Raw genomic sequence first — 1,153,433 nt, 5'->3', positions numbered from 1 at the left:
TTATGGGTAAGTACAGCATAATACTTTCCAAGCAAATAGATATAGGGCTGGATCAGAAGTTAAGAGAACTTCCTGTGTTCTGAGATTGATAGAGTTTGATTTCCTAGCAACAATTTAAACAGCTGGGCAAAGCTATGCACTTCTGCAATCCCAGCCCTACAAGGGGCAGAAGCTATGGAATCAATTGTGTTTGCTGATCAAAAATTTACAGTGCAGTGCAATGCAACACAATACAACACAACACAATACAATACAATACAATACAATACAATAGAACTGAAGCTCTGGATTGAGTTTGTGACTTTGTCTCAAGGAAACAGGAACAGGTGAATAAGTGAAAAGATGAGTCATCCTATATTTTCCCATAGCCTCTGTACACATGCATAGAAGGTACACACATCTGCACACAAACATGCAAATACTACACACATATCTTATCATACATAAATTTACACACACACACACACACACACAATCACATATCAAAATAAAAGAAAAAATATAAGAAAACATTTTGAGGCATGCTGCTTCTATGCAATACAAATATAATGGGCATTTCTAGAGAAACATGAAAACATAAGAATGACTTATCTGGAATTTTGTTATTTGTAATCCTCCAGGTCAGTCATTGTAGATTAAGTGTCATGTGTTTAACTGCTTTTCTCACAGTGTCAAGTCACCTTCCATGTTACAAGTCCAAAAATAATCAACACTCTAACACCTTTAACAACAACAACAACAAAAATCAGACTGCTTCCAAGCAAGAAGAAACTGCTCAAATTTTCTTGGCAGGGCACAGAAACCAATTCCTGGATCTGTCTAAGTAATAACTCAAATATTAGAGAAAATTGGTTACAGGAGAAGAGCTTCATTCGTTTTTCCTCCAGGAGCCCACTTCTCTATTCTTGGCAAGCAAACTGATAACAATCCATTCACACACAATATAGTAGGTCAGCTTCACTCCCCACACCAAATTCCCTCTGCATTTACCCTAAAAAGGCGATAATGACTAAATTAGCTGAAACTGCCAATTTTAAATAGCATGGAGACTGAAAAGCTAACAGCAAAGCAATGTCTCCTCATGACTGGCCAATCTCAACTCAACAATTATAAGCTGCAGTCCCTCACACTGACACTTGCTTACTAACTTCTGCAAAAGGATTTCTTATGAAGATAAATCAAGTGATAAAGATATAGGCTAAGTAGAAAGTGAATAATGTGGTTGAAGACTTGTATATAAAATTTCATTCATCATATAGTGGAGATCCATGATGCAAAGCAGGAAAATATAGATGAGGGGGTAACCCACTATATAGATTCATGGAGAAGTGAAATAAAATTCAGAATTGTCAAGTACTAAAGGACACATCTTGTGTGTGTTAATGTACATAAAACTTCCACAAAAAGAGTCCTACCCATCCTTTGGCTCTTACATTGTTTCCACCACCTCTTCCGCATTAGACCAAGAGCCTTGGAAGGTGTGATAGAGATATTACAGTACTGAGCACAACGGTCACTTTTTTCCAGCACCATGATGCCTTCTGAGTCATCCCAAGGTCACTTCCATCTGAAAAGAGAAGATTCTCTACCCAAAGTGAGAGTAGCATTAATGTAATGGTTTGAATATTAAAAGAAGTGCTTACTGGGCAATTTGATAAGCATAGTATATACAGTTTTCCAGACAGCAGCAGACATTACACCCATAGGGCTCATGACTACCCCTGTTTTAAGTTTTCAGTATCAGGGATGTATTCCCTCCCATGGAGCAGGACTCCATTCCAATTAGAGGGCAGTTGGTTTCCACCATGACAGATGTGCTACTATTGCACCCATCACACCTTCCAAGGCTCAGGGTCTAATGGGGAAGAGGTGACAGAAAGAATGTAAGAGCCAAAGTAGGGTAGGACTCCTTACAACGTGCTCCCCCCAGACACAAAATGGCCTGGATATCTATGACCTCACAGTGCCCGACACTACCTAAACAAGACCATCATGAGAGGAGGAAAAGATCATGACATCAAAATAAAGAGAGATTGATTGAGACAGGGAGGGGATATGATGGAGAATGGCGTTTTAAAGGGGAAAGCAGGGGGAGGAAGGGTATTACCATGGGATATTTTTTATAATCATAGAAGTTTTTAATAAAAATTTGAAAAAAATTAACATAAAAATACTGCCACAAAATGAAAATGCATAGAGACAGAAATCATAAGTGTTTAGAGGGAAGGGATAGTTACAGAGTTACTTCCTACAATGATAACATATTTAGGAGCTATTTATACATATATTGTGTTTGAAAAGCCTTATGAATATGTTAAATGCCATTAATCATTAACTTACATAATTAATTTTATCTTACATTTAATTTTTACCTGAAAAATACTTTTGTTTAAAAATGGGGATTTTGAATTATATCACTCTATGATCATAGGAAAATTAAAAAGCTCTCTCAAAGTATCATTTGGAGTAATATTACATGATTCAGAGATTAACCTCCATAGGCTTTGTAACTGGTGTTTGGCAGTCATTGTACAGATTTCATGGGGAGACAAAAACAGTGGCCAATGATAGGCTTAGCATTGTGGTAAACAAAGAAACTTTAGTCATGGTTCCTATTTTCCAGTTGCTCATGATCAAGACAGGATGCCACATGTAAACAAAGAGTTTCAATGGTGCCCTGCAAGGGATAAACTAAAGGAAGGAATAAATTATCATTGCTTATGGAATAAGAAACAGGAAATTCTGTTTTCACCAATCAAGGAGAGTGGCACTGAGGAAGAAAATTTTGATAAGGTCTAAGAGATTTTTAGCTATTACAAGATGAAAAGAAAGACATTCTTAGCAGAAAGAAGAACAGGTATAAAATATACACTCAAAAGAGGATTCTTTTACTACTATAACATAGGAAAATGATGATGCACCTCTATTGAAGGCAAACATTATAAATTTTGATTGCACTAAAAATTCTTGGTTTCTACAAAAAAGGTATTATAAACTATATAGCACATAGTTTTTACTAGAAATCTATTTTGGTATCATATTTAAAATGAGAACTACTAAAAGTAAATAAAGATGATTAAATATATAATAAAGTTGGACTGCTGGAGAGTTTATTTGTGTGTCATAAAGCAAGGTAGTCTCTTTGGATCTTAGAAAAATCTTTACAAATAAAGTACTTATATAAAATAACTTATCAAACTGAAAACTCTTGTTGCCTCCTACAGTATTATTTCATGGTCTGAACTGCCTTCTTCAAATGTTACATAAACATGACCTTTGCTTGCTGAAACTGAGGAATTTTGAGAGATGGTGTTTAAATGATGGTATTACAGTCTAATGTAAAGGTCACACATTTAAGGAAAGGACATATGGAAAGATATCTGACAATAACCTTGAGAAAGTGCTCAATATTTCTGAATTTTTAAGAAGTAACTGAGATCAATGAGATGAAAATGCTTGCTACACTTCAAGTTTTAAATCAATAAGTATAAGTCTTCATTTTAATGGTAATTAGTGAGTCTGTGTTTCTAAATTGATGAGGAATAAGTAAGCAGACATAATACCTATTACATATCATGTTCAAGAGATAGTCAGTGGAGATGATAGGTGTCCATACCATCCCCAGTAATTCATGATGCAGAAATATTAGGTTCTATTGGATACAGGGATTAATGAATACACACGCTGCTGAATCAGTATTTCTTCTTGGAAGGCATGCCTATTCTCTACCACAACACATTTCTTTGGCCCTGCCAGCGGGGAGTTAAACAAGGACCCCGGGGGAAAATTAACCTGGATGAGAGACAAGAGACACAAAGAAGACCAAGTCTACATTCTGGTCAAGGTCTCTGAATATTTATTTTTTACACAGTGGTTATATAGGGGAAGAAAAAGGGGGAAATAAACTGGCTGATGTGATTTAGGGCCTTGGAATTGTCAGGAAACCTAGAGGGGATGTAATCAAGTGTTTATCTAATCTTGCCTCAATGGCTTAACATCCTGACTGTGCCAGGCTTTACAGCCTGACCATAAACTGGCCTTTTGCAAAAGATAAGGTTCTGTAAGCAGTCTACTGACCAACATTCCATAAGTACCTAACAGAAAGCTGGATGGACCAGCTTTCTGAGTAAGGAGTCAGCTTATGAGAAGGTCCAGGCAAAATGGAGAGGCTTTTGCTCTATGGCTCCCAACAGTTCTTTTTCTAGCTATATTACTTCTATGAATTATAGACACTGTGAGGGTTAAAATTTTAAATATGTCCTACTTTTTCCTTCCCAAACATGTAGAATATTTATAACAAATTGAGTCTTTTCTATAAATTTGCTCAAGAATAATTTTTAATACTTTTATTTATTTATTTACAAGAGATACAGGCAGACAGAATGGGTGCACCAGAGCCTCCAGCCCTTGACAATGAACTCCAGATGCATGCACTACTTTGAGCATCTGGCTTTACATGGGTACTGGTGAATTCAACTTGGGTCATTAGGCTTTACGGGAAAGCATCTTAAACACTGAGCAATCTCTTCACCCCTAAACCATTATTTGTAAGTGTATGTTTTTTTATAGAACTTTAGGCACAGAAGACACAAATGAAAAAGGCATTCTTTTGTATAAACACACTGATCTGAATATAAGTGAGTGACAATGTGACTGGCAAAACTAAATGCAACAGTGTACTAGAAGGCAGGAAAGTTCTGTATATGACTATTAAGGACCACTTGTAGACGATGAGGGATTTGTACTGGGGCTTTTTACTATATGATATGTTTTGGACATTAGAAAGGTTTAAGGAAACAGAACAGTATGGTCATTCATCCACGTGTGTTCCTTATTAATCACATTAACATGTAGTTTGATGAGGCAGTTTCCTATATGCTATACTTATTAATTATCTACATGACTAAGACATAATTGAAGATGAAGAGGAAGGAAGTAAGCGGATAAAATGAATAAGTAACTCACCTGCATGAGGGTTGTAGAAATAATCTGGTTGTTTTCTGAGCATGACTTTGTCTCTTATAATGTTTAATTTTCTTTAACTCTTCCCACAGTTAAAAGAATAATAAAGGGGCTGGAGAGATGGCTTAGCGGTTAAGCGCTTGCCTGTGAAGCCTAAGGACCCCGGTTCGAGGCTCGGTTCCCCAGGTCCCACGTTAGCCAGATGCACAAGGGGGCGCACACGTCTGGAGTTCGTTTGCAGTGGCTGGAAGCCCTGGTGCGCCCATTCTCTCTCTCTCCCTCTATCTGTCTTTGTCTCTGTGTCTGTCGCTCTCAAATAAATAAATAAATAATTTTAAAAAAAAAGAATAATAAAGGAGCTCTGTTGTGACATATAGTAAGAGTAGGTGTGCTACAAGATATAAATAAATTTAACTAGAGATACAAAGTGAAAATTCTTTGTGATTCCTCTTATAAGCATCAAATAAAAATGTAGCTAATTAACTACTTTGGCAATTTGATTAAAGTACACTTCCAAAGTAGAGTGACATGCATGTTTATTCCCAGACATTTTTTTTTTCACATAGCTTCATAGGAATTATGATCCCTTGAAACACAGATGTACAGTCTCTAAGGGTTTACTGATCTTTGTTATAAATGGCTGGCTATAAGAGCCTATAAAGGAATCCTGACTAAATAATTAGCTTGTTTATGAACTAGCCATTTGGGTACCCCATATTTGAAATTAGTTCTACCTATGCCAAATGAACTCTGAAACTCCATCATGTATAATCCTTTTTCCCAGTTAAAAAGATTGTGAATTTTTCCAGGGGCCTCAAGCATCAATGTAATTAATGATAGCTTAGATGAAAAAACAGTTGCATAAATGTACCAAAGAATTATGATAAAATAATATTTAACATTTCAGAATTTAGTTATATGTTCCCAATATATGTTCCCATTATTGGAAATGTGCTGGAAATTAACAGAAGCTGGTTAATGCTATTACTTCTGTAGTTCATCTACAATATATTGTGGCTTAATAAAACCCATCATTGCCTAAATCACAGCTCATTCCCAGCCAGTCCTATAAGGGATTTGTTTTTGTTCTGATATTACAGGGCTACCTTAAGGACAGCCAGTGAGTATTATGCATCTTCATATAAGTTTTAGCTTCATGTATTTATATAATACTGCTAACAATCTTCTTTTAAACAAATGAAAACTATTCTTAGAGAAAGGCTCCATATATAGACTTTCTTGTAAGATTCTTTTTTCATTGTAGGAAACATGAACTCAACAGTGCCTTCTGAAATCAATTTTGTGTTTAAAAGGAAGAGAGAAAAAAGATATGATTTTATTTTAGTGTTTTTTTCCTTAAAATTCAATCTTTGAACCAGTGGTATCTTATGACCTGGATTTTTAGAAATGCAACATGTTAGATCCCTCTCAGGCATACTACATTTGAAAGTCAAGGAGTACTCCACATTTTCTCTTTCAAATTCCTTCTAGATGATTCTGTCTTGCAAATTAACATAGATTTAAATGAATTATGTTACTAAGAGAAGAATAATATCCTTTTTTGTGACTGATTTATTTCACAAAGTATAATGTCCTCAAAGTTCATCCAGATTGAAGCGCTGAGCCCTGCTGGGGAAAAGACATATCACTGGGGGGTGGATCAGGTCCTCCAGTCCTATTAGGGGTATGGAGAGTAGTTTGAACTCTGGCTGTTGACATTTGCTAGTGTTGGCTTCTCTCTATCTCTGCTATGATGCATACTGGAGGGAACCAGCTTCTTTTCCCATGATAAAACTTCGCCTGGGCTCTATTAGCCTGAAATAAACCATTCCCTTTCATAAGCTGCTTTTGTTTGAGTGTTCCTCCAGAAATGATAAGATAACTACAATAATCTTACTAGGAAAACAAAGGACAAATTTGAAAACACTCTTAATTATGAACCTAATCATAAAAAAGTCACCATAAAATCAAGGGGGCATGATGTTTCTTTTATTTTGTAGAACTCGAGGGATAGTTTAAGAAGCAATGTTTCCATGCTATGTCTCCCTTCCCAGGACTTTCTCCTGAAAAAATGATTCTGGATATGTTGCTGTAACAGTATCCAGTAGAAAGTTGGCAACTGTGGAAAACCTTATGTATTCCATGTATGGCCTTCAATACCTTTTTTCAGACATGCTAGTATTTTTAAGGCTCATGATAATCCAAGAGTCATCTCTGTTTCACAAATGAGAAAGCGAAGGGTCAGAGAGTTTAAGCCCAGAGCTAGAGCTGGGGCTCAGTGAAACCTGTAGACTTTCAAAATTCATTCATTCCTACTACATGAAAGTTTCTGTGAGAAAGACTGGTTTGACAGACATGGTGAGGTCACTTGTTAGAAGAGGAGCAAACAAGCTATTAACATATGTGAAAGCAATGGAATAGGAATAAAAATAGCACCAGGAATGTCCTCATAGTTCTCAAAGATAATTACTCACACCTTCTTTCCTTTGAAAACAGAGTCTGCAAGTGCAAATCAAATATAGTAACCTTTTCATGTAAAACTAAGACAGTAGGAGCAAAAAATACATTTGTATTTATGACCTGTTTCACATAAAATAATCCATATTTTAAAACTCAAATAACATAATTAAGCATTTATGCTTGGAGAGCTTTCAGCATTTATGGGAAACAAATGTCTTTCAAAATACCCACTGTATTAGTCAGGGTTCTGTAGAGGAACAGAACTGATATAATTAATTACTTTAAAAAGGGAATTTATTGGATTAGCTTACAATAGGCCAATAGCAGTTGCAGGCCCAAGAATCAAGGAATCCAGTAGCTGCTCAGCCCATGTGGCCAGATGCCTCAACAGTCCCAATCTGGCACTGAAGGTCTAGAGGCTTCCTGAGGAGCCATTAGTTTCAATCTACGCAGGTCTTCAGTTGATGCTTGTCTTCAGTCTGTGCTGGTCTTTAATCCACGCTGGTCTTCATTCCATGTTGGAAGGCAAAAAGCAGCTCCAGCAGCCAAGTGGAAAGACGAAAGGAAAGAGCTCTTTGCAACCAGAGCTTCCTTATATAAAGTCCTCCTCAGAGAGGGACGACCCACTCTCCAGGAAGGGCTCACTTTGGGGGAAGGAATTCCTCCTCCAGTTAATCCTTCCTGGAAGCAATCTCAGGGAACCACCTGAAAGGGATTTCTGTGGATTATCAAACAGATCAAGTTAACAAAGTACACCTGTTATCAACTTGACCTCAAACCATCTCCTTATATTATACTTAATTTCCAAATGAAAACAGTAACAAGCACATAATTCTGCCTAACATGGTATAACTACATTGTAACCACATACAACCAGAATGGCAAAATCTTCCCCCAATGCAAAGCAATGCTCCTTCAGGAATGTTAAGTCTCTAATATAATACGTCCATTATAAATTCGACAGTTACTTGTGATATAGTTTTAATATTGGTATAGTTATGTAAAAACACTCTATATCAAGGTAGGACAGAAACATTGCAATTGCTTGCTTCTTTTTTTTTAATATTTTATTTATTTATTTGAGAGCGACAGAGACAGAGAGAAAGACAGATAGAGGGGGAGAGAGAGAGAGAGAGAATGGGCGCGCCAGGGCTTCCAGCCTCTGCAAACGAACTCCAGACGCGTAATTGCTTGCTTCTGTAACTGGTCATGTGGCCTTACCTGGTATTTCTAACTAGCTTTCTCTACTACCCATTCTGTTTTTCCTCCATCTTCAGCAAGCACCTCAGCAGGTCTTTACCTGGAGAGGTGACCCATACTTTCATTCCTGAAGGATATGGGCAATTTATCACACTACATTGATTGGGTTTTTACAGTTGTCCATTGACTTCAATAATAGGGCATGGTAACACTAAGTGATGCCCTAAACAATCTCCTGCACTCCAGACATACTCTCCCTTACCTCCACTGTGGATGAGCAGTCAAATATCCCCCTGGTAGTCTGGATCAATCTGTAATCACTGTAACTCCTTTCTCAGCCTGTTCACTCAAGGGCATCAGGAGCACAAAGTGGCCAAGGGAAATCTTAGCTTACAGTTCAATGGAATGTTCTTCATGTCTCCTGTCAAAAGCACTCCTCCCTCTGGCACCAATACCTCTAGGCCAGCAAAGCTCAAGGTTATGGGAACAGGAAGCAAAAATTTACCTAATGAGTGATTTTGGGTGATGTTAATTGGAACCATTACCATTTCTACCCCTTGATTCCTAGACACATGAATCCAGGCTATAAGAGAAAAAATACCATATATAGGATGCTGATTCAGAGCATATACAGCCTGCTGGAGAACACTCCCCCAGCCCTCCAAGCTATTACCACCTAGTTGTCACTGTAGTTGTTTCTTTAAAAGGCCATCCCACTGTTCTATCAATCCAGCTGCTACAGGGTGGTGGAGCACACGGTAAGACCAATGAATTCCATGATCATGAGCCCACTGTCACACTTCCTTCACTGTGAAGTGAGTTCCTTGGTCAGAAGCAATGCTGTGTGGAATGTCATGATGGTGGATATGGCATTCTATAAGCCCACAGATGGTAGTTATGGCAGAAGCCCTACGTGCAGGAAAGGCAAATGTATACTCAGAATAAGTACCTATTCCAGTAAGGACAAAATGCTGTCCTTTGCATGATGGAAGTGGTCCAGTGTAGTCAACCTGCCACCAAGTTGCTGGCAGGTCACCCCAAGGAAGACTACCATATCCAGGGCTCAGAGTTGGTCTCTGCTGCTGGCAAATTTGGCACTCAGCAGGAGCTAGAGCCAGGTCAGCATTAGGTAATGGAAGTCCATGATTTGGGGCCCATGCATAGCCTGCATCTCTGTCACCATGGCCACTTTGTTCATGGGCCAATTGGACATTACAAGGGTGGCAGGGGAAAGAGGTTGACCATTATCCACAGAGTGGGTCAGCTTATCTACTTGATTATTAAAGTCATCTTCTGATGAGCTCACCTTCTGATGAGAGTTAACATGGGACCCAAATATCTTTATATACTTTGCACATTCAGAGAGTTATATACACCTACAGCTTCCCCAAATGTTCTTCTCACCAGTTTTTCAATTGTGTTCCTTACAAGTCCCAGACCATCCAGCCAAACTATTGGCCACAGCCCATAAATCAGTCTATAACTGCACATCTGGCCATTTTTATTTCCAAGCAAAATGCACAACCATGTGCACTGCCCAAAGTTCTGCCTATTATGAAGATTTTTCCTTCACCACAGTCCTTCAGAGTTGTCCCAAAAAGGGTCTGTAATGCTGCAGCTGTCCACTTCTGGGAGGTCCTGTATAAGGTACTGAACCATCTGTAAACCATGTGCTAGTCTTCTCTTCCTCAGTTAGTTGATCACAGAGTATACCCCATGATGCCATGGGTTCATGCCTTGGAACAGAAGGCATTGTAACAGGGGTAACAACCATAGGCATTTGGGCAACTTTCTCATACAACTTACTTGTACCTTCAGGGCCTGCTTGAGCCTGACCACATATATACCACTTCTACTTGATGATGGACTGCTGCTGTGCATGTCTAACTTTATGGCCTGGTGGGTCAGATAACACCCAGCACAAAATGGGCAGCTCAGGTCGCATAGTAACTTGATGGCCTATTTTCAAACATCCAGTTTCCATTAAGGCCCAATAGCAAGCCAAGAGCTGTCTCTGAAAGGGGAATAATTGTATGCAGATGATGGCAGGGCCTTGCCCAAAAATCTCAAGCGCCTTCACTGTGATTCACTTATGCAGGCCTGCCAATGGCTCCAAAGAACATCCCTATCTGCCAGTGACATCTCACTTACCTTCAGATACAGTGAATCATATGGCCCAAGGGGCAGAGCAGCCTACACAACAGCCAGACACTGTTGGAGAGCCTTCTCTTGTTCTGGGCTCCACTGAAAACTAGTAGCTTTCCAAGCCATTGGTACATGAGACAGAATAAGACACACAAGTGAGGAATGTGCTGTCTCCCAAATCCAAATAGGCCTACTAGGCATTGTGCTTCTTTCATAGTGGTAGAAGGGGGCAAATATACCAACTTATCCATCATCTTAGAGGGGTATTCCTGCATGCTCCACACCACTGAACTCCTAGAAATTTCACTGAGGTGGAAAGTCCTTGAATTTTGGATGGATTTATTTCCCATTCCCCGATGTGTACATGCTGTACCAGCAACTCCAGAGTGCTTGGTACTTCCTGCTCATTTGATCCAATAAGCATAATGTCATTGATATAATGGACCAACATGACACCTTGTGGAAGGAGCAGGCAATCAAGATCCCTGTGAACTAAGCTATGACACAGGGTAAAACAGTAAAGGTGTACTGCTGACCTTGCCAGCTGAAGGTGGTCCTTATGGACAGGTATGGAGAAGAAATCAGTCACAAGATCAATAGCTGCATACTAGGTACCAGGAGATGTGTTAATCTGCTCAAGTAAAGAAACCACATCTGGTACAGCAGCTGCAATTGGAGTCATCACTTGATTAAGATTCTGATAATCCACTGTCATTCTACAGGATCCATCTGTCTTCTGAACAGGACAAATAGGTGAGTTAAAGGGAGATGTGTTGGGAATCACCACCCCTACATCCTTCAAGTCCTTTATAGTGGCTTTAATTTCTGAAATCCCTCCAGGAATGTGATATTGTTTTAGATTCATTATTTTCCCCAGTGGTGGGAGCCTCAATGGCTTCCATTTGGCCTTTACAACTATAATAGCCCTCAGTCCACAAGTCAGGGAACCAACGTGGGGGATTCTGCCTACTCGTAAGTATATCTATCCCAATTATGCATTTTGGGCCTGGGGAGATTACCACAGGGTGAGTTTGGGGACCCATTGGACCTACTGTCAGTCTAACATTTGCCAAAACTCCTTTGATCACCTGATTTCCATAAACACCTACTTTAACTGAAGGGCCAATGGTGCTTTTTGGAGTCTCCTGGAATCAATGTCAATTCAGAGCCAGTGTCCAGTAGGCCCCAAAATGTCTGATTATTTTCTTTCCCCCAGTGTACAGTTACCCTAGCAAAAGGCTGCAGGTCCCTCTGAGGAAGGATAGGTTTAAGCTTAATATTGAAAATTTTGGGGGTTGTAGGAGGGTCCTTCCTTGAGAGAACCCAGTCACTCTTCAATCAAGGGGTTCAGGATCTGTAAACTGGCTCAAGTCTGGAAACTGATTAAAAGGTCTTGGTTCTCTATTGCTATAATTCCATGTGGCTTTATGTTCCTTTGCACTGGAAAATTTCTTCTTATACAGATCAGTCAGGAACTTAGTAGGCTTCTTATCTATTTGACTTTCCTAAAAACCATGATTAATCAGCAAGTTCCAAAGGATCATGCAAGTCATACCTTTATGTGCATAATGTTGCCTATGCTGTCTATTATGAAAAACACATTCACCCTGCCTTTGGCAATTCAGTGCTGTCACCTGGCACTTGCTACCCCAAGATCCAGTTATACCCATTGCATCTAAAACACTAAATGCAGCAACTGTAGCTCCCACTGTGAGGTCTTCTTTACATAAAAGACCAATGATAGGGGACTTCAAATATGCTGGTGCTCCCCTCACAAATCTGTTTCTTATATTCTTAGTGAAGGGCACATGTTCTGGATGCTCCCATTGTGGAGGCAAAGATGAGTTTACATGGCTAATCCACTCCAGCATTCCAAGTACTTTGTGTTTTTCAATTCCTTCATCTACATTAAGCCAAGGGATATCAGGCAGCTCAAACTCATTAACAGTAGGCCATCTTTGGATCAGTACTTCAGCCAACCAATCAAATAAACTCTTGGCACCACTTCCAACTGCATGAGCTGCAGTGTTAAATTAAAAAAAAAAAATCTCTGCTCAATGGGCCCACTTTAGTAAATTCAGCCTGATCTAATCTTATGTACCTTCCTCCATCATCCCACACACATATTCAGACACATATTCCCCATGCTTCTGCCTGTACAAGTTAGAAAACTCCTGAAGTCCTTTAGGGATGTACCTCACTTCCTCTTGTGTCACACTTTCTATCCCACCATTAGGGACCTGCCTAGCCATCCCTCTGGTTACAGGTAAGAGGCAAAGATGGGGGGGCACTGAGAAGCACAAGCATCTCCTGCTAATTCCTCAGACAAAGAAAGATTAATCCTCTCAGGAAAGGGTGGGGAAGGTAGTACTTCAGGGTGTGGATTACTTCAGGGATACAACTGCTGCTAAGGGACACGAGGTCATATTTTTCATCCAAAACCACTTCTTCAGAGTCTGAGAGTTCACTGTCCTCAGGTTCTTCAGGGTATTCCCACATATCACTATCCTAAGACACAGGATCCCACTGTTTTCCAATCAATGCCCTCATTTTAATTTGTGATAGCTGGTGAGGCTGGGACTTGAGTTTAAGTTGCAAGTTAGCCAACCTTACAATGAGAGCTTGGGTTTGGCTTTCTGCAATTTGAGCCCTGTTCTGGCTAGACAGGAGCCTCTCCTCCAGGGCTCCCTTAGAAACCTTGAGATTATGTACATGGGTCTTAAGCTTGGAAATTTCCTTTCTGAGCTTGTGTGTTGTTTCCTCACTAGTTTGCCCAGAGATGTCAGAAGCAACCAACCAGCCTAATCATTTGTCTTACTTTTCCACAAATATTCAAATATTTTAAGTACAGAGTCACTAAAATTCTTGCTTTTCACAAGGTATGACTCAGGATAACCAAACACATCTATTCACAGATTTCTTTAAATAGTCCACACCATGGATTATTAGTGCCCTCCTTATTTCCAGTAAATGCTCTCTCCTTATCACAAGTAGGGTCTTTAGTAGCAATGAAGTTGGAAAGCCAATCCCAGATAGCACCAAGCCCACTAGAGAAATCCATTCTTACAATTCTGTTTCTCTGGAGCCACTCCTGGTACCAAAATCTGTATTAGTCAGGGTTCTCTAGAGGAACAGACCTGCTAGAATGAATTATTTTACATAGGGAATTTATTGGAATTTATGGTAGTCCAATAGCAGTTGGAAGCCCAAGAATCAAGGAACTCAGTAGCTGATCAGTCCACTTGGCCAGATGCCTCAGCAGTCTCAATCCCACACTGAAGGCCTGGAAGCGTCCTGAGGAGCCGCTGGGTTTTGAGCCATGTGAGTCTTCAGTTGACTCTGGTCTTCAGTCTGTGCTGGTATTCAATCCAAAGGGACAGGCAGCAAGCAGCTCCAGCAGCCAAGTGAAATGGAGGGGCTGTCTTCACCCAGAGCTTCCTTAGATAAAGTCCCCCTTGGAGAGGGGCCCCTGGCTCTAGGGAAAGGGCTCACTCTGGGGAAGGATTCCTTCTTCAGTTAATCCTTCCTGGAAGCAACCTCGGAGACCCATCCAAAAGGGATTTCTGTGGATTACTAAGCAGATCAAGTTGACAACATCTTAACTATCACACTCACATAGATCAGAAGATTCAGGAAACACCTTGTACAAGGTCCAATGAATTTAAACTTTCTTGAATATTATCAAGTAATTCTCAGAGGAGTTAACACACACACACACACACACACACACACACACACACACACACACACATATATATATATATATATATATATATATACAATAATTTTATATAATTCTATTATATATATATATATATATATATATATATATATATACTATACTATAATATAATATATATAAACTTGAATTACATCCTTTCCTTTCCCCCAGATTTGCTCCCTTCCATTAATTGGCTGCTGGGTAAACTAAACACAAACAGGTTCTTTAAAGAAGTTACATACTTAGCAAACATTTCCAGGAACCATGGAACATAATTTAACATAATTTCTGGTTCTTTCAACCAGAATCCATGGCTGGTGTGTGTGTGTGTGTGTGTGTGTGTGTGTGTGTGTGTGTGTGTGTGTATTTTAATAATAAAAGGGAAGATTTTGTTAAATCATTATTTAATCAACACATCTTGGCTCATTTTGGACCTATCATGATTACTTTAATACAGTGATCTGTAGCCTCTCGTGATAAGCCCTCAATTCTCTATTCTGCCTTATGAATAGGTAAATATTGCTGTCAATGGGTGTTTACTATTTTGTGTATCATAATGACATTGATTTTTGGGAAAATGACTTCCTTTTCAGCATGAGTATTGTCCTACAGTTTAGAAGACATGCAATTCTTCTTTTACTTTGGTGTAAAATTGTACTATTTAATTTCATGCATTTACTTATATAAATTTAGACATTAATTTCTGTTGTAGTTGAAAGCCTGAAACAGGGTGTATCAAACTAATTGTATATTTAAGACTTAAGGATAACATTTTTATTTAGAACTTTACTGCATGAACATATTGCATATTGGGCATATTACCATCAGGATATACACCTAAGTCCCCTCTTTCCTGCCCCCATTCCACAGTGGGTTTATCAGTAATCACTGTGAGGTAATGAATGCATCAGTCAGATGCTGTGTGGGAGACAATGTCTCAGAAGAGTTCTATCCACATTTTGAGTCTTACATTCGTTCCTCCCCCTTTTCTCCAATGTTCCCTCAGACTTAGGGGACATGTTATATTCCTTTCTTAATATTAATCTCTCAACAGGCTCCAATTTTCTTTTTTCCTTTTTTTTAATTTTTTTAAATTTATTTATTTGAGAGCAACAGACACAGAGAGAAAGACAGATAGAGGGAGAGAGAGAAAATGGGGTGCGCCAGGGCTTCCAGCCTCTGCAAACGAACTCCAGACACGTGCGCCCCCTTGTGCATCTGGCTAAGGTGGGACCTGGGGAACCAAGCCTCGAACCGGGGTCCTTAGGCTTCACAGGCAAGCGCTTAACGGCTAAGCCATCTCTCCAGCCGAGGCTCCAATTTTCTGCTTTGAGGAGTTTTGATTCTCCTCAAAATTTTAGATAATTTTCATACATGTACATAATGCACTTTGAGCATATTCCCCACCCATTACTTTCTTGTACCCCTTCCTCCTTTAACTTATCACCCTTTCATTAAACTTCTTCATCTTTTTAACTAGTCTGTGTTATATTTTGATGTAGATTTTTGCCATACACCACCATTATCCATGATGAAATGTTGATGAGCATAATACTCTTGCAAATAATGATAGTCACTGTGAAGTATTGAATGTAGCAGCACTTCATGTTTGGAAAATAGTATTCTGAAGCACTACTTCTCATCCTTCGGCTCTTATATTTTTTAAACCACCTATTCCACACCATTTCTTCAGACTTAGAGATGGTGATAGAGATTTTTCATTTAGTTCTTGTCACTTAAAAATCACTTCTTCTCAGCATTTTAATGTGTTTTGAGTCTGCGCAGTAGTCACTACCAACTATAAAATCATGCTTCTCTGACAAAAATAAGAGCAGCACTAATATATGGGCATAAAATAAATATTTTGAGGGCAATTTGATAGTCACAACATGACCATTTAAGCAAATAGTAGTATCTTCCTCAAAACCTTTGGCCTTCCTAGGTGATTAGTACTAAGAGTGCATGCCCTTCTATCAAGTTGGCTGCAAATCCCACCACAGAGCAATTGGTCATGCCAATGCCTCTATTACAGACATGCCACTATTGCACCAGTGGGTGCTTCTTACCAAGCTTCCTGTTGGATAGCACGCCCTTGTTGGTTAATACTATTGATGAATTTCCCAGAAACCTACATAGCACTTTCAAGGACTATGTATGACAGCTTGCCATCAGGAAGAAATCTGTCAACTCAGTTTGAGGCTGATTTCTCAGTGCACTGCAACTGACTGATGGGGTGTCTTTAGCACTAGAATCTTACCATCTACATCTGATTGGCAATCAAGAACAACATTGGTAATAAATAGCCGGTACTGTTGTTAGGGCCACAAGTTCCTCCCCGACCAACAATACACTGGGAGGTATCCCAGTCCTGTTTCTGAGATTATCCTGTAACAATTTATGGCTTCTTGAAGGGAGTAGCATTACCCACACATGTGGTATACTTTTACCTAAATTGTTTTTTTTTAATATTTTAATTATACATATTTGTGGGGTTTTTTTTCTTATTTTTAAGGTAGTGTCCTACCCTCATGCAGGATGACCTGGAATTCCCTTGTAGTCTTAGGGTAGCCTCAAACTTGCAGTGACCATCCTAGCTTGGGCACACAAGTGCTGGGATTAATGGTGTGCACCACCACACCTGGTTAAATTATACCTCTTCTTTTTCTTTTAAATTATTTGTTTATTTATTTGAGAGTGACAGACAGAGAGAGAAAGAGGCAGATAGAGATAGATATAGATAGGGCACAACAGGGCCTCCAGCCACTGCAAATGAACTCCAGATGTGTGTGGCCCCTTGTGCATCTGGCTATCATGGGTCCTGAGGAGACAAGCCTCAAACCAGGGTCCTTAGGGTTCACAGGCAAGTGCTGAACTACTAAGCCATCTCTCCAGCCCTAAATTATACTTATTAATAATGATTAAAGAAATTGGTTTCCTTTTGGTTTATTCATAACATATTAAGTTTAGGTTAATTTTTCTCCACAACCTCCTGGGTAACTTTTAATATATACTGAATTCTCTATATGGTGATATAATACAGTGGCAGAAGATCTATTTAGCATAACAAGATTTGTATTATACCCAAAACAATGTATTCCACAAAATATCAATTTTAAAATTCATTCATCAGAGAGTATGGATTCAATTGATTCACATTATATGATATGTTATGGCACTTAAGGAAAGCTACTCAGATGACTCAAATGTATGGTGATGGTCAAGAATTATCCTCTAGATTGTGTTATATGAACAAAAACATGCTTATCCCTAAACTCCACAATGATACTTGAAATTAGAAGGATCCTGGAAACAGGTATCTGCTTTTAAACAGTTTTAAAATATTTTATTCATTTATGAGAGATAAAGAGAGAAAGGGCCTGTTAGGACCACTTGCACTGCAATGAACTCCAGACACAAGAGCTACTTGGTATATCTGGTTTACATGGTTAGTGGGAATCAAACCCAGGCCATCGACATTGTGAGCAAGTGCCTTTAACTGCAGAGTCATTATTTTTTCTGCCCCTCCCTAAAAGCATTGATGTAAATGTGAAATAATATAGTTTGACAGGGGAGTAGTGAGATAATCTCATGTCCAATGAAAAATCCTATTAGATAATACCCAATTACATAATTCATACATAATTATAAATAATTATATAAGTAAGTACATATTTTATATGATGCAAAGCAACTGTTTTACCTTCCATCCTGACAAAGGTGATGGATATTATTTTTTAAAGCACAAAGAAGAAAATTAAGTTCATATACCCTTACCTTGTGCATGGGTTTGTTATCCCCTCTATATTCCCACATGGCAGGAGCTCCTTGAACTTTTTGTTCTCTTTCTTTCAATGCTTTTTTCTAGTCCCTCCACATGAGATCTCTAGCCAAATGGGTGCCTTCCTTTGGCTGTGTATTTCCCTGAAAAAATATAATAATTTAAGAAAGAGATGGAACAAGAAGCATTAAGAGAGTAGGAAGAAGGAAAGCAAGGTTTTCCTTTCTCTCCCTGTCCTGTGCATATGGACTTCTAGGTAGTGATGTATCTCTTATTTAGCACTGTACACACCTTACCTACCACAGCTCCCATCTACAGCCTAAGTAATATCAAGATCTCTTTTCTGTGTCTTCTTGTCTCATTGGGAATTTGTGTTTTCAACCACTTTAATATATTTCTAAGTAATCATCTGGTATGATTATTTAATGCATACTGACTGATAGAAATTCAATATTTGATGAATACCTTCAGAACCAAAAGAGATGGAAGCTCTAAAACAAAATTAATATTGTACAAGGCAGAGTTATTGGGCAGCTGTTTCTTTTGGTTACCTTTATTTATTCCCATATGTTTATTTACCAGATATAGTGTCTGTATGTGAGAGTGTAGGGAGGGAGAGAAAGACTTCTTATGTTGTCCAAGTTAGCCTGGAAGTTATGATCATCCTACCTCAGTCAAATGAGTGTTGGAAATTTAATTTGGCTTTAGCCAGTCTCATAAGTTTATGAGCTACATATTCCTCTCCTTTTAATTATGTTGTTCTTTCCATGATTTGTAGGTCTGAGTACACAAGAACATGGTTACCCCTGTCTATTTGGTTTATGTCTACATATCCAGGTTTTATCTTTGCTCTACCTAGTGGTTAATATTTATTAGTATTAATTAAATTAGTGAAAAGATGTATATGGATTTTCTAATCTGCTTCGGTCCTCAATATAAAAGTTTCTCCTATAATGTACTGTATATATACCTCACATTACTTTGTACATTTCGTACTCCTGACATTTTTTTGAATTTCCATACTTTATAACTATGCATAGGAAAATGATTTTTTTAATTCCTCCTCACTACTGATTTTCCATTGGTACTTGATTTTGATATAGTGTTAAATTTCTAATTAAATTTATATCAAGTAACATCCTTAGCAGAATTAACCTGTACACATGTTTTGGTGAGTGCTTTTTGTTTTTGCCTCCCTACTCTTCTGTACTATAACCTTTCTGAAACTACATTCTGATAAGGGACTACATGAGCCAGTCTTCCTTACCCCCTGATTGGCTTTAGACAAAGGGAAGAATGACCAAAATGAAGATTAGTAAAGTATTTTTCTTCCTAGCACCAGCCTGCTTTAGTGCAATGTTATTGGAAATAAGTGAATTAATATCCTCCACAACAACTTGCCCCATTCTTCACTACTAATGAACAGATTCCAATAAGGATATTTTTGTCCCTTTTCCCTCTGGGTAGTATTACTGGTTCCTTGATAACTTGGCATTCATTATTGCTTCCCTCACGATATTCCTAAGTCTAAATTGTCTCTCAAATTAATTAAATTATTGTCTAAATCCATGTTTGTCCTTGTGCCCTTTCTACTATATTCTCATCAGTTTGTTTCTTTTATATTTCACTGTAAAATTGTCTATCTTTAAAGTAAAAGAGAGCAGAATTATAATAAATTACTTACACAATACTTTTGTTTTTACTCATGAAGAAATATCTATTTCCTAACTGCTTTCATTTGATATGTAATAATAAATACATGCAATATTATTAAACTTTTGAAATATAAATACATTTAAAAATTATTAACTGTGTAACATATGTACTATAGAATGTTTCCCCAAAACATAAAGCAGCATTTTAAACTACTTTTAGTCAGTGTATTGGCTGATTTTAAGAGAGAAATGGCCATAATTTCAGAATGATCATTAAAGATATTTATAATTGAAATTGCTTGAAAATTTAGAGAACAATGATGTATACATGTAAAATAGTAAAGTTTAAGAATCTACTTCCTGACCTGACATTTAAGTTTTCAATAGCAGTTGCAGTAACTATTGAAAATTGTTGAGCGGTGACTTTTGCAAACAACTCACATCACAATACCTCCCACTTGGCCAGTGGACTGCACTACAGCTCAGTCTCTACATTTATTGTTTGGGTTGTATTGATTCATTTCATTAATCTATGCAAAGAAAGAGACACTGATATTATTTCTAAAGTGTTGAGTAGCTTGAAATAATTGATTTTATTGCCACTATATTTGCAATGTGTTGAACAGTCATAATTCTAAATATTATACTATTAAGATCCTAGTTATAACTTCTGAATAGATTCTGCTATAACTAAATTCACAGCACTGTACAGTGGAAACAATGCAGACCTTGATTTCACATTTTTATGATAGATCTAATAATATCCAACATTCATACCACAGACAGAACCTAGGAGAGTCCAATAAGGCAGCATATGTGTCACTGATTTTCAAATTGCTGGCCAATGTTAGCTGTAATAATCATAACAAACATTTCAAACAAAAACCATTTCAATGCAATATCTGCTTTTAGTATGAATGTTATTTTGCAAAACAAACATAAAATGATGATGATAAGAAGTCTAATCCTGAATCACAAATTTCTTTCATAAGAAATTGGTATACATACCTATATTATTCTTAAAATCTATATTGTGATGCAATCATTGTTTTGACTTGCTATTACAATAATTGCTATTCAGACTAGATCTACATTTAGAAAATACAGCTATGCTTTCTCATGTATGATGGCAGTGTTTCTAAGTTGCTTTCAATATATCTGTAAGTAGGATGAAAAAGGAAATGTCATCTTTACTGAATTAGTGAAAAAGATAATAGTCAACACACTGGGCATAGATGCATTACAGACGCAGATCTAAGTAAATAGTGATATAAATTAAACCTTAAAATGGTTAGTCCAGTTACCATTCAAATCTTAAGGCAATGTTCAAGGGGAAATGATGACTTGGTGACTCTATCTCATTCATACCTATGTTTTCCTGACATAATAAACAATAAAAAAATAAATTAAGAGACAAGCCCATATTAAACCCCTTTCAGTCAATAGTTAAGATTTCCACTTTAGATTACACAGGGTTTGACAAATTCCACTGGTTGCACTTCCTTCAAATGGACAATCACTATTTTTCAAGGACTTGGGATCATATGTACAGTTCACCTCTTTTGGTGAGGTACAGATGAAAGTGCACAACTTACAAGCCTTCATTTCAAACTCAAAGACTATTTGCTCTACTTGGGTTTTTCAAAATGGAAAGCATCTCTCATGTGACACATCCACTGAGTTAAGTAATGAAAACTGGCCAGAGAACTGGGAAGCTTCTCTGTGTTTTGAGCATAATCACAAGCACAAAAAGTTTTTAAGTCTCCCTGTGTCATTTTTATGACTTACAGTTTAAGGTTCTCCACAGTGTAACACATAAGAGCATATGCCTGCATATTGAGCACATATAATTCTGTATAAAAACATTTTTGATGTTTCATAGTATTGAAATCATTCCTTCTTCCAGTTGACATATTCCTCTCAAACAGAAATGTAGGGCTGGAGAGATGGCTTAGCGGTGAAGCGCTTGCCTGTGAAGCCTAAGTACCCCCGTTCAAGGCTCGGTTCCCTAAGTCCCATGTTAGCCAGATGCACAAGGGGGCTCACGCTTCTGGAGTTCGTTTGCAGAGGCTGGAAGCCCTGGCGCGCCCATTCTCTCTCTTTCCCCCTATCTGTCTTTCTCTCTGTGTCTGTCGCTCTCAAATAAATAAACAAATTTTGATAAAAAAACAAACAGAAATGTAGTATCATTTAATTGAATTTGCAGTGGAGAGTCTCAAATTTCTTTTATCACCTTGATCATTCTGTTTAGCCAGAACCTTTATTGCTACTTCAGAACATCTGGCAAAATTAAAGAAGAACAATGTCCCCTTTGTTTAAATAAAAGAAGTTTGCAGCATCACAGGCAAAAATCTGTTTTGTCCTGTACTTGAGGAAGCTCTGTTTTCTAAAGTTGACATTGATAATTGATGGCAATCTGAACAGATTAGGATCCAACTTTCCATTTTATATATAGCCACAAGTATTCTTGCATATACTACCACAGTAGTAGATTTAAAAGCAAGCACAGGTGATGGAGAGAAGGCTCAGCATTAAAGGCATTTACTTGCAAAGACTGAAGGCTGAAGTTTATTTCCATAGTACCCACATAAACCTGGATACACTAAGTGAGTTCATTTACAGTGGCAAAAGGACTTGTGCTCTATTTCACTGTTATCTATCTATCTATCTCTGTATCTCTTTCTCACTCATTGACACTCACTCTCATGTGCACAGTCACTGAAAATAAATAATAAATAAAATTAAGCACTTACCTGATGTGCTTATACATGCTGGTATCTGAATATAGTTGCCATGGCTGGTTAGCATAAGGTTTGGAAAACCAGTAATAGATATCAGACCATCAAATTAAAAGTCCTCAAGAGAGGAGGAAACAATAACATGCAAAGAAAGGAAGCAATCTTTCCTTGTCTTCTCCAATGGAAGGTCATTTCCTCATGAGCAGCATAAATTTTTCTGTGCCAGAGAAATAACCATAAAGTTTCAGTTAGACCTTCAGAGATATAAACTTCAGAAGTGATGGCAAGTGTATTTGACAGATGAGGAAGTTAGGAATGTGATCCAATGTGTTGACTTTTCAATATCTTTAGATTGAGATATTGCCTGGTATTAAGTGAAAACACTTGTAATATTGGAGACATATGGTAGGATTTCCAATCTATTTGATCCTTAAGTACTATATGTTATTTGCTATAAAATAAGTATAGATTACAATCATTTTGAGTATTGAATGTCAGTGAAAAAATGGTCCATGTAGGTCACTGAAGACAATATTCCTCCACTTCATTCATAATCAGTAACCTAAACTTTTCCAAACTGAATTTCAAAAAAAATCCTGTAAATCATCATTGAAAAATATGAAATAGATAAACAGGGATAAGAACTTAGACAATCTCACTTGTTTACAAAGCAACAGGGAGTTACATGTAATTGAAAAACCAATCTCTGCCTAGAAACATTGCTATAATAAGGTAAGCAACAATTTGATAATTTGATAATGTCAGCAAGCAATCAAAACTGTTGAACCACCACTGGCTTTTCTGTTTTTCTTTTGCTGTAAAGCACTGTATATATTTGCTCTTCTGAATTAACTGGAAAATTATCTCAGTTCTACCTTTCTGTATAAATGATTTTGATAATTCAAAATCAGAGTCAGCATTATATATATATATATATATATATATATATATATATATATATATGATCTCAGATTACTGTTTCTTAGCTAATGATTATTACTAGAGTATTAGAGTACGACAGATTTTAAGAAAATCAAAGAAAATATCAATTTATATATATGCATGCTAATTCATAGGTAGAAATTCAGCAAACACTTATTTTGTACACAATATAAGAGTTATGACATCTGAATATTACAGCCACAAATATATACATTGTTTCCAATTTATTTAAGTATTTATAGGCACTAGTCTCTGTCTCCACCCTTCCTCCTGTCCCTGATGAAAATTTCACATTTGATCTACAATCTCATTACCTAATGCTGATCATTTTCCTTCCTATTCATGAGCTTTGAACTTCAGATTTCAGCAACATACAACATTGAAACATGAGTAATAAATCAGTTATGAACAGCTTGATTTTATGGAAATATGTCAAACTGGATATATTAAAATGATAAAATTCACATCAGCTTGTCACAGCTTTCTTTTTTATTTTCACTGATGAAAAAATACATATTTGAATATGATATTCCATGTGATAGTTACTTTATTTTACAGATATTATAGCATCTCAATTCCACTAACTTCAGTATCAAAGAAGTGCCTTTTCCACATTTTCTTTGTCTATTATTATTGAGCCATGAACAGTGAGTCTAAATGGAAAAAATATCATATTCAGGTCACTGATCTCTAGTTCCTCTGATATGCAGGTTTCTTCATCTATAAGAGTTGTGAAGTTGTTATACCATTGGTGTGTGTGTGTGCATGTGTAAGAAAGGGGGGAGAGAGAGAATATGGAGCTTAGGATTTTGTGAATAGATTGGCTGAGCAGGAATCCTCAGTGATAGCTCCTCCATCTCCATTATCCCCCCAGAAATTGGGATACAGGTATGAAAGGCTATAACTGACTTTTTATGTGGGCACTTTGTATTTTTAATTTTTTTTATTAATTAGTTTTTTTTTAATTTTTATTTATTTATTTATTTATTTACTTATTTGAGAGCGACAGACACAGAGAGAAAGACAGATGGAGAGAGAGAGAATGGGCGCGCCAGGGCTTCCAGCCTCTGCAAACGAACTCCAGATGCGTGTGCCCCCTTGTGCATCTGGCTAACGTGGGACCTGGGGAACCGAGCCTTGAACCGGGGTCCTTAGGCTTCACAGGCAAGAGGTTAACCACTAAGCCATCTTTCCAGCCCTATTAATTAGTTTTGTATTCAGCAAATACAGTCAGTTTGGTACCATTATTAGGCTCATTCATGACCTACCCTTCCCCTTAGCCCCTCCTTGTAGAGGTATATGGGTCATGCATTTTGGAGTTCGCCCACATTTATGGGTAGGATAAATGTCTCTGCATATCATGATCCAACATGTGGCTCTGACATTCTCTCCACCCCCTCTTCCGCAAAATTTCCCTGAGCCATGTTGGGTTCATTTTTGGTCTGCTTCAGTGATGAGGTGTTGGGGGCCTCTGGGTCTCTGGATCTCTGATTTGGTAAGAGTTATCTTTTCTCTGCACTGATCTCCTTCACCCTTGTGCTTGTACCCTGTTCACCAGGAAAACAGCACCCTAGCTTGTTTTGCCAATTTTTCTTAGTTTTAGCTGGGGCCCTTTTGAGATATGATGGGTGGCTCTCTCCTTAGGATCTACATCTATCTGAAAAAGAGAAACAGATTCTCCAAGGGAGAATAAGTTAGCACCAGGTCAAATGAGATAACCATTATATTTTTGTTTTGTTTTGTTTTGTTTTTGTGGTAGGGTCTCACTCTAACCCAGGCTGACCTGGAATTCACTATGTAGCCTCAGAGTGGCCTGGAACTCATGGCGATCCTCCTACCTCTGCCTCCCAAGTGCTGGGATTAAAGGTGTGTGCCACCACACCCAGCCCTTTTTTTTTTTAATAGAGAATTTAATAGGTGTAGGCCCTCTTGTAGCCCACGATTGATGGTAGCTTGATAATGGAGAGTGGGCTTATATGTTTGGATATGGTTCTGAATTGTTTTTCAGCTCCAGCTATGGGTCTCATCCCACTGAGTGGATCAGTTAGCTGAATCAAGAGCAGTTGGTTCCTCACCATGGTTGGGTGCCACTATTGCACTTGTGTGGGCATCAGGACAGGGTATTTGCTGCTAAGTAGGTTAGACCATGAGTTGCTTGAACAGATATTGGTCATTTTTCCCCAGTCACCCATGTAGCACCTTCTGCCTCTGTACGTGGTGACTGTCTGGGGACTGACTCTCTTCCAGCTTTCAGCCATGCCATTCCATTTCATCTGTCTATATGTGGGCACTTTGGATAGCATTCAGGTCCTAATGTTTGTTCAGCAGGCACTCTAAGCCATCTCTCTACTCTCCCAGATATTCATTTTATCTGTGAGATTTTGATACACCTGTTTAGTAAGCAATTCTAGAAGTTAGAACATTTTAGGAAGGCAATCTTTATTTCATAGTACTAATATTTTCAAAGAAATAAAATCATCCAAATATTAATTTATATTCTTTTTAAAATATTTTATTCATTTTTATTTTTTTTTTTAATTTATTTATTTGAGTGCGACAGACACAGAGAGAGAGACAGATAGAGGGAGAGAGAGAATGGGCGCGCCAGGGCTTCCAGCCTCTGCAAACGAACTCCAGAGGCGTGCGCCCCCTTGTGCATCTGGCTAAGGTGGGACCTGGGGAACCGAGCCTCGAACCGGGGTCCTTAGGCCTCACAGGCAAGTGCTTAACCGCTAAGCCATCTCTCCAGCCCCATTTTTATTTATTTATTTGAGAGTGACACACACACACAGAGAGAAAGAGGCAGAGAGAGAGAATGGGCCTGCCAGGGCCTCCAGCCACTGCAAACAAACTCCAGATGCTTGTGCCCCCTTGTGTATCTGGCTAACACACGTCCTGGGGAATTGAGCCTGGAACAAGGGTCCTTTGGCTTCACAGGCAAGTACTTATCTGCTAAGCCATCTCTCCAGCCCTAATTCATATTCTTTAAGACAGAAGAAATGCACAGTATTGAAATTAGTTATTTTCTTAGATCAGAATATATTTGGATTCTGTATGTCCATCTCATTTATTCACTTCCTTGCCAATTTCTCAATCCCTAAGTCTCTAGTAGCTATTTTCACTTCAGGTCTAAAGCTCTGCTGATTTCAGGTCACAGTTGCTTAATACTGCTTCAATTTTAATATTTATCAAAGTTTCTTTTCTTTAGTAAAGATTTGCAGAGTAAACATGTTTGTTCATTTATAGTGATCTGTCTTAGTGCCTATCCAGAGTCTAAAACACAATTTAAGTGTTGCCTTCTTGGGGATCAGTTGGTAACAATATATAAATATTTTATATAAAGTGGAAGGTAATAATCACAAGTTATATTGACAATTTAGAAAATAAAAGACAGTAAATTTGAGTGTAAAAATGGATTTATCCTTACATCCCTATAATTTGTCCTCATAGTCTACTGAGACTAAACAATATACTATCTAAAACCTTATTTCTTAAAGTATTATCTTTGGGCCAGCAACAGTGGTAAGACTTAGAAGCTTGTTAAATTCTCAAAATTTTGCTAGGTGTGTTTGTGTATGTCTAAAATCTCAGCATTTCAGAGCTTGCAACAGGAGCTCCACATACAGTATTAACTTAGTTATATTCATCATTTTAGTATTGCTGAGCTAAAATATGTGACATGATTTAGAAAAGGAAGGCATTGTTTTGTCTTACAGTTTAAGGTTATGGTCCATCTTGGCAGGGAAGACATGGTGACAGGAGCTTGATGTAGCTGGTTGCATTCAGTCTATGGCAAATAAGAGAGGGGCGAATGCTGGCACCTAAACTTTTCTCTCCTTTCTATTCAATCCAGGCCACAACCCAGTGGAATGGTGTTACCCACACTTAATGTGGTGCTGCCCCACATCAGTTAACCTGATTAATATATTCTCTTAAAGACATGCCTAGGGATTCATTATTCAGGTGATTCTAAGTCTGGTGAAGTTCACAATCAATATAAACCATCACTCTGATGTGTACATAGTAGGACCTTGTTTGAAAAACAGTGCAGAATGTCAATCCCGATCCAAAGTATACTTAGTCAAAATATGCACTTTAGTAATTAATGGGGGAGTTATAGGCATATTAAACTTTTACAATCTCTAGTTTGAAACAGGGGTCTATTCATTAAATGATAATATATTATTTGAAATATGTAAGTATAAATTCTAAATCTGTGTCACATAACATCTAACACTGCATCCAGCTATGTAAAGCATAAATTTCCTGTCCCATTTCCATTAAACCTGGTCATGACACTTGCTTTATCTATTGAAATGTGAGCCAGGTTGACATGTATCAGAAAAAAAAAAAAATCTGCAACCCACATTTTAGGTTTCTGCCAGTTTTAGTACTTTTAGCATTAAGTAGAACAACATATCTCAGATGATGTCTGTTCTTTTTAACACTGAAGAAATAGATATGTGAAACAGTTAACTTGAGCTGAACTAAAATGCAAAGAGAGGGTAAATAATTTATTGTTTTCTATTATTTGAATTTTGGAACTATTGATTACCTAAACAAGAGTCACATTATTATTTTGAAATCCTCATCCAGTTTTATTAAATATTTAATATTTCTGAGTGTGCCACACGCCACAAAATGATTACTCATATTCACATTCCCAAGTGTTTCACTTTGAGAATGTGTGCTACTTTTGTCACTTGCTTCCAAACAACATAACATAACAAATGTGATAGATTGCCACACCACTGGGTATGCCACATTATGTCAAAACTTAGAAATTCTCCATGATTGTTTGTTACAAGAAATAATTTTGGGCTGGAGAAATGGCTTAGTGGTTAAGGTGCTTCCCTTCAAAGCCTAAGGAGCCATGTTTGACTCACCAGATCGCCAGACACACAAGGTGTTGCATGCATCTGAAGTTGATGTCTGTAGCTGGAGGCCCTGGTGCACCAATTCTCTCTCTCTCATAAAAAAAAAAATAAGAAAAAAAAGGAAGCCTATATACCACATATTTGTATGCAGTCTAAAACTGTGAAAAATATGCCAAATGGCCTCTACTCAATATTATATAAAATGCCAAAGCATGCATTGTTCTTCCTGTGAAGCTGCAGATAGGTAGTGAAGCCCATCTGACATCTTGACTGCAATGTTGCAAAACTCTGAGCAGAAGTACAAGCTAAGCCATACCTGGATTCATGAACCTACAAAAAGCTGGTAAAATAATAAGTGAATGCTTTTAAGCCAATTATTTGATAATTTGTTACACATATATAGAAAATCAATGATTTGATTTAAAAAGTGAGTTTTATTTGAAAATTCATCAACGTTTAAATAACAAAATATTTAGTTCATAATTTTGTTAGGCAGAAATCATTTTTAAAATATAATATTTAGTACATTTTGTTTCTTGCACTTAACCTATTGTTTCACTAGTATATTTACCTATTGTAAAATGTGCGTTTGTAATTTCATGTATTATTTTAGTGAATGACTATCTTAGAATATGCTTTTCACCTCTAGGTGAGATAAGAAACTATTCATCACTAGTCTGTTTTAAACTTAAAATTGTGACTGACACATAAGAACATTGGCACTTATATTTGTGTAATGAAAAATTATTCTTCATTAACTTCATATTTTTATTAATAACACACTTTGTATGGATACATCATTTGTGGGTACCATCTTTTCACTAACTTAATCTTTTTTTTTCTGGTTTACTTTTATTTATTTATTAGAGATAGAGGGAGGGAGAGAGGGGGGGGGGGAGAGAGAAAATGGCCATTCCAGGGCCTCTAGCCACTGCAAACAAACTCCAGATGCATGTACCAACATGTGCATCTGGCTTCCATAGGACCTGGAGAGTTGAACCTGGGACCTTAGCCTTTGCTGGCAAGCTCCGTAACTGCTAAACCATCTCTCCAGCTCCTTCACTACCTTTACCTTAATGAGTGCATAAAACTCAATAAATTGATTTTTAATGATGCTGACATGAATATTTTTATTTTTTCTACTGTGTATGCTATCTCTTAAACAAAACTTATCTCTTACCTCTCCCTCTCTCTGTTCAGTTCTGCACAACAGAAGCAAGAACCATATCTTGCACCATGAAGCAAACAATGATGCAGTGGCATGCCAACTCTCAGAGATAGATAGATAGATAGATAGATAGATAGATAGATAGATAGATAGATAGATAGATGATATCAATATCGATAGATAAAATATATATACTCTCCCAGTTGTGAAGGACCTGAAAACAAAATCCAGGCTGCCAGAGAGCAGCAGAGTGCATGTTCTCATTATTTCTCATTGAGACTATTTCAAAAGCTTCATAATGTCTACCTTACCAGTCTTCACATTATACCTACACTAATCTTCCTACTATACAGAGGAATCCATGCCTTTCCTTTTCTTCTAAAATCCAACAATATTTCCTGATTCCCCATAAAATAGTCTCCAAACTTTAGCAAAGGCATGTGGAGTCCTCCCCAGTCTCATCTAATGACACTTTTGGCAAAGTTTTCCCTAATTTCTTCCACATGGATGCATGAATGGTTCTTGTCTATCTCCACTGAATGCACTATGAGCTTATGCATGGTTATACTTTATGTTGTCTTTTATCTAGGCCTTTTCTGACATCACTCTCTAGCTATCAAAATCATAAGTATCCTTCAAAATTAAGATCTTATCCCACTTAGAAAGTTGTACTTCCCTGGGCCTTCTAACAAATAAAAAATAGCTGGGCATGGTGGCACACGCCTTTAATCCCAGCACTCAGGAGGCAGAGGTAGGAGGATCGCCATGAGTTCAAGGCCACCCTGAGACTACAGAGTTAATTCCAGGTCAGCCTGGACCAGAGTGAGACCCTACCTCGAAAAACCAAAAAAAAAAAAAAAAAAAAGATAAAAAATATTGTGCTTCCTGTAATTTTATCCTAATATATACTACAAAATATATAACAAGATCTCCTATAAGATATATTATTTCCAAGAGACAGAAATTCAAAGAAACAAAAGAGAATTGTCTCTGCATTCTTGCATCTGAAGAGACAAGTAAAATTTTGTAATTGCTTATTTTAAGGGATTATTCTCATGGCTTTGTTTATGATCGACAATAAAAGAACAAGGTCCAAAGCTGAGCTTAGAGAGAAAGCTATTACAGCAATTAACAACTAATTATATTTGAAAATTTCAGAATGAATGATACCTAAATCTTTGTATGACATCTTAATTTTTCAATAAAAAATTATTGCAACTTTTTTACTAGTGTAGCACTAATGTAAGCAGTTAGAAGTAGGCAGGTAGGCAGGCTCTGAATATATTATAATCTTTAAAGTACACAAATGTAAGCAACTCATGTGAATGTAAGCTTCATAAGGGCTAGGCATTTGTCACTTTTAGTACTTATTTCCTACAAATTGAGCAGTGTTTAGTATTTGGCAAATGCACTATATATATCTATATCTATATCTATATCTATATCTATATCTATATCTATATCTATATCTATATCTATATCTATCTATATCTATATCTATATCTATATCTAGATAGATAGATAGATAGATAGATAGACAGATAGATAGATATAGATGAATGGATGTTATATATTTTTTTTTAAATTTAATTTATTAGTTTTCTTTTCAGTAAATACAGGCACTTTGGTACCATTATTTAGGCTCATCTGTGATCTACCCCCTCCCATTAGACCCTCCTTGTTAATGAAAATGGGTCATGCATTGTGGAGTTAGCCCCCAGTTATTAGTATGATAAATGTCTCTGCAAATCATGACCCAACATGTAACTCTGACATTCTTTCCACCCCCTCTTATGCAAGATTTCCCTGGGCCATGTTGGGTTCATTTTTGGTCTGCTTCAGTGCTGAGGTGTTGGGGGCCTCTGAGGCTCTGGCTCTCTGATTTGGTAGGAGTTGATTTTTCTTGATTTTTCTCTGCGTTGATCTCCTTCCCCTTTGTGCTGGTATCCGGTTCACAGGAAAACATCACCCTTGCTTATTTCGCCAGTTGTCCTTAGTTTCAGTTGGGCCCCTTTTGAGGTATGTTGGGGCAGCTCTCTTCTTAGGATCTGCATCTATCTGGAAAAGAGAAGCAGATTCTCCAATGGAGAGTAAGTTAGCACCCGGAAAATTGAGATAACACTTACTTTTTTGATAGACAGTATGGTAGGTTTAGGCCCTCTTATACCCCGTGATTGATGGTAGCTTGATATTGTAGAGTGGGCTTGTGTTTGGGTATGGTTCTGACGTGTTTCCCAGCTCCAGCTAAGGGTCTCATACCACTAAGTGGATCAGTTAGCCAAATCAAGAGCAAGTGATTCCTCACCATGGCTGTGTACCACTATTGCACTTGTGTGGGCATCACATCCGGTTATTTGTTGCTAATTAGGTTAAACAATGTATTGCTTGGACAGATCTTGGTCATTTCCCCCAGTCGCTTATGTAGCGCCTTCTGGCACTAGACACGCTGACTGTCTGGGGACTGACTCTCTCCTGGCTTCCAGCCATGTCATTTCATTTTACGTGTCAGCTGCGTATGGAGTCTTCAGCAATAGGGTTTTACCACTGGCCTTTGGTGGGTCATCAATTACTCTGACAGAAGTCTGTCATTGTTTTGGGAAACCTTGTAGGTTTCTCTGATCAAAAGCTCATTGTGGATGGTAGGCCCAAGCTGGAAGTGGGGGTTACAGGTCAGTGTCCACTAAGAAATTGAGGAAAAAGATAACTAATATACAAGAGTTAGAGAGGAGAGAGATAGAGGGGAGAGGGGGAGAGGGAGGGAGGGAAGATGTAGGAGATTTAGGTCAGTCTTGATCCTACCCTCTCCATTGTCTTGTGGTTCAGGTGTTTCCTGTAAGGGTCTAGTGAAGGTTCAGCCATTTGGTCTGTCTTTTAGGAAGTAGAATTTTATGGTACCATTGCCGTTTGCATCCGGATTACTGTTTTCCACCCTTTGATTCCCTCCTCGCCCTCCCATCCATCTTATTGTCTAGTCCATGAGGTACTTGCTGGGTATGTAAAGCATCTTGGGCAGATTCAGGTTAGGTGTTGCAGATGAGTGAGACTATGTGTCGATTTTTTTTCTGTGATTGGGTAAGGTCGCTGAGAATGATCTGTTCCAGGTTCAACCATTTTTCCTCAAATTTCTTTATGTCGTTTTTTCTTATTGCTGTATAGAATTCCATTGTGTAGATATACCACATCTTTGTTATCCATTCTTCTAATGATGGACATCTGGGTTGATTCCAGCTTTTAGCTATTATGAATTGAGCTGCTACAAACATGGTTGAGCAAATCTCTCTGGCTTTTGGTTTGAAGGTTTTAGGGTACATGCCCAGTAATGGTATAACTGGGTCTGTTGGTATTTCTATAGTCAGCTTTTTCAGGAGTCTCCATGTTGCTTTCCAAAGTGGTTGTACCATCCTGCATTCCCACCAACAGTGAATGAGTGTCCCTGCTTCTCCACATCCTCGCCAGCATTTATTTTCATTTGACTTTTGATGTTGGCTATCCGTATTGGGGTAAGGTGGAATCTCATTGTTGTTTTAATTGCATTTCTCTGATGATTAGGGATGATGAACATTTTCTTAGGTGTGTGTTTGCCATTTGTATCTCTTCCTCTGTGAATTGCCTGTTTAACTCCCTGCCCCATTTTGTGAGTGGGGTATTTGTCTTCTTATTGTTTAGACTTTTGAGTTCTTTGTAAATTCTAGAGATAAGGCCTCTATCAGTTGGATAACCTGCAAATATTTTCTCCCATTCTGTGGGTATTCTATTGACTTTGCTTATTATATGCTTGTCTGTAAAGAAACTCTTCAGCTTCATATGATCCCAATGGTTGAGTGACTGTTTAAGAACTTGAGCCACTGGGGTTTTATTCAGGAAGTCTTTTTCCATTCCTATATCATGGAAAGTACTTTATAAATTCTATGTGAACAGAAGCTGCCAAATACAAGAGCAGCTTTTGACTTGAACAAATAGAAGAACACACCTGATGCTTATAAAGAAAGACTGCCAAACTGCCTGCATTTGATGAATACAAAACTTATAAAAAAAATAAAAAATAAAGAAAGACTGCAGTCTTCTCATGCCTCTGGAAAGGAATGGAGGTAAGAATTTCTCCTTTATATCTGTTAATTTTTAAGATGCCTATTAAAATTTTAATAAGACTATCAATTAGTCCTATGTGTTTGAATTTCAATGAATTTTTATATAGAACTATGCTGAGGACTGAGATATATATATATATATGTACACATATATGGAGAGAGAGAGAGGGAGACCTCCAATAATGAGCCCTCAATATCATGATCTTAAGAAAATGGACAAAAGAACTACCATGGAGACTGAAATAGAACAGCCAAAATAAAAGAACTGAAATATTACTGTAGGTCATGTGATCAAAATAAAAAATAAAAATAAATCAGGAAAAAGTGAGATGCATGGGAAATTTGGTGTCAGAGAAGCTGTTGGCTTGATCAGAGAAGATTTTCAGAGTAATGCTGAAGAAATCCTAGCTTTAAAGAAATACGATAAAAAATAGGAAACTGGAACTCAGGAGGTATGGACAACTGTAAAAGATTGTCTGTAAGGAGTGATGCCCTTCTTTGGCTCTTACATTCTTTCCACCACTTCTTCTGCAACGGACCCTTGGCCTTGGAGGGTGTGAGATTTTTCAGTGCTGGACATTCCTTCGTCCCTTCTTCTCAGCACTATGTTGCCTTTTGGGTCATCCCAGTGGTCATCACCATCTGAAAAGAGAATCTTCTCCAACAAGAAGTGAGATTAACTTTAATATATGAATAGAAACATTAAGTATAGAGCTTTCATGGCAACTTGGTGAGAGAAATATATGCATTTATCCAGACAAGAGTAGGCTTCATACCCCTAAGGCTCATGAACTCCCCTGCCATAGGCTTTTGAATTGGTTTTCAGTACCAGATATTGGCTTTGATATCCAAGACCTAGCAATGCATAGCAATACTTACACAAGACCCCGATGATAGGAGAAAAAGATGATGACATCAAATTGAAAGAGAGACTAATGGAGAGAGGGAGGAGATATGACAGAGAACAGAGTTATGAAGGGGAAAACGGGGGAGGGGAAGGAAATACCAGGGTTTGTTGTCTGTAAGTATAGAAGTTGTGAAATATATATATATATATATATATATATATATATATATATATATACACACACACACACACACATACACACACATACATACATATATATATATATATATATATATATATATATATATATATATATATATATATATACAGAGAGAGAGAGAGAGAGAGAGTCAAAGTAAGCAGAGAAATGGAGATAAATACATGAGTACATCTTTTATGGGCTCACTATATTTCTCTGGTTATTTAAAATTTTTTAAAGGGTCTGAATAATATCAAGTACTAGATGAAAAGTCTCATTTAAAAAATATATTTTATTATCTCAACATCAATCTACATGAATACTAACTGCTCAGTTACTAACAAATACTGGTCTATTATTTCCAACTTACCTCCTAGTAAGGTGAGCTTTGTCATCTTCTTGTCAAACTATTGTATGTTTTAGTATACACATCTGTATTTTCAGCCTGGCTGGATCCTCCTTATGGATAGAATTGAGCTTAGTTGATAAACTTATCCCCACTGCCTGGGGCAAAATTAAGTACAAAGTTGATCTGTAGTAATTATTTATTCAATAGATATTTAAACAATTAAACAAATATTAATATGATTATAAATGTTTTAAAATATTAAGGCTAAGTAGGTCCTTTTTTAAAAAAATAATTTATTAGATTTCTTTTCAGCAAATACAGGCAGTTTGGTACCATTGTTTAGGCTCATCCATGATCTACCCCCTCCCATTGGACCCTCATTGTTGATGTAAATGGGTAGTGCATTGTGGAGTTAGCCCACAGTTATTGGTACGATAAATGTCTCTGCATATCATGACCCAACATGTGAGTCTGACATTCTTTCCACCCCCTCTTCTGCAAAATTTCCCTGAGCCATGTTGGGTTCATTTTGGGTCTGCTTCAGTGCTGAGGTGTTGGGGGCCTCTGAGACTCTGGCTCTCTGATTTGGTAGGAATTGATTTTCTCTGTGTTGGTCTCCTTCCCCTTTGTGCTGGTATCTGGTTCATCAGGAAAACATCACCCTTGCTTGTTTCGCCAATTGTCCTTAGTTTCAGTTGGGCCCCTTTTGAGTTATGCTGGGGCTACTCTCTCCTTAGGATCTGCATCTATCTGAAAAAAAGAAGCAGATTCTCCAATGGAGAGTAAGTTAGCACCTGGAAAATTGAGATAACACTTACTTTTTTGAAAGAAAGTTTGATAGGTATAGGCCTTCTTTTACCCCATGATTGATGGTAGCTTGATATTGGAGAGTGGGCTTATGTTTGGGTATGGTTCTGACTTGTTTCCCAGCTCCAGCTATGGGTCTCATACCACTGAGGGGATCAGTTAGCCAAATAAAGAGCAGTTGGTTACCCACCGTGGCTGTGTGCCACTATTGCACTTGTGTAGGCATCACATCAGGTTATTTGTTGCTAATTAGGTTAGACCATGAGTTGCTTGGATAGATATTGGTAATTTCCCCCAGTCGCCCATGTAGCACCTTCTGGCACTAGACACGCTGACTGTCTGGGGACTGACTCTCTCCTGGCTTCCAGCCATGTCATTCCATTTTACGTGTCAGCTGCATATGGAGTCTTCAGCAATACGGTCTTACCACTAACCTTTCGTGGGTCATCAAGTACTCTGACAGAAGTTTGTCATTGTTTTGGGAAACCTTGTAGGTTTCTCTGATCAAAAGCTCATTGTGGATGGTAGCCCCAAGATGGTAGTGGGGTTTACAGGTCAGTGCCCACTAAGAAATTGAGGAAAAACATACCAATTATACAAGAGTTTGAGAGGAGAGAGAGGGGGTAGAGGGGCAGAGGGAGGGAGGGAAGATGTAGAAGATTTAGGTTAGTCTTGATCCTACCATCTCCAGTGTCTTGTGGTTCAGGTGTTTCCTGTAAGGGTCTAGTGAAGGTTCAGCCATTTGGTCTGTCTTTTAGGAAGTAGAATTTTATGGTACCATTGCCATTTGGGTCCAGATTACTGTTTTCCACCGTTTGATACCCTCGTTGCCCTCCCCATCCATCCTATTGTCTAGTCCATGAGGTGCTTGCTTGGTATGTAAAGTATCTTGGGTAGATTCAGGTTAGGTGTTGTAGATGAGTGAGACTATGTCGACATTTTTTTTTTTTTCTGTGAATGGGTAAGTTCACTGAGAATGATCTCTTCCAGGATCAACCATTTTTCCTCAAATTTCTTTGTTTCATTTTTTCTTAGTGCTCTATAGAATTCTATTGTGTAGATATACCACATCTTCGTTATCCATTATTCTAATGATGGACATCTGGGTTGATGCCATCTTTTAGCTATTATGAATTGAGCCACTAAAAACATAGTTGAGCAAATCTCTCTGGCCTGTGGTTTGAAGGTTTTAGTGTAGATTCCCAGTAAGGGTATAACTGGGTCTGTTGGTATTTCTATAGTCAGCTTTTTCAGGAGTCTCCATATTGCTTTCCAAAGTGGTTGTACCATCCTACATTCCCACCAACAGTGAATGAATGTTCCTGCTTCTCCACATCCTCGCCAGCATTTATTTTCATTTGATTTTTTGATGTTGGCTATCCTTTTTTGTTTTAATTTGCATTTCCCTGATGATTAGGGATAATGAACATTTTCTTCAGTGTGTGTTTGCCATTTATATTTCTCCTCTGTGAATTGCCTGTTCAACTCTGCACACCATTTTGTGAGTGGGGTATTTGTCTTCTTATTGTTTAGACTTTTGAGTTCTTTATATGCTTGTCTGTAAAGAAACTCTTCAGCTTTATGTGATCCCATTGGTTGAGTGACTGTTTAAGAACTTGAGCCACTGGGGTTTTGTTCAGGAAGTCTTTTTCCATTCCTATATCATGGAAAGTTCTTCCTAAATTTTCTTCCAGTAGTATTAGAATTTCTGGTCTTATGTTGAGGTCTTTGATCCATTTGGATTTGAATGTAGTGCATGGTGAAATGTGTGGATCAAGTTTTAGTTTCCTGCATGTGGCTATCAAGTTTGTCCAGCACCATTTGTTGAAGATGCTATCTTTTTTCCAGACTATATTGTTTGGGCCTTTGTCAAATATCAAGTAGCTATAGTTGCTTGAACCACAATCTGGGTACTCAAGTCTATTCCATTGATCTATACTCCTGTTTTTATGCCAGTTACCATGCTGTTTTTATTACTATGGCTTTGTAGTATAGCTTTAGATCAGGTATGGTGATGCCACCAGAGGTATTTCTATTGCTGAGGATATGTTTAAATATGCGAGGCCTTCTGTTTTTCCATATGAAATTTGAGATCATTTTTTCTCTCTTTGTGAAGAGCACTGTAGGGATTTTAATTGGAATTGCATTAGATCTATATATTGCCTTTGGTAGGATTGTCATCTTCACAATGTTAATTCTGCCTATCCAGGAGCATGGGAGGTTTTCTCATCTTCTCAATTCCTCCTCAATTTGTTTTTTGAGAGTTTTTATATTTTCATTGTATAGATCTTTTACTTGCTTGGTTAACGTTATTCCAATGTATTTTTTGTTGTTGTTGTTGCTATTGAAAATGGGACTATGTCCTTTAATTCTTTTTCTGTATCTTTGTCATTTGCATACAGAAATGCTACTGATTTTTGTGCATTGATTTTGTATCCTGCTACTTTGCTATAGGAGTTAATCACCTTCAGGAGTTTTGATATGGAGTCTCTTGGGTCTCTTACATATACAATCATGTCATCAGCGAATAGAGCTAACTTAACTTCCTTTCTAAATTGTATCCCTATTATTTCCTTCTCCTGCCTTATTGCTTGAGATAGGACTTTCAGAACTGTATTGAAAAGCAGAGGTGAGAGAGGACATCCCTGTCTTGTTCCTGATCTTAGTGGGAATTCCTCCAGTCTGTCCATTAAGTATTATTTGGGCCTTTGGAGCTTTTTATATTGCCTTTATTATGTTAAGATGTGAACCAGCCATGCCAATTATCTCCAATGTTTTGATCATGAAGTGATTTTGTATCTTGTCAATGGCCTTTTCTGCATCTATTGAAATGGTCATGTGGTTTTTATGTTTAAGCTTGTTTATGTGGTGTATTACGTTGACAGATTTTTGTATGTTGAACTACCCGTGTGTTCCTGGGTTAAATATCACTTGGTCAAGGTGGATAATGCTTTTGATGTGTTCTTGGATTTGGTTTGTGAGAATTTTGTTCAGGATCTGTGCATCTATGTTCATTAGGAAAATAGGCTGGTAGTTTTCTTTTCTTGTGGCATCTCTGCCTGGTTTTGGGATTAGGGTGATACTAGCTTCATAGAAGGAGTGGGTAGCTTTCCCTGTTCTTCAATTGTGTGGCACAGTTTTAGAAAGATTGGTTTGAGGTCTTCCATGAAGGTTAGATAAAGTTCAACTGGGAATCCATCTGGTCCTGGACTCTTCTTTTTGGGGAGGTTTTTTTTTTTTTATTACTTTTTCAATCTCCATGAATGTGATGGGTTCATTGAGGTGATTAATCTGCTCTGAGTTTAGCTTTGATAGATGGTATGCATCCAGGAATTTTACCATCAACTCCACATTTTCCAGTTTTGTGGAATAGAGGTTTTTGAAATAAGTCCTGATGATTCTTCCAATTTCACTTATGTCTGTTGTGATCTCTCCCTTTTCATTTTGAATTTTCTTAATTTGGAGTCTCTCTATTTTTTGCTTGATCAAATTGGCCAGAGGTTTGTCAATCTTGTTTACTTTTTCAAAGAGCCAGCTCTTTGTTTTGTCCATTGCCTTAATTGTTTCCTTGGTTCCTAATTCATTAATTTCTACTCTGATTTTAATTCTTTCTTCTCTTTTGGAGCTGTTTGGGTTGGATTTTTCTTCTTTTTCCAGTGCCTTTAGGTGGATGGTTAGGCTATTTATTTGGGATCTTTCTGTCTTTTTTATGAAGGCATTGAGTCCTATGAATTTTCCCCTGAGGACTGCCTTCATTGTATCCCATAAGTTTTGGTATGGTGTGTTCTCATTGACATTCAATTCCAGGAATTTTGCAATTTCATTTTTTATTTCATCCACTATCCATTTATTGTTTAAGAGTGTGCTATTGAGTTTCCTGTTGCCATTGGGATTCTTGGTGGTTTTTTTGTTGTTGATTTCTAGCAATATAGTATTGTGATCTGATATCATGCAGGGAATTATGTTGATTTTCCTAAATATGTGGAGGCAGTCTTTGTTTCCCAGTATGTGGTCTATTTTAGAGAATGTTCCATGGGCTGCTGAGAAGAATGTGTAGTCTGTGGATTTGGGATGGAAAATTCTGTAGATGTCTGTTAGGTCTAAGTGTTCTATGGTTTTGTCAAGCTCTCTTACTTCCCTGTTGAGTTTCTGTTTGGATGATCTATTACTGATAATAGTGTACTGAAGTCTCCAGCTATGATGGGGTTGGTAGTTATTTCTGTTTTATTGTCAAGTAGGTTTTGTTTTATGAATAGTGGTGCCCCTGTGTTTGGTGCAAACAGATTTATGATTGTAATATCCTCTTGATGGATTGTTCCCTTTATAAGTAGGAAGTAGCCTTCTTTGTCTTTTTTGATTGTTTATGGTTTGAAGTCAATTTTATCTGATATTAATATAGCTACACCTGCTTGTTTCTTATTCCCATTTGCTTGGAATATTGTTTTCCACCCTTTCACCCTGAGGAGGTTTCTATCTTTAGTGGTAATGTGGGTTTCTTGAAGGCAGCAGCTTGAGGGGTCTAATTTTGTGATCCACCCTGTTAACTTATATCTCTTGATGGGTGAATTAAGGCCATTAATATTTAGGGTAATGACTGTGAGATTTGATTTGATTCCTGCCATGTTGTGTTGGTAGTGGTGTGTTGGTGTTTTCATGGAATTTGAATTTTTTTTGTGTCTACTCAGGGTTTGGTTGCTGTGATCTGCTTCTTGTAGGCATTTGTGATTGGTTATTTGTTTCTTCTCTGTGGAGAATTTCCTGGAATACTTTCTGTAGGTTTCGTTTTGTGTTCATATAATTGTAAAGCTGAGTTTTGTCATGGAAAGTTTTCCTTTCACCATCTATTATAAGGGAGACTTTTTCCGGGTAGAGTAGTTTGGGTTGGATGCCATAGTTTCTTAAAGTTTGTAGAGTTTCATTCCAGGCCCTTCTGGCTTTCAGGGTTTCCACTGAGAAGTCTGAAGTAATTCTGATGGGGTTTCCTTTGAAAGTGATGTGCTGTTTTTCCCTACCTGCTTTTAGGATTTTCTCTTTGGTGTCATTGTTTAGAGTCTTAATGATAATATGTCTTGGGGAATTTATCTTTTGGTCTAGTCAGTTAGGAGTTATGTTTGCTTCTTGTATCTTTATGGGCCTTTCTTTTAAGAGATGGGGGAAGTTTTCTTCAATTATTGTGTTCAATAAGTTCTCCATGCCTTTGGTCTGAAATTCTTCTCCTTCTGATATGCCAATGATTCTGATATTAGTACGTTTAAGTGTATCCCACAATTCCCTCATGTTCTGTTCACAGGAACTTTTGAACTTACTGAAATTTTTGAACTCTCGAATTGTTTCTTCCATCCTGTCTTCCAGATCAGAGTTTCTATCCTCCACTTTGCTCACTCTATTCTTGAGAGCCTCTAGGGAGTTTTGGACTTGTTCAATTAAGTTTGCATTTTCTACTACTTTCCTATGTATCACTTCCATCGCTCTGTCCAGTTCCCTTTTCACCTCATTTTCTGATTTTCTTGATGATTCTTGGAATTCATCTTTGCATTTCCTTATGTTTTCATTTAGTGTGGCCAGCTGATTTTTAAAGTCCTCTTTTTTTTTTTTTTCATTCCCCCTCAACTCTCTTTGAATTCCTTCCAGTGTCTTATCATATTGCTCTAGCTTAGTGATGGTAGCATCCACACGATTATCTGTCCTTTGTAGCTTTCCTGCCAGTTCTAGCAGTAGGTTGGTCAGAGTTGCATTGCTCATAGTTTCCACTTGATGTTCTGATCCTAAACCCTCTTCTATGTTTTGGTTAGATGTGATCCTTGTTGGACTGGGAGATCTGTCTGGATTTTCTTGCATTTTATTTTTCATGTTATTTCTTTTGCGCTGTGGTCTACCCATGTCAGTGTATGGGCAGGTAGGTGGGTGGAGCAGCCTAGGCTCTAGCTCAATGGGATTCCAAGGCAGCCTTGGGCAGTTGCCAAGCAGCCTGGGTTTTTGCTCTCTCTTGCCAAAGCCGCCTATCTACTGCCTGACAGGGGCACCAAAGTTGCCTGAATTCTCACCCAGTAATTCACCAAAGCTGCCTTCCTTTGAGCTTGTAAGGGGACTGAGGTAGTAAGCCCTGAAGCTGTCCAAACTCTGGCTGGGAACACTGAGACCTGAAAACAGTCTGTGTTCTCCTGCCTCAGGGAAGTGGGGGATGGGTGGCAATGGACAGGTAGGGGATGGCACCTGAGCTGGCTCTAGTGACTCAGTGTGGGCTTGTGTGGCCCTTGCTGTGGGACTGGGCCCATTGCATGTGCAATTGTAGTGCAGAGGCAGCTGATGTGGGCATGGGATTGGGACACAGCAGAGGCTGGCTGGTGGGCAATCGATTGGAGCACAGCAGCGGGGGGTCTGGAAGCCACCTAATCACAGCAGAGGTGGCCTCCATAGATGTACGAAGCGAGCAAAGTGTGTCAGGCCAATGCACGCAATCAGAGCATAATGAAGCGGTCAGCGCAGCGGGCTGGCAGGTGCTTAATGAGCTGGCGGGCACACGATCAGAGCACAGCCGCTTGGGGCACGGGGCGCAGCGGTGTCAGGCGGGGGTAGACTGCCCACCTGAGAAGGGATCCATGATTCCCTATTTTTCCCCACTCTGTGCCCTCCCACTGGCAAGAGGACCCTGATAACCCTTAATTTCTTGCCTTTCTTTCCCCGGTATCTGCAGTTCAGCTAGGCAGTCGCCATCTTGTCCAGAAGTCGGAAAAAACTAAGTAGGCCCTTTAATATCATGCTAAAGTTATATTCTCATTTTCTGTGCTGGTAAGAAATGGCTGTTGGCACTTGAGACAGCTTGCCAATAAACTCAAACTATGTTTGCATGGTTCCTGTGTGTAATAATCTCAGGTAAACTTGTAATTAATAGTGTTGCCCCAAATCAGTGGATCCTGCCACAACAAAACTACAGTGCTCTTTCCTTGTAGAACATGAGGCAAGTTTATATAACCTTTGAGGAAATATGCTAGTACATCAAGAAATAGTGTAAAATTTCTCATCAAAACATCATACAGTTGCTACTGCCATAGCCACAGATTATGTCGTGAAGGTAAACATTAGGAAATAGGAAGCAGGCAGGATGTTGCTTGTGACTATGATAATATTTGCACTGTGAATGCTGTTACTCCCCATGTTACTTCCATATAGCCAATGAAATTTCTTCACTAGTACCAAAAGAAATGGACACAAGCAACAGAAAGTGTCAATTCATAAGAAATAAAAGGAAGTTGAAGGGTAACAATTACCATCGTTAATTTGCAAACTTCCATTGATTTTACTTAAATGGTTGATACTAACTAGAATATCCTTAACTTGTCATAAGTGGATGGTGAATAGCTTTTTCATCCCCAGTAAATTTCTGCAAATTGACTTAGCCCCCATAAATGCTGGGCAAGTTCTATGTGATCCATGTGAAAGCACAGTGGAAAAGGATACACAGCTCCTTTCAATCCAAAAGAGGAAAAAAAAAAAAAAACCTGTCTATTGTTCTCTATGCATCATTTTCACAAACATTCAACTTTAACAAAGTTGTCCCTTGTTTCCTGATCAAGCCTCAGTTATTTACCCCCAGTGACAAAACCAGCACCAAAAAAAAAAGAAAAGAAAAAATGTATTTTTTTCTAGAGCTTTGAAAAGGCTTCCTGGGGATCATGGCAGTAGATACCACTTCACAATTTTGATTCTTGTATGCTTTTTTAGAAACACCATTGTACATGCAATGACTTTGCCAACTGGGGATGGCCAACAGGGATGTAGTGAGGAAAACTTTAAAAATGAACTCAGTCTGCTTCAGTAATGATGGGGAGGAGCATGTGAAAGTATACATGATACATCAATGACTGAGTCATAATCAGTAAAGCTCTGTAATAGGAACATGTGTGTTCATTCTATACATTTACATGCTTGAATTGTTCCATAATAGAAAATGATTTCAAGACATACATAACCCTCAGTGTGCATTGCATGTGTTGACATGGCACTTATTGAGCATTTAGCATGTTTCAGACTCTATTGGGGAACTGAAGGAAAGATAAGTCACCGTATCTGTCCTAAAAGGGCCAATAACTGATTTAATTAGGGTAACAGGTTAATAAGGAAACTAATGATCACCTGTTTTCAGCAAGGATAAAACTATCTCATTTAAACCTTACTTTGACTCTGTTATCCTCTTAGCAAAGACTCAAAAAAGTTAACTGACTTTATAATATTATAGCTTACAAGTAACTAAGCACATAGACTCTAGTCTAGGTTGAAAATCTCTCAACGAAATGCTTTTAAACACTAGTAAATTGTTGCAGTGCAGATTTGGCATATCTTCCAAAAGGCAAGTGAGTTGAGGGATTCATTTCCAAATAGTGAATACATTATGTCATTAAGAGATTGAATCATCATGATGTGCTAATCCATTAATGAGTCCACACTGAATGGGTTACTAGATGGTAGAACATTGTTCCAGGAAGTAGGCTCCCCTAGGGATTTCTTAGAAAGGTATGTCTTGTGTTGGATCTGCCTTGTCTCTTCCTCTCTGCTTCCCAAATGTCATTAAGTGAATAGCTGTACCACCAGGATGCTGCAACCATGATATTGCCTTGCCTCAGGCTCAAAACAATGAAGCATGGAATTAAATCTCTGAAACCAAATCCCAAATAAATCTTTTAAATAGCTTATCTCACATATTTGTTACAGCAATGGTAATGATAAAAGAACTACATTGAATTAATAATTATTGCATCAATAGATTAACTCTTTAACAAGGGTGCTTTTTGGTAACAAATGGGCCACACATGCTCTTTTTGTTGTTTTGTTTGTTTGTTTCCAATATAAAGCCACAAAAGTAATTTGGGCCCAGCAATAAAGGCACCCTCATTCGCCACTGGCCTTGTAGACATTAGGTTGAATCAGGTCATGTAGATAAGGCACTGTCTGAAGATGCATGAGAGTGAAGTGATCTCTAACTCCACTAACAATTTCTACGTACCATCTGTCTCAAAAAGCAAATGAAAGCCATCGATCTGAAAAAAAAAAAAAAGATGAAATTCATTATCTAACTAATAACATTATGGATCACCATATTTTTCTACCTTATTCTGCATACAACTGAAAACAGACCTTGATCTGTTTTAATCTAGACTTATGTTCTGAAAGCATTTCATTTAAAGATATTAGACTGTAGCTTCAAATAGTCTGAATATACCGCAAGTTGAAATATGCAGTGCCCTAGATGAAAATGTCCTGTTAAAATGATTCCAAGTAAAATTTTGTCAAAGCAATAAAATTGTGCAAGTTTCTTTCAGGCATAGTTCCAACTAGAAGCACTATCTTAAAAACATTTTATTTCTTCCTTTAGGTACACTGGGTCTATATCTTAAGTCAACAACTAAAACTATGCAATTATAATGTGCTCAAATTTAGTGTTATAAAGAACAACACCACCTGGTTAAATGTTTCTTAAAACTGTCTTTGTAAAAGGAAAAAAATCTCATTTGCACATATGTGCATGCATGTGCATACTTACACAGATGGTATAATAACCCTCCAAGATGTTTTGCACATTGGCAAATGAATTTTTGCTCTTTTCAAATATATAAAGAGAACAAATATACTTACAAAAGAGGAAGACCACAGAAAAGATAATTATGTAGTTGAAAGTGTCATAAGTTCCAATACATCTAGACAGACATATACAGAGAAAATCATAATTGTAAAAATAGAGTCTTGTACTTTTTCCTTGACCACAGTTTCAGTTGTAATAGATATATGAGTGCCTGCTCTATAATAAACTACAGAAAACTAACAAGTCAGATGTATCATTTGTACAGATAAGCTGTATGGAAACCAGCATTTACATTTTCCAGTTTCCAATTTAAAAATATTCCCTTACCTAAAAAAAAAAAAAAAAAAGCCAACTACCAATGAGATGACATTGCAAGGAAAGGAGCAAAGGGGTGTACATAATTAGTTTTATAGAAGTATATTACTACAACCATATATCTTCATTCTTAAATTTCTTCTAATGTGCAATATTGTATTTACATTTTATTGTTAGGTTCTGTATTCAACAATATGCTTTCAAGACTCATCTATGAGGTTGAACATGTCCATAGTGAACTATATTATTCAGCATCAATCATATGAATTTACATAACACTTTGTCCATTTATCTCTGGATGGATGCTTGTTTTGTTTTTAGGGTTTTGTTTTACATTGTGAATAAAGCTGCTAGAAGACATACTTTAAAAATTTATGATGGACATATCCCTTTTCTAGAGAGTTCTTATGATATGAAGTGCCATTATTTTGTGAACAATACATGTTTAACTTTAAATGAAATTGCCCTGCTGGAAGGATGGCTTAGCAGTTAAGACGTTTGCCTGCAAAGCCAAAGGACCAAGTTCAAATCCCCATGACCCACGTTAGCCAGATGCACAAAGGGGCACACACGTCTGGATTTTGTTAGCAGCAGCTGGAGGCCCTGGTGTGCCCATTTGCTCCCTATCTCTTCCCTCCATCCCCCCTCCCCTCTTTCTTTGTCAAATAACTAAATGAAAATAAAATATTAAAAAAAAGAAATTACCAAATAGATTTCCTAAGTGACCATAAAACCCTGCATTCCCATTAGCAATATCTGAAGGATGTTGATGCTTCATATCCTTCCGCACACTCAGAGTTGTCAGTCTTCTTAATTTTATCCATTCTGGTGAGAAGTGGTATCTCATAATATTTTGAATTTGCATTCTCTGATGACTAATGATGTTGAGAAACTTTCCTTGAGTGCATTGCCAATCTGTATATCTGTTAAAGCCTTTGCACACTTTTCTGTTTTCCCTACCTCAAGCTGTCTATCATTCCTCATTTTATATTCAAGTTGTGAATCCTTTTTACATATATATATGCTTTCTTGTATCTTCATTATTGATTTTTTCACTACTTTCATTAACTAAGCCTTTGTTTCCTTGAGTGCATTGCCAATTTGTATATCTGTTAATGTTTTTGCAAATGTTTCTGTCTTTGTCCCCAACTCAAGCTGCCTATCTTTTCTGATTTAAATAAAATATGTTTTATATATTAAAGTTGCGAATCCTTTTTTACTTATATCTTTTACTTATATCATGAAACTATCTTGTATGTTCATTATTTTTTCATTATCTTAACTAACTATGCTTTTGTTAAAGAAATTCTTTCTTTAAGTTTTATTTATTTGTGGGAAAGAGAAAGAGGCAGGTAGAGAGAGAGGGAAAAAGAAAAAGAGACATACAGAGAGAATGGGCTTATCGGGGCCCTCAGCTGCTGCAAATGAACTCCACATGCATGCACCACCTTATGAGTCTGACTTACATGGGTCCTGGGGAATAAAAGCTGGGTCCTTTGACTTTTCAGGCAAGCACCTTAACCACTAAGCAATCTCTGCAGCCCAAGAAATTCTTCATTTAAGGGAGTTCATTTTATCATTAGATTTTTATTTTACAGAGAGTTTTGTTGTGTCTCAAAAATCATTGCTTAATTTGTGAAGGTTTCCCCTTGCGTATTCTTCCAAAAAGTTCACCTCTAGCTCTAGCATTGCCTATGACTAATATAAAACTGAGTCTTTTAGGGGTATGTAAAGTTCAAGGTTTTTTCCTCTACACATGATTACCTGCTTGTTCTAAATGTTTCACTGTCCAAATTAAATTGCATGGGAAACTTTCAAAAGAAATCAGTGTGTTATATTATGTGAATATATTTCCAGATTCTATTATTTTTTCATTAATTTAGTTTTATATATTCTTTTTTTGGTGAACCAACCCATTTATTGCAGGCTGAAGATGTCTCAGATGAAAGGGCTTCTACTGGTCCTTCAGTTTCTCCAGTCTTTGGATGCCAGAGGGGACTGTGACAGCAGAAGTCACATGACACAACCAGCCACTGTTTTCATACAAGTACCACAATGTCAGATGGCCACAGCCCATCACTTTATCTTGATTTTGCCACAAAAGGTATGAGTGTACTTGGTGTGCTGGATGATTTTAATTTTCAGCAGCATTTTCCAGAGGGAGGCACCATAGCAGGTCCTGTACTTACCGACTGTGCCTATCTTCTTGGTGTATTTGGCCATGTTACTGTGATCAGAGACAGACCACAGAGAATAGTTGTTCTTTTTGTCACTTAAAGCACATCATCATCCTTACTTGTTTAAAATATATTTTATTTATTTGCAAGAAGAGAGACGGGGGGCCACCATTTATCCAAATGTATGGACCACTTAGGAGGGTATGGGGAATTGAATTGGGCCATCAGGCTTTGCAAACAAGTGCGTACAACCACTGAGCAATATCTTCAGCACTCACCCTTAATAATTAATATTTGATAAATGTTGAAATAAAGGACTATTAATTTTCAGGTTTTGTGCATATTTTGAAAATGTTCTCAATAATCCCATGCTATTTCTTCATAAATTATAGAATTAGCTTTCCAAATTGTTTCTAAAATTCTTGTTATAGTTCTAATGAAAGTATCAAAAGACATGGACAACCTAAAAATAAGCAAATTTTATGAATATTTAATCATCTGAATTTTTTAAATTGTTTGCATCTCTTTTCTATTTTTCTTTCAGCAATGTTTGTTGTCTTGAATATCAAACAACTTTCTATTCTATTTGATATTTTACTTCTGGGAAATCATTGAAACAGATACCTGTAATTTTTAAAATTGTTTAAATTTTAAAATTGTTTTATGTCACAAAACTGTATTGAACTTTGAACACTAATCTCATAATCTACAAATACAAATATTTTACTAACTTTACTATTTGAAATTGCTTATGATTTTCTGTGCACATGAAATTTTGTCTATGACTAATTGAAAGTTCATATATTTTAATCTAAGTGCTTAAAAATTGAAAAATTCAATTTTCAGTTAGCTAAAATTTTGAACAGAAGTGGATATGCTGTCCTCTTGATGTCAAGGGGAAAGAATTAAATAGTAATTTTTAAATATCAAGTTCATTATATGATTTCCATTAGTGAAAGCCCATTATATTCATAATTCCTAAGATAAACCCTACTTAATAAGGAAGTACTATGATATTCTATGTTTCTTATAAAACTTTTATTGAGAATTTTCTTTCACCTGTGCTTATTGTAAATACTGTTCTAGAATTTTATTTCCTTGTAATGTCAGCAGATTTGTGCTATTGTGTTAATGCATAAAAAGTGGAAATATAAGTATTCTATCTTCAGAAGTATTTTGTGAAAATTGGTATAATGTATTCATTCTGTTCAATAGTATTCAGCATTAATACTTACATTTTATTTTCTTCAAAGATGTTTTATTGATCATTCCAACCTTTGATCTAGATAACAAGAAATCAGGTTTTCTGCTTCATTTTTTTCAGTTCTGATTACTTGTGTTTCAAAGAACTTCTGTATTTTATCTAAATTTTCCAATTTTTGACTTGAAATTTATGCATACTGTTCCTTCATCAATATGTTAATAATTGTACAGTTAATAGTGCTGTTCTCTTCATGTTGATAATTTGGATAACTCTACTTTTTTGACCATTGTTAGTAGATGTTATCGATATTTTAATATTTTGCAAAATAACACAAAATATCTTTTTGTCTACTTTTAATTTTCTATTTTAATAATTGATGTTTGAAAATTTCATATTCTACTTACATTTATTGTTCCGACATCTTGAGGGGAAATTTTAAATAAAAATTCAAATGAGGGCTGGAGAGATGTTTCAGTGGTTAAAAACACTTTTTTCAAAGCCTACTAGTCCAGGTTTGATTCCCTTGTGCCCACATAAAGCCAGATGAATAAAGTGGACATGCATCATTAGTTTGTTTGCAGTCCTGAGAGGCCCTGCCATGCCCCATTCTATCACTCTCTCTTCTTGCAAATAAATAATTATAATTTTTTTTTGTTTTTTGAGGTAAAAGTCATGTGCCTGGCTAATTACTAATTTTAAGAAAGATAAAGCAGTGATGTTAAGCATTTTCTTGAAATAATATTATCATGTAATGCAATAATTTTCAATAGTGGAGTTTAATTCTTGTTGAAGTTACGTATTTGCCAATAGCTCTAGATACATTGGTTGCTACAACTAAAAGTGTAGTCTATCAAGTGAGCAAAAAATTCTCTTGTTTCAAACCTCTATGATTGGGTTTTTTATAATATTACATAACCATAGAATGACATCCCACTACCCTTAACATATGGGATAGGCTAGAAGTTAATTATAGATGTTGTTATAGGAAAACAGAGATGGTTTTACAAGGCCATAGATGCTGGCGGTGGAAATTTTAGGGAAGCACCCACAATCATTTGCTTATTACAGTTGGCACATTCTCTATCAATTTGCTGTTGCTTTTCTACTTGAATACTTTTAGTGCATATTAGAAAAGTGCTGAGATAGAACCCAAAATACTTTAGTGATCTTTCTAATGTGTTTATGCATTCATACTTTCTTTGACTACTTATTTTGGATTAAGTATTAATGAGATAATTTTATTGGTATACCTTAGTGTTTCTTTAGATTTAACTATGTCTTAAAATATCTGTTAATCAGCTGGGCGTGGTGGTGCATGCCTTTAATCCCAGCACGTAGGAGGCAGAGGTAGGATGATTACTGTGAGTTCGAGGTCATCCTAGACTACATAGTGAATTCCATTCTAGGTCAGCCTGATCTAGTATGAGACCCTTTCTCGAAGCACCAAGTATATATACGTATGTATATAGTCTGTGTGTGTGTGTGTGTGTGTGTGTGTGTGTGTGTGTGTGTGTGTGTGTGTGTGTTGCAGTCTGGTTCGCATTACTGGTAGAAATCACCCAACCAAGAGCAGCTTCTGGGAAAAAGATTTATTTTGGCTTACAGGCTCGAGGGGAAGCTCCACAATGGCAGGGGAAAACGATGGCAGGAGCAGACAGTGGACATCACCCCCTGGCCAACAGAAGATGGACCACAGCAACAGGAGGGTGTGCCAAACACTGGCAAGGGGAAACTGGCTTTAATACCTATAAGCCGGCCCCCAACAATACACTCCCTCCAGGAGGCATTAATTCCCAAATCTCCATCAGCTGGGGACCTAGCATTCAGAATATCTAAGTTTATGGGGGACACCTGAATCAAACCACCACAGTGTGTGTGTGTTAATCATTGTTATGGAGATGCCTATAACTCGTGTATATAGTACAGGATTCTTGGTGATTTTTTTTTTTAAATTAACTCCTTGGTCCATGCATTCTAATGCTGTTTCCACTTCGTATAGCATTGTCTGTATTTTTTAAATTTATTTTGACACTTTTAAAATATGCCATTATCTTCGGGCTTCATTGCTTGCAATGAAAATACAGCTGATATTTAGATCATTGTTCCTTGTACTTAATTTCCCATTTTCCTAGATTCTATGAAAATGTCTCTGATTATCATTCATGACATGCAGTTTAACAATAAAGTGCCTAAGAGTATTTTTCTCTTTACTTATCCAACTTATGTTCAATAAGTTCTTAAATTTATAGATCATGCTATTTTTAAAAAAATATTGGCATATTTTTTCATCATTTTTAAATGTACTTACATTTTTGAGCAATTCTGTCCACTCTATTGCAACTGCTACACATGTGTGTGTACGTTTTTAAACTATCAGCCTACAAATCTCTGAATCTATCCCTGTTTTATCTCAAGGATTTTCTCTCAGAATTTTATTTTAATTGATCTTTCTTCCTTTTCAATTAACTTTTCTTCTGTCTCCATACTGATTTTAAAATTACATAATAATTTTCTTGTCTCATAATTTTCTCTTTTCAGGTTATGAATTTCCATTTAAATTTTTATATAGTTCATAGGACTCTCTTTAAATTCTCCCTGCTTTTCCCATTAAGTACATATCCTTCCTTAATTTAAAAAAAATGTTTATTTTTATGTATTTATCTGAGAGTGACAGACAGAGAGGAAGAGGAGAATAAATGAGAGAGAGAGAGAGAGAGAGAGAGAGAGAGGGAGAATGGGCACGCCAGGGCATCCAGCCACTGCAAACAAACGTGTGCCCCCTTGTGCATCTGGCTATCATGGGTCCTGGGGAATCGAGCCTCAAACCAGGATCCTTAGGCTTCACAGGAAAGTGCTTAACCACTACGCCATCTCTCCAGTCCCCATCTCTGTTCTTTACATACCTAAAAATATTTACAGTAGGTGTATTAAAGACTCACTTTTCTAATTCCATCATCTGGATCCCTTAGGGATATTTTTTTTAATTTAATTTATTAGTTTTCTTTTCAGTAAATACAGGCACTTTGGTACCATTATTTAGGCTCGTCTGTGATCTATACCCTCCCATTTGACCCTCCTTGTTAATGAAAATGGGTCGTGCATTGTGCAGTTAGCCCCCACTTATTGGTATGATAAATGTCTCTGCATATCATGACCCAACATGTGACTCTGACATTCTTTCCACCCCCTCTTCCGCAAAATTTCCCTGGGCCATGTTGGGTTCATTTTTGGTCTGCTTCAGTGCTGAGGTGTTGGGGGCCTCTGAGGCTCTGGCTCTCTGATTTGGTAGGAGTTGATTTTTCTCTGCGTTGGTCTCCTTCCCCTTTGTGCTGGTATCCGGTTCACAGGAAAACATCACCCTTGCTTATTTTGCCAGTTGTCCTTAGTTTCAGTTGGGCCCCTTTTGAGGTATGTTGGGGCAGCTCTCTTCTTAGGATCTGCATCTATCTGGAAAAGAGAAGCAGATTCTCCAACGGAGAGTAAGTTAGCACCTGGAAAATTGAGATAACACTTACTTTTTTGATAGACAGTATGGTAGGTTTAGGCCCTCTTATACCCCGTGATTAATGGTAGCTTGATATTGTAGAGTGGGCTTGTGTTTGGGTATGGTTCTGACTTGTTTCCCAGCTCCAGCTAAGGGTCTCATACCACTGAGTGGATCAGTTAGCCAAATCAAGAGCAATTGATTCCTCACCATGGCTGTGTACCACTATTGCACTTGTGTGGGCATCACATCCGGTTATTTGTTGCTAATTAGGTTAAACAATGTATTGCTTGGACAGATCTTGGTCATTTCCCCCAGTCGCGTATGTAGCGCCTTCTGGCACTAGACACGCTGACTGTCTGGGGACTGACTCTCTCCTGGCTTCCAGCCATGTCATTATATATTACGTGTCAGCCGCGTATGGAGTCTTCAGCAATAGGGTCTTACCACTGGCCTTTGGTGGGTCATCAATTACTCTGACAGAAGTCTGTCATTGTTTTAGGAAACCTTGTAGGTTTCTCTGATCAAAAGCTCATTGTGGGTGGTAGGCCCAAGCTGGAAGTGGGGTTCACAGGTCAGTGTCCACTAAGAAATTGAGGAAAAAGATAACTAATATACAAGAGTTAGAGAGGAAAGAGATAGATGGGAGTGGGGGAGAGGGAGGGAGGGAAGATGTAGGAGATTTAGGTCAGTCTTGATCCTACCCTCTCCATTGTCTTGTGGTTCAGGTGTTTCCTGTAAGGGTCTAGTGAAGGTTCAGCCATTTGGTCTGTCTTTTAGGAAGTAGAATTTTATGGTACCATTGCCGTTTGCATCCGGATTACTGTTTTCCACCCTTTGATTCCCTCTCCGCCCTCCCATCCATCTTATTGTCTAGTCCATGAGGTACTTGCTGGGTATGTAAGGCATCTTGGGCAGATTCAGGTTAGGTGTTGCAGATGAGTGAGACTATGTGTCGATTTTTTTTTTTTTCTGTGATTGGGTAAGGTGGCTGAGAATGATCTGTTCAGGGTTCAACCATTTTTCCTAAAATTTCTTTATGTCGTTTTTTCTTACTGCTGTATAGAATTCCATTGTGTAGATATACCACATCTTTGTTATCCATTCTTTTTGTCTGGTTAATTCCGATAACGAACGAGACTCTGACATGCTAACTAGTTACGTGACCCCCAAGTGGTCGGCGTCCCCCAACTTCTTAGAGGGACAAGTGGCGTTCAGCCACCCAAGATTGAGCAATAACAGGTCTGTGATGCCCTTAGATGTCCGGGGCTGCATGCACGCTACACTGACTGGCTCAGCGTGTGCCTACCCTACACCGGCAGGTGCAGGTAACCCGTTGAACCCCATTGTGATGGGGATCGGGGATTGCAATTATTCCCCATGAATGAGGAATTCCCAGTAAGTGTGGGTCATAAGCTTGCGTTGATTAAGTCTTGCCTTAGGGGTATTTCAGTGAATAACTTTCCTCATTTTGGATAATTTGTAATATATTCCTGACTTAATACTTCCTTACTTACTTATTTTTTGGGGGTGTTCTGTTGTCCACTTAACATTCCAATCACCATGTTAATAACTTCAGAAAATATTATTCAGTGGCATTTAAAATGTTCATAATGTTGATTTTTTAATATTGAATTGACTATTAAATGTTGTGTCTAGTTTGGACTTTAAATACTTCTGACTTAGCATTTTTTATAAGTTTTGTATTCAGCAAATACAGGCAGTTTGGTACCATTATTAGGCTCATCCATGTCCTACCCCCTCCCCGTTTGCCCCTCCTTGTTGAGGTAAATGGGTCATGCATTGTGGAGTTAGCCCACAGTTATTGGTACGATTAATGTCTCTGCATATAATGACCCAACATGTGGCTCTGACATTCTTTCTGCCCCTTCTTCTGCAAAATTTCCCTGAGCCATGTTGGGTTCATTTTGGGTCTGCTTCAGTGATGAGGTGTTGGGGGCCTCTGAGGCTCTGGCTCTCTGATTTGATAGGTGTTGAATTGTCTCTGTGTTGGTCTCCTTCCCCCTTGTGATGGTATCTGGTTCATCAGAAAAACAGCACCCTTGCTTGTTTTGCCAATTTTCCTTAGTTTCATCAGGGGCCCTTTTGAAGTATGGTGGGGTGGCTCTCTCCTTAGGATATGCATCTATCTGAAAAAGAGAAGCAGATTCTCCAATGGAGAGTACGTGAGCACAAGGACAAATGAGATAATCTTTACTGTTTTATAGAGAATTTAAAAGGTGTAGGTCCTCTTGTAGCCCATCATTGATGGTAGCTTGATATTGAGGAGTGGGCTTATGTTTCGATATGGTTATAACTCGTTTCCAAGCTCCAGCTATGGGTCTCATACCACTGAGGGGATCAGTTAGCCAAATCAAGAGCAGTTGGTTTCCCACCATGGCTATGTGCCACTATTGCACTTGTATGGGCATCACAACAGGTTATTTGCTGCTAAGTAGGTTAGACCATGAGTTGCTTGGACAGATATTGGTCATTTCCCCTAGTCGTCCATGTAGAACCTTCTGGTAATAGACACGCTGACTGTCTGGGGACTAACTCTCTCCTGGCTTCCAGCTATGCTGTTCCATTTTACATGTCAGCTGCATATGGTGTCTTCAGCAATAGGGTCTTACCACTAACCTTTGGTGGGTCATCAAGTACTCTGACAGAAATCTTTCATAATCTTAGAAAACAATGTAGGTTTCTCTGATAAAAGGCTTATTGTGGATGATAGCCCCATTCTGGTACTGGGAGTTACAGGTCAATGCCCACTAAGAAAATGAGCAAAAAGATAACTAATATACAAGAGTTAGAGAGACGAGAGAGAGAGACAAAGAGGGGAAGGTAATATGTAGAAGATTTAGGTTGGACTTGACCCTACCCTCTCCAGTGTCTTGTGTTTCATGTGTTTCCTGTAAGGGTCTTGTGAAGGTTCATCCATTTGGTCTGCCTTTTAGGAAGTAGAATTTTATGGTACCATTGCTACTTGGGTCTAAAATAGTATTTCCCACCCCTTCGAGTCACTTCCCTCCCTCCCCATCCATCCTAATCTCTCTGGCAAGCTAGGACTCAGCAACACGCCTAATGGCTTCTGGCCTGCCACCTCCACGCGACAATTGTAATTAACCATTTTAATAGTTAAAGTTTAGTATTTGCCCTTACCTCTTTCCCGTCCTAAAATCTCCAGCTTGGTCCCAACATGATATAGGCTACTGCTCATAGCAATAAAGCAAGTTGTTTCTGCGAGTTCCTGCATTGAAAAGACTCCCGACTCAGTGTTGTTTTTCTCTGGTGGCCAGGAGAGGTCTGGATTGTCGAACACTCATCATCCTCCTCTACCCCTAGGGAGGAACCAGCAGGCCTGCTTCTTCCCTCGGCACTACCTACCTGACTGGGAAGGGGACCACATTTCAATACTATATTGAAAACCCTGTCTTGTTCCTGATCTTAATGGGAATTCCTCCAGTCTCTCTCCACTAAGTATTATTTGGGCCTTCGAAGCTTTGTATATGGCCTTTATTATGTTAAGATATGAACCATCCATGCAAATTCTCTCCAATGTTTTGATCATGAAGTGATGTTTTATCTTGCCAAAGGCTTTTTCTGCATCTATCGAAATGATCATGTGGTTTTTATGTTTAACCTTGTTTATGTGATGTATTACATTGACAGATTTCCATATGTTGAACCACACTTGTGTTCCTGGGATGAATCCCACTTGGTCAATGTGGATAATGCTTTTGATGTGTTGTTGGATTTGCTTTGCAAGGATTTTGTTCAGGATCTTTGCATCTAAGTTTATTAGGAAAATAGGCTGAGAGTTTTCTTTTCTTGTGGCATCTCTGCATGGTTTTGGAATTAGGGTGATACTAGCTTCATAAAAGAAGTTGGGTAGATTTCCCTGTTCTTCAATTGTGTGGCACAGTTTTAGGAAGACTGGTTTGAGTTCTTCCATGAAAGTTTGAAAGAATTCAGCTGAGAAGCCATCAGTCCTGGGCTCTTTATTTTGGGGAGGGGTTTTTTTATTACTTTTTCAATCTCCATGAGTGTGATGGATTCATTATGGTGATTAATCTGCTCTGAGTTTAGCTTTGATAGATGGTATGCTTCCAGGAATTTATCCATCTCCTCCACATTAACCAGTCTTGTGGGGTAGAGGTTTTTGAAATAAGTCCTGATGATTCTCCCAATTTCACTTATGTCTGTTGTGATTTCTCCTTTTTCATTTTGAATTTTCTTAATTTGAAGCTTCTCCTTCTTTTTCTTGATCAAATTGGACAGGGGTTTGTCAATCTTACTTATTTTTTCAAAGAACCAGCTCTTTGTTTTGTCCATTGTCTTGTTTCCTTGGTTTCCAATTCATTAATTTCTGCTCTGATTTTAATTATTTCTTTCCTTCTGGAGCTGTTTGGGTTGGATTTTTCTTGTTTTTCCAGTGCCTTTAGGTGGATGGTTAGGCTATTGATTTGGGATCTTTCTGTCTTTTTTTATGAAGGCATTGAGTCCTATGAATTTTCCCGTGAGGACTGCCTTCATTGTGTCCCATAAGTTTTGGTATGATGTGTTCTCATTGTCATTCAATTCCAGAAAATTTGCAATTTCATTTTTTATTTCATCCACTATCCATTTATTGTTTAAGAGTGTGCTATTGAGTTTCCAGTTGCCTTTGGGATTCTTGGTGGTTTTTTTGTTGTTGATTTCTAGCAATATAGTATTGTGATCTGATATCATGCAGGGAATTATGTTGATTTTCCTAAATATGTGGAGGCAGTCTTTGTGACCCAATATATGGTCTATTTTAGAGAATGTTCCATGGGCTGCTGAGAAGAATGTGTAGTCTGTGGACTTGGGATGGAAAGTTCTGTAGATGTCTGTTAGGTCTAAGTGTTCTATGGTTTTGTTGAGCTCCCTTACTTCCCTGTTGAGTTTCTGTTTGCACGATCAGTCTATTACTGATAATGGTGTATTGAAGTCCCCAGCTATGATGTTGTTGGTGGTTATTTCTGTTTTATTGTCAAATAGGTTTTGTTTTATCAACTGTTATACCCCTATGTTTGGTGCATACAGATTTATGATTGTAATATCCTCTTGATGGATCATTCCCTTGATAAGTAAGAAGTAACCTTCTTTCTCCTTTTTGATTATTTTTGGTTTTAAGTCTATTTTATCTGATATTAATATAGCTACACCTGCTTGTTTCTTATTCCCATTTGCTTGGAATATTGTTTTCCACTCTTTCACCCTGAGGAGGTGTCTGTCTTTAATGGTGAGGTGGGTTTCTTGAGGGCAACAGATTGAGGGGTCTAATTTTGATTTGATTCATGCCATATTCTGATAGTAGATGTGTGTTTGTGTTTTCATGTACTTTGAAATTTTTGTGCCTACTCTGATTTTGGTTATTGTAATCTGCTTCTTGTAGGCATTTGAGTTTGGGTATTGGTTTCTGCTCTGTGAAGAATTTCCTAAAATACTCTCTGTAGGTTTGGTTTTGTGTTCATATATTTATAAAGCTGAGTTTTGTCATGTAAGGTTTTTCTTTCACCATCAATTATGAGGGATACTTATGCCAGGTAGAGTAGCTTGGGTTAGAAGCCATAGGGTCTAAAACTTTGGTGGGTTTCATTCCAGGCCCTTCTAGCTTTCAGGGTTTCCATTGAGAAGTCTGAGGTAATTCTGATGGAATTACCTTTGAAAGTGGTGTGCTGTTTTTCCCTCTCTGCTTTTAGGATTTTCTCTTTGGTGTCAATGTTCAGAGTCTTAATGATAATGTGTCATGGAGAGTTTCTCCTTTGGTACAGTCTGTTTGGAGTTCTGTTCACTTCTTGTATCTTGATTGGCCTTTCTTTTAAGAGACTGGGGAAGTTTTCTTCAATGATTTTGTTAAATAAGTTCTCCATGACTTTGGTCTAAAATTCTTCTCCTTCTGGTATTCCAATGATTTTGATATTAGGACGTTTAAGTGTACCCCACAATTCCCTCATGTTCTGTTTACAGGAACTTTTGAACTTACTGAAATTTTTGCACTCTTGAACTGTTTCTTCCATCTTGTCTTCCAGATTAGAGTTTCCATCCTCCACTTCACTGACTCTATTCTTGAGTGCCTCCAGAGAGTTTTGGACTTGTTCAATTAAGTTTGCATTTTCAACTACTTTTCAATGTATCATTTCCATTGCTCTGTCAACCTCCCTTTTCACTTCATTTTCTGATTTTCTTGATGATTCTTGGAATTCATCCTTGCATTTCTTTATGTCCTCATTTAGTATGGCCAGCTGATTTTTAAGGTCCTATTTTTTTTTCACTCCCCCTCATACTCTTAACTCTCTTTTAATTTCTTTCAATTTTGTATCAATTCATTCTAGCTTAGTGATGGTAACATCCACATGATTATCGGTCCTTTGTTGCTTTCCTGCAAGTTTTACCAGTACCTTGGTCAGGTTGCATTGCTCATAGCTTCAATTTGATGTTTTGGTCCTATTGACTATTCTATGTTTTGGTTAGATGTATTTATTTTAGGACTGGGTGATCTAACTGGATTTTCTTGCATTTGATTTTTCTTGTTATTTCTTTTGTACTGTGGTCTGCCCATGACAGTGTATGGACAGGTAGGTGTGTGCGGATCAGTCTGGGCTCAAGTGCAATGGGAATCTGCGGCATCCTGGGGCAGTTGCCAAGCAGCCTGGGCTTTGGCTCTCACTTGCCAAAGCTGCCTATCTACTGCCTGGGAGGGGTGCCAAAGTTGCCTGAATTCTCAAGCGGTAATGCACCAAAGCTGCCTGCATTGGAGCTTGGAGGAGGACTGAGGTACCAAGTCCTGAAGCTTCCCAAACTCTGGCTGGGAACACTGGGACCCTGAAACTGTCTGCACTCCCCCACCACAGGAAATTGGGGGATGGCCACCCGGTAGACAGGTAGAGGATGGCACCTGAGCTGGCACAAGTGAAAGACACAGTCTGGGTTTGTGTGGCAGTTGCTGTGGGACTGGGCTCACTGGACATGCAGTGGCAGGAGCAGTAATGTGGGCACGTGTGCAGAGCAGTTTAAGCTTCTTCACACAGGGATCCTTCAGCACTGATCGGTGCATGATTGGCACACAATCAGAGCGTGGCAGCTGTCGTGGCGGTGTGGTGGCAGCGGGGCATGGTGGCTAATTGGTGGGAGGAGTGGTCTACCTGCCTGCGAGGGGCTCCACGATTCCCTGTTTAACCCCCATCTGTGCCCTCCCACTCACAAGAAGACCCAGAAGACCCTTAATGTCTTGCTTTTCTTTCCCCGGGATTTGCAGCACAGGTAGGGGGTCTCAATCTTGGCAGGAAGTCTCTGACTTTGCATTTTATAGCCAGTAAGAGAAACCTATCTGCATGTGAGGTCCTATATTATTAGATAATAGCCACTGAAATGTCACAATTTAAAATCAAATGTTCCATGTAACATAATGAATCCATGGAGATAAAACTTCATCATATTCACAGGTTCTCAAAGTAGACTGGAGCACATTGATATGACCTGTTATAAATCTTGTGTGTAGTATCATTTATTTATAAGTTATTGTGAACTTGGAACCTGAAATGATTAACTGTATATTACCATAAATATATGTTTTATAATCCTTAGACAATATATCAGGTAAATGAGGTTCAGTAACTTAAAATACATGTGTCTACATACCATTTAATGATGTCTGTCTCAACTCTGGCCTGAATAAATATAAAAAGTCATTATATACTATAAGATACTTTTTCACTACCTTTCAGACACTGATGTGTCAATAAAAAGTTATAGATAATTGTATAGAAGGCATTTAAATTAGTATGAAATTTACAAGAATCCCTAAAACTGTATTTTATTAGCAAAATACTACTGTGAAAGTCTAAGCAACTTGGTGAATGCTTAATTTTATTAATTTTTAATTTATTTATTAAATAGTATTCCAATTGAATTGCATAGTAATGGAGTCCTAGGACTAATATCATTTTTCATCAAATGCACTTTCTTAACCGGGTATGGTGGCACCTGCCTTTAATCCCAGCACTCGGCAGGCAGAGGTAGGAGGATTGCTGTGGGTTTAAGGCCTACAGAGTGAATTCCAAGTCAGCCTGAGCTAGAGTGGACAATGAAAAAGTAAAGCTTTGTGTGCCCTGAGTTCTTTGCTTTATAGTTCTGTGGAATAAGAGTGACCTAGAATAAAAAGGCTCTGTACCACTCATCACTTTCCCTTGAGTTTAGCAGATGAACTTGATAATGTTCCTAGATCACACTGTGTAGGATTTTAACATACATTTGCAAATCACCTCATTTTTCAAAAGGTGGATTAATTTACGTATAAAACAATCTATTTTTTATAATCTGTCACTATAAATAATATTCATAACAACCAAGAGTAGCAAAGGAAAACAAAGGAAACTTAAATGATTTATCTAGGGTTTAAAACTAAACCACCCATGCACATTATACTGAGAAAATCTAAGAATAATTATTACCCTTTTGAGAAATTGTAAAAAAATATTTGAGGCAGTAAAATTGAAGGTACTAGGGATTTTAGTCTCAGTACTGAGATGTAAATTATGCCAAGGTTATCACTTCTGTTGTGAAAACAAATTTAAAATCTATAACTTTCAGATAAAATAAGAGAACTGAAGTCTCAAGATAAACTGTCACCACACAATCTACTGAGACATAGCCAAAAGTGGTGGGACACACCTTTAACTTTAATCCCAGCACTTGAGAGGCAGAGATAGGAGGATCGCCAAGAGTTTGAAGCCACCTTGAGAATACAGAGTGAATTCTAGGTTAGCCAGGGCAAGAGTGAGACCCTACCCTCCAAAAACAACAATAAAAATCTACTGGGAGGTGAGTATTCAAAGAGAAACAGGACACAAGATTTGTTTACCTAGAATTAAAACAACTCAAATCCATAAACTGAACAAATGGTTAGATGATTACTTTAACAAACTGTAGAAGTACAAATATTAATTGAAATAAGACAAACTACTAAATGCCACCATCCTAAACACTGAGGCAGTTAGTAGTTGCTCAGAATTAGAGACAAATTTACTTCAGTGATTTTAGCCACTGATAAGTTGTCCATGCTCCTTTAAATAACATCTCATTCATGCTTCTGTAAATAACTCTAGCTAAACTCATTGGGTCATCAAAAATTAAAAGACAGAAAAGTAGGCCTAGAGAGATGGTTTACCAGTGAAGGTACTTGCCTATGTTAAACTTAAGGACTTAGGTTTTATTCTTCAGTACCTACTTAAGCCAGATGCACTTGGTGGTATATGGTTCTGGAGTTCTTTGCAGTGGCTAGAGGCCTTGGCATGACCATTCTTTCTCTCTCTCCCTCTCTCTTTCTCTCTCTCTCTCTCTCCTCTTCTCTTTCTCTCTCTCAAATAAATAAATAAAAATAAAATAAAAAATACAAAAAGACAGGGAAGTAGAAAAAAAGAATATTTGAGAAAAGTAGATCACTGAAAATGAGAGAGGAATAAGAGAGGCTAATTGGTGTGAATATGATCAGAGTACATTATATATGCATTAAATAAAGAACTACACACACACACACACACACACACACATATTTTCTTACCCAGGATTTTAGTACAGGATCTCTATCAAGTTCTCAGAATAATTACCTGAAAGATGTTTGGGTGAAATCAAAACAACTATGAAATATGTCCACAACCTCTTCTACACCGAAGTATAACTCTATAGGATTTTTTTCAGAACTTCGTTCCAGTGTAGAAGGAGGTACCATTCTATTCCAACTTCCTGCAGCCTCCCTATATAATTGAAAGGAGAAACAAATAAACAAACATTCTCATGAAAGAAATTTTAGTGCTTCAGGAAATACACTGAAATTTCTTCAGCAAAGAAATAGGGAGAAATGTTCACTATATCATTGAAGGGATAGTTGCTAAAGCCATGATTTCTAACAAAGCTGGAGAGATAGGTCAGTTGGTAGTATTTTTTTAATATTTTATTTTTATTTCTTTATTTATTTGAGAGAGAGAGAGAAAAAATGGGCCTCCCAGGTCCTCCAGCCACTGCAAACAAACTCCAGATGCGAGTGCCCCTTGTGCATCTGGCTAACATGAGTCCTAGGAAATTGAACCTGGGTCCTTTGGCTTTGCAGGCAAATGCCTTAACTGCTAAGCAATTTCTCCAGCCTAGTTGGTATTATTTTTGATATGTTCAACATCCTTATCGATTGGGGAAATGCACATTAAAAGTACTTTGAGATTCTGTGATAGTTTAAATGTATGCCCCCATTGATTCGGGTACTTTACTAAACAAATCTTCCAACTTGTGTCATAAGATAATTGGCTGGAGGATGGTACTGGGGGCCAGATCTTGGGGTTCAGCCCAAAGTTGTGTTTTGGGGAATATCTGAATTCCAGCCCAAATGCATACAGGGAGGTCTGAGCTCTGGTGTATTTTTGTGCTTTCTGATTTTGGTTTTTACTGGCTGTTTGTTGTTTCTCTCTGCTTGGATGTATAGAGGCAGCTTCTCCTGCCACTGATGGAATTTCCTCTGGATGTGTAAGCTTGAAATAAATCCATTCCTCCCATAGACACTATCTGGTTGGATAGTCCCAGCATCATGAAGCTGCCTACTATCTATTCTATATCACTCTGGTCAAAATGACTATCATCAAGAAATTAAGTGATAATAAATGTCACCTAGCATGTGCTTAAAGAGGAACAATTATCCATTATGGGTGAGAATTAAACTGGTTAATCCTTTATCAATATCCATGTGAAGTTTTCTGAGACAAATAAAGTATATTTACCATATGGTTCATATCTCTCCTGGGCATACACCCAATGGACTCTGTTATTTATTATAAAGATACTTTCTCAAAGATGTGTCTTGCTGTTCTATTCACAATAGCTAAGAAATGAAATCAGCCTAGATGTCCATCAGCTGTTTACTGGACAAAGATGCTATACATATATACAACAAAGATTTATTCATTGATAAAGAAAAATTATGAATTTTCAGAAAAATGGATGGATGTAGATAATATTATACTAAGAGATATAGCCTAGGATCTCATATGTGGATCCTATCTTTGAAGTTTTAAATTAGCAAGAGAGTCATTACTAGAGAAAAGGGTAGAAAAGAGCCATGAAGAACAGATGAAAGGGGAGGACTTGAGAGGAGGGAGTAGTAGACATGTAAGTAGAGGGGTGGAATACTGACAGAGAAAAGGGCTAAAGGGATAAGGATTAGATGAGAGGAGTGGATAGGAGGAGGTTTAATCAAAACTAACATGTTATTAATACATCATATGAAAGCATACTATTTTTAATTTTATTTTTTATTTATTTGCAAGGAGAGAGAGAGAGAAAGAGAGAAGCGAGACAGAAAGAGAGAATGGGTTGTCAGGGCCTCTAGCCACTGTAAATGAATTCCACATACATGTGCCACCTTGTGCATCTGACTTTAGGTAGGTACTGGAGGATTGAAACCAAGTCATTAGGAGTTGCAGGCAAATGATTTAACCACTGAGGCATCTCTCCAGCCATGAAAAATATTCTTTTATTGGTTAACTCAACCTTATTTTTTAAAATATGCAGTTTGGGAATACATACCCTCTGGGTGTGTATAATGCTATACCTAAGAAGCACCTTGTTGCTTAAGAAATATCCCAGTGCAAGTAGTGGAATATCTCCAAGTGAGTTTTTTTCTTTGGGAGGTCCATTAGGACCCCAAAGCAATATAGGCTATTTCTCAGGCTCTTGTTTGCCCACCAGAACAAAATGGTAAAACCTGATTGCTGAAATCAAGTTAGAACTAAGCTGGAAACTTCCTTCCTGTTGATTAGTTATCATAGTGCTGGCAATTGCTCTGCAGGCTACTGGGGGATAAAAATAATTGGTGGATCCTGCAAGCTACATAACTGACTTTCTAGGCAATATGTGCCCATGTGCAATGCATGTCTGTTATGGGAGCAACTAACTGTTCTCAGATTAGAATTGAGGCCCACTCCATGGTAAGGAATTCATGCCAAATTCCACGTATCTAGAGAAAGGCCTAATGCTAACAATGCCACAAGCCTTGCCGAGAAGGCCCAAATGTTCTATCAAACAGATATATTGTGCCCACCTAATTTACCTCAAAATATTTACGTTATTTCTATAGTGCCACTATCAGTTTGGGTTATAGAAACTTCCCTTTTCAGATAATGGTGACTAATACATTGATTCAAAACTTGTAAACTACTGAGTAGTGACAGTGGAGTGTTAAACACTAAAGAAGATATCCCTATTACACAATCTAAGATTTGAGGTCTAGTATGGAAGAAGCAGAAGAAAGAATGAGCCAAAGGATGAAGAGAAGTGTTTTGAAATGCTGTACACAATTGCCAATGCATTCTTAACCTCAAACCAGCAGTCATTACTTGCCAAAAAATAATGCTGAGCCAATCCGTATATTGTCATGGATGATGGGCTAGGGCATAAAAAGACACAAAAATAGAAGAAGTATTAGTGTGAAAGGTTAGGGGGTTTACTGGAGTGGGAATAAGAAGAGGAAGATAAAGGAAAGTGGTGGGGAGGGGTTATGTAATTTGTTATTAAAGTTTTTCTTGAATTAAAATGTAAAATGTGGCCTGTAGAGATGGCTTAGAGGTTGAGGCACTGCTTGCAAAGTTGCAGGTACCCAGCAAGTAAGCCAGATGCACAAGGTGGTGCATGTGTCTCAACTTCATTTGCAATGGCTAGAGGCCCTGGTGTGCCTCTTCTCCTATCTCTCTCTCTCTCAATAAAAAAATAAAATATTTTTTTTAAAAATATAAAATGTATATATATGTGTGTGTGTGTGTGTGTGTGTATCTATATGTAACAAATAAATATGACATTTGAAACTTCCCAATATTAATGGTAAAGAGAAAAATAATAAAATAGCAGCAGAAAATTTAAGAATTGTGGTTTAATACTAACAGATGTAAATCATGTCATATTGGAATATCAGAACGAGAAAAAAGAGAAAATGATGCATAAAAATATCTGAAATAAAAGTATATAAAAACTTAGTAAAATTTGGGCTGGAGAGATGGCTTAGCAGTTAAGTGCTTGCCTGTGAAGCCTAACAAACCCGGTTGGGGGCTCAATTCCCCAGGACCTATATTGGTCAGATGCACAAGGGGGCGCATGCGTCTGGAGTTCATTTGCAGGGGCTGAAGGCTCTGGCGCATCCATTTTCGCTCTCTCTCTCTCTCTCCATATATATATATATATGCCTATATATATATATATGCCTCTTTTTCTCTTTATCTGTCGCTCTCAAAAATAAATAAATAAAAATAAACAAAAAAATACTTTAAAAATACAGTAAAATCTGTAATAGGCACCTAACCCTAGATCTTGGAAGATCAGAGAACTGATTGTAGAAATCCCCCCCCCCCAAAAAAAAAAAAACAATGAATTCTGGAAAGAACATGTCAAACAGAAACGAAACTGCTAGGGTCTAGAAGAATAATCTTATCATAATGATATATTATCAACTTCAAAAATCCATAGGCTAGTTTAATGTTGCAAAATTTATTCTCATAACATACTATAGCAATAAGAGAATTGAATACATTGGCAAATCAAGCATTTAATAAAGTGTGGAAGGTGTTTTATTATTTAGGTTTTCACTGAAAACTAGGGAGATAATTATTTTTAAATCTTTGTAACTCAAATTAGTACTGACCTTTGTCCTGAAAGAAAAAAATGTTACATCATTTGTTCCAGAAGCTTGATGTGTGTTGAAATCATCCATGAGATTGGGGAAATGAAGAATTAAGCTATCTACCAATATGTGTCAGTTTTATTAATTATCCAGGAGTAAGTATTTAGTGCTCTGTAGACTAAATTTTGGAACTATGTAATGGAGGCTTCAATTTTGGATCTTACTGTGAGAGGCAATCTGGTGTTTTAGTAAAGGCTTCGAAGTAAGGCTGTTTATTTAGAGTTCTTGCGGAACTATTCTTAGGATTCAGTAAGACTAATCCAGTGAATTGCTTTAAATATTGTATGGCATTTGAAACATTCCTGTCATTTAAAATTGTTCTTTATAATGTAATTATCTAAAACAACCAAACAAAAATGAGTATTAGAAATTATGAGTTCATATGAACATTAACGTTATTTGAATATCATAACATTTACAACTGAAGACTCAAAATAATGAACAAAAAACGTTACAAAGAATCCAGTATGTGTTTAATTACCCAATTAATACATATACATATAAATTGACCCCTTGCCAACAATTATCAAAAAATATAATGATATAATTTGTTCCTTACAAAACAAGCAAGTAGAAAATATAATTATAAATTAATTCTACAATAAATAGCAAGATTGCTTTAGAGGAAAATTTGAAATGCCATTTGGAAGACATAAATGGAAAAATAAATCTGATCCATAATTTGGAAACAAAACAATTACAAAGCTTTCAATGTTCTGTCCTTAGATGGATTTGTGTACTAAATTTCATCCTAAAATATCAATATGACTGAGGGCCTTTTATTTTGGAAATTGATTTTGGAAAATTCAAAGGAAATTAAAATGAATTTAACGGTAGCTTATTCAAGAAGAAAGAGGCCACGTATGGGATCGAAAAGAACCAATATATAGTAGGTCTGCAATATAGGTGAATAAGAATATAAGGAATGCCGAACTTGTATATATGCACATTCTTACACACATAGAACTGTGGTCTTCATTGAGAACCCTATTAGATTTCTTCATTATTAAGAGAACCTTACTTAGAATATCTGACTCTCATAAGCCCTAGTAACTAATGGACTGTAATTAAGTTCTAAGTTCAATGAAACCAAATAACTCCCCACCAATGTTCAGTTCAGTATGAAATTTATGATGGTTTACCTTTCCCCAGCCATTCTTATCCCAGTAATTGCAGTGGGGGAAAGCTTCTTCATTATCAATGTCACATTACTGGAACATTTATAAAACTCAGGGAAGTGTATAAAGGTTGACGTCCCTGAATCATGGAAGGTCACACAAGCCCAACTTTAGCACAATCCAGGCATATAAGTCAAGCATGATTTTAATAATACATGTATAGATTTTGTTTGGGGGAGTAATGACTGTTGGAGCACAAAGATTTCAGGCCACATTTAGTGATTGTATTCCTATAGGAGGCCTGCTATTTGTTATCATAGCCATTCCTCCTTCATCCTTTGTAATTGACTGACATTGCCTGAACACAACTCTTTGCTTAATTCCAGCCCCCAATGAAATCATGAAGTCTATTCCAGCACCTTCTGTTTAAGTATCCTATATAGCCTGGTCAAAATGGAGCCTTGTAAAACATGTTGCCTAATCTCTCTCATTAATCTACTTCTCATGAGTGATGTAAAGGAAAATTCCCCTTTAAAATTCCTCTATGAAATAATAATGTTGGACAAGAAGCATATGGAAACTCCATTTCAGCTGTCTGATTTCTCACAGGATTGATTACCATTTCTAACAAAGATCAAAAGTTTCACCCATTTAGTGTCATTAAGTATGAGTCAACAGTTGATGTAGGCTTACATTACACAAATCAGAGAAGCAAAAATGACATGCCCTCCAAATACCAATTCAAGGTAAAATGTGCTGCTGAACTGTAGGGAAGAAAGTCATGTGACTACATCGAGCCATTAGTACATTCAAACTATCTCAACTGCAGTAAGCCACCAAACCTATAGAAATACCCTTTCTGGATAAGACAGCAAACAAGTTCATCTTCCTTCCAAAACTATTTCCCCACAAAATATGTCCTATTTTGCTTCAAATTAAGTGACTATATGTCTTAGTTTGACCTAGAATCCTAACATTTCCAAGTTCAAATATAGAAACATGTGAGGAATATTTTACAGTGAAACCACAACTCTTATCTTATATATTCATTACTCTACCACGCATTCTGAAATCATGTCCTTCAAGACAGCACATTTTACACTCCTTTCCTTTTGCATCTCTAATGTTACCCATATTTCTCTGTTTGAAACAGTCTTTCCCTCACCAATTCCTTCATCTGTTTAAGTTATACCAATATTACACTCTTTTATCAGTAACTTATGTATCAAAATATAATAGAATATGATGTCTTTATGCAGGTATATATTGTTAAATGAAAAGGTTTTGTTCATTATCATGTGTATTACCTTAGCTGCTATAATATTTTAGAGTACAAATACTTAAAACATATACTTGGCAAATTTAAGCATGCAATAAATAGTCTTAACTGAGAACTCATTTCTTCTCCTAAGCTCTTTCTTATATCCCACGTCCAGGTTGAAGATCCCTCTTCATCTCCCATAACATTCTTTACCTCTTATATTGTAGTTTCCATGCCACATTACCCTGATTTTACTCACAAATTATCAGAGATTCAAATATGTTAAGTAAATCCCTCCAGCTGAAAAAAGTAATAAGGGGCAGAGAAAGAATGAAGGTTGAAATCTGTCTGGTTCCAATACCAAATTTAATTACCTTCAACATATACCCATGGATGCATAAATTTGTTAAATAAAATTAATATCATTTAAAAATGTGATTTTTGAGATTATTTTTTTTTTATCTCTGTGAAGAATAATGTTGGAATTTTAATTGGAATTGCATTAATTCTGTATATTGCCTTTGGTAAGATTGCCATCTTCACTATGTTAATTCTGCCTATCCAGGAGTAAGGGAGGTCATTCCATTTTCTCAAGCCTTCCCCATTTTCTTTTTTGCGTGTTTTTGTGTTTTTGTTGTATAGATCTTTCACTTCCTTGATTAACGTTATTCCATGGTAGTTTTTTTTGTTGTTGTTGCTGTTGCTATTGAAAATGGGACCATGTCCCTTTTTTCTTTCTCTGTATCTTTATCATTTGCATATAGAAAGGCTACTGATTTTTGTGCATTGATTTTGTATCTTGCTACTTTGCTAAAGGAGTTAATTACCTTCAGGAGTTTTGGGGTGGAGGCTTTCTGGTCTCTTACATATACAATCATGTCATCAGCAAATAAAGCTAACTTAACTTCTTCCTTTCCAAATAGTATCCCTTTATTTCTTTGTCCTGTCTTATTGCTTAAGCTAGGATTTCCAGTACTATATTGAAGAGCAGAGGTGAAAGAGGGCAACCCTGTCTTGTTCATGATCTCAATAGGAATTCCTCCACCCTCTCTCTCCATTAAGTATTATTTGGGCCTTCGGAGCTTTGTATATTGCCTTTATTATGTTAAGATATGAACCAACCATGCCAATTCTTTCCAATGTTTTGATCATGAAGTAAAGTATTTTGTCAAAGGCCTTTTCTGCATCTATCAAAATGATCACGTGGTTTTTGTGTTTAACCTTGTTTATCTGGTGTATTACATTGACAGATTTCCATATGTTGAACCACCTCTGCATTCCTGGGAGACATTTCTCCTACCCATAACTGTGGGCTAACTCCACAATGCATGACCCATATACCTCAACAAAGAGGGATCAAGGGGAGGGGGTATTACATGGATGAGCCTAACAATGGTACCAACTTGACTGTATTCACTGAGTAAAAAACTATTTAATAAAAAAAATAAATAAAAATACTTTTATATAAATATTTAACTTCATTATTATTTACTTAATACTATTATTTTTATTGATAAGTATGATACAAATAATCAATATGTATCTGCTTATCTATCTACATACATAAATACTCCAAGTTCTAGGTCTTAACCCATAATTTCTCACGAATATAAGTTTGGGGATCTTTATTATTATTATTACTATTACTTTAATTCATTTCAATAAATATCTCCAACAGAATTCCATAAAAATGTAATTTTTACTACAAATGACCTAGAATCCATAAGTGTGATTTGGGATAAGTAATTGGTGTATTTTCAAATACCAAGAGACTGAAGGAAGAATGGGTGTTTTATCCATGTACAATGGCCCTATGTTCTCAGTTTTTTTAAGTATATATATGGAGAGAGAGAGAGAGAGAGAGAGAGAGAGAGAGAGAGAGCGAGCGAATGGGCATTCCAGGGCTTCCAGCCACTGCAAACGAACTCCAGATGCATGTGCCCCCTTGTGTATCTGGCTAACGTGGGTCCTGGGGAATTGAGCCTCGAACCAGGATCCTTATGCTTCACAAGCAAGCACTTAACTGCTAAGTCATCTCTCCAACCCTGTTCTCACTTTTGAGCCCAGAAGATCATTAACTACAACATGTAATTTCTGGTCTGAGATGTGTCAGATGAGAAATGGTTACATTTTTAAGTCAATATAGGTAGTGTCTTTTACTGTAAGTAGCCACTGTTAATTTTATTTTATTTCATGTGACCATTAGCTATTTTCTTTGGGATTATATACTTTAAGTAACAATATCTTCTGTAACTCAAAGAAAAGAACATGAGCTCTTTGCAAACATTACATACATACATACACACACACACACATATATGTATGTATGTATGTATGTATATGGCAGCTGGAGGCCCTAGTTCACCCATTTTATTTTTTCTATCTCTATATGTTTGCAAATAAATAAATAAGAACATTATAAACAAAAAAGTCCCTCAAAACCATAATGTCAAATTCACCCTTTCCTCTCATGAGCTTCTTTTGTTTAGGTGTTTTGTCCCAGCAGTAATAAGGTAATGCCTACAGAATATCAGTACTGGAAGTTGGACCTTTGCTGACTGCATAGTTTTTAATGTTGGACCTAGTTTTCAGGAAGAATAAAGGAGGATTTGGAATTTTGGACCATAGTAGCCTGCAGTAAACACATCTTGGTGGGACATTCTAGTGACAGTTTGAAAGAACGAAATGCAGAGGGAACTATGGACTGAGTTCTTGGCTTGTGCAGTTTCAGAGGATAAACTGGTCTAGAAGCTGTGTTTTGTGTATCTCCTGAGAACTTGAGCAAAATTTAATTTAAACATGATGTGCTGCTTAAATGTTTTTTTAGCAAACTTCACTTAATTATTCACTTTCACATTTCAGATAGCTGCACTCATCAGGATGATGCATATACTTCCTATGTCTTCTGATATTATGAAACCCATCCAGGTACTATTTCCAGTTGAGAAATGAATAACAGCAAGCAAACTTAACTGACTTATGCAAAGTCATTCAGTAATTATTTTCCTGAGCCTATGCATTAACAAATTTTGTGGTTCTACAGATGAAACCTGAGGCCACAGACTTCATAAGGAAAAGTTTACATAAAGTTCTGGATATCCCAGAACATGCAGTAGTTTATTTGGAATCTACTAAAGCTCGTGCTTCATCATGATATGACAGAGAAGTAGACAAAACAACAAGTACATGCAAGTAGAACATGTGTGAAAAGACTGGCCTGTTTCATAGTAATCCCTTATTATAATAACTTATATAATCCTCTGAGGCAAAATAGAGTCAGAAGAAAAATAAATTAGTCTCTTCGTACAAATGACAACACATTTGTGTCACTTACAAGGAAGTTAGATCAACTGGGATATGATTATTATCCTACCAATTCTCAATGCTTCTATATGATGGACTAATCTTCAATAACATAAATTTGTGGGGGGGGAGTCATACTCAGACTATTGAATTCCATACTGATTACACATTCTTTACTACCATTTGCTTTTAGTATGAGACATATACTACAGGTTCAATTAATATTTGATCAATTGTTTTTAAATAATTGAAACAAAGCTGTTTTAAAATGCATAGTATAGACATAGAAAATGTATAAAGTCCAAATGTGTTATACATAAAGGTATTTTTTTCTAATCCCCTATAATCCTTAACATGATAATATGAAAGGATAGTTTTGTCGATACAAGGGAGGTTTGTAATACAGAATTATAAATACGGCCCAAAATGAACTGGTACAATAGAAACCTTTCTTCTTGAAAGAAGACTAAAAGGTATAACCTTCAACAGGAGTATGGGGGGATCACATGTAAGAAGGGCTCTGGAGAGGGTGGGATGAAGCCTAAGTTTAAAATATTTGGCTCTGACTTGCAACCTTAGTGCCAGAAATTAGTTTCTATCCACATTGAGCTGTTGATTGGAGAGACCTACAAGATCCCCCAAGCAAGACAGGCTTCTGTCAAATCACTTGACTACTCACCTGAGGTACAAAGTAATACCCTATTGCTGAAGACACCACATGTTGCTAACACAGAACACCAAGTGACCTAGCTGGAATCCAGAAAGAAACCAGTCCACAGATGATTAGCTCATTTGATGCTGAAAAGCATTATATGGGCTACTGGAGGAAGGTTGAGAACAATGTTGTGAGCAAGCAAGGGTAACAACTATGCAAAAACAATCAGCCTGACAAAACATACTCACTTATGCAATCATGACACATAGCCTTGGTGGACAACCAATGGTTTTCTCCCTCTGTGCTTGCAAATAAATAAAAATATATTTTTTAAATTATTTATCCATCATCATCAAGAGAGTATTTTGTCTCCACTAAAGATGTTCTTTTGGATAGTAGTTAAAGATTAAAAAAAAAGAATTTTGCACAACCTATTCTGCATATGTTTTCCTTTGAATTCTGATATAACATATATGTGGAAAACCAAGGGTGTAGACTTAATAAGTAGTTAGATGATGTCAGATAGAATGAATATGAATGTAACCCCAGGAACATCTCAGTTTTCATTCCTACTCATCAACATTTTGACAATCCAAAATGTACCATATGCCCTGTTCAAATCTGGTTCAGACAGTAGTTAATGTTTTAGTTAGAGAACTAAATAAAGCTAATGCCAAAGGATTCCCACAGGAGCTTTACAATAACTGTTGTTGATGTCTTACTTATTCTTGGAATACTGATGAGAAGATATGCCCTTCTCTTTTCCCCAGTAGGCACAATAGTCTTTTGGGGCAATAACATTCTCTACAAAATTGTAGTTTAAAGAATAAATATGAAAAGTCAATTTATTCTATTGATAACGAGACCACAAACATTAATCCAATATTTTCCTGATTCTTTCCAGAGATAAAACATTAATGTGTGAAGTATTTCTACAAACTGAGCTCCTAACAGTATTACTAGAACCTTTCCTAGACAGAACCCTTTGTCTTTGTATCATATCTTCATTTTGGTTCCTATCAGATTTCTTTTTATCCTGTTTTCATTGCATGCATAGTAAGGCTAATGATAGTACCCTCGCCATAGCCCTTCTTCAGAATTTAAATGAGATAGTACTCATTACTGTGTGTGATTCAATGGATAATTGGCATAACTCTTACATGTATGCATGTACATATGTTGGAAGAATATATATATATATATATTTTTTTAATTTATTAGTTTTCTTTTCAGTAAATACAGGCAGTTTGGTACCATTATTTAGGCTCATCTGTGATCTACCCCCTCCCATTAGACCCTCCTTGTTAATGAAAATGGGTCGTGCATTGTGGAGTTAGCCCCCAGTTATTGGTATGCTAAATGTCTCTGCAAATCATGACCCAACATGTGACTCTGACATTCTTTCCGCCCCCTCTTCCGCAAGATTTCCCTGAGCCATGTTGGGTTCATTTTTGGTCTGCTTCAGCGCTGAGGTGTTGGGAGCCTCTGAGGCTCTGGCTCTCTGTTGCATTTCTAGTTTATTCCTCTTCCTGTTGCCTCCCTATTCATTTCTTCATTCATTCTTAGACTTTCATACACATTGATACACATGTTTAAATTGCCTGACTGACTTACTTTCCCAATATTCTTGTGTAAAATCTTAGCCTTATTAATCATCAACCCAAGGAGATGAAATATATCACTATCAAGATGGTATATATGTACCTATTAAAACATTACAATTATGTTCACACCATAAAAAGTATTTTACTTACAGACACTCATTTGAAATTAAAACTATAGCCCTGTTGAGTGTAGAAAAAGTGAGACTCATTGTGCTAATAATAAATCATATATATGAGCTTCGTGGAACCCTCATCACCCAAGTTTCTTTGGATTAATTTCCTATAGGCACATTATTTTAAAAGCTCTGTGTTAAACTGTGTATAAACCCCATTAGTCATTTGTCCAAAGATGATTTGAAAGTACTAAAACCTAGTAGACAGAATAGGAACATGTGGGACATTTTACTAATACCTTTGCATATATCACTTTAATTAATCAGTTGAAGTCACCTTCATGTTGCTAGTAGAAAACACCTGACCAAAAGCAGCTAATGGGAGGAAAGGATTTATTTTGGCTTACAGACTCCATGGGAATCTCCATGATGGTGGGGGAAAACATGGCCTGAGCAGAGGGAGGACATCACCCCTTGGCCAACATCAGGTCAACAACAGCAGGAGGAGAATGTGCCAAACAGTGGCAAGAGGAAGCTGGTTATAAGACTCATAAGCCCACTTCCAACCATGCACTGTCTCCAGAAGGCTCTGATTCCTAAATTGTCACCAGTTGAGGACATTAAGAACATGTAAGTTTATGGAGCACACCTGAATCAAACCACATATTCCATATATCTATATTTTAGTATTAGGATTTTAAATATGAGGAAATAGACTAAGGGTAATTATGGAATAATTTCCAATATGAAAGAACTTTAAGAAAAATGCCATAAGGTAACCTGTTACTTGTATGCTAATAAAAAATAAAGATTAAACCCTGGTGTGTAACACACTTGAACATAACATTATTATTTTTTTATTTTTACAGTCTTTATAACTCAGAGAAAAAATCAAATAAATTAGTGCTTGATTGGTATAAACAAAATTTAGTCTAAGTATCATGTGTTCTATTCTCTGTACATAAAAAAAAAACTATTGTAAATATACAAACTGAATTCCACATTTTTTGGAAATATTTTTAAAATATATTTTATATTAAATTGTAAAGGCTAGATTTGATTTTGGGGTTGTACCTCAAGGTGTGACACAAAGCTAGTAAACACATTCTGTATTTTTGCTTTTTAATTTGAAAATATTTTATTTATTTACTTAAGAGCAAGAGAAAGAAAGAGGGAGAAGGAAAGGGAGAGAGAATGAGTACATCAAGGCCTCTAGGCACTGAGAACCTCAGACACATGTGCCACTTTGTGTATCTGGCTTTACATAGGTACTGAGGAATTGTACCTGGGTCATTAAGCTTTGCAGTCAATTGCCTTAACCACTGTGCAATCTCTCTTGCCCCAATTCTGCAATTCATTATGGAATAAATGGTGACATCTGAGTAAATTATTTCTATAGTTTAGATGTCATTGTGGTTTCAATGTAAATTAGCCCCCACCTTAGCCTCAATTGTTTGTGATAAAGCCTTATAGATATCCAATTATTGGAACCTATGGTGGACTGAATGTAAATGTAACTCATTTGTGTTTAAACTTCCCACTTAGTCCTCAGCAGTGGAGCCCTGCTGGAGGAGGTGTGCCACTGGAAGTGGACCTTGAGTTTCTTTCTATTGGATGTTCCAAGATAGCTCACTCATGCTGTCCTTTCTCTGCTGTGGATGTTTGAAGTGAGTCAGCTTTCTCCACCATGATGAAGTTACTCCTTATATGTAAGCCTGACTGTGAACACTTTCCTCCCACAAGCTGCTTCAGGTCAGGAGATTTACCCCAGCAACTAACTGCTGCAGAGCCTTTTGGAGATGAAGCCTTGATGGAGGATGCCTGTTGCTGAGAGTGGACTTTGGTGTGACAGCCCCAAGCTAGTAGAAATAATGCTTTCCCAGGGCTGGAGATATGGCTTACCAGTTAAGGCTCTTGCCTTCAAAGCCAAAGGGCCTTGGTTCGATTCCCCAGTACCCACATAAACCAGATGCACAAAGTGGCACATGCATCAGGAATTATTTTGGAGTGGCTGGAAGTCTGGGCCATTCCCTCTCTCTCTCTCTCTCTCTCTCTCTCTCTCCTTCTTTTCCTCTCTCAAATAAATAAATAAAAATAAAATAACTTTAAAATGAAATAATACTTCCCCTCTGATGATGTGATAAGATGTGACTGACACCTTGCTCTCTCTTTGAGCCATGATTTCAATGTCATGATAAAATTGCTGCCCCCACCCCGCATTGGAACTGTGAGATGAAACAGTTTCCTTATGTCAGCTGCTTCTAAGCAGGTGTTTTGTTCCAGAAATGAGAAGGTAATCACTAAGATGTCTAATTAAAAATACACAAAGCAGGATTTCCCATCAAGGCAGCAGAATTGTAACCATGCCAGAACTCCAAGGTTTAAATAAAGCAAGATTTGGAGGACTCCAGTACTAGAAGGAACTTAGTGGACCACCACTGGGTGGGTTCAGGGATGGACATTTTGGTCTTCCTCTACACCATCCACTCAAACAGGGGACTGGCCCCACAGGGCAGGTGACTTGTGGTGGGGTGGAACAATCCTGACACACAAAATGCAAGAATTTGGATTCATGCTAAGGTTTGTGGCCATACTGTCACTCATGCTGGCACTTACTGACAAGTAGTCCACTTTTCATGTGCAAAGTTATGCAGACCCCGGAGCTCCACAGGATCCAGGCTAAAGATTCTTATATCCTCCAATTGAGTACCAGTGGCCTGATGTGTGATGCTGGAGTGACTAGCATGCACCTGCAAGGGCAGTTCCAATGCCACATGTTGCACAGATGAGGTAGAGTGGAGGATCTGTGGCAAGCACTCAGGCTGTAGTGTAGCTCCTGAACTTCTCAGGGGTAATGTTGCTGAGAAATACAGCCATAGGACCTTCTGACCTCCCAACAAATTCTAGTGGGCAGGCACCAGGCAGACACTGGGAATGGGAATGGCTGGCACATGCCCTCGAGTGTGGTACAAGTGCAACCTCCACAGGCTCAGATAGAATACAGTGGGGAAGCCTTCCTAAACCCTCCTGCTACAAAGTAGCTCCTGAGCTGCACAGGTGTGGCACTGCTGCAGTGGTAGATCTTTTGTCCCTCCAATCTGTGTGCTTTGGTACCAGCCACCAGCCAAAAGCTTCTGGAGGGCTTAAGACCTCCTCAGCTTGTGCATCTGCAGGTATAAAGCATCCCACTCCATTCTGGTTCAAACCCAAAACAGAGCAGTCACTGAAGATCCTCTATGAGCCTCTTTTGCTTCTTCCTTAACCCAGCAAGATATCGACCATGAGATGGGTAAGCCCCAGCACAAAAACAGAACAAAACAATACAAACAAACAAACAAACAAACAGCAAAACAACATCAAGACAAGAAGCTGAAATATTTATATCAAGAATGCATAGGCCCACAATGAAAGTCTCCAGTGAAAACACAGAAGATACACCAGAAAAAAAGCCCAAAATGAAAGCATGATATATGTATTAAAGCATCTAACCAAATAAATAGCAAAATTGAAAGCAAAACATCAAATATATCAACAATCACATAAGTAAAATGCAACAGAACGGGGGACCTGTGCACTCCTGCTTGGTAAAGAACACTACTTGTTTGGGACCTGTGTTCTCCAGGAGGATAAAGTGTGTGTTTGTTTAGAGCAGATGTTTTTTTGGGAAGGCTAATGAGGGGTGTTGTATCTTTGGCCAGGCAGATGATGTTATAGGCATGTTTTGGGCCTGTGAACTCCAGGAGTTTGAGGTGCTTAGGGTGTTTGGGTCCTGTGCACTCCAGGCAGGTGAGGTTCTCTTCATGATTGGGGCTTGCATCTTTGGGGCCTGTGAGCACTAGGAGGGTGATGGTGTACAGCATATTTGGGGCCTGTACATTAGGGACATCAGAGTGTTTGCCATCTGGGCACTCCAGGCAGGTGAGGGTCAAGGCATGTTTAGGGCCTGTGTGCTTACTCCATGCTATGTGTAACCAGGTGGGTCACCTTCCTCACCCCACATATCTTGCCTCAGCAAATAAAGGAAGCTCCACCACCTCCTTTGAACATGCCAAGGCATGCCACTTGTTGCTTCTGCTCACCAGTACCCCTACACCAGCTAGTTCCATGGACCCAAGCTACAGCATAGTCCATGGTACCCTAAAAATCCTCCCCACCACTGTGTCACACACTGCTGGCATCAGAGTACTGGTGCCCCTTGGAGCATCACTCCTGTTCCAGACAGGTAGCACAGTACTATCTGGCAACTCCCTCCCCACAGGTGGTACAAGTGAGTCCTCTACAACCTGCTCAGCTGGATATAGTAGGGGAGCAAAGGCAAGTACTACAGACTCTGAGCCCCATAGGCATGGCACAGCTATGATCATGTGAAGAGATTCCTGACCTTAAACCACAGTTCTTGGATCAGTCATCAGCACAGATCTTCAAGTGTACTTGAAACCTTAACAACCCACACAACTGTGGATACATTTCTATCACACTCCAGTCAAGTTCAAAACCCAAATAAAACACTCAACAAAAAGCCCACAAGGGCAAATACTTGCCCCCCCATTAATAAAATAATACTTTGACACCAACACAACAAAAATAACAATGAAAGACAACATATTATAATATCTATATCAAGCTTGCCTAGTTCCACAATGGAAGTCTACAGTGAAAATATAGAGTATACACCAAAAATAGAATCCCAAAATGAAAGAAAATTAAGCTATATGACTCTGACCAAGCAAAACCCTAAACTGGAAGCAAATCAACACCCAACAATCACATGAATGAAATGCAACCAAATCATGTCTTACAACACACAGCTTTACTTACTAGGCTTAAATTAATTGAGGAAAACAAGAAAGACCTCAAAAGAGAGATAAATGAACTATAGGTGAGTCAAATAAGAGGAGAGCTCAATATGATTAAGCTTAATGAAGATATAATTAAATGCAAGAAGGAATTCCAGGAAGCATCAAGAAAATCAAACCATGACCTGAAATTGGAACTCAGAAAAGAGATGGACATGATACAGAAAAATGCAACAGAAAACAAAAATCAAATAGAGTTTGTAAAAGCCTCCTTAGAAACCATCACTAACAGAGTAAATCCTGGAGAGGCTAAAACCTCAGATGTGGAAGACAAGACAGAAGAAATTAATCAGGAGACCAAAACCTTTGAAAAGTTGAAAAAATCATGCAAAAAGAACATGAGAGAATTGTAGGGTACCCTAACATGAATAAACATTAGGATCATAGGTGCACCAATAGGGGAAGAAATTCAGGCCAAAGGCATGGAGAACATATTCAACAAAATTATTGCATAAATTTTCCTACTCTCTAAAAATTGAAACCCATCCAGATACAAGATGCTCACAGAACACTAAACAGGCTGTACCAAAGAGGAAGCTCTCCAAAGCCATCATACTAAAAACTATAAGCATAAATAAATAAATAAATAAATCACAGAGTGCTAAACACATCAAAACAGAAAGAATTGTCTCATATTTTTCAATTAATACCCTAAAAACCAGAACCACTTGAAGTGGAACACTTCAAGTCTAAGAAACTAATGCTTCTAACCTAAACTACTGTAACCAGCGAAAATTTCAGTCATGATAAATTGTGAAAGGAAAACCTTCCAGGACAAAAGCCAGCTCTATGATTATAGGAGCAAAGCCAAAATTACTGAGTATACCCCACACAGAAAAGTCAAACTACCAACCTTAAGACCCTACAAGAAGAACACAATAACCATATCTAGAGGAGACATGAACATCTTCAAAGCCCCAGAAACCACCAAAGCCCATGAAGTCTCCAACATGGCAGTGATTGAATCAAACCTCACAGATATAACCTTAAATGTTAATGGTCTTAATTAACCCATCAGGCGACATAAGTTAACAGGGTGGTTCAGAAATATGGACCATCCCATGTACTTTCTTCAAGTAACCCACCTCAGCACTAAGGATAGACACCTCCTCATGGTGAAAGGATGGAAAATGATTTTCCAAGAAAATGGAAATAAGAAATAAGCTGATTTGTAAATATTAACATCTGACAAAATAGATTTCAAACTAAAAGTAATCAAAAAAGGACAAGGAAGGTCACTTTTTACTCATCAACGGAATAAACAACAAACATCACAATCATACATCTATATACACCAAACACAGTTGCAGCACATTTGATAAAACAAAACCAACTTGACAAACAAACCAGAGACAAATCCCAATACCATCATAGTAGGATATTTCAGTACCTCACTCATCAATAGAGAGATTATCCAAACGGAAAATCAACAGGGAATTGATAGCTTTTAAAAACATCATAGATCAATTAGATCTAACAAATATCTACAGAACGTTCCACTCTAACTCTATAGAATACACATTCTTCTTAGCAACCCACTGAACCTTTTCCAAAATTGATCATATATTACAGAATAAACCAGGCCCCCATAAATTCAGGAAAATTTAAGTAACTTAGTGCATTATATCAGACAGCAATGCGTAGAGGCTAGAAATTAGCAACAAGATGAAAAAAAATGAAATCATTCCACTCCTGGACACTGAACAACATGCTGTTAAACAATGAATGGATCAGGAAAGAAATCAAAAAAGGTAAAATTTCTAGAACTGAATGATAACAAAAACAGAAAATACCAAATTTATGGGACACAATGAAGGCAGTCCTAAGGGGAATATTCATAGCATTGAATTCCTTCATAACAAAGTCAGAAAACTCAAATGAATAATGTAACCATCCAGCTAAAGGCGTTGGAAAAACAAGAACAATTCAACCCTAAAGGTTCCAGATGGAAAGAAATAATCAAGATCTGAGCAGAAATTAATGTGTTGGAAACTAACAAAACATTTTTTTTTAAATTTTTGAAACCAAGAGCTGATTGTTAAATAAATAAATAAATAAGATTTATAAACCCCTGGACATTTTGATCAGATGAAAAAATATAGAAGTCTCCAATTAATAATATTAGAAATGAAAAAGGAGACATACAACAAAAAACAATGAAATAGGAAGAACCATCAATACCTATCTCCAAAACTCTATTCTATATAACACAAAAGAAATGGATGAATTCCTAGACATATATCAACTCTCAAAGCTAAATCTGGAGCAGGAGCAGATAAATTTCCAGAACAAACCTATAACATCCATTGAGATTGAAAATGTAATCAAAAACCTGCCCCCCCCCCCCAAAAGTTCAGGACATGATGGATTCTCAGCTGAATCCTAACAAACCTTCATCAAAGAACTGAAACCACTTTTTCTCAAGTTATTTCACACAATTAGTCAAAGGAAATGCCTTGCAACTACTTCAAGAAAGCTAGCATTTCTCTAATACCAAAACAAAAATCTGAGCCAAATAATACTCTAAAACATAGTTTCTATTGTATAAGCCTTTACAAGAGAGACAGCATGATCTTTAGTTTCCTCTGGTTAGTGCAACCATTGGTGTGCACACATTCCATGACAAACATTTTTTTTTGTTTTATATTTGTACTTTCTTATCACTTATTTATTGCTAAGAAATTTTCTGTTGGTGCCCTCAAATGATGTAACCTTAGAAACTTGTAACCACCAACAGTGGAAAGCACTCAAGTATATATGTCAGACTACCTGCCCTGTGGTATATAAACCCTCTGAGTTATAAGAGCTCAGAATTCAGGCTTTGAAAGTTATTCCCCTGAGTCCATGTCCACATGAATAAATTTTCTGATTATCCACTCTATTTCTGGTAACATTTATGTGTTACTCAGTGTCTCATAACAACAAAACAAGAAAAGAAAACTATAGAACATTATAGCTGATACAAAAAAATCTGAACAAAATCTTCACAAACTGAAACACATCAAAAGCATTATCCACCTCAATAGTGGAGGCTTCATCCCCAGGCTGCAGGAATGGTTCAACATACAGAAATTGATAAATGTAATACATCATGTAAAAAAACTTAAACACAAGAACCACATGATCATTTTAATAAATGCAGAGAAGTCTTTCAACAAAATTCAGCATCTGAGCAAAAAGATAGAATATGAATGGAGGGAGCATGTCTCAACATAGTAAAGACTATATATAAAGCATTTAATGTCCAAATCATACTAAATCGGGAAAGACTAAAAGAGTTACCATTAAAACGATCAGGAACAAACTGTGGTGTGCACTCTCACCTCTATTATTCAACATCGTTCTAAAAATCCTATTCCAAGCAATAAGACAGGAGGAAGATTTACAAGAGAAACAAACTGGAAAGGAAGTAGTCAAAGTATACATAAGTGATCTCAAAATCTACCAAAAAATTCTAAAACTGATAAATCCCTTCAAAAAAGTCTCCGGAGGACTTCTGGCCAAGATGGTGACAATATAGCTATGCTGCAAATCCCAGGGAAAGAAAGGCAAGACATCAAGAGTTCACTGGGTTTTCTGGGGGAGAGCAATCTCCAATAGATTGTCAGTGGGAGGGCAAAGAGTGGGGAAAAACAGGGAATCAAGGATCCCCTTGCGGGAGGGTATCCCACACCTCTTCCCAAATAGCCAGCGTGTCTCCTGCCACTGTCGCCATGCACCCACCGTTTGATCCCTGTGTGTGGAAGCTTAGACTGCTCTGAACACTAGTCAACTAACTGCTCTGAACACCAAGCGTTCAGTTATTCCTGGCAATAGCAGGGCATCCCTAATACTCTCAGGAGTGGGTAGCCCACACCTCCCTGTATCCAGAGCACAGCTGTGCGCAGATTGATCCCTGAGTGTGGAAGTTTAGAAAGCTCCTCACACTCCAGCACTTAATACTCCTGCCGCTCCACATTCAGCAAGTCCAGTCCCACAGCAACTGCCACACAAGATTAGACTGTGTCTCATGGTTGCACCATCTCAGGTTCCATACCCTACCTGTCTGCAACTCTAATCATCCACAATTTTCCTGTGGTAGGGCAGCGAAGACTGCTCCTGGGTCCCAGTGTTCCCACCCAAAGTTTGGGCTGCTTCAGTGCTTGGTACCTCATTGTCCCTCCTAACTCAAACACAGGCAGCTTTGGTGCATTACTGCTTGAGAATTCAGGCATTTTGGCGCCCCTGCCCGGCAGTAGATAGGTGACTTTGGCAAGTGAGAGCAAAAGCCCAGGCTGCTTGGCAATTGCCACAAGCTGCCTCAGATTCCCATTGCACTTGAGCCCAGGCTGATCCACCCACCTATGTGCCCATACACTATCATGGGAAGACCACAGCACAAAAGAAATAACATGAAAAACCAAATGCAAGAAAATCCAGCTAGATCACCCAGTCCTACAATGAATACATCTAACCAAAACCTAGAAGAGTCATTAGGATCAGAACAACAAATTGAAGCTATCAGCAATGCAACCCTGACCTACTGGCAGAACTTGCAGGAAAACAACAAAGGACCAGTAATTGTTTGGATGCTACCATCACTAAACTAGAACAAATAGATAAAAAAAACTAGAAGGATTTCAAAGAGAGTTAAGAGGGTTGAGGGAAGACAAAAAAAAAAAAAAAAAGAAGAAGAAGAAGAAGAAGAAGACCTTAAAAATCAGCTGGCCAGGCGGCGGTGGCGGGGCGCACCAGAAAGCCGCCAGACTCGGCTCCAGCCACAGGAAAAGCCAGGTGCGGGATTTTCCCCTCACACCGCGCTCTCCGAAACTCAGGAAACAAGAAGGGACAGCGGCAGTGAGCAGCGGAGGAGCAGACCGCGAGGTAGAAGAACATGTGGAGCAGCAAGAGAACCGGAGCAGCTGTGGCTCCCTCCCCTCCCCCACCGCCTGAGCCCAGCTCCAGCGAACAGAGCAGCGTCCCAGGACCCAACCACACCAACTTGAGCTGACAGCGGGACCCAAGCAGGAGCAGAGTTCAGCAGCAACATCAGCAGCTCCGGAACCGGTACCAGCGGCTCCTAGCAGTGGCAGACCCAGGAGCGGCAGCAACAGCAGACCCAGAAGCAGCAGCAGTTACAGCAGCGGGGGTGCTGATCTGCAGGGCCACAGTTGCCAGGCTTGGTTTGCCCAACAGGAAAAGCCGGTGCCCAGCTCCAGAAATCAGAACAGCAGCCCGATGACCCTGGCAGCAACTTGACTGAGACCAAACTCATCCAAGGTAACTGGGTTTGCACCAGGGAAGGGTCTCACTTGGTCACAAGCTGACTGAGATCCCTCAACAGACCAGAAATCTTAACCTCTGTGTGGATAGAGGATCTGGTTGTTATAATAACTACTCTGGCATATATACTTGGGGCTGTTTTTGACTGAATGGGTACAGTGTTTAGTTAAATTTTAGGATCTACCACTGTTTTATTCCACTCAGCCTACTTGAATACTCCCATAGCAGGGAAACTCAACCCCTAGGAGCACCTTTGTAGATACTCTCAGAGTCTTAAGAGCCACATCTAACACCTTAAGCTCCTACCCTGAAAATATATAACATCAAATCAATTGATACAGCTAAGAATACCCAGCTAGCTAGAAAATCCAAGCATTAACTTAATCCAAGATGCAAAAATATATACATTATGACACAAGAAACACTAAAAAGCAAGACGATATAAATCCACCTAAAAGTATTAATGCATCAGAAATGACCTCCAGTGAGAACGAGTTAGAGGAAATGCTTGAAAAAGATTTCAAAAGAATGATTGTAAATATGTTCAAAGAAGTCAGAGAACAAATCAAAGGAGTCAAAGAGGAACTTAAAGAGGAAATCAAAGGAATCAAAGAAGATGCAGGACACCAATTTCATGAAATAAAGAAGGCAATACAAGACATAAATAAGGAAATAGAAATAATAAAAAAAAAACAGTCAGAATTACTAGCAATGAAGACCACAGTTAAGGAAATAAAAAACTCTGTAGAAAATCTCACCAGTAGAATGGATGAAGGAGAGAACAGAATATCTAAGCTAGAAGACCAGGTGGCAGACCTAATACAGGCCAACAAAGAGAAAGACAAACTTATAGAAAAGTATGCGTGGGAATTTCAAGATATTCGGGACACTATGAAAAGATCCAATATTAGAATTCAGGGCATAGTAGAAGGAGACGAATTTCACTCAAAAGGCATAGTAGGTGTCCTCAACAAAATCATAGAAGAAAATTTCCCCCAAATTGGGAAAGAGGTGCCAATACAGATACAGGAAGCCTTTAGAACCCCAGCTAGACAAAACCTGGAAAGAAAATCTCCTCGCCATATTATAATCAAACTTCCAAACACACAAACCAAAGAAAAAATATTGAAAGCAGTTAGAGAAAAAAAAAATCAAGTTATCTACAAAAGTAAGCCCATCAGGATTACAGCAGATTATTCAACACAAACTTTTAAAGCCAGAACGGCTTGGAGTGATATATTCCAAGTTCTGAAAGATAACAACTGTCAACCAAGGTTACCTTATCCTGCAAAGTTATCCATTCAAATAGACGGAGAAATAAGTATATTCCATGACAAAAGCAGGTTAAAGGAGTATTTGAAGAAAAACCAGCTCTACAGAAAATACTTGATAGAATCCTCCATGCTGAAGAAAAGGAAAGCACACATATAAGGAACCTAGAAAAAAACAAGCAATACTCAAATACTAGTTAACAGAAGAGAGCACACGTAGAACCAGAACCACACATACACAAAAAAAAATGTCAAACATAAATACACAACTTTCAATAATATCTCTTAATATCAACGGCCTCAATGCCCAAACAAAAAGACATAGATTTGCAGACTGGGTTAAAAAGCAGGATCCTACAATTTGTTGTCTCCAAGAAACTCACCTTTCTACAAAGGATAGACATTACCTTAGGGTGAAAGGTTGGAAGACGGTGTTTCAAGCAAATGGGCCTAGAAAACAAGCAGAGGTTGCTATCCTAATATCGAACAGGGTAGACTTTATTCCAACGTTAGTCACGAAAGATAAGGAAGGTCACTTTATATTGATTAAGGGCACACTCCAACAGGAGGACATTACAATCCTAATCATATATGCACCTAACATGGGGGCTCCCAAATTCGACAAACAAACACTATTAGAACTGAGGTCACAGATAACACCAAACACAGTGGTGGTGGGTGACTTTAACACCCCACTCTCATCAATTGACAGGTCATCCCGGGAAAAAATAAACAGAGAGGCATCTGGACTAAATGAGGTCATAGAAGGAATGGATTTAACAGATATATACAGGACATTTCATCCAAAGGCTGCAGAATATACATTCTTTTCAGCAGCACATTGAACATTCTCTAAACTAGACCATATATTAGGGCACAAAGCAAATCTTAACAAATTCAGGAAAATTGAAATAATTCCTTGCATTCTATCTGACCGCAATGGAATTCAACTACAAATCAGTAGCAAGAAAGGCTATAGAGCATACACAAAATCATGGAAACTAAACAATACAATACTAAATGCTGAATGGGTCAATGAAGAAATCAAAAAGGAAATCAAAAAATTTATAGAGTCAAATGATAATGAGAACACAACATACCAAAATCTCTGGGACACAATGAAGGCAGTTCTAAGAGGTAAATTTATAGCCTTAAGTGCCTATATTAAGAAATAAGAAAGGTCACATGTAAACGACCTAATGCTTCGCCTTAAAGCTTTGGAAAAAGAAGAACAAGGCAAACCAGAAATCAGTAGACGGGAAGAAATAATAAAGATTAGGGCAGAAATTAATGAAATAGAAACAAAAAGAACAATCCAAAGAATTAATGAAACAAAGAGTTGGTTCTTTGAAAGGATAAACAAGATTGATAAACCCTTAGCAAATCTGACCAAAAGAAAGAGAGAAGAGACACAAATTAATAAAATCAGAGATGAACAAGGTAACATCACAACAGATTCCAGAGAAATTGAAAAAATCATAGGGACATACTATAAAAGCATCTACTCCACAAAGTATGAAAATCTGAAAGAAATGGATTATTTCCTTGATCTATATGACCTACCTAAATTAAATAAAAATAAGATTAATCACTTAAATAGACCTATAACAAGCACGGAGATCCGAACGGTTATCAATAATCTCCCAACTAAAAAAAGCCCAGGCCCAGATGGATTCACTGCTGAATTTTACCAGACTTTTAAGGAACAGCCAACACCATTGCTTCTTAAGCTTTTCCAGGAAAGAGAAAAAGAAGGAATTCTACCAAACTCCTTCTATGAGGCCAGCATCACCATGATACCAAAACGAGGCAAAGATAGAACAAAAAAAGAAAATTACAGAGCAATCTCCCTCATGAACATAGATGCAAAAATTCTCAACAAAATATTGGCAAACAGAATACAAGAATATAGCAAAAATCATTCACCCTGACCACGTAGGCTTTATCCCAGAGATGCAGGGATGGTTCAACATACACAAATCTATAAATGTAAGACATTTCATAAACGGGTTGAAGGACAAAAATCACATGATCATCTCATTAGATGCAGAGAAAGCATTTGATAAAATCCAACATCCCTTCATGATAAAAGTCCTACAGAGACTGGGAATAGAAGGAACATATCTCAATATAATAAAGGCTATTTATGACAAGCCTACAGCCAACATATTACTAAATGGGGAAAAACTGGAAGCTTTTCCACTAAAATCAGGAACAAGGCAAGGTGTCCACTGTCCCCACTTTTATTTAATATAGTTTTGGAAGCCTTTGCCATAGCAATAAGCAAGAGACACACATAAAAGGGATACAAATTGGAAAGGAAGGATCAAGTTATCATTATTTTCAGATGACATGATTCTATGCATAAAGGACCCTAAAGAATCTACTAGCAAACTGTTAGAGCTGATCAAAACCTAAAGCAATGTAGCAGGATACAAAATAAACACCCAGAAATCAGTATCCTTCGTATATGCTAACAACAAACACACAGAGGATGAAATCAGAGAATCACTCCCGTTCACAATTGCATCAAAAAAAAAAATAAAGTACCTTGGAATAAGCCTAACCAAGGAAGTAAAGAATCTCTACAAGGAGAACTTTAAAACACTCAAGCGAGAAATTGCAGAAGACACTAGAAAGTGGAGAAACATCCCTTGTTCCTGGATTGGAAGAATCAATATTGTGAAAATGGCAATCTTACCTAAAGCAATCTACACATTTAATGCAATCTCTATCAAAATTATAAAGGCTTTCTTCATGGAAATAGAAAAAAACAATCCAAAAATTCATCTGGAATCACAAAAAACCTCGAATATCTAAAATAATACTGAGCAACAAAAAAGAGGCTGGTGGTATCACCATACCTGATTTTAACCTATACTACAGAGCCATAGTAACAAAAACAGCATGGTACTGGCACAAAAACAGACATGTAGATCAGTGGAACAGAATAGAGGACCCAGATGTAATCCCAAGTAGCTATAGCCACCTGATATTTGATAAAAATGCCAAAAATAGCCGGGCGTGGTGGCGCACGCCTTTAATACCAGCACTCGGGAGGCAGAGGTAGGAGGATCGCCGAGAGTTTGAGGCCACCCTGAGACTACATAGTGAATTCCAGGTCAGCCTGAGCCAGAGTGAGACCCTATCTCGAAAAACCAAAAAAAAAAAAAAAAAAAAAGCCAAAAATACTCATTGGAGAAGAGACAGCCTCTTCAGCAAATGGTGTTTTGAAAACTGGATATATATCTGCAGAAGGATAAAAATAGATTCTTCTCTCTCGCCATGCACAAGAATTAAGTCCAAATGGATTAAAGACCTTAACATCAGACCTGAAACTCTGAAAATGCTAGAGGAAAAAGGAGGGTAAACCCTTTAACATGTTGGTCTTGGCAAAGACTTTCTGAATACAACCCCAATTGCTCAGGCAATAAAACCACAGATTAATCACTGGGACCTCATGAAATTACAAAGATTTTGCACTGCAAAGGACACAGTGAAAAAAGCAAAGAGGAAACCTACAGAATGGGAAAAAATCTTCACCAGCTATATATCTGATAGAGGATTAATATCTAGGATATACAAAGAACTCAAAAAGTTAAATAATAAGGAATCAAACAAGCCAATCAAAAAATGGGCTATGGAGCTAAGTAGAGCATTCTCAAAGGAAGAAATACGAATGGCATATAAGCATCTAAAAAAATGTTCTAAGTCACTAGTCATCAGGGAAATGCAGATTAAAACTACATTGCGATTCCATCTCACTCCTGTCAGATTGCCCACCATCATGAAAACAAATGATCATAAATGTTGGCAGGGATGTGGAAAAAAAGGAACCCTTCTACACTGCTGGTGGGAATGCTATCTGGTCCAGCCATTGTGGGAAACAGTGTGGAGTTTCCTAAAACAGCTAAATATTGATCTACCATATGACCCAGCTATAGCACTCTTAGGCATATATCCAAAGGACTCATCTCATTTCCTTAGAAGTACATGCTCAACCATGTTTATTGCTGCTCAATTTATAATAGCTGGGAAATGGAACCAGCCTAGATGTCCCTCAACAGATGAATGGATAATGAATATGTGGCCCATTTATACAATGGAGTTCTACTCAGCGGTAAAGATAAATGAAGTTATGAAATTTGCAGAAAAATGGATGGACCTGGAAAGTATTATACTAAGTGAGGAAACCCAGGCCGAGAAAGCCAAGCGCCACATGTTCTCTCTCATATGTGGATCCTAGCTACAGATGATTGCACTTCTGCGTGAGAATGAAAATACTTAGTAGCAGAGGCCAGTAAGGTAAAAAGGAGACATAAAGGGTAGCGAAAGGAAGGGAGGAGGATACTTAATAGGTTGATATTGTATATATGTAATTACAATGATTGTAATGGGGAGGTAATATGATGGAGAATGGAATTTCAAAGGGGAAGGTGTGAGGGTGGGGAGGGAGGGAATTACCATGGGATATATTTTATAATCATGGAAAATGTGAATAAAAATTTAAAAAAAAATCAGCTGTCCATACTAAATGAAGACATAAAGAAATGCAAGGAACAATTCCAAGAATCATCAAGAAAATCAGGAAATGATATGAAAAGGGAGCTGGACAGAGCAATGGAAATGATACATGGAAAAGTAGTAGAAAATGCAAACTTAATGAAACAAGTCCAAAACTCACTAGAAGCACGCAAGAATAGAATCAACCAAGTGGAGGATAGAAACTCTGATCTGGAAGACAAGATGGAAGAAATAGTTTGAGAGTGCAAAAATTTCAGTAAGTTCAAAAGTTCTTGTGAACAGAACATGAGGGAATTGTGGAATACACTTAAATGTCCTAATATCAGGATCACTGGAATACCAGAAGGAGAAGAACTTCAGACCAAAGGTATGGAGAATTTATTTAACAAAATAATTGAAGAAAACTTCCCCCATTTCTTAAAGGAAAGGCCCACCAAGATACAAGAAGCCAACAGAACTCCAAACAGACTGGGCCAAAGGAGAAAATCTTGAAGATACATTGTCATTAAGACTCTAAACATTGACACCAAAGAGAAAATCCTAAAAGTAGCTAGGGAAAAACAGCACACCACTTTCAAAGGTAACCCCATCAGGATTACTTCAGACTTCTCAATGGAAACCCTGAAAGCTAGAAGGTCCTGGAGTGAAACTCTCCAAACTCTAAGAAACTATGGCTTTCAACCGAAAATACTCTACCCAGCAAAAGTATCCCTTATAATAGATGGTGAATGAAAAACTTTCCATGACAAAACTCAGTTTTACAATTATATGAACACAAAACCAAAACTACAGAGAGAATTTCTGGAAATTATCCACAGAGAAGAAACCAATAATGAAACTCAAATGCCTACAAGAAGCAGATTACAATAACCATAAATCAGAGTGGGCACAAAAATTTCAAAGTACATGAAAACACCAACACACATCTACCACCACAATATGGCATGAATCAAATCAAATCTCACAGTCATTATTTTAAATACTAATGGCCTTAATTCACCCATCAAGAGATACAAGCTAACAGGATGGATCAAAAAATTAGATCCCTCAATCTGTTGCCTTCAAGAAACCCACCTCACCATTAAAGACAGACACCTCCTCAGGGTGAAAGAGTGGAAAAAAATATTCCAAGCAAATGGGAATAAGAAACAAGCAGTCAGAGCTCTATTAATATCAAATAAAATAGACTTAAAACCACAAATAATCAAAAAGGACAAAGAAGGCCACTTCCAACTTATCAAGGGAAGGATCCAACAAGAGGATGTTACAATCATAAGTCTGTATGCACCAAACATAGGGGTACCACAGGTCATAAAACAAAACCTACTTGGCAATAAAACAGAAATAACCACCAATACCATCATAGATGGGGTCTTCAATATAACATTATCAGTAATAGACAGATCATCCAAATGAAAATTCAACAGGGAAGTAAGAGAGCTCAACAAAACCATAGATCACTTAAACCTAACAGATATCTACAGAACATTCCATCCCAAATCCACAGAGTACACATTCTTCTGAGCAGCCCATTGAACATTCTCTAAAATAGACTATATACAGGGTCAAAAACCCTGCCTCCACATATTTAGGAAGATTGACATAATTCCCTGCATGATATCAGATCAAAATGCTATATTGCTAGAAATCAACAACAATAAACCCACCAAGAATCCCAATGGCACCTGGAAACTGAACAGCACACTTTTACACACTAAATGGGTAGTAGATGAAATTAAAAAAAAAATGAAATTACAAAATTTCTGGAGTTGAATGAAAATGAGAACACATCATACCAAAACTTATGGGACACAATTAAGGTAGTCCTCAGGGGAAAAATCATATCACTCAATGCTTTCATAAAAAAGTCATGATCTAAAGCTATATTACAAAGCCATAGTAATAAAAACAGCATGATATTGGCATAAAAACAGGAGTGTAGACCAATGGAATAGACTTGAGGACTTTTGGTCAAGCAACTATAGTTACTTGATATTCAACAAAAGCCCAAACAATATAGGCTGGAAAAAAGACAACATCTTCAACAAATGGTGCTGGACAAACTGGATAACCATATGCAGGAAACTGAAACTGGCCCACACATTTCACCATGCACTACACTCAAATACAAATGGATCAAAGAGCTCAATATAGGACCAGAAACTCGAAAACTACTGGAGGAAAATTTATGAATTACTTTCCATGATATAGGAATGGAAAAAGACTTCCTGAACAAAACCCCAGTAGCTCACAATCTTCAAGAGTCGCTCAACCAATGGGATCACATGAAGCTGAAGAGTTTCTTTACAGACAAGCATACAATAAGCAAAGCCAATAGATTACCCATAGAATGGGAAAATACATTTGTGGGTTATCCAACTGATAAAGGCCTAATCTCTAGAATCTACAAAGAACTCAAAATCTAAACAGTAAGAAGTAAAACAACCCACTCACAAAATGGGGCAAGAGCTGAACAGGCAGTTCACAGAGGAAGAAATATAAATGGCAAACACACACTTAAGAAAATGTTCATCATCTCTATTCATCAGAGAAATGCAAATTAAAACAACTATGAGATTTCACCTTACCCCAATAAGGATAGAAAATATCAAAAATCAAATGAAAACAAATGCTGGTGAGGATGTGGAGAAGTAGGACTACTCATTCACTGTTCATGGGAATGTAGGATGGTACAACCACTTTGGAAAGCAATATGGAGACTCCTGAAAAAGCTGACTATAGAGATACCAACAGACACAGTTATTTCCTTACTGGGCATCTACCCTAAAACTTTCAAACCACAGGCCAGAGAGATTTGCTCAACTATGTTTGTAGTGGGTCAATTCGTAATAGCTAAGAGATGGAATCAAACTAGATGTCCATCAGTAGAAGAATGGATAACAAAGATGTGGTATATCTACACAATGGAATTCTATACAGCAGTAAGAAAAAATAACACAAAGAAATTTGAGGAAAAATGGTTGAGCCTGGAACAGATCATTGAGTGAATTTACCCAATCACAGAAAAAGAAAAAAATTGCCACATAGTGTCACTCATCTAAAGCACCTAACCTGAATCTACCCAAGATAACTTATATACCCAGCAAGCATCTCATGGTCTAGACACTAGGAAGGATGGGGAGGGAGGGGAGGTCATCGAAGTGGTGAGAAACACAAATCTAGACTCAAATGACAATGGTACAATAAAATTCTAGTTCCTAAATGGCAGACCAAATGGCTTAACTGTCACCAGGTCCTTACAGGGAACATGTGAACCACAAGACCCTGGAGAGTGTAGGATGAAGGCTAACTTTAATCTTCTACATCTTCCCTCCCTCCCTCTTTTTCTCCTTCTCCCTCTCTGTCTCTCTCTCTTTCCTTAACTCTTATATGTTAGTTATCTTTTTCTTTATTTTCGTAGTGGGCACTGATGTGTAACTTCAAATACCAGCATGAGGCTATCATCCACAATGAGCTTTTGATCAGAGAAGCCTACAAGGTTTCCTAAAAGAGAGAGATTTCTTTCCGAGTACTTGATGACCCACCAAATGCTAGTGGTAAGATCCTACTGCTTAACACACCATATGCAGTTGACAAGTAAAATGGAATGGCATGGCTGGAAGCTAGAAGAGAATCCGTCCCCAGATGTCAGTGTATCTAATGCCAGAAGGTGCTACATGGGCTACTGGGGGGAAATGACCAATATCTGTCCAAGAAACTCATGATCTAACCTACTTAGCAGCAAATAACCTGTTATGATGCTCACACAAGTGCAATAGTGACACACTGCCATGATGTGGAACAAACTGCTCTTGATTTGGCTGATTCTCTCAGTGGTACGGGACCCATAGATGGAGCTGGAAAACAAGTCAGAACCATATCCAAACATGAGCCCGCTCTCCAATATCAAGCTACCATCAATCATGGGTACAAGAGGGCCTACACCTATTAAATTCTCTATAAAAAAGTAAGGGTTATCTCATTTGTCCTGGTGCTAACTTATGCTACATTGGAAAATCTGCTTCTCTTTTTCAGATAGATGTAGATCCTAAGGAGAGAGCCACCCCATCTTACCTCAAAAGGGCCCAGGCTGAATCTAAGAAAAATTGGTGGAACAAGCAAGGGTGCTGTTTTCCTGATGAAGTGGATACCAGCACAAGGGTGAAGGAGGCCAACACAGAGAAAAATCAACTCCTACCAAATCAGAAAGCCAGAGCCTCAGAGACCCCCAACACCTCATCACTGAAGCAGGCCAAAAATGAACCCAACATGGCTCAGGGAAATTTTGCTGTAGAGGTGCAGAAAGAATGTCAGAGCCACATGTTGGGTCATGATATGCAGAGACATTTATCTTACCCATTACTGTGGGCTAACTCCACAATGCATGATCCATATACCTCAACAAGGACAGGCCAACGGGGAGGGTGTAGGTCATGGATGAGCCTAATAATGCTACCATACTGACTGTATTTGTTGAATACAAAACTAATTAATAAAAATAAATAAATAAATCAATAAAAGTCTCAAGATACAAAATCATCAGACAAAAATTATTAGCCTTCATATATTCCAAGGATGAATATAGGGAGAATGAAATCAGCAAGGCCATTTTCAATAACCATAAAAATTCAATACCTTAAAATATCACTAACCAAAGAAGTGAAAGACATATATAAAGTAAACATAAAAATACTCAAGAAAGAAATTCAGGAAGACATGCAAAGATCGAAAAAACCTTCCGTGCTCATTGGTAGGTAGAATTTTTACTGAAGAAATGACCATTATATCAAAAGCAATATACTGATTCAATACTACACAAATAAAAATCCAGCATCATTTTTTACAACGATAGAAAAGTTAATCTCAAAATTCATGTGGAACCTCAGAAGGCCTCAGATATCCACACCTATCCTTAGCAGAAGAAACACCTCTGCAGAAATCACCTCACCTGATTTAAAGATATACTATAAAGGCATAATAATAATGACAGAATGGTCCTGGCATAAAAATCAAGGGAACAAAATAGAAGATCCAGCCCTTAGTTGAAATAACTATAGATAGTTGATCTTTGACAGAGAAGCCAACAGTTTACATTGGAGTTAAGACAGCATTCACAGTAAATGATGCTATAGAAATTTGATAACCACATGAAGAAAAATAAAGCTAGACATATCCCTCTCACTATGCACAAAAACCAACTCCAAATTGATTAAGGACCTCTATATAAGACCTGAATCTCTTAAATTACTGGAAGATAAAATAGAACTACTCACAATATAGGAGTGGGGAAAGATTTCCTGAATAAAATCCAACAGCCCAGAAAATTACATAATCACTCAACCAGTAGGAGCTCATGAAACTAAAAAGCTATTGTACAAACAGATATACCAAAAAGAGAGCCAACAGAATAGCCACACAGAATGGGAGAAAATCTTCTACAGCTATACTACCAACAGAAGCCTAATATCTTCAACCTACAAAGAACTCAAAAATCCAAGCAATAAAAATGCAAACAACCCACTCAACATATGGGGCAGAGAACTAAATATATAATTCTCAAAGGAAGAAATAAAAATGGCCAATACCATAAGAAATGACCAACATCCTTAGCCATCATGAAAATGCAAATTTGACGTGGCTGGAGAAATGGCTTAGTGGTTAAGTTTGCCTGTGAAGCCTAAGGACCCTAGTGCAAGACTCGATTACCCAGGACCCACTTTAGCCAGATGCACAAGGAGGTGTACGTGTCTGAAGTTCGTTTGCAGTGGCTGTAGGCCCTGGAGCACCCATTCTCTCTTTCTTTCTCTGTCTCTTTCTCTTTCTTTCTCTATTTGTCGCTCTTAAATAAATAAATAAAAATAAACAAAAAATAAAATAATTCAAATGACAATATATGTTGGCAAGGATGTGAGGAAAAATGACCCTCATTCACTGCTGGTAGGAGTGCAAACTTGTACAATCACTATGGAAACAAGTATGAAAATACCTCAGAAAGATGAAAATAAATCTACCATTTGACCCAGCTATTCCTCTCATGGGCATTTAGCCTAAGAGATACTTGCTCAACCCTGTTTATAGCCTCTCTACTCACAATAGCTAAGAATTGGAATCAAGCCAGATGCCCATTGTGATAATGAAGATGTGGTATATATACAGAATGAAATTCTATTCAAGAATAAGGAAAAATGAAATTTGTAGGAAAATGGACATACTTGAAACAGATCATACTTAATGAACTTACATAAGCACATAAAGACAAATGGTGCAAGTTCTCACTCATATATGGTTCCTAATCTTTAACAGCTTGAGGCTTGAGTTGCAGACATACATGATAGACAACTTGAGGAACTGATAATAGAGATTGAAGTATTTTGGTGGGAGGGGGAAGGAAGAGAGGGATGCATATACGCAGAAGTAAATCCAAAACAAATTGGTACCTTAGAAACCTTCCACCTGGATAGCAGCCTAAAAGATATAACCCTCCACAGGAATATGATGGATCATCTGGCATAAGGACCCTTCAGTGGGTGGGATGAAGCCTAATTCTAAAACAATGGACACTGCTTTATAACTCTCAGTACCAGTAATTGGTTATATCTCACATTCATCTCTTGATCAGAGAGACCTATGAGGTTCCCCAAAAAAGACAAGCTTATGCTGAGCATGGTTGTACACAACATTTAATCCCAGCACTTGGGAGGCTCAGGTAGGAGTGTGTGAGTTTGAAGCAAGGCTAAGACGACATAGTGAATTACAGGTCAGCCTTGACTAGAGCAAGGCCCTATCTCAAAAAAAATAAAGAGAGAGAGAGAGAGAGAGAGAGAGAGAGAGGGAGGGAGGGAGGAAGGGGGAGAGAGAGGGAGAGAAAGGAAGCAAGCAAAGAAAATAAAAGAAAAAAATTAAAGAAAAGAAAAGAAAATACAGACTTCTGTCAAAGCACTTGATCACTAGCCTGAAGGAAGAGGCAATTCTCTATTGGTGAACACAGACTATCAAGATATCATGCTGGAAGGGCTGGAGGGATGGCTTAGTGGTTAAGGTGTTTGCCTGCAAAGCCAAAAGACCCAGGTTTGATTCACCAGGGCCCACGTTAGCCAGATGCACAAGGAGGCACTCCCGGTTTCTCTCTCTCTCTTTCTCTTTCTCTGTGAAATAAATATATTTAATAATGGCATGTGCCACCATGCTGGGCTCTCTAAGAAAAAAAAAAGAATTAAAAAAGATATGCTGGAATCTGGAAGAAAGTCAGGGTGATGTCAAAACCTATTCAAGCAGAAATCCAGAAGTTGCTGAGAGCATAACATGAAAGTATACTTATAACAATAACTGACAAGGCTCAGGGAACATTGTAGATGAGGGACAAGAACGATTTTAAGAGCCATAGTATGGAGAAGAGTATCCAGAAGTGTTGCTCCCTTCCCACAACGACTAACTTGCTGCTCTCACAACTTGTAACTGATAATCCAAAGCTGAATATCAGTAACCCCACTGACAAGGGCCCTTAGTGGAAGGGGGGTAGGAAGGAAAGGAATCATACCAACCTTACACATTTTCTACTTAATAAAATAAAAACGAAGGCCTAAAGAGATGGCTTAGAAGTTAAGGTACTTGTCTGCAAAGCCTAAGGATCCAGGATTGATTTCCCAGTACCCATTTAAACCAGATACACAAGGCGGCACATTAATCTGGAGTTCATTTGTAGTGGCTGGAGGCACTAGTGCACCCATTTAAAAAATAAAGAAAGAAAGAACAAATGAAAAAAAGAAAGAATATAATTCTAAAATAAAGTATATTGATCTTAAAGTAAACAAACAGATGAAACTCTTTTGGAAATGATATTTATACTTCTAAACTAGGTAAAACTTTCAGGAGATGCCATTAAAACTAAGTCTATCTAAGTGTATATGCATATTGAAATACATAATCTACTTATATCGAAATATATAAGATGTATGGCTAAATAAGTGGGAATTTCATTGTTAAGTAAAAGTGAACTAATTTGATTTTATAGTGGCCTTTGAACTCATAAACATCTGCATGGCATAAAAGGGAGTTTACAAAGTAACACAGGACTACTAACTTTGTTTCAAACAGTCTATATGTAGTTTATACATTAAAGATACTTTGTTGAATGTAGAAAAAATGATACAGGAAGCAGGGCATTGTGGTGCACACCTTCAATCCCATCACATGGGAGGCAGAGGTAGGAAGATCAATGTGAGTTTATAGCCAGTCTGAGATTACAGAGTAAGTTCCAAGTCAACCTGGTTAAAGTGAGACCCTACCTTGAAAAGCAACAAAAATTCAGGAAAAATTACAGATACATACAGGTGCCTTGAAACTCTAGTCATAACTTTCCACCTACTCTAGTTTCTTGTCATAGTCTTCCCCAATATATATCCATGATATATGAGTGCTTTCTATGACTAATTTATTCTTTTAATATTTAATTTACTTATTTGAGAGAGAAAGAGAGAAAAAATGGGCATGGCAGGGCCTTGAGCCACTACAAATGAGCTCCATATGCATGTGGCACCTTGCACATCTAGCTTATGCAAAAATTGGAGAATTGTACCTGGGTCCTTAGGCATCCCAGGCAAGCATGTTAACCACTAAGAATCTCTCCAGCCCCCTATGAATAACTTCTAATTGAAAATATAGATGTGATATTAATTGTTACCAAGTGTGAAAACACAGGTAAGGAGGAAAGGTAGAATGTAATACAAAATGTGCCAGGAAGAGTGTCATGCTCTCTTTTTCAGAGAGGTCTCCTAATCATGCAAACAAAAGGCTAAGGGAGAAAGGACAAGGAAAGGTATAATCCTGGTTATGAACTGGATGGTGGCTTACCTTTAAAAGGTAATACTTATAAAAGGGAGGAGAAAAGGAAGTAATTGCTTTTGCCTAGCATGTCTGGTACCACTGGGGTCAGACTTTCGTCTTGTCAAACTCCCCCACTGCCTTTGGGTCTCATCGTCTTTATCATGTAAGTTTTGAAGCCATTATCCTTTCTTTCTGGTTAATCACTGTGAGCCTGTACAGTGTATTCAAAACCATTTTGTTTTAGTTCCTTTTATAGTTAGGAAATTGGGTTGACTCTTAGTGCTTTTCCTTTGTATCTGCTATGACTAATTAGCAATCACCTGAGTGTGACTAAGTGATTGATCTGTACTATTGAACATTACAAACCTCAATTTGCTAAATGCTTTCATTAGACTAGAAGTCCACAATAATTGTTTCTTAGTAGATATGCAATGCCTGCTTTTCCATTTTACTGGACAAACTAATGTATACATGCCTCATGCTAATGACGAACTTAACAATGCTGAATTTTACTTAAGACACTTAATAATAATAGTTCAAGGAAAGTACAATGCATTGATGACAGAGGCATCCTGTTGGAATTAAGCATTAAGTTTCTCCTTGATCATCTATTTATTTAACTTTATAGTCAAAAGATTTGCTTTGTCAATTCGTTGTACTTCCATCCTAAATAATAGATTGTTTAATCATGTCAATGAGAAGAAATACTTGTGACCAAAAACCATATGGTGCTAACATCAGAAATAAACATTAACTGAAATAGAAGCACTATGCCTGATTTACTATCATTATAAGTGTCCCCAAAGGGCTATTTATTGAACAATAGACAGAAACAAAAACATGCTCATTTTAGTGTCAAAACAAACAAATCATGAGTGATATTGACTTGTAATTAAGAAAAACACAGCTCAGGGACTGAGACAATGGCTCAGCATGACAGAGTGCTTGCCATTAACAATGAGGGTCTGAGACCAGCCAAGTTTGATTCCTCAAAACACACATAAATATCTGGATATGACCACATATCTGTATCCACAGTCCTAGAATTGAGGCTGGGGGAAGGGGACAGGGACAAGGGAATCACAAGTCTCAGCTCCTGATAGAGGGAGGGAATTCATGGAAATACAAGGATGGATGATATAGGAAGGACACCCAATCTTTTCCTTGGTCATCGGGACACATGTGCATGGTGTGCACACATCTGTGCAGAAGCTATACACATATACACTGCATATACCACATCACACATATATTAAGAGTGTGCGCGCGGGTGCACACACACACACACACACACACACACACACACACGGTAAGCAAACAAAAAACAAGTAAATTTTCCTTATCTGCTTTATTCAGAAAATTTCTTTGGCATATTAGTTTCACAATAGACACAATTGTAAAGTATACAGTATTTATATCTTCTCACATACTTGACACAATTTGTCTCTAGGTCAACTTATTGAAGGTTTAGAAGAGCACATATAGAATATATGTAGAGTATTATTTTAATTAATATTTTATTTTATTTTTTATTTATTTGTCAGGGAAAAAGAGATTGAGAGAGAGAGAGAGATAATGGGCACACCAGGGCCTCCAGCCACTGCAAATGAACTCAAGATGGATGTGCTCCCTTGTGCATCTAGCTAACGTGGGTCCTGGGGGATCGAACCTGGGTCCTTTGGCTTGGCAGGCTGATGTTTTAACTGCCAAGCCATCCCTGCAGCCCAATTTTATTTAAACTATGACTACATTGTGCTTAGAAAATATAGTCAGTGTAGAAAGTTGTTTCAATGTAGTTGAATTCATGAGAAATGGGTTGGATTAGGCTTGTGTTCAACTAGACCATCTTAGTCTGGTACCAACTACATTCTATAAATGGTTTCTAATTCCAAGAGTTTATTGAATAGAAGAAAGAGAAATAATTTAATGGATTAATAAAAACTGTATTCAGGGCTTGAGTGATGGCTAGGTGGTTAAGGGACTTGCCTGCAAAGCCTAGGGTCCCATGTTTGACTCTCCAGATCCCACATAAGCCAGATGCAAAAAGGTGAGGCAAGTGCAAGGTCGCACATGCCCCCTAGGCGGCAAAAGTGTGTGTTCTATTTTAGTGCCTGAAGCCCTGGCATGCAAATTCTCTCTCTCTCTCTCTCTCTCTCTCTCTCTCTCTCTCTCTCTCTCTCTCTCTCTCTTGTTCTCTCAAAAACAATAATTACTGTATTGAAACAGGAGATTAAACTTTTATTTTTAGTTCTAGACACTTTATGGAAAACTGTAATACAGAAAATGTGATGTTTTTAAGAGCCTGAAGTCTTTTTAAATGTGCCATACACGCATACCACAAAATTCAGCATGATATATGTGTGGTTCATTTGAGATTGTGCAGTAAGAGAGAGGGTTATTAAATGCTCAAATAGTGAAACACATTCATTCTGTCACTGCCAACAGAGTGGAGGCTTCATCATCTGAGTGAGAAAATGTTTTCTTTTGAATCATGATGTGATTTCCTTTGCAAGTAGGTCTATGTACTTATTTCTCCTCCAACATGTTCCTGCAGTATTATTGATCTGATAGTTCTATCAAAATCCATATGGTTAAATCATTACCTTGTAGGTGATAGTTAGGGCATGGTGTTTTGGGGAGGTGACCAGGTGATGGGACAAGATCCCTCATGAAAAGGATTCATGTTTTTATACCAGAGGCACAAGAAAGCACTTTCCACCAAGTGAGAACATACTAAAGGGCAACTTATGAATCAGAAAACATACATTCAGCAAACATAAAATCTGCTTTCATCATGAGCTTCTCTACTTGTATGGAATTGTGAGATGTGAAGTCTGTTGTTTATAAGCTGTCTGATCTATGGTATTGTGCTGTATCTGCAAAAATAGATAATACACTCATAACTGTGTTCTGTATGACAACTCTCAGGCAAGTAATTTCCAATCTTCCTAATAACATAGTCTCATACAGGAAAACACCTGTATTTTGGAATTTATTTCATTAGCTTACAGCAATCCAACAATAGCAATTTGCAGATCTGAGATCTTCTTAGATACCCCCCACCCACCTCCTAGAGGGTGAAAGAATTCCGCCTTTAGTTAGTCCTTCCTGAAAGAAACCTCTGATACCCACTTATGAAGAATGTCTGTGGACTCCTAGACAGATCAAGTTGACACAAAACTTAATCATCACAACACCTATTCATGCAACCTCACTGCAGCTCTCTCCCAACAGATTTTTAAAAACTCATAAACAATAAAGCATTCTTATTTTAGTTGAATGTTTTTTAAATTTTTCATTGTGCATATTCACTGTACATTTTCATATAAGTATGAATTGCACATTGTGCATATGCTTAGCTTTTATCAAATATTTTAGTATATTTCTGATTATTTTAACAATATTACCATGATTTTCTATTATCTATTAGATGATAAAATATGTTTTGTCTATAAATTACTTTTGTTTATAAACCACTAAGAATGACTGAGTCATGAAAATGGACAAACAGGAAACACTACCTACATTTACAGTCAGTTGCATTTGAGTCAGGCAGAAAAAAAAAAAAAGACTTTTGCAAAAATAATTTGAGATAGGACATGCAGATTATACTATATCAGATATAAACTATACAGGGCCTCTTTGTATATAATTTTTATATGCTTCATATTGATTTCCCTCATAAGCTCTCTGGACCCATGTTGCAATCCATGAAACTCTTTGTTTTAAATTTTTCATATTTTTGTTTGCTGCCAGAACATGGTGAAGACTGCGCTTGGATAATAGTTGAACCAGCCTCTGTTTGTTGATCTTAGGTAGTAGACATTTCTTTTAGCATTATCATTTAAGGCCTTTTCTATTCAAAAGAATTTCAGTTCTTATTTGAGCCTTCCATTAATGAACTGGGTCATGCTCTCAGGTCATCCTTCCTATTGCCCCAGGGCAGAGCAGTTAGTTTACCTTGAATGGTGTGAATCTCTAAAACAATTGCACTTGAATTAGCTGAACTCTCTGGGCCTGAGATTTGAATTTTGTTTACATTCCATTCTGTATACAACTGTATATTGTTTTGAATCTTTCACTTCTATATTTTGCTTTCTTTAATTGTAGATCTGAGTAAGGGAAGCAACAATATCCATATCATAGACTTAAAGCTTCTCTATCTTGATATTTCTTCTACCAAACACTTAAATTCATTATTTTTAAACTGCTCACATTCTCAGGACACCAGAAGCATACAGGTAGATATTTTACCAGACTATCACAATAATTGACTCTACATCAAGTCCTGAGAAATTCTTTCTTCTCCTCTAAAACCTCAAAAACTGAGTTTGTACCATCTACACTTCTCTTGGATTATGGTCTTTCAATAACCCAGAAGAATGGCCCTTTTACCTTTGCTTACAACACTGTATGTAGTCAATCATCCAAAGTTGCAAATCCTTCCATGTTCTTATGAACCAGTTTCAAAACTAAGAACCACATGATGCATTTTATCACAGCAAAGACCCTGTTCTTTGTACCCATTTTCTGTATCACTTTATCATTGCTAGGACAAACATCAAATAAAAAGCAGCTTAAGGAAGAAAATCACATATTTTAAGTTTACAGTTTCAAGATGTTCATCATGGCAGAAGCAGGAAACCAGCATTGTATCATCACATCAGCAAGCTGAATGAAGAAAATATTAATTTTTGGTTGCTTCATAAGAGGTTGGCTACTATCCTGTTATCTATTATGCTAGCAAATTGCCTTTGAAATGATTCCCACAGTATGTAATAATTAGATTATCTTATAAATAATAATTATCTTATAAATAAATAATTAGATTAACTTATAAATAATAATTAATTTATTTATTTGATAGCGACAGACACAGAGAGAAAGACAGATAGAGGGAGAGAGAGAGAATGGGCGCACCAGGGCTTCCAGCCTCTGCAAACGAACTCCAGACGCATGCGCCCCCTTGTGCATCTGGCTAACGTGGGACCTGGGGAACCGAGCCTCGAACCGGGGTCCTTAGGCTTCACAGGCAAGCGCTTAACCGCTAAGCCATCTCTCCAGCCCATAACTTACATTTCTTAAGCAATCATTTTACTCTAGGTGCTTTAATAACTTTTCAGTGAATTTTTGATGTGTCAAAGTATGAAGGACTGGATATATTCATGAATAAATTAGCAAAGACTTAGCAAGTAACTATCAAGTTCATATTATCAACTACAAAGACTTTACTTCCTTTTAATCACTAAATGGATATGCATACCTATTTGCCTGCTGAAACATCTAGCTTGTCCCTTAAGTATATGATGTTGTTCACTACATTCTAATATAATCCTTCCTTCATGATATTCAGGAAAATAGCTATACAAAACAAGATTTATGTAATAAGCAGCAAACTTTCCTGAATTATTACCATGTGGTAGGAACAACGCACACACACACACACACACACACAATTATATGGGATGTGGAAGGCATATATAATTAGAATATGTGAAAATATTTTGTATCTCTATTTTTTTTGAATGACAACTTGTTAGCCCCAAAGTTACCGAAGAAATCCCAAACTTCTTTGTTATCATGTTAATTAAAATAGTTCACTCAGTCTGAATCTCATATTGGCTCCATTGTGTATTTTTTTTTCCATTGTGTATTTGATCATATGAAGCAACTCATTCTTAATCAGTATTCTCATCTATAAAACATGTATTATAATGCTAGTAACTATATGTAATACATAAAAGGAACTTAGGATGGCCACAAATACATAACATAGACTCAGTAAATAATAGTTTTGTGAGTTTGTAATTCCCATTATGTTACTAAATATATCAGTTCTTTTTTTTTTTTATTTTTGTATTCAGTATATACAGTCAAGTTGGTACCATTGTTAGCCTCCTCCCTGTCCTCCTCCTCCACAGGGACCCTCCTTGTTGGGGTATATGGGAGGTGCATTGTGGGGTTATTCTTCAGTTTTGGGTAGGAGGAAATGTTTCTGTGTATCCTGCCCCAACATGTGGCTCTGACATTCTTTCTGCCCCCCTCTTCTGCAAATTTCCCTGAGCCATGTTGGGTTCATTTTAGGTCTGCTTCAGTGTTGAGATCTTGGGTGCCTCTGTGTCTTTGGATATCTGGTTTGGTAGGGGTTGATTGTTCTCTGCGTCTATCTCCTTCACCATTGTGATGGTACTCCGTTCACCAAGAAAACAGCATTCTTGCGTGTTTCCCCAATTATTCTTAGTTTCAGCTGGGGACCTTTTGTGGTATAATGGGGTGGTTCTCTCCTTAGGATCTGCATCTATCTGAAAAAGAGAAGCAGGTTCTCTGATGGAGAGTAAAGTTAGCACCAAATAAATGTAATAACCATTATTTTTTAGGGAGAGTTTAATAGGTGTAGGACCACTTGTAGCCCACAATTGGTGGGACCTTGATAAAAGAGAGGGAGAGCAGGCTCACTTTTGCATATGGTTCTGACTTGTTTCCCAGCTCCAGCTATGGATTCCATTCCACTGAGCAGATCAGTTAGCCAAAGTGAAAGCAGGTGGTTTCCCACAATGATTGTGTGCCACGATTGCACTTGTGTGAGCATCACCTCAGGTTGTTTGCTGCTAAGTAGGTGAGACCATGCATTGCTTAGACAGATATTGGTCATTTTCCCCCAGTCACTCACGTAGCACCTTCCGGCACTAAACATGCTGATTGTCTGGGGACTGACTCTCTTCCAGCTCCCAGCTAAGTCACTCCATGCTATGTGCCAGCAACATATGGTGTCTTCAGTATTAGCATCTTACCACTAACCTATGGTGGGTCATCAAGTGCTCTGAAAGAAATCTGTCTTCTTTGGGGAGACCTTGTAGGTCTCTCTGATCAAAAGCTCATTATGGATGATATCTACCTGCTGGTACTGGGAATTACAAGTCAGTACCCAAAAAAGAGAAGGAAGAAAAAGATAAGTATATGAAAGAGATAGAGACATGAGAGAGATGAGGGAAAGAGAGAGAGAAAGAAAGAGAGAAACAGAAACAGGAGGAAATAAAGATCAGTTTTCCTTGTACCCTCTCCAGGGCCTTGTGAATCCCTCTAAGGGTCTGGTGAAGGTTCAACCATTCAGTCTGTCTTTTAGGATGTAGACTTTTATGGTACCATTGCCATTTGGCTCCACTTTTGTGTTCCCCACCCTTCACTTACCCTCCCTTTTCTCCCCATCCCCCCCACCATTGTGTGGTCCTCAAGATGTTTTCTAGTTCTGTTAGCAACTTGGTTAGATTCAGGTCAGGAGCTGTAGGTGAGTGAGACTATATGTTGATTATCTTTCTGTGATTGGGTGAGTTCACTGAGAAGGATCTGTTCCAGGTTCAAACACTTATCTTCAAATTTCATTGTGTCATTTTTCTTTACTGCTGTGTAGAATTTCATCTTGTAGATATAACACATCTTAGTTACCCATTCATCTAATGATGGACATCTGTGTTAATTCCAGCTTTTAGCTATTACAAATTGGGCAGCTATAAACATGGTCGAGCAAATCTCTCTGGACTGAGGCATGGAGCTTTTAAGGTGCATGGCCAGTAAGGGAATAACTGGGTCTGTTGGTAAGTCTATGGTGTATCTTTACATTCTTTGTGAACATATATGTGAATCTATAGCTATATCTCTATATGTCTGTCTTTCTACCTATCTATCATCTATCTCTATATCTTTTTTATCTATCTATCTATCTAGTTATTTCTTTCTATATCCCAATGAGGTTGATTTGGTGCAACTATATATTTCAAAAATGGAAATTAAGATCCAGGTGACTAAAATTATAATATCCATATAAGAGTCTCAATGGGATATTTTTGGGAAGCACATTTATCAAACAAAATAAGGAGCTTAACATTCCCCTCAGAGTAGCAAGTATCAGGAAGTTTTCTCAAAAGAGTGTAAGAAAATTCCAAACATTAGTTTCTTCAGTTCTGCCAAGATTGTGTACATTGTTTGCATAGACTTGCATTAGACCTGGAAGGATCTTGGAGTTTCCCTAATACAATTCCTTATCAAACTAGATAAAATATAACCGATACTCACAAGAAAAAATTATCTTGCTGAGAGAAGAGGAGATCTTTTATTAGTATATGCAGTCATCAAATTGGGTCTGTGGGTAAAGTGCTGTGGTGCAATCATTATTAGTCTGGATTTCAATACTTAAAATCTCCATAATGCTTGAGAAGTAATTTATCTCCTGGCATTTTAATTTATGTTTACATGAAATGGAGGTAATAATTGAACTATGTACCCCACCTACCTTAAAGATCCCATATAATTATGTAGATGTCCAAACTGTACCTGTCAAGTGTTATATCAAAACAAGGAAGTGTGATTTGTAGTTACTCCTGTAAACATGGATTGAAGGTAATGATTTAATGGCATTATTTTCCCCTAGATTAATGCAAAGCCAGTGGCCCAGCCTGTGTTGGAGCCGTTCTTCCAGATGTGAATTATTGTAAACAAATGATTTAACACAGCTGCTCTGATCATCTGTAGTCATTAAAACGATTAGAGTTTTTTTTCCCTTCCTAATAATAATGTATTATCCATAGGCTGCTGACCAAATTTCAGTCTCAGTAATTGTCTGCCTCCCAACTATTTCTTAATGGGGTTCAAAAGGTTAATTAGATGTATTCAAACTACTAAAGTACTTAATGGAGCTAATCTAGCAAGACAATATCTAAATGTAGATCATCAGTGAATGATTAGATAGACAATTGTTATAAAGACCTAAAAAATTCTCAGTTTTTATCATATTGTCTTAATAAATCAAAATTAACTTAAAAACAAACCTGGGGTACCCTTATTATAAGCAATGATAGAGGATAATTTAAGACTAAGAGGTACTTTTGATAAATTAACCTAAATATCTAAAGACAAAGCATATTTTAAAACAAATAAAGATAATGTTACCTTATATATGAAATTGAAATAAATTAGATGATACACAATAGTTTGTATTGACTTTCATGGCAAACTATTAGAAACCTGTTACTACTGCATTAACAATGAGAAGATAAGTAATTGCATTGTTAAATACTGGCTTATGCTACTGGAATTCATTTCTTTCAGGCATCAGATTGATATATTTAGTGAAATGTAGCTTATATTATGCATATAAATGATATATCATGAATGTATTATGATATTTTCATCTATGTAACCATTGGAAAATACTATATATTTACAATTTTTGTTTTTGGTTTGCTTTAATAGCTTATTTTAGATATATTAGTAAAAAGTAAAAACTGGAACTTGCAATATCATGAATTATATAATATCAAAGTGATCAATACATGAAATTTTCTACATATTAAAAATAGTTGGCATTTGGACTTTAACATTCTATCAAAGAGATGAGGGAGAGAGAATCCTGAATCATGTCACTACTGCAATATATTATGAGACATATGTTTTGCAATTTTGTCATTATATGAACATTTCAGAGTATATTGAGCTATATGGTAAAGGTTATTCATATGTTATGTGTCAAGACTATAAGGTACAACCCAATCTTGCTGGACTTCTAATCTGCAAAGGAATATTATATATAGTTGTTAAAAAGTGGTAAGTACTATGACTGTAAATGTGAAAATCTTGAAAAGGCATAGTAAATCTTTGGAATAAAAGACAAAGTAACCTATATATGGGAATTAGCAAGACAAGAACTTAGAGGACTAAATATTTCTCTCGGTGAGTCAGTGAGTGTACATGGAATGAATGTGAAGATCTCAGACATTATGGAAATCTACTGTAAATTAAATACTTTAGTTAAGCTACACTGGCTATATTTAAAGAGTTTTACTTATTCAATTATGAATTAAGTTGTTTCCTACAAATTTTATTTTACAAACTTTAAATATTATACTTTATATAAAACACAAACATATGCATTTGCACAAAAATTTCTTCTATTCTTATTTTGCAAGCTTTTTTTTCTATTTCAAATTTATTTTAAGCTGTTTATGTTGTTAAAACCTAAGACAAATGCATGCCATTAGCCTAGGCCTACAGAAGGTCAAGTTGATAGACATTACTGTCTTCCTCCTCATCTTGTCTGTCTTGTCTTCAGAATGAAAACATACATGGAAGCCTGGAGAAATAGTTGAGTAGTTAAGGCACTTGCCTGCAAAGCCAAAGGACCCAGGTTCAATTCCCTAGTACCCACATAAGCCAGATACACAAGATGGCACATGCATCTGGAGTTTGTTTGCAGTGCCTGGATGTCCTGGCCTGCTAGCTCTCTCCCTGCCTCTTTCTCTGTTAAATAAATAAAAATACAATTAACAAAAATAATACATACACAGAGCTTCCACCTCCTTTGTCCTTTTTCATGACCCCTACTGATAATTTACTTGCCTGAAATTCTTACTGAGGAGTAAGCCACTCTTTTCAGAAATGTATCCATAGCAACTTGTTTTGTTTCATTTTCCATCACAGATTAGTTCATAAATTTATAATGTCCGATGACATCTCTATTTAAGACTTTGTTTCTGTGTGAAAATATACTTTTGTCTATACTTTGCAAAAAGATTGTTGAACTGTGTAAAACCTTCTGCAAACAATTCACTATGGGTTTTCATGCCATTCTTCTTTTCTTTCTCCCATGGATTCCTTTTCTATTGCCCATTCTTCAGGTATGTATTCCTGTTCCAGTTCTAAGAACTACTCATTAGCTAATCCCTCAGGATACATATCTAGGAGCTGCTGACTCTCCTACTAACCCATACCCAAGTTAACATTGTTTGTCATCAATCCATAGCATTGTTAATTTGGCAATATCCCAGAGCTTGGTAAATCCTTTGATAAACTGCTACAGTGTCTTTTTCCAAATGCCCTTCATACATTCTTTAGTGTAATCTGTCTCAAGGCTCCTCTAACAAGATGAGTAAAAATATTTAATATGTACTCTTTCAGTTTCTGTGTTGACATACAAGTTTTAAATTTTGTAAGAGCTTTTTGATATTTAAAAACTTCTACGAATCATTTTATTCAGACTGGTTGCCTTTAATGAAACAGATTTTTAACAGCTTCCATTGCTGATCTCTCTTTTTGAAAAATGGCATCTACAGTGCAGTGGAATCTTCTAGCCTGATAGGGAGCAATACCCATCAGTGATTTTCCAAATTTGTAGTCTTTAATCACTTTTTCTAGGTCTATCATTCTGCATAATCTACTTTTCTGCGGATTCTGCACATTTAGGTGCCCTGAGATGAAACCAAGTACAAAATAAAATTATGTAATTAGGAAATAACATAAACATAAGATTTACAGTACTGCTTTTGGCCTAACAACACATGGACTGCTAAATATAAGCACAAATAAAAATCACAGTAAATATTATACTATAGAAAATATATATCTGGGACATCACATTTTGTCATATTCAATTATTATGTAGTATACATAATTGTTTGTGTGAGTGTGTTCATACAACTTACATCAATATATATCTTTTACAGTAGCATCATGACAGTCATGTGACTCATGAATGTGTTGTTTCAATATAAGGATATCCATGATGTCATGGAACAAATGGAATTTTTTTGCTGCCATTAAAACCTGATGCCAATATATGTGGTCTGTGGTCAATTAATAAATTCACATATGGCTCATGAATACATATATATATATATATATATACATATATATATATATGTATATATATATATATGTATATATATATATGTATATATATATGTATATATATATGTATATATATGCATACATACATATATATATGTATATTTATATATGTGTGTGTGTACATATAAGTGATACATTTTATTCCCATTGTTATACAAATTGTTTGCCTATTGATTCTTTTATCCCAGCAAAAATGACCCTGTATTTCTAAAGAAGGAAGAGAATAGGTAATTGAATAAGACTGAAAGAGAAGTTGGTTCACAGTGTTTCCATGAAATAATTAGTCAAATTTCGCAAAAATGAAACTATTTAAAAAGAAATAAGAATAGAGAGTGTGGTGGCTTGATTCAGGTGTCCCCCATAAACTAATGTGTTCTAAATGCTAGGTTCCCAGCTGATGGAGATTTGGGAATTAATGCATCCTGGAGGTAGTGCATGGTTGGGGGCGGGGTTATGGGTGTTATACCCAGTTTTCCCATGTCAGTGTTTGGCACACCCTCCTGTTGCTATGGTCCACCTTATGTTGGCCAGGGGCTGATGTCCACCCTCTGCTCATATCGTAATTTTTCCTGCCATCATGGAGCTTGCCCCTCAAGCCTGAGTGCCAAAATAAACCTCATTTATTTTTGTTTTGTTTTGTTTTGTTTCCCACAAGCTTCCTTGGTTGGGTTATTGCTACCAGAAATGTGAACTTGACTGCAACAGTAAAGTTGTACCAAGGAGTGGGATTGCTGCTAAACATCTGATTGTGTGGTTTTGGCCTTTTGGAGTTGATTTTCAAGAGGAATGTGGAAGGATTTGAAACCTTCACCTAAGAAATGCCTTGCAGTGCTGTAACTACAGACTAATGGACTATTTTGGTCAGAGTTGAAAGACCTGAATGCAGTAAGAACTATGGACTGTGAGGTTTGCCTTATGAAGGTGAGAAAGAGCTTTGCTTGCACTGGGCTAGCAGTTTGTTGTGAGGCTTGCTGTTATGCCCATGTCCTGGGAAGTTGTGCAGGGTTGCTTTGCATAGAAATGAACTGGTATGAGCAGAAGGATATAACACAGAAAAAAAAAAAAAAATCTTTGGGTGAACCCCTGCCTGTTCAGCTGGAATTGAGAGATTACAACCTTTGAGACTGGGCAAGCTGACCTGCACTGGGGCAACAGGAAGAATGTAAACTCTTTTGGAGGGGCCACAGTGCTCAAGGACTGCCCTGTTCTTCAAAGTGTGTTTTATCCCCCCTGGAGTAACAATTGGCACCCTACCCGGTATTGTGGAGTATAAGAAATTCAAGAAAGAGAGGGTCATTTAGTTTGCAACATGGTCTTGTGTTTTGGAAATGGCCATGGGCAGTGTGAAGCAGGTTTGCTAGTTGCCTGCATGGAGACCCCATGGAGCTATCACAATGAACCATGGATTGCAGTGGAGGCTGTGAGATGTGTGCTAAGGAAAGCTGCCAGCCCAAGGAAGTTTTCCAGGACTATGAGTAGCATAGCTGGAGGGGAGGAATTGGAATACCAGAGCCTTTTTGCTGGTTAGAATTATCAGACTTGGAGATTTGTCACTGACTAGAGGTTTTGGACTTATAGTTATAATTTGATGTTTTCCCTGGTTGTTTTAAATCTTGTATTGGCTGAAGGTTTCTTTGCTATGCCCAATGCCATCTTCTACATTGTGAATGTTTATTCTTTGCCATTATGGGTTTTTTTTTTGAGGCTATTGTTTAGTATTATGGCTCAGTTAAAGACCTTAGACTGTGGGGATGCATGGACATCATTTGAATTGATAAAAACAAAGGGGACTTTTAAAGTTAGATGAATGCACTGCATTTGACATCATGTATGGTTATCACTTTATGGGGCCAGGGGAAGAATGTGGTGGTTTGATACAGGTATTCCCCTCAAACTTAGGTGTTCTGAATGCTAGGTTCCCAGCTGATGGAGTTTTGGGAATTAACACCTTCTAGAAGCAGTGTATTGTTGAGGGTGGGCTTATGGGTGTTATAGCCAGTTTCCCCATGCCAGTGTTTGGCATGCATACACACACAAAATAAATAAGATGACTACAAAGAAAACCAAATATGTAAACTAAAAAATATGTTGACTATGATTCAGTTGTGTTTTCTAATGGCAATAAAAAAGGACAGATCCAAAACCTCAATTAGTGGAACATTATCATTGCTCTCGACATATAATATATCCTAGCAGGAATTTAAAACAAACCTTATAATCCTAGCCATAATGCTAACCTTAGACCCAATTCATACCCTAACTCTAACTGTAAACTTAATCCTAACACATACCCTTACCCTAACCTTAACCTTTGGCTGAACCCAAAACTCAACATAAACCTGAACCCAGACTCTAACCCTAACCCTTTTCTTAAGTCTAATACTAACCCTAACTCTAACCCTCTGCTTAAGCTCAACCCTAACATTAACAATAACCCTTAGCCCCAAACTAACACAAACTCCAACCCTATCCCTTTACCTAAATCAAACCCTACTCCTAATCCTAACCCTCATTCTAAGACTAACTCCAAGACCAAGGATAACTCTAACCAAAAGCCTAACCTTAACAATAACCCTAGCCCTAATTATAGGCTGAAATCCAACACTGACACTGGTTCTATACCTCTAACACTAATCCTAGGCCTAGCGACAAACCCTAACCATAACCTGAAACAAAACCTAGGCCTTGGGCTGGAGAGATGGTTTAGCGGTTAAGCGCTTGCCTGTGAAGCCTCAGGACCCCGGTTCGAGGCTCGGTTCCCCAGATCCCACGTTAGCCAGATGCACAAGGGGGCACACGAGTCTGGAGTTCGTTTGCAGAGGCTGGAAGCCCTGGCGCGCCCATTCTCTCTCTCTCCCTCTGTCTTTCTCTCTGTGTCTGTCGCTCTCAAATAAATAAATTTAAAAAAAATTAAAAAAAAAAAAACTAGGCCTAACACCAAACCTTAACCTACCTGTAAGCATAACACCAATAGGGATAACCTTAACTCTAAGCCTAATTCTAAACCTAACCTTAGACATAAATAATAATGCTAAACCTTATAAACCCTAAACTTAAACCTAACCTTAACCCTAACCACAGGCCTAATCATAGCCCTCACCATAACCTTAGCACTAACCCTAGACCTAACCCTAAACCTAACCATAATATAAGGTTTAACCCTTATCCTAACCCTGTGAGTGATCTTAAACCTCATCCTAATCCAAATGTAACCTTAACCCTAACCCTAACACTACCCATAAGCTTAACACTAACCATAACCTTAGGCCTATATTTAACCTAAACCTAACCCTAACTATAGACTTAATACTAATCTGAGCCCACACCCAAATTCTAGCCCTAACTCTAGAATTATCACTCACCTTAACCATAACTATAACTATAACCCCAACCCTAGGCCTAACTGAAACCCTTACACTAGCTCTAATCCTAACCTTAAACTTAACTTTAACCCTAACAGAAATGCCAACCTTAATAATAGACTTAACACTGACCCTAACCTTATCCCTAAGCCTAAGTGAAACTATAACCCTAATCCTAACTCTAGACTTAACCCTAACCCTAAACTTAGGCCTAGCCCTAGCCCTAACCCTAAGCCTAAGGTATCTAGAGAGCCAGCTTGGATATTGGTTCTTCTCTGTATGCAATGGATGTATAATGAACTGTGAAATCTTCCTCTGCATGATTAAGTTTCCCCTGGAATCTGGAAGCCCAAAATAAACCCTTTTCTCCATAACATGACTCTGAATGGGTATTTGTTCCAGTAAGGAAAAGGTAACTTCAACAACAAAAAGTGGTATCATCATATATAGCTAGTTAAAATACCATAATGAAGCATCTCTACACGTTTCTATTGAAATCAGACTCAGAAAGAGCTATCACATAGTGACATTTCCCTAGGACCCAGAGGAACAATCAACACACTTTGAACAGGTGTCTATTAAGTGAATGGCTTACAGCCAAATTTCTTGAAAAACCCGTCAAAATTGCAGTAATTCTTGCCTCCCACTCCTGTTCTTAATGCAATCCAGCTCAGTTCCTTGCTAATCCACTTTAGCTCTCCTTGATAAAAGCATATCACAATCTCTGTGGTGCTAAATTCAGTGGGAGTTTTTAACTTACATCATCCTTACTTCATTTTATTTAATAAGTATTTGTTGATTGCTAGCCATATGCTATGTATTTATTCATGACTAGTAAAACAGATATTAAATCATACAATGTCAAAGATAATGATTACAGTGAAAAAGTAGAAGCTGCTGTAAACTGATATTTCTTGAGTCAAGGGGGATGAACTGATTTTTTAGTATTATGTGGTCTCTGATATTATGCTCTAATGTTCTTCCCTTCTGCTTCGTGGATGTTTTTTTTTTTTTTTCTTGCTAATATATACTAAGTTTAAATATTGTTCAAGAACACTAATGCTTTTCATTTCTGGATTATACTTGCCATCAAGACATAATTCGTATCATGTCACTTAATTACAAAAACAGTACAGGTGCTGGGCGTGGTGGTGCACTCCTTTAGTCCCAGCACTCGGGAGGCAGAGGTAGGAGGATGGCTGTGAGTTCAAGGCCACCCTGAGACTACATAGTGAATTGCAGGTCAGCCTGTGCTAGAGTGAGACTCTACCTCAACAAACCAAAAAAAAAAAAAAGTATAGGTTTAGACCATAAATAATGGTGTCAATTCTCTATGTGATGTGAGTCACTGTGAATGAATTCACTAGCATTAATATATATGTGTATATATGTATATACACATACAAACATACATTATATACATGTATGTTTATAATGTATGTATGTGTATATGCATTTATATGTGTATATGCATATATAGGAAGTATCACTTTTTTTTTTGAGCTACTGTCCTATATGTTGCACTGCTTATCCAGTAACTATAAGTTTATCACTCTCTGGATTTCAGAAAGCATGGACAAAGATAATTCTAATTTGTAGTCCCTATAATGTGTCTAGTTGTTCAGTCCACATATCCGGTATTCTACCTTAAATATTTCTTCTGGAAATAGCCTTATTTTCAATTAACTACCAAAATATCTATACCTTATTCTAAATATATTTTTTAATTTTTTGTTTATTTTTATTTATTTATTTGAGAGCTCAAGAAAGAGAGAGAAAGAGGGAGGGAGGGAGGGAGGGAGAGAGAGAGAGAGAGAGAGAGAGAGAGAGAGAGAGAGAGAGAGAGAGAGAGAGAAAATGGGTGTGCCAGGGCCACCAGCCACTGCAAACAAACTCCAGATGCATGAACCCACTTGTGTATCTGGCTTACATGGGTCCTGAGGAATTGAGCTTCAAACTGGGGTCCTTAGGCTTCACAGGCAAGTGCTTAATAGCTAAGCCATCTCTCCAGCCCTCTAAATATATCTTAAGTAGAACATCCCAAACCTCTCCAGTCAATGTGTCTCACAAGAACTGTGGTAACTGTCTCCCATGCTCTCAAGTTATATTCTCACATTTAGTTTCTCTTTCACATAGCAATCAAAGTAATCTTTATCCATCACATTAAATCACTGTGTTGTTGAAACTCCAGTAGCTTGACATGGAATTCAGAATAAAGACCAAAAGCTTCAGCACCTCACAACCCTGCCTTTATTTGCAGTTTCCTTCTGTGGCTGATTTCCCCTTTACTCCCTAGGCTCAACATACATCTCGATATGCATACCTCCTTTATGTTTGAAATGCTACCTGCAATTCTAATGCAAAGCCATTTCAGTAGAGGACATATGCCCTTTGTACATATTTATTCATATTCATATTATATCAATTATTGCCACTAAATAACTTTCTTTTATTTATATATGTATTTATTTATGAGAGAGAGAATGGGCACACCAGGGCCTCTAGCCACTGTAAGTTTGTGTACGACATGTACATCTGGCTTACATAGGTTCTGGGGAATCAAACCTGGATCCTTTTGCTTCACAGATAAGTGCTTTATCCACTAAGCCATCTCTCCAGCCCTAAATAACTTTCTTTAATCAACTTATAAATTATTCATTTCAATGTTTATGATTTTATTTAAACCATAAACTCTGATAAAGATAGTCTTGTTAAGCAGCATAACATAATTTTTGTTTAATTTAAAGCTTTTCTCACCAATATCTGCCAGGCTGTATGCATCCAACAAATATTTTTTTCTCTAGAAGAAATAATAAAGGAAAGAAATGACAGTAAACAAACAGAAAAAAAAGTATCTTCAAACACTTCATTGTGAGCTGAAAACAGAGATAGCTGCTGGATATTTCAGAAGAAATTCTAGATAGAAGGTTTGGAATTGAAGGACTCTGAGGCCCAGTACTTCTTTGAGCAGTTTTCTGCCCTATAGAAATACTTGTTTCTCAGTTTAAATGAGCCATAACTTCCTTGTGTGGTTCTTTTCTTCCCTTTTCAATATTTTGTATTAGCTTTGGCATCACTTTCTTTAATATCTCAACACAAATGAATTCCCATTTGATGAAAGATTTTTAGTGATTATAGGCCCATACCAATTAGTTTTAGATGTTTGAATTTTATTTTATTGTGTGAGATGATGAAAGTAGTTATTATAACAACAACAAAAGATGAAACTTGATAACCAAGACATGTCATGAAACTTTGGAAAATAAAAGATCTTTGTCATTTGTAAGAAAATTAACTTATTTTTCTTGTGAACTGAGTTTCTAATAATGAGAAAGTATACATTTTCAGTCAAGATATTATTACCTCCATGAACCAGGATTTGTTTTTCATTGGTAAGAAAGCAGAGAGCTGGAAGAAGAGATGCAATTTATAGGCCCTCAATTATCACTGGCTCCATTACTACATTGTGCTTCAGTGTCAGGAGAACTGACATTTCTAAGTATATATATTTCTGAAAAAAATATGATAATTTGGGCAAAATATTTAGGGAAAGAGTAGACTGAAATTATATATTTTTTCTTTTAGAACTATTTATTTTTTATGGGCAAAAAAAAAAACGTCAACAGCAAAAGGACAAAAGCAGGCAGTTTTTCAAATTTTAAGGGAAACTGAAAACTTAAGTACAAGGAAAACTGCATCTGTTTCCAGATAAAGAATTATAACCTTTGCATGGAAGCTGTGATGCACTCTAGCAACCCCAAGGGCTTGAAACATCCACTTATGCATGCTTGATAAAAGCAGTCATTTCCTCACAATTAATTACCATCTTTGTATGATTTCTCCACATGGACTCATAGGCAGCAGATGTGGGAAAATGGAAGTGGGATGAAAATAGAAAAAATAATATAGGTATATATCACAGCCATATGGTGGTTACTGATAACAGTTTCATTGATGTGTATATATGAAACATGCTTTTGTATGTTAAAGAAAAGGTTAAATATGACCCACTTAGCCAATGACACTCATTTTTTTTATTCTGTGAAATAGATTTCAACCCAAGTGAATATTACTATTCAAGTAGATGAATGCTGATATGTGTATCCTAACAGAGGCTGCAAAATTGAATTCTGGTTTATGTGATTAGCTTTAGATGATTCATATAATGTCGAAGACCTGAACTTCTGCTAACAATTATAGTGAGCAGGACCTTCCCCAAGCATTACAAACAAACTTTACCTTAGGTGTCATTCGAATGTATAGTAGGAAATGTCCCCAACAATGATTTTTAAATGATCATAAAACTACATTAGGGCTCAAAGAAAGGAAAAGTGCATGACTCATTGTTAAAGTCTTCTATAGGTATACAGGATGAGACTCAGGTGTGGGTAATATGTGTACACTGTTTATAAGAACACAATTTAAAGGGAGAAAACTTCAATGTGTTGACTATACCAGATATGAAATACAACAAAATTAATTTTAAAACGCCCAAATTTTGAGTATTTTGCTCCAGTTAATCTGACTGCACATAATTTAGACAATTCATCATAAAAATCACTGCCAGAATCTAAGTGGGGCTGAAGAAGGCGAAGATTGACAAGTTCTATAAAATTTAGTTAGATCTTAATTTCTGCTTCACTTTTAATGACATGTAAAATATTTAAATGAACAAAAACATCTCCTTGCCTTCTGCTGGAGGAGGGTGCCATGAATGGACTCTTGGCACAGCTTCATGTATCATCAGTGATCAGTGCTTGTCTGGAAGAATGTGTTTGCATTCCTCCACAGGCCACCAAGGGCAGTATCCCAGCTGATGAAACCTCAGTGTTTTGTAGATCCTTAACAAAGGACAAGCTGTTTGCATAATCAGTGCCAATAAAGAGCGAGAATTACCATGCATTTTATGTGCATCGCGATCCCTTGGATAACACCAAGCAGGTTTGTCACAATGATGTCAAAATAACAACATTTAAAAAATAGGATGTTCAAAGCCACCTTGTGTGGTGTACTTACAAAACTCATAACAATCTCAGCCCTTACTGGATGGTGTAGAAGTAGTGGTATCTACTTATTTTTATTTTTAGCTTCACTGCATTTGAGTGTATTATAGGCACATTGAAAAAAATTGGCTTGGTCTTAATTTTAAAGTAAACTGTCTAGGGCAAAAGAGATTCTGGCACACAAGCTGCTATACTACTAAGTTCTCAAGATCAAAAAGTAAGAATGCATTAGATACTATGTACTACATTTTCAGTGAACTAAAACTTAAATAACACTGACTTTGTATTGTGTTGGTGTTATTCACACATTTAAATTGTCTGAACATAAGAAAGTATGTACTTTTTTCCCCGTTTTACTCAGACTTGTTACTTCCATTGAGTCAAATTGTGGCAGCATAGGTTATAGTACTTATAGAAAGCTATTATTGAGGAGAGAATGGAGGAAAGCAAAATTGATTTCATGCTATAATTGAAAGTTCATTGAATATGGAGGTAGGTTTTATAAACAGATGTTCAGTGGTAGTGGCAAAATGTGGTTTAGATGAACACGAGGAAGAGTCCAAATGGATAAAGGAAAATGTAGCACGTTCAATTACGTTTTCATTTTGATTTCAACAGTAGGCAGCTAAAACAGAAATTTGCTAAAAGCTAAAAGAGAATGAACACATTAGAAATAAAACAGAAAAGACCAAAAATGATAAAATGATAAAATATGACAAGAATCATATGAATTAAGAGCAAGAAAGTTAAATTGATTGAGAGTCTGAATTCTAGATGACAAAGAATGATGACATAATTTATGAAATAAATAAGCATCCATTAAAGGTCATGTTAAAGTTAATGTGAGGATACCAATACTATCAGTGTGCTTTCCTGGTATTGAAAAGGTGTTGGATTAGACTACCCCTACTTCCACAATGTGAATATCCTGATGAAATTATAATGTGAAGATTTTCATGAATGATAGTATCGAGATGTCACACTCCCTGGATTATTTTGAATCTCTCATAAAAATGGACAAAAACATAAAAATGACGGAATGGGTCAATATTCTTTGCAAGTAAGGTCAAAGGTCATGGATGATATATGAATGTCAGAAAAAAAATCCAACCAATTTCTGCAAGATGTAATGAAGACTGAGTCAAATTAACAGAATAGAGGATTATTCACCATAATTCTTTCTCATAATTTCTCATAAAGAGTATGGAATCTTTGAAGAAAACAAGGAAAAACAAAATGCATATTAACATGTCTTGATTTGGAAGATAAGAGATAATGTTCAGGGAATCTACTTAATTCTGTAAGTATATCACATTACATGATCACAAATGTTTACAGGAAAAAACAAACAAACAAACAAACAAAAATTTGGAATTTACCACTACCACTAGAGTAATCTAGAATGTGAGCAAATAGTAAACTCAAACATTGCCAAGATAGCTGCCAACGTTTGGAAAGATCATAAAGTTACTGAAAAGACTTCAAGAACTCAGAATTAAAATTACTCAGAATTCAAGATCTATATATATTGTCAATTATGTTTAAACGCCTTTGGAAGAACTTTATTATTTTGTTTCATTGATTGCTCTACTCTTATTGAGAGATTGTTTTTACTAAGCCTCATTTACTTTATTACAAGGGTCTGCTCATGTATGGTAGGCACTAAAGATACCTCATTAAAGATGTCAGATTAGTGTCGCTGTGCTTATGAACTCTATTGCAATAGAAATATATCAACAATAATCAAACAATTTGTCCAGTACTATATGTGCTATAAAAGAAACTATAACAATTTAAGAGCATTGGAAGTAATAGAGGGCAAAGTAAAGGGCTGCTATTTTATAAAGAATGAGAAAAATGTGTAAAGTTTCTGTGAGCAGATACTAAAGTAAAACCAATGTGGAAACTATGTAGAACACTAGGGGTGATTATTCTAGACACACAGAGTTGTAAGAGATAAACAAAGTGAGATATAAACATGACTGGTAGGTTTGAGGATCAGAGGGGGAGCAAATTTTGGAGTAATATGGATGTAGTTTTAGGGACAAGGTCAAAAGTAAAGGTATAGGATCATGCTGGCTTAAGTGAGATGAGATATATTTAGAGGGATATGAGAAAATAATAACATAGAGTCTCATAGTTTCAGAAACTATGCTTCCTGAAGAAGTTAATTTAATACCACTACGAATTAAAGTACAAAAAAAGAACCTTGAAGCACTTAAGAATTAAGGATTCATTTTAAAAAGTATATCAACTTAATTAAGCTTTGAATTTAGTTAAGTATATATAACTGGGTAGAAATATTTTTTGTAAGTATGTTTATAGGTGTTGGCATAGTAAATAATGCCTGTAATCCCAGTATTTGAGAGGTAAAAGCAGATAAGAAATCAAGGTCAACCATTATATGAGTTTGAGGCCAGCAAAACCACACAGGTCCCTACCTTAAAATATACATAAATGTATAAATAAATAAATAAATACCCAGCACTCAGGAGGCAGAGGTAGGAGGATCACCATGAGTTTGAGGCCACTCTGAGACTACATAGTGAATTCCAGGTCAGCCTGGGTTAGAGCAAGACCCTAGCTAACAAAAACCAAAATAAATAAATACATAATAAATACTTAATATAAACTCAACATTTTCAATGAAAGCAATAATCTTTATAGGTAAAATGGTAGCATCACAGAATAAAGAGATGGGGGAAATGAGTGAGTAAGGGATTAAAATATTGTTTAACATTTTTGTACAACAATATATTATTCCTTTAAAAAGTTGGTGGCTTGTTCAATGTGAACTCAAGCATGTATTTGGGGCTGGAGAGATGGCTTAGCAGTTAAGGTGCATGCCTGTGAAGCATAAGGACATATAGTCTACGCTCCAGATCCCATCCATCAGCCAGTCACATGAAAGGTGAGGCAAGCACAAGGTTACACATGCCAACTAGGTGGCACCAGCATCTGGAGTTGGATTAAAGTAGCTGAGGCCCTGGCCAACCAATTTCTTCTCTCTATCTCTCTGTCTGAAAAAATATTGAGGGTCTTCTTGTCAAGATGGTGTCTACCTAACCATGCCACATCTCCTGGGGAAGGAAAGGCAAGACATTTAGGGTTCATGGGGTCTTCTAGGAGTGAGAAGACTCTAACAGACATCTAGTAGGAGGGCATGGAGGATCAAAGCAGTGAATCCACTGATTCCCATGCTCTCTGGTAGACCACTAGTCACCCAAACCTCTCAAACAGCCATCCTAGCCGTACTCCTAGTTGCAGGTTCCTCCATGCTCACAAATGCCATCCCACATGCTGCTTCCCCTCACCCCCATGCATTTTTAAATAGCAACAAAAATAAAATAAAACAACTTATAATAACATAGACCTAGGATGTTAAAGACATATACAATGAAAATGTAAAAACTCTCAAGAAAGAAATTGAGAAGGACTTGAGAAAATGGAAAGACCTCCAATGGTCCTGGATGGGCAGAATCAACATTGTGAAAATGGCAATCCTAACAAAAGCAATATACAGATTTAATGCAATACCAATAAGATTCTCAACATTTTCCTTCACAGAGATAGTAAAAATGATCTTAAAATTCATATGGAATGGCAGAAGGCCTCAGATATCCAAGCACATGCTAAGCAAAAGAAACACCTCTGGAAACATAGTCATACTTGATCCAAAGCTATATTACAAAGCCATAGTAATAAAAACAACATGGTACTGGCATAAAAACAGGAGTGTAGACCAATGGACAGAATCAAGGACCTGGACTTTGGGTCAAGTAACTATAACTACTTGATATTTGACAAAGGCCCTAATAATGTAGGCTGGAAAAAAGACAGCATCTTCAACAAATGGTGCTGGCCAAACTGGATAACCATATGTAGGAAAATGAAACTTGATCCGCACATCTCTCCATGCACAAAAATCAAATCCGAATGGATAACAGACCTCAATAAAACACCAGAAACTCAGCTACTACTGGAAGAAAAAATAGGAGGAACTTTCCATGATACAGGAATGGGAAAATACTTCCTGAACAGAAGCCCAGTAGCTCAGGAACTTAAACAATTACTCACCCATTGGGATCTCATGAAGCTGAACAGTTCACAGATAATCTTACAATAAGCAGAGCCAATAGATTACCCACAGAATGGGAGAAAATATTTGCTGACTATACAACTGGCAGAGGCAAATTTCTAGAATCCACAAAGAACTCAAAAACTGACATAATAAAAAAGTCAAACAATCTACTCATTAAATAGGGCAAAGAACTGGACAGGGACTTCTCAGAGGAAGAAATACAAATGACAAAGACACATTTCTGAAAATGTTCATCATCCCTAATCATCATGGAAGTGTGACTTAGAACAACTATGAAATTCCACAATACCCCAGTACGGATAGCAAACATTAAGAAAATCCAATGAAAACAAATACTGTTAAGGATGTAGAGAAAAAGGAACTCTCATTCACTGTTGATGGGAATGTAAGATGGTACAACCATTATGAAAAGCAATATGGAGACTCCTAAAAAGGATGACTATAGACTTAACAACAGACCCATTATTCCCTTCCTGGGCATTTACCCTAAAATCTCCACACATCAGTTCAGAGAGATTTGCTCAATCATGTTTATAGCTGCTCAATTCATAATAGCTAAGGGCTTGAATCAACCCAGATGTCCATCACTAGACGAATGGATAACCAAGATGTGGTATATATACATGATGTAATTCTACACAGCAGTAAGGAAGAAATGACACAATGAAATTTGAAAAAATTGGTCTAACCTGGAACAGATCATTCTCAGTGAACTCTCCCAGTTGCAGAAAGATAATTGTCACATGGTCTTACTCATCTGTGGCTCCAACCCTGAATTTGACTGGGATGCTGCCATACCTAATAAGCATCTTGAGGACCGGACAATAGGGAGGGTGGAGTGGGAGGGGAGGGTAAAGATGTGGGTGGGGGACACAAAAGTGGACCCAAATGGCAATGATACCATGAAATTCTACATCCTGAAAGACAGACGAAATGGTTAAACCTTCATCAGGTCCTTAGAGGGAACACTTAAATCACAGGGCCCTGGAGAGGGTATGATGAAGACTAACCTTAATCTTCTTTTGTTTTTTTTTTTTCTCTCTCACACTCTCTTCCACTCTCTTATCTCTTTTCTCTCTATCTCATTTGTATTAACTATCTTTTTTTTTTCCTTCTTTTCCTTAGTGCTGGCCTGTAATTCCAAGTTCTAGCATGTAGTTAACATCCACAATGAGCTGTTGATCAGAGAGGCCTACAATGTTTTCCAAAATAAGACAGATTTCTATCAGAGTACTTGATTACCCACCAAAGGTTAGTGGTAAGATCGTACTGTCAGAAACACTATATGCTGTTGGTATGGAACATGGAGTGACCTTGCTACATAAACTACTGGAGGAAAAACAACAACAACATCTGTCCAAGCAACTCGTGGTCTAGGCTACTCAGCAGCAAACAACCTAATGTGATGCTCACACAAGTGCAACAGTGGTGCACAGCCATTGTGGGTAACCAACTGCTCTTGAATTGGCTAACTGATCCACTCAGAGGTTCAGAACCCATAGCTGTAGATGGGAAAGAAGTCAGAACCATATCAAAAAATGAGCCTACTCTCCATTATCAAGCTCCCACCAATTGTGGCCTACAAGAGGGCCTATACCTATTAAATTCTCTCTAAAATAATAATGGTTATCCCATTTATCTGGTGCTGACTTCACTTTCCTTTGGAGAATTTGCTTCTCTTTTTTAGATGGATGCATATTCTGAGGAGAGAATCAGCCTATTGCATTTCACCAGGGCTCCAACTGGAACCAAGAATAATTGGGGAAATCAACAAGAGTGTTGTGTACTTGGTGAACCTGGTACCAGCACAAGGGTGAAGGAGGTAGACACAGAGAACACTCAACTCCTACTAGACCAAATATCCAGAGACACAGAGGTTCCCAGGACATCATCACTGAAGTAGACCTAAAATGAACCCAACATAGCTCAATGAAATTTGCAGAAGAGGTTGTAGAAAGATTGTTAGAGCCACAAATTGATACATTATGCACAGAGGCATTGCCTCCTCCCCATAACTGATGGCTAATCCCACAATGCATGACCCAACAAGGAGGGTCCTGAAAAGAGTGGAGGACATGGAGGAGGCTAACAGTGGTACCAACATGGCTGTACATTGTGTACATAACAAATAATAAATATAATAATTATTGGGAATGAAGTAAAAAGTGTTAAGAATGTTTTGGAAAACTGAACTTGAGGTTTGCGATATAAAGGTAAATTTTAAATTAAATTACATGTTTAAATTTAAACAGATATCTGAAATTAATATGAGAGTATTTAAACAATAAATAATTTAATAAATAAATTAATTGATTATAAATTAATAAACAAATTAGCCCACATAAAGTACAGTTAGTTAGCTTCTATCATATATTTGAAATTTGCTCACAAGGTGTATCTTCAATTTTTTTTTATCACAAAAACATAGCTATAAGAAATATCAGGTGGGACTAGAGAGATGGCTTAGAGGTTAAGCGTTTGCCTGTGAAGCCTAAGGACCCCAGTTTGATTCCCCAGGACCCATGTTAGCCAGATGCACAAGGAGGCACACGCATCTGGAATTTGTCTGCAGTGTCTGGAAGCCCTGGCATGCCCATTCTCTCCCCCCCACCCCTGCCTCTTTCTCTGTCTGTCACTCTTAAATAAATAAATAAAAATAAACCAAAAAAATTAAAAAAAGAAATATCAGGTATATCAATTTACTTGATTGTGTTATGTTTAATATACTAATTACATATGATTTTCAATTGTGAATCATACTACAATACATGTGATAAAAAGTCTAAGTGGGATTAAGGAACAATAAAAACAGACTTGGGCTGGAGAGATGGCTTAGCAGTTAAGCGCTTGCCTATGAAGCCTAAGGACCCTGGTTCGAGGCTCGGTTCCCCAGGTCCCACGTTAGCCAGATGCACAAGGGTGCGCACGTGTCTGGAGTTCGTTTGCAGAGGCTGGAAGCCCTGGCGCGCCCATTCTCTCTCTCTCCTTCTATCTGTCTTTCTCTCTGTGTCTGTTGCTCTCAAATAAATAAATAAATTAATTAATTAATTTAAAAAAAAAGAAAAATAAAAACAGACTAGAATTTAGGAAATGAAAAAAATCACATATAATAGAAGAAAATCTTTTGCATTACTTATTAAAGAAAAATATTCTCATGTATCATTTCTTTTATCCCATGATACAGTGACAAAAATACAGAAAGTACACACACTCATGAACACAATTAAACAAAGCAACCTATTAAAAATAAAACAACACATGAAAATTAGGAAAAAATCTTGGTGGGACAAAACAATAATTTATATCAGTATGTATAATATTTATATAAATTTTCTTTGGTAAAGTCTTATGTGTTTCATTACATCAAAATATACAAAAGACCAAAGACCTATAAATTGGATGTTAAAAAAGTAAGATATAGAGTAAAAGGGAAAGAAGAAAAATTGATATTTTTATGCCAATATCAGAATATGGTAGATCAATGGAAAAGTATAAAGTATGCATAAAAGATGATGCCATCGGATTAACATGTGATAAAATGTATGCATATGATCTGTGTGGAAGCCCCTTACATGCACTTCACAATATGTCAAGAACCTCACCTGCATTGCTCCCATATTCCTCAGTCAGAAACACTTTCTGTTTTATCCACAATAAGACCCCTGTCTAGGATGAACTTGCAGCTCTGTGAGAGTGTGTTTGATGAGTATGTGCAAGGTACTGACTTTGATCCATGTATTGAAAATAATATGGATTTTAAGGGTTTGTAAAAGTAGACTCCCACTAATTCTCATCCCAGTTTCAATAGCTGTTCACCCACTGTGGGACTATGTGTTGCAGTGATACTCCTGTACTTGCCTTTCCATCAGTAAGGTCGTTATCCTAATTCTTTCCCATGTTGAGGTGTTTATTTTGAAGACATCTGCACCAAAGCATTTTATTAAACATGATCTTCTCCATTCACTCTGTCTCTTTTTATTGTTCTTCTTTTTCATACAACTGTACTTACACTCTGTTAAATAGTGAGCATTTTGCCATTTATTAGGTTACTTAATGATACTATCTGTACATCAATACACATATACACTTTTAAGTGCACAGGCACATACACACACACATACACGTACACACACAAACAAGACGTTTTCTTTATTCGCTCTACTTATATTCGTAGTATCTATAACAGCATTTTGCATATAGTAGGTTCACAATAAATGATTATTTATATAAATGATAAAAGTACATATATAAGTAAAAAAATACCATGATATCTAGTCATAAATAACACACCCATCACACGTGATGTTTTGAACGTACATAAAAGTAATTTTAGTATGATAATAAAACTTTGAAGTAAATCAATCCAGGTGTGGTAGTCCACATCTATAATTGAGCACTCTGGAATCAGAGGTAGGAGAATTGCCATGAGTTCAAGGCCACCCTGAGACTACATAGTGAATTCCAAGTCAGCCTGGGCTAAAGCAAGACCCTATCTTGCAAAATAAACAAAAAACCTAGATGTAAATCGACATAAAAATATATGTAATATGATGTATATTTATCAAAAAATATGTGAATATAAATCTTTGTGTTGAAAAATAATAAAAGCTTTGAAATGATCTACCTTGAATTCCTGTGGTGATCATAATTTGCTATTATGTCCTATTTTTATCCCATTCAGATCTTTGTACCTGCCATATTTTCTGTAATCCACAAATGTTAATTTTAGTCATTAAAATTTATTTATTTATTTGAGAGAGGGAGAGAAAGAGCAGAGATAGAGCAAACCAGCAAAAGAGAGGGGGAGAGAGAGAGCGGGGGGAGGGAGAGAATGGGTGTGCTATGGCCTTTAGCCATTGCAAATGAACTCCAGATTTATGTGCCACCTTGTGCATCTGGCTTACGTGGGTCATGGGGGTCTAAACCTGGCTCCCTTGGCTCTGCAGGCAAGCACCTTAACTGCTAAGCCATTTCTCCAGCTGACAAATGGTATTTTTAAAATATGATAAGAATTTCTGGAAGGAACATATTATTGAATGTGCTCAAGAAGCACCAGTAGCTGACAGCAAAGCTGAAGGAAGAAATTACAGTCATACTTATGGGGAAAAAAAAAAATTCCTGAAAGAGAATTGCATCCCTAATCCCCATCAAGATTCTTCAAATACCTCAATTATATTAATTTGGCCAGATTGTAATTGCCATCTGGAGCTAGGTCACAAAAGGTCTGTGGTCACATTAGACTCAGTGAAGTACACAGTGAACAATTTTGCATGTGCACCATGTGTACAAGAGAATGACAGCATGCCTGAAATTTAGGTTGAGTGTTTGTAAAGTGAAATGATTTGAAAGCAGTTGGGCCACATTAGATTATGCAATACATTTTGTTTATAACAACTGCTAGTTTGAACAATGTGATGTGATACTGATATTCCATCTTAGAACTAGGGAGCTGGCTCACTGGATAAAAGTGCAAACTAAGCCAGCAAGACCAGGTTTGAATTCCCATATCAATATAAAGCTAGACGCACAATGTGGCACACACAAGAGAGTTCTAGCAGTAGAAAAGGCCTTAACACTCCCATCCTCACTCTCTCTTCACAAATAAATAAATATTTAAAAAAATGAAATCCCATCTTATATTTCATACCCCATTCAGGGTTTAAGTTTTGTGTAATTGTAAAATTTACTAAAGAACGAATTTGTTATAATCTTTGGAAGGGAAAGTGATATTTTACCCACAGAAAAATAAAAATAATTAAAACATGACTGTGTTACCATTAAAAAATAGATAGCTAGATGTATATAATGGAAAAGATGGAATAACCATCAATTATCCCAGAACAAATGGTAATTTAATTGTGAATACCATGGTGACAAAGAAAAGCAAAATTCACGTGGTATTTTTAACCAACCAATTCCTTCTCAGAAGTGTAAAGGGGCTCAGAATTGACACCTAGACAGACTAAAATATTAGAAAATCAAAGCCACATAGAAGTTCCAGACTCTGAATTTAAAAAAATCTTAAATTCAAGTCTTACCTTTAATATTCCTTAGCTGTATTGACTAAAACATTGAGGCACTAACCATGTTAATCAAGATCATAAAACTTACATCCTAGTCCAGCCATTGAAATTAATATGGTACTTAAATTGTTTGGGGCTTTGTGGAATAAATACATACTGTTAATGACTGAGAAAAGGACTAAATTTTCAGTTGTTATGCATGTGAACAAGGAAGCTTCCCTTAGTTTTGCCATGAAGTGATAGAGAATTAGCTTTTCTTGAAGATTAAAATAAACTCATGTGTGGATAAAACAACACAAATTGTGAGTTACTATATTCAGTCATCCTGCCCTACAATAGTTATATATAAAGAATGTTTATCATTTTCCTTCTCCCTTGGAAACAATAAATTAACAGCTACCTATTTCCCTTAATCTTTTCATGAACTAAGATATGGACAGATGGTCCAAAGGCCTAATGATTAATTAAGTAATTTCACAAGCTGTATTCTTTATCAAATTTCTCCCTTGAGAATAAATGACCTTCTAGGGTGAATGCAAGGTATATCTTGGAAAAAAATAGAACTTAAAAATGCTATCTTTATGCCTATGCAAACAAGAGCTAAGACATGTCATTTTATTTTCTTCCTGAATCTCCTTAACAAGTTCAAAGATGAATCCACAATCTAGTTTATACCAATGTATTAAAATAGTAATCAGGGGCTGGAGAGATGGCTTAGTGGTTAAGCACTTGCTTGTGAAGCCTAAGGACCCGGGTTTGAGGCTCGATTCCCCAGGTCCCACATTAGCCAGATGCACAAGGGGGCACATACATCTGGAGTTCGTCTGCAGTGGCCGGAGGCCCTCGCGTGCCCATTCTCTCTCTTTCTCTCTATCTGCCTCTTTCTCTCTGTCTGTCGCTCTCAAATAAATAAATTAAAAAAATAGTAATCAGTATTGTGGGAATAATGTGTATTCGGTAGGAATGGAACTAGAGGGACATACCAGATATGACATGTACAATTCTTATAGCAAACTCAAAAGGATAAATATTACAATTTGTTTACACAGAGTCACATTTATAAGATCAACAACTAGTAAAAAAAAAAATATATATATAGTCTGTTATTTTAACTTGCAAGTATTTCAGTATCATGATTAATGTAAGCCAAATGACCGTGCTAACAAGGAATTACAGTGTTATAAAGTTGGGAAACTGCAAGAAATACAGCATGGAAAGATGACAAATGCAAGATGGCAATGGTTCATAGATATGAACACAGGAACGAGAAAAATCAAAGATGATTAATGCTGAACAGATGCGAGGGGAACAAAGAAGAATGGTAAACTGGGCTCAGTGGCGATCTGACCCTGAGAGTAAGAAAAGGAGAGCCCTTTGATGAAGTGTCTGAAAGAGTCCACCCCAACAAGTACAAAACAAAACGGGGGATCAGGCTACCTAAAGTCACTGAGTAAAACTAAAAATATTGCTCAAATAAGGAACAAAACGCCCCAGGCTTAAATAGGTTGGAAACCAACCATTCTCAAAATGCTAAGACTGGAGAAATAAAAGGTTTGGATAGGCTATTCTCTCCTGTTTGGTGACCTTCACCGCCAGAGCCATTTAGCAACACTGCAGAGTTACGAGGCCCATAAATCTTTCAGGGTTTAACATGTTAGCTTAAATTGTATTGAAGAATAAGGATTTCATGATTGCAGGTCATGTGATTGGTCCTGAAAATCAAGTTCCCCTCACTGGATCTCAAACACCATGTCATCATAGTTCTCCTAAAGAACAGAACAAACTAAAGACGCATGCAGTTAACTCTGGGGAAACCATATTTGATAAATCATATAATTTTCTTTTTTTTTAAATATTATTTATTTACTTATTTGAGAGCGACAGACACAGAGAGAAAGACAGATAGAGGGAGAGAGAGAGAATGGGCGCACCAGGGCTTCCAGCCTCTGTAAACAAACTCCAGACGCGTGCGCCCCCTTGTGCATCTGGCTAACGTGGGACCTGGGGAACCGAGCCTCGAACCGGGGTCCTTAGGCTTCACAGGCGAGCGCTTAACCGCTAAGCCATCCCTCCAGCCCTAATCATATAATTTTCTACAAGAATCTTTCTATTGCTTGAAAGCTGCCCTACAACTTTTATTCCCTGTATCACTGGACATTTTTTTTTTTTACTGTACTCAAAATAAAAGTAAATATCCATTGTTTAGCAGATATTTTTCTTTTTCTTTTAAGCAAGGCTTACTTTAGAAATCAGAATAACATGAAGCTTTGAAGTAAAAGAAAAAAAAGGTACTCTAATTAAACTTGATAAGTTGTTAGCTATCTCAGAATATATGCCAAGAATAAATGCTGACTCCCTCTTTAACATTCCCTTAGAAGTTTCTCCTGCCAAGGAAAGACTAAGAAAGACTGACAAAATCTTCGTAACAGATACCGATGAGAGCTATTGAGAGCTGTAAAAACTCGCACCCTTCAGGAAAGGCAATCAGATCAATGTAATGTAGGTATTTAAGGTGAAAATTCTACTACCTAATAATTAAGCAAAGAAACAGAAATATTTGAATTATTTTATAGACTACAAAAATAAATTTAATGCCAGAAATTATTTATATTCCAAATAAGTTGTATAATAAATTTCATAAAAGTCAGGCTCTCAAGCAGGAAAGATGGTTTAGCAGTTAATGCACTTGCCTGTGAAGTCTAAGGATCCAGATTAAATTCCACAGTACCCATGTAAGTGAGATGTACAAGGTGGAACATGCCCTTGGGTTCCTTTGCAGTGATTAGAGGCCCTGGCATGCCTGTTACATCATTCTCTCTCTCTCTATTAAAAAATACAAATGAATACATAAGTAAAATATTAAAAAAATAAAAAAAAAACAAAAGAGGCTTCCCTTGAAGGACATGGCATCTTATCTAAATGAGGCACGATAAAAGACAGAAAAGATGATAATTAAAACTACTGGACAATACTGGAAATCAGTATTTAATATTTAAATGAGATAGTTTACAAAATCCCAAGTACTTATTAACAAATTTAAAATATGACAAGTCTTAAGTAGCGTTAATTATTCAGTATTAAATATGATTAATTATAAAAACTAAACAAAACATTAATCTAAAGAAATTAGTATTAGATATAAGAATTAAAACATAAAATTGACAATAATATTTTTTTTCTTTTAGAAAGACTAATAATATGTGAAAACATGCAGATAGTATAATTCTGGTAAGAGGAAGTTTGGTATATACATAACTCATAAATGTTAATAAGCTATGGACTACATACAGATATATTTCTAAACTGTATTTGTTGTTTTTATTTTTTTAATTTTAAAATTAACTAGGAAATCACAAATTAGTTAAAATAGAAGGAATAAATAATCCAGACCTCAAGAAAGTAAAAGCTAAATATTATTGTCAGAACAAAAAAAAACAAAGCTCAAGTAGTTTTGTGCTCATTGAATTGAAGAACTATTATATGTAAACAACTACAGAGTATAGAGGAGATAGAGTTTCACAATTTATGGTATCATAGATAACTTTATTAACAAAATATGACAATAAGTATGAAAGAAGAAAAGTCAATCTAGCTTACTAAAGTGACAGGCCACATGTTTTGACATATGACTACACAAAACTCAGGAATCTGAGACAGGAGGATTGCCACACAATACAGTCAAATCTGATCTAAGTAGCCAGTACCAAGTCTACATAACAAACTATGTTTTAAAAAACCAACTAAATCTCAGATAAAATAAAAATTTAAAGCTATGTGATAACCTGGCATGTATATATGTCATGAAGTGATTACCACTTCAAGCCAACATGATTGTCATAGAATTGCAATTTTGTGGTAATTACTTATTTTGCATGACAAATGGCATCCTATATGCTACCAGTGTGGATTCAAATACTTAAGATTCCATGTATCAGTGAGATCAAAAAGTATTTATGTTTTATTCTCTTATTTCATTCAACATAGTGACCTCCAGTTTCACCCATGCTGTACCAAATGACAGGACTGTGTTCTGTGCTTTGGATGAACAATGTTTCATTGCATTGTTTGTCCATTATCTGTTATTGGATTTCTTATAAAGTATAAGTTATCATTACATGAGTAACTTGATTTCTGGACTCTATTTTTTCCACAGGTATATGTGTGTGTTTCATGTTAGTGCAACATTTTTGTGATTACTAAGCCTTTGAAATCAACTTTGAAAGGAAAAATTTGATATTTCCAGTTTTGGTCTTTTTCAAGATTACCTTTTTATATGTAATAATTATGGTTTCATATAAATAGTAGGAATTTTTTCTTGGTATAAAATTTTCATTAGAATTTTAATAAGGATTGCATGGTAGATCATTAAAAATATTATGGATATTTTAATTCTTCCAAGCTATGAACATGGGATCAAACCATGCTTTAGTTTTATCAGTGCCCTATGATTTCAGTGTACTTATCATTCACTCTATTAGTAAAGTTTATTTCTAAGTATGTTATTATTTAGTGATATAATAGATAAGATTGAATTAGTCAGTTATTGTAATTAATTGTTAGTGATTTTGCACAGCTTACCCTACAACCTTAGTAAAGTTTTAATTCTAATAGCCTTTTCTTGGTGAAGTCTAAATTTCTTTCTGTGTATCAAATCAAGTCTCTTACAGTGAGTGTTTAACCTCTTCCTTTTGATTTGGTTGTCTTTTATTTATTTCCTTATTGCATAACTGATCTGTCTAGAACTTACCAGTACTGTGTTGAATACAAGTAATGAGAGTGGTCATCTCTTATCTTGAAAGTTTTCAAATTTCAATATTGAGAATTATGTCAAATATGAACTTGTAATATATGACCTTTATTATGTTAAGGTACATTGCTTAATCTTAATTAATTTTTATTAACATTTAGTAATTAAATGTGTTATCAATATAATGATATACCAATAATGATATATCTGACGTCATCTTTGGCAAGGAAATTTGACACCATTTCTCCCAAGATCAGAAACAAGACATGAAAGCACATTCTCATTGCTTCTATTCAACACTTTACTGATAGTCCTAGACAGATATTAAAATGTGCAGGAAGTGTGCACTGATCAAATCAAGGTAATTAATAATTCTATCTTCTTATAACTTTTTCTATTTGGAAACTTTGAGCTCCTTTCTCCTAGATTGTAATCAATATAATATAGGGTATTATTATTTTATTTTCACTGTGCTAGAAAACCACAGAATTTATTCCTTTTCTAAAGCTAACCTTTGGTAAATGTCATCTGTTTCCTATTTATCCGCATTCCAACTTTCTCAGTATCTAGCTATCAATATTCTACCTTAAGATTAATTTGTTGAATATTCATACCTATGAAAGACCATATGTTGTTTGTCATTATATATCTTTGTATTTCTTGATATAGTGCACTCAATTTCAATATATTTGATGCAAATGCTTTGATTGAAATCTTCTTTATGGCTGAACATAATACATACTTTGAATTCATTTTTGCACAGGAGGATATATAGGGTCAAAACTCAATGTTCTACATGGAGATATAAACTTTGTACAGCATAATGTATTAAAGAGGTTGTCTTTTCTCCAGTATATATTTTGAATTGAATATATTAGTATCTATATACTAATATATTAAAATATATCAAATACATTCTCTCTCTCTCTCTCTCTCTCTCTCTCTCTCTCTCTCTCTCTCTATATATATATATATATATATATATATATATATATATATATATATCTCAGGCTGACCTGGAACTCACTATGTAGTCTCAGGGTGGTCTCGAGCTCACGATGATCCATCTACCTCTGACTCTCAAGTGCTGGGATGAAAGGTGTGTGCCACCATGCCTGGCAGCAATACAATTTTATACTGTCATTTACTTAATAAAAGAAGGTTTAATTTTTAAAAATAGGGAGAGGGTCACTATTCTAACAGTTGTGTACAAATTAAAAGGCAAATGTTGGGGCTGTAGAAGGAGAGGTGGCTTAGTAGTTAAGGTGTTTGCCTGTAAAGCCAAAGGATCTTGGTTTGATTCCCCAGGACCCACCTAAGGCAGATGCACATGGTGGCACATATGTCTACAGTTCGTTTGCAGTGACTGGAGGCCCTGATGTGCCCATTATCTCTCTCTCTCTCTCCCTCTCTCTCTCCCTCTCTCTCTCTCTCTCTGTCTCTCTCTCTCTCTCTCTCTCTCCTTCTCTCTGTCTGCCTCTTTTCCTCTCTAGCTCACTCAAATAAATATATTTTTTTAATAATTTTATTTATTTATTTATTTGAGAGCGACAGACACAGAGAGAAAGACAGATAGAGGGAGAGAGAGAGAGAATGGACGCGCCAGGTCTTCCAGCCTCTGCAAACGAACTCCAGACGCATGCGCCCCCTTGTGCATCTGGCTAACGTGGGACCTGGGGAACCGAGCCTCGAACTGGGGTCCTTAGGCTTCACAGGCAAGCGCTTAACCGCTAAGCCATCTCTCCAGCCCCCAAATAAATATTTTTTAAATGTCAAATGTTAGAAGGAACACATACATTTATCATTTATAAAACTGTATGTTTCTTAATATTTAAAAAAATCTGTCCAGTATTTTAAAAATGGACAGTTCATTAGAAAAGTGGACAGAGAATCTGATAGGTTTTGTTAGCATAGTCATTCATTTTCAAAAAAAAATTAATGCCTTCCCTTACTTCTTTAATGACCCACTCTTTATCAAGTGTACGTTCATTCTCCAAATACTTGTACAGTTGCTGAAGTTTCTCTTCTCTTTGAATCTTAATTTCATTCTACTGTGGTCTGTAAAAATAAGAAGATATTTCAATGTTTGCATATTTGATAAGATTTGCTTTGTGACCAGTGATGTAGTCACTTTTGGAGAATCTCCCATATACTGCTTAGAAGAATATATACTATCTATCTCTTCAATGGAATGTTCTATAATTAGCTGTTAAATCAAGATGGTCTATAGTATAATTTATCTTTGAATAATCTTTTGTTAACTTTAAATTATGAGAACCAGTCTTACCATATGAGTGGCATATTGTCTATCAGTACCTTTGTAAACCTTTATGCCATATAGTGTTTGTTTTATGTAATTAGGAGTCCCAATACTTGGTGGATAAATGTTTGCATTTGTTAAATATTCCTGATGAATTATTCCCTTGATTAATATATAGTTACTATTAATATTAAATTTCCTTCTTTGTCTCTTTTTATTAGCTTTGGATTAAATACTAGTTTACCAGACATAGAATATGCAGACATATTTTCTGTTTCCATTTGATTGATAGGTTACTTTCCATCCTTAGACACTCAGTTTGTGAACAGCTTTCTAGCTATGTGACTTTCTTGAAAATTGGTATTTGTATCATAATTTTAATCCAATAAATTAGTCTGTATGTTTGTATTAGAGAATTGAGGACATTTATGTTGTTCTTGAGATTTTTTCCTATGATTAATTTCCAAATTATCTTTGTTCCTCAGTTCCTTTCTTGTTGGATTTTTTTTAATTTTTTTGTTCATTTTTATTTATTTATTTGAGAGTGACAGAGAGAGAAAGAGGCAGCTAGAGAGAGAGAGAGAAAGAATGGGTGTGCCAGGGCTCCCAGCTACTGCAAACAAACTCCAGACGCGTGCACCCACTTGTACATCTGGTTAATGTGGGTCCTGGGGAATCGACCCTCAAACTGGGGTCCTTAGACTTCACAGGCAAGCACTTAACCACTAAGCCATCTCTCCAGCCCTTGTTGGATATTATTACACATGTTGACATAGATGAGACTTTTTTTCATCATCTCTTTATAGTAGTCCTTCAAGAATTTTCTGTAGTTCTGGATTCATGAATTATCTTAATTTGATTTTGACTTGGAATGCCACTATTTTTGCATCAATTTGGAAAAATAATTTTGCTGTGTATTATGTTCTTGGTTTTATGTTGTTTATTTTATGGCCAGAAATGTATAATCCCATGATTTTCTAGCTTTTAGGATTGATTAATAATGATCTGAAGTTATTCTTGTGTTCTTAATTTTCTATTGTATCATATCATATCATATTGTATCATATTATATTGTCTTACTCTTAGAGATTTTTAATATGGTATCTTTCTATCAGTGTGGAGTATTTATTAAAAGTTAAATATAGAACTGCCATATGACCCAAATATACTACTTCTGGGCATATACCCCCAAAAGACTCTATATTGTACCAAAAATACCTTAACCAGGCCCTTAGAAAGAACACCTGAATCACAAGGCCCTGGACAGGGTATGAAGTAGACTGACCTTAATTTTCTACTACTTCTCTCTCTCTCCCTATCTCTCCCTCTTCTGTCTAACTCTTTTTTATTACTTACCTTTTCTTCCTTCCCTTCATGGACACTGACCTGTAACTCTCTGTACCAGCATGTGGCTATCATCCACAATGAGCTTTGGATCAGAGAGACCTACAAGGTTTCCTAAAAGAATGACAGACTTCTGTCAGAGTACTTGATGATCCACCAAAGGTTAGTAGGTAAGACCCTACTGCTGAAGACAAGATCTGCTGTTGACACATAACATGGAGTGAGATTGCTGGAAGCTGGAAGAGAGTCAGTCCCCAGACAGTGAGCACGTCCAGTACCAAAAGGTGCTACATGGGCGACTGTGGGGAAATGACCAATATCTGTCCAAGCAACTCATGATCTAACCCACTTAGCAGCAAATAACCTGTCCTGATGCTCAAAGAGGTGCAATAGTGGCACACTGCCATGGTGGGAAACCAACTGCTCTTGATTTGGCTAACTGATCCACTCAGTGGAATAGAACCCATAGCTGGAGCTGGAAAACAGAACCAGATCCAAAAATGAGCCTGCTCTCCATTATCAAGCTTCCACCAATCATGGGCTACAAGAGGGCCTACACATATTACATTCTCTCTATAAAAAAAAAAAAAAGAAAAGAAAGAAAGAAAAGGAAACAAGGGTTATCCCATTTATCTGGTGTGAACTTTACTCTCTGTCAGAGAATCTGCTTCTCTTCTTCAGATAGATGCAGATCCTAAGGACAGAACCACCCCATCATGCCTCAAAAGGCCCCAGCTGAAACTAAGAATAACTGGTGAAACAAGCAAGGGTGCTGTTTTTCTGATGAGCCAGATACCATCACAAGGGGGAAGGAGACCAACACAGAGACAATTCAACTCCTACCAAATCAGAGAGCCAGAGCCTCAGAGGCCCCCAACACCTCATCATTGAAGCAGACCTAAAACTAACCCAACATGGCTCAGGGAAATTTGCAGAAGAGGGGACAGAAAGAATGTCAGAGCCACACATTAGGTCATGATACACAAAGACATTTTCTCTTACCCATAACTGAGAGCTAACCCCACAATGCATGACCTATATACCCCAACAAGGAGGGGCTAGGGGCAGGAGGAAGTTAGGGAGGAGGCTAACAATGGTACCAACGTGACTGTATTCACTAAGTACATAACTAATTTTTAAAAAAAGAAAAGAAAAGAAAGGGGTTAGAAAGATGGATCAAATGTTAAAGACAATTTCTTGCAAAGCCTTCCAATCAGGGTTCAATACTAAAATCACCTATGTAAAGCCAGATGCCAAAAAAATAGTGCACATAAATAAATAAATTTAAGAGGAAAAGAAAACAGTTGAATCAATTTCTGTTGAAAGATACAAGAGTAGAGCCTGGACCAAAGTAGGCCATTTGATGTTGTTATTGAATATACTGAGTAGAATAAGTTTAGAGAGAAACATGGTACTCCTGAGTACAAGTTATGAATTTCTATATAAAATATTGTCTGCCAGATTTTAAACTCATGTTCTTTGTTAAAATATATTTTATTTATTTATTTATTTGAAAGTGATAAAGATGGAGAGAGAGGGAGAGAATGGGTGTGTCAGGGCCTCTAGCTACTGCAAACAAACTCCAGATCCATGTACCTCCTTATGCATCTGGCTTACATGGGTTCTGGGGAATTAAACTGAGGTCCTTTGGTTTTGCAGGCAAATGCTTTAATCACCAAGCCATCTCTCCAGCCCCAATTCATGTTCTCAGCCATTTGGCAGCAAGACATTAGCACTTACATGTAAGCAAGATTATGCACATTGCCCACAGTGAACTACCATATGATTGCAATAAATAAATGAATCAATGCATTTATATTGTCAGTTTACTTGGTTGACTGCTTTAACTTTTTTCTTTCTTTCTTTTTTTTTTTTTTTTTTTTTTTTTTGAGCTAGAGTCTCACTCTAGCCTAGGCTGATTTGAAACTGTGTAATTCCAGGCTGCCCTCAACATAGTACCTCTGCCTCCTGAGTTCTGCAATTAAAAGGGTACACCACCAAGCATGGCTTGATTTGTTATTTAATCATTGTACAAAATGCTGTCAGACGAGAGCTGAAATCTGTAGGATTCATTATCTTATATTTTATGCAAATAAAATTTTTTAGTACAACTTAGCTCTAATCTTTCCTCAGGTCTGGGAGGCTGTAATCAAGGTGTTCAGTCTGTGTTTATGGTAAGTGCCTCTTCAAAGCCTAGTCATGTTGTTGGAACAATTTATTTCCTTGGAATGAAGACATTACTACCACTGTTTGTTTGGTGGATATAGGGTAGGGATGATTTTAAATTCCTAGACTTGACAGTTCCTTGGCATATGGCCTTCTTCATTGACAGTTTAGTACATGGTTGTTTGATTATTTAAGAGTAGTAGGATAGTGGTTGGACAGATGGCTCAGCAGTTAAGGTGATTTTCTGCAAAGCCTAACAACCAGGGTTTGATTCCCCAGCATGCATGTAAAGCCAGATGCACAAAGTGGCACAAGCATCTATAATTCCTTTTCAGTGGCTGGAGGCCCTGGCATACCCATCCTCTCTCTCTCTCTCTCTCTCTCTCTCTCTCTCTCTCTCTCTCTCCTTCTCTCTCTCTCTGCTTGCAAATAAATAAATAAATATCTAAAAGAAAAATAGTAGTAGGACAAATTTTGTTATAATTTGCTATGAGAGAGGCTTACATAAGTGAAATAATACAATCTTTTACATTATACTGGTTAGTAGAAAGCCACAAGTTCTGTCTATACTGAAGTAAAGGAAATGACATAAGAGCAGACATATTTGATATGTTTACCATAATGAATGCTTGTTACATGAAATCAAAAGTAGACATGGTACATGTTTTCTCAAACACTATGAATGAGAAAGGGAATTAAGAAGTAAACAGAGACAGTTCTACATTTTCCTTTTGTTCTTTTTTTCTATCAACATCAACCCAATTTAACAAGCCACCAAAGAAGACATTCCATTAACACATTATTTATACCTGAGAAAAATTATGTAGTAATAACTATGTGTCTGAATATCGTATGATTATTTGAACAAATCTCAGCTAACTGAAGTCTTGTGAACTTTGTTTTATTAAACATTACTTACTGGTTTTGACTTGGTGCTTTATAAAAATCAATGAGTTTAAATGCAGCACTTTACATATACTAGGGAAGTACTATACAATTGAGCTACTATTTCAGCCTTTAAAAAAATATTTGGATACAGAGTCTCACTTTGTTGCTTAAGCTGACCTTGATCTACCACCATGTAGCCAAGATTAATCTTTAGCTGTCATTCTCCTGCCTCAGCTTCTTGCTTAGCTGGATATGTAAGTATGCACCATGATGTCAAATGGATTTTGTTCTTTTTCTTAAATCAAGAATTAGATACTCCATTGCTGCTTAGTATTGTAAATTTTCTCTTCCAGAATTTACCAATGTATAGCCCTGCTTTCAACCCTGTCCTCATTTTAGAAAACTTATAAATCCAAAAAGGGAATGCTTGAGCAAATATGAAGCTACTTATAGAGGTTGAATAGATTCAAAATCTTAAATAAAACTGTTATATAAAAATGATTTATTGGTTGTGTAAAGATTCATTTTTAGCTAATTTACATTAAAGACAATATGTTAGCTAATTTTATAAGCCTTTATTTTCACTTTTAGGAAAGATCCATTTGATTGAAAATGATCATGAGGCTTACATTGTGTCACATGTATATTTTAGCACTCTTCCTCAAAAAGAATTGTTTTATTGTTATCTCAAAGTTTGACTTGAATGTGTAGGTGAAGCATACAATATTTCTTCTCCATTCCATTTTCTTAATTGGGATGGTCATCTATAAAGAACATAAACATGGAACAAAGCATAAATTTATTAACATGTATACCTCATGCATACATGAGAGAACCCAGAGATTTATTACTACTCTAAATTATTTCCTAAAGTTCATAATTAAATATCATTGCTCCCTGAAACCAAGAAAAGTTAGGTGAGGCTGAGGACATACCTTAGTTGTAAATAGCATGAAGAGCACAGGCAGTGCCCTGTGCTCAATCACAAGCACACACACACACACACACACACACACACACGCGCGCGCGCGCGCGTCAAACTGGAAAAAAGAGAAAATAAGTGAAAAGAGGAGTGATACAGAAAGTCCGTAAGAGGCCGTATAATGACTTCTTCATTAATGGAGCACTGTAGGGATTTAGAATTCTCTTTCTTTTATCTGGGGAGGAGAGAGAGAGAAGAGTGTGTGTGTGCAAGGAGATTTATAAAGAGATTTCTTTTTTTTTAAATTATTTATTTATTTATTTGAGACCGACAGACACAGAGAGAAAGACAGATAGAGGGAGAGAGAGAGAATGGGCGTGGCAGGGCTTCCAGCCTCCGTAAACGAACTCCAGACGCGTGCGCCCCCTTGTGCATCTGGCTAATGTGGGACCTGGGGAACCGAGCCTCGAACCGGGGTCCTTAGGCTTCACAGGCAAGCGCTTAACCACTAAGCCATCTCTCCAGCCCAGATTTCTTGAATAGATATAATTTTCCTTACATTTGGTTAAATGATACTCATCTATACAGTTTTCTCCATGTTTGCCATTTTTCAGGCTAATTACCACAAACTAATACTTACAGCCAAAAGATATTTGCAATATCTTAATCTCACATCCAAAATTCATATATTTTGGGTTGATATGTTTTGATATCACACAAGGGCATATTCTAAGTTTAAATGGATTTATAAATACATACCTATTAAAATAAGTGATGCTATTAGGAAAAGGGTAATGATAGATTAAAGATTAAGATTCTACAGTCTGATACCTTATATTTATAGAAAGGAAATACATTAACAAATGTCTATTTTGAAAATATTAATTTTCCTCATTTAAAATGGTTTAGATAATATAATGTTAAAATATGTATTTGTTTAAAATAATAGTTAATGTAACATTAAATATCAGTCCTTCCACCATCCTAAAAGTTCTGGACATCTATATAAAATAATCATAACAATTTTAGAGTGATATATATTTTATAACTAATATACCTTTCTTTTTGTTATATTCTGAATGTATAGTGAAACCAGGATGTATATATTCCTTCGTTTTGAGAAGATTATAGTCAAATGAATTAATCAATCAAGTCTTCATTGAAGTAACTTGAGTAAATGTGAAATATTAAAATATGAAAAATACATTGAAATGCTTAAAAATATGAATGTAAGGTAAATGTGATCTTAAGCTACAGCTCAGAGCTATAGCAATTATCGAACTTTCACAGGGTCTGCTTTCCACCTGATAACTATGGGAAATGAATAAGAAGAATGGAGAGATGAAGTGTGAGAAAGAGAGAGAGAGAGACAGAGAGAAAAGAAGCAAAGTACTATGAATGATATTTCCATGAGCCACTGTAAGTAATTGCAGGACTGACATGATTATCAAAGAATGCGTATTGAATAGAAAATCAAAATTATAATAACATCCCTCTTCTTGTTCCTTTGAATGCCTCACAGAAAGACATCATTCTTCTCTTGTTTTCAATTACTCTATAAGTAAAATTCAAGCTACAGCAATCATGGCTGGTATATGAAGTCCTTCTCATATCTAAAAATTTTGTAGAGTTTGAGTTGACATGATTGAAAGCAATAGGAAGGTATTACCTGGAAGAGAAACAACCTAATCCATACTTTACTATAATTACTACAAGTATCATGAATTATAATTCATCACTAAAGACTCAGCATTTTCCTGATTGCCCCCATTTATTATTGTTCTAATTATAGTAAAGTTTTATATGACATATCTAGACTTAATGCCCCACCCACTCAAAAATAAAATGGCATTGACACACTGAACAATGACTAAAAATAGACTTCCAGCATTATTGTTTTAAGTTAACTATGGATTACTTAAAGTAGCATAGACAAAAACATCTTAGAACCTCTTTCTTCACAATGTATCTCAGGTCAGATCTATTAATTTGCAAGGATGTTTTTCTACTTGAAAGCAGAAATGAGAAAAGAAAAATGTAAAACCTAGACTTATCAGAATCTTTTTTTTTTTAATTCAGGAGATGAACCAGGTTCTAGTTTTCATTAAATTTCTTGTTATTTGATGAATTAAATATAATTATAATGAGATCAGGTCTTGATTATTATCAGTAGGACATTTTTTTTTCCAGTTATAGGGCTTCATAGAACTTTTGCATGTAAATGTGTAACCTTGTTCTCAAAGACTAGAGAGTCACTTCCAATGAGTACTTCACAGTATTAGTATTTGAAATTATCGTGAAGATTGAAAAAGCCCTCATTAAAATTGAATATAGTGCTCTGAGCCAAGTAACTGGCCCCAATTATGATTCTTTTCCAAAAGTTAGCAACTCCATAACAAAATCAGTTCTAGACACTCAAGGGAATGATGCAAGACCTCTTAAATTTCATCTTCTTCTCATATTATTATTGGCCAATTATAAGTTCACTCCTGGCCATGAAATTGGGAAACTAGATCATGAAAATTATGGGAAGAGCTTAAAATCAACATTTTCTCTTGAATGTTTATCTCAAACATTAGATAACATAAAAACATTTTTTGAATTACTGAATGGACACATGAACAAAACTTGTATTCAGCCTTGACTGTTCCAAGATATTTTGAGGAGGCTTGCTCTATTTTTTATACCACTTGCTTTTAGCTTGTAACTTTGATATACCATTCAGACAATTTGTGAAAATATGTTACTGTCTTATACAATATATTTTATTTTCTTTATAAACACTTAAGTGGATCTAGGCCCATTGAAAGTCAAACTTTCTTTACTATTGAATTTGAAATTAATTATTTATTCATGTCATTGCCAGCTTCAAAAAGCTCAATGTCTTGAGAGTAGCATATAAACTTTTAAACATAGAGCAATATGATAATAGCTTATAAGTCTAAGTGAAGTATATAAATATTTCTAAGAAAAGTGAGAAGACAGAGTATTGATATGCCATGAAGAAGATAAGATATATTCTTTATATGTAAATCTACAATATTTCTTGATTGTGTAGATAATGAATAGAAAGGCAAAACTGACCAAAAATCTATCCATATAAGAGAGGTGTAATGAGTGTTGCAATCAGGTTCGCATTGCTGGTAGAAAACACCCAAAGAAGAGAAGCTTGTGGGAAAAGAAGGTTTATTATGTCTTACAGGCTCAAGGGGAAAATTCCATGATGGCAGGGAAAATGATGGCATGAGCAGAGGGTGGACATCAGCCCCTGGCCAACATGAGGTGAACCATAGCAACAGGAGTGTGTGCCAAACAAGAGCAAGGGAGAGCTGACTATAACAACAGTAAGCTCACCCCCAACAATACACTGCCTCCAGGAGGCATTAATTCCCAAATCTCCATCAGCTGGGAACCTAGCATTCAGAACACCTGAGTTTATGGGGACACCTGAATCAATCCACCACAATGAGTATTAAAGTCATGCATACTCCAAACTCTTAGTTTTCTCCTCTGTGTGACTATGGCCAAATACATCATCAACCCTGCATTTATGGTTTCTTCATACATACTAAGTAGGCTATACTAATAATTATGCATAGGTAACAAACCAGCAAAGTCAAGTAACAGTGATTACCTCTAATGATGAAGAAGAAATAAGATGGATGGGTATGTAAAAATATAAAAGTGAATATGGCTGGTTTAAGTATGATTCCCATATTTTAAGTTTTTGAAATCTTAATTCCTCAATGATGTGGTGTTAGGAGGTTGATAATAGTGGGAGGTGTTTAGGTTATGGACTAGTACCCTCATGAATGGATGCACTTTTGTTGTCGTTGTTGGAGATGAATTAACTCTCTTGGAAGTTTATGCCAAATTTTCATCCTTCTGTACCTTCTAATTGTTTTATTCAATTAATTAAAGTAGCACAAAACTGACTAGATGTGACTATTTGAACCTGGACTTCCCAGTCTCCAGAACTTTGGGTCAAAATTAGTTTCCAATTGCAGGAATTTTGTTTTAGTCCAGCAAAAATGGACCAGCAATATACATAACATAAACTTAATAATATTTGATAGCACTACTGATATATCTCTATGTGAAATTATCATGAAATAGTATAGAGGAATGATATTAATATATTAAAATATGTTAAATTAATATAAATGCATGTAGTAGCTATCATTCTGCTATGGAAATTGATATATATATGATTTTTTATACTCAAGTTAGTTTTCAGCATATTCTATTTCACTAACCCTTTTAAGCTATTATTTTTTTCTAGTACTATCAATGTAATTGTGCATGAAATGTTAATGTTCTAGGAAACATTGACCATAGCTTCATGTCTTTGGTTTCCTTTGGTTAGATTCTTTCTGTGAGGGTTCCAATATTCTAGATGACTGTACTGGAAACCATAATTTTCAATGTCTCTAATGGATCAGAAAGCTTCTCCTGCACAATCTAAGAACTTATCAGAGTCTTTTAGAGCAAGTGTGTACAGTCTGCAGATATGCTTGGTTCTGCACACATTTGCCTTGCCATCCTGTCAGCCTGAATAAATGGCAATTCAAAGAATTGAAAGCTAAGGAAGATGCAAAATAACTGGGGGCTAACTTCCCAATCATGAGTCCAAATCAGTCTGTCAATGGTTGAATAAATGTACTGACACAATGGTATATTATTCAACCTTAAAAGGATGTCCAGGTAGGCAGAGCCCAGTTACAGAGCACTTAGCTAGCTTTCATGAGGTCCTGAGTTTAATCTACACACACATGCACACACGTGCACACACACACACACACACACACACACACACACAAATACTCACATTTCAAATAAGCCTTATTAGCCTGGAGGGCATCATGTTTCAGGAAGTAATCCAGGGAAAAAAGAAGTACTGACTGATCTCATTCAGATGTGATGTTTTCTTAATTTAATTTATTAGTTAACTTTTCAGCAAATACAGGCAGTTTGGTACCAATGTTTAGGCTCATCCATGACCTATCCTCTCCCAATGGCCCCTCCTTGTTGATGTAAATGGGTCGTGCATTGTGGAGTTGGCCCACAGTTATTGGTATGATAAATACATATCATGACCCAACATGTGACTGACATTCTTTCCACCCCCTCTTCCACAAAATTTACCTGAGCCATGTTGGGTTCATTTTTGGTCTGCTTCAGTGCTGAGGTGTTGGGGGCCTCTGAGGCTCTGGCTCTCTGATTTGGTTGGAGTTGATGTTTTCTCTGTGTTGGTCTCCTTCCCCTTTGTGCTAGTATCCGGTTCATCAGGAAAACAGCACCCTTGCTTGTTTTGCCCATTTTCCTTAGTTTCAGTCAGGGCCCTTTTAAGGTATGATGGGCCAGCTCTCTCCTTAGGATCTGCAACTATCTGAAAAAGAGAACCAGATTCTCCAACGGAGAGTAAGTTAGCACCCGGGCGTGCGCCCCCTTGTGCACCTGGCTAACGTGGGACCTGGGGAACCGAGCCTCGAACCGGGGTCCTTAGGCTTGACAGGCAAGCACTTAACCGCTAAGCCATCTCTCCAGCCCACGCTTACTTTTTTGATAGAGAGATTAATAGGTGTAGGCCCTCTTGTACCCCATGATTGATGGTAGCTTGATATTGCAGAGTGGGCTTATGCTTGGATATGGTTCTGACATGTTTCCAAGCTCCAGCTATGGGTTCCATACCACTGAGGGGGTCAGTTAGCCAAATCAAGAGCAGTTGGTTCCCCACTATGGCTGTGTGCCACTGTTGCATTTGTGTGGGCATCACACGAGGTTATTTGTTGGTAATTAGGTTAGACCATGAGTTGCTTGGACAGATATTGGTCATTTCCCCCAGTTGCCCATGTAGCACCTTCTGGCACTAGACATGCTGACTGTCTGGGGACTGACTCTCTCCTGGCTTCCAGCCATGCCGCTCCATTTTATGTGTCAGCTGCATATGGAGTCTTCAGCAATAGGGTCTTACCACTGGCCTTTGGTGGGTCATCAAGTACTCTGACAGAAGTCTGTCATTCTTTTAGGAAACCTTGTAGGTTTCTCTGATCAAAAGCTCATGGTGGATGATAGGCCCAAGCTGGAAGTGGGGGTTACAGGTCAGTGTCCACTAAGAAAATGAGGAAAAACATAACTAATATACAAGTGTTAGAGAGGAGAGAGATAGAGGGGAGAGGGGGTGAGGGAGGGAGGGAAGATGTAGGAGATTTAGGTTAGTCTGGATCCTACCCTCTCCAGTGTCTTGTGGTTCAGGTGTTTCCTGTAAGGGTCTAGTGAAGGTTCAGCCATTTGGTCTGTCTTTTAGGAAGTAGAGTTTTAGGGTACCATTGCCGATTGGGTCCAGATTAGTGTTTCTCACCCCTTCGATGCCCTCCCCTCCCTCCTCATTCTTTCTAGTATTTCGTTCATGAGGTGCTTGCTGGGTATGTAAGGTATCTTGGGTAGATTCAGGTTAGGTGTTGTAGATGAGTGAGACTATGTGTAGATTTTTTTTCTGTGATTGGGTAAGTTCACTGAGAATGATCTGTTCCATGTTCAACCATTTTTCCTCAAATTTCTTTGTGTCATTTTTTCTTACTGCTGTATAGAATTCCATTGTGTAGATATACCACATCTTAGTTATACATTCTTCTAGTTATGGACATCTCGGTTGATTCTAGCTTTTAGTTATTACGAATATACCCTTACTGGGCATCTACCCTAAAACCTTCAAACCACAGGCCAGAGAGATTTGCTCAACCATGTTTGTAGTGGCTCAAATGTGATTTTTTAAATAAATAAATACATATAAATATAAAGAGGTGAAGGAAATATGCAATCTGAAGGGAATGAAGTAGAATTAAAACTCACCCACCGCAGCTCAGGGAATTTTGTGGAAAAGGGGGTGGAAAAATTGTAAGAGCCACAGGTTGAGACATCATGCCCAGAGGCATTCCCTCTCCCCCAAAATAATTGACTACTGCTCCCACAAGCATAAACTACAACGCTATGGGGAATACCTGCAACCCTACTGAGGAGTGTCCCCAATGGAATGGGGGCAGGGATGAGGGAAAAGTGGGTATCAACACATGACGTAGCTATATGAAACATTTTGTTAACAACAACAATAATAATAATAATAATAATAATAATAATAATAATAATAAAGTAAACATAAAAAGGTTTTATGTGACCTGTATAGGAAATAGTGACATGCACATTAAAAAGGGTATGAGTTCTAGAATTGTAAGAGAAATAATTCTTGAGAAGTACAGTAAACCATTAGAACTATAGTTAAAATATAACATTGTAGAGGACTTCAGGTCAAGGTGGCATCTGCCTTACATGCTGCACCTCCCGAGGAAGGAAAGACAAGATCTTTAGGGTTAATTGGATCTTCTATGGGTGAGCACACACTAATAGAATTCTACTGGGAGGGTGCAGAGGATCAAAATAGGGAATAAACTGATTTCCACGCTCTTGGGTAGCCCACCAATCAGCCAATCCCTTCAAGCAGCGTTCTTAGCCATAGACCCAGCCGCAGATTCCTCCTGCACTAACTGCAGGCTAAGGGGACCCAGGCCAGCAGGATAGCATATCTCCACCGTGCCTGTACTCTTGCTAACACCACCGTTCCACTTGCTGCTGCCTTCCACCCCTGTGTGCAGACCCAGGCCAGCAGGCTAGAGTTCCCCCAGGGGTCCTCCACATGCAAATGCCCCATGCAAACACCATTCCACTTGCCACCTCCCACCTCCCTACCCAGACCCACATCAGCAGGCTAACGCTTGCCCCACAGCCCCCAATCACCTCCACATGCCAATGCCCCTCCCTGCACAGACCCAGGCCAGCAGGCTAAGGTTCCCCACTCCCTAGTTTTTCCCACCAAAGAAGAGCTCCACACCCTCTGGTTGCCTGTCACCTAACCCACAGCAGTCCCATATCCACGTCTTGCTCTATCACAGGAAAATGAATGACTATGAGAACACATCATACCAAAACTTAAAGGTGGTCCTCAAGGGAAAATTCCTAGCCCTCAATGCCTTCATAACAAAAACAGAGAGATACCAAATCAATAACCTCACTATCCACTGGAAAAGCAAGAAGAATCCAACACAAAAAGCTCCAGACAGAAATACTTAAGAACAAAGCAGAAATTAATGAAGTGAAAACTAAAACAATTAAGAAAATTGATGAAATAAAGAGCTGGTTCTTTGACAAAAAATAAACACGGTTGATAAACCACTGGCCAATTTGATCAAGTTCAAATTAACAAAATGAGAAATTTTAAAAAAGGAGAGATCACAACAGTCATAAGTGAAATTGGGAGAGTCATCATGACTTATTTCAAACACCTCTACTCCACAAAACTGGATATTGTGGATGAATTCCTGGACACATATCACCTACCAAAGCTAAACTCAGAGCAGATTACTCTCCTAAACAAACCTGTCACACTCATCAAAATTGAAAAGGTAATCAAAAACATCCCCCAAAAGAAGAGTCTGGTACCAAATGGCTTCTCAGCTGAATTCTATCAAAGCTTCATGGAAGAACTGAAACCAATCTTTTGGAAAATGTACCATACAAATGGAGAACAGGGAAAACTCCACAACTTCTTCTATGAAGCTAGTATCACCATGATATCAAAACCAGATGGAGATGCCACAACAACAGAAAACTATAGGCCTATTTTCCTGATGAGCTTAAATGCAAAGATCCTGAACAAAATCCTCACAAACCAAATTCAACAACATATCAAAAGCATTATCCACCTTGATCAAGTGGGCTTTATCCCAGTAACTCCAGGGTGGTTCATCATACAGAAATCCGTCAATGTAATACACTACATAAATAACCTTACACACACACACAAAAAAAAAAAACAAAAAAAAAACACATGATCATTTCAATAGATGCAGAAAATACTTTTGGCAAAATACAACATCACTTCATGATCAAAACATTGGAGATAATTAGCATGGACAGTTTATATCTCAACATAAAAAAAAGGCTATATATAAAACTCCCAAAGCCCAAATAATACTTAATGGAGAGAGACTGGAGGAATTCCCATTGAGATCAGGAACAAGACAGGGGTGTCCACTCTCACCTCTGCTCTTCAACATAGTACTGGAAGTCCTAGCTCAAGCAATAACACATGAGAAAGAAGTAAAATAGATACAAATTGGAAAGGAAAATGTTAAGTGAGCCCTATTCACAGACGACATGATTCTATACACAAGAGTCCTGAGAACTTCCATTTCAAAACTCATAAAGGCGATTAACTCCTTCACCAAAATTGCAGGATACAAAAATAAATGCACATAAATCAGTAGACTTTCTATATGCAAAATAAAAATATACAGAGAAAGAAATAAGTGACATTGTCCCATTTTCAATACCAACCAGAAATAAAAAAAAACATGAATAACATTAACAAAGCAAGTGAAAGACCTATACAATGAAGACATAAAAACACTCAGAAAAGAAATTGAGGAGAACTTGAGAAAATGGAAAGACCTTCCATGCTCCTGGATGGACAGAATTAACATTGTGAAAATGGCAATCTTGCCAAAGGAAATATACAGTTTTAATGCAATACCAATAAAGATCCCAACGTTTTTCTTCACAGAGATAGAAAATATGATCTCAAAATTCATATGGAATGGTAGAAGGCCTCGGATATTCAAGCGTCCTCATAACAGAAACACCTCTGGAAGCATCACCATACCTGATCTAGACCTATATTACAAAGCTGTAGTAATACAAAAAACAACATTGTATTGGCATAAAACCAGTATTATAGACCAATGGAAAAGAATCAAGGACCTGGACTTTGGGTCCAGTAACTACAGCTATTTGATAATTGACAAAGGTCCTAACAGTATAGGCAGGATAAAAGATATCACCTTCAAATGGTGCTGGACTAACTGGATAACTAAATGAAGCAAAATGAAACTCGATCCACACATCTCACCATGCACAAAAATCAAGTCGCAGTGGATCAAAGACCTCAATATAAGACCAGAAACTCAACTACTACTGGAAGAAAATAATAGGAGGAACTTTCCATGATATAGGAATGGGAAAATACTTTTTGAACAAAACCCCAGTAGCTTGGGAACTTAAACTATCACTCAATCATTGGGTTCTCATGAGGCTGGAAAGTTTCTTTACTGACAAATATACAATAAGCAGAGCCAAGAGATCACCAACAGAATGGGAGAAAACTTTCACTGGCTATACAACTGACAGAGGCCCAATTTTTAGAATCTACAAAGAACTCAAAAACCTAAATAGTAACAAGTTCAATAGCCCACTAAGCAAATATGGCAAAGAACTGGACAGGGGGTTCTCAGACAAAGAAATACAACTGCCAAACAAACAATTAAGAAAATGTTAGTCATCCTTAATCATCAGGAATGATAAAAACAACCATGTGATTCCACCTTACCCCAGAAAAGGATAGAAAACATTAAAAAATCAAATTAAAACAAATTCTGGTGAGGATGTAGAGAAATAGGAACCCTCTATCATGATTGGTGGGAATGTAAGGTGGTACAACCACTATGGAAACAATGTGCAATCTCCTAAAAATATTGACTATAGAGTTACCAACAAACAGATCCAGGTATTCCCTTACTGGGCATTTATCCTGAAAGATCCACACTTCATTTTAGAGAGATTTGCTCAATCATGTTTATAGCTGCTCAATTTATAATAGCTAAGAGTTGGAATCAACCCAGATGTCCATCACTGGACAAATGGATAATCCAGATATGGTATATATACATGATGGAATTCTACACAGGAGTAAGGAAAAGTGGCAAAATGAAATTTGTAGAAATATGGTCGAATCTGGAACATATCATTCTCAAAAAACTCACCCAATCACAGAAAGATAATTGTTGCATGGTTTCACTCATCTGTGGATCCTAATCTGAATCTGTTCAAGATTTTGACATAGTTAATAAGCATCTTAAGGACAAGACAATAAGGAGGGAGGGGTGGCAGGGGAGGGTAACGATTGGGGTGGGGGCACAAAACTGGACCCAAATGGCAATGGTACCATGAAATTCTACATCCTAAAAGACAGACTAAATGGTTGAATCTTCATAAGGTACTTAGAGGGAACACCTGAATCACAGGGCCCTGGGGAGGGTATGATGAAGATTAAACTTAATCTTCTCTTGTTCCTCTCTATATATCCCTCTTCCCTCTCTTCTCTTTGTCTCTTTTATATTACCTATCTTTTTCTTCCATCCTTTTCTTGGCACAGGCCTGTAACTCCCAGCACCAGCATGTGGTTAACATCCACAATGAGCTGTTGATCAGAGAGACCTTCAATGTTTCCCAAAAGAAGACAGATTTCTATCAGAGTACTTGATGAGCAACTAAAGGTTAGTGGTAACATCCTATTGTAAAAGACAATATATGGTGTTGGTATGGAAAATGGAGTTACGTGGCTAAAAGCTGGAAGAGAGTCATTCCCCAGACAGTTAGCTCATCTAGGGTTAGAAGGTGCTACAGGAGCAACTCAGGGAAAATTATCAACATCTGTCCAAGCAACTTGTGGCCTAAGATACTCAGCAGCAAACAACCTGATGTGATACTCACACAAGTGCAATAGTGATGCCTAGCCATGGTGGGTAACCAATGGCTGTTAATTTGGCTAACTGATCCACTCAGTGGAATGGAACCCATAGCTGGAGCTGGAAAAAGTCAGAACCGGATGGAAAAAATGAGCCCGCTCTCCATTATCAAGCTTCCACCAATTGTGGGCTAAAAGAGGGCCTAAACCTATTAAATTCTCCATAAAATATTAATGGTTATCCCATTATCTGGTGCTGACTTCACTCTCCATTTGAGAAATTGCTTCTCTTTTGCATATGGACTCAGTTCCTTAAGAGAGAATCAGTCCACCGCACCTCATTACGGCCCCATCTGAAACCAAGTGTAATTGGGGAAATGTGTAAGAGTGCTGATTTTTTGGTGAACCTAGTACCAGCACAAGGGTGAAGGAGATAGACACAGAGAATTCTCAACTCCTACAAAACCAGAAATCCAGAGACACAGGGGCTACCAAGACCTCATCACTGAAGTCGACCTAAAATAAACCCAATGTGGCTCAGGGATATTTGCAGAAGAGGGGCCAGAAAGATTGTTAGAGCAACAAGTTGGGACATTAAACACAGAAACATTGCATCTTCCTCATAATTTATGGCTACCCCCACAATGAATGATCCCCCAATCCCCATGGAGATAACTGGCATCCCCAACATGGTGGGTCCCTTTGGGGGAGATATAGGGAAGAGGAATTTGATGTTAGGGCCACATATTGGGACAGTATGCACAGAGACACTGCCTCTTACCCATAACTGATGGCTACTCCCACAATGTACTACCCACATTCCCCAATGAAGAGGGTCCCTGTGGAGGGGGGAGGACAGGGAGGAGTATAATGATGGTATCAACATGGATGTATACACACTGTGTTTATAACTAATAAAAGTATGACATTGTATTCTATAAATTCACTGACAGATAATTTATGTGTTGTTATAACAAAAATAATTTCTATAAAAGCTAGCTATGTAATATCAAAATTATGTTGTTTGTATATAAAAGGTTTCAGTATGTGCATCCATGTCATGTTATGCACGTTAAATATATAATATTATCATCCAGATTTAAACTTTAGTATCCCAGAATACAACAATACTTACAACAATACTTTTACTTATTGGGGATATTTCTTCTTTTTAAATTTGTGTGAATTAACTATGAGTAGTTCAGTCATGAGAATAAATTTATTTATGCAATTATTTTTTCCTTAATTCCTGTATTGAGTAAACTGATCATAATTTCATGGCAAAAATTTGTCATTTTTTAATTTTAATTTTTAAAAATTTATTTATGAGAGAGAGAGAGAGAAAGAGAAAGAGAGAGAGAGAGAGAGAGAGAGAGAGATTGGGCATGCCAGGGCCTCCAGCCATTGCATCACCTTGTGCATCTGGCTTACGTAGGACCTGGGGAATCAAACCAAAGTCCTTTGGCTTTGCAGGTAAGCATCTTAACTGCTAAGGTATCCCTCCAGCACAACTTTTTTAAAAAAATATTTTATTTATTTATTTATTTATTTATTTATTTATTTATTTGAGAGAGAAAGACACAAAGGAAGCAGCAGAGAGAAAGAGAGAATGGGCATGCCAGGGCCTCCAGTGACTGCAAATAAACTCCAGATGCATGTGCCCCCTTGTGCATCTGGCTTACATGAGTCCTGGTGAATTGGACCCAGGTCCATAGGCTGCACAGGCAAATGTCTTAACAGGTAAGCAATTTCCCCAGCCCAAGCCCAAACTTTAAAAAAAATATACTGAAAAGAAGTCATTGAAAGGAATGAAATTTAGGTGTAGCTTTATTCTGTTGTGCATTTCTTTTTGTTTCCACTTCCTTTGGTATGCTGTACTCCTCCCCTAGCCAATAGTGTATAATTGTAAAACTCAATAAACTTAATACCTATTTTCAAAATTATCAATTGTCTATATCCTTTAAAATCAATCATTCTTCTTTCTAGACCACCGCAAAATTCCCTCCTTGCTTATCTATCAAAAGATACATCCTGCCAAATCATCACACTGTTTTGTTCCTGCATCTTTTGTGTCAAATGGATAAGTATCCAAGGTAACATGAAAGTCTTCAGGGCTGGAGTGATGACCTAGTGGCTAAGTACTTGCTTTCAAAGCCTAAAGATCCAGGTTTGAATCCCCAGGATCCACATAAGCCAGATGCACAAGGTAGTGCTTGCATCTGGTGTCTGCAAAGGCTGGAGGCCCTGGTGTACCCATACTCCCTACCTCTTCCTCTTCCTCTCTATTAAATAAGTAAATAAATAAATAAATAAATAAATAAATAAATAAATAAATAAATAAAACATTTTAAAAGTCATCAAACATAGTAAATGGCCCTTGATAGATTATCATACACCTATCAACTGCTCATTTGCAAAATGGAAATGAGCCAATTACTGGTAATATACTACCACTATAGAAGTATCTTTGCTAGCCATGGTCAAGCACATTACCAAAGTGACTCTCAAGCCAGTTAAGGAAGATATTGAATAGGAAGATACTAAAAATGGTAACATGATAAGGAATAAAATAATTAAAGGAAAATCTTCCTATAATACATGCTCATGCTTTATAGTCCCACGTTATTTAAATTTGGCTTTCACCAATCCCACACTATGCCTTTTTTATTGTTTTCATGTACCCATCCACTTAATATTAATTTCTTAATGATTTAACACTCATAATTCTCATCACAGACTACATTAGATATCAAAGAGATATCATTTGTAAAGAAAAATAATGTAGTTTGAAGGAAAATTAATGGATCTGGAAAATATTATGCTGAATGAGGTAACGCAGGCCCAGAAACACCATGAATTCTAGTTTTTGATTCTTAGATTTATATAATTGGGAATAATATCTGTAGTAGGGCTTATGAAGCTGGACAGAGCCACTAAGGAGAAGAAGAGGGGCGATCTTAGGGGGGTGGATAGTAGATTTGTAAATAGAGGACCAGAATACTGGTCTAGAAATGTATAAGTAGGGCCAGAGTTCAGGTTTCTAGAGGAGGAACGGGTTGGGGGGTATTACACAAAACTAAGGGTATTATAAATAAGACATAAGAAACTTACTTGTTAGCTAATTAAAATATATAATTTAAAAAGAGTGATTGTTTTTTAGTATCAGACACAAGTAAACTAGAATGGGAATATAAGGGAGGGAGAGGGGACTTAAGGGGATGGTATTATATATATGTAAGTAGAAGAACAGATTACTGGGAGTGGAAAGGCCTAAGTGAGGTCATTGGAAGAGATTGAGTAAAGAAAGTGTTGTAGGAGGGTTAATCATAATCCACAACTTTATGAAGAAGTCATATGGATCTACATTTTTGGACAATGATGCACCCAGAAGCCATAGATTGTAACTAGAAAATTTTCAGTGTCAGGAATGGGACACCTTCCAATGAGTTGTTGCCAGGGTTGTCCCTGATGCCCACCCAAAACATTACAGGGCATTGCCAAAGCTATTGGTTTCCGACCAGGAATAGATAGTAAGACCCCAGTGATGAAGACTCCACATGCTTAGGTTGCAAGCACACTGAGAAATCCTGTTGGAGCTGAGCGGAAAACCTCATTCGTGTAGGCCAGCTGACAGAAAGCTGAAAAAACAATGCTGCATGAAGGTTCATGGGAGAGAATGGATTCACCAGTAGAGATAAAACCACAGTGGACACTGCAAACCTTACATTTGGCCAGCCAGGCCAAATAAGCCAATGGATGCAATAGTGACATGTCTATTATTGGGGCAAACAACTGCTCTCTAATTAGACTGGAAGCCCACTCTACAGGAAAGAATACATGCCTGGTACTGAAAACCTATTGGGGGAAGTCAAAAGACCTAGGGTAGTAACACTTGCTGGTATCTGGCTAAATTCATGTATTATGCTCACCAAACTGATGGGTAAGCATTTCTGTTAATGTTCATAGCCATATATCAATGCTACTCTCACTTTTGATTAGAGAAGCTTCTCTTCTCAGATGATGGTGACCTTGGGATGACTCAGAAGGCATCATAGTGCTGAGAAAATGTGACAGGAGTGCTCAGCACTGAAATATCTCTATCACCTGTTCCAAGGCTCAGGTTACATTACAGAAGAGGAGATGGGAAGAATGTAAGTGCCAAAAGAAGGTAGGACACCTTATAATGCACTCTTCTTGACACAAAATGGATTAAATAGCCATGACCTCACAGTGCCTGGTACTATCTACACAAGACCATCATAGTAGGAGGAGAAGATGATGCCATCAAAAATAAAAAAGACACTGAAAGAGAGGAGGAGGGAATATGATGGAGAATGAAGTTGGCAAGGAGAATGTGGGATGGGGTGGAAATTATCATGGTTCGTTGTCAAAAATTATGGAAGTTGTTAATAAAAAAAATTTAAATAAAAAAGAAAAGAGTGTTTGGGAAGAAGTATCTTGCAGGGGTAAAGAATGCTGAGACCAGAACACATAGTATATTACAGAAAAATTCCAGTACTGGTGTTAGAAACTCCAAATGAGTGGTTGGTTCAGAGAGGCCTATAAGGTCTTGAGAACAATATAACCTATTACCAATGCCTTTGGTTGCCCACAAGAACTGAATAGTAAGACACTATTGCTGAAGATACCACATACTATAGTCAAAGGACATTGAGAAACCAAATTGGAGGGGGTTCAGTGTAATGGGAGTGAGCGCAGGTTCAAAAGAAATTAATGGGAATGTATTATGACCAAATTACAGTAGATTCTTTTATAAAAATTCCAAAAAAATGTTTGCATTAATTGAAAATGGAAACATATGGAAGCTAATGTCAACATTATCTTTGTATTCAGGACAGAAAATGTTGCATATTTAATAAAGGACATATATATGATATTATTACATAACTCTTCTATATACTGGATATCCATGTTTTGTATGTACAGATGGCTAAAATATTACCATGATACACAAAACACACCTGTTTTTATTGAAACAGCACATTAGGCAAAATAGTAAAACAGCAGAACCATAATGAGTAATATTCAACTAACTCAAACCCTATTTGGACATGAATGTCACTTGCAAAGACACTTGAATAAGTTTAAATAGTGCAACTCCATAAGCCCTACCATCTAGGCTTATTACTAATGTTCAATGAAAGCACAGGTGTGAGAAAATAAAACATAATCATGTTTTGGACACTTTTCTCATTCTTTAAAAAATATTGTAATATCAAAATAGGTAGGGAATTATTTTTGGTATATGAAGGTGACAAAGGTAGTGATTACCCATAGAAATCCTACATTTAAAGCAGATTAGTTTTTAATGGGAGCTTTCAAAATACCTCAAAATTATGTGGAGATGTCAATATGGACAGAAGCCAAGGTATATCTCTTTTGTGGCACTTATAAAAGCATTTTTGAGTGATGGGAAAACGCTAATTGCTGTTTTTGTTTTCTGTCATAAAGAAAAAAAATCCACAGCTGAGAATATAAAATGGATATAAATTAGTTTTGAGTTAAAATTATATTTAAATGACTTAATGGCAAATTCTCATTTTTATGACAAGTACTAAGACTCTATAACTAAGAATCAAAATTTCATATGTTACATGATATATAAAAAATCATATGTTGCATTATATAGAACTATTGTAAGTAAATTTAATTTACAGACACTTTGGAATGAGCATGAAGATCAGAAAAGAAAGTGGATTGTGTTAAAATCCTCATTTCCTTGCCTAGCTTTTTTGTTTTTTTGAAATTCAAGCCATAAAAATTCATTATGCTGTAGCTAGACACTGATACTTAAAATCTACTAAAATTATTCATGCACTATGCAATTTACGTTTTCAATGTAGATTATATGAATAAACTTGAAATTCCTGTAAGATGTTGAGGCCTCATGGTCTTATGTATTTTTAAGGTGATTTGCCTAGGCTTCAAAATCCTAATTAGTACTGTGAGCCTAGTTTATATTTCTTTGAAATTCTCTTATACTGAGCATTGGTAGTATAGTGACAAAAAATCAGTTTTCTCATCTAATGAATGAAATGAAAAAGAACTACACAATAGAAATGAAAAATAATCTGTGTTAAAATTATTATTTTTTATGTTTTTAGTAATGCTTTTATTTTTTTATTAATTAGTTTTGTATTCAGCAAATACAGCCAGTTTGGTACCATTATTAGTCTCATCCGTGACATACCTCCTCCCCTTGACCTCTTCTTGTTGAGGTATAAGGTCAAGCATTGTGGAGTTAGCCCACAGTTATGGGTAGGATAAATGTCTCTGCATATCATGACCCAACATGTGGCTCTGACATTCTTTCTGCCCCCTCTTCTGCAAAATTTCCCTGAGCCATGTTGGGTTCATTTATGGTCTGCTTCAGTGATGAGGTGTTAGGGACCTCTGAGTCTCTGGATATCTGATTTGGTAGGAGTTGATTTTTCTCTGTGTTGATCTCCTTCCCCCTTGTGCTGGTACCCAGTTCACCAGGAAAACAGAACCTTGCTTGTTTCACCAATTTTTCTTAGTTTCAGCCAGGGCCCTTTTGAGGTATGATAGGGTGGCTCTCTCCTTAGGATCTACATCTATCTGAAAAAGGGAAGCTGATTCTCCAAAGGAGAGTAAGTTAGCACCAGGACAAATGAGATAACACTTTTTTGATAGAGAGTTTAATAGGTGTAGGCCCTCTTGTAGCCAATGATTGATGGTAGCTTGATAATGGACAGTGGGCTTATGTTTGGATATGGTTCTGACTTGTTTCCCAGCTCCAGCTATGGTTCCAGTACCACTGAGGGGATCAGTTAGCCAAATCAAGAGCAGTTGGTTCCGCACCATAGCTGTGTGCCACTATTGCAATTGTGTGGGCATCACAACAGGCTATTTGTTGCTAGGTAGTTTAGACCATGAGTTGCTTGGACAGATATTGTTCATTTCCCCCAGTTGCCATGTAGCACCTTTTGGCACTAGACATGCTGACTGTCTTGGGACTGACTCTCTTCCAGCTTCCATCCATGCCATTCCATTTTACATGTGGACCACATAAGGTGTCTTAAGCAGTAGGGTCTTACCACCAACCTTTGGTGGTTCATGAAGTACTCTGACAGAAATCTGTCTTTCTTTTAGGAAACCTTGTAGGTTTCTCTGATCAAAGTTCATTGTGGATGATAGCCACATTCTTGTACTGGGAGTTATAGGTCAGTGTCCACTAAAAAAAGGAAGAAAAAGATAACTAATATACAAGAGTTAGAGAGGAGAGAGAGAGAGAGATGGAGAGGGAGAGGGAGGGAGGGCAGATATAGAACATTAAGGTCAGTTTTCATCATACCCTCTCCAGTGTCTTGTGGTTCAGGTGTTCCCTCTAAGGGTCTGGTGAGGGTTCAGCCATTTGGTCTGCCTTTTAGGAAGTAGAATTTTACAGTACCATTGCCGTTTGGGTCTAGATTTGTGTTTCCCACCCCTTCGATGCTCTCCGTTATTTGTGGTTATCACTCTGTATAAACAGTTTCAAAGGGAGAGACACCAACTTCACAAACCCTAAAGCATTTTCAGTTCTTTTCCCCTTCCCACTTTGGTGAATATTTAAAATTGTTCAGTGACTAAATACCTGTCATGAATGTGTATGAGGCTGCTGTTTTGAAAAGGAGAAAGATACCATATCACACATGCAAATTTGATCAGTATAAATACATGTCTGTCTTTTCTTTGGGAGAGGAGCTGAAGGCCACAGGCATCTTGCATCAGAAAAGAGGCTACTTTATTGATGTCAGCAGGATGCCATAGAAGACACTAGTATTTATCTTCCAATTATACTATATATGAGCAACTATGTAAAAATTTAAAAAGCTTAGAAATGCAACAACAGTGGGAGGAATGGAGAATGTGTATGGAAAGCACGACTGGTAAAAATTAAAGAAACAGGAAGATAGTTAAAGAGTAAAGAAAGAAAGAAGGTAAAGTCATCAGTGATGAAGTAGAAATTATGATGTTCCCCATGGACTGTTGGCTCAAAGGTTTGAGCTAAGTTACAACCATTCATACCAGAAATTTCTATAGTACAGTCATGCCTCCACATCCCTCTCTGACCTATCAAAATGATACTGTTGCACCACTTTGGAAAGGGACCCTCTGCAAAACCTGTGTATATCACAACCCAGGCCTGAAGCCACTGTGTGACAGCCCATACTCTGGGTCTAGTGTTTCTGGCTGCATTTCCCAATCCATGGCTCAGAAATTATTACAAGTTAGTCCCCATTTTGTCCCTCAAAGCCAAGCTATCCACACTGCAGAAATTAGATTATCCACCATAGATTGTTAAACACTGATCTGAATTCAGAGCTACAAGTGGTAGCACATTTCTATATTCATATACTGGTTTACCACTCCACTCTGCAGACCAACACCCCAAACATCAATATTATCACCACAATCAAGCTATTACTGATTTTGCTCTAATCACTGACTCACCATCATGGAGATTGCATTCTGTGCAGACACTGAAGCCAGGGCAATGTTGGACATATCCGTGCTCCCATTCTTCATATTCATATATACTTGAATGGCTCCTGTGCATTATTCCTAGCAAGATTTTGACATATAGAACTGGAAACATATATATGTATATATATTTACCTCTACAAACCTACCGTTGTTAACTAGACATAGTGGCACATGCAGTAATTGCAAAATCAACTTGTGATATGAAAAAGGATCTACAAAATTCCCTAAATAAAATATGCATTAAACCCCCTTTTTTGGCACAAGGAACAATAATATAAATACAGGGCTGGGAAGATGGCTCAGTGATAGTATTAGTCAGGCTTCTCTAGGGGAATAGGACCAATAGAATGAATTGTATTAAAAAAAAAAGAATTTATTGGATTAACTTACTGCAGTCCAAGAAGTGCAGTCTATAGGCTTGAGAGTCCAGGAGTCCAGTAGCTGCTCAGTCCATATGGCTGCATGCCTCAGCATTCACAATCCAGCGCTGAAGGTATGAAGGCTTCCTGAAGAGCTGCTGGTCTCCAGCCCACAATAAAACATCAAGGAAAGTTGGAGCCACTGCTGAGAAAGGATAGCCAAAGGATGAATGAAAGGTAGCCAAACAGGATATATACACATACAAGTGAAAGTACTCACCAGCAAGCAGCATAGCATAAGCATAGGAAGGGACTTTCTTCTCAGAGCTTCCTTGCATAAAGCTCACTCTGGTGGAAGGGTTCATTCTGAATTCCTCATTCATTCATTCCTTTTAGGAAACAACATTAAAGACCTGCCCAAGAGGAATGTTTGTGGATTCCTAATCAGATCAAGTTGACAACAAAAATTGACCATTACAGTGGTTAAAGGTCCTTTCCTGCTAAGCCTGTGGGCTGTGTTCAGCTCACCTGAACCATTATAACTCCAGATGCACAAATTGGCACATGCATCTTGAGTTTGTGTTTGCAGTGGTAAGAATCCTTGGTATGATCTCCATTCCTCCTCTTCTATTCTCCTCTCCTCTCCACTTCTCTTTCCTTTCTCTTGCACATAAATAAACAAAAAATGTATTGTGTGAACAAGGATGACATATCATGTAAAATGCTGTCCTACACATATATGTACATGTAAACTCACATGTGTGTGCATACACAAATGCACACTATATACCCACACACAAATGTTTTCTTGAGAGTATATATTTTCCAAATTATGCAATGTAGTTCTGTATGTTTCTGTGTATATTCTCCCAAATAAAAGTTGAAAAATAAACTTGGATGGATAATAGAGAGGCCATAAAGTACAAATTATACTGTTTGCTTTAATCTGAATGTTTAAAATTTTTATGTGGATTCTCAAAGTGCATTGCTTGACATCATTTTACTTAAGAATACATTGCAGAGGAAGTGGCGGATTGAATATGAGTGATCCTTTCACTGCTGACTAGAGACCCTTCTCTATGGAGATGGGAGCAGACACTGAGGTGACTCAAAATTCATCAAAGCAGAAAACAAGACGTTGCTGAAAGTTGAACACTAAGGTAGATATCTAACATATCCTTCAAGGCTCATAGACTATTGAGGAAGAGGAGGGGGAAAGAATGTAAGAGTCTCAAAATGGGGAAGTGAACTTTGGGGCACCATCCTCCTTACTGGTACATTCATCACAACACAATGATTAAAATACTCTCACAGGACAAGCAGGGTTGTGAGCCCAAAGACATTTTAGTTTGGAGGACAAATGGAATGATTCAAGAAAATATATGAAGGACTACATTGAAAAAGGAGGGTCCTCAGAGGAATGGAGGTGGGGAAAAGTAGACAAAAGAAAATAAACTGATGGGAACACAACCAAATTACAAGGTGTTCAAGTATTAACATTCCAAATAAAAATTAAAAAAATAATATAAAAGTTAAGATCCAAAACAGGCAAATCTATTGAGTAAGAAGTAGATTAGAATTTGTTTATTGCCAGGAACGTTTGAGGGGAAATGGGCAGTAAACACTAATAGGTCTATAGGTTTTTGTTGTTGCTGTTGTTTTGTTTATAAAATTTTTAATTTTTGTAGTTAGTGAATACAGTCAAGTTGGTCCCATTGTTAGCCTCCTCCTTGTCCTACCCTTTCCACAGGGATCCTCCTTTTGGGAGTATATGGGTTGTGCATTGTGTGGTTAGCTTTCAGTTTTGTGTAGGAGGAAGTGTCTCAGCTTGTCATGACCAAACATGTGACTCTAACATTCTTTCCACTCCCTCTTCTGCAAATTTCCCTGAGCCATGTTGGGTTAATTTTAGTTCCGCTTCAGTGATGAGGTCTCAGGAGCCTCTGTGTCTCTGGATAGCTAGTTTGGTAGGGGTTGATTGTTTTCTGTGTGTATCTCCTTCACAATTGTGGTGGTACCCAGTTGTCAAGAAAACAACACTCTCGCATGTTTCGCCAATTATTCTTAGGTTCAACTGGGGCCTTTTTGAGGTCTGATGGGGTGGTTCTCTCCTTAGGATCCATGTCTATCTGAAAAAGAAACAGAGTCTCTGACAGAAAGTAAAGTAAGCACTAGATAAATGTGATAACCATTATTTTTTTAGAGAGAGCTTAATAGGTGTAGGCCCACTTGTAGCCCACAATTGGTGGTAGCTTGATAATGGAGAGCAGGCTCATGTTTGGATATGGTTCTGACTTGTTTCCCAGCTCCAGCTATGGGTTGTGTTACACTGAGCAGATCAGTTAGCCAATTCAAGAGCATTTGATTTCCTAACATGGCCATGCACCACTATTGCACTTGTGTGAGCATCACATTGTGTTACTTGCTGCTAAATAGGTTAGACCAAGAGTTGCATGGACAGATATTAGGCATTTTCCCCCAGCCACTCATGAGTTGTTTTTTATTTTATTTTTTTTAATTGCTGTTGAGGAGAGGGATGCTCTACAAATGATTTTTGTGGTGATTGCTCAACCTTGAGCACACTAAAACCAGGGATTTTTGGAGTGTAAATTGAAGGCTTGTGTGGCAAGACAATTATATCTCAATTATTTTTAAATATAAAGATCATATCAGAATGGAGACTTATGACTTTAGAAATGAATAATTTGCATAAAAATGTTTCTTTTTTCCATAATGTATACTGAGCATCCGACCTGCTAACAAATTTATTGAGTAAATTCCTGAATTATCTTCATGTTAATTCTATGCTTCCAATTACAACTATTATTGGATAGATAGTCTCATTACAAAGAATGAAATTTGATACTTAAAAAGTAATATCTCATTCCTATTGCATATATTCCAGTGGTATCACTAAAGCACATAAAACACTATGGTTTTTTTTTCTTCATTGAGACTTTAAAATGTTTCTTTTTATTTGCACAATAAAGTCCAATATACTAATATTTTATAATTATATATGTATATGTACATATACATTTAAGTTATAAATTATAAGATGAATAATAGAAATGATATTGGTGCAGGAGGTAAATTGAGCAGATAAATGTCTACTAATTATTTCAGAATTTATCACATGTCAAAATTCCCCAAATTCTGAAAAATATTTATGAATATTTTATTGTAGTCCATGATAATAAATACCACAGAAACTAATTGGAATAACAGCTGATCTTTTCATTTAATATGCATTTACGGTATAGTCCATTTCAATAAAAGAAACTTGATTTTGTAGCCACCATTATATAAAATAGTAAACAGTACGTCAAGTGTAATTAATAGAACCAAAGATGTGACAAAATTCTATGATATTCTTACTTTCTTATATCAGTCACTTGAGATTTGAAGTCCCAGGATTTAACAACCTTTTGGCTAAGCTTTGAACATATACTTCACTAGGAATAAGAGATAATATCTGACTGCCTAAACTTCTTAGATAGTGGTTGATATTTCAAACACTAAAAGAAAAAAAAATGTATGTGCTGAGAAATGAAAATAAAAACCACCAGTATCTTTACCTCTTTTGCTAATCTTTTCATCCGTAATGAATAGTACTATTATTATCTCCACTTTCAGATTAAGTAGAAAAGTTAAGTGATTATTTTATGTTGTGGAAATATTTTAGGGCTATCTTTCATTTAAATTTAGGCAATCTTCTGGTCATGGCAACAGTAAAACTTTATAGCAAAAAGGTAGCAATGTCTATGTACATGTAAGGCTTTGGATATTTTCCTAGTATTAAATATAGTCTTCATTAGATGCATTATTCATTCTTAAGAATGTTAATTTTAAGCCATTTTAAGCCAGGCATGGTGGCACATGCCTTTAATCCCAGCACTTAGGAGGCACAGGTAGGAGGATCGCTGTGAGTTCAAGGCCACACTGAGACTACATAGTGAATTCCAGGTCAACCTGTGCCAGAGTTAGACCCTACCTCAGAAAACCAACAAAAAATGTTAATTTTAGTTGAATATAAATGAAGTATTTGGCATTATTAAAATCAAAGTGAAGATTAAAATGAGGCAAAGAAATTCCTTTGAGAGCTCAGAATTTTACTCCTGGAGAAGTGCACATATTCGAGCTTTCAATAACTGGAATAATAAAGGAAGAAATGTTGTAGAAAATCTTGAATACAAGTAATGATTTCTTGGTGTATTTGAAAATCCACTATGAGAAAAGTGATAGTGTAGAAAAAGAACACCTGTCAATTCAGAGCAAATAGCCAAAACCAATGTCAGAGGCTATCTTAACTAAAGAGAGTGTCTTTACTTTCATCAGTGTTGAAGTGACAACTGGGACCTATTTGGGCAAGGTTATAAAAATTGAGCCCTAGAAAATCAAAAGTTGATTTAAATAAAATGTATAGTCAGGACTGTGATAGTAGAGTTAATTTGAGTAGGAATACAACTAGATTGTAGCAGAGTTTAATGAGGAAACACCCAGAATGTTATAAACTCACTGTCTGGATGGACTGAATGAGATCTGATTTTTGTGAGCAAAGACCACTAAATCCCCCTCAGTATTGCCAATTATTTACACAGTAATGGAAATGTATCATTTAAAATATTAGGGATATATCAGACAGGGGGTCAATCAGAGTCATGTTGCAACATTGGGAATTTATTATAATTTGTTTACAGTGATGGAATTTGCATAAGTGTGTATCATTTCTTGTGATGAAAAAGCTTCTTGAGATTACCGATAATTGGCTACATGTAGGTAAACTATGGATACTGATTTCTGACTCTGATTCCCCAATATCCAATTTTGTTTTTTAAAAGACATTAACATGTTACAAACTGCTTTATACAGCACCATAGAGTTATATCAGTAAATTTTTCTAAATTATAAAATATGAGAAGCATTTTATTTTATATTTTATAAAGCAAAGGATAAATATCACATGAATATTTATGATGATAACCAAGAATTTTGTCAATTAATAGTTTCTAAATTGACACTTTCCATTAAACAGTTTGACAATAGTTGAAATATTCTATACTGTCCAATGCATTCATATCTAGGCATATATAACTACTTGTGCATTTGAAATTTGGCTGGTATGATTACAGGAGGCTAGAATTTTAGTTTTATTTAAGTAACTTAAATACACACTAAAATGCCTACATATAGTTAATATCTATGTATTGACCAACATAGCTATAATATTTTTAAATAGGGAAAATAATTATAAGAAGTTAAGGGATGTTACCTATTTTTAAGAAATAAATGATGGCTGGAGAGATGGATTAGTGGTAGAGGCACTTGCCTGCAGTGCCTAACAACCTGGGATTGATTCTCTAGTATCCACATAAATCCAGATGCATGAAGTGGTTCTTGCATATGGCATTTGATTGTAGTGGATAGAGGCCCTGGTGCAACTATTCTTTCTCTCTCTTCCTCTCTCCCTCCTAACAAATGAATATTAAAAAAAAAATAAATGTGTATTTTTAAAATATTTTTTGTCCATTATTTATTTATTTATTTGAGAGCGACAGACACAGAGAGAAAGACAGATAGAAGGAGAGAGAGAGAATGGGCGCGCCAGGACTTCCAGCCTCTGCAAATGAACTCCAGACGCATGCGCCCCCTTGTGCATCTGGCTAACGTGGGACCTGGGGAACCGAGCCTCGAACCGGGGTCCTTAGGCTTCACAGGCAAGCGCTTAACCGCTACGCCATCTCTCCAGCCCTAAATGTGTATTTTTAAAATATTGGTAATTTTGATGTGTTTATTTTTATTTTAGACATATTTAATGTGGATATCTGGATACAACACAGCAAAATTTAAAATAGGTCTTTAAAAGAAAATGAAGATTAGTAGGTCCTCCAATTCTTTATTTCTCAGCACTGTATAATCAATATTTAATACAATGCTTGACATAACATGAATTCTAGAATAATATTCATTTAATGGATGAATGATAAAGATAAATGAATATGATAAAATATTTAAATGTAACAAAATATTAAATCAGTTAACAAAATGTATATTTGTGATATTTATTTCAATGAAACTGACATTTTACAAGTTTGATTTTACTGGAACCAACCAGAGCTCACACATTTCATGAATGTTTCAACTAAATTAACTTTGACTGTTTGTTTATCAGTAATCCTCCTCTCATCTGAGAGGTATTAGATATTGCTTTGGCTACTATACAAGACACATTTTCTTTCAACAAATATTTGTTAGTCATGAACTATCATCTAGGGACTGTGTCACAAAGACTGAAAGCTGTTGCATTTGACCATCTATATTAGAATCCTGCCTTTACATACACTGTGCAACCCTGCACAAGTTGTATATCTATGACGGATTTAAATTTCTATTTCTATAAAAATATGTATATACATATACATGTATATGAGATGATCATTGGGTTATTTCGAGAATTATGTAATTTTTAATGAATGGAGACAATTTAGGACAGTCTCAAGTAAATAATATGAATGTAAAAACTGTTATAGCAATGTATGGATCAGTAGGTAAAAAAGATTATTTGATCTTATTGTTATTAATTTGATTTTTAGAATAAAAGGAAATAACCCAAATATTTTCAATGTGTTCAATAGGTGCCTTCTTTGTTTCATACATATCAATATTATATTACAATAGTCTGAAGTAGTAACAAAAGAATTATGAAAATTTGAGTTTAACATAACATTCAGTAAAAATTTACTCATTGTACCTCTCTATATTGAAAGTAAGTTTAGGAACACAAACATTAGGTAACATGAAGTACCATCCTGTAACATGATTCTTTTATAAAGTACTGTCCAGCAAAGTTCTCATGATATATACCCATTTGGAAGGCAATACAGTTCTTTTAAGTCCTTAGAAATAGTTTACTCATGAATTCTTGAGTGAGAGTGAGAGAATTCATCTTTGATAACAAAATATGTAAATTCCTCACCTGAGCTGTTTCATCATTGTTATTAGTATCTAGAGTGTTGATATCTGGTTGTTTTTCATTCATTTTCTGACTTGTATAATAATTGTATAATATATTCCTTTGTCAGTTTTCTTTACCATTACAGATATAAAAATAATGAGTTCTCAGTTGTAATCAATGAATGATAAGAACAGACTGAAAATATTGCATCTGGGCTTCCTTTATAATATCAATTTTTCTTACAGTACATTAATAAATCTTGAAGTTGTAAATTTATTTCACTACTGTAAATAAATAAATTAAATTAAATTAAATATTCTAAGTTAAATGATAAAAACAGTGATAAGTACACTGATGCAAAGTTACCATGGTAATCATGACTATCTTACAACAAGTAAAGCTCAGAGCACACACATTTAACATAGTTGTTAGGACTTTTATTTTGAGTGTAAATTAAGTGATTGACAACCAGAGAACTTTTAGCAAAAAGACTAGGTTGAGTCTATGCTAGTGAATTCCTTCCCTGCAAATTTAAGTAGTTATGATGGCTTTAAAAAGGCAGTTAAAAATCAGAGTTCTGAGAATAGATGCAATGGTAATTACATTTTATAATCTAATTATTAAAAAATTAAACTTGGTGGTAGTGGTAGTGCATATTATCAGCTAGTGTGGCATTGTTGCCCTTCGAACAACTAAAACCAGGCTTCTTCATGAACTACAGATAAATGGTAAAGCATGAGAGATAACTAACTTAACATGATTATTGGTATCAAGGTGCTAGGAATTGTCAGAGAAAATGTACAGGAATTACAAATGAGGGGGTGAAGGGTATCTTAAGCTTGAAAGGGACAGTGATATAATTAATACTGTCTTTCATATTCTGTGAAGATTTCTAATACCCATGTCTAGGATGGGCTCTTCTGAAGTACAGTTAGCATTGTTGTATAAAGCATCAACCATCCTGTCATGACATGCAATATGATAAAAGCCTGAGTGAAGTATGAGTGTGGCAACAGATACATTCAGGAGATAGTCTCAATATGCGCAGCTGTCAAACTCAATTCTGACAGCATACACTGAAAAATTTGTGTGATAAATGTTACAACTAATCAGCCTTATCAAGTTGCTCCCTATGATAACCTAAGAAATTTTTTCAATGTTGGCCACTTATGTGATTTTCCCCTCACTATATATACATATTTCTGGGCATGTAGCTCAATGGTGATATGCTTGTCTAGCTAGCATCCTTGATACCTTGGACTTGATCTCCACTACCAAGAAAGAAAAGAAAAGACACATACACACACATTCTGTGAATGCACATGTACATATTTTTTTGTGAACTAAGGTCCATTTAATTTACTTGTTATAATTGATTGAGATGGAGAGGGGATATGATGGGGAATGGAATTTCAAAGGGGTAAGTGGGGGGAAGGGAGGGTATTACCATGGGATATTTTTTATAATCATGGAAAATATTAATAAAAATTGAGAAAAAAGTCAGATTTGCATGGCAATGATGGATGGCAGCAGCACCAGCAGCAACAACTCTGTTTTCTCCTCAGACCTCTTTATATCTGTGCCACCCTTTGGTGGGGAGCAGTTCCTCTCAGTGAATATTTTCTGGAAATGTCTTCATACACCTGCCCAGAGGTCTGTCTCTTAGTTGATTATAGAGCCAAACAAATTAACAATAGAGATTAGTGGTAACAATACATAATTTAATACATATTATTACTCATTAACATATTACTCATTAACATTACACTCCTGGTAATGCTTAGTTTGTGATTACCAAACAAACAGTTTCTCACTAAGCACATCCTTGCCTTTCTGCTTTTAGGAACATCAGACACCACCTTAGCACTGTATTTGGAAAGCTTTTTAAACAGGGAGTTTACCAAGATTAGGCTGACAACTTCAAACACATTGACTCTAGGTATAATGCAAAAGGTTGCTTTGACCTCACCTGGAATTATGCTCATCATGCATCTGAAATTGTTCATAATAATCAAAAAGAAAAATAAGGCCAGGTGTGATAGTTTGATTTCGGTGTCCCCCATAAACTTAGGTGTTCTGAATGCTAGGTTCCCAGCTGAAAGAGATTTGGAAATTAATGCCTCCTGGTGGCAGTGTATTGTTGGGGGCAGGATTATGGGTGTTATACCCAGTTTCCCCATGCCAGTGTTTGGCACACTACCCTGTTGCTATGGTCCACCTTATGTTGGCCATGGGGTGATGTCCACCCTCTGCTCACGTCGTTGTTTTCCCCTGCCATCATGGAACTTCCCGTTGAGCCTGTAAGCCAAAATAAACCTCTTTTTCCAAGCTGCTCTTGGTTGGGTGATTTCTACCAGCAATGTGAACCTGACTGTAACAGTAAAGTGGTACCAGGAGTTGCTGCTAGACACCTGACTATGAGGCTTTGGCCTTTTGGAGCTGATTTTCAAGAGGAATGTGGAAGGAGTTGAATCCTTGGCCTAAGAGATGCCTTGAAGTGTTATAAGTACACCTTGATGGACTATTCTGGCCAGAGTTGAAAGACCTGAATGCAGTAAGAACTATGGACAGTGAGGTTTGGCTTATGAGGGTGAGAAAGAGCTTTGCATTGACTGGGATAACAGTTTCTATGAGGCTTGCTGTTATGTCTGTGTCCTGAGAAGCTGTGCAGGGTTGCTTTGTGTCGAAATGAACTGATTTGAGCAGAGGGATATGACACAGAAGAAAATTAAATCTTTGGGCCTAAATTGCTGCCCATTTACCTGCAAATTTTTTGAGAGAATACAACCTTTCAGATTGGGACAGCTGAGCTACACTGGAGCAACAGGAAGAGTGTAGATTCTTTTCAAGGTGCTCAAGTGCTCAAGGAGTGATCTGTTCTTCAAAGTTTGTTTTATTCCCTCCTGGATTAACAAATTGGCACCCTACCTGGTATTGTGGAGTATACGAAATGCAGGAAAGAGGGTCATTGACTTTGCAACACGGTCTTGTGTTTTGGAAATGTCCATGGGCAGTGTGAAGCAGGTTTGCTGGTTGCCTGAATGGAGACCCTATGGAGCCATGAGGGTGAACTGTGGCTTGCTGTAGAGACACGATGGAGATGCCAGGGCCAAGAGATGGCTGCCCAGGAAAGCTGTTGGCCCCAATGAAGTTTTCCAGGACTATGAGTAGCCTAGCTGCAGGGGTGGAATTGGAATGCCAGAGACTTGGTAGTTAGAATTATCAGACTTGGAGATTTGTTATTAACTAGAGTTGTTGGACTTGAAGTGATAAAATTTTGTGTTTGCTCTGGTTGTTTTATATCTTATATTGGTTGAATATTTATTTGCTATGTCCAGTGCCATCTTTTGCATTGTGAATGTTTATTCTGTTCCATTATGGCTTTTTTGAGGTTATCTTTTGATATTATGGCTCAGTTAAAAGATCTTGGACTATGGGGATGTATGAACATCATTGGAATGGATTAAAAACTATGGGGACTTTTAAAGGTAGATGAATGCATTGCATTTTACATCATGAATCGTTATCAGTTTATGGGGGCCAGGGGTAGAATGTAGTGGTTTGATTCAGGTGTCCCTCATAAACTTAGGTATTCTGAGTGCTAGGTTCCCATCTGATAGAGATTTGGGAATTAACTCCTCCTGGAGGGAGTGTGTTGTTGGGGGCGGGATTATGGGTGTTATAGCCAGTTTCCCCATGCCAGTGTTTGGCACACTCCCCTGTTGCTATTGTCCACTTTATGTTGGCCAGGGGATGATGTGTACCCTCTGCTCATGCCATCATTTTCCCCTGCCATCATGGAGCTTCCCCTCGAGCCTGTAAGCCAAAATAAACCTCTTTTCCCCAGAAGCTGCTCTTGTTTGGGTGATTTCTACCAGCAATGTATACCTGACTGTAACACCAGGCATGGTGGTGTATGCATTTAATCCCAGTACTTGGCAGGCAGAGTTAGGAGGACCGCTATGAGTTCAAGGCCAAGCTGAAACTATATAGTGAATTCCACGTTGGCATGGGCTAGAAAGATACCATACCTCAAAAAAAAAAAAAAAATCAATCTAAGCAACTAACAGGAAAGTATAAGTTGAAAACTCGAGTATTTCATCAGATAATGCTAGCAATTTATTGACCTATTTATGAAATTGTAATTCAATCTCCAATATTGTATTTTGTTTTGTGATTATATTAATCTTTAGAAATTTGGTAATGCGGGTGGCAAGTCTTAATCTATAATTTATCTTTTAAAATTTATCAGAAATGTACCTCCTGTCTCTAACCTACATCTTCCCATATTTAAGTAATGTTGCATATTAATGTCAAATGAGGATCATTTATATTTCATTTATTTATTTATTTATTTTTGTTTTGTTTTTTTCGAGGTAGAGTCTCACTCTGGTCCAGGCTGACCTGGAATTAACTCTGTCATCTCAGGGTGGCCTTGAACTCATGGCGATCTTCCTACCTCTGCCTCCTGAGTGCAGGCGTGCACCACCATGCCTGACTATATTTTATTTATTTATTTGAGAGAGAGAATAGGTGTGCCAGGGTCTTGAGGAACTGCAAATAACACCAGACACATGTAGGACCTTAGACATCTGGCTTAAGTGGGTCCTGGGGAACTGAATCTGTGTATTTTGGCTTTGCGAGCAAGTGCCTTAACCATTAAGCAATCTCTCCAGCTTCACTAATTTTAACCTTTAAGTGGGAACCTGGGGTAACTTACAGTTCATCTTGATATGCCAGGGAATTCCCGAGTCTACCACAATCTGAGAAAGCTGGATTTTCTTGAGTAAGTCTTCTTTTCTCCCCTACAAATCATGAGAATTATGTGGAATTCCTCTCTTCCTAACTGTACCACCAAGAGTTATAATGAAACTCATTTTTAGCAATATGCTTATTTTTATCTTTATTGGGTATTTTATTTGATACAAATATGATTACTAAAGATAAAGAAATGCAAATATCAGCTAGGCAAACTCAACTTTTTTTCATGCTATTACTCAATTATTCTAATAATAATTGCTGCATAATATATACTTGTTGCTTATGATTCTTGATTCTACATGTCGAAAGAGGTAAGTTGTGAAATATAACTGTTGTGAAATATTTTGAGGGAGCCATGACTTTTTGGTAATGTATATGTGTGTTTCTGCTAGAGTTTTCCAGTCACATTACTCCTATATTTTCAGATATCTACACTGACCTTGATTTTAAGCATCATCATATTAATAAAGGTTACCATAGATAAAAAGTAAAGATTAGAAAAATATAGTAAATCTTGTAAAATCCTTCTATTACAAGATAAGTGGATGTTAACATTTGGGGAAAAGATTCTTATACATTTATTCAGTCATATTCACAGGTACACTCGCAACAATGTACCCATTACCATAAAATTATGCCCTACATATCAACAAATTAGCATTAATGGTATTGAACATATGGTGAGTTTTAATAAGGTATGACTTTTAGGGTTTTCTTTTTATTTTTATGTTTTACTATTTCCCTTTCAATCAATCATGTTTGTCACACTATATACCACAGGGAGGTGGATTGGAGAAAGGGAGGGAGGGGAGGTAGAGAAAGAGAATATGAGGAGGATGCCTTTCCTTCACAACTTTCTTCCATTTATGTAGTTTTCTAGATTTCACCTAATACGTATTTATTAACAAAATGTTCAAAGCTATCTACATCTATTTTTCAAGATGAATTCTTTCTTGTTTATCAGTATGGCTCCATATATGAATATTTCCATTTATACATTCAATCATTTATATAGAATATTGAAAAGGAAATATACAAAGTTCTTACATTGAGCCTTCCAGTTTAAATGTGTCTTTACAAATAGTTTTATTCTAAGTTTAATAAACCCTGTTGTTTACAAATATTATGTACATCAGTATTTTGTTACTGAATAGGATACAAATTACTAAAAGCAAAAATTAAATGACTAAAATATGAGTAAGTAATGTAAATATATTTATTTTAGAATATATTAGAAGAATATAAATAATATAAAAATATAATGAATATAAATAAGCTTGTGAAAATAAAAATCTAACCTAAAATGAAAATGTCATTTGATTATTTAATGTTTGCTATCCTTAGGGGGCTTAAGTTTAATCTTTTAGTTGTTTTAATTTGCGTTTCCCTGATAGTTAGGGATGTTGAACGCTTTCTTAAGTATGTGTTTGCCATTTGTACTTCTTCCTCTGAGAACTCCCTGTTCAGTTCTCTGCCCCACTTTCTGAGTGGGTTGTTTAATTTTTTTATTGTTTAAGTTTCTGAGTTCCTTGTACATTTGTACATTTTATTTTATTTTTTATTTATTTATTTGAGAGCAATAGACACAGAGAGAAAGACAGATAGAGGGAGAGAGAGAGAATGGGCGCGCCAGGGCTTCCAGCCTCTGCAAACGAACTCCAGATGCGTGCGCCCCCTTGTGCATCTGGCTAACGTGGGACCTGGGGAACCGAGCCTCGAACCGGGGTCCTTAGGCTTCACAAGCAAGCGCTTAACCGCTACGCCATCTCTCCAGCCCCATTTGTACATTTTAGAAATTAGGTCTCTGACAGATGTAATGCCAGCAAGAATTTTCTGCCTTTCTGTGGGTAATCTATTGGTTCTGCTTATGGCATGTTTGTCTGAGGAAAAAAAAAAAAAAAAAGCTTTTCAGCCTCATGATATCTCAATAGTTGGATGATTGTTTAAGTTACTGAGCTACAGGGGTTTTGTTAAGGAAGTTTTTACCCACTCCTATATTGTGGAAAGTTCCTCCTATTTTTCTTTCCAGAAGTAGCAGAGTTTCTGGTCTTATATTGACGTCTTTTATCCATTTAGGCTTGATTTTTGTGAGATGTGTGCGTCTGGTTTCATTTTTCTGCATGGTTATCAAGTTTGTCCAGAAACATTGGTTGAACATGCTGTCCTTTCTCCAGTGTACATTACTAGGCCTTTGTCAAAGATAAAGCAGCTGTAGTTACTTGACATAAAGTTTTGATCCTCAGTTCTGTTCCAGTGGTTTGCTGTTTTTATGCTAGTACCATGCTGTTTTTGTTACTATGGCTTTGTAATATATCTTTAGAACAGGAATGGTGATGCCTCCAGAGGTGTTTATTTTGCTAAGGTTATACTTGGATATCCAAGGCCTTTCCACATGAATTTTGAGATCATTTTTCCTATCTCCATGAAGAATGATTCTGGGACTTTTATTGGTATTGCATTAAATCTGTATATTGCTTTTGTTAGGATTGCCATTTTCACAATGTTAATGCTGCCTATCCAGGACTATGGGTGGTCTTTCCATCTTCTCCAGCCCTTCTCAATTTCTTTCTTGAGTGTTTTTATGTTTTCATTGTATATAGCTTTCACATCCTTGGTTGGTATTATTCCAAGGTATCTTTGTTGTTGCTATTGAAAATGGGACAATATCACTAATTTCTTTCTCTGTATCTTTGACTTTGCATATAGAAAGGCTACTGATTTTTGTGCATTGATTTTGTATTCTGCTACATGACTGAAGGAATTAATCACCTTTAAAAGCTAAAGCTGGGCTGGAGTGATGGCTTAGTGGTTATGGCATTTGCCTGCAAAGCCAAAGGACCCAGGTTCGATTCCCCAGGACCCACATTACCCAAACGCACAGGGGGCACATGCATCTGGAGTTTGTAGTGGCTGGAGGCCTCGGCACTCCCATTCTCTCTCTCTCTCTCTCTCTCTCTCTCTCTCTCTCTCTCTCTCTCTCTTTCTCTGACAAATAAATAAATATATAAAAATAAATTTTAAACAAGTTAAAGTTGACCATCACATTGTTTTCCTAAATGAATTTCTCATATTTTAAGAATAACATTACAGATCATTAAGCTTAAACCCTAACCTCTGTCCCCATTATCAATACAAGCAAATAATATCTGTCTTTACTTGGCTAAGATGTATTTTACATTATGCTAATTTATTTGATTTAACTGAAGCAAAGAATATTGCATTTATCCTATCCAAACATAAATCATCCTTTTACTATCCTTATGGTTATTCACTTGTATAGCCAGCCACAGTTTGTAAGCATGTGTAGGGTAAGACACTGTGATTGGCATGAATTTGAAATCTGTGCTACATGAGTTGAGTAACTCTTAGTCTCAAAGAAATCCTTTTGTATTAAGACCTATTTAAAAGAACCACATACCTTATATCTTATGTGTGTGCTTATAGAATTATATCAAATCTCAAATCTTATTTCTATTTTTTTCATATTTGTCCACCATTGTCATACTCATTTCCTAAAATTACTATTTTCATCAAGACATTACCTTATTTAATAATTTACAATGTCCACTAAGCTAAGGATAAACTTCAAAGACATAAGTCTTGGCATAAAAATCAAGTAAATCTTTGTTATCAAATTAATTTTCATAATTTAACTCATATATGCCAGTAATTTTAGCAATACATTTTCTTTCTTACCCAACAAACATAGAAGAGTTATCACTTTCTTTCCTTGGTCTTGACATACATTCCAATAGTTTCCTTATTTTTATTTTGTGTATTTATTACCATACACAGTTTTATGTAACCTTATGACATTTTCAAACACAATTTCTTCTTCTTTTTTTTTTTTTTGTTGTTGTTTTTGGCAGGGTCTCACTCTAGCCCAGGCTGACCTGGAGAATTTACCAGGTAATCTCAGGGTGACCTCGAACTCACGGTGATCCTCCTATCTCTGCCTCCCGACTGCTGGAATTAAAGGTGTGCACCACCATGCCCTGCACTTTTTTTCATTTTTATTTAATTATTTGAAAATGACAGACAGAGCGAGAAAGAGGAAAAGGGGGGGGGAGACAGAGAGAGAGAGGGAGAGAGAATGGGTGTGCCAGGGCCTCCAGCCACTGCAAATGAACTCCAGACGTGTGCACCCCCTTGTGCATCTGGCTAAAGTAGGTCCTGGGGAATCGAGCCTTGAACTGGGGTCCTTACACTTCATAGGCAAGTGCTTAACCACTAAGCTATCTTTTCAGCCCATCTTTTTTTTTTTTGGTAATGAACTACAGCCACATGTGTGACCTTGTGCATTGTGTTTTATATGGGTACTGGGAAATCAAATCTGGGTCCTTAGACTTTGAAAGCAAGTACCTTAACTGCTAAACTCTCTCTCCAGCCTTCATATACAATTTCTTTAAGTTGCTCCATCCCCCCCTAACAAATTCCCTCATCACTGTAGTAGCCTTCCTTCTATCCTCCCATGTTTCCTTTCCACTTTCATGTCACATGTGTACTTTTGCCCTGCCGCTGTGGTGGAGATTTCAAATTAGAGCTCTTCTCTTCTTTTCTGTGCTGAGCTGTGTTTTGCAAATACCTCAGACTCTAAGGTGAAAAGAAAGCAACCTTGTTCTATTCTTATCATAACCCAGCATAACTGTGTATCTTAGTTCCACCCTGGGTCAGTCAAATATATTACAAGGCTAAACCATGGGTTAAATCACCTATGAACAAACAGCTTTCTGTTCTACATTTGTACATTCTTATCACTGAATGAATTTTCTGTTTGTGTCCCCAAATCATGTAAACTTAGAAACTTATAACCTACCAATAATGTAAAGAGTTCAAGGTGATATCAGACTGCCTGCCACACTGTCTACAAAAACTCTGAGCTATCAGAGCTCAGGACTCAGGCTTTGGAAGTTATTCTGCTGAGTCCAGGTTAACATGAAGAAATTTTCTAATTCTCTACTTTATTTCTGGTGCCATCCATCTCTGTGTGACAGTTTCCTGTAACACCCCAATTTCCTTGTCATATCCCTTGATTCTCTTTTGGTTTCTTTTTTACATTTTTAAGCCTCACTCACATTTGTTCAACTTATGTGGATACATATGAATGTTTCATGCCAGCATCTACATATTAGAACATGCAGTTTTGGGCTTACTGAGTTTGGAGTTTGGGTCATCTTACTTAAAATATTTTTTTTTTCTAGAATCATCTACTTTTCTACAAATTTTATAATTTAATTGTTCTTTCTTTATTTTTTTTTTGAGAGAGAAAAAGAGGGAGGAAGGGAGGGAGGGAGATAATAGGCTTACCAGGGCCTCTAGCCACTGCAAATGAATGCCAGAGACATGCACTACTTTGTTCATCAGGCTTACATGGGTACTAGGTAATTGAACCTTTGTCCTTGAGCTTCATAAAGAAGTCCGGGCTGGAGAGATGGCTTAGCGGTTAAGTGCTTGCCTGTGAAGCCTAAGGACCCTGGTTCGAGGCTCGGTTCCCCAAGTCCCATGTTAGCCAGATGCACAAGGGGGCGCACACGTCTGGAGTTCATCTGCAGTGGCTGGAAGCCCTGGCGCGCCCATTCTCTCTCTTTCCCTCTGTCTTTCTCTCTGTGTCTGTCGCTCTCAAATAAATAAATAAATAAATAAATAAATAAATAAATAAATAAATAAAAATGAACATAAAAAAGAAGTCCCTTAACTGCTATTCCATCTCTCCAGCCCTAATTTTTCTTTATTCCTGAATGAATTTCCATTTTGTATATTTAACAACACATTGTTAGATTATTAGTATCCATTAATCTATTAATGGACATCTAAACTAATGTCATTTCTTTGCTATTGTGCATAGAGCATGAATAAACATGAATATGCAAGTATCCTTGTTGTACAATATAGTGTCTTTTGGTATATGCTGAAGAGGGGTATAGGTGGGTCACATGACAGTCCTATCTCTAATATTTTGATAAATCTCTGGTATTAATCAGGGGTATTTAAAGGAACATAACTGACACAATGAATGCATATTATAAACTGGATTTATTAGATTAAATTACAAGATACCAGCTGATCAATCCAACAGTAGTTGTCTGTAGGCTTGAATATCGAGGAAACCTGTAGCTGTTAATTCCACAAGGCTGGTTGGTTCAGCAGTTCCAATCTGGCACTTAAGGCCTGGGGGTTTCTTGGAGAGCCACTATTCTTCAGTCTATGTTGGAAAGCTGCTGAAACTCAGTTCCAGTGTCCAAGAAGGATAGTCCCCAACAGGGTTAGACAGACCTGCAAGTAAAGACAGGATAGACACACATGTTAGTAAACAGGAAGACCACCCAGGCTAACACACACACACACACACACACACACACACACACACACACAAATGCAGGTAGCACAGGCGGCCAGATAAAAGAAGATTGTTTTCTCTGAGCTTCGTCATAAATAGTCCATAACTGGGGGGGGGGCTACTCTGGAGGAAGGACTTCCTTCAGTTAATCTCTTCTGGAAACAACCTCACAATCCAGTCCAAGAGAACGTGATTCCTAATCTGAACAAGTCGACAATAGGATTTAACCACAACATGTTCACCCCTGAAAACTTGACACCAAACCATATCCAAATGAAAATGATAATAAGGCCATAAGTTAATCTAGCATGCTGCAAGTATCTCAGTCTCCATCCCCATGCCAAAATACAGAAAAGTTCTTTGAGAAATGTCTAATCTCATATATCCAATAATTGATGTATAAATTTACCTACATTAAAGTGATATTATCTCAAGTAACATAAATTGCATAGTAGATAAATATAAGAAAGAAATATCAAAGGAATCTTAATATTTGTACATATACATAAACATTTCACAAAATAGGATAGAAACACTTAGGGCAATTTCAATCCTCATTTCTATAACTGGTCACATAGTTTTTTTTTTGTTTGGTTTTTCGAGGTAGGGTCTCACTCTGGCCCAGACTGACCTAGAATTCACTATGGAGTCTCAGGGTGGCCTTGAACTCATGGCGATCCTCCGACCTCTGCCTCCCGAGTGCTGGGATTAAAGGCGTGCGCCACCACGCCCGGCCGTAGTTTTAATTAGTATTTATATCTACCTTCTTCTACTATCCATCTTATATTAAATCCACCCTCAGGAAGTACCATGGAAGGTCCTCGTTTGTTACCTGGAGGACTGACCCACACCTTCATTCTTGAAGGGTCTAGACCATTGATCACCCTGCCTTGATTGGGCTGTTGCAATTTCCCACTGACCTTGATCACAGGACATGGTAACACTAAGAGGTGGCCTAATGGATCTATTGCACTTCAGATATATTCTTCCTTATCTCAGTTTTGGGAGTGCAGTCCAACTGCACCTTGGTAGTCTGAAACAATCACCCCTGCTAGCACGACAACTCCTGCTAAGTCAAGGACATCAGTAGCTGAAAGTAGTCATGGGGAAATATTAGCTTCTTGTTCAATGGAATGTTTGTCGTGCCTCCTGAAAGAAACACTTTATCCTTTAGATCTAAGACTTATAGTTCAGAAGAGCATAATATTGAAAGAACATGAAAAGAATTGGCAAGTGGGTTATTTGTGTTGACCAGGAGTAGTACCCCTGATTTCTTGATATGTGAATTCTAGTTATACTAAAAGAAGTACCATATATTGGATGTTTGTTCAGAAAATATAAAACCTTCTAAAGAACCCTGCCCCAGCCCTTGAAGTTATTACCACCTACTTGGCACTGCAACTGTTTCATTACAAGTCCATTTCAACATTCTATCCAACCAGCATCCTAAGATAATTCTAACTACTTGATTATTAAAATCACTCCCTACTGAGGCCTCCATTTGGTTAGGATTTACATGGGACATGAGTATTTTTACATCATTTTTCCATTAGGAGAGATCTATCCTCATATTTCTTCCCCAGATATCTTTCTCCAAATTTTCCAGTTTTGCTCCTTTTAAGTCCTGGACCCTCCAGGCAATCCACTGGCGACAGCCCATGAGTCAGTACATATTCACATATGTGACTAGAGTTTTTTTCCAAGCAAGATACACAACTATTTGCACTTCCTGATGTTCTGGCCATTGTGAATACTTCCCTTCACATTGGTCCTTCAGGGTTGTCCCAAAGAGAGGCTCAATATTGTGTCTGTTCAAATCTGGGAGGTGCACAGAACAAATCAACCCTACTTTCCTCTTCAAAAAATGGATCACAGGGCACACCTCATGACACCCACCATAGGTACAAGTTTGGAGACAGAAGACACTGTAACAGAAGTAGGAGTCATACACATTTGGGCAACTTCTTCATGTGACTAACTTATGCCTTCAGGATCTGGTCAAGCCTGACTATGTACATACCACTTTCTTTTGATAATGGACTGTTGCTATGAATGTTCAAATTTATGGTTTGGTGGTTCAAATAACACTCAGCTACTAATAGGTAGCTCAGATCCCATTGTAACTTGGTGGCCAACTGTTAAATATTCAGTTTGCACTAAGGCCCAATAACAAACTAACAGCTCTTTCCCAAAGGGAGAATAATTGTCAATGGATAATGGTACAGCATTACTCCAAAATATCAAGGGTCTCTGCTGTGATTCACCTATGCCACTGATACTTCAAGTAACATTGGGTCTGCTGGATGATATAGCCTAAATAGCAGAACAGCCTACACAGCAGCCTGAACCTGTTGAAGATCCTTCCCCTGTTCTGGGCCCCACTCAAAACTAGCAGCCTTATAAATAACTTGGCATATGAGCAAGAGTAACCCACCCAAGTGAGTAATATACTGCCTCCAAATTCCAAATAGTCCCACTAGGGATTGTGCATTTCCTTAGTGGTAGGAAGGGAGAACTACAACTTGACTTGTCCTTAGAAAGGAATATCTTTACATTTCCCTCCCCATTGAATTCCTAGAAATTTCATCAAGGTAGAAGGCACTTGAATTTGCTTGTTTATTTTTTCAGTCCCCTGATTCACATATGCAGTACTAACAACTTGAAAGTGGTTGCCAACTCCTGCTCCTTTAATCCAATCAGCATAATATCATCAATGCAATTGGCTAGTCCTTTCACTTGTGGAAGGGATAGGTGATCAAAATCCCTGCAAACCAAGTTATGCCATAGGGCTGGAGAGTTAATATAAATTTTAGGTGAAACATTAAAGATGTGCTCTTGGCCTTGCCAGTTGAAATCAAAGTGATTTTGGTAGTCCTTCTGGACAAGTATGAAGGGGAAAACATTCACAAGATCAATAACTGTATGCCAGGTACCAGGAGATATATTAATCTGCTCAAGTAAAGAAACCATATCCTATAGAGCAGTTGCAATTGGAGTCACAACTTGGTGGAGTTTCCAATAATAAACTGTCATTCTCCAGGATACATCTGTCTTCTGAACAATACAAATTAGAGAGTGAAGGAAAGAAGTGATGGGAACCACCACCCTTGTGTATTTCAAGCCATTTATAGTGGAATAAATCTATGCAATCCCTATAAGGCTGCAATATTTTTTTTGGTTCACTATTTTCCCTGGTAGTGGCAACTCCAATGGCTTCCATTTGGCCTTTCCAACCATAATAACCCTCACTCCACAGGTCAGGGAGCTAGTATGGGAATTCTGATACCTTTGAACTATATCTATCCTAATTATATACTCTGGGACTTGGGCAATAACCACACCATGAATCTAGGAACCCACTGTGAGTTGAACATTTGCCAAAGCATCATTGGTCACCTGACTTCCATAAGCACCTACTTTAACTAGAGAGTCATGGTGCTATTCATAGCCTCCTCAAATCAATGCCAATTCAAAGCCAATGTCCAGTAAGTCCATCAAGGTCTAACCATTGTCTTTTCCTCAATGTAGTTATCATTAGCAGACAGATTCAGGTTCACTGAGATGAACTTCTATACCAGGAACAATTATGGAGGAAGGAATTTATTGAAGCTTACAGATCCAGGGGGAAGTTCCATAATGACAGAAGAAGCTGGTCATATATATGTATGTGTGTGTATATATATATATATATTGAGAGAGAGAGAGAGAGAGAGAGAGAGAGAGAGAGAGAGAGAGAGAGAGAGAGAGAAGCCTAAAAGACAGGAGCCACACAGCACAGCACACTTTATATATAATTAGATTGAAATTGCAAACCCACCACCATACCTTAAGATCTTCCCAGTGAAACCACCTCTAGCCATGTGGTGGCAGATACAAACTACAAAGTAATAAAACACTGAGGATATGTTGGCCAACTATTCAAACTACCACATTACCCTAGCACAAAAAGTAGGATCTCCATGAACTCAGGGCCACTCTGAGACTACATAGTGAATTCTGGGTCAGTCTGGGCAAGAGCAAGACCCTACCTCAAAAAACAACAAATAATAATAATAAAATGAATAAACAAAATAAATGAAGAGAATAAAAATATATTACAAACAAAAAATTCAAAGCTTTTTTCTTCACTTTAACAACCAAAATATTTATTATTGCCAATAAGAATGAAAGTCATATACTAAACATGCTAAGATTCAACTGTAGCCCAGAATTGTTGGGAGCTATGAACCAAACCTTGGCCATGCTGACAGAAACCACCATATAGCAAGTTAAGTTTCTATTTCCTCATCTAATGATCTATTACCAGTAATGAAGAAGCCATTATGCCTGGGTGATAGCCTTTCCTGGTGCTGCTGGTAATTGATGAAGAAACAAAGAAATTGCATTTAGCCAGTAGCCCTGTGATCTCTGGCCTGATTATGACTCCTTCCCCCTACAACCCTATAAAAACCTATGTGTAAAATAAACTTTGAGACCTTGACAAATACCTAGCTTGGTCTCCTTCTTGTGTCTGTTTGTCTTCCCCCATTCAGGTTAACTTTCTCTTGAGTCTTTGTTCGACTCCCCGCTGGCCAGGGCACAGAATTATTGGGAGACATATGTCAATGGTGTGTCTATACCTCTTGTCTTGTATTTTTTCAAATTACCATGGCAGTTTAATTCCTCATTTTCTTCTGTTTTTCTTCTTGGGTTTGCCACACAATCACAATCCCTTGAAAGGTAATTGATTTTGCCTTAAGAATTGATATCTTGTCTTCTGTATTTCTAATTGTGTTTCTTTTAAGCCAGTGACTAGTACCTTGGAGGACAATTGGTCTTAATAGTGCTTAACCAATGTTCTATATCCACATTCTGAATAACTTTATCCTGTTGGCTCTGCTGCAAAGCTCCATATAACTTAATCTGTAACAAAAGAATAATTGGTGCTGGGGAGATTGCTCAGTGGCTAAAGGTTCTTGCTTGCAAGCTTGTCAGTCAGAGATCAAATTGCCAGCATCCACATAAAGCTGAACCCAAAGTGGTACACACATTTGTTATGCCAACATTCTTACAGCAATGGGAGATGGAGTGGAGAGAATCTGGAAACTCACGGGCCACCCACACTTGTGTATATTCAATGACAGAAACAATAAGCAAGACCCTGCCTCAAAAAGATAGTAGAAGGAACAGACACACATCTTCTTCAGTTTGTCCTCTGACCCGTACATATGTGACATCACTGTATCCATATATAAACATTGACATACAATAGTAATAATAATCATAATTAGCTTTAAAGGCAAAATAATTGATCATATACTTGAGAGACCTCAAAATTGGTCTTAAGAATAAAATGACAAATATCAATGAAAAATTGAAAATTTCCTAGCATGGACATGGTTATTCGTGGCTTCTTGACTAATGTTTTTGGTTATAAGTTCATAATATCTAAATTAATAGTAATAGTAACTAATAGTATACACGTTGAATTCAGCTTCTTATTTAATCCACAGTTATTAGGCCTCCATAGTAAGCTAAATAGCACATGAGGTTTTTTGTTTGTTTGGTTGGTTGTTTGTTTGCTTTTCATCTACCAGCTTTTTAAAATGAAAACCTAAATCCTGGGGAATGGAAACTGTGGTAGTTTGAATATATGACCCCATACAGACACAAGCATTGTTTATTAAATTTCCTACTTGAGCCCAGGACAGGTAGATGTCTATTATGGGGGCATATCACTGGGGCCAATTCTTGGAGTTCAGCCCTAAGATATGTGGAGAACAAGTTTGGAGCTCTGTCAGTGTTGTAGTGATGTCTTTCTGCTATGATCTAATGAAGGGAGCCAGCATCTTCTGACCCTGATGTTGTTCACCTATAATTTGCAAGCTTGATATGAACCCCTTCCTTCCACAAGTTATGCCTAATTGGCTGGACTTTTTTCCCAAAAAGAATGAGCTGACTGCTACAGACACAGATAATAATATCACAGATAAGAAAACTGACATTCACAGGTTAGCAGAATTTCCTAAGGTTAGTTAGCTATAAAGTAGCAGAAATAGGAAGCTCATTTTTAGAGATCCAATGGTCATGACTATTGTAACTGAAGCAGTCTATATGCCTATTTTAGAGGTAAATGATAATAATGTGTGTCTTGTGTGCATATGTAATGACCTTTCTTAACTTGACAATTTTGTGACTGCCACATGTAGCCTAAAAAAATCTTGAAGGGTTTATTATTTTAACATAAGTTTCTGTGTTGTAGAAGAAAGATGAAAAGAAAGTTTGTGTAATTTAAGTAGTATAATATATTAGTATTTTGACAGTAGTTTGTAAATAGTGAGAAATGTTACCTTTGTAGAGGAACTACACAGGTCTCTCTTTAGCATAATATGCCTACCTAAAGCAGAAAAGGAAACATAAAGATGGTCTTTCATTTCTTTATCTGTGACAAGAAGTTATCCCAATATCTACCTCATAAGACTACTATAAAGATAAAACATGTGTAAAAGATTCTTTCAGGTAAGCAGTATGAAAACTATAATTTTTATTATCCTCAGTTAAATATAACTTCTCTCCTGCTTGGTTTTAAGCACCAGATTCTAAGTTGTAGATGATGGGATGCAAGCATTATAGATATCTAGTCAAAGCATTCCATTTTACAAATGTGAAATATAGATATAAAGCACAAAGATATCATAGCTAAGAATACAGTTGGGTTTATACATTTTCTTTTATTCCAAAATACAATACAGCATCTTATTTCAAACATAATGATGACAGCCATATAGCCACTCAGTATGCAAGAGGTGAGTGACAATTTGTTCTGTTCTTAGTAGCCTGACTTGATAAGACCTGTGCCAATGTAGTGAGAGACCCTACCCTGTTATTAGCACTATTCTGTGTAGTGTGAACCCCAAATTGAATTTTTAACCTGATTTTGCAGTTTGATACAGATGTGACTTCTGATTTACCATTTGTCACTTATAAACCACCTTGCATTAAATTAGTATAGTGTTCCTCACAATATGATAGCAATATAAAATGTATTCTATATCATGTTTTCAAAATTACCTTAAGTTATAAAATAACAATGCAACTATTACAGACAAGTTATATTAAATGCCAAAATATTACTAGGTTCATAAATTATATTGAAGCCTAGAGTAAAATTCATACCACTCTGATTAAAATTTCTGAGCTTTTCACTATATCAGTCAGGGGCTTGGTCCTGTGAAGAATAGCTTTATATTTCTGAAGAGGTAAGAGCCCTTAGAGAATATCTAGACTTAAGGTTTAATCTTATAGATAAGCAAGATGAAATTGTAAGAAGGTAAAGAATTATTTTTCAGATAGTAAGAAAAGTAAGTGTCAGGTTCTAGCTAGAATGCAAAGAAGAACTGAGATATATACTTGAGCATTTATTTGATAGTCATTAGTGTTCATTAGTATCTGATGCTATTATAAGTAACTTGCATAGACAGTAGTTTTACAGTAAGAGTTACAGAAATAGCTCTGGACTTCAACACTAAAATGGCTTGAAGTGAGCCAATAAATCATTGGTTAGCTGAGATACATTGTGGATAGTGCTAGAGGAAATGAATCCTGAAATTCTGAGAAATATTAACTACTTTAAAAGTCAATATTCATTATTTAATTCATTCAAAACCTGCTTTGCAATGCAAAGTAAAGCTTAGGATTATTTTAGATGCTTATAATATACCACTCAATAACACATAAAAATATCTGTCTACTTGAAACTTAAATTCTAGTAGAAAAAGATAATAAAAATGTAACATAGCTATACATTGTATTCAATAGCTTATTAGGTGAACATAAATGCTTTTGAGAAGAAAATGGAGCCTATCATGAAATAAGTAAGATTATGAATAGAGGGAAATACAGTGTTATGTTAAGCAAAGTGACTAGGTAAGCTTCATGGGAAAGAAACCTTTTTTAAAAAAATTGAATGAGGTGAGATAGTAAACCACAAATATACTTAGAGGGAGAACATTTCAGGTATTACAAACACTAAGTAGAAAATTATCTGAGATTAGATAATTCCTCATGTATTTGGGAAAAAAAAGAGAAAATAATTTGCCTGCAGAAGAATAGAAGGAAAAGAAAGAATGAGGGCTGGAGAGATGGCTTAGCGGTTAAGCGCTTGCCTGTGAAGCCTAATGACCCTGGTTCGAGGCTCGGTTTCCCAGGTCCCACGTTAGCCAGATGCACAAGGGGGTGCACGCGTCTGGAGTTCGTTTGCAGAGGCTGGAAGCCCTGGCGCACCCATTCTGTCTCTCTCCCTCTATCTGTCTTTCTCTCTGTGTCTGTCGCTCTCAAATAAAATAAATAAATAAATAAAAATTAAAAAAAAAAAGAAAAGAAAAGAAAGAATGAGTTCCATGATATAACAAGATGAAGGTGAGAGATGACTCCACTAGGGCTTGTAAAAGCATTAGAAAAATATTAATTGTTTAATCCCCAAAGAAGGAGCCACTAAATAGCATTGAATAGAAGTATATCAAGACCTGCCTTTCATATTAGTGTGATTACTCTGACTACATTGCTGTTGGATAGAACACAGTGGCAGAGGGTTAAATAGTGGAAAAAATATCAGTTAGGTGGTGTGGTTACTGCAGTCACTCTGACAAAAGTTAATGAACTGGCCCACAAAGGTAGTTACAGAATTAGCAGAAAATGTTATAATTTTACTTAATTATTTAAATATAGAACTAATAACATTTTTTTCTTATTAAATATGGGATGTATCAGAAGACAAATAGTTAATTTTGAAAAAGTTCATCCAAGCCAACATAATGACTTTGATATAAATTGCATAAATGTAGTCCACAATTAGAGGCAGTTGGTAGAAAATGCCAGTAGGTCCATTTAGGATGCATGTCATCTGATATGTCCCATTATTTTACATACAGGATGATAGCTGCTCATATGCCTGTGTGTACATTTATGGAAATGGTATGGTCCAAAGATGAGCTCTTCAGGATCAGGACCATGTTGATGTTATTTAAACCTGTGAAATTGGATAAGATCCCTTCAAGGATGAGTGCACATTAAAAATAAAAGTTTTATGAAATGGATCCTAGGGTTTTCCAAGACTGAAAGGTTAGGCAATTAAAAGGGGAAAGGTAGAAGAGACTGACTCAGGGATTGCATAGACAGGAAATAAATAGAAATTTGAGACGCCTTGGATGTTGGGGGCTGTTGCCTGGAGTTACTAGAGTTAGATCAAGTAAGATGAAACCTAAGAATATATCAGTGGGTTTATGAGTATGGAGCTCATTATTGAAAACAAGTAACATTTGTGAAATCATATACAATTTTGAATACAGTAGATTGAGTAGAGAATGGAGAGAGACTAATTGCAATTAGCCATTATAAACATCCTTTCTGAAAGCTCTTTGTTATATATAGCTGAAGTGAACTGCAATAGTAGATAGAATAAAATCTTTTTTTGGCCTGTTCCTGCTGGCTTCAATTTAAAATAGAAGCAATGATATTATGTTTTCTCCTATTGTGTGAGGGGAAATGGTTTAGTGCAGGAAACAGGTTAAAACTGTTAGTGTTGATATATCAGAGCATGCCATTGCAAAGGTAAAATTCACAAGTACAGAGGCTGATCTTCAGAGCACAGTCAGTTTTCCTCCTAGTAATAAGATATTATGGGTAGCTAGTGATAGAATATAGAACAATAAATATGGTGGAAAGACTGGATACAAGTTTATAAATCATAATTTGAGCAAATTACATAACTTCTCAAGTCAAATTTTTCTCTCCATATATAGATGTAAAAATGGAGTGTCATACAAATTGGTGTGCTGACTAAATCATCCACTGCATGCAAAAGTAGTATGGTAATGGAAGATAGTAAGCACTTTCTAAATAAGTGCTAGTGGTTTTAATTATAAACACTCAGGAATCAGATAGACTTGTACAAATACCATTGGATGCATTACCTGTATTACTATTTTACCTTACTTTCTCCATCTATAATGCATGAATGATAATAATTTTTAACTCGTGAATATAAAGTGATCTTATCAGAGGGAAATGCATAGTGTTCATGTTTGTGTGAGTGGCACTTTCCAATTTCTCAGACAAGAAAATGCATATAGTAAAGTTAATATGTTAAAAGAGGAAAGAAAAAGCATGGAGAGGAGCAAACACAAAGCCTTATTTCACCAAACTCTCTCTAAATATTAGTAAATGACTTAGCCACTGAACTTTTTTAAAAATGAGAACAAAGCCAGGTGCACACCTTCAATCCCATTACTCTGGAGGCCCAGGTAGGAGGATTTCCAAGCTTGAGGCCACCCTGAGGCTACATAGTGAATTCCAGGTCAGCCTGGGCTAGAATGAGACTCTACCTGGAAAAGCCAAAATAATAATAACAATAATAAAATGAGGACAAAGTCAGTTAGTTCTTTATTAAAATTCTGCCTGGCGTGGTGGTGCACGCCTTTAATCCCAGCACACGAGAGGCAGAGGTAGGAGGATTGCCGTGAGTTCGAGGCCACCCTGAGACTCCATAGTGAATTCCAGGTCAGCCTGGGCCAGAGTGAGACCCAACCTTGAAAAAAACAATTCTGAAAATTTTGCTTCATAATAGAATGAAACACAGTATCCAGCTACATACCACATAGTCTGAGTGTTACCTGGGTTTCAGCAATAACTATGTGTGGAGACAGCCAAAGTTAGAAGTTAGATACCATGTTCCAGGATGAGAAAATAGTAGAAATAGAATGGGTTTGTAAAAAGAGGATGGGGACAGGGATATTTAATAGATAAGCCCTGTCATGAATAGAATCTTCAGTGACAATCCTACACCCATCTTCTAAAACAGCATGTGGTGGAGTTGGGGCTAAATAAATGTCATGTGTGTCACTCCATCCCCAAATAATATAAGCAATCAAAACTGAGAACTGCAAATAGATACAGACATTTAGTTGGCAGCTCTTCTCCCAAAGGTCCCATTCTAGCTTCTGGAATAGTGGCTGCTAAGTAAAAGAGATGCTTAAAATTTACTTTGAATTCAGAATAAGTATGATTGTCAAGGTATGAAAAAGAAAGCAGCTGGAAAGCACAAGTATTTTCTTTTGTTCTGAGCACAACACTGTTTCTGTAGTGAATCATCTAGCATGGAGCAGATTCTCAGAAGAAAAGAGAAAGGAAGTGGGAGACAGAGAGGAAAGGAAAGCTGACTGCAGATAAAGGATAGAGCTATTGAGTGATAAATCCAAGAGCCTTACCTATTTCGTGCATTTTCTTCTTAGCAAGATGCCATAGACAGGCTATTTTCAGAATTGCTTTGAGTCTTGGACTGCATTTTTCTACAATGGTTTGGTTTGGCTGAACAACCTTGTCTTCTGCACATATGCAAACAATAACAAATATGAACAGGAACTTTTTTATTATAATAAAAATTCAATGTGACACACTTAGCATCTGGATGGAAATTTCTCCAGCTGCATGGTTTACACATTATTGTAAGCAAAATACTCATTTCAACCATAGAAATGAGCCTGAGAAATGGATAAAGAGTATTTGGTGAAACATTGCAAAATTACTTAATGACATATCTCTGAATGTGTGAGCAGGGAAGAAAGAACTCTAACAACTAGACAGTGTAGTGAACACAGAGTGTTCTCAACATCCAACAAACCTGATATTGAGCTCTGGACTTGTCAGTCATTATTTAGGTCATCTTGTGACAATTATGCAATCTTTTGGGAACCCAGTTTTCTCGTTTGTGAACTGAAAGCAAGATGCTAGACCTCTCATAGAGTTGCTGTGAGTATTAAACATAATAATACATGCAATGAGGTAAGAAGCAGTCCTGTAATAAACACAGCCAGCACAGGGAATGTTGTAACTGTGATTGCTAGTGAGCTCAGAAAGGAAAACATTCAGAGGGAATGGAGTAAGCCATATCATATGAGGAGATTTGTGGACCATGTATACTTGTTGACACTTCCATTACATTTTCAGAATAATATATGTCACAAATGACTAAGATTACCAAACAAAATAGGAGATAATGGAAGAAAACCAAGACTAAAACTCACAGAATTGAAAGAAATAGTTGTATTACAATTATGGTGATAATTGATGTACCTATCCCTTAGTGTGCAATGGTTTGTGTGTTAGCCTTCTGTGGGTACTATAGACTAGATGGTTTAAAAAAATAATTCATTTTCTCAAGTTTTTGATGGTAGAGGCTCAAGATCAAGGTATCAGGAGAGTTATTTTCCTCTAGAGTGTCTCTCTAGGACTTGCAAATAGCCATCTTCTCTCCATATATTCACATGGTATTTCTTCTGCATGTAAATGTATTGGAATCTTTTCTTATAAGGACTGCAGTCATATAGGATTAAGAACTATCCTAAGCACTTTATTTTATATTCTTAATGGCTCCATTTACAAATATAGTCATCTTCTAAGTTGTTAGAAGCTAGGATTTTAATACCTGAGTTTTGGTTACTTGATTCAGGCATTATTATGGTTATGGGAAAGTTAATCAGGCAAGAGATGGTAATAATAATTATCAATTAACTATGGTTTTTGGTAACACTAACTTGTTTGAGCTCAGCTTGAGATTAAATATTAGGTGTGAAAAGAATCCTAGTATCAGTAAATTGGGTGATGATTTGAAATCCCAGACAGATCATATAGATCAGAAGGGAAATGGTGCTATAAGTGTTGGTATAGATTCCTTCTTCATGCAGGAATATATCATCCTTCCTCACAGTATCTATAATACTATGTATATAGTACATCTATTATATAATGTATATATATATATATATATATATATATATATATATATATATATATATATATATAGTATGTAGTATATATAGTACCTATAATACTATGTATATAGTATGCATAATACATAGAAACTATGTGAGGTTTTTCTCTTAACAATGTAGCTCTGAGAACATATTTTCTCATGGAAAATCATCTCTTTCATAAGCTTTAGTTTCTTCTTCTGTGGAATTAATAATTTGGCATAAGTAACACAGGGTCATGGTAATTCTAATAGTCACTGTTTTAGCAAGAGGATTTTAGGAATAAACACAAGACTTGTATTCACTCTATTCAAAGTCTTGTCTGGAGAAAAGCAACTAGTACTATGAATGTAAAAGAGTTCTTGAACTGAGGATTTATTTGGAACCTTGTAAAAGGCTCTTAAACCAAGACTAAAGAATCTTTCTACATTCACATTGGATATTGTTCTTTTTCTTTTTTAAAAAAATTACTTTTTTGCAAGCAGAGACAGATAGAGGAAAGGGAGACAGACAGAGATAATGAGCCAGCCAGGCATGCCAGCCAGGCTCTCCAGCCACTGAAAATGAACTCTTGATGCATGTGTCATTTTGTGCATCTGGCTTTACATAGACACTGGAGAGTCAAACCCACACCATTAGGCTCAACTAGTGTTTCAAACAAAACCTTAACTCCTTAGGAAAATTTAACAGCATCAAATCCTTTATCAGCTAAGCATATGAAATTTCATGTTTGACACAAACACTGAACCATTTATCTGTTTCCAAAGCATTGCTTTTGTCTATGCCACCAGAGAAATTTTATTTCACTATGCACTACTAGGCTTAAATTCATTAAAATCATTCCAATTAAAGAAGATCCTAGCTATACTCTTTGAAATATTCCTCTGTGAAGTGATTGTTGTTCTTCTTCATAGGCTTGACTTCATTACTACGTCTTCTCACAACCTCTTGCCCTTCCATACCTGTGACATAGGCTTGGGATTTCATTAAAAAATAAACTTGTAGATATTCAGCTTGCCAGTACCTAGGGAGAGCTCTCTATCTATCATATATCTATCATCTATATATCTATCTATGCAATCTATCTATCATCCATCTATCATCTATCTATCTATCATCATCATCATCTAAATTCATCACCATCTATGTATCATCATCTCTTTCCTTTTATCTCTTCCTGCCTCCCTCATTTTGTCTTGGATTTTAAGAATATATGTTCTCTCTCTCTCTCTCTCTCTCTCTCTCTCTCTCTCTCATTATACTGTATATCTAGGAATAAAACTTCAGAAATTTGACATCTCTCTGTCTCTGAATCCTTCTGCCAAGCTTTCTCTATTAATACCCCCCCACACACACACACACAACTTGTATTTTGATTTGTTATATTTCAGGTTGGATAAGTCAGTATCACAGGAAATGTTCAGCTGCAGTTTGCATATATAATGCATACTTTTAGTTTTACTAAACTCTCACACACCATGGACCAATTGTCTTCATGGGCATCATGAATGATGCATGCAAGAAGGGAAGGAAGGAATTGTTACAGATTAACATATTGAAATATCTTTTCCAGTTTCATCCAACTTGACTTAAAAATGTTCCTCACACAAAATTAACAATAATTTGAGATGTAAACAGCAGAACATTAAACATGGAAGGTCAACTGCTACAGAAAGCATTGGGTAGACATGAAAAATGGTGAAAATTAGGGCTGGAGAGATGGCTTAGCGGTTAAGTGCTTGCCTGTGAAGCCTAAGGACCCCGGTTCGAGGCTCGGTTCCCCAGGTCCCACGTTGGCCAGGTGCACAAGGGGGTGCACTCGTCTGGAGTTCGTTTGCAGAGGCTGGAAGCCCTGGCACGCCCATTCTCTCTCTCCCTCTGTCTGTCTTTCTCTCTGTGTCTGTCGCTCTCAAATAAATAAATTTTTTTAAAAAAAATAAAAATGGTGAAAATTAAGGAAAACAGAAACAACTGTATACCTACATATTTCTTTTTGTTCCTGCTCACATGTTTTACTTTGCCTTAGAGAAATCTGACTGTAAGAACTTGTCATAACCTGTATGGAGTGATCTTTAATATGTTTATTGGATTCTTGCTAATATTAACAAATCAGTATTGGTTTGCCAATCCTAACAAATGAAGCACACTAAAGCAACAAGTTAATAATAGGAGAAACAGTGGCCAGAGGATTAGGAATATATGGAAACTCTCAGTACTTCCTGCTCATTTTTTTCCCTCAAACTTAGACCTGCTCTAAGAAATGGAATATGAAAAAGCAATGAAATTAAAAATGCAACAGCCTATGTAAATTCTAACTATAAGTTATTCTTGGAGATGTAGAAAATGTGCCCTGAAAATGTTTAAAATATATTTGCCCTCTAAGAATTATGCAAAAGCCAGAAGTTTTGATTGACATAATTAACAATCTGGTCTGAAAGCTAGGATATATCTGACGCTCAGTGGTATTTTGAAGAATAGTCTCTACAAGGCTTGTTCAAAATAAAGAATTAGAATCTAAGATTATTATTCCTGTTTTGTTTGTTTAGTTTTTTTTTATTTCATGCTCTAATTAGTGCAGCATATTTATAAATATTTTATAAAATTGCAAACCCTTGAAGGATCATTGATTATATCTACTCCTGTCTTTTAAAATTCACATAAAACTGAATGGTAATTACTGCATTATGTATACAGTTACCTATAGTTTATGGAATTTTTTTCATGTATATTTATCTGTTTAGTTGGTTGTTTTTCACTCAAAAAATGAAGTTAATATGACAGGATGTCAGACACTATTAGCTTTCTAGCTAGTATCTATTTTCTTTCCTAGTGATATAATCTTAATGTAATTCAGGACACCAATTTGTCTATCCCAAATACTATATTTCTAAGCTTCCCTTACATTAAAGTGGTGATGTGATCAGAATGTTTGTCAGTAGATACAAACAATTCTGTGTAAGACATCCAGAAAGAATAATTAAAAGAGGCATGGTTGGCTAAAATCAATCATTTTGTCTTCATCTTGGATTCTGTTCTTTAGCTTTTTAACTGCTGGAGAATATTAGGAAATGAGTTTCTTTTTATTTTTTAATATTTCTTTTATTTATTTGAAAGAGAAAGAAAGAACGAGTGAATGGGTGCACCAGGGCCTCCTGCCACTGCAAATGAACTCCAGATGCACATGCCACTTTGTGCATCTGGCTTTACACGAGTATTGGGAAATCTAACCTGGGCCATCAGGTTTTGCAAGCAAGGGCACTAAGCCATCACTCCAGTCCTGTCACAATTTTCAGAATGGAATAGAACTGGCTCCAAGCAAACAGATTCAGTATTTTTTGACTTGTCGTAATCACATCTTCTTGAAAATAAATTGCTATGTTTGTCCTTGTCAAAAAAAAAAAAAATCTGATGAAAAGTAATCACCAATGTGATAGTATTGAGAGGTGATTGGGGCTTCAAGAGACCCTGGAATGTTCAGCATGCCAGCTGAGATCTGTGCTACCACTGCCTCTTTCTCCCTGACAGCCACATTCACTGTGTCTCATATCTATGCTGCCTCTTATCTCTCTCTGACCCTGGGGCCAATAATGTTCCCAGTCTTGGAGAATTTAAAAAGCTCTCATTCAGATGGCAAGGAGTCAAAACATCTTGCTCTGACCTTGAATAATTGCCTAAGCAATTCATGATAAAGGTTTCATTCCCTGGCTCAGTGAAAACCCTGCTTTTTGCTGCAGAGAATGAAGTCTCAGTGGTGTATCAACTAGCCATGGAGAATAAGACAAAATGAAATGGGAAGGATATAGTGATGCATTTATTATCATATGTAAAATCAGAAAAATCAAGAAGGGGTAAGGGGAAGAGATTGACCTCTCCTATGCGCTGGGAACTGGAGAATATACAATCCAGACGTTGAAATTAGCTGTTCTTAATGAGCAACTGCTCCGTGGAGCTCAGAGCAATAGGTATCTCAGTTAGGCTCTCACATGCACATTCTTATTCACCAAAGCTGAAGTTACTCACTAAGGAAGGGAAAGAAAGGCTTGTTACTATGATTATTGTTCTTTATTGACACTGTTATGGAGAAAAGTCAAGCCTCACTATAAAAAGTGGGCTTTACATGCCAGCAGCATGCATATCACTTGGGAGCTTGTTAGAAATGCAGACACTCATATGCGACACCAAGCACTGAGTCAGAATTCCCCTTATAGTGAGATCCCTAGGGGATCAAGTTGTTCATTACACTTAAAGACTCTAACTCTTATAAATTGCCTGTCCTTGAAAAGTCGAGGTTTCTAAATTGTATTCCATATGCTGGCAGAAGCTATGTAAGTAGAGGATTAAGATTCCAGAGTGTTGCAGTCCGACTGGATCTCTACCTGGACTGTGAGGTATCAGTAAGCTGTCAATGATTGGGAATCTCACTTCAGAGTTGTACTGCAAGTGGTGAAAAAGCAATTAGAATTGACTCAAGATAAGGTTCTGTCATTTATTAGCTCTGTGATGTTGAGAAGGTGACTTAACCCCTGCGAAATTCAGTTTTTTTGCCTTTACATTAAGATTTTTATAGAATATCAAATAAGATAGCATATATGTTACCACACTGTAAATTCTTAAACAAATATTTTATGATGTGGATGGCTCCCAAAACAGTGTTCTTAATATAAGCTCCTCTGTAGAGCTCACATTCAAAATTTACAGCTGCAATGGTAGGCATAACAGGAGTCAATACATAGTGTATAGGAAAGAAAGCCAATCAATTGTCAAGCTGAGGAAACATTTGAGAACCTGGCTCAAATTAGCACACTGCTATCCAAATGAACTACAGAAAACGGACATGCATGCAAGGGCTCAGAGCCACATTTTCATAGGAGAGTAAACAAAGTTGTCAGAATAAGAATCCAGAAATACATAGCTAATCACACTCAAAGAGAATATAGAATATACTATCATGATTGCTACCTAACAAATTGAGTTATGAATTCGCAAATGCAAACTGTATAACTTGTATAGCAAGTATACTTCAACAATTAGAAGAAGAAATAAAAGGTGGCTGGCAGTGCATACCTTTGAACCCAGCACTTGGCAAGCAGTGGTAGGAAGATTGCCATGAATTTGAGGCCATCCTGACACTAAATAGTGAATTCTCGGTAAGCCTGGGCTAGAGGAAAACCCTACTACAAACAAAACAAAACAAAACAAAACAAAACAAAACAAAACAAAACAAAACAAAACAACAACAAAAAAAAAACAAGAAAGAAAAGATAACAGCAATTATGTGATTAGAATGCTGTAAATACCTTACTAACCCTTATATAACATCTCTACAATAAACCTGATTAGCAGGTTAATCTAAATGCTTAAATAATGCCTGAGCCCCAGAATTATCTATAGTGGTTGGAAAATACAGAAGCATTGATCATTACAATGCAGATAAATGGACACGGCTGATAAATGATATCTGAAATTTAGTTTTTTAATGAGAGAATGAGATAGAGAAAGAGATAAGAAAGGGGGAAGCTCCATTTACTAGGGATGAGAAAATTACTATTTGAAAATAAGGTGTAAGTATTTAAAGATGAAGTGCAAGGATGATGTTAGTGTCTTATAAACCTAAAGAGGGTTTGAAATAATATGTGTGGTGGTTTGATTCAGGTGTCTCTATAAACTTACATGTTCTGAATGCTTCTGAATGCTAGGTTCCCAGCTGATAGAGATTTTGGAATTAAAGCCTCGTGGAGGCAGCATATTGTTGGGGTGGGCTTATTCATATTATAGCCAGTTTCCCCTTGTCAGTGTTTGGTACACACCCCTGTTGGTATTGTCTACCTTATGCTGGCCAGGGGGTGATGTCCACCCTCTACTCATGCCATCATTTTCCCTTGCCATCATGGAGTTTCCTCTCAAGTCTGTAAGCCAAAATAATCCCTTTTTCCCAAAATCTGCTCTTGGTTGGGTGAATCTTGCTGTAACAATATGCATACAAGCAGGAGTGAGTGTTTTAAAACTGGCTCAGGTAATTTTTCAGAGTACCTTAATAAATGGGATGATAATTTAAAGAGTTGTGCTGCACAGATATTTAATTACTTTATTCCAATGTACTCAAGAAATCAATCATACCAATGTTCTGGTTTGATTGTGAAATGTTCCTCTTTGGAATATGAGTTTTAACACTTCCTTCCAAGCTGTTTGCAAGATTTAGGAATATTGTGGAGACTTTAGAAGGTAAAAACATGCTGGAAGAAGTGGGTAACTGAGTATAGGACTTGAGGTCATATACCCCAACCTTACTTCTGATTCATGCTCTTTGCTTCCTGAGCATGCATGCAATGTGGTAAAGTGCTTCCTACTTTTGCTGCAATGCCTCATCGTCTATGGTGGACTGTATCCCCTGGAATTGTAAGGCAAAATTAATCCCTACTTCTATAAGCGGGTTTTTTCAGGTGTTTAATCACCCAATAATAAAGTAATACAAACATTATAGTTTGAATCTGACACAGGAAACTCATACTACTTTCACTAACAGTATATTTGAATTCATGTCAAGATCTTTAGTTACCTCCCTGCCATTCTAGGGACTTCTATTGTTGTGTAATCATTATACATAGCAATGTGTTTCGTAGACACTTCCACACAATTATACCATGTGCTTTGACTATGTTCCCTCCATATCCTCCCCTTTGAACAATGAAGAAATGAATTAAACTGGGTACTAGCAGATGGAAAGACATCACATGCTCATGGATCATGAGAACTAATATTGGCTAGTACCAAAATTAATCTATAATTAAATCCAATCTTTACCAACTCCAAGAAAATATAAAATTTATATGGAAGCCCAAAAGATCCCAGATAGCCAAAGAAATCCTGAACAAAAGGAACACTGCTGGAATTATCACAATGCCTGCTTGCCAATGACATCATAGAGACATAGTCACCAAAACAAACACACAGATCAATGGTATACAACATAGGACTCAGAATTAAATGCATACAACTATAGCTAACTTAGTTCAATAGTAGTGAACATTGAATAGTACATTTGAGAGAAGATAACTTTTATAGCAAATAGTCTTAGAGAAACAGGATATCCACACATAGAAGAAAGAAAGTAAATGCTTTTCTCTCATACTGTATAAAAATTATCAATTAGGGTTGTAGAGATAGCTTAGCGGTTAAGTGCTTGCCTGTGAAGCCTAAGTACTCCCATTCAAGACTCAATTCTCCAGGACCCATGTTAGCCAGATGCACAAGGGGGCATAGGCGTCTGGAGTTTGTTTGCAGTGGCTGGAAGGCCTGGTGTGCCCATTCTCTCTATCTCTCTTTCTCTCTGCCTCTTTGTCTCTCTCTGTCACTCTCAAATAAATAAATAAGAATGAACAAAAAAAAAATTTTTAAATACTGATACAGAAAAGTTTCAGAGTTACATTAAAATACTTGATCCCTATTAAACTGATAAGTTTTTAATTAATTAATTAATTTATTTATTTATTTAGTGACAGACAGAAAGAGAAAGAAGGAGAGAGAGAGAGGGAGGGAGGAAGAATAGGCATGCCAGGGCCTCCAGCCACTGCAAAGGAGCTCCAGACTTGTGTGCCTCTTTGTGCATCTGGTTAACCTGGGTCCTAAGTAGTCGAGCCATGAACCAGGGTCCTTTGGTTTCACAGGCAAGCACTTAACCACTAAGCCATCTCTCCAGCCCTGTATCAGTATTTTTAACCGGATGAAAACTTACAGGGCATAATTTAAAATCAGTGAGTGATTTTATGATAGAAAAATATTGACTACTTTGAAACAAATACCACAACATGACAATATTGTGGAATCTGTTATTCTAGTGTGATGGGACAAGTTTCTCCAGTCATTCCACCAAAGATAGTTTTGTTTATTGTTTTGTTAATTATGCATTTATGAAATAGAGAAACAGGAAGATGGCGAGAGACTAAGCCAAGGCTGCCAGCCACTGCAAACAAACTCTAGACACATGTGCCACCTTGTGCATCTGGCTTACCTGGGTACTGGATAAATAGAACCTGGGTCATTAGGTTTCACTGGCAAGCACCTTAACTGGTAAGCCATATCTCCAGCCCTTCCACGAAGATTAATTTTGGTTAGGTTTAACCTGCTGCTCAATTTCGGAGATCGGACACTAGAACACAAGACTCTCAGCACAGCCCAGTTCTATGTTGAGAGCACCAGTAGAAGAATGGTAGTAGCAGAAAAGCTAGGACCTCTGAAAGATACACTCAACTCACCAATAGAGGGCTCGCTTCTCCTGTATTCTGCCGAAACCTTTAATTAATTGAATTCTGGGTAAACAAACATGAATGGTCTAAGTAGCAGAGAGAAAAAGTTGATGCTGATTATATAATTTTTAGTATGTTTTAAACTGGAACTATCATTCTTTCCATTGATTGGAAGTCCAAAATTAATATGATTATTATAGTAGTGTTAGGGAGACATATTTGAGCTACATTTCTACATTTTTAACTATCCACATGAATGTCATGCAAGTTACTTATGTTATCTATTAGGTTCTTCAGCTAAAAAATAAAGTGATGGGGATGATATTCCTTAACTCAGTAAGGATTTTATTTTAGGTAGAAGCATTATCCTCTTAATTAAATAGAAATTATGAGAGAGAAACTGCCTGTAGATTCCACTACAACATACTAAATGTAGATTTTCACAGCCTCGTGTTAATAAAACCTACAGTTGAGTACTCATAGATATTTGACTGCAAAAAGAGACAATAAGTTCACACAAAATCACACAAATTCTTTTACTTGCACTTCATTTGCACAGCTGGTTTGATAAAGAATGCGCGATACAAATGGTTCTGATTTCCCAAGATCATGCAGATTCAAAGTAATATTTTAGAAACAGAATGAAAAGGGCTTTGTTGTATTACATTGTGTCTATCAGAAGCTCTTCTGTTACAAATCTCTATGGTGTTCCTTGCCAGTTTCCATGTGAATATTCTGCCTTACATTGCTTATATAGCATAATAACATTTACATTCATAAGTATATATAGCACGATGTGATTGCAGTTCTTGTATGTATAGGTGTGTGCCTATTCACATTTTATGAAACTCAGATCCTTCTAAATGAATTGAAGTACATAGCCACATACATTAGTAATACAGTATATTGAACTGCAGACTATAAGATCTGAATGCCATTTACTTTAACAGGAAAACATTTTAAAAAATAAATCATAAGTCAGCTTGGATAATCTTTCCTTGGCACAGGGAGTACAGAACAATGGAATGCTTCTATCGCTCCTCTATCTTACTGTAGTCTCCTTGTAACTCAGAGCTCTCAAGTAAAACTTTGTGTTAATGTTTCCCACTCTCTAGCTAAAAGCAAGTTGTTTCCTGGAACAAAATAAATCCTGGTGGCATGTAAGTCGCTGCGAGTTGTTGAAGTTACATGTTTCAGAGAACTTTGGCCACTTACAATTAAGGATTAAGGGTTGGAGAGATGGCTTTGTGGTTAAGGCACTTGCCTGCAAAGCCTAAGGTCCCAACTGCAATTGCTTGGTACCCATATAAAGCCAGACGCACAAGGTGGCACATGCATCTGGAGTTTGTTTTTATCAGGCTAGAGATGCTGGTATGCCCATTCTCTCTCTCTCTTTGTCTCTCTCATAAGTAAATTTTTTAAAAATAAGGATTAAAAACTTTGAAGCCACTTTGTTTCAATGCAGTTATCAGGAACATCTGTAAAATTTTAGCCACAATTGACATTTAAGGAAAACCTGTTCTTCATGTTCTCTGTAATAGCATTTTTCAGGATTGAAAAATGAGTATCCTGAAATAAGTCCTTTTAAAAATCATTTTCTATTCATCAAGAAACATGATACTGCCTTGGGTAAGCTCTAGTAATTCATATGCCACCTCACTTGCATAAGACACTCAGTTATGATGATAACATGCACAAAGCAATCCTAAACTGGTTAGGCCATAGATAACATTCGAATAAAATGTGAAGGGCTCCACTTTCACATCAGTGTCTGAAGGAAGATAGAATATAAAATAGAAATATGTTCTGGCATATAATTTTGTCATCTCATCAGATGCAGTCACAGTGTTCACCCTATCAGCCAACTTAACAAAGATAGTGGAAACTCAATGTCTTTGTTGTAGTTTGAATGGGTGCCCTGTTCTAGTAGATTCAGAAGTTTATTAAAGCTTCTAAAATATCTCTAGCCAGGCTGGAGGAGGTGTCACTGCAAGAACATCCTGAGGTCTACCTTTAAAGTGATACTGGGGTGGATCTGAATTCCAGCCTATAGTATGTACCGTGATTTGCTTGGGGTTCCTGGAGTATGCTTGCTTATGGTGCTAGTTGTTTTTTCTCTTTGTATCGACCTGTGAAAAGGGGTCACCTTCTTCTGCCATTATGGAACTTCCCTTAACTCTATAAGCTTCAATAAAACCTGTTCCTCCCATAAACTATGCATGGTTTGAAAGTTCATCCAAGCAATGTGAAGCTGACTACTATAGTCTTAAAGAAGTCACAGTTTAGAATCACTTTTGACATGTAGATTTAGAATGAGGAATACAGTGTGTTAGTCAATATTTCTATTTCTTTTAAAAAGCACTAGAGATAGTTCCTTGTTTTACTGAAGGCATGAGTCTTGTTAAAGTAGTTTAGGAACAAATGATTAGCATTTTGTGTAAGTAATAAGCCAATCAATATCATGCTGGAAGCAGCTGTATCTATGAGATTTCTAGTTAGTGGGTAATTGCAAGTGTCAAAGTCATTGATTATCAGCCTCTCTAAATGGTATATAAAAAACAAGGATTATTATATAGTGCTAGTATGAATTGTTTTTCCATTTGAGAAATACAAATTTTCTGAAAACACATTGAAAATTTCGTCTGCTATACAGCAATATTGGTTTGAAGATTTATAGGGAAATGTAATCAAGGGACAACTTCATTTAAAGACATGAAGTTCATGAAGGAACTTAGGAATTTACTTATTGCTTTTATTTTGTCTAGAACTGGCATAATTTTGAGAGCAGCTCCATATTACCTTGTTTCATGTTGAAACAGGAAACTTATTTAAATATTTGATCCATTTTGAATTGGCTATCCCCATCTTCTATGTGTGAATATTGTCACTTTCCATGTATGGACTTTTGGATGCTAATCATAGTACCTATGTCATGACTGCTAGCTTCTGACTAAATGTCTTGTGTTTTTCAATCTACTGAGTACCAGTTCATGTTTCTTTGATTGATTTTCTTATATTTTTTTCTTCAACCATTAGAATATGATGGAACCCTAGGAATATATATATATAGGAGTATATATATAATATATAATATAATAATATATATATAATAATATAATATATATAGTATATATATAATATAATATATAGTATATATATAATATATATATTATATAATATAGAATAATATATAGGAATATAGTTATTCGGTTAACACTGGTAGGTAGTTGAGATTATACTAAAATCCAGGATGCTTACTCAGCACCTGTGAATAACATGGAAAATACAGATGCACATTTACACAACTTGCCTGAAGAACAAAGCAAGGATTATAGTGAGGATACTGGTACCACAACTCAGTGAAGGCTGTTGAGCCATGGCCTGCACATAAGAAATGTGTCTGGCATAGCTTCCCTCAAATGTTTTATTATTCTATGTACATTAATATATTTCAGGCATAATTCCTACAACTGTGACATCTATACTATAATATTATTTTGTTGTATGTTGGCTAAATCATTATGACTCTAATTAATCTTATTTTCACAAATGTATGTGTGTGGCATTTGTGTGAGTATATGTGGATATTAGTATGTATGTGGGTGAAATTATATGCAGGTGCCTGTGCACGTTTATGTGCATGTGGAGTACAAAGGTCAACATTGGGTGTCTTCCCCAATCCTTGTCTATTTTATTGTTTGAGACAATGTATTATGTTGAACCCAGAGATCATGAATTGGCCTAAACTACCAATCCAGTGACCTCAAGAATTCCATTGATATGCTTCTGCAATGCTGAGGTTATAAATGCAAGCTAATAGGCTGTAGAAATGGCTCAGTGGTTAAAAGTACATGATTGCAAAGCCTTCCAACCGAGGGACAATTACTCAGCACCTACAGAAATCCAGAAGTAAAGTGGTACATGTATGTTTGACCTCAGTGCATGTATATGAAAATGAAAGGTAGACCCAGGAAGCTCTGAAGCCCAGCACTTGGACAATCTAATCAGATGCAATCAGATGTTCATTTGCAGTAGCAAGAGACTGTCTCAAAGAAGATCATGTATAGACATCTTCAAGCTGTATTCTAACCTGCTCACATATGTTATGATGCACACATCCATACACACACAAACACACACACACATATGTATATATATATATATATATATATATATATATATATATATATGAATTTTAAAAACGCTAGCTAACATACTTATCATTTTACATGTGTGATAGGTGTCTGAACTCAGGTCCTCGTGTTTGTGTGGCAAGCAATTTTACCCAATGAACCATCTCCCTAGACCTCATATTTATTGTTGATTTGTACATTTGTATAGTTCTCTATTTCTTGATTATCCTTTCTAAGAGGTTTAACAATTTATTAATTTTTCAGAGATATTTTGCCTTAACAAATTTTCTTTATTTCCTCTTTTACATCTTTTGTATTTTGAAAACAAGCAAGTTATTTCATATTTCTATCCTATAACCTATATTGGTGAATTTGCTATGTGTAAATTGAAAAAAAAAACTAGATTCGTTGCACATAGAATTATAAAGATCTCAGTTAATTTAAGAGTTGGCAAATGGTGTTCCTTATATCTTCTATGGTGTTAATGATTTTTATTTTATTTATATCAATTATTGATTGAAACATGTAAAAATATCCATATATAACAATGATGGCTATCTTCTGGCACACATAATTTTCTCATGTTAATGCAATTAAGCTTAAAAGGTTATGTTATACTTGTACATACTAAGGACTTTCAGTGTTCCTATATATTGAGCTGCTTTTTTGTAACTATGAAGTACTTTCAAGAGCCATGAAATACTGCCTGAAAGTTTGTATGGTTCTAATATCACCTCTCTAGCTTTCTTACTTTGTATACTCAGAATATATTCTCATTTTCCTTTCACTTTGATCTTGTCTTTAATATCTCTTGTGTTCCCTGTGAAGACTTTGTAATTGGTCTTCATTCCATTTTTTCCAAATACCTTCAAATTAATGTGGTTAGTCTTCTTTGCCTCATATAATTATTGAAATATTTGTGTTTAACTCTGACTATGATATTTTACCCTTACTATATCTCCTGGGCTTATTTTTCCTTCTATAAGTATTTTCTTTTAGATTTTTGGCTTAATTAGTAATTTTAATTATTCTACTTTATTTTATGCCAGTTTTCAGAATAATTATAATAATTTCTTTAGTGATTATTCTAGAGCTAATCTTTTTAACTTCCCATTGAAATATATTGACATGCTTCAAATTTTGTCCTTTCAATTCACATTTCCTACATCATAACTAGGAATGATTTTCATTCAACTGTAGTCAATTCATATTTCTTAATTGACAACTACCCAATTTTTTATTACTAGTTGTTCATGGAAAACTCTCACACAGACTTTAGTACCCTATTTGTGTTAAATTCTCTCCTCTCTTATTAACTGACTTTAGAATCAAACAAAGTCTAACTTCTGTATCCTCAACTGGAAAAGTCTCATTGTGTTTTTTTTAAAGTTTGCTCCAGTCAATGAACAGTGATGTTCTAGAACTCCATTGTATGCATACTTTCTGCAAACATCTTAATTACCTACTTGATAATTCCTTCAAAGTTTTTCTTAGAAAAGTCAACCAGTTTTTAAAATAGTTATTTTATATTTAATTGTGTGTGTGTGTGTGTGTGTGTGTGTGTGTTATTCTGGTACCAAGTACACTTTCACAGCCAAAAAGGGTTTTGAAGAATATTTCTTTCAAAGCACAATCTTTGTTTGCTCCTTTTCTGCCTCACACCAGACTTGGCCAAATACAATGGTCCAAATTTCCATAGTATGGAAACAAAATAGAATCTTCTTGTAGCATACAATACTAATATTTCCTTGTAAAAGTAAAATATACTTGTTCATGGTTAAGAAATACTGGTCTTTCCCTATTAAGCTTGCTTCTCCCCTGGCTGATTCCAAGGTTTTCCCCTAGTTTTTCTACCTTAGAGTTGTAAAAATTGATATTGTTTCCAGAAAGTCTTTGGGATTACGCAAAACAACAGCATAAAATGTCCTCAGGTGGATATAATAAGGAGTGTTTTTGCATTTTTATCAAGATTTCATATTCATATTAAAAGATATTAGTTTCTGGACTTAAAGACACTGTTAAAATTAAATTACTTTGATCTCATAAAAAGTCATAAAGTTCAGCAGTGCATGTCTCTGCTAGGCACTTCTGAAAGTCAACTGTATAATGTTAATCATGAACAGCAACTAGGAATTCAAGGGCTGGTACAACTTTACTTTTAAAAGGAAACCCAGAAGGACAAGAACATGTTAACTTCATTTCCGCCTTTGCAAGGTAATGAAGTTCAATTATAATAGTTAATCTTCCACCTACAGTAGGATTAAGAACAGTTAGACCCCTGGATAACATGCTTTGTGTATGTGGTTATTTGAGCATAAAATGCCCCCCCCCCCATAGCCTCATACATTTGTCATTAAGCCTCATAGTTGATTCCCAGCTTGTGGAGACTTTAGGCAGTATAGGAATAGATTAGAAGACCCATCTATAAATACAAACAAATACAGATAACTCATCTTTGGTAAAGAAGCCAAAAATACACCTTGGAGAAAAGATAGCATCTTCAACAAATAATGTTGGAGAAATTGGGTAACCTCATGTAGAAAAATGAAATTAGACCTACTTCTCTTATCCTGCACAAAATCAAATATAAATAGATTAAGGACATCAATGTAAGTTCTGAAACTATAAAATAACCAAGATAAAAATGGGTAGTATACATCATGATATAGGTGTAGGGATAGACTTTCTGAGAAAAGAACCCAGTAGCACAGGAAATTATATCAACAATCAAACATTAGGACCACTTGAAACTAAATTGCTGTTGTACAGACAAACACACCATCAACAGAATGAACATATAACCCAAAGCAATATTAAGCAGGAGATCCTGCAGACAATGAAATCAATCAGCCAGTAAAGAAGTACACACTTGTTAAATAGTGGCACACAGGCCCTGTAGGCAACCCACTGTTCTGATTGAACATAAGGCCACCTCAGTGGAAGAGAACTCATATCTGGCACTAGAAAAGAAGTCAGATTTCCATAGTCATAAAACTCATACTTCAGAAAGAAGCCACCTCTGCTATCTGGAGAGGAGGAATGGACTTGTACACCAAAAAAATCTCCAAAGTGTGTTTGCATACCTCCTTTAACCCAAGCTACTCTTACTTTGGTTGGAAAATCTGCCTTTTTACAGATGGCAGAGAAAATGGAGGAGAGTTGAGATCCACTGGTAACACAAGAAGATACTGACTACAACATAAGACTTGATACCTCTTCCACATCTATCAGGGCCTAGGTGAACTTGCAGTGGAAATAGTGCCATGAGCAACCTTCTTACTGTTAACCTGACAACAAGCTCAAGGAATTGTATGTTTATTGCAGTAAGATAATAATTATTAAATTATCAATGATGCCAATGTCTATGGTATATTTAGGAACAATATATAATGTACAATCTGGAGTCTATGTGGTGAACAAATGAATTCAGAAATATAGAAGATAAAATTGAATTTGCAAAAATAGGCATGCTTACCAAATGATTAAATATGACCTTGGCAGTCTGGTTAAAGAACCTGAATATTGATTCAAAGCCAATGAAAATTATATGATCAGTTCTATACTTCAATTGAATCAACTTAGTAGACATGTATACTTGCAATAATACAGTTGAGAATTTGAAGCAAGGAAGAACAGTTAAGAAAGTATTTCAGATACCCACATGAGAAGTAATGAAAGATTCAATTTAACAGATAGTTAAAGATTTGAAAAATGGCAACAGTGACAGTAATTATACTAAGCACTCTTGACTGAAACAAGGATAAAGAAGAAGGAATAAGCTGGGAGTGGTGGCACACGCTTTTAATCCCAGCACTCGGGAGGCAGAGGTAGGAGGATTGCCATGAGTTCAAGGCCACCCTGAGATGACAGAGTTAATTCCAGGTCAGCCTGGACCAGAGTGAGACCCTACCTCGAAAAACAAAAAAAAAACAAAAAAAAAAACAAAAAAAAAAGAAGGATTTTTTTTTTCATGTAATATTGTCTATATTGAGTTACAAGCAGAATTACTTCTGCTCAAATACATCAACTATCATTTTGGGCCCAGGTAAATCTTAGAACCCTACTCCATTTTGGGTGATGAGCTCTGGAAATCTGATATTTACAAAGTCAATAGGATACCTAGCATGAGGGAGGAATCACATTTGATTGTGAAGGGACAAATCTTCATTCAGATGAATATAATGACTGCTAAGCCATTCAAGCTTGAGCAGAGGAGTAAGTATTGCTTATGAGACAGAGATTTTGATTCATATTAGGTAGAATTGTGACAATGTACATGTTTAGATCTGTGAGAATGAATGCCAAACCCAGGGCCTGTTTACCTCAGATATTAAATTCCTCCACATTCTCTTCCTATGTTCTGATGAAAAGCATATGGAATGACCACTAGTCTGTACTTCCACTGACTTCAGCCAGTCAGAAGCATGGGGAAAAGGTTGGAGTGTGTAAAACAGAGCAAATATTTATTTTGCTGTATCTCAAATGACCAAATGTTAGGTTAAGTAACAATTGCTACTCATCTGCATTTTGAGTTTATTCTCTAATTTTAGTTTTACCCAAGAAATTCCTCACCTCAGCTTTAGTGATTTTTCTTCTTCCCTTTGTTCTCTAGCACTTGGTAGTTGTAGTTTCTCATGCTGCTAATCTCAAATGACCTGATGATCCATTCTTTGATTTTTCAGTTTATCATTGTTCATGTAAATAATTCCTTGCATTTAAGTCTTTGTGAGAGTTATATGTTTTCCATTTCTCCAGGGAAGAAAAGTGTTGAAGCATATGATCAACAAAAGTACATATTGCAGAGTGGTTTGAGAGGAGAATAATTTAAAAGAAACAATTATGGTGTAAAATTAAGTATTTGATAACCTTTGGCCAAGCCATTTCAGGGGAGAGTAAAATTTCTTTGAGATAAAATAAGAAGTGAATGGGTCAAATAGAAGCAGCTTTACAAGAAGTTCAGCAAGAAAGAAAGACAGTAGCCTGATAATTCAACATACTCAATGAAATTGGTTATGTTATGTGTTATGTTACCCAGAAAATCCATTATTTTGGACATCAAATTGATTCATTCAAAATCATCTGACTTCTGAGAGTCACAGTTCCACTGAGCTAAAACAGCCATTTGTGGTCATTTGCTCCAACACATTACCTACAAAGTCAGATACAGAACATCTCTAAGTAAATCCCAATACCAAAAATGTGAAATGTGCCTGCCAAGTAAGCAACATAGTATCAGAATGCCTCAACAAAATGAATTTTCCACATCAAGAGTTATCATAATACTTTGTAGAGTTAAAATGGTATATAGGATCAAGTACTACATTTTGGTCAGACTATATTCTTAAGGGAAATACTGACATATTTGAAACTCTTTTAAAGAAAAAACCAACCCAAAAGAAAGTTCATACCAACAAGAATTAAGGCATTAACTGGAGAGGTTTGGACTCAAACAAAGGTTTGTTGTACTAATCAGTAAGAAAGGATGAGGTAAAGTATCATTCCATAATTGAAGTTTTGTAAATGGAAGAGATATTGAAAACCAAGTATGCGGTAGATATTAAAGCATTTTAATTCTCACAGAAATCCCCTGAGGTAATTATTGTCTTCACTTCACAGATGACATTTAAAATGAAAACTGATTAAGATACTTATCGAAGTTTTCTTAGCTATTAATTGGGAAATATTAAAAATCAGAAGAACACTTATTATTAAGTCTTAACAGAATACTGATTAAATAAACGGAGAAAGTTAAACAGGAGTTAAGACGCTACCAATGTCAGGATCTAGATTCGAATTTTGACTTTAAGTGAAAGCTCAGGACCTCTCTTCTTTACAGTTTTTGGAAAAAAAACTTCATCCAACAGCAGAAAAAAGAAATGTGTTGGTGGTAGTTTGAATGAGATAGTTTGAATGCATTGCCCCATAGACTCAGTCATTTTTTATTGAACATCATAGATGACCCCTTAGAAGCCAGATACCTGCTATAATGGTGCTTGTCACTTGAGGTGTATCCTAGCATCCAGACCTAACGTGTTTCAGGAGGTGGATCTGAGTCTATCCCTACTAGGTCTGTTCAGAGCAATTTGAGCTCTGGCAGTTCATGATTGCTTGTGGTGCTGGTGGTTTGGTGGTATCTCTCTGCTTGGATCTTTGAAAGGGAGCCAGCTACTTCTATCATTGATGGTGCTCCCTGGAATTTACAAGCCTGAAATAAAATTCTTTCTCCCAAAATCTGTGTCTGGATGTCTGTCCCAACATCATGAAGCTGACTTCAACAGTAAATTTTGTGCCAGAAGTGGGGTTGTTGTCACAATGAATCTGACCATGGGGATTTTGGGGTTTTGAAACTTGTGTGCTGTAAGAATGTGGATGGACTTGGAACCTTGGTCTCCAAAAGCCTTTCATGTTGGTAAGAAAAAAATTGATGGGCTATTCTAGTGAAGTTTGAAAATGCTAAATGCAGAGAGAATTGTAGACTGTGCAGACTTGGCCCATGAACTTTCAAAGGAGGAAAAGTCAGCAGAAAACTTTGAACTAGATTACTGGGGTAAAAGTTGACTGCATTCTTCTGCCCATTCCCAGAGAGTTTGATCAGGTTCAATTTAAAAGTGTTGGAGAGTTGTGCTTCACAGAAGATATAGAACAACAGAAAGATATAAAGCACATGATTTATCATGGGAAAAAATCAAGCAAGTTTAAAGTTATTGGCACAGACTAGTTTTAGGTTACTGAAGCTTTTACACCTGTTTTGTTATTGTTAACCAGATTGCTTCCATTAGGGGCGGGTCAACTGATTTACAGTAGGACAATGGAAATTATATCTGAGAGCGAAATCCACTCAGGGAAGGCTGAATAAGTAAGAATGCAAATATTTTTGAAAGGAGATGACTTGAAGGAAAAATTCTAAATGAATTACCTGCTCTTCAAGGTCACAGATTTTTTTTCCCTCTGGATTAACAATTGGCTGTGCTGCTACATACATTGTGATGGTTTTGAAAGCATGAAAAATGTAGGGAAGCAGCTCATAAAATGCATACCATTCCATTTTAGAAGCCATTTCATAGATGTGGCATGGAAATCAAGGTTAAATCCCTTTATTAGAGGCCAAAAAGGCCATTGTATGGAGCTGTGAAATTGGACTGTGGTTGGCAATGTAGACCCAAAAATGTTTTGACGATACTTGTGTAATGGGGTGCTGGGAGTGTGGGAAAATCCTTGAACCCCAAACCCTAAGTTCATTTCTAATTTTAATCAAAGAATACTGAGAATGATAATTATTAAATTATTATCTTTATTTATAGAAGTCTAGGAAAGCCACCCATGTGCCTAGTGATCCCATGTGGAGGGCCTGGGATAAACAAAAAAAAAAAAGGAAAGAAGAGATAGAACAGAAAATTCAAGGAGCTGCTGCCATATGTGCATCTGGAAGGGATAAAGGAACCTATAAGGAGAGTCTAGTGGCTCCTCCCCTCTGGGTCTTGGCCTAGGCCCCAACTGAGCCAGCTCAGGCCTAGCTGATAGAAAAATCCACTCATTGGGCTGGAGAGATGGCTTAGCGGTTAAGCGCTTGCCTGTGAAGCCTAAGGACCCCGGTTCAAGGCTCGGTTCCCCAGGTCCCACGTTAGCCAGATGCACAAGGGGGCGCACGCGTCTGGAGTTCGTTTGCAGAGGCTGGAAGCCCTGGTGCGCCCATTCTCTCTCTCTCCCTCTATCTGTCTTTGTCTCTGTGTCTATCGCTCTCAAATAAATAAATAAATAAAAATTTAAAAAAATTTAAAAAAAGAAAAATCCACTCACAACTGAAAGTTCCCAAGAGGTCAGGGCGTCTGCTGTCCCCTTGCAAAGGTATTTATAAACTTGTAGTAGTGGGCTGTCTTCTGGCTCAAGTGAACCAGAGGGAAAGCTAGTTTGTTAAGGCTAGGCACTGTCTCAAGAAGAGGCTAGACCTGACACCAACTACCAGTGCCTGAACTTGACCAACCACAGTGTTTCTTATGAAAGATCTCCCTCTTGGGAATGGTTTTGGTCATTTGTGAAGAAACAGGTCTAGGAAACTAGGCAAGAAATAAGAAGTCAGACCATCTTTGATTTCTAGCAAGTGCAGACTTTCCTGCCTTTTTGTTTTTACCTCCAGGAGTCCAGTCACCCTAACTGCACCCACTTCTCATGAGGGTTTTACAATGGATATCATGGAGCAATGTTGACTCAGGATGAAATTTTTTCCCATGTTAGTCATCTCAGCTGGAGAGGTAGAAGGGGAAATCCAGACTCTGTTCATCACTGGTTATGGATGTTTGACTTTAACTGAAAATGTTTGATCATTACCTGAAGGTTATTGATTTGTATTAGGCCAGTTTCTCTTGTGTTTATACAAAACAGACAGCTCTCACCTCATAGGGGATAAGAGAAAGTTTATTCTGTAGTGAAACATGGGTGACCATGACCCCGGAACACAGATTTAGATTACTCAAAATTCTATATTCTAATGTGTTTGCAATTTCATGAAAGCTTTATAGTTATAGAACAAAGGAAAGTCATAAATCAAGGCATGTTTCAAATGTATTGCCTGTCCATCAGGAAGGTGGGTTAGCAAGGCAGGGAACTCTCCAATTCAGGCCTAAGATGCTAAGTGATGATATTCTTAGCCCTGGGGTTGGTGGAAGCTGGGGGTCCATTTTTTCAATTCCAAAAAGGATTACATCTGATCAACTGATAGTCAGCAGGATGTTAGTTCAAACACAGAGATGGGCAATAAATGGCTAGTAAGGGGTAAAGGCAGTCCAAGATAATTTGGCTCTGACTTACAAAATGCCATCTCACCATGACCACAGGAGCTTTATCAGTCCATTTGCTCTTGCTGAAAGTAGGTGCAGCAGATAGAGCTGTTTTCTGGGAATTTGAGTTTATAACTGTTTATGCTTCTTTGTAATGGAAACATATACTCTCTTACAGGTATGTCTTAGAAGTATGTAACTTTAAAAAAAAAAATCAGGCCTCTCAGATAAGAGACACTCTCACACCTCAGATGAGACTTGGGCCTTTGGAACAGTCTTAAAGATGATAAAACTTATAGGGCCTCAGAAGTTGAACTGAATGCAATTTGCATTGTGAGATGATTATGTGACTATGGGGCCAATGATGGATGTAGTAGTTTGAAAATGATAGTTTGAATGCATGACCACATATACTCAGTAACTTTTGATTATACTTCCTATTTGAGCCCCTAGCAGGTAGATTTCTGCTAGGTGCATATCACTAGGGGCACATTCTGGAGTCCAACTGTAAATTTTGGTTAGATCCAAGTCCATCCCTACTAGGTGTGTTCAGAGTAGCTTCAGCTCTCACAGTTCATGCTTGCTCATGGTGCTGGCTGTTTGCTGGTGTCTCTCTGCTTGAATCCAAGAAAGGGAACCAGCTTCTTCTGCCATTAATGGCATTGCCCTGGAATTTGTAAGGCTGAAATAAGCTTCTTCCCAGTAACAAGGAACTGACTGAAACAGTGTCTAACAAAACGACTTGACCAAACTCCACATAGAGCCAAAGAGGAAACAACTTGTAATGGAAGAAATAAAAGTTTTGGTTACAAATTAAATTGGACTAAATTAAAAGTCTTTATATTTCTTGTTTTTTTTTTTTAATTATTCTGCATACCTATTTTTATCTATGGGGCTCGCTGACACCATTCAAGCCCCATCCTACTCTTTTGAAGTAAAGGGAATAGCACTCCCATCTTGACCACATTGGTCCTGAGGGGGAAAAAAAAATAGTCTTTATGCTTAATCTCACTTATCCATTTCTCAATGCCTATCTGTGCATTCCTTCATACTAATATTGTCCATTTACCCACATATATCACTGATATCTGTATATCAACATTAACAACAGATCATGGGCCATACAAAATTAGTGTTGTTTCCTAAGTTACGAATTTATATCTCACAAATCACACAACATTAATTATATTATTTTCTTCAAAATCATTATCTTGTAGGAATGAGTTTCAATAGGAAGTATCTTAACACATAGCATTATTTTATAAGGAGATAGATAGGTAGATGAATATAGATATGTATAGACACATATCTATCTATCTATCTATCTATCTATCTATCTATCTATCTATCTATCTATACATGGATATAGATATATAAATAGGTGATAGTGTGGTGGTTTGATTAAAGTGTACTTCATAAACTTAGGTATTCTGCATTCTAGATTCTCCAGATGATGGCAATTGGAAATTAAAATCTCTTGGAGGCAGTGTATTGTTGGGGGGCAGGCTTATGAGTATTATAGCCACTGTCCCCTTGCCAGTGTTTGGCACTCTCTCCAGTTGCTATTATTCACTTTATGTTGGCCAGGAGGTAATGTCCACTCTCTGCTCATGCTATCATTTTCCCCTGCCATCATGGAGCTTCCCCTCATTATAAGCCAAAAATAAGCTTTTTCCTACAAGCTGCTCTTGGTCAGATGATTTATGCCAGCAATGTGAATCTGACTGCAACAGTAAAGTTGGTATGGACAGTGTGGTTGCTGCTATACACCTGACTGTGTGGCTTTGGCCTTTTGGAGCTGATTTTCAAGAGGAATGTGGAAGGATTTGAATCCTTGGCCTAAGAGATGCCTTGAAGTGCTGTAAGTACACCTTTATGGACTATTCTGGCCAGAGTTGAAAGACCTGAATGCAGTAAGAACTATGGACTGTGAGGTTTGGCTTATGATGGCGAGAAAGATTTTTGCCTGGACTGGGCTAGAAACAGTTTGTGTGAAAGGCTTGCTGTTATGCCTGTGTCCTAAGAACTTGTGCAGGGTTTCTGCATAGAAATTGACTGGTGTGAGCAGAGGGATATGACACAGAAATGAAATATTTAGGCTGAAACTTCTGCCTGTTCAGCTGCAAATATATGAACGATTATAACCTTTGAGAATGGACCAGCTGATCTGCATTGGGGAAACAGAAAGAATGCAGATTATTTTGAAGGGGTCTGAATACTCAAAGAGTAGGCTGTTCTTCAAAGTCCGCTTTATTCCTCCCCTGGATAAACAAATTTGAAGCCTATCTTGTATTATGGAGTATAAGAGATGCAGGAAAGAGAGGGTAATTGAATTTACAACATGGTCTTGTGTTTTAGAAATAGCCATGGGCAGTATGAACCAGGTTTGCTAGATTGCCTGCATGGAGACACAATAGAGCCATGATGATGGACCATGAGTTGCAGTGTGGGCTCAGTGGAGATGGCTGCTAAGGAGAGTTGCCGGCCCAGATGAAGTAATGCAGTACTGTGAGTAGTCTATCTGGAAGGGCAGAATTGGAACTCCAGAGACTTGTTGCTGGTTAGAATTATCAGACTTGGAAATTTGTCACTGACTAGAGTTGTTGGACTTGAAGCTACACAGTTTGATGATTACCCTGTTTAAATCTTTATTGGTTGAATATTTCTTTGCTTTGCCTAATGTCATCTTTTTGAGTGTTAGTGTTTATTCTGTACCAATATGGGTTTGGTTGGGCTGTTTTGGTATTATGGATCAGTGAAAAGATTTGGGACTATGGGGATGTCTGAACATCATTGGGAGTGGTAAAAACTATGGGGACTTTTAAAGTTGGATGAATACATTGTATTTTATATCATGTATGGTTATCAGTTTATGGGTCCCAAGGTTAGAATGTGGTGGTTTGATTTAGGTGTCCCCTAAAAACTTAGGTGTTCTGAATGCTAGGTTCCAAGCTGATGGAGTTTAGGGAATTAACACCTTCTGGGGGTAGTGTGTGGTTTGGGGTGGGTTTATGGGTATTAAAGCCAGTTTTTGGCACATTCTCCGATTGTGGTTGTGAACTTGATGTTGGCCAGGAAGTGACATCCACACTCTGCTCATGCCATTATGTCTCCCTTCCATGAAGGAGCTTTCCCTTTAGCCTGTAAGCCAAAATAACCCCCTTTTTTCCCCACAAGCTGCTCTTGGTCTGCCAGCAATGCAAACCTGACTGCAACAGATAGATAGATAGATAGATAGATAGATAGATAGATAGATAGATAGATAGATAATAGATAGATAGATGAATGATAGTAGATAAATAGGTAGGTAGGTAGGTAGGTAGGTAGGTAGGTAGGTAATAGGTAGATAGATAGATAGATAGATAGATAGATAGATAGATAGATGATAGATAGATAGATAGATAGATAGATAGATAGATAGATAGATAGAAAGATAGATAGAAAGATAGATAGATAGATAGATGATAGATAGATAGATAGAAAGATAGATAGATAGATAGATGATAGATAGATAGATAGATAGATAGAAAGATAGATAGATAGATAGATGATAGATAGATAGATAGATAGATAGATAGATAGATAGATAGAATGCTGAAAATTTCACACTGTCAAAAGTTACTGTCATTGATAAACTGTGGAATGGCAATGTAGCTTAATATAAATAAGCTTATTGTCAGAAAAAAAAAAATCTTAGTATTTTGCCTAACTCCTTCATGATGCAATTTACTCTACATTTTTGTTCTGTCCCAAGAGAAGATTGAGGCCAGCTGGTGAGCATTCTCTGTGTAGTAGCTCTTCATACACTTAAAGATCATTATTAAATCCCCTCTTGGCCTTCTATTTTCCAAAGTGAACAAGCCCAGTTCTATTAACCTTTCCTTATATCCCTTATTTTCAAATTATTTAATCACTGTGTTAACAGTCCTCTGAACACTCCCCATGTCTGACAAATCTCTTCAACCATGGAGCTCCTAAGTGGCTAGGAATTTACAATGGATCAAGAAATGTTTAAAATGTCAGAACTTAAAAAATATGTATTTTACTTTTGCATGCTTTTTAATTGTGCAAAATTTTATTTATTTTGAAATGTTAATTGCACAGCTATTATCTATTTTATACATTAACACCATAATAAAGCCAGGTATCTTAGTCTTTATCTAACCCTAGGATTGCAAATTATCTCTATTGGACAATATCATTTTCAATGCAGTAGTTACTTTTTTGTTGCTGGGACTGACCACCTGAGCAGAAACAGCTTTTCGGAGAGAAGTTTTAATTACAGACTTACAGTTTGAAGGAAAGTTTCATCATGGTAGACTAGGGGTTGGACATTACATCTTGTCACATCAGATGGAATGTATTGTAAAGAGAGCAAAATGTTATATTTCTCTACATTTCTTAATACCTAGCCTAGAGAAATATAGAAGTCAGGAGGCCCTGTTGATGGCAGACAAACAGGAGGCTCTGCTGGGATGAATAGCATTTCCTGGCACATGCATTTTTGAGCAAACTTCTTAAGCAGGACTCCTGGTCACATTCCTACCTTGGACCCCCCCCCCCACAGGTGGTGCTTCCTGTAACTGACCAATAGATCTTTTTGCAAGTTCCTTCTTTTTTACTTTTATGGCTATAACTGTCACATGAAAATTGTGATTTAGAGTTTGACTCCCATCCTGTTTTTGTTTTTGTTTCTGTTTTTTTTTTTTTTTCTAACATCATGTTGTTATTCCCAATAAAAGCTGACACTCTGAACAGTTCATGGCTGCTGTTCCTCTGGGATGTAGACCTGGTATACCGATTTTTTTCCCTTTTCTATCTTTTTTTTTATCTAATGAAACTTTGCCTCGCATTCCATGAGTCGATGGTCTTACTGGTACGACATTGGACCCCATAATAGTATCAGCAATGCTAGTGAACACCCAATATATCTGGAGTAATAAACTTCAAAGTCTTCTCCAAGTGGCATAATTCTCCACAAGACTCAACCTCCCTAAGTCTCCCCTAGCTGGAGGTTAGCTATGAGACTTAATCATAAACACTTGACTATATGAGTGGGGGGGGGGGCATTTTACATTCAAACAACCATACTTTGTTCCTGATCTCTATAGACTCATGGCCATCTCATAATGCAAAATGCATTTAGTTCAATGCCAAAAATTCCCCATAATCTTTCACAATCTCAAGCCTATTCAAAAGCTCAAAGTTTCATCTGAGACTTAAGGCAGTCTCTTAAGTGTAACAAATATTGATTGATCTTTGGATGAAGTTATTTATATAAGCAATGTAACTTTTTGATGATTTATTGGACCTTGCTAACATTTTTTTTGTTAGCATTTCATTAGCTTCTAACTCTTGTGACCAATTTGGAATGGGAATTTTGGGCCTTCAGTGATCCTACTCACTTTGTGCAATAAAAATTTTCAATTTCATAGATTATATAATGCTAACTTCTTGAGTGTTTCTTAGATCTAGAAAAGTATCTGAATGACATGCAAGCATACATAAAGGAGTTAAAATGGGAAGTCAGTTCACACAGGGAGCATGGGTAGGTCACATCTATGAAATTATTAGGAATTTTATGGCTGTGTAAGGCACAAGTGACACACAAAGTCAATGAGAAAATCCTCAAAAGCTTGTGTCCATTAATGTTAAAACAAGGATTATACAGTTGAACAAAGGTATTCTTTGTACATGGAAAAAGCCATACCCACAAACCATATGAAAAACCTAGTGACAAGAGTGAGCTACCACCCTATGAGCTGTTGGCTAGGCATGCCCTTGAGGCCTATGAAACAATCAAGTCTATTGTGATTGCCTACCAGAATTACATGGTAAGGACATATTGTTAGAATTCTTTGGTTACAATAGATGGAGAAATAATGCTGGAATTGATCTGAAAGCCTCTACTCTGTTTGCTAACTTTTATAGTGCTAGAAGGTGCTTTGAACCTTCAACAGTTCTACTTAGGTGTAGACTCTGGGTGCAATATTACCTACCTACCAGGCAAGATGTTCCTTCTGGTACAATGATATTACTACTTTCATGAATCTACTGCATTGTGATTAGGTCTAAGACCCAATCCACAGGATGAGATTTATAGCTGGCACTATAAATCTATAGCTGAGGAGGTCTTATTTCCCAGTGGGAAAGCTGTTGTTGTTATTTTGTAAAATGGGTAGTATATGACTGTTGAATTATTTTCTAAACACGATGCCTTTGCTCACAGTTTATGGCTATATCACCTTTGGTTAGATAAGTTCATTTTTGCAGTGGATGGCACTTACTGTAGAGACAAATACTGGTGATAATGCGGAGAATGAGTGACTGTTGATTTTTCAGCCCTAATGAGACACCAATATCACCCATTCCATGGGCAGGTAATATGGCAGAACAGGGTGCAGAAATAATATAAGAGCTGGACTGTTGTCTTCCATGCATGATCTGACCATTGACAGCTTGGACTATCTCAATTCTGATTACCCAAAGGAGACTTGCTCATGATTGGGCCCGTTAACTTTCCCTCATGGAGGCAAAAAGAGCACATAAGGCCATGCTCCTCTTCAAAAATTTATCAACAGTTATAGTTGCTGAGAGAGAAAATGAAACATTTTCTTCAGTGATATAATAGTTTCCTGTGTTAGTATAAGTAAACCCTCACCCATGCTCCTGTAAGTAATCCTAATTAAACAAATTTATTCATCAAGCTAGACATAAGTGGAATTGTTTATCAAGTCTGATATTAGTGCCCAATTTTAGTAAATAAGTGTTTATTTCCCTCTTCAGGGAAAAAATAAGTTTGCAAAACAGAAGCTAGCAATTTTCTGAAATTGATTCTACAAAGAAGAAATGCTTCTATCAAAATTTGACTTTGGAGCTGGAGAGATCACTCAGAGAAAATGTGAGCTCCCTGCACAAGCATGAGGGCCTGAAGGATCCTGAGACACCCTGTGTTTTAATCCACAGAACCCATGGAAACAACTGGATGTGACTCATGCATGTCTGTAATGCCAGTCATGTGGGGAACAGAGATCAGAGAATCACTGGGCTCACAAACAGTAAGGTCAGATTCAGTAAGAGTCTATACAACAAGTTAAAAACAGGTGGGTGGGTGGTGGGGAGGGACATCCAATGTTCTCTGGTCAGTGCCACAGGTGAGCACATGGACAGTGGCATCCATATACACATGTGCAAACACCACACTTGCCACACATACACCACACATACTACATACAGACAGGGAAAAATGACTTCTAATATACTTGAGAGACAGAAAAGAGAAACTTAACTTGCTAACCTATCAGCATGATAATGTATTTTATTGCCATAAATGTTTAGCTTGGCGAAATGGTGAAAATGAGTTTATTGGGGTTTCTTATAGGATCATGCATGACTCAAAAACAAATGCATCTCCAAAATACCAACCCTGGTGTATATAATTATTCAAAAAAGATTCATTCTGGAACTCCATGCCCAATATGCTGGCAACTGCACCATGGGGGTAGCAGGAACTATGTTGAGGGCTGGAGAGATAGGTTAGAAGTTAAGGCACTTGCCTACGAAGTCCAAAGACCCAGTTTCAATTCTCTAGGTTCCACATAAGCCAGATGCACAAGGTGGCACATGTACCTGGAGTTTGTTTGCAGTGGCCACAGGCACTGGCATGCCCATTTTCTCTTTCTCTCTGTCCCTTCCTGTATGTCTCAAATAAAAACAAAAAACAAGCAAATAAGTAAGTAAATAAATAAATAAATAGATAAATAAATAAATAAATAAATCTATCTTGGATTTGAAGAGATGGCCCAGCAGTTAAGGTCACATGCTTGGGAAGCTTGATGGACAGGGTTCAATTCCCCAGTACCCACATAAAGCTAGATGCACAAAATGGCTCATGTGTCTGAAGTTTGTTTGCTATGGCAGGAAGCCTTAGCATACCCATACTCAAGTTTTCTGACTGTTTCTCTCTGTGCATCTCTATCTCCAAAAAATAAATAAAAATATTTTTAAAGAAACTGCTCTTTTTAGCAACAGCTTACTGTTGGCATATTCCTAGGGAAAGGCTTTATTAATTTTGTAACTTTCTGAGCTTAGTCTTATAACTTTCCTCTTCTTCCTAATCTCATGAACCTTCCTTCTCTCAAGAAGGGAATGGTTCAATTAGAAGAACTAGCTACATATCTATTTAAAAATCAGAGATCAGCAGTATAGACATGCCAAGTTCAAAATCAGCAAGCCCTATTTTTCTTTTAAATGATGCAATTAATAATAGTTCCTCTACCACTTTTACAAAGCATATTAGAAATCAACCTTTATTTACCAAGGTTATGTCTAGTAGCAAAGGGGAGTCTCTCTCCTTTAGGACACTACAATCATCTCTTCTGCTGGAGTGGAAAGCAGTACTCCTATCAGGATTTAGGACTTGCACACATCAGCCCTGATAGGTCAAAGATTATTGGATAATTATGGCTAAATATTATATCAAATCTCCCCATTCAAAGTTGTGAACAGTATAAAAAAGCGTAATGAGCCACATTGCTGGAAAATAATATTTTTTAAATATTTTTATGTATGAGAGAGTAGGGGCAGAGCAAGAAGCATGCACCACTTTGTGCATCTGCTTTATGTGGGTATTAGGGAATCAAACCTCAGCTGTTAGGCTTTGCAAGCAAGTGCTTTAACCTCTGAGCCATCCATCCAGCCCCCTCAACTGTTTTTATTTATTTTTATTTTTTTATTTTTTTGGTTTTTCGAGGTAGGGTCTCACTCTGATCCAGGCTGACCTGGAATTAACTCTGTCATCTCAGGGTGGCCTTGAACTCATGGCAATCCTCCTACCTCTGCCTCCCGAGTGCTGGGATTAAAGGCGTGCGCCACCACGCCCGGCTCAACTGTTTTTAAATAAATAAAGGCAATTGGCATATAACTGAACCCCTAAAATAATTCAAATAAAAATGGTTGATTTGAGATAAAAGCATGTATGTTTCTATCAGTATGGCAAACTTTTAGCTATGATAACTCAAAAAAATACCTTTATACTTTGAGTAAACATCATTCATTAATTAAAATATAAATGGTAGCCAGGCATGGTGGCGCATGCCTTCAATCCCAGTACTCGGGAGGCAGAGGTAGGAGGATCACCGTGAGTTCAAGGCCACCCTGAGACTCCATGGTGAATTCCAGGTCAGCCTGGGCTAGAGTGATACCCTACCTCGAAAAACCAAAAAAAAAAAAAACTTATATATATATATATATATAGATAGATAGATAGATAGATATAGATATAGATATAGATATAGATATAGATATAGATATAGATATAGATATAGATATAGATAGATATGGATATAGATATATAAATGGTATTCAAGCAATCCCGTTTCAACACTGTTTACTAGCCCTACATGATCACCGGTCACAGACATAGACAAAGGGGAGAGATTTGCCTCTGCAGATGTCATAGCTAAATAAAAACTAAAATACTGACCTTACCCAGAGGGCATTCTACTAATGCCTTTTAATATAAGACAGGAAATGTTTGGGGACAAAAAATGGTACACACACACCCACACACACACATACACACACACACATTTTAGTTGGCCTTAGCTATCTTTTCTGAGAGAGATATTTGAGGCCCACATCTTAGCTATCTCCACCACCTTCCATCTTTCCATCAGTAAAAGGATGCGTGTAGTGAGCTCACATGAATGTCAAACCAATCTCAAAAGCTTAGAGTTCGCCTATATTCACCCCATTTGAACTGAAGCTAGATTTACTCTTTTTCTTGTTCCCATCTTTAAAAAGCATCTGGTAATTTAAAACAAAAAAAATTCACACTTGACTTTTTGCTGTTTTTCTACCATAATTCCTTTATTTCATTAACTAGAAACTTTGTATGGACACATGGTGTGTTGGTACCATAACTTCCCTCCTCCATGCTCCCATTCCACTGAGGGCCCTGGCCAATGGGATTGCTGGTATTCACCATGGGTTGTGGGTTATGAGCTGTGAGAGCAGCAGTCAGTCATTGTTGGGGGGGGGGGGTGACAATGCCTCTGGATATTCCCTCCCACCCTGTGGCTCTTACAATCTTTCTTCACCCTCTTCCACAAAATTTTGAGCTATGATGGGTGTGTTATAAATATATTTTTGTGTTGTACTTTCAACAGTTTCTGAATTTCTGCTTTGATACATTTTGAGTCTCCTTGGGGTGTCCGTCTCCATTACACTGGCACAGTTTGTCTGGCTAGCCATGAAAGCAGCACTCTTGCTCATCTTACCAATTTCTCTGTGATTTGATCTGAGCCTTAGCTTATATTCCAGGGGTGCTTCATCTCCTGCCAGGGAGTCAGCTATCCTTTCTTATTGATAGACTTTGGTTGTCCTTAGTTCTCACTGCCTTCTGAAAAATAAAAGCAGATTCTCCAATGTATACTGAGATCAGCATAGGTTTAAGGGAATAAGCATTTTTAAGAGACTTTGTTGGGGATAGCCTCACTTTTGGCAATAAACTAGTGGGCACTTCTCATTGGAGTTCATAATCTTTGTGGCCATAGGATTCTGCCTTGTTTCCCAGTGCCAGCCATGCATTCCTTTCCACTGAGCAGATCTCTTAGCCATTGGTTACACACCTAAGCTGGGTACCATCATTGCACAGGTGTGTGTCTTGTCAGGCTGGTTGCTTTCATATAGCAGTGTCCCCTGTTTGCTCACAACATTGTTGCCCATTTTCTCCCAGCAGCTCATGTAGCACTTTCCAGACCTATATGGGCAGACCACCTGGAGATTGGCTTTGAATTCTAACATAGTTCTACGTGCCATTAGAAGATCAGTTAACATCTTTACCCATGGGGATGCTCCTAGTGTTTGTTCAGTGGAGGAGGCCAAGTTTCCTTCCTTTCAGTGATTACTCCAGGTTATGTTTACTAGCCAAACATGCTAATATGGGGTGCATTTGTCTCCCTAAAACAATATCTGGTAAAATATAGTTCTCTTATACTCTTTGCATTCAAAACAAGCAACACTTAATCATAATAAATATTAGTAAAAATAGTTACAAAAGTACATATTTCTGCAAGAGTATTTTGAGAATAATGTAATGTGTCTCAGGTAGCAGCCACCCCCTTCTCTGTTTCACTGTGGAAGATAGACTTTAGGAGCTTGTGTAGGGAGATTTTGAAGGAACACTTGTAGCACCCCTTCTGAGCTTTCTCATGGAAGAAAGTAAGAGAACAAATGGTGATGGCCAAGGGAGGAATGACAGAGGGAAAATGTCAGAACAGATCCAAGAAATTTAGACAAGAAATGATTAGTAAAGAGAGCTGTACCCATGTATATCCTGAGTTTTGAGAAATTACACAGGCAGGAGGCCCAGAGTCTAGAGGAAGCACACATGTGGTAGATCTAGAGTGCAAAGGAAGTACACAAGTGGAAGATTCAGAGAGTAGAGAAAAATCATATATGTAATGAAAGTGAGAATTTACCCCACAGTGTGGAGCAGAGACAAACAGAAAACTATATAGGCCGAGAAACAGTACTGACCCTGCTCTCCCCACACCCTGTCAGAGTCATGTGTATCCCTGTGACCTGACAGGCAGAGAGAGAAAGAGTAAAAAAAAAAAAAAAAAAAAATTAAAAAGCCAAAGAACAGCCTTTATAGTCAGAAATGTATTCTTTCCTCAGATTTAGGTATGCAAAGGGAAGACCTGATTGACTTGTAGATTTCAAGAGGCAGGCTTCAGGGCCAGCCCAATTTGTGGAGTGAAGACCACCTACCTAGGTAGTACACAAGCAGGGGGCACTGTAGCTGTTATATCAGACACGTTTCATTCCTGCCAACAAACAGTTCCATTCATGCCAGGGCTAGGTGACATCAGTTGTCTCTGGCCCTCAGATCTTAACTGAAAGTGCCTAAAATAAGCTAGCCTCCTCCTATTTCTCCTTCAAAAGCATTAAACAAATCATACTCTGTGTCATCTATGCTTTGCTTTGAATTGACAGGACACTGATTAATCCTGTGGTTAGTCTTTATAGCTAAGGTTTGGTGTAAGTGTAATCCCCCATGACATGCAATATCAGCTTAGATTGTGAATATAGAACAGAAAAGTTTTCTTTAAAGTCTTCCCATTGTCTGGAGTGGTAAAGATATTTCTTTGTTTTTCTTTGGGTTTGAGTATTGGTGTGCTTGTCTGTCTGCCTGCCTGGGTAATAGAGGGACGGGGTGTGGTCAGATAGAAAGGCAGAAAGAAAGAAAGAAAGAAAGAAAGAAAGAAAGAAAGAAAGAAAGAAAGAAAGAAAGAGAGAGAGAGAGAGAGAGAGGGAGGGAGGGAGGGAGGGAGGGAGGGAGGGAGGGAGGGAGGGAGGGAGGGAGGGAGGGAGGGAGGGAGGAAGAAAGAAAGAAAGAAAGAAAGGTTACTTTGATCTTTATTTTCTTCATACTCTAAGAATATTTTTCAAGAGTGGGAATAAGTATTCTTATGCCATAGTGAACATCATCATACAGATAAAAAAGTATAGAGACTCAAAATAGGTTCAATCATAAAGAATATTTAATGAGAACATAAAAAGTGAGATATATGCGAAACCTTGGGCAAACATGTCACTGAACCTGCTCCTCATTAAATTGATGATATAGATACAAACAGACCATAGAAAAAGTTCCAATCTTTAGAACACTTGAGGAATCTTTCAAGTGTGGAATGAAGTTTTGTATAAGTACAAATGAAGTAGAATAAACGGGATGTGAAAATGAGAGATATATTAAACCATGTGGATAACAAATGCTTATAGGCAGAGCAAAGAGACTAAAAAGCAATAACAATGATTGCTTTTGTCAATACAAAAACCACAGCTCTCACTTCCAAGAGAAATGAGAGGTAGTTTGTTCTGGAGCCAAATATAGGTGACAACAAGCTGAGAACACAGTTCTAGGTTACCCACAACTCTATGTTCCAATGTGTTCACACTTTCATGAAGTCTTTATAGTTACAGAAAAAGAAAAATAAATTATAAACTATAACACTTTTCAAATACATCAGCCAACCATCAGGTAGGTGGGTTATAACAAAGCAGAAAAATCTCCACCATGGGCCTCAGATGCTCTAATGACATTCTTAGTTATCCTTGGGTTGGTGAAAGTTGGGGAGGTCTGTTTTTACATTCCATAAAAGGGTCACTCCTAACCAACTAATAATCGCCAGGACATTAGGTAAGACACAAAAGTGGGCAATAATTTGCTATTAAGAGGCCAAAGTATTCCAAGGCAATTTGAATCTAATCCCTGCACCATTTCATCTCCATTCAACTTTATCTGAGGCAGATGTAGCATTTTCAGGGAGCTTCAGTTCACACTGTACATATTCATATACATATTTTTGTGTTTTTTTCAAATTCCAAATTACACAGTACAGTGTGTGTATTGTGTATATGTATGTGTATGTGTATTTTAAAAGTTCCAAATGTATAGAACCACCAGGTGAGTGAGTAGTGAAAGAGGTGGCATGACAAATAAAAAAGATGTGGGGATAGCAGGTAAACCTAGTAACTATTTAGTTTCTAGGTCGCCATTGTTGAAAAAAGCCTGTAAGACCCAGCCTTGTGTAGGAATACCCTGAGCCATAGTGTGCCCTCCCCCATAGATACTGACTTAGGCCTTCATGACCCCAAGGAGAATAGCATGACCCCACTGAGGAGGGCCTCCAGGGACCTGGAAGGTGGGGGGGGGGGCAAAGAGACAAAAGAGTATAACCTTTTAGGAAATAATTTTTTAAACAATCCTCCCAGGAATTCAGGATATTTTCCCTTTCCTCCAACTTTCCTCCTTCCTCAAGGCATATTAGCTTTATTTTTTCTTTTAAATTTCTGAGACCAGTAAAATTTCCATGTGCATTTCTGGCTGCCATCGTTCCAGAGAAACAAGAAAGTGTTTAGAGGGGGCTGGAGAGATGGCTTAGTGGTTAAGCGCTTGCCTGTGAAGCCTAAGGACCCCAGTTCGAGGCTCGGTTCCCCAGGTCCCACGTTAGCCAGATGCACAAGGGGGCGCATGCGTCTGGAGTTCGTTTGCAGAGGCTGGAAGCCCTGGCGCGCCCATTCTCTCTCTCTCCCTCTGTTTGTCTTTCTCTCTGTGTCTGTCGTTCTCAAATAAATAAAAATTAAAAAAAAAATACTTGATCTCTGGCATATGATGCTTTAAAAAAAAAAAAAAAAGAAAGTGTTTAGAGGAAGATTGGGTCCCACAAGCACAGTTAAGTAATCCCTAAATATAGTTCTTGTTTTGTGTGTTTGTTATTATAAAATAAACCATCTATACCATCTGGAAAAAATGACTTTTCAATAAGTAGCTGTTTGTTTGACAATAAGCATGCTGTAAACAGGTTGCCTGCTGGACCATAATATATATACCACAAGTGGAAAATACCTCTGTCTTTATTTAGAAGACAGATTTAATGGCTTTTCAAAAGCAATGTTTACTCCAGGTCAGTGGTTATGTTTATGAGTTTCAATATTCTTTTGTTCTAGCTTTATACTCTGGCATGCATGAGAAGAACAAACCTAGACATTTTCCTCTTAAACTCAACAAGAGCTTTTTTTCACATATTGACATTTCCTAATCCTTAAACTCTACATTATTTTATCTAAAGCAGAAAAAACTATTTATTTCAGTTCCTGGAGTCAGGGACATGATTTGATTAAAACAAGAGCTATGACTCTGGATTTTTTTCCCCTCTCATTATGGAGGGGATAACTAAGGCATAAGGTGCATCCCATAGTGCAAGCAGAGACACAGCTGCAGCTGATCCAATAGATTAAAAAGATCAAATTGGTTTGGGGGAAAAAAAATTAAAGCTGCAAATTAAGCTTGAGAACTAAATCAATCTTTTGATTACTGGATTCAAGTTAAAGGGCATGAGGAAAGCTTTATAATCTTCTCAGCATGGTTGGTTGTTACTAGTCAGGCCTGCTGACCGCACCATAATGCCACACACTTCCCTCTTATTAAAATGTCAAATTCTATTCAGCTGGAAATTTTCTTAAAATGCCGGAGATTTATCCTGAACACACCTGACTGACTCTTAGGTTTATACCAATTAAATGAATTTTGGCATATTGAATCACCCTTCTTTTGCAAAACTAAAAGCATGATTCCATTTCATGATTCCATATATTTCACCTACATGGTGAAAACAACAGCATTCTAGCTAATGAAAGTCCTACTTGATATTAAGATTTGGACTAAACAAATTGTTTTGGATAAAAGCAGTATATACTGACAAATAAGTAGAAACCTTAATGATCTAGGATGTTAAGTCTGACAAAAAGGGTACCTTAGGGACTTGGAGCTGTATGGCAAACATACAACTAAAGGTGGTGGCCAGACAATGCAGAGCCAACTGGTTTGTGTTTCCTTATTTTATTTGTAATGACAGAAATGAATTCTAAAAAAAAAAAAAAAAAAAAAAAAAAAAACACCAAAGTGGTTGGACAGATGGTTCAGTTGTTAAATGCACTTGCTTGCAAAGACTGATGGCCCAGCTTCAATTCCACAGTACCCACGTAAAGCCAGATGTACAAAGTGGCACATGTGTGTCTGGAGTTTGGAGTGGCAAGAGGCCTGGCATGCAAATTCTCTTTTCTCTCTCTCTCTCTCTTTCCCCTTGCAAAATAGATGAATGAATAAATCTTTTTTAAAAAAGAAAGATAATCCAAGAATGGCCAGTCTAAAATGGAATCTAAATTTCATTAAATGTGAGCCTTTGCTCACATACAACCCTTGATAATCACTAATCTTTCTATCTCAATGTTTCCTTATTTTAAATAATAACTACCATTCCAACTGCATAAAATGTTTTTTTTTCTATTTGTTTTATGTCTTGTTCATGTAGTGAATATGCATGTTAAATACCATATATCAGAACTTCACAAATATTTATTTATTTATTTATTTTCTTGAACGAATGAAGGAAGTAGACACAGAGAGAGTATAGGTATAACAGGACCTACGACCACTGCAAACGAACTCCCAGATACACATGCCACTCTATTCATCTGGCTTTATTTGGGTACTGGGGAATTAAAAAGAGGCCATCAAGCTTTGCAAGCAAGCAAAGCAAGTACCTTTAAATACTGAACCATTTTTCAAACCCCTACTACAAATTTTCTGAATAAAAATATTTCAGCGTATGACTATACCTTATATGCTTAGCTATTATTCATTTAATGAACATTTTAGTTCTTTCTACTTTGTAGGTGTTAATAGTGATTCCATGAATAATTGCATACAACATTTCTTTTATGGGAACAAATCATTTATCATGGCTATATAACTACAAGTATAAATGGTAGATTATATGGTTAACTTTGAAAAACTGTCAAAGTAATTCCTACTCTATCTTTTTCATGAGCAAAATTACTACCAATGTATGATGGTTCTAATTAATGCATGCTCTCCCCACACTTGTTATTCTTTTTCTTTAAAAATACTAGTCATGCACTTTAGTGTGTCTGAGTGCAATCTTGTGGCTTTGATTTGTATTTTCATATCTAATATTATGGAGAATCTTTTCATGCATTTAATAATACTTTGTATGTATTCATTAGATAAATATATATGTAGGCATTTTGCTCATGTTTTATTTGGATTTATACCTTTTAGTTGATTAGTTTCAACAGTCCTTATGTATTTTGTATATTGAATGCTTTATAGATATGTGATCTGCAATCAGTTCACATTGTGTTGTTTTTCTTTCTGACATTCTTTTTTTTTTTTTTTTTTTTTTTTTTCCTTGAGGTACATTCTTACTCTGGACCGCACTGTCTTGGAATTCATTCTGTAGTCTCAGGGTGGCCTTGAACTCATGGTGACATGGCAAACCTACTAACTCTGTGTCCTGAGGGCTGGGATTAAACCACACCTGGTTTCTCTGTGACATTCTTGTCGGTGCTTTGAAATAAACTACCTTTTTATTTATAAAGTTTTTATTAGAATAAAAAAATATTAAAAATGTTCTAATGTCCTCTTATAAATTTTCTTTGTCCCCTCTCCTCCATTCCTTTCCACTGAACCCCCTCTTCTTTTCTACTATTCCCTCTACATTGATGCTCTTTTGACCCTCTTCCATTATCCACAGCAACCTTTTTTATTGTTCTTTTTAACAAGATCAATTTCTTTAAAAAAAAAAATATCTGGTGGTGTGTCAGTTACTTTCTCATTGTTGTGAACACATACCTGACCAGAAATAGCTTTGAGAAGGAAAGAATTTATTCTGGCTTAAAGATCCAGAGGGTAAAGTCTATCTTGACAGGGAAAGCATGGTTGGAGCAGAAAGCTGGCATCAACTGATCACATCAACAAAGAGGGGAAAAGGGAAAGAGGGAGGAAGAAAAAGAGAAAGAGAGAGTGCAGCAACCAGGGCCTATCTGACTGTAACACCTTAAGGCCTGCCTGCCTCCAGTGATACCTTTGCATGAGCAATGCTCTACGTCCTAAAGGTACTACAACCTTTCTAAACACCTAGGGAACAAGTATTCAAACATATTATCTTGTGGGGGAAATTTTCCATTTAACTCATCACAGGTTGCTTATGCTTGTGTTTTAGCTCTTTTACCAGTTAACATATGTTGTAGTCAGGTTCACGTTGTTGGTAGATATCACCCAACCAAGAGCAGCTTGTGGGATAAAAGAAGTTTATTTTGGCTTACAGGCTTAACGGCAGGGAAAATGATGGCCTGAGCAGAGGGTGCACGGTACCCCCTGGCCAACATAAGGTGGACAAATACCAACAGGGGAGTGTGCCAAACACTGGCAAGGGGAAGCTGGCTATAACACCCATAAGCCCACCCCCAACAATACACTCCCTCCAGGAGGTTAATTCCCAAATCTCCATCAGCTGGGAATCTAGCCTTAAGTTATAAAATATTATTCTGAGTTTCCAGGAAAATGTTAACTATAAGTGGTAAGATCATATCTGTGTCTCTCATTTGTGATCTTCAAGGGTAAAAATTCACCTTTCACTATGAAGATTTATTTGTGGATATTTAAAATGAAGGGTTTGTTCATACTGAGAGAGTCACATTATAGTTTTCCTCCCATGGATATTTTTTAATTCATTGGATTTTTTGGATTATTTAGAATTGTTATCTGTGCTAGTAAGATACTTTTATAATTTAATTTCAATAACATGTCATACTACACTGATTTTTACATATTGATCAAAGTAGCATTACTCGCTAAATGTCTCTTGTTCATGGTTGTGTATAACAATTTGTGTTGCTTGCCTATGTGCAATGTGGCGTGTGCACATACATGTTTTCATGTTTTGCCCCATATGTTCACCTGGTTCTGGGTGTACTTGCCTGCAGTCATTCTAAGGGAATATCGTGTGACTGTTTTGATTACTCTGCTGCCTGTTCTGGAGCCATAAATTCTTACTGTTCTTGGAGCTTGCCAGATTTTGGAAATCTTGCAATTCTCAAGTCTCTTCTTTGCTCCCCAATCAGACTCAGGTTGTATATACTCATGGCCATGACCTGCTGCTTTAGTGGGTATTAATGATTGAATTATAATAGTCTCTGTATTAGTCAGGGTTCTCTAGAGGAATAGAACTGCTAGAATGAATTATTTAAAAAGGGGATTTATTGGATAAGCTTACAGTAGTCCAATAGCAGTTGCAGGTCCGAGAATCACCGAACCTGGTAGCTGCTCAGTCCTCATGTCCAGAAGCCTCAGCACTCCTGACTCAGCACTGCAGATGGTGCAGGGAAGCCTGGCGGCTTCCTGAGGAGCTGCTGGGTTTTGATCCACGCGGGTCTTCAGTTGATGCTGGTCTTCAGCTGCACTGGTCTTCAATCCACGCTGGAAGGTAGCGAGCAGCTCTGGCAGCCAAGTGGAAGGGAGGAAGGAAGGAAAAGGGAACTCTTTTACTCAGAGCTTCCTTATATCAAGTCCCCCTCTGAGTGGGGCCGTCCACTCTGGGGGAAGGGCTCACCCTGGGGGAAAGACCTCCTCCTTTAGTTGAGCCTTCCTAGAAGCAGCCTGTGGATTACTAAACAGATGAAGTTGACAACACCTTAACTATCACAGTCTCCTAGGCCTCCTGTTTGCTTAGTATTTTTTTCTGAATTAATTCCATAGTGTGCTGTCTATATAAAGTGGCAACAGAAACTTGTTGAATGATGAGACCCAGAAACATGTTCTGACTTGTTTTCATGTTGGGGCATGCCTAACAAAATTTATCCAGATAGTGAACAAATAACTTATTCTTGGCTGCTATGCATTTCTTATACAAAAGCTAAAGGTAAGATGTAAATTATGCGGATATGCAGGAATGGGGGAATACTGAATGCTTATTATAATCCAAAAGATAGGTTCATCGTTAGTCTGTAATTTTCTCATTTTTTTTACACCTTTGATAGTAATGAAGCTATTAGTTTTGAAGGTGATATAAGGCAAGTTATAGCTATATAAAACACACTGCTTTGGATGTAATTCATTTGTTTCATTTAAGTAAGTATTCCTTATATCATTGCCAAATATGGTAATTTTCACAGATCAAAAACATTGGGTTTGACTTACCTCATCAGCATTCTTATAGCTTTTATTTAGAAGTCAATTATCATAGATCCTGATTTCATCAGGTATGTTCATCCCATATTCACTCTGAATGATAAGTATTTGTTTCTTCTGTTACAGAGAAGTTATACTATTTTCAAATCATTGTTAATAATTTTTGTGAGTGAAGGTTATTTCTCAGGCCAAGGATACAACTCAGTTGGTAGCTTTTGCCTCTAAAATATGAAGACATGAGTTTGTTGCCCAAACTACATGTTAACAAAATCCAGGTGTGTTGGCATGTGCATGTTATCCAAACACTGGAGAGGCAGATCCCAGCAGAAACATTGGGCTTGTATGCCAGTCAGGCTAGCATTGGTGAACTCCAGGTTGTACAAGAATTATAGTCTAAAAACAAAAAGGGGGAAAGAAAACAGAGAAACAATAATAACAACAAAAACTAGAGGTATATAGGGCTCAGAAAACAGCATGTGGGAATTGGGGCTGCCTGGACCCTGTGAGCTTGCTGCCGAAGCAGGACCCTTGCTCCACTTTAGTGATTGAAGTGGTCCTGGGTCTCCAACTCACAGATACCCTATTCCAGAGGGTGTGGGTGTGCAGTGAGTAGGCCAGATATCCTTGTCCCCCCTGTTTTTCCAGTTCTTTAGTCCTGGTTGCCCTGCTGCTGGCTTGGGGCTGCATGGACCCTATGTGTGGGCTGCAGAAGCAGAACTGTCATACTGATTTCTTGATTGACAGGCCCCTCCATAAACAAAATTTTATTACACTGAGCCAGAGGGTGCAAGGTCTACTGCAGGCTCTCCAGGTTCCTAGCTCCTGGTTCCTTAACCCCTAATCCCTATGTGCTGAAGAGTACTTTCAAGTGGAGTGTTAGGAGCAATAGTTGGAATTAAAAATGGGGCATCCACTCAGCAGGGACAAGATCACCATGGCAACCAGGGACCAAAGCCAGAGATTGACCATAGACTGGCTGCATGCTGTTATACAAATGAGTTAACCCTAAGGTGACTATCAGCAGCCAGGATGACTGAGGAAAAAATGGGTATAAAAATCTCAGCAAAAGCTCAGAAAATTGTCACTCAACTCAGAGAGGCAGACTCCATGTCCCTCTCTGGGCTGATACCTGATGCAAGAAGATGCAGCCTGTGGGACCCCTCAGCAGCCTGTCATGTAGTGGACAGGACAGGACCATGATCCCAGATGCCACCTGCAGGCCAAATGATGTCACATGTGAGTGACCCAGAGCATTAAGCTAGTTGAGATTATATGACAGAAATGGACATGGCTTAATTAAAATGTGTGAAGTGTGAATAAAGCGTGGCAACTGAATTAACATAATCCATCTTTTGACTAATGAGTTTAGTGCATGTGACATGGAGTGACTAGGCCAGAGCTCCCAGTTCCATACCTCTTAGTTTCCCAGATATCTCTGATGTACTTGCAATCTCCACAATCTGCACATCCATGCTAATAACCCCATCAAACATGAATATGGTTCACATTTAAAACAGAACACCCAATGAAGATCATACAAGAATAAATACTTGTTCCCCTTCAATAGAACAAAATGTCTTCCCAACATGGGTAGATAACAATAAAAAAAAAAAAAAAAACAAAAACCTAAAGTCTAAAGATCTCCACCATGGATGTCTAGACCCATAATGGAAGTTTCCAATAAAATTATAGAGAAATCAACAAAGATAGAATCCCAAAATGAAAACAAGCAATGTGACCCTGATCAAAAGAATTGCTGAACTAGAAGCAAGCCATGAAAAACTCATCAATCACATAAATGAAGTTGACCAGAATAATCTCTTAGAGCACAGTTTTTGATACTAGGCTTAACTTAATTGAAGAAAACCTTAGGAGACTCAAGAGAAATAGAGATGAAATGAAGGTGAGTCAACGAATGTGAAATCTCAATAACCAATTGATTAAGGTTAATGAAGACTTGATTAAATACAAGAATGAATTCCAGGAAGCATCAAGATAATCAGACATCAAACTGAAACCGCACCTCAAAAAAGAGATGGATACGATGTAAAATAACACACCATAAAGCAAAAATCAAATATAAACCTTTTAAACCTCTCTAGAAACCCTCAATAGTAGAGTTATTCATGTGAAAGAACTTCTGAGCTGGAAGACAATACAGAAGAAATTGACCAGGGGGCCAAAAACTTGGCTAAGTTCAAAACAAATCATGCAAACTAAATATGAGGGAATGGTGGGATGTCCAAATGGCCAAACATCCAGATCATGTGTACATCAAGAGAGGAATTTCTTGCCAGATGCATAGAGAATATATTCAACAAAATTATTGAAGAAAAATTTCCCAATCTCTTAAAAGAGAGGCCCATTCAGATATAAGAACCTCACAGAACACGAAACATACAGGACCAATGAAGAAACTCTCCAAGGCACATCATAGCTGCAACTCTTAACAGTGAAAACAAAGAAAGAATGCTAAAAGTAGTAAGTATAAACAACTCACTATATACAAAGGCAATTCCATCAGAATTACTTCAGTTTTCTCAATGGAAACCCTGAAAGGTGGAGAGGCCTGGAATAGAACAGTTCAAAGTCTAAAAAACTATGGCTTACATCCTAAACTACTGTACCCAGTGAAAGTATCCCTTATAGTAGATGGTGAAACATTCCAGAAAAAATGTCAACTCTATGGTTATATGAACACAAAGCCAAACCTACAGTGAATAAATACTCCACACAGAAGACTCAAACTACCAATCTCTAGAGCCTACAAAAAGATTACACTAACCAAAACGAGATTAGGCTCAAAAAAGTACAAAACACAAGAAAGCACCAAACCCATAAAACACCCTATCATAGCAAGGATTAAATGGATCCTCACATTTATAACATTAAACATTAATGGTCTTAACTCAAACATCAATAGACACAATTAACAGTATGAATCAGAAAATGGACCCTTCTATCTGCTGTCTTCAAGAAACCCACCTCACCAATAAAGACAGACACCTCTTCTGGGTAAAACAATGGATAATGATATTCCAAGTAAATGACAATAAGAAGCAAGCAGGACTTGCTATATTAATATCTGATAAAATAGACTTCAAACCAAAAGTAATCAAAAAGGACATAGAAGGACACTTCTTATTCATCAATGACATAATCTAACATGAGGTAAAACAATCATAGATCTTTATGTGCCAAACGTAGGTGATCCACAGTTCATAAAACAAAATCTACTTGAAAACAAACCAGAAATAAACCTGAACACCATCAAGTGAGAAATTTTGATAATCCACTATCATCATTAGACAGATCATCCAAGTAGAATATCAGCAGATAAATAATAGAGCACAACAATACCACAGATCAGTTAGGCTTAACAGACAACTACAGAATTTTCCAACCGAATTCTAGAGATACACATTCTTCTCGACAGTCCATGGAACCTTTTCCAAAACAGCTTATATATTAGGCCAAAAAGCATGCCCCCATAAATTCAGGAAAATTGAAGTAAATTCCTGCATCATATCAGATCACAGTGCTATAAAGCTAGAAATTAACAACAAGAGACACATCAGCAACTCCACCAGCTCCTGGACACTGAAAAACACTCTTTCAAACAATGAATGGATTGTGGAAGAAATCAAAAATAAATTATAAAATTTCTAGAATTGATAATGAAAGCACAACTTACTAACATTTATGGAACATAATGAAGGCCAATCTAAGGGGAGATTTCATGTCACTAAATGCCTTCCTAATAGAGACAGAGAGATTCCATATTAATAACCTAGATATACACATAAATGTGTTGGAAAAACAAGAAGAAACCAGCCCTAAGAGCTCCAGTTGGAAAGAAACAATCAAGATCATTGTAGAAATTAATGAATTGGAAATTAAGAAAACCATTTGAAAATTGGTTATTTAAAAAAATAAACAAGATTGATAAGCCCCTGGCCAATTTGATCAAGTAAACAAAAGAGAAGTCTCAAAATTAACAAAATCAGAAATGAAAAGGAAGAGGTCACTACAGATGTCAATGAAATTTGACGAATCATCAGAAATACTTCCAAAACATCTACTCCACAAAACTGAATAATGTGGAAGAAATGGATGAATTCCTAAACAAACCTATCACATCCACAGAGATTGCCAAGGTTGTCAAAAACATCCCCCAAAAGAAAAGTCCAGGACCAGATTTTCAGTTTATTTCTATCAAACTTTCCTTGAAGAATTGAAACCAATTTGTTTCAAACCATTTCAAATAATCAGAGAATAGAGAATCCTCATAGAGTCTTTTCATGAAGCTAGCGTTGCATAAATACCAAAACCAGACAGAGATACAATAAGAAAGCCATTGTCCTATATCCCTGATGAATTTAGACACAAGCACCCTAAGCAAAATCCTTGCAAATCAAGTTCAAAAGCATTATCTACCTTAATCAAGTAGGCTTAATCCCAGGGATGCAGGGATGGCTCAACATATGTAAATCAGTCAACAAAATGCACCACATAAATAAACTTAACCATAAGAACATCATGATCATCTAAATTGATGCAGAGAAAGCCTTTAACAAAATGCAACACCATTTCATGATCAAAATACTGGAGAGAATAGGCATGGAGGGTTTATATCTCAACACAATTAAGGCTATATAGATAGCACCTAAAGCCCACTACAGAGTTGTCCACTCGCACCACTACTCTTCAGTATAGTACTGGAAGTCCTAGTCCAAGGAATAAAAAGGGGAAAGAAGTAAAAGGGATACAAGTTAGAAAGGAAGAAGTCAAATTAGTCTTATTTGCAGATGATAAGGTCCTATGTCCTATATATAAGGGACCTGAAAGTCTTTACCTCAAACTTCTAATGGTGATTATTTCCTTCAGCAAAGTGGCAGGATGAAAAATCAACACACAAAAATCAGTAGCCTTTCTATATGCAAAGGACAAATACGCAGAGAAAGACATCAGTGACGCTATCTTATTTTCAATAGAAAGAAAAAAAGTTAAATATCTTGGAATAACACTAACAAAGGTTGTGGAAGACTCTATAATGAAATCATTAAAATCAAGGAGGACTTGAGAAATTGGAAAGACCTCCCATGCTCCTCAATAGATAGAATTAATATTGTTAAAATGCCAATTCCACCAAAAGTAATATACAAATTTAACTTGATACAAATAAAAATTTTATCATCATTCTTCAAAGAGATAGAAAAAATAATCTCAAAATTGGTATAGAATGGCAGCAGGCCTCAGATATACAAGCATATATTCAGGAAAAGAAACACCCCTGGAGGTATTACCAAATTCCATCTAAAGCCATATTATAAAGCCATAGTAGCAAAAACAGCATGGTACTGCCATAAACAAGTAACATAGACCAATGGAACAATAACTGAAGATCCAGACCTTAGGTGAAGTAACTACAGCTACTTGAACTTTGACAAAGGTCCCAATAAAGTAGATTAGAGAAAAGACAGCATCTTCAAATAATAGTACTAGACAAATTAGATAACTATAGGTAGAAAAATGAATCTAGACCCTCTCTTCTCACCATACACAAAAATCAAGTCCAAAATGGCTGAAGATCTTAATATAAGACCTGAAACCTTTCTACTACAGGAAGAAAAACTAGGAGGAGCTTCTAAGTACTGAACAATACCCCAGTAGCCCATGACATTAAATAATAACTCAACCAATGGTATCTCATGAGGCTAAAAACTTTTGTACAGACAAACATACCATAAGCAGAGCAAATTAAATAGCCACTGAAAGAGAGAAAATCTTCACTAGCAATACCACTGACATAAGTCTAATATCTGGAATCTACAAAGCACTCAAAAACTAAACAATAAAAAAGTCAAACAACACACCCCCAAAATGGGGAGAGAACTGAATAGGGAGGCAGAAATACACACGGCTAAACACACACTTAAGAAAATGTTCAAAATCACTAACCACTGGGTTGGAGAGATGGCTTAGCGGTTAAGGTGTTTGCCTACAAAGCCAACGAATCCCAGTTCAATTCTCCAGGACCCACATAAGCCGGATGCACAGGGGGCACATGAGTGTGGAATTGTTTTGAGGTGGCTGAAGGCCCTGGAATGCCCATTCTCTCCCTCTGTCTGTCTCTGCCTCTTTCTCTCTCATAAATAAATAAATAAAATATATTTAAAATATATTTTAAAAAAATCCCTGACCATTAGGGAAACGCAAATTAAAACAACTAAGGTGAAGTACATGAAAACATGGGTCCTAAAGAGGGTGGGATGAAGCATATGCATGGTTTTTTTTTTGGTTTTTTTTTTTCTGTCAAAGCACTTGATTACCCACCTGAGTCAAAAGGTAAGACCCTATTGCTGAAGACACCACATGTTGTCAACAAAGAGCATGGGGAAAACTGACTGAAACCTGCAAGAAAGCCAGTCTTCGGACAGCCTATCTAGTGCTGGAAAGCATTACATGAGCTACCAGGGGAAAGTGGGCAACAATGGTCTAAGCAATCACAATTATAAGCTACTCAGAAGTAAACACACTGACAGGATATACATGCTAGTTCAATAATAGTACACAGCCTTGGTGGGTAACTAATGGCTTTCTGAATGGGTAAGAGATCCCCTCATTACATACATCAAACACTCCCTAAATTAATAATGCTTATCCCTTTTAAACTATGATGACTTCCCTCTCCGTTAGAAAATCTCTTCTTCTTTTTGCAGAAGGTAGTGAGACCAGAGAAGATAAACTACCCCTTGCACTTCAGCCAAGCCACAGCTGAAACCACAGAGGAATTGGGGAGACAAGCAAGAGAGCTAATAATAACCTAATAATCAGTGCTAGGGTGAAGGATACTCAGCACTTACCAAAGCAGACATCCAGAGGCTCCTAAGAGCTTGTCACTGAAGTAGACTCAAAGCTCATGGCTCAGGAAATTTTGCTGAAGAGGGGGTGGAAAGATTGTAAGAGCCACAGGTTGAGAAATCATGCCCAGAGGCATTCACTCCCGGCTAAAATAACTGCCTGCTATTCCCATAATGCGTAACCCACAACCCCATAGGAATACCTGCAACCCCCCTGGAGAGTGTCCCCAGTGGAATGGGAGCAGGAACAAGGGAAACAAGGGTGCCAACACAGAAGGTATCCACACAATATATGTTGTTGATAATAATAACGACAATGATAAAGAAAAAAACTGCTCATGAGTTTGTCCTCTGGCCTCCGTAGGTGCATGCATATGTACACACACACAAGTAAACCTGGATACACCCAAGGCACATCCATGCATGCACACAAAAAGATCAAATTCTGTTAAATCTTATGGAGGAACAATGTAAATTATGAAATATTCAAATAATATTAAAATAAATTTTAATAAAACACAATTCATAAATATACTTACACAGTGAATATAAGATTGTGTAGAAGGAATGTATGATGGACCATAACTACAAAAGTCTTCAATTTTCCTCAATACCTGACATTTATGTCATTGTGTGTTCTACCAAAAACTGGATCTCTTGCTTTGAGTGAGGTTTGTATTTGTTGACTGAGTTCAAACATTCAGAAGAAGTGGTGGTAGGTCATTTCTAAAATGTAGTTATTAAATGACTACAATTTATAGCTTGGAAAATATCTGTCACTTTGCCTTGCATCACTTGTTAACACAGAAACCTGCTACTATACCACAAAGCACTGTATTGAGTAAGCCTGTATGTAAGGGAACACAGACTACCAAAAAAGAAATCACATATGTGTTTTGGAGGTATTTTCTCCTTTTCCAAGAAAAAAAATTGATATAAGTCTGATCTCAATAAGCAGCTTGATTGCAAACTTGCAAGGCACTGAGTGATCTACTGCAAAATTGGTAACTCTCCCAAAGCAGGATTGTTGTAAGCTCCTCCTTGGTGGGAATATATATTTGATCAAAAGCAGCTTATGGAAGGAAAGTGTTTGTTTCTGGCTCCATATGAAGGGGAAACTTTATCATAGCAAGGAGAACATGGAAGGAGTATGAAACTGGCTCATATATCTGTGTGGCCGTAGTCTCAATGAGCATATAACTAGGATAATAAACCTCAAGTTCTGTACCCATGGACACACCTCCTCCATCAAGAAGGCTCCACCTGCCAAATTTCCATCAATTGGGTTTTAAGTATGAAGATCCTGTTTTCTTTGACCACCACTACTTATTCCCATTGATACAATCATGTTTTATTTTGTTTGATTTGTTTTGTGATGTTCTGTTTTGTTTTACATTGTCTCTAGGACTAAATCCACAAATGTCATTTTAAAGATAGTACTAGTAGAATAGCTTATTTAGTAAGGCACTTGCCCTATAAACAAAATGTATCAGTAACTTTCTCATTACTGAGAACAAATACCTGAGCGGACACAATTTATTTTTTGGGGGGGGTGTAATTCATTTTACAGTTACAGAGGGTGCCATCTATCATTGTGGAGAAAATGGCAGATCAGAGGAGAAACCCAGCCTTACATCATCCTATCAGTATAGAGGAAATGTAGCAAATGGTACATGATGCCAGGCTATAATAACTAAAGGCTTACTTCCAGTGACATACTTCCACCAGCAAGACTGCACCTACTAAAAGTTCCACAAACTTCCTGAACAGTGCCACCAGCTGGTGACTAAGTTTTCAAGAACATAAATCTTTGGTGAACATTTTCCATTCCAGTCACCATACATGAGGACCTGAGTTCAAGCTACAGAACACATTGTCATTCAGTTTGATAAATTTAATAATTTTCTTTCTGATTTCTTCAAATACCCACTTATTAACAGTGAGTTGTTCAGTTTCCAGGAGTTGGTGTGTTTTCTGTTGTTACGATTGATGTTGACTTCTATTTTTAATGCACTGTGTTCAGACATAATGCGAGCAATTACGTAAATTTTTTGAATCTGTGGAGACTCTAATATATTGTCTGTTTTGTGGAAGGTTCCTTGAGCTCCTGAGAAGAATGTGTATTCAGTAGAATTAGGGTGGAATGTTCTACAGATGTCTGTAAAGGCCATTTGCTCCATGGCATTGTTTAGCTCCATTGTTTCTCTGTTTACTTTCTGCTTAAAGTATTTGTCTGTTGGCAACAGTAGGGTGTTAAAATCTCCTACTATTCTTGTATTGGGACTTATATCTGTTTATTGTCTAGTAAATTGTGCTTTATAATAATAGGTGCACCTGTGTTTGGTGCATAGAATTTTATAATTGTAATATCTTCTTGTTGATTTGTTCCTTTAATGAGTCTGAATTTGTCTTCTTTATCACTTTTTTTTCTAGTTTTTAAACATTTTTAGAAAGAGTGTAGGAGAAAAAGGGGGGAGGGGAATTGGCATGGCAGGGCTTCAGCTACTGCAATCCAACTCCAGATGCTTGCGCCACCTAGTGGGCATGTGCGACCTTGTGCTTGCCTCACCTTTTGTCCCTCTGGTTTAAATAAGATCTGGAGAGAGATCAAACGTGGGTCCTTAGGCATATCAGGCAAGTGCCTTATCCACTAAGCCATCTCTCCAGCCCTTTATCTCTTTTGATTACGTTTGGTTTAAAATTACATTTTTTCTGGAATAAGTACACCTACTCCTGCTTGTTTCAAGTTTCCATTTGCTTGGAAAAAAATCCTCCTCCCATCATTTCACTCCAAAATGGTGGCTATCTTGAATTGTAAGATATGTTTCTTGTACACAGCAGATGGATGGATCCAGCCCATTAACCTGTTTGTTTTGATTGGGAAATTGATGCCATTTATGTTCAGAGTTATCATTGTGAGGTGTGAGTAAATCCCTGTCATGTTGATGGTTTTGTGGAAATTAGTGTTGCCTTTGGTTAAAAGACATAGGGAAAAACTTCCTGAATAAGACCCCAGTAGGATAGGAAATTAGATCAACACTCAACCACTGCTACCTCTTGAAACTAAAAACATTCTATAGGGCTGGAGAGATGATGTTAGAAATTAAAGCAATTGTTTATGAAGCCTAGGTACCCAGGTTTGATTACTCAGTACCCATGTAAACCATAGATGCAAGGTGGTACATGAGTCTGAAGTTCATATTCTCTACCTCTTCATTTCTTTCTCAAATAAATAAATATAAATAAATAAATGAATGAATGAATATTTTAAGCTACTGTACAGAAAAGACAACCCACAGAATTGGAGAAAATCTTCACAAGCTATACTTCCCACAAAGGTCTAATATCTTGAAGCTATAAGTAACTCTATAAAAAACCTAAATAATAAAATAAACTGAATAAAAATATTGGATAGACATTTGAGCAAAGAATTCTCAAAGGAAGAAATGCAAAAGGCCATCACACATTTAAGGAGAGGTTCAATATCCTTGATAATCAGAGAAATGCAAATCAAAACAACTCTGAGATTCCATGTCACTCCAGTGAGGATGGCATTCATCAAAAAGTCTAATGACAACAAATGTGAGGAAAGAGGAACCCACTGCTGTTGAGACTGCAAATGTGTACAACCACTATGTTAATAAGTATGGAAACTCCTGAAAAAGGATGAAAATAGACTTAACATTTTATCTAGCAATACCACTTATGTATATATACCCTAAAGATCCCACTCATTACTATGGAGATACTTGATCAGCCACTTTTGTGGCTGTTCTATTCACAAAATTTAGGAACTGGAACCAGCCCAGCTGCCCATCAACTGATGAATAGATAATGAAGATGTGGTACATATACACAAAGGAATTCTACTCAACCATAAGAAAATATGAAATAATAAAATTTGGTGATAAATGGATGGAGATGGAAATCATCATTGTAAGCAAACTCATGCAGGCACAGAAAGACAAATTCTGCCTGTACTCACACATCTGTGGTTTCTAAATGGCATCAATTAGTGATGAGTGCAAATGGTGGTAGACACAAGATATGAGCATACAAATACAATGATTCCAGTAGAAATAAGAACTAGGCAGAGAGGAGAGGAGGAATTACCAGACAAGTTAGGGGAGGGCAGAAAATTGTGGGTGGGTATTCGTGGAGAGATAGTGGGTAGCAAGTGGAGAGGGTGTTAAACAAAAGTTAAGACAACAAAAATCAGTACAAGATCTAATCACCCATAAAGGTGGAGGGGGGACAGTCTAGATAGAAGTTACAAAAGATTAAATTTAAAACCAAGAGCTCTGGTTGCTAATTCCCAGATAGAGAGTTGGTTTGAAGTCCCCGCCCCCGCCCACAAGTGAGCTATTGGCAAGGGAGAGCAATGAGGTCCCAAGAATAGTGTGGGCTATTGGCAGGGCACTTGATTGCCTACCAGAGGTAAAAGGTAAGACCCTGTTTCTCAAGACACCACAGGTCAGTGTCACAGGAAATTGGAAAGCTATGTTCCCTCCTGTCTAGCCTCTACAGGGCAGGAAAGCATGATGGGAGTTGCTGGAAGAAAACAGTCACCAACAGCTCAAATAAGCAGGGGTCCCTGCAGACTATGAAGTAGACTACCCAGACAAGAGGTACACACTTGTGTGGTAGCAGTACACAGATTCTGCAGGTAACCAACTGTTCCCTGATTGTACATGAGGTCTGTTTATTGAGACAGAACTCATGTCTGGTACTGGAAACCAAGGCAGATTCCCATAGTCAGAAAACTCATACTTTAGAGAGAAGCCCCCTACTGCTTTCAGGAGAAGAGAAATGGGATTGCACACCAAAATTTTCTCAAATAGCTTTGCATACACCCTTTAACCCAAGTTGTTCTCACTGCTGGTTAGAGATTTTGCTTTATTTTATAGATGACAGAGAAAATGGAGGCAAGTTCAGAGCCATTGATCAGACAAGAAGATAATGACTGCCCAACATGAGACTTGACACCTCTTCCACCTCTGCCAGGGACAAAGAGAATTCGCAGTGGAAACAGTGCCATGAACACCCCTCTTACTGCTAGCATAACAACCAGCTTCAGGGTGATGGAGGCAGACACAGTGATCAAGCAAGGCCTGTTGAGGCAAAGGTCCAGAGGCTACAGGGGCTCAACACTGAATCAGGTTACCAATAGGCCAGCCATGGCTTGGAGAGCATTGTGGAGGAGTGGGTAAATGGATTGTAGGAACTACAGAGTAGGAATCCCCTGTGGCAAGGTCATCCCACAATCCCTTTGGCACTGGATGGTACCTTCATAATTTCACAGTGAATCCCATGACCTAAATGAGGAGGTCCCCAAGGAAACAGAAACAGGGGAGAGGGAATGAAAGTGTATAAAGTGTGTAAATGAATAAATAGACATTTAGTACATGCTTGTAATCCCAGCCCCATGGAAACAGAAACTGATGAATAATTGGAGCCTGCTGACCAGCTAGACTAGACTACTTGGTAAGTTCCAGGCCAGTGAGAGACCTTCTCTCAAATAAACGTATTCAATCTTCTGAGGGACATCACAAAAGGTTGTCCTTTGTTCTCCACCCCCACACACACACTCAAAGAGAGAGAGAGAGATACATGTGAATTCATACACATTTGCACCTACACATAGAAACACACACATTATCACACACAAAAACAAAATGATTAGATAATATAAATCCGGTGAGCCTAGTAGTTTTACACAAAGGCTAGATGATGTTCCTTCTATACAGTATAAATTCTATGAGTGTACTCACTTTATTATTCCTAAATTGACATATGCTATGGAAATAATTTTCCTATTTCATGTGGCATTGCTAACAACTGCTACAATTTCTATGACTAAGTAGGATCTGCACCTTAAAACTCATGATGAGTTACAACGGAAGAAATAAATGTCACTTCTTAGGCTGGCCTCCAGAGAGGCATCTGAAAGTTTGGGAAAATGCTAACAAACCCTAGGATTATAGTTTGCAATATGCAGTGAAGGATTACAGTTAGATGCCCTTTAAGAGAATGTGCTGCCTTAGCATTAGAACTAGTCTGAAATGATGGGAAGGGAAATTTTATTAGAATACCTGAGCAATTTATATCGTGCTACCATATTCCAGTTTTCACAGAGGGCATAAATCAAACACAAATGGATCTCAGAGGTACTCAGATCCAATTTCATTTTATAGAACAGTTTTCCTTTTTCATAGGCAGCAAAAATGTGGAAGTATGTGTTCTCTGTTAGGGACAAAGAGGTCTTATGATATTTTTATTGGCAGGAAAATTCTTACCTCTATCCAAAGTATCTCCAACCTCTGAGGGTTTCAATTAATTCATCAGCACCATTATATGAAGTTTCACTTGGAGGAGTGAACAGATATAATGTCACTCTTAGGTCTGAACTTTTCCAGGGAACAAGAGATTAGCCTGTTGCAACCACAAATTATGCAGCACTAATTTTCAGATAATATTCAATATTTTACCACAAGTCCTTGAGATAGCTCAGCTGCAGGCCATTGACAAATGTCTTGTTTTCCATGGAAAATAATGGAAAACACTTTTGTTATGCATCTATGTTCATTCATTTACTCACCAAAATAAGAATTATAATAATATACATAGTTGACCTTTGTAATAGTGGACTTCCTGCCAAGCCCATGTCAATTTAACAACCCTTCATAATTCTGCTTTCTTTTTCTCTGTTTTTTGTTTGTTTGTTTGTTTGTTCGATGTTTGTTTTTCAAGGTAGGGTATCACCCTAGCCCAGGCTGACCTGGAATTCACTATGTACTCTCAGGGTGGCCTCTAACTCACAGTGATTCTCCTGCCTCTGCCTTCCAAGTCCTGGGATTAAAAGCATGCACCACTATGCCTGGCTCATAACTCTGCATTCTCCATGGTTGTTGAGACTAAAATTATTGTGGATTCTAGAGTAAGATTTTGTTTTTGTAAATATGACCAAATCATACAGATTACTAAAAATCATATCTGCATTCAAGTTCAACTCTAATTACCATCATAAATGTTTGCTGTCATGGCTAGCAAACCTGCCAAACGCTACCTAATCAATTGAAATATATATGATGATAATATATGCAAAATGTATATAAAATATGGAATGACAATGTTATTGGAAAATATCAATGCTAATAAATACTGACAAGAAAAAATGATTCTAAACCTTGCCAGTGGAGTACAAATAGGGCCTGTTTTCATTGCTTCAAATGTCAATTCAAATTTCTGTGACAGTGATCCTTGACCTTGCCTACATATGTAAAACTCTGGGATACATTTGAAAACATACTGATAGTTGGACTACCTAGGCTAATTAAAATCTAATCTCGGGCATGGTGGCGCACGCCTTTAATCCCAGCACTCGAGAGCAGAGGTAGGAGGATCACCATGAGTTCAAGGCCACCCTGAGACTCCATAGTGAATTCCAGGTCAGCCTGGGCTAGAGCAAGACCCTGCCTGGAAAAACCAAAAAAATTAATAAATAAATAAAAATAAATTAAAAAATCTAATCTCTGAGGAATAAGGCCTACTCATATCTTTTTCAATATTTTCATTTATTTGTCAGGGAGAAAAGGGGAGAAAGAGAAGAAAGAAATAGGGAAATGATGTAGGCAAAACAAGGCTTCCTGCCATTGCAAACAAATTTCAGATGTATGGACGACTTTATACAATCTGGCTTTATGTAGGTACTGGGGAATCAAACCCAGACCATTCAGATTTACAAGAAAGCACTTTTAACTGATGACCCATCTCTCCAGCCTTTTTTTTGTTTGTTTGTTTTTTAGGACCATGTATTAGGCTTGGAGGTGTCTCAGCATTTGAGTGTTTGCAACTTAAACATGAGGGTTTCTGTGATAGTTTGAATATGATAGTGTAAATGGCCCCATAGACTCCAGCATTTTCTTAAAATTGAGATAGCAACTTTGACCTCTAATGCAGATTCCTGCTATAGGGAGGCATGTCACTGGGAACTGGTCTGATTCCAGCCCAAAGGTATGGAGAGGAAAGTTTGAGCTTGCTTGTGGTGATGGCTGTTTGATAGTTTCTCTCAGCTTGAATCTATAAAAGGGAGTCAACTTCTTCTGCCATTGATGGGACTTCCCCTGTATCTGTAAGTCTGAAATAAACCTGTTTTTCCCATAAACTTTTTCTGGTTGGATGCTCATCTCAGTAATAAGGAACAGTTAAGAGTGTTTGCTGCTTCAACATGAGGGCCTCTCATGCTGGAGACCACCAAGTTTGACTGCTCAGAAACTACATTAAAAAAAAAAAAAAAGGTAAAGGCTGGAGAGATGGTTTAGCAATTAAGGCCTTTGCCTGCAAAGCCAAAGGATTCCATTTCGACTCTCCTGGGGCGAGCCCCCTGTCCTGCAGGAGAAGAACGACCACCAGACGAAGATCCTTCTTGATCACACTTTATTGGAGAGCCTCTTGGTTAACAGGAAAGCTGATGGCAGGGGCGAGGGGTGCAGGAGTGTAGCTGCTTTTATAGGGCAGAATACTACGGGGTGCCTGCTGATTGGCTGCCATAGGCTCACCCGCCCACAGGAGCCACGGGATAGGCTCGAGACAAGGTGCGTCAAGCGCATGCGCAACCTCAAGCGAGGTTGGCGCCAAGGCGCTGCCTAAATAAGGAATTGTTTACCTCAAGACTGGCAGGAAGCCAGCGCCATCTTGTAATGGAGTCTGCATTAGCTCCCTACACTCTCCAGGACCTACATAAGCCAGATGCACAAGGGGGTATAAGCATCTGGAATTCCTTTGCAGTGGCAGAAAACCCTAGTGTGCTCACTCTCTCTCTTTCATACACACAAATACATACATACATATATATATATATATATATATATGGTGGTAGGTTTGACTCAGACATGTATATCTATAATTCCAGTCTGCAGGGCTGGGACTGGAGAACTGCTGAGGCTTGCTAAAGGACAGCAGTTCCAGGTTGAGGAAGAGACCTGGTTTCAAGGACATCCAGGGAAGAGCAATGAGATAAAGACTTCCATGTTCTCCTCTGGCTTCCAGATATTTGTTGATAGTACACAAGTGTACACATATACATGGATACATTATACATCTCACACCCTACACATACTCTAGACAACACACACACACACACACACACACACACACACACAGAAAGATAAGAAAATGCTACATATTATTCTGATGTAGAGCTTAAGATAAGAAAATAATCATACAATAGATGGCATTATGAAAATGATCATCAAACCATTTTGACATATTAAACATTAATTATTTTACCATTACTTTTATTTTAAATTGTGGCAAAGTCACTGGTTAAATATATGTTTTTTATCAGGGTTAAGAAAAACATTTTAGATAACTTCATAAGCATAAATGCATCACCATGTTTATATTGCATGAGAAGACGGGAAGGGCAGGAATGATTATTTAAGAATAATTTCCTATGAATATGATAACATCAAAAAAGCCAAGTTAAACAAAACTTCCCCTAAGCCTGTGTCTAGTGTAAAAGAAAAAACATAAAGAGATAAGGTGTGCTATACGATGGACTGTTCCAGAGTACTAGTTATCATAGCACTGGAGAACAAAGAAATCAGATCAATTAACTGTCATAGAAAAAGAGAGATCTTAGGGAACAGTGAATAATGTGCAAAATCTCAAAAAAATGTGTATTTAATGACAGAAGAGGAGCTGAAAATTCTAGCACACAGAGGAGCCAATTAAATAGAATGAACCAAGATCGTGACAACACAAGTGAAATGGAGTGTGCAAGTAAGGCAAGAGATGAGGGTGCATTTGAAGAGTAATTCAGATTATGATAAATATTGTTGCTTAAATGATGGAAAATGCATGTAACCTAGTCAGTAGTACAGGAGCCAGAGAACTAACCAAGGTTTGGAAGCTGCAAGATAAACTGATCATTTCCATTAATACAGTCAGTTTAATGGAACTTTGTAATACTGATGAAAGTGCAAGTTGAAGCTCACATTATCCTTAGTTACAATAGTAATTTCCTGCTTAAAGCAAAATCAAAAGATTTTGCTGCTTAGAGAGGAAAAATGTGAATATCAATTTTAGAATCAATTGTGAGCTTTCATCACATCATAAACAAACAATGATTAGAAGGGCTGGTGTACTTAATTTCTTATGTGTACAGAACTGCTGGATGATTTTCATGGCTTCACTGGGTCTATTTTCAGCCTTCGTGATATTCTGTAGTACTCTCCCATCTCATATAAACAGTTTCAGTTTCTTTCTTCCTTTTTCCCATCTGTGTATTAACAAGAAGCCTATTATTACGACAGGCAATGTTCAACGAAAATACATTTGTAGGGCTAGATGTTCAGTGCTATAATGAAATAGTTTAATCCATCTCTGCTGCACCCTTGGCCATTCAGACGGTAAGGACACTTTGATACTTGCCCCATCACAAAAAGGCATTTGCCAAACTAGTTTCCAAAGGGATATGATGGAAACATATCAGTAAGACAAATGGTTGATTTCAGAACACATGCATTTGGCTGCACTTATGGAAAGTAATTCAGATAATTGTGCCAATTATGTAACTAAGTACGTCTTCTAAAAAGTACACTATTTTATAATTGTCAAGCTAAACCCTGGAGACTTAAAGATGGAAACTTATTCAAATTATCATTTTTACAGCTCTAACAGGAATGAAATTCTGAGATAGAAAGTTATCTCTTACTGCAAGTATTTCAGTTGGTGATTACTTAGCTCCCAATGAGAATAGGATCCACACAAAGCTTTACTCTCAGATTATTTTCCAAATGATATAAGCTCCTATTAAGAATGCTTCTAAGCATAAAACCTTTCTGTAGTTTATATCCAGAACAGTTATGAATACAAATTAGGGACTTTACAGTAAAGGCATGTCCCATTATATATAACCAAGCATGATGGAAGGCCATTCGTGGCTTATATTTGGAAGAAAGGATGATATATTAGAAAATTCTGGTTATATGGAAAGAAAGTAGAACTTTTGAGATTTGACTTTCTGTCTCTCTTTACACACTACACATCCATTTACCAAATGAGAACTAATAGTGGAATGAGCGCACCTTGAGTGGATGAGTTTCTGGGGACATGCAGATATAGTATAAACTGTTATACTATTTTGTAGTTATATGTATTTTTGCAAAGAGAAGGCTAATATGTGATGCCCATTACTCCTCCTGTACCTTAATCCTCCTAAAAAGTAGAAATAAATGATCCAAGTTTTATTTAAGTTCTTACATGCTTATGTTCTAACTAACTGAAACATCCAAATGTCTACAGGTAGCTCTATATGAATGTATCATTATGTTAGATTTATCATTACACATATAATTATTAAAGAATAATAACCAAACATACACACTCATGCACATACATGTACAAACACACACACATATACATACACACCTTCTAAATTTTCAGACCAATACAACCATTTCTAAAATCCATATCATGAAAGAAAGCCACTTTATCATGAAATTAAAATGAGTAAAACCCCAATATGTTCCATTAAGCCATACTTTACTCATAATGGGAAGAAAAGCACTCTTGACCTGAGTTCTGGTCTCAGATTTTCATCTATACTTCTGAACCGGCTTGACAACTCTTGGCCTCAGCTTTCTCCTTAATGCCAATTCCCTACATTGTTTGTGTGACCTAGTGATCTCCTAAGCCAATAGCTCACTGTGGGGAGTGTCCCAATTCTGGGTCTAGGATTTACCAGCCAGATTCCATAGTTTTAAGGCTGAGCTTTTTCCACTTTCTGTCTGGACTTTCACCCTCCCATTTACTAGTGGTTATATCTTGTAGAATGCTAGTTAGAATGACTGTTTCTATAGAACTTATGCATGCTGTCTTTGGTTAATTCTCTTCCCACCTGCCCCCGACCCCTCCATTCCTATCCTAACTTCCATTTCACTAACAAACTATTAGGCTCCTGTCATCTAACCTCATTTCTACTCTCTCCTGGTCTCCTTCTAGTTTTATACCCATAATCTTGGAGCTAACAACAATGGCACTCCATCTCCAATTGATCCCAGTCAGGAACCTCATATAACAGAGTACATGCAACATGCGTGACCTTGCTTAGGATCATCCATTTTCCTGTAAATTCCATTTGTTCATTTATCAGTTGATGTGCATCTGTGATCATTCCAATCCCTAGCTATTATGAATAGAACTACAACAAATATGGTTGAGTAACTATCTCTGTAGTAAAGAGTGGAGTCTTTAGGGGATATCTTTAGGATACATGGCCGTAGTGGTATAGCAGGATAAAATGTTAAGTCTATATTCATCTTTATCAGGAGTTTCCATACTGATTTCCACAGTGGTTATATACATTTTCCCTCCCACCAACAGAGGCCAAGGGTTACTCTTTCCCCAGATCCTTGCCATTTGTTGTCATTTGACTTTTTGATGCATGCCATTCTGAGTGGAGCAAGATAAAATATAAGAGTTGGTATGATTTGCATTTCTATGATTACTAAAGATTTTGAACATCTCTTTAAGTTTGTAGTGGCCATTTGTATTTCTTCTTTTAACAAATTTCTGTTCAAACTCTACCACATTTTTATTAGATTTTTTGTTCTTTTATTGTTTAGTTCTTTTGAGATTTCTTTTTCTTTGTAGATTCTAGGTATTGGACCATTGGCAAAGACTCTGTTAATGATTTGTCTGCACAGTAGCTTTGTAGTTTCATGAAGTCCCAGTGGTTGAGTGTTGATCTAATTTCCTGAGCTTCTGGGGTCTTATTCAAAAAGTCTTTCCCTGTGCCTATAGCCTGGGATGTTCTCCCTGCCTTTTCTTCAAGAGTTTTTAGAGATTTGGGTCTTATATTGAGGTCCTTAATCCATTTTGAGTTGACTTTTGTGTATGGTGAGAGAAGTCAATCTAATTTCATTTTTCTACATGTGGTTATCCAATTTCTCCAGCGCTATTTGTTAAAGACAGTGTACTTTCTTCAATGTATATTTTTGGTCCCTTTATCGAAGATGAGGTACCTTTAGTTACTTGGATTTAGAGATGGGTAACTATTTTATTCCATTTATGAGTGTATCTGTGTTTTTTTTTTCCCAGTACCATGCTGTTTTAGTTACTATGGTTTTGCAATATATCATTAAATAAGGTATTGTAATCCCTCCTGATGTATTTCTTTTGTTGAGGATATTTTGGGGCAGCCAAGGCCTCCTGCCCTTCCATATGAATAAGAATGATTTCTTTTTTGAAAATGACCATTCTACCAAAAGCCTTACACAAATTCAGTGAAATTCCAGTAATGAGCTAAGGATATGGCACAATAAGAAATATAACTTTTGGGCCTCAGAGTACAGATCACAGTTGAAATTGTCTGAGAAATTACCACCATGAAATTATGGCCAGCTGCTCTATATTTGGAGAGTAGGACAAATACTGACTTAAAAAAAAGGACCTAAGGTAAGAATTCTGAAGGTGTTTTACTGCTCTTCAAAGTAAGCTTTTATTCCCCAACAGATTAATAAATTTGTAGCCCACATAGTTCTATGGAAATATAACAGACATAGTAAGGAAAAGGTCATTGTATTGGCAAAGCAAATTTTTTTTGGGGGGGGGTAGTCCATGGCCACTGGGTGACATGAGGTAGGGTTGTTGGTGTCCCTGTCATGACTTTTTATGAGGCAGGAATGATTATTCTGTGTCATCATATGTATTTAACTTGCAATTTAATTTTATAGGCTTACAGTTAAAATACTATCTCAAGTCTCAGATGAGACCTTGAACTTTGGACTTTTGAGCACTGTTGGGACTAATAAAATCTATGGGGACTTTTAAAGTTTGAATGAATACAATTTGATATCTTGACACAGTTGTGGATTTATGGGGACCCAGGAAAAATGTATTAGTTTAATCAAATGACTGCCATAAAGTCATGTGTTTTTAATACTTTCTCCCCAGATATGGCAGACTGAGATGTGAAGTGTTACTGAAGGATGTGTGCCATTGGAGGGGGAACTTGAGGTTTATTAGTCCCCAGTTTGCCAGTGCTAGCATGGCTCACTTTCTTGCTGTTATATTCCACCTGCTATGAAAAGGAGTGAAGTTCATGCTCTGCTGTGCCATGCTTTCCCTCAACAGAAAAAGGCTTACCCTTGAGATTATAATCCAAAATATACCCTTTTCTCACACCATAAGTCTTTAGTCAGATGTTTTGTTACAGCAATGCAAAGATAACTATAAAAATTCTACAACCTTTAAAAGGCTAAATCATTCTGGATGACAATAAGGTCACATAGCCTTTGTTCCTCTATTCCTGTATCTCTATAAATGCATGTAACAAAACTAAAGTAGCCATTGAGAAGGTAAGTAAAGAAAACTCATTGAAGCACGATGTATTTTGGAATTGTTTTCAATCTGCTAATAAGAAGTGTTTTTAAATCACTTTTAAACACATAACATAGGCTCTCAACGTAGCAACTTGTAGGCCTCAGTCTTTTCCTCTGAATTACATACAATATTAATTTGAATTTGTACAACTCAGTCACAGAAGTGAAATTTCTTCTATAGTATGTTTATTTTGTGCCTTGACTTCTGTGAATCATTTGAACCACAACCTTGTGCAAAAGTGTGTTTTAGCAGTGTTGTGAAAAAGTTTCATTGGTTTAGTATTGTGCGTGTGTGTGTGTGTGTGTGTGTGTGTGTGTGTGTGTTTGTCTGTGTATGTTCCAGAACATTTGCAAACTGGGAAATATAGCACTTATGGCTATATATATATATATATATAAACACAAGCAAGAAAACAACAAAATATCAACATTAATGTCTAGACATAGACATATGCACCAAACAAGTGCTTGAAATACTGGAGCCATCTCCCCAGCACTGCGTATGCATTATATATACAAATGTGACACACAAAATAATGCAATGAGTTTATGAACTTAGTGAAATTTTTCTTATAATTAACTTACCTTCAATTTATATTTTTGACCACACCTACAGGATATTATTTTTTGCTTCATACCCATGCCTTATCATTGCTAGAATAATCCAGTGCTCTGATTCAACATCTTTATATCCAGATATTTTCTACTTTTTAGACCAAAAACATTGAAATGTCTGTTAACTACCTATTGTTAATGTTGATTATTACCATATGAACCTTGTATGAAGCACTTCCTAATAGTTCAGTACATGCAAAATCCACTTATTTTAATGTATGCTCTTTCCCTTGCAATACTATTGTCTTGTGATTCCATAGCTCAGACAGTCAGAGATATTTCTACTGCAGACATTAAGAAGAGTAATTGCAGCCATGTTGGCTTCACTTATGAACTGGCATACTGCACTGCTGCAGTTTAACTAGTCAATCACATTTGGAAGTGAACACGTGGTAATAAAGCTACTAAGAATGAAACTAGGGAAAGGATAACACAGTGAAATGCATACAACTATTGTAGCAGACAATTATATTGACAAGAGAACATTTATATTAATAAAATATATTTGATTTCAGGAGATGCTGTATATTAGAATTTCAACTTCATATCATATGCTAAGTGCTACAATAATACTCAGATCCATTGTCCAAGTTGTTATTTTATGGCCTTTTTTAAATATTAGAACATGTAATTTCACTAATGTGAACAAAAGCTGTACTATTTCTAATTTGTGCTTAATAAAGAAACCCAAACAACTCACCTGAGTGCATGTGGGCACACACACATATACACACACAGGATAGAGATAGATGAAAAAAATATACAAATATCCTTTCAAAAACTTTATTATTCTAGAAGGACAAAAATGAAATACAACAAAGACAATTTTTAGTCATTGTCACAGAAAAATAAATGCCACATTTCATCAATAAATTTTGTGTTCAAATATGTAATAAGCTTAACATAAGGAAATAGGAATTTCTTCAATCAAGCTTTAGAAGATGTCAATGTATTTTCTATATATTTTGTAGAAAAATAGACTTTATTATATGGGCTACATTTGTTTTTGAAAGCATTCTAATATTTTCTTTAAGAGAAATATCATTGATAATAATTGTTAGATAGTGTATAGTATGCTTAGAAAATCTGAACACAATCAGATTTCTTTGATACATTTGATTGATTTATATTATATATAATGTTATGCTAGACGCTTGACAGGAATTATTAATGGACAAATCCTAACTTTCATCATTACTATCTTTTAATTGTTAGAATAATTCACTCAGAAGAAATTGCTTCCTGATAACTCACATGTGTATTCTTGATCAGGTAGTAACATACTGTGACTTCTTTAAAGTTCCACTGCTATTAGTGCTCAGCTACCAGTCAAAAAAAAAAAAAAAAAAGTTACATTTGCTTTTCTGAAGTTCTTCTAAAATAAAAAAAGTATCCTTACTTGGAAATGTCTTAAATTTGAATAAAAGTGAAAAATTACAACCTTCTCAGCTTGGCTGTCTACAATAAAATCTCCTAGGCAACTGAAGTAAGCCTGATAATGTCCAAATTATAAGAGAAGGTAGCATTTTGCTATATTGTTTCCTTTTATTGGAATAAATGGCAAATGAAATAGTTATAACTATGATTATGATTTACTTAATGTAGGGGGAAATTATACATCTACAGTTAAATCTGCTACTTATATGATTTGAAATCATCTGGATGAGAGCATAGATTTCTTTTTATTTGACTAATCTAGACTTATTATTACCAAACAAGAAAATTTTATTGAAATATTTAATAAATTTCTGTTTACCTCAAAGTTAATGTTTGAGTTTCTTTTACTTTCTTTGGGTGTTGTGGTTGGAATCAGATGTCACCCATAAATTCATGTTTTGAATGCTTGGTTCCCAGCTTGTGGAGATCTGGGATGTGGAGCCTTGCTAGAGGTATGTTATTGGAGGTGGGACTAAGGCTATTATAGCCAGCACCCCTAAGGCAGAGCTTTATTCACTCTCTTGGTGTTTATTTCTACCTCCTGTGGGAGCAGTGATGTTTAACCTTCTACTCTTTCATCTTTACCTGACTTCATGAAACTTATTAAGACTGTAAGCCAAAATGGATCCTTTCTTCTCCTCAGCTGCTTTTGATGGGCTGTTTTATGTTTTATCTCAGCAATTCAAGGTTAACTAAAAATGTCTCACTTGTATATGAAGGATCATGTTTTTATTTCCACATTTTCAGTGTGAGCAAGCTAAATCAGTTAAAGTTATCTGAAAACCCACTAATATGCAAAGGATTTTTAATGTCATTTCAATAACGAGTGTGAAAAGTAATTTAATTCTGAGGTTATTTGTTACAGACTTCATATCAGTCACTTGAGTATTAATACAATATGACAGTATTATGTTATCACAAATGTTTGGTATGTGATAGATAGCCTGTACTGTGGCATTATACTTCATAGTTCCTTTATGAAATCCCTGAAGATTTTGGGTACATAGAATCACAATGTTTAAGTCATGTTTTAAACAGAATATTAATTTTTGAAAATTAAGCTTATTTCAGGACTCTATTGATAGGAATTCTCAGATTGATCCTAACCCTCACACTATTTTTTCTAGTGTATTTTGTATGATGTCAGTGATTAAATTTTATTAAAATGTTCTGTTAATATTTCTTTGTATTTCTAGACTTTCTCCACCCATAGAACTTATAATAATAAACAAATAGAAAGCAGTCATTTGAAGAGCAGTTTTCACAAGAAGATTTCAAGAAAGACATTTGTGTTTAAAATTATAATCCTATTTCTGACATTTAAATACTGTGAGACTTTTTAATCAATTAAATGTTGAGTCTTTTCCAATATCATTAGCTGGGATAAAAATAATTACCATATAGATAGATAGATAGAAATATATTATAAGAATAGAGGCAGCTAATAAATAACACTCATTGTTACTCTTGCTTTTCTTCCTTTAAGGACAACAAAAATAGCACAATTGCTGGGCGTGGTGGCGCACGCCTTTAATCCCAGCACTCGCACTCGGGAGGCAGAGGTAGGAGGATCGCCATGAGTTCAAGGCCACCCTGAAACTACAGAGTTAATTCCAGGTCAGCCTGGACCAGAGTGAGACCCTACCTCGGAAAACCAAAAAAACAAAAAAAAAAATAGCACAATTGATCTGGGAGAGTATCAGAATCACATCCATTTATAGATGAAATGCCTGGGGCTCAAAAATAATTTATAAATAGAACTAATGAATTATGTTGGAAATTGAATGAAAATTCTAGCCTTAAAACCAGCATTTTCCCCCTTACACCATGACACTAGTTAGACAAATGATCATATTTAATATCAATGTTATATTAGGTAGTCATGATCCTATTACATATCACAATCAAAATGAAATGTTGCAATTAAGCTGGATGTAGTGTCTCCTTTAATAATCCCAGCAGAGGTAGGAGGATCGTCAGGAGTTCAAGTCCACCCTGACACAACATAATGGATTCCAGGTCAGCCTAAGCCAGAGTGAGACCCTACATCAAACAAACAAACAAACAAAAAAACAGTTTCAATTGTTATTGCCAAAATTCCATAGCTTACATTAAGTGAATCATACCTGTATTGGTATAAGCGGTATTGGTATATTATACTTGTGATTGTTAATCTTGTTAACTTGATGGAATTTAGAATCATCATTTGAACACATCACTTTGTATATCTGTGAGGGGGTGCCTTAATTACATTAGCTGAAGTGGGAAGACCTGTGGACAATATTAACCTATGGGTGAGGATCCTGAATGAATTCCATTTATATTTGAAAGAAGAGAGCATAAACTGAGAATGCTGCTAAAGGACTTCTCTATTAAACAAACTACCTAGGGAAGTGTTTCCCCACAGTCAGTCTAAAAGGTACACTGAGGATGATACAACTATGGTCGAAGGAGACCAGGCAATATCTTGAGCTGGCAGAAGAACTTGGTAGCATCATCCATGTGGTACTGGTTTTACAAGCATGAATGATATAAGATTGAGGGATGATAGGGTCTTCCTTCACAATTCCAGAGAGTCGCTGAGTGTAGGCAATATGTGTCAGGGTTGATGTACCTTCAAGGAGGCCCTTAGAAGCCACTGCATGAAGCTCTGAAGGGGAAGCCTAACTTCCAATGGAGACCTAAGGAAGTTGAAGATACTGTCACCATTGTATGTCCAGTAAGAAAAGCTGTGAGCATGGAATGAAGCCAGATCAAAAGAGAGAATATATATGTTACCAGTAGTAGAGTTGGAGGGGTTGAGTACCCAAACTCTGTAAAGCAATAATAATTATATGTTGAGCCACAGGTGCCAGATATGGAATTGCAGGATTTGGCATTTTCCCTGCTTGTCCCAAAGTAATTGCAACATGAAATGTCTCCATCACTGTTCTTTCTCTTATTTCCCATAAATCCATCCACAATAACTACCACTTGCCCATGCTGGGCATAGATCTCCTCATCATCTAAGCATGCTTTCTTATGAAGCTGCCATTCCATACTCCTACTACTCTCCTACAGCCATGTAATTATGGGTTAATTCTACTACTCTACCAGGTGTAGAAGGCAATGATGATGAAGTAAAATAAAATACCTTCAAAAACTTAAAGAATAAATAATATTATATTCAAACAATTACCACCTCTTAAAAAAGCTAAAAGAACAAGTAAGGGGAACAAAATTTAACTATAAACTTAGTGACAGATATAATAAAGGTTAGAAGATCATTAATAAGAAACACAGCATAATTCTATCATTCCTAAAGGACTTTGTTCAAAGAAAGGCCCAGAGACATAGCCTACCTTTTCTTTACTACATAGGAACCCTGAAGTATGGCTAACTGTAGAGGGACCAAATATTGCACCAATTACCTGATTTATGGTTCTGATTCAAACTTAATCAGCAATATTTGAAAGAGATATAGGTGTATATTGGTCTCTCTCTCTCTCTCTCTCCTCTCTCTCTCTCTCTCTCTTTCTCTCTCTCTTTCTCTCTTTCTTTGTGTGTGTGTGTGTGTGTGTGTGTGTGTGTGTGTGTGTGTGTCTCACTTCTTTGGTGGCATGTAGAAAACAAAGGAAGGGTAAAGGCAAGTGTTCATGAAGGAAGGGATGTAAGATCCAAAAGGTTACAATTAGGCAGACATTGGGGAAAATAACTTTTACTGAGAATAAATTCTTATCTTTAACAGTTTATTATATGCATAAGGACAAACAAGAGTTGTTCATACATCTAGATATGTAGGCTGGAGGTAGATTCACATAGAAAGGATTCTTGTGTAGGAGGAGAGAATGCCAAGTATAAGAAATGTAAACAACCCCCTTCAAGTGACATTTTTATTGGATGTTACTTCACATTAGAAGTAACTGAAAGCTAAAACAGGACCAAAAATTCATACTGTTGAAAGTTCTAAAATATTGGTATTTGGTGGACACAACCAAAAACTACTTAGGATACTTTCTCAAGAAACTGTAGGATAGAATAGTAGCCTACCAAGTTTGTCAATGGGAGTAATCTATGCACCTATCATGTAGTGAAGTGAAGCACTTGAAACAGGAATTTTCATACATGAAAAAAGTTGAGTGATAGACTATCTTGTTTTGACTATTACCTGTATAGTACAGCTTTTAAAGGTGCCTTTATTATTTATTAACATACTCTCCCTCATCCACAAAATAGTTTTCCAAATATGTTTTTGTATTGTCACAACAAAATAGCATTATTCAAAACAATAATTTGACATATATTGAGCTAACCATGGTGGTGATATGAAATGGAATTTACAGAACTAGGGAAGCTTCAGGCAGGAGTACCATCTCAGATTCAAGGCCAGCCTTATATAGTCATCTTCAGTTGAACCTAGATTATATAGGAAGGCTCTGTCTTAAAAATATTGAATTAAAATTGACCTATAATAAACTGCAATGACTGAACATACGTATCATTCACCGTACTTGTTGAGAGTCAATAAACGTAATCACATACTATGTATTTCTTTGTGTCTTTAATTGAATACAGTGACTTGATGAATAATTCACATGCTGAATCACCAATATTTTATTTATTGTACAACACATAACTATAATAATATTCTCATCCATGAACACTGTGAAAGGTTTTGAAGTAATTGTTTTTTGTTATCCAAAAATAAAGCTCATATAAATATTACTGTCCATTTCATTGTAAAGAGATATTTATTTACTTTTGGAAAATAAACTAGGTGTATGATGTTTGATTCATAACATAGTTGTATTTTACTTAAAAAATCTATCAAATTGTTCCCAAAAATTGTAATACATTTATGTATTTATTTATGAGAGAGAGAAAGAAAATGGGTGGGCCAGGACCTATAGCCACTACAAATGAATTCCAGATGCAATTGCCACCTTTTACATCTGTCTTATGTGGGTCCTGGGGAATTGAACCTGGGTCCTTTAGCTTTTCAGACAAGCTCCTTAACTTCTAGGCCATCCCCAACCCCCAGCCCTATTGTAACACTTTTGATTCTTGCAAGCAATGTATAAAACTCCCATTTCTCCACATCCTGGGAGTACTTAGTATGCTAAGGCCTCTGTTTTCTGCATTCTAGTAGCTGTGTAGTGGCATCTCATGATGTTTTATTTTTTATTTGCATGTCTATAATGACTAATGATGCTAATCATCAGTCATGAGATTGTTTAAAATATATATATGTCTTTGGATATGATTTGACTATTCAAATAGTTTGCATATTAGTATAATTTTGTTTGTTTATTATTGGAGGTATACAGTAACCTATATATAATTTTTTTTTTACATTTAAAACTTCAGATTCTTTCTTATGCATGTGTTTTGTAAATATTTACCCGAGAATATGACTTGCCTTTTTGGTATAAATTTTTTTCAAAGAGATGATATTCTTGACTTGTATAAAAGAAAATTCATCCAATATTTTCATTAATTGGTATTTTATTGTTGTTTCAAGTAGTAGTTTGAACTATCTAGGTGACAAAAACATTTTTTCTTATATTTTCTATAATGTTACACTCATAGCGTTTTCATTTAGACTTTCATTATATAAGCTTTACCTTGCTGGGATGATTATCAAAACCAAACACAGTTTATGGAAGGCTAGGGTATACCTCAAGTTTACAGACCCAGTGTGAAGTTCCTCCACTAATGGAAGAAGCTGCTTCCATATATCCAAAGAGATAGAAGCAAACAAACAGCCAGTAAACACCCTAAATAAGCAAGCACATGCCAGCAGCAAGCAGGACCCCAGAGCTCACCTATTCTTTTACACATTTGGCTGGTATTAAGAGCCACACCCAGTGACTTCTTAGGGCTGGACTCCAGGATCTGCCCCTAGTGACATCTCCTCCAGCCAGATGGCTGGAGATCGAAGCTTTAATAAAGCACCTGAGCCTATGAGGGGGGCATACATTCAAATTACCATAATTTATAGAATAGATTGTAGTATTTATATGTGATGAAGTATGTAGCTTAGTTTTGTTTTGTTTGTCAGATAGCATATCTATTTAACACTATTTCTTCAAAAGAATATTTACTATTACATATTTTTGTGACATGGTCAGAAATCACTTTTTCATACAAATATGAGTATACTTATCAAACAATCTGTTCAATTTCTCTATTTTTCTTTCTTAATTTTTATTGAGTGTGTATGTATGTATGTGTGTGTATCCAATTGTGTGAGTATATGAGTGAAGGCATGCACATGCCATGATGCACATGTGTGAAAATTTGGTGCAAGGCACCCTTTCATAAATGACATGGAAAGACAGAGGAATGACCTGAAGTTGTTCTCTGATTTCCACTTTGTGATTCTTTGAGCAATTTCCAACTCTGCTTTTGTAAATTCTCTTGCCTCTGCTTTCCATTTTGCTATCAACATCAGCTTGCTATGATTACAGAAGCACTGCACATATTCTGCCTTTGTACACGGGATCTAGGGAATCAAACTCTGGCAATTCAGCTTGCGCTATAAGCACTTTATCCACTAAGTTACTTCCCAGTTCCCTATTGCTATACTTTTTGCATTTAAAACAAGTATATGATTTCTTTAATTCTAATAATCTATAACAAATGAGGTTTGAAAGAAAATATCATTGTCTAGTCCATGAGATGCTTGATGGGTATGTAAGGTATCTTGGGTAGATTCAAGTTAGGTGCTGTAGATGAGTGAAACTATGTGGCGAGCTTTTTTTTTTATTTTTATTTTTTTCTGTGATTGGGTAAATTCACTGAGAATGATCTGTTCCAGGTTCAACACTTTTCCCTCAAATTTCTTTATGTCATTTTTTCTTACTGCTGTATAGGATTCCACTGTGTAGATACACCACATCTTCGTTATCCATTCTTCCAATGATGGACATCTGGGCTGATTCCAGCTTTTAGCTATTATGAATTGAGCTGCTACAAACATGGTTGAGCATATCTCTCTGGCCTGTGGATTGAAGGTTTTATGGTAGATGCCCAATAAGGGAAAAACTGGGTCTGTTGGTATCTCTGTAGTCAGCTTTTTCAGGAGTCTCCATATTGCTTTCCAAAGTGGTTGTACCATCCTACATTCCCACCAACAGTGGATGAGTGTTCCTACTTCTCCACACCCTTGCCAGCATTTATTTTCATTTGATTTTTTGATGTTTGCTATCCTTATTGTGGTAAAGTAAATCTCATAATTGTTTTAATTTGCATTTCTCTGATGATTAGGGATGATGAACATTTTCTTAAGTGTGTGTTTGCCATTTGTATTTCTTCCTCTGTGAACTGCATGTTCAGCTCTTTGCCCCATTTTGTGAGTGGGGTATTTGACTTCTTACTTTTTAGATTTTTGAGTTCTTTGTAGATTTAGAGATTAGGCCTCTATCAGTTGGATAACCCACAAATATTTTCTTCTGGACTAGACACTAGAATGGATAGGGTGGGAGGGGAGGGCATCGAAGGTGTGGGAAACACTAATCTAGACTGAAATGGCAATGGTATCATAAAATTCTACTTCCAAAAAGGCAGACCAAATGGCTGAACCTTCACCAGGCCCTTACAGGAAATACCTGAACCACAAGACACTGTAGAGGGTAGGATCAAGTCTAACCTAAATCTTCTACATCTTCCCTCCCCAACCTTCCTCTCCCTCTCTCTCTCTCGTCTTGCTCACTCTTGTATATTAGTTATCTTTTCCCTCATTTTCTTAGTGGACACTGACCTGTAACTCCAAGTACCAGCATGGGGCTATCATTCACAATGAACTTTTGATCAGAGAAACCAACAAGGTTTCTTAAAAGAATGACAGCTTTCTGTCAGAGTACTTGATGACCCACCAAAGATTAGTGGTAAGACCCTATTGCTGAAGACACCATATGCAGCTGACACGTGAAATGGAACAGTATGGCTGGAAGCCAGGAAAGAGTCAGTCCCCAGACAGTCAGCGTATCTAGTGCCAGAAGGTGCTACTTGGGCGACTGGGGGAAATGACCAATATCTGTCCAAGCAACTCATGGTCTAACCTACTTAGCAGCAAATAACCTGTTGTGATGCCCACACAAGTGCAATGGTGGCACACAGCCATGGTGGGGAGCCAACTGTTCTTGATTTGGTGAATTGATCCCCTTAATGGTAGGGGACCCATTGCTGGAGCTGAGAAACAAGTCAGAACCATACCCAAACAAAAGCCTACTCTCCAATATCAAGCTACCATCATTCATGCCCTACAAGAAGGCCTACACATATTAAACTCTCTATAATAAAAAGTAAGGGTTATCTCATTTGTCCTAGTGCTAACTTACTCTCTGTTGGAGAATCTGCTTCTCTTTTTCAGATAGATGCAGATCCTAAGGAGAGAGCCACTCCATCATACCTCAAAAGGGCCCTGGCTGAAGCTAAGGAAAATTGGTGAAACAAGCAAGGGTGCTGTTCTCCTGCTGAACCAGATACCAGCACAAGGGGAAAGGAGACCAACACAGAGAAAAATCAACTCCTACCAAATCAGAGAGCCAGAGCCTCAGAGGACCCCAACACCTCATCACTGAAGCAGACCAAAAATGAACCCAACATGGCTCTGGGAAATTTTGAAGAAGAGGGGGCAGAAAGAATGCCAGAGCTACATGTTGGGGCATGATATGCAGAGATATTTATATTACCAATAACTGTGAGCTAACTTCACAATGCATGACCCATATACCTCAACAAGGAGGGGCCAATAGGGAGGGGGTAGGGCATGGATGAGCCTAATAATGGTACCAACCTGCCTGTATTTGCTAAATACAAAACTAATAATAAATAAATTAATTTAAAAAATGGCATTGATACTCCAATATTGTTTTTGTTTTAAGATTTGCTTTGGTTATTCTAGAAATTCTGTGAATTTTCATATGAAATTTAGAAAGATAATTTCATCCTAATTTTTGTCAGTGAACTGATGGAATTTAGATTGACATTTTAGTGAACCATCAATTTGTGTGTATGATACTGGTAAAAATTTTTAAAAGAATGAAGTACATTTATTTAGGTCATTATTAATTTTTGTTGCCAATATTTTATGATATTTTCATGACAGAATCATTGTTCATATTTGTTCATGTTCATTCCTAAATATTTTATATTTATGCTATTACAAATGACACTGTGATTTATTTTTATTTTAGATGAACTCATCTATATAATAAAATTTGGCTTTTATTTAGGAAGATTTTTGGTATAGCTTTGTGTCTATGCTCATATTAATCCATATATTTGCTTAGTTTTGTTTGGTTTACTACGTCTGGATGGATGCAGTGTCAGGATAATCTTTAACTTACAGAACTGAAAAGCATCATCACCCTTTCCTATTGATTGACTATTAATACAAAATTAACATACTTAGTATTTTATCTTAAATTTCTGCCACAATTAATAATTGATAGCATTTGTATCTATAATTTACTTTGTCAATAAATGTATATATCGTTAAGTGGTAGACCAAAATATTCAATTTCCATAATATAAACCTGAATATTCAGTTTATCAATTTCTTCTTCAGTAAATTGTGTAAGTTGTTAAAGTAATAGGTCTACTTTACCAAAGTTTTCAAATTTAAGACCCAAAACATTCATAAAATTTCATTACCTTTTAAAAATATTTTTATTTTTATTTGTTTTTATTTATTTATTTGAGAGAGACAAGGGGGTAAGGGAGGGAGAAAATGGGCATGCCATGGCCTCTAGCCACTGCAATCAAACTCCAGACACTTGTACCACAATGTGTATGTGGCTTACGTGGGTTCTGGGGAATCAAACCTGGGTTCTTAGGCCTCAAATTTTATTTCAAGCACCTTCACCACTAAACCATCTTTCCATCCCAAATTTCATTACCTTAATATATGAAGAATCTATACTGATTTCCCCTACTTAATGATATTAATAAAATGTGTCTTTTTTCTTCTGATAAGTCTGGATAAATGAGAATCAATTTATTGATCTTGTCAAAGGACCAATGATCTTTGATTTTGTTTCCTATTTAAATTATTTATACTACGTTATTGTTTACGATTGTTTGTGTCCTTATATTGCTTCATTTATTTTTCTTGTCCTGCTTTCTTACAATAAAATGTATTAAATTTGTGACAGTTCTTCTCTAATATGGAAATTTGGTGGTATCAATTGCTTTACGTTCACCTATATACCTATATCACACAAGTATTTGTAGATTGTGTTTTCACTGTCAGTCAATTAACTGTTTTCCTATCCCCCTTCCTGGTTTAATTACATGTTCCTTAGTGTAATTATTAAATGTTTTCTAGAGCTCTTTTGTTTCTTGGCTTTGACTTTAATTAATACAAATTTTGTATAACTGGAATCATTTTATATTTATGAAGGCCCATTCAAAAATTTTAATAAAGGGACTAGGAAAATGATTCTATGTTAAAGGTGTCATTCTATAAACCTGCCAACTAGAATTCAGATCCCCAATTCCCAGGAAAAGTTAGAAGCAAAGTGTTGGACTTACCAGAAATCACAAATGCCTACAGCAATGGGAGGTTGACTCATAATATCCCAGGAGCTCACAGGTTTGCAAACAGGAAAGGCCTGTGTCAAACAAGTTGAAAGGAGAGGATTGAAGGATCGAAAACTCAAGCTTGCCCACTTATGTCCACACACACTCCATAGCGTGCACACACACACACCCATACATACACACTCACATCAGGTGAAAATGTGCACATACACAAAAAAAATGGAAGTAAGTAAAGAATAAAATAAATACTAAGAGAATATGCACTCTCTAAATACTTTAAAGGAATACAGTCTGTTGTTGTTAATTTGTTGTATAAGTATCAATTAAGGACATTAGCTCTATTCTTTTTATACTGGTATTGATCTTGATGAAAAATGCTACATTTCTTGATTATTTTCCTGTATAGATACCATTCTTTTTTTTTTTTCAGTTTTCAAAAGCCTATATATATATATATATATATATATATATATATATACATACATATTTTGTTGTTGTTTCTCGATGTAGCGTTTCACTCTGGCCCAGGCTAACCTGGAATTAACTATGTAGTCTCAGGGTGGCCTTGAACTCACAATGATACTCCTACCTCTGCCTCCCTAGTGCTGGGATTAAAGGTATGCACCATCACATCTGGCTCAAAAGCTTGTATTTATGAGCACATTTGAGCAACATTATTGTCAAGTTCTTTAGAGTTTTCTTCTTTCTGCCTCTCTGTTTCTCACACACCTAGTATATATTTAATGTCCACTGAGTTTCTTAGTAAATTGGGAATCTGTGGGTTTGTTGCTTTCTTCAATTTTAGAAAATAAGGGGCTGAAGAGAATTATCAGTGGTCAAGAAGCTTTCCTATAGAGCCTAACAACCAGGGTTCGATTCCCCAGTACCCTAATCAAGCCAGATGTACAAACTGGTGTATGCATCTGGAGTTTGTTTTCAGTGGCTAGAGGCCCTGGAATGCCCATCCTCTCTGTCTCCCTTATTTTCATTTCACTCTTCAGATAAGTAAATAAATAACTAAATTAAAAAATTTAAAAAAAAAATTAGGCAAGCTTCATTTGCTCATACTCTATATTTTAGGTTTTGAACCTGTATAATGTATGCATATACATATATAGGTAATATATGTATATGTATATATATGTACAAACTATATACATATATATTATGTGCGAAATCATATATATATATTGTAGGGTACAGGTAAAATAGCTTAGTAAGCCAAATAACAATTGATAGCTTTATCTAGACTTTCATATATTTGTATTCCACTTTTAACTGCTTCCTTGTCCTATGAATAAGTCATTTCTTTCTTACTTAATCTGGTCATTGCTTCTGAAATATCTACTAGCAATCTTGTTCAATATCTTTTCCACTTTACACAGTGCAATTTTGAGTTTTTCAAGTTTGTCAAAATGTATTTTTAATTATCCATATCTGTCATTTGATTTGTGAGTACATGGAATATAGTTGCAGTAAGTGTTCAAGTGTTCTTGTCTGCTAATTCTGACATCTGTTTCCACTCTTGGTTGATTTTGATTGACAAATGTTTTCCTCACAGTATATCATGTTATACCGCTGCTTTACTTGTCTGATAATTGTGTTTAAATAACATTTGAGTGGTATTTTGTTAGGTTCTGATATTTTATGAATATTATTAGGCTTTATTTTCAGTTACAATAAGAGTTACCTATAAGTAGCATAATTCTTTCACATTCTGCTTTTCAGATTTGCAAAAAGGTTCTAGATTTTTTTTTCTGTCTCTGGCTGATTACTTCTCATAACTAAGGCAAATATCATCTCTTTAAATAGTGTTCCAGGAATTATGAAATTTTCCAGTTTGGCTGACTGGAATGGGCACGTTTCTGTACCAGTGTGAGCAGCACTTTGCATACATTTTTCATTTTTGATTTTATTAATTGGGCCTAGGCCCAATTAGCAATCTCTAAGACACTTGAGAAAAATGTTTTGCTGGTCCTTTGAGCCATCTGTCTGTACACATTCTTCTCTGGTTTTCTTTCCTGTGATTACTGGAAGCTGCCTTGGTTTTGTTACATCATAAACATAGTGCACCCAACTATTTTCAAAATCTCTATACAAGCATGAAAGTGCCCAATTAAAAAAAAAAAAAAACAAAAAACTTGCTTTCCCTTAGATTTCCTCACCCTGCACTATAGAGTAGAACTTTCCTAAAATATTCAGTTGGAAACACCATAGTTCTAGGTGTGTTTATAACTCCTCTATTTGAGATTTTTATGCTTCACTTTCTGATTCCCAATAATAAATACTATTTCATATATGTTTGTTATTCTGTGGCTGGTTCAGGAAGGTGGATAGTGTAGTTAACTTTTTTGCTTTTGGCACAAAGCACCAAAGCAAAAGCTAAAGATGGTGGGGAAGTATTTATTTTGGATTCCAGTATCAAGTGGAACCTTCATGATGGCAGGGAAAGATGACATGAGCGAAGGCTGAACATCACCTCTGCCACAGCAGGTAGAAAACAGCAGCAGGAGAATGAGCTGACTAACACTGGCATGCTAGGGGCTAGTAAACCTCAAGGTCCACTTCAGCAACACATCTCCTTCAGCAAGGCTCTACCTTCCAAATTGACACCTGCTTAAGGGAAAGCACCCAGAACACATAGTTTAAGGGAAACCCCTGATTCAAACAACTATAACAGATAAGTCATTTCATGGGTTTAATGCTATTTTTTACTAAAAATCATACACATTATAAGGGTTTTTAGGTGTCATAATTTTCATTAAAATTCTTATAAAATATTCACTTCAACTCCACACAATAGGCAGTATCATCATTTTCATTTTTCAGATGAGACTGGGGTTCAGGTATACCTAGGAATTTGTCCAGTATTACATAATTATCAGCAATTGCCCTAACAATTCCAACATATCTGAATCCAAATTGATGATATTAATACTATTATCTTTTGATGCATTTCAAGTGATTAATAACTTTTGTGCTATAATTAATAATAGGAACTATTATGATCATTTGCATACATTTACAACTGTGGTTAGGTTTTATGTATATGTAAGAACTTAAAATGCATTTATTAAGACAAATAATTATCATAGAAGATATGCTTTATTTTTAGCTTAGATAAATAAATGTACATGTCATCTTGTCAAGCTCAAATGCCAAGAGTTGCATGTCATGCTTCCAACCATATAACCTTTGAAAACTTGTTTTTCTGTATTGTAAAAGATAAAAACATAGTGGGAGTAACAAACACTTACTGTTGAAGGATGCCAAATGCAGGTAAAATGACTTGGGAAAACAAGTGCATTTGAAAGCTGTACGTAGAGAACAGTAGAAAATATTAGGTCATTTTCTTTTCACAACAAATGTCCCAGAGTCACTATAAAACTCCACTCACCCAAATAAAGTGGAGTAGAAGCTGGAAACAAGCACTGAGTTTGATGGGTCCAAAGTTTCAGCAGTGTTTATTGAATGATAATTGGGGGCAAAGATTTGATAAAATGTTTCCCTAGGACTCAGCAGAGACTGTAGAGTTAGTATTGTACAGCAAGATATAACTGCCACATTTGACAGATTTGATCCCAGTGACTTCTTGGACCTACCCTTTATACCGGATGAACCTATTAAACATTTAACAGAAAACACAACCCACAGAAACACTTAGTTTTATCATTTTGTGATTGAAAGTTAGTGTAAAAGGGGATGGGAATGAGTTGTCTACTTACAGTTGCTCCTAAACACTTATGCCAGCATGATATTTATGAGAACATGATTTTAGCCATGTAGTTTTCCTGACTAAAGACTTTCACTGTTGCTTTCATAAGCTTACAAGGATTTCTACAGAGTAGCATCTGTTCTTGCTTCATCCATTGTAATGAACTCACACTTTAGACATGATGATCTTCCTATAGTGACTGAGTATGCCATGCTATTAGATGCCAAGCAGCTATTAGATGCCAATATGCTTTTCTATGTTTTCTCTCTGCTTGTGATGTCCTGTTGTTATTAAATTCTCTGCATAAATCTAGCTTATCTTACTTCAATGACAACCACTAAGCTTTCTATTTAGCAAAAGTGTTTTAAATTGCTCAAATGTATTTCTTCTGTATACTGTCACTGCATCTGGCCATATTTCAATTATATTTATCATACACTACATCTCATGAATAAATGTACATATAAAATTTATCTGATATACAAAGAATATGTGTCCCACCATATTGGATAGGGCTAAAAAAATAAGTAAATAAATGGGTACAAAGTGAAAGAAAACTAGGAGCATAGAAACAGTGGAATATGTGGGAAAGGGACTTCTTGAAATAGAAGAGCAAGGTGTTATATGTTTAATAAACTGAAGTAATCTAAGTTAATCATCAAGAAATATAGTCATAAATAATTTATAGGATCCATAATATATATTTGTGCTATTATTTTGTTAGGAAGACTAACAAACCGATTTTAGCTTACCACTCATTTATATTGATCATTTTGCTTCATTTTGTTTGTCCTTGTTTGAAGCCAACTTTTTAATCTACATTAGCAACATGAACAAAGAGAATATGGAATCAATTTTTCAAATAATAGCGCATATGCATACCATCTTAAATATAGCTTCAATAGTTTTGTATTTCAAAGTAGTGTGCTCAGTAATACTTTTTGAGATGAGATCTCTCCATGTAACCTTAAGTGTCCTGTACTTTGTAAGGTAGACCATGCTGAATTCCAACTTGCATTGATTCCACTGGCTCTACTTTTTGAGTACTGGTATCAGAGATATGTGCTATCATTTTCACCTTATTTATTTTAAGATTCAAAGTATTATTTGGTAACATATTTGTGAAGCTGAGAACAATGTTTCCTTGACTTACAAAACAACATAATTTAGTTCCATTGTGACTTTCAGGAGGTGTATACTTATGAATATATCAGATACCAAGGTAAAACATGTTTGGCCATGGGTTTCTATTTTATAACAATGATAAAAGATCATGACATCAAAATAAAAGAGAGACTGATTGAGAGGGGGAGGGGATATGATGGAGAATGGAGTTTCAAAGGGGAAAGCGAGGGGAGGGAGGGTATTACCATGGGATATTGTTTACAATCATGGAAGTTGTTAATAAATACATAAAATTTTAAAAATATGTTAAACTATGGCTTTCAACACATACTACTGTATCCAGTGAAAGTATCCCTCATAAAAGATGGTTAAAGGAAAACTTTCTGTGAAAGAAAGCCAACTGTATGACTATATAAACACAAATATAAAATAGCAGAGAATACTTGCAGGAAAACTCCACACAGAAGAGTCAAACAACCAATCTCAAAACCCTACAAGAAGAACATAATAAATAAAACTAGACCAGGCTCAAACAAGTACAAAACCTAAGAAAGCAGAAAATCACATAACCCTCCCCATCTGGCAGGGATAAAATCGAACCTCACAATTATAACCTTGAACATTAATGATGTTAACACACACATCAAAAGATATAGGCTAACATGGTGCATCAGAAAAATTTACCCTCCTATTTGGTATCTTTAAAAAACCCACTTCTTCAGCTTTGCAAAGTGGCAATATCGTAGCCAATGAGGTTTATGCACAACCCATTTACATCAACAAGGAGGGTCCAGTGGGAGGGGGTAGATCATGGATGAGCCTAAACAATGGTACCAAACTGCCTGTATTTGCTGAAAAGAAAATTAATAAATTAAATTAAAAAAAAACACTTCAAGTAAATTGATATAAGAAAAAAGTAGGTGCTAATACATGAATATCTGGTAAAATAGGCTTCAAACCAAAGGTAATTGAAAAGGACAAAGAAGGCTACTGCTTACTCATCAAAGGAATGATCCACTATGAGGATATAACAACCATAATTCTGTATATGCCAAACACAGGTGTGCCATAGTATATAAAACAAAACCTACTTGACAACAACAGAAAAAAAAAAAAAAACACCAACACCATCATATTTGGGGTCTTCAATACACTACTAACATCAATAGATCATCCAAACAGAAAATCAACAGTGAAATAATAGAGCTGAATAAGACCATAGATCAACTAGACATAGTTGATATCTACAGAACTTCCCACACCAATTCTACAGAATATATACTTTTCTCAGTAGCCCATAAAACCTTCTCCAAAATAGAATATATATTAAGCCATTAAGCATGCTTCAATAAATTCAAGAAAATTGAAGTAACTTTCTGCATCATATAAGATCTCAATGCTTTAAAGCTAGAAATTAACAACAAGAAACACATCAATATCTCCACTGGCTCCTGGAAACTGAACAACACACATTTAGACATTGAATGTATCATGAAAGAAATAAAAAAAGAAATTTAAAATCCAAATAATTGTATGAAAATGAAAATACAACTTACCAAAACTTATTGGACACAATGAAGGCAATCCTAAGGGGAAAATTCATATTGCTAAATGCCTTCATAACAAAGATAGACAGATCCCAAATTAATAACCTAACTAAAGGTGTTGGAAATACAAGAAGAATCCAACCCTAAGAGATACAGATGTACAAATTAATGAATTGAAAACTAAGAAAACGATTTTAAAAATCAATAAAACAACAAGCTGGTTCTTTGTAAAAATACTGACAAACAACTTGTCCAATTTGATCAAGGAAAAAAAAAAGAGAAGTATTAACAAAACTAGAAATGAAAAAGGAGAGGTCACAGCAGATATCAATGAAATTGAAATAATCGTCAGGACATATTTCCAAAACTTCTAATCCACAAAATTGGATATTCTGAAACAAGTGGATGAATTTCTAGCCATATAACACCTATGAAACCTAAACTCAGGGCAGATTAATCACCTAAACAAACTTAATACATCCATAGAGATTGAAAGGTAGGGGAAAAAAAAAAAAAAACTCCCCAAAAAGAAAAGTCGAGGACCAGATGGCTTCTCAGCTGAATTCTATTAAACCTTCACTGAAGAACTGAAACCAACTCCTTTTATGAAGCTAGCATCACCATAATACCAAAACCTGTCAGAGATACCAGAAAAGAAAATTATAGGCCTATACCCTTGGAAAATTTGCATGCAAAGATACTGAAAAAAAAAAAAAAAACCTTGCAAACTCAATTCAACAACATATCAACAGCATTGTCTACCTTGATCTAGTAGGCTTCATCCCAAGGATTTAGGCATGGTTCAACATATAGAAATCAGTCAATGTAATACACCACAAAATAAACTTATTCACAAGAACCACATGACCATCTCAATTGGTACTGAGAAGGCCTTTGACAAAAGACAACCTCACTTCATGATCAAAACACTGGGAAGAATAGGCCTGGAGAGTTTATATCTCAACACAATAAAGGCTATGTATAAAGCACCTAAATCCCAAATAATACCTAATGAGGAAAGACTCAAGGAGGTCCTACTGAGATCGGGAACAAGACAGGGGTGCCCACTCTCAGCACTGCTCTTCAAAATAGTACCAGAACTCCTAGCTCAAACAATAAGACAGGAGAAAAAATAAAAGGGATTCAAACTGGAAAGGAAGAAATAAAATTTGTGCTATTTGCAGATAACATGATCCTACACATAAGTGACCCAAAAGTCTCCAACTCAAAACTTCTAAATGTGATTAATTCCTTCAGTAAGGTGGCAGGGTGCAAAATTAACACACAAAATCAGTAGCCTTTCTATTTGCAAAGGACAAATGCACAGAGAAAGAAATCATCAAGGTTATCCCATTTATAATAGCAAAAATTAATTAAGTACCTTTAAGTAACACTAACCAAGGATGTGAAAGACCTATATAATGAAAACATTTTAAAAATTCAAGAAAGAAAGGAAGGAGGGAGGGATTGAGAAGATGGAAGGCCTCCCGTGCTCCTGGATAGGTAGAAGTAATATTGTAAAAATGACAATTCTACCAAAAGAAACATACAGATTTAATAAAATACCAAAAAATCCCAACATCATTCTTCACAAAGATAGAAAAACTTACCTCAAAATTCATATGGAATAATAGCAGGTTTTGGATAGCCAAACATATCCTCCACAAAAGAACCACTTCTAGAGGTATCACCATACCTGTTCTAAAGCCATAGTAACAAAAACAGCCTGGATCTGGCATAAAAACATAAATATATACCAATGGAACATAATTGAAGACCTAAGCCTTAGTTAAGGTAACTATACCCACTTGATCTTTGACAAAGGTGCCAATAACATACACTGGAGTAAAGAGTATCTTCAACAAATGGTTCTGGACAAATTGGTTGACCATATGTTGAAAAGTGAAACTAGACCTGCTCATTTCACCATATACAAAATCAAGTCCAAATGTATTAAAAACCTCAATATATGACCTTAAATTCTTCTCCTAATGGAAGAAAAAAAAAAAACTAGGAGTAACTCTCCATGACATAGGAGAGGGGAAAATCTTCCTGAACAAAACCTCAGTAGCCCAGGAAATTAAACAATCACTCACCCAATGAGATCTCATGAAGCTACAAAACTTTTGTACAAACAAACTTACCATAAGCAGAGCCAATAGATTACACATTGCATGGGAGAAAATTTTGCCACCTATACCACCGACAGAAGCCTACTGTCTTGAATCTACAAAGATATCAAACATTAAACAATAAAAATGAAACAACCTACTTCAAAAATGGGAACTGAATCAGGAGTTCTCACAGGAAGAAATACAAATAGCTAACCCACAAGGATGCCCATAACCCCTATCCATGTTTATCGCTGCTCAATTTATTCAAGCACACACAATCCTAGAATGACAAATATTGCCTGTTCTCACTCATCTGTGGTTCCTAACCTGGATCAGCTTGAGTTGCTGGCATACCTGATAGGCAACTTGAAGCCCAGACAATAAGGATGGAATAGTTTGCAGGGGAGGGAAAAGAGAGGTTGGGGAAAAATAAATATAAAGCTAAAACCAAAATGAACTGGTACCATAGAAATCTTTCTCCTTGAAGGTAGACTAAAAGATTTAACCATCCACAGGAATACCAGGGAGTTCTGAAAAGGGTAGCCCTTGAGAGGTTGGGATTATGAATAATCTTAAAAAGAAGTGTCTCTGGGGCTGGAGAGATGGCTTAGTGGTTAAGCACCTGCCTGTGAAGGCTAAGGACCCCGGTTCGAGGCTCAACTCCCCAGGACCCACGTTAGCCAAATGCACAAGGGGGCCCGCATGTCTGAAGTTTGTTTGCAGTGGCTGGAAGCCCTGGCGAGCCGATTCTCTCTCTTCTCTCTCTCTCTCTCTCTCTGCCTCTTCCTTTCTCTGTCTGTTGCTCTCAAACAAATAAATAAAAGTAAAAAAAAAAAAAAAAAAAAAAGTGTCTCTGAACTGTAACTCCCAGTACCAGAAATTGGTGCTACCCACATTGAGCTTTGATTGGAGAGATGTATGAGGTCTCCAAAAGAAGACAGGCTTCTGTGAAAGCACTTGGTTATCTGCCTGAGATAAAAGGGAAGACTCTATTGCTGAAGACACCATATGCTACTAACAGAGAACACAAAGAGACCTGGCTGGATTATGGAAGACAGCTAGTCCCCAGACAGCCGATCTAATGCTGGAAAGTGCTACATGAGCTATTGGGGAAATGGGCCAACAGTATTGTGTGCAAGAAGGGGTCTAAGCTATTCAGAAACTACCAACCTGATAAGAAGTACATACCAGAGACTTCCGGCCAAGATGGCGACCACCTAGCTGTACTCCAGATACCAAGGGAAAAAAAAAGATAGATGCACATCCTAAGAAGAGAGCTGCCCCAACATACCTCAAAAGGGGACCAACTGAAACTAAGGACAATTGGTGAAACAAGCAAGGGTGATGTTTTCCTGTGAACCGGATACCAGCACAAAGGGGAAGGAGATCAACGCAGAGAAAAATCAACTCCTACCAAATCAGAGAGACAGAGCCTCAGAGGTCCCCAACACCTCAGCACTGAAGCAGACCAAAAATGAACCCAACATGGCTCAGGGAAATCTTGCGGAAGAGGGGGCGGAAAGAATGTCAGAGTCACATGTTGGGTCATGATTTGCAGAGACATTTATCATACCAATAACTGGGGGCTAACTCCACAATGCACAACCCATTTTCATCAACAAGGAGGGTCCAATGGGAGGGGGTGGATCACAGATGAGCCTAAACAATGGTACCAAACTGCCTATATTTACTGAAAAGAAAACTAAGAAATTAAATAAAAAAAGATACAGATTAAAACTTCATGTACATGCAGAATTAGAACCAAGGTCAACTAAATAAAGAAACTAAAAGAAACACAGAGCATAGGTTACATTAAATCATATCTCCCAAGTGTGAGAAATATTAAAGACATTCTGCCTTTTCTTTCAAAAAAAAAAAAAAAAAGAAGAAGAAGTACATACCAGTGCAATGGTGACTAACAGCCTTAGTGAGTAAACAACAGCTTTCTAATTGGCTAAGAGATCTGTTCAGTGGAAATTAACCCATATCTGGAACTGGAAACCTGGTCAGAATTCTATGGAGACAGCTTATGCTCTCTAATTTCAAGCCCTTACTAGTCTTTGAATAAAAGAGGAGTTAAATCCATCTGAACATTCCTAAATTAATACTGCTTATCCAATTTAATCTATGCTGACTTCACTCTCCATTGGAGAATCTGTTTCTCTTCTAGAAGGTAGCAAGACTGGAGGAAATAAACTATCCCCTGCATTTCAACCAAGGCTCAGGTGAAAACATAGAGGAATTAGGGAAATGAGCAAGAGTGCTTCTTCCATGGTGAACCTGACAATCAGTACCAGAGTGAAGGAGACAGACACTGAAGATACTCAACACATACCAAAGCAGAAATCCAGAGACACCCCAGAACTCATCACTGAGTAGAATTAAAGCACACCCACCAAGACTCAGGGAATTTTAAGGAAGAGGGGATGGAAAGAGCCATACATGGAGATGTCATGCACAGAGACATTATCTACCCCCAATAACTGACTGCTGCTCCCACAATGCATAACCACAACCCCATGGGGAATACCAGCAACTTCATTGAGGAGGACCTCCAACAGAATGGGGTAGAGGAGGAAGGAAAAGATGGTACCAACACACGATGTATCCAAAGTATGTTCTTAAATAAAAAAAAAAAAAAATGGCTCTGCCATTGACTTTCTTGGGAATATATCCCCAGAAACTCAAGTGCACAAAAGTATGTTTGTACACATGCATCTATGATTTTGTTTATTTTTAGTTAACATATAGATGCTTTGGTATTATTTATTTTAGTATTTTTAAAAACAATTATTTTGTGGGTTCTCCTCCCTCCCTAGTCCCTCTGCCCAAAATACAACTCCCTTGTCTTTACATATCACATTTGTCCATTCACCTTTCCTCCACCTTATCTTATCTCTTTATGCTTGCTCTTGGTTACCATTCTAAATTTATAGCTTTTACCCATGTTTGCCCCATTTATGTGCATACATATAGATATTACAAGCTAGGAGGCTCCTTTTTGTTTTGGTCCATGATGAAATAGCAGTCCTCAATACATTTCAGTTTGGGGAATGGCAACAATTTATGATACTGAATTACTGAGTGAAGTCAAATAACTTTGGGCTAGGATTCAGGAAATAGGATACTAAAAAGGTCATGTTTTACAGCTAAAATTTACTCTGCTATAATTTTGAATAATAAATCATTGTAGAATTTACCAAAATTCAAGCTCATGTTTTTTGTGGTTACCACAGTGAATATTATAGAACTTGAAGATTAATTATAATCCATTTGAAAACAAAGCTTTTTTACAAATTATATAATTGTTACTCCTCAGAACATTTTTTTATTGTTTTACTAAAATCTTAGGAACACAGTGTGATAATACATATGTCCATAAACAAAAAATGACAGACAAATTCCCCCCTATGATTCTTAATTTGAAGATCCTTTAAAAATTGTAAAAGTGAAAAAAACTACAAAAATTACCTGTATGAATTATTTTCCAATAACACTAAGAAAAACACATGCCTTTCAAAGTACTGAAAGCATTTAATTAATAAGAAATTGCTTTGGCTTTACAGTGAAGGGAATACTATTGTTCTTGGCTTTGAAAAGCCTCAATAAAATCTTGACCTTGATCCCTTACTTCCTTTTGATTATTTTCAATGATCTTAAATCCTAAATTTCTTAATTAGACATTGTTGCTTTTCTTTACTGACACTGTATACTCCACTTTTCTTAAGCACTTTTTTTTTTTACATAATCCCTAACTAACTCAAGGTCAAAAAGTAGGGTCTTTGTGTTGCCTATAAATTAACAGTTTATTCTGTTCATGTAAAATCATTGTCCTTTTAAGGCTTATATCATTCAGTTATGCCATCTCTTGGATATCTTCACTATGATACCTAGGAATATATTGGATAACTGCTATTTTAATGTCAGAAAGCTAAAATAAATGGACCAAATATTTTCATCTTCAATGTTGAAATAAATTTTATTAGGACATCACTGCTACTCAATCCCTTCTGCAGTCCCTATGGGTATACTTAATTGAATAGCTAAAATAGAATTGCATGACACAAAACTTAATATTTCAAATATCAATATTATTTAAAATAGCATATATATTCTCTGGCTCTTTTTCGAAGAGCTTACTATATTACTGTTCTCATGTCAGGCTGTGTTATACTTTATCTTGGCTTTAAAATGATCCAAATAGCACTTTTCAGTGTCTTCATCTCATCATTATTAAGTTTCATCAGAACTACACTTTTTTTCGGGGGGGGTCAAGGTAGGGTCTCACTCTAGCCCAAGCTGACCTGGAATTCACTCTGTAGTATCAGGGTGGCCTCAAACTCTTGGCGATCCTCCTACCTCTGCCTCCTGAGTAATGGGTTTAAAGGCCTGTGCCACCACGCCTGGCATAGGTATACTTGTTGAGTCACACTCACACACTCACTTATAGAATTATCCACTAGAACTTGTCCCTAACAGAAACTACTTCTTACTTTTTTTTTTTTTTTTTTTTTTTTGGTTTTCCAAGGTGGGGTCTCACTCTAGCTCAGGCTGACCTGGAATTCACTATGTATTCTCAGGGTGGCCTCGAACTCTCAGCGATCCTCCTACCTCTGCCTCCCGAGTGCTGGGATTAAAGGTGTGCTGCACCACGCCCAGCTTTACTTCTTACTTTTAATCTTACAATTTACTCCTATTCCATGGCATAAATACACTTATCTCAAGGTTAGGTGAATCTAAATATATGTGAGTAATATATACATAAATACTTAGTGTTTATAGTTTCCATGGGAATAAAGAGAAAAATGCAAAGATAGAACCTTCAAGAATGTTCTGAGGACTAGAGAAGCCATTTATAACACTATTAGAGAGGTGAAAGACAGGAAAGGATAAGAACACTTCCTGCTTGTGATGCTTTGGAAAGCAGCTGACAGTTGAAAGGTGATCATCATGGTAAATGTGATAAAGAAGTGAAATTCTGTAAAGAATAAGCGCATTATTAAATGTATGGTAAAACATTGGCACAAATTTCATCTGAATGGAAGCATCTCAGCTCATAGTTTCTTTTCTTAGCAAAGTTATTGTCCAATGACTTTCATTCAGTTGGACAAACTATGCATCAGTCATTTTATCTTCCTAAAACAAGGATATTGTAGTGTAACATCCATCATTTTTTGAAATTACACATTTGCAAAAATGAATGTTTGATAAAATATTAAAATAAAGTCAAAGATATAAATACCAAGTGGTAAGGGTTATGTTAAAAAATAAAACAAGTCTTGTTGAATCAAAGCATCATTTTAAACTCAGCTCTTCTATTCTTTACCTAACTCAAGCTGTTAGCACAAGGATCTTCAATTATAAAAGCATGACATTCTCCATTATTTGCACACATATCACTTCTCAGTACATTGAGAAGGTCAGTTAATTTCCTTAATTTTCAGGGTTATTTGAAGTAAAGAAAGTGATTTATAGTTATACAAACATGGTAAAAGCAGTTTTCATTTACTCAGCAGACATGTGTTGAGGGTTTACTATGTGCCAGTCACTGTGAACCAGTGAAGTAATAGCCTCAATGAAAAGTATAAATTAAGGCAAAGAGAAATGCAAGCTCAAGGGAATCTAGATTTTGTATAAATTACAATTTGCTGCCAAAATATAAACATATAACTGTTCATGAAAATAATAAAACAAACATTCTTAAGACAACTGGATTATAAATTTCATGAAGTATTCAGCTACTTGTGGATAATACTTATCTTATAAAGGCCAAAACAGCAGTAGAATATGCTTTAGAAATTATGCTTCTGAAATATAATAAGTTAAAATTAAATGTTTCCTAACTTAATGATACATTGATTCCAAATCTCTTATGAGAGAATACGATTCTCATGAGCATGGCTAGAGAGATAGCTCAGTGGATAAAACACTTGCAGTGCAAGCATGAGTACTTTAATTTGAATCTCCAGAACTCTAGTAAAAACTGGATATACAAGTGTCAGTAATCTTAGAGCACCTAGGATGAGATGGCAGATAGAAACAGGAGAAGCCCTCTGAAACTTACCAGCCAGCAAGTCTGGTAGATGTACCCGTGCACAATGAGAAACCCTGCTTCAAACAAATTGGAATGCAAGGAACAGAGTTGAAGTTGTCCTATGACTTCCACACATTGCACATATATGCTTGAACTCACACACATGGAAACACACATACACACATAGAAGAAATAAGAGAAGGAAGAGGGAGGAGGAGAAGGGCATCCACATAGGGATTGTTTGATTGTTTGCACTGAGTGGAGACCTTTGGGAGATTTGAAAGAATATTATATTATCTAGAAAGGGTAGGAGGATGTGAGTGCATAGGAAGTTAATAATATCAAAGAAAATGAGTAATTCTTAAGTCTTTGGAAAAACTAACTAAAAATGAGTAAATACTGCATATGTATAAAGTAGCAGGAGGTTGGAGGGGAAGGAAGTATTATCTGTTCAAAGATTATCTATACAAAAACATTCCAAACTTCACACAAATGATCTCAAGGCCATGTCAAAGCATCAAAGAAACTTTATTCACAGTTTCTTCAAGAATCCATTATTTATTGGCTAGCTAGTACTCAGTATTTGAAGTTTGGTAGAACAGATATATGGAATTGCCAACTTCATACAGCAACCACTGAGTTAAGGCTAAGTTAAATTTTTGGAGAAATACCTTGTTTTGTTAAAATTTTGTTGAAATATAATTTATGCACAGAAAAGTACAAATATCATAAAAAGTGGTTTTCCACAAAATGCATTGATCCATGGAACCAACAAACAAATCAGGATATGTAACAACACCAGCTTACCATATGCCTTGTTATGGATACTCTTCAGTGAGTGATATGTAATGTTGAGTTAGCTGCACTTCTTTAGTCTACCTTGTCTTGTATTCTAGAAAGTCATAATTATGTTGCAGAAAAGGATAGTGTGCCATTTATGCAATCTTTCAGGAAAGTAACTAAAAATAGAAAAAAAAAAAAAAACATGTACCAGTAGTTGATCACCTAGGCCTGAATTTTGCTATGAAAGCTAGGGCTTTTTAAGAAAAATCATAAAATATGAGCTGGAGAGATTGCTCAGTGATTAAGGCACTTACCTGTAAAGCATACAGACTCAAGTTCAATTCCCCAGTACCCAGGTAAAGCCAGATGCACAAAGTGGCACATGTGCATAGAGTTCATTTGCAGTGGCTAGAGGCCATGGTGTGCCATTTCTCTCTGCTCTCTGTCTCTTTACCTGCCTCTTTCTCTCACTCACTCTCTCTCTCAAATAAATCAATAAATAAGAAAAGAAAATATTTTTAAAAATCATAAAATATTATGTTAGGGCCAAATCTATGTGCTGTCTAATTCCAAGTGCAACGTTTAGTGGTTTATTAACATTTTCTTCTGTTTCCATGGAGATATTGTGTTGTTATCAGGTTTGAACACACATTGGCATCACACATTTACAATACATTCCAAATTCTGCCACTTTGGCATGCCTCATCTCATACACAACCATGAAACTTGAGTGCAGATAGCATGGATTTTAAATGATATTAAGATATCTTGATACCTATTTTAGCTGTCTCTGTTCCAGCTCTCTCCCGATACACAAGTATGCAAACATGCATAAATATTCCTGGGTTGGACCTCAATGAAATTATTAGCTTTGTCAAATTTGTACATTTTAGAACTCTCCCAGCCAGAATACATGATTTTGCTCTGTTCAACCAATTTTGTTTAGTGCAAGTACTTTTGTACAAGTATTAGTAGCCTTGCATTGAACATATGAACTATAAGCCTATGAGCACTGCAATAAAACTAGATTTGAGGAAGACTTTTCTCATGGAATGAAAAAGAAATTTGCTTTTCTCTATTGTTTCTGAATCACAAATTTTAGTGTTTGAATTAAGTATGGGTAAAAGATACATATATATTTTGAAACCACATGTCATTCAGTGTGACAAATTATGACATTCAGTTAATAACTATGGGGATATTTCCCCTTACAGAGTATTTATCATCTTTATATAATCTATATGTTAAATTTCCAAGATTTTTTTCAGCAGCAAAATATCTTAATGTTTATTTTTTATTTTTATTTTTAAATTTAATTTATTAGTTTTCTTTTCAGCAAATATAGGCAGTTTGGTGGCATTGTTTAGGCTCATCCATGACCTATCCCTCCCAATGGCCCCTCCTTGTTGATGTAAATGGGACGTGCATTGCGGAGTTAGCCCACAGTTCTTGGTCCAATAAATGTCTTTGCATTTCATGACTCAACATGTGACTCTGACATTCTTTCCGCCCCCTCTTCAACAAAATTTCCTTGATCCATGTTGGGTTCATTTTTGGTCTGCTTCAGTGCTGAGGTGTTGGGGGCCTCTGAGGCTCTGGCTCTCTGATTTGGTAGGAGTTGATTTTTCTCCGTGTTGGTCTCCTTCTCCCTTGTGCTGGTATCCAGTTCATCAGGAAAACAGCACCCTTGTTTGTTTCGCCAATTGTCTTTAGTTTCAGTTGGGCCCTTTTGAGGTATGGTGGGGCAGCTCTCTCCTTAGGATCTGCATCTATCTGAAAAAGAAAAGCAGATTGTCCAACGGAGAGTAAGTTAGCACCCGGAAAATTGAGATAACAATTACTTTTTTGATAGAGAGTTTGATAGCTGTAGGCCCTCTTGTACCCCATGATTGATGGTAGCTTCATATTGGAGAGTGGGCTTATGTTTGGATATGGTTCTGACTTGTTTCCCAGCTCCAACTATGGGTCCCGTACCACTGAGGGGATTGGTTAGCCAAATCAAGAGCAGTTGGTACCCCAACATGGCTGTGAGCAAATATTGCACTTGTGTGGGCATCACACCAGGTTATTTGTTGGTAAGTAGGTTAGACCATGAGTTGCTTGGACAGGTACTGGTCCTTTCACCCAGTTGCCCATGTAGCACCTTCTGGCACTAGACATGCTGACTGTCTGGGAACTGACTCTCTCCTGGCTTCCAGCCATGCCATTCCATTTTATGTGTCAGTTGCCTATGGAGTCTTTCGCAATAGGATCTTACCACTGACCTTTGATGGGTCATCAAGTACTCTGACAGAAGTCTGTCATGATTTTAGGAAACTTTGTAGGTTTCTCTGATCAAAAGCTCATTGTGGATGATAGCCCCATGCTGGTAGTGGGGGTTACAAGTCAGTGCCCACTAAGAAAATGAGGAAAAAAGTAACTAATATACAAGAGTTAGAGAGGAGAGCGAAGGGGGGGGGGAGGGGAAGAGGGAGGGAGGGAAGATGTAGAAGATTAGGTTAGTCTTGATCCTACCCTCTCCATTGTCTTGTGGTTCAGGTGTTTCCTGTAAGGGTCTAGTAAAGGTTCAACCATTTGGTCTGCCTTCTAGGAAGTAGAATTTTATGGTACCATTGCTGTTTAGGTCCAGATTAATGATTCCCACCCCTTCGATGCCCTCCCTGCCCTCCCATCCATCCTATTGTCTAGTCCATGAGGTGCTTGCTGGGTATGTAAGGTATCTTGGGTAGATTCAGGTTAGGTGTTGTAGATGAGTGAGACTATGTGTCGATTTTTTTTTTTTTTCTGTGTTTGGGTAAGTTCACTAAGAATGCTCTGTTCCAGGATAAACCATTTTTCCTCAAATTTCTTTGTGTCATTTTTTCTTACTGCTGTATAGAATTCCATTGTGTAGATATACCACATCTTAGTTGTCCATTCTTCTAGTGATGGACATCTGGGTTGATTCCAGCTCTTAGCTATTACGAATTGAGCCGCTACAAACATGGTTGAGCAAATCTCTCTGGCCTATGGTTTGAAGGTTTTAGGGTAGATGCCCAGTCAGGGTATAACTGGGTCTGTTGGTATTTCTATAGACAGCTTTTTTAGGAGTCTCCATATTGCTTTCCAAAGTGGTTGTACCATCCTACATTCCCACCAACAGTGAATGAGTGTTCCTGCTTCTCCACATCCTCGCTAGCATTTATTTTCATTTGATTTTTTTAAAATTATTTATTTATTTATTTGAGAGCGGCAGACACAGAGAGAAAGACAGGTAGAGGGAGAGAGAGAGAATGGGCGCGTTAGGGCTTCCAGCCTCTGCAAACGAACTCCAGACACGTGCACCCCCTTGTGCATCTGGCTAACGTGGGACCTGGGGAACCGAGCCTCGAACCGGGGTCCTTAGGCTTCACAGGCAAGCGCTTAACCGCTAAGCCATCTCTCCAGCCCTCATTTGATTTTTTTGATGTTTGCTATCCTTATTCGGTAAGGTGGAATCTCATAGTTGTTTTAATTTGCATTTCTCTGATGATTAGGGATGATGAACATTTTCTTAAGTGTGCGTTTGCCATTTGTATTTCTTCCTCTGTGAACTGCCTGTTCAGCTCTTTACCCCATTTTATGAGTGGAGTGTTTGTCTTCTTATTGTTTAGATTTTTGAGTTCTTTCTAGATTCTAGAGATCAGGCCTCTATCCGTTGGATAACCTGCAAATATTTTCTCCCATTCTGTGGGTAATCTATTGGCTTTGCTTATTATATGCTTGTCTGTAAAGAAACTCTTCAGCTTCATATGATCCCATTGGTTGAGTGACTTTTTAAGATTGGGAGCCACTGGGGTTTTGTTCAGGAAGTCTTTTTCCATTCCTATATCATGGAAAGTACTTTCTAAATTTTCTTCCAGGAGTATTCGAGTTTCTGGTCTTATGTTGAGGTCTTTGATCTTTGATCCATTTGGATTTGAGTGTAGTGCATGGTGAAATGTGTGGATCAAGTTTTAATATTCTTGTTAAAAGGTAAACCATTTACGTTTTAATGACTTCTGACATGCATAAAATTAAGATGATAGTAGGTTTTTGAAAGATATCAATAAATTTTAAATGATGAAGAATTTAATTACTGCTGGAGTTAATATAGAGGTTAATAGTGGCTTTTGTTCTGCTTGTATTTATTCTTCTAATTCCAGGACACATAAATTTGGAATCTCTCTCAATCTTTTTACCCCTTGATGTCTGTTTTTTGGGGTTTTTCTTTTTTTTTTTTGGTTATTAATCTGTCTTGTCCTTTTCTATGTTTCAACAACAAAAAATAGAATACTCGTATTTCAAATTATTATTCTAATTATGTGATTTTTAAGTGCTTTCTATTTTCCCACTTCTTTGCATCAGTTTTCAAGACTTTGAGTGCTGCATTTTTTTTCAATATTATTGAGAAAAGAAACAGGAATTGCCATGTAAATGTATATTTCCATTCATTTTCATTTCTAGTAGGTATAACAGTCATATTATTTCAAAGGCATATCAAGATCACAGCCATCTTTTAATAAAGACTTAAAGGCAACTTTTTCTAAAAGCAATGACTCTTCACTTGGGCTGCAGATGACCAATAAGTAACTTAAAAGAATGAAGACTTGACATCTATGTCTTTACATCACATTTGTCTCCTTTAGATACCATAAAATTTTTGACAAGATTTTGCTCATCTCTGCATGATGGCAGGATAACAATTTAAGGAGTGTTTCTATTACCCTTCAATGATCCTAGGCTCTGCCATTTGCCTTAAAGGCTGAAGATACCAAAATACTACCAAATTATTTTCAACATTTACAGAACTTTAAAATTGACAGAATTTTAACCACTAGCTTTTACAAATAGTTCAGACCATTGGAGTAATGCTTAGAAGTTTCTAGTTATTGCTCTAAACCTGAATGTAGTCACACTCATTGACCTAACTCACCCCATCTTGTTTTATAGCTTCTTTTTTCTCTGAATCATTCTTTTATAAAACTGCCTTAGAACCCAGGAACAAGAAGTTAGATTGAAAACCATCTTGTGTAAAGAGTGGAAACTACCTAGGAGACAGAAGTTAAGATGATGACCAATGGCCTGAACAAGGTCATTAGATATGCAAGAGCCTGACTTTGTTGAAACATTCCCCTGTTTTTCCTGATGTAGTCACACAGAATATATTCCTTTCTTGCCTCTGCCACTATCCAAATATTTGGGATACCTTATAGTCAAGCTCTAGTAATGATATCTTTCATAAACCATTTTTTGAGAGCAACAGACACAGAGAGAAAGACAGATAGAGGAAGAGAGAGAGAATGGGCGCGCCAGGGCTTCCAGCCTCTGCAAACGAACTCCAGACGCGTGCGCCCCCTTGTGCATCTGGCTAACGTGGGACCTGGGGAACCGAGCCTCGAACCGGGGTCCTTAGGCTTCACAGGCAAGCGCTTAACCGCTGAGCCATCTCTCCAGCCCTCATAAACCTTTTTTAAGTGGATAAATGAAGGAGTAATTCAAATGATTATTTACTTCATGCCATGTGTCGGGTATTGATAAGACCAAACTTAACCACAGTCTTTAACAATTGTGTGGTATGCTGTTTCTATATTTAAAAAAATTATTTTAATATCATACAAAATGGTAGCTTTCATTACTATATCTTTATACATACATTTATATCTTCCTCTCACCCTTCCCTCCTCTCCCTCAATACAGTCCAATTTTTTGTTCTCCCCCAGGTTCCCTCACTTCCCTTTCTTGTTATATGTATTTTGACATGAAATCCAGTAGAGGTTGACTAGAGTTATACTACATGATCTAGCAGCACCACTGCTGGGCATATATCAAACAGAATGTAAGTCCTACCACAGAGATACTTGCACATCCTTCTGTATAGCTACTCTATTCACAGTAGCTAGGAAATGGAATTGGCCTATGCATCAACCAAAGAATTAGTAAAGAAGGGGGCTGGAGAAATGGCTTAGCTGTTAAGGTGTTTGCCTGCAAAGCCAAAAGACCTCAGTTTGATTCCCCAGGACCCATGTAAGCCAGATGCACAAGCTGGCACATGCGTCTGGAGTTCTTTTGCAATGGCTGGAGTACCTGGCTTGCCCATTCTCTCTCTCTCTCTCTCTCTCTCTCTCTCTCTCTCTCTCTCTCTCTGCCTCTTTCCCTCTATTGCCCTCTCAATTAAATAAATAAATAAACAATTTAAAAAAAAACTTTAAAAAGAATGGATAAAGAAGATGTGAGACTACACACAAACAATGGATACAACTGAAAATAATCATTAATTGAATCAATCCAGATTCAAAAACATAAATGCAGCAATTTTACTTGCATATGCAGTTTTAAATTTTTAATGTGTATGTGTGTGTATCAGTCATAAAAACACAAAAGGGACGATAAGACTTGGAAACAATGTCAGTACAGATAAATTTTACATGATAGCAGATTAGCAGAATACAACCATAAATGATGTAAACATGGATTGAATTCTTAAAAACAAGCAAGGTCTTTGTGAAAGAAATTTACACCACGGATATCCATGGTCTCACAGTGCCTGACACTATCTGCATAAGACCATCATAAGAGGAGGAAAAGATCAAGACATCAAAATTAAAAGAGAGACTGATTGAGATCGGGAGGGGGTATGATGGAGAGTGGAGTTTCAAAGGGGTAAGTGGGGAGGGGGAGAAAGGGTATTACCATGGGGTATTTTTTATAATCATGGACATTGTTAATAAAAACAAACAAACAAAGAAAAATAAATTTAAAAAGCAATCAAAAAAATTAATTTACACCACCAAGGATCACTATGAGCTTGAGGCCAGCCTGAGATTACATACTGAATTCCAGGTCAGCCTGAGTTAGAGTGATACCCTAACTCACAAAATATAAACAAACAAACAAAAAAAAAAGTTAGCACAAGCTGTTATTGCAAGACTTTCAAACTTAAGGAGCACATCTGCCTTAACTGCCCTGTAAACAAATGCATCTAAAGGTATGACTGGGAAATGAGAATACCTTGAATTTGTCATTGATTTAGTTTTAAACCTCATGGAACAAAGACCTTCAGATTAAAGAGAAAAAGTTCTTAAGGATCTGTGAAAGGTGGTTAACCTGATAATTAGCATTTCAAATGACAATGATAGAGGCAATACCATTCAAGCACTCATGAATCTGTGAAAGTCAGGCATAAAATAATGTTGAGTATGTCTTCCTGTACTTGCTTTCTGTGTGTTAATGGTTCTAAATGTCATGTTCATCTCCCTTTCTTTATTCTGTGTTATTTTCTTTTTAATCCTCTTTCTGTGTTTTTTTTTTTTTTCTTAGTAGAGAATCTAAGAGGTAATTTACCCATAATTTAAGAACTTGGTTGAATTTTTGACTTAATTATTTTTTATGATTAAAAAACCAATTGTGTTTATTTTTTTTTTCTTTCTCAAAGATAAAAGTCTCTCGAGTGGATATTCATCTCAGGAAAAGTGAAAAGATTATACATGGCGGGGGTGAAGCATATGAGAAGGTACTGGAAAAGAATTATGATCAAAATACATTGAATAAAAATAACAATAAACAAAAATGTCAAAAACAGGGCTGGAGACAAGGCTTAGCAGTTAAGGCATTTGCCTGTGAACCCAAAGGATCCAGGTTAGAATCCCCAGGGCATAGTTAAGTCAGATGCACAAAGTGACACATGCATCTGGAGTTCTTTTGCTGTGGCTAAAGAATCTGCTGCACCGATTCTCTTCCTCCCCCCCCCATCTTTATCTCTCTCTCAAGTAAATTAAGACAAAATGAAAATTTAAGATGGTAAACATAAAGAAAATAAGAAGGTATGAATTCTGTAGTAAGCATTGAAGAATATTCTATTCTCCACTGTGGTTAGTGGAAAATAAGCTGATTCTGTTTCCAAGCATACTCATTGATGCTGGCATAGTAAATATGAATCAAGAATTGTAGCCGGGCGTGGTGGCGCACGCCTTTAATCCCAGCACTCGGGAGGCAGCGGTAGGAGGATCGCCGAGAGTTCGAGGCCACCCTGAGACTACATAGTGAATTCCAGGTCAGCCTGAGCCAGAGTGAGACCCTAACTCGAAAAACAAACAAAAAACAAAACAAAAAAAAGAATTGTAACCTCCTGAGAGACTTGGCTTGACGTCAACAATAGCAACAGCATACTCTATAGAACAAGATATAACAATTGACCCTCCCTACATATAGGAGATATATTCCTAGACAGAAATACCTAAAATTGCAGATAGTATCAAATGGTAGGCAGACAGTCCTCAATTTATGAAAATTTTACACATGTTCTTTGCAAACTCATTATGATATGAAACCAATAAGAACTCCATAAAATTATACTTTGAATTTTGAGTATTTATTTGTCTTAGGTTAAGAATGTGCTAGATGAGGAAGTTGAAGCATCAGGCATGTAAATGAGAATTTTGACAACTTTGATATTAGCAACAATAAAAATAAAGCTATGAATTATATATTCAAAGTTTTGTTGTTGTTGTTGTTCAAACTTCATCTCTATCCTATTGTCTCCAACTGGAAGACAAACATGATGATACATGTTCAGTGACAGGAATTCCCTGGCATCACCGGATGTTTGCTGCTGAATATGAGAGAGGATCCCAACACTCAGAGACAACTAGTAATGATTTCTTCAGTAAAGGCTCTCAGGACTGTTCCAATGTATGTTGAGCACATCATCCTGCCATGATTTCCTGGAATACTTCTTTCCAATTTATATTTACTTGCTTCACAGAACTCTAGGTATGGACAAGGGAAGAAAGTACAGTGCCAGGTAGAATAAACTGATCATTGGTCCAAGTAAATTTATCCCAAAACTGGTATTCTGCTCTCTAAAAGTGAAAGTGGGCTGCAGAAAACCTTATCAAGCAAACAAAAACTGGGGGAAGAGCCAGTGTTCTAAGAATGGATTTATTCATTTAGTATGAGGAAAGGTTCCAGTTTCTGTTTGTTTTCTACATGGATATTGAGATATCTGATGGATTTTTTTGAAATATCCTTTCCACATTGCTCTGAACATGTAGCTTTTTTTACAAACCTAATGTAGAAACATAAGTGGTTTATTTTCTATGACTCTTAAATTTGAGTAGTCCATTTGTTTTGCTATCAGCTGATTCCAAATTACAAATATTATTATACCATTTACACAGTTATTATTATCTTATAGAGTTATGGTTGTTAGTAATGATTTTCTCAGGAATATCTCTGTTATTTGTTGTATGTACTCACATAAAGGTTATAGTCACTTATGAACATTACACACAAATTTGCATGCCAAATATTTTGGATTTTTTAAAATTGGTTTTGTAGTTAAATTGCATGTGAATTATCAGCAAAATAAATATACTCACAGTAATGTATTTTCATATTGGTAATTTGTTTCATATTTGCATCATTGGTTTGTATAAATAATACTATAATATATCTCTACCTATTATGTGAATTTATTCATAAACTCCTGATATTTTGTTGTGATATATTATGAAGTACATTTTATTTCCATTTTCTTTGTTGTTGCAAGAAAATGAAGTACAGGTTTTATATGTTTCATGTGTCTATTTTATTCATATCTGGCTATTTTTGTACACTTTATAAATTGTATAGCTCAATCTCACTTCTTTTGGATTTTCCTCCCACTCATATTAATAATCTGTTAGTCACAGAAGCATTATTTCTTACTTTCTGATCATTATCCCTTTTATTACTTTGGCTTTGTAACATTATACTGCATACTCATATAAAAATAATGAAGAAAAATTGTGATATCAGGAACACTAGTTTCATTATTAATTTAAAAGTAAAGGACCTGGCATTTCCCTATACATAAGGCATTATGAGATATAACTGATATTAACTTGATCACCTTCTGCAGTTGAGTTTGTCAGATTTCTCCATTTATACTCATTCCATGTGTCCTGTATCATACTATAATCTTTTGAAGGAGTTCAGAGCTCTATGTCATGCTAGCAACCAAATAAGACTGCATAAATCAACATCCCTCATACATGTAGTCCTAAAGAATGCAACTCCCCACTTTCTGTCATCTCTGCATAGCTTTGAGAAATTTTAGACTTCTCTAGGATCTACTGACCTCTTATTAGGGACTGACTGAACATCAGAGAAGTGTCAGTTCATGGCAGGATAAGGGCCAAGATTCAAGACCTCATTATGAGGGCATAAAGGAAGGAATGGTGAAGTATTTCACCCTCTGGTAAGTACTAAGCAGAAGAGCTTAGGGGAATGTGGAGTTAGCTCAATCATTACAGCAATCCTTTGCAAGGGTGAGGACCTAAGTTTGTTATTCAGAACCCAAGAAATAAACTAGACATGATAGCATGTGTTTGAAATCCCAATGCCAGAGAAATAGAGGAAGAAGGATCCTTGGAGCTAAGGGCTAGCCAGTGTAGCCTACCTGATAATCAAGGTTACACTCTGGTGTCCACAAGCGCATGCATGCACATGCGTACCCCAACCACATACATATGAACCTACACATACACACACACACACACACACACACACACACACAAACAAACACACACACACATTCCAAGGAAATGAATATTTTGTTTTGAAATAGGTACTGGATAAGGAGAGGAAGATGTTTCAGGCCCTGTTGTGAAATAATCCAGTTACCCTCAGGAAGAATGAAGCCCCTACCCATTTCAGATTCAGGGCAATAGAGTTCTGTCCTGTTTCTAGGAAGCTGTGTTGCAGAATAGTAACTGGATTTTTTGTTTTGTTTTGTTTTTAAAAATTTGTTTATTTATTTATTTTTTAATTTAATTTATTAGTTTTCTTTTCAGTAAATACAGGCAGTTTGGTACCATTGTTTAGGCTCATCTGTGATCTACCCCCTCCCATTGGACCCTCCTTCTTGATGAAAATGGGTAGTGCATTGTGGAGTTAGCCCCCAGTTATTGGTATGATAAATGTCTCTGCAAATCATGACGCAACATGTGACTCTGACATTCTTTCTGCCCCCCTCTTCTGCAAAATTTCCCTGAGCCATGTTGGGTTCATTTTTGGTCTGCTTCAGTGCTGAGGTGTTGGGGGCCTCTGAGGTTCTGGCTCTCTGATTTGGTAGGAGTTGATTTTTCTCGCCTTGGTCTCCTTCCCCTTTGTGCTGGTATCCAGTTCACAGGTAAATATCACCCTTGCTTGCTTGGCCAATTGTCCTTAGTTTCAGTTGGGCCCCTTTTGAGGTATGTTGGGGCAGCTCTCTCCTTAGGGTCTGCATCTATCTGAAAAAGAGAAGCAGATTCTCCAACAGAGAGTAAGTTAGCACCCGGAAAATTGAGATAACACTTACTTTTTTGATAGACAGTTTGATAGTTGTAGGCCCTCTTATACCCCGTGATTGATGGTAGCTTGATGTTGTAGAGTGGTCTTGTGTTTGGATATGGTTCTGACTTGTTTCCCAGCTCCAGCTATGGGTCTAGTACCACTGAGTGGATCAGTTAGCCAAATCAAGAGCAGTTGGTTCCTCACTATGACTGTGTACCACTATTGCACTTGTGTGGGCATCACATCAGGTTATTTGTTGCTAATTAGGTTAAACAATGAGTTGCTTGGACAGATCTTGGTCATTTCCCCCAGTCGCCTATGTAGCACCTTCTGGCACTAGACATGCTGACTATATGGGGACTGACTCTCTCCTGGCTTCCAGCCATGTCATTCCATTTTAAGTGTCAGCTGCGTATGGAGTCTTCAGCAATAGGGTCTTACCACTGGCCTTTGGTGCATCATCAAGTACTCTGACAGAAGTCTGTCATGCTTTTAGGAAACCAAAACCTTGTAGGTTTCTGTGATGAAAAGCTCATTGTGGATGGTAGGCCCAAGCTGGAAGTGGGGGTTACAGGTCAGTGTCCACTAAGAAATTGAGGAAGAACATAACTAATATACAAGAGTTAGAGAGGAGAGAGATAGAGGGGAGAGGGAGGGAGGAAGATGTAGGAGATTTAGGTTAGTCTTGATCCTACCCTCTCCAGTGTCTTGTGGTTCAGGTGTTTCCTGTAAAGGGCTAGTGAAGGTTCAGCAATTTGGTCTGTCTTTTAGGAAGTAGAATTTTATGGTACCATTGCCGTTTAGGTCCAGATTAATGTTTTCCACCCTTCGATGCCCTCTCTGCCCTCCCATCCATTCTATTGTCTAGTCGATGAGGTGCTTGCTGGGTATGTAAGGTCTCTTGGGTAGATTCAGGTTAGGTGTTTTACATGAGTGAGACTATGTGTCAATTTTTTTTCTGTGATTGGGTAAGTTCAATGAGAATGATCTGTTCCAGGTTCAACCATTTTTCCTCAAATTTCTTTATGTTGTTTTTTCTTACTGCTGTATAGAATTCCATTGTGTAGGTATACCACATCTTTGTTATCCATTCTTCTAATGATGGACATTTGGGTTGATTCCAGCTTTTAGCTATTATGAATTGAGCCACTACAAACATGGTTGAGCAAATCTCTCTGGCCTTTGGTTTGAAGGTTTTGGGGTAGATGCCCAGTAAGGGTGTAACTGGGTCTGTTGGTATTTCTATAGACAGCTTTTTCAGGAGTCTCAATATTGCTTTCCAAAGTGGTTGTACCATCCTGCATTCCCACCAACAGTGAATGAGTGTCCCTGCTTCTCCACATCCTCGCCAGCATTTATTTTCATTGGACTTTTTGATGTTGGCTATCCTTATTGGGGTAAGGTGGAATCTCATAGTTGTTTTAATTTGCATTTTTCTGATGATTATGGATGATGAACATTTTCTTAAGTGTGTGTTTGCCATTTGTATCTCTTCCTCTGTGAATTGCCTGTTCAACACTGTGCCCCATTTTGTGAGTTGGGTATTTGTCTTCTTATTGTTTAGAGTTTTGAGTTCTTTGTAAATTCTAGAGATAAGGCCTCTATCAGTTGGATAACCTGCAAATATTTTCTCCCATTCTGTGGGTATTCTATTGGCTCTGCTTATTATATGCTTATCTGTAAAGAACCTCTTCAGCTTCATATGATCCCAATGGTTGAGTGACTGTTTAAGAACTTGAGCCACTGGGGTTTTGTTCAGGAAGTCTTTTTCCATTCCTATATCATGGAAAGTACTTCCTAAATTTTCTTCCAGTAGTATTCGAGTTTCCGGGATTATGTTGAAGCCTTTGATCCATTTGGATTTAAGTGTAGTGCATGGTGAAATGTGTGGATCAAGTTTTAGTTTCCTGCACGTGGTTATCCAGTTCATTTGTTGAAGATGCTATCTTTTTTCCAGTCTATATTGTTAGGGCCTTTGTCAAATATCAAGTAGCTATAGTTGCTTGTCCCAAAATCCGGGTCCTCGAGTCTATTCCATTGGTCTATACTCCTGTTTTTATGCCAGTACCATGCTGTTTTTATTACTATGGCTTTGTAATATAGGTTTAGATCAGGTATGGTGATGCCACCAAAGGTATTACTTTTGCTTAGGATATGTTTGGATATGCGAGGCCTTCTGCCTTTCCATATGAAATTTGAGATCATTTTTTCTATCTCTGTGAAGAACACTGTAGGGATTTGAATTGGAATTGCGTTAAATCTATATATTGCCTTTGGTAGGATTGTCATCATCACAATGTAAATTCTGCCTATCCAGGAACATGAGAGGTCTTTCCATCGTTTCAAGTCCTCCTCACTTTCTTTCTTTTTTGAAAGCTTTTATATTTTCATTGTATAGATCTTTTACTTCCTTGGTTAACGTTATTCCAAGGTATTTTGTTGTTGTTGTTGTTGTTGTTGCTATTGAAAATGGGACTATGTCCTTCATTTCTTTTTCTGTGTCATTGTCATTTGCATACAGAAATGCTACCGATTATTTTGCATTGATTTTGTATCCTGCTACTTTGCTATAGGAGTTAATCACCTTCAGGAGTTTTGGGATGGAGTCTCTCGGGTCTCTTACATATACAATCATGTCATCAGCAACTAGAGCTAACTTAACTTCTTCCTTTCCAAATTGTATCCCTTTTATTTCCTTCTCCTGCCTTATTGCTTGGGCTAGGACTTCCAGAACTATATTGAAAAGCAGAGGTCAGAGAGGACATCCCTGTCTTGTTCCTGATCTCAATGGGAATTCCTCAAGTCTCTCTCCATTAAGTATTATTTGGGCCTTTGGAGCTTTGTATATTGCCTTTATTATGTTAAGATGTGAACCGACCATGTCAATTCTCTCCAATGTTTTGATCATGAAGTGATGTTGTATCTTGTCCAAAGCCTTTTCTGCATCTATCGAAATGATCATGTGGTTTTTATGTTTAAGCTTGTGTATGTGGTGTATAACATTGACAGATTTTCGTATGTTGAACCACCCTTGTGTTCCTGGGATAAATCCCACTTGGTCAAGGTGGATAATGCTTTTGATGTGTTGTTGGATTCGGTTTGCGAGTATTTTGTTGATGATCTTTGCATCTATGTTCATTAGGGAAATAGGCCAGTAGTTTTGTTTTCTTGTGTCATCTCTGCCTGGTTTTGGGATTAGGGTGAAACTAGCTTCATAGAAGGAGTTGGGTAGCTTTCCCTGTTCTTCAATTGTGTGGCACTGTTTTAGAAAGATTGGTTTGAGGTCTTCCATGAAGGTTTGATAAAATTTTGCTGGGAATCCATCTGGTCCTGGACTCTTCTTTTTTGGTAGGTTTTTTATTACTTTTTCAATCTCCGTGAGTGTGATGGGTTCATTGAGGTGGTTGATCTGCTCTGAGTTTAGCTTTGGTAGATGATATGCATCCAGGAATTTATCCATCTCCTCCACATTTTTCAGTTTTGTGGAGTAGAGTTTTTTGAAATAAGTCCTGATGATTCTGCTGATTTCATTTATGTCTGTTGTGATCTCTCCTTTTTCATTTTGAATTTTGTTAATTTGGAGTCTCTCCTTTTTTTGCTTGATCATATTGGCCAGAGGTTTGTCAATATTGTTTATTTTTTTAGAGAACCAGCTCTTTGTTTTGTAAATTGCCTTAATTGTTTCCTTGGTTTCCAATTCATTAATTTCTGCTCTGATTTTAATTATTTCTTTCCTTCTGGAGCTCTTTGGGTTGGATATTTCTTGTTTTTCCAATGCCTTTAGGTGGACGGTTAGGCTATTGATTTGGGATCTTTCTGTCTTTTTTATGAAGGCATTGAGTGCTATGATTTTCCCCTGAGGACTGCCTTCATTGTGTCCCACAAGTTTTGGTATGATGTGTTCTCATTGTCATTCAATTCCAGGAATTTTCCAATTTCATTTTTTATTTCATCCACTATCCATTTATTGTTTAAGAGTGTGCTATTCAGTTTCCAGTTTCCATTGGGGTTCTTGTTTTTTTTTGTTGTTGATTTCTAGGAATATAGCATTATGATCTGATATCATGCAGGGAATTATGTCGATTTTCCTAAATATGTGGAGGCTATCTTTGTGACTCAGTATGTGGTCTATTTTAGAGAATGTTCCATGGGCTGCTGAGAAGAATGTGTAGTCTGTGGATTTGGGATGGAAAGTTCTGTAGATGTCTGTTAGGTCTAAGTGCTCTATGGTTTTGTTGAGCTCTCTTACTTCCCTGTTGAGCTTCTGTTTGGATGATCTGTCTATTACTGATAATGGTGTGTTAAAGTGCCCAGCTATGATGGTGTTGGTGGTTATTTCTGTTTTATTGTCAAGTAGGTTTTGTTTTATGAACTGTGGTGCCCCTGTGTTTGGTGCATACAGATTTATGATTGTAATATCCTCTTGATGGATTGTTCCCTTTACAAGTAGGAAGTAGCCTTCTTTTTCTTTTTTGATTGTTTTTGCTTTGAAATCAATTTTATCCGATATTAATATAGATACACCTGCTTGTTTCTTATTCCCATTTGCTTGGAATATTGTTTTCCACCCTTTCACCCTGAGGACGTTTCTGTCTTTAGTGGTAAGGTGGGTTTCTTGAAGGCAGCAGATTGAGGGGTCTAATTTTTTATCCACCCTGTTAACTTGTGTCACTTGATGGGTGAATTAAGTCCATTAATATTTAGGGTGATGACTGTGAGATTTGATTTGATCCCTGTCATGTTGTGGTGGTAGAGGGGTGTTGGCATTTCCATGGAATTTAATTTTTTTTCTGTCTACTCTGGGTTTGGTTGTTGTGATCTGCTTCTTGTAGGCATTTGTGTTTGGTTATTTGTTTCTTCTCTGTGGAGAATTTCCTGGAATACTTTCTGTACGTTTTGTTTTGTGTTCATATAATTGTAAAGCTGAGTTTTGACATGGAAAGTTTTCCTTTCACCATCTATTATAAGGGAGACTTTTGCCAGGTAGAGTAGTTTGGGATGGGAGCCATAGTTTCTTAGAGTTTGGAGAGTTTCATTCCAGGCCCTTCTAGTTTTCAGGGTTTCCATTGAGAAGTCTGAAGTAATTCTGATGGGGTTTCCTTTGAAAGTGGTGTGCTGTTTTTCCCTAGCTGCTTTTAGGATTTTCTCTTTGGTGTCAATGTTTAGAGTCTTAATGATAATATGTCTTGGAGAGCTTCTCCTTTGGTCTAGTTGGTTAGGAGTTCTGTTTGCTTCTTGTATCTTGATGGGCCTTTGTTTTAAGAGATGGGGGAAGTTTTCTTCAATTATTGTGTTAAATAAGTTCTCCATGCCTTAGGACTGAAATTCTTCTCCTTCTGGTATTCCGATGATTTTGATATTAGGACGTTTAAATGTATCCCACAATTCTCTCATGTTCTGTTCACAGGAACTTTCGAACTTACTGAAATTTTTGGACTCTCTAACTGTTTCCTCCATCCTGTCTTCCAGATCATAATTTCTATCTTCCACTTCGCTGACTCTATTCTTGAGAGCCTCTAGCGAGTTTTGGACTTGTTCAATTAAGTTTGCATTTTCTACTACTTTCCTATGTATCACTTCCATCACTTTATCCAGCTCCCTTTTAATTTTTGTTGTTGTTGTGTTTTGTTTTGTTTTGTTTTGTTTTGTTTTGTTTTGTTTTGTTTTGTTTTGAGGTAGGGTCTCACTCTAGCCCAGGCTGACCTGGAATTTACTATGGAGTTTCAGGGTGGCCTCGAACTCATGGTGATCCTCCCACCTCTGCCTCCCGAGTGCTGGGATTAAAGGCATGAGCCACCATGCCCGGCCCTCCCTTTTCGTTTTATTTTCTGATTTTCTTGATGATTGTTAGAAATCATCCTTGCATTTCTTTATGTTTTCATTTAGTGTGGCCAGCTGATTTTTAAGGTCCTCTTTTTTTTTTCACTCTCCCTCAACTCTCTTAGTTCTCTTTGAATTCCTTCCAGTGTCTTATCATATTGCTCTAGCTTAGTGATGGTAGCATTACTACCCATGTCAGTGTATGGGCAGGCAGGTGGGTGGAGCAGCCTGGGCTGTAGGTCAATGAGAATCCAAGGCAGCCTAGGGCAGTTGCAAGCAGCCTGGTTTTTTTTTTCTCTCTTGCCAAAGCCGCCTATATATAGCCTGACAGGGGCACCAAAGTTGCCTGTATTCTCACCCAGTAATGCACCTAAGCTGCCTGCCTTTGTCCTTGAAAGTGGACTGAGGTATCAAGCCCTGAAGCTGCCCAAACTCTGGCTGGGAACACTGGGACCTGCAAACAGTCTGCGCTCTCCCACTTCAGGGGAGTGGGGGATGGGTGGTGATGTACAGGTAGGGGATGGCACCTGCGCTGGCGCTAGTGACTCAGTGTGGACTTGTGTTGCCCTTGCTGTGGGACTGGGCCCGCTGCACATGCAATTGTAGTGCAGAGGCTGCTGATGCGGATACGGGATCAGGACACAGTAGAGGCTGGCCAGCTGGCAAGTGATGTGAGCACAGCAGCAGGGGATCTGGCAGCCACCTACTCACGGCAGAGTTGGCCCCCACAGGCCTGTGAACCGAGCATCATGTTGCTGGTCAACTTGCAGGATCAGAGAAGAAGGGCGGATGTTGCAGCTTCAGTGCAGTAGGCTGGCAGGCATGGCTGGTGGGGGCCTGATCAGAGCACAGCCTCACGGGGCACGGGACATGCGGGTGGTGCATGGGGGGTGCACGGGGGGGGGGCGCGGGGCACGTGGGGGGCGAGGGGGCTGTGGGGCACGCGGGGGGGGCGCGGGGCGTGTGGGGCGCGGGGTGCGCGGTGCACGCCAGGTCACGGGGCATGCCGGGGCTTTGGGGGCGCGCAGGGGGCGCAGGGGCGCATGGCACGTGGGGGGGGTGCAAAGTGCGCCAGGGTGTGGGGCACTCCAGGGTACAGGGTGCACAGGGCAGGGCAGGGCGTGCGGGGCGTGGCAGGGCACGGGGTTCGTGGGGGGGGCACGCGGGGGGTGCAGGGGGCACGGGGCACATCAGGGCATGCCGGGGCACATGGCGTACGGGGCGCGTGGGGGGCGTGCGCGGGGCATGGGTCCCCCGGGGCGCACGGGGCTTGGGGCGCGTGGGGCTGCTGGGGCCCCGGGCGCGCCGGGTCGTGCCCAGACGCGCTGGGTCGTGCCCGGACGCGGCAGGTCACAGGGGACGCGGGGCATAGGGGTGTGTGCTTCCCTGTTTTTCCCCATTCTGTGCCCTCCCACTGGCAAAAAGATCCTAATAGCCCTTGAATACTGGCCTTTTTTTTTTTTTTTTCGCTGGTATCTGGAGTGCAGCTAGGCGGTCGCCATCTTGGCCAGAAGTCAGTAGCTGGATTTTTCAAGCCCTGTCTTGTGCTGGGATAATCTTTGGGAAAAGAGATGTATTTTTTATGAGAGGGGAAGATTCACACAAGCTCCTTAACCACTGAGCCCTCTCTCCAGCTCCTGAGGGAAAGATTCACATCCACAGAAAGAAGCTACCCAAGCTGAGCCTACTTCCTTACCCTCTTTATGCTCTCTGCTTGCTGCATGTTCACCTTGCCACCACCCAGTCAGTGTCCCAGGCTATACTTGATTCTTACATCAATCTTGGGAAACTCAAGCATTTAAGATGTTTGTTTGTTTGTTTTTAATTCAAGAGAATAGCATCATGTCAGCAGAGGGTAAGCATTCTGACCTTCCCAGGCATTAGCTGAGGAACCACAAGGAGGAGTAAGAGATGTTCTTACATCAGATAGAGGAAATACCATTCTCTTCTAGCACTGCCTACAAGCTTCACCCTTGCCCTGACCTTCACCTCAGGATGCCTTAATGTGCTACTTCCAGTCTTCTATCTGGGTGTAGGTTCACATCAGCAGCATGCAGAGTCCTCACTCTGACTAACCATCACAAAGAAGATACTGGAGGAGACCAGGAATCCCTTCTAAGTACAGATGTAGGGAGAACTAGCCTTGTCTTGCCTTGGAACTTATGCCTGGAAAGCCTGGTTGGGTTACAGTTATATCTTGTGCTGTTTCCTGTGTTCAATTTTAGGAGTCAGAGGGAAATGAGGATTTTTTGTGAAGGGTTAAATTCAGATAAGTTGCGAAGCATCCCTAGTATTGTGTAAATGTGAGGGGAGGAATTTGGAGGATTTAATGCATTATAACACCAGGGAACTTTGGACAAAGTCTTGGCTCTGCTCTTGTTGTTGGTCCTGAAAAGTTCCAGAAAAAGATCATATTTCTTGTCTAATATCTCAGGAGAGATATAACCTGAGGAAAGCACTATCAAGTCAACAATGCAAGCCTGGATAGGAATCCAAAAGAGCAGTTTGCGAAGGTGTTGCAGTCCGGTTCACATTGCTGGTAGAAATCACCCAACCAAGAGTAGCTTCTGGGAAAAAGAGGTTTATTTTGGTTTACAGGCTCAAGGGGAAGCTTCACGATGGCAGGGGAAAATGATGGCATGAGCAGAGGGTGGACATCACCCCCTGGCCAACATAAGATGGACCACAGCAACAGGAGAGTATGCCAAACATTGGCAAGGGGAAACTGGCTTTAATACCCATAAGCCCACCCCCAACAATACACTCCCACCAGGAGGTATTAATTCCCAAATCTCCATCAGCTGGGAACCTAGCATTCAGAACACCAAAGTTTATGGGGGACACCTGAGTCAAACCACCACAGAAGGGTTGAGAGTAACTGCCAGTTCAGAGCAAAGAGAGTCTCACAGGTGTCCATTATGTTCTTCATATAATTCCACAGAAAATGTATTTCTTCCTATTGGGCTGAGTTTCTTTCTTTTTAGGGGCATCAGGGAATTGAAGGCCCTGACCTGAAGGACTGAGAACAAGTCAGCACAAACAGTTTCATTAGATCATCAGGAAGCAGTTTTAAAGCATTTCTGGGCATCTATGTGAGGACTATGGGAACTAAACTGACACTTCTGCCCTGGAACAAATATGACACTAGTTGTAATTTGCCCTTGATGTCAGTCATGGGAAGACTCAGACAAGGTGGTCCAATGTTTCATCAACTTACTGGCTTCAATAGATCTTGGGCCTGTGAACTCATATTTTTAGAGTTTTGCCTCAGGCCAGAAAAGGGGTGGAAATATGGCTCTGTCTGACAAAAGGTGAACACCCACAAGTGAACAATGAGAAGACCATCTACCCGAAAACTTTAGGGCTCTCAGTAGCTTTCTTGTGTCATCTTATGAGTCAGTCCTTAAGGAATAAACTGAGCCAAGACATAATTAATTATGTTGCCCCAGAGGACTACTATAACAGAATACCAGTAGGGTTACTCTTAACCAAAGCCGTCATGAGTAAGTTTTTCAGATGAAGCCCCTCACATTTTTCCCTTCAACCCTTGATACTTGCCATATCATCACTAGTACTTCTTCCACTCCTTCCTATTGCCATAGAGACATCATGACTTAATCTTCAAAGCACCAATGTCTCATCCTTGAAGAAGATACATGGGACTCACTTGTGAGTCAGGATCCTGTTTTTCACAGGTTCTCAAAGCTAATGAATAGGATAGGTAGAGACCTTCCATTTTTCCATTTTGTCATCTTCTTTTCACATCATCCTTTCCTTATCCTCTACTCTTTTTTTTTTTTTTGAGAGGGAGTGGGGTGTCCTCCCCAGACAGAAGTTTTTTTGTTTTTTTTTTTAATTAATTTATTTATTTGAGAGCGACAGACACAGACACAGATAGAGGGGGGGAGAGAGAATGGGTGCGCCAGGGCTTCCAGCCTCTGCAAACAAACTCCAGACGCGTGCGCCCCCTTGTGCATCTGGCTAACGTGGGACCTGGGGAACCGAGCCTCGAACCGGGGTCCTTAGGCTTCACAGGCAAGCGCTTAACTGCTAAGCCATCTCTCCAGCCCATATCCTCTACTCTTTATACTGTACTGTCTCCTACTAGTATTCTTCTTTTCTTTTGATCCCAGATACTTTGAAGAAAGAGGTGGTACCTGCAGCTGTGATTCTAGTCATTCTCAGATTCTTTCCAAAGGCCTCAGATATCCTGCTCCTTCTCCACTTTACCGACAAATTTACATGAAGAGTTTACAAGTCAAGAAAACAAATAGTCCCTCAACTGATGAGTGGATAATGAAGATGTGGCACATTTATACAATGGAGTTCTACTCAGTGGTAAAGAAAAATGAAGTTATGAAATTTGCAGATAAATGGATGGATCTGGAAAGGATTATACTGAGTGAGGTAACCCAGGCCCAGAAAGCCAAGCACCACATGTTCTCGCTCATATGTGGATCCTAGCTACAGATGACTGGGCTTCTGTGTGAGAATGAAAATACTTAGTAGCAGAGGCCAGTAAGTTAAAAAGGAGATATAAAGGGAAGAGAAAGGAAGGGAGGAGGGTACTTAATAGGTTGGTATTGTATATATGTAACTACAATGATTGAGATGGGGAGGTAATATGATGGAGAATGGAATTTCAAAGGGGAAAGTGCGAGTGGGGAGAGGGGGTTATTACCATGGGATATTTTTATAATGTTAATAAATGTTAATAAAAATTGTGAAAAGAAAAAAAAAGAAAACAAGAATACTGAATATGTGTTCAGAGATTTACTAGACAGGAAGGTGGTAGAATTGGTGCAGTTTTTGCTACTGAAGCCTTGCACAAAGAACTCATATCAAAGACAGTAATTCTGTACATTGTTAGAATGGATGGTCCCCAATATACTCATGAATTCAGTACAGGTTATAATTTAGATATGCAACCACCTGGCTTGAGGTGTCCCTGTGGGTGAATTTGAGGGTCCAACCCTAGGGCATGGGGGTGGATCTGGAATTCCAGTCTAAATGCAGAGTGCTTTAGCTCTGCCTGGAGTTCCTTCTTGCTTGTGCTGGTGATAGGGTTGGTTTCTTTCTCTGCTCAGGCCTATGAAAGTGGACCAGCTTCTGCCATTATGGAATTTCCCATGGATCAGTAAGCTTCAAATAAATATTTTTTACTCCCATAAACTATGTCTGGTTTGGAGGTTCATCCCACTGACACGAGGCTGACTACAATAGAGTGATAGCAAGAAAAAATTCCTTATAATCTTTCAAAAATCTGTGAGTACATGCAGCTCATGTTTGGCTTTGCTGTGTCAGAAGTGGAACACATATCATACTCCTATGTCATCTACAACACATTGGATCTCACTTACTATAGAATACTGTGTGATGATTAGAACATGAACAAGACTATCCTCCTAATATTTACTCTGACATTATCATAGAGGAGGGAAACTGTACCCTTGGAAGAGAAGATCTAGGGATTGCTAAATGGAATAGAGATGTATGCCAGAAGGAAGCACTTCATCTTTGGGGATACCAGAAAGCTCTTTATCATAAAAATGAGTTATTAATAAATGGAATAACAGTAGATGTACAACAATAATCCTGCTTGCTATGATCTTTCATAGGAAAGTTATCTATAATGAAATATTCCCTCCTGGAGGGAGGATGGATGCTCAGGAGGCTCAGGAGTTCAATAAGTCTTAGAGATCTGAAACTTAAAAGCTCACCAAAAGAAAAAAAAAAAACACTAAAAGGTTATATAATGGGTAAACAACTGCTTAGGGCAGACTTTCCAGTCAGTCATGCCTCCTGAAAGTCCCGTACTGTGCTCCATAAATTCAACTCCCATGAGTCTTCACCTGTGCTGTGTTTGGCATTTTGACAATGCAGCGTCCCTTGAGTCGTCTATGAACCTATGCACCTCTAAGTAATCCCTTACCCTGCTCTGTGGGGAACCTCAATAAACTCACTGGTTCACCAAGTTTGACTTTGGTATAACTATGCTTTGAACTATTATCTGCGTACTATCTAAGGTGATTTTATATGTGGTCATGTCTCCTAAGAAGAGTTCCACACAACCTACAAGTTCACATGAAGTCCAACAGTGCATGCTGAAATAAACAGAAAAAAGGTCCTTTAGGTTTGGGCAAAGATGACAGGTGGTATCCTTAATTTCTTTCCTGCCTAGTTCAGGAAAGCTGTGAAAGCTGTGGAAGAGAGAACACAAACAATTCTTGAAGCAGCAGATGACACTGTCACCATGACCAGGGCAAGATACAGTGTCAGGTGAAACTTCATGTGCTCTGAACTGGTTCCGTGTCAGATTTTTTAAAAATCTATATTTGAAGAGTTCATTCAAGATTCAAAGTAGGTTAGGATGTTTCCAGGGCTGAAAGCAGCAGAATGTTCCTGTTCCATTTCTGTAAGGAAGAATTTCGTGTTAGGAGAGTATTCTCAAATGGTTTTCTTTTTAATCATGGATTTAATTACCTTGAAAATCTCTATTTATGAATACTAGTTATGCATTTATTTCATTTTTCTTCTTTAGAAGTAAGAGTTCTGCCCTTTGTGAAAATAAATTGAGAACACCTCTCTTATTTTGTGATCTGGAACAGGATAACATGACATTGGCACAGAAATTTCTGGAAAATATGAATAATCTCATTAGTAAAATACAACAAATATTTGTGCTCTGATATTCATAAAATTGAAGATATGCTTGCTTTATTCAAGAAGGTTTGAAAATTTGTTCTTAATTTTAAAAAAAAAAAGTATTTACTCTTTAATTTTACCACACATTATGAGGGCATTTGCTGTTTGAATGTAAGTAACTTAGTAGTGAAAACACTAGGATGAAAGATCATTTGCTGAATTTAGATTAAGAAACAATTGTTTGATTTCATCATCTGTTATCTATAGAAGCTACATATTTTCTGAAATGTTCTGGATAACTAAAAAAAAAGGAAGTACATTTTTTCATTGGCAAGAGTACAAAGTCTGTAATTAAAATTATATCGAAAAGAAGTCCCATCCTGTAAAAGTTGTATTTATTTATGTAGTTTTAGAGTTTTAGTTTTAGTTTTTGAGAAAGAGAGAGAGACAGAGAAAGAGAGAGAGAGAAAGGGTGTGCCAGGGCCTTTCAGCAATGTGAATGAACTCCAAACATGCACACTCCCTTGTGGGCATGTGCGGCATTGCATGCTTGTGTCACTGTTGCAAATGGCTATACGTGTGATCTGGAGGATTCTAACAGGAGATCTTAGGCTTCCCAGGCAATTACCTTTACTGTTTAGCCATCTCTCCACCACAAGTTCTTTTTTAAAAATATTTTATTTACTTGCAAGCAGAGAGAGACAGAAGAGAAATAGAGAGAAAATGGATACTCCAGGGCCTGTAGCTGCTTCAAATTCTCTCCAAATGCATGTGTCACTATGAATCTAGTTTTACATAGGTACTGAGAAATTGAACCCAGGTCATTAGGCTTTGCAGGCAAAGCACGTTAACTGCTGAGACATCTCTCAGCCCTCATAAAGTTCTTATACATACTGAACACTGTGCAATGGGTAGTTGTCCCTATAATATATGATCTCTAGCATTTCTCAAACCTACTTCATAGAGAAGAAATTTAATGCTCTAAGCACTAGGCTTTCTCCCCATGGTCACATTGGTAGGATGTGATTCTGTTAGGAATCAAGTTTTGGCCTAATTTCATCAAGGCCTACACAATTCATGTTTCATATCCTCAGAAAATTTCTGCCTAGTAGTTCATTTTTCACTATGCTATTATTTCTCATAGTAACAGAGACAAGACTTTGTGGCCAAGTTAGTACAATTTACCTGAGGAATGAAGCTGTATGTTGTCATTTTAATTTTATGTCACCCCACAGCTTAAGCAGTATCACAAGGGGGAACTTTGCTAGTCAACAGGATTATTAAAACTATATTCTCGGGCTGGAGAGATGGTTTAGCGGTTAATTGCTTGCGTGTGAAGCCTAAGGACCCTGGTTCGAGGCTTGATTCCCCAGGACCCACGTTAACCAGATGCACAAGGGGGTGCATGCATCTGGAGTTCGTTTGCAGTGGCTGGAGGCCCTGGCGCACCCATTCTCTCTTTCTATCTGCCTCTTTCTCGCTCTGTTGCTCTCAAATAAATAAAAGTACCCCCAAATTTTTTTTAAAAAAGATTATATTCTCATGGATTAATTCATTTATGGATTCTCTCTCTCTCTCTTTAAGCTACCATGAGAACAACCATCCTATTGTACCATGTTCTGCATGTCGTGGTGTTCTGCTTCACCTCAGGCCTATAAATATGGAAAAAGTGACCTTGGGCTAAGACGTTTGTAACTGTGATTCACACTAAATATTTATAGTTTATAACTTGATTATCTTTGTTACTTTGTTATGTTAATGGAAATCAGGCTAGAATAGTGACTATAAGAATAAAGTACAATTTGTAGATTGCAAGTATGTTTTATTTTCTTAAAATCTGTCTACCTTGAACCTTATGCTGCCTTGAAATCTAAATCATTTTTCAGGCTGGGAGAATTTTAATGTTATAGTACCCTTCTTCTGGTCTGCCTGTTGTTCCCTATTATCCAACTCTGTAACCTGACCTGCTGCTCAGCTTATTATTGTAGCATCCTATGAAGAACCATACCCTGCTCTCTCTGAAGAAGCTAGAATATCTCCCTCTGAATGCAGCTGTCATACTTTGTGGAGGGAAAAACAATGTCCCCTTGGTGAATAGTAGCTCTGATAAAGCACAAACAACCAGAAATGTAGTGTCAATAATTAACCATCCATACAATGTGTCTTTCTTGATACCAAGTATGGTGGTTTGATTCAGGTGTCCCCCATAAACTTAGGTGTTCTGAATGCTAGGTTGCCAGCTGATGGAGATTTGGGAATTAGTGCCTTCTTGAGGGAGTGTATTGGTGAGGGCAGGCTTATGGGTGTTATAGACACTTTTTCTATGCCAGTGTTTGGCACACTCTCCTGTTGCTGTGGTCCACCTTATGTTGGCCAGGGGGTGATGTCCACCCTCTGCTCATGCCATCGTTTTCCCTTGCCATCGTAGAGCTTCCCCTCAAGCCTATAAGCCAAAATAAACTTCTTTTTCCCAGAAGCTTTTCTTCGGTGGGTGATTTCTACCAGCGATATGAACCTGACTGCAACACCTATACTGATAGAATTCCTGGTTTCAGTGTACCAAAAGCACATATCAAATTTTGAGAAATGTTGACACTATGACAGGTAGAAGAGGCTCCCAGGAGATATTTATCATACATCAAAAGGCAGGAGAAAATTCTCACCCTAAAGGGATTATAAAGGTTATTGAAAGGACACTTCAGGAAATTGTCCTGCTTGACAAAGGCTGAATCTTTTCTGCAGAGGCTGGCAAGATTATTTTTAAAGCTATATGTGATACTGTGTTAGAAATCATGAGTCAACTAGAAGGTACTGCAAACATTTGGACAAGTATGAAGAAATGGTTGGATTATCAGAAACTCTTTGAATATGTGAAAAGAGCTATTTGTAGATACAATTATAGTTTTTATTCAGAAGTTAGCATGTAATAGTTTATCATAAGGGCAAGTATCTACTTCTTTTCTAGCTCTCCTTCAAAGTGATTCCTTTTTTATTAGGCAGAAGTTGTGTTGTTCCCATGCTTTTTCTTCTGTGCAGCAGTAAGCACAGTGATCCTATGTTGACACAGTGGTGTTAAAATATGGAAATAGCTCATATCCCTAGGTCACCTGGGAACTGAGATCCCTTGTGTCATACTTTAATTAAAAAAAAATTGCATACACTGAGAGCTCGAATCAGGACAAAGTTCTATCGCATAGTTCTGGAGGCTGCAAAGCCAAGATTACAGTGTTGGCAGGCATGTCCATGATTTTTCTCCTTGGTTTGCAGTTGAACATCTTATCACTGTGCCCTCACATAGTTGTACAGCAGTGTGTTTATACCCTGATCTCTTTTCATAAGGACAGTAGTTATATCAATAAACCTCTAGTCATATGACCTCACTTTTCCTTAAAGATCCTATCTCCAAATGTACTTATTCTCAGGTACTAGGGATTAGAACTAAACACCTGAATTTAGGGGGAAGAGGAGACACAATTTAATCTACAACAGTCTTTAAATTCATAAGGAACTATTATCCACAAAACTAAATTTCAGGAATTTCTTTTTCTCTGCCATAGGCTTAATGTTACTTGGGAGATATTGAGCATTTAAAAGTAATGGACTATTGCAGTAATTTCCTCATTGCTGGGACAAATATCCAACCAGAAAGAGTTTATGGAATGAAAGGGGTTAACTTCAGGCTTATAAATTTCAGGGTAATATCATAAATAGTGGAAGAAGCTGGTTCACATTCATAGATTGAAACAGAGAGATACCATCTCAAACATCCAGGAAACACCAACACAGTAATCATAAACCACTAGAGGTCCAATTAATGTCCATACACTTTCGGGCTGGACTCCAGATCCACACGCAAGCACACACATTAAGGCTGGACATCAAGATTTGTCCCCAGTGGGTACTCCCTATGGCAGGGATCTGCCTGCTAGGGGCTCAAGTAAGACATTTAAACAAAAATGCCGGAGTCTATGAGACCATACATTCAAACTGCCATATGGACTAATGTGTTTGGTGGAGGAATTTCAAGGCAGAATAGCTTTGTGCTTGTGAAAACATTTATTTTATCTGCCCTAATTTAAATCTGCAATAAAACTGAGCAAAATAAAGAGCAGAAATAGGAAGGAAAAAATGTAAGACTTGTCATGGAAAGAAATATGATCTAGTGTAAAATTCTGGGCACAAAGTCTATAGTCACTTTATCTGTAATTTTAAGAGATTGCCACCATTAAACATCAACCAATTGCTCTGCAGAGACAATAGAAAGATGAACTGAGAGCAAAAAATGAAACCCATTGAAAGCTCTTACAAGAAAGTCATGGAATTCTTTTGAAGTAAATTGCTGAGGGAAGAATTCTGAAAGAGGTGTCTGCTCTCCAAGGTCAAGAGATAGATGAATTCTATGGGCACCAGACTTCATCTTAATCTGACAGAGTAAGTTGACAGCATCACTCATGTAGTATTTGTTTTACAACAGTAAAAATATACAAGATGGAGTAGCCATGAAGTATTTCACCAGAGAGCCACTGAAGATCAGAACTATTAAGGCTAGGTCTAAGTTCTTGCATGGTAGCCCTGTCAGGCCTCTCTGTGAAGCTGTGAAGGTGAGCCTTAAGTTGCAATAGAAACTTCAGGATGTTGTATATGAAAGGAATATGTTATGGTCACCAAGGAAAGCTTTGGGATCAGGGCAGATCTATCCCAAGAGACACGCAACAGGGGCACAGCTAGGTGATGGGGCAGGGTTACCCTAGCCTTTTGGAGCCCAGGGAATTTCATCAGGAGTAAGAATTTGGTGTTTTCCCTGCTGGGTCTTGGTTTTGCATTGGTATAATCTTTTCTTACTGTACCCCCACTTCTCCCTTTTGGAAAGGGAGTGCTTACTCTGGGTTGTTATGTGTTGGAACAATGTTACTTGTGTTTTGATTTGACAGAGCTCATAGTTAAGAGAGTGTCTTGAGTATCAGGTGACACTTTGGAGTGTGAAGTTTTCAACAGTGTTAGTACTGGTAATGACTAGAGTCTTTTAAAGTTGGACTGAACGCATTTTATTTCATTAGGAGGTCATAGAGGCCTATGGGGTCAGGGCATCAGGGTAGAAAGTGCTGATTTGAACATAAAATGCTCCTCATAGTCTCATGTGTTTGAATACTCAGTTCTACTTGTTGGTTGTGCTGTTCTTTCAGGTTGTAGAACCTTTAAGAGGTAGAACATTCTGTCATTTGGGGTGAGCCTTGAGGAACTATATCCTCTCTCTCCCCCCACTCTCTCTCATTCTGTCTCTCTCCCTCTTTCCCCCTTTTCCTTGCTTATGTAATAATGAGAAGCCAGGTTCATATTCCTGTCATACTTTCCCTACTTGGATGGACCTTACTCTCTGAAACTAAGCCAAATTAAATAAAATCATCTTCCTTCCCTAAATTCCTTCTAGATGAGTCTTTTCCTAGAAACCAGAAAGAAATAGATAAAGGCATTTTTTACAAATGTTATTGATTTTACTAGAATATTAGCTCTAGAGCTTAAGAGTGTCATTCATCAAACATTCATTGCTGTCTACTAAGTTTTGAGAGATTTAAACATCCAACGGATTACTTTTTAATCCCCTTACCTGTTTGTCATGTTTCTGTAAAATTAAATGATACATAATAAGATTTGTTTAGTCAAAAATAATAAAAATAATAGTAAATATTAATATACTCTATTCATTAGTTCATTTATTTAATAAACATTAGTACAATATTTTCTCTTTGGAAGACGGGTTAATTGGGTTATGTAAGATGGCTTCCTGGTGAGAGAATGATCAAATTTAGGAATAATGTTTATATTGGGAACCTAGACAGATGTCTGTCAAGATGTAAAGAACAATTGAAAAGATGGAAAAAATTCACTAAGTGGTACCAGCTCCAATTGTCAGTAGTGAAGTAGAAATGCCCTGGGCCAATGCAAACTGGCATTTTGGGAAAGAATATCTCCTGTAGGAGTGAATTTTACATTAAGCCATGGAAGGTGCTAGGGACCCAGACTCTCAGTGAGTTTTAGAGGATGATCAAAGCCTGGGATGAAAGCTGCTCTGAACAGTTCCTTTGGGGGTAGCCACTATACCAGAGAGTAATCCTCAGCTGCTGCCTATGTGGAAGGTATCCTGGGCTCTTTACTTGGCCCAGTAGGACACAGGCATGAAGGAAGTATTCTACCCTTGTGAGCTACTAGGATATTATGGAAAGTAAGGTGGCAAACTCTTGAGTTGCTGCCTAGAGACCACAAGCATGCAATTCTTTCCCCTGACCTGGAAGAGCCAGAGACCCCTCCATTATAATGAATTGAAGTAGGTAATTTTGTCTGTCATTTGCCTAAATCTAAGAAAAGGCTAAAATCTGATGGCAGTGAAATTAATTTAGAGGTATATCCAGAAAATGCACTGGAGAGATTGCTTAGTGGTTAAGGCATTGGCCTGCAAAGCCAAATGATCCTGGTTTGATTCTCCAGGACCCATGTAAGTCAGATGCACAAGGTGGCACATGCATGTGGAGTTATTTTGCAGTGGCTGAAAGCCCTGGCATGTGCCCCCCCTCTATCTATCTATCCCTCTCTCTCAAATAAATAAATAAATATTTTAAAAAAGATATATCCAGAAATTTAGCATCTGGAAGGGTAAGAAGGGATTGATCTTTGGCATAATTCTTAGAGTTTTTTTTTTTTTTTTCTCCAGCCTGTGAAGACAGCCTTACCCCACAAATAATGTACTCTGAGAGGAAAAATATCATGACTTTTATTTGAAGACCTATATTTGATGTTTTTCCCTTAGTGAGCTACCTTTTTGTGTTGTTTAGGTTAATAAGAAAAAAATAATAATAATATGAGGAGAGAATAGGTCTATTGTAAATTAATATTCAAATACTGCCATTCATTAAATATGCAATATATGCAGGCATGTGGCATGTGATTTATAGCCCATAGATTGCAACAGTCTCACAAGACATCACAAGCTTCAGAGAGGAACAATCTATAACTCCCTGTCTGGAAAGCAACATGGCAGGACAAGTGTTCATCTAGAATCCACATTGTTTCCTCTCCTCCAAAGCCTTCAGTTTCTTAATTCATACATTATCACTCCATCAGGTCTCTTGTGAGACAGATGAAGAATACTTTGTCAAACTATTAAAAGGCATAAGAGAACACAACACAAGATACTTTTTGCTTATTTTTATAAACCTTCTATTTTTTTTTTTTGAGAGAGAGAAAGAGAGAGAGAGAGAGAGAGAGAGAAAGGCAGATATATATAGAGAAAGAATGGATGTATCAGGGCCTCTAGCCACTGAAATCAGACTCCAGATGCATGAGCCACCTTGTATATCTGGCTTACATGGGTCCAGGGGAATTGAACTTGGGTCCATGGGCTTCACAGCCAAGTGCCTTAATCACTAAGCCATCTCTCCAGCCAACATTAGAATTTTGTGCTCCTTTTATATCAGATGACTAGCTGTTTTTGTTTTCCTTTTTTATGGAATCTTTTTCAAATATTATTATTTTCAATTACAAATTATTTAGTCTCAATGTCTAAGTCTGTCTGGTTTTGAAATTTAATGTTGTCTTGTTTTAGTTTTGTGCAGGTTTTTTTTTTTTTTGAGACATCCTGTACCCATGTAGCTTAAGCTTGCCTTGAACCTATTACTTATTCTTTGTTTCCTGGGATTACAGATGTGCCAACATTTCCAGCAAATAATCTAATTTTTTGAATGAAATCACATATTTATTTCAGGTTTTTTTGGTTTTACAGGTAATGGCTTTTTATTCTTCAAAAAATGTTGGACAATTTGTTTTGTGTGGGCTTATATGTTTCTATGTGTGAGGGAGAGAGGGAGAGACAGAAACAAAGATGTCTGATATGGAAAAGTCATGTAGGAAAGATATAATGTGAGCTCTCTCACAAACATATACACACAGTAAAGGTCTACAATAACCTGTCATTACAGGTTCTCCATTTGGAATCCTTTGTTTACTACTGATGTCACTAGTTTAACATGGCAACCATTTTTAAAAATGAATTTTTTTCAAATACCTCATGTACATAAGATAGGCTTGTCAATGCATGAAAACTTTTTGCGTGAGAAACAAAACAGCCTAGCAAACCAGGTGGACTTCAGGATAGCCACAAGCACCAAAATCAACTATGCACTTCCATTTCCACTTTCTTGCCCTCTTGTCTTTTGTTGATAATGCACATAACGTCTGCTTACTATGTGAACTCTCATATATTGTTATTTCTATTTTGCTGTGTTCTCTATAATCTGTCAATTATCTCTGGCATTTGCATGATGAGAAAAATGTCTTTTATATTTACCCTTTTAGTTATAATATCTAGCACTCTATTTATTTTGAAAATGCAGAGAAGTACTTGGTCTTTTTCCTATTGCCTGAAGGATTTCTTTTAACATTATGTTTAATATATACTTATTTAGTTTCATTATGGCATTGGCATAAATATATGTTAATATATTTTGATTGCATTCATTTCTTATTGCCTTCTTTGGATCCTCTCACCTTCCCTACTCCCTTTATGATTTCCAAATGTTTCCCTGTCTACTTTCCTTTATTTTAACCTACTTTCTGCTTATGGGAAAAATATGTGATGCTCTTTTGTATAAGTCTGGATTATTAAACTTATTTAATTCATTTTCATGTAAATGTTATTATTGTGCTCTCATAGTTAAAAATAATTTTATCACACACTATATATACATATCTATGTATCTCTATATATTTTATATATATACATAAATACACATGTGCATATATATAAATATGTGTGTGTAAAGTCATCTTCCTACTCATGGACACTAAGCTGATGATATAACTTGAGTACTGTGATGGTAAAATTCTTTTGTCAATATAATCAAATTAGGAATCAAGTGAGAGACATACTTCTTGGGCAGTTCTGTGAGGGTATTTCCATGAAAGATTAATGGAGAAAGGAGGATCTTTCCCCAGAGTGGACAGCCCTTCTATTGGTGAACTATATGTAACAAAATTCTTGGAGAATGCAGAGCCTTTTGCCTGCCTGCCTATGCTACTCACTGGTGAATGTGTCAATATATCTTGTTACTGATCTTCTTTGTGGACATTGGGATCCAGCTTTATGAGCCTTCCAACATGGACTGAAGACCAATGGACCTCCAGGAGTATTCCAGACCTTTGGTGCCAGATTGGGACTGCTGAGAAATCAAGCTTCTTGAAATGAGCAACTTCTGAGTTCTCTAGCTCTCTACCCTGAAGACAGCCATTGTTGGACTGTCTAGCCTGAATACTGTAATCTAATTTAATAAATCTCATTTGTAGTAATATATATGAATATTCTCAATTCTATTCCACTACAGACCCCTAATATAACTAATGTTGCTGCAAAAACATGGATATGCTAGTAACTCTGTTTTATGCTATGCTGAGTATGATTCCTTTGTACACATTTCTTGGAGTTTTATAGTTGGATATTGGAGTGGTATATTTGTTATTTCTATTTCCAGGATTTTTTTTTAATTTCCAGTTTTTTTGAGGCACCACCATTCTCCTTTCTATCATAGCTGTGCAAGTTTGTGCCTGCACCAGCACTGTATAAAAGTCTTCTTTGTTCCCTACATTTCTCAAGGAAGAAAATATAGAATTTCAGTTTAAAGTTAGTGAAATAAAGATGTGTATCATTTTCCTGATCCAAGTTCATGTACTCTAGATTCCATTGGCAGATTTTAGAAGCAGAGCCAATGCTTCAGAGCTATGGTCTACAAGAGTAAGATTTAAGGGGTTTTACTAGAACAAAGAAAGGAAGACAGGTTTCTTGCTTATACTTCTGATAGGTAAGACAGTCTAAACTAATATGAAAAGAATAAAAAGGTACATCTTGTCAAGCCAATAATTTTTTAAAAGTTTAGAATTTGATCCAGCAATATATTCCAATAAATAATTCCTTTTATAATTTTTTGTTGTTATTTTTATTTATTTATTTGAGAGCAACAGACAGAGAGAGAAAGAGGCAGAGAGAGAGAGACAGAGAATGGGTTAGCCAGGGCCTCCAACCACTGGAAACGCACTCCAGATGCATGTGCCCTGGCTAACATGGGTCCTGGGGCATAGAGCCTCAACCGGGGGTCCTTAAGCTTCACAGGAAAACTACCAGCCCCAATATACAATAATTATTAAAAATAATATTTATCTTTAAATAAATGTATTATTAAAAACAATTAGGAAAATGATACAAGATTTAAATGTAATCTCATTAGGAATTCCAAGCAGAACCCTCAATCTTTTCTTTGGCACATATGACCTTTGCTAATACAAGTCTCTGCAGTGCATTTCAATCCCCAGGGTAGGTAGCATCCTCTCACCCCTCGAGTACAGACTGACCCCTCCGGTACTTGTACAGGCTAGTCTAACACCTGGATAAAGGGCAGCCAACACTTTTCTCCTGCTTAATTCACAGGCACTTCCCATAGCCCCTTGAATACATCACTTTCTTCCTGCTTTGGGCTTTATGGCTGCTGTTCACTCTAAATGAAACACTCAAATGACAAAGCTTTTTGTTTCACTGCACTCACGTCTCTTCTCCAGCTTCAACCACTCAGAAAGTGTTGCCTTGACACCCTACCTGAACACAACCCAAGTCTTTCACTACTTACTTCATCTTGGTTTTCTTCCTAACAAAGCTTCCTGAAAATCATCTGGGTGGTAGGTTAAGTATCTCACTCATCATATGCATGGGTCAATAAAGGTTTTTCACTAATGTGTGGTAAGGAAGCAGTAGGTATGACCATGTATATATATAAAAATAAATATATGGACAACAAAGGAATATGTATTAAATTACTAATGTCTTAAGAAAATATAGTTTCAAATAATTTAATTCTCACAATGGTTCTAAATATCTATTTTGAGTTATAAGGTGGCATTGTTGCTGGGAAAATTCACCAGTCCTCTGTGCTGTCATCCTGGTCACTTTCTTGATGTTGGTTTCTTTCCAAATTAAATGGCTTCTGCCTGGTAACTCACATTGACACATGTGTTTGTTGAGGAAACTGTCTTTCTAGGGTACAAAAGTATAGTAAGTATTTTATCTTTTGGAGGAATCACATACAATTTCCTGAAGAGTTCATGAAAATACTCCTTAGTAGAGAAAAATAACAACATAAAACATGTTAACAACAAACTTTTTAAAAAGCATGTGATTTTATTGTTGTAAGATAAAGAATCTGCATTCAAGCCAGGAAAGGCGGTGCATGCCTTTAATCCCAGCACTTGGGAGGTAGAGGTAGGAGGATTACCATGAGTTCTAGGCCACCCTGAGACTACATAGTGAATTCTGAGCTAGAGTGAGACCCTACCTTGAAAGAAAATACCAAAGAAGAAGAAGAAGAAGAAGAAGAAGAAGAAGAAGAAGGAGAAGGAGAAGGAGAAGGAGAAGGAGAAGGAGAAGGAGAAGGAGAAGGAGAAGGAGAAGGAGAAGGAGAAGGAGAAGGAGAAGGAGAAGGAGAAGGAGAAGGAGAAGGAGAAGGAGAAGGAGAAGAAGAAGGAGAAGGATCCACATTCAAAAACTTACTCTGATTTGTCTTCAGAATTGTCTTATGTTGACAAATCTTAGTTCATGCAAGTCATGGCATCAATGGTTTGCTGAGATCCACACAGATTATGAAAAAACCCCAGTGAGAAACACATTTTATATCACTTCTAATTAACATAGAGAAATGAAGAAGTATTTTCTGAGCTGAGAATGGTGGTGTACTTCTTTAATCCCAGCACTTGAGAGGCAGAGGTAGGAGGATCACTGTGAGTTTGAGGCCACCCTGAGACTACATAGTAAATTCCTGGACTAGAGTGAAACCCTACCTCAAGAAAACAACAAAAAAGTATTTTCTGTGGATATCCTCATCATGTAGTTAATAAAATCTTGAATCTCATTTATTACAAATAATCTGTTTTAGATTTTCACATACTTACTTGAAAATAAATGCATATATTTGCATTATTGTATTATCTTACTCACCTTTCCTGTTTATAGTCTATGTAGTTAATAGTCATTCTGTTTTTATTTAGTTTCCAGTTCCTCTGATTCATTTATCCCATTCCTGGTAACTCACTTTAGCAAATGTTTTGGTAGGTGAGACTGTCATTGCTAGATACATGTATACACTCATGTATGCTATTGTGATCCTTTTCAGCAAACTCATACACATTTTTTCACTTTCCATTCATTGTCCAATTTAAACACATACACTCATAAAAGAATGTATGTGTACGTATGTGTGTTCATGGGCACACATATGTTTGTGTCCATGTGTGTGTCTATACATCTATAAACAACATTCATTTGGATAAGTAAGGGTTGTGCTAAGGGTATTTTTTACTTAAAAAATATTGAAATAATGTCTATACATGCAAATTCTTTCAGAGGTTTTCAGATAGGAATCCCTGGTGGAAAATATTTCTAGCATCTTTTGGTGGAAATATACCTCATTATGTTGAACTTCTGCATACTACCCAATAGCATGTAATACCATAAATCATATGTTGTTATCCATACAGGACTGGGGCTAAGTTTGCATTTTTTTCTAAGCAGCATACCTCAGTGCATGCTAGTGAATCCTAGACGATATTTTACTGAAGGGATAAATCCTGAAAATGAGTTTGATAAAAGATGGACTATACCTTTATCTTATTGTTTTAAGGTATCCTTCAAAAATTTTTTTACTGGCTTACATTTAAAATTATGAAGATCTTCTGCATATCTGTATTCCAAACAATAGTAGGGGTTACTGATTAATTATTGCCAGTTGGATAATTGTAAATGATAAATATTTAGTTTAATTTAATTTTTTGGCTACTAATGAACTTGAAATTGTTTGCAAGACTGTATTTATAGCTTTTTCTTTTCTTTTTTTAAATATTGTATATTTATTTATTTATTTGACAGAGAAAGGGAGAGAGAGAGAGAATGGGCGTGCCAGGGCTTCCAGCCACTGCAAACGAACTCCAGATGCCTGTGCCCCTTTGTGCATCTGGCTAATGTGGGTTCTGGGGAATCAAACCTGGCTTATTTGGCTTTGCATGCAAACGTCTTAAATGCTAAGCCATGCCTCCAGCCCTGGTTTTTCTTTAAAAAAAAAAAAAAGAAAAAAACTTTATTTTTATTTATTTATTTGAGAGAGACAGAGAGAAAGAGGCAGAGAGAGGGAGAGAGAAAATGGGCATGCTAGGGCCTCCAGCCACTGCAAATGAACTCCAGTTGCATGTGCCCTCTGGCTTATGTGGGTCCTGGGGAATCAAACAGAGGTTCTTTGGCTTTTCAGGGAAACCCCTTAACTGCTACGCCATCTCTCCAGCCCCTATATCTGCTTTTTCTATAGCCTATACACACCCAGTGAAATAATTTCACAATCTTGAACATGCACATTGTTAGTGATGAGTATATGGGAATTCGATGTTATTTTCTCTATTTTAAACTTAGATGAGAAATAAATCAAAATATGAAAAAAATAGCTACATGTGATATAATCCTATATGTAAAACTACATAGAGAATACAAAAAACAATGCATGTGAGGGTTAGGGGAAAAGAGCTAGGGATGAACACATATACCCCAGAGGAAATTTAAAACTAACACTCTGTGCTTTGTCAGGGAGTCATGGACCTTATTGTGAAGAGGGCAGGTTTTGTTCACAAATGAACCAGACAACCAGGAAAGGACTATAAATTGGACTTCCAAGAGAAAAATAAATGCCAGGACTCTCTTGACTCTTTAGGACCTTGGAGGCTGCAGAGAAGGAAAACAGATGTAGTGCATGCCTGATTCCATATTGGGAAACAGAATTGTTACACTTTGGGGAGTTAGGAGAAAGAGTAATCCCAGTCCCAGGGGGATATCCAGAAGGCCCTGGCAGAGATATAAAAGAGCCTTCCATCCCTGACAAAAGGAATTTGCAGGAATGAGCCTTTCTTTTCAGTCCTTCAGACTTCCAGGAGGAGCTAACATTCAATAGCAAGCACTTCCAAAAATCTTCTTTGAGGTACACTGTAAAAAAAAAAAAAATGGCTTGAGGGTACCTTCTGTACTGACTACATCATAATCACCTCCAAGTCCTGGTAAGTCAAAAGTTTGGCCTAAAAGTTGAATCATGAAGCAGAGTGAGGAAAAACAACAAGCGCTGAATGCATAATGAGGACCTTACTCATCTCAAAGAAGGCACCACTTAGCTCTTATTCTCATGTATCTTACAGTGAGCTGTGGGAAATGGTCTCTGCCTACTTCCTTATTAACTTTTTCTTATTTTTCTACAAAATTTATTTATTTTTATTTAAAAGCAAAAAAAGAGAGTATGTGATAGATCAATAAAGAGGGAGGGAGAAAGACGGGAGGGGAAAGAAGGAAGTTGAGCTATACTAGGGCCTCTTGCCTTGCCACTGCAAACTTCCAGAAGTTTGAGCCACATTGTGCACATGCCTTTACATGGACAGTGAGGAATTGAACCTGGAAAGGCAGGCTTTGTAAGCAAGTATCTTTAATTGCTGACCCATCTCCCCAAACTTTCTATTAGTTTCTATAAGATAGGCTAACCCAAAATACAAAATATTACGAAGTCCACAAATATTTTCTAAAGGAAAGATCTATAAGTGTTTGTGTCAGTTCCATCATGAGTTAATAAATCAAAATGCTCTTGGTAAAAATTTTTCCAACATAAGGTTGGGAGGAAACTTTCATTTATTAAGCCTTAGGAGCTAGAATTTATGCATGTGAAATTTGAGGACAAAAAATCAGACCACATTAGTGACAATACGATTTCTATGTTTTAAAAAAAAACTTACAAGTCAACACAGGAAATATTTGAAGTGAATAACAAACTCAGAAAGATAGTATAAGGTAACTACAGCAAAATTAGGAGTCCTTCCACACATAAGAAATAAGCCTTAGAACACATAATGAAAAGTGCATCATTCACAATAGAAACAAATGCCAAAATTGACCATAAAGGAATCTACATAAAAATGAATGGCAGTGTTAGGAAAATTTAAGGCTACTGATGCCTGTTGTCTACAACACTGCCTAAATTATGCCACTCAGCTGTGGCATAAATTTCAAAGCATTTCCTCCTAGTCATCCTGTCATCTACCCAGGGTGGCTAGCTATGGACCTTCCCCAACTTCACCCATGGTTTTAACTCACTCACCTCTTAGACAAATATCAGTTCAACAGCTATTACTCTAGATGAGGGTTTCTCATAATTTGTTTTTATTTCATTGTACATATTTGCTTTTTGTTCACTGGATACTGTATTTTCCAGGTTTTATTTTGAGATGAAAGATGAGATCTTGGAGTTCTAAGTTTTATTTTAATCTCCATATATGATGGCTCAAACCATGTGTACTCATAAATTATGTGCTCTGAATGCTTGGTCCCTAACTTGCGACAATTCAGGAGGTGGAGTGTGGGTTCCTGTGCTCTTGCTCTGGGACCAGCCTCCATACCCCAAAGATGCCCAGGCAACCAGGGTGGGTGAGCATTTGAAAGTAAAAGACTTTCAGGAGGAGTTTCAGTACTAACAGCTCTCTCAGTTTATTGTCAATGAAATGGGCTTATAAGCATCTGAGGGTGAGCGGGGAGAACACGAAGGGAATTGGACATACAAAGTTCATATCTGATGCCTAAGTAGCATATGGGGACATTCATTCTAGCACGTAGGCAATGGCGGCGGGGTGGGGGGAGGGCAGGGGTGTCAGGTGATCTAGGGTCTCAGGACTGTGTGAAGGCTGCTGGCTGATAAGGAGTTTTCTAGGCAACTGGCTATGGGCAGAGCCTAAGTTCAGGTGTGCTGGGCTTGGAGAGGGAGTGGCCTCCTGTAGCTCGGGGTTCCTTAGCTGTGCCTGGCAGCTCAGACACCTCTTCTGAAGGCTCCAGACTGTGCCTGGCAGTGCCCGACAGTGGAGTCTTAATGGAGGGGGTGTGTTGCTAGTGGTTCACCTTGAGCTTTATTAGCACATAGAATGCCAGTGATAATTAGCACACTCCCCTGATGCTATTTTCCACCTGATATTGGCAAGAAGGTGATGTCCAGCCTCTGCTCATGCCATCTTTTCTCTGCCACCATGAACCTTCCACATGAGTCTGTAAATCAAAATAGATTCCTCCCATAAGCTGCTCATGGTTGGGTGCTTTGGCCCAGCAACACAAAGGTAACTACAAAGCTATAGCTACTGTAAAGGGATTAGATATGTAAATAAAAATTTATATCTTTACAACAGGGTGTGTCCCATGTATGATATCACACAGTTTTTTTTTTTTTTTTTTAATTTGGGACTTAGGCGATCTGAGTTGATAAGGGAGTTAAATACTTTGGATCTTCTCTAAGATCTACTGAAGGAACATTATGGATGAGAACAAAATGGAAAATGTATGCTTCATAATGAGGCACACATAGTAAATGATATTTTATGTCACACATCTACACACAATTTAACCCTGTAGCCATAAAAGGGTATGTTGTTATTTTCTCATTATTAATGAAAAAATATGAAATTAAGAATCACTTTCCCAAGCAACTGAATGTCAGCGATTTTGAAAAGTATTCAAACCGTGGCATGTTATCACGTTCAGCCTCCTCTGTGTACAACAGAAATCTTTCAGAGACAATGTTCCATAGTTTGAGGCTAGTTGGCGAAGAGAACTGTGGGAAATTGGAACTGTTGTGGATGCTGCTACTCTCCTAATCTAGGATCTCTTCAAGCTAAAACTTACTGTCTGAAACAATATTATTTAAGCAAAGGCTCAGAGATGACAGAGGCATAATTTCCCAAAAGAACCCAGGATGCAAAATGAAGAAACACAAGACTTAGGGATTTTGTAGGAGAAGGCATCATACTTTATTGTGGATGTGAGTCTGGGGACTCTGCAGCCAGAGAACTCTGAAAGACTAGTATAATTTATTTCAAGTTTGTCTGACAGGGGTTTCTGAGAGTTATCTGAAGATAACAGACAAGGCTCTGATAGCTGTTAATTTCAGGACCTGAGAGACAATTTATAAGACTTAAGGCTAATATATGTACACTTTGTAAAGGATGAAGACATGCCTACTATCTCAGGCAGAAGGCTGGCTTCATTGTCACCCTACCTTATTTGTTGTCCCTGCACAGCCATAGATCTTAGAAACCCTCACTCTCTTCCATCTTGTCTCTTTTAGGAGTGGGGGGGACATGTTGAGTGCACTGATTTCAAGTCCAGGGAGAAAAGCAGCTAGGAGCAACCAAAGACTTTAAGCTAAGACTGAGTTTTTGCACCATCCTCAGAAGTGGGGCACGCTAAGCCACACCTTTTTAGCAATCATGCTTGGGTATGGTGTAATATAGCTTCCATCTTTGAAGTTCTAGCAATGCCTAGTTCCACCTCAGAAGTCCGAATTCAGATTAGAAGATGGAGGAGGTAGTAATATTCTGTGAGATGGACTACCATCCTGCTAGACCTTGGCTGCCACATCCTGGAAGTCTCAGGGTCTGCAGATGTGCTGCTGCCAAAATTACATCCAGGGATTTTGAACCATATGGTGTCACAGCAGCAGAGCCTCTAGTCCTGACCAATCATGCAATACTACCAGAAGTTGCACTGGGTCCCCCACCCACCATGGGTATATGAAACACTGGCCCCCTCCTCTTGGAGGGTAGTAACTTTCACACCCCTAGCCTTCAAGCCTGGTCAGGGCTTGCAATGTTTCAGGAGCTCGGAGTCAGGAATCTGAGGGTGGTGAGGTTTTTGTGGGAAAACTGGACTCTGTTCAACTGGGAAAGAGTCTCAGCCTTGAGGAATATAAAGAAGACCTTGAGATTCAGAGAGTTCTCCATCTCCACAGACATAGGGGGTATGGTTTGGCCTGTCCCAGCAGTTAGTTGTTCCCTGGAGTCTCACTGCATGGTGCATCCCATGCCAACCTACCTGCCTGCCTCTCTGAGTGAGTGAGCAAGTGAGTGAGCAAGTGAGCGAGCCAGAGCGGAAGCTTCTAGAGTTGATTTCCTGCTGCAACTCCCAGAGAGGTGAGGCTTTTGCAGAGGGGGCTGCACTTGCTCAGCAAGGACTGAGTCCTGGCCTTCACTGTGAAGAAACTAAGGAAGGAGTGCTAGCCTTTCACTCCCTCAGACAAATGAGAAACATGAATCCCCTCTGCCCAGGTGCTTGTGTAGGACGCTCTGAGCCTGCATGCAGTGTGTCTGCTTCCATATTTCCCAAGTCTAGTCCTAGTGAGTTGAGGAATCTAGGGAAAGGGATAGACTTATGTAAGCAAGGCAGAGAGTCACAGCCTTTGGAAATGTTAAGAGGCCAGCTTTCTAGGACAGGAATAACTCTGAGGAAGATTGGAAACCTTCATCTACACCAGAGAACTAGGGGCTTTAATTCCCTTTGTCCAGATACTTGCACAGAAGATTCCAAGCCTGGATATTCTTTGTACTCTGCCTAGTTATGTATTTGTAGTCCAGGAGAGGTGATGCATTTTGGGAAAGGGCTGGACTTTGTTAGCTAGGAAGGAGATTCCAGCCTTAAGGGGTTAGACTTAGGAAGGATTGAGAGCCTTCCTTTCCTCCATAAATACAGGGTACTTAGTACCATTGGCCTAAGAGGCTGAGAAGAACCATTGCAAAGAAGAGAGTTAAGGCTTTTGTGAAGGGGCTGTATATGTTTCAGTAGGGGAGGAGTTTCAGCCTTGAAGTGGCATATTCTGAAGGACAGCTAAGAGCCTATCCATTCTACAGAGATCTTGGGGGAAGTCCCCCACCCTAAAGTGCCAGGCCCTGTTACAACTAGTGGCCCTTCCAGTGTTTCAGATTGGGAGTTTGAAGGATTAAGTCTTATAGTGAGTCCTCTGTATTCCTGCCAGGAGGGGAGGAGCATTCCTCTCTTGAAATGGAGGATGAGGGAGGAGATCCATCATACTTTTCCTTCCCCACAGATACAGGTGCACTAACCCTATCTGCCTTTCTCATAGTTTCTGGTTGTGGTTTGTGTGGTTACTTTGGTTCCTTCTCGATATCCTGAAGAACAGATTTTTATGAGGGGACTAGACTTGGTAAATAGGAGAGAATTGTAAGCCTTGAGGAATACCAAGAGGAAGACAATAAGGAAGTACCAGGAGGTTTTCCTTTCCTGACAAATATAGAAGGGATAGTTCTACTTGTTCCTGGAGACTTCAGGTAGATTACACATGGTTTGTAATCTAAAGTTCCATATCAATAGTGCAAGGGGGATGAAAATTTTTGAGAGACTTAGATTCAGGTAGTGAGGAGTAAAGTTCCAGTATTGATGGGAAACTCCATGAGGGGAGATTAAGAGCCTCCCCCACTCCTCTTCCCAAGTATTGTAGTGATAGCTTCACTCCTTCATGCAGCTGGACCTGGGATGATCCAGGCAGGATTGCTAGTTGAGACAATTCTTAACTTTATTCTTGGTATACTGAAAGAGAGAGGCTTTTCTGAAAGGGTTCTACTCTCCCTCCAGGAATGGGTCCCAGGCCAGGTCTTGTATTATGATGGTGACTCAGGTGGAAAGGAATTATAACTTCATACCACAGATATGGCAATAGTCTCAGCCTTGCCTGGCCCTACCCCTTGCTGTTAAGTCTACAATTTCCAAGATAGAGTTTGGAATTAAAATTAAGTAGGATATTTTGCCAGGCATTAAGGTAAAGAAACTGGATGAAGTACAAGAGGATTTTTGACTATAAATATGGAAGGCCTCAACCCTTCCCTGTCTCTGCTGTCAGCCATGAAAGAAAGCCTCCTCCCCCAAAATAATAAACCCTCTATGCCTTCTCTGTTAATCCACAGAGGGTCTGAACATTGGTGGCCAGATGTACTTGCCCACTTTGCCCAGGAATTGATGGTATTTGCTTCAGGGAAGTTAAACCTTGATGATGTCCAGGAGCAACACAGTTTCATGGAGACTGAAGGAGGACAGAGGATATAGTAGAAAACATGTGCTGTATATTCTGTTATAAGCCCTTGGATACCCTTGACAGAGGTACAATGTGTGGTCACTCTTCCCATTTAACTAGGTCCTCAGGGAGGTTAGGACATTTGTTTTAAATGGCAAGGGAAACTTAGCAATAGGAACCCCATATCTAATTCAATGTCAATCTGTCTTCTCAGGCCACTTTTGTATTAGAAAAAAAAAAAAAAACTAGAACCTTCCCTAAATATTAATATGGTAAGACTAAGAGCATTTTTATAATTCAGTCTGAAGGGAGAAGTGGCCTCAGACTCACCATGCTTCTGCTCTCAATCCTAGGAATCTGCCAGCAAGTTTTGTCATATGTAGCACTTAATTTTATACATTAGGGGCATGGCTGTCTCAAGAAGTTAATGGATTTTATCTGAAGGTGTGACAGTGTATGAGGTACAATTGGTGTGCAGAGGAGTTTATGACTCTACCTTGAGTAAAGGACCTTTGGTGAGGTCAAATGCTTTACTCCTTAATACTCCTTCCCTCCTCTCAACTCCCTCCTTTATTCAAACTATTTTTACTTCCCCCTCCCTATTTTTCCCTAACCTCTCTGCTCTCCTTTCTCCTGTCTTCTCTGGGAAAGAAGGATCCTGCAGAGTCTGGCAGTCTCCTTTTACTAGTCCTGAGAAGATGCAGATTAGAATGGCCAAATGGAATGCACTCTCAATTCTGCTGAAAGAACTCCTAGGAGCCAAGGGGCTGGAGTAATTCTGGATGGCAAGGTTTTTGTTGGATTGGGAGACCTCACAAAAACACAGGGAAGGATATTCCGTGCTTGGAATAAAAATGAATCTCTTGAGATAGGATTGAGTGGTTCCTTCAGTAATAATATATCCTGATACTAGCTTTGATGTTCTTTTCCTTTTATCTGGATTGTCTCAGGATGGTGAAAGAAAGAGGGATGAGTCCCAAGACATGTAAAGAGTCAAGGTAAGTGAAGGAACATTAGGGTATTCCCACCCAGATAGAATGGCTCCACAAAAACTACATCTTGTCCCTGAGACAAATCCTTGGACGATGAGAGCAGGAATGTCCACATGTAATTTATTTATACTTACCTGTGAGGCCCAGGAGTTTCCTTGGGCAGTGAAGCCTTGGTCTCAAGAGACAATGTTGGGTCAATGGAGGGGACTGACCAAAATGAAGATGATTGTTATAAAAGAAGACTTAGGATAGTTTCAAGGAAAAGAGACCAGACCTACCTGGTAGTAATTTAAATATATGTCCTCCATATACTCCAGTGTTTTATTAAGCTTGTAACTTAGATCTGAAGTTGCCAGGCTGGAGGAAGTGCTACTGGGGGTTGATCCTGAAATATAACCGTAAGGTGTCACTGGGGAAGGAATTGAATTCCAGCACAAAAGTATGGAGAAAAGTTTGACCTCTGGAGGTCCTTCTTGTTCCAAGCTTGTACTTCTGCTTTTTAACTGTTTTGTTGGCTCCTTGTGGCTTTCTCTCCCTGCTTGGATTTATGAATGGGAGCCAGCTTCTTCTACCATTGATGGAGCTTCCTTGGATATCTAAAGTGTAATAAATCCTGTTCTTCCCATAAGCTGTGTTTAGTTGGATGTTTGTCCCAGAACTTCAGAATTGTCCATAACAGATACTTGGTACCAGGAGTAGGGTCTTGCTGTGATGAATCTGACAATGTGGGTTTTGGTCCTTTGGAACTTATGTGTGGCAGAAATAGACAAGAATTTGGTACTTTGGACTGCAGAAGCCTTAGAGAACAGTAAGCCAAATGTTATGGGTTATTCTGACGAGAGTTTGAAAATGCTGAGTACAAAGAAAACTATATTGGCTGGAAATTTTTCAAAAGGAAAAGAAAGACAGCAGAGAACATTGTTGGAACTTGGCTACTGGCCTAAAGGCTGGCTGAATTCTGGTGCACATGGCCAAACCGTTTGATCAAGATTGAAATTTAAAGTAATGGACTATTGTGCTTGGCAGAAGATATGGAACTGAGAGATACAAGATTTAGAATTGGAAAAATTCAAACAGATTTAAAGTTACTAGCACATACACAAGTTTTAAGTTACTGAAAGTTCTATTGCCAAGCAAATTACCAGCATTAACAGCTTTACATTGAAACAATGCTGAAATAAATGTCAGTCCTCCCATAAACTGTGTTTGGTTGGATGTTTGTCCCAGCATTGTAAAACTGTTTATAACATAGCCTTTGACAAGAATTGTTTCATGTGGCACCTCTTCATTTATGTTTTGAGAATTTCTGGGTGTTGAGAGCATTGGCTTGAGGGTTTGACAGTAGCTGAGAAGAGGTCAGAGTCCCAGGTTCATGAAGATACATCGCACCCCAGAATGAAGGGACTCTGCACTATCTACAATATTCTATTCCCAGCTATGGGAGGACCTAGGCAATGTGGCACCTTTGGACTTTCTCCCAGGGTGAGGAAGACCGCTCAGGGAAGCAATGTTCTGTTCTGATGGTACAACATCAGGATACCAAGGCCATGGCTCAGTCTCAGCAAAGAGTAAAGATGAGTACCATGAAGATGGACTGACTTAATCCCCACTGCATAAGGCATAAGACCCAGACTCTTCTGTCAGCCTTGGAAGGCCCAGGCAGAGCTGGACAGATATTACACCTCATCGCTGTTGTCTATGTTCTCAGGAAGGTGAGGAAACTTGTAGTAGACAGCCTCAGGACATTGAGATGAACTTCCAGACCAGGGACAGTTATGGAGGAAGGGATTTATTAAAGATAGAGGGGAAGTTCCATAATGGCAGAAGAAGCTGGCCCACTTTCACCGGCCTAAGCAGAGACAGAAAAAGCCCCATGTCACCACTAAAAAGCAAGCAAGCATACTACAGGAACTTCAGGAAGAACTCAATCACTTTGCATGTCTTTATAGTGAAAATCCAAATCTACCACCATACCCTAGAGCTGGACCTTATGATCTTCCCAATGACACCTCCTCCAACCAGATGGCTACAAATCTAAATTACAAACTTTAATAATATCCTGAATATACTGGGGACATCCATTCAAACCACTTTGGTCTGAAGAGGGCACAATCTGTGGAGGAGGCAGACCACACCAGCAGAAGAAGTCCTAAACTCTGCTACAAGTTAAGATAAGGGACTGGAGTGAGAAATGAAGGCACAATGTTCCTTTGTAGGACTGATACTATATCTCTGCTACCTTGTCCATTTTGCCAGCTGTTGGAGGTTCTAGGAGTTACAGTCATATGCAGTCCACCCACTCTTCTTTGTGGTGATCTCAAAGAATTGAGGGTGTTATCTTAGTAGCAGACAAAGGCCAATAGAGGGATGAGACTCATGTCTGATACCACTCATGTCGATCATAGAGTTGTTCTCAGTGCAGAAGTGCAGGGGTACTCATGGGTACAGCATGTTTTTTAATTTTTTTATTTATTTGTGAGCGAAAGACACAGAAAGAAAGACAGATAGGGGGAGAGAGAGAGAATGGGCGTGCCAGGGCTTCCAGCCTCTGCAAACGAACTCCAGACGCGTGCGCCCCCTTGTGCATCTGGCTAGTGTGGGACCTGGGGAACCGAGTCTCGAACCGGGGTCCTTAGGCTTCACAGGCAAGTGCCCAACCGCTAAGCCATCTCTCCAGCCCGAGTACAGCATTTTTAAAGGCAAATGACAGTAAAAATTATGAGGACATCAGTGCCAGTTATAAATCAGGGTTTCTTTGATATTTCAGGCATTGTTTTACTCCCTATTCTTTTACCAACCTGGGTAAATATATACTCTTTCGTTATCTTGAGTCAATAACTCTGGGTTATGCTAAGCCAGGAGAATGTTGCCAATATGGATGCCATCATCTGGGAAATAGGGGAGTTAGTGGCTGGAAGGAACTTGGGCAAGTATGGAATCAGGCCTAATTGGGTCAGGATGGCCTTATCTTGGCTGTTGGCATTTTAGGGATGGATGGTCTTATCTTAACTATTTCATTGCAAATGTACACATTGTTCAATACATGTGGTGGACAGTAGCCATCAGAAAGTAAAACAAAGAAGGCTGCTCCTACTACTGACAGAAGTATGAAGTATAGATAAGAGTTTTTGAAAGAAGACATCAAATGAAGATTTACTTATTTGTGTTCTCTGAGTCAAGAGGTGAATGTCTGAAGAGGAGCCTTTAGCCTCACAAGTGTAGGAATCAGTCTCTGTCATGAGTTCCTGTGGAGTGTCCTTAAAGGTGTGCCACTTTTCGATCCTAGTGTGATGAATTCACAAGTCTACGCTTGCCACCTTGACAGCTATAGAGATTGGCAAAATGACTGAGTAAGTGTGCTCCCAGGTGGGTTCTAGGGAAGACTCTCTCCAAAGGTTCTGATAAAATCTAAATCTCCTGGCAAAAATGAGAATGGCCTTGTGTCTTATTTCTCAGGAGTTTTCTGTCTTAGCTCTGAGAATATTTGTTGAAACTTAACTAAATGAGTAGCATCAGGTATTAGAGGGGTATTTTCAGGGTCATGTAACAGGTCTCTTAAGAGAAAGGTTCTACCATACAATGCCTCAGGGTGGTTAATCCAAATTATCCCAGATTACATCTCAATGAACCAAGGCCAAGGGCAATAGTAATTTGGCCCAGCAGGTCTGAACTTCTTGTATTTGTTTGGTTAGATGTCTTTTGAGTAGGCCATTAACCTTTTCACCATTTCTGAATATTGGGAGTATCAGGCACAGTCTAGGTAACTTCTGTCTTAAAGTCTGGTACATACTCTGTATGCTCTTGAGTATTCCAAATATAAGGATAATTTCACATAGAAAATCCTTGAGCACTTCTTGGGACTTTTCTGTATGATGAGAAAACCTGAACCCACTCAGTAAATGTATCTACCCATAATAATAAAAAGTGGGTCTTGAGGGGTCCATGGCAAGTGGGTGAAATCTGCTTGCCAGTCTTCTCCTGGTTATTTTCCCTATTTTTGGATCACAAGATGGAGTAAAAGATTGTTGCAAGAGTTAATTTTTGGCAAATATCATATCCTTGAACTATTTGAGCCATTTTACTAGCTATCCCTTTGCCCATGAATATTCTTTTTGTTGGCTGAACTGTCTTCTCTCCCTAAATGATACATGTAATAGAGTAACCAATTGTAAAGACGTAGGTACCCACAGATGGCCATCGGGGGCATCCCATGATCATGATAGTCTAAACTGCAGCCAGCTCCTTAAGCCTCTGTAGTTTCATGTGAGGTATAATGTGGTTTCTTAGGTCAGAGGAGAGAATTTTCTCATAGTCAAAATATTCCTTCTCAAAAATATTTTGTTCATTTATTTCCAAGGGGAGAGAATGGAGTAGGGAGAATGGGCATGCCAGAGCCTTTGGCTACTACAAACGAACTTCAGATACATGCACTTCTTTGTGCATCTAGTTTTATGTGGGAACTGGGGAATGTGACTTAAGATATCAGGTTTTGCTATCATGTGCCATTTCTCTAGCCTTAAAATACTCTTGTTGACCTCAGAATTAGAGCCTTTGCTACAGCATCTGCTAGGTGATTTCTGAGAATAACTGGATCATCTTCCTTCTGATGAATTCAGGGTTTGCAAAGGCATGGTCTTTAAGTCAGGTCTGAAAGCAATAGTTTCTAATAGGATTTCTTGGGATGAAAACTTAAGCTCTTTTTCCCATCTGGGAGATAAGTAACAGGGTGAAGGGAGGAAAAATCCTTGTAGGTTACCTCAGGCCCCTCCATCTGGAAGGCCTAATATTTAACAATCTGGCTGTCATACAGTAACATGTGTCCCTTTGAGTTGAAAATACCTCCTATGTCATGAGAGATGTACACAGTAAGGGGCCTACTCAAAGGAACTTGTGCAACATTGCTCATAGGTAAAGAATATTTATGTGTCTCTTTAAGATATTGGTAAAGCAGTCTCACTAGTTCTGCAAATCCCAGGATTCAAATTCTGCAAAAAATGTATGACTCCGAGGAAAGCTCTCCATCATTTTACAATCCAGGGGAAGAAGTAGGCTAAAATAGGCTGAATCCATTCAGAACTCAAACTGTGTTTTTCAGTTTCTAGTATCATTCTCAAACAAGTGACCTTAGGTTGGCATTACTGAAACATTTTCCTTGATACCTTAGCCAAGAAATTGAGAAGGGCTTCCATTTCTCAATAGAACTTTTCTTCAGAAGCCCCACAAAACAAAACATTATCTACATACTGTAATATTGTGGTTGTCTTTGGACTATTCCACTATATGAGATCCTGAACTAGGGCCAGGCCATACAGGAGGGGATGATCTCTAAATACTTGGGGTAATACTGTCCATGTGACTTGATCTAAGTTTTAAGTCAGGTCCTCAAATGCAAAAAATAAAAATAAAAATAAAAAAGGCTGACTGGGTGTCAGAGAATACAGAAGAAAGCATCCTTCAGATCCATGACTAAGTAATGTAGAGTACCAAAGGGAATCTGAGTTAAGGCTGTGTAAAGTTTTAGTGATAGGACGAAGTGTGACCATTGCCTTATTAATCAAGTGGAGGTCCTGAACTAGTTTCCATTCTCTTTTAGGAGTCTGTTTTTTTTTTTTTTTTTTTTTTTGTTGTTTGTTTGTTTGTTTGTTTTGTTTTGCTTTTGTTTTTCAAGTTAGGGTCTCAGTCTAACTTAGGCTGACCTGAAATCCACTATGTAGTCTTAGGGTGGCGTCAAACCCTGGGTGGGCATCCCCCCAGATAAGACCAGATGACACATAGTAAGGTGCATGTGCATCTCAGAGTGAGGTAGGTGATCCTCTTACCACTGCCTCCTAAATGCTGGGATTAAAGGTGTGTGCCACCATGCCCGGCTAGCAGTCTCTGTTTTTTAAGGCTACAATTATGATCTTAAGTCCCTGAAATGTCTCTGGTTTTAGTGGATATTGTTTGTGATGGAGGAAATAAGTGGTGTATCTGGAGAGGAGTACCAGTGACAGCTTGGCCTGCAGCTTCTCCATATGTCCAGACTAAAGGATTTACAGTTTTCTCTATCAAAGAAAGACACAGATTCCCCCCCATAATAATAATCTGAACCCAGCATTTAAAAAGAACATATTGGGGCTGGAGAGATTGCACAGTGGTCAAGGCACTTGCCTGTGAAGCCTAACAACTGGGGTTTGATTCCCCAGTGCCCACATAAACCCAGATGCACAAAGTACTGCATACATCTTGAGTTTACTTGCAGTGGCTTAAGGCCCTGTCATGCCTATTTTCTCTGTATCTCTTCTCTCTACCTCTCTCTCTGCTTGTGAATAAATAAAAAAGATTAAAAAAATTTCCCTAACAAAATGTCTGGTGTTTCTGGGATTATAAGGATAGCATGATGGAAAGCAAGAGGGTGCATAATAAGCTTCCTTTGAGGCTGATCATATATTCCCATAAAGGCAGCTACACAGTTATATCAGGGTTTCAAAGAAAAATACAGCAGTGAAAACTAAGTTGTCATGTCAACCAAAAGATGTAGTGTATATTGTGCTACTTACATAGTTACCCAGTGCTCCTCAAGTTGAATTGGGATTATGTGAGCCTGTAGAGAAGCCCAATGGACCATCAGCATTTACTGAGAGAGATGACTTCAGGTCTATTAGACCCAGAGGGCATCAAATCCTCCAATGGTTGTCTTAACAGTTAGGATTTGGACATTCTTTATGAAAATGCCCTTTCTGTTCACAAAGGAAACAAACTCTGAAGGTGCTATTTGGTGTGAGGTTGGGTCTCCTTGAGTGATTTTAATTATTGCTAGGACTTGATGGCAGCATCTATCCTTCAATTTCTCTGTTGAGATTGGTCAATTATGTCAAATAGGTCAATTAGGTTAGGGATTTATCCTTAAAGAAAACTTACCCCCCATGGTCTCCAGAGTTACATTAGTATGCTTCCTAATTGCCTCTGCAAGTCCCTGGAGGAAGGTAATGAGGGCTCCTGTTCTCTCTGAATTGTAACAGACAGCAGGGTGTAGTCTAGTGGTGACCTTGAAAGTATCTTAGAGGCAGTTTGTCCTAGCTGAAATGAGATGGAAAGGGAGAAAATTGAAGAAATGTGTGTAAAGATAAGCTCAGTCTTGTCCATTATACCCCAGTGGGAGGTGGGGATCCCCCCAGATAAGACCAGATGACACATAGTATGGTCAATGTGTATCTCAGAGTGAGGCAGGTCCAGGTGGTGGGATTTCTGTGCTTACCCATGGCCTGACACCTCCCAATCCCTTACATTCTCCTGGATAGTTGCCAAGGTTTTCTTTTATTTTCTGCTTGCAGAAGCCTGCTACTGGGTCCCCTGTAACCTCTAGTGTAACCCAGGTACCTTCAATTTTTCCATTCTTAGTTGTGTCTACTTTGCATTTCTTTGCCTCTTCAGGGTGATAACTAAGATAGAAAAAAAGATCTGGACATAAGGAACCTCTTGGCACTTGTTCTCTGGTTTGTTTTGTTTTGTTTCGTTTCGTTTTGTTTGTTTGTTTGCTTGTTTTTTGTTTTCTCAAGATAGGGTCTCACTCTAACTCAGGCTGGCCTGGAATTCACTATGAAGTCTCAGGGTGGCCTCGAACTCATGGCAATCGTCCTACCTCTGCCTCCTGAGTGCTGGGATTAAAGGCGTGCACTACCACGCCAGGCTTTTTTTAAAAAAATTTCTTTCTTTTCTTTTCTTTTTCATTTTCATTTTCTTTTTTTTTTTTTTGCCAGCAATCTATTTGAAGGATACTATTATATGTCAACAGAAGAATCAGGAGTGTGAACCCTCTAGGAGGCCAAAGAAGCAACAAGCATAGAGAATGTTTGTGGAGAGAGACTCTCATTCCAGACATTTGAGAAAAAGAAGCAGCTATTAGAGCACGAGCAAACACTAAGGCAGAGATGAAATCCCTTCACATTAAGAACACTACAGCCAAGAAGTCTGTGGGCGAACTTTGGCCCCATTTCATGGCATTCAGTGGATTTGTGTAATCCCAGAAACCAGATTCTCCTTGCAGGGATGGAAACCAAGACTACCACCAAAGAATAGTGTCACATAGCCATATGCTGTAAGGTTGCATCCTTCCTGGGAAGAGAACAAAGGGAAGACAGAAAATAAAGATTTCCTATTTCTGATATAGCAATAGTTTATCTTTTTTTTTCATTTTTCATTTTTTTAAAATTTATTTTGAGAGAAAGAGGGAGAAGGAGAGAGAGTGTGTATATGAGAGAGAGAGACAGACAGACAGACAGAATGAGACCAGGGCCTTCAGCGTACTGAGAATGAACTACAGATGTATGTGACCCCTTGTGCATGTATGCTACATTGCACATTTGCATCACTGTGCATCTGGCTTACTTGGGATATGGAGATTTGAACACCAGTTCTTAGGCTTCATTGGAAAGAACCTTAACCACTAAGCCATCTTTCCAACCAATAGTTTGTTTTTTGTTTTGTTTTATATCTAAAAGAGCCATGTTACCCCACAGTACACCTCTCATGTAGGAAAGGTGGGATGAGCAGCACTTACTGCCACCCTGGAGATGCCTTTTGCAGTTGTCCTTGAAATGGGGCTTACTTCATATTCTTTGTCTCAAGAATAGGAGATCTTAGCCTGAGGGTATGTTATCAGTTCAGCATATGAGTATAATTCAGGTGTTGTTAGACAGTGGAAATCATGACTGAAACTGCCCACCCAAGAACCATGGGGAGCTCAGAGTCAAGCACTACCCCTCAGCTCTGAGGAAGCTTGAGGTCAGGCCTGTATTCTTCAGCCTAAGAGGCCCCTTGGTTTATATTATGGAGCTAACTGAAACTGGGGTGAAGTCCTTTGCCTGAGTCATAGCCCCTCAGATCACAAAGGGTAAGTGTCCCAGGAAGTGTCAGGAGTTAAAGTAAGGTGCACATGCTGAATATGTATCAAGGACACCAACTGCACCACAGGACAGAGAGGTCCTCAAGGCAGCTGGACCCACAAACAGCAGTATGGGGCCTAGAGACTCAGGATGTGACAACTGACAGACCCTGAAGATTTTTCTCACATCTTTACAGTTTCCTAGAGAACAAGCAACAGGAATACAGCAGACCTGTGTGGCTGTGAGACATGACCCATAGAGTAAATCTATAAGTATACAGTTGTAAGAGCCTTCAAGAATGAGATTTTTGGGCTGGAGAGATGGCTTAGTGGTTAAGCGCTTGCCTGTGAAGCCTAAAGACCCCGGTTCAAGGCTCGGTTCCCCAGGTCCCACGTTAGCCAGATGCACAAGGGGGCACATGTGTCTGGAGTTCGTTTGCAGTGGCTGGAAGCCCTGGCGCACCCATTCTCTCTCTCTCCCTCTATCTGTCTTTCTCTCTATGTCTGTCGCTCTCAAATAAATAAATAAATAAAAATGAACAAAAAAAAGAATGAGATTTTCAGCTGGGGCCATTCACTGTGTCTCTCCCTCTTCTATGTCTGTTAGATTACATCACTCACAGTCTTCTCCACACTCCTGACTGCTACCATCTTAAGGAGCCATCATGTCTCGCTATTGCAAGTAGCCACATCTCAGCCTTGAGCAAGACTTCCGGGACATAGCTATGTCACAAGACTTGAAGGCTGCACAGATTACCACAGTGGAGGAGGAAGATCATAAAGAGATGGGAGAGGAGGAAAAGGACAGAAAGGACAAGGAAGAAATGGGAGAAGGAGAAGTTGGTGGAGGATAAAGAAAAGGAAGAAGAGGAAGCTAACAATGATGAAGAGAAAGACAAACTGGTAGAGGGAAAAGAGAAGGACAATGAGGAAGGAGAGGAGGTCAACAATGTAGAGAAACCCATCACTTTCACATCTTTAAATATCTTTCCAACTTCCTTTTGTCCTCACCCCTCTTCCACTCCTTTACCTTACTATCCTATAACTCAGTATGATCAAAAGGAGGAGGGGCCTACTGTAGGGATGTTGAATGTTCCCCAAAGATCTCAGAGCTTTTACTTCTCTATTTCATGGAACCAGTTACATGAAGGTGTCCAGCCACAGGAAGAAGATGACAGTTTAAGCATCTTACAATCCACAACATACACTAAAACCTTGAAAAAATTCCAAAGGACAAAAGTGAGTGAGTTAGTGAGTGCTCTGATCCTCAAGTACAGAATGAACCCATCACACAAGTGGAAATGCTCAAGGTTGTCACCAAATCATGGCAGAAACAATTCCCTCTCATCTTCAAGAAAGCTGTTCAGTGCTTGGAGGTGATTTATGGTATTGATATAAAGAAAAATGACCAGATGAGCAGCTGTTACATCCTTGTCAATTCACTGAACCTCACCTATGGAAACACAATGATGCCTGGCCAGAGACTGCCTAGAAATGGCTTCCTGACACTTATCCTGGGTTTAATATTCATAGATGGAAACTCTGCCTCTGAAGAAAGTGTGTGGAAATTCCTAAATACGGTAGGGGTTTATGAAGGAATAATGCACTCCATATATGGGGAGCCCAAGGGATTCCTGACCAGAGAGTTGGTGCAGGAAAAGTACCTGGAGTATCAGCAGGTGCCTAACAGTGAGACTCCACACTTCAATTTCCTGTGGGGTCCAAGGGCCCATGCTGAAACCAATAAGATGAAAGTCCTGGAACATTTGGCCAAGTTTACAGGCAGAGACCCAGCATATTATTCCTTCATGTATGCTGAGGCTTTCAGAGAAGATGAAGAGAGGGCCTGGGCCAGAGCTTTCCTCTTGAATAGTGCTAGTGCCATACTGATTGCGGACCATTTGCTGACAACTTCTGCTATGCAAAAAGAGGAACCGGTTTCTTCTGCTGTTGAAGAGGACAGCGAAGATTCCCAGTAAGGGAGGGTGGAGGTTATAGGACAACTTTGGCCTGCTGTTCTGCGTGGTGATAGGTGGTTTCATTTTTTCCTTTGTGAGGACACTTTCAGGTGCTATTCCTTGTAAATAATAACTGGTTAGCTTCACAACCTAAGTTTATGAACACACACAGGTTTTTGTTGTATAGAGTTTTGAGAAAATCTAGGTGAAATTCAGTGGTTAATATTTGTATTCTATTAATTCATTTTAATTCCTTCAGTCTGTTCTATAATGTGTGCATTAGGTTGTTTCATTCAAGAAAATAGCAAAATGTTAATGAATCTTAATCTAAGGTCTTTCTTCACACTCATTTATTCACCAAAAAATATTTGAATGTTCCCTCCTTTGAAGATACCTTGTGTGGCAGTTTAAGTAGATGGCCCCCAATATATCCACAATTTTATTAAAGTTTTAAATTTAGATCTAAAGTAACCTGGATGGAGGAGGTATCACTGGGTGGATCTTAAGGTCCAGCTTTAAGGCGTGGGGGTAAATCTGTAATCCAATCTAAAGATATGCAGAGAGCCTGAGCTCTGCCTGGAATTCCTGAAGTGTACTTGCTTGTGCTAGTAATGGTTTTGGTTCCCCCCACCTCTCTTTCTCTTTCTCTCAGCCTGGCCCTATGAAAGTGGGCCATTTTCTTCTGAAATTATGGAACCTTCCCTCTATCTTCAACAAATCCCTTCCTCTATTACTATGCCTGGTCTGTATGCTCACCTCAGTGACATGAGACTGTTATCCCTTGTTATTGGGATGGTGTCTAGGGATGTCCTGTCACAGAAAATGTTGCAGTCTAGGAATAGCTACCCCATCAGAAACATGAGTTGTTGAGACATAAAGAACAGATGAAATGATGGAACAAGTGAGGAAATGAAATTTCAGTTATCAGAAATCCAATGTAGCTTTAAGAAATCACAATTCCTCCTGTGGCAGAGTTTTACATTAAGCCATGGAAAGTGTCAGAAGCCACATTCTTAGTAAGATTTAAAAGGAGAGAAAAAATGCTTTTTAAACCTAGTATATGCAGTAAGTTCTCTCTCTCTCTCTCTCTCTCTCTCTCTCTCTCTCTCTCTCTCTCTCTCTCTTTCTCTTTTGCTTGCACTCTCGCTCTCAGTCTTTCTCCTTCTCTCTTGCTCTATTTAGAATGAAGCTCATGTAACCCAGACTACAAATTCCTGATCTTTCTGACTCTACCTCCCAAGGTCTGGCGTTACAGGCTTGCACTGCTATGCTTAGTTATGCATTATGCATTCTGCTTACAAAAGCTATAAGGATCTCCTGACAATTAAAGTGGAAATTCCTTGAAGTGCTGCCTAGAAGTCACCAGTGTGTCATTATTTCCCCTGACCTCAAAGACCCAGAACCCCTTCCATTGTACTGCATTAAAGTACATAAACTTGATGGCCATTTGGTGAAAACTAAGCAAGGTCTATGATCTGCTTGTCATAAAATTAACTTAGAAATACAATCAGAAGTTGAGCATCTGAGAGGGGAGAAGAGTATAGGTCTTTGACTTTATTCTAGGAACTTTGAAATTTTTCACCCTGAGAAGAGTGACTCAATCCAAAATAAATTAATCCTCTAAGACTATAAACATGACTTGTATTTATAAAGCTGCATTTTTTCCCTCTGATTTGCACCCTATGTCATGTTGAGCTGTATATTTTCGGAAATATTCTGGATATCAATATCAACCACCCTGGGGAAAACATTGGTCTGGGATCAAACTAATATTCAACAAACTGTCATTTATTAATTATGTAATATATACAGGCATTGTGCCAAGGGACTTACAGCACACACATTCCAACAGACGTCACTTTTCAAACAAGCTGCACAAGAAGGACAAAATAGGACTCCCAGGTTTGGGGAATTAGCACATTATGATATGTCTGATATAGATTCCATGTTGCCATCCACGTTGCCATCTACTAGCCTTCCCCCACCTAAAACAGGTGGCCTGTGTTATTCCATTTGTCTTTTTGATATAATGCCTATGGTAGTCCATGCTGGTTTCCAACTTTCTATGTAGCAGAGTGACCTTGGACTAATTACCTCCTGCCTGCATGTCCTTTCTATGCCCTGGAATTGGCATGGATCCTGGTGAGTATGTTACACTACCACATTTATGTGGTGCTTTGGATTATACTCAGGGCCTGGTACATAAGAGGCTGGCACTCTGTGAATTGAAATGCAGCCCTGGCCCCATTCTCACCTTTCCAAATTGTCTAGGCTGACAAAAGAAGGGTTTTGTTTCAGAATACCAAAACTACAGAGAGCAGTATATGACACCTTTGTGTACCTGTTCTATATAATGGCTTATTTTTTTTCTTTTTCCTTTTGGCTTTTTAAAACTATTGTTCCTTTTAATTAAAGTTAGCTTATGAATCTTATTTTTTTCTTGGTTTGTTTGATGTGTTCTTATGTCTTTGTATCAGAGTTTCTGTACAGCCTTAGCTGCAGAGAAGATCATCCTGCCTCATTCTCCTGAGGGCTGGTGTTGTGTTTCACCACATCCATCTGAGATTTGAATTGTTAAATTTTTAAATGGTTTTATTCACATATCTGCTGCCATCTTTCAGGTGTGTGAATAAGGATTTTGTGTGTGTGTGTGTGTGTGTGTGTGTGTGTGTGTGTGTGTGTAGAAGTGGTAATACAGAGCATAGGATAAGAACAGGAACGTTCATGGTGTATTCTGCATTTTTGCTTCTGAGATGAAAAGACCTGATGAGATGTGAGTTGAAAAACAAGTTCTTTTGGCTGGGGATTCAGCGGCTGGCATTCTTTATGGCCAGGAAAGCCTGGGATGAGGAAGGCTTGGCTTGCAGCTATGGTAGCAGGACCTTGCTCACATCTCAGTGGATCAGGGAGCAGAGAAAGGGCAATGCTGACACTCTCCCCGCTTTCTCTTTTTCTCCTTTTTAATCCTTCTGGAACTCCACTCCATGCGATGATGTCACCTGTATCCAGAGTGAATCCTGGGCCCTCATTTAAACTTGTCAGGAAACTCTATTACAGGCATGCCAAGATATTGCTTTCCCAGGTGTTTCCAACTCAGCTTAAGTTAACAAAAATCCTCATCCATCATATCTGGAAATCTAAGATTTCAACAGTAGCATAGGTGTTTAATAAAAGACAGACCTGAAGGATGGCTTATTCTTTGAAATATTTACTTCAGTGTTCTAGAAAATGAAACATTTAAACCTGTACTTAAATGTCTTACTCAAGAAAGTTGGGGAAATCTTGGTAAGCCTCAATAAATGAAAGCCTCTACTCATGGAGTCTTTCATTATCTGGATATGAACTGATAGTATGCTCTTCAGGGACCTGTATTTTTAGTGGGGATTCTAAGATAAGCTGGATACACTCCTGTTCAGAGAATGGCAAGAAGACAGAAACAGTAATCAGGATGATGGTGAAATGTCCTTAGAGAGAGCAAACTAGTTAAAAAGGAGGAATGAGGAGGTGAGACTCCACATGGGAGCAGTGAAGATTTTTGGGCAAGTTTTCTTCTTCCTGTGGACTTTCATCAAAAGCTGTGTGTCACATGAAAAATGTGATATTGAAGAACTTAACTCCAGGAGTAGGCTTTGTGAATATCTGAGTCATTGTTTATAGGTGGTAGTTTCATTGTGGTCTGAGTATTTGGGACTACTGAATGACCAGGTCAATGAGTCATCCCCATGCCCCATCAGGAAGAGCACAGCTGTGGCCCATGCACTATTCTGGGTGTTACACCTGTTTTGACTACTCTAGGGGTCCTGCACACCTAGGCCAGTATTATCCATGCCCTGGAGTTGTATTGCTGAGGATCTTGAAGGCTGTGTACTTCCTTTCCTAGGTGGAATTCCATCACAGATGCTGCAGCTAGGTGATCAAGAATGGTGATTGACAAAAATCTATGAGAAGAGTCCAATAGTTGAGGAAAAGAGAAAGTGTGTATAGATAGTGAGGAGGAGGAATAGAAGTAGGAATTATCTGAGACTAATTAACCTTAGTAACATTGCAGATAAAAGTGTTAGAGGGACTCATAAAAGTTACCCATGTGGTATTTTCAATTAAAATTGTCCCACCTTGTGACTGAGATATTAGCACTCTTGGGGTGGCTGTTATATGACGACCATCATTATTACCCTAGCTCACCATTAAATACTGCCTAGGGTTGAAGAGTGAGACAAGTTCTATTTTTCCAGAGGAGAAGGTTTGGGGATCCAGGGGGAAGAGTGATTGGTGCTTTCAGTGAGGAGTAGAGATGAGGTAAAATGTTTTGGATGAGGTCCATGGGAGCCATGTGGGTGGTGCAGTGGTGAGGACTATGTAGGGAAATCTGTGCGGTGGACAGTAGGAATCCTGGGTTGCACAATCAGGGGAAGAATTTGGGTTGGAGACAAGATTAAGCTGCATCATTAGAGCTCATTCAAAGTCATAGGCTTAGGGAGAACTAAGTGATGTACATGCTTATTAAATGTAACTCCCTCTCCTACAAACAGAGTTGGTAACAAAAATGGTACAACATTTAATAAATCCACAGAGAACTTTTAAAGTATCAAGTATCAACACAGTAAACTACTAAATAGTTTTCCTATATTGTAAGCTTGTATATAAAAATAAATCATGTATTATAATACAGATATTATATACATACCAACACATGTATGTACACCTATATATAGGTGTGTGTTTTGTATGCATATGTGTATATACACACACACACACACATATATGTATATGTGTGTGTGTGTGTGTGTGTGTGTTCATAGATGGTAATGTAATGCACATTTTATTCTCACACTTGCCATGTTTCATAGTTTTTAAGGCTCCACTCAATGGCATTAATTGCCCACGATGGAGCTTACTCATATCAAAACTCAGATCATTACTCCTCTCATCTGGTAAGTTTACTTTGGGCAACAGTGTCTAGTGCTTCTCTTGGCAAGCACTTGAAACAGAGTGCTCTAGCTACACCTTCTGGCAATCATCTTTGGAAGAAGGTGCAAGGCAGGGTTCCTGGATGTGGTGCAACGTGTCCTGTATCTCAACAGTCACAGAGAAGTGCAGTTTCATCTGGTGTGGCTAAACTTGGGTGAGCAGAGGTGGAATACTAGATTTTGTCAGGTATCACTAGAGAATTGCATAACAAGATCTACTCTTCATCAAGAAGGAAAAGATAAGCCCCTCCCATCACAGAGAAAGGGGGTTCCACAAAGCTACATGGGCGGGCTGGCTGACCGCTATAGCCTGGAGGCTCCACAAGGTTTATGGCTTCTGCCCTTCCCTGAGCTTCTATACCAATGCTCATGTTTGAGGCTGGTAAGGGTTTTTGAGGGGACTGGGCTGTAGTCAACAGGGGAACAGTTTTGGATCTGAAATTATTAGAAGACCCTAAGGGATGAAAGGGAGCCTTCTTCTCAGACCGGAAGCTCCAGTCCAGAACCAAGTGACTGTTGGGCCCACCATTTGTATTGGTCTTTAAATTCCTTGTGGGATTGTGCCACAAGTGAGGCTGCTTACGTAGATGGCTGGACTCTTTTCAGTTAGCACAAAGTTCTGGCTTATGAAATACAAAGGGGAAGGACGCTGAGGTAGGAAAAGGAGCCTCTCTTTTCACTAGAGAATTAGTTGGCACTAGTCTTGACCACCCATGCAGTTAACCTGGAGAGGATCCAGTAATTGTCGCTCTACTTGTATTGGACTTCAAGTGCCATGTGAATCTGAGGGAAGCGATCCATTTTTTGAATGGGCTATAGACCATCAGCTGGAGAGAAATTCTGGTTGTGAAGTTATTAGGACACTTAAGGAAGACAGGAAGGCTTCCTCTTCAACACAGAAATAGGAGGCACCAGTCCAGAATGCCAAGCAGTTAATCTACAGAGTTGCCAATGGCCACCATGTTGCTCATATTGGTCCTCAAATTCATGTAGGATTCTGTGAGAGGTAAGGTTCCTTGTGAGCAGGTTGGGCCTCCAGTAAGTTGGAATTTATGGCTTATGAAATATGAAAGTGGAAGGACCCTGTTGAGGGAAAGGTAGCTTTCCCTTTTTACCACAGAAATAGAGGCACTAGACCAGACTGAAAAACTAATTAACCCAAGGGAGGCTCCAATGACTGCTGTGGCTTATACCAACTTGGCATATATGGTCCATGGGAATCTTGGGGAACTGGACTTATATAAGACAGTGGGAAGTCCTAGCTAATGAAATAATCAAATCTAAGAACCGGGCTGGAGAGATGGCTTAGTGGTTAAGGTGCTTTCCTGGGAGGCCTAAGGACCTATGTTAGAATGGCCAGCTCCCTCCCACTTAAGCCAAATGAACAAGGTGACACATGCGCAAGGTGGCACATAACCACTAGTGGGCACAAGCTTCTGGAGTTCAATTGCAGTGGCTGAAGCCCTGGCATGCCAATTATCTCCCTCTCCCTCTCTCTAAAAAATAAACAAATAAATAATAAAATAAAAAACAATAAAAACATTTGAGGAAGAAAGAAAACCTTCTCCTCCACCATATAAATAGGGGACACTAGCCCTGATTGTACCATAAGTTAAGTTAACCAAGAGAGGTGCCAGAATGACTGCAGCTGCTTGTATTTCTCGTCTGAGGGTGTTGAGGGTGTGTGTGTGTGTGTGTGTGTGTGTGTGTGTGTGTGTGTGTATCCATAGCTGGGGCTTGATGATTGGAGCAGAGTTACAATGGAATGAGTCCAAGCCTTGGAGAATTCCAGGGGATGGCCCTGAAAAAGTAGTAGAGGAACTTGGTTAATCAAGACCCTTTCTCATCTACACAGATACATATGTAGTCAACCCTGCCTGAAGTGTTTACTTACAGGAGCAGAAGGGAGAACTCCAGGCTATAGCGGTCAGCCAGCCCGCCCATGTAGCTTTGTGGAACCCCCTTTCTCTGCTTTATAACAAAATCCATTGGGGCTGGTAAGTTATATCAATAGTTAAAGGAACTTGCTTAGAACACCTGTTGGCCTGGTTTCCATTCCCAAACATCCACTTAAGCTGGATGCAAAAGTGGCTCAAGTGCATGCAAGAGACCCTGACATGCCCATACCCATATACAAATTAATTAACTAAAACAGATATTTTTAAAAGGCCTCACCATGTTCTCTGGACACATAAAACCAGGAAATAAAACAATTTAAGCCATAACATAAAATGGAGCTTCCTATGCCAATGGAATTGGAACCCTCTATTTCTGCAGGGGAAGGCTCCCAGTCTTCTGTAACCACCCTTGCTAACCCAATTCCAGCTCCACACCAAAATTCAACACAACCCTTGAACTCCTAACATGGAGCTCTGGGAAATAAATGGTTCACTGGATGACATGACTTTGGAGCCTCCCAAGCCATACCCTTGGGCAAGGTGAGAGCTCATAACTCAAAGATCAACCCTCAAGAGCTACCCGGCCTCTTAGATAGGTAATTAGTAAACAAAAGGCCTTAGCTTCCAACCATTCTTCTCTAGAAAGACCCCTCCCCCTTCTACCGCAGTAGGTGATTGGGTTTTATACTTTTGTAATTTTATACTTTTGTAATTTCCATATTACACAGCCACAACATATAGTAAATTCTCAATAAATACATGTCAGTGTTGGCAGGTCAGTTTCCTCAACTTATTCCAGAATATGTAATGCTTTGACAATATAGAGAATACTTCCTGACTAGAGATACCAGAGTCCATGTGACAGCAGATAGGTGGGCTTGAATAGTAGTGGAAGAATGAAATTCATTCAAAGTCATTAATTGTTAGAAATGACTTTAACTGACTACTTTCTCCCACATTTAAACGCAGTATCAGCAGCAGTAGCAGCAACTTTATGCTGGGAAAGCTGTGGTTCCTGCAATAAAGAATAGTCTGTGCTGCTGGGCGTGGTGGTGCACACCTTTAATCCCAGCACTAGGGAGGCAGAGGTAGGAGGATTGCAGTGAGTTCGAGGCCACCCTGAGACTCCATAGTGAATTCCAGGTCAACCTGGGCTAGAGTGAGACCATACCTCAAAAAAACAAAAAAAAAAAAACCTGTGCTGGCTTTTTTTCTCTCCTGAAGTTCTCTTGTGGCTCGAGTCAATCCTGAATTCTAATAGGGAAACAAAGTGAGCAGGGTGAAGTTAACATTGCACCAAGCTAGCAAGCTGAGAAAGCTTAATCATCTTTGGAAGGGGACTTGGCTCCAACTAACAAAGGTATAAGATCAAAGCGTGAGGGGCAGAACCCCTAGGCAAGACTAGGGGTCGTCTCTTCATTCCCTTTCCCCACAAAACAGTGATGTATCAGTTCTGCTTGTCAAGTCACAAAAACAATATATTATTGTCAGTATCCTTGATAGGCCCTAGAAAGTTGTAGGCAAAGTATTTATATAATTGCAATGTCAGGACTCTGAGAGCTGTGAATTTTGTGACACTCTTGAATTCAGGTCATTAGGAGAAATGTCAGCCTTGAGTGGGAGGGACCTGAGGGAGTAGTGGGAACTCTCTTTTGCATCCATGTAAAGGTGTTTCCAATCCCGCTTGCTCTGATGGTTGCCACAGAGGGATCCAAGCCTTGCCCCAGCTCTTGATATTTGCTTTTTGGAGTTGAGTGGCAGGAACCCAAAGGGGGCAGGCTTTTGGTGGGGAGTGAAGATAAACATCAGAACACTGAACTGAGGAAATATTAAAGATGAAACTTTGGGGGAGAAAAGAGAGGAACATAAGAGGTACTAGGAGCCTTCCTCTTCTCACGCTCATAAGGCCCTGGCAACACCTTCCCCAGGATATATTTTAGGAAGGATCTATAAATGGTGAGTGCCTTGCTGTTTCTAGCTTCCATAGGTGGGGCTAATGGAATTGAGGCATTTTCAGAGGGGCCAGAAGTGAGGTTTGTAAAGTAGAAGTCCCAGTCGGGGGCTATAACAAAGGGAGGACCCAGATAAAGCACTAGAACTTCGATGGAAACTTGGGTCCTTCCCCTCCTAACACACATCTAAGAGAGTATCATGGTGACCACCCTAGGTTGAGCCTTCATAGGCTGAGGGAGGTTAGGCTTTGAAGGAGGGGACTGCACAGGTCATCTGGTGGATGAGAATCAGGCTTGTTGGAGACATTTCCCCAACAGAAAACAGTGAACAGTAGACCTAACTTTTCCTTTAGTAATACAAGGAGGTTTCAGGCCAGGCTGGGGGGCAATCGGTGTTTGTTTCTCTTAGCTCCATGTCCAGAGTTCCAGGAAGATGTTGCTTTTTGGGCAGGGGCTGGGCATAAGTCAGCAGAGTAGGCCAAACCTTGGGAAAGATCAAGGGGAGGGCCCTTGCAACAAGTTGTAACAGTATGAGGGAGAATTTTGTGCCTGCCCCTCCCTTTGAGATAATAGGATGTTTGTTCCACTTTCTCTAGCATTTATCCCTTGGAGGCTCTGGACGATGTGAGTGTGCATCGTGCTATTTCCCTGGTTCCGTCTGGCGAGGTGAGGAATTCATCTTTGGGGAAAGGATAGGAGTGTAGTCATGGGTAGAGGATCTTAGCCTTAAATGGGAGGACCAGAGGAACTACTTGGAGTCTTACTCTCCCCAACAAAGAAGGTGGTGGGGATTCAATCCTGTTTGCACAGTCCATTTTGGAGGTAGTCTCTAGGCCATGTCATTCTACAGAATGTTGTGGCACCCTGATGAAATATCTAGGATGTTGTAGAGGTGAGAATTTTGGGGCTGGATTGGTTCAGGTCATCATGCTAGAGGTTCCTACCTGAAAAAAAAAAAAAAAAAAATATATATATATATATATATATATATATATATATATATATATATATATATATATATATATATATATCAAAAGCAGGGCTTTGAGGGAGGACTTTGAAGGAGGACTAGAAGCTTTCCCCTCTCCCATGGAAATGGAGCTCTTAAACACTCTTCCTCAGCCTTAATCCATGGCATGTTTCAGGCACACTGGACAGTGTGAAGTTTCCATAATTCCAGGCTGGAAGGCTGAGAGAGGTAAGTCTCTTTGGTAGGGGGTTGGACTCCAGCTATCACACAATGAACCATCAAGTCTTGAGAAACAGAACCTTGAGAGGGCTATGAGCCTTCCTTTCCCATACAGAAATAGTGGTATGTACAAAGTCTGCTCCCTGAAACAGTTGCTCATTGAGGCTCCAGGCCTGATCTATACTTGAGTCATTTTGTTTCTTCAGAGTCATGTTCTCAATCCCAAGGAAGATGAGAGGTTTTTATAGGTATTTGGACTTGAGTCCATTGGGAGGATTCCCAGCCTGAAAATTAGCCAGAACAAAACTGTAAGGGAAGCCTCAGAAGATTTGGTAGGAGTAGTGGAAGGATCCTGAGGGTAGAATAGATCTCCTGTTCTCTTCAGAAATAGAGGGCACTAGTCACACTTTCTCAGAGAGCTGCACAATACTTCCATAGGCCCAGCCTGAGCAACTTGATTTCTTTCATTGTTGTTTAATTACATTTCAGAGTTCAAGCCAGGAAAATCCCAAAATGGGGGTGGATTCCAAAACAGTGGGGATATTTTCTGACTTGAAAAATAGCAAGGGGTTTCACCTGAGGAGTAAGGACTTAGATAAGTCTTATGCAAATTGGCTGGGCCCATTAGCCCAGCAGTCAGAGCCTGGGTAAATATTGAGGTGCACTGTTCACAAACAAAGAAGTTACTGAGGGACAATTGGGAGTTTCTGATCACCATAGAAATAGGGAGTTGTTAGAATTCCTTGAACAGATTGTTTCCCTGGGAAGCTCTGAACAAGGTTCCAAGTCTAAACATTGTTTGCATAAGTTCAATGTCAGGAAGCAATGGGAGTTGAGGCTTTTCAAAAAGGACTGAATTCAAGTCATGAGAAAGAGAAATTGTACCCTTCAGTAGGAGGAACCTGAGGAAGAAGTTAAAAACTTCCCTTTCTTTTTTTATTTACGGGGGGGTGGTGGGGTGGAGGTAGAGAACGAACATGCCAGGGCCTCCAGCCACTGCAAACTAACTCCAGACACATGTGCTATCTTGTGAATCTGATTTATGTGGTCCTAGGTAATCAAACCTGTGTCCTTTCGCTTTGTAGGCAAGTACCTTAACTGCTAAGCCATCTCTTCAGCCCCAAACTTCCCTTTCCACACAGAAAGGTGTCTTCAGTCCCCTTTGCTCGAGCCATTGTTTCAGAAGGATCTTAGCCAGCTAGATATTCTTCATGTTTGTTTTGTGAAGTTACTTTTCTGGAGTCCAAATATGGTGAGGATTTTGGAAAGGAGAAGGCCTAGCATTGTCATGGGTTTAGTCTAAGGCTGGGAAAATATCTGGGATAGGATCTTGCAGAAGTAGGCTAATGGTGAATTGGAATCCTTTGCTTACCCCAAATATTTGGGGGCAGCAGTCCCCTTTGCCACCCAGGGACCAGTACCTGGATCCTTATGGCCAGAATAAAAATCCAGTTCCTTTTTTTCACTGTGTACTTGTTTTGCCTCAATTACATGTTCTGGAATCCAAAGGCGGTAGGTAAGGTTCCTATAAGGACTTAAAATTGAGGTGGCATTTCAATTTGAGTAAAGAGTGGGTGCATTTACTCCCTTGTATATTTAAGGGGTCACCACTTATACTGTCTCTTGAATTGTACAGGGAATATCTTTACCAGGTCATGGAAGCAGGAGTGTTTTCCACATCATCACTTCCCTGCAGTCTGCAATATCCAAATAAGTCTTTTCCCATCTGGACCTTAAATCTTTTGAGAGGGGTGGAATTCAGCCTTCAAAGATACGGACCTGAGGAAAACTAAGGAGCCTTCCGGGGGGGGTGGGGATTACAACCAATGTAAGGGAGGACTTGGAGATTGCCCTGTGTGCATAATTACAGACAGCTTGGCATCCCACTTCTTGACAGTCATCATTAGGAAGTTACAGGGAGACTGATCTGATCTGTGTATGTATGGATGGAGAGGTTGACAATGGTCAGAACTTTGGGGAGGAGGGTGGACTCCTTTTCTCTGCTATGAATATTAATCTTGTGTTGAAGTACACTGAGGGAAGAGTGAGAACTGAATTCCTCACCCACAGAAGAATAAAACAGATCATGTATCCATATTTGGTTAATTTCAGATTACAGCTCAAAATATCTATTTCCTATATCTAGTTACATGTGAAGAGCCTAGGAAAACAAGGTCTTAAGGAGGAATAGGCTGGACAGTGGTAAAAGAAAACTCATAGTCTTAGGAAATATCAAAGGAAGACCTTGTGGGAAGACTAGCATTACTCTAAAGGAGGATTGGGAGGGTTTTCTGACAGACTCCATGCTGAGGAGAAGTGGAATGGTGCCTGGGTTGTATCTTCACAGACTCAGAGAATGGTGCCTTTTGGGGAAGGGGATGCACCCTGGTTATTAGGGCAAGAAGTCTCAGGATTGAGAAACATATATGATATTCTCCACTTCTGTAGGATTGGGTGGGGATGAATTCCTTATTACCTAGATAGTTGCCTTGGGAGGCTTCAAACAAATCTTGAACTTCTACAGTTGTCTGAGTTGCTTGTTCATTGTTTGAAGTTAATGATGCCTTTGAGAGGAGGCTGGTCAAAGCTCTGCAGGGAAGAAGCCTCACCCTTGGGAAAGAAACAGAAGAGGGACTGGACAGGACTCTGAAAGGGAGAAGAATCAATGTTAGTAAATGAGGAGAGGTGCCTAAGACAGGACAGGGAGAACCCTATTGGTAGCCTTCCATATCCAGATGTATGATGGCTGGCCCAGCCTTATGACCAGTCGTCTGGACAGGGGTCTGCAGACAGGAAGAAAGGTATCCTACGTGAGTACATTCATTTTAGGAAGTGGAAGAAGATGATATTTTCTCTGAGGAGGATGGACAGAATTTGCAGAGGAGGAGTCCTAAGCTTGTGAAATATCAATGAAAGAAACCTGACAGAGGAAGACAAGCCTGCACCTTCCCCACAGAAGAAGTATGCATGACTCCTATGAGGCTGATCAGTTGTCCCCACAAGGCAGTAGAGTTTCATTTTGGAAGTCTGAGGTAGAGTGAGCGTTTTATGAAGGGGCTGAAGGTAGGTCAACCCAGAAGCACTCTCAGCCTTGAGAAATATGAATGGGAGGACTCAGATTGGGGAGGTAGGCTTCTTCTCCATGACAGGCACAGGAGCCCTAACACTGTGTGACCCTGACACTGTGTACAATGCAGGTAGCGCTGTGCCTTATACCAGTCACTCAGTGCTTCTTCTTTGGTTGACCAAAGGGGTGCCAGGGTATTACGGAGGAGCCACTACTTACACTACTAGGAGGGAGGTCCCAGGTTCAGCCTGGCATTAAGTTGAGGTCCCTGGGGAAAGAAGGGGAGTACATGCTTCCTTAGATATAGTGGACCTTCCTGATCTTAACACAGGCAAATTTAATTCAGTAATTAATTAAGGTGTTTTTGTAAGACCATTTTACTCTGTATTCCGGGTTTACCTGTATTTTACAATGTAGTCAATGCTGATGTTCACTTCTATGCAATGTACTTCTACTTTCAGATCCCTGGATCACAGAACTGCTGTGTTGACATGTCCTAGTGCCCAAGGTTCCTTTGTTTCTTTCTTTGTATTGTTATGGTCCATTTTGTTATCTCTCAGTACTTGCAAGCAGAATACTTGGTGTGCTGTCTGCAGACAACCAACTTGGGATTGGAGAGGGTCTTTTGCTAAGGGGTCTTCGTTTAGGTCAGGAGTTGCTTTGGCTTGGCCCTGAATGTCATAAGTGTGATGACTCTGTTGGACAGTTTGTTGACTTCTCACCATAGTTGTGGAGGGCATTATCCATGCCTTGCCTGTACTGACAACTCATGAGAACCTCAGGCAGAGTTCCCTGACGGAGCTTTTTGATTTTGAGCTTGGATTTAGAGAAATGTCTCTCCTTGCAGGAACCTTATTCCAGTAATCAGAGAGAAGTTCCCCAGGCTCGATAGGGTTCAAGTTGTAGAGGACATAGAGAGAGGGAAAAAGGGAGAACCCTCTAAACAATAGGAGTCCCATAGAATCCTGCATTTCCTGTAGGTCATGGGAGGGGTAAGGCACAGAGTTACTCTTCTGTCCATCTCATTTTCCTGTCATATAATGTCACACAAAACACTAAGCCTTCTATATCAACCTAGTGAATAGATGGGCATGATGACTAGATCTGGAGCTGTCTCACATCCATTGCCTTAGAATTAATGAAATGTGACGCACGTATGGTAACTCGGCAATATAAGAGAACAATATACACATGTGGGCATGTATGTATGTATGTACGTATGTATGTATCCTTGCAAGAAGTCATGGAATTCTAATGCATCTTCTCATTACTGGCAGTCCATGTGGTAGACTACTAATGGTGACCTGTGTTCACATTTATCAAGAGCTTACCAGTTGCAAGAAGATGTTTATGTGAGAAATCAAAGTCAGAATTGAAGAGGGAGTTCCAGCCTTATCTGTGTTATTTTAAGGATGTAGGACAGCCCTCACATCAGAAAACATGACAAATAGATCTTCTATTTGCTTTTTGTCTACATGACAAGAACAAAGGGAGCTTGACAATTGTATATGCTAGTGTTTAACTCTTTCCTCTAACGTGTTATTTCAAGGATGTAAGACCCTCATTCATACGGATGCAACCTGAACTCAATAGAGAAGTCTGAGGGCATGGCATATAAACATAGTGTTTACTACAATAATTAATGTAGCTAACCATCCTTACCAAGGTCTCCCACAAAAAGGGGCTACTATTGTCAACGTGGGGAGTACACATGTTAAAATTGCCAAATATGGAATTTCTTTTTTTTTTTTTTCCTGAGGGTGGTAACTGCAAGTCAACAGAGGAAGCAGTTCCATGTCCTACTAGTGTCGAGCAAATGACTCTAAAGGAGGACTGAACGGATAGCCCACCAAAAGCATGTGAACTCATGGTCTATCCATAGTATACTTCAGTGATAAAAAGAAAAAGGCCCATACACGTTCTGTAAATGGCTTACATCATGTGAAACTGCAGCATGGTTCACCAGGCATGGTGTGTTTGCACTTCAGTCATGGAGTGTTTGAAGACAGAGAGGGTTTTTTGTTGTTGTTGTTGTTTGTTTGTTTGTTTGTTTTTTTCTGAGGAGATCAGCAGAGAGGACACTCTTTCTATCTGAAGTAAAGATAGAACATAGTGAGGAGGATGGAATTAGTTTCACTTCACGCCCTCTTGCTGTTTCTCTCCTCTGTAAAAGAGGGTTCCTAACGAATCTGGAAGCTTGCGGTGGCCAACTGTAATAACCTTGCACTTCTGCTACCAGCTCTCCCTTCAGCCAATGGGCTGGAGTTGTTCAGTATATGGAGTTCTTCTTTGGATATGGACAAATCAGTACAAGTTAGGGTAGTATGGCACCTACCAACAGTAATGGTGAACCTCTGAAATAGGACTGAGCGTGTGTTTTGTTGAAAATACAACACACTGGTCAGGCATCACTGGATGCCTTGCCAGTTTACTCTTGTCTGGAGGGCCCCATGGAGATGAAAGAAAGCTGTGTCTCATCAGAGGGAGGAATTTGAAGACTTTTCAAGGTTATAGGTAACGAACAGACATTGAGAGAGAACAGAGGTTTCCATGCATCTACATAGAATGTGCCACACAGAAATTCCATCTTGTCCTTGTCACCCAAGGTAAGATATAGGAAGGAGTATTCATATGTGATATGTTCCCACTGTCTCTTTGAGATGAGTGTGGGTGTCCCAGGGGAGCAGGCATTTATCTGAGTGGAGAATGGCAGGCAGGTCAAGAAGGAAGGGGTGTTCCAAACAGTAATAAAAAATAATATTCAAGCAGAACAGATGAGACCTAGCCTGAAGCAGTACTAGTTACATGCGATATGTCCTCATTTTCACCTATGAGTCAGAGAGAAGCAAGACACTTGGCAAGGAAGTGACACATCTATATCCCTGGCCACATCAGGGGTATAGTTAGGACCCAGTAAAGTACTAGAATCTTCACAAAATGTGGACATATCCTGTTCACAGCTAAGGAAACTCAGTAGCAAATATAAGATGTGGTTCACCCTCACATTGTCCCAGGTTGAGGGAGTTGGATTAAAGAGGTGAAGTTTAGCTATTATGAGAAAATATGTAGTCAGCAGTAACATGCCAAGACTCTGTAAGGAGTCTTGATGGAAGACTGAGGGAATATCCCTCCAATGTACACTATACAGAGCAGAGCTTAGCTTATGCAATGAATATTCGACAGCCCAGGCTGTGCTGTCCAATGTAGCACTTAATCATTGTTATTCCTGTTCTCAGGGAACCAGAGACCTTGATCTGGGGAGAGGGCAGTCTGAGGACGAGGCAACATAGATCTGCAGAGGAAGGAGTTAAGGTAAGGATGCTGAGTGAGGATTGCGGGATCATCGTTCCTTTCCAGGACTGAAGTCATACTCGGCCCTGTGTGCCATGTTGGTAGCTCTTAAAATCCCCAGAGTACACAACAATATGTGATGTTCCCTTTGTCCATCTTGCTGCTCAGAAAGCATTCAGTCCTGCTTCTGAGAGGGGACAGCTAGGCCAACAGAGAGAAGAACCCACAACAAATAAGTGTCTTTGTGGAAGTGAGGGGACCTCTCACCTAGGAAGGTTCTGATCCATACACAGTTTGAGTAGCATGTCCTGCAGCCCTGGGTGTACCTGGGCAGACTTGGTTGGAGATGGACCTCCAGTACTTCCTGCTCCATGTCTGTCTCAGGGATGTGAGGTAGTATCCTGAGAATTTAGTCTCAACCTACCAGATTGGCTGAGTGCATAGCTTGCTAGAGGAAAGTTGACCTGAAAGAGGTCTGAGCACACAGAACTGTGGGGAACATGTGCCCTCACTTGTCAGCTCTGTGGTGCACAGGACTATGAAGGAAAACTTCAACATGGTCATTTTCTTTTCTTTATATACTGCCAGAAACTGAGCGTGAACCTTGTTCTCAAGTCACATACTCTCAGGTCATAGAGAAGAGGAGGCCAAAGGATTGTTAGCACTGAAGGTGAGGTATATAACCTGAATGCTTACCAAAGGCACGACCCTCCCTGATAGAAGTGATTCCCCAGATATGTGGAAGAAATGAGACAACTTGAAAATAACCTGAGGACCTTCTTACATCCTTCTCCAGGTTCCCAGAAGCTAAACAAACGGCACAGAAAGCACACCTGTGAGGATCTCATACATCACCTACAAAGATCAGTAAGTAGGCTTTTGTCACACTCATTAGAGCAGGGATTTTCAGTTGTGGTTGCTCACTCTGTCTGCCCCCCCCCCCATAGGCCTGTGGGATCCTATTACCACATTCTTGATCACGTGTCTGCCACCCACAAAAGAGCCATCATGTCTTGTTATGGAAAACGTCCACGCCTCAGCCTTGAGGAAGACCTGCATGAGCAGGCTGAAACTGAGGACTTGGGGTCTCTACACCTTCACACAGCTGAGCTAGAGGAGATGGAAGTAGGAAGTGAGAAAAAAGAGGAGAAAGTGGAGGTGGAAGATAAGGAGAAGGATGAAAAGATAAAGGAAGAAGAAATGGAAGATTATGAAGATGAAGTGGTGGGTAGGGAGACAAAGACAGAAGGGGAAGAGCATGCAAATGAAGAAGATGACAACTTATCTTCCATCTCTTTTTCCTCATTTAATGTTTCCTTGCCTTCTGGTTCTCCTCCTTCTCCATTCTCTTTTTCCTCTTCCTCTTGTTCTACTCTGTTTCCAGACACACCTGAGGATAATGAGGGAAATTCTTCTATGATGCTGAGTATTCCTCAGAATCCTCAGAGTTCCTTGTTTTCCTCCTCATTATGGAATAATTTAAACATTGAATCCAGTAACCAGGAAGAAGAGAATTCAGGGAGCTTTCAGCCTCCAACAGATGCCGAATCTCTGCTGAAAATCAAAATAAAAGAAAAGGCAACTGATTTGGTATTTCAGTGCCTCTTTAAGTATCGAGTGAAGGAACCTATCACAGAAGAGGAAATACTTAAAATTATCACCAAAGAGTATGAGAACTATTTTCATGATATCTTATCTGAAGCTTCTAAATACATGGAGATGACTTTCGGCCTTGATATAAAGGAAAATGATCTTATAAGTAGATCTTATATTGTTGTCAACTCATTGAATCTCACCTATGAAGATAACCTGAATGATGGTCAGAGAATGCCTAGAAATGTTTGCCTGATACTTATTCTGGGAGTAATATTTGTAGAGGGGAACTGTGCTTCTGAAGAAAGAATCTGGGAATTCCTCAATATGATAGAAATGTATGATGGTGAGACCCACATCATGTATGGGGAACCCAGGGAATTTCTGACCAAAGAATTGGTAGAGCAAAATTACCTGGTGTATCAGCAAGTGCCTAACACTCATCCTCCATGCTTTCAGTTCCTGTGGGGTGCAAGAGCCCATGCTGAAACCACAAAGATGAAAGTTCTGGAATTCTTTGCTAAGGTCAATGGGTGTGACCCAACATCATTCCCATTATTGTATGAGGAAGCTTTGAAAGAAGAGATGAATACTGCCTCTGTACCTAACAGTCCATCAATGTTCAGTACAGACCGTTGATTATCACCTTCTGCCCAAAGTGAGGGATCTATTTTTGAATAAATCCACTTTGATTTTGAAAAGGGCAGTATAGAGTCTAAGTAAAGGAAAAATAACAGGCATGCTGGGTAACAAAACCTTGTTTTCCTCTTCTAAGTGAATTATGTTGTACATGGTGATTTTGATTTTTTTTTCTTTTAGATTTTAAAACACTGTTTTTGTAATAGATCTTGCAGCCTTAAAGTATAAGAGTATGAGAAAAATTAGTCAAACATTTGTTGCAAATTGTGAAGTTTTGAGTACATCTTTACACTTTGGAATCAGCTTACCTTTTTCTGTTATTTTTGTATGTTTTAATGCTATATAATTGTATTTGTGTGGTTTCTTTCAAGAAAACTGGAAAATATAAGCAGCTTTAAATAAAGTCTCTGACTAATGATATGTCTATTTACCAAATAGTGGTTAACAATTTTGTTTTTGGAAGAAACTGTTATGGAAGGTAATGCATCAATATGTCAATGTTCTCCATAGCTGAGTGATTGGAAGATTATAGGAAGAAGTACCATATGAGGACCATTGTCAGATTTGTCATAGGATGAAAAGACTATATGAAGAAAATGGTGTTCCAATTGTCTGAAGTCAGATGGAAATGCCCTATTTCAGTGTGCCTGTTTTTTCTTTTTTTTTTTCATATTTTATTAGTTTATTTACTTAAAGGAGAGGGAGGAAGAACCAGATAGAGACAGAATGAACATGAAAGGGCTTCCAGCTACTGCAAATGTACTCCAGACTCATGCACCACCTTGTGCATCTTGCTTACATGGGTACTAGGAAATTTAACCTTGGTCCTTAGGCTTTGCAATCAAGAGTCTTAACCACTAAGCAATCTTTCCAGCCTTTGTTTTGTTTTTTATTGTAAAATTATCTCTCCTGTTGGAAGAAATTTTACATGGAAGGTTTAAGGATCCAAAGTCTTAGTGACTTTTAGGGGAGGGAGAAATACTTTGAAATAACAATTGCTTTGAGTAGTGCCTTTAGACCCCCAGGTCAGCCAAACAGGATTCTAAAGCTGCTGCATTTTTGGCAGGTGCTTATGTACTTGATTCCTAAAGTCATCCTCTGATGAGGTCACCTTCTGATGGGACACAAGTATCTTTATACCCTTTGTCCATTCTGAGGGGTCTATCCACATACACCTTATCCAAATGTCCTTCTTACAAATTTTTCAACAGTATACCTTCCAAGTCCTGGATCATCCAGCCAAACCATTGGCCACAGTTCATTTATTAATATATAACTGCAAGTGTGCCCATTTTTCCTTCTAATCAAAATGCACAACCATGTGCACTATCCAAAGTCCTGCCCATTGTGAAGACTTCCCTTCACCACAGTACTTCAGAGTTGTTCCAGAAAGGGCCTCTAATGTTGTGGCTGTCTACTTATGGGAAGTGTCCGTGTAATGTCTGAACCATCTTTAAACCATCTACTAGTCCTCTCCTCCTCAGTCAATTGACCACAGGACACACCTTATGATGCCATAGGTGCATGCTCGGGGACAAAAGATATTGTAGTAGAAATAGCAAACATAGACATTTGGGCAACTTCCTCATTTAACTTACTTTTGTTTTCAGGGCCTGCTTGAGCTCAATTGAATATATACCATTTCCACTTGATGATGGACTGCTGCTATGCACATCCAACCTTATGTCCTGTTGGGTCAGATAATACCCAGGTCATAATGGGCAGCTCATGTCACATAGTAACTTGATGGCCCATTGTTAAGTTCTCAGTTTCCACTAAGGCCCAGTATTAGGCTAAGAGTGGTCTCTCAAAAGAAGAATAATTGTCTAAAGATGACAGTAGGACCTTGCTCCATAATCCAAGAACCCCTGCTGTGATTCATCTATGGGAGCCTGCCAAAGGCTCCAAATGGTATACATATCTGCCACCCACACCTCATGTACCATTGGGTCTGCTGGATCATATGTCCCAAGTAGCAGATTAACCTGAACAGTTTGGACCTGTTGAGGAGCCTTCTCTTGTTCTGGGCCCCACTGAAAACTAGCAGCTTTCTGACTCACTTGGTATATAATACTGAGTAACACACACAAGTGACAAATGTGCTGCCTCTAAAACCCAAATAGGCCCACTAGACCTTGTGCTTCTTTCTTAGTAGTAAGAGGGGCCAGGTGCAACAAGGTGAAAATGTTAAAAGGAATATCCCTGCATGCCCCACACCAACGAATTCCTACAAATTTCACAGAGGTGGAAGACCCTTGAATTTTGGAAGGATTTATTTCCCATCCAATGATACACACATGCTGTACCACTAACTTTAGAGTGGACGCTACCTCCTGCTCATTGGATCCAGTCAGCATGATGTCATCAATATAATGGACTGATGTGACACCTTGTGGAAGGGACAGGCTATCAAAGTCCCTTTGAACTATGCTATTGTACAGGGCTGGAGAGTTAAAATAATCTTGAGGTAAAATAGGAAAGGTGTACTGTTGACTGTGACAGCTGAAGGGAAATTGTTTCTGATGGTCTTTATGGGCTGGTATGCAGAAGAAAGCACTCAAAAGATCAATAGCTGCATACCAGGTACCAGATGTTTTAGTCTACTCAAGTAAAGAAAACACATCTGGTACAGCAGCTACAATTAGAGTCACCACTTGATTAAGTTTCTGATAATCCACTGTCATTCTTTAGGATCCTTGTATCTTCCGAACAGGCTGTACACGAGAGTTAAAAGCAGACTTTGTAGGAACCACCACCCCTGTATACTTCCAGTCCTGTATAGTGGCAGTAATTTCTGCAATCCTTACAAAGGATGTAATACATTTTTGGTGCACTATTTTCCCTGGTGGAGAGTGCTCCAATGGCTTCCATTTGGCTTTTGCAACCATAATAGCCCTCACTCCACAACTCAGGGAACCAACATGGAAGTTTTGCTAAATGCTATGTATATCTATCCTAATTATTCATTCTGGGACTGAGGAAATAACCAGAGGATGAGCTTGGGAATCCACTGGACCCACTGTCAGTCTAACATTTACCAAACCTTCATTGATCACCTCACCTCAATAAGCACCTATTTTAACTGGAGAGTCACAATGCTGTTTGGAGTCTTCTAGAATCAATTTCAATTCAGAGCTAGTGTTCAGTAGGACCTGAGAGGTCTGATTTTTTTTTTCCTTTTACCCAGTGTACAGTTACCCTAGCAAAAAGTCATAGGTCCCTCTGAGGTATGATAGGACTAAGTTTCATATTGAAACTTTTCTGGGTTGTAGGAGGGTCTTTCCTTGAGGGGACTTGGCCACCCCTTCGATCAAGGGCCTCAGGATCTGGAAACTGGCTCAAATCTGGAAATTGGAAAAGAGGCCTTGATTCTCTGTTGCTATAATTCAAAGTGGCTTTTTGTTCCTGTGCTCTGGAACATTTCTGCTTATAAAGATCAAACAGGAACTTACTAGACTTCTTATCTATTTCACTTCCAGAACCTGTACGTGGGCCTTAAGCTTAGAATTTTCCTTTCTGACTTTTTGCTTTTCACTTAATAGTTAATTCATAGATGCTAGAAACAACAAGCCAGCATCATCATTTGTCTTACTCTTCCACAAATATTCAAAAGTTTTTGATACAGAGGCACTAAATCCCTTGCTCTTCACAACTTGTCTTAGGATCACCAAATACATCTATCTTTTTGTTTGTTTGTTTTGTTTTTTGGTTTTTTGAGGTAGGGTCTCACTCTGGTCTAGGCTGGCCTGGAATTAACTCTGTCATCTCAGGGTGGCCTTGAACTCATGGCAATCTTCCTACCTCTGCCTCCCAAGTGCTGGGATTAAAGGCATGCGCCACCACGCCGAGCAACTACATCTATCTTACAGAGTTCTTTAAATAGTTCCCACCATGTATTATCAGTACCATCCTTATTACTTGTAAAAGTGCTCTTTCTGTTATCAGTGGAGCCTTTAGTAGCAGTGGAGTTGGAGAGCCAACTCCAGATTATATCAAATCCACTACAAAAATCCATTCTTAAAATTCTGTTTCTCTAGGCCCCATTCCTGGTACCACAATCTGTATTATGCAGGATACTCTAGAGAAATAGAACTGATAGAATGAATTTTATTAAGAGTAAATTTATTGTATTAGCTTACATCAGTCCAATAATAGCAGTTTGCAGGCCTGAGATTCAAGAAAACCAGCAGCTGCTCAGTCCATGAGGCTGGATGCCTTAGCAGTCTAATCCAATAATGAAGGCCTTAAAGCCTGCTGGAGAGCTGCTGATCTTCAGTCTATGTTGGTCTTCAGTCCACACTGGTCTTCAGTCCATGCTGCAATGCAGCAAGTAGCACTGACAGCCAAGTGGAAGAAAATAGGAGTCTTTCTCCCAGAGCTTTTTTAGCTATACCCCCAACCCCACTAAGAAGGGCAACCCACTCTGGGACAAGTGCTTACCCTGGGGAAAGGAATTCTTCCTTAAGTTAAACTTACCTGGAAGCAACCTCAGAGACTTACTCAGGAGAAATGCTTGAGGATTCCTAAATAGATCAAGTTCACAATAAAACTTAACCATCCACAGTAGGTTATCATGTCAGCCATCTGGGCAAATGTAAACAAGGCTTAGGATCCAGAGACCCTGAAATGAAAAACATTTCCCAAGAATTAGCATATGGATCAGGAGGAAGGTGTTGGTCTTTGATCTAATGCTAGGGTCTCTATATGCAAACACAGAGATACTTGCATATTGCTGCATTACTGTTTACAATAGCTCAAACTTTGAATTAACCTAAATTTCAATCAACTGATAATGAAAATATGATACAAGTACACAATGGAGTTTTTTTTTCATCTGCAAAGAAAAGTAAAGTTATCAAATTAGCAGCAAAATGGATAAAATTAGGAAAAATACTATATAAGGTAATTGAAGCCCGTAAAGATTAAAAAATCATAATTCTCTTTAATATATGGAGCCTAAATTTTAAGTATGTAAATAAGGAAATGGTGACACTGAGTGTGGGTTATTACTCTAGATAGACAATCACAAGAGGGGAACACGAGGTGATAATAAAGAGGGGAAGGAGAAAAGTACATATGGTATGGAAGGAAGCTAAGTAGGAAGAAGGGCACAGGGTGAGGTGAAAGTGATAAGGGGGAAAAGGGAATATAAAGTGTATGAGACACTACAATTACTCCTAATTATTTATGAGTGAATAAAAATTAATTAAAATAAAAGAGATTGCTGGTTGAACACCAATATTCATCATGCTGCCCTGCTCCTGCACTGTGGACTGAAAGCGACCAGGTGCCTCAAGTTTTTGCTCCTATGTCTTCTCCGCCATGGTGGGCCATACCCTGTAATTGTAAGCTGAAATGAGCCCTTCCTTCTTTAAAATTATATTTTAAAATATTTATTTATTTGTTTATTTATTTATTTATTTATTTATTTATTTATTTACGTGAGAGTGAGAAGAGGTGCTCCAGGGCCTCTAGTCACTGTAAATGAACTCCAGACACATGTGCCAGCTTGTGCATCTGGCTTATGTGGGTCCTGGGGAATTGAACCTGGGTCCTTAGGCTTCACAAGCAAGCACCTTAACTGCTAAGCCATCTCTCCAGCCACCTTAAAATTATTTTTTTCTAGATCTGGATCCAGAATTCAGTATAGCATGGCAAAAGGTTTAGGTGGAGGCATGTTCAGGAATCTGGCTAGGGCAGCTGGAGGTCCAGAATACCTTATGTACATAGGTTCAGGCAATTCTTAAATCATCAGCACCAGCTAGTAGTTTCAAGTATTCTGAGAAGGCATGTATACTAAAGCTGTGGACACTGAATCACCCTTGTATCCTTTCATGAAGATGTTGGATCTCCTGCATCATTATGGTTGAGCCACCTCTCTTAATGACTGTGATGGTCTAATATGCCCTGAGCAGTGTACCAGGAGTCAGGCTTTTATATTTGCTGCCAGAAGGTATATATTTACCTTGCTTGATGGTCCTTCTCCATATAGAGTGATTAGACATGGCCTGTGTCATCCATCTAGCAGTTCAGATAGGCAGGATATCCAGTGAGCAATGGAAGGCAGTGCAAGGCTCAAGGAGGAGCAATTGGAGTGGCAATATCCCAAATCTAATTATCTAAGTGGTACTACAGACAAATGGCTGGATGTGGTGGTTTGATTCAGGCATCCCCCATAAACTTAGGTGTTCTGAGTGCTATGTTCCCAGCTGATGGAGATTTGGGAACTAATGCCTCCTGGAGGCAGTGTATTGTTGGGTGCGGGCTTATGGGTGTTATAGGCAGTTTCCCCAAGCTAGTGTTTGACATACTCTCCTGTTGCTATTGTCAACATGGTGTTAGCCAGGAGGTGATGTCCATCTTCTTCTACTCATGCCATTGGTTTCCCCTGCCATTCTGAAGCTTCCCCTCAAGTCTATAAGCAAAAATAAAACTTTTTTTTTTTTTCACAAGCTGCTCTTGGTCGGATGATTTATGCTAGCAATGCAAACCTGACTGCAACATTGGGGGTAGACCTAACTTGAGCAGGGCAACTCCAGCTCATATTTTATTGCTTTAATTTAAGAATTTGTCACCTCTAATGCTTAATATTGTCAGTTTGTCAGGCTCTAAAATCACCTAAGAGGCAAAACAATATGCATGTCTTTGTGGTTTGTATATTAGGTTAATTGAAGTGGAAAGACTGTCCCAAACTTTGGGTGACAACATTCCATGAGTTATTGTTCCAAGCCAATTAAAATATGAATGCAAATTCAGCACCAGGATTTATTAATATTTACTGCCTGATGTCAGATCAAGTGTCATGCTTCTGCTACCATGCCTTTTCTAAAGGCATGAAAAACTGAGAGGATTCCAAGTATAAGTAGAAAGCTTGCTAAAATTTCCCTGTTCTTGGTTTATATTTACCTATTCCTTCATGAATCAGAACATCTTGTGCTTTATAATTTATTTCAGTGAGAACATTATAATATGAACATATTGTAAATTGCATATATTCCCATATGATTATTCTCTTCTGTCTGCTCTTCCTCAACTCATTCCAGTGAGGGCCTTCCTTGATTATGAGTTCTCTTGCTGAGGAAGTTGCCTCGGTTTTCAAGTTCTTTCTTCATATCAGGCAGTACCATTTTTGCATCTGTCACAGATTTCATATTTTAGGAATAAAAATGGAACCAAAGAAATAAATTGGGACTCTTCATTTATGTAGGGCAATTTTAGTTATATTTTCTGTTTGTGGCACACGCTGGGTTCCCAATTTCCTAGGAACATCCTAGCTCCCTTCGTGTGTTGCATGCAACCTTGGATATAGGTATACCTGGGTTTCCTACTTCAAAAAAAAAAATTCCCATACTATTTTATTTGGATGGTTGGTGAATTGAGCCCAGAATGGTAGGCTTTCCAATAAAGTATCTTCGCTGGTTATCTCTCTCTCCCATTAAACTGCACGCAGCATGGCTTTTCCCAGCTTTCTGTCAGCTGGTCTACATGGAAGAGGTTTTCAGCTCAGTTACAGCAGGAGTTCTCAGTGACTTTGTAGCTCAAGTATGAGGTGTCTTCAGCAATAGGATGTTACCATCTACTTCTGGTGGGAAACCAGGGGCCTTGGGAATGGCCTGTAATGTTTTGGGGGCATCAGGGACCTTTCTGGCCCACAGCTCACTGGAAGGTATCTCATCCTTGTCACTGAAAATTTTCTAGTAACAAGCTATGGCTCCTGTGTATTCCATTGTCCAAAACAGTAGGTTTCCATATGATTTATTTATATCCTCTTAGATTTTTATTAGCCCTCCCTCCAACTTTCCTTTACTCAATCTCTTCCCCTGACCTCACTTAGGCCTATTCACCCCCACTAATCTGTTCTTCTACTTACATATATACAATATCATCCTATTAAGTCCCCCTCTCCCTTCCTTTCTATTCCCTTTATATCTCCTTTCTAGCTTACTGGCCTCTAGATTTCTGATTTGGTTCACAATAACAACTATGAATTCCATCCCACTGAGTAGGTCTCTAATGCAATCAGAGAGTCATTGGTTTCCTGCCTAAGCTGAGTGCTATTATTGCACAGTTGTGTACATTTTGTCTGGATGATTTGTCTCTAGCAGTATATCCTGCTTGTTCACAATGTTGGTGGCCATTTTTCCCAATAGCTCATGTAGCCTTTTCCAACACTATGAGTGTTAGCTATCATGGAGTGATTTCCTTCCAAATTCAAACATAAATTCTCAATGTTGTGTGTCAGTATCTTGTAATGTCTTTAGTAATGAGGTCTTATCTTTTAATTCAGGTGGTTAATTAAAAGCTTTGGTATATACTTGTCTTATTTTGGAGACCTCATAGGTCCCCAAATCACTATGGTGACTCAAGCCTCATAAAAACAGAAATACAGAATCTACAGAAAAAGCAACACTAAATCAGATATCTAACTTGCCCACAAATGTCCAGCAGAATTGCAGACAAGGGGGTGGAAAGACTGTAAGAGTGGGTAGGAATAGCCTGAAACACCATGTTTTACCCTGTCCCTGAAGAAACTGATTGATGCCTCTTGGTCCTCACTATGAATACCAATAACCCCACCAAATGCCCTCACCAGAATTGAGTTGCTGGAGAAAGGGTCTAAGAGAACAACTTTTTATTAAAAAAAAATCAATAAATTTAAAAGACCTCCATGCTCATGGACAGGAAGAATTAACATAATGAAAATGGCCATCTAACCAAAAGCAATATAAGGATTCAATGCAGTACCAATAACAATTAAAGCAACATTCTTTACAGATTTAGAAAAAAAAGTCACAAATTACATATAAAAGAACAAAAGGCCTTGAATAGCCAAAAGTATCCTCAGCAAAAGTCTGGAAGCATCATCATACCTGATTTCAAGACATACTATAAAGCCATAGTAATAAAAACAGTTTGGTACTGGCACAAATACAGACAAGTAGATCAATGGATTAAAATAAAAGATTCAGGTATAAGTTCCTCCAACTACAGTTACCTGGTCTTTGATAAAGGGGCTAAAAGTGCACACTGGAGTAAAGACATTATTTTCAACAGATGGTACTGAAAAAATGTGGATAGCCTTAGGTAGAAGAATGAACCTGGACCCTCTTATCTCCTCCTGCATAAAAATGAACTCCACATGGATCAAGGACCTCAATAAACTCAAATGACAAGAAGGGGGGGGGGGGACAGGGAAGGACTTTCTGAATAAGATTCCAGTAGCCCAAACAATGAGACAAACACTGAACCAATTGGATCTCATGAAACTCAACCTTTATTTTGCAGATAAGCTAATCATCAGCATTGTTAATAGATGACCTATAGAATGAAAGAAAATATTTACCAGCTATATATCTGAAGAAACTTGATGTCTAGAATTTACAAAGAACTCAACAACAACAAACCTAAGCAATAAAATGTCAATAAACTCACTCAAAAATGGGGAAGGTAATTAAGCAGAGTGCTCTCAAAGAAGAAATTCAAATGTATAATAAACCCAAAAAAGATATTTAATATACCTAGTAATAATAAAAATTCAGATTAAAATGATTTTGAGATATTATCTCAATAAGAATGTTAGCCATCAAAAAATCAAGTAACAACAAGCACTCATAGGGATGTGAAGAAAAAAAAGGAACCTTCATCCACTGCTGGTGGGAGTGCAGACTTATATAACTGCTATGGAAATCAGTATGGACATTCTTCAGAAAGCTGAAAATTGACCTATCATTTGATTCATTGATTCATCTATGCCACTGCTGGCCATATACCCTAAAGATTCTAATACAAGATATTTGTTCACCCATGATTATAGTTGCTCTATTCATAATAAGCAGGACCTGAAATCAGCCCAAATGCCCATCAACAGGTGGATGGTTAATGAATATGTGGTACATATGCACAAAAGAATTCTACTCAGTGGTATGGGAAAATGAAATACTGAAAATTTCAGGAAAAATAATTTTATATTTATTGACTGTGAAAATAAGATTTTCTCTAGGAACCTTCATATTTAGAAGGAAGCACATATTAGTCAATATTTGAGGCATGTCAGGGGACTATAAACTATGGTTCCTTACTTAGGAAACATGAGCCAGGGTTAGAGAACTTGAATTAAATTGTTGATCTAGTTACTTTTCTGAACACTGTAAACTGGTAAAACTTCTTTCAGGAGTTCTTCATTTTCCCTGGTCCATTATAATTATGGTTGACTGACTACCAGTCATAAAAGAAAGAGTGGCATGTTTCATAATTCTCAAAAGTGTCATAAGCATTAGAAGATCAAGCTATCCCTGGGTGACAGCAACCTGCTTACAAGCAATGGAAAAGAGATGAATGGGTGGAGTAGTTTCCATTAAGTGAAAATATTCAAACATCTGTATGACTACTGTAACAGACAGCTTCAGGTTCACTGAGATGAACTTTCAGACCAGGCACAGTTATGGAGGAAGGGATTTACTGAAGCTTACAGATCCAGGGGAAGTTCCATAATGGCAGAAGAAACTGGCCTGCCTTCATAGGCCCAAGCAGACAGAGATAAGCACAAGCCTAAAGGTCAAAAGCCACAGCACACTTCAGGAACTCCAGCTAGGCACACTTTGCATATCTTTAGATTGAAACTGGAAACCCACCACCACACCTTAAGATCCACCCAGACACACTGCCTCCAGCCAGGTAGCCAGCAGATGTAAACTACAAACAAACAACTGAATATATTGGGGGCCATCTATTCTATTCAAACCACCACAACTACCATCATGAGAAATAAGATGAATTTACTTAGTAGTACTAATCATAGGTTTCCTAAATGTTTTTCATACATACATGAATATATATATATATATATATATATATATATATATATATATATATATATATATGAACATATAAATAGATAAATGCATATGCATGTTCTGAAGGTAGAAGGTGAATCCTTTGGGAAAAACAGTCAGATCAACAAAAGGAAATAGGTAGGATAAGGAGGTAAGAGAAATGTGAATATGAACAAAGCACATAATATATATGGATAAAACTGCCATAAGAAAAGATATCATATTGTTCAACAAATATGTTACAATAATTTAAAAATAAGTGTAATTTGCCAACTACCAAAAATTAAAAGTAACAGAAATTAAGGAAGGTGTTGCAAATAGCTTCATATTGCTGGGATGAGCTTCCAAAACAGACTCAGTTTATGGGTGGAATGGGATGAATTTCAGGTTTACAGATACAGGGGAAGTTCCAAAATGATGAAAGAAGCTGACCCTCTTTCACTGTTCCAAGCAGAGAGAAAATCTACCACCAGCACAACCAAAAGCATGTACACTGGGATCACAAACAACAGAGGACCCAGGCACAGCTCAAGCTCTGCATAAATTTAGGCTGGATATCAGATCCCTCTCCCAACATACCTTAAGGATACACTCTAGGAATTGTCCTCAATGTTACCTCTACCAGCCAGAAAACTGGAAATTCAAGTTAAAAGCTTTAATAAAACACCTGAGTCTACTGGGGCATGCATTCAAACTACCATATTCCATTTCTGGCCCAAGATAGACTTATGACTATTTCACATTGCAAATTACAATCAGTCCAAATTCAAATGCCCCCACAGTCTTTATCAACATTAAGATTGTTCAAAAGACCCAAGTTTAATCTGAGATCGAAGACTATCTTTTAACTGTGAGACCTATAAAATCAAGCAAGTTAAAACATACTTCCAACATAGAATGCCACATAGTAAACAGTTTCATTACTATAAGGCATAACAAAGGGATATTGGGCCAATGCAAAACTAGTAATCATAGACAAGCATCAAATATCTGCAGTTCACATCCATAACCAGTGACTGATGGTCTTTGGATGTTTCAATTCCACCTGTCCAGCTGGGCTGGAAATCTAGGGAAAACTTCCATCCTGAGCCAATATTGATCCATGGTAGTCCTTGGACATCCCTAGAATATCTGAAACACTTTTGGGTCACCATGCAAACCATGGCTTCACTGGCCTCTTTATTAGGGACATCACACACCCCATAATATGCTGCTTCTCACCAGCAGCTACTGGACTTGTAGATATGTTTTGGCCCACTTCATGTATCTTTCACGTTTTGAGCCAATACCAGGTGTAAAGGACACAGCCATGTTGTTAATTTAGAGAGGAAATAAATCTTGACCTTGAAGAGTAGATTTCTTCCTTTAAAAACAGTTTGCATTTTTACCATTCAGTCTTCCCTAGTTATTGGAATCACTACAGACATCCTTTCCAATGTTTCAATTTAAAGCAGTGAGGCCGTACATAATCATAATAATATCTCCTTAATAGTAGCAGCTTTAGCAACCAGTCCCAGTAATTTTAAAGCTGCTTGAATCTTATATTTCTCAATTACATATCTTTTACCAAATACATCACATCACTTTCAAATTCAACCTTGATCAAATTCTCTGGGCATGAACTACAGAACACAGCCAGCCCTTATACCAGTATCCCAGACCCAACCAAGTTCTTTGTGGTATTTCCTTCCCTTTGGAAAATTCATAAGCAAAGCCTCAAATGACAATTCTGTCTGCATTTAGCATTTTCAAACGTTGGCCAGAATAATACATAAAATGGGTGAAAACTCTGGAAGTATCTGTATTCACAGTTACCAAATTCTATAGTGTAGTATTTCTCCTGCACAAAAGTTCCAAAAGACCAAAATCCACATGGTCAGATTCATCTCAGCAATTGAAACCCTAATTCTCTGGTACCAATTTCTGTTGTAGACAACTTTATGTTTCTGGGTAAAATTCCAAGCCAGAAACAGTATATGGGAGGAATGGGATTTGTTTCAGGCTTATAGATCTATGGAAAGTTCCATAATGATGAAATAAGCTGGCCACCTTTCATAAGCAGAGAGAAAAACTACCACTAGCACCATCAAAAGCTTCAATCAGAGGAATCCAGGCAGAACATAAAATAACCACTGCATATCTTTAGGCTGGAAACCAGATCTGGCCAGAAACACACCTTAAGGGTGGACCCTAGGATCTGCCCCCTGTGACACCTCTTCTAGCCATGTGGCTGAAAATCCAAGTTACAAGCTTTAATAAAACTCCTGAGCCAGTTGGGGACATACATTAAAACTACCACAAAGGTATGTGTTTATGCAAAGATTTGTATGCTAGACCCTGTGGTCAAATATTTTAATTTTATTCAATTAATTGGTGATAACTAAACAATGGTTCCTTCCTTTAAGCAATAAGATAATAAATATGGGCTGAGGATGTGGGTTGGAGCTAGAATATTTTCCAGCATGTGCAAATTCCTGGGATATATTTCCAGCACTACAATAATAAAAATAGTAATAATAATAATAACAACAATAATAAATTTGTTAGTGCCATTTTAGATGCACCTTATTCATTTTTATTTAAACTACCATCTCTATGGAGATAAACACCAAATGTATAGTTCCTTCATACTTCTTCCTTTTCCTTACCTTTTCAGCAAATGGTGCTGGGAAAAGTGGATATGTATCTGTAGAATGATGAAAATAGATTCATCTCTCTCTCCATGCACAAGAATTAAGTCCAAATGCATTAAAGATCTTAACTAAAGCTCTGAAGCTGCTAGAGGAAAAAGTAAGGGAAACATTCAACATATTGGTCTTGGCAAAGACTTTCTGAATATAACCCCAATGGCTCAGGAAATAAAACTACAGATTAACCACTGGGACCTCATGAAAATACAAAGATTTTGTACAGCAAAGGACACTGTGAATAAAGAGCAAAGAGGCAACCTATAGAATTGGAAAAAAAAAACTTTGCCAGTTATACATCTGATTGAGGATTAATATATAGGATATACAAAGAACTCAAAAAAATTAAATAATAAGAAATCAAACAACCCAATTAAAAAATGGGTTATGGAACAAAATAGAGAGTTCTCAAAAGAAGAAACACAGATAGCATATAAGCATCTAAAAAAAAGTTCTACGTCACTAGTCATCAGGGAAATGCAGATTAAAACTACATTGAGATTCCATCTCACTCCTGTCAGATTGGCCACCATCATGAAAACAAATGATCATAAAAGTTGGCAGGGATATGGAAAAAGAGGAACCCTTCTACACTGTTGGTGGGGATGCAATCTGTCCCAGCTATTGTGGAAATCAGTGTGGAGGTTCCTAAAACATCTAAAGATTGATCTACCATATGACCCAGCTGTAATACTCATAGGCATATATCCTAAGGCCTCATCTCATTACGTTGTAGATTATTTGCTCAACCATGTTTATTGCCATTCAATTCAAAATCGCTGGGAAATGAAACCAGCCTAGATGTCACTCAACGATGAGTGGATAATGAAGATATGGCACATTTATAAAACGTAGTTCTACTCGGTGGTAAAGAAAAATTAAGTTATGAAATTTGCAGGAAAATGGATATAATCTGGAAAGGATTATACTAAGTGAGGTAACCCAGGCCCAGAAAGTCAAATGTCACATGTTCTCTCTCATATGTGGATCCTAGCTACAGATGATTGGACTACTGTGTGAGTAGGAAGAAAACTCAGTAACAAAGGTCAGTAAGCTAGAAAAGAGATATAAAGGCAAGAGAAAGGAAAAGAGAGGGTACTTAATAGAATTGTACCTTTTTAATTTTCAAAGCATATTATGTTCTTGTCACATAAGCTAAACCTTTAAAAGTTTAATTCCTTGCCTTCTTAGTCACTCTGTAAACTATATACCTTTCCTTACTCAGCAGCAGTGCTCTACTCTCCAAAATAAAATCATCTGCTGCCAACTTTACCTATTTTATGCAATTGACCATCAATCACAAATAATTTCATAACACCCTGCTCATCTGTATTAATAGTTCCATCTGACTCCATTAGTTGCAGCTTAGGTTTTGTTGAGACCTACTTCATAGTTATTTTGGCCTATTTTCTGTTTTACATAATGTAAATTTTTTAATGAATCAATGAATATTGTGAACTAAAGTTCCAAGAAAAGTACTCCACTTGCTACACATATTTCCAGAAAGGCACAATGGACTGATAAAACTACTGTAACCACAGAGAGATGGAATGCTGCTAGGTCAGAACCAAATTACCTTGGGTTATTTTTAGTTTCACAATAGCCATTATTTCCCACCTCAGTGCCTGACCTAACATCTATGTGATGATCAGTTGATCAGGTGCAAACTTTTTGGAAGTATTAGCAGACCTCCAACTTCCATGAACCCAAGGTAGAAGAATGTGATCAGATAACATCTACAACCTATGGTGGAGATGTCCCTGTTTCACTGTAACCAACTTACCTAATTGTGAATCAATATATTTGAAAAGAGCCTTGATTTATGACTTTATTTTGTTCTGTAACTATAAAACCTTCATGAAATGGTTAACACATTGGTAAGTAGAATTTAGATAACCTAAATCTGTGTGCTCAGCCAGCCACAGTCACTCATATTTGGCTCCAGAATAAACTCTTATTCCCTTTGAGGTAAGAGCTGTGCCTTTTGCATTGACAATTTCAACCTTTATGTTTAAAAAAAATAATGGTAGTTGTGTTCACATATGACTTGACTTGTGAATTGATATCTTATTTACAAGTACACATTCATGTGCTTAAGACTCTCTCCACTAAGTATAGCATGAAGTCCTACTTTTAGTAATTCATTTCACTTCCTCAAGAAAGTAAATTTCATCTGATTTTGCTACTACTTTCCTCCCATTTATTTTTGTATTCCAGCCAGCTAGATTTATTCACTTTTACCTCTATCAATCTGGTCCTATATAGTCACTTTCTCATTTCTAGGACAGACTACCTTACAAAAACAACTTTAAAAGAGGAAGTGTTTATTACCCCATACAGTTTGAGATTATAGTCAATCCTGATTGGGAAGGCATGGCTGCAGGAGCTTGAAGCAGCTGATCACATTCAGTCCACAGTGAGGAAACTGACAGCAATGAATTTGGATGCTCAGTTAGCTTTCTCCATTTTATTCAGTCCAGGAATTCTGTCCATGGGGTGGTGTCACCACATTTAAGACAGACTTCTCACCTCAATTAACATAATTAAGATAATGCCTTACAAATTACTATAGGACCTATCACATTGAGAAACAATATAAACCATAATACTTTCCACATTTAATATTTTTTTCTGATGTCCTAATCAAATAATTACTTTTTCAAATATGAGTCTTCCTCTAACTTTTAACAAGGACCCATAAATGTTACTAGAAAATTATAGCCATTATACTATGCAGGTAAATAAAGTAATGTCTGTAGAAGCTGTGTGATTTAGTAGAAATATAAGTAACAAGTGTAAGAAAGAGTAAAACACAGCTTTCAAGCCATCTCATTCTGATGTGCCAAAGCAATGGTTTTTCATATATTTTTTGTGTGACAATTAATGTTAATGGCTAATTTCATGTTTGCTTACACTATATGAAATATGGCCTCAAAAGGCTACTATACTTTAACATAATTTTCTCCCCAGTAATACCATGCAAGAAAAGGGGAAATAACACATATTTTTTTTTCTGGAAATTCAAATGATGGTACTATTAATGGGAAACTAAAAAATAACAATTTGTGACTTCTGGTCAAGATGGCGACTGCCTAGCTGCACTACAAACAACAAGGGAAAAAAAGGCAAGTATTTAAGGGAAGTTAGGAACTTTTTGAAGAGGGAGGGCACAGATTGGGGTAACAGAGGGAAGCACACACCCCAGCGACCCACACCCTGCCACCCCGCCCCCCGCGAATCGCCACATCGGGCACGGCCCGGAGCCCCAGCTGCCCGGCGCCCTGCGCGCCCCACAACCCCCGCGCCCCACGCCGGCGCAACCCCCGCCCCATCCCCCCCAGCGCGCCCCTGCCCCACAGCGGGCCCCACGCTCCCTATCCACACGTGGCAGGCACAGCCCCAGTGAACCAAGGCTTCCTGCGCCTCCCCCCCCGAGCGCCCCACCCCCGAGCGCCTCGAGAACCCCCCGCCCGCCCCACCCCCCGCACCACCTCCGTGCGCCCAACACTCCCTATCCACACACTGCAGGTGCACCCCAAGCGCCCCGTGCCCCGGGAGTCCAGGTGTGCCCCGCACCCCCGCGCCCGGTCAGCTTCTGCTGTGTCCTGATTCCGTACCCACATCATCTGCCTCTGCACTACAATTGCACGTGCAGCGGGCCCACTCCCACAGCAAGACCCACATAAGTCCACACTGAGTCACTAGTGCCAGTGCAGGTGCCATCCCCTACCTGTACATCGCCACCCATCCCCCACTCCCCTGAGGCGGAAGAGCACAGACTGTTTACAAACCCCAGTGTACCCAGCCAGAATCTAGGCACCTTCAGGGCTTGCTACCTCAGTCCTCTTTCAAGCTCAAAGGCAGGCAGCTTAGGTGCATTACTGGGTGAGAATTCAGGCAACTTTGGTACCCCTGTCAGGCTATAGGTAGGCGGCTTTGGCAAGAGTGAGCAAAAACCCAGGCTGCTTACAACTTCCCCAGGCTGCCTTGGATTGCATTAAACTAGATCCCAGGCTGCTCCACCCACCTACCTGCACATACACTGACATGGGTAGACCACAGCGCAAAAGAAATAACACGAAAAATAAAATGGAAGAAAATCCAGACAGATCACCCAGTCCAACAAGGATCACAACTAACCAAAACATAGAAGAGTGTTTAGGATCAGAACATCAAGTGGAAGCAATGAACAATGCACCCCTGACCAAATTACTGCTAGAACTGACAGGAAAGCTAAAAAGGATAGATAATCGTATGGATGCTACCTTCACTAAGCTAGAACAATATGATAAGCCACTGGAAGGAATTCAAAGAGAACTAAGAGAGTTGAGGGAGAGTGAAAAAAAAAGAGGACCTTAAAAATCAGCTGCCACACTAAATGAAAACATAAAGAAATGCAAGGATGATTTCCAAGAATAATCAAGAAAATCACAAAATGAGGTGAAAAGGGAGCTGGACAGACCGATGGAAGTGATACATAGGAAAGTAGTAGAAAATGCAAACTTAATTGAACAAGTCCAAAACTCGCTAGAGGCTCTCAAGAATAGAGTCAGCGAAGTGGAAGATAGAAATTCTGATCTGGAAGACAGGATGGAAGAAACAGTTCGAGAGTCCAAAAATTTCAGTAAGTTCAAAAGTTCCTGTGAACAGAACATGAGAGAATTGTGGGATACACTTAAACGTCTAATATCAGAATCATTGGAATACCAGAAGGAGAAGAATTTCAGACCAAAGGCATGGAGAACTTATTTAACACAATAATTGAAGAAAACTTCCCCAGTCTCTTAAAAGAAAGGCCCATCAAGATTCAAGAAGCAAACAGAACTCCTAACCGACTAGACCAAAGGAGAAACTCCCCAAGGCATATTATCATTAAGACTCTAAACATTGACACCAAGGAAAAAATCCTAAAAGCAGCTAGGGAAAAACAGCACACCACTTGCAAAGGAAACCCCATCAGAATTACTTCAGATTTCTCAATGGAAACCCTGAAAGCTAGAAGAGCCTGGTTGATACTCTTCGAACTCTAAGAAACTATGGCTTCCAACCCAAACTACTCTACCTGGTAAAAGTCTCCCTTATAATAGATGGTGAAAGGAAAACTTTCCATGACAAAACACAGCTTTACAATTATATGAACACAAAACCAAACCTACAGAAAGTACTCCAGGAAATTCTCCACAGAGAAGAAACAAATAACCAAACACAAATGCCTACAAGAAGCAGATCACAGCAACCAAACCCAGAGTAGATAGAAAAAAAAAAAAAATTAAATTCCATGGAAATGCCAACATACCTCTACCACCACAACATGACAGGGATCAAATCAAATCTCACAGTCATCACCCTAAACATTAATGGCCTTAATTCACCCATCAAGAGACACAGGCTAACAGGGTGGATCAAAAAATTAGACCCCTCAATCTGCTGCCTTCAAGAAACCCACGTTACCACTAAAGACAGAAACCTCCTCAGGGTGAAAGGGTGGAAAACAATATTCCAAGCAAATGGGAATAAGAAACAAGCAGGTGTAGCTATATTAATATGAGATAAAGTTGACTTCAAACCAAAAACAATCAAAAAAGACAAAGAAGGCTACTTCCTACTGGTAAAGGGAACAATCCACCCAGAGGATATTACAATCATAAATCTGTATGCACCAAACACAGGGGCACCGCAGTTCATAAAACAAAACCTACTTGACAATAAAACAGAAATAACCACCAACACCATCATAGCTGGGGACTTTAACACACCATTATCAGTAACAGACAGATCATCCAAACAGAAGCTGAACAGGGAAGTAAGAGAGCTCAACAAAACCATAGAGCACTTAGACCTAACAGACATCTAAAGAACTTTCCATCCCAAATCCACAGACTACACATTCTTCTCAGCAGCCCATGGAACATTCTCTAAAATAGACCATATACTGAGTCACAAAGATAGCCTCCACATATTTGGGAAAATCGACATAATTCCCTGCATGATATCAGATCATAATGCTATATTCCAGAAATCAACAACCAAAAAGCCAACAAGAGCGCCAACGGCAACTGGAAACTGAATAGCACACTCTTAAACAATAAATGGATAGTGGATGAAATAAAAAATGAAATCGGAAAATTCCTGGAATTGAATGACAATGAGAACACATCATACCAAAACTTGTGGGACACAATGAAGGCAGTCTTCAGGGGAAAATTCATAGAACTCAATGCCTTCATAAAAAAGACAGAAAGATCCCAAATCAATAGCCTAACCATCCACCTAAAGGCATTGGAAAAACAAGAAAAATCTAACCCAAAGAGCTCCAGAAGGAAAGAAATAATTAAAATCAGAGCAGAAATTAATGAATTGGAAACCAAGGAAACAATTAAGGCAATTGACAAAACAAAGAGCTGGTTCTTTGAAAAAATAAACAATATTGACAAACCTCTGGCCAATTTGATCAAACAAAAAAAGGAGAGACTCCAAATTAACAAAATTCAAAATAAAAAAGGAGAGATCACAACAGACATCAGTGAAATCGGCAGCATCATCAGGACTTATTTCAAAAACCTCTACTCCACAAAACTGGAAAATGTGGAGGAGATGGATAAATTCCTGGATGCATATCATCTACCAAAGCTAAACTCAGAGCAGATCAACCACCTCAATGAACCCATCATGCTCATGGAGATTGAAAAAGTAATAAAAAACCTCCCAAAAAAGAAGAGTCCAGGACCAGATGGATTCCCAGCTGAATTTTATCAAACCTTCATGGAAGAACTCAAACCAATCTTCCTAAAACTGTGCCACACAATTGAAGAACAGGGAAAACTACCCAACTCCTTCTATGAAGCTAGTATCACCCTAATCCCAAAACCAGGCAGAGATGCCACAAGAAAAGAAAACTATCGGCCTATTTCCCTAATGAACATAGACGCAAAGATCCTCAACAAAATTCTCGCAAACCGAATCCAACAACACATCAAAAGCATTATCCACCTTGACCAAGTGGGATTTATCCCAGGAACACAAGGGTGGTTCAACATACGAAAATCTGTCAATGTTATACACCACATACACAAGCTTAAACATAAAAATCACATGATCATCTTGATAGATCTAGAAAAGGCCTTTGACAAGATACAACATCACTTCATGATCAAAACATTGGAGAGAATCGGCATGACCGGTTCACATCTTAATATAATAAAGGCAATATACAAAGCTCCAAAGGCCCAAATAATACTTAATGGAGAGAGACTGGAGGAATTCCCATTGAGATCAGGAACAAGACAGGGATGTCCTCTCTGACCTCTGCTTTTCAATATAGTTCTGGAAGTCCTAGCCCAAGCAATAAGGCAGGAGAAGGACATAAAAGGGATACAATTTGGAAAGGAAGAAGTTAAGTTAGCTCTAGTTGCTGATGACATGATTGTATATGTAAGAGACCCGAGAGACTCCATCCCAAAACTCCTGAAGGTGATTAACTCCTATAGCAAAGTAGCAGGATACAAAATCAATGCACAAAAATCGGTAGCATTTCTGTATGCAAATGACAAAGACACAGAAAAAGAAATAAAGGACTTAGTCCCATTTTCAATAGCAGCAAAAAAATAAAATACCTTGGAATAACGTTAACCAAGGAAGTAAAAGATCTATACAACAAAAATATAAAAACTCTCAAAAAAGAAATTGAGGAGGACTTGAAACGATGGAAAGACCTCCCATGCTCCTGGATAGGCAGAATTAACATTGTGAAGATGATAATCCTACCAAAGGCAATATATAGATTTAACACAATTCCAATTAAAATCCCTACAGTGTTCTTCACAGAGATAGAAAAAATGATCTCAAATTTCATATGGAAAGGCAGAAGGCCTCGCATATCCAAACATATCCTCAGCAAAAGAAATACCTCTGGTGGCATCACCATACCCGATATAAAGTTATACTACAAAGCCATAGTAATAAAAACAGCATGGTACTGGCATAAAAACAGGAGTATAGACCAATGGAATAGACTTGAGGACCCGGATTTTGGGCCAAGCAACTATAGCTACTTGATATTCAACAAAGGCCCAAACAATATAGACTGGAAAAAAGATAGCATCTTCAACAAATGGTGCTGGACGAACGGGATAACCACATGCAGGAAACTAAAACTTGATCCACACATTTCACCGTGCACAATACTCAAATCCATATGGATCAAAGACCTGAACATAAGACCAGAAACTCTAAAATTACGGAAGAAAATTTAGAAAGTACTTTCCATGATATAGGAATGGAAAAAGACTTCCTGAATAAAACCCCAGTGGCTCAAGTTCTTAAACAGTCACTCAACCAATGAGATCATATGAAGCTGAAGAGTTTCTTTACAGACAAGCATATAATAAGCAAAGCCAATAGAATACCCACAGAATGGGAGAAAATATTTGCAGGTTATCCAACTGATAGAGGACTTATCTCTAGAATTTACAAAGAACTCAAAAGTCTAAACAATAAGAAGACAAATACCCCACTCACAAAATGGGGCACAGAGTTAAATAGGCAATTCACAGAGGAAGAGATACAAATGGCAAACACACACCTAAGAAAATGTTCATCATCCCTAATCATCAGAGAAATGCAAATTAAAACAACTATGAGATTCCACCTTTCCGAATAAGGATGGTAAACATCAAAAGGTCAAATGAAAATAAATGCTGGCGAGGATGTGAAGAAGCAGGGACACTCATTCACTGTTGGTGGGAATGCAGGATGGTACAACCTCTTTGGAAAGCAATATGGAGACTCCTGAAAAAGCTGACTATAGAAATACCAACAGACCCAGTTATACCATTACTGGGCATGTACCCTAAAACCTTCAAACCAAAAGCCAGAGAGATTTGCTCAACCATGTTTGTAGCAGCTCAATTCGTAATAGCTAAAAGCTGGAATCAACCAAGATGTCCATCATTAGAAGAATGGATAACAAAGATGTAGTATATCTACACAATGGAATTCTATACAGCAGTAAGAAAAAACGACATAACGAAATTTGAGGAAAAATGGTTGAACCTGGAACAGATCATTCTCAGCGAACTTACCCAATCACAGAAAAAAAATTGACACATAGTCTCACTCATCTGCAACACCTAACCTGAATCTTCCCAAGATGCCTTACATACCCAGCAAGCACCTCATGGACTAGACAATAAGATGGATGGGAGGGCGGGGAGGGAATCAAAGGGTGGAAAACAGTAATCCGGACCCAAGCGGCAATGGTACCATAAAATTCTACTTCCTAAAAGACAGACCAAATGGCTGAACCCTCACTAGACCCTTACAGGAAACACCTGAACCACAAGACACTGGAGAGTGTAGGATCAAGACTGACCTAAATCTCCTACATCTTCCCTCCCTCCCTCTCCCCCTCTCCCCTCTATCTCTCTTCTCTCTAACTCTTGTATATTAGTTATCTTTTTCCTCAATTTAATAGTGGACACTGACCTGTAACCCCCACTTCCAGCTTGGGCCTACCATCCACAATGAGCTTTTGATCAGAGAAACCTACAAGGTTTCCCAAAACAATGACAGACTTCTGTCAGAGTAATTGATGACCCACCAAAGGCCAGTGGTAAGACCCTATTGCTGAAGACTCCATACACAGCTGACGCGTAAAATGGAATGACATGGCTGGAAGCCAGGAGAGAGTCAGTCCCCAGACAGTCAGCATGTCTAGTGCCAGAAGGTGCTACATAGGCGACTGGGGGAAATGACCAAGATCTGTCCAAGCAACACATTGTTTAACCTAATTAGCAACAAATAACCTGATGTGATGCCCACACAAGTGCAATAGTGGTACACAGCCATGGTGAGGAATCAATTGCTCTTGAGTTGGCTAACTGATCCACTCAGTGGTACTAGACCCTTAGCTGGAGCTGGGAAACAAGTCAGAACCATACCCAAACACAATCCCACTCTACAACATCAAGCTACCATCAATCACGGGGTATAAGAGGGCCTACACCTATCAAACTATCAAAAAAGTAAGTGTTATCTCAATTTTCCGCGTGCTAACTTACTCTCCGTTGGAGAATCTGCTTCTCTTTTCCAGATAGATGCAGATCCTAAGAAGAGAGCTGCCCCAACATACCTCAAAAGGGGCCCAACTGAAACTAAGGACAACTGGCGAAATAAGCAAGGGTGATGTTTTCCTGTGAACCGGATACCAGCACAAAGGGGAATGAGATTGACGCAGAGAAAAATCAACTCCTACCAAATCAGAGAGCCAAAGCCTCAGAGGTCCCCAACACCTCAGCACTGAAGGAGACCAAAAATGAACCCAACATGGCCCAGGGAAATCTTGCGTAAGAGGGGGTGGAAAGAATGTCAGAGTTACATGTTGGGTCATGATTTGCAGAGACATTTATCATACTAATAACTGGGGGCTAACTCCACAATGCATGACCCATTTTCATTAACAAGGAGGGTCTAATAGGATTTGGTAGATCACAGATGAGCCTAAATAATGGTACCAAACTGTCTGTATTTACTGAAAAGAAAACTAATAAATTAAATAAAAAAAATAACAATTTGTGGTATGTCATTCATAACACACTAATAATCTCAATGAATATTTAATTCCATTTATTCCTATAGCAGCTCTGAAGTGCTAATAGGAGTTCTGGTACCTTTGCCTTGTTAATAACACAATGAAACTGAGAGAAATCAAATAATTGTCCAAGATTACAAAACCAGTAATCATTATGGACAGTCTTTAATGATTGATTTATATAAATAAATTTCCTTAGCTAATATTTTTCTCACTTGTAAAACTTACTAATAGGTTGGAATTGGGGGTTATTTAATGACCGTAATTTGTCCATGAATTTCCATCGCATTGGTAATGCGCAACTTAATATGTTCACTCAATTTACTGCTTTAACACTTCATTAACTTTTGGTTTAGTATGTAATCACAAATTCTAAACAAAATCAGCATGTGAAAGAACATTTCACAGGACTATTAAGGTCTGCCTATTTATGTCACTGACTATAGGCACTGAAAAAATAGGATGGCCTCAAGTGGACAATAACATCTTTAGGCAATTAGTGTGAAAGCAACAAAATACAGAGGAAGATACCTATGAAACCAGCATGTCTTCATCAATATGCTGAATTACAATATGAGTATTTCAATAACTTCAAGAACTCTGTATTGCTTGAACTACCAAAAGACATTTTGTGGGAGCTAGAGAGATGGCTTAGTGGTTAAGCACTTGCCTATGAAGCCTAAGGACCCCTGTTCAAGGCTCAGTTCTCCAGAACCCATGTAAGCCAGATGTACAAGGTGGTACATACTTCTGGAGTTTGGTTGCAGTGGCTGGAGGCCCTGGTGTGCCTATTTTCTCTCTCTCTCAGTCTGCCTCATTCTCTCTCAGTCTGTCTGTCATTCTCAAATAAATAAGTAAAAATTAACAAAAATAAGGCATTTTGTGTTGACATGTCATAGACTATCAAAAAACATTTTTTATAGTGTAAATTTCTAGATGATCAGTAGTTCAAGTTATTTGATGAGACATTGTACTCATAAATATTTCAGCTTGTGTCTTAAAAACAACAGTATCCGAATTAGTTGAATGAATTTAGTTTTTATTTATGATTGGAAATTAGAAATATACTTAGTTAAGGCTGGAGAGATGGCTTAGCAGTTAAGCGCTTGCCTGTGAAGCTTAAGGACCCCGGTTCGAGGCTCTATTCTCCAGGACCCATGTTAGCCAGATGCACAAGGGGGCGCAGGCGTCTGGAGTTCATTTGCAGTGGCTGGAAGCCCTGGCACGCCCATTCTCTCTCTTTCTCTCTCTCTGTCACTCTCAAATAAATAAATAAATAAAATGAACATAAAAATTAAAGAAATAAACTTAGTTATTTTAAATTAAAAAAACCCCAAATAAGCAGATCCCATACTAAATTATATAAATACTGAAGTATATCTTAGTATCTATAGGGGACTAATTTCCAGAACTTTTCATAAATATCAAAATGCAAGGATGCAATTTTAACGTATGCAATGTTGTAGTATTTGCATATAAACTAATCATACCCTCCCATAGATTTGTAATCACTTAAAAGGCATGTTATGATGGAAATGTTGTGTACATGTTCATTATGCTGTATTCTTTAGAGAACAGTGACAATGAAAAAATCTGTTCAGTGCTTGTAAAAAATATTTTCCATGTGATATAGGATGAAATTATTTGTGGAACACAGGGCTCAGCTGTCTCTGTTACTGTGCAAGTCTTTACACAATTGTCTATTCCTTCACTTAAAAAATAGTTAACACTTCAAAACACTTGTTTGTCTGGTTTTTCAGGTTGAGGGAGTAAGTAACTTTGGACAGTCTTCGGAAGATCTACCACAATTATTTTATCATGATATACATCAAAGGCCTGCAGCCATAAATTTACATGATGACACTGTTAACATTTTTGATCATTTATAGAGCTCAGCCAGAGACATTAAGTATCAGGCTAATGTCTTAAAATCAGCATATTGGAGAGAAAGAATCAGAATTTAGAAATTTTGAGTAAAGAAATGCTTTTAATCACTAGCTCATGTTGTTTCTCAAGAACATTTCAGGCAATTAGTATCATTGTACACTGTATCAATATCACTGTCACAGGGAATAGAAGAATTTGCTTGTCTGTATACCTAGGGATGAAATTTCCAAGATGTTCTCAGAGTCATTCAGAATCTTTTGATGCTTCCTAAAAGTGTGTTAGCATGATGACAAACAGCTCAATTAACCATATATATCCTACTTGATTGTTATCTATGATTTGCCTTAAGCAAAAGGACCAGAGGCAAAGTACTTGGTTCATGCATCTCTATATTCTGTTTCTGGAAAAAATAAAATCTTCCTTCCTCTCCATGGTAGAATCTCAACTGTAGATTCTTTTTTAATTCAAAAATATAGTTATGAGGAATGCTAATATTTAGGACTACCTCAACTTCTGGCATAATCAGATGATTCCAGCACTTAGCAGAGTTCCATCACATTGCTCTAGCACAAGAACCTCAAAGGGTAAGAAATGCATATTTAATATCCTTTTAGTCCAATAATGCTGTCTGTTTCATAATAGGCATGCTGTTTAGGCCAATGACAGTTCATTTTTATATCAATTTATACTTTTCAATTTGTAATATATTGTGTACTGATGTTATATATTACATAATCCATACAATGGTAAATAAGGAGTTATGAAAACCCAACTCCTTCAACAATAGAGAAACATGCATTATGAAGCTTACATAACTTTGTTTTTTTTTTTTTTTTTTTGGTTTTTCGAGGCAGGGTCTCACTCTGGCTCAGGCTGACCTGGAATTCACTATGTAGTCTCAGGTTGGCCTTGAACTCACAGCGATCCTCCTACCTCTGCCTCCCGAGTGCTGGGATTAAAGGCGTGTGCCACCACGCCCGGCTGCTTTCATAACTTTGATGAGCAAAACCTAGGAAACCTTTTGAAGCCTTTGATAAGCAGAATTTACTGTCAGCAAATTAATTAGAATATATTCAATATAGTAATTCTGTTGCCTTTATATAATGTAAATATTTCTACCTGGACTGGGATTGCTTGTTTTAGTCAGTTCAAGTCATTTCTAATAATTAGTGACTTTGAATAAATTTCATTCGTCCACTAAATCCCATTTATCTGTTGTCACATGAACTCTGGTATCTCTAGTCAGGAAGTGTTCTCTATATTGTGAAAGCATTACATATTCTGGAATAAGTTGAGGAAACTAATTGTATTTTATATTTTTGTAATTTCCATGTTACACAACCACAGCATATAGTAAATTCTCAATAAATACATGTTGACAGGTCAGTGTTTTCCCCACAATGTTATGGTAAAAGCAGCAAACACCAACAGATCATTTCTGCTAATGGAGGAGGAAAGTTTTCAATCTATATTCTGTTAAAATATTCTCTTTGTTACAAAAACATCCTTTCTCTCTTCCATCTTAATCAGTTTTCTATTAACTAGTTATTCTTATGACAGAATATCTTCTATGTACACTGAGATCTCAGAAGGTAAGAATTATTCATAATAAGCTTCCTTGAAATCTTATGACAGCTCAAGATAGATCTAGAATCAGTTTCTGTGACAAATTTATATACTGAATGAAAGTAAGCTATTGGACACAATGAATATGACTTATCCACTAATAATTTTTAGGAATTAGTTAGATACTCTTTATCCAGGTTTCAGTTATAAATCATGGGTGCAAGTTTTTAGAAACTGTTGTGAAGAAGACATGTTCAGAACTATATGAAATGTATTGCATTTAGTGCACTTAGTAGTTTATTTCCTTCCTCCTTTCTGCTACACACCTTTTAAAGTACTGAGTAATTGCTGTTATTTTCCTGCACACCATTAAACCTGCTCATTAGACATGACTGCTCAGGGGAAGCCAGGGAGATGACAGGCTTAATAGTGTGATTTGTTAAAGGTTATATATTCATGTGGTGTATGAGCTAAAGACAATTTACATTAAAATGAATAAAGAAAAGAAAAAACAAGGTATTTTTGAGCACTATTTATAGGTGTCAATAAGATACTCTAACTTAATTATGAGTGGGTTTGAGGGGTATCTCATAGCTATTTCTATTCAAGTCATGCTGTTTTCTGTTCCTGGATGAAATAAGCCTGAAATAAGGCGATTCAGAAATAGAAACCTTAGCAACTTTGTATTTACTGAAGTGCATTGATTATTTTGTCCCACAGAAATACTGAAGAAAATGTTTGGCCCAGGCCATGTTTGTTGCACTGCACCACCTCTTTCTCTCAGTGATGAGAAGTTCACAACTGGGGTCATAATTAAACTTTTATTGTTGCTTTTTTAGCACCAAGAAGCATTGTTCATTTCTATAGTAAAGCATGCACCTCATTTATTTTTACTAGATGTGAGATGATTATATATATTTTTTAAAATTTTTAGCCCATTGTCATCTAGAACATGGTATTGAAGATAATTGGAAATTTTTCAGAAAAGGAACGTGTTGCAGCATCAGGAAGCTTGAGCTATAGGATCAGCATGTGGTCTAGTGTCAGAAAGCTTTGTATTAAATCCTAGATAACTTTGGATCACCTTACTTGACTTGTCTCTACATCCATTTCTTCCATCTTGTGCTAGAGATTAGTAAGCTCTATACCTTTTAGCTACATTCCCAGCCTAATCAATCATTTCTATGACAATGATAGAAAATACCTTCTATGGCACTGCTATTCTTACCTTTGTCTTTCAAATAATTAGTAAAATCCAAGACAAGTGCTTTACAAATTCTATATGGCAACTAAGGAATATATTGAAACATCATATGAAGTGACCCCTGCATTGTTTCTCATTTGGATTAGGATAGAAAATGTCATGATGCATCACACAGAAGAAACATTTAATTCTGTGAAATGTTAAGCTCAAGTCTGTGTTTCTGTATGAAGAAGGGTGTGTGCTAGCAAATGATTCAAATGGATTTTATGCCATGTATATATTTTATCTCACCAACAAAACCAAATGAAAGTAAAACTTTATTGGGACTTTTACATACTTTCAACATATCCAAAGTGTAACCCAATCTAGTGGATTGATATAATATGTTGCAGATATGAGACTGTATTATCATTTTAATAGGAAGCCATTGAAGAAAAATCCTACATTAATTGGTCTATCATGTATATCCTTGGTGACATTTGAGGGTGAGTGGTGGGACAGAAAGGACTAATATATACATACTGAATCTTATGAAGATTACTGCAACAATTACAAGTACCTTAAAGCCTTGTGTCAATTATTTTTAATTTTTATTATTCTTTGCATACTGGAAATGTGCAATAGCACTTATATATAAAGTGACAAAATTCACAAAAATGTGCATTTAAAGGATACTTACAGCACTTTTAAGAGCAAATCTATTCATTAAAACAAATCTTTTTAAATAACTGTTGTTTGGGATAAAATGTGTTTTTAGAACAACCTGATCCAAAAGAAAAAAAAGTTACTAAATGTGGGCCTCAGTGAATAGCTAGAGAAATTTTTCAAGTATTTTACAATATATTAATTATTGCTAATATTAGATTTCATTGACATTTGCATACATCATATATGTATTTAAGGTATTTTGATCATATTCACCCCGTTCCTTCTCTTGCCTCCTCCCTATCTCATTGATCTCCTTCCTGTTCCCAGATAGTCCCTCTCCTCTTTTCACAAGCCCTGTTTATTTCTAAGCATGCTATTCGGTATGATGGATATTATTAGCTCTGCCTTGCCAGACAGTCTGCAAATATGGCATTACTAAAGTCAGCAACTTGTCTGCTGCTATCTTGGTTGGATGCAAATTCAGGTATATGTTGCTTTCTATACAAGATAGATGTTCAAAGAACATTTTTAAAAGAGGTTACAAAATAATGCTTAAAATAATATATATATTGTTGATGAATTTGTTAAAATTTCCCCTCTACTTTTTAGAAAATTTACTCTGTGTCTCAGTTCAACTTAAATATCATGAAATCCATATTCACAAAGATAAAGCAGTATTAACTAACTCATGTTCTTACTGGCACAATGCTAAGACTTCCTTCCAAGTTGCCTTAATATGGATCTTAAAGGTCCCCGATGGGTCTTTTATGTGTTCTTTCAAGTGATCCTTTTAGCATCTTCCCATCACATTGTACTGATGAAATTAGATATTCAAGAAGTTATTGGAAAAAGCTACACCTCACCTTTACTTCTGCTTCCTGCCCATGCATGAGAATGTGGTTATTTGTATGTAGGGCAGATTCTTTGAGTGCTTATAAAGTGGCAAATCTTTCATATTGTCAAGTATTCTTGAACTCCTACAGCTTCTAATGCATTGGAACAATGCTATTCCCCATAAAAAATGCAGAGGCTATCCCTCTTCTCACAGTGATTCATAGTATACTGTGTGAGGTGTCATGCAGAGCTACTTTGGTGCTTATGCCACCTGTACCTTTTGCAATAAACCTTCTTGATCTTTTATTTGAAGCCCCTCTGTCCTTCTGTGTCTGGCAGGAGTCTACTGGGCTAAAGTATGTTTTCATTAGGCACCAGAGGAACAATGCTTAGCATCAAAAGCTTTGTAGCTGCCTACAATAATATTGGCTGTCTGAATCCTTTGTTACACACATTCATTAAAATATGAAATAAAACACTGAAAGTCAGAGTTAACACCTACAAACTATGCTTATAATCAGACTATCACAAAGTTCCACATAAATAAAATTGAATTAAAGTTAACAAAATCACTTTGAAAATAAAGTGTAACCATGTAAAATACACAGAAGTGCGTAATGCACAGAAATATAGCTCTTAATTAATGCAAGATACTTGCTTGTACATTAAATTTTAATCACCAGATAATAAGTTTTAAAGAGATTTCTGTGACTTCTCAACATTACTGATTATAAAACATGAGGACATAATTTAAACTAACGGCTTATTTTTCATAAAATAGTTTAAAATAAAATATTGCCAAACATACATCTAGTGCAAAATATGTTTTTTCTAATATAGTTGATGAAGTATTATAGGATAGCACTACCAAAAGTGAAAGTACATATCAACCACAGAGGTCTTGAAAAATTCTGATGTTGGAGACAGGGAAGTGATTGCTCGGGAAAGTATGTTTTTTAGCATTCAACTTCCCCTAACTTAGATAAATGGATTCTTTATCTAGATAACCTTTTCTAAGCAAACAAACAAAATGCTGCATTCATTCACTAGAAAAATTGCCCATAGAAATGTACAGTTTCAGGGAACTGAAAAGAGAGTTGACAATGTTGTGGATTGCTATTTCTCCAGAGTTTTGAAAGAATAGAAGGTAAATCTGCAATTGTATCCAACAGAAAATAAATATAACAGACAGAAGAATGACAAAGACAATAAAAAATGAACATAAAGAATGGGGACAATAACCTTTACTTTTAAGATTTTCCATGCTGTTCTTTTAAGGATAGTATATAACACTCCAGCCCATAGTTCATAAGAGTTATTGGCTCATCACCACTCTTCCTGAAAGTAAGAATAATGCAATACTAAGTCAAGCACTGTTGAGTATTTGTAATAAAGTGGGTACTATTGTAAGCATACAAATTTACATCTCCATGAGGAAGTTTCCCTTCTTAGGCATATTTTACATATATGGTAACTTGAGTTGATCAGTGATGGAGTTGCAAATTGGTTGTTTATTCAGTATAATTTCCTTCAGAATGCACCAACTTGAAATGGAAAACACTCATTTGGGTAATATTACCTTCATGATACTAAATTTATTCCACTGTTACATAATCATAGGATTAGGAAGTCATTGAATCCTGCCCCTAACTCCAGACAAGAAAACCTAGTAATCCTTCCTGACAAATGAAAATCCATCTTGTTTTTTAAAATGTCAAAGAAAGGGATTTCATGACCTCCCAGAGTAACACCCAGGATATGAAGAAGAGCTTCTTCAAAAGCTCCAGCACTCTTGAACATGCTTAAGGGAAGAAACTTGTCATTGAAATTCTATTTTTTTTTTACAACTGAGAAATGCAGAGGACTCTAATTCTATACAAATTCGTTACTCAATGTCAAGACTTTTGAGAGAGCTTATGATCAGTAATCTTGTTCAGTTCTGTTGTGAGATTAGCATAGATGAAAAGCTTTTTGGCTTTCCAACAGAAGTATTCCCAGTGTAGTTATAAGAAATAAAGTTAATTTTCCACTGGACACTATAGAATATGAGTTTGCCTTTGCTTAGTAGTCAGAAAACCTGTTTTTATCAGACTGGAAAGCAAGATGTTTTGCATATTTTTAATGGTTGGAAAAATGCATTAGTTTGTGCCATGGTAATGTTATATAAAATTAAAATGTTACTTTGAATAAATAATATTTCATTGGGAAGATAATGATCCCAATTATATTGTTCAATACCTATAGTTGCTCTTAGCTTAAAATCAGCATTGAATTATAGTGATAGAGATGTTATGGATAGTAAGTTTAAAGTATTCACTACTTGGCCTTTTATAGCAAGCTTGTTAGCTCTTTGCAGAGGAAAATGAAATCAAATATGTCTTCTTTCGGGCTGGAGAGATGGCTTAGCAGTTAAGCGCTTGCCTGTGAAGCCTAAGGACCCCAGTTCGAGGCTCGGTTCCCCAGGTCCCACGTTAGCCAGATGCACAAGGGGGCGCACGCGTCTGGAGTTTGTTTGCAGAGGCTGGAAGCCCTGGCGCGCCCATTCTCTCTCTCTCTCCCTCTATCTGTCTTTCTCTCTGTGTCTGTCACTCTCAAATAAATAAATAAAAATTTTAAAAAAATATTAAAAAAAAGTCTTCTTTCATTTAAATCTCTTTAATCAGATGAAGAAAAGTGTGCAACATTTTGTATCAGCATTGAATTAATCAGTATAAAAATACATATAAGACCTCACTGCACTTTGAGAGTGAGTTCAAATGGATTGTTTGAAAATACATTCCCTATAATCTGGTAGTGCTGTCTCACTGTTTTACTACATTTTACTCTAAATACTGTTTCATTTTAATTCAGTCCCATTTTTGTATCTCTGCATTCATTGCCTTTGATTTGAAGATCACATCCAAAACAATAAAAAATAATACCCATGCTAATCATGGATTCATTTTTTAAAATATTTTCTTCTAGCAGTTTTATATTTCAGATCTTAAAGTCTTTGATTCATGTCTAGTATCTGGGACTCATGATGAACTCTTCTGGGCTCCAAAAGTCTTGAGTTGCTCTTCCTCTACAGCTGGGCTGTCTGTAGCCTGTCTTGTAGATCAGATCCTCCCATTGTCTTGATATCTTCAACAGTCTAGTGTCTCCATTGCAACTTTAGCTTTTCCTACAGAAATTCTTGCAGTGGTCTCTCATAAGCCTCCAACCTGGGACTTCAAACCATCCTCACATTGCTTAGCTCTAGCTGATCTTTGGAACTGTGATGAAATACTCTGAGTCACTTCATCTTTCATCTTTTATTTCCCAAAGCCAGTACCATGTGGAGGATGCTACCTTCAAAAAATTTTCATTCTTACTCTCTTGAGCCTTGATGGTTTGGGTCTTGTCCTCAAGACATCTTATCTTCTCTATTATCCCACTGCAAGGAAGTTGGATTATTTTTAATTATGGTAATCTTAACAATTACAGTTAAAATTCCTAAAATCACTGGAATACAATATGGATACTAGCCTTGATTATATGCCCCAAAGGGCTGCTTTTAATCAAGGAACCATAAAGATTAGATAGGAATCTACATCCATAAAAACTGCCTTTGATTCTGGTTCCAGCATACCAGACAGGAACTAATTCTATGGTTGATTACTTTAATCATTTGTGGGGCAAAATACCTGACTAGAAGCAACTCAATGAAGACAAGGGTTTATTATGGCTTAAGTTATTAACAAATACTATATATACCACCCAAATGGGGAAGGCATGGTAACAAGAGTAGGAGGATATTCATCACTTTCCAGCCACAGTCAGGAAGGAAAGAAATGAACAATAAATTAAGTCAGGTTATAAAACCTCAAGGCCTACCCTTAGTGATCCATTTCCTTAAGCATGCTCTGTTTCCTAAATTTTCTACCATCTTCCCAAAGTACCAGCTGGGTACCAAGGATTCAAACATATGAGTCTGTGGTACACATTATACACTCAAACCACAGTATATTGCCCTGTCTCTTTAGACTCCTGGCCATCTCATGATACAAAATGCATCCATTCCAACTTCAATAACACTGTTCCAAAGTTTAAACTCCAAAGTCTTTTCAGAGACCAAAGGCAATCTCTTCACTGTGACTTCCTGTAAAATAAAATAATAAATTACATACTTCTCATACACAGAATAAACATTCCCAAAAGAGAGGAACATGAGTATAATATGGAATTGGAATTGGTAATGAAATCCTTTGGGCTCCAAAAGCTTTGGGTAATCTCAATCATCCAGCCCTTCTGCCTATATAACAACACATTGCCTCTATTGGATCAGCTACACTTGAGCCTGTACCTTTACTTGCTGGACATTTCATGATCCTGGCATTTTCAACATCCTGGCCCTCCATTGTAACTTGGGTGTTACCTTCACAACTTTATAGCATTAACTTCTTATGTCTTCTTTATAAAGGTATAAATTCTTAACTCGCATTGCTCATCTTCTTGGCTTTCTGAAGGCGATACTGATTAGGGGTGTCAGGTTTATTTTCTCTACATACTAGAGATTTAAAGGTTAAGAAAATGATTAAAACATAAAATTTATTTCAGAATAGGAGGGACAGAAATTAAAGAGAAAAGACTCCTCGGGGAGGAAGGAATGACAGAACTAGATCTGCGTTCCCAATTGGAACTAGGCTTTTATTGAATAGGGGAAACCTGCCCACCCAGAGTGCATGATTGGAAAGCCTAAATAAAGATAAAGGCACTGGTTTGTCCATGATGCACTTCCCAGAAAGTCTGCTGAGTCATCCTGCCAAACCAGAGCACTGGTGAGAAAATTTCTCTTAAACCAAGAAGAAGGAGGAAGTGGGGTCACCTCCTTCACCATCTTAGACTAGAATATAGTTACTTACCCAGGCCCACTTTTTTTGGTGTCTGCTTAGCCAAGGGATCTGCCTATTTCCTATTTCAAAACCACAGAGCAAGGCACCATGATTCTCTCAATATATTTAAGCCTGTAAAACTGATGCCATGTGGATGATGCTAGAAGCTCAGATAACAGCGTGAACTAGAGACTGAACCTTTTGGACCTCTGTTGCAATTACCTTTGTATACTGACAATAGGGAAACACTTCTTTAGGCAGTTACTTGCCAAGCTCAGGGAACTCCTTCAACATTGTTTCTTTAGTTGTTCTCCTGTCAAAAGAACTTGCAGTCTTACAAGTTAGAGATTTCCATAGGTGGGGTCTATTGTCCTAGTGAAGAAAGTATGTTTCTCTCTTTTGATACTAATTTCCTTAACAAATATAGATGCTTTCTCAGACTCTACATGCATACTGTGGGAAATGTCACTCAGTCTTTTCCTCATCAAATGACACTATTTTATATATGTTTTGCTCTGTTTGTTGCTTTTTTTAAACTATAGATCTGAATAAAAGCAGTCAAAACCAGCCAGCCTGTCTTGATATTTCTTCCACCAAGCAATTTAGTTCATGGTATTAAAATTCAAATTCATTCTCACTCAAGCTCTCAGGGCACAAGAAGACTATAGCTAGATTATTATTATTATTATTATTATTATTATTATTATTATTGCCAAAATATCACACAAACTGCCTTTAGCTCAGTTTCCAATAGAACTATTGTAACCTCTGAAACTGCATGAGCCTGACGTCCACGGTCGACCTTTTTCTTGGCTTTCTGGTTTTGTAAACACCCACTAGAATGGCTACTATAGTTCTGCTTATAGCACTGTAGTTCTTCTCTATCCCAAAGTTCCAAACTTTTCTCCCAGAAACCAGTTCCAAAGGTATATGAACCACATAGTCAAGTTGATTACAATAGCCACATTTCTTGGTTCCAAATTTTCTTTATTAATTTAGCCATTGCTATGACAAAATATCTGACCAGATGTCCCTTAAGAAGGAAGGGTAAATTTTGGCTTATGATTCCATGACATACACTCTATCATAGTGTGATAGGCAGTCTGGAAGCAGAGAGGAGATAGAAACTGAGGATAGGTCATAAAACTTCAAAGTCTTCTCCTAGTTACCAACCTCCTCTATCAAGGCTCTACCTTCTAAATGTTACACAACATTCTTCCAGATTTTCTACAGTTGGAGAAAACATTCAAACACATGAGCTTGTGGAGGACATTTTACATTCAAACCACAACAGTGGTCCTGACCCTGAGTAGGTCTTCTGAGACAGATTAGAATATGCTGTCTACTGGAATGTGCTGCCAAAGGAATCATCCTAGAGGGTAAAGCTTCCATGCATAGCCTGACACTTGGTATACCTGAAGTGTGTTCACTGCAGGACTAATGACTGAGATCAGAGGAATTAACCACAGCTGTGGCATGTAGTCTAGCACTGTATATGACACCCATGATTTGGACAAATCTTGAATTTGGGTCACACTTAAAGTATCACAGCACAAGGCCTTTTGCTGGGATGAGCAAAATCTTAGACTGTGCATCCCAGTCTTGTCCTGGGGCTATGTTTCTGGGCTGTAGGGCTTGTGTGGCCTGCCGTGGACCTGAAGCATGAATCCATGATGGCTGTTCTTGATTTGGAATAGGTCTGTGAGCTCAAACTATGAACACTTATCTAGAGTTTGTAACACTTAGAGGGTTCTCTGTGCTGGGATTCACAGGCCTGGGGTTTGGGTCTAAAGGAAAATCAGGTACTTACTTTTCTCTCCTCTTAACCATACTGTATCTTTCTCCATGATGTGCTACCTAGGGTTGGGTGAGAGGTAATACCAGGAATAATAAAAGTATTAATTACTATTCTCTTCAACATATCTTTTCTGGTTTGCTAGTCATGTAGCAGCTGTGGCAGGTAGGAGATGTGAGATTCTTCTTTCAGCCCAAGAAAGATGGAGAGGACACAAAGGATATTTTAAGAGAAAGTGAAAGCTCTCATCAGAATGTGGAGTTTCAAAAGGGCAAGTGGAGAAGGGAGGGAATTACTTTGGGTTATTGTCTACAATTATGGAAATTGTCAATAAAAATAAGTAAGTTGAAAAAATAAAAACAATAAAGAGAGAGAGATTAGGCTTAAAATATGGAAATCAAGGTCAGGCTATAGAAGGTCTATATTATCACAGTAAGGATTGCACACTGCCTTACACTAGTGGTTATAGAAGAAAAGTTGTGAAATTTTATAGGCAAACATGAAATAATTGACTTTAGAACATGGCCTAATAGTTTAGAAGGATGATGTTGTGATAAAAACTGAATTATAGTTTACTATTTGTTTATATCAGATATTTTAATGTTTTTTATAATGTTCAAACAAAGAACTGTAAAATCTCCATTATTTAAAATAGGAACAGACCCTTAATAGCAGTACATATCTACCATAGATTGACTTTGGCTTTTATCTGTGTCTTTATTGTTTTTTTTTTAATCCAGGATAAATGAATAATCTCTATAGGTAATATTTTAGGCTTATATGAGAGGGCAGGAAATAATTATTACAGAAACAACTGGTGTCTCTTTAAAGGTTTTCTTGGAAACCAATACATGTCATCTCCACTCATCAAAAGAATCCAGATGAGAAGTCATGTTAATAGTGCCTATCACAAACAAAACAAACAGTACTGGATGGATGGCTTAGTGGTGAAGTCATTTGCCTGCAAAGGCAAAGGATACAGGTTTGATTCCTCAGGACCTACATTAGCCAGATGCACAAAGGGCAGCACACATCTGGAGTTCATTGCAGTGGCTGGAGGCCCAGGTGAGCATATTCATTCTCACACACACTCTCTCTCTCTTTCTCTTCTTCCCTTTTTCTCTGTCAAATAAATAAATAAACAGCAAAAAGTGCTTTAAAAAATAATCCAACAAACCTACTATATGGGTTAGCCTGAATGTGGAGAGATGCAATTATCATGTGTCCCGACCCGCGGGACCTCGTTATTCGTGGGGGCGAGGGGGACCCTAACCTGAAATAAGATGGGCGAGAGAGAGGAAGAGAATCAAGCAAATGTACACTTGTCAAGAGTCCAATTTTATTGAGCCACAGCGGCCTTTTTAAGGGTTAGGGTTAGGGTCTTGGGGGGGGGGGGCTGGAGGAGGCAGGTGGTGGAAAGTTACAGAATCTTCTTGGCCTTTGGCCTAGGACAGTTTGCAGTTATTCCAAGAATTCACGGTATAGTTCTCAGGTCTCTGCAGTCACCAGGCAGGATGTTAATTAGTTAGGTGTGGTGGGGTGAGGGGATGGAATCAGTTAGGTATGGCAGGGTGGGGGGATGAGGAAAGGTCGGAAGTTGCTCAGGGCAGAAGTTATCTCAGGGCAGAGGTTATTTCAGGGCAAAGATCTGTTCAGGGCTCATCTCGTCTCCAACAATCATGTAGCAAGGGAACCAAATGAAAGATGAACATATGATCCAGGGATATTTAAGGGCACAGATTGTCTACCTGCATTTAGATCCTAACTCTGCATTTTACCTGCTATATAAATTTTGTTTTTCCATAAGTGCTATCTGTTAGGTTGATTTTAGTGAAAGCATGGCAATGAATATTTACATGGATGCATGACATGTTTGTCTTTTAAAATACATCTTGTGCCTGATAATCCTTAAAATGTTTTTCTGGGTGCTAGATGCTTTGAGAATCGATGATACATTGGGGGTATACCATACTATTTTCACAAATGGCTCAAAATGCTAAAAACTACTTGATTTGGCTTTGTAATGGCTATAATATCTATTAGAGGACCTTCCTTGCAGTCGGCCCTGAGCAGCATCTGCTCCACAGGAAGCTGCCAGTAGCAGTGATCCTTAGATTGATAATAATGCTAATGACAAAAAGGGTTTAGAATATTGGGAGCAAAAGAAATCTTTTAGGTCATTAATATCACAAGCTGATATTTAACTGAAGTATTTATATGCCAAGCAAAATGCTCTGCCTCATTTAATATGCACAACACCCCTCTCCAGCAGATATTTCACAATTCTTACATTGCAGGAAAGAAATAGTAACTAGAGATATGAAATGTTTTCCTACTAAGGTCACATGACTAAGAAGCCACAGAATTGGGATTCAACTCCAGGTAGGCTAGATCCAGAAACTAATCACATTCCTGTTATAGTACTCATTACCAGATGAAGGACAAAACCAGGGTAAGGCCTTTTAAGAAGTATCCAGTGTTTTCCAAACAGTGCTCCATGGAATCTTAGGTTCCAAGAAGATGTAACATCTGGTTCTCGTTTTCTGTATCATTAAAACTAGAGCTATAATTTTAATCTGTAATTTGAAATTTTGAATGATTAAAAAATTTCATTACTCTCTTTAGCCATGGGATTATCGATAAACTCTATAAACTATAAATAATATAATAAATCGATACAAGTAAATTCACAACATACATAATACAAAGAATCAATATAAGTAAGAACATACATTTTATCTTTGAAGACTACACAGAATTTGTTAGGAAAAAGAAAAGAGCTATTCTGTTGGAACAACTGATCAATTCCAGCTTCCTTCCTTGACAGAGGAAGATATTACAGACTCAAGGACAGAAGCAGGAGTATAATGGATATGCACACTATGCTTCAACATCAGGACTCAAGCCTCTTTATCACAGGCATTTCTACTGCATCTTGTTGCTTCAGGTAACAAAATGATATTGTGACTCAGAAATGACCAGATCTGCTTACTCTTCCTTTGTGTCTAATCTCAAACCATAAAATCATTTATTATAAAATTGTATTGAGATGTTTGGATTCCCTTTGTTCTACTCTAGGGTTTGCTTTTCTCCTTTCTATTCCTCATTATTAATTATAGTTTAGTAGCTACCCCAGGGGCTTTGTAGTGGATTCTTCAGATTTTGTGTTATACAATATATATGGCTTTTCAATAATGCATCCAATAATGATTATAATAAATTCATAGATGTTAAAAATTAATGAATAGATAATATGCTGTTAGACTCAATAGTTAGAATTATCCACTAAGGAATGAAGCTGTCAGAATGGTTATTAAATGTCATGACTGGAGCAGCATTTCAACAGTTTATTTTGGCCATTCCTTGAAAGAAATAGGTAATAGACTCTAAAAGCTTGTGGACCACCATTCTAGTATAAAGGCATGTTGTTTAATTGTAAGAGATGAGTTAGAGAAAATATATAAAGGATATTTGTACTTTCTATTGAATGTTTTATGATCTGATCTAAAAATGAACCTCATTAATAACCATCTAAAATGTCCTTAAGGTCAATGAAATACCTTGGTGGCTTTCAAAAAAGGTTTTCTTAAACAATAAATACTTTGACTCAACCAATATATTGGCACAAAGCTTATGATAAAATATCACGATATTGCCTCAATCAAATACTGATTGTGATAGGCTATGTTATACTACAACAACAAAGATCCTCCAACTCTCAGGAGGCTGAAGCATATGAGAAAATGCTTTCTGAAAATGGTCAAACAGTAAATGATTTTAACTTTGCAAGACATAATTTCTATTTCAGCTATTTGGCACACCTGTAATCAAATGGTACTGGCTGTGCTTTTGCAACATTACATCTGGCCATGTAGTCCATAGTTTCTCAACCTCTAACATATAATATAATTTTTTATACCTCTTGACTAATGTTTACTGAAATTTAACTGGGACTTGAATTTATTATCCTCTTACACATTCAGTCATTTTACTGGATCATGATGTATCATTAACATTCACTGAGACAGGGGCTGAGAGATGGCTCAGCAGTTAAAGACACTTGGTTGCAAAGCCTGCTGGCCTTGGTTCCCCAAGAACCCATTTAAAGCTAGAGTTCTGACCTTGTTGTGTCAAAACTTAAACACACACACACACTTCACATACACCTAATAAATAAAAAGATCCAGAGACACAGAGGCTCCCAAGACCTCATCACTGAAGTATACCTAAAATGAACCCAACATGGCTCAGGGAAATTTGCAGAAGAAGGGGCAGAAAGATTGTTAGAGGCACATGTTTAGACATTATGCACACAGGAATTGCCTCTTCCCCATAACTGAAGGCTAACCCCACAATCCAAGACCCACATTCCCCAATGAAGAGGTTCCCTGTGGAGGGGGGAGGATAGGGAGGAGGCTAATGATAGTACCAACATGACTGTATATGCACTATGTACATAAATAATTTAGAAAAGAATATAAAAATTTGAAATCCACTGAGGCAGATGCAGCAATAAAATATGATTTCTTTTGTTTCTTATTGATTTATGAGGCTGAGTTCATATTTCATCACTTAATCATTTGGCTATGTATGGCTTCATAAGGATGGAAGAATATAATTCTGTGTGTAGAAAGAAAAGCACTAGAAGTATTTGGTAAAATATATTAAATTATTACAAAAGGCAGGGTGTGGGAAAATGTGGACCCTGGCCTCCTGCTAGAAAATAACTTAACTTAGAAAAAAATTAAAAAAGTAATATAACTTAGAGAAAGCAGTTGTTGGTATAATTTAATGCATTGAACAAATTTTAATGTATCTCATGGAATTAAATGTCTACTCATTGGGGAATGCTTTATAGAATTGCTTACCTAGTCTAAAATACATGTAAAGATCTTCACTGCAATAATTTAAAATAGAAAAGTGAACATAATTTCATTGTCTATAAATAGTAAAAGATAATTTAACCAACTTATATATTATGTATAATAGCCCAAATGGAAAACATATTGCTCATTGAAAAAATGGTATTATATATACACATATAAAATGAATTGTTTAGAATTGAAAGTTACAAATTACTACATATGAAGTGATTCCATTTTTGTAAATTATTTAAAACAGCATTGTCTTTTAGAGATATACAATCAAATAGTGGCACATACTAACTTTAATCTTCTTGCCCCAAGAAGATTTGGAGTTTGTTCTATCTGTAACAATGTATTTTTTTTTATTTATTTATTTGAGAGCGACAGGCACAGAGAGAAGGACAGAGAGAGGGAGAGAGAGAGAATGGGCGCGCCAGGGCTTCCAGCCTCTGCAAACGAACTCCAGACGCGTGCACCCCCTTGTGCATCTGGCTAACGTGGGACCTGGGGAACCGAGCCTTGAACCGGGGTCCTTAGGCTTCACAGGCAAGTGCTTAACCGCTAAGCCATCTCTCCAGCCCAGCAATGTATTTTTTAAAACCTTCTGAAGAGGCCTGGAGTATACCTCAGTAGTAGATATGATGCCTAGCATGCTCAACGCCTTGAGATCAATCCCTAACATTGAAAATCAAAAGGAAAAGTATTATTTGCGACCTGGAGGCCTTAAAGCAAAATGTTAATATGAATTAATTCTGGATAACAGCTAGTATGTGTTTCCATTATCACTCTTTGCCTTTTTTTGTATATCTATTTATTTGACAGAGAGAAGGCATAGACAGAGGGAGGGAGGAGGGGGATATAGTCATGCCAGGGCTTCCTGCCACTGTAAATAAACTCCTGATGCATGTGCTTCTTTGTGCATTTGGCACATGGGCCTTCAGGCTTTACAAGCAAGTGCATTTAACTACTGAGCAATCTTTCCAGCATCCACTCTTTGGCTTTTATATACATGGCTGAAATAGTTTACTGCGGCTACAATATGATAACCAGAAGGAATTGAAAGTTACAAATGATTACATATGAAGTGATTCCATTTTTGTAAATTATTTAAAACAACATTGTCTTTTAGAGATATACAATAAAATAGTGGGCACATACTAACTTGTCTCACGTGTCTTGGTGATTTTGAATGGCACAAAAGATCAGACTGCCATAATTATATGATGAAGTTTACCTTTTGTTGTACACCATTTATAAAAGTGAGCCAAAGAAATAAATGAACTGGGGCTGGGTTGTAGCTCAGTGGTAGAACATTTCCATAGCACAGCAATATGCAATTCCTTGGCTTTCAATCCCAGCATAAGAAAAAGAAAAGGAAAGAAACATCATTGACTGAACAGCTTGAAAGAGATGCTTTTGGACTTTATCTCTCCAGGGAGAGTTAATAAGTTAAGGAGAACAAACCCTCAAAACAAAGTTATATATATATGAAACAAATGTATATATATATATTCTATATTCCATATATATATATATATATATATATATATATATATATATACATATACATATAACTAGGGTTTTTTGTTTACTTTTATTTATTTATTTGACAGTGACAGAAAAAGAAAGAGGCAGAGAGAGAGAATGGGTGTGCCAGGGCTTCCAGACTCTGCAAACGAACTCTAGATGTGTGCGCCCCCTTGTGCATCTGGCTGACATGGGTCCTGGGGAATTGAGCCTCGAAACAGTGTCCTTAGTCTTCACAGGCAAGCGCTTAACTGCTAAGCCATCTCTCCAGCCCCAAAGTTATATTTTTATATAAGAAGCTAAATGAAGTTGTACAAAGGGCCTTATGAACTCATCATGGACCTGTTATTTATTAGTTCTGTGGCCTAATGCAAATTTCCTTAGGTGATTCACTCAGTTTTCTTGTTTGTAAAGTAAAAGTGGTGGGGGATCTCTGTCCTCCATCTTTCTTTGGCCTACTCTGTGGAAATCAAATGAAATATGCATGGATATATTTTGGGATCTCTGAAGTGCTATACAAATAAGAGGCATGCAGAAGTATTGAGATGTATGAAAACCTACTGTGCTTACTAGCTTTCTCTGTAATATGGTACTATATTTACTCTTTGGTGTTTTATCTATCTTATAGAATTAACTGATGTGAAAGGTTTTTCAGGATTCAAAGTGTCTAGATGATTTAAATTTTCTTTATATCATGCATTTTTAGAGCTTGTACCAAAACAGCATTTGTCCTGTACATAAAAACTTTCATTAATATTGCTTTATTAATAGTAGTCTAGATCTGTCATTCATGATACATATGTATATCACAACATATTTCTACACACAGTGAATAAGAAAAGACTGTGGGTGATAATGTTATTCAGATGATGTAAGCCAGATCATTAATTTATAATTTATTTTTGATGTTTTGTTGGTATATGCTGGTACATAAAGTGGATAATATTTTTAAAAAAAAAGATATTCTGATGACAATTTTAGTCCTTTTCTCTATAGTTGATGAGGTTCCTCTTTATAGCAGTGACTTCACTGTTATTTTGTTATTATCTAACCTGAGTAGCCTTTTAATTTTGGCATCCAGATGAATCCTTTATTACATTCCATGGTGTGTATTTCAGACACACGAGGATACCTTACATACCTGATATCAAATGGATATTTTGGATAGTATTTAGTCTCTTGATTTACATTGAGTCTTGATAAGTGAAGCATGAAGTTCCACATGTCCTGGGATAGATTGTTCTTTTCCATATCCCTATGCCAATGACATGCCAGAAAATAGTAAACTATAGCCAATCTTCCTATCGCTGCTGTGTCCGTCTCCATTATCACTTGAAGCCAGAAATTTCTATCTTTGTAAAATCTATACCATAAAGATTCTTCATCTATCTGCATCAACTCTTTTTACATTTCAGAGCTCTGATCTCCTTTTCAACTTCTAATGATTAATAATCAATATATTTTGGCAGTGTTTCTCTCCCTGGAACATTCTTCGTCCTTCAGAAATATAACTTTACAACTCAAGTATAATTTTAGTTGTAAAGGCTTCCTCACCATTAGTACTAATAGTATCTCTTCTCACTTTTGATGTCATGCATGTACTTTAGAATTGCCATATAAAACATTTTCCCTGGGGAGACACAGATGTATATCAATTCACTCCAAATGGAATACAGATGGCAGACCAAAACACAGTTGCACCAGTATCAGTTTTGGTGAACCAATGAGCTTATTTGGCCTTACTTACAGAGCAGTATGAGGAGTTGCTTAGAGAAGCATGATGACTCAATAGCAGTTGCATCATGAAAATGCCCATCCCAGAGTAGGCGATGACTCATGTAAGCTGTGTCTCTGGAGCTTACTGTACTTGACCTGCAGGTAGCTCTTCTTGCCTGAGAATCTCCCCACCAAAAGAAGTCGTTTATCCTATATACAATTTTAGGAAGACTTCTTAGAAACTTTTAAGTTTCAGCTCTCCCAGACTTTTTGAGTCTCCTGAGCATGCTTCCTCCACTCAGGAGGAAAGATCCAATTCAGAGCAATTTTCTACACAAGAGGTTGTAATTAAAACAAATATTGCACATATACTTATCCATATACCTCCTATTTCACACTATGATAGAATTTAAAATGGAGATTTTATCATTTTGCTTGGATTTCTTTTCTAATCACAGTATTTAGCAAATTTTCTCTGAAATGTAATGTATTTATTATGGGCAAAAACATGAAATTCATATCTTGAATTTTATGTTGGCCTTAATTAAATAAACTTAACTAAAGTTAATATAATTTAATTCTTAAAAATATAACAGAAGAAACATCTCATTTTATGACTTTATCACATCAATGAAGATCCTATACTATGCTGTCACAACTATTGTGCAAGTAGTAACCTTTTTATATTACAAATAATAACTTTTATATAAAAACTTCCTTTCCTAATTCTGAGAATATTCTCACATTTCTCTTATTTAATCCTGTCTCCTTATGTTCTTCTTGCCTGTGACAGTTTCTCAGATATTCCTTGCTTTTCTTTTTTTAAAAATAAGAACATGCTTTCTATGAATACATCGTGTGTTGGTAACATCTTTTCATCTTCTCCCTCCTCCCTGCCCCCATTCCATTGGAGATCCTCCTCAGGGGTGGTGCTGGTATTCCTCATGGGGTTGTGAGTTATGCATTTTGAAGCAGTGGTCAGTTATTGTGGGGAGGCAATGCCTTTATGTATGATGTCTCAACGCATGGATCTTGCAATCTTTCTATTCCCTCTTTCACAAATTTCCCTGAGCCTTAATATGTGAGTTTTAAGTCTACTTCAGTGATGAGCTATCAAGAGCATCTGGATCTCTGCTTTGGTAAGTGTTGAGTATCTTCAAGATCTGTCTCCTTCACCCTGGCACTGATTATTAGGCTCACCTTGGAAGCAGCATTCTTTCTCTTCTCCCTGATTCCTCTGTGGTTTCATCTGGACCTTGGCTGAGATGCTAAGGGTGGTTTACCTAGAAAACTTAAAAAAAGTATGGGTCAAGAGTGCTGCTTTCTCAGTGAACATTATCAGCACAAGGGTGTAGGAGAAACACATTGAGGACACTCAACACCTACCAAACCAGAGATCCAAAGGCTCCTAAGAGCCCATCACTGAAGTACACTTCAAACCCCCCCCCAACATGACCCAGGGAAGTTTGCAGAAGAGGGGGCGGAAAGGTTGTTCGAGCCACACGTTGGATCATTATGCACAGAGGCATTTCCTCTTCCCCATAACTGACTGCTGCCCCCCAAATGCCCATGGAGATGACCTGCATCCCCAATAAGGAAGGTCCCTTTGGAGGGAGGCATTTCCCTAATGGTTAGGGATGTTGAACATTTTCTTAAGTGCATGCTAGCCATTTGAAATTCTTCCTCTGACAACAACCTATTTAGTTCTCTGCCCCCCATTTGGAGTGGGTTATTTCATTATTTATTGTTTAGTTTATTGAGTTATTTGTAGATTCTAGATATTATGTTTCTGTCAGTGGTATAGCTGGCAAGATTTTCTCCCATTCAGTGGGTAGTCTATTGGTTCTGCTTATGGTATGTTTGTCTGTGAAAAATGTTTTTTGCTTCATGAGATCCTATTGGTTTAGTGCTTGTTTAATTTCCTTGGCTACTGGGGTTTTGTTCAGGAAGTCTTTTCCTAGTCCTTTATAGTGGAGAGTGCCTCCTATTTTTAATTCCATGAGTTGAAGAGTTTCAGCTCATGTATTGAGGTCTTTAATCCTTTTGGACTTAAGCTTTGTGGATGGAGAAATAAGTGGGTCTAATTTTTCTACATATGGTCATCCAATATGCCCAACACCATTTGTTGAAGATGTTGTCATTTCTCCAGTCTGCATTGTTGGTACCTTTGTAGTTGCTTGTCCTAAGGTCTGTGCCTTCAATTCTCTTCCATTGGTCTATTTTTCTGTTTTTATTCTAGTACCATGTTTTTTTTTTTTTTTTTTATCAGTATGGCTTTGTAATATAGCATTTTTTGTAATATGATACCACCATATTTTTTCCCCTGAGGATATGGTTGGATATCCAAGGCCTTCTGTCATCCCATATGAATTTTGAGATCATTTTTCTCAATCTCTGTGAATAATGATACTGGTATTTTTATTGGTATTGCATTAAATCTATATATTGCTTTTGGTAGAATTGTCATTTTTTCAATATTAATTCTACCTATCTAGGACCATGGGATGTCTGACCATGTTCTCAAGTCCTCCTCTATTTCTTTCTTGAGTGCTTTTAATTTTTTCATTATATAGGTCTTTCACATCCTTGGTTAGTGTTATTCCAAGATATTTAACTTTTTTGTTGCTATTGAGAACAGGAGAGCCTCACTGATTCCTTTCTCTGTATATTTGTCCTTTGCATATAGAAAAGCTACTGATGGGCTGAGTGCGGTGGTGCATTCCTTTAATCCCAGAACTCAGGAGGCAGAGGTAGTAGGATCGCAGTGAGTTTGAGGCCACCTGAGACTACATAGTGAATTCCATACCAGCCTGAGCTACAGTGAAACCTTGGAAAAACAAACACTAGGAACTGGGGAAAAATGGCTCAGTGGTTAAAGGTACTTGCTTGCATTGTCCACCCAGGTTCGATTCCCAGTAAAGCCAGAAGCACAAAGCGGCATTTACATCTAGAGTGTGTTTGCAAAGGAATAGACATTAGCACACCATTTTCTCTCTTTGTCTCTGTCTCTGTCTTGAAAATAAATAAAAAATGTTCACTGCTGTGCTTATAAAAAGTTGTATACATCTCGTATGGCCTTAATACATAATACATGCTAAGTAAAGGTAACTGGTAATTATTATAACTTAAACTTTTCACTAATATGCAAGTTTACATTGCATCATAAAATGACAAATGATCTTAAGTCATTTTAGGCAGATATGTTTTTCAGCATTTCAATTGGTTCATTGGATTTTCTTTCAGAAATATTAAAAGATGAACTTTCTTCTACTTGAAATTAAATTAGCAAAATGACCTTTTCACAATTACATGAAATTAATGTATTTTATCTGTATCCTTCAAGCATACGTCCCAAAGAAAAGCAAATATTCTATTTAATCAGATGTTGAACAAGTTCTCTGGTGCTATTTATTTTCCATCTTTCCTGTAGCCTTTGCCATTTCTCATTATTACAGTTTCAGAAAAATCTCAAGAGTTTTTCTTTTTTCTTTTTTTTTTCTTTTTGACCACACACGTTTTGTTTTCCAATAAGGAAAGCCAGAGAGTCATCTGTTTTGAACCTTCAGCATACTATATGAAGTATATCCTAAAATAAAAATGTCCACTAGAGAACAAAATAAATTCCAAGATTGTGTAGTGTCTCATGCAAAATGACCACCCAGCAAGTGCTACCAATACTTTCTTGGAAGTGAAGTGAGAGTGCATGTATACTTGACTTTCAATACTAAGTATATGCAAAAGCAAAGGCATCAGAGTCATTAACATTGAAATGTAATGAGGACTTTTTAAAATTCAGAAACAGAAATTAGCCCCAAGTGAGAATGGATCAGGTTACTCAAAATCATTGTGCTAGTCAATCAGAGGCAAGATGTCAGAGTGTTGTAAATGCACTTTCATTTCATATTTTGAAGGCAAGCTATTTAAATTTTGAAGTCCCTGTCATGCCCATGTATGAGGCTTTCAAAAATATTTTTTACATTGTTAGTTAGATCCAGATATTTCAAACTTGGCTGGCTAAATGGGCTTCTTTCAGACTTATATGTAAAATTATACTTCTTATATTGACTTTGAGCCTTTGTCATGTTGAAGAAAATGGACCCACAGGTGTGTTTGTGTATGTATGCATGCATGCATGTATGTGTAATGCCTTTACCAAACCAAGTAAAACACACAAAAGAAACACTGTGTATTGGTTTTGGACCAAATTACTTTAGTAATCAAATGGGAGTAAATGCCTTCACTAAGTCAAATTCTGGGATACTTTGATCAGTTTAATTGTATGGACGGACACTAAGCACAGATTAGAAATTACAATTTCTCCTGAAATCTGTGGGGATCATATATATCAACTTCAAATTTATGTTCCTTCTTTAAGGTAACATTGAGTACATTTGCCCAGATAATACCACATAAAGTAGTTGGTGAGTAGTTTGACATCTATTTAAAAATGTTGGGCTAGAGAGCTAGCTCAGCAGTTAAAGGCACTTGCTTTCAAAGCCTATAGGCACACAAAAAGACAGATGCACACAGCGGTGCATGTGTTTCGAGTTTGTTTGCAGTGGCAAGAGGCCCTGGTGTGCCTATTCTCTCTTCTCTCTCTCTGTACTTGAAAATAAATAAAAATTGGAAATATATGGAGATATATCAATAGAATTAAATACCCTAGTAATTTGTCAAAATAAAAGTATTTTATAGAAAGGTAATGAATACCTCTTTACAGGTTTTTATTAAGAACCTTGAGAAAGTATTCACAGATGATATTTAGCACAATTTTTAGTGGAAAACTGGACCAAAAAAAGACCATTAAATAGGAAATAAGATTGCAAGCAAATATCAAATCAGTAAGGACAACAAGACTTTGAATTAAATCCACCTATATTACTCCTGGGTATATCTATGAGGAAATTTACCCAGCATACCACAGAGATGCCAGTGTACTCATGTTTATTACATCATGATAGCCAAGTTATGACATGAGCCTATGTCCCCACCAACAGATCAATGTATAGTGACATGTGATAAATATATGAACAATGGAGTTTTAATCAACATCAAGAATGAAATTATGTCATTTTCAGGAAAGTAGATGGATCTGAAAATAATCCAGTTAAGCAAACTCAAAAAGACCCAGAAAAAATAATGGTTTCTCTCATATGTGAAATCTAGATTTTAAAATTTTATATGGCATGAGTGAAGTATGAGAGATATTGGGGAAAATGCAGTGAACAAGTATCAGGAAGAGAAGGACAAGACAGGGTAAAGTTGGGGTGAATAGTCAACATACATGATATAATTAAGTGGAACTATACTAATGAAAACAATCATTTTGTGCAAAGAATATATACTACAATACTCTTAAAAATTAACTTGAGATCTCCAGTAATCAAGACCTGCTGTACTATTCTGAAAAACAGAGCAAGTATAGTTGTTTCTGCTCCTGTCATATAGCCCAAAAACAAAGGTCAACTCTTCTACTAATTATGTGGCTGAGAAGTATATAATTATCTTTATAACACATTTACATCTAAAATAGGAATCTACTAGCTCTTATTATCTCATTGGGTAGGGTGAGACTACTAAAATAATAGAAGCAGCCTTGCATGGAGTAAGTGTTGCATAATTGGCAGTGGTTGTTATTAATAGCACAAACTTAGTAGTCACAAGTACAGTCTCAGAACAGTGTAACTGGAGGGTGCAAACTTACTTCCACAATTAGTGTAGAAATCCAGATTTTCAATGTACAATAAAATCTTATGAATGTGAAACAACTTAAGCCTATTGATTCTTTTGTTTGTTTGTTTGTTTGTTTGTTTGTTTGTTTGTTTGTTTGTTTTAGAAGTAGAGTCTCCCTCTAGGCCACACTGACCTGGAATTCACTCTGTAGTCTCAGGATGGCCTTGAACTCACAACAATCCTCTTACCCCTGCCTCAAGAGTGCTGGTATTAAAGGTGTGTGCCACCATACCTGGCTGCCTATTGATTCTTAAAAGCTTTGCTTACTGTGCTCTAGGAATGACAGTGGTAGCAAGGTTATCCTCTCAGTATATTTTTCAGGTTATTTGGGGATTAAAATAATTTTTATAATCTTGTGATGTATCATAATGTAAATTATGGGCTAGTTTTAGAATAAGAAGTACCTATTAGATATAGAGTGAAGAAATATTATACATATTATGTCTTATGAAATAGCAATGTCTTTTGAAAAAGTGTTTTGTACATCACAAAAGATAGGGACAAAGAAGAGAAGGTTAAACTCCAAGTCATCAGACAAAAGAAATGGTGGCAATATCCTAGCCTTTGGTGAAACTCAAAATAAGCCATGTTATCCCCCCTTAAGACATTGTCTCATGTACTCAAGATGGTCTTGAACTCCCTTTGTAGCCAAAGATGGCCATGACGAAGTCCTACAGTCTTCACCTCCCAAATTCTGGGATTACACGCATATGCCACTGTGACAGGATCTATCTATCTATCATCTATCTATCTATCTATCTATCTATCTATCTATCTATCTATCTATCTATCTATCTATCTATCTATCTATCTATATGACTGAGACAGAAAGAGAGAGAATTGCTGTGCTAAGGTCTCAGCTACTGCAAATTGAACTCTAGATGTTTGTGCCACTTAGTGGGCATGTGTGACCTTGTACATGCCTCACCCTTGTGCCTGAGGCAAAATGAACCTAGTATACAACATTGCACATGTGACACAAGGAGGGACATATGTCTGGAGTTCATTCACAGTGCCTAAAGGCCCTGGTGCCACCCCTCTCAAAATACTATAAAAATTTAAAAATCATCTCAATTGAATCTTTCATCCTATCTTCTTCCTATCTTACCCCATGGTTGCAATATGGTGGTCCAGATAGTAACAACTGTCATCCAGTCCACACAGCCACTGCATACAATATTTAATATCATTGTATGTACAAATGTGTAATCCTTCCAAATATATATGACTATATTTGTTCACCATGTAAATTTCTTTCCTCACTCCCTTCTAAAAATTGGGTTTACAGAAAATATTCACAAAGATGTTGCAGGGAGTAAGAAAGCCAATTTAGAATGAGTTTTCTCTATCCAGTTCATACTAATGACCTTCTTCCAGAGAAATTCAAATCAAGCCAGTTCTCTTGGATTTCAGGCACTTACATGGTGGCAGTGACAGGAATCACCCTTTGGCTTTTACATAGAGGTGTGATGGATGTTTCCCTATAAAACCCTTACTACAAGGAATATTTGTTGTGACTCAGGCACAGATGGTATTTGTACAAGATTTTTTTTTTTTATTTTGGCTTCTTAGAGCTGTTTTCTTTTTGGGATGTGCCACATTCTCAGGCTATCTTCTGAACTCTCTATAGAGAGAGGGGCCATGGGGTTGCAGAGATGGTCAAGCAGGTCAGAGTGCTTGCTGCTGAAGCATGAGGGCCTGAGAGGCCATGACAATGGGTGAGTTTGATTTCCTAGAACCCACTTAAAAAGATGCCTATGGTCACATACATCTGTAACCCTAGTCCTGCCTGCCTGGGGGAGAGAGAAAAATCAGACAATTGCTGGTGGACTATGAAGGCATCTCTGCATTGATTGATTCCTATGGTGGACAGAATCTGAAGGGGTGTACATGGACTGTGAACATGAACACAACATGTGCATGTCTGTGCACACATATATATATTCTACACACAATTCTCATCAAATACATGTACTACACACACACATGCACACACATACAGAGAGAGAGAGAGAGAGAAGAGAAAGAGTCAAATACCTGTTCCATGCACAACCAGTGGCAACAAAGAAGACATCCTTCCTTTGAGCCAACTGTCAGACACCTTTTGTGTTTGAATTGGCACACCTGATTCAAATGTCATAGGAAGGCTGAGATAAAAATCCAAGATTTGAGTTGAGCATGGTGGCACACGTCTTTAATCCCAGCACTTTGGAGGCAGAGGTGGGAAGATCACTGAGAGTGAGACTAGACAGTTAATTCCAGGTCAGCCTGGACCACAGTGAGACCCTACCTCGAAAAACCAAAAAGAAACAAACAAACAAAAATCCAAGATTCTGAACTGCCGTTCATAAGACTCCAAATCTAATGCTCCTGTCATAAATGCTGACTAACACAAGTTTTGATTTATACTGGTCAAACATTAGCAAATGATTTGTAGGACTTGAACAATGCAGTGCAAGCTATGACAGTTTGAAGCACAACCTGGCCAGCAGGCAGAAGCAGGGAGTATTTAGTCAGTACTGGACCCTAGGGCAATTCAGAATACCAAACCAAGAGCAAGGACCAGTGAACATAGTGGAGAGTGGTTGTTATCCTGCTTGCATTGCCAAGTGAGTCCTCACTCACCAAAGACAGGGTTAACAAACCCCATGCCCACATTTAGGTGCTTATGTTAAGAGTATGAAAAAAACATGTAATATAAGTGTTTTTAAAAGATCATTAGTCACCTAATATGAGGTCCTAGCGAAAGAAGTTCAGGCTTCCAAGTAGGTAGAGAGAAAGTTTTCAGGCTTAGCCTTCATATCTATTATGGCAAGAAGATGGGAGAAATGTTTACAGACACAGACTAAGTCTTGTATCATCCTATACACTCATTGACCACTATAGTAGAGTGATTACCAGCTGTCAAAAAATTCCCACAACTTTTGAATAGTTTCATGCAGTCAAGCTGTTTGTCCCAGACATTAACTATATTACCCACTATGACAAACACAATGTTACAGGCTTGATTAAGATAGGCATCTTGAGATGGAGACATTATCTTGGATTATTCATATTGTGAAATGGGACCATAAGGTCCTTAAATAAATTTGAAGAAGGGAGAGGAGTCAGAACACATATGTGGCATCAAACATGCATTCATGCCTTTGAATTTGGCGGACAGTCACAAATGGAAAGACATGAGAAAATACTTTATCCCATAGAATAATGAAATATTGGCTTTTAGAGACTTTTTTGTCTAGAAGGTAAGGATATTTTGGTCTATCCAGATAACTTAAGATTCATGCCAAGTTTATGTGGCTTTAAGTCAAGAAATTTACAGCCGTAAGATAAATCAAACATGAGGAGAGTACAGATAGAAGAAATAAGGGAGATACCACTTGAGCACATATTCTAAGAAGGCCTGGCATCCTGCCTCTGACCTTCAGGCCTGGTTGTGTGGGAGCCTTGATGCTTATTTAAAGAGTATTCTCAAATCTTTATCTGTAGGGGAACTATCCAAGGAGTGCAGAGTTGGAGAGACTCCCAGGGTGTACAAGTAGAAGTCCAAACCTATTTTTATACATAACTCCAGAAAATTGTATTATTCAACCGTGTTCCCTGTATCACATTTTTTCCCCCAAATCTGGCACCTTCATATCTGAACTTTCTGTGGTTGTGAAGGTTTAATTGATTCACATTTTTGACTGCTATTGCCTGCACACATTTCAATTTCAGCTTTCTGGTCACTGCAAAAGCACTTTCAACTCTGCTGTGTCTGTTTGAAAATTGTAGTGGCACCTATTTTTGGTTATCTCTTCTGCCATTTTCTTTGCCTTTGTGCATTTATACTTTTATAGTATTTCCATTCCTGCATAACTATTATTTTAATGCAATTTTAAGTGGGCAGGAAGAAGAGTTATAGCCTAATGAGAACAACTGAAGGTTAGTTGATTAATTAGTGAATAGAAAACCATGATGGAAGAATCCTTATGCAAATATTAATACATAAAACTATAGATTGCCAGCTGTTTGGACACATGCCTTTAGTCCCATCACTCAGGAGACAGAAGTAGGAGAATCACCATCAGTTCGAGGCCACCCTGTGTCTACATAGTGAATTCCAGGCCAGCCTGGGCTAGAGCAATACCCTACTTAAAAAAAAAAAATGTATTGCGTGGACTTTACGATAAAATGTGTGTGCTCTAATTCTTAGTTGAGACACAGTAGAAAACTCCAGAATACAAAATATAACTGATATTACTAGTGAAATATCTTGCACCCATCATGGGCTACAAGAGGGCCTACACCTATTAAATTCTCTCTAAAATAATAATGGTTATCCCATTTATCTAGTGCTGACTTCACTCTCCATTGCAGAATTTGCTTCTCTTTTAGAGATGGTTGCAAGTCCTGAGGAGAGAATCAGCCCATTGCACCTCACCAGGGCCCCAACTGCAACCATAAAGGAATTGGGGAAATGATCAAGAGCTGCTTTCTTGCTGAACCTGGTACCAGCACAAGGGTGAAGGAGAGAGACACAGAGAACACTCAACTCCTACCAAATCACATAACCAGAGACACAGAGGCTCCCAAGACCTCATCATTGAAATAGACCTAAAATAAACCCAACATGGCTCAGGGAAATTCACAGAATAGGGGGCAGAGATTGTTAGAGCCACATATTGGGACATTATGCACAGATACGTTGCCTTCTCCCCATAAATGAAAGCTAATCCTACAATCCATGACCCACATTCCCCAAGGAGAAGGGTCCCTTCAGAGGGGGGAGGACAGGTTGGAGTCTGATGATACCAGCATGGCTGTATACACACTGTGTATATAACTAATAATAAAAAAAAATTACATAAGAAAACAGAATCCAAAGCCTGTGTCAGTCAGCTTTGCAGCATTGCAACATAGTACATGAGATAAGCTACTTAAAAGGAGAAAGATTTATTGTGGTGATGATTTTACTTTTTTTTTTTTTTTTTTTTTTTTTTGCAGGGGGTGCTGTAGCAGGGACCATATGGTAGAGCAAAGCTGTTCACCTCACTGGGGCTAGAAAGGATAGAGGGAAAGGAGGCCCAATATCCACAATGGCCTAATTCCCTTAGATTAAGGTCACATCTTTAAGGGTTTTGCTACTTCCCTGTATTGCCACTTCGCAGGTTACATGTTCAACATTGCAGGATGTGACATGAAGCAAGCTATAAACAGATCTTTTCATAAATTCCACCCATTCAGCTATCATCCTGTTTATACTTTGAAACAGAATATTCTGATACTTATTCCAGCATTTTTCCACTCAAAGTAGCCTGAAACTTCTCAAGACTTTATCTAACTACAATTAAATTATCTGCAAGGTGGCTAGTATTTTCCAAATGAAAAAAGCAATAAGTTAATAAACAAGATTCGGGCTGGACATATGGCTCAGAGGTTAAAGTCACTTTCTTGCAAAGACTGATGGCCCAGGTTTGATTCCCCAGTATCCACATAAAGCCAGATGCACAAAGTGGAGCATGCATCTGGTGTTACTTTGCACTGATACTGGGTCCTGGGATGCCCATACTCTTCTTCCTTTCTCTGTCTCTCTCTCTCCTTGCAAATAAAAATATTTTTAAAAATAACAAAGATTGATGGAATTATTGTAGATAATTTCATTCACTTAGACAATAGTATAAGGACTTAGAACTTTAATATTCATTGGCAACAGTGATTATCAAACTATTAACATAATTGCAATTTAACTTGCAATATTGATGCTTTTATTCCTATTATAAAGTTATGATTCAGTCTTGAAAAGGAATGTGTAAATGTTGAAGCACAATTGTCACATAATCCTGTAATTAAAATGTAATCTATATTTAACCAAAATTGTGCAGTAGTTATTGGTACTGACAACTATTTTTATCAAATAAGTTAATATTTTGCTATATAAGCATCTTTTCTTTATATGTTTTATGCATTTTTCCTTGTTGATATGATTTGAGGTTTATTATTTAAATTGCATCATAAATCTGTTTGTGGCTCTAAAATAAAAGATCATGTGTCATGATCTGAATATTGGGTTGAACTTCATTTGTACAAGGGGTTAAATGAGTCTCCCAAGGCAGGTAACTTTATTTATTTCTTTTTCTTGCTACTCAGTGAGTCAAAAGCATAAATGACATAGAGAAGGTTATGATTATTGCAACACAAGGAGTATGTTCTGTTAGATTAGGGAAGAGTTTCCTTTCAGGAAACAACTGACTCCAGAGTGGCTAGGTTTAACTAAAATTTATTGCAAATCAGAAGAGGATCCAATTGTATTAAAATTCTTCTTGATAAATAGTTATTGTTTTAGAAACTGAATTGTTTCTATGATGTAAGAATATTGATAACAGCTAAATTTACTTATTTTATTAAATTTAATAGTTTATTTCAGAAATATCTCTTGAACATTGATATCTGAAATGTGCTAGGACAGCACTAGTGATATGTTATTGCTTTAAAAAAAGCACATCATCTGTCTTCAAGAGTCGTCTGGGGCTGAAGATATTGTTTAGTGGTTAAAGGTGCTTTCTTACAAAGCCTGATGACCCAGGTTCAGTTCTCCAGTCCCCAAATAAAGCCAGTTGCACAAAGCGGCACTTGCATCTGGAGTTTGTTTGCAGTGGCAGAAGGCTCTGGCATTCCCATACACATACTCTCTCTCCCTCTCTCTCAAATAAAAAAAAAATTAAATATTACAAAAGAGAGTAATATGCTATAGTGAGGAGGCTCATGAGAAACTCAAGTTAATTAATACTGATAAACTGAGTATATGGTATATTCTATGGAAACAATAAATTGCAAAAAAATGTGCTTTGAATCTAGAGAAGCCACTATAATTTTTGGTAGCATGAACTGGGAAGATCTAAAAGGAATTATATTTTGGGCAGACATGAATGAGAAGCCATAAACCATGTGAAAATCTTGGGGAAAATAAATTCCAAGGCAGGAATGAAGTTAGTATGTTTTCAGAATAGAAATCAGGCCCCAGTTGCTTGAGTGGAGTGAGAGGTATAGTAGAAGACAAATATTCTAGAGTCACATTATACAGAATTTGTAGGTTTTATATTGAATTTGAATTGCAGTATTATATTGGCTGATGGAATTAAAGGACTGTAAGTAAAAGAAAATCGATTGATATGATTTATTGAAAATATATTATTTATTTATGTGTTAAGGAAGCAAGCCTTAATTTATAGAAATATGTTAACATGCTTTTAGAGTAATCTCATTGAGATATGGTGGCTTGGATAAGGATAGTACTTATGCAACTGATGAGAAGAGGGCAAATTAGTACTGGATTTGGAAGCAGAGTTGACAGTACTACCTGTCTGCTTATCTTATGTATATTATTACGTTAGTATACTATATTGAGTTACATAAGGCCAATTTAATGCATTTATGTAATGTATTTTAAGCATTGTCTTCCAGGCCTGGATATCTTTTCTGCACTTTACCCCACTCTTATTCCACTTTGTTCCCCAGTAGATATTCACTGCTAATTTCATGTCATCTGTACACATATAATTTTATGTATCTATAAAATATCTAGGATTCTCACATTAGAAAAAAACTGATATTTGTCCTTCTGAGACTGACTTGGCTCACTTAATATTGTCATTTCCAAGTGAACCCATTTTCCTGTGAATTTCTTTATGAGCTGAAAAATTCCATTGTAACATAAAAGTCTTATTTCCTCTATCCATTCCATTGGCAACAGGCACCTATTTGTTCATACAGCTTAAAAAATGTGAAAAGTGCTGCATATATAATCTCCAGCTCCCCATAAGAAGGAGATATATCTGGAGTCCAGACCTAAGGTATGTTTGGGTGCAGATATGAATTCCACCCTCAAGATAGGTAGGGAGAGCAATTTGAGCTCTGGCATTTGTGATGCTGGCTATTCGTGATATCTTTCTGCTTGGATCTATGAAAGGTAGCCAGAATCTTCCACACTTGATGATATTCCCTGGGCTCTTTAAGTCCAAAATAAATCCCTTCCTACCATAAAGCTCTGTCTTATTGGATGCTTATCACAGCAACATGAAACAGACTGCAACAATATGGAATCTCAATGTACTTTTTATTTATATTTCATTGATGGTTAGTGAGGTCTGATATGTTTTCATATGCTTATTGGCCACTTAAGAACTGTCTGCTCATTTCACTAGTGCATTTATTGATTAGGTTATTTGATTTCATGTTAGTTATTATTTTGAATTATCTACAAATGCTACATACTAATCTTTTGCCAGATGTGTAGCTAACAATGTTTTTCTTCTATTCTGAAGGCTGTCTCTTCACTCAATTAATAGGTTCCTTAGCATGGCAGAAGCTTTAATTTCATGAAGACCAATTTGTCAGTTTTATGGATATCTTCAACTGTTTCCCTAATGTAGACTCTAACAGTCTTTAGAGCTTCAGGTGTTACATTCAGGTCATTAATCTGTCAATTAATTTTTTCCTCTGCTGTGCAGAAGCTTGAATTTTATGAAGTCCAATTTGTCAATTTCAGGCACTTGCAGATCTTGAAGTGTTTTCTGCACTTTATTTTCTTCTAGAAATCTTTAGAGTTGCAAGACATATTAAGGCCATAAATTCATTTATAATTTTTAAAATTATTTATTTATTCATTTTCAAGGAGAAAGAGAGAGAAAGAGACAGACAGACAGAAAGTGCTGTGCACTCTAGGGCCTCCAGCCATTGAAAACCAACTCAAGATTCTTGCACCATTCAGTGCATCTGGGTTTATGTGGGTACTGGGGAATCAAACCCAGATCATTAGACCTTGCAAGCAAGAGCATTAACTGCTCCAGCCCCATTCATACTTTTATTTCATACAGTGTGTGAGATGGAGATCTAGTTTCATTTGTCTACATGCGGATATCTAGTTTTGTTGCACCATTTTTTGAAGAAGTATGTTTTTATTTTAAACGTATATTTTTGGCATCTTTGCAAAATCAGTATGCTGTAAGTGTGTGTGTGTGTGTGTCTGTGTCTGTGTCTTTGTCTGTGTGTTTATATCTGCTTCCTCTATTCTGCTTCTTTTATCTTTATGTCTGGTTTTGTGCCATGACCGTGCTGGTTTTATTTACTATGAGTAGTAAAAGTTGAAATATGGTGATACCTCAAGCATTCTTATTTTTGCTCACAATATATTTGGCTATCTAGGGTCTTTTACAATGCATTTTCAGATGTTTCCTTTTATTGCTGTGAAGACTGGTGTGGGAGAGTAATGTGATTTTCTGAAATCTGTAAATTGTTTTTGGTAGTTAAGATATACTCTATTATCTATTATAGTCCATGAGAATTGAGGCTTTCTAATATATTCTTCATCTTTTGCATTTTATTTCTTTGGTTTCAGTTATTTTTTTAAATATTGAGGACATTAATATATAAACATATGGCAAAGCAGTGCCTATTGGGCTATACTATTAGGTCTCTTCTTCCTTGCCTCCATTCCATTGAGGTACCTCCTCAGAGTGTTTATTGGTATTCACTGTGAGGTCAAAAATGCATCAGACAGTCACTATGCAGAGGGCAGTGTCACAGAGTACACCTTCCTACCATGGTTCTTACATTCTTTCAGCCTCCCCCTTCTGCAATCAATTTTCCCTGAGCCTGGGAGGACTTGCTATCATTCTTTAGTGTTGAGCTCTCAACAGCCTCTAATTTACTCCATTAATGTCTGCTACATCTCCCCAGAGGAGTCTCAAAGCTATCCATGGGAGGAAAACTCAAATTTTATCTAACATTTTCTCTGTAATATGTTCTGGGCCCTGTTGGTTGTAATAGAAATTGCTCATGTCATGCTAGACACTTGGATTTATATTCTTTTCATTCTGTTGGTTCTTGGGTATTCCAGGTGTTCACTGCCTCCCATAAACAGCAGATTCTCTAATGAAGAGTGAGAGATAAATGAATCAAAGGGAATATGCATAGACATTCAGAACACTTTTTGATGGACATAACCTTTTCATTTAGGTATCATTTCCTTTTAGACAAAGAACAGGAGAAACTTCCCTCTAGGGAGTATAACCTACCATGCCATAGAATGGTTGACTTATTCTCAGTAACTGGCATGAATTCTCTTCTACTTAGTTGGTCTCATAGCAAATGAGAGAATACTTGAATACCCTCATAACCTATGTGCCATTATTGAGCCTGTGGATACCTCTTACCTGGCTGGTAGGTTTTATAGCTTAGACAATTTACTGCCTGTTCACACTATTGTTGACTTTTATCCCCAGCAGCTCACACAGTGATGTCCAACATTTTGGGAGTTAGCAAGGAGGGAGATGGTTTCCATCTTAGTTCCAGCTTGATCTCTCAATGACCTGCTACCACAGCTTGTAGTTTATTTAGCACTAGGGTCTTATCCTTTAGTTCTGGTGGACAACCAAATACTTTAACAATGGTCTTCTTGGTCAATATTTCATTATGAGGGGTAACTTAATTCTGGCATTGAGATTTACCAGCTGTAGTCTATTATTTTAGGGAAAAGCATTTTCCAGCTATGCAGGGTACTTGTTCTTAAACTCTCTCCCTCTTTCTTTAATAGTTATGTTTTCAATTATCTAACAAAGGAGTATGTTTTATAATATTGATTCCTGCCATCTTTAGTTCTATGTGTTTTCCCCTACCTATTTCACTTAATCCTGTTTACCTCAGACACTTTCATACCTTGTATTCTGTCCCTCCACTTGCCTGTCTACTATGTCCTCCTCTGATCTCTGCCCATTTCTCTCTCCAAGCCTCATTCTAACTTCCTAACTCATACTACTAATGTTTACTATAATGTGTAAGCAAATCAATGTATTTCATATTAAGATCTGCACATGAGAAAGAACGTGATGCATATATATCTTTTTGATCCTGAATAACTTCCCTTAGTATAATTTTTCCAGGTATACCCATTTTTCCTAATTTCATTTTTTTCTTACCACTAAATAGAATTCCACTGTGTATATATTATTTCTTAAAAGTATTTCTTTTAAAATGTATTTTTTTTGGGGGGGGGGTGAGGTAGGGTCTCACTATAGCCCAGGCGGACCTGGAATTCACTATGGAGTCTCAGGGTGGCCTTGATCTCAAGGCAATCCTCCTACCTCTGCCTCCTGAGTGCTGGGATTAAAGGCGTGCACCATCAGGCCTGGCTCTAAAAATGTATTATTAAAGAGCGAGAGAAAGAGAGAGTTAATTGGCATGACAGGGCCTCCGCCACTGCAATTGAACTCCAGACACTTCTGCTACCTAGTGGGCATGTACAACCTTGTGCTTCACATTACTTGAACTAAGATATCAAACACTATGTGAAGTACCAGTGGGGAGAGTGGACACTCTTGGGTTGTTCCAGAACTTAGTAGCAATGCATCAAGTTTTTCCCCAGTTAGTATGGTATTTGCTCTAGGTTTGTTGCATATATCCTTTGTAATATTGAGAAATCATCCCTCCTTCTCTAGTGTCTCCAGGCTTTGTTGTTTTTTTTTTTTTTTTTTTTTTTTATCATGAAGTGATGTTAAATTTTGTTGAATGTCTCTTCTGCATCATTTCAGAAGTCCCCATGGTTTTTGTGCTTAAGCCTATTTATACAATATATTGCATTTATCAATTTGAACCTATGTTATTGAGGTGGATGATATTTTGATATATTCTCAGATTCAATTTGTAAGAATTTCATTGAAAAGCTTTTCACCTAAACTTATCAAAGATACTGGTCTATAATTTTCTTTTTGTGTTGTGTCGATATCTGATTTAATATTAAGTTAATGCTACCTTCATAGGAGTCAGGGAGAATTCCCTACTTGTTAATTGTGTGTAATAACTTGATAAGCATTAGTTTTATTTATTCTATAAATATTTGGTGGAATTCAGCAGTGAATCCATCTGGGATTGGACTGTTTTTGTTGGGAAGCTTTTTAATTAGTGCATCAGTCTTGTTTGAAGTTTAGTTCTATTATTTTATCTCTTCAGGATTTATGTTTGGTAGATAATATGATTCAAAAAATTGATCCATTTTTTCCAAATGTTCTAATTTTGTTGAATGTAGGCTTTTGATAAATGTCCTTAGGATTTTCCAAATTTCATTGGTATCTGTTGTAACATCTCTATTTTCATCTGAAAACTTGTTGATTAGGGTCTCTCTTTTGATCATTATAGCCAGGGCTTTTATCAATTGTGTTTATCTTTTGGAAGAACCAGTTCTACATTTTACATTTTTTTCTTTCTCTAACCAGGAAGCTACTTTAATCTAAACTTTCTTCAGAGGAATGTTTCTAAATTGATAGCATTAACAGTAAAATTTGGAGAAAGAATCAATCTGTCCACAGCAGCACTGTTCAGGTACTCAGTGAGTACACATATTCCCTTGTAGTAAGCTTCAGGTTTCTGGTTGCTCTTTTAACCTTTGCTAAAATAATTTATAGCAACAGAAGACTAAAAAAATATGTTATTTTTGCTTTAAATCTTGAAAAGATTTTCACCAGGTAATGTCATGCATTGAAGAATTTCATTAGGAAAGTAAAAAGTAAGAGTTATATTTTAGAAACATGTGCCTTCATTGTAGATAATGAAAAGGTAAGGATAAAAATCACCTATAACACCACTGGAAGAATTCATACCAGAACAGAGAAATGATTAAGCTCGGCAGCAGCAGAAGTAATAAAAATAATGGTGGCAAGTAAACAGAACAGCAGTTTAGATACTTTAAATAGGAGTAATAAGATTTTGTGACTGAATATATTTGGAGGACAAGAGAAAGGGAGAAAGGAATTGAGCGATGTTCAGATTGACTTGTCATGGATATATATATACACACACACATTATGTGTGTGGGTGTGTGTGTGTGTGTGTGTGTGTGTGTGTGTGTGTCATTTGTTAAAACAGACAATAACTAAACAGAAACAGATAAGGTCTGGGGAGATGAATTAGTGTTTAAAAGTGCTGATTGTGCAAGCTTGACAACCTGAGTTCAGATCCCTGGAACCCATTTAAGGCCAGGTGCCATAGCACAAGCATCTGTAATCCCAGCCCTCCTACTGCAAGGTGCCAAGAACAGTGGAGAATTTTGGAAGTTCAAAGGCCAGTTAGCCTCACATATGAAGTGGTAAATAAGAGATGTTTCCTCAAACAATGTGGATGGTGAGGTTTGATCTATCAAAGTTGCCCTCTGACTTTGACAACATGCTATGACAGTTGTGCCTGTAAACCCACACCTCCAAAGATACAAAAAAGGAATATCTTAGAAGCAGGTGAGAGTTCAGTTCAGAAAGGAGAATAGTGTAAGATTTGTGCATAATTTTGGTCTTAATTTTTCCACTTAAATATCTGAAGCTATTTTACCATCCTGAACTTCTACTTTTTGCTTGCTCATTTATTTGCTTTTTACCAACAACATGTCTAATTAGATTAATAATTTAAAAGCATTAATTGAAGGTTAGAATCAGAAAATATGTATATCATATATTGCCCAAATAGCTGGATAATTTAGCTAAAGAAAATGTGTTCAGATCTCTTGAGAGTTTTGACTTTTATAATGAATTCAGATATAAAAGCATGTTAAAAATAAGCATAAGAGCTTGGTTTCCCACCAGAACTAGATGGTGAGGTATTGCTAAAGACACATTTGAGAAAGTCCTTACATGTTTTAATGATTTTGCATTATATAGAACAAGTTAATATTGTAGTAAAGTGTGTATACTCTTATGCTGGACAATAGCAATTTCTAATCTTCCTTCTAATACTTTCTCTGTAACCTTGTTTCCCTCGGTAATAGGAGAAAGAGAATGATAGCACCTATGTCACATAATTGTTATGAAAGTTAAATAATAAATTCACATAAAGTTCTTAGGAGAGTGGCTTTGAAGTATTTTTGATAAAGATTAAAAATTCTAAAATAATTTTAATAGTGTATTCTATAATAAATTTCTTCCATGAAGAAAAGCTTCTCATCAAACTTCCAGAAATGAACGGAAACACTATCCATAAAGTTATCTACATTTACAGACAAATTATTGAGTCATATTTTCAATACTTTACCCTTGACTAGGCTATATATTTTTCACTGCTACAAGCTTCATAAGTTCTTTTCTGAATCTCTTTAGAGGATCATTTTTATTATGACTCTAGATATCTTCAGATATCCTTGATTGACCTCAAGCCACTTCTTTAGTTTCTGTGTAGAACAAATTCCTAATATGATATTTTATAATGAATCACAAAAGAAATATGCTTCCAGGCATGTCTGTGAAGGATTATCTTAATTAGATTAATTGAGGTGGGAAGACCTACCTTAATTGTGGCATCATTCCATGAGTTGAGCATCCTGAACCTGATAGCAAAGATAAAATGAGCTGAGCATTGGGATCACTGTCTACTTACTCACTGGGACTGATTTAAGTACCACTTTCTATATTGTCCCCACCATGATGAAGTATAACCTTTAACTCTAAGGCAGAATAAACCCTTCTTTAAGTTGCTTCTGACCAGGTATTTTGTTCAATCACAAAGACATTTAACTAATACTCTAATCGTATCATCAGAGTAACATAAATGAATATGGATATGGGTAAGGTAATGGAAATTGAAGGTCCCTGTATGAGTAGAAGTATTTGCTACAGAGAGAACCAAATAGCGGATAGAACTCTATACAACTTCAATGTTTCAAATTTTAATAAAAGAAGGGGAGCAATAAATTTTTTATGCTATTTAAACCAATTATAGTGGTTAAACATGGTTGAAAAAGTTGGGAAAATATGTTTTCTGTTTTATAGCTTACTTTTTTTTTTTCTTTTAGAGAACTTTGTGCTTAGTATTACACATGAGCTTTCATACCTCCACCAACACTCCTAGCTGGTTTGAAAAATCTTACCAAATGAAGTGTTGGTCTCTGAATGTGTTAAATTAAAAAACAAAACTACTAATTGACCATTTTCATCCCCATCCATCTCCCTCTATGATACACCCTCTTTCCAACAATATTTGCTGATATTTTGAAAATATTTTCACCCTCCTCTATCAGTAATGTCAAATGTTGATGAGCTCAATTTGTAGAAGTCTTTAGGAGATATTGATAGCTGCTTTGAGGTCATAATGTAACAGTCATTTACTGTCCAAAAATTGTGTCAAAAATACATCTTCCACAAATTTTAGGTCTGCTTCAGTGATGATTGATAACCCCACAAAGTACAACCCGTATTCCACAATGAGGTCCCTGCAGAGGGGAGCAGTCAGGGAGGAAGCTAACAATGGTACCAACTTGACTGTATTCACTGAGTACAAAACTAATAATAATAATAATAAAAGTACATCTTCCCTTCCTCTGGCTTTTATGTTTTTTCTACCCCACCCTCTACTGTCTTCCCCAGACCTTTGAACACTTGGTGATGATGTCTCATTTAGTACAATTTGATGAATTTTGATAAGTTTTGAGGCTCCCCAGAGGTTACCTCCATCTGCAAAAAGAAGTTTTCCCATCCAAAGATGTGATCCGCACTAATCATTTGGGTAAAACATAATATAAATATATAGAGGGAATTTGATGGCACAGCATATCTGTTAAATCTATCAACAGTAGTGATTTCCCCTTAGGACCTGTAACCTTCACACCCATAGGCATACTGCTTTCATGTCACATGTATTTCATTACTTCTCCTTTAAGTTCCCTTTTTAATATACCAGTGAGTAGCATATTTTCATAAAATTCTAAAAAAAACTGTACACAGAAGAAAAGATAAATTTTAGCATTCCAATAATATTTTACAACATGCCCTTCTGATTTTATTTACTCAAAAGTACAAAGTCATTGCAATGTTCTTTGGCTTGAAGTGATATTAGGCATTAAATGAAGAATATATTCACCTTATGAAAAAGACAAAATTGAACTTGATTGTTTTTGGCAGCTCATAGTTAAAACAACTGAGATACTCAATGGGTATATACTATCTATTGCCAGAAAGTCTAATGACCTAATGCATCTCGTGTTTCACACCAGTAAGTGTCTTTTGAGGTTGACTGCCTCACTTCGTTTAATAATGTGAAGAAAGAATGTGGTGAAAAACTTATAAGAATGTGATGATAAGGCAACTCAGCTCTAGGGCGAATTTTGTGCTTTAATTCTGAATTTGAATTGAGCTCAACTCAATTCAAAACAACTCCACTGGCCTAAGAAAATAGAAAAGGTGGATAAAGAGCTGAATCACAGAGAATAAGTTTCTGGGATGGTAAGATTTTTTAATCTTTCTGTTATTGCTATAGATATGTCCTCTGTAATGTTGGATGAGATTGAGAAGGGATTTCTGTTTTACACTCAAGCTGTCATTCAGGAAATTTGCCTTGTGTATCCAAGCTGTTTGACTTTTATTCTCAGTGAGGAAATGTACTAATGTACATACTATTTACATGAAGTCATAGAAAAAGCATAGTCCAGATGATTTTATTAAAGGAAAGCACATATTATATGTGTGTGAAACATAATTAGCATAACAGAAGGCCAGCCAGAATTGGATTTTACATGTTGTAAAAACTTCATCTTACTTTTGTGTTAACATAAGCAGTACAATTAGCTATATATTGAATCCCCTCTACCTTTCTTTATCTACCTGCCTCAATTTAGCAAAATCTCTTTTTAGTTATCCAATGAAATGTCTGTATATTTTCTCTCATTAGACTTTTTCATAGTAATAATATATTAGCCATCTTCCAGGAAAATATAAGTACTGATTGAAAATAAATCTTATTTATGTTCTCCAAGTTCCTTATTTCTTCCTCAAGTTCTACATAGCATTTCAATGCATAATTTTGATTTGTGTGATATGATGTTTCTTTTTGAAGAAAATATATCATCAGTGGTAGTAAGCAAATAAAATGTTTAATTTTGAAGCATTCTTAGAGAACACCTTTACAACAATCATACATCACACTTACAGCTGTATAATTCTTCCTTGGAACATTATGAAAAACATTTCGGGACACTGATGCATGAATTGGGATTCATCCTATTTCATTTGGTGAAATCTAATTATATTAACAGAAATCATTTACAGTAGAAATGAGTGCAGTGTCTCTGGACACACTTGATATGTTGTAAACCAGGACTAGAAGCTAGAGTTCCTGCTTTCCCATGTTTTATATTCCTGAATCTGAAACTTTTGCTAATATTTCAATTTATTTATTTATGAGAGAGAGAGAAAGCATACCAGGGCCTCTAGCCACTGCAAAAGAACTCCAGCCATATTTGCCACCTTGTACATCTTGCATTACAGGGGTGCTGGGTAATCGAAATTAGGTCCTTGGGCTTTGTAGTCAAGTACCTTAACCATAGAGCAATCTCTCCAGCCCTTGAAAATATTTTTAATCATTGTATTCCTTAAATGATAAAGCTTATCTGCATTTGGCTATGAATTTCATTGTTCCCTTTCCACTATCTGGACAAAAAAAAAAAAAAAAATGTTTGATTCCTGATACACATGACCTTTGAACAAATGCAAGATACTTGTCAAATTAAATAACACTTAGATTTTTGTTGCTTTTGCTGCTGCTACACTTAAAACAACCTAGAGAGACAGGATTAAACCCTGTGACATTTGTTTGAACAATAAGCAGGATTCAGTATTAGAGGCCTCTATTATTTTCAACCTGTGAGACTGGGAAAAATACTTAAATTCTCTCAGTCCTTACTTCTGTACCTCTTAAATAATTAAAAGATTCATTGAGTTGGAAGTGGTCTTATTGGCCTTATCCCTTTGCTCATTCTTATTAATCTCGATATTATAGACAAATCAGAAAGAGATTTGTAAAAGATTAAGCATGTTAGGGCAATGGTTTGAGATGAGCACTGAGTACTGTCAACACTTAAAATAGCCAAGAATATGGATGGTACTTGGAATGTATGTGGAGAGGAGTAATATTGCTATAATTTATGCAACAATCCCTACATCCTAAACACTATATTAAATGCCTTTTAAGAAAGATTTTATTTATTGCAGAGAAAGAAATAGAGAGAGAGAGAGAAAGAGAGAGAGAGAGAGAATATGGCTGTACCATGGCCTCTTTCCTCTTCAAACCAACTCCGGACACATGTGCAACTTTGTGTGTTTGGCTTTACATCGGTCCTTGGAAATCAAATCCAGGCCATCAGGCTTTGCAATCAAGTGCTTTAAACCAATGAGCCATTTCTCCAGTGCTTAAATGCCTTTTTAATAAGATGATTTATTTATCCTATAAAATAATTCTGGCTCTATTTTTCAGGGAAAAAATGAGCTAAGAAGTTCAATGACATCCATGATCATGTTGCTATTAAATAGCAGGTGGGGTTTGATTTGAGCCCAGGAATCTCACAGTTAACATCAACGTTAAGTATATTTTCCCCAAAATATTAAATATTAAGAAAATATGTTGGCTACATGTTTCATCAAACCAGTAGCTCCTTTTATTTTTTCCAATGATAAAAGAGCCAGACACTAATAAAATTGCCTTAACAAAGTACCTCAAGGAAAATGACTATGTCCTTAAAATTTATAACCAATACAGATTTTGGCATTACTGATTTATAATTTGTTCAGGAGAATAGTGCTGAGATGATTTTACTTTCCACATTAGCATTATTCTACATGGATCTACTTACTGAGATTTTCATTGATTTTTATTAACCTCAGGTATCTGAAATGATTACAATTATTATTTCTTGATTATCATCTCTCAAGTCATTTTGTGTTCCACACCACAGGAATAAAGCATTATTTAAAACTCCTATTTACACCCAATTTTGGAAATATCAAATGGGTATGTCTTATTTTATCATTGCTTCAAAACACAGAAATATGAAAATATATATACCTTTAAAATGAAGTGAGTATTTAGATAATATTATTTAAAATAATTTTCTAATATGGAACAGTAATAGAGAAGCTACTTCTATTTTTATAACCTTAATGTAAACTGGAAAGCCCCTGTAAAATTTAAAGTAGATTTTTTTATTATAACATAGTTATGAAGTCATATTCATAAACTCGCTTTGCCATCATATCCACCATATAAAGGGGGTAAGCATAGATAACTAAGAGAAATTTTGATGGGTGTAGCCTATTTTAGGCCAAAGACTAGTGGGAGCTTCTCACTGAAGTTCATGATCGTGGTTTCCATAGGATTCTGGCTTGGTTCCCAGTTGTAGCTATGGATTCCTTTCCATTGAGCTGGTCTCTTAGCCAAACAGAGAGCATTGGTTTCCCACCTAGTTGGTAGTATTGCACAGGCATGTTCATTTTGGCTTGACTGGTTGTTTTTTTTTTTTGTTTTTTTTTTTTAAAAAAAAACAAACTTTTTATTTATTTATTTAAGAGCGACAGACACAGAGAGAAAGACAGATAGAGGGAGAGAATGGGCGCACCAGGGCTTCCAGCCTCTGCAAACGAACTCCAGACGCGTGCGCCCCCTTGTGCATCTGGCTAACGTGGGACCTGGGGAACCGAGCCTCAAACCGGGGTCCTTAGGCTTCACAGGCAAGCGCTTAACCGCTAAGCCATCTCTCCAGCCCTGACTGGTTGTTTTACTATAGCAGTGTCCTCTGGTTGCTCACAGCATTGGTGGTCATTTTCCACTAATATCTCATGAGTCCTTTCCAGCACTTTATGGGCTATTTGTTTTTTAGTAATTAGTTTTGTATTCTGTAAACTGGCTTCTTTCCATATTCCTGCATTTTCTTCTGATATCCTGTATCAGAAGTTGTGCTGTCTTCAGCAACAGGGTCTTATCTTTTACCTCACGTGAGTAATCAAGTGCTTTGACAGAAGTCTATTTTGTTTTGGAGACCTCAAAGCTCTCTCTGACCAATGACTCAATGAGGGGGGTATAACCAATTTTTGCTCCTGGGAGTTGCAACTCAGAACCCATTATTTCAGAATTAGGCTGTATCCCACTTTCCAAAGGGCCCCTGTGTCCAGATCATCCTCCCATACTCCTATTGAGGGTTATATCTTTTAGTCTCCTACTTAGGAGGAAGGTTCTAGGGTACTAATTCATTTTGGTTTTAGTTTTGTGTATAGTTTTCCCCATCCTCTCAATCCTCTCCCTGTAAACCCTTCCAAGTTAGGAGCCCCATATGATGGAGAACACATGGCATTTGTCTTTCTGTGCTTATGTGAGTTAACTTAGTATGATTGGTTTAAAGTCCTTCCATTTTTGGAAAAAAATCATTATTTCATTTTTCTTTAATGCTGAGTAAAATACCATTGTGTATGTGTACCATATATTAATTATCCAATGATCAGATGATGGACATCTAGATTAATTCCAATTATTATCCAATGTGAATAGAGCAACTATAAACATGATTGAGCAAGTATTTCTGAAATGAAGAGTAGAGATTTTAGGGTAGATGAGTAGTAGCAAGAGAGTTGGATGTGTTGGTAGATTTACTTGCATTTTTCTCAGGAATCTCAATATTGATTTCCATAATGGTAGTAAAAATTTGTACTCCAACCAAGAGTGAATGAGGGTTTCTCTTTCCCATATCCTCACCAACATTTATTGTTACTTGATTTGTCATTTGATTTTTTTTTCTTTATTATTATTAACAACATATTTCATATGGATGAATCATGCTGTGGTACCTTCTTTTCCCTCATTCCTGCCCCTCATTCCATTGGGGACCCTACTCAGTCGTTTGATGCCTGCCATCCTGACTGGATCTCATAGTTGTTTTAACTTGCATTTCCCTGATGGCTAAGTATTCAACATTTCCTTAGGTAATTATTGGCCATTTGTACTTTTTTTTCTTTGTGAATTCTTTATTCAGTTCTCTTCCCCATATTTGAGTCCATGGTTTGATTTTTTTCTTATTGCTTAGTTTTGTGAGTTCTTCAAAGATTCTAGATATGATGCTTCTGTCAGTGGTATAGCTGGTGAAAACTTTCTGCCATACTGTGGGTTGTGTTTGCTCAGTTTATGGTATATTTGTCTATACAAAGCTTTTTAGCTTCATAAGATACCACTAATTTCCTGGGCTACTGGAGTAATGTTCAAGAAGTCTTTCCCCACTTCTATATTGTGGTCTGATATAAGGAGTTATGTCAATTTTCCTGCATTTGTGAAGGCATATTATTTATTATATTATATTTATATATTATATTTATTTATGTATTATATTTATTTATATATTATATTTATTACATATTATTTAGAGAATGTTCCATGGACAACCTAGAATTTGTATTTCTGTGGAATTGGGGTGCATTTTTCTGCCGATTTTGGTTAGGTCTAATTGATCTATCCTATTGTTAAGATCTATTATCTTGGGCTGGAGAGATGGCTTAGCGGTTAAGCGCTTGCCTGTGAAGCCTAAGGACCCCGGTTCGAGGCTCGGTTCCCCAGGTCCCACGTTAGCCAGATGCACAAGGGGGCGCACGCGTCTGGAGTTCGTTTGCAGAGGCTAGAAGCCCTGGCGCGCCCATTCTCTCTCTCTCCCTCTATCTGTCTTTCTCTCTGTGTCTCTCGCTCTCAAATAAAAAAAAAAAAAAAAAAAAAAAAGATCTATTATCTCACTGTTGATTTTCTGCTTGGATGATCTGTCTATTGATTATAGTGGGAATTTTCAGTCTCCTACCATGATGGGGTTTGGATTAATTTCTTAGTTGTTTTCAAGTAGGACTTGTTTTATGAAATATGGTGTGCCAGTGTTTGATAAATATAGATTTGTGATTGTGGTATCCTCTTCTTAGATCCTCCCTTGCGGAGTAAAATGTGACCTTTTGTCTTTTTTATTGCTTTTGGTTTGAAGTCTATATTTTCAGTAGTTCTGCCATGACCATGAGTTTCTTCTTTCCACCTGCTTAGAATATCATTTTCCATTCTTTCAACCTGAGGAGGTGTGTAACCTTAGTGATCCGGTGAGTTTATTGAAGAAGTAGATAGAATTTTTCTGGTCCACCCTATTAACCTGTGTCTTTTGATTGGTGAGTTGAGGTCATCAATATTTACAGGGATAACTATGAGGTTCATTTAATTCCTGCCATGATGAAGGCATTGTAGGGTTTGGTGCTTTCTTGAGTTTTGTCATTTTGGTGCCTGCTCTAGATTTTGTTATTCTGTTCTCCTCTTGTAGGTTCATAAGGTTGGTTGTTCTACTCTTCTGTGTGGATTAGTCCCTGAGATTTTCTCTGTAGGTTTGCCTTTGAGTTTATATAAACAAATAGATGGCTTTTATCATGGAAGGTTTTCATTTATCCTTCTATTATGAAGGATAGTTTTTACTGGGTACGGTAGTTTGCGTTGGAAGCCATACTTCTTTTAGACTTGAGAGTAATGCATGCTAACGCACTCTGAATTTTACATTTTCCATTGAAAAAAATATATGAGGATTTTATTTATATTTGTTTTTTAGTAATTAGTTTTGTATTCAGCAAATGCAGTCAGTTTGGTACCATTATTAGGCTCTTCTGTAACCTACCCCCTCCCCCTGGCACCTCCTTGTTGACGTGTATGGGTCGTGCATTGTGGAGTTAGCCCACAGTTATGGGTAAGATAAATGTCTCTGCATATCATGACTCAACATGTGGCTCCGACATTCTTTCTGCCCCCTCTTCCGCAAAATTTCCCTGAGCCATGTTGGGTTCATTTTTGGTCTGCTTCAGTGATGAGGTGTTGGGGGCCTGTTTAGAGTTTTAATTATTATGTGCCTTGGAGGATTTCTTCTTTGGTCCTGTCTTGTGTTCTATGAGCTTCCTGTGTCTGGATGGCCTCATTTTTTGTGGGAGTAGAAAAATTTTCTTTACTAACTTGGTTAAATATATTCTATATGACTGTAGCTTGTATTTTTTCTTCCCCTTTTGTTATACCTATGATCCAGATGTTTGGTTGTTTTAGGGTGTCCCATAAGTTCCTCACATTCTGTTCACATGATTTTTTGAACTTATTAAAGTTCTGTTCCCAATTTCTTCTGTCTTTTCTTAGAGTTCTAAGGTTCGTTCATCCACCTCATCAACCATGTAAATGATGGTTTCTAGGGAGGCTTTAAAACTCTATGCAGTGACAGAAAGAATGTAAGAGTCAAAGAAAGGGTACCACTCCTTATATACAACTGTCTGGACTGAAATTGGCCTAGGTATCCATGATCTCACAGTGCCTAACAATACCTACACAAGGCTGTCATAATAGGATCAAAAGATGATGACATCAAATTAAAAGAGAGACTAATGGAGAAAGGGAGAGGATATGATGATATTATGGAGAGCATACTTATTAAGGGGAAAGTGGGGGAGGGGAAAAATTCCATGGTTTGTTGTCTGTAAGTAGAGAAGTTTATATATACACACATACATACACACACATACACACACACACACACACACACACACACACACATATATATACACACACACATATATATATATATATATACACATATACACACACACACACACACACACACACACACATATATATATATATATATATATACACACACACACACATATATATATATATGCATATATTCTATGTGATTTTTCTTTCTGACACATTTTCCTGCATCATATTCATCTCTTTATTGAGTTTGAATTTCAGGTAGAGGTTTGATTTTCTTGATGATTTTTGGGATAAATTCTTGCATTTGATTGTGTCTTCATTGAGTTTAATCAGCTGGCTGTTGAGATCTTATATTTGTTGATTCATCTTCAATTTGTTTATGTTTCTTTTAAGATCTCTCTGGTTTTCTCAATTATGTTAAGCCAAAAGATAAAAGCTGTTTGTTGTAATAGGTAATTCTGTTTCATTTTATATATGCGCTTGTTCGTTTTTTGATGATTTGTTTACAGTTAAGCCATTTTTTTTGGCCAGGTTCTTACTGAAACTGTTTAACAAGCTTATTATGCTTTCATTTTTTAAATTTTATTCTTGTTGTCTCCTCTATGTTTTCACTGCAGACTTCCATTGTAGAGCTAGGTGATTTGGGGTGAAATCTCTCAGCTTGTTGTTTTGTGCTTTCTCTCTCTCTCTCTCTCTCGCTCTCTTTGTCTCTCTCTCTCTCTGTGTGTGTGTGTGTGTGTGTGTGTGTGTGTGTGTGTGTGTGTGTGTCTGAGTGCATGTTGGTGTTTACACATCTCAGGGTAGATGTTTTGCTTTGTTAAGAAGGAAGAAAAAAGTGGCTCTTGTAGGATCTTCATTGAGTGTTCTGTTTAGAGTTTGAACCAGATGGGAGTAGAATGGCTTTATTTCTGCAGTTCCACAAGTTGTGGAGATTACAATTATTCTAGAAGCTCTGGGCTGGTAGCTGATATGAATGCACACAACTGTCTCCATTGGAGGTCTGAAGGCTCTTCAATCCATGATCACAGCAGTACTATACCTGTGGAGTTCAGGAGTTATTCAGCCCTGCTTGCTTCAGGTGCTTGCCCCACTCCCCTAATGTTTCCCAGTTGAGCAGGTAGTGGAGGACTCATATGTAACCCCCTGAGGGAGAAACAGTTATTCCTGTGTTCCTTGTCTACTCCCCCATCCCTGTCAGGGATTAGAAAAATCTACAGTCAGAGAGGCTCAGGGGGTCCACCTACCCATACCTGTGGAGAATGGGACACTTGGTGTTGGAGCAAGTGAGAGCAGGGCCCCAGTACTGACCACAGTGACCAGGGCTGGAGTGAGGGACTGCAGAGATTGATGGGGTGGTATCATGGGCACCATCTTCTGCACTGATGCCTGAACTAAGATGGCTGGAGTTAAGTAGCCATCAACTCTCTCCAGTTTTAGAGACTAGTAGGGTTCCTACTTTTGTACCCTAGATGTGCCACAGAGCATGTAGAAATTGACAGATTCCTGAATGCACATCCCTGTTCCCAACCAGTGGGGAACTGCTAGGACCTACTGGTACTGGAGTATCCCAAATCTTGCCTTATTTCATTGCTTTAATTCTAGCATGATTATGATTTTGCCACCTTGTCCAGAAGTCTGACTATGTATGCTGATAAAGACTGAGAATTCTCAATCTTGTGCAGTCAGGTATGTTATTAGTTGAGTAAAATTTACACAAGGGAAATTCGTTTGTCATGCCACAAAATTATTAGCTAAATCTATTTTTAATAAAGCAGATTATTTTGTAGTGCTGGGGATGTAAGTCAGGATGATTCGTATGCTTGGATAATGTTATATCACTGATCTATAACTTAAGACCTAAAGATCAGTGTTTTTAAGCTAATATGAATTTAAAACACATAGGATAGCTGATGATAATATTTTATCCTATAAAATAGTGATAAGTTCTATTATATTTCATTTATTGTTTCTGTTTATAAGAAATATATTTATGTGGATCATTTAATTTAACTTAATTTAGTTCTGGAGACTGATATATCCAATAATATAGCACACATATCTGCTCAAAGTCTGGTCTAGATCATTTTGATGCATCATAATATGAAATGAAGTATGTGTATGTATTGCAGTTCACATATACCATAAATTTGTATAAATATTCTATATCAATCAAAAATTACACACTAAAGTTTAGCAATAGCTCCTACAACAAACCAATGGTTTGTGAAACATGAACTAAAATTCATAATCTATTATTAGGAAATATATCTTATTAAAGCCATATATCATATAATATATAACATTTGAATTCATAAGGCACTATGAATAGAAACAAAGATAATAAGGGCACTTTATTTACATTAATTCTATATACTTACCCAAAATCTAATGATAGATGCTGTGCAATGACCAGTTACACCAAAAGTTCAACCAGTAGTCACAATCTATGTAGATAATTCGAATTGTCAATATTTAGAAAAGGCAAGCAACTGTTTTTACCAATCCACTGATATTTAGTATACCATTCTGTTGGAAGTACTAAAAAATTTTAAAGGCTTAGAAATAACTACATAAGACAAGGAAGTCAGATCTTTAGAAAAAAATATACCAGTGCACTGAAAACGAGTATAGGTAATCAAAGAAAAATTATGATTCTCTTTAGTGACTTAAATTATGGTAGTATCAAAAGACTCTGAGGAAAGCCCATAAAGTCAAATTATTACCAAAAATGTGGTATATGTGTTGGAGAGATGCCTTAGCAGTAAGATGCTTGCCTGAAGACTAAGAAACTAAGTTTTATTCCCCCAGGACCCACATAAGCCAGATGGACAAGATGGTGCATGCATGGGGACTTAATATGCTAGACACCTTGATGTTCTTATGTGCCCTCTCTCCCTCTCTCTCTCTCTCTCTGCCTCTTTCTCTCTCACACAAATAAATAAATATAATATTTTAAAATGTGGTATACTTCATCATATAAAATGAATTCAAATTAGAATGATAGCATGTAATTTACAATAATATATAAGCTTAATAAAGGAGATTATAAATTAAACAATATAACATGATATATTAAGATTCTTGAAAATATTCAAACAATTCGGTGTAATTTTCCCCAATATAGTAAACTATTTTTTAAAAGGAGGTGACAGGAAAAATCTACAGGGAAAGTTAATTAATATAGTATTAATTTTGAAGTTAAAATAAGAGGAAATAATGGGTTAATACATATTAGAAAATCATTACACATATAAAACACACCAGTGTTGATTTGATTCAGGTGTCCCCCATAAACTTAGGTGTTCTGAATGCTAGGCCCAGCTGATGGAGATTTGGGGATTAATGCCTCCTGGAGGCAGTGTATTGTTACAGCCAGGCTTATGGGTGTTATAGCCAGCGTCCCCTTCCAGTGTTTGGTACACTCTCCTGTTGCTATTGTCCACCTGATGTTGGTCAGGGGTGATGTCCACCCTCTGCTCATGCCATCGTTTTCCCTGCCATCATGGAGCTTCCCCTCAAGTCTGTAAGCCAAACTAAAACCCCTTTTTTTCCCCAAAGCTGCTCTTGGTTGGGTGACTTTTACCAGCAATGTGAACCTGATTGCCATACCATATGGTTGAATACTATTCATCATCAGCATGGTAATGCATAAAAGGTAACAACAACATGAAGATGCTTATGTAATTATTTTATCTTAAAAATGTGACATACTGATATCAATGTTCACAGTGTAATCTTCACTGTAGTATAACCTAAAATATGATATATATTACTAAAGTCTTAAAAGCAGCCTCCTCTATGGAGTAAATTTATTTATGATAGTTTTATTAGTTGTTTATAACTTTTTTTTAGATATTTTTTGTTCATTATTTATTTATTTATTTGAGAGTGACAGACACAGAGAGAAAGACAGATAGAGGGAGAGAGAGAGAATGGATGAGCCAGAGCTTCCAGCCACTGCAAACGAACTCCAGACGCATGCGCCCCCTTGTGCATCTGGCTAAGGTGGGACCTGGGGAACCGAGCCTCGAACCGGGGTCCTTAGGCTTCACAGGCAAGCACTTAACCGCTAAGCCATCTCTCCAGCCCTGTTTATAACTTTCATGAAAAAGAGATAAACAAGATATTTTACAAAGTGACTCAATAAATACAAATGGAAAATTTCAATAGCAAACAGTTTCAAAAGATTTTAGCTTCAGAGAAACAGCACTCAGGCATATAACAGACTTCTAATCAGTGACAATAAATACCAGGATATAGTTACATAATTTCTTCAAAAAGTTGAGATGAATATCTCACTAAATAAAGTTTGTATTCAATTAAACTATCATTCAAGAGTTAGGGCTTAATTAATAACTTTTCAGTAATTATACCAAGACCAAGAGACTTTTACTAGAAAAAGAAAACCACAAAAATATCCAAATAAACTGGGTGTGGTGGTACATACCTTTGATCCCAGCACTCAGGAGCAGACGTAGGAGGATCTCAGAGAGTTTGAGGCTATCCTGAAACTACATAATGACGAGGCCTGCCTGGGCTAGAGTGAGATCATACCTCAAAAAACTAAAAACTGTAAAATAAATTAACGCAAATAGTAGTCTTACCCTAACAAAAACAAAAAAGAAGTCTTAAAGGACAAATGAGATATGAGAGACATAGATGAGTAAACAAATCACAAGCAAATAAAAAACAGAAGTAATTTTTTTTTGTTGTTGTTTTGTATTTGTTTCTTGAACTAGGTTCTCACTCTGGCTCATGCTGACCTGGAATTCACTATGTAGACTCAGGGTGGCCTTGAACTCTTGGTGATCCTCTACCTCAGCTTCCTGAGAGCTGGGACTAAAGGCATGTGCAACCACGCCCAGCTGCAGATGTAATTTTAAATTTGGCAATAAAAGTATAAAATTAAAGAAAATTAAACATTGTTTTACTAATTCTAGTTCTTGTTTTAACAGTCCTCATCCCAAATGTAATATTTTCAATTCTTCCTCCTCCTCTTCCTCTTCTTCTTTTGATTTATTTTTCAAGGTATTGTCTCACTTTAGATCAGGCTGACTTGGAATTCACTATGCTATTTGAGGCTGGCCTTGAACTCAAGGTGATCGTCCTAACTTGGCCCCCTGAGTGCTGGGATTAAAGGCATCAACTACTTTGCCTGGTAGTTCTTTGTTTTTAACCAGTGTGTGTATTCTTCCGGGCATATGCAAATCACAGCAGGGTTCCCTTCTACCTTTTCTTTTTTTTATCTTCTCCCCACCTCCCTGCCAGCAGTCTCTTTTGTTGCTGCTGCATACACTAAGCTAGCTGGCCAGTGAGCTCCTGGGGATTTTCCTGTGTCTGCATCCCCACTCAACAAAGGGGCAATGGAATTACAAAAGCCAATGTTACAGTGTTCAGCACTTAGCACCTTTACTCAGGAGCTCACACTTATGTGGCAAGTGTTATACTCACAGAGCAATCTACCCAGCCCCAAACCTTCAATTTTTGACAGATGCTAGAATGAATATGCATCCACCTGTGCATCTTCCATGCACATTTCTAGATTATCCACCTGTTTGAGTCCCACTGTATATACTGTATATACTGTATATACTGTATATGTGTGCCTCCAAGTTTAAACTGTGTTTACTATTAAGCTCATTGACATCTTTATTGCAATTGCATAAATTAATGTAATTAATTAATTTAATTGTTATATATGAAAAGGGTCATTTCAATGGTAAATAAATAGAATGCTTTGGAATCCTTTAGAAAAATGAGTCATTTTTCAGAGAAAGACATTATCAAATTAGGTTTTAGACAAGTGTAAAAATCTTCATAATAACATTGTGGTCATCACATTCACATAATTGTTTCCCTTGCATTCTCATTCTAGTCAGTAGCACACACTAAAATCATGGCAATGAACGACTAGCATTGGTTATGCAGAAACATAAACCACATTCAAAGGTTCCTCTCAAAACAGTTACTGGATTTTATCACCTTTTATTCTCCATCTATTCACATGGTCTAAATTTATGTTCTTTCAGTTTATTAACATTGCTATTCGTACTGCTGGCCTTCAAGTATTAAAACAATCTTGAATTCCTTGGATACATTATACTTGATGGTGAGTTAGTGACACAAAATGCACACACACATATACACACACACATTACAATTTTATTTGCCAGGGTTATGGTTATGATTATATTACTATGGAATGCTTGGTAGTTTATTAACTTGCTTCTTATTGGAGTAACAAAGACCTCTGAAAAGGAGCTGAAGTCTTCCCTCATACTAAATTGTCTGGAAGAGATCATGATTAATTCATATCATTTCTTCTTTAGTGTTTGGTCATCTTATTTCTTTGTGTTATAAGACTAAGTGATGCTCCTTCACCTCTTTCTGTTAGGAGAAGCTGCATATAGTCTGTTTTACATTTTAAACTTGTAATAAATGACTTTCTAGTAATGTTGGTACACTGCACCTATAGTTTAAAAAGCTTATGACATTGTCCTATCTAATCTTTTCTCCTAATCTTTGTGTTATTACTGTGAAATAGTCTATGTCTGTATATGTTTTAAACCATACATAGGGAAAATATTAAAAAAAAAAAACTTGGATCCTGTGATGCCTCTACTTAAAACTTTCCATGAATTCCACATTCCCCAACCAGTAGGGTCCCTGCAGAAGGAGGAGGACAGAGAGGAGGCTAATGATGGTACCAACATGTCTGTATACATACTGTGTGTCTAACTAAAAAAATGAAATTACTATTTTGTATAGTAAATTTAACTTCATACAATAACTGACCTTGTATAGCACACTCTGACACCCATGTACTTCTCCAGTTTAATTCCAAACTCATGTACTCTTTTTTTTAAAATTATTAATTTAAGAGAGAAAGAGAGAGACAGAGAATGGGCACACAATTGCCTTCTCTATATTTGTTACATTGGCTTTATCCATTCATCATATTTTTAAATATATATTTTAAATATATTTATTTATTTGAGAGAGAGAAAGCAAGAGGGAAAGAGAGAATGGGAGTGTCAAGACGTTCAGCCACCACAAACGAACTCCAGATGTATGCACCTCCTTGTGCATCTGACTTATGTGGGTCCTGGGGAATTAAACTGAGGTCCTTTGACTTTGCAGGCAAATGCTTTAACCACTGCGCCATCTTTTTCAGCCCTCCATTCATCTCTTTAAAGACATCAATTATAGCACCTAGCTATTGTGAATTGTTCTGCAATAAAAAAATAAACAGTATACATGGAAATGTGTCTCTTTGGCATGCTTAGAATCCCTAAGATTTATTCCCAGAAGTGGTAAAACTGGATCACATGGTAGCTGTTAGAGGTACCTCCACACTGATTTTCATTCTCATCAATAGTAAATAAGAGTTATTTTTCCCTACATTCTCAGCAGCATTTGTTGTGATCTTCACGATGATAGCCATACTGAGTAGGGTAATATTAAATGGTAAAATTTCTCTGTTGAAATCAGTAAACAACTATTGCTAGCTTTTATCAAAAGCAGCTGGAACAACTCATAGACAGAAGACATGGGGAAGGTCATCAGACCCCCATCTGAGGTGCCCCCTGTATCAGCTGCATGCAATAACATGCAAAGCCTCATGACTTCAGGGGAAGACAGCATATATAGACGGCAAAAGGAGCAGTAAGCTCCATCAAAGCATGTTAGTTGGAGTCTCCATGCTCTGCAAGGTCAGTCCTCTCATCAAGATTGAGAAAAAAAGCATCCATGAATGTAACCACAACATAGGGAACTCCATCAAAGTGGCTTCTTCATAGTCTCCATGCTCTACAAGTAATCCTTCATCCTAAAACGTAGGGAAGAACATTAACAGGGTAGGACCAGTATAGAGGATGTAGGAAGTCCCATCAAAGTACTTATTTGTGGTCTTTTTGCTCTGTAAATCCTCACCCTGAGGTGGAAGGAGACGTATCGCCAGGGTTAATACCAACAAACAAAGCTTACTGAAGTGCTGCTATTGGGGTTCCATACTCCTGGCAAGGACAAGGAGCTCCTTGAAGCTGCCATAGGGAAGTCTTCATCCAGGATGGGATGAGACTTCTAGGTGGCTCAGGTGCTCAGGGAACCCTATGCTCTGTAAATAAGACTTCACATTGTAGCTGAGAGAGGAACATCTGAGGCATCAAGCTGTCTGCTTTGGGGGGTTCTATGTTTCTATAAATAACTTATGACTTTTTTTCTGTAATTAACTCAATAAAGTCATTGGTTCAGAAATTAGTATTGGTGAAATCATACTTTGGTTTGTCATCTGAGCCCTATCTGGGATGAAGACGTGTATTTGTGTCTCCCCAGAGGAAGTTTCCCACTACAGGTAAGAAGGAATTTCCAAACAGTGTTGAGTTTTGTTTCCCTAATGGATAAGGATATTGAGTATTTTGAATATATTTATTGGACATTTTAAACATTTATGTTTAAATAAGAGTTGCAAAATGGAGCGGAGAGCTCTTGTAGACACTTTAACTAGATTTTTCATTTCATCATCACACAAAATTTGCTACAGTTAGCTGTGCACTTTGGGCTGGTGAGTGACATGGCAGGTTTAGGGCTTGTGTTCTCACCATGTTCGGGGCCTGTGCAATCCAGATGGGTGAGGGGCACGTCATGTTTGGGGCTTGTGCATTCCAGGCGTGTGAGGTGTTCAGAACACATTTGCGGCCTGTGCAATCAGGAAGGGTGAATACCATAGCCTGTTTGGGGCCTGTATGCCTAATCCATGCCACCTGAGACCTGGTGGGTCTCCTCCCCACCTCCTACAACAGCAGATCTTTGGGGTCTTGGCCACCTCCTCTGATTCTGCACCACTGGCTGCCCCCACTCACAAACTCACCTATATTGGCTAACACTGAGGACCTGAGCTCCAGCCTGGTCTACCGAGCCCAGTGCACCACACAGTCCTCCAGGCCCCTACCCTACCTTGGCTATTGGTATCTACCTTCATTACTCCTGCTCGAGACGGGGACCACAGGAATATCAGACAACTACCAACCAGGGTGTATGAGTGAGCCTGCTACAACCTGCTCAGCTGGGTACAGTAGGGGAGCAGGGGCAAATGCTAAGGATCCTGAACCCCTTAGGCAAGATGCGGCTATGATCTTGAGCTCCAACTACAGCTCTCATCTCAGCCACCAGCCCCGAGCTGCATGCTCACTTGCAAACTCCACAATCTGCACATCTGTGGATAAATTGCCATCTGAATCCAGTCTGGTTCAAATCCAAAACTGAATAGTCATTGAAGTTCCTACAAAGGCAAATACTTGCTTCACCCTTTATAAAAGAGACTTTTACCCTAAGATAGGTGCACCCCAACACACACCCATAAACAAAACAAAACAAACAAAAACCAACACAGGCAGAAAACAAAAACAAACAAAAAAAACCTGAGAGAACTTCAGCAAGATTGCTAGTACCACAATGGAAGTCTACAATGAAAAACATAGAAGAAACAACCGAAGATTCCCAAACTTAAAGCACAATAAACTTATTTACCCTGACCAAACTAATTGCTGAACTGGAAGCAAATCATAAAAAAAAAAAAAAAATGGCATAAATTAGATTGAGTAGAATCGTCTCTAACAGGATACAGCTTTCTTCACTAGGTTTAACTTAACCAGGTTTAGATAATCTTAAGAGGCTTTTCTGTCTTTAAATCTACATCCTTGCTAGATGACATTTTAAAGAAACTTTTCCTAGCTTTCAGGACAAAAATAAATAAATTTAATATGTGAATAAGACATAGCTATCTGTAAAACACACCCCCACTCTACTTTTTAGCTCTCAAAACCACTCAGGTCCAATTATTTGTTGAAGACCTACAAAGCTAGCTTCACCTCTGCAGTGTTGCTAAGTCTCATATCTCAAAGAGAGAGGATATAAACTTTCCATTCTATTTTACTTTATTTTGGGTGCACCTAGAATTTATGTATTGGTTAAATAGGTGTCCATGATCTTTTATTATATGTTTGTTTTTCTATGTTTTGTCTAAAACAAGTGACAACATAGAGTTCCAAATGTGTGTGTGTGTGTGTGTGTGTGTGTGTAGACAAACTCATGGTTACTTAAGCTTCTTATTGTTTTTGTTTTTAATATATTTTTGGTATACCAGCTTAAATTGTGAATGTGTGTGAGTATGAATATTTTGATGTTCTACTAAAAGGCCTTACAAATACATACTAATAAACTTAAGTACTATTAACCTATAAAAACCTGTAAAATGTTATCTTTAGTTTTACTAACTGTTTCATGAAGCCTTAAATGCTATTTGTTTGGGTAATGTAATGTTCAATGAAATCTTAAAGCAGAAGTTTCGTTTGACTATAGAGTTTAACACTGAATGCAGAGATTTTGATGATTTCCTTCCAAAACAGATTTTACAATTCTATTTCATTGTTTTATAGTAGTCATATGTAATAAAAATAAGATATCAAAATACTTCTAAATAGCATATGCTAAATGTCTTAATTTAGATCAATTGTAATGGATTTTTTCAGAATTGATGCAAGTGCTAAATATAAAAGTTTTCCTTTTATATATTCATCACAAATCTTTAAATTTCCTATTCACAATGGAGATTACAGAAGACATAACCCCAGATAAAAAGTAACATCCAGAATCTAGGTAGGTCTCTTTGTGTGTAATGATAATTGGCATAACTCTTAAACTAATGTTGTATATTTTTTGATGAATTTTAACTTATAGTTGTGACAATAAGATATAAAAATTATTTTCTGTCAATATGTGTTCATTTCACTCAAAATAGTTTTTAAGGTTTTAATTTTTTTACCAATGTTAAGAAGAGGTAATTTTAAAAGCTCTGTTTTAAAATTCTAAAATTTCTACTTTATTTATATTAAATCATATCTTTCACATAACATATTTAAAATTAAGGATTAAAATCATCCAGACTGATGACCTAAAATAGAAACTAACAATGATGGATCTAAATAAAGCCTATGAAATCATTGGATGTTATTTAGTCTATCTCTTTATGTAGTTATATGTGTTTTCTATATGTTTATATTTGTATAATGTTTATATAATGTCAAATTGGCTTATAAAATAGTAATATATATGAAAGCTATTAAGTTAGACCAAATTCCATTTAATGAATAATATAATTATTTTTTGAAAATGTATGCATAATTTAAAAATATTAATTAAAATTTTATTTGATAAATCATTCAATTCAATTTCCACAAAAGTCCATGTTGCTTAGATTGGCTGTCAGGACCCAAGCTGCTGCCTTAGCACAATTGCTCCCACTTGGGGAATTGAAGAAAGAATATTTCTTCTAGATTTGAAATCCAACATTAAGATAATGACTTATCTCTACTTTCTGCTTTCCTTGAGTAATTAACATACTTGAGTAAATAATATACTTGTCTACAGAGTTCTACAGATTAACCATAAAAAGTGTTTAAACACAGATGTCAAGATGTTATCCTGCTTTGATTGCCTTTGATAATAATTTCCTTTCTCCCTAGTAATACTGAAAGGAGAAAGTCATCCCCTCCTATCCAGAGAACTGGTTTTAGGTAGAGATATAAAGGTAATAATATATTTCTAGAATTAAAATGTTAAATAAAATATCTAGATCAAAATTTTAAATTTTTGAATAAGATATGTTAAAAATAAATGCCATTAAATGTTTGTAATCCAAAGTTCAAATTTGTTAAATAACATTCTGCTTTTAGTCATGTTTATAAAATTCCAAATTCTCAATTTACAATGGATTTCTTAGATATTGCTATACTTTTGCCAATGCATACTAAATGGTTTACAAATACATTTTAAATGTATAAGTATTCCATTAGATTTTTTTTGTTGTTACTAAACAACATCTACTTGTATACTTATAACAAAGTTTCTTAAATATTGTTCTGTTCTTAGCACTCCCTATAAATATAGCATACAAGAATTTTATGTTTCATCCTTTTACTAACTGAAGTCTCTAATAACATTTGGTTAAATTACATCCAAATGCTAAATTTAGATAAAGCATTTGGTTACTGGATTAAAAACATATTTTAATAAATAGTTTAAATTTATTTTTAAAATTTGACTCATTATTTTTTTAAAAATCATTATATGTATTTTCATTTAATCCTCAATTGTACTGTTTAAATAAACAAATAATGCTGATAGCTTGTCAAAACTCTCCAAGACAGGGCTAGAGGGATGGCTTAATGGTTAAGGCATTTCCCTGCAAAGCCAAAGGATCCAGGTTTGATTCCCCAGGACCCACATTAGCCAGATGCACAAGGTGGTGCATGTGTCTTAAGTTTGCAATGGCTGGAGGCTCTCTCTTTCTCTCTCCCTCCCTCTTTCTCTGTCAAATAAAACAAACAAACAAAAAATTCTAAGACACTACCATTGAGTTCTTCTAAATCTATCTTCTTGTAATATAAATGCTTAAAACTCTATAAAAATATATATATATGTGCGTGTGCGTGTGTGTGTGTGTGTGTGTATGTATATACATATATGTGAATATAGTTTATATGTATATGTCTTCCCTATTAAAAAGTGTTTTAGGGGCTGGATCGATGGCTTAGTAGTTAAGGCATTTGCCTGCAAAGCCAAAAGACCTTGGTTCAATTCCCCAGGACCCACATAAGCCAGATGCACAAGGAGACACATGCATCTAGAATTCATTTGCAGAGGTTGGAGTCCCTTGAGCATCCATTCTCTCTCCACCTCTTTCTCTCTCTCTCTCTCTCTCTCAAATAAATAAAAAATAAAGTTAAAAAAGAGTTTAAAAGGTATCTTAAAGTAATAACTAAAATTTCAGAATTGCTCATAGTCTTTCCACAGTGAGCTGTTGGGAGATGAAGAAGAAAAGGCATGACATCAAAGACTTCTGCTATACAGTAAAGACACTATTAAGTACTTCTAACTAACTCCTATGCTACAGAATTTCCAAGAATGGACCCTCAGACTTGTATCTTCAACCTCAAACATTAAGCATACATCCAGATGAACTTGAGAAATGCTTGGCAACGCTGAACTTTAATTGTACCAACAATTAAGTGATACAAATAAGTAAACATCTCTCATTTTTTTATTTTGTAAATTCCTTTATATTTAAACACTTTTAAAATTGTCTATGACATTTATTTTTTTTTCTTGGTCTATGATAAGTGATAAGGATAATACTAATGTTGGTATTATTTTTTAATCATGTTTTTGTTCTGATTGTCTGATTATCTAGACTGCTACCTTACTAGAACCAAGATTTTATATTTAAAGAAATTCAAATTTTTCTCATTATTAAGTAGAGTTTGGATATAGGTTAAACTTCTAACTTCGAATTGACCAAGTTCTTAAAAATAAATAGAGATTTTTTTCTATATATACTCTAAATATATATTATTTGGGTACAATCAACTAGATTACTATGTTTATAAATACTAAAAAAAAACTAACTAAAGGTGCTCAGAGGTCCTATGAACTATTCACACTTCTGACAACTTGTATTTAATTTTAACTTCTGTAGCCTTATAGATACCCAAAGATTTGGGTTCACACATCCTATTCAAATTATACAAAAGATGTCAATCTGGACTGGAGAGATGGCTTAATGGTTAAGCACTTGCCTGTGAAGCCTAAGGTTGCCAGTTTGAGGATCGATTCCCCAGGATCCACGTTAGCCAGATGCACAAGGGGGCACATGTGTCTGGAGTTCGTTTGCAGTGCATGGAGGCCCTGGTGCACCCATTTTTTTCCTCTCTCTCTATTTACCTCTTTCTCTCTGTTGCTGTCAAATAAATAAGTAAAAATGAACAAGGAAAATTCTAAACAAGATGTCAATCTTAAATAATAAAATAAAATGGATTTATAACTTTAGTGTTGATATTTCTTTTTAAAATTATTTCTTATTTTATTTATTCATTTGAGAGAGATGGAGAGGGAGAATGGAGACACCAGGGCCTTTAGCCACTGCAAACAAATTCTAGACACATGTGCCCACATGTGCATCTTACTGATGTGGGTTCTGGGGAGTTGAACCTAGGTCTTTAGGCTTCACAGCCAAATACTTTAATGACTAAGCAATCTCTCCAGCCCAAGACAGATATATTTATTAAGTCAATATTTCAAGTGTCCTATAGAATGATTAAGAAAAATTAAAAATTTAATTAAGTAATATTCATTCTACTGATGATAACTTCTAGTAGTGTCTCATTTCATTTTTTGTCTCTAAAATAACAAATAATGTTTAGTTATTTCTACAAAACTTACAAATACTAATTTGTAATATATATGATCTTTTATTTTTATTCCAATCACTAAAATGTTTAGTCCATTAATAAAAAGATAATTTGTTGTAAGATATTGTATTTTATCTAATTTCTTCTTTGATGTGACTTTCCATTTACTTCTGTACATGGGGACCTAGTAAAATAGAAAGATAATAATACAGGTCAAGTTGTTATGTAAAAATAAGTGTTATAATAATGTATGTGTTAAAAACATTTTTCCTCACATTAGAGCTAGCCACTTCACAAGGTTCATAGATTAAAAAAAAAAATACAACCTAGACAAAAGAAAAATGAGAATTTAAAGATAATTAATTGGTAAGAAGATCACTGTCAGTTTGAGACCAGCCTGTGACTACATAGTGAATTCTAGGCCATCCTGGGTGGAGTAAGACCCTGTCTTGAAAAAGCAAACAAAACAAAGATAATAAATTATTTTAAGCATTATAAACTTAAAATCTTATAAAGTATTTCATGCCACACTTTGTGGTACATGTTATTAATTGCAGCACTCAGGTTGACACCCTGATGTTACAGAATGAATTCCAGGTCAGTTTGGTCTAGAGTGAGACCCGACATCTAAAACACAAAAAGATAAATAAACAAAGCATTTCATAAAACTGTAATTTTGAACATAGATAATATCTTGGTTACCAATGTCTGCTTTCTTGATTTGCTGCCTTAAATTTTTAGGCCATACATATTCTTGATTATATTTAACTTTATTTATTTTTTTTTTTATTTATTTTATTTGAGAGCGACAGACACAGAGAGAAAGACAGATAGAGGAAGAGAGAGAGATGGGCGCGCCAGGGCTTCCAGCCACTGCAAACGAACTCCAGACGCGTGCGCCCCCTTGTGCATCTGGCTAACGTGGGACATGGGGAACCGAGCCTCGAACCGGGGTCCTTAGGCTTCACAGGCAAGCGCTTAACCGCTAAGCCATCTCTCCAGCCCTATATTTAACTTTAAATGTAATATTTCCATTATGTGTCACATGATCATGTTGTATTAGACACAGTGGACAAAAAAATTATTATTCCTGGATCATGATTCAAATGTTTCTTCCTTAATGGCTTTATCAGCAACTCCTCATTCTTGAAGATGGTTTTTTGCCTCATCTGTACTAGTTCCTAGGAATGAGCCTTCCTTACTATGTGGGACATATTAAATATAATATTTGTCCTCTGCATGCACAAAATATGATGGCTAACAAGGGGAACTGTGAACTAATGCTCCCAGAAAAGCACTGCATCTGCTACACTACTTCTAGAAAGGCTGAATTGACTGACAGAGCTCCAGTGATCACAGAGAGATAGAATGTTGCAAGTCAAAGTCACATTACCTTGAGCTACCTATAGTCCCTTAATTGCCATTTATTGCCCACCTCTGTGTCTGAACTAACATCCTGGTGACTATCAGTTGATCTAGTGCAACCATTTTGGAATATCCTGGCAGACAACCAGCTTCCACCAATCCAAGGGCTAAGAATGTCACTAAATAACATCTAAACCCTATGATAGAGACTTCCCCACTTTCCTATAACCCACCTACAAGATAATCAGTCAATATATTCGAAAAGTGCCTTGACTTGTGACTATGTTTTTTCTGTAACTATAAAAACTTTATGAAATTGTTAACACATTGTAATATGGATTTGGAGGTAACCTAAATTTGTGTTCAGGGCCATAGTCATTCATATTTGTTGCAAGAACAAAGTATCTCTTATCCTTTTTGACTGTGATGAATGGAATATGAATGGTGAGAAAAATATTTCAAAATATTCTAAGTTTACTGCCCTGTATAACTGGGTGAATAATGGTGATTTTGAAATATGAAGCAATAAATAGTCATATTTGGTACTGTTGGTTTACACATGGAAAAAGAATCAGAGAAATAAACTTTAAAAGAAAGAATGGTTGGACAGATAGCTCAGGGTGTGTGGGGAGGCATGGTAAAGCCCTTTCTATGCAAGTGTGAGGAACTAAGTTCAGGTCTCCAGAACCCATGTAATCCCAGCACACCTACAGCGAGATGGAAAAAGAGGACAGGAGAATCACGTGAAGTTTGTGATCAGCTAGCTGGCTTTGTGCATCGGGAAACAGCTAGAGTGTCTGCCTCAAATAAGTTGTAATATAAGGATAGGAACCCCTGGTTGTCCTCTGGCTTTCACATGGTAGCTTTGGCACACATGCTCCCCTAGTAGCATAGCACACATCATACATAGACACATAGGATAAAACCAAGAAACCTTCAAGTGGATAAGAAAGAGACTAGCTAGGAAGCTATTACATTAACCTAGATAAACAATCATGAAGTAATATATTGGAATAGGCCATGAAAGTGGATAGAAGTGATCTGATTTGGGATACTGGTTAGAAATTACAGTCAGTAGCTATTATGTCGTCATGGATTACGGAAAATTGGTAACAAAGAGAGAAGCAACTGGGCTAACTCCTAGATTTCATGTTTGAATAGGTGGATGTATTGTGGCTCTTTACTGAGACAAAGCCCACTTGTTAGGAGGGAGGTTTCGGATAAGGGATTACTTTCCCTTCCACTAGCAATACTGCACAGAGCAGGTGTGAAGTTAACAGTGTGTGTGGGGGGCATTATTTCTCCTGAGATAGCTTACAAACGGCCTTTACAATATTGCTTTCTAGCAATGTGTTGTAGAATCTGGCAGGAGAACATTTTCCATCTGGTTTTTAAAAGCAATGGTCAAGAAATTTTGCCAAGAGATATTGTTCCTGCTCAAATATGTCATTGATTCTTTTATCTTCCACTCAGAGTTGTGATGTTTCTTTGGCTAAAACTACTGAATCCCTGTTGCTTCTCTCAGTCAGTATAGAAGCACTCAAAGAAGAGCTACAACCTCAATACAACAAAATGTTAAAAAATCAATCAATGTAACAAGCACCATGCCATCTACACAGTATCTGAGGGCAAAATCAAGCAAGCAACAAACACGCTCTCTGAAGAAAACACATTGTGCAATCACCTGAAAACTTCAGCATAACAATGAAAAGAATGTCAAGGTCAGCATTAAGGGGAAAGTTTTGAATGGACTTGAATATCCTTATTACTAGAAGTAGAGCAATGCTGAACCTTTTTTGAATATTCAGTAATCAAATAAATCTACACACATTCAAGAAGAAAAGGATGTTAATCATTTCCAGAGGATATTATCAGAAAGACAGACAGAGCACAGAGAGACACAAGTTAAGGAAAACAACCAGCAACATCAAGAATAAGCTATAACTTCCATTTTTATCTTGATAAAAAATAACTCTTCTTTTCATTTTCCTTTCTTTATTTCATTAGTTCAGCAAATCTATACAGAGTTCCTAATGTGTGTACTTTGTTTCTACTACCTATGAATGGAAGCATCAAATTCATGCCTTGTCGTATAAAATCAGTGGTTCTATAATTACCTAATATCATATCACAACACTAGTGAATACGATGGAGCATGAGTCCAGAATGTACCTTCAAGTCACAGTTTTTTAGAGTATGTAATTCATTATAGGAAAATGAAATATGCCAGTAATAATCATAAGCATAGCATTAAATTCCCAGAAGGAAAAAATTTAATTTGTATACATCCACAGAAAAGCTCAGAAAACTTTTAGAATCTTTGAATAAAGCTATTTATGATACAGGATTTTAGCCTTTCAAATGTGTCCCTCAGAATTTATGAACCCCAAGTTTTTGGTTCTGTCCTACCTTTAATAAAAAGTTAATAAAGATGGACTCAAGAAGGATAAATTATAAGCTGTTGAATTTATTTAGGGGTAAATCACAACATGTGTATTTATTTAAGGGAGATTGAAATTTAAGAAAAACTGAGGCATGTGAATTTAAGAGAAACTGATAGCTTTAAGAAGAAATTAGAGTAAAATAGAAAATGCATGGAAGGTAAGAGAAACTGAGGGATTTAAGGAGGTATTCGAGTATACACATATGTACACATATGCTATAATAAAACTGTAAAACAGAAGCAAGCAGAAAAGCTCAGATTAAGAAACAATGCTACAATGCTATGCTTACCCATCCTGACTGGGTCGGGGTAGAGAGCAAGCTCAGTTGTGTCTGTGCAGAAATGAAAGGGAATCCAGAGAGACCCACACATACACGCTGAGGGCTGTGCCAAGAGAGAGGGAGGGTCCAAAAGGCCACAGCCTTTATAGGATAAGATTCAGATATGCAAGGGGAAGTCCTGGATGGTTTATAGATTTGGACAGTGAACCTCAGGGCCATCTCACCTGGATCATTTTATTTAGACAGCATGTTAGACTGTGGGCAACAGAGGGTGCTGTAGATCAGTCTTAATCAGACATGAGTTCTGTTACTGCCAAGAGTTCTATTCTTGTGTCAGGGTGAGGTGGCATGTGGGATGGCATTTCCTGGTCCTCTTTGGGCCCAAATCTCTTACTGACACTGCTTTAAAAAGCTAGTCTTCTTGTATCCTTCATTTAGAGCCAAAAAGATTAGTCAATTGACTAAATTTATCTCTATTCCTGAACTCTTCTATCAAATATATTTCTTTTTTGGTTGTTGCTTTTGTTTTCTGAAGTAGGGTCTCACTCTAGCCCATGATGACCAGGAATTCACTATGTAGTCTCAGGGTGGCCTTGAACTCACAGCGATCCTCCTGCCTCTGTCTCCCAAGTGCTGGGATTAAAGGTGTGTGCAAACACACCCAGCTTCAAATAGGTTATTTTCATCACAGTAGTTGATATTGTAACATTCTATGGAATGTGTTCATTGAATGCCTGCTTAAAATAATGTTTAGGGCAAGCAGATTTTTTAAAGCCTTGTATATTTCAAATATATATATGGCTGGAATTATCTAGATCAATACTTCTTTAAGATCTCATGAATAGACACAATTGTCTAATGTTCAAATTAAAATTAAACTAGATTAAATATCCCATAATAAAATATAGCTAAGGTATCTGTAGGATGTAATTTAACATGTTTTGAAATAATTTTTGTAAGTGAAGCTCTAAGTGTGCTATTTATTTAATTTAATTTAATTTTACTTTCTAAATGTATAAGATGAAATAGTCTCATAGAGGCAAACCTGTATTTATCTCAGGCTATCAGGAAATACTAAGAATAAGAGAAGACAATGTGCTATAAGTTACAAGAAAAATGGGTTTTTGCCTGTCTGTGATGATAATAAAATGCAAATAATCCATATTATGACTACAGGAAGAGACAATTGATCTTTTGTTGATATCAAGACAATATTGACAAAGAAAGTGATAACTTATTGAACTATTATACTCCATGATGACTAGTCAAACAACAAACAGCTTCTCTTATAAGATTTAGTAATAAAAACTAAGATAATCAAAATGAATTTCTACATGATTCAGAAAAATGATTAATCTAAAATACATATACATTGCAGGTTGGTTTAAAAGTGTAAGTTCCAAAGCTTGATCTCACTAAAGGTAAGCTTGTTTATATTTACTAGTTCTATTCCATTGAGAAATAAAAGTTAAGATGTTAAATATTTATACATAGAATTTGTGCACTTTATACATTTTCCATTTAGTGACTTATTGCCTTACTCATTTTTGTCTCCAAATGATAGCAGAAATATTATTTTTGAATATGTCTGATTTTAGGTGATGAGCTTTCAAATACACACTACTATAAGGGTACTCAAATAATATGTAAGGTAAACAAAGAATTTTTTTTTTCTTGAGCATGGACTCAAAAGGGGGAATTCACTCAGTATTGGAATGAATATGGCTGAGAAGATGATTTCTGACTGACAGTCTGGGAAATCAGGAAGTGTTCCCACTTCCATTGTTTTCCTTTTGTTCTCACGTTTTCATTTCCATTTGGGTGAATCTCAAGAAATGATATTGGTGAAACTTTCATGTACTTAGACTTATAGTAAGTGTAATTGATCTTGAGTAGAAAGTGCAAAGACAACAAAAGAAACTAAGGACATTCAAAGAACAAAAAGCACAAGCTGTTTACTATGGATTGGAATAATGTCCAGTCTTTAGTGACAATCAAAGCAAGTTAAAGCAAAATAATTATAGTATATCATATTTAACTTATGAAATTAGTAAAATAATTAAGATGGCATTGCCCTTTGCTGGCAAGGGAGACATGACAAATGCTGTTATACTGTTTAAGGGACTGCCAGATAGAGCAATATTTCTAGAGGGAGGTGAAGAAAAAATTATTATGATTTTTTTCAAACACCAATATTGATTCCAACACTCAGGATTAATTCAGTTTTTAAAGGAAAATCTTAGGCCCACAATTCACCTTACTCAAGTGCTTTCTCTTAGCTGATGCAGAACATGCAGCCACAACTGTATCAGGAACCCTGGATTATATTACTCCTGAGGGTTTGAAAGAGTTCTATAGTATTGTATTTGCACCTGGATCTTAAGACATTTTTGACTTTGAAATATTATTTGAAAATCCAAAAATATAACAGATAAAGCATTACACACATAAATGGTTCTTTAAGTCAAAGCACATTGGAAATGTTTAGATCTGCTATTTTATCTTACGGAAAGCAAATTCATTTAATTGAAGTAAATCTCTAAAGATCAGATCAGTAAGAGGTACTTGATGTCATGTCAAAAAGAAACTATTATCCTCACAAATATCATAGGACATATTGGAATAAATTAAGTTCATTTAAATCAAGTAAGTATTCTTCTAGGCAACCTTAGAAATGTCAATAATATAAATGCTTGACAAATAGTGCATCTCCCAGTTTTCCTGCCTGGCACCTATGGTTGTTGTGAGTGCTCTTCACCTTAGTTCACTGAATTCTTACAATTCCATTACATTTTTGAGTCCTGTATAGCTTATCATTTAGTTCCATATAGGTACTAGATTTTAAAGGATAGATCCCAAATACAAGTAGCATGGTCATAATAGAGATGAAAATAATCTCCCTCAAAAAACAAAAAAACACATAAATTGTATTGGAGAAGAATGGAAAACATCTCTTACAGAGTGGGAAAAAAAAAAAAACAGAAAGCTAAACTATAAAAAGCTCTTGAGTGTAGTCCTATATCATCACTTGTGATTGAACACTAAATAATGGCTTGGGAAGAATGGCAGGAGAATAAAAATGTCATGATGTGTTGCTACAAGAAAGGAGCAAGTAGCCCTGGTAATTAAGAGTTTGTCATTTTGACATGAAGGAAAAAACAATCACAAGAGATGCCAGCTCTCAGGGAAGGACATGTGCTTGTCATTTCAATACAGAGGGAAAGAAAAGAAAATTCAGCTTGATTAGAAGAGGGTGCTTTGGAAAAGAACATTTTGTGCTTTTGATAGCTTGAACTCCTACAAACACATTTCTCAAGAAAAATAGCAGAAGTTACCCATTAACAGTGCCTCTAAAAGTATTTAGACAGCAAACAGCATTTAATAAGAGTGGAGGCTGAGGTCAATTCATGTCTTTATGGTATTAGGCAGTTATTTAAGTCTATTATATGTGACAGATGCAGTCTTTCACTTTTCAATAAATGAACTGTGGCTCCAAAGAGATGCAGTTATTTAGAGATCACATTTTAGAATTTGGATACTTGCTACAATAAGGTAATCACTGTAATGTAGCACATGTGTGATTTGTAGGATCACATTATCCAGCATTATTTTTAGTTTAAAAATTTAATACAAATACATTATAGAATTCAGTAATGTGAGTTTTGTGATGATACAAACTGTCATGTATATTTCCCTAAATCATTCAGAATAGAATAAAAGAATGCAAAATTTCCCCATATTTTCCTGGGGAAAACTTATACATTCTATACACTATCATTTCTCCTATAATGCAGCAGTGAGACTTCAAAAATACTCACATAAAGATAAAAATTTGTACCACACATCTAGTATCAGTTCTGTTGTTATTTACTGGACATAGCATCATAGGGAAACTTGCCTTTAATGACTTTTCCCTTTGTCCATTTGTCGTTTTCTTAACAAGCCTTTTCATCCATCCCATGATTCATTGGTTTGTATTTTACCAACATGATCTCTTAATGAATACTTTTGGAATTAGATTAAATAAGATATTGAATTAGCTCCCACAGGCTTCTACCATAATTACACAAAAAAATTCCCTCAGAGGTTTATATCAAGCAGGGCAAGAAGAAAGCATCAGAATTCACTACTACTCCTTGTCTCTCCTTGTGGACATTGGTTTGAATCCTTGATTCTGTTACCATTAGTGAAGATTCTGAAGCACAGATAGAAGAGTAGATGTGCAGAAACCCTAAACAGATTATTTCATTAATTGTGTTATCTCTGCTAATGGTCTTCAGCATTATCTATGGTAATTGAAAGCTGACTGCAATAGCAACGAGTTGATGAAATGTGGTTGATCAACCTCAAAAAGCTGAATGGGTAAAAGGACCAAAGACAGTAAATCCTTCTCCTTTCCCTCTCCCACCATGGAAAAGGACAAGGAATCTTTTAAAACTCAAAAATAGTATTAAATATGTCACCTTAACCTTTATATAACTAGTACCAGTCACTATCAGAACCACTAATGATGAGAAAGCTGAGGATCTCTATATTTTTTATCATCTACTAATTTATTTCTCACAGTTCTAGAGCCTAATGTCAAGGTGTTATGTAACTGAGTTATCCTGTGAAGATATCTCCGGGTTTGAAGATTGCCACTTCTCATTGTCTCATGTGCCCTTATGTGATAGAGAGTCATGCTCTTGTTCTTATACTGGTTTACCCAAGGCCTTGGTATTTATTACATTTCAGCGGCTCTTATGGCTGAGGCACATTCTTAGGAGGGCTGTATATGGTACAAAGTGTGGGGTTGGTCAGAAACACACATTTGCCGAGCATTCTGAGATAAAAAGGAAACTTCTCAAGGTTTGTTACATATTTTATCTCATTTTAAGTGCAGAAATAAATCCTGAAATTATGAGAACTAGGGCATTCATTTTACAAGGGAAATAACTGAAGAATGCAGAGGTTAGCAACCTCACAGCTCAACCCAAAAGAGCCAGCATTATTATAGCTTCAGAAGCCATTACTCTTCCCACAGAACAACACTAAGAATCTGGGATCTCTTGATTGCTCCTTAGCCTTCTTGGTAGAAGATAGCCATTTAACAGATGGAGAAAGATGCAGTGTGTGGCTACAGAACAATATGGAGTATTCCACTATGTGCACATAACTTTTCATGTCCCCCATTAACGTTAGGATGCAACCAACTGAGCAAAACATACCAGAGTTAGAATCAGAGAAAGTTCCACTTTGTGCTGGCACAAACTGTTTCAACATCTAATCAACTCCTTAAATAGCCTGGGTAGGGCAGAGGTTGTTTTACAAGGAAACTGAGGAAACAACCAAGGAGAGTTGAAATTACTTGCCTAACATCACTAAGAAACTACTTACTGAGTTTGGAAGACTCTCCTGGCCTTTTAATTCTTTGTTTGGCTTATTATTGAGAACATTCCACATCAAACACAAAGTATTGTAATAAACAGCACAAGTCACTTAAGCCAATTATTTCTGAAAATGAGAGATTATGGAAATGTAGTTTTATAAAATTAAAAATAGTGACTTACTTTCTTTGACAGCCAAGAAGAGTTTGGGGAAAAAGCTAACTGATAAATATGTGTCTGAACTTGAATTTAACAAATTAATTAAACTTTTCTACAAATGACTTTATCAAGATGTTCCCAAGAGATGTTCAGCAGTTTGACTAAGGATGTATCCAGAATAAATACTCTGTTTCTGTCAAGGCCCCAATTGTTTCTAATAAATAAAGTATCTTTGTGAAAACCTAACCCTCGGGAAAAAAAAAAAAATGATCTTCTCTTTCAAGCTCTCAATTTATATACTACAGTTTTCCTCCTTATTTATTAACTTTAACTGTCTTTGTTCTCTATGAGCACAAGTAGAAAAAATTTCAGAATGAATATTTTCAGATCACTCAAAGATTCATACCTGGGCTGAAGAGATGGCTTAGTTGTTAAAGCGCTTGCCTGTGAAGCCTAAGGACCAAGGTTCAATTCTCTAGATACCACATAAGCCTGATGCACTAGGTGGCACATGCATCTGGAGTTTGTTTACAGTGGATAGAGGTCCTGGTACACCCGTTCTCTCTCTCTCTGTCTTTCTGTCCCTCTCTAATAAATAAAAAAAAAAGGGCTGGAGAGATGGCTTAGCGGTTAAGCGCTTGCCTGTGAAGCCTAAGGACCCCGGTTCGAGGCTCGGTTCCCCAGGTCCCACGTTAGCCAGATGCACAAGGGGGCGCACGCATCTGGAGTTCGTTTGCAGTGGCTGGAAGCCCTGGTGCGCCCATTCTCTCTCTTTCCCTCTATGTGTCTTTCTTTCTATGTCTGTCGCTCTCAAATAAATAAATAAAAAATGAACCAAAAAAAAAATTAAAAATCTCATAACAGACTAATGAAAGGAAGGATGGTTTTGGTTAGGATATAGTAACAATAGCATTACTGCATACTGTTGTAAGTATTTATTTTGAGTTAAATACTATGACAAAATATACTTGGCAGGAACTTTTCATTTAATCCTCACACAAAACTTCAGAGATAAGACTACTATAATTTATTTTACCTATATTTTATACATGGAAATTGAGACACATCATGTTGATACATTTCATAAAGCTGTGAGTCAAAGCAGGGATGCAAATGAAGATATTTTTGAGATAGAGTCATGTATCCCAAGCTAGTCTTAAACTCTTTGTGTAGTTTACTATGACCTTTAGCTTCTGATCCTCCTGCCTCAACCTCCTGAATCCTGAGATTGCAGGTATTCAGTACCACAGCCAGTTTATGCAGTGGTTGGGATCAAACTCAGGGCTTCATATGTGCTAAGCAGGCACTCTACTCACTGAGCAACATCTCCGGCCCCAAACTCAAGATTCTTATTTCAGTGCCTGAATGTTTAAGTAATGTTCAGGATAGCTCTTTGCCAAGATGATAGAGAGGCAATGTGTTTGCTGAATAAGGCAGTCAAAATTCCCCAGTGAAGATCTGACTGGGCTGTTAGCCAGCATACTGCATTATCTCTTATCCACTGCAATAAAGATAGAAAGTCATTGACTATCAGTCAACAGATATTTATGCAGTATACACTACAAGTAGTGCTCTAAAGAAGAGACTGTAAGCACAGAAAAGAAGACTGGAAGATAACAACAAGAAAAAATAACACCAAATTCACAGAGTTCCATGATTTGACTTTCACAAAGGAAAAATAGATCATAGCAAGTATTCCTAATGTGAAGATCAGAGTATGGCTACACAAAGGAAATTCAACCATGGTGAACACAGTCATTCTGGATATGGAAGGTAAATTGAAGTAGCCTGTAAGGCACTATATAGAAATATTTTTTTAAATTTTTTTTGTTTTTTTGACGTAGGGTCTCACTCTAGCTCAGGCTGACCTGGAATTTAGTCTGTAATCTCAGAGTAGCCTCGAACTCTGGGCGAGCCTCCTACCTATGCCTCCCGAGTGCTGGGTTTAAAGGCGAGCGCCACCACTCCCAGTGAGAAATATTTTATGCTCAGAACTATTTACTTGAACAAATTCATAATGTTATCCCCAAAGAAGGAAATGTGAGCATGCACTTGTTTATGAGCATGTGTGTGTTTGTATAAATAGTGAAAACTACACAAAGTTGGTTGATGACTCATAGCTTTTATGTCTGTTGCTTTAAGAGTCTTATGCAATATCAGTGAAGTGTATATATATTTGAATTAGAAATTATTAAAAAATCCTTGAAACAGATGAAATACAGTACATGAGGAATTTGCTGTCCTTATTTCTGCATGTAATTTTACCTGGATACAGGAAAAAAATCAAAACTAGAAAGGAAATTAGTTCTTAAAACAATTTATACAGTGGACATGATCTGTAAAAAGTGGACATGATTTGTAACAAGTGATTTTTTACTTATTTTTATACATTTATTTGCACTAGCATATTCTTTTGTTTTATTGGTTTATTTTATTTTATTTTAGAGAAAGAAAGAGAGAAATTATAGAGAATTGGTGCACCAGGGCCTCAGCCACTGCAATTGAATGCCAGAAGCTTGTGCCACCTAGTGAGCATGTGTAACCTTACACTTGCTTCACTTTGTGAGTCTGGCTTATGTGGGAACTGGAGAGCTGAATATGGTTCCTTGGATTTGCCGGGAGGGCCTTAACCTCTAAGCCATTTCTCCCACACTGCACTAGCAGTTTGGGGGGGGGAGGGTTATAGTACTTGATCTACATGGCTACAAGGAGAAATAAATCAGTAAGTACAGGCAGCACCAGTGAAAGCTACAATTTCTATTTACTCGGTTTTAACCATTTATTCATTCATCACTCAAATGACTATAAATAAATGAAAACTTCAATTCTAATTTTTATTCCACATGCTAAATATGTCAGCAGTGTAATATTTTTATTTTTTTATATTGTTTCTATTGTGAAGCTGAATTTTAAAAAAATCTATTCATATAGAAGCAGAAAAATAAAACAATTCTAAGTAGAAAGAACACTGCTGAAAATATCACAATACCTGATGTGGTGGTTTGATTCAGGTGCCCCCATAAACTTATGTGTTCACAATGTTTGATCCATACCTAATGTTGCCTATGTAATAAGCCTAATTTAAATTAACCTGTTTACCTTTTCAAAAATATTGATACCAGGATTCCCACTGATTCTGGTTTATTTGCTCTAGGTTTAGAACTGAACAGCCTCCTAAGCTGTTTGAGATGTGCAGCAAGGTCTGTACATTGCTTTTCCATAGAAATAAGAACTTCTGAGCAGTCAGAAATGACTCATATTCAACTTGGACACATATAATAGTGGAAAAGATATAACTAAAGGTTGAATAATGATATTGTTTCAATGTAGCAGACCACACATTCACAAGGTATGACTTACTGTTTTATTTTTTGTCCTTGTATAATATGTATTGACATATAAGAGGCATTTTACTCCTTCATTCAATTAATTTTCCAGATGGGAAAACACAAGCAAGACTTATGCTGAGATTGGATGCTATGGTAGATTAAAAAAAAAGTTATATTTAAAAATTCTTTACATTGCACAAAGGATGCTAGATAATGCAAATTTGAATCTGTGAAATTATTCCTTACCTCTTATTTGAATATTTATTATGTGCCAGAAACCATCAGAGCTAGTGACACCAACAATGCAATTTTTGCCCCATTGTACTCACATTTAAATTGTTCTAGTACATAAAAATATTTTTTTTACATAATACTGATTTATATGATGATAATAATGACTATAAAAATAGAACACAGTAAAATATTATGTAACCTGGGAAAGGAAAATATCAAATAAAGTTTGGCAGAACGTTACTAGAAGAAAAGTTTTTTAAGCTGAGAGCAAGAATGTTGGAGAAAAGAGAAGTTAAATCATTTATTATTCTTCAGTCCATGCATATACCAAATGGATACTACCAGGAACTACACACTGAGTTATGTGCTGTATTATAACTTTCATTTCCTATTGATCAAATAAGTGTGTGATAATTCAGGACATAATTTTAAAAGTCTGAATTGCATGTGGAATATTAAAGAAGGAAGTAACCAATGATACGTGGTGCCTTTTATTACAACAGAGGGAAACTGGGCATTGAACAAGTTTCAAGGTGCTGTGATAAAGCAATTCTGTTCCAGACATATTAAATCTGAAATGCTAATTAGGCATCCAAGTGGGAGTTTCACATAAAGATGTGTGAGTTGAAAGCAAACATTTGGGTGTGCATCCATTAGCATGAGTTCAGCTATGTGTAGTTTAAGAGCCAACTGAAAGAATTTCCAACAAACAGAAAAAAATGTCTTCTCATATAACAAGAAATTTGGAGAATAGCAGATTTTGATTTAATAAGTCTAGAAAATCCTCTTCATGATCAAGAGCAATTTTTTTTCTTTGCTCCCACATTTGGCATGGTGATTAGTAATGTCATGATTAAGTTTATGTAGGTAGAATGTGGACAGAGAGAGGGGAAGAAGATGTCTAATAGAAGGAGGTATGAATGACCAAAAAACCAGGGTGAGAAGAACAGATAAAATATGAAAGCACTAGAGACAAAAGAAGGTACCAGCAAGGGGAGAGGTAGAATTAGAAAGGGGATTGTTGGGGTGAATATGAACAAAATATAATGGCATATATGAATGAAAATGTCATGGTGAGGCCTATTACGTTAATGGCTAAGTAACAAAAATAATAAAAAGAACTAACAAAATTCAACATATTCCCTGCAGATGATCAGATCAAAGCAGAGGAAGAGAATGTTCCAGGAAAAGGATACTATCGAGAAAAAATAATTACAATGTGTTCAAGAAAGAACACAAAACATGGGCTGGAGCGATTGCTCAGCAGTTAAGATGCCTGCTTTTTTTTAAAAAAATATTTATTTATTTATTTATTTGAGAGCGACAGACACAGAGAGAAAGACAAATAGAGGGAATGAGAGAGAATGGGCACGCCAGGGCTTCCAGCCTCTGCAAACGAACTCCAGACGAGTGCGCCCCCTCGTGCATCTGGCTAACGTGGGACCTGGGGAATTGAGCCCCTAACCAGGGTCCTTAGGCTTCACAGGCAAGCGCTTAACCCCTAAGCCATCTCTCCAGCCCAAGATGCCTGCTTTTAAAGCCTAACAGCCTTGGATTAATTCCCCAATACCCATGTAAAGCCAGATGTTCCAAGTGACACAAGAAGCCCTTGTGCACCCATATTCTCCCATTCTCTCACTCCTCCTTCTCCTTCCTCCTCTCAAATAAATAAATAATTTTAAAAACGCCTTTCAAAAGTGAAACAAAACACTTTTGAGGAATTCCAGGTGACATTCATTTCAGAGGAAATGGTTGGTCAGGACATGATTGTAACAGAAGCCTTGAATGTAAGTGTGGATGACTGTAGCAGACAGCTTCAGGTTCACTAAGATCAACTTTCAGACCAGGCACAGGTATGGAGGAAGGGATTTATTGAAGCTTATAGATCCAGGGGAAGTTCCATAATGGCAGAAGAAGCTGGCCTGCTTTCACAGGCCCAAACAGAGACAGAGAAGTACAAGCCTAAAGACAAAAGCCACACAGCACACTTCAGGAACTCCAGCTAGGCACACTTTGCATATCTTTAGACTGAAGTCTGAAACCCACCACCACACCTTAAGATCACCCAGTGACATTGCCTCCAGCCAGGTAGCCAGCAGAGGCAAACTACAAACAATAAAGAACTGAACATATTGGGGGCCATCTATTCAAACCTCCACAGTGACTTTAAAATTATTGAAAGTAGCCAGGCATGGTGGATCATGTCTTTAATCCCAGCACTCGGGAGGCAGAGATGGGAAGTTTGCCGTGAGTTCGAGGCCACCCTGAGACTCAATACTAAATTCCAGGTCCGCCTGGGCTACAGTGAGACCCTACCTCGAAAAACCGAAAAAAAAAAAAAAAAGTATATATATATTGAAAGTATTAGACCCTAGATCCCAAATGGAATTCTATTCTCTTCTGGAAGATGAGAACACTTTCATAATACTATTGATTTATTTATTATTTCTTTATTTATCTATGTGAGAGAGGGAGAGAATAGGTGCACCATGATGTCTTGCACTGCCAACACGTTCCAGACACATGTACCATTTTGTGCATCTGGCTTTATGTGTGTGCTAGGGAATCAAACCCAGACTGTCAGGCCTTGTAGGCAAGCAACTTTGACCACTGAGTAATATCCACAGGATGAGAGGACTCTATGAAATGATCTTTTAGTTCTTTGCTCCTTCAGTAGTAGTAACAGTAAAATCCATACTCTTTCTTGAAAGGCCTTTAAGCACATTGTGGTATGGTTTCACTTATTTATGGCATAAGAAGAAGGATAAGAAGAGGAGGCAGGATATAGAACGTTCCTGTCTGTTTTAGTGTACTTTTAAATTTCACACAGATATATTCATATTCCTCCAATTTAGGCTATTCATAGATACATGAAGAGCAAACTTCAATTCCATACTCTTTATATGGTTGTACAAGGATGAAGATAAATCTACATATAAGTCTTATCTGTTCATCTATGTATGTATCTGTGCTTATTTATTTGGTTCTTGATTCTTTGCATGGAGTTTTTATTCTTAATTATAGTTCTAGGACACTCATTTCACTTAGTAGTTTTAGATTCAACTCATTTAAAATTATTGTTCCTAGATAATAATACATCAAATTCCTTTAATTAAAAATATTTGACAGCTGTTTTTGTTCATTTCATTGTGTCGTAGGTGATGATAGATCACTATACTTAAACATGTATTTGTACTTTGTCCTTTATGTGCATTTATTGAATACCCAACAGGGAAATTCTAAGTCAAAAACTATGTGTATTTTTGAATTTTAATTTTAATATATCCTTCTAGATTTTCCATAATACAACTGTAACTCTGCATTGCCTATTAAATGTAATAAGAGCCCTGTTTCCCTGGGACTTTTAAAATGCATACCAACCCCCACTCTAATATGCCACCTGTGGGGGCAATGTTTTCATAATTGCTTCCCCTGCATTTTCATTGCAAATCACTATCCTAGTGTACTACCTTAATGGGCAGCCCTGCAGCAAGTTATTTGGATGAACCAAGGCTGCCTGGTGTGGATGAATTATCCCTTTATTAGTTCTTCTGTCTCTACTGAGTCTCAGACCCAATGTCTTGGATTCAAAGACAGGTTTTGACCAGGCGTATGCATGCAAATTTAACAAGGGTTCCTAAATTTACACTTTGGGGATTAAATCTAATTATTTGTAGAGAGCCAGGGAGCTACATAATAATGCTAAATCCAAATGAGAAGTGAATTAACTAAAGGCCAAATTAGGGCACTTCCATCTTCAGAAAATAACAGCCAATAGAAAAGAAACAGAAAAATTGTACTTACTGAGCAATTTCAAGAAAATACATTTATTTGCTATTGTGTAGACACAATCTTATATAGAACTTTAACCTCTCCCAGATTTTGTGTACCTTAAAATGAAGATACTCATTGCAGCATGAATTTATACCCCATGTTTTGTCAATACTGTAACCATAATGTTTCTAAAGCACATGTGAAATGATAGTTTGTAGATGGACAAGGAAGGTCTTCACTGATATGATATCTCCATTATTTACATGTTTTACAAGTAGACACTTAAATGCAAGGGGAATCAATAGAATAAAAAATAATGCTCAGTTTATTCTTTTCGTTTGTTTGGTTGGTTTTGGTTTTTTGAGGTAGGGTCTCACCCTAGTCTAGGCTGACCTGGAATTCACTCTGTATTCTCAGGATGGCCTTGAACTCATGGCAATCCTCCTACCTCTGCCTCCCGAGTGCTGGGATTAAAGACGTGCGCCACCACACCCAGCTTTCAGTTTATTCTTAAATATAGATTAGGTAATAATTTCAAAAGCATAGATGGGCAATACGATCAGGAGATTTAAAATTTCAGAATGTATTTTATTCACACTTTCAATGGAAATGTAACATTGGTTTTATTAAAAGTTTTAAAGTGTGTATATGGGGGGGATGAATGCTGGCCTGTGCATATGCACAAATGCCTATGTTATTCACATTGGAAAAAACAAAAATTAATTTTCTGCACATGGCAACTTTGAGCTCACTATGGTTAAGTTAGTCATTGGTGGTCTGCTAGTAGGGGTCTTCCAAGGAGAGGACATAATAAGAACACTCAATTACAGTGTTAAAAATAATTTGTACCTCAACTATTAACCTATCACTCAAGGGCAGCTCCTAGTTATGTAAATGTTTTAAAGAAACACATGGAAGTGAAAAAAAATCAACATGTGTTTCTAATTTCAGAGTGAGCTGGAAGAAGTTTTCAACCTATATGAATAGATGCTTTATAATTTCCTTGAGGTGACATCTTGAATATAAGTCATCACTTCATGCAAGGAAGCTCAGAGGCTGGAGAAATTCTGGTGAAGTAAGGAACCAACAATTCATTTTGTTCTTGCCTGTGAATTTCCTTCAGGCTTCTTTCCTTACATTTGCATAGTTGGTTTTCACTTGACTGTTTTCAGAATAACTATGGAAAAGTTGAAGTTTAAGCTTCATTGTCACTCAGACAACTCCAGATTGAATCTTAGACTTGTCACTTTTGAAATATGAGACCTGGGATAAATCCACACATTGTTCATCTATCAAATGTGAATGATAAAAAAAAAAGAGTTGTTGTGATGGTAAAGATGATGAGTATAACTGTAATAGTGTTTGCTACATTAGATGATCACTTACTTTAAAACTACTGCTGAGAGTAACTACCACCATAACACCAACTACTATTATATATTTTACTACCATGAAGAAAATAATATGATGGATGTGGGAAGAAATAAAATTTTGCACCCCCTAATTAAAAGTGGATAAAAATGTTTTGAAATAGATAGTTTCCAATGGAATATATGTCAAATATAATATTTTCTTTCAAATTGTTAAGGTTTCTGCTCATGTAGGTTCCATTTAACAGCTATTTGGCTTCAGTGATTAAAAATGGTTAACTAGGGCTGGAGAGATGGCTTAGCGGTTAAGCGCTTGCCTGTGAAGCCTAAGGACCCCAGTTCGAGGCTCGGTTCCCCAGGTCCCACATTAGCCAGATGCACAAGGGGGCCCACGTGTCTGAAGTTCATTTGCAGAGGCTGGAAGCCCTGGCGCCCACATTCTCTCTCTCTCCCTCTGTCTTTCTCTCTGTGTCTGTTGCTCTCAAATAAATAAATAAATAATTTTAAAAAAATGGTTAACTAGCAAATTTATTCTACATGTTGGTATAAGACATGTCAAGACAATTGGTAGGATAATAATTATTATTTCAACTGAGAGAGAGCAAAATGTCAAATGATATAAATGTTACAATCATAAGTATTACATCTTTTCTTTACTCCTTGGCTCCTTTTTGTGACCACCTTGATGATGTACTGGATTCATAGAATTTAGGCCTTCTATCCACCTTTTAGAGTTATGAAGAGTTTCAGGAACCAAGATAGAATTAGTAAATTTCTATTCTATCATTCTGTATTATATACGTCTGTATTACAATAAATGCCTAAATGTAAAGGTCAAACAAAGGTTGAAGAGTTATTGGTAGAAACAGAAAAAAAGCACAGTTCTTTTGTTCACATCCAACTTTTTAATATTTTTTAAACAATGAACAGTTAAGTGAGGTACATACTTTTTTAATTGAGCATTTTCATATTTTGTGAGAGGGAGGATAAGAGGGGAATATTGTTTTATGAATATGTCATAAAATGAACATTTTATGAACATCATTTGCCAGACTTACCTTTTTTATGTTTTTTATTCAATCTCTTGTTTCTTCCTACTAGTATCTGGATTACAAGATGCACTCCACTTTTCGCTGCTCAATGGTTAAACAAGTGTGGCTATTTTCAACAAAATGCCATATAAACAGGAAAATGTTCATTGACCACGTTTTTGGTATGATCAAATAAAGAGGTATTCATTAAGCAGGGCTGTTCCAGTGTTGCCAAACAGGTCTAACAGTGACAACTCTTTGAATCTGGGGATATAGGTCTAAGTCCTGACCCTCATTTTTATTTCCTGGGATGTTTTCTGAGCTATTTATTTTCAGAACTAGCATAATTGTGAAGGTATTGATCTTTAACATTACTGCAATTGTATAGAAAGGGGGTTGGGAAAAGGTCAATTTTAAGCATAGTAAAACTTGCTATTTTACAAAGATTTGACTATTTTTTCTTAAATAAACAATGTTTAGTTTTGCAAGTGTTTCAGTTATTATTTCTTTTTGTCAAAAAATATCTGACCAGAAGCAACTCATGGAAAGAAATCATTCATTTCTGGTGCTGTGTTTAACCCTTGAGCAGCGAAAAGTGGAGTGCATTTTGTAATCCACATACTAGTAGGAAGAAACAAGAGATTGAATAAAAAAACGTAAGTCTGGTAAATGATGTTCATAAAATGTTCATTTTATGACATATTCATAAAACAATATTCATAAAATGACTTGAAGTACTCCAAAATATTCCTAGGAATAAAGAAATTAAATGTATCAAAATATTTGTTAAAGGTACCACTGCTTAATAATATTAATACTATTACAATGACAATATTTTTTTCAATATTTACTTACTTATCTATTTATTTGAGAGAGAGAACAATTAAGAGAGAATGCACACACAAGGGTCTCATGCCACTGCAAAAGAACTCTAGAGTCATGTGTGCCACTTTGTGCATGTTGCTCTACGTGGGTGATGGTGTATTAAACCCAGACCATTAGCCTTTGCAAACAAGCACTTTCAACCACTGAACCATCTCTCCAGTCTGACAATAAAAATTAACATGAGTATTGAAGAAAATAAATATTACCATATATGTAGAATGGATGATAGTCAATCCTGTAGAAAAGGAGTGCATATTCCTTTTTACGAATTCAATGGGAAGAGTAAATGGAAGTTTAAGTTCACAAGTGTAAAATTTTATTTAGGGTAGATTAAGAAGTCCTAAGAAGCCGGGCATGGTGGTGCATGCCTTTAATGCCAGCACTCGGGAGGTAGAGGTAGGAGGATTGCTGTTGAGTTCAAGGCCACCCTGAGACTCCATAGTGAATTCCAGGTCAGCCTGGGCTAGAGTGAGACCCTACCTCAACAAAAAACAAACAAGAATGTCCTAAGAATCTGTTATACAACAAAGAATCTTTAGTAGAAAATTCCATTTATCAATTCATATTTTATTAAAGTAGATTGCACTTTGTGTTCTTACCATAACACAATCATAACCATAATAGGAGAAGACTGGAAAAATCCTTTGATAGAGGTTGGATATGGTAATTATTTGACCTTGGTGATAGTGTCATAGTATTTTATATTGTCTAAATTATAAATTTCATAAGATGAATGTGTACATTTCTTTATATATTAATCATCGTTCAACAAATGTATTTAGAAAAAAATGAAGATCCACTTGCAAGTATCATAGTTTCCAATTTTATACCTTACAACAAAATTGTTTTTAAAATATAGTGTAACACTGACTTTGATAAACAAGTAGGCCAATGGAATATATTTTATCATTCCTGTAAAATTCCTAATATTTATTTATTTTTGAAAATAATTTCAGGATAATGCTGTGTCTGAAGAATATGTACTTCAACAAATTGTTATAGAATTAACAGATATTGATATTCAGAATGTGGTAGTTTGAATGTGATAGTTTGAATGCTTGGCCTTATAGATGCAGTCATTTTTTTTTTCTTTTTCTTTTTTTAATTTTTATTTATTTATTTGAGAGCAACAGACACAGAGAGAAAGACAGAGGGAGAGAGAGAGAGAATGTGCGCGCCAGGGCTTCCAGCCTCTGCAAATGAACTTCAGACACGTGGGCCCCCTTGTGCATCTGTTTAATGTGGGACCTGGGGAACCGAGCCTCGAACCGGGGTCCTTAGGATTCACGGGCAAGCGCTTAACCGCTAAGCCATCTCTCCAGCCCAAGATGCAGTCATTTTTTAATAAACTTTATACTTTAGCCTATATCAAGCAGATTCCTGCTTTAGGGGGTTGCTTTCACTGTGGGAAGATCTTACTGTTCAGCTCTAAAGTGTATCTGTGGGAAGTTCTTCATTCCTGTATGTGGAAAGAGCAGTTTGAGTTTGAGTTCTGGTTGTTTGTGTTTGCTTGTGTTGGTATTTGCTTGCTGCAGTTTCTTCTCTCTGTTTGAATATATGGAAGTAAGCAATTTCTTGCACATTGATGGACTTTCCACTGGATTTTGTAAGCCTGAAACTATCCCCTCTCCTCCCATAAGTTGTGTCTTGTTGGATATTCGTCCCAGCAATGTGGAGCTTATTGCAACAAAGAATGGAGTCAGGTACCTTTTAAAACTATACAAAAGGGCTGGAGAGATGGCTCAATAGTTAAGTGCTTGCCTGTGAAGCCGTAGTACCCCGGTTCTAGGCTCGATTCTCCAGGACCCACGTTAGCCAGATGCACAAGGGGGCACATGCGTCTGGAGTTCATTTGCAGTGGCTGGAGGCCCTGGCGTGCCCATTCTCTCTCTCTCCCTCTCTCTCATTTTCTCTCTCTCTCTCTCTCTTTCTCTCTCTGTCAATCTGTCACTCTCAAATAAATAAAAAAATAAACAAAATTAAAAATAAAATAAAATAAAACAAAACTATACAAAAATACCAACCCAAAATTTATCACACATCAATTTTGGTAATTAGAAACATAAAACTCTCAGAAGAAAGCATAGAAGTAAATAACGATGATTTAGTGTGAATATAGCCTTCATAGACATGACACCAAAATATGCAAGTAATCAAAGGGAAATAAAATAACTTTTAGTTCACCAAAAGCTAAAATGTTTGTGATTCAAAGAACACCATCAAAAAAATGAAAAAACAACCCCCAAATAATAGGAATTTTCTTGTGTATGTAATAAAGTTCTGATGGCTGTGAAAAAGTCTTAGTATCTAAGAAATATAAATTTTTACAATGTAAAAATAATACAAAAATGACCTAATATAGGTAAATTATTTAATTATACCATTTGTAGTAATTACCTTCTAATTATTAGAACAATGCATCTGACCAGATGCCGTTGGTAAAGGCAAGGACTTATATTAGCTTAAAGTTTCAAAGGGACATTTGATCATCATGATGGGGAAAGCATGGAAGACTAGACACACTGGCATCACGGCATCACATCTTGTCATGGAAGCAGGAAGTAAGTACTGAGAGTCAGCTAGCTCTGAACACCCAATGGGCTAATTAACTTCATACCTTTAGTAATCCATCTCCTTTAGGAAGTTTCCACCTTCCAAAGCCTGCACAACTTTCCCAAATTACCACCAGATGGGGACCAAGTATTCAAAAGTCATGAGGCTGTGGGGAACATTTCATTTTTAAACCACCACATCATTCCTTGAGATAAATAAAAATATGTAACTATTATATGAAATACTAATTAACATCACTAGTCATTTGAAAATTGCAAATTAGTCCAGAATAGGTTACAAATATATATCTACACTCTTTTTTTTCTTTTATATGCATATATGTATGAAGTTTATCCTTGTGCACATAAGTATTTTCATATGTGTAGGTGAAGTTGTGTGTGGGTGTGCACATGTGGCTACGTCCATGTGGAGGACTGTAGTTGACATCAAGTGTCTACTTTGATCCCTACCTTATTTACTAAGATAGAAACTTTCACTTAAATATAGGGCTTCCTGATTTGGCTTGTTTGGCTATCCAGCTTAGCTAGGAAGCCACTTGTCCACACCTCCCTAGCACTGGAATTACAAATGGGTATCCATGCACACTTGGCATTTACATAGGTACTAGGGACCTAAACTCAAGTCCTCTCACTCTATATGGCCAGTGCGTTATATAGTGAACCATGTTCCCAGTCACAATACCCATTATTTTTGAATGAAAATAAGAAATATTGGAGAAAAATCATAACCTTCACACATTGATAATAGCTTTAATAAACATAAATGTCCCAAAGTCCAAACAACCCCAATGTCCACCAAATGAAATGTAAACAAATGAGCCATGAGCTAGGTGTAGTAGTGTTCCCATAATCTCAGCACTGAAGTGTCATAAACAGTAGGCTAATCATAAATTTGAGACTAACCTATCTCCATGATGAGCTCCAGTCCAACCAGGGCTATATAACAAGACAAGACCCTTTCAAAAAAAAAAAGGAAGCAGATATAACTGAAAATATGAAACCTCTACAAATGAATATTCACCAACTATTAAAACAAATGAAACACTGATACCTGCTATAGCACAGGTGAAATTGATAACATAGTAAGTAAAATAATCTAGAGCCACATAAAAAAATCCATATATGGTAAATTCATTGATCTGAGCATGGTGACACAGGAGGCAGAGGTAAGAGGATCACAGTGATAAGTATATTTTTTATTTAGCACACAGAGTTTTAGGTATCATTTTTTAAAATTTTTTTTTGTTCATTTTTAATTTATTTACTTGAGAGCAACAGACACTACATAGTGAATTTCAGGTTAGCATGGCCTAGACTGAGACCCTACCTCAAAAAAATAAAAATAAATAAAAAAAATAAGTAAGTATATTTTTTATTTAGCACACAGAGTTTTAGGTATCATTTTTTAAAATATTTTTTTTGTTCATTTTTAATTTATTTACTTGAGAGCAACAGACACAGAGATAAAGACAGATAGAGAGAGAGAGAGAGAGAGAGAGAGAATGGGCACACCAGGGCTTCCAGCCACTGCAAATGAACTCCAGACGCGTGCGCCCCCTTGTGCATCTGGCTAACGTGGGACCTGGGGAACCGAGCCTCGAACCGGGGTCCTTAGGCTTCATAGGCGAACGCTTAACCGCTAAGCCATCTCTCCAGCCCTAGGTAACATTTTGACATTTTAAATACAACTTGTTTTATTTATCTCTTTTTCCTCACTCTTCTCAATCCCTTTTTCCACTCCCCCTCTGTTAACATGTCACATGTGTTCTTTAGCCATCTGCTTTGTGATTATCTCTTTAATCCCCTTTTGGTTATCATTCTATGAGTTTTAGTAATACCAACATTTACATATATACATATTGATTTTGCAAGCTAGGATCTCCATATGAGAAAAAATAATAAGTGGTTTTGAACTTTCTGACTTTGGGCCAAATTTATTAATATAAGATTTTTCAGTGTGCATGAATTTTCTTAATTATTTTTTAAAATTTCATTGATTATGTACTACTTAGTTAAATCTAAAGTTTCAGGATACAAAACAAACACACAACATCAGTAGCTTTCATATATATATATATATATATATATATATAGTTCTCTTTCCATATATGTGTGCATATATATATCTCAATAGTGATTTCACAGGGAAGGAAAACATAAAAATCTTCATATTTATAATAACTTCAAAAATAAAATTAAATACCTAAGGAATAAACCTAAACAAAAAAGCAAAAAGCCTCTACAATGAAAATTTCAAGACACTAAAAAATGAAATAATTCTTTATAATTGAAAATATTTTCAAGGTATATAACATATTTTGATTGCCATCTGCTCCATTACCTTCTCTTGCCTTCCCATAGCCCTTTAAGTGTTGATATTTGGTAGGCATAAGTCCAGATGAATCATTCTTTGTTATCCATTTGAGCATGCATATATAAAATATTAGAATTACCCTGATGAGTTACAAATAAGTTGGAAGTATTAAAATGAAATGGCAGGACTTCTGGTCAAGATGGCATCTGCCCAAACACACCTCAACTCCTGGGGAAGGAAAGATAGAGGCAGATCCTGAGGAGAGAATCAACCTATCACTCCTCACCAGGGCCCCAGCTGACACTATAGAATGAACTGGGGAAATGAGAAAGGGTGCTGCTTTCTTGGTGAACCTGGTACCAGCACAAGGGTGAAGGAGATCGACATAAAGAACTCTCAACTCCTACCAAAAGAGAGATCCAGAGACACAGATGCTCCCAAGACCTCATCAATGAACCCAACATGGCTCAGAAAAATTCGTGGAAGAGGGGTCGGAAAGATTGTTAGAGCCACAAGTTGGGACTTTATGCACAGAGACATTGCCTCTTCCCCATAACTGATGGCTACCCCCACAATGCACAACCCACAGTCCCCAAGGAAGAGTGCCACTGCAGAGTGGGGAGGACAAGGAGGAGGCTAATGATGTCACCAACATGACTGTGTACACACTGTGTACATAAATAATAATAATAATAAGAAGAATGTCAAAAAGCCGGGAGTGGTGGCGCACGTCTTTAATCCCAGCACTCGGGAGGCAGAGGTAGGAGGATCACAGTGATTTCAAGGCCACCCGAAGACTCCATAGTAAATTCCAGGTCAGCCTGGGCTAGAGTGAGACCCTACCTAGAAAAAAAAAAAAAAAAGACGAAGAAGAATATTAACTGTGAATTCCAGGCCAGCCTGGGCCACAGTAAGATCATACCTCAAACACCCCCAAAGTAAGTATACAAATAAATAAAATAAAATGACATGGCATCAATCAACATAAAGATAATTGACTTTTTTTCATACAAGATATTTCAATACTTGAACAAATAAAATTCATACATTTCTATGCTTTTAGCATTATAATTATTGAAACTTCTATAGATATATCTTTTAAAAGGAGATACCTAAAAATAAATTATATTCATTCTTATGCAAAATATTCATACAAGACAAATCCATAGAGATGGAAAATGGCGTAAAGATCTGGTGGCAAGTGATTATGGAAAGAAATTTTAACTGAACAAAAATTTCAGAGATACATAAATTCCAAAATTAGATTGCATTGATGATTTTACAAGTATATGTATATAATAAAAACTACCAAATCACACAAAAGGGGTCAGAGCTATTTTAAAAAGCAATGTTCAGTGTTTAAGGTTTAATAGTGTTTTGAATGTGTAGTCTTGATTGAAATTTATTGCTTCCCCTTGTTTTAGTAAATATTTAAAACAAGATATCCCATAAAATTCAACTGTATGAGACTTATTGTGAATTACTTGAAATAGGACAGGATATTTAAATATTGATTCAAAATCCAATTTGCCCTCATGAAAGTGAATGCAAACTTTATTTTCTCCATTTGTGAAAGATATAATACCTGTTTATCAGGATTATCTGAAGGTAAAAATATCTAACATAGTGTTTGGCATTTGGAAAAAGGAACTGAGTAGATATTAATTCATGTAGAATAATGATATTTACTAAATACTTGGGATATGCTCCCTATAGCAATTTGGTGGACCATGGCCAAGAGCTAGCTGCCAGTTTTCTTCATTTTTTTTTATTATGAAAGATTCCTTATGGTATAAAAGCTGAAAATATTTAGTATTTGAGTCTTTTAAAACCTGTCTTTTTCTTAGCCAGGGTAATCCCATCACTCTGGAGGCAGAGGTAGGAGGATCACCGTGAGTTTGAGGCCACACAGACTATGTAGTAAATTCCAGGTCAGCCTGGGCTAGAGTGAGACCCTACCTCAAAAAATAATTGTTTTTCTTTATTTATTTGAAAGAGAGAGACAGAAAGGGAGAGTAAAAGAGAGAAAGGAGTGAGTGAGTCTGAGCACTCCAGGGCCTACTGCCACCACAAATGAACTCCAGATGCATGCACCTCATTGTGCATTTGGCATTATGTGTACTGGAGAATTGAACCCAGCTGTCAGGCTTTGTAAACAAGGGTCTTTAAGTGCTGCACCATTTCTTCAGCACCGTATTTTACTCTTGAAGTAAAAGTTTACTATTGGTTTTCCTATGAGTGTGACAAGATAGGGTGGATGTTGAAAAACATTTTGAAGCTAGTTCAATTTTGTCATTATTCACATAGTGATGATCCATCTCTCCTCAAAAGCAACGTAATGGTAAATGTATAACTTGCCGAAAAATAGAATTATGCAATTTTTTTCCACAGAAAATTTTAAATCCATTTTCAAGGATAATAGACACTCAGAAAAAACAACCAGCTGGTTTGAAATAAGTACAGTGGATGATCATGCAATTCTCTATTTCAAATGACAAGCTAAACAAACATGTTGATTAGACTTTATAAGAAGATGCCATGATAGAAGTAAACAGGTGATAAAATAATGAGAAGTGGGTGAAAGGACATTTGTAATTAGGTAATCAGAGAAAACTTTCATTGAAGTAAAATTTGACATAAAACTGGAAATTAAAAAAAAATCTGAGTTGTTTAAAGAATGGATCAATAAACTGGCTAGAAAGAAAAGAATCTTTGAATGTGTAATCACTGAGGTACAATAGGAAAATTGTACATGTTGAATGTGATGAGAACCACTGGAAGGGTGTGAAAAAACAAATGATATAGTTTATTTTATATTTTGGAAAAAATTCACTCTAGATACTTCTTCTTAGAATGTTCTTCTAGACTTCAATAATTTGTTTTTTTATGGTTTGTATTCATTCGTTTTATTTATTTATTTGATAGCAACAGACACACAGAGAAAGAGACAGATAGACAGAGAGAGAGAATGGGCGAGCCAGGGCCTCCAGCCACTGCAAACAAACTCCAGACGCGTGTGCCCCCTTGTGCATCTGGCTAACGTGAGACCTGGGGAACCGAGCCTCCAACTGGAATCTTTAGGCTTCACAGGCAAGAGCTTAACCGCTAAGCCATCTCTCCAGCCCTATTTATTATTTTTTTTGTGTGTGTATGTGAAACCCCTATGCTGACCAATATCACCAAAATCTGAGAAGATATTTAATAGTTAGTGTATCAGGATGCAAAATACTTGGATGACATAGGAATTAAGTGTTGCTTTCATGAATTTCATTGACAACTTAAAGGAAAGTCCCATGATCTACAGGGACAAATTGTCTTAACATACTTTATTTTGTACAGAACATATAAACCCTTAAAATACACATAAAATTTCCAAGGAAAAATTTGTTGTACACCATATATATGCATTTTCTTCTTTTTCCCTCCTCTACCCCCCTGATATTAAAGGTTTTCCTCAGTCTAGTACAGTAATCTCTGTACAGTCATGAATTCACCAGTCAATTCATATAAGGAAGACAGTGCCCCACAGTATCACTTCCTACTCTTTGGTTTCCTCTTCCTTAATTTTCCCTGTGCCTTGGTGGGATGTTGTAAGCCTGCTTTAGTGTTGAGTTCTTCAGAGCCTCTTATTTTCTGCTTTGATGAGTTTTGAGTTTCCGCAGTGTTTGTCGCCATCTCCTAGCAGTGAGAACAGCATTCATATTTCATCCTCCACTTGCCCTATAATGTTTCCTAGGCCCTGGTGAGTGTGATAGAGAGGACTTCTCCAGTGCTAGGCACTCTACTTCCTCTTCTTATCATTTTGATAAATCTTGGTTTTCCCCAGTATTGCCACAGTCTGTGAAAAGGCAGTTGATCAAAGGGGTATACTGGTATATTGGTATAACCTCTCTCTTTGGTCTCTAACCTTCCAAGCCATAGTTCTTAGTACTAGCCATGGATTCTGTCCCACTGAGAAAACCTCATACCCAATCAGAGAGCAGCTGAATTCACCCATAGCTTATATGCCATAATTGCATCCATGGGTACATTTTATTTGGCTGAGTCATTCCCTACCTTGCAGGACCTATTGTTTGGTCACACTGTTGATAACTTATCCCCCAATAGCCAACATATCACTTTCCTGCTCTATGAAATCTTTATGGCTTCTAGCTCAATTCTAGCTTCATTTATCAATGTTCTGTGGCTGCAGAAGGTTAAACAATTGGAACTTTTCATCTAGTTCTGGTGGACAAACAAGTGCTTTGACAATTGTTTGTATTTTGGGGGGATCATATGCCTCCTTGTCCAACAGCTTCCTTTGGGGTGGTGACTTGTCAGTGGCATTGAGATTAACTAGAAACAACCAACGGATTTAGGGTAAAGATTTGTCCACCAAAACATGGTAGGTCCACTTAATCTTTCCAAACTCTCTCTCTCTCTCTCTCTCTCTCTCTCTCTCTCTCTCTCTCTCTCTCTGTCTTTCCAAGTTATATTTTCTAATTAATGAACTAATGAAGAAGGTTTCTATAGTAGTTACTCATGCTGTGTTTAGGTTTGTGCATCCTTCTCCCCTGTCTCTCTTTCATATTTTTTTTCCTTCTATTCCTTTCTAGCCCTTGGATTCTGTCCTTCTATTTGCCTGCCTACTTTCCCCTCTCCTAATCTCACCTCACTACCCTCTCCCAGCCTCAGTCTAGCTGTCTTGTCAAGTACTACTATACTGGTTTGATTCAGGTATCCCTCATAAAATTATGAGTTCTAAATAATTGATCTAAGCTAATGGCAATTTAATAGGTGGGACATTGCTAGTGGAAGCTTATTGCTGGGGTAGATACTGAGGTTTATTAGCCCTTATCTGCCAGTTTTATTTTGACATACTGCCTTGCTGCTGTTGTATACCTGGTATTGGTCAGAAGGTGATGTCCAGCCTCTGCTCATGCCATCCTTTCCTCTGTCATCATGGATCTTCTCCTAGGGTCTAGTATGGTGCCTTATGCCAGTATCAAAAAGGTAATTGCAACCACAAAGTGGTATGGAGAAGTAGGGTCATTGCTGCAAAAAACTGTCTGGCTTTTGGGAACTTATTAGTGGGGGGAATGTGGAAGACATTGAAATGTAAGATATGTTTTAAAGTGCTCCAAACAGAGCTTGATAGACCATTTTAGTCAGTGTTGAAAAACATGGATTCAGTAGGTACTGTGGACTGTGAAGTTTGGCTTTTAAGGGAAGAAAGTGCTTTGTCTAGAATGAGCTAAATGCAGCTTGTGTGAAAGTATTGCTGTTCTGCCCATTTCCTGTGAACTTACACAGGATTGTATTATGTAAAAATATACTGGTATGAATAGAAGACTATGGCACAGAAAGAAATGAAAGTTTCAGGCACAACAGCCATTCTACATTTGGGACAGCAGAAAGAATAATGACTTTTGAAAGTAGGGGGTCAGAATTCTGGAGGAATGACCTGCTCTTCAAAGTTGGCTTTATTCCCTCCTGGATTAACATATTTGGTAATTCACCTGGTGCTATGCATCATAACAAATGCAGGAAACAGAAGGCCATTATGCTATGCAGTTTGTTTTTTTTGGAAATGGTCACCGGTTGATATGAGCCAGGCTTTTTGGAAGTCCATGCATGGAGACTTATGGAGCCATCGAATAGAAGAGCCATGGGTTGTAGAATATATCCAAGTATATTTTGAAGATACTAGGACTATGGGAGACTGCCAAAGGGAGCTGATGGCTCACAATAGAGTTTTCCCCAATCTTTGAGCAGTACAGCTTGGGGGGTGGGTGGGGAGAATTGAAACTCCAGAGAACTTGATATTTGCCCCACTTCTATTACAACTTGTAATGGTTCAATCATTATTTGCTATGCCTAATGCCATATTTTTGCAGTCTGACTATTTATTCTGTGCCATTATGGTTTTTTGTTTGTTTGTTTTACAGATGATGGCATGTGTGGAGGTTTGATTCAGTGTCTCCCATAAACTTAGATGTTCTGAATGCAGGGTTCCCAGCTGATGGAGATTTGGGAATTAACACCTTTTAGAGGGAGTGTATTATTGGGGGTGGGCTTATGGGTATTATAGCCAGTTTCCTCTTGCCAGTGTTTGACATACTCTCCTATTGCTGCTGTCCACCTGATGTTGGTGAGGTGATGATGTCCACCCTCTGCTCATGTTCTCATGTTCCCTGCGACTGTGGAGCTTCCCCTTGAGTCTGTAAGTCAAAATAAATCTTTTTTTTGTTTTTTTTTTCCCAGAAGCTGCTCTTGGTTGGGTGATTTCTGCCAGGAATGTGAACCTGACTGCAACCACATGTTTCTGGTCCTAGAGAAATGATCTTAAACTGATGTTCTGCTTCCATTTGGGGGGTAATAGGGTAACTGGTACCTGCATTGGCATACAGACTACATAAAGTTGTTTTTAAACACAGATTCCAGGTTTTTATACTGCCTTGTCTTTTCCTGGCATACAATTTCTAGATTAAATAAATTGGCTTAAAGTTAATGATAAAATGTTGTTTGCAGGGATACTAAAATATTCTCCCTGTATGTATAACTGACAGATACTTCAAAGATAAAATATGTATGTTTTCTATGTCCCACATGCAGCTAACACTGTTACCTGCCAACTAAATTTAAATACTAATCTCAATGACTTTAAATTACTGTGCCCTTCCCTGACAAGCTCTGCTTTGCTAAAAGATATGTTCTACACCTTTTTAACTGAATCTGTTTTATTAATCAGATATATTCAGTCTCTATGATTGATTAATAACCATATGTAGAAGCCAAAGTCAATTGTAAACATTAGAGTTAAGAGGATAACCAATATTTTTGTTCCTGCTCCCAGGTCAGAAGGCCATGTGAGATGATGGGTTATTTACTAACTTCTAGCCTCTGGTAACTTACCTGTCTTCTGGATCAGGGAAGTTATGGATACCCAAAGATGAATTACAGGTCAGTGTATCTGCAACAGGATAGTCACATCATAGGAAAACAAGTCCTCCAGGCTTTCCAAAAGAGGGACCACTTGGTCACCAGGGTCTGGAATTATTCTAGCAGATAACAAGGCTGAGAGTCAGAACTTCCCACAGGTCCATAAAAGTCTCTCCTACAGTTTCATTATTGACCTCCAAGATAGATATTTAATTCTGGAAAGCTGCATGTTCTTAACCACCCAGTAAGAAAAATACAACTACTAAATATTACAATATAAACAAATACTCAGACTAGTAGCCTTCTTTGTCTGATTCTGGCTTACAATACAAAACTCTAACATTAACTCATGCCTTCTGCATCTGCCTGTCACTGTCAGCCACTGCTGCCTTTAAATTAAAACAACAATTTAAAAATTGTCCTCACTGTTTATGTTTACCTGATAGTTATTGATTTATATTGATCCAATCTCTCCTTGGTATGTCTAATTAAAGGAGGAATATCACTAAAGACAGATTTCATAACCCTAGAGTTCTAGCTGTTTGTACTTGCTGATGTGGGTGATGCTAGTTGTTTAAAGGTGTCTCATTGTTCAGATTTATAGAGGTAAACCAGACTCTCCTGCCATTGATGGTGCTCCCTCAAATTTATAACACAATGGGATTGATATATCCTCAGGGAACTGGACCCATACCCATCAGCCAAAGGGTATAGATTCATCCCACTAGAGTCAAGAAGACATGGTCCTCAGCTGATCATTACAGCTAACAGATTATCAGGAACCCAGAGGATCCCTTCCAAGTCAAGCTCTGGATGACACCTGCTCCTGACAAGGAGACTACAGCCCTGCTCTAGTCACTCTAGAAGCTAACTAATCTACCCTTGGCATAAGCTTGAGGAATTCAACATGACACATAAAAAAAATGTTTTGAATCATATAGACTACAAAAGCTAACTTTCATGCCCTGCCTCTGTAAACCAGCTGCCCTCTTGCTTGTATAAAAATTTGTTTTCTTGGTCACTTTAGCTCACCATTCCGATTACTACCATCTATGGACCCACAATTCAGTTACTTTTAGGATTGACTGTAGCCCTCTGCATTTTAAATGCTCTAATAGAGTTTATCCAACAGAGAATTTCCTCAGTAAAATTAATGGTCATTGGATCCCAATACCAGTCAGTTCCTATGGGAGAGTAAAAGGTTTGACTTGGTGCAACAACTCATGGAGGGAATATGATGGATAAGGAAATGTTATAAAGAAATGTTACTATTGGCATATAGGATATATTTCCTTGCAAATGTTTCCTTTTGTGTGCAGAATTCCAGACCATCTCCTTGAATGAGTTAACTGCTAACCATTTTATCTCTTTGCTTTTGTAACTAGTCTCATGACTGTTGTCATGTACACTTGTTTAGCAATTTGTCCTTACAAACCCTGACTAGATGTAACTGGGGGCTGCACTCTTGAGTTCACAGCTTGAAGTGTAGTCCTAGCCAGAACAAATGCCTCTATTTATTAATATAATATTTGTGTCAGACTCATGAATCTCTAAGTGACCCCAGACCCATTACATATTGAAGGCCAAAAAGACCATTGTATGAGGATGAAGCATGGTTTGAAGTGGAGACTAAAGATGTTTTGGATGTGCCAGTACTGTGCAATGGTTGCAATGGAGAGCTGTTGGCTGGGGATGAATGTTTTCCCTTAGCTACTTAGCCCAGCTGGAGAGATAGAATTGGAAATCCAGTGTTTTCACTGGTTATGAATGTCAGACTTGAACTACAGATGTTTTATGTTTATCTGATGGTTATTGATTTTGTATTGGTCTAGTCTTTCCTTGTTATGCCTTATTGAAATGGAAATGTATACTCTGGGCCATTATGTGCTGGAAATATGTATTTTGTATTGATTTTATATAACACTCACTTAAAAGACAGTCTTGAATCAGATAAGACTGGAACAGTCTTAAAGTTGGTAAAGCTTATGGGACCTTCATCTAAGTTCAACTTAAATTGTGAGATGGTTATATGTATATGGGAGCCATGAGCTAAATATGGTAGTTTGAATGTGACTATATGCCCGCTAGAGCATCAGGTATTTTTAATTAAGTTTAATGTTAGTCTCCAGCAGCCCTGATGGAGAAGGTGTCACTGGGGAGAATCTGAATTTCAGGCCAAAGGTGTAGAGAGAGTAGTTTGAGCTCCAGTGGTATTGTGCTTACTTTTTGGTGTTTTCTAGCTATTTAGTGGTTTCTCTCTGCTTAGAACTATGAAAGGGAGCAAAATTGTTCTATCATTGGTAAAATTTCCCCTGGATTTTTAAGTTGATATAAATCCATTCCTCCTATAACCGTGTCTGGTCAGATGTTCATCCCAGAAACATGGAACTGGCTATAACAAAGGGTTATTAGTTTGGGAGGACAGGAGCATAAGCTGTTGGTTTGATTTAGGTGTCTCATAAATATATATATTTTGAATGCTGGATCTAGTTGATGTCAGTTTGGGAGGTGGAGCTTTGTTACAGGATGTGTGTTGCTGGGGTTTGGCCTTGAGGTTTATTTTCTGTAGTTTCTCAGTGTTGGCTGGGCACATCTCCTGCTGCTATTCACCTGATATTAGCTAGAAGACAATGTTCCACCTCTGCACATGCCATTCTTTCCCCTGACATCATGGAGTTACACCAAAATATGCCCTTTGCTTCCACAAAGGGCTTTTAGTTAGGTTCTTTGTGCCATAATTGAGAGTATAACTAGAAAAACTACTGATGCTTACTACAATGTAATAAACAATCCTAACTATACCAAACTAGGATTTGCGCATGAGAGAGAATATGTGGCATTTTGTCTTTCTTAACTAAGGTTACCTCACTTAGTATAATCCTTTCTAATCTTTCCCTAGGGATTATATAATTTATTTCCTCTTTATAAATGAGTAGAACTCCATTGTGTTTATATATCACAACTTCATTATTCATTCATCAGTTGATGGGTATCTGAGTTGATTGTATTTACTAAGTATTATGAATAAAACCACAACAAACATGGCTGAGCAAGTATTTCTATACTAAACTATGAGTCCTTAGGGTGTATGTCCAGAAGTGGTTTACCTGAGTCACATGATGGATTTATTTTTATGATTTTGAGAATCTTCCATCTTGCTATCCATAGTGGCTAAAGCAGTTCACATTGGTACCAAACATGAATGAGGGTTCCTATTTCCCTACACCATCATCAGCATTTGTTGCCACTATATATATATATATATATATATATATATATATATATATATATGTACACATATATTCATTTTTTCAAGGTAGTGTTTCACTGTAGCTCAGGCTGACCTATAATTAATTCACTCTGCATTCTCAGGGTGGCCTCGAACTCATGGCTATCCTCCTACCTCTGTTCCCCTAGTACTAGGATTAAAGGCATGTACCACCACCCCCGGCTGCCATTTTATATTTTGATGATAGTCATTCTGAGCAGAGTAAGACTGGATCTCAAATTAGATTTAATTTTAATCACAAATATATTTTACATATGTTTCTATGTAAAAATTCCCTCATGTTGAACCTTTGCATCCAATCATTCTTTTGCCCCTTCTCTGCAAGTTGTTGTCAGTACCAATATTATTTTCTCTTCTATTGTTTGGTTTATTTCCAGTAACAGAGCTGCTGGTTTATTAACTCTTGATATTAATATTCAAGAGTTGACAAAGATGAATATGTGTCTTTCCCAAATTAAGATGCTAGGCTTGGTCAAGAATATTAAATAAAATGAATTTTTAATTACTGTTGGGGCCATACAATGGTGTAACAACTTTGGAAAAATAATGGTTATTATTTCACATAAAGTTAAATCTTTATCTGAAATTATAATACTGAAATTTTCCTTGCAGATTAATACCATTGCTCGTGATTTGTGCAAGATCATTCTCTCTCTCTTCTCTCCTTCTCTATCCCTATCTGTCTCAATAAATAAAAAGACTTAAGCAAATGATTTGTGCAAAAACCTACGTGGTAGTCTTAATCATAACAATCCTAAACTGAAAACATCCCATGTGTGTATTTATGGATTCTCAGCAATAAGAATATAAAACAGTGATATGTAGAATGTTACAAAACCTAATTTTAAGTGAAGGAAACTGGAAATAATGGAGTACATGTTTAATAATGTTGTGTATATGAAGATAAAAAACAGTTAACCTGACGTATGGTAATATAAAAAATAATATCATCCTCTGAGGACAGGGGTGACCAAAAGAGACACAAAGAATATGGATATTCTAGAAATATATATTTATATTTAAGAATATATTTATTCTCAAATTATAAATTTCTCAACTTATAGTTAAAGAATATTATATATATATATATATATATATATATATATATATATATTATAATATATATATGAATCAGGGTGATGATAAATAAAATGCATATGACTGGCAAATTCATCTAAGTATGTTTCTAAGATCTGTGCATGTGAATGTTTGTAAATTAAAACAGAAAAATATACTTTTCTCTTAATAGATAAATCCACTACATAATTCCAAATTCAAATTGCTTATTCAGGGCTAAAGAGATGGCTTAGCGGTTAAGAGCTTGCATGTGAAGCCTAATGTGGTGGTTTGATTCAGGTGTCCCCCATAAACTTAGGTGTTCTGAATACTAGGTTCCCAGCTGATGGATATTTGGGAATTAACGCCTCCTGGAGGGAGTGTATTGTTGGGGGCGGGCTTATGGGCTTTATAGCCAGTTTCCCCATGCCAGTGTTTGGCACACTCTCCTGTTGCTATGGTCCATCTTATGTTGGCCAGGGGGTGATGTCCACCCTCTGCTCATGTCATCGTTTTCCCCTGCCATCGTGAAGCTTCCCCTCGAGCCTGTAAGCCAAAATAAACCTCTTTTTCCCAGAAGCTACTCTTGGTTGGGTGATTTCTACCAGCAATGCGAACCGGACTGCAACAGTAAAGTGGTACCAGGAGTGGGGTTGCTGCTAGACACCTGACTATGTGGCTTCAGCCTTTTGTAGCTGATTTTCAAGGGGAAAGTGGAAGGAGTTGAAACCTTGGCCTAAGAGTTGCCTTGCAGTGCTGTAAGTACAGCTTAATGGACTATTCTGGTCTGAGCACTAAGACCTGAATGCAGTAAGAACTATGGACTGTGAGGTTTGGCTTATGAGGGTGAGAAAGAGCTTTGCCTGGACTGGACTAGCAGTTTGTATGAAAAGCTTGCTGTAATGCCTGTGTCCTGAGAAGTTGTGCAGGGTTGCTTAGCGTAGAAATGAACTGGTGTGTGCAGAGGGATATGGCACAGAAAGAAAAATCTTTGAGTGAACTGTTGCCTGTTCAGCTGCAACTGAGAGATTACAACCTTTGAGACTGGGCTAGATGACCTGTGCTGGGGCAATGGAAAGAATGTCAACTCTTTAGAAGGGGCCTGAGTGCTCAAGGAGTGTCCTGTTCTTCAAAGTCTGCTTTACTCCCCCCTGGATTAACAAATTGGCACCCTACCTGGTATCATGGAGTATAAGAAATGCGGGAAAGAGGGTCATTGAGTTTGCAACACGGTCTTGTGTTTTGGAAATGGCTATGGGCCGTGTGAAGCAGGTTTGCTGGTTGCCTGCATAGAGACCCCATGGGGCCATGAAGATGAAGCGTGGATTGCAGTGGAGACCCAGTGGAGATGCCGGGACCATGAGATGGCTGCCGAGGAGCTGCCGGCCCCGATGAAGTTTCCCAGGACTGTGAGTAGCCTAGCTGGAGGGGCGGAATTGGAATGCCAGAGACTTGTTGCTGGTTAGAATTATCAGACTTAAAGATTTGTCACTGGCTAGAGTTGTTGGACTTGAAGCTACAGAGTTTGATGTTTGCCCTGATTGTTTTAAATCTTGTATTGGTTGAGTATTTCTTTGCTATGCCCAATGCAATCTTTTGCAGTGTGAATGTTTATTCTGTGCCATTATGGGTTTTTTGAGGTTATATTTTGGTATTATGGCTCAGTTAAAAGATCTTGAACTATGGGAATGTATGAACATCATTGAGATTGATAAAAACTATGGGGACTTTTAAAGTCAGACTGAATGCATTGTATTTTACATCATGTATGGATATCAGTTTATGGGGGCCAGGGGCGGAATGTGGTGGTTTGATTCAGGTGTCCCCCATAAACTTAGGTGTTCTGAATACTAGGTTCCCAGCTGATGGATATTTGGGAATTAACGCCTCCTGGAGGGAGTGTATTGTTGGGGGCGGGCTTATGGGCTTTATAGCCAGTTTCCCCATGCCAGTGTTTGGCACACTCTCCTGTTGCTATGGTCCATCTTATGTTGGCCAGGGGGTGATGTCCACCCTCTGCTCATGTCATCGTTTTCCCCTGCCATCGTGAAGCTTCCCCTCGAGCCTGTAAGCCAAAATAAACCTCTTTTTCCCAGAAGCTACTCTTGGTTGGGTGATTTCTACCAGCAATGCGAACCGGACTGCAACACCTAAGGACCCCGGTTCGAGGCTTAATTCCCCAGGACCCACGTTAGACAGATGCACAAGGGGGCACACACATCTGGAGTTTGTTTGCAGTGGCTGGAGGCCCTGACATCCCCATTCTCTCTCTCCCTCTCTCTCATTCTCTCTCTCTTTCTCTCTCTCTCTCTCTCTCTCTCTCTCTCTCTCTCTCTGTGTCACTCTCAAATAAATAAAATAAACAGTTTTTTTAAATCGCTTATTCATTTCAATATCTTCTCACATATGTTTTGATTTTCTAAAGTTTTTATTATATTTTACAAGAAAAACCCTTGGAAGCAATTTCTATGATTTTTTTCATATTCATTAAATGCTTTATTTGTGGGAATTTTTTGCCCTAACAATCAGTTTGACTGCACATATTTTATTTTTTCAAATGTTTTCAAGACATTATCTTCTTGAGCTTTCTGATGTAAGAAATTCCTGCTGAAAACGTTTATGATAATCCAGTTCACTTTTGAGTAATACATATCATACTTCCCATGTGTCTGAAAGTTTTATTTCTTCTTAATCAATTTTTTTCTTTCCAGCTCTTGTGATATTTATCATTTTTAGTTGAGTTTTATGAGTATGCCATATGGCCTTTCAATTCTCATTTTAATCTCTAGTGGCTTTTTTATTTAAGGAAATTATTGATTTTTTTATTTGTATTGACTTGATTTTGTATTTTTATATAGGTGCTGGGAAGAAACTTATACATAAGATCTGCATCAATATTTTTCTACATTATTTTCTTAAAAAGCTATTTAAAACAATTCATATTTTCTTGGTTTTGAAATTAAAATTTACTTCTGAGTTTTCATAATTCATTTTTCTTAAAGCACTGTTGTGATGGATTTCATTTATACTTCTAGATCATTATTCAATTTCAGCATTTCCTCTCATCTTAATTCCTTAATTAGTTCTGATAGAAACTTTTCAGTTTTTTTCTTTAGAGATATTTTGCTTTTTACAAAATAACTATTTCTTTTATTCTACCAATTTATGATTTGCTCTTACTGAACTCCACACAAATAAATTATCTACCCCTTTGTTGTTTTTAATTATGAATATACTTTCTATGGATGCAGCATTGGTGGTTGAATACACTTTGTATGGATACATCATTGTTGGTGCCATCTTTTCCCTCCTCCCTGCCCCCATTCCACTGGGGGCCCTCCTCAGTGGGGTTGCTGGTATTCCCCATGGGGTTGTGAGTTATGCATTGTGGGATCAGCAGTCAGGTATTGAGGGAGGAAATGCCTCTGACTTGATGCCCCAACCTGTGGCTTTTACAATCTTTCCATCCCCTCTTCTACTAAATTCTCTGAGCCTTGGTGGTTATGTTTTAATTCTACTTTAGTGATGAGCTCTTAGGAGCCTATGGATTTCTGCTTTGGTATGTGTCATTTGTCCAGCTAACCATGGAAGCAACAATGTTGCTTATCTCCTCAGTTCCTCCGTGTTTTCACCCTGGCCTTGGCTAAAATGCAAGGGGTACTTTATCTCCTCGGATCTCACTACCTTCTGCAAAAGACAAACAGATTTTCCAACCAAAAACCAAAAAAAACTAAACCCATAATGAACTGGTAACATAGAAACCTTTCTCCTTAAAGGGAGACTAAAAGATTTAAGCCCCAAACAAGATAGGCTTTTGTCAAAATGCTTGATTTCCCACCTGAAGTCAAAAGTAAGACCCTATTGCTGAGGAAACCATTTTAAGGGAAATGAGCAACTTTATCCTGTCTAGGGCAAAAATTATGGTTGAATGGAATGGAAGTCTGTGGACAGAATATATTTGAGATATTGTAACTTTGAACAAAATGTAAGTAAGGGTATTGAGAAAGACATGCCAAAGAGAGTACATGTGCTAATTTCAGAACTGAGAACACTTTATATATTTTCTTCTGGCTGATAATCTGTGTTTAGTTAAAAAAAAAAAAAAAAAAAAAAAAGGAAGGATATGTGAAAGTTGTGAATGTCTTGAATGAGTTTCCTGCTACGAAGCCAGTTTTGGAAGAGTGTTAAATTTTTGTTGTTCTTCACTTTCTTACTCTCTACCTACAGAGCATTAAATGAAATATCTGTAGATCACAATCTGAACAGCTAACAAATGAACAGAAAACTCAGAAGACATAAATAACAGCTTGCACAATTATAAAACTATTTTTTATAATGTCCATAAACAAAACTAAACTACAACATGGAAAAATGAATCTGCAGGGCTGGAGAGATGGCTTAGCGGTTAAGCGCTTGCCTGTGAAGCCTAAGGACCCCGGTTCGAGGCTCGGTTCCCCAGGACCCACGTTAGCCAGATGCACAAGGGGGCGCACGTGTCTGGAGTTCGTTTGCAGTGGCTGGAAGACCTGGCTCGCCCATTCTCTCTCTCTCTCTCTCTCTCTCTCTCTCTCTCTCTCTCTCTCTCTCTCTCTCTCCCTGCCTTTCTCACTCTGTCTGTCGCTCTCAAATAAATAATTTAAAAAAATGAACCAAAAAAATTTTAAATGAATCTGCAAAGAAAACACTATTATATTTAAACATATAAAAGATTTAATTTACAAAATGTCCATTCCTCAGCAGAGGTTTATAAAGCCTGCTAAGATTCAAGAAATTGTGGCCAATTTGTTGATGAAATTAACAGAAACTGTCCCTGACAAATATTACACATTTGACTTAGTTGATAAGGATTTTTAAATTATTAATGCTAAATATGCTTAATGAACCAAAGGAAATCATAAGCAAAAAACTCTTTATAATCTTCAGATAAATGGTATGTTAAAAATGAGCATCAAACAAAGAATACATTTTAAAAATAACAGATATTCTGGAGACTAAAAGTGCTATAACTGATGTGGAAAAATTCAATAGAGTATTACAACAGAAGATATTGTTAGGCAACAATTAGTGATCTTGATGAGTAGAGATTTGATTTTTCTGTAGTCTAGTCTGTGAATCAGAAAGCAAAGAAAAATAATAATATATGAATGTCATACATATGCATGTATATGTATAATCTGCGATATATGCAATGAGAATCTAAGAATGAAAGTCAAAAAGGGGAAGAAAATATTTGAAAATACAATGGTTAGAAATTTCCAAAATTTGAGAAAACTTACTAGTTTACCCACTTAATAAAATTAATGAATTCTAAGAAGAGTAAACACAAAGAGAGTCATACAAAGAAAAATCCCAATCATATTGTGAGTCTTATACCCCAAAAGTAAAACTTTAAGTCTGCAAGAGAGAAGCAAGTTATATTTCTTACAAGGCATACTCAGATTACAAGCAAATTTCTCATCCAACATAAAGAAAGCTACAAGAAAGTAAGACAATATTTTTTTAAAATATAAATAAACAATTCTGCCAATCAACAATTCCATATTAAATAAAATAAATTCAAAATGAAGGAGAAATTAAGATATATTCAGATAAAATTAAGTGAGTGAAACAGTTGCTAGAAAAATTTTCCCCACAGGAAATGCTTAAAAGGAGTTTTATTAGCTCAAATAGTACCCTAGACAGGAATTTTAAACTATTTGAAGACATTTTAAAAAGTACACTAATTACTAGGCAAAATAAAAGCAAACATTTTAGTATGTTCTCTTTGTAACTCTTCTTTTTATGTCCTATTTAAAACACCAATGTCCAAAATAATACACATGACTCTGTAATACACACTAAAGAAATTGCTTGTGCCAACCTATTATGAATTACAAGGGATAATACCGGTTGTGTAGGAAAGGGGACTAGTAGCTACTGAAGCCAAGTTAATACTAATGCCATCTACCTCACTACACATTTAGGATGTTATCACTAATGTCAATACAAATAAAATATTTAAAATCATGCACAAAATATATGTGACACCAATCCAAATTTTATACAATATGAATTGATTAAGTACAAATAATGCAGTAATATAGGAAATGAGAATCAAATTTTTCCTGCGAGGCAAACCGAGCCTGGCAACTGTGGCCCTGCAGATCGGCACCCCTGCTGCTGGAACCGCCACTGCTGCTAAAGCTGCCGCTGCTGGGTCTGTCACCTCTGCTGCGTGTACCACTGCTGCTGCCGCTACTTCTGCTGCTTTAGCTGCCACTGCTGGATCCTCCGCTGCTGCTGCTGGATCTGCGACTGCTGCCTCTGAAGCTGCTGCTGCTGGATCTACTGCTGCTGGGGCCACTGCTGCTGGTGCCAGAGCCGCTGATGTTGCTGTGGGACTCTGCTCCTGCTTGGGTCCCACTGTGGGCTCAAGTTGGCGTGGCCAGTCCCAGGACTGCTGCTCTGTTTGCTGGAGCTGGGCTCAGGCGGTGGGGGAGGGGATGGAGCCACAGCTGCTCTGGTTCTCTCTCTATTCCACCTGTTCCTCTACCTTGTGGTCTGCTCCTCTGTTGCTCACTGCCGCTCTCCCTTCAGTTTCCTGAGTTGTGGAGAGCGCCGGTGTGAGGGGAAGCTCCCTCACCTGGCTTTTCCTGTGGCTGGAGCTGAGCCTGGCGGCTTTCTGGTGTGCTGCCACCGCTGCAGTTGGTGGACCTGTCAGGGCCAGTTTTGCCAGCCTGTGTGGGCTCTGGATCTCTTCTACTTCTCCACTGCTATTTCTATTTCCTATACACCTCACTTTTTAGTAAAAGTGTGTATTTTGCTGAGTTTTTTGGTCTTTTTCCCCCCGAGGCTGCTTTGGTGTGGTACCTAAGCCACCATCTTAACTGGAAGTCCCCCGAGAATCAAATTTTTTTTCTTTTTCTTTTTTTAAATTAATTAATTAATTTATTTATTTGAGAGTGACAGACACAGAAAGAAAGACAGGTAGAGGAAGAGAGAGAGAATGGGCGCGCCAGGGCTTCCAGCCTCTGCAAACAAACTCCAGACGTGTGCGCCCCCTTGTGCATCTGGCTAACGTGGGACCTGGGGAACCGAGCCTCGAACAGGGGTCCTTAGGCTTCACAGGCAAGCGCATAACCGCTAAGCCATCTTTCCAGCCCGAGAATCAAATTTTTAAGCCATACAGTAAACAAATATGTTTTTTAGTTGTGAGCCTATCCTTTGTAGAATATATTGTCTCTGTTCTCTGCCTCTTTCATTACACTTATTTTCTTTATCACAATAATACCTGTCCTACTTGATTTGGATTTCACATTCAAAAGTATCTTTTTGGGCTAGAGAGATGGTTTGAGGCTCAGTTTCCCAGGTTCCATGTTAGCCAGATGCACAAGTGGGCGCACATGTCTGGAGTTCGTTTGCAATGGCTGGAAGCCCTGATGCGCCCATTTTCTTTCTCTCCCTCTATCTGTTTTTCTCTCTGTGTCTGTTGCTCTCAAATAAATAAATAAAAAAGGAACAAAAAATATTTTTTAAAAAACTATCTCTTCAATGTGCATTTTCATTCACTGTTGAGCAATTTGCTTGTTTTCCTTTTTTTTTGAAATTTCTTACAGCTATCATTCTAGTACCAGAAGACAGTACTACCTGCTTCTATAAGAATACCAACCTGCAAAGCTTCTTGTCAGTGTCAGTTGGGACTATTATCATAATCCAATGAGATTGCTAATGACTATCCCTCAGTGACTTGAATAATTTCTGTAAACTTGATCATATCATATAGTCTCTATCAATTGATTTTCCCCAGATAACATTATTTGGGGTTTCTTGGGAAGACCCTTCAGCCATTTTTCATGAAGATTTCTTGTGTGAGGTTTAAAGCATTTTGGATCATTTTACTTTGCCTGAAGTGGGCATTTGTTGAATACACACAGCTATACACATACACTCATACATATGCATGAATATAAATACACTCCATTAATACTATTATTGTCCTATAATACTTTCTTCCTTATAATTCACACTTCCATGGGCCATGCATGTTTTCTTGCTAAATAAAAAGGTATATTAGGTGACCAAAATAAAGTATCAGTACTAAAAGCAACAGCCTAAAAATGGAAATAACTGATGTGAATAGGCTAAAAACTAAAGGGTCTGGACATTGAAGAAGACTTTTCAGTATTGTATATGCACCTCTCAGTCACATATGCTTTCCTTGTCTTCATTTGAGGTAAATTTGCATAAAGGACTTTTGAACTGTGGCAACACTTGGTAATAATGTTGATATCGTAGGCATTCATTTGAAGCTCACTGGCAATTTCCCATTGGTAGCTTTATTCATGCCCCAGTAGTTTATTTAACTTTTTTTGTTCTTAAAACACAGTGTCATCTATTTAAAACTATTGTTTTACTTGCTCAGTGAGTTCTTGCCTGAATAATTTGACATACTCAGCAGCTCTGTTTAAAGAAAAGACTCTGTTTAAGGTCTTTTCTTCTTTACAGGCATAATGTGTGTCAGAGGGGAATTAGGAAAGAATTACCATTGTTTAATGAATACTAAAGAAAAAAGGATTAAATATCTCTACAAATAGTCTGATCCCAAGGGCCTCTTGAGTTTAAAAATTGTGGAAGTTAATTATATAGTGTAATTAAATTATTTTAATTTAATTTCCAACTTTGTTTTATGAATAGAAAATATTCCCTGTTATGAATAGGAACACCTTCTTTATGCCTAATCTTCCTTTGGAATAGAAGGGAATTTGTCATTTAAATGTGAGCAACAAGAGACAAAATAAATTTGAACAAAAGCTATGGATATTACATGCTTTGATTTCTTTTACTCTGTAAATTTTTGGATTAAATTTCCCATTTTTAGTCATACTATTGGAAAGAAGATGAATTAAGCCTTGTAAAATTTTGCTGTGTATAAAAATATACAATGATTATAGTTTAAAGAATACAGGTTTCTAGCTTTACATTTTCTTTCTAGGGGCCAAGAAGCACTTTCAAGTTAGCCTTAAATAAATATTAAACCATATCTATACCTGTTTTATATCATATTTGAATATTTTATCCATCACGGAACATTACAGTAATATAATAGAATGATTGAAGAAAACTATGAGTGAATCATGAATTAATTAGCCAAATTCCAGTTTAAATATAATTCTTATCTCTGAATATATTTCATCTCTAAAATGAAGCATTAGGCTAAGTATTTTCTGTGGTTCTTATCAACTTCAACATTCCAAATGTGAGATATATATAAACATATATGTGTGTGTATATATGTATACATATATTTAGCTTTTTTGAGGTAGGGTTTCACTCTGGCCCAGGCTGACTTGGAATTCACTATGTAGTCTAAGGGTGGCCTCAAACTCACAGTGATCCTCCTACCTCTGCCTCCCAATTGCTGAGATTAAAGATGTGTACCACCATACCCAGATTATTATTTTTTTTATTTATTCAACAGAAAAATATGGATGGAAAGAGAGAGAAAGAATGAATGGGCATGCCAGAGCCTCCAGCCACTGCAAACAAACTCCAGATGCAGGTGCCCCCTTGTGCATCTGGCTAACATGGGGCCTGGGGAATTGAACCTGGTTCCTTTGGCTTTGCAGGCAAATGCCTTAACTGCTCAGCCATTCCTCCAGCCCCTAATTTTTTTTTTAAATTACTACAACCATAAAGGTAGTATGGTAGAAATTCTAACTGTATTTCCCATATTAAAATATTGTGACATCTCTTACATGACTTTCTCATAATAAACATACCTACAACATTAGAGTAGCTGAGATTGTGATCCAGAGTCCTCTGTGACGCCTTTCACAGTTATCTGGGTTTTAAAATAATATTCACATTTTCCGTCAGACTCCTATATCTATATATCAAAAAATGCAATCACTACTCTTTTCTGTAAGTCATTTTCCAGTATAGATTTCTGTGTTCAGGTCATAAGCCTGTGGTAGATAAGAAAGTATTGTGTGTAGTACTACCAGTGGAGGGAATGTTGGGACAACTTAAAATGCTTCTTTGAATGATTTTAGTTATAAAATCATTTAATAGATGATTTAAAACCAAATAAACACAACTTTGGATCATATGTATGGGATAACAACACATCAATATTGAATGATCTTCATGGGTTGATAGGGACAGACTGATCTATGGTCATATGAAATGATCTGGAGTACTAATATATTTACATATTTCTCTCCTTCCACTAGATATGAGTCTGATTGTTAAAAGAGAATGTATCAATTTATTTCTGTGTTGGAAGCACTTACTTCCATACCTGACACTTATTAGAATGAATGCATGACATAAATGCATGTATTTAGGTATAGTAGAGCAGGAGTCAATTCTTTCTGAAACAACTACTGCAGCAATTATAAGTGTCAATTATTCACTGGACATTTATTACATACATACTCTAGGTAATGTTATGAACACAATAGACACTGGGAATTTAGGCAAATTATATGAGATAGTAAACAGAGAAGAAGCAAAATAGATCATGTTGGTAAATGTATTGGAAGAAAATAGACCTAGGAAGTAAGGCAGATGTAGTTAGGGTATGATAATATATCAATAAACAGGGAGGACAAAAAAGGTCTAGAAATTTAGTATGTATATATTAGTTTACCTAGGCTATTGTAAGTATCATGAACTGGGTAACTCAAACATTAGAAATTGACACACAGGCCAAAGGCTAATATTCTGAAATCAAGTTATTATCAGCCTTGTCTAATCTTGAGGCTGAGAGAAAAAGAGTTAATCCAGTTCTACTTAGAGTTTACTCATCCTTAAGTCTGCCTCACTTCACATCTTCTTTCTTGTAAGTACATCAGTATGTCAAATGTCAATATGTCAAAATTGACCCTTTTATCAGATTAGAGGACACTTTAATGACTTCACTATGACTTCATTACCTGCATAAAAGAATCTATACCCAAATAAGATAACATTTGGTGTTCTGAAGCTTTGAGGGAATTCAACAGATGAATTTGGGTAGGTGGATAAAAAATAAAAATAAAAAACTTAACCCCTACTAGTGTATCATATAAGTCAACCCTCACAATTATAGAGGAAAATGTCATAAATAGAATAAATATTTATGAGGTAAAATAGAAACATTATAGTATACTGAATGTTAATGTTGGGTGGGAAGTATTGCCAAATATGATCCTCTTTTCTGGATTTAGTGGATGCATATAGATATGCCATTGACATGTCTGAGAAACAGTGGAAGAGAATCAGATTAGAATATGATGGAATTCAAGTTCAGCCAAGGATATTCTCCTGAATTTTGAAGGAAGGATATTTAGTAGCCTTTGACCCATGGGTCAATTTCTAAGAAGAAATACCACTCCTGAAGACATAAATCTTGGGATCACCAGCAAAATGTTGAGTAATCAGAACAGAATAAAAGCCAGATTCTATCCATGTTTAAGAGAATGATTTGTGAAGACAGAAGAAGACAAAGATTGTTAACAAATTGAGGAGTCGGGGTTATGTACAAATAATTTTCACTGGGGTGTCAAATCCAGTAATTTCGGTGAATGTATTTTCTTCTATTGTACTGTGTCAAGATGATTTTAATTTTGCTTTTCCAAATGTGACTATATTCAAGAAGGACCCTGAGAGGGACACAATATGCCATTTCCATTAAGCTTCTGTGCAAAATTAACATAGGTGGGTACCAGCCCAAATCATTTCGATTAAGCACATTTCAGCGTATACATAGAACTATTAGAAGTGCAGAAGTGTTAAAAGTTTTGGCTATAAAAATATTGACCATACTGGCTAGAGAATGATTTATTTTTCTCCTGGTTAAAATCGCTATTGTTTTAAAGTCAATATGATTATAAGAACCTTTAGAACAAAATTAAAATGGGGGTTAAATGGTCAATTGGCAAAGTCTCCTATGCACATTTTAGTAAACCCAAGTATATAGAAACAAAATAAATTGAATTCCTGTGTAAAGTTTACTTATCCTTTATAGAAGGTGATGCTAAATATTAGAACTGAGTGAACTTGCCTCTCTTGATGAGCCTCAGAGATTTGAGCCAAATTTCATAATCAAGGCTGAATGTCTTGTCACTTCTATCATCAGAATACATTTTATCAAAATGAGGAGGGCCCCTTTGGAAAAGGGGCAAGGATGAGGGAAAGGAGGGTACAAACATGTGCTGTTTACATATTAAGTGTGTCTATAATTATTAAAGATAAATCTAAAAAATTAAAGAAATAAATATGCTCTACATTGACACAGTCTTAAGATTGTGAACGTTTTCCCACATTTGCCATTCAACCACTAATTTGGTATGCAACTCTTTCTCACCATTCTGATTTTATAACATGTTGTGAATCGGAGACTATGAAATTTTTCAACTATCATTTCAATAATGTTATGTATTATGGGAAAAATGTCAACAATATAATATAAAATTTATAAAACTACACTATAAAAATTCATTCAAGGGGCCTCAAAATTGTATGTGAGCTACCACCAAATAAACTGTAGTTCACTTAAGGCATGTAACCTTATACTTAGGTACTATTACATGATTTGAATGTTTATGTAAGGACTTTTTGACATCATTTTAATGTCATCAACTTTATCATAGTCCATATAGAAGAGCACAGACATAATGTACAATTATTACTCTTTTGATGCCTTCTGCCAAATGAATATTAAATGATACCATTTTATTTAACCTCAAAAAGGTTTCATAGTAATTTGAATACAGAACTTGGTAGGAAAATTCTGTTGTAGTTAAACACATCTTAATTCAGAAACAGAATATCCAGGGCTTTTTATTTTTCATAACATTCAGCACTATATCCATATGATGAACCACAATTTGATTTTGGAATTTTTCATCTATTACATTCAATTAATGGCAAGTTTAATATCACTGTCTTGTATTGTATCATCATATTTTAGTTGTGTTTTGTGTTTAATTTCTTTATTTTTCATGATATAGTAATATAAAAATACAAACATCAATATATACCCACTACTATGTTGGCATATATGGAAAGTACATGTATTAATATAAACATGATTTTGATCAACATAAATCGATATTTTTCTTTATTTGTTTCTACTATTGAAATAAGATGCTCAAGTCTGGCTAATATGATAAAAATTTATTTCTCACAATCTTGGAACTTGGATAATCCAAGATCATGGCATAACCCAATATAATACCTGTTAAGTTCCATTCTCGGCTCCTAATATGAATCCTTTTGCTATCTTCACATGGTGGAAAAGGACAAAAAGGATTTAAGGATTTTTACTAATCTATTGGACAAGTACTATATTTGTTATTCTCTTATTGCTGTGAAAAATACCTGGCCAAAAGCAGTTTAGAGATGGGAGGAATTTACTTTTCATTACAGTTACAAATGGTTCAGTGCATCAGGAAAGGAAATTGTAGCAGGAGAAGGATGCTACTGTCACATCAAAACATTAGCAGGGAAGAAGCAGAGACAGAACAAGCAGAGCAAAATATTTAACATCTCAAGGCTGACTCCAGTGACACACTTCCTCTAGCAAGTCTCCACTTTCTAATTATTTCAGAACCACTTTGATACAGACCAAATATTCAAACACATGAGTCTATTAAAGGCATTACATTCAAACAACTACATTTACACCTTGGCCCCTAGACTCCTGGACATCTCATGATACAAAATACAATCTGTCCAGTTTTAAAAGTCCCCATTGTTTTTGTTCCAACACTGTTTAAAAGTCTAAAACTTTCAATTTAAAAATTACATAGTCCCTTCCCACCTCCCTCCTTTATTACTCTGTTCTACCTCCTCTACTTAAACCCTCTTATTATCAAATATTTACTTTTCTTTTTCTTTCTTTCTTTCCTTTTTTTTTTTTTTTTTTTTTTGCAAGGTAGTGTCTCACTCTATCTCAGGCTGACCTGGAATTCAGTACATAGTCTCAGGGTGACCCAGACTTATGGTAATTCTGCCTCCCGAGTGCTAGGATTAAAGGCATGCACCACCACACCCATTCTCTTCTATTTTCATTGCAAAGTTTATTGTTGAAATATATTGTTGCATATTGATTATATTTACATTGTATAATACTCTTATGTTGACTCTCTCCCACTCCCGTTTTGTGAAATTGTGAGATTTCTAGAAGTGAATGATGACGAGAACACATTGTACCAAAACTTATGGGACACAAACGAAGGTGGCCCTCAGGGGAAATTCATAGCACTAAATGCCTTCAAACAAAGACATAGGGATCCCAAATCAATAATCTAATTACCCACCTAAAGGCACTGGAAGAGCAAGAAGAATCCAACCCAAAAAGCTCCAGATGGAAAGAAATATTTAAGATCAGAGCAGAAATTAATGAATTGGAAACTAAGAAAAAAATTAAGAAAATTGACAAAACAAAGTGCTGGTTCATTGAAAAAAATAAGTAAAATTGGTAAACCCCTGGCCAATTTGATCAGGCAAAACAAAGAGATGCTTCAAATTAACAAAATTCAAAATAAAAAAAGAGAGATCACTACAGACATAAGTGAAATTGGGAGAATCATCAGGACTTACTTCAAAAACCTCTACTCCACAAAACTGAATAATATAGAAGTAATGGATAAATTCCTGGACACATACCATCTATAAAAGCTAAACTCAGAGGAGATTAATCTCATAAGCAAATTTGTCACACTAATCAAGAGTGAAAAGGTAATAAAAAACCTCCCCCAAAAGAAGAGTCCAGGACCAGATGGGTTCTCAGTTGAATTCTATCAAACCTTCATAGAAGAACTCAAACCAATCTTTCTCAAAGTGTGCCACAGGGAAAGCTACCCAACTCCATTTAGGAAGCTAGTATCACCCTAGTTCTAAATCCAGGCAGAGATGCCACAAGAAAAGAAAGCTACTGGCCTATTTCCCTGATGAACTTACATGCAAAGATTCTGAACCAAATCCTCACAAACTGAATACAACAACACATTAAAAGCATTATCCTACTTGATCAAGTGGGATTCATCCCCAGAATGCAGGGGAGATTCAACATATGGAAATCTGTCAATGTAATCCACCACACAAACAAGGTTAAACAGAAAAACCACATGATCATTTTTGTAGATGCAGAAAAGGCCTTTGGTCAAATATAACATCACTTCATGATCAAAACATTGGAGAGAATTGGCATGATGGGTTCATATCTTAACATAATAAAGGCTATATAAAAAGCTCCTCAAGCCCAAATAATATTTAATGGAGAGAGACTGGAGGAATTCCCATTGAGATCAGAAACAAGACAAGGGTTTCCACTCTCACCTCTACTGTTCAATATAGTACTGGAAGTCCAAGCTCAAGCAAGAAGACAGGAGAAACAAATAAAAGGGATACAATTTGGAAAGGAAGAAGTTAAGTTAGCTCTATACATTGATGACATGATTGTATATGTAAGAGACCAGAGAGACTCCATCCCAAAACTCTTGAAGGTGATTAGCTCCTATAGCAAAGTAGTAGGATACAAAATCAATGCACAAAAATTAGTAGCCTTTCTATATGCAAAAGAAAAAGATACAGAGAAAGAAATAAGGGACACGGTCCCATTTTCAATAGGAACAAAAAAAATTAAATAGCTTGGAATAACATTAACAAAGGAAGTGAAAGATCTCTACATTGAAAACATAAAATCATTCAAAAAAGAAATTGAGGAGGACTTGAGAAAATGGAAAGACCTCCCATGCTCCTGAATAGGCAGAATTAACATTGTGAAGATGACAATCCTACCAAAGGCAATGTACAAATTTAATGCAATTATAATTAAAATCCCAACATTGTTCTTCACAGAGACAGAAAAAATGATCTCAAATTCATATGGAAAGGCAGAAGGCCTCAGATATATAAGCATATCTTCAGCAAAAGAAATACCTCTGGAGGCATCACTATACCTGATCTAAAGCTATATTACAAAGCCATAGTAAAAACAACAGCATGGTACTGGCATAAAAACAGGGGTATAGACCAATGGAATAGACTTGAGGACCCGGACTTTGGGTCAAGCAAGTACAGATCCTTGATATTTGACAAAGGCCCTAACAATACAGGCTGGATAAAAGACAGCATCTTCAACAAAAGGTATTGGACAAACAGGATAATCATATGCAAGAAATTGAAACTTGATCCACACATCTTGCCATGCACAACACTCAATTCCAAATGGGTCAAAGCCCTCAATATAAGACCAGAAACTCAACTACTACTGTACAAAAATATAGGAGGAACTTTCTATGATGTAGGAATGGGAAAAGACTTCCTGAACAAAACCCCAGTAGCATAGGATCTTAAACAATCTCTTAACCAATGGGATGACATGAAGCTGAAGAGTTTCTTCACAGACAAACATACAATAAACAAACCCAACAGATTACCCACAGAATGTGAGAAAATATTTGCTGAATATCCAACTGACAAAGGCCTAATCTATAGAATCTAGAAACAACTCTAAAACCTAAACAAGAGATTCAAACAACCCACTCACAAAATGGAGCAAATAGCTGGACAGGCAGTTCACAGAGGAAGAAATACAAATGGCAAACACACACTTAAGAATATGTTCATCATCCCTAATCATCAGAGAAATGCAACTTAAAACAACTATGAAATTCCACCTTACCCCAGTAAGGATAGCAAACATCAAAATATCAAATGAAAAGAAAAATTGGTAAGGCTGTGTAGAAATGGGAATGTAAGATGGTATAACCACTTTGGAAAGCAATATGGAGACTCCTAAAAAAGCTGTCTATACAGTTACTAACAGACCCAGTTATTCTCTTACTGGAATGTACCCTAAAACCTTCAAACTGCAGGCCAGAGCAGCCCAATTCATAACAGCTAAGAGGTGGAATCAACCCAGATGTCTATTAGTAAAAGCATGGATAACTAAGATGTGGTATATCTACACAATGGAATTCTACAGAACTATAAGAAAAAAAATGACACAATGAAATTTGAAGAAAAATGATTGAACCTGGAACAGATCGTTCTCAGTGAACTCACCCAATCACAGAAAGATAATCGCCACATAGTATCACTCATCTACAGCACCTAACCTGAATCTACCCAAGATGCCGACATACCCAGCAAGCATCTTGAGGACTGAACAATAGTGTGGGTGGGTGGGGAGGGAGGGGAGGGAAAGGAGGGGTACAGGACCCAAATGATAATGGTACCATAAAATTCTATATCCTAAAAGGCAGACCAAATGGTTGAACCTTCACCAGGACCTTAGAGGGAACACCTGAGTCACAAGGCACTGGAGAGGGTATAATGAAGACTGACCTTAATCTGCTACAGGTTCTCTCTCTCTCTCATCTCTAAACCTTTTATATTACTTACCTTTCTCTTCCTTCTCTTCTCATTTCCTTGGTTGAGGGTCTTCTAGGATATTTAATAAGTTTATGTCACTTGTAAATTGGACTGCTTCTTTGATTTCTAACTTTGTTTTATAATTTATATATATGAAGACCAAATGGTTGAACCTTCACCAGGACCTTAGAGGGAAAATCTGAGTCACAAGGCACTGGAGAGGGTATGATGAAGACTGACCTTAAACTGCTACAACTTCTCTCTCTCTCTCTCTCTCTCTCATCTGTAAACCTTTTATATTACTTACCTTTTTCTTCCTTCTCTTAGTGGGCACTGACCTATAACTCCCAATACCAGCAGGTGGCTATCATTCACCATGAGCTTTTGATCAGAGAGACCCACAAGGTTTCCTAAAAGAATGACATATTTCTGTCAGAGTACTTGATGACCCACCAAAGGTTAGTGGTAAGACCCTACTGCTGAAGACACCATATGTGGTTTACATGCAAAATGGAATGGCATGACTGGGCACTGGAAGACAATCAGTCCCCAGACAATCAGTGCGTCTAGTGCCAGAAAGTGCTACATGGGTGACTTGGGGAAAATGACCAATATCTGTCCAAGCAACTCGTGGTCTAACCTACTTAGTAGCAAATAACCTGTGGTGATGCTCACACAAGTGCAATAGTGAGGCACAGCCATGGTGGTAAACCAACTGCTCTTGATTTGGCTTACTGATCCACTCAGTGGAATGGAACCCACAGCTGGAGCTGGGAAACAAGTCAGAACCATATCCTAAAATGATCCTGCTCTCCATTATCAGGCTACCACCAATCATGGGCTACAAGAGGGCTGGCGCCTACTAAATTCTCACTAAAAAATAAGGGTTTCCCATTTATCTGGTGCTAAATTCTCACTCTCTCTCTCTCTCTCTCTACCTGCCTGTCTCACTCTCTCTCTCTCTATCTCTGTCTCTCTGTGTGTGTCTCAAATAAATAAATAAAACATTTTTTTTTTTTGCTTTTTGTGGCCATATTTTTATCTTTGTTTTCATTTAATGCTTTTTAAAATTTTTATTAGCATTTTCCATGATTATAAAAAAATCCCATGTTAATTACCTCCCTCCCCTCCACTTTCTCCTTTGAAATTCCATTCTCCATCATATTACCTCCCCATAACAATCATTGTACTTACATATATACAATATCAACCTATTAAGTAACCTCCTCCCTTCCTTTCCCTTCCCTTTATGTCTCCTCATATTTTTTTTTTAAGTCTTTCCCTCTGCCTGCAACTTGTGGCATTATTCCAATTTTTTCTTCTATCCTTTAAAGAGTTTCAGACCTTATATTGAGGTCCTTGATCCATATGGGATTGTTTTCTGTGGGTTATAGATTCATTCTTACACATGTGACTATCCAATTTCTCCAGTATCATTTGTTGAAAATGCTATCATTTCTCCCCTACACGTTTTGAGATCTTTGTCAAAATAACATAGCTATAATTGCTAGAACTTAGACCTGGAACTTCTATTCTATTTCATTGATCTACATATCTGTCTATATGCCAGTGCAGTGCTGTTTTTTTATTACTATGGCTTTGTAGTATATTTTTAACTCATTTTTGGTGATAGTACTAGTACTACTCTTTTAGCTGAGGCTCAGTTTTACTATTTGTGGCCTTTTGTGCTTCCATGAATTTTGAGACCATTTATTCTATTTATGTGAATAGGGGTGCAAGAATTCTGACTGGAATTACATTGAATGTATATATAACTTTTAGTACAATAGTCATTTCACAATATTAAATTCTTCTGGTTCATGAGCAGGGAAGATCTTTCCATCTTCTCATGTCTTCCTCAATTTATTTCTTCTGAGTTTTAATGTTTTCACTGTAGAGGTCTCTCACTTCCTTGGTTGAGGGTCTTGTAGGATATTTAATAAGTTTATGTCGCTTTTAAATTAGACTGCTTCCTTGATTTCTAATTTGTTTTATAATTTATATATATGAAGGCTACTGATTTTTTGTGTTCATTTTATAGCCTATCACTTTGCTGAAAGAGTTTGTTAGCTCTACGAGTTTTTGATGATGTCTTTGCATTCACTTATGTGCAAATACACGCTGTCTACAAAGAAGCTGGTTTGACTTCTTCCTTTCCAATTTGTATACCTTTCATTTCTTTATCTTATTTATTACTTGAGGTAAGCCTTCAAGTATACATCATTGAGGACAATGGATACCCCTGGATTTTCCAGACATTATTGGGATTCCTTCAAACTTTTCCACATATATTATGATATGATTTTAGGTCTGTTTCCATGGAAAAATCAGACACAATTCTGATGGGCTTACCTTTGTATGTGATGAACTGTTTTTCTCTTAAATCTTTTAATATTCTTTCTTTGTTTTATGTGTTTACTGGTTTGACTATATTGTGATGTGATATATTATTTGGCCCTGTCTATTTGGTGTTTCGTGTGCTTCCTATACATGAATGGGCCTGCCTTTTGCAAGATGAATACATTTCTTTTCTATAATTTAATTGAAGATATTCTTTATGACCTTGTCCTGTAGTTCATCATCATATATGCTCATGATGTGACTGTTTGGGCTTTTTAAGGTGTCTCACATTTCCCTGATATCTTTTTCATATGTGTTTTTGAACTTTTCATTAATTTTGGCCTCCCACTGTTTCATGTGTCTTGTCCTCAAACCCTGATAGTATGTTATTCATGTGAACTTTTCTGTTGATGAGGCTTCCATGGGAGTCTTTTCAATTATATTTTATTTTTAATTTCCATTAGGGTTTTCTTCAGCATCTCTTTATTAAATTTTCATTTTTGGATATGTCATATTTTTTTTTCTACATTTTATCATGCTCTTGTTGACTTCTGCCCTGGCTAGCAGGGAGTTGAACCCAAGGGAACGTTAACCTGAATGATGAAAGGTAAACAGACACAAGAAGGATACCATGCTAGATGTTTGTCAAGGCCTCAGAGTCTTTATTTTTTACACAGTGGTTATATAGGGGAAGAAAAAAGGGGGTAATAAGCTGGCTGATGTGATTTAGGGCTTTGGAAGTGTCAGAAAATCTAGAGGGGATGTAATCAGGTGTTCATCTAATCTTGCCTCAATGGCTTAAAATCCTGACTGCACCAGGCTTCACATCCTGACCATAAACTGGCCTTTTGCAAACTATAAGATTCTGTAAGCAGTCTGCTGGCCAACGTTCCAGAAATACCTAACAGAAAGCTAGATGGACCAGCTTTATGAGTAATGAGACAGCTTATGAGCAGGCCCAGGCAAAATGGAGAGGCTTTTGCTCTATGGCTCCCAACATCTCCTCCCTTCTTTTATACAAAAGAGGGGGAGGCCCACCATTCAGTAGTGGGCTGCAATGCCTTTGTTTCTTCATCAGCTACTGGCAGCATGGGGGAGTATTCAGCCAAGCGTACGATCCCTTGGTAGTTGTATATTAGGTGAGGAAGTAGAAACTTAACTTGCTATATGGTGGTTTCTGTTAACATGGCCTAGGTTTGATTCATAGCTCCCAATATCTCCTCTCTTCTTTTATACAAAAAGAGGGGGAGTACCGCTTTGCAGCAGTGTGCATTAACTAACTGGGGGAGTAGGGATCCAACTCCTCCCATGGGATGTCTTTTCCCACAATCTTTGGCCCTTGGTACCTTTTGGGGAGGGGAGGCAGGGCCTATGTGGCCGGAGAGCGAGGCACAGCCTTAGTGATAACAGTTATGGTACCAACCTCCATGTAAGTCAAGTTTTTCTCTCAGGGAATTCAGAAGCATTCAGAAAGAGACCTTCCCTTGTGGTGCTTTGCCTCACACCCATGTTGGTGCCCATATCACATTCACTTTTTTGTGAGTCGGTATGCATAGGTCTGAATCCTGTGCATCTCCTAAATGAGGGGTAGCTATTTGGCCAAGACAGATAGACCACAGCGATAGCAGAGGTGTAGAGGACAGTAGTATATTAAATGAGTACAGAATGTAAGATCAAGGGAGAGTGACAGCGTCATGTGGTAGGACTTCAGTGGCAATGCCTTGATCCACCAGCTCTAGTCTGTGATAATGGACATGTAAAGGCTGTATCTTAATGGCTTCAATCTGTTGACGTAATAACAGGTCCAATTGTGAGTAAGAGGATTAAGATAAGTAGAGGTCCTTCCAGCTTTTTCCTGTTAGGGAAAAAAGGAGATTCTCTCAGGGAAGTATTTCTTCCCTGGATATGTGAGATGTCATTGGAGGATCAGCAGCTTGTTTTACAAGTCTCTCTGGCAGCCATCTCACAGCATTTTCTTTGGTGTCAGACAGCATACTGATCTTTGGCCCCAAATGAGTATTGGGTTTGGGCCATTTTGTTTTATAGTTAAAGGATCTTCCCACATGGCTTTGGCAAGGGTATTTTTTGTATTTGTGTGCCAAAGGCGATCAGCAGCTGACTTTCTCTGAGTATCAAGGGTTAAAAAGTTTAGTAAAAACAAGGCATGATGAAGTATATTTCTTGGAGAGCCTTTTATGGGATATAAATCCCCCATTTTTAACTTTTGGAGGGTAAATGGACCCAGAAGAGGGTCCCCTCCTGCCAGAACACCACGGTGGGTGTAAAGTCAGTGGCACAAATGACCAGGAGAAGAGGCTTTTTATAAGAGATAAAAGTGACCCTTTGGCTCAGAATTGCAGCCTCCACTATCTTCAGGGCTTCTAAAATTCACCACAGATTAAACAAATGCAAAATGCTGCTGATCCTCAGGGTGTAAGGGAATTGTAAAAAAGCAATCTTTTAGGTCAATAATTATTTTACAGTATCCTGCAGGAATTGCTACTGGAGTGGGGAAGCCTCATTGTAGGGCTCCCATAGGTACCATGGCCTTATTAATTTCTCTAAGGTCCTGGAGCAATCCCCATTTTCCAGACTTTTCCTTTATAACAAAGCTAGTAGTATTCCAAGGAGAGGTGGTAGGTTCAATATGGCCTACAGAAAGTTGTTCCTGTACTCACATTGTGGCTGTAGTTAAATTTTTAGAAGTTAAGGGCCATTTATATATTTAAGGTATTTTTTTAATCTTTGGTTATACATTTCTCTATTAGTGTTTAAGACCATGTAGATAGCCAAAAGTTAATTAAGGATTTATTTTGGAGGCCATTAATGGCTCTCCAAAGAGACTTTAGGGACACAGGAGTAGCCCCATAGTTTACTGATGTCTTGTCTGTTAGGATGAGTCAGGGCCATGCTGGCCAAGTAATTTTTTCTTCTTTGGGAAGTCAGGAGGTCTGATTGTTCCTCAGTAGTGACTCTCCTGTTTTAGACTGTACACCAGTTTTGTTTGGGTATCCATATCCTCCCTGCTGAGGAAGACAGGAGATTTACCAGGGGGCCAGTGTAGAAGTATCCCATCATCTCCAGTGGGCTCATGACATGGGAGCACAGGGCAAAATATGGACACTTTTTACTCCAGTGATTCCAATTGGCTTTGGCTTTTACATAGGTGATTAACACACTCAAAAAGGAAGTTACACTAGCCTGGATGTATGTACATATAGAGCATATTTGATTACTGAAATAGACTTAGTTAAAGAATGGCACAAGGGCTTCTAAAATCATTTTGTTCTATCTTTAAAAGTTTTTTTGTACTGTGGCAGCATAAGTCATATATCTGAGGCATAGGAAGTAGGCACATCTCACATTTTAAATATCTAACATTTATAAATATAGGCAGAACCTGTTACTGGTCTTGAAAACAGTACCACGTGATTTATAAACTTAACTAATTTAACCTAGAAATTACCAGAAAAGAACAAGTAAGACAGTATAAGGTCTTAGCACCTGTGTGAAAACATCTTTGATTAGTTCAGATACCTGTGTGGGTATAAATTACCCAGAGAACATTGGAAACAGATCCATGGAGCTTGAATTTTATAGATAGATGGATGGATGGATAGATAGATAGATAGATAGATAGATAGATAGATAGATAGATTTTTTTTCCCAGATGAGGACCATTGTTTGAGCATGAGGCTGTACCCTAAAGTGGGGAATATGTCTTAAGAATTAATTTTGTTATAAGCACTGGACAGTTACTTTACATATAATGGAGGAGAATCTGGTCTTTTCTGAGCCAAAATAGTTAACTAAATATTAATATAACCCTTGATAAAAAATTTTTTGAAAGAAAAAAAACATTATTTGACAACCAATGATTTTGGCTTAAACTTGATAGCTATTGATTTTATGTATGACAGAAATTTTTATAAATATAAAACAATTTTATGTTTTATCCATGACTTAAATTTGATAAAACTTAAGGAAGCTATCCCACTATATTTTTTAGCCTGAAAATTAGTATTATTTTTTTTTTTGTTTCTTAAAGTTTGTAAACAGTTTAAAAACTTTTAACTTTATGCATGGTGTTTAGGCTTAGCCTGAAAACAAATATATTTTAACATCCACACACCTTTACTTATATACTTTAACATTCTGATCTAAGTACCACTCAAAAGGCATTTTTAACAAGTAATCATTGAAAAATTCCTTCCTAGTTCCTTCAATCAATTCATCTCACACCATCATTAATTATCTTTATTTTTTTTTTAATTCCCCCAAGGGGGTGCACCATTCCTAAAGGTACTGCAATACCAGGTCGATGCATGGAGTGGACAGAGAAAGCCCCTATTCCAACCTCGAGCTCCAAAAATCCATTTAATATATTGTCCTCAGATAGAGGGTGTATCAGATATTAAAGTGATAAGAAAGGATCCTACACTTGATCTTAGCCAAAAGGCTGAGAAGCGATTAATTATCTTTCTTATAAGGCTATTAAAAAATTACACCAAATTGATCAATCCTATTACTAACAAGAAAGTAGTCTTAGCACATTTTTATGTCATTAATACCAATAATACACTTGGAAATGATTTTATTAGAAGTAACTAAGGCAAATTGTGTTGTTATCTTGAGGAAGGCTGGCTTAGAAGTCAGATCAGTTGCCTCCTCCTTTTAAGTAACAGACATTACAAACTTTTTTAAAATATCTGACAAATTATAAGTTACCTCTTTAGAGGAAGTTTTGTTGTTTTTAATAATCCTCTATGTAAGGTGAACTTGACCTAGAACAAATATCTGGCAAATTTACTCCTGCAAAAAAGATTTAACTTTTCCTTTTTAATTTTTATGCTTAGGTCTTTGATTTCCTTGAAACCGTTCTCTAGAAGAGAAAGGGGTGTCACCTGCATCCGTCTCATCTCTTTAGTTACAAACAGTCATAAACAAGCAAGCACAATGAGCACACATAAACACACACACACACACACACATACAAAAAGAACAAATCTCCTGATAAGATCAATATATTTGCTTAAAGAACTTGAAGCAATCTCAATTCCTTGTGCTTTTAAAATATCTTTTAGTATACAATTAGCTCCTTTTTTACTCTTTGCTAATTCTTTTTTTTTTTAAAAAAAAACCTGTGTTCCTTGTGTCTTGAGAGAAGTTTTAAGCCCTTCAACAATTTATGCTTACTTAGGGTATATCCCATGATAGAAAAGGAAAGAGGAGAAATGGTAAGACCAGAGGGCAACATTCCCGGTTAGAGAGCCAGCACGGGGGATTCCCCAATGGGCTCGACTTAAGCCTGTCTGCAATTTTAAGAACTGGCAGCCACTCTAAGAACATTTACTGGCTGTTGCGTAGCCAGGTTCGTTGGTAGGAAGAGAGGCTAGATAGGAGGTCTTTGCCAACGCCCGAACGTGCTGTCAGGATTTGCACAGGGGGCTAGGGGCCTTCAGCCAATGCCAGAGGGTATCCCTGGCCAAGATGCTTCAGTTGCCTGTTGGTATGTTGCAATTTCATGCAATGGTGCCAACCAAAAGTAAAAGGAGGAAAAGAAGTACAAAAAGAAATCCCACAGTTCTTATGTCTTGCAAATCTGACTAAATAGTCTTTACTTAAATAGTTTGCCTAAAATTTGTCACTTACCTTAACGGATCAGTATCACAGGCAGACTTTCTGTGTTGATCACGGTGCAGGTCTATATTACAGGCACAGATTGCCTGCAGTGACTTCTATGTGGACCTTCACTCACCCACTGGTGGGGTTGCGGTCCAATGGCTAGGACAGCCATCTACTGGAGTGATGTCCAGGTCACACTTCATACTTTGAGCCCCATGTTGGGTGCCACTTGCCCCGGCCAGCAGGGAGTTGAACAAGGACCCTAGGGGAAGTTAACCTGAATAATAAAAGGCAAACAGACACAAGAAGGAGTCCATGCTAGATGTTTGTCAAGGCCTCAGAGTCTTTATTTTTTTGCACAGTGGTTATATAGGGGAAGAAAAAGGGGGTAATAATCTGGCTGACATGATTTAGGGCTTTGGAATTGTCAGGAAACCTAGAGGAGATGTAAGCAGGTGTTCATCTAATCTTGCCTCAATGGTTTAACATCCTGACTGCACCAGGCTTCACATCCTGACCATAAACTAGCCTTTTGCAAAAGATAAGATTCCGTAAGCAGTCTGCTGACTGATGTTCCAGAAGTACCTAACAGAAAGCTGGATGGACCAGATTTCTGAGCAATGAGTCAGCTTATGAGCAGGCCCAGGCAAAATGGAGAGGCTTTGGCTCTATGGCTCCTAACAGACTTCATTTACTGTTCACAAAGTTTTTGTTGTTGTTGATTTTTATCCATTCCATTCAGCCCTCCATTGTGTTCTTTTTCTTCCTTTTGTTTTATTTTCTCTTCCATGTTACCCAACCATTTCTTAGTGGGCTCATTAAGTTTGATGAATATGTTTAATGTAATTAAATTTTGCAGTTCTATGTCTGGAGTTTACTCTAAGTAGATTTTAGTGGAATCTTCCACTAGGAAACTAGGTATACTTGGTGTGTGTATCATGACTTGTTATCTTGTGTTATTTATATGTCATTGAGGTTTTCCCATTTTAAAAATAATGCTTGTGAGCAGGCTCTTCTTTTTGTGCATAAACTTATTTGGGCATCTAGGCTAATCTCTGGTGGCCTACTCAGTGCCTGGGCCTAGGGACTACAATCAGCTTGAGAGTCCCTACTCCAGTGCACAGATGGGCAGACCAAGTACTGGGCAGGCCAGGGAGTGATAGTCACTGCCAAGTGAGCCTGATCCTAAAGCCCAGAGAATGAGGCCTAGAGTTATACTGGGGAGGGTTGAGAACAATCACCTGAACCCTGAGCAACCTACATAGTGCCCAGGTCTGGGTAGTATGATCAGCTTGGGAGAGCCAACTCATGCAGCACAGGCGGGCACACCATGAAGTGAGGTCATTACCAAGTTCCCTTTCCTATTTTAAGATTTTCCTCTTGTATTGAAAATTTTAATATATAAGCATAATATAATTTGATCATGTTTCCATCCCATTACCTTCTTTTGTTTCCTTCTCCACTGCCATTCTATGAGGATTCTCAGCTTTCAAGGAAGTCCTTCCTTATAATATATAAATAGCAGAGTTTCAACAGGTAGATATGATAATGAAGTGTGATGAAGGAGAAAATCAATTCAGGAAAAGACAGAGATAATTATTTATAAATCTTGTATAATGTCATGAATAGGGAATGTTACAATCTGACAAATGTCTGAGAGACATTAAGAGAAAGCAGTGACATATAGAATCAATTGGGTCCCTGTTGTGAAGGGCCTTGGATATGAGGGAGAAGATATGCATTTGTTTCAGTATGCAATGCATTACCCTTTGCAGGGATTTGGACAATATTTTCAAGTAGAATTTAAAGTTTCTGAAAAGCACAGCCATTGCTTTCTCAATATCTACTCATAATAGGCCCATATTTTCTCAAAAAGGCTATGTTAAAAGAATATTTAGATAATTGCATGTCACCCTCTAAATTCTTTAAATTATTGCTGGTGCTTCAGTTATTCTTTAAAGCGTAAATGTTTTATTGGATGATCTCAAGGACTCCAATTTTAATTGTTTATAACATAAGAATCCACTTCTTAAAAGAGGCTCCATTGTCAGATAATGGTTCAAAAGCACTAATATAAATTAATTAGTGCCTCTTTTTTTGAGATAAGAATACAGTTAAAAGACTTAAGCCATCAGTAAAGGTAAAGTAAATCAGGGTTAGAATATAATTGTCTTTCATTTTCCTTTTATCAGTTTTGTGTTATTTTTCATAACTTCAGACTAAAGAATACCATAATGAATCTTTTGTATATAACTTAAACTTGCTTTAAATATAAAGAAAGGCATTGCATGTTGTTAGTGAGAAACCAAATTAACATTTTTTTTTCTTTAAGAAAACTATAAATCAAATGTCAGAGCTATATGGATATGTTAGTTTGGATATAAAATATTTCCCAGAGTCTCTTGTGTTTGTGATGAATCCCCATCTGGTCGAGCCTTTGAGAGGTGGACCCTGGTTTGATGAGGCTTGTCAATGTGGGGACCTTGGGATTTTATAGGGTTAGCTCATTTACTGCTGTTAGCTAAACTTATTCTTTCTGCTTTCTCCTTGATGGCATATGCCATGCGAACCAGTTTCCTGCTCATGCCATGTGTTCCTCACTCTGATGAAACATCCCCTCAAAACTTCAAGTTGAAATAAGGCTTATTCTAGTCAGGTGTTTTATCTAAGCTATGAAAAGATATCTGCAACAATGTATACACCTATACATGACTATTTTCTATGAGTAGCCATTCACATCCTTCTGCTTTGTCATGTCCTCATTAGAATTGCAATAGAATATTTAGAGAAAGAAAACAAGTAAGTAGCAACATATTTTGAATAATTCATAATGAGTAGTTACTAAATAGGTGTATACCTGTAATAAATTATTCATAATAAATATAACTTTGCATTGTCTGAAAGTTTATCACTATCACAATAGGAATGTATATAGTCCCATGTTTTCCTGGTTGCAAGATAAACACAGAATAAATTATATCTGTGAAATAAGCATAATTCAATAAAATGTAACAAATAGTGGAAGACAAAAGGTGAAATAAACAAAACAAGGAAAGGTGCCACAGATCCCAAAGACTTTCAATAGAACTGATGACTACAGTATTTTCTATTACTTTTATACACCAATAAGTGATTTGCTCTGTTATATATTAAATGCACTCTTGGAAGTCTGAGATCTGTGATAAACAGACATTTCAATGAAAAATTGAGTCAGGAACAGAACTGATGGGTAGGTGCTACATTTCATGTTAGAATAAAGACTAATTACAGAAACATGATGATAATCAGAACATGGTGCTAAGGGTAAATCAGTTTTAGCAATGAAGATTTTACTGGATCAGAAAACACAGAGCTTATTCCCAAACACAGTATTACAATGATTAGCAAACTAGACATTACAGATACTATCACCTACTATCTTTAAATGTTTAACTATTATTATGGCTGGAGAGATGGCTCATACATAAAGGAGCTCACATACAAAGCCTTATGGCTCACATTCAATACCCTAGTACCCACATAAAGCCATATGTACAAAGTCGAGCATGGATCTAAAATTCATTTGCAGCCCTGGCCCACCCATTCATGCTCTCTCTGTCATAAACAAATAAAAATACATTTAACAGTTTATCTATTGTTTTGTCTTCTCATATTGTGATTAATGCTGGAATTAATATTGAGTGACACTACAGTGTTGAGGGTAAGAGTATGACATTTGAACCTGAACGTGAGCTTCATGATGTACTTGCTATACAAAACAGGCAAGAAGTGAAATCTCCGGTTGCTTTAGTTTCTTTATCTATGAAAATGGAAATAATGACTATTCCAAAAGGAGTCTTTCAGGTGACTCATACACTTATTATGGATACATTGCTTAGAATTTTGGATAGGACAAAATTAAATTCCCAACCAATGGGATCACTTGAAGCTAAAAAAAAAAACAAAAAACAACGACAACAAAAAGAATGAAACCTCAAACAACTCACTAAAAAAAAAAAAAAAATGGGACAGAGAATGGAATAGGTAGTTCTAGAGGAAGAATTACAAATGGCTCACACACGCTTAAGAAAATGTTCAGCATCCCTAACTATCAGGGAGATGCAAGTTAAAACAACTATAAGATGTCACCTTACTACAGTAAGGATGACAATCTTTAAAAAATCAAATGACAACACACATTGGAGAAGATGTGGGGAAAGAGGAACTCTCATTCACTGTTGGTGGAATAGAAATTTGTACAGCCACTACAGAAATCAGTATGGAGAATCCTGAAAAAGATGACTATAGAACGAACTACCAACTGCCCCAGTAACTCCCTTATGGGGCATTTATCCTAAATTCTTCATGATTTGCCCTGGCCAGAGGGGAGTTAAACAAGGACCTGAGGGGAAATTTACCTGGATGAGAGACAAGAGACACAAAGAAGGAGACCAATTCTAGAGTCTGATTAAGTTCTCAAATTTATTCAGGCAAGCACAAGCTTATATACAGAAAATAAAACTTTCTAGACAATGCCTATGTGCCTAAAGTCTGCTCCACAAATGTCTCTAGGTCTGAAGACTGTTTACCAAGGCCATATGATAAGGCCTCTGTGCCCAGAGATTCAAGACCAGCTGCAGTTTTCATGGTCAAAGAGCAGCTACAGCTCCCAACAATGCTTCACTACAGAGATATTTGCCCAACCATGTTTAGAGATGCTCAATTCATAATAGCTAAGATCTGGAATCAACGCATGTGCCCATCATTGGACAAATGGATAACAAATCTATGGTACATATATACAATATAATTCTACTCAGTAGTAAGCAAAAAATGGTGCAATGAAAAATGTAGAAAAATGGACACACTTAGAACAGATACTGCTCAGAAAACACACACAATCTCAGAAAAGCAAATAATGCTGTATGTTCTCACTCATCTGTGTTTCCTAACCTGGATCAGCTTGATTTGCTGGCATAGCACATAGGCAAATCAAGGCCCATACAGTAGGGATGGAAGTGTTTTGGAGGACAGGAAGGGCAGGTTGGGGGAAAATAAACCCAAAAGTGGATGGAGAGATTGCTCAGTGGTTAAGGTGCTTGCCTGTAAAGCCTATGGGCACAGGTTTGATTCCCACGTACCCATGTAAGCCAGATGCAGAAGGTGCACATGCATCTGGAGTTGGTTTACAGTAGTTAGAGACCCTGGTGTGCCCATATGTTCTCTTTCTGTATCTCTCTGCTTACAAACACATAAATAATTTTAAAAAATAACACCAAAATGAACGGGAACCCTAGAAACCTTTTTTGCCTAGAACATAGACTAAAAGACATCATGCTCAACAGGAATATAGGGGGAGCTTCCCAAAATAAGGACCCTGGACAGAGTGGGATGAAGCATCCCTTCCATTTCTATGAGCATTTTTTTTTCCCAATTTTTACGTGTTTCTTTGCAATCAGAGAGACAGAGACAGACACACCAAGATATAGGCAGAAAGAGAGATTGGGGAAATTAGGGTGTCAAGCTATGGCAAATGAACTTCAGATGCATGCACCGCTTTATGTGGGTACTTGGGAACAAAACCCAGGTCATTCATCTTTTCAGGAAAGCACTGCAAAACCACTAAGCAATCTCTGAAGCCATATGAATAATTGTTTTTTAAAAATCATGCAGATCCCTCTCCTCTTATGATTCATGTGAATATTATCCCATGAGCAATTTTCACTTCTATGAGATATTTCTTCCTCTTAATTATTATCCATGCAAAATATAAAAACTAGGGTTTCACATATTCTAGGGAAGTACTATAGTATTGAGACTTTCAGACATCCAGGAAACTTTCTTGAGTTTGCACATTACTCATCATGTTTAACACTATGATGAGAGCACTATGTAATCTTTCATTTGGACAACAGCAATAGGTAGTTCTTCCACTGCTTTCTAGTATCTGTTCTGGCCACCTACACAGTACTATTTTTCATTAGCATTTTCTACATTTCTGGCACTGTTTTATGAGCCTTATCTACATTCACTTACTTAATACTGAGACAAGATCTATCTGTTTCTCCATTTTACAGATAACGGAACTAGTACTCAAAAACCTGTAGTTATCAACACAAGGAGGAAATGTATAAAAATCTTAGTACAACTTTTCCATGTTTCTTTGAAGTTTCAGAAACCCATTAATTCTACTCTTAGTGCTTTATAAAAAAAAATAGGAAACTGATTTCTACAGGCTTTTATTAAAATGTTAAATATATATATATATATATATATTAGAGACTTCTGGTTAAGATGGTGGCTTAGGAACTTCACAAAAGCAGACTAGGAGAGAAAAAGCCAAAGAATAACCAGCAAAATACACACTTTTACAAAAAAAAAAAGGTGTATAAGAAATTAAAATGGGGCTGGAGAGATGGCTTAGCGGTTAAGCACTTGCCTGTGAAGCCTAAGGACCCCGGTTCAAGGCTCGGTTCCCCAGGTCCCACGTTAGCCAGATGCACAAGGGGGCGCACGCGTCTGGAGTTCGTTTGCAGAGGCTGGAAGCCCTGGCACGCCCATTCTCTCTCTCTCCCTCTATCTGTCTTTCTCTCTGTGTCTGTTGCTCTCAAATAAATAAATAAAATTAAAAAAAAAAGAAATTAATATGGCAGCAAGAAGTAGAAGATATCCAGAGCCTACACAGGCAGGCCTAAGCGGCCCCAGCAGTGGCGACTTCAGCTCCACCAGTGGCTGCTCTGGCAGTGGCAGTGCTGGCTCCAGCAGCAGTAGCAGTAGCTCTGGTAGCAGAGGATCCAGTAGCAGCAACAGCAGCTCTAGCTCTAGCTCCAGCAGCAGCAGCAGCAGCAGCAACAGCTACAGTAGTGGCAGATCCAGCAGCAACAGCAGTACAGCAGTGGTGGATACAGCAGCGGGGGCTCCAGAACCTGCAGCTCCCAGCTGTGGCAGCTCCAGCAGTGGCGGAGCCAGGTCAGTGGGGCCAAGCTAGGCTTGCCCCACAGGAAAAGCCACTGCCCAACTCCAGAAAACAGAACAGTGGTCCAGCGATCCAGCCAGCCTATTTGAACCAACAGGGCAACAAAGAGGGGTGTATAACTGAGACAAAAATCATCCAAATCGGTAACTGGGATTGCACCAGGGAAGGGTCTTGCTTGGTCACAAGCTGACTTGGAACCCTCAACAGACCAGAAATCTTAATCTCTTTGTTGATAGAGGATCTGGTTGTTATAATACCTAGTCTTCCATAAATACTCAGTGCTGTCTTTCATTGAGTGTGTACATTGTTTAGTTATATTTTAGAATCTATCTGTATTTTGTTCCACTCAGCCTGCTTGAATACTCCCATAGCAGGCAAACTCAACCCCTAGGAACACCCTTGTAGATACTCTGAGAACCTTAAGAGCCACACGTAACATCTTAAGCTCCTACCCTGAAGACATATAACATCAGATCAATTGATACAGCTAAGAATATGCAGCTAGCTAGAAAATCCAAACATTAACTTAACCCAAGAGGCAAAAATATATACATTATAACACAAGAAACACTAAAAAGCAAGACGATATAAATCCACCAAAAAGTATTAATGCATCAGAAATGACCTCCAGTAAGAACAAGTTAGAGGAAATGCCTGAGAAAGATTTCAAAAGAATGATTATAAATATGTTCAAAGAAGTTGTAGCAGATAGCATCAGCTTCACTGAGATGAACTTCCAGACCAGGCACAGTTATGGAGGAAGGGATATTTATTGAAGCCTACAGATCCAGGGGAAGTTCCATAAATGGCAGAAGAAGCTGGTCTGCCTTCACAGGACCAAGCAGAGAGAGAGAGAATTTTTGCCTAAAGGTCAAAAGCCATACGGCACAGCACACTTCAGGATCTCCAGCTAGGCATACTTTGCATTCTTTAAATTGAAATCTGAAATCCACCACCACACTTTAAGAGCCACCTAGTGTCATTGCCTCCAGCCAGGTGACCATAGATGCAATCTACAAACAAATAAACAGCTGAATATATTTGGGGCCATCTATCCAAACCAGCTCAGAAGTTAAAAAATAAATCAAAGGAATGAAAGAGGAAATCAAAAGAATCAAAGAAGACACAGGACACCAATTTAATGAAATAAAGAAGTCAATACAAGACATAAATAAGGAAATAGAAATAATAAAGAAAAACCAGTCAGAATTACTAGCAATGAAGAACACAGTTAATGAAATAGAAAATCTCACCAGTAGAATGGATGAAGGAGTGGACAGAATATCTAAGCTGGAAGACCAGGTGGCAGATCTAATACAGTCTAACAAAGAGAAAGACAAACTAATAGAAAAGAATGAATGGGAATTTCAAGATATTTGGGACAATATGAAAAGATCAAACATAAGAATTCAGGGCATAGTAGAAGGAGAAGAGTTTCACTCCAAAGGCATATTAGGCATTTTCAACAAAATCATAGAAGAAAACTTCCCCCAAATTAGGAAAAAGGTGCCAATGAAGATACAGGAAGCCTTTAGAACCCCAGCCAGACAAAGCCTGGAAAAAGCCTCTCCTTGCCATATTATAATAAAACTACCAAACACACAATCCAAATAAAAAATATTGAAAGCAGTTAGAGAGAAAAATCAAGTTACCTACAAAGACAAGCCCATCAGGATTACAGTAGATTACTCAACACAAACTTTAAAAGCCAGAAGGGTGCTGGAGAGATGGCTTAGCGGTTAAGCGCTTGCCTGTGAAGCCTAAGGACCCCTGTTCGAGGCTCGGTTCCCCAGGTCCCACGTTAGCCAGATGCACAAGGGGGCGCACGCATCTGGAGTTCATTTGCAGAGGCTGGAAGCTCTGGCGCGCCCATTCTCTCTCTCTTCCTCTATCTGTCTTTCTCTCTGTATCTGTTGCGCTCAAAAGAAAAAAAAAAAAGCCAGAAGGGCTTAGAGTGATGCATTCCAAGTTCTGAATGATAACAACTGTCAACCAAGGTTACTTTATCCTGCAAAGCTATCCATTCAAATAGATGGGGAAATAAGGATATTCCATGACAAAAGCAGGTTAATGGAGTATTTGAAGACAAAACCAGCTCTACAGAAAATACTTGATAGAATCCTCCATGCTGAAGAAAAGGAAAATCACACATATAAGGAACCTGGACAAAATAAGCTATACTCAAATACTAGTTAACACAAGAGAGCACAGGTAGAACAGGAACCACAAAAAAAAAAAAAAGGCAAACATAAATACACACCTTTCAATAATATCTATTAATATCAGTGCCTCAATGCCCCAATGAAAAGACATAGGTTTGCAGACTGGGTTAAAAAGCAGGATCCTACAATTTGTTGTCTCCAAGAAACTCACCTTTCTACAAAGGATGGACACTATCTTAGGGTGAAAGGTTAGAAAATGGTGCTTCAAGCAAATGGGCCTAGAAAACAGGCAAGGGTTGCTATCCTAATAAATGACAAGTTAGACTTCAGTTCAACGTTAGGAAATATAAGGAAGGTCATTTTATATTGATTAAGAGCACACTCCAACAGGAGGACATTACAATCCTAAACATATATGCACCTAACATGGGGGCCCCCAAATTCATCAAATGCTATTAGAACTAAGGTCACAGATAACACCAAACACAGTGGTAGTGGGGGACTTCAACACCCCACTTTCATCAATTGACAAGTCATCCCAGGAAAAAATAAACAGAGAGGCATCTGGATTAAATGAGATCATAGAAGGAATAGACCTAACAGATATATACAGGACATTTCATCCAAATGCTGCAGAATATACATTCTTTTCAGCAGCACATGGAATATTCTCTAAAATAGGCCATATATTAAGACACAAAGCAAAGTACAGGAAAATTGAAATAATTCCTTGCATTCTATCTGACCACATGGAATCAAACTACAAATCAATATCAAGAAAGCTATAGGTCATACACAAAATCATGGAAACTAAACAATACATTACTAAATGGTGAATTGGTCAATGAATAAATCAAGAAAGAAATCAAAATTTCATAAAGTCAAACAATAATGAGAACACAACATATCAAAATCTCTGGGACACAATGAAGGCAGTTCTAAGGGATAAATATATAGTTTTAAGTGCTTATATTAAGAAATTAGAAAGGTCACAAATAAACAACCTAATGCTTCACCTTAAAGCCTTGGAAAAAGAAGAACAATGCAAACCAAAAATCAGTAGATGGGAATAATAAAGATTAGGGCAGAGATTAAAGAAATAGAAACAAAGAAACAAAAACAATCCAAAGAATCAATGAAACAAAGAGTTGGTTCTTTGAAAGGATAAACAAGATTTATAAACCCTTAGTAAATCTGACCAAAAGAAAAAAAGAGACACAAATTAATAAAATTAGAGATGAAACAGTTAACATTAAAAGACACCAGAGAAATTCAAAAAATCATAGGGACATACTATAAAAGCATATACTCCACTAATTATGAGAATCTGAAAGAAATGGAAGATTTCCTTGATTTATATGAACAACCTAAATTAAATCAAGATGAGATTAATAACTTAGATAGTCCTATAGCAAGTATGTATATCTGAGCAGTTATCAAAAATCTCCCAAATAAAAAAGTCCCTGCCCAGATGGATTCACTTCTGAATTTTACCAGACCTTCAGGGAAGATCTAATGCCGTTGCTTCTTAAGCTTTTCCATAAAATAGAAAAAGAAGGAATCCTACCAAACTCCTTCTGCGAAGCCAGCATCACCCTGATACCAAAACCAGGCAAAGATAGAACAAAAAAAGAAACTTACAGACCAATCTCCCTCATGAACGTAGATGCAAAAATTCTCAACAAAATACTGGCAAACAATACAAGAATATATCAGAAAGATCATTCACCCGGACCAAGTTGGCTTTGTACCAGAGTTGCAGAGATGGTTCAAAATATGCAAATCAATAAATGTAATACATTGTATAAATGGACTGAAGGACAAAAATCACATGATCATCTCATTAGATGCAGAAAGCATTTGACAAAGTCCAACATTCTTTCATGATACAAGTCCTACTGAGACTAGCGAGAGAACGATCATATCTCAATATAATAAAGGCTATTTATGACAAGCCTACAGCCAACATATTAGTAAATAGGGAAAAACTGGAAGCTTTTCCACTAAAATCAGGAACAAGACAAGGGTGCCCACTGTCCCCACTTTTATTTAATATAGTTTTGGAAGTCTTAGTCATAGCAATAAGGCAAGAGACACACATAAAAGGGATACAAATTGGAAAGGAAGAGATCAAATTATCATTATTTATAGATGACATGTAAAGAAAAATGAAGTTATGAAATTTTCAGGAAAATGGAGGGAACTGGAAAGGATTATACTAAGTGAGGCAACACAGGCCCAGAAAGCCAAGTGTTGCATGTTCTCTCTCATATGTGGATCCTAGCTACAGATGACTGGGCTTCTGTGTGAGAAGGGGAAAAAAAAAAAAACAACCTCACTAGCAGAGGCCAGTAAGCTAGAAAAGAGAGAGAAATGGAAGAGAAAGGAAGGGAGGGGGGTACTTAATAGGATGGTATTGTATATATGGAAGTAGAAGAATAGATTAATGGGGATGAAAAGGCTGTAAATGAGGTCTGTGGAAGAGATTGAGTAAAGAAAAGGTGGAGAGACAGCTAATCAAAATCTAAGAGGATATAAATAAAACATATGTAGTCCTACTTTTTTGGACAATGGAACACTCAGGAGCTGTAGATTGTTGTCAAAATTTTCAATGCCAGGGATGGGATATCTTCCAGTGAGCTGTTGGCCAGGGAGATCCCTGATACCCCCAAAACATTGTAGGCCATTGCTGAGGCCCTTGGTTTCCCACCAGGAATAGATGGTAAGACCCTATTGCTGAAGATTCCATGTACTTGGGCTGCAAGCCCACTGAGAAATCTTGCTGGAACTGAGCTGATAACCTTCTCCATGTAGACCAGCTGACAGAAAGCTGGAAGAAGCCATTCTGCATGCAGTTCAATGGAAGAAAGAGAAATCACCAGTGAAGTTACTCATCAGTGGACACTGCAAGCCTTATAATTGGCCAGCCAGGCCAAATGAGCCATCAGGTGCAATAGTGGCACATCTGTCATGGTGGAAACCAACTGCCCTCTCATTGTACTGGAGGCCTGCTCCGTGGGAAGGGAATACATCCCTGATACTGAAAACTTAAAACAGGCGTAGTCATAAGCCCTAGGGGTGTACCGTCTGCTGTTGTCTGGCCAAATGCATATACTAGGCTTATCAAACAGCCCTGTAAGCAGTTCTGTTATTGTTCATATCCTCATATTAATGCAACTCTCACTTTTGGTAGAGAATCTTCTCTTTTCAGATGGCAGTGACCTTGGGACACCTCAGAAAGTATCATGGTGATGGAAAGAAATGATTGCAGTGCTCAGTACTGCAATATCTGTATCACACCTTCCAAGGCTCAGGGTCTAATGTAGAAGAGGTGGTGGAAAGAATGTAAGAGCCAAAGGAAGGGCAGGATTCCATACAACATTCTCCCTACAGACACAAATTGGCCTGGATATCCATGACCTCACAGTGCCTGATGCTACCTGCATAAGACCATCATAAGAGGAGGAAAAGAGCAAGGCATCAAAAGTAAAAGAGAGACTGATTGAGATGGGGAGGGCCTATGATGGAGAATGGAGTTTCAAAGGCGTAAGTGGGGGGAGGGAGGGTATCACCATGGGGTATTTTTTATAATCATGGAAGTTGTTAATAAAATAATTTAAAAGATAATGTCATTAGCCATGTTAAAGTATCCAAAGAGAAGCTAAATGAGATAATACTATATTAATACATTAAAATACTAAACTAATAGTAACTATGTGTACTTATATTACCTAGCATACACTACAGGAAAACTGAATTGTGGGGCACTTTATAGCATGGGCAAGATTCTAGGTTTATTTCTTCACCTTAGCCAACACATTTCACAGACTTCTATGTACAAATATACTGTGTGTAGTGTGGTACTCAACTTTGGAACTATGGCTTGGCCACACTAAATCTACATTTATCTAATGACATGGAGTGCAGGTGGTAATTGATGCCTTTATAAATGAGTAAAATAGAGTTGTGTATACTAAACAAGATTTTCTGAATTTATATTTGTAGGGAATTTTGGGAGTAAATTCTCCAGATGGAATGCATAGTAGCTTACATTGGCTCTGTAGACTGGCTGAATGAACTTTAGTTAAACTCTATATCAAGCCTCTCAGAATGACACAAATGTAACTGCTCCATGTACCAAGGACAAATACTTCCCCTGAGCTATCTAGTCTAATTTACTTACTCATTTTCCATATTGTTCTTATACCTATGTCTGATTCTATTTTACCTTTTATGTACCATTAAAAGTTTCATCTGTAACCCCTAGGTTCAGGGATTCTTCCTCTGTGTTTCTTTATCATCTTCTTCCATTGTCTCAACATTTAACACACTTTTACTACAATTATTTAATTTTTGTCTCTTCCTATGACTATAATTTCATAGAAGATGGAGATATGTCTGTTCTCACCGTATAAGCAAAAACTATATCCTGTTCAGCTTTAAATCTACAGCTGTTACATTTAGCCTGAAATTATGGATCATCAATAAGTATTCATAAAGTAACCGTTTATTCTGATTCAAAAAAAATGTTATTTCACCACTTAAGAAAGTACTAGAAATGATGAAACCTAAACCGCCACTTAAGAAATGATACAATTGTACTTCATACCCTTCCATGTCCTAAGGATCAGTAATGTACATGTAACAGTCACTATTCACTTGTAGATTGGTAAAAGAAAAATAAACAGCCCTACCAAATCCAAATAAATGAACTCCAGCTTATTTTCTTGTTCTTGTCTTTACTGATTTTCCTTTCCAAGGTCTTTTGCTCTTGAGAAAATGAGAAATTCTGATGAATATGCATAAAAAGAAAACAATGCTCATGGAAATGAAATTAGGAAAAAGCAGTATTGAGGTTCCTAAAAGTGAAAATAAAACAACTACCATATGATGCAGCCATCCTATTTCTCGGTCTATATCCAAAGGAAATAAAATTACTTATACATTAGAGAAACCACTGACTTCCATTACACACACACACACACACACACACACACACACAGTAGCAAGCATTAGAAGCATTAGTCACAGGGTCAACATAAGTATGTGTGTGTGTGTGTGTGTGTGTGTATGTTGGCAAGAGGAAGATGTTGAGGGTGCTCTTATTGCTCATCTTTGTATTTATTTGAGGTATTTATCAAAGGACACAAAATATCTTTCAGGAGAAAATAGCTTAAGTAATCTATTGAGCCCTGTGAAAACCATAGTTAGTAATATATTTACATTTCAAAAGTTCTAAAACATATTTTAACATTCTCACCAAAATGTTAAATTGCTGAGGTGATAGGCTTGTTGCTTAGATTAATTGAATTTCTAATAGACATAGGAATGTCATAGACATTCAAAGACATAGTCAGCAATGTCACACTGTACTCTATAACAATACATATTTTGTATTCATCAATTGAAATTAAAACAATACCAACTATTAAAATGGTCTACTTGAAATTAAATTACAAGTTCTTTGCAACTTCTAATACAATAATTTAGTTAAGTATTGTACTCATCATTTTATATTTGGCAATTTTCATTTTTGAAGTAGCAAAGAAAGCATATATTACAAGTTGTATCAAAAATAAAACTGATGGCTTGAGTGGCATTCAACATATAATTTATAGCTTCTATTCTAAGTTATAATTGTGCCTTTTGCTCACCAGATACAGACTTTGAAAATTTTCCCAATATTGATGACATGGGAATATTAAGATAAGAACCAGTTTATGATTTGACATTTAGCTGTGGATGGATATTCCACTTGTGAGAGGCATTTCAAACAGGTTTCCTTATGGGAACTATTGAGGTAAAAGCCCACCATGCTATAAAAGTCCCATATGGATATCTTGACACTTTGCTTGATTCTTAAATGAGACAACAGAACAAAAGGTGATTCTGGCAACAAAAGTGTGTTTTTATTTGCCCAAATAACTTACATTAAGGGTTATCATAGTAAGTCATATTTAAAAATATTTTTTTAAATGATCACAAAAGCACCATATGCAGAAGAGATGATAATAATGGTTTAAGCAAAGCTGAAAAGAACACAAATCTCATAGTTATCAGCCAAATATATCAGCTTTCTAATAAAACCAATCTAAAAATATTGATATATACTCACCTATGGAGCAATTTTATTTTATAACATATTAATTAATTGCCCACTCTCATTCCTTTCTTTTGCCTATGGAAAAGATCATTGGTTCTTTTTTTTTTTTCTTCTTTTTTTTTAGTAGGCTTTTAGTGTACAAAATAAAAGACATCATTCTACTTCCTTACATATATTTACATATGTATATCTTTTGCATCTTCTTATGTTGGTCTCCATGGCCCTCCCCCTCTCTTCTCATTGATCTACATTCTTCCTCCAAATAGCCACATGTATGCTTTCACACAGACACACAAACACAAACACACACACACACACACAAATCTAGATTCTACAAAGGAAAGAAATAAGAGAAAACACATTAGTCCTTATTTCTATTTATTGTCCCCTCTTGTTTTTCCCTCTCTTCTACATTTAGACTAGGAATATTTCTAAATAAAATTCTGATTGCATAATTTCCTGGTTGCAAATAATTCCAGTAGCTCTGCTGTCAAAAAGATAAAGAACAACAGTCATTTTATGTTTGAGCTTCTCCATGAGATATTGTCAAAAATCTCCATTTCTTGGGGCTGGAAAGATGGCTTAGTGGTTAAGCACTTGCCTGTGAAGCCTAAGGATCCTGGTTCGAGGCTTGATTCCCCAGGACCCATGTAAGCCTGATGCACAAGGTGGCACATGCACCTGGAGTTCGTTTGCAGTGACTGGAGGCCCTGGTGTGCCCGTTCTCTCTCTCTCTCTCCCTCTTTCTCTCTCTGTCTGTGTGTCACTCTCAAGTAAATTAATAAAAACGAACAAAAATATTTTTTAAAAAATCTCCATTTCTCAGGTCCTTCAACCTCCTCAATTTTCTTCTCTATTCCACTGCACAGTAGGAATAGCACAGGCTTTGTGAATCCTGCCACTTACACATTTTAAGTTAAGCCACAGTAGCCACAATATAAAATTGCAACAATTACTAAGTTTTTACTTATGATCCATTTCCATAAGTGATTTTCATCTTGAGACACTCTCCTTGTTGTAAACAAATGACAGCATAGAAAAGTAGATATAGCAACGAAACAAAGTTATCCAGAAATGTACAAGTAAGAACATTATATATATATATACATAAATATACATAAATAAATAATTATATATATATATATATATATATATATATATATATATATGAATGAGAGAGGGTTCCCAGAAAAGCACTGTATCTGCTTCACCTACTTTCAGCAAGGCTGAATGGACTAACAAAGCTCCTGTGATCCCACAGAGAAGGTATTTTGCAAGTTAGAGCGAAATTACCTTGGGCTACCTATTCCCCCTTACTAGCCATTTATTACCTAACTCTGTGTCTGATCTAACATCCTGGTGATTATCAGTTGATCATGTGTAATCCTTTTTGAAATGCAAGAATAGACCCCCAGTCTCCACCAACCCAAGTGCTAAGAATGTCATCAGTAGCATCTGAAGCCTATGGTGGAGATCCTCCCCCCACCCCTTTGCTGTAACCCACATACCTGATGGTCAGTCAATGTATTTGAAAAGTGCCTTACTCTGTGACTTTCTTTTGTTCTGTAAATATAAAACCTTCATGAACTTTATAACACATTGGAACATAGAATTTGGGGTAAACTAAATCTTTTTTCTGAGGCCATGGACACACATATTTGGCTCTAGAATAAATGATTTCTTATCTCCTTTGAGATGAGAGCTGTGTATTTTGTGTCAACAATATAGACATTTATATTATGTGTAAATTTAGTAATTATAATCTGTAAGAAGAAGCAATTTTATGATGAATGATATTGATATAAGTTACTAATCACTTGCAAAGAAAAATAACAATGCCTACCACTCAACTTACACTACTATACAACTAAAAAATGATAATATAATGTGTGGTTTCAAAAATTACCATGTTGAGTATTTCAAATACAACAGTGAACAGTAAGGCCCACAAAGGAAAGTACAGAAATTTACACCTATGTAATTCATCATGGAACGTTTTGAAAATGAAATGGAAACCTCAGTTAGTCAAATATTTTGTGAGCAGAAATAACAATGCTGGAGGTATCATTATACCTGATTGCCAGTTGCAATGTATAGTCATTGTAATAAAAACAGAATTGTCATGGAATAAAATCGGACACATAAATCAATAAAACTGAATAGAGAAGCCAGATGTAAACACACACAACTGATTTGGCACATCCTGCTTTTGCAAAGATGCCACAAAATATATTTTGGAAAAAACATATCTCTTCAATAAATGATGCAACTAAAGGAGGTATCTGCATGTATAAGAAAAAAAACTAGAAAGCTATCTTACACCTTGTATGAAATAAAACTATTTATTAATTAATGGTCTTAATATAAGACTTGAAACTCTTAAGAGTGCTAGAGGAAAAAAGCATGGAAAACACTTCAAGAACTGCAAGTGCCTAAAGTTGACAAGTTCACTTTATAACATTCAAGCTAATTCACAGCAAAATAAATATTTAATTGACACATTAATGACCTGAACGTAACATTTGAAACTCTAAGACTGCTAGAGGAAATAGTAGGGAAACAGCTTAAAAAATCCACAAATGCAAGTGCCTAATGCGGCCAAATGGGACTTCGTGAAATTAAAGCATCTGTGAAGCAAATGAACTAATTAATTGAGTGACTAGACAGCCTACAGAATAGGAGGAAAGCATTTGTAGCTCCATATCTGACAAAGGATGAATATGTATCATATGCAAATAACTCAAGACACTGACATGAAATCAAATAACCTAATCAATAAATGCACTAATGTGGGCTGGAGAGATGGCTTAGCGGTTAAATGCTTGCCTGTGAAGCCTAAGGACCCTGGTTCAAGGCTCAATTCCCCAGGACCCACGTTAGCCAGATGCACAAGGGGGCACACGAGTCTGGAGGTCGTTTGCAGCGGCGGGAAGCCTTGGCATGCCCATCCTCTCTCTCTCTCTGCCTCTTTCTCTCTCTCTCTCTCTCGTTCTCTGTCCCTTTCAAATAAATAAATAAAAATAAACATTTTTAAATGCACTAATGAAATGAGAAGACTGTTCTCAAATGGCCTAAGCATATGAAAACATATTAGACCTCACTAGTCATCAATGAAATGCAAATAACAAGTACTTTCAGAGTCCTTACCAATCCAGCCACTATGGCAATCATCAAGAAAACAAATGACAACTAATCCTAGTGAGGATGCAAATATACCACTGGTAGGGATCAAAAGCAGCCCAGCTATTATGGAATCATTTTGGATGCTCCTCAAGAAATGAAATATAGACTCACCATATGACCCAGTTATATCATTCCTGATGATTTGGGCAAAGAGGGCCAACTCAGCATACCACAGAGATACTTGCACATTGGTGAAATTTGCAACATTTTTTTTTACAATTACTCAGCTATGCAAACAACCAACGTGCCTATAAACAGAGGAATGGATAAAGAAAATGTGGTATTTGTGCACAATAGAATTTGTTTAATTCAAAAAGAAGAATGAAATTATGTTATTCAGGAAATTAGGGTCAACTGGAAATAATCACATTAAGAGAACCAAAATGGTCTCAGAAGGACAAATATCACATGTTTACTCTAATGTAAGGGTTCTGGGGATTACATATATACATGAAGTTACATGTGTACATAAACATAACATAAAGTTAGCGGTAAATCTGTATTGGAGAATGAAGAGAAATAGGAGGGAGTAGGGCAAAGAAAAATACAATAGCTAAAACCATGAAATTTGCCTTATGTAATTCAGCATAATATATTCAATATATTATATATAACAAAATATTAATAAAATATACAAAATAAGCAGAAACCACTCTCAACTTTGCCTCAAATGCAATAATAATCTTTTCTCCTCTCATAAGTTGCATCACTACTATCTATGTACAAGCCACCTTATCTCACCTAGATTACTCCAAAAGCACATTAACACATCTCTATATATTCAGATTTTCTCTCTTAACACAAAATATCTTTTGGCCAGGATGATGGCTCACACCTTTAACCCTAGCACTATGGAGGGTGAGGTAAAAGGATTGCTGTGATATTGAGGGCAGCCTGGGGTACAGAGTGAGTTCTAGGTCAACCTGAGTTAGCAAGAACCTGCCTGAAAATGTCTTTCAATAAATCAAAACAGTTTAATTTTTTACTCATAGTCCTCTAATTTCATCAATCCATACATGAACACAAGCCAAAGTTATAACTACAACTTACAAATTCCTATATAACCTGGCTCCAGAATATTGATTTTCTACTATACCTCTCAGCCATCTCTAGCCACTGGTGTACAATTATGTTTAAGAAACTATATCAATTTCATTCTACCTTGCATTGTTTTTGTACATTGGGGTCCTTAATGGAGAACTCTTCTTCAATATTTTTACATGGATGATAGCTTCTCATTCATATGTGCTCAATACATCGTTCTTTATAGACCTTTCCAGGTCATGCAACCTAAAATTATAGTTTCTCCTCCCATAGATACAAATAATATTTTATTCCAATTTGTTTTTCTCATAGGACTTAGAGCATTTTCAATTCATTATTAGTAACAGTTTACTTGTATCTCATGAATATCTTCATGATATTCTTGAAGACAAAAATGATAAAAATGATGTTTCTTTCAATTAAGACCATATTGCCACTGCTTTTTTTCACACCTAGCTCTTACCAAGGCACAAGAAATATTTGTTGAATGAATGAAGAAAATGAGTAAAATAAGCCAGTCTGAAACAATAAATGCACATATAATAATTTAGTGCAGTTTTATCCTCTTCTCATTAGAATAAGTTTAAGCCTTAGTGAGCCCATTTTGAATGATATTTTATAATGAAAACTTTTCTCAGACCCTAAGAAGATATCCTCACATCCCTATGATAATAATCTCTTCACTGTTATTTTTGCTTGCAAATTCCAAAATAGCAAGATAAAGAAATGACTATAGTTACCAAGCTTTTGAGATTCATTTAATTCATTATTCAAATGAAGTACAAAACAATATTGTGATGGTTCTAATCATCTATTCTAGAGTCTCAAATCATCATATGATGTAATTAAAATATTAGAACACAAATTATATCAATAGCAGGGAGAAAATCCATAAAAAGTTATTTTAAAAGGACATGTTTAAGTTGCATGATGTTAACTCACTTTATCCAGAGCTGTTAGAACAGCTAAATGTTACCCAATTTTGAATTAGTAAATATAAATTTTAATCACAGAATTATGGGATAGTTGTGGCTCATAAAACTTTCTTTTAAAGAGAAACGTTTTTAACATTATTTTAGGGATTCATGAATCAGCATTGAAACGGAATTGCAATTTTCATATGTTAACAAAGAATTACAATTGACAAAGTTAAAGGTCATAATTTTTTGAATTAATGAAATTTTCTATAACTATTCTACCAATCTTAATAGCTGATTACTTATTCATTTTGGAAAATACTAGCTATTGTACAAATTATCTCATTATAGCTATAGTATTGAGAAATTTCAGGCTACCCTGAGTGGTAAAAGCTTAGAATAACAATTATATTATGTTTGAAATTATGAATAGGCCACTGGCTTGATGGATGACATGTATCCAAAAAAATTCTTATAGGTGGGATACTGACAGTTCCTGCAAGGCTCATATGTTGAACACATTTAATCCACTGGGTGGCACTATTGGGAGGTGGCAAAACATCGGAAATGTGACCTAGTCTAAGAAAGTTAGGCAGTGGGTCATTCTCATGAAGAGGTCTTGGGACTGTGGAACTCCTCTTCCTCTTTTCTTTCTGGCCCCAAGGAAGTGAGCAGGTTTGCTCTACCACATACTCCCTGCTACAGGCTCAAAGGAAACTGATGTCATCACCAAAGTAATTCTTTCCCCCTTTACATAGTTTATCTCAGGAACTATATTACCATGCTGCCTAACTAACTAACAATTTTTTTTTGTTTTGCTTTGTTTTGTTTTAGGTAGGGTCTCACTCTAGCCCAGGCTGACCTGGAATTAACTACGTAGTCCCAGGGTGGCCTCAAACTCAAGGCAATCCTCCTACCTCTGCCTCCTGAGTGCTGGGATTAAAGGCATGCACCACCACGCCCAGCTAACAATGGTTTTTAACTCTTGTAGTGTGCTCACTTTTGCATCTTTTGCTGGTACTTGGGATTAATCAAGGGCATGTGTATACTAGAGAAGCACTCTACCACTGAGATTTATCCCTAGCCCATTTGTGTGTTCTTATGAAAGAAGTGTTTACAATTACATAACTATACATGGTACTTCACTGGTAACGTAAGCCATTTTTAGTATCTGTCACAAGTAATAATTAGAACACACAAATTATAAATTATATGTTTCCTCTATTCATGGTTTGCTATTTGTTCATTTTTTTATAAGTTAACCTTAAGTCTCAGTAGACAATAAATCTTCTCTATATGTTCTTAAAAAGTACAATGAAATAATTGTTATACATGAAGGAAAATAGTATCAATGCACAAAGGTAAAGACAATGACGGAAGAGACAATAGAAATACATGCCATCCCAATTTTCACAGCTGATATTGCAGTTACCAGAAAGCTGAAACTGAAATGTGTGTACACAATAGCAGCAAAAAAAAAAAAAAAAAGAATCAATTAGCATTCACAACCACAGAAAGTTCAGATTTGGAGGTGCAAGCTAATAAAAAAGGGATAGAAGGAAGAATGCTGAAATAATACAATCGTCTTTGAATTCTTGTATAAAAACGATTTGGAATTCTTTTTATATACCCCGTGAGCTTCTTCAACTTGTACTCTCTGCCCTTCGATAGTTCCACTGCAGATAGAGATTTGGAAATACTCTTTGAATAAGCACCAAGTCTCTCATACAACCATGCCTGAAGGTCAGAGGCAGGATGCAAGGCCTTCTTAGAAGATGTTTGCAGAGAGTACTTCCCTTATTTTTTCTATCTATACTCTTCTCATGTTTGATTTATCTTATAGCTGTAAATTCCTTAACTTAAAGCAACATCAACTTGCCATGTATCTTTGAAGTTGGATAGACCAAAATAGTTATCCTTGCCATCTAGACAAAAAGAAAAGTGTCTGAATACCGATATTTGCTTCAGAAATTCTATGGAATTTAGTATTTTCTCATCTGTTTCCACTTGCGACTGTCCTCCAAGCTCAGAGGCATGGATGCATGTTTGATGCCACATCTGTGTTCTGACTCCTCTGCCTTCTTCAAACTCATTTAAGGACCTTATGATCCCATTTCACAATATAAATAATCCATGATAATGTCTCCATCTTAAGATGCCTATCTTTTTAAAAAAAATATGGTATGCTTCACGAATTTGCATGTCATCCTTTCTCAGGGTCCATGCTAATCTTCTCTGTGTCGTTCCAATTTTAGTATATGTGCTGCCTATGTGAGCACAAGATGTCTATCTTAATCAAGCCTTCAAAATTGTGTTTGCCATGCTGGGTAGTATAGTTACTGTCTTTAGCAGAGAGCTTGACTGCATGAAAATGTTCAAAAGTTGAGGGACTCTTTGGGCAGCTGGTAATCACTCTACGGTGGTGGTTTATGAGTATATCCTGTGTCTGTAAACATTTCTCCCATCTTCTTGCCATAATAGATATGAAGGCTAAGCCTGTAAACTTTCTCTCTACCTACTTGGAAGCCTGAACTTCTTTCTCTAGGACCTCATATTAGGAGACTAATGATCTTTTAAAAACACTTATATTACATGTTTTTTTCATACTCTTAACATAAGCACCTAAATGTGGGCATGGGGTTTGTTAATCCTGTCTTTGGTGACTGAGGAATAACTTGGCAATGCAAGCAGGATAACGACCACTCTTCACTATATTCACTGGTCCTTGCTCTTGGTTTGGTATTCTGAATTGCCCTAGGGTCCAGTACGGACTAAATACTCCCCGCTTCTGCCTGCTGGCCAGGTTGTGCTTCAAACTGTCATAGCTTGCGCTGCATTGTTCAAGTCCTACAAATCATTTGCTAATAATTGACCAGTATAAATCAAAACTTGTGTTAGTCAGCATTTATGACAGGAGCATTAGATTTGGAGTCTTATGAACGGCAGTTCAGAATCTTGGATTTTTGTTTGTTTGTTTCTTTTTGGTTTTTCGAGGTAGGGTCTCACTGTGGTCCAGGCTGACCTGGAATTAACTGTCTAGTCTCACTCTCAGTGATCTTCCCACCTCTGCCTCCAAAGTGCTGGGATTAAAGACGTGTGCCACCATGCTCAACTCAAATCTTGGATTTTTATCTCAGCCTTCCTATGACATTTGAATCAGGTGTGCCAATTCAAACACAAAAGGTGTCTGACAGTTGGCTCAAAGGAAGGATGTCTTCTTTGTTGCCACTGGTTGTGCATGGAACAGGTATTTGACTCTTTCTCTTCTCTCTCTCTCTCTCTGTATGTGTGTGCATGTGTGTGTGTAGTACATGTATTTGATGAGAATTGTGTGTAGAATATATATATGTGTGCACAGACATGCACATGTTGTGTTCATGTTCACAGTCCATGTACACCCCTTCAGATGCTGTCCACCATAGGAATCAATCAATGCAGAGATGCCTTCATAGTCCACCAGCAATTGTCTGATTTTTCTCTCTCCTCCAGGCAGGCAGGACTAGGGTTACAGATGTATGTGACCATAGGCATCTTTTTAAGTGGGTTCTAGGAAATCAAACTCACCCATTGTCATGGCCTCTCAGGCCCTCATGCTTCAGCAGCAAGCACTCTGACCTGCTTGACCATCTCTGCAACCCCATGGCCCCTCTCTCTATAGAGAGTTCAGAAGATAGCCTGAGAATGTGGCACATCCCAAAAAGAAAACAGCTCTAAGAAGCCAAAATAAAAAAAAAAAAATCTTGTACAAATACCATCTGTGCCTGAGTCACAACAAATATTCCTTGTAGTAAGGGTTTTATAGGGAAACATCCATCACACCTCTATGTAAAAGCCAAAGGGTGATTCCTGTCACTGCCACCATGTAAGTGCCTGAAATCCAAGAGAACTGGCTTGATTTGAATTTCTCTGGAAGAAGGTCATTAGTATGAACTGGATAGAGAAAACTCATTCTAAATTGGCTTTCTTACTCCCTGCAACATCTTTGTGAATATTTTCTGTAAACCCAATTTTTAGAAGGGAGTGAGGAAAGAAATTTACATGGTGAACAAATATAGTCATATATATTTGGAAGGATTACACATTTGTACATACAATGATATTAAATATTTCACTGGATGGCTATGTGGAATGGATGACAGAAGTTACCATCTGGGCCAACATATGGTAACCATGGAGGAGAGATAGAGTGAAAGATTGGTTTTAAATGATTTTGAGGCCATTCTGGAAACTAAGCCCTTAGACCTGATGGGAAGTTCCCCTCTGACATGGAATGCTCAGGCGGCGTGTGAGGATCCCATTGGTTACAGGTGTTTCTGGTCTGGCCAGGCACAGCTGAAGGGTGTGGTTGGTCCTGCTGGTAGTATACCCACAGCAAGGTGGATATCAAGGAGAGGCCGGATGAGCCTAGCTCAGACTCCTGCTACAAACAGGCATCTGTAACAAGCAAGAGTTATGAAAGAAGGAGAAGATGCAAGAAAAAGTCCATGAACACTGCTACTGCTGCAGGCCTGTGAAGGAAAAGGACACGGAGGCCAGATGCTCCCCTTGCTTGCTTCCTCTTCCTCACCAGTACCTAACCCAAGACTCCTTCCCCAGCCTCATCTGCCAAGAAAACCTTCTGCAACCCAGACTCCTTATCCAAATTCCCCCTTCCCATCTCTTCGCAGTGGGTCTTTGCCTCCCCCTGAAAACAATGTCTTACCGCCCTCTTCTTGTTCCCTTATTGGGTGCCCAAATCATGAAGAGTCTCAAGATGGCCATAGAAGACTGTGAAGAAAAGCATGAAAAAGAAGCAAAATTCTCCCCCAAAGTCTCTGACTCTGAGCAAAAGGAAGAAAAGAAGAAGGAGGAGGAAGAGGAGGAGGAGGAGGAGGGGAAGGAGAAGAAGAAGAAGAGTCCAGCAAAGGAGGAAGCAGAGGTCCCAGATGCAGCAGGTCCAGTAAAACATGCCCAGATAAGACTTTTCTGGTAGAGACAAGAAGTTTTTAATCCCTGAATGTGTTGGATTAAAATAAAAAAAAACATGTCATTAAATGAATAAAATAGGCATGTGAAGGAAGTTGTGTTTCATTGTGTGGCATGCTCCAATACTTTGGAAGGAGGAAAGGAAGTAGCAAAGCATTGGGGGGGGGGTGAGAGGGCCCAGGGTTGTGGGAAGGAAGGACCTGCTGGTTTCCAGTAAACAAGGGAGGGAGGAGGGTGGACACTGCAGAGGAAGTTCTTTAGCACTTTAATTCACTGGGTAGGAAGAAAGAAATAAAGGCATGGGTTTCATTATATGGCTTAGCATACATCTCTATAGTAAAGGCTGGAATGTTAAGATATGGTGTATGAAGTGGTGTAGCCCACTTGCTTTTGATAAAGTTGCAACATTTGTTTACTGCTTTCAATGGAAATAAATTTGCGATACAACATTAAGTAAATTTAGCTATGATGGTTTATACTGATTATCAACTTGAAAAGATCTAAAATCACCTGTGAAGGATTATCTTTCTTTCTTTCTTTCTTTCTTTCTTTCTTTCTTTCTTTCTTTCTTTCTTTCTTTTTTTTTTCTTTTTTTGAGGTAGGGTCTCACTCTAGTCAAAGTTGACCTGGAATTCACTATGTAGTCTCAGGGTGGCCTTGAACTCACGGAGATCCACCTACCTCTGCCTGCCTCCTGAGTGCTAGGATTAAAGGCATGCGCCACCACGCCTGGCTAAGGATTATCTTAATTAGAATGAGATGAGAAGATCCACTTTAACTGTGGGTGGCAATATTACATGGACCAGTGTCATTGAATGTATGAAAAGGAGAGAGCTGCCTGAACACAAACATTCATTGCTTTACTTTTTCTTTTCACTGAGGGCTGAATATGACTAGCCCTGTCTCATGCTCAAGTTGCCATACCTTCTATAACATGATGGACTATAAAAAACAATAAACCCTTCCTCCCTTAAATGAATATGTGCCTGATATTTTTTCTAGCAATAAGAAGGTAACTAATTAAGCCCGATCATATTTTACCAAACGGGATGATAGCTTTCTGCTAGGGTATTTTACTGATTTATGTATCAACCATAAACCTTTAAATAATCATGTCTCAGCAACTCTGAAAGATTCAAAGCCTTATTCACCCTTCACCCCTCTGTGAAATAATGTGAGTTCTTCTGGAATGTCATAATACTGATTGATGTTTTCATGGTCCACCATGAACCATTTCTTCAAAGTGAAGCTCACAATTCTATGTTCACTCTATATACATCCCCAACATTATCAGAGTGAGGACAGGGTTGAAAAAATGTTAATGGTTCATTTACATCTTTTTGTTCCATGTCCTGCTGTTCCCCAAGCTTATTCATCTGTTCAGCTTCTTTTGACTATTTTGGCAGCTTCTATGGAGTAGGTGGCTTACCAAAACCTCACTTACAGTTCATGTCCTAGACAAAATACATTCTTACCTATTATAGCAACAATTTAAATTTCAGTTTCAAACATTTGAAGTTGAAATGTAATATTGACTATTTCCTCCAAAGGAGAGAATTCTAAGAAATATGTGGTACCCATCTGCCATCTACTTTCTCTCACTACACACTATTTTATGTTTGTCTCAGTTCAAGTAGGTGAAGTACAGTGTGTATTTTTGTTGTTGTTTTTTTGTTTTGTTTTGTTTTTCTTTTGTCCTGAAATGAGTGTAACTCTCCACTAACCGAGACTCTGTTGGTTGTGTGACTGCTGCTCCTATGGACATTGTACTGATTGCAAATGTCTAGACACAAAAAGAGTTTCCAACCTAATTAATCTAAATAGAAAATCACAAGCAGGCCTAGGTCATATCCAATATTATATAGCAACACTCTCTCTGCAGTCATTTCAGATGGCAGGTTTTGATTCTCACATATCACAATGGCAGGGGAAAATGATGGCATGAGCAGGGGGTGGACATCACCCCTGACCAACATAAGGTGGACGATAGCAACAGGAGAGTATGCCAAACACTGATAAGGGGACACTGGCTATAATACCCATAAGCCTGCCCCCAACAATACACTCCCTCCAGGAGGCATTAATTCCCAAACCTCCATCAGCTGGGAACCCAGCATTCAGAATACCTAAGTTTATGGGAGACACCTGAATAAAACATCACAATGTCATACAGAATTGAAACTTTACACAGAAGGAAATTTCTCTTGAAGTCAAGATATTCAAATGTAGTTGTGATAATTGTAATACAGGAACATACAGAAGACTGGCAGACAAGATTCTTTTATAGACTTGGTCTTTTTGTCAGATATATATATATCTTTAGAGGAAGGTGTGACAATATGACTAACTGGCCCTACTATGTTAGTCCTCAAAGAAACTGTAGGCTCCAGTGAGCACTAAATAACAGTGAAGAACATGGACCCTGGAGTCCCATGAAAATCCCAGCTCTGAGCCTTAAAAGCTGTGATTGTCTGGGATATTCCCTCACAATCACTGAGCTTTGTTACTAGAGTAAGACTAATAGGCTAATGTGCATGATCTACCAACGAAAAAGCAAAGAAAGTTAGTCACTGGTGACAGGGACCTTATGTCACTCTTGTCCCAGTAGCCTTATTTATGGTAACAATTTATCACCACTGGCAGTTATCACAAACTGATTATATGACAATTAAATACAACTAGTTAATTGCCACTTAGTAATTAAAACTAGCAATCATAAAAATTTAGTTAATGTAATGTAGTTGATAGCCACCACTAGCTTCAAATAATGAGTGCAGATATTAATTCTACCTAGTGATGGTGATTATTTGGGAAGCAACAAGTTTGACCAATCAAAAGAATATGTGGTTTGACTGCAGCATGCACTATTGGCTCATGTATCTGAACACTTGGTTACAAGTTGGTGGAACTGCTTGAAAAAGTTGTGGAACTTTTAGAAGGCTGAGCCTTTTGGAGGATATATATATCCCACTGGAGGCAGGCCTTCAGGTATTACAGACTGGGTATGATATGCTTGCTGTTCTTTCACTCTCTGCACTTCCTCCCTGCTGATACAATGATGTAACACCAGTTTTCTGCTTCAGCCATGCTTTCCATGGCATGATGAACTCTAACTTCTGGAATTATAAGGCAAATAGAATCCTTTTCTTTCCATAATCTGCATCTGTTCAAGTATTTTCTCCCAGAAACAATAAAATAACTGATGTCATGACCTTTCCCTCCTATCATGATGGTCTTGTGTAGGTAGTGTCTGGCACTGTGAGGAACGATCATGGCATCACAATAAAAGAGAGACTGATTGAGAGGGGCCATGGTTTTAATGAAGAGTGGAGTTTCAAAGGGGAAAGTGGGGGGGGGAATACCATGGGATATTGTTTCCAATCATGGACGTTGTCAATAAGAATAAATAAATAAATAAAAAGAAAAAAGAAAAAAAAAAAGAGGAAAACCCCACAAATATAAAAAGCAGAAAAAAGATAATTAGTGATATAATGAGCCATAAAATTAACCCATAATACAAATCTTTAAACCAATTTCATAACGGAAAAATATCACAGGATCTCATAAAAAAGATAATAAGAGTAGAATGGTTAAGAGGAAGGGGAATGGGATGAATGGGGGTGATACAGAAGTAAGTCCAAAATGAATTGGAACCATGGAAACCTTTCTTATGGATATCAAACTAAGATATAACCCTCAATAGAAGCATGGATGGATTGTCTTGGTAGCATTAGAATAGGAATGAAAGATATATTTTGGATGTAAAATTAACATATACTATGCAGGAATAGTAATAGTAAAATTTTAATTTTAGATAATGAATAATTTTAGTATAAATGTACCATATGCAATATTAAAAAATGTTTACATTAAAAAGGTTTATATTTTAAAACCACCCCTCACACATCAGCCAGAGCCCAGGTGAAACCAGAGGAATTCACAAGATGAGCAAGAGTACTGCTTCAATGGTGAGCCTGACAACCAATGCCAGACTGATAGAGACAGACACTGAGGAGACTCAGTATGTATCAAAGGAGAAATCAAGAAGGAACTGAGAGCATACTAAAGTAAATTCAAAACACATCCACCCCAGCTCAGAGAAGTTTGCAGAGGAGGAGACTGAAGGATTGTAAGAATTACAGATTAGAAGGGAAGGGCCAGATACATTGCCCCTCCCCCTTACAATGACTGTTGCTATCACATCTCATAACCCACAACCACATGGTAAATACCAGGGATCCCACTAAGGAGGGCCCTCAGCAGAATGGGGGTAAGGAAAAGGGAAATGTTGATACCAACGCATGATTTCAGTTCATCTCCATAATTAAATGTTGTTTCCTTTTCTTTATGATTTTGAGAGTTGAGTTGCTTGAAGAACTCATAAGATTCAGACTCTCAGAGGGCATCCTACTCACAGTTATGGTTTATTAAACTAGAAGAACATAAATTAACAGGGCAAAGTGAAAAAAATGTGCCCAGAGTAATCTCAAAGAGAAATGATTTGCAAATATAGGTATCCAAAGATTTATACTCAACTCCTGCTGCATTATACTGCCTAAGCAATAGGATATCTTTTCCATACATCTATGGACAACATGAGACATAGAAATGGAAAAAGAAGTCATGGGAATCATATGCCTTCCTTTTTATGTCCCATGACTTCTACACATGCATATGGGGTACAAGCATCTATGATGCATATGCCACATGCACACACAAACACACCACAATTACTACACACATGCAGACATATAAAAATTCATAATATCCTCAACTTCCTTGGCCTTGAACATTACCTTAAGTCCCTTATTAGAACAACAAAGTGGAGAACAAAGTCTAGAAAACCTTTGCCTAATCCAGTATTAACATGTTTTATTCTTCACATGTATCTTTCTACTTAGTATTCTTTGGGGTCCTTTTACCAGCCAAATGCAAGCTCTTGGGTGTTTTCTGCATAAAAGCTGCAATTAGAATATTTATGTACTTTAGAGCAATAAAGGAATAACTGAGCATCCATATCTGAAAAAACACAATATTTGCATAATGAAGAGTTTTCTTTCTATCAGTCCCTGAGCAGCCTTCCTTGTGTCTTGAGAGTTGCAATCCCTGAAGGCCAGTCATCATTATAAACTTAAACTGACTTTTACAAGAACTCTATTAAGAACAACCTCAGAAGAAGTTAGAACACATGTAATTCATGTATTTCATTTGTAACTCAAGTAGCATAGTAATGGCTAGCAATGTTATACTTCAAATTATTCAGTACTATATATTTGTTAGAACTTCAAGTACCTGAACTACAATAAGCAGAAGTGGTCCATAAACTAGTTATTTGGAGAATGCATCCCAAGGTTCCTTTGTCACTTAAGCACTTGCATTAAGTTGCACAAACTGTCAGATGAAAAACAATAGTTTTAATCATTTCATTGAGTAGTAAAGATTAAAGCCAGGCGTGATAGTGCACGCCTTTAATCCTAGCACTTGGGAGGCAGAGGTAGGAGGATTGCTGTGAGTTCAAGGCCACCCCGAGAATGCATAGTAAATTCCATGTCAGCCTGAATTAGAGCGATACCCTACCTCAGAAAAACAAACATCAGCAACAAAACAAATCAACATAGTAGATGTCTATTTGGCTCTGAATACAGGGAGGCAAGAGAAACATTGCAACTATTATGTATTTGATAAGGACTTTTGGCATACTGGTAAATGCAGTTTCAACATAAGGATTTCCTTAAAAGTTTTATTTTTCACTGACTCATATTATAAGAACATAAAACTCCCTTCTTGGGAAAAGAGCCAATCGGTTTTTTTGGAATTTTTATTTCCTTTTTATAGTAAAGAAGACATGGTCTCTAACTTCTCTGTCACATTTTCTTTGTAGTGTTTTCAGAACTAGCACTATTGAAATAGGATTCCTTTTCCATTTTCTCATAATTCAAAACATCTACAATAAAGGGAATACACACAGGAAAGTCAATTGTGATATGTTTATAATCATGGATAGAAAAATTTAAATGATTTATGGCAAAGTAATTGACAAAAAACAAGCATGTGGATTTTTGTCATCTATGGTTTACCTTCTTTAAGCCCAAAATAGGAATCTCTGGAAGATCAGCAAATTTCCCATTTATAAAATTGCTTTTGTCAAAATGAATGTATTTAAATAATTTTTGATGTGCATCTCATTATGCAATATTTAATCTAATTAGCTGTGTAAAGGAAGCAAAACTGTATGGAAGGGAGATGATATAATTTTTTTTTCTTTTGAACATAAAAGCTGGAAATATCAAGGAGTTTTCCTTCGTATTAATGGCATGTTGTTTTTGCTTTTTATCTAACAGTGGTGATGGAATAAATTTCAGCTGGAGGAGTTAAGATGAAAGAATCTGACTCTTCAAGAAGCTAACCCATAAGTGATGAGTTGTAACCTCAGAAGTGCTTCTGTGGAACACTTTGCCTCCTATAGTCTGCCAAAGGGAAATACAATGGACAAATAAGTGTCCTGAATAGAATTGCATGTTCTTTACTCCATAATGATCTTCCCAGATATTTATATAGTTGTAGAATGAAAATACACACCCTTTATTTCCAGGAGCTATGAAGTATTAGCTGTCACAATTAGCATACAGTGTAATTTCATTGATAAATATAACCAAAGCATTTTGGACTAAATTCTTTAGTTTGCAGAAGTATTTCACTCTGGATCATAACATCTTTGAATGATATAGACAAACTGAAGACAGAACTATAGATCATCTCTGCATTTTTTAAACTTTTTTGTTCATTTTTATTTATTTATTTGAGAGTGACAGAGAGAGAAAAAGGCAGATAGGGAGAGAGGTGGCTGGGGGGAGAGAATGGGCGCTCCAGGGCTTCTAGCCACTGCAAACCAACTCCAGATGCATGCGCCCCCTTGTGCCTCTGGCTAACGTGGGTCCTGGAGAATCGAGCCTCGAACCTTAGGCTTCACAGGCAAGCGCTTAACCACTAAGCCATCTCTCCAGCCCCACCTCTGCATTTTTATGATGCAATTGCCCTTTACATTTGCTTTCTTCTTAACCCAAGGATAGTACAGCATTCCATGTAGAGACCATTTGCCTTCCTCCTCCCAAATTTTAAGAATGGAAACTGTGAACAGTGAGATTTCTAACATAGAATTAGTAAGTATTCAATACATGTTTGTCTAAGAAATGAATGCATTATTCTAAGCACTGCATTATAAGCTCTGTGTGCGTGTGTGTGTGTGTGTGTGTGTGTGTGTGTGTGTGTGTGCAGATAGATGATAGATAGATGGTTAGATAGACAGAGAACCGTGTGTAGAATAGTTCTTATTTTTGAGGAGTTAGCTTTATGTTAAGAAAGAGATGCGCATAAGTAGTTCATTGTAATGAAACTGAATGCCCTGAAGACATAGAGTCCATGTCTCAGCAGCAGAAAGAAGTAGTTACTCAAGATTTAAAATGAACGAAAGGTTTTCTTAGGAAAATTAAAACAATTGATGTTCTTAAAATGTTCTATATATTTGATAATTGCTTTAAAATATCCAGTTATATGTAATCTTCCTTTAGGAAATAGTTAAAAGAATACACACACACACTCACACACACTAAATTCTCCAATCAATAAATGAACTTAAATAAAATGAAGACACTTTTCAAAAAAACTATAGCCAATAAATGTTTCTTAATTGCTCAAGATTATCAGTTATCAGAGAAATTCAAATTAAACCTGCTTTAAGATTTCATCTCAATGCACTTATTCAGAATGACAATCATTATGAAAACAATTGACAACAAATGCCTTCAAGGTTGTGGGGGGAGGGGAACTTCTCATTGTTGGGCTCCTAGGGGTTGACTTTTGCTTACTCTAAATATGTGGAAATATGTTGGGGTCTTATACACCAGTATCTGTGAATATTTTCTTATTAGGAAATGAATCTTTTCAGATAATCCCATCAAAATATGATGCTCCCAGTCTATAGTTCTGATGTTATTGGAAAAAGGGAGAATTTATACTATGAAATAGAAATATAACCACATAATGTGAATATACAGGCAAAAATGAAGGTGCTATTTCTAGATGCTAAAAAATTGTCAATGATTGCTAGCCAGCCACCAGAAATTAGGAGACAAGAATGGGACAAAATCTTCCTTACAAACTTGAAGAAGGAACCAACCTCCCTGAAGCATAGATTTCATTCTTCTAGATTCTAAAACATTGAAATAATTAATTATATTTTGTTTTCACCTACCTAGTTAGTACTCCTTGATACCGTCCCTAAGTAAAATAAGGAAATTTCCAATTAAATATCTGTTCATGCATTTTATTTTTCCTTCTAGTGAATGAATGCTCACTGGTTGAATGATGTGGCTTGGTGATTTGAATGTAAACTGTCTCCTATAGTCTCATGTGTTTGAACTAGGTCTCACATTTGATCCCCAACTTGTGAAGTCTTAGGGAAGTGCAGTCTTGCTGGAGTACTTGTCGTTTGAGAGAGAAGCCTTGTTATTTTGTGATCCAGCTGTCAGAGCTATGACTTACTTATTTCATTTTTTGTCAGTTCTGAGGATAGAATCTAGAGTCTCATACATGCCCCTAGACCTGGATAAACAAAGCTAATATTACCTTGTACTCCTTCATTTGTCTGTGGGTTATTACTGGTTAGCCTCTCCAGTGGAGTAAGGAAGACAGGAATCTCAGTCAGCTAGATTTAATTGTATAACTTCCCAGCTGAGTATTTTTTTAAATCTATTCTTCACTTCACTGAGCCTTCATTTCTATCATAGCAAAACAGAATTTTTTTTTCTTTTACAAATAATATTACCAAAAATAAATAAGCTGTTATTATCAGATCTATCTTATATGAACATTGCATTTAGAAAGGATTGGCATTTTATGGCCTCGACCTTGAAATTCTTAGTTACTTTTGTTTTACTTTGCACTGATCTCCATGAGTGTCGGGAGCCATAGAGCAAAAGCCTCTCCATTTTACCTGGGCCTGCTCATAAGCTGACTCATTACTCAGAAAGCTGGTCCATCCAGCTTTCTGTTAGGTACTTCTGGAACCTGTCAGCAGACTGCTTACAGAATCTTATCTTTTGCAAAAAGCCAGTTTATGGTCAGGATGTGAAGCCTGGTGCAGTCAGGATGTTAAGCCAGTTGGGCAAGATTAGATGAACACCTAATTACAACCCCTCTAGGTTTCCTGACAAGTCCTTGCCCTGGCCACGTCCCCTCCCCCCTACAACTCCTTGCCCTGACAATGTCCTCTTCTCCCTACAACCCTATGTAAACCTACATGTAAGAATAAACTCTCGAGGCAGTGACAAATGTCTAGCATGGTCTCCTTCTTGTGTCTGTTTGCCTACTTTCATTCAGGTTGATTTTCACCTCGCTTCTTTGTTCTATTCCCTGCTGGCCGGGGCACATGAGTAAATAGATAGATCTGGTTCAGGCATAGTCTAGAGGCCTAAAAACAGGTGTTTTATTGACTATATGTTTCACTATTTCTTAAGTGTAAATTAATAACAAATCAATTATTATTCTTTGTTAAGGAGCAGTAGTGTCATCAGTGGAAGAGTTATAAGTATATTTCTCATGGAACAAAAGCATTGCTTATCCACTTCATCTCAGACACTAAGCAAGTTTTAATCCATGCCACCTCCAGACCTTGTCTAGAAGCAAAATGGCCAATTTTCTCTGACAAGAAAATGAGAGCAATAAGTTACGTAAAGCTTTGATTCTCTCTATAGTTTCTCTCTTCTGATCACCTGAAAGTCACGTCTGTCAGATAGAATTTCTCACTAGAGGGAAAGACTAGAAGGTGAACTGATTTAAGGTATTGATCAGATTACAAACTCCTTCAGTAATACAACTATCAGGCTTGCCTAGGGTACATACAAAACTAACAGTGGGTATTAGCATACAACCTCTCCTAATGATATCAAATGATCAAGTTCTTCAAATACATGGAACATACAAAAAAATGCCATCAGAAGATTAAAACTAAACCCGAAACATTAACAGAACACGGTGGATATAATCCCCAGGCTTCCCATAAATGGAAGATGAGAAGCCGGTACCAGGGTAATCCCCACCCCCCCAAGAAGAAAACTAAGGCTACCAAGATAGGAGTAAGAGTGTAAACTTCCTCACTTGGGTCTATGTTGCATTTGGCAGATCTCACATGCCATGATATGGGATATACAGGGCTGGGGACAGAGGAACTCGGGCTTGGGAGTTGGCTAAATAGGTGAGCATGGATATTCTATCTTGGAGCTCTGTTGCTCTAGGAGGCACATAGACCATAATGTGTGGCCCCTACATTGGGGAGAAAAATAGGAAATTTGGTTCAGGGTTCCTGTAGGGATGAGATGGGAAAACCTACTTTCTTCTACCTAAACTTGGTTTTGGAAGGGCCCCACTCCAAGTAAAAGATGTGGAACAACATAGGGCACAGACTGTCCCTAGACTCTTTTATTCTTCACCCTCCACTTTCTTTCAGATGGGACAATTTGCCTCTAAGGTCATCATTATCTTTTTTAAATATATATATTTTTTAATGTTTTATTTATTTGAGAGCGACAGACACAGAGAGAAAGACAGATAGAGGGAGAGAGAGAGAATGGGCGCGCCAGGGCTTCCAGCCTCTGCAAACGAACGCCAGACACGTGCGCCCCCTTGTGCATCTGGCTAACGTGGGACCTGGGGAACCGAGCCTCCAACCGGGGTCCTTAGGCTTCACTGGCAAGCACTTAACCGCTAAGCCATCTCTCCATCCCTGATTATCTTGTAAAACTTCATAATCTAAAGCATATAACCTTGATCCAAAATTTAACATTAACAGGGATTTTAACAATTACTAACCAGGTACTGGAGAGATTGCTCAGTGGTAAAGACACTTTCCTACAAAGCCTGAAGACTTGGGTTCAGTTCCCCTTTACTTTTATAAAGTCATATGCTCTCTGTCTCTCTTCACTATCTCACTCTGCTTCCCAATAAATCAATATTAAAAATGTTTAAAAATTTACAACAAAAATTGGGTAAAGTAAGTAAAACATTTAAATGGATAAACTTTAATATATGTATACTTGATGCCAAGGTTTTAACCAGTAAAAAAATAGTGTAGCAGATCATTAATGTCAAATTATTCATCATTTAAAGATTATAAATTTTTCTTTAAGGTTCTCAGTAAAATAATGTTCCTCAATTTTTCGAGGTTTTAACGGTTATAACAACTCAGTCTTATGATTAAAGTTCACTCACTAACAACTTACTGATGCTAATTTGTCCATGGTTTACAGGATGTAAAAACTGGCTTTAAAATTCTCAGCCAAGTTAACTATGCTCTTCTATTTGTCAATTGGGGAAACTAAATCTTAAAGGTTCACTTAGTACTTCATTTCCTAAGATAAGGTTCTCATACCTAAATACATAGTGGCTCTAAAGATATCTCCTTTTTTATACTAATTCTATCAAAAGATCATCATTATGTTTATCATTTAAGTTTAAATTATTTAATTTCAGTCATTGTGACTTTTTTCCCTCCTGTTAAGTAAAATGAATTGGGATAGTTTATATTTTAAGTCATGGCTAAGACAAAATTGATTTCTGTTAATCAAAATATCTAATGTACATCAGATTATTTGGTGTCCAAGTTAAAGCAAGATTATTATTTGTCCAACTGTGTTTTCTATTTCAAAACAGATTTGCCAAGGATTATTTTAAAGCTCCACTGTTTTAGTTCACTAATAACCAGGTGTTGCAGTCCGGTTCACATTGCTGGTAGAAATCACCTAACCAAGAGCAGCTTCTGGGAAAAAGAGTTTTATTTTGGCTTCCAGTCTCGAGGGGAAGCTCCACGATGGCAGGGGAAAACGATGGCATGAGCAGAGGGTGGACATCACCCCCTGGCCAACATAAGGTGGACCACAGCAACAAGAGGGTGTGCCCAACACTGGCACAGGGAAACTGGCTATAAAGCCCATAAGCCCACCCCCAACAATACACTCCCTCCAGGAGGCATTAATTCCCAAATATCCATCAGCTGGGAACCTAGCATTCAGAACACCTAAGTTTATGGGGGACACCTGCATCAAACCACCACACCACGCTATGATCTATTGTCATGTGTAATCAAATAGATTTAGTCACAACTTTGATTAAATGAGTATTTCATTTATGGTATCTCAAGTTCATTGCTTATGAGTCAACTAACTCTTAAGACATTCCCTATTCCATGATACAGCCTCATGTGCAAACAATGGTATTCATCTGGAAAAAAAAAATGACCTCAAAGCTCCAATGTTCCATTTCCAATCTATCCTAGATAATTGATACCTATACAGGTATTCAGACTTATCACAGATGTTTTCAAACATAGTTGCTGAGACTTTTTATTGTTTTATTTGCCTTTTCTTGATAGCTTCTAGGTCATATTAATTGGGTTAGATTTGTTGATAAAAATATTGTTTTCAGTAATGTTCCATGTTCTGTCTGAATTTATAGCTACTAGATATTTAAATTATAACATGGGCTTAATATGGTAGTTTGAGCAGATGGTCCCCAATGGATTCAGTTTTATTAAACCTCCTAGGATTTTCAGCTGCCTGGCTGTTAAAGGTGTTACTGTGGGTGTATCCTAGGGTACAAACCGAAGGTTTTTTAGTGGGGTGGGGGATGGATCTGGAATTCTAGGCAAAGATTTGCAGTGTGATTGAACTCTGCCTGGGGTTCCTGGTATTTTCTTGCTTGTGCTGCTGGTGGTTGCTTTTTTCCCTCTGCATAGATCAGGAAAAGGGGGCCAGCTTCTGTCACCTTTAAGGAACTTCCCCTGGATATGTAAGCTTCAATAAACCCCTTATTCCTCCCATAAACTATATCTGGTTTGTAGGTTCATCAAAGCGAGTTAAAGCTAACTACAATAGCATTGCTACTAGAGAGTGGAGTGTTGCAATATTATGAATCTGACCATGTGGATTTTGGACTTTCAGAACTTTTGTTTTGGAAGAATTGGCATGGACTTGGTACTTGCAACTGAAAATGCCTTCTAGAGAAGTAAGCCAAGTCTTATGGACTATACTGGTGAAAGTTTGAAAAAGCTAAGTTCAGAGAGAGAATTGTATTTGGAAGCTTTGCTTATGAATATATTAAGGAGAAGGGAAGATCACCAAGAACTTTGTTGGAAGTGGGCTACTGGCATAAGGGCTGGCTATGTTCTTCTGCCATGCCCAGGGAGTTTGATTAACATTAAATTTGTATTGGGCCTATGTGCTTGGATAAAGATATGGAACTGAGAATTATAAGATTTAAAATTGGAGAAATTCAAACAAGTTTAAAATTTAGAAGAACAGAGGAATGTTTTACATAACTGAAGCTGATATTGTCAAATTCAGTAGGATTTTGAAGGAAGGTGACCCAGCTGCTTTATATAGAAACAATGGAAAGATCCCTGAGGGAACACTGAATGGTAGAAATGCAGACTCTGTTGAAAGGAGTAGACTGAAAGGAAGGAATATGCTCTTCAAGGTTATGATTTATTTCATCCCTGAATTAAAAATATGACTGTCCCCCACACCTGATATTCATTTCAAATATATGAAAACTGTGTGCATTACAGCATGAAGTGCACATGGTTCCAGGAGTTGCTGTTGAGATGCAGCAAGTGAGGCAGGGCATAATGATCCTGATAGGTCAGTGAAGCCTTTGGAAGATGGACAGTGGTTTGTAGTGGAGATCCAAGGATGTTTAGATATATCAAGGCTGTGCATGGGATACCATGAAGTGTTGTTTGCTTGGGATGGAAGATTTCCCTGGCTATTCAGCCTACCTGCAAGGGTATAATTGGTAAATCTAGAGACTTTTAGTCACTGGTTATGATATCAGACTTAAACTGTGGATATTTGATGTTTTCTTAATGGTTATTGTGTTTGCATTTTCCAATGTCTCCTTGTTATGCATTATAGCAATTGGAAATGTTTACTCTGTACCATTATATATTAAAAGTAACTTGTTTTGATTTTAAAGGCATCACAGTTAAGAGACAGTCTTAAAATCTCAGATAATGGTTGGGACTTTGAAGAAAATTAAACTGGGTAAAGACTATGTGCAATTTGAGATGGTTATGAATATATTGAGGGCCAATGGTGGAATATGGTACATTGAATGGATGTCCCACAATAGATTCATTTTTATTAAAGCTTCCTAGATTTCCAGTTGCCTGGCTGAAGAAGTATATATTTAAATGATACAACAGGCCTGCTTTGTATGGTTTAGATATGGTCTGCACTGTCACAAGACATCTAAACTTAGATGTTAGAAAAAATGTCATTAAACCTTTGTGCCATTCTTTAACTAAATATATTTCACTAATCAGATGAACTATATATATATAAACGTTGCAAGGTAGTTATAACTTCCTTTCTAAGTGTTTTAACTAAATATATTTCACTAATCAGATGAACTATATATATATAAACGTTGCAAGGTAGTTATAACTTCCTTTCTAAGTGTTTTAACAACCTATATAGAAACCAAAGCCAAATGGAGTCACCAGACCTAAAAACCCAAGATTTTGACCTCTTCTCCTAGGGCATAAGGACACAAGAGATAATGGGACATATCTATGCTGTTTTGCACTGGCCCTCAGGTAAGTCACCTGTTTTCCCGATCTGGGAGGACATAGAGACCTAGAAATTATAAAAAGAAATGTGTAAAGAGGGAAGGCCACATGGTCAGAACAGCCTTTACTCATTCTAATAGATGACACCAAGGCTAAGTGAGCCATAGAGAGCTCTTCCCAGGTCCCTATAATTTCTTGGAGAGACATTATTGATCTCCAAGACTACATTTTGGATGCATACTTGGTTTCAAACACTCAGAAAGAAGAGTATAACTGAATACAAGGGAGGTACCTCAAGGCCAAAAGTGAGACACATACAGATATGTCTGCTCTCTCTCTCATCACAAAGTATGCCTTATTTTCTATCCTTATTATTGTTCAGTTTTTGTATTGTTCCTGCTTATTCTCAGTAGAAAAACTCCCTGCTTGTATGGTTACAAGAATATGAACAGGATAATAACAAGACTAAATTCTAGATTTATGGCTCCTGACTACTTCCAACTCCTCTGGATTTCCATGGTGGGCACCTTCTGTCCAAGGAGAAGACTAGAACCAACTGCAAATACATATATATCAGGAAAGAGCTAGCTCTCCTACTTTATCCCAAGTTACTAGATAGAATGTTTCTCAATGACCTACTCACTTTACCAGGAATGAACAGGGGCACAAAAAAGAGCCTTTCAAATGAGGAAGCTGATGAGGCTCTGCTAAGTAATCTTGACCCCTATCCAGTAGTTTCATATCCATGACAAGGGAAAGCAATCATAAATATCATAGTGGTTATTTCCAAATCTGGCATACATGTATGTGGATAATTCTGACCAAAGGTTACTGAAGTAAACCAGCTCCCTTATGCTGGGAATAAAGAACCCATACTCATTCAAAATATTCCAGTAATGTTCATTACCTAAGATGGGTTCCTTCAGACTTATGCCAAAATTTCATTACCCTTCAACCATCACAGTGGTTTATTGAATGGGTCCTGAGGCCAAAATGATGCTAGACAGCACCAAATCGCACCCAGTGACTCTGCAGGACCAACCTTTGGCCCTGGATATGCCCAAGATAGATTGGAAGGTAGAATCTGTGATTTGTGTCAATACTATGGGCAATAAATAGAAACCTTAGTACCCAGATTAATTTAACAATTTTATAACACTGACTAGGGGTATTTTTCAATAGTACAATCATTTAGTCTTGGTTTATATTCCATATATTGGCTTAAGAGATGTCATATGGCACATGGGAACTCTCTAAATATACCAAAAGGCTTTAAATGGCACACCCGAGGGGATCTCCACTCTAAATTCATAAATTCAGAAGTTCAAATGAAGGAAATACAAAATCACATGGCTTTGGACATCTTTACAACAGTCCTAGTTGGTATATATGTGGTGGTTTGAATAGAATAGACGGCCCCCAATATATTTAGTTCTTTATTGTTTGTAGTTTGTATCTGCTGGCTACTTGGCTGGAGGCAATGTCACTGGGTGATCTTAAGGTGTGGTGGTGGATTTTAGATTTCAATCTAAAGATATACAAAGTGTGCCTAGCTGGAGTTCCTGAAGTGTGCTATGTGGCTTTTGGCTTTTGGCTTGTGCTTCTCTCTCTCTGCTTGGTCCTGTGAAGGCAGGCCAGCCTCTTCTGCCATTATGGAACTTCCCCTGGATCTGTTAGCTTCAATAGATCCCTTCCTCCATAACTGTGCCTGGTCTGGAAGTTTATCTCAGCGACCCTGAATCTGTCTGCTACAGTATATGTACTATTATCAAGGTTAAATACTGTGTGTGTGTGTGTGTGTGTGTGTGTGTGTGTGTGTGTGTGTGTTTGTGTGTATTTCTAATAACTCAGATAATTTATTATCTGGTTTATAAAATTTACAGAAAGAGATACTACCGTGCCATTGAGTGAAGAGTTTGATAGTTTTTCATGGTGGAAATATAATGTATCCATTATAATCTTCATAGTTATTCCATTGATATTAGGACATTGTATATTCAACTGTTGTATTAACTTTGCCTCTGCTTATTTATAGGTAGTGCATACACAGATTGGCATACAAAAAAATCTAACACCTTCTATATGTATTCCCCATCAACAATTAAAGCTGATCACTCGCCACTTCTATCAAGACTGCCACCCATCTCTATTTCACAGTGTTAAAGTTTCTAGTCTCTGAGATTAAATCTATATTCAGAGTGTAATTGAAAATCTGACTCACAGGATTCTCTCTTGTTGGGCCTTTAGATAGTCCACCCTCTGGGAGAGACTCTAACTGCCATTACTCTATGTCCTTGTTCAGCTGGAAGTAGATAAAGACTGCCGGATCATTATCCTGTTTCCTCCAATGGCAGTTAGAGAGTCTTCTAAAGAGAGTGGGATTAAGAGGGGGTATTTTTTTTTAAGTGAGTTTAGAGTAACAGGGACCTGAATGTTAATAGCAGAAATGCTCCTAAGTCAGACTTTGTGATCTCCACTTTCCAGAGTGAGAGTGAAATCTCCTTTTCTTATCTCTTGGCTGAAGAAGTTTCTTAGATATATTTTTACATAAACAATCTGAGTCCCTCCTGGGAGGGGGTTCCCCTTCCCTAGAATGGCATTGTGGTTGGTTAATCTCAGCCCCAAAACTTGGATTCATGGCTGGCCTTTTCTTGAGCTAGCTCCTAGCTCAGACAAATCAGCCTTCACTCTGGGGCACCTGAGCCTGAAGGTAAGATCCTCCACAATAAAGTTATAGGTATCTGCTTAATAGATAGATAGGCCACTTTTTTTCTGGCTGTAAATCTCTCCTAAATTTCCAAGTTCCTGTCCTCTGTTATGGTAAGCTTCCTCCCTACTCCCACATGGATTCTGTAAAACATCCTGTCCTTCACATGGTTGGAGCTCTCTATAAATGCTCCTCTTTCTTTCTCTTAATCTAATGAAATTTCCCTAAACCTTATGCTCTGGTCTATGGATTTTAATTTTTTAAATTTATTAGACAAGAATCTGAGACATCCCAATTTTTTGGGTGCATAGGTTTATTAGCAAAGAACCACAAAATTCCCAGTTCAGTCTGAAAATGATAAGTGAAGAGAGAATTGTATTTGGAGGTTTTACTTATGAATTTTCAAAGGAAAAGGAAAGACAGCAGAGAACTTTGTTGGAATTGACACAAAGATCAGCTGCCTTCTTCTGCACAATCCCTAAGAGTTTGATCAAGTTTAAAATTAAAAGTAATTAGATGTGTTTGGTGAAAGATAGAGAACTGAGAAGTATAAGATTTTCAGTTGAAAAAAAAATCATGTAAATCTTAAGTACAGACATAGAGACAAGTTTTAGGTTACTAAACCAGCTATTGTCAAACATTAACATCTGTAAGGAGAATGGCCCAGCTACTTCACATTGAAACAATGGAAGGGTGCTTGAGGTCAGAAAAAAAAAAAAAAAAAAAAAAACCTAAATGATGGAAATGCAAACTCTTCTGAAAGGAGATAGCTAAAAAAAGAAACCTGCTATTCAAGGTCATGATTTATTTTGTCCCTGGACTAACAACATGAATGTGTCCTGCATACCTGCTATTGGGTATAGAAGCATGAAAATTGTTTGAAGTGGGTCATGAAGTATGCATATTTCCAGGAGCCACTGCTGAGATGTGACATATGAGGCAGGACATGATGACCCTGATAAAAATACAGTGAGGCTGTTGGAAGATGAACCATGGTTTGCAATTAAGACCTGAAGATGATTTTGAAATCCCAGGATTATGCATGGCCTAAGATGGAAGTTTTCCTGGTTATAGAGCCTAGATAACAGGGTCACTGGTTATTAATGCTGAACTTGAACTTCAGATGTTTGATATTTACTTGATGGCTATTGATTTTACATTGGTCTATTCTCTCCTTGTTATGCCTTATAACAATGCAATTATTTACTCTGTGACATTATATGTTAGAAATATGTAGCTTTATTTTATAGAATCCAGTTAAGAGACATTTTGAATCTCAGATAAGACTTGAGGCTTTAGAATAATCTTAAAGTTGGCAAAGATGATAAAGACCTTTGATGTTGAACAAAACATAATTTACAATGTGAAATAGTCATGAGTCTATTGGGAGCCAGGGGAAGTTTGAATGTATGTCCCCTAACAAACCCAGGTGTTTTATTACAACTTAGAGTTCCAGCTACCTGGAAAGAAGAGATGTCACAAGGGTGGGTTCTGGTAAGTTTTATGGGGGAAGATGTGAATTCCAGACCAAAGTTTGCAAAACAATCTGAGTTTTTCCTTGGCCCCTATTACTTGCTAGGGGTCCCTGCTGTATTGTTGCAAGTTTTGTGCTTGTTTGTGGTGCTGGTTGTTTGGTTGTGTCTCTGTGCTTACTTCTGACACTGAATGAACTTTCCCCTGGATCTATAAACTGAAATAAACCTCCTATAAAAAAGCATTGCTTAATGTAATAGCAGACATCTTTGGAGCAGATGAGTCAAATAATGTGGGAAGGAAAACTGAGTGCCCTAAGTCTATCATGTGCAAATTAGTGGCAAATAAATAAATAAATAAATAAATAAATACTTCACAGACAGCCAGTTGTTGAGAGCACCAAAGTATTCTCCTGAAATGAAGGTTTATGATATAAAACAATGTTGAAAATATACTGGCTTTGCATGGTTATGTGCAAAGAATATTAAATAAATCTTTGCAGTTGAGTTTTGCAGCAGTCTTTATTTTCAGTAGTGATATGAGAATTTATCCAAGCACTTGTTTAAATAGAAATGCAAACAGAGGTGCATTGCAGTGGCTGCTGAGCTCTGTAAATCTCACTTTGAGAATGAAATCTGGGACTCAGAAGCTCTGTTGCTAACAAAGCAATGAGGCTGACCTACTATTAGTTTCTTTGTTCATTGTACGTGACTGAATTAGAAAACTCAGTGCTCTAAATAAATTAGATGGTCACTGACTTTTTCCCCCACTTTTTAGAACTTATTTTTAGGTAATGTCAAGGAGTATGAGATCAACAAAGTAATGCAACTTTTTTCTTTATATCTGGACAAACATTTGTTGGTTAAAAAAATTAATCCTCTGTCAATTTTCCATCATTCTTGGCTTTCTGTCAAATTGTATGTCAAAATCTTTACTGTGACACAGAAAATCTAATTCTTGTTTTATAAGTTTAATTGAGCTCTTTCAAACAGTTGTAACCTTTGGATAAAATCTGTAGTACGAAGTGATGAAGGGAGCCATCTCTCCATCCCTGATTTTGGTTTTAAAATATTTTATCCCATCAGCTATATTAAGAAGAAGAGGTAGAACCCAACTTGAGGGCAAATACCTGTCATCTTAGAAATATGATGGCTGGGACAAAAGAATCATGAGGTGAGGCCACTCTGAGATATGAAGCAATACTCTGTCTCGAAAATAAAAATAAATAAAAGAGGCAGAGGTAACAGATAATGCTTAGATGGTAGATAAGTGATATTTTAAATAAGCAGGATGCAAGATGTAAAGCCCAAAATTTAAAACAGGGTGGCTGTGGCAGAAACCAAAACAAATGGCAGGATTTAAGAACATATTAAAAAAAATTAAGTATATACAATGAATTTTGGTTCCATTACCCCCAGTTACCCTCTTTCATACCTATTATTCTTCCACTAAATCCTTCTCTGACTTGCATGCCATTTTTGACACACTATGGTTAAATGAGTTCATACAATCATGAGAAAGAGGTTATACAGAATGGAATGGAAACCAGTAGTGGCTACACAACTGAAGGGCATGCCTCCCCCACTCACAGCATTAATCTGTTTCCTTTATTTTAGAATGTATAGTGTTTCATGGACTCTTTCCCACCCATATTGAAATATTGACAGGTAACCTTAGACAGAAGAGCACATCTGTTGCGAATTCATTACAGGTCATGTCACATCCAGAAGATAGTGGCCTCCCTTCTCATTCTTCTGATCTTACCTTCTTTCTGTCCCCTCATCTGTTAAGTTTTCTGAGACTTGATGGCTGTAGTTTACATGCCATGGTTAAGGCTGAGCACGCAGTACTCACTTAGTTTTGGTAACTTTGCTAGATATGCATCTGTGTATTAACCTCTGCCATTTGCATGAATAAACCAAGTCTGAAGATGTAAACAGTACAGATATGTAGGAACATAGAAATTGAGAAGACAGCATTTATTTTCATTTGATTTTTTTGATGTTTGCTATCCTTATGGGGGTAGGGTGGAATCTCATTGTTACTATAAATTGCATTTCCCTGATGATTAGGAATGATGAACATTTTCTTAAATGTGTGTTTGCCATTTGTATTTCTTGGAACACTTATTTACTGTTGGTGGGAATGTAAGATAGTGCAACCACTTTGGAAAGCAATCTGGAGACTCCTGAAAAAGCTGACTACAGAGATACTAACAGACCCAGTTATTCTCTTACTGGGCATCTACTGTAAAACCTTCAAACCACAGGCCAGAGAGATTTGCTTAATCAAGTTTATAGCAGCTCAATTCATAATAGCTAAGAGCTGGAATCAACCCAGATGTCCATCAGTAGAAGAATGGATAACTAAGATGTGGTATATCTACACAATGGAATTCTATACAGCAGTAAGAAAAAAAATGACACAATGAAATTTGAGGAAAAATAGTTGAACCTGGAACAGATCATTCTCAGTGAACCTACCAATCACAAAAAAAAAAAATCACCATATAGTCTTACTCATCTACAGCACCTAACCTGAATCTACCCAAGATGCCTTACATACCCAGCAAGCACCTCATGGACTAGACAATAGGATGGGTGGGGATGGAGGGGAGGGCAAGGGAAGGGTGGGAAACACAAATCTAGACCCAAACGACAATGGTACCATAAAATTCTACATCCTAAAAGGCAGACCAAATGGCTGAACCTTCACCAGGCCCTTAGAGACCCACAAGACACTGGAGAGGGTATGATGAAGCCTGACCTTAATATGCTACAGCCTCTCTCTCTCTCTCTCTCTCTCTCTCTCTCTCTTCTTTGTACATCTTTTATATTAGTTATCTTTTTCTTCCTTTTCTTAGTGAGCACTGACCTGTAACTCCTAGTACCACATTGTGGCTATCATCCACAATGTGCTTTGGATCAGAGAGACCTACAAGGTTTCTTAAAAGAATGACAGCTTTCTGTCAGAGTACTTGATGACCCACCAAAGGTTAGTGGTAAGACCCTACTGCTGATGACACCTTATGTGGTTGACATGTAAAATGGAATGGCATGGCTGGAAGCTGGAAGAGAGTCAGTCCCCAGACAGTCAGCACATCTAGTGCCAGAAGGTGCTACATGGATGACTGGAGGAAATGACCAATATCTGTCCAGGCAACTCATGGTCTAACCTACTTAGCAGCAAATAACCTGTTGTGATGCTCACACAAGTGCAATAGTGGCACACAGCCATGGTGGGGAACCAACTGCTCTTGATTTGGCTAACTGATCCCCTCAGTGGTACAAGACCCATAGCTGGAACTGGGAGACAAGTCAGAAACATATCCAAATATAAGCCCACTCTCCATTATCAAGCTACCATCAATCATGGGCTACAAGAGGGCCTACACCTATTAAATTTTCTATAACAAAGTAAGGGTTATTTCATTTGTCTGGTGCTAAGTCCCTCTCCATTGGAGAATGTATCTCTCTTTTTCAGAGAGATGTAGATCCTAAGGAGAGAGCCACCCCATCATACCACAATGGTGCCCGGCTGAAACTAAGAAAACTTGGTGAAACAAGCAAAGGTGCTGTTTTCCTGGTGAACCGGGTACCAGCACAAAGGTGAAGGAGATCAACACAGAGGAAAATCAACTCCTACCAAACCAGAGATCCAGAGCCGCAGAAGCCCCTAATACCTCATCACTGAAGCAGACCAAAAATGAACCCAACATGGCTCAGGGAAATTTTGCAGAAGAGGGGGTGGAAAGAATGTCAGAGTCACATGTTGGGTCATGATATGCAGACATTTATCCTACCCATAACTGTGGGCTAACTCCACAATGCATGACCCATATACCTCAATAAGGAGGGTCAAGGGGATAGGGTAGGTAATGGATGAACCTAATAATGGTACCAAATTGACTGTATTTGTTGAGTACAAAACTAATTAATAAAAAAAATTAATTAATTAATTTAAGAAAAAAAGAAATTGAAAAGACAATTAGACAATCTGTGCATTTAGCATAAAATTAATATTGAGTACACTTACCTCAAGGCATATGTCCCTAGTGGGCAAAAATTCTGTGTTACATTATTGGGGCTTGAGAGATGTCTTAGCAGTTGAGCACTTGCTTGTCAACCCTAAGGACCCCAGTTTGATGTTCAATTGCCCAGGACCCACGTTAGCCAGATGCACAAGAGGGCCCAGATATCTGGAGTTCATCTTCAGTGGCTGGAGGCCCTGGCTCCCCCATTCTCCCTCTCTCTTTTTCTCTCTCTCTCTCTGTATCACTCTCAAATAGATAAATAAAAATTAACAAAAAAATTTAAAAAATCTTGTTGAGTAGTTGTTGTGAAATGGAATGATTGATGGAAAAGGGAAAATAAGAATAACCAGTCATAAATGTCCTAAACAACCATATTGCTTTGTAAAATTAGCTTAATGTCTGTAAACTTGCTTCATCACCTGTAAAATGAGATTTATCACGGTTATTCCTTACTGATATTCTTGCTTTTGTAGATTCAACTAATATTAGTTAAAGTCCTTTAATTTTACATATCATGTGTCTTGTGTTTCACATGCTTTAAAAATATATTTTTTTAATTTATTTACTTATGAGAGAGAGAGAGAGAGAGAGAGAGAGAGAGAAAGGGAAAGGACACAGAGAGAAAATAAGAGAGACAGCAAGGAAGATAAAGAGAGAGAGAGAGAATGGGTGTGCCAGGGCCTCAAACCACTGCAAGTGAACTCAAAGCATGAACCACCTTGTGCATCTGGCTTACCTGAGTACTGGGGAATTGAACCTGGGTCCTTAGGCTTTGCAGGCAGGTGCCTTAACCAATAAACCATCTTTCCAGCCCTGTTTCACACTATTTAAAATATTTTATTTTTCTATTTCAGGGAGAGAGTGAAAGAGAGGAAGAGGTATGTCGCGAGAATGGTCACATGAGGCCCTCTAGCCACTGCAGATAAACTCCAGATGCATGTGCCACCTTGTGCATCTGGTTTATGTGGTTACTGGGAAATCCAACCTGGGTCCTTAGGTTTTGCAAGGAAGTGCCTTATCTCCTACTGTTTCACACTTTTATCATGACTCAACCCTCATAAGGATTTTAGAATGCTACTCTAAGGTATTTTTCCCATTATACATACATTTTAGATGAAAATTAAACTTCAGATTAGCCTGAGCATGTATAGTGAGACTTTGTCTTATGAAAATTAAAGTGAGTAGCAAGTACTTTACAATCAACAAAATGAGCTTCCTTCACAGAGAATAAATTGATATTTAGCACTTTAAGTTGCTTCTCCTTTCAATAGAGGTCTCTGAAATATATCTCAGATTTTTTTTTAAATTCGTTACCATTTGTTTCCAGCTGGTAGAAGGTAAAGGGAACTGGATGGTTTTCCTTAGGGTAACAACTCACCAACTGGTGTGGAAGAAACCTTAGATGAGATATTAAATCCACTAGAACATTTATTGCAATAAACTTGACATGATGAAGACAAGTGATGATTTCAGGGCAGAAATTACATTGCAACAGAAGATGCCACAAGATTGCCTCATTATTACACTGTGCAATTTTCCCTATAAAATGAAATACTGGGGGGAGGGCAAGAAGGATGGCTTAGCAGTTAATGTGTTTGACTGTAAAGCCGAAGGACCCAGGTTTGATTCCCTATTACCCACATAAGCCAGATGCATAAGGTGGTACATGTGTCTGGAGCTCTTTGCAGTGGCTGGAAGCCCTGGAATATCCATTCTTTCTCTCTCTCAAACAGATAAATAAAAATAAAAAAAATTGTTTTTAAAAATGAAATACTGTAGTTTAAAAATCTATTTAGTCTATTTATTTGTTGTTCTGTAAGAGACACCCTGCATTTAAATGATGTCAATTTTCAGGAATTGAATTCTAATAATGTGACCATACAATTTGGTATACTACAATATCAAAATACTTTCCTAATGGAAAAATGTTAATCTAAATGAAATTTACAAAACAGAAGACTTTTTAAACCACATTAGTTAGAGAATGCATTTCTGAATGATTCTAGCATTTGAGTTTTCTAAATTATTTTTTAAATATTTTATTTATTTATTCATTTGACAGAAAGTGACAGGGAAAGAAAGAGACAGATACAGAAAGAGAGAACTGGTACATAACAGACTCCACCCTCTGCAGACATGCAGTTGCATGTGTGCTACCCTGTGCATCTGGCTTTACAAAGGTGCTGAGGAATCAAACTTAAATCCTTAGGTTTTGCATGCAAGCACCTTGTCTGCTGAGCCTTCTCTCTAGCCCCCACCATTTGAGTTTTCAAAGACACAGGTATTTTGCATTGTTCTTAAAGTTGGTCTTTGATTCTTCCCAGTAACTTTCTAGCTTTTCACAACAGTAAGAGGCCAAAGGACTTAGGAGGCCCAAGAGTAATGGCTCTTCATTGACTTCATTCTGTCCTTGAAGGAGCTCAAGGTTTATTTCAGTATATTTCACTATGAAGATAAGGAAACAGGCTCAAAAGCTATATTTTGTTATATGTTTATGCCTATACACAACCTTAAATTAAATATCTAAGTCTTTCTTGTATAGACATAGTATGCATAAGAGAATTCATCAATTATAGTTTTGTTCTAGAAGTGAAAAGGTGAAAAGTCTGGGTTGTGGTATGATACAATAACAGTGGAAAAGAGAAAGCCAGGCGTGGTGGTGCACGCCTTTAATCCCAGCACTCAGGAGACAGAGGTAGGAGGATCACTGTGAGTTTGGGGCCACCCTGAGAATACATAGTGAATTCCAGGCCAGCTTGGACTAGAGCGAGACCCTCCCTCGAAAAAAACCAAAAAATAAAAAAGAGTGAAAAACAGAGATTACATTTTATATAATGAACAAATAACTCCTTTTCCAGAATTCAGAACTATGAGCCATTTTATTTTTAAGTTTATAATTGAATACTTACAAAGTAAGTGAATAAAGAGAGTTCAGAACCTCAAAAAGATATTTAGCAATAAGAAACATGATTCAAGTTATGAGTCAGGTACTGGAGTGTATTTGAGATGTACCATGCTGTATTTCAATGTCATGCCTTCAAAATTAATCCCAAACAACTGGGAAATCATAAAATAAAGCTTAGTAAGCTTAGTAATAATTTCAGATATTGCCTTTTTCTAGATAAAAAAAGAATATGGGGTTTGTGAGATAGTTCAGTGGTCAAAGGCATTTGATTGCAAAGTCTGCCAGCCTGGGGCTCAATTCGCCAGCACCCACATAAAGCCAGATATAGAGTGGCATATGCCTATGGAATTCATTTACAGTGACAAGAGGCCCGGTGCACCCATCCATTCACTCTCTTTCTCTCTATGCTTGGAAAAAAAAATAAAGTAAAATCTTGTAAATCATAGCCCATAAACTTATGTAATTCTTAATTTCACCCTTATTTTAAAATGTGCTAAAACTTAAAATGACATTTTACAAAATAAAACATGCAAATAGTAAAATAATGCAGACAGAATTTCATTTTAAGGATACTTAATGAAAATCTATTGAAATAAAAAAATAAAATAATAAATGACCTTATTTTTGGACCCCTGTTGATAATACATAATTGTTCCAGCCAGGTTTGGCAATATATCTAGAACTACACGAAGGTTTTTTATTTGGGCCATTAATTCTGATCCTGGAATTATGTCACAAAGAAATTCTGAGAACAAATATAAGAACAAATATATTCTAAGGAAGAGATGGCCAGCTAAATGTGATATGGTCCCCAGAAGACATTTGAGAATATCTGGAAATGTTGTTAGCCAGAATGATGAAGTTGCTACTGGCATCTAGTGGAAAGAGGCCATGGGTTTTGCTAAGTATCCTTCAATGTATCTAGAAGCCACCTACAATAAGTAATTTCTACAGAGCTAAAGGCAGAACCCTTCCTGCATGGTAAACTCTGTAGAATAATGTATAATTAGCACCTTAAATATCTATTGCCCCATAGGGAGATAGATATCTAGGGATGTCAAGGTGTATCTATGTATTCAGTGGACTCTTATGTACAAATTTAAAATGTTTTAGGCACTTGAAATAAAATTGAAATAACAATGCAATGAAAATAGGACCAAAAGAGGTCACCAGCAATTAGCAAAGAATGTGAGTATAAGGAATATGAATGGGCATAGAGTCTAGCTTGAGTCTTGTTATATTATTGACTTGCTGATAAATAATTGGTTTCTTATTCAGATAAAATTATAAACTCTTCCAAGTGAATCATACATGTCTTTTCAGGACAAATGCATCAGGCTCATTTTTCTCTCCTATCTTATCTCCTAGTAATATATCTGGTCAAAAAATTACTGATTGAAATGAAGAGAAAATGCACCAAAATTGAGGCAAACACCATAAAATCTGTATGGATGGTGCTGACATAAAATTCATACTCTTGAATTGCAAATTGAAAGAAGTTCACCTCATTCAGTATTTTAAAAGAACCAATTAGCAATAACCCATCCTCAGAAGAACTTAGGGCACTCAGTTTCTTGTCATCTTGAACTACTTTTCTAGATAGCATTAGATCAAAAAAAGGAGAAAAATGACAAATTATAATCTAAAATATCACTTGTGTAGTGTTTAAAAATAAAATTGATAAAGTTGAAAGCTAAAATGTATATGAATGTGCACATGTATGAATGTAAGATAAAATAAAGGTGATAATCTTGTATCCTTAAGTTGAGTATGGACATAAAAAAGTACTGTGGTTGACAAAATAATTTTTGCAAAGGTATCTTCATCTTAAACTTTGAACTCAGAATATGTGGTTTTACAAGGCAAGACTGAATTAAGCTTATAGTTCCATTTCTGGATGTTAATGGGTTACCCATGAGGTTATTTGTTATTTGCACAAGACCCATCCATATAATCATAAAAGCGGTTATAAGGAAAGAGCAAGGCTGAAAGGGGTATCTGAGATGTGATAATGGATTGACCGTTGAGTGGATGCATGATATTTTGAAAAAAAAAAAAAAAGCACCGATGGGCTGGAGAGATGGCTTAGTGGTTAAGTGCTTGCCTGTGAAGGCTAAGGACCCTGGTTCGAGGCTTGATTCTCCAGGACCCATGTTAGCCATATGCACAAGGGGCTGCACACATCTGGAGTTCGTTTTCAGCAGCTGGAGGCCCTGGTGAGCCCATGCTCTCTCTATCTATCTGCCTCTTTCTGTCACTCTCAAATAAATAAAATAAACAAAAAAAATTTTAAAAAGCACTGATGATTTGGAAAATATTGGTTCACCAGACCATGCAGATATTCAAAATTTTGGCATGATTCTTCATAAACATCAAGAACTGATATTGGTCTATATCATCACAATTATCATAAAGTTCTTGTGGAAATTTCAAGGTTTGTGGTAAATTCATGTTATGCATATATATATAAAATTTGGGCAACAAATGTCAGTGGTTTTCCTTGAAGTATCTTGTATTATTCTTTGTTGTTAGCTGAATTAGCTTTTTTTTTTTTCATAAGACATTGTTTTAGTTCCAAAGACTTGCTGACAGTCCAACTAATGTTTCAATTTTCTGAAAAATGCAAACCTGTTATAAGTGTCTCAGGCACCCCTAGGTACCTAAGGACCACATTTTGAGAAATGCCTTTCTACTCAATAAATTGTACATTTCTAAACTTCCATGTACATATGTCCTTTCTACCTTTACCTCCAAACTTATGTCTTATTATTTACTTAAATGCAAATATTTTAGAATATATTACATTTGTTCATGTGCATCTGCTTTCAAATAAATCTTCTAGCTCACTTGAGGCACCGTTTAATGTTTAATTTGGGTTGTCAACTTGATAGGATAAAAAAAATCACCATGGAAACAAATCTCTGGTTGTATCTTTGCAGCATTTTCTAGATTAAATCAGTTAAGGTGAGATGACTTATCCTACCTGTGGCCACTGTATGCTAAAATAAACCCTTCCTCCCATAAACTAATTTTGACAGATATTTTGTCCCCCAGATGAGAAGATAACTGATACACACTGGCACATAATGCCATTCCTTTTGCTCTACTAACACCTAGTCATCGTTTGACACATGATAGAAATGTCTATTTATTCAAAACAAAATTTTCCTTAAAATCTTTTTTTTTGTGTACACCTTAGTACCTTCCAAACATCTCCATCTATCTTAGCTTCACATGGCTGGGATGAACCTCCAGACCATACAGTTATGGGAGGAAGAGAGTTACTTGAAGCTTACAGATCCAGGGGAAGTTTCATTATGGTGAAAGAAGATGGCTCCCTTTACCAAACCCATGCAGAGAGAAAGATAACCCCCAGCACTACAAGAAAGCACACTCTAGGAACCCTGGACAGAGCTCAAGTACTTTGCATACCTTTAAACTGGAACAGATCCAACTCCAGTAACACCTTAGGGCTGGAACCCAGGATCCATTCATAGTGACACCTCCTCCGGTCAGGAGGCTGGAAATTCAAATTATAACCTTGAATAAAACTCCTGAATCTATTTGGGGGACATCCATCAAATTATCACACCATCTCTCACATATCCTTATCACAGTTGCTTTTTTCCATAACAATAACACTATACACAAGATTTTTTGTTTTATGGGGGGGTGTAGATGCTATGCATTAGTTGCATTACATGTTGTAACTCCAGGTCCATTTCCTGCAATGAATTTCAATAAACACTGTTTGAGTGGAAGCAATAGTCTATGTAAACATTCAGAACAAGATAAGCTTGGGGGGGGGGGGAGGAATGAACAACCCAACAAAGCATGTTTTGTTTTAAATTTCACCATCTGTACCACAAACAGATTTTCAGCTTAACACAGTATAAGTAACAAAATGATAGTTTCAAATGCCAACTACTTTTTATGGCATCTGTACTTTCTAGGAGATATGAGATTCACTGCCTGTAAGATGGTCATGAAGTGTTACACTGATAAGTAAACTGGACCTGGACTTGGAGCCAAATGATTTTTGTGACCTGAAATCTTCTATTTAATAGCTATGTGACCTTAGACAAAAAAATTAATGCCTCTGACACTCAGTTTACTGAGGTGCAATATGTAGACAACAGCTATTTTTCAAAACAGGCAGATTTGGTATCTGATATTGTCCCATGTCTTGGTTCATAATTGGTGCTCTCTCTGTGTGCCTACATGGTAGAGGTCAATAGGAACCTTGGTGTCTTTAATTTAATCAAATTCCATTCATGGTGGCTTTGACCTCATTATCTTATCTCCCCTGCCCAATGTACCACTTTTTAAACCAATATGTTTGAGGTAAAGGTTTCAACACATGAATTTTGGATATAAACACTAGTACATAAACACATTTGCCTGCATAAAGTTAAAGGCCAGCTAAGTCTTGTGGTATTAACGTGAAGTTTATGGAGTTAGGATGTTAAATAAAGTAGGCATGTTGTATTAAAGTCTGTTAGAAGAAAAATCAATGGAGGAAGATTCTTCCTTGCACTAGCATAGTAAACTTGGACTTCAGTATTTGGTGAAATATTTCATCTAGTATAATGTTTCTAAACATTTAATAAACATAAGCATGTGTTTACCAAAGATTTCCTCAGGCATATAAATGTTCCTATCTAGCTGGAAAGGCAGACATAGGAAATGAATTCACAAAAAGATTTTCTTTTTTTCTTTTTTTTGGTAAATGAGTGAGCTAAGTCAGTTAAAAATCAGTCATATTCTATCTAATCTAATATTACAGTAAATTGCAAATGATTATTAGGCTTACTGTTTATACAAATAATTTAAAGATATTACAATTCAGATTCCTGGGCCCCATCCCAGGAAATTCTGCTTCAATGGCACTGAAATAATAGAAAAATGGTGTCGTCGATGTCTTACAACCCAGCCAGGATAGAATATAGAATCATTGTACCTGGGAAACAAAGAGTCAATAGGAATTATATGAACATTAAATATGTCCTATGTCCCAGGTACATTAACAACATGACAACATTTCTGCCTTATGCTTTTACTTTTGTTGTTGTTGTTGTTGCTGTTGTTGTTGTTGTTGTTGTTTTGTTTTGCTTTTATTCTATGGAGGAGTTGGTATCTCAATTATACAAATTGAAATTAGGTAACACAGCTAAGAATGATGGAATCATTATATGCTGCTAAGTGTCTCTGGCTCCCTAATGTGTGCTCTTTCCAACACTACACAATGTGATTCTTAAAACTTGGCTTAGATATTCACTCTATCAAAATTTCTTTCTGTAGCCACAGACAAGATAGTCTTGTGTTTCAGACAGCTCATTTGAAAGATGGATACTAATTAAGCCTCTCTCGATTTTGCAGTATTGTGGCAGAGATGATGCTCATGGACATGGGAATAATTTGAGTTCTTGAACTTTAATTTTCATAATTTGATCATAATGATCTTGATTGCTCAGGGGCCTGATCCTATTTTGAAACTGAGTTTAGTATGGTGCGTATATTTCATTGAATGTCATATTGTTAGTATATATCGGCTTTACTAAATAATAGATATTTTAACATTTTAATGATGAATATGATATTCTTTCTTCATGTGCCACAACGAACTTTCTCGTAAGTACTGCTAGGAGTAGAAATATATGAAACACTCTTCTTCCTTTTCTCTGATAACCTTCATTTTGCACATAGTACTATAAAGTATTCTACTTAGTTTTGTATTTTTTTGTGTGTTCTGATGATAAATTAATGCATCATCATTACAGAAATTTATGGGAAATATTTCCTTCCAAGCCCCCCCCCCCCATTTTTTTACCCTGACTTAACTTATGTGAACATGGTCAGCGATTCTTATTGTGTTTATACTCAGGGATAACAGGACAATTCCATGACTGGAAACTGCTTCTTACTGTGACCTGAAAAAAAAAATCTTGAGGCTAGAAGTTACAAAGATCTGAGCTACCACCTTGGAGAAGGGGAAAAAATTAACATGTATAAATTGAAAAGCACATACTTATATGAAAAATAAAACAAATACTACTATATGTAGTGACATATAAACATTCTGAAGGACAAGGTATACTCTATCTTTCAAGAAAAAAGCAGATATCATTTATATTTGGCTTTTAGGCTATAGACTTTAAATTTGTATTATTAATTTTAGTGTTTTACTTTATTATCTTTTCCTGCTATCTATTTATTTATTATTTACTTTGTTAAGCCAGTGTCTCACTCTACTCTGACTGCCCTGGAACTCACTCTGGAGTCCAGTAATCTTCTTGCTTTAGTTTCCCAAGTGATGGGATTATAGAAGTGACCACAATGTCCAACTAGCTGATTTATTTTCTATTTAGTTATTTCTTCTTTTGCATTGTGAGGCATGTTCCTACTCTGGTACCCCAATTTGGCTGGAAATGCATTTTACAGCACAGATTTACCTTGAACTTACAGTAATCCTTGCCTAAGTGCTGACTTTATAGGCTTGAGTTACCATGCCTGTTACTTCAATTACAATCTTAAATGTCACACACATATGGCATGTAATAGCCACATTTGCAAAGTTTTGAGTCCCATATGAGTCTGTTATAATGTGACCTTGTCCCACAGGGCAGAATTTATGTTTTTGTTTGCTTTGGTGATGGGTACTAAACCCAGATCTTTGTGCATACTGAAAATACTCTCTTTTCCTGAGTTACTCCCTTAACCTCAGCACGTTTTAAGCTAAGTGCTGGGCAAGAATGGAAAAACAGTTACATTTATTAGCCCACAACATATGTCTGCTATCAATGTAATATGTCTGGTTGTCCCCAGCTTCATGGCAGCTTGTTTAGTTTGTTCAAAGAACTAGAAAATACACACACACACACTCTCTCTCTCTCTCTCTCTCTCTCTCTCTCTCTCTCAGACACACACACACACACACACACACACACACACACACACACACACAGCAGATAGAAGTGTTGGCTCTTAAGCAAAGTGAAAGTAAACGTTTGGGCACAGCAGGCCACCTGCTTGTTCTGATGTTCTAAGTACACATTTTTTTATTCCATTTTGACATTTTCAGAAATGTATGCAATGTATTTTTAACTTATTCCCCAAATTACCCTCTCTTATTTACTTCTCGCTCCTATTAATGCCTTTCTTCTCCCCCATTAATCCAGATCTTACTTTCATGCCTTTTTTATCCATTCAGTTAAATTAGAGTTACTTTTGTGATGAGTAGAAGGTATTTATTGTGAAATGGGCACCACGACTGAACCTGAACTCCCCTTTCCCAGTAAATGTAAGCAGTTCTGGGTGGTGTAGTGTCTTCTGTGTCCTTCACCTATTGAAAGTGATGCATTGACTGGCTTGATTTTGTGTAAGAAATCAAAGCTTCTATGAATTCATGAGTTTAACAACAATGACATATCTAAAAGACAGTGTTTCATAGTCCTACCCCTCAACTGTTCTTACATTCTCTCAACTCCTTTTCTGCAAGATCTGTGTCATGACCGAGAAATTATTTCCTTTTATCTTTGAATAATATTTTATTTTATGAATATGCTATAGCTTCTTTATGGTTCATCTATATAAGAAAAACCTAGTGGCTTTGAAAGTATTTGAATTTCTGAATAAATATCATATAAATATTCATGTGCAGGTTTTTGTTGGACCTCCATTTTCAACCTATTTAAGAAAATATAAAGGAATGTATTGCTGGGAAAGAGGTAGGTAGGAGAGAGCAGATAATTCTGTGCCCCTGGATTTACCTGTGTCTGTGTGTGCAGCCAGAAACACTCCTGGACATGCATTTCTATCAATCAAGAAATTCCTTGCATGCCAGGTGCATTCTAATTAGGTTTTCTGGCCTCTCATATTCAAGAATGGTGACTAATACATTAGTGATCCTCAAGTGTTGTAGACAGCTTCACATTGCTGGTATGAACATCCAAATCAGGCACAATTTAGAGGATGAAGGGATTTATTTCAAGTTTACAAATGCTAAGGGTAATTCCATCAGTGTTACAAGAAGCTTTCATACATCCAAGCAGAGAGAAACAATCGAACAGAAAACACCAAAGGAAAAAAAAAAATCAGCAAACACAAACTTGGCTGCAAATGCATGGACCCAGGCAGAGCTCAGAACTCTCTGTTTACCTTTAGGATGGAAATCATGTCCATTCCTAAACACACCTTAGGGCTGGACTCCACTATCCATCCCAGTGATATCTTCTCCAGCTAGGTAGCTGGAGACAAGCTTTAGTAAAACATCAGAGAGGATGAATGACAAAGTACCACTTCAGGTAAGTGATAAATTATCTATATTTTCTTAATGTTACTTATACATTTCCCCTTTACCATCGCTTTTATGAGAAACTCTACTTGACTGCATCTTTCCTCTCACTCTAAATATTTGCATGAGAAAGCTGTGTACTTTATGCCAATTTTAATACTGACCTCACAACATTAGTATATTACATAATCAAGAAAAGATGAATATTCTAACATATTCTACTCTCCTGTTATAAACATCACCAGATTTCTGAAAATGTTTTTGCCAGCAATGCAAGATCTAACTGAGATGACAGTTTTCCAACAAGCATCTGCTTGAGTTCATGACACCACATCTTTTGCTCAATACTTAGTCTTCTCTTGTCATTCCTAACTTATTCCCTCATGTTCTTCATTTTTGGGTGATCATTCTCAATTTCTTGTTATCTTTCCTTCTGAAAACAGGGAAACTAAACCTTATGCAGGGCTTATTCTCTAATATCTGAGTTGAGAAGTAATAACATATATGTAGTAAATATCCTATTACCTTTTATCTTTTCCTCTAGTTCACCTACAATATTCATAACACACCATTTGTAAAACATCTAGATGAAGATTATGTAGAATGCATATTTTAGATTTACATATACAACATATATATGTGTGTGTACATATATCTCTCAGAAAGATAATCTAGACTTTTTCCAGATTAAAGACTAAACAAATGGCTGGTGATTACAGTCAGCAGAATGGATAAGAGCAACTAGAGATTTGCAGAGGGTGTTGAGTGTCACATTGAAGCCAAACCTCTGGGAAACGGGATATGCATAAATAAGGACACCCTGAAAAAGTAACGCTTTACCCAAGATTGCAAAACAACTACCCCAAAAGATAATTTGAAAGAAAATATGAATAGTGATAGACAGAGAAGATTTGTAGCCATAAGAATTATTGTCCTGGGTGGAGGTAAGTTAGGGTATATTGTCTTTAGAGCACATAAAACTAATTAAGTTGACTAAGACTTGACTTGATTTTTTACTATCATTCTATATCAACAATTTGAAACACGACTGATAAAATAGTCTTCCTGAAAATATTTCAGATGATTGTGTTTGATAGTGAATAAGTAAAGTTCAGTTTATTGCCTATTTTTTACTAAACATTGTGCTCTATGGGGAAAGGTGCTTTGAGGAATGCCTAGTCTATAAGAAATTAGGTTTATGTACTTTTTTCTATGAATAAACACCATCTTTGAAAAGTTTTAGCACTTTTAAAAGCTTCCATCTCCAATTTCTTTGTTATTACATATGTTTACATTATATATACATGATAAATAATTATAATAGTAATTAAAAAGTCAAGTTACTTCTATATGGTCATTCTATATTACCAATGAAATTCATATGTTAAAACTTTTTAACAGGAAAATGGTATGAACTGAGAGCTATGCCTTTTTTGTCACATTTGTTTATATATTAGATAACATATGAAATATATGAGTTGATTTGAATTGCATCTGTGAATGTTAGTTTAGCTTTACTGGTGCTAATATTTTGTTTTGATATCAAAAGAAACACCAAGGTGTTTTATATTCCTTACTAATGATTATTGCTGGAAATTTTGTCATATACATGAAGAAGGGTTAAAATTGTCTACTTTGGATTTAAAGTATTTATTTTATGTTCCTGTTTCTTTTTTTGTGGGGGGGGGGGTAGAAGAAAATTCCAGAACTGTTCAGTGTCAAATCTAACAATACCTTAATTATTGAAAGCATCTCTCTAAAGTTCCTCATAGGAATGCCTTGGTACATTGCTCCAGATAGAAGTTTGTTTTCTAATATCTTTCTCATGGGATAGATGCTGTAATCATGACCACTTTTCTCAGAGCTATCCACTTTTATTCAGAACTTATACTGTTTCATTTCCTTGTTTTTTTGTTTTGTTTTGTTTTGCTTTTTAGGAGGCTGCTATTATAATGAAAGGTACATTAATTGCTATGCCATTGATATGACCAAATGCCTGGCAACAAGTCAATAGAATGAGAGTTTATTTTGTCTTAAAGTACTAGGGGATACCATCTATTATAGCAGGGAAGGCATGGTGGTAGGGGTTACCTCCTGTGGTGGTTTGATTCAGGTGTCCCCCATAAACAGGTGTTCTGGATGCTAGCTTCCCCAGCTGAAGGCAATTGGAAATTAAAGCCTCCTGGAGGTGGTGTATTGTTGGGGGTGGGCTTATGGGCATTAAGGCCAGTTTCCCCTTGCTGGTATTTGGCACACTCCCCTGTTACTCTTGTCCACCTTATGTTGGCCAGGGGATGATGTCCACACTCTGCTCATGCCACCAATTTCCCCTGCCATCATGTAGCTTTCCCCTCAAGCCTAAAAGCCAAAATATACCACTTTTTTCCACAATCTGCTCTTGGTTGGGTTATTTCTACCAGCAATGCAAACTTGACTGCAACACCTCCCATACCCATGAGAGGCTATCAATCACATTTAATCTGAGTTCAGGAAGCACAGAAGGACTAGTGCTATTTCTCAGCTCATGTTTTCCATTTTATTTACTCTGACTCTATCTCATAAATGGTGCAACTCACTGGGGGGATCTTCCTACCTCAATTAACTTCATGTAGAAGGTCTCCCAACAAAACATGTGCAGGTATGTTTTTCCTTGGTGATTCTGCATCCAATCAACTTGACAATCAATATTAATGATCACAGTGGGGATGGTGGCTCTCTTTCCCATATACATCTCACTGCAAACAGAAATTTTGCATAATCATTGTGTTTTTGTGTTTTGTAGCTTTTGGCCTTTCCTTTTTTTATATCAGTTATTAATTTCCCTTTGCATGCCTTTTTACTACTTTTTATATCAACTTTAATATTTCCTTTTATTTAGAGGAAAAACATCAAAAAAGAAACTAAATTTCTCTTTAATATTTTCATCCCTTTCACTCACTTTCCAAAAGTAATCACTTCTGTTAAGACCTTGACAAAATTGCATTTACATAGATAGTTACATTTACATGTGTATATACATAATTATGACATGTATTACTATAGCACATATCTATTCTCCTCTTGAATGAAAGGCTACTTGTCATACTTGAAACATTCACTAAATTTTAGGTCTCCATTCCTTTCTCCATTACTTTCCTGAGTTTACATTCTGTTTAACACACAACATATCTATTATGGTATCTTATAACCAGTAATAATGGTTTATGTATCATTGCATCTCATGTTATATTTTTAATTTGGTTGAACTCTAACCAAGGTATTCTGCATAATAGCTTTTTATTTTTTATTGATTTTTAAAATATGTATATCTTATTTTTACTTATTACAGAGAGAGATAGAATGGGTGTGTCAGTTGCATGCATCACCATGTGCATCTGGCTTACTTGGGTTCTTGGACATTAAAACTGGGTCCTTAGGCTTTGTAGGCAAGTGGCTTAACTGCTAAGCCATGTCTCCAGCCCATATTTTTTTATTATTTTATTATTTTTAGAGAGAGGGAGAGAGAATTGGTGCATCAGGGCCTCAGTCACTGAAATCAAACTCCAGATGGTGGCATCACCTAATGGGCTTGTGCAACCCTTGCTTCCCTCACCTTTGTATTTCTCTTTTATGTGGGATCTGGAGAGTCGAACCTGGGTCCTTAGGCTTTGAAGGGAAGCACCTTAACAGCTAAGCCATCTCTACACCCATATCTTAATAGTTTTATGGTTAATGTTACACAGTCTCATGTCCAGAAATAAGTTGGCAACTTGATGGTCCTGTGCTGGAGAAATATCAAGGATGGGGTAGGATGTGGGACCAAGGATTGCACTAGGTCCTGGTAGTACAGCTACCTATTTCCTTTAGCCACTGAGATATACACTTACAGCCTTAAGCTATGAACACATTCTTCTTTGCCTCTTTCCTGATGGTAGGCTGATAAGAAGGTAGGCAGGGGTGAGTCTGAGCCTTATCTATGTACATGGAGCCCAATGTGCTGCATGTTGTAGGCCATTGCTGATTTATATAGATGCATATGATATTTTAAGGTGTTATCTAGCTTCATAATCACTGTTATGTTTTAATCTAAATAATTATTTGGTTGAATATCCTAACCAGAGCCATCTCTATAGGGGTTACAGTTAGTGTCTTGAGACTCTTTCAGACAGTTCAATGCACCCAAAAATAAATTATCAAACAATATAGTCATCTGTATAGCCTTTTCATAATATCACACATACTTTTGGTAATTTAAAACAGCATTTTTAAACATATTCATAAAACTAATACAATTATTTAATAATGTTGTGATACTAATTATTAAATTTATTTCCCCTCAAAATTCCTAGATGTTTCTATGTAACAACCATGTATTTTAACCTCCAACTTTAAGTCTTAAGGAGTCACAACTAGTGATAGTAAGCACAACACTGAAAATAACATAATTAGGAAAAGGTTGACAGCATTTAATGAAATATATCCTGATTTGCTTCTTATTCCCAAGGCACTGTGAAATCTTAGGTAAATTGAAGTTTCCCATATTTTTCAGTGCTTTTTTTGTTAGGTAATTTTTAAACTTTAATAAGGTATTCTTAGAATGTATACTGCTCTTACTATTTTGACACCATGCATTTATGTAGAAAAATGAAATGCCTCTGGGGCACTGAATCAAATCACCAAGGATAGCAAACTACAATGTTGCATAAAAGAAAAGCCATAATCACCCTTTGTAATGTTTAAGACACAAAAAAAGAAGCCCCAGAATGGACAGGCAGAACAATATGATTATAGTTTCATCCTTGCTTTGAATTCTGGCTGTTGTCTTCTGAAAAATGACTTGAAACATTTTTGGGGGGGAAGATGTGAAAACCTCTTCACTTTATAGGCTTAGCATGAAAGCTATAGAATGTGAGTGAAAAATCTACATGAGTGCACATTCAGCTACACTGATGCCAAGGAAAGTTTTGGTGATCAGTCCTTACCTTATTGTCTCCTAAGTAGCATAGGATCAAAAACTGAGAAATTAACAAAAGTAATCAAACACCATTACAGTGGTGCATATACCAAGACTCAAACAGTTCACTCTGTTAGTTATTGCTTGTTGCAAAACTCCTATCTAGATTTCTTGATCAGTAAGTTGAATGAGCATGAAATGAGCAATGCTTACTGGTCAGGAATTCAGGCAGCTAGTGAATGTGAAAGTTTAAGTTTTCAATCCTCCATTTGCACACATTTACATACATAATACACATGTGCAAATTATGCATATTCATATATGATATATATTATGCATAGCAGTTTTATTTATTATTTGTACAACACTGATAATTAGTATTTTTTTCTAAGAGTAAATACATGTTATTGGGAATAAAGCAACTTCATTAGATGTTGCATAAAATTGATGAAAAACATATTCTTGGAATAGAGTTTTCATTGTGGGAATATTTTTGGTTACAAAGTCCATTGTTTCCTATGTACATCTCAGTCAGGTTTTCTGTTTTTCCTTAATTAATTTTAATTTAATACTGTACCAATTTCAAGAGATCCTCAATTTGTTTTTATAGCTTTATTGAGGTATAATTTACATCATTAAATTAGCTCAATTAGAGTGTAGATAACGGTAGATTCTAATATAGTCAGAGTTGGGTAATACTGGGCACAATCTAATTTGTGAACATTTTCAATACACTTGAAAGAACCCATTCTTGTGGCTCTTACAATCATTCCTTCCCCACTTCTGCATTGTTACCTGAACCATGCAATCCTGTTGGCAGTCTTAGAGTTAAGTTCTCTGTAGTCTCTGGATTTTTGCTTTGAAAGATTTTGACTGATCACTGTGTCTGTCACCATCACCCAAGAGCTGTTTTTTAGGCTAGTAGTAAGAGCAATATTCATGTTGCCTCTCCCACTGTAATTTCTCCTAGGCTCTGGCAGGTGTGGTACAGGTAGGAAATCTTTTTTCTTTTATTTATTTATTTTTTGTTGTTGTTCATTTTTATTTGAGAGTCATAGAGAAGGAAAAAGGCAGATAGACAGAGAATGGGCAAGCCAGGGCCTCCAGCCACTGCGAACAAACGCCAGATGTGTGTACCCCCTTGTGCATCTGGCTAATATGGGTACTAGGAAATCGGGTCTCAAACTGGGGTCCTTAGGCTTCACAGGCAAGTGCTTAACCACTAAGCCATCTCTCCAGCCAGGGTGGGAAGTCTTGTGGTGGACAGTTGGCTATCTTCATGTTTTATCAATGAATCATGGTTCTCTTCCATATTCCCTGCCATCTGTAAAATAAAACAGTTTTTCCCATCAAGAGTGATATCAGCTTAGATTAAATGGGGATATGAAAATTTATTTGAGATATTTTAGGGGGGAGGGGATACTCTAAGGCATGGTTCCTCAACCACTCCCCAGGGACTAACCGAGACCTTCTTTCTCCAAAGTGGATTCCATGACCCTATGGAGAAGGGTTCCCAGGGTGAGAGGGGCTGGAATCATGGGATTGAAGATTATTATCTGTTATATTACATATTAAAAAATTAAGTTAAGGGCTGGAGAGATGGCTTAGCTGTTAAGCGCTTGCCTGTGAAGCCTAAGGACCCCGGTTCGAGGCTCGGTTCCCCAGGTCTCACGTTAGCCAGATGCACAAGGGGGCGTACGCGTCTGGAGTTCGTTTGCAGTGGCTGGAAGCCCTGGCGCGCCCATTCTCTCTCTTTCCCTCTATGTGTCTTTCTCTCTATGTCTGTCGCTCTCAAATAAATAAATAAAAAATGAACCAAAAAAAAATTAAGTTAAAAGAACCTTAATTAAAAATATGCCCAAAACATTTTTATGATGAATACAATTGCTAACTAATTTTTATACACTTTATCTCTTTCTGGTAACCAATAATTTGCTTTGCAATTTCTGAATTGTCACGATAAAATAAATTAGATCATTTGGGACATTCTTCATATGAGTTTATTCACTTAGCACAATTATTTAGAGGTTTATTAATACTGTAGAATATGCCAGACTTTATGCCTGAAAATATATTCAATTCCATGTGTATACCACATTTTATATAACTGGTTCATGGACACATGATTTTATTTTCCTATTGGGCAATAATGAATGCTACTGTAAGCATTTATTTTTTTTGTGTGTGTATATGTATGTGTATGTTCATGTGTGTGTGTATTCAAGTGCAGATATGCCATAGCACACGTTGAAATAAGAAGGCAACCTCAAATGTTTGTGCTTGCCTTCCATCATTCTTCAGGCAGGATTCTTCTTATTTTTCACCACTGCATATACCAGACAACCTGGCCTCCTGTGAGCTTCAGGATTCTCCTGCATCCATCTCCCCTCTTGCCATAGGTGAACTAGAGTATTACAGATGCCTGTGGTATTTGTGTAGCCTTATTGTGGGTTCTGGAAATACAAAATCCAATTTATCTTCATATCACCATGGTTCACATATTCCTGCTTTTTCCAAGTCTGTTAAGTATTACTAGATGTCATGAATTGTATTTTACATATTTTACTCATCATAAATATTTTTTTATATTCAAGTTTCTTCTTTCAAGCAAAGCATCTAAACTGTAATTGATCTTGTATATCTTGTGGATGATTCATTTTATAGTTTATTCAATTCAGTTTATGAAACCCAGGGTTTTAAATGACGTTCTATTATTGAGGACTAAAATAAGAAACTACCAACCTTGGAGAAAACCTATGCTTTTGTAGCCTTCCAGGTATAGTTTTGTATTGTATTCTTGTGAGTTTTACTAAACATACCTAGTTTATGTTTCAATAAAAAGAAATTATAGTAGCTTATCTCCTAGTATTGATGGACTTCCCAGCCATAGATTTTTGCCTAGATTTTTCATTAGCAGATATGAATACCCTCCTATGCAGTGGCCCTCATATTCTGTGAGAAAGCATTTGGTTACTACCCTATCAGTCTTGACACAATTACACCACAGTGTACATCTTCCCTGGGTGGTTGGTTTAGTATAATGTAGGGCATATCCACTGCTGTGTAAGACTATTGATAACTATTCTTTTATTGCAACTTGCATAATTCTTTCTAGCACTGTGAAAGCTAGTTTGCAGGAGGCAGGCTTTCACCTAAGTTCTCTATGCAATTGTTCCAGGGTGTTGACAATGGTATTCTGTCCGTTTACTTTAATAATTACCCCTCCCATTAAGCCACCTCCTCCCTCCTCAGGAGCCTTTATTGCTTCATTTCCCCTACTGATTATTACTACAAAGTGATACAAATTTAAAAAATGAACATATTTTTCTACATATGAAGAGAACAAGTGCCATTTTCTTTCTAAGCCTGAGTTACCTCATTTATTATAATCTTTTTCAGATCTATTCATTTACCCCCAGATTTCAAAAAATCATTTTTTTACAGTTGAATCAATCTCAATTATGCCTTTCTGTCACAACATCACTATCAATTTATCACTTGATGGGCATCTAGGCTGATTGCATTTCTTAGCTGTTGTGAATAGAACAGTAATAAACATGGTTGAGAAATATTTCAATAGTAAAGGAGTAGAGACTTTAGGGTATATGTCCAGGAATGGTATAGCTGTGACATATTGTAGATATAGTTTTCGTTTTTTGAGAAACCTCCATACTAACTTCCATAAATACTGTTTAAATGTGTATGTTGCACTATTAAATTGCCCTAAATATTTATTTTTATGCCCATATATTAGTGCTGCCCTCACTTGTGGTCAGAGCTTTTTCTTGCAGATAGCAGTAACTACTAGGCAGGCCAAAAGATCAACAAAATGCTTTAGGATAAGTGACTGCTCAATGCTCAATGCTAAATGAGACATTTCTACCATGCTCTCCAGTGCTTAGCAAACACCATGTTAGAGGGGGCATAAAAACTCTAACAGCCAAAATATGGAGAAAATTGCTTTGGAATGCTATGTTACAGATATGAAGTGTCCATTGTATTCATGACATTGAGCCCATCAAGATTTTAACATGGCTAATGGAAGAGGAGGAGGGCGAACAAAACAGGACAAAACAAAAGGGAAGAAGGACTATATGGGAAAGACAAGAGATTTAGTAAAAGGTGAATCGGTACAGAGAAACAAAGAAGGCAATGGGAGACTTCTGTTATCAAAATACTTTATGTACATGCTTGAAAATTGCCAGGAATTTTTTAAATAAAATACAGTAGGTGAATATTTGTTTTCTTTGGCTTCTTTCTTCATGGATTGCTCTCCATAATCTCTTTTCAGTGTTGCAATTAATATTTTGTGATATCACAAGCCAATCAGATGATGAATTTTTGTTGAATTACCTTTTTCTATGGTGACTAAGGAATGCCTTAAGGAAGAATTGATATAATCATGGCTTTATCCCAATGGGTCCTCCTTGTAAAAGTTAAAATTTTCTCCAATTTGTCTTTATTTCTGCTCTTATTTCAGTACCTTCAAATATATATGTATGTATTTATGCATATATACATATGTTTATAAGTCATGGAATAAACTTCATTGCCATTACCAGAACTAGAACTTATGATACATTTATTTAAATAATAATGCTAGAATATTTGACTCTTGTGAAACTTTCATTTAAGAAAGCCCAACTGAACTTAGTTTGATTATCACTATGTCTTGTACGCTATCAGCAAAATGAACAATATTTATAAAATATATAAATTTATTCTGGCAACAAGGTTTCAAGAAGTTAATTATGCATATACATCAGACAGAATTATTGTGAAAAAATCCAATAAAACTTCAATTAAGCATCTAAATCATACACTTAATCATAGATATAAACAGCACAAAACTGATTTGCATATATTTTCATTTGAAAAATGCTTAATGTGAGATGAATATTGCACTTGTGTGCAGTCTCAGCTCTATTAGTTACTTCTGCTGCAGAAATGGCAGTCCATTAATTTATCCAGTTTTCTTTTGCTGTGTTTGCAATTTATTGTTAAAAACTTCTCTTTCTTAAATCCTCAGAAATTCAGGAATTCACAAATGTCTTTACTTTTTAAAAATTTTATTTATTTATTTGCAAGCAGAAGTAGATACAGAGAAGAGTGACAGAGAGAGAATGGGAATGCCAGGGTTATGGCAGGCTATTGCAAACAAACTCCAGACATAGGTGCCCCTTGTGCATCTGGCTTTTGTGGGTCCTGGGAAATTGAACCTGGATCCTTTGGCTTCGCAGGCAAATGCCTTAACCACTAAACAATCCCTCAAGCCCTGTCTTTACTTTTAAGTTCAGGAATTTCTTTGCTCTTAAATTTGAATTTCATATTCATCTCACTGATATATGAAGGCCTAGTATCCCTAGTATTAACATATATTCTGAGTGAGAGTTCTGATCTTAGAATGACATAGTTTATTAAGTGTTTTAAGCTTCTTGTTGTCTTTATTGGTTTGGAAAACCCCATGTGAATTTCCACCTCTGCTTTTTTCTCTGCTACATAAAATCTTATTGCCACTCAAACATAAAAATTACATTTAAACTTATTTTCAATCTCAAATTAGAATACAGTATATATGTATAGATAATAGACATGTATAGACTCATTGCTATGATCTAGGATATATGTTTTTATCTCAGAGGTAAAATTCAATGTGTTTTAATTTCCTTGTAAATATTAATAGTATCACAAACCAATTTTTGTTAAAATTATTTTTTAGATATAGAAAATTGGAAGAAATATTACACTGTGTATAAATGGATGTGTCCTTCCATGACTGAATTTATTGTAATCTAGTTCAACTATTACCTTCAAGGAATTAGGGATTAGGAAAGCAATCAAAATGTAACAAAACTACAAGGGTTCACAGGCAAATATTAAACATACAGATGGTATAAAAGCAAAAAGTGCTTCTCAAAATGTCATGGATGGTCTTATTTAATGTTGTCATTCCTAGACCTAGTTCAATAGGGAGTTCAGTTAATAGCTACACCTCTTGCTTCTTGCTTTGATCTGAATAGAAGTCAAGTTTCTAAACAGAGGTCAGCCATAGACTTTCCATTTAATTCATTGTCTGTGTATTCATGTTTGCTGGCTTCATTTTATGAGTTCAGATAATAAATAAAAATGATCACTTTTATTCATCTTTGTGTTCTCCTTTGTAAACAAACAGTAAACTTTGGAGATCAGTATTAGACATGTGTTTCATAAATTGCAGATTCTGGCTAATAATAGACTCTTCAGAAGTTCTTTAGAACTTCTTTTAGAAGTTTAAGGAAAAGAGAAGGATTTAGTTTAAAAAAAAATTAAACACATGCTTTTCATGTAAATATGGATTACTTTAGTATCCACTCACTTGCTATATACCAAAATTTTGAAAACATTAGACTGAGTATGACAGATTTCTTATTTTTTAAAGTATGAATTCAAAAGCAGAAGGGGGGCTGGAGAGATGGCATAGCAGTTAAGTGCTTGCTCATGAAACCTATGGGCCCCAGTTAGAGGCTCAATTCCCCAGATCAAATGTTACCCAGGTGCACAAGGGGGCACATGTGTCTGGAGCTCGTTTATAGTGGCTGGAGGCCCTGGTTCACCCCCCCCTCTCTCTCTGTCATGCTCAAATAAATAAATAAAAATAAACTAAAAAAGCAGAAGGGGACTAACTATTGCTTTACTAAATGAACTTTAGTTTTGACAACTATTACTACTTTAATTTTTTAAACATTTTGTGATACATTAACAAAATTATGTGATCCTCAACCCTATGGCTAATATTTCACAATCTCAAAAATTACCCTTTTCTATTAGTCTATTTTGTATATTAACTTCTCTGTTCTATACATCTGATTAAATGACATAAAACAATATATGTATTTTTATTCAGGCTCTATCATTCAGCACAATATTTCTAAGCTCCATTCTGACTAGTAGGTCACAGCATTCCATTCTTTGTTGTGGTTGAATAGGTATTAACATTAGCTCTTACATTTAGGTCTGTGATCTACTGAGTTAATGTTATACACAGTGTGAGGAATTGTTATAATTTCTTATATTCATTTCTCACATTATTTGTTACAATGGCTATTATGTGTGGCATGGCCTTGGAAGTCTTATCAAAAGGGTAGCATTCATACATTAGTTAACATTTTCCTCATTTTCTTAGTGGGCACTGACCTGTAACTCCCAGTACCTGCATGGGGCTATCATCCACAATGAGCTTTTGATCAGAGAAACCTACAAGATTTCCCAAAACAATGACAGATTTCTGTCAGAGTACTTGATGACCCACCAAAGGTTAGTGGTAACACCCTATTGCTGAAAACACCATATGCAGTAGACACATAAAATGGAACGGCATGGCTGGAAGCCAGGAGAGAGTCAGTCCCCAGACAGTCAGAAGGTCTAGTGCCAGAAGGTGCTACATGGGCGACTGGGGGAAATGAACAATCTCTGTCCAAGCAACACATGGTCGAACCTACTTAGCAGCAAATAACCTGTTGTGATGCCCACATAAGTGCAATAGTGGCACACAGACATGGGGGGGAACCGATTGCTCTTGATTTGGCTATCTGATCCCCTCAGTGGTACAGGACCCATAGCTGGTGCTGGGAAACAAGTTAGAACCATATCCAAACATAAGCCCACTCTCCAATATCAAGCTACCATCAATGATGGGCTACAAGAGGGCCTACACCTATTAAATTCTCTATTAAAAAAAGTAAGGGTTATCTCATTTGTCCTGGTGCTAACTTGCTCTCCATTGGAGAATCTGCTTCTTTTTTTCAGATAGATGTAGATCCTAAGGAGAGAGCCACCCCATCATACCTCAAAGGGCCCATGCTGAAACTAAGAACAATTGGCAAAACAAGCAAGGGTGCTGTTTTCCTGATGAACCTGACACAAACACAAGGGGGAAGGAGACCAACACAGACAAAAATCAACCCCTACCAAATCAGAGAGCCAGAGCTTCAGAGGCCCCCAACACCTCAGCACTGAAGCAGACCAAAAATGAACCCAACATGGCTCAGGGAAATTTTGTGGAAGAGGGGGCGGAAAGAATGTCAGAGCCACATGCTGCGTCATGATATGCAGAGACATTTATTGTACCAATAACTGTGGGCTAACCCCACAATGCACGACACATATACCTCAACAAGGAGGGGCCAATGAGGAGGAGTAGGCCACAGATGAGCCTAATAATGATACCAAACTGCCTGTATTTACTGAATACAAAACTAATTTTAAAAAAAAGGAAAAAGAAAAGGTAGCATTCATCTCTGTCCATTGGTTATATTAGTATTACAATTTTTGGAATTGCCAAGTGTGAATTATCTATTTGTACCTATGTATCAAAATTTTCTTTGCAATTCAGACCTGCATCTCTCTATCTGTATCTATATGTATATGTATATCTATATATTCAGAATCAGTTTTTCCTTTTCTATAAAAGTACAATTATTCTGATAGAGGTTCCATTAAATTTATAGATGAATTAGAAAGCATTACCATTTAAACAATTTTTCTTCTATTCAATAAATATGGGGTATGTTTCTATGATTATGACTTCTTTCAATAAATTTAAAGAGTTAACATTTTTTGCATTTTCCATCAAATTGTCATATACATTTTAAGTTTATTCCTAAATATTTTTATTATTTATGTTATATATATACACATGCAGTCCATATATGAGAGATTTTTTTAAAATTTAATTTATTAGTTCTCTTTTCAGCAAATACAGGCAGTTTGGTACCATTGTTTAGGCTCATCCATGATCTATCCCCTCCCATAGGACCCTCCTTTTTGATGTAAATGGGTCGTGCATTGTGGAGTTAGCCCACAGTTATTGGTATGATAAATGTCTCTTCATATCATGTATAGAATTCCCTTATGTAGATATACCACATCTTCGTTATCCATTCTTCTAATGATGGACATCTGGGTTGATTCCAGCTCTTAGCTTTTATGAATTGAGCCGCTAGAAACATGGTTGAAAAAATCTCTCTGGCCTGTGGTTTGAAGGTTTTTGGGTAGATGCCCAGTCAGGGTATAACTGGGTCTGTTGGTATTTCTATAGTCAGCTTTTTCAGGAGTCTCCATATTGCTTTCCAAAGTGGTTGTACCATCCTACTTTCCCACCAACAGTGAATGAGTGTTCCTGCTTCTCCACATCCTCGCCAGCATTTATTTTCATTTGATTTTTTGAGGTTGGCTATCCTTATTGGGGTAAGGTGGAATCTCATATTGTTTTTAATTTGCAGTTCTCTGATGATTAGGGATGATGAACATTTTCTTAAGTGTGAGTTTGCCATTTGTACATCTTCCTCTGTGAATTGCCTGTTCAACTCTGTGCCCCATTTTATAAGTGGGGTATTTGTCTCCTTATTGTTTACACTTTTGAGTTCTTTTTAGATTCTAGAGATTAGGCCTCTATCAGTTGTATAACCCACAAATATTTTCTCCCATTCTGTGGGTATTCTATTGGCTTTGATTATTATATGCTTGTCTGTAAAGAAACTCTTCAGCTTCATATGATCCCATTGGTTGAGTGACTGTTTAAGAACTTGAGCCACTGGGCTTTTGTTCAGGAAGTCTTTTTCCATTCAATATCATGGAAAGTAATTCCTAAATTTTCTTCCAGTAGTATTTGAGTTTCTGGTCTTATGTTGAGGTCTTTGATTCATTTGGATTTGAGTGTAGTGCATGGTGAAATGTGTGGATCAAGTTTTAGTTTCCTGCATGTGTTTATCCAGTTTGTCCAGCACCATTTGTTGAAGATGCTATCTTTTTTCCAGCCTATATTGTTCGGGCCTTTGTCGAATATCAAGTAGCTATAGTTGCTTGACCCAAAATCCGGGTCCTCAAGTCTATTCCACTGGTCTATACTCCTGTTTTTATACCAGTACCATGCTGTTTTTATTACTATGCCTTTGTAGTATAGCTATAGATCAGGTATGGTGATCCCACCAGAGGTATTTCTTTTGCTGAGGATATGTTTGGATATGCGAGGCCTTCTGTTTTTCCATATGAAATTTGAGATCATTTTTTCTATCTCTGTGAAGAACACTGTAGGGATATTAATTGGAATTGCGTTAAAACTATATATTGCCTTTGGTAGGATTGTCATCTTCACAATGTTATTTCTGCCTATCCAGGAGCATGGGCGGTCTTTCCATCTTCTCAAGTTCTCCCCAGTTTCTTTTTTGAGAGTTTTTATATTTTCGTTGCATAGATCTTTTACTTCCTTGGTTAACGTTATTCCAAGGTATTTTATTTTTTTTGTGTGTTGCTATTGAAAATGGAACTATACCCCTATTTTTTTTTTCTGTATCTTTGTCATTTGCATGCACAAATGCTACTGATTTTTGTGCATTGATTTTGTATCCTGCTACTTTGCTATAGGAGTTAATCACCTTCAGGAGTTTTGGGATGGAGTCTCTCTGGTCTCTTACATATATAATCATGTGATCAGCGAATAGAGCTAAATTAACTTCTTCCTTTCCAAATTGTATCCCTTTTATTTCCTTTTCCTGTCTTATTGTTTGAGCTAGGACTTCCAGAACTATATTGAAAAGCAGAGGTGAGAGAGGACATCCCTGTCTTGTTCCTGATCTCAATGGGAATTCCTCCAGTCTCTCTCCATTAAGTATTATTTGGGCCTTTGGAACTTTGTATATTGCTTTTATTATGATAAGATGTGAACCGGCCATGCCAATTATCTCCAATGTTTTGATCATGAAGTGATGTTGTATCTTGTCAAAGGCCTTTTCTGCATCTATCGAAATGATCATGTGGTTTTTATGTTTAAGCTTGTTTATGTGGTGTATTACATTGACAGATTTTCGTATGTTGAACCTCCCTTGTGTTCCTGGGATAAATCCCATTTGGTCAAGGTGGATAATGCTTTTGATGTATTGTTGGATTTGGTTTGCGAGTATTTTGTTCAGGATCTTTGCATCTATGTTCATTAGGAAAATAGGCCGGTAGTTTTCTTTTCTTGTGGCATCTCTGCCTGGTTTTGGGATTAGGGTGATACTAGCTTCATAGAAGGAGTTGGGTAGCTTTCCCTGTTCTTCAATTGTGTGGCACAGTTTTAGGAAGATTGGTTTGAGTTCTTCCATGAAGGTTTGATAAAATTCGGCTAGGAATCCATCTGGTCCTGGACTCTTCTTTTTGGGGAGTTTTTTTTTTTTTTTTTACTACTTTTTCAATCTCCATGAGTGTGATGGGTTCATTGAAGTGATTAATCTGCTCTGAGTTTAGCTTTGGTAGATGATACGCGTCCAGGAATTTATCCATCTCCTCCACATTTTCCAGTTTTGTGGAGTAGAGGTTTTTGAAATAAGTCCTGATGATTCTGCCAATTTCACTTATGTCTGTTGTGTTCTCTCCTTTTTCATTTTGAATTTTGTTAATTTGAAGCCTCTCCTTTTTTTTTTTGCTTTATCAAATTGGCCAGGGGTTTGTCAATCTTGTTTATTTTTTCCAAGAACCAGCTCTTTGTTTTGTCAATTGCCTTAATTGTTTCCTTGGTTTCCAATTCATTAATTTCTGTTCTGATTTTAATTATTTCTTTCCTTCTGGAGCTCTTTTGGTTGGATTTTTCTTGTTTTTTCAGTGCCTTTAGGTGGATGGTTTGGCTATTGATTTGGGATATTTTTGTCTTTTTTATGAAGGCATTGAGTGCTATGAATTTTACCCTGAGGACTGCCTTCCTTGTGTCCCATAAGTTTTGGTATGATGTGTTCTCATTGTCATTCAATTCCAGGAATTTTGCAATTTCATTTTTTATTTCATCCACTATCCATTTATTGTTTAAGAGTGTGCTATTCAGTTTCCAGTTGCCGTTGCGTTCTTGGTGGGGTTTTTTTTGTTGTTGTTGTTGTTGATTTCTAGCAATATAGCATTATGATCTGATATAATGCAGAGAATTATGTCGATATTCCTAAATATGTGGAGGCAGTCTTTGTGACTCAGTATGTGGTCTATTTTAGAGAATGTTCCATGGGCTTCTGAGAAGAATGTGTAGTCTGTGGATTTGGGATGGAAAGTTCTGTAGATGTCCACTAGGTCTCAGTGTTCTATGGTTTTGTTGAGCTCTCTTACTTCCCTGTTGAGTTTCTGTTTGGATGATCTGTCTTTTACTGATAATGGTGTCTTTAAGTTCCCAGCTATGATGGTGTTGGTGGTTATTTCTGTTATTGTCAAGTAGGTTTTGTATTAACTGTGGTGTTCCTATGTTTGGTGCATACAGATTTATGACTGTAATATCCTCTTGATGGGTTGTTCCCTTTATAAGTAGGAAATAGCCTTCTTTGTCTTTTTTGATTGTTTTTGGTTTGAAGTCAATTTTATCTGACATTAATATAGCTGCACCTGCTTGTTTATTATTCCTATTTACTTGGAATATTATTTTCCACCCTTTCACCCTAAGGAGGTTTCTGTCTTATTGGTAAGGTGGGTTTCTTGAAGGCAGCAGATTGAGAGTTCTAATTTTTTATCCACCCTGTTAGCTTGCGTCACTTGATGGGTGAATTAAGGCCATTAATATTTAGGGTGATGACTGTGAGATTTGATTTGATCCCTGCTATGTTGTGGTGGTAGAGGTGTGTTGGTGTTTTCATGGAATTTGAAATTTTTTGTGTCTACTCTGGGTTTGGTTGTTGTGGTCTGCTTCTTGTAGGCATTTGTGTTTGGTTATTTGTTTCTTCTCTGTGGAGAATTTCCTGTAATACTTTCTGTATGTTTGGTTTTGTGTTCATATAATTGTATAGCTGAGTTTTGTCATGGAAAGTTTTCCTTTCACCATCTATTATAAGGGAGACTTTTGCCAGGCAGAGTAGTTTGGGTTGGAAGCCATAGTTTCTTAGAGTTTGGAGAGTATCATTCCAGGCCCTTCTAGCTTTCAGGGTTTCCATTGAGAAGTCTGAAGTAATTCTAATGCGGTTTCCTTTGAAAGTGGTGTGCTGTTTTTTCCTAGCTGCTTTTAGGATTTTCTCTTTGGTGTCATTGTTTAGAGTCTTAATGATAATATGCCTTGGGGAGTTTCTCCTTTGGTCTAGTCGGTTAGGAGTTCTGTTTGCTTCTTGTATCTTGATGGCCCTTTCTTTTAAGAGATGGGGGACATTTTCTTCAATTATTGTGTTAAATAAGTTCTCCATGCCTTTGGTCTGAAATTCTTCTCCTTCTGGTATTCCAATGATTCTTATATTAGGACGTTTAAGTGTATCCCACAATTCCCTCATGTTCTGTTCACAGGTACTTTTGAACTTACTGAAATTTTTGAACTCTCGAACTGTTTCTTCCATCCTGTCTTCCAGATCAGAGTTTCTATCCTCCATTTTGCTCACTCTATTCTTGAGAGCCTCTAGGGAGTTTTCGACTTGTTCAATTAAGTTTGCATTTTCTACTACTTTCCTATGTATGACTTCCATCACTCTGTCCAGCTCCCTTTTCACCTCATTTTGTGATTTTCTTGATGATTCTTGGAATTCATCTTTGCATTTCCTTATGTTTTCATTTAGTGTGGCCAGCTGATTTTTAAAGTTCTCTTTTTTTCATTCTCCCTCAAATCCCTTAGCTCTCTTTGAATTCCTTCTAGTGTCTTATCATATTGCTCTAGCTTAGTGATGGTAGCATCCACACGATTATCTGTCTTTTGTAGCTTTCCTGCCAGTTCTAGCAGTAGGTTGGTCAGGGTTGCATTGCTCATAGTTTCCACTTGATGTTCTGATCCTAAACCCTCTTCTATGTTTTGGTTAGATGTGATCCTTGTTGGACTGGGTGATCTGTCTAGATTTTCTTGCATTTTATTTTTCATGTTATTTCTTTTGCACTGTGGTCTACCCATGTCAGTGTATGGGCAGGTAGGTGGGTCGAGCAGCCTAGGCTCTAGCTCAATGGGATTCCAAGGCAGCCTGGGGCAGTTGCCAAGCAGCCTGGGTTTTTGCTCTCTCTTGCCAAAGCCGCCTATCTACTGCCTGACAGGGGCACCAAAGTTGCCTGAATTCTCACCCAGTAATGCACCAAAGCTGCCTTCCTTTGAGCTTGTAAGGGGACTGAGGTAGCAAGCCCTAAAGCTGCCCAAACTCTGGCTGGGAACACTGAGACCTGCAAACAGTCTGTGTTCTCCTGCCTCAGGGGAGTGGGGGATTGGTGGCAATGGACAGGTAGGGGATGGCACCTGAGCTGGCTCTATTGACTCAGCGTGGGCTTGTGTGGCCCTTGCTGTGGGACTGGGCCTGCTGCATGTGCAATTGTAGTGCAGAGGCAGCTTATGTGGGCATGGGATTGGGACACAGCAGAGGCTAGCTGGCGGGCAATCTATCGGAGCACAGCAGCGGGGGCGGGGGGGGGCGGGTCTGGCTGCCGCATAATCACAGCAGAGGTGGCCTCCACAAGTGTACGAAGGGAGCATAGTGTGTTAGGCCAACGCGCAATCAGAGTACAATGAAGCATTCAGCGCAGCGGGCTGGCGGGCGCACAATGAGCTGGCCGGCACACGATTGGAGCACAGCCACTTGGGGCGCGGGGCGCTGCGGTGTCAGGCAGGGGTAGACTACCCACCTGAGAAGGGATCCATGATTCCCTGTTTTTCCCCACTCTGTGCCCTCACAGTGGCAAGAAGACCCTGATAACCCTTAATTTCTTGCCTTTCTTTCCCTGGTATCTGCAATGCAGCTAGGTGGTTGCCATCTTGGCTGGAAGTGAAAATAAGAGATTTTACATTCTACACCTGACTTAAGTCATTTAGCAGAATTATCTCCAATAACATCCACTTTCTGGTACATGTCATGATTTAGTTTTTCTTTGCAGCTGCATAAATTTCCATTGCCTGTATACACCATTCCTGTGTTGATGTATTGTTGAATATCTAGGCTAGTTCCATCCCTGGGTTATTGGGACACATACAGCATTGAACATGAATGTGGTATGTTGACTTGGAGTCCTTTATATTTCCATACAGGAGTGATACAACTGGGTCATATTGTACTTCTCCTTTGGTTTTTACAGGAAACTTTATATTAATTTCTATAGTGGATTCATTGTTTACATTTATACTTGCAGACTCTAAGGATTCCATTTCCCTCACATCCTTGGCAGCCCTTGCTCTTATTTGATTATCTGATGTTAGCCATTATGATTTGGATTAGATGAAATCACAATACCAATACAATTGGGTTTTTTAAGCATACCACCATATGTAACAATAGGGATACTCTGACTCCATCTGTAATATTTTTCACCCCTTTCAGTTCTTTCTCTTCTCTTATTTCTGTAGTTAAGATTATGAACAACTTAACCTTGCTTCTGATTTTAGAGAAAATTTCAGCTTTTCCCTGTTTTGTATAATGTTAACTATAAGTATATATTACATACCCTATATTATTTGAGATATGTTCCTATTTCATAGTTTCATTAGGGGTTGAAGAAATCAGTCAGCAGTTAAAGGCACATGATTACAACCCTGATGGCCTGGATTTGGTTCCCCAGACCCATATAAAGCCCGATACACAATGTGCTGCATGTGTCTGGAGATCACTTGCTGTAGTAAGAGGCCCTGGTGTGCCATTCTCTTTTTCTCTGTCTCTCTCAAATAAAGTAAATGAATGAATAAATAAATAATTTTATTATTTAAAATATTCAGTTTCCTTGGCGGTATGGTTCAGGAAGGGATATTGAATTTTGTCAATGGCCTTTTATATGTCTGTTGAGATAATTACATAGTTTTTGTCTATAAATGTATATATGAGTTGAATTATATTTATAGACTTTTGCATGTAGAACCAACCTTCTCTTGGAGTAATCCAATATGGTTTTGGTATATGTTGTTATTAATGTATTTTTAAGTAAAGTTTGTAAGAATTTTGTTGAAAGTATACAATTTTTTATCAAGTAAATTGGCCTATAATTTTGTGAGTATGAATGTGTTTGTGTGCTTCCTTGGTTTTGGGAATAGGATAATTACAGCTTTATAAAATGATATGTTTTCAGTGTCCCAGTGGTTTTTACTTTGTGGAACATTTTGAGGAAAATTGATTCTGTATTTTCTTTATAGATTTATAAGAATTTTGACGTGTATCTGTCCAGTCCTATACTTATGTTTGTTGGGAGAGTATTTATATCTGTTTTAATTTCAATACAGTGATAGATCTATTTAATTTTCTTAATTTAAGTAGGTTATATTTGTCTGGGAATTTGTTAATTTCTTCTAAATTGTCTGGTAGTATGAAACATAAATTTTCAAAATAATGATCTAATAATGATCCTAATGATCTTCTTTATTTTATTTTACTTTTTTTAAAAAAAAGTTTTGATATATATATTACATATATATTTATATATATAATATATATTATATATATAACTCTAATTCTCTAATATATATGTATCGTTATATATAATATATAAAAACATATATATGTATATATATAGTTTTAGAGAGAGAGAGAGACAGAGAGAGAGAGAGAGAGAGAGAGAGAGAGAGAGAGAGAGAGAGAGAGAGAATGGGCATTCCAAGGTCTCCTGCCACTACAAACGAACTCCAGATTATTGTGTCCACTTTATATATCTGGTTTTGTGTGGTTGTTGGGGAATTAATCCTGGGCCATGAGGCTTTGTAGGAAAGTTCCTTTAGCCATCCTCTGTTGGATTTTATTAGAAACTGTTGCAACATTCTACTTTTCATTGCCAATTTTATGAGTTTTGGATCTTTTCTCTCTTTATTTTGGTTAATTGGATTAATTATTTGTTTAATTTTCTTCTCAAAGAACTAACACTTTGATTTTAGTCTGTTCTAATATTTATAGGTTCTTCTCATCTGCCACTTTTAAGTTTGTATTATTCTTTTTTTTTCTAAGACTGTGAGAGATATCATTAGGTTATTTGAGATCTCACTGATTTCTTTTTAATGTAAGCATTTACATATAACAACTGCCTTAGCTGTTTTCTGTAGGTTCTGATGAGTTATACTTTGATTGTAATTTGATTCTAGAAATTGCCTTTAATTTTCCTTTCTAATTTCTTTAGTGATCCACTGTTATATAATATTGAAAAAAAAAAACTTTTATGCATTGGATTTGTTAAAACTGCTTTGTGACCAAAAACATATATGTTTTTCAACAGAATTCCATAGATACTTGGGAAAAAAGTGTATACTCCATTTTTGTATTGTGGAATGTTCTATAAACGGTTTGTTAAGTCCATTTAAGATTAACTCTGAAATTATATATATATATATATATATATATATATATATATATATATATATATATTTGAAGTATATATTATTAACTCTGAAATGTCTTCTTTAAGTTTAATTTGGGTGAACTCTCTACAAATGAACTTGGAGTTTTGAAATCATTGTAGTGGTTTGAGTGTGTGACACCCCAAATATACACAAGATATATACTTAATCCTCAGTTGGTGATACCATTTTAGAAGTTTTGAAACCTTTAGGAAGTGGAACAAGTTTATCACTTGGAGCAGGCCTTGAGGTTCTATAACCCAAGTCCACTTCCCATTCTATGTCCTCCCTTTCCATGTGAAAATATATGTTGTACCTTGCCATGCTATCCTAGCCATGATGGACTTTCCCTCGAAAGACTAATCTGAAAATAAACCATTTCCTTCTTTAAATTGCCCTACCAATGAAAGAGTAACTGCTAAACACATGCTTATTGTGGGAGGAATTATAAGAATTTTTTATTTTTTGAGGTAGGGTCTCTCTCTAGCTGAGGCTGATGTGGAATTCATTTTGTAGTCTCAGGGTAGCTTCAAACTAAAAGCCATCCTCCTACCTCTGCCTCCTGAGTGCTGGGTTTAGAGGCATGAGCCACCATGCCTGGCTAGGAATTATAAGAATTTTTATGGACATTTATGTATATTTTATAAAATTGGAACCCCCAAATTCAGTACACATATCTTTATGATTGTTATTTTTCTTCATAGATTGTTCAATTTACTTATGTGTAGACACCTTCTTGATCTCTTCTGATGAATTTTTGTTTCAAGCTGGATATGAGAATACTTACACCAACTTGCTTTCAGTTTCCAGTTGCTTGGTAGCCTAATTCCCATCCTTAACTTTGTGATTATCTGTTCCAGTGAAGTGTGCTTCTTGCCGACAGTGGAGAATTGCAGTTGTTTATTTTAAAATATTTTTTACATTTTTTTAATTTATTGAGAGAGAGAGAGAGAGAGAGAGAGAGGGAATGGGCAAGCCAGGGCCTCCAGCCACTGCAAATGAACTCCAGACTCATGAGCCCCCTTGAGCATCTGGCTTATGTGGGACCTTGGGAAATGAACCAGGGTCCATTGGCAGACAAATGCCTTAACCGTTAAGCCATGTGCTCCACCCCTTAAATATTTTTAAAACACGTATTTTATTTATTTAAGAAAAAGAAACAGAGAGAGAGGGCATGGGAGGGAGAGAATGGGTACGCCAGAGACTTTAGCCACTGCAAATGAACTCCAGATGCATGTACCACCTTATGCATCTGGCTTACATGGATATTGGGAAATCAATCCTGGGTCCTTCAGCTTTGCAGGCCAGCACCTTAAGTGATAAGCCATCCCAAATCTGGGTTTTTTTTTTTAAAAAAAACTGAATCAGTTTATCTTTCTTGGTAAGTTTAAATCACGTACACTTACTGATGGTTTTTTTTTTGTTTGTTTGTTTAATTCCTGTTTTTTTTTGTTTGTTTCTTTGTTGGTTGATTTTCTGATAGGATGGATTATTGTTTATTCTTCATTTTCTTTCCTATTATCTTTAGGTTTTTGCTGTTCACTGTGTTGAACAATTACAAAAAAATCCTGGATATGGCAATCTTGGTTGGCAATGGCTTACTTTCAGAGCTTCACATATGTCATTGTGTATTTTCTGGGGTTTTAGTGATACTGAAGAGCAATGTTACTTAGATATGTATTCCTTACCTTTAAGACAAAAACCTTTATTTTATACAGTATTAGGTTTTAGCATTCTTGTTGTTTGTCCTCCATCCTCTTCTCCCTCAGCGTCTTAACCCCTACTTGTATATGTCTGTGGAGATCAAGATAACTGGCAAAAGGCTAATCTTTGAACTAGCTAAGCTGGGGGACATAAAAGACTATGCACCTTTGGTGAAGCTTCTTGAAGACAGGAAACACACAGCTTTCCCAAAGATTTATTCATGGTCTGATCTGATGCCAACTCATGATGTGTCTTATGCTCTGAATCCCCATAGATTTGACTACATGAACATGAATAAAAGCAGTGAGTAGTCAGTTCAGGGAGTGCTCAAATACATCTAGCTGGCCCTCTATTAAATCATATTTTGTTTGTTGTGTGTACATAACAGCAATTTAGCAACAATAAATGAGGAAAAGGAGATAGAAGTTGTCATCTTCTTCATTTGTATGCCCCTCCCCTTCTGTCTTTGTCTCCCCATTCACCTCTTCATCTTCATAATCTTCCATTTCTTCTTCTTTTATCTTTTCATCCTTCTCCTAATCTTCCTCCTCCAGTTTCTTCTCTTTTTTTCTCACTTCCTACTTCCATCTCCTCCAGCTCAGCTGTGTGAAGGTATAGAGACCCCAAGTCCTCAGTTTCAGCCTTCTCATGCAGGTCTTCCTCAAGGCTGAGGCGTGGACGTTTTCCATAACAAGACATGATGGTTCTTTTGTGGGTGGCAGACACGTGATCAAGAATGTGGTAATAGGATCCCGCAGGCCTATGGGGGGGGGGCAGACAGAGTGAGCAACCGCAACTGAAAATCCCTGCTCTAATGAGTGTGACAAAAGCCTACTTACTGATCTTTGTAGGTGATGTATGAGATCCTCACAGGTGTGCTTTCTGTGCCGTTTGTTTAGCTTCTGGGAACCTGGAGAAGGATGTAAGAAGGTCCTCAGGTTATTTTTAAGTTGTCTCATTTCTTCCACATGTCTGGGGAATCACTTCTATCAGGGAGGGTAGTGCCTTTGGTAAGCATTCAGGTTATATACCTCACCTTTAGTGCTAACAATCCTTTGGCCTCCTCTTCTCTATGACCTGAGAGTATGTGACTTGAGAACAAGGTTCATGCTCAGTTTCTGGCAGTATATAAAGAAAAGAAAATGACCATGTTGAAGTTTTCCTTCATAGTCCTGTGCACCACAGAGCTGACAAGTGAGGGCACATGTTCCCCACAGTTCTGTGTGCTCAGACCTCTTTCAGGTCAACTTTCCTCTAGCAAGCTATGCACACAGCCAATCTGGTAGGTTGAGACTAAATTCTCAGGATACTACCTCACATCCCTGAGACAGACATGGAGCAGGAAGTACTGGAGGTCCATCTCCAACCAAGTCTGCCCAGGTACACCCAGGGCTGCAGGACATGCTACTCAAACTGTGTATGGATCAGAACCTTCCTAGGTGAGAGGTCCCCTCACTTCCACAAAGACACTTATTTGTTGTGGGTTCTTCTCTCTGTTGGCCTAGCTGTCCCCTCTCAGAAGCAGGACTGAATGCTTTCTGAGCAGCAAGATGGACAAAGGGAACATCACATATTGTTGTGTACTCTGGGGATTTTAAGAGCTACCAACATGGCACACAGGGCTGAGTATGACTTCAGTCCTGGAAAGGAGCGATGATCCCGCAATCCTCACTCAGCATCCTTACCTTAACTCCTTCCTCTGCAGATCTATGGTGCCTCGTCCTCAGACTGCCCTCTCCCTAGATCAAGTCTCTGGTTCCCTGAGAACAGGAACAACAATGATTAAGTGCTACATTGGACAGCACAGCCTGGGCTGTCGAATATTCATTGCATAAGCTAAGCTCTGCTCTGTATAGTGTACATTGGAGGGATATTCCCTCAGTCTTCCATCAAGACTCCTTACAGAGTCTTGGCATGTTACTGCTGACTACATATTTTCTCATAATAGCTAAACTTCACCTCTTTAATCCAACTCCCTCAACCTGGGACAATGTGAGTGTGAACCACATCTTATATTTGCTACTGAGTTTCCTTAGCTTTGAACAGGATATGTCCACATTTTGTGAAGATTCTAGTACTTTACTGGGTCCTAACTATACCCCTGATGTGGCCAGGGATATAGATGTGTCACTTTCTTGCCAAGTGTCTTGCTTCTCTCTGACTCATAGGTGAAAATGAGGACATATCACATGTAACTAGTACTGCTTCAGGCTAGGTCTCATCTGTTCTGCTTGAATATTATTTTTTATTACTGTTTGGAACACCCCTTCCTTCTTGACCTGCCTGCCATTCTCCACTCAGATAAATGCCTGCTCCCCTGGGACACCCACACTCATCTCAAAGAGACAGTGGGAACATATCACATATGAATACTCCTTCCTATATCTTACCTTGGGTGACAAGGACAAGATGGAATTTCTGTGTGGCACATTCTATGTAGATGCATGGAAACCTCTGTTCTCTCTCAATGTCTGTTCGTTACCTATAACCTTGAAAAGTCTTCAAATTCCTCCCTCTGATGAGACACAGCTTTCTTTCATCTCCATGGGGCCCTCCAGACAAGAGTAAACTGGCAAGGCATCCAGTGATGCCTGACCAGTGTGTTGTATTTTCAACAAAACACATGCTCAGTCCTATTTCAGAGGTTCACCATTACTGTTGGTAGGTGCCATACTACCCTAACTTGTACTGATTTGTCCATATCCAAAGAAGAACTCCATATACTGAACAACTCCAGCCCATTGGCTGAAGGGAGAGCTGGTAGCAGAAGTGCAAGGTTATTACAGTTGGCCACCGCAAGCTTCCAGATTCGTTAGGAACCCTCTTTTACAGAGGAGAGAAACAGCAAGAGGGCGTGAAGTGAAACTAATTCCATCCTCCTCACTATGTTCTATCTTTACTTCAGATAGAAAGAGTGTCCTCTCTGCTGATCTCCTCAGAAAAAAACAAACAAACAAACAAACAACAACAACAACAAAAAACCCTCTCTGTCTTCAAACACTCCATGACTGAAGTGCAAACACACCATGCCTGGTGAACCATGCTGCAGTTTCACATGATGTAAGCCATTTACAGAACGTGTATGGGCCTTTTTCTTTTTATCACTGAAGTATACTATGGATAGACCATGAGTTCACATGCTTCTGGTGGGCTATCCGTTCAGTCCTCCTTTAGAGTCATTTGCTCGACACTAGTAGGACATGGAACTGCTTCCTCTGTTGACTTGCAGTTACCACCCTCAGGAAAAAAAAAAAAAGAAATTCCATATTTGGCAATTTTAACATGTGTACTCCCCACGTTGACAATAGTAGCCCCTTTTTGTGGGAGACCTTGGTAAGGATGGTTAGCTACATTAATTATTGTAGTAAACACTATGTTTATATGCCATGCCCTCAGACTTCTCTATTGAGTTCAGGTTGCATCCGTATGAATGAGGGTCTTACATCCTTGAAATAACACGTTAGAGGAAAGAGTTAAACACTAGCATATACAATTGTCAAGCTCCCTTTGTTCTTGTCATGTAGACAAAAAGCAAATAGAAGATCTATTTGTCATGTTTTCTGATGTGAGGGCTGTCCTACATCCTTAAAATAACACAGATAAGGCTGGAACTCCCTCTTCAATTCTGACTTTGATTTCTCACATAAACATCTTCTTGCAACTGGTAAGCTCTTGATAAATGTGAACACAGGTCACCATTAGTAGTCTACCACATGGACTGCCAGAAATGAGAAGATGCATTAGAATTCCATGACTTCTTGCAAGGATACATACATACATACATACATGCCCACATGTGTATATTGTTCTCTTATATTGCCGAGTTACCATACGTGAGTCACATTTCATTAATTCTAAGGCAATGGATGTGAGACAGCTCCAGATCTAGTCATCATGCCCATCTATTCACTAGGTTGATATAGAAGGCTTAGTGTTTTGTGTGGCATTATATGACAGGAAAATGAGATGGACAGAAGAGTAACTCTGTGCCTTACCCCTCCCATGACCTACAGGAAATGCAGGATTCTATGGGACTCCTATTGTTTAGAGGGTTCTCCCTTTTTCCCTCTCTCTATGTCCTCTACAACTTGAACCCTATCGAGCCTGGGGAACTTCTCTCTGATTACTGGAATAAGGTTCCTGCAAGGAGAGACATTTCTCTAAATCCAAGCTCAAAATCAAAAAGCTCCGTCAGGGAACTCTGTCTGAGGTTCTCATGAGTTGTCAGTACAGGCAAGGCATGGATAATGCCCTCCACATCTATGGTGAGAAGTCAACAAACTCTCCAACAGAGTCATCACACTTATGACATTCAGGGCCAAGCCAAAGCAACTCCTGACCTAAATGAAGACCCCTTAGCAAAAGACCCTCTCCAATCCCAAGTTGGTTGTCTGCAGACAGCACACCAAGTATTCTGCTTGCAAGTACTGAGAGATAACAAAATGGACCATAACAATACAAAGAAAGAAACAAAGGAACCTTGGGCACTAGGACATGTCAACACAGCAGTTCTGTGATCCAGGGATCTGAAAGTAGAAGTACATTGCATAGAAGTGAACATCAGCATTGACTACATTGTAAAATACAGGTAAACCCGGAATACAGAGTAAAATGGTCTTACAAAAACACCTTAATTAATTACTGAATTAAATTTGCCTGTGTTAAGATCAGGAAGGTCCACTATATCTAAGGAAGCATGTACTTCCCTTCTTTCCCCAGGGACCTCAACTTAATGCCAGGCTGAACCTGGGACCTCCCTCCTAGTAGTGTAAGTAGTGGCTCCTCCGTAATACCCTGGCACCCCTTTGGTCAACCAAAGAAGAAGCACTGAGTGACTGGTATAAGGCACAGCGCTACCTGCATTGTACACAGTGTCAGGGTCACACAGTGTTAGGGCTCCTGTGCCTGTCATGGAGAAGAAGCCTACCTCCCCAATCTGAGTCCTCCCATTCATATTTCTCAAGGCTGAGAGTGCTTCTGGGTTGACCTGCCTTCAGCCCCTTCATAAAACGCTCACTCTACCTCAGACTTCCAAAATGAAACTCTACTGCCTTGTGGGGACAACTGATCAGCCTCATAGGAGTCGTGCATACTTCTTCTGTGGGGAAGGTGCAGGCTTGTCTTCCTCTGTCAGGTTTCTCTCATTGATATTTCACAAGCTTAGCACTCCTCCCCTGCAAACCCCGTCTGTCCTCGTCATAGAAAAAACATCATCCTACTTGGGAGAGCATGGGTTTCTAACTCTGTGCCTCAGGTCCCTATGCTTCAAAGCTGAAATTTTCCCCTTCTGGGAGTCCTCTGCCCAGATGGAAAAACACTATCCTACCCCTTTCATTGGCAAGGTAGTCTGTGGGTAAGGGAGAATTTGGAGAAGTGTCCTTCCTGTTTCTGTTACATAGTCTTGAAATTCCCTGTTCGACTTCCAGGGAAAGGAAGATTGGTGAACTTTTAACCATGTAGGGGAGGCAAGGCACCTACTCCTCATTCAAAGTCTTACCAGGCATTCCTTGCCCAGCAATCTTTGATCTTTTGGGCTCACTCACAATCCAGAGTTCATCCCTTCATAAACATCTTACTTCCCATGTACTCCAGAACATGTAATTCTGGAAAACTAAAAGAAAATAACTAAAAATCTTCATAAAAGCAACAGAAAGGATCCAAACCACTAGATTTCAGGGACAACTGACTGCATGACACATCCTTTGGAACAAGCAAAGTCTCCCAATCCTCCCTTAGAATCCTGTCATTACTCCCACAATGTCTTATCCCAGATATTTCCACAGGCTGAGACTTGACCCATGACAATGACAGTCCAGCCCCCCCTCCCAAAAAGCCTTACCACTTTTGGACTCCAGAAATGCAACTCCAGGAAATAAACACCCAGAACTGTTATATGTTCTGGATAGTTCTGGGGCATTGGCTGGAAAGCAGGTTTGGGGGACATTTTTTTCTGGGTATAAAATGAAAGGCTACCTCTTCTGAACCTCATTTTCCTGCCACGCAGGCATGAGACTTCTTGTCATGAAGGTCTCAGCACAGACCTGCTTCAAAGGCCTCAACTTCCACAGCTTCCTAGCATTGAACTTATGGAAACAATGTTTATACCTGCAACTTTACTTAGAGATTCATACTGTGCCTAGACATTGCCAGGGATGACTGCAAGGCACAGGGAATGCTCCTATCCACCAGGGAAGCAAAGGTCCCCAATTATATCTTAGAGACTTCATAGTCTTTGGACAATGCCTTCACTTCCATTTTTTTGGAAGGCTGGAACTACTTGGAGGAGAGAAGGCAGTCATCTTGTGTCAGACTTCTACTCTTCATTTTCAGGGCAGTCCTCTGGATATTTTCCACATCAGGAATTCTCCCCCCGCCCTCCAGACTATTGGAATCCATATCTTTTCCAAGAAAACTTGCCTCTCTTGGACTCTAGAAATGGAAATAAATAAATAAATAAATAAACAAACAAACAAATAAAGATCAGCTCAAGTTCCTGCTGAGACTGGTCTTATAGTAGCCCTGTGCTTCTCTCTGGGAAAGTGTGACTGGTGCCCTCCATTTCTGAAGGGAAAAAGAGATTCCTTGCTCTTTCCTCAGAGTTATAACACTCTTCCTAGAGGCTCATTCAGGCCTCTCTTGGACTTTCTTCTGGATATGGCAATCCTTCCCTATGGACTGAAGTCCAACTTTATACCAAAATGCTCTTCATCGTACTTTGGATCCAGAACATGGAACCCTGGAAAATCATGTGACTCAAGTATTGAACAGGCCTGGACTCTCAATAAAAAAATGCCTTAAGAATCAGGCCTTGAGCACCACAATTCCCCTATGGGAAGAGAAGACTCACAATACCCCTTCAGTGTCCTGCCACTCAACACTTGAACTCCTTTGTGTGATGGCTGGAATCCAGTCACTTTCTAAAGTGACTCAACTCTCTGAGTCTTCCAGACTAGAATAAGGGAAACCTTTTACTGTTCAGCCTGTCTGCAACCTGCCATGGATTAAGCCTGAGGAAGAGTGTTTAAGAGCTCCATTTCTATGGGAGAGGGAAAAGCTTCCAGTCCTCCCTCAAAGCCCTGCTTTTTAGATATATATGTGTGTGTGTGTGTGTTTTTTTTTTTTTTTCGGATAGGAACCTCTAGCATGATGACCTGAACCAATCCAGTCCCAAAATTCTCACCTCTACAACATCCTGGATGTTTCATCAGGGTGCCACAACATTATGTAGAATGGCATGGCCTAGAGACTACCTCCAAAATGGACTGTGCAAACAGGATTGAATCCCCACCACCTTCTCTGTTGGGGAGAGTAAGACTCCAAGTAGCTCCTCTAGGTCCTCCCATTTCAGGCTCAAATTCCTCTACTATGAAGACTACACTCCTATCCCTTTACCAAAGCCTTACCTACCACATCTTGCAAGAAAGATTCAGGGAGGTTGGGTGTGGTGGCTTATGCCTTTTATCCCAGCACTCGGGAGGCAGAAGTAGGAGGATCACCACAAGTTCGAGGTCACCCTGAGGCTACATAGTGAATTCTAGGTCAGTCAGAGCTAGAGTTAAACCCTACCTCGAAAAACCAAAATAAATAGATAAATACATAAAATAAAATAAAATGAAAGAAAGAAATAACCAGGGAGATAACACAATGCACATTCACATTTTCTAGAGCCTCCCAGGGATGAATGCTGAAGAAAGTGGGAAAAACAATCCTATTATCTCCCTTAGAGTGTTACCAGTTGTTGCATAGAGCCCTCCCCTTGATATGTCCTAGGGCTTGGGCTTCTGTGCTGACCTGAGCCAAAAGTATATTACTAAAATCTATGACTATGGTCATTGAGGTTGAGAAGCAATCACCAAGATCACAAACTGGCCTGAATCCTCCTGGAGCTACAGAACAATTGGGTTTACTGATGCCTCTTTCTGTGGGGGAAGTGAAGGCTCCCACTATCTTTCAGGTTCTTCCTCTCAAGCCTAAGTATCCTCCACCAGATGACCCAAGCCAGACCTCACTCCACCTTTGAGGTACAGCCTAGGACACAGTGAACTACTAACAGGCCCATCTGAGCTCTTCCCCAGGATGACTGAGGGGGAAGGAGAGGAGACACAGGCACCCTCCAAGAGGTGTGTTGGAGAAGGCTATAAGACTCTATCAAGGTCCCAGTGCTTCACCAAGGACCTCCCTTCTTTTTATTCCACAGGCTGGAACTTAGCTTTGTCTCCTCTGAAGATGCCTCAATTCCCTTGGCCTCCCAGATGAAGCTGGTACATAGAATACTGCTCACCCTACCTTGATTCTTCCTGGGATGCATGTTGGTGAAGACAAGCCTAGGATCCTAAAAGTGTAGGAGAGAGGGAATTTCCCCATATCCACTCATGATACTTTCATTCCTCCTTTGAGGCCATCCATTCAGTATTTCCTCCGTTTTGGAACTTGTGCCTCTCTGATGTTTATCTTCACCCTTCACAGAAAGCCTTTACCTTTCTTGGATCTCTGCCAGGGCTGTTTTGTAAACAAGCATCAAAAGCTAGTATCAGGTCAGGATCCCTCTGAGGCAACTATCTGAGCAAGCAGATTGAAGACACCCCTTTAGGTATGGAAAAGAAAAGGTTCCATAGCCCCTCAGGTTTATCCCATTCAAGGCTGGGACTTCTCCTGATGATCTGAGTTCAGGCCTGTCTCGAAAGCCTGACTGTCACAAAGTCATGACATTGAACTCAGAAATAATGCTTAGACCTGCCCCTTTGCCTACAGCTTCCCAGGGTAGCAGCCTGGTCAAAGGCCCTTGCCTGCGAAGTCTAAGGACTCCTGTTCTAATCCTCCAGATCCCACATACATCCAGATGTAAAAGGGCCTCAAGCATGCAATGTCACATATTCACACAAGGGGGGTGGGGAACTCGTCTGGAATCTGTTTACAGTGGCTGAAAGGCCCTACCTAGCATGCCCATTGTCTGTCTCTCTGCCTACTCCTACTCTCTCTTTCAAAAATAAAATAAAATAAAATAAAATAAAATAAAATAAAATAAAATAAAGGTTTATTTGCCTGAGATAGAAAGTACTCCTTTAAAATAAACACATAAGTAAATGAAGAGATAAATAAAAACCAGCTGAGGAATTAAGAGTGTTACCTCAGTATATATGTGGAGGAAAGAAAGTTCAAAACTTTGGAAGGTTTTTACCTCAAGGCCGGGCGTTCTACTGAACATCATAGTCCACCCTCTCCCAAAGCACATTGATTCCCTCAGCCTACTAGGAAGGAATCTGGGAAACCACACATTGCTCAGCCAGGTTAGAGCTTACTGAGGAAGACTGATTGAAAATAAAGGGCCAGGTCCTCTATATTTGTGAAACAGGAAGCCACAATCTTCCCTACATGTCTGCCCTGCGGTCCTTAAATCACTGACTTGTTCTTTCCAAAGGCTGTACTCTGCCTTTGCAATTGCAGACCCTTACCAAAAAGCCTCACTTCCCAAGGAGTCCCAATATGAAACTCAGTAAAACAGAAGTCTGTATATCAGAAATCATCTGGGGCCTCCCAGGGCAATTGCCTTGACAGGAAGAACTGTCTCCCTCTATTTCTGTTAGGCTGAGAAAGGAATGTACTACTCCATTCTGTAATTTACCCCCTCAAGGATGGAACCCTCCCCCTGATGACTTGGGTTAAGCTTCCTCCTCAAATGTCTCTACTTCAGTCTCTAAGATGAAACTTGGCAAACCATACACTACTCAGTCAGCCTACTGCCTCCCATGGATGTGTGATGAGTGAGGTATAGAGAGGGAACTACATCTGTTAGAAAGGGAAAGGACACCAGTTCTACCTCCAAGTCCTCTCAATCTTTCCTCTGGATATTTTGGATATTACTTCAGGCTGGTGGTCTTCTACTGCTGACACATATCAAACCCATCCCCAAATTGCCTAACTTTTCTTGAACTCTCCCCATGGCATCTGGAAGAAAAATGGAGCCCTTCCTGAGCAAAAGACTGAGCTAACATGAATTGAGCCCCCATATTTTGTAGGATGGGGGAGTTTCTGAATTTTCCCTTAGAGAATTCTCCTTTAAGACTAAGACATTTCCTCTAACCAGAATCCAGCTACCTCTTTAAAAGCCTCACTTCCTTTAGGCTCTGAATATAGAACTCATGAAAATAAGGTTTAAATTTGTCCCCTTGCCTGGTGCCGCTAAGAGCAATTGCCTTTGTAAGTGTTACTGGAACCATGCTATTTCTCTACACTACTCCCACTTATTTCTCAATGTACTTCTCCTCCTCCATAATGGGGATATACTGACTACTGGAGTCTGTGTTCCCCTGTGAAAGTTTTACCTCCAACAACTTCCCAAGATGGAACCTGGGAAAGAACACTTCTCTCCCTCTGCCTAGAGATGTTTTTATGCACAAGGCATGACAAGACAAGGGCAGACCATCTATAGCTCTGGAGAATAGGAAGGCAACTAATCCTCTCTCAGTTCTCTCAATAATCTAACTGAGCCCTCCATTCAATATAACCCAAGTAGGAGATATTGCTCTGCTGTCAAAAATAGAACCCGCTTCTTAAAAAGCCTCACCTACTTGAGCTCTCCACAGAGAATTCCTAACACCATAGGAGCTGTGACAAGAAATGGAGCCTCTAAGGGTTAACTTTCTCAACAGAAGGATTTCTGTGAGGGAGAAGTCGTCTGGTCCTCACTCAGGGGTTCATTTTTGGCATTTCTTAAGAATAGGGCTTCTTCCCTGCTGATAATAATCCAGCACTCACAAAAATCTCACCTAACTGAGACTTTGGATGTTAAACTCAGTATTGCAAGCCTGGGTTAGGCTTGGAGTAGTTAAGGGATAATGACAATGGCCGGGGAACCTAGAATTCTCTCCATGGCAGTTGAGAGAGGCTCCTAGTCCAAATTCAGATCTTTCCCTTCTTAACTTTTGAGGCCTAGGACCCTCTCAGCTGCTGTGAAACCATTAGACTCAAAAACCCTATATGGAATTCTGGAAATAGCCTTCCAGTTTCTGGAAGCCAAAGCCCAATGGGACTGAATTCTTTCCATATAAAATGGGAAAACCTTTCCTCATCCTGGTTCCTCATCTGATGCCTGCCCAATCTAAGACATCACCCTTTTCTTACCTGATTCTAAGTTTTGCAGATGAAATTCTACCTTACACAGATTTGCAAGTGGTATGCTACACCTGGGAGTCCTGTTTTCCACCTTCCAAAGATGTTCACCAGAGAAGGATGTACCTAGGGAGCCCCTTTCTGTATGGAGTGGAAAGCCTCTGTCCCTGCTGAGAGCCCTCACTTTGTTCCAGGCTCTATCTTCTTTTACATTTAATTTAATTTTTATTTTAAATAGGTTTATTTATTTTTACTAGAGAGAGAGAGAGAGAGAGAGAGAGAGAGAGAGAGAGAGAGAGAGAGAGAGATTGAGAGAGAAAAAGGGCCAACAGATAAAGAGTGAGTATGGCTGCACTTGAGCCTTCTGTCCAGTGTTGCACAAGTAAGAACATAGACTCATGGAATGTGAGGCAAAGTTTCATTGGGTAAAAAGAAAGAAAAATAATAAAACCATAGATGTTCATTATAAAAACAGGATGGAAGTTAAAATACAAATCTAGGCAGAACTGAGGCAAGAAACATTCTATTCTATGTAATCACAAAGATATTTAGAAACATAGAGGTACAGGAAAGTCATGGTATATTACACAGAAGGGGTCATCCCATTACTTAGATAACAGAAAACACCTACATTTTGTGAGGAAGATCAACTTGGATGGTGGCCTCCATTATATGTACCTAAAGGCAAGGGCTGCACAGAAGGATATTTAACCAGGTCTATTGTGTCCCTTTAGATTCCATTTTTCACTTTCACTGTAAACAAACTCCAGGTGCATGTGCTACTTTGTGCATATGGTTTTACCTGGATACTGGGCAAACAAGCACTGGCAGTCAAACTTAACAAGACAGTATCTTTATTCACTGAGATGTATCTCTAGCCCAAAGAAATCTTTAGTACTTAGCTCTCAACATCCTAATATATTCTGCTTTGATTTTTTCAAATGCTATTTATAAGAGAGAGAGAGAGAGAGACCCTGTTTTAACTATACCTCTTTCTAGGACTCAGTTCATGTGCCTCAGAACAATCCCTTCCCCATCCTGATCCTGAGACAGACAAGAAGGAAGTGAGGGAACATTCTTTAAGGGCATCCTTTGCCTAAGATAGCCTTCTCCAGGGTAGTTATATTTAATCTTAACTGGTCCTACAACCCATATTTCTGGCTGAATTGATCTGTCATTCAGACCAAGGTCTTGTTTCCTTGAAGTGTTCAAGAGAAGGAAGTGAGAAAGGGGGTGACTCTGTTTGAATGTCCTGCCCATACTTACAAAGGCCAAAAACATGAGTATTTTTCTGGGTGTATCCCTCTGTTTAGGGAGGGAAGGCCCCATCTACCATCACTCAAAATCCATCTTGTGATGTTTGTTTGGCCCTTTGTATCCTTCCATTTTTTGTTCTGAAATCAAGGCCCTCTCATGTATTCTTAAATACATATCCCCTGTAAAGTTTTCATTATCTGCCATTTCTGAATATTTCCTGAACTGAAACTCTTAAAGAGACTAGGTTTGGATTCTATGTTAGCTTCCAGATGGGGAGTGACATTACCCAAGATAGAGAAGAAATCCAAATCCTAGTAGGGTCTTTTCACCAGCCAGCTTAGTTTCCACAAACATTTTATCTGAAAGGTTTCTTTTGTATACAGAAAAGACTGAGCAAGACAATTTTTGGGAGTTCTGGCCATTTTTTGAGATTTCATACTATTAAATTTTATTTTAAGTAATTTTTTTTAATTCTTTTTGAGACACGGTTTCACTCTATCCTAGGCTGGCCTGGAATTCACTATGTAGCCAACTCTGGGCTTCAACTCACTGAAATCAGTCTCCTGAAGACTGACATTAGGAACATGGGCCACAATACCTGGCTCTGGCTGACAGTAAATTGCTCAGTGAGTGATTTCTGGAAGCTTCATTCATATTCAGAAAAATATCACGCACCATTACCAAGTTTATGTTTAAATCACAAATTTGTGTGTGTCGTGAAAGAATATCTATCCTTGATGTATGTTAATTATTTTAAAACAAATTATTCTTAGACTATGCTTGACATTTTACTAATGGCACTAATGGCTGTGAGAGAAGAACCAAGTCACACACAATGGTAGACATATCAGAATAATACCTGATTTTTCAGTGGGAACTTTAAAAGGCAGAAGGGCTTGAAAGGATGTATTTCAAGTTCTGAAAGACTGCAACTGCTAAGCAAAACTACTACACTCAGAAAAATTATCCATTATAATTGAAAGAAAAATTTCCATGATGAAAGCAGACTATATAAGTATATGACCACCAAGTCAGTTCTACAGAGGATACTGGAAGGAATATGTGAGGATGAAGAGAACAATCGACACATCCAAGAGGCTACTTGGTTCACTGTTAGGCAAATGAGGGCTAAGGAAAAACCAAATTCAATGAAATAACAAAATGGCAGTAATACAGAAAAAAGACATGTATTATTAGTTATATGTAATAATATTATTATGTATTAATTATATGTAATAATAATATGTAATATAATAATAATAACCAGAATTTGAATTTTCATAGGTCACAGACTAGGAGACTAGATAAGAAAACAGGATGCCCTTTTTGCTATCTCCAAGAAATGCACCCCACCCTCAAATAGACACTACATTAAAGTAAAAGGGTGGAAAATATATTTGAAGTAAATGGAACAAGGAAACAAGCAGGCATCACTATTCTAATATCTGTCAAAAAAGACTGAAATCAACACTAATCAGAAGTAATAAAGGAGGTCATTTCATACCCAGAGACACAGATGGTTTAACATACATTAATCAAAAAATATTATACATCACATAAATGCATTCAAAGAGAGAAATTATATGATCATCTCAATAGATGCAGTAAAAATGTCTTTGGAGAAATTCAGCACCTCTTCATGATAAAAGCCCTGGAGAGACTAGGGATGTGTGGAATATATTTCAATCCTATAAAGGCTATATATAGCAAGTTCACAGAAAATCATACTAAAAGGAGAAAAATTTGAACATTCTCACTCAGATCAGAAACCAGACAAGGGTGCCCAATTTCTTCACTTTTATCCTGTATAGCATTTAAAAACATAGCTAGAACAATAAGACAAGAGAAGAAACTAAAGGAAGAAGTAAGAATACATTTATTTGGAGATTTTATTATTATAAACATGAGACATTAATGACTCCAAAAAACTTAAAACAGGTAAACTGTTGTAGAAAAGTGGCAAGACACAAAATCAATATATCAACATCAGTATCTGTTGTATATACCAATGACAAACATACTAAGAAAGAAATTAGAGAAGCAATCCCATTGACAGTAGCTTCAAATATAATATGATGGAATAAACCTAACAAAGGAAGGGAATGACCTTTACAATGAAATCTTTAAAACATTAAAGAAAGAAATTGGAGAAGACCCTGGAAGATGGAAAGACCTCCCATGCACATGGATCTTAAGAATTAGTTTGATAATAGCTATCCTACCAAAAAGCAATCTACTGAGTAAATGCAATCCCAATCAAAATTCAAGTGCAATACTTCACAAAAATAGAAACATATCTTAAAAAAATATATAGACACACAAAAGACCAAATAAACAAAGCAATCTTGAGCAAAAACAGTAATCTGAAGGCAACACCATATCCAATTTCAAGTTATTCTAAAGAGCCACAGCAATAAAATCAGAATGATACTGGCACAAAAAGACTTATAGATCAGTGAAATAGGATAAAAGGACCTAGCTATAAGTCCATGCAACTTCTGACATCTGATTTTTGACAAAATTGTCCAAAATACACATTGATGAAAAGACAGTGTTTTTCATCAAAAGGTGATGGAAAAACTATATGTGAATGAAAGGCAGGTATTTGCATAAATGCATCTGGGTGATGATTAATATACAGAATATGCAAAGAAGTAAAAAAAAAACCCAAAATTAAATATCAAGGAAACAAACAACCCAATAAAAAACTGGGAAGATTTTTCTCAAAAGAAAACCGAACAGAACAGACTTTTCTCAAAAGAAAAATGTAAAACTATCCCATCAGGTTTTTTAAACATTTTCAACATCCATAGTCATAAGGGGAATGCAAACTAAAAACTACATTGAGACTTCATTTCACCCCAGTCAGAATGCATATAGTCAAGAAAACAATGACGGTAAATGTTGGCAAGAATGTCTGTAAAAGGGTACCCTAATTCACTTTTAGTGGTGGTGTACACTTATATAGCTACTCTTTGAATTATTGTGGAAGTTTCTCTAACAGCTAAAAATATAACTAACACATATGACCCCTATTCCACTTCTGGGCATATGCCAAGCTGCATTCACAATTTCTAGGAAATGAAAACATCCTAGATGTCCATCTACTGAAGATTGGATAGTAAAATTGTGGTACGTATACATAATGCAAATTTATTCAGTTGTAAAGGAAAATGAAACTATGGAATTTTCAAGGAAATTGATGGAACTAGGTAATCCATGTTAATGTGGATTGTTTGCCTTACAACAATAAAGATGGACATAATTGTTCAATTTGCAATGGCAATGTACTATTGCTACTTTTACTTTTGTTACTACTAAAGGATAGTTCAGTGAATTATCCAGGCTTGTATATAAGCTTCCTCTCAAAGCTAAAATATTTGCAAATACAAAGTCTAACTATTACTCAGAATGGATAATGAATAACCTGTCTAGAATTAGCTCATATTAAGAAAAGTTCCATGACACTTATCAGTAAACCTGTATCCAATCATTAGATGTACACTTATCTTGAAGATATGAATGTTCAAAACTTACTATGTGCTAAGGGGGTGCACGCATCTGGAGTTCGTCTGCAGAGGCTGGAAGCCCTGGCGCGCCCATTCTCTCTCTCTCCCTCTATCTGTCTTTCTCTCTGTGTCTGTCGCTCTCAAATAAATAAATTTAAAAAAAAAAAAACTTACTATGTGCTAAGTCTCTACCTACCTGAGATGCTTTACACTAATGTCAGTGTAACAAGACCTACAATTACTTAGGAACCTAACCTTGGGACATGCCTATAAGGGATTATCTTGATTAGGTTAATTGAGGTAGGATGACCCACCTTAACTATAGGCTGCAACATTCCACAGGTTGAAGTCTTGAGCTCTATAAAAAGGAGGGGGGGGGGGGAGGGAGGGAGGGAGGAGGAACACAGGCATTCATCACTCTCTGCTTCCTTATTGTGGATTGAGTGAACCAGTTGCCTCAGTATCATGCCGCCATGCTTTTCTGGGAATAAACTATAACCTGGTGAGGTACTTTATCCCAGTAACAAGAGAGCAAGCAACAAAGTACTCTTTTTAAATTACACATTGCAGGCTGCAGAGATGGCTTATCATTGAAGGCATTTGCCTGCAAAGCCTAAAGATCCATGTTTGACTCTCTAGATCCCAGGTAAGGCAGAAGCACAAAGGTGGCACAAATGTCTGGAGTTCTATTTCAGTGGATTAGGCCCTGGTGCGCTAATTTTCTCTCTCCCTCTCTCTCTGTAAAATATATATATATACTTTGCAATGAAGAGTGAGATACTTAATTTGTCAACCAGGTGATTTTCAGATCATAAAACCAAGATGGGCCAGGCATGGTGATGCTCACATTTAATCCTAGTACTTAGGGGGCTGAGGTAGGAGCATCACAGTTAGTTTGAGGCCATCTTGACACTACATAGTGAATTCCACGTTAGCCTGGGCTAAAGTGAGACCCAATCTCAAAAAAAAAAAAAAAAAAAAAAACCCTCAACAAAACCCAAAACGGGGTAAACAGTGACAAAACTGGTCTTCAATCTTTCTGAATTGGTGATATTGGAGGAGAAACTTGAGTTTCTTGAAGGAAAGAGCCTTGAGCCTTATTGACTGGGAAAATATGTTTCCGCAGAGAAAATAGTAGGCATAAATCTCTGAGGCATCTCCCTAGTCCTACAATAGTATTTCTTATAATGCATTTGTGCTTTGATGGTGAATTTATTTTTCAGAAATGTTGTATGGGACATATTACTAAATCAAATGACCTTATTTTCTTAAATACTAGTTGTTTCAACAAGATACTGCTTTATGTTTTATGTTATACACAAGCATCACAGATACCACAGATATAATCAACCGACTCACTGTTTCTTCCACATTCTGGCTAAAGGCATAATTTATGCTCATGTGACAATAAAGATGTGAGCCGGGCGTGGTGGCGCACGCCTTTAATCCCAGCACTCGGGAGGCAGAGGTAGGAGGATCGCCGAGAGTTCGAAGCCACCCTGAGAATACATAGTGAATTCCAGGTCAGCCTGAGCTAGAGTGAGACCCCACCTTGGAAAACCAAAAAAAAAAAAAAAAAGAAAGAAAATAAAGATGTGCACTATTTTCCTAATCCCAGTTCATAGATTGGTTGGACACAACTGATAGATTTCAGGATTAGAGCCCTACTGCAGAGTTATGGAGAGCCTGAGAACTGTTTTCAAACTACATCCTTTTAATAGGGGTACTAGATCTTATTCAGGAGGGCAGAATACTCAAGGTTTAATCACTTTCCTAGTGCCACATTTTAAAAATTATTGCAGGAAGTATATCCTATACATTTTTTTAAAATTATTTATTTATTTATTTATTTGAGAGCGACAGACACAGAGAGAAAGACAGATAGAGGGAGAGGGAGAGAATGGGCGCGCCAGGGCTTCCAGCCTCTGCAAACGAACTCCAGACACGTGCGCCCCCTTGTGCATCTGCCTAACGTGGGACCTGGGGACCGAGGCTCGCACCAGGGTCCTTAGGCTTCACAGGCAAGCGCTTAACTGCTAAGCCATCTCTCCAGCCCTATCCTATACATTTTTGCAATATATTTTTTTTTCTATTTGCAAGGGAGAAAGGAAGAAATAGAGAGACACAGAGAGAGAATGGGTCCATCAAGGATTTTTGTCACTGAAAATGAACACCAGATACATGCACCATTTTGTGTATCTGGCTTTCCATGGGTACTAGGGAATCAAAACCCAGGCCATCAGGCTTTTTAAATAAGCATTTTCAACCACTAAACCATCTCTTCAGCTCTATACTATAGATTTGAAGGTAACACTATAATAAACCAAAGTAGAGGGAATCTAAAATGAATTATGGGGCAGTGAGGGAACTTCTGCATTTTGTAGGCATGCTTTGAGACAAGGAAAGAACAAATGATTCTGGGTTATTCCATTGGAATAATTTCATAGCCTGTAGAGTGGCTACAGTTATGGTCAGTGGGTTGGAATACCAAGATTGACAGAAATATACACTGTTGAACACCAGAGAAAGGATGTTATGGTGCAGGAAAGAGAAGGGATAGGACAGTACTGACAGCATAAAACATATACTGAGCGCAGAAGTTTACTGGGAATCAGGGCCATAAAAATCTAGCAATAGTCAAATCTCACATTCCACTTTATTATGCCTTCTATCTTCTAATTCCACTAATTGGACACTATGCCAATCCTTTGTAAACAAAATAGACATTATGGAATGATAACAAATGAAGGAAGACACAAAATTCCTGCCTCAGAGATGGAGGAGTTGCCTTGACATTTACCAGAATGTTGTCTTGGGCTAAATCTCAAGTACTAAGGGCTGAATATGGCCTCTCTGTGAAGCTAGTTTGAGAAACACAGAAGGAGAGAAGAATGTATGGACTATGCGGAAAACACCTGACACAGTGTGCATATATTTGATATTTCATAAATGGAAGTTTGGATATTAATTTGACATCATATACTACCTTTTTCTTAGGATTTGTTGTTAGCCATAACATCAAAGAAAAGATGCAGCTTAACAGGGTAATGAATATCAGATCAGACTAAAATGCATCTTTCCAAAAAAAAAAGTTGTGACCTTTTCCTCCTATATATTATTGTGAGGATGAGACAGTCATCTCAGGCTTAAATAATACACAACTCCTTGGATTAAGTCAAAGACCAACATCTACCTTCCCTCCCAGATGCTCTTACTTAAAAAAAAAAAAAAAAAAACAAAAAAAAAAAACTTCTGAATTAATTTCACTTCCTCCAGGTAGTAGACCCTCCTTCAATTTGACTAAATGGCAGTCACAATCACCTACTTGTGATAGAATTAAAAGCTCATGAGATTTGGCCACCAAAAGCTGCATCATCCCAGGGCTAAAAACAAACAAACAAAAACATGTAACAGCTCAACTTGGTAGAATCCATCTTTCACAAGTTAGAGAGAAAAAGATGGAGGAAATGTGGAGGCAACCCTTTTCATTTCTCTTCAAGAGTACCTACCTTTGGTACAGGCATAGTCATAGACTTCTCTCAAATGATCTCCTCAGAAGGGGACCAGACTGTCTACTTTGAAATGACTAAAAAGAAATTTCCCATTTGACCAACCTTGTTGCAGACTCCCAGGATGAACCCCAGGATGGGGTTTCCCCTTCCAAATACTGAGTTATAATAAGGGTGAACTGCCCCTTCATGTACCTAAGATGGTAAGTCCTTTCAGTGCTCACACAGGATTTTCTGCTTAGAGTGTGTATAGCCTGAGTCACAGTTGCTTGCTCACATGACGCTATACCCCTCAGAAAAATCCTCACCACTTCTTGATTCCCAAAGTGATATTCAAGAAATGCTATATTTGACAACATTATCATATGGACAATCAGGGTTGACAACTGTAAGAGTACACCATAGAGGAGAGAGGTGTCATGAATGCTTTTAATACATGTAATTTTTACATATCTTGTCCTTAGGCTTCTCTCTTCACTGAACTCAGGTAATAGCCATGAGACCAACTTTTTTTTTTGAGAGCCACAGACACAGAGAGAAAGACAGATAGAGGGAGAGAGAGAGAATGGGCACGCCAGGGCTTCCAGCCTCTGCAAACAAACTCCAGACTCGTGCGCCCCCTTGTGCATCTGGCTAACGTGGGACCTGGGGAACCGAGCCTTGAACCAGGGTCCTTAGGCTTCACAGGCAAGCACTTAACTGCTAAGCCATCTCTCCAACCCCCAAGTTTTTATCTATATGAGGTGACACTGCATAAGCTAAAGTGAAAGGATATCATATCCAATTTCCATGCTCTTCCTGATACTTCCAGGTAGACAAAAAGCAAATAGAAGACTGGACCTCATGCTTTCTGGTGTAAAGGGTACTCTCCATTCTTAAGGTAACTCTGATGGTACTGAAGCTCTCTCTCACTTCCATGCTGCCTTTGCTTTCTCAGATAAATGTCCTTATCTACCTGAGAAGCTCCTGATAAATGTGAAGATCGGCCATATCTTAGAACAACTTCCATGGTCTCCAGGGCTGAGAAAAGAGGTCCAGCCCCCATTTGTTCTACAAGAGGGAAAGTGCTGTATACCCTTAATGCTCTATCAATATATTTATTTGGCTCCCTTATATTACTAACTCCCCATATATATGTGAAAAACTACATATGTTTAATGAGGACATATATAAGCAATATTTCTGGCCAACACTACCCATATTCTCTCAAGTTTGACACAGTATGTATGGCTTTTTTTTTTTTTTTTTTTTTTTTTTTTTGGAATTCATTGTGTCTGAGGAAGAAGTATCATTACGCTTGCTCAAAATGTTAACATTCATTCCAACCCAGGCCATACACAGGCTTCATTCTGCTCATGTGAGGGTGCCTTCCCCAGCTTAAGGATCTTCACATCACCAAGGGATGGAGCAGGGACATCATCAAAGGATAGAGGAGGGACTCTTTGTGGCCCTGGTTATTCTCATTAATTAATTCTAGGACACACAAGGCAAGGACTTTTTATATGTGTGAGGAATTGTGACAATTTTAAACCTGCATCAAGGTTCTACTATTTTTCCTTCAGAGCCTGCTACTTGAGTTTTCCCAAGTCTTGACTACTCTCTGACCCAAGTCCAACCCACTCCCCAAATCTCTGTTTCCCAAGCCTACCAAAATAGATTTCCAGTAAACAAATGATTCTATCCATAAATCTGGATGAAAAATGTAGCAATCAGGTTCGCATTGCTGGTAGAAATCACCCCACCAAGAGCATGTTGTGGGAAAAAGAGGTTTATTTTGGGTTTATAGGATTTGCGGGGGGGGGGGGGAGGAGCTCCTATATGCCTATCAGTGTTCAGCATCCTCCCAATTCAAAGCCCTTGGAATTCTGCATATGTAATTAACTTAGGAAAAACTGGTTGCTAGTACAACCCTACTAAGATCTTTACTATGAATACCTTTATCTTTGAGGAAATGGAACTTTTCCTCTCCCTAGTCCATTCATTCCTCCAACAAAAAGAACTTCCCATCTGATTCCCAATGGAAGTCATAGAAACAAATGCTTGCATCTCTCATGTGGCCTGGAAACACCTTAGGGCAATTGCCAGGAGAGGCAGAAATGTCAGCTTTCATTTCTATGGGACTAAGAAAATCCCACACCAATACCTCAGCATTCTCCCCTTCAAGACTGGGAATTATCTCCCATATTTCCAGTGTCTAACTCATTCCTAAATCCTCAGCATGCTCAGCCTCCCAGGAGGGTGTAGGAGAAGCTACACACTGCTCATCCTGTCAGCAGTCCCCTAGTATTCACTGCTAAGAAAACAGAGTCAAAAGCCCAATATGTATAGGGTTAGGGAAGCCCCCAATCTTCCCTGAGAGTCCTCCTACATGACCTCCCTGATATTTCCGCAGGTTTAGGATCTAATCCTGTGTACCCAGGCTCAACCTCTTCCTAAAAGTTCTCACCTCTCTCATAATAAAACATTAGGAAACAAACTGCATCTGCCTAGTACAAAAACTCTAAAATCACCTGCCTACATAGGCAGAATTGCTCTCAACTATACCTGTGGATGTGAGGCAGTTTTACACTCCCTTGTCTTGCTACTCTCATATCAGTGTGAGACCTCATCCCTTTACAATCACCTTCCCCAAAATAAGTGGATTTGTAACATGGCCTTAAAACCTTCCAGCGCAACTGCTAGGGCAAGCATATCTGCAACTTTCAATTTCTCTGGGATTGGAGGAAGGCTTACGTTTTGCCCTTAACACCCTCCACCTAAATGGTAGGAATTTTTAACCTGATGACCCATGACACCTTGAAAATATAGCATCACAATCTTCACTGACCCACAGTGCACCCAAGTAAGCTGCAAAGTGGTCACCAAGAACAGAACCTTCCAGGGATGACTACTGGGGCAAGCTGTGGCACCACCCTATATCTGTAGTAGGGGCAGAACTTCAAAAATTCCTCAGAGTATTCGTAAACCTCCTCAAAGCACCCTCTCCGATACTTCCTCAGACAGGGAGTTACTCCCTGCCAACTGGAGCCCTTATCCAAATTATTAATGCTGTCAACCTTTTGTAAGCATTCCATTACAAAGTCACTGGGAAAGCAGGACTGGTACTCCAATAATACTGTAGGAGATGGCAAAGGTGGTTTATCTCTCTGAAATGGCTTAATCAGTAACATAGGTGATGTGTATACATGAGGACCTCAGTTTGGATCCCCAGCACCCATGTAAACCTGGGCGTGCTGGTACATGCTTGTGTTTTTATAGTGCTGGAGGAGAACAGGGGGATTCCTGGGACTTTCTAATTAGCTAGTCTAGCCTAATGAATGAGCTCCAGGTTCAGTGAAAGACCATGCTTCAAAAATTAATGTGGAGAGCCATTGAGGAAGACACCAACCTCTGGCCTCCACATGACATGCACAGACATGCCCATGCACATACATACATGTGTACCCATACACATGCACCTCATACATGTACACATACAAAAATACCCCCCAACACACAGGCTACCAATGCTCAGAGTTCAGGACTTACCTTTATTTTTTTTTTTAATTTTATTTATTTATTTATTTGAGAGAGACAGACACAGAGAGAAAGACAGATAGAGGGAGAGAGAGAGAATGGGCGCGCCAGGGCTTCCAGCCTCTGCAAACGAACTTCAGAGGCGTGCGCCCCCTTGTGCATCTGGCTAACGTGGGACCTGGGGAACCGAGCCTCGAACCGGGGTCCATAGGCTTCACAGGCAAGCACTTAACCTCTAAGCCATCTCTTCAGCCCCCTTTATTCTTATCATTGTGAGAGGAGCTAGGCAATTAGCTTTTGGTCCAGGCAAACAGAGAACAGACTCAAGGGAGAATATGTCCTACCCTCACCATGCCTACATCAAATCTCTCCAGTTTGCACCCTGCCCAGGTTTGGGTAGAGCCCTTTTCTGGGCCTAGGCTGATTGGCTGACACACCTGACACAGGTGTGCCAATGTATTCTGGAGCACTGACTCCAAATAATCTTTCTTGGGCTCACCCAAGGAAGCACGTTCTCCCTCTGGCAATGGGGCTGCTTGCAACTGTAAACCTGTGTTCAGGACGCTGGCAGCAGTCTATTTCTCCCATTCTGGCAGCCTAGCTTCCAGGATGTGAAGGGATATTTCTTTGTATATATATTTGGTTTTTCGAGGTAGGATCTCACTTTAGCGCAGGCTGACCTGGAATTCACTATGTAGTTTCAGGGTGGCCTTTAACTCAGAGTGATCCTCCTACCTCTGCCTCCCGAGTGCCGGGATTAAAGGCGTGCGCCACCATGCCCGGCATGGTGTTTTAATCGCTTTGGAATCGCACATCTATTTAGAAAAAGCCATATTCACAATTTTTTCCCCAAGGCCCATGTTTATTCTTTTACATGGGCTCCTAGACCACGTGGTATCTCTGGCCACTCTCCTTACCCTCTCTCTCCCTTTTATCCTTGCACAGAACCTTGATATTTCTGAATAATAAAAATTAGTGGTTTAAATGTCATTCTTCTGGGTTGGAGAAATGGCCCAGCAGTTAGTGTGCTTGCCTATAAAAATCATTCTTCTCAACCTGGTTTATACAATTCTTTGGTTAAATTACAGACACCAATTTAGGGCTTGGGGTTTAAGGTTTGCTCCAGCACTCAAGTCCCCCATCACAATTGTTTTATTGCATTTTAATTTTCATGCTATTTAAGACATGGACAGGGTTTCACACAGCTTAGGATATAGTAGTACCCAAGGATGACCTTGAATTCCTTACCCTCCTACTTACTTCTCTCAAGTGCTGGTATCTCAGGTGTGTGCTATGACTACCAGGACAGACCCTGGCTATTGATAATTACCTCAGAGATAGTTTCCTCTGTCACTTCCATGCAAGTTGAATCTACCAAGACTGACTTATAGGGGAGACACTCAATTTAGTTCAGAATCATGGACATTTACCTAAGGAAGTAGTTCTTTGAAAGTGATGCAAGTGCAGCCAAGTCCTCAAAAGACTCACAACACTTGGATTAGAGGCAATTCAACACTCTCAAAACATGTCCCACGGTCCAGTATAACAGTGCCTGCATTACTCAGGATTAATTACCCCCTTTTAAGTTCTTAAGGACATAGAAACAACCAACAAGATCACAAGGTCATTATTGCGTCTATCAGAAAATCTGGGCCAAGAGCCAGGTCTGATGCACATCTATCACATACTAGATCTCTTGAGGCTACCTGGAGTGCTGTGTTGAGTAATGATCAATACTGTTATTGGTACAGATGATCTCTCGGAGCCTTGAAAGCCATCCATTGATATTGCAGTAGCTGACTTGAATGCACTGTGTGCTTTTACTTTCAGTTTCTCAAGACTTTTAAAATGCTTATAGTAAATACCTGCCTCTTAAGCAGGATAGGAGTGAGAAAGATGGTGTTTCTTCCCCACATATTGATTTTAGACAATGGAATAAAGACTAGAATTCACTAATTTCATTTATATACTGACTTTGTGCATAGTTTATGAAGTGTGAATATTAGATGAAAAAGCACCTGCTACATGTTCTTAGCTACAATCTACCTGCATGTATTTCTAAATTTAATCTGCAAATATTTAATTACAGTATATAGCAGGAATCCTGTTTTTATAAGTTTCTGTTGAGAGATTTTTTTTCAAACTTTCAACAAAATGAAATGTGGTTTATTTAGTGTCAGCTTACATGGATTGGTGATATCTACACCACTTATAGTGCCAGGCACATATTCTGAGCCTAACAAAAAGCTATTAAGTAGCCAGCATGTCTAATTTTAATCCATTTTATATTGATCCTAGACACAGATCTCGCATGTAAAGTAAACTTATTTTCTTCTTATCTCAGAAATTCTTTAATTCATATTTCATTCTAGATAGGTAACTTACTTTTCATAGTTAATATTCTTATTTCATTTTTATTGACAAGTTTAATCATAATACCCTTCATTTAAAGACATATTAAGACTCTATTACAGCTCTGAAAGACATCAAATCTATATATTCCTGTGTATAACCTTGGTTTATAACTAAGTTTAATTTAGGAAATATTTGATTAATAATTGGGGAAATGGATAGATAAATATATGAAAGAAAGTTAGTTTATATCTATTTGTCATTATGTTATAGATACAAGAGATCACACCTGAGAAGCATGTTATTCTCCACAAGCATAAGAAAATGATTCCATCTCCATGAATCTTACATTCTACATATTGAAACAAGAAATGTCTTACCTTTTCACATGATGAAATGCATAAAACACAGCATAAGATAACACTGACTCAGAAAGAAAAAAATAAATAAATGTCTTACAGTCACAGATCTTTCATGTTCTTGATCATGTCACAATTGCATACTCTTGGACTCTTGGATTACCAAACAATTAATTTCATAATGTTGATTTTATAGTGTTACTTATTTTGATACATAGCAAAAATTTTGTATATACTTCTGAAAATAAGAACTCTCAAATATTATACTTCCCTCATATACGGTCTTTTGAAAACCATGATACTTTGTTCTTCAAATTTTGAAGAATCCAAGCGAGAAAAGGAGAGAAAATTATTCATGTATATTCCATACACTGACAAACATACTTTAATAAAATGTTAGTATAGGGCTGGAGAGATGGCTTAGCGGTTAGGCGCTTGCCTGTGAAGCCTAAGGACCCCGGTTCGAGGCTCGACTCCCCAGGACCCACGTTAGCCAGATGCACAAGGGGGCGCAAGCGTCTGGAGTTCGTTTGCAGTGGCTAGAGGCCCTGGCGCACCCATTCTCTATCCCTCTCTCTATCTGCCTCTTTCGGTCCTTCTCTGTCTCTCTCAAATAAATAAACAAAAATAACAAAAAAAGTTTAAAAAAATGTTAACATAGCCTGTGGTCTTGCCCTTTTCTTTGGTAGCATATCATTCCCATTAATCACAATCTATCTTTTCTGATTACTCAAAACAATCCAGTTTTTTTTTCATACTGAGATGATGTACATGTGGACTCCCAGAAGATGGGGCTTCCTGTATGTAATCAAGCCTATCAATAGCTCAGCATAGATTAGGTAGGAGTGCTTGAAACCCCACACATCCCACAGTAAGTAGTGAGGACTAGTAACTTCTGAGTGGAAGAGAAGTCATGTACTTTAATGGTGTAGCCCTTGGAAGATTGCCTCTTAATTCTCATCCATGATTATGTAAGTGATCCTCATTTAAATCTGTGGTACAAAAATAAAATAATAAAGACATGGAACTAGTATGGAGATCTAATAGGAAGAAGAGGGTTTTAGGGAGATGGTATGGGGAAAAGAGTGTAAGAGAAGGGATATGCATTGAACATGTGTGTGAATTTATCAGAAAACATCCTTCCTTAGAGGCTAGGGACATGGCTTAGTAAGTATAATAATTGTTGTGTAAAAACAAGGATCTTAGTTTGGATCTCCAGCACCCATGTAAAAGCTGGGCTTCCTGGCACAGGCTTGTTGTCTCACAGTGCTAGGGGATGCTGGAGAGACAAGAGTATTCCTGGGGTTTTCTGTTTAGTCTAGCCTAATCACTGAGCTCCAGGTTGAGTGAAAAATCCTGTGTCAAATATTAAGGTGGGGGCTGGAGAGATGGCTTAGCGGTTAAGTGCTTGCCTTTGAAGCCAAAGGACCCCGGTTCAAGGCTCGATTCCCCAGGACCCATGTTAGCCAGATGTACAAGGGGGCACACATGTCTGGAGTTCGTTTGCAGTGGCTAGAAGCCCTGGCATGCCCACTCTCCTCTCTCTCTCTCTCTCTCTCTCTCTCTCTCTCTCTCTCTCTCTCTCTCTCTTTCTCTCTCTCTCTCTCTCTGCCTCTTTCTCTCTCTGTCTGTCACTCTCAAATAAATAAATAAAAATAAACAAAAAAATAAAAAAAATGTATCCTTTGCTGTAAATTCATACTAAAAGCCAAGTTCTAGCTAGTATTTTTATGCAGATTATGGACATTTTCATAAAATACTATTTGGCATCCTTTTGTTATCTTGCAACTTGAAAGTCAGATTTTGGTAATAATTTCATTTCATCTTCTATCTACTACTGCCTTACTTATGATTGTGTATGGCAGGAACCACCTTTGAATTTCTCCCACTGAAGAAAATGGTCTCTTAAACAAAACATTTTCTCTCTTTTCTAAGAGACTTATATTTATAAATTATATTTGTGGGATTTTGCAATGAAGAATCCAGAAGATTTGTTGGCACATAAAAGTGTAGACAAGCATAATCCCAGCACTCAGGAGGCAAAGGTAGGCAGATAGCCATGAGTTCCAAGCCCCCCTGAGTATACCTAGTGGATTCCAGGTCAGCCTGGGCTAGAGCAAGTACCTACTTTGAAAAAAAAAAAGTGTAGAAGAGGGCTGGAAAGATTGTTCAGTGGTTAAAGCAATACCCCAATAGCCTAATCACCTGGGTTTAATTCATCAGTACCCACATAAAGCTGGTTGCAAAAAGTGGTGCATATATCTGGAGTTCATTTACAGTGGCACTATGTCATGTGTGCCCATTGTCTTTCTCTCTAACTCTCTGTATATCTCTCTTTCTCTACTTTTAAATAAATATATATTTTAAATTGTAGAAGAAAGAGTAAGGGGACATTCATGCATGCTACTGCTTTGTAGGCATTCTGACTTAATACAGTGATGAGAGAAGACAGGGGAAGAGGTAAATGGATTCGGTAAAGAGATGATTGTGAATTGGGCTCATTTTTATATTTTATGTTAAAATTTATTTTCTTTCATGAGCAAATAGCAATGGATAAAAAGACAACCCCCAAAATGGAAGAAAATCTTTTTTTTTTTTTCTGAGAAATCAGTGAAATATTTGCCAGTGTTCTAGTGAACAAAGTTTACTTAGGCACAGCATTTCAAGTTGGTCCATGAAATTATGATAGCCCTACAATGGTCAAACTTATATAAAATATCACTTTCCCATATGACAATGTAGATGTATAGGACTTTGGTTATGTACAAATAAGGACTTTATATAAGTGTTAGAGATTTTAAATCTAGTGTATAGTGAAATGACATAGATAATTGATTTGCTCATGAACTTGAAAAATAATCATGGAATATAAATTCTGTTCTAAGCCCTAGTCTGGATTATGTGTGAGTAAAAACATCATGCTCTTAGATTTTAAAGAATATATAGTCCACAAAGGAGGAAGATGTATAGTGGTTGTAGATAAATAAATAAATCATTACAGTTCAAAGTGTGACCTGTTAAAAGAAAATACAGGGCATAATGGTAGATAAGCCAGACTGGGCCTATGTTATTTAATGAAAGTGGTTTGGGAAACTATCTCTGAGGTAATTATTCAAAACTAGAAGCTATTCTGGAAGTAATACATACCTGTGATCCTAGCACATGGGAAATGTAGTTAGGGGAACAAGGAATTCAAGGTTATCCTTGGCTACTACATCACTAGTACAAGGCCATCCTAAGCTCCATGACACCCTGTCCCTGTCTTGAATAAAATATAAATAAAAATGCAATAAAACAACAAACAATAATAAAGCTAACTCTGAGTGTTAGTACCCTGTGGGGGAGATATGTTTTTGTATGTGCACAAGTGTGAAGTGCATGTTGTGGGTACACATTAATACATATGCAATGGGCATGTGTGTTCATATCATGTAGAAGGCAGAGGTTGATGTTGTGTGCTTTTCTCAATGCCTTTCTATCTTATTTTTTTTAATGTTTCATTTATTTGAGAGAGAGAGAGAGAGATAGATTAGGTTTGTCAAGACCTCTAGCCACTGCAAACAAACTCTAGATGCATGTAACACTTTGTGGTTCTGGCTTACATGGGTACTGGGGAATATAACCTGGGTCCTTTGGCTTTGCAGGCAGCAGCCTTAACTGGTAAGACATCTTTCCAGCCCTCCACCTTAATTTAATTTTTTTTGTTTATTTTTATTTATTTATTTGAGAGCTACAGACAGAAAGAGAAAGAGGCAGAGAGAGAGAGTGGAGAGTGGGTGTGCCAGGGCTTCTAGGCACTGCAAATGAACTCCAGACCCATGTGCCCCCTTGTGCATCTGGCTAATGTGGGTCTTGGGGAATCGAGCCTTGAACTGGGGTTCTTTGGCTTCACAGGCAAGTTCTTAACCGCTAAGCCATCTCTCTATCCCAGGATACATATTTTACTAAAGAGTTTATTGTTTTATAACCTATCCCTCAAATTTCAAGACAATATATAATCATAATCAGTGTCTAAAGAAGTCTGAATGATGCAATGGTAGATGACATAAATTTTGGACGTAGATTCACCAGAATAGTAGCTATGTCATTTATCTTGGAAAACTCAAAAAATAAGATCAACCTTTCTTTCCTTATTAAAATTGTCATCATCACATAGATTCCAGGAGTTACCTTTAAAGTTATCAGTAATAAATGAATACCTGAGTAGATAAGTATAAATAATATAGATTGACTTGATTATTTCACAAAAATCTCACTATGATAAGTCCATTTCCTAATTATCTCACTGGTGAATTCTACTAAAGAGTCTAAAGGAGAATCATGGCTATGCACTCCAGAAACCCTCTGTCACTCATTCTATAAGGGTAGAATTCTACTGATACCAACACCAAACATGATTATTACATGAAAAGAAAAGTATCAACCACTATTTTCAAAAATATATACAAAGCGTTCTCAAAATAGTAGCAAGATATAACAATAAATATACACTATAACTACATGATATGTATCCCAGGAATTTAAGGGTAGCTTAGCTTCCAAAGATATGATAATGCATCAAGTCCAGGGAATAATATCACTTCAAAATATGTAGAAAGTTTTCTACATAACAATCATTATTTCTTGATTAAAAAATTAACTAGGAATACAAAAGAACTTTCTCAACTTGACCAAGTATGTCTATAAAACGTCTATAGCTAAAATATTCTGTCATGAAATACTGAAATCTATGTACTTAATATCAGAAACAATGGAGCATTTCTATTCAAAATGGTGTTAAAGTTCAACTAAGTATGATTAATCAAGCAAAAGGGAGGGAAAGACATCCATATTTAAAGGAGAGAAAACTATATCTGTTTACAGATTGCATGATAAATCATATACAAAATTTAAAGAATTCATACAATTAAAATCCATTTGATCAAATTAATCAATTTAGCAAAGATTTAGGACACAAGTTCAATGCTTACAAACCTATTGTAGGGCTGAAAGGATGGCTTAGCAGTTAAGCAGTTAAGGTGTTTGCCTGCAATGCTGAAGAACTCAGGTTCAATTCCCCAGGACCCACTTTAGCCAGAAGAACAAGGGGAGTATACATCTGGAGTTTGTTTGTAGTGACTAGAGGCCTTGGCTCGCCCATTCTCTCTCTCTTTCTCTCTCCTTTTTTTGTGTCAAATAAATAAATAAAAATAAAATATAAACAATAAAACCCTATTTTATTTTCACATACTAGTAAAACAAAATTAAACTGCAAAAATTAAATGAATACCAAAGTTAATTTTCACTAGAACAAAAAGATTTACTGCCCTTGTCAGAAGCCCCAAGTGAATGGAACCCTAGAAACCTGAAACAAAATAACCCTGAATCTTTGTCATTGCTCAGTATTTCATTGTAGTGATGTGGACCTGAATATCATCATGGGGCTATTTGTGCATCAAGATGTCTCAATCCTTTTGAGAATTTATGCAGTATCATTCAAAGCATTTTCAGCTCATTCTCTCGATAAAGAAAAATAAATGTTGCTTTTCAATGTGGATATAAGTGTGTTTGCTCAGAATATTGCCAATCACAGACATTTTTGTATAGGGACAATGTACCTACTGGTAGACTAATAACCCAGCTCTCTTCTTATACCCATTACTTTAGAGGCATAATGAAGCATGACAGAAAGCCACTATAGATTTCTGAATCAATGAGAACTTCAACATATCAGTGGGAAAAGGTATGGAAATCACTAATGAGAAAACAACAAGGATTTGCAAATCCTTGGAAACCGTTTATTGATTAAGCAGTGTAAATCTGAATATGAAACAGAATAACTGCCCAGGATTATTCGATATTATGTGATAACAGCTTTACCACTTGTGTGCTGTGACCTAATTGTTCTTCACATACCTCAGCATGTGGAAAACCCAAAACATTTTAAAAATGTGTTGTCAAATACTGGCATGGATGGTCAAAAATGATAAAATTTACTCTGCATTCCTATCATGTGTATATTATCACATCTACTTTAAAGACAAGTACACTAAATTGCATAAAAGATTTCTAGTTATACAGCTAGGTTGTGATGGGGAGAGGATGTTATCATAAGTAGAATTGACCATATGTGCTTTTTCAATGAAATTATTCAGACCTCTAAAGGTTTTCCTTCACTTTCTGTAGATCTTACTAAATCAGGAATAAAATCAGTAACTTAGCACAGAAATTTTATATCTAAAAGTAATATATCATAAAATGTAGAATTATAGCATAACATTTACTTATGAGAGCTGTGTGTCTAACCTATACATCTGCATTAACAGCTTGCTGAGATAAACTAAATATCAGTAGACATATGTTCAGTTGGACACATTTTCACCCCAAGAAGGACTTAAGTTCCAATAGTGAATGGCTCTACTGAAAATATGAATGGAGCATAAATGATGATCTTTGAATACCTACATTCAGAAAAAATAAAACTTTAATATTTGAACATTAAGATTTTAGACCTAATTTATCATATATTTCATTACAAGGCCTTATGAAAAGTTTTGATTTTATTTTTATATTTTTATAACATCATAACACTATTCTTTTTTATCAATATAAACATATTGCTATTCAACCAAACCAGATATGCAAATTCTAAACCCCAAAGAAAATAATTGAAAGTATCAATAAAAAATGCATCAGAAAGCACATACTATTGATCATAATGTCTAAAAACATTACAATCTTTTTTAAATTGCTAATTACTTTTGAGAAGGTAAAAATCTTTGAGTTAATGAAAATAATCAATTTTTCTATCACAGTTACATTTCCAACGCAGAATGCTAGATTTGGAAATGCTGATATGAAGTTCTGTTACTTCTAAATCATTATATTGAATTAATACAAATTCTGCACTGATATATAAAATTGAAAAGAAGAAAATGAATAAACTATTTTGAACACAGCTTAATAAAATGAAGATTGAAAATATAAAAAAAGACTTTTATTAGAAGGACTAATTTGCATGTAATTAACATCTAATAGATGATAAAAACTGGGGGAGTTTAAAGAAACAGTCAATTAGATAATAAATGGATATTTTTCACAATGATTGAAGGCACCAAACTTAAAATGTCAAAAGAACAACGAATCATGCACAGAACAAAAACTGAGCAATCCATACCAACACACATTATAGTGAAACAAGAGAACCAAAGTCATATTACTAAAGGTTTACAGAGGAAATGATAGTTCACATGTAGCAATTATACAAAGCTGGGCTTTCTGCAAATGAACAAGAAAATAGTAGAACCTACGATCATATAAAAATTCATTTTAATTTGTTAATATTTATTAGTGTACACATGTTTATGTGCGTCTGTGTACGTTGTACATCTTCATGTGTGTGCATGCTGGTCCATGCCCACCATTCCACCTTATTTCTCTACCTGTTGTTTTGCATTCTCCTAGAGCTGCCAGGAAATTTTCCTATCTAAGATTCCTATCTTGCTCTCAGTATCAGCAGTTTGGGATTATAGAACTACTTCATGGCTTCCTACTTTTTTTTCATGGGGTCTGAGGATATAACTCAGCTACTTATTTTTTGTTATTCATGGGCCAATAAATGTGCTGATAACAACTCCTGTTTACAGAGAAAAGGAATTGTGTCATCTCATCAATTAAGAATGGAGAATCAAGAAGGACTAGCAGGGCAAATGTTCTAATGAGATCATGCAAGAGAAAACGAGTTTCAGTCAATGGACAGATATTTATTGGATACATGCTCTGATTGTGGTAGGACCTGTATATACTAGAAACATTTTAAAAGATAAATGTGGCCAGGCATGGTGGCACACGCCTTTAATCCCAGCCCTTGGGAGGCAGCGGTAGGATGATTGCCGTGAGTTCAGGCCACCCTGAGACTACATAGTGAATTCCAGGTCAGCCTGGGCCAGAGTGAAACCCTATCTCAAAAAACCAAAAAAAAAAAAAAAAAAAAAAAAAGGATAAATGTGTAGTATGAACATGTCATTGTCCCTTTCCTTGAAAATTTGTATTCTAATCCTGACAGAAATAAGATAAATTTAAGCACCTAAAAATGACTACAGGTACTAAGCGCTATCAAGACTCTAAAGGATGGTAGTATGTTTGAGACTATCTTGAAATGTAGATAAAGTTGTCATAAAAGTTATCTCTCAAAAATATAATTTGTTCTGAGTCTTAGAAGATCATGGAGGTGGCCTGAGGAGATGGCTCAGCACTTAAAGCACTTGTCTGAAAAGCCTAACAACCTGGGCTCAATTCTTCAATACACACATAAAGCCAGATGTACAAGGTAGCACATGCATCTGAAGTTTGTTTGCAGCAACTAGAAATCTTGGCATACCCAGAACCCCTCCTTCTCTCTCCTTGCAAACATATATATGTATGTATATATGTGTATGTGTATATATATATATACACATATATATACATTATATATATATATATATATGATATATATATATATATATCATATATATATATATATATATATATATAATATATATATATATATATATATATATATATCATGAGGGAGATTTGGGACTTGATAATTAGATCTTAGTAATATCACATTATATAGTTGCACATCAGTAATGAAAATATAAGTCAAAACATGCAGTGAAGAAAAACTGATCAGTAATTTTCACAATAGCTAGATTATGGAATCAATTTATGCACCTATCTACAGAAAAATGAATGAGGAAAATGGTGGGGAATATGTTCAAAATACATCTTGCATATAAATTTTCTTATGTAACTCATTACACTAAAACAAATATTAAAGAAGCTTTACAATGTCCTTTAGCTAGATGGAGAGGAAGATCCATAAGAAAGTCTTCTAAATGTCTGTTTATCCAATTTGATCCATGCTATTCTTGCTCTTGGTTATAGAAACTGCTTTACACAGACCCCACACCCAATGTGGTGGTTTGATTCAGGTGTCCCCCATAAACTTAGGTGTTCTGAATGCTAGGTTCCCAGTTGATGGAAATTTGGGAATTAATGCCTCCTGGAGGCAGTAGATTATTGAGGGTGTGCTTATGGGTATTATAGCCAGTGTCCCCCTGTCACTGTTTGGCACACTCTCATGTTCCTGTTGTCCACCTTACATTGGCCAGGGGGTGATGTCCACCCTCTGCTCATGCCATCGTTTTCCCCTGCCATTGTGGAGCTCACCCTTGAAACCAAAATAAACCTCTTTTTCTCCCCACAAGCTGCTCTTGGTTAGTTGATTTCTACCAGCAATGCAAACCTGACTGCAACACCCATCAAAATGACAAGACTAAAAAGCCAAGTGCAGCACTGGGTGAGTCATCTCTATCACACCCGCTAGGACACAGGAAACATTAAAGAAGAAGTGTCGTATTAAATGTAAATGCTGATCTCATGGTTAGCTTGAAAACCTCCTCAAGAGAGATGACTGCAGATACTGAGGAGACTCAAAATGCATGTAAGCAGAAAATCAGAAGTTACTGAAAGCTCAATACTAAAGGAGACTTAAAATCACTTTCCCTGGTTTAGGACACATTGCAGAAGTAGAGAGAGAGAAAAAAAAAAAAAATTAAGAGCCATGTAGTAGGAAGGTGCTCTGTAAAGCATTGTCCTCTCTACAGAGACTGGTGCATTTCTGACCCCACAGTGATTATTGGTAACCTCACTGAGGATGATTCTCAGTGGAATAAGGGTGGGGAAGAGAGGATGTAAGAGGATAATCTAGTGGAAATATGGCTAATTTTCAGTATGTTCACATGCTATGGTTCTCAATTAAGATTATGTTACAAAGATTAAGTGAAATAAAGCACGGAAGAGCAAGTCAGAGGACACAGACAGGAAGTTTCACTCTGGAAGCTTAACTGGAAAGGAAAGTTAGAAGGAAAGAAGCACAAGGGAATACAGGAAAAATAGCATCCTATTACTTCTTACAATTCAGCTTATAAGTGGCTGCTAATGCTTCTGTTTTTAAATTTTTATTTAATATTAAATATATTTGTAAACCATGATTACTTTGTCAGTAGACAAACAGATGTTAAAAGGAAGAAGAAAAATAACCAAAAGAACAAGGTTAATGCTCAAGTCTCATAAATATATTCTTTTTTCATTAACTATTTACTGAGCATTTTTATCTGTCTTCTTTGTTCTTGAGGCTTTTATTAATGTGGAAAGCATACAAAAACATGACAACCCATTGAATCATGTTGCAAGAGCGCTTCTGTTTCTGAATTATAGCAAGACTCTTTGAAAGAAAAAATACTGAATATCCCACTCAAGCATGGTGATTTGTTTGAGCATTATGATACATAGGGAGATGGAGGAAGGTGCATCAGGAGTTAAAGGCCATTCTCAGCTGCATAATGAACTTAAAGCAACCTGGCGTCCATGAAACCCTATCTCAAAAATGATGATTTTTTTATGTACTCACACACTTTACAATATGGAAATGTATTACTATATTCCTTATGTGATTTTTAAAAGTGGAGATATGATCAAATATACAAAGTTTATTAAATGTTCTTAAAGATATATATATATATATATATATATATATATATATATATATATATATATATATATATAGTTAAATACTACACATTTGAAGTGACATGCACTTATATACATTTATATATAATTTTCAGTATCATCTTCTTTGGACATAAAATGCTAAATTTATGTTTAATGTAACTTTCTTTTTAATTTATTTTCATGGTGATAGTTTTAAGAAAAATGTTTTCTAGAAAATTAAATGGCAATTTATGACCTGATTGTCACTATCTAACTTATCATTTATTGGATCACAAACTAAATGTTAATTAGAAAAGAGTATGCTTTAGCTATTAATTTCCTCAAAAGTCAAAGATCATCTCCATGTAGGGGATTATGGTGCTATGAATTAAAACTTTACTGGCTGTGAAACATCAGTGTGGTTTTGGTCAACTTCATCTCCATTTAGCATTGTCATTACCTATGGGAAGTATACATAGGAGAGAGAGAGAGAGAGAGGTGGGAGAATAATTGACATGCCCGGGCCTCTACTCTCTGCAAATTAACTCCAGATACATGTGCCATGTTTTACATGGTGTGTACCAAGGAATCAAACCTGAGTTCTTTGACTTTATTGATAAAGGCCTTAAACCCTAAGCCATCTCTCCAGCCTTGGGATAGGTTTCATCCTGACCAAGTGAAGACACATATAAAATTTTGAGGAAATAGTCATTTTAGGTTTTTGAAGGCATTAGTTTAAAAATTAAAATTTTTGACTTCTTTGTGACTTTAGCTTTGAGCAGGGTGATTCTTTATTGTACATGCATGTCCTTACAGGATGTTTAGTCATGTTCTGCATCTACTCAGACACTAGGAGTATCTTCTGCTACCTCTCTTTATAACAACCAATGATATTACCAAATAATGCTAAATGTTACCAAGATGAGAAATAAATCTCTAGTTCATTTTTCTGTGTTAAATGTGGGCACTTAATACTCTATGAAAAGTGTTTATGAAACATTATCAAGGTAGTATAGATTTTGATGGTATTAAAACACCAGAAAAAATTCATATTTACAAAATAAAATGTATAAAAGATATGATAACAGCTGGTTGTGGTGGCACAGCCCTTTAATCCCATCACTCAGGAGACAGAGGAGGATGAGTGTCATGAGATCAAGGTCACTCTGAGACTACATAGTGAATTCCAGGTCAGCCTGAGATTTAAAAACAAAGGAGAGGAGAGATATGTTTAAAAAAAAAAACTGTTTATTTATGGATAGTGACTGTGCTTAATTAACCCTACAGACAAAAAACAATAATAAATCACAACTCCTGCCCCATAATTAAATAAAAGATTCATTGTATTCCTTTCAGAATGAAAATATTTTTACAACATATATTTGCAAAATCTTAGATTTACATTCATACCCACTTGATATAATCATTTCAGTTACTAAGGAATATGCCATTTAATTTCTGTTTATAATAACAATAATCTCCACTCAGTAAGTAGAAATTGCCACACAATGGCATGGGTACTAAATAAGGCATGTGGATATAAAAACCCAAATTCTCACAGTAAGATTTAAATCACTTATTCAGCATTATTAACGCCAGTCAATAATAGATTTAATAAGGTATATATCACTAAATCACTGCAGGAAGCCAGGCTTTAGGTTCTAACAAACCCAAGATGGGGGTCATCAATTCAGCTGTGTGATTATTCTCAAAATGATCAAGATATTATTAATTGTCAAGGACCAGGAAGTATAAATATTCTTGCCAAGTATATAAAGAATTATAGAGGCATATCCTCCACTGCTCATTATGCATCTCTCTAGAGGAGATCTAATTAACCTAACAACATAAGAGTTTTCAGAGAGCTGTTTTCAATGAAGAAAACAGAGATGTGGAGACTCGGAGCACTTAAGACCATGAAGACTGCAAAGGGATTTATAATCACCCATTTTCTGTCAGCTCTTCTGACAAATAATGGCTATAGACAGCTTCATACCTTATAACTTGCAGTCTTCTCCCCAGATTTTCCAGCTGCATGAGTAAAAGTGAAGCGTAAAGCTCTAAGGCCCCTGAATTTCTGGAGTCTATTTGATGTATGTAGTGAACAGAGGAGTTGTGAGCAGCTATCAAAACAAATGTCTCTAAGAAGGTTGATTATGAATTTCCACAAATAAGCTACCCATATGACAGAGATTCAGCATTTGAACTATGTGGTAATGTGCTTAAAATGTTTACCCAGGTACACAGGAATTCAAGTTCCAAATCTGTGTAAATTACAAACCTAAATCTCTAGTGTTTTTCAAATGCAATAACATTTGGCCCCTGAAGTTTGTCCAGCAAACATTGGTTGCTGAAAAAAAACTTTGGGACACATTGGATACCATATACTTTAAACTTCAGCTAAAGAAATAGGGATTGTCACCTGTTCCCTTTTTAGATGCTGCTCATGTATCTGTCTTTTGGATTCCCATAACTCCTTACACATATATTCCTATCACATATCATACTATCCAAATTTGTGCGCTTTTATACATCTGCTTGGCTGTAGACTCCATGGGGCCAGAAGCATGTCTTCTGTTTTATAGCATCCCACCTTGGGTTTGGTACTGAGTAGACAATTCCTAAGTGATGTTTCAAGTGTGTAATCTAGCTATGTTTTTATGTCTTGGTCCCTTGGCAAATAAAAGACTTTTTACTTTCCACTTCCTATTTACCAAACTCAGGAGAACAAGAAATGTAAGTCTTAATGATTTTCTGCATGATTCATAAATATTTACGACTCTTCTAGTCTCTAAAGGCAAAGTTTCTATATTTGTGTTGAGTAAGTTTTACTAATGATTTTCTAGCACCTTTTGATATAGTCAACATTGTGTCTCTCAATTACAACAGAGGCATCTCTAATATTCATACTCAGAACTTCTTCCCAGGAGCTCGTTGTGCAGCTATTGGGGCACACTGAAGTCATGATATTTATTTTCTGACATTGAAAGTTCACTGAGAAATTGAAGCACAGTCATGATCATCTCAGCTCTTGGCTTCCTTTTTCCATATACTGAGAAACTATTTCTATTCTTGAGGCTGTAGATTTTTTTGCTGTTACCCATAATTGATCTTCCACAATTTTCTTTTCTTTATTTTTAAAATTTATTTTATTTTTTATAATTAACAACTTCCATGGTTGTAAACAATATCCTATGGCAATGCCCTCCCTCTCCCCACTTTCACCTTTGAAGCTCCACTCTCCATCATATCCCCTTCCCCTCTCAATCAGTCCATCTTTTATCTTGATGTCATCATCTTTTTCTCCTATTATGACAGTCTTCTGTTGTTACCCATAAGAAATCTTCCACAATTTTCTAATGATGCCCTGTGTCTTCTTGATTTCCCTGCTATGGAGAAATCTTTTTCTCTCCTACTTTTGGCTCTCACAATCCTTTGCTGATACTAAAGCATAGTAGCCATAGAAAGGCTTAGCTCAGTGAATGATAGGACTAATGTGTCCCTGTTCTAAGTTGTAAGCAACACACTGAGGTTTGATTTCTTACTTTTTCTAAAACAAAGTCCTTTACAAATCTTTAATTCATTAGTGCTCAACTTGGGGAGAACTGTACCCTTCTGAAGTCAACCTTTTGGAATTTGGAAATATATATGGTTGTTCCAGCTGGAATGGTGGTTAGTGCTATTTGGATCTGTTGGGTAGTAAGTGGAATACTCCTGAACATCCTCAACTCTAAAGGGAAGCCTTGCCAGAAACAGAGCACACAAATATCAACAATAACAAAGGTGAGAAGCCATATAAATGATTCCATAATAGGCTACCACAGAGGAACTTGGGGTATTTTCCACTGTAAAATTATCTAGTCAATTGTTTGGAAAATCATGTCAAGGAGTTGTAATGTTAATCAGCATTTTACCAAAAAGAAAAAGAAAACATTCTCAGGACTGGTGAAGATTGCAGCAACTTTAAACTTCAGATGAGAAGAAATTTTAAAATATCATTTTATATTTTAAGGAAATATTCCATTAAGGATTATTATAATTCTAACCACTTATGCACTGAATGTTGGCATTTGCAATTTCATCAAGCAAACATTACTGAAAGTAGAAGCACACATTGACTTCAACATAAAAATAGATGATTTCAAAACTCATTCTAAAAAACAGGTCATCTTGACAAAATTCATCCAAGAGTTCTGGAATTGCTGGGTTATATGATAACTCTGAGTTTAACTTCTCTCATCAACTTTTTTGTTTTCCCATGGACCTTTGCTATTTTATACTCCAATACAAGCAGTCAATTAATATTCAGATTTGATGACATCTTCCAAAATATATACTGTACATCTTCTAAGTCTTAGCCATCAAAATGCTTGTGAAATGGTATCCTGTGTAAGTTTTCCTTTGCTTGTATTTATTTCTTGGTAAAATTCAAAAGCTGTATTATCAGCTAAGTGAATTTATTGGGAAGGATATGTGGGAGGGTAAAAAATAAATGAAAAAACATGCTGGAAAGAGAATGCTTCTTTTCCTAGTCAATCCACTATTTGTGAGTACTCATGGAAATAATGACTGTGAAGACATAGTTTTCACCAATATATAACACAATGGCAGCTAAATAAACAATATTGATTATGCCTTATAAGTCTTTATTCAATGCTAATGGTAATTTTATTCTAAAATATCATTTTTACACTTTTGTGCTAAAATAACCTTTTTATAAAATAATAGACAGTGTAATATCAATGGCCTAATGTTTTACTTTGGGTTTTACATGGTTGGTGAGAACACTCTAATTTTATGTTTGCATTCCATTTGGAAAATATTATCTAAGAAATCCAAAATCTCAGATCACTAATATGTCCACTATTACATGGGCTATATAAAGATATAGACAGCATAACAACTAGCTAGGGATGCAGTAAAATTTAACAGTATTTAACTCTGAGTTATAGGTTCATGAGCAATTTTATTTTGTTCTTCATGCTTTAACGTGCAATCCTTTTATTTCTATAAAGTGCATGTTGTCTGAAAGACTGAGTTTTAATCAGAATCAAGAGAGTTCAAAAATTTAAAAAGTATCACGCATTATGAAATAGCACCACACAATTTATGAGTTACTTCAAAATTTTATCTTTTTTTTCAAAGAATCCATATCCAATAGTCACTAATTATTTTTTCACAATATGTCTATCGCTCAAAATTAAGTCTCATTTTTCTATAAATGTTTAATTCTCTGTCATATAAGGCTCATTTAGAGTTAATCCTGTTGTAGGCAGTGTATGCTGACTTAAAAGCACACTAGCGATGGGTAACTTTCAAAAAGTTTTATGAAAAAAAATATTTTCTCCACTGAGAAAAAGTGCTGTTGAAAATATTCTAACAAATACTGTAGCTGCCCAAGCCCAAGAAAGATTACTAGTGGCTGGAAAATGGTATCTTGAGAGAGTTTTCCTAATTGAAATAATATTTCAAGGCTCTGAAGTCTAAAAGAAAATGAAGTCTAAGTATAGGAAAGGAAAATATAAATATTTTTTTAAGATATATATTAAATTGTTGAATAAACTTTTCATACCCTCTTAAAGGAAAGAGCATCTTGATACAAGAAGTACACAGAACACCAAACAGACTGGACCAAAGAAGAAACTCTCCAAGGCACATCATAGTTAAAACACTAAATAATGAAAACAAAAAGATAATGTTAAAATCAGTAAGACAGAAACAACTCATTACATACAAAGGTAATTCAGTCAGAACTACTTAAGTCTTTATAATAGAAACCCTGAATGCCAGAAGGGTTTGGAATGGAAAACTTGAAAGACTAAAATCTATGGTATCCAACACAAACTATTGTATCCAGAAAAATTATACCTCATATTAGATGGAGAAAGAAAAAGTTTCCATGATAAAAATCCAGCTCTATAATTATATGAGCCCAAAGCCAAATCTACAGAGAATACTTGAAGTATTCCTCTATGCAGAACAGTTGAACAACCAACCTCAAGATCCTACAGGAGTAAGAACACAATATCCAAACTAGAGTAAGCAGGGAAATGATGAAAGCCCAGGAAAACAATAAACCACATAAAGCCTCCAACATGGCAGGGATTAAATCAAACATCATAGTTCTAACATCAAATATTAATGTTATTAACTAACCCATCAAATTAGTTAAAATTATTAACTAACCCATCGAATGACAAAACAAATGAACCTTTCTTTTTGTTGTCTTTACAAAACCCACTGCGCCACTAAGGACAGAAACATCCTTGGTGTGAAAGGATGGAAAGTGATATACCAAATAAATGGAAATAAGAAACATGCAGGTGTGCCTATGTCAATACCTGGCAAATTAGTCTTCAAACCAAAAGTAATTGAAAAGGACAAAGAAGGGAAGGTTTTATTCATCAAGGGAACTAACCAAACATGAGGACATCACAAACCTACATTTATATGCACCAAACAGATATGCAACATTGCTGCAGACTGGCAAAGCCAAAGCCAGGACCACCAGTCCAAGGGAGAACAGGGCCTTGGGAGGTGGGCAAGGAATCAGTGAAGTGACAAACAGACACACACACAAGGTGAATGGATCAGAGTGTATTTTACTGAAGTAGAGCATCAGGTTATATACAATTCTGGCTGCAAAAGTTTAGCCTTTGTTTATTTAAGTGGTACAATTTTTATGAATAGCCTGTTCCAGGAGAGGCACAAATACATTGAGTAAAGATTACAATCACAAATTTAATAGTTAATATCTTGCCAAAATCAGTGTTAGACAGTTAGTGGTTAAAATGACATTTGTTTTTTAGCCTGCTTCAAGCATCAAGTATTTTAAACAAAAGTTCTACCAGGGTGACTTCATAACTCTAATACATTTTCTTCCTTGAACCTTGCCATAAAAATGTAGGTGTATTAAAGTCTGCCTTTTCGTAATTGGATCCCACTTTTTTCCTAATATTTTTTCTTTGTGCTTTCATAACCAAGCACCAAGGTGGCTTCAACCTAGAAAGTCTGTCCACAAAAGTTAAAGAATACCAAGAAACATGCTTCCCACCATTGTTTACTAGCACATCCCTATTCATATATACTCCTGTATAAGGTGATGGTACATCGATTGGTTCTGGTCCTCGGAATTCTGACTATGGCTTGAGACAACAGCGGGGTCTTTGGAGGAAGCGTCACACCATCAGGTGACTCAATTTTATGGAAACTTGATCCATATCTAATTTTTACTAAATTGTGAAAGAACATCATGCTGCTGTCATGTGTCAGGAACAGAACAGTAGTAATGAAGAAAATAGCTATTAGAGAGCAGCAAAAGGCACTACAAACCTGGAGAATGCACGTCCTTCCAGGAGGCTTTCTTCCTTGAAGCTTTCGCCTCAGCCTGGTGAACAGGTCACGCAGACTCCACTGGAGGTGGCGTGGCACAACATATTTTATAAAATAAAACCTAGTTAACAACAAAACAGAAATAAATCCCAATACCATCATAGCAGGGGTACTTCAATACCCCACCATCATCAGCAGACAGGTCATGGGCTGAAGAGATGGCATAGTGGTTAAGACATTTGCCTTAGAAATCTAAGGACCCAGGTGCCATTCTGTAGTACTCATGCAAGCCAGATACACAAGGTGGTGTATGCATCAGGAATTTGTTGGCAGTGGTTAGCCTGGAACTCTCTCTGTCTATCTACCTCGCCCCTCTCTTTTTATCTCTAAGAATAAACAGGCTTCTGTCAAAGACTTGAATACCCATCTCAGGTAAAAGGTAAGACCCTATTGCTAAAGAGAACACATCCTGCTGATACAGAAAATCAAGAAATCTGACACAATCTAAAATATTTATTTATTTATTTATTTATTTATTTATTTATGAGAGAAAGAAAGAGGGGGAGAGAGAGAGAGAAGGAGAGAGAGAAAGAGAGAATGGACATGCAGGGCCTCTAGACACAACAAATGAATTCCAGAGGCATGAGCCACCTGTTGCATCTAGATTACATGGGTCCTGGGGAATAAAACCCATGTGCTTTGGCTTTGCAGGCAAGCCCCTAAATTGCTGTGCTATCTCTTCAGCCCCATGAATCAAATGCACACCGGTTCCCAGGTGGTTTACTTGTATAGTGCTGAAAAGCACCACATGTGCTGCTGGGGGAAAATGGCCAACAATGTCATGAGCAAACAGGGGACACAGCTATATGAAAACAACCAACCTGACAAGATGTACATACCTGTGCACACAGCCTAGGTTGGCAACCAGTGGCTCTTTGTTTGGCTATGAGATTTGCTCACTGCAAAGGAACCCATAACTGAAATTAGGAACCAAGTCAAAACCCTGTGGAGACCAAGATAATGGACTCCAATGGAAGTTCCCACTAGCCTTCATCCAAAAGTGAGGCTATGCCCATCAGAATCTTTCCAAGTTAACAATTCTTATCTCCAATAACATATCCTGACTTCACTCTCCATTGGAGAATCTGTTTTTGTTTTTCATAAAGCAGCAAGAATCAAGCAGAACCATAATATACCATCAAGACAAGAATAGATAACTGACTTCTTGACAGGAGATAAATCACCCCTCACACAGTAGCCAAGGCTCAGGTGAAGCCACAGAAGAACTGGAAAAATGAGCAAGTATTCTCCTTCCACTGTGAAACTGATAACCTGGCTCAGAGTGATGCAGAAAGTCATTAAAGATACTCCAAATATACTTAGGCAGAAATCCAGAAGCCACTGTGAACTCAACATTAAAGTAGAATTAAAGTACACAGACCAAGGCTCATGGAAGTTGGTGGAAGAGGGGGTGGAAAAAATATAAGAGCCACAGGGTGGGAAGGAATAACCAGAGGCATAGCCCTCCCCAAAATGACAGAATGCTGCTCTCACAACTCAGAACCTACAACTGTATGATGAAAAACAGCAATCCCACAAAGGAGGGATATCAGTTAAGTGGGGGCAAGGAGGAGGGAAATAATGGAACCAACATAGAATATGTCCATATAAAGATTCTACTTAGTAAAGGCCTAAGTGAGTTCAGGAGAAGAGACTGAGTAAAGGAAACATGGAGGGAGGGCTAATCAAAATCTAAGAGGATTATAACTAAGTCATATGGAAACCTACTTTTTTGGACAATGGAACAAACAGGAGCCATAGATTGTTACTAGAAAATTTCCAGGGATGGAATACCTTCCAGTAAGTGGTTGGCCAGAGAGGTCCCTGATGCCCCCAAAACATTACAGGCCATATCTGAGGCCCTTGGTTTCCCAACAGGAATAGATGGTAAGAGGCTATTGCTGAACACTCCACATACTTGGGCTGCAAGATCACTGAGAAACCCTGCTGGAGCTGAGCCAAAAACCTCCTCCATGTAGACCAGCTGACAGAAATCTGGAAAGAGCCACAGTGCATGTAGTTCAATAGGAGAGAGAGAAATCTCCAGTGAAGATACTATGTTCAACAGTGGACACTGAAAGCCTTATATTTGTCCAGCCATGCCAAATTAGCCAATAGGTGCCACAGTGGCACATCTGTTATGGGGGAAACCAACCACCCACTAATTTGATTGGAGGCCCACTACATGGGATGGAATATAACCCTGATACTGAAAACCTACAACAGGGGTAGTCATGAGCCCTAGGGGTGTAACATCTGCTGCTATCTGGCTAAATGCATATATTAGGCTCACCAAACTGCTCAGTAAGCATGTCTCTTAATGTTTATAGTGATATATTAATGCTATTCTTACTTTTGGTTAGAAAACCTTCTCTTTTCAGATTGCAGTGATCTTGGGATGACTCAGAAGGCACCATGGTGCTGAGAAGAAGTGACAGAGGAGTGCTCATCACTGAAATATCTCAGTCACACCTTGCATGGCTCAGGTTCTATTGCTAAAGAGGTGGTGGAAAGAATGTAAGAGCCAAAGGAAGGATAGGACTTCTTACAACGTGCTCCTACAGACACAAAATGGCCTGGATATCCATGTTCTCACAGTGCCTGACACTACCTACACAAGGCCATCTTAATAGGAGAAAAAGATCATGACATCAAAATACAAGAGAGACTGATTGAGAGGAGAATGGGCTATGATTGAGCATGGAGTTTCAAAGGGGAAAGTTTGGGAATGGAGGGAATTACAATGGGATATTGTTCACAATTATGGAAGTTGTCAACAAAAACACATAAATAAATTTATATATATAATTAAGTCTACTTTATTAAGTATGGATAATGAAAACATATTCTAACCCTATAAGGTGACCAGTGCCAATGAAGCTCTTCATGTGCAAAATAAGTTGCTTTAGTCATTGGTTTGCTTATGCCTAGGAAGAAAGTAGCTATATGATTCCCACCATCAACAAAAAAATGAAATATAGCCTGAAAAAGTTGAAATCTATACATTTCATTTTCCATATCAATTGGAATTATCTTACAACTCCCTCATCCAATGTTTTATTAAGTTTTTAAAATAATCTGCCTACCAATTTTATTTGATATCTAACATATATATATTTGAGTGCTGGCTTTTAAGCAACAGCCCTTCATGGATTTACATATTCTCCCTCATTCCTTGTTTCTCATGCTCAACTTGCTCTCTGAGCTCTGAAAGAGGTGGTTCTCAAATCTATTACTTCAGTTTTGTGACATCTTTGCCACCTAGAACTCTCATTACACCTTCTCTAAATGTAAAGCAACCCAATGATACCCTATTTTTCCCTATCTGAAACAATATATTAACACAATACTACCCCTTCTCCTCCCACAGAGAAATCTTATCCTCATGAAAAGTCAGATATTTCCCATTGTGCTTTTACCTTTGCCTCTTAATTTTTTCAACAATTCCATATAAGTATGGGGAGAGAGGTAAAAACATTGGCTAGTGATCTTTGCAAGATAAAAATGGAAATGTGCCTTTTATTCCTCTAAATAAATTCCTTATTATAAAAGTTAATGAGATTTATATACAGGTATTCACTTCTGTATAAATTAATTCAAACTAAATAATGCAAAAACGAAACACTAATAATTTGTCAGCTAGCTATAAGTCACTTTTCTAATACTTATATATGGACTGCATCACATGATTCTCAAAACCATGACAGTAAGTTTTTTTTTTTTTTGCTTTCATTATATAAAGGAATAAACTAAGATATAACGATACATGGGCACATTTATAAGATCAAACACTTTCCTCCAAAGCATTGCTATTCTTCCCATTCTCTACATATCTGTGTTCTGTGAATAAGTGTTGAGTTTTTATCATTGAAAAGATAAACAAAAAATGTAGGCTAATGTAGTGCAATGAAGCAATTTTCATATCAGTTGTCCTCAAACATTAATATGATCTTAACCAAACACTTCAAAAGTATACAAACATATATGCATATTGCATGATAGCTGTAGCCCTCTACACTAACTAGTGAGAAAAGATATCTAAACTGCCCTTGAAAAGAGTTAATTCATTGAATAAAAAAGCATAGCCGAACAGTCAATAACATCTCCTACCTTGACAAAATTAACAAATATTGCCAGAGTTGATGGGGAAAATGTACAAAAATTGGGTTTGAGGTTTCTAACACTGGTTTTACTGTGACTTCAAAGGTCCAAATTGTGTCAATTATTAACATTTGCTCATGCAGAGAAAGTAGCAGAATGATGCATTCCACAAAAAGAAGGTAGAAAGAGCACATGAATGACAACATACAAATACTAGAGTACTCTTAAGAAGATAAAAGAAAACTCGTTATCCTGGTGCATGCTTATAGTACTAGCTTTAGACAGCCTGAGGCAAGCATCCTGGTTATCAAGTGAGACTAAAATTCATTACTTTTTCTTTAAATCACTTAGAGCTAATTAAGGGCCTGTCCTGTGCACTAATCAGTGCATGTACGTATCCCTTTGACTTAAGTGTTCTGGCCCTCCTTTCTGACATTTTTTTTTTTAAAAAGGGTCACATGCCCCTACAAGGCCAAGTATATTTGTCAAAGCAGTAATAAAATATCTACTTAAATTTTGGTAAATATGAGCTGAATATTCACAGGGTCTATGTGATTGAGAAGACTGATGCAAAGCAGGAGGGTTCTGACAATACATGTAGATGTATGGTTGTGATTTTTGCTTTAATAAGGCCTCTGAAAAGGCTCTCCATTACGATGATGATGGAGAAGATAAAAACCCAAACAGAAGGAAGAGGGAAGAACAGATTTAGGTGGCTTGACATATTCTAAGGATATATTATGTTAAAAAGCTATTTCTAGAAGAATGCTATTGTTTTCTAAGTTTATTGTTGAATCTATTCACAAAAAAATAGTGAATTTAAAAGCAACATATATTGTGAGGCATAATCTTACATGTAACAGAATTATAACCCTGAATAAATTATATTTATTATTTACATAACTAAGGATGAACTTTATGATTTGGGCCAAAAAGATGGACTGCATGTCTCAACAAACATATAGGTATCTCTGGTAGATGTATGCAACAGATCTCTTCAGAATGTGACCATTTTCATAGATTGGATTTAAATCACCATTTGATTGCTTTTATAAGCCCCCATTTTCTTCATTCTTACTAAAAATGAAGTATATCATGCATCAACGTTTATCTCCCTCCAATAGGCTAGTGTACTAGCTCCATACATATGGGAACCTACTTTGTTTCTGAAGCTCTAGCATTTGGTACACATCCTGGAAAATAGTTGAAGCACAATAAATATTTGTGAATTAATGAATTAATGCAGTAGATGAACTGCCAGATTGAAGTTCAAAGTGAAAGGTTTAATATAGATATTGTTCAGTCATTTTTGTTCTGAAAAATGACATTTTTTTTCTGTTTCCTTCCAACTCTTTCCACCATTATCCCCGCTCAATCAAGGAGCTACATTTTTTTAAATTCCTGAGTCATTCACCAACACAACTATTTACCTATTCAGTCAGACCAGAGTATTTGAAATTCCTCCTGATTCTCCTTTAAAAACCACAATGAGTAATGTGTCACACCCTTCCAGAGCAAATTTCTATTCCATATTTTTCCATGAAGACTTTCTTATAAATGAAGATAGATAATTTAGGAAATGTTTTCAGTTTTTAAGTTTCCATTATATATACCATCTACTCAACAACATGCAATGTTGTATCCCTTGTATTTATAATGCATGTCTATTTTATCTAACAAGTTTCAGATCTACCCATTAAATAAATGTACCTTAAAGTGTGTGTGTATGCATATATCGCTTAAATAACATAAAGGGACTATTCAGTACCTATCAAGTGGCTTTTATCATCATCATCCTGAAAATCACTTTCACAGAGATAGTAAACAGTCAGAATGACTAGGGGCTAGGGATATGGCATAGTGACAGGATATGCACAGCACATGAAAGAAAATCATTAAGTCTCCAGCACCTGATTAGGGAAGGGAAGGAGGAGAGAGGCAGAATGGAAGGAAAGAAAAAGAGGAGAGAGGACATTGTTACTGAAAAGAAGCAGAGTAAGGCAGAACACCCACCAAGGGAAATACAAAGGTGTGAAAAGACATACACATTAAGAAGAATTTGGTTTAGAGAATCATTTATTTATATGTATAGCTATTCCTACATTCTCATTATAAGCAGCACTTAGTAGATATAATTATTTTTAAGTACACATGAAGAATTCCAGAACAATTAACTGAAATATTGTCAATTTAGTGGAATCTATAGTTCGCTAATGGAGGCAATTGGTGACTGTATTAGTCAGAGTTCTCTAGAGGAACAGAACTGCTAGAATGAATTATATTAAAAAGATAATTTATTGGATTATTTTATGGTAATCCAATAGATGTTGCAGGCCCAAGAATCAAGGAACCAGTTACCTGCTCAGTCCACATAGCCAGATACCTCTGCAGTCTCGACCTAGCACTGAAGGCCTGGAGGCTTCCTGAGGAGCTGCTGGATTTCAATCCACATGGGTCTTCAGTTGACACTGATCTTCAGCCCACTCTGGAAAGCAGCAAGCAGCTCCGGTAGCCAAGTGGAAGGAATAAAGGGGCTTTTTTCACCCAGAGCTTCCTTATATAAAGTTCCCTTTTGAGAGGGGCTCCGTTCTGTGGGAATGGCTCACTCTGGGAGAAGGACTTCCCCCTTCAGTTAATTCTTCCTGGAAGCAACCTCAGAGACCCACCCGAAAGGGATTTCTGTGGATTACTAAACAGATTAAGTTGACAACACCTTAACCATTACAGTGATTTATTAGTAATTATATATAACCATATCACTGTGTTTAATATCAAGTGCTATCATTTGTATTATTCACTAACTCACCATTATAACCCTGGTCACTATAAATTTCCCCATACTGTTGTGCTTTGTAAAAATATCTATACTGATAATTTTTTTTTAATAAATACTATAGTAGTTTTGGATTTTATGTTTGTCTTTTTTTCTTTTTAAATATTTTATTTATATTTTTTTAACAGAGAAATAGGGAGAGAGTGAGAGAGCAAGTGAATGGGCATTCCAGGGCCTCCAGCCACTGCAAAAGAATTCCAGATGCATGTGCCCCTTTGTACATCTTGCGAATGTGGGTCTTGGGGAATCTAACCTGGGTTCTTTGGATTTTCAGGCAAACACCTTAACTGCTAAGCCATACCTCCAGCCCAACTGTACTGAAAATTTCTTCATAACATTCTTCAAGTTCATGTAAATCTATTTATTTCCATGTTTCTAACAAAATTATTACACTATAACCATATCATTCTAATTGTTCCTCTAACACCTAAAGTTACACACCCTTATCTACACTGTAACTAAAAATTTTACTCTTTCAGTCACCAAAGATATTGCCTTTTGTGTGTGTATAGGAGGTCTGGGTGAGTATTTGTGTACAGTAAAATTATATCATAAAAAAAGCAAACCTGAGAACTTATTGAGTATACCAGACTGAGAAAAGGGTGAAATTCTATCATCTGAACTGCATAAAGAGGACACCAAACACTATTATGGTAACAACTACATTGGCTTATCATCTGACCACTTGGTGTATGCATTAAGAGACAAAAAGGCAAAGAATTCCTAACTATTCCAGGAGCTTCAGCTCACTCAGACACAGATGTTGAAACGGCCCACTTGAATTATCAACTGCCCCTTTGGACTACCCTGCCTTTGAAGCCTCTCTAATCCTGCACCATCTTAGCTCTGCACATTCCCTCAAACTTGTGATCTTACAGTGGCCTGACTCTAGAGCAGTAACATCTCCAAAAAGCCACCAGTCTGGGTTTCTTATGATATCCCTACTGATACTCTATGCATATCTATCAGCTTCTCAACTGCTGCTTCTCAGGCACCTTGTAAACTCCTAGAATTGTGCTGTACACTTTTTAACTTGTTGCTGCCATTCTATAATCAACATACACACAGATACACAAATAAATAGATTAACAGATGATAAGTAGACGACAGATAAATATTCACTGTGTATGGGTAATGTGTGATTTGAAAATTAATGTTAATACAGAAAATTGGCATTCAAGAACATGTGTGTCAAACTGGCTATTAAGAAAACATGAATGCAAACTGGGCATGGTGGTGCATGCCTTTAATCCCAGCACTCAAGAGGCATGTTGAGCTACATTTTAAGTTGGGAAGGCAGAGAATCACAAGAATGTAAATGAGTAGAAAAAGTTAAAGGAATATATTAGGTACAGTTTATCATTTTCTGAATGTTAAAAACAAAAGATATTGTATAAAGCAATGCAAAAGGTCTATCATGAATTTTTGCTGATAACCTTTGCATTCATACACATAGCCTTTCTGAAAGTGTGTTGATACTTATCATTGTTGCCTCAGAAACTTTAAAGTGTTAGAGATGTTCGGTTCAGTAGCTCATGTAAATAGTTTCATATTAGAACATTCAAACTTATTTAGCCCATAAGTACTTATAAAAACACTAAACACACTTACAACTCTTGAAATTTTCAAAATTAATCTGAGATAACAAAATACTGATTAATAGAGTAAAACATTTGTAAATCTTGTAAGTTGGATTTTAAGTTACAAACAATGGTGTACCAGTATACTTAATTCAGATTTACCTGTTATAATTTTTGAACTTTATAGAATGATTTTCCAAAAAACTTATGTAAATCACTGAATTTGTTACAGTTTGGGATCATAGGATCAAATGAAAACATGGAAGTAGGAAGATACTGGTTTCAAAGAGGAAGGGAAATCTGTGAGAATATGATCAAAATGCATTATAAACAGAAAATCTTCAAGCTACTAATTTTTTAATAAATTAATTACTATAGAAAGTGATACAATGCTATTCTAATGTTTGTTTTTATGCCAATACTTATTTAACATTAATGTGAACATAGCCTCAATATTACTTCTATATTTCTCATCTTTGGTGATCTTTCTATTATATAGGTTACAAAATGTGAAAACTCATATAATAAATAAGAAAAATATGTAATAGCAATGTTTTTAAGGAAATAGGTTTGATTGCAAAAGTAGCAAGTTCTCCATTACTAAAAATGACAATAGGCTCTAGAGAGATGGCTGAGCATTTACTAAAGAAAAGGAAAAAAAATGATCAGCTAGAAATCTGTAGACAGTAATATTCAATCCAGGAGAAATAGAAGGGTTCTCACCAAAAAATATAAGGGCTAAAGGGTGCCATCAATTGAAGAAAAGTCTCTATCTGGTTTCTGGCTGGGTCTATCCCACAGACAAGTACAACTCACTTCTCTGGCCTACAGTTTTAATAGTGAAGCACTCAGTTTGGCCTTATCAATTAAATTTCACTGACTGGAGAGCTCACTACTTAATAATATCTCTCTGAAGTTTTTCAGCATGTAACATAAAAGTTTGCTTGCTAAGCTTGTTTAGACGTTGATGATAATTGACTTGCCATTCCATATATGTAGAAACTTTCATTTCCTATTTTATACAATTTCCTCATTAATGATTTTCTTATATTTTTACATGTAGACCCAAAATGCACAGTGTTAAGAGGAGGAGAGTACAAAAACAATGGGTAAGTATGGAACCACAGAGCAATGATATGTGCTTTGCTTTGAGATAACAGATAACAGGGGTCCAAAATTTAAAGGTAAAAATCAGTTCAATATTAGTAATTTTTTTCTTTTCCAGTTATATCTTATAGAATGTTCCCATTTTCTTACTTTCCTGCATACATTTTGGTAAAATTTTGCACAGAAGAATGAAAGTGAATCTTCACAATCTACTAATTCTGTATTGTGCAAGAAGCACACAGAAAGCACAGTAAACTAACTTTATGATTTCTCAAGTACTTTGAAAAATTTTCAAGTGAGAAGCCTCTGAGAATTCATTTGTTCTCCAGTCTTTCTCTTTAGGCATGAACACTTCTGACATATCTGTGAGAAGGAAATTCAGAGGGAAAAAAAATCAATCATGGGAAACAGACTGTTTTGGATTTTTAACACTTTTCAAATGTTTGGCCTTTAGTTTTTCTAGGCATTTATATATGAAACAAACATCTTTGCCCTCTCCTTTTTCAATCACCTTAGTTTTACTTATATTGAATGTATTTTAAATTGAAACTTCTTAATTATTTTTACATAAATTAAAGGACCAGGTAACTGATTAAAATGAAATTTCTCTTTTTCATTCTATGAATATATATAGAAACATCCTCGAGAAAGAAGAGCTAGATATTTCATCTTTAGCAATAGTCCTATGTTGCTATGTTTATTTTAATGAAAATTAATACTGTTTCTTGAGGATGTGGAACACTTTTCAAATGGTGAATTTAATGCTAAAAGCACAGCTCTATGTGTCAGCTTCACCTCTGTAAGTGGGGAATTGCCAGATGGAGTAAAGGCAGCTAGGACTGAATTGAAAAGCAAAACAGCCCAAGGTGGGAAAAATTTAATACAAAAAAAATAGAAAAAGGATGGAAAAGATGACAAGGGTGCAGTAGATTTTGGAATAATATATCCCATAGCAGGTTTTTAATAGTGTGATTTTTTTTATAGAAGTATTTTATAATAGAATCAGCAAGGTAAGTGTCTCTCCCCCCCCCGTCTCATTTCTCTTTTTTCTCACTATCTCTTCTTTCATTTTTTACTCTTTTCCTTTCAGTCAAAAAGTATGTATTAAATATTCCTAGTGTTTAGCAATAAAAATAATTATTTGTTTTAGCTTAAAAGCAGACAAATTTGCAATAAACTGAAAAAATAAAGAATAAGCCACAATGCCCAAACTAGATCACTCAAGTACAGCATACCTTTTATAATAACCAGTTATAAAGGAAACCCTGTAAAGTCAAGCTTTCAGTGATTCTACACCACAAATCTTATACCTAAAACTAAAAGGCGCCAAATACAGGGAAAGGGAAGTATAGTAAGCAATGCTACTAACACTGTTAAGGAGAAGAGGTGCACACTGTTACATGTTTAGGTACAGGTATTATAATGCAAGGGAAACACTTAAATAATATAAATGTAAATACAATTTCTAAGCATAGGATAAAAGGAAATTTCTTGGAAAACATAGAAGTCAAAGACTTTGAAAGAAACAAACAAGCAAACAAAAAAACTAAAAACAAATATTTAATGTTGTAATGCAGGTCAAATCCTTAATGTAATATAAGAAATTAGTCTCATATACAATTTTGTTTGTACACTTCTATAGTTTTTGAGTCTATGTTTTGTACTATTACTGTTTCTATTACATTTCTAGTACCACCGTATTATTTTCCTGAAGAATGCAGTTTCCCTTGTCTTGCTTTCATTACTATTACCCAAGCCAGATTTTTCTGGTTTTTTCAGATTGAAGAGTCTGTGAGCAGATGACATGCAAGGTTTTTATTTCTTAGGAGCATTATGTCCCAAGCCAAGTATTGATGAGTTATAAAGCTATGAAATTGTAAACAAAATACATAAACATAGAGGAATTAGGAGATAACTGATATACAACATGATATTTCCATACTTAAAATTATGTTTACAAAGTCAGCAATGACATGAGAAATAATTTATTTAAATGTTATATAAAACTAGAAAATGTATATTTATAAAAGTATATGCACATATATACACATAATATATATATGAAATATAGCTATACATATATGGTAACTTTATGTGTGCATTTCTGTGAATATATATATTTATTAGTCAGGGTTCTCTAGAGGAACACAACTGCTAAAATGAATTATTTTAAAAAGGGAATTTATTGGATTAGTTTATGGTAGTCCAATAGCAGTTGCAGGCCCAAGAATCACAGAACCTGGTAGCTGCTCAGTCCATGTGGCCAGATGCCTCAGCAGTCCTGACCCGGTACTGCAGATAGTGCACGAATTCCTGGAGGCTTCCTGAGGAGCTGCTGGGTTTCGATCCATGTGGGTCTTCAGTTGATGCTGGTCTTCAGTCTGCACCGGTCTTCAATCCACACTGGAAGGTAGCGAGCAGCTCTGGAAGCCAAGTGGAAGGAAGGCAGGGAGGAAGGGGCTCTTTTTACCCTGAGCTTCCTTATATGAAGTCCCCCTCTGAATGGGGATGCCCACTCTGGGGGAAGGGCTCACTCTGGGGGAAGGTATTCCTCCTTTAGTTGATCCTTCTTGGAAGCAACCTCCAAGACCCACCGGAAAGGGATTTCTGTGGATTACTAAACAGATCAAATTGACAACACCTTAACTAACACAATATGCATATATTAAAATTACACTAATGATTTGTGTATTAGAAATTGTATTACATAAACAAAAGGTGAAAATAAATGTTTAAAATAAGTTAATATGCAGATTTTGTTTGCAATATGATTACTGATTACATTTATTAATATTTTAACTCATTACAAAGCACATACATTTTATCCTAACTACTAATTGTTGCATACAGTAACATGCATTACTTCAAAAATCATTACATTAACTTCTGGCCAAGATGGAGACCGCCTGTCTGTGCTGCAAATCCATGGGAAAGATAGGCAAGACATTAAGGTTTTTCTGGGTCTTCTTGTCAGTGGGAGGGCTGGGGGGGGATCAGGGAATCACGGATCCCCTAGCTAGTGGGTAGAACACACATTCCACCAAATAGCTAGGTGCCCCACCGCCATGCCCCATTGTGGTGCCCTGTCCTGTGTGTGTCCCACGACCCATCCCATCCCCCATCCCACACACTTTTGGAGAGTCCTGCCCTGCATCCCATCCTGCACCCTGTCACAGTGCCATCCCTGGCCATCCTCCATTCTCCTGTGGTGGGGGAGCGCAGACTGTATCCGGGTCCCAGTGTTCCCAGCCAGAGTTTGGGCTGCTTCAGTGCTTGGTAGCTCAGTCCCCCTCCAAGCTCAAATGCAGGCAGCTTTGGCACATTACCGCTTGAGAATTCAGGCAACTTTGGTACCCCTGTCAGGCAGTAGATAGGCGGCTTTGTCAAGTGGAAGCCAAAGCCCAGGCTGCTTGGCAACTGCCCAGGCTGCCTCAGATTCCCATTGCGATAGAGCCCAGGCTAATCCACCCACCTATATTTCCATACACTTTCATGGGCAGACCACAGCACAAAAGAAATAACATGCAAAACCAAATGCAAGAAAATCCAGTTAGATCACCCAGTTCTACAATGGAAAATACATCTAACCAAGACATAGAAGGGTTGTTAGGATCAGAAAATCAAATCAAACCTATGAACAATGCAACCCTGACCAACCTACTGGTAGAACATGCAGTAAAGCAACAAAGGACCAATAACAGTGTGGATGTTACCATCACTAAGCTAGAATAAATTGATAAGAGATTGGAAGGAGATCAAAGACAGGTAAGAGGTTTGAGGGAGAGTGGAAAAAAAGAGGACCTTCAAAATCAGCTGGCCATATTAAATGAAGACAAAAAGAAATGCAAGGATGAATTCCAAGAATCATCAAGAAAATCAGAAAATGGTGTGAAAAGGGAGCTTGACAGATCGATGGAAATGATACATAGAAAAGGAGTAGAAAATACAAACTTAAGTGAAAAAGTCCAAAACTCCTTAGAGGCTCTCAAGAATAGAGTCAGTGAAATGGAGGATAGAAACACTGATCTGGAAGACAAGATGGAAGAAACACTTTGAGAGTTCAAAAACTTCAGTAAGTACAAAATTCCCTGCAAACAGAACAAGAGGGAATTGTGGGATACACATAAAGGTCCTAATATCAGAATCATTGGAATACCAGAAGGAGAAGAATTTCAGACGAAAGGCATGGAGAACTTATTTAACGAACTAATTGAAGAAAACATCCCCAGACTCTTAAAAGAAAGGCCCATCAAGATCCAAGAAGCCAACAGAACTCCAAACAGACTGGACCAAAGGAGAAACTCTCCAAGACATATTATCGTTAAGACTCTAAACATTGACACCAAAGAGAAAACCCTAAAAGCAACTAGGGAAAAACAGTGTACCACTTTCAAAGGTAACCCCATCAGAATTACTTCAGACTGCTCAATGGAAACCCTGAAAGCTAGAAGTTCCTGGACTGAAATTCTCTAAAGCCTAAGAACCTATGGAATCCAACCCAAACTACTCTACCCGGCCAAATATCCCTCATAATAGATGGTGAAAGAAAAACTTTCCATGACAAAACTCAGCTTTACCATTATATGAACACAAAACCAAACCTACAGAGAGTATTTCAGGAAATCCTCCACAAAGAAGAAATCAATATCAAAACATAAATGCCTACAAGAGGCAGATCACAACAACCAAACCCAGAGTAGGCACAAAAAACTTGAAAACCCATGAAAACACCAACACACATCTACCACCACAATATGGCAGGGATCAAATCAAATCTCACAGTCATTACCCTAAATATTAATGGCCTTAATTTACTCATCAAGAGACACAAGCTAACAGGATGGATCAAAACATTAGACCCCTCAGGCTGCCTTCAAGAAACCCACCTCACACTAAAGACAGGCACCTCAGGGTAAAGGGGTAGAAGACAATATTCCAAGCAAATGGGAATAAGAAACAAGCAGAAGTAGCTATATTAATATTGGATAAAATAGATTTCAAACAAAAAATAATCAAAAAAGACAAAGAAGGCCACTTCCTACTTAACAAGGGAATGATCCATCAAGAGGATATTACAATCATAAATCTGTATGCAACAAACAAAGGGACACCACAGTTCATAAAACAAAATCCACTTGAAAATAAAACAGAAATAACCACCAACACCATCATAGCTGGGGATTTCAAAACACCATTATCAGTAGTAGACAGATCATCCAGACAGAAACTCAACAGAGAAGTAAGAGATCTCAACAAAACCACAAAACACTTAGAACTAACAGATATCTACAGAACTTTCCACCCCAAATCCACAGACTACACATTCTTCAAAGCAGCCCATGGAACACTCTCTAAAATAGACCATTTACTGGGTCACAAAGACTGCCTCTACATACTTAGGAAAATTGACATAATTCCCTGCATGATGTCAGATCACAGTGCTATATTGCTAGAAATCAACAACAAAAGACCCACCAACAATCACAATGGCACCTGGAAACTGAACAGCACATTCTTAAACAATAAATGGATAGTGCATGAAACAAAAAGGAAATTGCAAAATTCCTGGAATGAATGAAAATGAGAATACATCATACCAAAACCTGTGGGACAAAATGAAGGCGGTCCTCAGGGGAAAAATCATAGCACTCAGTGCCTTCATAAAAAAAGACAGAAAGATCCCAAATCAATAACCTAACCATCCACCTAAAGGCACTGGAAAACCAAGAAAAATCCAACCCAAAGTGCTCCAAAGGGAAGGGAATAATTAAAATCATAGTAGAAGTTAATGAATAGGAAACCAAGGAAACAATTAAGACAATTGACAAAACAAAGAGCTGGTTCTTTGAAAAAATAAACAAGATTGACAAACCCCTGGCCAATTTGATCAAGCAAAAAAAGGAGAGGCTTCAAATTAGCAAAATTCAAAATGAAAAAGGAGAGATCACAACAGACATAAGTGAAATTGGGAGGATCATCAGGACTTATTTCAAAAACCTCTACTCCACAAAACTGGATAATGTGGAGGAGCTACATAAATTCCTGGACACATACCATCTATCAAAGATAAACTCAGGTCAGATTAATCACCTCAATGAACCCATCACACTCATGGAGATTGAAAAAGGAATAAAACCTCCCCAAAAAGAAGAGTCCAGGACCAGATGGCTTCTCAGATGAAGTCTATCAAATCTTCATGGAAGAACACAAACCAATCTTCTTAAAACTTCCACACAATTGAAGAACAGAGAAAGCTAACCAACTCCTTTTATAAAGCTAGTATAACCCTAATTCCAAACCAGGCAAAATTGCCACAAGAAAAGTAAACTACCAGCCTAATTTCCTAATGAACTTTGATGCAAAGATTGTGAATTAAATCCTCAGAAACCGAATACAAGAACACATCAAAAGCATCATCCACCTTGACCAAGTGGGATTCATCCCAGGAACACAAGGGTGGTTCAACATAAGGAAATCTGTCAATGTAATATACCACATAAACAAGGTTAAACATAAAAACCACATGATCATTTCAATAGATGCAGAAAAGGGCTTTGACAAGATACAACATCACTTCATGGTCAAAACACTGGAGAGACTTGACATACATGGTAAATATCTTAACATAATAAAGGCAATATACAAAGCTGTGAAGTCTCAAATAATACTTAATGGAGAGAAACTGCAGGAATTCCTGTGAAGATCAGGAACAAGACAGGGTTGCCTCTCTCACCGCTGTTTCTCAATATAGTCCTGGAAGTCCTAACTCAAGCAATAAGACAGGAGAGGGAAATAAAAGGGATACAATTTGGAAAGGAAGAAGTTAAGTTAGCTCTGTTCACTGATGACATGATTGTATATATAAGAGACCCGAGTGACTCCATCCCAAAACTCCTGATGGTGATTAACTCCTACAGCAAAGTAGCAAGATACAAAACCAATGCACAAAAATCACTAGCATTTCTATATGTAAATGGCAAAGATACAGAGAAAGAAATAAGGGTCATAGTCCCATTTTCAATAGCAAAAAAAAAAAAAAAAAAAACCTTGGAATAATGCTAACCAAGGAAGTGAAAGATCTATACAATGAAAACATAAAAACACTGAAAAAAAGAAATTGAGGAGGACTTGAGAAAATGGAAAGACCTCCCATGCTTCCCAATAGGCAGAATTAACTTTGTGAAGATGACAATCCTACCAAAGGCAATATATAGATTTAATGCAATTCCAATTAAAATCCCTGCATTGTTCTTCACAGAGATAGAAAAAAATGATCTTAAATTTCATATGGAAAGGCAGAAGGACTCCCATATAGAAACATATCCCCAGCAAAAGAAATACCTCTGGTGGCATCACCATACCTGATCTAAAGCTATATTACAAAGACATAGTAATAAAAACAGCATGGTACTGGCAGAAAAACAGGAATATAGAAGAATGGAATAGACTTGAGGAACCAGATTTTGGGTCAAGCAACTATAGCTACTTGATATTCGACAAAGGCCCGAACAATATAGGCTGGAAAAAAGACAGCATCTTCAACAAATGGTGCTGGAGAAACTGGATAACCACATGCAGGATACTGAAACTTGATCCACACATTTCACCATGCACTACACTCACATCCAAATGGATCAAAGACCTCAATAGAAGTCGAGAAACTTGAATACTACTGGAAGAAAATTTAGGAAGTACTTTCTATAATATAGGAATGGAAAAAGACTTCCTGAACAAACCCCAGTAGCTCACAATCTTAAACAGTCACTCAATCAATGGGATCATATGAAGCTGAAGAGTGTCTTTATAGACAAGCATATAATAACAGGGCCAATAGATTACCCACAGAATGGGAGAAAATATTTGCTGGTTATCCAACTCATAGAGGCCTTATCTCTAGAATCTACAAAGAACACAAAAATATAAACAGTAAAAAGTCAAACACCCCACTCACAAAATGGGGCAAAGAGCTGAATAGGCAGTTCACAGAGGAAGAAATACAATTGGCAAACACCCACTTAAGAAAATGTTCATCATCCCTAATCATCAGAGAAATGCAAATTAAAACAACTATGAGATTCCACCTTACACCAATAGGGATAGAAAACATCAAAAAATCAAACGAAAATAAATGCTGGCAAGGATGTGGAGAAGCAGGAATACTCATCCACTGTGGATGGGAATGTAGGATGGTACAACCACTTTGGAAAGCAATATAGAGACTCCTGAAAAAGCTGACTATGGATTTACCAACAGACCCAGTTATTCCCTTACTGGGCATCTACCCTCAAACCTTCAAACCATAGGACAGAGAGATTTGCTCAACCATGTTTGTAGCGGCTCAGTTCATAATTGCTAAGAGCTGGAATCTATCCAGATGTCCATCACTAGAAGAATGGATAACTAAGAGGTGGTATATCTACACAATAGAATTCTATACAGCAGTTAGAAAAAATGACACAAAGAAATTTGAGGAAATATGGTTGAACCTGGAACAGATCATTCTCAGTGAAATTACCCAATCACAGAAAAAACAATCGCCACAGACTCTCAGTCATCTACAGCACCTAACCTGAATCTACCCATGATACCTTACACACCCAGCAAGCATCTCATGGACTAGACACTAGGATGGGTGGGGAGGGAAAGAGGGCATCTAAGGGGTGGGAAACACTAATGTATACCCAAACGGCAATGGTATCATAAAATTATACTTCTTAAAAGGCATACCAAATGGCTGAACCTTCACCAGGCCCTTACAGGAAATACCTGTACCACAAGTCACTGGAGAGGGTAGGATCAAGTCTAAATTAATCCTTCACATCTTCCCTCCCTCCCTCTCTCTGTCTCTCTCTCTCTCTCTCTCTCTCTCTCTCTCTCTCTCTCCTCCCTTACTCCTATATATTAGTTACCTTTTTTCCTCATTTTCTTAGGGGGCACTGACCTGTAACTCCAAGTACCAGCATTGGGCTATCACCCACAATGAGCTTTTGATCAGAGAAATCTACAAGTTCTCTAAAAGAATGACAGACTTCTGTCAGAGTGTTTGATGACCCACCAAAGGTTAGTGGTAAGACCCTATTGCTGAAGACACCATATGCAGCTGACACATAAAATGGAATGGCATGGCCGGAAGCCAGGAGAGAGTCAGTCCCTAGACAGTCAGCATGTCTAGTGCCAGAAGGTGCTACATGGGCGACTGGGAGAAATGACCAATATCTGTCCAAGAAACTCATGGTCCAACCTACTTAGCAGCAAATAACCTGGTGTGGTGCCCACACAAGTGCAATATTGGCACACAGTCATGGTGGGGAACCAACTGCTCTTGATTTGGCTAACTGATCCCCTCAGTGATACAAGACCCATAGCTAGAGCTGGAAACAATTCAGAACCATATAAAAACATAAGACCACTCTCCAATATCAAGCTACCATCAATCATGGGCTACAAGAGGGCCTACTCCTATTAAACTCTCTATAAAAAAAAGTGAGGGCTATCTCATTTGTCCTGGTGCTAATTTACTGGCCGCTGGAGAATCTGCTTCTCGTTTTCAGATAGATGCAGATTCTAAGGAGATAGTCACCCCATCATACCTCAAAAGGCCCCAGCTGAAACTAAGGAAAATTCATGAAACAAGCAATGGTGCTGTATTCCTGATGAACTGGATACCAACACAAGGGGGAAGGAGACCAACACAAAGAAAAATATATGCCTACCAAATCAGAGAGCCAGAACCCCAGAGGCCCTCCAATACCTCATCACTGAAGCAGACCAAAAATGAACCCAACATGGCTCAGGGAAATTTGGTGTAAGAGGGGGCAGAAAGAACGTCAGAGCCACATGTTGGGTCATGATATGCAGAGACATTTATGGTACCAATAACGGTGGGCTCACTCCACAATGCAGGACCGATATACCTCAACAAGGAGGGGCCAATGGGGAGTGGGTACGTCACAGATGAGCCTAATAATGATATCAAACTGCCTGTACTTGCAGAATAGAAAATTAATAAAAAAATAATAATAAAAAAACCAAAAATCATTACACTGAAAGATAGTGGTTGAAAAAAGCTGTGCATTATATGTTGCTACACATATAACATTGGAGGAAGGGAAAACTCATAAAAAAACAAACCAGATACTAATTGATGGTTTCAGGGACATGGTATAGAAAGGATTGAATAAAAAGGGCATGAGAAATGTTTTAGTGGGATTGGAATGCTGTAAAAATGGATGGTTCATGCCTTAAAACACATAGAATTTTAAACCTGAAGCAAATGACATTTGCTAGATGTAAATTATGTACCAATAAAGGAAATGAGCATGTATGACTTTGCTTGGTATTAGTTGTCCAAATGTAGAATGTTTAAATTCCAAAGTATAATATCCCTACTTGTAGCTTAAAATGTTTTGTTTCTTCAAAACCAAAACTCTTAGAACTTTCCAACCAAACATATAGAAAACAGCAGTGCCGTGATTTAGAAAAAAATAATGCTGCCATTAAATATCAGCACTAAAAATGTTAATGTCTGTGTCTTATTTCTGTTTATGACTATCCAGTGTCTTAAAACATCATTGACTCCACTCAACTCATTCTGTTTTGTGTGTGTGTGGGGGGGGGGTATGTTCAAGGCAGGTTATCTTTATGAACATAACACTGTCCTTGAGCTCATGATCTCCCTGTCTCATTCTCTCTAAATATGAGGATCAAGGCAGGTCACTATGTCCCAGTCTATTTTAGACTTTTGAAAAGAAACTTTCTTTCTGAGTTGCTTGCTTTTCTTTCTCTTTCTTTCTTTCTTTCTTTCTTTCTTTCTTTCTTTCTTTCTTTCTTTCTTTCTTTCTTTCTTTCTTTCTTTCTTTCTTTCTTTCTCTCTCTCTCTCTCTCTCTCTCTCTCTTTCTTTCTTTCTTTCTTTCTTTCTTTTTTCTTCTTTTTTTTCTGAGGTAGGGTTTCACTCTAGCTCAGGCTGACCTGGAATTCACTATGGAGTCTCAGGATGGCCTCAAACTCATAGCAATCCTCCTACCTCTGCCTCCTCAGTGCTGTGATTAAGGTGTGTGCCACAACACCCGGCCCCACTTGGTTGTCTTTTTAAAAATATTGTGGATCATTTACATCTTCATAAAGGAGTTATTTTATAAAGTTCACTAGTAGAGAAGAAATAAAGAAGGAGGAGTTACAATTTTTTTTAAAAAAACTGATTTAATATTTTTGATTTTTTTTTAATTTTTATTTATTTATTTGAGAGCGACAGACACAGAGAGAAAGGCAGATAGAGGGAGAGAGAGAGAATGGGTGCGCCAGGGCTTCCAGCCTCTGCAAACGAACTCCAGACGCGTGCGCCCCCTTGTGCATCTGGCTAACGTGGGACCTGGGGAACCGAGCCTCGAACCGAGGTCCTTAGGCTTCACAGGCAAGCGCTTAACCGCTACGCCATCTCTCCAGCCCATATTTTTGATTTTATAGCATGTGCATGTATTCTTTTGTAAGTGTACTTGCACTTCAAAATCTTTGAGTCTGTGAGTAGGTATTTTATGTGGGTGTTATATGTCACATGACTAGAGATCAGCTGGGAAGACAATAAAATTATGGTGACAAGTTCCTAGATCTAAAGAAAATAACCAATGAGGGCTGTGGCTCTTTTAACTTTTCTGACTGATAATAGATGATTATGGAAGTGGAAGTGATAGAAATGTAGCAAGGACTATGAAACCTTTATCACCAGAAGGGGCTTGATGGCTGAGGAAAGTCGGACATCCAAGTTTGTAGCATCAGAATCTATAAGGGAAGAAAACTCCAAAATGGAAGGAAGCATTCTGAAATGTTACTCCAACTGCAGCTATGAGCCCCAACATAAAATATCAAAATGGGCAGGCTAGAAGGAAAGCTGGAACCTTCATCTTGTCACATCTCAGAGACATTTATTTTCCATAGGGAAAAGACTTAGAAAAGGGTATGTCATATGGTAATAATTGATGAGAGCACACCTAAGCACTCAGGATGTAGAGTGTTTCCAACAGGTATGGGTGCTATGGAGTCAAACATGGCCTAGCTCATGTGCAGGGTTGGTGAGGGGCAAATCCATTAACTTTCCTAGTGCAGAAAATTCCAGGCAGACTTCAGAAAATGCTAAGCCTCTGATGTGAGAATAGTTTTGACATATTTAAGGAACAACAAGAAGGAGAAAAACAGAGAAGGAGAGGGCAAACCATTAAATTTCTCATCATCTGTATAAAGCAATGTTTGTTGTTTACTACTAGCATGGAAAACATCTAAAGATTATATTTTTAATTTACCAACAGTCACTATACAGAAGAGTGCATGTGGGATAAATTGTTCCTATGCTTCTAAAGTGATTTATTAATTAATAAAATAGTAGGGGAAGAAGTCTAACCTAGTGTCAATGATGGTTATCTAGTTTCTATATTTAAAATTAACTTTTAAATAGACCTTCACTCTGCTTTGGAGAATCTGTTCTTCTTTTTTAGAAGGTAGTAAGACTTCAGCCAATTCACAGCTGAAACCACAGAGGAATTGGGAAAATGAGTAAGAGTGAAGCTACTAAGCTGAACCTGAAAAATCAGTGACAGGGTGAAGGAGACAGACCCTGAGGATACTCAGCACAAGCCAAAGCAGAGATCCAGAGGCTCATCACTGAAATAGACTTAAAACTCACCTACCACAGCTCAGGGAATTTTGGGGAAGAGGAGGCAGAAAGATTGTAAGAGCCACAGATTGAGACATCATGCCCAGAGGCATTGCTACCCCTCCAAAAATAACTGTCTGCTGCTCCCACAATGCATAACCCACAACCCTATTGGGAATACCTGCAACCCTACTGAGAAGGGTCCCCCGCAGAATGGGGAAAGTAATGAGGGAAAAGAGTGCACTAACACACAATGCAGCCACACAAACTATGTGGTTGAAAATAAATAATAATAATAATATTCTGCTTACCCTTAAAAAGAGCCACTACATATTTTTATAATGTTCTATGCATGGTGGTAAATTTTTAATTTAGGTATTTCAGTCTAAAGCTTATACATTGTTTATTTTTTATCATGAAATTGAATTTAAATTCCTGCCTGAAAATAAAGTATAAAAGAGTTTTCAACAAATTCAGAGCCTTTGTCAAGTTAGGATGAATACATCCATTTGTGTTCCCCTGTGAACAATTCAATGAACCTCATATGAACATATCAAGGGTAAATATTTTTTAAATGCTTCCATTAAAGAAATAATAACCATAGTAATAGTGTATGATTTTATACTACTCACAGTTCTGAACTACTCTGTTAAAATGGTACTCAGGGTTACAAATCAGAAGTACTTGTGTTATGTTTTCAACCCCATTTATCTAGTGTGGTGATTTTATTAAGGGAACTCCAATAAAGTTAGGTGTTCTGAATGCTAGGTTCCCAGCTGATAGATATTTGGGAATTAATGCCTCCTGTTGGCAGTGTATTTTGGGGGTGGGTGGGCTTATTATTGTTATAGCCAGTTTCCCCTTGCCACTGGTACACTCTCGTATTCCTGCTGTCCACCTGATGTTGGTCAGGAGGTGATGTCCAACCTCTGCTCATGCCATCATTTCATGCTGCCATCATGGAGCTTCCCCTTGAGTCTGTAAGCCACAAGCTGCTCTTGGTTGGGCGGTTTATGCCAGCAACAAAAACCTGACTGCAACAGTACAGTTGGTACCAGAGGAATGGGATTGCTGCTAGACACCTGACTGTGTGGCTTTGGGTTTTTGGGGCTGATTTTCAAGAGGACTATGGAAGGATTTGAAACCTTGCCCTAAGAGATGCCTTGCAGTTCTGTAAGTACAGCTGATAGGACTGTTCTGATCAGAGTTGAAAGACCTGAATGCAGTAAGAACTAAGGGCTGTGAGGTTTGGCTTATGAGGGTGAGAAAGAACTTTTTTTTTTTTTGGTTTTTTTTTTTTTTTTTTCGAGGTAGGGTCTCACTCTGGTCCAGGCTGACCTGGAATTCACTATGGAGTCTCAGGGTGACCTTGAACTCATGACAATCCTCCTACCTCTGCCTCCCGAGTGCTGGGATTAAAGGCATGTGCCACCACGCCCGGCTTGAGAAAGAACTTTTTATGGACTGAGCTAAAAGCAATTTATGTGAGAGGCTTGCTGTTATGCCTGTGTCCTGAGAAGTTGTGCAGGGTTGCATTGCATAGAAATGGACTGGTGTGAGCAGAGAGATATGGCACAGAAAAAATGAAATATTTGGGTGAAATTGCTACCTGCTCAGCTGTAATTGAGAGATTACAACCATTGAGACTGGGCCCGCTGACCTGCAATGGGACAACACACACACACAAAAAAAAAATGCAGTGTTTTGAAGGGGCTTGAATGCTGAAGGAGTTTCTTGTGCTTCAAAGTCTGCTTAAACCCCCATTAACAAATTGGCACCCTACTTGTTATTATGGAGTATAAGAAATGCAGGAAAGAGAGTGCCATTAAATTTGCAACACAGTCTTATGTTTTGGAAATGGCCATGGGCAGTGTGAAACAGGTTTGCTGGATGTCTTCATGGAGACCCCATGGGGCCGTGAGGATGAACCATGGATTGCTGTGGAGACCCATTGGAGATGCCAGGTCCACGAGAGGGCTGCTAAGTAGAGCTGCCAGCCCCAAATGAAGTTTTCCAGGACTGTGAGTAGCCTAGCTCTCTAGAGGGACAGAATTGGAACTCTGAAAACTTGTTGCTGGTTAGAGTTATAGGAATTTGAGATTTGTCATTGGCTAGAGTTATTGGACTTGGAGCTACAGAGTTTGATATTTTCCCTGGTTGTTTAAAATCTTATATTACATGAATATCCCTTTGCTATGCCCAATGCCATCTTTTGCAGTGTGAGTGTTTATTTTGTGCCATTATTTTATTTATTTATTTTGATATCATGGCTCAGTTAAAAGACCATGGATTAAAGGAATGTTTGAACATTATTATGATTGATAAAACCTATAGGGACTTTTAAACTTGGACTGAATGTATGGCATTTTACATAATGGAGAATAAACAGTTTATGGGGGCCAGGAACAGATTATGGTGGTTTGAGTCAGGTGTTCCCCATGAACATAGGTGTTCTGAACACTAGGTTCCCAGCTGATGAAGATTTGTGTATTAATGCCTCCTGGAGGCAGTGTATTGTTGGGGATGGACTTATGAGTATTATGGTGGTTTGATTCAGGTGTCCCCCATAAACTTAGGTGTTGTGAATGCTAGCTCCCCAGCTGATGGATATTTGGGAATTAATGCCTCCTGGAGGGAGTGTATTGTTGGGGGTGAGCTTATGGGTTTTATAGCCAGTTTCCCTATGCCAGTGTTTGGCATACCCTCCTGTTGCTGTGGTCCACCTTATGGTGGCCAGGGGGTGATGTCCACCCTATGCTCATGCCATCATTTTCCCCTGCTATCGTGGAGCTTCCCCTTGAGCCTGTAAGCCAAAATAAATCTCTTTTTCCTGGAAGCTACTCTTGGTTGGGTGATTTCTACCAGCAATGAGAACCAGACTGCAACAGGTATTATAGCCAGTTTCCCCTTGCCACTATTTGGCACACTCTCCTGTTGCTGTGGTCCACCTGATGTTGGCCAAGAGGTGATGTTCACACTCTGCTCATGCCATCATTTTCCCCTGCCATCATGGAGCTTCCCCTTGAGTCTGTAAGCCAAAATAAACCTTTGTTTTCCACATAAGCTTCTCTTTAAAACAAAGTCATAATACATGTTCAAATGAATCAGACTTAGAGGACCTACTATACCAAAGCCTTTATCGAAGCTTTTTTAAAATTGTGGCATGTTCTAATCTGAGACACAAAGCAGTACACAAAAATATATGGGGTACATCCTTACCAAAAGATGTATTGCCTAGAAGACTCTCTACAAGACATATGCACATATTCATTATATATATATATTTTTTAATATTTTTTTATTTTTTGAGGGAGAGATAGAGAATGAATTGCTACACTAGGGCCTATAGCCACTGTAAAGCAAATCCAGATATATGTGCATCTGGCTTACATGGGTTCCAGGGGATTTAACCTGAGCCCTTTGGCTTTGAATGAAAGCACCTGAACTATTAAGCCATGTCTTGAGCCTGATTCATTATATCTTTTAATAATTACTGAAGCCTCTTTTCCACTTACAGCTGAGATGATTAGCATATGTGCAAAATATTTTCAGTAAGGTAAAGTGTTTTTTTTTCTTCCCATCTTGAAAGTTATAACATTGTCAGGAGTAATATCTAAAAATTATAAAGACAAGAATTTAGCCGGGCGTGGTGGCGCATGCCTTTAATCCCAGCACTTGGGAGGCAGAGGTAGGAGGATTGCCATGAGTTCAAGGCCACCCTGAGATGACAGAGTTAATTCCAGGTCAGTCTGGACCAGAGTGAGACCCTACCTCGGAAAAAAAAAAAAAAAAAAAAGAATTTGATTTACAGAGCAAACAAGACTTTCAAAATCCCCATGAAAAGTTATTGGCTCTTTAAGAACCACTTTATCAGATCAGATATAGAACACATGCATGGGTAGGAGTATGAGAACTCACAGTCCCAATAAAAGAAGACACAGTTTTCAGGTTAAAAAAAAAAAAATCTTTGTCACTTTAAAAGAAAACAAATGGGGCTCTTAGATAAAACTGAAGACACTTGTAATGTTAGCATTATTTTGTGGAGACAATTTATTAGAAATTAATTAATCTACCCATGAGATAATTCTATTTTAGAAGATTACAACACATGTTGTTATAGATGAAAGCTTTCATTTTTCAGTGCCCAAACTCCATATTTATACAGAGGCCTTGTCACTCCTACAGCCATTATAGAGGGTGCCAAGATGTTGTTTCATTTTAGTTGATAACTGTTAATTAAGGCATTATATTCAATATAAAGAGTCATTTTGATTTTCAAAGCAATTCCACACAGACTTTTGGAGCCATTCCTTTGAACAGAGTCCAGGATGTTCTCATCATTTTTACTAAAATCATGGTAACAAAGGACAAAGTTAGCAAGCCACTGAGTTAGGAAGAAGACAAATAACATGAGCAGGAGCCTCAGTCTTTAGTGTAGACTAGTGAACTCAAGGCACTTGGATTCTTAGCTTCATTTTGTGTAATTTATTCTAAGTGCACAAAGTTTTGACACAAATTTTAAAGCTGGATTGAGACTAAATTATTAGCAGAGTTTATTTCTGTTTTTAATTTTTATTTATTTATTTGACAGAAAGAAAGGGGAGACAGAGAGAGAATAGGTGCATCAGGGCCTTCAGACACTGAAAACAAAGTCCAGACATGTATGCCCCCATGTACATCTGGCTAATGTGGGTCCTGGGGATCACAGTCCTTTGGCTTTGCAGCCAAGCACCTTAACTATTATGCCATCCCTCCAGCCCCAGAGTTTATTTCTTAAACTTTGGGTATATAAAATTCCATATTGAGACTACATTCCCAATTAAATGCATTTCTTAAATAAGACACTTTTGATTCAGTTGTATAATATACAATCACTTTAAGATATGTCATTTATAAAACAAAAAATCAATAGTCTGTATCCTGAGAGTTGATTGTTAAAGCTCTTCCTTCTGAATAATTTTGTGCTATTGGTTCAGAGGGTTGGGGACAAGGAAAACAGTAGAACACTCCAAAAAAGTCTTAGACTGATATCTTAGAGTCTTTAGAAATATCGTGGTCTACTATAATTGCATTGTGAACTTTGTAGTTCTGAACAAGCCATTTCCCATTTTGAACTGCAGCACACCTGTTTGGAAATGGATGATGTTAGATTATCAGCAATATGAGTGTTTATCAAATTCCAACTTATATTAAATCATAAGGAAGCCTGTTAGACAGGTAAGTCCTAAGATTCCATTGCTACACACTAATTCAACCACAATGGACTTTGATGCCAAAATCCCAATCATAGTTATAGGATATCAGAAGGAGATGTTCATAATACAGTGAGATAAACACTATGCACTAAATAGTTTCCTGTTCAAAATTGCAATCAATCTTTAAGGGATTGTCAAGAAATTATGATATTTAAAGGAAGTAGTAAAATAAAATTACTTGAATGTATTATGTTCTGTCAATTGTATATGGGGAGAAGCAATCTTATATAATATGTATTTAGGGCTGGAGAGATGGCTTAGCAGTTAAGCGCTTGCCTGTGAAGCCGAAGGACCCTGGTTCTAGGCTAGGTTCCCCAGGTCCCAAGTCAGCCAGATGCACAAGGGGGCGCACGCATCTGGAGTTCGTTTGCAGAGGCTGGAAGCCCTGTAGCGCCCATTCTCTCTCTCTCCTTCTATCTGTCTTTCTCTCTGTGTTTGTAGCTATCAAATAAATAAATAAATAAAATGTATTTATCAGAAAAAATGAAACTTCAATGACAAGATACAATGTACTGATAATTTAAATGAATGCAACTGTTTGAAGCTGATGGAAGCTAAATATTAATTAATTGATGTATAGACAATCACAACATTTGCCTGTGCAATGTTACATCCTTAGATTGAGGCCCTATGGGAGTGCAATACTGTGATCCCCTCATACGATTCACACAATTAAGGAATTTAATTTTATAGCAGAATAGGCTGTTAATGGCTTTGGCTTTCCATAACTTGCACATGCTGTTGGATAGTGTTAGTGGTACTTACCATGATCAGATGACAAAGTTAAGCCAGTTAAGCCAACCTAAGTTTTGGACTCAATAACTCTAAGCTCAACAGCTCTAAGTCATTACTATCTAGGTGATAATAATGGCTTGGCATAAGCACATGACTATCACTGGAAAATATCTCATTCATCTATTAAAAAACTAAGGTAATGTTGCTTTGCTTTCTAAAGTAAGGAGGTATCACATTACATCCTACAGGATAACCTCTCAGCATGTCCAAACAAATGGAGTAATTCTCTTCATCGAGAATATCACCTTTTTTTAAGTCCTTCTTCTCATAGAACCATCACAACTGTCACTGTGTGAATGTGAAATAAATCCCATAGATTCATGTGCTTGAATACTAAATCCTAGTTGGTGATGCTCTTTGCGAAGGTTGTGGAACCTTCAGGAAATATAGCTTTGCTGGAGGAAGTGTATCAGGCTAGTCCCACTAGGTATTCTGGCCCTTCGTTTCTCCTCTCTCTTCTTTCTCTCTGCATTCCCACTGCTGATCTGAAAATGTGACTCTATCTTCTCTCCCTTAATGTTTTCCCCAGCATGATAAAAGTCCCCTGTAAAACTTTAAGCCAAAATAAACCCTTTTGTTTTTCAAGCCATTTCTGGTCAGGTATTTTGTCTGAGCAATGAGAAAATAACTGTTACATCATCATTTAACCCTCAGTATAGAGCCTGTTTAGTTACTCTTTATTTAAAACTTCCATAGTCCTGAGATTACACATCCAGGAGATAGTTTTAATCTTTTCAGTTTTCAGTTTATTTATGAAAAGCCTTCAAGATATGGCTGAAACGATTATTAGTTGTTTAAATTGGTGTTAATGAAGTTTTAGATATTTATTTTGCAAGATTATAAACTTAGTAAAGGCAACATTTATTTTCATTTTCTGTCATATAGACTATATATCACTTAGAATCATAACTACAGTACTTATAAAGTAGGTACTTAACAAATGTATTTTGAGAAAATAAGAGAAGAAATTGGATGAGTGAATGATGGATTTTCAAATTCAAGCATCAAAAGCAAAATCTTCCCCAGGATTTGTTGTTTTTGTTGTTGAAAATTATTATGCTGAATGTTAGTTGTTGTTGTTGTTGTTGTTTTTTCTATTGAGCCATATAGAATGAAAATGCTGTTCAGAGTTGGGATTATCATGAGATCAGCATACCCTTAGCCAAAAAACAAATCACAGATGAATTCCTCTCAGGAGTGGGGATGAATTCTGATTCCAAACAAAAATATCAAAATATTCCCCCAAATTAACAGAACTGGTCAAAGCAAAGCAATTTAACTTTGACTGCTGTGCAAACCCACAAGAGAGTGACAGTTCAGCTACACTAAAGTATTGTAGAGCATGTTGTGAATCCTGCAGTGAAAATCCCTACAATCATCCTTCTTCGGGAGGGGATAAAAGTTAATTCACCTGAGACCCACTTAACTGTCACACAGGTAAACATTTAGCAGCATGGTTCTTGCAAAGCTTTTTAAATATATTATTCATTTTTACCCAAACTGGAAGAAGAATTATTTTGATGACCAAGGATATTTTTGTGGTTGCAAAAAAAAAATTCTCAAGTAATATTGTTTGTATATATTAATCATTAATTTCACCATGAATGGTGGGTTTAGCAGACTTTACAAGTAGTAGATCAAAGCCTTAAAAAGAGAGAAAATAATCCAACCCCTAAAGCATAATTTTCCCTTTACAAAAATTTGTAGTGAAGAAAAAATAGCACATTGGATAATATCCCATTTCTCACTTTTTCTCTCTCCATCTTTTCCAGCTTTCCTTCCTCCTTCCCTCATACCTACCTACCTACCTCCTATACACACACACACACACACACACACACACACACACTTACTCATAGACACAAACGGATGATAATTTGAGACATTTAAATAAAAAATGGAGATACTGACTTACAGTTTACCATTTTAACATAGAAAAGCCAAGTTTGAAAAAGATTAGAAAATGAAATGTCATTCATAAAAATTTGGAAATAAATTCATTTACAGAGCATATATTTTAGCAGTTCAAATGTACACCCTTTAGGTACTCAGGAATTCAATGCTATTTTCATATATGTTAACTGAGAAATTCCATATTCCTGTTATTTTATAAATGCAGTTAAATATGAGACTAAATATCATATAGTGATTCTCTAATTTAGAAGGTGTGAATAAATACCATACAAATATATGGATGGAGATATATATTGTTCAAACCCACTAAGATTTTCTATTTATTTTGATACTCCTTTGCTCTGACTGGTAGAATGCATTAACACTTTCATGATAAATATGGTAAGTAAACATATCATAACTCAGCTCTTAACTGAGCACAGTAATAAGTCACAAGCAAATTATTCCCCAAAGTTAGTCATTAGTGAAAGTAGCTTCCTACCTCTATTGGCATAAATTCCATACAACTTCAATTCATGATGAATTTTCTATTTAATAGTGAAGTCTTTTTGATCTACTAAACAAAATACTTAGGAGCCTTGGGGAGCAAAACCAGCTTAGAGGTCTATACTAGGATCATTAAAGAACTTAATGGAGTCTCTAGCTCTATCGTAGACTAGATTAGTCTAAAATGTAAATCACTGCCTTAATACTAACCTCCTGAATAGTGTATTTCCTATGTTTTCCTCCAGTAATTTCAGTGTCTCTAGTTTTATATTATTGTCTGATTCATTGTGAATTGCACTTTCTGCATGGTGAGAATTATGCTGTAATTCCATTCTGTGAGTGGATATCAGGTAATGTCAGAACATTTGTCAAATAAGCATTCTTTTTATTAGTATATGTTTTTGATAACTTTGTAGAAAATTAGGTGACTATGAATTTATTTCTGGGTCCTGTATTCTATCTATTACTTGGTCTATAGACTTGTTTTATATCATTTTTATGCAGTGTTTGTCACTATTGTTCTATAATATAAGTTGAGATACATCCAACACTGCTCTTAATTTTCAAGTTTACCACACTTAGTATAATGCTGCCTTATTTATTTAGTCAGTTAGTTAGTTATGTACTCGAGAGAAAGAGAGAGAGAGAAGGAATGAATGAGCATGCCGGTGTCTCTAGCCATTGCAAGCAAACACCAGACACATACAGCACCATGTGCATCTGGCCTGCATGGGTTCTGGGGAGCTGAACCTGGGTCCTTAGGCTTCTCAAGCAAGCAACTTAACTACTAAGCCATCTCTCCAGCCATAGTTATGTCTTTGTTTGAACGTATTTAGCTTTAATTATTTTGAAGAGTGTTCCATCTCTTCCTAATTTTTCCAGAATATTCAACATGAAGTCATGTTAAATTTTGTCAATTGATCATTATGTTTTGTCTCCCAGAAATCCATCTAACTAGCAAAGTGTCAACAAATTCAATATCCATGAATGGAAGCAATGTACTAAGCACAGAAATACTACAATCAGGATATCTTTTATTAAATATTATAATGTAGAATATAAACCAATTCTTGTGAAAAAAGACAAAGAGGGAACAATTAAATGGAAGAACTCATAAAGAAGATATAAGAATATAAATTTTCCCTAAATATTGAAGCTTCCAACTTCATAAAATCACTAAAAAGCTGATTTCTGCTCTTTAGTTATTTTGTAAATTTATGTTCATGTTTAACAAACCTTGCATCTCAACTTCAGCATAGTACATCATCTTCTTAATGTCTTCTTGAATTTTGTTTGCAAGTTTTTTGTTGATAATGTTTGAAAATATATTCACCAGGAAGATTTGCCTATAGTTTTCCATTTTGTTCTTATTGTGGTTATCAGGTTTTGGTATCATGATAATCTGAGCTCCATAGACCGAGTTCTTTCCCTTTGTGTTTTACGGAGCAATTGGAGAAGAGTTGGTTTTAGATCTTCCTTAAAGTTTGATAGAATTCAACAGTGAATCAATCTGGTCTGGCACCTTTCTTTGTAGAGAGAATTGTGAATTACTGCTTTGATTTAATGTCATATTAGGAATCTATTGAAATTATTCATATATTCTAGTATTAGTTTTCATAAGTATTATTTACTAGAAATTTACTCATTCCAACTAGATTTTCCAGCTTGTTGCAATATAAACTATCAGAGTATTCCCTCATGTTCTTCTGTATCTTATTGGGATTAGTTGTAAGTTTCTATTTTCTCTGATTTTATTTATTTTCACTTATCTCTCTTTTTGTTGCTTTGAATAGGAATTTGCGAATATTGTGAACATTTCCAAATTGGAAAAAAATTTGAATTTTTTATCATTATTCTAGTCTATGTTTCAATAATTTATACTCAGGTTTTTATTATTTCTTTCCTTGTACTGAATTTGGTGTTGACTTTTTTAGTGTCTTTTCTAGCAAATTAAATTGCATCATTAGATTGCTTACTTGAACTCTCTGAATTTCTTTTATGCTACAAATTTTCTGCTTCATATTTCAATAATTATATTCCAGATGATCTCTTAGGTTGTGCTATTTTCTGTAATTTCTAGAATGTTTTATATTTATTTTCTGATTTCTTCAGTTTTCTACTATACACTCAATAGTATATTCTTCAGTCTACCAGTATACAGAGTTACTGAAGTTTCTCTTGTTTTATATAGGGTACATAGAAGTATTTTGATATTTGCTTCCTGATATATTATGCAGTCAATTTTGACATAGCTTCTATGTACCACCAAGGAGAATACATATTCTCTGTCTCTTGGATAGAATGTTTTGGAGCTATCTATTAAATCTGGCTAGTGTGTGCTATAAATCTGCTCTGAAGTGTTTTTGCCAATCTTTATTTTGAAGGATATCACTAAATATGTGAGTGATATATTAAAGTCTCTCAGTATTACTGCATCTAGATCTATCTTTTTAAATATCTTTTAGTGATTTTATGAAGTTGAAAGCTTCAATATTTAGTTTAAAAGTTTATATTCTTATATCTTCTTTATGAGTTATTTCATTTAATTGTTCCCTCTTTGTCTTTTTTCATACAAGTTGGTTTATATTCTACTTTATACTATTTAATAATAGATATCCTGATTGTGATTTTTGTGTGCTTAGTAGGTTGCTTCCATTCATGGATATTGAATTCATTGACACTTTGCTAGTTAGATGGATTTCAGGGAGACAAGACATAATCGAATCTTGTTTTTAATGCAGTTAACCTACATTATTTGATTGGTATGTTAAGGACATTTACATCTAAAGTTACTATTGTGGAGGTCTTTTTATGATCCTGTTAGGCGATTGCTGGTTATTGCACTTTGTGTTGACAATTATTTATTTTCAAGACTTGAAACATAGCATTGTATGTTTTCTAGCTTTGAGAGTTGCTGATGAAAGTTCTAAAGTTATTCCCGGTCTGCGGCCATACCACCCGGATGTTCCTGATCTCATCTAAAGTTATTCTAAGGTTCTTCTCTTTGTATGTGATTTTTTTTTTTCTGACAGCTTTATTTCTGTTTCTTTGTCTTTTTACCAATTTGAGTACTGATATGTCATGTAAAGTTTCTTCTCTGTCTTACATGTTTGGAGTTCTAAATTCCTATTTTATGTGTATGTATGTTTCATTCTATTGGCTTGGGAAATTTTATGCTGAAAGAGACCATTCTGGTGAGAATTTGAATGAGTGAAATGCATAGAGAAATGTGGATTATGAAAGCATGGCTTATGAGGGTTCAAAGGCAAAGGAAAGCACTTTATTAAAAACTAAGCTAGAGATAATTTACATGATATTCTGGTGGAGAAACTGGCATGTCTTAAGAACTTGAGCAAGGTTGAATTTAGCAGTAATTAACTTGTGTGCTTGGTGAAGATCAGAAGGGAATGAAAACTACAGTTTGGCACAGGAGGAAATGTGAACAAATTTCAGGTACTGGATCTAGATTCTGCAGAAGCTTTAGCTACAATTTTTAATGAGTCACTACCAATGAGGAAGGCTAGCTACTGTGATTTGGAGCAATAGGAAAGGTGCCTTAAGAACAAGATCCAATATATAGATATCTGAAGCTAATTAGAATGTTAATTATTTTGAAAGATCAAGCCTGAAGGAAAAATGATGAAGACGTTCTCTACTCCATAAGGTCAGACTTCATTTGCATCTGGCAGAATAGCTTGGCAGAATCTCCCATGCTAGTTTTGAAGGCATAAACAAGATGGCAGATAAAAAGTAATGGATTGTAATACGGTGTTGAAGCTTCAGGTGAGTCCTAGGTGACCATTGTATTAAGCTATGAAGGTGAACTTATGGTTGCAGGATCCTAGGATTTTGGAGATGTCAGGTCTATGGGATGGCTGCCAAGGAAAGCTGCTATTTTAGAACAGATTCTAATTGGGAGAGAAGCTACAAGCAGCAAAACTGGAGGTACAGAACTATGTAAGACTTTTAGGGCCCAGAAGATTTCTTTATGAGTCCTAGATATGGACATGGAGGGGTAGGATTTGGTGTTTGTCATCCTCATTTTCTATTGTATATTGGTCCAATCTTTCCTTATTATTCCTCCATTCTTCCATTGTATAATGGGGTGTTGTCTCTGTTCCATTATATGTTGGAAGTATGCAAATTAATTTTTGATTTTCCAGGTCTCATAGTAAAGATATTGCCTTGAATCTCAGATGAAACTTGGGACTTTGAATATTGTTGTGACTGATAAAGAATATGAAGACTTTTAAAGTTAGACTTAATGCATTTTTCATAATGAGATGGCTATGAGCCTGCAGAGCCATGAGAAGAATTTGTTTGTTCTAATGTAAAATGTCCCTCATGTCTTGAACATTTAACATTCAGTTGATGGCACTGTTTAAGAATGTTTTGGGGCCTTTGTGGGGTGAGTCTTTCTGGAGAAAGTGTCACTGGAAGTATGCGTTGGGGGGTTGCAGCCCAGACTCACTTGTCACACTCAGATTGCTCTTCCTATTTTCCCCACACTTGTATAAAGATGTGATGCTGAATTGTCTGCTCTGGCCATCTTTTCCCACCATGACCGAAACTTTCCCTTAAAACTGCAATCTGAAATAAAGAATTTCCTTTTATAAGCTGCTTATGGTTCGGAATCATGTCCTAGCAATAAGAAAGTAACTGCTACAAATGGCGTTGGATTTGCTTCTTTTTGGGTGCTGGGTGGTATCTCTGATGATTATTGGATGCACAGGTTGTGTTCCTCCTCCCTCCAAGCTCAAGCTGGACTCTACCACACTTACTGAATGTCCACAGTTGTATGTGATTCCCTTTGGGTTCTGGCTGCTATCTCCTGTGCTTACCTAGTGGGCCATTATAGTGAGACTTCATAAGTCTGTCATTCCAAAATTTATTACCAATATGTTATCTATTAATTATATATTCATATATAATCACCATACTAATTGGATAGGTAGTGTGTGTTAAGCACTACAATAAGCAAAATCAGTTCAGTGGTGAGCAAAATGCATGTACTTTATCTGCATTTACTTTAAAATAGATAAGAAATAGTAGATGTTAAAATGAATATTACAGAGGGTAATGCCAAAAGAGAAGTGTTTTCACAAAGTAAAATTTATTTGAGATATTTATGAACATCATTTACATTTTTTCAGTATTTATTTATTATTTATTTATTAGAGAGAGAAATAATGGGCACACCAGGGCCTTTAGCCACTGCAAATGAATTCAGACTCATGCGCCACATGTGCATCTGGCTTATGTGGGACCTGGAGAATCAAATCTTGGCCCTTAGGCTTCGCAGGCATGCACCTTAACTGCTGACCATCTCTCTAGTCCACGATCTTCTTTTTAAATCTCATATACATCAGTACAGCATGCTTTTCTTCATATAAAATCCTACTCTTGATTTATACACCAGTACACATTATTGCTTTCATATGGCTGAAATGGATCCATATTGATCCACCATAACTATGACCTAATTTGCTAGATGGAAACACACATTTACAATACTAGGAATAAATCAGGCTATGACACAGTGTGAACACAAACATGAATTCAATCAGTATTTTCTTCCCTTTTGGTTCAGTTTAATAGAGCTAATTTTCAAATCGTGGAGCTGGGAACATTAGGTGTTTGCTAAGCAACACGCACTACCTTTTGTGAAATCAGTAAAGACATCTTAAAAGTAAACCAAGCACGTACTATTAGAAACCTTTATTGCAAGAAGACATGGAGATTCATAATGTATGAGATCAAAGAAGCATTATGGTTATATCTTAAGCTCAAAACACATGTCTCCTCACTAGGCACCTTTATCCTTTAGTAATGTGCATTTCTCTTCAGTTTAATACTATTAGATGTGTTCTATCAAAGACATTATAAGATTGCTTCAATTCAAAAATAAAATTTGTGCTAAAATGCCTAATCTTGAGATGTTTACTTAGGAGTAATCATGATTCAGCAAGTAGTCATGCAGTACATGTTTGTCAGAGATATTATTTAATGGAAAATAATAAAATGATATATTCTTGGACTAACACCTACTTTCAGTTCTACAGAGCAAATATCAGTTTCAATATGCATTTCTGCTTGATATTTTAGTAAAAGAAAGAAGCCTGCAGTGTTTAAATAATAATAATAATGCAGCCATTTTGTTCTATAAATTTATGTCATAAATGATGCAGCAGTTGTTACATATAAACACTACAATATGGAGGTAGGTTTGAGTCACTCAGATATCAGATTGTAAATATCACAAATATTTATATTGATAATCTTTACTATTCATAATGAAGAGAAGTAATGAGAAGAGGTTTATAGCAACAACAAAGCTGCAATATACAGTTTCAGCCCAATAAAGGATGCTTTGGTCATTTTGTGTAGAATACATTTAAAAAAGATATTTATTTACAAGTAGAGACACACACAGAGAGAGAGAGAGAGAGAGAGAGAGAGAGAGAGGGAGAGAGAATGGGCCCACCAGGGCCTCTACAACTGCAATGGAACTCCAGATGTATGTGCCACATTATGTACCTGGCTTTATGTGGATACTGGGGAATCGAACCTGAGTCATTAGGCTTTGCAGGCAAGCGCCTTAACTGCTTGAGCCATCTCTCCAGCTCCAAGTTACACTTTTAATATAAACAGAAATAATCAATTCTAGAAGATATTCATAGTTATTCTTACATGTGCACGAATGCATACTCGTATGTATTATGGGATTTTGTCAGTTTTAGTGCCAACAACACAGATAATCACTTTAGAAAATTTAGAAATGAAAATTTAAAAATCCTATAAACATTTAGAAATTTCTAATAATATATTTTTTACTAAATTTTCTCCTGAAACATGAATTATGTAGCTTATATTTCTCATGTGTTTACATTGATCATTTCCTTATTGTCATCCATTCTTTAGAATATATTTGATTTACTTAAGTATATTTTGTTTAACTATTATGATAGTATAGGGTGTTATAGAATTTACCCTGTTATTCTTATAAATATCTGCCTGTCTGGTAGGTTGAAATGATATATTAATGATTCACATTTCACTTAATTATTAGGGAGAATCCATGTGTGTTTGTTGTTTATTTCTATTTCTAATTGGCTATTTGAGGCTATTCTTTCTTTAAGGATACTATTTTCTCTTTGTAAAATGCCTAGGAACCATCCATAACATGTTTGGCAATACAATATTAAAATATTCTCATGAAATCCCATTCACTTTGAAGACTTCTAAAATTCTCTTTGCTGCAGTAGTTTGATGAACAAATATCACCTTTTCTAACACGGCTTCTAAGTTCAAATGCTAACAAATACATGTGAAACCAAAATGATACAATGAAACTTACTATGTCCACATTCTGCACACAAAAAATATAATCAATTGAAATTTGATTGATTAAAAAAAACATGTTTTTTCAAGCCAGTTATTAAGCCTTCTGGCCTTTCATATACACATTAACACCTAAACACCTAAACCATGTATGAAAGACTAATGTATCAAAATGTTATCTTTATATTACTAATTCATGAGTTTATGTCTGATGCTACAAGATTGATATGTGGAGAAGGAACAAAAAAATACCTAAATTGGCATATGTGTAAAATCTTTAAATGACATGAGATTCTCAATGCTATCTCTATCATTACTAATAACTCTATACAATACTATTACCTAATAATGTATTTATTTGATCTTTAAAGAAACATAGAAAGTTACAGAAATTAGGAATTTTCCTTCCATTTTATAAAGAAATATAGCTTCAAAAGACATGAAGAAAACCCATAATCATACAATGAGTTAGTAGCAAACAAGAAAGCCAATCATTGCCCCTGTGCTCATAATTTTTTAACTCTTTTATTTTTTTTAACCTTCTACTACTATTAAACATCCTATATCATTTTGACATTACCAAAGCCCTGGATTCTGAGAGTACGTTATTTGTCTAATAGGTAATGTTCAGTTATACTTCTTCATTTACCATCAATTTACGAAAGCCTTTTTACTATTTATTAGTACAGAGAAATTAGTTTTCATTTGAAAGCTTCTTAGGGGAACTGCAATTGGAGAAATATCCTTTCAAAGATAGTAAGTCAGGGGAAAGTCTGATATGTGTTGTATTTTCATGTACTCATATCATTGTTAATTTTCCCTGTTCCTTGGATGCCCAGGTTCATGCTTTCTCTCATTTTCACAACTCTACCCTATGAACTCATTGTCTAAGCCCTACTTCATATACTATACACTTTCTCTGATATTTCCTGTAAATTACATGTGATAATTTTTGCATTAAACAAATAATCAACTTTGGGATTTATATTTTACTTTAGACTTGAGTTTTACTGCCTTATCTGGCTATAACAGCACCTGACTAAGTAAATACAACACCTTCCTCCTCTTTCCATATGGCATCTCTCCAACCAGAACCACACAGAACCATGTAGAATGTTGATACCCTAATGTGGGCCATAGAGACGTTAGGAGTGTAACTCAGCTGTACACTAAAGGCAAAGGGGACAGAATGTCAGGCATCATCTCCTATGCCTGGCCCTATACCATATCTCATGATTACTTTTGCTGATCCTCTAACATGTGGTATCTTGTTCAAGGGAAAACCTGGCTTTTCTTTTTATTATTTTTCTGAGACCTCAGGATTATTATATTAGCAAGTCATGTCTGTGACCTCTGCTCTGCTTTCTAGGTTATCATCCCATCCTCAAATTGGGTCCATAAGTGAATGTTGGATCATATGTTACTCAAGATAAATATCTTCCACCATTTTCAAAGGACTGTAATCCTCTAATCTGAACATTTTAAAGCAGCCTGAATGCTGGCATGGTGTTTCAGGCCTGTAATCTAAGCAATTTGGAAGTGGATGCTGAAGGATCAGGCTTTACTGGTTATCTTTGGTTACAAAGAAAGTTTAAGGTCAGCCTAGGCCATATGATACCCTATCTCTAAATAAAAATATAAATAAACAAGTAGCCTGAGCCCATCACAATATATCATATTCCCCATAGAATTCTGCAGTCTCAGCGGCGTTAAAGACAGAGGCTACAGAGCCTGTGCCAACTAGTCCCAATCCACTAACTTCCCTCCTTCAGCCTCTCCCATGACAGTCTAGAGCTTCACATATAAGCAGTGGTTTTCATCCATTTTACAGTATACAATTCACTCATTAATTAGGTTTATTATCTACAGTCTTTCTGTTGTGAAACTCTAGGAGGGTGAAAATTGACTCTGTTTTATTCATTACTGAGTTTCTAGTACTTAGTGTAGCATCAAGCACACTGTGGGTACCCTAAAACCATGAGTTACAGAGTGCATGGACAGTCCTTCTGAGTTGAACATTACTGTCACTCACTGTTCTGCTGGTAAAGAAGCTGTAGAGTAGACGTAGTTACTCGCAGTCACACAGGTGCTAAAACCTGAGGTTGATCATTCATCAGAAGATCTAGAATAAATTAATCATGAGGGTAAGTTGATCTGTAAGTTGAGACATGGTATGCGCATATTACACACAGTAAGGAAAGATATGACTTGCATATCTTCTATAGGTTACTATCTTTTATAAACCCACCACAAGCTTCTCATTAATGTTGACATTTGGTATTAAGATTCAGAGCCTGCCAGACCTGAGAGCCAGAACACTGCTTGCAGGTGCCAGCAGATATGCATTTTGCAGTAGAAGCGAGGCCCATGCTTAACCCAGGCAGCCTGTGACTGCCTAGAAGATAAGTAAGCTAGCATCAAAGGCAGCCTGTAAGTCTGCTCACAATGTTCCTGATACTACCCTTCTTTTTTTTTTATTTTCCTTCATTTCAGCATAGAAAAATAAATGCTACAATTGGAAGAAAGGTACTAATCAGAAAAATAGACTGGTTTATGAAAATGAAACAGCTATAAAAGCCATAGCCATTGTGAAGAAACTGAGCTAGCTTTCAATACGACTCAAGAGCACACTTGCCATGAATGGCATAGGTCTTATTCCTCCACTTCCATCATTCTCATATTTCAGGTTCGTCTTGTTGGTGCTTAGAACTTCTGCTGAGGAATTACAAGGTTATAGAGGATTCAATAAATGAGGGATAGAATATCAAATGGTGTCATGAGAAAGAAATCTGTCAAAAGTAAAATATCTTATTTATCCCTAAATTACTTGCATGGTCTTTTCTAGGAGCAGTGAAAAACACTAGTAAAAGATATGTAAGAAACTTAGCTAAATGAAACGCTTAGTATTAGTTGGTATCTTAATTAAAACAGACAAAGTAAAAAGGTGCATATGAAAGAAACAGGAAAAAAAAATAAGGACAGATAGCATGCAATATTTAAAAAATATTTTAATATGTTGGTTAGCTAATCTTTTTTCCCCCCTCAATTTCTTTTTTTTTTTAAATTTAATTTATTAGTTTTCTTTTCAGTAAATACAGGCAGTTTGGTACCATTATTTAGACTCATCTGTGATCTACCCCCTCCCATTAGACCCTCCTTGTTAATGAAAATGGGTCGTGCATTGTGGAGTTAGCCCCCAGTTATTAGTATGATAAATGTCTCTGAAAATCATGACCCAACATGTAACTCTGACATTCTTTCCGCCCCCTCTTCCGCAAGATTTCCCTGAGCCATGTTGGGTTCATTTTTGGTCTGCTTCAGTGCTGAGGTGTTGGGGGCCTCTGAGGCTTTGGCTCTCTGATTGGGTAGGAGTTGATTTTTCTCTGCATTGATCTCCTTCCCCTTTGTGCTGGTATCCAGTTCACAGGAAAACATCACCCTTGCTTATTTCGCCAGTTGTCCTTAGTTTCAGTTGGGCCCCTTTTGAGGTATGTTGGGGCAGCTCTCTTCTTAGGATCTGCAACTATCTGGAAAAGAGAAGCAGATTCTCCAACGGAGAGTAAGTTAGCACCCGGAAAATTGAGATAACACTTACTTTTTTGATAGACAGTTTGATAGGTGTAGGCCCTCTTATACCCCATGATTGATGGTAGCTTGATATTGTAGAGTGGGCTTGTGTTTGGGTATGGTTCTGACTTGTTTCCCAGCTCCAGCTAAGGGTCTAGTACCACTGAGTGGATCAGTTAGCCAAATCAAGAGCAATTGATTCCTCACCATGGCTGTGTACCACTATTGCACTTGTGTGGGCATCACATCCGGTTATTTTGTGCTAATTAGGTTAAACTATGTGTTGCTTGGACAGATCTTGGTCATTTCCCCAAGTCGCCTATGTAGCGCCTTCTGGCACTAGACACGCTGACTGTCTGGGGACTGACTCTCTCCTGGCTTCCAGCCATGTCATTCCATTTTACGTGTCAGCTGCGTATGGAGTCTTCAGCAATAGGGTCTTACCACTGGCCTTTGGTGGGTCATCAAGTACTCTGACAGAAGTCTGTCATTGTTTTGGGAAACCTTGTAGGTTTCTCTGATCAAAAGCTCATTGTGGATGGTAGGCCCAAGCTGGAAGTGGGGGTTATAGGTCAGTGTCCACTAAGAAATTGAGGAAAAAGATAACTAATATACAAGAGTTAGAGAGGAGAGAGATAGAGGGGAGAAGGGGAGAGGGAGCGAGGGAAGATGTAGGAGATTTAGGTCAGTCTTGATCCTACCCTCTCCAGTGTCTTGTGGTTCAGGTGTTTCCTGTAAGGGTCTAGTGAAGGTTCAGCCATTTGGTCTGTCTTTTAGGAAGTAGAATTTTATGGTACCATTGCCATTTGGGTCCGGATTACTGTTTTCCACCCTTTGATTCCCTCCCCGCCCTCCCATCCATCTTATTGTCTAGTCCATGAGGTACTTGCTGGGTATGTAAGGCATCTTTGGCCGATTCAGGTCAGGTGTTGCAGATGAGTGAGACTATGTGTTGATTTTTTTTCTGTGATTGGGTAAGTTTGCTGAGAATGATCTGTTCCAGGTTCAACGATTTTTCCTCAAATTTCTTTATGTCGTTTTTTCTTACTGCTGTATAGAATTCCATTGTGTAGATATACCACATCTTTGTTATCCATTCTTCTAATGATGGACATCTGGGTTGATTCCAGCTTTTAGCTATTACGAATTGAGCTGCTACAAACATGGTTGAGCAAATCTCTCTGGCTTTTGGTTTGAAGGTTTTAGGGTACATGCCCAGTAATGGTATAACTGGTCTGTTGGTATTTCTATAGTCAGCTTTTTCAGGAGTCTCCATATTGCTTTCCAAAGTGGTTGTACCATCCTGCATTCCCACCCACAGTGGATGAGTATTCCTGCTTCTCCACATCCTTGCCAGCATTTATTTTCATTTGACCTTTTGATGTTGGCTATCCTTATTGGGTAAGGTGGAATCTCATAGTTGTTTTAATTTGCATTTCTCTGATGATTAGGGATGATGAACATTTTCTTAGGTGTGTGTTTGCCATTTGTATCTCTTCCTCTGTGAATTGCCTGTTTAACTCTGTGCCCCATTTTGTGAGTGGGGTATTTGTCTTCTTATTGTTTAGACTTTTGAGTTCTTTGTAAATTCTAGAGATAAGGCCTCTATCAGTTGGATAACCTGCAAATATTTTCTCCCATTCTGTGGGTATTCTATTGGCTTTGCTTATTATATGCTTGTCTGTAAAGAAACTCTTCAGCTTCATATGATCTCATTGGTTGAGTGACTGTTTAAGAACTTGAGCCACTGGGGTTTTATTCAGGAAGTCTTTTTCCATTCCTATATCATGGAAAGTACTTCCTAAATTTTCGTCCAGTAGTTTTCGAGTTTCTGGTCTTATGTTGAGGTCTTTGATCCATTTGGATTTGAGTATTGTGCATGGTGAAATGTGTGGATCAAGTTTTAGTTTCCTGCATGTGGTTATCCAGTTTGTCCAGCACCATTTGTTGAAGATGCTATCTTTTTTCCAGTCTATATTGTTTGGGCCTTTGTTGAATATCAAGTAGCTATAGTTGCTTGGCCCAAAATCCGGGTCCTCAAGTCTATTCCATTGGTCTATACTCCTGTTTTTATGCCAGTACCATGCTGTTTTTATTACTATGGCTTTGTAGTATAACTTTATATCGGGTATGGTGATGCCACCAGAGGTATTTCTTTTGCTGAGGATATGTTTGGATATGCGAGGCCTTCTGCCTTTCCATATGAAATTTGAGATCATTTTTTCTATCTCTGTGAAGAACACTGTAGGGATATTAATTGGAATTGCGTTAAAACTATATATTGCCTTTGGTAGGATTGTCATCTTCACAATGTTAATTCTGCCTATCCAGGAGCATGAGAGGTCTTTCCATCATTTCAAGTCCTCCTCAATTTCTTTTTTGAGAGTTTTTATATTTTCGTTGTATAGATCTTTTACTTCTTTGGTTATCGTTATTCCAAGGTATTTTATATTTTTTTTGTTGCTATTGAAAATGGGACTATGTCCTTTATTTCTTTTTCTGTGTCTTTGTCATTTGCATACAGAAATGCTTCCGATTTTTGTGCATTGATTTTGTATCCTGCTACTTTGCTATAGGAGTTAATCACCTTCAGGAGTTTTGGGATGGAGTTTCTCAGGTCTCTTACATATCCAATCATGTCATCAGCGAATAGAGCTAACTTAACTTCTTCCTTTCCAAATTGCATCCCTTTTATTTCCTTCTCCTGCCTTATTGCTTGGGCTAGGACTTCCAGAACTAATTGAAAAGCAGAGGTGAGAGAGGACATCCCTGTCTTGTTCCTGATCTCAATGGGAATTCCTGCAGTCTCTCTCCATTAAGAATTATTTGGGCCTTTGGAGCTTTGTATATTGCCTTTATTATATTAAGATGTGAACCGGCCATACCGATTCTCTCCAATGGTTTGATCATGAAGTGATGTTGTATCTTGTCAAAGGCCTTTTCTGCATCTATTGAAATGATCATGTGATTTTTATGTTTAAGCTTGTTTATGTGGTGTATTACATTGACAGATATTTGTATGTTGAACCACCCTTGTGTTCCTGGGATAAATCCCACTTGGTCAAGGTGGATAATGCTTTTGATGTGTTGTTGGATTCGGTTTGCGAGAATTTTGTTGAGGATCTTTGCGTCTATGTTCATTAGGGAAATAGGCCGATAGTTTTCTTTCTTGTGGCATCTCTGCCTGGTTTTGTGATTAGGGTGATACTAGCTTCATAGAAGGAGTTGGGTAGCTTTCCCTGTTCTTCAATTGTGTGGCACAGTTTTAGGAAGATTGGTTTGAGTTCTTCCATGAAGGTTTGATAAAATTCGGCTGGGAGTCCATCTGGTCCTGGACTCTTCTTTTTTGGGAGGTTTTTTATTACTTTTTCAATCTCCATGAGCGTGATGGGTTCATTGAGGTGGTTGATCTGCTCTGAGTTTAGTTTTGGTAGATGATATGCATCCAGGAATTTATCCATCTCCTCCACATTTTCCAGTTTTGTGGAGTAGAGGTTTTTGAAATAAGTCCTGATGATTCTGCTGATTTCACTGATGTCTGTTGTGATCTCTCCTTTTTCATTTTGAATTTTGTTAATTTGGAGTTTCTCCTTTTTTTGCTTGATCAAATTGGCCAGAGGTTTGTCAATCTTGTTTATTTTTTCAAAGAACCAGCTCTTTGTTTTGTCAATTGTCTTAATTGTTTCCTTGGTTTCCAATTCATTAATTTCTGCTCTGATTTTAATTATTTCTTTCCTTCTGGAGCTCTTTGGGTTGGATTTTTCTTGTTTTTCCAATGCCTTTAGGTGGATGGTTAGGGTATTGATTTGGGATCTTTCTGTCTTTTTTATGAAGGCATTGAGTGCTATGAATGTTCCCCTGAGGACTGCCTTCATTGTGTCCCACAAGTTTTGGTATGATGTGTTCTCATTGTCATTGAATTCCAGGAATTTTGAAATTTCATTTTTTATTTCATCCACTATCCATTTATTGTTTAAGAGTGTGCTGTTCAGTTTCCAGTTGCCGTTGGGGCTCTTGTTGGTTTTTTTGTTGTTGATTTCTAGGAATATAGCATTATGATCTGATATAATGCAGGGAATTATGTTGATTTTCCTAAATATGTGGAGGCTATCTTTGTGACTCAGTATATGGTCTATTTTAGAGAATGTTCCATGGGCTGCTGAGAAGAATGTGTAGTCTGTGGAGTTGGGATGGAAAGTTCTGTAGATGTCTGTTAGGTCTAAGTGCTCTATGGTCTTATTGAGCTCTCTTACTTCCCTATAGAGCTTCTGTTTGGATGATCTATCTATTACTGATAATGGTGTGTTAACGTCCCCAGCTATGATGGTGTTGGTGGTTATTTCTGTTTTATTGTCAAGTAGGTTTTGTTTTATGAACTGCAGTGCCCCTGTGTTTGGTGCATACAGATTTATGATTGTAATGTCCTCCTGATGGATCGTTCCCTTTACAAGTAGGAATTAGCCTTCTTTGTCTTTTTTGATTGTTTTTGGTTTGAAGTCAACTTTATCTGATATTAATATAGCTACACCTGCTTGTTTCTTTTTCCCATTTGCTTGGAATATTGTTTTCCACCCTTTCACCCTGAGGGGGTTTCTGTCTTTAGTGGTAAGGTGGGTTTCTTGAAGGCAGCAGATTGAGGGGTCTAATTTTTTGATCCATCCTGTTAGGTTGTGGTGGTAGAGGTGTGTTGGCATTTCCATGGAATTTAATTTTTTTTTTTTTTCTATCTACTCTGGGTTTGGTTGCTGTGATCTGCTTCTTGTAGGCATTTGTGTTTGGTTATTTGTTTCTTCTCTGTGGAGAATTTCCTGGAGTACTTTCTGTAGGTTTGCTTTTGTGTTCATATAATTGTAAAGCTGAGTTTTGTCATGGAAAGTTTTCCTTTCATCATCTATTATAAGGGAGACTTTTGCCAGGTAGAGTAGTTTGGGTTGGAAGCCATAGTTTCTTAGAGTTTGGAGAGTTTCATTCCAGGCTCTTCTAGCTTTCAGGGTTTCCATTGAGAAGTCTGAAGTAATTCTGATGGGGTTTCCTTTGAAAGTGGTGTGCTGTTTTTCCCTAGCTGCTTTTAGGATTTTTTCCTTGGTGTCAATGTTTAGAGTCTTAATGATAATATGCCTTGGGGAGTTTCTCCTTTGGTCTAGTCGGTTAGGAGTTCTGTTTGCTTCTTGAATCTTGATGGGCCTTTCTTTTAAGAGACGGGGGAAGTTTTCTTCAATTATTGTGTTAAATAAGTTCTCCATGCCTTTGGTCTGAAATTCTTCTCCTTCTGGTATTCCAATGATTCTGATTTTAGGACGTTTAAGTGTATCCCACAATTCTCTCATGTTCTGTTCACAGGAACTTTTGAACTTACTGAAATTTTTGGACTCTCGAACTGTTGCTTCCATCCTGTCTTCCAGATCAGAATTTCTATCTTCCACTTCGCTGACTCTATTCTTGAGAGCCGCTAGTGAGTTTTGGACTTGTTCAATTAAGTTTGCATTTTCTACTACTTTCCTATGTATCACTTCCATCGCTTTGTCCAGCTCCCTTTTTGTCTCATTTTCTGATTTTCTTGATTATTCTTGGAAATCATCCTTGCATTTCTTTATGTTTTCATTTAGTGTGGCCAGCTGATTTTTAAGGTCCCCTTTTTTTTACTCTCCCTCAACTATCTTACATCTCTTTGAATTCCTTCCAGCGTCTTATCATATTGCTCTAGCTTAGTGATGGTAGCATCCATACGATTATCTATCCTTTGTAGTTTTCCTGTCAGTTCTAGCAGTAGTTTGGTCAGGGTTGCATTGTTCATTGCTTCCACTTGATGTTCTGATCCTACACACTCTTCTATGTTTTGGTTAGTTGTGATCCTTGTTGGACTGGGTGATCTGTCTGGATTTTCTTCCATTTTATTTTTCGTGTTATTTCTTTTGCGCTGTGGGCTACCCATGTCAGTGTATGGGCAGGTAGGTGGGTGGAGCAGCCTGGGATCTAGCGTAATGCGAATCCAAGGCAGCCTGGGGCAGTTGTAAGCAGCCTGGGTTTTTGCTCACTCTTGCCAAAGCCGCCTATCTATAGCCTGACAGGGGCACCAAAGTTGCCTGAATTCTCACCCAGTAATGCACCTAAGCTGCCTGCCTTTGAGGTTGGAAGGGGACTGAGGTAGCAAGCCCTGAAGGTGCCTAGATTCTGGCTGGGTACACTGGGGTCTGTAAACAGTCTGTGCTCTTCCGCCTCAGGGGAGTGGGGGGTGGGTGGCGATGTACAGGTAGGGGATGGCACCTGCTCTGGCGCTAGTGACTCAGTGTGGACTTATGTGGCTCTTGCTGTGGGACTGGGCCCACTGCATGTGCAATTGTAGTGCAGAGGCAGATTATGTGGGTACAGAATCAGGACACAGCAGAAGCTGACCAGCGGCAAGTGATGTGAGCACAGCAGCACGGGATCTGGAAGCCACCTATTCACGGCAGGGGTGGCCCCCACAGGCCTGCGAACCGAGCAACACGTGGCTGGTCTACTCGCAGGATCAGAGAACAAGGGTGAGGTAGGAGGTCTCAGCTTCAGTGCAGCAGGCTGGCAGGTGTGACTGGTGGGTGCCCAATCAGAGCACAGCTATGCGGGATGTCCAGAGGGTCCGTGGGCGGGTGGGCAGAAGGGGGCGCGGGGTGCGATGGTGTGTATGGAGCGAGTGGGGCACGTGGCGGGGGGGCTCGTGGTGTGCTGGGGCACCGGGCAATCATGGTGGGGTGTGCGGGAGGCGGCAGGGCTCAGGGGGCACGGGGTGGAGTGCCCTGGAGGGGCGGGGGGCGGGGGGCGCTCTGATCAGTCATGGGGCGAGGGGCGCGCTGTTGGTGCGGGGGAGGTGCGCATGCAGGGGGGGTGTGCGGGGTGCGGGGGGGTGCGGGGCACCCGTGGGACGCGGAGGGGCGCGGGGCGCGTGGGGGGTCACGTGGTGCGCAGGGGGGTGCGGGGGAGCGTGCAGGAGGTGTTTGGGGCTAGGGGCGCAGGGCACGTGGGGGTGCGCGGGGTGCGCGGGGTGCGCGGGGGGCGCAGGGTGCGCGTGTGGATAGGGAGCGTGGGGCGCGCTGGGGCGGAGGGATGCGCTGGGGGGCGGGGGGTGCGCGGGCGTAGGGCGCGGGGTTTGTGGGGCGTGCGGGGCGCCAGGGCGCATGGGGCTTCGTGCACATGGGGCACCGGGCCGCTGGGGGCGCCAGGCCGTGCCTGATGCGGCGGGCGGGGTGGTGGGGTGTGGGTCGCGGGGGTGTGTGCTTCCCTCTTTTACCCTAATCTGTGCCCTCCCTCTTCAAAAAGTTCCTAATTTCCCTTGAATACTTGCCTTTTTTTTCCCTTGCTGTTTGTAGTGCAGCTAGGGGGTCGCCATCTTGACCGGAAGTCTAATCTTTTTAGGTATGGTGGTGGCATGGTGATTATATAAAGCCTATCCAATTTTAATAAACTGCACATATATATGTAACTATTTTCTGGTAAAAAAAAAACACATTATACAAAGATTTCTTTTAAAGTTCTCTTCCAAAGCTAAAGAAGTATAAAGGGAGTTATAAGAATGAGGGCTGGAGAGATTGCTTAGTGGTTAAGGCACTTGCCTGTGTAGCTTAAGTACTGTGTTTCCATTCCCTGTACCCAAGTAAAGCCAAGGCAGCACATGTGTCTGGAGTTCATTTGCAGTGGCTAGAGACTCTGTGGTGTCCATTCTCTCTCTCTCTCTCTCCCTCTCTCTCTCCCTCTTTTGCTCTCTCTAATAGATAAATAAAATATTTTAGAACAGAATGAACATTCCTAATTGATGATAGATACTTAAGGTATATTACTGATATATAATAAGCAATTATACTATTCTCTTTATTTGTGTAAATGTAGAAAGATTTCTATAATGAAGTTACTAAATATTAATAAAGCTGCAAATACAGATGTGCTTAATGGAAAACAGATGAGGGAATAGTGTCCAATAGATGTTACACAACAGCTCATTACAGATTCCCCTACTAAAATTTGTCATGATACTCAAACTTTCTCTCCATTGTACTTATCACTTATCACTCTGTATTATACCAATTCATGGCAATTCAAATTCATCATGCGTTAGTTATATTTGCTGTGTTGCTACAAACAGTATCCTTATACTTGTTTACCTCATTCTAGTTTCTAGAAGCCTGGCTTTTATGTACTTGCTTTCTCTCTGGCTTCCATTTAGATATGGCCAAAAGAGACAACATGAAAGTGATAAAAGAAAGATTGAAGTATTACTTCTTTGGCTTACCTCCTCCTGTCTGTATTGCTAGTTAACTGTACTATTTCTCTGAAAAAAAGCTTCTGTGTTCAAAACTATAACTAGTTCCAGAAAGATTTGCCCACCCCCTCAACTACCATGTCATTTCAGGCTTAGGAATAGCAAGAGTCCTTCTTATCTTGTTAAACAAGAGTATTAGTTACTTTAATTACTTAAATATCTTTCAGGGAAAGTATGGCAGAAGAAGCAAGAGGCTGCTAGGCCAAATTATATCCATAATCAGGAAGAGGAAATATAGGAAGTGGGGCTAGGCTGCAAAGCCTCAAGTTTTATTCCCAGTTACTCACTGCATACATCAAGACTCTACCTCTTAAGTTTTCACAACCTTTCCAAACAGCACCACAAGCTGGGAACCAAGTGTTCAGAAAATGAGCATGTGAGGGGCATTTCACATTCAAAATGCAACACCCAGGGATGCCTTCAAATCATTTACTGTTTTTTTTTTAACCTTCAAACATCTTTACAAATTGGCATGTCATCATGTCTGAAATTATTCCTTTTGAATATGCCATCTGCTCCTTGTAAGGAAGCCTTACTAATACAAATTATATGTTTCATTAACATTTTGAAATGCTCTCACTCTCCTTTGTTAGCTATGAGATTTTAAATGCATGGCTATCTTGCAACAAGATGTAAATTAAAAATCAGCTAAATAAAGTAGGAAAATTGCATAAATAAAAATCAACAACTTTTATTTAAAAACAAGAACTGATGGATCTTTATTATTATTATCATTATTATTATTATTAAAATCATATGTTTTATGGATACATCATGTGTGGGTACCATTCTTTTCCCTCGTTCCTGCCCCCATTCGGCTGGGGAACCTCCTCAGAGGGGTTGCAGGTATTCCTCCTATGGCTGTGGTTATGTGATGTGGGAGCAAGTGTCAATGATTGGGGGGAGGCAGTTCCTCTAGGCATGATATCCCAACCTGTGACTCTTAACACTCTTTCCACTCCCTCTTCCCCCAAATTCCCTGAAACTCAGTGGGGGTGTTTTAATTCTACTTTAGTGATGAGCTCTTAGAAGCCTCTGGATTTATGCTTTGTGATGTGTTGAGTATCCTCAGTGTCTGTCTTCTTTTCCCTGGCATTGCTTGTCAGTGTCACCATGGAAGAATCATTCATTCTTCTCTCCCTACTTCCTCTGTGGTTTTGCCTGGACCTTGACTGAGATGCAAGGGGTTGTTTATCTCCTACCTTCTAAAAAAGGTCTCGCTAACTTCTGAAAAAGAAAAACAGATTCTCCAACAGAGAGTGAAGTTAGCATAGGTTAAATTTGATAAGCATTATTTATTAAGGGAGAATTTGAAGGGTGCAGCCCTTCCTAGCCAATGGCTAGTGGGAGCTTGCCATTGGAGAGTATAATCTTTGTCTCCAAAGGATTCTGACCTGGTTCCCAGTTCCAGATATTTGTTACTTTCCACTAAGTGAATCTGTTAGTGAAACAGAAAGCCACTGGTTACTTGTTAAGGCTGCGTAACACCATTGCACTGGCGTGTACTTCTTGTCAGACTGGTTGCTTCTGATAGCTTAGACACCTTCTTGCTTAGACCATTTTTGGCCACTTTCCTCCAGTAGCTTATGTTGTACTTCCCAGCACTTGATGGACTAACTTTTTGGGGACTGGCTCTCTCAGATTCCAGCCAAATCTCTCTATGTTCTGTGTTGGCAGCATATGGTCTCTTGAGCAATGGGTTCTTACCTTTCATGACAGGTGGGAAATCTAGTATTTTGACATAAGCCTGTCTTGTTTTGGGGACCTACTAAATCTCTCTGATCAACAGCTCATTGTGAGTAGCACCTGTTTCTGGTGCTGCAAGTTAAAGGTCAGAGCTAAAAATTTTTAACTGTAGACTTCAGCCCACCCTCGCCAGAGCCTTTCTTTTCAGGTGCTCCCTGTATACCTCTATTGAGGGTTATATCTTTTAGTCTACATTCAAGGAGAAAGGTTTCTTTGGTATCAGTTCATTTTGGATTGATTTTTGTGTTTCTATCTCCCCACACCCTCTCCTGCCCCTCCCCCAAACCCTTCCATTCCTATTGCCTGGCTTAAAGTTAAAAATCCAGTATGCAAGCAACTCAAGGTGATCCAGGTTAGAAACCTTAGATGAATGAGAATATGTGGTGTTTGCCTTTTTGTGATTGTGTGTGTTCGCTAAGTATGATCTGAATAACTGATGGATCTTGAAATCAATTCACAAGAAGACACATACCACATGTTTTCTCTCACAAGGGAATTCTAGCTTTAAATTTGTAAATTTTCATGTAAGTTGGAGTAATACTTGGTAGAGGACTGTGATGCAGTCAGGTTCACATTGCTGGTAGAAATTAAACAACCAAGAGCAGCTTTTGGGAACAAAAAAGAAGTTTAATTTGGCTTACAAGTTTGGGGGAGAAGCTCCATGATGGCAGGGAAAATGATGACATGAGCAGAGGGTGGACATCACCCCCCTGGCCCACATAAGGTAGACAACAGGAACAGGAGAGTGTGCCAAACACTGACATGGGGAAACTGGCTATGACGCCCATAAGCCCACCCCCAATAATACACTCCCTCCAGGAAGCCTTAATTCTGAAATCTCCATCTGCTGGGAACCTAGCACTCAGAACACATAAGGTTATGGGAGACACCTGAATCAAACCACTACATTCACACTTGGTACCCATAAACTAATATCCATACATAATGTAAAATACAATGCATTCAGTCAAACTTTAAAACTCCCCATAATTTTTATCAATCCCAATGGTGTTCAGACATCCCCAAGTCCAAGAACTTTTAACTGAGCTATAATAACAAAAAGAAAAAAACAAAACAAAACATAATGGCACAGAAAAAAACATTCACACTGCAAAAGATGTCATTGGGCATAGCAAAGAAATACTCAAGCAACACATGATTTAAACAGAGCAAACATCAAACTCTGTAGCCCCAAGTCCAACAACTATAGCCAGTGACAAGTCTCCAAGTCTGATAACTCTAACCAGCAACAAGTATTTGGAGTTTCAATTCCACCCCTCCAGCTAGGCTACGGTCCTGGAAAACTGCATCCCAGGCCAGCAGGTCTCCTTGGCAGCCATCTCATGGTTCTAGCATCTCCACTGGGTCTTCACTGCAATCCATAGTTCATCCTCATGGCTCCATTGGGTCTCCATGCCATGCAGGCATCCAGCAAACTTGCTTCACACTGCTCATGGACAATTCCGAAATACAAGACCATGTTGCAAAATCAGTGGCCCTCTCTTTCCTGCATTTCTTATACTCCATAATACCAGGTAGGGTGCTAATTTGTTAATCCAGGGGGGCGGGATAATGCAGACTTTGAAAAATAGGACACTCCTTGAGCACTCAGGCCCCTTCAAAAGAATCTATGTTCTTCCTGTTGATCCAGTGAAGGTCAGCTGGCCCAATTTCAAAGGTTGTAATCCCTCCATTACAGCTGAACAGGCAGCAGTTTTGGCCTAAAGATTTATTTCTGTACCATATCCCTCTGCTCATACCAGTCCATTTCTACACAGTGCAACCCTACATAACTTCTCAGGACACAGGCATAACAGCAAGCCTCACACAAACTGCCAGCCCAGTCCAGGCAAAGCTTTTTCTCACCCTCATAAGTCAAACCTCACAGTCCATAGTTCTTATTGCTTTCAGGTCTTTCAGCCCTGACGAGAATAGTCCATCAAGATGTACTTACAGTACTGCAAAGCATCTCTTAGGCCAAGGTTTCAAATCCTTTCATATTCTCCTTGAAAATCAGCTCCAAAAGTCCAAAGCCACACAGTCAGGTGTCTAGCAGCAACCACACTCCACGGTACCACTTTACCGTTGCAGTCAGGCTCACATTGCTGGTAGAAATCACACAACCAAGAGAAGTTTGTGGGGGAAAAAAAGGAGGTTTACTTTGGCTTATAGGCTTGAGGGGGAAGCTTCATGATGGCAGGAAAAATGATGACATGCGCAGAGGGTGAACATTACCCCTGGCCAGCACCAGGTGGACAACAGGGTCAGGAGAGTGTGCCAAACACTGGCATGGGGAAACTGGCTATAACACACATAAGCCCGCCCCCAACAATACACTCCCTCCAGGAGGCATAAATTCCCAAATCTCCACCAGCTGGAACCTAGCATTCAGAACACTTAAGTTTATGGGGGACACCTGAATCAAACCACCACAGGCTGGAAACCAGAATGGGGTCAAGGGATGAAATGGGGGAGGGCTTAAGGAGAAGGGATAGTAGATTTGTAAGTAGTGGGGTAGACTTCTGGGGTTAAAATATAGGATCTGTGTTAGGGGAATGAGGAGAAAGGGCATGAGGGGAGAGTGAACCAAAACTAAATACATACATATTTATATATATATATATATATATATATATATATATATATATATATATATATATATGTATGTATGTATATATATGTGTTTGTGTGTGTGTGTGTGTAAATTTATGTTATAATTATATAATTATAATATTTAAATAAAACATTTACAATATTATATATGTATATTTAAAAAGAGAGTTTATGCAAAAGTACTCTGTGTGGGTGCAGAACATTTCTCCCAGCAGTCATACATTGTTGCAGCAAAATTCCAGTGCCAAGGGTGGGGTACTCTTAGTGACATATTGGTCAGGGATCCATGAGGCCCAGAAAACAATATAGGCTGTTTTCAGTGCTTGTAACAGTCCAACAGAACTATATGGAAAGGCCCTATATGTGAAGGCAGCACATGCTTCAGTTGAAGTACACTGAGAAATCAACCTGGAACTGAGCCAGAAGGCTCCTCCTTGCTGGTTTATGTCATAATACTTTAAAGTAAGCTGTTGGAGCAGTAAAGTCATCAACAGTCCTAACCTAACAAGAGAGCTACAGAATTTGATAAGCAGATAAGATAAGATGTGCTCACTAATGGAACAGTGGCATGTCAGTTATGGTGGTAAGCAACTGCTCTATGATTGGATTTGAGGCCTGCTGCATAGGATGAATTTGATGCCTGGTACTGAAAACTTAGTCAACAGCCTATAGCTTGGGAGGCCATAAGAAGGAAGCTTCTGCTATTGGCTAAATTGTTATGTTGTGCCCCAAAAATTACACTTTAAATATATACATTTATGCCCATAGATTAGTGCTGCTCATACTTTTCATCAGACAAGTATTTTTTTTTTTTTAATAGAGACCGATGATCACTGAAGTGACTCAAAACTTGTGATAGTGCTGAGAATAGGTGGGTACAGATTGCTTAGCACAAAACTATGGAGATTTTAAAGTTGGAAAAATATACTCAATCAATGAAAAAAAGGGGAGCAAATACATTGAGTACAAGAATAATAAAACGTTGGGCTGAGAGATGGCTTACTGGTTAAGGCACTTGCCTGCAAAGCCAAAGGACCTTTATTGGATTCCAGGACCCACATAAGGCACATGCATAAGGTGGCACACACATCTGGAGTTCGTTTGCAGTGACTGGAAGCTCTGGCTTGCCAATTCTCCCTCTCTTTGTTTCTCTCTCTGCCTCTCTTAAACAAATAAAAATAAAATATTTTTAAAAAGTGAGTACCAAAAAGTCAAAGCAGGCATAAGGCAATAGTGAATAATCCCAAATATATATCTGACTTCATCAACTATGAAAACAAAAAGTATTTCAACCAAAAGATGAAGTTGTCAGGAAAGATGTAAAGACTAAAATTAATCTTAAATAAAATGTTTTCTATAAGAGATATATTTTAAATATGAGGCTAGAAAAATTTCTAAAATAAAAGGAATGTGGGGGAGATGGCTAAGCAGGTAAACGCAAATGCTTGTAAAGTTTGCAGGCCCTACTAGTTCAAATCCCCAGTACCAACAGAAAGCCAAATGCACAGTTTGGCAAGTAAATGGAGTTCATGTACAAGGATAGAAGGCCTTGGTGTGTCCATTCTCTGTCATAAGTAAGTAAAGTCTTTAACAAAAGTAAAAATATTAAAATTAACTAATGTAAGCAGTGCAGATATATAAAATGAAAGTAAACAAACAAAAAAGAAAATAATTTTAGGAAAAAGCCATAATCTAATAAGTTTATCTAATAAATATAAAATACAACCATGACTGATTAAAAGACATACAAACAAATAATCATAACTAAATATTTAGATAATTCTCAGAAACTGATGCAACTATGAGGAAAAAGCTTTTATTTAATTTAAACATATCAAACACTGCACTCAACAATATCAAGATATTCCGTACAACTGACAAGAAGAATTTTACAAAACTATGTTTATGCTCAACTACAGATCAGTTTCACCAAATTTTATATCAATAAAAATTACAAAAGTGTATTATCTGACAAAGGTTAAATAAGAAGTAGAAATAAAAATGTACCTATAAAGTACTCAAATGTATACACCTTATGGAAAGGAAGTTTAAGTTACTCATTATTCGAAGACAAAATTATGATGGAATATGACAGAAAATATTTGGAAATGATTAGTAATGAAAATGGAATTCATAAAAATGTGAAAAATACTTGATGAAAAAAGTTAGCATTTACTACTGACAGTTTATTTCAACACATATCAAAGATTAACTTAAATGTCCTCCTCTGAGAACCTATGTGAACAAAAGAGCTTGGATAAGGATAAAGAATACCTAAAAGAAACCAATGGTATTTTTGCAGGTACATTTAAACCTTAAATGCATATATTTGAGTTAAGGATAATCAGGAATTATTAATGGAATAGTAAATACAAGTATAGTTTCAAATCATAATAGAATGTGTGCTGTTCAATCTCTAGTTGACAATTTGACAGCATTTAAAATCACCATGGAGGGTTGGAGAGATGGCTTAGCAGTTAAGTACTTGCTTGTGAAGCCTAAGGACCCCAGTTCAAGGCTCAGTTTCCCAAAACCCACGTTAGCCAGATGCACAAGGGCACACACTCGTCTGGAGTTCATTTGCAGGGGCCAGAGTCCCTGGTGTGCCCATTCTCTCTCTCTCTCTCTCTCTCTCTCTCTCTCTCTCTCTCTCTCTTTCCTCTCCCTCTCTCTCTCCCTCTCTTCCTCCCTCCCTCTCTCCCTCCCTCCCTCTCTCCCTCCCTCCCTCTCTCTCTCTCTCCCTCTTTCTCTGTCACGTTCAAATAAATAAATAAAAGTAAAAACAACAAAAAAAATTAAATCACCATGGAAACACGTCTGTAACAGATTTTCTAGATTAGAATAAGTGAAGTGGGAGGATCTACTTAAACCATGGGCAACATCATATCATGGGCTGGGTTCCTAGAACTTGTAAAAAAAGAATGCTAACTGAGCATTTGGGATTCATCACTATTTCTACTACCTCCATGCTCTTAGAAATATGTGACTGGATTCCTGCTCCTGCCATGCTTTGCCCACCATAATGGATTTACTCTTGAAATAGTAAGCCAAAAATAAGTTCTTCTAATCCATGAGATGTTTCTTGTTCGGTAATTTATCCCAGCAATGAGAAAATAACTGATACAAATAGTAACTATCCAAAGCTTTTCTTCGTGATCTTGAATCTATCACTAAAACAATTAATATAAAGAAGCTCTATTTTTCCCAATAAAATATATATACAAATGATTGAGATCAGACATCACCTTCTAAGCCTCCCTAAAGTTCAGCATCTTATGCATTATGTAAACAATAATCTACCTACTTCTTATCACCATACCATCTTTAACAGAAGAATAAAGAGTGTTGGGAGAGTCACTTAATATGTGCAAAACAAAGTATTTGTTGGAAAGTTTCATCTTATTAAAGGTGAAAAATATTTGTACAATTATAACCAATACCAGTTAGGAAAAAATATTGCATAGTAATTGGACAAGAAAATAGATGAGGTTAATTCTGGTTCTTCACTGTGCTATTTGCCCTAAAGGAACCCAACCCAGAAATCAGAGGTCGAGATTATATTCCTGAACCACCCTAAATGTATATGGTAATATTATTAAAATAGCTATCTCTTGTCCAGCTCCAAGAATATATGAATTTTAATTTAAGGTATGCCCTGCATTGGAGCAAAAAGGAGAGAACAAATTTGACTTGAATTAAAGTAGGGTTTAAAATTGCAAATTGCATTGGGCTGAAAATTATCTGAAAATTTTGAAATCTATACTAGACATCATTTATGGCTGAGAGGTAATATTAAAAAAAGTCTGAATAAACATTGAACAAATGTGCTTTTTCCCATTCAGTTATGACTTTGTAATAATTTGGTCCATTTGATTATACTCAATAAAACAATTCTTTCTGTGTATAACACACATGCACAATCACAGTTGCAGTCAAGTGTTGGCCTTTAGAAATGAATGTGTTTACATAAATATTTGTATATGAGATGTTGGGAAATCTGTCACTTGCATAACACTTTTCTATATTTATTTGGTCACACAAGAAGGTGTTTTGAGCTTTAATGTACTTCTTTACTGGGTGAGAGAAAAATCCTGATAACCTCTGATGGATTTAACATCTTTTCCATTTCATACATAGTATGCCTTGCTTTATTATGGTCAATCCCTGCTAGAAGAGGCTTATTTGATTGGCTTTGAAATCAACAAATTAAGAGACATATCTCTAGGCAAGTTTATTAATGCATTTTCAATAAGTATTAACTGAGGAGCGAAGACTCTCCATCAGAGACGGAGGAACCTTATAGTACCCTCTCAGATATAAACAGTTCCATGGAAGGAGCAATACTTCCTATTTGTATGCCTGAGCTGCTTCTTGGTGACTCTATCAAGGTTTTGTTCTTGGTCTTGTTGTTATTGCTGGTACTGTTAATGGTTTTGTTGATGGGAAACTTTTTGCTGCCATAGTAGTCTATCTTATTTAGTCTTCGGTTATGGACTGAAGATTGGTGGCTGTCCCGACATCCTCCAGCCCTTTAGCACAAGATTGGTACTGTTAAGGCATTGGTCCTCAGGGAAAGAGCAGCTACCAGCTTCCCAGACACTCCAGCATATATACAGTCATGATTGGACTACCTACCTCATATAAGCCAGGCTAATATTAATACCTTTTGTAAAATTATGGGAAAATCAAAACATTAAAGATATTTTATAGAATGTGAAAATTTCATGAAATTCAAATTCTGTTTCTCATAATAAAATTATTTTGGAACACAGAGATACTTATGTATTTCCATGTTGTCTGTGCAGGCTTTTGTGTCACAATAGAAGAGTTGAGTACATGGGGAAAAGACCCACTATGATTCTCTGGTTGTTTATAGAATAACTTTAACAACTCCTACCATTGATGCCACTCATAATTATTGCTTTATAAGGAGGTACATGAGGGCTGGAGAGATGGCTTAGCTGTAAAGGCATTTGCCTGCAAAGCTAAAGGACTCAAGTTCAATTCCCCAGGACCCATGTAAACCAGATGCACAAGGGGCACATGTGTCTGGAGTTGATTTGCAGTGGCTACAGGCCCTGGTATGCCCATTCTCTATCTGTGTGTCTGTCTCTCTTCTCAGTTTCTCTCTCTGTTTGCAAACAAATAAAAATATAAAAATAAAAGGGAGGTACATGTATCAGCAATGAAAAATCTTAAGAAAACTTTATTAGCTCAGAGCAACATTTTTTTTTTATTTTCTTCTTGTCCCCATGCTCCACCTCCTCCTCCTCCAATTTACAGTGATCACTTCCCATAAAATAAAATCTGAGGTACTTCATTTTGAAAGAAAGCTGAGTTAATCAACAACAAATGTTTTATATTTTGACTCACTTATTTTTCCTTTGGAAGGTACTGCAGTCCTATCTTCTACTATTGTATTATGTAAAATAAAATAATAAGCTTGTCATTATTAGGGCTAATTTTATCATGCTTTAGCAAGAATTGATCAAATAATATCCCTCTATTTAATTTGAGTTTTGATTAGCACAAATAAAGACTGTATATGATTTATTCACTATATATGAAAGAACTATAATGACAGGACTAAATTATTAGTTTTATTGTTTCACTGAACTATCATTTATTAAATTAAAAACAAGTGTCCTAGGATTTATTGGGTAGTGTTTGTTTTCATGAACTATGTTCCTAAAAAATATTTGATAAAGAAAATTACAAAAAGTGTTAATTTTCTTTTGTATACCCTTTAGCAATTTGAATATATAAAGTACTTAATAGAGATTAATGGGGAAATTCATTTTATGAGGCTAACTTAGCTATTATATGGAAACCTGTTGCAAAATTATTAACCCATCTCTTCTTAACTGTAGTGGTAAGAAAATGCTCCAAGGCATCCAGAATTTGAAACTCCTAGTGACATCTCACCATAGAGTCATATAGAGTGATCTCATTGGAAGCCTTTACAAATTGTGGTGGAACCAATGCTGTGTGGAATACTATGACAGTGGAAAAGGCATTCTGTAAGCCTATGGATGGTAGTTTTGGCAGGGGCACTACCTGTAGGAAAGGCAAATGCATATCCAGAATAAGTGTCTATTCAAGTAAGGACAAAACACTGCCTTTTCCATGGTGGAAGAGGTCCAATGTAGTCAACTATCCTTCTCACCGACTTTCTAATTGTGTTGCTTCCAAGTCCTGGACCATCTGACCAAACCGTCGGCCACAGCCAATGAATCGGTATAACCACACATTTGACCATTTTTCTTTTAAAGCAAAATGCACAACCATGTGCACTGCCCAAAGTTCTGCCCATTGTGAAGACTTCCCTTCAGCAAATCCTTCAAAGTTGTCCCAGAAAGGGACTGTAATGCTGCAGCTGTCCACTTCTAGTAGGTGCCCACATAACGTGCTAACCCATTTGTAAGCCACATCCTAGCCCTCTCCTCCTCAATCAGTTGATCATAGGGCACACCCATGATGCAATAGGTGCATGCTTGGGAACAAAAGGCATTGTTATACAGAAGTAGCAACCATAGGCATTTGGGCAACTTCCTTACGCATTCAGAGCCTGCTTGAGCCCTATCATGTGTATACCACTTCCATTTGATGATGGACTGCTGCCATGCACATCCAACTTTATAGCCTAGTGGGTCAGATAACACCCAGTTCATAATGGGCAGCTCAGGTTGCATAGTAACTTCATGGCCCATTGTCAAACTCAGTTTCCACTAAGGCCCACTAGCAGGCCAACAACAGTCTCTCAAAGGGAGAATAATTGTGTGCAGATGATGGCAGGGTCTTGTTCCCATATCCCAAGGGCCTCCACTGTGGTTCATCTATGGGAGCTTGCCAAAGGATCCAAACACCATTTCTATCTGCCATTGACATCTCAAGTATCATCTGATCCACTGGATTATATGGCCCAAGGAATATAGCAGACTGCACAGCATCCTGGCCCTGTTGAAGAGCCTTGTTGTTCTGGGCCCCACTGAAAACTAGTAGCTTCCTGAGTCACTTGGCATATAGGGCAGAATAAGACACCCAAGTGAGGAATATGCTGTCTTCACAATCCAAATAGGCCCACTAGATATTGTGTTTTTTTCTAAGTGGTAGGAGATGCCAAATGCAACAACTTATCCTTCACTTGCATGCCCAACACCACTGAAATCTCACTAGAAATCTCACTGAGGTGTAAGGTCCTTGAACTTTAGATGGAATTATTTTTCCATCCCCTGATGCACATATGCTGTACCAACAACTCCACAGTGGTTGCCACATCCTGCTCATTGGATCCAATCAGCATAATTGTTGCAGTCAGGTTTGCATTGCTGGTAGAAATCACACAACCAAGAGCAGCTTATGGGATAAAAGAGATTTATTTTGGCTTATAGGCTTGAAGGGTGAGCTCCATGATGTCAAGGAAAATGATGGCATGAGCAGAGAGTGGACATCACCCCTTGGCCAACATCAGGTGGACAATAGAACAGGAGACTGTGCCAAACACTCGCAAGGGCACACTGGCTGTAATGCCCATAATCCTGACCCCCAACAACACAGTGCCTCCAGGAGGCATTAATTCCCAAATCTCCATCATCTTGGAAACTAGCATTCAGAACATCTAAGTTTATGTAGGGCACCTGAGTCAAGCCACCACATTCTTCCCATGCCCCCCATAAACTGATAACCATATGTGATCTTAAATGCAATGCATTCATCCAATTTTAAATGTCTCCATAATTTTTATCAATTCCAATGGTATTCAAACAACCCCATAATCCAAGGACTTTTAACTGAGCCATAATACAAAAACAGTCCTCAAAAATAAATAAAAATAAAAATAAACACAATGACACAGAATAAACATTCACACTTCAAAAGATGGCATTGGGCATAACAAAAAAAAAGTATTCACCAATACAAAATTTAAACAGGGCAACCACCAAATTCTGTAGCTCCAAGTCCAACAACTCTACTCATTGTCAAATCTCCAAGTCTGATAATTCTAAACAGCAATAAATCTCTGGAGTTCTAATTCCACACCTCCAGCTAGGCTACTCACAATCCTGGAAAACTTCACCAGGCTGGCAGCTTTCCTTAGCAGCTGTCTCATGGTCCCAGCATCTCCACTGGGTTTCCACTACAACCCACAGATCATCCTCATGGCCCCATGGGATCTCCATGCAGTCATCCAGGAAACCTGCTTCACACTGCCCATGGCCATTTTCAAAACACAAGCCCGTGTTGCAAATGCAATAACTTTCTCTTTTCTGCATTTCTTATACTCCGCAATATGAGGTAGGGTGCCAATTTCTTAATCTGGGGTGGGAGGATAAGGCAGACTTTGAAGAACAGAGAACTCCTTGAGCACTCAGGTCCCATCAAAAGACTGCATTCTTGGGATGGAGAGATTGCATAGTGGTTAGGCACTTGCCTGTAAAGCCTAAAAACCTGATTTGGGGCTCAGTTTCCCAGGACCCACTTAAGTCAGATGCACAAGGTGGCACATGTATCTGGAGTTCATTTGCAATGGCTAGAGGTCCTGGCACACCAATTCTCTCTATCTGTCTCTTTATCTGTCTGTCTGTCACTCTCAAACTAACAAATAAATATAAACAAAAAAGAAATGAAGAAAAAAACTGCATTCTTTCTGTTGCCCCAGTGCAGGTCAGTTGGCCCAACCTCAAAGGTTGTAATCTCTCAATTGCAGCAATTCACCCAAAGATTTTATATTTCCTGCGCCATATCCCTGTGCTCACATCAATTTATTTCTATGCAAAGCAAGCCTACACAACTTCTCAGTACATGGCCATAACAGCAAGCTTCTCACACAAACTGCTAGCCCAGTCCAAGCAAAACTCTTTCTCACCCTCATAAGCCAAACCTCATAGTCCATAGTTCTTATTTCATTCATGTCTTTCAATTCTGACCACAATAGTCCATCAAGCACAGGATTGCAAGGCATCTCTTATGCCAAGATATCAAATCCTTCCACATTCCTCATGTAATTCAGCACAGAAAGGCCAAAGCCACAATGTCAGGTATGTAGCATCAATCCTACTCTTTGGTACCACATTCCTGTTGCGGTCAGGTTCACATTGCTGGCATAAATCACCAGACCAAGAGAAGCTTGTGGGAAAATAAAAAGGTTTATTTTGGCTTATAGACTCAAAGGGAAGCTCCAAGAGGGTAGGGGAAAATGACAGCATGAGCAGAGGGTGGACATCACTCCCTGGCCAACATCAAGTGGACAAAAGGAATAGGAGAGTGTGCCAAACACTAGCAAGGGGAATCTGGCTTAACATCCATCACTCTGCCCCCCAAAATACACTGCCTCCAGAGGGCTTTAATTTCCCTTTTCCACTGCTGGGGAACCTAGCATCCAGAACATCTAAGTTTATGGGGGACACCTGAATCAAACCACCACAGAAGGTAACATGTTAAAACTTACAAATAAGCAAACATAATTTTAATCATTATATTGAAATGGATGCATGGGAAAAAAATTCCCAGTGACATATAAATAGGAAACCATTTATTTTGGTTGAGTGGTATAGTAAGAACATTCTTTGAAAAAAAAATAAACTGTTTTAATTGAGAAAATTTTCATCTGTAAATAGCAAGTGTCAATGTATCCAGGGGTTGTGAAAAAGACACACATACATCTGAACATTTGAGTTAATGACACGTAGGTCAAGGCACACAGACCAGGGTCACCTCTCTATCAAACATGTGGAGATTATTGCACTATAACTATTATTAAAGTAGTTCTCATACATGCTAGCTACATGACCTTTGGCAAAGTATACATTTAAGTCTCATGTTCTTCATTTCAAGGACAGAAACTTCCAAGAGAGTTGCTGTTAAGTGGACATTAATTGGGGCTGGAAAGATGACTCAGTGAATAAAACACTTTTTGTGCATGTATAGTACCTGAGTTCTGATCCCCAAAGGCCATATAAAGCTGGCAATGGTTGTGCATATCTGTAATCTCAGCAAACAGGCTCTAACCACAGGAGAACTACCAAGAAGAATCCTCCAGAGTCATGGCTGATGAACAGAGTAGTGAACAATGAGAGATTCTGCCTAAAGCTAAGATGTAAGGTGAGAAACTGCACCTCAGGTTGTCTTCTGACCATATCCCTGCCATGGCACACTGCACCCATATGCAAATACACATTCATATATGCACACACATATACACAGTGAAAAAACAGTAATTATTTATTATGTTTAACAGGCTTGAATGGGTTAATGGCATATTAGAGATACTCATTATTTTTAAAATCTAGTACTATTATCACTATTATTATTTGAAATACGGAGCTAGTGGTTGCTTTAAAGAATGATGCAAAGGAGAAAAAGACAAAAAAGTTCAAAAATACATAAATTTATTGAAGGAATGATCAATTGTAAAATTAGAAATATCCATTCTTTAAGAGTCAAGCAATCTAAACATGCCACCAATAAGAAATTCAATTTAAATATTAAGACAACACCTGTCAATTATTTATCAAGTCTCATTTCTTTGCTTCTCTGTTACCATCTTTTGTAATAACCTGGTGAAATTTCATTGTTTAGTAATCCATGGTAGTTCTTCGGAGATATGCACATGAAAATATGCTAAGAGAAATAAATGATGATTGTCAGTCAAAATCAAATCAAGACTCCATAGTAACCTCTAAAGGCACAACTTATTTTTTTAAAATATTTATGTGTGTGTGTGTGTGTGTGTGTGTTGAGTTTAGGGGTTGATATTGAGTGTCTTCTCAATCACTTTCCTCTTTGTTTTACTGAGGTGGGATCTTTTATTTGATCCCGGAGGTAACTAACAGGGCAAGTGGTTTAACTGGGCCATCTCTCCACAGTCTAAAATGTGTTCTTATTTCATTGCAAACTTCACTGACAAGATATGTGTACACAAGTTCATTTCCTTAAGGGTGGAGTGGTGGGGTGATTCAGGTGTCCCCCATACACTTAGGTGTTCTGAATGCTAAGTTCTCAGCTGATGGAAATTCAGGAATTAACACCTCCTGGGGGCAGTGTATTGTTGGGGGCGGGCTTATGGGTGTTATAGCCAGTTTCCCCTTGCCAGTGTTTGGCACACTCTTCTCTTGTTGTTGTCCACCTTATGTTGGGGAGGAGATATCCACCCTCTGCTCATGCTATTGTTTTCCACTGCCATCATGGAGCTTCCTCTCGACGCTGTAAGCCAAAATAAACCCCCTTTCCCACAAACTGCTCATGATCAGTTTCTTTCTGTCAGCAGTGTAACCTGACTGCAATAGGTGGTTTATGCCAATGGAGATCTTTCACCAAAGACAACAGCTGTTAATCTTAATGAGTGCTCAGTACTTAGTTCTATATAAGATCCTATTGCTGAAGATACCACATTTGAATGTAGGACATAGCAAAATGAAGTGGGAGCTGAGATTAAAGCTTCCCTCCTAGTGGCTAGTTTTCATAGTGCTTCAAGGTGATACACAGGCTACTTGTAGAAAAAACGTCATGAACAGTACCGCCAAGTGGTGAACCCTGCATTAGACCATACTGACTCACTAGGCAAAATGTACCTTCCATTGTAATAGTGATATGAAGGGTAACCACTCCCCAGGAAGGAATATATACCTGGTAGTGACAATTAGGTTCACAGCGTCTTCCTGTAGAGAACGTAGGCCCTTGGGAAGAACCTATTGCTGTATTACTGAGCAGATATGTTACTATACTGCTTTGTAAATGTTTGTTTTTATATCCACAAATAAGTCCAGCTCAAAAAGCCTTTTATATATTTATTTTTCTGCAGTGGGAGAAGGTCAAAGCAGAGAATCAAAACTTATAAAGTACTATATATAAGTGACTAATGAATGCCCATTCTTACAAAGGCCACACACATCATCCATCCAGGCCTCAGGAAAAAAAAAAAAATCACAAAAGCTAGGATATGAAAACTATGTCCTATATCCTGGTGGATGAAGAGGAACACTGGAGGATGGGGAAAAGTGTTGTGGAACTCTGATATTTGCACATGACAAGGCCATTGTATCCATGAACTCCTTCCAGCTATGGTTACCTTCACAAGACTTGCAGTTGATATTTTGGCACAGACAGCCAAAGAGTTGGCAGGCCATACCTCTTGCTATTGAGCTAAAGACAGTTAAAATTTGCTGGGGGAAGGAGAGGCCATTTTCTAACATGGCATAGCCATTGGTAAATGGTGAGAAGTAATGCAGTGAGACTGAGAGGTATAAGGTAGTATAATAAGGATCCTTATGTTCAAAATATAAACTGTATGTATGATAATGTCAAAAATAAAATAAAATAGATATTGGAGACAGAAAGTGCCAAAAATAAGTGACTGTGTTTGAGTCAGTATTAAACAAAACTTTTATATACCCCCCCCACACACACACACAAGGCACAGGGCAAATTGCAGAAGAGGGAACAGAAATGTTGTAAGAGCCAAATGAGGAGGAGTCCTTTGGAATGCCGTCTTCTCATCATTCAGTGGTTATCACATTCATGACCTCATAGTGATTGTTGTTACCTTATTAAGACCTGTACAACTCATGAACATTCTTCCATGGATGGTAGAGGAGGGCAAAAAAAAAATGAATTAAAACCAACTAAGTATGAATGTGACTGTTTTGAAATAAGCAAGTTAGTCAATGGAAAGGGAGAAGGGGACAAAAGAAGGTAAGAGGGGATTGTGATCAATATACATTTTATGCATATGTGAAAATTATCAATAAAAATCCTAAAATATTTTGTTCATTAACTGCACAAGATATACTAAAATCATTTATGAATCTCTTCAAATATGATCAAGATTATTGTTTTGTTTTACTGTTACTTTTAAAGAAACAATTTTAAAAAGAAAAATCAGGGGTGGGGAGATTGCTCACAGTTAAGGTGATTGCCTCTAAAGGGTAATGACTTGAGTTTGATTCCCCAGTATCCACATAAAGCCAGTTGTTCAAACTGGTGCATGTATCTGGAGTTTATTTTTGGTGGCCTTGTGCCCTGACATACCCATTCTCTCTATCTCTTTCCCTGTTCTTCTCTGCTTTCAAATATGTAAATATATATTAAGAAAAAGAAAACACAAAGGTTGAGTTCACTGAATAATAACTAAACTATTTTGAACACAAGGAAAACTAAAATTAAATTGCAAAATGTAATGCACTGGACCATGTTTGTTACTTATAAGAGCTAATGAGAATACCAAGCTGCAAAAAAACATAGCTGGGGAAAATGATATGAAGAGACACCTATTTAAAATAAATGATAAAGTATCAGTAAAGACACAGGAAATTTTCATCTTTATTGGTAGCAAGCACACTAAATGGAACTCTTACTATAGATACATCATTTAGTTATATTTTTTAAAAAAGAGAGAGATTATGTTTCTACCTTTTTCTATAGGTCATTTCTTTATGTTTTATTTTTTATTTATTTTTCAAATTTTTATTAACAAATTCCATGATTTTAAAAAGTATCCATGGTAATATCCTCCCTCGCCACACTTTCCCCTTTGAAACTATTCTCCATCATGTACCCTCCCCATCTCAATCAGTCTCTCTTCTATTTTGATGTCATCATCTTTTCCTCCTCTTATGATGGTCTTGTGTAGGTAGTGTCAGACACTGTGAGGTCATGTATATCCAGGCCATTTTGTGTCTGGAGGGAGCACATTGTAAGGAGTCCTACCTTTCCTTTGGCTCTTACATTCTTTCTGCCACCTCTTCCGCATTAGACCCTAAGCCTTGGAAGGTGTGATAGAGATATTGCAGTGCTGAGCACTCCTATTACTTCTTTCCATCACCATGATACCTTCTGAGTCGTCCCAAGGTCACTGCCATATGAAAAGAGAAGATTCTCTACCAAAAGTGAGAGTAACATTAATATAAGTGTATGAACATTAAGAGAAGTGCTTACTGGGCAGTTTGATAATCATAGTATATATATTTAGCCAGACAGCAGCAGATGTTACATGCCTAGGGCTCATGACTACCCCTGTTTTAAGTTTTCAGTATCAGGGATGTATTCCATCCCATGGAGTGGGTCTCCAGTCCAATTAAAGGGCAGTTGGTTTCCACCATGATAGATGTGCCACTATTACACCCATTGTCTCATTTGGCCTGGCTGGCCAAATGTAAGGCTTGCAGTGTCCACTGTTGAGTATCTTCACTGGTGATTTCTCTTTCTTCCATTGAACTGCATGCAAAACAGCTTATTCCATCTTTCTGCCAGCTGATCTACATGGATGAGGTTATCAGCTCAGTTCCAGCAGGGTTGCTCAGTGGCCTTGCAGCCCAAGTATGTGGAGTCTTCAGTAATAGGGTCTTACCATCTATTCCTGGTGGGAAACCAAGGTCCTCGGCAATGGCCTATAATGTTTTGGGGGCATCAGAGACCTCACTGGCCAACAACTCACTGGAAGGTATCCCATCCCTAACACTGAAAATTTTTCTAGCAACAATCTGTGGCTCCTGAGTGTTCCATTGTCCAAAAAAGTAGGATTCCATATGATTTATTTATATCCTCTTAGATTTTGATTAGCCCTCCCTCCACCTTTTCTTTACTTGATGTCTTCGCCTGACCTCACTTTGGGCCTTTTCACCCCCATTAATCATTTATTCTACTTACATATAAACAATACAATCCTATTAAGTGCCCCCCTCCCTTCCTTTCTCTTCCCTTTCTATCTCTCTTCTAGCTTACTGGCCTCTGCTAGTGAGCTTTTTCCTTCTCACACAGAAGCCCAATCATCTGTAGCTAGGATCCACATATGAGAGAGAACATGCGACACTTGGCTTTCTGGGCCTGGGTTACCTCACTTAGTATAATCCTTTCCAGGTCCATCCATTTTCCTGCAAATTTACTTATTTCATTTTTTATTTTTTTACCACTGAGTAGAACTCCACTGTATAAATGTGCCATACCTTCATTATCCACTCATCATTTGAGGGACATAGAGGCTGGTTCCATTTCCCAACTATTGTGAATTGAGCAGCAATAAACATGGTTGGTCAAGTATTTCTAAGTTAATGAGATGAGTCCCTAGGATATATATGTAGGAGTGCTATAGCTGAGTCATATGATAGATCAATTTTTAGCTGTCTTAAGTACACTCCTCATGCATTGAAAATAATGCTAAGTTTAACTAACACTGAGATGAGCTGTAAACTGTCTGTTTGTGGACCAGAAAGAAAAAAAAAAAATCCACAATTACATTAACAAAAAGTGAATGATTGTAAAATACCAGAATCTTAAACAAGGATTATAGGATTGATGTCCTATAACATGAAATTAACTCATCCTTTACTGGATAGCTGAAGGTGAATCAGACTTATTTATGAAGCAAGGGCCTATAAATGTGTACTGTTCCTAGGTATAGAGTTCTATATAACTGACTATCCATAATTACATGTTGCACAGGAAAGGAGTAAGGGTGTTACCAGGAAACTGGGAACCCAGCCTGTGCTGCATGCAGATAAGGTAACAAAAAGAAATATCCTATATAAATGAAGAGCCTAAAGCTTCTTCTTTGGCTCCCTTTTTGAGTTCTAAGGATTGAAATGTCTGGAAGAGGGAACAATGGTACTGCCAAAAGTAAAGAGACATGATGATCTAAAATAAAACCAAGGCAATCTATTTGACAAGAAGCCCATGATCAAAATTATGATACACAAGAAGATCTGATTCATGAATGAATAAGCAATTCTAAATCAAGAACATTGGGAGAGTATGTTTTGTCCTTAGAAATATAGACATACACATTAGACTTTTTTATTTATTAAAAGATTTTAGGGCTGGAGAGATGGCTTAGCAGTTAAGCTCTTGCCTGTGAAGCCTAAGGATCCTGGTTCAAGGCTCGATTCCTCAGGACCCACGTTAGCCAGATGCACAAGGGGGCACACGCTAGCCAGATGCACAAGGGGGCACACGCATCTAGAGTTCGTTTGCAGAGGCTGGAAGCCCTGGTGCACCTGTTCTTTCTCTTTTTCTCTGTGCCTCTTTCTCCCTCTGTCTGTTGCTCTCAAATAAATAAATAAAAATAAACAAAAAGTTTTTAAAAAGTTTTTATACATGTACATAATGTATTTTGATCATGATTATCTCCTATTGCCTTTTCTCAACCCCTTAGCCACCCCCTGAACCTCTTCCATTTTGATGAATTCCTTTTTATTTTCCTTCATGTTGGTGATACTCATTGAGTTAATTTAAGGTCCCTTGCATGAGTAGGGGTGGGGAATTATTTGCCAGAGGATATGGGTCCTAACAGTGGCTACACTACTGCACAAAATGTCTCCCACACCCCACCTCCATTAATTGCCTAAAACTTCTCAGGAAGGGGTTCAGGACTCATACATACCCTCCACCACCATTCATGGCAGAATGTTTATGGACTCAGTATTGTGTATGTCTTCTACAAGCTACATCACTGTGACATCATGAATTACACAGCAGCTATTTATTGCCTGAATAATGGTGGTCCATAAGACTCTCCCTTATCCTCTGCTGCAATGTTACTAGAGCATAAGGGGGTGCTATGCAAGCAAGTACTTTGAGTTGTTGATCCATCTCTCCAACACCAATAACCTACTGTTTTGGGAAACAGTGCTATTTACCCTCTCAGTTGGCTTCTGTTCAAACTCATTTTTTTAACTTAATTTTTATTTAGAAAAGGACTTCCATATGGCTTTTCCATACATCTATAGTTTTTAAAAATATTTTATCTCTACTTATTTAATGACAGATAGAGAGAGAAAAAGAGAAAGAGAAAGAGAGAGCGAGAATGGGCACACCAGGGACTCCAGCTTCTGCACATGACCTCCAGATACATGTATCACTGGGGATTCAAACCTGGGTGCTTTTGCTTTAGAGGCAAGTGCCTTCTCCACTAAGTCATCTCTCCAGCCCAAATACATCTGTACTTTTACTTAACTCTCACCCTCCTCTCCTCCAATCATCCCACACGTACTCCCATGTAAACCTTTCACATCTCAGGGTCATACCTTTCTACTGTCATATCACATGTGTTCTATTCACTCACTTTAGTCGCTTTCCACCCGCCCCCCATGTCTCATTTCCAGCTTCCTGGACTCTACTGACTCTCACTCCAACTTGTATACATATCAAATAATTCAAAGCTAGAAATGTTCAAATGAGCAAAAACATAATGCACTTTTCTTTTTGAGCATGGATTATACCATTTAGTATAATCTTTTCTAGATGCATCCAATGTTATGTGAATTTCATAATTTCATCTTTCTTTACAGCTGAATAGAACCTCATTGGGTATAGATGTACCACATCTTCCTTGCCTAATCAGTTGAAAGGCCTCTAGGCTGATTATATTTCCTAGTTATTTTAATAGAGCAACAATGAACATGGATATGCAAATATCTGTGAAGTAGAGTCTGTAAGATCTTCAACATGAGCACACGTGCATGCACACACACACAAACACACCAAAAATAAATAGAACAGAGTTTCCAAAACATGGGTGTTTGGGTCTGGGGTAATCATGTGTGAAATCCACCAAAAACAAGCTCAAGAAAACATAACAAATCTATGGCTTGACATTGTAGAAAATGTCAAGTTAGTATTATGGTATCCACACTTTTAAATAACTGTATAGAATGTTATATAGCTAGTATGATATGGTCCATCTGGGGAACATTATTTAGAAGAAAATTTAATTAGGTTTTAATTATTTCATAAAACCTAATATGCTGGAAAACTAAAAAATAATCTTACAAACAAGAAAATTAAATCTTAGAATGATAAGGTATAATTCTGAGAGGGAGTCAAGGAGCTGTGTTAGGCAGTTAGGGTGGCCCCTGAAAGTAAAAAAAAAAAAAAAAAAGCAGGAAGGTATGTGCTTGCTAGAGAACAAAGGATGATCTGATTTCTTGTCTCTTTCTTTGTTCTATAGACCTATTTTTCCATATGTGATCACCAGCCTTGGGAGGGAGGTCTTTTTCTTAAATCTTGACATCATGGTTGGTCAAGCTTAGACCCCAGAACTTGGTGTCATGGCAAACCTCTTCCTGAGCCTGCATCTGGCCAGACCAATCAACCATCTCTCTTTGGATCATCTGAGCCAGAAGGTGAAACAATCCACCAACATAAGGTTATAAATTCATTTTACCATGGGAAGGAAATATCTCTTTCTCTCTCCTGCCTAACCCCTGGTGACCCCCATCTTCTGATGAGTTTCTCCTCATCTCAGACCAGCTTGGTTGAGGCATGGGGAGAATCCCCTAACCCTTACTCTCCACATGGATCTTTACCCCCCACATGGAAGGAGCTCCCTGTGCTTTATTTTCTGTCCTTTCCAATGCTTTTTCAGCCCCACCATATGGGCTCCCAGGCCATGTGAGGCTATTCATTTTCCTTCCCTTAATAAATATAATAATTTAATAATGTTCCTTCTCAGTTTTATTTGATTCAAGTTTTTTTTTTTGTTAAAAGGAGGCCTGGACCCAGGGTTTGGGGTTCAGGGACTTTCATGAACCCGTAAAATATCATTTAAATTCTAAAGACAAACCAACATTGAAATTTAAGACTGGTTCTGAGCTTTATGTTACATCTTGCTATGTTTTCCTGAAAAATAGAGATTGCCTCCATAGAGAAAATTTAGCAAGCTAAGTTTTAAATAAATTTCCATTTTCATAATTTTGCTCTTAGTGACAGAAATACTTCTATATTGATTTGAATCTACATTCCACTTTGAGAAACAATACATAATATGGTCCAGTTTTCTATGAGAATTTTCAAAGTAAGCCATTGAAAACTATTTTTTTCAAAAGGTATACATTAATAACACACAGCTTCCTTTACAACTTTTTATAATGAAAAGCTTTTTAAATGATTAAAATGATCTCTTGATTCAGACTCTAAAAACAAAATTGCAGGATGCTTTCTAAAACATCTGCAAATCAGTGAACACACAAATAGAATACTTAAATGGCTCTTCAAACATTGGTAATTGTATCTACTATATGTTAACATTCTGCCTGCTATTTCCATTCATTCTAGCTGAACCAGTAGAACTGCCTCCCAACTCCTTGCCACATCTGTTGGTATACTAGACAGACATACTTTATTGGATGAAGGACAAAGATGATTCACAATGAGAAAATATTCCAACATATGCAAGGCTGCACTCAGGAATATGAGAGGAATTCTTCAATACAAAAAAATTTTACCCTGGGCAAATAATCACTAGCTTATACTGGGAAACTTGTTCTGAATATTCAAAGGTACTTTTATGGTCAAAAACTCTTGTCCTAAATATAGTTTATATTATATCATATATTGTGGGAGCAGCTAGACCACTTGTTCACAACTAATGCAATAGAATAAGATATTTTTACCTGATATCATTTTATATGCACCTGTTACTGAGTGCTGAGAAATTAATATTCCCTCATGTAATTATTTAGGAAACATAGAATACTTGCTCACTGTCAGGAAATATCAACAGAAGTTTGACTATAGTTGTAAATAAGTACAAAAATCCATGACCCCATGTAGCTTATCTTTTAGTGTTCTGAATATAAATATGTCTCATTTTGGGGGTATGTGTGTGTGTAATGCATGTGTGTATGCATGTCTGTACTTGCATGAGCACACATATGAGTCTCTCCTCATTTCAGACTAGCTTGGTTGAGGCATGGGGAGAAGCCCCTAACCCCTACGCTCCACATGGATCTTTACCGACCACATGGCATTAGCTCCCTGTGCTTTATTTTCTGTCCTTTCCAATGCTTTTGAAGGTGGAGCCTTGCTGGAGGAGACAGGGCCTTGAAATTTATTAGTCAAGGCCACTTGGTGTTCAGAGCTAGTTCACTCCAAAGATTCCTTTCTTGCTGTATGACAAGTTGTGATATCTATATCTACTTCTTCTATTTCATGTTGCCTCTACCATAATGAAGCTTCTGCCTCAAAGCTATAAGCCAAATAAATCATTTGCTTCCATAAGTTGTGTCTAGTTGGCTGTTTTGTTCCATTAATGAGAAGAAATTTCTACACAACTTATTCTCTGAGATATGGTCTGCTACTGAATGTAAAGCTCATCAACTTAGTTATACTAGCTAGCTACCTAACCCTATAGCTCTTGTTATTTCAGCTACCACAGTAATAGGATTAGAGATTTGCACCACTACACCTGACTTTTAGATTGGTGTTGGGAACATGAGCTGAAGTCACCATGCTTACACAGCAAGGAATTTATCCACCAACCCATTTTGCCAGACCCTTAAATATGTATAAGTTTATAAGCTTAAGTAAGTGAAATGCAATAATGTTTAATTGTACTAAATATGAATGTGTCCTTTCAAGTTTGAAAAAATAATGGTCTGTGTACAATATGGTATCCAATATAAATACCATAAGATTCTGCTAGTCTTGGAAAATTCAAATCTCAAAATCTATACTTTTACATTAAATCGATCAGTTCAGTCCCTGGTATAGTCAAGACTGTACCCGTGCCTTATATCTAAATTAAATTATACTATGGGCATTCCAATTTTCACACTAGAGGGTTATTTATGAATAATGGTATAATGTATACTAACATCTATATAATTATATTTCAGTACAATTTAATAAGGAATTTTTGACATTGTAGAACTTTTGTTAATGAGTCTTTGTGAAAACATGAAATAATTTATAGAAAGTGATTTCAGAATTACACACATATACATTATTCCTGTTAACGATTACTATGAGTTTTGCCTCTAAATAGTTCTCAGGGAAAGTAGACTGACTATTGGTAATATTGAAAGTTTGGGATGAAATCAGAATATCTAACAAAAGTGATTTAGTTAAGTTGTAACTGGTGTAATTAATTGAATGCTATGGGCTTGGAGAGATATAGGAGTAGAAACAATAAAATGTTTCTGATTCCTTTTCTGTCTAAATGAATGTAACATGTTCATGGAAAAATAATATAAGACTGAAAATACTGAGAAGCCCAAATATATCATTCAGATGTTATTATTAGAATTCAAGAACTCTAGGTTATTAAATAGCTTCAGAATAGCAAAATATGTAGACTGATTTTAGAATTGTGTTTATTTTTTTGTTTTCTGTTTGTTTAACAAGGTAGGGTCTTGTGCTCACCCAGGCTTACCTGGAAGTCACTATGTAGTAATTTTAGAATTCTGTGCATTATATAATATTCATTAAATCTTATAAATGAACTTCTAAATAATTAACGCAAAACATACAACTTTCAGGTAAGTTTAATGAAAAATGGAATGAGAAACATGGATCACATTGTAAATAAAAGCAATAAAATCAATAAAATAAGAAACAAAAAAAATGTGGGAAAATCACTTACTGCTGACACAGAATACCTAGAAATCTGGCTAGGATGAGAGTCATTTCCCAGATGACTAGCCCAAATAGTGCTGGAAAGTCCTACATGAGCTCTGAGAGAAAGTAACAATGTTATGAGCAAGCAGGGGACACTGCTATTCAAAAGCAAAAATCTCAGTCCTCCCCCCTCAGGACTCTAATAATGGTATCAGCATGACTGTATACATAATTAATAAACTAAAAAAATACTAAACACAAAAATGAAATGTACCAGCCTGGAGAGATTGATCAGTGGTTAAGGCACTTGTCTGCAAAGCCTAATGACCCAGGTTCTATTCCCCTCTACCCACATAAGCCAGATGCACAAAGTGGCTCATGCATCTGATCAGGAGTATGTTTGCAGTGCCTGGAGGGCCTGGCATGCCCATAATCATTCATTCATTTTCTCTCTCTTGCTCTCACTCACTCTCTCTCTCCTTACAAATAAATAAATAAAATACTTTATGGACTTTGAAGTTTTTTGTTCCTTCTTTGAGTTTGGTTATTGTGTTCTGCTTCTTATAGGCATTTAAGTTTGATTATCTGATTCTTCTCTGTGGAGAATTTCCTGAAATACTCTCTGTAGGTTTGGTTTTGTGTTCATATAATTGTAAATTTGAGTTTTGTCATGGAAAGTTTTTCTTACACCATCTATTATGAGGGATAATTTTGCTGGGTAGAGTAGTTTGGGTTTGAAGCCATAGGTTCTTAGACTTTGCAGTGTTTCATTCCAGGCCCTTATAGCTTCCAGGGCTTCCATTGAGAAGTCAGGAGTAATTGTGATGGGGCTACCATTAAAAGTGGTGTACTGTTTTTCCCTAGCAGCTTTTAGGATTTTCTCCTTGGTGTCAATGTTTAGATTCTTTTTTTTTTTTTAAACTAGTTTTCTATTCTGCAAGTACAGGCACTTTGGTACCATTATTAGGCTCATTGGTGACCTACATCTCCCCACTGGCCCCTCCTTGTTGAGGTATATGGGTCATGGATGTGGAATTAGCCCACAGTTGTTGGTACAATAAATGTCTCTGTATATCATGACCCAACATGTGGCTCTGACATTCTTTCCCCCCCACACCGCAAAATTTCCCTGAGCCATGTTGGGTTCATTTTTGGACTGCTTCAGTGATGAGGTGTTGGGGGCCTCTGGGGCTCTGGCTCTCTGATTTGCTAGCCGTTTATTTTTCTCTGTGTTGGTCTCCTTCCCCCTTGTGCTGGTATCCAGTTCAACAGGAAAACAGCACCCTTGCTTGTTTTGCCAATTTTCCTTAATTTCAGCAGGGGCTATTCTGAGGTATGATGGGGTGACTCTCCTTAGAATTTGCATCTATCTGAAAAATAGAATCAAATTCTCCAATGGAGAGTAAGTTAGTATCAGGACAAATGAGATAGCCCTTACTTTTTTACAGAGAGTTTAATAGGTGTAGGGCTCTTGTAGCCCATGATTGATGGTAGCTCAATATTGGAGAGTAGGCTTATGTTTGGATATGGTTCTAACTTGTTTCTCAGCTCCAGCTATGGGACTCCTACCACTGAGGGGATCAGTTAGCCAAATCAAGACCAGTTGGTTCCCCACCATGGCTGTGTGCCACTGCTGCACTTGTGTGGGCATCACAGCAGGTTATTTTCTGCTAAGTAGATTGGACCATGAGTATCTTGGACAGATATTGGTCATTTCCCCCAGTCGCCCACGAAGCACCTTCTGGCACTAGACATGCTGACTGAGCACTGACTCTCTCCTGGCTTCCAGCCATGCCATTCCATTTTATGAATCAGCTGCATATAGTGTCTTCAGTAATAGGGTCTTACCACTAACCTTTGGTGGGTCATCAAGTACTCTGACAGAAATCTGACATTTTTAAAGAAAACCTTGCAGGTTTATCTGATCAAAAGCTCATTGTGGGCGATACCCCCATGCTGGTACTGGGAGTTACAGGTCAGTGCCCCCTAAGAAAATTAAGAAAAAAGGTAACTAATATATAGGAGTTAGAGAGGAGAGAGAGGGAGAGGGAGGGAGGGAAGATGTAGAGGATTTAGGTTAGATTTGAACCTACCCTCTCTAGTGTCTTGTGCTTCAGGTGTTCCGTGTAAGGACCTGGTGAAGGTTGAGCCATTTGGTCTGCCTTTTAGGAAGGAGAATTTTATGGTACCATTGCGGTTTGGGTCTAGATTAGTGTTTCCCACCCCTTAGATGCCCTCCTCTCCCTCCCCATCCACCCTAGTGTCTAGTCCATGAGATGCTTGCTGGGTGTATAAGTTATCATGGGTAGATTCAGGTTAGGTGCTGTAAATGACTGAGAGTCTGTGGCGATTGTTTTTTCTGTGATTGGGTAATTTCACTGAGAATGATCTGTTCCAGGTTCAACCATTTTTCCTCAAATTTCTTTGTGTCATTTTTTCTAACTGCTGTATAGAATTCTATTGTGTAGATATACCACCTCTTAGTTATCAATTCTTCTAGTGATGGACATCTGGATAGATTCCAGCTCTTAGCTATCACAAACTGAGCCGCATGGTTGAGCAAATCTCTCTGTCCTGTGGTTTGAAGGTTTGAGGGTAGATGCCCAGTAAGGGAATAACTGGGTCTGTTGGTAACTCTATAGTCAGCTTTTTCAGGAGTCTCTATATTGCTTTCCAAAGTGGTTGTACCATCCTACATTCCTACCCACAGTGGATGAGTATTCCTGCTTCTCCACATCCTTGCCAGCATTTATTTTCATTTGATTTTTTGATGTTTGCTATCCCTATTGATGTAAGGTGGAATCTCATAGTTGTTTTAATTTGCATTTCTCTGATGATTAGGGATGATGAACATTTTCTTAAGTGGGTGTTTGCCAATTGTATTTCTTCCTCTGTGAACTGCCTATTCAGCTCTTTGCCCCATTTTGTGAGTGGGGTGTTTGACTTTTTATTGTTTATATTTTTGTGTCCTTTGTAGATTCTAGAGATAAGGCCTCTATGAGTTGGATAACCAGCAAATATTTTCTCCCATTCTGTGGGTAATCTATTGGCCCTGTTATTATATGCTTGTCTATAAAGAAACTCTTCAGCTTCATATGATCCCATTGATTGAGTGACTGTTTAAGATTGTGAGCTACTGGGGTTTGTTCAGGAAGTCTTTTTCCATTCCTATATTATGGAAAGTACTTCCTAAATTTTCTTCCAGTAGTATTCAAGTTTCTCGACTTCTATTGAGGACTTTGATCCATTTGGATGTGAGTGTAGTGCATGGTGAAATGTGTGGATCAAGTTTCAGTATCCTGCATGTGGTTATCCAGTTTGTCCAGCACCATTTGTTGAAGATGCTATCTTTTTTCTAGCCTATATTGTTCGGGCCTTTGTCGAATATCAAGTAGCTATAGTTGCTTGACCCAAAGTCCGGATCCTCAAGTCTATTCCATTTTTCTATACTCCTGTTTTTCTGCCAGTACCATGCTGTTTTTATTACTATGTCTTTGTAATATAGCTTTAGATCAGTTATGGTGATGCCACCAGAGGTATTTCTTTTGCTGGGGATATGTTTGGATATGCAAGTCCTTCTGCACTTCCATATAAAATTTGAGATCATTTTTTTCTATCTCTGTGAAGAACAATGCAGGGATTTTAATTGGAATTGCATTAAATCTATATATTGCCTTTGGTAGGATTGTCATCTTCACAAAGTTAATTCTGCCTATTGGGAAGCATGGGAGGTATTTCCATTTTCTCAAGTCCTCCTCAATTTCTTTTTTTAGTGTTTTTATGTTTTCATTGTATAGATCTTTCACTTCCTTGGTTAGCATTATTCCAAGGTTATTATTATTATTATTATTATTATTATTATTATTGCTATTGAAAATGGGATTATGACCCTTATTTCTTTCTCTGTATCTTTGCCATTTACATATAGAAATGCTAGTGATTTTTGTGCATTGGTTTTGTATCTTGCTACTTTGCTATAGGAGTTAATCACCTTCAGGAGTTTTGGGATGGAGTCACTCGGGTCTCTTATATATACAATCATGTCATCAGTGAACAGAGCTAACTTAACTTCTTCCTTTCCAAATTGTATCCCTTTTATTTCCCTCTCCTGTCTTATTGCTTGAGTTAGGACTTCCAGGACTATATTGAAAAACAGCGGTGAGAGAGACAACCCTGTCTTGTTCCTGATCTTCACAGGAATTCCTGCAGTTTCTCTCCATTAAGTATTATTTGAGACTTCACAGCTTTGTATATTGCCTTTATTATGTTAAGATAATTACCAAGTATGTCAAGTCTCTCCAGTTTTGGTCATGAAGTGATGTTGTATCTTGTCAAAGGCCTTTTCTGCATCTATTGAAATGATCATGTGGTTTTTATGTTTAACCTTGTTTATGTGGTATATTACATTGACAGATTTCCTTATGTTGAACCACCCTTGTGTTCCTGGGATGAATCCCACTTGGTCAAGGTGGATGATGCTTTTGATGTGTTCTTGTATTTGGTTTCTGAGGATTTAATTCACAATCTTTGCATCAAGTTCATTAGGAAATTAGACTGGTAGTTTACTTTTCTTGTGGCAATTTTGCCTGGTTTGGAATTAGGGTTATACTAGCTTCATAAAAGGAGTTGGTTAGCTTTCCCTGTTCTTCAATTGTGTGGCAGTTTTAAGAAGATTGGTTTGTGTTCTTCCATGAAGATTTGATAGACTTCATCTGAGAAGCCATCTGGTCCTGGACTCTTCTTTTTGGAGAGGTTTTATTCCTTTTTCAATCTCCATGAGTGTGATGGGTTCATTGAGATGATTAATCTGATCTGAGTTTATCTTTGATAGATGGTATGTGTCCAGGAATTTATGTAGCTCCTCCACATTATCCAGTTTTGTGGAGTAGAGGTTTTTGAAATAAGTCCTGATGATTCTCCCAATTTCACTTATGTCTGTTGTGATCTCTCCTTTTTCATTTTGAATTTTGTTAATTTGAAGCCTCTCCTTTTTTTGCTTGATCAAATTGGCCAGGGGTTTGTCAATCTTGTTTATTTTTTCAAAGAACCAGCTCTTTGTTTTGTCAATTGTCTTAATTGTTTCCTTGGTTTCCTATTCATTAACTTCTACTATGATTTTAATTATTCCCTTCCCTTTGGAGCACTTTGGGTTGGATTTTTCTTGGTTTTCCAGTGCCTTTAGGTGGATGGTTAGGTTATTGATTTGGGATCTTTCTGTCTTTTTTTATGATGGCACTGAGTGCTATGATTTTTCCCCTGAGGACCGCCTTCATTATGTCCCATAGGTTTTGGTATGATGTGTTCTCATTGTCATTCATTCCAGGAATTTTGCAATTTCCTTTTTAATTTCATGCACTATCCATTTATTGTTTAAGAATGTGCTGTTCAGTTTCCAGGTGCCATTGTGATTGTTGGTGGGTCTTTTGTTGTTGATTTCTAGCAATATAGCATTTCGATCTGATATCATGCAGGGAATTATGTCAATTTTCCTAAGTATGTAGAGGCAGTCTTTGTGACCCAGTAAATGGTCTATTTTAGAGAGTGTTCCATGGGCTGCTGAGAATGTGTAGTCTGTGGATTTAGGGTGGAAAGTTCTGTAGATATCCATTAGTTCTAAGTGTTCTGTGGTTTTGTGGAGCTCTCTTACTTCCCTGTTGAGTTTCTGTTTGGATGATCTGTCTATTACTGATAATGGTGTATTGAAGTCCCCAGCTATGTTGGTGTTGGTGGTTATTTCTGTTTTATTTTCAAGTGGATTTTGTTCTATGAACTGTGGTGTCCCTTTGTTTGGTGCATACAGATTTATGATTGTAATATCCTCTTGATGGATCATTCCCTTGTTAAGTAGGAAGTGGCCTTCTTTGTCTTTTTTGATTACTTTTTGTTTGAAGTCTATTTTATCCAATATTAATATAGCTACTCCTGCTTGTTTCTTATTCCCATTTGCTTGGAATATTGTCTTCCACACCTTTACCCTGAGGTGCCTGTCTTTAGTGTGAGGTGGGTTTCTTGAAGGCAACAGATTGAGGGGTCTAATTTTTTGATCCATCCTGTTAGCTTGTGTCTATTGATGGGTTAATTAAGGCCATTAATATTTATGGTAATGACTGTGAGATTTGATTTGATCCCTGCCATATTGTGGTGGTAGATGTGTGTTGGTGTTTTCATGGACTCTCAAGTTTTTTGTGCCTACTCTGGGTTTGGTTGTTATGATCTGCTTGTTGTAGGCATTTGTGTTTGGTTATTTGTTACTTCTCTGTGTAGAATTTCCTTAAATACTCTCTGTAGGTTTGGTTTTGTGTTCATATAATGCGAAAGTTGAGTTTTGTCATGGAAAGTTTTTCTTTCACCATCTATCATGAGGGATAATTTGGCCGGGTAGAGTAGTTTGCATTGGTATCCATAGGTTCTTAGGCTTTGGAGAGTTTCACTCCAGGACCTTCTAGCTTTCAGGGTTTCCATTGAGCAGTCTGAAGTAATTCTGATGGGATTACCTTTGAAAGTGGTGTGCTGTTTTTCCCTAGCTGCTTTTAGTATTTTCTCTTTGGTGTCAATGTTTAGAGTCTTAATGATAATATGTCTTGGAGAGTTTCTCCTTTGGTCCAGTCTGTTTGGAGTTCTGTTGGCTTCTTGTATCTTGATGGGCCTTTCTTTTAAGAGTCTGGGGATGTTTTCTTCAATTATTGTGTTAAATAAGTTCTCCATGCCTTTCTTCTGAATTTCTTCTCTTTCTGGTATTCCAATGATCCTGATATTAGGACGTGTAAGGATATCCCACGATTTCCTTATGTTCTGTTCACTGAAACTTTTGAACTTACTGAAATTTTTGAACTCTTGAACTGTTTCTTCCATTTTGTCTTCCAGATCACAGTTTCTCTCCTTCACATGGCTGACTGTATTCTTGAGAACTACTACAGAGTTTTGGACTTGTTCAATTTGGTTTGTATTTTCTACTACTTTTCTATGTATAGTTTACATCCCTCTGGCAAGCTCCCTTTTCACATCATTTTCTAATTTTCTTGATGCTTCTTTGATTTCTTCCTTGCATTTCTTTATGTCTTCATTTAGCATCACCAGCTGATTTTTGAGGTCCTCTTTTTTTTCACTCTCCCTCATATCTCTTAAGTGTCTTTGAACTCCTTCCATTTTCTTATCTATTAGGTCTAGTTTAGTGATGGCAGTATTTACATGATTATTTTTCCTTTGTTGATTTTCTGCAAGTTCTAACAGCATCTTTTTCGCGGTTGCATTACTCATAGTTAATTTTGGTGTTCTGATCCTAATGTTTCTTCTATGTTTTGATTAGAGATGTTCATTGTAGGACTTGGTGCTCTAACTGGATTTTCTTGCATTTGATTTTTTATGTTATTTCTTTTGCTCTGTGTTCTGCCCATCACAGTGTATGGGCATGTAGGTGAGTGGATCAGCCTGGGCTCAAGCACAGTGCGAAGCTGAAGCAGCCTGAGGCAGTTGCCAAGTAGTCTGGGCTTTGGCTCTCACTTGCCAAAGTCGCCTGAGCTCCTGTCTGGCAGGGGAGCCAAAGTTTCTTGTGCTTTCCTTAAGTAGGACACTGAGGCACCAAGCACTGAAGCAGCCCAAACTCTGGCATGGGGGAACACTGGGACCTGGAAGCAGTCTTTGCTTCCCCACAACCAAAGAATGGCAGTCTGCTGGCATGGCAGACAGGGAGGGGCTGTCACCAGAGCTGGCTCAAGGGACAGACAGAGACAGTCTGAGCTCACGTGGGCAGTTGCAATGGGCCTGAGCTTGCATGTGAATGTGTGGTGGCTAGAGCAGTAAGTGAGCAAATGGGCCCAGCAGGCTAAGCTTGCACAAGCTGCGACCAGCACAGTGTCAGCACGCATTTGGCAGGCAAATTGATCGAAGGCACCTGACCTCCAATGGGCCAGGAGGCGTAGCCTGGCCAAGGTCACTCGTGGGCAGTGTAGTAGGGTGATTGGCCCTGTGCAGTGAGGCAAGTGTAAGTATGTTGGCCTGGGACACTTTTTCTTCCGTAAGTGCGGAAGTTTCCTGAAGCTGGGACTGTGGGTATGGCGGCTGCTTGGGGGGAGATTTGGGCTACTTGCACGTGAAGGAATCAGTGATTCCCTGTTTTTCCCCCTCTGCGCCCTCCCACTGGTAATCTATTGGAGATTGCTCTCCCGTAAAAGACCAGTGAATCCTTAATGTCTTGCCTTTCTTTCCCAGAGATGTGCTATGCAGGTAGGTGGTTGTCATCTTTGCAGGAAGTCTACAAATAAAATATTTTAAAAAGTGAAAAAAAAGTCAAAAGCCTTACATGACATACACACCTGTGCAATGGTGGCACACAATCTTGGTGAGTAAGCAATGGCTTTCTGATTGGCTAAGAGATCTGCTCAGTGGAAAATAATCAATAGTTGCAACTGGAAATCAAGTCAGAATCCTATGGAGACAAAGATCATGGTCTCCACAAACAAGATTTCACTAATCTTTGGCCAAAAGAGGAGCTACAACCCCAAAGCTGCCCTTGTTAGGGTGATTTCTGCCATCAATGAGAACCTGACTGCAACACACACCAACCACCACTCAGGAAATTTTGCAGTAGAGGTGGCAGAAAGATTATAAGAGTACAGGTTGGAAGGACATATTCAGAGGCATTCCCTCTCTTCCCCCAACAATGAATGACTGCTGCTCTCACAACTCATAACACACATCACCACCGGGAACACCAGCAATCTCATAGAGGAGGGACCTCAGTGAAATGGGGTCATGGAGTAGGTAAATGATGGTACCCACATGATTTTGTCCAAACAAAGTATTCACTTAATTACAAAATTAAATAAATTAATTAATTTTAAAAAAAGAATGTAAAAGAAGTTGGAGAAGAGTGCTTTGGAACATTGCATTCTGGATATAGGATGACTGTTACATTCATGACCTCACAGTGGCTATTATTACATGCACAATATTGAGCTCATCAACATGTCATGGATGATGATGGCAAAAATAAAATAAAGACATTAACAGTGTACAGGACTGGTTGAGGGGAAGAATGATTTCAGTGGAAGAGATCTAGGGGGATGAGGACAAGAGAATGATGGGAAAGGACTATTATTAAAATACAATGTGTACATACATAAAAGTTATCACTAAGTTTAAAAATATGAATATATACATATGTATATACATATATTATACATACTATATTATTAGGGGCCTAATTGATCCTCAAAATCTTTTCAAATATCTTATTTATTATTTGAGAAAGAGGAGAAAGAGGGTGAGATAGAGAGATGCAGAATGGGCATTTCAGGGCCTCTAGCCATTGAAAACAAGCTCCAGACTCATACACTACCTTGTACACCTGGCTTACATGGTACCTGAGGAATCTAACCTGTGGCCTTAGGTTTTGCAGGCAAATGCTTTAACCTTAAGTCATCTCTCCAGCTCCATAAAAGTATTTTATCTGCAATTCAAATTAAAATGATCTCGATGCATTTCATCTGCTAATATATATATGCATATATACATAACATGAGAATATATATTCTCATCAAATATGGGGAATACCTTAAAAACATGCACAAAACAAATATGTTATAGGCTTACAATGAGATCATAATAATCATGAGTAATATTTGAAATATTATACTTCACATAAACTTGTAGACAGAAACAATGTTGTGCACAGGGTGTAAAATGATATTTGTCTCCAACTATATGTCACATGTAAGATATTATGTTGTTATATATGGGCAAGGGGAATACAACGATAAGTATAAAACTTTATACCAAAAATATGCAGAGCAGAGAATAGTTGTGACAGGAGAGACAGAATTAGAAAGAGAGAGATATCCAGGAAGAATTATCAAAGAGTACCATATATATTGACAAAGTTTTCACAAGACTGTTTCCTTCCATCTTCATGAATAGAAAACATTTAATCAAACTTTCTGCATGTTAGGAGTATCAAAAGCATTCATTACAATTGCCACTATGACTCGGGCATACAAATCATATACCCTTTCTAAGTGTTGTGGACAAGATTTTTAGGGCATTTACAGATACGACATTTTATTTTAATTAATAAAATGGACCGGAACTGAAAAAATTGCCAATTTTTTCCTGTGTACCATTTACTAATTATGAAAATAAATAAACAAATCCTTACTTGTATTTCTCCTTTTATGTCTCCACTTGTTTTATTATGATCCTCATAGATATCAGGAAGACAGTTTAAAGAGCCATATTCCAAGTCAAAGTAATGTAAAAGCTAGCAATGTCATGTAAACATGATTAGAGGCATCAATGGATAAACTAGAGAAGCATGACTGTTGGTAAACACTGACAGAATGAGCTCTACATCAAGAGTTGAATTTATCTGTTCTATCATAAGGCTTTCATATACAGCCTCTGAATCAAATAATATAACTTTTCAGATTTTGTCTGTCACCTAGATTTATATCATTCCAAATAGTTGACGACCTAGAAAAAGCTTTAATCTGAGAGCCAGTAAAAACAGATGAGCAGGGCTAAATTTGACATTCTTTGCCATGTATCCTTAATTTCAGTTTTATATGCAACTATCTCACTGGAAAATAAATGTAATTGAACTGAATGATGTTTATTTTAAGTCATCTTTGAAATAACCAAATGACTTCTTTTATTTAAAGCTGCCTAGCTTTTCTCATTCAAGATCTCTCCTATGAAGAAACCTCTATCCTTGGACATGAAAGTCCTGAATATTGGTTGTAGGTGGAGTTTAGATTTTTCAGTATTATTGGATGTGTATGCAGGATAAATGATAGAGGTGGCATAAAGCATAGAGAATGAAAGCAATACTATTTTCAGTAATATTTGAGTAAGCCATAGATTATCTGCTTTCTGTGGTTGTCATCTCTCTTTTCCCTTTTTATTTCCTTTGGTACAGGTTTGATATGCAGTATACAGTAATGTATTAAATATTTTTATTTCACACCGAGTGATGCAGCTTAAATTTGCATCTTAAGTGCACTGTAATTATGAGTGCTAATACTTTCTCTACAAGTTATTAAGATAATATTAGCTTATATATTTGACACAGGGTCCCATGTAATATATAAGCTGGCCTCAGACTTACTGTGTACCTTAAGGTGACTTTGGACCTCTGATACTCCTTCCTACTTCTCTTGAGCTGTTGGCATTGCAGGCCTGTGCCGCTATACCCAAGTTACTAATTTCTGGGGATCAAATTCCAGGATTCATGCATGCTGAGCAAGTACTCTATCAACTGAGCCACATCCCCAGGATTATGAAGGATATTACAATGTTTGCTAAGTGTTCAAAGAGATCATTACAGGTATATCCTGGACACCCCTGAGATAAAAGGTCAAATGATTATGTGAGGTTAATACTGATTGAAGCATTCAAATTAAATTAGGGATCTCAGTACCCAAAATTTAGAATACTGTAAAATAGGCATAAAATTTTTCATTTGGTCATGGTGGGGAATGTGATGATTAAGCACAAATAGAAAAGAAATTGCATTTAGTCCAGTAAGAGACAGTTGCAAAAATTACATGCCCCAAATTTAGGAACATTATAAGCAAATTATTGAGGTGTTTGAAAAAAATGTTTCTATTCATCTTTATACAATGTAATGATTAATCTTCTAAGTCAACTTGACTGGATTTGTAATCACATAGAAGACATGACCTTTTGCAAGAATTCAGTTAAAATTCAATGGATATATAGTTTCTATATTATAGAAGGAATATTTCTCCTGAAAATCCATCCATTGAGGCTTTTATCTCCAATATGCTACTACTAAAATATATGTCACTGAGGAAGTAGTTTAGGTAAAATTTTCACAAGGACTTAGAATCTTCTTCTGCCAAAAAGCACTGATTCCTCACTTAGGCCCACATGAAACTAAGACCAGGGTAAAATCTTGGCATCATTCCCTTCATTCTCTTACTTACATCAAGGTAAATTCCTCTATGTGTTAAAATACAAACCCCAAAGTCAGTCCTCTAACCTGGGACTTTGGGTAATGAATGAAACCATAAGGGTAAGGTATTCAGGTGATCAATGTACTTATAAAAAGAGAAACGATCCCTCTCTGTATGTCTCTCTCCCTTTCTTCCTCCCTTCCTCCCTTCTGCTGTCTCATGTAAGGAAGGGGCAATGTGAACATGTTCTAAGATGGCAGCTGCATATCAGCAAAACAAAGATGCCTCAGACCTTAATTTGTTCACATTTTTGTCTGGGATTTCCAAGCCTTTGAAAACTGAGGGAAAAAATTGTTTAAGCACATAGTCTATGATATTGTGTAATGCAGCTTGAGCAGTATATGATGCCTTACATTTGGAAGCAAACATTTTCCCTATAAACTATACATTATCTAGCTACTACTGCTATCAAAAAAATAACCAAATTTTATAAAGGAAAAAAACCATACATTATAAATATTTTCCACATTCAATATAATGTCAGTCTCAGCTCTACCAATTGTCCCTTTGTTCCATAGGACCTAGACTTGAGAAGGACCATAACACCTAAGGTTCTTCTCCTTCACTGGCTAAGAGACCAAACCTCAAGGACATGGGCACAAAAGCCCTAGATCCCATTTTACCCCTTTTCTGGCCCTCTTTCCTGAAATAAAGTGTATGACTCCCCTTCTGTCTCCCTTAACATCACCTGCCTCTCTCTCTTTCTCCAGATTCACATCCTACCAGATCTTTGCCTCTCCCAAACACCCTGACCTCAAAACCTTCTCAGTTCCTTGTCCTTCCCCTCCTGAAATACAAGCATTTCAGTAGTTCTTCCAGAGCCAGGAACCACGGTGGACTAGCAGCCCCATCCCTGCTCTGGCTCATTTTATCTTCTTAAACAACCCCACAATGAGACACAAATAATAAATAATCTCTTACTGGTTCCAGAGCCTCTTTATTAGAACATCTGCCATATGGTATGATGCAATTTAACAAAAAAAGAAAACTAAATGGGAATTGATGATTGCGTTCGAATTCTAAACCTTCCTGTTCCGATTAATTGAAGACAACATGAGCTCTTCCCTCTTTCCTTGGTTCCTGAGACTGAATTGGGTTCAGAATGCAATTTTTGTTTTGTAAATGAGTTTTTAAGTCCTGAGTCCAATACTATTTCTTTAAATGGACGCATAACTTCAAATTCCTTTTCATTCAGTTATGGTCACATATTCCTTATTTATACTAGAAAACACTAAAACATTCCAGAGGATTCATTTATAGTCCTACCAGGACCTCTACACACTAGCCTTTGTCAGATTCAACAGGAGCAAAGTTCCCACACTAAGGATTATATTTCATTTGCTTTTATTCCCCCTTTCTCTGCACTCTACTATTAAAAACAACCATTCTGTGTTATGCTGTCAATTTCCATTCTCTTATTCTTCCAAACCTTCCGTCCCCTCTTTTTAAAATCTTCATAATAGTTTGTCTGCTCTTGGTCTCTACTCTGAATAGCTTTGCATTTTAACCAAGTGATTCTTACCCGCATATGATCCAAAGACATGGTGGAAGGTGAAGGTTGAGAATAAATAAACTAGAGCCAGTTTGCTCAAATTCAAGTTCTTTCTCCTTCCTATTTCCATGACCTTGAATGAAGTCACTTAACCTCTTGCTGTGCTCTATTTTTCATGTTCACAACGTGTTGATAATGAAGTGGCCTTGCTAAGATATTTCGAGGCTTAACTGAGATGACCCATGTAAATCATTAATGTACATGGTACAAAGTAAGTGATGAATTAATTGTAACTATTAATAATCTGTTCTTTTACTATCTACATGCTACAGTGTCAGGTAATGTAGGTCAAATTTGTGATTTCAAGGTGTTGCATGGTTAGGTTTTAGCTCTTTTGAAACATTCTCTAATCTTTTGTCCTTTGGAATAAATTTCAGGCAATATTTATTAAAATGTAGTCAGAAAGTCCATGTCTCATTTATTATAAGAACACCATAAAACTGAACTAATATTAGATATTTAAATTTTCATCTTTAAAAAGAATCCCAATGAATCAGTAAGAATTGTTTTCTAATAACACAATGATCATCAATATCTACATAGTCTTGAGCTGCATGCTTAAAAACATTGAATTGAATTTATTTATATGAAAAAATATAATTATTAATATCCTCTTTAATAACACATATGTGATGAGAACCTATTGTTTCAATGTTCATAACACATAATTTAAGTTAATTATATTACTCATCTTTATATAATAAGATTAGAGTAATTATGCTTGTGTAACAAAAAAGAAATTTTGATTATATCAATGGGTTAAGACAAAGAAATGAGTGAAAAGATTAAAGTACTTTCTAAAGTGGAATGCACTTCTAAACATAGTATTACTTTGAATTTTGTACATTAGTTTTGACAAAACACAGTTTAATAAATTCATATCTATATTTTTTGCTGCTTTGATGGAAAATCTGCATCATTAGAACCATTGATAGTTATATATTGTTTCAATATTATTGAAAGCAGAATCTTCACAACTTTATTAAGGAAATATTAAAAGGAAGGCTTAAAAATAGGTTTGGGGGCTGAAGATAGGGCTTAGCAGTTAAGGTGCTGTCCTGCAAATCAAAGGACCCAGGCCAGATTCCCTAGGACCACGTAAGTCAGATGCACAAGATGGCACATGTGTCTGGAGTGCATTGGTAGTGGCTGGAGGCCCAGGTGTGCCCATTCTCTCTCTCTTTCTGCCTCTCTCTCGCTCTCTCGCAAACAAATAAAATTAAAATATTTAAAAAACAGAAAAACATATTTTTGATTAGTGTTACTATTCTAGAAATATGTATATGTGTGTATGATCTTATGGCACACATTAAAAGTTAATGTTTATATAAGTTTCAAAATCCTGAAAACTTTCCTTCTTTACACATACACTGAAGAACAAAACAATTTTGAAATCTGTGAATTAAGTTTAACTATTTTTAAAAAGTATAAAATGCCAAGAAAAATATGTAAAATTATTTTACCTGTGATGCAGCCACACTTTTATTATTTACCATCTAGTAATTTATTCTCAGAACTAATGAATGATATAGATGGGTGATTCAAATAACTGTGGCTTTGCCAAGGGTCTTCAACTATTTTACTGGGCAAGTGTTACTTTCCTAATAGCACGATGAATTGTAAATATGAAGTTGTAATGTCTACTATTGAAAAAAAGAAGGCACACAAGAAGCAAAGAATCTTAGATAATTTGGTGATTATTAATAGCATAAAAGTACATATATGAACATTATTTTTGAAGATGCATTATTTTTTTATTTGTAGCCTATAACTTTAACATAGAATTTTAGGGCTGGAGAGAGATTGGTTAGTGGTTAAGGCACTTGCCTGCAAAGCCAAAGAACCCAGGTTCAATTCCACAGAACCCACATAAGGCAGATGCACAAGGTGGCACATGCAGCTGGAGTTAGTCCGCAGTAGTTGGAGGCCCTGGCGTGCCCATTCTTTCTATCTGTCTCTCTGTCTCTTACTCTCAAATAAGTAAAAGTTAAATAGCATTTTCTGTTGACCTTTTCTTGATAAGAAATAAAATATCTCAATTCCACCTGAAAAGAATCAATATAGTCACATAAGTATACATGTGTGGGCAATTGAAATGAATTCCCGACTAATCCTTCATAGCACTCTGCAGGAGTCCATTGAGACCTGTGATTTGGCCTGCAGAAATGGGTAATGACAATTTTAAGCACTTGTGTGATAATGAGAAAATTTAGGCCTTCTCAATAACATCACTCACTATAGTGTATCTTTATTCTTTAATAAAGAAGGAAACTCTTACTTATCAAGTGTTATATAGCTTAAGGCTCATTGAGGGGGGGTAAGAAATGGCAATGCCTAATTTATGTTCTTAGGGCTCATCTCAATATTAACCTTTTATGATTCCAGTGGGGTTATAATCTTAATAGAATGAGAAGCTATTAAAACATATAATTCTATAACATACATATTTCTCACTGTTGCCTCTAGAGTATAAATTAATATGAATATGAACAAGGAAGGAATGATTTACCTACATAATCTTTCCAGTTTGGATTTATCTTTAAGGAGAACTTTTCTAGTTAATTTTTTATAATCAACTGTATTTTTCTTGAGAGAAAAATTAATGGTGATCAAGAAAAATTATATAAATGAACTTGCACTTGTGTGTTAGTGATTCTGGGTCCTTGTATATGTGTGTGTTTTAGAATCATGAATTGTTTTCCAATGTTCATCATTAAAGTTTGGCTTATATGCTGCCTAATGCTTTCTGAAGATCAACTGAAAGTGAGTTTGTGGAATGGTCAGATAAACGAATACTGGGGAGAGCTCTGTTATTCACACCATTAATCAGAAAGGGAAGAACTTAGAAAAATGTAACCTGGAAATATGAGTTACATGGGCTAGAACAGAATGTATAATCCCATTCAGTAGAGTGTGAATGTTTCCATCTATCTGCTACTCCTAAATCAGTTATAGCTGAAGATGAAGCTTTATGAGCTTTTTCAATAAAATGCTATTCTTGATAATATATGCCAGCTCTCTATGAGGCAAGATCCAAGGCCACAGTAAGTCACCACTTCAAATTGTTTTAGTAAAGGCATTAGTTTGAATTTTGAAAGGACTATATGGGTTGCTCTGTAAATTTGCTAGAAGCTGGATCATTCATGAGAGAAGTGAAATATCTCATGTCCCTCTGAATTCTCCATAACTGAAGTTACTTACATTGTTGAGATGGATGGCTATGGACATTGAAAATATATGGTAGCTCTACTGTATACCACATTGCTTTGATTTATTACAAATACATAGATATAAAAATATTGAGGTGAACATTGTAATTATTCCCATTGACAGAGAGGGATATGGAGACTTGAAGGTAAATAACTTGCTAAGATTCTTTAAATTAGATTACAGACAAGGTCTCTATTAATACAAAACAAATATTTTCCCTGTCTCATGCATTTTCATGTTGAGTACACTTAGGAAACATATGTCTTGGTCATAAATACTAGTTCATTTCAATGAAGCTTTTAGTTCTGTGACACATTTCATCTTTGTAGCCATATAGCACCTGGATCAGTAATGTACCATCAGTTGCTGATTTAAGTTAATGAACACTGATGCAAAGGACTGATGTTTAAATGTAAGTATAATGTGACTCGTAAATATTACCTCAAAAATTTATCCTTAGATATAAATCTAAGGACACTCATCCCATTCTCAAATGCCTTCTACTTTGTATTTTCTCTATAGTTGGGTGGTCCTGTAGTTGGTCTGTCACTTTAGTACTAATTGCATAAAAGGAATTCAGATACAGTCCCAAGTCAGGTAGAGGAGCTATGCTTACCAAAACTTGTGATCATCATACAAAATAGACTTAAAATAGATATGTTAAATGAAAGATAAAAATCATTTAGTCTCATACTATTCTCCATGTTTCTTTAGAATACTGGCTGTATCTTAGGTCTCTCTATCCCTAGTGCACTGTGAATATTAGTGGATCATTTTTTCAAGACAAAAATGCCAGGTTTTTATGTGCCCAAAACAAGTTTGCCTCCAACCTGATATCATGGCTTTACATATTTTCTTTAATGCACTGCAATACACTTGCCCTTCTCTTCTTATTTATCCATCTTGCCATTGTTTGCTTCTTTGTCCATCTTGCCCTTGGTCTGCTTCCTCTGGTGAAACTTAAGTACTTTCCCCATACTTCATGTATACCTGGACTATACTTGCAAATAATGCAAAAATGGTTTATATGCTTAAAGAATGATGGAGAACATTTTAATCATGGCTCCATGATTGACATTCAGAAAATCATTCTTACTTGTCAATAGTTATGTCCCCACCATTGTAAAAAAAAAAAAAAAAAAAAAGAAGAAGAAAAGAAAAAAAGAAAAAAAGGTGGGGGCTTGGTCCTGTTAATAGCCAGGGATGCATTACACAGAAAAACAATAAAGAAATTTTGAGTGCTGTGGTCCAGACATAATGCATTAGTTTATGCTGGTCTGTCTTTTGCCTTAGTCTTTCCACAAGGAAATAACACTTTCAATAATAGAGATTTTGCTGAAGTAGACTTAAAACACACCCAACATGGCTCAGGGAATTTTGCAGAACAGGAGCTCAAAGGACTGTTAGAGCCACAAGTTGGGACATTGTGCACAGAGACATTGCATCTCCTCATAACTGACTGCTGTCCCAAGAATGCATGATTCATAATTCCCATTGGGTTGACCTGCATCCTCAGAGAGGGGTCCCCTTTGGAAAAGGGGCAGGGAGGAAGGAAAGGATAGTACCAACATGCATTGTTTACATACTAAGTATGTCCATATCTAATCAAAGTAAATAAAAAAAAAAGTTTTCCACTGAAAAAAGGAATAGAGGATTCATATCAATAATTTTTAAGTAAGGCACAGTAGAACCTTATTGTCATCAGTCCAGTATTAGGAGAAAAATGTGGGCTGGAGAGATGGCCAAGAAGAGGATGTTATTGAATGAATTTGGAAGATATTTAGTACCAGTGGCCCACTTACTCTAGATGTTGAATAGCTTCTATTTCTTGTATAACTATCTCGAGCAGATAGTTGTATCTAAGCTCATCTCTCTACCAATGTTGGTTTGATCTTATGACATGTAAGTAGTTTTGTCATAACCTTGGAGTTTCAGCATTCACAATAAAATACAAAAAACATGGGAACTGTTTAAAGATTGAGGACTTTTGTAAGAGGGAAGATGCAAGAATAAATAAAATTGTTTCTTAGCTAGTTTGCAGGCTGGTCATTTAAAACTAAATTTTAATTTTTTATAAAATATTATTTCTATGATAATCTTTTCCTTTCTCATTAAATCTATTTTTGTCACTATATGGACTTCTGAAATGTCTAATGATATTTTCCATATTAAGGGTTAAGCCAAACACATGCTTAAGGAGAGCTTTCTTTGCCATCTTGTAATAGAATCACAGAAAGAATCCAAAAGTGATGCTCTCAAGAAATAGAAAAAAAAAAAGTAATGAAAGTAATACATCTAGCTCAGTAGCTTTTATAAAATTACCTATTACCTGTCTATAAGGCTATTCTACAATGAGTCATAACCACAAATCAAGCATCCACATATTTGCTTAACTCTGGATGCCAGGAAAAAGGAGCTCTAGTCTGCATCTTCACCACACACAGAGAAAGAATGCATAATGAAAACTATGTATACACTTGTATGGCATGAAAACAGAGAGGAGATTATGAGTGTCAAGGAAGTGCAAATGCAGAGGGGAGGTAATAGAGAAAAGCAGAAAGAGGACTACTTTGGGGGGGGGGGTACCAAAGAAGGTGAAGGAGAAAAAACAGGGTAGTTGGTGACAAGAACAAAAAGAATAAAGTAAAATGGCATATGCACAAAAAGTCATAATTAAACCCATGATCATGCATAAAAATTGAGCCAGCAGTAAATATATCTGTGATTATATATGTATTTGGCAAAATCAGAAGTTATATAGCTCCAAAGATTAAAACATACATAGACCTAAAATGGGCTATGGAGATAAATAGAGAGTTCTCAAAGGAAGAAATACAAATGGCATATAAGCATCTAAAAAAATGTTCTACGTCACTAGTCATCAGGGAAATGCAGATTAAAACTACATTGAGATTCCATCTCACTCCTGTCAGATTGGCCACCATCATGAAAACAAATGATCATAAATGTTGGCGGGGATGTGGAAAAAAAGGAACCCTTCTTCACTGCTGGTGGGAATGCAATCTGGTCCAGCCATTGTGGAAAACAGTGTGGAGGTTCCTAAAACAGCTAGAGATTGATCTACCATATGACCCAGCTATAGCACTCCTAGGCATATATCCAAAAGACTCATCACATTTCCTTAGAAGTACGTGCTCAACCATGTTTATTGCTGCTCAATTTATAATAGCTGGAAAATGGAACCAGCCTAGATGTCCATCAACAGATGAGTGGATAATGAAGATGTGGCACATTTATACAATGGAGTTCTACTCAGCGGTAAAGAAAAATGAAGTTATGAAATTTGCAGAAAAATGGATGGACCTGGAAAGTATTATACTAAGTGAGGTAACCCAGACCCAGAAAGCCAAGCACCACATGTTCTCTCTCATATGTGGATCCTAGCTACAGATGACTGGGCTTCTGCATGAGAATGAAAATACTTAGTAGCAGAGGCCAGTAAGTTAAAAAGGAGACATAAAGGGTAGAGAAAGGAAGAGGGGAGGATACTTAATAGGTTGATATTGTATATATGTAATTACAATGATTGTAATAGGGAGGTAATATGATGGAGAATGGAATTTCAAATGGGAAAGTGTGGGGGTGGGGAGGGAGGGAATTACCATGGGATATATTTTATAATCATGGAAAATGTTAATAAAAATTAAAAAAAAGAAAAGAATAAAAAGAAGGAATGAAAAAAGCAAAATAAAAAATACATAGACCTTATGTTAGTCAGGATTATCAAAAAAATTGAGGAGAAAAGGAGGGAAGACAGAAGAAGAATGGAGGGAGGGAGGAGAGAAAAAGATGGGGGAGTTTATAAGGACTTGAGAATTTTCTTCTCATGCCTATGGGGGCTGAGATATTCCACATTCTGCTTAACTGATATTCTAATTTCCATCCCACATTTAAAGGCCTGAGAAATGAGAGAGTTAATAATGTAAATTCCATTCCAAGGGCAAAGAAGACTGATGTCCCAGAGCAGTCAGGCAGAAAATTCTCTTATTCTGTTTGTTCTTTCTAGGCTATCAGGGGATTGGGCAGCATTTGATTACAAGTAGACTGTATTATTCAGTATACCTACTCAGATATTCATGCCATCATAAAAACACCTGCAAAGAAAATCATATTTCACTAAACATCTGGACACTTAGTGACCTAGTCAATTTGACACACAAAAAATGATGGTTATGAATGCCCATATAAGCTGGAGAATTAAGCCTAACATGTGGAATGACTATCTTTACTGTGTATGTCTTTTGTAGAATGCATTCATTAGGAGATGTTCATTTTGTTCTCGGTATGTTACTTATCATATAAATGTTATATACCTGTTCAGCATTAACCTTGGCACTAATCTCTGCTCATTGTTATAGGACTTTTCCTTTCCATTCTGTCATTTTACTCTATTTCTCCTTAATTCAAAGTTTAGTACCTTCATTAGTGCTGTATTTTAGGATTTTCTTCCAGAAAGCCTGGTAGATTTTAAGAAGAAAATGTTGGTCCATCAGACAGAGAAAGTAGAAAGCACCAGACTAAGGTATGAGGCCAAAGATATATAGGTCATTAAAGAGGCAAAGGTTTCTAGCATAAAAGGCCAAGAAACAAAGAAAGTAGATAAATGAATGGCCAGTAAAAGTATGTTCACGAAAGTGGACCCCATTGGTGTTATCATGTATGTACTTGCTAAGTACAAGGAATTACCATCATCATCTAGTTTAAGATTTACCTCACCTATGACAGAAATACCAGCATTAAGTCTACATGAGAGGGAGAGAAAGGGAGAGACACTTTTCCATGGTCATTTAAAATGTGATCCTACCAGTCCTCTGAAAATATTTCCCAAGACATAGTAAATGCATCAAAACATTTTATATTTCTCAGTATTCTGATCTCTGATCAATATTCACTGTGCCAGGAGAAAGCCAGGTCACTGTGATGGATTCAATTACTATTCATGAAATGATTCCTCAGCAAAGGTCACCTAGAACAATCATCAGACATTCCAGTGCATGAGGTGGAGGGAGAGAGCATTTGTTTGAAAAAAAGTGCAAAGAAAATTATTATTTTTTTGTTTTTTGCTTTTTAATTTTTTTATTAATTAGTTTTGTATTCAGCAAATACAGTCAGTTTGGTACCATTATTAGGCTCATCCATGATCTACCCCCTCCACATTGGCCCCTCCTTGTTGAGGTATATGGTTCGTGCATTGTGGAGTTAGTCCACAGTTATTGGTACAATAAATGTCTCTGCATATCATGACCCAACATGTGGCTCTGACATTCTTTCCGCCCCCTCTTCCACAAAATTTCCCTGAGCCATGTTGGATTCATTTTTGGTCTGCTTCAGTGATGAGGTGTTGCGGCCTCTGGGTCTCTGGCTCTGTGATTCGGTAGGAGTTGATATTTCTCTGAGTTGATCACCTTCACCCTTGTGCTGATACTGGTTCACAAGGAAAACAGCACCCTTACTTGTTTCCCCAATTTTTCTTAGTTTCATCCAGGGCCTTTTTGAGGTATGATGGGGTGGCTCTCTCCTTAGGATCTGCATCTATCTGAAAAAAAGAACCAGATTCTCCAATGGAGAGTAGGTTAGCTCCAGGACAAATGAGATAACCCTTACTTTTTTATAGAGAATTTAATAGGTGTAGGCCTTCTTGTAGCCCACGATTGGTGGTAGCTTGATATTGGAGAGTGGGCTTATGTTTGGATATGGTTCTGACTTGTTTCCATTTCCAGCTATTGGTCCCATACCACTGAGGGGATCTGTTAGCCGAATCAAGAGCAGTTGGTTCCCCACCATGGCTGTGTACCACTATTGCACTTGTGTGGACATCACAACAGGTTATTTGCTGCTAAGTAGGTTAGACCATGAGTTGCTTGGACAGATACTGGTCATTTTCCCCCAATTGCCCATGTATCACCTTCTGGCACTAGGCGTGCTAACTGTCTGGGGACTGACTCTCTTCCAGCTTCCAGCCATCGCATTCCACTTTAGGTGTCAACCACATAAGCTGTCTTCAGAAGTGGGTCTTACCACTAACATTTGGTGGGTCATCAAGTACTCGAAAAGAAATCTGTCTTTCTTTTAGGAAAACATGTAGGTCTCTCTAATCAAAAGCTCTCTATGGATGATAGCCCTGTGCTGGGACTGGGAGTTATAGGTCAGTTCCTACTAAGAAAATGAGGAGAAAGATAACTAAAATTCAAGAGTTAGAGAGAAGAGAGAGAGAGGGAGAGGGAGGGAGGGAAGCTGTAGAAGATTAAGGTTAGTCTTCATCATACACTCTCCAGTGTCGTGTGTTTCAGGTGTTCCCCCTAAGGGCCTGGTGAAGGTTCAGATATTTGGTCTGCCTTTTAGGAAGTAGAATTTTATGGTACCATTGCTGTTTGGGTCTAGATTTGTGTTTCTCACTCCTATGTTGCCCTCCCTTCCCTCCCCACTCATCCTATTGTCTAGTCCACGAGATGCTTGCTGGGTATGTAAGGCATCTTGGGTACATTCAGTTTAGGTGCTGTAGATGAGTGAGACTATGTGGTGATTTTTTTTTTTTCTGTTATTGGGGAAGTTCACTGACAATGATCTGTTCCAGTTTCAACCATTTTTCCTCAAATTTCTTTGTGTCATTTTTTCTTACTGCTGTATAGAATTCTATTGTGTAGATATACCATGCCTTAGTTATCCATTCTTCTAGTGATGGACATTTGGGTTGATTCCAGCTCTTAGCTATTATGGAATGAGCCGCTACAAACATGGTTGAGAAAATCTATCTGTCCTGTGGTTTGAAGGTTTGAGGGTAGATACCCAGTAAGGGAATAACTGGGTCTGTTGGTAACTCTATAGTCAGCTTTTTCAGGAGTCTCTATATTGCTTTCCAAAGTGGTTGTACCATCTAACATTCCCACCCACAGTGGATGAGTATTCCTGCTTTCCTGCTTCTCCACATCCTTGCCAGCATTTATTTTCATTTGATTTTTTGATGTTTGCTATCCTTATTGGGGTAAGGTGGAATATCATAATTGTTTTAATTTGCATTTCCCTGATGATTAGGGTTGATGAACATTTTCTTAAGTGTGTGTTTCACATTTGTATTTCTTCCTCTGTGAACTGCCTGCTCAGCTCTTTGCACTATTTTGTGAGTGGGGTGTTTGACTTTTTACAGTTTAGATTTTTGAGTTCTTTGTAGATTCTAGAGATTAGGCCTCTGTCAGGTGGATAACCTGCAAATATTCTCTCCCATTCTGTGGGTAATCTATTGGCTTTGCTTATTGTATGCTTGTCTGTAAAGAAACTCTTCAGCTTCAGTTTCCTGCCTATGGCTATGCAGTATGTCCAGCACCATTTGTTGAAGATGCTATCTTTTTTCCAGCCTATATTGTTAGGTCCTTTGTGGAATATCAAGTAGCTATATTTGCTTGACCCAAAGACCGGGTCCTCAAGTCTATTCCATTGGTCTATACTCCTGTTTTTATGCCAGTACCATTCTGTTCTTATTACTATGTCTTTGTAATATAGCTTTAGATCAGGTATGCTGATGCCTCCAGAGGGTTTTTTTTTTTTTTTTTTTTTTGCTAAGGATATGTTTGTATATATGAGGCCTCCTGCCTTTCCATATGAAATTTGAGATCAATTTTTTCTATCTTTGTGAAAAACACTGTAATTGGAATTGCATTAAATCTCTATATTGCCTTTGGTAGGGTTGCCATGTTCACAATGTTAATTCTGCTTATCCAGGAGCATGGGAGGTCTTTCCATTTTATCAAGTCCTCCTCAATTTTGTTTTTGAGTGTTTTTATGTTTTTGTTGTATAGATCTTTCACTTCCTTGATTAACATTATTCCAAAGTACTTTTTTTTTTTTTTTGGTTACTATTAAAAATGAGACCATGTCCCTTATTTCTTTCTCTGTATATTTGTCATTTTCATATAGAAAGGCTACTGATTTTTGTGCATTGATTTTGTATCTTGTTACTTTGCTATAGGAATTAATCACCTTCAGGAGTTTTGGGATGGAGTCTCTCGGGTCTCTTACATATACAATCATGTCATCAGTGAATAGAGCTAACTTAACTTCTTCCTTTCTAAATTTCATCCCTTTTATTTCCTTCTCCTGTGTTATTGTTTGAACTAGGACTTCCAGTACTATATTGAAAAGCAGAGGTGAGAGTGGACAACCCTCTCTTGTTCCTGATTTTAAAGGGAATTCCTCCAGTCTCTAGCCATTAAGTATTATTTGGGCCTTAGGAACTTTGTACATTGCCTTTATTATATTAATATATGAACCAACCCTGCCAATTCTCTCCAATGCTTTGATCATGAAGTGATATTGTATCTTGTCAAAGGCCTTTTCTGCATCTATTGAAATGATCATGTGTTTTTTATGTTTAACCATGTAATGTGGTGTATTATATTAACAGATTTCTGTATGTGGAACCACCCCTGTGTTCCTGGGATGAATCTCACTTGGTAAAGGTGGATAATGATTTTTGATGTATTGTTGGATTTGGTTTGTGAGGATTTTGTTCAGGATCTTTGCATGTAAGTTCATCAGCGAAATAGGCTGGTAGTTTTATTTTCTTGTGGCATCTCTGCCTGCTTTTGAAATTAGGGTGACACTAGCTTCCTAAAAGTAGTTGGATAGCTTTCCCTGTTCTCCAATTGTGTGGCACAGTTTGAGCAATATTGGTTTGAGTTCTTCCAGGAAGGTTTGATACAATTCAGCTGAGAAGCAATCTGGACCTGTACTCTTCTTTTTGTGGAAGTTTTATTACTTTTTCAATCTCCATGGGTGTGATGGATTCATTGAGGAGATTAATCTGCTCTGATTTTAACTTTGATAGATGGTATGCGTCCAGCAATCTATCCATCTCCTCCACATTATCCAGTTTTGTGGAGTAGAGGTTTTTTGAAATAAGTCCTGATGATTCTCCCAATTTCACTTATGTCTATTGTGATCTCTCCTTTTACATTTTGAATTTTGTTAATTTCAAGCTCCTCTCTCTCTCTTTTTTTTCTTAATCAAATTGGCCAGGGTTTTGTCAATCTTGTTTATTTTTTCAAAGAACCAGCTCTTTGTTTTGTCAATTGTCTTAATTGTTTCTTTTGTTTCCAATTCATTAATTTCTGCTCTGATTTTAATTATTTCTTTCCTTCTGGAGCTCTTTGGGTTGGATTTTTCTTGCTTTTCCTGTGACTTTAGGTGGATGGTTAGGTTATTGATTCGGGATCTCTCTGTCTTTTTTATGAGGGCATTGAGTGCTATGAATTTTCTCCTGAGGATCAGGTTCATTGTGTCCCATTAGTTTTGGTATGATGTGTTCTCACTGTCATTCAGTTCTAGAAATTTTAAATTTTTATTTCATCCATTATCCATTTATTCTTTGAAAGTGTGCTGTTCAGTTTCGGGGTGCTGTAGGGATTTTTGGTGGTCTTTTGTTGTTGATTTCTAGCAGTACAGCATTGTCATCTAATATCATGTAGGGAATTATTTCAATCTTCCTAAATATATGAAGGCAGGCTTTGTTACCCAGTATATGATCTATTTTAGAGAATGATACATGGAATGCTGAGAAGAATATGCAGTCTGTGGATTTGGGATGGAATGTTCTGTAGATGTCCATTAGGTCTAAGTGATCTATGGCTTTGTTGAGCTCTCTTACTTCCCTGTTGAGTTTCTGTTTGGACGATCTGTCTATTACTGATAATGGTGTATTGAAGTCCCCAGCTATGATTATGTTGGTGCTTATTTCTGTTTTATTATCAAGTAGGTCTTGTTTTATGAATGGTGATGTCTTGGAGAGTTTCTCCTTTGTTCATTTCTGTTTGGCATTCTGTTGGCTTCTTGTATCTTGATGGGCCTTTCTTTTAAGAGACTGGGGAAGTTTTCTTTAATTATTTTGTTAAATAACTTCTGCATGCCTTTGGTCTCAATTTCTTCTCCTTCTGGTATTCCAATGATCCTAATATTAGGACATTTAAGGTTATCCCACAATTCCCTCATTTTTTGTTCACAGAAACTTTTGAACTTACTGAATTTTTTAAAAATATTTTTTGTTCATTATTTATTTATATATTTGAGAGCAATAGACACAGTGAGAAAGACAGATAGAGGGAGAGAGAGAGAATGGGCATGCCAGGGCTTCCAGCCACTGTAAACAAACTCCAGACGCTTGTGCCCCCTTGTGCATCTGGCTAACGTGGGTCCTGGGGAACAGAGCCTTGAACCTAGGTTCTTAGGCTTCACAGGCAAGCGCTTAACCACTAAGCCATCTCTCCAGCTCTTACTGAAATTTTTGAGCTCTCAAACTGTTTCTTCCATCTTGTCTTCCAGGTCAGAGTTTCTATCCTAACATGACTGACTCTATTCTTGAGAGTTTCTAGAGAGTTTTGGACTTGTTCAATAGGTTTGCATTTTCTACTACTTTTCTGTGTATAAGTTCCAGTCCTCTGTCATACTCCCTTTTCAAATCATTTTCTGATTTTCTTGATGCTTCTTGAAATTCATCCTTCCATTTCTTCATGTTTTCATTTAGCATGGCCAGCTGATTTTTGAGGTCTTCTGTTTTCACTCTCCCTCATATCTCTTAACTATGTTTGAACTCCTTTCATTTTCTTATCTAATAGGTCTAGTTTAGTGATGGCAGCATACACACGATTATCAGTCCTTTGTTGTTTTTCTGAAAGTTCTACCAATAGCTTGGTCAATTTTGCTTTGCTCATAGCTTCATTTTGGTGTTCTGATCCTAATGGTTCTTCTATGTTATTATTATTATTATTTTATTTATTTGAGAGTGACAGAGAGAGAAAGAGGCAGATATATATAGAAAGAGTGAATGGCCTCCACCACTGCAAACGAACTCCAGATGCATGTGCCCCCTTGTGCATCTGGCTAACGTGGGTCCTGGGGAATCTTGCCTTGGACTGGGGTCCTTAGGCTTCACAGGCAAATGCTTAACCGCTAAGCCATCTCTCCAGCCCTCTTCTATGTTTTGATTAGAGATGTTCATTGTACGACTGAGTAGTCTAATTGGCTTTTCTTGCATTTGATTTTTCATGTTATTTCTTTTGCGCTGTGGTCTGCCCATCACAGTGTATGGGCACGTAGGTGGATAGATCACCCTGAGCTCAAGCACAATGGAAATATGAAGCAGCCTGAGGCAGTTGCCAAGCAGCCTGGGCTTTGGCTCTCACTTGCCACAGCAGCCTGGTCTACTGACTTGCCGGTGTACCAAAGTTGCCTGGTCTCTCAAGAGGTAATGTGCCAAAGCTGCCTGTGTTCGAGCTATGAGGGACACTGAGGCACCAAGCACTAATGTAGCCCATATTCTGGCATGGTAACACTGAGTCCCTGAAGCAGACTGCACTCCCCAGCCACAGGACAATGGCAGATGGACGGCCGGCACAGTAGGCAGGTAGGGGATGGCATCTGAGTTGGCACAAGCGACAGACAGTCTGAACTTGCATGGCAGTTGCTGTGGGCTTGGACTCTCTGAGCATGTGGCAGCTGGAGCAGTCTAAACTTCCACACACAGGGAATGATTGATGTATGGGGTGCCGTGGATTCCATGGCTACTTGGGGGGAGGTTTGGGAAGTGAAGGAATCAGTGATACCCTGTTTTGTCTGGACTCGCTTAACCTGTGGTGGGCAGAGCAGTAAGTGGGTGAGTGTGTGGAACAGTCTAAGCTTCCACACACAGGGATCAATGGGCTCAAGGTGGCACTATGAATAAGGCAGCTACTTGGGGGGAAGGGTGGACTACCTGCCCATGAGGGAATTAGTGTTTCCCTTTTGTCCCCCCCTCTGTGCCCTCCCACTGGCAATCTATTGGAGATTGCTCTCCTCTAAAAGACCCAGTGAACCCTTAATATCTTCCTTTCTTTCCCTGAGATCTGCAGTGCAGCTAGGCGCTCACCATCTTGGCCGGACTGTTTTCACATTGAAAATTATTGAGTGTATACAACTGAATGCAAGAATAAGAAACAAGAGTAATGGAGAAAATAGAAAAGACAATGTAAAAATTGCAAGAGTTCTCATGAGTTTGGAAAGGGTATTACTGTTTGGCTCATTCCCTTGACTTGCTTTACTTAGCTTTTGTACTGAACTGTTTCTCAGGCACCTACTGGAATATCTTAAGGACACCTCTACTTCAGCATTTTCTCTTTCATGTTCCTCAGACAGTGGATTTCAAAACTATACTCCACTCTTATTTTAGCTAGAACCGTGAATATTATAGTGTTCTTTCTCTCTCTGATATGAATTATTTTTTACTATCATCTCATATATATATATATGTGTGTGTGTGTATATATATATACATATATATATATGAGATGATAGTATATATATGAGATGATAGTGTATATATATATATATATTTCAAGGTAGGGTCTCACTCTAGCTTAGGCTTTGTAGAATATTTTTAATTATCACACAAACAGCCTTTTGTTAAATTGTAGTTAAAATATAGTATTTCTTCTTCTAACCTCAGGAAAAAACGAAAACTAGTCTGCTTATACATATTGATTTTCTTTTTCTGAGTTTTTCCTATGAATGGAATCATATATTATATGTACCATTTTGAGCTTGGTTAAATGCAAATAGTGTAATATTTTTGAAGTATGTGTCAATATAGACACTCCCCCCAATTTGTTAACCTTTTCAAATAAATGTCTTTTGGTTCATTTATTTTTTTCTATATTCTTTTAAAATAAATTTTTACTCTATTTTTTTTTTCCTGTTGGACTTTGGTTTAAATTTCTATATAAGAATGTTGTGTTATGTGAGCTTAGATTATTTTTAAGAACTTCCTTCATTTTGTATGTAGTCTTTTCATGGCATAAATATCCATTTAAATAATGGATTAGCTATAGTGATTCTTTTGTTTTTTGTTAATTTGAATATATTAAAAGTATGGTCTGATTTAGCTTGTAATTTCTTAGTTGACTACATGCATTATTCTATAGAATTTTTAGTAAGTTTTTAATGTCTCCAACTTTGCTATCAATTGCTGACTTAGTCCTCTCTGGTAGGTGAACATATTTTACATGATCTCTGTCCTTTTTAATTTAATAGGATTTTTTATAGAGCCCAGCTACGATGATACGCTCAAGTGACTCTTTGCCTTTAAATCCACTAACTAAGCCACTTCATTTAGATTAAAGGTATCACTATTTCATATCACTATAAGGCCCCTGGTTAGCTGACACCAATTACGTTTCTTGCTTCATCAATCATAACTTTTCCTATCCCTTTCTCAATTACATGCACTGTTTCTCACATATGTTCAGCCTTCTCTTATTCATTTATCCTGTATTACTTTTTGATTATCCTCCTTGCTTAACACTTACTTAGTTTTAAAATCATATTAAATCTAATTTCATCTTAAGCCTTCTTAGATTAGAGTTCTATTTACAAATAAAACATTCTTCACCTGGCTTAGTTTTCCAGCCCAATGATTATTGTTTAAACAGCTATGGGAACAAATTCTGTCTTGCATAACCCATCCTATAGCTCTGTCTATAGGACAGAAAGCAGTAAACAAATGAATAAATTAAAAGGAACAATTTTGAAAACTTGACTTAGCAACACTAAAAGTATTATAGGTATTATAACAACTAAAGGTCTGACAATGACTGAAATTGATATGGAGAGTACTGAACATTGTAAAATGAGAAGTTATAATGGTAAAGTATTGAAAAAATGAAATAAATGTTATTAAAACAGGCAGAATGAAGTTAAATCAAAACACATGAAGCACTGGGCATGGTGGCACACTCCTTTAATCCCAGCACTCAGGAGGCAGAGGTGGGAGGATACCTGAGAGTTCAAGGCCACCCTGAAAGTTCATAGTGAATTCCAGGTCAGCCTGAGCTAGAGTGAGACCATACCTCGGAAAACCAAAAAAAAAAAAAAAAAAAAAAAAAAAAACAAAAACATATGAAGCAAGTTAGATTTAAAATATACAAAGAAAAGTGAATGAGACATGACAATAAATGGATTTTCTAATTTATATTACTCACACTATAACATGACAAAATAGGCACAAAATAATTAGTGACATGGACTATGTAATTAAACAAATAGCACATTAAATCAGTTGATTCAGAGGCAGAGAGCAGATTAGGAGGTCTGTTACAAGTTTACAGTGCTTGGAGTGGGTATAGGGATTTGCCAGTCACTATTGTTTTATAAAGATATTTCAAAATTAATTTCAGTTGTACTATCTATGATGATAGTTAAAACTATGGAATTTTTCATGTTAAATAAGAAAATTGTACATTAGAAATTTTTGTCATAGTAATATAAATGTAAAATTAGGTCAATTGATAAGTAAGTTGCTAGATATGTACAATCTGATAGTATTGAAAGTATAAAAGTTGAGTGGAAAAATAAACATTAATCAAGTGCAATGCCAAGGCAGAGACACAGATAAAATATTTACAGTGCACATAACTAATAAGGGCACATTTAAGAAATAAAGGGCATATAAAATTAAGAAATCCAAAATGGGAAGTAAGCAGATGAAACAATGCTCAATTATACTAGGCATCAGTAAAATGAAAATTAATACAATAAATAAGAATGACAAAATTGAAACTGATAATACTATGTGGAAGCTTGTAGAAATTATGTTTTTTTCATAAAGCCTTGCTATGGTTACAAGTTCATATAATCACAAGCAAAGTTATTTTGACATGATCTAGTGATTTTTAAAGATATATAGACCCCATTATAATCTAATAATTTCACTTCTATAAAATTTAACATGTATTTTACAAGGTGTACCATACAGTATTGTTATTGTTCATGTAAAATTGAATAAGAAGCAAATTAACACTAATAGAAGAATGATTAAACTGATTATGATCTGCTCAGTAGAAGAGTAAATAGCCTAATATATATATCACACTCATAATGTTATTAAGACTTCATGAGAATCACTAGTTGTGGAAAGGCATAAAAGGCTACTTAACATACATGCAATTATGAAATTTGCAACTTATAATACTTGTTTATGGATTCATTAGTCATAGAAAGGATCGTGCTATGGTTAAAAATGACAAAAACAATAATTTCTGAAGCTTTAATCAATAAAAATCAATTCTTTACTTGTATCATATATTATCAACTAAGGGTTCTCTAGGAGTTTGTATAGCTACAGTCTAGAAATTTGTAGGTTGTTTTGAGTGGTGATTCTAGTGTTCTTGAGCCTCTTAGGTGAACATTTAAATGGCCCCTCAAATTAATAGCAGGAAAATGTTAGCAGAAAAGTAAAAGTATGAGCAATGCTGGTGCTAAGAAAAGTGTGAGATATGGGCATGTTCACATAGAATGTTGGAAATATAAATCATTTCAATTTTGGGTGTGTAATTAAGACTGTACACCTTTATCTATTATAACAACTTTTTTAAATTATAGGACTCCTTCTCCTTTAATATGTTAGTATTTAGCATAATACATACATACTCTATGTTATTTCCATATGTACAAGTCATGACCTGTTTTTTCCTCTCAGTTCTGTTTATTTACTTACTAGTATAACAACATATTTCATATGGATTCATTGTGGGTTTGTACCCTCTTTTCTTTTGTCCATGCTTCTTTCTGCTCGGTATGCTCCTCAGTGGGTTTGTAGGCATTACCCATGGGGTTGTGGGTTATGTGTTGTGGACACAACAGTCAGTTAATTTCAGGGGAGGGAATACCTCTGGACATAATGTCTCAACCTGTGGCTCTTAGAATCTTCTGCAAAATTCCCTGAACCATGGTGGGTGAGTTGAAAGTCTACTTCAGTGATGAGCTCTCAGGAAGCTCTGAATCACTGCTTTGGTAAGTGTTGAGTATCCACAGGGTGTGTCTCCTTCACCTTGGCACTGATTATCAGGTTCAACATGGAAGCAGCACTCTTGGTCTTTTCTCCAGTTCCTCTGTGGTTTCAGCCATGGCTTGGCTGAAAGTTGAGGGATAGTTTATGTCCTCAGATCTTGCTACCTTCTGAAAAAGAAAAACACAGATTTTCCAACGGAAAGTGAAATCAGCAGCATTTAAATGGGATAAGCATTATTAACTTAGGGAGAATTGAATGTCTGTAACCACTCTTTTAGCCAAAGACTAGTGAGAGCTTGACACTCAAGAGCACAATCTCTTTTTCCATAAGATTCTTACCTGGTTCCTAATTCCAGTTATGGGTTCCTCTCCACTGAGCAGATCTCTTAACCAATCTGAAAGCTATTGTTTGCCCACTGAGGCTGTGTGCTACTATTGCATTGCATGTACATCCTGTCAGGGTGTTTGCTTCTGAGTAGGTTAGACCTCTGGTTTCTCAGACTATTGTTGGCCACTTTCCTAGTATCTTATAGGACCTGTTTTCAGGCATTGGATGGGCTGCCTGAGGATTGGCTCTCTTCCGGATTGCAGCCAGGTCTGTCCATGCTCTGTGTTGGCAGCATATGGTGTCCTCAGCAATAGGGTCTTATATTTTGCCTCCGGAGAATAAACCAGTCTTGTTTTGGGGACCTCATAAGTGTCTCTGATCAACAGCTCATTGTGGGTACCAACTATTTCTGGTACTTGGAATTACAGTCCAGAGACTAATCATCATAATAATAATAATAATAATAATAATAATAACAACGATAATAATGAAGTTAGGCTGCATCCTACCCTCTCCACAGGACCCTTCTTTTCAGGGGCTCACACTCCTGTCAAGGGTTATATCTTTTAGTCTATCTTCAAGGATAAAGGTTTCTATGGTACCGATTTATTTTAGACATAGTTTTCTGTTTGTTTTTCCCCACTCTCCTCTTCCCCTCTCCCCCAAACATTTCCAACCACATTGTCTCAGCCTTGAGACATGTCAACAACTACAGCTGGTCCAGGTTGGGAACTGCAGATAAGTGAGAGCATAGTATTTCACTTTCTGTAATTGTGTGAGCTCATGGAGTATGATCTATTCCAAGCCTGTCCACAGTCGTGTTTTATTTCAAATCAGGGCCTTTTTAACAGAACAAACACACAAGTAAAGCAAAAGCTCTACATGTGATCATAAAAGATTAAATTTCAAAATTAAGTTTAAGAACTAGATAAGGGTGCCTGGTATTATTGTATATTCCTTTGAAAAAATAACATATAAAGCTTTTGGTAAAGATGAAAAGTATTTGGCTATAAATTAGACATGAAGGTAGTTGACTTCAAAATTAATGTTTGCATATCATTTCTTTTCATACTAAGAAAAAGTTCAAAATAATTTCGAATGAGATCCTTTGCATATGTATATGAATCTTAGCCCACTAACTCCAGAGTTCAATGGAAGGAAAGCATGGAAAACTACCCAGCAAATGTTGGGCTAAAAGAATAATGACAGTGGGCTGGAGAAATGGCTTAGCAGGTAAGGCACTGGCCAGCAAAGCCAAAGGCCCCAGGTTCAATTTCCTAGGATACACGTAAGCCAGAGGCACAAGGTGGCACATGCGTCTAAAGTTAATTTGTAGCAGCTCAAGGTCCTTGCATGGCAATTCTCTCCCTTTCCCTGCTGCCTTTTTTGCTTTCTCATAAATAAATAAAATAAAATAAAATCTCTCTGTTCCTCTGAAAAAAATTAGTTATGGTAAAGTCTTGATACAATAGGTATGGAAAGCTATTATAATGATGTTATCACTGCAGTTGTATTAAGGAAATGGGCAGACAGAATAATGCAACACATTAAAGAATTTAGATATATATATCTAATCACATAATGTAATGAAGTATAAAATAAAAGCATAATGTTCATTTTTTTGAGAAAAGAAGGATTAATGAATGAATTTTGGGGGGAATAGGATTTCTGTTTGGAATAACATTAGTAATAAGACTAAATTCCACTAACATAAATAATATCCATATTACATTTCAAGTCTTGTTCTCAATCTTGTGAACCATTTTTTTTTCATCACCAATGTGTGAGTTAAGAAGTGTGATTACCCATTTTCACAGATGAAGAAACAGAATCCAAGAGGTTAAGTATTTTTTCTCAAGGTCACTAGGCTATTAAGAGGTTGAGTCAACCTCAAAACTAATCTTTCATAGGAGAAAGTCTAAACATTCATTGCTAAGCTTGATTACTACTACCTCACAACATACCCACAAAAAAGTTCCACACAGACTACTTATTTAAATGTTAAAAATTAAATTGAATTCAAAGGAGATGTTGGTGAGTGATTTTATGGTCTAAATATGGGTCACCTTTCACTAAGTTTCACTAGCATATTAAAGATACTAAAAAGATGATAAATATTGGGGCATATAACTTAAATTTTATTTTATCTAAATAAAAAAGCTTAAAGTACTTGACGTACATTTGATAGACTAGTTTCTTTAATAATTATAAAGCTTGTATAGAACTAGAGAGATGGCTTACTGGTTAAGGCACTTGCCTATGAAGTCTAAGAATACATGTTTGAATTTTCAGGTCCCATATAAGTCAGATGCAAGTGACACAGTGTACAATGTCACACATCTGTTCAAGGGGGCGTATGTGTCTGGAGTTTGTTTCGAGTGGCTGAAGCCCTGGCATTTCTACTTCCTCTCTCTTTCTCAAATAAATAAAGATAGAAGAAAGGCTTAGCTTATATAAATCAAAACTGAAATTGTGCACAACATCTTTTAAAAGGTATACAGATAGTAAGAAAGCCAGGTTATACATAAGAATTGAAAATCTTTATTAAATATGTAGATAAAAATAAGACAATCTAGCTGGCTATGGCGATGCATGACTTTATTCCCCACACTCAGGAGGCAGAGGTAGAAGGATGGCCATGAATTTGAGGCCACTCTGAGATGACATAGTGAATTCCAAGTCAGCCTGAGCTAGAATGAGACCCTACCTCGGGGCAAGGGGGGGCAATCTTCCCCATGACAATAACAATGAGGAGTAATGCTAACAGAAATAAAAAAGCAAGAAGTTTCCCACTATTAGGTGTCACCATTGGATGTAAGATGTAAGAATGATTGTTCAGGAGTAAGAATGCAAACTGTTCTAGCAGTTTTGGAAGGGCAGTAAAAAATAAATATTTTTGCTCAGCATATTTTTTGATAATATTTCCTGAAAAATAGCAAAACAGGCATGAGGGTATATGCAAACTCAAGAGGACTGTAACATATTAAATAAGGAATATTTGGTTAAAAAAACCCTAAATTATCTTGAAAATAATATATTTGATAAAGAGCTCTAAAATGATGAATGAATGTTCAGAATTTTAAAAAAGGGGATATGAGGGGTGGAGAGATGGTTTAGCAGTTAAGGTGTTTGCCTGTGAAGCCAAAGGACCAGGTTCCATTCCCCAGGACTCATGAAAACAAGATGCACAAGATGGCACAAGCATCTGGAGTTTGCTTACCGTGGCGGAAGGCACTGACACAACCCATTCTCTCTCTCACACACACTCTTGTTCTCACTCTCTGCCTCTGTTTCTTTCTCAAATAAAATAAATAGATAAAAGAAAAAGCTCTTTTAAAAAAGAAAAAAAAATATTAAAAAGGAGGATATGAATGCATTCAAGAAGGAGTTTATAATACATCGATGAAGGCATAGGGTGCCTCTGTGGGTAAGAGCTCTTGCTGTTTAAACATGAGGACCTAAATTCAATGCCTATTACCCATGAGAAAAGATGGGCATATCCACACATGCCTGAAACCCCAATTCTGAAGAGGAATTTTCTAGAAGCATTAATAGGAATCCCTTATGAGCCACCCTATCAGAATATGGGGAGCTCCAAGTTCAGTAGAGACTGCCTCAAGGAAATAAGGCAGATGATGTATACAGGAGACACCTGATATCTTCTCCTGGCCTCCTTTAGTGTGTGCCTGAGGTGTCTACACCTGCACACACATACACATTCATGTAAAGCAAATAAAACCACACTTGTATAACACACATATTGCACACAACAAAAAATCCCACACTGATAAGTATAGAATATCAATTTACTAGATAATATGTGTGTTATGACCTTATTTGGTTAAAAGTGCATGCCTGTGTATATACATGGAAACATATGTGAAAGTATGATTTTAAAATTTTGTCTTTCTGTTCCTCTCAATAAGGTGTGGTTACACTGATTATTTCAGTTAAGAACATAATGGTTTATCTCAAATATACAAAATATTTGTATCTACTTCTATGTCCTTAAAAGGACCCATAGTGGAAAATGTACACATAATCTTATTGGAAACACTCTTCCTATCACTCTTTACCTATGCATCCCTCGATTTCTCCAGTGATTATGTCATTTGTGTAATTGAAAGTTCATGAATAGAAATGTCTGGTGTATCTCATGTTATAGAATTAACAGCCATAGCTTAAATTAAGAAGACAGTGATATCATTCCCTGTATCTTTCTTCAAATTGCAAAGAGCCAATCTCATGTAGTATTGACACCGCAGATCATGTATTACTCAAGTGAAAATGGAAACAGGATTAGACCACCTGGAGCAAGAACTTTTAAAAATATTCTATACAACTACAAAGATTACATATATATATGCATTCATATACATAATGATATGCATTATATTATATTCATACATATCTAAGAAGATATGTAGATAGATGATAGTAGTTAGATAAATATATAGATGATAGATGTTCTTAAGCTATTGCTCTTTTTGTTCACTTTCCAAGGTAATAACATAAATAATTTCAATATATTTCAAGACCCACTATTTTATAATGTTCTTTTTTAAAAAAATTATTTATTTATTTATTTATTTGAGAGCGACAGACACAGAGAGAAGGACAGATAGAGGGAGAAGAGAGAGAATGGGCGCGCCAGGGCTTCTAGCCTCTGCAAATGAACTCCAGACGCATGCGCCCCCTTGTGCATCTGGCTAACGTGGGACCTGGGGAACCGAGCCTGGAACCGGGGTCCTTAGGCTTCACAGACAAGCACTTAACCACTAAGCCATCTCTCCAGCCCTTATAATGTTCTTAAAAATAAGAATTGATTCTACACCACTAGAAAAAGTCTTCAAGAGTTTTCTTCATGCCTTTTCTATATGCACTATTGCAACTTATGTTAAATTAAAATCCATTATAGCATGCAGAATTGTTAAAATAGAAATGGATATATTTTTGCACAATTTTAGACTAGGACAGAACCTTCCAATTTTGTCGGTTTTGGATAGATAATACTTTCTACATTTTGGAGGAAGGCTATGGGAACTGTAAAAATATTAGTTATAGACTGGAGAGATACCTTAGTGGTTAAGGCAATTGCTAGCAAAACCTAATGTTCTGTGTTCTACTCTCCAAATTCCACATAAGCCAGATGCACAAGTCTGGGGTTCAATTGCAGTGGCTAGAGGCCCCGGCATGCCTATTCTATCTCTCTCTGTCTCTCTCTCTCTCTCATAAAATATTAAAAACAAGCATTAGCAACATCCCTAGCATGTGTTATTTAGATGTCTACTATACCTTGTCTATTTCAAATTTAACCCTAATTTGTGACAGTGAAAAAAAATCTCCAAACATTGCCAAATGTACCACTGGGGGCAAAACTGGCATAGTTCTCTATATTGGACAGAAAATTATATATATACATATATATCTATGAAAATCTATGAGGTGTACATAAAATTGTAAATATATGCTAATTTTATGTATGTAATCTGTAAAATAATAAAAATATCATGATGTTAGAAGTGAAGATAAAAAGTAAAACAAACAGAAAAGCCAAACATGGTAGCACACATGCAATAGGCAGAGGCAAGAGGAAAGAACAAGTGGGCAAGTTTGACCCCAGACTGGCCTTAATATTCTCAGAACACTTAGGAAGAACCTGTCCCACACAACCTTCCACACATATATACACACACAAAAGTCAAGATAATGCTGAAACTCATAGCATTAATGCACATTTCTTTGTAAAATTCAAGAAAGACTAAATAGTTAATAAAAAGCAGGATGGAAATTGTCATAAAATAACATTGCTAAGAATGGTATAGACAAATGAATAATGGAACTTTCATGGGTGAAACAGCTAATATCTAGACATACACTACAAAATTGAGGGCTACTCAAATTTATGGCTTAATTGTGCTATGCTGTTTATTTTTCCAAGGAAGAATGTGTAAGGTCATTCTGGGCCTATTTCTATGTAACTCTCCACTGATGGAATGAATCAGAGGATATATAAGCTCCCTGGTGAATTCACCATCTGCCTCTCCTCTCTGAATGTATTTTATGAGTGAAATCACTGCACAAGTGAATTCGAATTCAAAACTGAAAAAGGAAACAATAAGCATATGAATAAAAATAAATCGCAAATATTTTAACACTTTCTGTTTCAAAGCCTGGACTGCAAACTTGCTTTAGGGAAATTTGCTAGCATGTTCAAGGATTCTTGCTTTCAAAAGAATTTCTTACTGTGAGGAAAATCTTCAGTGATATATAGGTAACAGATTCATCTTTAGCAACACTAGAGCTATCAAAATTAAACAAAGAATTACATGAAATAAAGTATCTAAGAATAATACTCTCATTTATGGAACTAGGTAGGGCATACATAAGGAAAATTTAGAGCACAAATACTCAAAGTTCAATCTAATTTCATATGTTTGTTTAGGAAGTTATTTTTCAGACAATCTCAGAATTTAATCAAACATCACTAATAGGTTATTTGTCCATCTACTGTCTTCAGAAATCCACCACAATTCCTCTATCTTTCTTGTCCATTAGGAAATACTATATTGTAGTAAGAATTCTCCTTGTATATCTGTACATTTCAGAAAAAAAAGTTTTTGATAAACTTCAGAGCAGATTTTGATTCATGTCAATATATTGGATAAAATACTGTATGATATGAAACAAAGAATAATATATTTGGGGCTGGAGAGATGGCTTAGCAGTTAAGGTGCTTGCTGCGAAGCCTAAGGACCCAGGTTTGTTTACTGAGTACCCATGTAAGCTAGATGCATTAGGTAGCACAATTATCCAGAGTTTGTTTGCAGTGGCTAGAGGCCCTGGCATGTACATTCTCTCTACATATAGATGCCTCTTTATCTCTCTAATAGATTTTTAAAAAATGAAAATGAATAATATGTTTAATAACACAATTAAATTGAAGGAAATATGCAAGAATGCCATGTAAAATCTATCCTATCATTTAGCTGGTATTCATATAGATTTTTGTTTCTATCACATTAATTTACAGCTATATATTTAAATAACTACTTTGTTCTTAATGAGCTGCAGCCAAAATTCAGTTTTGTGGAAGGTTGAATGTATGGCCCCATAGACTAAGGTTTACAACTTGAGTCTCTAGTGGGTGGAGCCCTTTGGGGAAGAAGTATGTTCCTGGGGGCAGATCTAAAGTCCAGTCCTAGAGTGTGTGGAGACTAGGTGGTGCTTGCTGGCTGTTTGATGGTATCTCTGTGCTATGAATCTGTGGAAGGGAGCCAGCTTTTTCCATTGATGGAACTTCCCCTGTAATTTGTGAACCTGAAATAAACCCTTTCCTCCCATAAGCTGTTTCTTGTTTGGTGCTTGTCCCAGCAATTAGAAGCTGACTGCAACAGTCTATTAATCCAACTTTTCAGGTATTTTTTCTTAAATAACTGAAAAAGATAGAAAAGCTCTGCTCCAATAAAAATATCTTTAGGGGGCTGGAGAGATGGCTTAGTGGTTAAGCGCTTGCCTGTGAAGCCTAAGTACCTCAGTTGGAGGCTTGATTCCACAGGACCCACATTAGCCAGATGCACAAGTGGGCACATGCATCTGGAGTTCTGTTTGCAGTGGCTGGAAGCCCTGGCGCACCCATTCTCTCACGCACTCTCTCTCTTTCTCTCTGCCTCTTTCTCTGTCTGTCACTTTCAAATAAATACGTAAACATAAAACAAAAAAATTAAAAAATATATATCTTTAGGCTAGGTATGCACAAAATTCATTCTTGATATATTTGTTCACCTTGGGAAAGGTAGAGTATAGAATTGCCAGACTCATAAACTTGCTTGCTGTATAGACCAGGAGTCAGAAAATTAAGTCCTGTGGATCAAAAACAAGCATAATGATTGCTTTTCAGCTAGAGTTATACTGGAATTCAGTCATGCAAATTCATTTTCACATTGTCTATAGCTGCTTATGCTCTGTAAATACTGAACTGAGTAGTTTTGACAGTGGCATGGCATTCTGCAAGCCTAAAATAGTTCTTTTTTGGTCCTTTACAAAAACAGTTGCCAACCCCTGGCATAGACTATTAAAGGGAAAAGTTAGTATACATAATGCAATATTGTTATATTCAGGAGGGAAAAGTCCTGACATCACACACACACACACACACACACACACACACACACACACACGCAGCCTACTATCAACGGGAGTTCATTTGAATGATACTAAGAGGAGAATTAACATTCTTTCAGTTGAACAATCCAGAATAGGTTACAAGGATTTAGGATTACTTGTAGTAACCAGGATTTTTAATTTTTTTTTCTTATGTATGACTTCTGAACTGGGATAGTGGTGATCTCTCTGTTGCACTGTCAAGCCCTATGCTAACAAAAGGTGGTAGAGATGGGCAAATATGACTGCTAACTGTTATAAACATCTAACTTCCCATGGTCTGCACTTTTGCTTACTAAACAAAATTAACTGTCTTCACTAACAAGCAGAAGTTAAACGGAACAATGCTCTAAATTATACTAATCATATAAAAATGAAGAAATGACTTATCTCTTCATTACCATGTATCTGTCCAATGTGTCTCCTTTCAAATTCCATAAAATAATCTATATGATTACATGCATTTTAGCATGATAGATAACTTTGCAAACATGTAGACGATACTTCGATATAGAAGTTTCAAAAGGTAGCAAAAATTATCATGAAAATATCCAGTAGTGAAAGAATGTGGTGCTGAATATTAAAAACAATATGAACTTAGGGAAGATGAGCATCTTTATACAGAAAAGTCACAGAAGATTTCCCATGAGAAGACAGAGAGAAGGGAAGATTTGGCTATCCAACAAAAGAGGACTCAGAAGAAACCAAGTGTACACATTGACCCAAATATCTAGCATGTAAACTTGTGAGAAAATAAATTTCTATTATTTAAGCTACCCAATCTTTAGTATGCTGCTACAATACACTTACCAAACTAATGCATATATAAAAATAATGTCTATTTAAACAATAGCAGGAACATATGTTCATCTATAAGTAGGGTTGTATAAGAAATTTCTTTCTTAAATGAATTTTACTTATTAATTTGAGAAAAAGAGAGAGAGTGGCATCTAGCTACTGTAAATGAACTTCAGACCCATGTGCCCCCTTGTGCATCCGGCTTACGTGGGTCCTGGAGAATTGAACCAGGATGCTTTGGCTTTGCAAGCCAAGGCCTTAACAACTAATCCATCTCTCCATCCCAGATTATAAGAAATTTCTGAGGGTATTATTATCATGGTACATGTTGAATATGTATGAGGGTTGTCAAGAATACAAAGGAAAAAATAAATTTATATGATATTATATAGGAGGTTGACATTAATTGCAACGTTTAGAAGATGTAGTAGTTATTTTTGTTGTTGTTGCTGTTATTGGAACAAAAGATACGACCAGATGCAAGTATGGAAGGAAAAGTATGTAATTTACAGTTTCAGGGGGAAGGGAATCACGACAGGGAAAGCATGGCAGGAGCTGAGAGCTATCATCATATTTTCACATCATCAGGACAGAAGGAGAGTGAGAGAATTCAATGTGACAAGGAGAGCTGGGCTCTGACAATTCAAGGTCCAACCCAGTTGACATACCATGTCCAGTAAGCATCCCCTGCCCAAAGGCACTGCTTAATGCAAGGCTTAATGATAAACACACGAGGATATGGGGCACATATCCATCACAGGTAGTGAGGATACAATTTTAGTGGTGAAGGAGCCTGATTCTCCATTGTTTACTATTTTTAATATACATATATGTTGCTTGAACATAGTTTATAAAATCAGTGAAGAAAATGTCAGCACAGACGTGAAAGTTAAGACTCATGGACAGGGTATTGACAGAACACATTCAGCCGAAACACCAGGCTCAATGTTATCTTGACTGTAACTGCTTATTTTCATTTCACCTGTTTTTAAAGTTTACGTGACTGGATTCATACTATGTGTATTAATTTGGATGTTTCCATTAATGCTTTTATAAAAAATATTTGCTATGGTTTAAATATACTTCCTCCACAATTCGGTTGTTGCCAATGTGATATTATTAAAAGATGGAGTCTTTAAGAGATCACTAGAGGGCTAGGGCTACAGCTCAGTTGTAGAGTACCTACCAAACATGCAAATGGCCCTGGTGTCAATTTCCACTACCACAGAAAGAAAACAAACAAAAATCACTTGTGATTAATTAGAAACCATTAGGCCATGGAGGTTTCTCCCTTTTTGATAAGCTTAGGTATCTATATAAAGGACTTTGAGATTTGTATTCTCTTACCTTTCTACCCTCTGCCATGTAAAATGTCAGTAAGAGTACTCTTGATAGAAGCTGACATCTACTTCATTGCAAATTATTCTGTCTTAGTAAATATTTTATAACATTATAAAAACTGACTAAGCTAAGGCTGTACAAGGAAAAGTTATCTTACAATTCTAAACTTTTTGTTGGAAGAAATGTCTTTATGTGCTGTTTAAATGAGTAGCTCAAATCAAAGCTACCTTCTGAAATTTAAGCATGGTGAAGTTTGTAGTTAACTCTTCTGAAATCATTAGAAACTCTTAAGTTGAAATGCTACCACAAACAATAATTATAATAGTGAAAATAATACAGAAACTACCAAATATTAAAGAGGGACAAGATGACCTATGGGAAGTTGTTTTAACTTATGAAGTCAATTAAAATGGAAAATAAATTGGCTGGATGTGAATCCAATCTATTTTATTTAATAAATGATATACCATTGTCATATAATGATGATGTTTATATATTTTTACATATGCTATTTTATTGTTAACTCTTCAAAATAAGTTCTTGTTTTAGATGTTATTTTTCTCCTAGTACAAATAAAAGTAGAAGGGTTCTGAGAAGTTATATGCCCAAGATTCTTGAGATAATAAATGAAGGATCCAGTATTGCCAACAACATTTGCCTGATTTCAAAGTCTGTGTCGTGATGCTTGGTGTTATCTGTCGGGAAATTGTGTTTTTGTCTCATTTCCTTTTGAGCTCACATAGCCTCTGTTTTGGTTCAGTGTATGGTTGGTCCAGGAAAAAAAGGGCTGACTGCTTATTGCTTGAAAGCCCTGCTTACACCTCCCTCATTTAACTTCTATCAATAGCACATTAATTTTATTACTATTGACAATTAAATTTTATTTTTTTAGATATCCTAGATTCAGTGGAAACCAAATGCACTGGTCTTATAGATAGTTGTGATCATAAAATGCTCAAAAATTTTGCAATGAGTACTTATTTCATCATAGTCCTCCCCCTTCTAGCAGAATCAATCAATTTTATTGCTGAATGAATATTACATTTTTTCAGCTTTGTCCTGTTACCTGCCAAACCTTTTCACAAATTTTCTCTAAGTGTGAAGTAATGCTGTCCTTTCTAAAAGTGGAAGAAATTATTGGTTCAATGTGTCACCCAAACTCTGCATATCAACACTATACTTTTCATCTTAATAACACACTGATGTTTATTTGTAATATTGTGTTCATTACACAAATATGTATCATAAGTATTTTGTAAATATTGGGTGTTATAATTTTAAATGGTATATCTTAATTATACTTATTTATTGGATACTATGTAATATTTAATTACAGGTATAAAATATAAGAGATCTAAATACTTACTGTTGAGTTTTATGATTAATGATGAGAAGCATGGCTATCACATGGATCAGAGCCCTCTGAGAAAATATAGCTAGATGTGTATCCTAGGTGAGCACAAAATAAAAATTACAAAAATAAAGGAGAAACTCGCAATGTTTATTCCAGGTATTTTTTCCATTATAAACACTAGGCATGCTGGCCAAGCATGCACAGATTTGACATATGGAAGGGGAATGTGTATGTGGAATCCATAGGAAAGAGGAGCTTCATTAATCCTAAAGCAGAAATCCTCTGCCTAGACACTGTTGTTACTCAGAGTCAGATGTTCCTTTGTTGTACGAAGTTTACCAACATAATTGCTTTGTATTCACTATATCTCATTAGGAAGTTCAAATTTACAGCAATGGCAATCAAACATATCTCTAGAAACATCCAACTGTCATTGAGTAGGAGCAAAGTCTCTCCTAGAGCAAAAATCTACCTAGAATAAGAATTTCTGGAGTTGATGCTTACAATAATGATAAATTTTCTTTGTAAACTGAATAAACCCAGGCAACTCTCAAGTACGATCACAGAGATAAACCAAGATAATGGCAAATATACTGTTTGGTCTGGCAGACATTTATTGTGCTATTCTTTATAATTTAATTCTTCTAAAATAATTTATGATTTCTAAATTTTGAATATCTCATAATTGGAGGGCTGAAACAGATGGGTGTTATATAGCTAATCTATTGGTGCTACTGATCTAAACAATTCCATTTTAATGTTGTTCTTCCTTCATTTTAATAAAATTTGCAAACTTGAAACAAGTTCAGACTATATAGGCAGAATTATGAACTGTGAAGATTTTCTTGGCACACTTACAGACTGCTATCCAGTTTCTTACACTGAGATATAGACTTTAAGTAGAGTGACTATTAAATATTAAAACATTTAACACAGTGTTTGGTTCTCAACAAGTGTTCAATAAATGTTGGTTATTGTTCACTTTTTCAGAAGGTATCTGAGCTCTCTTACCTTTTTCATTAAAGCCATGAACCATACAACTGCATGGTATATTCAAACGCCTTCTGGCACAGAAAGAAAGAGAGTAAGTAAGTATATCATGCCCTTCAAAAGCATTTCAATGTAGTAGGATCATATAAGCTGAGTGCCCAGGGACTCCTCTCTTATCAACAAGTCTAAAGAGTATTATATATGAAAGGTAATGAGTAAAGATCTGTCTCCCATGGTGGTCTTTGTAGCCTGTAAGATACAAAAAAAAAAAAAAAAAAAAAAAAAAAAAAAAAAAAAACCTGATTTTGCCAACACTATCATGTTCAGGATCTTATGTAAAAATCAGGAAGAAAACAGAGTGCTTGGGCTACAGATTGATAACTTTGACCTTTAGCATATCTTATACATTGCCTAATATTTGGTTGTATAGCAAAATGATGCCAAGGTAATATAAACTGTATTTGACCTGTGTTTATTGTCAAATGTTGGATCATTAGCCTTTGTGATTTTGGCCTTGTTTGCCCTATGTAACTACCACATTCATGTTCTTAAAAATAATGTGTTCTTACTGACCAAAAATATTTTCAACATAACTAATGGAAAGAAGCCAAATCCAGTCATTTTAATGATCAGACACAAGGGAGTGAATGCATTAGCCTACAAAGGGATTTTGTTGTCTGTTATGTATTGCCGATTTTATGGGACTTAAAGCTTATTCATGTATTTGACATTTAATTTGTTTTAGAGTAGGATTGGGAGTAGATTTTTTATGTATAATGAAAAATTGTACCTTAAAAGTGATCATGGTTTGCCAATTTCTATGATGGAGGGACAGAAATGACCTCAATTCTATAACATCAATTATTTTAATTTAATTTTGGTTTGTTTCATTTTGATATTCTTGAATTAGCCAATTATCTCTTTGACTAGCCTGATTGTTCCCCTAGGGTCAGGTTCTGTAAATTCAAAAACAGCATTATGTCTGCATTTTAATGTTCTGATTTAGTAGAAAGTGAAAGCCTAGCATGTCCAACAATTTTACTTTCTTACCATAATGACCATCTCAGTAAAACTCATTTTATGTCATATGATTATTAGTGATGTCTCTTTGTTACTAGAAACTATTAAATCAACTCAGTGACAAATTACAACTTTCATTGACTGACAAAAGTCATGTCCAATATGACTATCCAGAGTAGAGATATTAAAAGATAGTTGTTTATAAATATGTTAGTGTATAGCAGGACATGATGCATTAGTATTCCTAAGTTTACCTCTCAAATATATTGATATGAGAATAGGAGTTTCAGTATTATTTCTGAGAAACATTTAATGCATGGTTGTCTGTGTTTGTGTGGAATAGTCATCCATGTTTAATTGTCTTGGCTATCATACATAGGTACATCTCAATTGATGGGTATTTATTTGGGTTTAAGATGTTACCATTAGTATTCCCATGTTTCTAAATGAGCTTCATAGCCAGAGATACATTGACTATACACTTGCAGGTCAGGTGAGGGTACTGGTGGGCTGATTCCCCAATATACTACATTCATTTCATAAATATGTGTTCTGGGGGACTTCCAGTTAAGATGGCAGCGTAGGTACCACACCAAAGCAGCCTTCCGGGAGGGGCGGGGGGAAGACCAAAAAAACAGCAAAATACACACTTTTACTAAAAAGTGAGGTGTATAGGAAATTGAAGTGGCAGCGGAGAAGTAGAAGAGATCCAGAGCATCCAGAGCCTGCACAGGCCAGCAAAAGTGGCCACGGCAGCTCCGCCAACCGTGGTGGCAGTGGCAGCGTACCAGAAAGCCTCCAGGCTCAGCTCCAGCCGCAAGAAAAGCTAGGTGTGGGAGCTTCCACTCACACCGGCGCTCTCCGCATCTCAAGAAAAATGAAGGGAAAGCAGCAGTGTGCAATGGAGGAGCAGACCACGAGGTAGAAGAACACGTGGAACAGCAAGAGAACTAGAGCAGCTACGGCTCCCTCCCCTCCCCCATTGCCTGTGCCCAGCTCCAGTGAAAAGAGCAGCGGTCCTGAGGCCCGGCCAGACCAAATTGAGCTGACAGCGGGACCCAAGCAAGAGCAGAGTCCGGCAGCAACATCAGCATCTCCGGCACCAGTAACAGTGGCCCCAGCAGCAGCAGATCCAGTAGGGGCAGCAGCGGCAGACCCAGCAGCAGCAGCAGCTTCAGTGGCAGCAGTGGTGGCGGACCCACCAGCAGCAACTTCAGCAGCAGTGGTGACAGACCCACCAGCGGCAGCTTTACGAGCAGCAGTTCCAGCAGTGGGGGTGCTGATCTGCAGGGCCACAGTTGCCAGGCTCAGTTTTCCCTGCAGGAAAATCCAGTGCCCAGCTCAAGAAATCAGAACAGCAGCTCGACAACCAAGGCAGCAAATTGACTGAGACCAAAATCATCCAAGGTAACTGGGATTGCACCAGGGAAGGGTCTCACTTGGTCACAAGCTGACTTGGATCCCTCAACAGACCAGAAATCTTAACCTCTTTGTTGATAGAGGATCTGGTTGTTATACTAAATACTCTTGCTTACATACTTGGGGCTGTTTTTGATTGAATGTGTACAGTGTTTAGTTAACTTTTAGAATCTACCTGTATAAAAGCATATATTCTACAAAGTATGAAAATCTGAAGGAAATGGATGATTTCCATGATTTATATGACCTACCTAAATTAAATCAAAATGAGATTAATCACTTAAATAGACCTATAACAAACATGGAGATCTGAACAGTTATCAATAATCTCCCAACAAAAAAAAAAGCCCAGACCCAGATGGATTCACTGCTGAATTTTACCAGACCTTTAAGGAAGAGCTAACACCATTGCTTATTAAGCATTTCCAGGAAATAGAAAAAGAAGGAATTCTACCAAACTCCTTCTATGAGGCCAGCATCACGCTGATACCAAAACCAGGCAATGATAGAACAAAAAAAGAAAATTACAGACCAATCTCCCTCATGAACATAGATGCAGAAATTCTCAACAAAATATTGGCAAACAGAATACAAGAGTATATTAAAAATATCATTCACCCTAACCAAGTAGGCTTTATCCCATTGATACAGGAATGGTTCAACATACGCAAATCTATAAATGTAATGCATTACATAAATGGGTTGAAGGACAAAAATCACATGATCATCTCATTAGATGCAGGGAAAGCATTTGACAAAATCCAACATCCCTTCATGATAAAAGTCCTACAGAGACTGGGAATAGAAGGAACATATCTCAATATAATAAAGGCTATTTATGACAAGCCTACAGCCAACATATTACTAAATGGGGAAAAACTGGAAGCTTTTCCACTAAAATCAGGAACAAGACAAGGGTGTCCACTGTCCCCACTTTTATTTAATATAGTTTTGTAAGTCTTAGCCATAGCAATAAGGCAAGAGACACACATAAAAGGGATACAAATTGGAAAGGAAGAGATCAAGTTATCATTATTTGCAGATGACATGATTGTATACATAAAGGACCCTAAAGACTCTACTAGCAAACTGTTAGAGATCCAAACTGTGGTCTTTCTGTTTTCATAGCAAGTACTTCACCCACCATGCCATCTCCCCTACTCTGCTATTATGCATAGCAGTCATTGTCTCTCTAGCAGTGCTTTCTCCTTGGGTACTATTTTACCACGTAATATATATATTTTTATCACCTCTTTCCTTGGCAATAAAGCATGAGGAAACAAGGTTCTGACTTCTTTGGTCACTTATCTTCTGCCTCTCAGATCAATAGCCTGAGCTGCTTCTTCTTAGGACTGTCTGCATTCTGTAAACCCCGAGTTAATCTGAACCACCTCTCTACTCCAGCTAAGACTGAGTACTCCACACTGATTTCTTTTTATCAACACTATCAATATTTTGAGTCTTTTAGCTCTTTGTCTTGAGGGTATATCAAGTGATTTCTGGGATATTCAGAAGGTTCCCATTTTTTTGTACAATAATGTCAGTAGTACCCATCCCCCAGTCATAAGAATAAAAGATAAATCTGAAAATTTGCAAATGTTTCTGCATGCTGAAAAAGATCAACAAAGTAATTAACTTATGGTTATTTATTTTTCATTGGTTCAGTCTCTCCTTATTATTCCTTATAGCAATGGGAATGTTTACTCTGTAACATAATATGTTGCAAGTGTGTAACTTGTTTGATTTTACAGGACCCACTATTATGAGACAGTGTTAATGGGTTAAAAATTCCTATGGGACCTATGAAGTTGGACCACCTAAAATTTACAATGTGTGCTGGTTATGAGCCTATTGGGAGTGAGGGGCAGAATTTGGTAGCTTGAATTTTATATCCCCCATTGTACTCAGGGGTTTTATTAGGGCTTGTAATTGCAATTTCCATTTGCCTGGCTGAAAGAGCTGTCCCTGGGGGGCAGATCCTGTGTTCCAGGCCACAGGTGTGATTGGGGGCAGATCTTATTTTCTAGCCTAAAGATATACAGAGCTCTTGATCTCTTCCTGGGTTCCCAGTGGCTGGATGTTTAGTTGTGTCTGTCTGCTTGGGTCTGTGGAAAGAGGTCCAGCTTCTTCCATCATTAATGAAACTTGCCCTGCACTGGTAAGCTTCAAATAAATCCCTTCCTTCCATAAACTGCGTCTGGTTTGGAGGTTCATCCCAGCAGCCTGGAGGTGACTATAACAGTATCAATAATGCAGTAGAAGATCTGGGAGTAGGGCCTTGTTTGTATTTTGCCCTCTCCACTCAGAGCATCATATCAGCTCTTTGACCATATTCAAGTGCACGCACTTAATTCAAGTGCTAAGTGCCTCAAGGACTTAGCAATGTCTGTAGCCCACAAAAGTTGCTGAGGGAAGCTGAGCCAACTTTAACAAACACATGTAACACAGAGAGGACTGTGCTGATTTACACAGAGCCAGGAAAAACAGTTTTCTTTGATCCTTCAATTTTTTCCAATAAGTATCTTCCCACTTATTATGACTAAAAATATTTTGTTGAGATAATCCAGCAGACAATGAAATTTACATAAGTTCATTGAGTTTGACAAAATTTGTTATCTATTTTTAGACAAAATAGCATGCATAGGTATAAATGAGCTAGAAGCTTTACTTATTTATTTATTTTATTTTCAATGTTGGATTTTCAGCTGATGTTTGTATTTCTCTCTGTAAAACACCACTGGATCTTTGGAGAATCCCAGCTTCTGGCAGAGGATAAAAAATGAATGGATTGGGAAAGCATGTACTTCCTTATGCCTCTAAGCATCATTCCTGCTCTTTTTGTGGATACAGGGAGACTGGTGAGCTCATACATGTATCTTTTATATTTATAGACATCAGATCATGGTGCTAGTATGCTTCCAAATCAATTTTTTGTGAAGTGTTTAACAACCTGGGATCACTACCTATTAGTTATATAGCAAGGATAAATTATTCATCCTATCTTTGTCTCAGTCAGCACTAAGTACTCAAATGTGGCAGAAACTCTTTAGGGACTGTTTCTTTTCATATTTTCTGACAACTTATTTAGTTAATATTTGTTTATAAAACTTAAATGGGACGTATATTAAGTGCTGTATGTATTTTTATTATTTTTATCAGTAACTTTATATAATTCTTCCATTTATCATATCTGGAAACAGGCTGTAGGCCTTCACTCAATATACTTTTAGAATTGTCTAATTTCTTGTCATCCTTATCATTACAATTCATATAACATCTCAAATCATCTTTGTCTGTTACTTGGATTTTTGGAGTAGATTCCTATTTCATATATCTGCCTACATACATATCAATCTACATTTTATTCTGCATAAAGTTCCTCGTTGGCTTTGGAATTTTTATATTATCACTTCAATCAAAAGGACCAATGGCGGTCTAATTCACTTGAAGCAAAATAATATTGATACTGCTACCTCATTGACTGTACCCTCTATTGTCATGCCTTTCATTCTCTGTCCTGCACTGTATGACTTCTGTGTTGTCCTATGAGTAAGCCATTCCCATTTCTTCCTTAAGACCATTGCATTTGTTCATTATCTGTGTTGGTTTGATTCATGTGTCCCCCATAAACATAGGTGTTGTGAATGCTAGGTTCCCAGCTGATGGAGATTTGGGAATTAATGCCTCCTGGAGGGAGTGTATTGTTGGGGGGCCGGCTTATGGGTATTAAAGCCAATTTCCCCTTGCCAGTGTTTGGCACACCCTCCTGTTGCTGTGGTCCACATTCTGTTGGCCAGGGGGTGATGTCCACCCTCTGCTCATGCCATCGTTTTCCCCTGCCATCGTGGAGCTTCCCCTCGAGCTTGTAAGCCAAAATAAATCTCTCTTTCCCAGAAGCTGCTCTTGGTTGGGTGATTTCTACCAGCAATGAGAACCGAACTGCAACATTATCTATTGCTTTTTCCTCAAATATCCACATGGTCTGCTCCCTCACTATTTCAGTATTAACCTCAAGTATTACTTTTTAGGGAGTTACTCATTGAACTCTCTATCTAAAACAGTAGCTTGGGGCTGGAGAGATGGCTTAGCGGTTAAGCGCTTGCCTGTGAAGCCTAAGGACCCCGGTTCGAGGCTCGGTTCTCCAGGTCCCACGTTAGCCAGATGCACAAGGGGGTGCACGCGTCTGGAGTTCGTTTGCAGTGGCTGGAAGCCCTGGCGCACCCATTCTCTCTCTCTCCCTCTACCTGTCTTTCTCTCTGTGTCTGTCGCTCTCAAATAAATAAATAAAAAATGAACAAAAAAAAATTTTAAAAAAAGTGCCCATAATTTAAAAATAAATAAATAAATAAAAAATAAATAAATAAATAAATAAAACAGTAGCTTGTCCGGCCATTTCTTAAGCTATACTTTCTGCATTACTTCTTCTGTCATACTTTTTTATAAAGCATATAAAATCTCCATAATGGCAGAGACAGTTTGCAACCTCTTATTCAAAATGTGCCTGTGATTGTATCTGTTGAATTAATAAGGGCACAAGAGATTTGGTGCATGTAAGACTTTTAAGTTTTTTCCCACCAACATACTAAATATACCAAAAGTTATATAATTGCTTGCAGCAATTGTATTAGTGAAGCTAGGGCATGGGATATAGATGTGCAAGGGGTAGACAAACATTTAAGTAGGGTATAATATAATGAAATATGATCTTTATAATGAGAGACCAGAAAGAAATAACACGTAACTAATTAAACAATGACACTGCCATTGTAGGACAAACCATTGTGAACAAAGGAGGATCCCGGGCTCGGCTCAGATAAGGAACTAACTGATTAAAGTGCTGACCTTTGCTTCTGAAACTCATGCTCGCTTGCTCAACAGGACATTCCAGAAATACTTAGCTCTGGGGGCCTCCGGCCCCTTGCAAAAGATAGGATCTGCAAGCAGTCTGCTGACCAGAGATGAGCAACTAGAAATGTTCCTGCGCGCGCCTTCTTGGAACCAATCATTTTAAAAGATGCTATGTGATATAACCCTTTTGCCCCCTTCCCACTATTTTCCTTTATAAACCCCTACTTTTAGAACGTCGAGGCTCTCTCCCACTCCCGCTGCGTCGGTCTGTGTGGATTGAGTCCCTGCTTAAGCTTGACATTAAAAGAAACCTGTTGCTTTTACATTCGAGTGTCTCGGCTTCTGTGGCGGTCCTCTAGGTGACTCCTGGGTGACCGGGGGTCTTGGCTCCTGGTCAGGGGTCGTGGCACAACAATAAATGATAACTAACCTTCTCTGATTGTCATTTAATTTTGAAGAAACCACATGAATTAAATAATTATATTACCAATTCACAGATGCTAAAAATAAGGCCCAGATAAATAGTTCCAGTCACATACAGTCTTAACAAGTGGCTCTGATAAGATGTTAATCCTGACAGTTTGACTGCAGAGTCCCTATATTTAAATACCATGATTTAGTGCTCCTGAAATGTAGTCTGGATACCAATTTAGACGATATATATCTGATAAGAGAACAAAACAAATTAAGAGGAATTGACTTAAACTAGAATCTTTATTAAGAAGTGCTTTATCCCATTTTCAACAGTTAATGCTATACCAGATCATGGTAAGCACTAAGAACTCACAGATGAACAAGTACCTTTTCAGTTCTCCCAATTCAGCAGGGAAAACATGTGAAAGTCATCTATGATAAAACATGGGGTAGATACTGTGGCACTTTAAATATATGCCTCCAAAGACTCAGGTGGTTATTAAAATTGTGTTTGCAGCTACAGCCCCTCCTGTTACACATGTCACTGGGGCAGGATGTGGGTTCCAATCTAAAGGTATGCATAAAAGTCTGAGCTCTGCCTCCAAATGTTTATAACTAGAATCTAATCAAGCCTTTAGATTCGACCTCCAGTTTTTAAAAAAGGCAATGGATAACAGAACAAGCTACATGAAAACAAGTAAGCAATCATACAATTTAAGAAGCTGGAACAATGTTCTCAATTTTTAAGTAGCTATGTCTAAAAGAAATTCATTGAGACATGTTTCAACAAACCAACTATAGCCATTTTCAGACAAATTTAAATGTGAACGGAATATATGTACACATTGAGGAGTTATAATTACTTTTTAATATGATTTTGAGCATCCAGACATACAATTAGGTTTCATTATGGCAATTTTTCATACATTTATTTCTTTATCTTCTCCCCTCTTTCTCCACTCCCTCCTTTAACCTACCCTCCAGGGTCTCTCTTCTACTTTCATGTCTCATGTGAACATTTTTCCTTTTCCCTTTTCTAAACAGTTCTTCTTCTCCTCTCATGCTTTCTAATCTAGCTTCATAGTCCATACCTCTTTTCACATTTCCTTACTTTTTGATACACATTCAAACTTAGGAACTGCAAATGAAAAAGAAAAAAAAAAACATAACATATGATTTCTGTCTTTCTGGGCCTGGGTTACCCAACTTAGGATGATTGTTTTTTTTTTTTTTTTACAGTAACTTAACTTGGCAAATTTCATAATTTCATTTCCCTTTCTACTTGAATTACATTCCGTTGTATACCATATCTTCATTATTCATTCATCAATTGATGGGCATCTAGGCTGAATTTAGTTCCAGGCTAGTGTGGATAGAGCAGAAAAAACATGGCAGATCAAGTATCTCTGTAGTAGAAGTCACAGAGAATCATTAGGGTACATGCACAGGAATGGTATAGCTGGGTCATTCAATTTTTAGCTCTTTTATAAATCTCCACACTGTTTTCCATAGAGACTGCATAAAGTTGTATTCTCACTAACAGTGAATAAGGGCTTACCTACCCCCACACCCTCAAAAGCATTGGCCATTTTTTTGTTGTTGTTGTTGATGATGATAGCTATTCTGAGTAGGGTGAGATGGAATGTCCTCCCTGATGACTATGGATGTCAAACTACTTTTTTAAATATCGGATGGTCACTTTTATTTCCTCTTTTCGCAACTGTTCATTTCATTATCTTATCGATTGGGAGGATTTACTGATGTTTAACTTTTGAATTTCTTTAAATATTTGTGATATCCACTTCCTGTCTGAGGTAGAACTGGCAGCTATTTTCTTCCATTTTACAGGCTCTCTGTTTACTCTTCTGATAGCTTCCTATATGGTACAGAAACCTTTTAATTTCATGTAGTCTCACTTGTTAATTCTTGGAATTATTTCCTGTGCTAGTCAATACCTTTTCAGAAAAAAAGCAAAATTACCTATACCTATAACTTGGAGCTTATCCCCTATGTTTTCCTAGTTTCAGAATTTATGGTTTTATATTAAGGTATTTAATCAATTTTTAATTTAACTCAATACAGAAGTGAGAAATGTGAATGGAAATTCATATATCTGCAGGTAGATATCCAATTTTGCCAGCACCATTTTTTTAAATTTACTATTTTTTTCCAGTGCATGCTTTTTATGCTTTTGTTGAAAATTCGATGATTATAAATATTTGGGTTTATTTGGGGATCCTCTGTTCTATTTTCCTAGTCTATGTTCTCACTTTTGTTCTCTACCATGCTATCCTTTTCACTATGGCTCTATAACTTAATTTTAGGTCATATTTTATGATAGCTTTACCAGTATGCTTTCTGCTTAGGATTTTTCTACCTTTTTTTTTTTTTCAAGGTAAAGTTTCACTCTAGCTAGGCTGACCTGGAATCCATTATGTAATCGTAGGGTGGCCTCAAACTCACAGCAATCCTACTAACTCTGCCTCTCATGTGCTGGGATTAAAGATATGCCTCCACACCCAGCTTACTGTTTTTAATATTAGAAAGAGTGAGAAAGAGAATTGGCATGCCAGGGTCTCCGCCACTGCAATCGAATTCCAGATGCTTGTGCCACCTAGGAGGCAAGTATGACCTTTCACTTGCCCCATCTTTGTGCATCTGGCTTATGTGGGATCTGGAGAATCAAACATGAGTTCTTAAGCTTTGCAGGCAAGAGCCTTAATTGCTAAGCATCTCTCTAGCCCTATTTATTTATTTTTGAGAAAGAGAGAGAGAGTGAAAGAGAGAGAGAAAGAGATAAAATGTGTATGTCGGGCTTCCACCTGCTTCAAACAAACTCCAGATGCTTGCACTACCTTGCATCTGGCTTATATGAGTCTTGGAGAATTAAGCCTAGGTCATTTGGCTTTGCAGGAAGGTCCCTTAACCACTAAGCCATCTCTCCAGCACTGTAGGATTTCTTGGTTATATACAGACTTTATATCTCCATATTAATTTTTGGACTGCTGCCTCTAGTTCTGAAGAAAACTGATTAGGACCTTAATAGTACTTGCACTGAATCTGAAAATCATTATTAGTAACAGAACTATTTTCTCAATACTAATTCTTCAAATCCAGAAGCATTGAAGGTCTTCCCATCATCTTCTGTCTTATTTTTTTTCTAATTTATTTTAGTATCTTAAATAGTAATATGGTATTATGAAATGAAGTTCCCAGAAAGTGCTGTATCTGCCTCAGATAAGGCTGAATGGACTCATAGATCTCCTGTACAGGAGTAATATTAGAGAAGAGCCAAATTACCTTGGGCTATCTTCAGCTCCTCAATTGACATTTATATCCCATCTCTGTATCTGACATAAAATCCTGCTATCAATTTATCAGGTTGTGTGATCCTTTTTAGCATGTTAGAATAGATCCCCAAATTCCTCCACCCCAAGGACTAAGGATGTCATCAAGCCTATAGTGGAGATTTCTCCTCTTTGCTATAACCCACCTACCTGATAATCAGCCAATATTTTTGGAAAAGTATCTTGATTTATGATTTTCTTTTTTCTGTAGCTATAAAACCTTCATACAATTGTTAACATTTGGGAACATAGAATTGGAGTAACATAAATTTGTGTTCCTGGGCCATAATCAATCATATTTGGCTCCAAAATAAACTATGTCTTATTCCCTTTGAACTGTGCCTTTTATGTCAACAGTGTATTGTAAATGATCCTTGTTAGTAACATATATCAGTAAATAACAAACAAAATGTCTATTATTTTGTTGTGGTCAGCTCCATATTGCTGGAACAAATTCCCAAATAGGCACATTATGGGGTAGGAAGGGATTTTTTTCATGCTTACAGAACAAGGGACAGTTTCGTCAACGGCCAAAGAAGCTGCTTATTTCCATATGTCCAAGCAGAGAGAATTGCTAAAAACAAACAGGAACCAGAAGCCAAGCAAGCACAGCCAGAGCTCAAATTTGTTCTCTCACACCTTTGGGCTGGAATAAGATCTGCCCCAAGTGACACACCTCCTCCAACAGGCTGCTGAAGAATTAAGCTGGAAGTTTAAATACCTGAGGCCATGGTGGATTTATAATCACATTCAAACCACCACACATTTCCTTTAAAAGGTATCATAATATGTAAACATAAACGCAACACATAGAAAAACGGCTCAGGGTACTTCCTCTCAAGCAAAGAGAAAATTCACCTTCATTTTAAAAGTTGTAGCTAATAAAATCAACATAAAAATGATAATGATAACAATAAAAATATAGTGTTTAACATTTGGCAGGCATTCCCTTTTTTCTTTTGTAATGTAAATCACCTTATAAAGTAAATAACTATAAAATCATAATTTCACAGAAAGCCAAAAATGAAGAAATATAAGCAATACAGAAGAAAGTATTAAAGCCATATTCAAACATGTGAACACTAGCTCTAATAAATAAAAAATGCATGTATTTAATAATAATGTGTAGTTAGGGCTGCAACATTATCTATTGCTTTTTCCTCAAATATCCACATGGTCTGCTCCCTCACTATTTCAGTATTAACCTCAAGTATTACTTTTTAGGGAGTTACTCATTGAACTCTCTATCTAAAACAGTAGCTTGGGGCTGGAGAGATGGCTTAGTGGTTAAGCGCTTGCCTGTGAAGCCTAAGGACCCCGGTTCGAGGCTCGGTTCTCCAGGTCCCACGTTAGCCAGATGCACAAGGAGGTGCATGTGTCTGGAGTTCGTTTGCAGAGGCTGGAAGCCCTGGTGCGCCCATTCTCTCTCTCTCCCTCTATCTGTCTTTCTCTCTGTGTCTGTTGCGCTCAAATAAATAAATAAAAAAATATTTAAAAAAATAATGTGTAGTTATATATAAAATATACAATTATGTATCATTTTGCCTTTATATATCAACTAGAAAAGCCAAGAGAACTAAACTAAAACTAAGATATCTGTGAACAAGAAAAATAAAAACTTTATCATTCAACTAAGTTCAAGGTATATCACATACTTTAATGTAAATCCTTAAAAACTGAGTATAGTGCATGTGGATGACTTAACCACTAATTAACTTTATATAGAAAGGTTATTTCTAAGCATTTTGTAAAGCCAAAAGCATTAAATAAGGTCATGAAGAAAAGCAAAAGTGCAGAATTAGCCCAGAAATAAATACCTACATGGTAGAACATTCCCAATACCAACATCAAAGTGTTAAAATCATACTTTGACAGGGCTGGAGGATGAATTGGGATTAAGACATTTGCCTGACAGAAGACCTTTTCTACTATAATGTGTCTATCCTCAAAGAATAATTATAATTGAGCCCTTTGATTCATACTCAGTACTTAAAGATAAAGAAAGATTTTTCTAGGCATGGGTGGTACACAATTGTAATCTTAGTACTTGGGAGGTGATGCCAGAGTATTCGATAATAAATATAAAATCTACTTAATCCTAGCCAGATCTGATAGTAGTTTTTCCACATGAAAGTGTTTCCTTCTTTCTTTGTGTTTAGCTTCCCTTCCTAGACTGCAATCTCCCTTAAATAACCTCCACTGTTCATAATTTCCCACTAAATAAACTTAATAATTCATAATTTATCCTTCTTGAGTCCATCTTTATTAAAGATAGGGCAGAACCCAAAACTTGAAGTTCATAAATTCTGAGGATCCCTCCTGAACCACAAAATCCTGCATCAATATGATGGTTTTATGTTATATATGTGCATTTTTATTTTATCTGGAACATATTATTTTTAGATGATTATTTGTCTGGTTCTTCCTCAAGATCAAACATCATTTTCTCGTTGAGGCATTCCCTAAACAAAGGCTTGATTTAAAAATCTGGTATCCTGAAATTTCCAAAAACTGAATAAGCATTTCCAATGCATAAAATAAGGACACACACTGGATAAATGTGTAAACGATCACCAACTAAATAATTTGAATTTCAAGATTTGGTGTACTTTGTAAAGATAGAGAAGGCAAATTGCAGTAGGGTTTACTAAAACTCTCTTTTTATGTTTATATTAGTGAAGGACCCACAGACAAAAATTGTACTGGAAATCTCTCTGCAAAATAGATCACTTCCTTCAAACAAGCAAAACATTAGAGAAAAAGATATATTTTCAAATGACATGTTGCTTTTGCTATATATTAACCTCTCTCTTCTATCTCAGACCAATATCCATTATCTTAGTAACTGTAGGTACCAGTTATGAAAAATTTAGCCACATCTACAAAATCATGCCTTCTGAACAGAGTAGAATACAAAAGTTTGCATGGCTGTCTAGGAAATACTATGGCAGCACTTCGCAATTTAAATCAACAGAAACCTAGAGCTTTTGTCTGATGGAATGAGAATAAGATATGGAAATTTATGGAGACCTTGGAGGAATGGGAATGGGATGGGTGATTTCACAAAATTAGCAAATGGAAATGCACTGGAGTGATGACTGATATTACTGTCTGTGTTCCTGGGAAATACAGTTGTATTCCAGCAAGTTTTAATGAGTTTTCACTTGTGATACAGTGGGTAGATTTGCATGTCACCTGACAGAGACCAAAATATATTTCATGTCATCATTCCAAAGGGAGAAATTGCTTTTGTCCTGGATAAAGTGAAGTAAAGTAGGCTCCTGGACTGCCTTCTGCTCTGTAAAGAATTAATTGAATTCAGCTAGCTTGATTTTATACAATCCAAGGACAACCCAAGACCAGTGATTACTGATAACCAACCTCCCTCCCCAACCAACCTTGGTCAATGTGAAGCTAATAATAGGATGATAGGCACATATTTCATGAATTTGTAGCAAGAAAAAAAGTAGTAAACAACTTGAATTCAGTGCCTGGCCTTGAAGTGCATATTCTTACACAAGAAAACGTATGCATGTTTTGTTTCTTTCAAATTGCGGTTTGAATGTCACTGTGTACCTTTCTTTTTGAAAGTTTTGTCACAGTATTATTTGTGATTAACGGAATTTTTGCCCTCAGCTATCAAATCTTTAAAGGAAGAACCATCTATGTCTGTGTTAGCAGTAAATACTTGAGAACTTATTACCAAAACGTCAATAAGCACAGCTCAAAGATTTATGTGGCATTCTCAGAGTTTTTGCATAGCTTCAGAAATGCAAGTCCCCAAACTACTTTTGGAATGCTAATTCCTGTAAGTGTTCTAAATAAAAATAAAGGGCACCATAATTTGAGCAGAAAGATGAATTTTGCTATTATTTTGTCATGGTGTAGAATTCAAAATAAGATGAATAGGTACTTGTATATAATTTAAAAGGACTTTCTAATTCAAGCATTACAAGGTCTTTTAATTGCTACTTTATAAAGTCTGATTTCACAGCAAATATCCCAAGGTCTCTGCTGAAAGCAGGCCTCAGGTATATTGTGTAAACATACCTGCATCATCTTCAGATTTCTCTACAAATACTAGATATGTCCAGCAAAGAATTTCAACTCCCCAGTGACTCTGCATCAGATTCAGGCATTTGGCCCAAAAGGGGAAAAACATGCCATTTTTGGTTCAGACTATCGAAGACCTATGGAAGACTATGGAAGAAAATATAATGTCTTATTACAACTATAGTTATATATTACATATATACACATTTATATACAGACACACATAAGGCATATATAGCTTATTATAAGGTCTTGTAATCTCTGAGTTATATTTTTTACTTTATTTATTTATTTTGTTTTTTTTTTTTTTTCAAAGTAGGGTTTCACTCTAGTCCAGTATGACCTGGAATTCACTACGTAGCCTCAGGGTGGCCTTAAACTCCTGGTGATCCTCCTACTTCTGCCTCCCAAGTGCTAGATTAAAGGCATGCACTACCATGCCCGGCTCTGATTTTAAAATTTTATTTATATAATAAATTTTCATTTGGTATTCAGGTTCATTGGGAGTTCCTAAAAATAGGACTTCTATAGAACGTAAAAAAATATCCTTCTGCATCAGTTGCTTTTACATTGCTGTGAAAAAATGCCTGACCAAAAGCCACTTACGAAAGAACAGGGTTGATTTCAGCTTGTGTTTCCAGGGGATACTATCCATTCTCTCAGGGAAGGCATTGAGGGCTGGCTTGTCACATTATAACCACAGTCAGGAAGCAGAGGGAAAACAGAAAGTAGGATTCAACTTGGCTATAAAACTTCAAAATCAGTTTCCAGTGACCTGCTTTGTCCAACAAGTCTCCATCTGCTAAAGGTTCCACAACTATCCTAAGCAGTGCCACCAGCTAGAGACCAAGTGTTCAAACATATGAGCCAATATCATATTCAAATCATACCACCTTTCATTGCTCACTTCATGGTTATGAGTGATAATTATAATTAGCAATTATGCCTTAACTCTTATTAATCCTTTTCATACATACCCCAGCCTTTATATTTTGCATCACCACTACATGAGAAAGAAAGTCAAATTGAGAGTCAGATTGCTTTCTTGGTTATGCTGTTAGGCAGAAGGACTTCTAGAGATAAAAAGATCTGACTTCTATCTCTTGCCTAAAGGAGTTCCTTAGATCTATTTTTCCACAATCTCCTTGGAGGGAGGTCTGCTTTCCTGGAATTTAAATCTAATCCTGACAACACGGTTGGTCAAGTTCAGCCCCCAAGACTTGGCATCATGAATTGCTTCTTCCTGAGACAACCCCTAGCCCAGAACAATCATTTCTGACTCTGACACACCTGAGCTGGGAGGTGAAACTCACCACAACAAGGGTATAAATAGATGTATGTTAGGTGACAAGCCTCTCTCTTGGCTGCCCATCACTCCTGAACGTCTAGGTTTTGGTATGTCTCCCCTTGACCCCTCTCTAACCCCTCATGCCCTCCACATGGGAGGACATATTTGTACTTTCACTTCTTTTTTTTTTTTCTCTAAATCACGTTTCATAGTTTTTCTAGGCCCACATGGGCTCTCAGACCACTTGAGTGTATCAAGTTTCCTTCCCTTAATAATTTAACAATTATCGTTCTCAGTTTGGTTTTCCCAATTCTTTGCTTAAATATAAACACAAACTCAGAGTTAGGGAATCAATGACTCTATACCTAAACCCCCAACACCCTATTGCAAAACTATTAAGAGCTTTATTTATCTGGTGCCCATCACATTTATGGTTTCATCTCTTGCTAGGTTTTTCCTTGAAGAAACACACACATTAGATGTACTAAGTTGTTTCCCAATATTAAGTCACTCTCCAGATGGTTTATTCATGCCTGTCTTCATTTACCTGGATTTCTTGTTTTGTGTAGTTACCTAGCTCAAAATTGTCTTCTCAGGTTTCCTGAAAAAGCTGAAAATCGAATGACAATATGACCTAGATGTATCATTATTCCTGGGAATACACCCAAGGACTCTACTACATATATATTTCCTCATCCATATTTATTGCTTCTTTATTCACGGTAGCTAGTAAATAGAATCAGCACAGATGCACATTAACTGATGAATGGGTAATGAAGATGCAGTACATAAACACAACAGAGTTTTATTCAGTTGTAAGAAAAAATAAGGGCTGAGAGATGGCTTAGTGTTTCAAAGGTGCTTGCTTACAAAACATGCTGGGCTGGTTCAATTCCTGAGTACCCACATAAAGCCAGACACACAAAGTGATGCATGTGTCTGGAATTCCTTTGTAGTGGCTAGAGGCCCTAGCAGGTCCATATTCTCTCTCTCTCTCTCTCTCTCTCTCACACACACACACACATATATAAATAAATTATTCCTTTTCTATATTTTAATATTAATTTATATTTGTATTTATATTTATATATTTGAGAGAGAGAGAAAGGCAAATAGAGAGAGAGCATGTGTGTTCCAGAGCTTCTAGCTACTACTAAAGAACTCCAGCTGCATGTGCCACCTTGTGTATCTGGCTTTATGTGTGTACTGGGGAATCGAACCAAGGTCCTTTGGCTTTCTAGGCAAGCATCTTAACCACTAAGTTCTCTCTCCAGCACCCCCAAAACTATTGTTAAGAATGAAAATGAAATTATGACATTTGTAAGAACATGCATGGAACTGGAAAATCATATACTAAGTGAGTTAACACAGGCACAAAAAGACAGATACCACATGTTCTCTTACATATGTTGATGCTAGCTTTGAATTTGAGATTTTTATGATGCATGGGAGGGTTAACCAAAACAGAAGATGGATGAAAAATGCATATGGAAAAACTGCAAAGTTGTCTCCTCAGTGAAGTCTTTCTAATGATCCATACCAGCCTGTGGCATGAATAGCTATTCTTCCTTCTGATGGCTTTAAATATTTCCTTCATGGCTTTGGCATTACATTTCTTACATTACAGTTTTAAAATGTTAAAATATTTACTTCAACACTTGGAATGTTATTTTAGCCATGTTTTTACTCCTAATAAAGCTGTCACACCATTCACATCTTTTAGTAGCCCAATGGCTAATACAGTGAATTAATAGATACTATTAAATAATCCACTTTAATCACAAGAGAAGATCCTGAACATGAAAAAAAAAAAAACTTCAGAAATGTGTAGGTGTGATGAGTTTTCAATTTGTATTCTAATTTATAAACTACTAATATAAAAGAGCCTGAGCAGGGCATGGTGGCACACACCTTTAATCTCAGCACTCAGGGGGCAGAGGTAGGAAGATTGCCATGAGTTCGAGGCCACCCTGAGACTATAGAGTGATTTCCATGTCAGCCTGAGCTAGAGTGAGACCCTACCTCATAAAAATAAAGAGAGAGAGAAAGAGAGTCTGCAAAAAAAGAGAGCATCTCAATGGTTAAGGAGTTTGCCTGCAAAGCCTAACAAAACGTGCTCCCTGGTTTCAATTCCCCAGTACCCATATAACGTCAGATGCACAAAGTGGTACATGTATCTGGAGTTCCTTTGCAGTGGCTGGGGGTCCTGGAACACCCATTGTCTCTCTCTATCTTTCTCTTCTCTCTATCTGCTTGCAAATAAATAAAAATATATTAAAAGGGGGGGGTAATGAGATGCTCAGGAAGTGAGTGCTTGTTGCACAAACATGAGGACCTGTGTTTGATCCCCAACATGCATGTTAAAAATCAGGTGAGGCCAAGCATGCCAGTAAGTCCAGCAACCAAAAGGGTAGAGACAAAAAAATGACTGAGGTTCCCTTGTCAGTAAATCTAACTGTCAGAAAGAGGATTCAGGTTCAGTGACAGACTAGCTCAGGAAAATAAGGTAGAAGAGTGAAAGAGGGGAACACCCAATGTCTTCCTCTAGCTTCTGCATGTGTGTATGTGGGGCACACCCACCTGAACACATCTGCATACATCCCTCTCTCTTTCTCCCTCTCTCTCTCACACATACAACAAAGAAAAGAAAAGGAGGGTATTGGAAGATGGCTTAGCAGTTAGTTTTCTTGCAAAGCCTGCTGACCTGGGTTCAATTTCCAAGCCACCCATGTAAGTTGGATACAAAAAGTGATGCAAGTGGCAGCAAGAGGCCCTTGTGCCCACACGGTCTCATACTGCACAAATTGAACAGAAAAAAAGAAAAGGAATGATGAAGAACAAACATCTTGTACAAAGGAAAAGGTACACTCATAAATAAGCGAATTATGTCTTCCCTGGTTCCAAAACAACTGCAGAAAACTGCAGTATTGTTCCCTGTACTGGGTACTTTCATGTACCTATCACCATATACCTGACCTGAGGCAACTTAAGGAAGGGTATGTGAAGGTCTGCAGTAGGTGTCCCTCATAAAATTGTGTGCTCTAAATGCTAGGTCCCCAGCTGCTGACTATTTGGGAATTGGAGACTCCTGGAGGTTTATTGTTGGGGATGGGCTTATGGGTGTTATAGTTAGCTTCCACTTGCTAATTTTGACACACTCTCTTGCTGCTGTTGTCTAGCTGATGTTGACCAGGAGGTGATTTGCAGATTTTGCTCATACCACATTTTCACTTGCCATCATGGAGCTTCCCCCGAAGTCTATTAGCCAAAATAAATGACTTTCTTCCATCAGCTGCTCCTGGTTGGATGTTTGTCCAGCAACTCAGAAGTAACTGCAGCAAGGGCTGGAGAGATGGCTTAATGGTTAATACATTTATGTGCAAAGCCAAAGGAGCCAGGTTTGATTCCTTAGGACCCATGTAAAGCCAGATACACAAGGTGGTACATATGTCTGGAGTTCATTTGCAGTGGCTAGTGATCCTGGTGTGCCCATTCTCTCTCTCTCTCAAATAAATGAATTAAAATATATATTTAATAGGAGAAAGTAACTGCAACAGTTAAATTTGTACTGAGAAGTGGTCATTACTGCTAGAAACTTGGCTGTGTGGCTATGGGCCTTTTGAAAATGATTTGCCATTGGAAAGTAGAAGGATTTTAAATCTTGGCCTAAGAGATGCCTTGCAGTACTGTAAGTACAGTGTGATTGATTCTGGTCAGAGTCAAAACACCTGAAAGCTGTAAGAACTATGGACTGTGAAGTTTGGCTTATGAGGGTAAGAAAGAACTTTGTAAGCAATAAGCTAGAAGCAGTTTGTATGAGAGGCTTGCCTCATTCTGCCTACCTGTGCCCTCAGAAATTATGAAGGGCGGTGCTGTATAGAAAGGGACAGATGTGAGCGGATGGATATCACACAAAAAGAAATGAAAGCTTCAGGCTAAAGAAAACAGCTTGGTTCAGCTGCAATTGTTTGAGATATTACAACTGTTCAGATTGAGCCATCTGATCTGTACTGGGACAGCAGGAAGAATGTGAATTCTTTTGAAAGTAAAGGGACTGAATGCTAAAGTCCAGGTCTTCAGAATCAGCTTGACTTCCCCCTGGAATCACAAGGTGGTGGCTCACCTGGTACTATAATGTATAGCAAATGCAGGAAAGAGAGGGTCATTGATTTGCAACATACTTTTGATTTTTGGAATAGCCATGGGCAATGTGAAGCACAGTTGTTAGAAGTCCTTGCACAGAGGCACCATGGTGCTATAAGGATGAAACACCGTTTGCGGTACAGACCCTAGGACTTTTTGAAATTCCAGGGCTGTGAGACAGACACCAAATAGAGCTGCTGGCTTTGAATGCATTGTTTCCTAGGCTGTGAGGATCCTAGGTGGAGGGAGGGAATTTGAACTCCAGAGACTTCTCACTGGTTAGAATTATCAGACGTGGAGACTTGACACTAGGTAAAGTTCTTGGACTTGGAGTTAAAGAATTTTATTATTGTATTTTTAATACTTTTTAAAATTTATTTATTTACAAGTAGAGATCTACAGGGAGGAGAGCAACAGACAGAGAGAATGGGCATACCAGGGCCTCTAGCCATTGCAAACAAACTTCAGATGCATGTGCCACTTTGTGCATCTGACTTTACATGCATACCAGGAAATCAAACCTGGTTGTTAGGCTTTGCAGGGAAGCATCTTACCCTCCAGCCAAGAGTTATAGCATTAGATGTTTCAACATTTTGTTTTAAATTTTGTATTTGTTCAATCTTTCTTTGCTATACCCAGTGCCATGTTTTTGCAGTGAATGTTTATTCTGTGCCATTATTATTACTATGTTGGTTTTACATGCTAGCAGCTAAGATATAATAGATAATGGGGAGGCTTAAACAGCATTGGGATTGATAAAAATTTTACGTGTCAGCTGCGTATGGAGTCTTCAGCAATAGGGTCTTACCACTGACCTTTGGTGGGTACATGTAAAATGGAACGGCATGGCTGGAAGCCAGGAGACAGTCAGTCCCCAGACAGTCAGCATGTCTAGTGCCAGAAGGTGCTACATGGGCGACTGGGGGAAATGAACAATATCTGTCCAAGCAACTCATGGTCTAACCTACTTAGCAACAAATAACCTAGTGTGATGCCCACACAAGTGCAATAGTGGCACACAGCCATGGTGGGGAACCAGCTGCTCTTGATTTGGCTAACTGATCCCCTCAGTGATACAGGACCCATAGCTGGAGCTGGGAAACAAGTCAGAACCATATCCAAACATAAGCCCACTCTCCAGTATCAAGCTACCATCAATCATGGGGTACAAGAGGGCCTACACCTATTAAACTCTCTATCAAAAAAGTAAGTGTTATCTCAATTTTCTGGGTCCTAACTTACTCTGCGTTGGAGAATCTGCTTCTCTTTTTCAGATAGATGCAGATCCTAAGGAGAGAGCTGCCCCATCATACCTCAAAAGGGACCCTACTGAAACTAAGGAAAATTGGCGAAACAAGCAAGGGTGCTGTTTTCCTGATGAACCAGATACCAGCACAAAGGGGAAGGAGACCAACACAGAGAAAAATCAACTCCTACCAAACCAGACAGCCACAGCCTTCAGAGGCCCCCAAAACTATAGCAGTGAAGCAGACCAAAAATGAACCCAACATGGATCAGGGAAATTTTGCGGAAGAGGGGGTGAAAAGAATGTCAGAGTCACATGTTGGGTCATGATATGCAGAGATATTTATCTTACCTGTAACTGTGAGCTAACTCCACAATGCACGACCCATTTACATCAACAAGGAGGGGCCATTGGTAGGGGGTAGGTCATGGATGAGCCTAAACAATGGTACCAAACTGCCTATATGTGATGAAAAGAAAACTAATAAATTACATATATATATATATATATATATATATATATATATATATATATATGGGGACTTTTAAAGTTGGAATGAATGTGTTGCATTTTACATCATGGATGATCATGAGTTTATTTGGACCATAGGTGGAATGTGGTGCTTTGATTCAGGTTTCCCCCTTAAAATCATGTGTTCTGAATGCTATGTCACTGGCTGGTTGCAATTTGTGAATTGGAGCCTACTGTAGGTATGTTTGTTGTTATGAATGTCCTTATGGGAGTTACAGCTAGCTTGCCAGTGTTTAGCAACCTCTCCCGCTGCTGTTATCTACCTTATGTTGACCAGGAGGTGATGACCAGTTTCTGCTCCTCCATCTTTCCCCTGCAATAATGGAGCTTCACCTTTAGAATGTAAGCCAAAATAAAACCTTTCTTCACATCAGTTGCTTTTGGCCAGGTACTTTCTGCCAGCAATGTTAAACTAAGTGAAAGAGGTTTTTTTCTGGCTTCTAGTTGAAAGTTACAGAGCATTGTGCTGGGAATGTCAATGAAGCAAGAACTTGAGGCAGCTGGCTTTTCAGTTCACAGTCAGGAAGCATGTAAGCAGGTGAACGTTTTCAGGGAAAATATTGGGGGTGTCACTTCATACATAAAGAAAACACTATGAGGCACATACTTCATTGCAACATCATAAGGTGTTCTTACTCAAAATGTGACAGTGTAGCCTATGAAACACCTGAAATATATGATACAGTCTATTTCTGATAGGCTATAAACCTATATGAAAATTAATTTAGGACTGGAGAGATGGCATATTGGTTAAGGCACTTGTCTGTGAAGCCTAAGGACCCAGGTTTGATTCACCAGGACACACATAAGCCAGATGTACAAGGTGGTGCATGCCTCTGGAATTCATGTGCAATGGCTGAAGGCTCAGGTGTCCCACATAAATTTAGGTGTTCTGAGTTCTAGGTTCCCAGCTGATTGAGATTTGGGAATTAATGCCTCCTGGAGGGAGTGTATTGGTGGGGGCGGGCTTATGGGTGTTATATGATGTCCACCCTCTGCTCATGCCATCGTTTTCCCCTGCCATCGTGGTGCTTCCCCTCAAGCCTGTAAGCCAAATAAACCTCTTTTTCCCAGAAGCTGTTCTTGGTTGGGTGATTTTTACCAGCAATGCGAACCTGACTGCAACACATGGAAACCTACTTTTTCATTAGGTAGTTTAAATTATATATATAGTTTTGTTTTGTTTTTTTCTTAAATGAGAGTTTTGGCAGAAGTATCCTGTGGGAGTGAAGATTGCTGAGATCAGAAGCTATAAAGTTATTACTGGAAGATCCCAAGACCATGGTTAGGATACCTCCAAGTGAGTTGTTGATCAGAGAGTTCCATAATGTTGGAAAGTGCTATTCAGGCTGCTGGAATTAAAAAGTTTACAACAGTCTTAGCCAGAAGTGGGCCCTGTGAACTACACAACTGGCCAGCCAGCAAAATGTGCCAACAGGTGAAATAACAACATGACTGTTATGGGGAAAATCATTTGCTCTCTGGTTAGATTTGAGGCAGGTTTGAAACTAGGAAATTTATGTTTGATACTGAAAATCTAGTCAAAAGCCTATGGCTTGGAAGGTCATTGGCCCAGTGGTGTCGGGGAGGTAACTATTATTGTTGATTGACTAAATTTACATGCTAATCACACAAAATTGTCATTTACATATTTATGTTTATATCCATAGATTAGTGCTTCTCTCAACTTTAGTCAGAGAAATTTATTTTTCTGATATTGATGACTACTAGGTGACTGAAAACTCTTCAGCATCCTGAGGTGTGAGAGTTGAGTGCTTAGCACTAGATGAGATATTACTATCACACCTGCTGAAGTTCAAGGAGTAGTGTAGACAAGGTGTTAGAAAGAATATAAGAGCCAATGTATGAGGAGGAATACTTTGGAACACTGTTTTTTTTTTTTTTTAAATTTATTTCTGTTGAAAACTAACACACAGGTCTTGGAACATGGTTCAGTAGATAAATTACTCAGTGTACTTGGAATTCAAGCTGAAGTATCTGAATTTAATCCATAGACTCAACATAAAAACCTGAAAGTATGATGTGCCTCTTTAATCCCAGCACACTGAAAGGGAGAGATGAGGCACAAACAGAATTTCCCAGAAAGCTCCTGGATACCACAACAAATACCAGTAAAAAGAGCAAAAATCCAGAATGAGAGACTCTGTTTCAAAGATGGAAAAAGGCAAGGACTGAACTGAGTGCTATCCTTTGACCTCTGTAGGCATGCTGTGGCATGTTTGTGCCCACCTTCCTCTCTCTCTCTCACACACACACACAATAATGATAATAATCATAAACTAAAATATCACACAACACATATACTCTCCTGGCCTAATACAGGAGCAGTATCAACAAATTTTCTTCACATATTCTTCCACTAGAGAGTCATCAGAAGCAGTAACATACATGTAAACAATGCTTGATAGTCTGCCTTTACTGAAGGATGTCCTTTAATAGCTTTCCTCCTTTCTTAGTTTTGAAGATGTAGCCCTGGTAAGACAGGGAGTGGCTGATTAGATAGCTCAATGAGCACTGATCTTTGGTGTTCATAGTCCATAGTCAATTTAAGAATTTTTTTGGCAGTCCAGACACTCATGCCATGTCTCTTACCTCTACAGAAGACTTTTCATACTTTAAGGTCACATTAAACAATATGGAAGTAAATCAAGTGCAAGTGATAATGATGCAACCAAGAGCTATGGTAAATAAGATGAGTCTTCTGCCTGTGGAGCACAGCATACTGTTTTACAGTCAGTATTTTGATATACTGGGATACAGTATAAACTCGGAATAAAAGTTTAGTGCACTAAATATGTAATTCATCAGTAGCTGCTAATAGTCATTATCACTATTATATACTGAACATATTTGTATGTGCTTTGCTTTTGCATGAATGGGTGTGTATTAGGTTTATATAGACAAGCATCTCTACAAATCCATGACCCTCGCATTATGATATTATAACAGAGATAGGTATTTATAAGCTTCATTATTATCTTCATGGACCATTGTCATACACATGGTCTATTATTTAACGAAATGTTATTATGAAACACATGGAGGAAAAAAAACATATGTTTGTTAATGTGTTCATATATTTATCTTCACAAAGTTCATTGGGATACACATTATTATTAGCCTCAAGAAAAAGACGTGTTTGAGAGATTGGTACAAATCCACATGTGTATTAAGCAATAGATGGAAAATTAAATAGTGTCCAACTGTCCTTAAATAACAATTATATTCCTACTTGGGACAGTACCTGAAGCCAATACCTGAATCCAACACTTATTAATTTATAAAATAACTTCATTTGTCTCAGCCCTCTTTTCAAAATCAAGTTAGACTAACATCTCTACAGTCACTATTATGTAAAAATGTTATAAGGTTCCAATGGAAAACTGTATGTAAAAGTAAAATGTTTATGTCCATATGTTAATGTGGCTTCTTGTGAGTATTATAATTTAGTAATAAAAGTAGACTCTACAACAAAACATTAAATATGTCAAAATAAAACTACCTCTTAATAACATTTATGATTGCTTAGAAAACTTAATTATTCAGAGAGTACTTTAATGTCAAAAGCTAGAAATTCATGGAGTATGCTTTTCCCCCTGCCATCATGGGTCAACAGAGGATTTTCATCCTAACACATGCATTTGGCTTTTAGTTCAGTGTCACATAATTTATCATAGAAACCCAAAAAAGTATTTTTATTATATTTATCTTCACTTAACATATTATTATATATTATTCCTGGACATGGAGGTACACACCTGAAATCCCAGCACTTGAGAGGCTGAGGCAGAAAGAACAACATCAGTTTGATCATGGACTATAAAGTGAGACCTTGTCTGAAAAGAAAACCAAAAGTATTACTAATTAAATTTTTGTGACTTTACAAAGATTTAAGTTTCCTTATGATATTTTCATACAATTTTTGCTTGACTTTCCCCCTTTTTGACCTTCCACCTCTTATGCTCTACCTACAACTTAACCTCCTTTTTATTTTCATATCACATGTTTCCTTTTGTCCTTTCTCCACTTCTCAGTTATTTCAAACCTTTCTTGGTTTATCATAACCCCAGGCCAGTATGCTCTGGAGAAGGAAAGTAAGACCATTATGAAGAAAATATGAAATAAGTCCTCATTTCTATCATTTACAAGCTGTTATCTTGATCAAAGTAAAATTAAACTATCAACTTGTTCTGTCTTTTTATAATTTAAAATTGTTAATAATGCCTAACAAAAAGTAAACAGAATCTTTGCTAGACAAAAAAAAGAAGTATAGTAGTCATGAATATGATCTGAATGAAGCCTACTGATGGATGACATCATACAGGAGATAGATCAGCTCTTAACCTTGTTTCTGACCATTTTCACTTTCCTTCCCTCCCTTCCTCCCTTCCTTCTTTTATTCCTTTCTTCCGTCTTTTCCTGTTCCTTTCTTTATAGAGTGTACTATCAGTATTGGCTTCACTTTCACCTATTATGACATAAAGGAAATAAAATTGTCACTAACATGAAAATGAAGCAGGTATAATCTTGTCGGCAAGAATAGTTGGTAAGCAGCAGCTGCCTACAACTGAGGATGGACAAGTGCTGGCACATCAAAGGATTTTTTTTTTTCCACAAATGTTTCTTCCAAGGTGAATATTGTGGTTTTCCTTTCCCTGGGTTATCAATGGAGGCAAGTTAGTCACTATGCAGGAAGGACCTAAAGGAGGATCAAAATTAGAAATAGGGTTGGAAATGTCACATGTTCTAGCTGCTAACAGGCCAGAATTAAAGACAAGGAAAACTTATAAAATGAAAAGTAGCACCAATCGAACAAAAGAGAAATGATTGTGCTTTACATTTGACATCATGCAATTAATAGGTATGGCTTCCAACAGAATGCCTAGTTGTTTCCAGTTTTTGGGGGGGCAGGTCTCAAGAATCTAATGGTAAGGGCTATTGCAATGTCCATTTAAGTCTGTAGTTAAAAGAAACTTCCTGAAAATAAGTTGTTACTTTTTTAAGCTGAGAGCTTAGATGCTATTTGAAAATTTTCCTTTTTACATTTCTTTGATTTTTTGAACTTAATTGAAAATCAGAATTTTAAGTTAGTTTGTAAATTGCAATGTATTATTAAATATACAGAAGGAAAAATATATGAGGAAAGCGGTCTTCAAATGAGGGAAGGAAGCATGGAATTGAGGGACAATTTTGTAGGCATAAAGATTACTGCTTATAGAACAGATAGTTAATGCCAGTTCTTGATCTAAGTTTCGGTAGACCTGTGAAGTCAGGAAGTTGGATTCTATCTAACAGAAACATGCCCCAGGTAGTATTAATGTACCTCACATCCATTGTGCCCTAATTACACTATTCTTAGCTCTATGTAGTGGTCATGTATCTCAGTGGTAGTTTAATCCTCAGTACTAGAAAAACAAGCATTTTGCATGCTCTGTTACTTTGCATTCTTATTGAAATAGAGGGTGGGTCAAGGTAAGTACTTTTAATCATCCCATTTTCCAGATGGAGACACTAATTTCTATAGAGACTTGGCAACTCACTCATGATCTCACACACAGAGAGTTTGGATTTTAACCAAAATATTTTGTCTCCAAAACTTATTACTAAAAATTTAAAACCAATGTAATCAAAGATTTAAATGCTATTGTTTTGATGGTTAATTGCTTTCTCTCTCTCTCCCTCTCTCTCTCTCTCCCTCCGTGTGTGTGTGTGTGTGTGTGTGTATGTGTGTGTATGTGTGTTGTGTGTGTGTATTTTTCTCAGGGGAGTCAGAAACTGAAAGGTAGTGTATGGGCATGAAAGTATAAAGTCTAGTGCTGAAGAGAAGTGAATAGAAGCCATTTTCAAATACACGGTATAGGGGCATATATTTTAATACTACCTTGACTAGCCTGGGAGATAAAGAAATTAAACTACAGGGCAAGCAGGTACAGCTGACAAAAATGTGTGGTCCATCACCTTAAAAGGGGAAGAAAACTTGAATTTTAGAAACTAAATTCCCAAAGGCACAGAAAGGGGGACTTGCAAAAGTACTCACAGCCAGTTGTACATTGACTTGTTGGCCACCGGACTTAACCAGAGAAAGTTGGATGGGCATGGGGTTCGAGAGATGGCTCAGTGACTAAGGCATTTCCCTGTAAAGCAACAACCTAGGTTAATTCACCAGTGCCCAGTAAAGTCAAATGCACAACGTGGTGCATGTATCTGGAGTTCGTTTGTAACAGCTGGAGGACCTGTTGAGCCTATTCTCTCCATCCCTCTCTCTCTCTCTCTCTCTGTCTCTCTCTCTTTCTCTCTGTTTCTCTTCTATCTCTGTCTGCTTGCAAGTAAAAATATAAATTTAAAATAAATTGATGGACATCTATCACATGTGCTGTTGGCCTCATGGAAAAAATTGTAACAAACAGTAATAAATCCTATTGCCCACATCTATGCAACCATGAAAGACAAGTATGGCTGACTACCTCCCCAGTTATGGCAATTGTCTAAGCATATACAGACTATAGGAACTCCTGGATCCAGAGGCCATATGTGGAACTGACTATTGGACTCCACAGAATGTCCAAAAGTGGAATTGTCCTTATTCACACTGGTGTACACACTGCCCTTATATTTGGAAATTCTTCCTAATTCAGAGGCCTGAAGGTCATTATTGAATGATATGGAGACCACCAGATAGTGGCCAAGCAAGTCCCTCTGACTTTGGTGATAGGACAACTCCCACTGCTATGCTACCCTGTGTGTGTCATACATAGCTGAGTACATCTTGGGGATGAATGTCCTTCAAATTCCCACAGTGGGAGGGGATTTTGCTTCCTTATATGAACTTTGAAAATGGTGGCATAGGGGCAACCATACCATATCCCATTGAAGTTACCAAAGGCCTCCCAAATAGTGACTGTAAAGCAATATCAATTGTCAAGAGGACATGCAGAGATCAGGGCAACTATTTTGAAATTGGAAGAAGAAGGTATCATCAGACCAGCCCATAGTCCATACAACTTCTGTATGTCTTATTCAGAAGTGTGACAGTACCTGGAGAATGACTGTTGACTATGGAGATCTGAATAAATTTATACTGCCACTGTATGCTATAATACTGAACATCTTGGGCATCACAGACCACTTGACCCATGAAATAAGAACTTATCATTATGTCCTGGATTTAGGCAATGCCTTCTTTTCCACTGAAATTGCACCTCAGAGCCAAGATCAAATTGCTTTTATGTGTGAGGCCTGGCAATGAACTTTCATAGTCCTTCCCCAAGGCTATTTACATAGCCCAGCAATATGTCATGGCCTGGTGGCACAGGGCTTACTTGGGTGGGAGAACTGGACATCTGTTCATGTGTATCATTATACTGTTGACATAATTCTTACTTCTGATTTTCTTGCAGATTTGGGGGCCAGTGCATGAAGCCTATGTGACTTGTTAGGTGAATGGGGGTGTGGGGTGAATGCCAACAAAATTCAAAGACCTGGATTATCTGTCAGATTCTTGGGTGTTATCTCGTCAGGTAAGGAAAAGACATTGTCTGAGGCTGTTATAGATGAAGTATAGGCATACCTATCCATGGCAGAAAACTGAAGCAGTTGTAGGCAATTTTTTGGGAGGGTTGAAGGACATACTGGCATGCCTTCATATCCCATTTAGCTCAGATGGTACTGCCTGGCAAAGTGGGAAACTTAGTATTAGACACTAGACTGCTTTAAAGGTGGCCAAACACCTAGTGTCCCAGGTGCAGACCATAATGGGAGTAGACCCATATGTCTCCTTTCAGCTGAATGTTCCTGTAACCCTGGAAGTGTATAAGTGAGGGCTATGGCAGTTCGAAGGGAGGAAACACGTTCTTATGGGATTCTGGTCTCTACTGTGGAAGGGAGCTAAAGATCAGTATTCTCTTATTGAGAAGCAACTGGCTGCAACCTATGCAGCTTTGAATGCTACAGAGTCTATCACTAAGCACCAACCTGTACAGCTACAAACCTCTTATGGGAGGATCTTAACATAAGTGATGAAAACTTGTTTGGGAGTAGCACAAAACCCCACATTGACTAAATGTGGTACTTACTTAAACCAATGGGCACATTTTTCCTCTCACTGTCTCATAAGATATCAGTAGTACTTGGACCAGTGACATATGTCATTAAGGATGAGGTTCAGGATGATATACCTCAGGAAGAATCAATAACTCCAAGCCCATACACAAAGGGTCTGGGGTCCCTTACCCAGGAAGCCCTTCAGCTTTCCAGAGAAACATTGTGTTATGAGATAGGACAAGGGTAGTTTACTCAATGGGCTGAGTTAAGAGCTATCTGGCTAGTACTCATACAGGAAGATGCTCCTGCAGTGGTTTGTATAGACAGGTGTAATATATTTCAAGGCCTAACCTTATGGTTAACCCAGTGGTACTCCAAAGAATGGGAGGTAGGGAGACAACCTTTGTGGGGGAAAGAAATGTGGTAGGAATTATGGGAGATAGATCCTTAGAAGCCGATTCCTATTTATCATGTTTCAGAGCACAAACCCAACGTGACCCCTGGTAATGATGCAGCAGACATGCTAGCACAGTTATAGATGATGCAAGGTTAGCTGGGCATCAATGCCTATGGTGTGCATAGCATAGGCAGCCCCATCAAGGACAATAATACAATTCTGGGCATGTGAAACAAGCTCTGAAATTCCTCTCTGCCAGTCAGGTGGTCCATCTCAGCCCCCTACCATCTACCACTGGTTTAAACTATCTCTTTATAGCAGTTGATACAACCACTGGATTAGATTTGCCTACACAGTTGTTACCTCATCTCAGTCTATAGCAATCTGGGCCTTACAACAGCTGGTGCCCCATTATGGAATGCCTATGGAGATTCAAAAGGGCCAAGGCCTGGCTTTTGTTGGGCACAACACCCAATATTGGGCCAAGAAACAATGAATCTGATTGATGTTGTGCCCTACAGGCCTCAAGTGGCAGGAATGTTTGAAAGATATAATGGGCTCTTGAAAATGAAAATGAAACCACATATTCTGTCACTCAAAGGGTGAGGTTGGTAGAAATTATTACCCATAGCCATACAGTTATTAAATGAACAACCCCAGAAAGATGAAAAAAGTACTCTAGGCAGGATGTTATTGGAGAATATTTGTCAGTTCCTTTTGAAACCAACTGGGGAAGCTACTATGCAGGTAGGACAGAACCAGTTAATATTATTTGGCCCAGTGGCACTGAATTCTGGTAAGTAACTCGCATGGATGTGAAGGGCTCACAACATAGAACTGGACCAAGGGATTATTTTTTTTTTTTAATTTTCCATCTTTGTTTCTTTTTTTTTAAATTTTTTGTTTATTTTTATTTATTTATTTGAGAGTGACAGAGAGAGAGAGAGTGAAAGAATGGGCGAATCAGGGTCTCCAGCCATGGCAAATGAACTCTAGGTGCATGCATTACTTTTGCACCTGGCTTATGTGGGTCTTGGGGAATCAAGCCTTGAACTGAGTTCCTTAGGCTTCACAGACAAGTGCTTAACCACCAAGCCATCTCTCCAGCCCCAAATGGGCAGTTTTGCTAGAACCATGGGGGATAGGACTAGATCATAATATATCCTTACACATGGATATTATGGATATTAGTACATGGCCAATAGAAGTGATTGCAGTTACCATGACCAGTAAACTCTGTCAGCTCAGAGAAGGGGCCCACCCACACCTGGGTGGGATTATGCATGAGAGAGAGAGAGAGAGAGAGAGAGAGAGAACGCGCTATGATAAGCAGATGTTGAATTCTAGTCCTGCAGCTGAGGTAGGCAGGCCAGGAGATTTCCCTCTAGTAAGCCTTTCCCCTATCTAAGTGTCTATCAGCTAAAGCTACCTGACTAGTCTCTGTCACAAGGGGAAATGTAAATGTATGGTGCCATCAGCCTGGACTAGCAGCTATTCCTGCAACCATTTTGTCACAAGGAAAAGAGGTGACATGCACCTGACAAGAGCCATATAATTACAAGTAGAAGACCTTGCCCAACATGTGGCCCAGTCTTTGAAAGTAAGTGAGCATATAGTTGACTTTCTGTTAGATGAGACTACCTAGATGAGGAAGGCGGTGTTACAGAATAGGATGACCTTTAACTTGCTTACCACTTCCCAAAGGGGGCCTCTGCCCTCTTACATGTAGAATGTTGTGTGCAATCCTAGACCAATCACAGGATGTTGCACAAGCATTAAAAGAAAGAAATGACTATGGAGTTGCTTTAATTCAGAGACTTACTGAAGACGCCCTCACCTCTTTGTAGGCATATTTGGGATCTACCTGGCAGTGGACTCTCATAAGTTTGGCTTTAATTACAGGTATCTTAGTAGTAGGTTGATGTTTTTTGTATTGCTATGGTTCATGGGCACTATGCAAAAAGACCATATGCTCTCCCAGTCCTTCAATCCTACGAGGTGGAATGCAGGGGCATATACTTTAAGAGGCTTGACTTCCAGCCCAGCATATGAAATGGCTGAAGCTTATTATTATAACTGTGAATCAGCATCCCTCTTGTAGATGAGATCACTATATGAAATGTGCCTGCAGATGCACGCCATATATAAGCACCTGTTACTGGAAGAAAGTGCTCTGGTCAGCTCCGCTTTGCATTATAACTGGTGTCTGTGAATATCTACTCCATACACCTTCTTCCAGCTGGGCTCAATCCCTCCATGAATCACCCAGGAACTGCCCCCTCCTGACACAGTGACATCTTTCAAAGGCAAAGAATAAAATGTGTCTGAGTGTGAAAGTAAATGTCTTACATCTGAATCCCAAATGAGTAAATACTTATTAAGAACATCTAAGCAAATGCAGTTTCTTTGTGTCGTTGGTCTGAAAACTAGACAAAACCACCACAAGATACAGAGCAGAGGTTAAAATGCACCCTGAAAACGTACCTGTAGTGAGGCCCAATTCCTTTTCACTTCAGTCCTGATTGAGGTAGACTTTAGAAAAGTCCATGTTTCCTGCCTTTTATAGTACATTAGGAATTCTGAGAAAAACTGCTTGTGTTTATTTGAAACATGTGCTACCCTGTTTTTTCATTGTACTATATTTTTTTAAAAAATTTATTTTTTAATTTATTGAGACAGAGGAAAACAAGAGAGCAAGGCACACAGACATGCACTTAGTGACAGAAATAGAGAGAGCGAGAGAGAGAGAGAGAGCATGGGTGCACCAGGGCCTCCTGCTACGGTGAAGAAACTCCAGACTCATGAGCCACTTTTTCCATCTGGCTTTACATGTGTTCTTGGGAATAAAACTCGGGCCATAAGGCTTTGCAAGTGTCTTTTAACTGCTGAGTCATCTCTCCGGTACACATTGAACTCTTAACATTGGTCATAAAGAAGGAAAAGAAATCCTCAGTGATAGCCTTGCTTAAAAGAACATAGCAGAGTAGTTTGGCTTGATGAATTCGATGGAAAATTCTGTGCAAAGGAATCTTTCCAGCAGTTATAGCTCCAGATAGCAAGGCAGGGGAGGAATGATTAAGAAGCAGTGGGATAGCATATACTAGCTGACTGGAAAGGTTCTCCCACTAGGATACCATGGTCTTATCCTTTGAGAGGGTTAGCTATCTTCAGTTAAGTCACTTGAACCACATGAGGTTCTTGCTCCAGCACTTTCTCCACTGAGAAGGAATTGGATTTGACTACAGTTAAAGCTCTAAGTATAGCAGTTAAAATGATAAAGGTTTTCATGGCTAAAGTGGAAGGATTCAAACTGAGTTTCAATGGCCTAGCTCTCAAACAGCAGGAACAGCTGGTGAAAGCAAATTGAAATTGCTGGAGCCTTGTTGAACAGCAAATAAGCAGGCTTCCAGGGAACAGAGGAGGAAAGCAGAAGAAGGCAAGTCACAGGATCCACAGAGATACCCTGTCATTATAATCAGCAATAGAAATAGATTGTGCCAGGTGGGTTGAACTCAAGCTATGAATTTCCTTCTATGGTCCTTGGATTCATTATCAGTAAAGTGATAATATCACCACTTCTACGTGGTATTGTCAGACACCAATGAAGGTTGGCATTAAATGCCTTTAAAAGTTGAAGTGTGTTAGCACAATAATGAAAACACTAGGTCTTCATGTTTTTCTTCCATTGATTTCCTTCCCAAATAGGTAGTTGGTTTTATTCATCATTGAATGGTAGTGTTTACACAAGAGCTACTATTAATTCAATTGCTTAGTTAATGTGTGAATCCCAATAAGTTGTGTAGGAGTGTGGTTAAATTTGCAGTGATAGATCATAAAGAGAAATTTCTATCCTTGAATGCTGAGGGAGAATAGGGAAAGAGAAGAAGCCTGAGAAGCCATGAGTTCTCAAATTAAAAATTCTGCTACTGCCGGGCGTGGTGGCACACGCCTTTAATCCCAGCACTCGGGAGGCAGAGGTAGGAGGATCGCCGAGAGTTCAAGGCCACCCTGAGACTACATAGTGAATTCCAGGTCAGCCTGAGCCAGAGTGAGACCCTACCTCAAAAAAAAAAAAAAAATTCTGCTACTAACTGAAAAAATCAGAAAAGTAAAAGATTCCAGGAAACCCAGGAAAGGCATGAATGAGGAGGCATTAACTAAATAATTAACAAATTATAAACACACACATACACACACATATATATGTGTACATATATATATGTATGTATACCTCATATACATATGTGTGCATACACATACATTACTTACATATATATCATGAATATGTATACATATATAATATTATATATGCATATACACATATATATGCAATAAACACATGTATAGAACCTTATCTGGAACCTGTATCCAAATATACTCTATATAAAATAGAAGGAAGTTTAAGGACTATGAGGTCAAAGAATATATGAAACTTTCATTCTTAGTACAGAAACACATATAAATCAGAAATCATCAATCTATTCACAACTAAGCCCAAGGTCAGGAAACCTGCAACAATTTCTTACCAATAATTCAATATGGTACAGTCAGAAGAAGAAAATCATAGCTATCAGCTTAAAAATCACTTTTTTCAAAGAAATCTGACCTGAATGCTCATGCTCACTTTGCCTAGAAGTGTTCATTGCCTCCATTAATATTGTTTCACATTTTAATTAAGGTGTAATGATGCCTTCATGTGCTTATTAATTTAATATTGGCCTGCTTCTTCCATTAACCTCTAAGCTCCTTAAAACCAGACACTGCATTGGCTGAATGAATAAATGGACTAGTTAAGTAAATTAAAATTAGGCCATGAGAAACGATGGTCTCGGTTGCAGATGAACTGATGGTTTCAGTGAACTGTTTCACCTATTAGAGAGCATCCCATTGCTAACAATGCTTAAAGAACGTATGCAGCAAGTGTGGATTACTTGAATTGTAGCCCTAGCCACTGAATGGTAAAATTAATTATCCAGTTTAGAATTTCTGAAATTTTTCTGGAGATAAGAATCTTCTAAGGATATTTTTCAAACACACACATTGCCAGGCCCACAGTTGACTACATCACAATCTTCAGTTTATGTAGCTGGGAACATACATATTTATCAATCACTCCAGACTGTCCATAGCAATAAAGAAATTTGACCAACCCTGATCTACATATACCAAAGTTCCTATACGTTTAGTTCTCAGGAGTTCAATGTGAGAACCACCTGGAGAACTTGTGAAGTATCTAGAGATCTAGCATGCACCCCATGCTAATCAAGAGTCCCTGCAAGAGGTACATACAAAAAATCTTCATATTTTTGAAGAGAATTCTTCTTCCAATAAAAATTCATGGGCTGGAGAGATGGCTTAGCGGTTAAGCGCTTGCCTGTGAAGCCTAAGGACCCCGGTTCGAGGCTCGGTTCCCCAGTTCCCACGTTAGCCAGATGCACAAGGGGGTGCACGCGTCTGGAGTTCGTTTGCAGAGGCTGGAAGCCCTGGCGCGCCCATTCTCTCTCTCCCCCTCAATCTGTCTTTCTCTCTGTGTCTGTCGCTCTCAAATAAATAAATAAATAAAAAAATTCATAGCACATCTTTACCACAAGTTGTCAAGTTTTGTCTGCAAAGAGCTAGATAGTAAATATTTTTACATTTGTAGGCTATAAGGTTTCTGTTATACTTAGCAAAATGGATAGTACAGTGTAAAGTAACCAAATACAAAATTAAATAGCAAGCATGGATAGTACTCATTACCTACGTGAGAAGCATCTCTTTTATTTTAAGTGCTTATGAATGTTTATTTTACCTATATGATCTAACTCAAATATCAAGACTATGATCCTCCTTTACCCTATAAGTGATTTTTCTTCACTTACATTCCTCATATCAGCTGGTAATATTGCCAACCACTGTCTCTCACTACAAAATGTCCTGTTCACTTCTTCATAAACATGCTTGCTCACTAAGCAATTCCCATGCATGACTATTCTTAGTACCTTCAGTATTCACCACACAGACCATTCTTCCCAAAGATTATTTTGATTTACACAATTCAAATATTTTGTCATCTGTCTGACACTAGTGATATGTGCATATGTACATTCTTTATAAAGCTCATGACTTAAATGGCTGTCCTCTGTAAAAGATCAAGCTTTGCTTCAATAACCTGAAGATAGCAAATATTTTTTAGCATTGGAACTGCCAATACATTTACTACCTTCTAATAATGTCCATTACTAACGTACATTCAACTCCAACTCTTTTGTCAAATTTTTATGATTTTACTCCCTCCACTCTGTTCTTTAGAGTAAAATATTTCAAGTGTTTGTTATTTCTAATCTAATGGCTTTTGAGTCCATTTCAGTGAGGTTTAAGTTCTCATTAATTCACGTGTGCAGTTCTGGCCAAGGAGACCAAAACATTATCTTGCCAAATCTAGCAATCAAGTGTCATTCATCATCATGTTGAGCTAATAATCTTTATTAAATATTTTATTTTTATTTATTTATTTGAGGGAGAGATACAGAAGTAAGTAGGGAGAGAGAGAGAGAGAATGGTCAGTGCACCAGGGCCTCCAGCCACTGCACCCCCTTGTGTAGATGGCTCACATGGGTCCTAGGGAATTGAACCTGAGTCCTTTGAATTTGCAGACAAGCACCTTAACCGCTAAGCCATCTCTCCATCCTATAATCTTTTAAAAAAATCTTTTCATTGTGTATATTTATTGAATATGGTTCTGTGTTACATAAGGACATTTTTTAAAAAAAATTATTTATTTATTTGAGAGCGACAGACACAGAGAGAAAGACAGATAGAGGGAGAGAGAGAATGGGCGCGCCAGGGCTTCCAGCCTCTGCAAACGAACTCCAGACGCGTGCGCCCCCTTGTGCATCTGGCTAACGTGGGACCTGGGGAACCGAGTCTTGAACTGTGGTCCTTAGGCTTCACAGGCAAGCACTTAACCGCTAAGCCATCTCTCCAGCCCGTCATAAGGACATTTTTTGTTTCGTTGTTGTTGGAGGGGCATTATTTTGTTTGATTTGGTTTGAGGCTGATTTGGAACTCACTTTGTAGCACAGGCTGGCCTCAAATTCACTATAATCCTACTTCAACTTTGAGTTCTGGTGTGACAGGCATGATCCACCATGTCCAGGTCATTAGGGCATTTTCTACAAATATATATTGTACATACAGCATATTCCCCATACCCTCCTTTGCATTATTTCTCACCTTTTTCCCTAGATAATTTATTTCTACTTTCATTCTATCTATATAAAATCTAGGAACTGGGCTGGAGAGATGGCTTAGCAGTTAAGCGCTTGCCTATGAAGTCTATTGACCCTGGTTGGAGGTTCGGTTACTCAGGACCCATGTTAGCCAGATGCACAAGGGGGCGCACGTGTCTGGAGTTTGTTTGCAGTGGCTGGAAGGCCTGGTGCACCCATTCTCTCTCTCTCTCTCTCTCTCCCTTCCTCCTTCTCTCTTTCTCTCTGTGTCTGTAGCTCTTTCTGCCTCATTCTCTCTCTGTAGTTCTCAAATAAATAAATAAAATATACAAATTTATTTTTATTTTATTTTTATTATTTTTTTTGTTCATTTTAACTTATTTAGTTGAGAGCGACAGAGAGAGAAAAAGGCAGATAGAGAGAGAGAGAGAAAATGGGTGCGCCAGGGCCTCCAGCCACTGAAAACAAACTCCAGACGTGTGCGCCCCTTTGTGCATCTGGCTAAAGTGGATCCTGGGGAACCGAGCCTCGAACTGGGGCCCTTAGGCTTCACAGGCAAGCGCTTAACCACTAAGCCATCTCTCCAGCCCTACATTTTTTTTTTTTAATCTAGGAGCTGTATATTTGAGATAACATAATATTTGTCTTTGTGAGACTCTGACACTCATATCTGACATAAATGATCTCACTCTCTTTCAGGAAACACTCTGAGCATATGTCATCTGGACCACTAGTCTGTGTATCACCTACTCACTACCCACTCCTTCTAAATAGATTGCTGTAGGTTTTTGCAGACCACAGAACAATAACATGTCTCAAGATATATCCAAAAATCCCTGTTTTCTGTTTACATTCTCTTTTTAGGTGGGCTCAAAAAGTCACATAGTGGGCTGGAGTGATGGCTTAGCAGTTAAGGCTTTTGCCTGCCAAGCCAAAGGACCCAGGTTCGATTCCCCAGGACCCACACAAGCTACATGCATGAGGTGGCACATGCATCTGGAGTTTGTTTGCAGTGGCTAGAGGCCCTGGTGCGCCCATCTTCCCTTTCTGTCTCCCTCAAATAAGTAAATAAATAAAATATCAAAACATTTTAAATAGTCACATAGTTTGCAATACCAGCAGCATTCTAACAGATCTTGGCCATTAAATGAAGAATTTCAACCAAGAATTATATCTTAAACCTTTATATATACATCACATGTTCTGTCAGACATATCTAGATCTCTAGTAGATTGCTGGGGCCTACCATATTCCAAGCCTGTTTGCTTTCTAACTCACCTCACAACTGTCTAGATACAGTCTTTCTCATCACATAGAAAGTAAATCCTGTGCTTGAGAATGCATAGCTAAGCATTTTAATCTTCTCTTTTACTTCCCAGTTCCTATTATACTCTGCACTTGGTTCCTTAACATATCCAATCAGGCACATTTTCAAAATACACTCAGAAGCTGATGACTTCCACCTCCACTCAGGTTAAAGTGAACATTTTTGTATGGTCTGTAAAGTCCTATCCTGCATGACCTGAATCCTGTCCTGGAACTTCGTCTTGCATTCTTTTTTCTGGTTTTTCTGTTTTCTTTTGTTTTGTTTTTGATTTTTGAGGTAGGATCTCACTTTAGTCCAGGCTGATACAGAACTCGCTATGTAGTCTCAGGGTGGCTTTGAACTCATGGCTATCCACCTACCTTTGCCTCCCAAGTGCAGACATTAAAGGTGTGCCCCACCATACCTGGCTTGTCTTGAATTCTTACCACCCTCATTCTCTTTCCTTCCCTCTAACATTAGATATCTTGCCATTCACTGACCTAGATGAACATGTATGTATCTCAGAACATATTCAATTACCTGTGTACTTATGGCTGGATCTACCTACCTCCAGGTAAGTACTTGGCTTGCTCACATAGCTCAGTCCATTTACATTCTTTAAAATTATGCTCAAAGATGATATTTACAGAAAGGCATTTCTAAAAACCCTTTTATTAAAGGTACCCTTCTCAATTCCTATCTTATACAGTTTGATTTTTTCTTCATAATATTTATAACCACCCAACATAACATTTAATGATTATCCTGTTTATTGCATGCCAACCTGAAATGAATTCTAAACTCTGAAGCTTAAGGCTTTTAATCTATCATGTTTACAACTAGGTGCACAGTGTTTCACAAATAGTAACTGTTTTTGCCAGTTTTTGTCATTGTGATACATACTTAAAAAAAAATATTTCAAAGGGCAAAAGACTGCTCAGGGTTTTAGCCTATGTAGTCCATGGTGAACTGGATTTATTTTGGGGGCTTATGGTAAGACAGAGGATCATGGTGGTGGGGAACATGTGATAGAGGCTGTTCACCAGATGGTGCTCTGGAAAGACAGAGGGTGCAGGAGTAAAATAACCTTCTATGTCAAGCTTTTCCTCCTATAGTTTCCTCCACCTCCAAAGATACTGTCACCAATTGGAGACTAAGCCTTCAACACATGGGCCTATAATTAAATTTAAAGATGTTCATCAAACTAGTATATAGAATCCTTAAAATGTCAAAGATTATATCTTATAATTGACAAAATATACTGCCATGAAGTGATATAAACAATAACAAAATTATAATATGCTACCTATGTAATTGATAAATTAGGTTAATTGAATCCAAAAAATTTAAAAGAGGGCTGGAGATACGGATTAACTGCTAAGGCAGTTTCCTGCAAAGCCAAAGGACCCAAGTATGAATCCCCAGTACCCACAAAAAGACAGATGCACAAGGAGGCACATGTGTCTTGAGTTCATTTGCAATGGCTAGTGGTCCAGACATGTACATTCTCTGTCTCTCTCTTTCTTCCTCTCTCTAATAAAAAAAATAAAATATTTTTAAAATTTTTTAAAGAATTTGGAGCTGGAGTGAAAAGAGCTTGTCACCTAATGCATGGCAATCTGAGTTTGGATCCTAAGGACATATATCAAATTATGGGCATGGTGGCGCATGCCTATAATCCCAGAGCTAATGAAGCAGAGACAGGGATTCCCTAGCTAATTTGTCTAGTTAAATCAATAAGCTCAATCCAGGTTCAGTGAGACATTGTGCTTCATAGAATAAAGTTGAGCAAAGCAATTAATAAAAATAGCTGACAATGACCTCTAGCCTCCACATAACACATGCATACACAAACACACACAAACATGCACACGTAAACACACATAACACACATATACATATATGAAAACAACCACAGTAAAAATAAAATAAGAATTCAAGGCTGAGACTGTTAAGATAACAATGTAAATAGGCATTGTAATTGCTAAAAGAATACCAGTTGGCAACTATAGAGGACTTTTAATGGGGAGTCTAAATTTCACCTGCATATCTATAATATAAAGAAAAATAAATTTGTAGCTAAGTTATTTTGAGAAGATTCAACATATTTATCAAGAAAATTAATTATATTCAGCTAATCAGATTAAGTTCTTCATGGATAATTAATGATGTGAAGAAAATAGAGCAAACTGACATGTCATCCTCAATTTCAAAATACCTTTTTATAAACTTCGGTTGTTGTTACTTAATTTAAGATTATTTTTTGTCAAGAGTACAAACTTGTCTTACAAATAAGAAACAAAAAGTAGTGGAAAAATACTCTGAACAGAAAATACAAATGGAGGACTAAAGAGATGGCTTAGCAGTTAAGGTGCATGCCTAAAAAGCCTTAAGACCTAGATTCAATACTCCAGGTCCCACGTAAACCAGATGCATATGGTGGCACATGCATCTGGAGTTCGCTTGCAATGCCTACAGGCCCTGGCATGCCCATTCTTCCTCTCTCTCTCTCTCTCTCTCTCTCTCTCTCTCTTTCTCTCTCTCTCTATCTTTCCCTCTCTCTATCTCAAATAAATAAAAATAAATCTCTATACAAAATTTAAATAAGAAAATATAAATGGAAAAATCTCCTGGGGATGGCCACTGATGGTTTGATTCAGGTATCCCCCATAAACTTAATGAATGCTAGGTTCCCAGTTGATGGCAATTTGGGAATTAACACATCCCGAAGGCAGTGTATTTGGGGGGGCAGACTTATGCATATTATAGCCAGTTTCCCCTTACCATTCTTCTCATGCCATCATTTTTTCCCTGCCATTGTGGAGCTTCCCCTCGAGTCTATAAGTCAAAATAATCTTTTTTTTTTTTTTTTTTTTTTTTTTTTTTTTTTTTTTTCCCCAAAGCTGCTCTTGTTCGGGTGATTTCTGCCTGCAGTGTGAACCTGACTGCAGCATGGCCTAATCTGACAGGTTTTATAAGTGATTTGTAGAAAAGAAAGGAATTGACACTAGGCTCTTATGGAGCTGGTGAGATGTCAAGCTTCTAGGGACAAAATACAAGAAAACTACAGAAGGCCACATAAAATGGGAGAAAATGATACATAAGTTTCACAGTGGACAAGGGCAAGGAAAAATTCACACCATTTTATTTCAATTTATGGGTTATTCTATTTTTACTGTAAGAAGTCTTATGTGTCTTTGGGTCCTACCCACTACAAGACAAAAAATGTCTAGAAAACATCAGACTCTATTAGAAAATGTATTGAAATAAAACAAAATCTGGCATCCAGCTGACATATAAGATTGTGGTGTGTTCACACCAGGAATATTGTGTTATCACATCTCAAACAAGATATAAAAGTGCTAAGAAAATCCAGGGGGAGATAACAGAAATGAATAGTGAAAAGAATGAACTGGCATAGGAGAAAAGAATGAAAAAGGTTGTGTTTCTTCAGCCTAAAAGATAAAGATGCTAGAAATATGATATTAAAGCTTGTAAGATCTTGAAAAATAAGATGTGGTAATGTTCACCACATTGTAGTCTATCAAAACAAGCAGGAATTGTATTAAGCATGGAAAAATTAACTTTAGGGCAAAGAAAAAGGAATCCTATTATAATAGAAGATAGCAAACTTATTCATCTATCTGCAGATTTAATGAGTGTTTTCCATGCACTAGATAACACAAGTTATAAAAAAACATTTTTTATTGAACATGCTCAGCTGGGAGCAAAAGTACAAAGATCAATGAGACACAGACTCTTCCTTCCATGGCCCCAGTCTAGAAATGGACAAAGAGAAGTAAGTGTATAATTATATTGGTGGCTTATCTGGTATAGCTGCAAATATATCTTTAAGTCATCCACTTACATTTTTTATAGGCACTGCCCTAAGCCAACTCTGTATTCCATATTCTTTGTGGGTATCTCTTAAACATGCTTTCAAGGATAAAACCTCCATTTTCCTTACAATATTCATATTTATAGTAAGTATAGTGACTAAATAATAGCACACTCCTGTATAAAAATCTCAACATCATTCCATGTAAAAGCATCAGACTAGGGCCGGGTGTGGTGGTGCACGTCTTTAATCCCAGCACTTGGGAGGCAGAAGTAGGAGAATCGCCGTGAGTTCGAGGCCACCCTGAGACTACATAGTGAATTCCTGGTCAGCCTGGGCTAGAGTGAGACCCTACCTCGAAAAACCAAAAAAAAAAAAAAAAAATTAAAAAAGCATCAGATCTGGCCTCCTCTTTAGAACCCTAAGATACTACCTTTCCTTGGTTGATATTGGCTTTTGTTCTGCTTAGATCCTATACCAATCTGATTACCACTTTTGAGTATTTGTATTTGATGCTTCATTTGGCTAGAATACTCTTCCCTCTGTTGAACTCATTCTCAGCCTTCCCATTTTAGCTTCTTGCTTCATCAAACAGCACTTCTTATGTCCACAAATCTAAGCTAGATGCTCTATACCTCTTGGTTTCTGTCATATTATTTCATTTTCTCTCTTCATCATTCCTAATGCAATCTATATATTCATCTATTTGTAATTTTGAGAATAAGTTACATTGGAGCAGAAACCATATTTGCCTTGTCCATCTATATATAATAGGTAGTTCCAATAGTTGGTGTGCAGTAAAAACTTCGGAAATTAAAATTAAATGAAATTAAATGAAAGTTGAGTATTGTGCACTTCTCTATAATCCCAGTACTTAGAAGCATAAGGCAGAAAAATGGTTACTTCTAGGAGAACCTATAATTCCATATAATAAAATTTTGTCTCAAACTAGAGAACAAGGAAATAATGAAAAAATAACCAATATATTAATTCTATAGAAATAATGTAGTGCTTCTCAGCTACTTAGAAAACTTAGCATAATCTATGGAACCTTTTTATGTATTCATGTATTTAAAATAGAACTACATTTAAATTAATCTATCTTATTTATTTTATTTTTATTTATTTATTTTTTATTAATTAGTTTTGTATTCAGCAAATACAGTTAGTTTGGTACCATTATTAGGCTCATCCTTGATGTACCCCTCCCCTTAGCCCCTCCTTGTTGAGGTATATGGGTCATGCATTGTGGAGTTAGCCCACAGTTATGGGTAGGATAAATGTCTCTGCATATCATGACCCAACATGTGGTTCTGACATTCTTTCAGCCCCCTCTTCTGCAAAATTTCCCTGAGCCATGTTGGGTTCAGTTTTGGTCTGCTTCAGTGATGAGGTGTTGGGGGCCTCTGGGTCTCTGTCTCTCTGGTTTGGTAGGAGTTGATTTTTCTCTGTGTTGATCTCCTTCCCTCTTGTGCTGGTACCTGGTTCACCAGGAAAATAGCACCCTTGCTTGCTTCGCCAATTATTCTTAGTTTCAGCCAGGGCCTTTTTGAGTTGTGATGGGTTGGCTCTCTCCTTAGGATCTACATCTGTCAGAAAAAGAGAAGCAGATTCTCCAATGGAGAGTAAGTTAGCACCAGCACAAATGAGATAACCCTTACTTTTTTATAGAGAATTTAATAGGTGTAGGCCCTCTTGATTGATGGTAGCTTGATAATGGAGAGTGGGCTTATATTTGGATATGGTTCTGACTTGTCTCCCAGTTCCAGCTATGGGTCTTGTACCACTGAGGGGATCAGTTAGCCAAATCAGGAGCAGTTGGTTCCCCACCATGGCTGTGTGCCACTATCGCACTTGTGTGAGCATCACATCAGGTTATGTGCTGCTAAGTAGGTTAGACCATGAGTTGCCTGGACAGATATTGGTTATTTTCCTCCAGTCACCCATGTAGCACCTTCCGACACTAGGGGAACTGACTGTCTGGGGACTATCTCTCTTCCAGCTTCCAGCCATGCCATTCCATTTTACATGTCAACCACATAAGGTGTCTTCAACAGTAGGGTCTTACCACTAACCTTTGGTGGGTCATCAAGTACTTTGACAGAAATATGTCTGTCTTTTAGGAAACCTTGTAGGTCTCTCTGATCAAAAGCTCATTGTAAATGATAGCCACATGCTGGTACTGGGAGTTACAGGTCAGGGCCCATTAAGAAAAGGAAGAAAAAGATAACATATACAAGTGTTAGAGAGAAGAGAGAGAGAGACAGAGAGAGAGAAGCTGTAGAAGATTAAGGTCAGTCTTCATCATACCCTCCATTAATCTTGAAGACTGGGGCATAGAAGAAAGAAATTGGTCACCTCAGACAGCTTCATTACATTAAGAGGTGATGGGGGAATCAACAATTATTAGCTATCTCCATAGATAAATATTGATTATGAGTTATTGATAGAAATTGAGATGTTTTTTGATGAGATGTAGTGTTATGAAGTGTCATGAAGTCAAAATCAACATGGCTGTTATACCCTTAAAATACATTCATATAGTCCCTCATGGTTTTGCCTCTGCCAGATTCTTTTGCCTCTTAGGCATAAAGGACTGAGATTACTAGGAAGAATTTTGATTTTCAGTTGAAATATCTTATACAGTAAGAAGGATTCTGTTTAAAGGTTTGATTTATTGACTTATATGAAGGCATTTGTAAGACATCTGGGTATAGTTGAAATATGTTTTAATCAAATTACAGGGGTTTCATCTCACAACCCAGAAGTATGCTAAGACTATTATAGGTACTATGGTGAAGAGGGTTGTATAATTATACAAATATAAAATTATCTACTTTTATTTAAAATCATATTGCTCCTTAAATATCTTAAATGTACATGTCATGGTCAATCACAGAAACATGTCATTTTTTTTCCCCTTACAGTACCTGTCGATAGACCCCTAGCCTATATTCTTCTGAAAAGGCATTACAGTGATAATTTTTTATTGCTTACTCCTAAGTTTTAGGTTATCAACTGTATGCAATATGAGCACACAACCAAGAGGATGGGTCATTTCAAATGTCTTATATTTTAAGGGAAATTCACACTAACTCCAGGATAACTTTTGGTTCATCTACTGCCCACAAAAATTGCTTGCCAAAATGATGGTCAATATATCTCACTTCATATCATGGAATTTTCACTAAATTTTGAAATTCTGCAAGACTCCTATTATATGTTCAGCTAATCTATGCACAAATGGATATGACTCTTTAGTGAACAATGACTAATAGATAACATATTAGGGGAAGGGAGCAGATAACCTGTAGTAATTCAATTACTATCTATATTAAATTTATTCTCCCTGTTTTGCAATCTCCTAATATGTCAGTTGGATATAATGGTAGAACACAGAAACAATTTTATAAAACAATTAAGGAAAGTACTTAACATTATGTTTGGTACTTTGCTAATGACATGATAATAATAATTATTATTATTATTGAAATTTTGTAGAATGACTCCTCAGAAGCATCTGAAATATAACAGAATTCTTTTAAAATTATTGTCCAGGGCTGGAGAGATGAATTAGCTGTTAAGGCATTTGCCTGTGAAGCCAAAGGATCCAGAATTGATGCCCCAGGACCTACATAAGCCAGATGCACAAGGTAGTGCATGTGTCTGGAATTCATTTTTGTTGGCTAAAGGCCCTGGCATACCAATTCTCTCTCTCTCTCTCTCTCTCTCTCTCTCTCTCTCTCTTTCTCTCTCTCCCCCTCTTTCTCTCAAATAAGTAAAAGAAAGTAAAATAAAATAAAATTATTGATCCAAAATAAATAGATATTTTGAATATCATTTAATCTGACAAACATTTATTTTAAATTTATATTTTATATAATTTGTACTGAGAAGTTTAATATATGAATATATTGTCAATCAGTTGTAGTCACATTGAGTTATCCTCTTTTGTTTCCTTTCTTCTGCCCCCAATCCACTGACAGCCATTCTTAGTGGGAATACTGGGAATTATTATGGGCTTTTGAATGCACCAGTCAGGTCATGTGGGGAGTGCCACTGGAATCTGTGGTAAAGATAGATGATTCAGAAAATTTCTGCTCCCAAAGAGTTACCGTTGGGGTAAATAAACACATGTTCACAGACAATCAGATACAACATTCTCTGTAAAGGCTGCTCAATATTAGATATGTAGAGGAGATTATTTGAATTGAAAAATTATGCCACTTGTATTCTGTGATGAGGAACAAACCAGCGTTAGGCCTGGTACTGATGAACTTCACAAAGAACAGGAGAAAAATGATCCTTGTTAAAGAATATAAGAAGTTTTGATTTTACAGAGGATATGAATTCAGTTTAAACTTTTTTTCCATGTCTGGTATTTTTATGCAATTTTTCTGGTGTTTGGGTACACGCATGTACCGTTGTACAAATAAAGATGGAGGTTTGAGAAAATTGCATGTGTCATCCTCAAAAGTGCTGCTTACCTCCTTTGAGACAGAGTTTTTCATTGGTTTGGGACTCACCAATGAGGATAGACCAGATGATGAGATAGCCCCAGGGATCCACCTGTCTTTACTTCCCTAGTGCTGGGATTACAGACATATGGCACCATGGCTGGAATTTTATGTGGCTGAGGGAGGATGGAACTTAGGTTTTTCTGTTTTTGAAGCAAACACTCTGACTTTGCACTTAACAAGGAACATTCAGACTTAAGTACCAACTTGACATTTAAAATGAGAGATTTAAAGCTCAAAGGAAAAGACTAATCTACTTGAAAGGAGAAACTGGTCATTTTCACAATTGTATTCCCAAAACCACAAAAACCTGGAACACTATAGGTACCTGGAAAAATGTTTTGCATAAATTGGTACAAATGACAATCATTATTATTGCTCTATACTAATCCAACAAGATCACTCAGAAACAAGGCCACTAGAATTGGCGTATGTGAGATGCTTAGATAAACTGAAAGGCATTCAATAATTTATGTATACAAATATAAGTAGGTACTATTGTGTTTTTCTGCATAAAATCAAAACATTTTTAGAAAATCATTGTAATCTACAATTTTCTTTTTTATATTTATTTATTCATTTATTAATTTATTTGCAAGAGAGGGGGGCAGATAAGTAGAGAATGGGTGCACTAGGGCCTCTAGCCACTGCAAGAAAACTCTAGATTCATGCGCCACTTTGTGCATCTGGCTTTTGTGGGTACTAGGAAGCCAAACATGGATCCTTACGCTTCATATGCAAGCACCTTAACTGCTAAGCCATGTCTCCAGCCCTGTAATCCATATTTTAGCTTTGTTTTATTATTTCAATACTGGGGATACTAGATATGCATCTTACTACTGAGTTAGGTCTCCAACCCAAATCCATATTTCTTCCTTTGTTTAATCAACATTTCTTAAATACCATCATTTTCTAAGTACCCTGATAACCTCTAGGAACGCAAAGACAAACAACCTGTCAGTTTAGGAAGCTTGCATTTCTTGAATTACTTTGCTGACATGAAGGACAGGAGGGTGGGAGTATATAAGCAGAATAGTATTTTATGATTACATCTGCCCTAGAAAATCTTCATGAAATATGATATTTACAAAGGCTTAGTGATCTAATGTACATATCGTGGGATTTAACCCCACCAGTTTCCTATTCTAAAGATGACATATTGTGAATATATATCCTCATCAATGTATGTAGAGGATAATCCATACATCTCAGATTGCCTGTTTTCCCATCAGCACAAAGAAGAGAAAGTATCCAGCCACAAAGGAAAAACATGATTGGCAAGTTCAAGGAAGAGCAAAAAGGCTGATATGGATAAGCACAGCACATAGGTATCAAAGAAGTAGGAGACAGAATATACAAAGCAATATTTGAAAATATGAAAATAATGCTTTTGTTAGTGATATGCTCTGGTATAGGAAAATGAGATTTTTATCAGTAATATTGATGCATAATAAATTATTATTCAAACTGATTTATGTGTGGCCATGAAAAGTAATAGTAAAAGAAGGGTATATAAAAGGTATTTATGAATGAAATATTTAAAATATATGAAGACATGAACGCTGATCATTGAATATGGATGAGATTTTACAAGCTAATGTAGATTATCAGTGTTGTTTTTATTTTTTCTCTCTCTAAAGGGATTAATAATAGGGTTTTGGTTTAAAATCATTGTGCATTCTACAGTCCATGTCTGAGATACTGAATTTTACTACTGTAATACAGAAACATCCATACAACATATGTTGATTCATGACCAGGGATATTTTTGGAACAAATGTATACTGGTATAATAGGCAACATGGCAGATTTGGATCATGGATTTATGGATTGTTGTCCACGGCTTTAGTGAGAAGATGTGTTCAATGTGAAACTATCACACTATCATGTTATCTGCCATTTCAGATGCTTGCTTTTTCCTTACTTGAAAAAAAAGCATGATGTGAAGATACAGAAAATATAACAATCAAGGGCACTGAGATTATCTTTTCTGACCTATTATCAGAGGGTACAGATGCATTATTGTCAAAGTTTTGCATGCTGTGACCATGCAGAGAGCCTGTAACACAGTATGTGTTCAATCAATAGCAATGGGATTCAAAGAGCTGTTTCCATTTTTAACATTTTTTTTGTCTTCATCTTTATTGTCAGCATAGGCAAATAAGTATTTATTGAGTGTATGTGAAGCTATCATGTTATGTGCTGTGCGACGTACAGAGTTATTTCCTGCTCTAGCTATCAAATAATTTGTGAGGTGAACACATCTTTGAATAAAGGTAGTATCAATTCCCTAGACTCTTTATCATGTGAGTATTCCACTCTTAAGCTTTACATAGCCAATTTTTAACCACATTTTCCTTATGAGGAATCTTCTCTACTTAATGATTGTCAAACTTCTTCCTAGAGAACTGAGTCTTTTCTGCCCCGACCAGCGGGGCCAATGTTACGTGGGGTGGTCGAGGAGGGCTGCAACCTGAAAGAACGGGAGGGAAAGAAGGAGACCAAGCGGAGGTTTTGTCAAGGTCTCGTTTAATGTTGGATTTTTTAGCTCTTTTATAATCAACCAGCAGGTAGGGCAATAAGGGGGGGGAGGGGGAGGGGTACAAGGAAGGAGGAAGTAGGGCCACCTGGCCATAATCTTCTGGAGCATCTTCTCAGAATCTCTCTTGTGAGTCTCCCAGAGCAGCTGTTTGTTCTCTGGGGAGGGGCTGCATGAGGGCTGCTAGTTCTCTTTTGTCCGCAGGGCAGTGAGGGGCCATATGAAGGCTGTTAGTTCTTCTTTTGTCCTAGGGCGGTCAGGTCATGGTCTCTGACACTTTTCCATCAAATTAATTTTCCTTAATGATCTGAGCTAGGGTTTAATAGTCTTCACACTCCTTTTTCCTGTTTAGTACTAACATAGTCCCTAGAAACCCTGTCGAATAGTATAAACCTAAGTGAAAGGTCATTTTCCTCTACCCCATTAAATAGTGGTATTCATTAGGGATTAGAAAGAGGAAAAATAGTGGATTCAATTCTATTCATATAGTACAAACTATATTAATTCCTATATGAGAGAAACAGGGTACTTTAGCTTTCATTCCAATTTCTATTCAGCAATTTCACATGAAGCTAGCTGTTTCCATTACTAGGGAACTGGACATGTGAAAATTCTGTTTTTTTTTTAAACAATTATACTACATAAATATGCTTTACTATCTTGCATAAGACATTATGTAATGGCAAAAAATCAGGAAGAGTTTTGTTTTCTGTATACAATTTTAAAACTCTAGGATAACTGAATATAAAAGACAGAAGTGATGGAATCTTCCAGTTAAAAAAAGACTAAAAGAAAGATATTAAAATGGCAAATAGGAAAGTTGATATATATGGATGGATGGATGGATGGATGTGTGTGTATATATATATATATATATATATATATATATATATATATATATATATATATTGTCTATCTATCTCAGAATCTGAGATTGTAACATGAAGAGAAAAAAAAATAAATGAAGAAATATGATAATCTGTCAGGCATTAAAAGATGCAATGAGAAAATGAAATATATAATATAAATAAGAATGTTGTTCCAGAAGAAACAATCAGAAGGAATGGAATTGAAGCAATCCTATCATAAACAAATTTGTCATGGCTGGAGAGAGATGGATTAGTGGTTAAGGCACATGCCTGCAAAGCCAAAGGCCCTTCCCCAGGACCCAAATAAGCCAGATGCACAAGGTGGCACGTGTGTCTGGAATTCGTTTGCAATGGCTAGAGACCCTGGTGCACTTATTCTCTCTCTCTCCCCCCCTCTGTCTCCTTCTTTATCTCTCAAATAAATAAATTTTAATTTTAATTTTAAAAAGTCATACTGATGTGGTTGTACATGCCTTTAATCCCAGCATTCAGGAGGCAAAGGTAGGTGAATCACCATGAGTTCCAGGCAATCCTGAGACTACATCATGAATTCTAGATAAGTCTGGGTTGAGCTAGAACCTATCTTGAAAAGGCAAACCCAAAGAAGAAAAAAGAAAACACTAAATTTGTGAGCTGTTGAATATATACTTGGAAATACCTGAATATATGGCAAACAAAAAATCAATGTATATGCAGTCACATGTAGACATAGACTGCACATTTTTTTTTGAGATACTAGCATGAAAATATCTATAATCATTTCAGTAGGAATACAAGTTATTTTCAAAAAATAAAACAGGAGCATCTCAAATGTCTCAAGTGTAACACAAAGTGAAGGAAAATGGGGCTAGGAGGATGGATCAGTTGTTAAAAGTGCTTGCAAAGCTTTGTGTCCTGGATTCAATTCCCCAGTACCAACATAAGGATAGATGCACAAATATCATTCAAAAATTCTGAATTAATTTAACAAACATAGAGATGGAGTTGATGAAAGGAGAGTGGTTTAAAAGACAATCTTTTTTTTTTATATAAGGAAAGTATAAATTCACTCTACAGTTTGATAATTAAGGAAATTAACTAAATAAAAATTTTAAAAGGGTAAAATTAACACCTAGCTATATTTCAGAAGAGAGTATGTAGTCCATCAAACATCTTGAAGAAAAGTAAAGAACAATGTGAAATGGGTAACCATCTACAGTAGAAATAAGGAAAAATAGAGTACATCAAAAAATAAGAAAATGAAATATGAAAGATAACCCACATTATTTTGACTTACTCAAATACTTGGTCTTAAAAATAACCACTTACAAAACATAATCTGAATCTACAATTCTAGGCCATAATAATATAGGCAAACACTTGGTTTGAGAATATGCCCATAAAAAAATCAGTTAAATAAAGGATATTGTTACTGGTTGGTCTTTCTAGATTCTTACCATTTTATTTGTTTACTTATTTATTTTTACAGACACATTTGTATATGTGTGTGTATGGAATATAGGGGTCTCATGCTGCTGAAAATAAATGTCAAGAATATATGCTAGTTTGAATTCAGCTTTATATGCAATCTGAACAATCAAACCTAAGCTAAAAGGCTTTACAGGCAAGTGTATTTAAATGTTGAGCCATATCCCCAGCCAACATTCTGAACACTATAAAACTTGTTCTTATCCTCCATCTCCTTTGATATTTTCTCACTATTTGTGAGCTTCTCTAGTGAAATAGATTCTATTCAATAAAAACAATTAGTCCTTAAATAAAAGTAATGATAAATTTAGCTACCTTAATTTTTTTTTTCTATTTATTTAAGAAAGAGAGAGAGAGCACACCAGAGCCTTCTGCCACTGCAAAGGTACACCAGACATATGTTCCACTTTATGCTTCTTGCTTTACTTGGGTATTAAGGAATCACACCCTGGTCATCAGGCCTTACAAGCAAATGACCTTAATAATGGAGCAATCTCTCTAGCCCATTGGCTAACTTTATGAGAATTTCTTTTGGGTGAGTAAGCATTATAGGACGCTGAAGAGATGGGATAATGGTTAAAGGCCCTTGCATGCAAAGCATGATGGCCTGGGTTCAATTCCCCAGTATCCACATAAAGCCAGATGCACCAATGGTCCATGAATTTGAGTTTGTTTGAAGTGGCAGAATGCCTTGGAACACTTGGAATACCCATTCTCTCTCTCTCTCTTTCTCTCTCTAGTAAATAAAATATTTTTCATTGATTTTTGTTTTGATTTTTTGAGGTAGGACTTCACTCTAGCCCAAGATGACCTGGAAGTCATGATGTAGTCTTGGGGTGGGCTCAAACTCAAAGCAATCCTTCTACTTCTGCCTTCCAAATGCTGGGATTAAAGACTTGTGCCACCATGCCCGGCTTTCACTGATTTTTTGTTAGAAAATTATACTCTCATATCCCCTCTTCCTGCCCCCATTCTACAAAAATTCCTCCTAGATGGGGTTATTGGTAATCATTGTGCAGGTCCTACAGGCCTTAGTCAGTCTGGGGGGGGGGGCGGAGTATACTTGAGTCTAATCCCACCCACCTTGAGGCTCTTACCATCTATCTGTCCCTTCTTCTGTAATGTTCCCTTGAGCCTTGGTGGGTAAGTTAGAGATCTGATTTATTGTTGAGTTCTCTGTACCTCTGGATCTCTGTTTTGATGAAGTTTCAGTGACCACAGGGTCTGTTACATCTCCCTGGAAGTGGTGTTTAGGCTAGCAGTAAGAGCAGTACTCATATTACTACCTTTTTTTTTTTTTTTTTTTTTTTTTTGCAATGACTCCTGGGCTCTGGCAGATGTGGTGGAGGTGATCATCTCTTGTCTCTTGGTAGGCAGTCAGCTGTCTGTTCTATGTGTTCATGTATCTCCCCGGTGTTCTCCTCCATTTGTATGATAAAGCAGATTCTCTAGACCAACGCAAGAACAGCTTTGATTAACGGGGATCAGCATAGTTATTAGAAAGACTTATTGATATATATGCTCTCTTCTCAGCCAAAGAGCAGTAGAGGTTCTCTCTGGAATCTATTATTTTCCTATCCTTGAGAACCTGTCTTGGTTCCTAGTACCAGGTATGAGTTCTCCCCTACTGAGTGGGTCTCATGAACAATGAGCAATTAAAACAAGGCATCATGAAGAGTATCAAAGAAGCATGTGACTAATACAAGATGTTAGCAATGTGTACAATAGATAAAATATTGGTATCTAGGATATGAAAAGGATGCCAATAAATCTGTAAGTATATGACATACCAGTCAGTAGAAGGCAAATGTGCATAAGTTTTAATAGAAGAACATAAATTTCAATGAAAGGATGAATAACAAAGTGCGAGATATTCACAAAGTGGAAGAATAGGAAGAAATTGTTTTTTTTTTCTTTTTTTTTTTTAAATTTATTTATTTATTTATTTGAAAGCGACAGACACAGAGAGAAAGACAGATAGAGGGAGAGAGAGAGAATGGGCGCGCCAGGGCTTCCAGCCACTGCAAACGAACTCCAGACGCGTGTGCCCCCTTGTGCATCTGGCTAACGTGGGTCTTGGGGAACCGAGCCTCGAACCAGGGTCCTTAGGCTTCACAGGCAAGCGCTTAACCGCTAAGCCATCTCTCCAGCCCGAGAATAGGAAGAAATTGTTTAAGAATGAAGTCTATATGCTAACATTGCTACTCAGCTATTACATACTTCATTGTATCTTTTCATAAAATATGCACAAAATACATTCTGCATATTGTGTATATTTATGTGTATATGAATGGAATTTTATTTCCAAAATTGCTTGTGGGTGCTATAACCCAAATATGTTTAATTGATTTACATAAAATGATTTCCTATTTGCATATGACCTTGGTGTATCCTCCAATAAACTTTATCACAAGGTTAGTTATCATGCTTAATAAAATTTAAATACTATATAAATAGTTGTTACACTATATTATTTAGGGAATAATAAAAAGAAAATTTATCAGTCTATTTCTAAAACAGATTTAGTTGTTTTTAAGTATTTATCATCAAAAGTTGAATGTATAGGTGTTGATATGGTGAATATATATAGTATATTTGTGTGTGTGTGTGTACATATTATACCCTCTCTGTAAGTTATCATTGAAATTGTTCTTTATTTAATTCCTTGAATAAATCAGTAAAATTTATTTAATTATTCTTGTGTTTTTTACTTTCTGGAAAAATTTTACCACACTCAAAACTCACCTATTTACAAGGTCATTTTTGGCAACTTAAAGTAGTACCACTTAATACTAATATTTTGTTTTCTTTTGTTTTATGGCCTTTGTAGCATTGAGATTTAGAATAATGAATGGGTTGTCAAAGTAATTTAGACAAAATTTTTTAAAACAACTGTTTCTATTTTTGTTTCTTTCTCAACTAGGAATTAAAAGAAAGACAGAACATTATTCTTTAATTTTAAGGATCTAACAATCCCACACATGAGTAAGATTCAGAAAGCAGTTGTCTTGTCCCCCTTTCTCAGATTATACAATCTTAGTCTTTCCATCATCTTGGAAAATTTTGCTTTTCTAAATAAACTTCAATGTGCATTATTATTCTAAAACACACCCTCAAATTAGTAGATTGTTAATTACTGTTCACTTACTGTCACTCCCATTTTAAACACTGTACACTTATGTATGCAGCTAAAGATAGCATTTGTTCCTTGGCAAAATGGCATAAATTATACAGTGACTCATATGGAGTTTACCATTGACATTAAACTAGATGTCTTCTATAATTGTGGTTACTAAATGCTGATTCTCAATATGTACATATGCATTGGAATTTTAGCTCCTGAATATATACATTTATATTAATTTTTATTAATTTTTAGTATACACTGTCCATCATCTCACCCTATCAGCATATATATATTTGGATTTTGGTTAAGTCATCTAAAATACTTGTTCTCCCTTAAAACATAATATTATATATTGATTGATAAATAAATAAACAAATATTTTATTCACATTTTGAAGTAATGATAAACTGATAAAGGCTTTACCTAGAGCTGTATGATGTACCACTAGTTATCTCTCTCTAGTGAATTCATAGTTTATTTGGGTCTATTTCAGCTCATATTAACATTTTTCAATATTTTCTACAAAAAAGCCACATGACATCTTTTACAAATGATTTGATAAAGTCTATATACTTTTTAACATAAACTTGGTATAAAAGTGTATTGAACTATCTACTTAGTTCTTATACTTAAAATGATAATGGTAGTTCGCATTGAATTAGTACATTCTAGATGCTAAGTATTGTAAGTATTTTATATGAACAGTTTCCTTAATTCTCAAAAATCTAAAGCTAAGCACATTATTCACATTTTAAAAACAGAAAAACTGGGCTGGAGAGATGGCCTAGTGTTTAAGGTACTTGCCTATGAAGGCTAAGAACCAAAGTTCCTTTCCCCAGTATCCATGTAAGCCACATGCACAAGTGGCACATGCATCTGGAGTTCATGTGCAGGGGTTAGAGGCCCTGTCATGTCCACTCATTCTCTGTGTCTCTCCCCGCTCTCTGTTTCTAATGATAAATAAATAAAATAAAAACAGCAAAACTGAATTTCAGAGATTTTAAGTTACAGAAAATTACAACCACCCTAAAATAAATGATTATTATGTCTGTAATTTAAAGAACACTTATGGGGCTGGGGAGGTGACTGCAATTAAAGGTGTTTGCTTGTAAAACCTGTTACACCAGATTCAGTTCCCTAGTACCTACATAAAGCCAAATGGACATACATCTGGAATTCATTGGCAGTGGCAGGAGGCTCTAGCATGCTCCCTTCCCCCTCTCTTTTTCTCAAATATATGAATATATTTGTTTTAAAAGTACAGTTATATATCTAAGGCCATAGTATTTTGTAATATAGATTTTTTTTTCAAAATAACATTCAAAATAATACTTCCTGAAACAATATTATCTATATTAAATTTAGTAAATTTCTGAGGAGTAACAGGATGAAACCCACAAACATTGTTGAAGTTGGAATTTTATGAAGTGGAGAAAATTTTTTGACATTTCTAAAATTTCGTAAAATATTCAGGATCTAGTTACTTCAGGGGTTCCAGTGGATAATTCATTGCCTATTCTAATCTTACATTTATGATTTTATGAGTCAGATGTTCTTTTCCCATGAGACTTCAGTGTAGATCTTATCTATTCCTGCTATTTACTGTCACCAACTCAAAAAAAATGATAAAGGACATCCTCTTATCAATCATCAGAACTCAAAACTCTATGCATATCTATTTATTCATACTCAGCAGAAAGCAGGGACAAGCTCCACTTGGAATTTGAGTGTGAGAACTGATCTATGTGGAGCTAACAAGAATTGTCCTTTTGGAGAACAAAAAATGTCAAAACACTGTTCTCCTGATGCCTTGTTTTATTAAACTTTATCAAGTGCAGGAAATGGGGACATGATGGAATTTCTGAACTTTCCTGTCAGCAGCAAAAGGGTAATGCTGTTGTGATTGCTGTTTGGCAAAACTCGGCCTCTCCTTCCAAAAGGTCTCAAATTAACTTCCTTCACCACTGACTACAGAACACTATGATTACAGCGTTTTATTCTTTATTTTGTCAGTTCTGTGTCATATGTAGGTGAGGAGTATTCATTGCTCTTGATCTAGAGTGATTTCTGAATGTTGGTTGACAGCTGGCTCAGTGTTTACTATCACTGAGTTAATGCAGAAGCATGCAGGGAGGTCAGTGATAGTGCATTAGAGATGAAATGCAAATGAAAGAAATTCATATTGCCGTTGCTGTTTTCAGGGGAAATGAGAAGCATGCCATTGCTGCCATTTCCCTACATTGGGTAGTAGGATTGCTCCTTTTTTTTTTTTTAACAAAGACCTTTTTTTTTTTTTTCCTCGTAATGAAAACACACACAACTCTTTATGAGAAAGCAGATTGACATACCTGTCTGAAAAAAGTTTCTTTTTATTTTTTGCAACAAGTTATAGGTAAATTTCTACTTTAGACACCAAACCTAGTGGCACACTTCAGAATTGTGCATTAGTATTTGTGCAGGTATGTACGATTCAGAGTTGTTCTTTTGGGTATTGAATTTTACTCTGCTGAATGGTAGTTGTATATCCTCCAACTGTCTATATTATCGTGTGTAAAATGGAGATAACAGTCATATTGCACATATCTTCTAAAGTTGTTGTAAAATTAAGTGTACTAATTCATGCCAGGTGCTTAGAACAGAATCTATTGCCTTTTAAGAATACTTTGCTGTCAATGTTCCTAAGTTTTTTCCTTAGAAATGAGCAGCCTAGATTCAGGATCAGTCTTCATTTTCCAATTTGAAAGATGACCTTGAGCAAAGTGTCTCATACCACCTCAATGAGTCCCAGGATTTCCAGTCTGTAGTTTGGAGATAATGATGTAAATCTCTCTCAATGCTGTTTAACAAGAGCACTAAATAATTCAGGAAATGAATTTTTTATATTATTTTACAGCAAGCCAAGGGAGAGGATTATCATGACTATTTTTGCATAAAAATCACTTATGTTTGAAAATATGATTTAAATGAATATTTTTCATTTCCCAGGTTATAAACGTGATTTATCTTCTTACATGCTTCCTACTTTTTGTACAATTTTCCCCTGAATTACTTTGGTCTTAAATTTAATTAAGTTAGTTTTTGTCTGTTTTCATCTTGACTTACAGAACATTTTGTGTATGTAAGTGTGTGTGTGTAATACTCATTTCTCAACAAAATTTCTATATTGAAGCTTTATTACACTATATAGTTGTATTTTAGATGATATCTTTACAATCATCATAAAAGGGGTGGGGAGATGTCTCAGCAGGTAAAAGCAGTTGCTCTTCAAACACAGGGACCTGAGTTTGATTCCCAGAACTCTGTGTAAAAGTCCAGCATGGCCACACATGTCTCTAACCCCATTCTTGAAGAGGGGTATACACAGGAGGAGCATTGGGACCCCATATCCAGCCAGGTAGACAACAAAAAGCACAACTTCAGCTTCAGTGTGAGACCATGTGTCAAGGAAATAAGGCAATAAAGCAATAAGAGAGAAGAACAATGTCCTCTTTTGTCCTTGACACATATATGTATGAGCAAGAGCATATATAATTCTGTATTGATGTGCATACACATGCATACAAACAAATCACATCACACCACAAACACACACAAAAAAATAAAAGTCAGAAAAGATCAATGAGAGGCCTGGAGAGATTGCTCAGTGGTTAAAGGTGCTTGCTTAGAAAATGTGATGCCTCTGGTTTGATTCCTCAGTACCCATGTAAAGCCAGATGTACAAAGTAGCACATTTGTCTGAAGTCTGATTGCAGTGGCAGGAAGCCCTGGCACACCCATACTCATTCTCTTTCTCTCTATTACTCACTCTGTCTCTCTCTCTTATGTAGACCAGCTGACAGAAAGCTGGAAAAAGCCGTACTACATGCAGTTGAATGGGAGAGAGAGAAATCACCAGTGAAGATACTCAATAGTGGACACTGCAAGCCTTTTATTTGGCCAGCCAGACCAAATGAGCCAATGGGTGCAATAGTGGCATGTCTGTTATGGGGGAAAACAACTGTTCTCTAGTTTGACTGAAGGTCCACTCCATGGGAAGGAATATAACCGTAATAATGAAAACCTACAACTAGTTTAGTCATGAGCCCTAGGGGTGTAACATCTGCTACTGTCTGGCTAAAAGTATATACAATCCTCACCAAACTGCCCAGTAAGCACGTCTCATAATGTTTATACCCGTATATTAATGCTACTCTCACTTTTGGTAGAGAAACTTCTCTTTTCAGATGGCAGTGATCTTGGGATAACTTAGAAGGCACCATGGTGCTGAGAAGAAGTGACAGAGGAGTTCTCAGCACTGAAACATCTCTATCACACCTTCCATGGCTCAGGGTGCATTGTGGAAGAGGTGAAGGAAAGAATGTAAGGGCCAAAGGAAGGGTAGGACTCCTTAAAACATGCTCCTCCAGAAACAAAATGGCCTGGATATCCATGTGCACACAGTGACTGATACTACCTACACAAGACCATCATAATAGGAGGAAAAAATGATGATATGAAAATAAAAGAGAGACTGATTGAGAGGGGAAGGGGGCATAATGGAGAATGGAATTTCAAAGGGAAAAGTGGGAGGAGGAAGGGAATTACCATGGGATATTCTCTACAATTATTGAAGTTGTCAATAAAAAAAGACATCAGTGAGGCCTAGATTTTTTTTTAAGGTTAGTAACTTTATGAGAAAAAACAGATATATTTTTCTCTTCTAAATGAGGACAGAGGAAGAAGTTTCCTATCTATTAGCTATGGAAGAAGCTATCACTAGAACTCACCAGGTAACATGCTAATATATGACATTCAGCTTCTAGAACTGTGTAACAAATTTTTTATTTCTATTTTTATTTTTTTTTATTTCTATTTTTATTGCAAATTTCTATTTTTTAAGAGATTCATTTTATGGCATCATATTGCAGCAATCTTAACAGACTTAAAACATCTAAAAGATCTAATACATAGTTTGTATTTGTGAAAATCCAAACAAATAAGAAAATAATAACCCTGGGATCAATCTGAATATGTTAGTGGTTTAACAAGTTGTTTTTCATTCAAATAATTATATTTCATATGACTACATTAAATTCATTAGGTCAATATCAGATAATATAGAAGACTGTATGAAGAGGTTCTAAGTGAGAAAAAGTAAGTTACAGGATGCATTAATGAGTAAAACCATACCCCTATATGATATTATGCATGTGTTGGGCTCTGAAAGGCCCAGGTGTGAGGCCTAGTGGAACTTCCTGAGCCTAGCTACAGTTTGGAGACCTGTCCCTGGCCAGCTAGCACTCAGCAAGACGCCTAATGGTTTCTGCCCTCCCACTTCTGTGTAGTAATTATAATTACCATTTCAATAATGGCTTCTAGCCTGCCACTTCCACTTCCACGTGTTAATTGTAATTACCATTTCAATAGTTAAAGTTTACTATTGGCCCTTACCTCTTCCCCCATCCTAAAATCCCCCCCTTCATCCCCAACATGATATAATAAAGCAAGTTGTTTCTGCGAGTTCCTGTATTGAAAAGACTCCCGACTCAGTGTGGTTTTTCTCTGGTGGCCAGGAGAGTTTTCTGAGTCATCCGACACTCATCATCCCCTCAACCCCTAGGGAGGAACCAGCAGGCCTGGTCCTTCCCTCGGCATTACCTGACTGGGAAGGAGCGAGACATGCATGCATATAAATGTTACATCAATAGGAAAATGTGGGTGAAGATAAGAAAGGACTCACACTGAATATTTATTTTTGATGCCTACTGGGTATCTGGATATGGAACTTCACAATTAATTTATATGTATATAAAGTGCTCTCTCTCTCTCTCTCTCTCTCTCTTGCGCTCTCTCTCTCTCTCTCTCTCTCTCTCTCTCTCTCTATATATATATATATATATATATATATATATATTATTGTTTTATATAAATACAGATTTATGTGTTAAAAGATAGTTGCCCAAATGGTGTATGTTATGAAACATTTTAGGATTTTGGTGTTTTCGATATTTTTAATTCTATTCTTTTAACTGTCAATAGGAGTATAAAAATTTTAATGATTTCAAATTTTAACACGTCAAAACAAAACTATAAAGAAAATAACAAAATGATCCATTATACATAAAAGAGATATTCTTATTCAGTCTTCTATTCTCTCATCAAACAGTCAATGGCTAATCATTATGATGACATTTTTGGTGTATTAAGGTGTTTGGCATTACAAAGATAGCTAAAAAATGCTCCTAATTTGTCATATGTAATATATTGAAGGAGTAACATGTAAATGAAAAATTCCAATACCATGTCATAATTGCTTTAATTTACAAATTATTATGTCTATAGAAATAACTGTCTCCGCTGGGATTTGTGCTGAGAAGACTTATGAGGGAGTGAGGCAACTTCTGATCTTAATTCACTATTTGAGCGTGAAGGGACAGGAATTCCTTTACAAAGGAAGGACAAGCATCTGTTTATTTCACTTGTTCATTAGGGAGGTTGAGTATACAATGAGTATAGAATTAATAGCCTTTTAATTGTATTTCTAAATAATGACAATGTTGGAAAATGAACATGTACAAGAAACCAAAAATAAATAAATAAAAGAAAGAAAGAAAAAAAAATAAACCCCTTAAGAAATTAGGATGTTTGGAAAGTGTTCCGTATAGGTATTTCCTAATCCTCAAAGGAGAACATGCTGCAAAGTGTTCAAGTGGAATGTTCTGATGGAAGAAATGTTAAAATATGCATTTAATGAAAAGAAGCTACAGCTGATGGAATCTAAGCTTTGTGGTCAGATACAAATGCGGGTTACTATTCAATTAGGCCTTTGTGGAAGTACTTTGGAGAGGAAAGGACAGGTTCAGATAACCATTTAATGTGTAAAAAGAATGGAATGTTACAGATCAGCCATATCTCCTACTTCATTTCATAATAAATTAATCACAGCCAACAAAACTCCATTTAGTATGAAGTATCTAAGATTACCAGAAGGTCTGACCATTGTCTACAGGTGCTGAAATGTATTGTGTTCCAGAAATCAAACAGGCTCAGCACTCATAGGCATATCTTTAGATTGTATCGTGCATATTTGCTTTCAGAAAGTGAGTAAGAAAGAAGTCAATATTTCACTTTTAATTATATATCTATTTATATTATTGATAATAACTGTAGTAGCCATTTTAGCAAATGTCTATATGTACTTCATATTGTAACAGATTTTACATAACTAATTGCAATCAATTTAAGAATGATACTAGACAAAAGTACTCACAATCACCATTCGTGTTATTCATGTGACACTAAGCCTTACAGGTTAGGTAATCATCTCACAGGAAAATTACTTGTAGATGATAATGCTTCCTTAATTGAAGTTGGATTTTCAAACTTATGCTTTGGACTGCTGTACTAGAACAATGCATCATCTCTCTGCTACAACCCTTGTCTTAAATAACATCATTTCACACCTGCATTGTGACAATGGCCTGCCACATTTTATTCCCTGCATAGTCTAAAGTATTCAGTGATGATCCTAAGACATAAACAAAACTACATTTCAAACCATGGGTTGTTTTCTACTGCACATAAAAAAAAATTAAGCCTTAATGCACATCCCTATGTGATCACATCTTTCTCAGCCTCTACAGTCTCCTTTCTACTGTCACTTGACTTCACTCAATCACAGTTGCATTTTACTGTCCCTCAATACCCTCTGTTGATTTTTCATTTGTGGAATTGATACTTACTGGTCTTTCTATATAAAATATTCTTCACCAAACTCCTCACACAGTTATTACATTGAATTGTTCAGGTCTGATTTTATATTTGTTTCGTCATAAATGAATGTTGTGTGTTGGCTGAACAGAAGCAACTGTCTGCTGTCCTACAAACAAATTACCATGCCCTCATTCACTCATATGTATTTTACTTAATTATAGAACTATAGACATCATGTCCTTCACTGGAAATCCAGAGCAAGGAAATAGAGCAATGTCTGACATACGCTGAATACTCAGGAGGATGTTTATTTCCTTAAATGTTAATATCTTTGTAAAGTATCACACATGTTTGCTTATTTATACATTATGCAAGTATATTTATTAGAGCTTATTATAGTTACCTTGAAAAAATGGAATATATGGCTAGAGCTACAGTTCAATTATAGAGCACATGTCTAACATGACAAAGGCTCTGGAGGCAGTCTTCAGCACTGAGACAAAATAACAGAAGGAAGAAAACATGTAACCCCACTGTGATGGTTACATTTTGTTGTCAACTTGATTACATTAGAAATCAAATGAGAGATGGACTTTGGGAAGCCTGTGAGGACATTTACTGGAAGGATTAATTTAGCATGGAAGTTTGTCCTTCAAAGTGAGTTGTCCTTCAGGCATAGGATTGTATATAAGGAAGCTCCAGGAGAATGTGGAACTTTTTTCTACTTATGAATGCATCCACAATTCATTTATCCTCTGAGTGCATACATCTGTATCCAGCCTCATTACTTGTGTAGCTTTCAGGTCTTCCAGCTTTTCAGCTTTCACCCAGCCTTGTGAATTGAGCAGCTACTGGGTTCCCTCACTGTAGCAGACAGCTTCAGGTTCTCTGAGGTGAATTTCCAGACCTGACACAGTTATGGAGGAAGGGATTTGTTGAAGCTTACAGATCCAGGGGAAGATCCATAATGGCAGGAAAATCTGGTCTGCTTTCACAGGTCCAAGCAGAGAGAGAGCAGCACAACCCAAAAAGCTAAAAGCCACACAGTACAGCACACTTCAGGATTTCTAGCTAGGCACACTTTATGTATCTTTAGATTGAAATCTCAAACCCACCACCACACCTTAAGATCCATTCAGTGACACCACCTCCAGCCAGGTTACTGCAGATGCAAACTACAAACTAATAAAATACTGAATAAACTGGGGGACATCTATTCAAACTACCACACTCAGAAAAAGTTAAAACTACTATGAGTTTCTCTATCATTTTAGTCAGAAGCCAATTATCAAGAAAGCAAATGACACCAAACTAGATATACATCAACTGGGGAATGGATAATGACAATGTGGCCTATATACACAACATAATTTTAATCAATTGTAAAGAAAAAATTTGCAGGAAAATGTATGAAACTAATAAATATATATATTGAATAACTTGGGATCAAAAGAACAAATGTCCCATGTTATCCCTTATGTGTGCATCCTACCATCAAATCCCCAAACCTATGAGTGGTTGTATAAGTTTGTAGTCACATCAGCAGAAAATGAGGGTTCCTCTTTTCCCATGTCCTCATGAACATTTATTGTCATTTGATTTTTCAATTATTGCTGTCCTTGCTGGAGTAAGGTGGAATCTCATAGTTGCTATAATTTGCATATCCCTGATGGTTAATGTAATGGTTTGATTCAGGTGTCCCCCATAAACTTCAGTGTTCTGAATGCTAGGTTCCAAGCTGATAGAGATTAAGTTATTAAGGCCTCCTAGAGGCAGTGTGTTGTTGGGTCTGTGCTTATGGGTATTATAGCCAGTTTCCCCTTGCCAGTGGTTGGCAACTCTCCTGTTCTTGTTGTCTACCTTTTGTGGGCCAGGGGTGACGTCCACCCTCTGCTCATGTTCTCATTTTCTCTGCCATTGTGGAGCTTCCTCTTGATTCTGTAAGCCAAAATACTCCCCATACACAAGGTGCTCTTGGTTGGGTGATTTTTGCCAGCAATGTGAACCTGACCCCAACTGTTAAATATGTTGAACATTTTCTTAAGTGACTATTAGCCATTTGTATTTCTTCATTTGAGAATTCCCTCCTTAGTTTTCTGCCCCATTTATTGAGTGCATTGTTGGACTTTTTAAAATTTATTTGTTTGAAAGTGAGAGAGAGAGAGACAGACAGAGGAAGGAAGGAAGGAAGGAAGAAAAGAAGGAAGGAGGGAAGGGGCAGCTAGACAGAGAGAAAGAATGTGCCAGGGCCTTCAGCCACTGTAAACGAATTCCAAACAAATCTGCCACCTTGTGTATTTGGCTTATTTGGGTAGTGTGGAATTGAACCTGGGTCCTTTGGCTAGGCAAGCAAATGCCTTAACCACTAAGCCATCTCTCCAGCTCCTGATATTTTTATTAGTTGGTTTTTGAGTTCTTTTTAGATTCTATATATGAGTATTCTCTGATTGGTATAGCTGGGGAAGAATTTCTCCCATTCGTTCTCCCATTGGTTCTGTTTATGGCTTTTTTTTTTTTGTTTGTTTGTTTGTTTTGATTTTGTTTTTGTAGGTAGGGTCTCACACTAGCCCAGGCTGACCTGGAATTCACTATGGAGTCTCAGGGTGGCTTCAAACTCACAGCAATCCTACCTCTGCCTGCTTACCGAGTGCTGGGATTAAAGGCATGCACCATCATGCCTGGCTTTACAAAAGCTTTTTTTTTTTTTTTTTAATTTTTTTTTTTAATTTGTGAGCAACAGACACAGAGAGAAAGACAGACAGAGGGAGAGAGAGAGAATGGGCGCGCCAGGGCTTCCAGCCTCTGCAAATGAACTCTAGATGCATGCACCCCCTTGTGCATCTGGCTAACGTGGGATCTGGGGAACCGAGCCTCGAACCGGGGTTCTTAGGCTTCAAAGGCAAGTGCTTAACCGCTAAGCCATCTCTCCAGACCACAAAAGCTTTTTATCTTCATGAAATCCCACGAGTTGAGTGATTGTTTAATTTCCTATGTTACTGGTGTATTGTTCAGGAAGTCTTTGCCCACTCCTATATTATGGAACGTTGCCTCCATATTTTTTATCCAGTAGTTTGAGAGTTTCAGGTCTTATATTGAGGTCTCGAATCCATTTGGAGTTAATTTTGTTACTTTGTGAGGGGAGGGGGTCTAGTATCATTTTTATACATGTGGTTATCCAATTTCTGCAGCACCATTTGTTGAAGATGCTATCTTTTCTCCAGTGTACATTGTTGGCCCCTTTGTCAAAGATAAGGTAGCTGCAGTTACTTGGACTAAGTTATGGGTCTTCAGTTATGTTCAGTTGGTCTATAGGTCTGTGTTTGTGCCACTAACATGTTGTTTTAGTTACATGGCTTTCTAGTAAAGCTTTAGAACAGGTATAGTGATATTTCCAGAGGTGTTTCTATTGCTAAGGATATTATTGGAAATTTGTGGCCTTCTGCCATTCCATATGAATTTTGAGATTATTTATTCTACCTTTACAAATAACAATGCTGGGATTTTTATTGGTATTTCATTGAATATGTATATTGGTTTTGGTAGAATTGCCATTTTCACAATATTAATTATATCTATCTAGGAGAATGGAAGGTCCTTAAATATTCTAATGTCCTCTATAATTTCATTCTTGGGTGTTTTCTATGTTTTCATCATATAGATATTTCACTTCCTTGGTTAGTGCTTTTCTGGGATATTTTTTAATTTATTATTTGTGGCTATTGAAAACAAGACATTTGATAGTCAGCTTTTTCAGGAGTCTCCATATTGCTTTTAAAAGTGATTGTACCATCCTGCATTCCACCAACAGTGAATGAGTGTCCCTGCTTCTCCACATCCTCGCCAGCATTTATTTTCATTTGACTTTTTGATGTTGGCTATCCTTATTGGGGTAAGGTGGAATCTCATAGTTGTTTTAATTTGCATTTCTCTGATGATTAGGGATGATGAACATTTTCATAAGTGTGTGTTTGCCATTTGTATCTCTTCCTCTGTGAATTGTCTGTTTAACTCTGTGCCCCATTTTGTGAGTGGGGTATTTGTCTTCTTATTGTTTAGACTTTTGAGTTCTTTGTAAATTCTAGAGATAAGGCCTCTATCAGTTGGATAACCTACAAATATTTTCTCCCATTCTGTGGGTATTCTATTGGCTTTGCTTATTATATGCTTGTCTGTAAAGAAACTCTTCAGCTTCATACGATCCCAATGGTTGAGTGACTGTTTAAGAACTTGTGCCACTGGAGTTTTGTTCAGGAAGTCTTTTTCCATTCCTATATCATGGAAAGTACTTCCTAAATTTTCTTCCAGTAGAATTCGAGTGTCTGGTCTTAGGTTGAGGTCTTTGATCCATTTGGATTTGAGTGTAGTGCATGGTGAAATGTGTGGTTCAAGTTTTAGTTTCCTGCATGTGGTTATCCAGTTTGTCCAGCACCATTTGTTGAAGATGCTATCTTTTTTCCAGTCTATATTGTTTGGGCCTTTGTCGAATATCAAGTAGCTATAGTTGCTTGACCCAAAATCTGCATCCTCAAGTCTATTCCATTGGTCTATACTCCTGTTTTTATGCCAGTACCATGCTGTTTTTTATTACTATGGCTTTGTAATATAGCATTAGATAAGGTATGGTGATGCCACCAGAGGTATTTATTTTGCTGAGTATAAACTGGGCATCTACCCTAAAACCTTCAAACCAAAAGCCAGAGAGATTTGCTCAACCATGTTTGTAGCAGCTCAATTCATAATAGCTAAAAGCTGGAATCAACCCAGATGCCCATCATTAGAACAATGGATAACACAGATGTGGTATATCTACACAATGGAATTCTATACAGCAGTAAGAAAAAACGACATAAAGAAATTTGAGGAAAAATGGTTGAACCTGGAACAGATCATTCTCAGCGAACTTACCCAATCACAGAAAAAAAATCGACACATAGTCTCACTCATCTGCAACACCTAACCTGAATCTACCCGAGATACCTTACATACACAGCAAGCATCTCATGGACTAGACAATAGGATGAATGGGAGGGCGGGGAGGGAATCAAAGGGTGGAAAACAGTAATCAGGACCAAAACGGCAATGGTACCATAAAATTCTACTTCCTAAAAGACAGACCAAATGGCTGAACCTTCACTAGACCCTTACAGGAAACACCTGAACCACAAGACACTGGAGAGGGTAGGATCAAGGCTGACCTAAATCTCCTACATCTTCCCTCCCTCCCTCTCCCCCTCTCCCCTCTATCTCTCTCCTCTCTAACTCTTGTATATTAGTTATGTTCTTCCTCAATTTCTTAGTGGACACTGACCTGTAACCCCCACTTCCAGCTTGGGCCTACCATCCACAATGAGCTTTTGATCAGAGAAACATACAAGGTTTCCCAAAACAATGACAGACTTCTGTCAGAGTACTTGATGACCCACCAAAGGCCAGTGGTAAATCCCTATTGCTGAAGACTCCATACGCAGCTGACACGTAAAATGGAATGACATGGCTGGAAGCCAGGAGAGAGTCAGTCCCCAGACAGTCAGCGTGTCTAGTGCCAGAAGGCGCTACATAGGTGACTGGGGGAAATGACCAAGATCTGTCCAAGCAACTCATTGTTTAACCTAATTAGCAACAAATAACCTGATGTGATGCCCACACAAGTGCAATAGTGGTACACAGCCATGGTGAGGAATCAATTGCTCTTGATTTGGCTAACTGATCCACTCAGTGGTACTAGACCCATAGCTGGAGCTGGGAAACAATTCAAAACCATACCCAAACACAAGCCCACTCTACAATATCAAGCTACCATCAATCACGGGGTATAAGAGGGCCTACAACTATCAAACTGTCTATCAAAAAAGTAAGTGTTATCTCAATTTTCCGGGTGCTAACTTACTCTCCGTTGGAGAATATGCTTCTCATTTCCAGATAGATGCAGATCCTAAGAAGAGAGCTGCCCCAACATACCTCAAAAGGGGCCCAACAGAAACTAAGGACAACTGGCGAAACAAGCAAGGGTGATGTCTTCCTGTGAACCGGATACCAGCACAAAGGGGAAGGAGACCAACCCAGAGAAAAATCAACTCCTACCAAATCAGAGAGCCAGAGCCTCAGAGGCCCCCAACACCTCAGCACTGAAGCAGACCAAAAATGAACCCAACATGGCTCAGGGAAATTTTGCGGAAGAGGGGGCGGAAAGAATGTCAGAGTCACATGTTGGGTCATGATTTGCAGAGGCATTTATCATACCAATATCTGGGGGCTAACTCCACAATGCACGACCCATATACATCAACAAGGAGGGTCCAATGGGAGGGGTAGATCACAGATGAGCATAAACAATGGTACCAAACTGCCTGTATTTACTGAAAAGAAAACTAATAAATTAAATTTAAAAAAAAAGACATTTTACTTCTTTTTCTGTGTATTTATCTTTTGAATATAGGAAGGCAACTGATTTATGCGTGGTAATTTGTATCCTGCCACTTTGCTGAATGAATTTATCACCTTTAGAAGATTTGGAAAGAATGTCAGAGCCACATGTTTGGTCATGATATGCAGAGACATTTATCATACCAATAACTGTGGCTAACTCCACAATGCACAACCCATATACCTCAACAAGGAGGGGCCAATGAGTAGGGGTCAGGTCACAGATGAGCCTAATAATGGTACTAAACTGCCTGTATTTGCTGAATACAAAACTAATAATATTTTTTCAAAAAGCCATTGAAGACTGAAGAGACAGCTTAGTGGTTAAGATGCTTGCCTGCAAATCCAAAGGACACAGGTTGGATTTTCTAGGACCCATGTAAGACAGATGTGTAAGATGGTGCATGCGTCTGGAATTCATTTGCAGTGGCTGGAGGCCCTGACACAACCCTTCTCGTTCTCTTTCTTTTTCTCTTTCTGCCTCTTGCTCTCAAATAAAAATAAATAAATAAGTGCTTTTATAAGTCAAGAAAAAAAAGAAGATTTTGGGAGAGACTTTTAGGTACTTATGTATAAGGTCATGTCATCTGCAAATAGGGATGGTTTCACTTTTTCCTTTCCAATTTGTATCCCTTTTATACCTTCTTTCTTGTTGTATTGCTTGGGCTAAGATTTATAATACTATGTTGAAGAGCAGTGGTGAGAGTGGGCACCTCTGTCTTGTTAATGATATTAATGGGAACTTTTTGAGTCTTTCCCCATTAAGTATGATGTTGGCTTTGGGTGACTTGTATATAGCTTTTATTATGTTGAGATATCAACCCTCCACACCTAGTCTCTCCAGAGTTTGGATCATGAAGTAATGTTGTATTTTGTCAAAGGACTTCTCTGAATCTACTGCAATGATCATGTGGTTCTGGTGTATAACATTATTGATGTGGTATATTATGCTAATTGATCTCTACATACTGAACCCTCCCTTCATCCCTGGGATGAAGTCTGCTTGATTGAGGTGGATAATGTTTTTGATGTGTTGAATAATTTGATTTGTGAGGATTTTGATCAGAATTTTGCCATCTAGGTTCATCAATGATATAGGCCTACAGGATTTTTTTTTTTCTGGTTGTATCTCTGTCTGGTGTTGGTATTAGTATGACCATAGTTTCATAGAAGGAGTTGGGAAGCAGTCCCTATCTTCCAGTTATATGAAATAGTTTGAGAAAAATGGTTTCAGTTCTCTGATGAGGTTCTTGTAGAATCTGGCTGAGAATCCATCAGGTCTAAGAATTTTCCATTTGGGGAGGTTTTTCATTACATTTTAAATCTCAATGGATGCAATAGGTTTCTTTAGGAGATTGAGCTGCTCTAGATTTAGTTTTGGTAGGTGGAATGTGTCTTGAAATTCATCTATATCTTTCTGGTTATCCTATTATGTAGAATGGAAGTTTTGGAAACACATCCCGATGATTCTTTAAATTTCATTGTCGTCTTTGTGACATTTCTCTTTTCATTTTGTATATTTGAGATTTCTATTTTTTCATTTGATGAAATTGATCAGTGATTTATCAAACTTGCTTATTATTATTACTTTTTTTTACAAAGAACCATTTCTTGATTTCTTCAATTTTTTTATTTGTTTTCTTAGTTATTCATTAATTTCTGCTCTGGTTTTAATGATATCTTTCCATCTGGATATCTTAGTGTATGAATATACTTGATTTTCTGCCATTAGGTGGTTCATCAGATTATTAATTTGAGATCATTCCATCTTTGTTATGAAGACATATAATGCTATGAATTTTCCCCTTAGGACTGCCTTCAATGTGTCCCACAAGTTTTGATATGTTGAGTTTTCATTATAATTCAGTTGTAGAAATTTTACTATTTTCCTTTTGATTTCTTCTAGGACCCATTCTTTGATTAATAGAGAGCTGTTCAGCATGCAAGAGCAGCTATAATATCTGCTAATTCTCTTGTTAATTTCTAGAATTAACAGAGTGTGGCACATTATGATGCAGGAAATTCCGTCAGTTCTCACAAATTCATGGAGGCCTGCTTTATGCCCTAATATATATACTCTTTTGTAGAAAGTTTCAGTGTTTGTGGTTGCTGAGAAGAATATGTATTCTGTAAAATTAAGGTAGAATGTTCTGTAGATGTCTGTTAGATCTAATTCATCTATGGTATTAACAACTATAACTTCCCTATTGATTTTCTACTTGGATGATCTATCTATTGATAATAGTGGGGTACTGAAATCCCCTACTAGGATCATATTGAGATTGATTTCTGGTTTTTTTGTTGAGTAGGATTTGTTTTATAAACTGTGGTGTACCATTTTTTGGTGTATATTGATTTATTATTATGAATTGCTTTTTCTGAACCATTCCCTTGATGAGTAAAAATTTCCTTTTTGATTACTTTTGGTTTGAAGTATATTTTTAGTTATTAATATACCCTACAGAGAACGCTTCAGGGAATACTCCACATAGAAGAGTCAAACAACCAACCTCAAACATTAACATTATATCTGTGAGGTTTGATTTAATCCCTGCCATATTGGAGGCTTTAATGGTATTTGTTGCTTCTTTGGGACTTGATCATTTTCATACCTACTATAGTTTTTGTTATTGTGTTTTTCCTTTTATAGGCTATTGAGGTTGGTTGTTTGATTCTTCTGTGTGGAATATTCCCTGAAGGGCTCTGTAGGTTTAGTTTTGTGTTCACATAATTATAACATTTGATTTTATCATAGAATGCTTTTCTTTCACCATCTATTATGAGTATTACTTATCACAGTAGTTTGGGTTGGAAGCCATAGTTTTTTAGACATTAAAGTGTTCCATTCTAAACACTACTGGCTTTCAAGGTTTCCATTGAAAAATCTGAGGTAATTGGGGTAGAACTGCCTTTGTATGATATGAGTTGCTTTCTCTCTCTCTCTCTCTCTCTCTCTCTCTCTCTCTCTCTCTCTCTCTCTCCTTTTAGCCCTATTTTTTTTCTCATTGTTTGGAGTTTTAACTACAATGTGACTTGGAGAGTTTCTTCTAAGGTCCAGTTCATTTCCTGTTCTGTAAGCTTCTTGTATCTGGATGGTTCTCTTTTGAAAGGATGAGCATGTTTTCTTCAAAAATTTCATTGACTGTATTTTGCATAGCTTTGGCCTAAATTTCTTCCCATTTTTCTGCCCTCATGATCTGGATGTTCGGTTGTTTTATGATACCCAACAATACCCTCTCAGTGTGTTTTACAATTTTTTGAAGTTAGCAAACTTTTTAGACTTTTGAACCATTTCTTCTGCCTGTGTTCCAGATCTGATGTTTTGTCCCCCACATTATTAACTGTGTTGAAGAGGATTTTTAGAGAGGTGTTTACAAGTTCTACTTGATTTTGGTTTTCTGTTGCATTTTTATATATTGCATCTACCCTGATATTGAGTTCCAATTTCAGGTCATGCTTTAATTTTCCTGATTTTTTTTGGAATTCATTCTTGCATTTAATCATGTCTTCTTTAAGCTTCTTATTGAGATCCTCTATTTTTTGACTCACCTTCAATTCATTTATGTCTCTTTTGAAGTCTTTCTTGTTTTGCTCAATTAAGTTAAGCCTAGTGAGGAAAGCAGTGTGTTATAATAGATGATTCTGATACTTTTCATTTATGCAATTGTTTGTTTAAAGTTCTTTTAAAATTTTATTCTTTTATTTAGAGAGAGACAATGAAAGAGGGAGAGAGAGAAAGAGCGAGAGAGAGAGAGAATGGGTGCTTCAGGGTCCTCAGCTGTTGCAGATGAACCCCAGATGTGTGAGCCCCCTTGTGCACATGTGTGACATTGCACACTTGCATCACTGTCTGGATTACTTGGGACCTGGAGATTTGAACATACTATTAGGCTTTGCAGGCAAGTACCTTAACTGCTAAGCCATCTCCCCAGCCCTGTCTGTTTTTTTTTTTTTTTTCTTGAGGTAGGGTCTTGCCTTCTAGTGCAGGCTGACCTGTAATTCATTATGTGGTCTCAGGGTGACCTGGACCTCATGGCAATCCTCCTACCTCTGCCTCCTGAATGCTGGAATTAAAGACATGCACCACCATGCCTGGCATCCAGCCCTGGATTTTTGATGATTTGCTTCCAGTTTATCAACTTGTTTGGTCAGGGTCACATAACTTATTGTGCTTTCATTTTGAGATGCTATTTCTGTTGTCCCCTCTATGTTTTCACTGGAGTGTTCCATTGTGGTACTAGGCAACCTTGGTATAGGTCCCTTGGTTTATTGTCTTTTTTTTTTTTTTGCATCAAGGTTTCCCTATCTCCATGTAAAAGTCTATTTTATTAAGGGAGGAGCAAGTATTTGCCCATATAGGATCATCAGTGAGTGTTCTATTTTGGATTTGAACCATATTGGAGTCGTATGAGTTCTATCCATAGATGTACCAGTTGTGCAGGTTGCAACTGACCAGCCGCTCTGGGCTGATGGCTGAGATGAAAGTTGTGGTTGGACGTCTGGTATCTTTTCAGTGTATGACCCCAGGCCTGCTTTTCCTGTGAGGATCACGAATTGTAGCATTTACCCCTGTTCCACTACTGTAGAGGACTCACTGACTCCATCTGGTGGATGGCTGCCAGATATTCCTGTGCTCCCTGTCTGGGACAGGAGAGATGTCCCAAGAGGGTACCAGTAGATGGATGCCAGCAGTGGGGGAGGGTAGAAGCAGAGAGGGGATTGTGCCGAACCTTGTATCTCTGGTCCTCTGAGTTAGCTGGTGTAGGGACATGGATGAATGGAGGCAGCCAAAGGCAACAAGGCTTGGCATGAGGACCAAAGATCTGCTGAAACAGGAGGTAGGGGGTGAGGGGAGACATTCTTGGGCATGGGTGGCTCAGAGTGAGTTCACAGGCCCCAAACATGTAGCATCCCTCACCAGCCCAGAGTGGTCAGGTCACTGGCACTCCCAATACACAGGCACAAAACATGCCTCCAGAAGGGAAACTTTCAAGAAATTATTAGAATCAAATAAAATGAAAAAAAAAAAAACAACTCATAAGAACCTTAAGGTTATAGTAAAGTAGTTATAAGAGGAAATTTATTCTTGTAAGTTCTTACATTAAACCTCAGAGCTAAAAAGATGGTTCAGTTGTTAAGAGCACTTCCTGTGCAAGCATCAGAGTCTGAGGAGGCCTATAGAAACTACATAAACACCTCGGTGTGGTCATGTGCATTTGTAATCCCAGTTTCACAGGGGAACAGTGATCTAGTATTAGTGGATATCATGAAAAATAAATGCAAGCACTTGGATGAATTTTTCTTCCAGTATGAAATAAAGTAGAGAGGAAATTAATCTTCATGTGACACGGAGTGCTCAAGGGCACATGCATGCACATATAACAGACATATACATGCAAGAAAGTAAAAATTTTGCAGACAGATCACAACTTAAAAAATTATAAATCAACCTCAAGATATTAGGCAACCAATAACAAGCCAGGTCCTAAATGATTAGATGAGGAGAAATACTAAGCATAATGGCAAAAAGTATTGTGATGAAGACTGAAGGAGCAATATAAAGAAAATTGAAAAAAACAAGAATTGGTTATTTTAGAAGAAAAACAAAATTGACACATTCTTTCATAAAATAACCACAATAAAAAAGAATGTCGAAGTAAAAAAATTAGAGATGAAATAAGAAATAGATACCAGTGAGATCCAGATGTTCATAAAGCTAAAGAATCTAGGAATTAATAAATTCCTAGAAACATATGACATACTGACATTAAATGAAGGAAATCAAAACAACTCAAATTGATCTATAATGTAAAGTTAGGCTAATGGTGGAATCTAAACTAGAATTGCATGATTTCTCTCTAATGTCCTCCACAGTTTAGCAGCACTGGATAGGATAACATTCAGGGAGCTGACCTCTATACATATACCCTCATAACAATAAGCACCTACAGTCTTTAGCCTTGATTTACAGGCAAGAAACATTTTTAGCAAATTGTTTGACTTAAATAACACTAAACCACCTCTGCTATCAAATGCATAAGGGGTGAGGAAGTTTAAATGGGGCAGACTATCAAAGACTATGGTTGTCATAAGAGTAATCTCACCTACTGTGCAAGTGTGGTAGACTATATAGTAGACCAGACTTTCCCAAGCCATTCCTGATCACTATCTCATTCAATTTGATAATTTACTATTTGGATGTGTATCTGAAATTAGTCTAAGCTTCTGTATCCATATTTAATTCACAATAGAACTGTGAGTTTTTGCATATCTCTCTAACAGTGGCTCTCCCAGGCAACTTTGAAAGGTATTTATAGGATACAGTAGATGTACTTTAGGGAGGTTTACCCTCTAACCAACTCATATTAATGGGCTGCTTCATCCAGAGACACATAAAATGTTTGATATAATTCTAACAATACAGCCCAAATGTTACACAGTTCACAGTACAACCTAGTCAGCAGCTGCACCGTAAACTACATATTCATTATGAGGTAGCAATGTCATTTAGGAAGCAAAGAGAGAGAGAATGAGAAAGAGAAAGACAACTTGTTGCAATGGACAGTGGAAGATATCTATCTGGCTTGTAATAAAAACTGTATGATTTCCCCACAAATATAGGATGTCCCAAGGAATGGTTTATATTGATTGTCAAGTTGAAAGGACCTACAATCACCCAGTAAACAAGCCTTTGGGAATACTTGAGAAGGAATATCCACAGTAGATTAACTGATATGCATGCCTCTGAGGGATTACATAGATGTGATAAATTGAGACAGGAAGACCCACCTTAACTGCGATGGCACCATTCTATGGGCTGGGGTTCTAAGCTGAATAAAATGAAGGAAGATAGTGGAGCATTGAACATTCCCTGCTTCTGGATGTGACCAGCTGGCTAAGCTTCTGCCCCTATGCCTTACGCACTATGATGGACTGTAACCTCAAACTGTAAACTGAAATGAACCTGTTCTTCATTAAGTTGCTCTATGTCAGGAATTTGGCCACAGAAAATAACTAAAATAATGAGAAAACAACTCATTTGACTGAACTTTCTATTGGCTATTTAAAACATGAATGACCTGTACTATTTAATTAAATATCGGTAAAAAGGGGTCAATGGGACTTGAAAATTGTAAGTAGCTATTGTTCGGATTATTATCCGATTGTAATTTTTATGCAATTTTTTATTTTGTCTTTTTATGCATGTGGGTGTTTTCAGTATGTGTGGTGTCGTTTATGTGTGATGTTGGCAAGTGTCAAGATGTGTATACATATCGTAGGCAATAGTCAGGAGTCTTTCACTGTTGTTTATCTGCATATTTTCTTGAGAAAGACAGGCCAAAGTACCCAAGGCTGCTGGAGTTTTCTTTCAATTGGCAGACCAGTGAGCCCCTGCAATACCCAAGTCTTCACTTCCCACAGAACTAGGACTACAGGCATACATAGCTGTGCCCACGTGTTTACATGGGCACCAAGAAATGAAACTCAGAGATAATTGGGCCCTGTTGGGCCCTCATGTTTGTACAGTAGGTGTTGTTACCTACTGAGCCATGTCCACAGGCCAATTTAGGACTTTCATAACTACGATGAACAGTTTTCAGACAAGTTAGTAGCCAGTCATCTACCAGACAACATTCTTTAAGATAGTTCAGAGTTTTCTTGCTTATATTACAAAGAAAATTTTAAGAAAGACAAAGATTGTTGTTATCAGCAATTTTTGGTACTACATCTGGAGGAGGATCTGTTGAATTAGGTCAAGTTTTCTCAGCAGAAATGGTTACTGGAATACAAGATGCTATAATTTAAACATCACAGAAAATAGCATTTATAGATTGTCTAACTTGGCATAAAATAAAGGGATTTATTTGTTTATGTTTATGTTGTACTAGCAAAATATTTGACACTTCCTAATTTATAAAGAGAAGAAATTTATTTGCATATAATTGGAGAGGCTGAAAAGACCACAGACCAGTGTTGCCAGGTTTGGTAATTTGCTGTTACATCCTCTGCTGATGAGGAAAGCTGTGTGCTCATAATAGACGAAGAAAGAGGGAAAGGTAGCAGAGTGTTGTCTCTCTTAATCACATTCACCAATAAAAACACTCATATTCCAATTACCGCTTCAAAGTTCTATCTCTAAAGTCTACTCTATTGGCAATAGCTAGATTTCGCAGCAAATAAATTCAAATCATTGTCATATCCCTATTTCATCTTTAGCATAACCTGAGGTACATGGAAAACAATACATTTTGCAGCCTGTGGTTGAACTACTGATGCAATATTCATTCAATTGCAGAAGCAGACAAAAACCATGGAAGAGGTTTATGGGAATCCCTATTGGCTAGAATCCAAAGAGAAATGAATCTCCCACATACATTTCATTGGCAAAAACTCACATTGCAGCAAAGAAGAAATGATTTGACCCACAATAAAAGGAGAACTTAAGTGTTGGAGACAAGCTGGTAATCTCTGCAATATATACCTGCTCATCACTTGATCCTCAGTGCCTAGGGAAAACCTGACAAATTGTGTGTGTGTGTGTGTGTGTGTGTGTGTGTGTGTGTATGTGTGTGTGTATGTGTGTGTGTTGAATGGGTTTGATATTTCATCATACTTACGGAGAACACTAATACAACTTGGCTACACAATTTTTTTTAGATATTCCACAAAGCACAAACATCAAAGAATGAAAAAATATTATTCATCAGAGTCAACTACAAAATATTTCTACCACAAAAATGAAAAAAAAAATTAAAAATACAGAAAAGTGATAGAAATAGTTGAGAATCAATGTATTTAGTAAATATCTGTTATAGAGAATACATTAAACATTCATACAACTTAACAACAATCATAGATATCCCAATTAAATATTAGGCAATGGACTTGTTGTATTTTGGATCTTACATGCCCCCACATCCTTGTGTTCAAAGCTTAGTTCCAAGCAAATGATGTTGTTGTTAAGTAAAGAATGTTTTAGGAAGTTGAGCCTAGATCAAGAAAGTAAGCCAAAGGAAGGGGCATGCCTTTGAAGCATATATTAGATCCCTGCTATATTTACTTTCTTTCTGCCTCACAAACACCAGAAGGTAAGTAGTTCTTCCCTTCCACATGCTCCATGACATGGTGTCCTTCCAAACTACAGACCCAAAGTAGTCCAAGTGACCATGAGCTGAACTTCTGAAAGCATAACCCAAATAAATAATTCATCTTTCTATTGGGAATATATATTTTATCATAAGAATAGACATATTACTAACATGGATTTGAATAGTTTCACAAATTTCTAGAACAACATTCATTGCTTTTTTCAGGGCAAATGTAGGTAGAAAGGAATTTTGCCCCAAAATTACTAGAACAGGAGACTGAACAGGCCGATTAAAGTTACATAAGTGATTGTTAGTAATTATGGAAAAGAACTCTAAATTGTTAATAACAAGGGCATGAATTATAAAGAGGGCAGATGATAGTGAAATTGTGAAAATTAGTAGACTGGAAGTTTCATATAGATTATTTGAGTCAGCATATGTATGAGAGATAGAGGTAAAGAAACAGAAAGAGTGAGTGAGAGGGATAGACTTAAAAATTTGGCAGAAAAGAAAACAAATAGTGGTGGGTTGCTATTACAGTCATATGGAACTGCATACTGTTAGACAGCCCAATATGCCTTTTACATACATAGCCCAGATTCAGGCACCAACACCTACTGTGCAAAGAGAAAGCTGAGTAGTTGCTGCAGATAAGCAATATCATGTTCTAAGAAAGCATTTACTTAGACTTTCTAAGTGGTACATGGGAAAAAAAGGAAGGAATGAGAAATGTAAGTAAGTTTTCCCCCTAACTTCTCTCTTCAGAAAGCACTTGGAGTTGTGTTTCCTAAATAAATTCATCTGCTAAAACTCCAGGGATATCATCAGTGGGCAGATGTTCCCACCTAAGTATGATTAGCAGCAAACACTTAATCAAAATCATGACTGCATCTGGCACACATTAAAAGGTTTCTCTTTGTCAATGTCTTTTAAAAGAATGATTCCCCACATTTATCAATTCAGCATTCGTGGGGGGCTTTGTGGTTACACCTACCTCCTGGGAATAAGCACTACCCCAAAGAATGACTTTTATAAATATTGACAAAGTGATTTTGCTCTCAGTGTTTATGTACTAGAATGCCTGTGAGTGAAGCATAGACATGTAACAGCAATCCTGAGAATCCATTTTGTTCACCAACTGCTAACAGTGTATGTGAGCATGAAGGCAGGAGCTAGAAAGCTGGAGTGGAATTCCTAGTAGAAATAGGAGCTCAGCTCAAATTCTGGACTCCCCCTTCCTCATTAACATTTGAAAATGTACTCAATATTTACCCATTCTAAGCCGAAGGGTGTGGAATTCCTCATAAGATTGTTGTAAATACCTAATGAACTAATAATGTTGAAGGGTGTCTGTGACAACCCAAAGAATGGGGTAAAATGTTTGCAAACTGTGTACCTACTAACAAATTTATATCCACAACATAAAAGCATACTTATACCTCAATAACATAAACAGAAGTAATTCAAATAAAAATGGGCAAAGGATGAGACTATTTTTTCCATGTAAGATGCACAAATGTGGGCTGAAGAGATGGCTTTGTGGTTAAGGCACTGCTGGAAAAGCCAAAGGACCCATGTTCCATTCCCCAGTAGTACACATGTAAAACTGGATACACAAGGTGACACATGCATCTGGAGTTCATTTGCAGTGGCTAGAGGCCCCGGTGCACTCATTCTCTCTCCTTCTATCTGCATCTTTCTCTCTTTCAAATAAATAAATAAAATAATTTTAAAAGATATACAACTATAACTAAAATACCTTATCACAGTTCTTACATTTAGACTCATTGCTCCATGGACGCGATCCTAACAGGGACTGACACTGCCTAGCTTCCCTTCTGGAGTTCTCTGTGTATGGGCTTGTCTCCACCTCAGGATTTTTTTTTTCCATGTCATTTTGTCAGACTGGCACTAAGTTGGAGGCAGCTTTACCCAGGCCCCAGGGATGACAGTGAAAAAAGGCTCCTCTCAGAGCAAGGAGGGGTGCCTTTCATCTCCAGTCCCATGTATCAGTACCCACAATAGTGCAGGAATATCTAGACAGGTAGCCACAGGCTTTGTGTCCCTCCCACCCCCGGCTTAAAGCCTCCTCCCCTGCCTTGGCAATGACAGCTCAGGCCATGGAGGGATGTGATGCTGGGCTATGTTTACTAAACCTGCGGGTTTTCAGCCTCTTAAGCCCAGCTCTGATCTCTCACCAAGTTGGGAGCATTGGGATAATGAACATTTGGTGTCTGAGCAAAGATGGAGAATACTTGGGATCTGTTGAGTGGTGGGTATTTTTTCCTCTGTTGGTCACTTTTCGTCTCATCACTGATTGCTCAGCCTCAGTTTGGCATGTAGGCCCAGCTCCCTGCTGGAGCTGGCTTCTTCCATTTGCTTTCCCAAGATCTTTCCACTCTTTTGTCTACTCCTACAGTGGGGATGGAGGTTTCAAGGCCACCTAGTCTGGTGAAGGATCATTGCTGCTTCTGACTCTTCCTTCCTACCCCTCCTTGGCTGGTGACCCACAGCACTTTGTTGACACCATACTCCTAGCCAGAGAAAAGGACTTGACTAGACTTTCTAACCTTGAACAGTTTATGGTTATATATATTTTTTGTACGAGTTGATTCTAATACATTTCAACATGCAAAACAGATACACAAATGTCCAAGAGACACATGAAAAGATTCATATTATTAGCCATTATTAGAATGTAGATCAAAGTCACAGAGATACCAGTGCCCACTTCACTAAGATGTGTAGAATCATAGTCATGTGGTCATAAACATTAGTAAGGTATATAGATGTAATAGCTTTCAAAAACTGGCCATGAGAATAGAAAACTGTAGAGCTGCTTAAAAATATGTGTATATTTCCTCCAGGAGTTCATTACAGGGCTATAACATAAGCCATCATGTCCAATCCTATTTGCATACCCGAAATAAAATTTAAAAGTCCACAAAAAACTTACACATGAATATTCATAGCAGGAATATTCCAAATATTCAAAAGATAGATAATTCAAATATCCATGAATTGATGAACAAAGAAATTACAATTATATCCATGGTACAATATTGCCTAGCCATCAAAAAGAATGAAGAACTGATGCATGTTCTTAAATAGATGATCTATGAAAACACACAGAGGAAGAGGGCAGTCACCACACATTTTACAATCCAATTCATCTCAAATGCTCAGAACAGGGATAAATATACATATAGGAAAAACTACTGCAATAGTTTAGTAGTTTTTTTTAGTGTTGGGGACAGGAGTAGTGGCCTTAGGGGAGAAAAGCAAAAGCATGCAAGATTTCTTTTGAGGTAACAAAAATATCCTAAAATTGACTGTGGTGATGATTGTCTGTACCTATGAGAATAGGGAAAGCCAAAATTGTAAATTCAAATGGGTGAGCTTAATGCTATGTTAGTAATATCTCAAAAAAGCTGTTAAAAATCCTTTGTGGGCCAGGCATGGTGGTGCATGCCTTTAATCCCAGCACTTGCAAGGCAGAGGTAGGAGGATAGCTGTGTATTCGAGGCTACCCTGAGACTCAGAGTGAAGTACATGTCAGCTTGGCCTAGACTGAAACTCTATCTCGCAAAAGACTTAAAAAAAAATTGCTTGTGGTAGGCAGAAGAGGAAAATCACAGTAACTCAAAAAATAACAAAGAGAAGGGTATAATGGAATATAACAAATCACAATGGTAGCAATTGTCATTCTACCATCATCCATTATACTCTTCTGATCAATTTATTTATTGAAAAGTCTACCCATAGCAAAAGACCTAATCACTTGAAAGGAAAGAAATATGACCAATATATTCTAATAATTGAGAAAATTATCTTTGGTGTCAAACAGACAAGTACTGTAGCCATTACCACAAGGCCTCCATGTGAAGTCCTTACTTTCCTCATCTGCATGCTGGAGGTAAAGACAAAAGCAGCCATATATAACTATTGCTAAGAATGAACACCGAAAGGCATGTGTCACAGTCAGCACTGGGACTAGAACATACTGCTTCTTATAAAAATTAGTTCTTTCTACTGTGACCCCAATTCCCACTATTGGTCTTTGCAATGTCTGTACAATATTTTTATCTAAAATCTCAAATTTTTCTGCAGTTTGCTTCCAAAAATGTTCTTCTGCTCAAATATTTCCAGCTGCCAAAATATCAATGATTCTAATTGACTCATTTTTATCCTTCTCATTCTGTATAGGCAACTTGAAGGACTCAAGTCACAGATGCTACTTCACTTAGTAGATTTTCTTCATTTTAACCAATTATCAGCAAAACTATATTACTAATTTTATTGTGAGAAAGAAAATCCTTCATTGGGTAATGGGGGAATGGGGATTACAACCGGCATGGCACAGTTAATATATATAATGAAGCCCATTAGTTTATAAAGATAATGTATACTAGTAAAGCATTTGCAAAAAATCAAGAGAACAGTTGTGATTCAATGAATATGGCTGCCCACATTGCAAATGGAAACTGCTACCAGCTAGTTTAATAGTATGTTATCATGAAATTTTCCACTCCCAAGATTTTTCTTTGAGTTACGTAAAATCAGCAGCTTTAAATAACTAAGGAAAAAATAAAACAAGATATTAAAAAGAACATGTCAAGATGTGCTTGGAAATCAATGTGTGGTGGCTTTGTATATAAAGAAATGTGTCTCGCTCCAGGGACTGAAAAGAAAAGTAATTTTGTCACAACTATATATCATCCATCCAGATGTGTGACTTTTTTTTAAATCTGTGAAACCCAGCACTCTATAAACTAGGAATCCATTTACTGAATTTAAAGATAGCCATATGTGCTTTTATAATCAAGCTTAAATTATTCTATAGTGGAATAAAATACGTTTTATACCTTGCAACTTTATATAGAAATGCAGCATAGGAATTGGCTATAAAAGCCTCAGAACTCATATATAGCTTCCAAAGCTACACTTTTAACATTTTAAATTAACTTAACAGAAATGTTAACAAAGCAAAACATAGTTCCTAGGCTCTTTCAGGGAAAGCTTTGCCTGGCACCAAGTCTCTATAGAGGAGATGACCCATGTCTTATGTGCTACCCTTTTTCCAAGGTGTGACTTGGTGACAAGCCAGTGTGAGGATTTTAATTGTCAGAAGAAATGTCATGATACTACTTCTGTGAATAAGCCAGCATGAAGGTCATTGAGATTGTTGCTATGAGGAAAATCTCTTTTAAGTTCCACTTTACTCTGCTAACATTATCTAACATTATTTCTGGTCCCTTCTCGCCTCCCATTTTAATTTACAGGACTCCTCACAGGAACAGATCCACATGCACTACTCCTCTGGCTGTGCCTCCTTTGAAGTGCTTCTTTCTCATTCTCTTGCTGATCCATGCTTATAGTACTGCCATGTGCTAGTTTCACTCAGAATCCTCACATCTTCCCTACCACCATGCCACTACCCTGAACCTTTATGTGATTTAGCATTAATAGTGTATGATAACATTTACCAAAAACCTTTTCTGCCATAAAAAGACAGTTTTCTAAGTGATGCATATGTACTACATTAGGAGATATGTCTAATAACTCTAAGAAATAGAACATATTACTAGTTCCACTTTACCAATAAGGAACCAGGCTCAGAAAGTTTACAATGGCTTGTCAACAGATTCAAAAGGAGGCTGCTTGGAGATGTGATTTGTAGTCAATACTTAAAATGTTTTGCAATACCATCTCATTCATTGTTTACTTTGGTAAATTTTACATAAGAAACATGCTATCTTATTTGACTTTGCATATTGTTATTTCTGCTATAGCAGGTACAGAATGCTCCAAGACACATAGGTATTGCCTTTGAGTTGTTGATTGGAGCTACATTTTCTACAGCTCTTCAAGAACTCTCATATTCTAAACATATGCGAGGAGTTATTCAGACTACCTTAATTTCTTCTAAACCTACACTATAGATTGTAATCTTAACTTCTACAAACTAAATGCAGGAATTAGGCATAACTTAAGTTCTTAAAACCAAGAGAAGATTCCTTTAATAAAGCTCTTGCATTGTTCATTTTTTAAAATATCAGATTCTAACAAAATGAAGGGCTTAAGTGCAACCAAAAATGTAGACATGCCCTTTCAGTTCTAAAAACTCTAGGATCACTGGGTCACAGTGCATACAACATTGATAGATTTTGGAACCAAGAGAAACCACTATGTTAGAGAATGCATATTTCAGGTCACATACATGATTAATTTCCTTGGAGAAATTCCAAATATTCTACAAGTAGATTGTGAATTTGAATTTAGGACCTTTAAACAAAACATCTGTTTAGGGTTGACACTAGCTCACCTGTGTATGATTCTTTGCTTTTTGTAGAACAGCGAGTTGTTGAAACATTAATGAGCAGTTCATAAACCACATACCTACGCAAGGGTAAGTCCAGATGTAGGAAGAAAGTCCTAACTAACACCAGTATGGGCTACCACTATAATATTTTACCCATAATAGTTGCTTAGCATGTATTTGGTGAATTATTTTTTATTTTATTAGTGTCAAATTAAATAATAAATATTATGTCACAAAAATTTCCTCTAATTCATTCCATTATACCTATAAAATTAGAATATCTTTCCTAAGCTAATTGCTACATACTATACTTTTAAATTTGTCAGACAAATTGTTACCCATTTTCTTATTGGTACATTTTTATTTCAGATTGTTTTCTAAAGGACATTTATATATTAATGAACTCTTACATGGCATAAAAATCATATCTATTCTGACAATTTCCTTTTTGACTTCATCTAGTCACTCATACAGAGACATTTTAATTGTTTATATATGGGAAGAGCCTTATAGATTTAAACCACATTTATTCAATAATAACATTGATGGTGATGATGAGACCCATAGATTTTTACATTTGTCTATTATTTTCAACAGCTTTGTGGACAATGGCATAAGGATAGAAAATCTAAAATGCAGACTGCTGAAATTATGTTATGTAAATTTATGCAAGTAACTAAGAGAATGAATTTCTACCCTTCCTCAGTTCAAAATTTCTTTGAAGGATTGAAGACAAGATATAGAATTCATGAGAAAATACATATTTCTAACTATAATTTCTATGTTAGTTTAAACTGAAGTCAATAGCAGAAAAGTATGGCCAACAGTGTCCAGAAAATTTGCAGACTCTAGCTAAAATTTTTGTGTAGTATACCAATTATGGCTCAAACATCAATAGTACATAGTCCACAAAAGTACTCCAAATAGATTTTCTCTAAATGGAATTATCTTGACCGGGTGCTGCTCTGCTTCTAATTATATTACTGCTAAAGCTGGTAAGTTTTTCCATGCATGGATTTAAATAGGTTTAGTGAGTACATGTTTACTCACCCTACCCTTCCTACCGTGGTCTTATTCTTGCCCTTTTCATCTTCATTCCTCTATATCATTCCTCCTCTTCCTCCTTTTTTCTTCTCACTGCCATCTTTCTCTTCCTCTTTATCCTCTCGGTCTTCTTTTCTCTTCTAATAATACATTGAAACCATTTAAATATATATTCTGGGTCTAGAGAGATGGCTTACTGGCTAAGGTACTTGCATGGGAAGCCTCAGCACCCAGGTTAGATTCCCCAGGACCCATATAATCCAGATGTACATGGTATCTCAAGCATCTAGAGTTCAGTTGCAATGGCTAGAGGTCTTGGTGCCCCCATTCTACTCTCTTTGTCTCTATCTGCCTCTTTCTCTCTCAAATAAATAAATAAATATATAATAAAAAACATTTTTAAAATATATTCTGAGCTCAATGGCCATATGGAGTGATTGCCTAGCATGGGCAAGGCACCATAATTAGTTCCCATTACCACATATACATGGAATTTAGAGTCTGTGAATGAAAATTTCTATTTTAAGCCAATTCTTTCCATATCATATTTTAATCAAGGTAAGATGCCAATGTATTTCAGCAGGGTAGAATTAAATACAGTGGAATTAGCAAGGGCGAGTTGTGATAGAGTGTGTTCATTCTTTATTGATGTTTTATTTTGTTTTGTTTCCAGAAATAATTGCTGAACAGTGTTAAAACAGCTTGATCTACAGAGAGCCTTAAAATAACCTTGCCATGTTCACCCTCTTAGATCATAATGAATTTTGTTTCTGAAAGCACATTCTAATGCACATTTCTGTGAGAACATTGAACTTATTTTTAATTAAGTGGGGGAAATTTACAATTTCATTGTTGAAACACATGATAAGTCAACTTTCTCATGAAATACAATGTGCCTGTGCTATCAGTATACCAGAATATTCACAAGAAAAATTATTATTCTTCCATGCATTATAATATAAGGCACTGTGGTGGTTTGAATAGAATAGATGGCCCCCAGTATATTCAGTTGTTTATTTGTTTGTAGTTTACATCTTCAGCCACCTGGCTGGAGGCAGTGTCACTGGGTAGATCTTAAGGTGTCATGGTGGGTTTCAGGTTTCAATCTAAAGATATGCAAAGTGTGTCTAGCTGGAGTTCCTGAAGTGTGTTGTGGCTTTTGACCTTTAGGCTTGTACTTTTATGTCTCTGCTTGGTCCTGCGAAAGCAGGCCAGTTTCTTCTGCCATTATGGAACTTCTCATGTATCTTCAAGCTTCAATAAATATCCCTTCGTCTATAACTGTGTCTGGTCTGAAAGTTCATCTCAGTGAACCTGAAGCTGTCTGCTACAGGATCTGACTCCCAAAATCAAATAAATGCAACAGATTTGTTATATTATCTAGGTGGTTAAATGTGGCCTAAATATGTTCATTAAAATTAACCCAACTCTGCTCAGTGTGATTTCTTTACTATTTTTTTTTTAATGGATACTTTGATTGGGCCAAATGACAATACCTTTACAATTGCTCATTTTGTTCATTACAAACATCACTTCTCTGTATAGGGCATGCCAATTGCCCTCTTGAACTGTTAATATATGTGATTACCACAGTAAGACCTACACAAGATGGGGCCCATTAAAATTTTATCCTGGAGGGAGAGGGGCTCATGAGCCCTTTCTCTCCCCAAAGATTTATAGGAAGTTAATAGTTTCTAGGGCAAAGCAGCACATGAGGCCATGCCCCTCCCTAAGTGTCAAAAGACAGTTAGCAGTTACTAGGAGATAGGGCCTTATGAGGCCATTCCCATCCTCAAAGATTTATAAATAGCTAACAGTTATTGTGGCAAGGAAGCTCATGAGGCCATGGTCTTCCCCAAGGATTTATAGACAGTAAATGTTTACTAGGGGAAAGGGTCTCATGAGTCCACATGCTTACCTGAATTTATAAACAGATAATAGTAATTCCAGTTAGTGGGAGGAGATGACAGTACCCCACACCTTCCTAATGCTAATATAGACAGTGAACAGTTGCTTGGGCAAGACAAAGATGTTTTATTCAGCTGCATAGCTGCCTATATATTGTCCATGCTCTTATAAGTAAACTTATTGATTCAGCAAGCTATACTTATGTAGAATTATTTCTTTGTTTCTGTGACTGGTGCCTTATCTGAGGTGAGTAGACATTTGTGTACATTTCCTCAATAAATGTTTCCACAATAATCATGAAGGAAATTTCTAAGCTCTCCTTCTTGGGGGATCAAGTACCTCACAAAAGAACACAGAGAAATAAATGATGAGGTATTCTTTTCATTAAGTTTTCCCTCCTTAACCACTGTTTGGCAATAGGTTGATAATTAATATAATTTCTGAATAAACAAATCAATCAACCATTAATCAAGTAGTCAATATTTAGTGCTAACATCATCAGGAAATTCTCTGTTAAACTTGGAGTCATCAAGAAGATCTAAGTTTCTTTTAATTACACAGAAGAAAATTAGTAAAAAAAAATAACAAAAATTCAAACAATGTTAGTTTAGTTGTCTTATCATAGAGGGATTATGTTTACTAAGAGTAAGGTCAGTCTAAAAGCAGAAAATCTATTTCATTATTGTAATTGGGAAACAAAAATACATGAGGCTAAAGTTAAATTATAAAGCACTTAGAGATTAATCTAAATTGCAGTTTCCTCTTTGTCAGACTTAATAATGTGTTCAAATTTTTGTTCATTCAGGACTTGCTGATAAGCAATTCTAACTTCAGTTACCACAAATATTAATCACACTTAATGCATTCATTGGCACAATGACATTCTTAAAGCAAGCAAGTGGAAACTGATTATGCCAAAGTCATTGGAATGTGTCTTTGCCAATCTTTGCATATTACTAAATAGCAATATTAAAACAGGTTATATGTTTTAGTTGATGGAAGTTCTTCACTCAATTTAAAAATAAATAAATTTGTAGTCAAATAAGTCTGTTCCCATATGTGTATGCTAGATAAATTCCTTGATATATTATGTATATCTGGAACCCAGACATGGTTGAGCACATTTTTTCAAGGTTGGTAAAAGAGCCTTGTGACATAATAGGCACATTATGCTCATTCCAATTACTCACTACAGAAGGATTTTCAGTAAGAAAAATAGACATGCAGAGGGCATCCTTTACATTCACCTTTGATTTTTTGAGAAAAGTGGATGAGAGGAAAGGAAGAAAAGATAAAAAAAAAATACTAGGTTCCTACTTCTTTTATCTAAGAGAGTATAAAGTGGACAACAGGGCCTGTCTAGGTTACTTGAAAATAAATATGAAGCTGGCCATCATGGCTCATTGAGGACAGAGTATACTGCATGTTGTGACTTGAATGTACAACGCCCCCCCATAGGATTAATAGGATTATGTGTTTCAACACTTGATCTTCAGCTGGGAATGCTATTTGGGAAGGTTATACGCTTTAGAAGATGGAACCTTGCTGAAGATAGTGAGTAAAGGGGCATACTTTGAGGTTTGTAGGACAGCCCTGCTTGCTGTTTTCCATATGCCTACTGATTCTGACCGCAGTGTGAACAGCTGGACTTCTCATCCCATGCTTTCCCCACCATGACACAATATATCCCCTCAAAAATGCATGGCAAATTTTCTTTCTTTCCTTGAAATGCTTCTGGTCAGTTATTTATCCTAGTGATAAATAAACAACTAATATACTACCTAACCAGGACTAGACCAGTTATGGTTATATAAGAAGACCCTATCTCAAAATACAAACAACAAAAAAAGAACACATATAGTAATATTACTTTTGAGCTAAAATTGTTAAGATAAAACATTTTCTCAGAAAGTAAAATGTCATAATGGTAAGACCCTGGAAGTTCTAAAACCTGAACCCACATTAGCCAGATGTACAAAGGGGCGCAGGCATCTGGAGTTCTGTTACAATGGCTGGAGGCCCTGGCATGCCCATTCTCTCTCTCTCTCTTACCTCTCTCTCTCTCTCTTTCCCCTTCTTTCTCTCTATGTCACTCATAAATGAATAAATAAATAAATAAATAAACCCTGAACAAACATCACACAGAGGTACAAATGATTCCTGTTGTATAATCCTGGTCCTGTTGAAGGAGAAACAGGAGCAAGACAGCTTTTTGTATACAGGAATCCAGGGCAAGATCCACAAGAGAAATGAGATGCCATCTCTGCTACCCTGCCATACCTAAAATGCATATCTGATCCAGTCTCATCCAAGAGGGCTACAAAGAGTTTCTTAGTAACAGTGACACTACTTCTTTCTCAATATATCACACCTAGGTATCTGACTTCTCCTGAGTCAGTCCCTTGATTCCAAGAACCAATCAGCTCTGGCCCTTACACACCTGAGTCTGATGATAAGGTCTGTCCTAAGTAAATGTCTGAACCATAAACCACCTAGCCATAAGTATATGATCCTCCCTCTCCTTCCAGCCTCAGCCATCCTGCGGTTTTTTTGCTTGAGTACCAGTGTTTAAGTCCCTCTCCACTTTGCCAGAAAGGGGCAGGGGGCCGTTTTGTATTTGCCTGAGTATTCTCTCACTCGCTTTCTACATGCATTTTGTTCCAAATACTTTTTTGCTTTGTTACATGTATGGTTTTTCCCTGAAGGTTTGGGTCCTTTAGTAGCCATCCTATGTGAAAATGAAGGCTTTGTGCTGTCATGCTCCACTTCCCATGTGTTTGTGCATGTGTTTCTTCTGAATCTTTAAGACTGGGATCCCATTTCTTACCTTGTACATGTTTACGTGTATGTTCCAGAGGCCTCTCCAGGGAGATTTCTGTGTGAAGGAGATTTTTCTCTATCGACTCTTCTTTTCCAAGGGAGATCAGAAGGTAGAGTTTCCCCTTTTGATTGGAGTCTTTCTAGCCTTCCCCTAAAAACCCTGAGTCCTTTACTGTCCCATTTCTTCATCTTTCCTGGTGCCTCTGTGAGTGTACAGGTGAAGAACTTTTTCTTGTGTTTACATGTATGTGTGTGTGTTCCTAAATATTTAGAGCTGGGCTCTCATGCTCCCTCTCCATAGGCTCCTCCCCTGGATATTTCCCTATCTTCCTATTCTCCCATATCCCTTCCAATAAGGCAAGGAGAGGAATTTCCTTTTGGTCCTGAGTCTTTCTAGCATTCTCTTGGATATCATTTCTCCTTAAATAAACCTTATAATTCATAATTTACCCTTCTTGAAGACCATTTTCTCAATTCTTTGTTAAAATAGATTAAAAACCTAAATTTTGGGTTCATAGGCTTATGGGGAACCCAATGAGCCACAAAGTCCCACATCATGTAGAGGAAGAATTTTGGACTTGAAAATGTCTTTCAATGTGGCCAAGTATGCCTGAAGGTTATGACCATGCAGAATTACCAAAGGCCACTAACTGAATTGTGGAGCTATACATGTAAAGAATATTTGTGCTTAGGTAGATACTACTGCCAGGTTTGTCTTGGTCCCTCAGAAGCCCCCAGGAACATCATGGGCAATGGACAAAAGTGCATGGATATAGACATAAAGCAGTTCAGATGAAAAGAATTAAGTTTATTCCAAGGATGGACAGTTATATTTGCACAGAATATACTGTGTGAGTTTCCCTTCCTATGCACACATATTTGCAGGGATGAATTCCCAACTGAGGCTTACTTTGAATACTAGTATTGATAAGTTTTCCATGAGCTTGTACCTGTAAAGTAAGTCCTGTATGTTTAAGCAAAATAGGAGCTGATGAGATGGTGAGAGTTCAGAGAATTTTGGAATATTCAAATTCCGTTGTGTCTGGTAAAGAGACCAGGAAGCCCACAGGAAATGACTGTGGGTTACAAAACTAAATAAGGTAGTGTTCCCCATACACAGTGCTCTACCCAACATCACTCTTTTAAATGAACAAATGATAAAAGCATAAAATCTTTTTCAGTCCATTAGTCCATGCTGCAATGTTTATATCCCATTGCTGGCTGTATCCCAAGACCAACCAATATTTATTTGTTTGGAACAAATGTTCATCAATCATATACACCCTCCGAGTAAGATTTATTTATTCATTTATTTATTTATCTGAGAAAGAGAGAGAGGGGCAAACAGGGAATTGGCACACTAGGGTCTCTATCCACTGCAAACAAACTCCTGACACATGTACTACCTTATGCATCTGTCCTTACATGGATTCTGGGGAATCAAACCAGGGTTCTTTGGTTTGGCAAACAAGTACCTTAACTATTAATCTCTCCAGCCCCAAAATTTATTATGTGATGCAAAACATTCAATGTTTTATAGGTTTACAAAAATAAACAAATGTATCTAAATAGGCAAGGATAGCCTACAAGTCTACATAGGGTGGAGCAGTTAGGCACAGCTATGGGATCATCAGAGCTTTATAACTGATGGAGGTATTGAGAATATCCTACAATTTCCAATACCTATAAATGTAAAATGGCAGCAAAAGAGATTAAATGCAACATGTACCCTTTATGGGTGGGAAAATGTGTGTTCAGAAGAAACAAGGTAATAGAGTATAAACATCAATGCTAGGGATGAATTACCTCCCAATGAGTTTTTGGCCAGGTAGGCTTTAAGGCCCCCCAAACAGAGTATAAGCTACCACCACTAGTGTTTGTTGCATGTCATCAGAGGTAGATGGTAAGTCTATATTGTTGAAGACTCCATACGTTTTGGCTGCAGAACATGAAGAAATCAAAACAGGACTGAGCTGGAGGTTTCTTCCCTGATGCCCAGCATTTATAATTCTAAATGGTGGTATGCAGGGGGAGGGAGAGGTATTGCTTTACCACACAGCTGTGGAAAATATGTGTGTAATGCTGCCGACATTGCTCATTCGTGAAGTAATGGCACAAATATTAATAGTGAAAGCACCTACCTGTCTATTGGTTTTAGGGACCACTAAATAGTAGTGAACTCATTTATGGTACTATAAGCCAGGAAAAAAAAAAAAGTCCTCTGGCTGGGGAAATCATAGGCCTCTTCAGGGAAACTATTGCTATTGTTTTGTTGAACAGTTGTGTTCTGACTGCCACTGTCAAATTTCCCACTAAACATTTGAATTACTGCCAAGTATAGTAAGTAAACATTATTTTATAGTTGCTAATGATTATTGGCGGAGATTCATAACAGGTTAACCTGCTGTAGAATTGTCTATGATGCTGTGAACTATACTGATACTGTGGCAGAGCAGCCTAATGTTCTGAAAGTAGTAATAGGACTATTACTACCACAGGGCTCAGAAATATCAAGAAAAGGAAAAAAGGTAGAAAAGTATAATGTATAATAGAACTCCATCATCTGGTTATGGCATGACCTTCACTATCTTGTAATCAAGTCATCTCTGATGACCCACATGTGACCCTCACAAGACTGGCTCTATAAACATCACCTCAACAAAGGACGTGGGGTTGAATAATCAGACCCACATCTGAGTTTCCAGTCACCCACTTACTCATATGCTAGAGATGCCTGTCATTGCAAACTAGTGGTTTGTATTATTTGAGGGTCTTTTAGTTTATAGGAGATGAAATGTTGACAGTGGTGAGGAGTAGGGTGATGTAGGTTTTGGTGAGCCATCATTCATGCTGGAGCGGGCCTTTCAGTTACAAAAATGCCTCATAAGTCATCCATGCTCCTACTAGTAATTTCTCACCTATGCCCCTAAAAGTAATCCCAGTAAACTTGCTGGCTTAAAAAGCTGAACTAGATAACCATTTGTTTGGTCTTTTGATGTCCTATGTGAGGGAAATAGGTACTTCTGTGCATTTCAGCAGGAAAAATCTTGCATCAGGAAAACATATTTTTGACATGGATAGGATTTATGTAATACTTGGTTTACTAAACAGTTTTAGGAATTATTTGGTGCACTGGAGCCTTGGACAATGAAATCAGTAGTCTCCTTTTAGTGTACCCTTGTGACATTTATATGTCTGGAGTAAATATGCAATATATACCACCTCAGAGAAGAATGTTTTGGTTTAATGTCATACTTGGATATGACATTATAAAAACTTAGGTACTGTTTGGATCTTACCTGAGAAGAATATATGAGAGAACAGGAGTAGAAAAGTGCCCCACTCACTACTCTGTCAAAGATCAATTATGACACTTTGCATAAGGGAATATACACTAAAGCTGAGAAGCTGTTAAAGCTGCTAATGAACTGAACATATTGACCTTCAAAATATGCATCAAGTACTTACTAGATACAGTTCATAATTACCACACTATTTCATTTGTAGTCCCAGTGGCTTGCACCACAGTATTAAGTCTACTATAGTATACACTGAAGAATTATGCCTTTCTTCAAGTCACACTTTTAAGTGCTTAAGTAGAGGGATAAATCATGTCCTCTCTATTTAGGTCTTATAGAGTAGGCTTCAGATCCTGAAGATCCTGTTTCCATTTCTATTAAAATATTAATACTTTGCTGAGTGTGGTAGTGCACGCCTTTAATCCCAGAACTCCAGAGGCAGAGGTAGGAGGATTGCCATGAGTTTGAAGCCATCCTGAGACTGCATAGTGAATATCAGCTCAGCCTGGGCCAGAGGGAGACCCAACCTCAATAAACCAAAAAATAATAATAATCATTAATACTTTCAACCAAAGAGTAAATTCAACATGATACCATATTTGTAAGCTCATGGTGCATATTTAGTTTAAAGTTTTAAGTCATTGAATCAGATTATTTTTGCTACTTAGGGAATATTTACAAATTATGAAACTATAGTTGTACAAAGTTTAAATGAGCCAATATATTCAAAGGTAAGGGCTAGGTATATGTGCTTCTTTATACTTTGTGAGCAATATCTATGCTATATCAGCTATCCCAGATGTGGGGCAAAAAGGGCAGAGATAAGCATAAAGGCTTTCAGTATCTGTGATCATATGAATATCTCTACCAAGACCGATTTTGAAGTGAATGCTCCACTAAGGTATTAAGGGGTGAAGTCAGGTGGGACCTTTAGTTGGTGATTAGACTATTCATATTCTGTCTTCATGAATGACTTAAACTAATTATAGATTGATGTATTAACGAGCAATGGGTTATCTGATGAGTCAGTATGTTTCTGTCCCTTTTGCATTTACTTCTCATTGTGATACTCTGCTCTCCACAGGAGTCTGAAGTGTCTTCACAAGCAAGAAGAGCCCCATCAAAAGTGGTGTTTGGGTTGGATAGATGGCTTAGCAGTTAAGGTGCTTGCTTGTGAAGACTAAGGACCCAAGTATGATTCCCCAGTACCCATGTACCCATATAAACTAGATGCACAAGGTGACGCATGTGGCTAGAGTTGTTTTCACTGGCTCAAGGCCCTGGCACAACCTTTCTCTCTTTCTCTCTCTATCTGCCTCTCTCTCTTCCTGTTTCCTTCTCTCAAACAAATTAATAAAATAAAACTTTGGTGGGTAACCAATAGCTTTCTGATTGGCTAAGAGATCTGCTCAGTGTAAAGGAACCCACATTTGGAATTGGGAACCAGATGAGAATCCTATGGAGACAAAGATTATGTTCTTCATTGTCAAGCTCTCACTAGTCTTTGGATAAAAGAGAGTTACATACATCAAATTTTATCTAAATTAGTAATGCTTATCCCATATAAACTGTTCTGACTTCACTCTCCATTGGAGAATCTGTTCTTCTTTTCCAGAAAGCAGCAGGACCCGAGGAGATAAACTAACCATCACACTTCAGCCAAGCCACAGCGGAAACCACAGAGTAACTGGGGAGATGAGCATAAGTGCTGCTTCCATGCTGAACCTGGTAATCAGTGCCAGTATGAAGGATACAGACCCTGAGGATACTCAATACTTACCAAAATAAAGATCCAGAGGCTCCTAAGAGCTCATCAATGAAGTAGACTTAAAACTCACCTACCATGGCTCAAAGAATTTTGCAGAAGAGAGGGAGAAAAGATTTTAAGAGCCATAGGCTGAGACATCATGCCCAGAGCCAGTCCATCCCCACAAGAAATAAATGACTGCTGCTCCAGCAATGCATGAACCACAACCCCATATGGAATACCTGAAACCCCACGGACGAGGGTCCCCGGTGGAATAGGGGCAGGGTGAAGGAAAAGAGGGTACCCACACATGATATATCCATACAAAATGTTTTAATAATGATAATAATAATAAATATGAAAAAGGAAATAATACTTCAGAATAAAAGTGGCCTTTGGGTTGAATAGATGGCTTAGCAGTTAAGGTATTTGACTGTGAAGCCTAAGGACCCAGCTGTGATTCCATAGTAGCCATGTAAGCCAGATGCACAAGGTGACACATGTGTCTGGAGTTGTTTACAGTGGCTAGAGGCCTTGACACGCCCATTCTCTTTTGTTTTCCCTCTTGACAAAGAAATAAAATATTTTTAAAGTGCCTTTGACTTCCCAACCTCCAGATCTGTTATTTTAATAAGCTTTCTATTTTTAGAAATTGTCTGCTATTTAGTCATAGCAACAGAAAACCGAACAAGGCAGCAATCAAACCAAGTATTGCATCAGGATAATTATTGCTCCCTCCTTCCTTAGATAAATAACACTGCTCCCCATCTACACTCCCAGCCTATCAACATGCCCCATGAAACCCAAGCCCATTTCCTCACCAGTGAACTAAAGGATATATTTCATTATTTCTGTTAACCTGTGGGTATATACCACAACCCTTTATAGTCAATTAGAAGGGCCTTCACACTTGTCTCCCTCCTCAAATACATTCTGATTCCTTTCCTTTCCTCTTTCCCCATCATCAAAACACGCCACATCATGAAAGACAACTGTTTTTCATACACTTTTTTTTTTACATTTTAATCACCAATGTGTAAAAAAAAAAACTTTTGTGGGCTTGTGTTTAGTTAAGACTTGGTTTCTTTACAGGAGAAATCATGTCCACACATGTTTTGCAGGGACTGGTGCAGAAGGTTCTGTGTCTCCAGTGGACTTAAATATGCACAAGGCATTATCTAGACTAGGAGTTACTTCTAGGACCTGTTCTTTCTCCTCTGACTGATCTTCCTCCTTTTTCCCCTTCAGCCTGTAGCAAAAGACTAATATGGTATTTTTTTCCCTTTTTCCTGAGTTTCTTGATTGTTCTGGAACATTGATTCAATGGACTTCACTAATCTGGGAACCTAATATGAGAATAGCACTAAGTAAGACAGAATTTTCAGCCAAACATAACAGGAAATATTTGTCAAAGAGATCTTAATGATAATCGGTATGGCCTTATATTTTGACAGCCAGGCCAAATGTGCCAACGGGTACAATGGTTGTTGGGAGCTATGAACCAAACCTTGGCCATGTTGACAGAAACCGCCACATAGCAAGTTAAGTTTCTATTTCCTCATCTAATGATCTTTTACCAGAAATGAAGGAGCCATTATGCCTGGGTGACAGCCTCTCCTGGTGCTGCCGTTAACTGATGAAGAAACAAAGAAATTACATTTAACCAGTAACCCTGTGATCTCTGGCCTGGTTATGATTTCTTCCCCCTACAACCCTATAAAAAAGTATGTGTAAAAAATAAACTTTGAGACCTTGACAAATACCTAGCTTGGTCTCCTTCTTGTGTTTGTTTGCCTCCCCCATTCAGGTTGGCTTCTCCCCAAGTCCTTGTTCAACTCCCCGCTGGCCGGGGCAATGGTGGCATGTCTGTTATGGGGGAAACCAACTACCCTCTAATTTGACTGGAGGCCCACTCCATGGGAGGGAATATAACCCTGATACTGAAAACCTACAACAGTGGTAGTCATGAGCCTTAGGGGTGTAATATCTGCTTCTGTCTGCCTAAATGTATATACTGTGCTCACCAAACTGTCCACTAAGCACTTCTTATTAATGTTCATACCCATATAATAATGCTACTCTCACTTTTGAGTAGAGAACCTTCTCTTTTCAGGTGGAATTGACGTTGGCATGACTCAGAAGGCACCATGGTGCTGAGAAGAAAGGAAAGAGGAATGCTCAGCCTGAAATATCTCAATTACACCTTCCAAGACTCAGGATCTATTGCAAAAGAGGTGAGGCAAAGAATTTAAGAGCCAAAAGAAGGGTAAGACTCCTTAAAATGTGCTCCTCCAGACACAAAATGGTCTGAATATCCATGATCTCACAGTGCCTGACACTACCTACATAAGACCTTTATAATAGGAAGAAAAGATCATGACATCAAAATACAAGGGAGACTGATTGAGAGGGAGAGGGCATATGATGGAAAGTATAATTTCAAAAGGAAAAGTGGGAGCAGGGAGGGAATTACCATGGGATATTGGTTACAATAATATTGTTTATTATGGAAGTTGTCAACAGAAAAAAAAAGAGGGCCTGGAAAAAATCTTTATATGTTTCACATGTTAAGAATAATTGTACATTGGGCTGGATGTGGTGGCACATGCCTTTAATCCCAGCACTTGGGAGGCAGCGGTAGGTGGATCTCTATGAGTTTGAGGCCCCCCTGAGACTACATAGTTAATTCCAGGTCAGGCTGGACCAGAGAGAGACCCTACCTCAAAAAAAAATAATTGTACATTAAATCTTGTTAAGCACTATGGAAAGTATATATAAATCTAATGGAGGAAATTAGGATCAAATTATAGTATGCTTATTAAACATTCTCAATGATTAAAAAACTAAAAAATTAACTTGGTACGATTGAATGTTCTCCTATAATTTTTTTGGCTCACATACCCTGAGTTCCTCTATATGTTATTAAACTGAGAACCAGAGATTTTACTATATAATGAACATGGTTTAGAGTTATTGCTTAGATCACAAACAAAAGAAGACAACCTGCAGAGAAACAAAGAGAAGCTCACTGTTTGAGGTTGATTCACCTGGTCTCAGTCTGCCTCTGTTGTTCAACAGAGAGCAAATAGCAATAGAACAATAGGAATAATGACATGGGAAACAACATGAGTCTGGAAGGCTGACATTTAGTTAAACTGTAAAATTTAACTATGAGCAAGAAAAATAGTGTATCCAAGGAATTTTTTTTTTTTTTTTTACACAAAGGCATTGGTATGTGGTAGAAGATCATAGGCTCTGCACCCAGGCCAACCTACATTCAAAACCTAGATTTGCCACTTGCATGTTATGAGGTCAAAAGCAAGCTGTTGTACTTTCTCATAGTCCATGCTCTAACATGAAAGTGGAACATAAAAACTAAAGCAGGGGCTGGAGAGATGGCTTAACAGTTAAGCGCTTGCCTGTGAAGCCTAAGGACCCTTGTTCAAGGCTTGATTCCCCAGTACCCATGTTAGCCAGACGCAGAAGGGGGCACACACATTTGGAGTTCATTTGCAGTGGCTGGAGGCCTTGGCACGCCCATTCTCTCTCTCTGTCTGTCACTCTCAAATAAATAAATAAAATGAACATTTTTTTTAAAGTGGGAGTCTACTGCAGAGTCAAATGAGCTCAGGTTATGAAAGTCAGTGAAAATGATCAGCATATCACTTAATATGAAATAACTGCTTAGTACATGTGAGTTTCCCATATTCTCGCCTTCCTTCTTTCAAAAGTGAAAACATTATCTGAAGAGCCTCTCCTTATGCAAAGCCTACAAAGACTGCTGCCTGCAGTCATATTTCCTGAGGTGAATTTTTAAATTTAGAAATAATTTTAGAAACTAATTTTTGATGCAAAAAAATCACTGTCAGATTAACTGCTTGCCTATAGAGCCTTTTCACATATTTCTCTCAGGGTGGAGATTAAAATTTTCAATAGGAGGACATTTTGTAGCTCAGTTCTGAGAAAATCTGATTGAATAGGGATTTTCTGATTAGGTTGGTAACATAAAAATGTTATTTGGTAGAATATAAAATCACTGGTAATAATTTTACACTGAGTTGAATTTAAAAGGCAAATAATACTGTATGCTAACTGACTGAACTAGGGCAGAGGTTGGAAATTGTGTTTTGTAGGTCTTCTGGATCAGATGGTCAGAGCAGGATGGGGACGAGTAGTTGTCCCCAGAAAAGTTGCCTTATCACAGGATTCTAGTCAGCAGGACCACTGGAGCCTTCCAGCATACAAAAAGCTGGCTTGGGGCCTATTGCACAAACGAAAGAATACAACATAATGCAAAACTATGAAATCCTTAACCACTTGAAAAGAACAGGAAGGACATGTACAATTTTAGGATCTCTGAACCCCATGAGTATATAATCCCAAGCACACAATGTAGTCTGTATTGCACAAGAATATCATCAGGGTACCTGGAGAAACATGATTGCTACTTTCTGGTCTGGTCCAATTTAATTTGACTTTCTAGGTGACATCTGTATCTGCACAGACAAATATTGTAGTGAAATATGAAGAACTCACGGTATTGTCTGCTAAGTTAATAGGATTTTTAATCTCTTAGAAAATGGGTAGTTTGTGGAAAAAATATTTCCATCTCTGTTCAAAGAACAGAGGTTTTCCATTTAAAGGATGCTATGTGTATAATTGTAAAGTTCAGCAAGGGTTATTAAAACATTTAATGCAATTCAAATTATACATCAGGCACTCACTAAGTTGCAAATGCACAACTTACAAAGAACTACAATTAGAAAATGGCAGATGAGCAACACATAAGGAGTATTGCTCTTCCCAGGGAGCACCTCTCTGTATCTGATGGAAAGTAATTTCCTAGTATGATTATTTTCTCTTCACATTGCTATCAAGCAGACTTGTGTCAATGTAGGAAGGAAATAATTCTGGGTTATGAAACAGGTATATAGCATAAAGTGATTGAAATCGTTTTTCCCTAAGACACTGTTATCTAATCTCATCCTGGGAGAGAAAACACATAAACTATTTGAAGGCCAGTTGTTATATTCAAGATAAAGTCTCACAAAGTTATGTGTTCAAAGAAATAACAACGTATTAAATGAAAATAAACAATATGATACAATTCATTATGTTTATTATTCCTCTCTACTTGTCTTAACAATAATTTTGAGGTCCTTCCTTTCCCTTGGAGTGGCGTCCACTTTGGCCATAGTCTGGGCCACAGTAAACTAGCAGAGCAAACTGAGAACATGCTTAAAGCTAATAGGGTGCAGGGTGTGAGAGAAAAAGGAAATTGATTAGTGTTGGGACTAACATGACAGTTTGGGACTCACATTGGCTATTCCTATGGTTTGGAAAAGATTTCTCCCTGTAGAAATTCATGGCAAAATTTAATCTCCCAGCTTGAGAAATGAAGAGGTAAGATCAAGTAGGATATTTAAGATGTGATTAGAACACAGGACTTCACCTTTATTTATTTATTAATATATTTATAGATCACTGGGTAAATGTGTAATCTCCAGTAACTGTGTGGGATATCTACATAGCTCATAATTGTAAACCTAAGAGACTAAGCATCTTGATTGTGGTTCTCATGACATTTTAATGCATTTTCATTAGGCTATTTCTCACAGATAAAGTCAAATATGACTTTTTTTTAGTGTTCTGTATTTCTTTGAGACAGTCTGACAGCCAAATCTGGACTTGAACTCCTGATCTTTCTTGTCTGAGCTTCCTGATTCCTGGTCTTAGTATTTTTGACCATCTGTACTATTAGACTTTGAACAGTATAAAGATGACTGATATATTCGATTTGCTAGGAAACCCACTGCCTAGATTAGGCATGATTCATAATACATTTTAAAGGAAAATTCCCATTTTTCACATTAGGAAATATGTGTTCCATAAATATGTGCAGAGAGATAGAGGAGTGGAAGGAATTATAAAAAAAGAAGGAATCAAGGAAAGAAAGCAGAAAGATGAAAGAAAAGGTATGAATAGAAATGTTCTTTGATGGTATAATTTATTTGACATATGAGTGAATAGATTAATACTAATAAAACATCTTAGTCTACAGCCGAAATGCAATTTGCAAGGCTAAGCATGGCAGATGTAAATCATTTTTTGATTTAATATGTAATATGTCTTACAGATAACAAATTGTAAAACTTTGGAAGAGTTTTCATGTCCTTATCCTGTAATTTCTATTGCCAAATAAACCTTGATCCTTTCGTAAAGAAGTTGCCTGTTCAGAAGTATTTAAAGTAAATATATTACATGCATTAGTCATGCTTCTCAAACCTACAGAGTTGTGCTGAATACTTTGCCTGGTCACACATTTCTGTCAATGCTTCTTTCCTGGTATCTTTTGAATCTGCCTTCCCCTTTGCCCCTACTGTCACACATCTGATCTAACTATAATCATTTCCCCATTACTCACTTGAAATACCTTCTAGCTGATCTGATTTCTACTTTCTATGCTTTCATCCACTTTTATTATTGAAACTAGTACTTAAAAACAAAAAAATTGGATGTGACATTTGTATATGTCAAATTCCTTAAGATTCATTAATGGCTCACCTCCCTTAGGAAGATCAAAACTCTTAACATGAATTATACACATTATGAGTTATCCTTACCTATCTAGAATCCTGTTGAATCACTGTCCTCATCTTCTGCACTCCAGACATATTGGCCTAATTTTAGTACTATTCTCACCTGTAATGAAGTTCTGGTATACACTGTTTCTTTCCTCTGAAATACTCATATGTGTCTAAGACTTTTACCTACTCAGAGCCTTCCAACATTCCTCAGGTTAACAAACATCTCTTCACTAAAATTTCCTGGGCCAGTTTCCCCATCATCTAGATCAGGCTTCACTGTTACATGTGCCATGTTCCCGTGATCTTAATATTAATAAAATTGATCTCAGATTAAATTGCATTCATTTAAAGCTATTTTACCATGAGAACAATTACATTATTATGAAGCATTGCATGAACATTTCCTAGCATAGTGAATACCACAGAGCTGATAATCAGTAACTATTGTTGAAAGAATAAAATGTAAATTTAAAAGTACACTCAAAAATATATAATTATTGGTCTGGGGAGATGGCTTAGCAGTTAAGGCACTTGTCTCCAAAGCCAAAGGATCCAGGTTGGATTTCCCAGGACCCATGGAGGCCTGATGTAAAAGGTGGCACATGCATCTGGAGTTTGTTTGCAGTGAATGGAGGCCCTGGTGTGCCCATTCTCCACCCCCTCTCTTTTTCTCTCAAATAAATAGATAAAAATAAAATATTAAAATTTATGAAATTATTAATGTTTACGTAAGAATAGGAGAAATTTATATAAACCATTTAAGACTTGATTTTTAATTAACATCCTGTATGCTTACAAGTAACATCAGTATTGACATTAGTGACAATCCTTTATGAAAGAAGATTATATTATAACTTGGTGTTAAGCCAAATTAGTATGTGCCCCATCTCTATCTCATCACCAAATCATCTTTCATTTGAATAATGAAATGTTCCCAACAAGAAAATGGTTTCATTCTGGTTTCAAATATCTATCCATGGGAAAATAGTACAAGAACCTATTCAAATGATATGAAAGAGCTTGGTGATATTATGGTCTACACTGAAAAATCTAGTCCCTAATCTATTTTCATAGCAAATGTTCTAAGAGACCATTTCTACCTTAAAATGATTTGGTCAGTATTGACATCAGCAGAACATTTAAGTTTCTGTTATTTAAAAATCTTGACTTTTCTTAGGTTTCTTATGATATAACAGCAGAAAAATGTTAAAAATGACTTAGTCTGGACTGGGCAGATTGCTCAGTGGTTAAAGGCACTTGCTTGCAAAGCCTGTCCACCTGGGTTTTATTCCCTGACTCCCACATAAAGCCAAATGCACAAGGTGGCTAGGGCATCTGGAGTTCATTTGTAGTAGCAAGAGGTTCTGGAGTGCCATTCATTTTCTTTCTCTCTTCTCTCCCTCAAATAAACAAACAAAATGGTGTATCTTATTTAATTACTGTAATTGTTATGTATTTTTTTGTTTTTGTTTTTTTGGTGTTGTTCTTGTTATTTTTCAAGGTAGGGTTTCACTGTAGTCCAGGCTGACCTGCAATTTACTATGTAGTCTCAGGGTTGGTCTTGAAGTCACTGTGATCTTCCTACCTCTGCCTCCTCAGTGCTGGGATTGTAATATATTTTTAAATAATGGGGAACAAAATCTATTTGAGAACATAGGATAAAGTTACAGATACTTCTCATGCTGAGTATTTATAGCTCTGGGCTGAGATAAGAGAGCTGATGTGAATAAAATTCTGGGAGAGGGTGCACAATTCATAGAATACAATATTCAGGAAAGCAGTGAGCACTGAAAATGTGAAATAAGTGTCAAAAATAAGGAAACTAAGAAGGAATTTCTATAACTCTGTTTAATGGGCATGTGTTCTGCCACTGCTCAAGTATTCATTTTGTAACAAAAAATTTCAAACATGCATTCATTTGACTTTGTAAGTCTTTTTTTTTTTATCTTGAAAGGCTTTACTTTAAAGCACGAAACTTACTTATAGTCACCTTTTCCACTTCCTACTTTTGTACCTTGACCCATTCCTCAGAAATGAGTGCTCATGATACTTTTATATTCAGAATTGATAAAGACTTTCCTAAAACCATTCAGATTAATTCAAAAATTAAGGCATTTTTAAGTTTCTTTCATATAGCTTTCAAAGTCTTCCAAGATTTAATCCAAACTCAATTTTTGCCACCTTGCATTGAAATATATACAAATAGAGATCTCAATTTTTCCTTACAAGAACTTTTCTTTTGTTTCTTGTTTCTATATTCTGTGCATATGTTGCAAATATTATCTCCCCTGATAACACTAAATGAACTAGATTAGTAATAACTTTATTTTATTGCCTCTAGAAAGCCTTCCCTGGCAATTCATTCTGGTTGATGTACCCATGTGCTCTTTAATCAAAAACCAAAATAAAGATGTGAAATTTTCATAATGACAACAAGAAATAATTGACATTGAGATTAGGGGAAAAATCCCTAACTGTATATGAAATTTTATTACTTCATAGCAGAGCTGAAAAGGCACTTTTCCCAAAGATAAAAATTACTCCCACAGTGTTACATGGCCACTTTGCAGTACAGAAATATTTTAGAAAGCTACTCCATAGAGAAAATGACTGGTCATCTCCACTGGGAACCAGAACAGCAGTTTCCTCTGTATCAAAAACAGGAAACTGATCTTAATCAAGTGGACTAGATATAGTTATGGAGGTTGAAAGCTTGTATACTTGATACGTTGAAGGTACTGAATTAACTGATAGCAAGCATCTAGCTGGGCATGGTGGCGCATGCCTTTAATCCCAGCACTTGGGAGGTAGAGGTAGGAGGATCTCCATGAGTTCAAGGCCACCCTGAGACTACACAGTGAATTCCATGTCAGCCTGAGCTTGAGTGAAACCCTACCTCGAAAAACCAAACCAAAAATTAAAAAAAGACTCTATTCATTTTTCAGGATCCTAACACTTGAATTGGAATGCTTGCTCAATCTAGCCTTCAATCTCATTACCATTACTTAGAGCAGAAAATGCCATGTAAATTAAGCTCCAAATATGACACTATTTCCCTACTAGTGAGAATTTATAGTAATTTTTCAAGGATGTGTTTCCTGTGGATAGCAGTGTTCATGGGGTGACATACAAGAAATGCAGCTTTCTAAATGCAGTATCAGGAGCCCAAGAAAGTAAATCTGCACAGAAAAGCTTCAAAACCACTCAAAAACATTAGGTTGTTCAAATCTGTATCTTAGGGGAGCCACTGTCCCAGTGAGTGAAACCATGACTCCTCTGCAAATGGAAAACAAAAAGTGTTTATGACCCTACAAAATGAGTGGCGAAGTGATATGGTGGCAGGGAACACTTAGTGGATCATAAAGCAGTTGACATAAGGCAGTAAAACTGTTAGTGGGCCATTGGGCAGTCAAACTACCATGAATGGAAATGGTAACAGGCAATCAGGTGGTTAGACAACTGTGGGTAGAATAATTAGTGGCATCTATGGCAGTTACATTATGGTAGGTAGAATTGTTAGCACGCCAGGGGGAAGTTAAACTACCATGAGTGGATATGTTGGCAGGCCACTGGGTGGTTGGACAACAGTGGGTGGGGAGCAGTTAGTGGCTAATAATGGTGGTTTGGCTATGGCAGGTACAACTGCTAGCAGGCCATGAGGCAATTGCATTATAGTCAATGGAACCCTGAGCAGGCCATTCATTGGTTTGACTATTATGGGTGGAACAGTTAAACATCCATTGAGAAGCTGCTCTTCCTTTTTCAAGAGAGTAATAGTAAAACAACATACCACATTTTGCCAATTAGGTAGTTACTGGAAGTTAATAAAATGCCTCTGTATAAAATATGAAAACAAAAATAAAACTTGTTCTCCATCTTCCTTTAACCCTATCTGAAAAGAGATTGTCAACATATGATGAAGTAAAGGTAAAAAAAAATCAACCATCTTGTTTGGATTTAATGTGATATTTTCACACACACACACACACACACACACACACACACACACTACATATTGATCATATGTTCCCTACATTAAACTTCCTTATCCTCCAAAGTCTTACTGTGCTTTTCATCACCCACCATCAATGCATCTTTTTAAAAAAACTGAAATGTCTTCAGAATGTGACTTTTTGATAGAGGGATTTTAGAACACTTCTAGAAGTGACTCCAGGAGTGACAATGGTTGCCAAGATTGTACATTAAGCAGAAGACCCTGCAAAGAAAAGAGGTTGTTGCAGTGACGTTCACATTGCTGGTAGAAATCACTCGATCAGGAGCAGCTTTGGGGTAGAGGTTTATTTTGGCTTACAGGCTCAAGAAGAAGCTCTACGATGGCAGGGCAAAACAATGGCATGAGCAGAGAATGGGCATCAACCTCCTGGCCAACATAAAGTGAACAATAGCAACAGGAGAGCATGCCAGGCACTGGCAAAGGGACAGTGGTTATAACACCCATAAGCCCACCCCCAACAATACACTGCCTACAGGAGACATTAATTACCAAATCTCCATCAGCTAGGATCCTGGCATTCAAATCACCTAAGTTTATGGGGGACACCTGAATCAAACCACCACAGAGGTAGATCTAGCTGTGGATGGTTCTATGGAGAAAGCACAATTGCATGATAGTTCTTGTTTGGAGTGTATATTTCACTCCTGATTTTTGTGCATAGAGTTGACAAATGGACAGTACTTAAAAATAGAGCAGTAAAATAACACTATCTTTTGGTTAAAATTTGTGTGAAATATTATTTTAAATATTTTAGTTTTATTTATCTATCTGAGACAGAAAAATAGGAAGGAGAGATCGTGAGTGTGAGAGAGAGAGAATGGGTGTTCCAGGATCTCATGTGACTGTAAATAAACTCAGGACACCGGTGCCGCCTTGTGTATTTGGCTTACTTGGGTCCTGGGGAATTGAACCTGAGTCTTTTGGCTTTGCAGGTAAATGCCTTAATCGCCAAGCCATCTCTCCAGCCCATGTGCAATATTATTTTGGAGGAAATAAGCAAATCCCTCTTGAGATATACATATATATGTTTCTTGTGATCTGTTTTCCAGAAGAAGACAATGCAAAGTGATCTGGTATGTTTATAGTGTGAAAGAGAAACCATTGTCACATTTTGTTTCACTTTGATGTGCACACAGTGTATATAAAAGACAAAAGAGGCTTGCTATACAACATCTAGTCTCCTTAGATGCCAAAGAAATTGCCAGTGTAAGAGAAATGTGGAGTTGGTCAACTCATATATTGTGTACATTTTGGATAAAAAATCCTAGAAAAGGAGGAGAAAGGAAGTTTTTATTCCTAGTGGTCATATTCAATAGACTTTCAAAATATTATTGTTATATTTTTGTAGTTTATCAAAGACTTTGGTATAAATAGTAGACAAAATAAGTAATTACTTGACACATCTAGTCTGTCTGGATGTTCATAAATGTACAATATATGTTAACTATAGAGGGAGCGAAGTACCCTGTCTTTGTTTAAATTCATGTGAAATACTGTGTTTTGGGAATGGAATTGTGAAACTAGGTCACTAATCAGCATGGCATTATGAGTATTTTTTTCATTGCCTTGGAGGAGGTGGGAGAGAAGTAACTGCAAAATGTAACATGCTAGTACATTCATAGTTGGACATTTTCAGATGCACTTATTTGTACATATTGTGCCTTGTGTTGTGCTGCATGTATAATATATACAATGAAAAAGTTCAACATTTACAACTCTTACTCTCCAGCTGTTAAAGAGCTTACCACTGGGTCCGGGGAAATGGCTTAGTGGTTAAGGCGTTTTTCTGCGAAGCCTAAAGACTCCAGTTTGATTCCCTAGGACCCAGGTAAGCCAGATGCACAAGGGGGCACATATGTCTGGAGTTCATTTGCAGTGGCTGGAGGCCCTGCACACCCATTCTCTCTTTGTCTCTGCCTCTTCCCCCCTTTCTCTCTTTCTTTTAAATAAATAAATAAATAAATAAAATAAAGGCATGAGCCACCATTCTTGCCTAATAAAAGAGCTTACTGGGGCTGGAGAGATGGCTTAGCGGTTAAGCGCTTGCCTGTGAAGCCTAAGGACCCCGGTTAGAGGCTCGCTTCCCCAGGTTCCACGTTAGCCAGATGCACAAGGGGGCGCATGTGTCTGGAGTTTGTTTGCAGAGGCTGGAGGCCCTGGCGCACCCATTCTCTCTCTCTCCCTCCATCTGTCTTTCTCTCTGTGTCTATTGCTCTCAAATAAATAAATAAATAATTTAAAAAAAAGGGCTTACTGCTTTATGACAAAGTACTTAGTAAAAGTAGCACATCTTGTACATTTTGTGTTGAAATTTATAGAAAACATGTACTATGTAAATGAATTTTATTTATTTTTATTTTATTTTATATTTTTAAGTTTACAAATATTTTTTAAAATTTTTATTAGCATTTGACATGATTATAGAAAAATATCCCATGGTAATTCCCTCCCTCCCCCCCACACTGTCCTATGTAAATGAATTTTTGATATGAATGTGTTAAATTGTCTCTAGGCGTTATATGTGTTTGTACTTGTCCACTAGGTTGAAGAGAGAGACAGAGAGAGAGAAAGAGAGAGAGAGAAAGAGAGAGAGAGAGAGAGAGAGAAAGGTGAGGAAGGAATGGTTCAGGGTCAAAATTGTTATAATTAGATATTTCAGATTATAATCACATCTACATATGAAACTTTATTTATTATATGTACTGTGTGTATACCAGATAAATTATTATATAAAACCCTTAGTCCTAGGTATTTAGATATGATTGGTTTACTTAAAAGTAGAAGCCGGACTGGAGAGATGGCTTAGCAGTTAAGCGCTTGCCTGTGAAGCCTAAGGACCCCGGTTTGAGGCTCGGTTCCCCAGGTCCCACGTTAGCCAGATGCACAAGGGGGCGCACGTGTCTGGAGTTCGTTTGCAGAGGCTGGAAGCCCTGGCGCGCCCATTCTCTCTGTCTCCCTCTATCTGTCTTTCTCTCTGTGTCTGTCGCTCTCAAATAAAAAAAAAAAAGTAGAAGCCATAGAATAAGTTTTGAAAATAGCTATAAAAAGCTATTGGGGAATACTATGCTTGTAAATGGGACTATTGACCAGATCTATGAACAGTATATTGTGTGTACTTATTCACTGGGCTAAAGAGAGAAGGAAAGAGAGGATAGAAAAAGTGTTTGTGTCAGTGTGGGCTTAAATATTCGCAGCATAGCCAACGCTCTATATTATTGCATTTCATTTAATTGTGTGTGAATGTGTGTGTGTGTTTCAGTGTGAAAAATATAGTGGACAGGGCTGGAGGGATGGCTTAGTGGTTAAGGTGCTTGTTTGCAAAGCCAGAGGACCAGGTTCAATTCCCCAGGACACATGTTGGCCAGATGCACAATGGGTCACACATGTCTGGAGTTCATTTGCAGTTGCTGGAGGCCCTGGTATGCCCCACTCTCTCTAATAAATAAATAAAAATAAAATAAAATCTTTAAAAAATATGTACTGAAGCAGGGCGTGGTGGGGCATGCCTTTAATACCAGCACTTGGGAGGCAGAGGTAGGAGGATAGCCATGAGTTTGAGGCCACCTTAAGACTACATAGTGAATTCCAGGTCAGCCTGAGCTACAGTGAAACCCTACCTCTAAAAACCATATATATATACTGGACAAATGAGTCCTAATTTTAGGATATATTTTATCTTCTTATTATAGAAGTCATTCGTATAAGAAGAGAGATGATGGTGCTTAAACCAATCATATTCATAACATATGAAATTACCAACACAGTACAATTACAAAATATTTTTATTACCCCCTCCTCCCAAAAAATTCCATACTAATTAGCAGTTACTTTGCATCTACTCCTTCTTGCATGTTTGACAACCACCACTTTTTAAACCAATATATTTTCTTGTTTGGACATCTGGTGTACATGCAATCTTGTAAAATATTGACTTTACTATTTGGCTTTTTCTCTAGAATAATATTTTCAAGCATTATTTACGGTTATAGTATGCAGAAGAACTCCATTCAGTTTTTTGGCTTAAATTATATTTCTTTGTATGACCCTAGCATATTTTGTTTATCTAGTGTTTAGTTAGAGGGAATATGGGTTGTTGCTACCTTTTGTCTACTGTGAGAACTAATACTATGAAGATATATAAACATTTTTGTGTGAAAACATGTTTCTAATTCTCTTTCCACCTTCAAAATATATTTGTAATTCATCCACTTATCACTAATGCTATCGCCAGTACTCTTAGTCAGATCATGACTTTTTTGTTGCTCAAAACAATCCCAAAGTTGAATCCAAAGCAAAACATTCCTTGTTCCAACCATTAAGCCTTTTTTTTAGCACAGTTTCCTGTGAGAAATCATTTTCTATTTCAGAGTCTTAGACCTTGTAAATATATTTCAATAGTCTAAGAACACTCCATGATCCTTGAAGTTATTCACCCTCCACTTTCTGGACTTCCTTCTCTTTGGTTGACTGCATGGATTCCTTTCCTGAGTTTTTGTCAAAGTCATCATCTCAATAGGAAAACACTGTAAATCTTAATTTAAATTGAATAATTCAAGAGAAAGCTCATACTCCAATCCCTGTTTTATTTTGTCCTTCATGATAATTAACTCCATATTACATAAAAATACTGTATTTCATATTTTTTTCTCTATTACTCTATGGGGTTGCAAACTTGGGGAGATAAAAAGTATTTTTTCTTATTTTTTAAATATTTTGTTTTTATTTATTTATTTGATAGGGGGAAAGGAGAGAGAGAGAGAGAGAGAGAGAGAGAGAGAGAGAGAGAGAGAGAGAGAAAGAAAGAAGGAAGGAAGGAAGGAAAAAAAGGAAGAAAGAGAGAGAGAGAGAGAGAATGGGCACACCAGGGCCTTCAGCCACTGCAAATGAACTTCAGACGAATGCGCATCCTTGTGCACTTGGCTTATGTGGGTCCTGGAGAATCAAACCTAGGTCCTTTGGCTTTGCATGCAAGTGCCTTAGCCACTAAGCCACCTCTCCAGCTCCTACTTTTCTTATTTTTATCATGTGTCATGACAAGTCCTATGGACATTGAAAGCAATCAACAAATTATATATAACTGAATACCAATGAATGAACTGATAAAAGGCAGAAAAAAAAATTCCAAAGGTTTTTGCCATTTTTTTCTGTAGACACACCAAACAATATCAAAATAATGGAGTTATAATCATAAAGCAGGAACTATTATTATGCAGAAGAGTATTAGAAAAACTAAGCATAAAGAAAATTAACTGTATTTTATCCATTGTTTGGAATATTTATCACTAACAGATCTAAGATCCTTCAGTACCATTCCTGCTTTCAAATAAAACACAATAACATGTTTTGAGCACTTTCTTAAAAAGAAATTTCTGTGGTATAAAATAACTTCAGCAATGAAATCATGTACATGCACATGCCTTTGAGCCACTTGATTTGTTTTTATTATAACATTATCATAATATAATAAAGGATTAAGTCATAAAAGGCTGGCAAAGCCCTATGTTTCCTATCAATTTCCTAATTATTTTGATTGAGTACCTGTACCTTCACTTTGCTAAGCCTCGATCTTAAATTTATTAAATGTACTACAATGCCTATCTCTGAATGTATTTGAAACTGAAGACAATCACTTTAAATCTAGTACTGCTGTGTGCTCATCAAATGACAGTTATGATTAATTAATTACATGGCTTTTATAGCCTCTACAATTACACACACATAACTTGATTGGAAGTATTGCAATATTTCCCAAAGAGTTGGGGATGCTTAATCTTCATTGTCAATTTGATTGAAATTAGAATGCCCTGGGAGACACACCTCTAGGTGTGTCTATGAAAGCATGCATTTCCAAAGACAGTTTAACTGAGGTAGGAAGACCCACCCTGAATGTATGTAGCACCATCTAATGTGCTGGAGAGATAGTCTGAATTTTTTTAATGTGGGAAAAGAAAACAGTATATGAGCTGAACCCCAGCATTTATCTCTTGCTCTTTCCTGAAAATCTAAACTAAAGTCACAAGGTGACAATGGGAACAAAGTAATGGTTTCTTTAGGGTGGAATAAAATAATTGTAAAGGGGCAATTGTATCAAGCTAAACTTTTTGATAGCCTATTGACAGGTTGATTGGTAAAGTTGGGTAGTGATGTGGGCTTCCTTTGCATTTGAATTAAAATACAATTTCATTTAAATGTCATCCAAAATAAATTCTTAAAAAGAGAACAACTTGTAATGATCTTCTTTTGTCACATTATAATTATATCTTTCATATTACTCCTTCATTTCAATCTTTGTTCAGGTAGAAAAGTATAATTTGTAAGTTTTCCATTTTTTAAATCAGGATACAGTAATAATAAAAGAAGTAAAAAAAAAGAAAGTTGAATTGAAAAAATAGCCAACTTATGTTCCCAATAAAACTTATCTGTAGTTTGCCCTACTACTATCTTACTGCTCTGTTTATGGTATCATGAGACAAGTGGTGTAAATGGAAAATAAATACTGTGTGATCAAAGGGTGTAGGGTCCTGCTTAGAGTCTTTTAACACATCAGATATACTGTTAACACAGGCCACTATCTTGCAGTGAAAGTCAGTATGATCTGCTCCCAAAGAATTCATCTTTTATAACACAAAGTTAAGAGAATATGTCTAATAAACAACCTAATGATAATGCAGCACAATGAATATTTTCTCTCTTGGACATTCACCTGTGCTGAATTTGTAGGTTCCTGCCCTGCTAAGCCCTTCTCATCTTGGCTCTGCTGGGCTCAGATGGGGGCCTACTCTCACAGTAGGCTCTCTACTTTCTCCTGCCAGCCACATGGCAGGGACTCTCTGTATTTTCTCCTCTTTCCTTCTCTTAATCTAATAAAATCTCTTTAAGTATACAAAAAATGAATATTTGGAAAGAAGCCTTAGGATAATATGTTTTAAGTATTGGGCAATAGGTGATTCTTATCCTTATTCAATATAAAAGGCAGTTCATTTCATATTAACTCAGTTCCAACCATGACCTGGGCAATATGCAATCAGGTCTAGAGTAGATTTGGCTAAGGCAGAAGGGAAACACACAAGGCTCTGCTTATGAGACTTTTAGCTTAATGTCATGAGACTTTCATATAACTATTCACTATATACTAAATACCAAGTTGTATGATATGCATTTATATCTTCATTAATACTAAGTAATGACTGTAGCCCACATTCTGTCAATGAAAACTGAGGGTCCTGTAAAGAAAGATGGATACCAATGGTCATCATATACAAAGTAATGAGGGATCTGGAATGTGAAAAATTCCTAGATGTCACATACTAAATTCGAATGTTATTTCTACTGCAACATAACACACCCAGTGCCCCTTGTGTGAATTATCCCAAGAGAACAACAAAATAATTTAAGTGTTAAAATAAGTAAACCAACATCTAGTTACCCATTTTGTTCATTCATGGTAGAGGATATATTTTAACTATATGGTATAGGCATAACTCTAATAGAATGGCAGTGGAGTTGAGGTGAAAGACTAGCTGTGTCAACTTGCATATATAAACTATTCCATCAGAATTTGGTGTTCATGGACTTGGAAGGATTATAGTGCCATTAAGCACTAAGTAAACTCTGCAGGAGAAGGCTTACAGTACTATTTCCCAGGATTGAAGAATACCCAATAATCTTGTCACCCACTTAAAAATTTTAGTCACCCAAATATATTGCCAAAACCTATATCATAAAATCTGTACTAGGGCTACAAAAATGGAGTTGAAAAATAAACAACTAAATAAAATTTTCCTTTTCTCATTTTTCTTATTTTTTAACTTTCAAAAGTAATACATGCTTACCTTTCTGTAAAATTAAAGCTGACAGATAAAAGCTTAAATTTCTTGACCTATTTCTACAACCCACAAATAAGCCATCATAAAATACTAGTGTGTGTACCTCCAATGAATTTTATTGGTATAATTTATGTACAGTAGGATCCAATTATTCAGATACATGTTGTGATATTTTTCCAAATATTGTTACCCATGTACTTTATGGGACAACTACAATGCAAAATATTTCCTTCACCCAAAAGCAGTCCTGTGTTACTTTGCACTAAATTCTACATACATTTTAACTAGAGATGATGTACTTTGCTTTAGTGGATTAAGTTTCAAAAGCATAGGAACATACTACATATACTCCTTTTTAATAATATTTTATTATTTATTTATTTATTTGAGAGAGAGAAAGAGAGAGAGAGAATGAGCATGTTGGGGCTTCTAGACACTGCAAATGAATTCCAGACACGCCAACTTGTGCATCTGGCTTATGTGAGTGAGTCCTAGGGAGTTGAACCTGGATGCTTTAGCTTTTCAGGCAAATGCCTTAACTGCTAAGCCATGTCTCCAGACCAAGTACATTATTTTTTCTGGCTTCTTTCACTTACCTTATTATGCTTGCTCATCATCTCAATTTTGAAAATTATCATACTCTTTACTGACTAGTATTTCATTATACCAAAGTATCATGCCTATCCACTCTCCAGGGGAATCCTTCTACACTATTGGTAGGAATGTAATCAGGTACAGCCATTGTGGAAATCAGTGTGGAGGTTCTTGAGACAGTTAAAAATAGATTTGCCATTATGATCCAGCTATAGCACTCCTAGGCACATATTTTAATGACCCTTCTTACTACCTTAGAGATACTTGCACAGTATGTTTATTGCTGCTCTAATCAAAATAGCTAGGAAATGGAACCAACCTAGATGTCCATCCACAGATGAAAGGATAATAAAGATGGTACATTTATACAATGGAGTTCTATTCAGCAGTAAAGAAAAATGAAATTAGGAAATTTGCAGGGAACTGGATGGACCTGGAAAGGATAATACTAAGTGAGGTCACCCAAGCACAGAAAGCCAAACATCACATGTTCTCTCTCATATGTGGATCCTAGCTACAAATCTATAAACCTATGTCTGAGCTGGAACCAAAATTCAGTAGCAGAGGACATAAGCTAGACAAAAGCTATAAGGGAGGGAACTTTAGCCTTATAAATTCATTTTGCTACCAACTTTTGTCCTGTTTCCCAGAGTATTGTAAATATGATATGTGCAATCTATTCATGTTTTGTTAGTGGTATGTATTTTCTGTATTTGCTTCAGTTTAGTTTCTATATTTTTTTCTTTGGCAATGGCTAATGTGGTGGTGGTAATTTCATCTACTTATGTTTCATTTAAACAATATGTTTTACTTCCAAAATCCCATTTTCTATCTTACACTTTCTTCTGATTATATTCTCGTTATTCTTTACAATTTAGAACATGGTTACATTATGTTACATTACAGCTTTCAAGCATTCATAAGCTAATTTCATCTGCTTGCTTATGAGTCAAAATTTGTTCTTCAGCTTAATTTTATGGCATTTAAGTAATGATTAACCTTTTTGGGTAGTAATTGCAAGTTTGATTTTAAGGTTTGCTAGGGCATTTCTACAGAGCTTTATTTGGTGGCTGGTTTATATATTTTTTTTAGTCTATTGATTTCTTGGATTGTTACATAAGGTTCTACACTTCAGTGGCAGGATTTTGAATATGGTTCTACCCTATGTGGTGGGGAATTGAAAAGAAAACACCTCAGTATTAAAAACTTGAATGGAAATCACAAGTAAGCAATAAAAAATCTGAAAGAAGACCACCTTCAGTTAACATTCAAGAGAAATAAAAATATTGTTTTTTGATTCAGTCTAAGTATCCACATATTTGATAATATCCAAAAATATACATTAGTCTCACTCAACTGCTAATATTAGTGACTTCCCTTTGTTTTCCAAATTACATGTTTTTAAATTTTATTTAATATGCCTTCTTTTTATATAAGACAAATTTAGATATCCAGTCACAAAACTGATTCTCTTTTTTGACAACAGCTTGAAGCAAATCACTACTTCCTTAAGCCTTCTGTCAGAACACACGGCCCCAAAATAGGTCCTGTAAACATCATCTTACAAAGTAATACCATGTTGTATAACTTTACCAATGTTTTCCAGAAGAAAAAGTAAAAACCTAAAATATACAGGAAGCAATGTTTTTTCATTATTCAGGTCAATATGCAGTGCAGTACTTTATCACTAAAAAGAGGGAAACAAACATGAGGAGTTAATTCTCCTTCACTGAAAATACTAATATATCCAACTTCTTCAAGAACAACTATGTTCATGGTGACAGTGAGTCTTAGAAAGTTTTTTTCAGTTGATTAGTCAAAAGCAGTTGTACTTTGATTTTGTGGAATTCAAGACACAAGAAGTTAATTAGTAGTCAAAGATTCAAACAGTTCTCATATACATTTCTGGAGCTCCCATTTTACAAAACTCTTTTCTCTGTATTATCTTTTACACAAATTATAATTATTCCACATAAATGAATTATATTTTCTATCTCTTCAGTTTAGTAAAGCAACAATGCTTTGCTTAGTACCTTTTTCTTATGTTACACCTTAAAAACTGTTTTCCTTTTAGGAAAGCTGTTATGATTATTATGATTGTTGAAATTACTTTGTGTGGCTTATTTTCTTAGTGATTATCCTGGTCAGTAAAAAAGTGAATATCTCCAACATTTTCTCATTATCTAGACTTATTGCTAGAAAAAGTTCTAGATTTATTACTTTTTTATGGGTCTTACTATATGTAATTATTTACTATTTGCTGCCTCAATTTCACTCTTTGAAAACACATTGAAGATATATAATGGATGAGTTATTTTGTAGACTATATTAACTGTGATCTATACATGCATGCATATATGCACAATCATGTACTTCTAAGGAATGTTTGTTTATCATGTATATGTTTATGTATGTTTATGTTTTGCCTCTATACACAATTTTGCAATATTAAGTTAATTCTAACATGTATGTTCCTCAAATTTTTACAGAGACACTACTATGTACCAATAACTATGCATTGAAATTATGATGCTTCCTGTTGCTGAAGCCAGAAATGATAATAAAAATACCAATACCACTTGTGCTTTCTGAGAAATATACTTTAATTATTTAGAGTTGAATTTTTATAACTATAGATAGTCTGAGCATTTCACTTTACCTACCTAAAAATATTTATGTCATAAATGATTTAAATATACATTTAAACACAACTAATAACATCTTACGGTGGTAGAAGTAATTTTATCTATCCAATACATTTTGTTTCCTAATACCCAACTTATAGCATGGTATTTATGAGAGTAATGGGCTATAGGTAATTTTAGGAAGTTGCTGGTTAAATAAAACAAATGAATTAAAAAGACAAAAAGAAAAGTCAAAACTTCTGATTGAAGAAATGCAAATATAGAGTTTAACACTAGTTAACTGCTTTCCACTTTGGCATATGAGCTACCAGAAAGACCTTTAGTCTTTTCTGCTCTCTTGGGGAAGTCAGGGAGAAGGCAGGCTAAAAGAAATTTAAAAAGAGAGTGAGATAAAACAGAAAGCTGCCACCTTTGATTAGTTGGAAATATATAGTTATTTATCATTGCAAAATGAATAACATAGTCCTTTAATGTGAATATGAACTCTGAAGCTTGAAACCTAAGCATTGTTCAGTGTTTATTGTATTTAAAATTTCCCCCTTCAGGGAATTCCATCATCACTTATTATAGAGGTTCAGGAGTGTTCCTTCAAACTTGTAATTCCCAACTTCGGGTCCTTATCCTCTTTTAACAAATAATTGATGAAATGGAATTGATAAGGCTAAATTATAGATTACTGAGTTTAAGGAGAAAACATAATTGGTCAAGTTTATTTATTTGAGAAAATTGGTATCTAGGAAAAGGCTAGGGCACACACACACACACACACACACACACACACACACACACACACTGGACATTAAACATAAAAGCCCTTTCAAATAAAAATAACAGACCAGAAATGATTACAAAACAGTAAAGTACTCAGAGATCAAAAATAAATTTTACATATGATCAAAGTGAGAGGGAATCCCTAAAGCATGACACACATAGAAGGCAAGAAGAAAAATACCCAACATAGGTCATCTGCCAAGAAACCTTACAGTCTCAGATTGGAGATAGCCCAAGAGATACAGTGATTGTATCACAGACATCATAGCAGGAGAGGCTGGGCTACCTAAGTCTTTTTGAGCACAAATGATTTTGTCACAATTCCAACATACACATGGAGGTATAGGATTTGGTGTTTGACCTGCTGTGTTTTGGTCTTTTTATTTATAGTCAAATCTGTCCTTGCTATGACACCGTTTTCCCCTTTTGGAATGGAAATATTTTCTCTGAGCCACCAATACATCTTGGAAGTGTGTATCTTGTGTTTTGATTTTTCATAGTTCACAATTAAAAGATTAGAGCCCCAGACAAAACTTTTGATGATACATCAATGTTTTGACTTTAAATACTATGGAGACATTTAAATTATATTGAATGCATTATGCATCATGAGATAACTATGAACCTATGGAGACCAGAAGTAAAATGGTGTGATTTGAATGTAAAATGTTCTTTATATGCTATTTGTAGACTTGTTACCCAGTTGGTGGTTCTTTTTGGGAATCTTGTGGAACATACATATGATAGTTATGGTGTTGTCAACTTGATCTGTTTAGTAATCCACAGAAATCCCTTTCAGGTGGGTCTCTGAGGTTGCTTCCAGTAAGGATTAATTGAAGGAGAAATTCCTTCCAGAAGAGTGGGCAGCCCCTCTCAGAGGGGGACTTTATATAAGGAAACTCTGGGTGAAAAGGGTCCCCTTCTTCCCACCTGGATGCTGGAGCTGCTGGCTGCCTCCCAACATGGATTGAAGACCAGCGTAGACTGAAGACTCACTTGGATCAAAACCCAGTGGCTCCTCAGGAAGCCTCCAGGTCTTCCAGTGACATCTGCATGCCCATTCTCTCTTTCTCTGTCTCTCAAAATAAAATAAAAATAAATATTTAAAAAATAAATTGTTAAATAAAACACTTGCAAATTCATGTCCGAAGCATTTTGAAAGGGATAATGCCCTATGCCTTTGTACTCTTTGAATAGATGTAATAATTCTATTTCAAAACTGTGGTAGGTTGGTTATAAAACATTTTCTAGTGATCCCCATTTTTAGTATTCATACCTCAGTGAAATCTTATCTTGTCATGGCTAATTTTAAGTTTCAATTTTACTGGGCTAAAATATATTAATATATATGGCAAAATTTTATTTCTGGGTATATTTATAAGAGAGTTTCTGAAGACATTAGTATTTAAATAAGTAAACTGATTAGAGATTCCCCCTCACCAATGAGTGTGAAGTGTTCAATGCACTGAGGCTCTGTGCAGAATAAAAAGGCAGAGACAAAGTTTTATTTTGCCTTTGAAACTGCGACACTTATTATTGCCTGCCCATACACTTCAGACTTCCATTTTGTAGCTGTTTGAAAAGGGAATGATGGAATTGAATGAAACTATCAGCTAGCACAGTTCTCACAACTTTAAAGTTAGACTAATTTTACTACTGGCACTCCTAGCTTACAGATGGTATGTAATGAGACATCATGGCCTCCAAAATCTCATTATCCAGATCATGTGAAAGTTGAATGATCTGTCATCTATCTATCTATCTATCTATCTATCTATCTATCTATCTATCTATCTATCATGTATATCATGTATCTATCTATCTATCTGCCTACCTACCTGCCTCAGTTTCACAAGAGAAGCCTGATCAATAAACCTCTCATCTATGTTTATATAGACTGTCCCTATTGATTCACTTTAAATGTGTGGAATAAGGCAGTAATGATGGAATTTGAAGTCCAAGATTAGTTACTAAGACTCTCTGATTTCAGCCTTATTTCTCTTCTCTTACTGTCACTGTGTCTTGCCCTTGTACTTGTTTAAAGTGTTGAAGCAGGGCACCTTGTTATAGGATAGGCTGAACTATGAAGAAATCCATATACTGAAAAACCATCTAACCATTCCCCTTTTCCAGAAAGAAATGTAAGAAACTGGTTGCATCAGTGATGTATAGACAAAGAAATGTAATCTTATTGACAAACATAGCATTTCTTCATTTAGCCCAATGTTAATATGACTACAATCCAGTCAGTGCACCTGAAACAGAAAGCCGACATAAAATATGCCCAGACTTCAGCCTATAGACACTGAAATAACTCATGGTATAGTTTTACACCAAAATATTGATATAATTTATTATTCAGTAATAGATAGCAACTGAAAATTATATTACAATATTTACTTGTGTCACTAGTGTATTTAGAACATTGTAAATTAAAACTATACATTTCTGTAATGACAAATATTATTTGAAATCAATAACAATTATATTTAAAGATAAATTCCATTGGTAATTTAATGGACATAAAAAATCAATTATTCAATAAAACAGAAAACCTTTTGGAAAAAATAGAGACTTGTTACATGCTACATGATGCACAAAAGTAATAACAGTGGGTAAGACAATTAAAAATTTTAAATAAAAGTACAGGGGATGATGAGATGTCTCAGTGGAAAATGCGCTTGCTTGGAAGTGTGAGAAGAAGGGTTTAGATCCCCATCATCCACACAAGTGTCATGTTGGAAGAACAGGCCCCTAAAATTCCATCACTCTGGTGGCATAAACAGAGGATTCCCATGGCAATTTGGCTAGTCAGACTAACCAAGATGGTAATCTCTAAGTTCAAGTAAGAGACTTTGCCTCAGTAACAAGGCAGAGACCAATGGAGGAAGACAATGAACATCAACCTCTAACCTCCACATGCACATGTACATATGCACATGCATCTGCAAGCACACATGTTTCCACATCCATGCAAATATGCCAGCATACACACACAAAAAGAAGAGACAAAGAAGTTACAAAAGTATGAAATGAAATATAGGTGAACATTCACTTGTTTCTAAATATAATGCTAAGGTGAGAACCCTAAATAAAAGATTACCCATCTATTGACATAAAATGATAAGTTTATATTGTCATAAATTATATAAAAATATTAAAAGAACATTCAGCAAATGCTTCTCCCATTCTGTGGGTATCCTATTCGCTTTGCTTATTGTATGTTTTTCTGTGAAGAAACTTCAGCTCCACATGATCCCATTGTTTGAGGGATTGTTTAAGATCTTGTGCTACTGGGGTTTTGTTCAGGAAGTCTTTTTCCATTCCTAAATCATGGAAAGTTCCTCCTATATTTTTTGTTTTGTTTTGTTTCTTTCTTTTTCAAGGTAAGGTCTCACTCTAGCCCAGGCTGACCTGGAATTCACTATGGAGTCTCAGGGTGGCCTCGAACTCAAGGCGATCCTCCTACCTCTGCCTCCTGAGTGCTGAGATTAAAGGCATGTGCCACCACGCCCTGCTCCTCCTATATTTTCTTCCAATAGTAGCAAAGTTTCCAGTCTTATATTGAGGTCTTTGATCCATTTGCACTTGAGTGTTGTGCATGGCGAGATGTGTGGATCAAGTTTCAATTTCCTGCATATGGTTATCCAGTTTGTGCCATACCATTTGTTGAAGATGCTGTCTTTTTTTCTAGCCTATATTGTTAGGACCTTTGTCAGATATCAAGTAGCTGTTGTTGCTTGACCCAAAGTCCTGGTCCTCAATTCTATTCCATTTGTCTATACTCCTGTTTTTATGCTAGTACCATGCTGGTTTTATTACTATGGCTTTGTAATATAGCTTTAGATCAGGTATAGTGATGCCTTCAAAGGTATTACTTTTGCTGAGGTTATGCTTGGATGTCCATCCAAGGATGGCCTTCTGCTTTTTCATATGAATTTTGATATCATTTTTTCTATCTCTGTGAAAAAAAACCAATGTTGGTGTCATTGCGTTAAATCTGTTTATTGCCTTTGGTAGGATTGCCATTTTCACAATGTTAATTCGGCCTATCCAGGAGCATGGGAGGTCTTTCCAGTTTCTAAAGTCCTCCTTGATTTTTTTTTTTTTTTAGTGCTTTTATGTTTTTGTTGTATAGATCTTTCACTTACTTGGTTAACATCATTCCAAGTTCTTTTATTGTTGCTATTGAAAATGAGACAATGTCCCTTATTTCTTTCTCTGTATCTTTATCATTTGTATATAGAAAGGCTACTGACTTTTGTGCATTGATTTTTGTATCATACTACTTTGCTAAAGGAGTTAACCACCTTCAAGGGTTTTGGAATTGTGACTCTCAAGTCTCTCACATATAGAATCATACCATCTGCAAATAGATCTAACTTAAATTCTTCCTTTCCAAATTGTATCCTTTTTATTACTTTCTCCTGTCATATTGCTTGATCTAGGACTTCCAGTATTATATTGAAGAGCAGAGGTGAGAGTGGACACCCCTGTCTTCTTCCTGTTCTCAATGGGAATTTCTCCAGTCTCTCTCCATTGATTATTGTTTGGGATTTAGGAGCTTTATATATAGCCTTTATTATGTGAAGATATGAACCGACCATGCCAAATCTCTCCAATAAAATCCAATGAAATGATGTTTAGGGTGGGTGGTCAGGGAAAGGGAGAGGGTGAGGGACACAAATCTTGACACAAAGAGCAATGGTACCATAAAATTCTACATCCTAAATGACAGACCAAATGGTTGAACCTTTACCAGGCCCTTAGAGAGAACACCTTAGTCAAAAGGCTCTGGAGAGGGTATGATGACCTTAATCTTCTACTGTCTATCTCTCTCTCTTTCTCTGTCTCTCCCTCTCTCCCTCTTCTCTCTAACTCTTTTATATTACTTATATTTTCCTTCCTTCTCTTTGTGGGCACTGACCTGCAACTCCCAGTACCAGGCTATCATCCTTAATGAGCTTTTGAGCAGAGAGACTTACAAGGTTTCATAAAAGAATTACAGATTTCTGTCAGAGTGCTTGATGACCCACCAAAGGTTAGTGGTTAAACCCTACTGCTGAAGACACCATATGTGGTTGACAAGTAACATGGAGTGACATGGCTAAAAGCTGGAAGAGAGTCAGTCCCCAGAAAGTTAGCACATCTAGTGCCAGAAGGTGCTACATGGGTGACTGGGGGAAAATGACCAGTATCTGTTCAATCAACTCATGGCCTAACCTACTTAGCAGCAAATAACCTGTCTTGATGCTCATACAAGTGCAATAGTGGTACACAACCATGGTGCGAAACCAACTGCTTTTGATTTGGCTAACTGATCCACTCAGTGGAATGGAACCCATAGTTGGAGCTGGGAAACAAGTCAGAACCATATTCAAACATAAGCCTGCTCTCCATTAACAAGCTCTCCATTAACAATCATGAGCTACAAGAGGGCTTACACTTATTAACTTCTCTCTAAAAAAATTAATGGTTATCCCATTTATCAAGTGCTTACTTTACTCTCTGTTACAGAATCTGCTTCTCTTTTTCAAATAGACACAAATCCTAAGTAGAGAACCACTCCATCATACCTCAAAAGGGCCCCAGCTGAAACTAAAAAATAATTTTTGAAACAAGCAAGGGTGCTGTTTTCTTGATGAATCTGGAACCAGCACAAGGGTGAAGGAGATAGACACAGAGAACAATCAACTCCTACCAAGTCAGATATCCAGAGACACAGAGGATCCCAAGACATCATCACTAAAGTGGACCTGAAATTAACCCAACATGGCTCAGGGAAATTTGCTGAAGAGGGGGTGGAAAGAATGTCAGAGCCACACCTATAACTGATGGCTAACCCCACAATGCATGACCCGTATATCCCAACAAGGTGGGGCCAAGTGAAGGGGGAGGTCAGGGAGGAGGCTGGCAATGGTACCAACGTGACTGTATTTACTGAGTACAAATCTAATTTTAAAATATTAAAAGAAAATTGGAAAATCATCAAAGTGTATTGAAAATAATAGGTCACCATAACTTTGAAAATACCTTTTCAAATTAATACTATCCATGAAAAATTTAAAAAGGTTAATGAGAAGAAATTATATTCTCTTAGATATTAAAATGTTATAATAATATGCCAAATAAATGGAATTTCCTTAAAACATGCAGGTGCAAAGATGTGTCATAGGGTGTGCTCACCAAGATTCTATATGTTTTCTCACATTTTATATCCCTTCATATAATTAGGTTGGGGTAGGTGTAGGGCTATGACTAGCTATAGGCAATGAAATATGAGCAAAAGGGACATATGATAGTTCCAGGTTGAAATGGTCATGACTTTTATCTCATTGTCTTCTTCCAGAGTGACCTTGAATACCATGTGCTGATAAGGAAGTGAAAAAGATGGAGAAAATAGGATTTTCAAGCATTAAAATAAGAGTTTCTGCCCATCAAAACTGAGCTCTAATTTGCAAAGAAGCAAACTGTTTTTGATGTGCCTTTAAGACTTAAACTTGTTCTTGTTAATTTCAAATTAGCATAACTTTGGCAGATATAAATGCCAATAATGTTTTTCTACTGTTATGAATGCATGTACTATGGAAAATATTTTAATAATTTCCATATTTATTTTATGCAAAATTTAAAAAATATATATTTAAATGGATGAAAAAAGAGCTTAAAAGCAGGAATGAGTTCATGTGATATATTTCTTCTTTGGTCCATATGTTTCTCCCTATTAACTTTATATACTATTTACAAGATACCATTATTATGCATTAAGTGTGCCCCCAATAATGGCCACAATAATTTACCCCTCCCTGAATCTATTCATTGCCATATGACTTTATATTACCTTTTACTAAAGAGTCAAAGTATAGGGACGGAGAGATGGCTTAGCAGTTAAAGTACTTATCTGTGAAGCCTAATGACCCATGTTCAACTCTCCATGTCCCATGTAAGCCAGATGCACAAGGTGATGCAAGTGTACTTTTGCACATGAGGACAAGATGGAGCATGCACCTGGAGTTCAATTACAGTGGATGGAGGCCTTGGCACACCAATTATCTCTCTCTCCCTCTCATTCTCACTATCGCTCTCTCACATAAAATAAAGGCCAGTCCATTGGGCTTGTCTAAAAATAAAAAAAAGATAAAAAAATAAAAAAGAGTCAAAATGTAGTTCTTTTGTATCCGAACTGTGACCTTTGACCAGTAGAATGCAATATACAAGGAAGTATGCCAATTATATCCTTAGGTTTCAAGATTAATTGAGAACAACATTTCTTGCTTTTGTTCACTACTATTAGCTCTGAAATGTGTTCAGGGTCACACAATGGTGTCAGGAGGAAAATAAATCACATGGAGCATCATCAGACCTCAGTTATGTGAACAAGCTAAGGCCACCCTAGCTTAGATAAGCTGAGCATCATGCACATGTAAAAAAATTGAACATTGCTGTATAAATGGTCATTAGGATAACTGCTACATAGCATTATTGTGGAAATAGACAACTGACACTCATTTATTCAAGAAAAACCTATAGCTATGCTTTTATTGCCTCACAGGAGTATACACCCACAAAGGATATAAAAGGAGATGCTTTGACATGAGTTTTTAAAACTATTTTATTTATTTATTTGTTTGTTTGTTTGTTTTTTGGCAGAGAAAGAGGGAGAAAGAGAGAAAATGGGCCCGCCAGGGACTCCAGGCATTGCAAACGGACTCTAGACCCATGCCCCCCTTGTGCATCTGGCTTACATGGATCATTCAGAATCACACCTGGTTCCTTTGGCTTTGAAGTCAAACACATTAACTGTTAAGCCATCCCTCCAACCCTAAGATGAGTTTTTATTGTGCCATCCACTTTGAATGAAATTTTTAAATTTGTAGGAATAACTTTCAAGTTTATTCACTGTTTGCAATACCTTGGAGTAGTTAAGACTAGACAGTAATGAAGAAGTGCTACAGTTACCTTTTAGTTCCTGGAACAAACATCTACCCAGAAGCAGTTTATGGGTGGGGGCATTAATTTCAGGATTACAGATTCCAGAGGAAATCCCGTCAATGGCAGAGGAAGCTGGCTCACTTTAGCATCCACAGCAAAGAGAAACAAGTTCTAGCAGCAGCGAACACCAACAGCCAGAGCTCAAACTGCTCTCTTTACACACTTTGGGGCTGGACTATAAGATCTGGTTCCAGTGACACCTCCTCCAGCAGGTTGCTGGAAACTTAAGTTGCAATATTAACCTTACTCAAAAATTCCTGTAGCTATGGGGGATGTACATTCAAATTCAAACCACCACAAGAAGTAACCATTTTACTAGTTTGGCAAATATCTTACAGAGAAAAAAAGACATGTTTCATATCTGCTTTAAATAGAATAATAATATTTTTATTATTACTATTAAACATATTTAGTATGCATACATTATGTGTTGGTATCTTCTTCTTTTTGGTGATTCTTTGAAGTAGAGTTTCACTCTAGTCCAGGCTGACCTGGAACTCACTATGTATTCTCAGGATGGCCTTAAACTCACAGCCTTCCTCCTAATTCTGCCTCCCAAGTGGTACCCTCTTTTCCCTCATCTATGCTCCCATTTTGCTGGGGACCCTCCTCAGTGGGGTTGTAAGTTATTCCTATAGGGTTGTGGGTTATGCATTGTGGGAGCAGCCATCAATTATATTTTGGGGAACAGCGAATACTTCCAGGCACTCTGTCTCAACCTGTGGCTCTTAAAATCTTTCTGCCCCCTCTTGCACAAAATTTTCTGAGCCATGGTGGGTGAGTTCTAAATCTACTTCAGTGATGAGCTCTCAGGAGCCTCTAGATCTCTGCTTTGGTAGGTGCTGAATATCTTCAGGGTCTGTCTCCTTTACCCTGGAGCTGATTATCAGGTTCAGCATGGAAACAAGACTCTTGCTCGTCTCCCCTATATCTTTGTGGTTTTAGCAGTGGCTTGGCTGAAGTGTGAGCGGTAGTTTATCTCCTTAGAATTTTTGTACTGATGGTAGAAATTCCTCACATATATTTTCAGATAGCAGGTTATATACTAGCTTTAGTTTGAATTATGTTATGGATTCTTCTCTCATTTTTTCCCCTTTTATTTGGCATATGTGGCTTGGTGTGTGTGTGTGTGTGTGTGTGTGTGTTGTATGCACATGTATGTACTTATGCACACACCCCATGTGCATGAATGCAGAGGCAAGAAGAAGACATTGTGTGTTCTTATCTATGGTTCTTCATTTTTGTCCTTGAGACATAGTCTGTCAATGAACCTAAAGCTTGCATTTCAGCCAGACTAGCTTACCAGTGAATCTCATCAATTATCTTATGTTGGCTCTCTTTCAGACTGGGGTTATGAGCATAAGTAACCAAGCCAGCTATATATGTGGTTGCTATGGATTGAATGGAGGCCCTTGCAGGCCATCATGTTCACATGGCAAGTACTCTTTCTCACTAATGCATCTCCCTAGCCCCTTTAGTCCTTAATCTGAATCCACATTTTATTAGTGTATATTAATTTTACAAATTATTAGTGTCACTATTACATTTCACACATGCATTTGACGTATATTGATCATATTCATTCTATCTATTTTCTTTTATTATCCACTGCCTCCTTTTACATTTCCACATCTTTAGTACTCTCTATTTTGCTTTCATGTCTTATCTTCCATGGAGTCCATATATGAGAGAAAAAAAAATTTGATACTTGCTTTGTAAGTCTGTCATATTTCATTTAATATGATGTTCTTCAGCTGTAAGCATTCCTCCAAATGCTATAATTTCATTTTTCTTTATTGTAAACAAAAAAAATTATTGTGGGCATATTGATAGAGATATAGAAAAAGAGAAAGCAGATATCTAAAGATATATTATTTATCCATTATTAGGTTGATGAAAACATTCTGTGAATCTCCATTTAACTTTTGCCATACTAAATACTGTTACACACAAAGGAGCCTGCCTTACATGGGAAATTACAGGTTATTTTGCTCCTGAAAAAACATATTTTAATGAATGTAATTCACTAAGTTAGGACCAGACAAGATTCTTCCTTGTATGTGCATGGAAAATAGGAAGAAGTTATGAATATACTTGAAACTTAGAAGTAAAATAAGTGACTAGAAATAAATGTGATTTGAATGGTAAATAACAAAGAAAAGTTATATTTCACCAGGATATATTGATAATAGAAAAAGTAATGGCCTCACCCATATTTTCCTCATTTCCATATGACATTTTCTATGATAAGGCAAAATAACAAAACTCCAAAATAAATTTCAAAGGGACTCTCCTCATTGAGGATTGTGGGTTGTGAATTGTGGGGGTAACCACCAGTTATGGGGAAGATGCAATGTCTCTGTGCATAATGTCCAAGCTTGTGGCTCTGACAATCTTTCTGCCCCCTCTTCTGCAAATTTCCCTGAGCCATGTTGGGTTCATTTTAGGTCTACTTCAGAGATGAGGTCTTGGGAACCTGTGTCTCTGAATATCTGGTTTGGTAGAATTTGAGTGTTCTCTGTGTCTATCTCCTTTACCCTTGTGCTGGCACCAGGTTCACCAAGAAAGCAGCTTTCTTGCTCATTTCCCCAATTCCTCTATGGTTTCATCTGGGGCCCTGGTGAGGTGTGATGGGCTGATTCTCTCCTCAGGATCTGCATCTGTCTGAAAGAGAAAAGCAGGTTCTTCACTTGAGAGTGAAGTCAGCACCAGACAAACTGGATTACCATTAATATTTTAGAGAGAATTTAATAGTCATAGGCCCTCTTGAAGTGCATGATTGGTGGGAGTTTGAAAACGGAGAGTGGGCTCATTTTTTGGATATGGTTATGACTTGTTTCCCAACTCCAACTATGGGTTCCATTCCACTGTGTGGATAAGTTAGCCAAATCAAAAGCAGTCGGTTTCCCACTATGGCTGTGCACCACCGTTGTACTCATGAGAGCATCGTGTCAGGTTGTTTGCAGCTGAGTATCTTAGAGCTCGAGTTGTTTGGACAGATGTTGGTCATTTTCCCCCAGTTGCTCATGTAGAACCTTCTGGCATTAGACAATCTGTCTGGAGACTAATTCTCATCCAGATTCCAGCCAGGTCACTCCATGTTCTATACTAACAACATATGGTGTCATCAGTAGTTGGGTCTTACCACTAACCTTTGGGGGGGTCATCAAGTACTCTGATGGAAATCTGTCTTCTTTTGGGAAACCTTATATGTTTCTCTAATCAACAGCTCATTGTGGATGATAGCCACTTGCTGGTTCTGGGAGTTACAGGCCAGTTCCAAGGAAAAGAAAGAAGAAAAAGATAGGTAAAATAAAAGAGATAGAGAGACAAGAGAAAAAGAGAGGGGGGGAGAAGATTAAGGTTAGTTTTTATCACACCCTCTCCATGGCCCTGTGATTCAGGTGTTCCCATTAAGGACCTTATGAAGGTTCAACCATTTAGTCTGTCTTTTAGGATAAATATAAAATATTTCCATCTGTCTCATCCAGTAATTTCATTTAACTTGTAGTGCCTTTCTCTTGTCTTCATTGTAATTAGAGCAGGAAGATTTAATTCCAGTTAAGCCAGATATAAACTAACTTTTCTTCCTTTAGAGACCTAGAAATGAAATAACCAGAGAAACAAAAGTGACTCCTTTAAGTGGTATCATAGGAGTTGAGATATGTGAAAAACACATAGAAAAGTACCAAATATCTATGCCTCTTTTTCACTGAGAAAATTTATTCTTTAGATTGATAGGAAACTTGATGTTTAAAAGGATGCCATTCAGCAGTTTATTTTTTTTTAGAAAGTATCCTATTCCGGTGTCTACATCTGCTAAAATGTGTTGTAATAGTTAACTGATTTATAGTTACTGTAACCATAACTTTGGAAATTTATAAAGAAATATTCCTTAATACTACCCATATTCTGTAGCACTGTGCTTAGAAATGTAACTGATAAAGCACATTTGAGTTTTGTGGCTGACTTTCTCCAAGGTTAAAGAGGATGAACATCTATTAAGTAGGATATGAACGGGTAATGGATTTCAAAACTCGGCCCTGTTTAGCAATTCTTTCCATGTAGAATTATCATCCTTTTATGAAAAAACTAGTCTTGACAGTCATATTAAAAGAACTAATTTGAATGGTAGTTTAGTCTCTAATACCTTACCAGAAAACAGTCTCCATTCCTGTTGTTATCTGTTCTGACTTGCTGCTGTGAAAATAATGTTTAATCCAAATTATAAAGACCTGAAATAAGTGAAGACCAGAAATCATTAAAAACCTTTGGGGCTTAATATAATATTTTGTTTTAATGTTCTTTTTTGCTTCTTTTCATTTAACCTCCTGGTGACCTAATATGCTGAAGCATGACATAAAATGCCTAATGTAGAAAAAACACTTAATTGTAGTACATAGAAATCCGTATTAAAAAAGTATTTTCTACATTTGGTAATTTATTGATTATTAAATATAATGTTTTGGTTTCATTCAATTAATTTTGTAGTAATACATTAAAGAATATTTTTTCTCATAGATTTCATGGAATTGTTATCTATTTAGCAGCAAGTCATCATATGTGGCTACTGTACACTTGGTATGTGGCCATTTTAAAAAGGTACTGGTTTAGAGGTAAAGCTCAGTAACACAGCACTTGCTTTGCATGGGCAAGACCCTGAGATCCATCTCTAACACCACAAGAGCAACGTGCCAAAAGTGACAATTGTGTGCTCAAATTTGAAGATAGTAAAAATATTGTCTAATGCATCAAATATATTTCATGTCAGTTACATATTAAGGTGATAAAAAAGATGTATATTGGGTTAAATCAAATATATAATCAGCAATAATTTCAATTGTTTCTTTGTATTTTATTTTGGCTAGTTAAACAATTTTAAATGGCATTTATCTTGAATTGTGATTTTGCTTGTCAGTGCTTATATAGAAAAAAAAAAAGAGACTTGGCTTAAAGGAAATGTCAATAAAAGAATCATGAAGGCTTTTACTCTGTAACCTTATACAAATCACTTTCCCTTTCTTATCTCAGTTTTTCCATTGCAAGGGAATATAAGAGGGTAAATGTGGGATAAAAGATAAAATATATTCTATACATGTATAAAAATGTCAAATAGAAAAGAAGAATGAGATTTAATATGATGAGTGAAGAATTTTCAATTCTAAATTGCTGTCTTATTATTTGATTTTGTATTGCCAGACTATTTGCCAGTAAAATTTGTCTGCAGTAAAAGTTCTTATCTCTAAAGGGACACAGAGGTCTCTTATTTAGTTATGATGAGTTCAGTTTGCATGTATCTGGGCACTGATATTGATTATTACTATTTCGTAGTTACCCTAACACAGAATTTTGGAACCTGCAAAGAACCATCTTTCTCTAATCCTTAACAAGTAAGGAAAATCCTTCCTCTCTTTTCTATATGCAAATAAAGACTTTATCAGTCACCCTTGTTGGAATTTGAACTTTGATTCTATATTAGAATATCCATAACCTACCATAGGAATAGCTGTCATCATAGATGAACGCAATGAATCTATTGGCATTGTGATGGATGACTAGATGTCAGAAGAACATGTCACCATTTGAGACCTCAGTTTATTACTCTAGAATTCAGTTTATAATGCTCTATTTGTTACTGTTGACATATGTGAAACAAGATTTCACCTTGGTACCAATACTTTGAAGGAAAGAAACAAAAAACAAGGCTGGGCAGTATTGCCAAAAAAAGAAACGCACATTTTGAGCTTACTTAAAACTCCTTTTGTTCTTCATTCAGGTGTCAAGCCTTATTATACTTATCAATCTATAGTTCTGTTTTCCTATCCATGTATCCTATTAGTCCAGATGACTAAGTATACTCCTGAATATTTGAGATCTTTAAGTAGCGTCAGTTACTTGATTTTTGATGGTGAATAACTATTTGGCCTCACCAGAATAAGATTACTTCATTGCAAAGCTAACAGTCTATAGAAATGTACTATAAAATATAAATAACTACAAAATAGGGAGAAAAATAGATGTCTCATGCTAATTTAGAGAAGGTAGTTTATAAGCATTAGAACAAACTAGGGAGTATCCAAGTTGACTTGTTAGATAAAAATAGTATATGAGGGCTGGAGAGATGGCTTAGCGGTTAAGCACTTGTCTGTGAAGCCTAAGGACCCTGGTTCGAGGCTCGGTTCCCCAGGTCCCACGTTAGCCAGATGCACAAGGGGGCACATGCGTCTGGAGTTCGTTTGCAGAGGCTGGAAGCCCTGGCGCGCCCATTCTCTCTCTCTCCCTCTATCTGTCTTTCTCTCTGTGTCTGTCACTCTCAAATAAATAAATAAAAAATAAAAAAAATAGTATATGATCATGAGGAGAAAGGGCAAGCAGGAAGAGCCATGTAAGAGAGGATACAGCCATGGTGGGTAACCTGCTCTTGATTTATAAAATGGATCTGCTCAATAGAATGAAACCCATAGCTGGAACTGGGAAACAAATCAGAACCATATGGAAATAATTAGTTTACTCTCCATTATCAAGCCTTCACCAATCTTGGGATATAAGAAGGCCTACACCTATTAAATTCTCTCTAAAATAATAATGATTATCCCATTTATCTGGTACTAACTTCACTCTCCATTGTAAAATCTGCTACTCTTTTTCAGATCAACGCAGATCCTGAAAAGAGAATCAGCACATTGCACCTCACCAGAGCCCCAGTTGAAACCATAGAGGAATTGGGGAAATGAGCAAGAGTGTTGCTTTCTTGGTGAACCTGGTACCAGCACAAGGGTGAAGGAGATCGACACAAAGAACACTCAACTCCTAACAAACCAGATATCCAGAGACACAGAGGATCCCAAGAGCTCATCACTGAGGTAGACCTAAATTGAACCTATCCTGGTTCAGGGAAGTTTGTGGAAGTAGTGGCAGAAAGATTGTTAGAGCTACATGTTGGGACATTATGCACAGAGACATTCTCTCTTACCCATAACTGATAGCTAATCCAACAATTCATGACCCTCATTTCCCAACAAGGAGGGTCCCTTCAGAGGGGGAAGGAGAGGGGGACAGGGAGAAGGCTAATGATGGTACCAACATTGATGTATACATACTGTGTACATATATATATTATATATATATATATATATATATATATATATATATATATATATGGGTAAAGATTGCTCAGCTGTTAAGTGTGCTTCCTTCACAGGCATGAAGGCCTGAGGTGTGTGTGGGAGGGGTGTTGCTGAGATTTCCTGAGTTTAGATATCCAGAACTCACATAAACAGCTGAGCATGGACAGGCACACCGATAACCCCAGTCCCTTAGGGGAGCAAATTCTAGAAACTGCTTAGGCTCACTAAAAAAAATAGTCAAGCTCTTGGAGTACTAATAGACTATGGCTCAAAACTAAACAAGACAGAAGGATACCCTCTGTTCTGCATCTGGTGAGCACATAGAGAGCCAAAAAGGCATATACACCCCTTTCCCCTCCCCCCACACACCACATAACACACAAAAACAGGATTATTAATGATAAAAGTCTTAAATCCTTTCAATTATAGCATGGAAATACTATTGAAAAAGAAAAAATAACAGTTGTGAATTTGAATATTCAGTGGGTGAAATAAAGGAGAAAATGATTCTCTTTAAACCAAAGTGAAATTTTAAGACCAAGCACAGGAAAACCTTAAAACACATTAGGGGAATATGGATTACAAAAATAGTTGTTGTGCTGGGAGTGGTAGTGCATGTCTTTAATTCCAGCACTTGGGAAGCTGAGGCGGGAGGATTTCCATGAGTTATAGGCAATCCTGGGGCTACAGAGTGAGTTCTTGTTCTGTCCTAGCTGAGCTAGAGTAAGACACTACCTCAATAACAAAAACTGCTGTCATTTCCTTTGAGTTGCTGGCACAAAAAAACCAACCTAAAGCACTTTATGGTAGGAAAGGGTTTATTTGAGTTTCCAGTCTTGAGGGGAAGCTGCCTGATGGCAGGGAAAAGTATGGCATGTGCGGAGGCGAGGCATCACCTCTTCCACAGCAGTGGAAAATAGAAGCAAGAGAGTGAGCCAAACACTGACAAGGAAAAACTGCCTATAACACCCCTAAGGCTGCTACCAGAAACACACTTTCTCCAGCAAAATTCCAAATTATCAGCAGCTAGGGACCTAAAATTCAGAACACATGAGTTTATGAGGAACACGTTATTCAAACTACCACAGTAACCAAGTGATATGCTTGCTGCTGTCATAGTGCATACCAGTGATCCTAACACTTGGAAGGCTGAGGCAGGAAGTTTTGGCATCTAATGGCACATTAGACTACATAATAAAATCTTGTCTCTAAAAACATGAAAGCAAAAATAAAATAGAAAGAGAAAGACAGAGAGAGATTGGTTTCAATTAGGTAAAAATGATGAAGTAATCATTAGCTAAATAACTGAAAATATTACTTTATCTATTGAAAAGACTTGGGAAATCACTAAGGAACAATATCTTGAGATGAAAACATAAATACAAAACAAGTACTTTGGCAGAGAGAAGTAACTTTTTTAAAAAATCAGACTGATATTTGATTTGTTATCTCTAATACCAGAAACTAAAGGTGCAGTTTCACAGAGGTATGGCATTGAGGAAAAGGAAATGTGACCCCAATACATGATAGTCTGTCATATAATATACCACTCGCAAGCACTGCTGAGTAGTAATTTGAAGAGAGGACTAACATTTTACAATCAATATATAGTTAATCAGAAAATAATGCTAGAGGGATTGAAGATAAAACAAACAAAGCAACAGTGAAAGTGAATATTGAGAAGAGGTAACAATAATGATCAAAGTGCACATAAGGAAATCCAAATGGAACTTATCAGAGCAAATTAATAATATGTATAAGGCATACCAAAAAGCAATTGCAAAGAGGAAAGTCTTACTACAAGAAATATCTAATTATAATCTGGAACTAAAATTTCTATCTCACAAAGTTAAGAGAAGTATGAAACAAGAGCACAACCCAAACTTCAAACTAGATGAAAGGAAAAAAAGGAGGGCAAAAAGAAAAAAAAAAAAAGCTGAGTAAATAGAAAACAGAATATAATGAGAGAAATAAGCGCCAATGTAATCATAATTGTAATAAATTTAAGCACAGTAAGCTCTAGAAACAGGTTTGACAAACGTGAGTGACAATCTCAAAATGAACTTTCATGGGGACATTGCATATTTAAATTTTATTAATGGATGATTTTACCCTACAATGGTAGAATTGAGAGAAAGGTACCATATGGCTCACAGAGCTAAAAGTATTTACTATTTGGCCCTATGCAGAAAGAGCTCGCAACATCTGTACTAAAACATAAAAACAAGCTTGATGAATGGATTAGCTTTCTAAACACAAATATCTAGGATGATATTGCCAAGAGCCAATGCATTCAGAACAAAAGAATAAAGTGATTAAAATTAAATACAAAGACAAGAAAAAGTAAACTGAGCAAGTATGAACCAAATGAAAGCAAAGGTAAAACTTCATTTCAAGAAAATCACATTATTCACAAATAAATGGTCAAGAGAACAAGGGGAATAGTGACTTAAGAACATGAATACCTTTTGGGATTTGAATATGAAATACCCCACACAGACTCATATGCTTGAACACTTGGATCCCAGCCAAAGGTGCTGCTTGAGAAAGTTATGAAGCCTTTTAGAAGTGGAATATTGCTAGAGAAAGTGGGTCACTGTAGATGTACCTTAAGGTTTTATAACCCAGATTCACACCTTGTTCACCCTCTGCTTCCTGATTATGGATGCAATACAGCTAGTCTGGTCCTGCCATCATGCCTTGTCTGCCATGATGGACTGTACCCTAGAACTTAAGCTGAAAAGAAAACCATTTCTTTCCTTAATCTTTTCTGATCAATTATTTGTCACATCAATGAGAAAGCAAATGGTACACATTTAACAGCATCTCCTTTGACATAAAGTAACTGGCAAAACTATGCAGAATTAAGTAAATTGAAAAATTATTTAGGAAAATTAGTAAATTCCTCTTGGGTAGTGGTAATTCAGGCAGGTAAAATTTAAACTGACAAAAGAAAACATTTTTAGAGAGCAAGGTGAATGAGGTTGTTTGAATGTTAACGTTCTCCATAACCTCAAGTGTTTTTGATTGAACCAACTACTTGGTCCTTAGATGGTGAAGACTTTGGGAGGGGGAACCTTGCTAGAAGGGGTGTGTCACTAAGGGTCAGCCTTGGGGTTTACTAGTACAATCAACAGGGCGTTCGCAGCTATTTTATGCTGTTTAGATGACAAGATATGATGCCCCAACTGCTTTCTCTGCCATGCATTATACACCATGTTTAAGCTTACTCTCAAAACTGTAAGCCTAGAACAAACTCTTTCCTCCCGTGGTGGTTTGAATGTATTTTCCCATAGTCTCTGATGTATTTTTATTAAGACTGAGACTGCACATTGAGTTTCCAGCAGGCAGATCCCTTCTGGGGAAGAGTATGTCACTGGGGATGGATCTTAAATCCAGTCCAAAGATGTGTTCAGAGCAGCTTGAGCTCTGGCTGCTGGTGTTGTCTCTCTGCTATAAATCTATGGAAGTGAACCACATTCTTCTGATATTGATGATGTTTTCCCTGGGTTCCGCAAGCTTGAAGTAAGCCCTTTCCCCCTATTAGCTGCTTCTCATTCGGTGTTTGTATAACAACGAGAAAGTAACTGCAACACCTCCCATAAACTACTTTTGGCTGGGCATTTTGTCCCAACAATGAGAAGATAGCTGCTACATCAGACATGGTAGCTCATGCTTGTAATCCCAGAACTCAGGTGACTGAAACAGGATCACTGTAAGTTCAGTGAAAGCCAGGACTAAAGTGAGACCCTTCCGCAAAAAGAAAATGTTCCGAGCTGGAGAGATGGCTTAGCGGTTAAGTGCTTGCCTGTGAAGCCTAAGGACCCCGGTTCAAGTCTCGGTTCCCCAGGTCCCACGTTAGCCAGATGCACAAGGGGGCGCACGCGTCTGGAGTTCGTTTGCAGAGGCTGGAAGCCCTGGCGCGCCCATTCTCTCTCTCTCCCTCTATCTGTCTTTCTCTCTGTCTCTGTCGCTCTCAAATAAATAAATAAATAAAAATTAAAAAAAAAAAAAAAGAAAATGTTCTTTGCCATGGAATGAGCAACTTGTCAGTGGATGCACCACTAATGAACCTGACTCCCAGCTCCCAGCAGCCATTATCTACTTTGTAAGGTTTGACATATTATATATTTTTCCCCATAAACGGTGAATTATTGGAAGGCTAAATTTTGTGCAGGAAATCGCAGTCGCTATGAGTTCATGAGTGAATAGTGATGTTGTATCCAAAAGAATTCATGCAACAGCCTTCCTCCTTATCCTCCTGATCCAACATTCTTTTCACTACCTTCTCTGTGAAGTTCTCTGAGCCTAGTCGAGTGGTTTAGATGCCCACTTTGAGGCTGAGCACACAGTAGTTTACTTGTTTGTAGAAATTTGGCCTGCTATGTATCTCTACATTAATCACTACCCATTGTATTAAGAAACTTCTGTGATCAAGTTTCCAGGCATTAATATTCTAAAGAAGCAAATGTAGATGTATATAAGGCAGTTTGACAGGCTGCTTATTTAGCACATCACAGTAGTACCACCCATGATCACACACTCAAGCCCAATTTAACTGAATAGGTTATAAAACCACTTAATAACATGTATCAAACATTTAAAACTATTATAACTCACCATTTCTCATGTTAAAATTTATGACAGGAAGTAAGGGGATTTGCATACAGATCTTAGATATTTTCATAGCATTCTTAATATCAGAAACATATTAGTAAAAATACTCCGTCACATACCAAGGTAGATAAACCATGAGGCATTCACTTGTAGCTGTCCATAGTCAGAAATGTATTTTCTTGGATATAAACCAAAAGTTTCTAATTGTTAATGAGGACAAAGAAGGATGTTAGTTGGAAGGGGAGGGAACAAGACGGTAAAAATAGTAATAACATCAAAATGCATTATATACATATATGAAAGTGTCAGAAGTAAAAAGCAAAAGATATTAATTCCAAAAAACTTATACATGAACAGGAGGTTGTTTAACCACATGTATGTATCATAAATTTGGGTAAATGTAAAATAATCAATATGTAGGGCTGGAGAAATGGCTTAGCTGTTAAGCGCTTGCCTGTGAAGCCTAAAGACCCTGGTTCGAGGCTCGATTCCCCAAGACCCACATTAGCCAGATGCACAAGGGGGAGCATGCATCTGGAGTTTGTTTGCATTGGCTGGAGGCCCTGGCACGCTCACTCGCTCTATCTATCTATCTATCATCTATCTAATCTGCCTCTTTCTATCTCTATTTGTCACTCTCAAATAAATAAATTAATTAATTAAACAAAAAATATTTAAAAAGAAGAATCAATATTTAGGCCTTGAGATTTTAAAGAAAAATATTGATAATAGTGCTTCTTTTTAAAAATATTTATTTTATTGTATTTTATTTATTTGAGAGACAGAGACAGAAAGAAAGAGGGAGAAAGGGAGATAGAGATCAAATGGGTATGGCTACTTCAAATGGTGTTCAGACTCATGCGCCACCATGTATGTTTGCACTGGGATTCCCCATTACCCACTAAGCCAGATCACATATGTGGGTACTGGTGAATAAAACCTGGGTCCTTAGGCTTTACAGGCAAATGCCTTAACTGCTAAGCCACCTCTACAGCCCAATATTGGTGCTTTCTGTGTAGCAAAATTATTCCTTTTGACCCTTCAACAGTGGAGATCAGGTTAATAGCTCTTGTATTGAAGGCTCGGTTAGTCTAGCAAACTCTTGCATTTGCCCTCACCTTGAACATGTCTTTCAAATAAATAGAAATGCAATGTTTCTATGCTTCCCTACTTCAGTTATATCCTATTCCTATCTTGGTCTTCTTGGATTGCAGCCTAATGCCTCATAACATGGAAAATCATGAAGCCATTGAGCCATAATGTAGGAGGCATTGTGCATTATTTTGGAAAAATATGGTATTTTATAATCTAAATCAATCACTAAGCAGTCTTGCAGAATGAGATCCTGCTAAATTGTAGCTATCATTGAAATACATAAAAACAAATCTAATACAATGCCCATCAGCTTCTTACATTTTATGTATAGAAGTTGCACTGCAGTACAATTCTCCCTTTTGTACTTGCTACATTTATAACAATTAGTATGTATTACTTTTTTAATCAGAAAAAAATGTTGTTTCACAAATATACTTAAATAAAAAATAATGAATGTCATATAATTAATGTATTTCTTATGGTAATTCTCAATTAGCCCACTTTTTAAAGATGACACAAAAAAATTCCCACTGGGGTTCAGGAAAATTATAAAACTCCATAGAGGAAGGGAAGAACTAGTTCAATTTCTATTTTTAATAATGGTGTCATGGGTAATTTCTAATTTCTGATTATAAAACTAACATAAGCAGACTTATTTTAAGGATATAATTCACATAAATGAGCTGAAATTCATAATGTTAAATCTCTCATTTTAAACATATAAATAATTCATATTAAAATAATTCAGGACATTTAATTTAAATCCTTAATATTAAACTTCTTAGTTTAAATAAATAAAATGAATTGTTCCAATTATAATATTATTTTCTTAGAAAATAAAGTATAGTTTCTACAATGAAGGATTAGAATAATGACCTGAATCTGTTAAATATTTTACTGTGACCTGGACAAGTCAGATTTATCTCTATATGCTGTGTCAGAATATAATTATGAATTTATGCAGATAACATATATTTTATACAAAGAAATATTCTGAAATATACTACCATTTTTAAATTTTTTCCCTGCACAAGTTACATTTTACTCATATACAAAATAAAGGAGGTAGAATTAATGATCTCTGATAATTGTTTAACACAATAATTGTCACTCTATAGACATAGCAACTCTATGAAGAAATATACATTGATATAAAATCACTATAGTCTTATGTAGAGATTCAAAATATTTACTTAAGAAGAAACATATACACATGGAGGAATCCAGTTCTCTGGTATTACTCAGTGATGACAATGAAAGATCCCTACAATTATGAAACACACCAGCTTCACCAACAGGAAAGCCTCCTCCTCCTCTATAGAGACTAATTCCTCAAAGGAATCTCTACAAAGAAGGTGCCTGCCATTTGTAATTTTACCATAACTCAGAAGGGTTTCTGAATCAGTATGTCTTGGATGACCAAGTAATCTACACAGCTTTCCAGCCAGATAAATGTGTCCATTAGTGCAATAGTGGCATCACTGTCACTGGGGTGGCCAATAACAAATCCAATCTCTGATAAGATTTTAGGCCCATTCCACAGAGAGATTTCATGTCTGATACTGAAAACCAACCCTAAGACTTATGGCTTGAAAGGTCTTGGGCAGGAGGAAAACTACTGCTGTTGTTTGTCTAAATGAGTATGTTATGCCCATAAAAGTGTCCTCTAAGGCTAGGAAGGTAGATCTTAGTGGTTAAAGATGCTTGCTTGAAAATAGTCCTCTAAATGCCTAAGTTTATACTTAAATAGTAGTGATGTTATCACTTTTGATCAGAGATGTTTCTTTTTGCAAGATGTTGCTCACTACTGGGGAAACTCAGAACTCATCAAAGTACTTAGAAAAAGTGGCAGTTAAATCTTTAGCATTAAGAGCCGGAGAATGGGGTGGAATTCTTTGGAATGCTGTATCCCTGGTATTACATGTCTATTACATTCATAATCTCATAACAGCTATAGTTCTTTACCTGTACTATACTACTGCACTTGTCAAATGTTGTTGGGATGGCAAAGGGGACAAAAAATGACATCAAAATTTTAGAGGTACTGATTGGGTGGAGGAGGGGCTTCAACATGGAAGGGGTATGAGGATGGAGGATAGGAGAGTGATGGGAGGGGATTGTGATAAAATTACACTATGTACATGTGTGAAGGTTGTCAATAAAAAGTAATATATATGTATATATTATAGATAGATAGATAGATAGATAGATAGATAGATAGATAGATAGATGATAGATAGATAGATAGATAGATAGATAGATAGATAGATAGATAGATATAAAGACAAAAAGAGTTAAATGTCATAATTGTAAATAGTTGTAGCATTATTGGATAAATTCTACTGGTAAAGTAAAATACTTATTTATTGCTGGGCCTGGAGAAATGGCTTAGTGATTAAGGCACTTACCTGCGAAGAGTAAGGATAATAATTACACTCCCCAGGACACATGTAAGCCAGATGTACAAGTTTCTGCATGTGTCTGGAATTCTATTGCAATGGCTAGAGGCCCTGGAGCACTCATTCTCAATCTCTAGCACCCATTCTCAATCTCTCTCTCTCTCTCTCTCTCTCTCTCTCTCCTTCCTTCTGTCAAATAAATAAAATATTTATTAATTGCTAAACAATTACAATACACATGCACATTCTTTTAAATTTTTATAATTAAGGTCACATTCATGATGAAATATGAGGGACACATCAGTTGCTATAACTTGAAGCCTAGAAACTCTAGGTCTAAGTTAGTGTAGTCCTTCTCCATTCATTTCTTTCTTCCTTCTGAGAAGAATGCTAAAAGTATGAAATTTATGTGAATCAATGAATTTAAGTGAGCAAGGCCATAGTGACACAAAGATAAGACTTTGTATTTACCATATTTTTTTGCTGCAAGTAATATGCCCAACTAAAGCAATAAGGCAATTATTATCTGAGTCAAGAAGTATTGGAAATTTTCTGGTCAGGTTGAATCAACAACTTGGTTCAATGTCTATAAAAGAAATGCTATCATTCTTGCTGGGGAAGGAAGAGTATGATTATGATGAATTGGTTTGCTATTGAAACAGATGCAGAAAATAAGAGCACACTTTGAACTATATGAGTTTCATGTCAAAAGGCAAATCACTCAAGAAAATTATGGTTCTCTTAAGAAAGGAAGAATGGACATTTAGTAGGCAATCTCCATCATCCATGTTCTCCCACCTCTTAATGCATACATTTTCTTGAGTGCTCATAGTTACTTGAAGTACTTTCAAATATCTGTAAAGAAAATTCATCCAAACTTTTATTTCATCTGAGTACTGTCTTAAACTTCACCTCCATGATCACTAGTTCATTCACTAAGTGGCATATTTTGTGAGTCCTAACATATTGATATAAAATGATAGAAGAAAAATAGGACTAACGTAAAACAATTTGGTTTAGAAATCAAGAATGTTAAAAAAATAAGATGTTAATAGTTCCATATAATACATCATATCTTGCTCATCATAAGAACAGAGGATGTCTTGACCTAGAAGTGAATTGAGTTCTCTGGTTAGCCAAATTGGCTGTCATTAGTTATATTATCTGAGAATATCTTCCCCCATGAGTTTTCCTGTAATGTAAAATCTAGTATGATCATTATACAGAATTCTCTCCCATGATTTTCATTAACATAGCGGTGTACTTTGTGTTGTTACAAGCATAGACAATATGGGATTGGGGCATGTGTCTAACATTTCTGCTTCTTTGACAGCCTAACACACATAAATTCAACAGGATTTCATTAAATTGACTTTTAATCAGTTCTACCAGCTGGCAACCCCATTCAGGGATCCCATGAGGCCATAGTCTTCAGATCTAAGAATATCACTTTCCTTGTTAGAGTTTCTAAAGAATCATACTCAGCTGGAATTTAACTATTTGTAGGAGAGCCACAAAGGCAGCAAAAGAGCAAATATACTCTAACACTGGGCACATTATCATCTCCAACACGATACATTTGTTCTACATAGAAGTAATTGTTTTAGACAAGCATAGGTGTTCAATAGGTGTTTGGGAAATTTTTCTTTCCAGGACTTCCTTATCCATTATCCTTCTAGCTCTTAAATGGGAAAACTAGAGGTTTCAAATGCTTGTCAGTTGGCTGCTTATACCCTACTGTTACCTTCTTAAATCCACAATTGACTAATAGAAAATATACTCTCAAGAAGAAGCTCCTTTTTTTTCACAGTTTTAAACCCACTTAATTGTATAAAAGGAACTGAAGGAAAAATTCTTATTAAACTGCAATTATCCACTGTAAGTATTGATGAAAAAGGAAGTAAAACATATCCATCTTTTTGACACTTTCATTCTCAGATGAGATTTCTAACTGAAATTAGTTTGGGAACTTGAGCTGCATTGATAGGAGAATTATAATTGAACTTCCTCAAAGATAAAGTCTCTATTTACTGTATCATCAGTCTTATACACATTTTTATAAGCCAATTGCTTAATAGTACATATCTTAATGGAGAACAAATTTTACATTTACCACCATCATTAGTAGAACTCGGTTTACTTTTTGAATGAATATATGCCATAGGTATTTAGTTTAGGTGGGAATTGGTATGAAAGAAAATCTGCTTAACATTTTCATATAACTAGTTCTGAGTATCTTATAGATCTTATCTATATTAAGTATTCTATTACACCATTGTTAGACCTGGCATTTGAGGACACACAACTGACCCAAAAATTATTTTGTGATTACCAGACAATGACTACTGTTAAACAGTAAGGGGTCTAGTTCCCCTTCAGCTCCTAAGCTATTAGTATTAGATAACTCAATATAGCAATAACCACTGATCTAAATACAAAAGTATGAAAGTAAATGAAGCTTGTGGTCTCTGGAATATCCTGGTTCTTCCAATGCATGCCGTTATCAAGTGTGATTTTTATTAAATGTAGATTGTTTAGCAAATAAAGGAAATAGATGGGCTTTAGAGCTGCTGAGAAGTTATGTTTAGCACTTTTCAAGAGAAGACTAAAATAATGTCCCCAGGAAATTTTATTTCTATTTATGAGACCTTAAATAAACTGGATACAATTTTCAATCAAATTCAGATTTGTGATATTCTAAAGAAACCAGCATTACAGAGAAGATGGAAAACATACTAAGTTCAGTTATATGAATTACCCAATTAATAAAATCTGCAGCTATGACAGAACCTAGACCCTTACTGTTCAGAAAAAAAAATATATGAAAATAATTGATTGTGTTAGACTAATGGGGAAAATGGTCATCCTATAATGTGCCTTCTAAATGTTCCTACAAGGAAAATGTAATTACACCAGCTTGCCCAAACATTATGATTAATGTCTGTGTTAAAATTTAAACAATGAGGCTAAAACTATGACAAAATATGAAGGGTGATCAAGTTCAAAAACATTCACCCATGTCCTTTAAGCACATAGAAATGATGGCATAAGTAAGATTATAATAAATAACTGTGTGCTGGAAATTATAAAGAAATATTGGCCGGGTGTGGTGGTACACGCCTTTAATCCCAGCACTCGGGAGGCAGAGGTAAGAGGATCGCCGTGAGTTTGAGGCCACCCTGAGACTACATTGTGAATTTGAGGTCAGTCTGAGCCAGAGTGAGACCCTACCTCGAACCCCCCACCCAAAAAAAAGAAATAATGAATGAGTGAATTAATTTATCAGAGTTGCAATAACAAGTTATCACAGAATAGGTGAACTCAGCAACCAAAATCAATTTTCTTAAGTTTCTGGACACTACAAATCCAAGATCAAAATATAATTTGAGCTGGTTTCTTCTAATTTCTTTATTATTATATAAGGCCACCACCTCCCTATGGCATCAGATATCTCTGTACCAAACTCTTCTTAGCAGGACACCAGTTATATTAGATTAGGAACCACTCAGATAAATTAATTTTGTCTTCTTTGGCTTTTCAAAGGACCTATTTCTTTACAGAGTTATACTCTGAGGTGAGTAGGACTTCAACATATGAGGTTGAGGAACCAAAATTCATACCAATACATTTGGTATGAGGTACTAAAATCACTTCAAACAGACTCCAGACACATGCATCACTTTATGAATCTAGAAGTACCTGGGCACTGGAGAATTGAACCAAGGTCATCAGGCTTTATAAGCAAGTACGTTTAACCACTGGCAGCCCCTAAAGATATATCCTGAAAGCAAGGATCCATATGTCCTGAAGCTTGGAAAGTAAAATGAACTTGTTATGTCTTCATGACATTAAAAATTTTTCTACCATTTCATCCTGAATACAATTTTGTGATTAACACCTCAGGTCTTAGATTTTCCCATGGAAGAAAACTCCAGCTAAGAGGCCTCTGTTTGACCATATTTCAAACTACTATATAGCTGGACCTAGTTGGGCCTAGGAAGGTTTTCCTAAAGTTGAGAGCCAAAAAATCAAAGGGTAATGTTAACAGTACGGAGAAGAAAAGTATATAGGAATAACACCCACCCCTCTGTCTCATCTGCATTGTATATCATGGGGAATGGTTAAGTTTAGGGAGAACAAAAGAAAGGTAGTAGACATATAAACAAAAGCAGTTCCGAAGATGAGTTGGAATGTATCTCTTGAAAAAGGTAAAATAGATAAATATTTTGGCCAGTAAAATTATGATGTACCATGTATGTACAAGCTGTGACCTATGGGCCACACATACCCACATATAGCCAAAGATAGCTATGAATTCAGCCCAACACAAATTCATAAATTTGTTTAAATATTATGGGACCTTTTTGCATTTTTTTTAAACTTTATTCTACAATTCTCCAGCATTAATTTTATAGATGACAATGTTTTGTCACAGCAAAAGATTTCATACACCTGATCTATTGTTCCAACCATAAGCACTAATTCCCTCTCAAGTGTTGTCTGTTCATATCATATGTGGAATTAGAAATATTCAATAAATGAAATTAGTTCAGAAATATATACATTGGGAATGAGAAGTCATGTAGTAATTTAGACTTCAGCAAAATAAACATGCCATTTTTTGGACAAGATAATCCAGAAATTAATTTAATTCTTCATTCTGTAATCATTAAATCAAGTATTCTAAATACATGGACCTCACACATTCACTCAAGAATTCAAGGTTTAAATACAAAAGCATTAATTTTCTAAGCATTAAGAAAACACAATGGGGCTGGAGAGGTGGCTTAGTGGTTAAGTGCTTGCCTATGAAGCCTAAGGACCCCAGTTCAAGGCTCGATTCCCCAGGAACCATGTTAGCCAGATGCACAAGGGGACACACACATCTGGAGTTCGTTTGCAGTGGCAGGAAGCATTGGCACGCCCACTCTCCTCTCTGTCTCTCTGCCTCTTTCTCTCTCTATCTGTCGCTCTCAAATAAATAAACAAAAAAATTAAAACTAGATAAATAAATAAAAAGAAAACACAAATCAATTTTACTCAGCTCAGTGCCTTTCATGTTCTTAAAAGTGTGTGGATACAATGCATGTTTGAAAAAGAAAAAATGTGAAACCTGAAGGAGACTCAGAATTAGTTTGCAGGATATAGCTTGAGGTGTAAAAAGGGTTCACTATTTTTAATTTGCTTAGAGTGCCTTTGACCAGTGTGCAATGCTCCAGAGTTTTTGGCCATGGCCCACAGCACCAACTGAGAAACAGTTGTTTACATTTCTCAGACTGAAAATCACACTGATGACATAAATAGTCCTTAGGATTACCACTCACTAAGAACATAAATGACTTTACCTACTCAAGTCTGACTTAATGAGCTAGTAAGACATTGGTTTAAAATTTACCACCATGCCTTCATAACTATTTAATAACAACATGTTGCTCTATTTCTCAGATCCAAAAATTCTTTTTTCTTTACTATCGACCTCCAAAGTTGTAGCGGAATCAATGGAGTCACTGTTCAAAAAGGGCCTAGTGAAATAATACATATTCAATAAATGCTCCCACAATAGCTGTTCAGGAATAAAAGATGAGTCATGAGGAACTCCTAGGTGAGGAGTGGTAAATCATTATCGGTCAATATGAAAGGAATAAATGAACATAAAACTACTAGAAGAACACAAATAACACATATGTAATAACTGTACGTAGGATGCAAGAAGAAATATTTGAAACAGATGGTAAAAGATAGAAAAACATTTACAGATTAATAAAAACGCAGTTGAGAAATTAGGAGACAAGTATTTCAAAAGGTACCCCCAGCATACTCAGAAATTCTCAGGAGGGAAAGCCAGAGCATGGCCCATTCGAGAAAAAGCAAATGTTTTAATATGTCTAAATGGGGAAGGCAACAACAGCCTTGAGCTATAAATGTTTTCTTTTGAATTTTCTGACAAGGATTTTTAAGTCTTAATGAACATAAACCAACCTTAATTTTGGCACATAAATCCTTGAATCAATGCATAAGATAAATTTAAAGAGAAGGATATCATATATGTTCAAATAAGTTAATTTGAAATGTATTGTATCAGTATGGATAAGTTATAAGGCTTGAAATAATGTGTCAATAGAAAGAATAAAGTACAAAATAGATTCAAGTATCTATAACTAGGACATAACCTGGTGACTGATGGACAGAATAATAGACCCTAAAGAGTCTACATCCTGAGCTAAAGATTATGTGAATATGTTGACTTAACTGGCATTAGTGAATTTAGATTGAAGATGACATTAAAGTTGCAAATAAGTTGACCTTAAACTAGTGAGATGATTTTGGATCATCTCTAGTGGTCCCAATATAAATCAGAAAAATCATTTTATAAAAGGAAAAAGAGCCAAGAAATCCAAGCCAGAAGACCAGGTGATTATGGAAGAATGTCAAGATTGTGTAGCATGAGGGCTAGAGAGATGACTTAATGGTTAAAGCACTTGTCTGCAGAGACAAAGGATCCTGGTTTAAGTCTCAAGGACCCATGTAAGCCAGATGCACAAGGTAGCACATGCATCTGGAGTTCCTTTCCAGTGACTGCAGGCCCTGGCATGCAGCATGAAAAAGGTTGTTTCAGCCACTGAAAATTTGAATACAAGTAAAAGATAGTGGGCAGCATCCAGAAGCTGGAAAGAACAAAATTTACTCTCTCTTAGACTCTCCAGACAAAAAGTTATACTGACATCTTAATTTTGACCATGTGAAGTTCATTTTGTATTTCTAATGACCAGAACATTAAAGCGACAAAATGTTCATCATTTCAAACCATTAAATCTGTATTTATTTGCTATAATAACAAAAACATAATACTACAGTGACAATATATGAGATGGAGGGATAGAAGATGACTAAAATCACCTCTAAGTATCTAACTTGGATGAACAGAATTTGTCATTGAGAAATATAGAAAAGTTAGAGTTGCAATTAAGCTGGGTGTAGTGGCACAAATCTTTAATCCCAGCACACAGGAGGCTGAGGTAGGAGTATTGCTATGAGTTTGAGACCAACCTAGACTACAGAGTGAGTTCCAGGTCAACCTGGGCTCCAGTGAGAACCTGTTATGAAAAACTAAATTTTAGGGCTTGAGAGATAGCTTAGTGGCTAAGGTGCTTTCCTGTAAATCCTAAGGACTGATGTCCAACTATCTAGGTCCCACATAAGCCAGACACATGAAGTGATTCAAGCACTCAAGGACACACATGTGAACAAGGGAGCACACATGTTTGGAGTTAAATTGCAATGGCTGGAGGCCCTGGGATGCCAATTCTCTCTCTCACTCCCACTACCTTTCATTTTTAAAAAGGCCACTGTTGGGCTTGCCTCAAAAAAAAATTTTTATTTCTATATTTTATAGAATGAAATAATGGGTATCCCAGAGCCTATTTCTGTTACAAATGAACCCCAAAATAGGGGCACTAAGGAATCAAACCCATGCCATCAGGCTTTCTAAGCAAGAACTTTAAACAGCTAAGCAATCTCCCCAGCCAGCCCCCCTCCAAAAGAAAACAAATTTTAAAAAGAAAATGAAAGGGCTGGAAAGATGGCTTAATGGTTAAGTGCCTGCCTGTGACGCTTGAGGACCCGGTTTCAAGGCTCCAATTCCCAGGACCCAAGTTAGCCAGATGCACAAGGAGGCCCATGCATCTGGAGTTCGTTTGCAGTAGCTGGAGGCCCTGGCGTGCCCATTATCTCTCTATTTGCCTCCTTCTCTCTCTGTCTGTCACTCTCAATAAATAAATGAAAATAAACAAAAAAAATTAAAAAGAAAAAGAAAAATCAGAGGTGATCACAAAACACTGAAAAGGAAGGGGAGCAAGAGCTACTGATGTAACACTGAAGAACACATTTAAGTCATGGTTATGCAGGTAGGCAAAATCCGGAGATAGTATAAAGAAGCTGAAGGGACAAAATCTAATCAAGAGACTCTGCAGATGTAGTGAGTTCCAGTAATAAAGGACTGAAAAATGGCCATTTCTAGTAAAACAAAACCTGTACCTAAATATCCACACTGGCTCAGGACTCCCTTCAAATAAACAACTTGATTTTGGAAGACCATCCATAGTATTCAGTGCTGCTCATTGAAATAATTACATGTACTATTTCATGGTTTCTACCACACCATATCATGTCCACTTGGAACACTGTCTTCATCAAAATGTGTGAATTATTCCTTCCTAAACTATGTCAACTTTGAATTTTCCTAGTAATCAGAAAGTACATGAAATGGATACACCATTATAAGATTCTACTATTGGGCTGGAGGGATGGCTGAGAAGTGAAGGTGCTTGCTTGCAAAGCCAAAGGATCCAGGTTCAGTTCCCCAGGACTCATGTAAGCCACATGCACAAGGTGGCACATACATCTGGAGTTCGTTTGCAGTGCCTGGAGGCCCTTGTGCACCCATTCTCTTCCTGCCAACCTCCTTTTCTCTGTCAAATAAATGAATTAATAAAACATACTTTTTTAAAAAAATAAAGGATCCACTATTATGATGTGATGGTTAATCTTCACTGTCAGCTTGATCAGATTAATCTTGACTGGTGGGCTGGGAAGATAGCTCAGTAGTAAAAGGTACTGGCTTGCCAAGCCTGAAGGTCTGGGTTTGATTCCCCAGTACCCACATAAAGCCAGATGCATAAAGTGGCTCATGTGACTGGCATTTGTTTGCAGTAGCCTGAGGTCCTGACAAGTACATGGTACTCACAATGTCTCTCTTCCTAGGTAGGTCTGTGAGAGTGTTTCCAGAGAAAATTAACTAACAGGACTAGGCCCACCTTGAATGTGGTTTGTACCACCCAGTAGGCTGAGAGTCTAAAGGAAGTAAAAGGGGAAGAAGCAGGAAGATCACTGTTGCAAGCAGGCTGCTTCTGTACTTCCTAGCTCCCATAATATGTGTTGAATTGTGCTACAACCTCCATTCTAGATTAAAACTGATGAAAGTATGAGAAAAAAATGAATATTGCCTCTTTTAAGATTTATTCAAGTGTTTTGTTACAGCCAGGGAAAAATGACTAATTCACATTATGTATCTTTATTTATTCTAGCAATATATTTGTTTATGATAGTCAAACTAATTTCCATTTTAGTAACTAGATAAATGGGAATTTTCACTTTGTGTGCTTACAATGTCATTTTTGTAAGTCCAATGCATGTTTTTGTTATTTAGATTAGTTTATCAAAAACTTTAAAAGCTAAGCATGGTGGTGCATGCCTTTAATTCCAGCACTTGGGAGGCAGAGGTAGGAGGACTGCCATGAGTTAGAGGCCATGCTGAGACTACATAGAAATAGTCAGTCTCGGCTAGAGCATAACCCTACCTCAAAAAAATAAAAATAAAAAAAACCACACACAGATGATTTCTATTTATTTACAATACATTTCAAAAAGTAAGACTTTATGGGAGTGAATCCCATGGAGAAAGAAAAGGAGTAAGGGAAGTGAAAGGTGAGTAGTAGAAAGTAATGATGGATCAAGAGATGGGAAGGCAGAAAATACACCAGAATATTTCCAGGTATTTCCCTGAATTAAGAATATGGCTGTGTCCTGCATGCCTGGTATTGGTTTCGGAAGCATGAAAAATGTGAGGAATGGTCATGAATTGCACATGGTTCCAGGAGCCACTGCTGAGATGTGATATGAGGCAGGGCCTAATGCCCTGATAGGCTGAAAGGGCTTTTGGAAGATGGACATGGTTTTCCTGAAGACCTGAAGATGTTTTAGATAAACCAGGACTATGCAAGGGCTACCATAGGGTTAGGGTTAGGGCCTAGTATGGAACCATTCCCTGGCTACTCTGCCCAGCTGGAGGAGCAGTGTAAGGTTCAGGAGTGACCAAGACCACAGAGAGCACTCTGAGGCAAAGATGGAAGTTTTGATTCGGGAAAAAGTCAAGCTGCTAGGACTGACTCTTAAGAGAAGAGCAGTCAGTTTGGGGTTACTGATAGTGGCCTTTATAGGCTTTTCATTTGGGGGAAGATGAGGAAGGAATTTCTTTGTTCATTACATTAGCCAGAAGTGACCCAGTGAGAGATAAGGGAGCAATAAATCTAGACCTGGGACGTTTGTTAGGCAGGGAAGGGATAAAGGCTGGGCAATTTCTTGAGGAATGTGGATGACCCACTTTCTTATCTCTGTCGCCCTCCTGCTGTAACTCCATTTTTTCCTGACCTAACAGACAGAATTGGAAAATCTGGAGACTTTCAGTTTCTGGTTGTATTGGACTTGAACTGCAAAAGTGTGATGTTTGTTTGATGGTGGTTGAGTTTACATTGTTTCAGTTTCTCTGCTATGCCTTATACCAGTTGAAAATGTTTACTCTGTGTCTTTATATGTTGAAAGTATTTAACTTGTTTGATTTTATAGGACTTACTATCTTAAATTGGTCAAGACTGTGGGGACCTTTGAAATTGAAATGAGTACAATTTAAATGTGTGATGGTTATGAATCTATTGGGGGCCAGGGCAGAATATGGTAATTGGAATAGATGGCCCCAAATATATTCAGTGTTTTGTCACTTTGTAGTTTGCATCTGCAACCACCTGGCTGGAGGTGGTTTCACTGGGCAGATCTTAAGGTGTGATGGTGGGTTTGAGATTGCATCTGAAGATATGCCAAGTGTACTACCTGGAGTTCCTGAAGTATGCTGTGCTGTGTGGCTTTTGGCTTTTAGGCTTGTGCTTCTCTCTCTGTGTGTCTGGTCCTGTGATAACAGGCAGCTTCTTCTGCCATTATGGAACTTCCCCTGTGTCTGTAAACTTCAAAAAAAAAAAAAAATCCCTTCCTCCATAAAAAAGAGATGGGAAGGCAGAAAATACAGCAAGATATTTCCAATTATTTCTGAATGGAAATAAATGACAAAGTACAAAACATATTTAGATACCATTTATGGATTGAAAAAAAAACCTCAGTATCAAAGAACATGCATCAAAATTCATAACATGTATAATCTTATTTTGATAATATAATCTAAGATAATAATAGAAATAATTCAAGTATATGCAGTAGGGGTTTCAGTGAGAAATGCCACACAGAGTTGTATATGTTTGTTACTAAGCCTCATTCTCAATTCCTAGTTGATGGAGTCTTTGGGAGATAGAGCTTGGCTGGAGGAGATGTTTCAATGGAGGTGGGCCTTGAGGTTAACTAGTGAAGCCCTATTGAGTGTTAAACTAAGTAGCTCACTCTGCTTGCTACCACCAAGATGATATGATATGCCATGTCCAGTATTTGCTCTACCATAATTTCCCCTGCCATGATGAAACATCTACTTGAAATTGGGAACTGAAACAAACTCTCCTCCCATAAGTAATTATGGTGTTTATACAGCATTTCAAAATTGTCACTATGACCATAAAAACTAACACTTTTCAGACACAATGAATTAGTGGAGCAAAATCTAAAATACAATTTCTTGTCATTCTCTGTAAACTAATAATGGTTACCCCATTTAACCTGTGCTCACCTCACTCTTAGTTGGAGAATCTGCTTCTCTTTTTCAGGTAGAAGTGGAACTTAAGGAGATAAATGACTCATCACACTTCGCTGGGGCTCCAGCTGAAACCATAGATGAATTGAAGAAATGAGAAAGAGTGCTGCTTTCTTGCTGAACCTGATATCAGCACAAATGTGAAGGAGATAGAGACCGAAGTCACTCAACTCCTATCAAGCCAGATACCCAGAAGCTCCTCAGAACCCGTCACTGAAGTAGACTTAAAATGCACCCAACATGGCTCAGGAAATTTCATGGTCAAGGGGGCAGAAAGATTGTTAGAACCACAGTTAGGACATTACACACAGAGACATTGCCTCTCCCCCATAAATGACAGCTGTCCCCATACTACACTACCCACAATCCCCATGGGGATGACCTGCATCCCTGATGAGGAGGGTTCCTTTGGAGGGGACCAGGGATGAAGGAAAAGATGGTACCAACATGTACTGTTTACATATCGAGTATGCACATAACTATTAAAAAGTATAATTCTTCTGTTGTTCCTGGATCAGTGTAGGATATTAAATTGAAGAAAAGGAAAACAATTAAAAGGACATTGATTTATCCTGTTAATATGTGTGCTGTGTCATAATTGGGCTGTGATAGTTTGAAAGTATGACCCCATAGACTCAATCATTTTTAAATGTATTTATTTGTTTTCTTTATTAGTTATGTACATACTCAGTGTGTGAACAGCACATATTGGTACTGTTGTTACCCTCCTCCCTGCCCCAGCGCTCCCGCCGATGGGACCCTCCTCATTTTTTTAATTAAACTTCCTACTTGAGCCTCTAGCAGTCAGAGCTATACTACAAGGGTCATATCATGGGTGGTGGATCTTAGTGTCCAATCCTAATGTATGTTTGGAAGTGGATCTGAGTCCAGCACCTTTCTTCCCATAAGTTGTGTCTGTTTGGATGCTTTTCCTAGAAATGAGAAGCTGAGTAAAACAATGAGTTTGCTAAGTAAAATTATTCCTGAATTCCTAGCACCGAAGCTTGTATGTAAAAGTTTTCAGTAATGAAAAAAGTATAGACTATTACAGAACTATTTTAATTTAAAAGCAAAACATTAAGGGTTAATTGTAGTATTTTTATGAGGAGTGTAAATATGTAGAACCTATTATGTGCATAAAGGATAAGAAAAATAAAATAGCAATAACAAAAATAATAAATAAAAATACTGACATTTGAAAGCTATCTCATATCAGAATATACACTACAGAGTAGACACTCCTAAGAAAAATAGGTCCATGTTAAAATTCACAGAGAAAGAAATTAAACTATGCTTATGGTTATTAATAGACACCTGTAGTGCATAAATAGAACAAATCGTGCAGATAAAATATTTTTTAAAGTGGGTTCTTCAACATGTTGGCATGGATAATGAAGAAAGACCAAAAAATGACATCAGGATAGAAGGACAAGGACTGGTTATAGGGAAAGAGGGAAAGATAGTTTTATTAAAGGAGTACCAAGGACAGGGGAAAAGACAAATAAATGGGAGGGGATTGTGACCATAATACCTGATGGACAGGTATAAAAACCAACAATAAAATAGTTTTAAAAGATATCTTTAGCCGGTTGTGGTGGCGCACGCCGGTAGGATGTTGCTGAAGAGGCAGAGGCAGGAGGATCAGGAGTTCGAGGCCAGCCTGGGTTATACATATGGGCTGGAGAGATGGCTTAGCAGTTAAGCGCTTGCCTGTGAAGCCTAAGGACCCCGGTTCGAGGCTCGGTTCCCCAGGTCCCACGTTAGCCAGAGGCACAAGGGGGCGCACGTGTCTGGAGTTCGTTTGCAGTGGCTGGAAGCCCTGGCGCGCCCATTCTCTCTCTCTCTACCTATCTACCTCTCTCCCTCTCTCTCTCTCTGTCACTCTCAATAAATAAAAATGAACAAAAAAATAAAAAAAAAGAATCTTTAAAGCACAGATACTTGAACTTTTTCCACTCTCTTCTTCAACCAAGAAATTCTGCTTTACTCTAAATATAAAGGTATATATAATTATATCCATGAAATACTGATAATAAATTATAAAGAAATTTATTTTAAAACAATTATTTAATATGCATATAATTTCATAATATATTGATGACTAGTAAGAAAAATTATCACTCTAATGAAATGAATGTACATAAGATTTTGTCTTCACGTTTGAGGCTACACCTTCAAGTGTTTTTAGACTTAATGTAATTATTAATGCTGTGATGATCATTTTGCATAAATACATAGTATAAAATAGCAGCAGTATATGGTTAATGTGATTACAGTGTAGTTGGACATTCCGTACTAATCCTCAATCAAAATTCATTTTATATAAAACATAAGTTAGTAAATTGAAAGGTTCTGGAAGATAATTAAAAAGCTATTTTTAGAGTTAATGTTATGGTTTGAGTCTGAAATGTCCCACAGAGGATCAAGTGTTAATCACTTTATCCCCAGCTGGTGGCACTATTTTGGGAGCTTTGGAAATTTTTCTGGCAGTTTATGTATGACCCCAATTGCTGCTTCTTGCCCTGCTTCCTGTCTTTGAAGAGTCAAAGGTCCTCTTCCTTCCCATACTTCATCACTGCTGAAGTTCTTCATTACAACTGTCTCAGCAAAACAAAGCCAAATGATGACACCCTGAACCCTTGAAACAGTGAGTGGAAATAAATTACCTCTCCTTTTAAGTTGTTCAGATATTTGGTTCACAGCTATACAGAAGTAACTCACACAGAAAATTATTCAGTATTAGTCAGAAAGAATGGAAAATACAAATCCTCATTTTCAGAATGGCAAACCTCAAGTTGTGTTCATAAAAATTAAGCCATTTTTGTGCTGTCAGCTTTGGGTTGCTGGCAGAAAATACCAGACCAAAGCAGCTTGTGGGAGGAAAGGGTTTATTTTGGCTTACAAGCTAGACGGGAAGCACCATGATGGCAGAGGAAGATGATGACATGAGCAGAGGGTGGATATCACCTCCTGACCAACATCAGGTAGACAACAGCAGGAAAGTGTGACAAACATTGACAAGTTATATACTGCCTGGCTATAATATCCATATGCCTGTGCCCAACAACACACTTCCTACAGTAAGGGTCCAATTCCCAAATTACCATCAGCTGGAGACCAAGCATTCATAACACATGTGTTTGCAGGGAGCACCTAATTCAAACTACCACACATTTCTAGATATATTCTGTAAAATCAAAAAAAAATGTGTGTCAAGGGGATCTTAAAAGTAACAAAAATAAGAGATATATAACACAGAGACAAAAAGTTTACCATTTCGGTTAACATTTCAACAAAAAGAAAAACTAGGAGACATTTTGAACTTTTTTTCTATGTATGATAAAATGAGCTGTAATGCATTGACTGGTAGAATGATGAGAACCTTCTATAAATTTTTATATCAATACCTTCAGGATATGGTCTTTCTCAGTTCATGTGATTAGTGTTGGCAAAAGAGTGATAGCAAACTTTATATAAACAGATATATGGTCATTTGAAAAGTAATTCTAATCTCTTGGTGTGTCTCTCTGTTTCTTTTTCTTTGCCTGCTTCCTTCTCTTCACCTCACATCTCCTTCTCTCCTCATTAAAAAAATAAAAGCCCAACATGAATGTGTTGAGTTTTGTATGAAGTACACTAACATGCATACCATCTGGCTTATATTAAGCAACATTGATCTAAACATAATATATAAATGAACTCTAGTGGAAAATGGAAAACTAACCAGACAGGCTTGTCCAAGGGGAAAAAACTGAAAATTGTATAAGCAATAGAAATGGTAATTTTCAAATATGATTTATTGAATTTTTGAATATGTTCATAGTTATGTGTTACATTTTGACCACATTCACACCACATTACTCTCCCTGTTGCCCTTCAGTCTCACTTTACTCCTACTTCTCATCTCTTGCTGATGGCTATGCCTCAGAAGGAAGCAACTTCCTCTCCTCAGCAATCTTTAATTGCCATTTCGCTCATTAGGGAAAAGAGTGGAAGAGCTACTATTCTTTATGATCTATGCAGTGTATGGCATTTTCGACCATCATCTAAATGGGCGAGGACATTAGCAATCACTGGAACAGAGATAATAGATATCAATTATTGGCTTAAGGTTTCTATCTCCCCCAAATTCATGTATTTACAACATAACTCTCCCAGTTGCTGCAGTGTCATGGGAGAACCCATGAAAATTGATCTTTCTATCTCTTACACTCTCTCTTTCTCTCTTTTCTTGCCCTATTTTTCCTTCATGAATTGGTCTCATTGAGAAAGTGGCCATCTAGAAGCTACAGATAGAGACTTCCATGGACACTGAATATAGGGGCACTTTGATGGTGAATTTTCTGCCTGAAAAACAGCAAGAAAATAAGTCTGTTATTTACATCACCTAACAAATGATATTGTGTATGACAGCCTGCACAGGCTAATACAAAGTCTTTGAAAGGTTCTTTCTAGACGATTTCCATTATTTGATCTGTCTGAGGGCACCATGGATGAAGGTCAAATGTATTTACTCATGCCTATATAGTCCTAGAATTAAACAGACTGAGACAGTGTAAATGCTGTGATTTTAAGGCTTGCCTGGGCTGTAGCATGTAAAATATAGTTTACCCAATTACAATTTAATTTTGTTTACATTTTCACAAAACCAATTCAACATTCTTCATTACCAATCTAAATCTCCTACCAAGACTTTTATTAATTTACTTCAATTGTTCTGACAATGGTATCATGTTAAAGAACACACTTATAGAAGTCAGTTATCTGCAACACTTATGACTGGTCACCTTCTATGGCTATTTCACATTTATTTACCAGGGACTCTTTTTGCCATTTCTTTTAAGTACTCCATTTACCTCTCTCCTAGATTGTGTCTCCTATTATTTATGGCTTATTTTAGGTAGAGAAAACTCTACTAGTATCCTAAAGAGATGTTCAAAGGGAGATAGATTTTTGAGAATTTTGTATACCTGAAAATGTTTTATACTACATATTGGGTTATGTCTGTATAAGTACAGAAACTTATGTTAGAAATCATTTTCTTAAGCATTACTCCATTGCCCTCTAGTATATACTGATGATGTTGAAAATGATTAAGCCATCTGATTTTTGAATCTTTGGAGTTGACCTATTTTTCCCTATGGAAACTTGTACAATATTCTTTCTGTTACCAGTGCTAGGAAATTTCAGTGACATAAAAGGACATTAGTCTATTTTCATCTGTTTTTCTTGGTTCTAGCCTTTTAATCCCAAACTAAAGTTCCTTAATATCTGAGATTCAAACAAAATTCATGACAATTTGTCTACTGTGTTACTGTAACTCAAATAATTTTAAATGCTGGGAAAAGCTTATTGTAAAAGAAGATTGCCATGTAAATTCTGATTGTGTGTGTGTACACATATACACACATTCTCTCACACCTCAATATCTTGATATGTTATTGAGAAAAAAATCTTTTTATTTTTCCTTTGTTTTGATCTCTTAGATGGATCCTCATACTGCAATCCAGGCTAGCCTTAAACTCACAGTAATCTTACTGTCTCTGCCTGTTGAATGCTGGGTTTACAAACACAAGTGAATACATCTACCTTCTTTTGGTGATTCTTAATTTTTACAATGTGACCTGAAAAGGGTAAACAACTATTCAAAATTTGAACTATGTGACTTAAAGTTTGAAGCACTGCTTCCTCTACAACTTCAGTATATAGAAAACATTAAATTCCACACAAGATGACCTAAGATTCAAAATTCCCCCCACCTAAATACAATGAACAAATCATTGCTAAGCACTGGTCTAAAACATGAAAAGGGGTTGGAGAGATGGCTTAGTGGCTAAGGTACTTGCTTGCAAAGCTTAAGGATTGATGTTCAACTCTTCAGTTCCCACATAAGCCACATGCACAAAGTGACACAAGTGCACAAGGTTGCACATGCTTACAAGTGGACACAAATGTCTGGAGTTCAATTGCAGTGGCTGGAAGCCCCGATGCACCAATCACCAATCCTCCCTCCCTCTCTCCTGTCATTTCTCTCTCTCTCTCTCTCTCTCTCTGTGTGTGTGTGTGTGTGTGTGTGTGTGTTGCTATTTGTCTTTCACATAGAAAAATAGCCAGCTTGCTGTACTTGCTTCAAAAAAAAAAATACAAAAACCAAACAAAAAACGACATTGCTCTTCCTCAAGTGAAATCTCAGGCCAAAGTGAGACAAGTACAAAAATGACAGAGGAATATGAAAGTACTACAGAAACCTAGGACAGATTATCTATGGCAATGAACTTGGTTTCTTCCATTAGAAGCATGGCAGCCTCAACACACCTCCATTGTGCCACATTTGAGTATAACTTAGAAAATGGATTTTAATATTTACCCAGTCACAGACCCTTTTAAATATGTGAAATATATCATGTCTTTGTAACAAAATGCTCATAGCATATGCACTTGTATATATTTAGCTTACTAGCTCTAAGTCTGTAACATTAAGACCATTTGGTATGAAAAAAAATGATTGGGAATTTTTTGGGCAGGTGAAGGAATTCTATACAGAAAAAAAAAGCATGTGTCTGGATACATAAAAGCCAGAGTATTATTGAGCTTAAAAGGATTGTATCACAGTTCAGTATGATTAGAACATAAGCTGGAAAGGGAATCAGGGGGAATCAGGCATGGTATAAGATAAAAATAGAAGATAAAAAGATAGCCAGGGATAAAGCAGGAAGTACCTAAATGTCAGTCATGCATTTTGTTTACTCAGACCTTAGACCATGATTGATAGAGATTACACATGGCATGTCAATCCTCTCCTAACAGTTAAAAAATACAACTAGAAGATCTTGTGCCCAGTGGAATACTAATTGATATTCAGTCAGTGTGGAGTCTCACTGGCATTCACTGTAAGTGTTGAGCATGGAGCCCTCACATGTCAAGCTTACAGCTTCATGAGAGGAAAACAAACAATGTTAGAATGAAACCAAAGCTCCTGAACAACTGTCTTAATTATTTTGCTTCTAAGTAACTTCAAACAATAGAGCAATCTTAAATGCATTTCAATGGTTCACAACACTTACAATAATTTGATTTATATAGGTAATTTCCAAAAACCATCCCATGCTCTGCCTGGATTTTAGTGGGAAGGAGCATGGCCATCTGAAATCTGGAAACACCCAAGACCACTTTAATGTGTCTCAAGCATTGACAACTAGGGCTGGAGAGATGGTTTAGCAGTTAAGGTAATTGCCTGCAAAGCCAAAGGACCCAGATTCAATTCACCAGGACCCTTGTAAGCCATATGCATAAGGTGGCTCATGCATTTGGAGTTTGTTTACAGTGGTTAGAGGCCCTAGCATGCCCATTATCTCTCTCTGTCTCTCTCTCTGTCTCTCTCTCTCTCTCTCTCTCTCTCTCTCTCTCATAAATAAAGTAATAAGAAACATATATATATATATATATATATATATATATATATATATATATATATATTCATATCTATTAAAAAGAATGGATAATTGGTTGGACTGGAGAGATGGCTTAGCAATTAAGGTGTTTGACTGCAAAGACAAAGGACCCAAGTTCAATTCCCCAGCTTCCACATAAGCCAGATGCATTTGGAGTCCATTTGCATTGACTACAGGATCTGGCATGCCCATTCTCTCTCTCTTTCCATCCCTTTTTCTATTGCTCTGTTTCCAATAAATAAAGAATAAAATATTTTTTTAAAAAATTGACAACTACTAAGCTAAGGAAATTAATGTATATAACTTACTACTTCCTAATACAGCCTTAAATTATACTATGCAGGATTACACAAGCAAAATTGTTTTAAAAATTAAATGTCTAGCTATTTGAACTTCTTTGCAAATCTGACAAGAATATAAAATGAAGGAGTATTGGAAATGGTGAGGAAAACCCAAGTGACATGCTTGGGAGTCAAGTTTAGGACCCATGTGCAGCCAGGCAATGCTGGAATTGTTCAGAATGGGCATTTCACCTTTTGTCTCATATGTTAACTGTGTTATCAGAAGACATAGTTCTGGTATATCTTTTTTCTTCTTCTTTTTCTTGGTGGGAATTTTCGAAGTAGGGTCTCACTCTAGTCTAGGCTGACCTGGAATTCACTATGAAGTCTCGGGGTGGCCTCGAACTCATGGAAATCCTCCTACCTCTGCCTCCCTAGTGCTGGGATTAAATGAGTGTGCCACCAGGCCCAGCTAGTTCTGTTATATCTTGAACATATTTCAGGGAAAAAAGCTACATACATAAACATTTTTTGCCATGAATCTTCTAATCAATTAGATGGCCTTTTAGTTGAACAGTTTGTGGAAAGGTGCCAGAGGCATCACTTGCGCAAAGATTAACATCAGCAAATTAATAAGTCTTTCATTACCTTAAATATTTAGTATCTTAATTTGAACATCTATATGGGGTTGTACTACATACTTTTCATCTTATATTGTTTTATATTAGACGCAGTGCTCTAAGAAGAGGGCCACACAATGACTTATTAAACAAGTATTTACAGTCCTCTTTTTGAATCAAGACCAGTAGTAAGTACTAGAGATTAGAAATAAAGTGTAGGGGGGAGGGAGGGAATTAACATGGGATATTTTTTTATAATCATGGAAAATGCTAATAAAAATTTTAAAAAAAGAAATATACCATGGTTCTATCCACAGTATTCCGTTTCTAGATAATGTCATGGTAACAGTACATTGAGATATAGAATTTCTATAAATGAGCTACCAAAAAAAGGTGGGGGAGATCAAAGCAGGCCATCATCACTTACAGTTGGGAGAGGTTAGATACAAATATTTGAATCCCACAACTTCCAAGATGAAATGCTTAGAAGAAATTTTGTAGACAAAGGGACAGACATGTTATTTATGAGAAAATTATACAATTAGAATGGAAAGAAGCTAATACTGCTAACTTCTGAGACTAGAATGAATTGGAGATCCTCCAGGAAAAATACATGGCCAGTTACCAGTTTTATTAAATCTTTAAAGCAAGAGGTGATTGTGGCTTGACCAAGTAATGTGGATACAGGTATACAAAGGAGGAGACAGATACTAGAATCATTGCAGAGACAGAAAACTGGCATGGGTTTCCAAATGAGACCACTAAAAAAGATTGTGGAGCTATTAGCATCCAACCATCTGTCACATTGTTCAACAAGTCAATTAAATATGGTGTGTCAAACATTATGCTGTGTTCTGCAGGAATAGCAATGAATATAGAATTAATGGTCTCTTCATTCATAATGTTTCATGTATACTGAAAGACAGATTATACATATGCCAAGAACAATTGAACAGTTATGATTACTGTTATAGAAACTATAGGATGCTTGGCTAGATAATAAATAGTACTAATAACTGGGATAAGTTGTTTTGGGAGCTAAGCAAATGTCTCTAAGCAGTCTTATTTCAATAGACTGAAAAATACATCACAAATAGCAAGCATTTGCATTTTTCCCACTGCTAAGGATGTTTAAAATTTTTCCCATTTTTAATAAGAACACACTTTATATGGATATATCATGTGTTGGTGCCATCTATTCCCTCCTCCTTGCATCCATTCTGCAAAGAGCCCTCTTCAGTGTGGTTGCTGGTATTATATTCCGCATTGGCATGTAAGTTATGCATTGTGGGAGCAGCAGACAGCTACCGAAGAGAAGGAATGGCTCTGGGCATGACATCCCAATCTGTGACTCTTAAAATCTTTCTATCCCATCTTCCACCAAATTTCCTGAGCGTTGGTGGGTCATGAAAAATTGAACATGGGTCTGTTGGCTTTGCAGACAAGCATCTTAAACACTTCTATTCTTATAGACAATACACCATGAAAATTCCCTCTCCTTTCACACTTTGCCTTTCACAACTCCATTCTCCATCATATCCCCTCCATCTCTCTGTTAATCTCTCTTTTATTTTGATGTCATCATCTTTTTCTCCTATTTTGAGGGTCTGTGAAGGTATTGCTATGAGGTATTCTGTCTGTACAGTTGTACTATAAGAAGTGGTACCCTTCCTTTGGCTCTTACATTCTTTCTGACAAGTCTTTCACAATGGACTCTGAGCCCTGGAAGGTGTGATAGAGATGTTTCAGTACTGAACACTCCTTTGTCACTTCTTCTCAGCAATATGTTGCCTTTTGGGTCTTCCCAGTGGTCATCACCATCTGAAAAGAGAAGCTTCTCTAACTAAAAGTGAGAGTAGCATTGATATATGAATATGAACATTAAGTGTAGTGCTTTCCGGGAACTTTGGTGTACATAATATATGACTTTATCCAGACAAGAGGAGGCTTTATACCTCTAAGGCTCATAATCTGCCTTGACATAGGCTTTTGATTAGGTTTTCAGTACTAGGCATGTATTCTGTGTCACAGAGCAGGCCTCCATTCCAATTAGAGAGCAGTTGGTTTCCCCAGATCAGACATGCCATTATTGCACCCATTAAATCATTAGGCCTGTCTGGATAAACCTGATACTAAGTCATCTCTCCAGTGCCATAGCTTACTTTTTGATTGGCTTATTTGCTTTCTTGATATTGAGTTTTTTGAGGTCTTTGCATGTTCTAGCTCTGTCAGATGGCAATGATTTTATCCAATTCTGTATGTTGCCTCATGACTCTTTTGATAGTCTCCTTTTCTGTATGATAGCTTTTACTAATTTCATGCGATCCACCTTGTTTACTGTTTATCTTTTTTTTCTAGTTTAGTTAAGCCCTATTTATAAACCCTTCCTTGTGCCACTATCTTGGATTGTACTCCCTACTTTTTCCTCTAGAGGTTTTGCAGTTTCAGTCTTAAATTAAGATCATTGATCCAGTTGTGTTTGATTTTTGTTCAGGGAGAGAGATAGGGATCTGGTTTTATTCTTCTACTATTAGATACTCAGTCTAAACATTTCTTAAGACTATATATTTTTTTTACCACTGGTAGTTTTGGTATCTTTGTCAGAACCCACATAGATTTAGTTAGGTGAGTGTGTCCCTGGATCTTTTATTTTATTCATGGGTCTATGTGTCTGTTTTGTGCAAGTCCATGTAGCTTTTACTGCTATGGCTCTCTAGTATAACTTCAAACAGTATGGTGATACATACAGAAATATTCTTTGGGTTGATGACAGTTTTATCTATCTGGGGTTGTTTGTCCTTCCATATGAATTTAAAGATTTTTTTTTAAATTTCTGTGGAGAATTGTGTTGGGTTGTTATGTGGAGGGTAATCAACTACTCTCTGATTGGATTGAGATTTGACATATGAAGGTACCAAAAAAAACTAGTCAAAAACCTGTAGCTTAGGAGAGCATAGACTCTAGAAGTAAAACTACTACTGTTGTTTGGCTAACTGTTTGGTCATTTGTCCAGCAAATTACCTTCTAAATATTTTTGTTTATGCCCATATATTAGTTCTATTCTCACCTTTAGCTAAAGGATTATGTCTCTTTGTAGACGGTGATCAGTACTGTGAAGACACATAACTCATAATGCTGAGAACAGGTGACTCTGGAGTGCTTAACACTAAATGAGGCATCTCTATCACCCTTTCCAAAATGCAAGTAACAATGCACATGATGAGGCAGAAAGGAAGTAAGAGGCAAATGATGGAGAAGATTGCTTTTGAAAACTGTAGTCCAGTTATAGTATGTCTCACAGTGTCTGTCATAAATTGTGCAAGACACACACAATGCCAGGGCCATCAACATTCCATCATGGCTGATGGAGGAAAAAACGAGCTCACCATACCTCCCAGAGGAGTAGTTAGTAGTGAATTGGAGAATTCAAGACATTTTCTTCAGTAATATAGGCACAGGAGGGACTCATGCTCATGAAGGTAACCCTAATTAAACTCAGTGAGTCCCACCCATAGATGATTAAAAAAAAAGTCATCAAAGTAGAAGAGGGACTAGTTGGGAAGAAGTGGTTCAACAGAAGTGGGCATGGTGACAGGGATCAAGAAAAGGTAGTGGGATGAAATTTTGACCAAAATACATTATACATTTGTATAAAAATGGCAATAAGTAAAAAACTTTTCTTTTAATATAGAAGATGCAACAAGAAATATCTTCCTTGACTCCACAAATGATAGGGAAATAAATTTGTCTTCTTTATTTTTAAAGTGAAAGCATTAAAGAAGGAAGAAGATATATGTGAAGGTGTTGACATGGGACAATGTTGCTATATTGCTATATTTGAAGAAAAGAGAGGTGTTGATGTTTGGAATGATGCTGAGTAATTAATAAGATGAACGTGGTAAAGTGACCATTGGCCAGATCTTATTGCTGACCTGGCAGGAAGAAGTACTAGTAAAATGAAGGACAAATTGGTAAGAGTTGAAAAGTTACTCATAAGAAATGGGAGTACATTCAGAATGTTTACTAGATCAATGAATTGATAAAAGTGTAGGGGACTGTAAAATTTATAAAGTCTTATTTGTTAGACTGGTACAAGGTTTAAAATCATATCTGAAAACAAAATTGGCATAGAAGAAAAGAACAATGTGCATGAGAAAAGAAAACTGAAGCATAAGATGAAGGTAAATAATGTCTAAATAATAATGTATAAATAAATACCTGAAAGATGATTATTTCTATTTGAAGAATGAAATGAAGTACAGGAGCACACTTTGGACTATATCAATAAAGAAGATTATTGCATACCACAAAAAAGAGAAAAGTCCATAAAAGACAAGGCATTGGTCACTGAACTAATTTCTGCTTACATCCTAGTCTAGCTCCAATTGAGACCTGCTTCAAGTTCCAAAAAGTTAATAACTACTATATGTGATCTATCCAAAATCATTTAAATATCCCACCATATACATTCCATCATCTCAAAGAAGAAAGTATTTTAGGAGCAAAATGCATGAAGAATATCATAGGTTTGTATGAGAGTTTATATTTCTTTTCAACTTGACAAGACCTAGAAGCACCTATGTGGGATTATCTATATTAGGTTAATTTATGGGCCTGCCTGTGGGGGATTATATTGATTAGGTTGATTGAAGCTTGAAGATCCACCTTACATCTGGAAAACACTCTTCTAAAAGCTTGGGTCATAGACTAAAATGGAGAAAGGTAGCTGAGCACCAGCATTCATCACTCTGCTTCTCAGTGAACATGGCCAGCTACCTCAAGCACCTGCCATGATGCCTTCCCTGTACAATGGTCTATATTTAACCCTGAAGTATAAACCAGACAATATATACTGTTTCTGATCAGGTATTTAGTCTCAACAATGAGAAATTAACTAATACAGATGATAGATTTTGGTCACAGAAAATGTGTCTACATTTTGTTTTCTTCTTTCTGATTTCATGGATTGGGGAAAATAGCATCAGTCTCCTGTTTGTCTGGAAGTAAGTTTTGGGAAATCACAGAACTGGATGTATACTAATGAAATGTCTACTCATTCAAATTCTATGTCTCAATTAATAGTAACAAAATGTATATTTGAAGTAATTTTTTTTTCCTGTTCTATTCAATGATTTTACAAGTAGCTCTCCCTCAAGTCACCTTCGCAATCTCTCAGCCATAAGAATCTAAAGCACAACACTGCCATTGGCATCAGCTTCAAAGACTCTTCTCTCAAGTCTTCAGAGAGCCTAAAACATTAAAAAAAAAAAAACACTTCTCTCAGCACAAAAGATGACAGCAGGTTCAACTGTTTTGTGTCAGCCTGAATGTTGATTAAGACTTCAATAATAATAATGCACTCTTCAAAGATCCAAAATTAAAAAAAAAACATTAATTTTCAGAGAACAGAAGGAAAGAACTAAAAGAAAGAAAAAGACTCATCACTGAAAGGGAAACATGAAAGAAAGGTCACTAGATAGGGTCACTTGGATATATTTTATTTCTTTTTTGCTTTCTTTATTAGTTGTGTACATACTCAGTGTGTAAACAGTCATGATGATGCCATTGTTAGCCTCTTCCCTGACCTTCCCCCTCCAAAGTGACCCTCCTCATTAGGGAATGTGGGTCGTGCATTGTTGGGTTAGCCAACAGTTATGGGGAAGAGGCAATGTCTCTGCATAATGTCCCAGCATGTGGCTCTAACAAACTTTCCATCCCTTCTTCCATAAATTTCTCTGAGCTATGTTGAATTCAGTTTAGGTCTACTTCAGTGATGACATCTTGAGAGCCTCTGTGTCTGTGGATATTTGGTTTGGTAGGAGTTGAGTGTTCTCTGTGTCTCTCTCCTTCACCCTTGTGCTGGTACCAGGTTCACCAAGAAAGCAGCACTCTTTCTCATTTCCCCAATTCCTCTATGGTTTCAGCTGGAGCCCTGGTGAGGTGTGATGAGCTGATTCTCTCCTCAGGTTCTGCGTCCATCTGAAAAAGAGAAGCAAGTTCTCCAGTGGAGAGTGAAGTCAGCACCAGATAAATGGGGATAAGCATTATTATTTTAGAGATAACTTAAAAGGTATTGGCCCTTTTATAGCCCAAGATTGATGGGATCTTGATACTGGGGAGCAGACTCAGTTTTTTGGATATAGTTCTGACTTGTTTCCCAGTTCTAGCTACAGTTTTCTTCAACTGAGTGGTCTCATTAGGCAAATCAAGAACAGTTGGTTACTCACCATGGATATGTGCCACTATTGCATTTGTGTGAGCATCATGTCATGTTGTTTGCTGCTGAGTAGCTGAGACCACCAGTTGCTTGAACAGATGTTGGTCATTTTCCCCCAGTCACTCATGTAGCACCTTCTGGCACTAGACAAGCTAACTGTCTAGGGACTGACTCTCTACCAGATTCCAGTCAGATCACTCTATTTTCCATACCAACAGCATATGGTGTCTTCAGCAGTAGGGTCTTACCACTAACCTTTGATGGGTCATCGGGTACTCTGACAGAAATCTGTCTTATTTTGGGAATCCTTGTATGTCTCTCTGATCTTTGTGGATGCTAACCACATCCAGGTACTGAAAGTTACAGGCCAGTGCCAAGGGAAAAGAAGGAAGATAAAGATAGGCAATACAAAAGAGAAATAGAAAGAAAGGAATACAGGAGAGAGAGAGAAACAGGAGAAGATTAAAGTTAGTCTTCATCATAACCTCTCCAGGGTCCTTTGATTCAGGTGTTACCTCTAAAGACCTGATGAAGGTTCAACCTTTTAGCTTGTCTTTCAGGATATAGGATTTTATTGTACCATGTTCAAATAATATATAGTATATGATATAATATAATTCATAATAATATAATATATAGTATTGTTGCCATTCTTTTTATTTATTTATATTTTTAATTTAGCATACTATGTGATGGGTTACCTTATGGCATTTCACACATATTTCATGAATACTTTGCTTTTATTCATTCTTTTCCCCATTTCCCTCCCAGATCCTCTATGTTTCCTTCTCTTCTTTTAGGTCTCCTTCCTCCCTACAAATAGCTCTCTCCTTGGCTTACACATGCATTCTATTACAGAAAAAAAGAGAGAGGGACAGACACACACACGCACACACACACACACACACACACACACACACACACACACACACAGATATTAGAATGTAGCATATGTATATGAGAACAAACATGAAACTTTATTTAGTATTATAAGCTCCTATTCAATCCATTTTTACAAATAACAAATTTCATTTTTCCTTACAGTTGAAAATAATCCCACTGTGTGCCACATTTTCTTTTTCTGTTCTTCTGTTGATGAATACCTAGGCTGGTTCCATTATTTTGATACTGTGAATAGAGCAGCCATAAACATGGATGTGTTGGCATCTCTGTGGTACTGTGATATGTGGACTTAGAGTCCGTTTAGAATGTACTTTAAAAGAGATTAAATTATATTAAATGGTATGTTTAAAAATATGACTTAAGTTATTACAGGTGAACTTTAAATACCAGAATTATCATTGACTTAATGAGAGCTGTGGTCTGTGGGCATGTGCCTGATGATGCCTTTCTAATTCCACCAGTGGGGCCTGAAGCTACTTTTCTTCTACTGCTGTGTCTGCTTTATTGAATTTTGTGACTGTCCTAATTCTGTATATTTCCAATTAGCTGACCTTCAAAGTCGACATTAGTAGAACAGAATTGTTTTCTGACAAGCTAACATTTTAAGGCTAATGGTTTTTTAATAAGCAATTGAGTTTGCAGGATTCAGCTCTTGTTATGTTTTATTGGGTTTGTGCTTTAATTTGGTATGTGTGTTTTGGCATGACTCCATAGCAGGTGCAATTTTAAAAATGGAATCAATAAGATTCACTGTGATGTATGGTACTAGCATTTCAAGCTTGGCTTTCAAAACAAAATACCACAGCCCTGCAAAAAAAAAAAAAATGTGTTGATTCCTTAGGGCTTACTTTTCTGTTTCTGCTTTTTGAAATCTTATTCACACTCTTTCAGTGCACAAATTTACTCTCTCCTAAATGGCTCTTACTCAGATCCATGACCTCATCTCCTGCTTTTTTGAAAAGAATATATGCATATAGCAGAAGATCCTGAGAACAGTTTGTTTTCCTCTTTTAAATTTCTTTATAGCAATTAGTAGGTTTTAAAATCTTGGGTTAAATGGTGAAATGTGTTTTTGCCACCTTGTGTTCTCACTTGAAGGAAGAGAAACTCATTGTTACAAGTCTAATAACTGTCAGTGCTATGAAACTTTTCTGATTATATTCCTTTCTGTCTTTCTCAAGACCTTGTCTTATTCTATATTCCTTCTTAATCCAGCTGCCTTTGTCCTTGAATGTTGCATTGTCTATTTAATGCCTCCCCATAAACATAGACACATGTCTCAGTTGAGTTCAGTGTCTAAGAGTAAAAGAAAATGGAGATTGGGATAAGGCAATTGTGGAGGTTTGATGTTGTGGGGGCAGTTTATTCTTATCTCTTATTAGCAAGTGCTAATAATCATCTATATTTATAGAAGTCAATGAGGGGCAAAATTAGCCCCACATATCTCACTAAGAAGTGAATTTTCAGGATGGAGAGATTGCTTAGTGGTTAAGGTACTTGTCTGCAAATCCAAAAGACCCAGATTTGATTTGCCAATGCTCACATAGAGCAAGATGCACAATATGACATATATTCACAGTGGCTGTAGGCTCTGGTGCCCATTCTCTCCAATAAATTAATTAATTAATACAATAAAATAAAAAATAAATAAAATATATTTAAAAAAGTTAAATTTTCATAAGTATTAACATTTTGTTTTGCAATCATTTTCCCCAAATCTTTAGATTGTTTACAATTTTATGCTGTTATTAATTACAATACTAACTCCATGCAGAATAAATGTAACAATTATTATCATGTGAAACTAAATATCTAATACAAATACATTTTTCTGATATTCCTAATTAGGTAATTTATAAGGGGAGTCATTCACACATTAGAAAACAATACCCTGCCAGGGATGAATGAATAGATGTGATGGGGGAATGCAAGTCACAAATAATTCATACTGCATGATTATATTAGTTACTTTTCTCTTTTATGTGACAAAATGGCAAAAGCAACTTAAGGGATCGAGATTTATTTTGACTCAAAGTTGTAGGGGATAGTCCATCATGGAATAGAAAGCATGTAGTCAAGAGTGTGAGGCAGTTATTGATGACACTCTATCCCCAGGTAGGAAGCATAAAGAGATGAATGGTTTTACTCAGCTAATAGTCGCCTTTTTATTAAGTCTAAGACTCCAGCCCATGGGATAGTGCTATCTTCAGGGTGGAACTACTATTGAAGCTTCCTGGAAATACCCTCATAGCCTCAGCCAGACATGTGTTTCATGGTTATTCTAAACCACATCAGGTTGACAACAAATGCTAGCCATCAAAATTCTTTTTCTCCTAAGTTCACATGCAAAGGTTTGTATTAGGAACCAGAAAAACTTTCCTGTAAAGGCCCACATAGTAATAGTCCACATGGACTGTTTCAATAATTAACTTCAACTGTCATCAGGTGAACACAGTCATAGTTAGAACATAAATTAGGAATATCAGAAAAAATGCATTCATATTAGATATTTAGTTTCACATAATAATCCAGTAAAACTATCTATCTAGATAGATAGATATAGATATAGATATAGATATAGATATAGATATATAGATATAGATATAGATATAGATATAGATATAGATATAGATATAGATATATAGGCATAGGTATAGATACAGATATATATTTGGAACCTGGTATATATGGTATGATAGTATGTACATAGATTATATTTGAAAATGCCAGAATAATGCCTAAAACTCTGCATGCTAAGTAAAAATTTAAAAGATGCAGATATGCCACTGTATAGAAGATATAGTTACCACTGCAGTGATAGACAGATGTACAATTTGCCAGGGATAGAGGAGAAATATGTAGGGGAAGAATTTTTTCTTGACCTCAGTTGGTTACTAGATTTTGTATTGCAGAAACACTTGTTAAACCTTATTTATGTGCTTTAAGTCCTTTCTGTGTAATTTGCCTTACAATGTTGTTCTTAAATTATTGTGCTATTTTATTACATGCTAATCAGTGACCTTGTAGGTTTTTTTTTATTAATTTACTATTAAGTCAATTTATGTCAATGATGAATACTCTTTTCTTGGAACACTGAAGAAAACACATTCCTATATTTTTAACCTCAAAACCTCGGTTGTATAAATTTATCCCAAAGAAACTATTTATACATGGAAAAATACAAGGACACATGAGAAAATTTTCCATCATCTTACTTATGTTTGCAAAATCCTGCATACACACAAAGAAGCCACTAATCAAAGGTTTGTGAAATCAATGATGTGACACATTATTGGTATTAAAAATGATCATGTAGGGCTGGAGAGATGGCTTAGTGGTTAAGGTACTTACCTGCAAAGCCTAATGACTCGGGTTCAATTCCCCAACAACATGTAACTCCAAATGCACGAAGTGGTGCATGCACCTGGAGTTTGATTACAATGGTTAGAGGCCCTGGTGTGCCCATTATCATTAAATTATTATGTAAGTCAACATTTGATGACATGTACACTACAACACTAAAAATAAGTAAAATATCAAATAATGTACAATATGATTCCATATGTGTTATGTACATATGATTTTAAAATATTTATTTGCATTCTATTTTTGCTTATATAAACTCAAAAAAGGAAGTAAATGCTGTGCCTGTATCTGATTCTATCCTGAATAAGAGCCACCCCTTCTATAGATATTTTTCTTCTTATATCTATGCAGTCAAAAAGTATGGAGAGAAATAATAACTTGGCTCTTTATTATGTGTCAAAATATTGTAGTAGATTTGTCCAAAATAACCTTGATAGAAAAGGGCTCTGATTTATTAAACATGTCTTTTAGCATGATAGAATAGATGATCCATCTTCTCCTCTGCCCATATATTAAGAGTTATTTCAGGACCTCCTTCTTATGTGTCAGCCTAAGGGACAGGGTCTGGAGATAGAATCCTTTGACTCTAGTAAATAAGTATGACCCAACCTCCAATTGTCTGAACTCAGCATGAAGTTTAGAATATGTCCATAGACTTGAGAAAATGACTTCAAACCAGTGATGTTACTTGCAATTGAGCCATGATCTAGAGAGATTGGGTCACTTTAATTGACTATAAATACCTTTCAACCTATTGGGAAAGATTTTCAACTCATGAGTTTTGTGTCAATAACTCATGAGGAAGGATAAAGAGTTAGTAATATTGTGTGATTGGTGTCAATTTTTTTTCTGCTTTGTTGCCATATGGTGAACAAACTACTTTTCCTCCTCATATCTGGTATTGAGATTTGAAGAATATATATACATTTTAAGAAATAAAATCAAGTTATAATACTTACACAAATAAATGCCTGCAAACGAATGGTGCTTACGTTTCTGCATTGCTGCATTTTATCTGATTTTTACTTGTTCATTTTTGTATTTTTATCTTATAATAAGCATGTAGCATTTTCCCATGGGGGGAAAACTGTAACCTATTTAAGCTGGTTAAAAATGCTTTCTCTTGGGCTGGAGAGATGGTTTAGTGGTTAAGCGCTTGCCTGTGAAGCCTAAGGACCCCGGTTCAAGGCTCGGTTCCCCAGGACCCATGTTAGCCAGATGCACAAGGGGGCACACGCATCTGGAGTTCGTTTGCAGAGGCTGTAAGCCCTGGCGCGCCCATTCCCTCTCTCTCCCTCTATCTGTCTTTCTCTCTGTGTCTGTCACTCTCAAATAAGTAAATTAATTAATTAAATTTTTAAAAAAAGTTCATAAAAAATGCTTTCTCTTGAAAGTACCACCTTTCAAGAGCTATTTGTAGCCTTTCTATTGGGCATGTTGCCTATCCTCATCATTAATTAATCTATTTTCCAATAAGTATTTTATACCTATTACCCTATGGAAGTTCAGATCAACCTTTATCACTACAAAATCTTGTCATTTAATTTGACATACTTCCCCATCATTCTGTAGTCAGCCCCTCTTAGCTATGCAAAATATCTCCTTTGAATATTCATTTGTCTCCTCTAACATTCTGGCTGCATGTCAGACATCTCTTTACTGGATTTGTTTCTTATGATGACTGTGAAATCTAAGCCATGGCCTCAGTTCTTAAAATGCTGCTCCTAAATAAGTCTGTCTGAGCAATTGCATCTTCATGACTTACTATTCAGTAGTATACACCATGTAGAGCCCTCTAGTTCCTTCAGCCTTTGCCATTGCCATTTCTACTGAGGTAGCTTGATGTCACCTTAAACCTAGCATTGCTTCAACTGTTATCTATTAATCCAAGACAGTTTTCCAGCTAGACCTTAATCTTTCTGACCACAGAAGTAGGTCACAGTTTCATTGCTACTGTAATACCCTTTGACTAAAATTTTTAAAGACAAAAAAATGTTTTTTCACTGTACTATATTATAGAGATAAAAATAGAACACAATGTGAATACAAGAAAACTTTCTTTGGAGCTTATTTCATAAAAGAAATCAGACCAATATGTCATAATGTCAATTTAAATGTAACTACAAATGTAAGTTTAGCTCCAATTTTGTAGTCAGTAAATCCCTAGAGATAAATGTGCTCATTAAGTTATTTAATGAGTCACTTGGGTTCAGAACCACAGGGAGGACCTGAGAAGGTTGCTCATTGGATAAGACTACTTGCCATGTAAGCATGAGGACCTGAGTTTGATACCCAGAATCCATGTAAAAATCATGTGCTTGTAACCCCAGCATTAAGGGATAGAGCAGATAATGGAGGACTAGTGGAGCTCTTTGGCAAGCCAGTCTGACTAGAAAGCAGCAGCTCCAGGTTTACTAAGAGATTCAGGCTCAAGAAAATCAAACAGAAGAATAATAAAAGAGGACACTCAATGTTTTCCTCTGGCCTGTGCATGTGGGTGCACAGAGCACATGCATCTGCACAAAACACACACACACATACACATGCACACACATACACACACAAAAAAAAATAAAAATAAAACAGAACCACAGAGAAGTATAATTCTGTTTGTCAGCCCTTATATTCAGTAATCTACCAGCCTGGTATAACCTTTATAATGTATATTACTTTGTTATATTTCATTTCTCACAAAATTTCTAATTCAGGTTCTCTTGAGCTTAGGTTAAGGTTTTACAGCATACAAATTCTTAATTAATACACTTGAACTTCATTTTATATAATATTTTGTTCCTATTTTTGAGCTTAGGTTAAGGCTTTACAACATACAAATTCTTAATTAATACACTTGAACTTCATTTTATATAATATTGTGTTCCTATTTTCATAATTTTAAAGTACATTAAAAATTAACTTTGGCACTTGAGTCTATAAACCTGAACAAACAGCCTTCACAATCTAATTTAGCACTACATTCCTTCACAAACTATTTCTAATCAGCTTTTTATAATACTGTGTATGAAGGAAATAAAAATGCTGCATGGATAAAAAATAAAATATAGGGAGATAGTTACATGGGACATAATGAACTCAAAAAAGAGCAGAGTATAGATACCTAATGTTTGTTGTTGCTACCTTCATATTGCTGAGACAAAACACCAGACCAAAAACATCTGATGGGAGAAAAGTTTTTATTTTGTCTTACAGTCTGAGAGGAAGTTTCTTGATTTCAGGAGAAAGAATGGCATGAGCAGAGGCTCGACATCACCTCTTACACAGCATGAAGAAAACAGTAGCTGGAGATTCAGCCAAGTTCTGGCAAGTGGGAACTGGCTAAAACACCTGAAAGCTAGGAACACACTTCCTCCATCAAGGCTCCACCTCCAAAATTGCCACCATCTAGGGAACAAGTATTCAAAACATATGAGTTTATGGGGGACCTCTGATTCAGGCCACCACAATGAATGTCCAGTGTTTTCATAAAGCAGGCGCTAGTAAGAGAGAGTACAATTTAGCATGGAAGAACAACAAAGTTGAAAGCGAAGTTACTAAAGGCAAAGGGAGACATTCAAACAGAGAGAAAGTAGCCAATTTTGTAGGACAAAGATTGATGAATGGCCACTGAATTAGCAACACGGCCACTGCAAAACTTTAACAATGGGAACATAGCAAGAGTGGAAAGGTTAAAGTCTGGAATGGATAATGAGAGATTTGATTGCTGGAAAGAAAAAAACCTGAGTATTCTCATTGTCCTAATGAAGAAAGCAGAGAAATTTCATTACAAATGGAGATAAATATACTTTGAAGGAAATTTTCATTATTTGCTTTTAAATATATATATCATTTTAGAGTATTCATATAAGTGAAATGGCAAAACACTAGTGTAGATGAGAGACTAAGATCCAACACAGTTTGAAGAGAGTATCCTTGTATGGGAAAATGGATTCCTCCTCATTTATGAAGAAAAGGGTTAATTCAAATTAAAAGACAGAGGAGGAACTTTCCCAGTACTTCTTATTTTCCCAGTGAAATATATGACTGGGAATAAGGAGATAAGGGGAGGTGGGTGAATAAATTTTATGAAGAGAAAATGATGGAAATGAGGCCTCAGATATAAAAGTGAGCTTAGTATCCAAAAATAGTTGAAATTCCATGGAGTACTGAGACCTAATTTGCATTTTGAGACCATTAGTTTAAAGTAAAATTACACTTGAATTTGAAGTGAAATCAGGATGCCTGATGGTCAGATTTTGTTTCAGATATGAATAATGTTAATACACACGGATGATGTGAGCCTCAACTTAAAGACTCCTGATTACAGTATCAATGCTCTATTAAACTAATTTATCTAACAGTAGTCTAAGTCATCTTTCCTCTAGAAATGCCATAGCTGTGTTTTTAAATAAAATATTTTCATGGAAAAATATATTTGTATGCATGTATTTGTGTGCATGTGAAGGACTAGGTTGTGTATACAGTGAGCAATATCTGTGAGAAGAAACTGAAGAGGCCTCCAACGAGAAGTCATTAGAAACTATAAACCCACCACAATACCTTTTTTTTTTTTTTTTTTACTGTAAATGCTGAAAATGCCCATATGTTCATGCTACAAAAACCCTCCTGGAGCCTTGTAATCAGGCCAGTGGACCATATTGTTATGCACAGTCTAACTTCTTTCATACTTGGCCCCTAACAAAGGACTCCAGGCTAATAGAAGTAGAGCTAATTAGCACTCTGTTCATCTTGCCTTATGCTTAAAATGTCTAAAGAAAGCATGTGTTGCTGTTTTTCTGTTTTATATTTTTTTCCTGAAGGGTCATCAAAGAGAACCAGTTTCCTTTCTCTGATCTGAATCATTTATCAATCATGACTTCTGGTACATTGAGAAATAAGGAAAGACACACATACATATATACACATAATCACATACATACCATCTCAGGTTCAAAGTATTTTTTGTGTGAATGTATTTGTATATATGCATGTTTATTAAAAACTAGGAGAGATTAAGGCAAGAAAAGTCAGATAACTAGTGAAGAAACATAATAGCACAGGGTTATAAGGACAAACTCTATAATTGAACTTAGTAAAATCCAAGGTCTGACAGTCTGGCTATATGGCCTTAGACAAGTTAACTGTTTTTCTTTTTTGAGACAGGGCCTCATTATAGCCCAGGTTGACCTGTAATTCACTATGTAGTCTCAGGCTGGCCTTGAACTCACAGTGATTCTCCTATATCTGCCTCCCAGGTGCTGAGATTAGGTGTGTGCCACCATGCCTGGCTTCTTTACCTTTTCTGAATCTTAGTTACCTATTTTGTAAAACAGAAATAATTATAGTTCCCAAATCAAAAGTCTAATTTAGGACTCTAGCACTTACATTCTGGTGGGCACAGGCAGCATGAATTGAACTCTGAGTGCATTTCCTTCTTTGTAAAATTTACATCCAAGTTCTCTGTTTTTTTTTTTTCTTTTCATTTTCTTTTTAAAGTTAATATTAATTAATTTTGTACTCAGTGAATACAGTCAAGTTGATACCATTATTAGGCTCCTCCATGGCCTACCACCTCCCCATTGGCCCCTCCTTGTTGAGGTATATGGGTCATGCCTTGTGGAGTTAGCCCACAGTTATGGGTAAGATAAATGTCTCTGCATATCATGACCCAATGTGTGGCTCGGACATTCTTTCCACCCCCTCTTCCACAAAATTTCCCTGAGCCATGTTGGGTTCATTTTTGGTCTGCTTCAGTGATGAGGTGTTAGGGATCTCTGAGTCTCTGTATATCTGATTTGGTAGGAGTTGATTGTTCTCTGTGTCGATCACCCTTGTGCTGGTACCTGGTTTACCAAGAAAACAGCACTCTTGTTTGTTTTGCCAATTATTCTTAGTTTCAGCTGGAGCCCTTTTGAGGTATGATGGGGTGGTTCTCTCCTTAGCATCTGTGTGTATCTGAAAAAGAGAAGCAGATTCTCCAACGGAGAGTAAAGTTAGCAACAGACAAATGGGATCATCCTTATTTTTTATAGAGAATTTGATAGGTGTAGTCCCTCTTGTAGTCCACGATTGGTGGTAGCTTGATATTGGAGAGTGGGCTTATGTTTGGAAATGTTTCTGACTTGTTTCCCAGCTCCAGCTATGGGTCCAGTTCCACTGAGGGGATCAGTTATCCAAATCAAAAGCAGTTGTTTTTCCACCATGGCTGTGTGCCACTATTGCACTTGTATGAGCAGCACAACAGGTTATTTGCTGTTAAGTAGGTTAAACCATGAGTATCTTGGACAGATATTGGTCATTTTCCATTTCCAGTTAGCCATGTAGCACCTTCTGGCACTAGACATGCTGGCTGTCTGGGGACTGACTCTCTTCCAGCTTCTAACCATGTCATTCAATTTTATGTGTCAACTGCATATGTTGTCTTCAGCAGTAAGGTCTCACCATTAATCTTTGGTGGGTCATCAAGTACTCTGACAGAAATCTGTCTTTCTTTTAGGAAACACTGTAGGTCTCTCTGATCAAAAGCTCATTGTGGATGATAGCCACATGCTGGTACTGGGAGTCTGGATTTTAAAATTTTTCCTATTATATTATTCTACATTTTCTGGTACTTTGGCATGGATAAAAATGTTGTATTGCTTATTAAATTTCCCATGTTATATGTGTTTATGTTCCTATCGATGGTCAAATAAATCTATGGTAATTAATATTTGACTTAAGAATGCCATCTATAAATCTGTAAAATAAGTTAGTCTTCCTAAGAATGCAACAACATTATAGTCAATCTGGATTGCATTACTTGAAGCTTTTTCAAAGGAACAAAATTGCATGTAACTGAGGAATCTCAGTCTTTGTAATCAACTACATGGAAGATATTTCCCCTACAAATTGAGAGTACAGAACTGTCACAAGCCTGAGACAGCACATAGACTCCCTGTCCCATATCTTCTGATCCTTCTCCTTTAAGAAGCTTTTGTTTAGCTCCATAAGACATAGGTGTTTTACTCATTCTGAATTCCCATGCCAAAACAAAGTAGGGCACTGAATAGATCTCGAAATACTGTGAAAACTGAGGGAGTGAATACATAGCAATGCCTAATCAACCATTTGTTTCATCATTCATCTCCCTTGAAGTGATTTTACATAATACAAAACCTTATGAGTAAAGCTGTAGTAAACATTAATTCTGATATAATAGAAGATGAATAATAAAGGGTTGTGTGGGATAAATTCCTGAGCAATATTGAAAACGCTCTCAAGAACTGCCCACTTTTATGCCTAGATTATTGCCTTTGCCTGTACCATAAATGTTGCTTCTTACCAAAATATTGATGCCCCATTCACGATATATATATACACCCACACATGCATTCTCCCAGTTCAATAAAAAGCTGTACTTCAGCAATGATTAAAAAAAGAAAAAACATTCAAAACACTAAGGGATCAAGCAACATAACAAAATGCTGTCCCATACTTAAGGTTCAGGATTTTTGTGTTCCATATGGTTACTGAGTTATCAACATAGAAAATACAGCTTCCAAAAGAACTTTTTATCCATCTATTCTATGATTTGTGCAGTCAGCCATGTTAGAAAGAATAAGTAACCAAAACAACAGAAGAAAGAGCTGACCAACAAGTAGATAGCAGTTTGTAATCAGTGAAGAGAATCCTTTCTTCAGCTTCCAAGATTATTTTATTTTCTTCTTTTCTAAACCCCTTACTGCAGGGCATAGCAAAGAAAATTACATAGCACCCAATTACAGCCAAGTGAAACTACCATGAAATAAGACTCTGAATTTTGCTTAGAAAAAAGAGGATCAACATACTACCACAAAAAGAGGAAGACTTAGAAACTTATAGTAACTTCCCAGTAATTATTTATGTATGAAAAGTCTGATAAATAACATTTGAATATACTTTTGTAGTTTAACTATAATGTCATAAATACTCAGGAGTCATAAATGTTAAAATTGTTTGGGAAGCCCTGAGGAGTAAATCTCTGAAAGATAGTATGACCCACCAACAATCATTTACCTGACAAGGGTGTGTGTGTGTGTGTGTGTGTGTGTGTGTGTGTGTGTGAAAAAGAGAGAGAGAGAGAGAGAGAGAGAGAGAGAGAGAGAGAGAGAGAGAGGCGGGGAGAGAGTTTATGGAGTAGAAAGAATGCTAGGCCAGCAGTTATAAAGAGTCTAATCTCACTCTAAAGCAAATTCTCTTTCTGTATGTTGTCTGTTACCCATGATTAAAGTGGGGTGATGAAAGTAATATGTACTCAGTGAGTTTCTTTGCAGCTCTAACATTAAGAATTTTTAAGTATTCCAAGTTTAAATCAGATGCCATAGTTTACAAAAGGCTTTATACATATTATATTATTTTATCCTCACAATAACCCTGTAAGAAAAAAGCATCTTTCTTTATACTAAAATCTAAAACATGAAAGCTTAACATATTCCTCCAAAATATCCTACTATAAAGTTGCAAATTTTGCCCTCATCACATCAAATTCCAATCCTTTTCATAAATAGCATACTGAGTCCTTGATACTATTTACCCCAGAGAGCACAGTAATCCTCAGATCTTACATGATTATCTAACCAACACATAGTGAAGTACTCATGCAATAAAGGATTTCATAGGACTAGAATGGCCTTTTCATATAAAAAAAATAAAGATTGGGAGAGATATTAGTCAGAGGAAATAAAATATTAATTATACTTGATTTATCAATTAAATGTATATTTCAGCACATTGACTGCATTTAATAACAACATCTTTTACAGTAGAAAATTGCTGATTAGATTTCAAGTGTTCTAACCACAATAAAATGTAAATGCCTAAAATCTAAGAGGAAATAAATAAGTTATATGGAAACCTACTTTTTTGGGCACTGGAACACTCAGGAGCCATAGATTGTTACTAGAAAATTTTCAGTGCCAAAGATGGGATACCATCCAGTGAGTTGTTGGCTAGGGAAGTCCCTGATGCCCCCAAATCATTACAGGCCATTGCCCAGACCATGGTTTCCCACCAGGAATAGATGGTAAGACCCTATTGCTGAAGACTCCACATACTTGAGCTACAAGGTCATAATCCCTGATGGAGCTGATGAAAACCTCTTCCATGTAGACCAGCTGACAGAAAGCTGGAAAAAGCCATTCTGCATGCAGTTCAATGGGAGAGAGAGAAATCACCAGTGAAGATACTCAACAGTGGACACTGCAAACCTTATATTTGGGCAGCCAGGTCAAATGACCCAATAAGTGCAATAGTGGTATGTCAGTCATGGTGGAAACCAACTGCCCTCTAATTGTACTGGAGGCCCACTCCATGGGATGGAATACATGCTAGATACTGAAAACCTACAGCAGGGGTAGTCATGAACCATAGAGGTGTAACATCTGCTGCTGTCTGGCTAAATGTATATATTATGCTTATCAAACTTCCCATTAAGCACTTCTCTTAATATTTATACCCATATATTAATGCTACTCTCACTTTTGGTAGAGAGCCTTCTATTTTCATATGGAAGTGACCTTGGGATGACTCAGAAGGCATCATTGTACTGGGAAGAAGTGACAGAGGAGTGCTCAGCAATGAAATATCTCTATCACACCTTCCAGGACTCAGGGACCATTGTGGAAGAGGTGGCAGAAAGAATGTAAGAGCCAAAGGAGGGACAGGACTCCTTACAACATGGTCCTCCAGGCAAAAAATGACCTGGATATCCATGATCTCACAGTGCCTGGCACTACCTACAAAAGACCATCATAATAGGAGGAAAAGATGATGACACCAAAATAAAAGAGAGACGGATTGAGAGGGGGAGAGGATATGATGAAGAATGGAGTTTCAAAGGGGAAAGTGTGGGCATTACCATAGGATATTGTTTACAAGCATGGAAGTTGTCAATAATAAATAAACAAGTAAATATTCCCAGTGTGATGGTCCTTGTCTTTAATCCCAGCACTCAGGAAGCAGAGATAGGAAGATACCTGTGAGTTAGAGGCCATCTTCTGACTACAGAGTGAGTTCCCGGTCAAACTGGGCTAGAGTGAGACCCTACTTAAAGAAAAGGGAAATGGGAATTAAAACAAAAGAAACAATTTTATTACATTACATTGATCCAAAATATGGTAAGTGGATAAACCTGATAGAGGCCAGATGGATAGATGATGGATAGATAGACAGATAGATAATAGATATATACATACATGCATATGCACACACATATATCCATAGATACATAGATAACAAAAGTTGAAAAATTCATAGCAGGTGCCGAAGCACTTTTGAATTATTTCAACTGATTTTGCTAAAATATAAAATGTGAGGAGCTTGGAAGATGGCTCAAAGGTTGCAGGCACTTTCTTGCAAAGCTTGCTTGTCATGGTTCAATTCCCTTGTCATCCATATAAGCCAGATGCAAAATCTGGCACAAGATTTTTGGTTCATGTGTACTAGAATGAGCACCTAGTGTTTACCCCTTTCACTCCCTTCTTATTCTCCCTCTCTCTCTCTCTCTCTCTCTCTCTCTCTCTCTCTCTCTCTCTCTCTCTCTTTCTCTTTCATGTAAACCAACATTTTTTTAATTCAAAAAATATATAAACAAAAATGTGAATTTCACTATATCACAAATAGATTGATGATAATAAGTAATTCACTAATAGAATTAGTAATGTGTCCATAAATAAAATTTCAAGTAAAAGTAGTATTGTTAAATATTGTTATAAAAGCTTTGAAGAAAAATTACCAATAATAATTCACAAGTATTTCCAAAATATGTGGAAAATCAGGAGCATACCCTGATTCTAAAACCAAAAATATCACAAGAAAATGAGACATACATATTGAAGTAAAAACCCTGCAAATGAACTCTAGATGCATGTTCTGCCTTGTGCATATGGATTATATTGGTAGTGAGGAGTCAAACCTGGGTTCTTAGGCTTTATATGCAAACACCTTAAACACCAAGCCATCTCTTCAGTCACTAAAACCCATTTTATATTAAGGCTATTTCACTTTCTCTTACCTACACATCGAGCATAATTTCTCAGCTATTATCAATATACCTTGCTCCTTAAGAAATACAACACACACACACACACAGAGAGAGAGAGAGAGAGAGAGAGATAGGATAACACAAGTGATATCAGTAATAAGGGGGTACTGGCAATGGAAAAGGTTAAGCATGAATCAGGGTGGGGTGAGTATAAGAAGGGAGTAGGGTGGAAGGATAATCAAAACTTAGGAGAGATTAAGACATATGAAAATCTACTACCTAGTAAGCTAGTATAAAAAAAAAAAACAGGGGCTGGAGAGATGGCTTAGCGGTTAAGCGCTTGCCTGTGAAGCCTAAGGACCCCGGTTCGAGGCTCTGTTCCCCAGGTCCCACGTTAGCCAGATGCACAAGGGGGAGCACGCATCGGGAGTTCATTTGCAGAGGCTGGAAGCCCTGGCGCGCCCATTCTCTCTGTCTCCCTCTACCTGTCGTTCTCTCTGTGTCTGTCACTCTCAAATAAATTTAAAAAAATTAAAAAAAAAAAAACCAGAATGAGCAGAGGTTAATGCTACTTCCAGCAGTCAAGAGTTATATATTAAATGAAAATAACAGGGCCTGTTGTGACATACATCCCTATCAGTTGTTGATCGGGGAATCTCAAAAAGCCCCAAAACAATATAGGCTATTGCTGATGCTCTTAATTGCTCAACAGAATTGAAGGATGAGACCCTGTGGCTTCTTTGCAGAAGGTAGAACACTCAAGTTGGAATTGAATTAATAGTCTCTTCCCTACTCTCATAGTTCCTTAAAGAATTATGCAAGCTGCTGGATGAGAAAAGTCATCAGTGGTCTCACACATCTGTGAACCTTGCTTCAAGCTGCAATTCTTACATGTCAGGGAAAAGATACCCAATGGTGCAATAATGGCATGATTGCTATGGGGATAATCAACTGCTTTCTGATTAGCTTTGAGACTCATTCTATAAGATGGAACCATGCCTGATACTCTAAGCATTTCAAAAGAGCATGCTCTAGCTGGGCATGGTGGCACATGCCTTTAATACCAGCACCGGGAGGCAGAGGTAGGAGGATCGCCATGAGTTCAAAGCCACCCAGAGATGACAGAGTGAACAGAATGAATTCCAGGTCAGCCTGGACTAGTGTGAGACCCTACCTCTAAAAACAACAAAAAAAAAACAAAAAAAAAAAAGAAAGAAAAGAAAAAAAAAGGGAGCAAGCTCTTAGAGTCAATAATCCCTATGAATGGACATACTACTATTGTTTGGCTAAACAATTGTAATGTCAAACTGATTTATAAGTATTTATGTTTATACTCACAGATTAATGCTTCTCTAAAACTTAGTAAAAGCTTGCAATTTGCAGTGAGCTGTAGTTAATGCAGCCTCATAACTGTTCAAAGAACTAAAATAAGTGACTTAATGTTCAACCCTGTATGGAATAATATATATATATTTTTTTCCTCAAATTCAAGGGAACAGGGCTGGAGAGATGGCATAGCGGGTAAGCGCTTGCCTGTGAAGCCTACGGACCCCGGTTCGAGGCTCGGTTCCCCAGGTCCCACGTTAGCCAGATGTACAAGGGGGCGCACGTGTCTGGAGTTCGTTTGCAGAGGCTGGAAGCCCTGGCGCACCCATTCTCTCTCTCTCTCTCTACCTGTCTTTCTCTCTGTGTCTGTCGCTCTCAAATAAATAAATAAATTAAATTAAAAAAAAAATTCAAGGGAACATCACAGACGTGGGAACACAAAAGAATGTAAGAGTTGGAGGTTGTGGGGAAAGATATGATATTCTCTTACCTGGAAAGACATGGCCAATGCACTCATAAACTCACAGCAACTGTGGCTACTTATACAATACCTGCATATGATAGGGTCAGTCACCATTTCCCATGGATAGGTGAGGGTTTTGAATATTCCTCCTCACTCATGAGCTTTTGTAGTCAGTAGGTACTGAGAGAAGAAGAGTCATTCTATTCAATGATGTATCTACTAGTATGCAAAGAGAATCAAAAATATTCAGTGGAAATGAAGGATACCAAGAATGGGTAGTCTATTCAATCAAATTACAATATATGTGTGAGATTAACAAAGAAATGAAAGTAAAATTTAATTAAAAAGAAAGATTGGCAAGAATGTATACATTACTTAGAGGTAACCTGTACATATGAAATTTATTATAAATACTTATTAGCACTATTATGTAAATTTAATCTTTCAGAGGCCTTAATTCCACCAATTCTCTGGTACTTTTCTGCTGAGTTCCTAGCACATACAACACAGTTGAATATGCCTGAATTGTTTAATCAAAAATAATGTTATTCTTAGGTACCTATATCTACCACCAAAATAAACTTAAAATATTAAGTTATTGTTTCATTTTATCAAAACTGTTCAAGAAATCACAATAACCATTTTAGTATTTTTTTACCTAAGCAAAAATTGTTTTTACTCCTGCAGTGTTTTATCAACAGGGGCCACCCTGGCCAACAACTCACTGGAAGGTATCCCACCCCTTGCACTGAAAATTTTCTAGTAACAATTTATGGCCCCTCAGTGTTCTATTGTACAGAAAAGTAGGTTTTCATATGATTTATTTATATACTCTTAGATTTCGATTAGCCCTCCCTCCACCTTTATTTTACTCAATCTCTCCCCCTGACCTCAACTGGGCCTTCTCATCGCCATTAATCTATGCTTCTACTTACATATATCAAATACCATCCTATTAAGTACTCCTCTCCCTTCCTTTCTCTTCACTTTATATCTTTTCTAGCTTACTGAACTTTGCTACTAAGTTTTCTTCCTACTCTCACAGAAGTCCAATCATCTGTAGCTAGGATGCACACATGAGAGGAAATATATGATGCTTGGCTTTCTGGGCCTGGCTTACCTCACATAGTATAATCCTTTCCAGATCCATCCATTTTCTTGCAAATTTCATGACTTCACTTTTCTTTTACCACTGAGTAGAACTCCATTGTATGAATGTGCCATATCTTCATTATTCATTCATCAGTTGAGAGACATCTAGGCTGGTTCCATTTCCTAGCTATTGTGAATTGAGCAGCAATAAACATGGCTGAGTATGTACTTCTAAGGAAATAGGATGAGTCCTTAGGAAATATGCCTAGGAGTGCTAGAGCTGGGTCACATGGTAGATCTATTTTTAGCTGTCTTAGGAACCTCCACACTGATTTCCACAATGGCTAGTCCTGATTGCATTTCCACCAACAGTGTAGAAGTTTTCCTCTTTTTCTACTTCCTCGCCAGCATTTATAGTCATTTGTTTTCATGATGGTAGTCAATCTGACAGGAGTGCAATGTAATCTCAATATAGTTATAATCTACATTTCACTGATGCCTAGGGATGTAGAACATTTTTTTAGAGGCTTATATGCCATCTTTATTTCTTCTTTTGAGAACTCTCTATTTAGTTCCATGGCCCATTAGGGCATTACCATGGGATATTGTTTATAATCATGGAAGTTGTTAATAAAAAATATAATAATTTAAAAAGTAAAATAAATTTACAATAATATATGGAAATAAGAGAGAGTATCAGGGAATAAATTATGGGCATATCTGAAAATATAATGAAACACTGTACCTTGTACAATCAATAAATTCCAATGATATAAAGTAAACACACACAATTCATTCTGCATTTAAAAATATTTTATTTCTTTCTTTATTTGAGAGAGACAGAGGCTGGTAGAGAGAGAGAATGGGCACACCAGGGGCTCTAGCCACTGTAAATGAACTCCAGACGCATGCACTACCTTGTAAATCTGGCTTATGTGGGCACTGGAGAATCAAACCTGGGTCCTTATGCTTCAAATGCAAGCTCCTTATCCACTGAGCCATCATTCCAGCCCTCATTCTGCATTTTTAATCAAAATAAATGTGTATTATACTTACTTTTTCACTGCTGGAACAAGGCACCTGACCAGAACAGTTGATACAAGAATGTGTTTTATTTTGGCTTATAGTATCTAGGAGAGGCTTTGTGATGGTAGCAAAACCATGTCACGCATAAGCAGAGCTTGGAATCACCTGTGCCAGAGCAGGTTTAAAACATCAGAAGAAGGGAAAACATCAATTTCTGGAAAGGGGAGCTTACTATAATATCCCTATTGCCACCCCCAAGAACACATCACCTCCATCAAGGTCCTACCTCTCAAATGGCCACCAGTTAGAGAACAAACATTCAAGACACATGGGTTTATGAGGAAAATATGATTCAAACAACAACATTCTGCCCCTGTTCCAAGTAAATTCATAAGCATAACAATGTAAACTGCATTCAGTCCAACTTAAAAAAATCCTCATAGATGTTATGATTCCCAACACTGCTCAAAAGTTCACAGTCTAAGGTCATATCTGAGACTCAAAACAGTCTCTTAACTATAAGCCTGTTAAATAAAAACACAAGTTAAATACACAAAATGACACAGCATAAATATTCACACTGTAATAGATGGCATTGGGCATAGCAAAGAAAGTTTGAACAGATACATGATGCAAAACAGCAAAAAATGTCAAGTCCTATAGTTCTCTATATATCTGAGACTCCAGTGAAATCCCTGGGGTTCTAATTCCACCCCTCTAGCTGGGCTTCCCAAAGCTCTGGGAAATATCCATCCTAAGCCAGCAGCAATCCCTGGTAACCATCTCACAGTCCTGGCATCTCTAAATTCTTGGGGTCTTCAATGCAACACATTTTTCGTCACCATGGCTCTATCAGGTTCAACACAGGGACTCAAATAACCCTGGCTCATATCATGCAGTAGCCATCTGTAAAAGAACTGTTGAAAATCAAAATGACACTTCTTTCCTACATTTGTAATACCCCATAGTATCAGGTAGGCTAACAAATTTGTTAATTCAGAGGGAATAAAGATGACATTGAATACCAGAACACTCCTTTATCATTAAGGCCACTTTATTTCAAAAGAGTCAAAATTCTTTCTGATGTTCCAATTCTCAACAACTGGCTCAAACTCAATGGTGGTAATTTCTCAAGCAACTGAAAATGAAGTAGGCTCTTGTAGCTTGTTCCCAAAATTTTTCCTTTTTGTGCCATGCACTTCTACTGAGATCAGACCATTTCTTCTAAACTCAACCTTGCTCAAATACTGAGGACACAGGTGGAATATAGTTAGCTTCTTACAAAAACACCACTAGCCCAGTCTTCACAAAGCTCCTTTTTTCAGAAGCCAAGGATCACAGTCCATAGTACTTACTGTATTTACCTCTTTCAACTCTGACAAAAATTCCTCATCAAACTCAACTAACATCACAGTAATACATCTCTTAGTTCCATGGTTTAAAATCCTTCCACATTGCCATCTGCGATTCCAAAAGATCAAAAGCCACATGTTCAGATTTGTAGCATCAACAACCCCCACTTGTGGTACTTATTTTCTGTTGTACTTACTTTCTTGCTGCTGGGACAAAACACCTGACCAAAATAAGCTGATGGGAGAAAAGTTATTTTGGTTTACAGTCTAGAGGGAAGGTTCATGATGATAGAGGAAAGAATGGGATGTGTATAGGCTGGACACTACATCTGGCACAGAAGATGGGAATAGAGAAGTAGAGTGAGCCAATCTCTGACAAGGGAGAGTTAAGTATAATACCTCTGAATCTCCTCCCATGAACACACATCCTCCAGCAACGCTCCAACTCCCAAATTGTCACCAGCCAGGGACAAAATCCTCGAAATATATGAGTTCATGAGAGAAATCTGATTCAAGATATCACACTGTACAAACACATTTGAGTGTACTTCACACATATTTCTCATGTGATTTTTAAACAGATTTTTATTTTTATCACTTTTCAAGTAGAAAGAGAGATAGAGGGAGAAAGACAGAGAAAAGGACATGGCAGGGACTCTATCTGCTGTAAACAGACTCGTGGTTCATGCACTACTTTGTGTATCTGGCTTTATGTAGGTACTAGGGAATTGAAATTTGGGCCATTAGCCTTTACAGGCAAATGCCTTAACTGTTGTGCCATCTCTTCAGTCCATCATATGATTTTTTAACATGAGATACAACTGAGGATTTTCACAGAAAACTTGATATTTTAGTTTAAGTAGTGACTGGGCAAGTATGTGAATGAAGTTTAAGAAGCTCCCAGCTTTGCATGGGACTCAATGTCAAGAGAATACATTGTAAATCACAAGCCTTAAATTGGGACCTGAGATTCCTAGATTCCTATTCTTTTATTTTCTTTGCTTCTTCAGTTTTTATAATTTCATTCATCTATGTCATATTTGTATCTCATACACTCCCATTACCATCACTTACTTAGCTACTAATCCCCTTTTTTTCACAACTGCTTCTTCTTCAACTTTGGTGTATTGTGGGTGATTGTGTGTGTGTGTCTGTGTGTGTGTCCCAATGAGTTTAATAAGGATTGCATTCCTGAGAATTGATGTTTAGAGTCTTTTTTCTGGAACATTGGTAAGCTATTAGTAGCTAAACCACTGAAGAATATGACTTTCCCTCCTTCGGTAACTGGTAACTTGCCCATTGCTCCTCAGGAAGTGGTGTGGCCTCATGATCACCTCTACTATCCTTGACAGAATGCTCCTTTCTGGCCTCAATATTCCTCAGGTCTTATGAGGGTATCCATTTTCAATAACAAAAAAACAAAAAAACAAAACAAACAAACAAAAAAAAAAAACAGTTTTCTGCTTTGCCTGCAGCAAAAAAAGGGCCAAAGCTACTTTTAAAAATTTCCCCACATGATCCAACTGTGATTGTCATTGGTATTTTTGTATGACCTAGTACTAAGCAATATTCATAAAATTTTGTCCTCTAAATTTTAATAGATGATGTTTCTTTCACTCAAAAAATATTTTATTTTCATGATGCTGGGATAGAGATGTTTAAAAAGCACCCAAACAGAGTGATTTAAATATTTTTGAAGACTATGAGTTCTTATACAATTATGTTTACTTTAAGCAATTTTTAGTTGTAAAAGGCCCTAGTTAATTTTAGATAAGTTTTCTCATCTTATATTTTATAACCTAGAGAAGTAAAATTGCTTCTAGCACCATAGTATAAGATACCAAGTCTCCTACCAGCACAAACTTGGTCTCCTACTCAAGCCCATCAACACCCTTCCCTGAACCTCTCCATTAGATCACTCAATCTACTTTTGAGTTCATAATAGAAAAGGATAGCTGAAGTTTAAAAAATATTTTTGGGACTTCCAGTTAAGATGGCTGCATAGGTACCATGCCAAAGTAGCCTAGGGGAGAAAAAGACAAAAAAAAAAAAAAAAAAAAAACTCAGGAAAATACACATTTTTACTAAAAAGCGAGGAGTATAGTAAATTGAAACAGGAGCAGAGAAGTAGAAGAGATGCAGAGCATCCAGAGCTCACACAGACTGTCAAAAGCAGCCCCGGCAGGTCAGCCGACCATGGCAGCAGTGGCACACAAGAAAGCTGCCAGACTCGGCTTGAGCCACAGAAAAAGCCAGGTGAGGGGAGCTTCCACTCCCACTGGAAACTCTAGAAACATGAAGGGAGAGTGGCAGAGAACAATGGAGGAGCAGATCACAAGGTAGAAAAACACATGGAACAGCAAGAGAACTAGAGCAAAATATGCGCCTTCCCCTCCCCCATCACATGTGCCCAGCTCCAGTGAACAGAGCATTGATCCCAGGACCTGGCCACACCAACTTGAGCCGAAAACGGGACCCAAGCAGGAGCAGAGACCGGCAGCAACATCAGCGGCTCTTGCACCAGCAACATTGGCCCCAGCTGCAGCAGATCCAGCAGCAGTAGCTTAAGTAGCAGCAGTGGCATATTCGCCAGGAGCAGCTACAGCAGCAGAATCAGCAGCAGCAGCAGTGGTGGATCCAGCAGCAACAGCTTCAGCAGCAGCAGCTTCAGTAGCAGCAGTGGCAGATCCAGTAGCTTTAGCAGCAGCGATGATGGATCCAGCAGCAGCAGCAGCAGCTTCAGCAGTAGTGGCTCCAGCAGCGGGGGTGCCACTCTGTAGGGACACAGTTGCCAGGCTTGGTTTGCCCCACAGGAAAAGCCAGTGCTCAGCTCCACAAATCAGAACAGTGGCCCAACAACCCAGCCAACAACTTGACTGAGACCAAAATCATCCAAGGTAACTGGAATTGTACCAGGGAAGGGTCTCACTTGGTCACAAGCTGACTTGGATCCCTCAACATACCATAAATCTTAACCTCTTGGTTGATAGAGGATCTGGATGTTATAATAACTACTCTTACATAAATACTTGGTGCTGTTTTTGATTGAATGTGTATAGTGTTTAGTTAAATTTTAGAATCTACCTATATTTTATTCTACTCAGCCTACTTGAATACTCCCATAGCAGGCAAACTAATCCCCTAGGAACACCTTTGTAGACACTCTGAGAGTCTTAAGAGCCACACCTAACACCTTAAGCTCCTACCCTGAAGTTATATAACATCAGATCAATTGATACAGCTAGGAATACCCAGCTAGCTAGAAAATCCAAGCATTAACTTAATGCAAGATGCAAAAATATATACATTATAACACAAGAAACACTAAAAAGCAAGACAATATAAATCCACCTAAAAGTATGAATGCATCAGAAATGACCTCCAGTGAGAACAAGTTAGAGGAAATGCCTGAGAAAGATTTCAAAAGAATGATTGTAAATATGATTGAAGAAGTCAAAAATCAAATCAAAGGAGTCAAAGAGGAAATCAAAGGACTCAAAGAAGACACAGGACACCAATTTCATGAAATAAAGAAGGCAATACAAGACATAAATAAGGAAATAGAAATAATAAAGAAAAACCAGCAGAATTACAAGCAATGAAGAAGAGAGTTAATGAAATAAAAAACTCTGTAGAAAATCTCACCAGTAGAATAGACAAATGTGAGGACAGAATATCTAAGCTAGAAGACCAGATGGCAGATTTAATACAGTCCAACAAAGAGAAAGACAAACTTATAGAAAAATATGAGTGGGAGTTTCAAGATATCTGGGACACTATGAAAAAATCAAATATAAAAATTCAGGGCATAGTAGAAGGAGAAGAATTCTACTCCAAAGGCATAGTAGGCATCTTCAACAAAATCATAAAAGAAAACTTCCCCCAGATTGGTAAAGAGGTGCCAATGCAGATATAGGAAGCCTTTAGAACCCCAGCCAGACAAAACCTGGAAAGAACCTCTCCTCACCATATTATAATCAAACTACCAAACACATATACCAAAGGAAAAAAAAAATATTGAAAGCAGTTAGAGAGAAAAATCAAGTTACCTACAAAGGAAAGCCCATCAGGATTACAGCAGCTTATTCAACACAAACTTTAAAAGCCAGAAGGGCTTGGAGTGATGTATTCCAAGTTCTGAAAGATAACAACTGTCAACCAAGGTTACTTTATCCTGAAAAACTATCCATTCAAATAGACAGAGACATAAGGACATTCCATGCCAAAAGCCGGTTAAAGGAGTATTTGAAGATCAAACCAGCTCTATAGAAAATACTTGAAACAATCCTCCATGCTGAAGAAAAGGAAAAGCACACATATAAGGAACGTGGAAAAAACAAGCAATACTCAAATATTATTTTAACACAAGAGAGCAAAAGTAGAACCCGAAACCCCCACACACACCAAAAAAGAAATGGCAAACATAAATACACACCTTTCAATAATATCTCGTAATATCAACAAACTCAATGCCACAACCAAAAGACATAGGTTTGCAGATTGGGTTAAAAACCAGGATCCTACAATTTGATGTCTCCAAGAAACTCACCTTTCTAACAAGGATAGACATTAACTTAGGGTGAAAGGTTGGAAAATGTTGTTTCAAGCAAATGGGCCTAGAAAACAAGCAGGGATTACTATCCTAATATCTGACAAGGTAGACTTCAGTTCAACATTAGTCAAGAAAGATAAGGAAGGTCACTTTATATTAATTAAGGGCACACTCCAACAGGAAGACATCAAAATCCTAAACATATACACCTAACATGGGGGCTCCAAATTTATCAAACAAACCATATTAGAACAAAGGTCACAGATAACACCAAACGCAGTGGTTGTGGGTGACTTTAACACCCCACTCTCATCAATTGACAGTTCATCCTGGGAAAAAATAAACAGAGAGGCATCTGGACTAAATGAGGTCATAGAAGGAATGGACCTAACAGATATATACAGGACATTTCATCCAAATGCTGCAGAATATACATTCTTTTCAGCAGCACATGGAACATTCCCTAAAATAGACCATATATTAGGACACAAAGCAAATCTTCACAAATTCATGAAAACTGAAATAACTGTTTGCATTCTATATGAACACAATGAAATTAAACTACAAGAAAGTCTATAGAGCATGCACAAAATCATGGAAACTAAACAATACACTACTAAATGATGAATGGGTCAATGAAGAAATCAAGAAGGAAATCAAAAAATTTATAGAGTCAAACGATAATGAGAACACAACATATCAAAATCTCTGGGACACAATGAAGACAGTCCTAAGAGGTAAATTTATAGCTTTAATTGCCTATATTAAGAAATTAGAAAGGTTGTAAGTAAACGACCTAATGATTGACCTTAAAGCCTTGGAAAAAGAACAAGTCAAACCAAAAATCAGTAGATGGGAAGAAATAATAAAGATTAGGGCAGAAATTAATGTAATAGAAAAAAAAATCCAGAAAATTAATGAAACAAAGAGTTGGTTCTTTGAAAGGATAAACCCGATTGGTAAGCCCTTAGCAATTCTGAACAAAAGAAAGAGAGAAGAGACACAAATTAATAAAACTAGAGATGAAAAAGATAACATCACAACAGATTCCAGAGAAATTCAAAAAATTATAGGGACATACTATAAAAGCATATACTCCACAAAGTATGAAAATCTGAAAGAAATGGATGATTTCCTTGATCTATATGACCTACCTAAATTAAATCAAGATGAGATTTATCACTTAAATGGACCTATAACAAGCATGGAGTTCTGAACAGTTACCAATAATCTCCCAACTTAAAAAAGCCCAGGCCCAGATGGATTCACTGCTGAATTTTACCAGACCTTCAAAGAAGAGCTAACACCACTGCTTCTTAAGCTTTTCCAGGAAATAGAAAAAGAAGGAATTCTACCAAACTCCTTCTATGAGGCCAGCATCACCCTTATATCAAAACCAGGCAAAGATAGAACAAATAAGAAAATTACAGACCAGTCTCACTCATGAACATAGATGCAAAAATTCTCAACAAAATATTGGCAAACAGAATACAAGAATATATCAGAAAGATCATTCATCTTGACCAAGTAGGCTTTATCCCAGAGATGCAGGGATGGTTCAATATACGCAAATCTATAAATGTAATAAATTATATAAATGGGTTGAAGGACAAAAATCACATGATTATCTCATTAGACACAGAGAAAGCATTTGACAAAGTCCAACTTCCTTTCATGATAAAAGTCCTACAGAGAGTGGGAATAGAAGGAACATATCTCAATATAATAAAGGCTATTTATGACAAGCCTACAGCCAACATATTACTAAATTGGGAAAACCTGGAAGCTTTCCCACTAAAATCAGGAACAAGACAAGGGTATTCACTGTCCCCACTTTTATTTAATATAGTTCTGGAAGTCTTAGCCATAGCAATAAGGCAAGGGTCACACATAAAAGAGATACAAATTGGAAAGGAAGAGATCAAGTTATCATTATTTGCAGATGACATGATTCTATACATAAAGGACTCTAAAACCTCTACTAGCAAACTATTAGAGCTGATAAAAACCTACAGCCATGTAGCAGGATACAAAATACATACACAGAAATAAGTAGCCTTCATATATGCTAACAACAAACACACCGAGGATGAAATCAGGGAATCACTGCCATTCACAATTGCATCAAAAAATAATAATAATAATGTACCTTGGAATAAACCTAATGAAGGGAGTAAAGAACCTCTGCAATGAGAACTTTAAAACTCTCAAGCAAGAAATTGCAGAAGACACTAGAAATTAGAAAAACATCCCTTGTTCCTGGATTGGAAGAATCAATATTGTGAAAATGGCAATCTTACCTAAAGCAATCTACACATTTAATGCAATCCCTATCAAAATTCCAAAGGCATTCTTCATGGAAATAGAAAAAACAATCCAAAATTTCATTTGGAATCACAAAAAAACTCGAATATCTAAAATAATACTGAGCAACAAAAATAAGGCTGGTGGTATCACCATACCTGATTTTAACCTATACTACAGAGCCATAGTAACAAAAACAGCATGGTACTGGCACAAAAACAGACATGTAGATCAGTGGAACAGAATAGAGGACCCAGATATAAGTCCAGGTAGCTATAGCCGCCTGATATTCGATAAAAATGCCAAAAATACTCGTTGGAGAAAAGACAGCCTCTTCAGTAAATGGTGTTGGGAAAAGTGGATATATATCTGTAGACAGATGAAAATAGATTCTTCTCTCTCTCCATGCACAAGATTTAAGTCCAAATGGATTAAAGACCTTAACATCAGACCTGAAACTCTGAACCTGCTAGAGGAAAAAGTAGGGGAAACCCTTCAGCATATTGGTTTTGGCAAAGACTTTCCGAATACAACCCAAATTGCTCAGGCAATAAAACCACAGATTCATCACTGGGAACTCATTAAATTACAAGGATTTTGTACTGCAAGGACACAGTGAAAAAAGCATAGAGGCAACTTACAGAATGGGAAGAAATCTTTGCCAGCTATACATCTGATAGAGGATTAATATCTAAGATATACAAACAACTCAAAAAGTTAAATAATAAGAAATCAAATAAGCCAACAAAAAAATGGGCTATGGAGCTAAATAGAGCATTCTCAAAGGAAGAAATACAAATGGCATATAAGCATCTAAAAAAATGTTCTATATCACTAGTGATCAGGGAAATGCAGATTAAAACTACATTGAGATTCCATCTCACTCCTGTCAGATTGGCTACCATCATGAAAACAAATGATCATAAATGTTGGCAGGGATGTGGAAAATGAGGAACCCCTCTACACTGCTGGTGAGAATGCAATCTGGTTCAGCCATTGTGGAAATCAGTGTGGAGGTTCCTAAAACAGCTAGAGATTGATCTACCATATGACCCAGCTATAGCACTCGTAGGCATATATCCAAAGGACTCATCTCATTTCCTTAGAAGTACGTGCTCAACAATGTTTATTGCTGCTCAATTTATAATAGCTGGGAAATGGAACCAGCCTAGATGTCCCTCAACTGATGAGTGGATAATGAAGATATGGCACATTTATACAATGGAGTTATACTTCCCAGTAAATAAAAATGAAGTTATGAAATTTGCAGAAAAATGGATGGATCTCGAAAGGATTATACTAAGTGAGGTAACCCAGGCCCAGAAAGCCAAACACCACATGTTCTCCCTCATATGTGGATCCTAGCTACAGATAATTGGGTTCTGTGTGAGGAGGAAAAAACCTAGTAGCAGAGGCCAGTAAGTTAAAAAGGAGATGTAAAGGGAAGAGAAATGAAGGGAGGAGGGTACTTAATAAGTTGGTATTGTATATATGTAAATGGAATGATTGAGATGGGGTGGTAATATGATGGAGCATGGAATTTCAAAGGGGAAAGTGCGGGGTGGGTGGGTATTACCATGGATATTTTTTATAATTATGGAAAATGTTAATAAAAATTTTGAAAAGATATAAAATAAAATAAAATTTAAAAAAATAAAAAAATGTTTTTGATTTTTTTAGGTAACCAAAACCATTTAATTCTACAAAAAAAACAGCACATTTTGTTTTATAGCTAATAAACAACACTTACATTCTAATGCAATATTTACAAGTCCTGTTCATTGTATCATTTTCAAACCTACCCCTAAAACAAGCATGAGATGAACATAAACAATGCTGATTATGATATGAAATGTATGACAAGCTGGCAAGTGCTTTTCATATTTCCAACAGGAAAGAAAAATGGAATAGGTGATGTCTATAAAACTATGGCAGAACACACAATCCCCTTCATAGTGAAAAACTACTTTTTGTATGCAAATAAGAAAGGAAATAAAATAGATTAAGCAACTCATCCATGTATAGCTAAACTGAAAACATGTAATATGTAGTGCCTTAGGTGAATATCAAATGTGACGTCAATTATCCCAAGAAAAGAGCCAGCTAACTGCATAAGGGAAGAGAAAGAGGATAAATTAGTTGTCTTGAGTAAAAGTGTGGGCTATCAATTTTACAGTAAGTAAATATAATATAATAATAATAAATAATAAATATAATAATAAATAATAAATATAATAATAAGTGGGGCTGTGTGTGGTTTCACAGGACCTGAACTTTAGGTAATTTATCTAACATGAACCAATTATCAGTTTAAAACCTTATATTATTTTAACAATGCACATATTAAAATATGATACCTAATGGTAAAAATTTCTATTTCTACTTCACTAAGTGTTGTTACATGTAAATTATTGAACTTTCCTATATCTTAAGCTCCTCACTGAGCAAATAAGGATGTAAATGTCTAATGTTTTAATGGATTAAATGAATGGATGTACATCAAGTGCTTGGCATAGTACCTGATGATCATTAAAGTCTAGCTTTCATTATGAAAAGCATTATTATTATAATTTTTAAAATTCTCACTTTGTCCATGCTAAGTTGCTAAATGAAGTAAAGCAGTTTTTTCTAGCTGCATGTATAAAGTAGTAATTCTCTAGAAAGTGACTATAAAGGTTAAGATAAAACCTTGAAATAATATCAAATAAGGGTTACTTATGGGAACCAGAATGTTTAATGTCAAGAAAAGATAACTTGAACTCTTGTAGAAACTGTTATTGCATATCAGAAAGGCTGTCATATAGAAGAGGAGGCAGATTTGTTCTGTGAGTTTCAAGAAGACAGAATTTAGTTTTATGTAAGAAACACTGTTATGATCAACAGAACTTTTCACAGATGAAGAGGACCACTTCTGGAAGCAGTGAGTTCAAACATTTGTTGGATGTTTGCAAGGGTAAGGAAGGCAGAGTTTATAAATCACATGTTTGGGTAGAAATAGATGACAGCTAAAATTCTGTTCTTTTAGACATGATGTTCTATAATTCCACATAATTTAATAAAGACTTTCATAGTCAAGTTAGTTCAATAATATGTAACCTGAAAATGGTCTGGAACAGAATGGTGGTTGTTATGACACAACTATGAGTACACTACAGTATGTCATTGTGACTATGTTTAACCAGTTTAACAATAAAGCGAATACTTAAGAGTAAAGAATGACAATCTACAGTGGCCATAAAAGATCACAAATATATATGAATTTGCTTTCTCTCAACTTTTGCATAAACATATATTATAACATTCCTTGGACTCATAAAACCTTTAGTTTATTGGCATTAGGGGTTAGCAAGGAGGTATTGAAATAGGAATCCTAAAGTACTTTATGTGGGAATATGATTTGGGATCTCCTGGTATCTGTCTTAAAACACTAGCACAAAATAATTAAGGGCAAATCTATCCACAGTAACTTTATTTGTACTAATTTGTACCAATGAGAAACTGCACACGATACAGATAACAATCAACAGGTAATATGCAAACAAAAATCATGGGACAATTTAAAGAGTGAAGTACATCAACAAGAACTAGCTTGGAAGATCTGTGCACTATAGAGTTAAATGATCAAAGTAAGTCTCACAACAATTAAGTACACGTGTGAAAGTGTCCAAAATAAAGAGCAAAAGTGATTTCTACAAGAAAAGAATTGATAAAGATATTTGGAAGGGTAGAAACAAGCAAACAAATGCACTGTCTGTTGTTTCTTCAAATAACTGTTGGCAGGTGCAAACAAGAAAATGTAAAAAATGGAACTTCATGTACTATGTAATACTATGTGAATAAAAGAATTTGATAAAGTATTAGACTTAACCCCAAGTAGTCTGAAATTTCCACTACGGGTAGGATGTTATTTCTGCTTAGACTGTTAGTAAATTTCCATTACAACTGTGCTCTTTGCAATCCTTTTTCCTTGCTCTTCCTGCAATGTTTTTATCTAAGGTTTCCTATTTTGTCAATGTCCCATGAAGACAATGCATCCCAATTAAAATGGTTAGAAAATGTTCACTACACAATGTTCTTACTGGCAAGCTTTTAAAGTAGAGGAGAACACTGAAAATTTGATAGATATTAACAACAACATTAAGAGTGCTTATCAGGCCGAGTGGAATAGCACATGCCTTTATTTTCAGCACTTGGGAGGCAGAGGTAGGATGGTTGGTCGCTCTGAGTTCACGGCCACCCTGAGACTACAGAGTAAATTCCAGGTCAGTTTGGACTAAAGTGAGACCCTATCTCGAAAAACCGAAGGAAAAAAAAAAGTGCCTGTCAGATTACAACTTTTTTTTCTCAAATAACACTGGGGAAAATACTCTTCCTTTTCCTGTCATTACTGCTTCTTGGATGAAAGATGCCAAATTCTTTACAGCTCTATTCTAGTATCCTTATATCTTTCCATTATCTGGGGAAAATGTCATAAACACTTGTCAGCATATGAGATTGACATAAGTGTCTTGAATCTTTTACACAAAGAAAACCTATGAAATCAGGACTCTTTAAATCCTGCTTTTTATATATTCACTATGCACAAGGTAAACTTCTGAATCACTTAGCTATATTCTGCAAGTTATTTAATTCTTATCTGATATTCTACCATTCTCTTTGTAAAGACAAAGGATAAAGCCTTAAGCTATGGTCTTTCATGAATAACTTTACTAATAGTCTACAATCACACCTAGTATTTAAAACTGTTTGGTACCAGTCACTATTAGGAGAATTATTTGCAACATTACCAAAAATTGGCTAGTGTGAAGACAGCAACCACAATGATAGGAGGTTCAAAATTAGCATGGTAACTTTCACTTCTCAAACTTGTTTTCCATTTTCCATTAGTGCTCCTCCTTTAAAGTTTAAAAAAACTTTTCTAGGGTTTATCCAGTCACTCAATGATGCCAAAGAAAGGAAAAAATAAACATTTTCAGAGTTTAGAATCTTACAAAGCACTTACAGTCCCTCAGCTCATTGATCTTCATAGAAAAGTCCAATGAGTTATTGAGGTAAGGATAATTGTTGTTATTTCAAGTTGAGGAAACTGAGGCTCATATAAGTGAGTAACTTTTGTCACTTCACCAGACTAAACAGATCCAGAAATTAGGACTTATTCAAATGTTTTTTTTTTTAATGTAATATCACCATGCACTGAATAAATATTTGAGTGCTTATGCACAGAACATTGACAGGAATAAATGGCATAGAACATATGAGGGTTCTCTATGTTCCTTAAGATTTAAACATAACAATACCCTGAACCTCAGCAGTGAAGAAAGCCATATTTTAATTTTTTTTGTTTATTCTTATTTATTTGAGAGCGACAGACAGAGAGAGAAACAGGCAGAGAGAAAGAGAGAATGTGTGTGCCAGGGCTTCCAGCCACTGCAAACGAATTCCAGATGCGTGCACCCCCTTGTGCATCTGGCTAACGTGGGTCCTGGGGAATCGAGCCTCGAACCGGGGTCCTTAGGCTTCACAGGCAAGTGCTTAACCACTAAGTCATCTCTCCAGCCCAGAAAGCCATATTTTAACTTGTTTACTATAGGTTGTCCAGTATCTAGAACATGCCTGACACAAGTAAATACTCAAGGAATATTTTGAAAAATATGTGAATCTACTAATGAATGAGAGATCATAAAAAGTTTAAGATTAAAGTTCTAGGGACACTGTCATTCCACAAAATAGTCCTTTAAAGCTATACAGTATAAAGCCTAAATTTTAGTCCTCGGGCCTAACAGAATATCTATAAGATCTGTAGGACTTTGGGAAAGATATTTCATCTCATTCATTATTTTATGCAGCACATATTTATTAAGAAGCTGATATAATAAACTGACAGGGAATAATAGTACTTGGCTCTAAGAGTTATGATGATGAAATGAAGAAAGACATCTATAGGAACAAGGACTTATAAAGTACACAGTCTATGGTAGCTTGCTTTCTTTCTTTCTTTCTTTCTTTCTTTCTTTCTTTCTTTCTTTCTTTCTTTCTTTTTTTTTGGTATCCTGCTCTATGGATATAGGGGTTTATCAGCTCTAACAGGTTGCTGGTAAAGTCTTTCCAATACCTTATATATAGATTCATATCACCTGCAAATAATGATAACTTTATCTCTTCCTTTCCAATTTGTATCCCTTTTATGTATGTCTCTTGCCTCACTGCTATGGCTAAAACTTCCAGTACTATATTAAATAAAAGTGGGAACAGCAGACACACTTGCCTTGCTCCTGATTTTCATAGAAAAGCTTCAAGTTTTTCTCCATTTAATATTATTTTGACTGTGGGCTTGTCATAAATAGCCTTTATTAGGTTGAGATATGTTCTTCTAGTTCAGATATTCTATTCTCTCCTTTATCCATTCTACTGGTGAGATTTTCTACAGAGTTTTTCATTTGAGTGACTGTTTTTAATTGCTAGTATTTCTGACTGTTTTTTCTTTATTATTCCTATTTCCTTATTTATGTCTTGCATTTACCTCCTTATTTCATTAAATTGACTTGCTGTGTTTTCTTTGATTCCTTTGATTTCCTCGAGCATATTTATAATCATTCTTTTGAAATCATTCTGAAGCATTTCCTCTAAATCAGTCTCACTGGAGTTCATTTCTGATAATACTTTTTAATAAATTTTGGTGGATTTATACTGTCTTGAATATTTGTGGTTTTCTTGTATGATCATGTAGAGATTTTCACATCTTGGATTAATTTAATGCTTGTGTTTTCTAATTACCTGAAGTATTATTAGATGTATCAATCAATCTGATGTTGTATATTTTCAGGGTATGAGCTTAAGGTGTTAGGTGTGGCTCTTAAGACTCTCAGAGTAACCACCAAAGTGACCTTAAGTGTTAGGCTTGCCTTCTATGAGAGTACTCTAGTATGCTGGGTAGAACAAAATACAGTTAAATTCTGAAAGTTAACTAAACAATATATATTTTCAATTAAAAAACAGCACAGAGTATTTACGCAAGAGTAGGTATTACAACAGATCCTAACAAAGTCACAGTCCCTAAGGATGTGTGTTGCCCCACATCCTTAATCCTGTCAGCTGGAAACTGAGATTTCTGGTCTGTAGAATGTTACAAGGTCAGCTTGTGACTGAGTGTAACCCTTCCCCAATGAATGACAGAAGACAAGACAAAGGCACTATAAATCAGGAAGCAACAAATGACAAGCCCAAAATATAGCTTATTTAAGAATGCCAAATCCAGCCATCCATCATATTTAACATATATTTTTACTCTGACATGGAATTTGAAATTAGCACTTCCAATGCAAGCCTATATACCACTCTTTCTTGGCAGGTACTGACCTAGTGCAATCCCAGTTACCTTTTGGGATGGCTTTGGTCTCAGCTATGCTGTCACTTGCTTGTATCCCTCTTCCCTGTGCTGTGGGCTCAGGTAGGCTGGCTGGGTCAGTAGGTAGCTCTGACCACCTGTGCCAGGTGCTGCGTAGGTGAGCTCCTTTCCCCAGGTCTCTTGTGCTTGCTGGTGCTTGTACCTATAGTGTCTTAATTGGGATAGGATGGTAATGTAAAATAGAGACATGGTAATTCCTTTAAGTGTAATTTGCATGGGAGAAATCTTAATGATGATAACGATGATGTTTCATGCACAGCAATACTTAGTGTTCAGCATATTCACATAGATCTTCTCAGATAGCCACATAAAAATAACTACCTGATAAATATTACTTAACATGAAATATTATTATTGTACAAATTTGTTTTTACTAAGCAATTCATAATAACAATTTGGTTGGTCTCAACCACTCTGTGGTTTTGGTGTGGGAGGGGTGGCTGTGCATAGTACCTGAAGTTCTCCCACTAGTCCTCGTGATCCTCTTCCTTTTGAGCTGCTCAGTTGGTCTATGCCATCCTCCCTTCGGGTTACTTGAGTTTGAGAGGAGGCTGGTGTGAGTGGAAAATCTCCTCCCCTGGCTTTTCCTATGGCTTTAGCTGAGCCTGGTGGATGTGGCCATGTAGACCTGCTGCCACCACTGCTGGAGTCATTTTGGTGTGCTTCTGTAGGCTCTAGACACTCTGGATCTCTCATACTTTTATACTTCAGTTTATAATTTCTTATACTCCTTACTTTTTAGTAGAAGAGTATTTTGCTGTTTTTTTTTTTTTCCTGTTTCTCCCCTCGACTGCTTTGGCATGGTTCCTACCATGCCATGTTAACTGGAAGTCATAGCTTCCATTTTTATTGTTTTCCAAAATTCACTTTCCTGAGGTATCTTAGACAATTAAAGAACTGAGGTGACAAGATGAGCATACTATTTAAAAAAAATCAACAGAAGTACAGTATGATCAAAGACTTGATTTGCATTTGGATCTAATGAACCAGCTCTTTTACTATAGAATGGGATAGGTGTTTTTCTTCCTGTATTTATTTTTTGTCTCTTTAATGAAATAGCAGCCATTATCAGTAGATGAAAGAGTCACCACAACAGAATTTTGCAAAAACAATCATAAACCAAATCCAGGTATTGTGGCTTACACCTTTAATCCAAGCACTTTAGATGGTGAGGTAAGAGGATTTCTATGAGTTCAAAACTAGCTTGCACTATAAAGTAAGTTTCAGGTCCTCCTGGACTATTGTAAGGCCATACCTCAAAAAAAAAAAAACAAAAACCACAAACAGCACACTTTTATGAAGTGCTTGACAGGAAGTATGGAAATCAAGGTTAGAGAAGAGAAGACTAAAATGTATGGAAAACAGAGAGTTTGAGAGGACAGAAACCATAAAATATAAATGGAAGAAACCTTAAATTTGCTCACAATGACTGTGTAGGAGGAAAGATCTAAGGAAGGGCCAATCTTGCACAAGAAAAGTTTAACTTATAAAAGGTGATTTGACTGTAATATAAGTGTACAAATTAGGTTAAGAGTGGGACAAAATAGAGGCCACAGAGCTCTAGCAAGACAATACAAGAAATGTAATATGGTCACTAATTAGTAATTCTTGGACTGGAGACATGGCTTAGCAGTTAAGAGCTTGCATGTGAAGCCTAAGGACCCTGGTTAGAGGCTTGATTCCCCAGGACCCACGTAATACAGTTGCACAAGGTGGCACATGCATCTGGGGTTTGTTTGCAATGGCTGGAGGCCCTGTCCTTCCCATTCTCTCTCTCTCTCTCTCTCTCTCTCTCTCTCTCTCTCTCTCTCTCTCGCTCTCGCTCTCAACTTAATAAACAATAAACAAAAAATAAAAATAAATAAGTAGTAACACTGACATTACAATGTACATTCATGGAATTAAAATTAGCATTTGGCAAACTGCCCCATCTCACTTATGCACAAAGCATTCATAGGAACATGTAATTTATATGAACAAGCTTTAGGATCTATCAATATTTTGGAAATTTTTTAAAAGCCCATTGTACAGTGATATGATAGATCAGTGTTAGAGTGCTTGTTTAGCATGTACAAAGACCAGAGAACACTCCTCAGCATTGAAAATAATATTAAGTCCATGGCTTGAATTCTTGGCCCAAGGCCCATGGCACTATTGTGAGGTCACAAAACTTTTACTATAGAAAGCCTGATTGAAGGAAGGTAGGTGATTTTTGTATGCCTGGGAAAGGGATTTTGAAATTGTAGCCATTCCTCTTCATTTCCCTATCCAACTCTTGGCCATAATGAGGTGAGCAGCTCATCTATCACATGTTCTCAATACAGTAACCAAAGAGCATGTCTACTGAACATGAATTTAAACCTTCAGAATTGAGAGTCAGATCTCTGTTATAGTAATGGAACGGTGACTAACACAGTACTCAAATGGAGCATTGCTTGAATGTAGAAGACATATGAACAAAACCCCAAAATAAAATCCATGACTATGTCTTAATTGGGATAGGATGGTGATGTAAAATAGAGGCATGGTAATTCCTTTAAGTGTAATTTTCATGGGAGAAATCTTAATGATGATAATGATGATATTTCATGCACAGCAATACTTAGTGTTTTGAATATTCACATAGATCTTCTCATACAGCCACATAAAAATGACTACCTGATAAATATTACTTAACATGAAATATTATTATTGTACAAATCTGTTTTTACTAAGCAATTCATAATAACAGTTTGGTTGGTCTCTGTCACTCTGTCAGTATACCTTAATCTTTCACTTCCCCACTAAGAGAGCAGACAGGTAAAAGTTTTTTCTTTTCCTTACACATTTATTTCCTATATATTGCATTGCCATATCTTATCTTAGTATCTCTGTCCTTGGAAGAAGGTACAGCACAAAAGCACCTGTGCAAAATTAACAGCTTTGAAAATCCACAGTGGAAATAAGATCTGAAAGATAGGTAAGATTAAGTCTCTTAACACTGGAAAGCATGTCATAAACAAGCCAAATCAATAATCATCTATCTGTAAGAAAGGACAAATGTCAGGTTAAGATGCAGTAGCAAAAGTTGCTTTAGTAAAAGCTTTCAAATATCTTATTGTCTCAAGATGCTCCTACTATACAAACCCACACAGGCTGTATATAGCATCTAATGCAAAGCTAAGGACAATTTACTTAAAATTGATTTAAAAATTAAAAAAAAATTGGATTACTCACATTCTTGAAGTATCATTCAAAAACAATTTTATTAGGGTTTAGAAATTATTGACTTTGATACTGGCAGCTTTCAAATTATGCAAATAAGACAACTACAGGAACTCAATATTCCATTTTGGCATATTATATTGTATATCAGTGTACCAGGTTTACTTTGTAATAGTGAAAATCAAATTAAAAGTTTAAAATGTATGTTCTTTAAAAGTATTTTTAAATTCCTACATTTGAATACTTATTTATTTTACACATCTTTCAACTGACACTTTTAAAAGTATTTATATATTATATTCTTTATAAACAAAAAATTAAAACACAAAATTTGTGATACCAATAACATGGACTGAAATTATGGTCTAAAATATTCTCAAGGTCATTCTTTAAATTCCTCAATCTAAACACATGTTTTGATAAGGTGGTGAGGAAGTAGACTTGTGCAATGTATTTAAATAGTAAGTAGAGATTAAGAAATCATTAGTCTAGACCTTGAAGGGTGCTAATCTAATGTGAGATTGGAACACTATAATTAAGTGTGATGACTGATGTTCTATACTGAGTATCCTAAGAGATGTGTAACTAATTTGTATCTATCCAAGTTATCAAAAAGTATAGTTAAATTATAAATCAATAATTGCAAAAATAAATTGAGGGAAATGCTGATATGACATATTGTGCTAACAATATATATTAGATTGAATAGCAATGAAAATCAATATGCAGACACCTAGATGGTATATGAAGGTTTTATAGCTATTTTGTGTGTGTGTTTGTACTATGTGTGGTATGGTGTGTGCCTATGGTCTATGCATGTATGTGTGCAGATGTACATCCTTGCAGAGTGGAGGGGAATATGCTGTGTTCTTACTCCATCAACTTTCCACTTTGCTTCCTTGAGGTGGAGTCTCTCTTTGCATGTAGAACTACCAGTTCTGGTTACACTCACTGACTACTGAACCCCATTGATTCTCTTGTCTCTACCCCTCACAGCACTGGGGTTACAGGCATGGGTGGTCATGCTCTGCTTTGTACATAAGTGCTGGGAATTGAACTTATGTTCTCATACTTGCACAGTAAATGCTCTTATCCACTTAGCCATCTCTACAGTCCCAGCTTTTATATTTTTAGCACTGACATTCAACTTATTTTAGATCAAACTAAATGATTGCCTTTTGAAAAAAGATTCCATCAACTATGCAGTTCTTATATTTAACATACTTATAAAGACAAATGTCACACAATGAATGAAATCTCTGTTACATACATTTAAAAAATATAAAAAGTCGGGGCTGGAGAGATGGCTTAGCAGTTAAGCGCTTGACTGTGAAGCCTAAGGACCCCGGTTCGAGGCTCGGTTCCCCAGGTCCCACGTTAGCCAGATGCACAAGGGGGCTCACGCATCTGGAGTTCGTTTGCAGAGGCTGGAAGCCCTGGCGCGCCCATTCTCTCTCTCTCCCTCTATCTGTCTTTCTCTCTGTATCTGTTACTCTCAAATAAATAAATTAAAAGTTAAAAAAATAATAAAAAGTCATCTTTGCTTTCATTCCTAGATAATTTGTCTAAAGAGGATTATCATGAGAGATAAGTGACTGTCACACTGCACACATGACCAGGAGAATACACAAACAGTCCAATTTTTGAAATAGACACATAAATTATTGATATTGACAATAGCCCAGAAGAATGGCTTATCAATTTAGCCTTATTTAATTTTCTGGGTGTCATTCTATCTCTTTTAGAAACTTGTCATACTTGTTTTCCTTAAACAATGAAATGAAGTTGAGCATAATGCTTATGAGAATTAGCTTTGCATTCAGACACCTACATGCTCTAACTCAAATTCAGACATCTATCAACTAGTATAACTTTTAGAAATTACTTCTTATAACCTTAGTTTTCTAATCTGTAAAATAAAATTTAAAGTAGCACCTACTGAAAAGCTTTGCTGAAAAGACCAAAGCAGACAGTGGAATTGAAGTGCATCATGCAGTATCTAATTCATGAAAAAACTCAATGAATGAGGTCTAAATTTATTAAATGATTTTGAATATTTTACAAATGAGAGGAAAGTTGAAATATAATAAGATATAGCATGTCCAAGTTGTCTAGCAAGGCCAGCTTCTCGCACTTATATTTAATAGTGCTCTGGAGTTACATGCCACTATAGTTCTACTAGAGACATCATGACCTAAAGGAAGACAAATAATGGGATCAGCATTTTACACAGGCTATGCTTTGCATTTCTCTGACTACATATGGTAAAAGAATAACTCTATCATACACAAGATGTTGCCAGTTTTATCCTTTATTATACTTCTGTATCTCTGTATATTTATATTCATATATCTATATTTATATGAAGAGACAAATTGACAGTGACATACAGTATATACACATACATTTTATTGCCCTTTCAACTAAGATGGCTTAGAAATAAAGATACCTCAGTCAGAAATCAGTAAATATAGTGTTCATGTCTTGATTTCTAACGTGAATATATGACAAAAGGAACTATGGTTCCCTGGAGAAATGGATAATGGTGTGACAGGGCTTGGAAATATATAAGATGGGCCTATAGCATTATATAATGCTTAAAAGTAAGGAATTGTTGAAGAACCAAAGCCATAATGGTAAGAATATGTCAAAGAGATGAATTAAACAAAGGAAAATTATGTAAGTATATAAATAACGTAGTATTGGGTGATAACCCAAAGTATAAAATAATAAACTATAAGCTATAATTAATTGAACAAGCAAATAAATAAGTGGAGGTGAATAAGAAAATCCCCCAGAAGAAAATTAAAAATAATTTATATGGTCATTCAAGAGTACTAGACACAGATTTCAATTCTTCGAGTATAGGCTGCATTTAGTGACTTCCAAAGAGCAAAGTGTAGAGAAAATGTAATATTACAGAGGAGAAATGTGAAACACACCACCTCAGACAATCAAAATTAAAGTTAACTGTATAAGTCACTTTGACAATATATTTCCTTGTTGTGATATGATGGCATTAGTAATTTACCTCTATAGTCTCCCTCCCCAAAATCCATAACCTGGAGTAATCAGATAGATTTTATTAGATAGGTTTTCTAATATAACTTCACCAATGATCCTCAAATTTGTCAAAGTGATCAAAAATGAAGAAAGTTTGAAAAACTGCAACAGTCAACAGAAGCTTAAGCAGACATAATGAGTAAATGTAAACTAGTATACGAGATGAGATCCTGAAAAAAAAATTAAGAAAAATAAATAAATAAAGCCTGAATAAAGGATGGAATTTAGTTAATAATAGTTATTACCCCCATAGTTGTGAAAATGTGATACTAATTTCAAATGCTTAGAATGTGTACATGTGATTAAAAAAAAAAACAATTTTGTGAAATGATCAGAAGTTTCTATAAATTTACAGCCTCTTTTTAACTGCCATGTCTAGAGCAGGCAAGTGAATGAAAATTTTCAGGGGAGAGAAAGAACTAATGGTCGGCAGACTAACAATGGCTTCCAGCTTAGTTTCTGAATACTATTGACTGGGAACCTTTATAGGTAATTCACATATACTTCCCATGAATAGTGCTAAACTCTTGAAAATGGAAAGATTTTTTTTTTTTTTTTGTGGCAAAAGTACCTATAGTAGCAAAAAAGAAGACTTGGCTGAAATGTCATTCTCGGAGTCCAGGTGTAAGGGTTTTGCATGCTGAGAAGTAAGTTATGAATTTGAGTCGAAACTGTGCTACTGAATGAGTCATCTGAACATGTGGTTTAAAATGATGAAAAATAGGTTACACATAATTCTCTACTCTTTAATTGCAAACTCCATGCAATAACTTTCTTTCAAAGGTCATAGCATGGAAAGAGAAAGACAGTAACTTTACAATGCAGAAATGTGATAAATATCATTTTAGCCACACAATCAAGAATAAGGCCAACAGTAACACAGCCTAAATGAGATAGTCTTAATTTGGAATTTGCACATTTACTTCAAACTATCATCCAGTATAATAAAAATTTATGTATACTTAATTCTTAAGTGCGTATGTTCATTTCATCTTAAAAAATGTTCTTATCCTTCCTTAGGCTCTCAAAGGACAACATTACTCTCATGATAGTTAAGGCACATTAGTCTACTGTGCTTGCTGAGTAGTGCAATCAAGTCAAGATGATATAGAGATCTGAAAACCTTTCTTTGATCATACGCCTATAAGGTACATTTGGAGACAACCTTGTTGGAAAATTGAGATATTATATATATATAACATAAAATTCAACATTCCTCTGTCATTGTAGATAATTGTTATGCATATAATAGATACAAAAAATCAAGCAAGAAAAAATTATGTCAAAGAGTATTCAATGAACATGCATGTATTATTTGATTAGGATATTTTCATTTATATGCTATGTCCTTAAAAACTTCATAATCTTCAGCTTCCCAGAATGTTAACATAAATGACTATTGGATTTTAGAATTTACTTTGAACATTCAGAGAAATAGAAAGTAGATATCATAAATGCTGGTGGGAATGAATACCTGCAAGCCCTTTACAAAGCTGTTTGACAGTATATATCAATATTCTGAAATAAATTTATTTTTCTGATAAAAAATCTATACTAACAGCTGTATATGTTTGTTGCAGAATAACTGGCTGCTAATAAAATTGCAAGCATGAAAAAATAATTTCAATTTATTCAACCAGAGACTATTTAAAAACACTGTTATAATCCACTTGAAAAATATATATTTAGTCATTAAAATGCTTATGAAGCAGTTTCAATAAGTATAAAGTTAAAAAGGGAAATACAAAATTATATATATATATATATATATATATATATATATATATACATACATACACACATATATAATATCACTATAACTATAATAATTGCATCTAACAAAAATACTTTAAGGATATGCATCAAGAATGTTGCAAGAATTATTGTGTTATTGTTCTATACTTTACAAAACATTCTACTCAGCATGTTATTATAGCTGAGGTTAAAAGGACTATTTGTCTGATTTAACTGCCTTCTCCAAGAGCACCTGTCCATAATAATGGAGATCTGCAGGATTAGCAGAAAATGTCCACCAAGGAAGGGTTTCATTGATATTACTGACTGTACAAAATTTCTATGATCAAAGCACTATGGAGAACTATTTGGATCACGGAAATAAAATAGGTATATTTGTTTAAGTGCTGTTTACTGTTTTTGTTCCCAAGGAAACACATTAGGTATGTTTAAGTGCTGTTTACTGTTTTTGTTCCTAAATATCATCTACATTAACTATTTGTCAAGCAAGATGACAAATTCTGTTAAAGAGACAGTAAGCACAGATTGATTTAGATAGCTTATTACTTACACAGGCAGCCAAAGCAAGGTCAACATAGATTCACCTTCATATGTCACAGCATAAAGTACATCATAGAATTGAATAGGCTAGATAAGAGACAACATGGACAGCAGGCTGCTTACTTGTTGAGAAAGCTTACTCTCAGCTCAATATTTTTTAGTCTTCGTCTTTTCTTGAAGGACATGGTACAAGTTGGAATGTTCTATGCCTGCCTAAACTCTGGGAGACAGGTGGGCAACCACCACCTGGAAGCCTTCTGGGAGATGGAAAAGCAAATAAGAAATGCCTTGCACAGCTCTTTCTAAGGCTTCCAATCTTGCCATATTCCTGGGAGAATTGTAGGAGTTTCCCCTACTACTCCTGATAGGCTTCATTTGAGCCTGTAGGGATTACATGAAGACTTGAAAGGTTATTAGAGTATGAACATGGTGTCACTACATTTGTTCCACACCCATTCACTCTTCAAAGTAACTTGATTTGATCAGGAATTGTCTGTTCACTGTACAATCAGGAACAATATTAACATGAGATGAGTATCCACCAGTATCTCTACTACACACAAAAAGTATTGCATGGACAGGTACATTTGTTTAAAGATGGGAAGAATAAACGGAGAACACAAACCAACTCTAATATTTGTAAATGTGTATTTTAGAATTTCACAAGGACAATTTGGAGGTTTACAAAGAATAATAGCTAGTGAAAATTAGGTAAGCAAACAAAATTGGGTCTATTTCAAAGTATTTATATATATTATGAAGATAAAAGAGATAGTGTAATAATGATAAAGAATTGGGCTGGAGAGGTGGCTTAGCAGTTAAGCGTTTGCCTGTGAAGCCTAAGGACACCGGTTAGAGGCTCGGTTCCCCAGGTCCCACGTTAGCCAGATGCACAAGGGGGCGCACGCGTCTGGAGTTCGTTTGCAGTGGCTGGAAGCCCTGGCTCACCCATTCTCTCTCTCTCCCTCTATCTGTCTTTCTCTCTGTCACTCTCAAATAAATAAATAAAAAATGAACAAAAAATATTTTAAAAAATAATGATAAAGAATTATACTGGCCAATAACTGAAAAAAATAAAAACAAAACAAAACATGAAACAGACTAATATTTCTATGTTTATTCCATAGGAGGAACAAGTAGGTGGAAAGATAATAGATTACTTAATAAATAGTGTTGGAATGTGAGCTAAGTGTTTGGAAAGAAAATGGCTAGGTTTCCTGTCTCACACCAAATACCAAGTAAATACCCAGCAGATTAAACTTATAAGTGTAAACAAAAAAGGAAAAAATAATGAAAGAACAGGAAAGACAATTCAGGTAAACATTGATCTGATTAGACATGGTTTTGCAATGTACAACACAAATATAATATTATACAGAAAATAAAACTGAACAGATTCAGCCAAATATGAGGAAGTTACATCAGAATGAAAACAATAAAACCTACCTGAAAGTACTATTATTCTTATTGTAAATTGTGAGATCTAAGACTCAGGAAAGTTAATATATTACAATCCTAGTAGCATGGCACCAGTTTAGGGCCAGTGATGTGCCTCTCAGTAGATAGTGTGCTGTAATTTCTCCTGAGGGTACAGAACATAAGATTTCTAGGAAGCCTTAAAATATCTGAATCTTTGCTTTTCCTGCAACTCTGTAAATAAGCCTGTAAGTAAACTTAGTTAATAGCCATAGATGAATGAGGTCATAGTTCAAATTCCAAGGAAGCAGAGGGCATGTGGTTTGTTAGTAACTCAAAGATATGTTGTGATCTAAACTCAATGGAAGAGGAATTTTTTAAATTTAGTCCTGATCCATCTTGCTGATCTCACTCATGCGTCTCACTGCTGCTTATGCCACTGCTAATTACAAGTAGACAATTTGGCAGCTAATCAATTACTCAGGACATTCTAAGAGGACAAAAAACTTACATTTGTCAGATTTAAATGCCTCATTTGATAGCATTTCTTTGCAAAAACCAATACCTGAATATCCTGACCAAAATTTAGGCTTTGAAAAGGAGTCTAGGCTAATTTAAGATTTCATTTTCACAAAACACTTTCTCCTTGGCAGTGAAACCTGAAAGACTTAAGGATAAATATTTAAAATACTATGTTACATAACAAGAAAATATTTTTGTAGGCACAGAATGTCTGCTTCATAAACTACAGTGTCACAGTTTTGTATCAGGAGCTCTATCGCTGCAGTCCAGGCTCCTTCCAGTAAAATGCTTCTGCTTTCAAAAAAAAAGTGCAACTTTTAAAGACCTTTAAAGACTAACTGATATTGACTTTTTATTTTGACAATAAGGAGACTGAGGTCAAGATTTTGAAAAACAGGTGCTGGGGAGATAGCTCATTTGGAACATTGCTTACCTTGCACACATGAAGACCTGAGTTTATCACCAGAATCTATGTTAAAACAATTCAGATATGGGAAAAATAAACAAATGTGGTGGCATATGCTTATAACACCAACACTAGGGAGGTGGAGACAGGCTGATCTATGGGACACACTAGCCAAAAAATCTAGCCTAATTAGTAATCTCCAGGCCAATGACTCTGTCTGAAAAGGATGTGGATAGCATGTAGAGAATGACACTTGACATGGTCTTCTGGCCTCAATATACCCTGCAGGCATAACACATGCACATATGAATATATATATACAAATCTGTATGTATATATAAACAACACAACAAAACGCATTTGAAAGCCATTAAGATGAAAACATTGTGATTCAGATCAAAGAATATGATTATGAAATCCTCTCCAAAAAATACTAATGAAAAATAAACAAGTCACTATTATGTAAAAGTACAAATTAATATAATATATAATAATTTCCATTTATTAACCATTTTCTGTCTTCTGAGCACTAATTACCATTTTAATTCTAAATATAAGATTTGAAATAGGTACTATTTATGCCCATTTTATCTGACCCTTGAGCCTTGTCTATATTTCCTATCATAAAAAAATTGTCAGGTTAACTGGGCATGGTGGTACATGCCTTTAATCCCAGCACTCAGGAGGCGGAGGTAGGATTATCACCGTGAGTTGGAGGCCATCCTGAGACTACATAGTCAATTCCAGGTCGGCCTGAACCAGAGTGAGACCCTACCTTGAAAATCAAAAACAACAAAAAAAAAAGTTGTCAGGTAATCAACATGGAGCTGCTCCTTACACACTTGTCTGACTTATTTACTCTCCAAATTATCCTGGTTTATTTGTTCACATTCATGGTCACAATAATATTAGTTCCAACACCCAGGCAGAATTATCTTCTACTGCATTCCACAACATGCATGCAATACATACATAGGCATAGTGACTTATACATGGTAAGAATGAATGAGAGCACAAATTAAAAAAAAAAAAAAAAACAAATCCAAGTAGAGGTTAAGAGAGGTTAAATTTGTGTGGCTAGTAAGTGTTCAAAACAGGAGTTCAGCCCAAGCAGTCTCCCCACAGAACCTACTCATTAAACATGAAGTGAAGAATGATTCCATATTCATTTATTCATGCAACATGAATGCAAATTTGAGAATAGTTTAAAGGTTTACCATAGCTAGTATTGGCAGCAGTATAAGGAAACAAACATCTTCATATACTACTGGTGGGAATATGCTCATTTTGGAAATTCATATCAAAAATAAAAGGATTATTCATGGAATGTCGTGTCCCCATAGCCTTTGTTCTTTGTAATTAGGTCTCCTACTGTGTAGCTTGATTCAGGTGTCCCCCATAAACTTAAGTGGTCTCAATGCTAGGTTCCCAGATGAAGGAGATTTGGGAATTAACACCTCCTGGAGGGAGTGTATTGTTGGGGGCGGGCTTATGGGTGTTATAGCCAGTTTCTTCATGCCAGTATTTGGCTCATTCTCCTGTTCCTGTTGTCTGCCTTACATTGGCCAGGGGTGATGACCACCCTCTGCTTATGCCATCATTTCCCCCTGCCATCGTGGAGCTTCCCCTCAAGCCTACAAGCCAAAATAAACCTCTTTTTCCCACAAGCTGCTCTTGGTTGGATGATTTCTGCCAGCAATGTGGACCTGACTGCAACTGTAAAGTGGTACCAAGGAGTGGAATTGCTGCTAGACACCTGACTGTGTGGTTTTGGCCATTTAGAGCTGATTTTCAAGAGGAATGTGGAAAGATTAGAGACCTTGGCCTAAGAGATGCCTTGCAGTGCTGTAAGTACAGCTTCATGGACTATTCTGGTCATGGTAGAAAGGCCTGAATGCAATAAGAACTCTGAACTGTGAGGTTTGGCTTATGAGGGTGAGAAAGAGCTTTGCTGGGACCGGGCTAGCAGTTTGTGTGAGGCTTGCTGTTATGTCCATGTCCTGAGACATTGTGCAGGGTTGCTTTGCGTAGAAATGAACTTGTATGAGCAGAGGGATATGGCACAGAAAGAAAAATCTTTGGGTGAATTGCTGCCTGTTCAGCTGCAATTGAGAGATTACAACCTTTAAGATTGGGGCTAGCTGATGTGTACTAGGGTAAAAAAGAATGTAAACTCTTTTGAAGGGATCTGAGTGCTCAAGGAGTGTCCTGTTCTTCAAAGTCTGCTTTACCTCCACAAAATTAACAAATTGGCACTTTACCTGGTATTGCGGAGTATAAGAAATGCAAGAAAGAGAGGGTCATTGAGTTTGCAACAGGGTCTTGTGCTTTGGAAATGGCTATGGGCAGTGTGAAGCAGGTTTGCCTACATGGAAACCCAATGGAGCCATGTGGATGAACCGTGGATTGCAGTGGAGACCCAGTGGAGATGCCCAGACCAAGAGATGGCTGCTAAGGAAAGCTGTTGGCCCGGATGAAGTTTTCCAGGACTGAGAGTAGCCTAGCTGGAGGGGCAGAATTGGAACTCCAGAGATTTGTGGCTGGTTAGAATTATCGGACTTGGAGATTTGTCACAGGCTAGAGTTGTTGGACTTGAAGCTACAGAGTTTGGGGTTTTCCCTGGTTGTTTTAAATCTTGCATTGATTGAATGTTTCTTTGTTATGCCCAATGCCATCTTTTGCAGTGTGAATGTTTATTCTGTGTCATTGTGGGTTTTGGGGGATTTCTTTTTTCTATTATGGCTCAGTTAAAAGATCTTGGAGTTGAGCTGGAGAGATGGCTTAGTGGTTAAGGAGTTTGCCTGCAAAGTCAAAGGACCTTGGTTTGATTCCCCAGGATCCACGTAAGCCAGATGCACAAGGTGGCAAATGCGTCTGGAGTTTGTTTGCAGTGGCTGAAGGCCCTGGCGCACCCATTCTCTCTACCTCTCTCTGCCTCTTTCTCTCTCTCTCAAATAAATAAATAAAAATAAAGTAAAAAAAAATTTAAAAAAAAGATCCTGGAATATGGGGATATATGAACATCATTGGAATTGATAAAAATTATGTGGACTCTTAAAGTCATACTGAATGCATTGTATTGTAGGGAGCCAATGCAGACGCCATTACAAGATGATGCTGGCTTCCCGCCAGTCTTGAGGTAAATACTTCCTCATTTAGGCAGCAACCTCCCTTGAGGTTGTGCATGCGCTTGATGCACCTTGTCCCGAGCCTATCCCGTGGCTCCTGTGGGTGGGTGAGCCTATGGCAGCCAATCAGCAGGCATCCCATAGTATTCTGCCCTATAAAAGCAGCTACACTCCTGCGCCCCTCGCCCCTCGCCATCAGCTTTCCTGTTAACCAAGAGGCTCTCCAATAAAGTGTGATCGAGAAGGATCTTCGTCTGGTGGTCGTGCTTTTCCTGCGGGTCAGGGGCTCGCCGCATTGTATCTTATATCATGTATGGATAACAGTTCATGGGGGCCAGCAATTGAATGTGATGGTTTGACTCAGATGCCCCCCCCCATAAACTTAGGTGTTCTGAAGGCTAGGTTCCCAGCTGATGGAGATTTGGGAACTAACACCTGCTAGAAACAGTGTATTGTTGGGGGCGGGCTTATGGGTGGTATAGACAGTTTCCCCATGCCAGTGTTTGTCACATTCTCCTGTTCCTGTTGTCCAATTTATGTTGGCCAGGGGGTGAGGTCTACCCTTTTTTCATGCCATCGCCCTGCCATTGTGGAGCTTCCCTTTGAGCCTGTAAGCCAAAATAAATCTCTTTTTCCCACAAGCTGCTTTTGGTTGGGTGATTTCTACCAGCAATGCAAACCTGACTGCAACACTACTTCGTCCTGACCTATAGAGTCTTGGGGAGGTGGAGCCCTGCTATCAGAAATGTATCTGCAGGGGTGGATCTTTGGGTGGAGTCCAGGCCAGTGGTTTTAGAGTTAGATGGTACTTGCTCCAATCTCCTCCCTCCACCCCGTCTCTCTTGTCTGTGGATGCATGACACTGTGAGTCAGCTTCTTCTCCCATTATGAAGCCTTTGCTTTCCCTGGGATAAGCTTGAAAAGAGTACGCCTGTGAAAAGAAACCCTTTCTTCCCATAAGGTGCTTCTGGCCCAGTGTTTGTACCAGGAATAATGACAAATACCCATCTTACACAGGCCATGTGCTCAATCCCCAGTTCCTCAAGAAAACAAATTTTAAAATGTTCATACCCTTAAAAATGTAACGTAACTTTTAGGACTTTAAGTATAGAAATAAAATAATGAAATAATGCATGGAAAGGGATAATTAATATTGTATTGTTTTAGAATTCAAATACGAATGCTTTAATGGCAGTTATAATAATACTTAGCAAATTAACTTTACTTTTAAATTTTTACCATAATATAGGTTGAAATATTGTGGAGGTACATGGGTCAAAGTGTGCTAAAGTGGATAAAAAAGAGTTATGACATTATATCCTATTGATGTATACAATTCACAGATAAACTTAGTCTTAAGACTTTCCCATTGTGGTCTAAGGTTTTAGGTATTATAGCTTTATAGAACTTTACTCAAAAACAGAGCAATAGTCAGCATCTAAAGCATTGAAATATCTCTCTTTCCATGTTTATATCTACTAATCATAGAAGAAATCTTTTCCACAATGCCTTGTAGAAAATAGTTACTTGTATAACCCTACCTGTAGTCAAGCAGTTATAGATAGTCTCTTGCTAGTCAACTGCCCACATGTAAAAGAGTCAAAGAAAAGCCTTTTGAAACTGAATTATGAAGGCAGAGGGTGCAGGTAGACTCTCCCTACAAGAACGATGGACAAGGAAAAGTAACTGTTCACTTGCCAATGAACTATATAGGCAACAAACAAACATAAAGCATTGTATATTAATGTTCAAATCACTAATAGGTTGATTAAATAAATGATAAAACTCTAATTTACTATTCCGTCATGAGAATTAAAATGTAACTTTGTATTTATTGAATTGAGATACTATAGAGTTAACATATTTTAAAAGTGCATTATAATATTCCCATGTTTCTTAAACATGTGGGTACATATTTAAGAACTTAATGATTGGCATAGTTAGTATGGAGTAGTGTATTTCAGTGATATAATTATGGACACTTTTCATTTTCAGGCTTAAATGCTTCATGCATATGGGAAAGAAGCAACAAGAAAATACAGAATATGCATATAGTTTATGTGCACACATATATAAATAGACACAATTATTTATAAATACATAATGTGTTTAGAAATTATTTTATTTCATAATTTTTAATTTTTGATTTTTTTAATGTCTTCAATGCTTTATTGATGTTCCACATTAGAGTACTGAGTTATATGATGAACAAATTGAGCAAGTAAATGGACTGTGCAGTAGAAATGGAATAAACAAAATTTTCATATGAAAGGGTAGTAATTTATCTATGAACATAAGGAAACAAAAATATGATTGGCAACTAAAAGAAACATACATTTCACAAGTTATCTCTTCTTTTTTTTCATACATTTATCTCTTCAACTTACTGGTCACTCAACAATTAAAGTAAGTTTTGGAAATACAGTCAGCCTATACCTTCATCATTTTGGACATGAATTTCTGAAGGGGCAATAAAAATAGTGTTTCTAGATGTAACATTCTACTCTGTAGTAGGCTTAGCATAGCTAACTCTAAGATCATGTTTACTAATACTGAGACAATACTTGAAGTGTTCTTGTATTTGTTTGTTGTTGTTGTTTTGTTTTTGGTTTTTCAAGGTAGGGTGTTGATCTAGCCTAGGCTGATCTGGAATCCAGTATGTATTCTCAAATTGGCCTGTAACTCACAACGTTCCTCCTACTTCTGCTTCCTGAGTGCTAGGATTAAAGGCATGCATCACCACACATGTCTGTTCTTATCTTTAAAGCATTATGTACTTAGTATATTTTGATTTATAGAACTTCTTCATATGGTTGCTTCCCTAGTGAAGTGTTCCCAGGTCTCAACCTGCTTTCATTAAGCATGCTTATATTCATGCATTCGCATTAGACTCCACCTTTCTCTTTTCTTACACTCTGTTAGTTAGTTTGTTCTACAAATGGAGGGAAATGCTTATATTAGTGGCATGGTCTCTGATTCATGTGATAGGAGTTACAAAGAAAGGAGGTAGAAGCTATGTACTTAATGAGTTTCATTTTGCCCTTTGACCAATAACATCAATACTAGAGGTTCATTCCTGAAGGACAGAGTTTCCTGTACCTGTAGTGCTGATGATTACAATACTGGACAATTTCCTGCCTTTCATGGTAGACATCTTAGTGATGAATATCTCAATATCCTTTCATATCAAGGCATCACTAGGGACTTGAAAAAATGCCTACAGAATATTAAGAACACTTTCAAAAATTACTTAAAAACAAAAAGTATTTCAAAATCAATTTTAGTTCAATCTCCTGGGACACTGACAATATTTGGCAGGAGAAATTTTCTTGTAGAGATGTCTCTCTAAAGCAGATGTATAATATATGACTGGGTTTTTGCTGACATAATATTTTGACTATGGCTCGAGTAGATTTTAAGACTCTGAGATTAATGATTTCTTTTGCAAAATGTAACCATTTTAATAGCAGTTCAGTGCCAATGTTGCTAATGGCCCAAGGATGACATAGTTCATATCAAAGATAAAAATGTTTATGGTCTTTTATCTGTTTATACATCTTGGATATTTGAGGAGGAAGATTAAGTCTTCTTTTAGATGCTGCAATTCAAGACTGTTGGAGATGCACAGCATTGTCCTCATAAACCTGCCTTGAAGTTAAGATTAAAATTTGAAGCCCCAGGTTCTTGAGATTTTAGGAAATGTTGATAAAATGAAGTGTAATTTACAAAGAAAGGGAGTTTTGTTGTGGGACCAGGGTGAATTTAAGATTAAATACATATAACTGTCAGTCCCTTGGGTATCACTATTGTGGCCACATAGTTTACTTAATATAACCTTTCTGAGATCCAACATTATGCCAAGATCTTTGGTAAGTATAACATAGAGATTCTATCTAACTCATCACAATTGTGCAAAATTTTTCATTCTTATATAATATAAATTTATAGTTCATTGAAAAGTAAATAAATATCTTCCTAGAATTTATACTTAATGAGTATCTACCTGAGTCAAGATTCAACCCAAAGGTTTTTATGATTCCAAAGGCACCACTTCACAATGATTATATTTGAGTAATTCTATTAGTTACTCTCCTCACTGCTATGAGAAAATTTCTTTCTAGAGGCAACTTCAGGAGGAAAGGGTTCAATCTGGCTTAGAGTTCCAGGGAAATAAATGCACAATGGCAAGGAAGGCATGGCAGCAGTAGCATGAAGAAGAGCAAGTGGGGCTCTGTCAAGGTCAGCCAACTGGCCCATTTCTGCCTGCAAGGCTTCACCTTCTATGGGTTCCACAACTTTTTACCAGTTGGAGAGACCAAGTGTTCAAACACCTGAATAATGGAAATTTCCCTTTCAAGCTACAACACATTGGTTCTTTCTGTGCATCTCTCTTAGTGACCCTCAAAAGAGAAATACACTATTGGCTTTTATGGATATCATTTTTGAGACTTACAGTGGTACTACTCCAACATTTCTCCTTTGTCTACAGAATTTCAATCTTGTCAGCCTCCCTATTTGAGTGAACTAACTTCTCAGCTTCTGTATATACACACTCAGACACAAAAACACAAATACATAAGCACACACACAGTGAGAGACAGACAGAGAGAGAGAGAGAGAGAGAGAGAGAGAGAGAGATCATGACATACTCATTAATACTATTCATTTGTCAGTTATTGCTAATAACAGTATTCATGCACATAACCCAAAGCCCAGGTCTGTCAGTTCCATGCCATGAACTTTTGTTCAGTGTTATTATCCTCATCACTTTTGGTATCTATTCCTATGGCTATATTTGATCTTCTCATTATTAATTACTACAACCCCTCTAAATTGTCAATGACTAGAAGCCCTAGCAGTTGTAATAGAGGTGGTTTCTCTGATGCTAGGCAGTTAGCTGTCCTTTCTTGTATTGATGGATCGTGGCCACTAATTCATTTCTATTACAGTATAACAATTATTTTCCATGAGAAGATCGTCCAGTTTGCCTCCATCACCTCTCTCCTTTCTACCATATACATATATCCTCGCTTCCAAGCACATTGGGCTTAGTGTCCATGATCCATCATTGACTCATGTCATCTTAAATGGCCTTGCTTTTCTTTTCTTTTCTTTTTTTTTTTTCAAAATAGAGTCTCACTCTAGCTCAGGCTGACGTGGAATTCAATATGGAGTCACAGGGTGGCCTCAAACTCACAGCAATCCTCCGACTTCTGCCTCCCGAGTGCTGGGATCAAAGGTGTGGGCCACCACGACTGGCTGATTTTCTTTTGATAATAATAATATCTACCTCACAAAATCCCATGGCTGGATAAAATCATAACTTCCTTTTAACTTTGTTACTAATATTAAGTGAGTTCACAAGGCTGCTGGCAATTATTCTGAATTTTCCAATCCCATGCACATTATTCATATATGTATATATTCACATATTTTCCTCTTTTAAAACTCAAATATCAAACATCAGCATTCAGAAGACAGTGTCAGCATTGCTGAGAGTTCAAGGCCAACCTGATCTACATAGTTCCAGGCCTGTCAGGATGACAGAGTGAGACCTTGTTTGACAAACGAACACAAAGCAACAAAACAAACAAAATAGAACAAGACAAGCTAAACCAAACCAAACCAAAATAACTTAGAATGAAACAAAAACAAAGTTCAAATACCCACCTTACTTTCTATGTAACACCTTGCTTGATACTTACATGAGAAAATTAAAATAATCGGAAGTAATTTTACTTGATTTTTATCTTTCATCACCTCATCTTCCAGCCAGCTTCTATGTTAATATACAGCTATCTTTCCTGTTAGTATGAAACATCTTTTTTTTAAAAAAAATTTATTGGATAGTGAAGTTTATTGTATGAACAACTCATATGTTGGCAATATTCCCATAGGGTTATATTCATGTTCAATTCCCCATTCCACTGCATTCCCTCCCACTTGGGGTCATGAATGCATCAGTCGCTTTTTGGGGGCAGGAAAATGCCTCAGGATACTCCTTCCTATAATGTGACTCTTACAATCTTTCCACCACTTCTTCCACAATGTTCTCTGAGTCTTGGCATGTATGTTATCAGTATACTTAATGTTGAGTTCTCTACAACATCTGGATTTCTGCTATGATAAGTTTTGAGTGTCTTCAGTGCCTAAAACCATTTCCCTTATGCTGGTTGTCAGGCTAGCCATTGGACAATTATTCATACTTAACTTTCTACTTCCTCTGTAATGTCTCTTGGACCCTAGCAGTTGTAATAGAGATAGTTCCTCTCATGCTAGGCAGTTAGCTGTCTTTTCTTGTTGTATTGATGGATCTTGGTTCATTCTTATTTTCACTGCCATATGTAAAGGAAAAACAATATAGATTCTCCAACCAAGAATGAGAGCAATACAATAGTGGCACCCAGCCTAAGTTCATCACCAAAAGCTCTGTTTGGCTAAGAGATCGGCTCAGTGAAAAGGAACCCATAGGTGGAACTGGAAACCAATTCAGAATGCTATGTAGACCAAGATAATAGACTCCAATGAGAAGCTTCCATTAGTCTTTTGCCAAAAGAGAGGCTACACCCATCAAAATCTCTCTAAATTAACAATGTTTACATCACCTTTAACCTATGCTAATCTCATCCCCCACTGGAGAATCTGTCTTTTACAGAATGCAGTGAGAACCAAGGACAACCAAAATCTATCAAAAAGACAAGGAAATACAGTTGGCGCCCTATCCAGAGATGAGCCACCCCTCGCAAATCAGCAAGGGCCCAGCACAGAGGAGTTGGCAAGATGAGGAGCAGTGCTGCTTCCATGGGAAGCCTGACAACCTGTGTCAGGAATTTCATAATAGACAATAAAGATACTCAAATCATGCTAAAGCAGAAATCCAGAGGCTGCTGAGAGCTCAATACTACAGTATACTTAAAACATAACCACAAAGGCTCAGGAATACTTGTGGAAGAGAAGGCATAAAGACTGTAAGAGCCACAGGGTAGGAGGGAATATCCAGAGGCATTGACCATCCCTGCATTGACTGACTTCTTCTCTCCCAACTCATAACCCACAACCCAATGGTGAATACCACAAATTCCACTAAAGAGGGCTCTGAGTGGAATGGGGGCCAAGAGGAGGAGACTTCAGGTATTAGTACATAGTGTGTCCATGCAAAGTTTCTACTTAAAAAAAAAAGAGTGAGAGCAGGATGTATAAAAGGATATAAGCATAGTTATTAGTTATTTCAAAGACATTTTGGATGAGTATATCCATTTTCTTGACTAAAGACCAGTGGGAACTTTGCTGTGAAGTCTGTGACCTTACCATCTATAGGATTCTGACCTGGTTCTCAGTACAAGTTATAAATTCTTGCCCACTGACTTGCCTTCTTATCAAATCATAGAGCTGTTGGTTACCCACATAGGTTGTGTGCCACTATTGCACAGGTGTGTACATCTTATCTGGTTGGGTGATTTTGTAGCTCACAGAATACCTTGCTTGTTCATGCTGTTGGTGGCCATCATCCCTCAACAGTATTCCTAGCACATTCCAGCACTATGAGGGCTAGCCAGCAGGAATATGACTACTTTATAAGTTCCAGTGTGATCTCTCAATGCCATGTATCCATGGCCTGTAGAGTCTTCAGCAATAGGGTCTTAAAAATTTAGCTCTGGTGGGTAACCAAGTACTTTGGCAATGGCCTACGTTGTTTTGGGGACCTCACTGGTGGATCTTCTTTAATACTCATAGAGAAAGTCATTGCATTTTATTCCATGCCTAATCACCATCTATGTGGTTTCCCTCTTGTAATGCCTACTTCTTTCTTATGTATTTAATTTTTAAATTTTTATTGGATATTTCTCACAACCATAACTTGGCATTTCTTCCACCTTTATAAAACAAAATAGCTCTGTTGATTTAAATTTCCCCTCTGGCTTCTGACACATTTATTTATCTTTACTTTTTATAGAACGAAAAAGTTGTTGAAAGAGTAATATATGGTTGTTGCCTTTAATTCTTTTTATTAACATTATGTATTTATTTGAGAGAGAGAGAAAGAGGCAGAAAGAGGGAAAAAGAGAATGTGCATGCCAGGGCCTCCAGCCACAACAAATGAACTCCAGATGCATGGACCCCCTTCTACACAAGGCTTACATGGGTCCTGGAGAATTGAACCAAGGTCTTTTGGCTCTGAAGGCAAATGCCTTAACCACTAAGCCATCTCCTCAGTCACCTTTAATTCTTTTATAAACTTTTCATAAAGACTTTCAATCTTAATTGCTTAAGTTCAAACTGGAATAAAAATCTTAAACTTTATTAATCTAAAATGTGCTGCACATGGCTCAAGGGAATGGGTACAACAAGATCCTAGGAGATAACTAAGAGTGATATCCTGCTACGTCCACGGCGACCTCGCCTGTGTAGCAAGCAGAAATGCTTCTGTACTGGATGAGAGCTGAGGACAGAGGGCCAGCACTCCTCGGAGGGATGCCCCCGGTGACCCCTAGGCAGTCAGTTACTGTAAAGGTTCCTGCTGCCCATGAAGTCACGACGACCTAATTGCTGGCGCCAATGCTGTTTCTTTCCTGCTCCCTTCTAGTTGTTTGTCAAAGAACAACTAGTTTCTACGCTACACTTACTATTAATCTTGCACGCAATCAGAGTACAAAAAACAATTTGAGTATTGAATGTGCCCCTCCTATGATTAGGGCAATGGAGGATATGTATAACTCTACTAGGAATAAAAGATTAACTCTAGAACAGTTTTTAGATGGTGTAGAGTAGAAACAGCTTATGATGTTTTAGAACAATACTGATCCTGAGAAAGTGAAAGTAGAAATGTTGATCGGTAGTGTTCATAAGAAACATGACAGTTCTACAGAAAAGGAGTTACAAAACTTAGGCTTTCCCACCAGGAAACTTCCTGGGGGGTATGTTCAGTACTTGATCAAGGGCTGATAGTAGACTCCCAGAGCTGGGAACTACCTAGTCCCACTCCCCTATGAGGGAGGATATGATGAATTCGGTAATAGATGAATGAATTATAAAGGAATAAGGAGACTATGGCATTCTCTTCCATTTATGAAATGCTTAGCAAGGACACATAAGCCTTGGTACTTATACTCTAGACAAGAAAGAAAAGAATTCCTGGAAAACATTAAACCAGCCTTAAAAGATTGGTGGTCTTTTGGATAGAAACACTTTTATAATAAATATGAGGATTATATAAATAATCTAATAAGTGAAAAGAGATGGCTCTTTGCTCGGTTTATAAAAAATAAATAACCTATTGTTCATCTTACACCCCTTACCCCAAGCTTCTATTCATGTAAAGCTGTGGTCAATGATGCAAGGCGTCCTTGTTAAAAAATGGGTACATTCCTGCCTGATAAATATTACATGTATGCTTACAATAGAACAATACTTAAGACTGTTTAGATTAATGATTTCTGAGATCACTTGTTGGCTTGCTAAGTTTCCCTGTTCAATCTGTATAAAATCTTCATGAAACCTTCAGTAAATTGCAGCAGCATATTCTACCTAGAGTGTGTCTGTCTGTCATTTCCTCGCCGAATCCCGAGTTCTCCTTGAGCCTTCGCCCTTGTTCTCCCTCGGTCCTGATCTCCCCGAGAGTCAGTCCGCGGCAATATCCCTTATACTCAAGTAAGGCTTTAATAAAATGTATTTTTTCTAGTAATTTTCAGTAGTAAAGAGTAAAGCCTCTGTTTTAGAATCTCTCTGTTTGTACTGTCCAAATATTCTTCTGGTCATCTGTGTAATGTGATGGCTACCCATGTAATGATCTTAATTAAATAAATTACCCAGGAAAGAACAAAATTATTGTATTTTATGTTTTGAAAATACACATGGCAGATATTCCAGTAATTGTGCCATGTATTTTTTTTAAATACTAACAACTGAGCATTTGACTTACATGTTCAAGAATAGAATTAAGTTACAGAAATAAACTTGCACATGTGCACACACACGTAAAATCATGGCCAACTCATTTTCAATAAATGTGCCAAGATAATTCATAAAGAATATGTTATATTTTTCCATTAAATGCTTTTAGTTCAACTGGATAGCCACATGAAAAAGAAAGAAGTTGATTCAATTTCTTATATCACAAATAAAAATCAACTCAAATGAGAACAAAGAAGGAGACACAAGAGCTAAAACTATAAAGCACTGAGAACCATGAATATATGGTTGTAGAACATAAGTACAATTGAAACAGATCTTATTTGTGTGGTTCTCAACTATGACACTAGAAGCCCAAGCAAATAAAGTTAATAAATTGTATTCCATCTGAATTAAATACACTTGGAAATCAAAGGGCACCATCCAAAATGTGAAAAGATATCCTATTGAATAGGAGAAGTATTTTTTCATCACATACATGATAGTAGTCTATCTTCCAGAATATAGAAAGTGTTCGTATAAATTTACAGTAAAAATATATCCCAAGTCTTTTAATTGTTTAAAGTATCTATTGACTTATTTATTTATTTGAAAGCAGAGATAAATAAAGAGAGAGAGAAAAGACATGTCAGGGTCTCCAGCCACTGCAAATGAACTCCAGATGCATATGCTACTTTGTGTATCTGCCCCATATGGATAATGGGAAATTGAATTGGGGTTGTTAGGCTTTGCAAGAAAGCACTGTAACTACTGAGCAAACTCTCCTGCCCAATTATACTTATTTTAAGATGGGAATTTTTCCACAAAGAAGTAATGATCAATAAATACATGACAAATGCCCACCATAAATAACCACTAGAAAAATGCCAATCAAAATCATAATAATATATTACTTAAAACCCATTGGGATCATAATAATAATAATAATGATGGCAAAAACAGGCTTGGTCACTTATGCCTATAATCCTACCTACTCAGGAAGCTGAGGCGAGAGGATCAGTTGAGCTGGGGAGGTAAAGATAAAATTTAAGCACATGAAAAGGTCTCATCCCAAAAGAAAAGAGAGGGGGAAAAACACAAGAAGTAAGAGGTATATCTGAGTATCTGTAGGAATTAGAAAATACACACCTCTGCAGTTACCATTTTGTTGCTGGGACCAACATCTAACAAGAAACAGCTTATGGAAGAAAATGGTTTATTTTATGCTACAGCTTCCAAGGGAAACTTCATCATGGTGTAAGAAGCGGGCTCAGTTCAGCATCCACAAAAGAAAGAAAGAGATGCCAACACCAGCAAGCAAGAACAGCTAGATCTAAAATTGGCTCTCTATACACGTTAAGGTCAAACTCAAGCTTCTCCCCCAATGACAGTCCTCCTTAAGCAGGCTGCTGGACACTTAAGTAGGAAGCTTACTCTAAAACACCTGAATCTTTGGGGGACAATCAATCAAACTACCACAAAACCTACATTAGAAATGAAAATAGTGATGTAACTTTAGATGAATATTTGGCAGCTCCTAAAAATACAAAATATTCAGTTACATATGGCCCAGTAATTCCTCTCCTAGATATTCAAGCAAGAGAATTGAAAATCAATACTGAAACAGAAACTTGCACCTAAATTTTATTACTATCAATATACATCAAAACTAAAAACTGGGATACAACCCAAAGGACAATCAATTGATGAATATACAAATGCACCCATACTATAGAATACTTAGTCATCAAATTCGTACTGATAAATTCTACAATAAGAAAACCTTGAAAATATATGTAAAAGAAAGGAATCACAAAAAAGCATGTCCTCCTATTTATCTTATTTATTTATATCCCAGGATTTATGTGAATTTTCCATGTAGCTGATAGTAGTCTTGAAATACCGATTCTCCTGCCTATACCTCCCAAATGCTGGGATTACAGGTGTTCACCACCACACATGGCCTGTTATTCTCTTTATATGAATTTTCCAATATAAGATTTGTAGTTCTGGTGGGTGGGGAAGAGAAGAGATGGAGAATGTACAGTGAATAGTAACTAAAGAGTATAATTTTTCTCTTTAGAATGATGTTGTACAACTTTGTGGATATTATCAAAAACACTTAATTTTATAGATAAATGGATTAAATTTATGGTGCTTATATTATATCTGAAGAAATATCTGCTTTTTAAGCATTTATTTTATTTTTATTTGAGAGAGAGAGAGGCAGATAGAGGGAGGGAAAGAATATAGGGCCTGTAGCAGCTGCAGATGAACTCCACATGTGTGTGTAACTTCTGCATCTGGCTTACATGGATCATGGGGAATCAAACCTAGGTCCTTGGGCTTACCAGGAAAGCTCCTTAGTCACTAAGCTATCTCTCCAGCACAATATTTACTTTTTAAAAAGAGAATTCCTCCTAAAATTTAATACTTGCTCATATCAGTATGCTGTTGTTAGTAAATCCCTCTTACAAGAACAGGGCACTTATTTTAAGGGCTCCAGTACTGTTAAATGAGAGAAAGACCTCCAGAGATCTTCTAATGAAGACATTTCAGAATAAAGATGAGTAAATGAAGCTCAGAAGAAATAACTTGCACAAGGCATTATTTCCAAAGGTACCATAAAACTATAAAATGAGCACTAGACTTGAGTTGGGAATTCCTTGCCCAGATTCTGATATGACAGGATGTTAAGTAGTACTGAGCATTAATATTCCCATTTTCAAAATGTGAAAAATATATCCATACCAAGTTTCTGACTCAAACAGGAATATTAACATGAAAGTGAATTACAAGTACCAAACACCCTTCACATGTTAGCTCTTAATACCAACTCTTTGATATCATCTCAGGTAATATCATTTTTTATTTGAAAGCATATGGCATTACAAATTTCCAGTTCATAATTTTCTACCAGTATGCTGAATTCTATTATTACTGAAAATTTATACCTCAGTTTACTAAATAATATACACTGGAGATGAATGAAGAGAGCGTTTTTTGACTAGCAGGCAAAATACGAGATTCTTTCCCATATTCATCCTGAAATATGATTACTTTCAATATATGTGGTCCACTGTTTAGGATCGTAGGAGCCAATTCAGTTGTCTCAGTTAGCCATAAAAATTTATGGTTAAACCAGGACAGAAATGAAAGGCTTTCAGATCACCAACTCATTCCTAATCAAAGAAACATTCTGCAAAGAATAATCCATTGTCAACTCAAAACAAACCATTAGTTCTATATGTAACTGTTACTTTGAGATGGTTCATCTCCATTGTTCAACTTGATTATATTAAGCAACAATAAAATAAATATCATTTGGGCAGGTCTGAGGGCATTTTAAGGAAGGATTAACTGAGTTGGGAAGACATACCCACAGAGTAGGCATCACTTTCAGCAACAGCCTTTATAACTAGAGGTGCCAATAAAACGTAGTATTTTCAATCAATGAGGAATTCCAGTCAAGATGGTGACTGTCTAACCATGCCTCACCTCACCGGGAAGGAAAGGCAAGATCTTTGGCCTTATTTGTGGTTTTTTAAGGGTTTTCAGATTCTAGTAGACCTACAGTGTGAGGGCACAGAGGAGTAAAGTAGGGACTCTGCTGATTCCCAAGTTCTTGGGTAGCACACCAGTCCCCCAAGCCCCTCAAGCAGCCATCCCAGCCAGAGTCTCAGGCGAAATACCAATAGTGGGCCACCAGTTTCCTCCTGCAATAACTTCAGACTATGTGGACCCAGGTCAGCAGGCTAGCATTTCCCACTCCCTAGCCTTTCCCAGCACCAAGGACCTCCACACACGACCACCATCCCACTCACCGCCCCTCCGTGCATGGACCCAGGCCAGCAGGATAACAGTCTCCTTCCTTACATCCTTCAGTTTTCCCACCACCTGGAACATCTAGATGCAATATACAGATTTAATGCAATACCAATAAAAGTTCCAACATTTTTCTTCACAGAGATAGAGAAAAATGATCTCAAAATTCATGTGGAATGGCAGAAGGCCTTGGATATCCAAGCACATCCTCAGTAAAAGAAATATCACTGAACCTCTGAGGAGGATCACTGTGAGTTTAAGACCACCCTGACACTACATAATGAATTACAGGTCAGCCTGGGCTATAGTGTACCTTAGGTAACAAAACAAAACAAAAAAATAAAAATAAAAACAGAGAAACACCTCTGGAGGCATCACCACACCTTATCTAAAATCTAAAGCTATATTAAAAACCCATAGTAACAAAACAACATGGTACTGTCATAAAAACAGGATTGTAGACCAATGGAACAGAATCGAGGACCTGGACTTTGGGTCCACTAACTACAACTACTTGATATTCGACAAAGGTCCTAACAATGTACACTGGAAAAAAAAAAAAAAAACAAAAACAGCATCTTCAACAAATAGTGCAGGATTAACTGGATCACCATATGCAGGAAAGTGAAACTACATCCACACATCTTGCCATGCACAAGAATCGAGTCCAAGTAAATCAAAGATGACAGTGTAAGACTGGAAATTTAGTTTGTACTGGCAGAAAAAAATAGGAGGAACTTTTTATGATATAGGAGTGGGAAAAGACTTCCTGAACAAAACCCCAGTAGCTCAGGAAATTAAACAATCGCTCAACCATTGGGATCTCATCAAGCTGAAATTTTTCTTCACAGACAAATATACAATAAGCAGAGTCAATAGATTACCCACACAATGGGAGGTACTTTTTTGCTGGCTATAAAAGTGACAGAGGCCTAGTTTCTAGAATTTACAAACAACTCAAAAAGCTAAACAATAAAAGGTCAAACAACCCACTCAAAAAATGAGGCAGAGAACTGAACATGGAGTTATCAGAGAAAGAAATACAAATGGCAAACACACACTTAAGAAAATGTTCAACATCCCTAATCATGAGGGAAATACAAATTAAAACAACTATGAGATCCCCCCTGATCCTAGTAAGGATAGAAAACATTGAAAAATCAAATGAAAACAAATGCTGGAAGGATGTGGATAAATAGGGACTCTTATTCACTGTTTGTGGGAATGTAAGATGGTATAACCACTATGCAAAGCAATATGTAGACTCCTAACAAGTTTGACTACAGAATTACCAACAGACCCAGTTATTCCCATACTGGGCATTTACCCTAAAAGTGCCATGCCTCAGTTGAGAGAGATTTGCTCAACTATGATTATAGCTGCTCAGTTCATAATAGCTAGAACTGGAATCAACACAGATGTACATCATTAGACAAATGGATAAACAAGATATAGTATATCTGTATTATGGAATTCTACACAGCAATAAGGAAAAGTGACACAATGACATTTGAAGAAAAATTGGAACATGATCATTCTCAGTGAACTAGCCCAATCACAGAAAGACAATCATCACATGGTCTCACTCATCTGAATCTGACCAAGATTTGGATATACCTAAAAGGCATCTTGAGGACCATAAAATAGGTAATGTGGAGCAGGAGGGGAGGGTAAGGTGGGAGGACACAAAACTGGACCTAAAAGGAAATGGTACCATAAAATCCTATATCATGAAAGACAGACTAAAAGGTTGAACCTTCATCCAGTCCTTAGAGGGAACCTGAATCAAAGTGCCCTGGACATGGGTACAATGAAGACAAACCTTAATTTTCTCTTGCTTCTCTTCCTCTCTCTCTCTCCCCTCTTTTCCTCTTTTATATTACCTATCTTTTTCTTCCTTCTTTTCACTTGGTGCTGGCCTATAACTCCCAGTACCAGGATACAGTTAACATCCACAATGAGGTGTTGATCAGAGAGACCTACAATGCTTCCCAAAAGAGGACAGATTTCTGTCAGAGCATGTGATTACTCACTAAAGATTAATGCTAAGACCCTACTGCCAAAGATATCATATGCTTTTGGTATGGAACATGGAGAAGACTGGCTGGGATCTGGTAGAGAGTCAGTCCCCAGACAGTTAGCTTTTCTAGTACCAGAAGGTGCTACATGACTGAATGGGGAAAAATGACCAACATCTGTCCAAGCAATTCATGGTCTAAGCTACTCAGTAGCAAACAACCTGACGTGATGCTCACCCAAGTGCAATAGTGGTACATATCCATGGTGGGTAACCAACTGCTCTTTAATTGGGTGACAGAACCACTCAGTGGAATGGAACCCATAGCTGGAACTGGGAAACAAGTCAGAACCATATCCAAAAAATCAAATCTACTCTCCAATATCAAGCTCCCACCATTCTTGGGCAACAAGAGGGCCTATACATATTAAATTCTCTCTAAAATAATAATGGCTATCCCATTTATATGGTGCTGACTTCACTCCACATTGGAGATGATGCTTCTCTTTTGCAGATGGACAGTGAACCTGAGGAGAGAATCACCCATTGCACCTCACCAAGGCCCCAGCTACAACCATAGAGTAACTGGGGAAATGAGCAAGAATGCTGCTTTTTGGTGAACCTGGTACTAGCACAAGGGTGAAGGAGATAGACACAGAGAACACTCAACTCCTACCAAACAAGAGATCCAGAGACACAGAGGCCCCCAACACCTCATCACTGAAGCAGACCTAAAATGAGCCCAACATGACTCAAGTTGGGACATTATGCATAGAGACATTGCCTCTACCCCATAAGTGATGGCTACCCCCACAATGTTAGACTCACCATCCCCCAATGAGGGGGGAGGACAGGGACGAGGCTAATGATGGTACCAACATGGCTGTTTACACACTGAGTATATATATAACTAATTTTTAAAAAGTAGTATTTTTCCTGGTTTTCCTTCATCCATTTCAAAGGGTCTTTCTACATTTCCTAAGCTGGCTTCAAACTTGCAATCTTACTGCCCTAGTTGGAAGTAGCTGAAATTACAGATGTGCACCACCATGCCAAGCATAGTCTGGTTGTCTGTTCTATGGCTCAGATATGAATTTAATCCCTCTGTTTTAATTCCAGTGAGTCATAAGTTCCTTTGTGTATTCCACACATGTATTTATCAGGTCTCATGCATATGAAACTTGTTGTAGTTATAGTCTCTTGGCTGAGACAAAACACCTAATCAAAAGCAGCCAACAGGAGGAGTCTTGAGGGGGAACTTCATATTGTCAGAACCTGGACATCACATACTTGCAAACAGCAGGTAGATAACAGCAGCAGGAGAGTGAACCAAATTCAAATAAGGGAGAGCTGGCTATAACATCCCACTGAAACAACAAACCTCCTCCATTAAGTTGCTACTTCCCAAATTGTTATTAGCTGGGGGCCAAGCATCAAACTACATGAGTTTATGAGGGACATTTAATCCAAACTATAGATGATTAAAACACTTTCCATTTTTCTTTATACACAGGGTGATCAAATGTTATTCCACAAAATACTAGAATAATTATTGAGGGCTGAAGGGATAGCTTAGCAGTTATGTCACTTCCAAAGTCAAAGGACCAAGGTTCGATTCACCAGGACTCAAGTATACCAGATGCACATGGTGGGGCATGCTTCTGGAATTCATTTGCAGCAGCTGAAGGTCCTGGCATGCCTATTCCCTTTCTCTATCTGCATCTTTACCTCTTTCTCTCTCTCATATAAATAAATATTTTTTTAAAAAAAGAAAAAAATATTCATCTTATTTTTTTAAAAATAAACACACAGCTGTTGGTAAGAAAGTCACTTAAAGCTTTGATATTTTACTATATATCATTTCAGTTCTCCCAAAAAAGAACTGTGTCTTATTCAATCCCTCTCAAAAAACAGATCCAAAGTTCCCAGGTATATATCCTACCGCAGGTGATTTATACATCAAAAATACCAGTAGTAGAGGTAAGAACAGAAAGTACATTTTTTTTTTTGCCTCAGAAAAAAATAATATCAGATATCATCCAGGTTCATGCATATACTATGAGAACAGAAGAGTGCTATTGAAATGACCCATAAAATGTTAGAAAAGGCTACAGGGAAGATGGTATTTCAGGACTTTCCCATCTCTAGAGAATAAGAAAACAGTATACAGCCACCAGCTATGAGTTGTTCTGTCAAAGGACATGTAGTTGAGGATAGGAAAGAAAAGCAGATAAGGCTTATAACTCTCTTTACTGAAAAAGGGTAGCTATAAGTGCCTAGGAAGTAGGTACTATCCTGATTATTAGAGGGGAAATAACATGGACAGAAAAGGAAATTATAAGCCCTGGAAGTATATTGCCAAGAAGGGAATGTGAACTATCATATTACCAACATATTATAGCAACAGAAAGAAATAACAGCTAATCATCAAGAAAAAAAGAACAGACATGAGCCTCAGGAACATGAAGAACCCAACAGAAGTGATAGCATTTGGCAAATGGTAGATGAAACATAAAACTATCGTAAAATTGAAAGCCTAACTGGAAAAATGATAAATAATGCTGAAAACATTTTAAATAACATAAATAGCAAGATAGAGAAGTTTAATTAGATTGAAGTATAAATAAATAAACTTTATAAAAGTATGAGATAAATTTTAAAAATGGAGGGCAATTAAAGAACAGTCAACATAAATATGTATAATATGATATATACTATATATATTTTAGGAAATATATAAGTAAATGCTCATTTGCATAATAAAACAATACATAAATATGTAGATTTGAAGAAACATCAAAATTCAGACATATGATAAATAACAGAGTTTTATCCTATTCAAATATTTTTTAAACTCTTGAAAACTTAGTAAAACTCAAAATGTTAATAAAATGATGGGACTTCCAGCCCAGATGGAGACTGCCTAGCTGTGCTGTAAATCCTGGGGAAAGAAAGGCAAGACATAAAGGGTTTTCTGGGTCTTCTTCTCAGTGGGAGGGCTGGGGGGGCGGGGAAACAGGGAATCACAGATCCCCTTGCAAGCAGGTGGACCACCCCTCCCACCAAAGAGTAACCGTGCCCTGCCACCACACCCTGCCCTGTGCTCCACTGTTGCGCCCCACTATGGTGGCCACCAGACCTACCACCACTGCCACCGCACTCCAATCACTCGGCAATCGCATGCCTATTGATCCCTATGTGTGGAAGCTTAAACTGCACTGCATATTTGCCCACATTACTGATCCTGCTGCTGCACATTCAGCAAGCCCAGTCCCACAGCAACTGCCATATCAGCCCAGACTGTGTCTCTCACTGGTGCCAGCTCAGGCGCCATCCCCCATTCTCCTGTGGCGGGGGAGTGCAGACTGTTTCCAGGACACAGGGTTCCCAGCCAGAGTTTGGGCTGCTTCAGGGCTTGGTACCTCAGACCTCCTCCAAGCTCAAATGCAAGAAGCTTTGTCACATTACCGCTTGAGAATTCAGGCAACATTGGCAGCCCTGTCAGGCAGTAGATAGGCAGCTTTGGCAAGTGGGAGCCAAAGCCCAGGCTGCTTGGCAACTGCCCCAGGCTGCCTCAGATTCCCACTGCACTAGAGCACAGGCTGAACCACCCACCTACATGCCCATACACTGTCATGGGCAGACCACAGCACAAAAGAAATAACATGAAAAATCAAATGCAAGAAAATCCAGTTAAATCACCAAGTCCTACAATGAATAATACATCTAACCAAAACATAGAAGAGTCATTAGGATCAGAACATCAAATTGAATCTATGAGCAATGCAACCCTGACCAACCTACTGACAGAACTTGTAGGAAAGCAACAAAGGACCAACAATTGTGTGGATGCTACCATCACTAAGCTAGAATAAATTGATAAGAGATTAGAAGGAGTTCAAAGAGAGTTAATAGTTTGAGGGAAAGTGGAAAAAAAAAGAGGACCTTAAAAATCAGCTGGCCATACTAAATGAAGACATAAAGAAATGCAAGGATGAATTCCAAGAATCATCAAGAAAATCAGAAAATGATGTGAAAAGGGAGATTGACAGAGCAATGGAAATGATACATAGAAAAGTAGCAGAAAATGCAAACATAACTGAACAAGTCCAAAACTCTCTAGAGGCTCTCAAGAATAGAATCAGCGAAGTGGAGGATCAAACATTGATCTGGAAGAGAAGATGGAAGAAACAGTTCAAGAGTTCAAAAATTTCAGTAAGTTCAAAAGTTCCTGTGAACAGAACATGAGGGAATTGTGGGATACACTTAAACATCCTAATACCACAATCATTGGAATACCAGAAGGAGAAGAAATTCAGACCAAAGGCATGGAAAACTTATTTAACAAAATAATTGAAGAAAATTTCCCCAGTCACTTAAAAGAAAGGCCCATAAAGATACAAGAAGCAAACAGAACTCCAAACAGACTGGACCATAGGAGAAACTCTCCAAGACATATTATTATTAAGACTCTAAACATTGACACCAAAGAGAAAATCCTAAAAGCAGCTAGGGAAAAACAGCACACCACTTTCAAAGGTAACCCCATCAGAATTACTTCAGACTTCTCAATGGAAACCCTGAAAGCTAGAAAGGCCTGGAATGAAACTCAGCAAAGTCTAAGAACCTATGGCTTCCAACCCAAATTACTCTACCCAGCAAAAGTATCTCTCATAATAGGTGGTGAAAGAAAAATTTTCCATAACAAAACTCAGGTTTACAAATATATGAACACAAAACCAAACCTACAGAGAGTATTTCAGGGAATTCTCCACAGAGAAGAAGCAAATAAACTCACATACCTACAAAAAGCAGATCACAATAACCAAACTCAGAGTAGGCACAAAAATCTTCATATCCCATGAAAACACCAACACACATCTACCATCATAATATGGCAGGGATCAAATCAAATCTCATAGACATTACCCTAAATATTAATGGCCTTAATTCACCCATCAAGAGACACAAGCTTACAGGATGGATCAAAAAAGTATACCCCTCAATCTGTTGCCTTCAAGAAATCCACCTCACCACTAAAGACAGACACCTCCTCAGAGTGAAAGGGTGGAAAAAATATTCCAAGCAAATGGAAATAAACAAGCTGTTGTAGCTATATTAATATCAGATAAAATAGATTTCAAACCAAAAAAAAAATCAAAAAGACAAAGAATGCTACTTCCTACTTATCAAGGGAACAATCCATCAAGAAGATATTACAATCATAAATATGTATGCACCAAACACAGGGGGACCACAGTTCATAAAACAAAGCCTACTTGACAATAAGACAGAAATAACCACAAACACCATCATAGCTGGGGACTTCAATACACCATTATCAGTAATAGACAGACCATCCAAACAGAAACTCAACAGAGAAGTAAAAGAGCTCAACAAAACCATAGATCACTTAGACCTAACGGACATATACAGAAGTTTCCCAAATCCACAGACTACACATTCTTCTCAGCAGCCCATGGACATTCTCTAAAATAGACCATATGCTGGGTCACAAAGACTGCCTCCACATATTTAGTTAAATTAACACAATTCTATATATGGTATCAGATCACAATGCTATATTGCTAGAAATCAACAACAAAAGACCCACCAAGAACCCCAACGGCACCTGGAAACTGAACAGCACACTTTTAAACAATAAATGGATAATGGATAAAATAAAAAATTAAATTACAAAATTTCTGGAATTGAATGACAATGAGATACATCATACCAAAACTTATGGGACACAATGAAGGCAGTCCTTGGGGGAAAATTCATAGCACTCAATGCCTTCATAAAAAAGACAGAAAGATCCCAAATTAATAACCTAACCATTCACCTAAAGGCACTGATAGAAACAAGAAAAATCTAACCCAAGGAGCTCCAGAAGGAAAGAAATAATTAAAATCAGAGCAGAAATTAATGTATTGGAAACCAAGGAAAGAATTAAGACAATTGACAAAACAAAGAGCTGGTTCTTTGAAAAAAATAACAAGATTGCTGGCCAATCTGATGAAGCAAAAAAGAAGAAGCTTCAAATTAACAAAATTCAAAATGAAAAAGGAGAGATCACAACAGACATAAGTGAAATTGGGAGAATCATCAGGACCTATTTGAAAAACCTCTACTCCACAAAACTGGATAAGGTGGAGGAGATGGATAAATTCCTGGATGTATACCATCTATCAAAGCTAAACTCAGAGCAGATTAATCACCTCAATGAACCCATCACACTCATGGATATTGAAAAAGTAATAAAAAACCTCCCAAAAAAGAAGAGTCCATGACCAGATGACTTCTCAGCTGAATTCTATCAGACCTTCATGGAAGAACTCAAACCAAACTTCCTAAGACTGTACCACACAAATGAAGAACAGGGAACACTACCCAACTACTTTTATGAAGCTAGTGTCACCCTAATTCCAAAACCAGGCAGAGATGCCACAAGAAAAGAAAACTACTGGCCTATTTCCCTAATGAACTTAGATGCAAAGATCCTGAACAAAGTCCTTGGAAACCAAATCCAACAACACATCAAAAGTATTATCCACCTTGACCAAGTGAGATTCATCCCAGGAACACAAGGGTGGTTCAACAAATGGAAATCTGTTAATGTAATACACCACATAAACAAGGTTAAACAAAAAAACCACATGATCATTTTGATATATGCAGAAAAGGCCTTCGACAAGATACAACATCACTTCATAGTCAAAAGATTGGAGAGAATTGGCATGGTTTGAACATACCTTAACATAATAAAGGCAATATACAAAGCTCCGAAGGCTCGAATAATACTTAATGGAGAGAGACTAGAGGAATTCCCATTAAGATAAGGAACAAGACAGGGTTGTCCTCTCTCACCTCTGCTTTTCAATATAGTACTGGAAGTCCTAGCTCAAACAATAAGACAGGAGAAGGAAATAAAAGGGATACAATTTGGAAAGAAGAAGTTAAGTTAGCTCTGTTTGCTGATGACATGATTGTATATGTAAGAGACCCGAGAGACTCCATCCCCAAAACTCCTGAAGGTGATTAAATCCTATTGCAAAGTAGCAGGATACAATATTGATGCACAAAAATCAGTAGCATTTCTATATGTAAATGACAAAGATACAGAGAAAGAAATAAGGGACATAGTCCCATTTTCAATAGCAACAAAAATAAAATAAAATACCTTGGAATAACGTTAACAAAGGAAGTGAAAGATATATACAATGTAAACATAAAAACACTCAAAAAAGAATTTGAGGAGGACGTGAGAAAATGGAAAGACCTCCTATGCTCCTGGATAAGCAGAATTAACATTGTGAAGATGACAATCCTACCAAAGGCAATATATAGATTTAAAGCAATTCCAAATAAATCCCTAAAGTGTTCTTCACAGAGATAGAAAAAATGATCTCAAATTTCATATGGAAAGGCAGAAGGCCTTGCATATCCATACATATCCTCAGCAAAAGAAATACCTGTGGTGGCATCATCATACTTGATCTAATGCTATATTACAAAGCCATAGTAATAAAAACAGCATGGTACTGGCATAAAAACAGTATAGACCAATGGAATAGAGTTGAAGACATGGATTTTGGATCAAGCAACTTTAGCTACTTGATATTCGACCAAGACCCAAACAATATAGGCTGGAAAAAAGACAGCATCTTCAACAAATGGTGGAGGAAAAACTGGATAACCACATGCAGGAAACTGAAACTTGATCCACACATTTCACCATGCACTACACTCAAATCCAAATGGATCAAAGACATCAATATAAGACCAGAAACTCGAATACTACTAGAAGAAAAATTAGGAAGTACTTTCCATGATATAGGAATGGAAAAACACTTCCTGAACAAAACCCGAATAGCTCAAGGTCTTAAACAGTCACTCAACCAATGGGATCACATGAAGCTGAAGAGTTTCTTTACAGACAAGCATACAATAAGCAAAGCCAATAGATAACCCACAGAATGGGAGAAAACATTTGTGGGTTATCCAACTGATAGAGGCCTAATCTCTAGAATCTACAAAGAACTCAAAAATCTAAACAGTAAGAATTCAAACACCCCACTCACAAAATGGGGCAAAGAGCAGTCAGTTCACCAAGGAAGAAATACAACTGGCAAACACACACTTAAGAAAATTTTCATCATCCCTAATCATTAGAGAAATGAAAATTAAAACAACTATGAGATTCCACCTTACCCCAATAAGGTAGCAAACCTCAAAACTTCAAATGAAAATAAATGCTGGTGAGGATGTGGAGAAGTAGGAACACTCATCCACTGCTGGTGGGAATGTAGGATGGTACAACCTCTTTGGAAAACTATATGGAGACTCCTTAAAATGCTGACTAGAGAGATACCAACAAACCCAGTTATTCCCTTACTGGGCATCTACCCTAAAACCTTCAAACCACAAGCCAGAGACATTTGCTCAAGCATGTTTGTAGTGGCTCAATTCGTAATACCTAAGAGCTGGAATCAATCAAGATGTCCATCACTAGAAGCATGGATAACTAAGATGTGGTATATCTACACAATGGAATTCTATACAGCAGTAAGAAAAAATGACACAAAGAAATTTGAGGAAAAATGGTTGAACCTGGAACAGATCATTCTCAGTGAACTTACCCAATCACAGAAAAAAAAAAATCGCCAGATAGTCTCACTCATCTACAGCACCTAACCTGAATCTACCCAAGATGCCTTACATACCCAGCAAGCATCTCATGGACTAGATACTAGGATGGATGGGGAGGGAGGGGAGAGCATTGAAGGGGCGGGAAACACTAATCTAGACCCAAATGGCAATGGTACCATAAAATTCTCCTTCCTGAAAGGAAGACCAAATGGCTGAACCTTCCCCAGGCCCCTACAGGAAACACCTGAACCACAAGACATTGGAGAGGGTAGGATCAAGACTAACTTATATCTTCTACACCTTCCATCCCTCCCTCTCCCTATCCCTCTCTCTTTCTCTCCTCTCTAACTCTTGAATATTAGTTATATTTTTCCTCATTTTCTTAGTGGGCACTGACCTGTAACTCCCAGTACCAGCATGGGGCTATCACCCACAATGAGCTTTTGATCAGAGAAACCTACAAGGTTTCCTAAAAGAATGACAGATTTCTGTCAGAGTACTTGATGACACACCAAAGGTTAATGGTAAGACTCTATTGTTGAAGACACCATATGCAGCTGACACGTAAAATGGAACAGCATGGCTGGAGGCCAGGAGAGAGCCAGTCCCCAGACAGTCAGCGTGTCTAGTGCCAGAAGGTGCTACATGGGCGACTGAAGGAAATGACCAATATCTGTCCAAGCAATTCATGGTCCAACCTACTTAGCAGCTAATAACCTGTTGTGATGCCCACACTAGTGCAATAGTGGCACACAGCCATGGTGGTGAACCAACTGCTCTTGATTTGGCTAACTGATCCCCTCAGTGGTAAGGGACCCATTTCTGGAGCTGAGAAACAAGTCAGAACCATATCCAAATATAAGCCCATTCTCCAATATCAACTACCTTCAATCGTGGGCTACAAGAGGGCCTACACCTATTCCACTCTCTAAAAAAAAAGTAAGGGTTATCTCATTTGTCCTGGTGCTAACATAGTCTCCACTGGAGAATCTGCTTCTATTTTTTAGATAGATGCATATCCTAAGGAGAGAGCCACCCCATCATACCTCCAAAGGGCTATAGCTGAAACTAAGGAAAATTGGCAAAACAAGCAAGGGTGCTGTTTTCCTGATGAACTGGATACCAGCACAAGGGGGAAGGAGACCAACACAGAGAAAAATCAACTCATACCAAATCAGAGAGCCAGAGCCCCAGAGGCCCCCAACACCTTATCATTGAAGCAGACCATAAATGAACCCAACATGGCTCAGGGAAATTTTGTGGAAGAGGGGCGGAAAGAATGTCAGAGCCAAATGTTGGGTCATTATATGCAGAGACATTTATCGTACCAATAACTGTGGGCTAACTCCACAATGCAAGACCCATTTACCTCAACAAGGAGGGACCAATGGGGAGGGGTAGGTCGTGGATGAGCCTATAATGGTACCAAACTGCCTGTATTTGCTGAATTGGAAACTAATAAAAAATAAAAATATATAAAAAAACAAATAAAATGATGATCTCAGACTTCTATAAAACAACACTCAATGCTAACAGGTAGTGGAACAATGAAAGTGAAGGTAGTTTAACCGACATATTCTATTCGATGCCACTGGCATTCATGTTCAAAAAATGTGGAGGATATACTTCCCAGGTTTTATTCTTAAGAAGTGACTAGAATGTGGTGCTGGAAATTTAGCTCAGGGGTACAGTGATTTCCTAGTAAGTTTAAGGCTCTGGGTTTTATCCTCAGCACCAAAAATTTAAAACAAATACAGTGAAATAAGAACAAGTTGGGCTGGAGAGATGGCTTAGCACTTAGGCGCTTGCCTGTGAAGCCTAAGGACCCTGGTTCGAGGCTCGGTTCCCCAGGACCCACGTTAGCCAGATGCACAAGGGGGCGCACGCGTCTGGAGTTCGTTTGCAGTGGCTGGAAGCCCTGGCTCGCCCATTCTCTCTCCCTCTATTTGTCTCTCTGTCTGTCACTCTCAAATAAATAAATAAAAAATGAACAAAAAAAATTTAAAAAAAGAACAAGTTGGCAAATGGTCACAATGGTATTGTTTAATAAACGTATCTAGTATGTTAAGATTGAAACAAATGTGAAGATCATAGCCACGGAGAATGTATGTTATAAATGTTAACATAGGGCTGGAGAGATGGCTCAGTTTATAAGAGTAGTTGCCACAAGCATGACGACCTGAGAGGGCCTGAGAATACCCAAGATCAATACCACAGTTTCCTCAGAAACAGCTGGCCACGGCCCCAAACATTTGTTATCCAAGTCTCATAGGGAGCAAAGAATGGAGAAACATTAGGCCTGGCTAAAACCACAGCTATGTGTGCAGAGAAAGACTTCATCTCCAGAAACTACCTGATGAGCAATAAAAGAACAACCAATGTTTTCCTCTTAGCTACTTACACATCTGAACATATAGAAGTAACACACTACACATGTGCATACTTACATTCAAAAAATGTTAGCAGAAGTGAAAAAAAAATTGGAAGTTAATGGATGAGCATTAGTGACTATATTGAGCTTTTCACCTTTTTTGGATAAGGATACAGGTATAATGTTCATATTTAAAAAAAAAAATAGAAGTGTATTTTGGGCATGTTCCACTATGGTGGGCACTGTGACTGGTTGTTAAATAGCAAAAGAGCATACCCTAGCCTAGCATGGTGGCACATGCCTTTAATCCCACCACTTGTCAGGCTGAGGTAAGAGAATGGCTGTAAGTTTGAGGCCAGCCTGAGACTAGATAGGTCAGCCTGGGCTAGAGCAAGACCCTACCTTGAAAATCTAATAAAAAAAAAAAAAGAGAGATAGGAGGGCTGGAGAGATGGCTTAGCGGTTAAGCGCTTGCCTGTGAAGCCTAAGGACCCCGGTTCGAGGCTCGGTTCCCCAGGTCCCACGTTAGCCAGATGCACAAGTGGGCGCACGCATCTGGAGTTCGTTTGCAGAGGCTGGAAGCTCTGGCGCGCCCATTCTCTCTCTCTCCCTCTATCTGTCTTTCTCTCTGTGTCTGTTGCTCTCAAATAAAAAAATAAATAATTTTAAAAAAGAGATAGGAAATAAACTTTTACCACCTAAGAAATATCAGCCAAAGGTATGAAAATATTAAGGTAAATCTAGAATCTTTGGAATTCCATAGGACAAATGACTTGGTTTCCTCAATGAATAACTTGTATGGAAACAAAGGGGAGGGAAAAACTTTTAACAATTAACAGAATGTTAAGAGAGTCAGTGTGCTCACTGTTTTTTGTTTGTTTTTGCAATTTTTGTAGGTGTGGTGGTTTAATTCAGGTGTCCCCAATAAACTTACATGGTCTGAATGCTAGGTTCCCAGCTGATAGAGATTTGGAAATTAAAACCTCCTGTAGGCAGTGTGTTGTTGGGGGTGGGTTTATGGGTATTATAGCCAATGTCCCCTTCCTAATGTTTGGCATACTCTCATGTTCCTATTGTCCACCTTATGTGGGCCAGGGGTTGATGTCCACCCTCTGTTCATGCCATTGTTTTCCCCTGCCATTGTGGAGCTTCCCCTCCAGCCTATAAGCCAAAATAAACCTCTTTTCTCCACAAGCTGCTCTTGGTTGGGTGATTTCTACCAGAAATGTGAACCTGACTGCAACAGTAAAGTGGTACTGATGAGTGGAATTGGTGCTAGACACCTGACTGTGTGGCTTTGATCTTTTGGAGCTGATTTTCAAGAGGAATGTGGAAGAATTTGAAACCTTGGCCTAAGAGACGTCTTGCAGTGCTGTAAGTACAGCTTGATGGACTATCCTGGTCAGAGTAGAAAGTTCTGAATGCAGTAAGAACTATGGACCCTGTGGTTGTGCTTATGAGGGTGAGAAAGAGCTTTGCTGGGACTGAGCTAGCAGTTTGTGTGAGGCTGCTGTTATGCCCATGTCCTGGGAAGTTGTGCAGGGTTGCTTTTCGTAGAAATGAACTGGTGTGAGCAGAGGGATATGGCACAGAAAAAAAGGAGGGGTAGACTGCAGCCCATTCAGCTGCAATTGAGAGATTTCAAACTTGGACATTGGGCCAGCTGACCTGCACTTGGGCAACAGGAAGAATGGACTCTTTTGAACGGGCCTGAGTGCTCAAGGAGTGTTCTGTTCTTCAGAGTCTGCTTTATTCTATCCTGGATTAACAAACTGACAACCTATCTGGTATTGTGGAGTATAAGAAATGCAGGAAAGAGAGGGTCATTGAGTTTGCAACATGGTCATGTGTTTTGGAAATGGTCATGGGCAGTGTAAAGCAGGTTTGCTGATTACCTGAATGGAGACACCATGGGGCCATGAGGGTGAACTGTGGATTGCAGTGGAGACCCACTGGAGATGCTGGGACCACAAGATGGCTGCTAAGGAAAGAAGCCCCTGATGAAGTTTTCAAGGACTGTGATTAGCCTAGCTGGAAGGGCAGAATTGGAACTCCAGAGACTTGTTGCTGGTTAGAATTATTGGACTTGGAGATTTGTCACTTACTAGAGTTGTTGGACTTGAAGCTACCTACAGAATTTGATGTTTGCCCTGGTTGTTTTAAATCTTATATTGGCTGAATATTTCTTTGCTATACCCAATGCCATCTTTTGCAGTGTGAATGTTTATTCTGTGCCATAATGGGATTTTTAGAGATATTTTTAGAGATATTTTGGTATTATGGCTCAGCTAAAAGATCTTGAACTATAGGGATGTATGAATATCATTTGAATGAACAAAAACTATGGGGAGTTCTAAAGTTGGATAAATACACTGCATTTCACTTCATGTATGGTTCAGTTTATTGGGGCCAGGGCCATAATGTGGTGTTTTAATTCAGGTGTCGCCCATATACTTAGTTATTCTGAATGCTCGGTTCACAGCTGATGGAAATTTGGGAATTAACACCTCCTGGAGGCAGTGTATTGTTGGGGGGCAGGCTTATGGGTATTGCAGCCAGTGTCCCCTTGCCAGTATTTGGCACTCTCTCCTGTTCCTGTTGTCTACTTTATGTGGGCCAGGGGGTGATGTCCGCCCTCTGCTCATACCATTATTTTCCCCTGCCATCATGGAGCTTCCCCGTGAGCCTCTAAGCCAAAATAAACTTCTTTTTCCCACAAGCTGATCTTGGTTGGGTGGTTTCTACCAGCAATGCAAACCTGGCTGCAACAGTAGGTGTAATGGTATTGCAGTTTTTGTTTTGGAGTCCTTATCTGTTAGAAAACATGCTGAGTTATTGAAAGGTGAATTGATATTTTATGTAAGAGGTTTTGAAATATTTCACCAAAACATCTCAGAAAGGAAAGGGATACATGGAGTTGGACAGATTGCTAAGCAGGTAAGGCACTTGCCTGCAAAGCCTAATTACTCAGGTTCAATCCCCAGTACCCATTTAAGCCAGATGTACAGTGGCATGGCACATACATCTGGGGTTCATTTCCAATGTCTAAAGGCCCTGGTGTGTCCATTCTCTTTTTTTCTCTTCTGTTTCTCTCAGTTTTCAAATAAAAAATTAAATACTAAAATAATACATGAAGCAAAAATGGTGATAATGGGCTGGAGAGATGGCTTAGCAGTTAAGGCATTTGCCTGCAAAGACAATGGACCCAGCTTCAACTCCCCAGAACCCATGTAAGCCAGATGAACAAGTGGGCAAATGTCTCTGGAGTTTGCGGTGGCAGGAGGCCCTGATGTGCCCATTCTGTATCTGTCTCTTTCTTTCTCCTCCTCTCTCTCAGATAAATAAATGAAAAAATTTAAATGGTGAGAACTTTTCAATCCAAGAAATTAGTTGGTGAAAGCTTATTATGTTGTTTTCTCTACTGCCATGTGCATATACATTTTTATGATGTATATTCATCAAATGAACAGTTTCTGCAGGTCCTACATGGCAGCACTTATCAGAATCTAGAGACCAATAAAATCAAAGTCGCCACAATTAATTCAGTTCTGACTTAAATGCAAGTCCCATTGCTTTCTCTTACTGATATGTGTTTTCACCCTAAAACTTTAAATGAAGCACATTACCAGCCTGCGAGATACTTTTGTATCTTCAGATGACTAGATGATTCAGCACTGACTGGCTCATTCAATAAAACTGGCTCTATGAGAATTGGTTAAAATAGATGAATTTTATTATTGTGATTTAATTGTTGAAACCACTGGTCATTTAAGGAGAAGTATTGTGTACATGATTTGAGCAAAATAATAAATTTGTCACTGATCATAACTAAGAAATATGTCTCTGAAGAAACAGAGGGAAGCATAAAAATATCACTAAAGCTGACTATTCTGTAACACCTTTTATGTGCCCTCACACATACCCTCACATTCATGTAGACATATGTGGGTCCCTGGGTCCTCCAGGGCTGGCTGCAATTCCCCTGAAGGCACAATCATGAAAGATTCACTTTTGGGAGACAGTCTCTGTGAACAGCTCGCTTTAATCAATAGGGAAATGGGTTTATAAGCAGTTCAGGGTCCTAAGGGTATTGGGTGTACAAGGTTGCTTGCTGCTGCATAATTAGCATATGGGAACATACATTCCAGCATGTAGACAGTGGTCAAGGGAAGATACATGTTACAGGTGGATGGGCTGTGTAAAGGTGTTGGCTGATACCATATAAGGAGTTTCCTAGGCAACCGGCCAAAGGTCACAGGGTTATGGGCAAAGCCTAAGTCTTATCTGAATGTCCAGGTATCCTATGCTTGGAGAGGGAGTGGCCTTACTTCTTACCAATCTTGGGGTCTGAGATTTTGTCCAGGGGTCCAGACTCACTGTTGGGGGGATCCAGGCTCACTGCAACCCCCGAGGTGGGGGGTGGGAGCTCCCTTACTAGTCTGGTCCCCGAGATGTGACCAGCAGTTCAGGCTGCTATGACCTCTCCATAGCCTGGGGACTTGTGTCAGACAGCTTAGGTTTGCTATATAACCCAGGGCCCTGCCTGTGTCCAACAGACGTACACTTCTGCTTCATTAATAGATCATGCTATGGAGTGCACAATTCCTTCATGCATACTATTACCCAGAGCAGGGTTATAAAAATGTCCCTGGACTTGACAACATTTGAAGACAAAACATCCCAACGGGCAACACAAGAAGGAAAAGTAGTGCAAGGTGAATAATGACATTATCATCCAGAACTATAGGGGACTACTAGCACTGTCAAAGTCCACCAAAGAGGTAATCAACTTTTAGAGTTAACAGAATTATATTGTAGGGAATATACTTGACCTGCTCAACAGTCCAAGCTGCTATTAAACACTTTTAACATTATTGAAGCTAAATCTATATTTCAAATGACAGTTTCCTGTGATGGTTTGATTCAGGTTTCCCCCATAAACTTAGATGTTCTGAAGCTAGGTTTCCAGCTGAAGGAGATTTGGGAATTAATGCCTCCTGGAGGGAGTGTATCGTGGGGGGCGGGCTTATGGGCTTTATAGCCAGTTTCCCCATGCCAGTGTTTGGCACACCCTTCTGTTGCTGTGGTCCATCTTATGTTGGCCAGGGGGTGATGTCCACCCTCTGCTCATGTTGTCGTTTTCCCCTGCCATCATGGTGGAGCTTCCCCTCGAGTCTGCGAGCCAAAATAAACCTCTCTTTCCCACAAGCTGCTCTTGGTTGGGTGATTTCTACCAACAATGTGAACCTGACTGCAACATCTCCTAAGAATAATTAAATGCCACCTTTAAGGAAAACACATTGATCACCTTGAATGATGCAGCCCTATTGCTTTAAGAACCTAGAAACTGTCCTATTTAAGTGCAAGTATACCATTAATTTCATGAAATTTCCTTCTAGTCTGTGCTCTTCCTAAATGTTGAGGTTTTTATTGTTTTCAATAGCCAAAAATAATCAAATATGCAATGTGCATAATTAACATCTATCTTCACATACCATGTTGCAAAGAATGATAGCACTGAATTAAAACGGATGTCCCAAGAGATATTGGTATAGCTAACATTATTCAATGATTGTAAGCCTTTATTAGTATTTTAATTTGTTGTATATTTCCTGTATTTCAATATTAGTACAAAAATGGGAATTGAGGAGCTTCTGTGAGTTGTTTCAGCATATGCTTATCTTTTGACATGCTTATCAGTTCTTCCTTTCTTTTTTCAAGGTTTTTCCATTTCTCATTTCTTAACTAGTACCTGATTTTCTTGTGCAGCCTGCTTCAAGGTAAACAGAATGTCACACTTTTATTTCCTACAGCTCCCAGCATGACCTGCTCTTCCATGATGCATGAAGGGCATCACTTTCCTTTCTTTCTAATTCACCTGCTTACAGCCTCACAGCCATCCACATGCACATATGCTCTGGAAATGCATATTTAGACTACAGAGCTCCTGGATGCTACTCAGATGCTGCCTTGACATGGCATCTTCACCAATCATGGACATTCTCCTTCCCCAGTGTATGTGTTTGCTTGGCATATCTCATGTCCTCAATTGCCACTACAAAAGGGTCACTCCCAGATTTATTGAAAAGTAGATTCTCTTACAGGTCCCACATTATAACTAGTTATCATAACAGCTCTGGCCTAACAAAAGTAAAGTAGAACCATTATGAAGGTAAAGACATTTCACTCACTAGTGTGCCACTGGTTCCTCAGAATATCTGGGCCACACATAATTTGAAATCACTGTTTTTTAATCTCACTGGGTTCTTTGCCTAACTTTCAGATGTTATGTACTACTGTTACACGTTCATCCCTTTATAGTGAGGCTGAAATTGTGATTGCATGACCTCCTTCACACAAGCTGTATCAAAATTTACATCACTCTTCCTAGGATTTTGGTATGTTTTCCAAAGAGGACAGGGGAATTGATAATTGAATTTCAAATCAGGAATAATTATATTCATTCAGCAGCCTTAGAAGCAGCCACCACCAGAACAGCCCAAGGTCTCATTTCCACCCAGGCCTCAGCCTCTTTTCTTGAGTCAGAGTCATTCCCAACCTCATACCTGTCCCCATTCTCCAGAAACCACTGTCCTAACTCCATAAATGACTCCTTCCCTGAATTTTGCCTGTTACTAGGCAAGAACTGTTTATGGCTTCACATCAGATCCCAAAGAGAAATTTTATTTTTGTCATGGTTTCATTTCCATTCTTCCTACTCACTGGGATGGGACAGTTTCCTACTAAGGCCAATCTCAGCTGGAGACCTGCTTCCTGAGGCTTTTCTCCCGAGGCCTGGAAGTAGCAGAGCATACTTACCAAGTGATCACAATGTAACAGGCATAGTTCTAAATGCCAGATGAATAGGATCATTTAATCCATACCTGCAAAATTCCTAATAGGATTACCGGTACCTCTTTTCATCCACATCCTTTATACTAGTTCCAAAATAAAAAGTCCTATCTTTCTCAATGGCAGTATCCACATATAGCATCATCTAAATTAATTATAAATCCTATGGTTGAGGACATTTAGGTGGATACAGGAAACCTTAGATCTCTTTGGTTGATACAAACCACTGAAATGCCTCATTCAAATTTCTTTCTCTGCTTATAACATTTCAGTAACATGATCTTATATAATGGACTCCAAAGTTGTGCAGATTTTTCTCAGAGCCCACCCCTTCATTACCTCTAAAGCCTTCATGCCCTCAGATGTGTCAGCACAGTTCAAACACCATTATTGGGTCTGGTTCAGGAGATATCCAAGCATTTTGCTCATTTCTAAAAGAGTGTAGGAACCACATATAATAATTTTAAGGATGTCTGTACAGACATTATGAACTACAAAGTTTAGTGTATAATTATTATGGGTACAGTTACCCAGACTACAAAATTTAAAATTAGCTTAAGCATCTGACAATTTGCTATGTTGTTTAATGTGTGTCTAAACCCAGCAACTCATCCTAATAAGGACTATGGACTGAGCTTCCCTGCAGTGTTAAGAGAACTTCAATGTGCCCAAGGGGCTACCTGCTGTTTTGGTCTAATTATTAATAGCACTTGTTCATACTCCAAAGCAATCTAGTTCAGGATGGTCGACCTGCTTAGCCACCCCTGTGTATATCACCTTGGAGGTTCCAGAATTCCCCTCCCTGCAAGTCATCAAGGCTTTTAGAAATGTTTTGGTAAGGGAACAATCCAGAATCTCTATAAAGCCTTACAGTAATTTTCTCGTCTATAGCCCAGGGATAACAGTGTGAAATACAAGACTAAATTAGGTTCCCTAATCACAAAGAAAGGAAAATGAGAGAGAAAGAGAACAATGATAGCACTTAACTATTAAAAGACAATTATTTCTATTTTTGTAGTGCTTGATATTTATTGGAAAGTATGCCATTGCTTTTTTCCAGGTAGTACAGAGGAGTTGGGATGAACATCTGGTTTTGTTTTTTTTATTATTTGTCCAAATGTACACATCTGTGAGACTGCTGCAATTTTGAAACAAAAACGACAGTAAAACTGATGCATATGAAGAAAATAAATGTTAATGTTCTAGCTGTCAGGCACATCAGGCTCCTGCAGCCATTTGCTAAGTCACAGGAGTAGGTGGAGAACTAACCAGACTGAATGAATGACCCCCTTCAAGGGTGGGTGAGCTGTCCAAATCAGAGTCTGAAGAGGTGTAGCCAACTTAGGCATCTTCTACTTGGTCCTTATCTCCAAAGGCATGTCTGTTGATGGGATGAGGCGAGTAGCGGTAAGGTCACAGCATGAGTCTCTGGGCAGATGCAGGACTGGCGGTTGAGGTTGAGTTAACGGGGAGCTTAGACAATGGCTGAAGCTCAGAACACAGTTCAGATTAGCAACAGAAGGGTGCTGAGATTGGCCCCAATTGAAGACAAGCTAGGCTTCAGAGCTGGGCCCGGGGCTGGGCCCAGGCCCAACCCCAGCCCCTGCAGCAGTAACTGGAATGCTATTCCTGGAACAAAGACAAGCACTACAAGGAATGGAGTTGAGCACAGAAGGGCAGGGAAGGGGATGGCAGTGCGAAGGGGGAGCGCGGCAGCACAAGAAGTGGCGGGTGGGGGTGGGGTAGGGTGGGGAGGCGGAGGCGTGCAGGGCCCTCCCCCTCTAGGCCAAAGGGGCTCGGGCCTAGTAATCATCCTCTTCATAGTCGTCGTCAGATTCGTCGTCATCCCAGCCAAAACACTGCTTCATCTCATCAAGAAAAGCCCGGTAATCACTTAGGATGGGGCTATCCATCTCGATGTACGGCACCACCCACTCCTCGGCTTCCCCGCTCAAGAGGCTGATTAGGAATGCTACCTTCATGGCGTCGTTGCAGAATCGGTTCTCATTCACGAGCATGTAAGAGGCCGTCTGCACAATGAACTCGGGGAGCCGGGCGCTCTCGCCGTTAAACGTCTCGGGGAAGGGCACCGGACAGCTCGGCGGACGTACCTGACGCAGCAGACTCGCCCTCTCGCACACCAGCAGCCGCAGCTGCTCCATGAGCTGGCTGTTCTCGATGCTCAGGGCGCGGTGCCGCACCAGCAGCGCGTGCAGCAGCAGCACCAGCTCGTCCACCATGGCGACCAGCTTCGTAACGGCCGGGCTCAGTCAGACTCCGCTGCGGTGTACCGTGAGGCCTGGCAGGAAATGCGTGTCCGCGGGAGGCGCGCTGTGACCGGGGGATGTGGGCGGCTCGGGACGCAGGCGGAAACCCCACCCACAAGGTCAGTGTGACGGCCAGCGCGCCGGCGCAGCGCGACGGGGAAAGCGTAGCCGGGGTAGGCAGCTGCCCTGCCGACGTGGGGGCGTGGCCAAGGTGGGTTGGCCTTCTAGAGCGGACAAGGGTGAGGAGGGCGTGGCTAAGGAAAGATTGATGGGGGCGGCGGCGAGTTCCCAAGGCTGGTGGCAAAAGGATAGGTGAAGGGCTCCTAAAGCCCGCCTGGGCAGGGAGCTCAGCAAAGCGCTGTGGCTCAAATGTCACCGAAAGCCAGCCTCTGTCTAGCAAATTTACACAGCACAGAGTTTCTCGGTGAGATGCTTTGTTAACACATTTCCATTTTGTTTAAATTTCATCCAGGAAAATACTGGCACTACTGGTCGCACTTGCTGGAGTCCATTCTTTCAGAGACATGAAAGACCCTTATGGGGCCCTGTCTGTCTTTCATATGAAAGAAACATTAAACAGGAACTTCTTTTTAGTTGAGAAAGAATCCAATATCCATCTCCTTTACAAAATCTAAATTGTTGAAATATAAAACGTTCTGCAATACTGGCATCCAGAAACCATATGCAGGTGTCCTGACTCTACATGTCCTGATGTCTATGCCTTTGTTCTTGGGTAATATTCTGTGCTTAACAAAGAAAAACTGTGTGTTTTAAAATAATCTTGTCTACTTTGAGTGTAGTTAATCAAGTGGTTATTGACAACAGAGTTAAATCCAGGATCCTAGACTCAGTATAGACTATTGACTTGCCTTTTAAAATGCATGCCATTTCTAGTCACATCCACCATTGCTACACTGACTCCAGTCTTCTCACCCAGACTGCTGCAACAAAAACTTTAAGTTTCTCTCCTCTTTCTGCAGCATTTTCTCAATGGAATAGCTACATGAATCTCTTAGAACACAAGTTAGATTCCTATGTGCCCCTGCTCAGAACCCTCCAACCCTTTTCCCTCTTTATCAGAAGAAAACGCAATATCTTGGCCACGATTTACACTTCGGTTCTGCTTTTCCTCCACTCCTTCACAATCCCTGCACTGTTTTAATAACAGAATCCTCCCTGCTGATTCTCACACCTACCAAGTGCTTGTGGCCTCAGAACCTTTGTCTCTTCTATTCATTCTGGCTTATAATATTCTCTCCCCACTTAATTGCATAGCACATTTCCTCAGTGCTTTGAGACATTGCTTTCCTAACTGCCTCATCGATTGATCTCTATCTATGTTCTCTGTCAGGGATTTGTAGCCCTTTGCCCTAGTTCATTTTTCTACATAGTACTCATTATACTAGTGACCACTATATCATACATTGCTTTATATTTCAGCTGCTGCCAGTTTCAAAGGCAAATCAATGCAGCAAGAGGCCTTTCCTTTCCAGCTATTCTATGCATTGTGTTTGCAAACGTGCCTGGCCCAGAGCACTAACTTGCCTTTGAAACTGGTAACAGATGAAAAATCTTAAGGTACAAGTGTTGAGATAAAAATTAAAACTGGGCGGGGCATGGTGGCACATGCCTTTAATCCCACCACTCCGGAGGCAGAGGTAGGAGGATTGACAAGAGATCAAGGCCACCCTGAGACTACATAGTGAATTCCAGGTTAGCCTGGGTTAGAGTGAAACCCTACCTCAAAAAACCAAAAATAAAATAAAATATAAATTACTGGTGGTTGCACAAAGTATCCAAAAAAGCATCCAGTATGTTCTTGGTCTGATTAGAAACCAGTTTCCAGTATGAAATTATGACTAATACAATAAAAAATAGGTTTTGAGGGCTGGAGAGATGGCTTAGTGGTTAAGCGCTTGCCTGTGAAGGCTAAGGACCCTGGTTCGAGGCTCGGTTCCCCAGGTCCCACGTTAGCCAGATGCACAAGGGGGCGCACGCGTCTGGAGTTCGTTTGCAGTGGCTGGAAGCCATGGCTCGCCCATTCTCTCTCTCTCTCTCTATCTGTCTTTCTCTCTGTCTGTCACTCTCAAATAAATAAATAAATAATGAACAAAAAAAAGTTAAAACTCGTTTGGAGTGTCATATAGTTTTTGTTTTGTTTTGTTTTGTTTTTAAAAAGGTTTTGAAAGCAGTACTACTTATCCTTTACAATTGAATTGAATGGTGATCCATGGCAGTGGTAGGCTGGGTCAGAGAAAACTAGCTCATGTATGTAGAGAAGGCAAGATAAGACTGGTGTTAAGTTCATGAGGAAAAAGAGAAGGCAGGACATATGTGAAAGTCCTTGTCATCTCCTGTGTTATGAGATTTCCCATACTAGGCAAGAAGCTTCTTGAGAGCAAACAGGGATCCTTTCTTTCTCATATATCCCTTTTCTATTTCTTCACTGTTTGCTGCATGCTTCATAAATGCCTAGTGGATGGAACAAAAGAGAGAATCATAGTATTAGAAGTTTCTTGTCAGTGTGCCCATCCGCAACTCAGGGTGGAGGGTAAGCTTGGAAAGAGCAGAGACAGTTCACAGCTCTACCTTTCATAATATAGGAAGAGATGCTGGTGGATCTCCTTCTGGAATCCCAACCATCATTCAGGGAAGAGGCATGGAGCCAGGTGATTAATTTGGGTTCTCTCTCACAATTATTCGTATTCAAGGATGAGAACTTTGAAATCTGACCTAAGAATTAAACACTCTCCCATCACTAAGAGCTACTTGTTGGCGGAGACATACCACCATATCAGCCTTTCTGGTTCTAACGCACATACCTTTCTATGAAAAAAAATTAAGTTCTAGATTCCCATGAGACCCACACAAGATTATTCAGATACTACCCTGATCCTCTTCCTACTACCCCGTTCATGAAGACAGTTAGGAGAGAAATCAGACAGGGAATATGCCAGTATTACCACTGAGGGAGCTCTGTGATCTTTGAAGATAGGAAATTGTTCCAAAGTCCTTGGAGTTGACAGTGACTTCCTGAAGCAGTATTTCCCACAGTGAAGTAAGGCAGCTTGGGGCTGTCTCATGGAGGGAAGCAGTCAGGAAGATGTCACTGGTTTCAATGGGCAGGATGTACAGAAATGTAATGATTATGTTCAGCAGCTTACAGATACCATGAAGCGGTCCACTAGAAGCAAAGCCTGTAAGCCATTCACCCTGCGTGTAGCCTTCCTCATTCTTCTTTCTCGTCTCAAGTGACTATATGACTGTTCCTTTAGTCTTTTGTTGTGGCAGTTTCATTCAGGTGTCCCCCATAAACTTAGGTGTTCTGAATGCTAGGTTCCCAACTGAAGGACTGAACTCCTGGAGGGAGTGTGTTGTTGGGGGCCAGCTTATGGGTGTTACAGCTAACTCCTTGTTATTATTTGATACACTCTCCTGTTGCTTTGTCCACATGATGTTGGCCTGGAGGCGATGTCAACCCTCTGCTCATGCCATCGTTTTCCACGGCCACAGTGGAGCTTCTCCTTGAGACTGTAAGCCAAAATTAATCATTTTTCCCCACAAGCTTCTCTTGGTCAGGTGTTTTCTCTTAGCAATGTGAACCTGACTGCAGCATCTGTGAAGATGCTAGGGGCAAAGACAGGTACCCCCTATGACTTATCTCAAGCTAATTAACCTTATCAGAGTAGCTCTGGCTTGGAACATATCAAGCGTAGTCTGGACCCCATCATGTATCAGAAATACAGGCCTAAGGCCAAGAGCGTGATTTTTGTCAATTCTTGCTAGTTCTACGCCCTATGTTTCCAAGGCCTGCAACAGTACTCACTGATACAATGTTTTTAGAGTTCAGGAAAAGTTTATGAACTCCAAAGCTTTGGGGCTTTGTCTATTGTTACAAAGAAACAAAATAAACAGACTTAGAAGGATAGACTATAAACCACTACATTTATTCAGGGGAGTTTATAAATTCAGGGAGGGGGCTATAAAGGGGATATCCACCCACATAGAGGCAAGACCTGGGAACACATTCAGGAAGCTGAGCATGGGAGTGGAGAGAAATGTCAAGGGGGTTTTCCAGGGAAATTAAAAAAGGAGCTAGGGCTTAATAAAACGTGTACATATGCACATGTGTGCACCCACACACACATGGGAATTGAAACAAAAGCATGTAAACTCTTTGCCTTCACATTAAGAAAAAAGCTAGGAGGTGAAATAGTAAGGATCTCTTCCCCCACATCTTAACCCAGCAGGACTAAGATGGGGGGAGATGGTTATCAGAGCAGGGACCTGGTTCAGGCATCAGGAGAGATGAACAGCCAGTAAGAATGCCTTCCTCACCTGGAAATTCCTTCTTTGTAGTTTATTGCAGGTAGGTTTTACCATAAGGCTCAGGTGGGCAAGAGAGAGAGAGAGCTGATTAGTTTTATCTCAGAAGGACAGCCCAAAACCAGACCATCATATCTGAGTAAAGGGCTCTGTCACCGAGGGATAAGACTGAATCAGACACTGAATTTCAGTTGTGTTGAAGAAGACAGAATCACTTCTCTTTACATTCCTCCCCTAGCTGAATATTCATAAAAAGAACTGCCTTGTTCTTCAACACTTAAAAGCAAGACTGCAATATTGTCCTGGAATAGACATCAAAAATGTCATTAAAAGGGCATATATACCATGCATTTCACTAAAATATTTATTCAGAAACCCAAAGAAGCTTGCAAGAGAATACTTGGAAGAGAGACAGATAATGCTACAAAGATCCAGTCAACTTTGAACAGCAAACATTCCCTCCCCTGGAACCATCTTAGACAAGCATACTCAGGGCTGCCTTATATAGTAGTCAAATCTGTAAGGCTAAGGAGACATCTGGCCTAAAGAAAGTGAGGAATGACAGCTTCTCTCCTGCCTTTTACTCTTTCCAGCTTACCAAAGTGCCCAGATATATTTACTACTTATTTTGCATCACTAGATTAATAATCTTAGAGTTGAAATAAATCACAGTAAATAGTATTGGTATATTAAAAGAAAATATTGTAAACATCTCATTATCTTCTGAAAAATAAAATTGAATAGGCTTAAAAAATCAAAATCTGAATGTACCATCTGTTTCTCTTTCCATCCATAATCTCAACCACTCTCTCCTACAATTTCCTGCCCCAGTAACCAGTACTCAAGAGACTCAATTACAATTCTACTCACTTTCTCAGAGGATACAGAATTTTGATGCCAAATAAATACACAGTCCCAGGAAAATTAGCTTTCCATATCTAAATTATGATTTGTATATTAATGGCTCATAATGACTAATTTGTACTGTTTCAAAAATATTATATATATATATATATATTTAGAGAGAGAGTAAATGAATATATATATATATGTAATATATATTATATATAATATATATAATATATAATATATATTATATATATTATATATATTATATATAATATAATATATATATAATAATTTAAAATTTAATGCTGCCAGCAGTTTGTACTGGGATTGTTGTTCTTATTGTTTCTCTTCCCTACTCATTTTAATTCAGTCACATTCATTATTCAAGAGCTGATCCATTTGATTTATTTCTTGTACTTTCCTATATTTTACAAAATACAGGGCATAATATTAAATCTGTTCAGACAGATATTAAGAGATTAGTCTGCTATAATACATTTGCCTGTTTTGTTTAAAACATTTCCCTTTCATAGTGGCTACTTACTTTAATGTAGATTCAATTTTCCATGAGACAGATTTACCTGGTATTTTAAACACAACAATTTTTTTTTTTTGCTTATCAGTGAAGAAGTATAAACAATTCTTCCTATGATTTGATTTGACAAGTAAAATGCAATACAATAACTTAACATTTATGAAACAAGGCCTCACACACCTGAAAATTCTGGCTTTTCCACTTGGCATACTCTATATCTGCAGCCAGCCCACCTCATAAAACAGAAGGTTATACAGTGGTAATGTGTTGTGAAGTAGTCCAAACTAGACACATGAAGAAAGGGAGGGTATGTGGAGAAGCAGTGATACAACAAACAAGCAGGAGACTGACATTGCCTGCTTGGACTTCCAATCCAGCAAAATAATCACTTAAAAGTGGCTGAGTGAAGGACTCCAACAAAACATACTCAAAACTCAACCCAGGTGAACCTTGAATGAATCCACAGAATCCATAGAAAATGAAATGGCAGTTGCTGTAAGCCACAAAGATTTGAGATGATATACTACATGGAAGTAGAGATCTGATAATGCAGAAATTGAAGATATACTGCATATAAAAAGCATGAATCCTATATAAAATAATATATATGACTTTTTAATCCACAGGCTCACTACTTTTCTGAAATTCTGTATCTGACATTTATAAATTGCAGTCAGGCTGGTAGACAAAGATCTAACCTCTCCCTCATGACTCAGAGCCCATATTTTGAAATCACTCATTTTATCTATCTCACACATCAATACAGCATTTTCACTATGCTGAATCAATCCACACCAAGGTACCAGGAAGCTAGGGAGATCCTTTCCCCAGAGCCCACAAGAATTACATTAAACTCTCCTAAGATGTTGAGCTTTTGTTGTTCCTTTCTCATATATACTCTGAGTAGCCTGTGATACATACACACCAAGAAAGACCAGCTTGTGACTTCCACATACTCTTTATTGACTCCTGACAAAAATGTGAGTTTTGCGGGGTAGGGAATATATATACCTATGTAAAAGAAGTGAAATGCATTTCAGGAAAGCATTATTTAAAAGAGAATTGTTGAAAAGACATCTAGATTCAGCCCTAAAGCTATTGTTTATTAATGCTATTACTTGAGCAAGTTTTTCAATTCTTTTGAGCCCTAATTACCTTACAAATAAGAAGTGCAATAATGGGATCTACATCATAAGACTGCAGTGAAGATCAAGGTATATGTATTATCTGGAAAATAGCAAAGTGCTGTGTGTAGACTGTATATTGTTGTTCACTAGACTGTTGTCATTTACTAGACTTGTTGTGGCCATATTACTACCAACATTTACAATTTATTGTATAGTTACTTCACTTTTGTTATTTTAACCTAGTACCTATAAACTTATTTACAAAGCTTAAACTAAAAAAGTGTTTATTCACTATTGAGTACTTGGAAGAATAAAGTGTTACTTGAATTTTTCTACCCTTAGTTCAATACCTGCTACTATGTTCAGACATCAGAAGATATATGTTTTGGTTTTAATTGATTGATTTTTTTTTTTTGAGAAAAGTCTTGCTGTATACCCCAAGGTAGCCTGAAACTTATAATCTTATTTTTTCAACCTTCCAAATACTGAGATTACCGTTGTGTGCCAACAAGTCTAACAAAACATGCAGCTTTGTGCAGGGGGAGGTATGTCATTTTTTTATTGTTTTTGAGGTGGAGTCTCATGTAGCCCATACTAACATCAAACTCACTATGCAGCTAAAGATGACTTCAAGTTTCTGATCCACCTATCTCCACCTCCATAGTGCTGAGCTTACAGGCATGCACCACAACTCCTGACAAAAAGGCCAACATGTGATAAATATTTTTCATCACTGTAGAGAATAACAGTTCCTCTGGGGGATGCTAGCAGCCTCAAAGACATCTGTCAATCTCAGGAGCTTCTGGGGTCTAGCCTTATCTGAATTAGAGCATCCCTTCTCCTGAGATTCCCTCAACTTTACTACTAACCTCCTTTAGGTTTTTAGTCTCTTCTAGACAGTTGTAACTATTTCTTCAAATACAAAAAAGGATTATTTGAGGGTTTGGGAATTTAGATCAGCAGAGGAGCAGTTGCTTAGCAAATACATGGCCCAGGGTATAAACCTCAACACCAAAAAAAAAAAAAAAAAAAAAAAAATCACGAAAAAGTTAGTTCTTTGAATAAAAAATAGAGGCATTGTGTTAAGTGTAAGAATAATCTGCAGTCTCTTGTGCAGATCTAATACTTGCTCTCTCCAGCATACCATTGCTCATGTAATGTAGGAAGGGAATTGCATTTGGTCATACTGAAACAGTTCCCAATGTAGCTAAATGAAAGAGAGCCAGGAAGATTGGCCCACTAATCAAACAGAAGAAAGATAGAGAGGTAGCTGTTTCAGGTCAGCCTGGGCTAGACTGAGATCCTACCTCAAAAATAAATAAATAAACAAAGAGAAGAAGAAGAAATAAAAAATAACCAGCTAGAAAACCTGATGATATAAAGAGTTATTTGTAAAAAGTGAGCAAAATTTCCCCCTCAGAATGTGACTAAAATAAGAAAATTAATATGGTAGTTTTAATGTGTAAATGCTTTGATTGCATTAACTTTTGAGCTTCTCCTCCTCCTCCTCCTCCTCCTTTTTTTTCTTTTTTTTCTTTTTTTCTTTTTTTTTTTTGATTGTTTGAGGTAGGGTCTCACTCTAGCCCAGGCTGATCTGGAATTCACTATGGAGTCTCAGGGTTTCCTCGAACTCATGGTGATCCTCCTACCTCTGCCTCCCAAATGTTGGGATTAAAGGCATGTGCCACCACGCCTGGCTAAACTCCCTTCTTTTAAACTTATGAAATAATTTCAAACTTACAAAAATTTGTGAGAATTTTGTAAATTCCTATATGAGATTTTCCCTACATGAACTTGCAACCATCATTTCCCATATTTTGTTTATCATCCTTTCTGTGTGTATAAGTATATGCATTTTTATTATCTTGCTTTCTAAACCATTTGAAAGCTTCAAACACAAAGATTCATTTCTCCTTATTTTGACAAGCATTTACTAAAAATAAAGAATACTCTCCTACAAAACCACAACATGCTGAAAATCAATGTGATCAGCATGATAAAAAGCTGGTTTAATCCACTGACTGTGGTAGTTTGAATATGATAGTGTAAATGTATGGCTCCATAGACTCAGTTGTTTTATTAAAATTGATTTTACAACTTCCTCCCCTAGAAGGGAAAAATTCCTGTTACAAGGGGCATGCCACTGGGGGCTCATCTGAATTCCAGCCCAAAGATTTAGAGAAAATTGTTTTGAATTCTGGTGTGTGCTTGCTGCTTGTTGGTGTTTGCTTGCTGAAGTTGTTTCTCTTTGCTTGCATATATAGATGTAAGCAGATTTTTCCACCATTAAGGGATCTTTCCCTGGATCTGTAAACCTGAAGTAAACCTGTTTCTCCCATGAACTGTGTCTGGTTGGAGGTTTATCCTAGCAACTTGGATCTGACAACAACAGACTTTGATTAAGATTGTTGCTAGTTGTGACCAAATGAAGTTTTAGGTTACAGAATGCAATTCTTAGTCATGCATCACATTTACTTGACAAATCTCATTACTCTTTTGAGTATGAAACAATTATTTCATCTTCCCTTGTCATAAAAAACTGTAGCCTAGTAACTTTAATAATGTATCTTTGGACAGGCATTGTTGTACACACCTGTAATCCTAGCATTCAGGAGGCAGATGCAACAGGATCAAAAATCTCTGGAACCAGACATTTCTTAAAGGAACTCTCATTAACTTTTATGGAGCATGGTCTTCAGAAATAAATATGCCATGTTTAGGAGTACAAATTTTTATTTATAGTATTGATGTTTTTCAGTCTGCAGCTATTGTGCACTCACAAGGAATAATGAGTCTCAAACTTTACTTCATTAGGTATGCAAATACTAATTTGAGAGAAATCAACTTAAAATAGAGCATACAAGCTAAAACTTTCAAATTTCTATATATAAAAGAAAACAGTATTTGAATTTAATAAACATAAAATTATTTTTCTAATCAAAGAACACCATTAAGCAAGTGAACAAAGTAGTGATATGTGTCTGTCTACCTATTCACACATAAATATAAATACAAAAGATTTATACTTGAAATATATAAAATATCTTAAAATATACAAAGAAGACATATATGCAAAACAATTAAATGTATAAATAGTCCAAAAATCAACAGTGACAAGTTGAATTACCTTTAGAAGACAGTTAAACAGTGATGTGCAAAAGATGTTTTTACTACCTAGCATTCTTGCTTCTTAGTATTTAATAAAATGAACTGAAAACTTATATTCATATAAAACCCTGCACAAGAATGATTTTGGCAGCTTTATTCATAACTGTCAAAACATGGAAGAAATGAATGACCCTTCAATCGTTGAATGGATATTCTATAGTAAAACTAGATAATGGAATATTATGTCAATAAAATAAATGAACTATCAACTCATGAAACAAAAACATGACAATCATGTATAAATATTGCCAGGAGAAAAGAAACTATTATAAGAAAGTTACAGTCCCAACTATATGAATTTTAGAAAAGGCATAACAAAAGACACAATAAAATGACCATTGTAAGATGTAAGAAGTCATGAGGAAAAAATAGTTGGGACACAGAAAAATTTTAGGACACTAAAATTATTCTTATAATGCTGAATACATATAATCACACATTTGTTAGTAACTATAGAATATGCAACCCAATGTGAACCCTGATCTAAACTATAGACTAAATTTAATGAAAATAATACAATGATAATAGAGGAAATTATGTTTGGAAGGGTTTACAGTATGTTGGAACACCCTACACTTTCCTCTCAGTTTTTCTGCCAATCTAAAATTGTACTAGGCATAATTTATTCATTGAAAATAAAACACAAATGACCCTACTTTAAAAATGGTTAAAATCTTGAATAAAATAATTTTCAAATAAAGATAAGGCAATGCTTAGTAAGTATGTGAAAAGGTGTTTAACACAAATATAAAGGAAATACAATCATAGCATTTTAAGTTAAATATCCGTGTCTAAAATTCTAAAAGTAAAAAAAAAAAAATACTCCTTGCAAATGTTTTGAGAATGTTAAAAGATAGAATACCAATACACTGCTGACTGGAGGGTAAAGTGGAGAAGAAAACATTGTGGCATGTCCCTATAATCACTGTACCTCAATAAAGTGCTTATGGACACAACACAAAGATTATTTCCCAAAGCATTATTCTGAGTGTCAGAAGTCGGTCACAAAAAGTCCTACCATACCTATATAGCTCAATTTATATTGAAATCAAGGACAGTAAAATGTGATGTACAGTAATTAGAAGAGTGAGTATCTGACACTGGATGTGCAAGGGAGACCAACTGCAGAGACAAGCAAAATTTTGAAAGAGAAAAAAATATTTTGTAGTTATTACTATACTTACATGGTTCTATATAATTGTTAAAGCTCACCAGAAACAACACAAAATTTAAAGATGAAAAATAAGATTACATAAAAAATCATGCAAATATTCTCAGCATAACAACATGCTATTTAGGCACTGAATGCTTTTGACAGTCCAAAAAAATCTAATGGAATAAATTGCCCTTGAGACATTTTTGAAAATACAACTAAAGTTCAAATTTCAGCCAGACCTCTCTCAGGACCCATTTTTATAAACAGAAGCTGTTTTCTTTGTACAAATCATATAAGCACAAATTTCAGTTACTATGTGTCATAAACTGATTTCTGTTCCTCACCCAACCCTAACATTATTGTGTTGAAATCCCAATCCTTTACCCCAAAATGTGACATTAGCAGGGTGTGGTGGCACATACCATTAAACACAGTACTTGAGAGGCAGATGTAGGAGAATCACCTTGATTTCATAGCCAGTCTAAGATAACGCAGTAACTTGTTTCCAGATCAGCCTGTGGTAGAGTGAGACAGTTTCTGATAAAAAACAGAATGTGGGGCTGGAGAGATGGCTTAGCGGTTAAGTGCTTGCCTGTGAAGCCTAAGGATCCCGGTTCGAGGCTCGGTTCCCCAGGTCCCACGTTAGCCAGATGCATAAGGGGGCGCACACGTCTGGAGTTCGTTTGCAGAGGCTGGAAGCCCTGGCGCGCCCATTCTCTCTCTCTCCTTCTATCTGTCTTTCTCTCTGTGTCTGTCACTCTCAAATAAATAAATAAATAATTAAAAAAAAAAACAGAATGTGTCCTTATTTGGAGATAGGGTGTTAATATCCATAATATAGTTAAAATGAAAACATTAGGATAAGACCTAATCGGATATGACTAATGTCCTTGTAAGATAAAGGATTTTGAAATCCTGTATTACAAAGGGAAGGACATGTGAAAACATGGGGAAAGGAATTCAACTAAAAGTCAAGGTAAGAGTCATACAACAAAGTTTTCCTTAGAATGAATCAACCCTGATCTGCAGAACTGTGGGAAAACAAATTTATGTTGTTTAAACCACCCAGTCTATGGTGTTTTGTTAATGAAGACCTAGCAAACAAATATATCATGCTTAAAAAAAAAAAAAAAAAAAAAAAAAAACCTAATACCGGACTTCCTAAGATAGAGTTTAGATATTAGTTTTCATTTTATATCAACTGAATAATTGCATAAGGCTCAAATTTTGTTGATAACTCTCCAGGCCACATGTATTTATAAATATCAGACATGTATCATGAAAAGTGATGAATCACATCATTTTCTGGAAAGAATGAGGGTAATTGGTCACTGCACATCTGACATTCAGTATACATATAGCCAAAAGTTTTTTGTATTGCTTCCTCTCATCCCGGAGATAAAGTCGGGGTTGGCGATGCATGCCTATATACAATCCCAGCACTTGGGAGGCTGAGGTAGGAGGATCACCATGAGTCTGAGGCCAGTGTGGGACTACAGAATGAGGTCTAGGTCACCCAGTGCTAGAGTGAGACCCTGCCTTGACAAAAAAAAAAAAAAAAAAGTTGGGGCTAGAGAGATTGCTCACTGATTAAAGGGGCTTGCTTTCAAAGCCTGAAGGGTTCATTCTCTAGTTGCCATGTAAAGCCAGAACATAAAGTGGTGCATGCATCTGGAGTTCGTTTGCCACAGTAGGAAGGACTGTCACTCTGTCTCTCTCTCTTTCACACACACACACACACACATACAAATTTAAGTAAATAAAACAAATATACATTTTTTTTTAATTTACTGCCTTCAATAAGTGCACTGAGAAATGTTCCTTCCTTTTTCATTGTATGGACTAGTTTGGGAAGTATTGGAGTTACTTCTGTTAAAGTTATGATAGCATTTTCCAGTGGATCTGTGTGGGCTTTATTTCTGGACTCTATAACTGCATCAATCTTGTTCTAAATTGTAGACCTGTTTATATCTTCACTGGATTTTGATGTCACATTTATCTAGATTTTTTTTTAATTTCCATTAACTTTTCCATATTTCTGGAATATGGACTTTCAATTTTTTTCCTTATCATTTTCTGAATTTTATTAATATCTAATATAATGTTTCACTTTTAGATCACTATCATTTTTAATATACACATGTATAGCTATAAACATTCTTCTTAGAATTGCCCACATTATATAAAACAAGTCTGTTAGTTTACATTTTCATTATCATTCAGTAGGAATTTTTAAATTCCCCTACTGATTTCTTCAATGCCCATTTAATTGTTTAATAGTGTCTTGTTCAGTTTCCAGGAACTTGTATGTTTTCTGTAGTTTTTCTTGTTATTGATTTCTAGTTTTAGACAATTAGGATAAAAAGTAACACAATATTTATCTCAGTATTCATGTATTTGGTGAAGACTTGCTTTCTGTCTTAAAATACAGTCTGCTTTAGAGAGTATGCTATGGACTTCTAAGATCAGTGTATTATGATATTATTCGCCCTTAGAATCGACGTGGTACTTCTTTCTTGTAGTTTTCAGTATTCTTTCTTTCTTCTTTATCCTTTGTGTTTTCACTGGCATATGACAAAACCAGGTTCTTTTCTTATCTGTTTGTCATCTGAAATGCCTTCTTTATATGAATAGTCATAGACACCTTTTTCTCTAGATTTGATAAATTTCTGCTACAATGTTATTAAATAAATTTTCTGTTCTCTTAGGTTTTATTTCTTCTCCTCCTCCTTTTCTTCCCCCCTTCTTCCTCCTCCTTCTTCTTCCCCTTGTCCTTTTTCTTCTTCTTTTTCTTCTATGCCCATAATTTGTAAACTTGGATTGTTAAAGTTTTCTCATAATTTTCACATTCTGTTCATTCTTTGCTATTTTAGTTTTATTGATGTCTGAATGTACTATTCATCTACCTTTTCTCCAGGATGTGATATTCTGTCTTCTTTCTCTGTTAAATTTTTGATTGATTAGGCATTTCATTTCCAAGTGTTGTGATAACTTTTTCAGTATATCTTTTTTAAAATTTTAAAATATTTTTTATTTATTTATGAGAGAGGAGAGAGAGAGAGAAAGAGAATTGGTGCACTAAGGCCTCTATCCACTGCAAACAAACTCCAGACACATGAACAACCATATGTAACTGGTTATGTGTGATCCAGAGAATCAAACCTTAGGCCTTGCAGGCAAGCACCTTAACCACTAAGCTATCTATCTCTCCAGCCCCTTTTCAGTATTTCTGACTAGTGCATTTCTCTTTTGCATCCTGTATTGATCCCTTATTTTATTACCTTGTTGTTTATATTATCTTTGAGTTCATTCCAGAATGTATTTGAGCCCCTATTTGATTACTGAATATTTTATAGTCATTCTTTGGAATTCTTTGTATGACATTGAATCCAATTCACTCTCATTAGCACACATTACTTGGTGATGGTGATATTTCAATAAGCCATATTGCCTCAATATTTTTTTTTTCATTTTTCACGTGTTTCTGCATTAGGATTTGCACATGTGAGATTAGGTTGTTTGTTGGAAATTTTAAGCCACTGGGATTATTCATTTGACGATTTCATAATATTCAAGTTGGACCAGATTTTAGTAAGTTTGACATGTCACTCTTCTCCTTTTGACTCATGCAGGTATGTGAGGGGATATTGTTCAGTATCTAAACACTAAACTCCCATTTCCAAGGCACTGAGTACAATCTCCAGCCCCACTCTGAGAGTTGATTATTGTGCTGGTTTGAATGTAAATGTTTCCATAGTCTTAGGTGTTTGTGTTTGAGCTGCTAGTTTAGTCACCAGCAGGCACAGCACTGTTGGTGGAGATGTGTCGCTGAATTTTCCATGAGTTCTGGCGAGTCAATTCAGATATTCATGTTTTTGAGAAGCACTTTTCTGACAGTAGTAATTTGGATGTAAAATGTTCCCTATAGCCTCATGTGTTTGTGATTAAGCATTATACTCAATCACCTGCTGGTGAAGCCTTTTGTAAGTAGAGGCTTTCTGAATAAGGTATGTCACTGAGAGTAGGACTTGAGGTTTATTAGCCCAGACCTACTGAGGGCTTGCTAGAGCAAATGACTCTTGCTGTTTCCTCCAAGTTGATATGATAAGATGTGATGTTTATGCTCAGCCCTGTCATGCTTTCCACGCCATAATGAAATTTTCTCTCAAACCTGCAAGGTGAGATTTTTTTTTTCTTTCCATAAGCCACTTCTGGTCAAGAGTTTTGTCTTGGCAATGAGAAGGTTACTGCCACACTGAGCCATCTCCTCAGGCTCTGTTTGAACATTTCTAATATATTTAAAAAAATAACTCTCTTCTAAGACTCCAAGGAAAAGAATCCGACTGTATAAAATTTGATCTTGTCTTCATTAGACCAACTGATATAACGAGAATGATGCTGTATTTATTATGAATAATCCAGCCACTTCTTGGGTCCAGACATTATAAAAGAGGGGAGAATATGAGTGGTATGATATTATTACCATGAATACTTTAAATGTGTGTCCTTCAGAGCAGCAAGAACAAAAACAGGATAGGAAGGTATACTGAGATCTTACCTAGATATAGTTACTAGAGCTGCCTATATCACTTAATTTATTTTTATAGATAATCTTTAAAATGCTCATAATTATCATTATATCTGAAGATCATTTCTGCTCTCAGTCCCAATTAGAAAAATACCCCTATACCCCACAACAGTGAGAAGTAGTTACTGTAAAGAATCATAACTAGTCAAGTGCTGAAAAATAAGCAACTGATAATGCTTAGCCCTATACAAGACATTTGCATCATCCTCTCCAAGGCTCATTGAACAGGGGAAGATGGGACAGGGAATATGTTATAGCTACACATGGGGAGGACTGCTGTGAAATGTCACCAATCCCCTCCTTAATGGAATAATTATAGTTAATGGTTGCTGAAAGAGGGCTTGTCAATATCTTCTATGGCATAGCCACTAGTAAATTGAAAGGAGGAGTACCTCAGGACTATGGGGAATTAAGGTGGGTAATGTGGGGAACATATGACCAAAATGTAATACATATGTATGAAAAATTAAATACTCTAAATTTATCAAATATGTAAAGCTTATATAAAGTTATACCAACAGAGAAATTGAAAAATAATATTTATTCTTTCATTTATTTAAATGTTTATTTTGTAACATAATTTCTGAACACCATTTGTTTGATCCTCAGTCTTATAAGATCTCTCAGTCTAAGACGTTTTCATTTAAAGTGAGAACTTTAAATTTTTTAAATTATTTTATTAGATGTGGACATATTTAGTATGTAAACAATACATATTGGTACCATCCTTTCCCTCATCCTTGCCCCTTTTCTGAAGAGGCCTTCCTCACTGGGGATGCAGGTCAATACCATGGGAATTATGGGTCATGCATTATGAAGGGGAGAGACAATGTCTCTGTGCAAAATATCCCAACTTGTGTCTTTAACAATCTTTCCACCCCTTCTTCTGTAAAATTCTCTAAGTCATGCTGGGAGCATTTTAAGTCTACTGAAATGATGAGTACTTAGAAGCCTCTAGATCTCTGGTTTGGTAGGTGTTGAATATCCTCAGTGTCTATCTCCTTTACCCTTGGGCTGATATTAGATTCACTAAGAAAGCAGCACTCTTGCTTATTTCCTCAGTTCCTCTGTGGTTTCAGCTGGAGCCAGGGTGGAGTGCCCTGGGTCATTCATCTCCTCAGGTCCAGCTCTCATCTGAAAAATGAGAAGCATATTTTCCAATGGAGAGTGAAGTCAACAGCTGTTAAATGGTATAACCATTATTATTAATTTAGAGAGAATTAAAAGGTTGTAGACCTTCTTATAGGCTTGTTTCCCAGTTCCAGATGTGGTTTCCTTTCCACTGAGTGGATCTGATAGCCAATCCAAGAGTGGTTGGTTACCCACCATGGCTGTGTGCCACTGTTGCACTTTTGTGAGCATCACCTTGAGTGGTTTGCTTCTGAATTGCTTAGACTTTGAGTTTCTTGGAGAGATGTTGGCTACTTTCCCCAGGTAGCTCATGTAGCATCTTCCAACACTAGATAGGCTAGTTGTCTGGGAACTGGCTGTTCTCTGGATTCCAGCCAGGTGTCTCCATGGTTCGTACCAAAAGCCTATAATATCTTCAGCTGTAGGGTTATACCATTAACTTCTGGTGGGTAATTAAGTGCTCCACATCCTCACCAACATTTGTTTTCATTTGATTTTTTTTTTTAATTTTTAAATTTTTATTAACATTTTCCATGATTATAAAAAAATATCCCATGGTAATTCCCTCCCTCCCCACCCCCACACTTTCCCCTTTGAAATTCCATTCTCCATCATATTACCTCCCCATTACAATCATTGTACTTACATATATACAATATCAACCTATTAAGTATCCTCCTCCCTTCCTTTCTTTTCCCTTTATGTCTCCTTTTTATCTTATTGGCCTCTGCTAATGTTTGATATCTTTAATGGGGTAAGGTGGAATCTCATAGTCGTTTTAATTTGCATTTCCCTAACAGTTAGGACTGTTGAACATTTTCTTAAGTGTGTGTTAGCCATTTGTAATTCTTCCTCTGAGAACTCCCTATTCAGTTCTCTGCCCCACTTTTGGAGTGTGTTGTTTTGTTTTTTATTGTTTAGTTTTTTGAGATCTTTGTAGATTCTAGATATTAGGCTTCTGTCAATGGTATAACTGACCAAGATTTTCTCCCATCAGTGTGTAATCTATTGACTCTGCTTATGGTATGCTTGTCTGTGCAAAACCTTGTTAGCTTCGTGAGATCCCATTGGTTGAGTGCTTGTTTAATTTCCTTGGCTACTGGGGTTTTGTTCAGGAAGTATTTTCCCATGGAGAGTGTCTCCTATTATTTTTCTTCTAGTAGTTAAAGGGTGTCAGGCCTTGTATTGAGGTCTTTAATCCATTTGGACTTGACTTTTGTGTATGGAGAAATGAATGGGTCTAGTTTCATTTTTCTGCATATGGTCATCCAATTTGTCCAACACCATTTGTTAAAATTGCTGTCTTTTCTCCAGTCTATTTTATTGGCACCTTTATCAAAGATCAAGCAGCCTTAATTACTTGACCTAAGGTCTGGGTCTTCAATTCTGTTCCATTGGTCTATGTTTCTGTTTTTATTCCAGTGCCATGCTGCTTTTGTCACTATGACTTTGTAATGCAGCTTTAGATCAGGTATAATGATAATGCCAGAAGTGCTTGTTGATTACTTTTGGATTGAAGTCTATTTTATCAGATATTTGTATTGCAACTGCCACTTGTTTTTTTTTTTTTTTTTTATTTCCATTTGCTTGGAATAACATTTTCCAACCTTTCACCCTAAGGAGGTGTTTATCTTTAGTGGTGATGGTGAGGTGAGTTTTTTGAAGACAGCAGATAGAAGGGTCCAGTTTTTTTTAAATTTTTATTTATTTATTTATTTGAGAGTGACAGACATAGAGAGAAAGACAGATAGAGGGAGAGGGAGAGAATGGGCACGCCAGGGCTTCCAGCCTCTGCAAACGAACTCCAGACGCGTGCACCCCCTTGTGAATCTGGCTAACGTGGGACCTGGGGAACTGAGCCTCGAACTGGGGTCCGTATGCTTCACAGGCAAGTGCTTAACCCCTAAGCCATCTCTCCAGCCCAAGGGTCCTGTTTTTTAATCCATCATGATAATCTGTGTCTTTTGATGGGTGAGTTAAGACCATTAATATTTAAAGTTATTAATTTGAGGTTTGAATTAATCCATGCCATGGTGAGGTGTTTTATGGAGCTTGGTGCTTTCTTCTGTTTTGTACTATTTTGAACCTGGCCAATTTTGGTTATTGTGATCTTCTTCTTGTGGCTCTTGAGATTGGTTGTTTGACTGTCCTGTGTGGAGTATTTCCCCAAGTATTCTCTGTAGCTTTGGCTTTGTGTTCATTTATATAATCATAAAGTTTATAGTTTTATCAAAAGTTTTTCTTTCATCATCTATTGTAAGGGATACTTTTGCTGGGTAGAATAGCTTGGGCTGGAAACTATAGGTTTTCAGACTTTGAAGTGTTCTATTCCAGGCCCTTCTGGTTTTCAGTGTTTCTACTGAAATCTGATGTAATTCTGATGGAATTGCCTTTGTAGGATGTCAATGGTTTCTCTCTTGCTGCTTTTAACAGTCTCATTGTTTCCATTGTTAAGAGTTTTAACTATGATGTGTCTGGGAGAGTTTCTTCTTTGGTCCTGTCTGCTTGGTGTTCTATGGGCTCCTTGTATCTGGATGTACCTCTCTTTTAAGAGATTCAGAAATATTTTTTTCTATAATTTTCTGGAATATGGTCTCTATGCCTCTTGCCTGGATTTCCTCTCCTTCTGGTATACCCATGATCCAGATATTTGGTCATTTTAGTTGTCCCACAGTTCCCTCATATTTTGTTAACTTGATTTTTTTTTTTTTTGAACTTAGCAAAGTTTTGGCCTCCCAATCAATTTATTCTGTCTTGTCTTCTAGGTCAAACATTTTGCCTTCCACATGAGTAACTCTGTTGGTGAGTGGTTGTAGAGAGTTTTTTTTTAGAATTTCTATTTGATTCTTGTTTTCTTTTCTTTTTTTCTCTTCACTTTTTTTAATTAACAACTTCCATGATTATAAAAAAATATCCCATGGTAATACCCTCCCTCCCCCCATTTTCCCCTTTGAAACTTCATTCTCCCTATCTCAAGCAGTTTCTCTTTAATTTTGCTGTCATGATCTTTTCCTCCTATTATGATTCTTGTTTTCTATTGTGTTATTTTGCATCATGTCCATCTCTTTTTTGAGGTATGATTTCAATTCAAGTTCTGATTTTCTTGATGCTTCCTGGAGTTCATTCTTGCTTTTGGTCAAGTCTTTTTTAAGATTATTCAATCAGCAGATTGGTGACTGGGTTTCTGTGGGGCAGAAATTGCCACTTTGAGGATGGTCAGAATGTAAGTGACCCTTGTCTTTGCCCTGGGGCAATAGCAGAGGTGCCCCCCAAAAGGGGGTCATGGAGCCTGCTGAGAATGCCAACATTTTGCCTTTTCACGTGCCAATTAAACCTACTCTAAATCCAAACATTTCCTTAGCCACTTGCTTCAAACCTGGCTGTCCTTTTCAGTCTTGTTTTTCATGAAGATGGTGAGGGGAAACACTTAGAAAGCTTGCACTTAACTAAGTACATTAAATAGAGCAAGTTTCCTAATTGAATTGTTCCAAAGTTGAATGCACACACACTGAGGAGGTGTTTTATACTCATGTTCCTTTTTCCCCCTTTATATATAAAGTTCAGATAAAGGTTTATACAACAGGAAAGCACATTTAAAATATTTTGTCCTAACATTTCACAAAAATGTATAGAGATTTGGATAAGGATCAGTGGATCACTGTTGCAGTCAGAAGAATGGAGGTGGCTAATTGGCCCTGGTACTTGCTATATTTTTATCATTTCTTCAGAACGGTAACTTCTTTACAACAGTAAAAATATATTTTAGTATGGCAGTCTTTCTTTACATTATTGGTAAGATTTTACTAACAAAGTATATTTCCTCTCATGCAACTGTGCTGTTTTTTTTTAAGTATTTCTGTTTTTCATTTTAAAAAAAAAAAACTACATTGTGCTTTGTATTTAGAATAAAGTCTTCTAAAGGGAAAAAAAATTTAAAAAAAAGATTATTCAATCAGTTGTTGAGATCTTCCATTTCTTGACTAACCTTCAATATATTCACATCTCTTTGGAGAGTTCTAACATTTTCTTCAATCATGTTAGGCCTACTGTCAAAAGCTGAATGTTCTTGGAGATGATTCTGTTCAATTTCATTGATACAAGTGTTGATTCTTTGATGGTTTGCTTCTAGTTCAGTGATTTTTTTTTTTTTTTGATCATGGTCTCATTGGTTATTGTATTTTCATCTTGGGAATGAATTTCTATTGATTTCTCTATGATTTCATTGGAGGCTTCCATTGTAGGACTAGGCATCCTTGGTGGAGATCTCTCAGTTTTTGTAGGCTGTTTTGCATTGTTGTCTACCCATTTTAGGAATACTATTTATTTTATTGAGAAGGAAGCAAGTTTTTGTTCTTTGGCCCATTCACCCTCTGACTTAGGTGAACAGGGATGTTGGTACACAGTGGTCAGACATGATACCAGAGCAAAATGCCTGATTCTACAGCTCACACAGGGCCCAGGACTCCCAAATCAAGGCACAATGGGACCTACCAGGGTCAGGGGACTTGGAGGAGCCAGAGAGCACGGGTCTGACCTATTCACTCCATACCTATGGGCTTGTTGGAACACTGTACATGCAGGGAACCCAGACCAGGAAGATGGAAGGCACCTGGAAACAGGGGTCTGGCCTATTCACTCCACACTGCAATGCCTGCCTGCACACAGACTAGTGCATGGAATGCTGTGCCTGCTGGCACACAGATGAGAGCAGAAAATCCAGACTAGGGAAGGGGTTAGAGCCTGGAAACTGGGGTCTGGCTTCCTTACTCCCTCCCATAGACCCTGCCTACACGCAGACTGGCACAGGCAACCCAGACCAGGTAGGTGGGAGGAGCTGGGAAACAGGAGTCTGGCCTACTCACTCCAAACTGGCATGCCTGCTAACACACTGTCCACAGACCAGGGAGAGCTGAAGTGAGGACTTTTATATCAATTGCTTTTCATTAAAAGTCACTGGATTGTATCCTTAAGCAGAATATAGCATCTTCTAGGTGTTCCCATTTTTGAATCTCACAACAGTGAAATCTTGGCAGTTTTTCTGCTACTGTGGATAAATTTATGTTTTCAGTCTTGTAGAGACTCTTAAAAATGATCAACTCAAGCCTTAGACATGGCGTAAACAGAGATAATACTCCAAGGTTTAAGCTAATCTCCTGTGAGATATGGTTTCTCTTGTCAGTTAAGAGTTGCTATTTTACTTGTCCTCAAAGAAAAGAAAAGATCATAGCTTAGAGGATGAAACAAAGCCAAAAGCCCCAGGTTCTTGATTTTTTTTAAGTCACAATCTTCCAATACTTACAAAAAGAAATGGCAATAAGCACTCAATTTAGTGGGTTTCACTTCATGAGCAAAGTAAAATAAAATTTCAATGTATCAAATTTAGCCCTAATTGTTCATATGATACATTAAACTAGATTTGCTTAGCTTATTGTTTTAAAAATATGTCTTAAGTGTTTTCACAGGAAAACTTTACTACACTAGTTACTTTTCCCATGGATGTGACAAAATATCTGACAGAAACAGCTGAAGGGAGAAGCAGTTTGTTTTGGCTCACAGTTTGAGAGGGTTGGGTCTATGAAGATGAGAAAGCCAAAACAGCAGAAAGGGCCCAGTCTATGGGGGTGGATCTAGGATATGCCTTACTTCCTTACTTACATTCTGACAAATCAGGAAGCAGGAAAGATCAACACTAGAAATACAGCAGAGTCTAACTCTCAAAGCACTTCTCCTACTAACTCACCTCAACAAGCCACACATCTAGTCACAAAGGTTCTATGACCTCACAAAAAGCCCCTACCATCTGGAAACTAGATGTTCAAGTGAATGACTCTATGGTGGACATTTCATACTTAAACCATAACAATTAGCAAATGGGAAAAGTAGAAAAATTATAGAAGCTAACAATGATATTTAATAACACTGTGTCTTCTCAGACCTTCAAAAGAAACCACTGCAGTTTATAAATTGTAATATTCAAATACCAATTCCCTAGCCTTAAAGAGAATATTTCAGAAGATACTATTTAGAGGACACTTTAAAAGATAAAACAATTTTTATTACCATTAATATTTAATTCACCAATTCATATACATACATCTGAAAGTACATCCACATTCTATCAAAGTGTATGTTTTGATTGACATATTTCAAGACAAACTTGTGTGTTGCTTCTTTGTGATATGGAAAAAAAAGTAACTGAATGGAATAAAGATATTTATGACTTGTCATGATTTGGCTGTAAAGTGTTCCTATAGCCTCATTTTTATGTGTTTAAACCTCATACTCATCTGATAGAGCCTTTGGGAGGTGGAACCTTGATGGAGGAGATGTGTCACAAGTGATGGACCTTGAGGTTTATTAGCCCAGCTTGCCAGTGCTAGCCATTTGTTCCAAGTAAGTCACACCAGAATTCTGATGAGGGAATGCTCTCAGACAATCAAATGATTTAGCACTGAATGCATTGCTTTATTTTATCCAGGATATGTATAGTTTCAAATGTGGTGGGGAGACCTTGGAAGTCAGTGACAAATGAGCACTGGCGGTTATAGATTTGTGATACTCACAAATGCAGAAAATGGAAGCTACTAATAAAAAATAAGGACAGTAAGCCTTTGTGATGAAATATAAAACAAAGCAAAAAATATTTTGGAGGATATTGGAGACCATGTGGAAAAAAGGGAACCTTTATTCACTCTTGGTATACTTGTACAGTCATTATATAAATCTACATAAAGTTTACTCAAAAATAGAATTACTATATGAACCAGTTTTATGACTCTAGATCTAGACCTGCAGGAACCTCTATTAGCATACGATGGAGATACTTTTATAACCATATTTCTTGTGCTATTTGCAATAAACAACATATGGAGCCAACCTACATGTACATCAAAAGATGAGTGGCTAATGAAAATTGGAGTGTATACACAATGTACTTTTATTCAACCATGAACAATAACGAAGATATATTATTTGTAGGAAAGTATATGGAACTAAGAATTATCATGTTATGTTAGGAGACATACAAAAAATCATCACTTTTTTCTCTCATATGCAAAATCTAAATTCATCATATGCTAGTGGAAGGGTGGGACAGGGGAATGTAATGGGGATATATATGAGCAAAATATGAAAGACAATGAAATATATGTATGAAACAATAAAAAATTAAGCTATTATAAGAAAAATCTCAACTTTTCATACTTTGTACAAAAGGAACAAAAAAATAACCTAATTGCTTTTTGGTTATTTGTCCTTTGGCCAGGATGTGTGTAGATATACTTATATATTTAGATAAAAGAAAAGCAAGAGTAAGAGAGAAAAACCAAGGCAAACGTACAAATTCAGAAGATGAAAAAAGGTGCTAACCACCCCAATCTCTCTTGTGTATTTGGAGATCCTGCTTTAGCAACCCCTCTTGTCTATAAAGATATACAAAATAGGACAATTGCAGAGAAATGGTAAGCATACATGGAATAGTAACAAGTAGGATCAAGTTAGAGTACTGTCTATGTCATGCTATTTTTACTAATCTGACCCCTGTGCTACAATTTCCCATTGTAAAATGCAGCTTTGGTTTTTTGCTCAAATTCAGCAAAAACGTTACTAATGCTGAAAAATATTATATATCGAATAATATATATGAAAGTCATTCAAGGTAATAATCATGTATATATATATATGTATATATATTCATAGCTATATTTGAATATTATTCAAAAAGAATACATTTGGGCTGGAGGGATGGCTTAGTAGTTAAGGTGTTTGCCTGCAAATCCAAATGACCCTGGTTTGATTCCACAGGACCCACCTTAGCCAGATGCACAAGGGGGCACACATGTCCAGAGTTTGTTTACAGTGGCTGGAGGCCCTGGTGCGCTCTCTCTCTCTCTCTCTCTCTCTCTCTCTCTCTCTCTCTCTCTTCCTATTTGTCAAATAAATAAATAAATAGATTTTAAAATCTTTTAAAAAAGAATACAGGGCTGGAGAGATGGCTTAGCAGTTAAGCACTTGCCTGTGAAGCCTAAGGACCCCAGGTCAAGGCTCAATTCCCCAGGACCCACATTAGCCAGATACACCAGGGGGCACATGCGTCTGGAGTTGTTTGCAGTGGCTGGAGGCCCTGGCGCGCCCGTTCTCTCTGTCTCTATCTGCCTCTTTTTCTCTCTGTCACTTTCAAATAAATAAAAATAATTTTAAAAAAATAATACATTCTCTGAACTCATGTTATTTTGATGGAAAATCACTAAACCCACAAATTGCCTGTGTACTTTCAGATCTTATATGCTTCAAATGAGTACTTTTTTAAAAAAAATATTTTATTTATTTATTTGAGAGCGACAGAGACAGAGAGAAAGCTAGATAGAGGGAGAGAGAGAGAGAATGGGAGTGCCAGGGCTTCCAGCCTCTGCAAACGAACTCCAGACGCGTGCGCCCCCTTGTGCATCTGGCTAACGTGGGACCTGGGGAACCGAGCCTCGAACCGGGGTCCTTAGGCTTCACAGGCGAGCGCTTAACCGCTAAGCCATCTCTCCAGCCCCAAACGAGTACTTTTTATTTTCCATCTGATATTTGTTAGGCTGGTCTCATGGAAAGACACCATCAGAAGTTATAATAATGTATGCTTTATAAATTGTGAATATTCTACAAATATTCATTACATAAATAATATTAGTATTACCCACCAGAAATATGAAACTATTCAGTTTAGTTGGAATTAATCAACATTTCCAAAATGAATCATAATTCATTCCACACACTTTGCCCACTATTGTGCTTGTAATAGTAATGTATAAACATTTCCATGTAACTGGATACTGTGAACAGTTAGTATAATTAATGTCTTCTCCCTACAGGGAATCCCTATATAGCTGTCTATTTAATTACTAAACATGAATGGAGAACGTAATGCCAGGAAAGTTCTAGAGCCTAAAACCCCCAGTCTTATGTAGTCCACAATAGAAAATTTCTTCTCAATAAGAGAGAGGATATTGTCTTTAATTTTTTTAAAATAAATTTATAGACTTTATTTTATTTTATTTTTTTTAATTTAATTTATTAGTTTTCATTTCAGTGAATACAGGCAGTTTGGTACCATTATTTAGGCTCATCTGTGATCTATCCCCTCCCATTAGACCCTCCTTGTTAATGAAAATGGGTCGTGCATTGTGGAGTTAGCCCACAGTTATTGGTATGATAAATGTCTCTGCAAATCATGACCCAACATGTGACTCTGACATTCTTTCCGCCCCCTCTTCCGCAAGATTTCCCTGAGCCATGTTGGGTTCATTTTTGGTCTGCTTCAGTGCTGAGGTGTTGGGGGCCTCTGAGGCTCTGGCTCTCTGATTTGGTAGGCGTTGATTTTTCTCTGTGTTGGTCTCCTTCCCCTTTGTGCTGGTATCCGGTTCACAGGAAAACATCACCCTTGCTTGTTTTGCCAATTGTCCTTAGTTTCAGTCAGGACCCTTTTCAGGTATGTTGGGGTAGCTCTCTTCTTAGGATCTGCATCTATCTGAAAAAGAGAAGCAGATTGTCCAACGGAAAGTAAGTTAGCACCCGGAAAATTGAGATAACACTTACTTTTTTGATAGAGAGTTTGATAGGTGTAGGCCTTCTTGTACCCCATGATTGATGGTAGCATGATATTGTAGAGTGGGCTTGTGTTTGGGTATGGTTCTGACTTGTTTCCCAGCTCCAGCTATGGGACCCATACCACTGAGGGGATCAGTTAGCCAAATCAAGAGCAGTTTGTTCCCCACCATGGCTGTGTACCACTATTGCATTTGTGTGGGCATCACATCCAGTTATTTGTTGCTAATTAGGTTAAACAATGTGTTGCTTGGACAGATCTTGGTCATTTCCCCCAGTCACCTATGTAGCGCCTTCTGGCACTAGACACGCTGACTGTCTGGGGACTGACTCTCTCCTGGCTTCCAGCCATGTCATTCCATTTTACGCGTCAGCTGTGTATGGAGTCTTCAGCAATAGGGTCTTATCACTGGCCTTTGGTGGGTCATCAAGTACTCTGACAGAAGTCTGTCATTGTTTTGGGAAACCTTGTAGGTTTCTCTGATCAAAAGCTCATTGTGGATGGTAGGCCCAAGCTGGAAGTGGGGGTTAAAGGTCAGTGTCCACTAAGAAATTGAGGAAAAAGAAAACTAATATACAAGAGTTAGAGAGGAGAGAGATAGAGGGGAGAGGGGGAGAGGGAGGGAGGGAAGATGTAGGAGATTTAGGTCAGTCTTGATCCTACCCTCTCCAGTGTCTTGTGGTTCAGGTGTTTCCTGTAAGGGTCTAGTGAAGGTTCAGCCATTTGGTCTGTCTTTTAGGAAGTAGAATTTTATGGTACCATTGCCATTTGGGTCCGGATTACTGTTTTCCACCCTTTGATTCCCTCCCCGCCCTCCCATCCATCTTATTGTCTAGTCCATGAGGTGCTTGCTGGGTATGTAAGGCATCTTGGGCAGATTCAGTTTAGGTGTTGCAGATGAGTGAGACTATGTGTCGATTTTTTTCTGTGATTGGGTAAGTTTGCTGAGAATGATCTGTTCCAGGTTCAACCATTTTTCCTCAAATTTCTTTATGTCGTTTTTTCTTACTGCTGTATAGAATTCCATTGTGTAGATATACCACATCTTTGTTATCCATTCTTCTAATGATGAACATCTGGGTTGATTCCAGCTTTTAGCTATTACGAATTGAGCTGCTACAAACATGGTTGAGCAAATCTCTCTGGCTTTTGGTTTGAAGGTTTTAGGGTACAAGCTGACTATAGAAATACCAACAGACCCAGTTATACCATTACTGGGCATAGACTTTATTTTTAAGGCCACTTTATGTTTACAGGAAAAAACATACTGAACAAAAGTGTCTTTTCTCTTTATATGCTTTGAAAAACTGATATTGAATCATTTCCGATCAGTTGTTTATTTTCTGCTCTTTTCTTTACTCAAGAATTTGATTTCAATATGAAATGTGCTCTAAGAAGAAATGACATTCTATAATCACATATTACTTCTTATTATGGCTCATGAAAGCAAAATATTCCATTATTGAGATGTACTCACAAAGAAGAAAAAAGATATGAAAAATGCATGCCTTATAGTTCAAAATAAGAAAAATATCCAATATAGAGTTTTGTGAAATCTTTCTGCATCAATAAAAGTAGTAACCACCATTCAGGGAACATAACTGGCTCTGCGAACTGAGCCCTTATACCTGGCCAACTCTCCAATTCCTTAGCAATAAAATGAGTAATTAGACCAGCTCAGTGGCTTCACTGAGACAGTGCAAGGTTGAGCAGGTTGAGAACCATGGCTGCTGCATTTCTAAGATATTTTCCAATCACACTGAAGCAGATTCTCAAGAACAGTTTGTATAATGAAAGACTAGGATCTTGAAATTGCCTTGGGTAAATGTGCACATGCTTTGTGTGATGGTGTGGCTTTCACAGATAGATAATTTTTGCCTACCCACTCAATTATTTTCTGTTCCATTTTAAGGGTTTTGTTTTTGTGAAATGCTTTTGAGAAGTACTATTTATATGGGAAATTGTCTATTTTATACTTGTTAGATGTACATTTAGCATAAGTTTGTCTCGGAACTTCTTTGTGTTTATTTTTAACAATTTTTATGCTCTCTCTACAGTTGCATTTATCTTCACCCATAAAATTACTGGTCCCTGTATCTATCTCTTTTATGTTTCCAAAATTATATATTTTCTATATTTATTTTCTCTTTTCACTTCTTTCATTTTCTTTATTTTTCACTTTTTTTGTTCTGTCTTTCTTCCTCTCTTTTGGCAGTATTAGGGATCAAACTCAGGGCAATTCTAAGAAAGTAAGTGTTCAAACATTGAGCTACAACCAAAGTCTTCTATTCAAATTTTAAAAGAGACTAATTTGCTAGGGAGAAAAATTGAGTCTAAGTTTCTCCGTTAATCATTTCCTTTCTGGCACAATAATCTGGAATGGTATCCATTCACCAAACTACATTCACATGAGCCAATAAGGTCAGCTGAGAAATTAGAGTGCTTGCCCTTAGTATAACAAATGAAATGACATATTGAAGTAGACAGAAAATAAAATGTCCCTCCCTCAAAGAAGCATAAAAGACAACTATAAATACATATAAAAGACATCTACTTGAAGAGAGGACGAATTCTATTCAGACACTAGACTTTAAACGTAGTATCAAGCCCACAAAATAAAATTTAGTGCCAATCAGGTCTAATCATAACCATACAACCTCCAACTCAAAGCTAGTGACCATGAAGTGGGCTTCTGGTACTGAATTTCTGCCTCAGTGTTTGGTGGCAGCATGGGGAACAAGACTCCCCTTGCTATGGAGCAGGAAATCAACATCAGACTTTACTTTGGTGTACAATATTGTACTCACCATGTGTGACAAAGTACTAAATGCTATGCAGAAACCAATACCCCCTTTACCATGGCCACAGTTGCAAAATAGACCTTATATATATGAATTCATACACACAAATATATAACATTAAGCTCAAAAATCCACGTATAGGAAAGTCAAAGGTTTAATTCAAGTAAATATACCTAATGTTATGAAGTTCTTTGTGGTTAAAGATAAAGAGGAGATTTTTAAGACATCAAGAGAAAAGAAAATAATATGTATGGTGTTAATATTTCTTCTTTGCAATAGAAAGTTATAGATGAGGGGAAAGTGGCTTGATATGTTCACCAAAATAAAGGTTTAAAAACGTCAATTGAGAACATTGTACCTAGACAAGCTATACTTTATAAATGAAGGAAAGATAAATACATTCTAAGACAGAAATAATGCTCAGAGAATATATTTTTACCAGACCTGTTTTACAAAATAAAAATAAAATAAAATGCTAAAGGGAGTTCTTCAAACTGAAGGAGACATGAATGACTAAAAAGAATTAGGAAAGGATAAAAGTCATTGTAAATCCAAATTATAAAACTTCCAGAACAAAGGAGGAAATGTTTATTAAAGGGTGGTACTCATTAATTTTTATATACAAGTAAAAAAAATAATCTAGTGCTGGAGAGATGGCTTAGCAGTTAAGGCACTTGCCTGCAAAGCCAAAGGACCCAGGTTTGATTCTCCAGTGCCAATGTAAGCCAGAAGCACAAGGTGGTACATGCATCTGGAGTTCGTTTGCAATAGATAGTGGCCCTGACACACCCATTCTCTCTCTTTGCCTGCCTCTTTTTTTCTCTCTCTCAAATCAATAGTAATAAAAATGCAATCCATTCTATTTAATAAAAATTGCAAAAGTAGACAATACAAATTTAAAAGACAGCAACAGAATAATAAAAGTGTTTTGGACAACTACACATCAGACAAAAGATTAATAGCTGGAAAATGTAAAAAACTACAAACAACCAAATCACCCAATAAAAAAGGCCTTAATGAACTGAGTAACCAGTTCTCGAGAAAAGAAATACAAATGGCTAATAAATATTTTCAAAGAATATTCAATATCTTTAGCCATAAGGGAATTTCAAATTAAAAGCACTTTGAGATTCCATCTCATCCCAGCCAGAATGAATATCATCAAGAATACAAATAATAACAAATTCTGGCAAGAGTGTAAGGAAAACTGAACCCTTATTCACTGATGCCAGGAGAGTAAACTGGTGCAGCCACTATGAAAATCAGTGTAAACGTTCCTGACAAATACTTAAGGAATTTAGGTCAGCATACCACACAGATATTTGTATGTCCATGCTTATTCACAATAGTTAAGAAATGAAACCATTCTAGGTATCTACCAATCAATGAATATATAAAGAAAACATGGTACATTTACCCATTGGAATGTCTTTCATTCATAAGGAAAAACAAAATCATGTTATTTTCAGGAAAATTAATGTAGCTTCAAATCATTATGTAAAGCAAAATAAGCCAGACTCAGAAAGAAAAATACCATGTGTGTGTATGCATGTACATCATGAAATTGGAAAGGGGGATGTAGAGGGGGAAGAAAGCTTAAATGGCAAGTTAGTGGGACTAGAGAGATGGCTAAGCTGTTAAAATCAGTAGTTTGTAAATTCTAACAACCTAGATTCAATTTTCCAGTACCCATGTACAGTCAGTTACACAAAATGACACATGAATCTGGAGTTCCTTCTGGTGTGCTCCTCTCGTTCTCTCTCTCTTCCTTTGTCTCTCTGCCTCTATCCCTCCTCACAGATAATTAAGTTTAAGTGTTTTGAAATGGCAGGTTAATGGGATACATATAACATGAAAACAGAAGGAAGGCTATTTACAGAAGAAAGGGATCCACAAAAAGAAGGGCAAGTGGGAGGGCGCAGGGCAGTGGAGTAGAGGTGTGATCGAAAACGAAGAAAAAGTAATGTCGTATACATATGAAAATGCTATAATGAAATCCATTGCTTTGTATGCTAATTTGAAAAGCTAATTTTAAAACTTCCAAAAGCCAGACAGGAGAAAAAAATCTTTATTAATTTGTGATGTTCAATAATTTTCTGTACAATTAATGGTTCAATCGATTATAAAATGATTGAAAATCAAATTGTTAAATTAGATTTACCATGATCTTTGTGGGGGAAACCAGATATGAGATTAAAGGCAACAGAAGATACATAAGGGGTCAGCAGGAATTATAAGAATATGAAACATTATTAATCATAAAGAAAATGTAAATCTAAACCATGATGGATAGTTCATCTATATCAGTTAGCTTCTCACTTGGTGGGACAAAACACCTGAACAGAAGCAGCTTTTGGAAGAAAGGAGTTTATTTTGGATTCCAGTTTCAAAGGGAAGCTTCATCGTGGCATGGAAGGTATGGAAAGAGCAGACTGCTTGTGTCACACCTTCACATCAGCAGAGAGGAAGTAAAAAATAATACAGGAGTGGGCCTGTGTGCAACCTCAAGGCTTACCCCTGTGACACACTTCCTCTAGCAAGGCTTTGCTTCCTAAAGATTCTACAACCTTACCTAACACTGCCACCACCTGTCAATTAAGTATTAAAATACTAAGGCTATGGGGAACATTTTACATTCAAAGGAGCACATCATCTGACCTCAGTAGAATGACTATTAGCAGAAAGACTAAAGTGCTTGTGAAGATGTGAAGGAAACAGAAAGTAAACCCTTGTATGCTGTTTGGAATGGAAGTTAGAATCACCATTATATAAAACTATATGGAGAATTATCAAAATATTAAAAAAAACAAATAGCTTTTGATCTAGCAATTCAACTACTGGGTATATATGCAAAGGAAAGAAGATAAGAATGTCAAAAATATATCTGTTCTACCATATACACTGCAGCATTATTAATAATAGCCATGAAAAGGAATCATACTAAATAAGTAGACAAAGAAAAGGCCATACATATATACTCAGTGGAACACTACTTGGCCATAGAAAGCAATAAATTTTATAAGGTGTGATAACATGGATGGAACTGGAGACCATTACATTAAGCAAAATAAGTTCAACATAGAAAGATGGATGCCAAATAATCTCACTCATGGAATGTAAAGTAGAATAATGATTCCCAGAGACTGAGGGGAATAGAGAGGGAGAGATTTGAAAAGTTGGTTCATGTGTGCTAAGTAATAGCTAGAATAAAGATGTAGCCATGAAAAAGAATCATACTAAATAAGTAGGCAAAGAAAATGCCATACATATATACTCAGTGGAATACTACTTGGCCATAGAAAGCAATAAATTTTATAAGGTGTGATAACATGGATGGAACTGGAGACCATTACATTAAGCAAAATAAGTAGGGTGATTGCAGATAACATCATGATTTAGAAAAGAAGAAAGGATTTTAAGGGTTTCTCCATAAGGAAGTGCTAAATATTAGAGAATATTAGGATAAAGGCATTTAGTGTTTTAAACATTACATAATTCATACATGAATTGAAATATTACATGGGAGCTAATAACATATATTTTTTGTTTTATGTAGCAGGTAAAATAATTTTAACTGAAATTGTGTGTAAATATTAAATATAATTCTAGGTTGAAAAATTTATTACATTGCTTAAAATAATAAGTTCATTGTTTTCTGGTTTCTAATATTTATTTAGGGAACCTTATACACATGTAGTAGTTTTTCATTTCTTGTAGGTCTTCTTGTCTTTCCCCTGGTAGCTTATATGATTTTCTCCTTTTTAATCTTAAGACTTACAATTCTATCCCTATGAGAAGCTTCAGGAATTTAGGGATATGTTTGCATCTTCAGCAAAGTGATGGAATATGGAATAAAAAGCTTGTGAGTTATAAAGCTTGGTTCAAACACTGTCTATTTTATAAGAGTGGGCATGATGGCAAACAAGTTGTAACCTTATCTAGTATATATTGCTGTGTCTTACACAATCATAGTGGTCAAAACCAGAGAGAAAAGTACTAAGCCCAAACAAATCAAACTTAAAACTGTACCAATCACTTAATCTTCTCATGCCTTTTCTTGTTTTCTAGTTATAAATATATCTCACCACATAGGAGAGGATGGTATTCTTCAGTGACACCCAGTTCTAGGATTTTTTTTGTTCAATTAACATTGTTGTAGCTAACTGGCTTCAGTTTTATTTTGCTTTTGACGGTGGAAAGTGTAACCACTCCATTCTGGAGACCTCAGCTTAGCTGTATAGGCCTTCGTGACACACTGGCTCACTAAGCTAATTACTTGTATAGAAAGTTTTACCACATCAATCAATACCTTAACAAGGGTGCCAAAGTCCTCTTTGCCATCAAATTACTGCACACTTAAACTTTTAAAATTTCCTCTTTACATAAAATGTCTGTCTTCCCCAAGAAACCCTCAATGAACTACTTCTGCAGAGAAAGGCTAGTTGTCAAGATCATTCTGTTTTCTGAAACTTAAACTCCCTTCTACCCTCTAGTGAATACCTTTCAGCATACACTCAGGCTTGCATGTCTCAACCAATTCCCTCGGTTGTCTGGTAGCACAGAGACCTAGTGGTGTCTTGCCCTGTTTTAAAATCTTCAAACAGGTACTGAAGACAGCCTGAATACACAATGGTCATCTCAGAAAATAAATGTACATAGCCAAGTGAGTATAACATGACATTTTCTTTCAAGTATTATGCCCTTGTGGTGTGGCAAACATTATCAGTATTTTTGTATACTATTTGTATAAGGTTATTTTAAGTAAATAAACAATGCAAAAACCAAAGTAAATAGGGACAAGCATATATGATAAACTATTAAGAAATAGTAAGCAGGCTACTTATAGAATAATTCATTAAATCAGGAAAGAACTCTATTTTTTTATTTTGTTGAAAGATAAGATGCAATTTCCATTTCACATACATATTTATCTTACTCATGATATTCTGTATTTGTTTGTTTCTTTTGAGACAGGGGCTCATTATAATGCCCAGCCTGGCATTGAAATCACTATATAGCCCAAGTCAGCTTCAAAATCATAGAGGTACTTCTCCCTCAGCCCTCCCCACGTGATGGGATTATAGGTTTGAGCCATAATACAAGGTCCCTGCACACGATTTTTTACTTACTTATTTAATTGATAGACATACTGAGAGAATGGACATGCCAGGACATCTACCCATTGCAAACAAACTGTATGCAAATGTGTCACAAATGTTGTGCATCTGGATTTAGATGGGTACTAGGGAATCAAACTTAGTTCCTTTGGCTTTGCTGGTAAGCACCTTAACCAGTAAGCCTTCGCTCCAACACACTATGCATGATTTTTTAAGAAAAAAATATTTATTAAGTTTTAATTGAGACAGGATCTCATGTTATCCAAGATGACCTTGATTTTCTGGTTCTCTTACCTCCACTTCTTGAATGATGGGATTATAGGTGTGTGCCACCATACACAATCACTTTGTTGCTGAGCATTGAACTTTGTTTAATGCATACTATACAAGTACTCTCCCAACTGAATTATATCCCCACACTCCCAACACATGCTTCTAAACATTCATAAACCCTTCATCTTTTGCTTGATAAGAGTGATAACCTTATTCTTTCAGATACTTGTAACCATGAAGAGAAGTTGGGTGTGTTTAAGAGTACTCCACCAGAATGACATAAGTTATCTTACTAAAAGAAGGAACATAAGCTAGTCATAAAGATCATGAGAAAAGTCATTTATCATTAGGGCCATTATGTAGCTGTCTTTTCTGTAGTAGTAGAAGTAATTAGAAGTGTAAATAAAATTGTCAAAGCAAGATTTAGATGTATAAATGAACCATAGATTATACTCACTATGTTAAAATAGTGTACTATAATACACTTGATAAATTTTCACTATTCCACAAAAAATACAACATATATATATTTCATAATTTAATTATCTGAATTTCCTACACTTAATGTGATATATAAGTACATATGTAGAAATGTAAAATGAGTTACATTACAGTTTAATCAAATTTTAGAACTGCTCAATATGGCAAAACATTCCTCATTTGACCTCTGCAGTTTTTGTGAATGCTGAAAATTTTTGAGCCTTTCACCAGAACCACAGACTGGAACCCAAAAGGAAGCAAAAAATGGATACTTAGCAATCACCACTATAAAATGATATCCTTCTTTTTCATATTTCTTTGAGTTATTTTAGGATTTAAAAATATTAAATAGGGTACATAAGCAGTAGAATGATGAGATACATGTATATATGCATGCATAAGTATATCTTATTTAGTGAATATAAAACTACCACTTGCATAACTACCAAGTGGAGCATGAAATGGAGCATTGATAGTGTCCAGGAGGCTTCTAGTACAACCTTCCAAGATTTCAAGGCCATCTTGGTCCCTTTTCCAAAGGTACACATTATCTCCATGATACTTATTTTATTTTACTACTAGAACCAATATTTCCTTCTTCAAGATTCTACTGTAGTTACACTCTTTCTGAGGGACAGTTTGATGATAATTTGCTCTTCACATTTCTTAAAACCTTCTGCCTCTCAAACCCACCTCACACTCCAAAGCAGTGCCCATCTTCAATTTAAGCTGTCATCTACATTGTGATCTTTCATAGCTTTTGTGCACAATAATTTATTTTTCAAGAGATCAATGCAAATAATATGTTATAGTATTGAAAAATATTTGTCAGAAGGATGGATATTTATGGTTCAGATCATATTTTGCTCTAAATGCACAAGTTTAGATCTTTTAGTCTTTGTCTAAGCCTTTTGTGTGTGTGTGTGTGTGTGTGTGTGTGTGTGTGTGTGTGTGTGTGTGTGTGTGAGGTGTATGTACATTTATGTTTGTTCACATGGGTGTGTGTACAACTGTGTTCACATACATGTGGAGGCCAGGACTTGATGTTGGGGATCTTACTTATTTGCTCTACACTTTACCTACTGAGTCAGAGTTTCTTCCTTTAAACCAGGGTTCACTGATTCAGCTAGTCTATTTAGGCAGTTTGCTCCAGAGATACACTATCTCCCAAGCACTGAGGTTTCTGGGGGACTACCATGCCCACCTTGGCTTTATGTGGAGGCTGGGGATCCAAACGTGTGTCTTCACACTTGTGTACCTCAAGTCTGGCATCTCAACAGGCCCTTCACTCAGCCTTTCTTAAAGAAGATATTGTTCAATGTGACTTTATCAGATTTGTTCATCCTTCTTATTTGGAGTTAGCAAATATAGGTTTCCTTGCAGCAATTGAACTAGAAAAGGTTCTAATATTTTCATGAAGGAAACAGTGTTGATGTTGACAATGCAATAGGTAAAGCAGTACCCACTACTAACAAGAAACTCTGGGAATGGATTTACACACATGTTCAGCAAGCTATACTAAATATTTCCTCTTGAAAGGCTCTGTATACAAATGGATGAGATGGGTATGTGGAATATTTCATTACTTCTGCTACATTGGACTTCTACAGTCTGTGAAGGACTCTTAATTGTAACATTGTTAAAAAATAGTTCCAGAGCTGAAGAGATGGCTTAGTAGTTAAGACACCTGCCAGGGAAGCCTAAGAACTCATGTTCAAATCTCCAGGTCCTGTGTAGCCAGATGCACAGTGTCACAAGTGTGCAATGTTGCACATATGCACAAGTAGGAACATGCATCTGTAGTTCATTCACAGTGGCTGAAAGCCCTAGTGTGTCTTCCTTCTCTCTCTTTCTCTCCCTCCCTCTTTCTGTCTCTCTCTCAAAAATAAATAATAATAAAAAATAGTTCCAGTGGCTGTAGAGAGCCCTCAGCAGGTAAAGGTGCTTACTTACAAAGTCTAATGGTCCAGGTTTGATTCCTTAGTACCATGTAAAGCTAGATGTACAAAGATGTACAAAGTGGGACATGTGTCTGCAGTTTGTTTCCAGTGGCAGGAGGCCATGGTGTGCCAATACTCTCTTTCTTTATGTCTTCCTCTTTCTCTCTCTCTTTCTCATAGAAATAAAAATATAAAAATTGCTCCTGTTATGGTAATCAGAACTATTTGTGGAAATACATTGGAGGAATGTCTAGTGAAGATTTAACTAAGCTGTTACAGAGTTTGGAAGATTTCACAATATCAAAGCCATCTTATTTAGCCTTCTTATTTGTATATACATGATTCCTTCTTGTCCTAGTGTCAAGGGGCATCAAGAATTTAACAAATATTTATTGAGTATGTGTTCTCTGAGGTACTCTTCTAAGTATTAGAATTATGAATAAGAAAGAAGAAAATATACTCATGAGCAAGACAGGCAATAGATATTGTGAATACTGTGTTGTAGAGTAAATAGAAGCAGCTAAGGAGCAGTGGGAGTGCATTAAATGAGGACCATCATTTGGATAGAGTATTGCACAAATTCAATATTTTTACTCTAAGAGGTATATGAAGGAAAATTTATGTTTTAGGTGAGGAAAGCCAACAAATGATATCTGTTTCAACTTAAATTGTGGTTTATACATCCAGAATAGACTCATGGGTCCAAATTTAGAAATGGGAAAACTATTAGCATATTATAGACAGTAGAAGTTATGGATGGTTCAGGTCTCTAGCAATGGGAGTAGTGAGAAGTAGGTAGAGTATACATGCTAAGAACATTATTCAGAGCATTTCTGCATGTATTCAAAGCAAAAAAATCAATGATCAGTTAAGAATTTTGAGCTGAGTAACTGAAAAGGATCACAACTATGTAACATGAAAATGAAAGGAGAGAAGTACAATTTTATGACACAAAGAAGGGAGAATATTATGAATTCATTTGGGGAAATAATATTAAGATTGTTATTAACCAAATGGACATGTTGATTAGTCAGTTAGATTTGGAAGTCTGAAGTTCAGCAAATAGATTGGAGAAAGTGTAACAAATTTGTAAGCCATAATCTAATAGGGGTATGTAAAGACCAAAGCTGCTTGAGATTGCCGAGGAAGAAATAGGTAGATAAAGAGAAGCTTCAAAGACTGAGTGAGTTATATGGCATTACAACATCAATTTCTATATGAAATAGAAGTGGTGACACCTTGGGGTTTATTATTATTATTATTACTTTTCATTATGTCTCTTTACCACGTGGTATTCGAATTATGTGCTAATCATCTATGAAATAATTCTGCAACAAAATAATGAAATTATGTTTCAATAATGTTATTTCATCTTTTTAAGATTTGGCATTTCCATTTAGATCTTCCAGGAAGGCATGAGAATGTTGCTGTACTACTATGGTCATCCCAGTCATCTGCACTACAAAGAGGTGGTTTCTCACTGCACTTTAGTAATCTGAGAATGGGAAATATTTATAAGAACTCTCATAGAATGGCAAAAGAAGAAACAAGTTGAGATTAGATAAGTTCTTTACATGTCTGTTAAAGTTAAAAGTATTTTTTTTCTAGGGGAGTAAAACAAAAACTGAAAAGATATTGGTCAATTTAAAAGGGATAAATTTTTCTTATTGTAACTTTATGAATGAAGGAAAACATAATTTAAATGTTTCATTTGATCTGCTTCTGAAGTGTCATATTTTGTATGTTTATCATTTCTCTGACATGTTTTTCCCTGTAATTTTATTGGAAAAACATTCAAGATGAATGATTAAAAAAAGAAAAGAGTTTGAAGAGATGAGAATGAACTGCAATGGAAAACTTGGAGTATTTGGCCAGTACACAAATGAAATATATATAAATATGTGCTTTTTTGAGATAGGGCCTCATTTTAGCCCAAGTTGACTGGAATTCACTATGTAGTATCAGGGTGGCCTTGAGCTCATGTTATCTTCCTACTTCTGCCTCCTGAGTGCTGGTATTAAAGGCGTGCACCACCACGCCCAGCTTAAAAACAATATTTAATAAAAGAAAAATCCTCAACTGCCTCAAATCTGCTGAAAGTAAAATACGGCAACGATAGAGGATTTAATACTGGATTTATAGTGTAAATAGGATTTCTAGTTTGCATAAAAATAATTGTGGTAAGATGGTAGACACAAAAGCCTAATAGAGTTAGTTCAACAAAGAATGGAAGGGAAACTATTGGAGTCTAAGTATGTCACTAATTAAAAGCAATTATCACATCCTCTGTTTGATAGAAAAATATCCACAAGTAACCTTCCATATTATTTCTCATACTTAGACATGTCAATACATGGAATATAAACTAGAAACTTTCTTTTATAAAGACAGGAAAGCAAGGAGAAATAACTTATAAAAGAGCAGGAGAGCCTCAAACTCATTCAAAGCAATATTTTACTAGAATTTTCAGTTTGCAAAGAACAGATATTTTTCAGGTTGGCCGACTTCAAAAATGCCCACTTTAAAGCTACCCAGAGAAGTGGAGGATAGGAGAGTTGCTGTAGCTCTTTCTGCATCCCTTAAAATAAGATATTACTCAAGATACAACAGCAACCCAGTCTTACTTCTTGCTACTCCCCAGAAGATGTCAACTGCTCCTTGTCCTAGCAACTTTGCCATTTTCCTGACTTAATATTTCTTTTTCTATTTGCTTCAGATGGCCCTTGTGTAGTCTCATGTCATTTTTAGTAGACACATCAAGTCTGTGGTTTACCAGCAGAGTTCAAAAGAATCTGCCACTTTGAAACCATTTTTTCATTGTATGTCCAGTCTGTCATGATGCAGTGTACCCCACGATCCATTACAAAGCATGGTTGCAAGAGAATCCGACCAAGAATACAGGATAAAAATCAAACCTGAGACTATCTTATGTCTCAAAATCCAAGTAAGTATTCAGTCATAGAGTATGGAAGACAAAGAAATCTTTACTAAACAGAAAGTTAAACAATAGCTCAGTGAAACAGTAGACCAACCAAAGTCTCAGTTTCACAGCCAAGAAAGAGGTCTGCAAGATCTCTTAGGACAAAATGAAGAGTCTGAGCTGATAAGCGAAAAATAAGGAAATCAAGCAATGCTGGGGGCAGGGGTGGGAGTGGAGAAGAAACATAAAGGCACATGAAGAATTAAGAGAAAAGAGGGAGACTTCTGCAAAAGAGAAAAAAAAAAAAAGCCAGAAGAGCCAACAAGTATGTTGTCAAGAGAAAATTGCTTAATTGAAGTGCAAAGATCTATTTTTCAATTATTAATACAAAGAAATGAGATTGAAATGTTTTGAGTATAGATCTCAACAATAGTCAACTATTGGGTGAGCAAAAATGTGTAAATCAAAGTTACCATAATAAAATAATGACAAAAGATTACATATGGGAGAAAATATTTACCATATATATGAAAGAAAAACAAAAGTTTGCATTCTATGTACAATATACAAATTTATATTAGGAATTGATGAAAAACAGGTAATCAGAGAGTAAATGAATAGAAATCATGGACCAACCCCTTTTTTGTGAGGTTCAGAAGAGTATATATTTGGCAAATTGTTTGTAGTTAGAAGTTATGCATATAGATACATACGCAGCCATTTACAGTGGCAACCCAATATCACTGTCTTTCAAAAATACTATCTATGCCTAATACGTGGGGAGTAGTCTTCTAAATTCAGATACAAATCACCAATAATATCATTTCAGCTACCATCGCATTACTTTTTCTTCCTAGGTGTCAAAACCATAAGATTCAAATGACATCTACTTGCTGTGTGCCTGCTAATCCCAGAGATCCCAGGGAAGATTCTTCTGACCTTAGACCTTTCACAATAATGATCTTCTTAGGCAGCTACCACATCTTCTTATTTCTTTTGCATTCCCTTTTACTATTTAGTGTCATTTAGTGCAGTTCAATCACATACACCATATACTGCATGTGTCCATGTATATTACTAAGCCCATGCACAAAATGGAGCTTTTGATTATAACATCTTAGCAGACTGTAAATGAATTCCTTATAAAATGAGTTTCTCTCTTAACTTAATAAGTTTTAAGTGCAAAAATACTTTTAGTGAAACTGCTCTACTATAATCAATAAGGCTATTTTTTCTGGATTGAGTTTTTATTTTATTTATTTATTTACTAGAGAAAGAGAAAGAGAGACAATGGGCATATCAGGGCCTCTAGTCACTGCAAATGAACTCCAGACTCATTCACCACCTTGTGCATCTGGCTTACGTGGGTCCTGGGCAATCAAATTTGTGTCCTTGGACTTTACAGGCAAGTACATTAACCACTCAACAATCCTCCAGCCCTTTATTACTAATGCTTATTGTACAGAAAAACAAAGTTTTAATTTACCTCTAACATGTGCGGAAATAAAAGAAGAAATCAAGACCTAAAATAATTAACTGAGAAATTATGAAAACATAATGGAGAATAAAAGAAAACTGCATAAGCATCCATCACAACAAAATAGTTGTCTTTTACAGTTGATTATGTTTATTTTTCTGTGAGCGAAGAACAAAATATCAATTATGGGCAGATGGCCATTAGCATAATCCATAATGCCAGAAGACAAAACAATGCTTTGTATCTATCACCTTTGATTAGTAGCATCATGTTTTATTAGAGTCTGTGTAAATAACACCACATAACAGACAATTGCTTTGACAAAGCAACAGTTTGTTTTCAGTAGCAATATCTCTACTAGGAAATAAAACAAAGTAAATGTTGTCTGAATTCTCAAATATATATCAAAATGATGGATGTTTCTGATTTGCCCAAACTCAGGCCATACACTTAGTATATAAAAATCATTTAAATAAAGAATTAATATTTCCAGGAAAATCTTTAACATGACTGAGCAATTCATTTAGGCCTTCTAACATAAAACCAAATGGCTTCAGGGGCATATCCTTTTATTATGTGCTTGGTTGATATTTTATCACTTAAAACTTAGATTATACAAAATGGACTTTGGATAGCCTGCACTCAGTGTCTTCTAGTTAACCTTCATCTCTCCTGTTCTATTCCCACCTAAAGGGAAAAAATATATATATTTATCAAAGTTCACAGGCCGCAATGCCTAAGAAACTGCCATCCATTATTTACAATGCTCCTGTAGCTCCAACTGGCTAAGGCAAGTCTAATAACAAATTCAGAAATTTCTTCCCTAAAATCACCCTCTGTTGGAATTGTGGGCAAGGCAATAAAAGATAAGACTGAATGTTCTTTAAGTTTCAATGCCAAAGTTGCAGCCACTTTTAGAACCTGCATGAAATGGAATAAGGCACCAGCAGATCTGCAGAGGGACAGGCTTGACCATAGCTGCAGCAGCTAATGAGCTCACTGATGGTGGGGAGAGCAGAAAAAAATATGTATGTCGGGGAGGACTCTAAATAACAGAAAATCTAGGCACTACGTGGCACATCTTTCCTCTTTCCTTCTCCTATAACCAGGGAGGTAGCCATCTTGCAAATACATTTTGCAGTTAATGTGTTTTGTGGATGGCTTTGGCAAAGCTGGTTTACACTAAAGATGGCTGTACTGCCAGCTTTCCACAAATCTGCAAAGACAGCAAATAGAGCTGTAGAAGTATGAAGCTAGAACGGTTTACAACTGCTACTAGGTTAAAACAATGAAATTAATATCTTTATACTTAGTGGATAAACACTGCAAAGCAACTGAAGACTCACCTCCCTACTGATTGGCAGCTCTTTCCCCCACAAATCTGCATCTTGCACTTAATAGCATAGGTTTGTTGTTCTGATCATTTATATACATAAAACACTGAAAATTTAAAACTACCTATAATATAAAGAAAAGAGAAAATGCACTGTGGAGATGGATAAATGGTTAAAGGCACTTGCTTGCAGAGCCTGCCATTCCTGGTTCAATTCACCAGTACCCACAAAAAGCCAGGTGAACAAACTGGTACATGAATTTGGAGTTCATTTGCAAAACCAAGAGACACTAGAGTACCCATACTCACTATTTCCCTCTCTCTTTTTTACTGTCTGTCTTCCTCTCCCTCTCCCTGCTGGCAAAAATAAATAAATAAATAAATGTTTAAATACATGATCTAATTCTTCCATTCACTAATAATACTAATTCTCTATTACCATGTATTCACTCAGTTTTCTTTCAAACTGTAAATGTGTATCAGTTTGTTTATGTGTTTATTTTTTGTGGTACTAGATATTGAATCCAGAGGCCTTGTGTATTCTAGCTAAGGACACTACCACTGCACCATATATATATATATATATATATATATATATATGTGTGTGTGTGTGTGTGTGTGTGTGTATATATATGTATATATATATATATATATATATATATATATATATATATATATATATATATATACATATATATATATATCCCTTTTAATACTTTAAGCTTAGGACAGGGTCTCACTAAGTTGAACAGTCTAGCCTTGACTTCACTATAAAGGTCAGGAAAGCCGGGCTGGAGAGATGGCTTAGTGGTTAAAATGCTTGCCTGTGAAGCCTAAGGACCCTGGTTCGAGGCTCGGTTCCCCAGGTCCCACGTTAGGCAGATGCACAAGGGGGCGCACGTGTCTGGAGTTCGTTTGCAGAGGCTGGAAGCCCTGGCGTGCCCATTCTCTCTCTCTCCCTCTCTCTGTCTTTCTCTCTGTGTCTGTTGCTCTCAAATAAATAAATAAATAAATAATTTAAAAAAAAGGTCAGGAAAGCCTTCAACTTGGAATTCTCCTGCCTCAGTTTCCAGAGAATTTGGGATTACATACCTGTGTCACCAGGTTTGGTGTGTGTGTGTGTTTAAAAACTACAGTAAATTCCAAAACTAATTATATATGTTTTATTTTTATTTATTTTTTAAAGTAGTGTGGGCCCAACATGGTCATGCAGGCTTTATTTATTTATTTATCTGACAGAGAAAGAAAGAGAGAATGGATGTGCCAGATTCTCTAGACATTGCAAATGAACTCCAGACATGTGTGCCCCCTTGTGTAGCTGGCTAACTTGGGTCCTGGGTAACTGAACTTGGGTCCTTTGGCTTTTCAGGCAAACGCCTTAACCACTAAGCTGTCCCTCCAGCCCGTATGTATCCTTTATAGCTTACTCCATGAGGAGCATTTCTAATAACATTAGTTTCCAATTTGTCATTATTAATATTAACTATTTATATATACAGAGCTTTAATATATAATATATGAAGATGCTTTCCTCTATCTTTTGTTATTCTAGAATTAGCTAATACAAAATGGTGGCTAAATTAAATATGTGGTATACATTTTAGAATGTAAAATTAAATTTCATATTAGTTTGCATGTTATGATTGTATATCTAGGGAAACTAATACAAGTAAATAAATAATGAGGTGCAGAAAATTTAGCATATTGACCATAAACAAGATAAAATTTGCTTTATACTGATAATATATACTTAGAAATTGAAGTGGAAGGAAAAAAATTCTATTTACAAGATCTGAAATCATAAGATATAAAACAACAAATGTCACTATGATAATTTATATAAGAACATATTCAAAGTTGATAAAAGGACTCAAATTAGTAAAGAGACTTACCATTGTCTTAGGAAGGAAGATAATGTCATAAAGATGTAATATATTTCTAAATATGATTTCAATTTCCATTATTTGGATTGGAATCTCAAATATGATAGAGTATATGGCATAAGAGAAAAGAAGGAGCAACTGGCTTACATGGAAATTATTTTGGAGGGCTCTGGGTATACCCCTTAAAGTAAGGAAGTGACCTCCAGAATAGTTGACATTGAAGCACAAAATATTCATATGACAACTCATACTAAAGACACAGAGAGAAAGCACATGAGCATGGAATCACAAGATTAGATATTATGAATGGCATATTTTCATTTGCAACCAATATGATTTTCCCACCTGAATAACAATTGTTAAGGTTAGAAAATGAAGATATATTTATTCAGTGAAAGGTTATAATGTCAATGGAAAAGTTAATATAAAATGCATTTTCAATAATAAACAAATGAATTATTTGACATGAAAATAAATTCATATGTATAAGTGAAGAAATGTGCAAGAACTGCTAAGAAATTTTTGAAGATGAATTTAAAGGGATTTGACCTACCATATATCAAAATACATATTTTAAAGCCACTGTAGTTGAAAGAATCTAGGATTAGCACAGCATAAACAAAAAGATAAGAAAGTCAAGGTCCAAATCAGAATATAAAAAGAGTAAAATATATTAAAATAGCAGCAAACATAAAGATAAAGAACTGAAGGGTAAAAGTTTATAATTGGTCTTAGCGAGAGTATAAAAAATTGTATTCATACAGGTAATTTTGTGGAAGAGGGGGCAGAAAGATTTTAAGTGCCACAAGTTGGGACATAATACCCAGAGGCACTGCCTCCTCCACCCTAATAACTGACTACTGCTTCTACAGTGCATAACCCACAACCCCATGGGGAATACCAGCAACTCCACTGAGGAGGAACCCCTGAAGAATGGGGTAAGGGAGGAAGGAAAAGATGATACTAACACATATAACCATACAAAATATGATTTTTTTGTTTGTTTTTCAATGTAGGATCTCATTCTATCCCAGGCTGACCTGGAATTCACTATGGAGTCTTAGGGTGGCCTCGAACTCATGGAGATCCACCTACCTCTGCCTCCCAAGTGCTGGGATTAAAGGCATGCACCACCATGCCTGGCCAAAATATATTCTTAATAAAACATAAATAAATCCATCAACTAGGCTCATAGGAAGAATTTTAGTATGATATTTTGTTAGTTCAATATGTGTAGGCATTATCCATAAAGGATAAAATAAAAATGTGATAACTTTAACATTTAAATATCAAAAGGTTTATGAATAAATCCTAGCTTAAAAAAACAAAGGGAAACATTTTAAATATTTTAAAAATATAAGAAAATAGTTTACATATAATATAGAAATCCTTCAAATCAATAATTTATAAATTGAGCATAGAAAATGTATTGCAATCTAAAATTATCAAGGGATATAAACACAATTTATAGGATTTTTTTAAAAAGCAATCCATATGATGAGTAGTACACATATTAATTTTGTTCTAACCATCTTGGAAAATGATTTAGCAATTAATGTGCACATTTTAAGCATACATGCATTTTGCTGCATAGACTTTGTTTTCAGGGACTTACCACAGTGGTCTAAATGGATATGTGTGCACGTGCTAAGCAGAGTGCTCCTTGGTATCCTAAATATTAAAAAGATCTTCATCACCCATGAACAATTCAAGTCAGTTGTCTTCTCTGCCAAGATAATTGACATCAGTAGGCTTTTAGATTGGTTCCATATATTAGCTACTGTGAACAATGTTGCAATGAACCTGAGATATAGCTACCTCATCTAAATGCTGATTTCATCTTATTTGGCTATCACTTAGAAACGTGGATGCTAGCTGGGCGTGGTGGTGCACACCTCCACTTGGGAGGCAGAGGTAGAAGGATCGCTGTGAATTTGAAGCCACCGTGAGACTACATAGTGAATTTCAGGTCAGCCTGAGCAAGAGTGAGACCCTATCTCGAAAAACCGAAATAAAATAAAATAAAATGACGACACTGAATGATATGGTAGTTCAATTTTTAATATTTTGAGAAACTTCTATGCTGTTTTCCATTATGGGTAGACGAGTTGACACTCATAAGCATTACACACATTTTCATGTAGTAACTCATTCACAAATTATTTTACACACTTTCCATCAGTAAAACTCACACTTATTCTCACATTCACATGCATTCTCTCTCTGTCTCTCTCTCTCTCTGTCTCTCTCTCTCTGTCTCTCTCTCTCACACACACACACACACACCTTTGTGCACTCTATATAATAATCACATACATTTGTACTCAAAATAGTTTCACACTGATACTGCCACATATTCACAAAGATGCACACTCACGAATGAGAAAGTCATTGATTATCACTGTTGCCATGTACTGCTACAGCATGAGGATTTTTGCATAAAAATACCAAGGACCTTTTCAGTTTATATTCTACTTAGTAGCAAAAGATAAACAAATAGATGGTTTGAATCAACTAGTTAGACATGTTATAATGACAAGTTGAATAGGATAAATAATGTATAGGGGTGATATTTTGAGTACAGTAATGTGGAAAGTTTTCATAGCATTCGAAAAGGGACACAGTGTGTTCATATTTGTGTTTTGAAAAATAAATACATATACACAAACCAGAATTAAATGATCATAGTAGAAGCAATTTTCTGTACTAAAATTGATGTAACAGTCTACTTGAGTGACAAAGATGCTGAGAAACTGTTACATTCTAGAAAGAAATATTTTGAAGACAGAGGGAACAGAACATGCTCACAGGTTGGAAATAATCCAGGAGACAAAGAGTCTTTAAGGTGATTCCAACTTTGTTGCTGGGAGCACTTTGCAGAGTGAAGTTGCCATTTACTATAATGAAGAACACAGAAAGTAGTTCATTTATCACTGGAGGAGTAGTAAGGCAGTGGGAATAAAGGGTTCACTTTTGAATGTCAAGTTAACATACTTACTGATTGTTCAAACAGAAAAGAAAATTAGGAAAAGTAAACATGAGTCTGGGGTTTGTGACAAGTTGTATTGATTAAGTATTCATAATTCAGTCAACCCATAAATATAAGAAGATTCAATTGCACTAGGCTTTTAGAAGCAGAAATTAATAAGACCACATCTTTCCTCTGAGAGTTTATATTTGAAGAAGACAGAAAATGCACAAAGAAACATACTGTCAATACTGTAGGAGGTGAAGGAAAACCAAACTGAAACATGAAGTTAACATTATATGTAAAAATTAGAAGAAGGTGTTGATATTATTCCTTGCTTACATTTGGGGAAAGCCAGTTTCCCACATGCTAAGTAATAAATTAAGGTTTAATGTATGGACATTGAAATAAAATTAATAAACTTTTTAATGTATCTGACTATAAAGGGATACCAAGGCTTCACTGCAGAGCTACTGGCATGGATAACTCTATTTTATTCCTATGGCACATGTATTAGTTACTTTACTGACAGTTGTGACTGAATACTCACCCAAAAACAACTGAAGGAAGGGTTAGTTTAAGCTTACACTGTGACAGCACAGACCATTAAGATAGGACTGCACAGCAGCAATATGAAGCAGCTGATCATATTGTGTCCATAACCAGGAATCAAAAAGTGATGAATGCTTGTGATCAGCCAGCCTTCTCCTTTTTATGCACCCCAGCATTCCAACTCATGAAATGTTCCTACCCCACAGTTAGGGTAGGTCTTCTCACTTCAACTAACCTAATCCAGACAATCCCTCACAGAAATACCCAGAATCTTGTTTCCATTGTGATTTTAAATCTCATAGAGGGGCTTGGGAGAACTCAACAGTTATAGGTGCTTGTTTACAAAGCCTGTGGACCCAAGTTCAATTCCCTAATATCCAAGTAAAGCTGGATACAAATTAGTGCATGGGTCTGTGATCCCAAAAGGCCTATGGAAATGGAAGGCAGAGCCAGGAGAATCTGAAGCTTGAAGGCCACCCAGACTAGCATTCACTTGCAGCAACAAGAGATCCTCTCTCAAAAAAGGTGGAAGAGCTCATACACCTCTCTGTAATCTGGAGTCCACATGCATACCTTGGCATGTTGGCACTCATGTAGAAATATAAAATAAATAAATAAAAGTTTAAACTCTACCAAATTGATTAACCATCGCACTACCATACCAATTCAATCATCTCTCTTTTCTTTTTTTTTTTTTGTTTTGTTTTTCGAGGTAGGGTCTCGCTCTAGCCCAGGCTGACCTGGTATCCACTATGGAGTCTCAGGGTGGCCTTGAACTCACGGTGATCCTCCTACCTCTGCCTCCCGAGTGCTGGGATTAAAGGCATGCGCCACCAAGCCCAGCTCAATCATCTCTTGAGATGGAAATGTAGCCATCCCAGGCTCTATACTGAAATACCCACTCACTAAGTCAAATATCATTCCAGGTATCTATTTTCTTTGGACCCAGGCTTAAATCTGCTGCCAAGTCCTTTCTCTTGGCATCATGTTTCTTAAGAGAAGGATCTACATGAGAGCAATACACCCCTGGCCTTTCTCCACTGGAATGGGCAAGTCATTACTTAGTATACTACTTGCCGGTTCTCTTTTTGTGTTAGGTCTCCAAGCAGGGCTCCCATAGCCTTAGTTCTGAAAACCATGAGTTTCACAAGTACAAGGTCCCTATGTAGGGAGTGGGCCATGTTTTCTCAGTGCTATGTATTTCTTGATATGTCTGGATAATTCTGAGTTAAAGGCTCATTCTTGCTGCAAACCTAAACCATATTCTCCAAACACAGCTGACTTAAGCAAAAAATGTACTGTTGCTGATCTTCATCTGTCTGACTGTTCATTCCAAACTCAGGAAACTCAGAAAGGGACCTACTATTGGGCCTGCCAAATACCACAATGTCCACAGGAACTAGGCAACATGTAGTTTAATGCATCCGACTATCCCCAAAACACTAGTTCACACGGCCTCTTTATTTTTCACTGGGTTAAGTTTAGCAGCATAGAGAGGTTCCTTAAGGAAATTTAATAGTGATATTTACAACTTTATTGAGCTCTTTCTTTCCTTCAATAAAAATATTAAAAATTCCATTCCAGGAACTTTCCTGAGTTCTAGCAACCCAAAGCTGAACATCAGACATACCTGTCACTTGTTCTCATGAAATTTACAGTTTATTAATCCAATAGACCTTAGTGAAATGATGGACTAAGTGTTATAATAATATCTGATACAAACAAAATAAGTGCTATGGGTACCTTGGACTCTCATATAGTCAAAGAAGGAGTCTTTGTGAGAACGATGCTTGAACTCAGATTGAAAGACTGAGTTAGAGCTAAACCAAGAGATAGGGTGAGAGAGAGAATGTATTTTAAACAAGGTTGAAAGCACAAGTAAAGTATGGAGGCACTGGCATTGTGTTAATGCCAGAGCTTACTTAACCTTACCTCTCAATTTAATCCCCTCAACAATGCTTTCTGCAGCATAGCTAAAGCTTCCATTACACAGATGAACAAATTGAAATAGTCACCAGCTGCATGACTTCAGGGAACTGGAAAAGACTGTAAGACCAATAATTTGAGACATCATGCCCAGAAGCATTCCCTCTCCCCCCAAAATAACTGACTACTGTTCCCACAATTCATAAACTGCAACCCCATGGGGAATACCTGTGTCCCCACTGAGGAGCGTCCCTAACGGAATGGGGAAAGGGATGAGGGGAAATAGGGTACCAACACATGATGTATCCATGTGAAACATCTTGTTAATAATAACAATAAACATAAAAATTTAAAAAAAAGAGTTTAAATTTGAAGCCCAGAATTAGTGTCTGTATGCTAGCAGTTCTCATCCAGGAACTAATCTTAGCCACACTTCCCACCCCGCCCCTACCCCTCCCAGTTTTGCCAATACCTGGAGGCATTTGCAGTTGTCACCACCAGAAGGGGAAGCACTACTGACTTCTAGTGTTATGAGGTAAAGATGATCCCAACACTCCTACCATGCACAGGACAGCTGTCCATAATGAATAATTATCTGGCCCCAAATGTCAACACTTCTATGCCTGAAAGACCCAAGGCGAAAGTAAAGATCTTAATCCTTACACAGTCTGCTTCCTTCCCTGGAGCTTTCTCAGTCTCTCACATAAATGGATTTCTGGCCAGTCAGTTCAATTTAGCCTTATTGGCCCAGTATTGTAAATGGACTACACTTAAGCAGGGACCTCTGCTCTTTTGCAAGTATCCTAATCATATGATTTCTTAGTCTCATAGATATAGAAACTGAGGCAAAACTACAGTTCTCAGGTCTCAAAACCCAAAGTGACAGAGCAATTGAGTCCAGCTTTTTAAAAATTGGATCTGATGTTATTTTTCCTTTTCTCCAGTGACCCTTCAAAGAATAAATGTTTCATCTCAGCTAGTCTAAGTAGATATGGCAAAAGCTGGAGAGGCAGGTTTGGAGCCAGGCTGCAGGGGTGCTATGAAGAGTTTGTCAAGTATAGTGCCTGCATTATTTTTTCAGAAGCTTGAAAATCAGCCCAGTGTTATTCAGCTCAAATTCTTCTCTTGCTAGGCTCAAAGCACATCAGACACACAATCTGCTGTTTGTGTAGAAATGTGTCAGGAGAGAAAAGGATAGCACCCACATGCGAGCATCTGCTGGAAAAATCCATTTCACCATTAACCATACAATTGAGTGAGAAAAACATCTGTGCTCACAATTGCAGATGTAATCATAAAACCCAAAAGCAGCAATGGAACAAACTGGTAGAAGGGCAGAGGATGAGAAAGTGAGAATCATGTAGCTTGAGTGACAGAATGGGATGGATCTGGGTCTCCAGAGATCCTGCACTGAATATTCTAGCCTTCACCTTTCAAACATGACACCATCCAGAGGGAACAGCAAGATTGTAAGCAGGGAAATTATGCAGGAGGCATAGCATTTCAAGCTCAAACCAGCAAAGCAGCTCTGAGAAGCCAATAAACAAGGCAGAGGAATCCCAGAGACAAATAGATAGCAAAAAAAGAGAAAGAAATACATATATCGAAATCTATGTTGGCAGCATTTCAATGTTAAGGCAGACTTAGAATTGCAGAACTAGAGGATGTAGAAAATACCAAAGCTGAAGGGCCCTCAGTGATCAACTAGTTCAATCCCCAGTGTGACTCATGAGGAAAACAGACATTCAGGGAGGGATATGACTATCTAAGTTCACACAGCTAGTTAGCGGCCCATGATTCTGGGATTCTGCAAAGATCCTGGGAGACATTTGTTGTTGTTGTTGTTTTTAAGGCTGGCAAGAGAAAGAACTTCCACAAAACTTCTCAGATAGCTGTGTGTGTTATCTGGAAAGCACAATCACGTTACAGCACTATAAATGTAAACCTTGAGTGTGGTAACTGAAAGCCAATATTGATAACCCATCGCTTTGCAAAGTGCTAAGGTGTAATTGGCTATGTGACGTGAAAAAGAAACTCCCACTAGACCCAGCAAGCAATGCTGCACATCTACATTGAAAACAAATTTCAACTATGCATGCAGTTCCATTTCTGCCAGGTTTCCAATATTAGAGCACCATACTACTTTCAACCACGGCATCCTGGTCCCCACTCCCATGATAGTCATTCTGTGTGGGCCAATGAAGATGTCTGCACCGATGAAGTCAGCAAGCCTGGTCATTGGCTTCTGGTTCTACGTAAAACTAGTTTTATAAACTCGGAACAATGCTAATTATGAGAGTATGTGCTAAGAAAAAGAGAAAAATGAAGACCTGTGAAAAGAGAAAGGATTGCTCTCTTTTTCTGCCAACACTTCCATTTACCAGCTTAACCAGCAGTGTGTTATAGAGCCCACATAATGTCCAGGTGTACATATTTCATTTCTTTTGAAAAATCTTGGTTCAAATCCTTTGTATTTGTTTAATTGTTAATTGCAAAAAATGTAATATACTGGCATGTGTGTGTAGTATTTCCTTATTCTTAACAGTAGATCTTTAAAACAAATATTTATCATTTATTCATTTACAAGGAGGAAAAAATAGATGATTGATAGATAGATAGATAGATAGATAGATAGATAGATAGATAGATAGATAGATAGGTAGATAGATAGAGATAGGGACAGACAGACAGACAGACAGAGAAAGAGAACGAATGAGTATGGATACACTCAGCCCTTTTACCACTGCAAACGAACTCTAGATGCATGTGCCAGTTTGTGCATCTGGCTTTATAGGCGTACTGGGGGACTCAAACTCAGGCTGTCAGGCTTGCAATTGAGCACCTTCAGCCACTGAGCAATCTCTCTAGCTTCTCTTAACAGTAGATTTTCACTGTCATAGTCAGCTCCAACATCACTGGGATGAACCACCAGACCACACACAGTTTGTGAAAAGAAGGGGTTTATTTCAGATTTATATATCCAGGGGACAGGGGACATTGAATAATGGAAGAAGTTCTCCCCCTTTCACAGAATAAAGGAGACCCCATCAGCACCACAAGCAAAAGCAAGCAAGCAAAACCAACAGGGACCCTCAGAGCTCACTCTACATAACTTGGGCTGGAATTCAGATCTGCCCCCTGTAACACCTTTGGGATGGATCCCAGGATCTGACCTCGGTGACAGATGGCTACAAATCCTAGTTACAGCTTTAATAAAACATTTGAGTCTATGGAGGCACATAAATTCAAACTACCACAGCCACATTTCCCTCACTGACATGTCTGGCATATTTGATAAATTAATCATGTATGTGTCACATTTTTGGCTTATGAGTAGATCTAACTTTCTATGGTGGTTAACTTGATGAGATTTGGAATCACGTAAGGGGTTCACCTCTGAGTGTGTCTGTAAGAGTATTTCCAGAGAAATTTAACTAAGGGGGGGAGGCCCAGTTTGAACGTGGGTGGCACAATTGCATGGGCTGGAGCTAATCACCAGTCTCTCTCTCTCTCTCTTTTTCTCTCTCTCCTTCCTGATTATGGACACAATGCAGTCATTCACCTCATGCTCCTGTCATCATCACTTCCCTACCTTGATGGACTGTGACCACAAACAATGAGCTAAAATCAACCTTTCCTTCCTTAAGTTGCTTTTGTTATGTATTTTGCCACAGCAGTTACAAAAGTCACTAATATACCTTGAAAGACAGTGAAAAAGAAGACACAAGTTTACCTGAAAATTTGCATTAATTATAACTCAGAGGGGCTCAGCTTATGTGGTCTGACAATCTCGGACTTCATGTTTTTTGTTTTTTTTTTTTTCCAGGGGTACAGGAAGATAAACAAATAGGAGGTCACTTAAGATAGTAATTCGAATAGGTACACAATTTATTGTGACAGTACTATTGTCCCTTTCATATGTACCATATGTTTCTTTGAAACAACCTCAGAAAATATCAAGCAGTTTGATCTCTATGGATCACAGTGAAATATAACTGACTCATCTAAGGCCCAGTGGAGCCAGAGGAACTAGGATATGAAGAGAGACTGCAATTCTAGAGCTATGCTTTGAATCCCTGTTTCAACTCTTACTTGGAGCCCCATTATTCATTTCTGCAGTTATCAGTGATGGTTCTCACTAAAATAATCTTCTATTGCCCCTTCTCTCCCAGTTGTTGAGGACTAAAAACTTATAAGAGTTAATGTTTTCAAGTACAAAACAGCTGATATTCTTTGCATATATTAACTCTTTGACCCCATACAACATCCCAAATTGAGTTATATGCTATCATTCGTTTGGCTTATGTGGAAACTCACTGAGAATTAAGTAATTCCAGATTACACAGCTATCAAATGGCAGAGGAGGGATCCAGATCGAGGTTTTCTTCTGGGTCAGTTCAGCAAGAAATCTCAAATGTCACAATGTAACCTTTTAGATTTTCAAATAGCTTGTTGCTAGGATTGTAAATGCTGAGGTAAGGACACCATTCAGTTACCATAGTACTGTCATATCCCATAACATATTGAAAAATAGCAACTGGGCTTTGCTTGGTCAGAGTACAATGGATCCTGTGTTTGCCCAATTATTCCCAATGTGCATTTCTGTTTTATCACATAAAGACATGGGGACATGGAATGAGCATTCCAGAAGTCCACACAGGAGACTCACTGCTTCCATGGAACTACTTGATTTCAGAGGTCAAAGCCTTCACTTCCACACTGTAGGCACATTCTGTTTTGAAATTCAGTAAGAACAGTATGTACAAACTGATTTTGATAAACTACTATAGTTTAACAACAAAGAAATTACTCAATATCATTGTAACAATTTAGTAATTAAAAAATTGTTTTTATTTTTATTTATTTATTTGAGAGCGACAGGCATAGAGAGAAAGAGGCAGATAGAGAGAGAGAGAGAATGGGCACGCCAGGACCTCCAGCCACTGCAAACGAACTCCAGACATGTGTGCCCCCTTGTACATCTAGCTAACGAGGGTCCTGGGGAATCGAGCCTCGAACCAGGGTCCTTAGGCTTCACAGGCAAGCGCTTAACCGCTAAGCCATCTCTCCAGCCCAATTTAGTAATTTTTAATCTTTATTATGTGCAATATGTTTTCACTAATGTTCTCATTTGGTTTACAAAACCCCTCAGGATAAGGGGATGCTATTTTCCCCATTTTACTGAAAAAGAAATAGCGAATTGCATATGGTTAAATGACTTGTCCAAATACACACTGGCTAGTGTGCCATGGAGCTAAAATTGATCTTAAAATTCCACCATGGTTTCTAACAATTTATATATATGCTTTGTACTCAGTTAATACAGTCAAGTGGGTACCATTGTTAGCCTCCTCCCTGACCTCCCCACTCTGCAGTGACCCTCCTCATTGGGGAATGTGGTTTGTGCATTGTGGGTTTAGCCATTAGTTATAGGTAGGAGGCAATGAAGAGGGGGCAAAAAGAATGTCAGAGCCACACATTGGGTTTCTAACAATTTTGGTAATCAAAATCTAGTAATTTTATAATCATTTTTATGAATATTATCTCTAAAGGTGTTCATATAGGAACCTTAGCTACACCAAAATCTTTAAATATTTTCTTTAGTAAACTTTTTTTTTTATCAAATTATGAGCATTTAAGCTTCATTATCTGGATTACTAGGATAGAAAAAAATGTATACAGGACCTTTCAAGGGATCATTTTCATTTGATCCCTTTAGCAAACTTCCAAAACAAAGTAGAACAAGCAAAAATGATCCCTAAAATTAAAAAAAAAAGAATATGACATCTTGAAGAGTAATCAATTATGTGAATGGTTTCTCTGCCTGTTACACCATGGATTATGCTTTCATTTTTCATATTAATGTTCTTTATATTTTTCAATTAGTCACAGCAAATTACCTGTCCTTCACCTTGGTAAGGGCAGCTCAATGGGTCTCCATGGAGCATTTTCCAAATTCTGCCTTGTGAATTCTTTCTTAAATTCTCCTTGAGGAATTAACATCTATTTTTATGAATGAACAAATATGTCACATTTGATACTATATAATTCATGTAGCAAATTACCTATTTAAAAGAGAGTTAGAGAAATTTGCCTGTTTTGGCAATAGTGCACTGCTGAAGATAATTTTAAATATAAAAAGAATTAAATATTAAAGAAAACTAAAATGCCTTTGATACCGCTTAGTCATAATAACATAGACACATTGTATCATAGAGCATGCAGAACAGCAGATACTCAGAATTCCATTCCTTTCTGTTTTGCTCTGCATTGTCCCAGAGAAATGCCTATTCTTCTACACCCCATCCTTCATAGTTGCCATTCCAAGACACCTATCCATCTACCTTTTAATATAGCCTCTTAACAAGTCAGCCCCAGCTCTTCTACCTTAGTTTGTGAGGCCTTCTGGGACAGGAATGTTGAGTTCATCAAAATGAATCCCTACCTCTTAGCATACTTCACTGCAGAGATAGGCATTTAATAAGTAATGGGTGGGGCTGGAGAGATGGCGTAGTGGTTAAGCGCTTGCCTGTGAAGCCTAAGGACCCCGGTTCGAGGCTTGATTCTCCAGGACCCACATTAGCTAGATTCACAAGGGGGCACACACGTCTGGAGTTCGTTTGCAGAGGCTGGAAGCCCTGGCACGCCCATTCTCTCTCTCTGCCTCTATCTGTCTTTCTCTCTGTGTCTGTTGCTCTCAAATAAATAAATAAATAATTAAAAAAATAAGTAATGGGTGAATAAAGTCATTTGCCTCTGGAAAACACTGAAAAACTCTTGCTACTTATAGCTTAGGCTTTGTTCAAGTTCTAATGTAAGTACTCTGCATTTTACTTTTTCATGATCTTCTCTATGTAGGGAAATGATATAACCTCTCAGCTATTTTAGATCCCACAATCTATCCAAATACATGCCAAATGTTCCCTTTCTTTTTTTGTATTTATAAACTAGATTTTAGAATTCATTTATAGCCATACCAATTATAAAAAAAATGCCAGAGGACATGTAATGCATCTCATATAATAAGACATAAATGGCATATAATTGCATTTATGGTGGGGCATTGAAATTTATTTTGGTTTGACCCACATAGGTTTATGTTTTGGATGTTTGATTGACAAGTTGTGTCATTGTTTGGAGAATTATGAATTTAGGAGACATAGCTTTTGGTGGTCAAGGTAACTAGGGGAATTGGTTTGCAGATTCAAACTAGAATCCAGGCTCTCCTTTGCTTTCTGTATCTTATCTTTAATGACACACTCTCATGCTACCTGAATGTTCTGGTAATGGGCTTGGGATCAAGTTACATTTGATGAAACCATGATAAAGCATGGTTTAAAACAAACAATTCTACCCTCAAATTGTTTCTGTCAAATACTGCATCAGAGTGACATGAATATAGCTAATGCACTAGTGTTTGTTTTTCTGTATCCCATCACTTCCTGAAGACATAGCCTTACCATTGATATACAACAACGTGCTTTATGACTACCCCCAGAATTCTCCCTTTCTTCAGCAGCATAATATACTATTGGGGTTATAAGCATGTTCATCAAACTTCAGCTTTATCATATGGAAGTAGAACTCAAGACATAAGTCCACATGCTTGCAAAGCAATCATGCTTACCTGTTGCACAATTTCCCAAGGACTCCAAAAATGGTGTTTCAATGAAATATTTCACAAACATAAAAAATGTAAGGTGTGGGGAGCTGCGCTGGCTTCGTCAGGCTTTGCTGTGTCAGCTTGTTTACTGCTTTTGTATCCTAGTCGTTTGCACATGAGCATATGACGTTATCCTAACATGGCTGCTCACCTATCCCGATTGGGTGATGCAAAGTCATCTGATGAGACTTAAGCCAATCAGACAACGTTTCACATCCACATGACCACAAGTATATAAGCTTGGCGCTCAGTAGTGTAGGGGTCCTTCTCTCTTTTAGTTTGGAGCTCCCAATAAAGTGTGCTTGAGAAGAATCCTGTTGTTGTAGTTCTTCCTGCTGGTGGGAGGGGCGCAACAGTAAGGTATGCAACAATGAAACAGACTACTAATCAAACAAATAGGGAAGAAGAAGGAAACTAATGAATATGAGTATAACTTGCACTACAATATGATTTAAAAGGCTGAACAGGCAATGTTGCAAAAATAAACTGGGAACTTTTTTCACAGTCGACAGTAAAACAAATGTCCTTGTCCAATGAAACAACACATTTTCTGCAATCTCTACTCAGTTACTTGTATTTACAACTATAGGCTTAAATGTTCAGTATGTGAATGATGGCATGTGAATACTTGCATATTTGCTCATGCTAACATAAAATGCACAAGCAAAAAAACCAGTGACTTATATCAAAAGTCTATAAATTCTTTTTTTTTTAATTTTTCTTATTTGAGAGCGACAGACACAGAGAGAAAGACAGATAGAGGGAGAGAGAGAGAATGGGCGTGCCAGGGCCTCCAACCACTGCAAACGAACTCCAGACGCGTGCACCCCCTTGTGCATCTGGCTAACGTGGGACCTGGGGAACCGAGCCTCGAACTGGGGTCCTTAGGCTTCACAGGCAAGCGCTTAACCGCTAAGCCATCTCTCCAGCCCTAAAAGTCTATAAATTCTTTCATTTAGTGGATTCTCAATTTCATAGCTAATTTGATGCCTTCTATTTAGACAATATAGCTGAATTCATCTTTGATATTTCTCACATTTGCAGGGTTTTTGAATGACACATTTTATGTATGCTTATGGCTTCTCATATGTATGGGTCCTGTTATCAAAAACGAGACATACATTATGAATTAAAGCTGCCCCACATTCGTGTATTAGTATAGTTTCTCACCTGTATGAGTTCTCTGATGTTTATTAATATGTCACTTATTGAAAACATTAATACATAAGGCTTTTCACTGTATGGAATGTTGGATGACATGCAAGGTGTGCCTTCCAGGAAAAGATTTTCACATCTTGTGTCCAGTCATAGGGCTCTTCACTGGTATGTTTATCATGTGGTAAGCTGTGACTTGTGAAAATGCTTCTGCACATTTTATACATTCTTAGGGCTTCTTCCCAATATGAGATTTCTGATGATGGGTGAAGTGTTCCTTGTGAGTGAAAGCTTCCCCACAATCTCTACAGTCATGGTGTTCCTCACTCAAATCACTTCTATGATGTCTGATGAGTTGTTTCTTGCAGTGGAAAGATTTCTCACATTCTGCACATTCATAGAGCTTCTTACCTATATGCATTCTCTCATGCACAGTGAGTTCTTATTTGATGAAGAAAGCTTCCCCACATTCTGTATTTTGTTTTTGTTTTTGTTTTTGTTTTTGTTTTCGAGGTACGGTCTCACTCTCTCACTCCAGCCCAGGCTGACCTGGAATTCACTAGGTAATGTCAGGGTGGCTTCGAACTCACAGTGATCCTCCTACCTCTGCCTCCCGAGTGCTGGGATTAAAGGTATGTGCCACCATGCCCAGCCACATTCTGTGAATTTATATATCTTCTTACTTGTATGGGTTTTCTGATGTTTAAAAAGGTTTCCTTTGGTGATGAAAGCTTTCCCACATTCTGTATGTTCACAAGGCTTTTGTGATGTATAGACAGTTGTGATTTTGTCAGTGAAACCTCTGCCACAATATGTACATTCATAATGCTTCACACGTGTATGAATTCTCTGATGTATAGCAAGTTGTGATTTCTCATAGAAATCTTTACTACATTGTGTACATGCTTGAGGCTTCTTACCTAAATAAGTTCTCTGATGCTTAATAAGGATTCCTTTGGTAGTTAAAGCTTTCCTATATTTTGCACATGCATATTTCTTCTCACCAGAATGACTACTATGGTGTTGAGAGAATTGTTTCTTGCATTAGAAAGATTTACTTCATTATATACATTCATACAGTTTCTTACCTGTATGGAAATGCTTATGTACACTGAACTGTGACTTGGTATAGAGGCTTTCTCACATTCTATACATTTGTTCTTTGATGTTTACTGAGATATGACTTGTCATAGAAAGCTTTCCCACAATTTTTACATTCATAGTGCTTCTCAACTTTATGAGTTCTTAAGTGTTTAATAAGGTATCCTTTGGTCGTGAATGCTTTCTCACATTGTATAAGTGTGGGCAGATTAGAGAAGAATTTCTGCTAAGTTTCTTAAAAGAATCGAAAGTTTTTATAGGATAAATATTTTTACTTTGTAACTTTTTTTATTTTTGAGAGAGAGAGAGAGAGAGTGAGAGAGGGAGAGGCAGGTATAGAGAGAATGGGCATGCCAGGACCTTCAGCTTGCTGCAATTGAACTCAAGATACATGCTCCCTTTTGTGATGCATGTGCAACATTGCACACTTGTGTGTCTGGCTACATGGGACTTGGAGATTTGAATGAGTTTTTAGGCTTCCCAGGTAAGCATCTTAACTGTTAAGCCATCTCTCCAGAAATTAATTAATTAATTAATTATTTTTTTGAAAAAAAGGCAGAGAGAATATATTCTGAAATACTTTGCTAATAATTATTGCCATATCTCAAGGGTGGAAAAGTTTTAAAATGTTTTCATTAGTCTAAATTTTGGGCTAGTAAAGACCAATAAATGAAATAAAAAACATATTTGATAATGTTTCTATTTTTATGGATTATACAAGAAAGAATGTAAATAACATCACTTATTAATATCCATTTAATTGGAAACACAAGTAAGCTACAAAAGATTAGTAAAATAGCAAACAAGGTCTCTCTTTTCAGAAAATGCTACATGTGATACTATTAGTGGGGGAGCAGTATAACAAAAGAGTTGTTATAAGCTCAACAGGTCACCTGGCTTTCTCCATCTTAGGTAAAATGTATGAACTACCAAGGATCAGTATTTTCCCTATTTATAAAATCTTTATGCCCACAAAATCATAATTTTTTCCAGTGTTTCATAATTTCCTAGTTGAACAACATCTAATTCATGCAATTCTCAGTCTTTTTCTTCCTTTAATTTGAGAACCAAAACAGAACATCCTAGAATCTACTGTCTCTGTTAATATTATTCAGAACTACTGGGGACTGATAAAAAATAGATCTTCCACCCACACAATTATTACATCATCATATCCACAGTTGCCCATATGTAATTACTGGTAAAATAAAAAAAAAGTATTCATAGAAACCTGGAGCAATGCATTCTGTATGCACATGTACATTCCACTAAGGGTTAAAATTAGGTAGACACAAATGTTGTGGTATTAATTCTGAAGAAAACAATTAAAAAGTGAAAGAAGAGAAAGTAAGGACTACTGACTTAGAGATACAAATTTTATGACAAAAAAAACATCAAGTTTTCAAATTCCTCAAGAAAGATAGATCACTTTCAGTTAGAATATCTACCAGATAATGGCTCAACAGATTTAAGACCAAAAATATAGTGTAGAAAACATGGTGTCAAGTTTCATGTATCCTGGCTCTATGTTGGATAAATCTCTATTTACCTATCTATATATCATTTATCATCTGTCCATTTTCTTTTGAGGCAAAGTCTCATGTAGCCCATGCAGACCTGGCACTAACTTGGTAGTAGAGGACAGCCTTGGACACTTCATTCTCCAGCCTTTAATTCTTGAGTGCTGGGATTACTGGCATGAACCACCCTGCCTAGCTGAATAATTTTCATAGGCTTTATTATATAGTAAACACATCTTGCTTGGAGTGAGACCATAGCTTACAATTCTTCCTTTGAGAATAGCCTTAATATGCAAAAGTTCATTAGTCACCAATTGTCATGTTCATATTATAGGATCTTAATCCCATTGCCATGCTTGCTGTTTGACTGGGGTGGGGGTCACCTGAAGTAAACCAAGTGAACTGGGTTTTTCCTCTCATGGATCTAAAACATGTAATTAAAAGGCACAACATACTGTATGAGGTACAGTATCAAGACCCTATTTTATTCTGCTTTTCACATCTAAACTATGGTGTTTACATGCCTTTCATTTTATACTAGTTCCTTCAGGGCAGGCTATTTGTACTATCTCCCTCTAGAGGATAAAAAACATGACAAAAGTTGTTGTAAACATTCATAATCATGACTATGTTGATGATCTCGTGGGCATGTTAATATGTCACAAAATCCTAAACTTTTTCACTTTCAATGTGTATAGAATATTGTACATCAGTTGAACCTCAACAAACTTGTAAAAAATGTTATGGTGTTATAGAAAAATCATAAGAAGTATCAGTTCTTTCTGGCTGATGGAAAAATGGGAGAGTTCAGTTTCAGGTGAGAAAGTATTACAGTTTCACATTTAATGATCTGTATGTTCTTCCATTCACGCCATCTTCATTGTCCTCTTTTAAGAAAAACTGCTTTTGGGCTGGAGAGATGGCTTAGCAGTTAAATGCTTCCTGTGAAGCTTGAGGACCCTGGTTTGAGGCTCAATTCCCCAGGGTCCACGTTAGCCAGATGCACAAGGGCACATCTGGAGTTCATTTGCAGGCCCTGGCATACCCGTTCTCTTTCTCTCTCTCTTTCTCTCTCTCTTTCTCTCTCTCTGTCTGTTGCTCTAAAATAAATAAATAAAAATAAATGAAAAAAATAAGGAAAAACTGCTCTTTCTATAGACCCTGTTAATCAAATCATCATCTGGCTGCTTGTTGAGCAAAAGATACACTGACAGTGTCATAAGCAGAACACAAGTACACAAGATTAAACTAGTGATGGTTAATCTCACTGGATAATTACAGCTAGACTATTCAGACTCTTTTCACCCAGAAATTGATTGGATGCTTAGTCTGCTTGGATTGTTATGACAGCAATACTATAAAATAACATGACTTATACACACCAGACATTTTTTTTTTGTTTCTAGTTAAGGAGGCTGGAAAGTCCAAGAACTAAATGCTAACAGATTTTGTATTTGGTGAAGGCCTCTAGTCTTCATAAATGACAACTTCTTACTGTCACCTATATGTTGGGTAGGACAACTAACCTCACGGGATTTTTATGTAGTTTTTCTAATCACACTCAAGAAGTCCCTTTCTTCCTAACCTCTCAAAAGGACCCACCTCCTTGGCAGTTATGTTTTAGCATATGAATTCTAGAGAGATGACAAACATTCAGACCATAGCAGTAGTAGAAGAAAATATTAGCAAGTAAAGAAAGAATAGCTCAGAAAGTGTAGGTGGGAGAGAGAGAGAGAGAGAGTGAGCGAGCATGAGCCAGCCCTGCAGAAGCAGTGATATACTTGTGGCTTAGAGAAACAGCAAATAAGAGTATAGTTGTTGTGGCAAATGGCAATAACTCCATGATTCAAAGTAGCTTGAATAAGATTGTCACTTTTAATTAAAAGACCCAAATTATCCCAACTTGACTATATTGTCAAAATAACCACCAGGGTGCTGATAGCTTCTGATTACATTTCTCCTTCTTGTCAGTCCTACTTCTTGTCAAATGTGAGCATTACTTCAGCAACAGAAAACTTACTGAGGACTTACAGCATTCAAGAAATCTGTGGCAAATGAAGCTGTAGATTATTTTCTCCAAGAAAGTTGTCTTTGGCCATTTTCTGGATAGATGACCTAAACTTAGGTGTTTGAATATGAAACATTTTATTCATTTTTATACAAGGGTTGAAGAAATGGACTGGACATTTCCTTTTTGTTTACCCCAATCCATTCCCTCCCTCACCTACCCCCATCAATGTTCTGGTAAGCCTATATATACATGGGACAGCTTACCCAGCCCTGTGTGTGTCATTCCAGCTTCCATTTGGGCTCAGTACATGCAAAGCTCTGGTAGCATATTTGACAGTAGGCTGGGGAGCTGTTGGGCCATGACTATATTCTGGCTTGTATGTGATGCCATCTCATCAGAAAGTCTGCCCTGCTCTAGGATGGGTTCCATTCATTTTTTTCTTTACCTCTAGGAATAACAATGCCTTCCCAGGCTTTTAGCACTACTACTTGTATTTCATATGGATTATATCAGTTTGTAATAGTTTTATTGCTAGCCTTTCTTCAAATATAAATATAAATATTTTAAATGCACCATCCCTTTCTCATATGATCCTGACATAGGAACCTAATCCATGTGTATTACTTGTTACTTATAAGTGATAGTAAAAACTATCACACAGCTACTGTTCTAAATACAAGGAATCTATTTGTCTTTATGACGCTTACCCCAGTACTGTAACTGGCAAAGTCTTGGTTCCCATCAAAAACGTGCTGAAATAAAATTTATTAATAAATAAATTAATATGACCTGTGAAGTTTATGCTTCAGTAAAGGTTTATTTTAATATTTTCTATGAGCCATTCTAATTTGTCACCAAAACCCAACAGTGTGTAACCTCAGTAGTAATGTAAATTAAAACAGCAATGGCATAACATTTTTATACTGATTAAATTTTTAAAAATACCACCAAATGTCAGTATTGTAGAGAATCTATATTCTAATATACTGCTTGTTGATGTACAAATTGCCACAACCCATTTAAAAAGCAATATGGAAAATACATCAAGAGACATAAAAATGACCTGCAATTTTACTCTTGGGGCTCTCTCCTAAGGAAATCAGTGAAGAGAAGCAAAACACCATATGCACGAAGATGCTCAGTAAAGTATCCACAACAGCAGTGCCACCAGCAGTAATTGAACAAGCCCAACACATGACAACAGGTTAAGCATATTCCAACTTCCAAAGCAAGAGAAAGGTTTCACATATTTAAAGAAATCTTGAAAGAGAAGTTTCTTTTTTGCAAAAGCCAATGGAACCTGGGGAGACATAAACTCACCAAAGTGCTTAGTATAAGTGTTTGTTGAGTGCTAAATCAGACATCTATATCATGCTGTTTTCCAAGACTCAGAAAACTTCATGGGCAGAAAGAATGTAAAAGCCAGAAGGTGGGCTGAGTTCTTTGGGACACACTATTCCAGACATGAAGTGACTGTTAATTCATGACTGTTAAATTCCTGGCTGCCATTACTTCCAGAAGACCTCTGCAATTTTGAGCTCATCAACAGTTCAACATGGATGAGGGAATAGGGCCAAAAAAGAAAAGACAACAAAATAGAAGAGGGGCTAGTTAGAAAAAAGAGGGTAAGTAGAATGTGGTGAGGGAAGCAGGACAAAAAAAGGGTATTATGATAAAATTACAGTCCATTCAGGTATGAAAATTCTCAATTAAAAAGACAATGTTAGAGAGTGTAAAAAGGAAAAGATCTGTTCTGGGCCAGAATTATTTAGTCAACAAGCAGGCCCCTCTCCATCAAATGCTGTATACATTGACTTCAGAGACCTCATTACGTCAGAAGTTATCCATATTTGGAGATGAGATATTTAAAGAAGTAATGAAAATAAGACCTTACAGGTGGGCTCTAATCCAAACTGACTTGGTATTCTTACAAAAAAATGAGTGTATTATTTATTTTATTTGTTTGCAAGCAGAAAGATAGGGAGAGAAAGAATGAAAGAGGGAGTGAGTGGACATGCCATTATAAACAAAGTCCACTTTGTGCATTTGGCTTTGTATGGGTACTGGGGAATCAAACCTGAGCCACCAGGATTTGCAAGCAAGCACCTTTAACCATGGAGCAATCACCCCAGCCCAAGAAGAGTTTAGACACAGGGAGATACCACACCAAGGGGAAAATCATAGAGAAGACAGCCACCTACAATCCAAGGAGAGAGATCTCCAATGGATCCATCCCTACCAATACATTGATCTTACAATTGTAACCTCCAGAACTAGAGAAAATAAACCTCTAATTTTCAGGCTGTCCAATAGGTGTTTTTTTGTTTGTTTGTTTGTTTGTTTGTTTGGTTGTTGTTTTTTTTGGTTTTGTTTTGTTTTGTTACAGCAGCCTTAGCAAACTAACAGATGGTGAGGACACTATTAGAAGAACTTTATGTCATAGTATACATTCACCAACATGTTATAGATAAAGATAAAAAGAGAATAATGAAACCAAACAAGTTAACATAGAGTGAAATGGTTAGTTCCTCTATCTTCTGAAGTGTTGTGGTAGTTAAACTTACCTTATAGAAAGCCACTATGAAAGCAAGTTCTGTTGGAATGCTTTTCCTCCAAAGCCATGAGCATTACTAGATGGTCTCTCCAGCTCAAAAGGGAAAACATTTGTCATAGCTTTTATTGTGGAAGCTTGTATGAGAAAAAAAAATCAGAGCAGTAATACATGCATCTATGAATAAGATAGTCCTCCCACTCCTTACGTGAGTTCTATAGCTTAGTATTACCAGTATAGGCAATTGTGAGTGCTGGTCTCTGTAATGACTACCACATGATAAATTAACTTGGTATTTTGTTCTTAATAAGCTTTCCTCCTGAAGAATAAATTTTTCATACCTGGAAACAGTTGAAAAAAATCATACTGTTGAAACACAGTTCCACAGCTGGACCTCTATCCCTGCTGAGCAACACTTTCATCCATCCCTAGAAATTCCTGCCTGGCTCTGTATTTCCTCAGCCTTCTTATCCTAACACCTGGAGCTTCTAGTTTCTCTACCTTCAGACTCAGCCATTGCAAACCAAATTTGACTTCCAGCAGGGTAAACAGCATGGGGACATGTTGGCAACATACCTCATTATGAGTACACCCCTAACCTGATGCCACGGCTTTAACTCTTAATTGGACCTTTTTTTTCTTTGTACTTAAAGCTACACATTAATAATATATCAAGTAGTACAGCCCTTTCATGTCCCTGTCTTGTTCCATCTATTACCCAGAAACAGAGTTGAATCTCTAAACTTCAGTCTAGGATATAACTCCAATGCCTGTAGTAATGTCATCCAATCTGATCTCCCCAACTCTGGAATTGTTCCCAACCCACCAAAAATGCCACTATCAAATCCATCTCAGAAACACATGCATCTGAAAAAAAATATATTCTGTTCTACTGATTTGCATGTGTAAGCTCCCAACCCTCTTATCTGGAGAACAGATTCAAAAATCTGCATTTTATAAGCTTCCCATGACATTCTCATGAACAAGTTCAATAATCATTGTTCTATATGTCAGCTGGAAAAATGATCCTAAAATAAAATCTGGCAACCTCACTTTTCTGTTTGAAAATTTAAAATCCTCTTTACTGTTACATTTAAGTCCAAACTGCTTATGACAGCTTCCACAGTCTTTACTGCTCTACCTTCATCTCTTATTGTTCCCTTGTGGTTCAATGATAGTCAATTACTGGGAATTATCTGAACCCACTATACTGCTTCAAGACCCCCATGTCTGTGCCTATATATGTGTACCTGATGAATGTCTATAATTCAAAACTGTGCTCTAATGACCCAGGTTAATAGTTCCCATAGTTAATTATTTTTTCTATCCTCATTATGTAACTAAATACATTATGCTGTTCACCTCAAGAAACTACATTTCTCTTATTTACTTGCATATCTTCTCTATCCTCAATCCCACTATCTCCTAGGATGTGAGTTTTTGGGAATCAAGGCCCCTGTTTCAGTTAGCTTCATGTTGATGGCAGAAAGTACCTGACCAAAACCTATTTATGGGAGGAAAGGTTTTATTTTGGCTTCCAAACTCAAGGAGAAGCTCCATGATGGCAGTGGAAAATATGACCTGACTGGACATCACCTTCTGGGAAAGCTGGCTATAACAGCCATAAGCACACCCCGTACACTACACCATCTCTAGTAGGTTCCAACTTCAAAATTGCAACCAGCTGGGGACTTAGCTTCAGAACACATAAGTTTATGAGGGACACCTGAGTCAAGCCACTACAATCCCTTAATAATTATGTTTGGATATAATCTGACATCATATTTTTTTAACTCTCTGTACTCAAAGTACACCACAGATGATAGATGATTTATAAATATTGACCAGAACTCAATTTCAGTCCTAAAAAATATACACATTCAAGGCAAATTATTTCATGCACTCATCTATAAATGATCCTTTTTTGTCTTGTTTCCTGGTTGCATGCATGCTACTTCATTCCCATACAATTCATTTACTCCATGGAAAAAGATTCCATTTCCAAGCTCCTCCTTTCATGCACAGTTTGTGTCTTTGCACACCTTTTTTGGTGACCATCCTGTGTAGAGCATCATAATTAACTAAGGACCTTTTGTTTTACTGAAGATTACTTGCTCCTGCTTTCACCTACAGCAATTACAACCACACAGAAGATGCTCAGTAGGGAGTTCTTGGATGAATAAATGGACATAGAAACAGACATAGTATTCTGTGTAACAGTCATGAAATCGTATCTGATCAGAAACCTAAAAATGTTTCCCTTTATACAACAAAGTCTAAAGCAACATGTGACATTGATTTCAATATGTCAGTTTATGTTCATTAGGTTCAATGTGCTCTATTATTTTAATATTTTATATTTATCAAAATTAGTTGCCTCCATAGTTTCATGTTTATAGGACAAACTCAGGGAGTACAAATATTCTTTATGATTTGAAAATTGATTGATTTAGATGTTTACTTGTGTCCTACAGAAATCAATATAAAAAATGAAACTTCATATAACTTGTCTCACTGAAAAAGAGTTTTGGAAAGAAATGGAAAAGATGAGAAGGAAGTCATTTAATGATCCTTTTAGATTCTAATGCACACTTGCTATAATATAACATACAGATATTTTAGGGCCACTATATAAAATGAGTACAACTATGATATATCCTCTCATGGAAATCATGAAAATTAAAGCATGGGAATAATAAATAAATTTTTCATATATCACAATTATTTCCAATCCTAGCCTTAGAGCCACCCAAACTATGTTCTCCAGGAAACTAAGTGAATCATTTGCCTTGTAGCTGTTAATCTTTCTTAGTATCAAGAAAAACAATGATAATAAATTGTGAGATTTTTTTAACAAGGAGATTTATATCTGAGTGTTTGTGTTCAATTGTAATCTTCAATGTTCATACAAAGAATTAGCATATAGGGATCTCTATTCATAAGATTGGGATGGCAGCATGGAATTTAGCAAATTCGGAGACTATCATAGTTGCAGCCTTCAGAAACCTTCCATTTGAGGGAAGAAGGTGAATGAAAGGATTAAAAAAAAATAGTTCATCACTACTTATAATCACAGTTACCAAGGAGAAGACCAAAGAGCTGTGGATCACAGAAAGTAACCTTTCTTTATCTACATGTTACAGCAGGTTTTCCCAAGAACATACTCACTCAGTGGGTGAGATCTGAACAATGACACAAGGTTAACCAGTCAATGGAGGATGGATAATAGGCAAAAGAGAAGATGAGGTGGCCATAGAAAGATCCTTCAGAGTTGGAAAAGAACATGAGTTGTGTATGAACTGAGAGAAGTCAAATGGCAAGCAAAAGAAGAGATGTTCTTAGCCATTGCATTGCTAAATATCAGCAAGTTACCATTGGGTCATTACACCAAAGGTAACAAATGTGCCTACATCCATCAGCAGAGGAAATGCAAACACCTGGTGTGGTAGTTTGAATATGATAGTTTAAATGTTTGGACTCATAGACTCAGTCACTTGTGATTAAACTTCTTACTTTAGTCACTAGCAGGCAAATCCCTGCTACATGGGTGTGTGTCACTGTGTGGGGATCCTGGAGTCTAGTCCTAATGGGTATTTGGGGATGGTTCTTCCTTCCAGCCCAAAGATGTGTGTAGAGTAGTTTGAGTAGTGATCCTTGCTTGCTGATTGTGCTGGCTGTTTGTGATTCTCTCTGCTTGGATCTATGAAAAGGAGCCAAAATTTTCTATCATTGATGGACCTTCCCTGGATCTGTAAGCCTGGAATAAACTTTTTCCTCCCATAAACTGTGACTGGATGAATGTTCGTCCCAGCAACATGGAGATGACTGCAATACCTGGAAGATAACATAACAAAGGAAAAGCTCCCAAGCCTTTTGATTTTTGAGTTTTCTAAACCATCCTGTGGCCAGCTGTGATGACATGTACCTGTAATCCAAGCATTTGGTAGACCAGCAGAGGAAAATCAATGCAAATTTGAAGCCAAATACATAGTGAGTCCCTGTTTCAAAAACAAACACAAAAATCCAGGTGTGGTGGTGCACGCCTTTAATCCCAGCACTAAGGAGGCAGAGGTAGGAGGATCTCTGTGAGTTCAAGGCCACCCTGAGACTACAGAATGAATTACAGGTCAGCCTGGGCTACAGTGAGACACTACCTCAAAACCAAAAACTAAAACAAACCCACAAAACAAAACTCTCCTGTGGTTCCATGTATACCATTGTCATGAACATGAGAGTTCTGTCCCAAAATGTGCCAAGAGGAATTGCCTAACTTCATTCTTATAAAATCTATGTTTAAATCTACTCTAAATATACATCTCCTGAATTCAATCTATAAAGGTCAGCCTACATAGTTCCTAGGTGAAAAAATATATATTCTCTGTCAGTTTTATATTAGATTATGAATTATGGGATGCAATCTCTTAGACCAATATTTACTGTAAAAAAAACATAATTTTTTGGAGGACTGTAATGCTTTCTGAGTCTTTTTTCTCCAAGCAATAGAGAAATGAATGTAATGTTGGTTCATGAGTATTACAACATGAGTTGAAGTTTATAAAAACAATGAAAGCGTCAAGAAAGAACACATTTGGGAAAGTCAAAGTTGTAAGAAAATATCCCATCCAGAACAAATCTTGTAGCCTCTAAGGTCAATCAATTCTTTCAACCAATAACAACAACAACAACAAAAAAAAAAAAAAACACAAAAAACTTAAATTGATGGCAGCAAATAACTGGGAAATCAAAGACTCATCGGAATGATGAGAAAAGAAAGCATAGTGCATAATACTAGGTAAATCATTTCTATCACAGACACTAGTGCCAAGGAAACATTGCAGAGGGAGTGGCATAGTAAATATGAGTGTTTCTCTCATAGTTAGTCATAGAACCTTCTCCAGGTAGTAGATACTGAGGAGACACAAAACTCATCAAAGCAGAGGCTCTGAGATCTCAACACTATAGAAGTCTTCTAGACACACCCTCCAGAGCTCAGAGAACATTGTGGAAGATGAGAAAGACAGATTTTAAGAGTCACACAGTGGAAAGGTGTATTCCGAGGTGCTCTCCTCCCAAGAACTTACTGATGCAACCATGCCTACCAATATCGTAGTAAAGAGGACCTTCAGTGGAATGAGAGTTAGGGAAATGGAACATATGAGTATGTGACCAATTTAAAATATGTTCTTATTTTAAAGTTACAATGCAAAGTACTTTATAATGATAAGTATAAACATCACATGCAAGACCGTTTTTCTTAAAACTCATCAGGAAATTAATTCAAATATCACTTTACTTGCTTATGGTGCATAATTAGCCAACATTGGAATGGTCCCAGAGTGGCAGGTTCAATCTTAGCTTTTCAAATAGAATCAGAAACATTTTTTAGATAGTAGAACTGGTAAAGATATGAGTGGTTTGAACTTAAAATAATTGCATATCTGGTGGTGATAAGGGAGTTACAGGAGTGATAAATGCTGGTACTTAAAATTTGAGGCAAACAATATCTTTCATCTGTACAGAGCAGTTACAAGTGAGCAGAAGTCAGTAAAACATGTGCCTTATTTTGTCTGTGCTTGCCTAAATGGCTGAGGCTAGGATCTCATTTTGAGCTGATGCTATCCAAGAACACAGTATGGGCAGTGGAGTCCTCTCAAACACCAACTAGGAAACAAAGAAATGACAAATTTGACTTCTAATAGTATCCAGCTAAGTTTTCTTAAAAGTACAAGAAAAATGGAAAGTATCCCCAAACATGTAACTTGAAAAAAGGGCTTTTTATGTCAGTGGATGTGATGGCTCTGCTCATCAAGAACTATGAAGACCACTCTGTTTGTGATTGGTTTACTTTTACTAACAAATCTCTGCTTGTAGTCTTCAACAAAATTCTGTAATCCCTGTTGAAGTGCATCATTCTTCCACTGCCTTTGTCTAACTCTAGATTATAGTTTACTGGATATCATTCTGCATTCTATCTTCTATGAAAGGATCCTTTGGACTTCCCTAGTAAATAACAAAGTCCTAGAAGACTAGAAGCAGAACACTCCTCCCACCTCTACTACTTAAAATACTTTCTGGCTGGCCCATGGAAGTAGATGTCAGAATTGACAGTCTTCTCTGAGGTAATTATGCTAAGATACTGTGAAGGGTGATTGTCAAAATTTGTAACAAAGAAACTATTTGTTATATATACAAAAGAGCCTCTGAGTTATATCCAATCCATCCATGTAGCAGCATAAACCTAAGTGTATACATCCATGAGTGTCTGTCCATCTTATTTTTCTCAAAGATCCCACACTACTATGTCAAATTCATAGCTAGATAGGTTTGGTGATTGTTCTGTTAACCAATTGGCAAAGGATTTTCTATGATTAAATGAGGCAATCTTTGAGAATTTTTGGAAGAGTGTTAGGGAAACAACAAAAACTTGTAAAAAATTCTGATATTCTGATTTTGAAAGTTCAACAATATCTATTTTTTAACATGCCAACCTACATAGCACCAGCTTCCCCTTTAGGATAAGTTAGGAACATAATTTTTATGTCTTTTTTTTTTCTTTTCTGGTTTGCCAAATTAGGGTCTCACTCTAGCTCAGGTTGACCTGGAATTCATTGTGTAGCCTCAGGGTGGCCTCATACTCATGGTGATCATTGTACCTCTGCCTGCCGAGTACTGCGATTAAAGGCATGCACCACCATGCCTGGCTTATATGTACTTTTTAATTATCACAGACATTGTACTACTCTCATTAGGCTATGCAACCTGGTCATTAATTGCTAACAAATTATGCAGCTTTTTCACCAACTCTACAGCTGGATCTCTGAAATAAGAAATTAGTTCAAAATAGTACAAATGTTGTTAATAAAATATGCAAAAAATACAGCAGACTGTACATTCTGAGTACTAAACTTGGAGTTTTAATTAACATAAATGTACGATGATGTAATACAGAGTAGAATCAATGGTTTGTCATATTAGCCACATTTTGTGTGGTATTATTCTCAAATCATACTCCTCTGTCAGCAAAATCTCTTGCACTGTACAACACATAATAATAACATAGGTGTAGGTGTGATATGATATATATACCACACCCAGAAGGCAGATTAGAAAGTTTGTGAGTTCAAGACCAGCCTGGATTATGTTACAGCCTCAAACAAACAAGACAAATTAACTAACGGAAGTAGAAATGGATACCCATGTGACATTTTTGAGTTTCATTCCCCTTGAGATCCTACTTGGGAAAATACTGACAGTGAAATTGTTTCTAAGTATACACATAAATTGACTAGAACTAGGGATCACTTAATAAATGATCTTGTAAACCCTTTTAAACATTATTTTGATCCCAAGAGATGGGTGCTTTCTACCTTTCAACCTACATAATAATTTTAAAACCAATCAGTCAATAGTTTTTAGTCTAATCAAATATTAAATGCATGATAATCAGACAAATTTTCTTGAGGTTAAGTGCAATAGAGCTCTTGTAACCTGTAACTTAGCTTAGGTATTAGCACTAGTTATTCATGGAATAAAATAAGGAACAAAGCATATTTCTTTGCCTCTTCCATCAAAATACTATTTGCCATTACCAATCATTTTGACCCAAACCTTGGAAATCGTTGAAATATGCAACAATTAGACCAAGAGATAAACTTTACCCTCATTTGGTGAAATTTAAGAGCATGATGAATTTCAAATATCTGTTATTTTGTTTCTGGCTGGACTACCAATTATAATATTATTGTACCAGGATTCAAATCTTCCTTTTAAAAGTAAATCTTAGCAAGGTAGAAAGCTAAGTATTTCAATGGTAGAGAACATGCACAAGACCCTATGATCAATCCACAGAACCATACAAACAAAAAAAGAGAATAAAAAATATTTTAAATTAAGCTATCACATCATATGTTAGTATTGATGTACTTTCTGTTTATTCTATTTATAAATTCTCTCCCTCATGCTGATTATATGCATTATGCATAGATGTGGCCTCATCCCAAGCTCAAATCTACAACCTCACAGTGCCTGACACTACTTAAACAAGACCATCATAATAGGAAAAAAATAATGACATCAAAATAAAAGAGAGACTGATTTGATTGAGAGAAGGAGGGGATATGATGGAGAGTGGAGTTTCAAAGGGGAAAGTGAGGGAGAGGGAGGGAATTACCATGAAATATTATGTATATTTATAGAAGTTGTCAATAACAAAAAAAGAAAAAAAAGAGCAGAAAAGCTCCATTATTCATTAGTATTATGTTCTATGGTTTTGTAAAGAATGTTGTTGCAGTCAGGTTCACATTGCTGGTAGAAATCACCCAACCAAGAGCAGCTTATGGGACAACAGACATTTATTTTGGCTTACAGACTCAAGGGGGAAGCTCCAAGATGGTAGGGGAAAAGATGACATGAGATGAGGGTGGACATCAACCCCTGGCCAACATAAGGTGGAAAATAGCAACATGAGAGAGTGTCAAACACTGGAAAGGGGAAACTGCCTATAATAACAATAAACCTGACCCCAACAATACACTCCCTCAAGGAGTAGTTAATTCCCAAATCTCCATCAGCTGGAAATCTAGCATTCAGAACACCTAAGTTTATGGGGGACACCTGACTCAAACCACCACATTCTGCCCCTGACCCCAATAAACTAATAACCATACATGATATAAAATACAAAGCATTCAGTATAACTTTAAGAGTCCTCATAATTTTTCATACATCCCCATAGCCCAAAATCTTTTCACTGAGCCATAATACCAAAAATCCCCCCCACACACAAATAAAACCACAATGGCACAGAATAAAAATTCCCACAGCAAAAGATGGCATTTGGCATAGCAAAGAAATACTCAGAAATATATAATTTAAATAGGACAAACATCAAACTCTGTAGCTCTAACAACTCTAGCCAGTGACAAGTCTCCAAGTCTGCTAATTCTAACCAGCAACAAGTCTCTGGCATTCCAATTCTTCCCCTCCAGCTGTGCCACTCACTATTCTGGAAAACTTCATCAGGGCTGGCAGCTTTCCTTAGTAGCCATCTCATGGTCCTGGCTTCTCCCTGCAATCCATGGTTAATACTCATGGCCCCATGGGGTCTCCATGCAGGCATCCAGCAAACGTGTTTCACGCTGCCCATGGCCATTTCCAGTGTTGCAAACACAATGGTCCTCTCTTTCCTGCAATTCTTATACTCCACAATACCAGGTAGAGTGTAAATTTGTTAATCCAAGGGGGAATAAAGTAGATGTTGAAGAACAGGACACTTCTTGAGCATTCAGGCCCCTTGAAAGGAGTTTACATTCTTCCTGTTGCCATAATGTAGGTTAGCTAGCCCAGTCTCAGAAGTTGTAATCTCTCAATTGCAGCTAAAGGGGCAACAGGTCAGTCAAACATTTTTCTTTCTGTGCCATATCCCTCTGCTCACCCCAGTTCATTTCTTTTTTTAATTTTTTTGTTTATTTTTATTTATTTATTTGATAGTGACACACAGAGAGAGGCAGATATATATATAGATAGAGAGAGAATGGGCGCGCCAGAGCTTCCAGCCACTGCAAACCAACTCCAGATGCCTGCGCCTCCTTGTGCATCTGGGTAACGTGGGTCCTGGGGAATTGAGCCTCAAACTGGGGTCCTTAGGCCTCACAGGCAAGTGCTTAACCACTAAGCCATCTCTCCAGACCACCCCAGTTCATTTCTATGCAAAGCAATACTGCAAAACTTCTCAGGACATGGGCATAACAGCAAGCTTCTCACACAAACTGGTAGCCCAGTCCCAGCAAAGCTCTCTCTCACCCTCATAAGCCAAACTTCACAGTCCATAGCTCTTATTGCATTTAGGTCTTTCAACTCTGACCAGAATAGTCCATCAAGTTGTACTTGCAGCACTGCAAGGCATCTCTTAGGATGAGGTTTCAAATCCTTCCATATTCTCCTTGAAAATCAGCTCCAAAAGGCCAAAGCCACACAGTCAGGTGTATAGCAGCTATCCCAATGCTTGGTACCACTTTACTGTTGTAGTCAGGTTCTCATTGCTGGTAGAAATCAACTGTTGTAGTTGTGTTCACATTGCTGGTAGAAATCACTCAACCAAGAGAAGCTTGTGGGATAAAAGAGGTTTATTTTGGCTTACAGGCTCAAGGAGGAAGCTTCACAATGGCAGGGAAAATGATGATATGAGTAGAGGGTGGACATCACCCCTTGGCCAACATAAGGTGGATAATAGCAACAGGACAGTGTGCCAAACACTGGCTTGGAGAAACTGGCTATAATACCCATAAGCCCCCACCAATAATATACTCCTTTCAGGAGGAATTAATTCCCAAATCTCCATCAGCTGGGAACCTAGCATTCAGAACACCTAAGTTTATGGGGGACACCTGAATCAAACCACCACAAATGTATATATTATCATTGGTTATAGTTTATTGTGCAAGGGAATCTGTACCTATGACAGTTATATTGCTGCAACATTATGGTGCATAACACTATACATTGTATATTGGATTCCTATGTATTGACCTTTTATCTGTGTTATAATATACTTTGGTTTTATTGGATATTTCCATACTATTCTTTCCCTATAGGATCTAAGTATATATGTTTCTGCTGTTACCTGAAAAGCAAGAGGCATCCAACAGTTCTATATGAAGACTACTGGAGAGCTCAACACTAAAGGGGACTTCTAACTCACCCTGTAAATCTCAAAGAACATTATGGGAGATGGGGATAAAAGAATGTATGAGCCACAGAGTGGGAAGGCATACTCTGAGGAGTTTTCCTTCCCACAGAGACTGATTGGTCCATTCATGACCCCAGGGTGATTACAGATAAAACTCATACTCAGGGGGTCCTGAATGGAATGGGGATAGGGAAAGGGTATAAAACAGGATAACCAATGAGTATATGACCAATATCTTACAGTGTGTTCATATATGAAATTTCCCAATAAAAAATATTTTTTTTAAGTGCTGATGAATTATAAATAGGATGACCACTCCTGGGAAATGGTAAGCAATCCAAATAGCAAGCTGTCTTAATTATCATGAATGTCTGCCAAGGTGAAAAAGTAAAAGGACAATGGCTATTGCTTTTCCCAGTCCACAATTTCTGTCTTGTTTTTAAGTAGTGATTCCCAGAGTAAATAAGCCACAAAATGTGGTTTTACAACTTCCCTGACTTTACCTAATACTGATTCCACCAAAATAAACAAAAAAAAAAAAAAAAAAAAAAAAGGAAAGAAAGAACAGTGAAGTATCTGTAAGTCCTCTCACAAGTACAGATTCTAGGCAGGGTGTGGTATTGCATGCCTTTAATCCCACACTTGAGAGGCAGAGGTAGGAGGATCGCTGTGAGTTCGAGGCCACCTTGAGACTACGTAGTGAAATCCAAGTCATCCTGAGCTAGAATGTGACCATACCTCAAACAAAACAACACATAAAACAAGTATAGATACCAGTTGATGCAAATACCCAACATGACAACATCCTCCCACCCACCTTGGACCAACAAAATTCCTCAGGATGAAATTCTATGGCACTTGTGTCATTCTTGCTACAACCATAGTTTAAATTACTTACATATTAACACTTTTAATGATATTAAAGTAGAATAAATCCTTGTACTTAAACCACTGAGAATGGGCAATAAATAGAATTGTATGAAGATTATCTGTTCAGGATTCTCTTTTTACATCTTTGTAAGTATAGATGTGTGTATATGATGAATTATATGTGTATTTATGTATTATGCACAAGTGCCACAGTGCATGTGCATTATCCAGAGGAAAACCTCGGGTGTTGGCACTGCTTTCCACCTTGTTTTAAGGCAGTGTCACTTATTCATACTGCATACACTAAGCTTCTGAGGATTCTCTCATCTTTGCCTCCAATGTCAACTTAGGAGTGCTCGGATTTACAGACACATGCCAGAGTGTCCAGCTTTACATGTGTCCTCAGGTCTTTATACTGTGAAGCAAGTGTGTTACCCATTGAGCAAACACCCCGGCCCCAATTCGTGATGCTTACAAGATTCCTACTCTTCTCTTGGCCATTAGCATTTATATCATTGGATTTCAAGACATTTCTCAGTGCTGCTCACTTTATATGTTTATATGTTTGTTTCTTCTTCTCCAAAGATTTCTCATCTCTCCAGCTTCAAGATCAGGCACACCTAAATAGTCTGTCTATTTTCAGTCCTTCCACTTTTATTAGCTAATGCAAATACATTTCCCTTCTCTAGTTAAAACCTTTTACTTTAATATAAAATTTCCACTTAATATTGAGTCTGTATATTAACAGCATGAAGAGTTCTGAATTTTTAGTTTTTTAATAAATGCAGTTACAAAATAACAAGAACAAGCAGTAATAATTAAATTATTATCTGAGATTTTAAAAAGACTTTTTTTTGAAGGCAAAACACATGATAGCTAATTTTTTTTTTTTAAGGATCAATCAGTGATTCTTGGAAACTACAAGAAAAATAACCGAATTATTCAAAGACAATTAAAAGATTAAAAGACCGACTTAAGAACTCATTAAGTTTCACCCTAAAATGTTTTTTTCAAAAACTGTTGGATATTTTCAAATACTGTATGTACAAAGGTAAGAACAAAGGAAATGACTACCAAAAACAAGTAAGCTTAGCGATGAAACAAAAAACACATCTTTAAATTACATGGAATAATGAGGTGATTTTGAATTTAAAATAAAAAATAAACATAAAAACACTAGAAAATATTATTTGGCTGTTCTGAAAGAACTTCAAAGGAAATCACATTGCCAAGTACAATCTATTGGCTTAAAAAATGCCACATTAATATCTTTGACCTACCATCAAAGCTATATTTAGAAAACTGACAGTTTTAAATGATATTATTCTACAATTCAATACATAAATGTGCTCATGTCTCTCTTATCTCTAAATACTTTCCTACACTGACTCGGCATTTCTCTGTACTCATTGAATAGATATACTTATGTCCTTTCACTCATGGTCCAACTTTTATTTGTCTGGATTAACAGTGCAAATGAAACCCACTGTGAGTGGTACATGCACATTAAATACTTCCGGTAATCACATTAAAAATAAGAACAAATAAAATAAAATTAACAACGTATGTTTAGTCCAATACTATTCAAAATAATACTGTTATTTCAACATGTAACCAATATAAAAATTACTAAGAAAATATGTGGGTACATTCCCCATGCTCTAGTAAATAATACACCACAAATGCCCATGAAAGCAACCCTGATTTAACTCGAGTCACAAAAGAAACCCCTGAAAGTAGGAGGGGTATGAATTTGTTGGGAAAAGGTTTAGTGAGAATAGGAGGTAAATATGAGAGGTAACAGCATGTGAATATGATTAACATGCATTATAGACATGTCTATGAAAGTATCAAAATTAAATTTAAGTTTAAAAGCTGGGCGTGGTGGCACATGCCTTTAATCCCAGCACTCGGGAGGCAGAGGTAGGAGGATTGCCTTGAGTTCGAGGCCATCCTGAGACTCCATAGTGAATTCCAGGTCAGCCTGGGCTACAGTGAGACCCTACCTCAAAAAACACACAAAAAATTAAGTTTTAAAAAAAAATTCAGTCTTCACAATGCACCATTTTATACCTTCAATTCCCCAAATTCACATAAACCACGTTCTTAGTTCATAGAAGTAACATGAAGCTGGTCATCAACATTCTGAGCAGTGCAGTCCAAGAATTCTACATGGTAACTGTGTTTGGAGTGGGCCACAGCACTAATAGATACACTAAATCCACTGATCAATTTTATATCCTACTAACTCCAACTTTATAATGCAATTAAGATGATTGTTTTTTCCCACCTTTAATCTCACTGCCTTTAATTTCTAAACCATCCGTCCATTTTGTTTTCTCTCCTATCCCTCTGCTACTTTTAGTGTTTTTCTCTCCTTTCAAACATGATGTTTTAGTTTTCCCTGGGGCTCTGTCCAGATTAAGATGCCCAATACTTGTAGAGAACTCTTCAAGTATACCTTTGTGCTTTAGCACCTTACCCACTTGATTCCACATGGGCTCCTGAGGCAGAGAGTGTAAAGTCTCTACACCAGACCCACAGACCCAGAACTAGCTTTGTGATAAGTTTTTCAGGTGACATATTTGCACATTAAACTTGGTACACTCTGGATGTGGGACAGAGCACAGTGGCAACCACATTGTTAGTCTCTAGCATAATGTCACTTCTTCCATGAAATGTCTTCTGTGCTCTCACCCAATTTCTTCCAAATGTAGAGCTATGCCACTTGTTTATCCTACTTCTCTTTACTCCTTATATATGATAACTAGGTAATAATATACATTTCATTATCCCTATGTTTCTACTTATCTGTTGTTCCCAGTACAAGATAATCACTTTGAGGAGAAGCACTGTGTTTTACAGTTTTGATAACATTCGTTGTCATATCTTCATTGCATATATATATATATATATATATATATATATATATATATATATCTTCAAAATGTTTCTTAACAAAAGAAATGTGAGACTTGAATAAAAAGTTGCCTTCTCTGAGCTTCAACTTCCTCATCAATAAAGCACATGTAATAATAATAATAATAATAGTTTCCTTAATTGCAGCCTGTTAGTGTAACATTAAAAAATGTTAGTTTCCTGTTTCATAAGAACTACATAAAAAGGAAGCAAAAGGAAAATTCAAATCAATTTAAGTAGAGATGTGAAAATTCTTGTGTATTAGTTGGTTTTCATAATTGTGTCCATAGTCCATACTCTCTTTGTTCTACCTGTTTATTAATCTAAAATGCAACTCTATTGGAATCATGGAGTCTCTTATTTCTACCCTCAACTTTGTGCAGCTGAAATCCTGAATTTTAACTGGGTAATCAATATGTTGTGATTTACTTCATTCTTTCAAATAGAAGTAATTGGCAATTATATATATGTATTTATATATGTATGACTAAGAAACTTGGATTGAATTCCTCTCCTTAGCTGCTCTGCTAAATATGCCCCCTTCTTACAATGACATCTTTAACACCATTTTTTAAGTATCTTAAAAAAGATTTGTAGCATAGTCTTATCAATTTTTGCTGAAACCTTTAGTGAATGAATAAGGAAGATTTGCTGCTGATTTTCTAGCACCTCCACTCTAGTCAAAATGGTCAGATATTTCTCACAAGTCTGTTTTGTTAATGGTTTGTTTCATATGTTTCTCCTGGACTTCAATGTTGGCATCAGTGTTCAGAAGCTATAACTTTATTCCATCCATGTTTTGCAATGGATTAACAACAATTTCATTCATCTGTTCATTTCCCTTTGATGAGTGTGTCAGTCATTTTTTGTCACTGGGACAAATACGGGAGAAAATCATTAAGGAAGGAAGGATTTATTTTGGGTGTTCCAGAGGATTTCATCCAGGCTATGCTGTAGCAAGGCAGTGAATTATAGCACAAGGTTGTGGTGGAGCTGAGCTATTCCAATCATGGCATTCGGGAGCCACAGTGAGAGAGAATGCTGTGATAAAATGATCCTTCTCATTTTATAACATCGGGGCTTCTAGCCTATTGGGCAGTACCAACTGCATCTCCCTTTATTTACTCCTCTCTGGAAATGCCCCACAGACACACCCTGATGTATGCTTCACTAATCCCTTTGCTGCTTCATGATGCAATTGAGCTGGCAATCAAAGTAACCATCACAATGTGTTTGTATTGTATGTTTTGCTGGCTTTTTCTCCCATTGTAGTAAAAGAAAGATAATGGGCAGATGAGTTAGAAACCCTGATCTCTGTACTGAGCCATGAAAGCTGGAAAATAGCATTCCTACACTTTAATTGGACAAATCTTATCCAGTGGGTATCTTAGGACACATTTATTTTTGAAGAGAGACTGTGAAGAATGTACCAAGAAGAATACATAGAGAAAAATGTCAGAAAATAAGTCATGTGACATGGTGCAACCTCTAGTTTGAATCCCATAGTATATTCCCTTTCATCCACTCTTTCTTTTCTTATACTTTAGACAAGCATGGTGTATACTAGCTTTTGAAGCTATCAAATCAGAGTTCAAAATTTTAGGAAAGAAGATTTCTTTGTTGTTGTTGTTTTGTTTTTGCTATAGCAAAAACATGAAGTAAATCAACTTAAATATAGTTAAGACTTAATTTGTCACACAGTTTTGGAAGTTACAGTCCATTAACAGTTGTCTCTATTATGTTTGCATCTGTGATAAGTATGTCATAGTAAGAGCACATGGCAGAAGAAGCTACTTACCTCCTAGTACCCAGGAAACTGAAGAAAGGGCTGAGGTCCCAATATCTCCTTCAACTATATATTCTTGATAACTTCCCTCAACTAGGCCCCATTTCTTAATGGTTTTAACATCTGAAAGTAGTACCCTAGGCCAGGGAACATGACTTCAATATGTGGACTTTGGGGATATACTTAAGTTCCAAACTACTGAATTTTTTATCCCTAACTTGTGAATAATGCTTGCACTCTGCATTTTTTTCTTTTTAATTTCTAAGTCAAATACACAGTTAATTTTCAACTCTGTAATTTAATAGTTATAAGAGTGGTCAATTACTTAATCCCTGGACCACCAGTTTCTTCTATTTCTGTGTAAAGTTTGTGTGTGGCATGGTGTGTGTGAAGTGTAGTTTATACATCTGTGGGCAGATAAAAGTTGCCCCTGTGCATGCATGTGGAGGCCAGAGGAGAATGATGAATTTCAGGCATCCATGTATTTCCTAAAAATTGAGGCCTCTTTCTCCCCTTCAACCCAGACCTGCTGTCGGTCAGTAAGCCCTAGTGATTATACAGTCTATCTCTCCAGACTTCCACCCTCTCCCTTGTCAGTACAGTTAGTGGTATTATAGACATGCGTAGTCATGCCTAGGTTTTACCTGGGTTTGGGGAAGGCAAACTGGGTAGTCACTGGCCAGAGAGGCCCTCATGCTTAAGATGCTAGTGTTATTAGCCACTGAGCTATCTCCCAAGCCTCATTTTAATCTTACAGAAAATAGAAAAAGGAAGTCTACTTTTAGGATTATTGTGAAGCTAAAATTGTGTGTTCTGGGGAGCCAGGCAAATTTTATTAGTGACAAAAGACCTTTTGTAAAATGTAATAGTTGACAGGCCAGATTAAAAGGGAGTAAGCTGATGGGAAACGTATTCAGGGAACTTTAATTCAATGCCTAAGGTGTTCTAAGTACTATAATGTATATTTTCTTGTTTATTATTCTCAAATATGGTTAGTAGGAAGACAATAATTGATAGAGCTTCATTATTTGATGGATATTAAAAATAATGAAATTAGTACAACAGGTTGAAGCCATCTACTTGTTTCACAAATAACAAATTCAGGCCTTCTGCTTCACACCCTACACTAAACAAAAAGAGCTATTTAGATGACATTTGACTGAGCCTACCAGCAACCAATGGTCCTGATGAAGGCTACTTTGCTTGCCTGTAGATCAAAAGAGACAGAACAAGCACTGACAGGTTTTGGAAATCTTTATATTACCAGTGGATTAAAGTAACGTAGAAATACATTAAAATTTATTTTTGTTTATTTTTATTTGAGAGAGACAGACAGAAAGAGAAAAGGAGAGAGAGAGAGAGAGAGAGAGAGAGAGAGAGAGAAAGAGAGAGAATGGGTACGCCAGGGCTTCCAGCCACTGGAAATGAACTCCAGACGCGTGCGCCCCCTTGTGCATCTGGCTAACGTGGGACCTGGGGAACCAAGCCTCGAACCGGGGTCCTTAGGCCTCATAGGCAAGCGCTTAACCACTAAGCCACCTCTCCAGCCCCTGGAAATACATTTTAAAAAAGAACTCTAAATTTAAGATATCATTGCAACCTTTTAAATTACCCAAACATGTTTGTGTCCATGAGCTGTACACTGAATGCTTCTGAGAAGCCACATGGAAATATCATGAGGTTTACTCAGACCAACAAACACCTGGGCCTAGCTATAGAGTTGACATCTATGCTAACAGCATCAGGGCAGTACACCTCACCTAGTACCTTCTATATCCTTCATCTTTCCATATCAGGGTCTCTAACCTTATCACATCAGGCATGAGAAAAAAGCTCCTGGGAAGGACAATCTTTGAACAACATTTGTGTAAGGGATGGCTTTAAGTCTATTATCTAGTTTTCCATCCTCCCTTATGGTGCTATCTTTATATGGCTCAGATTTGTCCCATGTGTTAGGAAGCTGCATGTGAAAAACTCACATGGCAATCCACAAAGCCTTTGTACTATCCTCAAATGAGCATCATGACACATTATGGGATGTTAACAGAAGGAGGACTCACACCTCAGCAGCCAATTTGGCCCAGGATGACTGAGTCCCTTGGACAGAGTCAAATAGTAGAAGTGTAGCATTCCAATCAGCAAGATGCTCAGCTATCACAGAACTGCCTTTTCACACTGCCTCCAAAATGTACCCAACAGATGGCTGGTTGCCATATGCAGATTGACACACCTGCCTTCAAGAGCCATATATAGGAATGCATGCAACTTAATATGCAAAACCTTATAAAGCTAGCTTCAGGGCCAAGCAGAGTCTTGCTTCAGGCTAACTTGAAAGGGAGATTCTAAGAAAGAAAGCTTGCACCCTTTCAGTACCCAAAAAGATTCTCTTCATGCTTCTCACTGTTAGCATTACAGTCCAGACTACTAGCCATATTTAGACTCTTTGATAGAAATAGTCAAAAAATACCCAGTGCCAAATTAAAATGCTATTGGCAGCCCTGATATCTACTTGGATCACTTTGACCATGATAAAGTGAAATTTATTACTTCCTGAATGCTTTTGACTTTATGAAGTCTGTTTAGATTTTGGAAAAGATTCTTTTTGAGTGACTATTATTCTTTGCATTACTGAAAGAATAGTTGGAGGTCATGGAGTAGTTCATGGGAACATTCATATTTTGTTATTTGGCATCTGCAAAAATCTGTATTTGGCCACTTAAACCATCAGGAGAGGAAAAGGTGGAAACATCGGAACAAATGAGTTAAACTCTCCAAAATTTCTCCTATCACAGCCAGTTAAGGCCTTCCATCCAAAAGTCTAAGATTATCGGCTTAAATCCCAGCTACAAAGAGTGAAATGTTGATGCTGACTTTTCAGATCTTAAAGCCAGCTAGGAATCAAAATTGATAAAGTATTCAGTGTTCTTAAGATAAAACTACAAATAATCTTTTGTGGCACTCAAATAGAAGGTTTTTTTTTTTTTTTATAAGTCCTCTGCAGAACAGGAAACAAAAGCAAAAGATAGACAAGTGATATATCAAAATGAAAGCTGTTACATAGTAAAAAACAAAGAAGACAACATACTAGAATGAGAGTAAGCATTTGCAAGCTATACATCAAACAAAATGTTCATATGCAGAATATGTAAGGAACTACAAGATTACAATAGCTGAAATGGTAAATAAGCTGACTTAAAGTTGGGCAATATATACTCTAGTTTTTCTTCAGTGTACATCAAATTTACTGAAGATTTGTAGTAAACATAAATATATGTCTCCAAAAATGGCATATAAAAGTACCCAATAAGTTTGTGAAATTTTCCTCAATATTAATTATTGGAGAAAATCAAAACCACAATGACATATCCACTCACTCTAAAATTAGAATGGGTATTACTAAAATGTCTCAAGATACCAACTGCTGGTGAGGATGTGGAGAAGAGAACAACACACACTCTTGGTGGGAATGGGCATTCATTATGGAAAATAGCATGGAGATACTCAAAAGTTAAAAACAGAAATCGTCTAGCAATCTTACTCCTGGGTATGTATCCAAAGGAAATGAAATCAGTGTAAGGTTCAGGAGTGACCAAGGACCATGGAAACCACTCTGAGGTAAAGATGGAAGTTTTTATTTGGGGGAGAAACATGAGCTGCCAGGACTGACTCTCAAGAGCAGAGCAGTCAGCTTGGGTTTACAGATAGTGGGATGTATAGGCTCTTCAATTGGGGGAAGATGAGGAAGGGAAGGAATTTCTTTGTTGGTGCAGTAAATCTCTGTTCTTTACATTAGCCATAGTGAAAGACCAGAAGTGACTCAGTGAGAGATAAGGGGCCAGAAAATCTAGTCCTGGAGCCTTGTTAGGCAGGGGAGGGATAATGACTAAACAATTTCTTGAGGAATGTGGATGACCCACTTCACCCTCCTGCTGTAAGTCCATTTTTTAAAATATTTTTTAATTTAATTTATTAGTTTTCTTTTCAGCAAATACAGGCAGTTTGGCACCATTGTTTAGGCTCATCCATGATCTACCCCCTCCCATTGGACCCTCCTTGTTGATGTAAATGTGTCATGCATTGTGGAGTTAGCCCACACTTACTGGTACGATGTCCTGACCTAACATTCCAGCATTTTGTTAATGATAGGAGATGAAGGTTCATGCTGACCATAAGGGCAATGAGTTATTATGGGAGAGGCAGTTGATGGGTCTCTCTTCAGGGCAAGTGATGAGTCCATGGTGGCTAGAGGTGGCAGAGTGGTGAGGTAGACAGTGCCAGTGTAGCATGTTTCTATGACTTGGTCCTGAGTGAAGCAGAGATTTCTCTTGTAATCAGATCAGCCACTGCCAGACACCTGTTACAGAGAAGGTGAGGGAGATGGGTTCTGTGCATCCCATGAGAAGATAGCAGGGAGAATAAAGGAGCGTGTTATTTTTGTCAACAGCTATGACATCAAAATGCTAGGTGTAAAGGGAGTATGAGCATTCAGAGGCAAGTAATAAGAGGGCTTGGGGCAAGAGAGAGGAGGGAGAGTGGCATTAGTGTCAAGAGGAACATTCTGAGATTAGGAGAAGAGTGGGAACACTATAGAGTTTAAGTTGAAGAGGGCCCATTGGGGTGGCAGTGTACTTGTCCCTGGATGAGATAGGGTAAGAGCTAAAGAAGGAGGGATTCTGAGGAATAGCTTTGATTTTGGCAAAGGCAAGTGGGAGGAGCTAGGGTGAAGTAGGTGAAGTTAACCAGCGAAAGGCAGAGGCAGAAGGCATGAGGTAATGTTAGAGTTTAATATTATAAATCATCATGTAGGCTGTCAGAATTAGTTGTATACTTTGGAAGTCAATAATGTCTCTGTAGGAGAGACATTCAGGGACCTGTGAGGAGTTCTATGACTCTCAACATTGTCATCTGCTAGAATAAGTCAAGGCTGTGCTGACCAGGTGGTCCTTCCTCTTTTGGGAAGCCTGAAGGACTGATTTCCCTCCAATGCAATTCTCCTGTTGCAGATATGCAGACTTGGAATCCATTTCTTGGTTTCCACATGCTCTCTGATCAAGAAGATAGGTAAGTTACCAGAGGCTAGAAGTTCAAGGGTCACATCATCTCCTGTGGCTTTTTGACCCGGGAGCAGGAACCAAAATATTGGTTATCCATTTAACTCCAATGTTTCCAATTGATTTTGGCTTCTACATATTGTTATTACTCACTCAAAGAGACTGTATATGTCTGACTAGGAAAACAGATTAGTTAAAAAGGGTGCAGAGCCGATATTATTAGCAAAGCAGTTCTGGTTAGAGAATGACACAATAGTTTAAGATCATTCTGATTAATATTTAGTTGTCAAGTGACAGTGTAAGCTATATCTGGGACATAGAAAACATATACATTCTATCTTTTAAGCATTTGTCAGTTATAAGTATAGGTAGAACATTTTAATAGCCTTGAAAACAATGCTTTTATCAATAACTTTTTTAAGGCAATTGATAAATTGTATGCCAGGAAGAAGACAAGACAGTATAAAAACTTAGCATCTGTGTTTGAAAACAATTTCGGTTAGTCTGTATAATAATGTAAAAAACTGGAAGTAGAGCAGCAATTTAAGAATGTTTTTCTAGGGCAGGAAACATGTTTTAAGTATCAATATCGCTAAGCAATGAACTTAAGATACCAGAAATGAGACAATTAACTCAGTGAAACCTTGACTGAGACTTGAATATATGTAACTAAAGAAATATTTATGACTGTTACATGAAGCTTAGACAAACTATATTAACATTGTTTGTATTGCTATGTTTTTTTTTTAATTTTTAATTTTTTATTTATTTATTTGAGAGCGACAGACACAGAGAGAGAGGCAGAGAGAGAAAGAGAGAGAATGGGCGCGCCAGGGCCTCCAGCCACTGCAAACGAACTCCAGATGCATGCGCCCCCTTGTGCATCTGGCTAACGTGGGTCCTGGGGAATCAAACCTCGAACCAGGGTCCTTAGGCTTCACAAGCAAGCGCTTAACCACTAAGCCATCTCTCCAGCCCTATTACTATGTTTTAAGTATCAATATATCCATAAGCAATTAACTTAAAATATAAGAAATAAGACAATTAGTTAAGTGAAACCTTGGCTGAGACTGATTATACATAGCTCAAGAACAAAATAAAACTTGGTCATTGTTGAGTTACATTAGAGTCAGTATAACAGACACAAAGAAATTTCTTAAATAAGTACTTTTTACCATTGAACAATTTTAAGGCTTAACTAAAGAATATTTATGACTGTTACATAAGGCTTAGACAAACTATATTAACATTGTATACAGTGGATTTTTAAGACATGGGGGGGGGGGCTTTTTCAGCTTTTTAAAGAACAAAATCACAAGAAGTCACTTTTTATAAGTCTTAGATTATAACCTCAATGATAATCATCTAGCAAAACCAGCATGAACAAGACAAGAACCATCTTAAAATTGCAGTTTTAGCCAGGCATGATGATGCATGCTTATTGATAGCTAAACATCATGGACTTTGTATAAACCAAATTAAAATATTCTGATATCTGGGAAAAGTCTGATACTAACAAAAAAGTACGGTTTACATATTTAAGGCACATGAGGCTACAGAGAGTAAACTATGAACAAAGATCTGCTGACAGAATTTAAAATAGGCAAGAAATCTATATTATGTAGTGAGATTTTTGGCTGAAATATGAAGACATGGAAAATTTTAGGTAATTATTAAGCTTCTCAGAATTGGGATATCTTTATATACATACATTTTTGAGAAGATTTAGCACTCTTAAAAGTTAAATAAGATGTCCATTAATCTATAAATTAGGTTTTTTTGAAATTGATTTAGCTATATTTAATATACCCAAAGAATAAAGGAACTGGATTAGACTGCCATGATCTAATAAAAAAGGAGACAAGTCTCATGCAAAAGAGAGGGAATGGGCATGCCAGAGCCACTTGCCACTGCAAACAGTTTTCAAATGTATGTTTCATTATGTGTATCTGGCTTTGCAAATAAGCACTTTTAATTGTGGAGTCAAGAGGAAGTATTTTTAATCTCTTCCAAATCAATTTTATAGAACTATAGTGAATTCCAGATATATACAAAATTTCATGACACAATCTATAGCTATTCAAACCTTAACCAACTTTATAATTCTGTCTGTGGTACTTTGGTAAACTAGTTCAGTAATGACATAAATTACAGTTAAAGTATTAAGACTGATTATTGGAGGAATTACATCTTAATCACAACATAATTTTGTTTAGATTTTTTTTTTTTTTTTTTTGCTGTTCACCATGAGGTAAATAATTTTCAAGTGTGTGGAAGATAAATACTGTTCAATATTTTAAATGTGGTCTACTTACCTTAAAAAAGTAGGAAAAAAGGAGTAAATAGTTCCTCTGTGAGATTTTTTTTTTTTTTTGGAGGCAGGGTTCTAGATATAATAACCTTAGGAGAGAATTAAATATTAAGTCAATTTTAACCTTAAGATTTAGCTAAAAGGATGACGAATAAAGGAACCTAGTTAACTTGCTTGGGTACTCTAAATTCAGTCTTCCATTACCATTATTATGACTACATTAACATTAATAAGTTAAAGTTAACCTTAGAACCTGAATACCATAGAATCCTGCTACCAGCTAGGGCCATACTTTGTAAGTCTGATGCAAGCCCTAGGCTAATAGTGATTTTATGTCTCAAGAAGTCTGTAATCTGATGAAGTACTTTGTCTTTAACCTGTTTAAGCTTACTCATAGAATCAGATAAATACTTTACACATACCTTCATCCACATATGTTTACCTTACAATCCATGTAACCACTCTGTAACAATCTTTTTCATCAAACACTTAACATCCAACATATAAAGTTTTTTCTTCAGTTTATCTTTTTCAGTCAAGTTCATCTCATAGCTATTAACAAAAACCTATGTCCTTACCATAAGACTTTTAATATGACCATTTTCCCTTTAAAAGACCTTTTGGAATAACTTTTTTAAAAGAAAGATTTTTTTAAAGATCAGATTTGACTTAGGCTATTTACCCAGAATAAACATAATTTTTTGGAACTTTGTTTTTTATAACTTTCCTGAAACACATTTTTTTTACATTTTTTATTTATTTATTTGAGAGCGACAGACACAGAGAGAAAGACAGATAGAGGAGAGAGAGAGAATGGGCGTGCCAGGGCTTCCAGCCACTGCAAACGAACTCCAGATGCGTGCGCCCCCTTGTGCATCTGTCTAACGTGGGACCTGGGGAACTGAGCCTCGAACCGGGGTCCTTAGGCTTCACAGGCAAGCGCTTAACCGCTAAGCCATCTCTCCAGCCCCTGAAACACATTTTAAATAAAATATGAAATCATATTGAAATATTATTAGAAATTTTAGAAATTTGAGTATCGAATACTTTTAAATTGAAACATCAATCTTGAGGCTGCTGTCTGTTAGTAGTCCCATTTAAGATAAAGTAAACATAAAACAGTTACAATTTTTTTTAATTTTATTTATTTATTTATTCGAGAGCGACAGACAGAGAGAGAAAGACAGACAGAGGGAGAGAGAGAGAATGGGCGCACCAGGGCCTCCAGCCTCTGCAAACGAACTCCAGATGCGTGCGCCCCCTTATGCATCTGGCTAACGTGGGACCTGGGGAACCGAGCCTCAAACCGGGGTCCTTAGGCTTCACAGGCAAGCGCTTAACCGCTAAGCCATCTCTCCAGCCCCAGTTACAAATTTTTTATAAGCGTTAAACAGTTACAAATTTCTTATAAGAAGTCCCCATAGCAACTTGGCATTCATTCATTATCATGCTGGGGCCAGGATCCTGAGATTCCCTGTGCTTGCAGTTCCCTGGCTCTGCAAGGTAGGGAAGCTAAGAAAGAGCCATTTGTTCCCCTAAATTCTATAGAGAATTCCCTCAGGGCTATAGGCTGCTTTTCAAACCTGTCATTTTACAACTATTTAACAATAGGAGAATCTTGCATTCTGTCTATGATTTTAATTACTTTCAGTGGTCTTTCTCTGGCACACTCAACAGTAAGAATTGACTATGCCATCTAGAACAGTGGGCTTGGTGACAACTTTCCCACAATGAAATGGCCCTGCTCAATACATGAAGCATTCTACAGCCTTAGGGCTGTGGGCCACGTACATACACACACACATTCATTTCAAGTGCACTTTTCATATAGACTCTAGACAACCATTTCCCTTCGTATATTCATTCATTCATTCATTCATTCATTCATTCATTCATTCAGAAGTTATGCATTCCATTTGAAATTTCTATTGTATTTACAACTCCAGAGACTAAAAGCAAACCTTGTTACCAGGCAGGGTGTCAGGAGAGGCTGAGGGAGATGGAGGACCTGGACAATCTGTTGGAGTGAGGTACTCTACGGTGTCTAGGTCAAAAGCAGAGGGTGAGGATTAGTATGGAGGAGGGGTTGAGTGAGCGCACATTTACGACACCTTTGCTAGGACCTAGTGAGAATGGCAAATAGAGCAAAGAGAAGGAAGAGTGAGTGAAAAATAGGGTATTGTGGACCATTTGCCTGTACATTGGCAGAAGTTTGTTTTAATTCAGTAAGAATTTGGAAATCAAAAATATCATTTTCAGGCCATTTGGACCCATTGTCCAGCTTATGGATTTGGCCAGGCAGAGTTGCGGAGAAAGACAAGATGTTGTCCAAGAGTCATAGGGGCTTTAAGTTTTTTAAGGAGACAGGGAAAGAGCAAAACAAGGGTGAGAAAAAAATAAACCAGAGCTTAAACTGGATTTACACAGAACACCAATATGACCCTCTGGCCTGTTAGGGTGAATGAGGCCTACACCTCCCACATGGGCAGAGGCTGCACAGGTCGCAACTGTTGGTTTTTCACCCTGTTAGTGGGTGAGGAGGGTGAGTGTGCTCCCAGTGGCGAAAGCTGCTGAGTATGAAAGGTGAAAGAGGCTGGCAGTGAAAGAGGAGAGCACAGGAAGGAGAGGGAGAGGAGGGAGGGAAAGGGTGTGTCCCAAGATGGGGTAACTCAACAAAACAGCACTCCTTAGGGTACAGTAGACCAGAGAGAGAGACCAGAGTTGTCTAGAGTGTGTCTTTCAGGATACCTGGTGTTGGGGCCTAGTGGCCGAGGGGTGTAGCCTGGCGTGCTGACATGGCTTCCATGAGGAGGGGTGAAACCCAAGACAAGCCAACCCCAGAGATGGGACACTTACTGAGAAGGAGGGAGGAGACAATGAAGAAAAGGATAGTGAGGCCGAATCATTGAGGGTGTGCGAGCTTGTATCAGGCAGAGTTGGTCTGAGGCCTTCAGAGGGTCGAATGGCAGCTTGGTGGTCTGGTCAATGGAAAGGAGGTCTGGCTGCCCAAGAGAGCAATCAGAAGCCTTCCTATCTGAGTCAGGGCACCACATGCAAGGTTCAGGAGTGACCAAGGACCACAGAGACCACTCAGGTAAATATGGAAGTTTTTATTCAGGGGGAAAAACATGAACTTCCAGGACTGACTCTCAAGAGTGGAGCAGTCATCTTGGGGTTACAGATAGTGGACTTTATAAGCTCTTCAGTTGGGGAAAGGTGAGGAAGGGAAGCAATTTCTTTGTTCTTCACATTAGCCATAGGATGAGACCAGAAGTGACCCAGTGAGAGCTTGGGGGGAAGTAAATGTAGTCTTGAAGCCTTGTTAGGCAGAGCAGGGATAATTGTTAAACAATTTCTTGAGGAATGTGAATGACTCACTTTGTCCTCCTGATGTAAATCCAACTTGTACTGACTGACCAATCAGTATGTTGAAAAGGCCAAAGGACAACTGTACTACCATTTTCACTACAATAATTAACAGTAGCCAAGAAATAAAATCAACTAATAAATAAGCAATCAACCTGATACACATCCACACACACACACACACACACACACACACACACATTTTATATATCTCAAATTGAATTCATTCTGCCTAAAAAATAAAAACTTAACTAGAAACACATTGACCATATGCAAGACTCTGGATGCAATGTATATCACCACTCACAAAAAAGAGAAAATATATCTCGACATTTTTGATAACACAAGATACTTATATGAAATAAAATCAGCACATGTGGACACATTCCGCATGTTTTCACTTAAATGCACAATATTTTGAATTATTTCACAGAAGTTGAATGTAGAATGGTGGTTACTAAAGGCTAAGGAGTAAATGGTGCAGGGAGAGATGAGGAAAAGTCCATTAGTGGGTACAAAGTTAGAATTGGATAAGGAGCAAGAAGTTTGGAGGTGCTATAGCACAGTAGGAATCCTGTAAATAACCAGATAGTATATATTTCTAAAAGCTAGAAGATTTTAATGGCCTCACCATAAAGAAGATATATGCTTAACCTTATGTAATGTTCACATGTGCCAAGCATACCAAGTGTCCTATTCCATCCATACACATAATCTTTCTTTAAATTAAAGGTGAACTTAAGTCAGTGAAAGGTAAATTTAAAATTTACCTATGGGGGGGCAGGAGGGAAGCTATAAATGTTAAACATTTGAATGTAAACAATATTTATATGATATAAATATGAGTGCATTGTAGGATAAACTTTTAAAATCATAGTTTTGAAAATAAATTGCCTTCAAGCATGCATGGCCATTCACTTTACAAAGACCTCATCTTTCTTCCTTCCTTGCACTCATGTCCCTTCTCCTCGCCTCATCTTTGTGTGGTTCTTAGGTGAAATTAACTTCCTCATAATTTCCAGGCAAGTGTTCTCACTGAGCTACACTCCAGTGCCAAACACCCTTTTTTCCTCCTCAAATGAATCATTATGATGCTGTGTCAGAGAACAAATCCACATAAAGACCACAAAGAATATCTTGGGGGAAAAAAATGAAATTCCTAAAGTTTCATCTTGTTCTTAGAGAATCCATGGAATTAAAGATATTGCAGCAACCCCTCAGCTCTAAATTTTGACCTCTTCATTCAAAGATGTTTCTTCTAGTGATAGACGATAGAAATTGGCTAGACAGTAAGGGTAACAGAGCCCAAATGGGAACGCATTTTTCCCCCTTGACTAAAAGCAAGAAAAGTCACTAAGCTTGGAGAAACCTGGTTGTTACACCATCCAGGAAAGATTTCTAGATTAAGTTTGCACCCTTCCTAGATGACAGACACTCTAATCCTTACCTAAGGTTACTAGAAAAGCTGAAAAATCTGATCTTTGTCTGTAATTACCTATAAATCTTGCCTTCCTCACTTAAAAAGCAGATCAGAGTCTTGAGGTGGGCTTTTCAAACCTCCTCTTACCTCTCTGGGCAAGATTTCTGTCTTCTTCTCTCATGGGGAGCTTCTCAAACCCCTTCTTGCATTCCTGGGAAAGAGCTCCACCTTGCTTCCTTCTCTTACATTCTGAGCTTCTCTTCCCTTCTCTGCTGGCTCCTAAAACTTTAAGCTATTATAAAATCTTCCAGAACCTTATCCTCTGGTCCATGGATTTCATTCTTTGAATTCACAGGACAAGGACACCCCACATTATCAATGCATTGATATACAAGGAACCAAAATTCCTGTATTATTAGCTCCTCATTAGAAAATAACAATAAATCAAATCTCTAAACTAACAGCACATAATAGCATAACTGGATAAAAGATAATATCACCAGCCTTTAGTTCTCAGTATATGACATTGTGGAATAAATTCTTTTTTATTAATTAGTTTTATATTCAGCAAATACAGTCAGTTTGGTACCATTATTAGGCTCATCCGTGACCTACCCCCTCCACATTGGCCCCTCCTTGTTGAGGTATATGAATCATGCATTGTGGAGTTAGCCCACAGTTGTGGGTAGGATAAATGTCTCTACATATTATGGCCCAACATGTGGCTCTGACATTCTTTCTGCCCCCTCTTCCGCAAAATTTCCCTGAGCCATGTTGGGTTCATTTTTGGTCTTCTTCAGTGATGAGGTGTTGGGGGCCTCTGGATATCTGCATCTCTGATTTGGTAGGAGTTGATTTTTCTCTGTGTTGATCTCCTTTACCCTTGTGCTGGTACCCAGTTCACCAGGAAAACAACACCCTTGCTTGTTTCGCCAATATTTCTTAGTTTCAGCCGAGGCCATTTTGAGGTATGATGGGGTGGTTCTCTCCTTAAGATCTACAGCTATCTGAAAAAGAGAGGCAGATTCTCCAATGGAGAGTAAGTTAGCACCAGGACAACTGAGAGAACCCTTACTTTTTTATAGAGAATTTAATAGCATGAAAAATATTATGACTGCAAGTATAAGTCTTCCTTTCTTATGAATGGGTTACCTACCACTCTGACTCTTCAAAAAGATTTTTTTTCAGAAATGGAAAATAAAATATTTCCTTTTGTTTGGCATACACATTTAAAGATGATTAATTTCTTAGACTTTTAAAAAAATAAATAGCCCACTTGACAGAAAATTAATCTTACTGGTTTTAAATTCAATCATCATAGAACAGGTTAAGGAAAAGTTTACAAAACCTCTAAAAAGTATAAGTGTCTTTTAAAAGTCTGTCTCCTTTTTCAACCTATTTTTAAATTACTTTCATAGACTTGGTTCTTTGAATTCCAGAATGATGTATCACACCCAAGGACTGTGTACTCAGGGTCATTTCAGTGTACCTTCTAAATATGCAAAATTATATCAGATGCTAAATGCCTGAAGCATGAGGGTCTTTGGGTCTTTATTCTTAATTATTGTGCTGAATTTCTTATTTAGGTCTGGACTTCATATGAATAAATTATGCCCTAAATACAAAATTAAAGAATATTAATATTCAATCTCACTTTAACATGGACTATAGTCTAATCCAAATTCATCTATGAACAAGAATGTTAAGTAGAAATCTCATTTAACACCCTCAAAATTTGTTGTCAACAAACATGCGAATTTTTCTGCTATGGACAGATATCTGGGGCCAATTATCCCACAAACTAGTTGCTGTGTTATTTGGTACTATGACTTCTGGCCTACTGGCAAACATAATTCCAGAAGATTTCACTTTGCTCTTGACCCTTTGTCCTATGGAACTTAGAGACCACAGCTATCTTTCATTCTTAGCAAAGACATCTTTCTCATTCATATTCCATTGAGGATACTATACTTTAAAAAAATATTCATTTTTTTAATTAATTAGTTTTGTACTCTGTGTAGTTAGCCTGCAGTTATGGGTAGGATAAATGTCTCTGCATATCATGATGCAACATGTTGCTCTAACATTCTTTCTGCCCCCTCTTCCGCAAAATTTCCCTGAGCCATGCTGGGTTCATTTTTGGTCTGCTTCGGTGATGAGGTGTTGGGGGCCTCTGAGTCTCTGGATCTCTGATTTGGTAGGAGTTTATTTTTCTCTGTGTTGATCTCCTTCACCCTTTTGCTGGTACCCAGTTCACCAAGAAAACAGCACCCTTGCTTGTTTCGCCAATTGTTCTTAGTTTCATCCGGGGCCCTTTTGAGGTATGATGGGGTGACTCTATCCTTAGGATCTGTGTCTCTCTGAAAAAGAGAAACAGATTCTCCAACAGAGAGTAAAGTTAGCACCAGATAAATGGGATAACCCTTATTTTTTATAGAGAATTTAATAGGTGTAGGCACTCTTGTAGCCCATGATTGGTGGTAGCTTGATAATGGAGAGTGGGCTCATGTTTGGATATGGTTCTGACTTGTTTCCCAGCTCCAGCTATGGGTCTCATTCCAAGAGCAGTTGGTTTCCCACCATGGCTGTGTGCCACTATTGCACTTGTGTGGGCATCACAACAGGTTATTTGCTGCTAAGTAGGTGAGACCATGAGTTGCTTGGACAGATATTGGCCATTTCCCCCTAGTCACCCATGTAGCACCTTCTGGCACTAGATGTGCTGACTGTCTGGGGACTGACTCTCTTCCAGCTTCTAGCCATGTCATTCCATTTTATGTGTCAAGCAGTAGGGTCTTACCACTAACCAAACTGTAGCCAAAACAATCATTGCCTCTTATAAATTAATTTCCTCAGTATTGCATTTAGGACTGTCTAAACACAAAAATGCCTGCCATGATGGATAAAAATCTTAGGCTTTACCTTAAGGACAATAGGAAACCACCGAAGTGTTCATACCTAAGATTCCATGAAGCTGGTCATGGTACATGTCTAAAATCCAAGCGCTGTAGAGGTAGAGACAGTAGGATAATCATGAATTCAAGTCTAATCTGGCCTATCAGGTAGCTTTGTCTCAATAATCAAAGATAAATAACTGAGTGAGTAAGGCACACTTTTTTTTTCTGAAATATTGCAAAACACAGACATAATTACAAAGCTTTCTAATTCTTTCAGAAAAATGTATGTAGGGCCTGAGAGGTTTCTCAGTGGTTAAGAGTACTTCCAGTGCAAGCATGAGGGCCTCTCAGAGCCTGAAGACCCATGTAAACAGCTGGGTGTCACCACATGCATTTGTAACCCCAGTCCTATAACTGTACAGAGGCCTGAAAGATGGTCAGAGCTCAAGAAATAATGGCAAGTTACAGGATCAGTAAGGGGCTTTGTATCAAATAAGAAAAAAGTAGTATGTAAAGAGTAGAGCACATAGACAAGATATAGGCATTTTAATAAGCAGCTATCATTTTGCAAGATCAAAAGAAGTATTTTCTTTGTCTATAAAAATGAAGAAAATAGGGCTGGAGAGATGGCTTAGAGGTTAAGTGCTGGCCTGTGAAGCTTAAGGACACCGGTTCAAGGCTCAGCTCCCCAGGACCCACGTTAGCCAGTTGCACAAGGGGGCACATGCATCTGGAATTTGTTTGCAGTGGCTGGAAGCCCTGGTGCGCCCATTCTATTTCTATATATCTGCCTCTTTCTCTCTCTGTCTGTCACTGTCAAATAAATAAATAAAAATAACAAAAAACAAATTTAAAAAAGAATGAAAAAAATGATTCCAGTGCCCAGAGAAGGTGTGCTGAGGCTCGTGGGGTCTTGAAATCTATAGACCACAGCAAATCTCCCATTGGTAATATGCAAATAAAGAACCAGTGGTTGTATGTACATTTTGCTGACATCAACAGAGGTAAGTTGTTTTCCTGAATGATTCTTAGATTAAATAAGGCAAAATTGAGAGCAATATGGTCTTATCTCAAGTGGAGACGAATATTTCTACCAGGTTCCCATGCATCTGAGATGAGATACAACTACAAATCAGGGCAGAGGGCCTGGTTACCATGGATAATCTGACTTCTAATGCCATAGACACAAAACATTATGTAATTTTCCCATTGTCTCAGCACTCTTTTTAAATAAAACAAATATGGAGACAACAACACAGCTTCCTTCCCATTAATGCCAACAGCACACCTCTGTTTTCATATTTTTTCCTTTAGAAACTCTAGTTATAATAAGTGCTAGTGCACTAAATATTTTCTCAGAAGGAAAATCTATCATTTTTTTTTACCAAAAAGTGTGACCTTCAAACTGAATTTAATATAACAAGAAAGTAACAGACAAGAGCATAATATGCCAGATGACACTGTGAAACTCGTTACAACCAGGCACTAATGTATTGTATGTCTTCTCTTCATAGGGAACTGCTATATGGACAATTTGAAAGTTGGAAGAGTCCATTCCTTGTTAGAAGGACATGATGTGGTAAGATAAATAAGACCAAAAGGTTTAAAGGCCCTTACTTCAAATGACAGTGAGAACTATTTTCTGCTTAATCCCATCAAAATTTCTGCAGGGTCTTCCAAGATGTGCCCACGTGGCTAAATCTATGGTGCTGAAAAGAGAGGAAATTGCTGTCTTAGAAACTGCATCTTCTGACCTCTCCTTGAATACGGTCCTACTGTCAGAGCAAGAAAGTGGTTTCATTTTCTTCATGTTGAAATTGATCCCATCTAACCCCCCTCATTTGAAATTTGACAAAATCATAACACAAAGTGCTTAGCACTCTATAAATAATAGCTGATTTTATTGTTATTATTACTACTATCATCATCATAATAATCATCATCATCATTAAGGAGAGGAGAGTGAATGTCACAGTAAAAGCAGCAATGCTATTTGTCCCAGGAATGTTTCCATAATAGCCAGAAAAAGGATACAATGTCTAACCTACAAAGACAGAAGATTAAAGACAGATTCAAAACATAGTGATCAAGCAGGTGTGGGGCTTTGACCTTCTGCAAACAGAATCCTCTACTGCTATTCCACAGTGACACACATGCTCCCAAATATTCCTCTATCACTAGAAAATCACCGTCTTGTAAGTGTAAGTTGATAGGCATGTTCATATCAGCTTCTCTTTTATTTTCTGCAGCATAGATTAGCTAGTCCCTACCCAATTTCACTTTCTTTAATGGGGAACTTCACCTTCTTTCATGACATTCTTGTTTTGCTACTTGACACATAAAGGCTTTTACTGAAAGCAAAGTACAATTTACAACATAGAGCATTTCTAAATTACAGGTTGTATGAAACTCAGGTCGCCATTTGAGAAAGACAAATTTCAGAAGCAAAGAGAAATAGCAGCAAATGATAGTAGTTGGTGACACCAATGCCAAACAAACTAGAGGTGACATTAGGATCTCCATTCAAATTTACTTTTCTTGAATAAATGATCTTTTCCACCAACTCTTTATAACTTTGTAGTCAGCCTTTTGTGCTGTGAATCTGCCTAGCATTCCTCAGAGCACACCTCTATAGATTAGAACGAAGACAGATCTGCCTTCCTACAGAACAGTATGTTATTATCCTGGGAGCATGTATCATAGATGAAGGGCACAGAATATTTTACCAAATACCCTGTCCAATATTCTCTCCTGCTTATCTGCATGGTTTCAAATGACTGTCAGCAAAGGCCAAAGAAGCATCACCCTCAGACAAGAAAGAGAAAAGACTTGGTCACACACTCCCTCCCTCTCTCCCTCCCTCCCTCCCACGGCTGTTTGAGTCCTGAAAAGAGAGAAACAGCTCTGTTGGGAAGGGCATCCCTGGGAAGTTGTGCTTTGTAACAGATAAATCAGATCACATCATTCTTCCATTGAAAATTGTCCTGTGGCTTCTTATGACTGGAGTGAAATTCACAGTCCTTCTTTGAAATGTTTCAGCCCTGTTATGGTGGTTTCCGTTGGCTTGCTTCTGACTTCTTTTTTTAAATGTTTTTTTTTTTTTTTTTGAGGTAGGATCTCACTCTATCCCAAACTGAACTGTAATTCATTATGTATTATCAACCTGGCCTCGAACACACAGTGATCCTTCTACCTCTGCCTCCTGGGTGCTGGGATTAAAGGTGTGCACCACTATGGCTTGCTGCTGACCTCTTGAATCTCATCTTTTCCCATATTCTACTTGATGCACATTCCTTCTCTTACATGATCCTTTTCTGTTTTTTCTCAAACAAGTAAAAATTATTTCTACTCTTAGGGTATTTTCACTACTTTATTACTTACTCGATTTGTAGCCCAAACTTACATAAATGACCCCTTATCATTTAAGCTCAACTATAGTTTATGTCCTTAGAGACTCCTTATCTGACATGAGAAAAAGTTGTCCTCACAGACTACAACATCATTGTTATATTTTACTGTCTGCCCAGTACTTATTACTCTGTGAAATTTATTTTTTATACCAGTTTTCCTCCTTGAGAATGTAAAATTCCCCTTGCCTTTGTTCTACTGTATCCCTAATGCACAGAAGAGTGCCTACTTAGCATTTGTCAACTGAGATTTAGAAAGATAGCTTTAGATACCATACAGATGGTGATTTTGTTAGAGCTGGAATGCATCTTATATACATAAGGATATATGTAGTTGTTTGAACTGAATGTGATAAAAGGAAATATGACCTGATAAACACATAAATCCACTTAAATGTAACAGCAGATAACATTGTAAAAAGTATGTGTCGAAGGTACTAGGAGCCACCATAAAAAGTAAATCCTGGGGCTGGAGAGATGGCTTAGTGCTTAAGGTGCTTGCCTACAAAGCCTAAGGACCCATGTTTGACTCTCTAGGTCCCACATAGATGCACAAAGGTAAGGCAAGTTCAAGGTCACACATGCCCACTAGATTGATGTAAGCATTTGGAGTTTGACTAAGTGGCTGAGGCCCTGATGTGCCAATTCTCTCTCTGTGTCTCTCTGTCTGTCTTTCTCTCTCTAAAAAAAGAAGCAAATCCTAAATGATTTTATGATTTCATAGTATGTATATAGGGCCCCATGCCAAGCACAGATCATAAAAAACAACATTGTGATGTACTCATAAGTAGTATGAACTTTTAGTACATTGAGAATGAAGATTAGAGTGAACGACCTTCCCTGGGATTGGTATTTTGGCATGATTCCTCAGAATATTCATGAAAGGGTTACAAAAAAGTGGCATCACTATGTATAGCTTCCTGAAGAGCTATAAAATCACTCTGAGATGTGTGATAATATTTGGCTACCATGTATGCCATTCTTCTTTGACAAAACAGAGCAGACAGCAGAAAGAAGGCACACTTGACCCTTGGTCAAGGGCACGGAAGTGGGCAGAGTTTACCACCTGGGACAGGGCATCCCATAGGCCTTGGATTAAGAACAGGAAAGGAGAAGGAAGGCAAAATATACAAGCAGGAAGCCACAAGTGCAGAATAATAGGCTAGTTGTGGCATGAACTTCTCTTAAGATAGGTGTAATGGTTCTGCTGCCTGTTTCAACTTGATGTTCACTTTGTTACAGTGAAGGAGGAAGTTGCCATGGGGAATAATTATTGTAAGCTCTTTTATCTAGGATTGATACATTTCTCTTAAAAATAAATTTAGGGCTGGAGAGATGGTTTAGGGCTGGAGAGAAGGCTTAGCGGTTAAGCGCTTGCCTGTGAAGCCTAAGGACCCCAGTTTGAGGCTCGGTTCCCCAGGTCCCACGTTAGCCAGATGCACAAGGGGGCGCACGCATCTGGAGTTCGTTTGCAGAGGCTGGAGGCCCTGGTGCGCCCATTCTCTCTCTCTCTCACTCTTTCTCTCTCTTTTGCTCTCAAATAAATAAACAACAAAAATATTTTAAAGAATAAAAATAAATTTAAAAGTTGAAAAGATAAAAGTAAATAAATACAATATCTATGAGCAGTATATATATAATGGGAAAATGGTAAAATTACTATCATGAATTTTTAAAAAATTGTATATTATCCCTTTTTCTCTAGTGAGTGAGTAGAAGGCCTTTTCTGTAGGTGGCCTTTAGTCCATTTTCCTGGAAGGAGACAAAGAATTTTTTCTTTTTTTGGAGAGGGAATGAACTAAGAATACGTCACACAACTTCCCACACAATGAGTCAGTCTCTTTACTAGCCAAAATGTTAGTTCAAATCATTATTTCCAAGTTCCTTACTTTCCCTTCCTAACCTGTGGGACCTAGTTTATAAAGATTTCTGTAGTACATATATATCTTGGATTAGCTGGATTCGGGAAGGTAGGTGTGACACAGGGATAAAACAGAAATAAGAAAGAGAGACAAAGAGAAGGGGACAGGGCTGGAGAGATGACTTAGCAGTTAGGCGCTTGCCTGTGAAGCCTAAGGACCCTGGTTCAAGGTTTGATTCCCCAGGACCCACGTTAGCCAGATGCACCAGAGGGCACAGGTGTCTTGACTTTGTTTGCAGTGGTTTCTCCCTCTCTCTCTCTCTCTCTCTCTCTCTCTCTTTCTCCCTCTTTCACTCTCTGCCTGTTGCTCTCAAATAAAGAAATAAAAATAAACAAAAAAAAATTTAAAAAGAGAAGGGGACAACCAGGTATCCTGACTAGGAATAATTGCACTGAGCACAAAGAGGGTTTCATGCCCTCATTTTCTGTGCTTGGGACAGTAAGCCTGGTGACTGCATATATCTAAATGCCCTGAGTCATGAAATGTGTGGCCTGCCAAAGGGGGACCATGAATTATGACTGCCAGGATTTTCTTTATTCCTATGTAGCATGAGCCCTGTCATGGAAGCAAATCAGGCATTGAGGACAGGGCAGAGACCTCAAGCTATTGCACCTAAGAGGGAAAAATAATATTTACCCAACTGAGTCAGCCAGGGAGAATTCTGAAAACTTGATTAAGCCAGACAGAACAAGATGCAACTGCAGATTCTAATATAAATATCAGCAAGGCAGGCAGTTACCAAAGATATGACCAAGTGACAAGAACAGCCAGAAAACTATAGTTGCTGGCCTCCTATATAAGTCACACAAAACCATTGCACACTCAACATATCATCATTCTAATCTCTGGCACCATTTTCATGGTGAGATGGAGTGGAGATCTGGAAGAATGAGCTATTTGAGATGCTAATATTTCTTTTTTGTGAAAGGAACTGGACCGTACTTTATCTCTCTTTAAAATATTACATTTGAATAAGGTTTAAGCAGAGAAGATTAAAAAGCATTTTTCCATACAACCACCACAAAAAGAGGGGCAAGAAGGAAAGGATTGTTTATAAAGATATTGAATGCACATTTTCCCTGCTCATGACTTTTGTTGTGAAATATTTTTGTGATTCTGCTACATGAATTGTTAACTGTAGTTGAGTAGAAACATTGGGATATGGTTTCCCAAAGCCCAGCTGACAGACACACATGATGGTTTCCTGACCCAGATCTTCAAAGTCACCCAAGGACCAGATATATATCTGATAGAAGCTTCCATGTTCCTGACAAACAATTGCAAGCAAAATTCAGCAAACATGAGAATAGCTAACAAGATTTGGACTTTCTATCCTAAGAACTATTCACCTCTAAGACAGACCTAATTGCAGATAAGGGACTTGCTACTATTCTGGACCCAATTCTAAATAAAATGAAATGCTTGGTGAAGGTCATAAACCACAGGAGAAAATTCTCCATGTTCCCTCAGCATTCATTATAGGGAGGAGCAAATATCAATATTTACTAGTTCATATACCCTTGGCCAGCATTTCCCCAAAAAAATTCTATGAAATATATGTCTTAGGAGAGGCTCACTGAAAAAAAAAAAGTATAGTCAAATATTAAGGTAAGATCTTTCATATTATTTTTCCTACTAAAGAGTCAAAATTCACACAATGTTTTTATACAAACCAAGAGTTCTAAGATTAATTTTGTTCATCCTGATATTTATTTATTTGGCTTCAGAATACCTTAGGTGCACAAATAATAATCAGCATACAATGGAATGAGCATTTTACATAATGCTTTTTGGAGAGTGCTACATTATTTTGTTTCATCTTATATTCAACAAAAAAGCATGAACAGGATTTCAGAATCAGAAAGTGATTCAAGAAGCGTAGGAAGTAATGGAAGCACTAAGAGATGGGCTTTAATTCTCAACCCTTTTTTCTCAACCACACCCCAGACTATCCCAAACAAATCTCTAATACAAGTAAAAGGCGGTGAGCTTGCTATGTCAACGTAGTAGCAGACAACACCCCTAGAAAAGCCCTCCCAACCTAAGATATGGATTTAGAAATTCTCGAGCTGCCATTGTATAAACAGATGGAGACCACATGAATAATCATAATAAGAGGGACAAGTAGAGATTTGGAGGGAGCCAGTGTAAGCACAGAGGCATCATTGTAATCTTATAAAGCCAGAAGGGAGTATGTTGAGCAAACATGATGACAAGTATCTCCTAAGCTAAAACCTGACATGCATGTTTTGTAAAGGTGGAATAAAATATAATGAAAGAGCAAATACATTTGTTTATTTATTTGCATGTGTGTGGGGAGGGTGGAAGCACACCAGGGCCTCTTGCCACTACAAAGGAAGACCAGAAAGTTGCACCACTTTTTCCATATGGCTTACATGGTTGGCTTGGGTATTGAACCACCAGGAGGCTGGCTTCGCAAGAGACTGTCTTTAACTAATGAGCGATCAATCTCCCCAGCCCTGCTCCAAGCAAATGCATTTATTATGGTAGTAGTGACACTTGTTTACGAAGGCTTTCTCTCTCTTTCTCTCTCCATCCCTCCTTCCCTCCCTCTCTCCAAGCTTAGAAAGAAGAACATATCAGAATCCAGATCATCAAGTAGACCTACAGTCAAATGCCTCCCTCCTGGGAAAGACTCCTTCCAGATAGCAAAGTAGCTACAGACAGACTAGGAAAACATTCAGATCCTTTGCTCCCAGGCCCAGAGACATACTGACCACTGTTATATCACATAAGTAACATACTAACTAAGCCTCATTATCCAGGAATGTCCTTAAAACTCATCAAAACACCTGCTATAGCTAGAAAAATAGTATATATTTATATCTCTACATATATATTTATGTATCTATATTTTTGTTGTTTTTTCTTTTAAGTGTACTTAGATAATGTCAGCTGACCTTGGAGACATTTTTTCTTGTTCTAACACCTCCCCCTCTTTCTTTCCTCTCTCACACACACAAAAAAATGCTCAGCTCTCTCTGCATGGACTGAAGCTTTCCTTCAGAGCTCATCGCTTTTTTATAAAAGTTTCACTCAAAGATTGATCTACCTCTGTGTATGTCCCTTTTGAACTCCATTCCCTAATACCAATCAGAATTATGAGTTGAAAGAATAATTGAGACCTAAGTCCCATGAAGCACTCTATAGGAAGACATATCTTGAAATTAGTACAGCTTCATAGATGCCCCCAGAAGTTTGATGCTAAGTGCCTGGTGGTCTTCAGGCCACTCTGATGTGGAGTAAGTGCAGAAGCAGCAGTAGCATAGCCTGCTTCAAGAGCACAGCACTCACCTTTTGATAAGGACCACTCTACACTTATCCCTGAGTGATTCAATTCCGAGGAATGAACTAGTCACTGAACTGTTCACCATAGTTAGCAAGTACAGGTCTTCCAGCCAGATTTGGTGAGAGAGACAGAGCGAGTGAGAGAGCATGTAGGTGTATTCTTAAGGATCAAACATAATCTTATGAATTTCTAGGTAAGTACTCTAACACTAAGCAACATAACCAGTTCTAAGTTAATCAAAAAACAAGCAGTAATGACTGTACCTCAGGTATTATGAAAAAAATGAGTATTTGATAATAAATATTTCCTCATAACTAACTCCAAAAAAGAATGCAATATCATTATTTGACACACACACACACACACACACACACACACACACACACACACACACACACAGAGTCATCATATATATTCCAGACATTCCAGATTTTCAGACATTACTCTTTCACTGGCAAATTCATAAACCTGCACCAAATATATTTAAAATCTCAATGTTAATTTTTTCTTTTGAATGAGTGTTCTGTTTTATACAATTGCCTCTGAATGAATAACTATTTAATTACCCTTATTCAGTAAGCTATCTTTCACTGAAAAAAAATACAGAATATGGTCTTGATCTTAAAATCTCACAATTAAATTTAATTGAATGCAATTTGACTTTAAAATGTAGAAAGTGGGAGACAATTGTGACTGACTTGGCATCATGCAAACAAGTAGAGAAAGCATACCAGAAATCTGTCTCCTTAGTATTACACTTTCGCATCCCTGTTCAGGAACTACTGATATGAATCACATAAAGATACTTAACAGGTTTTTCTAGGGATAATGTCTGTCCACTTGTGTGTCGGGGAGGGGGTGTTTGGGTGTGTAAACAGGGAATACAGGAGCATTCAAAAGACACAGTAACAGTAACACAGGTTGCCTATGACAACAGTGATTTCCTATAATCCTTCTTTGATTTCTCATAGTGAAAGTGCCCACAGAAAAGCACTCACCTTAAAAAAAAATCCTTCTCTTTTGTTTAAAGTGTATGTGGGGGGGGGGCTGAACAGATGATTATGAAAGGCTCCCCTAAATAACAGTGAGTTGTACAGCCTGCAGATAATCTAACTTCCATCAGTCCGGACATGAAGATGAATTAAACAATGGTTAAATTAGATTATAGTGATATCTAGGTCATACCACTAAAAGCAATTTTAATTTCTTCTATCTGTCTATATTTTTTCCTATAAGAACATTATTTAAAAATAAGAATAAAAGAAATGAGAAACTTTTTTTTCTATTTTTAACTTTTATACATTTATTTATTAGAGACAGAGAGAGGAAGAGAGAGAATGGGCATGCCAGGGCCTCTAGCCACTGCAAATGAACTCCAGATGCATGTGCCACCATTGTGCATCTGGCTTACATGGGACGTGGAGAATTGGCCCTGTGTCCTTAGCTGTTGGAGACTAGGAGATGAGCCCTGAACAGACCTTTGCCCTGAGATAACCTCTGTCCTGAGCAACTTCAGCCCTGAGGAACTTCTGACCTTTCCTCATCTCCCCACCCCGCCACACCTAACTGATTCCATCCCCCCACCCCGCCACACCAATTAACACCCTGCCTGGCAACTGCAGAGAGGTGAGAACTGTACCGTGAATTCTCGGAATAACCGCAAACTGTCCTAGGGCAAAGGCCAAGAAGATTCTGTAACTTTCCACCACCTGCCTCCTCCAGCCCCCCCTCACCCAAAACCCTAACCCTAACCCTAACCCTTAAAAAGGCCGCTGTGGCTCAATAAAATTGGACTCTTGACAAGTGTACATTTGCTTGAGTCTCTTCCTCTCTCTCGCCCATCTTATTTCAGGTTAGGGTCCTCCTCGCCCCCATGAATAACTAGGTCCCGCGGGATGGGACACTTAGCCTTCATAGGCAAGAGCCTTAACCACTAAGCAAACTCTCCAGCCCAGAAAATTCTTCACCTGTTAGTATTACACTTCAGCTTTGGGCTAGGACGAAATGATAGAATCCAGACTTGCCATTGTACCATAAACAACTATATTTTTAAGTACATGAATTATTGAAAAATTATTTCAGATATTAGAAAACTTAGACACAAGGCATTAGAAAAATAAATGTGGTGAGAGTCACAATTATGCCCATATTCTCTGTACTGTTACTTTCAGACTGGTATGGAAGGAAACAATGAGAGCATAACACTATTTTTCCATTGAAAGTATAGATTTCAAAATTTGGGGGCTGGAGAGATGGCTTAGCAGTTAAGCATTTGCCTGTGAAGCCTAAGGACCCTGGTTCGAGGCTCGATTCCCCAGGACCCATGTTAGCCAAATGCACAAGGGGGAACACACATCTGGAGATCATTTGCAGTGGCTAGAGGCCCTGGCGCGCCCATTCTCTCTCTATCTCTCTCTCTGCCTCTTTCTCTCTGTTCCTCTCAAATAAATAAATTAATTAAATAAACAAAAAAATTTGGTGAAAGTGAAGTATGTAGAATTTATGGGCTATGAAGACAATGAGTTTCAGAAACTGTCACAGGAGTCCAGTTTAGAAAATTGTCTAGTAGAAAAGGGTGTATGTGTAATGTGAAATTCCTCAGCACTGATGAAATACTTCAATAATTCTATAAATGAAACTAATCCTATGCTACACAAGAGGACTAAAATCCATTGAAATTTTCAGCATCCAGAATGTAGACAACTCTTCAAAAATTAAAGTACTCAGTAGTGACTTTTGGAAGACAACATTTTAGTAGAAATGAAGCTAACTTTAGTGTAAAAATTACTTCAAATCTCTACAATTACATGTTGTAAGTATTCCTTTTACAATCCCTACCCCATTTTCCTGCTAATTTCTTTGTATTTATTTTTGGTTACTATTGTATGTTTACATGTTTTATAGACATTTCCCTTGTATATACATATAAACGTGTGAACAGAAGGCAGGGAAATGCATGGGGGATGGATCTTTGGTAAGAAGGGGAAAGAAGTAAGAGGAAGGAATAGAATATCGAAGTAAATTGTATTTGAAAATACCAGAAGAACAAAAACAAATCACTCTCAACAAAAGCAATCTTCAAGTTAACTGTCTCAAAAAGTTGAGTTTAAAAATTTTTAAAAATGCTCACTAAGATATAGCTATTTTTAAGTTAAAATTCTCCTTATCCAATTAAATATTACTAAACATTCAAAATAGTGGGAGAACGTTACACAAAACCAAGAGAAAAATCAGTCAACAAAAACAATTCAGAAATGACCAGATGAGGGCTGAGGCCATGGCTCAGCAGATAAAGGCAGTTACTTGTAAAACCTTCCTGCCCAGGTTCAATTCCCCAGTACCCACATAATGCCAGACATGCAAAATGGTTCATGCATCTCGAGTTCATTTGCAGCTGTAAGAGGCCATAGTGTGCCTGTTCTCCCATTCCCCCCTCTCTTTTTCTTTCTCTTTTCTCCCTTTTCTTCCTTTCAAATAAATAAAAATATCTTAAGACCCAAGATTCATTCCCCAAAACCCAAATAAGCCCGGAGCATATGGTGGCTCATGAGTCTGCAGTCAGTCACAGTGGCAAGAGGCCCTGGTGGGCTTATTCTCTCTCTGTTTCTCTCTCTCTCTAATAAATATTTTTTAAAAAAAAACTTCAAAAAGGAATGACTGGATTATAGAAGTAGAAATAAAGACTATAGATAGCATAAGTATATTTATCAAATTAAAGGACATCATGAAATATAAGAGATTAATGAATGGTTTAAATTAGAAAGAAACATATGCAATCTAAAATGAAAAATTTACAAAATGACCTTAACAGCACTGCAGAGTGAGTGATGAAGACATGCAAATTGACAACTCTTCTAAACACCATTTGAATAAAAAAAAATATTTATATACCATAATCGTTTTCTACTGGACAATTTAAAGTTTTAAGATATTTATATATACTAGAAGTGGAGGAAAGAAAAGCATTTGAAGAATTATAGATTTATTTTTCTAAATCTCTTGAGAATTATAATTCCACAGATCCATCAATTTTTTTGTTTATTTTTATTTATTTATTTGAGAGACAGACAGACAGAGAGAAAGAGGCAGATAGAGAAAGAGAGGAATGGGTGCGCCAGGGCCTCCAGCCACTGCAAACAAACTCCAGACACGTGCACCCTCTTGTGCATCTGGCTAACGTGGGTCCTGCGGAATGGAGCCTCGAACCGGGGTCCTTAGGCTTCACAGGCAAGTGCTTAACCACTAAGCATCCTCTCCAGCCAACCCATCAAATTTTAAAAAAATGAGCAAGTATAAGCAATAGTAACAAATTACTTCAAAACTCAATATGAGATAGTTGAAAACCAATGGTAAGTAGAGAATCCATCAAACCTCCAGTTTACATGCAAAGAACAAAGATTTTTTTTAAAAAAAGACATTTCACATAGTAAATCATGCAAACCAAAATCTATAATTTACTTTCAGAAAAATGTTCAACATAGAATTCTACACAGAGAATAAATATTCTCCAAATATGGAGACAAAGTAGGCTTTTTCAGACAATGAAGCTGAAAGAATGTGTCTTCAGTAAATATGTAATACTAGAAATATGATAGGATGGTCTTCAGATGAGAAAACCCTAGAGTAGAAAATATGAACGAGGCTGGGTGTGGTGGTGCACGCCTTTAATCCCAGCACTCAGGAGGCAGAGGTAGGAGGATCGCCATGAGTTAGAGGCCACCCTGAGAATATAGAGTGAATTCCTGGTCAGCCTTGGCTGGAGTGAGAACTTACCTTGAAAAAAAAAAAAAGAGAGAGAAAGAGAGTAGAAAATAACACAGAAACCCTTAATATGTAGATAAAACTTCATTTAAAATTAGAACTAAAATTGACTTTTTATATACTTATGTAAATATAATGTCTTGGCATGTAACAAACATAGATATAAAATATGTGCCAAAAATAGTGAAGGTATTGGAGGAAATAACTGATAATAACATACTGTTACAGTTTATTCATATTAAAGGGACAATTTTTTTAAATTCTAGAATGATCACTAAATAATAAAAAGTATAGCTACACAGTTGATATTGAAGATAAAGTGGAATACTTAAGCCATTTTAAAAGAAGGAACTGATAAAGGAAAGGATGGATGAAAAATAGATGAAACAAAGCTAGGCATGGTGGCTGACATCAGCTATCTCGGCACGTGGAAGGCAGTGGCAGGAGAGTCACTTGTTCGAGGATAGATTGGGTTACATAGTGAGCCTATGATGAATTCTAGGACACATAGGGAGACCTTGTCTCAAAATAAATTTTGGAATCAACTTACACACACCACTTAGACAATTTTTTGCACAACATACATACTTATACTATGTATATGTATAGTATGTATATATGTACCAGCATTGTCAAATTAAACTTTTATCAAAACCTGTACTGAGCCGGACGTGGTTGCACATGCCTTTAATCCCAGCACTTGGAAGGCAGAGGTAGGCAGATCACCATGAGTTCAAGGCCACCCTGAGATTACATAGTGAATTTCAGGTCAGCCTGGGCTAGAGCGAGACCCTGCCTCAAAAAAATTTTAAAAATTTTTTCACTGAAAGTAAATTATGTTAAGTATTCCTGAAAAGGCAGAGAATGTTAGACTGCATTCAAATGCAAGGTTCAACTATGTGCTCTCCACAATTCTCCTCCTGCAGTAGCCATAAAAGTTGCCTATCAAATCTTTGCAGTGCACATGATTTAAGAAAGGCCCCAGTCAAGTTTATCATGTCTATGCCATACTTCCCAGGCACTGCTCCCAGCATGTGACCAGATGCAGCAGGAATACTAAATGAGCATCATTCTTCGTAGACCCGTGAGTCCTTTGACAGCCAATCTTGGCTCAAAAACTGCCCACTGGTTTTTCAAGTACCTTCTTAGAATGAAACTTCAGTGGCAGACACTTTCATCCAAACTCCTCCTTTCCTTTTTAATTTACAAGAGTTAGATTTGCATCATGATCTTACATTTTCCTACACAGGCTTCCTACCTTATATATATTTTGCATACCCAATCCTGATCTGGTATATAAAACTCTAGGGATGTGCACTAATTCCCAGTGAGTAGATATAAATAAGTAAAAGGTTAAACCTTAAAGAATAGGAAAAATACAACATGAAAAAAACAGAACATACAAAAAAGTGCCCGGCTGGAGAGATGGCTTAGCAGTTAAGTGCTTGCCTATGAAACCTAAGGACGGAGGTTTGAGGCTTGATTCCCCAGGACCCACGTTAGCCAGATGCACAAGGGGGCGTACGCATCTGTGGAGTTTGTTTGCAGTGCCTGGAGGCCCTGGTGCGTCCATTCTCTCTCTCTCTCTCTCCCCCTCTCTCTATCTCTCTCTCTGCCTCTTTCTCTCTCTGTCGCACTCAAATAAGTGAGAATAAACAACAACAAAAACGTTTTTTTTTTTAAGTGCCTACATGAATAAATAAGAAATATTCAGAATAAGGAATGGCATCCCAAATAAAAAGGTGTATGTGTGTGGCGAGGGTTGGGAATGTTGCTGACGATTGGCCTCTGGCTGTCAGGAATACTAAGGAAGCACTGTACCAATCAGCTATGTCCCAGTTAACCTCCACATCTCCACATTTCATTGGGAGAGAGAGTCTGGTTAAGATGCACAAGCTGACACCGTAGACCAGGCAGACACTAAAATTGTTATCCTCCTGCCTCAGCTTCCCAAGTATCTGTCATTACAGGTGTGTGCCAACAGATCTGGTTTAAATAAGAGCATTTCTGTTTGTGTGTGCCTATGTGCTCACTTGTGCATGCAGGTGTATGTGGAAGCCAGAGACAACTTCAACATTCTTTTCTTATGTTTCATTTACAATTTTTGAGACAGTCTGTCATTGGCCTGAAGCCCACCAAGTAGTCTAGAATGGATGACCAGTGAGACCCAAAGATTTATGTGTCACCATTATCTCCCTAGTGCTGGGATTACAACTGTGTGCCATTATACTCTCTTGTTTGTACATGGGTGCTGGAGATCAAATTCAGGTCCTTACTTTACCAAATGAAGTATCTCACCAAAAAAATTTCTTGCTGATAAAGTATATATTCATGCAAATTACATAAATATCTATAAAATTGATTTTAATAAATATCCAAAACATAAATACAAAAACAAATTCAGTAGATCTTAAATGTGACATACACACAATCCCCTCCAGAACTCAGGGACCATCAGGGAAGATGGGACAGAAAAGAATGTGAGAGCTGTAGAGTGGTGAGGAGGGTTGTGCTAGTTTGGTGACAAGGCCATTGCACACATGAGCTCATCAGATGTGGTTAACTGCATAAGAATTGAACTTTATGGAACAATCGAACATTCTGTTACAGATAGCTAAGGGGATTTTGGATTCACTCTTTCCCTAATGATTAATAACAGTTGAAGATTACTGGGGAACAGGAAGTCAGTTTCTTCCAGGATATAGACATTAACAAGAGATGAGAAGAGAGGGTATAGTGAGACTAAGACTGAGGGAGGTAAAAGAGGGTAATTTGTTATATATATGAGGAAAGTGTAATATATAAATATGTATATATAATATGTATTAATATATGTAATATATTAATATATCATATAATGTATAATATAAAATATAATATATACACATTTGGAGATACCACCATTCCTGACTCAGTAATTTATGGAAAAGAAAAAAAAAAGATTATCAGTAAATGTATAGGAAACTAGGCAGGTATTATCAACTATCATGTGTAATTGTCAAGTATAAAAAAACCTTGAAATATTTAATGCTTAAAAGATAAATGTGCAATAACATACAGAGGATATCATTCTTCTTGCATGTTCTTTAAAATCTGTTATTATTGTTAATAGCAAATAATAATATGTAGCATAGTTTTCAGTGTATGTACATATAATGCATATCACAACTATGGAAATTGTGGTAAAATATAAATTGTTAAGCATATACATATGTATATATATGTGTATATATATATACACATGTATATATCAAAAAACTTCAAGAAAACACTAAAAACAATAATATAAAAATAACCCAAAAAGTTAACAAATGACCAAAACATACTACATACATTTTAAATTAGACATGCAAATATATGCACATATCATTTTACACATCTTTAAATATGTATCTGAATATATACACAAACACATGTTTGTGAAATAATTAAAGTGTTGTCCAGGATGTGGAGTATCTAGATTTCTTATACATTTCTGTAAGAATGTGAAATAGTACAGTCACTTTGAAAGAATTTGGCAGTCCTTTGTCCTTTTAAACAGCATTACAACATGAACCAGCAATTCTGCTATGAAGTATGTACCCAAAATCAGAATTATGTCCACAAAAGATTCCTTGAAATGAATGATTATGGTGTCATTGTGTATCACAGGGAAAAAGAGGAAACAGGGCTGGAGAGATTGCTTAGCAGTTAAGGTGCTTGCCTGCGAAGAAGCCCGAGGACCAAGGTTTGATCCCCAGAATCCATGAAAGCCAGAGGCACATGTTGGCACATATGTGTGGAGTTCCTTACAGAGGATAGAGGCCCTTGTATGCCCAATCTCTCCTCCCCCCCCCTCACTCTCTCTTTCTCTGTGTCTCATAAATAAATAAAAGTAGAAACGACACAATGTCTATCAGCTGAGAGGACAAATACTATTAAGTATTGAAAATCAAAAATGAAAGTGAAAAAGCATGAAATATTGATGTGAGTAAAAACAGGATGAAACCCTGAAGTAAAGTAAGATAGATTCAAAGAGCTACATGTGATATGAGTCTATTTATATGGCATGTTTCAAAAAGCATGAAGGGATCAATGGTTGCCTGGGTTTAAGGGCATAGGTGTGAATTGCCTCCAAAAGGTCAGCATAGGGAAAGGTCTTGAAATGATAGAACTGTGCTACATTTTAATTGTCATGTTCCTCATATAACTATCATTTGTTAAATTCCCTAGACGCATATACTGAATAGGTGAATTTTGCTGAGTATCTATAAAAGTATAATTTTCTTAGAAATGAATATGACTGTGTGGTTGGATCCCATAACATATAGAAAACTCTTAACCTATAAAGTTCTTAAATATAGTGAATAATTAAAAAAAAACTTTGTTAAAAGATTCCAATTACTGCAATTTAAATCCATACACGCTGAAGTAGGCAGGAGCTGGACAGCAGGTGGTCTCGTCAAGAAGGCATCAAATTCACATGAGTCACAATGACTGATGGGCCTAATGGGACTTCAGCCAGAAAACAGGACATTTGGGAGTGAAACAGTTGGTGTATTACCTCTTCTCAGCCAATGAGTAGCATCCAATAATTTTTGTAAAAAACAAAATATATTTAAATTAGAGTATAGTAACAGAAAATAACATTTAAATATATTTAATAAACCTAGATAGATATTCCAATTGAAAACAGGAATTCTGTCATTTTTAGGTTAGATGTGTGTTCATTTTGTTCAAAACATTTCTGACAAAGAATTCCTTTGAGTGCTATTAAAATTAGAGTGTTGGGCTAGAGTGATGGCTCAATTGGTAAAGAATTTTCCATGCAAGCATAAGAGCCTGAGCTCAAATTCCCAGCATCCACATCAAAGAGCTAGGAATAGTGGTGCACAATCAGAGCAGCAGACACTGGCAGATCACTGATGTTCACTGGCTACTTAGATAAAACAAATCAGCAAGTTCTGGGCTCAAGCAATGACCTGTCTCAATAAGGAAAGTAGACAGTGATCAATAAATATGCCCGTCAGCAACCTGTGGCATCGACATGCATATGCATGTGCATACATATGGACACACATTGTACACCCACACCTCAAAAAAGTCCTATTGAAATGAGCATCATGGACTGCAGTGAGAAGCTCCCACTAGTCACTGGCCAAAAGAGAGGCTACACAACCTCTTTAACCTATGCTGCTCTCTTTGTTAGGTAATCTATTTGTTTGTTTGTTTTATTTTACATAAGGCAGTGAAAACTGGGGGAAAACAAAATTTATCAAGACAAGAAAAGATCCTGAGATGAGCTGCCTCTTCCACATCAGCAAGGTTCCAGATGAAACCACAGAGGAATTGAAAAGTTAAATAAGAGCGCTGTTCTTATCACAAACCTAACAACCTGTGCCAGGTTAATGGTGATAGACACTGAGGACACTCAAAATGTATCAAAGTAGAAATCCAGAACTTGCTAAAAGCTTAACACTAAAGTAGACTTATAACCTGCCTGCCAAGTATCAGGGCACATTATGGAAATGAGGCAGAATGATTGTAAGAAGGCACAGGGTGGAAGGAGTATGCAGAGACATTGCCCGCCCCCAGCAAAATGTCTGCCTGCTGCTGTCACAACTCACAACCCACAACCCCATGGTGAATATGAGCAATTACACTGAGGAGGGCCCTCAGTGGAATGGGGGAAGGGAGGAGGAGAAAGAGACCAACACATGATTTTTCCATACAAAAAGCTTCTAATTAATAAAAAAATAATAGTACGGTGTTCAATACAAGACTTGAGTACACAAGGCTATCATAAGAGGGAAAAGATCATGACATCAAAATAAAAGAGAGACTGGTTGAGATGGGGAGGGGATATGATGGAGAATGGAATTTCAAAGGGAAAAGTGGGGGAAGTGTATTACCATGAGATATTTTTTATAATCATGGAAAATGTTAATAAAAATTGAGAAAAAAAGACTTGAGTACAAAATATAGGAGAGAAATGGATAAAAATTAAAACTATTTTATTATTCTGGATAAAACCTGAGGGGGAGGGAGGAGAGTGATCAGTTATTGATGAATGATCACTGGAGTAGGTACTCATGCTCATTTTCTCATCTACCCTGCGTACAACATCTTTACTTACTACCCTTTTCTATTGTTGTGAAGATGGAGGTTCTGAGAAGTTACCCCATGTCACAAAGATAGGAATTAAACCTAGATTTAATTCTCATATCCTGCTGTTTCTTTAGAAATGTGCTATTGATACCATATTTGATGACACATCTGAAGACAGAACTCAAGGGAAATAAGTAAGGTTTACTTTTATTATTTTAATGATATTTCTGGATGTAAACAGTAGGTTTGGGGACTAATAGAGGGAAAACGACAGTGAATAAAAAGAACAAAGCAAGAAATTTTATAAATTGTAATAGATTCAGTTGTTACTTTAGGTGATCATAGGCTCTTGTTTTTCTCCTATGTGATTTATAAAGATAAACCTTATTTCAAATCTTTTTTACTTGTCCAAATGAGCACATAACTGAGAGAAACTTTTAATTAAAACTGACAGCCAGTTATTTTGAAAACATTATAGAAAGGCAGCTATATTGACAAGAATACATTACCTATTCCCATAACAATTTTTGAATTTGAGACACTATGATATAGCTTTAGTTTTTTCTTTAAATTCACACTGTATTTGACTTATTTCATTCCCTTCTTGCTCTCTAGAGATGAGGCCCACTTCATAAAAACTTTCTGCAAAAGATGTTTGAGTGGAAATATGTGTAGCTTCCTGAAAGTTTATGTTTCCTTTACTACAACCTCAAATTTCCAGGGCAAGATCAGTTTTCTTTCTTTCATTTTTTTTGTTTGTTTTGGCTTGGTTTTTGTTGTTGCTTCTGTTGTACATTATTTTTTTATTGTTCTCACGGTAAAGTTGACTTAAATACTGAGAATGCCTTAAACCTGCTAAACCTATACCATAATCATGTTAATAATCAGTAAATAGGTCTTTTTTTTTTCTCAGAATTCCAGGTCAAGCACAAAAGCCAGAAAGAAAATTCTTAAAGTTTCTCTCTCAGTGCATATTTGTCTTTATATATGTAGAAAGAAATAAATGATATTAAATGTAGTTTTATTTTATAAAGTAATGATTTCCATCATTGATGGATAACATATATCTTGGTATGTGAACTGCAGCTGTAAAGGTTCAGATGCATATAAATATTCTGGAAATCTCCCATTCCTTCTGAAAAGGAAGTTATATTTAGAACAAATAAATTGATTTTATAACTCTTGATTTTTTTCTGAATAAAAATCAATAATATATGATCTATGGTATTATGAGTCAACTTTCATTATAAATGGCAAATATAGTTCCCAATGTCCCCTAGCTAAATCTTATTTTAAGATAGCTGGCTTGTTTCATATTGCAGGAGAGTAATGCTAGAGAATGTAATCTTTCCTGATACCATAGCTTTCTTAAAGGATGCTTTTAATACAATGGGTGTTGAAGTTTGGTTCTTCCTAAAATACAATTCAGGTAATTATTCAGGGTAGAAGAATTAAGAAAGGCCTTTGAATGTTGATAATGGTGCTCCAAGTTAGTCAAGTAGTTTTGCAGCCAGGTTTGCATTGCTGGTAGAAATCACACAACCAAGAGCAGCTTGTGGGAAAAAAGAGGTTTATTTTGGCTTACAGGCTCGAGGGGAAGCTCCACAATGGCAGGGGAAAACGATGGCATGAGCAGAGGGTGGATATCACCACCTGGCCGACATAAGCTGGACAATAGCAACAGGAGAGTGTGCCAAATACTGGCATAGGAAAACTGGCTATAGCACCCATAAGCCCGCCCCTAAAAATTTTCTGCCTCCAAGAGGCCTTGATTCCCAAATCTCCATCAGCTGGGAATCTAGCATTCAGAACACCTAAGTTTATGGGAGACAACTGAATCAAAGCACCACATTCCGCCCCTGGCCCCCATAAACTGATAACCATACATGATATAAAATACAATGCATTCAATATGACTTTAAGAGTCCCCATAGTTTTTATCAATACCAGTGATGTTCAAACTACCGCATAATCCAACATCTTCTAACTGAGCCATAATACCAAAAAATAACTTAAAAAAAAACCATAATAGCACAGAATAAACATTCACACTGCAAAAGATGACATTGGACATAGGGAAGAAATATTCAACCAATACAAGATTTAAAATAACCAAGGCAAACATCAAACTATCGCTTCAAGTCAAACAACTATAGTTAGTGAGAAGTCTCCTAGTTCAATAACTCTAACCAGCAACAAGTCTCTGGACTTCCAATTCCGCCCCTCCAGCTAGACTACTCACAGTCCTGGAAAACTTCATCAGGGCCGGCAGCTTTCCTTAGCAGCCAACTTGTGGTCCTGGCATCTCCACTGAGTCTCTACTGAAAGCCACAGTTCATCCTCACAGCCCGATGGGGTTTCCATGCAGGCCTCCAGCAAACCTGCTTCATGCTGCCCATGGCCATTTCCAAAACACAAGACCGTGTTGCAAAGTCAATGACCCTTTCTTTTCTGCATTTCTTATACTCCACAATACCAGGTAAAGTGCCAATTTGTTAATCCAGGGGGGAATAAAGCAGACTTTGAAGAACATGACACTCCTTGAGCACGCAGGCCCCTTTAAAAGAGCCTACATTCTTTTTTTTTTTTTTTTTTTTTTTTTTTTTTTTTTTTTTTTTTTTTGTTGCCCTAGTACAGGTCAGCTCACCCAATCTCAATGGTTGTAATCTCTCATTTGCAGCTGAACAGGCAGCAATTCACCCAAAGATTTTTCTCTCTGTGCCATATCCCTCTGCTCACACCGCTTCATTTCTCCTCAAAGCAACCCTGTACAACATCTGAGGACATGGGCCTAACAGCAAGCCTCACACAAACTACTAGCCTGGTCCTGGCAAAGCTCTTTCTCACCCTCATAAACCAAACCTCATGGTTCGTAGCTCTTATTGCATTCAGGCCTTTCTACTCTGACCAGAATAGTCCATCAAGCTGTACTTACAGCACTGCAAGGCACCTCTTAGGCCAAAGTTTCAAATCCTTCCACATTCTTCTTCAAAATCAGCTTCTAAAGGCCAAAACCACACAGTCAGGTGTCTAGCAGCAATCCCACTCCTCGGTACCACTTTACTGTTGCAGTCAGGTCCACACCTGGCTTTAAGTGGAATTTTTGAAGCAACCAAATCAGGTTATATGTCCTTCAATCTTCATCTAGGAACATTGTATGTAAATCTTTATAAAATGAAAATTTTCTCAAATTGTAGAAATATAAATTCGTTATTTAATTTATAATCAGATATCTATTTTCCATTTTAACTTAAGGAAATGAAGGACAATGCAAAATGACAATTATATCTAAGTATTTATATTGAATGAAACCCCATCTACAATGGAAGGGGAATTATTTTTACAAATATTATGATTTTACTATGATTTTAATTATAACACACAATGCTTTCCTAAAATTCTTGCATAATAGGTAACTGAGAATATATAATTAAAGAAGCTTTACTTTAAGAAAAGGGTATTAATGGATTATTTATGAGAAAATTTTCTTTCCAACTCTATGTGCATCTATTGTATTGTAGCTGCAATATCTATAGTTTAATCTTATCCAATCTGACATGCAAAATTCAGTTCTAGGTCCACATAGATTGGACATAAGAATGAGCAAAATAAATTACAATAATTAGGGAGTAACTAGTACCCAATTCCTAGCAGGGCACTGAGCTTGACACTAGGCCTTAAACGATATATTAAGGAGACTAAAATTTATTATAGAGGCATTGGAAATCCCCCTGGGTTGTTTGTAATGACTTGACCAACTAGAGAAAAGATTATTCTATTTTGTCTGCTGTGTAGGAAAATGACAAAAAAAGAGATAAAAGAGGAAAAATAGAGGAGATCAATTTGGAGGCTATTACAAAAAAAGAAGGAGAGAACTTATGGTGAATTGAACTAGGTTTATAACATAGAGCATAGTACAATGTTAATGATGGGGAATATTTTGTGGTAGAGTTCACTGGACTTGATGATGAATTTTATGTGAAAACTGAGAAGGAAGGGATGAAGAATATATCTTGTATGTTCAATCTAAAGGAGATTCTGCTCTGGAAGGTAGATGGTATTTTACAGGGAAAAGGCCAGGCTGGCAGTAAGACAGGTATAAGTTGAGTCATATTTTCATTATTTTAGAGTTGAGACATGAACTAAGCATACAAATAGCAACTATGACTGCACAGTTTCTTATGTAAGCCCAAGTCTAATGGGAAAAGTATACTTTGTGCATGTGCATAATAACCATGACATGTGCTTAGATTGCATGGGGAAGAATGAAAATGGAGGAACAGACACAGATTATAAATATTCCACTATGAATAGATCATGTGGGAAAGAAGCAAGAAAACTAAGAAGATGGAACATTGTACCCAGCAGTGTATGAAATAAACAAGCTAATATGGCATCTTAGACACTAAGACAAATTAAAATGCTTTAAGAAAAATAAAACGAGCCTCCTAAATGAGAATTAGAAAGAAAACTATTGCTATTTCATGAATAGGAATTAAGAATTTGCACTATGGCTGGAAGATTATATAAAAAGGTTATAAAATTTTATTATTCCCTCTAAGAAAAGAAACACTAGGGATTTGTTTACACATGCACGTGCATGTGCATGCGTGTGTGTGTGTGTTTCCTGATAGGAATGCTACAGTATACAGGGAAGAATGCTAGCTATAGAAGAGATAAGTTAACATTCTTTGCTAAAATTCTGTCCTCAAAGGGGTAAGAGGTGATGATATCTGAAAACCAGTTAGGGAGTTGACCTTGATAATTGTGGACAGTTTCCACAGTAGCAGGAATAATGTAAGGTGTATTGAAGCAAATGAGAGTTTTGTTCGGAGAAGATATAAAATTTATAGCTTCTATATGTCAAGATTAAAAACTCAAAATAAAATAATATTGTCATCAATTTTACAAATTCCAATGTGCAGCATAGTGTTATCATCAAACTCCATGACAAGAAGTCATTTTTGTATATACTAGTACACAGGCTATTCTTCACAACCTCAAAAACATGGGTTAATCAAGCTAAGGAAATTTAAGTCAACAAGAGGTCTTAATATCACAATCCAATTTCATAAAAGCCATTTTGAATTATTATTTCTGTGGTGGCTAAACCACTGGTTGGTTTAAAAGCAGAGATCTTTTAATTCCTCATAAAGCTGAAGGCAGAATCAATGATGTTTAATTCTGACCAATCTAGTGCTTAGTGCACCACTGAGCTAAGGGACCTGAGAGCTTTATTCAATTCATCACTCACCTTGTGTGAGAGTCTCCCTAGGGCCTTCTTCCAATCATGTTTTATTCCCTTCATCACATCCTAGGAAATCTGCCAGAGCTATATTATGGAAAGAGTTTATTCAAAGTGTGTCAGTCCCACACATATGCAATTCTTTCTAGTAAGCAGAAACTACATGTAGGCATGGTGAAAAGTTATTTGTGGAGACAATGTCTCCAGCCTGTATTTTCGGACACTGATTGGAGATCCCAAAGTTATGAACACAATGGAACATACTAAGAAAAGAATGATAGCAAATATATTCCAATGGGTATATCAATAGCTTGAGTACTACTATTCTCTGTCACTCCAGAAAAGGATTCTTCATGTCCCATATCCACAAGAAATTGCAGAGTCCAGCACTTAGAGGAGGGGCTTGAGAGATGTCTCAGTCATTAAGGGCTCTTGTTTGCAAAATCTGCAAGCCCAGGTTCAATTCCCAAGCCAAGCTGGATGCAATAGTATGTGTAAGCGCCTGACATTTTTATTTGCAACAGCGAGAGGCCCTGGTATGCCCACCTCTTTGACACACATGCAATTAAAGAAAAAAATAAACATTTAGGGACTCTTAGATCAGCACTATACAGAGATATGAATACATACAGATACATATATGAAAGAAACAGACTTATAGACATATAGAAGGCTGAGGATGTAAAAAGGTGACCTAGAATATCAAGGAAATACTCTGAATGTATTGCTTCTTTGTTCCTCACTCTCTACACCAAGCTTTTCTTTCCATTTCTCAAGTAATCACTGCACTGTATCAAGGAGATGTATGTGAACAGGTGAAGTGGTCCACTTGATTCTAGGTATTGCATCTGCTGAAAGCTTCCACAGCTGCTTCCACAGGTGCCATGAGAAAACCCATCTCAAGGCTCAAGAGCAAGAACTACAAAATAATAAGACAGAAAATCACAGGAAGATGATAACAGATTTTTTTAAAGGGCAAAAAGTCTTGAGCAAATAACATAATAATTCTGGAAGAGGAATCAACTAAGACGAAAGTCTGGCAGGAGGAAAATGGAAGAATAATATACAAATCATTTGAGAGACAAGGGCAGAAAGGAAGTGAGTTGTGCAAACTCTCTCCTACACTGATGGGGAGGACTCACTCCAGTTGCCCTGACTCTTCCAAAGGACACTCCGTTGCTTTCTGGTGAGTCATCTTGCCCCTGACATAGAAAGACCTCCTGCCTAGCTGCTCTTTTCTCCTTCCCCTGCTTTTGGTCTCTTTGGTATTGTAAAATGACATATTATTTAGGTATACATGGCCTTAGGACTAAAGATTTCATTACAATATAAAACATTTAAAAGTTTATAAACTACTTACTCATATATTATCTCCTCTGGGTTTCTCAATAAATCCAGGAAGCAGATATCTCTGGAATACTCCAGAAAAGAATGTATGTAGAGAGAGGCTAGTGGCCAGGGAGTATCATTAAATCATGTACCTTCTGGAAGCACATTAAAGTCAAGGAGGGCATTCCATGTGAGGAGAAAAGAGAATTAAGGCTACAAGCCAGGAGAAGATGAACTGTATGTCTAGATGCCAAGGTGACAGTGGAAGCATAGAAAGGGCACAAAACAAAGAAAGTGATTTACTGAGTCAGAAAAGAAGAGGAAAAGTGCATAGAGATAATTGGTTCAAAAATGTTGACCTTTAAAAACATTAATGATTCTATGGAATGTTCTTTTATGTGAGTATATGCTTCCACATCTGTGTGTATGGTTTGTGTGCTGAATTATGTGTGCTTTATGCACATGTAGGGGTGTGTGCATGCATGCACAGATGCCCTTCTCTGTTGCTCTTCATCATACTTCCTTGAGACGGTATTTGTTCCTCAACCTGGAGCTGTGTTATGTTTTCACTCGACTCAGTGAATCTTGATTTTCTACCACCCGCATATTGGAGTAGCAGACATGCTTGCACATGCCCAGCTTTTTATACAGGAGCAATTTCAGGCCCTTCCAGGCCCTCATGCTCACACAGAAACTACTCTTAAACACTGAACCATCTCTCCAGCCCTGAATGTTCTTTTTATGTAAATTCATGCTGGCACCATCAAGTGAGGTATCTCTTTAAAAATAAAAATAGAAAAAATAAATAGAAATAAAAATAGCCTTGCTAGGCAAGATTGTAAGTAACAGTCCCACGTGAGAAATGACAAATGAGATAACACAGAGTAACTGGACGGTAGACAAAAAAACCTAAGCAACTCTAAGCATGTACATATGCTCCCAGGTGGATGCTTCAAAGGTTTTTGCTTTTATGAAGCAATCTCCAAGCCTCATATAATACCAAGTAGCACATTTGTACATACCACTATTAGCATACTACTGGTTTATTCCAAAGTCTTACATTTCTTTGAATAGTAACTCTTTATTTTGCAGTACACCAAGAAGTATGGCACTTTTCGTTGGGTAGTTTCCTATCTTGTCTATTATCCAATAGAGCAATCATTGCCAATGGTGGATGTAAGGGTGTAAGGGCTACAAAGAAAATGGCATATGGAGACTTCCCTGTGTTATAATCCTATCAGAACTAGATATTTACATATTTTCCTTTCTTACTTGTTTCAGCACCAGTATGCTTCTTTATAGCTGCAATGGACAAAATGCCCAGGTTCTTTGAAGTCCTTGAACACACCTATTTCTAAACTTTATTGACAATTTTCATATATGCACATATTACAGTCTTTAAACAGTGGAGTAAAGAAATGCATTGCAACATTAGTGAGTGCTCCATTCACATTAGCATGGAAATGAAACCAACTCAGATGTCCATCAACAGATGAGTATGAATATGAATAGATAACAAAAATGGGTATATATATATATATATATGTGTGTGTGTGTGTGTGTGTGTGTGTGTGTGTGTGTGTGTGAAGTTTACTCAGTGATAAATAAAAAGGAAATTATAAAACTTACAGGAAAATAGATGGATCTGGAAAGAATTACATTAAGCCAGATGACCGAAACTCTAAAGGAACAAAACTGTGTGTTCTTTCTCATATGTGGATCCTAGCTTGTATTATGTATATGTATGTGTATAAATAGGACAGATGTGGGTAAAGTGTAAAAATCTAGAAAGGAAATCAAGAGAGGATAATAAAAAGGGTGATGATGAAAGTATGGTGGTGCAAAATGTCACATGCATTATGAAAGCAAAAAGAAGATGAAGAGGATATGAGTAAGCGATAAGAGATGGAGATAGGGGGAAATCAATGAAAGTAAATTGTGCTAGTAAATGCTATAGTGATGCCTAGTATGTATATGTTAATTGAAGACACTAGCAAAATGTATGAACATTCAGCTGAAAGTGACAAAGTAATTAAATGAGATTTTAAACAAGCAATTGGCTTTTTGACAAATAGAGACCAAATTTACAGAATAAATCTTAACCTGGGAGAAGCCAAGAAGGTCAAGTAAATGTATTCTTCAACAACTGACTTTTTATTCGCCTAGCACTACACTTGCCATGGTAATTGTAAATATGATGGAATAAGATTTGAACAGAGATGTGTACTACTATACTATACATGGTTTAATTCCTAATGAGCAGTGGTTATTATCTGCAGTAGACAGCTTCTGGTCGCTGAGATGAATTTTCAGACCAGGCACATTCATGAAAGGAAGGGATTTACCAAAGCTTACAGATCCAGGAGAAGTTTCCTAATGGAAAAGAAGTTGGCCTGTTTCACATGTCCAAGGAGAGAGAGAAAGAGTGGGTGGGGGGGGGGAAGCCATACCAAATAGCTCACTTCAGGAACTCTATGTGGAATTAGTATCTTTACATATCTTTAGGTGGGAATTTCAAACCCACCCCATTGTAGGGCTGGAACCTGCCCAGTGTCACCTCCTCCACCCAGGTATCTGGAAAGGTAAGAAGTATTAATAAAATTGACTAGTGGGGGACATCCATTTAATCTACCACATTACCTGGCAACAATAGGGCATTGTAGACCTGACTGAGTTTTCATATTTGCTACAGACAAAACTGTAATTGTATATTCACTCTACTATATAAAGTCGATTTCATTAATACAAAACAATCTTTTTTCAAAATATGGGATTCACACTATCCAGAGATCTTCTACAATTCTTGATATAAATGAGAAAAGGTTATATTTAGTAAACATATTGCACTATTTATTTAGCACTGAGTGTTAAAAATATGTTAATACTCACAGTAACCCTTTAATATAGGTAAATAATGTTCTGATTTTGAAAAATGAGCTAGGCGAGAGTGAGACCCTAGCTCAATAAAAAAAAAAAAGGATATTGAGAGATGGATCAGTGGTTAAAGTGATTGCCTGCAAAGCTTAATGACACAAATTTGATTACCCAGAGCCCAAAAAGAAGTGTATGCATCCAGAGTACATTTGCCATGGCTGGGATGTTTAGCACACCCATTCTCTCTGTCTCTCTTCTACCTATCTCCCTCTGCTTGCAAATAAAAATAAAATATTTTTATATGATGAAATTTACCATCATAAAGGTTAAGTCACATGCCTAATATGATATAATCATTAGTTGCATGATCATGACCAAAAATCCAGTAAACCTGATTTCAAAGCCCTGATTCTTCTAAATATGATTTGACATATGTGCTTCTTTGGATCCTATAGGAGGAACCATTATTGTGATGTTCACTTTGGATACAACAAAGGACTATATCTGTCTCTGTGAGACTTGATATGCTTTCATGTGTTATTTGATATAATTCTTATAGTATCACTAAGATTTCTTATATTTCATAGTTAAAAATGAACAATCTTGGACTGAAGGGATGGCTTTGCAGTTATGGTGTTTTCCTGCAAAGCCAAAGGACCTAGGTTCTCTTCCCCAGGATCCACGTTATCCACATGCACAATGGGGTGCACATGTATGGAGTTTGTTTGCAGTGGTTGGAGGCCCTTGAATGCCCATTCATTCTCGTTCTCTCTCTCTCTCCCTCTTTCTCTGTCAAATAAATTTTAAAAACTGAACAATCTTGGTAAAGTAAAGGAATTTTTCACACAGCAAAATGCAGACAAAATTTTGGTTCCCTAACTTTACCTTCTGATTTTGCCATTGTTGACACAAAAGATACAGCTCTGTCCTCAAAGGGGATAGGTTATTATGGGGTCAAATATGAATGAACATGGCCAGGGAACACAAATTTAGGTTGTCCCAAATTTCATGTTCCCATATATTAACAATTTCATGAAGATTTTATAGTTACAGAACAAATGAAAGTCATAAACCAAGGCACTTTTCAAAGACATTGGCTGACCATCAGGTAAGCTGGATACATCAAAGAGGGGAAATCTCCACTGTAGGTCTCAGGTGCTATCTGATGACATACTTAACCCTTGGGGTGGAGGGAGCTGGGGTCTATTTTTACATTTCAAAAAGGATTACACCTGATCAACTGATAGTCACCTGGATGTTAGTTCAGACAAAGAGTTGGGCAATAAATTGCTATTAAGGGGCTAAAGGTAACCCAAGGTAATTTTTTAAAATTGTTTTTGTTTATTTTTATTTATTTGAAAGTGACAGACTGAGAGGAAGAGGCAGATAGAGAGAGAGACAGAATGGGCACGCCAGGGCCTCTGGCCACTACAAACGAACTCCAGATGCGTGCGCCCCCTTGTGCATCTGGCTAACCTGGGTCCTGGGAATCGAGTCTTGAACCGGGGTCCTTAGGCTTCATAGGCAAGTGCTTAACCACTAAGCATCTCTCCAGCCCAACCCAAGGTAATTTGGCTCTAACTAGCAACATTCCATCTCTCTGTGATTACAGGAGCTTTATCAGTCCATCCGGCCTTGCTGGAAGTAGGTGCACCAGATAGAGCTGTTTTCTGGGAACTTGAGTGCACAGTTCCTCCTCTTGGCCCAGCATCACATTTTGTGCATTCAAAAGCAAAACATGATATTTGATATGTCCAGTGTGGCTAGGAAGGTTCATAACTAGGACCTAGTATAGATGAGGTTGAGTTGTAGGCAGGAAAACTATCTTCAGGACAGAGGAGCTGCTGCTAAAGCCATTAAGGAAAAAAAAAATACTTGGATCATGTTAAATCTATTAACCGTCATGATACAGGTATAGTTAATTATTTTTTGTTTGTACTCTGTGTCTAATATAACATGTTCACCTGACATATAATGAGAATGTTATATTTAAAGTTATATATAACCAAGAAGAACTCTGGACTACAAACTAAAGGCAGCAGATGAGGAAAGAAGATATTTTTAACCAACTAGACACTATATATTTAAAATTAGATTGACTATTGTAAGGTTTGGGAGTAACCAAGACCACTCTGAGGCAAAGATGAAAGCTTCTATTCAGGAAAAGCACAAGGTGCTAGGGCTGATTCACAAAAGAGGAGCACAGCTATTCTGAGTGTTCAGGTAGTGGACTTTATAGGGCTTTTTCAGTTGGGGAATGGTGAGGAAGGGAAATTAACTTGTTGTTAAGTTGAATTTTAAAAGTTCCTTTAGGGGAAGTCATTACATCAGTCCTTTCAAATAGCTAGGGTGTGAGACCAGAACAGTGACCATGTGATTTACCAGATAAGGGGGCACTGTTAGGCAAGGAAGGGATAATGGCTTGGCAGTTTCTTGAGGAATATGGATAATCTACTTCCTTATGACTCTGTCACCATTCTTCTGCCTTTGGTGACTCCATCTTGGGAGCCCATCCTGACCTAACAACCATATGTTCCCCTGTGTTTACAGATATTGGTATTTTATGAAACACTTGTTTTGATTTGAAGTTTATCATACTTTAAAATAAAGTATTATCTTTAATTTTAATTTTTCTTTGGGCCAGATTGTTTCTATGTCTATGAACTTTCATGAAGTGGATAGCTCTAATTTTAGGACAAATTTGTTTTTAACATACAGACTATTACAACAATTATTTGTAGATAATAACTTTGTCTGTACTATTATCTTAGTATTGTACCAGGTCCTCGTGTGGGGAATTAAATGGATAGTCGAATAACAGAAGAAATCAGATAACAAGATAATTTAACAATTTTTTTGGACTAAATATTTTAGTGACTGGAATAGAAGTGAAAAGACAGATCTGTTAAAATTATGATTTGTAGGTTTTGTGGACATAACTGAATCTTATTTATTATTTTAGAGCCAAAAGAGGAAATGGGACTATAACAGAAGTCACTGTTGATTTCAATTAACTGTATTATAGGACACCATAAATATTGACATAGAAGATATCAGCTGAAGTTATATAACACCATTAATTTTGTTATTATTAGAGGTTGATGTCTTTTGCATAATTTGGATATGAAGAGTTAACCCAAATCTCTGAGTATCTCTAATAATAAATTAAATTTAAATTTAATTAAAGTTGTTAGAGTTTTAAAATATCATAGAGCTTCTGATAGTCTTTACTCCTTTCTTAACATTTGTAAACATAGCAATGTAGTTGACTAGATCTCAACAAAATATATATTTTGAATAATTACAGAGAAAAAATATTTATTTTTGTTCTTAGAACATGGACTAAAAAGCTGTGGTACCCCAGAATGTGTTCTTTTATATGATTAAAGTAAAACTTTGCTAATTTAAAGGTAGGAGCTTGTTTTGTATCCAAATTATATTGAATAATGAGAGAAACTTGAATCCATTTAAATATAAAATCTTGGTTCAAGTAAGGTAGCAGTCTGCACAAGGAAACAATCATAACAAAAACATGATTAATGAAAGAACATAATATCATTCTCATTTAGAAGACGTTTGCTTACACAGTAAGGATTATATCAAGTACTTCTATCTCCTTTTCAATATTACCATGGAAAAAGAAAACTGTTATCAAAGGCAAATAAAGCACGAGAACATCTTGGCATCTCTGTTTTAAAACATTTTTTTTTTAATTTAGTAAATTATTTGAAATCGGAGAGAGAGAGAGAGAGAGAGAGAGAGAGAAACACTAGCTGTAAACAAACTCTAGATGCATGCATCCCCTTGTGCATCTGGCTTTATGTACACACTGGGAAATTGAACTCAAGTTGTTAGGTTCACAGGTAAGCTCCTTAACTGGTAAGCCGTCTCTCCAGCCCAAAAATATTTTTATGGATAATCTTTAAAAATCTGTAGGCAATTTTTTTTATTTAAGTATGTTAATTATTCAAGGAAGCAGAAAGCAGAGATAAGTCATTATCTCAAGTTCTGGATTTCAGGTCTAAATGAAAGATTCCTTTGTTCAATTCCCTAGGTAGTAGCAATTTTGTTAGAGCAGAGGCTTGAGTCCTGAGAGCCAATCTAAGCAAAACAAAGACTTTCTTTAATTTGAATTAAGGCAAGGACTTATCAAATGATATCTTGGTTAAGATTTGTATAATTTTTGTCCAAATTTTTAATTATATTACTTCTAACAGGTCATTTAGATTAACTTAAGAGTCTTTATATATATCACCATTTACTTGTAATTCAATTTGACATTGCATACAGACCACACATAGAGAGATAGACTAAATAAAAACCAAAGATTTTGTAGTTTTTCTTTAGACCTACCATTGTTAGTTTCTATTTTAGATATTGGTCTGGCTAATTATTTTTTAGTCTTTAATTTTTAAATCTATACTTTAAAATACATGACTTAACAAAAATAAAGCAGAAAATTTTGATCTATAGCATTGTTTCTGGGATTGTATTTCTGTAATCTCTACTGTAAAAAAAAAAAAAAGAAATTTTAAGATTTACAACAAGCACATAAAATGAAAGATTTTCTATTTGGCACTTGTATATAAGCCCTGAGAACAAAATCCATTATAATCATTCTAAATAAAGGACCTTTCATGTATGCTATTGATATGTTTGGATGTCTTATTTCCTAAGACCATTAAAAAACAATTAACTAGTGTAGCAGACAGCTTCAGGTTCACTGAGATGAACTTCTAGACCAGACACAGTTATGGAGGAAGGGATATTTATTGATGCTTACAGATCCAGGGGAAGATCTCTAAATGGCAGAAGAAGCTGGTCTGCCTTCTCAGGACCAAGCAGAGAAAGAGAGAGAGAGAGAGAGAGAGAAGCACAAATGAAAAAGTCAAAAGCCACATAGCACACTTTAGGAACTCCAGCTAGGCACACTTTGTATATCTTTAGATTGAAATCTGAAACCCACCACCACACCTTAAGATCCACCCAGTGACACTGCCTCCAGCCAGGTGGCTGCAGATGCAAACTACAAACAATAAAAAAAACTGAATATATTGGGGGGCCATCTATTCAAACTACCACAACTAGAATTGAAAAATTTGGTTGAAAGGAAATAATCAAAATCTGCATTTAATGATAAACTCTATGGCCTAAAATTTAGATTCCAATGAATCCAATCTATAACCCAAAACAAATAGCACTTACACTTACATGAACATTTCTAAATCTAAAGATAACTTTTTATAGATTTTAAGAAGCTAAGAGTACTTAAGATTAAGAATATCTATTTATTATAAACCTTTTAGTAAACCATCACATTCACACACACTCACATTTTAAGTCGGTATACCAAAAAATGTATTAAAAGCAAAAACAAAAATAATGAACAATTGAAGTGGCCACAAGTTTTATATAACTGAACTTTATTTGGTCACTTTTTGGACAAAACACACAAAACCCATAAATGTTCATGGACAAAATGACACAATCACATAAATTCTTGATGCACCCTAAGAAAGTAAGATGTAGTGAAAAGATTTTTTTTTTTTTTGAGGTAGGGTCCTGCTCCAGCCCAGGCTGACCTGTAATTCACTATGTATGTCTTAAGCCACTGTCTTGTCCTCAAGAGAGTACCTGAGACACAGTAAGAAAACTACTAAAAAGAGCATATCATAGATTCAAAACACAAGGAATGTCACTTCTCCTAAACTTTCCTTCATGTCTCATTGCTATATTATCTACTCTGTGAAACTGATAGCATCATACAAATTGACTCCCTAAATGCTGTACTACGAGTCTTTCACCTAAAGGAACTTAGAGCTAGCCTTTCTCCTGATGAGCCTGAGTCTGATCTGTCATTTAATATATATCCTTACTAGACGATATTTTAAAGGAGTTGCCCTGACTTTCAAGACAAGACTAAATATAAGAATAAGCCATTTCCACATGTTCAACAACAACAACCAAAAACGTCTCTCCTTTTAATTTTAGCTCTCAAAAACAAATTATCTGCTGTAAATCTATGTAACAAGCTTCACCTTTGATCTTCTACCATACATCTCAGAAAGTGAGGATAAAAATTTTTCACTAAGCCAGGTGTGGTGGTACATGCCTTTAATCCCAGCAGAGGAGGCAGAGGTAGGAGGTAGGAGGGCCACAAATGTTATTCATAATTCTAACAAATATTTTCCATAATTTTTGGTATTTAAAAGAATAATTAAAGAAAAACAGTATCTAAATGATTTTCTCTAATCATGGATGTTGAGAATAATCATCTGCTAAAAATTGCAGTGCAGTAAAAATAGGAAGTGTTTTATTAAATTGAAGTTGACATTTAAGAATATGAGAGTTCTTCAAAGAGGAAAGTTGTGACAAGATGAGATACTCTCGACCTTTGTAAGAAGTGTAGGGTTAGCAGCATGCCTATAATTAAAAGTCAAAATCAACAAACAAAGCAGAAATTTTAAAGCAGTGAGTAGAATATGGCTGCTTAAAAATGTTTTTTTGACCCTAAAACCAAATTATTTCTTTGAAATTTGTAAGACTCAAGTTTAAAAGAATGTAGAAATTGAAAACAGTTATTTATAACTCAATTCAGCTAGGAGGGTTATGTTTTGTGCATTAGCCATAAAAGATATCAAAAAGAATATCTTGGGGGCAAAATGTCCTTTTTAAAAATTGTAGCATTCTATGCAATTGCTCCAGGTTAAAATAAGACTTAAGAAACTTTCCATTATCTACCAACAATTTGATTTATCACTATTACCTACACACTTACTTTTCCACGTTTCATGGAAACATCTGTGAATTTGAAAGTGGCTATATATGAGACAACAAATGTTTTTCTTTAATACATTGTTTATAGCAAATGAAACAGATATGTGGGGAAGTGATTAGGATGGGAAAATACTGAGAATGAAGCCCACAAAGAGGAAGCATTAGGGGCTGGAGAGATGGCTTAGCGGTTAAGCGCTTGCCTGTGAAGCATAAGGACCCCGGTTCGAGGCTCGGTTCCCCAGGTCCCACGTTAGCCAGATGCACAAGGGGGCGCATGCATCTGGAGTTCGTTTGCAGAGGCTGGAGGCCCTGGCGCGCCCATTCTCTCTCTCCTCCTCCATCTGTCTTTCTCTCTGTGTCTGTCTCTGTCAAATAAATAATAATAATAAAAAAGAGGAAGCATTAGGTAATATTTTAAAATCATATATCTCCAAAACTGGGAAATCTAAAATGAATATATTCTAGCATATATGAACTATTAAAAATAATGGAGAAGAGATAAACAATTTTAACAACTTCCTAACAATCACCATGAGTGAAATAGTAATAAAAAAATTGGCCACACATGGTGTTGCATGCCTATATTCCTAGCCCTTGGTAGGCAGAGGTAGGAGGATCCCCATGAATTCACTGTCACCCTGAGACTACAGAGTAAATTCCAGGACAGCCCAGGCTAAAGCAAGACCTTACCTTAAAAAACAAACAAACAAAAAAAAAAAAAAGAAAAGAAAATTTCTCAACAACAACAAATATGCAGATAAGACATATTTTAGCCAAATTCTACCGAACCTGTTAAAAGCAGTGGTTCTCAAACTGATCCACAAATAGAATGGAAGGACTACTACCAAACCAATTCCATAAAGTCAGCATTACTTTAATACTAAACTGGGTAAGGAAAGGCACAGAAAAGAAAGACATGGATCAGTTTATTTGATGAACATAGATGCAAAGTCTCTCAATGAAATTCTTGAAAACATATTCAAGAACATATTAAAATGATCAGACATCAGGAATAAGTTGGTTCCATTTCAAGGATGCAAATTTGGTTCAACAAGCATGTCAATGAATGTAGTATAGTACCTATGTGGACTTAAAAGTACAAAGCAAACAGTTGTCTCAATTGATGTAGGAATGGCCTTTATCAAAGTTCAACATCCCTTAATAATTAAGGCCCTGAGGAAACATCTCAACATGATGAACTTGCCATGAAAGGAATCAAGGGATGAAGAGACTCCATTAAAAGTAAGTCTAAATGAAAGCCTAAAAATCAAAGTAACCTAGGAAGTGAGAGACTTTTACAATGAAAGCTTTAAAATACTGAGGAAACAAATTGAAGAAGGCACTAATGAGAAATATCTCCCGTGTTCATGGACAGGCAGAATTAATATTGTGAGAATGACTATGTTACCATAAACAATTTGTGAATTCTTTGCAAATCTCAAAGCCATTTTTCACAGAACTAAAAGTAAGAATCCTAAAATCATATCAAAACACAAAAGACCCAAAATAGCCAAAAATATCCAATGCAAACAGAAGAATACTGGACGTATCACAATGCTTAATCTCAGATATAATATAGAGCCATTGTAACATATAAGCATGCCACTGGCATAAAAACCAAAAGATACCTAGAGCTAGAGACATAGCTTAGTGGTTAAGATGCTTGTCTGGGGCTGGAGAGATGGCTTAGCGGTTAAGCGCTTGCCTGTGAAGCCTAAGGACCCCGTTTCTAGGCTCGGTTCCCCAGGTCCCACGTTAGCCAGATGCACAAGGGGGTGCACGTGTCTGGAGTTTGTTGGCAGAGGCTGGAGGCCCTGGCGTGCCCATTCTCTCTCTCTCCCTCTATCTGTCTTTCTCTCTGTGTCTGTCGCTCTCAAATAAATAAATAAAAAAAATTTAAAAATAAAAAAATAATTTAAAAAAAGATGCTTGTCTGCAAAGCCAAAGGCTTAGTTTCCATTCCCCAGTACCCAAGTAAAGTCAGATGCACAAGGTGGCACATGTGTCTGGAGTTCATTTGCCATGGCTAGAGGGCCTGGTGTTGCCTATTTGATCTTTATCTGCCCCTCTCACTCTGTCTCAAATAAATATTGGGGTTTTTATTAGAAAAATTACCAAGACCTATGGAATAGAGAAACCACAAATGCACACAGATATAGTCACCTAATTTTAACAAAGTTGTCAAAAGCATATTGGAAAAAGGCACACTAACAAATGATGTCAGGAAAACTAGATTCATCAATGTAAAGGAATGAAACAAGATGAATATCTTTTACAATAGACAAAAAATTAAGTCCATATGGATGAAACGTCTTATAGCCTGGACTTAAATGCTGAAAGTGCCAAGGCGAAGCATCAGGGAAACACTTCACTTTAGAGCCACAGGCAAGGATATTCTGAAAAGGACTCCAAGTAGGAAACAATCCAAGAGTTGATAAATGTAAGACATGAAATTAAAAAGCTTCTTCATGGTCTGGAGTGATGACTTAGTAGTTAAGGTAGTTGTCTACAAAGCCAAAGAACCCAGATTCAATTCCCCAGTACCCAGATGCCCAAAATAGCACATGCATCTGGAGTTTGTTCACAGCAACCGAGGGCTCTGGTGCACCCCTTCTCTTTATAGATATGCCTATTTTTCTCTCCCTCTCTCAAATAAATTAAATATCTTTGAAGGATAAAAAGCCTCTACAGAGCAAAGGACATAGTCACCAGAGTTGAAACACAGCCTACACAATGCAAAAAAGACTTGTCAACTGCACATCAGAGTAGGGATTAACAGCAACATAGGTAAGGAACAACCTAAGCACCAAAACAAATTTTCTAATCAATAATTTCCAAAATGGTATACTAGAAAGCTCTCAAAAAGTAAACAGAAATGGCTAACAACTACTTGAAAAACTGTTGGACATTTTTAGCCATCAAAAAAATGCAAATTAAAATTGAGTTGAAATTTCATCCCATTCCAGTCATAATGAATATCACCAAGAAATCAAATTTTAAAAAAGTGTCAGTGAGGATGTGAGGGGAGGGCAACCCATATTCACCACTGGAAAGAATTTAAACTGGTGCAGCCAGTTTGGAAATCAGTATGGGCCTTCTTCAAAAATCTACAAACAGAGCTACCATAAGACTCAGCTATAATCACTCTTGAATATAAAACCTGTCATACCACAGAGATACTTGTACATCAGTATTTATTGCTACAGTACTAAAAATAGCTAAGAAGTTGAACCACCTTAGATGTGTATCAATACATGAATAGATAAGGAAATGTAGAGCATTATGCAATGGGATTATATTCAACCCTAAATAAAGATGAAATAATGAGATTTGCAGGAAGATGGATGGAACTGGAAACCACTTCGTTAAGATAGATAAGCAAGCAATAGAAAAATATATTCTTACTCAAATGAAAATCTGGATTTACCATTATATATATACATATGTGTGTGTGCATGTATGTATGCATACCTTTGTGTGAGTGTATGTGTGCATGTATGTATGCATACCTGTGTGTGTGTGTCTGTGTTTATGGGTAGTTCATGCACCTAGAAAAGACATATTGAGAGTTGAGGAAGAGATCTTAAATGTATGGGAGAAAAGACAGTGTAATCAAATACGTGTGATATGAATTGGTAACAATACTGGAGTAGTAAGGAAATCATCCAGAGTTGGGCAAGTAGATGTAGGGAAGGACACATGGGGAAGGAATGAATTAGAAAAATTAATGTCCTACCTGTATGAAAGTGTCATAATGAAACACATTACTTTATGTTTTAATTTTAAAAGGACATGAAAGTAGAAATGGGACCATATGGGAAGAGGAAAAGTATTAGAGAAAAAAAGGGAAAAGGGAAAACAACAGGGTGGATATGACTGAAGTTCATCAGAGAAATGTATTACAGCTTTATAATAAAACCAATAATTACATTATTTTGGGCAGTTATATATATATAATGGCATATTAAGCCATATATACAACTTAAATTCATATTATTAAATAAAAGAATCCAATCACCAAGGGCTAAATGGGATAAAATTCTAACTATGAGGCTAACATTCTGGAAGAAGTAGAATTATAGAGACAAAAACAATATTAGTAGTTACCAAGTGTGATGAGGTACAGTAAGGAAGAGAGGCAGGGAACAACAAATAGATGGAGTACATGGGGTATTTTAGAAAAGTACAACTCTTTGGAATGACTCTATAATAGTGGGTACATGATATATTATATTGGTAAAAACCTACAGGATGTGCAGCATAAAACAATGTACTGAACTATAAACTAAGAACTATTTATTGGTATTGAAACAAATGTATCATGAAAAGATTACATGTTAATAATAGAAGAAATGGGACTCACTATAGATTTGCTGTAAACCTAAAACTTGTCTAAAAATGAAGACTACTACTTCTTTTTAAAAGATTTGTTTGTGTATCATTATATTTATCTACAAAAATGTAATGTTTGGGGTTGGCAACCTTAGAGTGAATTTTGTTATAAATTCCAAGTTCCAAGCATTTATAATCTGATATGTAAAAATAGATTTTATGTGCAGATCTTATACTATGTAACCTCTCCATAATCATTTATTCTACAAGTGTTTTTGCAGAAATCTTGTAATTTGTCTATGCAGACATTTCATAGACACATTTATTTGTTCTGCCACATGTACACACATACATGCAGTTCAAACAGACCTTGAAAGAATGTATCTTTTCTATTATCTTTAAATAAATATCAAAATATGGAAAAATTATTTGCATAATTACTGTGTCATTTAGGAATTTCTTTTATAGCGTGTATGTTTAAATGACTTCTTGGCTGAATCTAGCAAATGAAGTCATCTTTTTAATGTTTGCAATAACTCAAATACATAAGACACAATGTAGTAAAAATTAGGAAGTATAAAGAAAATTGCTTTTCCATGCAATCTGTAGACTGCCAGTGAATGACTACTTCAAGAATATATGCATTTAAAGAATTTTGTTGAATAATGTTCAAATGAAACTTAAACAATATTAAAATTAAGGTGAACACTTTTAGCTGTTTTTATTGAAAACTAAAAATCCACATATGTATGTTGTAGAAATTATTATCTTAACATTTGTATTTATTTCATTTCATATGTGTGTGTGTGTGTGTGTGTGTGTGTGTGTGTGCGCGCACGCGCACGTGTGTTTGTGTGTACACACTATAACTCTTGCTGCTGCAAATAAACACCAAGTACTTCAGTTACGTTTTCTGACTAGCTGCAGAATTGAACCCAAGACAGCAGACTTTGAAGCAAGTGCTTTTGACCACCTCACCATCTCCTCTATACCAATAATGTTTTCTTGTAACTTTAACTCACAGCTTCCATACTTACATACAATAATCCATGATAATTCCCTCCCCACCCCCATTTTCCCCATAACAAATGCACCCTTCATTATATTCCCTCTCCCTCTCAATCAGTCTTTTTTATTTTGACATCATGATTTTTTCCTCCTATTATGATAGTCTTGTGTAGGTAGTGTCAGGCACTATGAGGTAATGGATATCCAGGCCATTTTGTGTCTGGAGAAATGCATTATAAGTAGTTCTACCCTTCTTTTGGCTCTTAATTTCTTTCCACCAACTCTTCTTGAGCCTTGGAAGGTGTGATGAAGATGTCTCAGTGCGGAACACTCCACTGTCACTTTTTCTCAGCACTATGGTGACCTTTGAAGCATCCAAGTTGTCACTCTCACCTGAAAAAAGAAGCTTCTCTAACCAAAAGTGAAAGTAACATTATTATATGGGTATAAACATTAAGAAAAGTACTTATATGGTTATGCATTCTCAAATATCTAAATAAAACTAGTTTATGGAGTATAATTGTTATTTGATTCATTTTGTTTCTTATTTCTTAATTTAAATTAAACTTACATTTAGCAGATCCATAAAATCATTTTATATATATATAATGGGGTAGTATGTACTATTTCAATATATGTATATATTGATTTATATTCAGATCAATAAAGTAATTCTCCCCTAGACATTTGTTTTTCTCTTTAATTTATTCTTATTAGATATGGACCCACTTAGTATGGAATCAACACAATTTGGTACCATCCTTTCCCTCCTCTCTGCCCCTTTTCTGAAGAGGCCCTCCTCACTGGGGATACAGGTCAATCCCATAGGGATTGTGGGTCATGCTTTGTGGGAGAAGCAGTCAGTTATGGGGGAGAGGCAATGTCTCTGTGCAAAATGTCCCAACTTATGGCTCTAACAATCTTTCTATCCCCTCTTCTACAAAATCCCATGAGCGATGTTGGGTAAGTTTCAAGTCTACTTCAGTGATGGGCTCTTAGGAGCATCTGGAACTCTGGTTTGGTAGGTGTTGAGTGTTCTCAGTGTCTATCTCCTTCACCCTTGTGCTGATATCAGATTCACTAAGAAAGCAGCACTCTTGCTCACTTCCACAATTCCTCTGTGGTTTCAGCTAGGGTCGGGATGGATTGCACTGGGTCAATTATCTCCTGAGGTCCAGCTCTCATCTGAAAAACAAAAGCAGATTCTATAACACAGAATGAAGTGAGCACGTGTTAAACAGGATAACCATTATTAATTTAGAGAGAATTAAAAGGGTTTTAGACCCTCTTATAGTCTAAAGTTAGTGGGAGCTTGACAATGGAAAATAGAATCATTATTTTAATGTGATTCTGACTTGTTTCCCAGTTCCAGATATGGTTTCCTCTCCGCTGAGTGGATCTGTTAGCCAATCCAAGAGCCAATATTGCACTTATGTGAGCATCACATCAGGTTGTTTGCTCTTGAGTCATTTAGACTTTGAGTTGCTTGTAAAGATGTTGGTCACTTTTCCCCAGTAGTCCATGTAGCACCTTGCATAATTATATGGGATAATTATATGGGCACTGGCTCTCCTCCAGATTCCAACCATGTATCTCCATGGTTCATGAAAACAGTGTTTGGTGTCTTTAACAGCAAGGTCTTACCATTCACCTCTTGTGAGTAATCAAGTGCTCTGTAAAGTCTGTCTATTTGTTTTGGGAGATTTAGTAGGCTTCTTTGATCAACAGCTCATTGGAGATGTAGACCACATCCTGGTACAAGGGTCTGGGTGAAGTATGCTGAGTCATTTATACCCTCAGGTCCAGCTCCCATCTGAAAAAATAGAAGCAGATTCTCCAGTGGAGAGCGAAGTCAGTACAAGTTAAATGGGATAGGCATTATTAATTTTAAAAGAATTTAAAGGTTGTAGACCCCCTTATAGACCAAGATTATTGGGAGCTTGACATTGGACAGCAAAATCGTTATCTGGATATGATTCTGACTTGTTTCCAAATTCCACATACAGTTTCTTTACCACCAAGTGGATCTGTTAGCCAATCCAACAGCAGTTGGTTACCCACCAAGGCTGTGTGCCACTATTGCAGTTGTGTGTACATCATGTCAGGTTGTTTGTTTCTGAGTAGCTTAGACATTGAGTTGCTTGGTTTTTATGTTTTTTTATAATAAAAAGCATTCAAATTATTTTCTTCTAGCCACAAAATCACATGCAAATGTATGCATTTACATTTATGCATATATATATATATATATATATATAATGAAGATCCTAAAGTATGACTATTCCTCTTGAGACTCTCAGTCTGTACCCATGTCTTTGTTGCATACCTTTTTTCCTATCTCCCTCTCTTGTTCTATCTGTCCTCAGCATTTAATCAAAATTTAAAAGGTTTACTGCTCTTTACCAATACTTAATAAACTCTGCTTTAAAAAATCCTTTCTTCTAGCTTTTTGAAATGCAGAGTTCATTAACATTAGTCTCCTATTATGCAGTAAATACTACACCAAAACATTTTTTCCTTTGTATTACCCTTTCTCCATTCCTCTTCACTACTTTGACCAATCTCCAGTTTCTACCTTTGTATTCTCAATTCTTATGAAATCAACACATATAAATGATATCAAGTGGTACTTGTCTTTCTGAGGCTGCCTTATTTCATTTGATACAATGACCTCCAGATTTATCCATGTTGTCACAATGTACAACCATTATGCAAAACAGTTCCTGAAAGTTCTGCAAAAAATTAAAAACAGAACTATTATATGATACAACAGTCCTATTACTGGTTATACAGCCAATGAACATAAAATCTCCATGGCAAAGAAATGTCTGCATTTCCAAGCTCTTTCAGTAATATTAACTGTAACATAAACAATGTAAGTATTAATCAATTTATGGGTGATAACAACAGCATGGCAAACACAACGAGTGAAATTATGTTTTTCCATAAAAAGAATGGAATTGATTTTTTAAAATTTTTTTGTTTATTTTTTATTTATTTGAGAATAACAGACAGAGAGAAAGAGACAGATATATACATATATATATATATATATATATATATATATATATATATATATATATATATATATATAAAGAATAGGCATGCCAGGGCCTCCAGCCACTGCAGACGAACTGCAGATGCGTGCTCCCCCTTGTGCATCTGGCTAATGTAGGTCCTGGGGAGTTGAGCCTCGAACCAGGGTCCTTAGGCTTCATAGGCAAGCGCTTAACTGCTAAGCCATCTCTGCAGCCCTGGAATTGATTTTTTAAAAAATAGTTATCTATTCTGATTTACTTTCTACCAAAGGAAGAAAATATAGTCTATTATCTAACAATTCTCATAACACCAGTTACACTACATTTCTGCATCTGATTTGAATTACACATAGACTTCAATTGAGGGCAAATTATTATTAATAATTACTAATATGATTATTGATATTCAGAGTTATATCACTTTTAATGTTATTTGGAAATAAGTTTATAGAGGCATAATTGGTAGCATCCAACTCAATTTTTTTTTTAAATTTTTTTATTTTATTTTATTTGAGAGCGACAGACACAGAGAGAAAGACAGGTAGAGGGAGAGAGAGAATGGGCGCGCCAGGGCCTCCAGCCTCTGCAAACGAACTCCAGATGCGTGCGCCCCCTTGTGCATCTGGCTAACGTGGGACCTGGGGAACCGAGCCTCGAACCAGGGTCCTTAGGCTTCACAGGCAAGCGCTTAACCGCTAAGCCATCTCTCCAGCCCCCAACTCTAAATTTTAAAATGATTAGTTCAATAGCTCTTAGGGAAGTGAGTTTACCAACTATGCTAAAAGTATCAAAGCATTTTTCACATTGCTAGGTATAGAACATTTTCATTGCCCCATATGAAGCCTCATGTATATTTACTGTTAATCTCTATTCATCACTACAACCACCCAAGAAAACCCTTAGTGTACTTTCAATCTAAATATTTTGGTTGTTCTACATATAGTAAAATATGTGGTCTCATGTTTAGTTTTTACTAAGAACGATGTCTTTGAGATATGATAACATGCTTGTATCTATTTTTATGGATGGCTACTGTACTATATTTTGTTTATTCATTCATAAATTAATGAAAATATGGAATACTTTCATCTTTATGTTATTATAAGTAATAGTGTTATGAATTTTTGGTAAAGTTTGTGTGTTGACATATATTTTCAATTTTCTTAAGTGTATACTTAATGATAGAATTACTGGGAGATGTGGTAACTGCGTTGTAGCTATTATAAGGGCTACCAATCTGTTTTCTAAAATAGCTGTACCATTTCACATTTCTGCCAGGAAACAATCTTCTGGAAATTTTTTGAATATTTCCACATTTGTTTTCTTGAGTGGTACTGCATATGCTCATGCAAAAGAATGAGAAAGGAAAAAAAATGATTCATATTAAAATGTTTTCAAGTAGTCTAGACTAATAGAATTCCCCTGTCAATATAACCAAAGTTTTTGTACACCTCCAAAATTTATTTTGAAATATTTTTGAATTGAGTTTCCTTGTTTTAATATGCTTTTGTCTTCATAAACCAGATGCCACCATATGGCTTCAAGTGTATACTACGTCAGTATCAGAGACAAAATGAAATAGCTGTCAGATTTCCCTACAGTCCTCATATTAGAAAGGAAATGACTTGTGAAGCTAGGAAACTCAGCCTTCAAGGCAGGCCCTCCAGAGTGGTTGAGAGAAGTGGTTCAATATGCTCACCAGAAACAGAAAGTACACACAATGATGCCTGCATAAGGGCAGCCATCCTGCACAAATGCCTCCAACAGTGGCAAGTTTGTGGTGTTAAAGTTTATTTTCTTGGGTTGGAGTAATTGATTAGTGGTTAAAGTGCTTGCCTGTGAAGCCTAAGGACCCAGTTTTGATTCTCCGGGTCCCATGTAAACCAGATGTACATGATGGCACATGCATCTGGAGTTTGTTTGCAATGGGTACAGGGCCAGGTATGCCCATTCTCACACCCTCTCCCTCCTCTCTCTATTCTCTATTTCTAATAAATAAGTAAAAGTAAATGCTTAAAAAATTAACAAGTTTATTTTCTTCATCACTCCTTTTTCCTTTTTTTTTTTTTTTTTTTTTTTTTAGTTAGAGTCTCGCTCTATCCCAAGCTGACCTGAAATTCACTACATAGTCTTAGGCTGGCCTCAAATTCACAATTATCCTCCTAGATCTGCCTCTCCAGTACTGAGATTAAATGAATGTGCCACCACACCCAACTCTTTAGCATTCGCATTTAATGTCAATTCCATTTTAAATCTCAGTTTCTACAAGTATACTCTTCCACTAGTCAAAGAATTTTCATTTGTAATTCTGACACTGCATTTATGTGAGAATTATTGATAAACTTGGTTGAGCTATATTGCTACAATTATCAAGTATAAACTTGGAGTCAATCACAGCCTGAAATTAACTTTACTAAGCCTATTATCTTCTTCCATACTGTCAAATATTCTTTAATTTTAAACTTAAAAATATTTTATTTGGGCTGGAGAGATGGCTTAGCGGTTAAGCGCTTGCCTGTGAAGCCTAAGGACCCCGGTTCGAGGCTCGGTTCCCCAGGTCCCACGTTAGCCAGATGCACAAGGGGGTGCACGCGTCTGGAGTTTGTTTGCAGAGGCTGGAAGCCCTGGCGCGCCCATTCCCTCTCTCTCCCTCTATCTGTCTTTCTCTCTGTGTCTGTCGCTCTCAAATAAATAAATTAAAAAATATTTTATTTATTTGTTTATGAGAGACAGAGAGAGAAAGAGAGAATTGGCACACAAAGGCTCTTGCCACCACTACAAATGAACTGCAAATGGATGCACCACTTGGTACATCTGGCTTTTACATTGCCACTGAGGAATAAAACATGTCTTTCAGGCTTTGCAAGCAAGCACAATTAACCACTGAGAAATCTTTCAAGACCCTCTTTTAAAATTTTATTTATTTTTAGTATTCAAAGAATTGAATTTCATTATGTTATATTTCAAATAAGTTTTATTTGTTTTCCTTCTGATGTAGTTAGTGCCACATTACTGGGAAGAACATCCAACTGGATACAATTTATGGAAGGCAGGTGTTTATTTCGGCTTACAAATTCAAGGGAAACTCCATAAATGGTGGAAGAAGCTGGCTCCTTTTCATAGATCCAAGCAGAGAGAAACCATCAAACATCCAGCACTACAAACAATCAGGAAGCTCCTGGACTCAAACTGCATTCCATACACCATTGGACCAGACTTCAAGATCTATCCCTAGTAGCATCCCCAAATTTACTAGGAACCAGTCTGCTAAGGGCTAAAGTTGCAAATTAAATTTTAATAAAACACCTCAGTCTACGGAGCCATACATTTACAATATCATATTCAAACTATCATACCTTCCCTGCTCCTTGTCCCCAGCCCCACCATAGTCTTCTTTCCATATTCATACTTTACATTCCCTTTAGTACCCTTGCCCCTTCTCATCATCTCTTGCTCCTCTCTCATGCTCTTTTATCTTGATTCATAATTGTTATTTCTTAAGAAAATGAAAGTAGTTACACTCTAAGTCAACCTTTTAGAGCTTGTAATTGATAACATCAAAAGCTCAGTGGCTTAAAACAAATGGTTGCAACCTCACTCACTCAAAACATGGAACCAAATATTACTGTATATGAAGATAGCATCAAACAGGATGTAAGAGACTTAAAGATCAGGGAACATCTGGGCTGGAGAGATAGCTTAGTCAGTAAACTGCATGTCTCCTAAGCATGAGGACCTGAGTTCAGTCTCCATAACAAACATAAAATTCCCAGGCATAGTGGTGTCCCCTTGGAATTCAAGTGCTGAAGAAGCAGATACAGGAGGGTTCTAGGCCTTCCTGGCCAGTGACTCCATGCTAGCCTAATTGAAGAGCTCCACACTGAGAGACTCTGTCTCAAAATATAAATGTGGATGGAAATCTTGAGGTTGTTTTCTGGCTGCTACATGCAAATGGATATACATGTACCCACATACATATGAACAAACACATAAAAAAATCAGGGAAAAGTTAATGTTATAATATTTATAAAACAGTGCAGATAAGACATCTAAAACATAATTTAGGATCCCTGTAGTTTTTTAAATGGATAGCAAGTACATAGGATACCTTATGTATAAATTGCATTTATGTATAGACAATTGTTACCAAAATTGGTACATTTTATCAACTCAAAATTTCAAAACATTTCAGAAAGCTACGTATCCAAGTTTTACACATTCAGCCTATAATTTTAGCACTTGGAAGGCTGAGGCAGGAAGTTTTCTGTGGGTTTCAGGCTGGCCTAATCTATACAGGGAGTTCCAGACCAGCCTCAGTTATATAGTAGAAACAAACATTAAACTATTTTAATGTCTGAACCATCAAAAAGCCTCTATCAAATACTATCTCACAAACATGTTGTTGACATTCAATGACCTTCATGTATGCCCATCTATATAATACATAGATAGATATAGATATGTAATATATATGTGTATATACATATATATACATACAAATATATATGTATATATACATATATATGCATATATATATATATATATATATATATATATATATAGAGAGAGAGAGAGAGAGAGAGAGAG

The 1,153,433-nt window shown here is 37.2% G+C and overlaps 2 protein-coding genes, 2 non-coding genes and 1 pseudogene across 4 annotated transcripts; 2 read left to right on the top strand and 3 right to left on the bottom strand.

Annotated features, from left to right (window-relative positions):
• The first annotated feature begins 337,514 nt into the window (after positions 1 to 337,514).
• LOC101594636 lies at positions 337,515 to 338,410 on the top strand (annotated as a pseudogene).
• Positions 338,411 to 355,761: 17,351 nt separating this feature from the next.
• LOC101594345 (melanoma-associated antigen 10-like) lies at positions 355,762 to 356,985 on the top strand. Its single transcript, XM_004653829.2, has one exon. The coding sequence runs from the start codon at positions 355,762 to 355,764 to the stop codon at positions 356,983 to 356,985; it is 1,224 nt and encodes a 407-aa protein (XP_004653886.2).
• Positions 356,986 to 505,632: 148,647 nt separating this feature from the next.
• Positions 505,633 to 505,823, bottom strand: LOC123457025. Its single transcript, XR_006634868.1, has one exon. It is a non-coding gene; the product is annotated as a U2 spliceosomal RNA (small nuclear RNA).
• Positions 505,824 to 529,513: 23,690 nt separating this feature from the next.
• On the bottom strand, positions 529,514 to 529,620 carry LOC123456818. The gene has a single exon (XR_006634696.1). It is a non-coding gene; the product is annotated as a U6 spliceosomal RNA (small nuclear RNA).
• A 476,425-nt stretch (positions 529,621 to 1,006,045) lies between these two features.
• Ldoc1 (LDOC1 regulator of NFKB signaling) lies at positions 1,006,046 to 1,007,452 on the bottom strand. The gene has a single exon (XM_045140393.1). The coding sequence runs from the start codon at positions 1,007,280 to 1,007,282 to the stop codon at positions 1,006,845 to 1,006,847; it is 438 nt and encodes a 145-aa protein (XP_044996328.1). The 5' UTR covers positions 1,007,283 to 1,007,452; the 3' UTR covers positions 1,006,046 to 1,006,844.
• Between the last annotated feature and the right edge of the window lie 145,981 nt (positions 1,007,453 to 1,153,433).

The sequence above is a fragment of the Jaculus jaculus genome, chromosome X, assembly GCF_020740685.1.
Source record: "Jaculus jaculus isolate mJacJac1 chromosome X, mJacJac1.mat.Y.cur, whole genome shotgun sequence".
Taxonomy (NCBI): Eukaryota; Metazoa; Chordata; class Mammalia; order Rodentia; family Dipodidae; genus Jaculus; species Jaculus jaculus.
The sequence above is the reverse complement of the archived record's forward strand: the minus strand, read 5'-3'. Positions and strand labels throughout refer to the sequence as shown.

Excerpts from the sequence above, each read along its gene's own strand:
- Ldoc1 (XM_045140393.1), bottom strand. The coding sequence starts at position 1,007,282 with ATGGTGGACGAGCTGGTGCTGCTGCTGCACGCGCTGCTGGTGCGGCAC.
- LOC101594345 (XM_004653829.2), top strand. The coding sequence starts at position 355,762 with ATGTCTTGTTATGGAAAACGTCCACGCCTCAGCCTTGAGGAAGACCTG.